A 1,153,433-nucleotide genomic window follows, 5' to 3' on the forward strand; every position below is an offset into this window, starting at 1 on the left:
CACCTGAGTATTATAACTTCCTTGTCTTTATGTCACCTTGAACTCGACACAATGATCCATCTTTCCCTCCAAGCCAGATTATTCTCCAGGCTTCCCAAGATCTATTAGTTTTTGGGAGCCATCCTCAATTCTTCTCTCTCCTTTGTTTCACTCCTACACATCTAGTGTGCTGCTATTAAGACCTGTAAACGTTTCTTCTTGCATTGATCTCTTCCTTTCCAGTTCCACTATTGTCATCTCGGTCCAGGCCCTTGTTTAATCATGCATGGATGGCTACAGTCTCCCTGTAATTCATCTGACCCATTTTTACCATCTCTAACATGGTATTGTACATGGACTTCCTGCTAAAAGTCATTAAACAGCCCCTTACTGATCACTAGATACATTCCAGACACCACAGCTTGGTATTCAAGGCTCTCTATAATTACCACTCCTTTCAGCTTCATCATCCACCATCTAAACTGGAGGAAATGTTCTGCACTTTTCAGCTGCCACAATTTTTGGCTTGAACCATTTCCTTTGTCTAGATTCCTACTCTCATTCTCTGAGCTCATCTAAGACCAGGCTTTCCTTCCAAGCTCAGCTGACTCCTCCAGGAAAAGCATTTCCTGATGGTTTGCAGTTTACAGTGAACTCTCTTCTCCTAACTCTTACAGTGCTTAGTGCATATATAAGTAATGTAACATTTAGTATGTGTTACCTTCTATAGCTTTTTATCCTTTTATGCATAAAAATGTCTTTCCAATGAGAATTAAATGCCTTGAGGGTGGAGAGCTGGCCATATTTCTCCATATTCCCAGTGCTGATGGTCTTTTAGATATAATCAACTTTTAGACCTGGAAATTCACCTAGCCCTACTGATTCCTTTCACAGTTGAAAAAACGGAGGCCCAGAGAGAAGTTGTTCAGACTCAGTAGAAAGCCATAGTCACAGACAAATATTTGCTAACACTATAAATTATAGGGTTGGCTTACGTAGAATGGCAAGATTCATAAGTGGGGAATGAGGGTATTCTCTGAACAAAGGGAGGCAGGTAGAAATCATTACAACTGTCCATGCATGATTGGACACGGGCCTAGACTGAGATGGAAATAGTGGAACTGGAAATGAAGGGATTACTGCAAAAGGAAAAGTGTGCAGGTCTTGCTAACATACTAGATAGGTATTTTTGACAAGTTTGGGAATAGGTGATTCAAGCTGACCGCTGGGGCACGTGTAGTGGCTACTTGAGGGCAGGGCTGTCCTTCTGCACAACGCACAGGCTCTTGAAAATGGTTGGATGTTCGATAATGTTTCTTTTCTTTTCTTTTTTTTTTTTGAGACGGAGTTTCGCTCTTGTTACCCAGGCTGGAGTGCAATGGCGTGATCTTGGCTCACCGCAACCTCCGCCTCCTGGGTTCAGGCAATTCTTCTGCCTCAGCCTCCTGAGTAGCTGGAATTACAGGCACGCGCCATCGTGCCCAGCTAATTTTTTTGTATTTTTAGTAGAGACGGGGTTTCACCATGTTGACCAAGATGGTCTCAATCTCTTGCCCTCATGATCCACCCGCCTCGGCCTCCCAAAGTGCTGAGATTACAGGCTTGAGCCACCTCGCCCGGCCAGTTCAATAATGTTTCTTGCTTGAGTTGGCTGCCCAGTCCTACCACATTCTTCTTCTCAGGCATGTAGCTGGAAGAAAGTGAAGCAGGTTGGCTTTCTGGCTCCTCAATGGCACAGACCCAGAGGAAGCCCTAGTGCCTGGTGGTGAGGACCGACCAAGGCTCTCTGCTCAGTAGAGCCAGCCAGGAACCGCCCCTGACAGGAATCCGTGGGCTAAGCAGCCGCTCTGGTCTTGGCCACGATCCCAGGAAAGAAGAGCAAGGGGCTTTCCCCCTGCCCCTAGCCTAACCCGGCTCTGGGACCTCTCAGGTTCCAGAGGCTCTTGCCCCACCTCCTAAGCCGGCCGCCTCCTCTCTGCGTCCAGGTTGCCCGCCCCTCCCCTCACGCTCGACGGGCTCGCTCCCGCAACAGGAGGGCGGGGGGGTGAGCGGGCGCGCGGAGGTGGAAGGCCTCAGGGACGGTTCGCCGCGGGGGCGAGCGCGCAGGCGCGTTCCTGGGACCCGCTGCAGGCGCGAATTCCAGCGGCTGGCGGGCGGCTGGGTAAGGACAAGGGATCCCGGGGATTCTGGACCCGGGGCCAACGTGAGGAGGTGCTGGGGGCTCGCGATACGCCACGAGGCGGCGCAGAGTTGGCGACCTGGCTCTCAGCCCCGCTCCACTGCCTGGGACGCGACGCGAGGCCTCCCCAGGCCTTCTTTCAGGATCGCTTGGGGGTCGGGTGAGGGGACGCGGTGATAGTGATGGCCCTTCCAGGCTGGGGCGGTCCTGGCGCCCTTGTCCTTGAGGTTCAGAGGGTCTGGCCCCCAGGAGGAGGGGCGGAGAAACGTGAAAAGGAATCCCTTTCGTCCCATATGCTCGACCGGGATAGCTGCACTCCGCGGTGTTGTGTCCACTGCGGGGGAAGGATCTTTCAGAGGAAGAGGAGCAAAGTCGGCTCTGGGACGTGGATGGCGGGCTTGGCGCTTGTCGAGATGCACCATCGGGGTAAAGGAGGACGAAAAGCGCCTCTACTGTCTGCCTAGCAACTTCGTGGCGAGTGGTTACTGTATTCTGATTTACAGGTGGAAAAAATTGCAAAGAACCCTTTTTCTGGTTTCAGGAAAAGAGAGTGGTTAAAAGCCTCGCATAAAATCTTTAATTACATAGGGCTCAGTAGAATTAGGTATCTCCCCGCTCACACACACAGACACTCGCAGCTCCATTCAGCAAATACTTCTTGGGTACCTGCCTTCTACTAACACTGTCTACAAGTGAGGAACTGAGAGCAACTACTGAGACAGGAGGATCCCTGTTCACAGGGAGCCTTTACTCTAGTCGGCACATCCGTCTACTCTCCTTTTATGCTTGCTTTTTTTTTTTTTTTTTTTGAGACGGGGTCTTGCTCTGTCGCCCAGGCTGGAGTGCAATGGCGGCATCTCTCCTCACTGCAACCTCCGCCTTCTATTTTCAAGGGATTCTCCTGCCTAAGCCTCCCGAGTAGCTGGGATTACAGGAACGCGCCACCACGCCCTGCTAATTTTTGAATTTTTAGAGGAGACAGGTTTCACTATGTTGAGTGTTGTCCAGGCTGGTCTCGAACTCTTGACCTCAGGTGATCCGCCTGCCTCAGCCTCCCAAAGTGCTGGGATTACAGGGGTGAGCCACCACGACCGGCCTGTTTTATGCTTTTTAAATTGGAATATAACATATAGAAAAATACACAAATTATAAGTTGTAACTTGTTAATTTATCCTAAAGTCAGCACATCTCCTAACTACTACTCAAATCAAGAAGCAAGATTCACAGCATTTCAGACCTCTGTGGACACCCCTCCCAATCACCATTCCTTCTTTCCTCCTCACAGGTAACCTTTACGGATTTTTAACACTGTAGATTAGTTTTACCTATTTATGAAACTTTCATGGAACCATATGATAGGTATTCTTTGGTGTTCAGCATTTTTACTGAAAATTGTGTGTGTGAGATTGCAGCATGTCATGTGAAAATACAATTACGGATAGTGAAAAGAATTAGAAAGCATTTTTTTTTGACACAGTCTGGCTCTGTCGCCCAGAATGGAGGGCATTGGCACGATCTCGGCTCACTGCAACCTCCTCCTCTCGGGTTCAAGCGATTCACCTGCCTCGGCTTACTGAGTAGCTGGGATTACAGACGTGTGCCACCACGCCCAGCTAATTTTTGTATTTTTAGTGGAGACGGGGTTTCACCATGTTGGTCAGGCTGGTATCACTCCTGACCTTGTGATCCACCCACCTCGGCCTCGGAAAGTGCTGGGATTACAGGTGCCACTGGGTCCGGCAGGCAGCAAATTAAAGAGGGTAATGATACAAATAGTAAGGGGAGGAAGCTTTAGTAGGGTAGTCAGGGATGATCTTTCTGAGGGGTGATTTGAGATATGGCATGAATGACAAAAGATTAGCCATTCCAATCAGTTCTAGAGTTATTGCGTGATGTTTTTAAGTAAGAAAATAATTAGGACCAGGCATGGTGGCTCATGCCTGTAATCTCAGCACTTTGGGAGGCTGAGGTGGGTGGATCACCTTAGGTCAGGAGCTCAAGACTAGCCTGGCCAACCTGGGAAAACCTCATCTCTACTAAAAATAGAAAAATTAGGCAGGCAGGGTGGCAGGTGCCTATAATTCCAGCTAATTGGGAGGCTGGGGCAGGAGAATCACTTGAACCTGTGAGATGAAGGTTGCAGTGAGCCAAGATCGAGCCATTGCACTCCAACCTGGTCAACAAGAGCAAAACTCTGTCTCAATAAAGAAGAAAAAATTTTAGATCATTAAGTGGAATGTACCAATTCTGCCTTAAAATTTTTAGTTGATTTATTATATTTTCTGAATATATTTAAAGTGTATCCTGTGGTTAAAATGGTCCAACATTTTTCAAAGAGAAGACGAAAATGTCAATTTGCTTCTTCTTTTTTTGTTTTTGTTTTTTGAGATGGAGTCTCACTCTGTCAGCAGGCTGGAGCACAGTGGTGCAGTCTCTTCTCACTGCAACCTCCGCTTCCCAGGTTCAAGCGATTCTTCTGTCTCAGCCTCCTGAGTAGCTGGGACTACAGGCGCGTGCCAAACTCCTGGCTAATTTTTGTATTTTTAATAGAGACAGGTTTCACCATGTTGGCCAGGATGGTCTCGATCTCTTGACCTTGTGATCCACCTGCCTTGGCCTCCCAAGGTGCTGGGATTACAGGCGTGAGTTACCGCTCCCAGCCCTTCTTTTTTTTTTGAGATGGAGTTTTGCCCTTGTTGCCCAGGCTGGAGTGCAATGGCTCGCTCTCAGCTCACTGCAACTTCTATCTTCTGGATTGAAACTATTCTTCTGCCTCAGCCTCCCAAGTAGCTGGGATGACAGGCGAGCACCACCACACCCAGCTGGTTTTGTACTTTTAATAGAGATGTGGCTTCACTATGTTGGTCAGGCTGGTCCCAAACTCCTGACCTCAGGTGATCCGCCTGCCTTGGCCTTCCAAAGTGTTGGGATTACAGGCGTGAGCCACTGCACCCAGCATCAATTTGCTTCTTACTTTAAAACCTCAAACTAAGGAAAACTGTAAAAAAAAAAAAAAAAAAAAGTAAGTTGTTGAGTTTTACTGCTTTTGTATTTTTTCTCACAATTTGGGGCTGTTCTTAATGATTCTTACAAAGGCTCATTTCTCTAAGATGGAAAGTTGGTGTGGTTAATGCAAGTATATTTTGGAAGAAAAGTAAAAACCAAACTAGAGAAATTATTTATTGGAAGACTTTCCCAAACTAAATACAAGGACAAAATTCTTCCTTCTTGCTGTACCAAAGATAAATTACCCCTTTGTCCACAGTTGTGGTTTTATATTTACCTGTTAGTGAACATGTTCTAAATAGAATTGACTGTGTCATTATCTACATATCTGTTGTTTTTCTTTTCTCAGAAATATTCCCTTGTGAGAGTAAATCTTCACTATAGCTTTAGACGTATTGAGTCCCACTTAATAGGGAGATCCAACTTTTGATGTATATTCCCAACTAAAGGACTAGGGAATAAGGAACTTAAAATACGACCTTTCCTTCATATTCCTTCCTACTACCCCTGCCCCGGAATTCTCTATCCATCTACTTGGTTTACTGGGTTCATTGTTGTAGGTACAGTGCTCAGCTAAATCTTGGTATCTTTTTTCCCCTTAGGCTACTTCTACATAGACATAATCAATTTTTGACTATTTGGCAACCAAGCATCATTAAAATCCTCTCAAACTTCTAATTGCGAAGAATTGATAACATTTGAAGAAGTGATAACATTTCTCTGAACAAGAAAAGAAGTGACTGACCACATTTTAAAAGTACTCTGGCACTGGTACTGTGTTTTCTTCCCTTCCCTAAATTTGAAGAACTATGGAGAAATGGTACTTGATGACAATAGTGGTTTTAATAGGACTAACAGTACGGTGGACAGTCTCTCTTAATTCTTATTCAGGTAATACATTTTTACTGTTTAAAAGAAAAGGAAATCTTCCTTTGAATAGGTATTTGTTTGGGGAAAAGTTTACTGTTTTCTGACCAGAACAGAGAAGAATTTCAGGCCTTTTTGATACAGTCGAGAAAATACATTTAAATGTCTAATTCTGGTAGAAAAAATATGTATAAGAGCTAAATAGAAGCGTGCACTTTGTGATGTGGAAAAGCAAAAATGTGTTCTAACAGGTAAGATGACAAATTGAGAAATGATTCTGTATTAAACATTGAATAGGAAAATGAGCGAGCACTTCAAGGGAGGGGTGGAGTCTGTTTAGGGTAAAGAAGCATGTTACTAGATTAAAGGGAAGTAATCAGGAGACAAGAATAAGATTGGGAGTAAGGGAGGAGGAATTGAAGGAGTATGTTTCTGGAGACTGTTGGATTGGCTTAAATTTAACTCTGCAGGTACCTATTTAGCGCGTTGCATGTTCCAGGCACTGTGCTAGGTTCTGAAAATACAAGGTGAATATCCACTACTCAGAGGGCTCACATTTTAATAGTTAAGTGGTCACAACACAAGGTGGTAATTATAATGTAGAAGTATGTGTGAGGTACAGAGGTGATAGAGAAGTGAATGATCAGGATGCATTAGGGAAAACTTCAGGGAAGATATTTGAATTCAAGGTTTGAAGGATGAGTCAGAATTTTCTAGGCAAATGAAATAGAGAAGGCATTATGGGGTACAGGAACTTGTGCGACAGACATGGTGTCATAGAGCATGGTTATTATTAGGTATTCAGTATTTGAGTAGCATAAAGGAAGGAACAAAAAGGATGAGGAGAGAGTGACCAGAGAGTAGTTTATACAGTTAGCTGGGCAAATTATTTGGTTGTAGATAAATAATTTTTATGGTAGTGAAAAAGGGTCACAGGGAAAAGAGATAGGTAAAGAGAAAAATGAGACAATAATAATAGTTGTAAGAGTGATGATATACACAGCCACATATATATACATAAACACATATTTACTTTGTGCAGTGCCTGGCTAGTACACATTTACTATATACACAGATACATATATGGATATTTACATGTAATTATATATATGTGTGTGTCTGTGTGTATACACATTTACTATACACACAGACACACACATATATAGGTATTTTCTGCATATCTATATAGGTGTGTATTTGTATATAGTAAATGTGTATATATGGATATTTATGTATATGTGTCTGTGTATATAGTAAGTGTGTATGTAGAGAGTAAATGTGTATGTGTCTGTGTATATTGTAGCTCTTTTTTTTCCCTTTTTTGAGACGCACTGTCACTCTGTTCTGTTGCCCATGCTCAAGTGAAGTGGCATGATCTCGGCTCACTGCAACCTCCACATCCCAGGTTCAAGCAGTTCTCCTGCCTCAGCCTCCTGAGTAGCGTGGGATTACAGGTGAGCACTACCACGCCTGGCTAATTTTTGTATTTTTAGTAGAGACGAGGTTTTTATCATGTTGGTCAGGCTGGTCTTGAACTCCTGAACTTGTGATCCGCCTGCCTTGGCCTCCCAAAGTGTTGGGATTACAGGCATGAGCCACTGCGACCAGCCTGTAGCTTACACACACACACACACACACACACACACTCCCACCCCCACCCACCCTTTTATATGTTTTATAAGTCTCTCTTTTTTTTTTGAAGACAGGGTTTCACTCTCATGGTCCAGGCTGAAGTGCAATGGCACGATGTTGGCTCATTGCAGCCTCTGACTTCTGGACTCAGTGATTCTGCTGCCTCAGGCTTCTGAGTAGCTGGGATTACTGGTGTACACCATGACGCTTGGCTAATTTTTGTATTTTTTTGTAGATACAGGGTTCCACCATGTTGCCCAGGCTGGTCTTGAACTCCTGAACTCAAATGATCTGCCTACCTCAGGCTTGTAAAGTGCTGGGATTACAGGTGTGAGCCACCATGCCCAGCCAATATTTTAACCAGACTATAGTTTTTCTTTTCTTTTTTTTTTTTTGAGACGGAGTTTCGTTCTTGTTACCCAGGCTGGAGTGCAATGGCGCAATCTTGGCTCACCGCAACGTCCGCCTCCTGAGTTGAGGCAATTCTCCTGCCTCAGCCTCCTGAGTAGCTGGGATTACAGGCACGCGCCACCATGCCCAGCTAATTTTTTGTATTTTTAGTAGAGACGGGGTTTCACCATGTTGAGCAGGATGGTCTCGATCTCTTGGCCTCGTGATCCACCTGCCTCAGCCTCCCAAAGTGCTGAGATTACAGGCTTGAGCCACCGCACCCGGCCAGTTTTTCTTTTCTCTTAAAACATTTTTTTTGAGGGAGGCCAAGGTGGGTGGATTGGCTGAGCTTAGGAGTTCAGCCTGAGCAACATGGCAAAACCCTGTCTCTACTAAACATACAAAAACTAGGTGTGTAATCCCAGCTACTAGGGAGGCCGAGGCACAAGAATTGCTTAAGCCTGGGAGATGGAGGTTGTGGTGAGCCAAGATCATGCCACGGCACTCCAGCCTGGGCAACAGAGCAAGACTCTGCCTCAAAAAAACAAAAACAAAAAACATACACTTTTTTGGGCTATTTTAATTTTTATTTATTTTTAAATTTTTAATTTTGTTTGAGACAGAGTCTTGCTCTGTTGCTCTGTTGTGATGCTGGAGTGCAGTGGGGTGATCTCAGCTCACTGCAACTGCCACCTCCTGGGTTCAAGTGATTCCCCTGCCTTAGTCTCCTGAGTAGCTGGAACTATAGGCATGCACCACCACACCCAGCTCATTTTTTGTATTTTAGTAGAGAGAGGGTTTCATCATGTTGGCCAGGCTGGTCTCGAACTCTTGACCTCGTGATCCACATGCCTCAGCCTCCAAAAGTGCTGAGATTATAGGTGTGAGCCATCATACCTGGCCTATTTTTGAATTTACTTTTTTTTTTTTTTTTTTTGGAGACAGGGTCTCCCCCTGTTGCCCAGGCTGGAGTACAGTGGCATGATCTTGGCTCACTGCAGTCTTGGGCTCAAGCGATCCTCCTGCATCAGCCTCCTGAGCAGCTGGGACTACAGGCATGTACCACCATGCCTCGCAATTTTTTGATTTTTATTTTTAGTAAAGATGAGGTCTCACTATGTTGCTTAGGCCGGTCTTGAACTCCTGGGCTCAAGCAATCCTCCAGCTTCAGCCTCCCAAAGGTGCTGGGATTACAGACATGAGCCACTGTGCCTGATGTTTTCAAATACTTTGGCTTATAGTTTCTCTTCGGCATGAATTTAAAGGATTTACAGAAAGGACTTGTAAAAACTACTATATTTTGAGTATGAGTATTTTATTTTATTTTATTTTTGATACGCAGTTTTGCTCTTTCACCCAGGTTGGAGGGCAGTGGCGCGATCACGGCTCACTGCAACCTCCACCTTCTGGGTTCAAGTGATTCTCCTGCCTCAGCCTCCCAATTAGCTGGGATTACAGGTGCCTGCCATCATGACTGGCTAATTTTTGTATTTTTAGTAGAGACAGCATTTCACCATGTTAGCCAGGCTGGTCTCAAACTCCTGACCTCTTGATCTGCCCACTTCGGCCTCCCAAAGTGCTGGGATTACATGTGTGAGCCATCTCGTCTGGCGAGTATGAATATTTTCTTTACTTTTATTTTTTGAGACGGAGTCTCACTCTGTTGCCAGGCTGGAATGCAGTGGTGCCATCTTGACTTATTGCAACCTCCGGCTCCCTGGTTCAAGCGACTCTCCTGCCTCCTCCTCCTGAGTAGCTGGGATTACAGGCGTGCACCACCATGCCCAGATAATTTTTTGTATTTTTTGGAGAGATGGGGTTTTACCATGTTGGCCAGGATGGTCTTGATCTCCTGACCTCGTGATCTGCCCGTCTTGGCCTCCCAAAGTGCTGGAATTTAGAGGCCAAGTATTTTCTTTAGTACTTACAACAACCACTGAAGGCAGGTAATATCTTTGATTTACAAATGGGAAATAAGACAACCAATAAATAACAACTGGGTTTCAAATATAGTTGTATTTAATTCCAAAATCAGTGCTTTTATGACTCTGCTGTATGGGTTCTGAGAAAGAAGAGTCCCTGAACTAGCCAGTTAAAAGTTGGAGAAATGAATTTGAGGAATATTGAAAAAGTAAAATCACTTAAATGTAGCAGTTGACTTGGGCTCAAATCTTAGCTCTTTCACCTGTTAGCTGCCTGATCTTGGGGAAGTTATTTAATCTTCCTGAGCCTCTTCTATCAAGTGGGGTATTAATACATACTTTAAGAAGGTTCTTGGCCGGGCAGTGGCTCACGCCTGTAATCCCAGCACTTTGGGAGGCTGAGGTGAGCTGATCACATGAGGTCAGGAGTTTGAGACCAGCCTGGCCAACATGGTGAAACCCTGTCTGTACTAAAAATACAAAAATTAGCTGGGTGTGGTGGCAGATGCTCGTAGTCCCAGCTATTATGGAGGATGAGGCACATGAATTGCTTGAACCTGGAAGACAGAGGTTGCAGTTAGCCAAGATCATGCCCACTGCACTCTAGCCTGGGTGACAGAACAAGACTGTCTCAAAAAAAACAAACAAACGGTTCTTGTGAGGATTGAGATCAAAAAAAAGTGGGGGAGGTTCTTGTGAGGATTGAGATAACATGTATAAATTGTGTTTTCTTTTTTAATAGTGTAGAAATATAACCAGCACATTTATAGTTCATAACTTATCTCATTTATTCCTCACATCAGATCATTTAACCCTAAAATGTCTGCTACGTGGGAAAAATAGGCCTTGCTGGTGATTAAGTCTTTAGGGTGACCAAGAATAATAAATGATGTCTTCCCTAGAAAAGTTCACAGTCTAGTGGATAGGGTGGATGTGCAAATATATACTACATGAAATGTAGTCTGGGCATGGTGGCTCATGCCTGTAATTCTAGCACTTTGGGAGTTTGAGGCGGGCAGATCACTTGAGGTTCATGAGTTCCAGACCAGCCTGGCCAACATGATGAACTCCCTTTACAGAAAGAAATATTAGCTAGGCCTGGTGACATCTGCCTGTAATCCTAGCTACCCAGGCCTCTGAGGGGGTAGCATTACTTGAACCCAGGAGGTAGAGGTTGCAGTGAGTCAGAGATGGCACCACTGCACTTCAGCCTGTGTGACAGAGCGAGACTCTGTTAAAAAAAAAATGTACTGTGGTATAGGCAAATATTTCATTTCTTTTACTTCCTTAAAACGACTTTGTCAGGTTTGATATCAAGGTTGTGCTAGCTAGTCTCATAAAATGAATTAGGGAGTATTCTCTTTCTTGGTAAAATCTGGAATAGTATGTAAGATTGGAATTGTTTGTTCCTTAGATGCATGGTAGAACTTGATAGTAAAACGGGCTGGGCGCAGTGGCTCAAGCCTGTAATACCAGCACTTTGGGAGGCCGAGGCGGGTGGATCATGAGGTCAACAGATCGAGACCATCCTGGCCAACATGGTGAAACCCTGTCTCTACTGAAAATACAAAAAATTAGCTGGGCATGGTGGCGCGTGCCTGTAATCTCAGCTACTCGGGAGACTGAGGCAGGAGAATTGCCTGAACCCAGGAGGTGGAGGTTGCGGTGAGCCGAGATCGCGCCATTGCACTCCAGCCTGGGTAACAGGAGCGAAACTCCGTCTCAAAAAAAAAAGAACTTGACAGTAAAACTATTTGGGCCTGGAATTTTCTTCATAGGGAAAATGTTTAGTGATTTAATTTCTTTATTCGTTATAGGACCATTTAGGCTCCGTCTTCTTGAATTATTTTTGTAATTTATATATTTTTAGACATTTTTCCATTTCACCTAAATTTTAAAATATATTGGCTTAAGATTATTTATAATGTTTTCTTACCTTTTACGTTTCTGCTGTATCAATGATTATAGTTCATTTTTCATTTCTTATATAGCTGATGTTTCCTTATTTAAAAAAAATCAGTCTTATTAGGAGTTTATTAATTTTATTAGTACAGTCATACATTGCTTATTGGTGGGGATTCATTCTGAGAAATGCATCATTAGGCAGTTTGGTCATTGTTCAGCCATGTAGAGTGACTCACACCAACTCAGATGGTACAGCCTACTACACCCAGGCTATACATTATAGCCTATTGCTACTAGGCTACAAACCTATACAGGATGTTACTGTACTGAATACTGTAGGCAGTTGTAGCACATGGTAAGCATTTGTGTATTGAAACATATCGAAACATCGATAAAGTGCAGTTAAAATACAGTATGATTATCTTATGGGACCATCATTGCTTATACACTATGTTTTTGACTGAGATGTCATTATTGTGGCACGTGGTCATATTTTCAAAGAACTAATTTGATGCTTTGCCCATAGTCTCAATGATATATTTGGGGTTGTTTTTCAAAAAAATTTGCTGAATTGGATGCTTTAGCTCTTAAGTTTTACTCTGTTCTTTTCTAATACTATCATTTAAGCTATACATTTTGTTTAAAGTACCATCCCATAAGTAATATTTTCTAATTTCTAATGTGATTTCTGCTTTGACTCATGAGTGATTTAGAAGTATGTTTAAAATTTTTTAAATATAGGCTTTAAAAATTATCTTTTTTATATTTTTAAAAAGATGGTAGAAAGATAATCTTTCTGTGTAGTGCTAATTCTTTGAAGTGTTGAGACTTGACCTAGTATGTGATCAGTTTTTGTAAATGTTCTGTGTTTTCTTGAAAAGAATATGTAGTCTTTAGTTTAATATTCTGCATATATTCAATAACTCAATATCATTGTATTGATACAATTGTTTTTTATATAATTACTGATTTTTTACCAGTTGATCCAGCCGTTATTAAGAGAGGTATAGTTTCTCTTTGTAGTTTTGTCAACTTCTGTGTGTATATTTTTTATCTATGTTACTAGGTGATTTAGAATTGTTTTTCTTTTTTCTTTTTCTTTTTTGAGATGGAATCTCACTCTCTTGCCCAGGCTGGAGTGTAATGGTGCAATCTCAGCTCACTGCAACTTTTGCCTCCTGGGTTCATGGGATTCTCCTGCCTCAGCCTCCTTAGTAGCTGGGATTACAGGTGTGTGCCACCACACCGAGCTATATTTTGCATTTTTAGTAGAGACGGGGTTTCACCATGTTGGCCAGGCTGGTCTTAAACTCCTGACCTCAGGCGATCCACCCACCTTGGCCTCCCAGAGTGCTGGTATTACAGGTAGAATTTTTTTTGTGTGACTTGAATTTCATGTCACTGTTGCATCCCTGTTTGTTTATAGTAATGCTTTTTTCTTAAAGTCTGTTTTCTCTAAAATTAATATAGCCATACTAGTTTTCTTTAGTTTGATTTTTGCTTGTTATATCTTTTTGTGTTCTTTTATTCTTTACCGTATGTTTAGATATGTCTAAGCAATTTCCCTCCCCAGTTGCTCTTTCCCTACTCTACTGGGTTGAAACCTATACTCTTATTTTCTTCTTTCAGATGTGTATTTAACTTAATCTGGAGATTTTCAGATGCATATTTAACTTAACAAAGTCTAAAGTTAATACTTACATCCTCTTGAATAATGCAAGGACTTTAGAATGTTTTAATTCTGGTTATAGATCCTCACTTCCCAAGTTAAAATGTTACTGTCCAGGATTTTGTTTCTTTCATGATTTTTAATCCTATAAATTAGACATTAATGAATTGCTTTGTTCAGTTAATATTCATTCAGTTTTATTTATTATTTATTCATTTTTAGAGATGGGATCTTACTCTGTTGCCCAAGCTCAAGTACAGTGGCATGACCATAGTTCATTGCAGCCTTGACTTCCTGGGCTCAGAGAATTCTCCTGCTCCAGCCTCCCCTGTAGCTGGAACTACAGGTGATTGCCACCACACCCAGCTAAATATATATATGTATGTATACACACACACACACACATATATGTGTGTATATATATATATTTTTTGAGATGGAATTTCACTCTTGTTGCCCAGACTAGAGTTCAATGGTATGATCTCTTGGCTCACCACAACCTCCACTTCCAGGGTTCAAGTGCTTCTCCTGCCTCAGCCTCCTGAGTAGCTGAGATTATAGGCATGCACCACCACACCTGGCTAATTTTGTGTTTTTAGTAGAGACAGGGTTTCTCCATGTTGGTCAGGCTGGTCTCCAACTTCCGACCTCAGGTGATCTGCCTGCCCTGGCCTCCCAAAGTGTTGGGATTACAGGTGTGAGCCACCAAGCCTGGCCTATTTTGTTTTTGTCAGAATTAAATTTTATTTCACATTGATAGAAACCATGAAAAACATTTACATTTTCCCATGTTACAGCACAACAGTTCACTGGAGTATTTCTTGCCGTAAATAATGTCTTGCTGATGTTTAGAACTGAAACAACCGTTCATGTTCTTCAAGGTAAAGAAAAATGACATAGTTAGTGATTGTTTAAAATGTTTAAATCCAGACATAAACATATGGCTTCATTATTAACATCCTATATAGTCTGTTACTAAATTATTTCCATTATCGATTAGCACCCATTTATAAAGATGCATTCTTAATAATGTTTTGGTCAGCTGGAATACAGCAGAAAAATTAACACAGTTCAGAAATATAAAGCATACTTTTTTTTTTTTTTAGTAGACACAAGGTCCTGCTATGTTGTCCCATTCTGGTCTCAAACTCCTGGGCTCAAGGGAGATCCTCCCACTTTGGCCTCCCAAAGTGCTGGAAGGACAGGTGTGAGCCGCTGTGCCCTGCATATTTATTTAGTTTTACCCTTCTGTTTAGCATTTCCTGTTCACCCTTCTTACATATTATATCTTTCTTTGAGATCATTTTTTTTTTTCTTCCAGAAGTATATCTTTGGGAGGTTTTTTTAGTGGGGATCTATTGGTGGCAAACCCGGTTTTTGTCTGAAAATGCTTTTATTTGGCTTTCAGTCTTAAAGTTTCGCTGAGTATGGAATTGTTTTGATGGTTATTTTCTCTTAGTATTTTGAAAATATCATTGTGTTTTAATTTGTGTTGTTGATGTTTGGACATCAACCGTCATTTTGTTGTTCTTTTGTTTGTTTGTTTGTTTGTTTTGAGACAGAGTCTTGCTCTATTGCCCAGGCTGGAGTGCAGTGGCGCGATCTTGGCTCACTGCAACCTCCACCTCCCGGGTTCAAGCAGTTCTTCTGCCTCAGCCTCCTGAATAGCTGGGATTACAGGCATGTGCCACTATGGCCAGCTAACTTTTTTGTATTTTTAGTAGAGACGGGGGGTTCACTATGTTGGTCAGGCTGGGTCTCCAACTCCTGACCTTGTGATCTGCCTGCCTCGGTCTCCCCAGTTGCTGGGATTACAGGTGTGAGCCACCACACCCAGTCAGTTCTTATTCTTTTGTAGGTAATTTGCCTTTCCTTTCTTGCTGCAGTTTCACTATGATGTATCTTGATGAATATTAAAACATTTGTCATCCTAGGATTTTCTGTGATTTCTGTCTCTAAGGAACGATATTTTCTGTCTGTTCTAGAAACTTTTCAGCTATTGTGTCTTCTTATTTTTCTTCCTTTTAGAACTCTGATTAGATATATGTTGGATCTTTGGTTATTTATTAATTCCACAGATACGTATAGGCCATTCACTATGTGCCACGGGCTGGTGATACAGCAGCGAATAAAATACACAATAATCTCTTCCCCTCATTGACTTTATTGTTCTCAGTCATCTCTTCAAATATTGTACCTTCTTTATTTCTATTCTTGTACATCTCTTACTAGATGTATGTTGGGTCTTCTCATTCTGTCTTCTGTGTTTCATAATCTTGTATTTTCCATCTTAGGGTTCTTCATAGTGCTTCCTTTATAATCATCAAATCTGCTTTTCTGTTCATTACTTTTCAGCTGTGTTTTATCTGTTTTTTTTTTTTTTTAACTCCCCATTGAATGTTAAAGTTTCAGTTAGTACATTATTTATTTCTAGGAGTTCTGTTTGGATCCTTTTTAGATCTTGATCATTTCTGGTAGTCTTGTTCCTTCAGCATACTTTCAAGGTCTTCTTTTACATTGTTAAGCAGTTTAACCATGCTTATTTTATATTCTCTATCTAAAAATTCTAATATCTGCATTCTGATTTCATAGTGTTTGTTTCTCCTGACTGTAGCTCATGGTGTTTGTTTCTTCATGAGCTTAGTGATTTTTAATAAAATTGTGAGTTTATGTAATTTGGAACTTTTATCTGTGGGAATTCGTTGAGGCTTGAGTTTCCTGTGTATTTTTCCAAATAGGGTTTATGTTGCTTCCTGGTAGGCACCTGGGACACTATTAACAAAAGCCAAACTGAATTATCAACTTGTGGTTTCTTTGGGTCATGTACTTGGTGTGAATTTGGCCTTAACCTGGGTGAATGCAGGCATATGGTTAGGAATTTTCATAGGACTTTTTTTCCTTTTTCCTGTACTACCAGGAGCCAAGGCCGAGGTGAGTATTGTCTTCACTATCTTTCCAAAGGCATTGTTTCTTAAAGTGTAGTAGAGTGTTCTCTGACCTTGAATTCCTGCCTGTTTAGGTCCCAGGTTTTGGCTCCTTACTGATTGGACAGGGCTCCTGGTAGCCAGGCTATGGACCACCAAAGATCATTGGATACCCTCAGGGCAGATGCTTACTTCTCTGAATCTATACTTTGTTGTTGTTTCTGGAGGCTCTAAGGAATTCTTTCATTTTTACTGCTAGTTCAGCCATATATTACAATTATATATTTATAAAAGTAGGATATATAACATTATGTTTTTAATTATATAAAAACAAATATAAAACATATATATAAAACATTATATAATATATATATTATGTATTGAATGTTATCTGGGATTTTTACTGGAGATGTTTTTGGACCCCTTGTCTGTCATATTGCTGGAAACCAAAGTGCCATCTGTGTTTTTAAAAGCTCCATAGTGGGAGGGGGACTCAAGATGGCACTGTGAGAACAACCCAGGATTGGAGTTCTCGTTGTGTCTGTGGAGAGGTGAGTCTGAGCTGCATTTCCAGACTGATCTTTGTTGCTCACGGAACGGGGAAATTCCCAAGTGAAGAGGAGACGCGGGACGCCAGGCAGATATTACGCCTGGCGAAGCCGGCAGCCGGGGTGGCGGCACAGGGCGCACTTGAACCGGCAACTGGAGACGTGAGAGGGCTGGACTTGAGACTGAGCTAGTCTTGAACAGTGGGCCAGCCCAGGGGATTGCAGGAACAGAGCGTTAGGACTGGCCCAGTGGGACGAACAAAACCGCGATTTCAAACAAGCCCCGTGCAGACGGCCCGAGACGCTCTGAGGGGGAGGGGCGGCCACCATTACCGAGGCAACCCGCCCCAACTGAGATACACGCCCATTGCTGACGCAGCCAGCCGTTGCCGAGGCAACCCGTCCCTACTGAGATACACGCCCACTGCTGACACAGCCTGCCGTCGCCGAGGCAACCCGCTACAACAGAGAGACTCCGCCGCAGGGTGTGGCGGAGAACAGCAGAACAGCGGAGCCAGGGCGAGCCTCACAACAGCAGGGCGGAGCCTCGGCAGGCAAACAGTGGCTAGTCTGCATCCTAGCTGGGCAGGACCTCAACGGACATCCAAAAATAAAGCCCAAACCCCTCAACACAGCATTTGAGAAAAAAAAGGGTTTTTTTAATGAGCTCTGTTGCAGCAGAATCAAACATAGCAGCCTAACAGCCCTGAATGAACAACACAGCTCACAGCTCAGCAATTAAACCCCTATAAAGTACAAACTGTCTCCTCAAGCAGCTCCCTGACCCCTCTATATCCAAAAGACTGACATTAGGCAGGCACCATCCTGGGACAAAGATAGCAGAAAAAGAAACTGGTAGCATCCCTCGCTGTGCCACAGCTGCTAGAGGTGCACCCCAGACAAGCAGGGTCTGGAGCGGACCTCAGCACTCGTACAGCGAAGGGGCTAGACTGGTAGAAGGAAAACCAAGCAACAGAAATACTTCATCATCAACTTTCAGGGTGTCCACTCAGAGACCCAATCGAAAAGTCAGCAACTACGCAGACGACCAGCGGACAAATCCGCAAAGATGGGAAGAAACCAGTGCAAAAAGGAGGAAAACACCCCCCGAAACCAGAACACCTCGCCTCCTAGAAAGGACCAAAACTCCTCACCAGCAAGGGAACAAAGCTGGACGGAGAATGACTGTGACGAAATGACGGAATTAGACTTCAGAAGATGGATAATGAGAAACTTTGGTGAGCTAAAAGATCTTGTATTAAATCAATGCAAAGAAACTAAGAACCTTGAGAAAAGATTTGAAAAAAGATTTGAGGAAATGATAACAAGAATGGATAACTTAGAGAGGAATATGAATGAATTAAAGGAGCTGAGAAACACAATACGAGAACTTCGCGAAGCATGCACAAGTTTCAATAGCCGAATTGACCAAGCAGAAGAAAGAATATCTGAAGTCGAAGACCAACTCAATGAAATAAAACGAGAAACCAAGATTAGAGAAAAAAACGCAAAAAGGAATGAACAAAGTCTCCAAGAAATGTGGGACTATGTGAAAAGACCTAACCTACGTTTGATAGGTGTACCAGAAGGGGACGAAGAGAATGAATCCAAGCTGGAAAATACTCTTCAGGACATCATCCAGGAAAATTTCCCCCACCTAGCAAGACAGGCCAACACTCAATTGCAGGAAATTCAGAGAACACCACAAAGATATTCTGCAAGAAGAGCAATCCCAAGGCACATAATCGTCAGATTCAATAGGGTTGAAATAAAGGAGAGAATACTAAGGGCAGCCAGAGAGAAAGGTCGGGTCACCCACAAAGGGAAGCCCATCAGACTCACAGCAGATCTCTCGGCAGAAACACTACAAGCCAGAAGAGAGTGGGGGCCAATATTCAACATTCTTAAAGAAAAGAACTTTCAACCCAGAATTTCATATCCAGCCAAACTGAGCTTCAGAAGTGAAGGAAAAATAAAATCCTTTGCGAACAAGCAAGTACTCAGAGATTTTGTCACCACCAGGCCTGCTTTACAAGAGCTCCTAAAAGAGGCACTACACATAGAAAGGATCAACCAGTACCAGCCATTCCAAAATCACACTGAATGCTAAAGAGCATCAACATAATGAAGAATCTACAACAACTAACAGGCAAAACAGCCACTTAGCATCAAAATGGCAGTGTCAAATTCACACATAACAATATTAACCCTAAATGTAAATGGACTAAATGCACCAATCAAAAGACACAGACTGGCAAATTGGATAAAAAGCCAAAACCCATCAGTGTGCTGTATCCAGGAAACCCATCTCACATGCAAGGATACACAAAGGCTTAAAATAAAGGGATGGAGGAAGATTTACCAAGCAAATGGAAAGCAAAAAAAAGCAGGAGTTGCAATTCTCATCTCCGATAAAATAGACTTTAAAGCAACAAAGATCAAAAGAGACAAAGAAGGCCATTACATAATGGTAAAAGGATCGATACAACAAGAAGAGCTAACGATCCTAAACATATATGGACCCAATGCAGGAGCACCCAGATACATAAGGCAAGTTCTTAAGGACTTACAAAAGGACTTAGACTCTCACACAATAATAGTGGGAGACTTTAACACTCCACTGTCAATACTAGACAGATCTAACATCATCCTCAGCAAACTGACACAAGAACAGAAAATGAAACACCGCATATTCTCACTCATAGGTGGGTGATGAAAAATGAGAACACATGGACACAGAAAGGGGAGTACTAAACATTGGGGTCTATTGGGGGGAAAAGGGGAGGGCCAGTGGGAGGGGGAGGTGGGAAGGGATAGCCTGGGGAGAAAAGCCAAATGTGGGTGAAGGGGAGAAGAAAAGAAAGCACACTGCCATGTGTGTACCTACGCAACTGTCTTGCATGCTCTGCTCATGTACCCCAAAACCTATAATCCAATAAAAAATTAAAAAAAAAAAAAAAAAAAAGCTCCATAGTGGCTGGACGCAGTGGCTCACACCTGTAATCCCAGCACTTTGGGAGACCGCTGGCTCACACCTGTAATCCCAGCACTTTGAGAGGCCTGGCCAACATGGCGAAACCCCATCTCTACTAAAAATACAAAAATTAGCTGGGCACATGGTGGCAGGTGCCTGTAATCCCAGCTACTTGGGAGGCTGAGGCAGGAGAATTGCTTGAACCTGGGGGGCAGAGGTTGCAGTGAGCTGAGATCACCCCATTGCACTCCAGCCTGGGAGACAAGAGTGAAACTCTGTCTCAAAAAAAAAAAAAAAAAGCTCCACAGTTATTCTAGTCTTTACAGAGGGTTGGTAGACCTGATGGTTGAGGCCAGGTGCTGAGGGGCAAAAGCAATAGGTTTGGGAGTTGCTTTTGCCCCTCAATGGAAGCAACTTTTAAGCAAGAAGAAAACAGATTTAACCACTGATCATCTCCAGAGAGAAGGAGGATGATTAACGGAGATAGGAGACTGAGAAGAAACTGTGTAGTAAGTAGGATTAGCATCTGGAGAGTTTGTTTTTCTAGAAGCCAAGAAACCGGAGAACTTTATGAAATGAGGACTAGCCAACAATGTCAAGCTATAGACCTGTCAAGGAGGATGAAAATTTAAAATAGACAAGGGATCTATAGGAGGCCGTGTGAGCCTCCTGGTTGTCAGACTGTAATGAACTGAGGGCTGAATGGTAGTTATCAAATGGACATAGCAACTTTCAGGAAATTTGTTAGTGAACTGAAGAAAGGAAGTAGTTTGGTGGCTGAAGTGGAGGAAGAAGGGCTGAGGAAAGGTCCAGTTAGAAGTTGTTATATAAAATATGTAACTTATAGTATTACTTTTACTTTCAGTCTATAATTGGTCCATTGGAAAGTCATCCCCTTTTCTGACTTTGGCACTAATTCATGGTGATTATTTAGTTTGCAATCTTTTTTTCTAGTTTTCCTTTTGTCTCCTAATTTTGACACATATATTATTTTCTTGTTTATTTTAAGGTGAAGTCGAAAAATTAAAATTAGAGTATAGGGTAAAATAATACAAATTTTAAAATGATACTGTTTCAGTATTGCTGGAATATATAATCAAATGCTTAATGGGAATTCAGGAAGGGACAATTCATCCAATACTTCTCTATTCCTGTGGCTTACATGTATTCCTTAATCTGCTATTTCTCTCATTAACTGAGTTTACTCAATTACTTTTCTCATCTGGAAAAGAAAACAAGACTCCAGCTACTTATTTTAAACCCTTCTCTTAAATTGTTCCTAAGAAAATCGACAGAATCAGATTCCTTTTGGGTTACTATATAAGAAAAATATTGTTATTGCATATTAGTAGATTATTTGAAGGCATCTTGTAGATGGCTATGATATATTTTTGTCATTTTTCAAGTGAGGAAAATAAAAATGCTAAACATTAAGAAAAATCATGGCTGGGCACAGTGGCTTACACCTGTAATCTCAGCACTTTGAAAGGCTAAGGGAGGTGGATTGCTTGAGCCCAGAAGTTTGAGTCCAGCCTGGGCAATATAGCGAAACCTTGTCTCTATAAAAAATACAAAAGGCCGGGCGCGGTGGCTCAAGCCCGTAATCCCAGCACTTTGGGAGGCTGAGGCGGGTGGATAACGAGGTCAAGAGATCAAGACTATCCTGGTCAACATGGTGAAACCCCGTCTCTACTAAAAATACAAAAAATTAGCTGGGCATGGTGGCGCGTGCCTGTAATCCCAGCTACTCAGGAGGCTGAGGGGGGAGAATTGCCTGAACCCAGGAGGCAGAGGTTGCGGTGAGCCGAGATCGCGCCATTGCACTCCATCCAGCCTGGGTAACAAGAGCGAAACTCCGTCTCAAAAAAAAAAAATACAAAAATTAGGTGCGCATGGTGACGTGTGCCTGTAATCCCAGCTGCTGGTAGTCAGGGCTGAGGTGGGATCTCTTGAGCCCAGGAGGCTGCAGTGAGCAGTGATCACACCACTGCATTAGAGCCTGGGTGACAGGATGAGACCCTGCTTCCAAAGAAAAGAAAAGGAAAATGGTGATTCCATTAGAGAACTCAACCCAGTCATAAAGAATATAACATTTTTAGCATTCACGTGTGAGGAACTTCTGTGTCATTGGAGGTTAGGAGAATGAATTAATAACATTTGTGATTCTGCTGAGATATTTTTCCTTCTGTTGGTTAAAATAATTTATGTCGTTTTGTTTGTAAGAAATGGGCTTCACTATGTTGCCTAAGCTGGAGTAGAGTGACTGTTTACAGGGTATGATCATCAGGCACTAGAACCTCGGGCGCCTGGACTCAAGTGATCCTCCCACCTCATTTTTATTTATTGTAAAAGATCTCAGCTTGTACCACTGCTCCCAGCTCATAATTTCTTTTTTTGTTGTTTTTTAAAAAGTTTTTTTTACTTTTAATTTTTTGGGGTACATAGTGGATGTACATATTCATGGGTCACATGAGATTTTTGAAAGATATTATTAATTTATATTTTTATTGTTTTAAATTTTTTATTTTATTTATTTTTCTGAGATGGAGTCTCACTCTTTTGCCCAGACTGGAGTGCAGTGGCACAATCTCAACTCACTGCAACCTCTGCCTCTGGGTTCAAGCAGTTCTCCTGCCTCATCCTCCTAAGTAGCTGGGACTACAGGCATGTGCCACCACGCCCAGCTGAGTTTTGTATTTTCAGTAGAGATGGAGTTTCATCATCTGGTTCACCGGACTGGTCTCACCTGACTTCAAGTGATCTGCCCTCTTCAGCCTCCCAAAGTGCTGGGATTACAGGTGTGAGCCACTGTGCCAGGCGGATTATTTATTTGTTTGTTTATTTATTGAGATAGAATCTCACTCTGTCTCTGTCACCACCCAGGCTGGAGTGCAGTGGCACGATCTTGGCTCACTGCAACCTCCGCCTCCCGAGTTCAAGTGATTCTTCTGCCTCAGCCTCCCAAGTAGCTGGGATTACAGGTGCACACCACCATGCCTGGCTAACTTTTTATATTTTTAACAGAGTTGTGGTTTCACCGTGTTGGCCAGGCTGGTCTTGAACTCCTGACCACTCACCCACCTTCGCCTCCCAAAGTGCTGGGATTACAGGCATGAGCCACCGTGCCTGGCCTATTTTTTTTTTTTGAGACAGTCGCGCTCTGTTGCCCAGGCTGGAGTGCAGTTGCTCAATCTTAGCTCATTGCAGCCTCTGCCTCCCAGATTCAAGCGATTCTCCTTCTTCAGAGTCCCAAGTAGCTGAGATTACAGGCTCCTGCCACCATGCCCTGCTAATTTTTTTGTATTTTTAGTAGAGACAGGGTTTCACCATATTGGCTAGGCTAGCCTTGAACTCCTGGTGATCCGCCCACCTTGGCCTCTGAAAGTGCTAGGATTACAGGCATGAGCCACTGTACCTGACCATTATTTTACTTTTTAGATACACTCTGTCACCCCACCTGACCATTATTTTACTTTTTAGTCTCACTCTGTCACCCAGGCTGGAGTACAGTGGTACCATCATTGCTCACTGCAGCCTTGACTCCCTGGGCTCAAGTGATCTTCCTACCTCAGCCTTCCAGGTAGCCAGGACTACAGGCACATACCACTGTACCTGGCTAATGTGAAATATTTTGATACAGGCATAGAAGGTGTAATAATCACATTAGGGTAAATGAGGTATTTGTTACCTCAAGCATTTATTCTTTCTTTGTATTATAAACCTTCCATTTATACTCTTTTAGTTATTTTAAAATGTACAATAAATTATTGTTCATTGCAGTCATCCTGTTGAGCTATCAAATACTAGATCTTATTCATTCTTTCTAACTTTATTTTTGTACCCATTAATCTTTCCCACCCTAGCCACCCTTCTCAGCCTCTGGCTACCATAATTCTGTTCTTCATCTCCAGGAGTTCAGTTGTTTCAATTTTTAGCTCCTACAAATGAGTGAGAACATGTAAAGTTTGTCTTTCTGTGCCTGGCTTGTTTCACTTAACATAATGACCTCCAGTTCCATCTAATGTTGTTGCAAGAGACAGGATCTCATTCTTTTTTTGTGGCTAAATCCCTTGCGTATATGTACCATATTTTATTTATCCATTTGTCTGTTGACGGACACTTAGGTTGCTTCCAAATCTTGGCTATTTTGAACGGTGCTGCAATAAAAATGGGAGTGCAGATATCTTTTCAATATACAGATTTCCTTTATTCTGGGCATATACCCAGCAGTGAGACTGCTGGATCTTTTTTTTTTTTTGAGACAGAGTTTCGCTCTTGTTACCCAGGCTGGAGTGCAATGGTGCGATCTTGGCTTACCGCAACCTCTGCCTCCTGGGTTCAAGCAATTCTCCTGCCTCAGCCTCCTTAGTAGCTGGGACTACAGGCGTGTGCCACCATGCGCAGCTAGTTTTTGTATTTTTAGTAGAGGCAGGGTTTCACCATGTTGACCAGGATGGTCTCCCGTCTCTTGACCATCCACCCTCCTTGGCCTCCCAAAGTGTTGGGATTATAGGCGTGAGCCACCACTCCCCGCCCATTGCTGGATCTTATGGTAGTTCTACTTTTCAGCTTTCTGAAGAGCCTCCATACTGTTCTCCATAGTGGTGGTACTAATTTACATTCCCACCAACAGTGTACCAGGATTTTCTTTTCTCCACATCCTTGCCAGCATTCATCATTGCCTGTCTTTTGGATAAAAGCCATTTTACCCGGGTGAGATGATATCTCACTGTAGTTTTGATTTGCATTTCTCCCTTGATCAGTGATGTTGAGTACTTTTTCATATACCCATTTGTCATTTGTATGTCTTCCTTTGGAAAATGTCTATTCAGATCTTTTGCCCATTTTTTAATTGGATTATTCAGATTTTTTTCCTATTGAGTTGCTTGAGTTCCTTATATTCTGGTTGTTAATCCCTTGTCAGATGAGTAGTTTGCAAATATTTTCTCCCATTCCATGGGTTCTCTCTTTCTTGATTGTTTCCTTTGCTGTGCAGAATCTTTCAAACTTGGTATGATCCCATTTGCCCATTTTGTCTTCAGTTGCTTGTGTTTGTAGGGTATTACTCCAGAAATTTTTGCCCAGACCAATGTCCTAGAGAGTTTCCTCTGTGTTTTCTTGTAGTAGTTTCATAGTGTGAGGTCTTATATTTAAGTCTTTAATCCATTTTGATTTGATTTTTGTATATGATGAGAGATAGGGGTTTAGTTTCATTTTCTGCATATAGCTATCCAGTTTTCCCAGCATAATTTATTGAAGAGACTGTCTTTTCCCCAGTGTATGTCTTGGCACCTTTGTCAAAAATGAGTTCATTGTAGATGTGTGGATTTGTTTCTGGGTTCTCTATTCTATTACATGGTCTGTGTGTCTGTATTATGCCAGTACCATGTGGTTTTGGTTACTATAGCTCTGTAGTATAATTGAAGTCAGTATAATGTAATACCTCCAGTTTTGTTGTTTTTGTTTAGGATAATTTTGGCTATTTGGGATCTTTTGTGGTTCCATATAAATTTTAGGATTGTTTTTTCTATTTCTGTGAAGAATGTCATTGGTAGTTTGATGGAGATTGCATTGAGTCTGTAGATTGCTTTGGGTAGAATGGATATTTTTTTTTTTTTTTTTTGAGACGGAGTTTTGCTCTTGCTACCCAGGCTGGAGTGCAATGGCACAATCTCGGCTCACCGCAATCTCTGCCTCCTGGGTTCAGGCAATTCTCCTGCCTCAGCCTCCCGAGCAGCTGGGATTACAGGCATGCACCACTGTGCCCAGCTAATTTTTTGTAATTTTAGTAGAGACGGGGTTTCACCATGTTGACCAAGATGGTCTCGATCTGTTGACCTCGTGATCCACCTGCCTCGGCCTCCCAAAGTGCTGGGATTACAGGCTTGAGCCACTGCGCCCGGCCTAGAATGGATATTTTAATGATATTGATTCTTCCAGTCCATGACTATGGAATATTTTCCCATTTTTTGGAATTTTTTTCATTAGTGTTCTGTAGTATTTTTTATTAAGATCTTTTACTTCTTTAGTTAATTCCTAGGCATTTGATTTTATTTGTGGCTATTGTAAATGGAATTAAAAAAATTTTTTTTTCAAATTGTTCGCCATTGGCAAGTAGAAATACTACTGATTTTTGTATGTTGATTTTGTATGCTGCAACTTTACTGAGTTTGTTTAACAGTTCCGATAGTTTTTTGATGGTGTCTTTAGGTTTTTCCAAATACAAGGGTACATAATCTGCAAAGAAGGATAATTTGACTTTTTCCTTTCCAGTTTGGGTGACCTTTATTTCTTTCTCTTGTCTGATTGCGCTAGCTAGGACTAACAGTATTATGTTGAGTAACAGTTGTAAAAGTGGGGATTCTTCTTGTGTTCCAGATCTTACAGGAAAGGCTTTCAGTTTTTCCCCATTCAGTATGATACTAGATTTAAGTCTGTCATATATGGCTTTTACTGTGTTGAAGTATGTTTTTTCTAAACTAAATTTTTTGGGAGTTTGTGTCAGGAAGGGATGTTAAATTATATCAGATACTTTTTCAGCATCAATTGAAATGGTCATATGGTTTTTGTCCTTCATTTTGTTTATTTGATGTACCACACTGATTGATTTGTGTATGTTGAAACATTTTTGCAACTGTGGGATATATCTGTGGAGTAATGATGAATGATCTTTTTAATGTATTATTGAATACAGTTTGCTAGTACTTTGTTGTGGATTTTTGTATCAGTGTTCATCAGGGATGTTCGCATGTAAGTTTTTTTTTCTTTTTTTTGATACGTCTTTCTCTGGTTTCGTTACTAAGAAATACTGAGCTCATAGAATGAGTTTGGAAGTATTCCCTCCTCCTCTATTTTTTGGAATAGTTTGAGTAGGACTAGTATTAGAATTTTTCTTTAAATGTTTGGTAAAATTCAACAGTGAAGCCATCAGGTTCTAGGCTTTTCTTTGCTGGGAGACTTTTTAGTTACTGCTTTGATGTCATTGCTTGTTATTGATCTGTTCAGGTTTTAGATTTCTTCATGGTTCAGTTAGGTTGTTTGTGTCTAGGAATTTATCAGTTTCTTTTAGGTTTTCCAATTTATTGGCATATAATTGCTCCTAGTAGTCTCTGGTGATCCTTTGAATTTTGCAGTGTTGGTTGTAATATCGCCTTTTTAATCTCTGATTTTATCTATTTGAGTCTTCTTTCTTTTTCCCCTTAGTCTGACTAAAAGTGTTTCAGTTTTTTTTATCTTTTCAAAAACTTTTTGTTTCATTGATCTTTTGTATTTTTTCCATTTCTATTTCATTTATTTCTGCTCTGATCTTTATTATTTCTTCTACTGATTTTGGGTTTATTTTGCTCTAGCTTTTCTAGTTCTTTAAGATGTTTCATTAAGTTGTTCATTTGAAGTTTTTGTACTTTTTTGACGTTAGGCACTTACTACTATAAACGTTCCTCTTAGTACTACTTTCACTGTATCCCACAGGTTTTGGTATGTTGTGTTTCCATTTTCATTTGCTTCAAGATATTTTTAAATTTTCTTCTTAATTTCTTCATTGGCACACTGGTCATTCAGAATCATATTGATTAATTTCCATATGTTTGTACTGTTTCCAAAATTCCTCTTGTTACTGATTTCTAGTTTTATTCTATTGTGGTCAGAAAGGATACCTGATATGATATAAGTATTTTGAATTTTTCTTTTTTTTTTTTTGAGATGGAGTTTTGCTCCTGTTACCCAGGCTGGAGTGCAATGGCATGATCTCAGCTCACTGCAACCTCCGCCTCCTGGGTTCAAGCAATTCTCCTGCCTCAGCCTCCCCAGTAGCTGGGACTACAGGCACACACCACCATGCCCAGCTAATTTTTGTATTTTTAGTAGAGACGGGGTTTCACCTTGTTGACCAGGATGGTCTCGATCTCTTGACTTCGTGATCCACTCGCCTTGGCCTCCCAAAGTGCTGGTATTATAGGCGTGAGCCACCATGCCCGGCCTATTTTGAATTTTTTTAAGACTTGATTGGTCTATATGTGTGTGAAGGAGAAGAATGTGTATATTTTCTAGCCATTGGATGAAATATTGTATAAATATCTGGTAGGTCCATTTAGTTTATAAGGCAGATTAAGTCTGATGTTTCTTTGTCGATTTTTTGTTTGGATGATTTGTTCAGTGCCGAAAGTGTTTATGTTGACATCTCGAGGTATTATCCTATTGGAGACTCTCTTTTTAGCTCTAATAATATTTGTTTTATATATCTAGGTGATCCAGCGTTGGATGCATATATACTTACCATTGTTGTATTTCTTGCTGAATTGATCCATTTGTCATTGTCATTATATAATGACCTTGTCTTTTTTTTTTTTTTTGGAGATGGAGTCTTGCTCTGTCACCCAGGCTGGAGTGCTGTGGCGCAATCTTGGCTCACTGCAACTTCTGCCTCCGAGGTTCAAGTGATTCTCTTGCCTTAGCCTCCCAAGTAGTTGGGACTACAGGCATGTACTACTACACCTGGCTAATTTTTTTATTTTTAGTAGAGATGAGGCTTTACCATGTTGGCAAGGCTGGTCTTGAACTCCTGACCTCAGGCGATCTGCCAGCCTCAGCCTCCCAAAGTGCTGGATTTACAGGCGTGAGCCACACGCCTGGCCTCTTTGTCTCTTTTTATAGCTTTTTGTCTTGAAATCTGTTTTGTCTGTTACAAGTATAGCTACTCCTACCCTTTTTAGTTTACATTTGCATGGAATATTCTTTTTCATTCTTTTATTTTCAGTCTATTTGTGTCTTTATAAGTATGTTTCTTGTAGACAACAGACTGTTCAAGCGATTCTCCTGCCTCAGCCTCTCGAGTAGCTGGGATTATAGGCATATGCCACCACGCCTGGCTAATATTTTTGCATTTTTAGTAGAGACAAGTTTTCACCATGTTGGCCAGGCTGGTCTTGAACTCCTGACCTCAATTGATCTGCCTGCCTCAGCCTCCCAAAGTGCTGAGATTACAGGCATGAGCCACTGTGCCCAGCCTAAGTGACGTGATCTTGGCTCATTGCAACTTCCTCCTTACAGACTCAAGTGATCCTTTCACCTCTGCCTCCCAAGTAGCTGAGACAACAGGCACATGCCACCATGCTCAGCTAATTTTTGTATTTTTATAGAGATGGGGTTTGGCCATGTTCCCCAGGCTGGCAGATAACATCTTATAAGTCATTATTTTAAGCTAACGATTACTTAATACTAATTGTAAAAAATAACAAATAAGCAAAGAGAACGCTAACAAAAACTCTATACCTTAACTTTATTCCCCTGCTTTTAAAGTTTTTTGTTGTTTCTTTTTTTTCTTGTCGCCCAGGCTGAAGTGCAATGGCACAATCTCGGCTCACTGCAACCTCCATCTCTTGGGTTCAAGCGATTCTCCTGCCTCGGCCTCCTTAGTAGCTGGGATTACAGGTGTGTGCGGACACACCCAGCTAATTTTTGTATTTTTAGTAGAGATGAGGTTTCACTATGTTGGCCAGGCTGGTCTTGAACTTCTGACCTCAGGTGATCCACCCACCTCGGCCTCCCAAAGTGCTGGGATTACAGGTATGAGCCACCGCACCTGGCCAAAAGGAACATTTTATCATGGAAAATTTTAGCCAAATTCTCTTCTCTTAAATGTTTAAAATTTTCATTTAAAAGCAGTAAGTATTGTTAACAACAAAACTACTTGTTTTTAAAATTCAAACATAATTATGAATAGTTCAACAATTAATAAAATGAATATTTAAGTAGTGCTTAAGCTCATTTATCTGAGAATGAGACAAAATTGAAGCTGGGTGAATATACATTAGTGTGTTTTCTTTATTTAATTCTGAATCTTATGTAAATGAATTTGTAGAATTATTCACTGTGGACAGAATCCTTTTTGCCCTTTCAAAGTGAAGCTCCCATAGGTACAGTTGGGTTGTCCTTCTGGGTTGCTTTAAGGGCACTTTAGCAGTTTTTAAAACTTAAGTACTAATTTCATAGCCAGTGTTGGCTGAATTTATTGAAGTAGGTCAGACTCTGGATAGGAACTTGTTTCCCAACCCTAAAGAGAGTCATTATCCATTCTTCTATTTGTTAGAACATGGTAATAAATTCCTCCACATTGACCACAAGTCTAGAGCAATTTCAGAAAATCTAGATAGTTGGATTTCTTCAGGTATAGAAAAATTACTTAAGATTCTGTCTGACTTTTATTATCCCAGTGGACTGAAAATAAAAACAAAACAAATAAAAAGGAACGTCAACTCCTTTCCACCCCCAGAGTCAATGGTTGTAATCTTTAAAATAGAAACATAAATCCCCCTGCCAAAGAATATATATACAAAAATGCACTTAATTCTTTGGGGAATTTTTTTCTTAAAAAATTTTTTATTATTGTAGGTTATTCTTCCTCTCCAGTTTAATTAAGTAACCTTTTACTATACTATATGCCGATCAGTTTCTCTGTCTATAGGATGAAATAGTATAATCATATGATAAAACATATGGTAACTGAAAGTATAAGTATTATGAGAAGTCAATAATTAATGATCAATATGTTTTTAATTTATGAAGGAAGGCTTCATGGAAGATTTAGGATTTCAGATGATTCTTGAAGGTTGGATATGAGTTGATAGAAGAGATGTATAGAATATAGGATAAGCAATATGAACAGAAACATTGAATTTCAAAGTGTCAGATAGTAACTTAAAGATGTTTTTGTGTAAAAACTCATATGGCATCGTGTTAAAGCAGCCTCGGCATAATTAATTGGTCTGCCGTCACAAATTAATGTTGCAGATTAATAAGTGAAAAATCAGGGATGCACAAACCCAAGTCTTTTGAACTTAAAAGTCTTTGCTGTATTAACATTCACTGATAATCTATGAGGGTGGCATTGAGAATCTACTAGATGCTATTTTATTCTGAGAATGCAAAAATTAGTAAGACATGGTTCTTTCTGAGAGATAGAGACACATGCACATGCATGTATACTATGGTTAATTTCTTGTGCAAATTACTCAGTGTATATATGCTATAGAAAAGTTAATCTGCTTTTCCATCATTGTCTCAAAGTGGGAGTATCTTCTTAGATAGAGATTATAGCAGTTAAAGAATATTGGTATAATCCAACAATTAAATACAAACATTTTACTTCATGTAATGTTCTAAAACTGGAGAAAATCTGGATTGGATTTCAGTGAGCAATAATATGTCGCACACTTTCCTAATGGATTAATGAGTATATTTGACTATATGTGATTTTTACCTTACGTGCCAGTTTAACAAGCTGTGATTATACTGTACCTCTTTGAGTCTTCTCACAATTTTATAGTGAACTGTTAGTTATAATAGTGAGTGGGTGTTTACTCTTTACTAAATGGAGATACCTTTATATCATTTAAAATGATTTAAAAGTAAAACTATTTAACCACATTATGAGGTATTACAGAATAGCAGCTAAGAGCATGGATTATGAAGCTAGTCTGCCTGGATCGAAATCCAGATTTGCTACTTAATATCTGAATGGCCATTGCCTTTGTTTTTCCAGCTGTAAAGTAGGGATAATGATAATACCTATTTCATACAGTTGTTGTATTTGGCATATAGTAAGTACTATCAAGTATTAGTTATTACAAGTCCATTATCCCTTATTTGCAATTTTGAAATTAAAAAAATCAAACCATAAACCAACAGTTTTTATACAACTTGACAGCAAAGCCTTACCGAATTAATATCTTTGTAACATATAGTCTGTTTTTGACCCTATTCTTGACCTTATGTTATTTATATGTAGTTTGTAAAAGTCCTTTGTAATTGCTGGGCATGGTGGCTCATGTTTTATAATCCCAGCACTTTAGGAGGTGGACGTGGGCAGATGACTTGATGCCAGGAGTTCCAGACCAGCCTGGCCAACATGGTGAAACCCAGTCTCTACTAAAAATACAAAAATTAGCTAGGTGTGGTAGCACATGCCTGTAATCCCAGCTACTTGGGAGGCTGAGGCATGAGAACCGCTTGAACCCCAGAGGTGGAGGTTGCACTGAGCCAAGATTGTGCCATTGTACTACAGACTGGGTGACAGAGCAAGATGCTGTCTCAAAAAAAAAAATCCCTTGTAAAATGCAGATACACATGTTATTATTTTAGGGTACATCTTGGGCAGTATAGTTGACAGCCTTATGAAGTAAAAATAAACTTGGATATAATTATTATTAAGTACAGTCAGCCCTCTGTATCCATGGGTTCTATATCTGTGGATCCAGCAAACCATGGATTGAAACTATTCAGGAAATAAAAAAGGATGATTGTGCCTGTACTGAACATGTGGACTTTTTCTTTTGTCATCATACCCTAAACAATACAGTATAACAACTGTTTACCTAGGATTTTACATTGTTATGTATTATAAATAATCCAAAGATGATTTAAAGTGTACAGGAGGATGAGCAGAGAGTTATATGCAAATACTATGCCATTTTATATAAGGTATGATTTTGAGCATCCACAAAGTTTGGTATCTGTGGTAGTGGGAGGTGGGGGTCCTGGAACAAATCCCCTACAGATACTGAGGGATGATTGTAATGTTAACAATAGCTGCTATTTATTGAAAGTTTACTGTGTGCCAGGCACTATGCTGGGCATTTATATCCATTTTCTTATTAATTCCAATAGTCCTCAGTAGTGAAGCTGTATTGGTCCTGTTTTTAATGTGCTGAAGTTTAGGGGATTAAGTAATTTGCCCAATGTCATACCAGCAGTGTGCAAGCAGTGCTAAGATTACAGACTTTATCTCTGACTTTTTCGGTAACTCCTGTGTTCTTTCTGTAACTTACACTGCCTCTCTAATTTAGACAATTTTTGTAAAGAAATAAAAATCACTGATATGCTAAAGTACATTGTTTTGCTATTTTTTCCTTTCATCTTAGGTGCTGGAAAACCCCCTATGTTTGGTGATTATGAAGCTCAGAGACACTGGCAGGAAATTACTTTTAATTTACCAGTCAAACAATGGTATGGTAATTTTAACTTGGTTTTCTTGTTTATCATAGTTAATATAGATTGTTTGAAAATATTTAAGAGGACAACACGCTATTTTCTTCATCTTGAACATCCTCATCTCTTGCATACTGATGCCACATGTGGATTGCCTTGCATTTTGTAGGCCTGTCTTTGAAATTTGATAGTCCTGAAAGTTAATTCGTATACTTAGGTGGGCTGTGATGCTGAACTAGCACCTGGATGATAAAACTCTGAATGTCTATATGTCCTCTGGATATAAACTATGGAAGGATCATCATAGGCCAGAAACATTTCTTCCCTGTTTCCTCATCCACTGTTTCTCTTACTAAAGATCACTGTGATTATAGCTACAGATAAAAGTAGATGAGAGCTCTGGCAGTAGCCGATAGCTGAATTTGCAGAGCTGAAAAAGGGACCAAAGGGAGAAGCCTGCAATAATAGGACCTGTTTTCAACTCTGAAAATTTCACATATATCCTTTTGGTTCACCTTTGAATACCCTGCATCTAGTATAGGGCATGGCACATTGTAGACCCTCAATAAAAATTTGTGGAAGGAATGAGTATTTAGGTGTTCATTTTCTTTTCTCTCTCTCTCTTTTTTTTTTTTTTTTTGAGATGCAGTCTCACTTTGTCATCCAGGCTGGAGTGTAGTGGCGTGATCTTGGCTCACTGCAGCCTCTGCCACTCATGTTCAAGTGATTCTCCTGCCTCAGCCTTTCCAGTAGCTGGGATTACAGGCACCTGCCACCATGCCTGGCTAATTTTTGTGATTTTTAGTAGAGACGAGGTTTCATCATGTTGGCCAGGCTGGTATTGAACTCCTGACCTTGTGATCCACCTGCCTCAGCTTCCCAAAGTGCTAGGATTATAGGTGTGAGCCACCGCACCTGGCCCATGTGTTCGTTTCCATATGGTTTCATTTCTGTAGCTTTCTCTTTGTATTATGAAGGAGGAGGTCAGCTCTACCCTTCATTGGTTTTATGGTATTGTATATATCGAACCTTCTGTTTCTCAGAAGTCAGAGACTGCCATAGAAATGTTTGTTACTTATTGTTCTCTATTATAATTGAGCAGTGGTGATTAACCTTAATTTTATATACAAGTCTACCTGAAATATAAAGTAGCAGTAGCTCAGTAGTAAAGAGTATAGGTGCCAGAGTCAGACTGCCTGAGTTCGCATCCTGCCTTCTACTATTTATTAGCTATGTGACTTTGGTAAATTATGTAACTTTCTCAACCACTGTTTTATCACTTGTAGAATGAAAATAAGAGACTACATATTTCACTGGATGTGAGGATTGAATAAAATGATCCACGTAAAGCACTTAGGCCAGTGCCTAGCATGTAATGAACTCTCAATAAATGTTAGCTGTGGTTATAGCATCATAGAAATTCATGCTTTTGTCATTTTTATTGACCGTATCCTGATAACAGTTGATGACACTACTTATTGACTTACTAGATGGCTGGTAGGTTATTCTCTTAGAGACTGGCTATATAAACTGTTCATATTATATTTTTGACTGCTTTGGCCACTGTTTTTATATAAGCCCTTTATTAGAGAGTTTTATGCAAGAACTTCATATTGAGCTTCCTATTGATAGGTTGCCTGTTCCCTAGTCAGAGTTTGGAGTGTTTCAAATGAAAGAGAAACCTGAAACACTTTAAATGTCTCTTAGTAGGGGAATGATTAAATAAAGTCTATTTCTTTTTTTTTCTTTTTTTTGAGACAGAGTCTTGCTCTGTTGCCAGGCTGGAGTGCAGTGGCACGACCTCAGCTCACTGCAACCTCCACATCCTGGGTTCAAGCGATTCTCCTCCCTCAGCCTCCTGAGTAGCTGGGACTACAGGCATGTGCCACCATGCCCAGCTAATTTTTATATTTTTAGTAGAGATGGTGTTTCACCATGTTGGCCAGGATAGTCCTGGTCTCTTGACCTCATGATCCATCCACCTTGGCCTACCAAAGTGCTGGGATTACAGGTGTGAACCACTGAACCCAGCTATAAAGTCTATTTCTTATGTGCACATTTTTTTCTAGATAGATGCCTAGAAGTGGAAACTCTAAAGTAACACCAGAATATCTCTTTCTACATACCCTGACAAACATTTAATAACATCAGACTTTTTAAACTGGCATTCCCAGGAGCAGTTGTGACCTGAGCATCTTTTATTGTATTTGTTGATAATTACATTTGTTTTCGAAATTACTTGTTTATTTCTTTCCCCCATGTTTGTAATAGATGATCATTTTTGTAATGATTTATATGATTTTTAAATAGTTGGGCCGGGCGTGGTGGCTCACGCCTGTAATCCCTGCAGTTTGGGAGGTCGAGGCAGGTGGATCACAAAGTCAAGAGATCGAGATTGTCCTGGTCAACATGATGAAACCCCGTCTCTACTAAAAATACAAAAAATTAGCTGGGCATGGTGGCGCGTGCCTGTAATCCCAGCTACTCAGGAGGCTGAGGCAGCAGAATTGCCTGAACCCAGGAGGCGGAGGTTGCGGTGAGCCGAGATCGTGCCATTGCACTCCAGCCTGGGTAACAGTGAAACTCCGTCTCAAAAAAAAAAAAAAAAGAAAGTTATGCTAATTTTGTATACTGTGTAACAAAGGACCCCAAATGCTAATTGCTTAAACAGACATTTATTATCACAGTTTCAGGAGTTTGGGCACAGCTTAGATAAATATTCTGCTCAGAGTCTCTCTCAGAGGCTGTAATCCAGGTGTCAGCTGGGATACAGACTTATCAGAGGCTCAACTGGAGAAGGATCCATTTCCAAGTTTCCTCAGGCTATTGGCAGAATTAATTTCCTTGCATCTGCAAGAGTGAGGGCTTCAGTTTCTTGTTGAGAACCACTCTTGGCTCCTAGAACTCACATGCCATTTGTTGCTATGTGGCTTCTTCAACATGGCCATGTACTAAAATATGCCAACTTGCTTCTTTAAAGTCAGTGAGAGGCAGTCTATCTATCTTACATTTATATGAAACAGAAGCACAAGAGTGACATCCTATCACATTTACCATATTGTATTGGTTAGATGTAAGTCATGGGTCTTGCCCACACTCAAGGGGAGGAGATTGTACACATGCAAGGGTCTGAATACCGGGCGATGGTATTCTTGGTGGTGACCTTAAAGTCTGTCTACTACAACAGTATTGTACACTTTAATCATTTTCCTTACGTGTGTATAGGTGTATAAAATAAACGTCTTCTTTCTGTTTTTCTTGTCTGAATTTTTTAATGATGTCTGTTGTCTTATAAAACTTTCTACATTTTGATCTAAGTTCTTTGAACTATTCTTGCAACTTTTTTGTAACGTTGAAACTGTTTCAACCTAAAAATTTTTTTCTTTAAACAAAAATATCAATGATGACCCTGGGTTGTCAGAGAAAACTACATCTTAAAGTTAATGGTAATACTCTTGAATGTAATTTTATAATTTGTGTGGCAGTGAGTTTTTTTTTTTTTTTTACTAACTAAGCATCTACTGAGATTACGTCGGAATTCAGTGAGAAAATATATTTCAACATATAAATAGTGTTTAGATAACTTTTCAGGTATTAATATATCTAAAGTATAGCATGTAAACCAGGAGTATCAACTAATTGCTTCCTTTCTACTGATAAATTTTGAAGCTTTACTTGAAACACTTTTTTCTTTTTCTTTTTTTTTTTTTGAGATGGAGTCGCACTCTATCACCCAGGCTGGAGTACAGTGGCACAATCTCAGCTCACTGCAACCTCTGCCGCCCAGGTTCGAGCAATTCTCCTGCCTCACGCTCCTGAGTAGCTGAGATTATAGGTGCCGGCCACCATGCCCAGATAATTTTCGTGTTTTTAGTAGGGATGGGGTTTCACCATCTTGGACAGGCTGGTTTTGAACTTCTGACCTCATGAGCCACCGAGCCTGGCTGAAGCACTTTTAAGCTATCTTCTTTTATGCCTCTTTCTTCTACTTTATGAATTTCCATAAGAAAGGGGAACACTCTTATAAACCCTATACATTTTTTTCCTTCTAACCCAACCATTGACTTTATTTTTAGTATATATTGTCGCATGCTTATCAGCTTACTGTCAATGCCTCTTTTACTCATCTCCAGTGGATCTCAAGGTTAAACTAAATGAAAAATAGGTTTTGTCTATTTTCAGAAGCTGAAAACCAAATCAAATTGTGTTGGAACAATGTGATTCTTGAATTACTTGATGGTTTTCCATTGCTGTGTCCATCTTAGTTGTTTTGTGGCTAGTGGCCAATGGGAACTACTTTTGAGCACTTTGTGTTAGGCACTGACCTCACAACTTTACTTGTTTGCTTAACGCTTCAACAGCTCTGAGGCTGATACAATAAAACTTTATGCTAATGTCCTTTATAGTAACATGAATTTGGAAATGACACAATTGGTACCTGTCTTCAGGTATCTCTGTCTAGGCAAGTGGGTCCTTTGGTCTCCATTATTTGCCTGGCCCAGTTTCCCAGATTTCAGCTGCTAAAAAGGGGTCCGACTAACCCAGAGATTCTTGGACTTGCTGCTTCTTGGCTTCAAGCCCCAGCTAGACACGGAACCCAAGATTGCTCACATGGATGTTTCTGGAGGGACAGTGGCCACCAGCTGGTACCATACTGTAGTACTCTATGCCCAGATGTCTTGACTGCATAGCATGCCTTGATAATTTTAATCCCCATCTCTTCCATACAAAACTGTGTTTTATGTAACTGACACTAAGAAGAGTAGACCTTCCGAAGATGATTAATAGGTTATTTGATGGGATCATGTTGAATGCTGATTTAAAGAAATGCTTTTAATCCAAAAAGTAAGAGATTGTGATATTGAGGGATTGTGACCCATTTGAAATAAGCTTATGAACAATGGTAATTTATGGGTTATATAGTTTGGTTTGTACTGTTGTAAAGTGTTCTTGTGAAATAAATTGAGTAGAAGAAGCTGCCTAGTTATAAAGGACATGATTAAGAAATTATGTCAACTTAATTTTTATTTCTTGAGTCATGGTAGTTGTATATAGTTCCTTCACATCTGGCCAACCAGAGGAGCCTATCAATTTGTGGACATTAGACCTAGTTTTCTTTCTAAAATTCGGAGAACCTTGCATGTAAGGAGGCTCTTGTTACATGTTGGTTGAATTGGTTGTAAACAGTGTTCTTCTTTTTGTTGTTGCATGTTTTTTGTTGTATGAGTGTTAGTCACTGACAAAGCCTATTCATAATAGGATGACACCGAATCCCAGTTTGCCTAGGAGAGTCCTGGTTTGTGTCTGTTGTCATGGCTTAATTATTAATAGCTTAATAATTAGTAAATTACATTATTAAGCTTAATTCTAATAAATGAGGTGTGATATTAAATTATAAGTCTACTTCTTGAATATTGATTAATGAAATGGTACTTTCATCTTTCTTTTTTTCAGGTATTTTAACAGCAGTGATAACAATTTACAGTATTGGGGATTGGATTACCCACCTCTTACAGCTTATCATAGTCTCCTATGTGCATATATGTAAGTTTTTCTTTCTTTTTTTTTTCTTTTGAGACGGAATTTTGCTCTTGTTACCTAGTCTAGAGTGCAATGGCATGATCTCGGCTCATCGCAACCTCTGCCTCCTGGGTTCAGGCAATTCTCCTGCCTCATCCTCCTGAGTAGCTGGGATTACAGGCACGCGCCACCATGCCCAGCTAATTTTTTTGTATTTTTAGTAGAGACGGGGTTTCACCATGTTGACCAGGATGGTCTCAATCTCTTGACCTCGGGATCCACCCGCCTCGGGCTTCCAAAGTGCTGGGATTACAGGTGTGAGCCACCGTGCCCGGCCTCTGTAACTCTAAAGTTTTATGCCCTTGGCAGATTTAGTAAGAAACAGTGTGATTGGGCTTTCTTGACTAGAGGAGAGATTGCTTGTAGCTGCTATTATATTTAAAAAATTTTTTTTGAGACCGAGTCTTGCTCTGTCACTCAGGCTGGAGTGCAGTAGCATGATCTTGGCTCACTGCAACCTCAACCTCCCAGGCTCAAGCGATTCTCCTGCTTCAGCCTCCTGAGTAGCTGGGACTACAGGCATCCACCATCACATCCAACTCATTTTGTATTTTTAGCAGAGACAGGGTTTTACCGTGTTGGGCTGGCTGGTCTCAAACTCCTGACCTTAAGTGATCTGCCTGCCTTGGCCTCCCAAAGTGCTGGGATTATAGGGGTGAGCCAACTATGCCTAGCCACTGCTATTGTATTATGTATTACAAATGGGTTTTAAGAAATAACTATCAGCTGGTCACGATGGCTCATGCCTACAATCCCAGCACTTGGGATGCTGAGGCAGGTGGGTCACAAGGTCAGGAGTTGGAGACCAGCCTGACCAATATGGTGAAACCCTGTCTGTACTAAAATTACAACAATTAGCTGGGCGTGTTGGTATGTTCCTGTAATCCCAGCTACTCAGGAGGCTGAGGCAGGAGAATCACTTGAACCCAGGAGGTGGAGGTTGCAGTGAGCCGAGATCACACCACTGACTCCGGGCTGGGTGACAGCGAGACTCCATCTGAAAAAAAAAAAAAATTATGAAAGTTTGAACATTTCTATACTTTTTTTGGAAGACATTTAGCAAGAAATGCAAAAAACCTAGTTTTGTTTTGAAGTAGAGATGTTATCTGTATGTGTGGACTATTGAGAAATATATCTAGTATGTGTTAGTGTGTATAAAAAAGCTTTTTTTCTGGAACAGCTCAAAGTAAATGAAAAATATAGATCAAAATGGTTACTGACTAATCTGTCAAGTTAGAAACTAGAATAATTGTAGTGTTTCATCTGTGATTTAAGATCAAAATTAGAATTCCTACTCCTTTTAAAGAAACTGAATAGTTACAGAGATAACTTCTATTTTGGTAGAGACCCATTTCTACTCTGTAGTGGTATTCCATCTTAGATTTGAAGTGTGTCAGCAAAAATTTGAGGAACTTCTTCACAATACCTCATGAATTCATCTTTCTTGTTTAATTTCAACTTTACTGCCATGTGTCACTTCACGATGGGAATACATTCTGGGAAATGTATGGTAGGTGATTTCATCCTTGTGCAAACATCATAGAAGGTTCTTTAGTGGGCAAAACTATTTACCTAGGCTATATGGGATAGCCTTTTGTTCCTAGGCTACAAACCTGTACAGCATGTCACTGTACTGACTACTATAGGCAATTATAACACAATGGTATTTGTATATTTAAACATAGAAAAACAGAGTAAAAATATGGTAGTGTAATTTTATGGGATCATTGTCCTACATGTGGTCCATTGTTGACTGAAATGTTGTTATGCAGTGTCGTTTTGAGTGTATTTCATATTTTGCAAAAATAAGCTTCCTGGATTGAAAGTAAACCCCCAAACATCATCATTATAGTATTTAGGGTTATTCTAATATGATTAAAAATTTCATTTATCTTTAACAATTGTGTTTAGTTTTATGCAATGATTTATGATTATTAACATCTATTTATTATAGCCAATTGTTATGCTAGCTAATTATAAATTGTAAACATGATCCTATTGGATCAACACCAGCATATTGCTTTTTACAAAGTATGTGTTTAGTAACTGAAATGTGACATGACAGATTGGTTTTACACTGGAAGAATTGTGAAGGTAGGGCTTGTAGTTAGACATAGTTTTCTTGGAAGATAAGCAATGCAGATGCTGTTTTATAGCTTAAGTCCGTTTCATGTGATTAAATAAAAAGAGTAAAGCTTAAGCATTGACTCTGTTGCTTTATAAGAGAAATGGCCAGTTTTCAAAATATTAATTAATTCATACATCCTCAACTATCCTTATTGCTAAAAATGATGAGAAATAAAATACCTGTATATATGCTTTTATTTGCAGGGCAAAGTTTATAAATCCAGACTGGATTGCTCTCCATACATCACGTGGATATGAAAGTCAGGCACATAAGCTCTTCATGCGTTCAACAGGTAAAAGAGCAATAGGTATTGCATGTAAAATTTGATTTTAAAAAAAATTTGGATAAACTGGTAAAGGTACTATTATTGGGCCGGGCGCAGTGGCTCACACCTGTAATCCCAGCACTTTGGTAGGCCAAGGAGGGTGGATCACGAGGTCAAGAGATCAAGACCATCCTGGTCAGCATGGTGAAACCCCATCTCTACTAAAAATACAAAAAATTAGCTGGGCGCGGTGGTGTGTGCCTGTAATCGCAGCTACTCAGGAGGCTGAGGTAGGAGAATTGCCTGAACCCAGGAGGCGGAGGTTGCGGTGAGCCGAGATCGCACCATTGCACTCCAGCCTGGGTAACGAGCGAAACTCCGTCTCAAAAAAAAGGTACTATTATTGTTCTTACTGACTTTAAAATTGTGTAATTATACCTACACACACACACACACACACACACACACCCACACACACACACATATATATGTATATACATATGATCCAACACCAAATATATCTAAGCTAAAACATGAAAGAAAGAGTAGAAAGGAATAATTCTGGGTACTTTACATTTTTTTATCTGACTTAATTCCTTGAACACCCAAATGAGCTAAATACTATTATTCATATTTTAAGCTGAGGAAAATGAGGCACAGTTAAATGAAGCAAATAGCTTTACTTGAGGTCAGATAGCTATAAGTCGAAGCTTTAATTTTTTAGGCTGCTGCTTTAATATCCTAATTCTAAATCTATTTATTTTTTTCTTGATGCAAACCTTGCAGTTGTTATCTTATATGCTATACTATTGTGCAGTTTCTAAATTAAATAATCCACTCAACAAATATTTATTGAACGTCTGTGTGTGCTGTCGTAGGAGCTTGAAAATAATAAGCTTAGATTTCTTTAAAAGCTTTACATGACTTATGCTTTAATGCTAGCCCAGTCCTTTTCCTTAATTAATCTAAATGTAGTTTTGTTCTCATTACAGTTCATCCAGTCATGGAATCTTAGACCCAAGAGATAACCTGTTTTGCCTCCTTTCCCTCTGCCACACCACTCCACTTCTCCTTCCAATGCTGTCATCCTTTCTGAACCATGTAGTCACCATGTGATTATTCAGCTTCTGAACCAATACCTATACTTGCAGGGAACTCACAACCTTTAGAGATAGCCTGTTCTATTTTCAGAGAGCTCTGATCATTAAAAATTACCTTCCTAAATTGAACTTCCACCAGTCATTACAGATTCTGGTTTTTTTAGGTTACAGAGAACAAGTCTGATCCCTTACATTCCTAACATCCTACAGAAATTTGAAGTCACCTCTTCTCTAACTTAAAGATTCCTATATGCTTTAGCTATTCCTTAGATGACCAGTTTCTTGAATGTGATTATGGTTTTGAGGCCACTGTCTGACCACTCCTTTGCCTCACTCTGGGTATGTTCCAGTTTGTCAGTTTCATCTTTAATGTGGCATCTGGAGGTGAACATATTGACAGGTTGCATGCATCTAACTCTGACAGTTTGCTGTCACTTACATTTTTCTTAACACTGTACTTAGTGAGGTATAAGAAAAAAATAAGCTCTTTAGACAGTTATGTTATATATTTGAAGAACTTATATATTTATTTTTCTTTGTTCTAAAGGATTGCATGTTCAAAATTATGAATTGCTTTTCTTTTTAAAATTTTTTTTTTCAGTTTTCTCCTCATCTGTTTCTCAAGCAGAAGTTTATACTTTTCAATAAAGACTAATATTTTAAAAAGCTTTTCTTACACATCACTGCATTTCAGTTATTCTTTATACTAGGAAATTTAGAGTATATAGATTGAGAAAAAATATTTCCATGCTTTGAGTATTTTTAATTTTTAAGTCCAAGTTAGAGCAAAGAGAGAATGTTGGAAACATGTAATTGATTAAATGTGTGAATTTGTTAGAGAAAATTAAGAGACACCTTTGCAATATAGCAATTGAAATTAGGCATAGGTGAAGGGATTGAAAAGGGCTGAATGTGGAAAGGACCTGTCCATAGTGGGACAAGAATCTTGTTTAATGAATTCTCAATCAATGTTGGAGGAAGGGAGGCAGTTAATGGGTAGTTGTAAATCCTGATGGACTCATGTTTAAAGTCATTTACTTGTGTTTTCAGTTTTAATCGCTGATCTGCTGATTTACATACCTGCAGTGGTTTTGTACTGCTGCTGTTTAAAAGAAATCTCAACTAAGAAAAAGGTAGGTTATAAAGCAGCCTGCCAGTTCATCTCTGAAATGTATTCTTTATTAGTCTAACTATTAAGTATAGACCTTAGGGAAGCCATCCTTTTGGAAATAGAGTAATTAGGAATATTATATTTTCTATCAATTAATTTTCACTTCAAAAACATCAACTTATCTTACAGTAATTATTTTAATATACTACTAAGATACGCTGAATTTTGAAAGTTATGTACTGTTGAACTGCATGCCCTGCTGAATTTGTTACTAAACTGGTAAAGGTGAATTTTGAGCTGGCTTGTGAGATTGACCAAACTGAAAGACATTTTGAAAAGTTGTTATCTTCTCAATTCAGTTATCAAACATTATTTTTGGTGATTTTAGATAGGTTAACATTAGATTGACTTCTCTAATTGTATCTATGAAAGTACTTTCTCTGACAAAACCTTTTAGTGATTTTTTTTTCCTTTTTATGGAAGTGTCCCATGTCATCTCCATGAAAACTTTATTGTCTAAAGAGTTGTTTTATAAAAATTGAATATTTTATAAAAAGAAAGTATAATACCTCTGAAAAAGGGGAACATTTGCTCTTATGTTCGATGAAAACCACACTTTTACCCTGATTGATTTGTGTAACAGATTACTTTCTTATTTCACAATTTTTTCTTTACAGATTGCTAATGCATTGTGCATCTTGCTGTATCCAGGCCTTATTCTTATAGACTATGGACATTTTCAGTATCCTTTACTAATGTAGAAATGAAGTCAGTTGCATATTATGAAATCTAGGCTCAACGTATACAATTACTAGAGCTTGCTTAAACCAAAACAAGTCAGTTGCCGTTTAGCAGTAGACTTAATGTATTTGAGGCTATTACACATGATTTCATGTTTGTTTATCACTTCTGTACTTTGAATTTCTATTTGGAAATAGCTTTCATTGTATTTGTTATTTTAAAATCACATAAGAGGTACGTTCTATTAAATGCAAGCTTTGTCTTTTTAAATTTATTGAGATAATTTCCTTGACACAGGAACATATATAATTCTGTGAGTCTTGGCTTTGCTTTGTGGGGTATTCTTGGAGTATCTTGTGACTGGGACCTGCTAGGGTCACTGGCATTTTGTTTAGCTGTAAATTATAAACAGATGGAACTTTACCACTCCTTGCCATTTTTTTGCTTTTTACTTGGCAAGTGTTTTAAAAAAGGCCTCAAAGGAAAGGGGTGAGTGACTTTTAAACAACAGATTCCAAAAATGTACTTGAGATAACTTGGCATATGTACTTGGAGGAAGGTGATCTTTCACTTTGCCTATTGGTGATTTCTTATAAATATTTTGGCTATAGGGCATGTGGGAAGAGAGAGATTAAGTCATGTTCTATATTTTATTTTAAATTTTCCTAACTAAAGAAATATTTTAATTCATGTACATTTACTGGTAATGTGGATTGGCTAGTTAGAGCTTTGCTGTAGGATTTTATCACTTTAGAGCTTACTACATTATATACTTATTAGATATACATCCCCATTTGATATTTTTCTTCATGAATGCATTTCCTTATTTCTATAGGAATGGCATCTAACATAAATGTTAATTAGGATGGTGATAGCAGTCTTTTTGTTGAAGTGCACATATTAGCTATTGTGAATTTTTTTTACCTCTGATTTGAGCAGACTCCCATCTTAAACCTATATTGGTAACATAGATTTAGCATTACTATATGTTTGTATGTATTATGTTTAGTGAGACTCAGATTGATTTTGCAGAATTATTAACCTTTCCTTATCTTACTGACTACCTTTGTTTTCGTTCTAGGTTTGTGTTGCTAGTTAAGCTAGCTTGTACTGTTGTGGCTTCCTTCATTCTCTGCTGGCTGCCATTCTTTACAGAAAGGGAACAAACCCTGCAGGTTCTAAGAAGACTCTTCCCAGTTGATCGTGGATTATTTGAGGCATGTTTAAAAACTGTCCTTTTCTTTCTGTTACTTTACCTCCCCTGTGACCTTTAGGGGTTTCATGTAGAAGACACAAAGTAAAGGAACTTCAGCTACTTTCCTCCTGTAATCATTTCTTGCCAGTTATTGCTTGATTGATTAATTGACTGATGAGACAGGATCTTGCTATGCTGCCCAGGTTGGAGCACAGTGGCTATTTGCAGGTGTAATCATGGTGCATTACAGTCTTGAACTCCTGGGCTCAAGTGATTCTCCTGCCTCTTCCTCCCAAGTAGCTAGGACAACAGGGTGTGTGCACCTTGCCAGTTATTTAATCCATTATATAACTCCTAGCTGAGCTGGCATTTTTTAGTACATTACATCAATAGGTAATAATTATGCCATCATCAGATCCATAATTCAGTTACATGTTTTTGTAATGAAATAGGGTCCAAAATGAAAGACAGCATGAGAAGTTTCAGTTGCCATTTTAACAGCTGTGTAATTTTTTGGTTTATATTCTGTTTTTAGTCTTAGGAAATTATTTGTAAAACTAATAATCATGTTTGCTTCAGAAAGATGTCATAATTCCTTATGAGATATATAACCTTCATCTGTAGTAATTTTTAATGAGAATCTTTCATTTCATTTAATGCTAGGTTAATCACTCTTGTTAAACTTTTATTACTTGAATAATTTGGTCATTTAGATTTGGTAATTAAATTAAACAAACCATTTTTCTGAAACAAAAAGGCCTTTTAATAAAGTTAGACAGAAACAACATATTTATAGATAATTTGCTTTTGGATAACATTTCTTTTAAAAAGAATTTTAAAAGCATTATATCTTCCTAAGTTTTGAATATATAAATTTCTATAGAATATCTTTCAATTGACTTACAGGAAGATGGAACCAGCATTTTGAAAGAGACTAAGATAGGAGTTTGGTATTGTGAAGGAACAGACATGTATGACTGTATGTCAACAGGATGATGGTAGTGATTATGGTTATAACCACCACTTACTAGGTGCCAGACACTTCCATGTAATTTTATTTGATCCTTACAGTAGCTTTGTGGTAGCTATTATCCCCACTTCGCAGATTAAAAAACTGAGGTCAAAGATTCCTATAACTAGTATGTAGCAGAGCTGATTTGAATTTTGAAAATTGTTTTCCTAACCTCTTCTTTGTATAACCTCTAATACTCATATAAAGAAAAGTTTAACTCTCTCTGTAAGCTGCCTATTTGCCTTACCTTCCATTTCAGAAATGGCATTTATCATGATAATTATAAAAATGAGTATCAGATATGTTTGATGGTGTTGCCAGTCTCTTTCATTTACTGTTGCTTTCAAAATCTGAAGAGCATTTTCTTTGATCCAGCAGAGGAAAGTGGGATGGTATAGTTGTCAGTGATAGTTACTTTTTTGATGTTAAGTCTGCACAGCTGTATGTCAAGCAGCTGTGTAGAGAATGAGTTTCACCAGCATGAGAGCTGTAATTGCAAACTTAATTTTGAAAGTGATCCATCCTAGCACAACTGCTAATGTCTTTAGACTTTTTGATTATTAGCAATTAGCTCTTGTCATTGCTAGTAGCTAGCAGGTTAGTCTGTTATTCTAAGTAACTTCAGGTGTGTGATAAAAATGGGTCAAATGTAGTATGCATTCTATAAATGATGAAAAAAACATTTCTTAGAAAAATTTCCAAAGATGAATAACTTTAGTATTCAGGGATAGTACACTGCTCTTTGAAAACTATCAAGTATTTGGGACTGTCTGGATTATAGTGGGTCAAAACTTTTGATCAACTTTCTTGCACAAAAATGAAAAATGCTTGAGACAATGTGTGCACATTTGTTTATTCCTGGAGGATTTAATCTATTTAGTTATAATTGTGAGTAAAAGTTTCACATCTCAAAAAATTTATTAGTGATAATGGGCTGTACTTCATGGGTTTTAATATTTCTTTCAATTATATCAGAGTGTAAAGCTAACAAATCTCTTTTAAGGATAAAGTAGCCAATATTTGGTGCAGCTTCAATGTCCTTCTGAAGATTAAGGATATTTTGCCTCGTCACATCCAATTAATAATGAGGTAAGAGAATCAAAGTTTGTATGTAGTATTTTATAAGTTACTCTCTAAAAGCGTTATGGTATTATTTCATTTATTTGGCATCATTAGGTTTTTCTTTTTTTTGAAATGGGGTCTGGCTCTGTCACCCAGGCTGGAGTGTAGTGGAGCAATCTTGGCTCATTGCAACCTCTGCCTCCTGGGTTCAAGTGATTCTCCTACCTCAGCCTCCTGAGTAGCTGGGATTACCTGCCACCATGCCCAGCTAATTTTTGCATTTTGGTAGAGACGAAATGCAATTTCGCAATTTAGTTTCACTATGTTGGTCAGGCTGGTCTTGAACTCCTGACCTCAGGTGATCTGCCCACCTCAGCCTCCCAGAGTACTGGGATTATAGGCATGAGCCACTGCACCCAGCCAAGGTGTTTTTCTTTAGAGGATTTTCCACATAACTTAGACCTATTGCTCTTTATAATAGAACTCTTCTATTTGAATTATTTTATGTGAAAGTTTTTCTGAATTGTTACCTTGTTCTCTCCTTGAACATAGAGTACATTAAATATGATTGATATTATGTTGAAGAGTCATATTCAGTGTGTGTCAGTCAGGATCAATCAAAGAAGTAGGAGTAAGAGATCACTGTAGTGTGTGTGTGTGTGAATTTATGACAAGGAATTGGCTTATACAGTTGTAGGGGCTAGCTAAGCAAAACAAAGTCACAAGGCAGGCAGTCAGGAAGGAGTATCTAGGGGGAAGGAAGAGCAATTCAGACCCAGATTTTGTTAGGGAAGGCCTCAGCGGTCTTTTAGGGCTTTGAACTGATTAAGTTAGGCGCCTCAGGACAAGCTCCCTTTTGATTAATTTAAAATCAACTCAGTAGGGGTTTTACATGTGCAAAATTCTTTCACAGTAGATTAGTGTTCAAATAACTGGGAGATGAGATGGGTGTGGCCTCTCTCTGTCCTCCAGATCTTATGAGAATTTCCCTTGTAGCCCACCTTAGCAAAAGCATACAAGAAGGAAATTCTAGGGACATTTGTTCAGCCTAGCCAAGTTGACAAGTCAAAAGCTGTAAGTGGGAAAATCAATTATTGTATTAGGTTATATACTTGTTTTCAGGCCTTTCAAGGTTTATGTCCCATAGTACTAAATGGTTCCAGGCCACTTGTTGAGTCTGTCTGCTTTTTCTAGCTCTTTTTCCTCCCCACCCATTAGCCATCATTAGGTAGGAGAAGCTCTAGTAGCTTCCTGCTCCCTTTCCGAAATCTTGTTCTTTATGATTTACCATGGGCTTGAAAATCAGATAATCAACTTTTGTGAAATGAGAGCCAGAGAGACTTTTGTGAGTATAGTTTATGAATGTTTGTGTTGCAGATATAGCATTCTCTTATAACTCATTATGTTTTCTTATTTTGAATGTTCAACAATTCACCTTCAACTATGTATCTTTGTATATTTTCTATGCATTTTATTAAATATGAAAATAAAAGAAGCAATATTTAGTATTATGAAGTTTGGTCTTTAAAATATTTAGTGTCATGTATAAAAGTATGTATCTCTCTCAATGTGTAGATTTTTTTTTCAATGTGTAGATTTTATTTAAATGTTATTTGGTCTTTAAATTTAATAAATAAAAATAAACTATAATTTGAAGTCAACTTAAGTTGATGAATAATATGATCTTTATATTTAAGAAATATTTTCTTATTTAAGCTAGATTTATACCTCTACAAAGAAAACAAATATTTGATTTTTATTATTTTTTTAAGCTTCTGTTTTACATTTTTGAGCCTGCTTCCTGCATGCATAAAATTAACACTTCAGCCCTCTTCCAAAGGATTCAAATTTACACTGGTAAGTTTTTCATTATTGTAGACACTTAATTCTTGCCACAACTGAACTTTTAAAAATTATTTTCTTGCTCGGAACAGGATTTACTGGGTTGGGAAATAAGACATTCATTTATTTGGCAGACATTTATTGAATGTTCCCCATACTTAGATTCTGTGTTAGACACTAAGCTAAGCAATCAGAATAATCTTTCAGTTAATTCAACTATTTAATTTTTTTTCTATTAGTTAATGAGGGAATGCAAAGCAGAAAACAGTGGCAAAGAACATAAGTAGCTTAAATAGTTATGTGATAAAACAGATGGTATTAAGTTCTATCAGGTACAAATGAAGTCCTATGATGGTGTGGGAAAGGGAGATATTATCTCAGGGGGAGATTTTAGAATGCTGTTTAGGGCAAGTGGGATTTGAGCCCAAATTTGAAAATCGGGTAAGATTAGAACAGTAGGTTATATAGCAGAAGAGAAGTTCAAAAGAGAAGGAAGAAGTTGAAGGTCCAGAAGTGGGAAAGGACACAGGATATTCTATTAAACAATATAATTTGGGTGACCTTTGTGTGTGTGTGTTGAGAGTAGGAGAGGATATGGTGAGAGATAAGGGTAAAAAATGGACCAAATTACTGAAGACCTTGAATGTCCTGGTTGAAAAGATTTGGAGTTTGATTTATGTACAAGAGAAACTAAAATGTATTTTTGAGAAGGGGAGGGGACAGATAGTTTAGGGTTTTTTCTAAGTAGGTTTACAAAGTCTTCTTGGTTGTATTTCTGTGGCATTTAAAATTTTGTTCCTGTTTGCCATGGTCTATAAAATGACATTTAAAAAATACATTTAAACTATCAAGAACATTTAGTACATGAAAACAGTAAGTCCTAGTGGACTTATGTGAGGCAACATTTAGAAATTAGGATTCCAAGTCTGGGACTGTCAGTTAAGTACATTGCATAAAAACAAGCCAGAAAAGTACATAACAATGAAATACTTCAAAAGTGCATCTCATACCATATGCAAAAAAGAGTTTCATGTTCCTTTTTACTTTTTCATGATCTTTTTATTGATGATTTCTGTTGTTTGATTCTGCGAATGAACTCTGAGCATACCAAGTCATCTGTTGTTAATATTCTATCAGATAGTTAGAACAGGATGGATATGGTGTAATGCTCTGATGTCTTCAGTAGGCTCAACCTGAAATATATTTAAAGCTTATGATAGATTGCTGTTTTTCTAAGAAATAGAATGCTAAATAAATGCATATTTCAAAGATAATGGGCTGGGCATGGTTACTCATACCTGTAATACCAGCGCTTTGGGAGGCCAAGGCGGGTGAATCATGAGGTTAGGAGATTGAGACCATTCTGGCCAACATGGGGAAACCCAGTCTCTACTAAAAATACAAAAATTAGCTAGGTGTGGTGGCACATACCTATAGTCCCAGCTACTCGGGAGGTTGAGGCAGAAGAATCACTTGAACCCAGGAGATGGAGGTTGCAGTGAGCTGAGATTATGCTACTGCACTCCAGCCTGGTGACAGAGCAAGACTCCATCTGAAGAAAAAAAAAGGAATAGAATTTCAGAGTTTGAGTAACTTTAGCAATGTTACAGATGATAACGTGCATTAAAGGCAGAAAAAAAATTTCTTTTTATTTTCTAATTTTTGTCTGTTTGGTATGTTTTAAAAGAAGCCATTGTGTTAAAACTTTTTAAATGTAAGATTTTTGTTATTTTGTTTTTGTTGATCATGCTTTGAATTCTTATTGTATATTTCTGAGAGTTTTAAGAACATTTCCCATTATAATTATTTTAAAAGTATTTTTCTTTCAATCAAGTTTGCCTGAATTATATCTCAATGCGTTTCTATAATTGAGGTAATTGATAGCATGAATACTGATGTATACATATATAGCAGGAGTATTACCAGTTAGGAGATTATTGTACTACTATAAAGATGGATAGTGGCTTAGACCACTCCTCTGCCACCCTTAGCAGAGGGGACTGGAGAGAAGTGGATGGATATTGTAGTTAGGAGGTGCTAATAGCTATTATTTCCTGATGGTTTAGATATATAGCATGGATAAGATTCGAAGTTTCTGCTTGAGCAACTGGATAGTTATCCATATCTAATTTGCAGAATGTAAACTTCTGAAAATAATTTTTTACTTAAAACTCCAAATAGCGTGTGATGAATTTATAAAACATTTTATTGAAGTGCATGTTTTAAAACACTGAAATAGATTTGTTTTGCCACTTTTAGATTCTGACCTTCTTGTCTTTCATGCTTTTAAATTTAAACTGTCAGAGATTCCATGGGAGGATGAATGTATGATTGTTGTGTCTGAGGTATTTAGTAGTTTTATTTATTAATAACTGAATATAATGAACTTATATTGGATGGTTAAAGCTTTACATTCATTGATTTTTGAAAAAATATTTCGATTTTTAAATTTGATTAACATATGCATATCAGTGTTGTGATGGTATTTTACTTCTAAATAGAAGCTTTAATAAACTTTCAGTTTTCAATTGAAATGATTTTTATTTAGATTCATAATTAACTTGATATGCTATTTTGCAAGTTGTTATATCTCATTTTTCCCCTTTTTTCTTAAAGGTTAGCTGTGCACTATCATTCTTTTTATTTTCTTTCCAAGTACATGAAAAATCCATTCTCTTGGTATCATTGTAAGTAGAAACGTTTGAAGTATGTGTTTATAATATAACTTTATAATATACATACAAATATTTTAATGCAAAACAAAACTACACAAATGTTACCTCTTTGCATAAAATTATTTCAGTCATGTTTTTTTCCAGAAGTTCTGATTTTATTTCTTTATAAAATGTATTTTAAACTGAAAAAATTTGATAGAATATTATTGACATAGTTTTAATTTCTTCCTGTTTTTTCATTTATATTTTCTACATGCTACAGTTTGCATTAACAGTTCCTTTTAACCTGGTCCCAGCTAATCATATCATTAAACAAATATTTCATTCAATAAATATTTATTGAGTGCCTACTATTTGTCAGGCACTGTTCTGTGCACTTGGGATATATTCCAGACAAAAATCCCTGCCTTCTTAGCTATCATTCTTAAGGATAGATGCTAATAAAAAAATAAAAACAAAAATTAGTGTGTTGGAAGGACATATAAAAAATACATCCTTCAAAGAGGTTTTCATCTGATTGGAGCCTGTTTGTCACTTTGCTTTTTTCATTTCATTCATTTCCACATCTATTCAGTAGCCTTCTTCTTTCCATTTACTTCCATAGGGTCTTTTGTATGTTGCCTCCCTTCTCTTTTTTGCTGCAAGCTTAGTTTAGACCCTATCGGCAATCTGTAACCAGACTACTTTGTTTTAGAAGCATTAAATTTTTTTTCTGGTTTTCATAGAAAGCAGTGGGTGACAGCTGGGAGTATCATATCCTAATGTTAAAATATTACTTGCATAGAACCCTTTGGAATACTGAAATCCTCTTCTAGGTTAATCCCAACCCACTACTGTTCTACCCCTCACCTTGCGTTCACTAGGTTCCTGTGAAAGATACATGTACAGAATGACCAGTGACAAATGGCAGGCAGTATTGCTTTTATTAGTGGAACTTTGGACTAAAACCTTAGTGCAGAGCTGGGCTGACCAGTGTGGAAGGCTTCTTGGCTCTAAGTAAAATAGTCTTGTGTCATTGTAGACTGGGAAGACTGCTTAATGCCATCATCCCCTGAGTCCCAAACCTGAGTTAGAGCTTACCACTATTATACGAGGCTAGGCTGACCCTACACAAATCACTGGCACCAGGGGATGAAAATGTGGAAAGACATTACTTTCAAACATGTGTTAATAGATTTCCCCAGAATTTCTACTCATAGAAAGGCAGCTCGCTCAGGACCTGTTGTTCTCAGACCAGATTAGTTCTCAGACACTGAACTTCTCGGGTTCATTTTTTACAAATGCACCTAGATTATTTGTAACAGTGCATGGCTTTAATCTATTTTTGCTAAATGATATTAAATTTGCATTAAAATTTCCTTTTGACCTGGTCCCAGCTAATCCTATCATTAAACAAATTCATTCAGTAAATATTTATTGAGTGCCTACTATTTATCCAGCACTGTTCTGTGCACTTGGGATATATTCCAGACAAAAATCTCTGCCTTCTTAGCTATCATTCTTAAGGATAGACACTAATAAAAAAATAAAAACAAGAAATTAGTGTGTTGGAAGGTAATAAATATCATGATGGAGAAATAAAACAGAGCAAGAGTAATTGGGAGTACTGGAGGATGGGATGCAGGTAGGGGTTGCAATTTTAAACACAGATGTCAAGGTAGGCCTCATTGTAGAGAGGAGGAGGGCAGGAATTTAGCTGTGTGGATATCTGGGAGAATAACATTCAGGCAGGGGGACAGCCAGTGCCAAGGCCCTAAGATGGTACACCCAGTATGTGTAGAAAACAACAAACTGGCCAATGTCGTCAGAGTGGAGTGATCAAAGCAGGGAGTAACACGAGGTGAAGTCAAAGAAGTAATGGGTCCAAAGCATGTAGGACCTTGTAGGCCATCTTAAGAACTTTGATTTTTATTCTGAAGGGAATAGAGAGCTATGAGAGGGTTTTGAGTAAGTAAGAAATGTAATATGACTTGATGTTTTAAATGGATCATTCTTGCTGTGGGTCAAGTATAGAGTGTATGGAGCCAGGGTAGAAAACATGGAGAATGTTCTCTTTTGACTGCTTCAAGTTTTTTTTTTTTTTTTGAGATGGAGTTTCGCTCTTGTTACCCAGGCTGGAGTGCAATGGCGCGATCTCGGCTCACCGCAACCTCCGCCTCCTGGGTTCAGGCAATTCTCCTGCCTCAGCCTCCTGAGTAGCTGGGACTACAGGCACACGCCACCGTGCCCAGCTAATTTTTTGTATTTTTAGTAGAGATGGGGTTTCACCATGTTGACCAGGATGGTCTCGATCTCTTGACCTCGTGATCCACCCGCCTCGGCCTCCCGAGACTGCTCCAAGTTTTTTATTGAAGTGAGAGGGAAAGTCATTAGCCAAGAGTGGGTTGAAGCTGTTGGAAGTAGGAGGGAGAAGTGTGAAACATTTTTTTAAGGAGAGACAGAGTATAAATGGGCCAGGGAAATATATAGTAATTGCAGGACAATTGAATATCATGATCATGTATTTAAAGTGAAACCAGTTAGTATGGGTAGATGTTTTTCTCTAAAGCAGTTGTTCAGTATGGTTGGAGTAAGTGCTGGTGGAGAGTTGTGTATTTCCAGGTTTATGGTTTTGTCTAGTGAGGATAACTCCCTTGCTTGAGGGCATAAGAGTGAATGCATGAGAGTGATTATAATGATTGACCTTAGAATTTAAGGTAGGTAAAAAGGGAAAAGGCCATCAAAGGGATAAGGGAAAGTGAAAAGTAACAATCAAAAGATCGTTGGAGTTGGACTAAAAGGCCGCAGAGTGGAGAGAGTACAGTTCATGAACTGATCATGGAGGAGTTGCAGTCTAAAGTATGACCCTAAGGTACAGGATTAAAGATGAGATCACTACAAGAGAGGTGTTCCAGCAAATGAGAGGCGTTGGGAAGATCTATGTGTATGTTAAAATTGCCAAGAATTTAGTCGGTTTGTAGAGAGTGATAGTGAGAAAGGAGCTGGAATCTTTGGGTCATGAGGGAAGCAACCCTCTGGTTGGTCAGTAATTACAAGATGAGGAATAATAGGGGATAAAGTGTGATAACAAAAGAGATTCAAAGCTGGAGATTATTAGGGTGGAGAGAGGGAGAACCGGTATGAAAGTAGTGTGGAAGATCAAGGAGGCTACCTCCCACCTCTGGGCCAAATCACTTGAAGACTGTGGAAACAACAAAAATAGGCACAGTCAAGAGGGCAGAAGGCAGTATTGTCTTCAGAGGAGAGAGCCAGGCATTGTTTCAAACAAGGTGGTAAAGGGAGGGGTTCAGAGAAAAGGTGGACGATGTAAGGGATTTTGCTGTTTGGTGATGAATTTTAAGTACTTTGAAGTTAGGAGCTAAGTTATAATCATCTCTGTATTCCTTTCAGATCAGTGCTTATATGTAATAAGTTTTTTTAAAAGACAAGGTCTTCCTCAGTTACTCAGGCACAGTGGCACAGTCATAGCTCACTGCAGCCTCCAACTCCTGGGCTCAAGTGAGCCTTGCACTTCAACATCCCAAGTAACTAGTACCCCAGGCATCCATCACCATGCCAGGCTAATTTTTAAATTTTTTTGTAGAGATGGTATCTTGTTAAGTTCTCTAGGCTGATCTTGAACTCCTGGGCTCAAGTGATCTTCTTGCACTTGGGTCAGAAGTTCAAGGTCAGTCTGACCAACATGCTGAAACCCCATCTTTACTAAAAATACAAAATTAGCCAAGCATGGTGGCACATTCCTGCAATCCCAACTACTCAGGAGGCTGAGGCAGGAGAATTGCTTGAAACTGGAAGGCGGAGGTTGCAGTGAGCTGAGATCGCACCATTGCACTCCAGCCTAGGCAACAAGAGCAAAACTCTATCTCAAAAACAAACAAAACAAAACAACAACAACAACAAAAAAACCAAAAGAAAACACAAGGCATCATTATTATTTCCATTTCCACTTAAGAAAATAGATTATTCATTTGCTCAAGGTCACACGTAAATAATGGAAAACATGGGGACCAAGACTGCTTCAGATTGGCAGTTATGGCAAAGCTCAAAGGAGCTTTGCCATAATTGAATCCCAAAGGTACTGGAGCAGGAGTTGTGGTAAGGAGGTCCCAGGGCTTAGAGCTATGACCATAAACAGCTTTTTTTGTTTGTTTTTTGGAGATGGTGTCCCACTCTGTCATCTTTGTTGCCCAGGCTGAAGTGCACACAATCTCAGCTTACTGCAACCTCCTCCTCCTGGGTTCAAGCAATTCTCTTACCTCGGCCTCCTGAGTAGCTGGGATTACAGGCATGCACCACCAAGCCCAGCTAATTTTTTTGTTTTTAGTAGAGATGGGGTTTCACCATGGTGGCCAGGCTGGTCTTGAACTCCTGACTCCAAGTGATCTATCTGCCTTAGCCTACCACGCTGCTGGGATTACAGGCATGAGCCACTGTGCCTGGCCCCTAAACAACTCTTTGATAAAGACTGTGGTTCCAGTTATTGGTATTGTGCTTCCTGTTCCTATACTATTGCCCTTTTCATGTAGCTCTTCCTACTAATTTCTTCCTCCTTTTAATTTTACTATGATCAATTTGTTTTCCTTTATCCTCTTGTCTCTCTTGTCCTCTCCAGCGGCATGACAATCTTGTCTGCCATAACTCTAGTTTTAACTGAGTGGAGTAATATGTAACATGAAAGAACATAAAAGAGGTGTTTGAAAACAACAATACTGGGAATTCATGTTTACCAAGTAGTATGAAATATATGACGAAGCCTTCTCAGATTTGTTCATCTGATCCTTTTTTTAAGCTACTTGTCTGTATGATAGAGAAAAAAAGTTCCATTAATGGCATACTGGAAACAGCAGTTTTCCAGTTATTATGAGGAGTTGATACCTGTGTGCCTGCGTCTAGGCTAATTTAGTCTGGACTGTTTAAAATAATGAATCAGTAGTGCATGTGAAGGAAGACCTTCCTGGCTTTTTGTAAGCTACCCCTGAAAATCAGAAAGATAAAATGTGTTTATATTTTTTACAATTAGGAGTTGAAATTATATGCTATAATATTAAAAATTTTTTTTCTTTACCATTTTAGACCAGTCTGCTTAATTTTAAGTGACATTCCTTTTATGTCTACTTGGTTTTTACTTGTGTCAACATTTAGGTAAGTCATACCAATTTCCATATATTTTCAGTATGATTCTTGTAAACTAATTTAAAACTTTTTTACCAAGTGGTTATGGTTTGAATTGATGATTCTCTTTTGATTTTTAAAAATTTTCCTTTATAGTATGCTACCTCTTCTATTGAAGGATGAACTCCTAATGCCCTCTGTTGTGACAACGATGGCATTTTTTATAGCTTGTGTAACTTCCTTTACAATATTTGAAAAGACTTCTGAAGAAGAACTGCAATTGAAATCCTTTTCCATTTCTGTGAGGAAATATCTTCCATGTTTTACATTTCTTTCCAGAATTATACAATATTTGGTAAGTTCAATTTTTAAGAAATGGCACATATGCCACTGTTTTAAAAAATTATTGAAATATCTATTTTATAGCTTTTGAGACATAGTTCACATAAATTTACCCATTTATAAAACTTAGCGGTTTTAAGAATATACACAGATTTGTACAACTATCACCATCATCTAATTTTCGATTATTTTTATCATTCCCAGAAGAAATTCTGTACCTATTAGCCTTCATTTCCCATTCCACTCTCACTCCTAACTTCCTTCCTTGGACAGCTACTGTCTAGTTTCTGCCTCTATAGATTTGCGTACTTTTGACATTTCATACAAATGTAATGTATTAGTCTGCTATGCCTGCCATAACAAAACACCACACTGGGTTGCTTAAACTACAGAAATTTATTTTCTTAGAGTTCTGGAGGTTAAAAGTTCAAGATCAATGTTCTACCTTCAGTGCTGGTTTCTGGTGAGGCCTCTTTTCCTGGCTTGTAGAAAGTTTCTACTTTGTATGTCACACATGGAGAGGGATCTCTGTTGTATCTTTCTTGTAAGGATACCAGTACTATTGAATTAGGGCCCCACTCTTATAATCTCATTTAATCTTATTTACTCCCCAAAGGCTCTATCTCCAAATACAGTCACACTAGGAGTTAGGGCTTCAACATAGGAATTTTAATTCAGTCCATAAGATGAGATAATAAAATTGTGGTCTTTTATGACTGGGTTCTTTCACTTAGCATGTTTTTGAGGGTCATATATATTATAGCATATATCAGTAGTTTATTCCTTTTTATTACCAAATTATATTCCCTTATATGGGCATAGCACATTTTGTTTATCCATTCATCAATTAATGGACATTAAGTTGTTTCTACTTTTTTAGTGTTATCAGTAGTGCTGTTTTTTTAGTGTTATGAATAGTGCTGCTGTGAACATTTGTTTACAAGGTATTGAGTGCCCATATGTTTTCATTTCTTTTAGGTATATACCTGGGAGTAGAATTGCTAGATTATATGGTAATTCTATGTTTAACATTTTCAGAACTTCCAAACTGTTTTCCAAAGTACAGCACAGTTCTTTATTTTCACCAACAATGTGTGAGTGTTCTAATTTCTCCACATCTTTGATAGCATTTGTTGTCTTTCTAATTATAACCATCTTAGTGGATATGAGATAGTATTTCATCGGAGTTCTGATTTTCATTTCCCTAGTGACTAATGATGTTGAACATCTTTTCATGAGCTTATTGGCCATTTGTATATCCTCTTTAGAGAAATGCCTATTCAAATCCTTTGCCCATTTTAAATTGGGTTGTCTTTTTATGAGTTGTAAGAGTTTTTTTTATATATATATATTCTTGATATGAGTTCCGTACCAGGTATTTAACTTGCAAGTATCCTCTCCCATTTGGTGTGTTGCCTTTTTACTTTCTTGATGGTATCATTTGCAGTACAAAAGTTTTGATGTTGATAACATCCAGTATATCTATTTTTTTCTTTTGTTACTTGTACTTTTGGTGTCATGTCTAAGAAACCATTGTATAACCAATGGTCATGAATATTTGCCTCCGTATTTTCGTTTAAGAGTTTTAATATTTTTTATATCTATGCCTTTGATTCAACTTTGAGTTAATGTTGTATATGGTTTAAAGTAGGAGTCTGACTTTATTCAGTTATTTTAGTTCCATTGAATTGTCTTGGCACTCTTGTTGAAAATCAGTTGTTCTTAAATGTAAGGGTTTATTTTTGGACTCTCAGTTCTGTTCCATTGATCTGTATGTCTATCCTTATGCCACTGCCATACTGTCTTCTTTATTGTAGCTTTGTAGTTAGTTTTGAAATTGAAAATGTGAGTCCACTGATTTTGTTCTTTTACAAGATTGTTTTATCTGTTTTACATCCCTTTATTTTCATATTATTTTTAGAAGTTTATCCATTTTCTTCCAAAACCCTGCTGAGATTTTGATAGGGACTGAATTGATTGTGCATATCAATTTGTGGAATATATCTGGGTTGTTTGTTTGTTTGTTTTTGTTTTGAGACAGGGTCTTGCTCTGTTGCCCAGGTTGGAGTGCAGTGGTGTGCAACCTCTGTCTCCCAGGCTCAAGCAATCTTCCCACCTCAGCCTCCTGAATAGCTGGGACTACAGGCATGTGCCACCATACTTGGCTAATTTTTTTAGAAATGGAGTTTCATCATGAATATTGCCATCTTAATATTTAGTCTTCTAGTGAACAAACACAAGATGCATTTCCATTTATTTACATATTTAATTTCTTTCAACAATGTTTTGTGGTTTTCAGTATATAAGTTATGGACTTCTTTTGTTAAATTTACTCAAGTATAACACATGATCATAAAGCATAATTCTTTATAATGCTATTGTAAAGGAACGGTTTTCTTAATTTCATTTTCATAATGTTCATTGCTACTATATCTGAATACAATATTTTTGTATGTTGAACTTGTATTCTTTGGCATAGGTTTTTAATGGATTTCCTACAGTTTTCTATATATATGATAATAAAATCTGCAAATCATGAGTTTTACATCTTTCTCTCTGATGTGGATGACTTTTATCTTTTATTTCTCTTACTTGCCTAATTACCCTAGGACCTATAATACAATGTTTAATACAAGTAAGAAGAGTGGACATCTTCTATTTTCTTGATATTAGGGGGAAAGCATCTGGTCTATCACCATTAACTATGATGTTAACTGTGGGCTTTTAAATATAGATGGCCTTTATCTGATTGAGGAAGTTCTCTTTAATTCCTAGTTTATGTGATTTTACCATGAAAAAATGTTGGATTATAATTATTTTTTTGCATCTTTGGTCATGTATTTTTTTCCCTTTATTCTATTAATATGATGCATTTCATTGATTGATTTCTGTATGTCGAACTAATCTTGAATTCCTGGGATAAATCCTACTGGATCATGGTGTATAATTCTTTTATCTTCTACTGGCTTCAGTTTGCCAGTATTTTGTTGATTTTTGCATTTACATTCATCAGAGATACTAATATGTAGTTTTCATGTGATGTCTTTGTCTACTTATAAAGTTCATATATTTAAGGGCAATCACATTATATTCAAGGCTGTCTAAAATGCTAGATTGCAATCTGTTTGAGGGCAAGAACTCTGCATTTTATATATACCATTTTGTCTGTAGCATCTATCAGTGCCTGGCAAAGAATAGGTGATCTGATTTTTGTTGAATGAATGGCTATTCATCTAATTATTATAATGAAAAATTAGGGGCAGCTCAATTGTCCAGCAGGTGAAAAATGATACATGAATGAGTATATAAGCTCCATAGAATATCTGGCAACTATTACAAATGTTATGAACTTTTTGTTGTTTTGAGACAGGGTCTTACTCTGTTGCCTAGGCTGGAGTGCAGTGGTGCATTTATAGCTCACTGCAACCTAGAACTCCTGGGCCCAAGTGATCCTCCCTCCTCAGCCTCCTGAGTAGCTAGGATTATGGGCACACACCATCATGCTTGCCTAATTTAAAAATTCTTTGTAGAGACAGGGTCTCACTATGTTGTCCAGGCTGCTCTCAAACTCCTGGCCTCAAATGATCCTTGCACCCTAACCCTTGCACCTTAGCTTCCCAAAGTGCATTAGAGGTGTGAGCCTCTATGCTCTAATTTCTTAAACATGTTTTATAACTGTAGAATAAATAAACATGCCTGTTAAAATAGGAATACCATGCCTGATATACAGCAGGCACTCAGAATGTGTCAGGCCTTTTATTTTTCCAGTCCTCTTATGCAGACTACACTTTAGTGGTGGAAATAACAGGTTCTACTTATTTATTTTTTGAGATGGAAATCTCAGTCTATCACCCAGGCTGGAGTGCAATGGCGTGATTTTGGCTCACTACAAACTCTGCTTCCCAGGTTCAAGCGATTCTCCTGCCTCAGCCTCAAAAGTAGCTGGACTACAGGCACGCCTACCATGCCCAGCTAATTTTTGTATTTTTAATAGAAATGGGATTTCATCATGTTGGCCAGGCTGGTCTTGAACTCCTGACCTTGTGATCTGCCCGCCTTGTCCTCTCAAAGTGCTGAGATTACAGGCGTGAGCCACTGCGTCCGGCCCAACAAGCTATACTTATTTATATTTTTGAGGACTACATGGAGGATTGCCCAAAGTACCCAGAAAACGGAGAGAAGAATGACTAACTTTATTAGGGGAGTGTAGGGGAAGGTTTCAAAGGAGATATTTTATATTTAGATCTTGTAGGAAGACAAGGCAGGTATCCTCAGGCAGAGTTGAATGGGTATCCTGAGGGTTTTGCACTTTAGGTAATGACCATGGAGGATGGGGGTGTGGGAGGAAGTTAAGAAGTGAACAGGAAAGACAAGGTGAGGATTAACTTTACTCAGGGGTTCAAATGGAAAGTGGATATAAAGTTCATTTTTTGTTAGCACAGGCCCAGATTCCTGAGTGTATGCCAAACTGTAGCCCTATTGTGATATTCACAATCTGGTCCAGTGATCTTAAGGTGAGGACCACCAGGGGCTCCCAGATTTATTTGTTCTTTAATAAATAGTTTTTGAGCACTTACTGTATGCCAAGCATTGTTCTGGAGGCTGAGGGTACAGCAGTGACCAAAACTAACAGAAATTCTTGCTCTCATGGAGGTTGCATTCTAGTGGAGAAATCTGACACCAGCATACATAAAATACATAGCATGTCAGAGGATGATAAGTGCTATAGAGAACAACAAAGCAAGGGAGAAATGGATATGATACCTGGGGGTGGGGGGATTAATGCAATTTTAAAGTGGTAGGGCTTTCTTTAGCAAAAAACCAAAGGAAGTAAGGAAGTAAACTGTGTAGATAATTGAGAGTAGAACATCCTAGAAGAGAAAACTGCAAATGCAGTGAACATCATGGAGGTCATGGTGATTGGAGCTGGGTGAGGGAAACAAATAATAGGACCTAAGATTAGAGAGGTAATAGTTTCCCATAATGGGACTAGAATATTACATTGTGTGTGTGTGTGTGTGTGTGTATTTTGAGATGGAGTCTTGCTCTGTTGCCAGACTGGAGTGCAGTGGCACAATCTTGGCTCACTGCAACCTCTGCCTCCCAGGTTTAAGCATTCCCCTGACTCAGCCTCCCAAGTAGCTGGGACTATTTGCATCCATCACCATGTCTGGCTAATTTTTTATATTTTAGTAGACAGGGTTTCACCATGTTGGCCAGGATGGTCTTGATCTCCTGACCTCATTATCTGCCTGCCTTGGCCTCATAAAGTACTGGGATTACAGGCATGAACCACCACATCTGGCCCTGACTTACATTTTTAAAAGGTCCATTTGGCAGCTATGTGGAGAATAGATTGTGCATAATGGAAGAGAGATGATGGTGCTGTGGACCAGGGTAGCAGTGGAAGTGGTTAGAACTGGTCAGATTTTGGATATATTTTGAAGGTAGAGCCAACAGGAATTGCTGGGGTTGTGAAAGAGAGGTGTTCAGGATGACTCCAAGGTTTTTGGTATAAATAACTGAATGGGTGGAGTTGCTATTTAGCGAGTCGAAGGAAGCATGTTGAAGGAACTTTTGTGTGTGGTGGGGGCAGTGTGGAGTTTGGGGAGATCAAGAGTTTATTTTTTTACATGTCAGTTTTAGGTGTCTAGTACATATCCAAGTAGAGATATTAAGGAGCACCTGGATATGAGTCTAGAGTTTAGTGAAAGCTTATCTAACCTGTAGCTGAGGACAGCTTTGAATGCAGCCCAATACAACTTTCTTAAAACATGGAGTTTTTTTGCAATTTTTTTTTAAAGCTCATCAGCTATTGTTAGTGTATTTTATCTGTGGTGCAAGACAATTCTTTTTCCATTGTAGCCCAGGGAAGTCAAAAGATCAGACAATCCTGTTTTAGGGGAAAGGGCCAAGCTGGAGACAAAGTTGAGTGTTTTACATATAGTTGGTAATTAAACTCATGCTACTGGATGACTCACTAAGGGTATGAGTATAGACTAATAAGAGGAATAAGTACTAAGCCCCAAAATGCAGAGGTAGGGTACATGAGGAACCAACAAAGACGTCTAAGAATTAACTGGGTGGGATAGGAGAGAACCGGGAGAGTGTGATGTCCTGGAAGCCAAGTGAAGGAAGTGTTTCAGTGAGAGGGGAGTGATTTCAAATGCTAATGAGAGAATCAAGTAAGGCAATAAGAATTGACCATTGCATTTAGTACACTGGAGGTCATTATGGATAACTGTCTATAGCAGTTTCACAGTGGCTGGGGTGAAAGCCTAACTGGTGTGGGTTCACTAGTGAATGGGACAAAGACTGGACACAGCATGTTTATAGGCAAGTGTTTTGGGAAACGAGTGTAAAGCGGAGCAGACAAATGGGTTGATAGTTGGAGCAAGAGAGGGTTTTTGTTTAAGATGGGAGAAATTTCTGCATGCCTGTTTAACACTGATTCAAGATCACAGTATTATGACACTTCAGCCAGTCCCATATTTCTTAAGTTTGAAACTTTTATTTTGAAGATTTCATTCCAGATGTTTGCAGTTCCCACTAAGGTTGCCTCAGGAATTTTTCCTTTAACAGTACTGGCAGCCTTGTTTTTATCTACTTGTAGGCTTTCTTGGTGCCTATCCTTGCTTTTCCATTTGGAATGATCACTGCATTACTCTCTATTTAGATCTTACCAATACTGTTATAAGGTAGCCAGCAATGAAGTCATCCTTTAGGGTTCTATCTTTACCCCACCTCCTACATGGAAGTCACTACTGTTTCTCAGTGCTTGCTTTTGTATACCTATGTACTGTGCTAGGGATAAAATCTGTTAAGATTTTGCTGGTCTTTGTCTTAAAGGAGTTAAGTCCAGAGCCACAGTCTGTCCAGTATAGTAGCCACTAGACACATAGAGAAATTTAGACATATTAAATTTAAATAAAAATTCAGTTTCTCAGTCACAGTACACATTTCAAATGCCCAATAGTCACATGTGGTTAGCAGCTACTAACTGGATTGCAGACATAAAACATTTTCACTACTGCAGGAAGTTCTATTGTATAGCACATTGGCCTAGAGAAGACCACACTAACTGATGACCACACAACTACAATAAATATGCTAATTATTTTTACTACTCATCTTGGTATTTAAGCCAGTCTGACTTTGTGATTTTATTTAACATTCTCCTAAGTAGATGAAAAACTCTTTGAGGCCAGAGGACCACATTTTTTTTTCATGTGCCCTACTGTGCTTTACTCATTGAGAGCATTTAGTGAATATGAAATAGGATTTTCCATTTGTCATGGAAAACTTTTTCACAGATGGGTACTCAGAATTACCTTAGAATTTTAAAAAATTGACACAGACTAGATATATATATTTTAGAGGTACATGTGATAATTTCATACATTAATGTAATGTGTGAGAATCAAATCAGGGTAACTGGGCTATCCATTACCTTAAAAATATGTCTTTATGCTAGGAACATTCAACTTATTATTTTCTAGCTATTTTGAAATGTACATTAATGTTAACTATAGTCACCCTACCGATCTGCCGAACAGGTTTTATTTCCTCTATCTACCTGTATATTTGTACCCATTAGCTTAGAATTTTATATCCTGTAGGGCCCCAGGCGATGCTGTAAATTTAACTGACTAGCATTACCATCTCTCCCAGATACCTTTCTTCAGTGCCTGGGTGGTAGGAAGCATAAGACAGGGGTCCTCAGGACTTAGCTACACATGGGAATTCCTTGGAGGGCTTAAAAAAGTACTGAGGCCTACTCTAGACATTCTGATTTAATTGTTCTGGGGTGTGACATATGCACTGGGATTTAAAAAACCCCTCATATGATTCTAATAGGAAGTCAAAGCTGAGATACACCAGTAAAAGAAACTGGACCCTTAACCCTCACCTTTAATTCTGCTCATTTGATAGCTATAGGTCGTCGGTGTTCACCTTTTATACTACTCAGTAATCCATTTTTCTCTTGCAGTTTCTTATTTCAGTAATCACTATGGTGCTTCTGACGCTGATGACTGTCACACTGAATCCTCCTCAGAAACTACCGGACTTATTTTCTGTATTGGTGTGTTTTGTATCTTGCTTGAACTTCCTGTTCTTCTTGGTATACTTTAACATTATAATCATGTGGGATTCCAAAAATAGAAGAAATCAGAAGAAAATCAGCTAGCTGTACTCCTAAACAAATGTGAAAATGTGAACAGTGCTAAAAGGTTTTGTGAACTTTTTGCTCTGTATAAATAAAATTACCATTTTGAGAAAACCATGGAACTATAGGAAACAGTGAAAAGTCATGTTGTCTACACAAAATAAATGTATATGGAGATCAAAGATCAACGGAGGCTTGTCTAAATATTGCTCGGCCAAAACATATTGTAGTTTTATCAATATTCACAGCTATTCAAGTGCAGAAAAAAGAAAAATGTCCTTAATGCCAGTGTTTACTTAGGAAATGCACTTTATAAATGTCTTGAAAAAATTGAGAAAGAAATATTTCTTGATATTTTCTTTGTCTAAACCTACTTCATCAGACCATATAGTGAGCTTAATGGGAGAACTGAGCCCCTTCTTTTTAATGGAAATCCCTAATTTTGGTATTCAAACTTAGTTTTTCTTACATTAGAATGCAAGTAGTGTGTATTTCACTGTTTAGAAGTTATATCTTAGGGAATTAAATTTGTGATAATCTTTTTAATTACTGAGAAGGCAATTTAAACTGCTTGAACTTTGAATATGCTTTATTACACAGGCAAATTTGATTTTTTTAAAACAAGGCAAATAAATTAAACCATGATCTTATTTATTTCCAAGAATGCAGATTAACTAATACAATTAAAAATGAATTTTCCTGAATTTAAATGTAAGTTTTAACTCTATGTGGTTTGAATGAAGTCTTTTTAATTATACATCTGACTAGTTCCAAACTTCCAGAATCATTCTGTTTGACATTTCATATATATATATAGTTGTTGTTATGACATGGTTCAGGGTTACCATTGCCAGAGCATTGATTCATGTTAATTTCATCCTATTAATACTGTATCACCTTGTATTAGCAGAAGCCCTTATCTATTATAGTATTCAACTGGTAAAATTAATGCATGATATCCGTGTTGTAGTTTCTCCTATAAAGATGTTTTCTTTAGTCTCTCTAATAAAGATAAATCAATGATTTTCCCATCAACATTTTTTAAGGAATATATTTCTTTCATAAGATAGCCATTAAACCATATTAAGTGATGGTATATTTTAAAATAGTGCAAGTCAAACCATGTACACACACACACACACACACATAAACTGGTTCTAGACAGGGACAGTCGCAGGCTGATGTAAGAAGGTATTTGTTTCTAAGTCTGATAAAGAAAGTGGGTTTAGACAAAGCAAAAATCTAGAAGGATTTCTTTCTCAAAGCAAATGTGCATTAAGACTCAAAGGGCAGGTCAGCACAGAAAAGCAGCCTTGAATCACTGCCGAATCAGCAGGAACATCGCTGTCCACGGTCACCATCTGTAATCACTGGGCCCAAATGTCAGTATCTTGGCTGGCTGGTGTAGCTTTATTTTAAAATATATTTTTTGTAATAGTATACTTGTGTTTAACATAGACTGCTGACTTAAATAAATGATGAGGAAATTTTAAGTTACAACTTATAAATAATTGGAATAGAATATTATTTGGAAATAGAAGTATTATGTATATATATATATATCAGTAAAATGAAATGCACCTGATTCAAGGCATATAGGTAAATTCTGTAAATTAAACAATTTTTTCAGATGATTTAATCTAATCATATTGAGTTACACTGTAGTTTTTACAGGGACTTGTAGCAGTTATAAGTATCCCTCATATCTATCACAAACCAGTTTAAGAGTTTACATTGAACTTAGAGGGATTAGGTTCCAAAATACCAAAAAGAGAGGCTAGGCACAGTGGCCTGTCATCACAGCTGTTTGAGACGGTGAGGCAGGATGATCACTTGAGACCAGTGAGATACCATCTCAAAAAAGGCAAAATATCAAAAATATCCAGTGATGAATTATGATCACAGAAGTAGGCAATTCCAAAGCATTTCTCTTAAACTCAGGGTTATGGGAATGTTTTAATATATATTTTGGTTATGCAAAAATATTAAAGATAGATTTCTCACTTTCTTCACTAATATACCTGTCAAAAAATAAGCCCTTCAAAATTACATTCAAGTATATTTTAGATGGAGGAGGCATTTCTGAGAAATGCAGTTTTCTCAGCTGCCAATAAACTTAGGCTTGCTTCTTTTTTTCCTCCAAGATTCTATCTTAAGCTTCTAAAATAGGTTTGCTTCTTAAAATGAAGAGAATAGGGTGTATGTTCATGTATCATATATGAGGCATACACAAGTCATTTTCCCTTGAGGACTTAGGGAGGGTAGAAAAATCCCCGATGTTGCATTCTGTCCAAATGATAAACCACAACAAATTGAGTGAAACATTTACAAAAATCAAGGCAGCCAAAGAAGCCTCTCTGTTCAACAGAGAGAAAGAGATGGATAGGATATAACTAAATAATGGTTAAAGTAACACAGTGGTTTCAAGTCTCAATTCTGTTATGCTCATTGGAAGATCAGGGCCAAGTATATCCTCTGCAACTCCCCCTCCCCCCATATAAACATTAGTTTTGTGTGTGGATCTTTCTGCTTTGTCCTTCATGTGGCCTCCAAGGGTGATAAAGTGAGAGTCATCTGATCTACAATGAAAAGAACTGGGAAATGATTCTCAGCAGACCCAGCTGTTCTGAAAGGCAAAAGCTTAGTATATCAAGAGGTCAAACATACAGTAACTGGTCTAATAGCATTAAGCACACATCTATATAACTTGGATTATATATGAAACCAACCTATTTCTTAACTCTGTATTACCCAACCTAAGTTACTTCATAAAATGTTTTGGCTTACAACCTAACGTTAGTTTTCAATGCTAGAATAATCCTTTTTTAGGATATTTTTGGTAACATCCTATTAGAAGCACTGTATCAGAATAAATTTCTTATTTAAACAGTATGAAGAAAATAATGAAGGTAATTTATATAATTTATATTAGTATATAGTATAAAATAATGACGGTAATTTATATATTTGTATTAAAAACCTTTCATTTTAAAAAGGTGAATCTAAAATTTCTCTAAGTGGAAAGTTTTTTTTTTCTCTGAGATAGGTGTCTTGCTGTGTTGCCTAGTCTGGTCTTAAACTCCTGGGCTCAAGCAATCCTCCTGTTTCAGCCACCCGAGCAGTAGCTGAGATTAAAGGCTTGTACCATTGCACACAGTGGAAAATGAGTTGTTTTCGACCTTAATTTGTTAAATTTTGTTCCAGATTTCCATGTAGTTTTTATTTTCATGATATACTCAAATGACATGGTAATATTTTCTGCTAATTTTGCTAAAACTTAGGGCAAGTACCAAAGCAATAACAGTTTTTCCCTATAGAAATGGTCAAGAAAAGCATAGGTTTCATTATCAAGATAACATACTCTCTGATTCCCTTCACCCTGTATTTCGGGAGTGACAATAAAAACATGATGATGACAGAAAACACTACAGAATAATTGAAATTTAATATTTCAAAATTTAGAAGGGATCACATATTGCCCTCAAAAAGTCTTTTCCTTAAATTCAGTAGCCTGTGTGGTTTAGTTAAAAAAACTTATTTAAAACATTTGTACTGAAAAATACATTTTAATATTTTATAAATGGTATTGACATTTTAAAACCTTGAAAATGTATTTTTCTGTACAAGCATAGGAAAATAAAAACTCATTTCTGAGGTAGTGGCTACACAACAGACTAGATAAATTAAAAAAATTTTTTTAAAGAATCTATAAATTAATAAGCAGCTGAGGCTTTAAATGGGAAAACTGGTACTTAATTCCACTCACCATTATATTTAATCTGCATTTCAGAAAAATAGCTCTACCAAAGGTGCCATTTTTATACATGCTTTATTAAGTCTACCCAGAAGTGCTGAAAGTCCACAGAAATGTATGTGCTACAGAATATAAGTCAAGATCCTCCTCTCCATGTTGGCTTACATTAAAGGGTCAAGAAGAAATGTATTATTTACATTGAGATTATCTACTGGTGTGTGTAGAAAGTTTAAATTAGCTGCAAGAAATTTTATCTAGACGTGCACCTGCCGACTGCTACAAGCTGGTATTTACTGGGCAGATTAATTACAAATATTTCTCTGTTCCTTTAAATATGATCAGGCAGATGCAGAAGTTGATGCTTATGGTGAGTGCATTTCTTCTAAATGCCTGTGGGATATAAAAGATAATTATATTATCAAAAATTAGTTAACATGCATCTCATACATGACTTAAGAAATGATTTTAACACCCATTAATAATCTTATTTGGTACCTAGTTTAGTTAGATGCTGGCAACCTCTCATTTGCTTATTTTTATTTTTTGAGATGGAGTCTTACTCTGCCACCCAGGCTGGAGTGCAATAGCATGGTCTCAGCTCACTGCAGCCTTTGCCTCCCAGGTTCAAGCAATTCTCCTGCCTCGGCCTCCCAAGTAGCTGAAACTACAGGCACGTGCCACCACACTCAGCTAATTTTTATATTTTTAGTAGAGACAGGGTTTCACTATATTGGCCAGGCTGGTCTCGAACTCCTGAGCTCATTATCTGCCTGCTGTAGCCTCCCAAAGTGCTGGGATTACAGACGTGAGCCACCATGCCCAGCCTCATTTGCTTATTTTTGACTAATTTGACATAGCAGTCAGTATTCTTTACCTTATGTGACTATACTGACATGAGATACTTCTCAGAGAATTTTAAAACTCCACAGGGCCTACACAAAACTCCAAATTTACATGCCTTTTCTCTAAGCCTTAGGGGCCTTTCAGCAGGTGTTTCCTCCAACAGCTGCCCCCCACCCTCCACCCCCCACCATCGCCCAAAAGACAATGTTTACTATGACAGATTCCTATTCAGAATATGTCCCGCTGGGGACTCCTAGTGGTGATAGAGGCTCATGTCTTTTCAGGTTTAGGACTCTTCTGTGAGAGAAAGCCTTTGAAGAAAGCAGTCATTGGCAACTGATGGCATACATTACCATAGGGTATGTGGGAAAAGATCTTTACAAATGACCTAATAAGGCTGGGAGCGATGGCTCATGCCTGTAATCCTAGCATTTGGGAGGCCAAGGCAGAAGGACTGCTTGAGCCCAGAAAGGCAAAGATGCAGTGAGCTATGATCGCAGCATTGCATTCCAGCCAGGGTGACAGAACAAGAGCCTGTCTTTAAAAAAAAGCAAACTGATAATCCCATCCTGAGGTGATCTATGTCTGCTGTGAATTCCCATAACACTGCTTATTCTTCATTTGGTACTTACAATAGAGAGGAATGTTTATACTTCTCAGTCTGAAGGGGAAGAAACGTCTGTCAGCTCTTCCTCTGCACTCCAAAGTGTGATGAATTTGATTGGACAAAGTCCAGAACATTCACTGGTCTACATTTTACTAGTAACATTACAAAAATTCTTCCCTTCTTGTGTTTCCCTATCACTGTCTACTCTCAATCCCAGTGGACCTTTTTTTAATTATAATACTTCCTAATTTCATGTAGTAGGGAGACCAGCCCATTCTATTGTGCTGACCTGCCATCAAGCACATAAAAGGCAGGCCTGTGGTCTTCACAGCATTAGAGCCACATGGACTTGGGGGGTCTATTTCAAAGATCCAGATTTTAGGTTCAGGAAAGTGCACAGAGTTCAAGATTTACTCAGTGTGACAAAGAGGCGTGCATCTCTGCCTTAAGGCAATCTACCTTTGTTACCCCAAGCTTCTACCTTAGAGCTTCCCATGTTGGAGCTTATCAATTCCATCATCAATCAAGTTAATACGTTGATCCTCACTGGATTCACAATCCTTGTTTGTACTTGTTATTGGACAGAAGAGTCTGAACTTGTATCATTTATCATAACTTGCCTTATATTGGTCTTGTGTCCTCATTAGGTTTCAAACTCATTATACACAGTGCTTTGTCCATACTAAGTCTCATCCTTCTGTTACCCAAGTGATTCATCCACATTGTTACTAAAATATCTCAGTATCCCCTGTTAACATTAGCCAAAATATTTTTCTCTTCCCTTCTTTTGATGGTCTTAGCACTCTGGCTGTGGCCTCTGGGTTGCTGTCACCCTAACTTTCTCTCTTAATTCTAGCATTGTTTCATAAAGGCTTCACTTTTTAAAGGCTCTGGGAGTGAATTTGTATGGGACAGTACTACCCACTGAACAATTACAGGTCAAGAGGAATAATCACTGAAATGTGACAGAGGGCTGGAGCTGTTGTGCAGGCAGGGAATTTGGCCACAGTGATATCAGGAGTACTGTGTGTCAGGTTTCTAGGGCAAAGGGACAAAATCGGGAATTTCATTCACATCCTCCCTTATGCATACCAGTCAGGCAGCTATGACAAATACACAAAAGAGCAGTGAGAAAATATGGGGAAAGGGATTTGGGGAAGCTTATGTAGAAGTTGAGTTCCAAGCAGGTTTTGAAAGATGGATAAAATTTCGGCAAAAATGAGAGCAAAGGCATGCTAGGCAGATCAGACAAGACCAAAGGTAAGGACACGAGACAGGCACTTTCTGGAGTAGGGAAGGTGTCTGGGAAATGGCAAGTAATCTAGAGCGAATGAGGCACAATGAAGAAACTGGAAAGGCAAGCTGTGGCAGATCAGGTCCCTGAATGTCAGGTTAAATGTGGATTTCATTGTACATACAGTAGAGTAATGTCTTCTAAAGCATACATTTGTCCAGTAGCAGGAGAGGCTGTAGGGGAAAGGGACCTAAGGGCAGACAGGTAAGTTACAATAAGGACAATGATAATCTGGAAGAGAGGTAATAAAGGAATAAATTGGTCCAGTGGGTGTGGAAAGGACAATTAAGCATTCTCAGAAGTCTGGATGTGGGGACAAAAAGAGAATTTGACCAATCCCTAAAAATAGAAGGAAAAGCAACTTTGAAGGGGAAACGATGAAATCAGTATACTTGGGGGACATTGTATGGGAGCTGACATTGTGGGTTTAGAGTCCAGGAGAGAGGTCACAAATAATTTGGAAACCATATACACTAAGGTAAACAGCCAGGGAATGAAAGAGATAATGAAGAAAATGCTTAAAGTGAGAAGAAAACATGGTCAAAAGCAGAACTGAGGCAGATTCCTCAAAGGTGAAGTCACTTAATTTCACTGTCATTTTTCTTTTGCTTCTCACTGAAAGGGAAGTTGATTGGTAGAACCCTAATTCTTTCAAGTTTCTTGAAAGTATTACTTAAAGACTCAAAAGAACACCCCAAAACGTGGTTATCTTTACTAAAATCCATTAACACAAAGCTATTCTCAGTACTCTGAATTCCCTGTAAGTTTATTAAGGAGACTATCAAACACTAAATGTGCATGTTCATTTACTAAATGTGTAACTCTGAAGACGTATCTATGATCACCATCTAATATGTTCTCTGTTGGATTTTCATGGGTCAGAAATTTTATAAAATGTTAACCTTATAATGAATGAATATAGGTGTATGTGGATGGATATATATATATATATAGGATATATGTATGTATATTCTATATGTAATAGGATATACATACATGTATATATACCCTATTACATATAGGACATATAAAGATAATATGTATATATTATCCTTACTTAATAGGATATAAAATCCTTGGCCAGTAGTGAAGCCTGACATTCACAGATTACTGCTGGGTAGTGGCAAGAGCATAGGCTCTGGCACGAGACTACTCAGTTTAGTATCCCAGCCCTGTTGAAGGTGATTCTGGGACAAGGTACTTAACCTCATTTGTGCCTCAATTGCCTCACCTATAAAATAAAAGTAATAACTGTATCTACCTCACAAGTTGTTGTGAAGATTAAATGGGATATGTATAAAGTGCTTATAACACTGCTGGCACATAGAAAGTACTCAGTAAGGCCAGGTGCAGTGGCTCACGTCTGTAATCCCAGCACTTTGGGAGGCCAAGACAAGTGGATCACTTGAGGTTAGGAGTGACTAGTGACTAGCCTGGACAACATGGTGAAACCCCATCTCTACTAAAAATACAAACAATTAGCTGGGCACGGTGGTGCTCACCTGTAATCCCAGCTACTCAGAAGGCTGAGGCAGGAGAATCACTTGAACCCAGGAGGCGGAGGCTGTAGTGAGCCACTGTCTCAAAAAAATTCCCAAAAAATAAAACAAAAGAAAATACTCAATAAATATTAGCTATTATAAGCTATTATTTACTGCAAACAGAGTATAAGCTACTGCATACAACAGAATAAACGTTTTCATAAAAATCTGTGACATAATTTTCTATATAAGGTGCTTTGCATATATTAAGACTAGCTTGTCAGGGAGCTAATATTAATCACCTGAGATACCATTTCCAAATATATAATTATTTAATTGTGCTTTAATTTTTTTCCCTAAGAGATAGCAGGCAGCATACCTGGTAAGCTAAGAAATCTTTTTTTTTTCTCTAGGCAGGGTCTCACTCTGTCACCCAGGCTGGAGGTCAGCGATCATGTCTCACTACAGCCTTAACCATGTAGGCTCAAGTGATCCTCCCAAGTCAGCCTCCTGAGTAGCTGGGACTATAGGCATGTGCTACCACACCCAACTAACTTTTCTATTTTTTGTAGAGACAAGGTCTCTCACTATGTTGCCTAGGTTGGTCCTGGGATCAAGCGATCCTCTCACCTTGGCCTCTCACAGTGCTAGGATTACAGGCATCAATCACTGTGCCTAGCCCCTAATGCCAGTTCTTAATGCAAACTTTCAATTACAGGTACACTAAACACTAATATATCATGACTCATATTGCTTTTAGCTTATATGTTACAATAAGCTATTTGTAAACATATCATTTTTACTTGTATTGCTGAATCAATAGGAATTGTTCTGAAAGCAAGGTATAACAAATTAATATATAAGGATTTACTTAATTTAGCACATTTCCAAATTTAACAGACTGGTTATATCTTCTTCAGTCAGAAACTGTAATCCACTTGTCAGCAACTATTTAGCTAGTCTATTTAGCTATTTATGTGAAAGGTGCTTGATTAAGGACCCTTTTACACTCAGTTAAAAATGTGTCCTCAAAAAGTTAGCCTCATCAGCTCAACAGTTCTTTTCCAATTACCCGCTAACAGATGTCAGACTGCCCTCCTGTGTTTATGAGATTAGATTAATATAATTTCAACTAAAGCTCCAAAGCTCATATCCCTGTTTTCTTATAGAAAGACAATACCAAATCGGATTATGTAAATAAAATGTTTCCACCTAAACAAAACAGTGAAATTTCACAACCTTAAACGAAATTAGAAAGGTGAAACAGTACCTCAGTTTAAAATGGCTTTAAGGAATTCATAGCTGTCAAGATGACATGATTCTATAGAAAAGAAGAAAGGTTTTTTCTTCAGAAAACAGTTCAAAGTAACTTGCCACAGTATATGATACAGAATAAATGTTGAATCGAAATGAAATTAAAACAACCTAAAGTATTGTTTTACATTAAAAATAGCAGCACTGAGGCTATAAATTCTCATTTCAACATCCTACAGTTAGCCTGACTCTATTTCAGAATGCTTTCAAATTTATCATGAAAACCTCCAAGACATTTATTACAGTACATGCTTATTACCATCATTAGTATGCTCTTTGTGGTTACTAAATTACTTGTCGTTTGTGCTAGATTCTATACTCCTGAGGGCAGGACTATGTCTGCCTTGTTTGTCAGTGTGTTCCCAATGCTAGGATAATGCCTGGAGCATGGTAGGCACTCAATAAACATTAATGAAGTAAGAAAACAGCAATTTACAAGTATTTGAAAATACTTAGAGAATTCTTTTTAAAACATTCTTTTTGTTCATTCACACATTGGCTGCACTGCACATGGACCTTCTATGCAGGCGCTGTACTAGACAGATAAGACTTTCTGTCTGTTTGCTAAAGCAGAGCGCAGAAAGAGTCCTGTAACCAGACAATTACAATGCACTACAACACAAAACATTTAAAATATTCAGACAAGTATTGTGGGAGCCTAGAAGATGAAACTAAAATTTAGCTTTACCTAGGAGAGCTGGGGAGAGCTTCACAGAGGTTGTGACATCTGTGGCTGACCTTAAAGGATGAGCAGGAGTTTGCCAGATAGAGAAGAAGGCAATCTAGGTAGAGGGAAAAATAGCAGTGTTCCGGAGTCCTCAAAGAGAGGTTCCAGAGAGCTGAAGCACCTGGTGCAAATAGTATGAATAAAAGTGACTACCCTCCTCTTACCTGAGGTCTGAGCTGGAGGAAAAACCAACTAATATTTAATAATTACCAAGTCCTGCTTTTAACTATATAACTAGTTAAATAATATGATAAACATTTGCTTTATTGTGTTTAAAATATGTAAACCACTTAGATAATTTATGTCACTCTTTTGTGGGGCTTTTTTGACTACTCTGAGAGTTAAAAATGGGAAAAAAAAGTTTTCACCTCTCAGGTGACATAAAACCAATTTCTACTAAATGTGCCAGAATAATTTTTCTGCACCTCAAGAACAGTCTTCAGTCTATTCATTACTGTCTTTTCATAGTATTTTTATTTAATAAAACCTATTAAGACTACCATACAAATCTCTTTACTTATGCTTTTATCTTTTAACTGATCAATTTTTATATTGCTGACATCCCTTCTTCACCATTTGCTCATTTAAAAATTCATAGTATGTGAGATATGTCTCTGGGGAAAATGTCTATAAAATTTGTTACAGCTGGCAAATGTGTATGAGTCAGTGATAGCACATGACTAAATGCTTCACAGAAAATAAAATTTGTTTCTGTAGTAAGCAGAACTGTTTAAATGTTATTTATTTTTATGTTTCAAAGAAAATATATTGTGAAGTGCTGCATTGATTTAATACGCAACAATGTCTGTGTACACGCTGTAGAAGGAAAATTTATGAAACCTTTGCACAACTCCTTTAATTGAATTTTCCAAATCTCTCACCACACACAAATAATCAATATCTTCTGCAGAGAAAACCAGTCAGAATTATTACAGTCTTTCTTTTCAATTCTGTTGTCATCAGCACATACAGAGCACCTGGATATTTGTAATGTCTGATAGCAAGTTATTTACACCTCTTAAACACCTAATTGCTACTAAGTGAGTCCAAATCTATAGTTAAAATTTTTTTTTACCGATTTTATTTGAAAGAAAAATGATCCTACTTCTTTTAAAGTATAAAAAAATTTAAATCATGGAAGAAATTATTTAAAAGGCTCTGAAAAGTAATAAACCAGTTTATTTTTACTTAAATCCTAGACAAATCTCAAGTAAGCATTTTTAGCAGTTGAAATGCATCCCCCAAAACAATGACGAATAGTGTAAAACAAAGAGCATTAACATTATTAATAGGAAAGGTTATGACTCACGTATGGCATACATGATAGCTGAATCATTATAAAGAGCTGAGGACTATAGGTGTACATTAATGTATATTTGTGCTATCAAAATTAATGGCTCCATTTTTTATCTCCAGATAAACCCAGAATGTTAAAGCAGAGGGGAAATTTCTGTTGTTTCTCCTAAAAGTCCTCATGTCTAAACTTCAAACCTCAGTGCTTTTAAAATTGAAGTACCTGTTTGAAAAAAGATACTGTTTAATGTTAAAACAGAAAACTAAAAGGGTAGTAGTCTTCTGGGACTGAAATTATTTAGCTGATATGATGAATACTTTTTCAAGCCTGAGTGGGGGAAAGAACAACATATTTTTATGTTTAAAAAATACTTCAGTGGGTGGTTAGAATGAAGAGGCAACATCAAACTATTTTATAGTGTTAGAACAGAAGGAGTTTTAAATTTTTCCTGTTGTCTAAGAATTTGGTAACTTTAAAATCCTATAACTAAGATAAATTTTACTACGTAAGAATATAGAAAGTTAACTAAAGGAAACAGGAACATTGCAGTTTATGCCTTTTAAAACAGACCAGAGTTGGACATTCTGAAATATTTTCTATTACAAACAGCTGAAACAGTCAACTTTTTTGAACAATGTAAAGTTCAGATGGTTCCATTTCATTTAAAATATGCATACTGCAACCTACACAATTATTCTCAAAACAGATAAAATACGTTTTGGACTGAAGCTAAGTGTCTAGATTTCATATCTTGGCAACTGCTCTACAATTTGCTTACATTCTTTTCAAAAACATTTTGTTTATTGGAAGTACTAGTCATAGACAAACAATGGTGGTATTTTGTAATATCTTCAGAAAAAAACTGAAACTATTATGTACTATATAATGCCGTCTATTGACTAAGGAATATTTGTATCAAGTTGTTTTAAGAAGAGGTTGATTATGTAAAGTAAATAAATTTCATGCCTCACCATGTGATGATAATGTGACATTCCATCTGTATCAGCCCACTGAATAGTCATGTTTTAAATCTTCAGCATAACAAATTTAAAATAATTATGAAAATTCACATCCAAATCAAACAGAAAAAAAACCTTTCATTTAATTATTTTCCTAATAGTCATAAAGCCAGTGTTACTGAGGAAAGCAAAATTAGGCTTATTTCCTAAGTAACTGAAGAAAGAAAGAAGTCTTCCTTTGTTTAAGAAATCTATGTTTAGCAGAGGAGATCTTTTATTCATATATTCTCATCAAGGCATCCCCATTTACAGGGTCCAGTTTTATGAAATTATGAAAATCTCAGTGTGCGTTTTAATTTTATTGTGTTTATTTTAAATTTCTCTTGAATAAGTTACATAAAGCCTTAAGAATGTGTGTCAGATGTCTATTTACTTAAAACATTAGTGTTATTTTTATATTTATACTCTTACTGTAATAAAGACGGCAACTAAAGTAACTGAAATTCCCACAGAAATGAAAAAATAAATATTAGTAGAACTAAAAGACCAACTAGAAGAGGCAATGATAGCATAAACATCGAAATTCTCATGGTACTGTCTATTTTAAGTATTCCAGGAAAATTTTATAAGAATCTGAAAGACAAAAGAACAAAACAAAACACCAAAAACCCAGAAGAATCTGAAGGACATTCTTTTGATTGTGAAACAAGTAATTGGCTTATTCTCATTTTTATAATTACCTTAATATATCCTATACATATTATAGGGATGATTTTTATTTTACTTATTTTCTACTATTATGACAAATTCCCAAAACATTTTAAAACTTAAACAATTTTGCATAATAGCATAGTAAAAATTAATACATAAAAAAAAGGAAAGTGGAAATTTCAAGGCCAGATTGCAAAATAAGGAACTAAAGCAAATTAGCATGATATGTCAAAAAAAATTAGCAAAATCCTCTTAAAATGAATGTATGAGCAGAAAAGGGTAAAAATTGTTACCTTAGTAAAAAATTTACATGTGTGTGCATGTTTGCGTGTGTACATAATCGTTAACCAAAAAACAAAACAAACAAAAATCCCCAAGAACTAATATATATGTTAGGAACCAGAGAAAGAGGTAGGAAAACCACTCGGGAAAATTATATAGCTCAAACTCAAATTACAAAAGATAAATAATGTTTAATCTATTTTTCAGGCAATATGAATTTTCCAAAATTAGGTAAAATGCTAATGAAGTTTTTAATACCTTAGGAAATATAAAGAGCTAATGTAGCTCCTAACAAGAAACAGAACTGGAAGATGACTACATAGAATATAATACACAGTAATACATAACATACTTATCTAGATACTATATATTATATATTTTAAACTGAGTTTTCATTTAAACCAACAAATAATCAATAATTATTAGAAATTTACAAACATGATTTAGTGATACAGTCTCCTCTATGCAGGCAGTCAGTCCTTTGGAAAAATCTGGTAATGGGCAAGTCAGCCTTAATGTCTAAAATAATAGAAAACAGTTTCAAGGCTGATCATGCATAAACACACAAATAATTGATGTATTATAGATAGCTGTAAGGAAATGACAGAAGTATCCCCTGGAAGGAAAAATACTTTAATGAAGTGTACATTTAAAAATAATTTTTTTTTAACATTATTAGCATTGACAGTTCACTTATTTATTCTAGAGTTTTCCTCTTATTTCTCAAAGCTGTTTGCAAAAGCCAACTATGTTAAGCCTAATTCTAATTAGTTCTAGGGAGTTACAGATTTTTTAAAAAATCACACTATTGGCATAGAATATAGATTGGCAAGATTTCTTCCAGTTGGGAAATAATAAACATTTCGCTTTCCCAATGTGATCCTTTAAAACTTGTCAAGTTAGGAGAGATTGAAACTACTGAAATCCAGTTACACATTCTAATCAAATTACACAATTTAAGAGACAAGAGGTCAGGCGTGTTGGCTCCTGCCTGTAATCATCACTTCAGCCTGGGTGACAGGGTACAATCCTGTCTCTAAAAAATATATAAAAAATACATATATTTTATATAAACACACACACACACACACACACACACATTTCTTTTTGAAAAAGAAAAGAGCCCAAGCCATTGTCAAGAAGAAGCTACCTTTTATGTTCTTAAATTGTTGGCATCACAGTAGATGTTAGTTATTCAACTGAAAAGCTCAGGAAGCCTATTCAGCTGCCTTCCCACATGAGTTTTGGGGTCTTGCCATAGGTGCAGCCCTGCCATGACACAGCTGGCCTTTTGATCTGACTGGCTGGCAATTCTAGCACTTTCCATCGTGAACCCATCAGTGGCTTATTAAAGGTTCTAAACTCAGGCAAGTATGTCAGATTGGTTGAAGCAGTTTCAATTATGTGCCATGTTTGAATCTGAAAGCTGGGATGATTGGATGGTTTCCTTTGTTTTAGGAAGAGATAACATAGAATAATGAGAATAACAGAGTTTTTGAGGGCAGACTGGTCTTTGGTTGGAATCCTTGCTCTGTCACCTAAGTAAAATTCCTGGGCACGTTACTGAATATTTTTTGTTGTCTTCGCTCCTTGTCTATAATGACAATGATAATACAGTGTAGCTCTCTTGCCACATTGCTGTAAAGATGTGCTGATCCTAGTATTGAGAATATAGGAATTATAGGTACTAAATAAACGGCAGTCATAGGTATTTAAAAACGGTAGGCTACAAACATGCCACCCATTTTAAGGCCTAATTCCACTTGCAGAAATTGCTAAATAGGATTCATGTCAGTACTATTAATCACCTTATATTAATTTAAAGGTTTTTGTATTTTATAGTTCATGATTATTTTGCTTATTGAGGTGTGAATGTGTACTTCCTATGGAAACTTCAAAACTGTTTATTTAGTTTTCCATACTATGAAGTGCTCAGAGGCATAAGAGTTCATAGTAGAACAAAGCACATTAATGATGTGAAAGTTTCCAGAATACTGGTTAGAAAGTAACTCTTAATGCTTCTAGTGCAACACTAAAACCTGCAATATATTAATGCATTGTCGCTCCTATTTGTTTGTATTCTCAAAAAGAAATTTTAATAAAAAGATAAAATTTAAATCTTATGTAGAAGACTGCATTTCAAAAGACATTTAAAAAGTTTAATCATCAGAGAGTTGATCTCATCAGATATCTTCTTCTGCTAAATACAATATAAAACTTTTCAAATGAGATTCAGGGTCTTGTAAAAGAACACATTTCAGAACAGAGATCTCTGAGGAAAAAAGAAAACCACTAAAAAAGATTTATGATGACTAGTTTTACTTGGCAAAATGGGATGAAAGCATCTTTTTATGTAATAAACTAAAACACAACTGCTTACCTCTGTGAGGAAGTACTGAACTCTTTTCAAACAGTTTTCGTTTAGTTACTTTTGTCACTAAAAGAAGAAAAAACCCCACGTTAAGAATTAATAGAATATGGATAACTTCTCATTACTTGGAACAAACAACTTCATGAGAAAAAAGTAATTCAAACTAATTTATAACTATCAAGTATAAAATAGAATACCTTATTATATCTTATCATAAAAATGGGTGGCCAGGTGTGGTGGCTCACACCTGTAATCCCAGCATTTTGGGAGGCTGAGGTAAGCGAAATCCCGTCTCTACTAAAAATACAAAAATTAGCCGGGTGTGGTGTCAGGCCCTTGTAATCCTGGCTACTCGAGCGGCTGAGGCAGGAGAATTGCTTGAACCTGGGAGGCGGAGGTTGCAGTGAGCTGAGACCATACCATTGCACTCTAGCCTGGGCGACAGAGTGAGACTCCGTCTCAAAAAAAAGGGGGGTGGGGACATTATGTTTAAAACGCCTACTACCTGTTTCCCAGGTACAGTCTTTTCATTCACATTCAAGCAGAATCCCCAAAATAACACATCCTGGTGAAAGATATGTGGCTTCTTAAAGAAGGTAATAGTATTTTCATCCCATGTCCAGTAATGATATATATAAAGAAGTCTATTGAATTTAAATTTGAGACAAATTAATAGGTTTATCTTTAAAATTACTGTCAATGAAAATTCATAAATTCTTACTTAGTTCTTTGGTTTTCTTCATTTCTCTTTTTAAGAAACGTGATCCACAGGAGATTCCAATGAGATTTTCTAGCTCTCTACTGCCCTCCAAAGCCTACAAGAAAGCCATCTTGAATGATTTCACTTTCTCTACACATAGGAGATTACTGACACATCTAGTGAAAATACAGTACTTGTTTCCTTCATTTGAAACACTTAAACTCTGTTAGGCTATTTAACTTTTTCTGCTAAGTCAACTATTTCAAGCCCTAAACTGCCTGAATAAAAACAATTTATAAGGGCTGGGTACAGTGGCTCACGCATGTAATTCCAGCACTTTGGAGGCCAAGGAGGGCAGATGACCTGAGGTCAGGAGTTCGAGACCACCCTGACCAACATGAAGAAACCCTGTCTCTACTAACAAAAAAAATTACAAAATCAGCCCGGTGTGGTGGTGCACGCCTGTAATCCCAGCTACTCAGAAGGCTGAGGCAGGAGAATCACTTGAACCCAAGAGGCAGAGGTTGTGGTGAGCTGAGATCCTGCATTGCACTCCAGCCTGGGCAACAAGAGAGTGAAACTCTGTCTAAAAAAAAAAAAATTTTAATTAATTAAAAAGACTAAACATAATCTACCGATTTATATTTAAATATGAAAAGTCAGATATTACTAAAATATTATGGTTAAATAGTGTTCTATTAAAAAAAAAATTCCCGTGAAAAGTAAGTCAAACATACTCTGTGCAATCTCTTTCCTGGATTGGATTCTCCAACCTGGGACACTTCTTTCCTTTATCCTTTTCAAACAGGGTAGTAGAAGTACGAAAAAATGCAAACCTGTATACTACTTAAATTTTGCATTATCTCCACGATTTCTTCTGACAATTTCTCAACTTTAGATAGCAACATCATGAATCTAGTAATAAAGAAAAAAATAAATCTTAGCAAGGGGAAGCATTTAAACAGGGCAAGTCATTTTCAGAGCTTTAACTCTTTGAAGGACCTTAGACTTAGGTTATCTCATTCTTTATAAACACAATATATATATTATCAACTGTCCCATCTTTTGGAGTTTTACTTTCCAATTCCCATGGAGCAGTGGGATGGAAGACATAGTTGGCTGCTCCTTTCTCCACAGTGCCATGTTGAGAACACTAATATACCACTGTTTCTTCATTTACTTTGATCTGAGTCTATGAATCAGTATCACCCAGTAACTTTTTTTAAAATAAAAAAGTTTTATTTTTATAAACTTTATAACACTTATAAAAATAAGTTTCATGACTTTATTTTAAATTTGAAAATAAAAGGAAAAGAGAGAAACATCACTTGGAATTCAATCTTCTGAACATATCTCCAGTTAGCTTTTTGAAAAATTCTCCTAGTTAAAAAAAAAAATTGTATAACTTTGTTATCATTTTTGTTTTGTTTTGTTTTTAAAGAAATGGGGTTTACCTCTGTTGCCTGGGCTGAAGTGCAGTGGTATAATCATGGCTTGCTGCAGCTTCAACTGCCTGGGTTCAATTGATCCTCTTACCTTGGCCTCCCAAAGTGTTGTGATTACAGGTGTGAGCCATGGTGTCTGGCCATGCTTTCTTTACCTAATATAACATTATATACATTTTGGGAGGGCCACATATGAAAGGCTGCACAATATTCTATTTAGTAAACATACTAAAAATGATTTAACCATTCCCTTATTGTTAAAATTTTAGTTTCTTTGCTAATTTTAAGATCCCACCGCTGTTTGTGATAATCTATATCAACACAGTTTAATAGAAAAATAACGTAAGCCATGTATGTAATTTAAAATTTTTAGTAGCCACAGTAAAAGGAATAAAAAGGTAAACTTTCTTTAATAATTTTAATGTTTAAATATATTTAACTCAATATATTCAAAACAGTATTTCAACATGCACTCAATATAAAAATTGAAATATTTTACTTTTTACAAATCCAGGTGTACTTTTATTAACAGCACATCTCTTTTCACACTAGCCATATTTCAAGTGCTCATTAGCCACGTACTGTTTCAAATGGCATAAATCCATATCAATTTTATGAGAATCCAGAAATTCTATTTAAATGCTTTTTCAAGATTACATTGTTATTCATTGATATTTTTGTGCTATTAAAAATAAGACAAATATGTTAAAATTTTGATATACAATGGGTATGTACAGTAAGCTTCAACTAAGTAAAATTTTATCTAAATATGCAAATAAAAAATGGAGACTTGACAGCATTATGCAAAAACTAAAAATTGGCTGGGCGTGGTGTCTCATGCCTGTAATCTCAGCACTTTGGGAGGCCAAGGTGGGTGGATCATTTGAGGTTAGGAGTTCAAAACCAGCCTGGCCAACATGGTAAACCCATCTACTAAAAATACAAAAATTAGCCAGGTGTGGTGGTAGGTGCCTGTAATCCCAACTGCTTGGGAGGCTGAGGCAGGAGAATTGCTTTAGCTTTGGAGGTGGAGGCTGCAGTGAGCCAAGATTGTGCCACTGTACTCCAGCCTAGGAGAAAGAGCAAGATTCCGTCTCAAAAAAAAAAAAAAAAAAAAAAAAGCTAAAAGTTATGAGGACAGTGGAATTTTGGGTGATTTTTTTTTTTAAGTTTTCCTTAATTACTAAGTATTTTCCATCAGAAGTCATCTGTTTGAGGCCCTGATTGCTTAACAGGAGAACCTCAGTTTGAGAGATGATATCATAAAGGAATTCCTGCTCCTTCAAGTGGGATCCAAAGACCTGAAGAAACAAGGACTTAAGGGACTCTCATCCAGGCTGGATCCTCTAGCTTCTCATATATGATGCCAAAGCCTACTGAGAGCCCTAGTGGTGCAAAGTAGAGGCAAATAAGTTACTTTGCTATGAGAAGGAATTTGAGGGGCTTGTTGTCTTACAACTTGCATCCCTTTCCTCAGAGAACTGGAGTAGTAGAGCCTTTTCAAACTGTCTTACCATATCTTAAAGAGCTGATGGTATTCCCTGTTAACCTATAGGAAATTGTGTGGGAAGGGTTAGGGCCTGCAGGGCTGCCATCTTGATCTGTTCACACACAGTTAGATGTAAATGCTGTCTCCAAAAAGTTGTATAATGTAGCATCCCCAAAGAACCAACTAGCAGCTCTCCTAATTTAAGATAGTCATTGAGGGGCTAAGCTAAAACAAACTGTTTTGACAATCTTGGAGAGTTGTATTGTATTAAATATCAGTTACCCGGGGAGGTTGTTTTCAAAACATCTTTGATATGCCTAAGGTACTTTTTCAAGGACACTTGTATACAATGTAGGATCAAGTAGACTAGTGGCCATGCCATTGCTCTTCTCATTATTATTTTGATTTCCTTTTTTCTCTTCTTCCTTTTTCTTCTCCCTAGACAAAAATCATCTTTTTCCCACCTCAAAGGCAACCAAATTACCATGAATGGTTTTGTGTTATACAACTGTTAAATCCTGAAAAATTCTTTTTTCAAGGCATTCTTTTCCATACCTTCTGACTCATTGAAGAAGCCTTCATAATCTTTGGAGATAAACTACTTGCTGAGCAGATTTTGGGAGAAATACTTCTACCACTTTCTTCATCCTAGACAAAATGGAATTCTCATAAACATCCTACTTGTGCTGAAAAGTAGATTTCCATTGCTACCAAGAGCCCCTTTCTGTATTTTCAAGGCATGGTTCAAATTCTACTTTGTTGCCCTAACATAGCATTATGGTTTGCGTAGAGTCCCTTAGTCTTTAATATCATCTTGATGTTCCTTTACTAACGTATTTATTCCTGAAAACCAATAATCTTTCATTTTTTTCAAGCTGCCTGAAGAATATATTTCTCAAGTTCATTACGGTACAAAATTTCAAAAAGTTATTGTTGCTCTTTCAAGTTGGTGAGTAAAAGTATCATTGGGTTCCATTCGTATTTTACAGAATACTATTTCTTTCTCAAACAGACTTGCCTCTGGCTAAACTGGACCAAATCCTTTATCTTATAATGACCCTTTGAGCCATCCAGATGTCAATGAAACACTACATCCAGATATCCAGTGACTGTTGCCAGTTTCCTGGCATCCTTACAAGATTTAATAAAATTTGCATTGAGGTCAAAGACTACTGCAGCACATCCTGAGATATCTGCAATCTTGGTCCTCCGTGAATTAACCTTCTTTTTCATCAGTAGAGCGAAAACCCAGCAGCATTTTTTTTTGAATCTAGTTGTTTTTATCTTGAGAAAGCTACATGTCAAAATTCAGGATTTTCAGTGTAGCTTTTCAATTTGCTTAGAAGAGCTGCATTGTGAAATTCAGAGTTCTCTCACATTCCTTAAAAAAAAAGTCCTTATTCTGAAAAACAACTGAAATTAGGTGCATCAGCCAAATAAAATCTATAAGAAGCACTGGATGTATCCATTAATTGTGCTTTTCCTTCCTTCTATATTAACTTCTTCAGTCTCAAGTCAGATGTAACTTGATTTTCAAAACTATCATTCTGTACAGTTCTGGGTTTTTTCTATTTTGACCACTTTCAATTTTTTCAGTTATTCTCCATTCTCAGCTTTGAATTTAGTTTCATTATTTACTTTTTCTCTATTAAGTTCCTTAGATGAACTCTGAGGAGAGAACTTACGGAACAAAGAGAAACTGTTATTAAATTGGTGCTTCTAATTCAGATTTATTGATGCAGGTGTTAGCAAGCTGCTGCTGTGCCATCCTAGATGTGAAAGAATGAGCAGCAAAGGAGTAGAGGAGATAAAAAAGGAACCCAGTGACTTATAGATTCCCTAGGATGCAAGCCATGGTACTTACTATACTGTGTAGGCATTGTGGATATAGTGGAGAAGAGTGAAAACCTGTAAAAGTCATGATAATGTCCTGAAAAGATCCTGATTTCCCTCCTTCTTCTGTAACTTCCAATTGTTTGATACATGTCTTCCTTACCAGATTGTAAGTTCCGTGAAAGCAAGGGTGGTATCTATCCTATTTACTGTTATAACCCGTGTTAACTAATAAGAGGCCTGCTGTTATGTAGGTACCCAGTAACTATTTGATGGATCAATGAATAGAATAAAAAAGACCTGGTCCAGTGACCATCCATCCCTGGATTCAAGTGAAGTATGCCCATCCTGCAGTTTTCTCTCTTTTTAACTTCCCTCTCACATTGTCTCATATGGTCTCCATGATTCATCAGTTATATTGCTGACAAAGTTAATTACTTCAGTTCCTTAATCTTCCACCACATGTCTTTCTCACATGTAACCCTGGACTTCCCTATTGTTTCCTTTGCTCCTAGCCTAAGCTGTGAGAACTATGGAAAAAAAGTTTCACATCAGTATTGACAGTCAATATTAGAAGTATGATTTTGCTGAGCACCCAATGCTGCTTAACTCTCCATTTACTTAATTAATCCTTCTTTTCCAAATTTCTGCTTGAAATCATAGCTTAACCCAAGCTCCACTTCCTCCATATTAAAATTAAGCTCTTATACTTAGATTTCTGTCTTACTATTCTACTAATACAGTATTCTCAAAGGCCACAAATACACTCCTAATTAATTCTATTACTAAAAGCTATTATCTGAAAGTTATTACCTCTAAGGAATTGTACTTTTATAAATCTCAACACCTGTGCATTAAATATGTACATAACAGGATCAATTCCTTAGGTTTTTCTTCATATTTACAATACTATGATTCATGCAGAAAAAGGTAAATAGGTCACTGAATCGCCATCTCATGCTACCTAAACTGATAATTTTGGATGACAGTTGAATTATGAAAACAATGAAATATATTAACATTTTTTCAATGCTTTCTCAGTATAAGGCACTGTACTTACTACTTTACAAACTATATCTTACTTAATTTTCAGAACAACTCTGTGGGAAATACTGTCTCCATTTTACAGATATTGGAAACTGAAGTACCAATAAATTAATTATCCAGGGTTTTATGGGGCACAGTCAGGACTTGAACCCAGGTGTGTTTGACCTATGTTCTCAACCACCATACAGTATTTTCTACAATATTTCCAAAAGTATAATTCAGTTGCCACTGGCATCAGAATTCCTTGGTAAATGGTTAAAAATACATATTCCTGGGCTACATCCAAGATCTACTAACAGAGAAGGTCAGAAACATGCATTTCCAGGCAATATTTATACACACAAAAATTAATTAAAATCATCTTCATGAAGACTGATCACAAAAAAATCTGGTCAATATAAATAAAATTGACATTCTTTGTCAAAAAAAATTTTCCCTCTCTGTTTAGATCTATTTATTTCATCATATTCTTACAGGCTGTCTCAGGGAGCTTTTCTGGGTTCCATTCAGCCTAAAATTTTTTCAAAAAAATTTCTTATTGTGGTAAAATATACACATGATTTGTCATTTTAAACATTAAGTGTACAATTTTTTACATTAATTACATTCACAATGTTGTGCAACCATCACCAAATATTTCCAAAACTTTTCTATTACTACAAACAGAAACTGTGTAACCATTAAGCAATAACTCATGATTCCCACTTCCAGCCTCTAGTAACCTTTAATCTCCTCTCTCTTTGAATTAGTCTATTCTAGATATTGCATACAATTTTGTCCTTATGTGTCTGGCATATTTCACTTAGCATAATGCTTTCAAGATTCTTCAATGCTGTAGCATGTATCAGAACTTCATTCCTTTTGTATGAATGTATAATATTCCACTGCATGTATACCATACTTATCTATTCATCTGTTGATGAACATTTGGGTTGTTTCCATCTTTTGGTTACTGTGAATAATGATGGAATAAATATTGGTATATAAATATCTGAGTCACTGTTTTCAATTATTTTTGGCATATACCTAGGAGTGAAATTGCTTGGTCTTATGGTAATTATATGTTTACTTTTTGAGAAAGTGCCAGACTGTTTTCCACAGGAGCTACAATGTACAAGGGTTCTAATTCCTCTATATTCATGCCAATACTTGTTATTTTCCATTTTTACTGTTTGTTTAAATAACCATCCTGGTAGGTGTAAGGTGGTATCTCACTGTTGTTTTGATTTGCATTTAACGACTAACGATATTTAATATATTTTCATGTGCGTATTGGTCATTTGTAAACTTTTCAAAAAATATCTACTCAAGTCTTTGCCTATGTTTAAAATTGGGTTGTCTTTTTTCTCGTTGAGTTTTATAAGTTCTTGATATACTCTGGACATTAAACCCTTATTAGAGATACAATTTAAAAATATTTTCTCCCATTCTATGCTTTGCCTTTTCACTTTCTTGATGGTGTATTTTGAAACACAAAAGTTTTACTTTTGATAAAGTCCAATTTATTTTTTCTTTTGTTGATTGTGGTTTTGGTGTTGTTATATAAGAGTCTATCAACAAATTCAAGGTCATGAACATTTACCATTATGTTTTCTAAGATAGTTACAAATGGTTTTAGCCCTTATATTCAGGTCATTGATCCATTTTGATTTAATTTTTATATCTGCTCTACGGTAGGGATCCATCTTCATTCCTTTTTATGAGGAATTCCTGTTTCCCAGCAACATTTACTGAAGAGACTATTCTTTCTCCATTAAATGGATTTGATATCCTTGTCAAAAATCAATTGGTCATGATGTATGCATTTGTTTTGGACCCCCAATTCTATTCCATTGGTCTCTATGGCTACTCTTATGCCAGTGCCACACTGCTTTGATTATTGTAGCTTTGTAGTATGTTTTGAAACCAGGAAATATGAGTCTTCCAACTTTGTTCTTTTTCAAGACTGGCTATTTAGGGTCTCTTGTAGTTTCATATGAATTTGAGGACAGACTTTTCCATTTCTGCAAAAAATGCTGTTTAATCATTCTGCAAAAGAAATATAGGAATTACAGTGAATCTGTAGATTGCCTTGGGTAGTACCATTAACACCTTAACGATATTAAATCTTCTTGCCCATGAATAAAGAGTGTTTTACTTTTTCCCTTCCAATTAAATGCCTTTTATTTCTTTTTCTTGTCTAATTGCTCTGGCTAGAATTTCCAATACCATGTTGAATACCAGTGGTGAAAGAAGATTCTACAGATCAGGAACAAAACAAGGACACCTGCTTTCACCACTGGTATTCAACACTGTATACCAGTTGCTTCTTTTTTTTCCTCTTAGCCTTTCCTTACCTACAAAATAGGCATAATATGGAATATAGGCATATATCTTCATTCTAAAATTCTGCTAAACATTTTCAACTAACTTATTCCTAGAGAACATCACTTGAGCAGTCAACATTCCTGCGCATAATTAAATACTTAAAAACAGTAAAGAGAAACTTAGAATATTGACCAGTGGTTATCATAATTAAATTGTATACATAATGCAAAACAAAACAACAACAAAAATTTTTTATAAACCAGTTCTGGCATCACTCACTACTATTAAAAAGGTTTTATTTGAGTTAACACAGATATTTTTTTAAAAATTCTGAAAAAGTTACTCTTCTGCCTCTAAGAGAATGAGCTAGTGATTAAAAATAAGTCCTAGGCTGGGTGTAGCGGCTCATGCCTGTAATGCCAGCACTTTGGGAGGCTGAGGTGGGTGGATCACCCGAGGTCGGGAGTTTGAGACCAGTCTGACCAACATGGTGAAACCCCTTCTCTACTAAAAATACAAAAACTAGCCAGGCATGGTGGTGGCGCACACCTATAATCTCGGCTACTCAGGAGGCTGAGGCAGGAGAATCACTTGAACCCAGGAGGTGGAGGTTGCAGTGAGCTGAGATCATGCCATTGCACTCCAGTGTGGGCAACAAGAATGAAACTCTGTCTTAAAATAAAATAAATCCTATACAACCTGTGGGATCCTTGTGGTGATGGAACTGTTCTGTATCATGACTACAGTGGTAGATACAAGAACCTACACATGTGATCAAATTGCATAGAACTAAATAAACACACTCAAATAAGTTTACTGCAAAACAGAAAATATGAATAAGATCAGTGGATTGAGTCAATATCAGTTTCCTGGTTGTCATATTGTACTGCTGTTTTGTAAGATGTTATGTAAGGAAACTAGAAGAACACTCCACATGATGTCTCTGTTTTACTTCTCACAATGGCAAGTAAATCTACAATTATCTGAAAATAAAAGGTTTAATGAAAATAAAACTTACAGAAGGACAGTTACCATTACTGCAACTTCACAGTAATGCCAGCAACAGCAGCAGCAAATTGCCAAGAGGAAGAAAAGTCAATCGCAGTGAATTATATATATTCCTTTCAAAACATAAAGGATATGGAAGTTCACATAAAATATTAATGTATAGGTGTTTATTTTTACAAATGGGCTTTACTGACATGCCATTAACTGCTTGTTTTGTGAAGAAAAAACATTTTTAACCTTGTACATGGAACTGTATTTTCCTGTTGACAGGATTCTTACATTTAAAATTCTCCAAGTTGATTAATAGGAATTGATTTCAGGATCTATTCATCAGTAAACAAAAGCAAAGTGAAAAAGAGTACATACTGTATGCCATCTTCTGTATTAAAAAATAACAAGAAAAAATAAAGGAGCCGGGCACAGTGGCTCACACCTGTAATCCAGCATTTGGGAGGCCAAGGCAGGCAGATCACAAGGTCAAGAGATCAAGACCATCCTGGCCAACATGGTGAAACCCCGTCTCTACTAAAAATACAAAAATTAGCTGGACGTCTTGGCAGACACCTGTAGTCCCAGTTACCTGGGAGGCTGAGACAGGAGAATCCCTTGAACCCGGGAGACAGAGGTTGCAGTGAGCCGAGATTGCACCACTGCACTCCAGCCTGGCAACAGAGCAAGACTCCTTCTCAAAAATAAAAAAAGATAATAATAATAATAAAGAAAAAAATAAGGGAAACTGCTTTATTTTATGGAAATAAACACAGGAAAGGTAAATAAGAAACTAATGAAGTTGGTTACCCACAACAAATAGGTAGAAGAAATGAGGGAGGAATGAACATTACTGAGTATCCTTTTTTGGCAACAGTTTTGACTTTTAGAACCATATTAATGCCTTATATCATTTAAAAAAGTCAAATAGGATGAGAAGAAAGTAAAATACGGCTGGGTGCAGTAGCTCATGCTTGTAATTCCAACACTTTGGGAGGTTGAGGAGGGTGGATCATGAGGTCAGGATAGCGAGACCATCCTAGCCAACACAGTGACAGCCCATCTCTACTGAAAATACAAAAAATTAGCCAGGAATGGTGGCACGCGCCTGTAATCCCAGCTACTCGGGAGGCTGAGGTAGGAGAATCGCTTGAACCAGGGAGGTGGAGGTTGTGGTGAGCTGAGATCGCGCCATTGCACTCCAGCCTGGGCAACAAGAGAGATACTCTGTCTCAAACAAAACAAAACAAAAAAGTAAAATACATGAACAAGAAACCCTATTTCAAATAAATACTTCTTCAAATGAAGAACTAATCCAAATAATTTTTGGAAACAGTAATTTGACTGTATATCTTTAAAGATAAAAAACTGCTAATAAATCTTGAATGCTTTGCAGGTTTCTTTTTAGCAGTGCTGTGAGCACAGGAATTCTGTAAGTATTTTGTGTATGATGTAGGATTAAGCAAATGTGCAAATTTATTGCTCCTCATAGAAGACAGAGATTTAGATTTGAGATGGGATGAAAATATGGAAAAGGGAAGTCAAGGAAAAACCTTGTATCACTATGAACAGATGAATTTTTAAATGGCCAACCAGAAGAAGGCCAACTAATAAATACAAAAATGATGTAGTTAGATAATTACGATTATGTAATCATTATAGTAATAACTGACTGAGGCAAAAATCATCAATGTATGTTAAAACTACTGCGTGAAACATGGTCTCAAAGTACCTCCCCACAAAGCATTTATTAATTACAAAGGGAAAATGATGACTTTTATAGTAGATAAACCTGGTGAACATCACTTTTAATTCATAAATAATAGGACAAAATATCTCTTGAGGTAACTCAACATCTTCTATATTCTTGCCCCCAAATACATAACATAAATATAATAATGATAAAACATCAGGCAAACACAATTAAGGAATGATGTACAAAAAATAGCCCATACTCTTTAAAAATATGACTGTCAGATAAGACAATAAAAGGTTAAAAAATTGTTCTAGATTGAAGGAAATTTTTTTTTTTTTTTGAGGCGGAGTTTTGCTCGTTACCCAGGCTGGAGTGCAATGGCACGATCTCGGCTCACCGCAACCTCCGCCTCCTGGGTTCAGGCAATTCTCCTGCCTCAGCCTCCTGAGTAACTGGGATTATAGGCACGTGCCACCATGCCCGGCTAATTTTTTGTATTTTTAGTAGAGACGGGGTTTCACCATGTTGACCAGGATGGTCTCGATCTCTTGACCTCGTGATCCACCCGCCTCGGCCTCCCAAAGTGCTGGGATTACAGGCTTCAATTGCACCCGGCCCCGATTGAAGGAAATTTTAAGAACTGTTTGGTAATGTGTGATCTTGGATTGAACCCTGGATCAAGAGAAAAACTGCAATAAAGAACACTACTGGAAAAATTTGAATTTGGACTATATACTAGATAATAGTAATTATATCAATGTTAAATTTCCTGATTTTAATATTTTTACTATGGTTAAATAATATTCTTCTTAGGAAATACACACTGGAGAATTTAGCAGTAAAAGAGGATGTCTGCAACTTCTCAAATATTCAGAAGAGTGTGAGTACCTATGTATGTGTGTGCATGAGTGACAGAGAATAAAAGTACATATGACAAAACATTAACAGTTTGTGACTCTGGGGAAATGTTCAGGAATTTTTTTTAATATTCTTGCCAATTTTCTGTAAATTTAAAATTATTTAAGAATCTAAAGTTTTAAAAATGTCTCTAAGCTGTTAAAAACTTGGAGAAGGTACTTAGACATTTTACCCATGGGAATTTTTTTTTTTTTTTGAATAAGAGTATTTTTCTCACAGGCTGGAGTGCAATCGGCTGGGCTGGAGTGATCCTTCCACCTCAGCCTCCTGAGTAGCTGGGACTATAAGTGCATACCACCCTTGACTGGATAATTAAAAAAAATTTTTTTGAAGAGACAGGATCTCTCTATGTTGCTCAGGCTTGAACTCCTGAACTCAAGTGATCCACTTGCCTTGACCTCCCAAAGTGCTGGGATTACTGATGTGAGCCACCGTGCCTGGCCCCAGTGGGAAATTTTGTTTGTAGTTCTTAAGCATATTTTCTCTATGAACTCTGCTTTATAAATTTTTTTTTGAAACAGAGTTTCTCTCTTGTTGCCCAGGCTGGAGTGCAATGGTATAATCTTGGCTCACCGCAACCTTCGCCTCCCAGGTTCAAACGATTCTCCTTCCTCAGCCTCCTGAGTAGCTGGGATTACAGGCATGCACCACCACACCCGACTAACTTTTTGTATTTTTAGTAGAGATGAGGTTCTCCATGTTGGTCAGGCTGGTCTCAAACTCCCAACCTCAGGTGATCTGCCTGCCTCAGCCTCCCCAAGTGCTGGTATTACAGGCATGAGCTACTGTGCCTGGTCAATTTTGTGTTTTTAAGGGTCTCAAGATTTTGGTTTAAATAAACTATGTATTTGTAAAAATATTTTGAGCCATGTTTCTATTCAAATTTGTATTTTTACGGCATTTAAAATTTATTTTTTATTTAATGAAAAAAAATTTTAGATTGGAAAACATGAACTTGTATTGACACCAATCATGACTTTTCTCTGTAGCCTATGAAAATGGACAGAGTACGGTAAGCCAATATGTTTTTATCTGTAAGACAAATGATGTACATACCTTTAAATAGCCAATTACTTTTTCCTAAAATGCAGATGAAAAAATTCATAATGGTCACAAATTAGTGTTATAGATACATATTAAAATATGTATCTACTATCCATCACCTTTCATGGAGTCATTGCATTGATCCTGGAGCTTTCACCTTTTATGTGAACTTTGGTACTGTGAAGACTGAGGCAGTTTTGTTTAGACTAACCCAGACATGTTTCATTCCTAAGAAAAGCCCCTTGACAACAGGTTTATTCTGTTCCGAGAAAAGGTGACATTTTGGAAACTTCTCTCAGAAACAGCAGTCACATGTGGCACACTGGATTAAACTGAAAAATCTGGGCTCTATTTGAGCACAAATATTTCTACATATGATCACAACATAGAGTTAGGACATCCTCCTCCCACCCTACACATTTTCAAAGGAAAATCCAATTTTAGAAGTGTGTACTTGCCAAACTTAAAAAACCCAATCACTTGAAAGTTAGCCAGCAGGGTATTGCCACCAACCGAATAAAGCTATAGGTTTCGTCATATGCACCAGACAAATCTACAAGGCTGGTTTCAGTATTCTTCTTTTAAAGAATTTATTTTAAACCTATTATATCACACAGCATGTTTCAAACACTGACATATAACTCCCTAATAAAACAAAGGCAAAAAAGCTTATCTTATTAGAAACAAGATACACCATCACTTATAGTCTTCAAGTATCACTGCACTTTAACTTTCATAATCTGACAAAGCATTCATGAAATAAGCTATAGACGAGTTTTAATGGACAATACCTGTAAGCAGACATGCTTGTCCTAAATTTTTTATTAAGTAAGAATTTTACAAACATTACTTATATTAGTGGTAATGGAGAGTATCACGCCTTCTCCAAGCTGCATGGTGAGAACCACCAAGAGTGTGGCAGAACTTATGCCCTTCCAAGGCCATTATTCTTTTGGCCTGCAGATGGCAGCCTCCACCTCCGGGGCTCAAATGATTCTCCAACCTCAGCCTCATATGTAGGTGGGTCCACAGGTGCATGACACCATGTTCAGCTAATTTTTTATTTTTTGTAGAGATGGGGTCTCATTTTGTTGCCCAAGCTGTTCTCGAATTCATTACCTCAAGTGATCCTCCCTCCTTGGCCTCCCAAAGTCCTAGGATTACAGGCCAGTGATGGACATTAACTGACTATTCATTAGCTTTTGAAAATAAGAAAATTTATTTAGAAACTTGTTCTGTAGTACTTTATAATCATTAACATTTAGAGTTCTCATATCAGAAAACAGATTATTTGTCCTAATGGCTAAGAATGTATTTTAAAAGCATCTTGCTTTCTAAATTTAGTTATACAGTTATCTTCTAGGTTTGTTTTAGTTTGTTTTTTTGAGACAGGGTCTCACTCAGTCACCCAGGCTAGAGTGCATCATCTCTCACTGTAGCCTTGACCTCCTGGGCACCAGTGATCCTCCCACCTCAGCCTCCTGAGTAGCTGGAACCCCAGGCACACCACCACATCCAGCTGTTTTTTTGTTTTGTTTTGTTTTGTTTTTTGGTAGAGACGGAGTCTTGCTATGTTGCTCAGGCTGGCCTTGAACTCTTGGGCTCAACCGATCCTCCTACCTTGGCTTCCCAAATGCTGAGATTACAAGAATAAGCCACTTTCATCTTCTAGTTTTATAGAATGTATTAGACATATCTATAGGTCATACTGGCCTTCATAATAACACGCTCTGTTCTAACAACTTATTTATGGTCTATCTCCCATTCACTGGGAAGACTAAGTTCCTCAAGGAACAAAACTGGTTTTTTTCATCTGTGTAGCCTCAGCATTTGACACAATAGTTATCTGTTTAATGAACGTACAAGTGGTAGCTTTATTTCTGTTTTCTCATAATTTAGTTATTATTGCCCTGGGGATCATAAGCTGAGATCTATTTTTCCTGTGCTGTGTATCAAAGACCTGAGTGAGATGAGAGCAAGTATCAGCAGAAGTAACTGACCCTAAGAGATACTTACAAATGTCTTCTTGATGGTATAAAGTTATACCCTAATCGAGTTTTCCTCAAACCTGTGTTCCATGGTATACTCATAATTATCTGAAAATGAGTGGGGAAAGGCAGTTCATACCACCAAGTACGTTTGGGATATTATTGTGTTAAATCGAGTTGAATACGTTTCTTCACTTCAGAACTTCTCAAGGCACAAGCACAGTAGCTTATGCCTGTAATTCTAACACTTTGGAAGGCCAGAGGGGGAAGATCACTTGAGCCTAGGAGTTCAAGACCAGCCTGGGCAACAAAGAAGACTCTGGCTCTACAAAAATAAAACATAAATCTGCTGGGCATGGTGGCATGTGCCTGTGGTCCAAGCCACTTGAGAAGCTGAGGTAGGAGGACAGCTTAAGTCTGGGAGGTTGAGGCTGCAGTGAACTGATTGTGCCACTACAACTGTAGCCTGGGTGACAGATGACAAAAGTGAGATCTTGACTCAAAAAAAAAAAAGAATTTAAGTAAGCTAGTGGTTTTCAACAGGGGTTATTTGGCCTTGTAGAGACTATCTGAGACATTCTGATTGTGACAAATGTTGGGGAAAGGATGCTACTGGTATCTAATGGGTAGGGGCCAAGGATGCTGTTAAGCAACCTATAATGTATAGGACAGCCTCTACCACAAAGAATTACCCATCCCAAATGTCAACAGTGCTGAGAAACCCTGAAGTAATCTTATACACTGTATGAAACTTCTTTTACTGGTAAATGACTAAAGGTAAACATATTTATCTTTTAAGACAAAAAGGGGGCACTTATTGGAGGAATACTAGAGTATCTTCCATAATCGAAGGGAAGCTGAGATTAAGCAAGGCTTAAGGAGCAACAGGAAGAAGCCAGAAGATAAACAGGACCCTGCCTAATGCTTCTCTTCCCTCTGGCTACGGGCTTCTTTCTCTCTCACTGCAAACCAGCTCATCTATTAATACATGGTGAAAAACATGGCTGCCAGTACCGTCTTTCCTTAAAGATCTCCATCTGAGAGGTAGTCTCTTTTCCTACTTCCAACTTTATAAATCCTGTGACATAACTGATTGTGTTTAGGTCAGGTGCCTACCCCTGGACCAATCAACTGTCCAGGGTAAGGTCCTGTAAGACTTTGGTAGTCTTTAAATAAAGAAGCACATTATAGGAGTGATTTAAAGAATGTTAATCCCAGCAGGAAGAGGTGCTGGGCAGACAAAATAGGACAATACAGCATAGTGTCAGTTACTCTAGCACAATGATTAAAAGAAGTCTGCTAGATGTAAAGCTTTGTGAGCTTAAGCTGTTATTTTACCTAGCTAAACATCAGTTTCTTCACCTGTATTAGGGCACTAACATTATCTACCTCAATGGGTTGTTAAGAAAATTAAATGTCATAATATATGCCTAAGACATGGCAAATGCCCAATAATTACTAGCTATTATTACCCACATTTACTTACCATGTTTTGTAAATCCTTAAGATGAAGATAGCTCCTTTTCTCATATCTATTTGACCATAAAATTATGTTTTAACCCCAAGAACACTTATAAACCTATCTAAAGATACAAATGTCCTATAGAATAGAGTTTGGAAAATGTCCCATACCATGCCATGCAGTCCAAAAGTTAAAAAACTTCTTAATCAATCACATAACATGTCTGAAAAAATTGCTGGTGTTGTTCAAGACTCCATTTACAAGAGAGTTTGGGAGTCTATTAGTACAGAAATAAGTGAGATAGGGTACACCTAAGTGTACAGCTCATTCAAAAACTAAATACACCTGTGCAATCAGCACCCAGATCAGGAGACAGAACACTGACAACATCTCAGAAACTAAGAGTAACTACTATGCTAACTTTTAGCAGTATTGATTAGTTTTGCTTATTTTTGTACTTCATACAAATGGAATTATACAATATGAAACCTTTTGTGTCTAGTTTTTTTCCCCATTCAACATTATGTTTGTGATATTCAGCCATTGTTGTTAGCTGTAGATAATTTTCACTGTAATCCATTAGATAAATACCATAATTTGTTTATCCATTTGGCTGTTGATGGACATTTGGATATTTTCAAATTTGAGGTGACTAGGAATTAGGCTGCAATGATTGTTATGATATTTGTCTTTGGGTAAATACATGTATACATTTCTGTTGGGTATATACCCTGAAGTGGAATTTCTGTGCCATAAGGTATGCATATATCCTGGTTTAGATGTTGTCAAACAGTTCTCCAGGGTGGTTTTCATTTACTTATACTCCCACCAGCTGTTTATTTGAGTTCCAGTTGTTCCACATCCTCACTCCAGATCTACCCAGTATTTTCCTTGTTTTCTATTTTCAGCATTCTAGTGAGGATGTAGTGGTGTTTCATGGAGGTTTTAATTTGCATTTCCCAGATGACATTTTCCAGTTGAGTACCTTTTCATATGTTTGCTGGTTTACATGAAATTCTGCTCTTGTGAAGGACCAATTCAAGTCTTTTGCCCATTTTTCTATTAAATTGTCTTGAAAATATTTTCACACTTTGTGGGTTGTATTTTCACACACTACAAAGTTTCTTTTTACCAAAAGGACTTTTAAAGCTGTTTAACTTATCAATCTTTTCCTTTTATGGTTGGCATTTTACCTACTCTAAGGTTGAGTTCTCTAAAAGTTTTATTCTTTTACCTTTCATATTCAGACTTCCAATCCACCTGGAATTGATTTTTGTGTGTGATGTGAGGTAAGGGTCCAGATTAAATTTTTCCCATACTGATAACGAATAGCAGTGCTATCTTTCGTACAGAAAGGGATATATATAACTAACTCAGCTAAATGAAGATATTCATTAAAACATCTTACTCCTTTAATTCTTAGATTGTGGAATATCTTTTTTTTTTTTTTTTTTTTGAGACAGAGTTTTGCTCCTGTTACCCAGGCTGGAGTGCAATGCGTGATCTTGGCTCACCACAACCTCCGCCTCCTGGGTTCAAGCAATTCTCCCGCCTCAGCCTCCCGAGTAGCTGGGACTACAGGCACGTGCCACATGCCCAGCTAATTTTTGTATTTTTAGTAGAGACAGGGTTTCACCATGTTGACCAGGATGGTCTCGATCTCTTGACCTCGTGATCCACCCGCCTCAGCCTCCCAAAGTGCTGGGATTGCAGGTGTGAGCCATCGTGCCCGGCCCAAATTGTGGAATATCTTTAAATAACTTTTATTCTTTTTTTATCAGAACAGACTGACTTTCAGAAGAGGCTATCCTGAGGGTATCAATAAAGTTCTCATAATAATATGGCATTTCCATTGTACATCAGTTTGTCCTGAGGCTGATTCATACTCACTAATTCCTTATGCTTCAACAACTCACGGTGAGTTTCTAAATTTGTATAGTTTGGATCAAACACTGAATCTACAGTGACTCCATCAAAGTACTGAAGCTACAGGAAATATTCTAGAAGCAGATGCCTTGCTTCCTCTCTTGTATCTCTCCTAGCTATGGCATTTTGCAAAGAAAAAAAATGAGAATATTGCTAAAACAAAACAAAATGTTGTGATCATTTAAAACTGATCCACAGATGTGAAATGTTCAGTTTATTGACTAATTCACTGATTGACTGAATGAGATGAGGTCTCACCCTGTTGCCTAGGCTGGAGTGCAGTGACATCACAGCTTACTGCAGCATCAACCTCCTGGGCTCAAGTGATCCTCCCACCTAAGCCTCCCAAGTAGCTGGGATCACAGGTGTGTACCACAACACCCAGCTAGTTAAAAACTATTTTTTTTCCATAGAGACAGGGTCTGGCCATGTTGCCCAAGCCGGTCTCAAACTCCTGGGCTCAAGTGGACTGCCTGCCTCAGCTTTCCAAAGTGCTAGGATTACAGGCATGAACCATTGTGCCTGGCAATGTTCCATTTAATTTGGGATTTAAAAAATCCATGTCTTGAGGTTGAGGCAGGAGGACTGCTTTAGCCTAGGAGTGCAAGTTCAGCTTTGGAAACATGGCAAGATCACATCTCTACAAAAAAGTAAAAGAATTAGCCACGTGTATTAACATACCTGTATTTCTAGCTACTCAGGAGGCTGAGGTGGGAAGATCACTTGAGCCCATGAGCTCAAGGCTATCGTAGGCTATGATTGTGCCACTGCACTCCAGCCTGGGTGAGACAGCATGATTCTGTTTCTCAAGAAGAGAAAAATCCAAGTCTTTAGGCAGTGGTTTTACAAAATAAAAGAAATAGAAACAAATGGAATAAATCACCTATTTTTAGCTTTAGTAAAAGCTAAAAGTGGCTTTATTAGCTAGGACTGAGTAATTTTATGAATGAAAAAAAAAAAAACCAATCAGAAATGCACACTGGCAGGGTTCCATAGCTCATGCCTGTAATCTCAGCACTTTAGGAGGCCAAGGTGGGTGGATCACCTGAGGTAAGGAGTTCAAGACCAGTCTGGCCAACATGGTGGAACCCCGTCTCTACTAAAAATACAAAAATTAGCCAGGCATGGTAGTAGGCACCTGTAATCCTATCTACTCGCCTGTAATCCCAGTTGAAATCAGGAGACTGAGGCAGAAGAATAGCTCGAACCCAGGAGGTAGAGGTTGCAGTGAGCTGAGATTATGTCATTGCACTCCAGCCTGGGCAACTGAGCCAAGACTGTCTGACCAAAAAAAAAAAAAAAACAAACAAACAAAAAGAAATGCATCCTTTTCCTTTTTTTTTTTTTTTTTAAGAGACAGTATCTCACTACATCACCCAGGCTGGAGTGTAGTGGCTATTCACAGGAAGGACCGTAGTGCCCTATAGCCTAGAACTCCTGGCCTCATGTAATCTTCCTTCCTCAGTCTCCTGCTAGAAAGACTTTTCATTTATTTGAGACATGGTCTTGCTCTGTTGCCCAGGCTGGAGTGCAGTAGCAGAGTATCAGTTCACTGCAACCTCCCTGTCCCAAGGTCAAGTGATTCTTCTGCCTCAGCTTCTTGAGTAGCTGGGACCACAGGTGCCTGCCACCACGCCCAGCTAGTTTTTGTATTTTCTAGAGACAGGCAGAACTCCTGGCCTAAAGTGATCTGCCTGCCTTGGCTTCCCAAAGTGCTGGGATTATAAGTGTGAACTGCCACACCAGGCCCATTATTTTTATATGTTGTAAAATGTTGCAGCTCATACTTAAATTCACTAATTATAACAACAACTCGTGGAGTGATATACTTAAATAATAGAGATCTTTAGAAACAAATATGGAGAGAAATTAATAAATTATATAAATGAAGGCAAATTCCTATGTGACTCATAACAATGGTTTTTGCTCTTCCCTTGCTCCTTGAAGCCCACTGCCATGGGAGGTATTGTTTTAAAAATTGAGCTCTAAATAAATTGATTGGTTTACAAGAAGAAAGAAGGAAAGACACTATTAAGTGGAGCTGATTCAGGTCGAAAAACAACAGGCTTGCTTAACTGGTATCACTTTTGTCCAAAGACATTTCCTCCTTTACTGCCTATTTATACTTTATATAACTGTATCAGAAATTAATTTGGTTTAGCAGGCACCTGCTTTCAAATACAAGATTATCTGTGATTTATACATTTTTACATGATACTTGCTTTCACTGTATATCCTTTTGTACCATTTGAATTTTTTTACTATGTACATATATTTCCTATATTAAAAAACATTAAATAAGTTAAACAAAAAAAGAATGCTTTCCTGTTAATATCTAGTTGAGATCAGTTCACTGAGGAAACAAAAGCTCTGATTAGGAGTAGGAAGAAATAATTTACAACAAAAATATTTGTGGGGCAGAAAAGACTGAAACACGCAAATATTTGGAGCTGGAGGAGCAGCATGAATGGCTACTTAAAACAAATAAAGAATAGATGTAGGAGATGCCAAACAATGAGGCTTCTTTGAAAAACTCTTCTCTTTGTCCCTAAGGTATTTTAAATGGCACTCAGTTTCCATTTTAACCTGGACTACTACCAACACTACTGTTCAGCTATGTTATGAAATAAATAGATCTGTGCCCTGACTTGGGGCTATAACCACAGATTATAACACTCTTTGCGTGGAAAATGTATTCTGAGTTCCATGTAAATTATTCCAAAAACATTTGTAAACATAACCCATTTCTAAATTGAGGAAGGTATACTAGCTTACAACATAAGATCATAAACTCCCAGGCGGCATGCAGTGGCACAAACCTGTAATCTCAGGACTTTGGGAGGCCTGGGTGAGTGGATAGATTGCGCCCAGGAGTTCAATACTAGCGTGGATAACATGGCAAAACCTTGTCTCTGCAAAAACTACACAAATTAATAGGGCGTGGTGGCATGCATCTGTAGTCTCAGCCACACAGGAGGCTGAGGTGGGAGGATCACTTGAGCCCAGGAAGTTGAGGCTGCACTGAATGGTGATCACACCATTGTGCTCCAGGCTGGGCAACAGAATGAAACCCTGTCTCCAGGTGGGGGGAAGAAAAAAAAGATCATAAGCTCCCAATGGAGAGAAACTTCATTTTTCTTATCTTTACTCTTTAGTGTCAATGATAGGGTGTGGTACATAGAAGAAGATACACTGAAATGGTAAATGAGACAAACGTATGCACTACTTTGAAAATTTAACCCCCATTCTGCTTAGTTCAATTCTTCCAGGAAGAAGATACAAATACAGTTGTCCCTCAACATCTGTGGAGAATTGGTTCCAGGACTCCTGCAGATACCAAAATCCATGGAGGTTCAAGTCCCCCATATAAAATGGTATGGTATTTGCCTATAACCTATGCATATCCTCCCATATACTTTAATCATCTCTAGATTACTTATAATACCGAACACAATGTAAATGCTATATAAATAGTTGTTATACTGTATTGGTTTAGGAAAGTGTCAATAAAGAAAAGTGTATGTTCAGTACAGATGCAACCATTCATTTTTTTCTCGAGATATTTTCAATCTGTGATTGGTTGAATCCACAAATGTGGAACACACAGATATGAAGAGCATCAGTATTCTTCCCAGGCTTTGCCTATTTAGACAGCAGCTTTCTGAAGATAATGTCTAAATTCAAAGGTACCACCAGCAGGACAATATGAAAATGATTGGTTGCTGGCATGTAGGCCTTCCAGGTTCCTCTAGATCTCTTACTCTGCTGATTTCACTGTTTCTAGTTCCATCTTGAACCAGCTATTTATTAAATATTTTGTTCCTAAACCATGTATTATTTCTCCATCTGTGTAAATATGAAATAAGTGGCTTCCTCAATTTTACCCTGAGCTGGTCTATTATGCACAGACTGGGAGAACTGGGCTCAATAAGTACTAAAATTAAGGTATCATATATAACCATTATAGAATATCACAAATCACATCACAACTAAGGTATTTTACTTCTTTAAAAAATAATATTTCAGGTTACATATAAACTATTAATTTCTACAAATAAATGCTTTTAAATGGTCACTTTAACAAATATGAACATCTTCCTGCAAAACACATGTATATAATTTCAAAAATAACAAACTTACTCATCATTGTCTTTTGTTGTAGATTCTTTGCTTTCAGTTAAACTGGGGTGATTCAATTTTTTTCTCTTTTCTATAAGAATAATAAAGAAAAGGATATAAAGTTAAAGAAGAAATCATTAAATTGTAAATAGAATTTAGATTGTCAAATTTACTTTAAATAGAAAGTAAAAAGGTGGACAAATGGAAGGGAGGTAGGAAAAGAAAAAGTATCCTATTTTGTTTATTTCATTTCCCATTTTCCTAATTTCTTATTCACAATACCATATAAAAATAATCTTTAATAATAAATTTCCATTAAAGGTTGGTGTATTAAAGAGAAATCCAGTATGATTCTATAATTAGGTTAAAATGCACTAGTAAACTTTATTAGATAAAGGATACTTTCATCTAATATTTTAATCAAAGATATTATATTAAGGCTTCCAGTTTGCATTATTTCACATCATTTTTTTTGCTCAAGTTAACAACGAAGGATTGGTTATACTGATAATCAGAAAATAGTTAAGTTCCTTGTAATATCATTGTAAAATAAACTTGACTTTAGAGGTAAAAATACCTTTAATTTTATTTTAAATTGACACTATATATTTATAATGTATAACATGTTCTGAAATATGTACATATATTGTGAAATGGCTAAACCAAACTAGCTAACATATCTATTTCCTCACGTGCTTTTTTTGTGGTATGAACACTGAAAGTCTACTGTCTTAGCAATCTTCAAGTATATGTTATTAATTACAGTCAGTTATATAACAATTGAACTTGTTCCTTCTGTCTAGCTGAAATTTTTTATCATTTGGCCAACATGTTCCCAATCACTCTGCCCTCCCCACCAGTACACACTGGTAAGCACCATTGTATTTTCTATTCTATGATTCTGACTTTTTTAGATTCCACTTAAAAGTGAGATCATGTGGTATTTGTCTTTCTGTGCCTGGCTTATTTTCCTTAACATAATATCCTCCAGATTCATTCATGTCCCAAATGGCAGGATTTCCCTTTCTAAAGGTTAAGAGCATTCCATTGTGTATATATACCATATTTTTTTATCCATTCATCTGTTCATGGGCACATAGGTTGATTTAGTATCTTAGCTATTGTAAAGAATGCTGCAATGAACATGGGAAGGCAGATATCTCTTTGACATACTAATTTTATATCCTTTGAATAAATGCCCAGTAGTGGGATTGCTGGGTCATATGGCAGTTTTATTTTAATCTTTTGAGGATCTGAATCTTTAAATGCACATTTATTTAGCAAATCCTTGGAAAGATCTAAGTACAGCATTCATTATTTAAGATAACAATAAGATAAATGGTTATATTCCATTTAAAATGCTATGTAGTTATCCAAGGTCATGGCTCATCTATACTTTTACACGTTTTACAAGTTGACAGAGGCATACATGAAGACATAGGATATAACTAAGTCATAATCCTTCATATGCCCAGTGGGTTGAAATGTACCAGTTTGATTTTACATCTTTAGTAGAACATAATGTTTGTAGTTATCAATGGTCAAGCAGATCATTGTTTTTGAGCTATTTAGTTGTTTGTTCTAGAGTACTTTATACTACCATATACACTATGTACTTTAAACACATTTGATATATAATAAGCAAGTATTTGAGGACACATATTAGTATAGTTAAGATTTTCAGTGTCTTGTATATACTGGCTTTTGATGCTTATTGAATGAATAAACAAGCAAATGAATGAATAACCCAAACTGTTTACCACTAATGAAAAACAGTCAACAGAAACTCAATTTCATTGAGTCCACTGGTTCAGAAATCAACAATAATTTCTCTCACTGTTACTTGGACCTATGTCTTCCTCCCTCAAAAAAATAAAATCCTCTCATAATTAAACTGTTACTTCAAAATGTTCTCTAGTGGCAAAAGGAGAAAAACTTACAATGCAGGAATTTTGTTAAAGCACTAGTTATTTCTCCTGTTTATGAACTATGCATTATTTGACAAGTCTGTATCTTTAAGTTCCAAACAGAATAAATTAATATGGTTAAAAGTTTAGTAAAGAATGTAAGGGGAAAAGGAGAAGAATATTTTGATTTTAGAGAACTTTGGAGTAATAAATTAAAATTTGTCTCTCAAAAATATTAAGCTGAAAATGAATGTTTTGTGAAAAACCACAAATGAAAACCCAAGTTATCTTTACGAAATCTTTGCCTAAAAGTCAATACTAATTTCCTGAATTTTGTACTATGCTGTTTGTATTCCGTAAAGCGCCAAAATTAAGTATTAAAATTACTTTGCTCCTTTAACTTGTAATTCATTTTCACATTTCAGCACTAATAGCAAAAAATGTTGGGTAAGAAATAGTAAAGAATGTTTTATTTGAATTTTCACTAGGTATTCAATGCCTTTCTAAATATTAAGTTTTCCAGTTACTTAATAATTACTTTCCTTTATTTCATTACATTCTATTAAGAAAAACTAGCACAATGAACATACACAAAAGGACTGTGGAGTCTATATGGTATTTCTCTTTTGAGATTATATGTAAAAGTGAACAAACAGTTGTGTATTTGACTCTTTTCAAGTGCAGTTTCACAAAACATTGGTGATAAATGCACCATCACTGAATCTGAACTACCTTCAGAATTGTATTTGAGCTTTCTGGTAAGGCTCCAGGGACCTCTTTCCCTAACAAATGAAGATAGCTTTCAACAAATTGTTAACACTTGGAAGCACAATCAATAGTGATGACAATGGCTAACACTTACATGGTATTAATTTGGGCCAGGCACTGCTTTAAATATGTTACATATGATATCTAATTAACTTGTACAAATCTGACATAGTTACTCCTGTTTCCATTTTACAGATGAGGAAATAGAAGAATGGTTACATAACTTATCCCAGCCCATAAAGTTAGTGAATGAGGACTGAAACCCAGACATTTAGCTGAAGACTGTGCTCTTAACCATGATGCAATGCTTATTAAGAGATTAATGTAAAGTCCAAACAGGTTTAGGCTGGTATCATGCTGCTTCTAGGTACCCATACTTTATAGGTGATAAATATTATAGGCAATCATTTTGGTCTCAAACCAAAAGTTAAGAGTTGAGAAAACCTTGATCCATAGAGGTTCAAGTGATTTGTCTAAGGTGGTCACACATAAGTTAGTAACTTCTTTCTAAAAGGGTTACTTCCATGTAGATCAAGTTGAGGCCTGTTGGCAAAGAGGTGAATGAGATACTGATATGGTCTTGTTATTCTTTTAATAAACCAAGTTAATTTTAATCAACTAGAGTGGAGGGTAAATAACCTCTTTAGAGGATCAATTCCCAAAAAACAACAGTGTTAATGATTTTTTGTTTTTTGAGACAGATTCTCACTTTGCCAGCCCAGCCTGGAGTGCAGTGGCACGATCTCTGCTCACTGCCACCTCCATCTCCCGGGTTCAAGCAATTCTGCTGCCTCAGCCTCCCAAGTAGCTGGAACTACAGGTATGCATCACCACACCTGGCTAATTTTTGTATTTTTAGTAGAGACTGGGTTTCACCATGCTGGCCAGGCTAATCTTGAACTCCTGACCTCAGGTGATCCACCAGCCTCAGCCTCCCAAAGTGTTGGGATTATAGGCATGAGCCACTGCACATGGCTGAATAGTTCTTTTTTACTCAAAATAAAAAATAGTTCTTTTTTACTCCTTTATTAAGTTCCATGGATAGAAATGTAATAATACTCTTAAAACATTACTTACATTATTGAATAGAAGGGTATTGCTGAGAAAACGGAAATCACTTTTTATCTACTAAAAACAGTAGTATGTGGGAAGCAGTAACAAAAATATAGGTTTTTACGTCTTTCTTTCAGGTTACTTTGTGTTGACTGGGTACTTGACAGTCTGATAACTGAGCTAAGTGTTATTCTTGGAAATATTAAAACTTGTCATATTAAATAGCTGAAAAGTATTTAAAGCATAAGTCCTTCCATGAAAAGATTGAGATTAATGTTACTGATCTCCATTTTACAGGGTGAGATGTTTGACTAGTTCTTTCACAGTAAAAATGTTTAGCATTTGACCCATACCTCAGATTGCTCATAACAGATTTAAGAAGATAGTTTATTAGCTCATTTGGAATACATATTGTTTGTTCTTTCTGCTACTTGAAAAAAAAACAGCCTTGCCAGAGGGCTAACATTTCATTAGACTTTTCAAAGAACAGCTTTTGATCTGTTGCTTTTCTTTTTTTAATTATACTTTAAGTTCTGGGGTACATGTGCAGGACGTGCAGGTTTGTTACATAGGTATACATGTGCCATGGTGGTGGTTTGCTGCATCCATTGCCCCGTCATCTACATTAGGTATTTCTCCTAATGCCATCCCTCACCAATACCCCTACCCTCTGCCATCCCTCCTCTAGTCCCCCAGGTCCCGGTGTGTGATATTCCCCTCCCTGAGACTGTGTGTTCTCGTTGTTCAACACCCACTTAATAGGGAGAACATGTGGTGTCTGGTTTTCTGTTTTTGTGTCAGTTTGCTGAGAATGATGCTTTTCTTTATTATTGGCCTATTTTCAGCTCATAATTTCTCTTCATATCATTATTTCCTTTCTACTTCCGGGGGGTTCATTCTGTTATTCCTTTTTAATCATTCTGAGTTGAATGCTTGGCTCAATAGTTTTCAATCATTCTTCCTTTTTAAATATAGTCATGAGCAGTATAAAAACATCTTGTTCAATGACAAACCACATATATGACAGTGGTCCCATAAGATTATAACACCATGTTTCTACTGTACCTTTTCTATTCAGATATGTTTAAATGCACAAATATCATTATGTTTTGATTGCCTATGGTATTCAGCACAGTACGCTGTATAGGTTTGCAGCCTAGGAACAACGGGCTATACCATATAGCATAAGTGTGTAGTAGGCTATGCCATCTAGGTTTGTGTGGGTATGATCTATGATGTTCACACAATGAGGAAATCACCAAACAATGCCTTTCTCAGAAGGTATCCCCACTGCTAACTGACACAAGACTGTATATGCATTTGTAAATACAGTTGGCCCTGTGTATTAGTGGGTTCCACATCTGTGGATTCAACCAACCATGGATCAAAAATGTTTTCTTTAAAAAAGAATGGTTGCATCTGTTCTGAACATATACAACTTTTCCTTGTCATAATTCCCTAAGCAATACAGTGTAACAACTATTCCCATAGCTTTTATATTGTATTAGGTATATAAGCAATCCTGAGATAATTTAAAGTATATAGGAGGGTGTACTGGTTATATGCAAATACTATACTATTTTCCACAAGGGACTTGAGAGTCCGTAGATCTTGGAAACTGAGTGGGGTCCAGGAATCAATCCCCTACATATGAAGGGATGACTGTATCAAGCTTCCACCAAGAACTGCTTTAGTATAATGTAGGTATAAATTTTTCCTCTAGGTGCTGACATGTTTTCATCATCATTCAATTCTAAATATTTTATACTTTCCATTATAATTTTTCTGATCAATGAATTATTTAGAAGTTTCTTGGTTTCCAAACATACAGGTTAAAATTTTTGGAGGGCTGCCTTTTCATTATTGATTCTTAATTGTACAAAATTTTAGTCAGAGAGTGTGAGCTATATGACTGTAATTTTTAGTTCAGTGAGACTTCCTCTGTAACTCTAAACTGGTTACATTTTGGTGAAGGTTCTATGTGTGCTTTATATGTTGGGTATTATATATTTTTGACCACAGTTCATTAGATAAGCTTGCTAACTGTATACAACTTGTCTATATCCTTCCTAGCTTTTTAGCGGCTTTATCGGTTTGTAAGAGGTAGTTTAAAATCTCCTACTATGATTGTGGATTTATCAGTTTCTCCCTTGTTATCCTGTCATATTTCATCATGTCTTGTTTGAGTGTTTGTTTTAGATGCACGCATGGCTCAGAATCCTTTTATTTTTGTAGTGGTAAATCTTTACCTCTTATGTAAAAAGGCTCATTATCTTAATAAAGCCTTTTAAGCATAAAGTCTGTTTCAGCCTATCTATTTTTGTATCAACCACTAGCTTTTTCAAAAAGCTAGTATTTTCTTTTTCTATTTCTTCAGATTTAATTGTCTTATGTCTTTTCTTAAAGTCTAATCAATAATGCAATTAATAAAAATGGCTACAATATGTACTGAACATACACTATTAGTGTATGTCAAGTACCGTTCTAAGTACTTTCTGTGTATTAATTCATTTAATCCTCACAATTCTGAGGTAGGAATTACTATCTTCCCCATTTTGCAGGCAAGAAAACAAAAAATACAATGAAGAAGTCAATTGATAGATATCTCATCATCTGCCTGAAAATATGAGGACCTTAAAACATGTTAACTCTTATCTGTTGCCTCCTTATCTTCCATGCTAGTGTGGCCTATTATTTGTTTTTCACCTCTCTCCAATTGTTTGACTTTTGCTTTATAGTCAGCAAAACTTGTAATTAGATTAACATGTTTTCTAATATACTTTTCCATCATTGCTTTTTGCAATTCCACTCCTTTATCTGAGGTTCGCATTACCTCTTAGAGAAGTAACTTCTTTTGTAGTTATTTTACTGAGAATCTATGTGTGGCAAACTCTGAGACTTTGTCTGAAGATAGCTTTATTTCATCCTCATTTTCTGAATAAAAACTCAATTGTGATTCTTAATTGATACTATTATTGCATTTTCTGCTGGAGTCTACTGACACAGATAAGAGGTCTATCAGTCTGTAATACTCTTGTAAGTAGTATCTTTTCTCTGGTTGCCCTTAAAATTTTGTCTTTGATGTTCTGCAGTCTTAACATAATTTAACTAGCTGCAGATCTCTTTTACTTTATCCTGCCCAGACTTAACATGCTACTCTACTATACAAATTCTTATTGCTCCTTAATTACGAAAAACTGATAGTCCTTATAGCTTAGAATACTGCCTAAGCCCCATTCTCTGTATTTCCTCCTAGTAGAACTCCACTTTGGCAGATGTTGGGGAATCTTATTCTGCCCGTCATTTCTCTTTATTGTTTTATCACATTCTCCTTTTATCTCTCTGTGCTGTTACATTGCTATAGTCTGAGTGATTTTTACAGATCTACTGTCCAGTTAACAAGTACTCTCTTTGACTATGCAAATTTGCTGTTTATTCTCCTACTTTCATTATTAAATAACAAGTCTGAAGTGTTCGTGGGAATAAAGGGGAAACATTTACTTTCTTCTTTTCTAAAATGGATACAACTGACTCATGAGCAACTTGGGGGTTAGGAGTGCCAATCCCCCATATAGTCAAAAATCCAAAAACTTAACTACCAATAGCCTACTGTTGACCAGATGTCACAAAGTTGATTAATACGTATTTTGTATGTTATATGTATTATATTTTGTATTCTTATAATAAAGCTAGAGAAAAAAGTTATTAAGAAAATCAGAAGGAAGATAAAATGTTCATAGTATTATACAGTCTTTATCAATACTGTAAGGTTGCCATCTGTTTACAAGATGAACTGTCTGAAATGGTGAGGAACTACAGTTGCAGACCTTAATCTACAGTACATATCAAGCAATTCAACTTCTTCTTGTAATGTCATGACTTTTCTCTGCTTTTTGGGAGCACTTCCAGCATCACTAGTGGCACTTTATATGGATTTCATGGTGTTATTCAAGGTTTCCAGGATAGTCCTAAACATGATGAAAAACATATGAGAACCATGAGAGATCACTTTTTACTGCAAATATCACATGGTATTTTAAAAGTAGATACTTCCAACACTTGAGCTCACTACAACAGCAAAAGAAGGTAGCTATGAAATTATTACAGTAGTACAGTATACACTAGAGTTAATTGTATGCAGTTATGATTTTTTTCAGCTCCATCAATTCATTTATGTTTCTCTCTAAGCTGTTTTGCAGTTATGATTTAATACTGCATCTTTATATTTGTTTATATTTCTCTCAACTGCAAATGGCACTGTGTAGGGTCTAAGTGTTTGTATGCATTAGTTTTAATACATTTTATTTTTTACAATAAATTTGTACATATTTTATGGTAGTAAACGATAGACTAGTAGCTACATATATTTTATGCATTCATGGCATACCTTTTTAAAATATATTTACAGTCTAAAAAGTTTGTCTTTAGGGTTTTATAAATTGTCACAAAACTCCAAAAAATTTTCCAATGTGTTTATTGGAATAAAAAAATCTTCATATAACCGGATCTATTCAACCCATATTGTTCAAAGGCCACTGTAATAGGAGAAACTTGCTGTGGGTTGGAGGAGGGCAGTACATACAAATTAAAAAATATGTACATGACATATAACATACACACATACATATAGATTTATGTGTCACTTAACTATGGGCATACATTCTGAGAAATGCATCATAAGGTGATCTCGTTGTTGTGCAAACATCATAGGTATACTTATGCAAACCTCCATGGTATAACCTACCATACACCTAGGATATAGCCTATTGTTAGCAGTTTATAAACCTGTACAGCATGTTACTATACTGACCACTGTAGGCAACTGTAACACAATGGTAAGTATTTGATTATCTAAACACATCTAAACATAAAAAAGTACAATAAAATACAGTATTATAATCTTACAGGACCATCATCATATGTGGTCAGTTGTTGAGCACATTGTGCTCAACATCATTGTGCAGTGCACGACTATATCATGTAGTATACATAATTGTCCATGCTACACTTTTATATGAGTGGCAGTAAACTAGGTTTGTTTACACCAACATCACCACGAAATGTGAATAATGTGTTGTGCTACAATGTTATGACAGCTGCTGGGTCACTAATCAATAGGAATTTTTCAGCTCCCTTATAATCTTGGGGGACTCTTGATATATATGTAGTCTGTCACTGCTTGAAATGTTATGTGCTGCATGAATGTATCTGTTAAATGTATAAACTGAAGAGTTGAAATCCATTTTTGACCAATGTAGAGTCTAAGTAGAAGGAAGACATAGAACCAAATTTTTCATCTAGAAAAAGATTTAAGGCTAAGCGCAGTGGCACATGCCTGTAATCTCAGCACTTTGGGAAGCCAAGGTGGGCGGATCACAAGGTCATGAGATCAAGACCATCCTGGCCAACATGGTGAAACTCTCTCTCTACTCAAAAACACAAAAATTAGCTGGGCATGGTGGTGTGTGCCTGTAATCCCAGTGACTTGGGAGGCTGAAGCAGGAGAATTGTTTGAACCTGGGAGGCGGAGGTTGCAGTGAGCCCAGATTGTGCCACTGCACTCCAGCCTGGGTGACAGAGCAAGACTCTGTTTCAAAAAAAAGAAGGATTTAATTAAGTCTTCTGTTCACATAGTACATGCTTCGAATGCATAAATTTACTGGAGGAAGAGTATTCCAGGTGGAAAGAACTGCAACACCCTGTGGCAAGACAGCGCTCAGCATGACTGACAAATAGCAAGAAGGTAAGAGTGGCTAAAGTAGTATAAAAAAGGAGTAGAAAATGAGGCAGTTGAGGTGGTCAGGTGTTAGATGGATATATGGCCTTACACGTCATTAAAGGTTCTGGATCTTACCATGGTGTGATGGGAAGTGAGTAGCACCTAAAATGTCCTTAAAAATATTATTTAAATTTTATATTATGTTTTGTATAATATTTTAAAAGTGGGAATTGTTAAGAGATTATGATCTCATTTGGAACTTAAATGACTTCATAAGTCATACTTCTCATTTATTTGAAACTCGAGTTACTTCATAAAAATCAAGTTTTTTCATTTTTAAAACATGTACAAGATGACATATTAGAATAAGCAATGTAATGATTACAAATGACATAATCTGATACAGAATTCGGGACAAAATTGTTTTGAGACTTCTATATGTGAATATTTATATTACAGTGCACATGAAACATATATGTACAGTCTAATGAATATCTAGAGTGAATCAGTGTAACCACTATGTAGGTCAAAAAATAGAACATTGCCAGCACCTCTAAAACCGTTGCTATTTGACTTTTAAAAAAAGAGCTTACTTAGGACTATAATCTGTGATAATTATCTACTTAAATGTCAACTGAAATCATGTGACCAATCTTTTTATGGGCAAAAGGAATGTTCCCTTAAGTCCATATTTAATTTCAATATGGAAATTGAGTACATATCAACTTAAAATCGATTCACATTTCAGTATAGGGATGTACAATCTCTAAGGCATTTATTTTTAATTAAAAAGATATATCGCATATATAAAAAATAGAACTATAAAACTTAAAGATAATGTATACATTTTCATATATTTTAGGGAAAGAGAATCTAATAGTAACAGCTTTAGGATTAAAAAGCATTTGATTAAAGTAAAATCAAAGACATTCAAAACTTTAAGATCTCATTATGTGTTTTATTATAATAAATTAGGTAAAATGAGACTTCTTTGTTTCTGGGTAGTTTCTAGTATATGCTTAGCATTCATTAAATGTTAAACAATAAAATGTGAATTAGGCTAACCACAGTGTATCTAAAGCATACATTATTAAATTTGAGCCTATTTAAAATTTTATATTATAAAACTACATGTCACTGATTCATAACCTATCTCAAATAAATAAATAAGCCCAAAAAAATCAAGATTTGTGTTTTTAAATCAATATTTTAGCAATAAACTACCAGACGACAACAAATATGTTGGTCAAAATTAAAATTAAACTAATAATATTTAAAAATAAGGAACTTCATATTAAAATTAGATTTTTCTCTATGGAAAAATTCTACAAACATTTTGTAAATGCATTTGAAATAGTCAAGAAAAAGAAGGAAATGAAATACAATAAATAAAGGTAAGCTATATAAAGATATACTAAATGGTGGGTAAAACTAAATGGACAACTGGGATAAAAATAACATTTAGAAGTATCACTCTTAAGTTGTAGTGCAGCAGCCCCTGAATTATGCTCCCTTTAATTTATGCACATGATGGATAGCTTGTTAAGGGGCATATCTGTAACCATTATAATTGATAGTAGCTGAAGGCAGTCAGGCCATAATTTCTATTTAATGGATGGGATAGTAAGGGAACAAAGCCTGCAGTTGCATTTTAAAATAAGTGCCGAGAGTTTACATTTATGTCCAAAGTAATACCTATATTCTAGAGAGGTATTAAATTATTTGAAAGGAGAGAAAAATCAGCTGTAGCAAGATCCATATATGATTAAATCAAAATTTTGATTCAAGCAGTAACTAAAAAAACCTTACAATAAGAAGAAAAGAATGTTCAACTAACCATTTGATAGTCCATTTCCGTACTCTTGTTCTTTAGAGCTTGTGGGAGAAGCAAATAGACTCATTTGACAAGTTCCAGTTGTTGGAGAGTAAATTATAATACTTTTCTTCCTTGTGATTTTTGAAGGATCAAATGACTAAAAATAAATAATAATTTAGGGCAGAAATAGTTATGTTTAGTTACAGATCTTTGAAATTACATACCATTAAAAAAATCAGCAAAATTCAAACTCATTTCCTTGTTCTTTCTTTTCAGAGTACAAATATACTTAGTAATCACTCTCAAAGTAAACATTATTCTTCCAAATTAGGTAGGCATTTCAGGTCTCTACAACAACTAGAATATCTCAATTTGATATTTATGAAATTTTAGCATTAAAGAGTTACTACCTCTTGAGATGGTATTTGCAAACAGGTTGGAGATGGTCAATTCTCCCAACCACAGCCTGACTTTTACTTTTAGCTGAATTTGAAGTATAATTATGGGTCCGGGGCAGGAAAACTCTCAGAGGTGCTTATTACTGAGCCTCACATAGAAACCTTAGGAAGGATCACTGCTGACCCACAGCTTCACAAAGTGGTCCTGATGTAGTATCTTGCTTCAATAACCAAAATAATGTCCAAACAATTGAGTCTGGCATTTAAGGCCTTTGAGGATTTGGCCTATCTTACACAATTCCTCTTAGCAGCTTCCTCCTTTGTGTTTCCATAGGTGATGGGCATACCTCTTATTACAGGTAACATATTTTAATAAGTTTTAACTTTTCTGTCTGTCCCATTAAAATTTGCTCCTGAAAATAAATATTTTTTTCACTTTTATATCCTAGAGAATGAAAAAAATGTGTGATGAATAAATGACTTACAAGGAATAGTCCAGTAAACTTGGCCATCTCCCTCTACTCAGAATATACTAATTTGTTTATTGGTTCATTTATCCAATTATTCACTGCTACCTACAGCTCCAGTCACTAGGTTATGTGCATTTGGGCCTCAGATCATTCTGTAATCTCCACTTGTAATGTCCTCTCTTTTATGTTCCCCAAGACCTAGTCTTTCTTCAGTTTAGGTCCTCATTCACGATCCCCTTGTCATACTACTAATTGTTCTGTCTCCTGAATTTCCTTAAAACTTGCTTTCCATAAGGCTTACTCATCACCCACCAGCATTGCTAACAAATGTGTACAAAGAAATATAACAAATTGTTCTGGTCTTAAAAAGTGTTTACAAAAAGTTAGAACAACAAAGAGGTTTTAAATTAGCATGTAAGCTACGAAATTCAGAGAAGAGGGAAAATTCAGTTGGCTGCAGTAATCTGTCACAGAAAAAGGCATGAGAAATCTGAAATCAGAGGTGAAACAGATAGCGTAGGATGGATCTGGGGGATATAGGAAAGGTCTGAAGACCAACATACTGGATATAGCTTGGCAGTAGATTTGAAAAAGTTACTTAACTCTTCATGGTCAACAATCCCTCCGTCCCTCCCTCCTTTCTTTCTTTCTTTCTTAAGACGGAGTTTCACTCTTGTTACCCAGGCTGGAGTGCAATGGCGCAATCTCGGCTCACCTCAACCTCCGCCCGCTGGGTTCAGGCAATTCTCCTGCCTCAGTCTCCTGAGTAGCTGGGATTACAGGCACGCGCCACCCTGCCCAGCTAATTTTTTGTAATTTTTAGTAGAGACGGGGTTTCACCATGTTGACCAGGATGGTCTGGATCTGTTGACCTCGTGATCCACCCGCCTCGGCCTCCCAAAGTGCTGGGATTACAGGCTTGAGCCACCGCGCCCGGCCCAACAATCCTTTATTTTTAAGAGATCCATGGAATAAATAGTGGCTGTCTCATCTTTTATAATAATCCTAATATTAGTTTCAAAATCAATAGCATTCAAAAAAAATGTTTTTACAGTTAAGATTTTAAATACTGGGAAACAATATTTAATTATATTGAGAAACAAAAGGCATTTTTAATTTTATGTATCCATAGTGCCCACAAATGCAATGAATATCTTTTACAAAAAATCAAACTCTAGGCTGGGTGCGGTGGCTCATGCCTGTGATCCCAGTACTTTGGGAGGCTGAGGAGGGTAGATTATGGTCAGGAGATTGAGATCATCCATCTAACACAGTGAAACCCCGTCTCTATTAAAAATACAAAAAAATTAGCCAGGCGCAATGGCATGCACATGTAGTCCCAGCTACTTGGGAGGCTAAGGCAGGAGCATTGCTTGAACCCAGAAGGGAGAGGTTGCAGTGAGCGGAGATTGCACCACTGCACTCCAGCCTGGGTGACAGAGCGAGACTCTTTCTCAAAAAAAAAAAAAACAAAAAAATCAAACTAGAATATCAAGTTATAACTCTAAAGCAATCTTTTTTTTTTAATGGTGAAAGGGTTTTAAGTCTCTTTATCAGGTGGTTACTATTACCTCTCCATCTTGAGTTTTCACCTGTTTATATGTATTCAGTCATAAAACACGACATTTATCCAATCCCTACTCTACTTTTCCAAGAATTTATTGCCCAGAACTATTACACTGTGTATGTACAAGAAATGAAAGCTGCTACCCAAATGTACATTTATGTCAATCTGTTTTCCTATTTTCGCCAAAAAATTATTTTATCCAATTGCCAAATGTCTAAACATTTTAACTGTAGATCATACATTTCTCTTCAGAAACAATTTTCCAGCTTTCAAAAAATAACTCTGTGTGTGTGTGTGTGTATTTGCCTTACTTTAAAAATACTGAGGCTTCTTTTTATTTTTGATCATTTGTATTGGTTAAAAAAAAAAGTCTACCTACAACTACTATATGTAGAAGGAAAACTGAAAATCTACCCTTTCCCTGCTATACCACTAAATAGTCTTCATTAAATATGCACTTTTGTTTATCTGCCCTACTGGTACACACAAAGGCATAACCCTACATCCCTAAGCTTTCTTTCCCTCAAGCTTGTACCAAGTTTCTCTAACTTTTAATCTCTGAAGAGGTTTAAAAGTAATCCTAGAATCCATTTGAGAATTTCCATTCTTCCATCTCCCAAACTTTGAAGGTCTTGGCCTACTCATTAGTCTCCCACTGAAGCAGAATTAAGAATAGTGGGATTTGAGAGATGGAGCTACTAACTGAGAAGACAGCACTCCTTCCACTCAGCAAGGACAAGTGCTACCCATGAGCCCTTTAGTAAAACAGGAAGAAAAAGTAAGAGGACTAAATTTGGCTAGAAAAAAGCAAGAACCCAGGATGCAAACAAAATGTAAATAAATAAATAAATAAATAAAAGATATCAGCTGGGCGGGGTGATTCATGCCTGTTATCCCAGTACTTTGGGAAACCAAGGTGGGAGGATTGCTTGAGCTCAGGAGTTCGAGACCAGCCTGGACAACATGACAAAACCCTTTTTCTACAAAAAGTACCAAAAAATTAGCTAAGCATAGTGGCACATGGCTGTGGTACCAGCTACTCTGGAGGCTGAGGTGGGAAGATCACTTAAATTCAGGAATTTGAAGCTGCAGTGAGCTGTGATCACACAAACACCACCACTACCACCACCCCCAACTCACACATGAAAACAGATGTCACAACCACTTCTGTAATAATTTACAAGTTCTTGGCTGGGCACGGCAGCTCATGCCTGTAATCCCAGCACTTTGGGAGGCCAAGGTGGGTGGATCGCTTGAGGCTGAGTTCGAGACCAGCCTTGCAACGTGGGAAAACCCTGTCTCTACTAAAAATACAAAAATTAGTTAGGTGTGGTGGTGCCTGTATTACCAGCTATTTAGGAGGCTGAGGCATGAGAATTGCTTGAACTCAGGAGGGAGAGGTTGCAGTGAGCCAAGATCACACCGCCACACTCTAGTCTGGGAGACACAGGGAGACTCTGTCTTAAAAAAACCTCCCAAAATACTGCTTGTAATATTTCCTGATTCCTTAGTTATTTAATACCATTTCTAAACAAAGGAAATGCCACATTCTAAGATGCTGCAATCTGCCCCATCCAAATGCTACTGTACTTTTTATAAGGAGGTCTAACCTTGTACATTAGCAAAACTAAAATTTGGGCATCAATTTTTCTGCTTAAAAAGAAAAATCAATCTTCTCTCAATAATTTCAAATAGATGTGATATTTTCCTTCAGTATGTTTCACAAATTGTAGCTTGCTTTGTCACGTGGTTTAAAGCATACGCTACCAAAAAGGTGCCTGAATTTTATTGTTTTTTTTTTTAAACCTATTATATACAGTCTAGAAAGTACTAACTAAAAATTCTTGCAGGATGAAATATGGGATTTAAAGGATACTTTATCATTATTTTGAACTGCTAGCCTATGCTAAAATATTTAAAATACAGAGAGTATAGTGTCTGGCCAACCAGAAACAAAAGGGCAGCTAGAAGGAGATAATTCTTTATAAACTTACACTGGTTATTTAGGCTATGGGAATGTAAGATATAATTAATATGCATTACTAGTACTAATTTTGAAACTTACATTAGAAAACTCTAGCATTAGCTGCCTCAGAGACTTTTCACAATTAGGGCCTAAGGTTCCTTTAGGAGAGTACTAGATACCAACCACCTTCTTATTCTTCTTTTTTTTCCTCTTTTTTGAGACAGAGTCTCTCTGGGTCCCCTGGGCTGGAGTGTAGTGACACAGTCTTGGCTCACTGCAAGCTCTCTCTCCCAGGTTCAGGAGATTCAACCCCCACACCTGGCTAATTTGTGTATTTTTAGTAGAGACAGGGTTTCACCATGTTCGCCAGGCTGGTTTCCAACTCCTATACTCAAGTGATCTGCCTGTCTTGGCCTCCCAAAGTGCAGGGATTACAGGCATGAGCCACCGTGCCCAGCCCCAACTACCTTCTTATCAGCTACCACAATTACCAACCTTAATGGTTCTAAAAATGTTGGGGTTTTGCTTTTATGGTAGCTATGGAGAACAGAAACATTTTGAATTTATCTCAATGATCTTACAGAGACAGCAGGGAAAGAATACAACTAGTATGTTAGAGCTATGGCATTGAATTATGCATTTGCTAAAACTCATCGAATTGTACAGTCAAGATCTTTGAATTTAATGATATGTAATTTCACCTTGATCAAAAAATATTCACAAGAAAAATAAAATAGCTAAAAACATTGATATACTGATTTTTCTATTTATACTGATTATTTTTTCACAACTTAAAGATACTAAGATTAATTTTAATAATAAAGGTATCATTACTATCATTCTCTTACACTGTAATTTTTTTTTCTAAGAGGCAAAGTCTTTCTCTGTTGCCTAGACTGAAATGCAGTGGCACTATCACAGCTCATTGCAGACTTGAACTCCTGGGCTCAAGAGATTCTCCCACTTTACCCTCCTGAGTAGCCGACTAGAGATATGTACCACCATACCAGCTTATCTAACAAAGAAAATTTTTTAGACACATCACTATATTGCCCAGGCTAGTCCCAAACTGCTAGTCTCAAGCAATTCTCCCACCTGAGCCTCCCCAAAAACTGGGATTACAGGCCAGCGCCACCTTGCAGGCTTCCAGAGACTTTATGGTTTGGCTTTACTTTAAGCCTATGATCCTTCTTGGAATAAATTTTGTACATAAAATGAGATATGAAGTGCATATTAATTTTGTATATGAAGTAAAATTAATTTTTTTCTATATGGTTACCATTTATTAAAGACTTTCTTTTCCCCCACTGAACTGACCAAGCATTTAAAAATATTTAACAAATTTAGTCAACTGCTAAAGATAATATGAACCAAACACAGTATTAGAAATAAGATTTTCCAAAGAGAATGAAGAATCATGAAATCTTTAAACAATTATACTAACAGAAAGATAGCTGCGGTATATGGAAGGAACTGTAGACTTAAAGTTGGAAAGCCTGGGTTCATATAATGGTTTTGCTGTTCCCCAGCTACACTATCATGGACACACCACTCATCTGAATTTCAGTTTCCTCACTTAACTAATATGTTCCCTCAGTCAACCAGCAAAGAGCAAAGAAAGTAGGATAGGGCAGGTAGGAGGCAACTGGCACTGCCATGTATCTCAGGCCAGGATCCACAGCAATCACTTTCTTCCCTCATAAAGGGAGGTGAGAATGGGGGTGAAGGCAAACAAATTCCGACCATGCTATTCAAACAACAAAAAAAGTGAGGGTTTTTGTGGAAAATCTCCCTAGAACCAGGATGCTTATCTTAGGCTCTACTCTAGGCAACTTGTTTTCCTTTTAAACAAGGATATATGATAATATTTTCCTATGCCAGAATGAAAAGATTCAGCATGAAACTAGATTGATGGGCCCATCCAAGAATCCACAACATTCTGTGGGACAGAATCTCTCTACAGGTAGATTAGGGCAGGGCTTTTCCATGTGTCTTCTCATAGCCCATTCTTGAGACGGAGCCTGGAACTGTTCCAAGCAATGCATATGACAGGCAAAAGGGGTGGGGGTATGATGACAGGTAAAAGGAGCGGTTGAGGAAATAGCTGCAGATTTGCAACTCCTAAGCTTACTCCTGTCCCATTCTGGGCCACTATAATTTTTTTTTTTTGAGACAGGATCTGGCTCTGTTACCCAGGATGGAGTGCAGTGGTGTGAGCACAGCTCACTGCAACCTCCACCTCCTGGGCTCAAGTGACCCTCCCACCTCAGCCTCCTGAGTAACTGGGACTACAGGTGCATGCCACCATATCTGGCTAATTTTTTATACTTTTGGTAGACAGAGTTTTGTGATACTGTCCAGGCTGTTCTCAAACTCCTGAGCTCAAGCAAGCTGCTAGCCTCAGCCTCCCAAAGTGCTGGGATTACCGGTATGAGCCACTGCACCTGGACCTATAATTTTATTTATTTGCTCCTTTGAAAAATTGCACCTTGGTCCTCACTTTCTCCAGGAGGTCAACTGTAGTAGATGTGTGCTAATAATGTATCTTGTGCATTTTAACTTTTTTTCTTAATAAAAGTATTTTGGTTTTGCATTTTTGTATATTTTAATCTAAGGTCCTTATTTTTTACACTTTGTTCTGAGGTACACAAGCAACCTCAGGGATAATTTGACAGCAGCTCCAGGTCGTCACAGCAGGAACACTTTTTGTTGTTAAATTATCACAACTACTTGGAGTACATAGCCTATTAGACTATCTCATTTTTGTCAATAACGGCTGGCTTTTCTACTACAACGTCTTCTTAGACTCCTCCAGCTTGATGATTCTTAGGATACTTGGTTTTAGTTGATTTGCCCTGTGACTTGATCACCTTTTACTGGAAGGTTGGACGTGAGTATGAATAGGAAGGTGGTGCAGAGAGGTTAGAGCTTAGCCGGGTGAAAGGCCTAGAGAGGAAGCCAAGGTTACATGAACTTGTCTAGACACTTAATAAAGGATTCCTATTCCAAGCCTCTAATTGTAGAGTACTAGACTTGCTTTCACACCAGATCCATGCTTCACTGAGATTAAACTAAATCCACCACACATATTGAGGGGGGTGTGTGTGTGTGTGTGAAAGTATGAGCTGGTGAGCAGAGGTTTTTAGAATGAAATGTCTATACCCATCTGTGTTGCCCAGGAATAAATGAAGCAAGGACAAAAATCCTTAATTTTTCCAGCCAGGTGTGGTGGCACGTGCCTGTAGCCTTAGATACTTGGGAGGTTGAGTTGGGAGGATCACTTTAGTCCAGGAGTTCAAGGCTGCAGTGAAACATGATCATACCACTGCACACCAGCCTGGATGACACAGTGAGATCCTTACTCTAAAAAATAAAATAAAATAAAATAAAATAAAATAAAAAATCCTTAATTTTTGAAAATTCTGGACTTAGAGACCCAGACCCATTACCAAGGGATTTTTTTTTTTTTTAAATAGTATCTGGAGTCACTGTCCTGCTTTGTTGCAGTAGTGACTGGAGAGTCATAGTAGCTAAAGAAAAAGGGAGTTTCATTTACCTGCTGTAAGAGCACTATAAACTTACATCATTTTGTTCAAACAGGGCAAATACAATAGAATGAATGTACTGGGTGACATGTGGCTCATCCTGGATGGGAGACTAAGAAAGGGAAAATAAATTTATTCAAGTCACTCAGAAGCTTTTATATAGGTGCAAAAAATATCCATCAAAGTGGCCACAAAATTGATTAATAAGGTAGAGAAATGTAGCTCTATGTTTACTGATAGAAACCAAAGCTTGGTGCAAAAGTCTGAATTCACGAAGAGAGGGAAGGACAGAAGGTAAGCTGAGTGTGTACCTGTCTATTCTTTTCTTGATCCCTTCCCCACCTTCCTGAACTTCAGGAGACTGAGCTCCCTTGGGCTCTGATAACTTTATCACTGGGGTGTGTTTATTTGACAGTCGATTTGCTGTACTGGGCACTTGTTTTCTGTTGTACTGTTATAACACACACTGTTCCTTTCCCCCTCTTTTTCTTTTTTTCCAAGAAAATACAATGAATAAATAAATACTTGTTGGTATGGGGAAAAAAACAAAAACAAAAGAAGAAGAAGAAGACACATAATTATAAACATAAACATATCTAACAGGAGAGGCCCAAAATACATAAAATAAAAACTGGCAGAATTGGAAAGGAGAGATAGAAAATTCAACTATAATAGTTGGAAACTTCAATTCCCTGCATTCAATAATGAATAGAAAACTAGATAGAAAATCACCAAGGAAACAGAAAATTTGAACAAAACTATATACCAACTAGACTTAACAAACATCTATGAAACCCTCCCCCAACAACAGCAGAATACACATTCCTCCCAAGTGCACATAAAATAGAGGATCTGGCAGGATAGACAACATGTTGGGCCACCAAATGGGTCTCAACACATTTAAAAAAGATAAAAAACAATACAATGGTCTCATAAAGAATGTTCTTTGGCTGCAAGGAATGACAGTAAAAATTGGTAACAGAAGGAAACTCAGAAAATACACAAATATATGTAAATAAAACTATACGTTGCTAAATAACCAATAAGTCTAAGAAGAATTTTTAGATTCATTGGTTATTTAGCAATGCATTTAGGAATTTTTTTTAAAGTTAGAAAACACATTAAGAACAAAATGAGGTTGGGCATGGTGGCTCATGCCTGTAATCTCAGCACTTTGGGAGGCCAAGGTGGGTGAATCACTTGAGGTCAGGAGTTTGAGACCAGCCTGACCAACATGGAGTAACTATGTCTCTACTAAAAATACAAAAGATTAGCTGGGCGTGGCGATGCATGCCTGTAATCCCAGGTACTTGGGAGGCTGAGGCAAGAGAATTGCTTGAACCTGGGAGGCAAAGGTTGCGGTGGACTGAGATCCTGCCATTGTACTTCAGCCTGGGCAACAAGAGTGAAACTCCATGTCAAAAAAAAAAAAAAAAGGACAAAACATACAAAAACTTACAGGATGCAGTGAAAGCAGTACTGAGGGAAATTTACAGCTGCAAATAGCTAAGTTTAAAAAGAGAGCTCTCAAATCAATAACCTAAGCTTCCACTGTAAGAGATCAGAAAAAGAAAAGCAAACTAAACCCAAAGTAAGCAGAAGAAAAAAAAAAAGAAAATTAAAGAGAAAACAAATTAAATGGAGAATAAAAAACAATAGAGATCAGTCATTCCAAAAATCAGTACTTTCAGAAGATCAATAAAATTGGTAAGCCTTTAGCGAGACTGATGAAGAAAGGAAAGAAAGTACAAAGGGCAGGTGAAAGGAAGGAAGGGACAAGGAGTCAAATCATAAAGTCAGGAATGTAAAAGAGATATTACTACTGGCCTTGTAGAAATAAAAAAAATCATAAATGGATACTATGATCAATTACATGCTAATAAATTAGATAACCAAAATGAAATGGGGAAATTTCCAGAAACACATAACATACCAGAATTGAATTATGAAGAAGTAGAAAATCTGAATAAATCAACAGCATGTAAAGACATAGAGTTAATACTCAAAATAAAGAAAAGCCCAAGACCAGGTAGCTTCACTGGTGAATTCTACTATTTTTTTTTTTTTTTTTTTTTTTAGGAGATAGAGTTTTGCTCTTGTTGCCCAGGCTGGAGTGCAATGGTGCAATCTTGTCTGCCATTACAGAGGCAGTCGCCATTACTGAGGCATACTGCCATTACTGAGGCAGCTCTAACTATTACTCTATAAGTAAAACCACAAGGAAGTTCACACAGCAGCTGGGCAGTGCCCATGGAAGCTCAGCAATGCCTCTGCTGGCAGACTGTGACTAGGCTACCTCCTCGCTGGGCAGGGCATCTCTGAAAAAAGAAAGTAGCACGTCAGGAATTTATAAATAAAGCCCCACCTTCCCAGGACAGAGCACCTGGGAAAAAAGGCGGTTATGAGTTCTGCTGCAGGAGACTCAAATATACCTGCCCAGCATCTCTGAACAGAACAACGAAGCTCACAGCTCAGCACTTGAGCTCCTATAAAGGACAGGCTGTCTCCTCAAGCAGTTCCCCCAACCCCTGTATATCCAAAGAGTCACCTCATAAAGGAGAGCTCAGACAGACATCTGGCAGGTATCCTTCTGGGACAAAGATAGCAGAAGAAGAAACTGGCAGCAACCCTTACTGTTCTGCAGCCACTGCAGGTGAGACCCAGGCAAGCAGGGTCTGGAGTGGACCTCCAGCAGTCCTACAGCAGAGGGGCCTGACTGTTAGAAAGAAAACTAAAACACAAAAAGAAATAACTTCATCATCAACAAACAGGACGTCCACTGAAACAGAGGCTCCATCTGAAAGTCACCAACTAAAAAGACCACAGGTAAATAAATCCACAAAGATGGGACAAAACCAGCGCAAAAAGGATGAAAACACCCAAAACCAGAACGCCTCTCCTCCTCCAAGGGATCACAACTCATCATCAGCAAGGGAACAAGGCTGGATGGAGAATGAGTCTGATGAATTGACAGAAACAGGCTTCAGAAGGTGGGTAATAAGAAACTTCTCAGAGCTAAAACGTGTTCCAACCCAATGCAAAGAAACTAAGAACCTTGAAAAAAGGTTTGACAAAATGCTAATGAGAATAAACAGCTTAGAGAGGAATACACATGAATTGATGGAGCTGAAAAATACAATACGAGAATTTCACAAAGCATACACAAGTTTCAATAGCTGAATTGACCAAGCAAAAGAAAGGATATCAGAGGTCGAAGAGTAACTTAATGAAATAACACAAGAAGGCAAGATTAGAGAAAAAAAGAGTAAAAAGAAACGAACAAAGGCTCCAAGAAATATGGGACTATGTGAAAAGACCTAATCTATGTTTGACAGGTGTACCTGAATGTGATAGAGAGAATGAATCCAAGCTGAAAAACACTCTTCAGGATACTATCCAGGAAAACTTACCCAATCAGGCAAGGCAGGCCAATATTCAAGTACAGGAAATACAGAGAACACCACAAAGATACTCCTCAAGAAAAGCAACCCCAAGGCACATAATCGTCAGGGTCACCAGGATTGTAATGAAGAAGAAAATGCTAAGGGCAGCCAGAGAGAAAGGTCGGGTCACCCACAAAGGGAGGTCCATCAGACTCACAGCGGATTTCTCAGCAGAAACTCTACAAGCCAGAAGAGAGTGGGGGCCAATATTCAACATCCTCAAAGAAAAGAACTTTCAACCTAGGATTTAATATCCGACCAAACTAAGTTTCATAAGCGAAGGAGAAATAGAATCCTTTAAAACAAGCAATTACTCAGAGATGTCATCACCACCAGGACCGCTTTACAAGAGCTCCTGAAAGAAGCATGAAACACAGAAAGGAATAAACAGTACCAGCCACTCCAAAAATGTACCAAACGGTAAAGAGCATCGACACAATGAAGAAACTGCATCAACTAATGAGTGAAACTACCACCTAGCAAAAATGGTAGGATCAAATTCACATATAACAATATTAACACTAAACGTAAATGGGCTAAATGCCCCAATCAAAAGACACAGACTGGCAAATTGGATAAAAAGCCAAAACCCTTCAGTGTGCTGTATCCAGGAAACCCATCTCACATGCAAAGATACACAAAGGTTAAAAATAAAAGGATGGATGGTCAGTGTTCTGCCTGCTTCTGGACGAGCAAGAAGACTTGTGCTCCGGTTCTCGGACTTCCCCAGCAGCATGGCCCCCAAACGCCAGTCTCCACTCCCGCCTCAAAAGAAGAAACAAAGACCACCTACTGCTCAGGGACTGGATGAGACATCGGCCTCTGCAGGCTTGCCTAAGAAGGGAGAAAAAGAACAGCAAGAAGCAATTGAACACATTGATAAAGTTCAAAATGAAATAGACAGACTTAATGAACAAGCCAGTGAGGAGATTTTGAAAGAAGAACAGAAATATAACAAACTCCGCCAACCGTTTTTTCAGAAGAGGTCAGAATTGATTGCCAAAATCCCAAATTTTTGGGTCACAACATTTGTCAACCATCCACAAGTGTCTGCACTGCTTGGGGAGGAGGACGAAGAAGCACTGCATTATTTGACCAGAGTTGAAGTGACAGAATTTGAAGATATTAAATCAGGTTACAGAATAGATTTTTATTTTGATGAAAATCCTTACTTTGAAAATAAAGTTCTCTCCAAAGAATTTGATCTGAATGAGAGTGGTGATCCATCTTCAAAGTCCACTGAAATCAAATGGAAATCTGGAAACAATTTGACGAAATGTTCAAGTCAAACGCAGAATAAAGCCAACAGGAAGAGGCAGCATGAGGGACCAGAGAGCTTCTTTACCTGGTTTACTGACCATTCTGATGCTGGTGCTGATGAATTAGGAGAGGTCATCAAAGATGATATTTGGCCAAACCCATTACAATACTACTTGGTTCCTGATATGGATGATGAAGAAGGAGAAGGAGAAGAAGATGATGATGATGATGAAGAGGAGGAAGGATTAGAAGATACTGATGAAGAAGGGGATGAGGATGAAGGTGAAGAAGATGAAGATGATGATGAAGGGGAGGAAGGAGAGGATGAAGGAGAAGATGACTAATAGAACACTGATGGATTCCAACCTTCCTTTTTTTAAATTTTCTCCAGTCCCTGGGAGCAAGTTGCAGTCTTTTTTTTTCTTCCTTCCCTCTTGTGCTCAGTCACCCTGTTTTTGAGGTCTCTTTTCTCTACACCATGGTTCTCAACTTATTTTGGGGGGAAATATCTTGAGCAGGATACAATGGGAAAAGAGTCTCTACCCCTTTCTGTTTGAAATTCATTTTTATCCCATCCTGTCTTAACAAAAACTGTATGGAATCAATACCACCGAGCTCTGTGGGAAAAAAAAAAAAAACCTGCTCCCTTCGCTCTGCTGGAAGCTGGAGGGTGCTAGGCCCCTGTGTAGTAGTGCATAGAATTCTAGCTTTTTTCCTCCTTTCTCTGTATATTGGGCTCAGAGAGTACACTGTGTCTCTATGTGAATATGGACAGTTAGCATTTACCAACACGTATCTGTCTACTTTCTCTTGTTTAAAAAAAAGAAAAAAAAAATTAAAAAAATGGGGTTATAGAAGGTCAGCAAAGGGTGAGTTTGAGATGTTTGGGTGGGGTAAGTGGGCATTTTGACAACATGGCTTCTCCTTTGGCATGTTTAATTGTGACATTTGACTGACATCCTTGCAGTTTAAGATGACACTTTTAAAATAAATTCTTTCCTAATGATGACTTGAGCCCTGCCACTCAATGGGAGAATCAGCAGAACCTGTAGGATCTTATTTAAAATTGACATTCTCTATTGTAATTTTGTTCCTGTTTATTTTTAAATTTTCTTCTTGTTTCACTGGAAAGGAAAGATGATGCTCAGTTTTAAATGTTAAAAGTGTACAAGTTGCTTTGTTACAATAAAACTAAATGTGTACACAAAGGATTTGATGCTCTTCTCTCAGCACAGGTCTGCTCACTATGACCTTCCAAGTTTGACTTGTACAACATCACTGTCAAACTTTGTCACCCTAACTTCGTATTTTTTGATACACACTTTGCAGGATGACCTCAGGGCTATGTGGATTGAGTAACAGGATCTGAATCAATGTATTGATACCACCATAGCTGGGAAAGTGGGTAGAATTTGCCACTGGTTTCTGAAAGTACTCACATCATTTGGGATACCAGATTGCTCAATACTTTGAGTATACTGTGCCCTTGATTTTTATCTCCAAGTGGCAGTTTTTAAAATTGGCCATTTACCTGGATATAAAATAATAGTACCTGCCACCACCATCCAACAGACCTGGTGCTCTCATGCCAAGTTATATGTGGGACAGTTGCTGGCATGTCTTCATTGGCTATATAAAATGTGGCCAAGGAGATAGGCTCTCAGAGTAGGAGTCTGTGATGGTTGGCAGTAACTGTCCAAGCTCTCTGGTATAAAGTTCTCAAATGTGACTATGTGAATCTGGGTGGAATAATGGACTCAGCTCTGTCTGCTCAATGCCATTGTGCAGAGAAGCACCCTAATGCATAAACTTTTTAATGCTGTAAAATACAGTAGCTGAAATTAAATGCCACTTTTTCAGAGGTGAATTAATGGACAGTCTGGTTAAATTCAAAAGCTTTTTGATGTATAAAACTTGATAAATGGAACTATTCCATCAATAGGCAAAAGTGTAACAACCTGTCTAGATGGATAGTATGTAATTTCCGCACAGGTCTCTGTTTAGTAAATACTTCACTGTATACCGATCAGGAATCTTGCTCCAATAAAGGAACATAAAGATTAAAATAAATAAATAAATAAATAAAATAAAGGGATGGAGAAAGATTTACCAAACAAATGGAAAGTAAAAAAAAGCAGGAGTTGGAATCCTAGTCTCTGATAAAATAGACTTTAAACCAACAAAAATCAAAAGAGAGAAAGAAGGATATTACATAATGGTAAAAGGATAAATGTAACAACAAGAGTTAATGATCCTAAATATATATGCACCAAATACAGGAGCACCCAGATATATAAGGCAAGTTCTTAATGACTTACAAAGAGACTTAGACTCCCACACAATAATAGTGGCAGACTTTAACACTCCATTGTCAATATTAAACAGATCAATGAGACAGAAAATTAACAAGGATAGCCAGGACTTGAACTCAGACCTGGACCAAGCAAACCTAATAGACATTTACAGCCCTCTCGACCCCAAATTCACAGAATATACATTCTCAGCACCACATCATACCTACTCTAAAACTGACCACATAATTGAAAGTAAATCACTCCTTATCAAATGCAAAAAAACAGAAATCATACCAGTCTCTCAGACCACAGTAAAATCAAATTAGAACTTAGAACTCAGAAACTAAATCAAAACGGCATAGCTTCATGAAAACGAAACAACTGGCTCTTGAATGTTGACTGGATAAACAATGAAATGAAGGCAGAAATAAAGAAGTTCTTCGAAACCAATGAGAACGAAGACACAACATACCAGAATTTCTGAGACACATTTAAAGCAGTGTCTAGAGGAAAATATATAGCAATAAATGCCCAAATGAGAAGCAAGGAAAGATCTAAAATCAACACTCTGTTGTCAAAACTGAAAGAGCTAGAGGAGCAAGATCAAAAAACTCAAAAGCTGGCAGAAGACAAGAAATAACTAAGATCAGAGCAGAACTGAAGGAGATAGAGACACAAAAAGCCCTTCAAAAAAAACCAATAAATCCAGGAGCTGGTTTTTTGAAATGATCAACAAAATAGACCACGAGCCAGATTAAAAAAAGAGAGAGAATAATCAAATAGATGCAATAAAAAATGATAAAGGGGATATCACCACAGATTCCACAGACATATAAACCACCATCAGAGATTACTACAAACAACTCTATGCACATAAACCAGTAAACATGGAACAAATGGATATATTCCTGGACACTTGCACCCTCCCAAGCCTAAACCAGGAAGAAGTGGAAACCCTGAATAGACCAATAACAAGGGCTGAAGTTGAGGCAGTAACTAATAGCCTACCCACCAAAAAAAGCCCAGGTCCAGATGGGTTTACAACTGAATTCTACCAGACATACAAAGAGGAACTGCTACCACTCCTTCTGAAACTATTCCAAATAACCCAAAAAAAGGGAATCCTTCCCAAATCATTTTATGAGACCAACATCATCTGGATACCAAAACCCGGCAGAGACTCAACAAGAAAACAAAACTTCAGGCCAATATCCATGAGGAACATAGATGAAAAAATCTTCAATAAAATACTGGCAAACCGAATGCAACAGCACATCAAAAAGCTAATCCATCATGATCAAGTAGCCTTCATCCCGGGGATGCAAAGCTGGTTCAACACATGCAAGTCTATAAATGTAATTCACCACATAAACAGAACCAAAGACAAAAACCACATGATTATCTCAACAAATGCAGAGAAGGCCTTTGACGAAATCAACAGCCTTTATGCTAAAATCTCTCAATAAACTGGGTATTGACAGAACGTATCTCAAAAAAATAAAAGCTATTTATGACAAACCCACAGCCAATATCATACTGAATGGGCAAAAACTGGAAGCGTTTGCCTTGAAATCTGGCACTAGACAAGGATGCCCTCTCTCACCACTCCTATTCAATATAGTATTAGAAGTTCTAGCCAGAGCAATCAGGCAAGAAAAAGAAATAAAGGGTATTCAAATAGGAAAGGAGGAAGTCAAATTGTTTCTACTTGCAGATGACATGATTCTATATTTAAAAGACCCCATCGTCTCAGCCCAAAATCTCCTGAAACTGATAAGCAACTTCAACAAAGTCTCAGGATACAAAATCAATGTGCAGAAATCACAAGCATTCCTACATACCAATAACAAACTTAAAGAGAGCCAAACCAAGAACAAACTGCCATTCACAATTTCTACAAAGAGAATAAAATACCTAGGAATACAACTAACAAAGGATGTAAAGGACCTCTTCAAGGAGAACTAAAAACCACTGCTCAGTGAAATAAGAGATGACACAAACAGATGGAAAAACATTCCATGCTCACGGTTAGCAAAAATCAATGTGAAAATGGCCATACTGCTCAAAGTAATTTATAGATTCAACGCTATCCCCATCAAGCTACCTATGACCCTCTTCACAGAACTGAAAAAAACCATCTTAAACTTCGAATGGAACCAAAAGAGAGCCCACATAGCCAAGTCAATTCTAACCAAAAAGAACAAAGCTGGAGGCATCACACTACCTGACTTCAAACTATACTACAAGGCTAAAGTAATCAAAACAGCATGGCACTGGTACCAAAACAGAGATATAGACCAATGGAACAGAACAGAGGCCTTGGAGGCAACGCCACACATCTACAACCATCTGATCTTTGACAAACTTGACAAAAACAAGCAATGAGGAAAGAATTCCCTGTTTAATAAATGGTGTTGGGAAAACTGGCTAGTCACGTGCAAAAAGAAGAAACTGGACCCCTTCCTGAAACCTTACACTAAAATTAACTCTAGATGGATTAAAGACTTAAACATAAGACCTAGGGAAAGAGATCCAAGATGGCCGATTAGAAGCAGCTCAGGATTGTAGCTGCCAGCGGAAGCGCAGAGAGTGAGTGGAAGCCACGCTTCCAGATGAATTTTTGTTGCCAACGGATCAGGATTCCCGGCGCAGAAACCCCACAGGTTGCCAGCACGACTCTTTTGGCCAGCATGGCTCTTTTTCTGGTGCCCCGGCGCGGCGGTTCTCAGTGCAAAGTATACAGGACTGGGTGCCCTTTTAGTTGGCATTTGGAGCTCTGGGAAGGCAGTCATCCATTCAGCTGATTGAAAAGGGGACTGAAGAGGGGAGCTAGACTGGGAGATTCCCAGGCAGAAAAGTGCCACGAATCTCAACGCTGCTGTTTTAGCCAGTGCAGTGGGTCGCCGCAGGGGAAATTACACAGATTCTGGTGCCTTTTCAGTGGGTGACTGGAACACCTGGGAGAGAGTCTACCGTTCAACTAAAAATAAAAGAAGAGGCTCTGAGACAGGGAGCCAGGTGATCGGGCTTGGCTAGTCCCACCCCCAACAAAAAAAAAAAAAAAAAAAAGCAATTGGAAGCACTGAAGATTGGGTTTCACAGCAAGCACAGCTGAACCCGGGAAGGTCCAGCTCTGTGGGGGAGGGGTGTCTGCCAAAAGGAAAACTAAGAGACAGAAAAAACTTCATCACCAACAAGCTGAACGTCCACTCAGAAACCCAATCTGAAAGTCAGCAATTACAAAAACGACAGGTGGATAAATCCACAAAGATGGGAAGAAACCAGTGCAAAACGGCTGAAAACACCCGAAATCAGAATGCCTCTCCTCCTACAGGGGATCGCAGCTCCTCCTCAGCAAGGGAACAAGGCCTGATGGAGAATGAGTGTGAAGAATTGACAGAATCAGGCTTCAGAAGGTGGATAATAAGAAACTTCTGTGAGCTAAAAGAACATGTTTAACGCAATGCAAATAAACTAAGAACCTTGAAAAAAGGTTTGAGGAAATGCTAACAAGAATAGACAATTTAAAGAGGAATATAAGTGAATTAAGAGGGCTGAAAAACACAATATGAGAACTTCACTAAGTATGCACAAGTTTTAACAGTTGAATTGATCAAACAGAAGAAAGAATAATAGAGGTCGAAGACCAACTTAATGAAATAAAACGAGAGGACAAGATTAGTGAAAAAAGGGTAAAAAGGAAGGAGCAAAGTCTCCAAGAAATATGGGACTATGTGAAAAGACCTAATCTACATTTGATAGGTGTACCTGAATGTCATGAAGAGAATGAATCCAAGCTGGAAAATATCCTTCAGGATGTCATCCAGGAAAACTTCCCCAACCTAGCAAGGCAGGACAATACTCAACTCTAGGTAATACAGAGAACACCACAGAGATATTCCTCAAGAAGAGCAACCCCAAGGCACATAATTGTTAGATTCCCCAGGGTGGAAATGAAGGAGAAAATACTAAGGGCAGCCAGAGAGAAAGGTCAGGTTACCCACAAAGGGAAGCCTATCAGACTCACAGGAGATCTCTCAGCAGAAACCCTATAAGCCAGAAGACAGTGGGGGATATTGAACATCCTTAAAGAAAAGAACTTTCAACCCAGAATTTCATATCCAGCCAAAGTAAGCTTCATAAGTGAAGGAAAAATAGAATTTTTTGCGAACAAGCAAGTACTGAGAGACTTCATCACCACCAGGCCTGCTTTACAAACGCTTCTGAAAGAAGCACTACACATAGAAAGGAACAACCAGCCTCAGCCACTCCAAAAACATACCAAAAGGTAAAGAGAATCACCATAGTGAAGAATCTACATCAACTAATGGGCCTAACAGCCAGTTAGCATTAATTGGCAGTATTAAACTCACATATATCAATATTAATCCTGAATTTAAATTGACTAAATGCCCCAATCAAAAGACACAGAGAGGTAAATAGGATAAAAAGCCAAAACTCATCGGTATGCTGCATCCAGACCCATCTCCCATGTAAGAATACACAAAGACTCAAAACAAAGGGATGGAGGAAGATTTACCAAGCAAATGGAGAACATTTTAAAAAAAACAAAAGGCAGGAGTTGCAATTCTCATCTCTGATAAAAGCAACAAAGACCAAAAGAGACAAAGAAGGACATTACATAATGGTAAAAGGATCAATGCAACAAGAAGAGCTAATGATCCTAGATATATATGCACCCAATACAGGAGCACCCAGATATATAAGGCAAGTTCTTAATGACTTACAAAGAGACTTAGACTCCCACACAATAATAGTGGGAGACTTTAACACTACATTGTCAATATTAGACAGATCAACGAGACAGAAAATTAACAAGAATATCCAGGACTTGAACTCAGACCTGGAACAAGTACACTTAATAAACATTTACAGAACTCTCCACCCCAAATCCACAAAACATACGTTTTTCTCAGTACCGTATCACACCTACTCTAAAGGTGACCACATAATTGGAAGTAAATCACTCCTCAGCAAATGCAAAACAACTGAAATCATAAAAAACAGTCTCTCAGACCACAGTGCAATCAAGTTACAACTCAGAATTCAGAAACGAACTCAGAATCGCACAGCTTCATGGAAACTGAACAACTGGCTCTTGAATGTTGACTAGATAAACAATGAAATGAAGGCAGAAATAAAGAAGTTCTTTGAAACCAACGAGAATGAAGACACAACATACCAGAATCTCTGGGACACATTTAAAGCAGTCTCTAGAGGAAAATATATAGTTATAAGTGCCCACATGAGAAGAGTGGAGAAATCCAAAATGGACACCCTAATGTCAAAATTGAAAGAGCTGGAGAAGCAAGATCAAAAACACTCAAAACCTAGCAGAAGACAAGAAATAACTATTATCAGAGCAGAACTGAAGGAGATAGAGGCACAAAAAACCCTTCAAAAAATCAATAAATCCGGGCCGGGCGCGGTGGCTCAGGCCTGTAATCCCAGCACTTTGGGAGGCCGAGGTGGGTGGATCACGAGGTCAAGAGATCGAGACCATCCTGATCAAAATGGTGAAACACTGTCTCTACTAAAAATACAAAAAATTAGCTGGGCATGGTGGCGCGTGCCTATAATCCCAGCTACTTGGGAGGCTGAGGCAGGAGAATTGCTTGAACCCAGGAGGTGGAGGTTGCGGTGAGCCGAGATCACGCCATTGCACTCCAGCCTGGGTAACAAGAGTGAAACTCTGTCTCAAAGAAAAAAAAAATCAATAAATCCAAGAGCTGGTTTTTTGAAAAGATCAACAAAATAGACCACTAGCCAGATTGATAAAAAAGAAAAGAGAGAATAACCAAATAGATGCAATAAAAAACAATAAAGGGGAAATCACCACAGATTCCACAGAAATTCAAATCATCATCAGAGAATATTACAAACAACTCTATGCACATAAACTAGTAAACCTGGAAGAAATGGATAAATTCATGGACACTTGTGTCCTCCCAAGCCTAAACCAGGAGGAAGCCAAAACTATGAATAGACCAATAACAAGGTCTGAAGTTGAGGCAGCAATTAAGAGCCTACCACACAAAAAAAGCCCAGGTCCAGATGGGTTCACAGCAGAATTCTACCAGACACACAAAGAGGAACTGTTACCATTCCTTTTGAAACTATTCCAAATAATCGAAAAAGAGGGAATACTTCCCAAATCATTTTATGAGACCAACATCATCCTGATACCAAAACCCGGCAGAGACTCAACAAGAAAACAAAACTTCAGGCCAATATCCATGATAGACAAAAAAATCTTCAATAAAATACTGGAAAGCCGATTGCAACAGCACTTCAAAAAGCTTATCCACCACTATCAAGTGGGATTCATCCCAGAGATGCAAGGCTGGTTCAACACACACAAGTCTATAAACGTAATTCACCACATAAACAAAACCAAAAACAAAAACCACATGATTATCTCAATTGACACAGAGAAGGCCTTTGACAAAATTCAACAGCCCTTTATGCAAAAAAACCCTCAATAAACTCGGTATTGATGAAACGTATCTCGAAATAATAAAAGCTATTTATGACAAACCAATAGGCAATATCATACTGAATGGGCAAAAACTGGAAGCATTCCCCTTGAAATCTGGCACTAGACAAGGATGCCCTCTCTCACCACTTCTATTTAATATAGTACTGGAAGTTCTAGCCAGAGCAATCAGGCAAGAAAAAGAAATAAAAGGTATTCAAATAGGAAAGGAGGAAGCCAAATTGTCTCTATTTGCAGATGACATGATAGTATATCTAGAAGACCCCAGCATCTCAGCCCAAAAACTCCTGAAACTGATAAGCAATTCAGCAAAGTCTCAGGATATAAAATCAACGTGCAAAAATCACAAGCATTCCTATACACCAATAACAGACTTAAAGAGAGCCAAATCAAGAAGGAACTGCAATTCACAATTGCTACAAAAAGAATAAAATACCTAGAATACAACTCACAAGTAATGTAAGGGACCTCTTAAAGGAGAACTACAAACCACTGCTCAACAAAATAAGAGAGGACACAAACAGATGGAGAAACATTCCATGTTCATGGTTAGGAAGAATCAATATCATGAAAATGGCCATACTGCCCAAAGTAATTTAAAGACTCAACGCTATCCCCATCAACCTACCATTGACCCTCTTCACAGAACTGGAAAAAAAACACCTTAAACTTCATATGGAACCAAAAGAGAGCCCACATAGCCAAGTCAATTCCAAGCAAAAAGAACACAGAAGGAGACATCACACTACCAGACTTCAAACTATACTACAAGGCTACAGTAATCAGAACAGCATGGTACTGGTACCAAAACAGAGATATAGACCAATGGAACAGAAGAGAGGCATCGGAGGCAACACACCATATCTACAACCATACAATCTTTGATAAACCTGACAAAAACAAGCAACGGGGAAAGGATTCCCTGTTTAATAAATGGTGTTGGGAAAACTGGCTAGCCATGTGCAGAAAGCAGAAACTGGACCCCTTCCTGACACCTTACACTAAAATTAACTCCAGATGGATTACAGACTTAAACGTAAGACCTGGCACCATAAAAACCCTAGAAGAAAATCTAGGCAAAACCATTCAGGACATAGGAGTAGGCAAGGACTTCATGACCAAAACACCTAAAGCATTGGCAACAAAAGCCAAAATAGACAAATGGGACCTAATGAAACTCCACAGCTTCTGCACGTCAAAAGAAACAGTCACTAGAGTGAATCGGCAACCAACAGAATGGGAAAACATTTTTGCAGTTTACCCATCTGACAAAGGGCTGATAACCAGAATTTACAAAGAACTCAAACAGATTTACAAGAAAAAAACAAACAAGCCCATTCAAAAATGGGCAAAGGATGTGAACAGACACTTTACAAAAGAAGACATACATGAGACCAACAAACATAAGAAAAAAATGCTCATCAACACTGGTCATCAGAGAAATGCAAATCAAAACTACCTTGAGATACCATCTCATGCCAGTTAGAATGGTGATCATTAAAAAATCTGGAGACAACAGATGCTGAAGAGGATGTGGAGAAAAAGGAACACTTTTACACTGTTGGTGGGAGTGTAAATTAGTTCAACCATTGTGGAAGACAGTGTGGCAATTCCTCAAGGACCTAGAAATAGAAATTCCATTTGACCTAGCAATCCCATTACTGGGTATATATCCAAAGGAGTATAAATCATTCTACTATAAGGACACATGCACACGAATGTTCATTGCAGCACTGTTTACAATAGCAAAGACCTGGAACCAACCCAAATGCCCATCAATGATAGACTGGACTGGGAAAATGTGGCACATATACACCATGGAATATTATGCAGCCATCAAAAACGATGAGTTCGTGTCCTTTGTAGAGACATGGATGAATCTGGAGAACATCATTCTCAGCAAACTGACACAAGAACAGAAAATGAAATACCGCATATTGTCACTCATAGGTGGGTGATGAACAATGAGAAGACATGGACACAGGGAGGGGAGCACTACACACTGGGGTCTATTGGGGGGAATAGGGGAGGGACAGTGGCAGGGGGGCAGCTGGGGAGGGATAGCATGGGGAGAAATGCCAGATGTGGGTGAGGGGCAGGAAGACAGCAAATCACACTGCCATGTGTGTACCTATGCAACTATCTTGCATGTTCTGCACATGTATCCCCAAACCTAAAATGCAATAAAAAAAAAAAAAAAAGAAAAAGAAATAAAAGGCATAGACTGGAAAAGAAGAAGGGAAACTATCCCTACTTGCAGATATCATGATCTTATATATAAAATACCGTAAACAGGGCAGGGAGCCATGGCTCACGCCTGTGATCCCAGCACTTTGGGAGGCCGAGACGGGCAGATCACCCGAGGTCAGGAGTTTTGAGACCAGCCTGGAAAATGTGGTGAAACTCTTTCTCTACTAAAAATACAAAATTTAGCCAGGCATGGTTGCATGCGACTGTAGTCCCAGCTACTTGGGAGGCTGAGGCAGGAGAATCGCTTGAACTCAGGAGGTGGAGATTGCAGTGAGATGAGATCACAACATTGTACTCCAGCCTGGGTGACAGAACAAGATTCCATCACAAAAAAAGAAAATCCCCAAATTACTAATGCTAATAAATCAGTTCAACAAACAGCAGGATATATAATCCATATGTAAAAATCAGTTGTATTTCTATACATTAGCAATGACTAATCTAAAAGTGAAATTGTAAAACAATTCCATTGATAATAGCATAAAAAGAGTAAAATATGTAGGGATAAATTTAATCAAAAAAGTACAAGACTTATATAATGAAAACTATAAAACATTATTGAAACACATTAAGTGGTATTAGAAATATATCTCATGTTCATGGTTTGGAAGACTTACTATTATTGTTAAGATTGTAAATTTCCCAACTGATTCTGCAAATTTGATGTAATCCTTAACAAAGTTCCAATTCCTTTTCTTTTTCAGAAGTGTACTGATTCCAAAATTCATACAGAATTACAAAGGATATGGAATAGCCAAATCAATTTTGAAAAAGAACAAAGTTGGAGGACTTCTTGATTTCAAACTTAACGTTTTTTAATCTTAGAAACTTACAGTAATGAAGACCACATGGTAGTAACATGAGCACATATATATAGATAGACAAATGGAATTTATCTGGGAATTCTGAAATAAATGCATACATTTATGATCACTTGATTTTTAAGAAAGGTGCCAAGGCCATTCAATGAAGCAAAGAACAGTAGTTTTAGCAAATGGTAGGGATTAGATTCATTTTTTTTCACATGTGGGTATCTGTTTCAGCAACCAGATATCTACATGCAAAACAATGAATCTAGGCCAGGTGCAGTGGCTCATGCCTACAATCCCAACACTTTGGGAGGCTGAGGTGGGCGGATCTCCTGAGGTCAAAAGTTTGAGACTAGCCTAGCCAACATGGTGAAAACCTGACTACTAAAATACAACAATTAGCCGGGCATGGTGGCATGTGCCTATAATCCCAGCTACTCAGGAGCTGAGGCAGGAGAACTGCTTGAACCTGTGAGATGGAAGTGGCAGTGAGCTGAGTTCATGCCACAGTGTTCCAGCCTGAATGACAGAGCGAGGCCCTGGTCTCCAAAAAAAAAAAAAAAAAAGAATGAATCTAGTCCCTACCCTTGTACAATGTATAAAAATTAACTCAAAATGGAAGACCTAAATGAAAAAGTTAATTCCATAAAACTCTTAGAAAGAAACATAGATAAAAATCTGTTTCCATAGATTAAACACAGTGTCTTGGACATGACATCAAAAGGACAATAAAAGAAAAAATAGGTAAATTGAATCTTGAAAATGTTATGCTAAATGTAAGAAGCAGACATAAAATTATGATTCCATTTATATGAAATGTTCAGAATAAGAAAATCTATAGAGACAAAGTAGATTAGTGGTTTCCAGGGGATGGGGAGAGGAGGAAATTGAGACTAACTGCTAACAGGTATGGGGCTTCTTTTTGGGGTGAGAGAAATGTTCTAGAATTGGACAGATGACATTAGGCCATGGGAATAATCTGACTTAGAAGTGTCTTAATACCAGGCATGGTGCCTCACACTTGTAATCCCAGCACTTTAGGAGGCCAAGATGGGCAAATTGCTTGAGCTCAGGAGTTTCAGACCAGCCTAGATGACGTAGTGAAACTAAAAAAAAAATACAAAAAATTAACTGAGGATAGAGGTCCATGCCTGTAGTACCAGCTGCCCAGAAGGCTGAGGTGAAAGGATTGCTTGAGCCCAGAAGGTTGAGGCTGCAGTGAGCTGTGATCACACCATGGTACTACAGCTTGGGCAAGGGAATGACAACCTGTCTCAAAGAAAAAAATAAAGGTGTCTTATGAATAGTAACGGAGTACTCTAGGCTGGGTATCTATATATAAATCAGTAAACCTCCCAACAAAACCTGCACCACTCCTGTTGAGCTGGCCTTGGTAAGAAGTATGCTCTTCTCTTCCCAACTGTACCATCTTCTATTCCCTCTCTGAAGTGGCCTGAAAAAGACTGGGTCAAGCTGGGTTAGTATAAGCCAGGTAGCCAGCTGTCCATATAAATTCATCTGGACTGCCATCGGCAACAGTTTGTAATATATTTTTTATCTTTATTCCTGAAAATCCATCTAGAAACAATGCTTGGAGAGCAACAACTCAAGCAGCCCAAATATTGTAGATGATAATAAAATGGAATCTTGTTCACCTCCTTTCAACACTGAACAATTTGTGAGGCTCAGCAAATCGTGGTACTGGCAATATACATTTCATATATTATAGGAAGAACCCAAGGTATGGTCCATACCTCTACTTCCCCCATTAGAAGAGGTAGATTAGTCTGTTTTCATGCTGTTGGTAAAGACACACCCAAGACTGGGAAGAAAAAAGAGGTTTAATTGGACTTATAGTTCCATATGGCTGGGGAGGCCTCAGACTTATGGCGAAAGGCAAAAGGCACCTCTTACATGGCAGCAGCAAGAGAAAATGAGCAAGATGCAAAAGTGGAAATCCCTGATAAAACCATCAGGCCTCGTGAGCCTTATTCACCACCACGAGAACAGTATGGGGGAACCTGCCCCCAGGATCCAAATTATCTCCCACCGGGTGTCCCTCCTACAACACATGGGAATTATGGAAGTACAATTTAAGATGAGATTTGGGTGGGGACACAGCCAAACCATATCAAGAGGCATAAGAAAATGGCATTGAGCCTTGTCCAAACATCATGGAGCATTAATCTCCACGAAGATCTGTAGCCGCATTAGGAATACTGGAAGTTAGGAGTTCCAAATATCTCTGGATATGGCCACTGCTTAGGATGAACAGGTTCCACCTCAACCAACTGGCATATAAGGGTCATCTCCTTTCCTTAGACACCAGAGTCTTCCTCCTATAGTAATATATTGGTAAGGTAAAATGACCACAAAGTTACTACTAGTTCCACTATAGCTTCATAACAATTAAGTACTCCTAAAATTGTAGGTATATATTTTTAAAGGCCAGTTTCCTTTTACATGGACGAAGGCAGCCTCAATGGGACCATGGACCATGTGGGTAGATAACTGGGATCCAGGTTGCTTCAGGGCTAAATTGTTACTACAGTAGATGAAGTGTGTATCCAGCCATGGAGAGAAGGCCAGACTTAACACCAGAACATAACAAAAGCTGTTAGCTCTAAGATGTAAATATAGAGCTACAAACAAATGATAAGGCAAGAAGACAAAGCTGAAAACCCAGAAATTGGTCAGGAAATAGAAAGGCCCAGGCTAGGAACCTCATTCAGGCAAGTGTGACCATGTAGTACCAAGCTAAATCAATTGGTACTACTAAATCAGTTGGTACAAGCTTAAATCAATTTAATTTCTGTTTAAAGGTACAGAACTGGGCCAAACATAACAATGCATTTTTCTAATACAGGATATTAGCTGTGGCACTGGCTACCTTGACACGTCTTCATCTGAAGAAAAAAAACATAGAAAGCCTGCCATGATGACAATTTACTTCATGAAGAGAACAGATTCTGAAATGGTCATTCTTTTCCATTTAAACAATGCTACCATCTCCCAAAGAACAGCTTTGGGGCAGGAAAGAACAGTATTTCATTTCAAGCTGGACTACTCATCTACCAAAATACCATTCTGACCAAAGAAACAGATGCAGAATTACAGTCACAGCTGCATTCTGCACGGAACAAGTTGGATAATGGTATTCTAAATTGCTAATTATACTGTTAATGATTTTTTTAGTGTCATTGCAGTACTTTGCCACCTTTGTTTAAAAATTTTTAAAAAGCGTGTAGGAAGTTTTCTAAATGGTAAATTTCTGTTTTGTTAAATACTAGTGAGTCTTCCAAAGAAAAATTCCATATAAAACCCATTTATTGAAATGGTATTTATATGTGAATTTGGAGGAGCGTATTTATTGACTAGCTATTTGTTTTAATTTACTTTCTCACCAACTTACCTGTATTTAAGATTACTGAGGTCATAAGTCTCTCAGTATTAGTGTTTGTATCTAGATCCATAGTTGGTATGAAAAGATAATAAACTAACATATGTCTTGATATGCTGGCACTGGGAATGTGCTACAACTCAATTTACAAAAAGTAATGGCAACAGTACAATTTAATTTTCATTGTGATAACCATGGTGCAATGTATTACAATGTTAGTATTATGCTGTTTAATCCATGCCAGCATAGCTGGGGAAAGTAATTACATTTTTGATATAAAAATGCTGGTAATGTTTTCATTTCATTTTAGGAGATTATAGTATGCAAATTAAAAGTACTGTCATTGTCCCATATTGTTTCTTGACATTTAAGTGGCAGACTATATTTTTCCACAAATAGTGAATTAATTTCTACTAAATTATTTCATTAAGGTTTTTAAGTAATTAGTTTCTTAACTGAATACCTCAAGCTGGCTAGAAACTTCCACATATTAGATTTACAAAAACTAAAATATCTTATGTGCAGAAAATGGTGCACCAATCACAATTATATCACATTGTGTCTTGATAATTTTAATATTGAACAAGGTAAATCAGTAGTTAACACAATCTTATACAATGACAAACTCTTAAGCAAATACTTACATCTTCTTTTAACAGGCCATCCAATTTCAGTGATCTTTTAACACTACAAACAAAAATTTAAAGAAATTTTAGATATGACATGTTTTATTTAAAGTAGCTCAATAATTAAGAATATATATACACACAAAGATTATATATAATATTAATTATATTAATACCAATATAATATTAATAATTAATATCAATATATTATATTATACATAATCTTTGTGTATGTATCTTAATGTTAATACAGTATATTAATACAACATATTGTATAGTTATTCATGTAATATATATTATATATAATCTTTATTATTACATACTAATCTTTATTGGTTAGTTCTGCCAACCAATTTTATATTATTTATTAAAGCAGAATACCATATGAAGAAAGCAATTATTTATGATGACAGATTTGATTCTAATTGCATATCTCTAAATGAGATCATAATTAAATATGTAAATTAGTTACTTTAAAAAATATATGCAGTTATAGATACATGGACTACCATACAATTTAAACATCAGTCATATCATAAAAAGTGTTATAAAAGTTATATATTTGTCAGCTTTAAAATACCACTATTACAATATCATACATACGAGCAAAATAATTTATACACTTTCAGTGGAGTTGCTGAAAGTATAGTATAGAAACAGTCCACTAGGGTTAAAGGTATAAGCAAAGTGAAAAAAGTTTTGCACATTAGTCTAGCTTTAAACATGATTCAGTGCAACCAGACTATGACTTAACTGAGGAACAGATGCTCTATGTCTTTATAAGTCCCCAATCCATAAGAAACTATTTTTTGTTTCCTTCACTAAACTGATTCAGGAACATGCCAAGCTCTCTGTGTGCAAAATCTGTTCTGCTAAACTGGATGCCCAGCTGTTGGTGACAATGCTTAGAAAGGAAAGCTGAATATTTATAATACTTTATTTCATACAGCTGTCTTCTAAAGAGCAGTCATCAACATTTTATTGAATGCAGACTAAATGCTCAAAGGAGAAAAAGGTCAGTATAAATTAAAACTAGTTTTCTCAGTGACAAATACAGTGTTAAAAGTATTTTCTTGATTCCTGGGAAATAGAATTAAAATATTAAAGAATTAGAACATAAAGCAAAAAGATTGTACTCTAAAGGTTGTATTACAGAAATCCTCCAAAAGTTTGTATTGATATTAGAAAATGACAATTCATAAATAACGACCGATTTACAAAGAAAGGAATAAGAAAAAATGGAAGAGATGGTCAATCTAAGAAAATTACTGAACAATAAATATTAAATACAAAAATTTAATCTATTGTAAAAGCAGATTATTTTGCTATTATATCCACATTAGCCTATGACAACATTATTTCTTGAGATTAAACTAGTTTAAAGAATTATTTATACTTTTAGAAATCCACTTAATATCAACTTAATCTGATTTCCCAATGAGGTAAGAGAATAGAGGTACAAACAAATTAAAATGAAGACAGTTTTAAAAAGTTTATATTTAGCTTTGGAATATATATTGCCCTATTTGGGTATGTAAGATGTTCTGGTATTTATTACACTTCAAAAACAGAAATTAGGCTGGGCGTAGTGGCTCACGCTTGTAATCCCAGCACTTTGGAAGGCCAAAACGGGTGGATCACCTGAGGTCAGGAGTTTGAGACCAGCATGACTAACATGGTGAAACCCCATCTCTACTAAAAATACAAAATATTAGCAAGGGGTGTAATCCCAGCTACTCTGGAGGCTGAGGCAGGAGAATCGCTTGAACTCAGGAGGTGGAGGTTGCAGTGAACCAAAATCATGCCATTGTACTCCACAGTGGGCAACAAAAGGGAAACTCTGTCTCATTTAAAAAATTTAAAAAAGAAAAGAAGTTAAAAAAAGTTAAGCAATACAGTATTTCTTATCCTTTGTTCCTAAATGCTATTAAAATGCAATACTATCTTTTAGAAGGAAACAAATTCCATCCTGCTATTAACTGTTCAAAATATTGTTTTATTATCAATGGCTAATTCTTAGAGAAAGTAAATAAATGTTTGTTTTTAAGAAGTTTACAGATTAGGTCCCAGGTTCATCTAAGAAACCCAAGGAAATACATAAAAAAGGATAAATAAGAAAGTAAGCTGAGTTAAAATAGGCTGTCATCTCCCACTTTATGCTTGGTGAGAATCTAAAAATATTATTTTTAGTAGTATTCAGGAAATTCACACATCTAATAAACAAAAATTATAATACTCAAAAGAATCCTTAAAAGATCTAATAGACAAGACTAGTAGAAATCTAAGAAATCACTTAGTTCAGCCAGTAGGGAAAATAGTTTGTGCAACTTGCCTACCATCACACATTTTGAGGGAGGGAAACTCAGATCCTAAGTCCTGGGCACAATAAATCTTTATTGAATTGAGGGGAAGGGAATTAAAGAAGGGGAAAGAAGAGCAAACCCATTACAGAGTTTATGACCAGCTATTCTTAACATCCTATTAGAACTGGGCCAACCACTCTTTCACAACACAATAATGAGAATATAATAAATTGATTAGAAAACTGTTAGTAGGAATAGAGGAGACAGATGAAACATATGAAGGAAGAATAGGTAAAATCCGATTAGATATATGAGTATTTTCCTAAAATATTTACTCTTTTGCTACCAGTATTAGCTCACCAAAGTGATATCTTTTTGGTAGTTCTGTAAAGTTATACGCAGCTCCTGTGGCTACTATCTTGGTTTTAAAAAGTGAGCACACAAAATTGGACTTGAATATACATTTCTCCAAAGAGATACACTAATGACCAATAAGTACATGAAAAGATGCTCAACATCTCTAATCATTTAGCAAAATGCAAATCAGAACCACAATGAGATATTTCTTCACACCTATTAGGATGGCTACTATTAAAAAAAAAAAAACAGAAAATAACAAGTGTTGGTGAGGATGTAGAGAAACTAGAATCCCTGTGCCTGCTGGTGAAAATGTAAAATGGTTCAGTATCTATGGAAAACAGTATGGCAGTTCCTCAAAGAATTAAAAATAGAATTACCATATGATTCCGCAATACCACTTCCAAAAATAATCGAAAGCTGGGACACAAACAGGTATTTGTACACCAATGTTCATAGCAGCATTGCTCACAATAGCCAAAAGGTAGAAAAGCAATGTAAATATCCATTGACAGATGAACAGATAAACAAAATGTGATATATACATAAAACAAAATATTATTCAACTTTAAAAAAGAAAGGAAATTTGACACAAGCTACAACATGGATTAACTTTGAAGATATTATGCTAAGTAAAATAAGCCAGTCACAAAAGGACAAATATTATATGATTCCACTCATAGGAGAGTAGTCAAGTTCATAGAGACAAAAATAGAATGGTGGTTGCCAGGGGCTAGAGGGAGTGAGGAATGGGAAATTACTGTTTAATGGGTAGAGAGTTTCAGTTTTACAAGATGAAAAAAATTCTAGAGATGAATGGTGGTGATGGTTGTACAACAAGGTAAACATTCTTAAGTCATTTAATTGAACACCTAAAAATGATTAAAATAATAAATTTTGTTATGTATAACTTAGCACAATTTAAAAATAATTTTTAAAAAGGATAGCTACCTACTGCGTCCTAATTACCACCCTCTAATAGGTAACAACTTATAATCTCTGTGGGTGACTTCTAACTTCCAACTTACCCAAATTTACACCTATTATGCCCCTAATTTACAAGTTATATTCTATTTCCAGGTGTACTAGATTTAGATTCACTGGGATCAAAATTCTGGCTGCTACCAGAATTGCTGCTGTTGAGAATTTTAAAAAGATATAAAACATCTGACATGCAATTTTATATACAGAGAGCATAACTATTTTGTATAATTACATTATTCTCTAAGACTGTCCTCCTCTTTTCTATTTAGCTTAACACATGGTAGTATTCTGAACAGAATTCTCTAGTTCATCAGAATAGAACAAGTAGATGAGTTTCATTACACAATGTTATTGCCTAACACCAGTTACACGATTAAAGAAATTATTCCAGGGGAAAAAAAAACCCTATCATTTGATTCTAATCAAAAACCAGGAATGACACAGCAGAAGATCACAAAATTATATGATTTGAGGTTCTCTTATAGAACTTTTAAAACATCAGTTTAAATACAACTTTGAATAGCAGGACTGAGGGGAGGAATGGGGGGTGAAGAACAAACTTAGTAAAGCAGTTAACACTCAGGGAGCCTTCATGCTATGCCAAATTCTTCCCCAAGGTTGGGCAAATCACATAATCTCACTAAGCTTCATAAAGTTGATAATAACACTGGCCTGTAAAGTAGTAAGAAATTTCTGAGTGGAAGATAAAAATATCACTTAGTATTTCAGTGGTTCCATTTATTCCTCACTATATTGGAGATGATAATATTGCCAGCTACAACTTCACAAGAGTGTTTAGAGGATTACTGAGTATACTTACGAGATTCTTAGAAATCCTTTGATGAAAGGCAATGGCCAAATTCACATCCCATGTGACTCCTTAAATGTAAACTGAGGTATGTAAAATGATTTATTTTCCATTCTATGCACGGGAATAAGCAAAGAAGGGAGAGGAATCTATTATCCTTTCTGCATTCTGCTTTACATTCAAGCCTATGCTTGTGGCCAAATTAATAACAGTATTAATCACTAATACTGTTACTAATCACTCATTTAGATGCTTTAATACTGACCATACTCTTATTAAGTATTGTCACATACATACATATAAAGAAAGGACATCAGTATGTCCTTTGAAAGAGTCTCTATTGAAAAGACTCAAAAACAGGTCTATCAGAATTAAAAATGGCAGATGGTGATGGACTTTTTTCTGTATGAATTTTATTTCACAAAGTAAACATAATAACAAAAAACTAACACTGATATCTACCATACCTTTGAGATTCCAACAGAATCATCTCTAAGAAGTTTCTCCTGACATTGTCCAGTTTGCACTAGGAAAGCTTCAACTCTACTCAACAACACTTGTGCATGACCCTCTCCCTAAATTAAGCATTAAAACAATCTATTTATGTTTGTTTTTCTTCCCCAGAGTAAGATATTTATATCATTAGCACCATGTCTGTTAACTGGTAGGTTACGAGTTCTAAAAATGCTTTAACTACCTCTTCCATTAAAGTTAAAACTCCTAGATAGCACATATCTATTCATGTTTGAATCCCCAAAGCCTGGTACAGTGATTGGCATACAAGGGTTATATAAATTAATGATTTAATTAATTGCATTTATTTTTTAGTTTGAAATACCAATCTCAAATTCAAGAATATATTTAGTTCCTTCAATTTTCTATGATGCTCCAATTTTGTGGACTTAAATAATTTTGGCTGAAAATTCCTAGATAAGAGCTTTTTTTTTTTTTAAAGATATTTCCATCAGTCATATTTAAGGTGGTTTAAATACACAGCCTGGCGCAGTGGGTTTCACCTGTAATCCCAACATTTTGGGAGGCTGAGGTGGGTGGATCTCTTGAGACTAAGAGTTCGAGACCAGCCTGGGCAATATAGGAAGATCCCAACTCCACCACAAATTAGCCAGGTGTGGTGGTCCATGCCTGTGGTCTCATGACTTGGGAGGATGAGGTGGGAAGATCACTTGAGTCCAGGAGGTCAAGACTGCACTGAGCCATAATTACGCCACTGCACTCCCAGCCTGGGCTACAGAGCAAAACCCTGTTTAAAAAAAAAAAAAAAAAGGTCCCAAACAATATAGCACAGTCTTATCTCTAAGGTAGTCTTTTATGTTGATTTGTGTCTTATCAGTTCTGAAAAAAAAAACTGAGCTGTATTTCTTCAAATACTGCCTCTCCTTCATTCTACCTTTCTGAGACCTTATTAAGAAATTATTTTAGACTTTCTTGTTCTATATTTCACATCCCCAAACTTCTCTTTCATTTCACTGCTCTCTAAGTTGCCTTTTGGGCAAACACATACTATATCCTTGAAACTCACATCCTTAACAAGATATGGAATATCTGAAACCAACTTCATCATCTTTACCATACACAACTCTACTTTTCTCATTTTTTCCAACATTTTACTATTGCCTATTCTAGATTACTTTTGCCTATTCTAGAATTTCGTGTAACTAGAATGATACAATATGTACTTGTGTCTATTTTTTCTACTCAGCATAATTGTGAGATTCACCCTGGTTGTTGCACATCAGTAGATCATTTGTTTTTAATTAATATTCCATCATAGCAATAAACCATGTTTTCCTGTTGAAGACACTTGGTTTGTTTTTAGCTATTATGAGTAAAGCTTCTAAGAACAACCTTTTACAAGTTTTGTTTTGTTTTCCTTAGCTATATTCCATTCAGTTTTCTTAAATAAATATTTAGAAGTAGAACTGCTGGATCATTGGGTAGGTGCACATTTATTCAACTTTATAAGAAACTGCCAAAATGTCTAACAACATGCTATTGTTCACTTGTGTATTTTCTTTTGTTAATTAGTGGTTCAAATCTTTGGGCCATTGTTTTAAAAATATTTTTGTTTTCCTACTGTTGAGTAGTAAGAGTTCTTTGTTATCCTAAATATAAATCCTGTCTGATATATGCCTGTTAAATGCTTTCTCCCAGTCAGTTGTGTGAAAGTTTACTTTTTTAATAGTATCTTTTGATGAGCAAAAGTTTAAAAGGTAGATGAAGTGTAATTTATCATTTTTTTTATTTTATAGTTTTTGCTCTCTGTGTCTTGCATGAAATTGTAACAATATTCTCATATATTTCCCTCCAGAAATTTTACTTTTTACATTTAGGATGAAAATATATCTCAAATTAATTTTTGTACATAGTGTAAGGTGATGTGTGTGTGTGTGTGTGTGTGTGTGTGTGTGTGTATGTGTGTGTTTCCCCCTCTATTCCAGCACCACTTGGGAAGAAAAATTTTCTCTTTTCCCCACTGAACTTCTCTGGTTCCTTTGTGGGTCTATTTCTGGACTTTCTATTCTATTTATCTATTTCTCCTTATGCCCAAACCACATTGATTTCATTACCAACACTTTATGCTAAGTTTAGTTAGTGTACATACTCCAACTTCATTCTTTTTTTTCAAAATTGTTTTGGCTACTGCAAGTCATTTACCTTTCCATACAAATTTTGAAATCAGTTTTCAATTTCTATAAAAAACTTGCTTGAAGAACTAAAAACAAAACTACCATTCAACCCAGCAATCCCACTACTGGGTATCTACCAAAGGAAATCATTATTACATCAAAAACAAAATGTGCTTGTACATCTATTGCAGCACTATTCACAATAGTAAAGTTAGGAATCAACCTGTGTCCATCAATGGATGACTGGATAAAGAAATGTGGTGTATATATACACCAAGGAACACCATGCAGCCATAAAAAAAGAATGATATCGTGTTGTTCTGCAGCAACATGAATGGAGCTGGAAATAATAATCTGAAGTGAAATAATCCAAAAACAGAAAATCAGGGCACGCATGGTGGCTCACACCCATAATCCTAACACTTTGGGAGGCTGTGCTGAGCAGACTGCTTGAGTCCAGAAGTTCAAGACCAGCCTGGACAATGTGGCAAAGCCCCACCTCTAAAATAAATAAATAAATACATAAAATAAGCTGGGCACAGTGGCATGTCTCTGCGGTCTCAGCTGCTCAGGATGCTGAGGAGGATCACCTGAGCCTGGGAGGTGGAGGTTGTGGTGAGCTGAGATTGCACCACTGTGCTCCAGACTGGGCGACAGAGCAAGATCATGTCAAGAATGAAAGAATGAAAGAAAGGGTGAAAGAGAGAGAGAGAGAAAGAAAGAGAAAAAGAGAGGGGAGGGGAGGGTATCAACTGGGTGTGACAGCTCACATCTGTGATCTTAGCATTGTGGGAGGCCAAGGCATGAGAATTGTTTGAGATCAACATGGGCAACACAGTGAGATTTTGTCTCTACAAAAAATTTAAAAATTAGGCCAGTGTGGTGGTGTGCCCTGTAGTCCCTCCTAGCTACTTAGGAGGCTGAGGCAGGAGGATCACTTGAGCCCAGGAGGTCAAAGCTGCAGTGAGCCATGTTCATGCCACTGCAGTCCAGCTTGGAGGCAGAGTAAGACCTTAAGGAAGGAGAAAGGGAGGGAGGGAGAGGGAGAGGGATGGGGGAAGGGGGAGAGAGAGAGAGAGGAAGAGGGAGGGAGAGAGGAAGAAAGAAAAAAGAGAGAAAGAGAAAGAAGAAAGAAAAAGAGAGAGGAGGGAGAGAGTGAGCGAGCAAATACCACATGTTCTTATTAGTTCTTATTAGTGAGAGCTAAACAACGGGTACACATGAACATAGAGGGAAATTATAGACACTGAGACTTCAAAAGGAGGGAACATGGGAGGAAGGTGAGGGCTGAAAAATTATCTATTGGGTACAATGTTCACGATTTGGGTGATGGGTACCTACAAGCCCACACTTCACCATTATGCAATATATTCTTGTAATATACTCTTGGACCCTCCCTCCAGCCCAGCCTTGCTGGGCTCTGCCTGCAGTGCACGCTCCTGCCTCCGACTCAATATGCGTCTGAGATGGTGGAAACAAGTGTGTGGCCTATGGAAGGACCACATACCACGCAGAAGAGGTCCAGCGTGACCGCAGGAGCTTCCACCGCTGCTGCTTTCTCTGCAGGAAAAATTTACATAGCACAACAGGGGCAACTGACGATGAAGAGATTTATTTATTGCAAATCCTGCTATGGAAATAAGTATGGGCCAAAAGGCTACGGTTATGACCAGGGTGCTGGCACGTTTAATATGGACAGTGGCGAGAAGCTGGGCATCAAGCCAGAGTGTTCAGCCTCACAGGCCTACAACAAATCCAAACATTTCTAAATTTGCTCAGAAATATGGAGGTGCTGAGACGTGTTCCAGATGTGGGGATTTTGTATATACTGCCGAGAAGATAATTGGAGCTGGAAAGCCCTGGCACAAAAACTGTTTCCGATGTGCAAAGTGTAGGAAGAGTCTTGAATCAGCAAATCTAACTGAAAAAGAAGGTGAAATCTATCATAAAGGATGCTATGAAAAGAACTTTGGGCCCAAGGGATTTGGCTATGGCTAAGGAGCAGGGGCTCTTGTTCATTCCCAGTAAGGTGTAAACCCAGAGCTAATTATCATACACTGAGAATCTCTTCATAATCTCAGCACAGATAATATTTACACTAAACTACTGTGAAATTCTACCAGCATTAAGTACTGTATATTACCCTGTCTTTGGATAGGCTGGCTAACACATAAGAAGAGAGCACTGTATCATATCCTTTTACTTTATTCACCAGCATTTTGGGGGAACATTTCTTTTAAGTTTTAAATGAAACTTCAGCTTGAAAAATAAAAATAAAAAAATAAAGACAATTAAATTAGGTATAAATGATCATCCCCAAAAATGTAAAAAGAAAAATTAGATTACATGAAAAATGAAATATAAAGCAGAAAAGATAAATACCAAATACTATAAGTTTTCATCCACTGAACTTTTTTTTTAAAAGATCCATTTTAAAAAGTAAAAATAAAAAAAGCAAAAATTAAAAAGAAATGTTTGTTAGAATTATGACAAGGACCGCATTAAATCTAAACATTGGTGAGAACTAACACTTTAATAATATCTCATTTATCATTTACTAATACTCTTATTTATCTTCATCTTTAATTTCTCTAAGAAACATTTTGTAATTTTCAGTGTAGAGGTCTTGTATGTCTTAAGCTAAATTATTACATGCATTTTTATGTAATCATAAATGAAAAATATTAAACTTTAATCTCTAGGTGTTTATTGCTCAAATATAGAAATATGTTGATCTTTATTCACTGATTTTGTGTCCTATATCCATGCTAAATAGTTCTAAAAATTGTTTTGTAGACTTTTTAGAATTTTCTTCAAATATGATATCATTGTTGAATCATTAATTTTACTTTTTCCCTTTCTTTGTTGTTGTTTTTGTGTGTTTTGAGACAGGGTCATCCAGACTGGACTGCAAGTGACTGCAGCCTTGACCTCCTCAGCTCAAGTGATCCATCTGCCTCAGACTCCCAAGTAGCTGGGACTATGGGCATGTACCATCACACCTGGTTAATTTTTATATTTTTTTGTAGAGACAGGTTTTGCCATGTTGCCCAGGCTAGTCTTGAACTACTGGGCTCAAGCAATCTACCTGTCTCCACCTCCCAAAGCGATGGGATTACAGGCATAAGCCACCTGGCCTGGCCCTACTTTTTCCTTTTTAACATTTGTTGGTATTTTTATGTGTGTCCTTAGTTGAATAAAAGTGATGAGAGGGCACATTCTTGCCTTGTACCTAATCTTAGAAAAAGTGTTCAATACTAAATATATTATCTATAGGTTTTTCAAAGAAATGAGAAGTTCCCTCCAATTCTTAGTTTGTGGAGGGTTTTATTTTCTCATGAATGGGTGTGTTCTTGTTACAATTAACCAATGAAACTGTCTGGGTCTTTGTGGGAAGCTTCTTAGTAAAAACTTCTATTTTCTTAATTATGCAGATTTTCTATTACATCTTATGCCATTGTGCTAAATTGTATTTTTCAAAGAATTTGTCAATTTTGTATAAGTTCCCAAGTTTACTGGAATAAAGGCTTTAATGATATTATCTCTTTTAATATCGATAGTATCTTTAGTGCTAAGTTCTGCTCATTCATTTTGGATATTGATAGTTCGTGTTCTCTTTTGTCTAAGTACAATTTGCCCTTTCATTCTGGATATTGATCATTTGTTTTCTCTCCTATTAGACTATCTTCCCTCAACTTTTAACTTTCAAGTTTGTTGCTTATAGACAGTAAAGAGTTAGGACTTGCTTTAAAAAAAAAAAAAAAAAAAAATCTAGCCTGATAACATTCTCTACCTTTTTCATTGACATCTTTACTGCACTTAAACTTGATGTAATTATCTGGCTGAGTCTACCATTTAGATAGTTGTTTTCTATTTGTCCCATCTGTTTTTTTTTGTTTCTCTGTTCTTTTTTACCTGCCTTCTTTTGAATTAACAGTATTTTAAAATATACCATTTCAATTCCTCTATTTGTTTTTTAGGTAAGCCTCTTCATATTTTCAGAGGTTACTCTGGGGATTACAATATGCCTTTTAAACATATCATAGTCTATCTAGAGTTATAATACAGTACTACTTCAGGAAAAACGTAAGACTCTTATAACATTATAGTCAACTCCCTCTGTGCTTTGCGCCACTGGCATCGTACATATATATGTACATATAATCCCATAATAGTGTTTAATTTTTGCTTTAAACATTTCTGCCTTTTTAAGAAGTTGCAGGCAAAAAAATATATAGATGCTCCTTGACTTACAACAGGATTATGTTACAACAAACCCATTGTAAATTGAAAACAGTTGAAAATGCATTTCACACATTTAACCTACTGAACTTTATAGTTTAAATGTGCTGAGAACTCTTAAATTAACTTACAGTTGTGTAAATCATCTAACCCAAAATCACTTTTAAAATAAGGTGTTGAATATCTCAGGTAATCTATTGAATACTATACTGAAGGTAAAGAACAGAATGGTTGTACGGGCACTTGAAGTACAGTTTCTACTGAATGCATATTGCTTTCGCACTATTATGAAGTCAAAAAACTGTAAGTTAAATAAACAGGTGAGAGCCACCATGCTCAGCCAAAAAGGCTCTGTTATACCTTCCTCTCTTAGACTTTACTGACTTTTACAAGCAGGAAAGAATTGCATTTACATTTCACATTTTTCTCACGTCAAATACTAACAATTTCATCAATCTTCTTTTAAAATGCAGGACACATTATTTATAAAAGAAATTACATAACTTTGAATATCTACTATAATTCAAAGGATGTGTATTTAATGGTTAACTTTTACTTGGCCTGACATAACATTTCACCCACTTGTTTCTTTATAAGCAATCCATAAAATAAAAATCACTGTACCCAGCATTAGCATGATTACGGCATATAGGCACAATGCAGTAGCTTAGCAAATCCAGAATATGCTTATATTTATTTTCCCTTATCTTGGAAAATATAGTATATTTTAAAGGTCTCTCAGAAAACTCTCACTTTATAAATACATCAGCAGAAGGGACCTCACTCTATTACTGTTGTGAATAGTTTTCTACAACACTAATGCCATTCCAAATTTATAGCTTTAGTTCAGTCATAGCTTGGAACAGAATAAAGTTAACTCTCATAGAGAGTATCCTTGGCTGAACCAGCATGATGATGTACACTAATTAGAAAGACTAAGCAAATGGTACTTTTTAAAGGAAGCTTTATAAAGGAAAAGGTAGAAGAAGAAAAAATTCTAGAATATTTGATTACTTATAGCAAGAGCTACTAAAAAGGCATGTTTGACTTCAGTGTTTTGCAAATATAAACATGGTGTGAAATCTGTCTATATAGAATGAAATCTTTTCAAAGTAGCAACTTTATCATTCAGTTAATAAATATTTATTGAGCAACTATTTTATCAATGACACTGAGTAGCACACAGCTGGTTAACAAACTCAAGATTCAAATCCTGGTTTGTCTTACTCCAAAGTCTATGATTTTTCCACTTCAACTCTTTAAAAAGTGAAGGTTTCAACACAGAGAAATGACTGTGCCACTAATTTTATAATGTACACAGAAAGAGGAACAAGATTGGATGAGAAAATGATTAGCCTAATGAAATCAACAGCAGTATTTATCTAATTCATCTGTTTCCTCCAAAGGATCAAAGAGAAGGCACAGAAAGCTACACTTGTGAGGACTTAATATAGGTAATCTCTAAATTCTTTTAAAAAAACATTTTAAGTAGTACATGATGCATAGTAGTAAGTCAATGTAAGCTGTGCAAGTTATAAAACATAAGAAAATAAGCACCCATAAACTCACCACACAATTTAAGAACTAGTTCATTACCAGTACGATTGGGTATACATGCATCTATTTGCTTCCCCCAAAAGGCATCTATTAAACTGAATTTTGTATTTATCATTTCTCTGCCTTTCAACAATAATCTTATCATATACATACATAACCATAAATAGCTTATTTTTGCTTGTTCTTAAGCCTTATAAGGATAACAGATGTAGTCTTACACAAATTGGTTCTTCTCATTATGTTAAGATTCATCCATCCACTCTATTGTCATGGAATATTTGCTGATTCTTATTTATTTTAGATCTATTTGGACCATATATATTTCCACGGCTACTCATTTCTGAAGTTTTTTCCTCTCAAGGTTCTAAGAAATTAGAACAAAGACAGATCACACCCTCCTATAAGACTATTACACATTTAGTCTTCCAAGTACATACCAATAGTCACAATTTCAACATCACTTAAAAATGAATTCACTGGCTGGCCATGGTGGCTCACACCTGTAATCTCAGCACTTTGGGAGGCCAAGGCAGGTGGATCACAAGGTCAGGAGTTCAACACCAGCCTGACCAAGATTGTGAAACCCAACTCCACTAAAAACACAAAAATGAGCTGGGTGCAGTGGCAGGTGCCTGTAATCCCAGCTACTCAGAGGCTGAGGCAGGAGAATCGCTTGAACCTGGGGGAGCAGAGGTTGCAGTGAGCCGAGATCGTGCCACTGCACTCCAGCCTGGGCAAGAGTGAGACTCCGTCTCAAAAAAAGTTCCACTTTTCACGGCTTTTTGGTTTCCCCATTCTCCTATATACAGTTCAGAGGTATTACCATTTGTTTGGCAAATACAGGTTTGTTTCCATTGTATTCTTAGAGAAGGAGAGAGAGAGAGAGAGAGAGAGAGAGAGAGAGAGAGAGAGAGAGAGAGAGAGAGGAGAGAGAGAGAGAGAGAGAGAGAGAGAGAGAGAGAGAGAGAGAGAACTAGATGATTTTTCTAATGCAACAGTAGGGAGACAAGTCTCTTTGCTTAATTCTAGGGAAAGGAAAACCTCCTCAATAATCCATAACCTTTAAGGGCATCAGTAAAACATGCATTTATTGGTAATTATGTTGAATGCCATATTAAGTGATGGATTTATCTGTAAAGCTAATAGCAGCCCCTCTTGCCTAGTCTTTTAGGATTCAATGAAAAAACGTAGATAAACTGCTTAACACAGCACCTACATTGTAATTCAAGATTCAATAAATATAGGTTATCATTTCTGTACAGCTTTCCACTTTCATGTCAATTCCTATTTTATACAAATATTTCCCTAGCTGTGTTAATTTGCATTTTACTTAATCCTGAAATAAACTAAGGAATAGGTTACACTAGAGGGAGTACCTAAATCAGCCTGAGGACAAGGGCAGCCAGGGATAAATTACAGGTTTACTCCACTCCATTCCACTTCCGCCCCCCGCCAAATTATTTAATGATTTTAAGTTTCTATAGGGTAGTAACTATTTTATGCATCTCCATAAAGGATGGATGAAGGACAGGAAAACCAAATAAATATTATCTAGCACAATGCCTATTCCCACTATGTTCATTCTCAATAATCAGATTATTGGCGATGGATGGAAATTTAATCATGCAGTACAAACTTATTTGTATAAGTAAGAAAACTGAAGCCCAGAGTCGATAAGTGACTTGTCCAACAGTAACTGGAATCCAGGTATCTAAACCCAGTCCATGAGTTCTTCCACGAGTTTACATGAACGCGCCCCGTTAAACAAGGCAAGAGATTGACAAACTACGAAGGCGTGTTTTCATCTACGATGTCCCATCCTCTGTGTGTTAACCTTATTTATGTTGTTTCAAGTTAGACATCACCTAAATACAGCCGAAGGTTTACAAAATCTGTTAAAAGTATTGTAGTAAAGAAAGTGAAGGAGGACTATTGCATGAGTACGCCTGGAGGGGAAGTAGAGTGGAGTTGGGGGTCCCAAACAAGGGAACCGTCGGTCAACAGAGGAGACAAGTTTATACTCCAAAAAAACAGGAAAACAAGAAAGGCTATTGGGCCACATAATATCTAATCTTCTTGCAGAGGGGACCCCAAAACAACAATACCTGGGAAGGAGATACCTACGGCATTCTGAGATTCGGGGAAGCACCACTGCCGCTGAATAAACGAACCCAACAACTTCTGAGAACAGAAAATCCGCCAAAGGAAACGCCAGAGGCATGAAAAGCGCGCGCTGGACGCTGTGTCACGCCCACCGCGGCCCGGCGGAATCACCCTCCCCGCGACAAAGGATCCGGGTGTGCGCGAGCAAAGGAGCAGGCGGGAAGTCTAGGCCCAGGACAGCATCCAGTTCCTAATGGGTGTAACAGAGCACCCTCTCTCACTACTCTTGCTATGCCACCCCCGCGATAGAAGAGCAACACAGTTGTCTCTGTTCGCCCTGATCAGCGCTTCGTAGATTTCTAGCCGGACCGTTTGCGGAAGGGCTCTGCATCTTATTTCCGGTGGCGGTGAGGTGCAGTTGCCATGGTGATTAAAGAAAGGTCGAGATTGTCCAGCTGCGGTGAGAGGATCGCGGAATCACGGAAGGGAATTGGCTGTGTTTCTTCGTTTGTGAGCTGGAATTAGGTAGCAAACAGCTCGCTGTCTCTGTCTCTTCACTCCTTTTGTCCCTCTCTGTGCGGCTGCTTCTCCTTCGCCTGCTTTGTTTTCTTCTCTGTAATAAACATTTGGTCCATGTATGTACCTAAAATGTACATATAAATGCGGTTTTATTTCCAGAGGAATACAAAAATAGAGAGATGGTACCCGAGATTACCTGCAAAGGTATTTCACTGTGTAGGGACGGTGATGGGATGGCTTTCTGTTTTCACTTGGCTCTGTAGAAGCCTTAGGCGCTTGCGAACCGTTTATTTTTCTTGCTGTTGTGTGGCTGGTTATTTATGAAGCCGTTTGCTGCAGTGTACTCTCTAGGCCCCTGTCTCAGTGTCGGGCTGGAGTTTTAAATAAAGGAGGTTTCCAAGCCTGGGGGGGTGCAATTATATGTTTATTTAAGCTTCAGTTTGGTCTCTCGTTAGAGAAAGGAAAAGAATAAAATTCTGGCATATTTCTGCGTTGGGATTTCCACGTGAGGGAGTTGCCTTATTTGGAAAGAATATTTGAAGACGATCCTAAAAATTACTTACATTTAAAAATTGCTTATTGCAAAGTGAAATTTATTCTCCCTTCTTAAAACAGTTTTCTTTCACATTTGTGAGGAGATGCATGCACGCATATGTGTTTAAAACTCTGATGCTTAATTATAGTAATACCAATGTGCAGTAACCAGACTGTGACACCGCATCCCTGTGGGGTCCTTCTAAATCTGGTGTAATATGAAAGTGTCAGGCAGGCGGCCTGTGTATTATAAATAGGGTACTTCATCCATGATAACCGATTATTATCTTTCTTTCCCAAGTGTAAAAGATCTATATAATTCAAAAAGGTACAAGTGATTTAGGCCTCCTGAGTAGAAATCCAATGAGTCCTGAAGGGGACCCTATCTGTGTCATCTTATTGTTGAACTTGAAATGTTCAATTTATCATGTTGGAGTGTATTTTTAGAAGTCAAAGCTGGGTAGAGTAATGTTGGAAGCTGTTAGACCACCAGTACAATTTAGTACCCCATAGTAACCATTGTTCAGTAAACCTACATCCACATTAACAAAGAAGAAACTGTTAGCGAAATGTACAGCTTTTTGCCACTTACTGCTAGCTGGGTGACATTGCTACCCCTCAATTTCCTCATCTGTAAAATGGATGAAAAATACCTGACCACTGTAATAGGGATGAGGCAAGATGTATGACAGTTCTTTAAGCTCTTATGTACAGAGGTGCTATATAAACCCCAAATATTATTAATAAAGGAACACAGTAAGATTATGATAATGCTATAAATGGGACTTTTAAAATTTAGCTATTTGAAATGTGGGGCTGCATTATTGAGATGTTAATGAAATGATCTTGTTGATTGTGTTGTGGAAGATGGATGTCAACTACCACTCTACATCCAAATTCTCATTATTGTGGAGTTTTCCATTATCTGAAGTTTATTTAGCACTTATTATATGCCAGGCAGTATTGTGTATACTTCACATGTGTTAACTGATTTGCTTATCTTAAAAACCTGATGAAGAGTCGCATCTGACTTTCTTATTTTGAGAAAATAGATGTGTGCTTTTCCTTTGTTCAGTGATTCTTCTTTTGTATGTCTTTATTTGATTCTTCTTTGTTATGTCTTTGTTCTTTTGGCAATTATCACATACTTGAACAATTATATATATACATATGTATATATATAAAATTATAAATCAACTGGCAGGGCTTATTCTTGTTTAATATATGATAATACATCCATATACAAACTATAATCATCTTTTTCTTCCACATATAAAACTTTTAATATCTTGATTTTTTATATGTATGTTATAAATTTTCATCTTTTTCTTCTACATATGAAATCTTGATTCTTCTCCCTATATTTAAAAGACATGGTGACATTTGCATTTTAGTGATTCACATTGACAAATTTTTAAATTATTTTCCAATAGAATGGCAATCAGTCCAGGAAGCGATGCTTCTTTCTCCAGTCAGAAATCAACACCTTCAGAAAGTCCTCAAACAAAGAAATTTCCACGAACTGAAGAGGAAATATTTTATATGAATTGTAGAGCTGCCTACTTAACTGTGTTCAAAAGCAGCTTGGAAAACATTGTTTCTAAAGATCAACTTTACTTAGGTAAATTTTTTAAAATTTTAAATCTTTTGCCTTTTTATTAGGTCAGAAAGACTAAAATTAGAATTATCTTGTTGAATCATCACAATTTCTTAGTGAAGCTTGAGCAATGGAACTACAGTAAGCTATTATGTCATTTTATATAGTTACATGTTCTAGGAACTTCAAAATAAAACTTTCAATGTTTATACCAACTAGATGGGTAATTGAAAGCTTCTGTCAATTACTACTTGCTTAAGATATTTTTAATTCTCATTTTGGTGCTTTAAGATTTATCATAATAAAATTAAAATACATTTGACCTCTAAGTCACTACTATGAATTGGAGGAAAATATAAAGGATATGTAAAAATGGGTTGAATGTCTGAAAAAGTGACGTATTGAGAGATAAGTAAACTTTTAAAAGAGAATTGAGTTTGGGGTTTTTTATTTTGTCTTTTATTGCTCCTATCCTTTATTATATTTAAAAATTCCTCTCATTACCAAGGTCCCCAAAACCACCAAATTTGGTCCTTGCCAGAAGTATTAAATGACTTGGAGGTCTTTAGTCATGAGAGAGTAGTAAATAGCAGTACTAGATAACACTGACTACTCATGTCAGTTTCATCAAGGCTAATAACATTATGGGTAGAGAAACAGTTATTTTGCCAATTTTAGAATGAATTTTCTTAAACCAAAACCCTGACGTATTTTTGCAGCAGTGTCTTGAGTTTGTATGCAATAAGATCTCTATTTGAGGAAATGTATTTTGAGGAATATTAGAATTGACAAGATTAACATTTATTTGATGTCTAAATAAAAGACATTATTTGTAAAATAGTTTAAATGCAAATGCACATGACTGACTTTTAAAGTCATGTTTGATTTTAATTTACATAATTTAAAAATTACTAAAATGTTCTATTTTGAGTTTTAAGTATTTGCGTTTAATTCATATACATTAAATGTTTAGGCAGACATCAATAAATTTTTTTTTTTGAGACAGAGTCTTGCTCTGTTGCTCAGGCTGGAGTGCAGTGGCACAATCTTGGCTCACTGCAGCCTCTGCCTCCTGGGTTCCAGCGATTCTCCTGCTTCTGCCTCAGCCTCCTGGGTAGCTGGGATTACAGGCACACGCCACCACGCCTGGCTAATTTTTGTATTTTTACTAGCGAGATGGGGTTTTACCATGTTGGCCAGGCTAGTCTCAAGGTCCTGACCTCAGGTGATCTGCCCACCTCGGCCTCCCAAAGTGCTGGGATTACAGGCGTGAGCCACCTACCATGCCCAGCCAATAAATTAAAATTATTCTAATTTGCCATTATTTCTAAAATATCTGAGGGTTTTTTTTGTTGTTACTGTTTTGAAAATATACTAAGATCAGGAATCTGGTAAGTTTAAAAGTTTAACATGCCTTCCACTACTATGACATTTAGTTTGTGAATCAGTGTGTATGTAAAGGTGCTATTCAATCTTATGAAATTATCTGGTAGGATAACAATGCAGTGTTTATCTCTTCAGTGTTATATACACTTTTGGTTTTAGGGTGGAATACTCTGTTAACATTTTAATAATTGATTTTTAGATAACCTATTTTTTAAAAAGGAGTAATATGAACCAGAGCTGTTTCTTATTGCTATGTCTTTCATCTATATCCTTCTGCCACTTATACATATAACATGTGCATTTTCATTTTAAGGTCGGATAGAGCAGTAGCATTACCATAGCTCTGACTTCCTTTTTTGTCAATTTATAAATAATACAGGCATTATAGACTCATGTCAGAACTTTAAAAGTAAACCCTGGCAAAAAGATCCATGTCATGGTGTCAAAATTTAAACATCTACAGCTACATAATATTTTTACTGTCATCAAACTCAATAATTAGATCCAACTAATTCTAAACCTGGAGATTAAATTCAGTAGGAAATAGATTGTATCAATTTCTTAGATATGGGGATATCTACTTAACTGAGTATGTGTTTTGGCATAATTCATTTTATTCTGAGAAAATTGTTCTTTTCTAATTACCAGTACATTTTTTAAAACAGTATTTTCTTTGTTACTAAAGATAGCAGCAAGCACATACTAAGCTGCCACTTGTGAGAAAAAGTTACATACCCTTTTTCTCAAAACTGGACAGAAAATATAATTTTCTTTCATGTGGACTTTTGACCTTCAAATTACAGCTTCGAATGCTGGTAAGGATGTGGAGAAAAGGGAACCCTCATACACTATTGGTGCGAATGTAAATTAGTGCAACCACTACGGAGAACAGTTTGGAGGTTCCTCAAAAAACTAAAAATACAGCTACCATATGATCTAGCAATCCTACTACTTGATATATATCCAAAAGAAAGGAAATCAGGATAGTGAAGAGATAGCTGCATTCCCATGTTTACTGCAGCACTTTTCACAATAGCCAAAATTTGGAAGCAGTAAAAGTCCATCAGCAGATGAATGGATAAAGGAAATGTGAGCCGAACGCGGTGACTCATGCCTGTAATCCCAGCACTTTGGGAGGGCAAACCAGGCGGATCATGAGGTCAGGAGATAGAGACCATCCTGGCTAACATGGTGAAACCCCGTCTCTACTAAAAATACAAAAAATTAGCCGGGCGTGGGGTGGCACGCGCCTGTAGTCCCAGCTACTCAGGAGGTTGAGGCTGGAGAATCGCTTGAATCTGGCAGGCGGAGATTGTAGTGAGCCGAGATTGTGCCACTGCACTCCAGCCTGAGCGGCAGAGTGAGACTCTGAAGAAAAGAAAATGTGGTACATATACACAGTGAAGCACTATTCAGCTATAAAAAAAAGAATGAGATCCTACTCCAAGAATGTTATGAAGTTGTCAGGAAAAAAAAAAGATAAAAGAATGAGATCCAACATGGATAGAAATTTGGAGGTCATCGGCCGGGCGCGGTGGCTCAAGCCTGTAATCCCAACACTTTGGGAGGCCAAGGCGGGTGGATCACGAGGTCAAGAGATCGAGACCATCCTGGTCAACATGGCGAAACCCTGTCTCTACTAAAAAGAAAAAAAAATTAGCTGGGCATGGTGGTGCGTGCCTGTAATCTCAGCTACTCAGGAGGCTGAGGCAGAAGAATTGCCTGAACCCAGGAGGCGGAGGTTGCGGTGAGCCGACATCGCGCCATTGCACTCTAGCCTGGGTAACAAGAGCAAAACTCCGTCTCAAAAAAAAAAAAAAAAAGAAAGAAAGAAAGAAATGGAGGTCATTATATTAAGTGAAATAAGCTCGGCACAGAAAGGCAAACATCACATGTTCTTTCTTATCTGTGGGAGCTAAAAAATTAAAATAATTGAACTCATGGAGACAGAGTGAAATGATGGTTATCAGAGCTTTAGAAGGGTAGTGGGGGTGTGGGGAGAAGGAAAGGGGATAAAATAGAAACAGTAAGACCTAGTATTAGCTAGTATAACAGGGTGACAGTAGTAAAAAAGTTATTTGTATACATTTAAAATAATTGGAGTATAATTGGATTGTTTGAAACAAAAGATTAATGCTTGAGGCAATGGATACCATATTTAGCCTGATGTAATTATTTCATACTGCATCAAAATACCTCATATTATACACCTACTATGTGCCTCCAAAAATTAAAGATTAAAAAAAAAAGAAACTTAGAAAAAAGGCACTTTAGGCTTAACAATAAGGAAGAAATTTTGCAGAAAATTTTATATGATATTCATTGTTATAAAAATAACTTAATAGTTGTGTAAGTGCATTCTGTATATGTACCATGATTCAGTTAATCACTCCTTGTGATTCAGTTAATCACTCCTTGATTGTTTTAACATTGTTTCCTTTATTATTAGTAGCAGTAGTATAGCGGTATGATGAACATCTTTGCATACTAAGTCTTTTTAAAATAAAAATATTTTAGAGGCAAAAACATTTACAACTTCATTTACATCTATTTGTATTCCCATCTTTTAAAGGGTGGGAGTTGGCTGGGGTTGGAATCCTAAAACTCATATACCATTTCTTTGATTCTGTGAAAATTTGAATTAAGGAATGGTTCATTTACACATTAGACAAAATACTTACATATATGTTGTTGCTAGGGCAACATGGAAATCAAGGCTTTTGTCTACATCCAAAATGAAACTGTGGAAATAAAACTATTTATATTAATTTCCAATACAATGAATTTCTGCAAAGCTTTTATAGGTGTACGGAAGATGGCAGTTACCACAGCTACAACTTCTGTTAGCTCTAAAAGTCACTAGCATAATCTAGAGGATGACAGAATTTTATTTATGGATTTCTAATATGTTATTACCCTTAAGTTATGGCTGTTGATAGCAATTTTACACTTGGATGTAGACTTCCTGTTTAGATTATAAAATTTCTTTTTTTGAGATGGAGTCTTGCTCTTTTACCCAGGATGGAACGCAGTGACAAGATAGCTCACTGCGATCTCTGCCTCCCCTGGTTCAAGTGATTCTCCTGCCTCAGCCTCCTGAGTAGCTAGGATTACAGGTGCATACCACCAGATCTGCCTAATTTCTGTATTTTTAGTAGCGATAGTGTTTCACCACGTTGGCCAGGCTGGTCTCAAACTCCTGACCTCAGGTGATCTCCCTGCCTCGGCCTCCCAAAGTGCTGGGATTATAGGTGTGAGCCACCACGCCCAGCCTAGATTATAAAATTTCTTTGGAACTAAAAGTTTGTATTGATGAACAAAAATCACCCTATACTATACTTGTGCACAGTAATGTTCAATAGAACTGACTCACTTACATCTATATTTATTACTCTGATCTGGTTTCTATTTCCATGAGGTTATTTCTTTAGTTAAATTGTTTTATGTTTATTGGTACTTCTTACATTAAATTATAGAATATCCAGATTATCCTTTTTTGATGCTGATTGTTGATGCACAGATCTTGTGAATTCCTATAAAGACAGTTGGAACTATCCAATATGAGATTTTATCATAGAATTTGTCAGGACAATTATACCTTTTAAAATTCTGTTAATTCCTTCTGTAATGCTTAGGAAATTTATCACTGGTTCATTTTAGAAAATGTTATATTTCAGCGTGCAGAGATTTATTTGCAAATTACCAAATTACTTATATTCAGCTGTTCAAAATATCTGCAGTTGCTTTAACCATTATATTTTAGTGTGATATGACATACGTAAACATACAAAGGTTTCCTCACATGCACTTCTTTGCTGTTTATAGATATAAGGATGTGGTTAAAAATGAAGAGTAGTTTGACTATAGCATCTCTATAACAATCTTCTCTCATAGTATGTTGACACTGTTGATATTTAGCAGGACCGTAACTGCAAAGGCATACTTTATCTGCATATATTTGACATTCGGAACATGATTAATGTTTTTGAAAGCTTAGTACCTAGCAATGATGAACATTTTAGATATCATGCCTCGTTGAGAGTCATATTCTTTTTTTTTTTTTTGAGACGGAGTTTCGCTTTTGTTACCCAGGCTGGAGTGCAATGGTGCGATGTCGGCTCACCGCAACCTCCGCCTCCTGGGTTCAGGCAATTCTCCTGCCTCAGCCTCCCGAGTAGCTGGGATTACAGGCACGCGCCACCATGCCCAGCTAATTTTTTGTATTTTTAGTAGAGACGGGGTTTCACCATGTTCACCAGGATGGTCTCAATCTCTTGACCTCGTGATCTACCACCCGCCTCGGCCTGCCAAAGTGCTGGGATTACAGGCGTGAGCCACCGTGCCTGGCCAGTGATTTTCTCATTTCATTAAGATATTTGTTTTTTAAATTCCACACATTGCAATTTATGTATTTATGGGTTACAATCTGACATTTCGATATGTATGTACGTTGTATAATGATCAAATCAAGGTAGTTAGTATATCTGTAGCTGCATGCATTTATCTTTTCTTTGTGGTGAGACCATTCAAAAGCCTCTCTTCTAGCTATTTTGTAATATACAGTACCTTAATGTTAACTATAGTCACCATTCTATGCAATAGAATACCAGAACTTATTTCCCACTATCTGATTGTAACTTTGTACCCATTGACCCGCCTCTCTTCATCCTCCCCTACCCCCAGAGTACTTAGGTAGTACTTAGAGTTCCCCTTCCCAGTCTCTAGTAACCACTGTTCTATTCTCTGCTTCTATTATATTAACTTTTTTTTTTTTTAAGATTCCACATGAGTGAGATATGCTGTATTTGTCTTTCAGTCTCTCTAGGTTATTTCACTTAACGTGTTGTCTTCCAGGTTCATCTATGTTGTTGCAAATAACAGGATTTCCTTCTTCTCTATGGTCATTAAGGTATTTGTTTAGCCAGAAAAAGTACTAATTTATACTTTTCATGTTATCCTTTTGTCCGCCCCAACAATTAAGTGGATGTTTGCTTTTAATCTCTTATTTCCTCTAAAAGCTGTTAAGTAATCAGATATTATCAGTTATTTAAACCATGTAGGTGAGAACCAAACTGCCAGAATAAGAAAAATCTATTTAATTCTAGAATTAATAATTAAAGAATCTTTAGGTGGTGGCATAAATATTTTCGTTTTTCAAAGTCAAGCATATCTTGGTATCACTAGATAAATCAACACCAAAAGTAATGGATTGGTATATGTATAGTGTTTTTTAAATATCATAATACATAGTGATTTGAAGAAAAAATATACTTAAATATAAATTCCAAGTGTTACAGTCACAAATAATACTTGTCTTGTTGGACAGCTCTCCAGCATGCAGGAAGAAATCCATCCCAAAAGACCATTAATAAGTATTGGACTCCTCAAACTGCCAAACTGAATTTTGATGATTTTTGCATAATTTTAAGGAAGGAAAAACCTACTTCAAAAGTAGAACTACTAAAATCATTTAAACAATTAGATATAAATGATGATGGCTGTATTTTACACGCTGACCTGTATAAATTTCTAACAAAGGTAAGATCCGTAAAATTTGTAATATATATATTTTGTAAAACAGCTCGGAATCTAGCTTTGACTGCCAAAGTCCACGTTAAAAAGAACTATTTCATTGAGAGGTGAAATAAATTACTTACATGTTATTTATAAAGTACTTAGGGATCCTTCTGGATGAAAGGTTCTTTGTAAATAAAAGATAAAGTATAAAATTCAGCTTATGGTACAGTCCCCTTGTGCTCCTGTGCAATTCATTCCCGCCCAGAATTTTTTGAAAATCAGTGGTAGTTCCATATCTGATAAGTAAAAGGAAAACCAAGTATAAATGGGATTAGGAATCCATTCTGTTTTTTGGTACAATGTCAGAAAATATCATTCCCTAAATTCAATAGCAGTTATAACTGACTCTATAATACTCGGTTGTTAGAATTTAGTAAACTGAAATTCAGCACACTTTCACAAAATTTAATAAAATTGTAAAATTTTATATAGCCACTCATTCTTTATTTATAATGCTCATAATTTATAATGAAACCATACATTCATACTTACTTGTGGAAAAGATTAAAATGTGCTTCTACTATCCCCATGAATAACAAAGTAGTAATCATGTTGCTTTAAAATCTTGGTTTTTTTTTTCCAGAGAGGTGAGAAGATGACTCGAGAAGAAGTAAATGCCATAATAAATTTGGTTGATGTAAATGCTGATGGCAAATTTGACTACATCAAGGTACATAAGCTCATGGTGATGTAAATTTACATACTGTGTAGGAAAAGTGTTTTTATTTTTCCCCAGCTTTATTAAGGTACAATTGACAAAAATTATATATATTTACAGTATACATGCAGTGTTTTGATATATGTATACATTGTGAAGTGATTAAATCAATTAACATGTCAACTAAGTAACATGTCAGAAAATTATTTTTAAAGTGATACATCTTTTTAATATTGGGAATGATATCCTTAAATGTTGGGCATGAAATTTAATTTCTCCAGTTCCACAATTATAATCTGATGACTACATTAAAAATAATATAACTAAGTTAAAAAACACATGTGCTCATACACACAGACAGATGTGCACACTAACATAGAGACTGTGCTCAGAAATTACCTTTCCTGGGGTGGAAGAATCATAAAAATTATTTTGAACAAATGCAAGTCTACACACCTTATAAAAAAATAATAAATCACCTCTCCTTGTGTAACATTTTATTTTCACTCAGAGTATGACCTCCTCATTGAATCACGGCTACATTTCACTAGGTCACTTGAGGCTGGTCAATCTGATTCAAGAAAATAAAATGCGTAACCATAAATAGGAAATATATTCCGTCTATCAGTCTATTCCTTGCCTACTAATGTGCATTTGCCTTCTCCTCCTCCCCAATGTAAGATTGAAAGTTTTACCCACTGGACTTCTATTTCCTCTAGTTTTGTAAATTATATATGACAACCAACGAGCAGTGTCTCAAGACTACACTAGAAAAACTGGAGGTTGACAGTAAATTGAGACGTCACCAATTTGGAAACCATATCGAAGGGTTCTCTGAAAGGGACCCATCACCAGTACGAAAACCATCACCTAGTATCATAAGAAAAACTGATCAGAAAACATTCTCAAATAAAGGTATTTACTTTTAACACTAAGAATTTCTTGATTAGAAATGGTCATATTCAGATAAATTTTTCCTTCTATTTTAGCGTATTAGTGATAAAACAAATTAGAATCTAACTTTTGTTAGCTACCATTTCTAAACTCTCTTAGCTGTAAAAATCTATCGAAGTAAAATTTTATTATGGAACTTGACTTAGCTATGCTCATTATCTTTTATTACAACTAAAATTTCCGACTGAAAGGTGACATATTGAAATAAGGATTCTTATTAGTAGCCTATAAATTAGGGACCATTAAAGCCTGATAAATATAAAACTTCTGACTTTATTTCAATAGTGAGAACAAAGAGAGTCAAAGTAATACAATAGATCTTTTGTACTACACTGTGTTTGGAAAAAACTTCTATTGACAACTTTTCATAATGTGAGACCAAATAATTATTACTTATTGCAGGTGACAGCAGGAGTTCTTTACTGTCTGCAACTAGGAAATTCAAAGCATCTCTATCCTTCACAATCACCATGGGTGTTAATAGTAACCAAAACTCAAAGTTAAAGGAGCCAAACTTAATAAAGGTATAGTATTTTAAGTTAACAGACATGACTTTTTCTGAAAAAAAAAAATTTGACATTAAGTTTATTAATAACTTTGCAGTGTCTACAGGAAACCAGTAAAGTTTACAAAGTAAATTCGAGGTTTTTCTGTGGAATTTCTACCTGTAAGCTAGTGTAATACTTTTAAATTAAAAATGATAAATATTATTATAAGATCTTCAATTTGAAAATGGTAACACTGAAGTTTTATAACTTGAGTAGATTATTGAATTATATACTTTGGCAAGCAAATTTTTTGTTTTGTTTAACAAATATTTACCATATGTTTCTTATAAATAAATCATTCATTCAATTTCAATTCCTATGAGAGAATGACAACATTCTCTTAGCAAAGTCACTTTGCTAAGTCAATATTTGTAGAGTGTTAATATTGATCTTCTTTCTTTGTTTTCCCTTTCTAGACTCAACCTTTACTAGTTTTCTTTCAACAGAAAATAATAGCTACAGAAATACAAAACATTAACTGGAAACTGCTAGGATACATTAAAAATGTGCACCTAGAGACCTCTGTAAAAGGGGGAAAAATGGTTATGACCACATACTATAACTGCTGTTAGAAAACTGAACTGATTGTTCTCAGGAGCCACATTTTTGTTTCAAATAACAACTCTGTATTTGTTATTGAACTCTGAAGTCCCTTATATCTTTAAATTGCTAGACAGTGACATTTGTTCTATATTAAAATTTTAAAACATTATCTCCAAGGAATTTTGTTCAGACTGTTTAGGAATCTGTACACCCTAAGCAATTTGGTGTGCATGTCCAACATGTTCATACACCATATTTAGTGTTCCAACAATATTATTTTCCACCAATGGAACCTGGTTGTATTTGCAACTTAATTAATTGCTAATAAAATTAACTCAGTTAAATAATTATGGTTTACCTGATTCAAAAGCATAAATAAATGTAATTTTAGCTACTATAAAGAGAGATATAAATAAATATTAATGTGGATTATGTTGTTAATAATAAGACTTTGTGTCATTAGTTGGGCTCACACCAATATAATTTTTAAAATTTAGTTCACTTCAGCAAATATTTACTAAGCATGCAATGTGTGCCAGTTATTTTGCTTAGTGTAAAATATGAGCCTTGATTTTAAAAATACAAATTTTCATTTGACTATTAACAGTATACCAAGGTAGTGTAGCATACTATTTATTCATTCATTTATTCTGCAAATATTTACTGAATGACTACTCTGTGCCAGTGTTCTAGATGTTGATTAGATTTGTCGTCTAGAATTTTGGATAGAGATCTACCTGGACTTGAGTCTTATTTTTGTCACTTAATAACTGTGTGACCTTGGGTGAATTAGCAGCCATTCAGAGTTTCAGTTTTCCTTTTTTTTGAGACGGAGTCTTGCTCTGTTGTCCAGGCTGGAGTGCAGTGGTGTGATCTCAGCCCACTGCAACCTCTCCTGCTGGGTTCAAGCACTTCTCCTGCTTCAGCCTCTTGAGTAGCTGGGATTGCAGGCCTGTGCCACCACACCTGGCTAATTTTGTATTTTTAGTAGAGACAGGGTTTCACCATGTTGGTCAGGCTAGTCTCAAACTGCTGACCTCTTGATCCCCTGCCTTGGCCTCCCAAAGTGCTGGGATTACAGGCATGAACCACCATGCCCGGCCCAGAGTTTCAGTTTTCTTATCCATAAATAGGGAATAAGTATATTTGTGTGCTTTGAAAAGATTTAAATAATATGTAAACATATGTAAAGCATTTAGCACAAGGCCAAGGACAATAAATAATAGTGTTAATAATGTTAGTAATATTTATTCTATACAAAGGACATGAATAAATAATAGTGTTAATATTCTTATAGAACTAAGGAATGACTGAGTGCTTGTATGGGAATGACATGATGAAAGTATAGTTTAAGAAAAGTTAATCTACTATTATATTATATATGGAGACCTCAGTTAGAGAGACTATCTAAGAGGCTGATAGAGTTTTCCAAATATAAAGTGATGATAACTTGGCCTAGGGATAGCACCTGAATGTAATAAGGTAGCCCTGCAGGTCTAAAAGAAAAATTCCAAAATTAGTCTGTAAGTCATAATGATTATATAACAAAGAGACTACTTCAGTTTTTTATCTAAGTCAAGAGCAGAGAAGGGTGTGGATGATAATTGGGAATTAGGTAAAAGGTACTAAAGTAATTTAATTATTAAAAGAAAAGGGCATACCATCAACTTTTTAATTCCTTGAGTTTTGTATAAAATGTAATGTCTTTTGAAAATAATTGATAGCTCTGTATATCTTACCTTTTAATATCCTGTTTCTGATCTTTATATTGCCCGATGTTGCTTACTATCTGGTATTTCTTAGATGAGCTGAAATTATGTTTTTTGAGTCAGTGACCCTTTTGTTATTCAACACTGTTCAGTCCTTTGTTACATTTTTCTTTTTTAAGACAGAATTTCACTCTGTCACTCAGGCTGGAATACAGTGGCAATATCTCAGCTCACTGCAACCTCACCTCCCAAGTTCAAGTGATTCTCCTGCCTCAGCCTCCTGAGTAGCTGGGATTACAGATGTGTGCCACCATGCTTGGCTAATTTTTATATTTTTAGTAGAGATGGGGTTTCACCATATTGGCCAGGCTGGTCTTGAACTCCTGACCTCAGGTGGTCCCCCTGCCTTGGCCTCTCAAAGTGCTGGGATTACAGATGTGAGCCATCATGCCTGGCCACATTTTTCTTTAAGTCTTGTTTCTTGTTGGGGGATTTTCTAGTAAAAAACGGAGAATCTGCTAGACAAATTCTAAAAGAACTGTACTACTTGAAGTTTTCTTTTTTTAATTTCATACATTCCTAAGGTTTTATAACCACTCTGAAAAGTATATGGTTATGAATATACGGAATAAAGTATTGATTAAATAAGGATTGTTAAATTAATTTTCCAGATACTTTAAATCTATTTCAAACAAGTTTGGGTATGTCAACTTCATGTGGAACAGAAAAGTATGGAATTGGGACAGAGAAGTACTTTTCAGAAATTAGAAAATTGTTGTAATGGTCAGGTAAGGATAAATCATGCCTTAAACCATAAATTCACACAATTCATAAAGGATTTGAATTACAAAAGGAAAATAAGATTCTTACAGGCACTAAACATATATTACTTTCTATTGGCCATACTTAGTTACTATATTACTATTCGATTTAAAATTCTGAATTCTGTTCATTTACTTAGGTTCTGTAATGGTCAAGTAATGTCAGGAATTTTCCTTTCAGAGAGAAATAGTTTCACCTTCCTTCCTAAGACCAGTTATGTTTAGAATTAGAGTAAGCCCCAAACTATCAGTTGTAAACTCCAGATATGCAATACTTCCTATGTTCAGATTCTTAGAGTATACCTACATTTATGTTTTATATGTATATATTGTATAGCATATGCACACATATCACACACATATGTTGTACAACCTATATATTATAAATGTCTGTACACATATATAGCATCTATAATATACCATTTATATATCTTATATATATAATATGTCTATATATGACAATATAAACATTTTAAATTCCAAATGGTTCATTATCTGTTAATTTTTTTGAAAGCTACAGATAATAATTTCATTATAAGTCTCTCACATTTTCAAAATATTTATCAATTCAACCTGTCAATTAGATTTCAGCCAACATCAATTTTACCCTTCATAAATTATCTATTTAAGCTTTTATTTTTAAAGTATATATAGTTTACAATTATTTAATAACAAAAAATTCAAAAACTAGTTGCCTACTTGTCTTATGAAACCCCAAAACAAATAGCATCCTAATAAGTATGTGACACAGGATATCTTTATAAAAATAAACAGTAGTGATGATGAAGATAGAGATGAGTTCCTCCTCTGACTAAATCTATGGCAGATCTACTGCTTAATAGTTCTTTCTCACCAAAAATCTTAATAATAATACAGAATTTGTATGTTAAAACAAATCATGTTCCTTCACTACATTGTTCCAAGAAAAATATAACTATACTGATATATTTGTTTTGATAACTAGAATTTTTTGCTTTGGTATTTGGTTTTGTACTTTTCAGCATTTCCTTATATGCTATGAATGAAAATAAGTAAAAATTTGTATATGGCAAATAAAGGAGATAACAGTTCAGTTTGCATTTATATGAATTTTCCTGAATTGGTAGAATACAGCACCACCTCATGCCCTATATAAGAATTACAAGCTATTATTTTATTTCTGCCTTATAATGTCAAAAAATTATATAATACTTGGAATTTCTTACTCTCATTCCAAAATTATTTTCAAAACCCAACCTTCTTTCATTATTCTCTTAATACTCAAACTGTCAGCTTAATCTATAATCCTTTCAAATTGATTTATTTGAATGAGCCAGCCAATTTGTCAGTACTTTTTTCTTTTAGTTCATAACATTTTAGTCTAGGTCCTAGGGAAAAGCCTTTGTGTGATTGAAAGTCTATTTGTTTGAAAGGAAATTTTAAGTTGAATAAGCATTGTATGGTTAATAATTCTGGCAGATCTTAAGAAGTTGAATAATTCTTTTTAAACAGTAGGAGCTTTAAGTTCTCCTAGTGAAGTTGTTTAGAATTCAGATTGATCCATTTATTACACTGAAGTTTGGTTGATATAAGTAATCTGATATTTGTCTTACTTTAATAACTGTTGTCCTACCATTTTCCACCTTATTAATCCATATTTAATTTATAGTATGTAGTTTGGCTGTTTTTCCAAAGAAACTCCCAAATTCTCTTCTGTTACAGCATTACTTTTTAGACATGAAACTTAGGAAAGACTTATAATAAAAATGTTGAATTTGCTCCCCAGTTAAATTTTATAAAGCCATGTCCTGTTAGTCCATCTGTGGCACTGCCCCAGAGATAGCATTAGCACATTGAAGAATCCCTCCATCTTTGAGTTTCCTAAATGACACAAATTATGTTTACTACCAGTGTATCAGGCAAAGTGCATTATTTTTTAAAGTTTAATTTAACCATTTTTTTTTTAAGCTGGGGTTAAGGCTGCTGTGCTGATGATTACAAAGCAAATTTAAGAAATTTTGTGGCTACTAAATTCTATGTTTTTAAAGTAAGAAAACCAAATAATTAAGTTTATCTTAACACTTAAATGTATGAAATCCTAAATGATAATGCCTTACCATACTTTATTATAATGATATCATATTCATAAAGTTTCTTTTAAAAACTGCCTTTAAAAAAATCACTGCAGATATTTAAATGTGAAATAGAGCAGAACTTAACAATATAACTTATACACTGGAGAGAAAGTAAGGAGACCTAGGTTTTGGTTGTAGTTCTGCTGTCAATTGAGAACTATGGCTTTCCACATATATCACTTTATTCAGACTTTTTTTTATCAATCAAAAGAGAAGTGTGGACTAGATTGCTTTTTAGATTTCTTCTACCTTTAAGATTCTGTAATTCTAAAGTAGTATCCTTTACCATTCCAAATAGGTAAATATAAAAAATATATTTATAAAATATATTGGATGAAATTTTCTCTTGATGCTATAATCAAAACTGATTGAAAACATTTCATTGTTTTCCATTTAATGTCAGAATCATAGTTCAGACTGTCTCAAAGTGTAACGTGTCTAAATATTGTATATTTCTTTCATTCCTAATCTTTAGCAGTCATCATTATCCAAGGTCATGTTGATTATATTAAGGGCAATTAGGTCTGAGGTAATGCCAGCATCTGTTGTTAGTCCATATATATGCCTATCCAAGAGATTTACAGGGGAGCTAAATGAAAGTCTGTGCATCATTACTCATGATTGATAGTTGAACTTGGGCTGGGCATGATGGCTCACACCTATAATCTCAGCACTTTGGGAGGTCAAGGTGGGCAGATCACTTGAGTTCAGGCGTTCAAGACCAGCCTGGCCAACATGGTGAAACCCCGTCTCTACTAAAAATACAAAAATTAGCTGGGCATGGTGACAGGCCCCTGTAATTCTAGCTACTCGGGAAGCTGAGGGAGAAGAATTGCTTGAACCTGGGAGGTGGACATTTCAGTGAGCTAAGATTATGCCACTACACTCCAGTCTGGGCAACAGAGCAAGACTCCATATTTTTTTTAAAAAGTTGAACTTCTGCCACAAGCCCAATTTTGAACCTGCTGGTTTCAAGCGATTTTCCTGCCTCAGCCTCCCTGAGTACCTGGGATTACAATCGCCTGCCACCATGCTTGGCTAATTTTTGTATTTTTAGTAGAGACAGAGTTTTGCCATGTTGGCCAGGTTTGTCTCGGACTCCTGACCTAAGGTAATCCACCTACCTTGGCCTCCCAAAGTGCTAGGATTACAGGAGTGAACCACTGTGCCTCGACCCAACTCAATTTTTAATCATAGAACCAATTAAATTGAAATTTTGAATATTGCATAACTTTCTTGTGGTAAAATATGCAAAACATAAAGTTTACCATTTTACTAATTTTGAGGTATACAGTTCTGTGTCATTAAGTACATTCACACTGTTGTACAACCATCACTACCACCACCATACATCTCCAGAACTTTTTCATATGGAACTCTACTCATTAAACAATAATTCCCCATTTCCCCCTCTCCACAGCCCCTGGCAACCAGCATTCTACTTTCTGTCTCTCTGAATTTCACCACTCCAGGCACCTCATATAAGGGCATCATACAATATTTGTCCTTTTGCACTTAAGTGTAATGTCTTCAAGACTCATGTATAGCATGTGCCAGAATTTTATTCCTTTTTAAGACTGAATAATATTCCCTTGTAAGTATTTACCACATTTTATTTATCTGTTTTTCCATTGATTGACATTGGATCGTTTCTACCTATTGTGAGCAGTAATGCTATGAGAATACGAGCAAACATATCCGTTTGAACCCCTGCTTGTAATTCTTTTGGGTATATACCCAGAAGTTGGAATTGCTAGATCATAAAGAATTACAGGTTTGCTTTTTTGAGAAGTTACCATAATATTACTCACAATTGCTTCACCATTTTATGAATTTTATGTTCCTGTCAACAATGCACAAGGGTTCCAGTTTCTCCACATACTCACCAACACTTGTCATTTTCTGTTTTTTTTGATAACAGCTATCCTAGTGGGTGTCAGGTGGTATCTCACTGAGGTTATGATTTGTCTTTTCCCTAATGATTAGTGATGTTGAGCATTTCTTCATTTGCTTATTGGCCTTCCATATATCTTCTTTGGAGAGCTGATCATTTGATGATTCCTTTGCCCATTTAAAAAAATCTGGTTGTTTGTTTTGTTGTTGAATTGTAGGAGTTCTTTATATGCTCTAGATATTAATTCCTTTTTGGATATGTGTTTTGCAAATAATTTCTCCCATTTCGTGAATTACCTTTTCATTCTGTTGGTCATGTCCTTTGTTGCACAAAATTTTTAAATTTTGACGAAGTCCAATTTATTTCATTGTTGCCTGTGCTTTTGTTATAGCCAAGAAATCATTGCCATATCCAGTGTCAGCTTTTCCCCTTTGTTTTCTTCTTGGAGTTTTATAGTTTTAGCATGTTTAGGTCTTCAGTTTAATTTTTATGTGTTGCACAAGAGCCCAAATGTGTTCTTTTGCAGATTGATATCCAGTTTTCCCAGCCTCATTTGTTGAAAAGACTGTCCTTGGCCTCATTGAATGGTCTTGGCACCCTTGCTGAATTTGATATATGCAAGGATTTATTTCAGAGCTATCCATTTTATTCTATTAGTCTATATGTCTTTATGCCAGTACCACACCATTTTGATTACTGTATATTTGTAGTATGTTTTGAAATCAGAAATTATAAGTCCCCTAGCTTCATTATTTTTCAACAGCAAAATATTTTGGATATAAAATTAAATTTTAAAAGTAGAACATAAAGCAGTGTTTATTAGAATGTAAAAAATAGATCTACATAAGGTCAGTATCAGGATTACATAAAAATCTAAATAGTGCATTAGAATGATAGCTATTTTTTAATTTTTAAATTATTTTAGATATATCAAAATAATATAAACTATGAAAATAATTATGATGTAAAATAGAAAAATGAGATGTAACTATAAGTTAGGATAATTTAGTCTTTTTTTAAAAAATGTGAACAAGAAACTGATCTCATTGTAAATTATTTTTGCTTTTTCAGTGCCATAACAAATCTTTCTATAATGAATTAAAAAATCTTTATGATGTTATTTTTATAGAGCTAACACACACCTTTTCAGTAGTTATCCATGTTATTAAAGCCCTGAACTTATTATCTAAATACCTTTACTTAAAACTCTTTCTTTATAAAGTCACATCAACACCTCATTAATACTCTAGTTTTAGAAGTCATTAGAAGTAGAACACAAATAGGTCTTACATTACAGGTAGTCAAACCTACTAATAATAAAGCGAAAAGCATTTTTGCACATAGCTATGGTAATGACACTCATGACTTCAGTAAAGAATCTTCTACTTTCTGCCCAAGGTACCATTTTCAAGTTTTACTCATTTCTTTCTTTTTTTTTTTCTGAGACGGAGTCTCCCTCTGTCTCTCAAACTGGAGCACAGCGATGCGATCTCAGCTCACTGCAACCTCCATCTCCCGGGTTCAAGCAATTCTTCTGCCTCAGCCTTCAGAATAGCTTGGATTACAGGTGTGTGCCACCACACCCAACTATTTTTGTATTTTTAGTGCAGACAGGGTTTCACCATGTTTTCCAGGCTGATCTGGAACTTCTGACCTCCAGTGATCCACCTGCCTCGGCCTCCCAAAGTGTTGGGATTACAGGCATGAGCCACTGCACCTGGCCAAGTTTTACTCATTTCTAGTTATGAGATCCCATAGAAGGGATTTAGCTAGACAAAGAAATGGTAAAGCCAATATAGAAAAGTCTTTCTTAAAACTGATATTTTGTATTTATCAGCATTGTTCTGTAGCTGTGAAACTTTTATGCAGCGTGCTTCTAGTTACCTACACTTGAAACAATTATTTTGCTTTAATATTTAGTCATTTTTCCTTTTAATATATTTATTTTAGCAATCCTTAATTCTTCCTTCTTACTGTGCTACTAACACTAATCTTACTCTATTACAACAACATATTTATTTATTACTTTTCTTCAATACTTCTCCCACTCTCATGAACTTTCTTTTTTTTTTTTTTTTGAGACAAGGTCTCGCCCTGTTGCCCGAACTAGAGTACAATGGCCAGATCTCAGCTCACTGCAGCCTCTCCCTCCTGGATTTAAACGATTCTCCTGCCTCAGCTTCCTGAATAGCTGGAATTACAGGCGCCTGCCGCTGTGCCCAGCTAATATTTGTATCTTTAGTAGAGACAGGGTTTCACCACGTTGGCTAGACTGGTCTCAAACTCCTGACCTCCTAATCCACCTGCTTTACCCTCCCAAAGTGTTGGGATTACAGGCATGAGCCACCGCACCCAGCCAACTTTATTTTTCTTACTTCTTCTCTCACTTATGTCTTTTCCTAACTTTTCATTATTGAAATGCTATCTATTCTTCATAGTATAGTTCATCTCAGTTACACACTCAGTTTACATCAGCCCCTCCACCCCAATCAGTCAGACAATAAGTATTTGTCGAGCCAAGGTGTTAGGTACTATTTTAGGAACTTGGATTATAGTAAATTCTTTTGCATATATAATAATCTTTTTATATTAACCATATATTACTGCCAATTATAATTGGATTTTTTTTTTTGAGATGGCATTTTGCTCTTGTTGCCCAAGCTGGAGTTTAATGGAGCAATCTCAACTCACCACAACCTCTGCCTCCTGGGTTCAAGTGATTCTCCTGCCTCAGCTTCCTGAGTAGCTGGGATTACAGGCATGCACCACCACGCCTGGCTAATTTTGTATTTTTAGTAGAGATGAGGTTTCTCCATGTTGGTCAGGCTGGTCTCAAACTCCCGACCTCAGGTTATCCTTCCACCTCAGCCTCCTAAAGTGCTGGGATTACTGGTGTGAGCTACTACGCCCCACCTATAATTGGATTTTGTTATGCTGTTTTTTACCTCCTATGTTGTACATTCCTGGAGAGCAATGATTATATTTGACATTTCTTTTATATCCTCCTGAGTTTTCTCCTCATTACTATGCATACTGGAAACACTTAATAAATATTGTTTGAAAAATTTTTTTTTCTTCATTTCAGGACTGGCAATGCATGCAATCAAAAGGTTGCTTCTTTTTGGAAGAAGATGGTGAAATCGTTAGTCATCAGTACAGGATGCAAATAGCTCAGAGGTCCATGGTTTATCTAACAATTAAGCCATTAAATCTGAGTCAAGTTGAAGGCAAGTTTAAAGTTTTTGTATATTTTAAAATGTCAATTTGTACCCTCTTTGAACGTACTTATGTTAGTATTCCATAGTCCTAGTTAGAGAAGAAAATAATCTGCCTAAGTGAGAAATATATGCTTACATTTCAAGAAAGTGTTGGCCTATTCATGGACTGTGTTAAACATATGAAAAGCAAGTAAATTGCTTTGTGTATATGTTTAAAGCATGTTTTATTAAAAACAAGAACTTTCCCCAAAACTTTCTGCGTCTAGAATAGAAGAAAAGAAAAGAAAAAAAGATATTAACTGATTTCCTCATAATATAGAACTTTTTTTTTTTGTTTGAGATGGAGTCTCCCTCTGTTGCCCCAGCTGGAGTGCAGTGGCTTGATCTTGGCTCACTGCACCTCTGCCTTCCAGGTTCAAGGGATTCTCCTGCCTCAGCCTCCCTGAGTAGCTGGGACTGCAGGTATGCACCACCTTGCCCACCCTAATTTTTTGTATTTTTAGTAGAGATGGGGTTTGATCATGTTGGCCAAACTGGTCTCAAACTCCTGGCCTCAGATGATCCACCTGCCTTGGCCTCCCTTGGCTGGGATTACAGGCATGAGCCACCGCACCTGGCCAGAACTAACTTTTTATTTGCTAATTAATCTTAGCTTTTCCACTCAGCCATTTTTAAAATTAGTATGTCAAAGAGAAGTTCTGTAGGGACATAATTTGGAACAATATGAAACTGCAAGTATTTTTTAATACCTTCAAAACCCTTTGTGTCTTAGACAATATATATTAATAATCTTTATATTCATGGTAATATTCTAGATAAAAATAATTTTCTAGTGTCTAAAATGGTTATATAATTTTTAAGCAATGAACGATTTCTATAAGGGTTATTTCCCTAGATACTTTTTTTAATGTTGATTGTTCTAAATCAATATTTATTTTTCTTTTATAATGTTTATATATAAGCATTTTTTTTTTAAGATGGAGTTTTGCTCTTGTTGCCCAGGCTAGAGTGCAATGGCGTGATCTTGGCTCACTGCAACTTCTACCTCCTGGGTTCAGGCGATTCTCTTGCCTCAGCCTCCTGAGTAGCTGGAATTACAGGCATGTGCTACCATGCCCAGCTAAGTTTTGTATTTTAGTAGAGATGGGGCCATGCTGGTCTCAAACTCCTGACCTCAGGTGATCTGCTCACCTTGGCCTCCCAAAGTGCTGGGATTACAGTGTGAGCCACCACGCCCAGCCATAAGCATTTTCTTACTAGAGAGTTTTCCCCCATCCCCATTCATTTTTCCTCCTAAAGTAGAGATTTTGAAAGTTTTCACTGCATATCTTGTAGGATAGCTATAATGTTTGGCAGATGATACTTTAAGTGACAATAACAATAGTTATTTTTCAGAGAGAGGAATCAAGATAGCCCTACAAATTCAGTGTAGTTGTTAATTCTCTGTATTCTTATTAATAAGATTCCTTTATTCATTTGCTTATCAAATAGTTATTGAGGGCCTTACGTACCAGGCATCAATTTAGATGTTTAGGATACATTAGAGTACAAAAAAGACAAAAATCCCTGCCCTTGTCAATGTGCATTTTAGTTGGGGAAACAATACATAATAAACATAATAAATAGTAAATGAGATGGTATGTAGGAAAATGATAAGTGTTATGGGAAAATTGGAGGGAAAGGGGGATGATGAATGCTGAGGGAATGTGGGTTGCCATTGAAATGAAGTGGTTAGTGTATGCTTCATTAAGAAGGTGACATGTATAAAGACTTTGAAAGAGGTGTATGCGTTACCACTGCTACATAAAAAAACTACCCCAAAACTCAGTAGCTTAAAACAATTAAACATTTGTTGACTCATGAATCATTAGATCTGGTAGTTCTTAATCTGAGCCAGGCTTATTTTTAATCTGTAGGGCTTGCTCACACAGTTATGGTTACCTACAGGTTAGCTGGTGGCTGGCTTTGCTAATCTTGGCCTGGTTCACTCTTCTGTATGTCCAGCTGGGACAACTTGATTCAGCCTTGTATGATCTTTAAAAATCTTCCAGTAAACTAGCCTGGGCCTGTTCTCTTCATATCATAGGGATCTGAAAAAAAAAATCAGTAGCACAGTAGAACCTCCTGAGGTCTGAGCTAAACCAACATAATGTTACTTCTGTTATATTCTGTTGCTCACAGAAAGTTACAAGGCAAGTCCGGATTCATAGGTTGGGGAAATAGACTAGATCTCCTCATGGAAAAGCTGCAAAGTCACATTGCAAAGGACTGTAGATACTGGAGGACAGCCATTTTTGCTCTCTTTCACAGAATGCAAGGGAGTAAACTTTGTCGGTGTAGGGTGCTGGAAGTGATGGGCAGAGTGGAGGAGGTGGCAGAGCATTCCACGTAGAGAGAATACCCTGTGCGGAGGCTCTGTGAAAGTGTACTGGTGTTAGAAGAACAGAGGCTAGAATGTCTCAAATGGAGTGAGGAGAGAGTTGTAGGAGATGAAGCTGGGGATGAACAAGGAGAAAATCAGGCAGAGGTATCTTTTTGCCGTAATTAGGACTTTGGCTTTTAATCACAGAAATGAGGTTTTTCCCCTTGTTTTTTGTGAGTTTTTTTTCCCCTATATTTTAGGTCAAGATTTTCTCTTAATCTTTCATTTTGAGCAGTTTGAATATGTGTTAGGTAGTTTTTGTTTTTGTTGTTGATGCTATTGCCTCGGTTTTTTTGTTTTTTGCTATTTATCCTGCTTGGGGTTCTCTGAGCTTCTTGGATTTGTGGCTTGTTCCCTTTCATTATTTTTAGAAAATTCTCTGCCTTTATTTCTTCAAATATTTCTTCTGCCCTCTTTCTTCTTCTACTTGTATGGCACCTGAGATCTCTTCCTCCTCCTCTTCACCACAGGTAACCAGGGCTAACATCACATCTCTCCTGAGAAAGATCTGTCTTTCCTTGGATTTTAAGCTTATAGTTGCCCTGCAACCTCAGCTCTGATGGGATCAAGAAAAGTTATGATTTTGTAGTTCATTAACTTTTTCTTGTTGTTAGGAAAGGAGCAATATTCTCCCAACTCTCTGCTCCATTACAGGGTTTTGAGTAGAAGGCAGGACATAATCTGACTTATATTTTAACAAGAGCAGTCAGGTTACTATATTGAAAATAGACTGAAGGATACGCAGGGAAAGCAAGAAATCAAGCTGGGACGTTATTGCAGAATTCTAGGAGAGGACTGGCAATGCTTTGAACTGGGATGTAGGTGGGAGAGGGGGCTGTAGAGATTCTGGGTATATTTTGAAGGCAGAACCATAGGACTTCCGAAGGATTGGTCTTGTTATGTGAGAGAAGAAAAGGGTTAAAGAAGATTCTAAGATTTTTGACCTGAGCAACTGGAAAGAATGAGTTACCATTAACTTAGGTGGACAGTGTTTTAAAAAGGGATTGGGGAAGTCCAGTTTTGGAAATAGAAATCCAGGTGGAAATGTTAAATACACAGTTATATGGATATTTAACTGTTTATTTAATAGAGGAAAGATCGTAAAGATATTAATTTTGGGGTTGCCAGCACATAGATGTCTGACATCTCTTCCTCCTGTGCTCCACCACAGGTAAGCCAGTGCTTAAATCCTATTTCTCCCTGAAAATATCTGTTTTTCCTTAGATTTCAGGCTAATTGGTTGCCCTGCAACCTCAGCTCTTGATGAGTTCAAGGAAAATTATGATTTTTAGAAAGTGAGTATATAGAAAATATTTCTTACGAGATCGCTGTATTTAGGTTTGTGCCTTATTGCAAATGCTATGATGTTTACATATAAAAATGGAATATGCACTGGGCGTGGTGGCTTACACCTATAATCCCAGCACTTTGGGAGGCTAAGGCAGGTGGATCATGAGGTTAGGAGATCAAGACCATCCTGGCCAACATGGTGAAACTCCATATCTACTAAAAATACAAAAATCAGCTGGACGTGATGGTACATACCTGTAGTCCTAGCTAGTAAGGAGGCTGAAGAAGGAGAATCACTTGAATCTGGGAGGTAGAAGTTGCAGTGAGCCAGGATTGTGCAACTGCACTCCAGCCTGGGCAACAGAGTGAGACTCCGTCTCAAAAAAAAAAAAAAATATGTATTTATAAAGAAAATATCCAAGAAGAAACTAGTAACTTCTTTTTTGTATAGGAAAGAATAGGTAGTGATTGCTTAAGACATTTGGGCTTTTTTTCTGTTTGTAGGAAAACCATCCCCTTGGTTATCTGTTGATACCGCCTTGTATATTCTCAAGGAAAATGAGAGTCAAGCAAATCTACAGCTTGTTTGTTTTACCGAACTACGAAATAGAGAAGTATACATATTTATTTTCTAATGTTTAATTCTTAAATATAGTATGAACTGCAGTTTGGGAAAAGGATTTTTCTATATTTTATTTTTTAAGCTTTTATATACCTTCGAATTAAGGTATAAACAGTACTTAAACACTATAGTTATATGTGTTTTATTAATTATGAAGAATTTTTTTTTGTTTGCTGGGATTTCTTAAGAATTAAAGATAGGAGCTGGGCATGGTGGCTTACACCTGAAGTCCCTGCTACTTGGGAAACTGAAGCAGGAGGATTACTTGAGCCCAGGGGTTCAAAGCTGTATTATGCTATGATTATGCCTGTAAATAACCACTGCACTTCTGCCTGGGCAACATAATGAGACCCTGTCTCTAAAACAATTTAAATAAAGAATTGAGGATTGGTTGGCAGTTTTGAGTCTTGGTTTGTACCTTGTAAGTTGGGTAATATTGTACCTCACTTTCATCTTTTCTCAACGCCCTGATGCCTCACATGTGAACATTTGATATACTCAATAAAAAAGGTTGATGCCAGTATATTTTTTTCCCTGAACGCAAGCAATTCAAGACTTTGGAAAAGTTGCTGGAGATGTTTGTCTTACTTATATTACTACCGCAAAACAGAAAAACTTTAAGATTACTATCCTCAGGCTTGACTTATTTTATAGGGTTCAAAAATAGACTGATACGAAAAAATGCTTTTAAATGTTTTTGTATGTTGCCCATGGGGTTGTTCTGATCTTTTTTAATTATATATTTAGTCAGAGGCCAAATATGTGAGGCCAATACATAAATGTGGCTATTTATTTTATGAGGACTACAAAATACATCTGTTATACAACAGAAATAATACTATTCAAGGGCTTACTGCAATATCATATTTAATCTTTATATAGGCTCAATGACAGACAAGCATTTCCCTGATGGAATGTTATATAAAAGTCTTTATTGTAGGCCTCCTAACAGACAAGAATAGGCAAGAAACAAATAAAATTGGCTGAAGTTAATGTTTTGACTAAACTCTTCTTCAGAACTGACTACAAAGTTAAGTTCAAGATAAAGCATTGTCTAAAACAATAGCTGTTTCCACTTTGTTTTGGGTAAAATTACTTATGAGAGTACATGTGTAAAAAATTAGTATATAGCAAAACTATAATGAAGTTTTCATGAGTTTCTATTTACCTCTTTATAGGCTTCTGTTTATCTGTATGTAGTATGTTACATTTACAAAGAATTTTTTTATTTGTATTTATAGTTTCACAATTATTTTCTTATAGATGAATTTTGTACCCATGAAAAAAACTTTATTTGCCATCCACAGTGGCAATGCAAGGTTATATGTGGAGATAAGGGAGGATCATGGGATAATATGTATTAGGAAGCAGCAAGATCTATTTTTTTACTCCCGACTCTACATTTGGCCAATTTCAAATGCTTATGCTTTTCAAAGGATGGATGTGGTAAATGTTTAGTCTCTCTTTTTTTTATAAGACAAAGTCTCACTCTGTCGCCAGGCTGGAGTGCAGTGGCATTATCTTGGCTCACTGCAACCTCTACCTCCTGGGTTCAAGTGATTCTGCCTCAGCCTTCTGAGTAGCTGGGACTACAGGCACGCACCACCATGCCCAACTAATTTTTGTATTTTCAGTAGAGACGGGGTTTCACCATGTTGGCCAGGATGGTCTCAATCTCTTGATCTTGTGATCCACCCACCTTGCCCTCCCAAAGTGCTAGATTGCAGGCATGAGCCATCAAGCCTGGCCAACATTTAGTCTTAAAAGTGTCTTTTGGTTATATTGGATATCTTCTTGTATCAAAATCTTCACCTTAGGAAGATTATGATTTGTCTAAGTTGGCAGGGAAGAAATAGAACTAAACCCAGAATTTAGATGAGCAACTTTATTTTGTATATGAGTCTCCAGAATGACCTGAAATATACCTGAGCAGTTGTTTGTTTATTTGTTTAGAGATAGGGTCTCACTCTGTCACCCAGACTGGAGTGCAGTGATACAGTTCCCTGTAACCATGACCTCCTGGGTGCAAATATCTTCCTGCCTTAGCATCTCAGGTAGCTAGGACTACAGCTGCATTTCTATTATTGTTATTATTTGCAGAGATGGCATCTCACTATGTTGTCCAGGCTGGTCTTTAATTCGTAGCTTCAAGCGATCTTTCCACCTTGGCCACTGGTGGTATGAGCCACTGTGTCTGACCCTATACCTGAGCTTTAAAAGGAATTTTTGGACATAATACCTGAAAGGATTCCCTTAGGTTAGTCTGTACCGAAGTTATTACACACAAGTAGAAATTGCTTAGATTTAATACATTTAACAGAGACAAATGCCAGCTTTTATAGAAACGTTTGGGCTCCAGAAAGCTCTTAGGAGATACATAGAGGGATACCATTCGCTTTTCTTTTTTTTTTGACAGAGTCTCGCTCTATTGCTCAGGCCAGAGTGCAGTGGCGCAATCTCAGCTCACTGCAACCTCCTCCTCCCCGCTCCCAGGTTCAAGCGATTCTCCTGCCTCAGACTCCTGAGTCGCTGGGATTGCAGGTGCCCCCCACCATGCCCAGCTAATTTTTGTAGTTTTAGTAGAGGAGGGGTTTCACCATGTTGGCCAGGCTGGTCTCAAACTCCTGACCTCAAGTGATCCACCCATCTTGGCCTCCCAAATTGCTGGGATTACAGGAGTGAGCCACCATGCCTGGCCTGCTTCCTTTTATAGAACTGGAGAATAAAATGTTTTCCTATACAGTGTCCTGGTACTTATGATAAATATTCAACATTTGATAGGAAACAGAATTTCACATAAAGCTGGTTTATTTGGGATTCTGCTTCTTGTTTTATAGTCCATATTACATTACAAAAAGTAAAATTCCAGAGCTTTCATCCACATAATTGAACTCTCAGAAATATGGTTAATTTATACCAATAGTGAACTATTTGAAAATATATTTAATTTTTATTTTATGTCATTGAAATATGATTTAGAAATCATATATTTATATCTGAATCAAATTAGGAAACCATAATCTAGAATATTATAACTTTTTTAAAAGGAGCTCAGTGTTTGAATAAAAAAATGACCCTAAAATGTATCTTTGCTTCCTCTTGAAGGTATCTGCATCACAGACATTTTTGAAGATTATTGGGGAAGATTTAGAAGATATGTAACTTTCCTGTTACAGTTTTAGGCATTTGTTTCAAAAATATATAAAGAACTACTATATCTAATGATTTCATAATGGGATTACCATTAAGAAAAAGAATTTGAAACCTGTAAAAAGATTGATAGAACTATAATAGAATTTGTAAATATTGATTTAAAAATCATTCCTAATGAGTCCCTTTCAGAAGAAATATTGAAAGCTTTAAATTAAAAGATTTTAATATGATTGTTTTGTTTCATTGTTTTGAGAAAAGGTGTTTGGATGGACTGGTGAACTAGGACCTGGAATTTACTGGTTAATTCCTTCCACAACTGGTTGTAGGCTAAGGAAAGAAATAAAACCAGTAACAGATGAAGCCCAACTTGTATATAGAGATGAAACAGGGGAATTATTCCTTACAAAGGAATTTAGGTAAGTTTTGTTTATTAAGGTTAAAATGATAACATCTAGACTGGATAGATATTAATAGCCTGTGTTACTCCCTTTCCTTTGGCCAGCCCCTACCCCCATCCTCAGATTCTAATTCACCTGTTCAACTCTTGTGATAACCTGTATGAACTTGGAGGATGTTCTGCTAAGTTAAATAAGCCAGGCACGGAAAGATAAATACTGCATGATCTCACTTATATGTGGGAACTTTCTTTTTTTTCAATAGAGACAAAGGTTTGCTCTGTTACCCAGGCTGGAGTACATTGGCACAATCACAGCTCACTGAAGCCTCAGACTCCTGGGCTGAAGTGATCCTCTCCTGAGTAGCAGCACCTGGGATTACAGGTGCTTGCCAGCATGCCTGGCTAATTTTTTTTATATGAGATGGGAGTCTCCCTGTGTTGCCCAGATTAGTCTTAAACTCCTGGCCTCAAGCGAGCATCCTGCCTCAACCTCTCAAAGTGCTGGAATTATAGGTTTGAGCCACCACAGCCAGCCTAAAAAAGTCAAACTCATAGAAACAGAGAGTAGAAGACTGGTTACAACAGCTGTGAGTGGTGGCAGTATTGGAGATATATGTTGGTGAAAGGATACAAAATTTCAGTTTGATAAGAGGAATAAGTTCAGGAGATCTATTGACAAACTGGTGATTATAGTTATATATTGTATCCTTGAAAATTGCTAAGCAAATAGATATTAAATGTTCCCACTAGAAAAAAAATAAGTATGTGAAATAATGGATATGTTAATTAGCTTGATTTAGTCATTCCACAATTATACATATATCAGCAAATCACATTGCACATCATAAATCTATATATCAAAACATAACAACTCATTCTTTAGGCATCTGAAAATGTTCTTCCATTTGCAGATCTGGGATTGTCATTTAATTCTGGGTTCCACACATTTGGCAAGTCAACTTCAGACATCTACCAATTTCTCCCTATATGTCTACCTTCTCTAGAGGAAGAAGAAAGTAGATTGGAGGAAGGAAAAAAGAAGGAAACCACTACTATTCATTGAGTTCTTACTATATGTTGGGATACTGTGGCTGCTTTACAAGCTTGTTTATCTCATGTAATACTGGACTGAGCCATAACTGTATTTGGATACATTAACTTTATAGTTTACAGAAATTGTGTAATGCTATGATACTACTTCCATTTGAATGTTATCCTCATAGAACCCCTATTCAGTGTAGTTACCTTAGAGACAAGAAATAACTAGCTATTTTTATAATTTTAGGTCTACTTTATCAGATATATTTGAAGTGATTGATTTAGATGGAAATGGTCTTCTTAGCCTTGAAGAATATAATTTTTTTGAATTGAGAACAAGTGGTGAGAAATGTGATGAAGAAGCTTGGGCTGTCTGCAGAGGTAAGCACTTTTCTTTTTCTTAACAGATGTATAAAAATATATCAAGCCCTTTTCATCCCTAAGAAATAAGAAGTCAAACTTCTCCATGAAATATTATTATAGCATTTAGAACATTTTGAAAGTAGTAGCATTGTTTGTAGATCATAAAAACTAAAACATTTATTTTTCTTAAACTGATAGTTGGTATAATACTCAAGTTAAAAGAAAGTATGAATTACTTAATCATAATTTCAGTTTTCAGCCTCTACTCTGGGGTTTAGAAGACAAAGAACTCGCCCTTGCACTTGATAAAACTGGGCCTGAAGTGGTCAAGAGACACAAAAGATGACCAGGAGAGGGCAGCAAAAAGCCAATAAGCTAGAGTTTTACTTACAAATTAAGTTTCCAGGAAGTTGTCTATATTATACACATTAGAAATTCTTCAGTGCTTTTTATATTTGAGTTTAACTGAAAAAATCCATCTATGGAAGCATTGAAGCCAAAATGCCAAGATGGACAAAGAAAATCACTGAGAATGAAGCAAAGTTAGTTGTCACTTAGGAGAATTTTGGGAAGACATGCTTGCATATTTAAGCCAAAGACTGCAAGATCAGAGGGGAAAGCCAAAAGCCACAGCCAACTATAGATCATGGAGCAAGAGATATGAGGAGACCAGAATGCATTGAAGAGAGATTAACTCACATATGCTTTCATTGGAATAGTAATGTGTGGGTCTTAAAATGGTCTAAACTTGGCAAAGTCAGTGAGCCAGGTTGGGAGTCTGTTTACCTAAACAGCAGTAGGGTAGAAGTATAATATTTATGTAAAGGAATCTTATAGTATTTCTCCTTTTAGCTGAAAGTTAATATAATCAACAACAATATATATTGATTTGTAATATTATACTTTGATTAATAAGATTCATATACATAATAGAGTATTATCTATAGGAAGACATAATTGTCTTGTAACTTTAATGATATAATCTTTTAATTGGCATTAGAGCACATTCCATAAGAGTGAATTTATGGTTTTCTGATGGTAAAGTTGGTGGTAAGCAAAATTCTAATTTAAAAATTTAATTAAATTGGCAGAGTTGATGGTTAACATTTTTTGAGAGCTTACTATCTACCATGTACCAGCTGCTGATCTATGCACTTCTACACACCAACTCTATGAAGTAGTACTTTATTATTCTCATTTTATAAATCAGGAAATAGAATTAGAGGTTAAGTAACTTGACCAAGGCTTCACAGCAAGAAAGTTTCACAGATAGTCAGGGTCCAGAACTTTGAACTCCATGCTATCAAAAAGTGTCCAAGATTTATTGTCTTGAAAAATGATTTGGAGGAATGTCTACTTCACCAACATTAATAATACTACAAAGAAATGAGAGCTTTTAAGGTTTTAATGTTTCCCCTGAATAACAAGAAAATGTACTGTTTATCTGTAAGATTATTTTAATAAACTTTTTTTATACTTAAAGATGCTTTTATTTTTATTTTGTTTATTAACAGACTATTTTTAAAGCAATTTTTAGGTTTACAGAAAAACAAAGGCTGGGCGCTGTGGCTCATGCTATTATCCTAGCACTCTGGAAGGCTAATGCAAGAGGATTGCTTGAGGCCAGGAGTTCAAGACCAGCCTGGCCAATATGATGAAACCCCATCTGTACTAAAAATACAAAAATTATCCAAGTGTGGTGGTAGGTACCTGTAATCCCAGCTACTTGGGAGGCTGAGGCAGGAGAATCACTTGAGCCTGGGAGGCAGAGGTTGCAGTGAGCTGAGATCATGCCACCGCACTCTAGCCTGGGTGACAGAGTGAGACTCCATCTCAAAAAAAAAAAAATCTTCCATATATTCTTCCTCATCTACAATTTTCCCTATTATTAACATCTTGCATTTGTATGGTACCTTTGTTACAATTGATGAGTGAATACTGATAGATAATCATTAACTAAAGTTCATAGTTTACATTAGGTTTACTCTTTTTGTTTGTTTGTTTGAGATAGAGTCTCTCTGTTACCTAGTATGGAGTGCAGTGGTGTGATCTCGACTCACTGCAACCTCTGCCTCCAGGTTCAAGTGATCCTCTCACCTCAGCCTTCTGAGTAGCTAAGACTACAGGTGTGTGCCACCACACCCAGCTAATTTTTGTATTTTTTTGTTGAGACTAGCTTTACCATGTTGCCCAGGCTGGTCTCAAACCCTTGAAGATTTCAGTCTTGTCTTGTACAGTTCTATGGGTTTTGACAAATATATAATGTCATGTATCCACCATTACAAAATCATGTACAATAGTTCACTGCCCTAAACATCCCTGTGCACTGTTTATTCATGTACCTGTTCATCCCCCAGACCCCTGGCAACCACTGCTCTTCTTACTATATCTATGATTTTGTCTTTTCCAGAGTGGTATACAGCTGGAATAAGACAGTATGTAGCTTTTCCAGCCTGGCTTCTTTCACCAAGCAATTTATATTTAAGATTCCTCCATGTCTTCCTGTGGTTTAATAGCTCATTTCTCTTTATTGTTGAATAATGTTCTATTGTATGGATGTACCATAGTTTGTTTATGCATTTACCTGTTGAAGAACATTTTGGTAGCTTCCAGTTTCTGGCAGTTATGAATACAGCTGCTGTAAACACTTGTATGCATGTTTTTGTGCAGACTTAAGTTTTCTATTCATTTCAGTTGAATAATTACTGAGTTCTATGGTGAAACTATGTTTAGCTTTGAAAGATCTGTCAAACTGTCTTCCTAAGTGACTGTTCCATTTTGTATTCCCACCGTCAATGAATGAGAATTCCTGTTGTACCACCTTCTCATCAGCATGTGGCATTATCAGTTCTATGGATTTTAGCCATTCTAATAAGTGTACAGTGGCATCTCGTTGTTTTAGTTTTTAATTCTCTAATGACATATGTTATTGAGTATCTTTTTATATACTTACTTGCTGTCTGTATATTTTCTTTGGTGATGTGTCTGTTTAGATCTTTTGTCCATTTTTTAGCTTGGAATTTTTTTATTGTTGAGTTTTAAAAGTTCTTTATGTATTTTAAATATAAGCCCTTAATGGATGTATATTTTGCAAATACTTTTCCCCAACGTATGACTTGTCTTTTCATTCTCCTAACAGTGTCTTTCACAGAGCAGAAGTTTAAAATTCTATTTTTTTTTTTTTTGGAGACAGTCTCACTCTGTCACTCATGCTGGAGTGAAGTGTTGCTGTCTCAGCTCACTGCAACCTCCACTCTCCAGGTTCAAATGATTCTCGTGCCTCAGCCTGTGTTGTAGCTGGGACTACAGACATGCACTACGATGCCCAACGACTTTTTGTATTTTTAGTAGAGATGGGCTTTCACCAATGCCCAGGCTGATCTCAAACTCCTGGCCTCAAATCATCCACCCACCTGGGCCTCCCAAAATGCTGGGATTACAGGTGTGAGCCCCTGTTCCCACCTATAAGTTTTTTATTTTAATGAAGCACCATTTACAAATTTTTTATTTCATAGGCCATACTTTTGGTTTATATGCTTTTGTTGTTATATCTAATACCCCATCACCAACCTAAGTTGCCTAGATTTTCTCCTATATTTTCTAGGAATTTTATAGTTGTATGTTTTACATTTGGGTTTGTGACCCATTTTGAGTTAATTTTTGTGACAGGTGTATATAAGGTCTGTGCCTAGGTTTGTTTTTTTTTTAATTATTGATGGTGGTGTTTTTGTTGTTTTTGTGTGTGGATGTCTAGGTGTTTCAGCACCAGTGTTGGAAAAGAGTATTCTTTCTCCATTGAATTGCCTTTGCTCCTTTGTCAAGTATCAGTTGAATATATTTGTGTTGGTCTATTTCTGGGCTCTCTATTCTGTTCTGATCTATTTGCTATTCTTTCACCATTACCACTCTATCTTGATTACTGTAGCTTTTAGTAAGTCTTGAAGTCAAATGTTAATAAATTTTTAAAAAATTAATGAGGATTGAGATTTTTAAGTTTTAAAATTAGATTAACATGTTCTCACTCGTTAACGGATGTTGAACAATGAGAACAACATAGAGACAAAGGGAGGGGAACACACACCAGGGCCTGTTGGGAGTGGGGAGGCTAACGGAGGGATAGCAGGGGGTGAGGGGATTGGGGAGGAATAACATTAGGAGAAATACCTAATATAGATGACAGGGGGATGGATGCAGCAAACCACCATGGCCTTTGTATACCTATGTAACAATCCTGCACGATCTGCACATGTACCTCAGAACTTAAAGTATAAAAAAAAAAAAGTAAATTAGTTGTTGATAGTCTCTATGGTATAGTATCTATATATGTTTTTAAATGTATTTGTATTATATATCAAATAATTTTTTCATCTTGCTTTCCTATATAGTAGCTCTAACCTCCATTTTTGTGGCTACCATTTCTCTTCATGATTGAATTTAATCTTCATTTATTTTTTCCTTTGAAAAAGTTATGAATAACTTTCAACTCTAAATATTTTAAGCTATCAATTAGCCAGTTTTAGGCAGTTGTGTCTCTGCTGCTTTTCTTACAATAATGCATACAAAAGAGATGCTATCTCAAATAGAGTACCTATTTACCTTGGGTATATTATAGATGTGAGTTAGGAAATAAGATCTTTCCTGTTGTAGGAGTGCTAACAAAATATCCATAATAAATGACTACTTATTATCTGTGTTAGAGACAAATTCAGGAATTATGCATGTCAGAAACTTCTAGGTAAATTTAGTTTTGCTCATAAATAGTGTTAAAATGGGCATACTTAGACTTACCTGGGAAAGTTGATTCATGGATTCCAGAGTGCTTCCCACTATCTGTCAGTCTTTCAAGACTTGGGGACGATTTAGTTAAAATTAGAGGAATTAGGCATATAGTAGTATCCTTAAATATGGCACTATTCACATCTTTCTTTCTGAAATGCTAGTAGTTTGAGGAGTATTATATCAAATTTATCCAGTTTCTGCTGACTTTAAGTGGTAAATACATATGAAGCATTTTAAGTTTTGAAATATATAGCAATGTGTGCTCTAAATAACAGGTAGATTGGAATTTGCCCAGAAATATTATAATTTCCTCAAATTTTAGATTATATTTGCACTATTTGTAATGTCAGGATTTATTGAAAAATGAAACCTTACTAGGACATAAGCTGAATTATGGGAAATCAGAAGGATAGCTCTCAAGAATGTTTTGAGTCATTTTTATTCCACTTTTAGATTGCTCATAGATTAAATATTTATGCATAATAATATATCATAGGCATTTTATTAAAGGTATGAAATTTTAAATTATGTAAGAAAAAACTTGGTTGTTTAAACAGAGAATTTTGATACAAAGAAGAATGAACTAACAAGACAAGGATTTATGGATTTGAATCTAATGGAAGCCAATGATCGAGAAGGAGATCCTTGTGACCTTTGGGTAACTCTACATTCTATGGGCTACAATAAGGCTCTGGAGTTAACAGAGGTAAAGTATTCTTAAAGTTTTGCCCATGTGTTTAGTGTACATAATATTTTACTTTATGAACATTTTCCTGACATGTAACTTTCAAATTGGACACCCAAATCTTTAAACTTTAATATGTGAAAGAATCCTGGGTGCAACATGTTTCTGTTAGTTTATACAAGTTCTTTTTCTCACCTGAAATTTAGTTACTGCCAGCATTAAAATAATTTAGAGGCCAAAGAGTTTAAGCATATAATATGCAAGAAAAAAATTGGTATTTAAAAAAAATCATAATTGGAAAAGGCAATTTGAGTTACTAAAGTCTCATTTATATAAGGAAACTCTTTATCTTAGCAATTTAAAGTCTCGATTAGAATAAGGAGAATGTGTCTGGATTTCTGATGTTTTTGTAAAGAGTACTTTTTGGGGTTAATATTTGTAAAACACTTGGAACAGTGGCTGGCTCATACAAAGCACTGTGTATGTATTAGCTATCATAATAATTATTATTATTAGCATAGGACTATTATTATTATTAACATAACATAATAAACCAGAGGGGTAATAAAAATTTGAAAATTAGGCCTTATTTCTTAAATTCTGTATTTCTTTCTTTCTTTTTTTTTTTTTAAGACAAGGGCTTTATCACCCGGGCTGGACTGCAGTACAATGGCACAATCATAGCTCATTGCAGCCTTGACCTGGGCTCAAGTGAGCCTCCTGCCTCAGCATCTTGAGTAGCTAGGACTAGATGCCCCCACGCCCAGCTAATTTTTCAACTTTTTTCCTTTTTTTTTTTTTTTTGTAGAGATGGGGGTCTCACTGTTTAACCCAGGCTAATTTCTATATTTCTATGTCAGATTTAAAATATAGAATTTAAGAGTTTCAGTTTCAGGCCACAAGTTAGATAACAATATAGTTGTTTATACTCTTAAAATTAAAAATAGTGTTTGTCCTTTTTCTATACTTGAATCAACTTAAGAGAGCAACACTAACATTGACAAGTTTTGTTTTAGATACATTTAGACTTTGACTTAATTCCTAGTTTTGACATCATTCAAAACCTTCATTAACCTGTTTCCTGAGAGGTTCTCTCTTGTTTCCCCATTTTTAGAAATAGGAGGTAAATAGTTACAGTAATTATTTATATTCTACTTTAGCCTAACATTCAGTGACTGCCACATTTTAATCATGTGTAAAATCAGCATCTAATATATGAACACTATTGATTCTGCTATACATGTCGTTGCTTAATAGTGAAATTAGTTAAGAGCAATTTAAGACTTTTTGCTGCAGTTGCTGATGTCATTTACATTTGAAACTATAAGCAAGAACAATTTCTGAGCTAACATTTAATTTAAATTTTATTTATTGAATAGGTAATATATTTGCATCATTTAAATTCAAAAGGTAAAAAAATATATAGTATACATTGGAAAGTATCAATAGATGATGAGATTGCCACTCAGTAACTGAAATAAAAAGACAAAGCTGAATTGATTGCTTACTATAAAGGAGAGTTATGCTGGTCAGGCACAGTCTGTCCATTAAGAGCAGAATGCTCATTTATATAGGGTTTGGGGTTTGCCTGGTTTTTAGAGGCATGAGTTAATAGTATCTGGGGAAGCATGGTTACTTGAATGAGATTGTTGATTGGTTGGCACTTAGCATTGTATTTACTGATGTGAATTCATCTCTGATTGCCTGACTTTCAAAAGTGAGGAACTGACACTGGTTGCCTAACGTAAGTATGTTCATTGAAGTGGAGTTGTTCCTGATCAGTTTAACAGATTTAAAACCTTTTTTCTTATCAAATATCTTTATTGTTTCTTTTTTACTCATTTATTTTTCTTATTAAATTCTCCAATTTAGGTTGAATTACAGATTATACATTTCCTGTATCAGCCTGTGAAGAGTGTCTGTCAAAGAGCAACCTAACTTCTTTATTGCTCTTGCTGAAAGGGCATTGCCCCTATATCACCGTAACTGAATAGTTGCTCTTTTACTGAATTTAATAAGCATAACTTATGTGTTTAGTTTTCCTTTTTTTCTTTTCTGTTGTCTTTTTTAAAATAGAATTTCATGATACTTCTTTCTAGATTCAGAAACTGGGAAAATTTACTTTCTTTTTTAAAGTACTACGTAACTTTTTATTTTACTTTTGTATGGGTTCACAGGTAGTTGAGAGCTAAATATTGTGCTAAACTTAAGTAGCATCCCATAATCTAGGTTTTACTATTACAGTCTTCTCAATCTTCCTTACCACATATATTGTTAATAGTTTTACAATGAATAATTTACAATTAATAGTTTTCTTGCTTGTTGTTTGCTTCCTCTATTAAGTTAGTAGGATAAAGAAAATAAAGAAATAAAAGATCAAGCCCATGAAAAGAAAAAAATAATAAAACTATGGGGCAACCCTTTAGGATGTGATAAGATTTTAATTTAAAAATTTTAGAATGTACAAAAATCACTAGCATTCCTATACACCAACGGTAGTCAAGCCAAGAGCCAAATCATGAAAGAGCTCCCATTCACAATTGCCACAAAAAGAATAGAATACCTAGGAGTACAGTGAACAAGGGAGCCCAGCAATCTCTACAAGGAGAACTACAAACTACAGCTCAAAGAAATCAGAGATGACATACACAAATGGAAAAACATTCAATGTTCATGGATAGGAAGAATCAATATCATTAAAATGGCCATACTGCCCAAAGCAGTTTATAGATTCAATGACATTCCCACTAAACTACCATTGACATTATTTACAGAACTAGAGAAAACTATTTTAAAATTCATATGGAATCAAAAAAGAGCCTGAATAGCCAAGACAATCCTAAGCAAAAAAACAAAGCTGGAGGCATCATGCTACCTGATTTCAAATTATACTACAGGGCTACAGTAACCAAAACAGCATGGTACTGGTAGAAGAACAAACATACAGATCAATGGAACAGAATAGAGAACTCAGAAGTAAGACTGCACACATACACCTGTTTGATCTTTGATAAACCTGACAAAAACAAACAATGGGGAAGGGATTCTCTGTTTAATAAATGGTGCTGAGATAACTGGCTAGCCATGTGCAGAAGATTCAAAGTGGGCCCCTTCCTTACACCATATACAAAAAGTAACTCAAGATGGGTTAAAGACTGAAATGTAAAACCCCTGGAAACAACCTAGGCAATACCATTCAGGACATAGGCATGGGGAAAGATTTCATAATGAAGATGCCAAAAGCAATTTCAGCAAAAGCAAAAATTGACAAATGGGATATAATTAAACTGAAGAGCTTCTGTGCAGCAAAAGAAACTATCAACAGAGTAAACAGACAGCCTACAGAATGGGAGAAAATTTTTGCAAACTATGCATCTGACAAAGGTCTAATATCCAACATCTATAACAAACTTAAACAAATTTACAAGAAAAATTCTATTAAAAAGTGGGCAAATGAACAGACAGTTTTCATGCAGCCAACAATCATATGAAAAAAAACTCAACATCACTGATAATTAGAGAAATGCAAATCAAAACCATAATGAAATACCATCTCACAACAGTCAGAATGGCTACTATTAAAAAGTCAAAAAATAAAAGATGCTGGTGAGATTGTGGAGAAAAAGGAATGCTTATACACTGATAGTGGGAGTGTACGTGAGTCAACCATTGTGGAAGCCAGCGTGGTGATTCCTCAAAGACCTAAAGACAAATACCATTCGACCAAGCAATCCTATTACTGGGTATACACCTAAAGGGATGTAAATTGTTTTATAAAGACACATATACATGTATGTTCATTGCAGCACTATTCACAATAGCAAAGACATGGAATCAACCTAAATGCCCATCAGTGGAAAACTAGATTAAGAAAATGTAGTAAATATATACCATGTGATACTATGCAGCCATGTAAAAGAATGAGGTCATGTCCTTTGCAGGGCCATGGATGGAGCTGGAAGCCATTATCCTCAGCAAACTAATGCAGGAACAGTAAACTAAATGCCCACATTCTCATTTATAAGTGGGAGCTAAATGATGAGAACAGAACACATGGACACATAGAGGGGAACAACACACACTGGGGCCTATCAGAGGGTGGAGAGTGGGAAGAGTGAGAGAATCAGGAAAAATAGCAAATGGGTACTAGGCTTAATACCTGGGTGATGAAATAATCTGTACAACAAACCCCTATGACACATGTTTACCTATGTAACAAATCTACATGTACCCCTGAATTTAAAAGTGTAAAAAAAAAAAAAAGAAAAAAATTAGAGAATATGTTTTAACATGGACCTTTTAAGATGTTTTACTTTCAGTGAATATTCAAATATTGATCCTTTTTGGTTGAATCAAACTGATAGCCATGACTTTAAAAATGATAGAATATTACCAGAATCTACTCAATACTGAACAAATAAATTAAACCTTTAAAAATGCCACACTTAATATTATAATTATTATTTAAAAAAATTAAATAATCTTTTAAAAAATTTACAAAGGTGATGTGTATGAAAATAAACCCAGGTCTTCTTTTTAGTTCAATGACTTTTTAATTTTTTTTTCCTCTTAAAAAGGTAAATTTGTTATTGCCAAAGGTTGAAGTTATTAAAATATTTTTAAAACAAAAATTTTTGTTTATGTTCTACTAAAATTAACTTGACTTCTTTCTTTTATTTCCTTAAAAGATGACCACCAATTTGTGAATTTATTCAGTTATTCAACAAATACTTATTGAATACCTACTATGTAATAACTGCAGGAAGGAGGCACTGAAGATACAAAGATGAATAAAATTGTCAAAGTTCTTGCCCTTATAAAATTTATATTTCATAGAAGGAGAATGATTAATTAAATGATTAATTAAAATTATTTTGGCCAGGCACAGTGGCTCATGCCTGTAATCCCAGCACTTTGGGAGGCCGAGCCAGGTGGATCACCTGAGGTCAGGAGTTTGGGACAGCCTGTTTAACATGGTGAAACCCCGTCTCTACTAAAAGTAGAAAAATTAGCCAGTTGTGATGGTGGGTGCCTGTAATACCAGCTATTTGGGAGGCTGAGGCAGGAGAATCACTTAAACTCGGGAGGCAGAGGTTGCAGTGAGCTGAGATTGTGCCGCTGCACTCCAGCCTGGGTGATAAGTGCGAAATTCCGTCTCCAGAAAAAAAAATTTTTTTTAATTATTTTAAAGGTATTTTGAAACAACTCAAAGGCTGATGTAGAGAACAGAGAACAGTGGAAGAATGAAGGAGATTGAGGGACCAGAGCAGATCCCGCTACAGAGGTGGCACTTAATTAAGCTTTACCCTGAAGCGGGAGGACAAGGTACCCATGGGAAAACATATGAGGATAATCTTCCAAGTGGAGAGAACACTATGTATGAAGGGCTTCATTTGCTCTAGGATCTGAAAGATCAGGATAGCTGAAGCATAGAAACACAGGAGACCAGGTTGGATGGAGAGGCAAAGGCTCTTTTACCTCACTGGCTCTATTTTCTTTTTTTTCACCACATTATAGGCTGTGGTAAAAAGACAAAGGTAGATATTAGAAAAATTTCATTCCAAATGCAGAAAATATTTTCAGATATCATATTTTAAAGGTGTTTTTAGACTAAACAGTTATTCAGGGCTCTGTGTCCATGCAGTAAGCTTTGATTGTGAATGTAATACTTTCTTTAGAACACTTTGATGAATTCTTTCAGTAGCCCTCACCTTAGAAAAGAAAATTAGATAGCATGATATTTGTTAGCATTGAACCAAATGAAGAGATGTTATGATGGCTTAAAGGAGGTAGTGTATTACTGATTTGCTAGAAATTATTATTTTATTTTCTATTAAACGTTATCAGTTAATATGCTCCTAAAAAGTCAGGATTTCATGCTTGCTTATTACTTAATTCACAGCACTAAAATTTTCTTCTTAAGGTGTATTAGAAGGTCAAGATAGAAGGTATAATGTATCTTTTGTGGTAAACACATTAATAAATAATTTATTTAAAATTCTATCAAAAGGCTAAAACAAGATTTGTTTTTTTTCCTTATCAGGCATGTCCATTTGTCATTGATATCTATGCAGAAAAATGTAAGCCAAAAATTAAAGCTGTCCATATGGAGGCATGTAGTGGACAACTTGAGAAGGCCATTTGTAAATCTGTTCTTAGCAAGGGTGATGCCAAAGTAATGGATGGCTATGAAAATATCATCGTGCATACTTACAATTGTGACACCTGGATAACATCAGTTGTTGAAAACAAGGTACCAAGTATGAGGTGGTTCTCCTCACTTTGCTACAAAGTTTACTAATAGATTTCATCTTATTCCTTACTCTATTCTTATGTGGTAATTAAGTATCCCATCACATTAATAATGTTTATAATGCATAATTATTTTTTCTCCTCAGGTTTCTAACTCAAATTGGGTTTGATAATTTTTACATGATTTTTAAAGGTTTGAGATTTTTTTCTCTTAAAATATTAGGAAAATTAAACATTTGGATATTAATAAAAATAGAGCACAATCTGGGTGCAATGTCTTTTATTTAGTTTGTTTCTAAAAGTTTTTACATATACGTAGCTTTTAATAATAGCTATCATGTTTTAATGAAATATTATAAACAAGGAAAAAAATTCAACCCAGATTTTTACAGCAACATTGCAGAGATCCTATAGATTATCATTATTTTATCTAACTAACTATATTCTACTGTCCAAGACCTACTTTAATCAACCTGATTATTTCTACCTTTGGCTGTCTTCCCTGCTATTAATACTATTGATATTACAGGTCAAGAGAATATGAGCATAAATTCTTAGTCAGAAATATCCAGTCCTCTAGAAATTATAAATTTTCATAAAACTTTATGTAAGATGGCTGGCTGCTCAGTACTGTTGACTTATTTCTTTTAGTTCTAGGTGAGACATATTATTTTTATGCCTGCTATACATTTCTTAAAATACTTAAGATTTGGCAGTGTTTTTAGTCAATCTGAGAATATATTATATAACTAACACTTTTAGTCACAATTGGAGCCACCAGAAAGTGTAAAACATGATCTCTGAGTTCAAGGAGTTTATGGGCTACAATTGGAAAGACAAAATTAATACTCTTGAAAGACATCAGAGAATAATTAAATTACGTAATGAAGTACTGTTTGTGTGTGTGACAGGGGTTTTATTTTGTTTCTCTTGTAGTTGTTGTTAATGTGGACCATAGAAGTTGGCGAAGGATTTATATGAGGGGGAAGGGAGCTATGGTATTGAGCATTGAAGGATGACTAGGATTTAGATATGCAAACAGAGAGCCTTCAGAAGCAGGGGAAATGGTGTAAGGAGAATCATGGGGAAGGAAATATATAGTGTATGAAGGAAAGAGTAAGAGTATCTGCTTTGCAGAAGCAGACAGCTTTATTTGGAGGAAGATTAGGAAGCTAAATAACATAAGGAATGGATCCAATTTATATATGTTATCTTGAAAACAAGATAGCGGAGTTTAGGCTTGATTAAGCTTGGGTCCCCACCTAGTGGACTGCAGTTTTCAAAGGGACCAATCATACCCCAGGGGGTGATTCCTAAGATCCATCATGGTTCCCTTTCTTCCCTTTGTGTTTTACTAGGGTTAAAAAGGTGGAAGGGAGTCACTACTTTACCCCAACCCCTCTGCTATCACCTATTATTTCTCAATTCTCTGCCCAAATTCAACTCTCTTCACCAAAATGTGATGATAATGTTAACATTTTAGAACTTATCATGTCCCAGGCACTTATATATATTAGAGCATTTACTTCTCACAACAACCCTATGAGATAAGTGCTATTCCCATTTTATAAACAGGAAACTGAAGCACAGAGAAGTTAAATAACTTGCAATTGATTACCCAGCTAAGTAGTAGAAGAGTTGAGAAATAAATTCAGGTAGGCTAACATTACTCTACCCCCTTTGTAGTCATTAGGATGTCATTGCAGATTCTTAGTAGGGGAATATTTTGACTCCTGCATTTTTCCCATGTATCAGTGTTGTTCTGCTTTCCCTTGCTTCCTATCCATCCTAGAGGCCATTGTCTATTATCTCAGTTGTTACTTCTTCCATAAAGTCTTCCTTGAAACCCTAGTCCGAGCTAACGTTCATCTGTGTTTCTGTAGATCCCTGTAAATACCACTATTACAAGACTCAGCAAAGTGTTTTGTAGTTGTCATTTGTCTCCCCTAGAGTGTGAGCTAGGAGTCAGTAATTATATCTTTTATCCCAGTGCACCTAGACAGTTGATACTAGATAAATATATCTATTTATATATTGTGAATGAAGGAGTAAAAAGATATTTTAGACATATTAGTTGGAAGATATATGAATGGAAGTAGAAAAAACAAGAGATAACAACAAAAAGAAATAGAGACTATAAGTCAAGGATGAAATAATGTGACCCTGGTATCCATAATACCCTGGGAATGAAGATTAAAAGGTAGGCAAATTTAAGTCACATTTAAAAGAAAAAGTTTATGTAAGTGGTGACAGATTGGAAAGAAAATAAATGACAAAAAGTCACAAATACATAGTCGAAAGAAGTAGCCAATTTGTATGAATCTGTAGTGTACTGTACGATATTAAAACAGAATTTCAGGGTTTTTTCTGAGGCTTATATTTGACTGTAATAAAGAGAGGACTAGCAACTTATGAAATCTTTTTTGTTACAGTCAGATGAGAAAGTGATTATTCACATCAACAATGAGCTAAGTAAAAACTGCATAAACAACAGAGGACTCAACATATTTGCAGTAGAAGTGGCGCCCAATTCTACAATGGTAATGTATTATTTTCTAATTAAAGCTTTTTGTTTTATGTCTTTGAAAAAAAATGCTATTAATGCTATGAGTAAACATGTAGATATAAAATGGAGTGGAAAATTATTTTAAGTATGATATTTATATCAGTATCATTCTATAGTTGACAGGAGAGTTTGATTCTAATCCAGTTCTGTCACTGTTTGGTTGAGTGACTATGGGAAGTTCATTTGCTGCTATGTTCCAGTCTCTTTAAATGTAAAATTAAGATAATATCACTAGTTTTACGTACTTCACAAAGTTAATGTAAAGATAAAAGTAAAATGATGTACATGAAAGTATTTTTGTATATCATATAGAAATGTGAAGTATTAATAGTACTAAGAATTTTGATAACTCAGAATGTTTTTATTTGCATTATTAAGATTTTCTAAAGTAACTTGAAAGGAAATATGCCGCTGAGTTTTAGATAAGCAAAGAAGTCAAGAGCTAGAGACAGCTAGAATTCCGGTATTAGCAGGACTCTGGGTTTCTAATTTAGCCAGGAGTTCAAAGGCAGGGACAGTTTTTGAACCTACTTGCTGTGCAAGTGAAGGGAGAAAGGAAAAAGCTTCCTATTCTTACCCTTTCTTACTCCATGTTGTCCATAAAATCCTAAAACATTCTAGAACAGGATAAAGAGACTATCTTTTGTTTCTCCAATTAAGATTTTAGAAAATTTTCTAGGTTTGGCAAGGAAAGAATATTTTCTCTTCTTTCTACCACTCTTCTTTACCCACATTCACCCACACCAACTGACAGCTACTATATTAGCATAGAATTTAGACTGGATTATCCTGTTAGACCTCAGATCATAGATTGCTAGTCTCTGCTAAGGACAAATATGGGAGAATTTTATCTGTACAGCATATTCTTATTACAAGGCCTGGAAATGTTGTCCTATTTAAAAATTAGCCAAAAATAACAATATATAAAAAGAGAGTAAAAGCTTTTTATTTTTATATGCAGGTTTGTCAACATGTAATGCCTCTGAATGAACAACAAGAATGGATATATTATTGTACATATTCTCTTATTTCTTAAATAATTCTACTTAGAACTTACCAAACTAAGAATTATTTCAGATTTAGTCTGTTATTTACTAATCAACTAAATGCTACTTAATTTAACTGATGTACCTAAACAAGAATCTATTCAATTTGTATGCATTTTTATTTTATGTCCATGTTATATACTTTATTATTAAAATATAAATAATGCTTTCAATATGTGGTGTTCTTATATAGCAGGAAATCTAAGCACATTTTATTTTTGAAGAGCAAGTCAAAATAAAATTACAGATAAGATTTTTTAAAGTAATATTAAACAAATTCTACAAAATCCTCTATACTTTAGGTTTTTGTACTCTAAAACAAACAAACAAACAAACGAAAACTGACGAGGTGTGGTGGCTTATGTCTGTAATACCAGTACTTTATGAGGCTGAGGCAGGAGGATTCCTTGAGTCCAGGAGTTTGAGTCTGCACTGAGCTATTGTCATACCACTGCACTCAAGCATGTCTCTAAAATAAATAAATAAAATGTTAAATCAAAGTAGCCATATAATTTTCCTATCACACAAAAAAATTAAAGCAAAATTTGCAAAAAATTATTTTTATGTAAAGAAGCCAAAATCTAATGACAATAGTGGGAATCTTTTGTTCTAATAGTAAACTTTTATGAATTTATTTGTGGGTTGCTTTTAATTAAATATATTTTGAAATAGGAATTAAATTTATTTTATATTTAATAAAGCAGTACAGGGTACGAAAAATTATATTAAGCAATTAATAACTGTATGATAATATCAGTAACAGACTACTTGCCAGTAAATGTCAGCTTTTGAAATATCAATACTATTACAGCAGTATATTATTTTTGTACCCAGTACATATTGGCACATAGTTTAAATATCATTTGGGTTTTTGACCCTTGATTTAGCTATCTGTAAAATAGGCTGTCATTATCTAGCAGTTGGAATTCTTCAGATGATGTATCTTTAAAAGTAATAAAATGTGAAAACATTTGATTAATTGCTAAATACCTTATAAGTCCAATAAATGTGACCATATGTTCTATTTCACAATGTATTGAGTTACAGGAAATTTAATTACCTGGATGTGATACTAAAAGCATATAATGAAATTATTATCTATGTCCCAAATTGTAAAGGGGCTTTTATAATGGGATGATAGATCTTTTCTAATAGATGACATATGGTGGTATAATGAATCACAGAAACTCAAGAAAAGGAATAATGAGCATTTAGGACTTAACCTTCCACCACTGTCATCACTTAAACATATCAACCCTCTCCCTCCCCCTCTTTTCATTACTCACTTATTAAAGGGGAATAAAACCCCACACTGTCTTAATGATCTTATTTTCAATTAGTCATTAGAAAAGACAAAGATATTTCGTTTCAAATTAAACTTTCTTCCAAGTAAATGAAAACTCAAGGGAATTAACTATATAATGAATATAAACTAGGTTACTTTTTTTATATCTTTAAGTAAATTACTTTTTAAGAATTACTTGAGTACTATGGTACTGGAATATCCAAAAAAAACTTAATTCAAGTCCTCAAATACTTGACTCATAGGTTGGTAATAATTCTGTAACCAACTACATATAATTGATTGACATGTAAGAATGTTTTAAGTTTGTGTGGCACTTCCTTTTTTCAGAGTAGTTTTGCACAGGTTGACCATGTTATTTTCAAAGGTAATTTTGCATGTGGTTTAATTTTAAAAGCACATTATCCAGCCTTACTAAAAAGACATCTAGATGGGCTGGGCATGGTGGCTCCTGCTTGTAATCCCAGCACTTTGGGAGGCTGAGGCCAGAGGATTGCTTTAACCCAGGAGTTTGAGACCAGCCTGAGCAACATGGCAAAATCCTGTCTCTACAAAAAATATGAAAATTAGCCAGGCATGGTGGTACACACCTACAGTCCCAGCTACTCAGGAGGCTGAGGTGGGAGGATCACTTGAGCCCAGGAGACAGCTGCAGTGAGCTGAGATCACACCACTGTACTCCAGCCTGGGTGACAGGGTGAGGCTCTCTCAAATTAAAAAAAAAGACATCAGCTGGGCGCAGTGGCTCACGCCTGTAATCCCAGCACTTTGGGAGGCTGAGGCGGGCGGATCACGAGGTCAACAGATCGAGACCAACCTGGCCAACATGGTGAAACCCCGTCTCTACCAGTAAAAAATACAAAAAAAATTTAGCTGAGCGTGGTGGCACCTGCCTGTAGTCCCAGCTACTGGGGAGGCCGAGGCAGGAGAATTGCTTGAACCCGGGAGACAGAGGTTGCAGTGAGCCGAGGTTGCGCCACTGCACTCCAGCCTGGCACCTGGTGACAGAGTGAGACTCTGTCTCAAAAAAAAAAAAGACATCTAGATGTGTCAGATCTCTTCTGTGTTCTGGATTCCATTCTTGCCAGTCTCATCAGTGTCCCCATTAAAACTCCTCAGGAATGAATTTTATCTACAAACATTCCCTCAGTATTATCTTTTCCCCATTATTATTTATACATATTCTAGACTCTTTATCTTTAAGAAGGCTCTCATTCGCCATTTTTTTCTATTATCTTATTTCTGTCCTCCTTATCACAGCAAAAGGACTTGAAAAGAATTGTTCACTTTGTTCCTCCCACTTTCTTGACTTCCATTCATTGTTTCTACTGAATTACCAAACAACATTTAGTAAGATTCCCTGTTACTAAATCTGGAGGATATTTTAAAGTCTCCTCTCCAGTGTTAGACACTGTTGATCTTTTGGAGACACTACATTCTTCAGGTTTTCTTTTCACATTTGACCTTTTTTTTTTTAACCTAAACTTCCGTATTCTCTCAGTTTCCACATCTCCCACCTTTTTATGTAATGTTTCCTTTTTGCCTCTCTCTACCCTCTTCTTCCTCCAGATATCAGTGAATATGTCACTTTTCCCAAAAATCCTTTCCTGATTACTCAACCAACAAACTACTTTGATGGTACTGACACTTAGTCCTCACCCTTTGGCGTAGCACTCATCATATTTGGATTGGTGTTTGTTTACTGGTTGGTACATTTGATTAGGTTGAAAGCAGGACAGTTAAAACCTAACATATACCATAAAACTATAATAGATAAAAATATTGGAAGAATAGTTGAATAAAATGAGTGGGAAATTAAAACAAATTTACATGTAGTATGAATATTTCTGAATGCTTTAGCATATTTATAAATTAAAATTAGAAATATAAAAATTAAGTTTCATTACTATTCAATTCTATTTACCCAGATGTTTTTATTTCATTAGCAAAGTTTAAAAAACTAATTAACATTGCAGTTTTAAATTATAGACTTACATGATAACTGTAATTCCTTACAACTCTAAATTTTAATAGTTCTGATATTTTAAAACATTTAAATTTTAAGTATCAAGTATTGTTATAAGCCATGCCATATTCTTAAATTACTATAGTTAATAATTTTGTTGATTTTATATTAGATATTGGAGTAGAAATTTTTTTAAAGTCAATGGCCTTTTAAAATCTTTTTGGTTTAGGTTAAATATAAAGCAGAAACTTAATATATTATACTACACTAATATTTTTGATGTAACCCAGGAAAATGGATGTGTATTTCCGATTTTGGCCACCAGAGGGTGAGCATATTATTTTATTTATTAGAGAGATGGATAGTATATTTCTCAGCACTGTGTTAGGTCCTTTATGACTTCTAACACTAGTTTTGGCAAACTGTATTGGACACTATGGCTATATGCATATTCAGCCATATAACACTCATTTTTTTTTAGACAAAATCTTGCTCTGTCACTCAGGCTGGACTGCACAGGTACAATCTCAGCTCACCGCAGCCTTGATTTTCCAAGCTCAGATAATTCTCCCACCTCAGCCTCCTGAGTAGCTGGGACTACAGGCCTGTGCTACCACGCCCAGCTAGCTTTTGTATTTTTTTTTTTTTTTTTTTTGTAGAGGCAGGGTTTTGCCATGTTGCCCAGGCTGTTCTCAAACTCCAGGGGTCGAGGAGTTTCACTGGGTGCCTTGGCCTCCCAAAGTGCTGAGATTACAGGTATAAGCCACTGCCCCCAGCCAGCACCAATTCTTATTAGAAAATATATTCTAATTTATAAAGTGGATACTAAGTCGTCTTCTCCTAATGAGTCTTCATGAGTTTGCAAGTATAAGAGCATTCAAAGATAGCCCTACTGTCTTTACATAATACTATAAAGCCTATCTTTGATGCTCAGCCTAACTTAATTTCTGGGGGGAAAAAGAATGTGTAATGATTGATTTGAGGAAAAAATAAAGCAAGTAGTGGACCTGATTTAGAGGATATAAATGAGATTCATGCGGTGAGGTAATGTGTGAGCCAGGAACTCTGGGAATCACTGTTGAAAGTCTGAGGGGTAGGCCAAACACAGTGGCTCACGCCTCCCAAAATATAATCCCAGCACTATGGGAGACCAAGGTGGGCAGATGATCACCTGAGGTCGGGAGTTTGAGACCACCCTGGCCAACATGGTGAAACTCCATCTCTGCTAAAAATATAAAAAATAGCTGGGCATGGTGGTGGGTGCCTGTAATCCCAGCTACTCAGCAGACTGAAGCAGGAGAATTGCTCGAACCCGGGTCATGGAGGTTGCAGTGAGCTGAGATTGCATCATTGCACTCCAGCCTGGGTGACAAGAGCAAGACCTCTGTCTCAACAAAAAAAAAAGAAAAGAAAGTTTGAAGGGTCAAAGAATTTTGGTTGCTTTGAAGTGTCTGTACTTGTTACCCACGGCTAGTACTATGTAAGGAAATGAAGAATAAGATACCCTCAATTCTTATGAGTAATTCACAAGCTGCCTATATTTGTGATATTTGACCAAAGTTAGTTTGTACTTTAAAAATAAGTACTCTGGGCCTGATGTGGTGGCTCATGCCTGTAATCTAGCACTTTGGGAGGCTGAGGCAGGTAGATCACAAGGTCAGGAGTTTGAGATCAGCCTGGCCAATATGGTGAAACCCCATCTCTACTAAAAATGCAAAAATCAGCCAGGCATGGTGGGGTGCATGCCTGTAGTCCCAGCTACTCAGAGGCTGAGGCAGGATAATCACTTGAACCTGGGAGGCAGAGGTTTCTGTGAGCCAAGATCATGCCACTGCATTCAAGCCTGGGCGACAGGGAGACTCTGTCTCAAAAATAAAGTACTCTTTTTCACCCAATACATTTCTAAAAATATATATGAATGTTTAACAAAAAAGACTTATATACGATAAAGGAGTTGGAATATGGTTCCATTTCTCAAATATTAAATATTTTTCAACTTTTTCTAGACAGAGTTGATAAATATTCAACATTTGAACATTCTTAATTGTATTCTTAACTTTCCAATTGAACACAAGAGTAAGCAAGTTAAATTCAAGGCCAGCTTAAGTTCACGTATCTAATTCAAGCTAATATCAGCGTGTTATGAAAATGAAATGGTGCCAGAATGCCAGTATTGTAAGCTTTCTGGCAATCTCTGATATAATATGCAGAATTACTAAAAAGAAAATTTATCTCTGCCTTTTAAAATATCCATTACAAAAGTGTCCAGAATTGGCTTTTGGAAAAAAACAAAAAAAGTTTTTTCTTAGTAGAGAAGTAAAAAATAGGAGTAGAATAGGCTAGGGAATAGTACACAGGGACATCCAATTAGCATGTATCTATTACATATTAATTAGTTATAATAAATAAGCAGTAGGTATCATCTCTGTCCTCAGGAAAAGAAAGCTAAGGAAATGAGTTACATGTTAACCTGTTAGGGAATAACATTAAATCTGAAATTAATAAATGCCAATCATTAAGAATTAAACTAATGATGTGAATATGGAAACAGAAGAGGAGGGGAAGACTTGACCAATTTAGGGGACATAGGAGTAGAGGAAAATCTGTTGGAGGATTGAGGCATGCAGTTTACTTTGAAGCTAAATAGTGCTTTGATTTGCTTTTATTCATGTAATATAATGTATTTTAAAATTTAAGTAATATAAAAAGACATGTTTTAATAACTATTAAAGGAAATGAGGCATAATCTTTAAAATACTAAGTAGTACTACACTAAAATGTTAGACTAAGTTTGATAGAGCAAGTTTGGAAAAGTTGGAAAAATAAATGTCGGCTGGAAGAATCAGGGGAACCTGATTCTGTAACTGAACTTTAAGTGACCTTGAAGAAATAGGAGGGATTTAGAAAGAGGAGAGGAAATGGAAATTTAAGGTATTTTCTAATGTTTTTCACTTTTCCTAGAATGTTATTGTATCTCTGCCTATTAATATCATAAGCAATAAATCAATCATATACAAATTGAGTGCCTAATGTGTGCAAAGTACTGCTTTAATTATTGCTTATATAGCGGTGAACAAGCCAGACGTTGCTCCTGCCCTCATTATACATTGTCTATCAGAGAAGATAGATTGTGAACAAGTATTACAGGCTGTACCTCCAACATACATTTTTTAAATGCCTCATCCTTCATGAAACCTTTTTTTCTCAACCCAGAAGAAACTGTCCTACTTCTTGAACTTCTATTTTTAAACTAATACTTTTTTTCCTGTGGGGTTTTATTTCAGATCAAAAGTTATCATACAGTAAATTTGACCCTTTTTTGGTGGGTTGGGGGGGAGATTTCACAATTCTATGAATTTGACACATGTATAGATTCATATAACTACCACCACAGTCAGGATACAGAGCAGTGTCATTACCAGAAAACTCCCTCACACTATTTCTTATAGTCACATCCCCATGACCTTACCTCTACGCATACTCCTATCCCCTGGAAACCACTATTCTCCATCACTGTAGTTTTGTTTTTGAGAATGTTATGTAAGTGGAATCATGCAGTATGTAACCTTTTGAAACTGAATCCTTTTATTCAGCATAATGCTTTTGATTACCATCCAAGTTGTATGTATCAATAGTTTCTTCCCTTTATTGCTGAGTAGTATTTTATTATATGATTGTATTATAGTTTGTTTATGCATTCATCCACTGGATGGTTTCCAGCTTTTGGCAAATATTAATAGAACTGCTATAAAGTTCATGTACAGATTTTTACATGAACATAACTTTTTAGTTCTCTACAGTACATACCCACTGGTGGTACTGCTGGTTCTTATGGTAGATATACCTTTGACTTTTTAAGAAACTGCCAAAGTGTCTTCCAGATTGGCTGTACCATTTTGCATTTCCATCAGCCTTGTAGGAGAATTCCAGTTGTTCTGCATCCTTATCAGCACTTGGTATCGTCTCCATTTTTTATTTTAGCCATTCTAATAGATGTGCAGTGGCATCTCATTGTGATTTTAGTTTATATTTCCCTAATGGCTAATGATGTTGAACAACTTTTCATAGGCTTGTCATCTGTATATATAACATACTTTTTGGTGAGGTGCTTCTTCAAGCCTTTTGCCCATTTGAAATTAAGTTTTTATTTCTTTTTCTTTTTCTTTTTTTTTTTTTTTTGATATGGAGTTTTGCTCTTGTTGCCCAGGCTGGAATGCAATGGTTTGATCTCTCCTCACCACAACTTTCTCCTCCTGTTTCAAGTGATTCTCCTGCCTCAGCCTCCCAGGTAGCTGGGATTACGGGAATGCACTACCACACCCAGGAGGTGATGATGGTGCATTCCAACCGCAAGTGAACTCCCAGCCTCAGGTGATCCACCTGCCTCAGCCTCCCAAACTGCTGAGATTACAGGCATGAGCCACTGCACCCAGCTTTGATTCTTTATAAATTCTGGATCTGTCTTTTATTGGTTATGTTATTTGAAAGTATTTTCCTCTCTTCTGTAGATAGTCTTTTTATTCTCTTAACTGGATCATATGAAGAGTGAAAGTTTTTAATTTTGAGGAAGTCCAATTAATCAGTTTTTCCTTTAATGGATTATGCACTTGGTGTTAGAAGTTGCTGTCTAACCCCAGGTCACAAAGATTTTTCTTCTGCTTTCTTCTAAAAGTTGTATAGTTTTACTTTGTACAGTTACATGAGTTAATTTTTGTATGAGTTCTGAGGTTTAGGTTGAGGTCCATATATATATATGTGTGTGTGTGTGTATGTGTGTGTGTGTGTATATATTTTTTTTTGAGACAGAGTTTCGCTCTTATTGCCCAGGCTGGAGTGCAATGGCGCGATCTGGGCTCACTACAACCTCCGCCTCCTGGGTTCAGGCAATTCTCCTGCCTCAGCCTCCTGAGTATCTGGGATTACAGACATGCGCCACCACACCTGACGAATTTTGTATTTTTAGTAGAGACAGGGTTTCTCCATGTTGGTCTGGCTGGTCTCAAACTCCCGACCTCATGTGATCCGCCCACCTTGGCCTCCTAAAGTGTTGGGATTACAGGTGTGAGCCACCATGCCCGGCCTGAGGTCCATTTTTCTTCATAGGGATGTCAGTTATTTCAGTATCATTTGTTGAAAACATTATCTTTTTTCCATTAAATTGTTTTTGCACCTTTGTTGAAAAATGCAGTGCTCATATAGAATCTTATCTTTGCATGAGTCTATTTCTGAACTCTATTCTGTACCATCAATTGATGTGTCTTTCCCTTCACTAATACTACATTGTCCTGATTACAGTGGCTTCATTGTAAGTCTTATATTCAGGTAACATGCTTTTTCCAGTTTTATTGTTTTTTTCTAAAATCATCTTAGCTATTTTAGTTTCCTTCCCTTTTCATATAAATTTCAGAACTGGCTTGGTTATATATACAAAAAAAAATCCTGCTGAGATTTTAACTAGTATTGTGTTAACTGTATTGATCATTTGGAGGGATTGATACGTTTATTGTGTTGACTCTTCCCATTCATGAACATGGTATTGCTCTCCACTTATTTAGCTTTATTTCTTTCATCAGCATTTTGTAGTTTTCAGCATACAGATCCTATATATCCTTTATTAGATTTATACCTAAATATTTTATTTTTATGAAGTGTTTCTATTTTTACTTCATTTTTCAGCTGTGCATTGCTAATATGTAACAATATTATTGATTTTTATGTGTTGGCTTTATATCCTGAGATCCTTGCTAAACAATTTATTTGTCCTAGGAAGGTTTTTTAAAAAATTTTGTTTTATAGATTCCTTGGGATTTTCTACTTAGAAAAGCATGTAATCTGCAAATAAGGACAGTTTCATGTCTTCCTTTCCTATCCATATGCCTTTTATGTCTTTTTTCTTGCCTTATTGAATTGGCTAAGACTTCCCATTAGGATGTCTAAGAACAATGACAGTGGATATCCTTTTCTTGCTCAAGTGGGAAAAGCATTCAGTCTTTTACCACTAATTTTATGTTAGCTGTGGATGTTTTTGTAGATGCCCTTAATTAGGTTCCAGAAGTTCCTTCTCTTTAGTTTGCTGAGAGTTTTTATTAAGAATGGATGCTGAGCCAGTAGCAGTGCATTGTGCCTGTAGTCTTAGCTACTCAGGAGGCTGACACAGGAGGATCACTTGATCCTGAGCATTCAAGAATCCTGTCTCTTAAAAAAAAAAAAAAAGTGGAAGCTCAATGTTGTCAAATATTTTTTTCTACCCCAATTGATGTGGTTATATGGTTGGTTTTTCTTCTTTAGACTGTTAGTATGGTATTTTATACTGATTGATTTTCAAATTTGAACCAGCCTTCATTTCCAGGATAAATTCCACTTAATTGTGATATGTTATTCTTTTTATATATTGTGGATTTTAATTTGCTAATACAGTTGACCCTTGAACAACACTGGGTTTGAACGGCATGAGTCCATGTATATGTGGATTTTTTTCAATAAATACATTGGAAAAGTTTTTGGAGATTTGCAACATTTTGAAAAAACTCACTGCATAGCCTAGAAATACACAAAGAGCAAGAAAAAGGTATGTCATGAGTGCATAAAATATATAGATAGTGACCTGCTTTATAATTTACTACATAAAATATACACATACATAAAATCTATTATAAAAAGTTAAAATTTATCAAAACTTATGCACATAAACAGAGACTACACATGGTGCCATTCACAATCAAGAGAAATTAAACATAAAGATAAAGTATTAAATCATAACTATAAAATTAACTGTAGTACATATTGCACAACTGTAGTAATTTCATAGCTACCTCCTGTTGCTATTGCAGTGAACTCAAGTGTTGTAAATATCCACTGAAAGTACCACGTGATGTGATGTTAAACTCTGTGTGAGCAGTTTGTCTCTCCAGTAAATTGCATATGAAGGTAAAGAAATGATCTCATGGTTCTTACATATTTTTCATTGTATTTAACGCAATATTGTAAACCTTGTCTAACACTGTGGGACCCATTCAAGTTGCCACTAGTGACACTGGAAGTGCTCCTAAGTGACCCATTCAAAGTGCCATTAGTGATGCTGGAAGTGCTCCTAAGAAGCACAGCAAAGTCATGACATTACAAGAAAAAGCTGAATTGCTTGATATGCATCGTGGATTGAGGTTTGCAGATGTGGTTGCCTGCCATTTCAAGATAAATGAATAAAACATAAGGACCACTGTAAAAATAGAAAAGTTAATTCATGACACTGTTGCTTCAACTATGCCAGCAGGCATGAAAACCTTGCCCTTTTTGCAAAATACCTTTTCATCTCCTATTGGAAATGCAGCTTTTATGTGTGTGTGGGATTACTATAAGAAAGTCATACCTATAAATAAACAGGATTCAAAAAAAGTGAAGTCATTATATGACAAAGCAAAAGGAAGTTTTTGTTTTTGGTTTTTTTTTTTTGAGACAAAGTCTCACTGCCACCCAGGCTGGAGTGAGTGGTGCCATCTCGACTCACTGAAACCTCTGCCTTCTGGGTTCAAGCAATTCTCCTGCCTCAGCCTCCCAAGAAACTGGGACTACAGGCGTGTGCTACCAGGCCTGGCTAATTTTTGTGTTCTTGGTAGAGACGGGATTTCACCATGTTGGCCAGGCTGGTCTTGAACTCCTGACCTTAGATAATCCAGTCACCTTGGCCTCCCAAACTGCTGGGATTACAGGCATGAGCCACTGTGCCTGGCCATGCAAAAGGAAGTTTAAAGACCTAAAGCTCAAAAATTTAATGCCAGCAAAGTGTGGTTTGATAATTTTTGAAAGAGGTTTGACTTAAAAAGTGTCAAGATAATAGGAGAAATAGCTTCTGCCAACAGAGTGCCCTATTCTGGAAAAACATGCCACGAAAGACATTTATTAGTAAGGAAGAGAAGCAAGCACCAGGATTTAAGGCAGGAAGGGATAACAAACTCTACCATTTTATGAATGCAGTCATACATATATATATATGTATATATATATAATTGTACTTTAGGTTCTGGGGTACACATACAGAACATGCAGGATTGTTGCATAGGTACATATGCAGTGGGGTTTGCTGCCTCCATCCCCCCATCACCTATATCTGGAATTTCTCCCCATGTTATCCCTCCCTGACTCCCTACCCCCCACTGTCCCTCCCCTAGTCTCCATCGATAGACCCCAATGTATGATGCTCCCTTCCCTGTGTCCATGTGTCCTCATTGTTCAATACCCACCTATGAGTGAGAACATGCAGTGTTTGATTTTCCGTTCTTGTGTCAGTTTGCTGAAAATGATGGTTTCCAGATTCATCCATGTCCCTACAAAGGACACGAACTCATCGTTTTTTATGGCTGCATAATATTCTATATGTGCCACATTTGCCCTGTCCAGTCTATCATCGATGGGCATTTGGGTTGGTTCCAGGTCTTTGCTATTGTAAACAGTGCTGTAATTAACACACATGTGCATGTGTCTTTATAATAGAATGATTTACAATCCTTTGGATATATACCCAGTAAATGGGATTGCTGGGTCAAATGGAATTTCTATTTCTATGTCCTTAAGGAATCGCCACATTGTCTTCCAAATGGTTGAACTAAGTTACACTCCCACTAACAGCATAAAAGTGTTCCTATTTCTCCACATCCTCTCCAGCATCTGTGGTCTTCAGATTTTTTAATGATCGCCATTCTAACTAGTGTGAGATAGCATCTCAGTGTGGTTTTGATTTGCATTTCTCTAATGACCAGTGATGAGCATTTTTTTCATGTTTATTGGCCTCATATATGTCTTCTTTTGAAAAGTGTCTGTTCATGTCCTTCAACCACTTTTGAATGGGTTTGTTTTTTTCTTGTAAATATGTTTAAGTTCTTTGTAGATTCTGGATATTAGCCCTTTGTCTGATGGGTAGATTGCAAAATTTTTTTTCCATTCTGTTGGTTGCCAGTTCACTCTAATGATTGTTTTGCTGTGCAGAAGCTCTGGAGTTTAATTAGGTCCCATTTGTCTATTTTGGCTTCTGTTGCCAATGCTTTCAGTGTTTTAGTCATGAAGTCTTGCCTATGCCTATGTCCTGAATGGTTTTGCCTAGGTTTTCTTCTAGGGTTTTTACGGTGTTAGGTCTTATGTTTAAGTCTTTAATCCATCTGGAGTCAGTTTTAGTGTAAGGTGTCAGGAAGGGGTCCAGTTTCTGCTTTCTGCACATGGCTAGCCAGTTTTCCCAACACCATTTATTAAACAGGGAATCCTCTCCCCATTGCTTGTTTTTGTCAGGTTTGTCAAAGATGAGATAGTTGTAGATGTGTGGTGTTGCCCCTGAGGACTTTTTTCTCTTCCATTGTTCTATATCTCTGTTTTGGGACCAGTACCATACTGTTTTGATTACCACAGCCTTGTAGTATAGTTTGAAGTCAGGTAGCGTGATGCCTCCAGCTTTGTTCTTTTTGGTTAGAATTGTCTTGGCTATGTGTGCTCTCTTTTGGTTCCATATGAAGTTTACAGTGGTTTTTTCCAGTTCTGTGAAGAGGGTCATAGGTAGCTTGAAGGGGATAGCATTGAATCTATAAAATACTCTGGGCAGTATGGCCGTTTTCACAATATTGATTTTTCCTAATCATGAGCAAGGAATGTTTTTCCATCTGTGTCCTCTCTTATTTCATTGAGCAGTAATTTGTAGTTCTCCTTGAAGAGGTCCTTTACATCCTTTGTTAGTTGTATTCCTGGGTATTTTATTCTCTTTGTAGCAATTGTGAATGGCAGTTTGTTCTTGGTTTGGCTCTCTTTAAGTTTGTTATTGGTATATAGGAATGCTTGTGATTTCTGCACATTGATTTTGTATCCTGAGACTTTGCTGAAGTTGCTTATCAGTTTCAGGAGATTTTGGACTGAGACCATGGGGTCTTCTAAATATACAATCATGTCATCTGTAAATAGAGACAATTTGACTTCCTCCTTTCCTAACTGAATACCCTTTATTTCTTTTTCTTGCCTGATTGCTTTAGCTAGAACTTCCAATACTATATTGAATAGGAGTGGTGAGAGAGGGCATCCTCTTCTAGTGCCAGATTTCAAGGGGAATGCCCCCAGTTTTTGCCCATTCAGTTTGATATTAGCTGTGAGTCTGTCATAAATAGCTTTTATTATTTTCAGATACATTTCATCAATACCTAGTTTATTGAGAGTTTTTAGCATAAAGGCTGTTGAACTTTGTCAAAGGCCTTCTCTGAATCTATTGAGATAATCGTGGCTTTTGTCTTTGGTTCTGTTTATGAGGTGAATTATGTTTATAGACTTGCATATGTTGAACCAGCCTTATATCCCTGGGAAGAAGCCTACTTGATCATGATGGATAAGCTTTTTGCAATTGGTTTGCCAGTATTGTATTGAAGATTATTGCATCTGTGTTCAACATGGTTATTGGCCTGAAGTTTTCTTTTCTTGTTGAAAGTTTTCTGCCTGTTTTTTTTTTCAGGATGATGTTGGTCTCATAAAATGATTTGGGAGGGATTCCCTCTTTTTGGATTGTTTGGAATAGTTTCAGAAGGAGTGGCAACAGCTCCTGTTTGTATGTCTGGTAGAATTCAGCTGTGAACCCATCTGGACTGGGCTTTTTTTGGTGGGTAGGCTATTAGTTGCTGCCTCAACTTCAGCCCTCGTTATTGGTCTATTCAGGGTTTCGACTTCTTCCTGGTTTAGGCTTGAGAGGGTGCAAGTGTCCAGAAGTGTATCCATTTCTTCCAGGTTTACTGGTTTATGTGCATAGAGTTGTTTGTAGTAATCTCTGATAGTAGTTTGTATTTCTGTGAAATCTGTGGTGATATCCCCTTTATCATTTTTTTATTGTGCCTATTTAATTATGCTCTCTTTTATTAATCTGGCTAATGGTCTATTTTGTTGATCTTTTAAAAAAGAAAAAACCAGCTCCTGGATTTATTAATTTTTTGGAGGGTTTTTTATGTCTCTGTCTCCTTCAGTTCTGCTCTGATCTCAGTTATTTCTTGTCTTCTGTTAGCTTTTGAGTTTTTTTGATCTTGCTCCTCTGGCTCTTTCAATTTTGATGATAGGGTGTTGATTTTAGATCTTTCCTTGCTTCTCATGTGGGCATTTATTGGTATAAATTTTTCTTCAGACAATTCTCAAAATGTGTCCCAGAGATTCTGGTACATTGTGTATTCATTCTCATTGGTTTCAAAGAACATCTTTATTTCTGCCTTCATTTTATTGTTTATCCAGTCAACATTCAAGAGCCAGTTGTTCAGTTTCCATGAAGTTGTGTAGTTCTCAGTTAGTTTCCTAACCCCAAGTTCTAATTTGATTGCACTGTGGTCTGAGAGACTGTTTCTTATGATTTCCATTCTTTTTCATTTGCTGAGGAGTGATTTACGTCCAATTATGTGGTCAATTTTAGAGTAGGTGTGATGTGGTGCTGAGAAGAATGTATATTCTGTGGATTTGGGGTGGTGAGTTCTGTAAATGTCTATTAGGTTTGCTTGGTCCAGATCTAAGCTCAAGTCCTGGATATCCTTGTTAATTTTCTGTCTCATTGATCTGTCTAATATTGACAGTGGAGTGTTAATGTCTCCCACTATTATTGTGTAGGAGTCTAAGTCTCTTTGTAGGTCATTAAGAACTAGCTTTATGTAGCTGGGTGCTCCTGTATTGGGTAGGTATATATTTAAGATCATTAGCTCTTCTTGTTCCATTTATCCTTTTACCATTATAATGCCCCTCTTTATCTCTTTTGATCTTGTTGGTTTAAAGTCTATTTTATCAGAGACTAGGATTGTAACTCCTGCTTTTGTTTTTGCTCTCCATTTGCTTGGTAAATCTTTATTTTGAGCCTATGTGTATCCTTGCACATGAGATGGGTTTCCTGGATACAGCACACTGATGGGTTTTGACTTTTTATCCAGTTTGCCAGTCTGTGTCTTTTGACTGGGGCATTTAGCCCATTTACATTTAGGGTTAATATTGTTATGTGTGAATTTGATCCTGCCATTTTGATGCTAGCTGGTTGCTTTGGCCATTAGTTGATGCAGTTTTTTCATTGTTTCGATGCTCTTTACCATTTGGTACATTTTTTGAGTGGCTGGCACTGGTTGTTCCTTTCTATGTTTCATGCTTCTTTCAGGAGCTCTTGTAAAGCAGGCCTCATGGTGACAAAATCTCTGAGCAATTGCTTGTTTCTAAAGGATTTTATTTCTCCTTCACTTTGAAGCTTAGTTTGGCTGGATATGAAATTCTAGGTTGAAAGTTCTTTTCTTTAAGGATGTTGAATATTGGCCCCCACTCTCTTCAGACTTGTAGGGTTTCTGCTGAGAGATCCACTGTGAGTCTGATGGGCTTCCCTTTGTGGGTAACCCAGCCTTTCTGTCTGGCTGCCCTTAGCATTTTTTCCTTCATTTCAACCCTGGTGAACCTGATAATTATGTGCCTTGGGGTTGTTCTTTTTGAGGAATATCTTTGTGCTGTTCTCTGTATTTCCTGGACTTGAATATTGGCCTGCCTTGCTAGGTTGGGGAAGTTCTCCTGGATAATATCCTGAAGAGTGTTTTCCAGCTTGGATTCATTGTCTCCATCACATTCAGGTACATCTATCAAACGTAGAGTAGGTCTTTTCACATAATCCCATATTTCTTGGAGGCTTTGTTCATTTCTTTTTTTTTGAGACGGAGTTTTGCTCTTGTTACCGAGGCTGGAGTGCAATGGTGCGATCTCAGCTCACCGCAACCTCAGCCTCCTGGGTTCAGGCAGTTTTCCTGCCTCAGCCTCCTGAGTAGCTGGGATTACAGGCATGCACCACTGTGCCCAGCTAATTTTTTGTATTTTTAATAGAGATGGGGTTTCATCATGTTGACCAGGATGGTCTTGATCTCTTGACCTCATGATCCATCTACCTTGGACTGTTCATTTCTTTTTACTCTCTTTTCTCTAATCTTGTCTTCTCCTTTTATTTCATTGAGTTGATCTTCAATCTCTGATATCCTTTCTTCTGCTTGGTTGATTTGGCTATTGAAACTTGTGTATGCTTCTCAAAGTTCTCGTGTTGTGTTTTTCAGCTCCATCAGGTCATTTATATTCTTCTCTAAGCTGTTTATTGTCATTAGCATTTCATCAAACCTTTTTTCAAGGTTCAATTTCTTTGCATTGGGTTAGAACATGTTCTTTTAGCTCAGAGAAGTTTGTTATTACCCACTTTATGAAGCCTGTTTCTGTCAGTTCATCAGACTCATTCTCCATCCAGCTTTGTTCCCTTGCTGGTGTGGAGTTGTGATCCCTTGGAGGATACAGGCGTTCTGGTTTTGGGTGTCTTCATCCTCTTTGCACTGGTTTCTTCCCATCTTTGTGGATCTATCTACCTGTGCTCTTTGTAGTTGGTGACTTGGATAGGATCTCTGAGTGGACATCCTTTTTGTTGATGATGAAGTTATTTCTTTCTGTTTTTTAGTTTTCCTTTTAACAAGGCTGTCTGCTGTAGGACTGCTGGAGGTCTACTTCAGACCCTGCTTGCCTGGCGATCACCTGTGGTGGCTGCAGAACAGTAAGGGTTGCTGCCTGTTTCTTCTTCTGTTATCTTCCTACCAGAAGTATACCTGCCAGATGTCAGCCTGAGCTCTCCTTTATGAAGTGTCTCTTTGGATATACGGGATTGGGGAGCTGCTTGAGGAGACTGTCTGTCCCTTATAGGAGCTCAAGTGCTGAGCTGTGAGCTCCATTGCTCCAATCAGAGCTGCTGGGCAGGTACATTTAAGTCTGCTGTAGTGGAACTCATAACCCCCTTTTTTCCTTGGTGCTCCATCCTGGGAATGTGGGGCTTTATTTATAAGTTTCTGATGTGCTGCTGCCTTTTTTCAGAGATGCTCTGCCCAGCCAGGAGGTAGCCTAATCACAGTCTGCCAGCAGAGGTATCGCTGAGCTGCTGTGGGCTGTGCCGAGCTGCTGTGTGAACTTCCTTGTGGTTTTGTTTAAGAGATATAGTTAGAACTGCTTTGGTAATGGCATTCTGCCTCAGTAATGGCAGACTGCCTCGGTAATGGCGGACTGCCTCAGTAATGGCGCATTGCCTTGGTAATGGCTGACTGCCTTGGAAATGGCAGACTGCCTCAGTAATGGAAGGCGCCCTTCCCCTCACAGAGCTGGACTGTCCTGGGTCCAGCCGTGCTTGCTGTGAAACTCTCAATCCAGAGCATTTCAGATTGCTGGTCTTTCTGGGTGTGGGACCTGCCAAGCCAGCTCACCTGGCTCCCTGTTTCAGCCCCCCTTTTTTCAGTTGAATGGGCAACTGTGTCTCCCAGTTGTTCCAGGTGCCAGTTGAAATGGCTGCCCAGATTTGTGTGAGTTTTTGTGCAGAGCCCTGCTCCACCAGCTGAAACAGCCATGCTGGAAACTCGTGGTGCTTTTCAGCCCGGGAATTTCCTGGTCTGTGGACAGTAAAAACTTGTTTGTAAATGCGGTGCTCACTCACCCTCTGTGTTCCCGCTGGGAACTGTACTACAGAGCTTTTCCTATTTATCCATCTTGGATACTTCCCACAGTCATGTTTATGATCAAGATTGCCCTTATCTATAAAGCTACTAAACTCTCCCCCCATAACACGCTACCCTGCCCAGCCTTGAAGGGAAAAGATGAACACCAGCTGCTAGTCTTTTGGTTGTACAACAAGAAGGTCTGGACAATGAGAACCCTTTTTCTGGATTGGTTCCATCAATGCTTTATCACTGAAGTCAGGAAGTACCTAGCCAGTAAGAAACCACCTTTTAAAGTTCTTTGGATCTAGCACAATGCCCCAGCCACCCAGAACCCTGTGATTCAACATGAAGGTGTCAATGAGGCCTACTTGCTGCCCAAAGCAAGGTTCCTAATTCAACCTATAGACTGGGGGTCATAAGGGCCTTTAAGGCTCATCATACATGGTTGGTACTCGGTGGAAAGGAATGTCAGCAGTATGAATGAGAACCCCAATAGAAAGAAAGAATGATTTGAAGCTGAGATGGGCTTTTAGAAAACTATATAAAAATAAAAGATTGAAAGATTAAAACAATAATAACAAAAGGACATCATAAAATTCTATAAGGTTAATACCATTGATGATTCTACAGAAAAAGCCGTGAAAGCCATCAAACCTGGAACAGTAAATTCCTGATGGAGAAAACTGTGTCCAGATGTTGTGCTTCATTTCACAGAATTTATGACAGAGCCAATCAAAGAAATGAAGACGTGGATATGGCAAAAAAAAAAGTGAGAGGTGAAAGATTTTAAGATATGGATATTGGAGAAATTCAAGACAACACACCAGAGGAGTTAACACAAGACAACAGGAGAGAGTTGAGTGATTCTGAACCAGTGCCAAATGATAAGGAAGAAGACATAGAAGCAGCAGTGCCAGGAAATGAACTGACATGATGAGACAGTCTGTCATAAGGGTCCTGATTATTCAAGACCACTTTTTACTTCTTTTGTGAAATGGACCCTTTTATGAAATGTGCACTGAAACTAAAGCAAACAGTGGAAGATGGATATGGATTGGTACTGTATAGAAATATTTTTAGAGAAATGAAAAAGCAAAAAAGTCAGACAAAAATTACAGTGTAGCCGGGTGTGGTGGCTCAGGCATGTATCTCAGCACTGTAGGAGGCTGAGATGGAAGGATTAATTGAGGACTACTTGAGGACAAGAGTTCAAGATCAGCCAGAGCAACATAGTAAAACATTGTCTCTACAAAAAAATAAAATCAGCTGGGCATGGTGGTACATGCCTGTAGTCCCAGCACTCAGGAGGCTGAGGCCTGAAAGGATCACTTGAGCCCAGGAGTTAGAGGCTGCAGTGAGCTATGATTGCACCACTGCACTCCAGCCTGGGTGATGGAGGAAGACCTTGTCTAGAAAAAAAAATTATAGTGTATTTCCATAGTTATACTAACTGTGCCTGCCTCTTCTCCTCTGCTACTCTTGAGACAGCAAGACAACTTCTCTTCTTCTACCTCCTTCTCAGCCTACTCAACATGAAGATAATGAGGATGAAGACCTTTATGATGATCTACTTTCACTTAATGAACAGTAATTATATGTTCTCTTCCTTATGATAACATTTTCCTTTCTCTAACTTTATTGTTAGAATACAGTATATTAATATATATAACATATAGAATATTTCCTGTTTATGTTCCATAAGGCTTCTTGTCAACAGTAGGGTATTAGTAGTTTGGGGGAGTCAGGTCAGAAGTTATGGATAGATTTTCTACTGTGGAGGGGTGGTTGGCATTTGTAAGCTCTGTATTATTTAAGTGTCAACTGTACATTGTTGAACATTTTGCATATTTTGCATATTAAAGGATGTTGGTCTGTAGTTTTCTCAACTGGAAATGTCTTTGTCTGGTTTGGTATCAGAATAATGCTGGCTTCATAAAATGAGCGGGGAATGCTTTCTCATTTTCTGGAAAATGCTGTAAAATTGGTGTTATTTCTTTATATGTTTGAATTTCTCATTAAAAACATCTGGGCATGGAGATTTATTTTGGAAGAGATTTTTTTAAAATACAAATTCCATTCCTTTAACAGCTACAGGATATTCATTTTACCTATTCTTGGTTGAGTTTTGGTAGTTTGTGGCTTTTGAGGATTTGGTCCATTTTATCTAAGTTGTCAAATTTATGTGCATAAAATTTTTTTAAAATTGTCAATGAAGTCTTTAGTGATATCCTTTTTTCATTTCTGATATAATAAAATGTGTCTTCTTTGTCAGTCTTGCTAGAGGTTTGTCATATTTATTGATCCTTTCAAAGAATCAACTTTTAGTTTTATTGATTTTCTCTATTTTTTTGTTTTTAATTTTGTTGATTTCTGCTCTTGCCTGTATTAATTCCTTCTTTCTGCTTACCTTGGGATTATTTGTTCTTTTCCTGTTTTCTTAAGGTAGAAGCTTAGATTATTGATTTAAGATTTTGCTTTTTAATATTAGCTTTAAAAATCAGTACCTTTTGTGGCTTATACTTTGTAATTTTATTAATTTATATACATGCCTAGATTTCCCTATTTTAATGTTCTGGCGTACAGGGATCTTATTTTGTTTGGCAAATCTGGGACCTAACTGACTATCCTATACTGTGCGCTTAGTAAAAAATTTAATAGGTGGTTTGAAAAGGAACAGATGGATGAAAGGAGAGTAAGTGAAGTTAATAAATAAAACTATTTCAAAGATGGCATCAAAATTAAGAAAAATGTATAACAGAACCTAAGAATCATATCCAGGGAAGTGATATCAAGGGAAAAAAGAAAAACAGTTCTCTCATGAGGAAAAATTGCTAATACCAGCCAATTCTAAACTAGTTCTGATAGACTGTGTTCAGAATCTCAAGGCAGCATACAGAACACTCCGAGTACACTGCATCAATTCTACATAGTGAATAAACAAACAACTCTGTTTCTTAGACAATTCAAGGAAAAAAACATTTTTGACCTTAGTTTTTCAGATAATTTAAGCAAGATAATAATTTGGAGATAATTACCTCCATGATTTTCTTGATTCCTTCCTTTACTTGTGCTATACCTGGTATACATTTCTCTAGTGTTTATTGGTTGTAGGGCCTTAGGATAGCCTTTTTTTTTTCCTTATTCTGGCTCTTGCTGGTCACCTGAAATCATGCTTTATGCCTCCAGAGAATGAAGCCATAAGTTTCCTGGCTCCTACCCCTCCATAAAATTAAAGCATCTGTATATTAGTCTGTTCTCATGCTGCTATGAAAAAACACCTGAGACTGGGTAATTCATAAAGAAAAGAGGTTAATTGACTCACGGTTCTGCATGGCTGGAGAGGCTTTAGCCAACATGGGGAAACTCCGTCTTTACTAAAAATACAAAAATTAGCTGACCATGGTGGCAAGTGTCTGTAGTCCCAGCTACTCAGGAGGCTGAGGCAGAAGAATTGCTTGAACCTGGGAGGCGGAGGTTGCAGTGAGCCAAGATCATGACACTGTACTCCAGCCTGGCAACAGAGTTCCATCTCAGAAAAACAAAAAACAAACAAACAAACAAAACCAGAAATGTATTTTCTCACAGTTCTGGAGGCCAGAAGTTCAAATCAGTATAACTCTGGGCCCAAATCAAGGAGACGACAGGGCTGTGCTTCCTTGGAAAGTTTTAAAGGAGACTGCATTTCTTGTCTTATCCAGCTTTTGGTGGCTGCCAGCATTCCTCAGCTTTGTCTACGTCACCCCAATCTACCTCGTTGGCCTTCTCCTCTTCTGCAGTCAGATCTCCCCCTTTCTCTGTCTTGTAAGGACACTTGTGATTGCATTTAGAGCTCTCTGGACAATCCAAGATAATCTCCCCATTTCAAAATTCTTAATTATATCTGCAAACTCATTTATGCCATATAAAATAACACTCACAGGTTCTGGGGATTAGAACATGTACAACTTTTAGGAGCCATTTTTTAACCTACCACAGCATCTAACAAGGAATCGATAGTACTGATGAAATGAAAAAATGAAGACATTCATTATCTCTTGAAAAATGTCCTTCATAATCTGTATTTTTAAAAATCTTATCTTTTGCCATTTGAAATATTAATATTTGCATATCAAATATTCATATAAATTAATTCAGACAGATATCCTTTATAGAAGATTCCAAAAATGAATTCTAAGGAAAAAGTCCAATTTATCACATATATCAATCCTTTACATATATAGCCTCATGAATAACCACTTGACACTGAAACATAAGTTCAGAAATTATTATTATTTTGGCACAGGAACAAACTTAGTTTCAGAATCACAGATTCCAGATATCCATTAACTTTTATTCAAGTAAAAGTTTTAAGCATCTGAATAACTTATGGATACAAATGGACACTGGTTTCATATTGCTTCCATATATAGGAACTAGTGATTTCAGCAAATTACAAATAGATCAGACCAGAAGAACCTATAATTTAGACTTTACAAATGAAAATGACATTTGCAATATTGTTCAGCATTAATTTGGGTTCATAACAGAATCATCAATTAGTTATTTTCCAGCTACAAATAAATGTACATTGTTATAGAAAATTATTTAGAACTGACTTACTCATTAGAGTTTTGTTAACTGAGCGACTAGTTTCTAGTTAGAGACTAGCTTAGGACTTTCTAGTCCTAAACTGGAGACATCCTCAATATGCCTCATTATGATTATTCCACCATCACTTGATACCACCAGACAGGAAGATAAGGGTACACAGATACAGAGCTGTTTTATTTTTAACAGTAACATGATACATGCTTTTCAAATAGGTGCTTGCTAAGGCTTTGTCTACATGTTGCTAATGAATTACTTCTGAATATTTCTTACTTTGATAATTGGTTTCTGTATAAGGCATGTAACTAACAACTATTAACTATTAATGCCACTATATCACCCTCTTCACCATTCAGTATTTTCATTACAAACTCCATGAATCCCTTTTATTATAAATTTTACATATAATTTATAACTTTATAAATTTGTAACTTTATTATTTGTTGCAGTCATCAAAGATTGCTATCCCATAATAAATACATCTCTTTAAATCATTACAATTGGAATGCAAATGATGATTCGTGAATGGTGAAGGTAAAGCTGTCTTTAATGAATACTGTATTTGGAAATGGGATTTGACCAAGCATCATTTATCTAGCCAGAATTTAACCGACCTCCCATTTATACACACTAGTATATGCAGGCAGATAAATAATTCAGTTTTTCCTTAACTGAGACAGAACCTAGCCAAATTCTAGGTAATCTGCTGTAGGAAGGCTTCTAAGTGGCATGTTAATAACTTGGAAGGCTTCTAAGTGGCGTATTAGTAACTTGCTCAAGAAGTGGATCTGGGCCAGTCACAGTGTCTGGCCGGGTGCCATGGCTCACACCAGTAATCCCAGCACTTTGGGAGGCTGAGGTGGGCAGATCTTTTTAGGTCAGGAGTTCGAGACCAGCCTGGCCAACATGGCGAAAACCCGTCTCCACTAAAAATACAGAATTTAGCCAGGCATGGTGGTACATGCCTGTAGTCCCAGCTACTTAGGAGGCTGAGGCATGAAAATCACTTGAACCTAGAAGGCAGAGGTTGCAGCAAGCCAAAATTGCACCACTGTACTCCAGCCTGGGCAACAGACCAAGACTCTGTCTCAAGAAAAGAAAAAAAAAAAAAAAAGAAGTGGATCTGCCTTGTCTTTGAATATAACCTAACAGATTTGAGCTCTGGTTTATGAAGGCTAGATGGCATAACAAAGAAAGACATGTAACTCTTCCTCCTATTGGGTGAATGTGTCTAAGTAAATTTTCTTTCAAACGTAGAAAAGCCTAATTTTTTCATGCTTCCTTTAAATGCTGGAGTTTCTCAGAGTTCAGTATTAGGCTCTTTTTTTTCTCTACTCTACATTCTTTTCCATAGGGGATCTTATCCACTCTCATGCCTTCAAATGCTATCTATATGCTAATGGATTATAAATTCATATAACTTGGTTGGGTCTCTTTTCTAGGCTCCAGACTTCTATATCTAACACCTTCTTCTATACCTCCTCTTGGATGCATGACAGGAACATCAAATGTTACATGTCCAAAACAGACTTCATAGTCATGCCACAGTACCTTCAAACCCAGATAGTCCCTGACTTAGGATGACTCAATTTAAAATTTTTTCATTTCACAATGATGGCAAAACTATATGTGTTCAATAGGAACCATACTGTACCCATGTAACCATGTTTTTCACTTTCAGTATTCAATAAATTATATGAGATACTCAATACTTTATTATAAAATAGAATTTGTGTTAGATGATTTTGCCCCATAGACTAATGTTAAGTGTTCTGTGCACATTTAACATAGGTTAGGCTAAACTATGATGTTCAGTAGGTTAGATATATCAAATGCATTTTCAATTGATGATATTTTCAATTTACAATGGGTTTACTGGGATGTAATGCCATCCTTAGTCAAGGATCACTGTATTTCTTATAATATTCCCAATCCCAGGCTGCTAGGAGACACCACTTATTTTCAGTTAACCTATACATAACACCATGTCCAGCTGGCTCTACTTTCTTGAGTCTATTCATTTCAATCCCTCTCTCTGGTACAATCTACCAGTTTTCCACCTGCCTACTTGATTTTACTTCATCCACTTTTTTCTTTTTACTCATTCACACAGTAGCCAGAGTGATCTCTTAAAAATGCTGTTATGTCAGTATGAACCATCACATAAAAGAAAAAGAAAAAAAAAGGTAAAGAAAGAAAAAATGCTATTATGATCACAATTTTCCTTTGATTAAAACCCTTTTGGGCTGGGTGTGGTGGCTCATGCCTGTAATCCCAGCCTTTGGGAGGCCAAGGCAGGCAGATCATGATGAGGTCAGGAGATCGAGACCATCCTTGCTAACATGGTGAAACCCCATCTCTACTAAAAATACAAAAAATTAGCTGGGCGTGGTGGCAGGCACCTGTGTCCTACCTACTTGAAAGGCTGAGGCAGGAGAATTGCTTGAATCCAGGAGGTGGAGGTTGTAGTGAACTGAGATCATGCCACTGCACTCCAGCCTGGGTGACAGAGACTCTGTCTCAAAAACAAAACAAAACAAACAAAAAGCACCCTTTCAGCAAACTACAGAGATGAGCCTTTAAGATATTATGCTAAGTGAAATAAGCAAGACACAGAAGGATAAATATGATTGTACTTATATAAGAGTAATAAAATTCATAGAGACAAAGAATAGTGGTTTTCAGGGGAAGGAGGGAGGAGGGAATGGGTAGCTATGGTGCAATGGTTGCACAACAATGTTAATGTACTTAATGCCTCCGAATGTACACTTAAAATTCATTAAAATGGTAAATGTTTTGTGTTTTGCCACGATGAAAACAGAATGCTTTTGTTTGCTCATTGCTGTTAATGATAAAGATTTCAACACCTGACACCCCCTCCAAGGCCCAATATGATCAGGCCTACCATTCCACCCCAGGGTTTTTATATTCCAGTTACACTGACTGTCTTTTTTCAAGTTATTGATGATACTAAATTCCTTTGTACTTTAAACTTCCCTTAACATTCTTTCTGGAATGAAATGCTCTCCCTCCTTTTTTCACCTGGCCAGGTACTATTACTCATTATTTTATCCCTCAGCTTATACATCACTTCCTCCAAGATATTGTTCCTGACTCCCTCCAATGAGAAATCCTTGTATTTACAGCCTGACAGCACCTATACCTCTTCATTGCACTTATCACAATTATGACTTCTTATTCAGTATCTGTCTTTTCCAACATATTGCTAGCTCTGTGAGACCAGAGACCATTCTGTCTTGTTCATCAAACATCATTCAAAGGGCTGGCATTTTGTACGAGTTCAAAACATATTTATAGAGTCAATGCATCAATACATAAATGAATGAATACCATGTAAATGGTAAAGAATAATTCATTAATGAAATAATATGAGGGCCAGGCTTGGTGGCTTATGTCTATAATCGCAGCATTTTGGGAGGCTGAGGTGGGTGGATCACTTGAGGTCAGGAGTTTCAGACCAGCCTGGCCAACATGGCGAAAACCCATCTCTACTAAAAATACAAAAATTAGCTGGGTGTGGTGGCATGTGCCTGTAATTCCAACTACTCAGGAGGCTGAGACATGAGAATTGCTTGAATGTGGGAGGGGGAGGTTGCAGTGAGCCAAGATTGTGCCATGGCACTCCAGCCTGAGTGATGGAGTGAGACTATCTCAAAAAAAAGAAAAGAAAAGAAAGAAATACAGATTACCACTTAAAAGGCACTTCAAAGAAAAACATGTAATATTTACTTATCATTTTTAAAATAATACAAATTCCCTATAGAAAACCTGGAAAATACAGATAAAATATAAAGAAAATAAACATTACCCTATCTTGCAACCCAGTGGTAATCATTGTTGCACATCTTGGTATCTTTCCTTCCAGTTCTTTGTGTGTTTGTATGTGGATGTATGTCTGTATGTGTTTCTTGAAAAAAAACTCTCAAGTGGAATAATATGTATACAATTTTGTTTCTTCTGTTTATGTTGTACCATTTACTTATTCCCATATTACAAGTAATTCTGATTTAAAATATCTTTTGATAAATCTTTGACCCACATCTTGGATTTTTATTAGAATTAATAAAAGTAGTTATACTATGTGAACATGAAAAAATATGAATTAGAAAACAGATAAAAGGAATACACACCTCACCATAATCTAACAATACAAGAATGATAACTTACTTTTTCTGTAACAACTTAATGTTTTCAAAACTTCATTCTGTTCAGGTGGTGGAGACTCAGATTTCTGAGAGCAGATATAAATCTCAGTTCACAGAGTTAGGTGATTAGGAAATAATTTTATTTTTTTAAGAATTCATCTTTATTTCTATTTCATTTCACTGAGATAGCCTGTCTCGGGCCATGATTAAGTAAAGTTTGCTTATAGAGTGCCAAAGCATATGGGAGAAACATCTGGTCTTTGATATCAAATGTCTATGCAGGCATACAGTCATCCTGTTTTATTCTTGGTCATTGGTCCACAATGCCAGTAATTCTCTCATTTCTGTCTTTAAGGGCTCTTCAGGTCCAATAGCTTCTTTCCCAATCTCAGGGCTACCCACAGGGGAATAGACTTACTCTGTTGCTTTTCACCCAAATACTAAAACTTGGAAATCTCTGCAAGTCAATTTATGAATGGGGGTAGAACGTGTGAATATAATGATGCATTACTCCTATGAACATGTTACAAAGGGCGATTATCTAGGTAAGTCTAATCTAAGCACTCAGCTCTTTAAAAAACAGTGTTTTCTTTGGCTGATGGCAGAAGAGTTAGAGAATTCAGTCATGAGAAGGACTCAATGTAACAGCGTGGACTCTGGCTGACAGCTAACAAAGAAGTGAGGACCTCAATCCTACAATTGCAAGGAAATAGATCTTGCCAGCAATCTGAATGAGCTGTTAAAATAAAATCAGATAAATCTTTAACAAATTTTTAAAGTTTACTGTACATACAAAGAACCGTTTACAAACTGGGAGACAGCTAACCAAAAGTGGCAAGAAGCCCAGCTCACAGCAGTTACAGTGCAGCTTGTAAACATGGAGGAGGAAGTATTTTGACCTCTGTTGTATTCTTTTTAAGGCAAGCAGAGCTGTTAAGCTGATTTGTCTATAGTCGATTGGTTTAATTTCATTGAGTCACCCCATCAAGGACATTTTGTGTTTTGTTTGTATCTAGAGCAAGTGTTTCAGGGAAATAAGGATGACTTAAGTTTTGGCTACCTGACTACAGGTGGTTGGACTTAAAAGATCTAAACTGGGGACTCTATTTTTATTTATCTTAAACACTTGAAAGCAGTTTCTTCCCAAAGCATCCAAATAAGAAGCCAGCTTGGCTCTTGACTTCAAATCAAGGTGTTCTTCCTAGAGCCTCGAGATAAGAATGCACCAAGCTTGGGTGGGTTCTTATCTCGAGGCTCTGGGAAGAATTCAATGAAATTAAACCAACTGGCTATAGACAATTCAGTTTAAACAGATATGCTTGCCTTAAAAAGAATGTAATGAAGGTCAAAATACTTTCTCCTTGACATTTATAAGCTGTTATATATCCATGATTACCAGGAGGCAATTGAACCTGGCCGAACCTTCTGATTTATAGAGTTGGGACTTCTGATCTATAGAATTGTGACATCATAAATGGGTGTTGTTTTCAGCTGTTGAGTTTGTGGTAATTTGTTATACAGCAAACCCAAAATGCTCCAAAATCCAAAACTTTTTTTTTTTTTTTAATCCAAAACTTTTTGAGTGCCGACATGACACTCAAAGGAAGTGCTCATTGGAGCTTTTCAAATTTGGGATTTTTGGATTTGGAATGCACAACTATTGTAATGCAAACACTCCAAAATCTCTAACAATCTAAAATCTGCAACATTTCTGGTACCAAACATTTCAGATAAGGGATACTCAATCTGTAATACAAGGGGATTACATAAAGGCATGATTATCAGGAACACGGATCATGTTAGGTCTGTATAAGGGGCCACAGTAAGTCTGCCCACAACAGCAGAACTGCCAGTTAACTCATAGAACCATGAACGATAATAACGAATGGGGGTTGTCTTAAGCCATTCGGATTTAGACAGGTTTGTTATGCAGTTAAAGCTGATTATTACAACTTCTGGGGTGACAGAAGTATAGATAATTCCTCTTAAGTGAAAAGTCCCATCATATTTTCAAAGACACTGAAGAATACAGAAAGGGCATGGGATCCGAATTTGAGCGCATGACTTTGTAAGTTACCATTTATTGATGACTTAGCACTGTGGTAGGAGCTCATTCACTGTCTAAACCATACAACTCTAAGGTAGGTATTTTGAAGGCTCAGTGATTCTATACTATATTTTCATTTTCTTGAGTTAGATAACCTGGATTACATTCATCATTCAATCCTCAATTCTCTCTTCTATAAAATGGGCTTGATTATACTATTTAATTCACAAGATTACACTGCTCTGTAAACTGTGAACTCCTGTGCAAATATAAGAAATCATTACTATCAGTCCAGGGTTCAGTTTTCACATACTACTTGCCACCGAAACTCATCTATAGTGACTACCTCAATACACACTGTATCTACATAACATGTACTATATCAGCATGTGTATCAACACTTGATTTCTGAGAGTCAGCACTCTTATGGGTCTGTTCACCTCCCTGCTTGATCAAGACATACCAATTAACTACTAAAAGAAATGTAATTCACAGGTTAATGATAAGCTCTGGTTTGGGAATTGGGGAAAGGGAGCTAATATATTTGAAGGCCTCTATGTTTCAGGCACCAGGTTAGATGATTTACTTCTATCAGCTGATTATGATTGGATTTGTTTGGACTGGGGCTGGAGCATGGATCATTTAGAAACCATCTCAAGTAATTCTACTGTGTATCCGTGACTGAGAATTTCTAACATACAAAACCCCATTAAATCTTGCAAAAATCCTTCAAGATAAGTTTCATGTTTATTTTAAAGTAAGGAAATGGATACCCATTGACATTAACTAACTTTCCCAAGAATCACACATTTTTGTTTTTAGTTAAAGCCAAGTTTTTTGCCACTTCACTGAAATGACACGTTTCTTGGACAGAGGAGACAATCACTCTCGACAAATTAAGGGAGATACTAAACCAAAAAGCAGGAAAGCCTAAGATTCTTACTTAATAATCAAATCCCCTTGGCTGACCTTGCTGTCCTCCGTGAAACTTTTCCAGCCATATCAAGCCTTGTTTGTTGATTTCATCACTTTATTTCTACTGCATGAATAACTGGCTAATTTTGATGGTATTCATACTTATCCTTACCACATGTTTGTTCCTATATTTGTCAAATCCTCTGTACATTAAAGTTGCCAAGCTGGTGTCACAGCGGGCAAATCACGGGAAGAGCCCTGGTTTTGAAGCCGGACCCACCTAAATTGGCCTCCCGCATGTACTTAGCTGGGTGGCCATGACAAGGCATTTCATTCTTTGAATCTCAGTTTTGTAAGCATAAAAAGGGGAAAAATTAACCCATACTTTAGTAAGGTTTGGAAACACTACAGTAAGTCATAGCTATCTGTATGCCCACCGTCACCAATGGTAGTCAAGTGTGCGGTGCAGCAGGAAACACATGGAAAGCAGTAAGTCACGTCAGACCTTTGAGTCAATTCCTTTACCGAACTCAAATGCCCTCATATTTAGGGAGAAATAGAATAAGGAGTCACGGAATCGAGCTGGGCTGGCACTTGTGTCCGTCTCAGCAGGTTCCCAGAAAGCTATTTACACACGAAGCGCTCGGCAAACCACTGGAAATCACTTTATACTTTTTTCCACTCTGCCTAACGTCCTTGCCCTATGACCACGTTCCTAACCCAACCTCTGCCCCCAACACTTAAGGGAGGAGTTGCGGGCCTCTTTTTATAGTGGATTGGATTCCGAAGCCGAGAGTAAATCAGTAAGGCTCCACCCATTTCACCGGAGGCCTAGTGATGGGCGCTCCCCTTTCCCCTCCCGCCGGACCTGCCAGGAGGTAGGCTGGTGCGGAGGGAGGGCCCAATCTCCTGTCCCTTTAAGGAGGAGGGCCGAGCGCCGGCAGAGAGAGCGGCGAAGCTCTCACCCGCGACGCCCTCACCCCAGAGCAGCTGCAGGTCGGGCAGTGGCCGCCCCTCCGCCAGCCTAGAACGCCGTTCCGATCCCCCGCAGCGAGTCGCCACCATGGTGAAGATCGTGACAGTGAAGACCCTGGCGTACCCGGACCAGAAGCCGGGTACGAGCGGGCTGCGGAAGCGGGTGAAGGTGTTCCAGAGCAGCGCCAACTACGCGGAGAACTTCATCCAGAGTATCATCTCCACCGTGGAGCCGGCGCAGCGGCAGGAGGCCACGCTGGTGGTGGGCGGGGACGGCCGGTTCTACATGAAGGAGGCCATCCAGCTCATCGCCCGCATCGCCGCCGCCAACGGGGTAAGGGTTGCGCGCCCCGCACCGCTGTACGCCCTGGCGCGTGTGCGACGTGCGGCCCGCAGGGCCCTCCCTCGCTCGGGGCTGGCCGCTTCCGCGCGCGGCGGCCGGGTCTCCACCTCCCGCTCCTCCTCCTCCGCGCTCGCTCTTCTGACCTGGAGGCCCGACGGAAGTCTCCGGGTAGGGGAAAGCGACTACGGGCCCCCGGCAGAGCTGCCCTCCTGACTCCCCAGGGGGTGAGGAGGCGCGGAGCCGGGCTTGAATTTCGAAGGCCCGCCCGACCCTCCGCCTCTTGCCTCAGCCTTCCGTCTCCCAGTCCCCCGCCCCTCCAGAAGCCTCTGACATTTGTCTTAACCTTGCCGCCTTGGAAGATACAGTTACGGCGCAGAGTGCCTTCCCCTTACGCAGGAAAGGTTAGACGGCGGCCGCCTCGCCCAGAGCCCCCTCGCATCCCGCCCGGTCCCCTGCTATTCTCGGTTGGGACTGGCGCTTCCCGCTGGCTCGGAGCCCGACCCTGTGAGGCATCCCCCTGGGGCGTCAGGCCGGCTGCCAAGCTTCTCTGTGAGGCAAGGGTGGCCAGAGGACCCATCCCCCAGGGGCTAGCAGGCGGCTGCCAAGTTTCTTTCCCCGCCCCCTAGTTTGCCTTGGTTCCGAACTCCTGCGGTTTGCGCGGCCTGCTTGCTGGGGCGCAGGCTTTTGGAAAGTCTGGCCTTTGCCATGTGGTGCCCGGGATCTGTTCCACGTAAGGGGCTGGAGCTGAATTTTCATTAGAATGGCAACAACATACCCAAAGGCACCCTTGCGCAAGCAAGCAGGCCAGGAAAATCACGCAACACCTTGGTCTGCCCCCAGCCAAGGAACGTTAACTGACTTGATTGGGCGGGTCCACTCGGTTTGGTGAAACTTTTGAAAAAGGTTTTTCAGTAAATCTGATATATGAAAATGTAGATTTGTAAGATTTATAGGTTGGGGCTATTCACTCACTTTTGTAAAACATTTCTAAGGCGTTCTGAGGACCAACTTTTCTTTCTATACTTTGAGATTTGACTTATGCCCAATTTTTCTGGAACGCATCCCCTGAAGTTTTATGAAATTTTTATTCATTTTAATAGTACTTTGTCTTATTTTATTGACATTGAGTACTATTTGTCAAGCAACATGGTAAGCATGTCATTTACTGGGTCTCATTCTCCTGCAGTCCTATAAGGTAGTTACTATTATGGGTGTCTTAAAGTTGCCAGTGAGAACACTGAGGCTTAGGTGGGTTAAATAATTTGCAAAAACTATAATGACAGCTCTAAGAGTCCAATACAGGTAAGCTTCTGGGAATGAAGGGACCCTTGAACCCAAAGATTTGTTTTCCAGGCTCCAAACTCTAAACGTCGCCTTATCTACATCTGCCTCCCTGGGCCAAACATTTATAAGCCTCAGTGAGGGAAGATTGCCGGATTTGTTTACTTTGTGTTCCTGAATTTTCAGACAAGCACAAATAATCATGAAAGAAGAACAAACAAACAATAGCTGTATCCCAGGAGATCCCTTCATCTTCCAGTTACCACCTGTGCTGAATTTGCCTTTCATTCATTCATTCATTCATTCAACAGATCATGAGCCTATACCATGTTCAGAGAATGTGTGGACCACAAGGATGATTCAGGCATAAGGCTTGTCCTTAAGGAGCTTACAGCAGAGTGGGAATTTTAGGTGTCTAGATAGAAATTTGTCCATTTGGAAGTAGTGTGGGGTAGGAAGTAAGAATTAGTTAAGACTTAAAAAAAAAGTTCTTAAAACTTCATCACTCTTTAGCCATTGCCCTATTGCTCTTCTCTCTCTTAGCCAACCTTTGTAAAGCTTTCTGCATTCACTATTTCTTATTCTCACCTCCAGTTCACTCGCCATTTCACTGCAATCTGGCTTCTGCCCCCTCCACTACTCCACTAGAATTGCTCTTGCCAAAGTTACTAGTGACTTGCCAGTTGCTAAATCCATGGAAGAGACTTTAGGTCTTATCTTATTTGACCTTTCTGCTGCATTTGGCACTGCTGATTTTGCACTCTTGTGAAGTTCTTCCTCACTCGGCCTTGCTTACTCTCCTGATTCTACTCGCACTTTTTGGAAGTTCCTCCAAGGGCTGCACATTGACTGTTCCCTAGGTGTCTGTGCTCAGCTCGTTCCCTGATTTTGTTCACTCTTTCTACTCACCCGGGATTTAAATATGCTACTCTTCCACTTGTGGTATGATTCAGTCCAGATCGCATCTTCAGAAAGCTTTCTTGACACCTCATCCCCACCACTCTTCTTTACCTATTAAGTGCTCCTTTCCCATAGATACTTTCAGAATAGATATATTAAATTCTAGTGAAATTATCTGTTTACATGTCACAGCCTCCCGCTAGAAAGTAAGCTTCTTTAAGATAGGCCTGTGTTTTACCTATATCTGCAATACCTAGCACTATGTAGTATTCAATGAATCCTTGTTCATTTACTCTGAACTGTGAATCAATTTTGTATTCTAGCACTTGATTTAAAGCCAGCATATAGTTGGTGACCAATAAATTTATTCACATCAAACATATATTATGTGCTTGCTTTGTATCAGACATTGTACTTGAGGTACAAAATATTTTTGCCCTTGGGAAAGACATAGTCTGGGAGGGATGGTAGACAGGAGTAAGCAGGCAGCACAGTGTGTCAGGTGTTGTGATGGAGGGATATGCCAGGTGTTTTTAGCATGAAGAGCTGTACTTGGGAGAGGAAGATAAAGGGCAGAAGGCTCCATAGAGGGGTGGTAGCTGAATTGAGTCTTAAAGAATGAGTTGGAGTTCCCTAAAGTGGGATTGTCAGGTAGGAGGAATTCTCGGTAGAATGAATGCAAATTGTGGGAGTTGGGGACTGATGACTTGAGCAAGTTATTTAATTTCTAATCCTTTTTTGTTTCATCTGCAAAGATTGGGAAAGATAATACATACCCGAGAGCCTGTTGTAAGGATTGGATGGAACAACATATTTACAACATATTTACAGCCCTTCTTACTTGGAAACTATTTGAATGACAGGTGTGTTATCAACGTTTTGCTGGTATTAGGACACTATTCCAGCCTGATGCAGATATAAGCTACTCAGATGGTCTCCCACCTTCTTCTAATCCTCAGCAGCCCCAACCAATATAGAGAAGTTCTTTGTTAGTCAGAACCCAACTGAGTACAAATGACAAAAACCTTACTTGGATTAGTCCAAGTGAAAAAGGAATTTATTGGCCCATGTTACTGAAAAGTCCAAGAGAATCCCAATGAATTCCTTAGTTGAAACTATTCCTGGTCTCTAAAAATCACTTCTGGGTCTAATGATCTGCAAATGACTAGTATTAGAAATTGAGGAGAGTTTAAACTCACAAGTAAATGAATGTGTGCATATTTTGAAGGGTGACTTACCACTATCCTAAGCAAAATAAAATAAATTCCTTCATGGGAACTTATGAGTAAGCATGGTATTTGTTGTTCTTGTCAAGCCACAGGGAGTCTTCTGTCACAGACTCCTTTGCTACTCATTTGTGGAAGCTATGGAGCCCCTTCTCAGGATACATATTTTTTAAAATTTGAGAGGTGGTCTTACTCTGTCGCCCAAACTGGAGCACAGTGGTGCAATCACGGCCTCAATCTCCCCAGGTTCAGTTGATTATCCCACCTCAGCCTCCCAAGTAGCTGGGGTCTACAGGTGGCTAATTGTTTTGTATTTTTTGTAGAGATAGGGGTTCACCAAGTTGCCCAGGCTGGTCTCGAAGTCCTGAGCTCAAGCGATCTGCCTGCCTTGGCCTTGCCTCCCAAAGTCTTTGTTCCCGGGTAGAGTAATTTTATTTTTAAGTGAATAAAACAAAATACAAAGCATTAAAAAGGAAGTGAAAATTATATTAAAGTATGATCAGAATATTAAACAGATTTTTGATATAGCAAGATACATGCTTCTTTACTGACAGCAAGATTCGCGGAGGGTCTAATACTGCCTTACTTCAGAGTGGTGGTGAATATGAATGATGTTTTGAGACATCTGCAATCTCAGTATTTTGAGATAACTATAATAGGATATGAAATATCTATAATTTTTGTTGATAAATTCCTAGGTAGTAGTACTAATAGTAGCAGTAGTAGGAATAATACTGTGGTTTGTTTCCTACATTTATAGTTAAAGGAAATGCTAAATTTCAGTTAGATGTTAGTGAAAATAAAGATTGTTTTGTTTATTTTGTCATTCGTATTCATGGACCCCATTGAATTCTACCCAAGGACCTCTTGAGGTAGGGGCAGAGGGTGTAAGCATCCCAAGCTAATAACCCCCACACTAAACAAATGATCCTTTTTTGGTGTCCAGTGATGCCTGCGCCAAAATGGATCTCAAACACGTGACCCAGAGGCTAAGGGTCTCATATTCTCAGAGCAAACGAGTGGGACTTTGCAAACTTTGCCTGATAGTGGAGGCGCTCCACTCTCTCCCGCTTGAAGTGAACCACGTTTTTCTGAACTTTCATGAGGTCCAGCTGCAAACACTGCTGAAGGAACATGTTTCTGTTTATAGTAGTTCAGATTTCCTGAGAAGGAAAGGAAAGAACACTGAGCAGGAAGGGGAAGGTTTGAGGACTCTTAGGTAGTTGGTGTTAGGTGGAGGCACCTTGCTACCTTTACTTTAAACCTGATATCCTTGGGGCAGGGATGACTTGGCAGAGAAACATCTTCAAGTCACTTTTTAATATGCTGTAACCCCCCTTGTTTGTTTGTTTTTAAAACAAAAACAGTTTTTAAATTATGGTGGGGCCGGGCATGGTGGTTCGTGCCTGTAATCCCACCATTTTGGGAGGCCAAGGCAGGTGGGTCACTTGAGCCCAGGAGTTTGAAACCAGCCTGGACAACATGGTGAAAACCCTTCTCTACAAAAAATACAAAAACTTAGCCTGGTGTGGTAGCAGGTGCCTGTGGTCCTAGCTACTTGAGAGACTGAGGGAGGAGGATCACATTCAGCCTTCGAGGTCGAGGCTGCAATGAGCTGTGATTGCACCACTGCCCTCCAGCCTGGGAGACAGCAAGACCTCATCTCAAAAATAAATAACTAAATAAATAAATAATCAATTTTGGTTGGCTTTTGAACGATTGTTCTCCCCTTGTTTACACTTTCTGATTTTGAATCAGCACTGAATGCCAGGATGGATAAGCTATGGTCCTTTCCATCCAGAAGCATAGAATCTTATGGGGGAGATAAGACAGAAGAAACACATAGACATACAAAGAACAGAATTAGAAAAAGTGCTGAGTTCAGAGAGAGAGAACATTTCAAATTGGGAAAGAAGAGGTGCCTACACATAACACCAATTATGTCTTGAAGAGCGGATAGTGTATGATAGAAGATGGGGCCGCCTTTCAGGAGGGGGACCTGCAGAGAGAGATGAGGAAGAGGGAATAGGCAGGACTCTTTTTTAGACCCAGGCATTTATTCACTAAACAATCTTTGTTACATAAAATATTGAAATCAACTTGCTTGGGAGTTTCTCTTTCTTGACTTCAAGAAAAATCTCTTGCTCTAGCTGAAAAATCTTTTTCCTTTCTTTTTTAATCAAATTTTAACACGAAATTTTGTAGAATAAAAAGAAAAGCATTCTCCCTTTTTGAAATAAAGGGTTTTTTGTTTTGTTTTTGTAAACAAGATAACATAGGCAAGAGTGCTCTACTGTCTTGGAAACAGTGACTCATTCATTAAGTATTTATTGAGCACCTCCAAGGTTCTGGGTACTAGTTATACAACAGTGAACTGAACAGAGTCTGCTCCACAGAGCTGTGGGGTTCTAGTTGAGGGTGACAGATGATAAACATATGTGTCAAATGAGGATAAATTCTCTGAAGAAAAATAATAAACGGGGGACAGCATTAGAGGATGGGCTGCTCTTTCTAATGCAGCAATTGGGAAGCCCTCTCCGATAAACCTCTTGAGAGCCAATTTCACTAATAATTGCTTTAAGGGCAGAGAAGTCAACCAACTCCTCACACTGTCTCGAGAATCAAAAACAAAACAAAAATTGTTTTTTCATCTTCAATTTCAATTTTTATTTGACAGATATTAAAAGCAGACTGGGAAAAATATTTATAATAAATGAAAAGAAAGCATACATAATATATACAATGACTTGATTTTGTAAAACAAAATATAATATAGCCATATTGTATACACCAAAATGTTGACAGTGATATCAAGTCCTTAGAGGCAAAAATCCCTCTTACTCATCTTTATCATCCCATATTATAGCAGAGTGCTTGGCACAAAGTAGATGTTGAATAACCGTTTATTATAACAATGGAAGTGAATACTGTATGTCTTTAAAAAAAAATACCCAGTCAAGTAAATATATGAAATTTTAATGTTTGCATTTGAAACATATAAAAGCCTAAAAATAAAGTCAATACCTAACTAAACTTCTCTTGGGTAATTTCATTATTTTATTTATTTATTTATTTATTATTGCATTTTAGGTTTTGGGGTACATGTGCAGAACATGCAAGATAGTTGCATAGGTACACACATGGCAGTGTGTTTTGCTGCCTTCCTCCCCTTCACCCACATTTGGCATTTCTCCCCAGGCTATCCCTCCCCAGGTCCCCCACCACGCTGTTCCTCCCCTATTCCCCCCAATAGACCCCAGTGTGTAGTACTCCCTTCCCTGTGTCCATGTGTTCTCATTTTTCATCACCCGCCTATGAGTGAGAATATGCGGTATTTCATTTTCTGTGCTTGTGTCAGTTTGCTGAGAATGATGTTCTCCAGATTCATCCATGTCCCTACATACGACACGAACTCATCATTTTTGATTGCTGCATAATATTCCATGGTGTATATGTGCCACATTTTCCCAGTCCAGTCTGTCATCAATGGGCATTTGGGTTCGTTCCAGGTCTTTGCTATTGTAAACAGTGCTGCAGTGAACATTTGTGTGCATGTGTCGTTATAGTAGAACTATTTATAGTCCTTTGGATATATACCCAGTAATGGGATTGCTGGGTCAAATGGAATTTCTATTCCTAAGGCCTTGAGGAATCGCCACACTGTCTTCCACAATGGTTGAACTAATTTACACTCCCATCAGCAGTGTAAAAGTGTTCCTATTTCTCCACATCCTCTGCAGCATCTGTTGTCTCCAGGTTTTTTAATGATCGCCATTCTAACTGGCGTGAGATGGTATCTCAGTGTGGTTTTGATTTGCATCTCTCTAATGACCATGATGATGAGCATTTTTTCATATGATTGTTGACCTCATATATGTCTTCTTTTGTAAAGTGTCTGTTCATATCCTTTGCTCATTTTTGAATGGGCTTGTTTATTTTTTTCTTGTAAATCTGTTTGAGTTCTTTGTAAATTCTGGATATCAGCCCTTTGTCAGAAGAGTAAACTGCAAAAATTTTTTCCCATTCTGTTGGTTGCCAATTCACTCTAGTGACTGTTTCTTTTGACATGCAGAAGCTGTGGAGTTTGATTAGGTCCCATTTGTCTATTTTGGCTTTTGTTACCAATGCGTTTGGTGTTTTGGTCATGAAGTCCTTGCCTACTCCTATGTGCTGAATGGTTTTTTTGCCTAGATTTTCTTCTAGGGTTTTTATGGTGCCAGGTTGTATGTTTAAGTCTGTAATCCATCTGGAGTTAATTTTAGTGTAAGGTGTCAGGAAGGGGTCCAGTTTCTGCTTTCTGCACATGGCTAGCCAGTTTTCCCAACACCATTTATTAAACAGGGAATCCTTTCCCCACTGCTTGTTTTTGTCAGGTTTATCAAAGATTCTATGGTTATAGATATGTTGTGTTGCCTCCGATGCCTCTGTTCTGTTCCATTGGTCTATATCTCTGTTTTTGTACCAGAACCATACTGTTTTGATTACTGTAGCCTTGTAGTATAGTTTGAAGTCCGGTAGTGTGATGCCTCCCGCAGTGTTCTTTTCGCTTAGAATTGACTTGGCTACGCGGGCTCTCTTTTGGTTCCATATGAAGTTCATGGTGGTTTTTTCCAGTTCTGTGAAGAGAGTCAATGGTAGCTTGATGGGGATAGCGTTGATTCTGTAAATTACTTTGGGCAGTATAGCCATTTTCACAAAATTGATTCTTCCTAACCACGAACATGGAATGTTTCTCCATCTGTTTGTGTCCTCTCTTATTTAGTTGAGAAGTGGTTTGTAGTTTTCCTTGAAGAGGTCCTTTACATTCCTTGTAAGTTGTATTCCTAGGTATTTTATTCTTTTTGTAGCAATTGTGAATGGCAGTTCATTCTTGATTTGGCTCTCTTTAAGTCTGTTATTGGTGTATAGGAATGCTTGTGATTTTTGCACATTGATTTTATATCTTGAGACTTTGCTGAAGTTGCTTATCAGTTTCAGGAGTTTTTGGGCTGAGGCGATGGGGTCTTCTAGGTATACTATCATGTCGTCTGCAAATAGAGACAATTTGGCTTCCACCTTTCCTATTTGAATACCCTTTATTTCTTTTTCTTGCCTGATTGCTCTGGCTAGAACTTCCAGTACTATATTGAATAGGAGTGGTCAGAGAGGGCATCCTTGTCTAGTGCCGGATTTCAAAGGTAATGCTTCCAGTTTTTGCCCATTCAATATGATATTGGCTGTTGGTTTGTCATAAATAGCTTTTATTACTTTGAGATACGTTCCATCAATACCGAGTTTATTGAGGGTTTTTAGCATAAAGGGCTGTTGAATTTTGTCAAATGCTTTCTCTGTGTCAACTGAGATTATCATGTAGTTTTTGTTTTTGGTTCTGTTTATGTGGTGAATTACGTTTATAGACTTGCGTATGTTGAACCAGCCTTGCATCCCTGGGATGAATCGTACTTGATCATGATGGATAAGTTTTTTGATGTGCTGTTGAATCAGTTTGCCAGTATTTTATTGAAGATTTTTGCATCTATGTTCATCATAAATATTGGCCTGAAGTTTTCTTTTCTTGTTGAGTCTCTGCCGAGTTTTGGTATCAGGATGATGTTGGTCTAATAAAATGATTTGGGAAGGATTCCCTCTTTTTGGATTATTTGGAATAGTTTCAGAAGGAATGGTACCAGCTCCTCTTTGTGTGTCAGGTAGAATTTGGCTGTCAACCCATCTGGACCTGGGCTTTTTTTGTGTGGTATGCTCTTAATTGCTGCCTTGACTTCAGACCTTGTTATTGGTCTATTCATAGTTTTGGCTTCCTCCTGGTTTAGGCTTGGGAGGACACAGGAGTCCAGGAATTTATCCATTTCTTCCAGGTTTACTAGTTTATGTGCATAGAGTTGTTTGTAATATTCTCTGATGATGGTTTGAATTTCTGTGGAATCTGTGGTGATTTCCCCTTTATCGTTTTTAATTGCATCTATTTGGTTGTTCTCTCTTTTCTTTTTTATCAGTCTGGCTAGCGGTCTGTCTATTTCGTTGATCTTTTCAAAAAACCAGCTCTTGGATTTATTGATTTTTTGAAGGGTTTTTCCTGTCTCTATCTCCTTCAGTTCTGCTCTGGTCTTAGTTATTTCTTGTTTTCTGCTAGGTTTTGAGTATTTTTGATCTTGCTTCTCTAGTTCTTTCAATTTTGATGATAGGGTGTCAATTTTGGACCTCTCCACTCTTCTCATGTGGGCACTTATTGCTATATATTTTCCTCTGGAGACTGCTTAAAATGTGTCCCAGAGATTCTGGCATGTTGTGTCTTAATTCTTGTTGGTTTCGAAGAACTTCTTCATTTCTGCCTTCATTTTATTGTTTATCCAATCAACATTCAAGAGCCAGTTGTTCAGTTTCCATGAAGCTGTGCGGTTCTGAGTTAGTTTCTGAATTCTGAGTTCTAACTCGATTGCACTATGATCTGAGAGACTGTTTGTTATGATTTCAGTTGTTTTGCATTTGCTGAGGAGTGCTTTACTTCCAATTATGTGGTCAATTTTAGAGTAGGTGTGATGTGGTGCTGAGAAGAATGTATATTCTGTGGGTTTGGGGTGGAGAGTTCTGTAAATGTCTATCAGGTTTGCTTGTTCCAGGTCTGAGTTCAAGTTCTGGATATCCTTGTTAATTTTCTGTCTGGTTGATCTTTCTAATATTGACAGTGGAGTGTTAAAGTCTCCCACTATTATTGTGTAGGAGTCTAAGTCTCTTTGTAAGTTGTTAAGAACTTGCGTTATATATCTGGGTGCTCCTGTATTGGGTCCATATATATTTAGGATCGTTAGCTCTTCTTGTTGTATCGATCCTTTTACCGTTATGTAATGTCCTTCTTTGTCTCTTTTGATCTTTGTTGCTTTAAAGTTTATTTTATGAGAGATGAGAATTGCAACTCCTGCTTTTTTTTGCTCTCCATTTGCTTGGTAAATCTTCCTCCATCCCTTTATTTTGAGCCTTTGTGTATCCTTGCATGTGAGATGGGTTTCCTGGATACAGCACACTGATGGGTTTTGGCTTTTTATCCAATTTGCCAGTCTGTGTCTTTTGATTGGTGCATTTAGCCCATTTACATTTAGGGTTAATATTGTTATGTGTGAATTTGATCCTGCCATTTTGATGCTAGCTGGCTGTTTTGCCCATTAGTTGATGCAGGTTCTTCATTTTTTTGATGCTCTTCAGCATTTGGTATGTTTTTGGAATGGCTGGTACTAATTGTTCCTTTCTATGTGTAGTGCCTCTTTCAGGAGCTCTTGTAAAGCAGGCCTGGTGGTGACAAAATCTCTGAGTCCTTGCTTGTTCGCAAAGGATTTTATTTTTCCTTCACTTATGAAGCTCAGTTTGGCTGGATATGAAATTCTGGGTTGAAAGTTCCTTTCTTTAAGGATGTTGAATATTGGCCCCCACTCTCTTCTGGCTTGTAGAGTTTCTGCCGAGAGATCTGCTGTGAGTCTGATGGGCTTCCCTTTGTGGGTGACCCAACCTTTCTCTCTGGCTGCTCTTAGTATTTTCTCCTTCATTTTAACCCTGGTGAATATGATGATTATGTGCCTTGGGGTTGGTCTTCTTGCGGAATATCTTTGTGGTGTTCTCTGTATTTCCTGGACTTGTATATTGGCCTGCCTTGCTAGGTGGGGGAAATTTTCCTGGATAATATCCTGAAGAGTATTTTCCAGCTTGGATTCATTCTCTTCATCACATTCTGGTACACCTATCAAATGTAGGTTAGGTCTCTTCACATAGTCCCACATTTCTTGGAGACTTTGTTCATTCCTTTTTGTGCCTTTTTCTCTAATCTTGGTTTCTCGTTTCATTTCATTGAGTTGATCTTTGACTTCTGATATTCTTTCTTCTGCTTGGTCAATTCGGCTGTTGAAACTTGTGCATGCTTCGTGAAGTTCTTGTGTTGTGTTTTTCAGCTCCTTCAATTCATTCATATTCCTCTCTATGTTGTCCATTCTTGTTATCATTTCCTCGAATCTTTTTTTAAGGTTCTTAGTTTCTTTGCATTGATTTAGAACATGTTCTTTTAGCTCATGGAAGTTTCTCATTATCCACCTTCTGAAGTCTGATTCCATCATTTCGTCACACTCATTCTCCATCCAGCTTTGTTCCCTTGCTGGTGAGGAGTTTTGGATTTTTGTAGGAGGCGAGGATTTTGGTTTCGGGTGTTTTCCTTTTTTTTTGCCCTGGTTTCTTTCCATCTTTGTGGATTTATCCACCTGTCATCTGAGTAGTTGTTGACTTTTCAATTGGGTCTCTGAGTGGATGCCCAGATTGCTGATGATGAAGTATTTCTGTTACTTAGTTTTTTTTCTAACAGTCTAGCCCCTCTGCTGCAGGACTGCTGAGGTCCACTCCAGGCCCTGCTTGTCTGGGGTACACCTGTAGCAGCTGTGGAACAGTGAGGGATGCTACCAGTTTCTTCTTCTGCTATCTTTGTCCCAGAATGATGCCCACCAAATGTCAGTCTGATCAGTCCTTTTTAAGGTGACTCTTTGGATATACAGGGAGCTGCTTGAGGAGATGGACTGTACTTTATAGGAGCTCAAGTGCTGAGCTCTGAGCTCCATTGTTCATTCAGGGCTGTTAGGCAGGTACATTTACGTCTGCTGCAGCAGAACTTATAAAACCCCTTTTTTTCCTCAGATGCTCTGTCTCGGGGAGTTAGGGCTTTCTTTATGAGTATCCGTTGCACTGTTGTGCCCAGCTAGGAGGCAGTCTAGTCACTATTTGCCTGCTGAGGCTCCGCCCTGCTGCCATGGGGTCCGCCCTGTTGCCATGGGCTCTGCCCTGCTGCCGTGGTCTCCACCCTGCTGGTGGAGTCTCTCTCTTTTGGCGGATTGCCTCAGCAATGGCAGGCTGCATCAGCAATGGGAGTGTACCTCAGTAGGGGCGGAATGTCTCAGTAATGGCGGACGCCCCTCCCCCACCGAGCTGCACTGTCCTGGGTTCAGCTGTGCCCGCAGTGAAACTCTCAACCCCGAGCGTTTTGAATCGCCATTTTGTTTGTCCCTGTGGTGGTGGGACCCGCCGAACCTGATCACCTGGCTTCCTGCCTGAGAGCCCTTATTTTTTTTTTTTAAGTTGAACAGTTGATTCTCTCCCAGGTGTTTCAGTCGCCTGCTGATAGGGCACCAGGATCTGTGTGATTTCCCGTGCAGCGACCTACTATGCTGGCTCGAACGTCGCTTCCCGAGAATCTCCTGGTCTGGCTCACTGTCCAAGTCCCATTTAATCAGATGGATATGCTAATCTACCCTCCCAAATCTCAGATTGCCAGTTTAACAGGGCACCCAGACCAGTGCATTTTGTGCAGAGTGCCGCTGCGCTGTGGCACCGGCTGAAACGGTCACGCCAGCTGAAAGGGCTGCGCTGGTGTCCCGTGTCTCTCCTACACCTGGGAATTTCCCCGTTCTGTGGGCAACAAATATCCATCTGGAAATGGGGCTTGGACTCACCCTCTGTGCCTTCACTGAGAGCTGCAGTCCTGAGTTGCTCCTACCGCGCCATCTTCCTGGATTTTTCTTTTCATGTAATTTCATTATTATAAAATTAAGTCTTTAGTCAAAAATTCGACTGTAAAAATAGGGTCTCAAAAATCACCTGAATTAAGTGAAGTAGTGAGCCATGGAGATGTCCGTGAAAAGACTTCCAGACAGAAGAGTTAGATGGAAAGGATAAACACATATAATCATTTAATGTTGTGAAATTATTCCCCAGGTAAATAAATGTAGCATACATTTTATTGTACAAAGGGTCCCAATATACTATGACAATTTACATGTGGAGTATAAGTATTATTATATTATAAATTTGTCTTGGGATAATAAGAGGTTTTGCCAGCATTGATCAAATATTTAACAATAATTTTTTTCTCTCTTGGACTCTAGGGTGGGGAAAACTTTTCATCTGCCCTCCTAGGTTATATATTGGGGGCTTGCAAATTAAATGCAAAAGACAAATTAGCAACAAAAAGACATTTGTGGGAGTTTATAGAAAAATGTGACAGGAGGCAGTTAGACTTGTGGGCCTATATATCATCTCAGTAGGGGAAGAGGGAGGAGGAGAAGAGCATTTGCTGGAAACCATGACTTTAGGAAAGATAAATCGGCTCTTAAGAGAATAGGTAGGATATGTAGTAGTTTTATGCCAGTGTCTAGTTATGGTAATAAGAGTTGATCTTTCCTGGTTGTGAAAATTCAGAGTTCCTTTGGGGCACGCTGCTTTTAAGACAGATGAAGGAGTTTAGTAAAAAGTCTATTTTTAAATGACTGAGGCTCAAAATAATTTTTATGTCACAGTGGTATAGCCTGGACCCTTTGGACTTTAGAAGAGCTTTCAGGAGAATGATTTGAGTGAGCTACACTTTTAAGAAAGTAAAGAGGAAAGTTTGAACTGATCCCTTTATACTCCTCCAAGTACCCTTGAGGCCCACACAGACAGTAGCCAGTCATTCTGTTGACTTTGAAGCTGTGCTCACAGTTGGGATCCACCTTTGAAAAATGGCTCCTGAGTATGTTAAGTAAGTAATTGAGGGCATCAATTGGGAGGACTATGGAGAAGACTTTTCTCCCCTGGGGTCCTCAAAGGGGAAAGAAATCACAGAGGGGGGCAGCATAGGGAGTTGTTTGGAAAGGGTGAGAAGGCTGTGCCTAGTGTTGGGATATGTGGATGGATATAAGCTGGGTTTTGTTTTGTTTTGGTTTGGTTTGGTTTGTTTTTTAAACTTCAACTGTTGGAAGTCCTCGCCATAGCTTCTCCAAATCACCGCTGAGCTGAGTCCTCAGGACATAAAGACAGCCCTGAATTAACACAATGGGGAATGACAATTAAGTCATGCCAATAAAAGTTAAATCATGAATCAGAAACACTTGGAAAATTATGTTTATATTGGAAAGATTTTCTTTTTCTTCTCCATGAATACCCCAAAGTGTTTTTGAAGGATGAAATGCGATAGGTGGTAGGACAGAAATACTTGGTTGACTTGTCCAGATGCTAATGGTGTTGGAACAGGCACTGCAGTCTTCTGATATTTCATCTGGTTGGTCTTTTCCATAAATAAATATATCCCAGAGCAAGTAGTTCTGGGGATTGTTATAATATCCTAGTATATAATATAATAGCATAGAGAAACCAGCTTGGGCAATGTTAAGTAGGACTTTTAGAGCTTTAATATATAAGTCTTGAGAGTTTATAAAAGGACCCCAAACAGAACAATTTTGGGAAATACCAATCTATACCATGCTGTATTGATATGACCATCTATACTATACAAGAACCTTTCCAGATTTAAGTTTAGTTTCTTCTTTTAAACTAACATTAGTGGCATGCAGGGAAGGTGAAATTTTGTTTTCCTGTCCATATATACCACATGCCTTATTTTGGCAACTAACATATGAATTTGTTCTTGGCTGCTTTGAGTGTGATTGATTCAGCCCAGTAAGTATTTTCTTCCCAGGTCACCACATGTAGGGTTATGGGGTAAAGTCCTTCTGACCAAATATTAGTCCCCTATATTGTACTCCAATATGCTCAGAGCATCTGTGTTGCTCAAGAGTGAATTGAAATGGCTACTACAGGGTGTGAGTCCAAAGGGTTTAATCGGCATGGTGTCATAGCCATCTGACAAGCGTGAGGATTGTAAACTGGCAGAGAGCTCAAAATGAGCTCATTGGTGAAACTTTATGGTGGTCTCCTAGGATGCAGCAGAGAAAAATACAGGCCCATTCCTCACGTGCTAGGGACTTAAGGTGAAGGCTTGTGTTGGAAGCCAGAGACCTGCCACATGGTGCTGTTAGCACTGCGACGGAGGTGTGCAAGGCAGGCTAGGAAGGCACAGAGGAGGCGCGGCTGGTTCCGGTAGAGGAAGTAGGGAAGTGACAACCAAGCCAGACCTGAAGGTGAAGAGCAGAGAGGAATGTTCCAGGCAGAACCAGAAGTGAGACAATTTGGCATGTTGAAGAGAAGGCTCCCCTCACTGCCGCCCAACTCCATACTTTTGTTCCAGACCCTACAAGAAGCAACTGCACTAAAAATATACCTCATGTTTTATATTTTACAAGATACAGCCACATGCATGACCTTATTTCCTGTCTACAACAACTTTTCAGGTGTCCCAGGTCACAAAGTCAGGAAAAGGGCCTGGGACCTTACCCCGCTCTTCCTAGAATGTAAGAGATGTTAGGCCGTGTTCCAAATACCAGGTTCCCATTGAGAGTGGCTGAGGATAATGCCAATTTGGGCAAAGTTTTAAGCAGAAAATGAACATGTGGAGTGGGGCGGTATGTGGTTCTTGCTATGTAAGTCGAAGCTACTTTTCTCACTACTGGCTTGAGTTAAAACCAGTTTCTGAAATCACAGTGTAAAAGAAGAGGCAAAATCCACCTCAAGGCACATTGGTTTTTCTTCTTCAAATGTTCCACGAAAAAAATAAAAACTGAGTCAGTAGAACAGAATCCTAAGACCAAATGGCCTCCCAGGATCAATGGGGGCAAGCCATTAACTATCATCTAGTTAATACAGGAAATTGCGTTTTACAGCGGGAAGGGTCCTAGAGTTCGAGTGGAAGATGAAACTGTAGTCAAAATCATCCTTAAAGTCCCATAGGAAAGTACCACATTGGAGAATAACATGTAATACAACAGATATGTCTTCAGATAGCAGAAGGACGCTCAAGTTGCTCATGCTTTGAGAAGCACAACGGGGCTAAGACTGAGCAAGGGCATATGGTCCCTGGGTGAAATGGTGCCAGAAAGGCCCATGCTGTTTAAATCTCACTCTTTTCTTCTTTGTCTCCCTGGAAGTTCTATATACAATAGTTAGATTTGTGTAAGATAAATACTTGTACAATGTCACTACACTGCACATTCCTGATGCTACTCAGAGTTGCACATATGAGAATCATCTCAGTCATGATTCAACACATGCAACTTGCAGCATTTATGCCCTGTGCCTTTCTACCTGGCCTATATTTGAAATCTCTGTTAGAGTTTCCTGTCAAGGCTTGGTCTTACCTCTATAGGTCAGTTTGGACCATTCTGAAAGAATATAGTTTGAGGTGCCTTCCAAAGCGAATTCAATGTATACCACATAGCCTGTAAGTAATTTGTGCAATTTTATAGGTTCAATCAACTGTTGTAACAGAGACTCAAAACAACAGTGGATTAAACAAGATTTTTTCTCTCTTGTGGCATATTCTAGTGTCATCAGGCCAAGACAAGCATGTTGGGACCCAGCGTCTTCAGTCCTGTTGCTCTGCCGTCTTGAAGGTGTTGCCCTTGACTATCTGGTTGCAGACGGCTCCCACCACCACATCCATGTTTCAGCTAGTGGGCACAGGGGAAAGATGGGGCAAAGTGCCTTTCCATTTTAAAATCTGGAAATTGCATACCTGACTGCTGCTCACAATCCGTTGGTTAGATCTATCATGCAGGCCATGTTTACTTGCAAGAAGGGCTGAAAATGAAGACTCTATATTGAGAGGCATATGGCCCCCCAAAATGAGTGGTTCTGTTACCTTAAGAAAGGGAAGGAAAACTAGAAATCTTTGCCAAGGTCTACTTCTTTGGCCATGAAGATAGCCATGCCCATTGTTCTTCCTGCCCATGAAACACGGCACTCCTTCCCAGTGGAGGCACCCCAAATTCCTTCCAGTTCCCTAGTCAGTACTCGGTGTTTATGAGCTCTGGGGGTTTGCATAGTTCTCTCCATCAAGCCCATGTGGGGCTCCTTGTGTAAACTTAAAGACAAATGATCAGGCCCTCCATCCCCACTACATAACTACGTAACTATATGTAACTATATATAGGGAGGGAGTTACATAACTCTCGTGTGTGTGTGTGTGTGTGTGTGTGTGTGTGTGTGTGTGTGTGTGTATGTAAAGAGGGGGTATAGTTGTATATTTACATATGTATAGCAGTCACTAGCCATAGTAGCGTTCACATTGTCGCATTGTGCTGGCTGGGAATGCACACTCCTGTCCCAGCAGTGGAGTAGATCCACAGGGAACCTCGGTTCCACCCTCAGGGAAGAACTCTCTATCCACCTGCTCATGTAGCAGTAGACATTGGAGAGTAGGCTCTAAAAGCCCTTTTGAAGCTGTACAACTTAAGTAACCTGCTTCCTGCAGATGAACATTGGAGGGTAAGAGGCAGGGTGGCTTTTGCAGGCCCGGCTCGTGGCTTTTTCACTGTACAGTACCTTCACAAATTTAGTAGCCTTCTGGCTACTTTGATCAGTCCCATGTGCTGGTAACCACAGTGAAAGTTCTCATCTAGATAGTTTTGACACCTAAAAACTTTGACTTGTATTTATTGGATGCTCTGTCCCTCCTCTGATTTCTCTATTACTGATGGCTACTTTGAGAGAGTAGGAAAAGATCGACTAGTATGAAGGCAGTATCCTTAATGTGATTTTGCTAGTTTCCATTGTCTGACAGAGAATCCTGGGGGATATCTTATTTATTATTTTTATTTTTTTGAGACAGGGTCTCACTCTGTCATCCAGGTGAGTGCAGGCTCACTGCAGCCTCGAATTCTCAGGCTCAAGCGATCCTCCCATCTCAGCCTCAGCCTGGGACTACAGGCACACACCTGGCTAATTTTTTGTATTTTTGTAGAGATGAGGTTTTGTCGTGTTGCCCAGACTGGTCTCCAACTTCTGAGCTCAAGAGATCCACCCACCTCAGTTTCCTAAAGTGTCAAGATTACAGGTGTGAGCCATTGCACCTGGCCCTGGGAAAGATTTTAGACACAGTCTTCTCTGTTAAGCCTGCTGCTTACTGCATAGCTGATTTTACTTGGTTGTACAGATAGTTGTCATCTCAACCCTGTCGTGCCACAAATTCCTGGACTTGGGCAGAATTGTTTGCAAGCCACAGTCAAAAAAAACTTCCCTTAGCAGAGCCCAACCTGCCTTTATTTCTGCCTGCAGAATGGCCAGCCCTTCCCTGAGCTCCTGTCTTTATTGTAGCAAGAGGTAATCGACAAGCACTCATGTTCTGAATTCTCCCAGCCATTTGCCTCAAACTACAAATTTGGTTGGCCACTGGTCTGCCTTCCATGCCATCAGAAGCAACAAATTTTGCCATAAAAAGCATATTGATGCCACATATTTTAGATTCTGTTTTGGTACAGAATACCAACTTTTCTGTTAAAATGTAGGTTTGGCTGCTGTTAGCAGAGTTCCCAAATAAAGCACTTAAAAGTTGTTAGTAATGGAACCCATCCTTTCACAGTCTTGGTGTGGGCAGTCCAGGGCTGGTGTGTGACTCCATTATGTAGAGGGACCCATGCCCCTTTTCTTGTGTTGCACAGCCTTCCCTGGAGTGTTGCTCTTATTTAGGTCTGGGATGGCTGCCCACCACCTCACCTTCATTCCTGCCAACATGCCAGCAGGGGGAGAAAGATGGAGGAAGGGACACCTTTCTTAGAGATTGAACATATCTATTGCACTCATGTTTCATTAGTCAAAACTTAGCTAAGGCTACATCTAGCAGCAAGGGAGGCTGGGAAATATCAGTCTTATTCTGTCAAGCTAAACAATGGGGATTTGACAAACTAAATGAAATGGAAAATTGATGTTGGGGAACAACCAACAGTTTATACTATCCTAATCACTCCTTCCAAATTTGGTGAAAATCACTGTCATTTTCAGGTGGCAGAGTTACAGAGAGAAGATAGAACTTAATTTTATTTGGGTAACTAGATTTTTGGAAAAGACCTTGGCTGTCAGTTATTCCAACTCCACTTTAGAAAGGAATCAAGGCACCAACATTGCCATTGTGGAAGAATCTTAAACTACTTTATTGAGATACAATTCATGTACCACATAATTTACCCATTTAAAATGAATCATTCGGGAGGGGACTCAAGATGGCGCTGTGAGAACAACCCAGGATTGGAGCCCGCGTTGAATTCGCAAACGGTGAGTCAGTGCTGCATTTCCAGACTGATCTTTGTTGCCCACAGAACGGGGAAACTCCCAAGTATAAAAAGACACGGGACGCCAGGCAGTAGGTCTGCCTGGCGAAGCCGGCAGCTGGGGCGGCGGCGGCCGGCCCTACCCAGCAATCCCCACAGGGCGCGCTTGTCCGGGTGCCTTGTTGAACCGGCAACCTGAGACTTGAGAGGGCTGGACTTGAGACTGAACGAGACTTCCACAGTAGCCCAGCCCAGGGGATTGCAAGGACAGATCGCTTGGGATACCCAGTGGGACAAACAAAACCGCGATTTCAAACTATCCCGGGCAGACGGTCCGAGACGCTCTGTGGGGGAGGGGCGTCCACCACTACGGAGGCAACCTGCCCCAACTGATATACACGCCCACTGCTGAGGCAGCCAGCCGTTGCCGAGGCAACCCGCCCCAACTGAGATACACGCCCACTGCTGACGCAGCCAGCCGTTGCCGAGGCAACCCGCCCCAACTGAGATACACGCCCACTGCTGACGCAGCCAGCCGTTGCCGAGGCAACCCACCCCAACTGAGATACACGCCCACTGCTGACGCAGCCTGCCGTTGCTGAGGCAACACGCTACAACAAAGAGACTCCGCCGCAGGGCGTGGCGGAGACCACAGCAGAGCCGGCAGGAACAGCGCGAATCACACAACAGCAGGGCGGAGCCTCGGCAGCCAAACAGTGGCTAGTCTGCCTTTGAGCTGGGCAGGACACCTGATCGGACATCCAAAAATAAAGCCCAAACCCCTCAACACAGAGCATTTGAGAAAAAAAAAAGGGTTGTTTAATGAGCTGTGTTGCAGCAGAATCAAACATAGCAGCCTAACAGCCCTGAATGAACAACAGAGTGCACAGCTCAGCAATTAAACCCCTATAAAGTACAAACTGTCTCCTCAAGCAGCTCCCTGACCCCTCTATATCCAAAAGACTGTCATTAGGCAGGCATCATCCTGGGACAAAGAGAGCAGAAAAAGAAACTGGTAGCATCCCTCGCTGTGCCACGGCTACTAGAGGTGCACCCCAGACAAGCAGGGTCTAGAGCGGACCTCAACAGTCATACAGCGAAGGGGCTAGACTGGTAGAAGGAAAACCAAGTAACAGAAATACTTCATCATCAACATTCTGGGTGTCCACTCAGAGACCCAAACGAAAAGTCAGCAACTACGCAGACGACCAGCGGACAAATCCACAAAGATGGGAAGAAACCAGCGCAAAAAGGAGGAAAACACCCGAAACCAGAACACATCGCCTCCTAGAAAGGACCAAAACTCCTCACCAGCAAGGGAACAAAGCTGGACGGAGAATGACTGTGACGAAATGACGGAATTAGACTTCAGAAGATGGATAATGAGAAACTTTTGTGAGCTAAAAGATCATGTATTAAATCAATGCAAAGAAACTAAGAACCTTGAAAAAAGATTTGAAAAAAGATTCGAGGAAATGATAACAAGAATGGATACCTTAGAGAGGAATATGAATGAATTAAAGGAGCTGAAAAACACAATACGAGAACTTCGCGAAGCAAACGCAAGTTTCAATAGCCGAATTGACCAAGCAGAAGAAAGAATATCTGAAGTTGAAGACCAACTCAATGAAATAAAACGAGAAACCAAGATCAGAGAAAAAAGCGCAAAAAGGAATGAACAAAGTCTCCAAGAAATGTGGGACTATGTGAAAAGACCTAACCTACGTTTGATAGGTGTACCAGAAGGGGACGAAGAGAATGAATCCCAGCTGGAAAATACTCTTCAGGACATCATCCAGGAAAATTTCCCCCACCTAGCAAGACAAGCCAACACTCAATTGCAGGAAATACAGAGAACACCACAAAGATATTCCGCAAGAAGAGCAACCCCAAGGCACATAATCGTCAGATTCAACAGGGTTGAAATAAAGGAGAGAATACTAAGGGCAGCCAGAGAGAAAGGTCTGGTCACCCACAAAGGGAAGCCCATCAGACTCACAGCAGATCTCTCGGCAGAAACACTACAAGCCAGAAGAGAGTGGGGGCCAATATTCAACATTCTTAAAGAAAAGAACTTTCAACCCAGAATTTCATATCCAGCCAAACTGAGCTTCAGAAGTGAAGGAAGAATAAAATCCTTTGCGAACAAGCAAGTACTCAGAGATTTTGTCACCACCAGGCCTGCTTTACAAGAGCTCCTAACAGAGGCACTACACATAGAAAGGATCAATCAGTACCAGCCATTCCAAAATCACACTGAATGCTAAAGAGCTTCAACATAATGAAGAATCTACAACAACTAACAGGCAAAACAGCCACTTAGAATCAAAATGGCAGTATCAAATTCACACATAACAATATTAACCCTAAATGTAAATGGACTAAATGCACCAATCAAAAGACACAGACTGGCAAATTGGATAAAAATCCAAAACCCATCAGTGTGCTGTATACAGGAAACCCATCTCACATGCAAGGATACACAAAGGCTCAAAATAAAGGGATGGAGGAAGATTTACCAAGCTAATGGAAAGCAAAAAAAAGCAGGAGTTGCAATTCTCATCTCTGATAAAATAGACTTTAAAGCAACAAAGATCAAAAGAGACAAAGAAGGCCATTACATAATGGTAAAAGGATCGATACAACAAGAAGAGCTAACGATCCTAAACATATATGGACCCAACACAGGAGCACCCAGATACATAAGGCAAGTTCTTAATGACTTACAGAAGGACTTAGACTCCCACACAATAATAGTGGGAGACTTTAACACTCCACTGTCAATACTAGACAGATCAACCAGACAGAAAATCAACAAGGATACCCAGGGCTTGAACTCAGACCTGGAGCAAGCAAACCTGGTGGACATTTACAGAACTCTCCACCCCAAATCCACAGAATACACATTCTTCTCAGCACCACATCACACCTACTCTAAAATTGACCACATAATTGGAAGTAAAGCACTGCTCAACAAATGCAAAACAACTGAAATCATAACAAACAGCCTCTCAGACCATAGTGCAATCAAGTTAGAACTCAGAATTCAGAAACCAACCCAGAACCGCACAGCTTCATGGAAACTGAACAACTGGCTCTTGAATGTTGACTGGGTAAACAACGAAATGAAGGCAGAAATAAAGAAGTTCTTCGAAACCAATGAGAATGAAGACACAACGTGCCAGAACCTCTGGGACACATTTAAAGCAGTCTCTAGAGGAAAGTATATAGCAATAAGTGCCCATATGAGGAGAATGGAGAGATCCAAAATTGACACCCTATCGTCAAAATTGAAAGAGCTAGAGGAGCAAGATCAAAAAAACTCAAAACCCAGCAGAAGACAAGAAATTACTAAGATCAGAGCTGAGCTGAAGGAGATTGAGACACGAAAAACCCTTCAAAAAATCAATAAATCCAAGAGCTGGTTTTTTGAAAAGATCAACAAAATAGACAGACCACTAGCCAGATTGATTAAAAAGAAAAGAGAGAACAACCAAATAGATGCAATAAAAAATGATAAAGGGGAAATCACCACAGATTCCACAGAAATTCAAACCATCATCAGAGAATATTACAAACAACTCTATGCACATAAACTAGTAAACCTGGAAGAAATGGATAAATTCCTGGACTCCTGTGTCCTCCCAAGCCTAAACCAGGAGGAAGCCAAAACTATGAATAGACCAATAACAAGGTCTGAAGTTGAGGCAGCAATTAAGAGCCTACCTCACAAAAAAAGCCCAGGTCCAGATGGGTTCACAGCCGAATTCTACCAGACACACAAGGAGGAGCTGGTACCATTCCTTCTAAAACTATTTCAAACAATCCAAAAAGAGGGAATCCTTCCCAAATCATTTTATGAGACCAACATCATCCTGATACCAAAACCCGGCAGAGACCCAACGAGAAAAGAAAACTTCAGGCCAATATCCATGATGAACATAGATGCAAAAATCTTCAATAAAATATTGGCAAGCCGATTGCAACAGCAAATCAAAAAACTTATTCATCATGATCAAGTAGGATTCATCCCAGGGATGCAAGGCTGGTTCAACATACGCAAGTCTATCAACGTAATTCACCACATAAACAGAACCAAAAATAAAAACCACATGATTATCTCAATTGACGCAGAGAAGGCATTTGACAAAATTCAACAGCCCTTTATGCTAAAAACCCTCAATAAACTCGGTATCGATGGAACGTATCTCAAAGTAATAAAAGCTATTTATCACAAACCAACAGCCAATATCATACTGAATGGGCAAAAACTGGAAGCATTCCCTTTGAAATCTGGTACTAGACAAGGATGCCCTCTCTCACCACTCCTATTCAATATAGTACTGGAAGTTCTAGCCAGAGCAATCAGGCAAGAAAAAGAAATAAAGGGTATTCAAATAGGAAAGGTGGAAGCCAAATTGTCTCTATTTGCAGACGACATGATAGTATACCTAGAAGACCCCATCGCCTCAGCCCAAAAACTCCTGAAACTGATAAACAACTTCAGCAAAGTCTCAGGATATAAAATCAATGTGCAAAAATCACAAGCATTCGTCTACACCAATAACAGACTTAAAGAAAGCCAAATCAAGAGCGAACTGCCATTCGCAATTGCTACAAAAAGAATAAAATACCTTGGAATACAACTCACAAGGAACGTAAGGGACCTCTTCAAGGAGAACTACAAACCACTGCTCAACGAAATCAGAGAGGACACAAACAGATGGAGAAACATTCCATGTTCATGGTTAGGAAGAATTAATATCGTGAAAATGGCTATACTGCCCAAAGTAATTTACAGAATCAACGCTATCCCCATCAAGCTACCATTGACTTTCTTCACAGAACTGGAAAAAACCACCATGAACTTCATATGGAACCAAAAGAGAGCCCGCATAGCCAAGTCAATTCTAAGCAAAAAGAACACAGCGGGGGGCATCACACTACCGGATTTCAAACTATACTACAAGGCTACAGTAATCAAAACAGCATGGTACTGGTACCAAAACAGAGATATAGACCAATGGAACAAAACAGAGGCACCGGAGGCGACACAACATACATACAACTATACAATCTTTGATAAACCTGACAAAAATAAGCAATGGGGCAAGGATTCCATGTTTAACAAATGGTGTTGGGAAAACTGGCTAGCCATGTGCAGAAAGCAGAAACTGGACCCCTTCCTGACACCTTACACTAAAATTAACTCCAGATGGATTAAAGACTTAAACATAAGACCTGGCACCATAAAAACCCTAGAAGGAAATCTAGGCAAAACTATCCAGGACATAGGAGTAGGCAAGGACTTCATGAACAAAACACCAAGAGCATTGGCAACAAAAGCCAAAATAGACAAATGGGACCTAATGAAACTCCACAGCTTCTGCACGGCAAAAGAAACAGTCACTAGAGTGGATCGGCAACCAACAGAATGGGAAAAAATTTTCGCAGTCTACCCATCTGACAAAGGGCTGATATCCAGAATTTACAAACAACTCAAGCAGATTTACAGGAAAAAAACAAACAAGCCCATTCAAAAGTGGGCAAAGGATATGAACAGATACTTTACGAAAGAAGACATATATGAGGCCAACAATCATATGAAAAAATGCTCATCGTCACTGGTCATCAGAGAGATGCAAATCAAAACCACATTGAGATACCATCTCACGCCAGTTAGAATGGCGATCATTAAAAAATCTGGAGACAACAGATGCTGGAGAGGATGTGGAGAAAAAGGAACACTTTTACACTGTTGGTGGGAGTGTAAATTAGTTCAACCATTGTGGAAGACAGTGTGGCGATTCCTCAAGGCCTTAGAAATAGAAATTCCATTTGACCCAGCAATCCCATTACTGGGTATATATCCAAAAGACTATAAATCGTTCTACTATAAGGACACATGTACACGAATGTTCATTGCAGCACTGTTTACAATAGCAAAGACCTGGAATCAACCCAAATGCCCACTGATAATAGACTGGATTGGAAAAATGTGGCACATATACACCATGGAATATTATGCAGCAATCAGAAATGATGAGTTCGTGTCGTTTGTAGGGACATGGATGAATCTGGAGAACATCATCCTCAGCAAACTGACACAGGAACAGAAAATGAAACACTGCATATTCTCACTCATAGGTGGGTGATGAAAAATGAGAACACATGGACACAGAAAGGGGAGTACTAAACACTGGGGTCTATTGGGGGGAAAAGGGGAGGGCCAGTGGGAGGGGGAGGTGGGGAGGGATAGCCTGGGGAGAAATGCCAAATGTGGGTGAAGGGGAGAAGAAAAGCAAAGCACACTGCCATGTGTGTACCTACGCAACTGTCTTGCATGCTCTGCTCATGTACCCCAAAACCTATAATCCAATAAAAAATTTAAAAAAAAAAAAAAATAAATAAAAAAAAAAATAATAAAATAAAATGAATCATTCAATATTTTTTATTGAATATAGTATGTTCACAGAACTGTACAACCATCACCACAATCTAACTTTAGGATATTTCCATGATCCTAAAAAAAACCCTTTACATTAGCAGCCAGTCTCCCTGGCTTCCCTACCCCTTCAGCCTTAAGCAGCGATTAGTCTACTTTTAGTCTCTATGTTTATGTGGGTAGATTTTACATAGACCAAATGTCCAGTTTGAGTGCCATACAGGGGAAGTTACGTTTACCAAGTGAAACCACAAGAGCATGAGAAACAAAGTGAGGGCCATGTCAGGAGCAGTGCAATTAGTTTCCTATGCTTCTGTGTGCCTTGTCCTGAGCATTGGAGAGTTAAAGATATCCTCATTTGCAAGGAGCCTCCAGTTGAATGGGGAAGGTTGACACATACAAAACCAGACAGTCACCATTAGATATTGTAAAAGCTAACACAAAAGGAAAAAGGAATGGCCATGGGAGCTCAGGGCCAGCCTGGGATGGGTGGCATGCCCGGCGAAGGTGTTTTGCAGGAGATGAGTGTGTCATTCTCGGCAGACTCTCCGTCCATAGCAAATCAGGCTGTCAAAAAAAGGAGGCAACATTTCTCCAGGAGAATAGCTTCATTTTCATGAGGGTAAGCAATCAGATTTCTTTTTTTTTAATAAACATGTTTGAACTTATATATCCAAATTAGTATCGTACCCTGCTAAATTGCCACTCTGGGAACCGGGCGCTCACTCCAGTGGTGCATCTAGTGCTTAAAGCATTTTGAAACTCCTCTATGGGAATTATCTTTCAGCCAGTCGGTTTATGGGTCACCTAGGAAAACCAGTCACATTATTTTATAGTCATGCCTCATTTTTCACCTAAAACGATGTAACAAGATTTGATCACCCACTTTATTCATTAGACATGGCTCCACCAATTTTTGTCTTTTTCCAAAGTTCAAATCTATTCTCAAAGGATGAAATTTGTTATGATTGAGGGCTTTCAAAGAAAGTGCCACATACAGTAAAGACAGCTCCTTGCTAAAAGAGTTAGAGGGATGCCAGCATTGTTTGAATAAATACATTGTTTCCCACGGTGATTGTTTTGAAGGAGATATTTCTAATTGAGATGAATGTACTCTGGCATAACTGTTTAAAGAGAGTTACTGTATTTTATACTGTTCAAGCATGTTGACCTGTAGAGAGGAGTTTAGGAGACAGTCCTTGCCAAGGGACAGTCTGGCATTCTGCTTTCTGCAGCCTACTGAAGTGGCCTGGGGATACAGTTCTCTTCCATTCTGGTAAACATGCAAACCTGCTTTGGTGAGGCATTTAGGAACCTATAAAATGGGAAGGTTTGTTAAAGTACAAACAGACAAAATGGCCAAATACCCCGCCCTGACTGAGGAAGAGAGTCCTATCAGCTCTAAACCACAGAACTTAAAACCCAAATGCTAAGCTAGTGCCCACCTCGACTTTGTGAAATTGTCCCCTGACTTCAGATGCCAGAAAATGGATCTGGGATGGCATAACTGGGTGGGGACAGGGAAAGGCCTTTTGATTTAGTACTACAACTATTAGGTTATACCACCTCCTCGGGAACTTTGAAAATGTATTCTGTGGAACAAGACGAAGTGCATTTTAAAGGAAGATTTTGAAATGAACCAAAAGGGAAATAAGTGTAGAAAACTCAGATGGAATCAGGGATAAGATTGGCACCTGTCAGGAAAGCCCAGCTTCCTCTCTGGGCTGGGCCACCCTGTTCACTCCAGCCTCTTTGTGGTCAAATCCATGAGAAAAACACCCCACAGTTCACCATAGACAAGCTCCTCCATATGTAGATGTGGTATTCAAAAGAGTAATCATAACATAATATCTCCCTTGAAAGATTCTTGTGAGGATGAAATAAAATCTGTGAAGCATTTACTATATGGCCTGACATTGTAAGTGGTTAGTAAAGAGGAGATTCTGATGATTCTAATGATTATCATGATTATTCCAAATACTGAGACCATTGGAGGGCAGAGGGAGGGGACAAGAAGATGGGCCTGGGGAGGGTCTTCATGCCTCCTACCACCCTCACTGTTCGGCTATCCTATCTTGCCTCTGCCCACATGTTATCCCTTGGACTTTATCTGTCAGGCAGAGGTTCACGGTTGCTGTAAATCTCAGCCACAGGCCCATCGATCTGAGACCTTCACCTGGTTTGAGTCATGAGCCAGCAGTGGCTAGATAAGGATGGGTATTTCAGGATGGATCTGTGGAATGGTTATGGGCTTAGGTTAATGTCGTGCTGCAGATGGGAAGCTGCAAGAAATGTATGCTGGCATTTCTGGAAACCTCCCTGGACATGTGGATGTGTTCATTTGACAAGCATTGATGAACACTCTTTGTGTGCCAGGCACCGTGCAGAGTGGTTGGGGGTACAGGATGAGTAAGACAAAGTCCTTGTGCTTAGGGTAGAGGAGACAGGCACTCCATGGATAGTTACAGCAACATGGTGTGAATGCTAGAACAGACAGTCCTTGACTTACCATGGAATGATGAATTACAATTGCCCAACTTTACAATGGTATAAAAGTGACACACATTCAGTAGAAACTATACTTTTGATTTTGGATTTTGATCTTTTCCCGGGCTAGCAAAATGGATGATACTCTAGGAGCGAGCCGCATTCCCAGTCCACTATGCAGTCATGAGGGTAAATGACCAAAATATACAATACAGGGCACTGTATTTAATAAATTGCATGAGATCTTCCAACATTTTATTATAAAATAGGCTTTGTGTTCAATGATTTTTCCTATCTGTAGGCTAAGGTAAGTATGGTGGGCACATTTAAGGTAGGCTAGGCTAGGCCATGATGTTTGGTAGGTTAGGTGGATCAAATGCATTTTTGAGTGATGATATTTCAGCTTACAATGGGTTATGCCAAATGGAAGTCAGGCCACTTGGTGGCTACCTAATTTTACCACATACTTCAGTTCATAGTAGTGGGTTGCAAGTGAAGATTTTGAGACTTTGGTTCAAATCTCAGTTTCATAATTAACTATACAATATCACGTATTCTGCTTATCTAAAACTATTTTCTCACCAGTAAGTGGGATTAATTCCAATATCTGCTATATCAAAGAATTTTATGAGGATTGAATGAAATAATGCACATACAAAGGTTTTGTGAACTCCAGGGTGCAACCTAAATATGAATTATTTGGTTGTTTTTGAAACTCCACTATTGCTTCAGGAAAGTCACCCCACTGAACTAATTTAAGCCTCCTGCCAAAAAGAAATCTTTACATACAGTTTTGTCTCGCTCTCTCAAAGTCCAAAACTCAGATGTGTTAAAGAATAATAAAAAAAAAATTGTTACAGGCATTATGCCATTTTGAGAATCTTAGTGGCTTATCAAAATTACATCTTTTATGTTAAAAGTATATATAATCTTTGGTGTGAGATCTGAGTTTGATTCCTGGATATGCTAGTTATTAGCTGTTTAATCTTGGGCAAATTGCTTGAACTCCTTCTTTACTCTTTGTGAAATTAAAATAATATGTTGGGGGTTTTGATGGGAACTACAGACACTTTAAACTTCTTACGAAAGGTTTCCCAGCCATTACTCCCTCAGTTTAATTTCTCTTCTTCCCAGATTTGCCAATGACCTGTCAAGATGCTGTCCACCTGTTAGCTTATAAATTTCAGAACAGAAATTTCTTCTTACAGAGAGTGTTTCATGCACAGAGCCTGGGGGGGAGAGAACTGTTCTATATAACTTGATATTTTCAGTAATATGTCATCAGCCTGATACTCAGTTTTCTCAAAAGAACACATCAGCCAGCCCCAAAGTAAGCAAAATTGATCCTGAGTAGCTTAAGTGCTGGAAATGGTGTTTGGTGTTTATATGCCAGGTCTACCCCTTGTAGTTTTAGATAGTGGTTCTGATAAATAGTTGGTTGGGTCCTCTTGCTCCAGAAACTTCCCTGAATAAGATTTGATGGGGTGCTTTCCATCTCTCAAACGTTTACTGAGCATTTTCTTATTGCTCAATACAGTGCTATGCATTTGAGGCATGTAGAAGTACATAAAACAGTCTCTTTGAGTCGACATTTCTATATAGTGTGAGAAGTTCCTCGTTAGGGTGTATTGGGGGCCCTAGGGAGGGGAGCATGCAGGGGTGGTCAGAGGAAGCTTCCCAGGGGAGATGTGTTTAATCCAAGTCCTGAAGGATGATGAAAAGGAAACCAGGAAAAAGTATAGACGCGGGGTGGTGGGGTGATGAAGAGGACATTCCATATAGACGGAGCAGCATGTGCAAAAGAAGGAGGCCCTTGTAGAAAGTAAAACCACAGCCTTAGACTGTAAATAAAGTAAGACTCATCCTAACTCCAGCATTGCAGAAGGAAAGAGGGAGAACACCAGTGACTCATCTGCCACCACATAGGTCCTTAACCCCTGAGGCTTTCTTTTATATACAGACCAGCCTAAGGCCCAGTCCTGGGAATTATCCTAAGGCCCAGTCTGGGAAGTCTCTTATGGCCCTGAGGGAAGGGAGGATCTTGGAGACAGGATTGCAAACCTAAAAAGCTATCTGTAAGGAGGACTGGGTTGAAGTATTTGCCCAGTAACATGTTAAAGCTCTATCGGGGCTGGGCGTGGTGGCTCATGCCTGTAATCGTAGCACATTGGGAGGCCAAGGTGGGCAGATTTCTTGAGGTCTGAAGTTCAAGACCAGCCTGGCCAACATGGTGAAACCCCGTCTCTACTAAAAATATAAAAAAATTAGCTGGACATGGTGGTGTGTGCCTGTAATCCTAGCTACTTGGGAGGCTGCGGTGGGAGAATCATTTAACCTGTTAGGTGGAGGTTGCAGTGAGCAACCATTGTACTCTAGCCTGGGGGAAAAGAGTGAAACTCTGTCTCAAAAAAAAAAAAAAAAAAAAGAAAAAGGGCTCTAGGCTCTATCAGTTGGCTCTGACTCTATCTTTAACCAGTAGATTATGTGACACGTAACACCATCTGCATGTGACCTAGTATCTTCACTGGGGCAAGTCTTCTAACTTGGTTCAGCTGGCCTGAACCCATATGTAGAATGATTGATGTATAGTTCACTAAGTTAAATTATACATTTACAAATGCAAAGAAAAATTAGACATACAGTGTGGTTGTGCTGTGTCCTGCTGTCATTCTCATGTTAGGAAAGGGGCTGGGATGCTAGGTCAGCTGTGACACTTTTCCTCTTGTTTGTATTGGTCTCTATTTCTCTCTTACTCTCACACTTTTCTACCTCATGTTGAATAGCACTATGAAGACCTCTCCTTCATCACTCTGCCTGCACTTGTCCTGGGAAGCAATACAAGCTTTTGGCCTCAGCCATGCAGACTAACCAGCTCTACTTCATTCACTATTGCAGTTTCTAGTTCTGTTTGTAATTGTTGCACGAGACTTTGTGCTATTGAATCTACTTGCAATGACAGTTCCCAGGCGGAGTGCTCTCTGTTGCAGACACCTTGTGCTTTGGGAAGTTGTCTGTGATTGGGGGAGTAATTTCCTTTTTCCTTTCCTTTCCTTTTCCTTATCCTTTTCCTTTTCTTTCCTTTCCTTTCCTTCCTTTTTCTTTCTTTTTTTTTTGACAGAGTCTCACTGTGTTGCCCAGTTTGGAGTGCAGTGGCGCAATCTTGGCTCACTGCAACCTCCACTTCCCGGGTTCAAGCGATTCTCCTGTCTCAGCCCCCTCTCAAGTAGCTGGGATTACAGGCATGTGCCACCATGCCTGGCTAATTTTTCTATTTTTAGTAGAGACGGTATTTCGCTATATTGGCCAGGCTGGTCTCGAACTCCTGATCTCAGTGATCCACCAGCCTCAGCCTCAAGTGCTCAGATTACAGGTGTGAGCCACTGCACTCAGCCAGGAGAGTAATTTTCTATTTGAAGTTGGTCTCAGGAATGGAAACCACTACTGACTACTGCCTGAAAACTCACCTCAGTGCTTAGAAACACTAATTACTGGGGTCATTTGAGGCTGTCACTTAAATAGCTTAGTCATTCACACATTTATTGACTATATGTGCCCAACCCCATTCCAGGTACTGAGGTTAAAAGAGGGTGAGTAACAGTCTCTCTCTTCACACCATTGAGCAAAGGAGGAAGCTTGTTTGTGTATACGGACCCATGGCCCTTCTGGGGTTACTTAGTGATACAAACCAAACACTCTGCAGCAAAAGAAAAAAGGTGTAGGTGTGGTCGGGTGCAGTGGCTAACACCTGTAATCCCAGCACTTTGGGAGGCCAAGGCAGATGGATCACAAGGTCAGGAGATCGAGATCATCCTGGCCAACATGGTGAAACCCCATCTCTACTAAAATACCAAAAAAAAAAAAAAAAAAGGAAGGGAGGGAGGGAAAGGGGGAGGAAGGAAGGAAGGAGGGGCTTGGGTGGGAGCAGGGTGGGGGAATCTGTCATGCAGACCAGCCCAGCCACTCTGCTGCAAAAGGAGTTGGCTTATCTTTTTTTTTTTAAAGCACTTAGCAAATTTCTAGGGCTGCCATCTGCCATAAGAAACTGTGTGGCTTAAAAGAATGGATATTTATTCTCTTGCAGTTCTGGAGGCTTAGAAGTCTGAAATCAAGGTCAAAGCAGAACCACGCTCCCTCTGGAGGCTCTAAGGAAAAATCCTTCCTTGCCTCTTCCTAGCTGGGAATCCTTGGTGCAGCGTAACTTCAGTCTCTGCCTCTGTCTTCACATGGCAGTTTTCTCTGTGTGTCTCTTCTGTCTCTGTCTCCAAATTTCCCTCTCCTAAATCCAGTCATTGGATTTAGGACCACCCTAATCCAGTATACTCTCATTGTAACTTGATTACATCTGCAAAGACCCTATTTCCAAATAAGGTCACATCCCCAGGTACCTGGGTTTAGGACTTCAATATGTCTTTTTTTTTCTTGGAGAGGTTGGGAGTAGTGCACCATTCAACCATAACATCTATGCTGTGTCCACCAAATGCAGGTGGGTTGTACAGGCACCAGAGCTCATATACTTTGCAATTGGGCAATAGCCCTTTGGGAGTCACTTGGAATCTGTTTCCTCTTAATTTTTTTTCAAGTTTAGACAAATTTGATCATCCAAAGGAGCCATACATAGCCCAATGATGAGAAACATGAGCTTTGGCATTGAAACTGGTGTTGAAGCCTGACTACCCAATTTATTGTGAGACCTTGAGCAAGTCATGTAATCTCTCTAAGTCTGTTTCCTTATCTGTAAAATGCGAATAGTGAGAATACCCGCTGAGTTGTTATGAAGCCTGCATGAAAACCTACATGTAAATGATATTCACATGATCTCATATAATTTTTTCAACAACACTTAATTGATTGGTATTTAGACCCCTGTTTTACAGATGCAGAAATAGAGGCTAAATGATGTGCCCAAGCACTTCAGGGTACTGAAAAAGTGTCAAGAGTTGGGATTTAAACCTGGATTTCCATTGTGTTCAATTCCTCAAGGCAGACACTTTTAATAGTTATCTAGTGCTATAGTCTAGGGGTTCCTAAACTTTTTAAATGGAAGTCCAACTTTTTATTTTCTTAAAGCCTTGCTCTCACTAAGCCTTGAGGCCAAGAGGGAATGCCTTGCTGCTGCTCCCATGAGCCACCGCCCATCTCAGGAATTCCCACAGATGCTCACATTCACCCACATGCTGTTTTAAAAGCTTTTGTTTATTGACTGTTTGCTGTTCACCTAGCTGCATATTACATTACGAAGCAAGGTAGCATGATAGTTACATGTCTGGGCTCTGGAAACAGACAGCATGTGACTGGGTGTCTTCTTAGAGCAAGCCTTCTAACTTGGGTTGGCTGAATCAAATCAAAGCCCATCTCCACAATTTACCTGACCTTGGACAGATGATGTAATCTCTGTATCTCCCATTTTCCTTATCCCTAGGATAAGGGCTGAGAATAATAAGCCCCTGTAAAGTTATCGTGAAGATTAAATAAGTTAATGCTTGTAATGCACTTGAAACATCACCCAGCACATTGTGGCCTACTGAACTTATCTTCCACGATACACAACAACCTTTAAGCAGGCATCACCGTCCTTACTGTTTTATTAATAAGGAAACTGAGGCCAGAAAAGCCATACACCACTAGAGCGTTCAAGTAAAGCCAGGATTCAGAGTCAGGTCTGATTGACTCCAGAACCCAGTGGTTAGGGGCAGGGACTGTACTTGATTCATCTTTAAATCCCGCTTTTTCCATCTGTCCCATTCACCCAGTGCCTGTGCCATTGTGGGTGTTTAGTCAGTCTTTATCTCACAGATAAACCCATTGCATCAATGCCCTCCTACCTGGGCTTACCTGCTTTCACAATCAGGGATGTGTTAGAAGGATATGATCAGTCCTTGTCAATATCCCTTTCTATTTTTACTGGTTTGGATAACATTTATTGAGTGGCTACTATATGGCCAGGCATTGTGATAAGCACTTCACATGCTTTCATGTACTTTCAGAACCTTTTAAAGGAGGTTTCACTCTCCATTTTACAGAAAGTCTGGCTTGCAGCGACCCCATAGAAAAGGATGTTCCCTCTTTGTGGCCACCTTCATTCATATCCTTTACAGCTCGACATCCTATTTTGGCCAGACCATATATAATTGAAAATGATCTTAATAATGAGACAGACAGAAAATAACCTAACCATTTCTCTTTTTTATTTTTTTTATTTTGAGATGGAGCTTCACTCTGTCACCCTGGCTGGAGTGCAGTGGCCTTACCCCACTGCAACCTCTGCCTCCCGGGTTCAAGTGATTCTCTGCCTCAGCCTCCCGAGTGACTGGGATTACAGGAGCCGCCACTACGACTGGCTAATTTTTGTATTTTTAGTAGCGATGAGGTTTTGCCATGTTGGCCAGGTGGATCACTTGGGGTCAGGAGTTCTCTCCTCTATTTAAAAGCCCCAGAGTTGGCCGGGTGCTGTGGCTCACACCTGTAATCCCAACACTTTGGGAGGCTGAGACAGTCGGATCACAAGGTCGGGAGTTTGAGACCAGCCTGGCCAACATAGCGAAACCCCATCTCTACTAAAAATACAAAGATTAGCCGGGCATGGTGGCGGGCGGCTGTAATCCCAGCTACTCGGGAGGCCGAGGCAGGAGAATTGCTTGAACCTGGAAGGCGGAGGTTGCAGTGAGCTGAGATTGCCTACTGCAACTCCAGCTTGCGACAGTGTGAGATTCTGCCTCAAAAAAACAAGAAAAGACCCAGAGTCCCACCATATTTTCGTTGCTCAATGGAGGGCTAACCAGTCTGCTATAAAACTTAAAGGGACAGACACAGTTTCTCTTGTGATCTTGGTAAAGGGAGCCCCTAGAGTTGTGAGAGGCAGCTCTGGGCAGGGGCGAGTGAGGCACCCGCTCCTTATGAGGCCGCTGTCAATCTTGCTTGTTTTTCCGTTTTCCACCACAAGAGGGAAACATACGACCATGAATGATTGGAAATAAAGCGATTCCTTAACTAGTTCTCTTTTCACCAAAGGCTTTTAATCATCGTCCTGCTGGTAAGCTACAATGGGGGGATTTCTTCTGTTACCGCCAAGTGAATCTTCTTAAGGCCTTGAAATTCAAGTTGTCTTGAGAATGCTCCAAAAAGGTAATAAAAGAGGCACAGAAAAATATTATATGAACCATATAAATGGCTGTTTTTACAGATCAAAATGGTTCAATATGGGTCATTTCAGATAAAACAGGAGACTTCTTCACATTTGTTTTACTTATGAAAAGGGGTTCCTAAGCCTTGTGCATCTTCAAATTGAGGAGATTGTTTTCAGACGTAACCACATGGGTTCAGAATGGCAATTGTGCAGATGGGGAATGCCTTATGGCTTCTTTCTGCTCTCTGAGTGTTGATAGCTCCCTTCCAGGCTCCCAGATGAGTACTTTTTACTCCATTTTAAAATGATTTGTTGACTTATTTATCTCTCCTTCTACACTAAAAGTTTCTTGGCAACTAGAGTCTTCCTGTGATGTACAGTGCCTGGTGAAATGAACATAGCACATCAATTTCTATGGGAAATGTTGAGTAGATGGATGCATGAACGCATGGACAGCCAACTGATGTATGCTCAAGGATGTGCACTCTCTGAGGCAGCTGTTTTGTTTCTTTTTATTTCCAAATCTACTTCAGGAGTCTTTGTGAACTTGGGATTCTGTAGAGCTCTAAGCATCTGGCCCTTGTAATTTTTCTGGCCTTGTACCTTCTTCCAATTTTAATGTAATTTCTCCTTTTCTTTAGAGAATATTTCCTAACTCTACTAAAACGCACATAGCCAGTGGCCTGTCCCAGTAGTTGGGTATGAAACACACCTGCATGTTTTCAGATTCAGAGCAGTGCTAAAGGCTAACTCTTATGTGGAGTTCACAAAGTACTAGAACCAGCTGGTGCTAAACTCCTCACAGGTGTAAACTCCTGTGTCTTTATATAACAAATCTATGGCAGTAGCTACTATTTTCAACCCGTTTCAAAGGTGAAAAAATAGAGGCATAAAGAGCCTAAGTCCCTTCCCCATGGCCCCCCAGTCACAAAATGGTACTTGGCCATTCTCCTTGCTGGGGGCTGAGGAAGCTCAAAGGAGAAGGGGAGGAAGTATCCTCTCTCTTCCTTTTCTTGCCTGGACTGGACAGCAGGTGCAGCCTGGCTCACAGCTGGCAAACAGGACCCAGGTACTACAGAGCCCTGGTCAACCCTGTAATGAGATGAAAGTGACTACAAGCAACAGAAACCCAGTTAGGGTTCAGTGAGCCCTCACGAGGCCTGACGCGCAAAGACGCACACAGAGAGAGGGGCATCTCCTGCAGCCACAGGCAGTGGGGCAGATAGATTTCAAGATCCTGAGACATATTTTGGGAGGCCAAGGTGGGCGGATCACTTGAAGTCAGTAGTTCAAAACCAGCCTGTCCAACGTGGTGAAAGCTGTCTCTGCTAAAAATACAAAAATACAAAAATTAGGAGGCTGAGGCTCAAGAATTGCTGGAACCCAGGAGGCAGAGTTGCAGAGAGATTATGTCACTGTATTCCAGCCTGGGTGACAGAGTGACTCTGCCTAAAAAAAAAAAAAAAAGACCCTGAGACGAGGAACCTAGGCCATATCTCCTGTTTGTCTCAGCACGTCTGTTTCATTTTCTTCTCTCTGCTGACATATTATTTATCAATGGAAGTTAGGTTTTTGAGCGTGTGATTTTTTTTTTTTTTTTTACAAACTCATTTAATCAAATTCCTATCAGTATTTCAAATTTTTAAGTCAAATATTTATATATATATATATATATATTTAATTCCTTGTCTAATAAGGAAAACTTTCCAAATATTCAAGTTGTTTTCATGTAATCAAATAATGATAACAGTAGATCCTTGTACAGAGCATACGATAGTAGCCCTGGTTTTAGAACTATCTGTACATTACCTCATTCAAACATGACTACAAGTAAAATAGAGTTGCTATCATTATCTCTATCTTGACAGATGAGGAAATAGAAGCACAAAGAGGTTAAGTAACTTGTCTAAGGTCATATTGCTAGTAACTGGTGGAGTAAGGGTTCACACCCTGTCACTTTGGTCTTAGAGTCTGTTCCCTTAAGTACTGCAGAATACTGTCTGCATCTAACGACTTAAACTTATAATATAGTCCAGGTTTTCTGGAATGTTCCACGAATGTTTATACTTTTGATAAAATTCTTCTCATACCTCCTTAAACTTAAAATGCTGTCTAAATAAGTAACTCAACCTGCACATTATAAACTCGAATCACAAGACTAATCTTCAGATAAACAAATATCCCAGATTTCTTAAATGTATTTCAAATACCAAATATCCCTACGTATCCCCCACTTTCTCCAAAAATATTAATACTATGTTTATTTTATTATTTGTATCCTATGAGATATACTTCATCATTTCTACACTTAATTTTGAGAGTGTGTTTTAAAATGCCCATGTAAAAAAACCATTCTCTCACCTCAAGCAATTAGGGATTAACTTTCCAATTGAATTGGGGTGGCATCAACTGGCTGAGGTGTGGCTTGGCCAAGGGTCCAGATGTGGAGGCACCAAGTCCAGAATAGCAGTGCCGAAAGGGAGTCTTCAGTGGCTTATGTTCCCCGTTCCCTGATTCTCAGGTCTGAGGAATCTATAAGCCCTACCTACATGAGAAGATTCGTCTAACCTATTTTCTGTTTGATTTTATTCCAGATTCTATTCTGATTCTTCCCTTACATCAGATCTACAACTCTTAAAGATGTATGAATGATCCAGAGTTGGATCCTGCACAGCTGTCACAGACTCTCACATATTGTCAGGCTGTCAGCAACAGTTCTGTGGATGTTCTCATAATTCAGATGTTCTTGCCCCCACAGCTCATTGAACCAGTCTTTCTGGTTCAAGGGCCAACCTAATCTGACTAGTACACTTTTGAGTCCCAATTCTAGATTCCAAGGAGAGAAAACATGAATGGTCCAGGTTTAGTCAGGTGTTTACCCCTTTTGCTCATGGCCTAGAATCAGGTCCTGGAGTAGAGACATGGCCCCAGGCGTTCACTCTCATGGAATGGTTAGGGAACAGTTCTCAGAGAAGAAAGGGGATGAGTAGAAAGCACAATATGGAAGAAGGGTCAGAGGAAAGAAGTTGTTGAAGGATCTTCATGGTAGGAAAGGAAAAAAAAATAAAACCAAACAGTGCTCAAACTGGGCCAAGAACTCAAAGTTGAAGTTGTGTGTAGAAAGCTGGCAGAGGAACAGTGCTGGACAAGATGACATTGACTGGGGCCCTTAAAGCCACCCCAGCTAAGGATGGAACCCTTTATGCAAGTCTTGGCTAATCTTTTTCCAGTCTTCCTTCTCCAAGCTATTCCAGGCACCATTGTCAGCCAGTCAACTTTCTAAAAACATATTGGCCTATGTCTTTTTGCTTAAAAATGTCCATAGCTCCCAGCACTTACAAAATGTAGTTTAGCACAGTTCACAAGGCTCCATAGTCTTACCCCAGCTATTTCTCCAGTCTCATCCCTGTCACTGCAATCTCTTGGGAGCCACAGCCCTGTAAACACACCTTCACGATAGCACCAGGGCCACCACGCTGTGATGGCTCCTTTCTGATGTGAACTTTGTGAGAACAGAGGCCCATCCACCTTTGTTTCTACCCCAACCCCACTCAGAATGTGAAAAAAAACTCACATCTTTATATCATTTTCCAGTTCATAAAGGCTTTCCTAGTCATTCAGTGAGGCAAATCTTCTCAAAAACCAGGGAAGAGAGGTATTATTTCATGAGGAAATTGAGGCTCAGAGAAACGAGGGGGCCGACAATGACTGATAATCTACCTTATACACAGTACTGGGTGTTTTCACATGTTATCTGTTTTCAATTTTCTGAACAACCTTGAGAGCTATCCCCATTTTATAGGCTCAGTAGGTTAAGTAAGTTGCTCTAGATTGTACCTCTCATACATTTTACAGTGAAAAATTTGAGCCCTAGTTGTGTCTGGCTGCTGAGTCTGTGCTCTTTCCATTAGAATGACGTGTCCTGCCTGAGGCTGAGCATTTACTCCCTTCTTAGTTACTGGTGGTTGGAGAAATGAATGACTGTTTTCTTTACTCTTAACACTTCAAGCCCTCTGGAATAGATAACTGCAGCCATCATAAGCATAAGGCCTTGGACTGCGGGTATGATTAACCCTGCTGCTTTAAGCCAAATTCTTGCCTTTCTTTGTAGTGCTTATTGCCTGGAAATAGGGTTATCAGGTCCATCCCTTATGTCCACTCCTGGGACATTTGCTAAAAAAGAACTCTTGGTATGAAGAGGTGAACCCATTCAGGCCAGCCCTCATATGGGGCCTGGGACATTATTATTAACTATCCATTAAATACTTTTTAAAGAAAGATAGAAAAGAAAGTGAATAAAGGATTGGTAAGTCTACGGTTTCTGCTGTGTTCTACTGGGAAGGTATCAATGCTGATGCAAATGGGAGCTGGAGTCTTTGTGAGACTGGGAGTGAAGGGGTTCATAACTCTGCCATTGTGAAATTGATTGGACCCAAGACCAATATGAAAGTTCCTTGTCTGAAGGGAGTAATCCTTAAATCCCCCATATGGTTTAAATGTAATTTGTGTCATTGTGAAGGAGTACTGGCAATGCAGGTGAATTCATTAGGCCAAATTGGGTTCGCTATGCTCGACAGTAACGTTTCTGAAGATGAAGTTCAACCTTTGCTGGAGAGCTAAAACAAATGAGTTTCTTAATAGCTGCCCCACTTAGTCTGAGTGTCTTAGGAAGCTTAATGTTTTTAATGTCTCTTCTTTTTTACTATACTTTACAGTCCATCTAACATTGCTGCTTCTGGTAATATTTTTATATGGGGTTGAGTTCTATCGTGTTCATAAAATTACGATCAGGCCTGTTTTTAGAATAGAGGCTTTTCTAGGGCAAGGATTATATCCTTTGGTTTAGTTTTGCATATTGACAAACACCATGCCTGGCATGTTTCATTGCTTAAAATATTGCTCTCATAGTTCTGGCTTCAAAAAGAACTTCACCGAGACACTGGCAGACTGCCCGCAGAGACCGTGCTGGAGTGTGGTGTATTAGGTGGGCAGAGAGGCTTTAGTATGTGGGAATATCCTTGTGCCCAAGTACCCCCGAATTTACCCTGGGATTTCAAGATCTCATTAGGGAAACTACCAATTACATGGTTGGTTGCTCTGTTATTCCAATGAAGAGATTATTGGAATGATATTTCATCAATCTAGATCTATTATCGAATATTTCCAGGCATACATGCCAGCCTAATTTACAAGCCCATATAAAACCAGAGAAAACTTGGCATAGCACTTAAAAAATAATGAATTTAAAAAATCATTTACAGTAAGTTGAAAAACAGTGGTTATGCCAACTGTTAATAAAGCATACTTGATTTTTCAATTAATTTCTAAAGAATTTGACTTTTAAAAACAAATTAAAAGCCCAAAATGGGCTATGAAAAGTAGTTGTCTCTTGGCTGACAGGTTTTCAACTTAATAGATGTGTTTTGTGAATTGTGTTAATGTTATGTCTCAAGGTATGTCCTGCACATGGGCCAGCCCCATTTGTCATTTGAAGGGGACTAGGCTCCCTTGCCAGAGGCCTACTTTCTGCTTGTGGGCCCATTATCCCCCTGGTCTGGTGCAGAGCAGCCCCAGAACACAGGTGCATTCTTGACTAACAGAGGGCAGTTGGCAGCTACCTGTGCCTGTCTGTTTTTGGATCTTACTTGACAAGTTAGTATAAAAAGACTCAGATTTTGTTGCTCAAGGGATGATTCACTTCTCCCTTGAAAACTGTGACACCTCAGTGCATGTCATACTCCCCAAACATGTGGCTTGACTAGTTCTGGTTTACTTTTTAAGCATCCTTAGCAAGTTCACCAAAACTTTGACAATGGAGATTCTTAATTGGCAACTTCTGCTGAACCAGATAAAGAACACACATGTATGCATTTATTTTTGGTTTTTGGTTTTTTTTCTTTCTTTCTTTTGAGACAGAGTCTTGGTCTGTTGCCCAGGCTGGAGTGTAGTGGCACAATCTTAGCTGCCTGCAACCTCGGCCTCCCAGATTCAACCACTGGGAGGCTCACTGCCTCAGCCTCCCGAGTAGCTGGGACTATGGGTGTACACCACCATGCCTGGCTAATTTTTGTATTTTTAGCAGAGACGGGGTTTCACCATGTTGGCCAGGCTGGTCTTTAATTCCTTACCTCAGGTGATCCGCTTACCTCAGCCTCCCAAATTGCTGGGATTACAGGTGTGAGCCACTGCACCTGGCCAAGAGCACACATGTATGTATTTAAGTAGATCATTAATAAAATCTCAGGGATTAAATAGAATTAGATATGAAATTTATTTAGGTAAAATGTTTTTCAACATCCTAGGTTCTTCAAATACAAAAGACTTAAACTGCTTCCCTAAAAACATTTTATTAAAAGTCAAATACACTTAAAACTGAGAAAATTTTAAAAATTAATCTTATGTTCCTATTATTTTTCTAAATAATAGCTTGATCCAACCCTGTGCACTCAGAAAAACATATGTATATTTTTTCCATGTTTTGCTTACATTTTTAAGGACTTGATGCATCCTCATCCCCACTTTTTTGTACATTCAAGGGAATGACCAAGCTGTTGGTTATTCAGGGCAACTTAGGAGCTGTCTTCTTCTAGAACTGAACACTATTTTGTTACATCTTTGGTGGCCAGTGCATTCATCTGTTAGATGATTTTTTTTTTCCTGATTGCATGTGGGAAGTAAAAACATTTCTTGGGTATCAAAATGACAGTGATGTAAGAAAACCAGGGGTAACTTGAGCTCCCTCACTTCCATTTTAAGATTGACCTTTAACTTGCTAGATGACATGGAGCAACTTTAGCTGCAGATGGCCTTCTCAGAGATTAATGCCCTGAGAGGCTCTGGTTTAAGGGGTGGCGGGAGCAGTGAGAGCTACACCAGGGTGTCTTGTTCACGAACTTGCTTCGTGGGACTGCATTTGCCCTCTTTGCCTGGGCTCTGAGAGTGGAGCCTGGCAGCCACCTGGTGTTTATAACTGAAGTTCAGCTGCATGCAGTGCTCGTGGGAGCTATCTCTACCCTAACGGGGAAATGAGACAAAAATAATTGAAGGGTATTTGGCTTGGTTAAGTGGGAAGAAGTGTCCTCATCAAAACAACTTTGAAGACCTGCTTTGTGTGTGGGTGCAAGTGGGTGTGTGGCCCTTAACTTGTTCACAAGGGACAACAACAGCAAGGAATTAACCAAGGTTTCTCATTGAGAGTCATCGTCCAGGCAAACCCTCTCTTTTAGTTACGCAAACAACACTATTGCAGCTTCAGGTCGGACAGACCTATTTTGGGGTTCCTTTACTGCTTTCTGGACACCCTCACTGAGCCAGTCGGTGGAAGTGAAAGATGAGTGATTTTGAAGAATGGATTTCCGGGACATATAGAAAAATGGAAGAAGGCCCTGTCCCTCTGTTGACTTTTGCTACAGCTCCCTACCATGATCAGAAACCAGGAACAAGTGGATTACGGAAGAAAACCTATTATTTTGAGGAAAAGCCATGCTATCTGGAGAATTTCATCCAGAGTATATTCTTTTCCATAGACCTAAAAGATCGCCAGGGATCATCACTGGTGGTTGGTGGAGATGGGAGGTATTTTAATAAATCAGCAATAGAAACAATAGTTCAGATGGCAGCTGCCAATGGGGTGGGTATATGATAAGTATTGTTATGTTTCTGGCTCTCCAAATAACCTCTTAATTTTACAGAAGTATGCAAAGTACAAGGATTTATATGTGGTATACACTTCAATTCTACTAACATCTAGTTAAGATTCATTGTAACTTCAGAGATTGCATATTGTGAAAATACTTCAGAAATTACATTAGCCACACTGGGATACAGAAATGTTAAGTTCAGCTTCTTATGTATTATGCTCTGTTCTGTTGCTTGACAAAGTACCTGTTGCTTTTTAGACATATAAAGCACACTCTGGTCTTAAGCTGTTTTATCTACATTCTAACTAGCTTCAAGGGGCACCCTGTCCTATGTAAGAGGGCTCTACTGAATGGTGGGGAGAAGAGGATTTTGTTTTCTTTCAATAGCTTTCTTGTTGAAGTTCAGTCACTTGTCAAACAGGAAAACAAAAGCCAGGGCATGCTGTTGTTTATGGATCATGGTTGTCATGCAGAAATGCTAGGAGGAGGTTGGAGAATGTTAGGTGTGAGCCTTTTGAGAGGACCTGTTACAGGGGCACCTGCTTATAATGACCTTGGACACAAAGAAGCCCTGTGCATGGTGAATTTGTGCAGCAGGGTAGCGATAATAACTCCTGTAAGGCTATACTATAAGGAGGCTCTGCTAAACCTCTGCATCGTGAAAAACCATGTTAGCTGGATTAAGCAAATGAGAAGGAATATTGTACCAGAAAGCATTGATCTTGATAATCCAACAATTCACACAGCCCACTGATATACAGGAAGGTGGGCATCAGGACATTGATGTTTTTGCTCTGCAAATTCCTCTGTGGGACCAAAAATATATTTTTAGTGTTTTAGATAATGATTAGCAATTAGTTGGAGCACACAGTCCTTCGGCACCCACAAATTTAAAATCTGTTGTTACTTCTTTTCTGGAAGAGATTCTGATTCTGACAAGATAAAACTTAGTATTGCAGCTAAATGTGTTAGACATTCATTTTCAGTGTCTTTTCATAATATGCTGAGCAGGTATGTTTGCAAAAGGCAAATTAAAACAAAGCAAAACAAAATAAAATGTTCCGCCACACTAAAAGGTTTGTAGATCCTATTGTTTATAATGAGAGTTTTCCTGATACTCAGAGTCTGAATGTCCCTCACATAAAAGTTGCTGATAAAGCACTCAAATATGAAATTATTATGAAGCATACACATTTTTAAGATAAAATGTGACATGCTGTAAATTTTTTCTTTGAGGAGAGCTGCAAAGGGAATGGTATTAAGATGCTTTTAATCTTTTGAGAGGGAACAAATGGAACATTATTTCTCCACATATATCTAGACAGTTGAGTAGATCTGGTACACTGTCCCCTTTGCTGTGATATATTTGGCTTCATTTTATTTTTGTGTGGAGCTGAAGGATGTGGAAGAGGTGATAAGAATGTGTAATTCAGGAAGACCCTACAGACTTTCTCAGATTTGCTGTCTGAAGGTTTGCTAAATAATACATTTAAATGGTAATAATTGGCTAAATATGGTAGCTGCCTATTTGTTAGAGCTGTGGCAGCCCAAGCAATATTTTCAAGTCTTTTCAAGGTAAGCTCAGAGGTGAGAGCCACCTTATTAAAAATTGCATTGCATTTAAAATAGTCATGATGACCAGTTGAATTGCTTAAAACATTTAGTAGACTGAGAAAGCGCTTCAATCTGATGCACTTCAAACCTATGAACTTCTAAAGGGTTAGATTTCTTCTCTTTCTAACATATGCTAAATTCTGACTGTTTTAACACACCTTTGATTGTGGGTAGGACTGACGGGAGGAAATCTAAAGGAAGGATAATTATTGCCACAGATTTTGACAAAAGTCAGTGCTCCTTTCTCAACTTCATTAATACTCACTGTGCCCAGAAGCTGATTCTTGGAGGGCCTTTCATTCCCACTGAGATAAGTGGAGATCATATTATTTTTTTCCCTTTAACATACTTTATCTGGTCCTTTTGTGGGTTGTGGAGCATAATTCATTTTTATTAGAAGTTTATCTTCATTTTTATTTATATAGAGCTCTGCTTTTAAATGATATTTTATTGCACAAAATAAGATATTGGTGGGCCACTTTTAGAATTTTGGTATCTCATTCAGTCCCCAGAGCTCTAAACTGAGAGGTAAGTTTAGAGGTAAGGGCAGAACCCATGTGCACTATTACAGGACAAAGAAGATGGAACTTGGTTTTTTAATGAAACCTAAGAAAATACTAAGCTTTGTTTTCAGTTAAAATGAACATTTAAAGTTTACTCCCTGCCATGTTTGACTATTAGATGTTTGGAGAACAGTAAGGTACCCATTTTGGAGGGAAGGCCTGCGTCTTAGGGAAGGAAGTTGTGGAAAAGGAAGGCAGGCAGGGGAGGCCATTTGAGGATGGACTCTTAGTGCCTGGCTGGGAGTTCTCTCTGACCTGGGAGCCAGGAAAGGTAAAATAGCTGTAACATCAGATTTACCATTTTAACCATTTTCAGTATATGGCTCAGTGGTATTAATTACATTCACAATGTTATGCAACCATCACCACTATCCATCTCCAAACTTTTTTTTTTATTATACTTTAGGTTCTGGGGTACATGTGCAGATCATGCAGGATTGTTGCATAGGTACATACATGGCAAGGTGGTTTGCTGCCTCCATCCCCCTGTCACCTATATCTGGCATTTCTCCCCATGTTATCTCTCCCCAACCTCCCCACTCCCCACTGGTCCTCCCCTAGACCTCCACCAACAGATCTCAGTGTATGATGCCCCCTTCCCTGTGTCCATGTGTTCTCATTGTTCAACATCCACCTGTGAGTGAGAACATGCAGTATTTGATTTTCTGTTCTTATGTCAATTTGCTGAGAATGATGGTTTCCAGATTCATCCATCCAAAGTACGCGAACTCATTTTTTATGGCTGCATGTATTCCATGGAGTATATGTGCCACATTTTCCTTGTCTAGTCTATCATTGATGAGCATTTGGGTTGGTTCCAGGTCTTTGCTATTGTAAAAAGTGCCACAATGAACATATGTGTGCATGTGTCTTTATAACAGAAAGATTTATAATCCTTTGGGTATATACCCAGTAATGGGATTGCTGGGTCTGCAGACAACAGATGCTGGAGAGGATGTGGAGAAACAGGAACACTTTTACACTGTTGGTGGGAGTGTAAATCAGTTCAACCATTGTGGAAGACAGTGTGGCATCTCCAGTTTTTTTTTTAAAAATCATTCCAAACAGAAACTCTGTACCAGTTACATAATCACTTCCCATTCCCACTCCCACCAGCCTCTGTTAACCTCTGTACTACTTTCCATCTTGATTAATTTACTTATTTTAGTTACCTCATAGGAGCAGAATCAGACAATCCTTGTCCTTTTGCATCTGGCTTATTTCACTTGGCATAATATTTCCAAGGCTCATCCGGGTTGTAGAATATGTCAGAATTTTATTCCCTTTTCTTGAGTTAAAAAATATTTATCCTTATGACCGGGCATTCACATGCAGAAAAAAAAATATCCTGTATATGTCCTTCCAATTACATCCATATCTATAGATTGCAATGTCATCTTTGAATACAGTGACCAATTCTTTAAAAAATTTTGAGTGTGGTAAAAAGGCATAATAAAATTTATCATCTTAACGTTTTTAGGTGTACAGTTCAGTAATGTTAACAATACATTAACATTTCTAGAGATAGTGCAACATATCTCTAGAAATTTTTCATCTTTCCAAACTGAAAGTCTATGTCCATTGAACAACAGCTCCCTATCTTTCCGTCTTCTGAGCCCCTTGTAACCACCATTGTACTTTGCATTTCCGTAGTGTTGACTTATTTAAATACCTCATGTAAGTGGAATCATACAGCATTTGTCTTTTGCGACTGGCCTATTTCACTTAGCATAATGTCCTCAAGGTTCATCCATCTTGTGGCATATGGCAGGATTCCTCCCTCCCCCACTTTCAAGACTGAATAATATTCCACTGTATGTATACAAAACAATCTGTTCATCCATTCTTCTGATGATGGACACTGGTGTTCTTTCCACTCTTTGACTTTTGTTGAGTAATACTGGTATTACTCATTGGTGGTTAAGTGTCTAAGTCCTACTTTCAATTCTTCAGGTATGTACCTAGAAGTGGAATTTATGGGAAGGTTTTGGAGTCAGAAAAGAGACACAGAATTATGGTTTAGAAAGATGAACTAGATGGACTTGAGTAGCCAGATGGATCCAGCCAGGGTTGAGCAAGACAGAATTCATGTGGGAGAGAAGCAGGGGAGATTGAGTTAGGAGCTGTTGCAGTGGTCCAGGAATCTTTAAGGGAAGGAAGGTAATAGAGCAGTCTCTCACCTGTATCAGATCAAGAGCAATATTCCTGAGAGTGATTCCCAAGAAAGAGCCTGATCTGGAATGGGAGTTCTTCCACCAGATGTACCTCTTCTTGGGCTCAAGAGAGAAGCTTTCTTGCTTCTGTCTCTCGACTTTCCTTCTTACTCTTACCCCTGGCATAATCCCCTCAGCTTGGAAGCATTACACATCTCACCATAAGGTATTGTAGAATTAAGGGGTGACTTGGGTGGTATAGCATAATATTATCAGCCTCTCCTTCCACACCAAATACAATCTCTATAAAAACTGATGTGCTGGATGTGTAAATACAACTTGACAAGCCATCCCTAAACCCCTTTTTATGGAAATTCTGGAACTGCCTGAACATATGTTTTTATTCTCATCACAACCACACGTGGAAACTGCTGGAAGGTGAAATGTCACTGTGTTGAGTCAGGAGGTTTCAATACTTTCCCCCGCTGTGGCCACTAATGTGCTGTGAGACCTTGTCATGTCGTCTATTAGTGTCTGCTATAGCACCTTTCCATTAATGCTTGTTATTGCTGCTGGATGGAGGCAAGAATGAATGAATGGGCAGGATCATGTTAACTCTGGACCTCAGCTTCCTCATGTTTGCAGTGGTACTTGGGAGGAGCAAATGTGGGAATGGATCAAAAGTGCCATGGGATGTAGAAACCACTCTGAAGCTCAGTAACAATCATCAGTATTGATTCTGCACTATCTGCAGGTTCCTATAGTCTAAAAAGCAGCTTACTTACAGCATCCACCCTGGTGGTTACCATTTCCTGGGGAAGGCAGGATATAACCAATATATTAGGGCAGCTACAACAAAAATTGTTCAGAGATCAGCATAGGAGAGCCAAGTGGTTACTGAAGTGAACCAGATGCTTCCTTGGGAGGTGGTTGGTAGTGAAGTGGTTGACAGTTTTCAGTGAGCTATGGAAGGCTGGCAGAGCCAACAGTCCCAGAGAAACTCTCCCCAGGGAATCCAGGTGTCTCATGGACATTTTCAACATTAGAAACACATCTTCCAACACCAAGTTGTTTCTGCAATCATATTTATCTTGAGTGAAGTAAAAAGAAATAACAAATGGACAATTTTTAAAAATCCCTGTTATTTGTTTAAGAGGAACTGACAGCACCTCTTCCTTCTTTTCCAACTTGAGTCATGTTGAAACAGATGTAAATTACTGTCATTTTAGCAAAACAGATTTAGGAGCAGTACTGATACCATCTGTAAGAGATATGGGAGGTCCCACCTGTTGCCCTTTCATGTAGGTCGTTCTGATTGGTTTACTCAGGAATAACTCCAGCATTCTTGTCTTAGGCCCAGGAGGTAACCCAGGTACACTGTAACATGAGTAGGTGTGTCTTGCTTTGAGGAGATCCACTATATGAAAAAGCCAAGCTTGACTGGAAAGATAAATTGATGAGTAATTTTTCAATAATCTTGATATAAAATTTGCCCTTTTTACTTTAAAAACATTTTTTACTTTAAAAAAGGCTTTCCTTTGGGTAGAATCCCTTTAACTAGCTAAACCTATATATTGTCTACCATTGTGAACTGAAAGTATGACCAGTTGGATAAAAACGTGGGTTTTCTCATAATCTTTCAATGCATCCAAATTGTGAATCCAGTCTAGAAAGGCTTTTTTTACTATGCTGTGTTTTCATGCCAGAGCCTTAGAGCACACACAGACCACACACTCTTCTAAAACTACAAAGTCCCAAAAACCATCTGAAGGAATTTGTTCAACATTGCTGATTCTACTGCAGTAATATGGTAGAGATATCCAAGCTGTAGATTTTTATTAAATAAAATCTTGTCTTATCCAACAGAATTTTTTTTTTTTTTGTCCATCTGCCTGTTGTCCTGGTGTTTCTGAGCAGTGTCTCTGGATGTATTGATGTTAAAGAGTGTGTTCTGGATTTCTTCTCCTAGATCGGTCGCTTGGTTATTGGACAGAATGGAATCCTCTCCACCCCTGCTGTATCCTGCATCATTAGAAAAATCAAAGCCATTGGTGGGATCATTCTGACAGCCAGCCACAACCCAGGGGGTCCCAATGGAGATTTTGGAATCAAATTCAATATTTCTAATGGAGGTGAGTTTGCTGTCATTTTGAGGACAGGCAAGTTTATATTCAGTAGGATAAACTAATACCTGGAGCCTTGGGACAGCAGGGTTTTGGTTCTGATCCTTTGCAGGGGTAGAGCGGTGCTCTTTGCTTCATTTTGATGACAGCAAAATGCTTCTCATTTGACTGTACCTGAATATGAAGAGCCATGCACAAATCTTCCTTAACATGATATTTTCTTTTAGAACAATCTTGCTACTTTGCTGTCCAAATGATGAAATGATACATGTGCTAGTGAAGAGGAAGTGATGAGCTTTGGGTTGTATTTCCATATGCGCTGCACGAAGTGACCTACTGTTTGCTGTTTGGTTTCCAGGTCCTGCTCCAGAAGCAATAACTGATAAAATTTTCCAAATCAGCAAGACAATCGAAGAATATGCAATTTGCCCTGACCTGAAAGTAGACCTTGGTCTTCTGGGAAAGCAACAGTTTGACCTGGAAAACAAGTTCAAACCCTTCACAGGCATGTTTACTTTCCTCTTCTTTCTGCCTACTCCTATTTCCAAGTTAAGCAATTTTCCTTTCAATGTTTTAATACAGAGCCTTCAGCTTTGGAAAGATTTCCTTGAGTGTTCTGTAAGCTTTGCAAGTGTTAGTTAATTAACAAGTCTGGAATTAGGTTTGAGACTCCCTGGGCCCTGCCAGGGATCAGCTGAATGACATCGGGTAAGTCATTTCCAACATTCTAGGCCTCAGTTTTCATGCCTTGACTAGAAGACCTGTAAGATTACATTCATAGTTAACTTATATTGACACGTTGCTACCTGCCAGGGACTTCGCGTACATTAATCCAATTTATTCTCACAGTAGATCTGTCAGGGCGGTACTGTCAGCATTCACTATTACAGATGAGGAAACGAAGGCTGAGAGATGTTAAGTAACAGGCTCAAGATCACAGTCAGTGAATGGTAAAAAAAACCAGGATTTCAACTCAGGTGTGAATGATTCACAAGCCTACACTTTCTGTTTTCTCTCATTTGGTAAAATCAATCAGACCATGTTGGAGGGACTAAGTTGAAACTCCCTACATAGGCAGCTGTGGCTAACATTTTGTTGTTGAATGCCAGGTATTGTAATAATTGACAGAATATTTATAAAATTATTCAGATTACTAAAATAAGGATGAGATGGTTGGCAATGGACTTGCATTTTGACTTTGGCCTAATATGTGCCCTTCCTTCTGGACCACAACTTTATGGAATGCATTTTATTAGTTAATTAGTTCCTGGCCAAAGGATGGATTGCATTTTTTGTTTGAACCTACTCATTGAGAGCTGACAGTTGCATCTTATCAAAGATAAAGTGGAGCTTTGATGCATCTTGAAGACATTCTTGAGGTTCAGAAGATACCAGTAGAGAGTTTCTTAAACTATTCCTATTTTGAAAATGTTCAGAGCCCCTGAATGTCCAAATTTTCAGAAACTCTAAATATCCAACATTTTTGAAAATGTTCAGAACCCCTGAATATCCAAAAAGAACAACAATACTAAGTTCTTATATTTGTTTTATTCCTTAAACAGTACATGTGAAAGTGATTCATTAAAAAATTTTGTTTTTCACTTAATACCATGAAGTCTTGATGACAATGGACTTACTTAAAAAAAGAAAAGGAAAGAAAAGTAGGCATTATGTTTTCTGTTATCAATAATACCAAAACACATCTCTCAAGATGATGAATGGGGAAGCACTGTGGTGGCAGAGCAAAATTTATACAACCTCTGTAGTAAATCCCGTGTGCCTCATCCAAGCTGTGTGGACAAGTTCCTTAACCCTTCACATGTTGAGTTTCTTCATCTATCAAATAGGACTAATAACATTTACCTCTCAGAAAAATTGTTAGTATTGGATAAGATATCATTTAACAGTCCTAGTGTTACTGGAGCTGTTCAGTCATTGTCTTTTTAAAATAGTGATTGCAGGTTTACAGCAATATAATCACTTCAAAATTTAGTATTTCTAAATGTGTTTAGTCCTTCCATCTTTTAATGTTGCTTGTTCTCACAGTGGAAATTGTGGATTCGGTAGAAGCTTATGCTACAATGCTGAGAAACATCTTTGATTTCAGTGCACTGAAAGAACTACTTTCTGGGCCAAACCGGCTGAAGATCCGTATTGATGCTATGCATGGAGGTATACAGTCATTTCTTTTCAATTCGCATCTCTCAAGGATAGGAAGTTGCTCTTTTCTGTGTGTCATGATGCTTTAACAGGCCTTTTCTGAAGTCTCTCTGATGGTTTTAAAATAGAGTTATTTTGCAACCAGAGCAATATTCACACAGATAAAAATCTATTTGTATGTAGCAAAAACAGTAGAGACACTACCCGTGGTAAGCTCATGTGAAGGTCAGCATTTCCACATTAAGCATCAGGTTCTGAGTAACATGCAGCCACTGTTGTGGACTCTCCCTCCCCGTCAGAAGACACCTTACGTTCTTGCTGCACGCCCCCATGTATTTCTGAGAGGACAGTCATTTGGGCGATGTGGTAAACACACCCCTGAGCTCCCCACCCCCACTCACCTGCCCCCACACGCTCCTTTTCGTAGAAGAGGGCAAGAGCAAGCTGAGGATTAAATTCAGGAACAACAGGACGCGTACAGACCTCTCTTCTTCCTCCGTGAGTTGTGTGGTCAGGTCCATAGTGAGGGCAGCCATTGCTGTAAACCAGAACCACGAGGTTTTCTCAGACATGTAGGTATATGAGAATCCCTGAAACCTATACACCCATCTGCCCAGTTGGAGAAGCCTTTCCACCTGCAATTGGATGCAATTCAGGGCTTCCTGTGACACTGCAAACCACAGTTAGAAAGTCTTTTCCTGGGGAGCTAAAATCTTCCATCCTTGGAACTTCTCCCCTTGGGTCCTAGCTGGCCTCTGGACTCCCACAGAATGGATCTACTTCCTTACTCAGACAAAAGTGATTCTGTCATTTTAAACCATTCAACAGATGTGTATTGGATACCTGTAACATGCATGCTTGGGAAATAGGCAGGGACTGGGCAGATTACTTTCTTCAAAGAATGTGCAGTGTTTGGGGAGACAAGATGGGTGAAAAAGTAACCCGTGGGCTGGGCTTGGTGGGTAACCCCAACACTTTGGGAGGCCGAGGCAGGTGGATCACAGGGTCAGGAGTTTGAGACAAGCCTGACCAACATGGTGAAACCCCATTTCTACTAAAAATACAAAAATTAGCCGGTGTGTTGGTGTGCGCCTGTAATCCCAGCTACTCAGGAGGCTGAGACAGGAGAATCGCTTGAACCCAGGAGGCAGAGGTTGCAGTGAGCCAAGATCACACCACGGCACTCCAGCCTGGTCAACAGAGTGAGACACTGTCTCAAAAAAAAACAAACTAACCAGTGCCAAGCCAACAAAACGAGATTTAGAATTTTAAGTATTCTCTCTGGAGTTGTAAGAAGGCATAATTTGACTAGGGGTTTAGAGAAAGGTTTCCTGGAAGAAGTGGTAGCCAACTCAGTTCTTATGAAAGAAAGATCTAGAGTTATGAAAAATCAAGCAGGGGTCATTCTCATGGAGTCGGTGGCTGTGGCAAAGGCACAAAGGCTTAAAAATTGATGTCACAAGGACAGGCCTGGGCTGGCTGGAGAATGGGGCTTGGAGGCAGGTATTGGGTAAAAGGAGCTTGTCAGGAGGTAGACTACTTTTCTCCAGGTCTTTCAGCTGTTCCTCTAATGCTTTCATTTCTGTAGCCTTCACAGCCCTGGCTGCCTTGACCTCATTCTGTACTGTGTCACTAACCTGCTTAACAGGTGGCCCCTCATTGGACACACTTATTCTACAGTGTTCTGACCTCTGGGGCATGTACTGTATTGGGGTTAGTACCTTCCTTGGTGAAAATATTCTCTCAGCCTTTCAGAGATGTGTGTTCTTGATAGTTATACGAAATGTCACCGTAAACATACATAACTGTTGTTTGTTGGTGGTGGTGGGTTTTTGTTTTTTTTTTTTTTTTGAGACAGGATCTCGCCTTGTTGTCCAGGTTAGAGTGCAGTGGCGTGATCTCGGCTTGCTGTAACCTCCACCTCCCAAGTTCAAGCGATTCTCCTGCCTAGCTGGTATTACAGATGCCCACCACCATGCCCAGCAAGTGTGTGTGTGTGTGTGTGTGTGTGTGTGTGTGTGTGTGTGTGTGTATTTATTTTTTGGTAGAGGCTGGTCTCAAACTCCTGACCTCATGTGATCTGTCTGTCTCAGCCTCCCAAAGTGCTGAGATTACAAGTGTGAGCCACCACACCGGCCTATTTCTGTTTTTTTAATCAGTTTTTCAGCTAGCTTGTCATAGTAGAAAAATACCAGCTGTGAATCCCAGTTCCCACTCTTCTTAGCCGTCTAAGTTTGGGCAAATGTCTTTACCTCAGAACACCAGCATTCCAATAAATCTGTAAACTGCAGGTGATAATCATAATGTAAACACTTATATAAGATATCTGCCAGGTACTGTTCTCAGTGCTTCATAATGATTAACTCACTTAATCCTTACATCAATCCTGTTAAGTATTGCCCTCATTTTGCAGATGGAAGAGACTGAGGCACAGAGAGTTTAAATAACTTTCCCAAAGTTATTATACAGCCAATGATTGGCAGAGCTGGGATTGGAACCCAGACACTCTGATTCCAGAGTCCAGGCTCTGAAGCTTTAATCAGTACCACCTTGTGAGCTTTTCTGAAGGACTGAATGAGAAAGCACAGGTGTACAGTAGGGCCTTCATAATGGTTGGTTCCCTTTCCTTTCCCCACTTTGCTCTTCATGAACTGGCCCCACCTTTTCCAACATAATCTCTCATTGTTCCTTTCTAGAGAACATTCTTCTCCAGTCAGGCATATCTCTCCACTAGCCCCTGAACACATTTCATAAGTTCTCGTTGTTTCTGATGATGCCATTCTTCTCCCCAGAATGCATCCACTCGCCCCTGAATCCTCACAGACTTTAAGGAGTTTTATTTTCTGATTCTGCATACTTTTATTTCATGCTGTATATAGTTGTGGGACCATATGTAAAGAAGATCCTCTGTGAAGAACTCGGTGCCCCTGCAAACTCGGCAGTTAACTGCGTTCCTCTGGAGGACTTTGGAGGCCACCACCCTGACCCCAACCTCACCTATGCAGCTGACCTGGTGGAGACCATGAAGTCAGGAGAACATGATTTTGGGGCTGCCTTTGATGGAGATGGGGTGGGTATAAGTGCATTTCAGTGAACTCTGGTGTAGACCAGGCCTGATCCTGCAGATGGGGAAAAAGTGGGCTGCTTCTGCCAGACTATGGGAGCGACTGTCAAGGATTCCTCATTCTGACCTGAGGTCAGAACTAAATTATTAGAAGACCCTCTTGAACAGAAATAGGAGTCACTGAAGTGAAACCCATGCATTTAATTTCAGGCATCCATACTTGCTGACAGTGGTACGGTGATTAGGTTCTGGTTATGATAGAATGACTGGTATTTCATGAGCTGAGTGAGTTCTAGATACCTGTCTTAAGGTAGGTTTCTGCTCTCTCTTTTTTTTTTTTGAGATGAAGTCTTGCTCTGTTGCCCAGGCTGGAGTGCAGTGGCATGATCTTGGCTCACTGCAACTTCTTCCTAGGTTCAAGCAATTCTCCTGCCTCAGCCTCCTGAGCAGCTGGGACTATAGGTGCACAGCACCACACCCAGCTAATTTTCTGTATTTTTAGTAGAGACCGGGTTTTACCATATTGGCCAGACTGATCTTGAACTCCTGACCTCATGATACACCCAGCTTGGCCTCCCAATGTGCTGGGAATACAAGCATGAGCCACCGCACCCAGCAGTTTCTGCTCTTTTTTTTTTTTTTTGAGACAGAGTTTCACTGCTGTTATCCAGGCTGGAGTGCAATGGCGCGATCTCGGCTCACTGCAACCTCCGCCTCCTGGGTTCAGGCAATTCTCCTGCCTCAGCCTCCCGAGTAGCTGGGATTACAGGCATGCACCACCATGCCCAGCTAATTTTTTGTATTTTTAGTAGAGACGGGGTTTCACCATGTTGACCAGAATGGTCTTGATCTCTTGACCTCGTGATCTACCTGCCTCGGCCTCCCAAAGTGCTGGGATTACAGGCTTGAGCCACTGTGCCCGGCCCAGTTTCTGCTCTTAACCAGCAGCTGACTACTTATATTATCTCTGGGCAAGGTTTTGGTCTTACACCCATTTATTCATTCACATGAGCTGAATATTGATGCTATATTTTCATTGCCTATATGAAGATGATATTGAGAGAATTAACATTTTATTCATTCTCTACAATTGAAATTTTTATAAATAAGCTGTTTTATTTACAAGGATGACTATGTACCAGATAAGGAAGAGATGTGTCTTAGATTTATATTCCTGGTATCTCACTCATGGTAGGCACTGTTCACAATTACTTAGTTGAAGATATATTTTTGTCGTAGCTAGTGTTCATTACCATCAGCTGGAATCCACTGTTTCCTGAAATAATTTTTCCCTTATCAAAACTTTGGGAAGTTGAAGGGGTTCCAGCAGACATTATTTGGCAGTACATCTTTGTGACGCAGTGCATGCTGGGAGTGTTTTTCGGCCATCCTCCCAGTTACTGCGGTACACAGACTGTGGTACGCAGTCTACCCGGTAGACCTACCAAACTATGTAAACAGCCAATATTTCTTCTCTCATTACATTTTCTCCTCCCCTGGGCAAAAGATGATTGGTTCCAGAGTCTGGAAAAAGTCTAGGAGGTTAAAGTTAGCTGACCTCTGGAGGAAGAACAGAGGACTCAGCTCAAAAGGAGGTTATGCTTGCACTTTAATTGAAAACAGTTTTAACTCTTTGGCATGTAGGTGCCTTTGGCTCAGTGCTACTGTATAAACCCATTGAAAATAAAACCCAGTGTTAAAAATGCAGTATGGGAAAATGGATCAATGTTAAATTTTATAGTTTTAAATGTATAAAACCTCCATGGAATAGACTTTGATTTCTCGTAGTTTGATTAAAAGCTCTTTCTTTGATCCTCTCTTCTCCCTAAGGATCGAAACATGATTCTGGGCAAGCATGGGTTCTTTGTGAACCCTTCAGACTCTGTGGCTGTCATTGCTGCCAACATCTTCAGCATTCCGTATTTCCAGCAGACCGGGGTCCGTGGCTTTGCACGCAGCATGCCCACGAGTGGTGCCCTGGACAGGTAGGTCTCTCCATTCCCTTGGCTTTCCTGTCTTGAGTGGTCCCAGTCTTCACCATACCCTTCACTGTGTCTGGAACATGTGTCCTTCCCTTTCAGCATGGGCATCTGATGCATAGTGTGTGCTGAGTGGTTTTTGTGTGAGGGGATGGGTGTTTTTTTCTGAATTCAGTGCCCCTCTCTGCACTCCCTTAGCACCCTGGGCCTCCTCCTCCTCCTGGCACTTACCCTACTGTGTTCTGGTAGCCTGTTTGCTTGACGGGCTGCCCTGCTAGACTGTATACTTCTGCAGAGAAAGGACTGTCTTGTTCGCCATCCTGGACTCTGCCTGACCACAGTATGCCTAGTGTATAGTAGGGTAAACACATACAAACATAACATTTTTAAAAATTAATGAATGGCTGAGCTGAGTGTTAATGAATAACAATGGAAGTACTCAAGACAGCATTCTGGAGGATCACTTTCCTTTTGCAGTGTGTACAGTGTGGGCAAAAGTGCAGTTTGAAGTAATTTTAGAGTTTCAACAGAACTGGATTGCTCACGCTCACACAAACACAGTGAATGTTTATGTATCACTTGATTGTACAAAGGCTTTGAGGTGGCCTGTCAGATCACACTTATAAAATTGAAAAATAAAAGTCATAACTGATGAGGACCAGGGAAAATATTAGTTAGAATATGTCAGGTGTGCAGGAAATGTTTGATGAATAAAAGGTAAAGGATGAATGAATGAATGAATGAATGAGTAAAAGGTCAAGGCCAGGGAGGAAAGTAGGCTCTATTACATCTCTAGGCTCTTATAATAATAGCTAATATTTATTGAACGTTACCTTGTTGTAGACACTAAATATTTTACATGTTTTAATTCATTTAATTGTCAGACCAACCCATGAGGTAAATGCTGTATTTAACACCATTTTTCTGGTGAGAAAACCAAAAGGCGAAGAAGTAACTTACCTGAGGTTCCCCAGCTGGTAAATGGCTGACTCAGGATTTGAATCCAGACCCTTTGCTCCCACCCACTGGGCCATGCAGTCATTTCCTGTAGGAGCGGAGATGCTTATAGAACTGGTGCTGACTTTGCTTCAGCTAACAAGAAAATAGCCACTAATATCCATATAGTGGTTTGTAGTTTGCGTAGTGTTTTTTTACATTCACCATCTCAACTGATCCTCACAGCAGGCCTCATTTTAAGGAAGAGGAAATGGAAAATGAGGAAAGTTAACATATGAGAGCTAGCATTTGAGCCCAGGCTTCTACCTCCAGGTCCTGCATTTGTAATTATGAGCTGGTTTGAGGCCACACTATCAAACTTAGGCCTTTCGGGTCCTAGAATACCTTCTGTGTCATGCAAGAACAGTGTAATTCCAATGTTTGGAAAAACTGATAATCCACATATAGAATCACAACTGAAGTACCTCATTACCCAGATAAAAGTTTATTGTACTTTCATAGTTTTCAAAATCATAGATTTGATTTTTCCTCAAATTTCAGAATGCTAAGCTGGCATTGCTTTCCTGGAAATAAGGCAAACATTCTGGGAAGCAAATCTCACTCAAACAGTGAGTTTTGAGGTAACTTTTCAGATAACTTTTTACGTTCAAAGGGAAAGAATTTTTTTTTAAGTCACTCAAAGGTTTTTTTGTTTTTTTGTTTTTGTTTTTGTTTTTTAAGACAGAGTCTTGCTCTGTCGCCACGCTGGAGTGCAGTGGCATAATCTTGGCTCACTGCAACCTCTGCCTCCCAGGTTCAAATGATTCTTCTGCCTCAGCCTCCTGAGTAACTGGGACTACAGGTGTATACCACCACGCCCAGCTGATTTTTGTATTTCTAGTAGAGATGGGGTTTCACCATGTTGGCCAGGATGGTCTTAGTTTCTTGACTTCATGATCTGCCTGCCCTGGCCTCCCAAAGTGCTAGGATTACAGGAGTGAGCCACGGTGCCCAGCCTCAAAGGTTTTAAATAGTCTAAAGATACCTAGAGAGAAATAAAAATGAAAGACATGTTAGAAGGGCAAGGGAACCACTAATCAATGTGGGTGAAGCTGTTACAAAGGGGAGACCCCCCATTGGGGCATCTCCCCTTGGAGGACTTCTGATGAGATAAAAGCAACATTGACCTGGAAACTGAATACTGGGCAGTCGGTCATCCTGGCTTTTTGACCTTGGTCTGATCACATGACATTCTGGGCCCTGTTTCCTTCTCTGTAAAATGCTGACTGCCAGACCCAGTATTTCATGATCCTGTGATTATAAGTGCATCAAAACATCATTCTTCTCTTCTTTATAGAATGATTCTAGATGCAGTCTGTATCCAAAATTTGGGTTTAATTACCCAAAAAGCAGCCCTGAACATTTTACTACTGATTCTTCTTCTAAAATATTAAACTCCAGGGTCTGAATTAATTCTTTCTTCTTCCCCCTTCTTGAACCAACATATAATAGCCCATTGTGCACAAGTTTTCTCTTATAATTTTCCACCAATCTTAGAATTATGTATGACTCTGAGCAATGCTGAATGGGACCCTCAATTACAATAATGATTGCCCTTTTCCAGCCCTCATGTGGCTACGCTGACAGTCCTGCTGTGATGTAACTTTGATTTCATGCCTTTGAAGGGTGGCTAATGCTACAAAGATTGCTTTGTATGAGACCCCAACTGGCTGGAAGTTTTTTGGGAATTTGATGGATGCAAGCAAACTGTCCCTTTGCGGAGAGGAGAGCTTCGGGACCGGTAAGTCATACGCCTCTGCTAGTGTTTTCCTCCCTGTAACCACTATTTCCAGTAAAAGCTTAGACTGCTAAGGTAGCTCTGAAATAGCAACGGTAGCTGATGTGTCCTAAATCAAAGCACAATTTATTTATAACAACCCTGATGAAGTGTACACATTTGCAAAGAAGTGAGCATATTTAGCTAGAAAGGCTAATTTTACTTCCAGAGGATCACATCTACTCAGACAAGAAGCTTGGGGGCCTCCTCGGCAGCATGGTCATTGAATCTGTAGGGATTAAACAGAGCGATAAACAGATTTTTCTTCCTTCGGTAATCAAAGAAACCTTTATAAATGTTTTCATTTCTGAGAAGAAATATGGTGGAGCAAGTCAGTTTTTTGTTTTTATTTAAGAAGGGGTTTCAGCACAGCATTAAATCTTTCTCTTTTATAGGCCCAAGTTTTCTATAGCAGAGTAATCAAGGCTAAATGAAGGAAGACCATAAGAGTGGAAATAAATTGCTAGGTGATCAAGAAATTAAAAATATATCCTGTGTCTAAGGGTATATGTGTAATTGTATTATATTAGAGTGAAAGAAGGGCACATGGTATTCTCGGGGGATGACCCAAGACCTGTAGTCCTCACTCTTTGTGCTCTCATTCCTCCTCTCTGCTTGTCCAAGTATTGACCCCAACAGCCACCTCCTTCATGACCTTCTCTGCTACATCATGCTACCTGCATCAGTCTCTCTTTTCTAAATATCTGTCCAGGTGTGTGGCCCTTTCATCAGTCTCCACCCAGGTTATAAGGTAGCTAAGTGGCTGCATCTCTTCTCCTTTTATTCCCTCTACCCAATATTTTTCAGTAAATGCACTGATCTTGGTCCTATAGTACTCTACTGTCACCCTTTAGGGAAGAAAAGATCAAAACCAAGCATTCTGTCAGCTTTGCATTTGAGCTGCTGTTCATGCCAGGTTAAACAGAGCAGAACATTGATTTTATTTCCTGTCTTATAAGTCTGGAGGTAGGTTGGGTAGAATGAGCTGGTAAATTTGAGGCACATATTTACAAAGTTCACAGCAACTTGGTATTTTTGAGAGTGGCAATATTCCTTGGCAATGAATTACCTCGATAGATTTGGAAGATATGAAGGAAGCTGGATGAGTCTTAGGGTTAAACAATTTCCACACCCAAAGCTAGACAATTTCCCAGAGTTGTAGGTCTTTAAATCAGAGATCACAAGGCCACTGCTTAGTCATTTTCTTCTTCATATAATGTGGATGGTGCCACATTATTCCAAGGGACAGTACGTGAATGCCCAATGAGCCTGTGAAGTGGTCTTCTCCCATGAAACTCCCCAAAGTGTCATCTAGTTCGGGCCTGGTAGCAGTCATTCTTTATGAATGAATGGAACTCTTTATGAATGAATGTCTTTGAAGGCAGCAACTGTATCAAAACCTTTGGTTTCCTGTCCCCATGTACCTGTATCAGTGTTGAGCCTAGTGAAAAGATAAAAGACTAGAGTCAGGTTTCTCAGAGCATGTGGGTATGTGGAAGAATACTAGTTTCATGAGAGGGTTCTAGGGGTCAAGAAAAATTGGGAAAATTGGACCATACTTCTCTCTCTTGGATATTCAGAATGATATTACCATTTGAAGATTCCAGAACATTCTGCTGTAAAGAATCCCATTAGTACGGTTTTGCCTAAACATAGTTAATCACTATCTATAATAATTATAATGATATTATACACTATCATCACCGTAATTATTATCATTTCATAGTATATACAGTAACATCTTTATCCTTCTTTTTGAGACAGAGTCTTGCTCTGTCACCAGGCTAGAGTGTAGTGGTACCATCTCTGCTCACTGCAACCTTTGCCTCCTGGGTTCAAGTGATTCTTCTGCCTCAGCCTCCTGAGTAGCTGGAAATACAGGTGTGCACCACCATGCCCAGCTAATTTTTATATTTTTAGTAGAGATGGAGTTTCACCATGTTGGCCAGGATGGTCTCAATCTCTTGACCTCGTGATCCACCCGCCTCAGCCTCCCAGAGTGCTGGGATTACAGGTGTGAGCCACTGTGCCCCTCCAGTAATGTCTTTTTCCACAGACCCATGTGGGAAGCCTCGGGCAAGAGGCATCAGAGCCCCAGAGCCAAGTAGGAATCCCTGGTGCTGACTGACAGGAAACAGGCCTGAAGACAGGATGGCACAAGCTGCTCCTCTTACACGACAGGCCTTCAAATACAAGAAGCAGCTCTCAGGCCCTTCCTTCTTCAGGCCGTCCATCTTAGTTTCCTCCAGTCATTCCTCTTTTCACATTGTTTATAGCCCCAGCGCCAGCCTCTAGGTGCTTCTGAGTTGACCAGTGCCACTCTTGGAAGGTGATGTGCAGAACTGAGCCCAAATCTTTCAGGGTTGGCCTGGCAAGTGAAGAGTAGGGTGGGATGATTATTTCTAGTGATTGGGACACTGCATTTTTCTTAATATAACTTTCCTTTATGTTAGCTTTTAGGAAGTTGCATAATACTACTTAACCCACATAAGGCTGTGAATAATTAAACCTTAAAGTTTTTACCTAAAACTATTTGCCGAGGGAAGTCTCTCATGTTATGTTTGTGAAATTGATTTCTCTGAACCAAAGTATCAGACTTTAGACTATTGTTAAAGTTTGTTCTTACTTATTAACACATTCAACATGTACCTAGTGCCAATTACGCTTTTATCATCTCTTTGGTATATTTAATATCCAAAGAGAGAATGCTCTTCATTATCATGAGGATAATCACAAGCGCTCTCTCTCTCTCTCTCTCTCTCTCTCTCTCTCTTTGAAAAAAGAAAATTGTTGTGTAGTATTTCTGAGATAAACATTTAAACAGCCAGGCTGCATAGCCATGCATCTCCACTGTTGTGAACGAGTGCAGCTGGGCTTATTTAACTGAACTCCTGATCTTCTTATTTATAGAGGAGTTAATTTTTTGCTACCATGTCCCTTGCTAGTGAATGTTTCCAACAGTTCTTTCACAGAGTTTCTCAGGGTAGACTTAGTGACTTTATGAACTTTGAAACAATTGAATTCTGTAGCTTCATTGAGCACAGAGTGTTTATTTCTGTATTTTTCAAGGTGATAGCAGAGACAGTTTCTCAAAAATGCTTCCAGAGTGGGCCAAATCCCCTGAATATTGGCTCCTGTGGTACCACGTACCTCTTCTTTGTTGTACTTGTTGCAGCTGTGATTTTACAATTACTTATGATGATTTGATTAATGTCTGTTGGCTCCACTAGACTGTATGTGCCATGAGGACAGAGATCTTATGTGTCTTATCCTAGACTACCTCCCATAGAGCCCAGCATAGATCAGGTGCTTAATAAACACTTGTTGAATGAGTTCATGAACACTGTTCACTTGGCACCTTCCATTTAGACAAACAGATTCCTGCAGTTGGAAAAGAAAGACCTTTAAAAGCCATTTGATGTAAATTCCTGTATGATGCTGGAACCATAGTGACTGGTCAGTGCCTTCTGGCTTAACCACCCACGTCAATGGAGAATCCACACTTCACCTCTTGCAGTAGTCTGGGACTCTTGGAATGACTCAGCATCACTCACCACCGTCCAGGGTTGGGAACACCAATGTCTTGTGTGGGAAGAAATGCACTTTCACAAAAGAAGTTTGCTTGCAAAGAGGTGCAAAGGAGTCTAACTTCAGGACTGGCCCACCAAGTAAAACAAACCACTAGCATCTGAAGAACAAGTTTGCAATATTGCTAACATTACCAAGTATACATTAGTCTGTTAGTGCTGGAGGAACAGCAACTTTCTCACCTGGATATGGTAACCACAGAAGCATAGGACACTTCTTCAGAGATCAGCATTACAAACACCAGGGATAAATGGAGACCAGAACTGAACAGGATGAGCCTGTTGTTGGTTGATCTCATGGCACAGAGCTGTTTTTTCTTCCTAACTGTGGATGATTATGTGCATGTTTATACACAATGGCAGAGGGCAGACTTGTCAGTTCTATCCCACGTTAGAATTCTTGGGACTTTGAAAGTGAAGTCACTGAATAGTATAGAATACCATGCTTTTGAACCCTTCCTCAGGAAAATAGGGGGCTTAGGAAAGAGGGATGGGAAAACAGGTTGATGATGAACTTGGTATCGCTTGGAGATATGTAAGTTATGATCCGGTCAGGTTTGGAGGTCAGCAATATTGTTTCCCTGTCCTATCTTTAAAGGTTCTAGTGAGAATACATCATGTAGGAGTGGTAACTTGAAGAATTACAGCATTCATGCTTTGCAAATTCCTTTTAATTTTAGTTTCTTATGAGAAATCTTTTATGTTTGTACATTTTGCATTGATTTGTTCCTCAAATATTTATTGAACTTTGGCTTTATCCTGGATACTGAGTTAGACTCTGGGAACATGGTGAACAAGGCCTTCTCATGGAGGGCTGCATGAATTCCAAGTGTGCAAAGCAGTAGAAGGTGAAGTACAGGGGTACTTTGGGAGCTTTATACTCAGGATGCCTAAGTTGGTTCTGTGGTATAGGAGATCAGATTTTCTTTCCGGTTTTCTGCGCATTCTAACTTGCATAGCTATTGAGTACATTTCCCAGTAGGCAAAGCCTTCAGGGGAAGATTGTAGCACCCCATGTCTGGGTGGGACAGCCCCCTAGAGGCTGGAGTGGTCTGGAAAAGGCTTTCTGAGGAGCTCACCTTCCTTTCCAAGTGAAGTCATTTGTGCAGTAGAAGACCAAGAGAACAGGACTGCAGTCACAGCAGGTCACTTGGGCCTCCCAGTCAGTCACCTGGGGCCTGGCCATTCTTTGGGCAAACTGTCTTAACTATTGACTTTGGGCCAACCCCTGTGGGGGGAGTACAACTCATAGTCTAGGGTAGGGTGTGATCACAGGGAGTGGTAGAAGCACAGAGGGTGTGGGGAGTGCATCTTGGATAAGAGTGAAGTTGAAAGTAATTGCAGGAGATGTTAGCCAGGCTCATAGGTGTATAGGGGGTGGGCTTTCCAGGCAGTGAGAACTGAAAGTTCAGGGGGCTGGAAGAGAGAGAGAAACTGGCAGAAAAAGAAAGAGACAGACAGACACTGGTAGTTTCAGAGAACTTCATGCTGTTGTTTTTCAGCTGCCATGTCCCCATCCTCAGGCCTGTCACCTGGCAGGGGCAGAAGCCTGGACAGCTCCTGAGATGCCCATACTGGTAAATGTAAGCCAGTCCCTAAACTGTTAGCTCTTGGCTCCCTCAGGAATGGTTGACATTTTTCTTGGCTGAGACCCAGGGTGTGCCCTGACTGAGCCGAGTTTGTGCTTATCACAAGGTGCTGATTAGGCTGAAGTGAAGTAACAGGTGTTTGAAGATGCTGAAAGGGTGGAATTCCCATGCACTCAGTTGGTCCCTGAGCGAAGCAAGGCTGAAGAGAGACCCAGTGCAAAACCCACCACTGTCTTTCATGTCAGCTGGGACTAGCAGTCCTTGCCCACAGTTTTCCCTTTCTCACAGTTTAATGAGTTTGGCTTCTTTTTCTTTCTAAAAATTAAAACATAATGAAACAAGTAATTTATGATGTTCATTATGAGAAAATAAGGAAGGAGGGAAAAAACACTGTAATCCTAGTGCCCAAAGGAAAGAGCATATCAGGTTATATTCTTCTATTTTCTACTCCAATATGTACAATCAAGGAGCATTATTTTAAAAAGCCTAATAAAGTCAGTGGAAAATGTAATAATTTTCATAAAAGCCTTTTATTTTTTCCTTTATTCAAAACAGTATCTAGTAGCTACAGTATACCTCACAGTTTATAAAATATTTGTACTTGCTTTATCATAGTTTCTAATAGTTATGAGAGAAGTTAGCATTATTTCTGTTTTGCAGTTGAAGAAACGGAGGCTCAGAAAATGTAGGCAATTTGTCCAGATTCAAGTAGCTTGTAAGTAACAGAGACTCAAATTCAGGTTTTCTGATTCTTAAGTATCAAGCTTTATCTACTGAGCCACAACTGCAAAAAGAATAGCTTTACAAACACGTACATGCACCATTGGTATTTTCCACTGGAAACTTGCTGTCATTCATCAAAATCCAGAAGAAAATGAAATTTGCTCCACCTTCCTGTGTATTAATCTAATTACTTAGTTTTTGTTACATCCAAGGTATAGTGAGTTGAACCAGAATATTTCAAGAGGCTCTGTGTTATACAATTGGAATTGGATATTTGTTTATGTTACCCACGGCAGGTATTTTGTTTATAATATTAGGGGTATGATTTAATTATCTCCAAGTACCTTGGCCAGAGTTAGGTAAGACTTTTAGATTTTATTTTCATTTCCACATAAAATTAAAAATCAAGTTCCTTACTTAGGGCAGGAAAAAGCACAAAGGAACACTGCCTTCGATGCTTTCAGTCTGGCTAAAAGAGAAAAAAGAAGAAAAAAAAAGAAAGAAACCCAGTGGAGCACAGAAAAACAATTCCAAGCTGTACACTGCTGTCATGAATTCCCAATATATTGGGGAGGCTGCCAGAATCTTGCTTCTCAGGATGAACTGTTGCCAAAACATATCATTTACAAAAGCCGTAAGAGCCAGAGAGCTAACTTTTTGCTCCTTAAAATAGCAGTAAAGGTAAATAAAAGTCTAAAGATAATAAAGTTAGGTAAATATTTTTAAAATATGTTATATAAAGCACTAAAAATATTGCCTACTATCTCTAGTTTTGCCAGCATCCGAGTTTTGAGGACTGTTAACTTCTAAAAGTGGTATCCCATTGAAGAGAAAAATCTTTTGAAAGAAAAAGTTATATTTTTAAGAACCAAAAATAGAAAGAATGTAAATTGATTGGTTGATTCATTCACAGAGTCTTTCATAATTAGTTACTTACGTATTTCTTGTGCTGTGCTAGTCACCAGACTTAATTACAAGGCTAAATAAGAGATGCCCCTAAAAAGCACACAGTGGGGAGAAAGGCCCACAAACAGATGGTTGGGAATTGAAGGGGCTTGTACCACCCTAGATGTTTTGTGCAGGTTGCTATAGGAGAAGAAAGAGAAGGGAGCTCATGACTGCCTAGGGAAGTTGGGAGCTAGTCTTAACATGGCTGGCTCACACACCTGTAATCCCAGAACTTTGGGAGGCCGAGGTGGGCGGATCACAAGGACAAGAGATTGAGACCATCCTGCCAATATGGTAAAACCCCCGTCTCTACTAAAAATACAAAAATTAGCTGGGCGAGGTGGCGCATGTCTGTAGTCCCAGCTACTCGGGAGGCTGAGGCAGGGGAATTGCTTGAATCTAGGAGGCATATGTTGCAGTGAGCCGACATCGTGCTACTGCACTCCAGCCTGGCGACAGAGTGAGACTTTGTCTCAAAAAAAAAAGAAAGAAAAGAAAAGGAAAAAAAAAAGAGGACATTTGAGCTGGATCTGAAAAGATGAAGAGCGGAAGGAAAACCATTTACCATGTGTCTCCTGCATACACAGCATGGTGCTAGATACTCTGACAATTCCAAGAAGAATCAGACCCTGTGGGACGTGAAGTAGGGCAGGCACATAAAGAACTCAATATAAGATAATGTGAAAACATGATTATAGAGCCCTTGTATATAGTTCTATTCAGAAATCAGAAAATAAGGCTCCATGCAATCTGCTTTCTTTCAGAAAAAGGAGTTGAAAGGCAAAAAAAAAAAGGAGAGTTGTGTTCCATATCAGGATCTTGGAAAAGGGTGTTCATGCATATAAGTACATCCAGAAAAGCCCATTAAAATTTTTTGTTAAAGATTTTAGCAAGGACCTTAGCAGGAGACAGATGCGTCAGTTTATTTAACCAAACCTTAATGGCTAAAAAGAACAATGTCTTACAGTTGGATCAACAAGTAATTCCATATTTAAGACTTTGATACTTTTTGAAAAGTTGCTGTCAAGAAAGATTGTGCTAGTGTCCACTCCCACCAGCTTCATGGTGGAATCCCGTTTCTCTTTTATTCTCGTGGTACTGGCTATTTGGATTTTTACACTTGTGGATTTTTACACTTTTTGTCAAGCAAGTAGCAGTTTCTCATTGTGGTTTTAATTTCACTTGTTAAAAATAATACCAGTTTTTTATTATGCTAATTGGGGTGTGTGTGTGTGTGTGTGTGTGTGTGTGTATTGTTTGGCAAATTGCCTATTTATATCCTTGGCCTGTTTTTCTATTGAATTTTTGCTTTTTTCTTATCCATACATAAGAATTTTTTCTATATCAAATGTATTAAATATCTACCTTGAAATATATTGAATGTGGCTGGGCAGGGTGGCTCATACCTGTAATCCTAGCACTTTGAGAGGCTGAGACGGGTGGATCACTGGAGGTCAGGAGTTTGAGACCAGCCTGTCCATCATGGAGGAACCCCGTCTCTACTAAAAATATAAAAATTAGCCAACTGTGATGGCAGACACCTATAATCCCAGCTACTCGGGAGGCTGAGGCAGGAGAATCGTTTGAATTCCGGGGGGTCAAAGGTGGCAGTGAGCCAAGATCACATCACTTCACTCCAGCCTGGGTAAAAGAGTGAAACTCCATCTCAAAAAGTATCTGTGTGTGTGTATACATATATATATATAAAATGTATTAAACATTAAACATAAGGTGAATGTATTAAACATTTACTTTAAGTTCTATCCACTTTTAAAGAACCAGATCTCTTTAATTTTTTAAAGTTTGTCAATGGGCTTTTAATTTTGTCCATAGTAGTTTTGCAGTATAGAAATGTTAATTTTTAAGCAAACAAATTCATCGATGTTTTCTTTTATAAATACTGAATTTACATTATTTATCACCCCTAAGATTTGTATATATAAATATACATATATATTAATATAATATATACTGATATTTAAAAGCTTTCAAGTTTTACATTAGAATTTTTTATTCAACTGAATTATTTTTGTTATGGTGTTTTCTGGGGAAGAAAACAATTTATATCTATTTAGCCAGTTATCCAAATGCCATTTAAAAAATAATCCATTCTTTTCCCACAGCCTCAAAGTGAGATTTTTGTCATATACTGAAGCCTCATATGTGCTTAGATCTCTTTCCAGATGCACTCTTTTCTTCCATTAAGCTACCAAACTATTTGAATTATTGAAATTTTGTAATGGTCATGTTCTTCTGCTGTTTGTTCATTTAAGATCTATTGTGTTTTTTCTTCATGTTAATACTTTATAACTGATATATCAAGTTCCACCTAATTATCTCACTGACATTTTTATTGGCATTTGCCTTAAATTTCTAAATCCCTTTGGAAGCATCAATTTCTTTTCAATATCATGTTGCTTACTTAATATGTGATTCCTCCTGTGTACTCAGGTCCTCAGTCAAGCTGGCTGACTCCTTTAATTGGGTCTGCATACCTACTGTTGAGTACTGTATTAGTCTGTTCTCACACTGCTATAAAGAACTACCTGAGACTGGGTAATTTATGAAGAAAAGAAGTTTAATTGATGCACAGTTTTGCAGGCTGTCCAGGGAGCATGGCTGGGAGGCCTCAGGAAACATACCATAATGGCAGAAGGCAGAAGAGTGAAGGGGTAGCAGGCACCTTTTTCACATGGCCACAGGAGAGAGTGAAGGGGGAAGTGATATGTACTTTTAAACAACCAGATCTCATGAGAACTCACTCACTATCAGCAGAACAGCAAGAGGGAACTTCACCCCATGATCCAATCACCTCCCACCAGGTCCCTCCCTCAAATGAGAGTTGGGTGGGGATGCAGAGCCAAACCATATCCAATACCTTCTCAGGTACTGGGAGAAAGCACATTTCTCACAGCAGCTTGCTCTCCCTCTGCCAGGTTCTGACCACATCCGTGAGAAAGATGGACTGTGGGCTGTCCTTGCCTGGCTTTCCATCCTAGCCACCCGCAAGCAGAGTGTGGAGGACATTCTCAAAGATCATTGGCAAAAGTATGGCCGGAACTTCTTCACCAGGTAAGCCACGTGCCAGCTGGGGTATGAGGTAAGATGGGAAGTGGAAAGAGAATTCTCATGCATCCACAGCCTCTCCTGTCTTTTCTTTTTTTTTTGAGATGGAGTCTCGCTCTGTTGCCAGGCTGAAGTGCAGTGGCACAATCTCAGCTCACTGCAATCTCAGTGTCTTAGATTCAAGGTGATTCTCCTGCCTCAACCCCCCACCACCAGTAGCTGGGACTATAGGTGAACACCACCATGCCCAGCTAATTTTTGTGTTTTTAGTAGAGATGGGGTTTCCACATGTTGCTCAGGATGGTCTCGATCTCTTGACCTCTGATTCACCCATCTCAGCCTCCCAAAGTGCTAGGAATACAGGCATGAGCCATCACACTCATCCTCTCCTGTCTTAAGTGATAATAAAACCCTAGTTCATCCAGCCTCTCTCAATTGGAGACTACAAATAATTTGGTCAGGGTTGAAATGAAGTCAACTTTTATGTCAGTCATAAAGAATAAGGCTTTAAAAATTTAGCTAACAGGATTACTAGCAGCTCAGGATTGTAGCTCCCAGTGAAAGCGCAGAGAATGAGGATGCCACACTTTCCAGATGAATTTTTGTTGCTCATGGACCAGGAGATTTCCAACGGAGGAGCCCCACAGGTCGCCAGTGTGACTCTTGTGGCTGGTGTGGCAGTTTTACCGGTGCCTCGGCGGCAGTTCTCGGTGCAGAGTAAACGGGACTGGGTCCCCTTTTGGTCGACATTTGGAGCTCTGGGAAGGCAGAGTCGCCCATTTAGCTGATTGAAAAAGGGACTCAGGAGGGAAGCCAGACCGGAGATTCCCAGGCAGAAAAGCACCTTGAATCTTAACACTGTTGTTTTAGCCGGCACAGTGGGTTGCTCAGATTTCAGCGCTGGGAATCAACAAGTTAGACGTCCACTCAGAGACCTAATTTGAAAGACGGTAATTACAAAGATGACAGGTGGATAAATTTACAATGATGGGAAGAAATTAGCATAAAAAGGCTGAGAATACCCAAATTCAGAACGCCTCTCCCTCTATAGGGGATCACAGTTCCTCAACAGGGGAACAAGGCCTGATGGAGAACAAGTGCATTCCATTAACAGAATTAGGCTTCAGAAAGTGGATAATAAGAAACTCCTGTGAGTTAAAAGAACATGTTCTAGCCCAATGTAAAGAAACTAAGAACCTTGAAAAAAGGTTTGACGAAATCCTAACGAGAATAGACAATTTAGAGAGGAATATAAGTGAATCAATGGAACTGAAGAATACAATACAAGAACTCTACGAAGTTTGCACAGGTTTTAACAGTCAAATTGATCAAGAAGGAAAAAGGATATCAGAGGTCGAAGACCAACTTAATGAAATGAAACGAGAAGACAAGACTAGAGAAGAAAGAGTAAAAAGGAACGAGCGAGGTCTCCAAGAAATATGGGACTATGTGAAAAGACCTAATTTACATTTGATAGGTGTACCTGAATGTCATGAAGAGAATGAATCCAAGCTAGAAAATATTCTTCAGGATATTATTCAGGAAAACTTTTCTAACCTAGTAAGGCAGGACAATACTCAACTCCAGGTAATACAGAGAACACCACAGAGATATTCCTCAAGTAGAGCAACCCCAAGACACATAATCATTAGATTCACCAGGGTTGAAATAAAGGAGAAAATTCTAAGGGCAGCTAGAGAGAAAGGTCAGGTTACCCATAAATGGAAGCCTATCAGAATCACAGCAGATCTCTCAGCAGAAACCCTACAAACTAGAAGAGAGTGGGGGTCAATATTCAATATCCTCAAAGAAAAGAATTTTCAACCCAGAGTCTCATATCCCGCCAAACTAAGCTTCATAAATGAAGGAAAAATAAAATTTTTCACGAACAAGCAAGCACTCAGAGATTTCATCACCACCAGGCCTGCTTTACAAGAGCTTCTGAAAGAAGCATTACCCACAGAAAGGAACAACCAGTATCAGGCATCCCAAAAACTTGCCAAAAGGTAAAGAGAATCTCCATAATGAAGAATCTGTATCAACTAATGGGCAAAATAGCCAGCTAGCATTAAATGATAATACTAAACTCACAAATATCAATATTAATCCTAAATTTAAATTAAATGGATTAAATGCCCCAATCAAAGACACAGACAGGCAAATTGAATAAAAGGTCAAAACCCATCAGTATGCTGTATCCAGATCCATCTCATAAGCAAGGATACACAAAGACTCAAAACAAAGGACTGAAGGAAGACTCACCAATCAAATGGAGAGCAAAAAAAAAAAAACAGGAGTTGTAACTTTCATCTCTGACAAAATAGACTTTAATGGTAACAAAGACTAAAAGAAGCAAAGAAGGACATTGCATAATGGTAGATGGATCAATGCAACAACAGGAGTCAATGATCATAAATATATATGCACCCAATATAGGAGCACCCAGATACATAAGACAAGTTCTTAATGACTTATAAAGAGACTTGTACTCCCGCGCAATAATAGAGGGAGTCTTTGACACCACATTGTTAATATTAGACAGATCAACAAGATAGAAAATTAACAGGGACATCTATGATTAGAATTCAGACCTGGAACAAGTAAACTCAGTGAATATTTATAGAATTCTTCACCCCAGGTCCACAGAACATACGTTTTTCTCAGTATCACATTACACCTATTTTGAAAGTGACCACAAAATTGGAAGTAAATCACTCTTCGGCATTTGCATAGCATTTCACAGACTTAAATGAAATATTGGTTGGCTATTTGTTATTTTCTTCCCTTATTCTTTCCTGTCTCAGGTGTTAAGCAAAATTATCGGCATAAAAGAGGTTTTTAATACCTATTTTTAGATTGCATTCCAGCCTGGGCAATAGAGCAAGACTCCTGTTCTCTCCCCCCCTTTCTCTTTTGCTTTCTTTCAAAAAAAAAAAAATTTAGCTGGCTGGGCGTGGTGGCTCACGCCTATAATCCCAGCACTTTGGGAGGCCGAGGCGGGTGGATCACTACGTCAAGAGATCAAGACCATCCTGGTCAACATGGTGAAACCCTGTCTCTACTAAAAATACAGAAATTAGCTGGGCATGGTGACGCACACCTGTAGTCTCAGCTACTCGGGAGGTTGAGGTAGGAGAATTGCTTGAACCCAGGAGGCGGAGGTTGCGGTGAGCCAAGATCACGCTATTGCACTCCAGCCTGGGTAACAAGAGCAAAACTCTGTCTCGAAAAAAAAAAAAAAAATATTAGCTAACATAATCAAAAGAATAAATGCTTTATAAGCATTTTAAATGTGCCCATTGGGTGGACATGGCTATAACATGGATTGGATTCAGAGAAATGGATTAGAATTTTATTTCTTCCCCTTACTAGACTGGGGAGCCATTTAGCTTTTCTCTGTACTAAGTTTTCTCATCTGTAGAAATGGGAATAACAGTCCAGTGTTAAGAGGATTAAATGAATAATGAGTCTGAAAATGTTTTGTAAACTCTGGGCACTAAAAGCGTAGAAACTTTTTTTCATAAGTTATAGAAATGGTTATGCTTAGTCCACATCAACTTTTCTGCCTTGTGAAATAGGTCCCCAAGGACTCTATACTTGTCAATATTTTGTTAATTTATTCGACAAATATTTACTGTATACCCAATTTCCATCAGGTACTGGGGATTTAGCAGTGACTAAAATACTTAGAATATTAGTAATTATTTTTTATCATGCCTACTTCTATTTTTTAAAGGCATTAAAAAATTTTTTAACAGTAGTGCTTTTCACTAATTCCAATTTGCCTTTCCCCTAGTTAGTGTAAAAATCTAAGAAGAATTTTTCTGGACCTCGATATTCCAATTATAGAAAGAAAAGATGATTTTAAAAGGATATTAGAAAAGTTATCTGTAAGAAATGAATAGGTGTAATTTCTCTGGACCACCATTGCTTGTTCTGTAAAATGGATGAGTTAGACTAGAGAATTTAAAAAATATATCCCAGATTTTATAGTCCATGATATCTGGATAGTCAAGAAAGAAGTCAACTAAGCAAGTTAAGCTCCTTAATCAGAATTCTTTTATTAACTTTGGACGGGTTCATTGATCTCTTCCTCTCTTATGTTATTCTTTTGTGGAGAAATAAGTAATAACTACCCGATACCACACAGTAGCCCTGGGGACCAAGGCACAAAAATCTCTACTTTCAAATAGAAAAACCTGGTCATTCAGAACAGCAGTCATGAACTCTCTAGAACTCTCTAGAGAATCATAAAAACAGGGCCATGTCTATTTTGGTGCCCTTAGCACCCAACTCATAGTAGAGACTGCATAGATATGTTTCAAATAGATACATGAATGAGGTAACAGGTGAAGAATAGAGTAGAATAAGGTTAGGAGGGGTTATTCAGTAAAAGGGTCACACCCTTGAATTAGTCACAAGTCTCCATATAAAAATTATTTTAACTTATTTTTATCAATTATCAAATATAACTTCTAAGCAAGTATTACAAATCAAATCCTTAGTATCTGCATTTATGATTAATTAAAACTCATTATACCTTCCACTTAATGGACAAAAGTGCTAGGCACTTTTGCATGCATTGTCTCACTTTAGCCTCAAAACAGTTATTGATAAGGTATCTGAGATTCTGAGAGAGACGGCAAGTGGCCCTGTAGTTGGCACAGTTAATACCAATAGAGGCTGGATTCATATCTCATGTGTTTGATTGCAAAACCCAGACTCTTTCCATTCCACTCCTCTGTGCCTAGGGTTTAGAAAACATTTCTCTGGAACACCCAGAGGTCAAAAATGTAAAGCGCAAACACCTGGTTGTAATTTCTTGTTGTTTATCATGTTCACGGGGAAAAGAGCTGACTTTAAGATTAAGGGGACTGTTTTGCCCTTGATTCATAGAATCCTGCAGCCAGAATAGGCTGGCCTTAATTCCCCAGCATTTCTCATGTCTCAGAAGTGTCATCTTGCACGTATCATATCTGTTTCATGATTACAAATAAATATAGACTCTGCTATCTTGACCTTCTAAAAAATAACTCTCTCAAGAGGGTGTATGCCACTAGGTCAAGAAAAGCCACCTGTATGAGTCTTTAACGTCATAAGAAAGAAGTCAGAAAGAATTCTTAAAGGAAAACTCATCTTCATAGAATTTCATTTGTGATGCACTTTTTTTCCTTGGCCCTTTTTCATCCACTCTCTGGGCCTCCTCTGTCAGAGTGAACCCAAAAGACCTTGGACCAAAATTCACTCCCACTGAAAGGAGGGAGGTGGAACTTAAAACAAAATTAAAAAAAAAAAACCTCAGAGAGCATCAGGATAAACAGCTAATGCATGTGGAGCTTAATACCTAGGTGATAGGTTGGTAGGTGCAGCAAACCACCATGGCAAACGTTTACCTATGTAACAAACCTGCACGTTCTACACATGTATCTCAAAACTTAAAATTAAATTTAAAAGAAAGAAAGGAGGCATTTTAGATGTAAAGAGTCAGTGTTTGGCGTCTTCATCTGGTTGGTGAAAACTTGGCCTTGCTTTAGGAAGCTCCTGTGGAGCTGGAACTCTCCTTAGTCAAAATCTCAGCAGCCTCAGGCAGGTCTCAGGCTGGAAGCAGGCCCAGCATTCACCCCAGAGAAGTCCCGGGAGCTTGGAGGAGAAGTGCCTGAGTCACAGGCTCCTTTAGGAAGAGTTCTCCAGAGATAACATTGCTTTTCATTTTACCTCCTCAGGATGTGGTGATTAAATGTTAGATAGCATCTTTCAAAAGCCTTTGAAACATCTCAGAGCTTTATTCTGTAGAAATGCCAAGATGGATGTTTTCTGCTTATTCAGAAGCTCATAACCCTTCCCTGAAATCCTCCAAACCCTTCCTTTCATCTGCGGCCTGTTCCATCCCCAGTGACTGACAGGCCTGTATTTTTTTGCCAGCTTCTTCTGAAGTTAGATAGTTTTGGGGGAGGGCCAAACAAATGATGAAAAAAGTGCTGATTGATGTGCCTTGGTATGATCTGCAGTCAGCCTGTGGACCTCAACTTCGTGACTTCTTCCAGGTATGATTACGAGGAGGTGGAAGCTGAGGGTGCAAACAAAATGATGAAGGACTTGGAGGCACTGATGTTTGATCGCTCCTTTGTGGGGAAGCAGTTCTCAGCGAATGACAAAGTTTACACTGTGGAGAAGGCTGATAACTTTGAATACAGTGACCCGGTGGATGGAAGCATTTCAAGAAATCAGGTAGAAACAGACCTGTGTGTATGTGGGAGAGAGACCTCAGAGCTTCCTTTCTGACATCTAAAGGGAAAAATGAAAAGGGGCTGTTGGCCATTTTTCTTTTGCTGCTCTGTTTTTCTCGGGTAACTGTTCTTACCTGGTTTTCTGCTGTCCCACATGACTCTCAGATGCATTCGCTGGGACAGTGGTTTATTCTCTGGTTCTATGCAATCTTCAGTACCCTCATTCTGGGATTCCTAACCTGGACTCCAGAGGGATTTTTGCACCCTCTGGAATTATATGCAAGATGATGCATCCATGGTACATGCAGAAAGGAGCAGAAGGGAACCCCAGAATCTCAGAAAGAAGAACTGTGGGAACTTAGATTTCAAGTCCTCTTGTTTCTGTCAGCAGATTATAACAGAGTGACAGCATGAGAGTGGCATTATCCTTACACGTTTCTCTCATATGTTCTAATTTCTAAAGAAGAGAAAAATAGAGGAGGAATTCCCAGACTTAGAAATGTTGACCATCGTCATCTGCAGCACATGACTGGCAGCCCGCCCGACACAGCAGTACCTGGCGAGATGCCACAGTTTAGAACCCAGAGCATCTATAGATGTGGACAGAATTGTTAGTGCTTACCTCACTGCGTGTCCGGTACCCTAGGCTGCAGGCTGGATCAGGCTTTCTTCTGGCTTCTCACAAACACTCAGGGCCCAGGGTTGTCTCACCTCTGTTCTGTTGCCTGTTGTTGTCACAGAGTGGACTCATCTCTGGTAATTCAGAATAGAAGGGCAAGATGAAGATTGTGTTAAAACCTCCCAGTTTACTCTTTTCTGATAGACCCAGATTTTTGGCCTGGTCCTTGTCAAGGCATCACACAGGGTTTGGAAGGGCTGGCTGTGGGATTTACTGGAAGCTTCCCTCTGGGGAGCAGGCAGTGGATGGATGGATGGGCCACAGCAACCCTCAGTGCCTGCAGTCTCCCTTCCTCAACTTCTAGCATGAGTGGTTTAACATCCCTGTGCCTGTTCACCATCTGACAACTTTGGGTCCAGTTTGAACAATTATAAATTATACCTGAGATAAGTAGAAGAGAGACCTGTGGTTGAGGAAGAAAGGGGTGCAGAAAAGGAGAGTGTGGACCTGGGGGATGGCAGGGCGGGACAGAATTTTGTGTAATTAAGCCTTTTAGAGACAGAAGGGAAGACCAGGAAAAGTAAATCCCAACTCTGCACTGCCTCAGGCCACTGCCAGGAGGGAGGAGAGAAAGAAGGGTGTGTATAGGAGACAGTGGCCTAAGCTTGGGGCTGCCCCCTGTGCTATAAAGAAGGCAGCTGCTCCACTTTCTGTACTCAGAAAACCCAAGCATTTAGATGTGAGACCAGATAGCAGGGGAAGATATGACCAACATATGTAGATATGTAGATTGTAGATAGAACATCTGCAATCTAGTGAAAAGAATTTTAGAGGTTTCAAGTTGAAGCTGTGGGGGAAGGAGACCAACCTTGGTGTGTTTCTAGAAAGCAAGAAATGGTCAGTGAAAATGGACTGTATCCCTTCCATGGTGACTAACTGGGGCATATCCTCTGTGTATTTCATCTGCTGTCTTCACTTATCAGTGCTAATGAATGGCACCATTAAACACCAGATGGGGATTGGTGGCGAAAAGCAAGAGAGGATCAGCATCTTTCTGGTCAGTCTTTGGGTTATGCAAGGTTCTCCTTTTGACAGAGGATGAATAGACTCATAACGACTGAAGAATCTTCAGGAAACTGTCTGGCCCAGCCTTCTTCCTTCAGGTTGGGGAACCCCAGAGTTCCCACACTTTTTTTCTCCAACTGAGAAGATAATTGATGACCAGAGATACCGCTTGGGTGGGAAAAGAGAGGACAGCAGAGACAAGGATGGGCTTGGCACTGCATGTGGACCCTGCTTTGAGTCATCAGGGATCAGCAGAAGATTGACCATTGGCTCTGGCCATATAGGTTGAGAATAGCCAGTCTCTGCCATTTGGGACCTGTGGCCTCCTGTTCTCTTTAGAGGACCTTTGCTAGTAGTTTGTAAGAGTCCTTCTCCTTATCTGCCTGAAACCTCTTCTGCTCTGGTTTCAGCCTCTTTGGTCCATGTTTCCCTCTTGATCTGGTGGTTGAATTCCTGCATCTAGCACCTTTATGTGCTTCATTATTAAGCTTCAAACTGGAATCACAGGGAAGTGGGGAGAGGAGGGAAACCCTCATGTCACCCAGCATCACTGAGGTCAGGTCTCCCCTGACCCTGGAAATGCTTCTTGTGCCGTAGCTAAGCCTCGATCAGCTGGATGCAGAGAGGGTAATGGAAGGCAGGCTCATAAAGCGTGGCTGCTGCCATGTATCAAGGATTTAACCCTCTGATTGATCAAGTATGGATGAAATTAGGTCCCCAAATAGACCCTTCATAATTTGCCAGCCTTCGATCTCCCAGCATATGAGGGAAAAATCTCTGCTTATCTTTTTCAGGGCTTGCGGCTGATTTTCACAGATGGTTCTCGAATCATCTTCCGACTGAGTGGCACTGGGAGTGCAGGGGCCACCATTCGGCTATACATCGATAGCTATGAGAAGGATGTTGCCAAGATTAACCAGGACCCCCAGGTAATGCCCAGCCCTGTAACCTGGTTAGTTCATTCTGTTCAAGGGAATGAATGGTTCCCATTGAGCCTGTGTTTCAATGCCCATTTCTCAAATGACTCAACAGGGTACCAGCTGTGCTCACTTTCCTCTATGCTTCTTTCTCCATGTCAACAACATTATAGATAATAATTATAATAATAAAAATAGGGAGGCTGAGGTGAGAGGATCACCTGAGGTCAAGCCTGCAGTGAGCCGAGATCACAGTACTGCACTCCAGCCTTGAGCAAGAGTGAGACCTTGTCTCAAAAATAAAATAAAATAAAAAATAAAAATAAACAATTTTTTAGAGCATTTATGGTTTGCCAAGCCCTGTTGTAAGCTTGTTACGATAATATACTCATTTAATTATCAAATAACCTAGACTATTATTCTCCCTGCTACAGATAAGGAAACTGAGGCACAGAAAAGTTAAGCAACAGTTAATAGATTTACATGCCTGGTAAGGATAACTAATCTCCCATTCCCGCCCACCTTTTTCTTGAGACAGGTCTCACTCTGTTTCCCAGGTTGGAGTACAGTGGCACAATCTCAGCTCACTGCAACTTCCTGCAAGGGCTCAAGCGATCCTCTCACCTCAGTCCCCCCGGGTAGCTGGGATTACAGGCATGTGCCACCATGCTCTGCTAATTTATTTTGTAGGGAGGATCATGTGCCCAGTTTGGTCTTGAATTCCTAGGCTCAAGTAATCATCCTACCTCAGCCTCTCAAAGTGTTGGGATTATATGTGTGAGCCACTGCACCCAACCCAGGATAACTGATCTTTAAAGCAGCCCCTCATCTGGTGTTCCGCTCTGTCACCACCTTTTGTTGCTTTGTTTGGTCTGGTCACAGGCTTGGGGCAGAACATACACTGGTTCTAAGATTTGGTGGGGTCAGGGAGAGGCAGTTTCATGTGTGTTAGTCTGAAGCCTGGTGAGTTGGGTTCCTCAGCCATTCCCCAGAAAGTCTTCAGAAGTATATCAGAGTAAGGAGGAACTCTGTGAGCAAAGGCCAGGACAGTGAACCTGAAGGACAAATGGAGGAGGCAAAGAGAAGCGGTGACGTACAGGAGAGAGTTTTCTTGAGTATGTTTTTCACAGGAGCCACCGTGGCTCTGGCGCATGAGGGGGCGAGGCTACGTGTTCGAGGCCAGCCTGGGCAACATAAGAACCTCTCATTCATTAAAAATAAAATTAAAAAGTATGTTTTTCACAACACTCATTGCAACTAGAGCTCCATAACTACAAAAAGTTGGGGAAGTGTTGTGGTACGTTAGCTCCTTCTTGGTGATTCACAGCATACACTGCACCATAAAGGCTCCAAGAATTCAGACATGTTTGCCTACACCCATAGTCCCAGCTACTCAGGAAGCTGAGGCAGGGATATCACTTGAGTCTAGGAGTTCTGGGCTGGAGTGTGCTGTGCCTGTCAGGTGTCCGCATTAAGTTTGGCATCAGTATGGTGACCTCCTGGGAGAGGGAGACCACCAGGTTGCATAAGGGGGGATGAACCAGCCCAAGTTGGAAACAGCAGGTCAAAACACCCATGCTAATGAGTAGTGGGATTGCGCCTGTGAATAGCCACTGCACTTCAGCCTGGCAACATAGCAAGACCCCATCTCTATAAAAAGAAAAGGAAAGAAGAAAAAAGCATGCTGAGAAGACTTGCAGTAAAAGTGTCTATTTAAATAGCATTTGCTGAAGGACATTTCTCCAAAGAAAACATACAAATGGCCAACAGGTGTATGAAAAGGTGGTCCACATCAGCAATCATCAGGAAAATGAAAATGAAAACAGCAAGCTGTCACCTCACACCTGTTAGGATGGCTATTCTCAAGAAGACAAAGATAAGTGTTGACAAGGATGTGGAAAAAAGGGAATCCTCAGACACTATTGGTGGGAATATAAATTCGGATTGTTATTTTGGAAAAACCAAAAGTATGGAGGTTCCTCAAAAAGTTAAAAATAGCACTCATATATGATCCAGTAATCCCTCCTCTGGGTATATATTTAGAGGAACTGAAATCAAAGAAATATCCATTCTCTCTTGTTGATTCAGTATTATTCACAATAGTCAAGATATGGAACCTGAATGGATGAAGAAATTATATATATAATATATATTATGTGTGTGTATGTGTGTGTGTGTGTGTGTGTGTGTGTGTGTGTGTCTGTCTGTGTCTGTATACCATAATGGAAAATTATTCTGCCTTAAAACAACAAAAACCAAAATCTTGCCCATCTTGCCATTTGCAACAACATAAGTGATCCTGGAGGGCAATATGCCAAATGAAAGTAAGCCAGACACAGAAAGGCAAATACTGCATGATTTCACTTGTCTGTGGGATCTACAAAAAGTGAAACTCACAGAAACAGAATAGCAAAGAGCTTACCAGGGGCTAGTGGGTGGGGAAAATAGAGAGATATAAAAGGGTATAAATTTTCAGTTATGTAGGATGAAGCAGTTCTAGAGATCTAATGGACAACGTGATGGCCATAATAAATAACACTTGAAATGTACTAAGAGCATAGATCTTAATTGCTCTCACTACCACCATCACAACAAAAAAGGTGACAAGATTGATATGTTAATTGTCTTGACTTTAGTAATCAGTTCACTATGTATTTGTATATTGAGATATCATCTTATATACCTTAAACAGAAATAATTTTTATTAAAAAATTGAAAGTGAAATAAAATAAATAGCATTTGCCATGCTTATTTTTCCACAAAGCCTTTTTTCTTCTAACAGCTAATTAAAATCCCATGAAACTCATTTGGAAACCCCTGGCATGGTGGTTTTGAGCAAAGGTTTTGGAGTTAGAGAGATCTTGTTTTAAATTCTATTCCTGCCACTTACTGTGTGTCCCTGTGTAAGTCACTATAATTTTATGAGTCTTGGTTTCCTTGTCTGTCAAATGGCAGAATAATACTTAGTTCATCCAATTGTAACAGAGATTTAATTAATGCAAAATGTTCGAACACTGTGGCTGGCATATAGGATTAACTTTTGAGAATAAGCAGCTCTCATAGGTTTTTTTAGTCTAATTTTTAAAATTGTGGTAAAAAGCATAACATAAAATTTACTATTATAATATTTTTAAGTATACCATTCAGTAATGCTGTGCATATTTATATTGTTTTCAATATATCTCTAAAACTTTTTTTTTCCAAAACTAAAACTCTATACCCATTGAACAGCACCTCTCCACTTCCCCGTCTTCTCAGTCTCCGGTACCACCTTTCTCCTTCCTGTGTCTATGAATTTGACCATTGTGGGCATGTGTGGTATAGTAGCTTTTATAACAGAAAGAGGGAGATGAGAGAATGCTTCACTTTTACATTTTTCCCAGTGGCTAGGCCCCAGTTTCAATCATCACCAGAACCATGTTGTGCTGTAGGCATCCCTAAAACTTCAACCAAAGGCAATGGGGTTCTGCATTATAGACACTTAATAGTGCAAGAGGAAAGGAAGAAGGAAATTGTGTTTGTCTTTCTGTCATCAAGATAAATGCCTGCCACATGGTAGATTCAAAGAATGAATGAAATTTTTTTCCTCTGAACCACAGTCCTCAGGAGGTGGGATGGCCGTGGATGGTGCGAGGCTCCTGCAACACCCAGGTGTATCACCATCTAGCCGAGGAGCTGCCTTCCCTTACTCTGCAGCTGCTGGGCCACAGCCTCAGCATTTGTAGAGACTTCCCAAGCCATAAGGGGAATGGTGCTTGTTAGTTTCAGCAGGTGGAGTAGATTCTCCTCATCCAGATATAATGAATTGGTGGAGATTTAGATAAGAGAAAGTAGCAGTCACAGTAGAAAATGTACTACTCCTGACTCTGCTATTGAGTCATTTAGTCAAATCACTTCATCTCTTTGGGTATCAATTTTCTCATCTGTGAAATGGGTAGTTCAACTAGATTGGTAGTTTTATTTTTTTAAATATTGACAGCATTTATTTACTTAAGGCACAGAATTCTTTTTTTTTTTTTCTTTAAGCGAGAATTAGATGTGGGGAGGGGTTGCATTTTGAAAGATTCCTGTATTAGTCCCTTTTCATGCTGCTAATAAAGACGTACACCCAAGATTGGGCAATTTACAAAAGAAAGAGGTTTAATTGGACTTACAGTTCATGTGGCTGGGGAAGCCTGACAATCATGGTGGAAGACAAGGAGGAGCAAGTCACGTCTTACATGAACGCCAGCAGGCAAAAGAGAGAAATTGTGCAGGGCAACTCCTGCTTTTAAAACCATTAGATCTGGCTGGGCCTGGTGGTCATGCCTGTAATCCCAGCACTTTGGGAGGCCAAGGCAGGTGGACCACTTGAGGCCAGGAGTTTGAGACTGGCCTGGCCAACATGGTGAAACCCCGTCTCTACTAAAAATACGAAAAATTAGCTGGGCATGGTGGCACATGCCTGTAATCCCAGCTACTCAGGAGGCTGAGGCAGGAGAACTGCCTGAACTCAGGAGGCGGAGGTTGCGGTGAGCCGAGATTGCGCCATTGCACTCCAGCCTGGGTAACAAGAGCAAAACTCCATCTCAGAAAAAAAATAAAAATAAAAATAAAAAATGAAAACCATTAGATCTCACCAGACCTATTCACTATCACGAGAACCACACAGGAAATACCTGCCCCCATGATTCAGCCATCTTCCACCAGGTCACTCCCATAACACTTGGGAATTATGGGAGCTATAAGATGAGATTTGGGTGGGAACACAGACCCAAACCATATCAATCCCATTGGGTACAGTATGGGAAAGAAACTGGAAGATACGGAAGTGGATGTGGAGGCACTCACTGCTCCAGGTAAGAGAGAGCACATTGACTTAGCAAGAGTTACAGCAGGAGAGTGGCGAGAAAGGGGGTCCGTGGAGAGATATTTACCAAGGAAAAGTCACTTAGACCAGCTCATAAACTGGGTATGGGAAAAATGCAGAAGAAAATGTCAGGAACATCTCCTAGTTGTTGACTTTACATGAAAGACTGTGGTGTTGAAATAGAAACTGCTGGAACTAGGTATTAGGGGAAATAACATGTGTTTGTTTTTGGACTTATGGAGTTTGAGGAGTCTTGGAGACCAGGAAGTAGGCAATCAGATGTATGGATTTGGAGCTAAGCATCTGGGTTTAGAGGAAGTGATGGAAAAATTTCTCTTACTTTCTTCCTCAGGTCATGTTGGCCCCTCTTATTTCCATTGCTTTGAAAGTGTCCCAACTCCAGGAGAGGACAGGACGCACTGCACCCACTGTCATCACCTAAGAAGACAGGCCAGATGTGGTACGTCCCTCCACCCTGGACCCATCCAAGTCATCTAATTGAAGAGCATGACAGAAACAAAGTGTATTCACCAAGCTTTTTAGGATTTGATTTTTCCACTAACCAGTTAACAGTGCATTTGCAAGGCACTGCCAAACAAGATGCTCTTGGGAGCCATGTGGGAAAGAGGGAAAGAGGACCTGCGGGCTTATACCAATCTCAATTTCTTTTCATGCCCTTGTGCATTGCGGCTGTGTGGATATTTGTCTCCTTAGCATCAGGTAAGGAGACTACAATATAAGGTGCAGTGGATCATCAGCAGCGAGTGAGGCCATTCTTCATCCTTAGGATGTGGCAATGAAATGACGGTGCAAATTCCTTTCTCTTTGGTGAATCTTTCCCCCCATTTACTGTTTACATGTAACCCAACAAAATGCAATTTCTGGTGCCTTCTGTTCAATCAGTTCTTTCCTCTGAGTGAGACGTACTTATCTACAGATTTCTGCCTTGTTTTGCGACATTGTCCCATTCACACAGGTATTTGGGGATAATAAAGGAAAATAAGCTACTATTGCTTGTCGTCTTTTTTTCTTAACTGCAAACTACTTTTTTGATTTCAGAAAGAAAAACTTTTTTTTAGAAGGAGGAGAGTACAAAATACATGTTTTCGTGTCCTAGCCAGAAAACAAAACGGTCTCTGGGGTAGGTTGCAAATCCTTAGACTCAAGAACTGTAATTTTTTTTAATTGTCCTGAATATTCTAAAAAGTAACATAAATTTTAAGAGAACTGTAATTTTAAATCTTAGCAGGGTCACCTGAGCTCTGGATTCTTCCAAGGTCGACAAATCAAGCTTGATGTGGTTAACTTAGAACAAGGGAAAGGAAGAGTGCTTTCCCTCTTCTTAGCGCTTAAGTAGCAAAGCACTGGTACACGCTCTGCAGTGCTGAGATGCCTTGATGCTTATTGAAGGGATGGAGGCAGAACCCTCAGAATCTGAGAGCAGGGTTACTGGCATTTGGCCGAAAATCTGAGCTCACTGGCATCTTATTCAGCTCAGAACACTTATATACCATCCCCAAGTATATCATAGTTAAAAGCATAGACTTAAGAGCCAACAGATGCAAGTTTGAATCCCACTTGAGACCTTGCGTGACCTTTGAATATCATTACCCCATCCTTAAAATGAGGATGAAAATAGTTCTAACTTTATGAATGGCTGAGTACCTAAGTGAGTACACCTGTGTAAAGCAGTGAGCACAGCATCTAGTGCATTTTAGTTGTTAAATAAGTGAAAACTAGGATTATATTTATGATACCGTTTGTTAGATTTTAGAGTACTATATATACAGGAAAAACTAAAATTATAACACTAATATTTGCAACACGTTTTACATTTCCAAGGTACTTCCACAAACCACATCGGCTATTCCAGAAAGTCAGCCCAGCTCTGTACCCCTCGCCTAGCCAGTGTGGACTCCCTGCTACAGGTGGCAGGATCTTTATCTGGGGTAAGATTTCCATTGTTCCCAGCTCAGCAAACAGAACTGTGTTTTGACAATGATGGTGGTGGTGGTGGTAATGAGTTTGTCTGGAACATTAACTCCACACCAGGCACTATTCTGAGTGCTTTCCATATACCCTTTCAATCTTCCCAAAAACTCTGTGAGGTAGGTACTCTGAATATTCCTGTTTTACAGATGAGGTCCAGTTACTTGCCCAAGATCACACTTCTGGGGAGAGGCAGATGCCCCCAGACAGTGCAGCTCCCACGGTCCAAACCACTTCAGGTTTCTTCTACAGACTGGCTACTTACTTCTAGGCTACACCTACCATGTGGAAAAAAGCTGTGCAAATGCCACTGTGCTTTATGCATTAAAGGGGAATACTGTGTGCTCTGGATGCCAGAGACTGGTATTTTGGCATTATATTAGCTCCTGCAGAGATCTGGATATCTGGATATATCAGTCAGCTCGGAAATATGTGTTGACCCACATTAAGTGTGCAGTGCTTGAAAGAAGAGCTGTGTAACACAGAGTCCATGCCGTCAAACTGCCTATAACACTAGCTGGGGGAATCAAGTCTAGCACAAGTAGAAACCGTATGGGATAAATGTTATGAGTTGTGTCAGCAGTGCCTACGTATTCTCCAGGCACCTATTCTCTCTCAGATGTTGGGCTAGATGCTTTCCAGTAACCCTTGAAGTGAAACATTTTTCCCTTTCGAGTTGAGGCAACTCAACAGAAGCCTATTAATTTGCCCCAGGTTCTCAGGTACCATGTGGTGGAACTGGAACTCTGACCCTAAGTCTCATTCATGTTTCCTGACTCTGCCTCCTCATCAGTTGATTCAGCTGCGGACACTCCCAGTTCTGTGGCCCCTGGAATGGCTTCAAAAATTTCCTCCTCATCCCTGATCATATTTCAGCTGTTTTCCCTGCCTCCACTTGGCAACAGTTTGGAAGCTGAAAGCTCCAGGGAGGAATAATGAGGTGGCTGGAGCCATGGGGCAGTGGAGGTGGGTGTGGGTAGTAAGGATCACTGTCTCTGTCCACGGCTTCCAAAGAGACACCGCAGTGCATGTGCCCCAGGGAGTGCGGGCGAGGAGTCCTGAGAGGCAGCAGCAGCACCCATGCAGGCTTCCCCACTTCCCAGTGTTGATGTGGTCTGTGAGTCAGGCTTGTTTTCTTTCGGGTGTGGTGAGGATTACAGTGAGAAAATTGGACTGGAACTGTTTGGGGTCCAATTCTGAAGTTTCACTTTTCCTCTCCCTCTTGACATTCAGCTATTCTCTCAGAGAAACAGTTTCTGTTCCATGACATGACCCAGGCATACAAAATGGCCAGGTTTCCGGTGGCTGGGCTCTGGCTCTAGGGAATGAAAGCAGAGGCCAAGCAAACTGTGTTTCTGGGGAGTGTCATCTCCTTGGCCCTTCGAGGCCAGGCTTGGGTCAGGGTCCCTCTGCCTCCTCTGCCATGCTGCTTTCTTCTATGTTTCTTGTTGGACAGAAGCTGGCCTTGCTTATAAGAATTCTCCAGAAAACATATTACCATGAGTAAGAGGCAGCCTCTTCGTGTTTCTGCATTCTGAACCCCCAGCAGAGGGGTTGGAGATGAATATAACAGCCTTAATGCAGGAGTCACTGTACCGCTGCCACCCCATGGCCTTCCCACCTTCCCTCTTACCCCCTCTGATCCATTCTCCACACCACCAGCTAAGTGCTCTTTCAAATGTTAAAGTGCAGAGGCCTTTGTGTAGCCTCCAGGCCCATGTGACTCCCCTGTCGCTTACCTGCCTGCTCCTCTCCCTCTACTCACAACCTTATATTCCACGCTTCAGCCATGGGGAACCTCAGCAGCTCCCTGGAAGTACTATGGGGAACCTCGGCAGCTCCCTGGAAATACTACGGGGAACCGCGGCAGCTCTCGCATGCCCCGAGGCCTTGGAAGCTGCCTTTCTTTCCACCCGAATCACCTTTCTCCTCCATCCCACCCTCCACCATATTCTCCGAACTCCTACTTGTTCCTCGGGTCTCAACTTAAACATTGTTTCCTTCAAGAAGCATTTTCTGAGCCTGGTTTGGGAGCTTTTTCTGGCGTTTCTATCACCTCTATTTCCCTCTTCGAGGCACTTATCCCACTCTATGTTCATGACCTGTTTACTTTCCATTTCTTCTACTGCCCTGGGAACTCTTAGATGAAGAGACTGCCTTTTGCACCAGTGTTTACCCAGGATCGAGGCCTGCATCTGGCACATAGCAAAAACCTCATTAAATATTTTCAGAATGAGTGAATAAAATCCACTAGTTGCACGGCAGAGTGTTTCATTATGCTGGAAACTCCCTGACCTATGAGCCAGGATTATCTCAATTTTACAGGTGACAAGTGATTTGAGCAACTTCCATAGCTAGTCACTGGCTAACCAAGAACTCTTTCCAAAAGCATTATAGAGTCTGCAAGTGAGAAAGCACCCAGGAGAGAGGGGCAAGAGGGTGCTGGCAACAGATGGAAGTTATGTGTCATGGTCACTTTGAAGAAATTTAATTTAATTTAAATGTTAAAACACATTTTATCTCCCACTGCTACAAAATTAATTGGGAAGTATAGTAGGGGAAAAGTTCTACTGAATACAGAAATGGGTTCTTTTTCTTTAAGGAATGGAATCAATAAAACCAACCTCAGCCACGCGTAGTGGCTCATGCCTGTAATCCCAGCACTTCGGGAGGCTGAGGTGGGTGGAATCAGCTGAAGTCAGGAGTTCAAGACCAGCCTGACCAATATGGAGAAACCCCATCTCTACTAAAACAACAACAACAAAAAAAAAATTTTAAAAACAAAAACAAAACAGAAACCAGAGAAAATCAATGAATCAATAAAACCAACCTCAATCCCCAAAGCCCTGCTCTGAGCAGATTCATGGAAAGGAACCCATGGTGGGCACTGGGGGTCATGCTGACAGAGCACACCGATCTATTTCTGGAAGTCTGAGAGGCTCTTCTCAGTTCGCATTGCCAGAACAAGAAGCATTCCCACAAGTTGGTGTGTCATTATCCAAAACAAGTGAGGTCACTGGTGGGAGCATGTCTCATGTCTGTCTGATTGTCCTGTGGAAACTGTTGAGGGCTTTGGTTTGGTTGTCACCAAATATGAAAGCTCCACCTACATCCAGTAAGTTGTCATTGTGGGTGTGGGTTAATAACTATTTTCCAGAAAGCATGTCTTAAGTGATTCACTGAGTGCAGCTCTCCAGTGAACAGAAAGAATAGTTATGAGTAGCAATCTTTTTGCTTTTCATGACAGTGTTTTTTCACAAAAGCTTCATCTTCATTGGTTTCTGACTTCATTTTTACATGACGGTAGGAGGGCTATTATTATCCCAGATAAAGAAATGGAGGTTTTGAGAGTTTATGTGATTTGTGTAGAGTCACATGAATGATGAAAGAGAAGGCAGACCCACTACCTCCAATCACTCTTGGAGATTTGGATTTTTTTTTTTTTTTGTCTGTTCAACCTTTGCTATTTAACGAAGTACCCCAAATATAACTTCTGCATGATTGTATGATGCTCACAGATTCTGTGGGTCAAGAAACCAGTCAAGGCACAGTGGAGATACAAGCTTGTCTCTGCTCCACAATGTCTGAGGTCTGGTGTCTTTGTGTGTTTAGGCTATTATAACAAAATGCCATCAACTGGTTGTTTTGTAAACAATAGAAATTTATTTCTTTCAGTGCTGGAGGCTGGGAAGTCCAAGATCAAGGCACCAGCAGATTCAGTGTCTGGTAGGGAACCACTTTCTAGCTTATAGATAGTGCCTTCTTGCTGTGTCCTCCCATGGTGGAAGGGGCAACAGGTCTCTCTCAGGCCTCTTTTATAAAGACACTAATCCTCTTCATGAGGACTCCACCCTCATGACCTAATCACCTCCCAGAGGCCCTGCTTCCCACTGCCATCACCTTGGGGATTAAGATTTCAACATGAATTTTGGGAGACTGCAAACATTCAGACCATAGGCTTCTGTCCCTGGTCCTCAAATTCCATGTTCTTCTCACATGCAAAATATACTCATTCCATCCCCATAGCCTCAAAAGTCTTCATTTATTCTCTTATCAACTCAGAAGTCTAAAGTCCAGAGTCTTGTCTTACTACCAGCTAAATCAGATATAGGTGAGGCATAAGGTAACAGGCAAATTTGCTCTCCAGCTGTAAATCTATGAAATGCAGCGGTGGGACAGGCATAGTATAGACATTCCCATTGTAAAAGGGAGATATAGGAAAGAAGAAGGGTGACAGGTCTCAGCCCCAGGTCTGAAACCTAATTGGGCCAACAACGTTAAATCTTAAGACTGAGAATAATCTTCTTTGGTTTGCTATCCAATCTACTGGACACACTGGGCAGGGATTGGGACCTCAGGCTCCAGATGGCCTTACCTCCATGGCTTTGCTGGGTACTGTCCATGCTACATCTCTCATGGGTTTTAGTCAAGTGCCTACAGTTCTCCCAGACTAGAATCACACATGGGTGGCTCTATGGGTCAGACAGCAGCTCTACTAGACATTGACCTAGTGGGGATTCTGCCATGGCCAGCCCCCTTGGCAGCCCTCTGCCTGGGTCACACACCTGAGGCTCTAGGTAGCTCCATCCTTTGAAATTTTGGTGGAGGGAGTAATGCCCCTTTGGCTTGTGTACTCTGTGTGTTGGTGGAGATGGCATCTTGTGGACACTCCCAAGGTTTACTCTCTGTGCCCTCTAGTGGGGCAGCTACAGAGGACCACTATGCACTTTAACTCACTAGAGCTGAACTTGGGGTAGCCAAAGAGCTTGGCAAAGAGCAGAGCCTTGAAATTGTTCTGCTTCCCCAGTTCCTTGTATCTAGACCTGTGAAGGGATGGGCAGCTTTGATGATCACCAAAATGCCGTTGGGAATAGATCCTGGCTTCTGTTTAGATGGGAGTCTAATCGTCCCATTGTCTGGATGAATATAGCTCCTAGCTTTGATTGAGATGGCCCATCTGAACTAACTTCCTTATCAAACTTGACCACACCCTCCATGTTCTCTCAAACAAGCTTTCTTACTTTTTTCTAATATGGATAGGCTGAGAATTTTCCAAATTTAAAGTTCTACTTCCCTTTTGATTAGCAGTTTCATTAACTAAGTCATTTCTCTCTTCTCACATTTCACTGTAAGCACTCAAGAGAAGCCAAACAGCACAGCACATTTTATAAATTGCTTAGAATTTCTTTGGTCAAATATCCAATTTCATTGCTTACCAGATCTACCTTCTACAAAACACTAGAATGTGAACATAATTTAGCCAAGTTCTTTGCCACTTTATAAGAAGCATGGCCTTTCCTCTACTGTCCCATAATATGTTCTTCATTTCTGCCGGAGATCTTATTAGAATGATCTTCACTGTCCATATTTCTGTAACTGCCCAATGGACTCAGTTTGCCTGCTGCCTAGACAGAGCCAGTTTCTCAAGACAGGAGCATTGCAATAAAGAGTAATTCATACAGAGCCAGCCATGTGGGAGATCGGAGCTTTATTATTATTCACATCAGTCTCCCCAAGCATTTGGGTATCAGAGTTTTTAAGGATAACTAGGTGGGTGGGAGAAGCCAGTGAACCAGGAGTGCCGATTGGTCAATAAGAGATGGAGTCAGAGGGAATTGAAGTTCTCCTCTTGTGCTGAGTCAGTTCCCTGGGTGATGGCCACAAGATTAGATGAGCCAATTTATCAATCTAGGTCGTGCCAGCTGATCCATCAAGTGCAGAGTCTGCAAAATGTCTCAAGCACTGATCTTAGGAGCAGTTTAGGGAAGTTCAGAATCTTGTAGCCTCCAGCTGCATACAACCATAAATTCTAACCTTATGACTAATTTGTTAGTCGGACAAAGGCAGTCTAGTCCCCAGGCAAGGAGGTTTGTTTTGGGAAAGGGCCGTTGTCATCTTTGTTTAAAAACTATAACTATAAACTAAGTTCTTCCCAAAGTTAGTTCAACCTATGCCCAGGAAGGAACAAGGACAGTTTAAAGGTTAGAAGCAAGATGGAGTTGGTTAGGTTAGATATCTTTCACTGTCTCGGTCATAATTTTAGGGAGGCAGTTTCATTTCCACCAATGTCCCGCCCACACCCATGTAGGTATTCTTTAAGAAGATTAAAGCTCTCTCTACAGCTCTCCTCTTTTTCTAAGCCCTTACCAGAATTGCCTTTTATAGTTAATTCATGGCCATGTAAGTCTTTTCTACCATGCAACTCAGAATTCTTTCAGTTTCTGCTCATTACCCTGTTCCAAAGCCACTTCCATATCTCAGGTATTTGTTACAGTAGCTACCCCACTTCTCAGTACCAATTTCCTGTCTTAGTTTGCCTATCTGCTATAACAAAACATCATAAACTAGGTAACTGATACAACAGAAATTTATTTCTCACAGTTACAGAACTGGGAAATTTAAGATCAAGGCAGATTTGATCTTGTGAGGACCCACTCTTTAGCTGTGGTAGTGCTGTCTTGTGTCCTCATGTGGCAGAAAGTGTGAGGGGTCTTTCTGGGGCCTCTTTTATAAGAGCACTAGTCCCATTCATGAAGGCTCTGCCAACAGAGCCTTATCACCTCCCAACAGGCTCCAGCTCCTAATACCACCACCTTGGGGCTTAGGATATCTTTTTTTTTTCTTCTTCTTCTTCTTTTTTTTTTTTTTTTTGAGACAGAGTTTTGCTCTTGTCACCCAGGTTGGAGTGCAGTGACTCGATCTTGGCTCACTGCAACCTCTGCCTTCTACGTTCAAACAATTCTCCTGCCTTAGCCTCCTGAATAGCTAGGATTACAGGCATGCACCACCATGCCTGGCTAATTTTTGTATGTTTAGTAGAGACAGGGTTTCACAATGTTGGCCAGGCTGGTCTCGAACTCCTGACCTCAGGTGATCTGCCCACCGCAGCTTCCCAAAGTACTGGGATTACAAGTGTGAGCCACCACACCAGGCCAGGATTTCAACATATGAAATTCAGAGGGATGTACATTCGGGCCATAGCACCTGGGAATGACTCAAATAGCTGGTGCTAGAATCATCTGGAGGCTTCTTCACTTATGTGTCTAGTATGACTCAATGTCTTGGGTCAGCTAGGATTGTCAAATCTCACACCTGCACGTGACCTCTCCTTGTTGTTTGGGTTTCTCACAGCTTGCTGCTGGCTTCCAAGAGAGTATCCCAAGAGCAAGTACGCCAAGAAGGTCCATGGAAGCTGTATTTTCCTTTCCTTCTTTGGAAGTCATGCAGTATCACTTCAGCCATATCCAATTGATTACCATCAACTCACTCAGGCCAGCCCAGATTCAAAGGGAGGGGAATTACCCTCTACCTCTTGTTGGGAGTTTCACAAGGTTATATTGCACAACAGTATGTCAGATGGGGGCTAGTGTAGCCACTTTTGGAAAATACAATGTCACAACAGGATTTTCCTATTCTAAACATTTTGTCTCATTGGAACTGTGTGATACATGGTCTTTTGTGTCTGTGGAGCTCTTATTTTAACACAAGGCAAATACCCCTAAACTAAGGGCTTTGCAAAGGTGACCTCACTATACCTTCATGAAATGAGTACTATAATATCCCCATTTTATAAATGAGAAACACAGAAAGGTTCAATAACTTGCTGCAAGTCCCAGCTAGTGGGTGGTGGAGCCAGACTTTGAACCCTTGTCCCTTGCACTGCTAACTTGTATGGAAATAAATGTCTTTTAGAGATAGAGTTTAATCTCTGCTATCTACAGTAAGAAAATGGAAGTCTATGATACATTCATAGCTATTTATTGAGCCCCTGTAATGTGCCAGACACTGCTACATCAGAGGACACAGATTAGGCAGGAAGAAAGGTAATTAAACAAATAATGGGAATTCCCTGCACCAGGCATTGGGATGGAGGTCTCTGTGCACTGAGGACTGTGGGAATAGAAGGTTGAAGGCATCTGTGCAAGGCACATAGCCCAGGGCCTGAGCCAACCTTTCTGTCTCTACCATTAGCAAAGCACACCCCCAGATGTGAGCTCTTAGGGCCCATTGCCACCCTCCTTCAATGCCCCCTGGGCCTGCCTGGGAAAGGTGCCTGGCCTAACCTGGCCTTTCAGGGACCAGGCAGAGAATCCTGCTCTGGCAGTGGCTGTCAAGGCCCTGCCTTAATCTCTCAGGTAGGCAAGCAGCTGCTTCCTCCCAGCTGCAGGGCAGGGCGGAGCTGTCAGCCCAGTGTTTCTGGCCCACTCTGGGCTTTTCTCTTCTCACAAAGACTGCTGTGTTGGATCTGTTTTTCTAAGTCAGATAGTTATTTGATTTCCACCTCAGAACTCAGTGCCAGCATTCAGTGTTGCCAGCCTCACCGCCACCGGCCATGGCACGAGAAGGAATTCGGGTTCCTGGAACATGGTCAGAGAATGCACTCCTTGATTCAGGTGGGAGGAGGTCAGGAGTGGCTTCCCACATCGGCAGTCTAACACTTGCTTTATTTGAGCCTGATTTGAAGGGGTTTTGATGTCAGGAGGAGCTCAGGCTGTACTTAGCCACATCACCTCTGTAAGTTGCCACAGACTGGAATGAAGACCAACCCAAAACCTGCTCTTAATTTGCCTGTTCCCTCTGTCTGGATCTAGTAAGCTGAGCCAGGGCAAATGGAGAGGGCCATCACTGGTGTGGGGTCGTGCCCAGATGTGGAGTCATGCCTGGACGTGGGGTTATACAGGATGTAGAATCCCAAGGCCAGGCTGGGCCTAAATGGTAGAGAAATATTGTTAGTGGGGGCAGCCAGGGCCTCATAACCAAAGGGGACCCCAAACTAGGTTGAGAGGGAGGCAGGAGATCTGAGCCAGAGAATGAGACAAATATGAGGGCTTTGGCTGGCTCAGTTAAGGCCACAGGCAGGAAGGGGAATCATGAGGACAGAAACTAGGAGGATCAGAAACAGGTTGGGAGGGGGCCAGGAATGCCCAGGTGGTTGGGGGCCAGCTATAGGTAAAGGGCTAGCTAAAGACACCAGTGTGGGATTGTGGCCGTGCGCTCAGGGAGTATTTTCTTTGGGTGCTTGTGCATCCTAGGTGGAGGGTCTCTCTCCGGAGAAGTTGTGTGTGTTTCTCACAGATACCTCAAGGGTATAGCTACCCTGGAACCCTTTTTAAAGTTAATTTATCAGCGTAGGGATTACAGGACCATGCAATTGGAATGAAGTTTAACCCCAAACCCATGAGAATATTTGTTTAGAAAGTCCCAAAGGAGCCGGGCATGGTGGCTCACACCTGTAATCCTAGCACTTTGGGAGGCCCAGGTGGGTGGATCACGAGGTCAGGAGTTCAAGACCAGACTGGCCAAGATAGAGAAACCCTATCTCTATTAAAAACACAAAATTAGCCGGGCATGGTGGCACATGCCTGTAATTCCAGCTACTCAGGAGGTAAGGCAGGAGAATTGCATGAATCTAGGAGACGGAGGTTGCAGTGAGCTGAGATTGCATCATTGCACTCCAGCCTGGGCAACAAGAGCGAAACTCCATCTTAAAAAACAAAAGAAAGAAAGTCCCAAAGAAGATGCTTTGTTCCACCCAGAGCCCAAGCCAAGACACAAATGCTTCTTTATGATCTCTCCATGGTGATGGGTATGTTTCCCCCTGGTCCATCATTTCATCATTTGCTGAAGTGCTCAGCTTTAGGTGGGGTTTAGTTGGGAACAGAAAGGATGTCAGATCTAATACCCTCATTTAGGTCCAAGACCTTGTCTTGTTTCCCCATGTGACTTAAAACCCAAATCTCTTGGTTACCTAAGAAGTTTCTAAGGGAGCTACAGCTTTAGCTTCTTACTCAACCTTGTTTTCCTGTTCCTGCCTTATCTTTGGCCCATGAGGATTTCTCATACTTTCTTGCAAATTCTATTGTGCATTTACAAGGGACTTTGCTGTGGTGTATGGAGTATTTTCAGGTAACTCATAGATAGTCGAAAGGTGTTTCAATGTATCCAGAATCTGAAGTCCTTTTGCTTCCACTCATGCCCCTCCATTCCAGCCTTACAGTGGCCAGTGTCATCTTTAAAAAAATAAATAACATTTTCTCGTTTTTCACTTGCAAGCTTTCAATAGTTTTCATAGCTTTCTGTTCACTATATTGTTTTGTCAGTGTTTTTGGCTACCCCCCAGTCTTCCTCATTTCTCGTCTGTAATCAGCTCTCCGTTCCTTGGGTAAAATTCCTCTCATATTCCATGTGGCCCTGGGGCTGTCAGTCACAGTACCTCCTGCTTCCTTCCCCTTCCACCCCCATTCCTGCTACAGGGGCAGGAACACAGCCCAGGGTAGACTGATCATTGGACCACATCCCTGAGAACATAGTGATTGGGTCAGTGAGTAGGCATGTGACCCAAGATGGACCAATCAGAGCCTCTTCATGATGTTTTTTCCAAATCAAATGTAAAGGGGTAACTTTTTTGGATCATAGGTGACAAGGATATAGGCCTGATGAATATGTGACTCTTTTCCTACCAGATTGACAGATCATGTCATTGCAGGAGAGAACGAGGTCAACTAAAATTCAGAAACAAGCAAAAATAATAAATTAGTGGAAAAGGAAGTCTTTTTAAATTTTTTCATTTTTTTTTAGAAGATGGGGTTTCACTTTGTCACTCAGGGACCATCATAACCCACTGCAGCCTCAGACTCCTGGGCCCAAGTGATCCTCCTGCCTCAGACTCCTGAGTACCTGGGACCACAGGTACACATCACCACATTTGGCTGGAAGAGAATATCTTGTTTTTTTGTTTGTTTTGTTTGTTTTGAGACAGAATTTCACTCTTGTCACCCAGGCTGGAGTGCAATAGCATGATCTCAGCTCACTGCAACCTCTGCCTCCCAGGTTCAAGCAATTCTCCCAGCTACTCTCCTGCCTCAGCCTCCGTAGTAGCTAGGATTACAGGCGTGTGTCACCATGCCCTGCTAATTTTGTATATATTTGTTTAGGAGATAGGGGTTTCACCATGTTTGCCAGGCTGGTCTTAATCTCCTGACCTCAGGTGATCTGCCCACCTTGGCTCCCCAAACTGCTGGTGAAGCAGCATTGTTGTCTGGGGTAAATGAATACCTAAGATTCATTGTCTCATGCCAAGACGATTAAGGACATGGACACACACAAGGAGTACGTTTAGGAGTGGAGGTTTAATAGGCAAAAGAGAGAGAGGAGAACAGCTCTCTGTCTTGTGAGAGAAATGGGTGCCCAAATGGGAATTCCAGTCTGCGGCAGAGTGCACCAGATTTTATACACAGGTTTGAGGAGGTGGTGTCTAATTTATGTGGGGCCCACTGATTGTTTGGACCAGGTGTGATATTTACATAGCTCAGGGGAAGGCTGGTCACCCCACTGTCATTTATGCATTTGGCCTGTCCGCTTGACTGATGCCATGATGTCTGCATCTTACTGTAAACGTGGCTGGCAAAAAAAAACCATGGAGGCGTGATTTTGAACATGTGTAGTCCCAGGTAGTCTTTTCCTATTGGCACAACTGCCGGGGTTCACCTCTGCGAGTTTGCAGCTTGCTTGTCTATGTCTCCAGCTCAATTTTACAGCTGCTCTTTGTTAGAAAAGAAAATTATTTGGAGGCTGCTTTTTGTTAAAAGGCAAACCTTGCCGAGAACTTCCTTATTCTCACTATCTGCCTAAATAATTTCTTCTTAACTCCTATATCACTGGGATTACAGGCATGAGCCACCGTGCCCCACCATGAAAATCCTGATGATACTGTCTGAGCTCCTGGATTCAGCCATATCTGGAGCTTCAATTACATGAACCAATAAATTACCTTTTTACTTAAATAAGTTTCCATTAGGTTTCTGTCACATGTAACATAAAGGGACGTGACCAATGTAGAGCCACATGCTTCACATGACACTCGAAGACAAGGCCCTGTGTGATCTGGTTGGTGTTTATTTCTCCACCCTCAGGTCACACCACTGTTTTCCTCCTTCCAGTAATCCCTCATCTCACACTGTTTTCCTCCTCTCAGTGATTCATCAATACAGAACTTCTTTTAGTTCTTCAAGCAGGCCAGGCTCCTTATCTCATGGCCTTCTCACACGTTGTTCTTAACTAATGTGTACACATCCTTAGATGCCTACATGTAGGTCATGTCCTTAGAAAAGGCTTCCCTGACTGCCTGACTAGACCAGGATCCCCCCTACAATCCTCCTCCATTATAAACTCCTACAGCATCCATGCTTTTCCCTCTCAGCAGTCATTGCAGTAGTAATAAATAAATTCTTGGTTCACAAGATTATTCCTTGTTTACAATCCATCTTCACCACTTGACTATAAACTTCATGTAGTTAAAGACCATTTGTCTTTTTAAATTTTTTATTTCTTTTGAGACAGTCTCATTCTGTCATTTAGGCTGGAGTTCAGTGGTGCAATCATGACTCATTGCAGCCTCTACCTCCTGGGCTCAAGCAATTCTCCTGCCTCAGCCTCCTGAGTAGCTGGGACTATGAGCATGTACCACCATATCTGACTAGTTTTATTTTTCATAGAGTTTCATAGAGAGAGTCTTACTATGTTTCCCAGGCTGGTCTTGAACTCCTTGGGTTCAAGTGATCCTCCTGCCTCAGTCTCCCAAAGTGCTGGAATTATCAATGTGAGCGACCACACCTGGCCAGGACCATTTATGTTGGTCATCCTTGTGTACTCAGTGCCTAGCACAGTGCTTGGCACAGAATAGGTGCTCAGTAAACATTTGTCAAAAAAAATGAATGAATGTTTGACTTGGAAACCCATGCCTTCAATCTACATGGGCTTTGTGAACTAATAAACTACTAAATAAACAAACACAGTCAATCCTGATTCATAATGTGATCACAGAAGTTCCCTAGGGTGATAGAGAGTCTCCTGCATAATTTAGTCAGTTATTTTGAGCCAGAATTCTGACCAGGCCAGAGTGGAACTTGCTCCCAGGAGATGGCAGTGTTGTGCAGTCTCTGATTCATCAAGGCTCGCACACTGACTTCCCTGAGACCCTGGATGCTGTCGCACTGGACCTTGACCTCTCAAATCGTGGAAGTCAAGTCTCAGGGCCAGCTTTTTAAAGGAGCTGTGTATGTTCAAAGCAACTGAGAAGCAGAGCCTTTGTTCCAGATACTGGCAGTTTCCCGATCCAAGATAAACAACCCTCCTCCCCAATTCGAATGATAGATCTGGTTTGGTCTTCTATTTAAGAACTCTCTTTCCAAGAGTGGCTCAAAGGCTCCTTCGCAGCTTTTAAACTTTACAATCTCCTAGGAGAGAAGACTCAGGCCACAGAGTTGCTACCTCCTGGTGCTTTGGAAGGTTCTCCCTATACATACTTTCTCTCAAATCCCATGGCTGCTAGTTATTTTGAGTGCAGACTAGCACAACCGCCAACACAGACCCACAGGTAGACCGTCCTGTTCAGATCCTGGCTCTGTCACTTACTGTGTGACTCACGACAAACCCCTTACCTTTCCTCAATAAAAAGAGCAGTAATACTATTTCTCAGGCCTGTGCTGAATGATTAAGCCAACTCACCTTGCACCTGGTACTGGAGCATAGTAGTTCCCTTCCCTCTCCCCTCCCACACTGTGCTGCTGAGGGGATTGGGAGAGGGAAGGTGAGAAAGCCTCTGCAGCAGGATTTCGCTAGCAAATATCTAAAAACAACAACCTTCTTCACTTCCCTGGAGCACCTTCCTATCCCCAATGTGAATGTAAAGCCAGATTAAAAGACACCTGTGGTTGGAACTTGCCCCAGTCAAATAATCCACATTACCAGTCCCATCCATGTGAGCCCAGCTCCTGCTGCTCCCCATCATGGGGAGCCAGGTGCTCCTGGGAATCCTGAGGTTCACTCTGGCCCAGGGGCCTTGGCTCCCTTTTAATTCATTGCTTTCTTTTGTGGTAGAGCATCTGGGTTGTAGCACTGGAAGCATTTTGGCCCTGCTGCTGGGGCCCTTACCTCTGTGCTGTGTGAGCCCCATTTCTGCCATTGTCAGAACCCATTAGGGACCACGCTGCTGAGGCTTTTGAAGGAGTAATCAGTTTGTAGAGGGAAGGGGCCGTGCCAAGCCAGGCCAGATGGAGTAAGTAATGAAGGCCCCAGATTAATCTCGCCTGTCTCTTTTTTCCAATATGAAGGCTCAACCCAAGAGCTTGGCAGTCTCCAGACAAATTATACTTGTCAGCTTCAAAGCGTAAGTTCCCTTCCAAGCCAAAATGCACTTTCTCTCTTTCTCTCCCCATCTCCTTCTCCCTCTCTCCTAAAATACGACACTGGAGTAAAAAATGGGGTGCATATGAGATACTGTGACATTTTTGCATCATTGTAATAATAAGAGTCTCCATTGGGCATTTACTATGTACTAGGCAATACACTGAGTCCTCTATATACATTCAGCTTCTTTATTTCTCACCATCATTCTACAAGACATATACTAGTATCCCCATTTTATGGATTAGGAAATCAATGTTCAGGGAAGATGATTGATTCAAGGTCACATAATAAGTTGTGAAACAAGGATTCAAACCTAGGTTTGTGTTACTCCAATTGCCACACTATATTCACCCTGTAGTTTTCAGAGCTGTTAATCTTTCTGACTTAAGTCTTCGCCTGGAGGGAGAGTCCAGCTCTGAAGCCAAGAACACAGTATCCTGCTCCCTCCCACTGTTAAACATTTTCCCTGCATTCTTGGGGTGAGAGCAAGGGATAAGGGTTGGGTTCTCAGAAAAACATTTCTGGAGGTGTACTTTTAAAAAAATCCTAGTCTTTGAGAGAAATGGGAACAAAGATTCTGTGGTTAAATAAATTTGGGAACCACTACACATAATCGTTCCTCCTGGAGTCACAAGACATGTGAGCAGGCAAGAAGTCTTGAGAGGTCCTCAAAGTAAAGAAGCCCCGTGACTTAGTCGTATCCACTGTATCCCCAAATTATTTGGCCCAGTTATGTTTTTCAAGGCACTCCTAGAAATCCCCACATCTGCACTACAGCCTGGCTACTTCAGGTACTGTGCTCAGATCAGCACAGCAGCATCACTGGGAGCTGATGAGGAATGCAGAACCTCAGGCCGTACCCCAGGCTCACTAAATTCCCAGGTGATTTGAATGTCTGAGACTGGGCTCTAGACTAGAGTGTACTCAAACTGAGCTCAGTAGACCAGTTATCACTCTGCATTAAGCGGCCCAGTTTTTGAATGACATCAACACGAGTGCTATACATTTGGAAAACTAAATTAGAAAGGAAGGACCAGTTTCTCTTTTTCCCAAACAGCCCCAGGCTCACAACTAAACATAAACATGGCATAAAGAACAGAATGCCATATTTTACTAGGGTACTGGCCCACCTCTAGGTTTTTCGTAATTCTTCACTAAGAAGTTAGCTCTATGACCTATTGTTTTCACCTTTATCTCATACCTGCTGCCTCAAAACTGAGTTCTTACCGTTCTGAGTCAGATCCAGTAGCCCCACCATCTGCCACACCTACTATCCCTTCTCCCCAGCATGATCTCAGCTCTCTTCAACCTCCACCTCCCAGGTTCAAGTGATTCTCCTGTCTCAGCCTCCCACGTGGCTGGAACTACAGGCGTGTGCCACCACACCAGGCTTATTTTTGTATATTTTAGTAGAGACAGGGTTTCACCATGTTGGCCAGGCTGGTCTCAAACTCCTGACCTCAAGTGATCCGCCCACCTCAGCCTCCAAAAGTGATGGGATTACAGATGTGAGCCACCGCACCCAGCCTTCCCAGCTCTTGCTCTCCATGTCCCTCCCAGGTCTCTGATTAACTGAACTCAGCCAGAATCCTGTGTATAAGGAACCTGAGAAATGTTCGCCTGGATGGCACGAGACTCAGAGTAGGCAGGAGAAGGGTGGCTAGTGGATCTAAGAGCTAGCATGCAAATGATTGCAAAAGTCCCTAGCTCTTATGTGAAGGAGGGCCCCAGTTTCCTTCCTTGACGACAGGGCTGTAGCAGGGAATAAAGGAGATCTAGGAGTGGGGGACAAGAACGCTAATGGAGTAGAGAGAAACCACAGGTGAAGAATGGACCTTTCCAATGTTGGGGCACTTCAGCGTTGCTCGGAACCAACTTGACTCTGGTCTTTGACTTGAATGCTTCCAGCTCATCCAGCTATTGTAGTGCCAATAGTTCCTGTGTGCCCCATTGCAGACAGTCTCCAGTATCCATTCAGACCAGCTCCCCTGTACTCATATGCAGCTCCCCTCCATTGTTCTCTTCCTGGCTTTCTGACCCTCTTGGTTCCAGAGGTCCCCTCTGCTGACACCCACTCAGGCCACTCTTGTTAAGAAGATTAGGACACTCCTTTTTTTTTGTTTGTTTTTCAGAGTCTCATGCTGTCGCCTGGGCTGGAGTGCAGTGGTGTGATGTCAGCTCACTGCAACCTCTGCCTCCCAGGTTCATGCAATTCTCTTGCCTCAATCTCCCGAGTAGCTGGGATTACAGGCACACACCACCACACCGAGCTAATTTTTTCTATTTTTAATAGAGACGGGGTTTCACTATGTTGGCCAGACTGGTCTCGAACTCCTGACCTCATGATCTGCCTGCCTCGGCCTTCCAAAGTGCTGGGATTACAGGCATGAGCCACCGTGCCCAGCCTTTTTTTTTTTTTTTTTTTTAATTATACTTTAAGTTCTGGGGTACATGCACAGGATGTGTAGGTTTGTTACGTAGTTATACAGGTGCCTTAGTGGTTTGCTACATCCATCACTCCGTCATCCACATTAGGACACTCCTCTTTGGTTTTGCCCCCTACCCCAGCCTCTCCTGGACCTGGTTGCAGAGTCTTCTGTTTTACTCATTTTCCCAAAGGCTTATGCAACATGCTGCCAAGAGGAGGATCAGAATTGTAGGATGATCTGAAAAACTCTCTTTTTTGGAAATTTTAACCCATGGTTTCACATGGAGACCTAGGCATTCTAATTATCTTAACTGGCAGGGTAAAGTAACAAGCAATTCTTGGATGGCTACTGTATGCTCATTGCTGTATTTGGGATCATCTGGAAGACAGGCTGGTCACTGGACAAGGATGCAAAGGATTAGCCTTTTTTCACTGGACAAGGATTACTCTTTTTTCTAGGTATTCCTTTCTCAAAGATCACTGAGAAATTACCTGCCTGCATGCCTGCCTTCTTTTCTTCCTTCCTGCCTTCATCAAATATTTATATGCCAGCTGGGAAATACAGCGATGAACAGAATAGGACATAGTCTCTGCCTTTAAGGAGCCTCAGTTTGGTGAGTGGAAGAAAATATAATTGTAGTTCAATGAAAGAGACACACACAGATGGCTGTGGAAGCACAGAAAAGGGGCACCTTGCTCCTCTTTCCCAGCCTACAACAAAGGGATCTAATAGCTCCTTGAGAACAGAGTTCAAATTTTGCTTTTGTGTGTATGTGTCTTCCTATAGCATCGACATGGATACCTGTGGGCATAGGGAGTCCCTCCAACTTCCACTGGCCTTGCCCACCTTCAGGCCCAACCCATTTTGGATCTCCCAGGGAAGGGGAAATAGGGCTGTCAGGAAAGGTATGGAGGCAGCGATACTTGGCAGGGTCTAGGGCAGAAGCAGGACAAGGTTAAAATAGGGTTGCAGGCCTGGTGTGGTGGCTCACTCCTGTAATCCCAGCCCTTTGGGAGGCTGAGGTGGGTGGATTGCTTGAGGCCGGGAGTTCAAGACCAGCCTGGCCAACATGGTGAAAACCCATCTCTACTAAAAATACAAAAATAAGCCTGGTGTGGTGGTGCACACCTGTAATCTCAGCTATTTGGGAGGCTGAGGCAGGAGAATCGCTTGAATTCAGGAGAGGGAGGTTGTAGTGAGCCAAGCTTATGCCATGGCACTCCAGCCTGGGCAACAGAGAAAGCAAAACTCCATCTCAAAATAAATAAATAAATAAAATTTAAAAATAAACGAATAAAACAGGGTTGTTAAATTTTTCAAATAAAAATACAGAATGCCCAGTTAACAGCAAAATTTTTTTTAACATAAGGATGTCCCAAATAATGCTAAAATATTTTCATTATTTTAATTTAACTGGGTGTCCTGGATTTTACCTGAGAACTGTTAAGAGAAGTGGAAAAAGAGTTCCAGGCAGAGAGAGGAGATTATTAAATACTGGGAATTAAGAAGACAGTGAGTCAGGGAAACCACAAGATGTTCAGTGTCCAGGAAAAGATGCTCCTATTTCCCAGCCTAGAACAAAGGGATCTAATAGCCCCTTGGGAACATAGCTCAAATCTTGCTCCTTTGCATGTGTCTTCCTGTAGCATCTATGTGGATACCTGCGGACATAAGGAGTCCTTCCAACTTCCATTGCCCTTTCCCACCTTCAGGCCCATCCCATTTCAGATCTCCCAGCAGATCCTCTGCTTTCAATCTCTCTACCAGCATCCATTCCTGTCATGTAAGGCCAAAGCTTCCAGGGTCACCTTATCATCATAGATGGCTAGAACTGGAAGGGGCTTTGCATTTCAAAGATAAGGCAAGAGTGGTTCAAGAAGAGAAAGTGGGTTGTACCAAGGACACTCTTGATATAATCAAGGTTAGTGGCAGAGCAAGCATGGGAACTCACATCTGTGACGCCATCCAGGTTCCCTTCTGTACCCCTCACCACTCTTCCTGAAGTCTTGCTGCTATGACCCCCTCCAAGCCTCACAATGAAATTTGGTCCCCAGTGTTGGAAGTGGGGCCTAGTGGAAGGTATTTGGATCATGGGAGCAGATCTCTCATGACTGGCTGATGCTGTTTTCATGGTGGTGAGTGAGTGCTCACTCTATTAGTTCCTGAGAGGTCTGTTTGCTAAAAAAGAGGCTGGCACCTCCTTGTCTTCTTGCTTCCACTCTCAGCATGTGATCTCCGCACACACTGGCTATCCTTCATCTTCCACCATGAATGGAAGCAGCCTGAAGCCCTCACCAGAAGCAAATGCTGACACCATGCTTCCTGTACAGCCTGCAGAACGGAGAGCCAAATAAACCTCAAAAAAAATAAATTACCCAGCCTCAGGTACACCTTTATAGCAACACAAATGGAATAAGACAATGGCTTTACCCATTGTGTCTAAATCTTTCTTAGTTCTTCATTATCTCAGGATACAATTAGACCATCCACTCAAACTTAGTCTTATTCCTTATGGATGATTGTGTTTTATCACCTTGAGTAGGCTGGTAACTCTGAGAACAAATTAAGTATGTTGATGCTTTGGTGTCATGCCCTTCTCATGGGAACTTGTGAAGCCCAGGAGAGTTGATGTTAAGTTTTGGGTCCCAAAAGTCAGAGTTGGGCACAGAACTCTTACCACAATGACCAGGAGTACAAACCACTAGAAGAAGGGCCGAGTCAGAGTTCTTGGAATTATCCAAAGATCAAACTGCAGAACTATTATTTTGGTGCAAAAGTAATTGCATTTTTCATAATTGTGTTTTTTGCAATTAAAAGAAATTGCAAAGGCTGCAGTTACTTTTGCACCAAGCTAATATCTCTATGGGTGCCCTGAACAGGAGCATATGGCGTTAGGATCTGGACAGAAATGGGCTCTTCTGGTTTTCAGGCCTTCAGACTTGGACTGGAGCTATACCACCAGTTCTCCTTAGTCTCTAGTTGCCACAGAAGATCTCAGACTTCTCAGCTTCCATAATCACATGAGCCAATTCCTCTCTCTCTCTCTCTCTCTCTCTCTCTCTCTCTCTCTCTCTCTCTCTCTCTCTCTCTCTCTCTCGTGTGTGTGTGTGTGTGTGTGTGTGTGTGTGTGTGTGTGTTCTGTTTCTCTGGAGAACCCAGACCAATATATATAGTTTTTCCCATCTCAATAAAGAATCCCCAGGCATCCAGATCCTCAGGCCAAAAATCTAGAAGCTATCCTTCAATTCTTTCAGTTCAGTGTCCCTGAGAGTGTCATCAACTTGACCTCAGAAATGTACTCCTAAACTTTCCACTTTTCTCTGCTGGTGCCACCACAATTCGAGGCACCTGGATTACAGCAATGGATAATCCACAGCTTCCATTCCTACCTCGCCCCCATTCTCCACACAGCAGCCAAAATGAACTCTTAGAAACAAAACCACAGCATGCCACTCTCCTTTTAAAACCCTCTAATGACTTCACAACACACTTAAAATAAAAAACAAACATCTAGCCCCAGCTCATAAACCTTGCAGGATCTCGCCCTGATGACCTTTTCAGCCTCCTCACCTGGTGCTCTGGCTGCCCTGGCCTTTCATGGGTTCCTTACACACTTTGGGCTTCTTTTTATTGAGACAAGGTCTCATTCGGTCATGCAGGCTGGAGTGCAGTGGCACGATCTTGGCTCACTGCAACCTCTGCCTCCCCAGTTCAAATGATTCTCATGCCTCAGCCTCCTGAGTAGCTGGGATTTCAGGCATGAGCCACCACATCCAGCTAATTCTGTATTTTTAGTAGAGATGGGATTTCATCATGTTGCCCAGGCTGGTCTTGAATTCTTGAGCTTAAGTGATCTGCCTCCCTTGGCCTCTCAAAGTGCTGAGATTGTAGACGTGAGCCACTGTGCCCGGCCTCAAGCTCCTTTTTGATGGACTCTGCACTAGCTGCTTCCTTTTTGCAGAATCCCCTTCATGTCAAAATTCTCATGATGTCTCCGTGAACTTCAGATTTCTGCAAATGCCACCTCTTCAGAGAAGTCTTCCCCGACCAGACATCCTGAAGCAGCTGCTTCCTCAGTTTCATCTCCACAGTGCAATTGTCAGTGTGAGTGGTATCCACTACTAGCAAACAAGTTGTCTGTGTTTTTGTGTGTTCATTTCTTTGTTGTCTCCCCCTTATGAGAGTATACAGTTCCTGAGAGAGAGACAAGGTCTGCCTTGTTCACTATTCTCTATTTGGTTCTGAGACAGTACCGAGGCCATGGTGAGTGCCTGATGGGCATTTGTTGCATGACTGCTCTGTGGCTTTGAGATGTATATTCATGGCTCTTTTGACTATGCAGGTGGATCAGCCTGTTTTAAAAATAGAGGGTTAGACAGACATTGGCTCCCGATACATGGTTGATATTTGTCATAAGCATTCCTGAGGGCCCATGCCACGGCCCCAAGGCCTACCTCTGATTTCAGCTGCAGCTGTGGTGGGCAGTTCTATGCTTCCTGCTCCCTAAGCATTTTTTTTTTTTGAGATGGAGTCTTACTCTATTGCCCAGGCTGGAGTTCAGTGGCATGGTCTCGGCTCACTGCAACCTCCTCCTCCTGGGTTCAAGTGATTCTCCTGCTTCAGCCTCCCAAGTAGCTGGAATTACAGGGAAAGGCTACCATACCTGACTAATTTTTGTATTTTTAGTAGAGAGAGGGTTTTTCCATGTTGGTCAAGCTGGTCTAACTCCTGACCTCAAGTGATCCTCCTGCCTCAGCCTCCCAAAGTGCTGGAATTACAGGCATGAGCCACTGCACCTGGTTCTAAACTTTTCTTAGGGCCCTAAACTTTTCTTAGGGCTTTTGAAGAGGCAAGGCAAGGAAAAGCAAAAAGAAAAAGGCACAGACCGGAAGAGCAAGAGAGTTTGTGCCCCTAGGACTATCTTTAACAAATGAGAGGTGAGAACTTATGGATAAAATGCCTCCGGTCTTACAGAGGAACTATCCAACGTGTATACTACACAGTTTTTCATGGGAGCTCACACAGAAGTGAACCAGTCACACTCTCCTACTGGCTGATCCTCCTCCTCTGTCTTCCTCTCCCTGCCCCCCCTCATTTCTGTTTTCTGGCTCACCTCCCAAATAAACTACCTGCGTCCAAATCTTTGTCCTGGGCTCTGCTTTCAGGGGATACAATAATGCTTAATAGTTTTTGGATGCATGAATGAGTCAATTGTGGTAGACAATTTCAAAGCAATTTAAGAAGTGTTCCTTGCCATATACATGGAAAATATTATTAAAAGCCATTGTCAACTGCTTGTATAGCCTATAGATCAGTGTTTTCTTTATGCTGTTCCTTCTTAAAAAATAGATTCTTATTTGTATGGATAATATCGATTTACAAAAGAATAATTTAGATTTACATACTTAAAATTTCTGAGGTACCTTTTTTCCCATGGAATTCATTTGCCTGTTAGGCTCTAATTATTCCAGTCTGTATGACCTTGACCAAAACACTTCTCATTCTCCCTGCATATAAAATGAGTGAGCTAGATACTTTCTGCTGCATATTTAGGTGCTGAGGTTCTGTAGGTCTATATGTAAGACTAGATTGTGTTTATTGAAGGCAAAACAGTTCTATTTCGAGGCAGGGGCTCCTTCCTATGACCAGAGGTGGATGTATCATGAAGCTAGTGAAGCCTAAGCTTCAGGGTCCTGCCCTTGCTGTGGCCCGTGGAAAGCCCCACTGGGAAGCACCCTAGCAATGTGCTCATGGGGTCATATGCTTTGGTAAAATATGCAATCATAATATTGTTTCTTGTTTTTCTCAATGAAGGTCCCCAATTCTTATAAGCCATGCGAGCCTGGATCTACCCCAGCCTCTTCCTGTGCCCTGGTTAAAGTCTGTCATTGACTTCTTGCTGTGGCCACAGTCTAGCTGCAATGACTGCAGCGTGAGGGGTCCACATGGAGCGATGCAATGCGCTTTTATTTGCTGTGTAAGCAAACAATGGGTGCATTTAGATTTCAAAATGACTATCTTCAAAGTCCCTGAATTGAAGTCCTTGAGCAGCTGAACTATTTTGGATTTTAGAATCTGGGTGGTTCCAAGCCTTAATCAGCATACTTTAGTCTAGACTACTTCTGTCTCCCTGAAAATGGTTTTAACGAATGATAGGTCATGCTTGTTAGGTAGGCTCTTAGCCACAAATTAATCATCTCCACAGTATTTATTTATATGTGAAGTTTACCTATCATTATTGAGTGTTCGGCACTGTCTTAAGGGCTTTAAATGCACTGGTTCATTTACTCCTCCGAAGAATGTTGTAAAGCATTATCCCCAACATATAGATGAAGAAACCTAGGCCCAGAGACGTTAAGAAAATTCCCCCAAATCACAAAGCTTGGAAATGGTAAAGCATATATTTTTTTCTTTTTCTTTTTCTTTTTTAGACAGATCTTGCTCTGTTGCTTAGGCTGGAGTGCAGTGGCACGATCTCAGCTCACTCCAACCTCTGCCTCCCAGTTTCAAGCAATTCTCCTGCCTCAGCCCAGCCCAAAGTACAAATTTAAAACAAAGTTTAAAAACCCTCCTGGCAAAATATTCAGACTCTTGGAGCTGACACATTTGAAGGGCAACAGTGGTTTTCAAGCTAAGATCTTGACATACTTGTTAAAAAATCACTACTATTTATTTATTGAGACAGTCTTGCTGTGTTACCCAGCTGGAGTGCAGTGGCATGATCTCGGCTTATTAAAACCTCTGTCTCCTGGGTTCAAGCAATTCTCCTGCCTCAACCTCTCGAATAGCTGGGACTGCAGGTGCACGCCACCATCCCTGGCTAATTTTATATTTTTAGTAGAGACGGGGTTTTGCCATGTTGACCAGGTTGGTCTTGAACTCCTGATCTCAGGTGATCCACTGCCTTGGCCTCCCAAATTGCTGAGATTACAGGTGTGAGCCACCATGCCCTGCCAAAAATCACTACCATTTTTGTACTCCTGTTTTATAAATGACTATCATGCCATATCATTCATTCCTTCATTTATACATCCACCACTTCATCCATTTACCTACCCATCCATCCATCCATCCAACCATCCATCCATCCATCTATCCATTCATTTAATCTATCTATTTGCCCATCTGTCTGTTCATCCACCCACCACCCACTCACCCATCCATTGGTCCATTCATCAAATAATCCATACATCTGTCTACCCACTCATCCACCCTCCCCTCCATTCTTCCATCCATCTATCCATCTTTGTATCCATCCATTCTTCCATCCACTTGTTCATCATCTATCCACCCATTCACCCATTCATCCATCCATCCATCTATCCATCCATCCATCTATCCATCCTACAATCCTCCCTGCACCAGGTCCTATTCTAGGTGCTGGGCATCACACATCCATTTTCGTGACACATTGTCTTTCATATTATTTCTCACACTCAGAACAACGTTCCTCCTCCTCTCTGTCCATCCAAATATTACCAGCTCTCACATGCAATTCAGATTCCTCATCTGCCTTGAGATTTTCTCTCCTTACATTAAATCAAATAATTTCAGTCCAACTATGGATTTGATGTAATATGAAGACCACAAGTCTGGGTGTGGCAGCTCAAATCTGTGTGAGGCACTTTGGGAGGCTGAGATGGGAGGGAGGATTGCTTGAGCCCAGGAATTTGAGAAAAACCTGGGCAACATAGTGAGACCCTGTCTTTACAGAAAAAAAAAGGCAGCTGGCTGTGGTGGCGTGTGCCTGTGGTCTTAGCTACTGGGGAGGCTAAGGTGGGAGGATTGCTTCAACCTAGGAGGCCAAGGCTGCAGTGAGCCATGATTGTACCACTGCATTCCAGCCTGAGTGACAGATAGAGACCCTGTCCCAAAAAAAAAATCCGCAAGACTTAGAATTTGACAGATTTGGCTTAAAATCCCAGCTCTGCCCCTTCAATGGCTATATAACCAAATTGTTTTATTCTCAATCTCTAGTTTCCTCATTTGTTAAATGCAAATAATAGTAACAATTAGCATAGTGATAATGATAATGTCTATCTTAAAGGTGACTGGAACAGTCAATGATCAGTTGAACATGAAATACATAGCAGGAAGTAGATGTTTAGTAAAAGTTATTTTCTCTGTTTCTCTGTTTCCCTTCCTTCTCCAAGAAATTGACCCAGTGGTCTATACTGCAACTGACTCAGATTCAGGCTGTTAATCATTTAATATGTTTAAATCATTTATCTAATAAGCCTATGAATTCCTCAAATCATAGACTACATCTTATGAATCTGAAACATCTTTCTCCCTGCATGGGGATCCATATGCCTCCTAGGGACATAGGCGATGCCTCCTAAGTAGTTGTCAGTTCAAATTGGATTCTGTGTTTCACTCACTTCCCTCAATTGCCATGAAAAAGAAAAAGGAGAGAGAAAGCTGTGCAGGAGGTTCTAGAGGCCCCAAACCAGCCAGGGGGTCCCACATGCCTGCTTGCTCCTGGTTCCCAGCAAGACTGCTCATGTCCTGGGGGTCTGTCTGTCATTGAGACTCTTATCTCCCACCCAGAGTTTGGGGAAGGGATGAGGGTCAGGTGGAGAGGCAGGTGGTTGCAGAAGTCATGTCCTAAGCCTGAGTCATGTGCAAGGCTCAGCTTGGCATCTGGCCGTGGAGCCCCAAAGCTCTCGTCTATCAGGATCTCTTAATGCTGAAGGGAAGGCCACCCAGACAGCACCAAGAAGGCAGGTGAAGGTGAATGCAGGGGCAGCCAGGCAGCGGCCAGCTAGGATGCTAAGTTACATAGGGGACCGAGACATTATGGGATTAAATTGGCAAGACGTAAACTGGTTCTGCTCCCACCGAGGAAGATAGCGACCCTCAGTGGGGATGGAATGAAGCACAGTAGCTGGCCCAGGCTAATCTCTGCTGGGTTTTTGTGAAACTCAAAATTTATATATATGTGGGACTCTTACATAATCTGCTGAAGTTCTGAAAACCGTAGGATGAATGCATGGTTCTTGCCATTTGCTGGGAACTTTCTAATTTTCAAAAGCTTTTAAAGTGCCTCTTTAAGAAGTCCACTTCAGGAAGTCAGCAAGGAAAACCCAAGAGGGAACCAGAACTCCAGAAGGGGTGGAAATATTGTCAGATTTTCCTGAATACAGATTCTGCTTTAGCCAATAAACAAGTAGTAATTAGGTTGTTTCTGTAAATAGTATTTATTTATAGGACATTGGTAGGATTTCCTGTACACTTATGACATTTGTCTACAGGAAATCTTCAGCCCCACTTAATAGTTGTTGAGTGGATAATTTGAGAATAATATCTAATAGCACAGCAAGCAATTGCTGCCAGGGTGTGCCTCTGAGGGCAGGGATGTGAACTTTGTACTCAGTTCACCTTGAGGGATTTCCTTGCAGACTGGCTCCAAGACTAAGATTCTAGTGCAAACGTTTTACTTAGCCAGTGGTCTCAGGCAATTCTTGTAGGGGTATAGGGAGGCTAGGCAGGGAAGGGAAGGAGGCCAGTGGAGAATGAATTTTTTAATCACCTTGCCGTCTGGGAAGCTGGAGCTTTTCAGTTTGGCATACACGGCTGACGTTATTCTCTCCCAGAGACTCTGATCTGTTGGGCTGCCCTCAAGATCCTCAGCAACTAGCACAGTAACTGGCACAGAGCAGATCATGAGAAATACTGTGGAATTGCATTAACTCATTTGTATTCTCCCGGTCAATGAACTCATCACTTTTTCCCCTTCCACCCAGGAATTGGAGTTTACTTCCAATGTCCTGAGCAAGTAAAACTTGAGCTGAAAGTTTACATGAAGAAAACTTCATGTACCATGTACCAAGCACCAAGGCTGGGGACAGATTTACTGATTTTAGCTTTGTGCCAGGCACTGGGAGCTAATGTCAAATACCTGCCTTAAAGTTTACCTGCCCGAGGATTGCAGGAGCTAGAGTTACTCTATGGGGTGTTAATTCTAAGACTTGTCTGTCTTGTCTTATATATGGGTACAGCAGGTTCCCTCCATTTAAAAAAAAAGAAAGGCCTTAGAGCAAAGACATGCGGATGCTTAGAGTCTGCTGGATCAGTTCACCCCGAAAAGACCTGAGGGGGCATAGCAGCTCTGCCACCCTGCCTCTGCGGTATCACCAACCCCTAGCATAGTGCCTGGCCACAACAGGCACTCTGCATTTTTCCACTAAATGAATGAATCCACAACAGCACACACTTTAGAATGGCCACAGTGAAGGCTGGAGAGGTTACCCAGCATGCAGTGGCAGGGCACCCATGTGCAGGCATTTCTCCACAGCACAGGCTTACAGATAAAACTATAAGACAACTTTGACTTGGGGTCCTGGGACTCTATTGTGATGGAGATGAAGAAAAGACTTAAAATTCTAAAACCGGCTAAAGCTGGAGAGGAAACAAGATAAGCTTCCTACATATGTCTAGGAAATGCTGCCCCCAACTGATACTGTGTTTGCATGTTAGACCCAGAATCAAAAGCAGTGCCTCATTTAGGAACCAAGCCAGTTGGTGTGGGAGGCAGTGTTCTGTGGTATCAGAATCAGATATCAGAAGAGGTGAGGTGGAGAATGGGGCCAGAAGAGGCAGGGGTTTGAGAGGCCTAATGACCTTAATTTAAATAATGTCAGGCATTCAATTCTGCTCAGCTACAGGAAAAAGAGGAAAAGGAAAAAAATAATTTTTACCCTGATTTTAGAATCTGCTGATGAAAATTTGGAAGCATTTGTTGATGACAAAACCAAATGTGGCTTTCTGCAGTTTGCCACGAGCTGAGAGACATACAGAAAATCTACCTCTCTTGGCCAGGTGCAGTGGCTCATGCCTCTAAGCCTAGCACTTGGAGGCCAAGGTGGGTGGATCACTTGAGCTCAGGAGTTTGAGACCAGCTTGGGTAACATAGTGAGATCTCGTCTCAAAAAAAAAATTAAAAGAAAATCTCCCTCTGGAGTTCCCTTCCTTCTCTCTTCCTTTCAAGCTTTAATTAATTTCCACTACATGTATTTAGTGAACATTTATTGTGTAACCACCCTGTCTCCAAACCTGTGCTAGGTGTAGAGGAAACAAAGATGAAAAATAGATTTCCTTAGGAGAAGCTCTGATGGAGTGAAATTGCAGGATATGAATATGATACAATGAAAGTAAGAGTTGTGGTACAATTAGTCCTGCAGGGCTCTGAAAATTGGGGAAAGATTTTCATTTAGGTGAGTAAATCGAGCCTGCTAAAGACTGGCAGATTTACTATTGAAAACAAAATGTTCTTAGCTACAAAAGCAACTGAATGTTTTCAAGGCAGAAAGCCTCCGCTCCCTAGCCTTACAGAACAAGTCACCTTCCCATTGTCACCAGTAGAAGGCGACAACACGATGGATTAAAACTGTCCTTGGCAAAGGAAACCAACAGGCAACATCTAAGTTTCTATGTAAGAGCTGGAAAAATAGCCTGGCAGTAAAATATTTTCTTTCTTTCTTTCTTTTTTTCCTGTAGAAAGCTGTTTCAAAACTTTACAATCTGTTCTCAGGGAGTAGGCTGTTATGTTAGTGAGGGAGGAAATTCACATAAAGAAATCAGGTCCGGTGTAAAATCAATGGGACTTAGGCTATAATAAAGTCTAGGAAAACAAAACCTTACAAAAATATTCCTCATTGTTAAGATATAATGTGTCTTATGCACCAATTGGTTACCGGTATTTATGGAAAAACTACTTGGTGGCATTCTAGGGACCCAGGGGTGTTCAGAAAAGGTAACCCTTCAAGAGAAATATGAATTTCAAGGTGTTTTTCTTTTAAGCACATGACATTTTTATTTTGGGCTGTACTTTATAAGGTACGAAAAGTAAATGGGATTTGCAATCACTGTTTCTGCAATGTAACTTTTGGCTGCTGGTTTATACAAACACCTCCATACTCAAAAAAATGCAAGATTATTTCTGTAGTTGAGTCATCTTGTTTTTTTTTATTTATATTGAGAGCTTTTATTTATTTATTATTGCATTTTAGGTTTTGGGGTACATGTGCAGAATGTGCAAGATAGTTGCATAGGTACACAAATGGCAGTGTGTTTTGCTGCCTTCCTCCCCTTCACCCACATTTGGCATTTCTCCCCAGGCTTTCCCTCCCCAGCTCCCCCCACCCCGCTGTCCCTCCCCTATTCCCCCAGTAGACCCCAGTGTGTAGTACCCCCTTCCCTGTGTCCATGTGTTCTCATTTTTCCTCACCCACCTATGAGTGAGAATTTGTGGTATTTCATTTTCTGTTCTAGTGTCAGTTTGCTGAGAATGATGTTCTCCAGATTCATCCATGTCCCTACAAACGACAAGAACTGATCATTTTTGATTGCTGCATAGTATTCCATGGTGTATATGTGCCACATTTTCCCAGTCCAGTCTATCATTGATGGGCATGTAGGTTAGTTCCAGGTCTTTGCTATTGGAAACAGTGCTTCAATGAACATTCGTGTGCATGTGTCCTTATGGTAGAATGATTTATAGTCCTTTGGATATATACCCAGTAATGGGATTGCTGGGTCAAATGGAATTTCTATTTCTAAGGCCTCGAGGAATCGCCACACTATCTTCCACAATGGTTGAACTAATTTACACACCCACCAACAGTGTAAAAGTGTTCCTATTTCTCCACATCCTCTCCAGCATCTGTTGTCTCCAGATTTTTTATGATCGCCATTCTAACTGGCGTGAGATGGTATCTCAATGTGGTTTTGACTTGCATCTCTCTAATGACCAGTGATGATGAGCATTTTTTCCTCATGTATGTCTTCTTTTGTAAAGTGTCTGTTCATATCCTTTGCCCATTTTTCAATGGGCTTGTCTGTTTTTTTCTTGTAAATCTGTTTGTGTTCTTTGTAAATTCTTGATATCAGCCCTTTGTCAGATGGGTAAACTGCAAAAATTTTTTTCCCATTCTTGCCGATTCACTCTAGTGAATGTTTCTTTTGCCGTGCAGAAGCTGTGGAGTTTGATTAGATCCCATTTGTCTATTTCTGCTTTTGTTGCCAATGCTTTTGGTGTTTTGTTCATGAAGTCCTTGCCTACTCCTATGTCCTGAATGGTTTTGCCTAGATTTTCTTCTAGGGTTTTTATGGTGCCAGGTCTTATGTTTAAGTCTTTAATCCATCTGGAGTTAATTTTAGTGTAAGGTGTCAGGAAGGGGTCCAGTTTCTGCTTTCTGCACATGGCTAGCCAGTTTTCCCAACACCATTTATTAAACAGAGAATCCTTTCCCCATTGCTTGTTTTTGTCAGGTTTATCAAAGATTGTATGGTTGTAGATATGTTGTGTTGCCTCCGATGCTTCTGTTCTGTTCCATCGGTCTATATCTCTGTTTTGGTACCAGAACCATGCTGTTTTGATTACTGTAGCCTTGTAGTATAGTTTGAAGTCCGGTAGTGTGATGCCCCCTGCTGTGTTCTTTTCGCTTAGAATTGACTTGGCTATGCGGGCTCTCTTTTGGCTCCATATGAAGTTCATGGTGGTTTTTTCCAGTTCTGTGAAGAGAGTCAATGGTAGCTTGATGGGGATAGCGTTGATTCTGTAAATTACTTTGGGCAGTATAGCCATTTTCACGATATTAATTCTTCCTAACCATGAACATGGAATGTTTCTCCATCTGTTTGTGTCCTCTCTTATTTCGTTGAGCAGTGGTTTGTAGTTTTCCTTGAAGAGGTCCCTTACGTTCCTTGTGAGTTGTATTCCTAGGTATTTTATTCTTTTTGTAGCAATTGTGAATGGCAGTTTGTTCTTGATTTGGCTCTCTTTAAGTCTGTTATTGGTGTATAGGAATGCTTATGATTTTTGCACATTGATTTTATATCTTGAGACTTTGCTGAAGTTGCTTATCAGTTTCAGGAGTTTTTGGGCTGAGGTGATGGGGTCTTCTAGGTATACTATCATGTCGTCTGCAAATAGAGACAATTTGGCTTCCACCTTTCCTATTAGAATACCCTTTATTTCTTTTTTTTGCCTGATTGCTCTGGCTAGAACTTCCAGTACTATATTGAATAGGAGTGGTCAGAGAGGGCATTCTTGTCTAGTGCCGGATTTCAAAGGGAATGCTTCCAGTTTTTGCCCATTCAGTATGATATTGGCTGTTGGTTTGTCGTAAATAGCTTTTATTACTTTGAGATACGTTCCATCAATACTGAGTTTATGGAGGGCTTTTAGCATAAAGGGCTGTTGAATTTTGTCAATGCATCTGGACCTGCGCTTTTTTTGTGTGGTAGGCTCTTAATTGCTGCCTGGACTTCAGACCTATTTATTGGTCTATTTATAGTTTCGGCTTCCTCCTGGTTTAGCCTTGGGAGGACACAGGTTTCCAGAAATGTATCCCTTTCTTCCAGGTTTACTAGTTTATGTGCCTAGAGTTTTTTGTAGTATTCTCTGATGATGGTTTGAATTTCTGTGGAATCTGTGGTGATTTCCCCTTTATCGTTTTTTATTGCATCTATTTGGTTGTTTTCTCTCTTTTCTTTTTTATCAGTCTAGCTAGTGGTCTATTTTGTTGATCTTTTCAAAAAACCAGCTCTTGGATTTATTGATTTTTTGAAGGGTTTTTCATGTTTCTATCTCCTTCAGTTCTGCTCTGATCTTAATTATTTCTTGTCTTCTGCTAGGTTTTGAGTTTTTTTGATCTTGCTCCTCTAGCTCTTTCAATTTTGACGATAGGGTGTCAATTTTAAATCTCTCCACTCTTCTCATGTGGGCACTTATTGCTATATATTTTCCTCTAGAGACTGCTTTAAATGTGTCCCAGAGATTCTGGCATGTTGTGTCTTCGTTCTCTGGTTTCGAAGAACTTCTTTATTTCTGCCTTCATTTCATTGTTTATCCAGTCAACATTCAAGAGCCAGTTGTTCAGTATACATGAAGCTGTGTGGTTCTGCGTTAGTTTCTGAATTCTGAGTTCTAACTTGATTGCACTATGGTCTGAGAGACTGTTTGTTATGATTTCAGTTGTTTTGCATTTGCTGAGGAGTCATTTACTTCCAATTATGTGGTCAATTTTAGAGTAGGTGTGATGTGGAGCTGAGAAGAATGTATATTCTGTGGATTTGGGGTGGAGAGTTCTGTAAATGTCTATCAGGTTTGCTTGTTCCAGGTCTGAGTTCAAGCCCTGGATATCCTTGTTGATTTTCTGTCTGGCTGATCTGTCTAATATTGACAGTGGAGTGTTAAAGTCTCCCAATATTATTGTGTGTGAGTCTATGTCTCTTTGTAAGTCATTAAGAACTTGCCTTATGTATCTGGGTGCTCCTGTATTGGGTCTATATATGTTTAGGATTGTTAGCTCTTCTTGTTGTATCAATCCTTTTACCATTATGTATTGACCTTCTTTGTCCCTTTTGATGTTTGTTGCTTTAAAGTCTATTTTATCAGAGATGAGAATTGCAACTGCTGCTTTTTTTTTGCTCTCCATTTGCTTGGTAAATGTTCCTCCATCCCTATATTTTGAGCCTTTTTTATCCTTGCATGTGAGATGGGTTTCCTGGATACAGCACACTGATGGGTTTTGTTTTTTTATCCAATTTGCCAATCTGTGTCTTTTGATTGGTGCATTTAGCCCATTTACATTTAGGGTTAATATTGTTATGTGTGGGATACCAACTCAAGATGGCGCGGTGAGAACAACCCAGGATTGAAGCTCTCGGTGAACACGCGGAGGGTGAGTCAGGGCTGCATTTCCAGATGGATCTTTGTTGCCCACAGAACGGGGAAATTCCCAGGTATAGGAGAGACGCAGGACACCAGCGCAGCGGTTTTGGCTGGTGCTGCCGGCAGTTGGCGGTGCAGCCGGCGGCCGGCACCGCAGCAGCACTCCACAGCACTCCACACAAAGCACACAGGTCCGGGTGCCCTGTTGAACCGGCAGTCTGAGACTTGGGAGGGCAGATTGGAATATCCATCTGATTGAATGGGACTTGGACAGTGAGTCAGGCCAGGAGATTCCAGGGAAACGGTGTTTGGGCCAGCTCAGTGGGACAAACAAAATGACGATTCCAAACGCTCTAAGTGGAGAGTTTCACTGTGGGCACAGCTGAACCCAGGACGGTGCAGCTCGGTGGGGGTGGGGCGTCCGCCATTACCGAGCCAATCCACCCCTACTAAGGTACACTCCCATTGCTGACACAGCCTGCCATTGCCGAGGCAACACGCCACAACAGAGAGACACTGCTGCAGGGCGTAGCCCATGGCAGCAGGGCAGAGACCACAGCAGCAGGGCAGAGCCTGCAGCAACAGGGCAGACCTCACACCAGCAGGGCGGAGCCTCGGCAGGCAAATAGTGACTTGACTGCCTCCTAGCTGGGCAGGACAGTGCAACGGACACTCATAAAGAAAGCCCCAACCCCCCGAGACAGAGCATCTGAGAGAAAAAATAGTTTTTTTTAATGAGTTCTGCTGCAGCAGAATTAAACGTAGCAGCCTAACAGCCCTGAATGAACAACAGAGCTCAGAGCTTAGCACTTGAGCTCCTATAAAGTACAGACTGTCTCCTCAAGCAGCTCTCTGACCCCTGTATATCCAAAAGACTGACATTTGGTGGGCATCATTCTGGGATAAAGATAGCAGAAAAAGAAACTGGTAGCATTTCTCACTGTTCCGCAGCTGCTATAGGTGCACCCCAGACGAGCAGGGCCTGGAGTGAACCTCAGCAGTCGTACAGTGGAGGGGCTAGGCTGGTAGAAGGAAAACCAAGTAACAGAAATACTTCATCATCAACAATCTGGGCATCCACTCAGAGACCCAATCGAAAAGTCAGCAACTATGCTGACGACAGGTGGATAAATCCACAAAGATGGGAAGAAACCAGTGCAAAACGGAGGAAAATAACCAAAACCAGAATACCTTGCCTCCTAGAAAGGACCAAAACTCCTCACGAGCAAGGGAACAAAGCTGGACAAAGAATGACTGTGACGAAATGACAGAATTAGACTTCAGAAGGTGGATAATGAGAAACTTTTGTGAGCTAAAAGAACATGTTTTAAACCAATGCAAAGAAACTAAGAACCTTGAAAAAAGATTCGAGGAAATGATAACAAGAATGGATAACTTAGGAATATGAATGAATTGAAGGAGCTGAAAAACACAACACGAGAACTTCGCAAAGTATGCACAAGATTCAACAGCTGAACTGACCAAGCAGAAGAAAGAATATCAGAAGTTGAAGATCAACTCAATGAAATAAAACGAGAAACCAAGGTTAGAGAAAAAGGCGCTTAGAACAAAGTCTCCAAGAAATGTAGGACTATGTGAAGAGACCTAACCTACGTTTGATAGGTGTACCAGAATGTGATGAAGAGAAAGAACCCAAGATGGAAAATACTCTTCAGGATATATTCCAGGAAAATTTCCCCCACCTAGCAAGGCAGGCCAACACTCAAATCCAGGAAATACGGAGAACACCACAAAGATATTCCACAAGAACAGCAACCCCAAGGCACATAATCGTCAGATTCACCAGGGTTGAAATAAAGGAGAAAATACTAAGGGCAGCCAGAGAGAAAGGTCAGGTCACCCACAAAGGGAAGCCCATCAGACTCACAGCAGATCTCTCAGCAGAAACTCTACAAGCCAGAAGAGAGTGGGGGCCAATATTCAATATCCTTAAAGAAAAGAACTTTCAACCCAGAATTTCATATCTATCCAAACTGAGCTTCATAAGTGAAGGAAAAATAAAATCCTTTGCGAACAAGCAAGGACTCAGAGATTTTGTCACCACCAGACCTGCTTTACAAGAGCTCCTGCAAGAGGCACTACACATAGAAAGGAACAACCAGTACCAGCCATTTCAAAATCACACTAAATGTTAAAGAGCATCAACATAATGAAGAATCTGCATCAACTAACGGGCAAAACAGCCAGCTAGCATCAAAATGGCAGTATCAAATTCACACATAACAATATTAACCCTAAATGTAAATGGGCTAAATGCACCAATCAAAGACACAGACTGGCAAATTGGATTAAAAACCAAAACCCATCAGTGTTCTGTATCCAGGAAACCCATCTCACATGCAAGGATAAACAAAGGCTCAAAATAAAGGGATGGAGGAATATTTACCAAGCAAATGGAGAGCAAAAAAAAAACAGCAGTTGCAATTCTCATCTCTGATAAAATAGACTTTAAAGCAACAAACATCAAAAGAGACAAAGAAGGTCAATACATAATGGTAAAAGGATTGATACAACAAGAAGAGCTAACAATCCTAAACATTTATGGACCCAATACAGGAGCACCCAGATACATAAGGCAAGTTCTTAATGACTTACAAAGAGACATAGACTCACACACAATAATATTGGGAGACTTTAACACTCCACTGTCAATATTAGACAGATCAGCCAGACAGAAAATCAACAAGGATATCCAGGGCTTGAACTCAGACCTGGAACAAGCAAACCTGATAGACATTTACAGAACTCTCCACCCCAAATCCACAGAATATACATTCTTCTCAGCTCCACATCACACCTACTCTAAAATTGACCACATAATTGGAAGTAAATGACTCCTCAGCAAATGCAAAACAACTGAAATCATAACAAACAGTCTCTCAGACCATAGTGCAATCAAGTTAGAACTCAGAATTCAGAAACTAACGCAGAACCACACAGCTTCATGTATACTGAACAACTGGCTCTTGAATGTTGACTGGATAAACAATGAAATGAAGGCAGAAATAAAGAAGTTCTTCGAAACCAGAGAACGAAGACACAACATGCCAGAATCTCTGGGACACATTTAAAGCAGTCTCTAGAGGAAAATATATAGCAATAAGTGCCCACATGAGAAGAGTGGAGAGATTTAAAATTGACACCCTATCGTCAAAATTGAAAGAGCTAGAGGAGCAAGATCAAAAAAACTCAAAACCTAGCAGAAGACAAGAAATAATTAAGATCAGAGCAGAACTGAAGGAGATAGAAACATGAAAAACCCTTCAAAAAATCAATAAATCCAAGAGCTGGTTTTTTGAAAAGATCAACAAAATAGACCACTAGCTAGACTGATAAAAAAGAAAAGAGAGAACAACCAAATAGATGCAATAAAAAGTGATAAAGGGGAAATCACCACAGATTTCACAGAAATTCAAACCATCATCAGAGAATATTACAAACAACTCTATGCACATAAAGTAGTAAACCTGGAAGAAATGGACAAATTCCTGGACTCCTGTGTCCTCCCAAGCCTAAACCAGGAGGAAACTGAAACTATGAATAGACCAATAACAAGGTCAGAAGTCGAGGCAGCAATTAAGAGCCTACCACACAAAAGCCCAGGTCCAGATGTGTTGACAGCCGAATTCTACCTGACACACAAAGAGGAGCTGGTACCATTCCTTCTGAAACTATTCCAAATAATCCAAAAAGAGGGAATCCTTCCCAAATCATTTTATGAGACCAACATCATCCTGATACCAAAACCTGGCAGAGACCCAACAAGAAGAGAAAACTTCAGGCCAATACCCATGATAAACATAGATGCAAAAATCTTCAATAAAATATTGGCAAGCCGATTGCAACAGCAAACCAAAAAACTTATCCACCATGATCAAGTAGGATTCATCCCGGAGATGCAAGGCTGGTTCAACATACACAAGTCTATAAACGTAATTCACCACATAAACAGAACCAAAAACAAAACCCACATGATTATCTCAATTGATGCAGAGAAGGCATTTGACAAAATTCACCAGCCCTTTATGCTAAAAGCCCTCCATAAACTCGGTATAGATGGAACCTATCTCAAAGTAATAAAAGCTATTTACGACAAACCAACAGCCAATATCATACTGAATGGGCAAAAACTGGAAGCATTCCCTTTGAAATCCGGCACTAGACAAGAATGCCCTCTCTGACCACTCCTATTCAATATAGTACTGGAAGTTCTAGCCAGAGCAATCAGGCAAGAAAAAGAAATAAAGGGTATTCAAATAGGAAAGGTGGAAGCCAAATTGTCTCTATTTGCAGACGACATGATAGTATACCTAGAAGACCCCATCACCTCAGCCCAAAAACTCCTGAAACTGATAAGCAACTTCAGCAAAGTCTCAAGATATAAAATCAATGTGCAAAAATCATAAGCATTCCTATACACCAATAACAGACTTAAAGAGAGCCAAATCAAGAACAAACTGCCATTCACAATTGCTACAAAAAGAATAAAATACCTAGGAATACAACTCACAAGGAACGTAAGGGACCTCTTCAAGGAAAACTACAAACCACTGCTCAACGAAATAAGAGAGGACACAAACAGATGGAGAAACATTCCATGTTCATGGTTAGGAAGAATTAATATCGTGAAAATGGCTATACTGCCCAAAGTAATTTACAGAATCAACGCTATCCCCATCAAGCTACCATTGACTCTCTTCACAGAACTGGAAAAAACCACCATGAACTTCATATGGAGCCAAAAGAGAGCCCGCATAGCCAAGTCAATTCTAAGCGAAAAGAACACAGCAGGGGGCATCACACTACCGGACTTCAAACTATACTACAAGGCTACAGTAATCAAAACAGCATGGTTCTGGTACCAAAACAGAGATATAGACCGATGGAACAGAACAGAAGCATCGGAGGCAACACAACATATCTACAACCATACAATCTTTGATAAACCTGACAAAAACAAGCAATGGGGAAAGGATTCTCTGTTTAATAAATGGTGTTGGGAAAACTGGCTAGCCATGTGCAGAAAGCAGAAACTGGACCCCTTCCTGACACCTTACACTAAAATTAACTCCAGATGGATTAAAGACTTAAACATAAGACCTGGCACCATAAAAACCCTAGAAGAAAATCTAGGCAAAACCATTCAGGACATAGGAGTAGGCAAGGACTTCATGAACAAAACACCAAAAGCATTGGCAACAAAAGCAGAAATAGACAAATGGGATCTAATCAAACTCCACAGCTTCTGCACGGCAAAAGAAACATTCACTAGAGTGAATCGGCAAGAATGGGAAAAAAATTTTTGCAGTTTACCCATCTGACAAAGGGCTGATATCAAGAATTTACAAAGAACACAAACAGATTTACAAGAAAAAAACAGACAAGCCCATTGAAAAATGGGCAAAGGATATGAACAGACACTTTACAAAAGAAGACATACATGAGGAAAAAATGCTCATCATCACTGGTCATTAGAGAGATGCAAGTCAAAACCACATTGAGATACCATCTCACGCCAGTTAGAATGGCGATCATAAAAAATCTGGAGACAACAGATGCTGGAGAGGATGTGGAGAAATAGGAACACTTTTACACTGTTGGTGGGTGTGTAAATTAGTTCAACCATTGTGGAAGATAGTGTGGCGATTCCTCGAGGCCTTAGAAATAGAAATTCCATTTGACCCAGCAATCCCATTACTGGGTATATATCCAAAGGACTATAAATCATTGTACTATAAGGACACATGCACACGAATGTTCATTGAAGCACTGTTTCCAATAGCAAAGACCTGGGACCAACCCAAATGCCCATCAGTGGTAGGCTGGATTGGGAATATGTGGCACATATACACCATGGAATACTATGCAGCAATCAAAAGTGATGAGTTCGTGTCGTTTGTAGGGACATGGATGAATCTGGAGAACATCATTCTCAGCAAACTGACACAAGAACAGAAAATGAAATACCGCATATCCTCACTCATAGGCGGGTGATGAAAATTGAGAACACATGGACACAGGGAGGGGAGTATTAAACACTGGGGTCTATTGGGGGGGAAAGCGGAGGGCCAGCGGGCGGCAGGAGCTGGGGAGGGATAGCCCGGGGAGAAATGCCAAATGTGCGTGAAGGTGAGAAAGGCAGCAAAACACACTGCCATGTGTATACCTATGCAACTGTCTTGCACGTTCTGCACATGTATTTTAAAACCTAAAATGCAATAAAAAATTAAAATAAATAAATAAATAAATAAAAATATTGTTATGTGTGAATTTGATACTGCCATTTTGATGCTAGCTGGCTGTGTTGCCTGTTAGTTGATGCAGATTCTTCATTTTGTTGATGCTCTTTAGCATTTGGTATGTTTTTAAAATGGCTGGTATTGGTTGTTCTTTTCTATGTGTAGTGCCCCTTTCAGGAGCTCTTGTAAAGCAGGCCGGGTGGTGACAAAATCTCTGAGTACTTGCTTGTTCGCAAAGGATTTTATTTTTCCTTCACTTATGAAGCTTAGTTTGGCTGGATATGAAATTCTGGGTTGAAAGTTCTTTTCTTTAAGGATGTTGAATATTGGCCCCCACTCTCTTCTGGCTTGTAGAGTTTCTGCCGAGAGATCTGCTGTGAGTCTGATGGGCTTCTCTTTGTGGGTGACCTGACCTTTCTCTCTGGCTGCCCTTAGTATTTTCTCCTTTATTTCAACCCTGGTGAATCTGACGATTATGTGCCTTGGGGTTGCTCTTCTTGCGGAATATCTTTGTGGTGTTCTCTGTATTTCCTGGATTTGAGTGTTGGCCTGCCTTGCTAGGTGGGGGAAATTTTCCTGGAAAATATCCTGAAGAGTATTTTCCAGCTTGGGTTCTTTCTCTTCATCACATTCTGGTACACCTATCAAACGTAGGTTAGGTCTCTTCACATAGTCCTACATTTCTTGGAGACTTTGTTCTAAGCGCCTTTTTCTCTAACCTTGGTTTCTCATTTTATTTCATTGAGTTCATCTTCGACTTCTGATATTCTTTCTTCTGCTTGGTCAGTTCGGCTGTTGTAACTTGTGCATGCTTTGTGAAGTTCTCGTGTTGTGTTTTTCAGCTCCTTCAATTCATTCATATTCCTCTCTAAGTTGTCCAATCTTGTTATCATTTCCTCAAATCTTTTTTCAAGGTTCTTAGTTACTTTGCATTGATTTAGAACATGTTCTTCTAGCTCACGGAAGTTTCTCATTATCCACCTTCTGAAGTCTGATTCTGTCATTTCGTCACAGTCATTCTCCGTCCAGCTTTGTTCCCTTGCTGGTGAGGAGTTTTGGATTTTTGTAGGAGGCGAGGTCTTTTGGTTTCGGGTGTTTTCCTCCTTTTTGCCCTGGTTTCTTCCCATCTTTGTGGATTTATCCACCTGTCGTCTGAATAGTTGCTGACTTTTCGACTGGGTCTCTGAGTGGATGCCCAGCTTGTAGATGATGAAGAATTTCTGTTACTTAGTTTTTTTTCTAACAGTCTAGCCCCTCTGCTGGAGGACTGCTGAGGTCCACTCCAGGCCCTGCTTGTCTGGGGTACACCTGTAGCAGCTGCGGAACAGTGAGGGATGCTACCAGTTTCTTCTTCTGCTATCTTTGTCCCAGAATGATGCCTGCCAAATGTCAGTCTGATCAGTCCTTTTTGAGGTGACTCTTTGGATATACAGGAGTCAGGGAGCTGCTTGAGGAGATGGACTGTACTTTATAGGAGCTCCAGTGCTGAGCTGTGATCTCTGTTGTTCATTCAGGGCTGTTAGGCAGGTGCGTTTAGGTCTGCTGCAGCAGAACTTATAAAACCCCTTTTTTTCCTCAGATGCTCTGTCTTGGGTAGTTAGGGCTTTATTTATAAGTATCTGTTGCACTGTTGTACCCAGCTAGGAGGCAGTCTAGTCACTCTTTGCTGGCCGAGGCTCCGCCCTGCTACTGTGGGGTCCGCCCTGTTGCAGTGGGCTCCGCCCTGCTGTCGTGGTCTCCACCCTGTTGGCGGAGTCTCTCTGTTATGGCGGGTTGCCTCGGCAATGGCAGGCTGTGTCAGCAATGGGAGTATTCCTCAATAGGGGCGAAATGCCTCGGTAGTGGCAGATGCCCCTCCCCCACCGAGCTGCACTGTCCTGGATTCAGCTGAGCCCGCAGTGAAACTCTCAACCCCAAGCATTTCGAATCACTGTGTTGTTTGTACCTGTGGGGGTGGGACCCGCCGAGCCCAGTCACCTGGCTTCCTGCCTCAGAGCCCTTTTTTTACCCTTTTCAAGTTGAACGGTTGACTCTCTCCCAGGTGTTTCAGTCGCCTGCTGATAAGGCACCGGGGTCTGTGTGATTTCCCGTGCAGCGACCCACTGCACTGGCTCAAATGTCCCTTCCCAGGAATCTCCTGGTCTGGCTCACTGTCCAAGTCCCATTTAATCAGATGGATATGTTAATCTGCCCTCCCAAATCTCAGATTGCCAGTTTAACAGGGCACCAAGACAAGTCGTTTTGTGCGGGGTGCCGCTGCGCTGAAATGGCCGTGCAAGCTGAAAGGGCCGCGCTAGCGTCCCGTGTCTCTCCTACACCTGAGAATTTCCCCATTCTGTGGGCAACAAAGATCCGTCTGGAAATGCGGCTAGGACTCACCCTCTGCGCCTTCACTGAGAGCTGCAATCCTGAGTTGTTCCTCCATGCCATCTTGGAAATCTGAGTCATCTTGTTAATCAACTAATTAATCAATACTGCATAAGCACCCATGTGTTAGGATACTGAGGTTTGAAAGGCACATTCTCTGTCCAGAAGGAAATTGCAATCCAGCTAGAGAAGAAAACCATGGGAACAAACGTACTATTTAATAACAAGTAAAGGCCCTGGCATGGTGGCTCACATCTGTAATCCCAGAACTTTGGGAGGCTAACACGGGCTGATCACTTGAGGTCAGGAGTTCGAGACCAGCCTGGTCAACATGGTGAGGGACTGAGACTGTCTCAAAAAAAGAAAGAAAAGGAAAAGAAATACTATGAGGATTGCCGCTTAAAAGGCACTCCAACATATTGCAGGCTCTGTGAGACCAGAGACCATTTTGACTGGTTCATCAAACACATTTCAAAGACCTGGCATTTAGCATAAGTTCTAAATATATTTATAGAGTTGGTGAATCAACACACACATGAATGAATACCCCCAAAAGGTAGAGAATAATTCATTAATGAAATAATGTGAGGGCCAGGCATGGTGGATTACACCTGTAATCCCAGCACTTTGGGAGGCCAAGGAGGGTGGATCACTTGAGGTCACCTAGCCAACATGGCAAATCCCCATCTCTACTAAAAATACACAAATTGACCAAGTGTAGTGGGGGTGCCTGTAATCCCAGCTACTCTGGAGGCTGAGGCAGGAGAATTGCTTGACCTGGGAATCAGAGGTTGCAGTGAGCAGAGATCCTGCTACTGCACTCCAGCCTAAGCGACACAGTGAGACTCTGCCTCAATAAAATAAAATAAAACAACCAAGAAAAAGAACCAAGTGAGGGGTTTGGATGGACAGTAGGGTAATGGAAGACTGTCTAGAGAAGGGGTGAAGCATGAGCTTTCAGATCATGCCTGTGCTTGGGGATGACCCTGGGCAAGTCATCATCCTTACTGGGAAGCAAGTGGGGCTGGGTTTGATTCTGAATGCGTGACCTAATCTCTATGGAAATTTGAATAAGTTCACCATTCTGATCCTCAGGTTTCTTGTCAGTTCAGTGAAAATTATAGTAACAGTACCAACTTAATGAGGCTGTTGTGAGGATAATCTAGGTAATCCATGGAAAGAATTTAACCCTCTGTCTAGTACATGATTAGCTCTATTGTTGATGGGGATTTCATCCCCTTTTCAGTAAACTGGGGATAACAACAGCCCACACTTGATAAGCCTCTTGTAAAGATTAAGTAATAAATATGAACATATTTTACATTTATTACATATAACTAATGCATGAATGTAAATTGGCAAGCACAGTTCTTGGCATACAATAAGTATTCACGAACTGCTGCTAGTGAAAGTAAAGACCGCTTATGCCAGCGTAGTCAGGGGAGGCTTCTTGGAGGAAAAGAGGCATGAAGGATGGATTATCTTTGGAAAGAATACAGAAGCAGGCATTCTAGCAGGGGCCCAGGCATATAAGCAAGGCATGGAGATAAATATATGAAAGATGTGTGCTCGAGAAAAAACAGAATCCCTAAAGGAAGCACCTGATCAAATCAGAAACTTCAAAAGGCCATGAGACTCAAGAATGGTCACACTTGCAGGAGCCAAAATTGTGACTGGGTCATGAGATGAATCACTTCAACAAGCCACTTTCTTCTCTGAGCCTCAGCTTCTGGGTTGGTAGGGTTAGTAAGGAATGGTTCCTCATCAGGGACTCTTTCGGTGCTAACATTCAGTAAGCACAAGTTTGCTCCCACAGTGCCATGTAAGCACGTATGTTTATGCAACCCCAGAGGACTTTAAAATTGTTGCGTGAATGTCTTCAATGATTACATGGGGTCTAGGTTTCCTTCATGCCATTCACTCATTTAGCCATTTTTCTAAACATACTAGGCTCTGACTATGTGCAAAACACTGTTCTAGATACCAGGTCTTTCTCTCTAAAACCACGATCTGACTGCATCCCAGCCCTTCTTAGATACTTTCAATGATTTATTGTTCGCAAGTGCAGACTCCAGGCCACACAAACCATGTCCTTTCCTGTCATCATGCCTTGCTTTTGTTCTGCAGTTTTCTCTCTCTAGATTGTCCCTAAAAGTCATCCAGACTGAACAGCATCTAACGATCCAGACTATTTTTAAATTTCCCTTCCTTTCTGAAGATGTCACCAAATCTGCTTGGTCCTTGTCCCTATCCCACACTGGTGTAATGCTTTCTCCTCTGTGCTCACACAGCACTTAGTATCACCTCTGTAACTGCGCTTGTCACTTTTTTAGTTCATTGTTTGTGTGGCTTTCTTTCCTGCTAGATTTTCAATACCATGAGAGGCAGGAACAGTGTTTTATTCATCTTTGAAACCTCAGCACCTGGCATTCTGCTTGGCACATGAGCGATAATTAAAGGTTTGATGAATGAATTTGTTGAAGCTTTGGAAGTGAATGAGAATGGGCATATGAATAATATGACAATAATAGTGACAATTTTAGATCATGTACTTCTTACACACTGAACTCTGAGCCAAGTGCTCTACATTCATGATCTGTTTAGTTTTGATCCTCACAGCATGCTGTGAGGTAGGGGCATAGGGGATTGGTGAGATATGATATCTCTGGAGTTAGAGAAGTCAGGTTTGAATTCTGGCTCCATGAGTGCCTTGTACACTCTTGTACTTTGATGCTTTGCAGAAGGGGGCTTGGTTAAGGAGATGAGTGGGGCTCAACACTCCCTCTGCTTACCAAACCAAGTACTCTGTAATAGGGCCGCACCTGCCCAGAGGAAAGCCAGTGCCTGCCCGTAGGGCACCCTTTTGGAAGTGGATGAGAATGGTGATTTCATATTTGAAAAAGGGTACCGTATGGGCAGGCACTGGCCTTATCTAGCTCCAACCCATTCCAGCTGTGTGGCGTTGCACAACTTACTTAATCTGCTTTTTGCCTAGACTTTCTCATCTTTATAATGAGATCATGATACCACTAACCTCATAGTGCTTTTGTTAGGGTTAGGCGGGATAATGCATGAGTATGCTTGGCACTTGTCTTAGATACGTATTCCATAGATGTTAGTTTTTATCAGTAGTAGCAATAATAGCCCTATTTGCCAAAGAAACAAATTTAGAGAGAAAAGAGTTGGCTGAGAGCAGAATAGGGGGGCACTCCTCCATTTAGAGGCAGCAGAAAGAACCAGAAGAGAAAAGGGCTGAAAACATGGCGCAAGGGTAAGTTAGATGAGGCTGGCCAGGTGTCAGGAACTTCTGAAAGATTAAGCTGGAAAAGGCCTGCAAACAGTCCCCTGGACTTGACAGTAGGAGATCACTAATGATCTTCGAATTAGAAGTATCATGACAGCAGTGGGAGAGGAAGCCAGATTGCTGTGGGCTAAGGCATCAGTGAGTCATAAGGTAGAAAGAGTAACTGATCTATTCATCAGAGATTAGCTTGTGAAATGCTATGGTTGAATGTTTCTGTGCCCCCAAATTCATATGTTGAAATCCCCAACCCTAAGGTGATAGTGTTAGGAGGTGGGGCCTTTGGGAGGTGATTGGATCATGAGGTTGGAGCCCTCATGGATGGAATTAGTGCCCTTATAAAAGAAGTCTGAGGCTGGGCGAAGTGGCTCATGCCTGTAATCCCAGCACTTTGGAAGGCCGAGGTGGGTGGATCACCCGAAGTCAAGAGTTCGAGACCAGCCTGGCCAACATCGGAAAACCCTGTCTCTACTGAAAATACAAAAATTAGCTGGGCTTGGTGGCACGCACCTGTAGTCCCAGCTACGCAGGAGTCTGAGGCAGGAGAATTGCTTGAACCTGGGAGGCTGAGGTTGCAATGAGCTGAGATCATGACACTGCACTCCAGCCTGGGTGAAAGAGCGAAGCTCCATCTCAAAACAAAACAAAGCAAAACAAAACACAACAAGAAGACCTCTTGCCCCTTCTGCCATGAGGAAGGAGTGGTCTATGAGCCAAAAATTGGGCCCCACCAGACACTGAATCTGCCTTGATCGGGAACTCTTCAGCCTCTAGAACTGCAAGAAATAAATTCTTGTTGTTTATAAACTACTCAATTATGATATTTTGTTATAGAAGCCCAAATGGACTAAGACACAAAGGGGCAGAGGCAAATAGGTCAGTTGCTTTAGGGGGATTCAAATTGATAAACCCCTTCCACGTACTTTATTTATTTTTTAGAAATTTTACCCTCATGTTTATTTTAGGTGATAGTATCCCCTTCAAAAGGCCATATCAAGGGAGCTCTAGGGAGACATGGACCCCTGCCCAGACCCCAAGTCTATCTGGAGAATCTGGCTATCTCTCCAGACTCCTGGTATGATAAGGAGGATGATTTGTCTCAATTACCCAAACACTGAATGGGACTCTCTTGTATTTAAGGAGCGAAGAGGGTTGAATGTATTTTTTTAGGCACAGTACAGTCAACAGAATGCAAAGTGATAGAAGCATGAGATCAAGGACCCAGGTGGATGGATTCATCCTGGTGGGTGGTAGGCATGGAGAATGCAAGGGAGGAGACACATAGACAAGTCAGGGATGCAGCAGAAGGAAGATGAAGGACTCTCTGATGGTCTGCCTTTCTTGGGACAGAAAAAGGTAAGGTCTGCTGAGAGTGCAGGGAGCAAAAGTGAAGGGCCATGCATTAGTCAGGACAGGTTAAATCCTTTAACAAACATTCCCCAAGTTTTAGTGGCTTACTATAATGAAAGTTTATTTCTCTTCATATCAAGTCCAGGCAACGTGGAGTTGGGAGGATCCTCTGCTCCATGCAGTGATCAAGGATCCAGTATCCATCCATTTTATGGCTCCCTCATTTTGTGGGGCCTCAAATCCTTTCCCGAACCTTCTTCATTTGCTGGCAAAAGCAGGAGAAAATAAAACATGGATGATTGTGTAGGAGAATTTATAGGCCACTCCTGGAGGTATCACACATCACTTTTGTTTATGTTTTATTGGCCAAACCTCAGTTACATGACCAATCTTAACTGCAAGGGAGGCTAGGAAGCATCATCAAACAGTGTTCACAATACCATCTTGTCTGTGTCCTCAGTGCCCAGTGCCTTGCACAATGTCTGGGAAATAGTGGATACTCAGAAACATCATTGAATAAGGACATAGGTGAACATGATCTCATCAGGTCCTCACTATTCCCTCTACTGCTACCCTGCTTGAGGTTCAAAGACAACATAGACCTAATGTCCTAGATATGAGCTAAAGGTTGGGCTTATGCTTCAAGCTGGTCTTCCTATGATGCTGATGTACTGCAGGGATCCATTCATAATCTCTGCACTGGTATATTTGTTAGCTGGGGTTAGACCTGAAGTCTGGGGTTAGTGAATCTGGCAGAATCATACTGTATTCCTCTATGGGAGAGAAAGATGTATAGTAAGTTGAGCTAATGAGTCTACAAGTACATTAACCAACTACAATTTCCAATCCAAATGTGAGATAACCAGCCCATGATTTGGATAACCAGATCCTACCTGAGCCATCCAGCCCCTTGCTAAACCAACAAGTCCCAAGATGAATGGCCATGTTACTGACTGAGCTAACAAGTCCCCAGTTAAGCTAACTAGCTCCTAAGGCCACAAAGATACCACAGATTCAACTGTGTCCTAACAGAGAAAGTTTAAAGCCCAAGCCTGGATTAATCTTCTCTATGACCTTTATAATGACACTTTTTATGGATAAGATGCACTCCAGAAGGGGAAGGAAAGCTGGTGATGTGAGCCATAACTTTCCTAAAGGTCAAATAAAGGGCTCCTTATCAGGCTGGCAAAGCTTGCCTGCAAGTGCAGCCTGACATGGAACTGCATTGGGCAGGGAATGCCAAGGATATTTTTATAAACAACTCCAGAGCCATCAACAATGTGGGGCTGGTACAGAGATTCCCATATTTGCAGATGATATTTCATGAGCCAGGGTGCCTGTGAATGAGAGTGAGTGCCAACAAGCCCAAGAAGGAGAAGGAAGCAGAGGCAGGCTGTTCTAAAACAAGTCAGTGTTTCAGGCTTGTGGAGACACAGGGGCTGAGGCTGACATCTCTGACTCACTCAGCCTGATGTGGGGCAGTAGAGGCAGGGCTGGGTAGCAGGGTGTTGGGTGGATGGGAAGGGGGTAGGGTATCCTAGTGCCAGGAGTCCTGCCCAGACTGCAGAAGGTGGCTGGGCCCATAAGGTTAAGAGTTCTGATGGCAAGGAGATGGGCATCGCATTCAAAGGGCAAGATCCATGGAGCCCTCAAGGAACATGGACCCCCCTGCCTAAACCCCAAGTCATTTGGAAAATCTGACCATCTCTCCCTCCTGAGATGACAAGGAGGATGAATTTCCTCAACCACCCAACTCCAGACAGAACTGTGTCCCGTCTCGTGATAAGGTAACTTCCTTCAAAGCAATTTAAGGTCCAGGCTTTGGAGTCAGTGGAATCTAAGTCCGCAGTTACCACCTAATAGCTCTGTGGCCATGGACAATTCATTCAACATCTCAGAGCTTCAGTTTCCTCTTCTATAGAATAGTAATACTGTTTCTCAGGTTAGTGAAGATTTAATGAGATTGCATGAACAAAGCCTAACCAACTGCCGAGAAAGCAGTAGGTACGTAATATACAAGTTTGATTCCCTTCCCCTCAAGCCTAGCTTAGTGCTCTCTGGACCAGGCTTGGGCCTTCTCTCATCACAGTGGAGCCCTGGATAGGCCTGTGGCATCACTTCTACAGTGCCCACCTTAACTAGCCTGCCCATCAGATGTGGGATCCTGCCTTGCTTCCCTGGCCCATGACCTGCTGATGGCTTCAGCCTGCCTGGCAGGAGTTCTCAGGCTGTGATTATTCTGAGATCTTTCAGGCTTGCAGAGACACAGAGGGTAAGGCCTCATTCTCAGGCTACGATCAAGACTCATGCCCAGCATACTTATTCTTGGAAATAGCAGAGTATAGGAAGGCAAGGTACTGGCAGGTGTGGATCAAGGCTGGGAACCTCTGCCAGACTTCACATAAAGAACTAGAGCCTGCTCGTGAATGAAGGCAGGTCTCTGCCTCTCCCTCATGTCTCTTTCTAACAATGTCCAAATTAGTGTCCCCCAGTTCTGCAGAGGAAACATTCTAAAGCATAGTAGTTTGACCTAAAGAAGGACTAAAAGTCAGGCAAAACGTCCACCATGTAATTTATATGTGCTGAGCTGATGTGGATGGGAACATGTTCGTGGTCAAGCAGGGAGCCTTCTACATTCTTGAGTCAAGTTGGAGTGGTGTTTACTGCGGTGTAGGAATCTCTTTGGACAGGCAAGACTCCAGGCCAGTGTTTATGACAATGGGGGATCTTTAGAGCAGCTTTCCTGGCACATGTGCACACTACATTTTGGGATATCTAGCCTTCCTTCTTTTTTTTTTTTTTTTTTTTTTTGAGACAGAGTCTTGCTCTGTTGCCCAGGCTGGAGTGCAGGGTGTGCTCTCGGCTCACTGCAACGTCTGCCTCCTGGGCTCGAGTGATTCTCCTGCCCCAGTCTCCTGAGTAGCTGGAATTATAGGCGGGCACCACCACACCCGGCCTATGTTTATATTTTTAGTAGAAATGTGGTTTCACCCTGTTGGCCAGGCAGGTCTTGAACTCCTCACCTCAAATGATCTGCCTGTTTTGGCCTCCCAAAGTGCTAGGATTACAAGCGTGAGCCACCACACCTGGCTTCTCCCTCCTTCTTGACTCCATCTCCATCCTTCTCCACTCACTCTGCACCAGCCACCATGGTCTTCCCAACTGGAACCCCCTAAGCATTACCCTGGAGTCTTTCTTTCCACTTTTCCTCTTATGTGGGAACTCTTTCTTCCCTCATCTCTTTCAGGACTCACCAGAGAGCATCTCACTGACCATCCTTTATAAAACAGCACCCCCTAAACTTCTGTTTCCTTACCATGGTGATTTTTCTTCTTACAACTTAGCTTCAGACCTATTACGACTTATTTTTTACTTACCGTCTGTCTGTCCCCCACAGAATCAAGCTCCATGAAGACAGATTTTTATTTTCATTTTGTTCACTGCCATCTTCTCGGTTCTTAAAACAGCCAGGCCCTTAGTAGGTGAATAGATGTGGGACTAGACCTTTAATTTGGTCTGTGGTCCATATATAGTGAATTAGGTAGAAAGCTATCATTAATCACTTCAAACAGATGAGGAAATTGAAGTTCAGAGAGGTTAAGTGACTTGGCCAGGGTTACCAACTAATTAGAGAGAAGGTCATAACCAGAACCCAGATATCTTGAGTCTCAGTATTATGCAAATGGTGTGAGCCATTTGTGTCTCCTTAATTCTTCAGCCCATTTCCCAAAGGACAGCATGTCATGTTGCCTTAAAGACTGCCTTTAAACAGAGCACTGACTCCATTTAAGCTTGACTGATTGTGCTCACAGACTTCTCAGAAACTGGAATTTAGAGGTAATAGGCAGAGACTAGTGCTTTTTAGTACAAACCACTTTTCAGTTTGCCCACCATCTACTCTGAACTCTGTTTATTTCAGGTCTAATGCAGAAAATACATGCACTAAAAAACAAATTAAAAATAAACGATAAGTGAGTTAGAAACTGCCTGGGGCTGTCAGGAACTTATGCACCGTGCTATGTGGGTTTTGAGTAAATATTTGCTTTGCAAGCCAGGAAGCAATATGTATTTACCAAGGCAGTCTCTGGCAGAAGGGCACAGATGCTACTTCTGGGACTTGGCGCAGTCTCTCTAGAGCAGTGTGCATGCGGGCCTAAGCACCACAGCATTCTGCAGAGAGGAGGCAGCTTGGCATCAGAGACCTGGGTTCTTGTTTGCATTCTGCCCCTCTCTTCTTGGGCAAATTTGGGCAACTTACTACTCTCTCTGGACTTTTTTAGCCCTTAGCATCCTATGACTAAGACAGGTCCAAAAGAGTTTTAACAAAATAAAGATAGTTAGAAAGAATAATAAGACCTAGCATTTGATAGCACAACAGGATGACTGTAATCAATAATAATTTCACTGAACATTTAGAAATAACAAGAAGAGTATGACTGGATTATATCATCTGCAATTATACAATATAATTATACAGATGAGGACATCAAAGTTCAGAGAGGTTAAGTGACTTGCCCAGGGTCGCCAACTAGTTAGAGAGAAGGTTGTAACCAGAACCCAGATATCTTAACACAAGACATAAATGCTTGAAGGGTTGGATACCCCATTTTCCATGACGTGTTTATTACACATTGTGTGCCTATATTGGAGCATCTCATGTACCTCATAAATATATACACCTACTATGTACCACAAAAATAAGAAATAATAAAGTAATTAAAAGTAAAAATAAAGAAATAGTTTTCTGCTCAGCAAATGGCTCGGATGTGATGGGGTGGAGAAGAGGTTGTGTGAGTGCTTTTCTGTCTCTTTCTTCTTCTGCCTTTTCCATTGAGTTAACTCTTTTCTTTCTTGTTTTTAACTCTCAATTCAAGCATCTCTTTCTCTAAGTGCTTGTAACCAGTGCCAGAACTTTCTGAGGGCCTTTGCTATGTTCTTAAACAAGAGATGGTACCTTTGCTGAAAACAATCTGTGCTTGCAGGATAAGTGGTTGCCTATGTGGGGTGATGCTGCGGGCAGTCCCTAGAGGTTCCTCTGTCTAAAACATCACTCATCAGATCACACAGTGAGAAAGATGCTCACTGAACACATTCACTCAGCAGCTGCTTATTGAGCTCTTTCCAGAGGGATTCACCAGCCAACGGAGCTCAGGTTGGCACTTGTGAAGCTTAAGGTCTGGCAATGGAGAGATGGTTAGGGAATCAGCCCTAGTTCATGCTCCCATGAAACCACTACAGGGAGCTGTAGCCACAGGAGGGATAACCCACTCCAATCTCAGCCTTGGAGAAAACTCTGGCAAACCTTTCCAAGGTATAATACGTGGCCTCTAAAACAAGATCTGAAATTATTCAGATAATTTCAGATAATAACTTTAGAGAGCTCAAGTTATTCAGGCAAAGGTGAAGAGGGAGAAAGTGTTCCGGGCTGACAGTGTATGTGTGTGTGTAAAGGCAGAGGCCAGACTGGGGGTGGATGGAGTCAAAGAAGGCAGAGAGCAGGGGGTCAGGAGTGCAGACTGGGAGAGTGGGGCAGGAGATGAGGTCAGAGAGGAAAGGGGTGGGCTGGGTCTTGCTTAGAGCCTTTGAGCACTCGAAAGAGTTTGGGCTGGCCAGGCGTGGTGGCTCATGCCTGTAATCCCAGCACTTTAGGAGGCTGAGGTGGGTGGATCACCTGAAGTCAGGAGTTCGAGACCAGCCTGTCCTACATGGTCAAACCCCGTCTCTACTAAAAATAAAAAAATTAGCTGGGTGTGGTGGCATGTGCCTGTAGTTTCAGGTACTCAGGAGGCTGAGGCAGGAGAATCGTTTGAACCAGGAGGCAGAGGTTGCAGTGAGCTGAGATAGTGCCACTGTACTCCAGCCTGGGTGACAGAGCGAGACTCTGTCTCAAAAAAAAAAAAAAAAGAGCTGCCGTGGGCAGTTCCTGGAGCTTGGGAATGTCACATTCGGATTCATACTTTAGCAAGGTCACTCCGCCTCTGCAGATTATACAGCTCCTCTCTGGAGGGAGGCAAGGCTGGAAAACCAGAGACTGAGTGACTGGGTGAGAGAAATCATAGAGCAGAGGGATCTTCTGACCCCAGGAGCAGGTCCAGGCTGTGGAGCTTCCAGAACAGGTTTTGTCTCCTGTCCTTTCTCAAACCCCAGTGGTTCCTTTTCTCCATGTGGCCACAGCATTCTCAAACTTGATTTTAATACCTTCTGGGACTTTGTCACATTAGAACAATGGGATCCAACCCCTTTGAGCATGAGAACTGTTTCTTAATGTGATTCACCCCCACGTCACAGTCCTGGTGCTTTTAGTATCTGTTAATTGAGAAAATAACTAAAGAACAAAGCCTCCAGGAGATGGAGGCACACTTGAGAATTACGCCCACATCTATAAGGGAGCCAGGATTTAACCAGTCTGTTGACATGGTTGTTGTAACATAGGCATCCCTGGAGCCATCTGAAAGAACTCTGTTCTCCCCCCGCCAAGGGGTTGGGAACCATTGTGCTGGAACATATGTGTTAAGAAGCCACATAGACATCTGTCCCCTGAGTGCAGTGCATGGCTGCCTTCTCTGTAAACCATGGGGTGCATAAACTCAGCTGGTTCTAATTGTACAGGGCATGCCATATTGTTGCCCGATGTAATGTCAATTTTTATTTATTTGTGTTTGTGAAAAGCAGGGCTGATTAGACCACTTAAAACTACACAGGCTGTTTAGAGCCAGGCTGGCGTTAGTGATTTCAGCTGCCCTCCCTAAAGTCATCAGTGCTCCCAGCTCTCAGCCTCCCCCTGAGAATGTAAACTTGGGGCCTTGTGCTATCATGATTTCTATTTCATCCTGACTCTTATAAACTACCATATAAAAAGCAGCCGCTGATGGCTTTTTTTTACGTTTCAATTTCATTTTGAGGCTTGGAAAATCACAAAATAAAAATAGCCCTGAGAGTGGAAAGTTTTGGGGGAATTTGTTTAGCTTTCTTTGAAATGTTCTTTGTAAAGAAATAAGTCCGTCATGAGATGTCTTTTGGTGGAGTACTTTACCGGTGGCGTAATTTTTCACATTGCTTTCTCCTGTGTAATCCTCAGGGAGACCCTGTGAAGTGTGAATGATTACTATCCTCATTCTGCAAATGAGACAGAAGCTCAGAGAGATTAAAAGACTGGTCTGGGCCAAGATGGCATGACCGGGCATGGCCGAGTCAGTCCAGGTAAATCCTTATCCCAAATCCTGGCCTCCCCTTACAATCTTACATCTCTCCATGCCTGGTTCCTGCTTTCCTCCTTCCTCAGGAGGGAGTGGGGTCCAGACCATGTCTGGACAAGCACAGGCTCTGCGTTAGTCACCAGGCATCTTCTTCCCTGCCAAGAAACCTACTGCTCAGTATAAGACTATTTACTTACAGACTCTCTGGGTCCCCTTGCAGGTGGCCAGCTCCTTGAGAACAGGGCATTTGACTTTGTCACCCCTGTGTCCTTAGGACCCAGAACAAAGTTTAGTACAGAGTAGATACTTGGTAAATGTCCTCCAAATGGAAACATTGTTGAATAAGGTTTTTTTTAAATCATTCTATTTCATTCCATTTTTGTCCTGATTATAAATTGGCCATTAAGAGATTGATTAAAGTCTCGAGGTTATTACTGGGCTTATCATTTTCCAAACTGTGTTTTGAGGAATGTTCTGAGACACATCAGTAGGCATTCCCCCAAAATGAAAATTTCTATGGTCATAGAAGTTTGGGGAATACTCTTAAATAAATTCAACAGAGTTTTTTTAATTGCAGATGTTCTCAAAGCATAGATCCTTCTCCAGGTCTGGTTTCCTTCAAGATCTCCCCATCTGTGTGAGTTGCAGGCATACTTTTCAATTCTCACGGTTGTTTAATGAGTAACTTTTAAACACACACATCTGCACTGTACAGGGAGCTCTTGTCCTGAGCGGCCCAGCATTTTCAGGGCTGCTTCTCTCATGGTGTCACCAGTTCTCAGCAAAGGTGCGAGTGTGTATGTTTCTCTCCTTTACCACCTTCTCTGCCTCCATGCATAGCCAGGCCATAGACCTCCTAGTGCCTGAAAAACTCCCTTCTCTTTTGCCTAAAAAGTACTAAAGTCTCCTTCATTTAAAGAAATATTTCCTTGTTCCTACTACTTCCTCAGGCTGTAGCTCCCTTTGTACTTCTCTTTGACTTCAAACTTTCTTGAGGAGTTGAGCACATCCGATGTCACAACACCTTCCTGAGCACAGTCTGCCTCCAATGAGTAGTGAATGCAGAAGAGTCAAGCCAGCCCCTTTGCTCCAAGTCAGGATTACTCTGCAGGTCCAACCAAGCTCCAGAGCTCCACCTGGGATTAGTTGAGACCTTTGCTTCAACACGCCAACTTCTTCCTCTGCCTAATTCTGTTCCTTCATGTCTGTCAAGTTATGTATTCCAAGAGTGCTCCTCAGTTCCTGTATGCTGATGGCCATCACCAAGTCTGCTTCCTAGGAAATCCGACCTGCAGCAGTTTGTTCTTGGAGTAGCCAGGAATATAAATGTTAATGGGAAAATTTTAAGCTGAATTTTGAGCTTGCAATAAGAACGCCATCATTGGTGGTAGACGAAATAGAGATGGTTCCTGGCACAAAGTAGCAGAACAGATGTTAAAATTGTCATTGTGGTGAACTGGAAAGGTATACACATGCAAGGAATATTGTCATGGGCCAGGTGTTTGGGTAATATGGAATCATAAAGAGAATGAAGTTAGATGGCTGTGACTAAGAGTTACTGATGCTTTTTAGAAAGATAATGGAGGGCTGAGGGTAAATATTTAGCAGCATAGAAAGAGATTCTCATCTCCTGAGATCTGGAATAGAAAGAGCCAAGGATCAGGCCCAGGATTTAATTATAAGAGCAGTAGAGCTTCTAGACCCGGATAGGGCTAGTCCACCAAGGTTGAGTCCCAGCTGGGAAGAAACGGAACCTGTGTTATGGCAGGAGGACATCTGGGTTGATACACTTGAAAATCTTGAGTGTCCAGATTCCCCTGAATCCTTTGGGCTGGCAGAAATAGCCCCCTGCTCCCTGTTAGAGGCTAGAGTTTCCCTCTTACTTATAGACAAGGTGGCGGCCATGACCCTGCAAGGTAACACATGACCTCCCTCTTTACCCACCTTTTGGCTGCCAAAAAAAAGGATAGAATTAAATCAAAACATACCCTTGGCAGGAAAGTACTGAGCCTATTCAGGGAAGAGAGAAACTATATTTCAGAGAAGCTGTAGGACCTAACCCACAAGTACAGACGTTGGGAGAGTATGTGTGGGCCTGTACTCTAGGCGTTCTGGATCAAGGAGAGATTGACCATATACAACTGGATGAGGGAGAGTTTTTAGGTATGGCAGCACTCACCCTGCCTAGGACCCTGGGAGACAGTGCTGGCATACTTCCAGGTGACTCTTAGAAGGCTGGAGAGAGCTATAACCCACATTAGTGAAGTGGAAATACCAGAGTTACTATGGAAGATACTGAAAGGAGAAACTGAATGACTCAGAGAACTGTGCATACCAGAATGAATAAACTATGTAAGGTTGGTAAATCCACCAGAAGACTGTTGGGCCCACAGGTGGGCTCTGGAAACACTTCATTTGTCACAGCAATAAGCAACACACTGAAAAAAGACATCATTACAGAGAAGCTGAGTGATGGCTGCTCTTTACAGATCAGAGCTATTGCTGGGAGATTTAGGCTTCTAATAACAATAGAGATGATAGGATCTCAATAACAGAGGCCAGGTTTCAGCATTTAACTGTGAGAAGCAAGGGAGGTGCAATTATCATAGTACATGGCAAGACAGGAAAGCCCAATCTGTATGGAGATGGCCTATGTCCCCAGTAGGTCAAATACACAGGTCTAGGTACCAAGGGGTTTGTGTAGGAGTAGCTCCCTTCTCACCACTTTCAGTTATTCACCTGGAGCATTTGTGCTTCATTTTTACAACCCTGGTTTCTAGAGGCTTAGCAGTGTTAGCTCACTGAGGGGAAAATGTTTCCCGCAGGGACAAAGCAAGAATCCCATTAAATGTTAAGCCCCATCTTTCTCTCCAGTCCTTTCAGGCTCCTAGCAGAAATAACTGATCCTGACCATCAGGAGGAGGTAGCCCTGATGCTACACAGTGGGGCAGGGAAAAATATGTTTGGCACCCAGGTGATATATGTAAGTGTTTCTTGATGCTTTTTTGCCCAATTTTGATGGTAAATAAGTAAGTGTAGTAATCATTGACTGAGAAGGGCAGAGTGAACAAGAGTTCAGATCCTTTGGATATGAAGGTCTGGGTCACCCCCACCAGGTAAGCCATCTAAAGCTGCAGAGACATAGCTGAGACTGAGGGGAGTGATAGTCGATGAAGAAGATGCTGAGTATCTGTTGTGTCCTTGGGACGAGGTGCAGCAGGCAACACATTAGTTTACAGCATTAACCTTCCTCTTTTAAGTTTCTCTAGAAAAAGAGGTCCAGTAGAATACTGAAAGACCTGCTTTCAGGAAACCCAGCAAAGCAGTGGATCTGAGCAACAGGAGGCATGGACTGGAGTGGATGCTGTGGTGCTCCAGCCAAATTCTGTCTCCCCACTCCCAGGACCAAAGCACTCATTCCACCAGCTACTAAGAGTGTTGGTAATTGACAGGGTATGGCTGAGTCCAGTCCCGGAGACTGCCCTCAGCTGAAGAGAGTGGCCTTGCTCAATGCCAACACCTTCCTTAAGGGCAGCCCTGAGCCTAATGGGTCATTGCTGCGCAGTCATAAAGGCTCAGCCCCATTGCCCCAGTTAAGAACAATGCTTCAGGGCTATTCAGAGCCAGAGCTCTCCATGGAATGGAGGGCTTTTTTGTGACTGCATCACAGCCCAAATTCACCCTGTGCCCAATCCCATTCCTTTGCTTCCTCCACAGATCCCAGTTCTGAGAGCCCTCCCCAGTGTTTTTGGCATGCTAATCTTCTACTCGGAGTCTGTTTTCCAGAGAACAGGGAGGCAACACAAGGCAACCCTCAGTTCCAAACCACAATAAATCCCAAGCTGAATCATCAAAAAATATGTAATGTTTGTATCTGTATATATTAATATATATGTGGATATATACATATATAGGCAAATCGTGGCAAAACTTCAGAAAATCCAAAAAGATATTTAGAGATGGTGAGAAGGAGAAGATAATGTCAGAAAGACAGAACTTTTCTCAAAAGAGCAGCAATTTTTCTGAGGGCTGACTTCTTTAGAGAAAATACTGAAGCCAAAAAAGGGTGAAATAATATGGTCAATGCACTGACATGAAATAACCTAGAATCTCATACTCAGGAAAAGTACCCATCAAGAATAAGAGCAAAATACAGAAATTTTCAGGAAAAAATGCAGTAAGTTTACAAACAGCGAACACTTAATAAAATGTTTGTTAAGGAATATGCCTCAGACAGAATGGATGGAGGGTGCAAGGACAGATGGTGAATGTGTATTTTGGTAAATTTGCAGATAAAGCTAAGAAAAATTTATGAAATAATAATGTTTAATGTCTGTTGGGGGCAAAGATCCTAGAATAGCTAAAAGTAGCATGTGAATTTAGAAGAGTAGGAGATCAGATTTAAGGCATCCTAAAGTCGTGGTATATTTGGAGAAAAAATACTATTTAAACTTTGTTTAAAAGAATGACACAGCACTTTAATTACTTAATTTCAAACATGTAGGGGGAGAATTAGGATAGGGAAGAGATAAAATGCCATCAATCCAAAGGAGGTAGGAAGGGCGGGTGTAAAACAGGAAAGGCAGAATGAATAGAAAGGATAAATAGAAATAAGAGAGTAGAAATAAATCCAAACAAGTCAGTAATCAAAATGAAGGAAAAAACCATCTGGGCATGGTGGTGCACCCCTGTAATTCCACCTACTTGGGAGGCTGAGGTGGGAGGATTGCTGTAGCTCAGGAATTCAAGACCAGCCTGGGAGATATAGCAAGACTCCCACCTTGAAAGAAAAAGAAAGCAAGAAAGCAAGAAGGAAGGAAGGAAGGAAGGAAGGAAGGAAGGAAGGAAGGGAGGGAGGGAGGGAGGGAGGGAGGGGGGAGGGAGGGAGGGAGGGAGGGAGGGAGGGAGGGAGGGAGGGAAGGAAGGAAAAGGAGGGAGGGAGAGAGGGAGGGAAGGAGGAAGAAAGGAAGGAAAGGAGGGATGGAGGGAGGAAAGGAGGAAGGAGAGGAGGGAGGGAGGTAAGAAGGAAGGAAGGGGAAGAAAGGAAGAAAGAAAAGGAGGGAGGGAAGACAGAAGGAAAGAAATATAAGAAAGGAGGGAAGGCAGGTGGGAGAGAAGGAAGGAAAGAAGGAAGGAAGGAAGTAAAAAAGAAAGAGAGAAAAGAAAGGAAATTTAAAAAGGAAATAAGAAAGGAAGAAAGATAAAGAGATAAGAAAGAAAGAAAAGAAAGCCAGAAGGAAAATGGATTAAGCAGTCCTGCTAAAGCACAAAGCCCTTCAGACTGTATTGAAACAAACCCCAGCTATGTTCTTTCTACAAGAGACTAACTGAATAAAAACACAAGAACAAAAAAAGTTTGAATGTCAAAGCCTAGAAAAAATATGCCAGGAAAATATTAACCAGAAGAAAGCAGACCTACAAAACAAAACAGACTTTGAGGGAAAAGCATTTAAAAAGATAGAGAATCACTGCATAATGCTAAGCGGTTCAGTTTGTTAGGAACATAACAGTAAAACACTTATATTTATCTAATAGTATAGCTTCAAAATATATACACAAAAACCGTTGGATTTATGAAGAGGCATTAACAAATCCTTCGCTTTTTTTAATAGCGCTTTCTTGGTTATTGGTAGATCAGGCAGAAAACAATATTGGCAAGGATATTTGAGATTTGAACAGCATAATTTAAAAGCTTTCAGGACCTTGCCTTGGTTTACCATCTCCCCCAGGTCTCCACTTCACCCATATACACTCCCATCGCTCTTGTCCTGACTTTTTCATTTGCGCATCTCAGGGTAGTCCTTGATTTGTGCTTTATTATCTGCCTCTGGTTTGTGGCTTTACTCAGATTCTCAATTTTGCCTTCATAGTTTCTTAAGCAACATTTTTATCTTCCAGTATCTCAGCCAAAGAGAAGCCTAAGCAGGGCTGGACTTTAACCACCTCGTCTTCCTCATACTACAAAAGGAGCCAGGGACAGGTTCAGACATCCGTATAAATGTTAGTGCTTGGCACATGTTAAGTAAGTGCTCATAAATGTATGTAGAACAACAGCAATAAATGTTAACTTATTTGAAGGATTTTTCTCCCAGCATCATTTAGTTCTAGACCAAAGTGCTTAGTCATATCAGACACGAATCCCTAAATGCAGACAGCTTTATCGGTCTTCCTTCTTCCAGCCCTGCATCTCTACACATTCCAGGTCTTTATCTTTCTTCTTTAGTCCCTATCTTCTACCACTCAGTGCCAATCACAGAATGTGAGAGGCTGGGGATGGTTCTTCCAGTACAGCTCATGGCAGAGACAGCAGTGGTATATGGAAAAGGCCCATATCTACCTCATATGCAGCACCGTCCCCGCTGACAGCCTTCTTCGAATAAGAATTCACCAGGCAATAAATAACAAGGGCTACAGAGCTGTTCCTACTCTTTGACCCAGTAATTCCACTTCTGGGAATTTCCCTAAGGAAATAGCTTAAGGGGAAAAAAACCCATCTGTCTAAAGATGTTCATAGCAGTTCAATTCATAAGAAAAGAAAACTGGAAGCAATCCAAATTCCCAATAATGGGGAAATGGCAGAGCAGACTGTGACACATTATCACAATGGAATACACTATAGCTATTACAAAGGACAATTATATGCACTAGGCCAGTTCTTGGAATTGTACTTGTGAAGTTACATTCTGAGAGAGCAGCATACCTGAAAACTCACCATTTATAGTCTATTGCATATAGAAACCTGGTTCTAAGGATGAGGAAACTGAGGTTCAAGGTGTTCAGTGCCCTGCCTGGAGAGAAATTGGAATTTGAGACTAGATCTCCCTGATCCCAATGTCCATGTCCTCCTATGCATGTAGCTCCCAGCTGTATCTAATTTTCCAACAAAATAGAAAGGGAACAGAGAGTGATCCAAGCAGATTAGGGGTGTTTTGTTTTGTTTTTGTCTTTTTTGAAATGGAATCTTGCTCTGTCACCAGGCTGTAGTGCAATGGTGCATCTTGGCTCACAGCAGCCTCTGCCACCTGGGTTCAAGTGATTCTCCTGCCTCAGCCTCCCGAGTAGCTGGGACTATAGGCACACACCACCATGCCCAGCTAATTTTTGTATTTTTAGTAGACACGAGGTTTCACCATGTTGGCCAGGATGGATTCGATCCCTTGACCTCGCGATCTGCCTGCCTCAGCCTCCCAAAGTGCTGGGATTACAGGTGTGAGCCACTGTGGCCTGCATCAAGTTTATTTTTAATTGTCGTAATAATGAGAAATGTTTATACTTAAAAAATAAAAGAGGAATGAAACAGATCTGTCTCATGAAGACCAAGCCCGACCATAGCTTGATCCAAGGGTCTGTGCCATGTAGACACCCACATTAACAATCTCTCCATTATGTACCCAAATAACCCGAGGGTCTTATTCAGTGCACACACGCCTTCTTCCCCAGACCCCTGCCCTGCATGGAACTTTATGTCTATGACATAGTGAGCTACTGCTTGTGGTAGAAATATGGATATTTGTTTTTGGTTTGTTTGGAGCCAGAAGGATTGAAAATCACTGGTTAAAGCACTGTCCTCAAAAGGTCCCTGTGAGAACCCAGGAGCTTGTGACACAGATGAGAACAATGAATGTTTTCCAATTTTTGACACATGACTCGATATGGACACATTGGGTAAAACGGTGGATGCATGGGTTTTGTGTGAATTTTGGAGTAAGAGTGATTTATGTTCAAGTCTTGGCCCAATTGTAATTGTGGGTAAGATCTATTTTAAACGCACACACACATACACACACACACGGCATTTGCCCTCAGAAACTATTAAAATAGCATGTCTACCTTTCTCTTTACCCTGATATTGAATACTGCGAAAATGTCCTGTTTCTTGGGTTAATGATGTCTCAATGAAGGATAAGAATTAGAAATACTTTGTTTGTAAAGATCTTCTGTTCTTTGGCTGATGCCTGCTTTTCTGTTCCTTGTCCTTTTCTAGTACATTCACCAACCAAAGTTGCAATGGCCGGAGCCCTTCTGACTTCCCCCAGGGCCACCCGCGCCTGCCTGTGGAAGTCAGTGGAGTTGATATTCTGTTTGAGAGAGGCAAACAATAATCTGGAAGTCAGTCCAGATGGCTGACTTCCCCATTTCCTCCTTAATCACTCCTCATTAGAGAAGCAACTGATCACATGTTTGGACTGACCAATGAATAAAAGGCAAGGGGCCACTCGAGGTATTTTCAGTCTTAAAGAAACTGTAACACCAACCCAGACACAGCAATGGCTCCAGGCTTGAAGGTAGTAGGCCCAGAGGACACCATGGCATCAGTGCATCAGATTCAGAGTTGTGCTTCTTGGCTGTTCTTCAGAGTCAGCAGTTGTTCTCTCAATGACTTTGCAGAAGTGGCAAGATGAGGTTGGTGGGGAAAAACAAGTGGCATGGGTTTGTAAGAGTCTTGCTGTCAGCTGATCCACCTGCCCTGCTAGGTTCTTGCTGACGTGACCACATCATTCTAGCTAAAAGTAATATTGTCTGGGCACAGTGGCTCATGCTTGTAATCTCAGCACTTTGGGAGGCCAAGGCAGGCAGATCACGAGGTCAGGAGATCGAGACCATCCTGCCCAACATGGTGAAACCCCGTCTATACAAAAAATACAAAAATTAGCTGGGCGTGGTGGTGCATGCCTGTAGTCCCAGTTACTCAGGAGGCTGAGGCAGGAGAATCACTTAAGCCAAGGCCACAGTGAGTCGAGAGGCTGCAGTGAGCTGAGATCCAGCCTGGGTGACAGAACAAGGCTCAAATAATAATAATAATATTTTTCTTCATATTTAATGGTAGATAGTTGGGACTTTTACTTTGCCGTTGGAAATACACAGAAAGGAAACAATAACCCCAGGGGTGAAGAGTGGGCAGAATAATTCAAGATGTTAAAGTCAGAACTGGGTCACTGGGCAGGAATTAGAAGAGGAAGCTTGTGCTCTATATTCCTCTAAGAGCCACCAGCAAATACAGTGTTTATTTGCAGTGTGACTTTGAGAAAAACTTAACTTTTCTGACTTTAAGGTTCCTCATCTGTAGAATGGGCTAATCTTTCCCATGATGCAGAGTTGTTATAAATATTAGAGAAAATGTGTCCAACATACCTGGCTATTAGTAGCGCAGAGTGGCCTTAATATGAAATAGCATCCGGTTGGAATGAAGGGTCCCGCCCTCCGTGTGCCCTGAACACATATATAGTATAACTACAACCATGCACTATCCCGCCATATCTTCATGACATGCTGTCTCTCCCACTGGCATGTAAACTGTGAGGAGAGACTGAGTCAGATTCATCCCTGTGTCCTCAGGGTGTGGCCAGTACCTGGCACCATGCCAGGCTCAGAGTGGCTACTTTTGTACTTCGAAATTGTGAATTAGTATTTGGATGATGAAAACACCTCATTCTTTCTCTCTTTCATCTGCATTTGCCTCTTTTGTTTTTTAAACGTAAAGGAATTTTAAACCAAATATGCTTTTTTTGATAGATTGGGATAGGCTGTGTTTCAGTAACAGCCCACTCTGAAATCTCAGTGGCTTAACAAAAGTTTGTTTCTGACTCATGCAAAGTCCCCTGTGGTTATGGGCGACTCTCCAGGACAGCTGTTCTCCATACAGTGGCTCTGAAGCCCCAGGCGCCTTTGATTCGGTGGCTCCATCATCTCAGCACAAGGCAAGGCAAGAGCCCATGGAGAGCCGAACCCTCCAGGCTTTGCTTCAGCCAGAAGTGCTACCCGTCACTTCCCCTGCAGAGCCCCTTGGCCAGATGTGGTCACGTGGCCACATTGAACTGCAAGATTCTTGGGAAGAGTAGTTTTCAGTGTGCCCAGGACAGAGAGGAGAACCTGGGGTGTCCTCATCATTCCCAGCATAAGGGCTCAAGCTAAAATGCAAAACGGCTCAAAACGAAAGTGGAAAAATACCCACATTTTTTGTTCCTTTTATGAAACATACATTTACTTATTTATCCAATGAATATTTGTTGAAAACCTCCAAGGTACCAAGTATTGCTATAAGTACTGGGGCACAGCGGTGAATAAAAAAAGGTCCCTGATATCATGAGCTTATATTCTGTTTGGGAGAGGCAAACAATAAATAGGTATATAAACTCTCAGATGGTTATATGTGCTATGAAGAAAAATAATAAAATAAGATAAAAGCACAGAAAAGGAGAAAGGAAGTTGCTATTTCAGATATGGTGGCAGAGAAAGTCCTTGCTGATAAAAGACTTGATGAAGTAAGAGATGACATGCCAGTACATTGGGTAGAGGAGAGGAGGCATTGTTATAGTCAAAGGGAAGACTCAGTGCAATGATTAGTTCATTCATTCATCAAACATTTGTTTACCTCTTAACACTGTGAAAGACATTCTCTAATAGAGTTGGTGATATGAATGTGAATAAAACTCAGACAGCAGCCTCCAGAAGTCCACAGTTCAGAAAGGGAGATATACATGCAAGCAAATATGCACACCTAGTAGTAAGGAGTCAGATGGGACACAAAAGAAAGGGTGAAGTTTCCATTTGGTTGGAGAGGGTCAATGAAGATGTTATGCAAGAGGTGACTTAGTAGTCTAAATTAGAAATTATGAAAGCGGCAATTAAGATAAAAATGTTGTATGCATTATCTTTTGCTTTATAACACAAGACCCCCAAATTGTAGCTTAAACTTTATTTTTTTTATTTCTCATGATTCTGTGGATTGGCTGGGCCCTGCTAGACAGTTCTTCTGGCACATCTCGTATTAACCAGGTCACTCATACAGATACATTCAGCTAGGAGTCTGTCAGGGCTGAATATCCAAGATGGCTTTATTCTCATGTCTGGTGCCTCACTGGGGGTGGCTGGAACATCTGGGGATGACTGGGTCTCTCTCTCCCGCTATGTGAGGTCTCTCATCTAGACTAACTTGAACTTCTTTACATGGTAGCTGAATCCCAAGAGAATAAACAAAGGCTACAAGGTCTCTTAAGAACTGGAAGTCGGCTGGGCGTTGTGGCTCATGCCTGTAATCCCAGAACTTTGGAGGCTAAGGCGTGTGCATCACCTGAGGTCGGGAGTTTGTGGCCAACCTGACCAACATGGAAAAATCCCATCTCTACTAAAAATACAAATGTAGCTGGGTGTGGTGGTACATGCCTGTAATCCCAGCTACTCAGGAGGCTGAGGCAGGAGAATCGCTTGAACCTCGGAGATGGAGGTTGTGGTGAGTGGAGATTGTGCCATTGCACTCCAGCCTGGGCAGCAAGAATGAAACTCTGTCTCAAAAACAAACCAACCAACCAAAACAAAACAAAAAAAACCCTGGAAGTCACAGGATTATTTCCACTGCATTTTATTGGTCAAAGCCAATCAAAAAGGCAGCCCAAGGCTGGGAGCAGTGGCTCATGACAGTAATCCTAGCACTTTGGGAGGCTAAGGTGGGAGGATTGCTTGAGCCCAAGAATTTGAGACCAGCCTGAGCAAGATGGTGAGATCCTGTCTCTATGAAAAACAAAACAAAACACAAAAAGTAGGCATGGTGGTGTCCTAGCTACTTGGGAGGCTGAGGCAGGAGGATCCCTTGAGCTTAGGGGTTTGAGGTTGCAGTGAGATTCAAGAGGAGGGGAAACAGACTAAACCTGCAAGCCTGTCGGACTGGGAGGAATTTTTGGAGGCCACATTTTCATATGATCTATTAATACCTTGAACATTAATAGCACAGTAAAGCAGGTATGTCTGTGTACTTTCATGCTACCTTTTCCCCACTGTATGAGCCTGTGCAGAAATTACTAATTGGTTTCAGCACACTTACTGCTGAGTCTAGGCTCTTTCTCAAGTTAGTACCTCAGGTAGATTGGCCAGAGTTGGTGCATTTACCATCCCAAACAGAAAGGAATATAGCAACCAAATTGTATCTGTGCTATGATTATACTGACTATATCCTTCTGCAAAGGAAGGAGGATAGGACAAATAATAAGATTGTGAGTCAAGCTTTTTGCCATATTTTTGTAATAAATAGGTAGTTTTAAATGCCCAGGGGGTGTAAACATTAAAAAAAGGTATCATAGGGCAAAGATAGAAAAAGGATACAAAAGCTCTCAACAGGGGATTGGGTGAAGCAAGCATGGCTGACCCAGAGAGAAAGGAATTTGGAGGGACCCAGGAAGGGAAGCAGGTGACACAGCTTGCCAAGGGGTTCTGGAGTGAGCAACTTTGGTCTGAACTCAGGAAATAGTACTTGGTTTCCAGCCATAATGAGCTTGGCACTCCCAAGCTCTGAGGTTTGGGTAACTAGATGTAACAGGTTGGAATGCAGAGGCAGATTTATGTATCCAACTGTGCTAGCTGAATTCTACAGCAGGGTTCAGTGCCTGCATTTGACCTGTTTCCATGGGGTTGGAATCCCCAGATGTGTCATAATGTTTTAAAATCAGTTTTGTGCTCCAGACTGCTGAGAGTGTTGTATTTCAGGTACCTCATCATAAAAGAAGGTTGTAGAAGTTAGGGCTGCACCTGTAAGGACAGAGGTAAAGAAGAAATCTATGTTACTGCTTTTGGTGGTGGCGGCAGCTGAATTAACTAAGCTCCAAAGCAAGGGGCAAGGTGTCTTCTGAGAGACTGGACATATGGCATCTCTTGACCCTTAAAATTATTGATTTTTTTAGCCCTACCTCTTCTGCAAAGCAAAATCCTCATGTAGAGGGACTGTGTGTAATTTAAGGCAAAATGTCTTTCTTTTTTCCCCAGCCAGGAGTGATGAGGTGGAAAGCATGTTGGATTTGGACTCAGCTGTAGTGCAGAGTGGGTTCTGGTGTCATTTAGACCTGGACTTGAAGCCAGACTCTGCATTACCAAGCTGGATAACTGGCATGCCTTAGTTGACAAGTTTGTAAAGTGGTGGTAATGACACCTACTTTTCAGAGTTGTTGTGAAGATAAATATCTTCAAAGCACTAGTGATAAAGGAGTAACATTTGCAGAGCTCTTGTGGTCTGGTGCTGTCTCTCATCATTTTATTAGTGCTTATCAGACTACAGGCCTTCAAATGAATGAGTTTCTTTTGTAACTAAAGCATTTGAATTTGGCTGGAACTTAGAGGAAGCTAATCCAGTTGCCAAATGGTCTTAGAATTAGTGGTTCAAATCCTCTCCCTAACAAGCAGAGAGAGATGCTTTTGTGGGGAGGCTTCAGATCAGACTATCTGTGAGGTCAGGTCACTGTAGGTCTGGAATTCAGGGAAAAACTTTTCCCCAGATAAAACAGAAAATAGCATTTCCTGACATCTCAGCCACCATCTGGGTTTCTTTCTACGTCAAGTACCATATTTTGGCTACTGTACCCTGTTAAAACATTTACCATAAACTCTCCCTCAGGATATTTCAAGGACCCTCCCCATAAAACTTCCTAACCAGAAAAATTCCTTGGGAATACAAGGGATGGTCATGGATTAGGAGAGGGATCAAAACACTTCAATTCTTCATATTGCAAATTTTCTCTGGTGGGGCCTTCACGGGGATGTTTTATGGGAGATTTCTTCTTCTGTTTTATTATCAATGTAATGTCATTTAACTCCAAAATATTTCCCTATTGCCATCTGCTACAGTGTTTTTCTGGTCCCTGTCTGGGCGAGGCTCAAGGCTTAGTTCAGATTCCCCTCCTAAACATTCTAGATATGCTGTGTGTCTGGTTTTAGGGTATTTGCCACTAAGTTTCAGTCTTACAGCTGCTCATGTGCTCTGGTGGCAGAAAGAAGCTGGTGGCTATCACATTCAAGCAGGTACTGAGAGTGTACTGCAAGCCAGGCACTGTGTTAGACAGTGGGATGTGGAAAGCCATGAGACAGGCTCAGCCCTGGGGTGTTCACAGTCTGACCAAGGGCCTTTCCTGTTCTCAGAAAGGGGGGTAACCTATGTGTAGTGTACCTTATTGGTTTACTGACCATCTTTGACATGGAATGAATTACTCCACAACCCAGAACTTGGGCATTTTGGCCTTACCTGCCATATTTAGTTGAGATAATGCTAGATGTTGCAATAAACCCCCTAAAAGTCGAATGGATCAACAGAATAGTTCATTTCTTGCTCACATTAAGCCCAAATGCATGTTTCCAGTTTTCAAGCTGCTCTTCTCCAAGCAGAGATGCAGTGACTCAACGATTGAAGGAGCCTGTTTTTCCCAGTTGCTAAAAAGTGATTAAAGAAGGTATCTCACTTCTGGAACACTCCAGCCCAGAAGCAACAGGCATCGCTTCTGTTCACCTTCCACTGGTGAGAACGAGTGACATGGGCACACCAAGATACAAGGGGAAAGGGAGACCCTGGCCTAGCAGTCCCTTTCTGGCGACATCTCTGCACTGTGGAAGGGGAACGCAAACCTCAGTTGGACAGCTAGCTGTCTTTATCACATTTGCCCACCCCTCCCCTGCCATTGGTAGGTAAAAAACTGAGATTACCTCCCCCACTGATTTGCTTATCTAACTCCATTTTGTATCTCTGGTCATATATCTTACTCAAGGATCTTCTAATTTTCTTTCTAGTATGATGGTGATTAAAAGAACACTGAGCTAGAATCAGAAGACCTGGGTTCTGGAATTATTCACACTTCCTCACAGGATGATCTTGAGCAAGTCAATTTCTCTCATACGTATGTTTCCTTATCTGCAAAATAAAGGTATTAATAGCTACTATACAAGGGCGTTAGGAAGATGAAATGTGATTCACATTCAAAGTACGTAGTACAGTGCCTGACAAATAAGAGAAACTCGACATATATTTGGTTACTAACTGAGTGAATGATGAAAGAAACTTTTCTCATTTTCCCATCACCTTCCGCTAGTTCCTGTGGCTGTGTGTCTTAGCATTATTTAGGTATACGGGGGCACGGAGAGGTGATGGGAGGCGAACTAGGGTTTCCAGCTGCTCAGTAAAGTCACTGCAGACAAAAACTGTGTGTGAGCTCCCTTTCCTAGGTCCCCCTTCATGCACATGGTGGGGATGCCTAGTAAACCGGTGAATGCATTTTGTTGAAACATGGATGAGTGATTACACCCTTGCCTCCAAGGGGCTGAATACTGAGGCAACCACAGTTATGGCTGCACACCAGGGCTGGGGCTGCCTCAACTCCAAGAATCAGACTATGTTTGTTCTTCTGGTTCCAGTGTGAAGGGCAACGTTTCTAAGGTGGGAAGGTCAGTCCTGGTCCTTTCCTGACTGAAAATGTGAGAGGACTGTTCTGTTCACCAGGCAGATGGCTTCTGGCCTCTGAGCTGACCTCAGTAGTCCAGTTGCCCTCTTGGATATTCAAAGCAATAAGTCCTTCTAGCAAACCCTAGGCAACTGCACTTGGGCTTGAGTTTGATATTCAAGTCCTGAATGAATGGGCCACTAACTTAACAGGGCTGAGTGGTCAGGTGAAAAGAGCAGGGGCTTTGCAGTTCAACAGCGCTGGCTTCAATTCTGGGCTTGGCAGGGAGGCTTTAGGTGACTTCTTCAGCCATCACAAGACTCAGTTTCTTTGTCTGCAAAATGAGCACCACCAGCCCGCCACCCTCTCTTTCTTTCTCCTTCCCCTACAGGGTTGCTGAGAAGCAGATTCACATAAAGGTTTAGAGGTTAGGCTCTGGAGGCCAACTCCTGGCTCATGTGACTGTGGCAAATTACCTAACCTTTCTTTGCCTCAATTTCCCCATATGTAAAATGGGACAATAATACTTCCTACTGTATGTGCTTGTGAGTTAATTTATGTGAAATGCCTAGATTAGTGCCTGGCAATCAATAATAAGTGATCATCTGTAATAAATTAATAGCTACTATTATTTTTAAATCATTTATTTTATTTTTTAATTGACAAGTAATTATTGTACATATCATGGAGTACGTAGTGATGTTTTGATACATATAATGTGTTGTGATTAGGTCAGGGTAATTATCTCAAACAATATCATATCAAACATTTAGCATCTCATAATGTTTCAAATATTCGATATCCTCCTTCTAGCTATGTGAAACTAAATATATTATTGTTAACTATAGTCTTCCTACAGTGGTATCGAACTCTAGAATTTATTCTTCCTACCTAGCTATAATTTTGTATTCTTTAACAAATCTTGGCCAGGCGTGGTGGCTCATGCCTGTAATCCCAGCACTTTGGGAGGCCGAAGTGGAAGGATTTATTGAGCCCAGAAGTTCAAGACCAGCCTAAGACAACATAAGAAGATCTTATATCTAGAAATAGAATTTTTAAAATTAGCTGAGTGTAGTAGCACATGCCTGTAGTCCGAGCTACTTGGGAGGCTGAAGTGGAAGGATTGCTGGAGCCTGGGAGGTCAAGGGTGTAGTGAGCTGTGACTGTGCCACTGCACCCCAGCCTGGGAGACAAAGCAAGACCCTGTCTCAAAACAAAAATGAATCCCCTCCCTCCCTCTCCCCTACTCTTCTCAGCCTTAGTATCTTCTGTTCTACTTTTTACTTCTCTGAGGTCAACTTTTTTTTAACTTCCACATATGGATAAGAACATGTGGTGTTTTCTCCTGGCTTATTTCACATAACATGGTGTCCTCCAGTTTCATCCACATTGTCTGGAATGACAGGATCTCATTCTTTTTTATGGCTGAAGGGTATTCCATTGTGTATATGTACCACATGTTCTTTATCCATTCATCTCTTGTTGGGCATCTAGATTGATTCCATATATTGGCTATTGTGAATAGTACTGCAATAAACATGGGGGTGCAGATATCTCTTAATTGCTCTTATTAGAACTATGATTACTATTAGGAGAATTCCATGAATGTAGCATTGTTTGATAACTCTGAAGTCACAAACTTTAGATTTTATTACTAAAACAAGAGGTCTTCCCTGGTCCCCACAAAGTCATGCTGCTGCTCCACCCCTATTTTCTGGTCTCTTTGCAACTGTGGGAAATTTCTCAGCACCAGTGGGGGCACTTGCTTGACTTTTATGATTCTCTTTGCTATGGCTGAGAGCTGGTGGGCTTCTCCACATCTGGGTCTGTGTGCTGGTGTATTCTACCCTACAGTGTTTAGAATATGTGTTCCCTTCAGTACAACTCCTAATTGCATTCACTGAAGCATTTGTGAGTGTTTATACTGTCCCTGGAGTGAGAGGGAACTGGCCCCAAGCCAGCACCACAGATTGCAGAGGGGAAACTGGGGTGCCGGGATCTCTTTTAGTGTGAACTGTCTTCTGATACCCTGCTCTGGGAAACTGTGGGACATGGGGTTAACGGAGGGAAACACCTGGAGGTTAAGAGGGTGGAGCTTAGGATCTGACAAATCTGCGTTTGAATCTGTTTCAACTTTCCATAGTTGAGTTACATTGGCTCACTGACTTCAACCTTCTGAGCCTCAATTTCTCAATCTATAAACTGGGCATAATAATACCTATTCCAAAGTGGTGTTCTGGATCAGATGATTCAGTAGCTGGCATGTAGCAAGTTTTCAACTAAAGCCAGTAGGCTATGAGTCAGCAAAACCAGGTTCTAAGAAATCAGCTACAAATGTTCTGCAAAGCACTGGTCAAGACACTTAACATCTAAGGGTCTTCATTGTCTTTATCTGCAAAGTATGTGTGGTGGCTTTATACCGTGCCAGTTTACCTAAGCTGCAATCATGTTTCCCAGAATTCCTTTTCCTGTGCGGATCTGATTTTAGAGTTGGCCACAACACAAATCTGTGCTAGTTGGTGGAAGTGAAGCAGCAGCCATTTTTATGCTGTGGCAGGCACTGGGCAGCACGCACTCTGTTGCTAATCTGCTTGCTTAGCTTGGTGTGGGGCTGCCCAGGTCCCACAGCTCCTGCAGGATCCTTTAGCTTTCTCAAGTCCTGTGCCAGGGCGTGTGCAGTTGCATGCTGTATTAGCCAGCATTCCCTAGGGGGACAGAACTAATGGGATGTATACACATACACACACACACATCATATACATCATATATATATATGAATTATACTAAGTATTAAGTCACACGATCATAAGGTCCCACAATAGGCCGTTGGCAAGCTGAGGAGCAAGGCGAGTCAGTCTGAGTCCCACAGCTGAAGAACTTGGAGTTATGTTCGAGGACTGGAAGCATCCAGCACAGGAGAAAGATGTCGGCTAGAAGGCTAGGCCAGTCTTGTCTTCACATTTTTCTGCCTGTCTTATATTCTAGCCATGCTGGCAGCTGATTAGATGGTGCCCACCCAGATTAAGGGCGGGTCTGCCAGCCCACTGACTCAAATGTTAATCTCCTTTGGCAATACCCTCACAGACAGACCCAGGATCAATGTTTTGCATCCTTCAATCAAGTTGATACTCAGTATTAACCGTCACATGTGCAAAGGGCACAGCTTCTCCTGCAGGTCCTACACAACACTGAAGGTGGAGGACACAGTAAACAGATGTCTTCCAGTTTACCTTCCTTATTTTCCACATAGGTTCCAGTTCATTCTTGGTCTCCATTGCTTCATGTCCAGTTGTCCTTCCTGACTTCCAGATTGGCTAATACGTATAAACTTAAGGCACAACACCCAACACAGACACTTCAGCAGCCAATGCAATTGTGTAAGGTCTAATTTCTAGAATACATTACTTATTCTATGTCAGTCTTAGTCAATCTACTTCTCTGCTAAAACTCTAACAGATACAGTGGGGCTAGCAGCAGCAACCTCACAAGGTTACTTGAAGGATCAAATGAGATAATGGATGAGAAACTGCTTTGAAAAGCATAATGTGTTTTAGGTGTGCCTCTTTAAAAAGGTTGCATATGGAAAAATGTATTAATGAAACTCAAAAGGATAATTCTTTCAGATATTTTAATAGCAAAACTGCACGCAGAACTCCTTGTCTTTCTAAGCCCTGCTCCACTATCTTCTCTCCAGTTGCTCAAGCCACATTCCTAGACAGACTTTGACACCATTCTCTCCTACACACTCTTGCTCATATACCAAGCTTATTCACATCTCATTGCCTACACTGCTAACACCCTGGTGCAAGACACCATGCCCCTTGTCGGGATTATGGCAACAGTCTTCTCCCTGGCTCCTTGCTTCCACTCTTGCCCCAAATTGTCTGGTAAAAACTTGAGTTAGATTATCTCATTCTCTGTTCAAAGCTCCCAGTGGCTCCTCTTCCCTCTTGGAGGAAAATCCAAATTCTCTCAATGACATGACAGGCGCTTGGCGCTTGCCTGCATCTCTCATCTCTCTTCCTACCACCTTTTCCCTCGCTCACTCGGCTCACCATACTGGCTTCCTTGCTGCCCTTCAGACATGCCAAGTGTGTGCCATTTCTTAAAACCCTTTTTCCTGTTTTTCAGAGAGAAGGAATCAGACCCTGAAATGATGACTCTCAGATGTGACTTTGGCTTAGACACATCTGGGAACTTTGTTTGCCACCCATTCACAAGCATGTACCAGTAAACTATATGACCACAGACCAAAGGTGGATGTCATTCTGGAAAATACTTCTTACTGGGAGTGAAATGTGAAGTGAGGTTGCTGTTAGTCTCATGGTTAACAGTGACACTTTAGATTTTATTTATTACTTTCCACAACAACACTTTGCATCTCTATAGCTATCCAGAGTGTTTGAAACACTTTCATGTCTATTATCTGCTTTGGTCCTCACAGCAGCACTCACAGTTGGGTATTATTTTCCCCTTTTTTACAGATAGGAAAATTAAGGCTCAGAGGAACCAATGAACTCCAGAGTCAAAGAGATAGTGGTTGACAAGATTAACTTTCAGGCAGATTTGCTGATTCAAGGCTCTGTACTTTTTGTACTACAATTAGGAGCTTGCAGGAGAATCTTGTTCATAAGTAGGGTCAGGTGCAATGCGAAGAAAGTTATTCTTGCCATTGCCACTGCCCATGATTCAAAATGCTCCCAGCGTGCCGAAACTTTTGAAAATTTTTTGCTTCCTTTTCAATGCAAATATTCCTGGGATTTGTGTGCAGAGTCAACCAGTTTGCTTTTCCCCTGTTGTACCACCACAGCAGACATGGCCTTTTTAAAATTAATTCACCAGGTGTGGTGGTGCGTCTGTAATCCCAGCTACTCAGGAGGCTGAGGCAGAAGAATTACTTGAATCCACGAAGGTGGAGGCTGCAATGAGCCAAGATCATGCCACTGCACTCCAGCCTGGGCAACAGAGTGAGACTGTCTCAAAAATGAAATGGCCTTTTTTGTTTTATGGGAAATTGAGGAAGAGAGAAAGGAGAAGTGTTAGGTTACAACAATTCTGTGCTTAATGAGACTTTAGTTGTGCTCCTGAACCTTCTCCTGGGCCCATTTGTACACTTTCTTATAAAATCCAGTTCTAACAAGAATCCTGCTAAGTCATTTTAGCAAGAATGCTCCTCCATTCATATGTGATCAGGTTTCTCATCCTCTACCATCCCCCAGGTGACCTCAGACCACTCTGGCCTGCCTTCAGCAAGAATCTAGTTAGGTCTGTGTATTAGTCAGTTCTTGCACTGCTATACAGAAGTACTCGAGACTGGGTAATTTATAAAAAGAAAAAAGAGGTTTTACTGCCTCACCATTCTGCTGGCTGCAAGGAAGCATGATACTGGAATCTGCTTGGTTTCTGAAAGGCCTCAGGAAACTTACAATCATGGCAGAAGGTAATCTGCTCACATGGCTGGAGCAGAAGGAAAAGAGAGCAAGGGGAAGAGGTGCCACATTTTTTAACAACCAGGTCTTGCGATTGTCTCACTCACTATCCCAAGAATAGTACCAAAGGGATGGTGCTAAACTATTCATGAAGGACCACTCCATGATCCAGTCACCTCCCACCAGGCCCCACCTCCAATGTTGGGGATTATAATTCAACATGAGATTTGGTGGGGACATAGATCCAAACCGTACTAGTCAGTTTAGCCGGGATTCTCCTTACTCCACTCTCTCTCTTGCTTCCCCTCTTGCCATGTGCCATGGCTGTTCCCCCTTTGCTTTTTGCCACAAGTAAAAGCTTCCTGAGGCTTCACCAGAAGCTGAGCAGATGCTGGTGCCATGCTTATACAGCCTTTATTTATAAGCCAAATAAACCTCTTTTCTTTATGTTACCCAATCTCAGGAATTACTTCATAGCAATTGAAAATGGATGAACACAGAAGTGAATGCCCCATATTTCCTTGGGGTTTCCTCTTCAGCAAGCTCCCCAGCATGAGGAGAAGACCTCCAAGGGTCTTCTGGGTCCATTTATTCATCATCTGTTAGCTCAAGCTCCCTTGAGTGGCTTGGATAGGGCTCCCCAGTGAACCTGTGAGGAGAGCAGCTTAGGCCCTGTGGTAGGGGAAGGCAGAGAGTGAGGCGTGGAGGCAGACAATAAGAGAAGAGAATGCTGCTGTTCCTGGGAAGTGGGGTGGAGATACTGGGAACCCCAGGCTGGGTGTCAGATTCCCAAGATGTGTTGGTTTTGCATTTACATCCCTGTGTGGGCAGGATAGGGGGCCAGGGACCCAGGGAGTGCAGCCTCAGGCTGACTGTCACAGGGGCAACACTGGCAAGCGGGGGCTGGTAGCTCGGTTCTTCCAAGGGCTCGAGGGCATCACGGACTGTCTAGAGGTTTTGTGCTCTTTCTTGTAACACAGTGTCTAAGGCCTCCAGGCTGCCCAAGCCTCAGGTCAGCAGAGGTATGAGAGGGTGTGGGGTGGAAAGGCCTGCTCCTATCAGATGAGGATGCCCCTCCTGTCGAGAGGGCTTGTGTGTAACTGGGACCGTGGACCTCTGCAGAGATGAGTGACGAGCACTGCTGTCCAAGCAGTTAAAACAGTCTGCTCTCCCTAGCACAGATGAACACAAAGCAGCCAGATATCAGACACTGCATTACCTCCGGCCTCCCAGGTAGCCCAAGAAGCTCCTGCGGCATCTGGCCTCAAGAACAGTTTAATTTTGAGTATTTTTCAGTTGTCTTTATCTTTTCTAATGCTGGAAATATAAGCTGTTCATATTATTTGGTGAAAATGAGGGAAAAGATTGTGTCTACCACAATGACTTCCACAGTGGAAAAGAGCACAGTGTCTGACACGTAATCATTGTTCAATAAATATTTGTTGAATGGCTGAATGAAGCTCATACAGGGAAAATGACTTGAAGGAAAAAAGTCCCTCTAAAATGTTGTTATTGGTTGATGGTAGGATTAGTGGTGATGTTTTATATTTTCTCTATCCTCTGGAGTTTTGTATTGTGGTAATAAGATTATTATAATAACAGGTAATTATGACCAAAAGGAAATTAGAGCCAAAATTAAGTGATCATTTTCATATGAAGCACAGGCCTGCTTGTAGCATCAGCAGTTCAGCTGTGGGAACCAAGCCCTGTTGAGGGGGACACATTTTTACATCTGTTTCAGGTCATCTATTTTCACCTCTGCTCTTCCTCTTCAAAAAGAAGGAAATCTATCTGTACTTCAAGTGAACATATGCTGACCTTCTTCCTCCCTAAACTAATTAGTGTCTAGTCTAAAATCCTGCTGAGATTCTAGAGAAGCAAGATTTTATAGTAGTTAAGACGAGGGGCTTTTGGACAGACAAATTATCTGGGTGCCTTATAATGTACTGATAATTCTGAAAAAAAAAAATCTTCTCATGATGTATTTTTTTTTCAAAAAGCGTTTTCTCCTGCTTTTATCACTGCATTATGACCTAGATAAATCTGGCAGTAAACGGTTGGTCCCTTCACTGTGAACTAGCACAGTCCTAAAGATTGCTGTCCAACCAAGAACAGATTAGATTGTGGAAAACCCTCTCCCAGGCCTCCCTGTTCTTTTATGAGGAGTTGGTCCTGAAATATTTAGCCATTATCTTCCAACCCCATAACGCTCCAGGGTAAAGTGAACCCTGCTAAGGGAGCTGTGACCATTTGAGGATTAGGCCAGAAGAGCGGGCTCCTGTGCTATATCGAGTGACAAGATTCAGAGACAAGATAGAATCACCTTCCTCATCTCCTGAGACCTAGTCGCCAACTCCACGGGAAAGTTAGTTGCTATGGCAACAGGCTACGTAAGGCACACTGTCAGCAGAAGTGCCATTTAAAAAATAACTCCACCTCTTCTTTCTTCTTTTCTTTCCTTTTTTGTTTTGAGACAGGATCTAGCTCTGTCACCCAGGCTGGAGAACAGTGGCACCATCACAGCTTGCTGCAGCCTCTGCCCTCTGGGCTCAAGCAGTTCGCCCCTATCAGCCTCCTAAGAAGCTGGGACTACAGGCATGCACCACCACGCCCAGCTAATTTATTTTTATTTTTTGTAGAGATGGAGTCTCATTAGGTTTCCCAGGCTAGTCTGGAACTCCTGGGTTCAGGGGTTCCTCCTGGCTCAGCCTCCCAAAATACCGGGATTATAGGCATGAGCACTACTCCCGGCCCTCCGCCTTTCCTTAGACTATTCAGAAACCCTCTTTGACACAGGGTCAGGTTAAGGTGCTTGAACTCTTGGATAAAGAGCAAGGCCAGGTGTGGTGGCTCATTTCTGTCATCCTAGCACTTTGGGAGGCCGAGGAGGATGTATCGTTTGACTCCAAGAATTCAAGACCAGACTAGGCAACATGGTGAAACTCAGTGTCTACAAAAAATAACAAAAACAAATTAGCCAGGTGTCATGGTGCATGCCTGTAGTTCCAGCTACTCAGGAGGCTGAGTGGGGAGGATTGCTTGAAGCTGGGAGGTTGAGGCTGCAGTGAGTCGTGATGGCACCACTGCATTCCAGCCTGGGTGACAGACCCAGATCCTGGCAAAGAAAAGAAGGAGAAGGAGGAGGAGGAGAAGGAGACGGAGAAGAAAAAAGAGACGGGAAGAAGAGAAGGGAAGGGAAAGGAAGGGAAGGATAACTTGTCTAAGAATTTCTAATAGAGATTCCTAGAATGCATCCTTCACACCAGGGAATTTCCACTCCATTCTTACTGGGCAATTGTTATGGGGATCTGGATTTATTTCTGGCTCTCTCACTAACTTTTTGGGTGACTCTCATTCATGTCACTTTGCTTCTTGAGGTCTCAGTTTCCTCATCTGTAAAATGGGAACAATAATCCTCATCTCATAGGGTTGTCATGCAGATGAAATGAGATAAGATATGTGAGAAGATTCCCTTTCCTCCTTTCGCTGCGAAATGTCGAGACTGCACCTATCACAGGAGAACAGTAACGTTCTCCTCAGTTGACTGTCAACCGCTGCACCAACCTGTGCTAAGTCTGTCCACGCATACCACCTGAATCAGAGCTTTTCATGCATGCCAGGGGAATTCCAGCTCAGCTCCCCTAGTAGGGGAGCTCTGAGTCATGTTTCATCACGGATTTATTGCAGGATCACTTTGGGAAAGAAGGACGCGTGCTACTCTGAGGAACTGGGGCCACACCCTGGTGCTTGGGAATTGGTGGTGGTGGTTGCATTTTGTTGTTGGCTTGTTTGTTTTAAAATAGCCACATCCTGTCCCACAGCTGGAGCATTGGAGCATAAAATCAAATTTTAGTTGTGGGATTTTGTTTACTTTAGTCACTAGTTGGGAGGGTCAGGAGTTTAACAGAGGTCAATGCCTTTAACGTTGCTTGGATTCTATAAAGAGAATTCTAGCAGTTTTTGACTACTAAATCTCCTGGTGTAAAAGAAGACTTTAAAAAAATTGGCCCACACGGTCTGGTTGCTTTTAAGATAAATTAGTTTTTGTTTTGCTTATAAAAATAATAACTTCTGAATGTTTATATGTTTTCGTTTTGCACGGGAAGCTTTGGCAATAGAAAATTTGATAGAAAAAATAATTAAAGAAATAAATGCAGCAACTCTCACAACTGTAAATTATTGATTTAGCCCCATTTGTCTCAACCCCACTCCCCAAAAAACAAGAAATAAAGGAGGGAGAGGGAGAAAGAGAGAAAAGAAAAAGAAGGAAAGAAAGATGATTAGCCTTGTTGCCAGAGGATGGTTCCCTGCCCGTTTTCCAAAATCTTCCTCATGTTCCTTCTCACAGAACATTTCAGAGGTCTGGAAAGTATTTGATTGGTAAAGGCTGAGAGTAGGCAAAGTAGAGCTTCTTAAAAATATATTTCAAAATTGAATAACATCCTATGCAGTTTTCATGAAAAACATAATGCTTGTTCATTCAAGGAAAATGAGAAAATATTGAAAAGCAGAAAGGGAAAGAATCCCTGTGCCCACCTGCAACTATGACTGACATTGGGTATACATTCCAGCAGTCTTTTTACTTTTCCTGTGCCTCCTCACTTGTTTTTGATGGAGATAATGATGGGGTGTGTGTGCATTTGTACTCTGGGTCTTTCACATAACAGACATCAGCATTTGCTGAAGTCTTGCTGTGTGTGGGTACTGTCTGCCACTGCTCAGGGTCTTTAAGCCAGGCTGACAGTCTCACATGTCCACTGGCTCATTATCCACCACCAGCAGCAGCAGCTACAGAAGCACGATTCAGTTTCTCTCTGTTTCCTTGGCACCACAATATGTGAAAACACTGGATGAATTTCACTCAGTTTGAAGGATATTTGAAGGTGGTTTCACTTCAAATATGGGGTATATGACATAACAATTTCACCATGGGAAGCCCAGGGTGAAGGGGAACCTCGGTGTTTATTTCCACTCAGAGGGAGGACTGTGACACTTCATTCTGAAGATTTCCCTGAGTTGAGTTCGGACATTTACCTTATTTAAAGTTTGCTCAAATTTTATGGATGAGGAAGCTTCTTGAGATCATTATATTTCCAAAAATCATCATTTTTTCCCCAATGGTGCCTATAAGAAATTATACCTGACTGAAACTCCTTTAAAGGCATTAATTGAATGTCAGGAAGAATTTTTTTGAGAAGGAAACATTTTTAAAGAGTCTAAAATGTTAGTCAGATTGGGAAAGACATTTGAGACCCAAAGAAGAGACATGCAGTGAGATTTCGCATGGCAGTTGGCCAAGAGAGATACACTTTTCCAAGGCACCTGGGGCAGATGTCTGACCTGGGCGTGTTGAAACACCCAAGTCAATGGGTGTTCATCCTCCACAGCAATGAAATTTAGGTACAAAGAGGGCCCCTTATGATGTCAATTAGAAGAGACAGGTCATTGAATTAAGCTGCCAGGGACGTACAAAACCAATAGTGGTTTCAAATATGAGGTTTAACCCCAAATTTTTCTTGACAGATACTCCACAATATAACAATGAAACTGTTTCTCACATAGCAACTCCAGGGACTCTTCAGGATGGGATGTGAAGATGTGTTTATACGAATCCCAACAACTAAAGTGTGTTTTGTAAAATGTAAAGACATTTTTTACTGAGGTGAAAATTATTAGAGGTCTGTTTGAATAATTAGATCTCTGAACATTAATTTTCATGTAGTTTCTATTAAACTTGATGATTCTTCTGAGCAATGCTCATTTGAAATTATAACACTGGCTGTAACACTCACTAATACTCAGTTAGACATATGCTAGATTCTGTCCTTAGTACACTACGTGATTCATTTCGAATAATCCCTACAGCAATTCCGGGAGATAGATATAGACACATCTCATTTTATTAAGCTTCACCTTTTTATTTTATTTAAAACATTTTTTGTGGGTATGCAGTAGTTGTATATACTTATGAATTGCATGAGATGTTTTGATACAGGAATACGATGTGTAAAAAACCACATCAGGGTAAATGGGATATCCATTACCTCAGGCATTTATCCTTTGTGTTACAAACAATCCAGTTATACTCTTCTCATTATTTCAAAATGTACAATTAAATTTTTGTATTTTTTTGTGGAGATGGGGATTCTTCATGTTACCCATGCTGGTCTCAAACTCCTGGGATCAAGCTGTCCACCTGCCTCATCCTCCCAAAGTGTTGGGTTTATAGGAATGAGCCACTGTACCTGGCCTCTTTTGCCCTTTTATAAATCTGATTATTAGATATTTTCCTACAGAGTTGTTTGAACTCCTTATATGTTCTGGTTATTAATCCCTCGTCAGATGGATAGTTGCAAATGTTTCCCCCCACTCTGTGCATTGTCTTTGTTGATTGTTTTCTTTGGCACACAAAAGCTTTTTAACTTGATGTGATCCCATTTGTCCATTTTTGCTTTGGTTGCCTGTGCTTGTAGAATATTACTCAAGAAATCTTTGCCCAGGCCAATGCCCTAGACAGTTTCCCCAATGTTTTCTTATAGTAGTTTGATAGTTTGAGGTCTTAGATTTAAGTCTTTAATCCATTTGGATTTGATATTTGTATATGGCAAGAAATGAGTCTAGTTTCATTCTTCTGCATATGGATATCCAATTTTCCCAACACCATTTATTAAAGAGACTGTCATTTCCCCAGTGTATGTTCTTGGAATCTTTGTAGAAAATCAGTTCATGGTAGATATACGGATTTGTTTCTGGGTTCTCTATTCTGTTCCACTGGTCTATGAGTCTGTTTTTATGCCAGTACCATGTGGTTTTTGTTTGTGTAGCTCTGTAGAATAATTTGAAGTCAGGTAATGTAGTTCTTCCAGTTTTGTTCTTTTTGCTCATGATAGCTTTGGCTATTCTGGGTCTTTTGTGGTCCCATATATATTAAATGATTTTTTTTATTTCTGTGAAGAATTTTATTGGTATTTTGATAGGGATTGCAATGAGTCTGTAGATTGGTTTGAGTAGTATGGACATTTTAACAATATCAATTCTTCCAATCCTTGAACATGGAATATATTTCCATCTTTTTGCATCCTTGTCAATTTCTTTCATCAATGTTTTACAGTTTTCATTGTAGGGATCTTTCACTTTTTTGATTAAGTTAATTCCTAGGCATTTAATTTCATTTGTAGTTATTGTAAATGAAATTACTTTCTTAATTTCTTTTTCAGATTGTTCATTGTTGACATATAGACATGCTACTGACTTTCGCATGTCAATTTCGTATTCTGCAACTTTACTAAATTTGTTATTCAGTTTTAATAGTTTCTTTTGGAGTCTAGGTTTTTCCAAATATAAGATCATATCATCTACAAACAAGGATAATCTGACTTCTTCCTTTCCAGTTTTGATGCCCTTTATTTGTTTATCTTGTCTGATTGCTTTGGCTAGGAATTTCAGTACTATGCTGAATAAAAATGATGAAAGTGAGCATCCTTGTCATATTACAGATCTTAGAGGAAAGGCTTTCACTTTCCCCCATTCAGTATGATACTAGCGATGGGTGTATTGTATATGTCTTTTCTTATGTTGAGGTATGTTACTTTTTATATCTAGTTTTTTTCAAGGTTTTTTTAATCATAAAGGGATGTTGAGTTTTATCAAATGCTTTTTCAGTATCAATTGAAATGATCATATATGTTTTGTCCCTTATTCTGTTGATATGATGTGTCACTTTGATTGGTTTTCATATGTTGAATCATCCTTGCATCCCTGGGATAAATCCCATGTGGTCGTGATGAATGATCTTTTTAATGTCCTGTTAAAGTCACTTTTCTAGTATTTTGTTGAGGATTTTTGCATCAATGCTCATTAAAACTACTGGATATTGGCTTGTAGTTTTCTTTTTTGATTATCTTTGTTTTTGATTTCAAGACCTTGTAGAAGGTGTTTGGAAGCATTCCCTCCTCCTCAGTTTTTCATAATAGTTTGAGAAGAATTGGTACTAGTTCTTCTTTAAATATTTGGTAGAAAACGAGCAATGAAGCCAGGCTTTTCTTTGCTGGGAGACTTTTTATTAGGGCTTCAATCTTGTTACTTGTTAGTAGTCTGTTCAGGTTTTGGATTTCTTCATGGTTAATTCTTGGTAGGTTGTCTGTGTCTAGAGATTTATCCATTTATTTTAAGTTTTCCAATTTATTGCCATATAATTGCTCAAAGTGACCTCTAAAGATCCTTTGCTTTTCTATAATATCAGTTGTAATAACTCCATTTTCATCTCTGATTTTATTTATTTGGGTGTTCTCTCACTCTTTCTTTTTTTTAGTCTGGCTAAAGGTTTATTAATTTTGTTTATATTTTTTAAAAAACAACTTTTTGTTTTGTTGATTTTTGTATTGTTTTCTTCCTTTCAGTTTTATTTATTTCTGCTTTGATTTTGATTATTTCTTTTCTTCTACTAATTTTGGGTTTGGTTTGTTCTTGCTTTTGTTTTTTTTTTTTTTTTTTGGGGGGGGGAGGAAGGCAGGAAGGGAGGGAAGAAGGACGGTAGGGAGGAAGGAAGGGATGAAGGAAGGAAGGAAGGAAGGGAGGAAGCGGGGAGGGAGGGAAGAAGGACGGTAGGGAGGAAGGAAGGGATGAAGGAAGGAAGGAAGGAAGGGAGGAAGCGGGGAGGGAGGGAGGGAGGGAGGGAAGGGAAGGAAGGAAATCAAGCAATGAGAGAGACATTGCCGACCTGGATCTAGAGGTTTGCAAGTTGATTTCTTTTTTTTTGAGAGAAGGAAAGAAAAAAAAAAATAAGTAAAAAAATAAGTAAAGGCGAGGAAGAAAGAGGAAGAGAAAATGAAAATATTGCTTTATTTTGAAAAAATTGAGTATTAATAATGACCAATCAATGTTTCATTTAAACTTATGGGTAGGTGTGATGTGGTATTGACAAGAATGTATATTTTGTGTATTTGAAGTGGAGAGCTCTATGAATATTTATTAAGTTTACTTGTTCCAGATCTGAGTTCGAGTCCTTGATATCCTTATTAATTTTCTGTCTCATTGAATCTAAGTCTCGTATCTGGGTGTTAGGATCGTTAGCTCTTGTTGTTGCATTGATCCTTTTACCACTATATCTTTGTTGCTTTAAAATCTATTTTCTCCGATACGAGAATTGCAACTCCTGCTTTTTATTTATTTATTATTTATTTTTGCTCTCCATTTGGTTGGTAAATCTTTCTCCATCCCTTTGTTTTGAGTCTTCGTGTATCCTTGCATGTGAAACAGGTCTGGATGTAAAATGCCATTGGGTTTTGGCTGTGTCTTTTGATTGGGGGATTTAGTCGATTTAAATTTAGGGTTACTGCCATTTGATGTTGACTGGCTGTTTTATCCATTCGTTGGTGTAAATTCTTCTTTATGTTGGTGCTCTTTACTTTTTGGTGTATTTTTAGAAAGGCAAATACTGGTTGTTTCTTTCTGTGTGTAATGCTTCTTTCAGAAGCTCTTGTAAAGCAGGCCTGGTGGTAATAAAATCTCCGCGTTCTTGCTTGTTCATAAAAGATTTTATTTTTCCTTCAGTTGTGAAGCTTAGTTTGGCTGGATATGAAATTCTGGGCTGAAGGTTCTGTTCTTTGAGAATGTTGAATATTGGCCCCCACTCTCTTCTGGCTTGTAGAGTTTCTGCTGAGAGATCTGCTGTAAGTCTGATAAGCTTGCCTTTGTGGGTAACATGACCTTTCTCTCTGGCTGCCCTTAGTATTTTCTCCTTCGTTTCAACCCTGGGGAATCTAACGATCGTGTGCTTTGGGGTTGCTCTTCTTGAGGAATATCTTTGTGGTGTTCTCTGTATTACCTGGGGTTGAATGTTGACCTGCTTTGCTAGTTATGGAAAATTTTCCTGAATAATATCCTGAAGGGTATTTTCCAGCTTGGATTCATGGTCTCCGTGGCATTCAGGTATACCTATCAAACGTAAATTTGATCTTTTCACATAGTCCCACATTTCTTGGAGACTTTGCTCATTCCTTTTTATCCTTTTTTCTCTAATCTTTTCTTCATGTTTTATTTCATTAAGTTGGACTTTGACCTCTGATATCCCTTCTTCTGCTTGAACAATTCGAGTGTTTAAACCTGTGCATACTTCTCGGAGTTCCTGTATTGTATTCTTTAGTTCCATTAATTCACTCATACTCCGCTCTAAGTTGTCTATTCTCAATAGGATTTCATTAAACCTTTTTTCAAAGTTCCTAGTTTCTTTACGTTGGGCTACAACATGGTCTTTTAACTCACCGAAGTTTCTTATTATCCATTCCTTGAAGAGTGATTCTGTCATTGGGATGCGCTCGTTCTCCATCAAGCCTTGTTCCATTGTTGATGTGGAACTGTGATCATCTTTAGAGGGAGAGGCGTTCTGATTTTGAGTATTCTCAGCTTTTTGACGCTGGTTTCTTCCCGTCATTGTAAATTTATCCTCCTGTCTCTTTGAAATTACCAACTTTCAGATTAGGTCTCTTGAGCGGACGTCCAGGTTGTTAGTTCCCAGGGCCAGAGCAGCGGCGTTAAAACTGATGGTGGTTTTCTGCCCAGGATTCTCCTGTCGGGCTTCCTTCTTGTGTCGGTAGTAGGCGACTCTGCCTTCCTGGGGCTCCAAACCTCGGTCAGAAGGGAAACCGGTCCTGTCTACTCTGCGCCCAGCGCTCCCGCGCCGAGGTGCCTTCACAGCCGCTGCCGGGCTCTGGTGTCCTGCTGGGTATCTGGGCCGGTCCTCCGAACCTGTTTACTTTGCTCCGAGAGCTGCCGCGCCACGGTGCCGGCGGAACCGCTGCACCGGCTACGAGTCGCGCTGGCCACCCGTGTGTTTCCTCCACTGGGGGATCTCCTGCTCCGTGAGCGACCAGAATTTGTCTGAAAGTGTGGCGTCCTCTAGTTCTCCGCGCCTTCCCTGAGAGCTGCAATCCCGGGATGTTAGCGATCGGCCATCTTGGATCGTTTCTGTTCTTGCTTTTGTACTTCTTTAAGATGCATCATTAGATTGCTTACTAAAATTTTTTCTTCTTTTTTTTTTTTTTAAGACAGAGTCTCAGTCTGTCATCTAGGCTGGAGTACAGTGGCTTGATCCTGGCTCATTGCAGCCTCAACCTGTTGGGCTCAAACTATCCTCCTCCCTCAGCCTCCTGATTAGCTGGGACTACAGGTGCATGCCACCATGCCCAACTAAGTTTTTCTTTTTTGTATTTTTGGTAGAGACAGAGAGTTTTGACATGTTGCCCACCCAGATTGAGGGTGGGTCTGCCTCTCCCAATCCACTGACTCAAATGTTAATCTCCTTTGGCAACACCCTGGCAGACACACTCAGGAACAATACTTTGTATCTTTCAGTTCAATCAAGTTGACACTCAATATTAACCATCACAAATAGAAAGACAAAAGATAAACCTATCAAAAATAATATCTACAATAACTTTTCAAGACATAAGAAGTACAGTAAGACATAAACAAGAACAGCAAAAATGTTTTAAAAGGGGAGACAGAGTTCTTAACAGTTTTCAGTATAAAGAGGGAGGTTTACAGCTAGAAGAGCCTACATTTTAAAACAAACAAACAAAAAATCTAGAGATCAGGCATGGTGGCTCATGCCTATAATCCCAGCCCTTTGGGAAGCTAAGGAAGGAGGAACGCTTGAGCTCAGGAGTTTGAGATTAGCTTGGGCAACATGCCAAAACCCTGTCTCTACCAAAAACACTAGTGTTAAGTCCAGGAGTCCAAAAGCCAAAGAACCTGGAGTCTGATGTTTGAAGGCAGGAAGCATCCAGCATGGAAGAAGGATGAAGGCCAGAAGACTCAGCAAGTCAGTCCCTTCCACTTTCTTCCTTCTGCTTTATTCTGGCCACATTGACTGCTGATTAGATGACTGTGTATTTTCAAATGGCCTGTCGTCAAGCTCACTAATTCATTCTTCTGCTTGATTAATTCTACTATTAAGAGACCCTGACGAATTCTTCAGTATGTTGACTGCATTTTTTAATTCCAGAATTTGTTTGATTATTTTTAACTATTTTAATTTCTTTGTTAAATGTATCTGAAAAAATCCTGAATTCCTTCTCTGTGTTAGCTTGGATTTCTTTGAGTTTCCTCAAAACAGTGAATTCTCTGTCTCTCTGGAATTGGCCCCTGGTGCCTTATTTAGTTGGTTTGTTGACGTCATGTTTTTCCAGATGGCCTTGATGCTGTGGATGTTCATCAGCGTCTGTTGACATGCCAGTGTCTGGGCATGGAAGAGTTAAGTATTTATGGTAGTTTCACAATCTGGGCTTGTTTATACCTGTCCTTCTTGGGAAGGCTCTCCAGGTACTCAAGGGGACTTGGGTGTTGTCATTTAAGTTTTTGGCTACTGCAGCTTTACCTGCATTAGGGGCACCCCAAGCCCAGTAACACTGTGTTTCTTGAAGACTTGTAGCAGTACCACCTTGGAGATCTTGAATAAGGTCTGAAAGAATTCTCTGGATGACTAGGCAGAGACTCTTGTTCTCTTCCCTTACTTTCTGCTAAACAAACAACGTCTCTCTGTCCGTGCTAAGCTCTCTGGAGCTGGGGAAGGCATGACACAAGCTCCTCTGTGGCCACTACCACTGGGACTGCACTGGGTCAGGCCTGAAGCTAGCGTGGCACTGTGACTCACTGAAGGCCCACTGTAAAAACTACCTGGCTACCACCCATGTTCTCTAAAGCACCTAGGGCTCTATAATCAGCAGATGGCAAAGCTAGTCAGGCTTCTGTCCTTCCCTACAAGGCGACAAGTTCCCCTAGGCCCCAGGCAGGTCCAGAGATGCCATCCAGGAGGAACCAAAGCATGGAGTTGAAAATCTTAGAAACTATCTTTACTATATTCTGCTGCAGGTGAGCTGGCACCCAAGCCACAAGATAAAGTCCTTCTGCTCTTCCATTTCCTTTTCCCAGGCAGAAGAGTCTCTCCCTGTGTCCACCATCACCACAGGCTCATGGGAAGGATTGTCAGGTTACTGCCAGTGTTCACTTAGGCCCCAGGGCTCCCCATTCAGCTTGTGGTCAATGCTGCCAGGCCTGGGACTCATTCTTCAGAGAAATTGGCTCCCCTCTGCCCCAGGACGGGTCCAGAAATACCACCCAAAAGCCAAGGCCCAGAGCTGGGGACCCCAAGAGCCTGCTTGGTGCTCCACTCCACTGTGGCTGAGCTGGTACCTAAGCTGCAAGAAAAAGTCCCCTTTATTCTTCTATATGCTCTTTTCAAGCTGAAGGAGTCCCTCCTCATAGTCACCACAGCCGTGAATGTGCTGAGTCACAGTTGAAGCCACCATGTCTCAGAGTCTTACCCAATGCCCATTTTCTTCTACCTTGGTATCACTGCTATTTATTAAGGGCTTAAGTCAGCAGGTGATGAATCCTGCCAGGACTGGGTTCCCTTCTGGTCCAGGGTGAGTCTGTGTTGTCCAGGAGATGGAGCCTGAAATTGGAATCTCAGGACTCTGCCTGATGCCCTATCTTACTGTGGCCAAGCTGGTATCCAAGCTGCAAGACAAAGTCCTCTTTAATCTTCCTTCTCTCCTCAAGTGCAAGCAGGGTCTCTTTCAGAGCTACAAGCTATGCTGCCTGGGATTGGAGAGGGGTGGTACAAGCACTCTCTTAGCTGAGTTGGCTTGTGTCTCATTAGGTTGCATACCCAAGTCCGCTAGCTCTGACCCCAGCACAGCACTAGGATTTGCCTAGGAGTTGGCAGTCCTTGTGGCCTAGACTGCCTTTCAAATTTATTTAGAACCCCAGAGCACTTTAGCCTGTGTTGGCAAAGCATGCTGAAACTGAAGCTCCAACTGCTGGAATAGATAATTCCCCTCTGGCTAGAACTTGTCTAAATGCTCCCTCCATGGGTATTGTTCTGCCCAGTGTTAGCAGCACTGAGTTCCAATGCAAAGTTCCACAATCACTGTGTTCTCCTTCCCTTAGGGGCACAGATTCTCTCTTCATGCCCTGTGCCACTGCCGGAGGACTGAGGAGGAGTGGTGTTGGCAATTCAAGATTGTCTTTCCTGCCCTCTTCATTACCTGCTTCTGCAATCTATAGGTAAAATTAGGTACTGTGATTTCTCACTTGATTTTTGGTTCTTCTGAAGGTGTTTTTTTTTGTAGATATTAAATTTGGTGTTCCTTTGGGGAGAATGATGGATGAAAGTGTGGGATTATGGGTATGAGCCACTGCGCCTGGCCGAATGTGTGTGTTCTGACTGTTCCACAGACCCACCATTCTCCCATCTCTCTCCCTCTCCTTGGCCCTCCCTATTCCCTGAGAAACAGCAATATTAAAATTGGGTCAATTAATAGCCCTACAATGGTCTCCGAGTGTTCAAGTGATAGGAAGAATCACATGTCTCTCACTTTAAAAACTATAAATAATTAAGCTTAATAAGGAAGGCATGTTGAAAGCTGAGATAGGCCAAAAACTAGGCCACTTGTGCTAAATAGTGACATTGTGGATGCAAAGAAAAAGTTCTTGAAGAAAATTAAAAGTTCTACTCCAAGGAACACACAAATGATAAGAAAGCAAAACAGCCTTATTTATTACTGATATGGAAAAAGGTTGAGTGGTCTGGATAGAAGATCAAAGCAGCCACAACAATCCCTTAAGCCCAGGCCTAATCCAGAGCAAGGGCCTAATTCTCTTTCATCCTATGAAGAGTGAAAAAAATGAGGAAGCTGCAGAAGCTAGCAGAAATTGGTTTATGAGGTTTTAGGAAGAAGAGGAAGATAAAAGAAGAGGAGGAGGAGGAAGAGAAAGTAAAAGAGAAAGAGAAGAAGAAGGCAAAGAAAAGGAGAAGGAGGAAGGGGAAAGGGGAGGGGGAGGAGGGAGAGAGGGAAGGAATGGAAGAGAGAAGGAATAGAGACAGGAGGGATGAAAGGCATTGGGGATTATGAAGGAGTAAATCACACTAAACATTTCCCTGATGAAGAGGAGGCTAAAAGATATGTTATATCTAGGAATATGTCTAACCAAGGAGGTGAAAGATCTCTACAATGAAAACTACAAAATATTGATGAAAAAAATTGCAGATGACACAAACAAATGGAAAAATATCTTATGCTCATGGATCACAAGAATGAATATTGTTAAAAATGACCATACTGTCTAAAACAACCCATAGATTTGATGCAATTCCTATCCAAATATCAATGTCATTTTTCACAGATTAGAAAAAGCAATTCGAAAATTCATGTAGAACCAAAAAACAGCCTGAATAGCCAAGCAATCCTAAGTAAAAAGGACAAAGCTAAAGGCATCACATTGTCTGACTTCAAATTATATTATAAGGCTATGGTAACCAAAACAGCATGGTACTGGTATAAGAATAGACACACAGGTCAATGGAACAGTAGAGAATGCAGACATTAAGCCACATATCTTCAGCCAGCTGGTCTTTAATAAGAATATACACAAGGCAAAGAATACCCTTTTCAATAGATGGTGTTGGGAGAATTGGATTGCCATATGCAGAAGAATGAAACTGGACCCCTCTCTCCCACTGTACACAGAAATCAACTCAAGATGGACTAAAGATTTAAATGTCAGACCCGAAACTATAAAAATAATAGAAGAAAACCCAGGGAAAACTCTTATGGACATTGGTCTAGGCAAAGAATTTGTGACTAAGACCTTAAAAACAGAAGCAACAAAACCAAAAATAGACAAATGGGATTTAATTAAAGTAAAAAGGTTCTGCACAGCATAAGAAGTAATCAACAGAGTGAACAGATAACTTGCATAGTGGCAGAAACTATTTGGAAACTATGCATCTGACAGGGAACTGATCCAGAATTTACAAGGAACTCAAACAACTCAACAACAGAAAAGCAAGTGATTGCATTAAAAAGTGGGCAAAGGACATGAATAGATATTTTTTCAAAAGAAGACAGGATTTTGGTAGTCTTCTGTACTACAAAAGCTTTGTATAAGGAGGGTTTTGTATAGGGAATGTGGGCAGGGCACAGCACCACTGCTAGGCCATGCTGTACATTTGTGTAAGTTAGTAAAAAGGACCCCATTCTGGATGGATGCAGAAGGTAAGCAGGACACAAGCTGGTTTTTTCAGAATGTCTTGCCTCCTTAGCTTGGTGCCCTTGAGCAGGGCACAATCTACACACCTCTATCCAATGACCCAGGTGTGACCAGGGCCAACATTGTGCAGGCTAGAGGTAGTAGGCATAGAAGCAGGACCTGAAGACAGGAAACCAGGAAAATATAGACCCCAAAGAATTTGCAGAAGCCATGGGAAAGGCTTTGGACTTTCACAAAGTATAGAATAGAGAGTCAATGGGCCTTATCCAGCTCTATGGGACTGAGACCTGGATTGCCTATGTAAACACAAAACTACATCAAAGTATGATAAGTGTGCCAATAGAGATAGGTACTTAGTGTTGTGGAGTCCCACACCAAAGCTCCCTTGGGAGAGCTGGGGGTGACTTCCTGAAGGAGGTGACATTCAAATTATCAGTCAAAGCTAAGCTTGCTAGGAATAGAAGTAAGGAAGAGACATTTCATGGGAAAGGGCATTTTGGGTTAGGGGCATGGGGAGGGGTTTATGAGGAAGTGGCATTTTATGGAAGAAAACCACAGGTGACAAATAAGAGGTCATATATGCAAGGTTTTGAGTACCCTGTAAGTGCTGGACAACTACTGAAAAATGTCTAATTAGCAAATTTTCTCTGGCATCAAATGAGAAGATGAAGCAGGGAGGAAAGAGTTGCCATGTTCCAGGCAAATCAGGGTGAGACCAGAACTAAGCTAAGAGTAGTAGAAATGGAGAAGAACATGTGCTTTGAGGAAATATCAGTTAATGAGGGTTGCCAGGACTTGGTAAAAGTACCTAAGAAGGAGTTTCCAAATAAAAGTGCACGTTGCTGTGTTTTGAAGGCCCATTTGCTCCTCCATATCTTTCCTTTCAGATAGCAGAGAAATTATTTCTCAGCTCTTGGAGGGGTTGTGCACTCTTCAGTCTCTCCAGGCACAGGGTTAAACGAAGGGGGAGCCTTGGAAGGGAATGAGTCCAACAGCAGGGAAGCCACACACAATAGGCTGACTTCTTTTTGCATGTTCAGAGTGGCCATCCTGACTTTTTAGATGGTGACTGATGAAACAGGGAGGGGACAGGAAGTGAGAAGGAGTCCCTTGATGTGTCTCTACTGGCTTCCTGAGAGCAGTGCAGATTAGCTGAGCATAGCACCCAGCATGAACAGAAGAGTATGCTAGCATGGAATTAATGACACAGACAAGGAAATAGAAGAAAACTAGTAGAGCAATGACCGGATTACACTCTCTCCTTCTAAATGCCCTATCCTTGTGGGTCAGCCTGAACCAAGGCTTGTTTCCAAGAGGGTTTCAGGGACAGGAAAGCCCATCTAAGGTCTGAAGTCGAAGGATCCAGTAAAGTTACTGCTGTAGGTTTGAGAGGGAATATTGCTCCCACTTTCCAGGTGATATCTGGGCAGCAAGAGTTAAGCCAATAACTATAGACAGTGCTCTGGTGGTATGTACTCATGCAGGCATTATTCTCAGCATTTAGTTTGAATTATATTATCCCTGTGAGGTTGGTAGTTTTATTATCCCCATTTAATAGACAGGGAAATTAAGACAAAGAGAGGTCTTAATATAACCTGCCCAAGGTTATATAGTATATATTACAGTGCCAGAATTCAAATCCAGGCAATGGGATATCAGAGCATATGCCTGACCACTATGCTCCACTGACTTCAGCACCAGCCAAGTCTTCTGATTCCAAGCCCATTGCTCTTTTCAATACATTGTAACAGTCACTTCTTGGCATAAAAATGTCAAATATCATGCCAATAGTTTTATATGTAAGGGATTTCAAAGGTGTACCTCTGGGAAGCCTATGATCTCAGCCAAATTGTAGGAAATAAATTGCAGAAGTTCAGTGTCTTAAATTCAAATCACAAACATAGTATTAACAGTGGGATGGAAGTATTAGTAAAAATTCATCTTATTAAATGAACATCTGTTTCCTGGAATTTGACAGCATTCTCATACAAGTATGGCCAGGCTGGGATGGCTCACTGAGAAAGTTTAAGTATGCTTTCTAATGAAACTTTCATTGTTATAAAAACTACAGTGATGAAGTCAGATTGTAAAGAGTCTGAATTTTAGTACCTCTAAAAAAGAAGTCAGACATATTCTTTTATCTGCCCGATTCTAGACTCATTGTATCTCTCCCTTCCCAGTCTAGTGTTAACAAGATAGACAGACTGGACAGAGAAATGGTGGTTAATGGGCAAAGGTTTTTGGTAGAGAAGTGGGCATAGTCCAGAATATTGGGAAATGCCACTGCCTTTCATCTATTTTTGGGACTGCGATGGGTTTCCATGTCAGACTGGTTGCAAAAAAAATGGCTGCAATTTTTCAAACATTTTGCCATGTGACTTTGCCAGCAACTCCATTAAGAAATGGAGTCTATTTCCATACCCCTTGAATGTGGGCTGTCTTGTGACTTACTTTTAGCCAGTAGAATGTGGCAGAGGTAGTGGTATGGCAGTTCCAAGCCTAAGGTCTTGAACCAAGACCTCTTGGTCAGTTCTAAGACCAACAGTTTTTGAACACTTCCATTCTCTTTTGCTCCTCTGCGTTTATTAGGAGAACCATCCTGAACTAGTCTGCTGGAAGATGAGACATCACATGAAGCTGAGCTGCATTTGCCCAGCTGAGGCCATCCTAGATCAGCCAACTCCAGCAGAGCTTCCAGCTGTTGGCAGTCACATAACAAGCTCTGTTGCATACTTTGAGCCATCCTGGATCAGCACAGTTGCTCAGCCAGCTCCTAGATGCATGAGAAAAAGATAAATGACTGTAGTTTAAAGATACTAGACATTGGGATGGTTTGTTATGCAGCATTATTGTAGCAATAGAGAGCCAATAAAAGCACCAGAGGAAAATCTCATCGGTGATGGGAAGTCTGCTCCCCTCTATCATGCCCTCTTTTCTATGCTTGTGGCTTTTGCATTTCCTTCTAATAGTGGCTGCAGCCCCACTCTCACCCAGCCCCACAGAAACTCTGCAGTCAGGTCACTGGTTACCTACTGGGGAAAGGTGGCCAACACTTACATTATAAACACACAGAAGAAACTATACTCATAGTTTTTCCAGACCAGAACAAGAAGTCAGCAACATGTGAGAAATCCAGACCTTCCTCCCTTGTTCCTTTTGTGTTTGCACTTTGGTCCGCTTTCCATCTAGTTCCCACCATGGCTCCACTTTCTATTTAAAGATGGGTGTAGCAAAGAGTTTCCAATCAAGAAATCTGCAGTTGCACAGAAATGGATTCACACCCTGGCTTGGCCTCCTACTAGCTGTCTGCTCTCAGAAAAGTCACTCAACTCATTGAGTCTGTTTCTTTGTACATAAAATGGGGGTGAAAATTCCTACCTATAGGAATCGTAGGGATTAAGTGAAGTGTGTTACTTAAGATGTATTAGATAATACATCAATAAATGGTAGTTTTGACTAATTGATGGGCCCTATCCTCTCCAGTTCTCAACTCGGGGGCTTCTTTCAGAATTCTAGTTTGGATTCAAACTGCTTGCTAGCAGAACTCCATGGAATCTTGTGTCTTAGGACCTGCTCTAATCTCTAGTCCCTGCGGGCACCCAGGTCAATGTATTAGAGTGTCCCTGTGCATGTTCCCTTTAGAACAGAAGAGAGTCAAAGCCCTTTTGCAAGTGGGTCAGTGGGCTAGCCTGACTCCCCAAACCCCAAGCTCTGCTGACCGCCTGCAATTATTTCCACATGATGCAATGCTTCCTCGCCCCTTGGGAGCAGTATTAGGTTTCCTCCCATTCCCATACACTTCAGAGACTGCTACCCTCTCACATTTCAGACGCTGACCTGCTCCTTTGCACTTTTCCCCTCTGCTTGTCTGGAGACCTGCATAATGAAATTCAGACAGCGGTGACTAACTTCCCCTCCAAATGGGGTGGTGAGGGCTGGCAGGGAGCATGCTTCTCCGAAGGCTGGGACATAAAGCTGGGTGAGAGGAAGCTTGGTGACTTCATTGCTTCATGTCACATGAGAGGTTCCTCGCTCTGAAGGGAAAGGCAAACACTTTTGATCTATGGGAGGCAGGGAGAATACATGTGGTCTATAAAATGAAAGAGGCTTTCCAAAAACAACAAGGCTGAATCGTAAGAACTTACATTTGTGGAACACTCTGCCATTTCCAAGGTTCTTTTCACACGCGTTGTCTCATCTGAGTCTCACAGCAGCCCTGGGAGGCACAGGGGATGAGGATTAACATCGCTGTTAGACCAATATTCCCACTAGACCTTTGAGGGGAGTGCTGAGGTCACACAGCAAGGAGGTGGCAGAGACTGGGCCCACCTGCTGGTCTCTGGACCCCCCACTCAGCACTCAGTCCTCTGTGTCATGCTGGCTTCTTTCTTGCACTTCAGACCATGACTAAGGCCAACATTTTTAAAGCTTTCCCCTATAAACACCCCTTACGGCAGAGGGGAATGAATATCTCTGATGCAAACTTACTACCAAATCTTGTGTCTTATCTAAAAAATTCATTTGAACTATGAATTTTATTACATCGATTGCCACATTTATATTAAATATATTTTATATTCTTCATGTAAAAGTAAAGCTTTTTATTTTTGCTTCCCTTAGATACAATAAATGTTTTGGGAAGACAGCTTTGCTTAGCCTCTGGTGACTTTAGGAGTCTGGGGCACCTGATTCTAGATGCTTTCAACCAGTGTGGAAGATGAGTGTGTGACACATATGCGACCACCTGAAGAGATGCTTTATTGAGCCCCCACCTCAGTAAGAATGTGATTTTTTAGTCGGTATTGTTGGCTGGATCTTACTTTAAACCGTATGCCCCAAACATTCCATGCTGTGTTCTTTGACAATGGAAAGACACATGTTTATAAGGTGTGTTTAGTGTCTGAAAGGCTGGAGGCAGGAGCTGTCGTGCATTCCCAGATGCACTGAATGCACTTGCAGAGCAGAAAACACTTGAAGGAGGAACCAACGATGGGAGCAGGCCCAGCCAGAAGACCAGCTGTGTGTGGAGCTCAGCCAAGGGGTCTGAACACAAGATTTAGGGGCTTGGAATTGTTGTAACTCTATGCCATTCCTTACATCACCCTCCAGGCAGTTCTCTCGTGGAAGAGTCTTGGGGAGGAGTCCCACTGTTAGCCAGGGAGCAGTCTCCTCTCTGTGACTTCCAGGAGGTCCAAGATCTTTAAATCGTAACTTGGACTCCACAGGGCCCTGAAGTGCAAGCCTCAGCTGACTCTGGCTAGCCTTGCCAACTCCTGCTGTCCATCCCAGAGCTGACTCAGCCCTTGCTAGTGGGCTTGTTTGCTTCAGAGAGGACTCCTGGTACCACAAATTTGCAAAGTTAGTTGAGACAATTACAGCACACTTGTCAGAACAGATGGGATCAAAATCTCAAGTCAAAGGTGAGTGAAGTGACCATCATGAGGGCCAGCTCCTTGGCATCGGTTTGAAGCAAAGGGGAATATATTCCAAAGTTGTCTTGTAATTGTTTGCAGCTATGGACTTGGGATTTGCTGAAGGAAAGAAAGAGAGTAGTAATCCAAGAGGACAATCTCAACAGCTAGCATGTACTACGGTTTTGTGAGTGTGTGTGTTTTTTAGAGAGTGTCTTCTGTATCCTGGACACTAAATAAGTGCATACTCATTTCCAAGAAAATGCTTATAGGATTTGAGATCTGGGCAGTAGACAGTATGGTGAAAAGCAAAGAAAGCTGAGCTTGCAGTCAGAAGATCTAGGTCCAAGTCCTATCTCTGGCACTTGGCTTCGCAGTTTCCTCATTTGTAAAATGGAGCAAAGGAGAAAGCCTGCCTGTGGGAATCGAATGATGAGACATATGTGGTACCGTTTTTATTTAACATATGGAAAGAGTTCTCTTTTTAGTCCAACTCCTTTCATTTTTTGTAGATGAGAAAATAGAATCCTAGAGAGGTTAAAAAAACTTTCTTGAGTCCCACAGCTAGTTTATGACAGTCAGGACTTGAAATCGACCCTTCAGCCTTCCCATCCAGCACGTTAGCTACTTTCCTGGGCTGATTTTCTGATATGCCTTAAAGTTTGTGTTTTAAGATTCTCTTCTTGTTACTTGGATCCATTTGTTAAATTCTCTTTTATCCGTGGAATTAAGGATCAAAAAGAGTTTAGATAAGGTGAATGCACACTCTCCACAACTATCTAGTGGATTCATGGTTTCCATTTGCAGAAAAGAGCAGCTAAAAAGCCATAAAATTGATAGACAGATCTCCATCTCTCTGTCTCCTGTTCATCTTTTGAGGATGTGCCGCCAAATGGTGATGTGAGCAGAAAAACAAGAAAGGCACCGTAGAGCTCTCTCAGGTAGTCTTGTCTGGTCTAGTGGCAGGTGTGGTGTTGCGGAAGAGGCAATTACTATGGAAGCCATCAGTAAGGATCAGTGGAATTCCCACAGTTTGGTTTAAAACTTCAACTGTACCCAATGCAGGGAAAGTGGAATCGTTTACACAAAAATGACCTTGAGATTTTAGTTGTATAACCTCAATGAGAAATAATATTGCTATGGATTGGTCTAAAAATTAATTGCAAATTGCGAATTTTTTTGTGTCAACTTGAATGGGAATGCCCCAGATAGTTGGCAAAACATGATTTCTGGGTGTGTCTGTGAGGATGTTTCCAGAAGAGATTAGTCTTTGAATCTGTAGTCTGAGCACAGACGATCCACCACACCAGTGTGAGTCGGCATCATCCAGTCCATTGAAAGCCCAAATAGAACAAAAAGTGGAGGAAGGATGAATTCGCTCTCCCTTTTCTTGAGCTTGCACAGCCATTTTCCCCTGCCCTTGAACATCAGAAATCCTGGTTTTTGGGTCTTCAAACTCTGGGACTTACACTAGTGGCACCCCTCCTTCCAGGTTCCCATGCCTTTGGACTTAGACTGAATTATACCGCTGGCTTTCCTGCTTCTCCAACTTGCAGACAGCATATGATGAGACTTCTTGGCTTCCATAATTGTGTGAATCAATTCCCATAATACATCTCCTCTTATCTATCTATCTATCTCTCCTATTGGTTCTGTTTCACTGGAAAACACTGACTAATTTAAGAGTTAGTGATTTAAGAGTTACTTTCTAGTTCCAGCCAAGCACTGTGGCTGCACCTGTAATCCCAGCGCTTTGGTAGGCCAAGGTGGCTGGATCACCTGAGGTCAGGAGTTTGAGACCAGCTTGAGCAACATGGTGAAATCCTTGACCAGCAGTCCAGCTATTTGGGAGACTGAGGTGGGAGAATCACTTGAACCTGGGAGATGAAGGCTGCAGTGAGCCAAGGTCGTCCCACTGCATTCCAACCTGGGTGACAGAGTGAGACTGTCTCAAAAAAAAAAGTTACTTTCTAGTCCTGACTCTTATAAACTGGCTGAGGAACTTAAGCAAATGTTTTAAAGCCCTCAAAATGAGGAATCGTATAGTCCCACTGTATTCTGTACTTAAGACAGATGCATAGAAAGGCCTTTTTCAAACATCATATTTTAACATTATTTACAAGCTGGAGCATAACCAGAGGCTTCAGACTCAGCACTGGAAAGAATTCACCTTTGTGGGGGCTTTCCACATAGACTGGACACTGAGGTAGAGTTTTACCTATATGGTCTTAGTTGATCTTCACATCCCTGCTGAAATCTTTCTATTATTCTAAAAAAAAAGTTGTTTTTTTTTTTAAATTGAAGAAACTTGCCCAAGATCACTCCCACTGAAGTGAAAGGACTGACTCCTAAATGCATGTCCTTCCCACTACTAGGATAGAAAAATACCTAAAAACCATGTTGTGAGAGGGCAGCTGTGGGCACCAGGCATAAGAATAGCTATTCAAAGAATATATGAAGAACTGTTAGGTCCAGGGAAATAGATTTATTCCTTTTGATCGTAGAGAAACTTGATCCACGGTAAGAAAACGGGCAGTTGGTGTCCAGAAGAGCTTTCTATTAAAGGTAATTCAACCAAGGACCCAGCTTCCTTTTCTCATCCTGAGCATCCTTCAGCAGAAGAGATGCTGTCAGTACCAGGCAGTGTCCCCTCAGCTTGCACCCCTGCTGGGTGTGCTGAACCAGCCTCAATTGCCAAATCCTATGAATCTCTGCTTCAGGGCTTTCTCTGGTCATTGGAGCCCACCTACTTGCTTACTGGAAGTGACAGGGGAATAATCACTTCCCCTGGCAGCTGACATGGAATGACTGATGGAATAGATGCCCTGGCCTTCTTGCCCCTTGTGGGATAACTCTGGGGTGCATGATCTATGCTGTTCCCCAGAGTTCCCAGGAGGATGACATTCCAGTTGGTGGAAACTTGTTTCATTGTGTTCTTCTCTTGCCTGTCTCACTTTTGCTGCTCAACCAGTGTTCCCTGAAATGACTTCTCAAATAAGCCACTTGCATTTGAATCTTTGCCTGGGAGTCCACTTCTGTGGAATCCCAAAGTAAGGCAATCCCTGTGATTCATGTGCTTTTGGGCAAGTCACTAACTCTGTCTGGCTCCTCATTTTTTCATTTGGACTAGGTGAAATATATTTGTGTCATTTACGTTCATGATCATGAGTACCAAGCACTTCAATTTGTAGAGTCTTTGGCTGCTTTTGTTTTTATTTCTTTTTTTTGAGATGGAGTCTCACTCTGTTGCCTGGGCTGAAATGCAGTGGTACAATCACAGCCCTCTTCAGCCTTGATCTCCCAGGCTCAAGTGATTCACCCACCTCAGCCTCCTGAGTAACTGGGATTACAGATGTGTGCTACCACACCCAGCTAACTTTTAAATTTTTTATGGGGATGGGGTCTCACTATGTTGCTCAGGCTAGTCTTGGACTCCTGATCTCTAGGGGTCTTCCTGCCTCAGCCTCCCAAAGAACTGGCATCATAAATGTAAGCCACTATGCCTGGCTCCTTTGCCTGCTTTTGAAAGACCCTTCACATCCATGTCTCATTTGATCTTCAAAATACCTTTATGAATTACACAAGGTATGAATAACTTTGCCCATGTAGAAGATTAGATAATTGAACACAAGGTATTAGTGTCCTTTTTTCTTGTCTAAATATTTTAACAAATTTGCTCATATTATCCCCCAGTCTGAGTGATTCTTATGCCTTATTCTTCTAAATTGCCATTTCCAACTTTGATGCATAGAACAAGTTTCCTGTTTCCTGATGGCAGGGAAACATCTGGAATTGTGGCCAAAATAAGAAGAGATTCAGAACCTTGAACATAAAATTCTACCTTCAACAGCCTCTGCTAGGTTAAGTGCTGTGTGAGACACACATGTGGAGGTAGACATAGTTCCTGGGCTCAGTGCTGGTGGGCTGGGGAGTTATGTATGTGTACTCTGAGAAGAGGCAGCATGGGACACGTTTCAGAAGTGACATAAAGTTTGGGCTCTGTGAGAGCTGCACTGTGTGTGAGTGTGTCTGATCTCTGTATCATCAGTTTCTAAAACTGTACCTTGGATATAGTAGGCATTAAGTAAATATTTCTTAAGTGTTAATATATGCCTGCATAAGTGAATAATAGCACCCTGGGAGTTCTGGGAAGATACTGTATTACTGCTAGAGTGGTCAGAGCAGCTTGCCAGAGGGCATGGATGAAATCTGAAGTGGGCCTTTAATGACTGTCAATACTTCTGTTGTCAGAGAGGGCATCCCAGGTGGAGGACATGGCATAGGCACCATACGCAGAGACAAAAATACCCTAAGTATGTTCAAGAGGATGGCCAAAGGCCTTGTGCAGCTGATGCACAATGTTAACATGGGGTATGGTGGAGCCAGGTTGGTGGAGGCCTTCAAGGTCAGGAGGAGTTCAGGATGAAGTGGTGAATTGCTAAGCATTCTGAGTGGGAGAGGCATGGTCATGTCTAGGGAGGAAGTGTATTCAGGTGTCAGTGCAGAGTATGGACAGAGGAAGGGAGAAAGAAACAAAATCGTGAGGAGGGGATTACAGTAATTCTGGCAAGGGGTCTGAATTAGGGAGTGGAAGTGAAAACAGAAAAGGAAGAATGGGTCCAGAATTCAGTAGAATATGGATTTTAGGAACACAGGCTTTGGGGTAAAGCAGCCTGGCACGAAATTCTTTCCCCGCTGTGCAATATTAGAATTATGTATCCTCTGTTGTCTCATTTGCAAAAAGGGAGGCATAGGATGGTGGCAAGAATGAGATGAAATAATGCATATAAAAAACAAAGCAAAGTGCTGTCACATAAGCTCTACACGATAGAAGTTTTTAAAAATTACTATTTTATTAAAGAAAGAAGGACTCAGCTGCTGATGAATTACCCAGCATTTAGAGATGATTATTATTAGTGCATCATACAGTCTGTCCACTGGACCTTTGTTGGTCCCCACACTGTTTCCCTAGATCCATGAAAAAGGAAGTGTATAACTAGCACAGGCCAGAAGATCTAAAGAAAGTCAGTACCATGGGATTCATGGGCACTATGGTAGTGTATTAGCCTGTTCTCACACTGCTATAAAGAACTGCCCGAGACTGGGTAATTTATAAAGGAAAGATGTTTAATTGACTCACAATTCCGCATGGCTAGGGAGGCCTCAGAAAACTTACAATCATAGCCGAACCAGAAACTTATGATCATAGCCGAAACACATGATTCTTCACAGGGCAGCAGGAGAGAGAAGTGCCAAGCAAAGGGGGAAATGTCCCTTATAAAACCATCAGATCTCATGAGAATGCACTCACTATCACAAGTACAGCATGGGGGCAACTGCCCCCATGATTCAATGACCTCCCACTGGGTTCCTCCCATGACATGTGGGAATTATGGGAACTACAATTCAAGATGAGATTTGGATGGGGACATAGCCATACCATATCAGGTAGTTATAATAATGACCCCCCCAAGGATGTCTACATTTAATCCCTGAAACCTATACATGTGCTACTTTATGTGCCAAAAGGGACTTTTGAGAGGTGATTAAATTAAGGATGTCGAGATCGGGAGATTATCCAGTGGGTGAGCCCAATGTCATCACAAGGGTCTTTATAAGAGGGAGGCAGGAGTGTCAGAGTCAGAGAAGAGGATGTGACAACGAAAGCAGAGGTCAGAGTAAGAGACAGCTATGAGACACGGAGTGCAGGCAGCCTCTAGAAACTGGAAGTCAATGAAGCATTCTATTCTAGGTCCTCTAGAAGGAACACAGCTCTGACGGCCCATGTTAGACTTCGGACCTCCAGAACTATAAAATAATAGATTGGTGCTGTTGTAAGCCACCACATTTGTTACAGCAGCAATAGGAAACTAATCCAGGCAGTGTAGATGGTACCTTCATGTTGAGCAGGAAAGGTTTTTCTAACTAATTTTCGTTGGTTGCATGAATAATGTTCTGTCTCCACAACAGTGTAATTTGTGTTAGTTGTGGTAACAGTAGCTGCTATTTCAAAGAGACGGCAATAAAGAGTGACTTAAAGAATATTGGTGCTGTTTCTTATGTAACACTCTGCAGTGAGTGTTTCACGCCAGCAGGTGGTTCCACTCCATAGTTACTCAGAGAACTAGGCTAATGGCAGCTTGGCCACCTTCAATACCTGACTTCCAAGACTGTTAATTGCATTTAGCAGGCAGCCCTGGTTGTGCCATGACAGCTACCGGGAAGTGAGGGGTTTTGGCAGGCAGTGGAAGAGGCAGACCTCACTTGGTAAGAACTTGGTCACAAGGCCACACTAGACGCACAAAGGTCTGTGCAGCCACATTCCAGTCAGAAACTATTACCATGGATGGAAGAAAGAAAGCAAATTTTGGGGGTCACCTAGCCATCTCTGTCACATCTGATCCCATTCTGACCTTTAGACTGCTAGTTTCCCAAAGCAAGGACTGAGCTTTTGCTCACCCATTGCATCCTTAGTACTTGGGACAAGCGTTTGATACAAGGTACCTGCTCAAAATCTATGTGTTGAATGAATGAAGGAGTGAAGGAATACATAAAAAGACAAGTGGACTTTTCTTTAAGAGCTGTGTGACTTCAAGCTTATCTCTTCAGCTCCCCACACCTTTATCTCCTCATCTAGAAAATGGGCCTAATGCAGACTCTGCTTGCCTCCCGGTGTTGTTTGAAGACAAAATATAAATGTAAGGAAGAACTTAAAAAAAAATTTATCTGCAGTTTACTGAAGCTCTTTCGTATCTTTGGTCTCACTTGACTCCCACAAACTTGGGGGAATGCTGTTATTTGTTATACCCATTTTGATGGGGAAATAGGCTGAGCAGGACTGAGTACATGTGATCAGTGTGAAACACCCATTAGCGTGTAGAGGTGGATGTACATGGGGGTTGTCACGCTCAGGCCTGTTTCCTAGACAGCTGTGTTGTATGTGTTCTGATTCTGTGTAGAGTCAGTCAGAGGTACTTTCCAGAATAAGCCAGGTGCACTCTGTTACAACTGTGCCGTCATAAAAAGGGAAGAGCAGGCCAGGGTGTGCTGGCTCATGCCTGTGATCCCAGCACTTTGGGAGGCTGAGGCGGGGGTATCACCTGAGGTCAGCAGTTAAAGACCAGCCTGGCCAACATGGTGAAACCCTGTCTTTACTAAAAATACAAAAATCATCCAGGTGTGATGGTGGGCACCTGTAATCTCAGCTATTCTGGAGGCTGAGGCAGGAGAATTGCTTGAACCTGGGAAGCGGAGGTTGCAGTGAGCTGAGGACAGCACCATTGCACTCCAGCCTGGATGACAGAGTGAAACTCTTATCTCAAAAAGAAAAAAGGAAGAGCAAAAATGATACCACAGAGTCCTTAAGTTACTATTAGATGACCGTGTGTCATTCTGTAGAGAGCAAAACCAGACTTGAGCACTCCACCGAACCTTAGCCGTCATTCTGGTCCAAATTCCTCTTGGTCCAGAGAGTGGGGAGGTACTTTTCTGAGTTTGCACTACTCCTAGAGTGACTACTCATCCTGATTTGCACTAAAATTCTCCCCTCCCAGGAAACTCCTGAGTCCTGAGCAAGTCAGGATGATCGGTCACCTACAATGAGTAAATGTTTTCAGATTCCCAAGTCTCCCTGATTCCAGAAAACTACTTGTTAACCACACTAGCACTAAATGAAATCATGAGTTGATTACTTTGCCCCTCCAATCTTAAATTTTCCATCTGTAAAATAGAGGGACTGATACTGAACTCAAAGAATTGCCCTATGGATTAATTGAGAAAATACATATAAAGTTCTCACTAAATTATAGATACTGTGACTATTTATTATTACTTACCAGAACTAGAAGCATGTTATCTGAGCCTTCCAAATAACTCTCTTTCTATTACCCTTGGTGGTCTCTGGTAGGATTCATAAATCATCATTATGGGAAATAAAGATATAATTAGAAGTTTTTGTACTTATATGTCCCCCCAAAAAAGTCTAGTGAACAAAAAGTTGTTGCTGTACTTACTTAAAACCTCACCTTCCATGGCTCATGCCTATAATCCCAGCACTTTGGGAAGCCGAGGCGGGTGGATCACGAGATCAAGAGATCGAGACCATCCTGGTCAACATGGTGAAGCCCTGTCTCTACTAAAAATACAAAAATTAGCTGGGCATGGTGGTGCACGCCTGTAGTCCCAGCTACTCGGGAGGCTGAGGCAGGAGAATTGCTTGAACCCAGGAGGCAGAGGTTGCAGTGAGCCGGGATCGCGCCATTGCATTCCAGCCTGGGTAACAAGAGCGAAACTTTGTCTCAAAAAAAAAAAAAAAACAAAAAAAACCCCTCACCTTCCAAAAGGAATTTAGTCTCCAGCTGAGCTATACCCACATGATTTCCTTTTTAGATGGTGAGAACAAGCTACTATCAAATACACTATGAAATGGAAGAATTTAGATGATTCTGGCACCAAGGGTCTAACTAATGTTTATGGTGGGAGAGAATGGCTGTGTTTCTTATATTATATTCAGTTATGTGTAATAAAGGCTATTTTGGATCTAGCTACCCTCTGACCACATTCTTCTGTTGTTGCTGTTCCTGCCCACGAAAATATGCTCTATCGCATTGTATAGAGAGAATAGCAAAATCTGGCATTTCATGCTAGCTTTAGAAGGCTGCCTGTTCCCCTGTTGGTAGTGCTCTGAGCGGGTGTTTGAACTCTGAAACTCTGAAGACTGAGTCCCTCAAACAGACTCTCTCTGTATCTCAGTAGGAAACTCTCTGCTTCTCTTCTTCAGTTTCCTCAGCTGTAAACAGGAATCTGAATAATTCCCTCTAGCCCAGGGATTCTTTGAACTAGCCTGTAAAATTACAGAGATGAAAAACCCTGTAGTGACAATGCACGCCTAGTGTTGTGAATCTACAGCTCAGAGTTCCATGAAATAAAAAACAAAAAGATACAGCATCCAAGAGGAAAAGTCCAACGTGCTCTCTGCTCAAACTATGGTGGTTTGTGTATAAATGTAGGGGATCAATCTCTGTGTAAGTTCCTCGGGTGATCTTGTAAATGTTTTTCTACTCTCTTCTTTAAAGACAGTCCTCTAAGTTTTTTTTTAGGATTCCCTAAACACATCTCTCCTTTTTTTCTTTTTTTGGTAATGAAAAAAAAATGAGTACAGCTTCCTTGCTCATTGTGGAGAACAAATCTGTATCTCTTTGGAAGCTTGTTGATCAAAAGATTTGTGTCATCTGTGTGTAGTACATTTCTCTGAGGGGAAAAAGCAGAGTAATCAAAAATGCTTCTCTTCTGAGAGGAAAACAGATGTACTGTGTGTGTAATGGGACTATGTTTTAAAAACAAAGTCAAGAGCCTGGGAGAATTACAATGGTGATCTCTCTGAAAATGTGGAGATAATGGTGGCTGGAAAAGAAATCCCCACATTCCAGAGTTTTGGGTGTCTGTGGCGAAAAGCAAAAGAAATGTGTCAATAAAATCTGGCATTTATTAGATAGATAGGGAAGTCTGGAGTAAATAGTGGACTCTGAGTAAGACAAGAAAAGGAAAATAGGAACATTTCTGTACCCTGATACCAACTTCTTCTTGGGACTGGTGGAACCTGTGTTTATTATTTAAAATTTATAATACATATCCTTAAAATGATATTGGATTTTGGAGTGCTCCCTTCCTGGCCTGACTGTTTACAAATCACACCAGACAATAGATCTTTAACTCTGTTCCTAAAAAATAATATAATATATGGGATTCGTATAGTACATTTTCTCTGGGGGAATGAAATCCAGAAAAGTATTGACCACAAACATTTTACCATTTAACAAGACAAAAATTGGAGACACACAAAGAATCAGCTGATTTTCCTCCCGTGGGTGGCTCTTCCCTAGCTGTGTATAACTGTTTAGGGCAATTATTCTCATAGTAACCTGTTTAAAAGTGGCAAAATCCAATATAATCAGAATACTTAAAACTTCAAGTTATTCTTTGTGTTTCGTAGTTACGAGGACAGACAAATGGGAATATGTATCTGTTTCTAGAATCTGGTTTCCAAATATGTTTTTAGATTGGATAGTACTATATAGTTGCATTGCAGGCTTCCTGATTCAATGTTTACGTTGAAAGAGGCAAAATATTTTGTACTGACAGAGAATCAAGAGCAGATGTACTCCAAGGTCTCAAGCACACGTTTTAACTTACATTGAATGCTGTGACGGACTATCTCAGAGCCAAGAACTGATCTGTATTCACTAATTGTAGGCAGTTTGGTAGGTTTTACATATGAAAATAATGTTTTATGTGTTACTGCTGTTGGTTTTCCCCTCTTTCTTCCTATGTTTTGTGTGTTTACTTCATGAGCTTATTTAAGGTTGAATGTGGAGTTATCTCAAGTCCTAGGCTGCACTGGTTTTTACACCCTTGTGTTTCCTTAGGAAATTTAATGTGGTTCTTAAATTCTCCTGTTGCAGCACAGGTCCGTGGAAATGGGGCAGTTGCCAGGTAAATTTGATCAAGTTAGAATGTCAAGTTGGATTATTGGAGAGTCAGGACCTCCAAAATAGATACACTTTCGTGTCCAAAAAAAAAAAAAAAAAATCCTGACTGCACATCTACATTGCTGTAACATGCCGGAAGGTTGCCAGATCTCCACTTCAATTGGTGTGTGTATAAACTGCTTACATATGCAGCCTAAAGGGAGTGAATTCTGTTGAATGGTTGGCCGAATGTCAACACAGCTAATTGTCATTTCTAGATAAATCATAAACACGGTTGGTGCCCTAGAAATGAAGGTTAACTGAATGAGGCAGAATGGTGAAAAACGTGAGGTGCAAAAATCAATTCCTGCAGGCGCTAGGTTCTTGTTATAATGAGTGAGGTGGGCCTGGTGTCAGGGCATAAGGAAATGGTGGGGACCGTGAGGATCTGAGGGGACCCGCCTCATGTGAAGGGGCATCTGCTCCTCAGCTCTGGCTCTCCCCTGCCCTTCCTCCATGAGGGCTCCGTGTTGTCCGATCTGTTCATTTTTTGCAAAACAAGCAGGAAATTCAGACTTTTATTTGAAATCTCTCAAACTCTAAATGTTGGCTTGAATGTCTTAAAACACAATGCACTCAGTCTAAATACTTCAGAAGGCCACATATGGCCACTGGCTGCCATTTTGAGACCCCTGAGTTAGGTGACTCTTTGAGAAGAAAAGAACCTCCTGACTTCCCACCTACAGGCTTTCTTTTTTTTTCCACAGAAACCTCAGTGGGTGTCTTTTTTATAACAGAACACAGGACTAGGAATTGGGAGACTGGGTATTGCAACTCTCCCTTTCCTAACTGCCTGACCCAGAGCAAGCCCTAAATTTCTTACATCCGTGGCTTTATAAATCTATCAATTCATAATATATATTTCACTACTATCTCACAGATTAATTTCACCCAACTGATATTTACTGAAAATGTACTTGAGCATATCCTATTTTATTTAATCCTCAAGAAGGCTTTATGAGGTAGATATTTCTACCATGTGTGTAGAGATAAAGAAACAGATTTTGCAAACTAAGGAAATTGCTCAAGGTCATAGAGCTAATTGGTGATGGAGTGGAAATTCAGACCAGACCTTCTGATTTTTAGTTCTGCTTTTCATTGCAAAAGCAATTCTTAAAATAGATAAGGAGCTAAAATCCGTTTAAATAATCATCGTCATCATCAACAACAACAACATTATTTTGGCCTTTTCTTATTCAACCTCTAAATATTGACTTTATAAACAGAATCTGACCAGGTCAAGTTACAATATCTCTCTAGGTCTCAATTTTCTTAACTCTTAAATGGCAGGAGTAAGACTTGAGCAGAGATGGCAAATCTGCATTTTAAGGGCTGAATTTAGCTTAGTAGTGTTTAGTTAGGTCTAAATATTTTTTTTAAAGCAGGTTATTTACATATATCTGACATAATATAAAACAACATATTTTAAGTGTATACTTTGATAAATTTTATCACATGAACACATCCATAAAACCATCACTACAATCAGGATAATGAACATATCTATCACCCACAAAAGCTTCCTTGTGACCTTCTACAGAAGGTCATCCATCTGTGTCTCTCCACACCTTGTTCCCAGTTCACAAAGGATCTGTTTTCTTTCACTATATATTTGTTTGTTTTATACAAGTGGGATCATATAGAATGTACTTTTCTTTATGCCAGGCTTCTTTCAATAAACTTAAATATTTTTATCTATCTATGCTGGCATATATATTATTATTGGTTAATTTCTTTTGATTGCTGATTAGTATTCCACCAAATGAATGTACCATAGTTTGTTTATTCACTCACCTGTTGATGAACATTTGGGCTGTTCCAGGTTGGGGGTAGTTACCATGACCATTCGTGTATAAGTCTTTGTATGAATATTTGCTTTCATTACTCTGGAGAAAAAGCCTAGGAGTTATTTGGCGGGGTCCTATTGTAGGTCTCTATTTAACCTTGTAAGAAATTACCAAAATGTTTTCCAAAGTTCTACCATCTTACTTTCCCACCAGCAGTGTATGAAGAGTTCTAGTTTCTCCCCATTCTCGTCAATACTTGGCGCACAGTCTTTTTTTCTGTTCCAATATGTAAGCAGTGATACCTTATTATGATTTGAATTTGAAGTTCCTGAATAATTAATGATGTTGAGCATCTCTTCTTGTGTTTATTTGCCATCCATACATCTTCTTTGGAGATATAGCTGAGTCTTTTGCTTATTTTTATTGTGTTGTTTTTTAATTATTTAGTTTTGAATGTCCTTTATATATTCTGAACACAAGTCTTTTATCAGAGAAATTATTGCAAATATTGTTTCCCAGTCTGTGGTTTGTCTTTTCATTTTCTTATTGTCTTTTTTGTTGTTTACTTTAAATTTCTGATTCATTTTTTTATTCTTCATTTTTTTAATCTGTTTTTTTTATTTTTTCATTTTTTTTCTTGTTTTATTTATTTATTTTGTTTTTGTCTTTTCATTTTCTTGACAGTGTCCTTTGAAGAACAGGAGTTTTAATTTTGATAAAGTCAAATTTATCAATTTATTCTTTTATAAGTTGGATTTCGGTGCCATTAATTAGAAAATATTTGCCTACCCCAAGATCACAAAAAATTTCTCCTATATTTTCTAAATAGTTTAAAAATTACTTGACAACATTTAAATATTGGAAGATTTCATGTGAGAAATTCAAATTTCCAGTTACTCATAAAAATGGCAGAGCATTCCACAGGAAGCTTCCCCACTGGATATAAATTGTGTTTTAGCTTAGCAAGGTCCCACTGGACTGACTAGCCTCAGACATTTACATTCCCTTCTTTGCTTTCATGAGTACCTATCTACCACCCCACAGCTAGATGCCCTCCATAACTGTCATAGTTCTAAGCTTTGGCAATTCTACAGATTTTCCATTCATTATAGTTGTAAGTCTCCCTTAGGAGGTTAAGAGAGTCAGCTATCCTGCAGTGGAGCTGGAATCAACCTGGAGATTCTGGAAAGATCACTGTAGTTAGTATCTTTATTTCTACCATAAGGGTGAGGTTTAACAATCTGGGAAATTTTTTGAAGTATTAATAGTAGATATGGAAAGCAGTGGGAGCCTACCTACTACCCAAGTCTTTCTCATATTGTTTTCTGCTGTTAAGTTTTAAATATATATATTTCTTTAATTTAGAGACAGAGTCTTGTTCTGTTGCCCAGGCTGGAGTGCAGTGGAGTAATCCTAGCTCATGGCACTTCAATCTCCTGAGGCAATCCTCCTGCCTCAGCCTTCTGAGTAACTGGGACTACAGGTGCATACCACTATGCCTAGCTAATTTAAAAAAAATTCGTAAAGACAGGATCTCACCCTGTCGCCCAGGCTTAAAGAAATTTTTGAGGTATAAGTATGTACCATAAAATGCATATAACTTAAAATGTACAATTTAATGAATTTTGGAAAATGTAACTACCACCCAGTAGTATAGCATTCCCATCCCCTGTTCCTGTCCAATCAATTTGTCTCCCTCTGTTTTTTTTTTTTTTTTTGAGACGGAGTTTTGCTGTTGTTACCCAGACTGGAGTGCAATGGCACAATCTCAGCTCACCGCAACCCCCGCCTTCTGGGTTCAAGCAATTCTCCTGCCTCAGCCTCCCAAGTAGCTGGGACTACAGGTGCGCACCACCATGCCCAGCTAATTTTTGTATTTTTAGTAGAGACGGGGGTTTCATCTTGTTGACCAGGATGGTCTCGATCTCTTGACCTCGTGATCCACTCGCCTCGGCCTCCCAAAGTGCTGGGATTATAGGCGTGAGCCACCGCTCCCAGCCTATTTGTCTCCGTCTTTAGAGTTAACCATTAATTCTAACCATAGATGAGATTTCTCTCTTTTTGAAATTCATAAAAATGGTATCATAGAGTAAGTACTGTTTTGTGTCTGACTTCTTCCTCTGAGTGTAAAATTTTTGAGACTCATCTATGTTGTTGCATCCATCAGTGGTTTGTTCCTGTTTATTAATGAGGAGTGTTCCATCAGATGAAATAACATTGTTTATTTATTGTTATTGGACATTTAGATTATTTCCAGTGTTTTGCTATTATGAATAAAATCCAATGAGCATTCATGTACAAATCTTTGGGCATACACATATTTTTATTTCCTTTGGGTAAATATCCCAGAGTAAAATTGTTGAATCATGATATAGTTATCTATTAAGCTTTATGAGAAACTTCTACATAGGAGTTGTAACATTTTTAACTCTTGCCAACAATATATAAGAAACCCAATGACTTTCTATTCTGTCTAACATTTAGTGTTTAAAATGTTGTGATTTTAATCATTCTAGTGTATATGTAATGGTAGCTTATTGTGATTTTAATTTGCATTTTCCTGATGACTAATAACACTGAGCATTTTTTCATGAATTTATTGGATATTTGCATTCATATGTTTTCTTTTATAAACTGTCCAAATCTTTGCTGTATTTAAAAAATTGAGTTGCTTGTCATTTTATTATTGATTTTAAGAGTTCTTTATGTAATCTAGATTTGTGCTGTCAGATAAATGTATATGGCGAACATATTCTCCCAGTCTGGGGCTTCTCTTCTTATTTTCTTAAAGGTGTTTTTTGATGAGCAGATAATTTAAATTTTGCTGAGTTTCAGATCATCAATTAAAAAAATTTAAATTATTGCTTTCTGAAAAACTTTCTGAAAGTTCTGAAAACTTTGCCTTGCCCTCAGTTACAAAGGTATTCATTTGTACTTTATTCTTTGAGCTTCATAGTTTTAGCTTTACATTTATGCTTTAATTTATCTCAAGTTAATTTTTCTTTATGGTATAAAGTACAGATTATGGTTGATTTTTTTTTTCCCAGTTGGTTCAGCATAATTTGTTAGACTGTCATTTTTTCATTGAATTGCATTGGTGCCTTTGCAGAAAAATCATTGTTTATATATGTGTGATCCTATTTCTGTACTCTATTCTGTTCCATGGATATATTTTTCTGCTTTTATGGCATGTTTATAGTATTGAATCTTTTAACACATATACAGCTCTCCCCTTATTTAGGCCTTCTTTCGTTTCCATCAATAATATTTTGTAGATTTTCAGTATAGGGGTATTTTTAATTCTTTCATAAATTTTATTTGTAGGTTCTTTATGGGTTTTGGTGCTATTATAAATGAAATTTGTTTTAATATTTTATTTCCAGTTGTTTATTCCTAATATATAGACATACAGTGGATTTTTGTATATTGGACATGTATCCTGAGACCCTGCTAAATTCACTTATCAATTAGTAGTAGGATTTTGAAAACCTTGTTGTGTTAGGCCATGTGAGATGGGTCACACCTAATACTGACACTTTGGGAGGCCAAGGCGGGAGGATTACTTGTCTCCAAGAGTTCAAGACCAGCCTGGGCAGCAAAGCAGTACCCCGTCTCTACTAAAAATTAAAAAAGATTTAGCCAGGTGCGGTGTGGCCTGTGCCTGGAGTCCCAGCTACTTGGGAGGCTGAGGTGGGAGAATCCCTTGAGTCCAGGAGTTTGAGCAGTGGTGAGCTATGGTCACACCACAGTACTCCAGCCTGTGCAACACAGTGAAACCCTGTCTCAGACAGAACACACACACACACACACACACACACACACACACACACACAGCACCCAAAACCCAAAATGTTATTGTGTTGATTCTTTGGAGTTTTCTGCATTTATTATCATTACCTACAAAAAAGAGAATTTTATTTCTTTCTCAATATTTATGCCTTTTATTTCTCTCTCTTGCCTTATGCATGACATGCATGACATGGCTAATACCTCCAGTGTGATATTAAATATAAATAGTGAAAGTTTACATCCTTTGCCTTGTCCCCTCCATTATATGGACCATTTTTAATATTTTGGTGTGATATTAAATATAAATAGTGAAAGTTTACATCCTTTGCCTTGACCCCTCCAATATATGGACCATCAATTATGATGCTAACTTCATAAATAAACTTCAGGGTTTCCTTAGAAGCCTTTTATCAGATTTTTTTTTTGACAGTCTCACTCTGTCACCCAGGCTGGTGTGCAGTGATGCAGTCTTGCTTACTGCAATTTCCACCTCCTAGGTTCAAGAACTTCTCATGTCTCAGCCCTCCCAAGTAGCTGGGATTAAGGTGTGTACCACCATGCCCGGCTAATTTTTGTATTTTTAATAGAGACAGGGTTTCACCATATTGGCCAGGTTGGTCTCAAACTCCTGGCCTCAAGTCATCTGCCCATCTCAGCCTCCCAAATTGCTGGGATTACCGGCATGAACCACTGCACCTGACCCCTTTTATCAGATTTTTCAGAGGTTCTCTTGTATTTCTAGTTTTATGGGAACTATTTAAAAATACATAAATGGGTGCTGGATTCTTTTTTAACTGCTATTTTGCAATAAACATTGGATGATTTTTATTTTCTTGAAATGTCTTCTATAATAATGTTTTGGGGTCTGGGATATAGAAACTTATACAATGAATTAGGAATTGTTCCCTTCTCCTCTCTTTTGTAAGAGTTTGCCCAATATTGGAATTGTTTCTTTCTAAGATATTTGATAGAATTCACCTGCAAAGTCGTCTGGGCTACGGGTTTCTTTGTAAAAAGGTTTTAAATTAAGATTTCAATTGTCTTTTATAGATACATAGCTAATTAGGGATTTCACTTATTCTTCTATCCATTGTGGTAAGTTGTGTTTTTCAAGGAATTTGTCCATTTCATCTACAACTTTACGTGTTGGCATAAAGTTATTCATAATAGTCCCTTATTGTCCTCTATTGTCTATAGAACCTGTGGTTACAGTCTGTCTCTCTCTCATGCCTGATGTTGGTAATTTGTGGGTTTTTCTCCTCTTATTTTTTTTGATATCACCTGGAGTTTCCCATTGTATTAATATTTTCAAAGAACAAACTTTCAGCTTTGTTGATGTTTGTTTATTATTTACTTGGTTTTTGTTTCATTAAATTTTCTTCTTATCCTCATTACTTTCTTCTGCTCAGTTTGGATTTACATTGCTCTTCCTTTTCAAGCTTGCTAATATGGATGCTTAAATCATGATTTTAGCTCTTTTTGTTTTCTAATATAAATATTTAAAATTCTGAATTTTCCTCTTCATACCACTTTAGCTGTGTCCCTCAAATTTCATTAGGCTATGTTTTCCTTATCATTTAGTTTACATACTTTCTAATTTTTCTTGTGACTTCTTCTTTGATTCCAGAGTTATTAAAAATGTTGATTAATTTTCAAATGTAAATTGATTTTCTACTTTTTGCTGTTGATTTCTAATTTACTTGTGGTCAGAGAACATAGTCTATGATTTCAATCTTTTTGAAATGTATTGACACATTTTATTGCTCAGCAGATGGTCTATCTTGAGGAGTGTTATGTAAGTGCTTGAAAAGAATGTGTGTTCTTTAGTTGTTGGATGTAGCATTTCATAAACATCTACTAAATCAAGTTAGTTGATAGTGTTCCCATCTCTTACATCCTTCCTGATTTTCTATGTTCTTTCTCTATCATTTACTGAGAGAGAAGTACTCAAGTCTCCAACTATGATTGTTCATTTTCTACCTTTACTTTTGTCAATTTTTGCTTTTTAAGCTCTATTTTTAGAAACATACATATAAACACACAAAAATTTAGGATTTTTATGTAAATTGGTTTTTAACTCTTTGTCTTCTTTCTTTTTGTGTTTTTAACAGTATCTCTGTTTTATTTTAAAAATTCTAAGTTGACTCATAAAAGTTGTACAATTTATGGGGTACATAGTGATGATGTGATACATATAATGTACGGTGCTCTTTGATAATAGTAGAGCCACAGTAGTTTTTTAAATGATTACTGTTTGTATGGTACTTTTTTTGCTTTTGCTTTCAACCTATGTCTTTATATTTCAACTGTATTATCTCTTGGGTACTGAATACAGAACTGTGCTTCCCCCTCCCCATAATCTTGGACTCTGCTCCCATTGAAAGAACCCTTCCGCGAAGCTCACAACAAGAGAGCCCATCAAATTTGAAAGCTATAGCTGCAGTTCAGTTACTTTAGATTCCTCATGCCAAGAGACCCGACACTGAATAAAAAAATTACCATCCTGGCAAGAGTAATTACCCCTGATCATAAGCAGGGGGATGCTGTTTTTTGGACAGTAATTCTTTGCTACACATGGCATGCCCCTCAGACCCTTTAGAGATCTATCCTGTGATTCGCTGATTGATGGTTACCATTAATTTCATATGACATCTTTCCCTACTGCAGATACTCTCCAATAACATAGGGACTCCTGGCTTAAAGGGGCCAAAGCAGCAACAAGTTGGACAACAACTCGTACTACAGCTTGGTTCTGCGGAAGAGGTCTTTCTTAAATGCACTTGCTATGTTGTAGGGAATTTCTTCTGAGGGTCTGCCCTTTCATTTAGTCAGTGCATTCTGGATCAGAAAACTGGTCCTGGCCTAAAACCAAAAAACTACTGTGATATTTCACCAGGGAAGCTGTCTTCCACCTCCTTAATTTCTTTTAGCCACGTGGTTTGAACAATGCCCTTGTTGGCTGCCAACACATCCATATATCTGCCCCTAAGAATACTGTGTTCCGTTAACCATCCCCAGGGTATCCTGGTGGCTTCTCCAATCTCACTACTCATCAACTTGATTGTGTCTGTGCTGCTTTCACCTGGGCTTTATTTTGAGATATTATCATCCTCATTACTATTAGCAATCCCAGTTTCATAACAGCATTTGCTACCTTCAGCTCTGGCCTGGCCTATGGAAGAGAGCCGATACTGAGCTTCTCAATAATGCCAGTGTCCTCCATAATCCAGTCTCCTTTTCCACATCTGTTTTGTGATTTCAATGCTTTCAGTATTTAGCTTCATGACCTTAAATAACATATAGTTTCATCTTAACATTTCAGTGGCAGGTATTACCTATTGACTTTCTACTGTGAAATATGACCTCTCTTTTATAACCACCACCGCCACCATACATTTCCCATCCTTCTGTGCTTCCATCATAATTAGATCATATTTTTGGCTAGATTCAGTATTTACAGTAGTATGTCTATGCAATCTCTATCAACAGCTAAGCCATGTGATATACTATGTTTACATTTGTCTTTTTTGTATAACTTTTTGTATTCCATGGAACTAATAATTGTCTTATATTTGTGTTTGTTTAGTTTTCTATATGCTCATCACTACTTCATTCCAAAACTCTTCCTCAAAACTGAAAGTCTCTTTCAGGCCTAAATCCATCTAGTATTCTATTTGATGGTGACTTCTCACCCAGAGCCTTAGACCTGTTCCGATCTTGGCTAATTGTCTCTAATCAGTTCTTTAGGTTTCCTCCTGGAAACTCCCTTCCTTATCACTTTGGGAATTTCCTTCACTTCTCTTTTTCCTAGATTTCATCACTTGCTTCCCCCCCCCGGAAGGGCAAGGTGTCACTTTCTTGATTAGCTAGAGTTTATCCTCTGTTAGAATCTTTAGAAAGGTGTATGGTAGGCTGAGGTCTCTATATCTGAATCCTCGAAATGTGTTAATATGTTATCTTATGTAGCAAAAGAGACTGCAGATGCGATTAAGGTAAAATTTTGTGATGGCGATATTATCCTGGATTATCCAAGTGGGTCCTATATAATTTCAAGGGTCCTTATAAGAGAGAAGGCATAGTGAAGATGGAAGCAGAGAGAGTTGAAGATGCTACATTGCGCGTTTTGAAGATTGATATCATTCTCAGCTCCAAGTTCAGCCTTTAATATATGCTCTATGATAAACAATGGAATTTCTTTAAGCATTTCTCCTTTAAAGTGAACTTTTAAAATAGAGGACTCTGGAGGGATATTGCAAGAGGAAAACCTTTTTGCAATTTCCAGCATGGGCCAAGTGCTATGGGTGTGAGAACATTTGATGGAGGCTGCCTCAGCCTCAGTCCCAGAACCCACTTTCTCTGCAATCTTCTAGCCTTGGCCTGGTGATAATATTTCTCACAGCCTTTTCAACATGAAAACCAGAGCCTCGTTGGGTGTGGTAGCTCACGCCTGTAATCCCAGCACTTTGGGAGACTGAGGCGGGCAGATCACCTGAAGTCAGGAGTTCAAGACCACCATGGCCAACATGGCGAAACCCCATCCCTACTAAAAATGCAAAAAAAATTAGCCAGGTGCTGTGGCACATGCCCGTAATCCCAACTACTTGGGAGGCTCAGGCAAGAGAATTTCTTGAACCCGGTAGGCAGAGGTTGCAATGACAGAGAGAGACTCTGTCTCACAGAATAAAAAAAAACAAAACAAAAAGAAAGAAAACCAGAGCCTCAGTGTGGCTTGCCTGCAGTCATCAGTGATTGGAGGGTCATACGCTGAAAAGCTGCTCCTTCTATAAGTCCCTAGAGCCCACCTGCAGCTGCAGGGTGGGAAAAGTACACACAGATGCTGCTTCTTTGCAAGCTCCACATTGCCCACATGTTTTAAAGGCATCCTGCCCACACCAGACTTTCACTGCATGCCCATGCCATTCGTTGCTGCTCCCCAGTCAGAAATTTAGGAAATTCCCTTTGCATTTCTCCTGAGGGTGGCCTATCCTTTGCCTTAGGCTGGGATAACTACTGTGTATTTTCATGTGTAAGTCTTTATGTGGACATATGCTTCCATTTCCCTTGGGTAAATATCTAGGAGTAGAATGGCTGGTTTATCTAGTAGATATAGAGTTAGCTTTTAACTGCAAAACTCTTTCCCAAAGTATCTGTACCGTTTTATTTTCCCATTAGCAATATATAAAAGTTCCAGTTCGTCCACATCCTTGCCAAAACTTGATATGGTTTATCTTTTTAATTTTAGCCACTGTGTTAGGTATATAGCATTTTCTGATTATGGTTTTAATTTGCATTTCTCTGATCACTAACATATAGCATCTTTTAATGTATTTTTTTTTGCCATTATATCTTCATGGATGAACTGTTACTTCAATTATGTTGCCCATTTTTAAAAGTCAGGTTGTTAGTCTTCCTATCATTGAGTTGTTAAGAGTTCTTTGTATATTGCAGATGTAAATTCTTAGTCAGGTCTAAGTTTTTCAAATATTTTTCCCTAGACTGTGGCTTACCTTTTTATTTGCATAACAAGCGGAACTTCTTTTTAAAAAAATTTACTTTAAGTTCTGGGATACATGTGCTGATTGTGCAGGTTTGTTACATAGGTATACATATGCCATGGTGGTTTGCCGCACCTATCAACCCATCATCTAGGTTTTAAGCCCTGCATGCATTAGGTATTTGTCCTAATGCTCTTCCTCCCCTTGCCCCCTACCCCTGACAGGCCCCAGTGTGTGATGTTCCCCTTCCTGTAGCGATGTGTTCTCAAACAATGCCTTTTGAAAAGCAAAGGTTTTAATTATGAAGGAGTCGGATCTTTCTATTTCTTTCTTTCTTTTCTTTGTCTTTCTTGCTTTCTCTCTTTTTCTTGCATTCTCTTTCTCTCCTTCCTTCCTTCCTTCCTTCCTTCCTTCCTTCCTTCCTTCCTTCCTTCCTTCCTTCCTTCCTTCCTTCCTTATCTTTCCTTCTTTCTTGTCTCACTCTGTCTGGCACCATCTTGGCTCACTGCAACCTTCACCTCCTGGGCTCAAGTGATTGTCTCACCTCAGCCTCTTCAGTAGCTGGAACTACAGGTCCCCACCACCACACCCACCTAATTTTTGTGTGTTTTTGTAGAGACAGGATTTCAGCATGTTGCCCAGGCTGGTCTCAGACTCCTGAGCTCAAGCCATCTGCCCACCTTGGCCTCTGAAAGTGCTGGGATTACAGACACGAGCCACCATGCCTCACCTTATCAAGTTTTTCTTTTATACTTCATGGTTTTTGTGATGTCAAGAATTTTTTTCCAAATCCAAGAATTTTAAAGATTTTTCTCCATTGCTTTCTTTCAGAAGTATTATAGTCTATAATGTCTTGGTAATAGCTTCACTAACAATCTCTTATTCTTAAGTTTCTTATTTATGAATTTCCGATGACACTACGTATATTGTTTTTAATCTTCTTTTCTACTCATGTACAAATTGACCTAAGAGGCTAATGGAACAAAGTACATGAAATCAAGATTGTGCTAGAAATTCAGGTTGTATCATTACCAAATTTATGCTTCTCTCCCATCTCATAATGTAGTTTTCGAGAAAAAAATAAGAATTTTTTGAGTAAGTAACATGCTAAACACTGCTTTTGTTTTTGTTGTTGTTTTTGGTTTTGATGGAGTCTTGCTGTTATTGCCCAGGCTGGAGTGCAATGGCGTGATATCAGCTCACTGCAACCTCTGTCTCTCCAGTTCAAGCCATTCTCCTACCTCAGCCTCTCAAGTAGCTGGGATTACAGGAATGTGCCACCATGCCCGGCTAATTTTGTATTTTTATTAGAGCCGGGGTTTCACCATGTTGGTCAGGCTGGTCTCGAACTCCTGACTTCAGATCTGCCCGCTTCTGCCTCCCAGAGTGCTGAGATTACAGGCGTGAGCCACCATACCTGGCCTACACTGTTTTTAAATATGTATATATATATTCCTACAGAGTTGGGGGTCTTGCTATATTGCCCAGGCTGGTCTCAAACTCCTTAGCTCAACAGATCCTCTCACCTTAGCCTCCCTAGTTGCTGGGATTATAGGCATAAACCACCATGCCCAGCTCCCCAAACACTGTTTTGTGACTTTTATATTCAAAGTATAAAGTACATTATTTTATACTAAAATTATTTGATATGATTGGTTCTATTATCTGTCTGTCTCTTCTTTTAGCAGATGAGAATGTTGTATCATAAATAAATTGAACAACTTTTTTAGGTCATCTAGCCAGCTCTGTTTAATGTTAGAGTCCATTCTCTTAATCACTACCAATAGTAGCTAATAAATAATGGCTGCTTACTGTGTGACAGATACTGTGCTAAATTCTTTACAGGTATTAACTAATTTAATCTTTAGAACAAAGTTACAGGTAGGTATTATTATTATGCCTCTGTACAGAAGAAGAAACTAAAATACAGGGACCCAGGTGTCACAACTATTAAAAGCAGAGCAGGATTTGAATCCATGCAATCTGGCTCCTGAGACTTTTCTGGTAACCATCACACTATACTGTGTCTCCAAGAATAATTAATGGTTGTATTTATTGGATAAATCAAGTGGATGGCCCACAGAAGTCTCTGCCTCCAACAACTTTTTGAAATGAAAGATAGTTTCTATTTAATGCTCACCTTGCCATCTGACCCCATTGATTTGCTATTGTACTGCTCTTGCTCTGTTTTCCCACTGTGCCTTACAGTAATAATAAACAGAACCATGTGTGCCAATGCGAGAGGCCAGGGGAGATGAGTGCCTCTGTAAGTAGCAGGAGCCTTGGCCGGTACCTCAGCTTGAGCCAGGCCCCTGGGAAGAGAGTAGCGTCACCTGGATTCTCTAATCCATTTGTGACAACTGCTGGCTTCCTAAAGGAGAAGGCAGGGCCAAAAGAGGCTTTCGAGAGGAACATTTAGGTTGCATGGAGCTTTTCTCATAGCCCACCTGGAGTGTGAGACAGTAGTGTATAGTGTAGAGAGATATTTGACTTGGGCTGGAGTCCTGCCTTTGTGCTTTAATTTTTTTGACTTTGTGCAAGTTTTGACAACCCATTTCACTTAGTCCGTTTTTTATAAATGGGCTAAGACCAACCTCCTTTTGATGATATAAGTAGGTTCATGTAGTAAAAAAGATAACATCTACCATTTATTAAGTGCCTCTTTGTGTCAGATACTCATACCACTTTATATGAGTTAACTCAATTAACACTAACCACAGCATAAAATAGGTGCTATTATTATCATCATCATTTTACAGGTGAGAAACAAAAGTATAAACAAAAGTATAGACAACTACGATCTTTATCCATAGTCACTGAGCAGCAACCAGAGAAGCTGAAGCATGAGACTAAACAGCCCAACTCCCAACCTGTGCTCCTAAACACTGGCATTTACTGAACTTACATAAATAAGTATATATATATATATATATATGAAGTAAAATATATATGCATATGAGGTAAAATATATGTGTGGGTATACACACAGATATATATAATATGTATATATATACATATTATATATACATATTTTATATATATACATATTATGTATATACTTTTTTAAACAGGAAAAGCCTTATCTAACACCCCCGCCCCTGGCTTTTTTTTTTGAGATGAAGTCTTGCTCTGTTGCCCAGGCTGGAGTGCAGTGATGCTATCTTGGCTCACTGCAACTCTCAGGCTCAAGTAATTCTCATGCCTCAGCCTCCCAAGTAGCAGGGATTATAGGTGTGCCATCACACCTGGCTAATTTTTTGTAGAGATGGGGTTTCACCATGTTGCCAGGACAGTTTTGAACTTCTGACCTCAAGCAATTCACCCACCTTGGCCTCCCGAAGTGCTGGGATCACAGGCGTGAGCCCCTGAACAGGACATTTCTAACTTTTTCTTTGGGAACTTGTGTGCTATAGCTAAATTTAAGGAATCTGGGATGACCTGATGACAGTCCTTACCCAGGTCTGGACTGGTAGGTCTAGGTCCTAGTTTTGGCTCTGGCCAGCTTTGTGACCTTGGGCAAGGCAGTTTCACCTTCCTGAGTCCCACATTTCTCCTGTGTAAAATATTGAGGGGGGTGTACTAGTTAATTTCCAAAGCCCTTTCCAGCTCTCACATTCCTTATGTCTATGATTCTGTGATTAAGTTCCTGGAAGGTTAAGTACTGATAAAAGTGCCATTAAGATCTGTATACTCAGCACTGGCAGCCGTCTGTTACCTAAGATACCTGGGCCCAGCAGTTATAGGGTGGGGGCTGGGGACAGGGTGGGTGGACGAGAAAGGCTCCTTGTCTGACAATCGTGTGTATTGACTGTAGACAGCAGAGGACTGCCCAGCACTGTGCCGTGAAACTGAGTATCCTCTGATTTCTGGGCTGTGATCTACTAAGGCTGACCATCAAAGGCTGTTTCCAACAAGAGAACCTTGTGCAGTAAGTTCCTCAGGCAAGAAGCAAGATAATTGAGACAGGATTGAATGGCTCTCAGGCAGAGAAACTTGGGGGACAGATCAATGTAACTGATGAACTGGTTGACCCAAGGCCTCTCTGTCTATCATTTTTTTGACCTCAGGTCAGAGCAATAGAAAGGGGGAAAGCTCCCAACACAGCTCCTGCCATGAGGTCCTGGAGAAGAATAAGTGACTGTTTGTCCCACATGTTTAGTCATTCACCTGCCTGAAGGCAGAGTGCTGGGAGTCTGGAGTCCATGACCTGCTGGGATACACTTTGGGCTGAATTTTTTTCCCCTTCTAATGTCTCAGCTCTCAGGGATCTGCTTTTCCTGGTGCCAAGCAGTATGGGTAAAATTTTATCCCTCCTCCATGCACCCCTACAAAACAAATATGATGAGAAGTTAATATTTTCCAAATGGTGACCTAACCTTTGTTTATTAATTGAGCTCCTATTGCCTTCCAGGTACTGTTAGAAACCAGCAAGATACCTAGATGACTGAGACAGAGTCCTTGCCCTCCACGAAGTGACTGTTCATTATAAAACCCTAAAAAGCTAGTTCTTAGAGGCTACTGCAACAGCAACAACCCTGTGTGAGTGTGAGTGCTTATCATATGCCAGGCTCTGGTTACAGACTTTTAGCTCTCTCACTGGAAAGCTCACTCAGGAAAGCGCCTGAGTGCTGGCTTGGCCGCCCCATGTCTGTGTGACTGTGGGCAAGTCATTTACCTTCTTTTTGAATTTCAATGTCTAAAACTGTAATCTGGGGATAATAGATGCAAAACAGCTTAGAAGTATATACTTTTTAATGACTCTTTTTAGTGTCAATGGAGGATTTCTGAGCACATGCATACAAAGCACAAGGCAAACAGGAGGTATTTAGTAAGTGGCACTGTGATTATTGATAGAGTATGGGTTTCTTCCTGTTCCTCCAGGGCAAGACTGACAGGTATCCTATTACCCTTGCCTCTTCAGAGCTTAGAGCAGAGCTCTGAAAACAGCAGGTGCTCACCCACTGTATATGATCAAAGGCACTCTCCACAGGGAAAGTCAGATCATCATGGGTATTTATGAATTACAAAATCCATAAAGTTAAACCAGGAGAAATGAACAAAAACACACTAATCGTAGAGGTCCTTAATGATACCTTGGCTCATGGCAGAGCAGCTGGACAAAAAAAAAAAAAAAAAAGAAAAGATTCAGAAGCCCTGAAAAAATAATGAATACAAAGAAAATCAAATCGATACAGTATTCTGTCTTCACATTGGGAAGACAGAAACACCTTCTTTCAAGAAACCATGGTACATTGACAAAAATAACCACAGATAATCCTCAATAAATCTTGAAAGGAGGCAGTACAGATGACATTGCATTCAGTGAAACTACAAATTTAAGACAAAAAGGCAAAGTATAAATTACTTGTGTAAGAACTCTCTCAACTCTTGGGTCTAAGAAGAAATGAAAAGGGAAATTGTATGATAGCAATAAATGTTCCATTACCCAGAGTCACACAGATAACAGTGACAGAGCTGAGGCTGCTAGAACCTGGGTCTCCTACCATCCAGTCACGAACTGGCTTGAGATCCCGGACAAGTCTCTCTGAGCCTCGATTTCCCCTTCTGTCAAGTAGCCCTGAAGGTCCCCCGGGCTCGGTTCGGTGGTGAGTTTGAGGCGTGTGGGGGAGGCGGGGGGAGCGTGCCCGAGACGCGAGAGCCGCTACTGCTTTCTGCGAAGTCGGGGAGGGTGCGGGCGTTGGGAGGCGGCAGCAGAGGGCGCTGGGTCGCCGGCCTGGGCCGCGTATGCCATTGGTCGGGGCTGGGGCGCTGGGTTGGAGAGTTGGTGGAAAGTGACAAGTTGAGCGAGAGAGGGAGCGCGGAGAGCGGGAGCAGCCGCTGCCGCTGCAGCCGCCGCCGAGGTAGCCCAGGGACGGCAGCCCCTGAGCGCAGGGTGCGCTCTTCTGGGAGTCCAAGCCGGAGCCACTCACACCCGCTGGTGCGACCCGGACAGCCCGATACTGACCCGCAGACCCAGGCGAGGCTGCGCTCGCGGCATCCAGAGGCGGCCGGGCGGAGGCGAGGGAGCAGGTTAGAGGGACAAAGAGCTTTGCAGACGCCCCCGGCGTCCCGCGAGCGCCAGCGACCGGGACGAGGCTGCCAGGAGCCCGGGGAGAGCCCGTGGATGTTCTGCGCGCGGCCTGGGAGCCGCCACCGCCGCCGCGAGAGGAGGAATGCACCGGCCGCGCCGCCGCGGGACGCGCCCGCCACTCCTGGCTCTGCTGGCCGCGCTGCTGCTGACCGCGCGCGGGGCTGCTGCCCAAGGTAAGAGGCGCCTGCCGGCCCCCGCCAGCCCCGACCCCCTGGCCCGCGGCCACCCTCCCGTCGGCCAGCCGGGCGAAGGACACGCAGGAAGCGCCGCGCTGGCTCCGGGGCGCGTCCGGCCACCCGCCACGGGGCTCGCCAGCGCCGCCAGGCCAGGGTTTGCCCCGGAGCCCCGCGGCGGGCCGGGGAGCGCCCAGGGACTCGTTCCTCGGCGCACAGCAGCGGTTGTCAGAGCTGACAGGAAGCGTGGAGGGGTTTGGGGGTCCTGGGGTGAAGGGGGCACTTCCGTGCTGGGCGTCCCCCCATGTCTCCCCGGACCCCTAGCGCGCCCAGCCTGTGCTCAGGCAAGTCTATCCTGCCCCCAAATTGCAAGCCGGCCCAGAAGGCGCGGTCCAGGAGGGAATTTGGATGTTCAGTGGTGCCCGCCAGAGCCCAGGCGGCTCGCTGACCGACGCAAACAAAAGCCCGGTCCTCCTGGGGCTCCGGCGGCCTCGCATCGCCACCGATCCCGGCCCTCCGGCCCTCCCGAGGGTCACCATGGAGTCCAAAACGTGTGCGGCGCTGCGGCCGCTGCCACTTTGTGCAAAATGTGCTGTCAGAGGCGACCTGCGGCTCCAAAGTGCTTTGGGTGTGCACGCGCGCGCGCGCGCGCGTCTGTATGCGTGTTACAAACAAGAGGGGGAAAAGCCATCTAATGCATACTTGATTTTGGTAATCCCCAAAGACAATCGCAACGGTTAGAGAAAGACTTCACCGCAAGCCCCAGCGTCTTAGTTCGCTGCGGGAAGCTGGGGTCCTTGCTGCGTCTGAGCGGGTACACAATGAGAGGGAAGAGCCCGGCTGCGCCTGTGGAGACAACCGATTCATTCTTTGGAGGTTGGAGGGGGAAAGTTGATTAAAGTCTCCGGGGTCTCGGGCCTCACTTTTAACATGCATCCCTTGAGGGGGCGAGGAGCCCTTGCATTCTGCCCTCCCCCACTCCCAGCCCTAAACCTGAGCTGATAAATAGGTCTCTGCTCTTTTATCATGCATCTTTCATTTTTAAGTTAGCACTGTGTTTAGGAAAAGAAAAGGCTCTGCACTACTTAGCAGTTGAGGGGAGAAAGATGTATTCCTTACAAGACCACGAATACAGAATTAGTTTTTTCTAAAAGTTAGCTGCCTTTCTTGGTAGAAAACACTCTGGAAGGAAGTTGTGTGTGAATTTTGATTTCTTGGAGATGGTTTTTGGGAAGCTAGAGTAGCATTTTCTGAGGATGATTTCTGAAACTGATCCTACAATGTGGTCGTGCTAATCTGGAAGCTCCTGGGGGTAAATAGGGCTTCTAATTGTAATTAAGATGTACATCAGCAGGGAACGTACCTTCCTGATGAAAAATCCTAATGAAATGTAAACAGCTTGGTCACACAGATGTTTTGCTCGGTGATGCCAAACATCTGGCCCTGCGCCACAACACCTGGGTGAAAAGTAAAAATGGGGCATACTGCCTATGTAATGTAAACATCCTTCTCAAGTTGGATTGCCCAGCAAATTGAGGTGGAGATAAGCAGGGTGATTCTAAGATGGGACTTTGATTAATTCAGTTATTTCCTCTGTGGACTCCTTTACTTTGTACTTAACCTTTCATCAGTGGTTGCTTTCAGATCATAGCCCCTTGGGGAGGTGGGGGTCTCTTGCCTTTAAATAAATGGCCCTGCAATGATTTCCCTCACTGTAAGGAACCATTGTTATCAGCAGCCACCCCAATTCTGTCTCCTTTGACTTTTTACAGCCTTTTAGAATTGTTTAAGAAGGGTATTTTCTATTCCATACTCTTTAGTAGTGAGCTTAAATCTGCTATTACTCTTATTTGTTGTTTTATAAATACCTTTCCATTTCTGTGAATGTTCGGTTTTTTTCTCTGGGGTCAAGACTTCTGGTGGAACTGACATTTACTTTCTCCTCTTGGATTCAAGGTTCCTAAGGTAGCCCAGCCAGTAGCTCAGGAAATCAGCTTAAGGGGAGATATGTTTCATGTATTTATTTTAAAAGATACGAAGCATTTCTCCCATCATTTTTCTATTTTGTTAGCTAGGAGAAGAAAACCTTTAAATTTGTTTTTTTCTGGTCTGTCCATTGATTTCTTATCTACCTCCCTCCTATGCAAAGCTCTACTTCTTTAAGAACCTGAAGCTTACCTTATAACTGCACCCAAGCCCAGGGCTTTAGGAACCTACCTGGCCTGTCTCAGAATCCTGTAGATTCTGTGGTTTGGCTGCTTGGAGCCAGAGGGAGGTGGCCTGCTACTGTGTTTGCTATCATTTTGTAAATCTTCCACTGCCATTTAAATAGGTGCTTGTCTGTACTTTTAGAATAGGAGTCTCTTGAGGGCAATAAGACTGTCAGCATTTCCAGTGAAAACATTGAGAACCCAAGTCCACTTAGTCCCAACTTTATTAGAGATGCCTGAAAATCTTCCCTGCCTGGCTAGGAGGAGCCACACCAAGGTGGGATGGACAAAGGGTGTGGTCAAACTGTCTCCATCAGTTTTGGAAATATTTAATTTCCAATATTGATTCAGCATACCTGGTGGGCTGTTTTGCTACTCTGATGCCTGGGATTATCTGCCTGATATTTAGTTAGGGATCAGCTTTGCCCTATAGCATCCTTTCTCTTCTGTATCATGAGACTAGGCCCCCAGTTAGACTTTTGGAAAGTTTCTAAAAGTGTCACTTGCTCTGAAATTAGTATCAAGTTTGGCTGTGGTTTGACAGTGAACATCTACCCGATTTCAAATATCTTTTAAAATTGTACACAGCATCCTATGGAGAATGGAACACTTTGTAAGCTATATGTACTTTGATGTAAATGAATATGTACAGATAGATGGCATATATATATATACACACACCCACATATATATATGTGTACACAAATACATATACAGTAAGTGGTCCTAGATTTTTGTTGAATGAGTGGAGAATAAATTTTTGCTTGTATGCAAAATTCTGATATTTGCTTTGCTCAGTAAAAATGCAACATGGCATATTTTCAGGGATTTTTCCTTTTCTTGTCCGATCTTCTAGTATAAAAGAAAGTGTAGCAGAACTTGACAGTACAGCTTAAGGGTTTCAAGTACAGGCTTTGGCATTTAACAGACCTGGATTTGAATCTGTTCTCTTTTGTATAATGGGTATGTCAGTTGGTTTTTCTGAGCCTTATGAGAGTGTTATGAGATTTAAGTGAAGCCATGCCTGGAGAGAAGCACCCAGCCTAGAAGTGAGTGCATGAAATTAACTTGGGGTACATGAAATTAAGCATATGTGAACTCCCAGAAATAATATAGAAAATTTTATGTGCATTTTTACGGTTCTGTATTTATAGCTATAGCTATAATCTGATTTTTCCAAGAAAAGTGTCAACCCCTGAAAGATAGGAACTGCTGACTTGGAGTGTTTGATGCCTGAAGCAATAGGTTTGCCTTCCTGGAGAGGTTGAAAGGGGTTGAGTGTTGGTGGCCACTTCTAGGCCTTATCCCAGGTTAGCCTCTACCTCTCATTTCCCAGTTTCCCTTCCACCAGGCAGGCTGTTAACTGGGCCTGAGAGAAGCTGAAGAATGGTGCCAGTCCTTGTCACCTCAACTAAGAAAATATATCCCTGAATCCAAGCACTCTGAGATGCAGTTTGTGCAGTTTATTTAACAAACACTTATTTAATCCTTACAATGGGCCAATCACTCTTCTAAGCCTTTTGCAAGTGTTAACTCACTGAATCCTCACAACTCTATAAGGGAGATGGCATATTAGCTCATTTTACAGACGGATAAAGAGAGGTTAAGTTACTTTCTTTAGATTACACTGCTAAAAAGTGGCATTACTGGGCTTATAAGCCTTAACAGTTCATGCTGTTACTTTAATGGCTGTCCTAGACATTATCTCCTTGTTTAATTCTTACAATTTACGTTCTTGTAATGTATGGAACAAAGGTTGTATTTCCCAAAGTTTTCCAATAGCAGCAAAGGGAAGCTTGCTTAGCCATGATCTAGAGGTTATAAGAAATTATTAGAGACAGCCAATTTCAATTTCCTTACAGTGCTGGAGCTCCCTAAGACGGTCTTGCTGAAACTCAGAGATAGACTGGAAGCACCTTGTTGGATGGCCTGGACCTCTGGTTCTGGAAGAATTACATTTTTGTAATGAGCTTCAACTTTGATGTGGTTTGAGAAGTGTGCTTGCCAGTTCCTTCCACCTATCAGTGAGATATATTTTGATGAAATGCCTTTGTATTTGCATCTTGGTGGACAACTGTGGTTGTAGGGTAAGGAGGGGGTGATTTACTAGAGGGCTGTCTAGTGGGACAGCCAGCTTGCCAGCTCAAGGTCCCAGTGAGGACCAGACCCTGGCAAATCCAGCCCCAGCTGAGAAACACTCAAGTCTTCAAGGCCTCTTTCTCAAACAGAAGGGCCTCAGCCTGGCTTCACCCATTCCCTGGGGTGTGACAGGAGAGACTGTTCTCTAGACACTCGAAGAGAAAGGAGAGTCTGAGAAAGTTCTCTGGAGTTGAAGGGGGAAGGGATAGGGGCAACTCTTCGAAAATCCTTAACTAAATGCAGCTGCTTGTTACACGGAGACTGACTTGCATGCCAGGAATATCTAAAAAGCTAACGAATACAAAATAAAAATAAACAGCAGTAAAAAGGCTCTCTCTTTGTTGCAGTAAGCTCGGTTGGGGTTTTCAGTTTGTTTAGGAATGGGATAATTGTGGCATCCACTTTATTTTGGTAAAGCAGTGAAACGTGGATTAATGTTATGTCATTGGGATGTTACCACCACCTGAACTCTTTCCTTCATCCCCCCTTCCGCAGCTGCACCTCCCAGAACACCCAGGCATGGACACCCATAGGGCCTGAGTCCCAAACAGTTGCCCCTGAGTGAATTACACTGGAAGAGGGCAGATAATTTAATGGGATAATCTTGGCAGGGCCAGCAAATTTCACACCTCATCTCTCACTAATAGAAAGGCAGCAGAAGGCTACAACATCCTCAGATGAAAAGGCTGTGTAAAAAGGCTCTGCTTAAGAGTAACTGTCTATCCATAAATAAGGTTTTGTAGAGTCTTGATCCAAAAGCTGTTATTAAATACTGATAAGCCAAGCCTCATAATGTTTGGCCTCCTTACATTTCCTTTTTCCCCCTTCTCTCCATAGAACTATAGATTTTTTTACTTTTTTAAGAGAGAGAAGGGGGCTAAAATATCAACAATCCAAACTTTGTTTTTTTCAAGTATTTTTATACAGGACGAAACTTCTCTGATAGCTGTTTAAAGAGGTGGCACCGAGTAATGGAAATAGAATGGGATTTGAGCCTGATAGGGAATGGGGGTTTGAATTGGTGCTTCGCTGCCTACTTGGGCAAAGTTACCTAATCTTTTGAGTCTCTGTTTTCTTTTCTGTAAAATGGGGAGAGCAACAATATGTGACTTCCTGGGGGATTTTGTGAGAATAAAAGAATGTTATGAACCTATAGCAGCTAACATAGCGCCATGGACTTAGTGAACATGAAATATGTTAGCAACCATCATTTTCAAGGGCTTACAGGAGAAATCTGAAAATTTGGCTTCAGAACAATGGTCCTGCTGCAAGGTAGCAACCAAGGCTCAGAGAATAGCAAATTTTACAAGGTTTTAGGACTCCAGAGTGCTTTGTTTTATAGGGAGCATGCAGACACTCTAGATCTGAGCAGTACCCAGGCCAGTGCTGGGTACCTGGATGGAAGGGATTCCACAGTGCAGTTTTGCAAAGCCTTAAAACAAAGGCTTTCTTCAGAACAGCAAGCTCTTTGGGGAAGAGCAACCCCTCCCGGGTGCTTCGTGTAATTCCAGAATCCTACAATGGGGAATGTTACATTTCAGGGACCTCCACTTGTAATCCGACCGTTTTTAGCTTCAATATCCAAATAATCTTGCTGAGCACAACTTGAAAGAGAAGGATAATGGCCAGAGGAAAGGATCCTGAGGTGCTCTGTTTACCATTTAAATTTTCCAAGTAGAAGAAGAAAAGTTCATGTTTCCCAAAGAGAGAAGAGTAATGAAGTGTGTGGGAAGGGGGAGGGGTGATAAAAAGGACTTCTAAAGACAAAGCAGAGGTTGGGTTTGTTATTTTTATTTTTTAACAGTGAAGCTTGTCACTCAGTGTATTTCAACTAACATTTATTATATATTTGTCACATACAAGATACAGTATTTGTGTCCAGGAATAAAATATTATCTTTCCCCTCAAGGAGAGAGAAGGAGAAAAATTCTCACTTTTTTGAGCACCTGCTATATGCCAGTATCTTTATTTCTTTAAGCTACTTATGCTTCTCAGTACTCTTTGGAGTTTGGACTTCTGATCCTCTTTTACAGATAAGGAAATCGAGGCTCAGAAAGGTAAGTGTCTCAGCCAACCTCATACAATTATTAAATTGGGATTTGGGATTTGAATTTAGGTATTTGAACTGTCAGGTGTGTGCTCTTTTTGTGATCCTTCAAGTGTGATTGAAGAGACACCAATACGCAGATGTGTAACCTCCACACGCAACTATCTCTCCCATAAGTGAATTATAGGAAAGGATTTTGGAAAAAGTGCTGTGGGAACACGGGAAGAATACATTAATTCTCAGGGGATTAGAGGGTCAGAGGAAGAACATGAGTGCCTCCTTCATAGGCTTATTGTGACGAGTCAATGAAATAATTCATGGAACACACAGACCGTGCCACACACACATAGTGAGTGCTCAGTGAGTGTTCTGCTCTAGTTCTGTAGTCAGTGAGAGGCCTGGTCAGAATCTATCTGCCTGTAAAACCCATGTGCTCTTGCTCACTGTGCACTTTTTCAACAGACACGTGGTTGTTGGAAAAGTAAGCAACTGTAGTCACCAAATGAAAGGGAAGACACCAATACAGTTGCTCTTCTATCTTCTTCACCTGCCCTAATCCTGGCTTTTAGGACATGACTCTGCTTTGGGTATGGGAGGGGATTTGCATAGGCGTGGAGAGAATCAAGAGGTTTCGTCATGAACTACGGCACTCCTAGAACTCGGGCCAGGATTTACCACCTGCCCTCGTTCATTCATTGATCATACAGTTTCTATATGCTTACAGTGAACCAAATATTCTTATAGTCTCACTGGAGATATAAAGATGAATAAGGGTAGGTCATTGTCTTGGAGGGCTTTACAGTGGCAGATTTATGGCAGAGATTGCTAGCTGATCACCAAATATGTTTCCATCTCTTCCGGTCACATGACAAGACAACAATTCTCAGCTTTCTCACAGTTAAGTGAAGCCATGTGACTAAATACTAGCCAATGAAATGAAATTGGAGGTACTTGTTGTCACTTGTAGGCTTGACCCTTAAAAAACTCCCTGAGGCAGAATCACTATGATCCTTCTTTGGTGGCTTGGCAACCTTAGAAGTCATGTGTTGAAAGTGACACAACATGGAAAGAGCTTGAGATTCTCCCTTAATCCCTGTGTGGTGGAAGCCACACTTGTTTAAGTTTTGTGTGAACCAAAAACAGATGTCTATTGTTAAGGCTGAAATTTTGAGAATTGCTGTTGTTGTTGTTATAGCTGCTAATGTTACCTTAAGTAACATGAGGCTGTAAATCATAGTGTGTGGTGAAATCAATTTAGTGGGTAGGACCAGCATTTTTAGATAGAATAAAATAGAAAACTAGTTTGTGTCTGACCACTTCATGCAGAGCCTGGGGCTCCATCCAGTAAATTAAACCCCTTCCCAAATAATTTATGGCACACATAGGGTTCCTCTAGCACTGTGGAGAATCTGGAAGAACTAAGGCTGGCCTTAGCCCTTGTGGAGTTTACCTTTTAGGGGCAATAAAATAGGCACTTTATACAGCCAGTGAATACCGAGTTGGCAGTTATATATGCCGAATTCCGAGAAGGGAGAGGTCTTTTGGGAGGAAGTGGATATGATTTGAGCCTTGAAGGAAGGATTGAGAGGGTGCAGGTTTGAAGGATGGGAAAGGAGAAGAAGAGTTGGACATACCACTGCTGGCAAAGGGCTGGAGTGCCACAGCAGCCTGCAGCTGCTCTGGGGTCTCCATGGACTGGCTGAGACTATTCTGGGTTCTTAGACCAGGTCTTCACTGTGGAATGAAGCTGGTATCCAGGGGATGGGAGAGTGAAGAAAAGAAAGACAGTGTTGAATGAAGTCCGTTGTGTTTTTAGCATATGAAGAGCGGAGGCGGAGAGGGAAGGAAGCAGTTTCAGTGGGAGCCTGAAGACTTATCTTTCTTCCCAAAGGGTGTCCTAGGGAGTTAAAAATGTGGTGCATTTCAGGGCTGCTTGTCAAAGGTATATGATTGTGTCTTATTCTCTCTGATGGGACTGTTTTGTCTTCTAGTGCAGACTAGTTAATTCTAGTCCCCCTCTTGCCTGCTTGATGAAAATTATGATAGTAGACTAATAATTAACACACGGAGTGTACTGTGAGCCAAGTAAGTACTATTCTAAGTTCTGTAAGTGTTTTAACTTGCATAGTCTTCAGGGCAACCCTATGAGGTAAGCCAGAGTTCTAGGAGCATTATATATAGTTCACTCTTAGGCATCTTGATTCTCTCCAGCTCACCACCTGTGTGAATTCCCTACCATGCCCAAAGCAGAGTCCAGTCTAAAAGCCAGGATTAGGGCAGGTAGAAGATAAAAGAGCAACTGTCTTTCTTGGTGTCTTTCCTTCCATTTGGTAACTACACAACTACTTACTTTACAAACGACCACTTGTCTGTTGAAAAAGTGCACAGCAGAGCAAGAATATATGGGCTTTAGAAGCAGATTCATCCTGACCAGGCCTCTCACTGGCTGCAGAACACTCCTTGAACACTCACAATGCCTGCAGCAAGGTCCTCAGTGTGTTCCATGATATCCCCATTTTCTAGATAAGGAAACTGAGGCACAGAGAAGATAAGTAACCTGCCCAAGACCACACAGGGAATTACATGGGAAAGCTAGGATTTGAACCTACATATCCTGAGGCCTGGGTTTTGTTCTTAATCATTATGCCATACTGCATTTCACTTTTTTAAAACTCTGTCTGATGATTAAAATTCTCAGTAAGATCCCAGCCAAATAGCTAAGTCAAAATAATTATAATTAAATCCTCCATTTGTATAGGGCTTTGCAGCTTACAAAGCCATTTATGTACAGTATTACCTTTAATTTTCCAAAAAAAATCCAGTGAAATAGGATTTATTTCTCTCTCCCTTCTAAAATTAGGCAAGTGAGTTTGGCAGCTCACGCAAGGTCACTCTGTAGCTGTCAGAGCCAGTCTAAAACCCAGCTCCTTCAACTTAGACCATTGAACTTTCTGCTCTAAAAGACTACTTTTGTTTGGAATTTGTGCCTCTAATATACTGATATATGACTATTTTCACTATTGTTTCACCAGAATTTGCCTGATTTTCACTTGTTTCATCCACAAAAATCCTTAAATAGCTGTTGTTTTTAGAAATAGTTGAAAGGCATTTGTAGATGGGACCTGGTGCTGGGATTTCTGCAACCTAAAATAGGAGTTTCCTAAGTGGTTGGTGATTGTATCAGGGAGAAGAGCCAGGAAGAGAAGGGCTTTGGCATCAGATGGACTAGGCTCAGTAACGTTCTGCCAGGTCAGCAAACTAGGTAACCTCTGAGACTGGCTTTCCCCACCTGTAAAATGGGAGCCATAATGGTGCCTACCTTTACAGAATGGGAAGGACCATGGGCAGTGTTTGGCACAGTGCCGGGGCCATAGTTGGTGGTTGGTGTGTGATCGAAGCTACACCTCCGAATGGAATGGAGAGCAGCAATCCTTCATTTAAGATTTTTCACAGGATGGGATGGGGCAAAATTGATAGTTCTCAGCACCTTGTTAGGCATGATTTTATAATACAGTCATCTCTGAGGCGGACTTTCTTAGCACCTGGAAGTCTTAGGTTATAATTATATTAATGTTTCTCAAGGGCAGGGACTTCTTTCTTATGCTCTGCGAAGGTTAAACATCATAAGGTAAAAATAGAACATGCTGCCTGAAATCCTAGATATCCTTGAAAGGCTCTTATCTGTTCTTCATGGGAAATTGACACCATTTCCGGATGGGTTTAGACAATGTACATGAAAGTAACTTATTCTATTTTTTCTCCATAAGAGAGATTATACCCTTGCCTCTAGGATTTCACTCCAACTGGGGTATTTCATAGTTTTTTCATAATTTTCACACCCCCTGGAGGGTATTGGCTGCTTTTCTTTTTCCTGCCTGGACTTTCAGAATGGTAATGGAATGTATTAGCTCTTCATATGCCTACCTTAAAGAAGTAGTGCTTAACCTAGTCCTGACTATTTTATCTCCTCCCTTCAGAGAACTGTTGTGTGATGTATAGGGATTTTCAGTCCCAAGATATTGCCTGTTGGAGATTAGGTGTGTAGAGTACTGAAAACAAGCAGCAACACCTTTCAACGATATTCTTAATCTACCAGTAATTTTCTCTCTTTTCTCTGGGTGACTCATAGCGCTTTGCCCACTCATATCTGGCTGACTCCTCTTCCTCCTTTTTCGTGTGGACTGTGTCCCTAAGTCAAAGCCTTGAAAGCTTTGCCTGTGACCAGTCTTTGGTGGGTGAGAGTCTGCTGTCAGGGCCTCTCAGGGGACACTTGATAACTAATGTCCCTTTTCCCCACCGAGGAAGGGAGGAGCTGAACTGAGCATGTCCGGTTTGTGCTACCCAGCTCATCCATAAGTTGCTGCCTAGGAATGTGCTCCAAACCCCTGCAAGAAGGTGTTAGTGAAGGTATAGAGAGAGCCCAGGACTTAACACTGATTAGTCTCCCTCCCAAGAAAGCAAGCACCAGGCATAGGGAATGAAGCATTTCCCCCCTTATGTTGGCTACAACTTGATTTTCTTTTTAAGGAGCAGTTGTCAGATTTGATGGTCGTGTTGGGGTTAAAACTGAAGAGGTAAGATGCTCAAAACCTTTTACAAATAATCCTCTTACATCTTTGCCTGAGGGCTCACATTTAGAAAGTTTCTTAGCCATTCTAGGATGTGAGTGAAAGTGGGTTCCTCCAGATTCATCAAATGCGCAGAGCAATTGATCTGAGTGCTGGTGGATGGGAGGGCAGGAAAGGAGGGGCCCAAGAGGAAAAGCTCCACCTGCCCTAGGGAGATGACCTGTGTAACCTACCAGGAAATCACTGGTGCTTCTGTCTAGTTAAATATTGATTTAACAACTGAAAGGGATGCAGGAGAACTATATGGTAATATCCTCTCCTGTAAGAAGTTTACTGTTTTCCTTAGGGAGGCAAGAGTGATACACCCCAAATGGTATGGGAATAATGAATTGATCCAAATGTCAGTGTCCTGCCCTTGGTTTAGGGCCCTTTGCCTATCTTGCAGCCTCTAGGAATTTCTACCCTTGCACCGGCCCACCTCCCTGGCATATACAGCTCAGGCTCTTTCCTCTTTTCATTTCTTCTTGCTGAATTCTTACTTGTTTTCAGCCTCTGTTGACATCCAGGAAGGTACTCTGGCCTGCTTCAGCCTCTGTTAGTCCTTCTTTTGTGGCCTCACCTTCCACCAGTATTCTCACATAGGCCATCTAAATCACACCTGCTTATTCTGATTTAGCCCAACACCTTTTCAATAATTTTCACCATCAAGTATTAAGCATTGACTGTGGACTGAGCACCTGGTAAGGCATTTTGCATTTTGTACTGGAATCATATTTTCTCCCTGCAGAACTATTGCTTTGAGTTCTTTCTTCCCCCCTCCCTCTCCTTTTTTTTTGAGACAGAGTCTTGCTGTGTCTCCCATGCTGGAGTACAGTGGTGGGATCTCAGCTCACTGCAACCTCCACCTCCAGGGTACAAGTGATTCTCCAGCCTCAGCCTCCTGAATAGCTGGAATTACAGGTGCCTGCCACCATGCCTGGCTAATTTTTATATATTTAGTAAAATGGTTTTGCCATGTGGGCCAGGTTGGTCTCAAAATCATAGCCTCAAGTGATCCACCCACCTTTGCCTCCCAAAGTGCTGGGATTACAGGCGTGAGCCACCATGCCCAGCCTATTGCCCTGATTTCAATTCCTCATCCCTCAGTCCCTCCTTCTGGAAAATGCCCCTTCATCACTTCCAAAAAGGAACTGCTCTAGCCCACACTAATCATAGTCTTTCCTTGGGATTTTAGGGGCATCCCTCTGGGATGGGGAAACTGAGAGATGCCCTTTGTCATGTCTGAGCCCAGGAAAGAAGCTGGTGTGTAGGAGAGAATGACTTCATATCCAGAGGCATTGCTGAGAGGCAGAAGAGGTCTGACAGGCTTCCAATCTCTTTTCCACCTCCCTCGAGTTTCCTTATCTGAGCCAGTAGATGCTGCTTTCATGAGGTTATTGTGTCCCTACAATGCACACAACCTTACCTCACTAATCCTCATAACAAAATGAAGTGGGTGTTATCTTTTTTTTTTAAGCCTAAGAGGAAACAATTTTATTGCTTTTTCTGAGGAGAAAATTTATATCCATTAAAAGCAAATTCAGAAATGTATAATGAAAACAAATTTCATCCATTATCTACCATTCAGAGATAACTTCTGATTGTGTTGTTTATACATGTGGATTTATAAAAGGAGGTTATGCTTTTATTGCCAAAAGAAAACTGAGGCTCAGAGATGTTAAATAACTCCTCCAGGGTTGAAACCAGCCCAAATCACTAAAACGTGTTGACAGTTAAATTCAATATAATTAAGCGCCACAAGGAAGTTACAGGCAGTAGGTTTTGTGAATCAAGAAGGAGAGAGGCTGGCATTGATTGGAATTACTGGGAGAGTTTTCTGAAGGAGGTGGGGCTTGACAGTGTTTTATATAGATAACAAATATATATTATATAAATATTATATATATTATATAAACATTATATATATTATATAAATATTATATATATTATATATAAATAATAAATAACAAATATATATTATATATAATATATAAATAATATATATAATTTATAAAATATATAAAATATATAAATATTTTATAATTATAAATATATTTTTATTTATATAACAAATAATGTTTTATATATAAAACACAAATATATAAATAATATATATTTGTTATATATATATCAAATATATATTATATTATATATTTATATATATTATATATTATATTTGTAAAATATATATAAAATATATAATATATTACATATATTATATATATTTATATTTATAAATATATATAATATATATAATGTATATTTATTATATATATTTATAATATATATATAATATAATATATATAATATATATAATGTATATTTATTATATATATTTATAATATATAATAATATAATAAATATAATATATATATTATATATATTTATAATATATAATAATATAATAAATATATATATATTATATATATTATATATATAAAGGCTTTTTTATTTTAATGGCTGATCTATGTAGTCACGGAGGCCAGTATGTACAGACAAAGGGGGAGCTTTCATTTCTTGGTCTCTTTCTCTTTGGACAAAGTCTTGATGATCTTCTTGGCTCGGAGACCCTCTTCACAGTGGTTGCAGTGCTTCCCAGGTCTTAGACCTGTGGGCCTCAGCCTGGTTAGCCAGGAACTTCTTGCACACCTTGTCTGCCTTCAGCCTGTGGATGTGTTCCATGAGAATCTGCTTGTTTTTTTTGTTTGTTTTTTTGATACAGAGTTTTACTTTTATTGCTCAGGCTGGAGAGCAATGGCATCATCCCGGCTCACTGCAACCTCCGCCTCCTGAGTTCAAGTGATTGTCCTGCTTCAGCCTCCCAAGTAGCTGGGATTACAGGCATGTGCCACCACACCCAGATAATTTTGTATTTTTTTTAGTAGAGACGAGATTTCTCCATGTTGGTCAGGCTGGTCTCAAACTCCAACCTCAGGTGATCTGCCCTCCTCGTCCTCCCAGAGTGCTGAGATTACAGGCGTGAGCCACCACGCCTGCCTGAAAATCCGCTTGTTTTTGAACGCATTCCCCTTCACCTTCAGGTACAGGCTGTGATAGGTGATCAATCTTCTTAGATTTACGGTATCTTCTGAGCAGCCTGTGCAGAATCCTTATTCTCCTCACCCACGTGACCCTCTCTGGCATTCACACATTGGCTGAACCCTTTTGCTTACCTAGGACCGGTGCCTGCCCTTCAGGCGGGCCAAGTTGTTTATCCGGCATCGAGCCCGGGAGTGGACCGTCACAGGCTTTGATCAGACTATCTTTGAGTTGGGATTGGCGATTTCATTGGTCTCATTGGGGTCCAACCAGACCTTCTTCTTGCTACAGAGGAGGACACTAGAGGTGAGCTTCTTCTGAAGCCTGAGCATATTCATGACTGCAGCTGCAGCAGTGAAAGGCGAGTGATTTAATTTTGACTTGATTCCTTCCATTAAGTGACCTCTGAATGGGTAAAGCCAGTGAGTGGGGACACCTGAGCACTGCCTGCTGTCGGGGCTGGGCACTGCCGAAGACAATAATTAATTTTGAGCTTTTCTGAAATGCAAAAATTAAACTGAAAATAGGTCAATGTGAACATGGCAGAGAGGGACAGAGGAAGAGTGTCTAGAAGGAAGTTGGCAGGTAACAGAGTGCCAAGAAATTAAGACCTAAAGAAATAGAGTGGAGGAGTGGGAGGGAGGGGCCACAACAGTGGGTTGTGGTTTTGCATTTGAATCAGGAGAAGAAAAAACACCCATCCTTCCTCTCCTGTTTTTTTGGGGGGTCGGTAAACAGGCACTGTCACTCTTTTTTTGGGTTACTTGTTTTTATGTTTGTCTCTCCCTCTGCACTGTGAGATCTGGGAGAGGGGGAATGTCATTTAATTCTCATGCATATCTTCGGTGTTCAGCACAGTGAGCCTGGCAGAAATAAAGACACTCATTACATATTTTTTCAAAGCAAAGATCCACTGACATGACTTTCAGGCTGGCCCTCCCAGGCTGTCTACAGCCGTCTCCCTGGTCTCATAGGGCACCTGTGCGCATGGTGGCTTTTCATGAGCTGTTCCTTCCCACATGAGCACCTTTCTCCTGCCCATCAGCTACAGTCTTTCTGCCCTGGCTCAGGTGTCACATCCCTGACTCAACAGGTGAGCTTGGATTTCCACTCTCATGCCCTCCTAGCACGTTGTATTCTTAAATAGCCTTCATTATAATTTGTCATTGAATATTTTTTCGTGTAATGGCTATGTTTTGGGGATCTTCTCTATCACTGGGTTGGATGCTCCTTAGGGAAGTGTTTGGTTCTGGATCTCCTGAGCCTGGGCCAGTTGAATGGATTCTGCTTTTACTTTCACTAAGCTTTGTTCTTCCTTCCTAGAGGTTGAGATAACTCCAGCTTACCTTGCTGTGACTATCTAGGAATTTAAAAATGTGTCTTTGAACAACTGAGAATCTCTAGGCTACCTCTTCCAACAGTTGAGGAATCCAGCCCTGTAAAAAGTCAATCAGACTAAATGACACCTGCTGTGAGTTCTGTTTGCAGGAGAGCAGTGGCCAGCTCCAGAGCTGGGGTGTTTTTCTAACGTGGAAAGTCTGGGATAACTGGGTTTTGCTGCTGTAAATTAGGGTTACCCTGCTCTTAATTGGCAGCAAATTCAGATTCTCCCTTATAGTCCTCCTCTTTCTCCTTTTGCGTGTGGACCGTGTTTGTGAGAAGGTGTGGAAAATCCTGGCACCTTGCTGCAGGGACACTGCACCTGCAAGCTAGGAATAGAGGTGGTGAGTGCTGGCTGCCGGCCCTCAGTGCCTTTCTTCTCTCTCCCTCCTGCTCTGCCCTTTCCTTTTCTCAGGAGTTCTGAAAGCGGTCTCATTACTGAGGAAATACCACCTGGGGAGTTCTTCTCTCTTCTTTCTCTCAGTGAGTAGAGGGGAAAGTGTGCAGTTTTGAGCCTGCAAGCCATCTGGCTGCAAAGATGACCAGAAAAGCCCCTGTGTCTTTGGATTTCCTAGAGCAACTCTGCCTTAGCCGCCCCCCCTCCCCCCAGTGCCTTCTGCTTCAGGCTAGGACACCTTTCCTTCATGCAGGAGAAAGGGGAGCTTAATAAAACTTTGCTCGGGTTTCTTGGGGGCTGAGGCAGTGGTGGGGAGAACCGAAGCCTGAGCTGTTTGATTTCTTGCCTGCCTGCTGTGAGTCAGGAGTGGCCCTTGGTCAGCAGGCACATGGAGGCCCGCTGTGTGCCAGGCACAGGGTGGGTGTTGGGGTGACGGGATTTTCTGCTAGGAGCTGAAAGGCTGTCCTGGTGGGCAGCATGAAAACAGTGATGCCGACACAGTGAGAGAGTTTGGGCACAGGTCATGGGAGGTGTGGAGAGGGAGCAGCTGAGCAGGCTCCTGTTAGAGCACTGAAGGCAGAATCAGGAAAGGTGACTCAGGGGAGGCTCCGCTGGAAAACATGTGTCTGGGAGGCATTAAAACAAGACCCCATTATGCATTTTAAAATGATATTAGTAATAATGTATGGGTTTATTTGGAGAAATGAATTCACAAAATTCTGCTGCCTGTAATGTTGATTCTTGACTGAGCGATAAAACTCACTTCCCAGGCCTCTTTCTGTAAGCCAGTCCCTGCCATCCCCTTGAACCTCAGCTGCCCCACCAGGGCCAAAGCAACTCAGAAGGAGGCCAAGACCCCAATGCCTCGTTGTCTAATTGATGGGCATGGGGAACGGGCATGAGGGTGGGGTTTAGGACCTAACCCTAGCATCTGTCTTTCCAGAAGTTGCTCTGACCTTTCTGGGGACCAGAGGTCTTAGTTTCTTTATCTCTACAGTAGGAATTATAACCCATTCCCTGAAGACTATGGAAGGTTATAGGAGATGAAAGATATAAAGAAAGCCACCTTGTAAACCTACAGTCCTCTTTGAGATCAAGGGTTTAGATAGCAAGCACAATTTTGTCTTCATTTCTTGATGGATCCATGAAGCCTCCTTTATTCACTCAACAGATATTTACATGGTAGGCATTGTTCTTGATGCTGAGGGTAAAACTGTGAACAAAACAGAGACCTTAGTCATGGAGGAGTCAGGAAATACAGAAATATACATGACAGCAGGTAATGGGAAAGGCTAAGAGAAATGAAGCAGGGTAAAGAGCTTGTGATGGAGAGGGGGTGGGTGCTGTTGCATGGGGCAATCTGAGAGGCTTCTAGGTTTAAGGCATTTGAGCAGAGAGCTGTGTGAAGGGAAAGGGTGATCCCTGAGACTGTCTGAGGGAGGAGCAGTGAGTCTGGCTCAGAGGTAGGCAGTGAATGCAAGTGGCTTGAAGTGGGAGTGTTATCAGTTTATAGCACAACCAGCAATTGCTTCTACTACCACTGGTAATATTTATAGAGTATATACTATGTGCCAGGCAGTATTCAGGCACCACAACAACCCTATTCGGTAGGTCCTATTTTTAGCCTCCCCTCATGTCACAGGTGCAGCATCCTTAGAACAAACTGAGCATGCAGATAATGGGAAGAGGGAGCAGTTCTCACTTACATGGGAAGTGTATAATCGCAGCCTTCCACATAAGGAAGAGTGTATGGTTTGGGGAGAAAAGAATCTCAGTTTGGACCTGGCCTGCAACTCATCTGCTGCTAGGGCAAGATATTCACTTCTCTGGGCTTCTGTTTCCTGATTTATAAAATGGGCTACTGAAATCTCAGAGGATTATTATGTATATTAAGTGAGATCCAGATGAAAGAATGTGGCAAACTGGAAGGCACCATGAGAATATTGCTTTATTCTTATTAGTACACCAATTCTCATTCCTTGCCCTTGCAAAGAGAGAGAATGAGAGAAAACTGGACACTTGCAACTTACATAACTTTTTCGTTCTTTCTCTGAAAATTTATTTTCTACTAATGTCTCTGAGAATGAATTAACTAGAATATCCAGTTGAATTGGCAAATATTTTGCTGAAAGATCAAGGGACTGTGAGATAAAGTTGGTGCCGAGGATGCTCACATTTCTAAAGGAATCACTTGAGGTGCTAGAACTCCCAGTCTACCCTTCCATAATATCAAACAATCTGTAATCCCCAGACCCAGAATCTTATGACAGCTTTCTCTGATTTCACATCGTGTAGATGGTAGTTGTACAATAAATTTACGCAAAAAGTTAAGTGGTCTCAAATGGTGCCACCCTTCAAAATTATTCTGTGCATTTGTCCCAGAGTCTTGTGGGATGAATGGCTAAGTACTACTGGATTAGGTGAGATGGGTATTATTATTTGGGGCTATGGAGTGAAAACACTCAGGTGAAGGAAGTTATCCAAACTTCATAATTGATGATGAGCCTGAATACTCATTCTCAAATCTAGTGAGGCACTGTTTGGCATCAGGATGGCGATCATAAGCTCATTTGTCAACCAAATGATCGATTGGCAGTAGCGTGATGACAGTTAACCATAACCTATTGTATGTTTCAAAATAGCTAGAAGAGAGTTAGAATGTTCCTAGCGTAACATTATGGCTATTTCAGTTGCCCTGATTTGATCTTTACACATTCTATGAATGTACCAAAATATCACATGTGCCCTGAAAATATGTACATCTAATATGTGTCAATATAAAAAGTTAACCAAACGATCGATGACCACCTGCTATGTGCCAAGGACAATGCTGGGTGCTGAGAATATGATGGTGAATGAGACGGGGATCTGGGTGCTTGCTTTAGGGAGTGCCCTTAAGGAGAAGCTTAGGGTATGTTTTTTATTTGGAATGCTTTGCCGATGCCCTTCCCAGGACCTCCAGAAAGAAGTGGTGGTTGCTTCAGTGGTCACTTGCTGACTGGCAGGCGTGCACCCTTGTAGCTGGCACATCTGGTGCCTGTGATCAGAGCCGAGCCATCCAGTCTGAGCTTTGTTTTCCCCAGCACAGCAGTGGCTTCCTGCAGTAAGCTCCATCTTGGCTGTGCTGCCTTCCCCGCTGCGGTTGGGATAACAGCCTCCTGGGGACTGTGGCTAATCTCAGGAGAAGCAGAGCCCCTAGGGAAAGACTCCTGTCTCCGTTGTGTGCACCTAGGATTAGGTAGAACTGCTGCTAATGCAGTTAGGTAAAGACAACGGCCCTGGTTGCTGGGGAACCAAGAAGCACAGGGTGAGCCTCCCATCTGCTGTTGGTGAAGGATGTCCCTTCACTGAGGGAATGAAATGAAAATACTGCGTCTAGGGCCAAAAGGACCTCTGACAAAGCTAACGTGACCAAAGTCAAAATACTGGCTCTCAGAGTTAGCCAAACCCATTCGACTCCCTGTGATCTTGGGCAAACCTCAAAGCCTCGGTTTGCTCATCTGTAAAAATCGGGGTACTAATCATATCTACCTCATTACTTTCCGGTGAGGGTGAAATTAGATAATGCTGACAGACACTGGTGTGTCCTGAGTGTGCATGGTGAGCCATCCATCAACAAGAGCTCAGATGACCATGTTCCAGGTGAGGAACCTGAGGCCCACCCTGGCCTTGATTGGAAGTAGCCACCCTGAATTTCTCAGTGCTGTAGTCTGGCATTGAAAGTGGCTTCCCTGGCCTCCAGCACTAGGCCATGAAGGAACCAGCTTCTTTCTGTCACTGGTGGTGGCCTGCTTTGCCCTGCTGCCTGGGTCTGGAGAGAAAGAATGAGGACTAGTCATCAGAGGCCAGAGGGTGGCTCTCCAGTGAGGCCACTAGCAGGACCACAGTGATGGAATCACCTGAAGGTCTTCTTCAGTTTTCTTATTGGTAAAATGAGGTGGCTTCATGCCTCTTCCAGCCCTAAAATTGTTTTAGGAAGCCCATTGCAGGAAGTGGCGAGCAAGAAGGGAGCAGCGGAGGGAGCGTATCAATGTGATGCAATAATGATAGCTTCCATTTTGTAAGTCCTGACTGCATGCCCAGGACAGTGCTGGGATACACAGGGTCCAGCGCACTATCCACTTTCTAGGGGCTCCCAGACTCATGAAACTGGTGGTAGTGATGGGGTGCAGTCAAATGGGGTGGGTGAAGAGACAAATAAATCACTGGAGGAATTAGAATTTGTTTTGGTACATGCCTGAAGAGAGATCTGCACAGTGACTTGTGGACGCCAGAAGAGGCTGCCTGTGTGTGCAGAGTCTGAAAATGCCATGCAGTGAAGGGAAGTTGGAACTCTGCAGGCGGGGAAGGGGACTCTGGTTGGGAGGGCAGGTTCAGGAAGGTTCTGGAGGAAGGGTTGTCGGCCACATAGTGCTCCAGGGGGCTGATGAATTACATTCTTCAGAAGCCCCGCTGAGAGGGCTCTTATGGCTTTGGAGCTATGCTGAGGTTCCCTCTTGCAAGGGGAAAAATTGGCTGTGCCTTTAAGTGTTATCCTTCTGTCCTCTCAGTTTCCTAGTGCGGCAATATTCAAATCCAAAGTATTTGCATCAAATTTGTTAATTTCAACCAGTGGTAGAATAGAATAAGAAGTCTAAAAGCCATTTTTTCTTCCCTTTGAGGGTATGTTTTCTGACCTTTTAAGGAAAATCCTGTCAAAACCTTGAAAACTTGTGACTCTAGGTGGTGGATTTGACACTGGGTCAGAGACATATTGTGGACCTGCCATGTACTTGGATCTGAGCTGAGTAAGCTCATGAAGTAAGCTCTCTTGAACTCTTAAGATCATGAAAACACAGTTCCAAGCCACAGAAGCCCTTTGGAGTGATTCTGAATGGTGGGAGGGCAGAGAGGCTTTGAATGCTGTTTGAACACTTAGACTGCTAAGTGCAACTCTTCAAACACTTCACGTGCCTTAAATGGTCTAGTGCAAAGGATATTCAGGAACATAAAATATCCTGCCGATACTGGAATAAAGAACCCTTATCTTCTGCCTCACTGTTGATTTAGAATAATAGCTTGTTTTGAACTTTCTCCCCATAAATTAAATTTTAATTTAGAAAATGCCATTAAGGGAAACTTAGTATGTAAGTAGACAAAGTTTTGGAGATAGGGGGTGGCTGTTGAGAAGGGAGTCTTTAAAGAGATGAAAAAGGTAAAAGCATTACTCTAATCGGAACATTTCATTACAACCCCCATCAGATGAATCCATCAACACATGGTTTTTGAGTGTCTTTTGTTTGCAACACTCTGTGCTGGAAACGGGGAAAGAGACAGTTCAGCTCTTGTCCTCTATGTTTGTATATATTTATATGTGTGTAGTATTGTCTTTCATGGGAAAGGACAATGGGATTTTTTTTCAGAAACATTTTTCCCTCCTACAAAGGATGACATCAGGGCATAACAGAAAGAACTTTGAACTGAAAGTCAATAAACTTGTGTTCATCTCCTAGCCCTACCCCTAACTAGCTGTGTGGCCCCAGGCAAACACTTGCCTTCTCTGATCCTCAAGTTCTCATCTGCAAAGCAATAAGGTTGGACCAAGCCCTGTGTACTGGCAGTGTCAATGTCACCTAGGAGCTTGTTAGAAATGCAGGGTCTTAGGCTCCTCTCCAGAACTACGGGTCAGAAGCTGCCTTTTAACACCATCCCAGGTGATTTGTATGCAAATTAAAGAACCATGACTTTAGAGAACCATTTCTGCTCCAATAATGTATTATTTGGTGTTTTTTTCCAAATGCATGTTAAAATAGGGTTACGAAGAATTTATTCAAGACTGCATCAAACATTCTACATAAAGTGGGTGTATCATCTCTTACCCTTCAAAAGTTTGCACTTTGTGAGAAAAAAGGTTTAAAGGCAGAAACAGGCACCAGCAGTCATACCTTCAGTTCCAGTGCTAGATATACATGTTTCTTCCGTTTGCCTCCTTTGTGTTTTGGGCGTTGACAATGTGGTAAGGGCAGTAGTGGAGGAGGAGTTGAGGAGTTGAGGAGTTGAGGTGACTGAAGTTAGAGACTTCAATGCACTGAGCCCTGAGCTGGCAGGTGGTCCAGAGAGCAGCAGGCCCAGGCCCAGCTCCTCGGAAGCATTAGAAGGGTTTATGAATCCGGCATCATTGGTGATGAGAAAAATGTTCCACATTTTTCAAGCATGTGTGAAAATGCTTTGATGAATTGAATGAAAATTCATAGTGATTTTTTTGATGTTCTATATTTTTCTAATTAATTGATACTAAATGTTAAACCAGTTAGATGGGAAGAGGTCTCTAGTTCATTTTTGCATTAAATGGGGTCTGTCTTACTTGAAGCTGGTGGGAACTATTGGAAGAGGGTGTGATCGTAGTGATGATGATAATAACTAACACATGCTGAGGACTTTCTAGGTGCCAGGCACTGTGCCTTGCAGGGAAAGACTTTGGGCATCTGTTAATTAATTTACGGATAAGGAAACTGAGGCTCAGAATGGTGAAGTGACTTGCTCTGAGTTATCCTACATGTAATTGGTGGATTCAGGGCTAGAACCCCAGTGTCCTGGTTATGGGGCCAGCTTTTTTCTGCTGTGCTCGATTTTGTGGTTTGTCTCTCTGGTGCCCTGGAATAGCATGTATGGGAAGTCTGATTGGAAAGGCATGAAATTTCCTGAGTTCCTCCTCTTGGAGTCACAGACTATCAGAGTCCAGAGGACTTCAAAAGCATGCAGACCACAAACTCCACTTACAGTCTAGCATATCCAACCCAGCAAGGGAAGGGAACTTGCCCAAGGTCAACAATTAGTAGGGTGTGTTTGTTCTGGTCTCCTTCTACCTGAAATTCAGCTCTATTTTGTACAAGTGAAACAAGCCCTTCTATGAAAGCAAATGAACATAGGTTTGAATATTGTATCTCAGGTTGCTGTGAGGACTATATATCTTTAAAAAGGATTTAGCATAGTTACTGGCAATTGATAAATACTCGAATAATGTTTGTTACATACTATATTTAGGGACACTTTTGTTGTTTTTTAAAGCAGGACTGATTGTAGTTTGATCTTTTTTTTTTCCATGTTCTCTATCTTAAGGATAACCCGTGAGAGGGCAGACCACCAAATTCCTTTTCATGGAATACTGCACCACCTAATCATTGGAAGCCATATACTGGGAAGGGAGAAAGTTGGCCCTTTGAGAGGCTGCATTCTGCATCTTATGAGCCCATGCCATGCCAGCTGTCATGGAGCCAAGAAGCTATCTTTTTGGCAGTAGGTCAGACATTTTCTAAGTATCAGTCAGGTATCTTTTCACTTTGCATACAATTGTTACCAATCTAGAGAAGTAGGAATGGGTTGACAGTCAGAGCCAGCTTCATAGGTATGCAACCTGTGCAACTGCACAGACCATCAGCATTGGAGCCCCGTGGTTGATTTAATGCACTGTGGGGAAAGTGGAATTCTTCATACTATTTTCAACAAGAGGCCCCACTTTTTTATTTTGCACTGGGCCCATCAACTTAAGTAGGTACTCTTTGTTAGAATAGTCTAGAACAGGACCAAGAGCCTCTGAGGAACAAGTCAGTGGGTGTTGCACTTTTTGGGAGAAGAGGAAGAGGTCACAGACCTGACCCCTAGTATTATGCATGGGCTTGAGCCAGGCAGCATGCGGTCCGCTACCATAGTGAGGAGGAAAGCGGGGTGGTTTGTTGTCTTGCCCACCCATCACTTTGCCTTGTTTTTATAGACAAATCACTAACTGCCTCTGCATGTCAACTTTGCATCCCCACCCCGATCACACATAGTACCCAGAGCACAGTAATCACTTAACACATTGTGGCTATTTACTTTATTGCTGCTCTACAGTGAACACTCTCTGTAATACTTTGATAAAATAGATGAAGCATTGTGTGAGATGCAGTATAAACTTTCCTATTTTTGGTGTCACCACCATACTTTACATCTTGGCTATTCAGGAGCCTTAATGTTAATTTCCCTGCCAGTAACCTCTTTCTTTTATTAATTCAACCAGCTGGATTAACTTCCCCAGCTTCATCATTTATTAGCCACGTAACCTTCGACACATTTGCTTAATGTTTCTGAGTCTCAGTTGCTTCATCTGTAAAGGATGGTCATGTCTACCTTGAAAGGCTCTTAGGAAAATTAGAGATAATTTCCTGGAATAATAGTGACTGGCACATAGTAGGTTTTGAGTCACTTTTCTAATCATAAAGTTGATATACAAACAGCTTTGATTGTGTCATTTCCCTTCCTCAAAAGAATCTTCCATGGCTCCACATTGCCATGGCCCATGGAGGATCAAAGCCCGTCGTGATCTAGCTATGGTCTACATTGCCTGACTTCTCTCAACAGTGTTTAAAAACTTCTCCAATAGTAGCTGTGTCTTGTTCCCCAAGGCCACTGACCTCCTTGGCAGTAGAATTCCATGTTATCACTTGAGTGCCTAGGAGTGTGCTTGTCATAGTGTCTGTATGGTTGGTTGCTAACCACAGTGTATTTCAGGAATATTGTGCAATTCTGCTTTTTTCCCATTTGTTTATAGCTCTTAGTTCCTTCAAATTGGAAATGGATTATGGTTTTGCATTTGACTCAGAGGGAGGAAAAAAACACCCAGTTTTTCCTCTCCTGTTTTTGTTTTGTTTTGTTTTTAAACAGCTACTGTCATTCTTTTGGGATTGTTTGTTTATATGTTTGACCCTCTCTCTCGACTGTGAGATCTGGGTGAGGAGGAATGGTGTTTCGTTCTCATGCATATCTTCAGTGTTCAGCATGTTGAGCCTGCCACAAATCAAAGAGACACTCATTAAATGTTTGTCCAATCAATGAATATTGGAAAGCTCAAGTTTTTATGGCAGACGAGGGAGACAGTGGGAGCTGCCTTTTTACTGGAAAAACATTGTTTATTAGATCTGTATGGATCATTTAGAAAATATGCAGTTGAATCTCTTTTATGGTCAAAGAAAAAAATCAGTATAAATACTTAATTAAAAGCAGGAGCTAACATTTCCCCTAGTAATGAAGGCAGGCTTGTGAATATTTTCCTTTCCTCAGCTTAGGAGATGGGCAGGCAGCCAGACTCAAAGACAGGGATGCTTCATTGACAGATGAGAAGGTTTGACTTAGGAAGACTGAGTCCCGGGGTTACCCTGGGTCCATTTTTGCTTTCATGTTTCTCCTTATGGATGTTGAAAATGTGAATGAAGAGTGTCAACTCCTTAAGATCTTCTGATGACAATGCCAGCCCCTTTAAAGTGATTTTGCTGTTACCTATGAAATTACTGCTTGTTTGTGAATTGATTATAATGGCATATTTTAAGGAGAAGATTCTGTATTGGAGACTAAAATCCCTAAGAAGTGTGGGTCTTTTTCTTATTCTTCTTGGTGCTCCTATGCCTGGCACGGAACAGGCCCTTAAAAGATGTGATGCCTGGAGCTCTTATAAAGATGTGATGCCTGGAGCTCTTATAAAGATGTGATGCCTGGCGCTCTTGTCCACTAGGCATCAGCAGAGTTGGTCCTGTCCTGGTTGTAGGAAACTGCTGAGGATTAGGAGCTGGGGAGGCAGAAAGGGCAACGATATTCTGAGTGGCTTCTGCCACTGGGAGGAAATCAGGCCCTCTGAGACAGACAGTGATTGGATGTGCTATATAGGACAGGAGGTGTGAGGACCAGCAACATCCACATTACGTGGGAGCTTGTTGGAAACACAGAATCTCAGGTGCACCTCAGACTTACTGAATCAGACACTGCAGTTTATCAAGATCCTCAGGTGATTCATCTGCACATTAACATCTGAGATGTGCTGCTCTGATGAGAAAATCTGAGGACTTCCTGAACTTTGAGGCTTGATAGTCTGGATTTTAGTAATTCTAGGATGTAGCATGGTGAAGCTTGACTGACCTTGAATCTGAGTTACCACTGTGGGGATATTAATTAACCTTTTTAATCTCAGATGTTTTTGTCTATAAAAAGTAAATGTTGTATATTTTCCTAGGTTTATTTTAGTTTTTTGGTAAAGAATAAATGAAATAATACAATGCTCTTGACATATAGTAGGAGCTTAATAAATATTACTTGTTGCTGATTTTGTTATTTTATCTGAGCCCTGGTGCAGACAGTTCAATTATTTATTATGATGGGAGAATTTCTGTATTGTCATCATTACAGTGTTGTAATTTTGCATCAACTTTATGTCATTTGTATGATTTAATGAGCGCTCCTTAAAGACTCAATAGCTTTTGAACTCTCATTTTAACCTGTTTTTTAACATCTTGTACTTTTAACATGGATGTGTTATGTGGCTGTATTTATGGGCATCATTTTGTTTTGTTTTGAGATGGAGTCGTGCTCTGTTGCTCAGGCTGCAGTGCAGTGACATGATCTCAGCTCACCGCAACTTCCACCTCCAGGTTTAAGCGGTTCTCCTGCCTCAACCTCTTGAGTAGCTGGGATTACAGGCATGCACCACCATGCCTGGCTAGTTTTTGTATTTTTAGTAGAGACAGGTTTCACCATGTTGGCCAGGCTAGTCTTGAATTCCTGACCTCATGTGATCTGCCCGCCTCAGTCTCCCAAAGTGCTGGGATTACAGGTATGAGCCACCGTGCCTGGCTGGGTATCATGTATTTTTTAACCACCACTGAATCACTTATATTCCATTTTTTTTTGTATTTCATTTTTGAGATTGCTTCCTCCTCTTTATTCTGATATTAGTGATTAAGTAGCCCTTTTATCTAGAACTCATTAAACAGTTATGAAAGAGGTTAGTAAAAATAGGGAGTGAGGAAATAGTGAAGAAATGAAATTAACAATTTTATCTCACTTTAACTGCCTAGCTGTACATTCATTTAATCTTGTAGCTTTTCCTTTGAGCTGAGTCTGATGTTTGCAGGGCGCTGTCTTCTTTCACATCCACACCTGTAATACATCTTCTGTGGTATCCAGCTTTGTTTTCTTTAAAGTGGATTAGAAACTTAAAGACACATGTAAAGCACTCTACATGAAGAATTCTTTTAGATATGCATATAACCCCCCCCCCACCATGTGTTTATTCTTATCTTAGAGTTAACACAGTGGTAATTATTTGGTGGTGGGGAGAGTATTTTTATTTCACTTTCCAAATAATTGAACTTAATTTTCATACAAGCAACAACTCCTCTTACTCGTTTCATTGATTTAAATTCTGTAAAGAGCAAAATTTCTAAAATATTATATAACTGAAACTATATAATGATCTTTGGGATCAGACCCTCCTGAATCTTATCAGAATAGGACTCAAGAGGTGGGAGTAGTGCACAGCTTGTCCAGGAGTGTCCATGGAGCATCCTTGGACCTCAGGTGGGGTGCTCTATAGAGGAAATGGAGAGCCCTGACCCATCTAGTGAGTTAGTTAAGTGGAGGTGGGTTAAAAAAACTTCTGTATTTGGTTATTTGCATGCTACTTTACAGTTCTCAAAGTACTTTCAAATTGATCACATCATTTGATTTTTACAACACTCATGAAATAAGCAAGGCAAGAATTTAGAGGTGGGAAATTTAGGGAGGTTTGTAGAAGCTGAATTGTGTGAATATGAATAAGTAATTTCCTTGATGATATGTTGTAGTTGGAGTTCAGAGTTTTCAGTCTTAAGCCAGATCTCTACCTGCTCTTCTCTGTTGCCTCTTTTCATACTGTTTTGAAAGAAGTAATGAGACTTGGTTTTATTTAGATATTTATGATTTTCTTATAACATTATGTTACCATCACAGGGCATATCAGTAACAGTAACATGCTGCATATGTCAGTGCTAGACATTAATCACCTCTAGCAACCTGCAAGCAAATGGCGCAAAACTCCTCTGGACCAGCACTGTCCAATAAAATTATAATTTGAGCTACATATGTAATTTCCTTTAGGCACATTACAAAAAAAAGAAACAAAATTAATTATATATTTTCTTTAACCAAGGAAGTCCAAAATATCATTATTTCAATGTACAATCCTTATACAATTCTTATTGCAATATTTTGAACTCTTCTTTTTGCACTAAGTCTTTAAAATCAGGTGTGTATGTTACTTTACAGCACAGCACAGCCCAGACTAGCCATATTTCAGGTGCTTACTTGCCACATATATTGAAAAACACACCTCTGGACTTTGAGGAGAATATTGTCACAAACACAGGCATGTGAATACTTTGAGCTCCAAGCCCCTAATACTTTGGGCCATTTAATTTTGAGACAAATAGTTCTACAGATTCCAGTGGCTCCTAATAATGACTCCACATAATTAAAAATAAGATTAAATTATCTCCATTGTATTTAAGAGGGCCAAATATAGTATGAAATATGTATTTAGAACACTCTCTATCAAAAACATTTTTTAAAAAGGTTTGACATACGGCACAGCAATTGTACTCCTGGACATTTGTCCCCAAAAAATGAAAACTTACATCCACACAAAAGCCTATATAGGGCAGGCTTGCTTATAATAGCCAAAGTCTGGAAGCAAACCAAATGCCCTTCAGTGGGTAAATGGTTAAACAAACTGTGCTACATCCATGCCATGGAATACTTCACAATAAAGAGAAATGAACTATTGATGCACTCAACAACTTGGATGGGTCCAAAGGGAATTATGCTGAGGGAACAAAGACTCAGCAAAACTCAGTGAAAATAAAGTTTTACGGGTAAAAAATTGAGACGTTAAAAAATGTACCCTTTTGAGATTGTGCTGAGTAATCTGTAAAGGTTCTATTTATAATACATTCCCAAAATTACAAAATTAAAGAACAGATTAATGGTTGCCAGGGTTAGGGTTGCAGGAGAGGGGCGTCCTGCGAGGGGGATGCCTGTGGCTATCAAGGAGGATCATGAGGCAGCTCTGTGGTGGTGGAACAGTCCTGTATTGTGATTATAATGGTGGTTACATGAACCTCTGTGTGATAAAATTGCACAGAACACACACACAAACACATGTGACTATGTATCAAACTGGTCCAATCTAAGACTTGTGGATGTATCAGTGCTGATTTCCTGATTTTTCTGTTGTATTAGTGTTACAGAAGATGTTACCAGAGGGCAAAACTGGATGGCGGGTACATGAGACCTCTCGGTGCTATTTTTGCAACTTCCTCTGAATCTATAATTATTTCAAATTTTAAAAAGCCTGGTGCTTGAATGATGTTCTATTATTTGTAAAGCCTCCTTCCTAGAACTCTGCAGTGAAGAACCCCAGCGAAGATGTATGAATGAGGATGAGGGCAGACGTCTGTTCAGGGCTTTTTATTTTATTTTGTTTTTTGCCTTCCTGCCTTTCCCCCTCCCCCTCCCCCTCCCCCTCCCCTCCCCTCCCCTCCCCTTTTTTTGAGACGGAGTTTCGCCCTTGTTACCCAGGCTGGAGTGCAATGGCGCGATCTCAGCTCACCAAACCTCCGCCTCCTGGGTTCAGGCAATTCTCCTGCCTCAGCCTCCTGAGTAGCTGAGATTACAGGCACGCGCCACCATGCCCAGCTAATTTTTTGTATTTTTAGTAGAGACAGGGTTTCACCATGTTGACCAAGATAGTCTCGATCTCTTGACCTCGTGATCCACCCACCTCGGTCTCCCAAAGTGCTGGGATTACAGGTGTGAGCCACCGCGCCCGGCCTCTTTGTTTCTTCTTATACTTTAAGTTCTGGGATACATGTGCAGAATGTGCAGGTTTGTTACACAGGTAAACATGTGCAGGGCTGTTTTTTCTGCAAGTTTGGGGCTGGGCTCACCTCAGTACAGAAGGGAATGGTTGTGGCCTAGCCGCAAACTCTCCCCAAAATAAGAAGGCACCCCTATAGCCAACCCTCCCAAGGGCATTCTTCTTCCAGTTTCTTGCTAAGGTCACTGCAGCAGAGGTTGCTATCTCTAGGCCCCTGAATCAGAGTGTCCCCTGAAGTGCCATTGGGCTGTTCGACCCCACCTTGGGGAATGCTAGAGCTTGCTCTTCACATTTTCATATTAATGTGTCACTGGCTTTCAGCAGTTGCCTCTCAGTAATGCGTTTAGTCCCTGGTGAGCATTTCATAGCCAGATGAACTTTAATCACTGAATGCGTTGAGAGGGAGAGTTCCTTTTCCTCTTTTGAAGATTCTGCTCCCCTGTAAGAAAAGTGCATGATTTAATTAATGGATGAAAGAAGAGGGCCCAAATGGAGCCAAAAAAAGAGTCAGCAGCATTGACACACACCTGCAGACACACAGTAAGATAAAAGCAGCACCTGATCCTGGAGGGGAAGGACCCAGGAGGGAGAGGGACAGGCTTGGCCAAGGGTGTAGCCCGAAGTCGGTAAGCCTGTATCCCAGGATGAGCTCAGCCACTGGCTCAGTGTGACCTTGAAGCTCAGCCTCTGTGGGTTTTGTTTTCTCATCCTTTTAAAATGGAGGTGTTAATATAGATCCTTCCTACCTCCAGAAACATGTAGACAACAGAAAGAAGAAGGGGGAAAATCTATGAAAGTATAAAATGAACTATAAAAAAAGTATAATGCAGTTTTTAAATGACTGCTTATAATGCATCACCTGGAATGAAGCTAGCCAAAGAGAGGAAAGGGGAAGATGCAGAACTCTGTTCTTATATCTTTCTTAAAAAGCACCAAAAGATGATGTGTTTTTTAAAAAGTAGTAGTTTGACATCTCTTGTCATGATAAGAATAGAATTATAGTGGTAACTGTCCATTTATCCACTTGGGATCCAAGCATTCCAAAGTATAAGATGCTTCATTACAGGCTAAGTATGGTGGCTCATGCCTGTAATCCCAGCCACTTTGAGAGGTGGAAGCAGGAGGATCTCTTAAGGCCAGGAGTTCATGACTAACCTGGGCAACATAGCAAGATCCTGTCTCTAAAATATATTTTAAAAATTAGCCTGGTGCAGTGGAATGCACCTGTAGTCCTAGCTACTAGGAAGGCTGAGGTGGGAGGACTGCTTGAGCCCAGGAGTTCGAGGCTGCAGTGTGCTGTAATTGTACTGCTACACTCAAGCCTGGACAACAAAGCAAGACTCTGTCTCAAAAAATAAATAAAAATGCTTTTTGGCTGTGTAAGACATATTTTATTGCCCTTTTGGAGATTTATAATGAGCACATTAAAGTTTTGGAACAATCCTGCAACAGAGAAATCGGTTTCACTTCGTTGAGTTCAGTAATTCCTTAGTTTATTATACATGGACCCCTCTCCTGTGCCCTGACTTCCTCCTAACTTGTTACACTGCCTGGACAAGTCCCCTGGAACAAGGGTACTGCTCTGCAGAATTCTGAACTGAGGTCCTGGGGTTTTGTTGTTAGCTATTTTGTACCTGTCAGACCATTTACATTTTATACATAATTTAGTGTTTTGTTTTTGTTTTTACTTTGGCTTCAAGGAAACTCAAGGAAAATTTGTACCTCAGGGTTAGTTTCCATTTTAGAATATTGTGACCTTTGTATCTTTCCACTGTTTTTCAAGTTTTCTTTCCTTGTCTTGACAGATTCACAGGCCCTGGCTTAAAAATTCTTGTTACTATATTGTTTGTTGTATCATAAGCCATTTCAGAATCTCTCTGGATTAAGATGGGATATGAATATAATTAAGACAAAAAAAAAAAACCAAACTAATACAATTACAATAACAACTCTTTTCTGGGGCGTCTGTTATTTTTCAGGCACTGTACGAGGTTCATTGCATAAATGATTTCTTCCTTAATGTGATCAAGGTGTTCCTCAGATTTGTCCTAGGAGGTTTTAGATCTCATGGTTCTAATTTAGTTTCTTAGAGTCTTACAACTGGGAAGGACGTTGAGAGCATCTGACCCTAAGAAATAACCTTGAGAGAGATGAAAGTCTAAACCAGCCAGGACAGATGGCCTTCTGAGACTCTCCATGGCAACCTGCAGCTAATCTCTGCCCTTCTGCCACTTCTGGGAAAATTGCTTTACGGAAATGCTGTTTTAACTGGGACCATGAAATTACTAATGATGGGCAAGGTGGGGGTGGCTGGCTTGTGTTTGGGAAATCAAGGTTCAGTGCCTGTCTCTCTGCAGGGAGCAGCTGCTGTGTGCTGGGATTACCTAGGACAGTTTCTGCTTGATGAGAGAAAGGGACAATACCTTCCGCCACTCACATGTGCTGAGTCTGTGTTAGCATTAGTCTTTTCATTGCCCTGCCTTCATCTATCCTAGCGTTTCATCTAAGATCTGTCCTGCTGTTGGCCAGGCATAGTGGCTCATGCCTGTAATCCAAGCACTTTGGAGGCCAAGGTGGGCAGATCACCTGAGGTCGGGAGTTCAAGACCAGCCTGACCAACATGGTGAAACCCCATCTAAAAAACAAAAAAAAAAAAAAAAAAAGAAAAAAGATCTGTCATGAGCCAAGTGATATCATTCTTCCTCATCCAGAGCCATTTCTGGCTGTCCTAGGCTTTAGAGAGCTTTCCCTCACTTGGCACAGGGCTTTGCAACTTTTTGTTATATAATCTTTCCATACATAAGTCCCATCTTGTCTCCTTGTGTAGACTGGGCATTCCTGAAGGCAGGGATGATGCCCTACGCATGGTCATTTCTCAAGTTACAGTTCAGTATGAGGTGCATATTGGTCCTGGGGTGATATTTATTATTGCTACTGACTGACATCAATATTTGCTAAATAGAGTGCAGGGATCAGGGATCTGTGCTGGTCTCTGGAGATAAAAAGATGCATGGACACTTTTCAGCTCATAATAGTAACTCTGAGCTTCTTGCAGGGAGGGACTGAGATTTATTCATCTCTATCCAGCACTGTACCTTGTGTATTGAAGTGTGGCAGAGGCTGCTACTTGTTCTTCCCAATATTATTATTATTGGTGGTGGTAGTTGTAGTAATAGTATTAATAGTAGTTTTCCCTCTCCTTCTTTCTTCCTCTTCCTCCAACTCCTTCTCTTCTTCTCTTTCTTCCTTTTTCTCCTCCACCTCCTACAGTAATAGGAACTTTGCCTGGGCCTTCCTTGCAGCTGAATATGGTCATGTGAGGTTCTGGTCAAAGAGACATGAACAGAGGTGATAACTGTAACTTTCAAGTTGTACTTTAAAAGGAAAGCCATGGGCCATCTGATTTTTCTTCTTCTATTGGGCTAGAGCACAGGTGAGCCATCTTTGACCATATGAATAAAGGTCACACTTTTGTGATGGCAGAGCAACAAAATGGAAGGAGTCTGGGTCCTTGTCCTCACTCACTGTGCTGTCATCATGACCCTAGACTGAATAACTGAACTGTTTTTATTTGTAAGAAACGTTTACATGAGAGACAAATATACTTCTATCTTGTTTAAACTTTTCTACCTTTGGGTACAAAACCACTTGTTATAGCTGCCTAGTCTGTATCCTGATCAATTCAGTAGGTATTGGTAAACGTCAATTAAATGGATGAATGAATTTCTGTCTTCCCTTATTATTGTGCAGCTTTTTTTTCTGAGATGGAGTCTAGCTCTGTCACCAGACTTGAGTACAGTGGCACCAACTCAGTTCACTGCAACCTCCGCCTCCCAGGTTCAAGTGATTCTCCTGCCTCAGCCTCCCAAGTAGCTGGGATTACAGGCACACACCACCACGCCTGATTAATTTTTGTATTTTTGGTAGAAACGGGGTTTTGCCATGTTGGCCAGGATGGTCTCGAACTCCTAACCTCGTTATCTGCCTGCCTTGGCCTCCCAAAGTGCAGAAATTGCAGGTGTGACCCACTGTGCCCGCCTATTGTACAGCTTTAATAGTAGTCAGCGTGCACGTTTATATTGACAAAGGAAGTTTCCCAAGTGACTTTCACTTGTATTTCATTGGTCAGAAACAGGTCATGTGGGTCTCTCAAGCTGCAAGGAGGCTGTGGATGTAAGTTTTATTTTCTAGTCACTGTAGATGAAGAAGGCAGGAAAGGGGTAGGAAAAAGGAGGAATGAGTGAACCACAATCTATAGTACCTATCAGCAGCCACATATTGGAAAATTAGTTTTGATTGATTGATTGATTGATTTTTTAAAGAACATAAGCCGCCTAATTTGAGTATTGCCAAGAAGAGATGTGCTTCTTATCCTAGTTGAACCAGATTTGGGGAAGAAAAGACGTTTTCAAAAGAATAGATAACACGAATGTTCACTGCAGCACTGTTTACAATAGCAAAGACCTGGAATCTACCCAAATGCTCATTGATGATAGACTGGACAGGGAAAATATGGCACATATACACCATGGAATATTATGCAGCAATCAAAAACGATGAGTTCGTGTCATTTGTAGGGACATGGATGAACCTGGAGAACATCATTCTCAGCAAACTGACATAAGAACAGAAAATGAAATACTGCATGTTCTCACTCATAGGCGAGTGTTGAACAATGAGAACACATGGACACAGGGAGGGGAGCACTACACACTGGGGTCTGTTGGGGGGAATAGTGGAGGGACAGCGGGGGGTGGGGAGTTGGGGAGAGATAGCATGGGGAGAAATACCAGATATAGGTGAAGGGGAGGAAGGCAGCAAATCACACTGCCACATGTGTACCTATGCAACTATCTTGCATGTTCTTCACATGTACCCCAAAACCTAAAATGCAAATAAAAAAATTATCAACGTGGACCTTGGGGCTAGATATAGTCATCTTGTCACACCACTTGGCCATGTAGAACTGACTACAAAGGGATGGATGTTGATGTTGAGGCCACCTGGTACTTCACTGTCTTGAATACTTTCTTTGGGGCCATAGCCAATTCCAGGCAAGGCATGGCAATCCCATAGCCTGTAGGTGATATGGAAAAGGTGGTATCAGGGCAGCCAGAAACCCTCAGCAAATACTTAAATACTTCTATGCACCAGCAATGCTGGATATCAGGGTTCCCATAAATGAGCTCTCTGCCAGCAAGAGGGAGATGAGAGGTAAACCAAGGAGTGCCCCCAGGATAATGAATGCCATATAGAATGTCTATGATGAGTATTGGGAACAAAGTGGGAGAACAAGACAGAGAGTTTCCCTGGAAGAGCAATAGGAGGTACCTGGAACCTCTATATTTAGTTGCTAAAGAGATTTCAATACAGTGGATCTGAAATACATAATCTGCTTCCAGATTGCATTTAAATTAGCATCTTGCGTATCACATATACATTGTATTTGTTAGTCTGCGGAATGGAGCGTTTCAAAGAAGTCTAGAGTTGAAGCATTGTCCTTATCTGTGTCTAGGGAAGATGCTTAAGCAAACCTGAGTCTATTTCCAGTGTGGCATCTAAGCAGAGAAATGAAGGAAAGACCAAGTTTTAATAAATGAGTGTTTCTCCTTTTTATTAAGGAAAGAAAGAAAGTTGCTCATGAATATACATCACTTCAAGCAGTGGGTATGAGATCCTGAAAATACCTGTGTAAGAAAATCTTTGTAAACAAAAATCATCTTCCACACCTTTCCAAAGTCAAGAATACGTTGGACATTTAGCATTTTAGGTTTTGGATTTTCTTAGAGCAAGGCACACAAGAAGATCAAAGAAGGTGCACTGAGATATTGGCAAAGAAGGTACATGGAATTCAATTCTGCGGAACTCCTTTTACCAGAGAAATTTCATAAAACAAAGTAAACTCGTCGGTGGTTTAAGTCGCCAACCCTTGGATTCCAATGCAATGAACAGGCTGGATGCAAACAGCGTGCCCAGATTCAATGGAGTTTAAAGGCCAGGTGTTTGTGTAGGGGAAGGAAAACATTGTCCTGTTCAGGAAAAAATATATTCAAATAAGAAACAAGAAACCCATTTTGAGAATTTAGTGTGTATGTTCATTTTATAGGTGTTTTGGTAAATTATCAGCAGATGAATAGTTTGGTCACAAAGCCTTTGGGTTGATTTGGGGGAGGAATGTTTCTTCTTGGGAAACAGCTAGAGGAGGCAAAAGGTATTTTTCAGAACATTCTAAAGTGTTCTCTTTCCTCTTTTTTGTTGATGGCTTCCAAGTTGTCTAGCCCTGAATCTCTTATGTGCACTGGGGAATCACACTGTGGTAGAAGGCACGTATCATTTCTTTACTTATGTATCCAGAACCAGTGTTGAGTTCTGGAGATGAATAGACACACTTCAGCCTTTAAAGAACTGCTAGGCAGGAGGGGGACCCACACGTATAATCTGAGTAATGAAATGTAATGCCATAAGTGGTGTAAAAGCTTGTGGTTTTGGAGAAGAGGAACTGATTTACTGTCCTGAGGACATTAGAGAAGACTTCACAGAAAAGATGGTATCTGAACTGGATACTGAAGGATCTTGAAGGTGATTGCCAGGAGGAAGGGAGGAAAGGGCATAGCAGTTGGAGGTATCCAAGGAGGTGTGAAACAGATGATACCTCTGGGGGATGGCTCATTTAGCTGGAACAAGGGTTTTGGGAAGTCCATGGAAGCTATTTTGGGAAATAATACTGGATCACGAATGGCATGATATGCTTGCTAGTCTACAGAACTAAACTTAATCTTTTAGGAAGGAAATAACTTCTCTGTAGGAAAATAACTACAAATGATAAAGAAAGACGTGCTTGCCAAAAAGGCCAGAACTCCCGAATATGTACCCCAGGAATTCACATGGACTATCTGGTCTCTCCCAGGTTCTGGGGGGACAGCAGAGGCCTGAATTTTGCCTGGAAACTGACCCTAAGAGAGACAGGAAGTACTGAGAGGGTACAGACCCACCCATCTGTAGAAAACTATGGGATTGAGGTTAACATATAATTTGCTTTAACCTGGGTGAATGTGGAGTAGGGAGAGTGGCAAAATGTTAAGTTCATACTCATCTGTTTATAATTGTGTGTTCTGAGCACCTTTTCCTTTAAAGTGGGCTGTACACACAGAGAAAGAAACATTTTTCACACAGTTTGGGGCTGTGCCTGAAAAGGGCGGCCTCGGAGCATCCAGGAGCTGAGCTGCCTGTGCAGGACAGCCCCTGTTTGGGGAGAAGTTATGATCAGTACCCCTAAAATTCTCACATAGGCAATTGATTATGAGAAATTGGTCCAGCTGTGTAGATTACTTTTGAGATCAAAATTTTGTGTGTTGTCAGGTGAGTGAGTTATCAAAAATCCCATATAGTAAAGGAAAGACTAGTAGCCTGTCCTTGTGCCAAAACATTTCAAGCTTCTACGAGAAGCTGATTTTGATAGACATAGAGAAACCCCTCACTCCACCTTTTTTTTTCTCCTTTTTACACTGAGATGTAGCAGAAAGGACCCTGGCCTTTGGAACTGGAGGTGTGATTAGCTAGAAGTATGGTTCTGCTCGTTCCCTGGTGAACATAGAATGGCACTTCTTTTATCCGGGCCTCAGTCTCCTCATTGTGCTGTATAAGCATTCAGAGACTCAATGTTTCTTATGACACTGATAAGCTACAGTCCCACTCGCCTTTCTGGCCTTTTTGAGTTTTCCTGTGTACTCGTGAGGGGCATATGATTTAGAAAGGTCTGGCTGGCTCAAGCAGTGGGTGTGAGAAGAAGAGTCGCTCCATCTTGGGCTCTGTCTCCTTAGGTCCAGGTTGGAATCAAGTCCAATAAGCTAAAGAAGGCTTTCGGGAAATAAAACCTGAGGTTTTTATATCAGGAGTTGGCTAACTAAGGCCTGCAGGCCCAATCTGGCCTGGGGCCTGTTTTTATAAATAAAGTTTTGTTAGAACACATTCATCCACATGCATTTACTACACATTGTCTGTGCTTCCATGCTGCCAGTCAGAGTTGAGTAGTTGTACCAGAGACCATGTGGCCTGCAAAGGTGAAACTATTTTCACCTAGCTAGCCCTTTATAGAAGCATTTTGCTAACCCGTGCCCTAGATCATAAACTCCAGGAGAGCTGGGGATATTGAAGGTATTCAATAAGTTTTGATTGATTGAATGAATGAATGAATGAATGGATGGATGGATGAATGGGCAGGAAATCAGAATTTGTTGAATAAGTATGTAATTTGACAACAAATTTTTTATGACATACTTCAGATTCCAGTTTCCCTTTGAATAAAATAGGAACAGTGCTACCTATGAAACAGGCAGTACTTAACAGGATTATTTCCCATTAATACAACTTTGAATGTTTAAAATGCTATTAAAAATATAACTACCATCTATGAAGCTTTATATGTGTTGAGCACTTTATTAAGAGCTTTATTTTTATTACCTCATTTAGACCTCACAGCCACCCACTGTGAGGGAGGAATTATTGATCCTAGTTTATAGATGAAGGAGCTGAGCCCAGAGATCCTAGTTTATAGATGAAGGAGCTGAGGTCACATAGCTGGTAAGGGATTGAGCGCAGAGTCCAGCCCCAGGGTGTCTGGTTCTAAAGCCTTCCCATCGTGTCCCATTGCTTCTGAGTGCTGTTAGCTGCTTCCTGCCCCTTTTTAAATAAAAGAGGCAGATAGCAATTTTGGAGCGGGATCTTCAAGGTAGAAACAGTAAAATGTTTTGGAAAAAAAAAAGGTTGGTTATCAAATCTTTTAAACCATTTATGTGATTTAGAAAATGTGAAATTACTTATCATTAGAAGTGCATTAAAAAAAATTATCTTCCTTAAGGTTCAGCTCCGTGTGTCTTATGGAGAAAGCTAAATGGGGGAGCATGTTTTCCTTGGGAAAAACAATATAGGTAAGCTTTAGGGAGTTGGAGAATTTTCATTTGTTTAGCAATGGTGTATGTAGTGGTAATACACATTTAAATGCTGCCTTCTCCCAGAAACCTTCCACGAATTCCACACATTGCTCAGAACTGGGAACCCAGGACATAGCAGACATTCAATAAATATTGAATGAATGAATGAGTACCTTCTAGCATTTCACACATAGTGCCTTCCAGTATAGTTGGTTTTGCGTGTATGTGTGCCCTTACCTATTAGAGTATAAGCACTAGACGAGCACTGGTGCTCTGCTCACTTCTTTATACCCCCTGTGGTGCCTACCTAGCACAAGGGCTGGCAGCCAGTAGATGCTCAATAAACATTTGTGGAGTTTTGCTGATGGACAGCCTGTGGCCCCCAAAGCTTTGTGGCTGAGTGACTGGCCCACTGAAAACTAGCATCATGATCAGATGGACTTCTCTCTGTCTCAGGGCACTGATTTAGGCCTACATTTATATTGAGGGTAGAAACAGTCCAACAAAGACAAAGGAAAACATATTTTTTGCTTTAGATAGAAGTCATATTTGTTTCTTTCACTCTGAAAGCTATATTCACATAAGGTCATGAGCTGTTTTTTCTTCCTGCTTAGTTGCCAGTCTGTGAGTTGGTATAAACTCACATGCTTTTAGCTTTTCAGTGAAACTTTCACAGTCCATGTGGCTCTGAATCAGAGTTTTCCCCCATCTGCTTCTTTGGTTGCCAATTAGTTATTTATCTCCTTTGGGTTTTACATCTGACCTATTATTTTGCATGCTGTTTTGGGTGACTGAGATAGCAACACCCAAATAGTTTCTGTGAACATTTTAGCTTTTGGGAGTCAAGCAGCTGCTCTGGGGCCTGCTTGAATCAGGCCGGGGTCAGAAATGCCCTTCCGCTTTTGTTTCCACAGAAGAAGTTGGCCTGGAACTCTAGGAGACATGGGCACCTTCTGCGCCCTTGGGCAACCAGAAAAGTAAAGTCATTCATCAAAATCTTAGACTGGAGCAACCCATTAAAGCAGCTTCCTCAGCTCTTGCACATACTCCTTTCTTGATTTGCTGCATAGGATTTCAGGCAGATCTTTTAATGCGGCTATTCAGGCTGCCTAAGGCAGTGGTCCCCAACCTTTCTAGCACCAGGAACCGGTTTCATGGAAGACAGTTCTTCCACAGACAGGGGAGCAGGTGGTGGTTTGCGGATGATTCAAGCACATTACGTTTATTGTGTACTTTATTTCTGTTATTATTACACTGGAATATATAATGAAATAATTACATAACACACCATAATGTAGAATCAGTGGGAGCCCTGAGCTTGTTTTCCTTCAACTAGATGGACCCATCTGGGGGTGATGGAAGATAGTGACAGATCATCAGGCATTAGATTCTCATATGGAGCACACAGCTATATCCCTTGCATGCACAGTTCACCATAGGGTTTGCTGTTATGAGAATCTAATGCCACCACTGGACTGACAGGAGGTGGAGCTCAGGTGGTAATGCAGGTGATGGGGAGCAGCTCTAAACACAGATGAAGCTTCACTCACTTGCCCACAGTTCACCTCCTGCTCTGCAGCCAGGTTCCTAACAAGCCATGGACCAGAAAGGGGACCCCTGGCCTAAGGGACCAGGATGGTGGCCAGTGCTTTTCATAGCCTCTTAGTACCTCTGGTGGAGTGTCTCTATTCCCCTCAATTCCCTTCTATTCCTCTAGGAGTTTGAATCTACTTTGCCCAGTTCTCTCCTGCCAGCCCCTTTTCTTTCACTGAATTGCCTTCACTTTTTTGCCTACAGCTTTGATCTCTTTGGAAAAAATGGGCACTGGAGTATTATAACTGACTCTGTTTTTGCAAATGCACTATGATTTGTGGTTGGTCTTTTGGCTAGCCTGAGACTACCTGACCCTCAGCAGTCCTTGTTCCCTCAGGTTATTCTAGAATTTTGCCCATTTCTTTAATTAATGTTGGTGAGAGTCTCTGAGTGATGAAGATTTTTTGGATATGGAGAAAAGCAGAACCAGAGGGATACCAGTAATTACGCTAATCTGAGCGCATTAAGTCTTCAAATATACATTTTTGGATAAGCAATTCTGTTGTTTTTGAAGTTTAGTTGTCTTTTTGTTTCTGGGTGGTGGACTATAATTTTGTATTAAGGAAAGAATGCCTACCCTTATATACTAATGTGCTGTGGAATACAGGACTGAATTTTTTTTTCTTTTCCTTTTTCTTTTTTTTTCCCCCGAGTATTTATGAAAGGAAACAAGGAGAATATTTGGGCCTAATAATATACTTCCTTGTGCATGAAGATAAAACTAATAATATTATTACCACCTTCAGGAGTGAAATGCTTTAACCTTTCAAAACAGTTCCTTTTATGAACTTACTGAATCAGTTGGCATGGTGACTTCAGGACTATCCTCTGTGGTGATGATGGATCTGTGGGAGCTTTTCTGATTGTGTGGATGAATTTGAGAGATCCTATCCCAGTCATTCTTATTCAGGGGTGAGTATGGAATCACGTGAGGAACTGCCATGAATTATATATACCCAGGTCCTGCCCAGGACCTGCTGACACAGACAGTCCTGGGGTGGGGGACCTGCCCATTTGGAAAACCTCCTGGGACTTCCTCAACTGGACCCTAGGAGGGATTGGGGAAATGCATTGCAGTCACCTGCCCGGGATAGTGGGGCTTCCACATCATCTGTGACCAGAAGAGAATGATGACTCATCTTGGGATCATGTAGAACCCACAGTGGCAGTCTTTCTTGGAAGCTGGCCACAGGCTGCACTTTATTCATTATTTTAACAGCAACCAAACATTTGCTCTATGCCCACTGGTGGCCGCTAGACAGTCTTCTCACCCTTTAGCTCATGTAATCATTTAAACCAGTTCCATCACCAGAGAAATGTGTTTACCAGCCCCTTGAAGGAGAGTGGGCCTTCAGTTGGATTCAGGAGTTGTGGTCTGAGGAGAGTGATTGATTTGGTTTGGCTCTGTGTCCCCACCCAAATCTCATCTTGTAGCTCCCATAACTCCCATCTGTTATAGGAGGGACCAGGTGGGAGATAACAGAATCATGGTGGAGGGGGGGTCTTTCCCATACTGTCCTCGTGACAGTGAATAAGTCTTATGAGATGTGATGGTTTTTAAAAATGTGAGTTTCTCTGCACAAGCTCTCTCTTTGCCTGCTGCCATCCCTGTAAGATGTGACTTGTTCCTCTTTGCCTTCTGCCATGATTGTGAGTCCTCTTCAGCCATTGGGAATGGTGAGTCCATTAAACCTCTTTTTTTCTTTCCAGTCTTGGTTATGTCTTTATCAGCAATGTCAAAATGTACTAATAGAGTGATTTAATGAGTTTTACCAGCATGGGTTTCTTTAGCCTCAGTTTCTTTGTCTGCAGTATATGGGCTAATGATACAAACCTTGAGGTTTTTGAGGGAGAAGAGACAGGTTCAAGTGCTGCCTTTGTCTTGCCAACCTTATGAAGCCTCCTTGAGTAGCCATGTCTTCATTTGCAAGATGAGAATAAGAGCACCTGTTTTATGGGCTTTGTTGTAAGGATTGCATGTGGTCATGTAGCAAAAATCCCTTGTATCCTGTGTAGTGCCTTGCAGATGCTCAATCGATGGTAGGTATTTTCCTTGATACTTTCTACCATAGGTCTGTGTGGATGGCAGGAATGTGTTTTCTCAGCTGTCGTCCTGGAATGTTCCGCACCCCTGGTAATTGCACAGCAAACGGTGGTGATAATGGTAATTGAAGGAGCTCTCTTTATTGAGTGCCTATTGTGTGCCAGGCACTGTGCTGGGCACTGGACTACAACAGAGGGGAAAGATAGACATGGTTCCTGACCTCACTGAGCTTGACAAAGAGAAGGCTCTAATAGAAAGTTTTCAAAGCCTTACCCTTCTCTGTATATATAAGAGGAAAGTTTTAATGTTATAGGATGCCTTCTAAATATGTATTTTATAACATAGAGGGTAGAATGTGGAATGTGTCTTCTGGGAGGAAACTGGAGTTTTGCGTTTCCTGCCTGCTTGTGCTTTTGAATTTGTGGCTGTAATACTGCCCTGCCTGAGGTTTCAGCAGTTCATATTTCCCAGGGCAGCATGATGTCAACGCCCTGTGGTCTCTTATCTACAAGAAGGGTATAGCCAGGGCAGAGGGAGAGAAAGAACTGTTTTCAAAGTCTCTCTTGAAGACTTGGTTGAGCTTTAACTCAAAATTTTCCCCATCTCCTTCCTCAAATGTTTATTCCTAGTGCTTGATATGCATAAACCATGCCAGTGTTTTGGAAGATTCAAGTTTGACTACCATAAATTGGTTCATATTTCCAGCAGGGCAGTTATTTAATTTCCTGTTGGAAGTCTACAAAATGTTGGCACTGTTTGCTCTTTGGTGAAAGACTAAAACTCAGTACAGTATCATTAGCATGCTCTGGTACATAGATTAAAGCACAATTGTCTTTAATAAGAGGCCATCCTTGTTTAGGATGGGGCATGGGGGACTGCAAGGGTGCAGGGAAGCACAACAGAGCTTTCTAATCAAAATCAAAGTGAATTTACTGGGACTCCCTCAAGAGAAGGGTTAGAAGGAGGGCAGAATTCCGATTTCTTGTCTCAATTTCATTTGTTTGGGTTATTTTGCTCTAGAGTCTGGGAGTTTGGGAGGTCAGGGGTGGCTGGTTTGTGGGATGTCCTGGTCTGAGGCCCCATGCTTCCTCTGCCTTCCTCCCACTTGGCATTATTGCTCATGGGGGAAGCCCACCTCCGAAGCCCATAGAGAAATGCAGAGTGTCTCTACGGAGCCCACTGCAGTAACTGAAATGTTATAATGGTGGGCATTTACAGAGGCTCTGTTATCAGTGAAGCACTTTACATACACATGTCCAGTCTTTATAGTATCGCTGTGGGATATGTATTATTATTGCTCTTTTGAGGATGAAATTACTGAGATGAAAAGAGATTAAAATATCTGTAGCCAGTGAGTATCTGAGCTGGGGTTAGAACCCAGTTCTGCTGCTTGGAAAGATTATAACTCTTTCTGTGTATACCTTAATAAGGGCCTGGGGAAGGAAAGGGTCTGAGTTTTCAAAAAAGTTTCAAAATTTGCCTAACATGAATCTTGGGGAATTATTTCTAGAGGATTCTTACCAGATTAGCTCTGTTTTTCTTTAGCAGGGGTCCTTCAATGTTTTCTCTTTGGTAGAATGAGTATAGAAATGTATTTTTTTCTATGAATATTGTATCATGCAAAATGTCACACAGATTGAAAAGTTGATCACCACCTAGATTCTACTATTGCTGTTTTATTCTATGTGCTTTATTATCTATTTCTCCATCTATCTTCCAAGATCTATTTATATTTGTTAGAAGATCTTTTCCCTCTGCCTTCTATACCTTTGATTGATGGCAGTAGCCTGATGGGAAGTAAGTCATAAAACCAGAGGGAAAGCCCATGCTTACAGCAATCTTTTTTTTTTAAGAAAAACAGAAAATTGCTCTTATGTTTAGGTAAAGCCCCAAATGGGCACTTTCCCCCTCCTTAGGTCTGTTGTAGAAAGGATTTGACAGAAATAATGGTGATGAGGCTGATGGTGAATAGATAAGGTGTAACCTATTATTATTGTCTTCTATGCACCAGGCCCAGTACTGACTGCTTTAGTAATCTTATCTCATTGATCCTTTGAACATTCCCAATTTACCAATGAGCAAACAGCCTAGAGAGGTTGACTTTCTGAGCTGGGATTTGAGACTGTTGTGTAGAGACTGTGGTGAGATTTCTGTATTTTAAATTATGCTTCCCTATGCTTATATTCCAGGGTCTCAATGGGAGGTCCTAGAAGGTCACCACTAATAAGGCAAAATTGCTAATGCCCCAGAAATTGAAGGCTACCAGAACCTTCTGAAGATTTTCTGGGACTAGACCTCATTACTCTGAGGATCCTCGTCAGACAGTCACTAGGGAATGGGGAGATGTTCTGCTCTCCCCAGTGTCATAGAAACTTTCTGTGGCTTTTGGTTTCTCATGACTGATTCACATCTTCTTCTCCAGCTTAGAAGGAAATCCAAACACTACCTTTGGATCATCAGTTGGTTAATGTTGTTTTCTTTTTATGGTAGGATCATCTATGGCCTCCTTAGACCTACACAAATGACATCTTTTCTTCCTGGGAAGAAGGTGGTTTCTGTAGACACTGACTAATGAGGGCAGGTACATACCTTTTGTAAGGGGTGAAACTTGAAAAACAATGGGTGCTTTATGGCATATTTATGCTTAAACCTGCTTCATTGCTGAGTGTGATCTTGAGCAGGTCACATAAGCTTCTTAAACTCTTGGCATCCTTGCAGCAGTTACTGTTGTGAGGGAGATGGAAAAAAGGTATGGATAGAGTTCTTTCCATTAGAAATGTAATATTCTTCAGGAACCCATGAGGAGGATGCTGCTGAAAACTGAGGACGTGGTATAGATAGGAATTGCTACAGAAAGGCAGTAGAGAGAGAAAAAAATGCCTGTTGATTGAAATAGTTGGCTGGAGGAATAAAAAATGCCTGGAACTTAAAGTTACCTTCAAATACCAGTGCTGTCACTCAGTAGCTGTACAAAATTAGCCTCTTTGATCATCAAGTTTTCATCATAAAGTGGGGTTATTAATACCTGCACCATAGTCTTATTGTGAGGATAAACTTTACATAATGTATGTAAATCTCCTAACATAGTAGTTCATAGTAGTTGGCAATAAAAGGTATCTCTTAGAAGTACGAAATGGGGAAACTCAGGTACACCTTAAAACCTGAGTAGGATTTGGATGCATGAAATGGTCCAGTTCTGAAAGATTTTTACAAATATTACCACAGAATACTTCGCAGGCATCAAGAAGCACGGTTGAAACCCAAAACTCCTCTTTCTTTTAATAAAACAAAGGTGGTGAACGTGTTGAGCTAAAAGTTCCAACTTGTTCAGTAAAATGTCATTGATAAGGTATCAAAATATCAGATATCATTTTGGTTGAAGCACAAGTTGGCGAGGACCAAGGGTGGAATTGCTAAGCTGGGTGACATGTTGGAAGCCATTGTAATCCTTCAGTGATCTCCATAAGGCACGTCATGAGGTTGGTGGCACTCCCTGCCACCCCTGCAACCCCTGCAATCTGGCAGCATTTTCTACACATTTGTTTGGCTGTTTCATGAAATCTATCCCCCTGTACTGCTGCAGGCCACAAAGAACAGTGTTCAGTAACATGGACTTTGGCAACTGAGGTTGTGATTGCACTGTAGAAGGCTTTCATTGTTTGTTTTGTTTTGCTTTTAGTTTATGGAGGACTCTTGGGAGATTAGGAAAAGGAAAATGCCCCAGTAGAACTGAAATTCTAGTCTAGCACCTGAAAAAAGTAAATTTTGCCTTCTCTTTTTTCTCTGCTGCCTTGCAGTCATTTCTGCTGTGTGCAGATTCAGGTTTGATGTGAATTTTAAGTTTAGCTGAAATTAGTTCTTTTACTGCCTTGGGGAACATGTGGATACAAGAATGAGCTTACCAAGGCTTGACAGTAAAATTCAAAGGCTAGGTAAGCTTCTGCATGCATCCCCCCTGCCTGGAGTGGTTGTGTAGTGATAGTGTTAGGACTCTAAAAGTCTTTTTCTCATATCATCTTTATAATGAGCCTTAGAGATAAGTATTGTTTTTATTGCTGTTGTGCAGATGGGGAAACAGATGAGGAATGGAGAAGTTCAATAACCTGTGTGAGGTGGTACAGCTAGGAGGTGGCACAGCTAGGAGGTGGCAGAGTTGGGACTTGAATTCGAATCTCTGACACCTAAGCCCTTCTGGCAATTGTGGTGGGATATGTTATCTCTGTTACAGGCTCCTCTTGTAACAAGCTATGCTTGCTAGTGCTCCATAAGGAACCCCTGGGAGCAAGGAGAAGGGAAGGACTTTATGTTCACTTTCCATCCCAACAGTGTATTTTATTCTCAAGATTATGCTGGGGGGAGGAAGCACTAGAACTACTGGTGAATTAAGCGATTAAAGCAAGGTGCTCTGCATAATTCTCATATTTAACCATGCTATCATTATCCTTAGTTTATTGATGAGCTTCAGAAAGTCAAGTTCCTTGCCCCCCAGGTTCACCCAGGGAGGAAGTACTGGTGGTGAGATTTGAACACAGAACGAGTCCACCATCTTGCCTCCCTCTTCGGTTTTCAGTAACTTCTCCCTGACAGTCCTATGATGGCATTAATTTCAAAGACCCTTACAATTGTGGATGGTTGATAGGATTTGGTATCCATTGGAAACTACCAAAACTTTTCATTGCTGCATTTGGAAGAAAATCATAATGAGTTGACATGTTAGTGATTCAGCACTTCTGGGAAACTGAGAGCGCCTGTGTGTACTTATTTTGAGTCAATACTTTATGAATGACTTTGGCCCAAAAGGAGAAAAATTTGTCTTCTGAAATGGACTGCAGGTCTCTTAGTGGCTTACCTCAGCGGGGAGCCAGTTATTACATAAGCTGAATACCAGGTCCGTGGGTTTCCCTAGCCTGAAAAAGAAGCAGCGACTGCAGTTATGAGGAAAACAGAAAGACCCATTTCTCTGTGGCGTGACACTGAACAGGCAGCTTCAGCTGTGAGGATATTTTGGCCAGAGGAAAATGTAGCTTAAGAAAAGTCCCAGCTGGTTCAAGTAACTTAAGCCCAGCTATTCATGAAATATTATCTGACAGCTCCCCCCTCTCCTCAAGTGGCTGGGGACTGAGTCAGAATTGCCTCAGAAACCTGTGTTCTCATACAGGATTTTGGTATTCTAGGTTTACTCTACTGTGCACACTGGGCAGTTTCATGAAAAGCTGTATTTGGTGCAGACATTTTCTTGTGATGATAAAAACATTTAGTAAATATACTGGGGAGCTTGCCACGATGAATCCTTTTGTTAGGAAATTAACCAACATTAATTTCGAATGCAGGACTGTCCCATGTGCCCAGCATTGTGCTTGCTGATATGGGGTTTCAGAGATTATGAGACATGTGAAACACTAGAATGGAATCTCCAAGAAGGCAGCGATTTGTCTATTTTGTTTGCTGATGAAACCATCGTATATGTAACAGTGTCTGGCACCTAGTAGATGCAAAATAGATATTTGTTGAACAAGTATGAGAGCTTGCATTAATTAATCAACTAATTATTAATGAATGAATGATTTTATTCCTTTATTCTAGTTGGTGAGCATCCTGAAGTCCTCCATTTTATTAGGATATCTTTAATTCTTTTTATTATTTAAAAAAGTAAACATATGATGTGTTTATTATAGAAAATAAGAAAAGAGCAAAGATGTAAAAAGAAACAATTGAGACAATTATTTTTATTTAAGCTTATATCGTTAGAAACTTTTTAAATATAAATATCAGATTTTAAAAAATGAGTTTAATTATCTTGCAAGTTGATTTTATAACTTGCTTCCCTTCCACTTATCAGCATTATTGTGAACAGCTTTCCATATGAAAATACAGTGTTCTCAAATCATCAATTTTTAATCATCACACAATTTACCATTGTGTGTGATTGCATCATAGTTTTCTTAATCCCCATTTTTGAATTGTTGGGCATTAGATTTTTTTTCCTCCTTTTCTCTCTTTTTCTTTAGTATAAGCAACGCTGTGATTATCTGTTAGTTTTTGTGCATATCCATGCTTATTTTCTTGGCAATAATCCTTAGAAGTGGAATTACTGAGTCAAAGGTAGAGTCCTTTGATCTACACAATCATTGTGCCTACCATAAAGGTTACAGAAATGCATCCCCCTCTCTGTGCTCTATGGAAATAAAGTGGTCTTTTTTCTTTACGTATACTGACACCATGTATTGTCATTTTAAAAAATACTCAGTTTTCTGGGTTAAAAAAGGGAATATTATTGCTATTTAAATTAATATACTTTTGATTACTGGTGATGTTAAAAATCTTTTTTTATCATTTGTATTTCTTCTTTTGTGAGCTACTGGTTTATATCCATTTTCTTACTCAGAGACTTTTTGAGGACAGATTTTCTTTCCTTGGTCCCTCCCAATCCATGGTGGGACTTGCCATAGCATTTAGTCCACAGTTAGTTCCCAGTAAATGTTGAATTCTCCAATCTACCCACTCACCCTTTCATCCATTGATTGATATATCGATTTGTTCAATGAGTACTGAGGACCTAATAGATACAAGATTTATAATTTAAGATAGTGCTTTGAAAGTTTTTTTTGATATTGCTGCTGTCTACTACAAATTTTTTTTTTTTTTTTTAAAGAAATAGGCTCTCACTGTGTCACAGGCTGGATTACAGTGGTGTTATCATAGCTCACTGTAACCTCAGACTTCTGGGCCCAAGTGATCTTCCTGCCTCACCTTCCTGAGTAGCTGGGACTAAAAGTGCATACCACCACACCCAGCTAGTTGTTTTATTTTTTGTGGAGATAGGGGTTCTTGGTATGTTTTGCAGGCTGGTCCTGAACTCCTGGCTTCAAGCAATCCTTTCACCTCAGCCTCCCAAAATGTTGGAATTATAGGCATGAGCCCCCACATCCAGTTCAAATCTTGCCTTTTAAGAAAATACATATAAATATGAATTAATACAATGAGCAACTAATCCAAAAAGTTTTTTTCTCCTAATGAGTTTTTTATTGGATAATGGAACTGATCTTGTCTTTTCTGTGCACCCATCAGGGTTGGGTGGACAGAAATCAACAAACATTTTCTGTAAAGGTCCAGATAGTAAAGATTCCAGGCTTTGCAGGCCATTATAGACTCTGTTGCAACTGTTTCTCTCAGCTCTAACAGCAGGAAAGCAGCCATAGATAATTTGTAAACAAATGAGCTGGGCTGTGCTCCAATCAAAACTTATATATAGGATATAAGTAAAATTTGAATTTTATACAGCTTTCATGTGTCACAAAATATTATTTGTCTTTTGATTTTTCCCCCCCAGTCATTTAAAAATTTAAAAACCATTCTTAAGTTTGTAGGCCATATGAAAATAGACAGTGAGCTGGTTGACCTGGGGTTTGCCATTTGCTGATCCCTGGGGTGAGGTCTTAGAAGCATCCTTTGAGGCTGTGAGAAGCGAATCTGGTTTTGCAAATTTGCTACAAACAACCCTGGAATGTATGATTCATAAATGAATCATAATTGAATGATAGAAATGACTTTAGCTGAGGCTCAGATATGTATCCTACCTCTCAATGACTGGCAATGCATAATTATTAATGTTTTAACAATATTTTAAACTTCTAAAAATATTTTTGTTACATATTTACTTATAAAAATTTTAGTTATAAGCAAAGAAAAAATGCTTTCCTATCCTTTGTCAATACTTTGATGTGTTTTTCTTCAGTCTTCATATATGTGTAGGGCTCACATATATATAAGGTCCTTCTTTTTAAACTATGTTGAATTCTGCTTTATTTCTCTTAATAGTACATGGAAAATATTTCTCAGTGTTGTTGAATATTTGAATATAAACTCAAACCACAATAACATACCACTACATATCCACAGAATGGCTATAATTAAGAAAACAACTAACACAACCAAACATTGGTAAGGTTGTAGAGAAACTGAAATCCTCATCCATTTCTGGTAGGAATCTAAGATGGTGCAGCCACTTGGGACAGCAATTTGGCAGTTTCTTTAAAAGTTAAACTTAGCATATGACCCAGGAGCTCCAGTCCTAGGTATTTATCCAAAAGAAATGAAAACACATGCCCACACAAAGATATGTCTGCAGATATTCAAAGCTGCATTATTTATCATAGCTAAAAAATAGAAACAAACCAAAGATTCATCAACTGGTGAATGGATAAATGAAATGTGGAATAGAATACTATTTAGTAATTAAAAGGAGCAAAATACAGATAGGCTACAACATGGATAAACCTCAAAAACATTATGCTAAGTGAAAGAAGTCAAGGACAAAAGACCACATATTGTGTGATTGTATGTACATTACATTTCTAGAAAAGGCAAAAAACTAGAGACAGAAAGCAGATCAGTGTTTGCCTCAGGCAAGGTGGGAATGGTTAGCAGTCATTTCCTGGAGTAGCAGAACTTTTGAGGATGATGGAAATGTTCTAAAAGTCAAATGTGTTGATTGCATGACTGTATATATTTACTAAAATTATTGAACTGTACACTAAATGGGTGAATGTTATGTGAATTATACCTCAATATAACTGGTAAAAATATTATTTGAAAGCTAAATTTTTAGTAATGTCATATTATTCCATCATGTGAATGTTTTCTTTATCCTGTGTGACTTGGGAGAAATATTCAGTATTTATTTCCTTTTAAGCCAAAATCTTACTCAGTAGCTTCGATTTGAGCCATTGTACTTAAACAAGAATGATACCGTGGAATGAATCCTAATCCAGTTTTCAAGAAACCTAGTGTGGCCTCAATCATGCCTTCAGCTGGGTGGACCTCAGTTTCCTCATCTGTAAGAGCTAGAAAAGAAGTAAATACAAGGAAATACTGGGCTCCAGGGAATAGAGGATTAGAAATCTTTGCCTAGTGGCAGTAATGAGTAAGACTGATTTCTCTAAAAGTAGGAGGCCGGGCACTGATTATTTTTATTTTTTAATTTTTTATTTTTTTTTTGAGACAGAGTTTCACTCTTGTTACCCAGACTGGAGTGCAATGGCACAATCTTGGCTCACCGCAACCTCCACCTCCTGGATTCAAGCAATTCTCCTGCCTCAGCCTCCCGAGTAGCTGGGACTACAGGCGTGCACCACCATGCCCAGCTAATTTTTGTATTTTTAGTAGAGACGGAGTTTCACCATGTTGACCAGGATGGTCTCGATCTCTTGACTTCGTGATCCACCTGCCTCGGCCTCCCAAAGTGCTGGGATTATAGGCGTGAGCCACCACACCCAGCCTTTTTTTAGCTTTTATTTTAAGTTCAGGGGTACATGTGAAGGTTTGTTACATAGGTAAACGTGTGTTATGGGGGTTTGTTTTACAGATTATTTCAACATCTGGGTATTAAGCCTAGTACTCACTGTTTATTTTTCCTGATCCTCTCCTTTCTCCCACCCTTCACCTTCCTATATGCCCCAGTGTGTTTTTCTCCTCTATGTGTTTACGTGTTCCCATCATTTAGTTCCCACTTAGAAGTGAGGACATGAAATATTTGGTTTTCTATTCCTGTGTTAGTTGGCTAAGGATAATGGCCTCCAGCTCCATCCATGTTCTTGCAAAGGACATGATCTCATTCTTTTTTATGGCTGCATAATATTCCATGGTTCTATATATACCACATTTTCTTTATCCAGTCTATCACTGATGGATATTTGGGTTGATTCCATGTCTTTGCTATTGTGAATAGTGTTGCAGTGAATATACGCTTGCATGTATCTTTATAATAGAATGATTTATATTCATTTAGGTATTGCTGGGTGGGTGGTATTTCCATTTTTAGGTCTTTGAGGAGTCACCACACTGCCTTCCACAATGGTTGAACTAGTTTACGCTCCTGCCAATGTACATAAGCATTCCTTTTTCTCCACAACCTCACCAGCTTCTGTTATTTTTTTGACGTTTTACTAATAGCTACTCTTACTGGTGTAAGATGGCATCTCACTATGGTTTTGACTTGCATTTTTCTAGAGATCAGTGATATTGAATTTTTTTTTCATGTGTTTATTGGCCACATGATAGACTGGATAAAGAAAATGTAGTACGTATGTACCACATCCTTTTTTCATATGACTGCTGGCTGCATGTGCATCAGTTGAAAAGTGTCTGTTTATATTGTTTGCCCTCTTTTTAATGTTGTTGTTTTTTTTTTCTTGTAAATTTAAGTTCCTTATAGTTGCTGGATATTAGACCTTTGCTGAATGCATAGTTTGTGAAAATTTTCTCCCATTCTGTAGGCAGTCTTTTTATTCTGGTGATAGTTTCTTTTGCTGTGCAGAAGCTCTGTAGTTTAATTAGACCCCATTTGTCAATTTTTGCTTTTGTTGCAATTGCTTTTGGTGTCTTTGTGATGAAATCTTTGCCTACAGGCACTGATTATTTACACCCCTGTCCCAACCTCACTCCACTCCGTTTCTTTTTCTGGTGGCAAGTCAGTAAGAATTGTGGGTGAGGTTCTGAGGTGATCAATACAAATGAGAAGGTAAGAAATTAGAGGGGACTCAGGGGAGATGGCAATGCTGACAAGGGGTTGGATGGAATTTGTTCCATAAACTGGAAGCATTCTGCTTGGCTTCAGCACTTGCCAAGGCATTGATGAAGCACAATTTGGATGATTTAATCACCAGGAAACTATCTAGGTTTCTTGTTCTGAAGTACAAGAGGAGAGCCTATTAAAGGAAGACCAAGGCTGCATATTGCCATGAAAATAATAAATTTTCACGTTTGGTTTCTGAGGGGAGCTAGTGCCCTGTTCACTACAGGGAAATTTAAACTGGGTAAAACTGACTGGTTTCCAATTCCTTGTGTTCTCCATTTCCAGCCAAGTTCCAGGTTTTCCTGTGGTACAGCTAGGAGCATCTGCACCCAGAGAACACAAAAGAAAACTGTGGAAACCAAACTCGTAAACGTTTTTTTCATTAGCTTCAGGCCCCCAGCCACCAATAAACTGTAGGCTCTAAAAAATTCTGTATTATTTTGCGAGTTAAGAAAATGTGATATTTCCCTTGTTTAATATGCTCAGGTCTTTCTTAAAATGTTACACATCAAGCATTTATCTGCTTAGCTACCCCAAAAGGTAACAGCATTCTAGTTTTGCACAAAAGAGAAAAAAAAAAATCCCACTTAATAAACTTGTTGTAACTTGAACCTGTTGGTGGTCTTGGAGGAAACCCAAATCCAGGTTTGGTTGATACTGTGTAATGTGAATGCAATTAGTAGTGGTTTTTCTAAAGTAGAAAGAGATGTAGAAAAATAATGCACAGCAAATTTAGGTCAGAGCTGGGAAGCTTGTAAATCCTTATTTTTGTTTTCATTACTTTAAGTAATAGGGCTTTTGTCTTTATTATGTAATTTCCCTAGCAGTAATATATTTTAAAACATTTTTCTGTTAATTTCATACATTTGATCAGAAAGCCACAGTTCATAATAAACCCCTGTGATGTGGCAGCTGGCACTGTTTATGTACAGAAGATGACTTCTTGTTCATCCCTGGGAGGCCAATGCAAAAATTACTGATGGGGGCAGCTTTCACTACCTGTTTTTTCATTTAGTAGAAGGTTTGCAAAGCAGTTTTCAGGGGATCGACATCCTCCTGACAGGCTGAGTGAACTGAGTTTTACATGCATGGTGTATTTCAGATTATGTGACTTGATTTCAGCATATTTAAACCTAAGTGACTAGATTGTAAGGTCTGTAAGGACAGATAATTTGTCTCTCTTGTTTATTACTCTATTCCCCTGGCACATAGTAGGTGCTCAGGAAATACTAGCTACTATTCTCCTCTGTAAGATTTAAGATGCAGCTACTTTTATCCAGCTGCACTGTCCTTGCTGCTCCCACTTGAACTTGCCAGGCTACTTCTGCTTCAGCACCTTGGAGACCACAGACCAGCAGGGATCACTCCCTCACCTCCTCCAGTCTTTGTTCAGATTATGCCATCTCAGTGAGGCTCTACCTATCTCCTTCCTTTATGTTTTTTCCATCGTATCATTGCCTTCTGATAAACTGATATATTGATATACTGATGTATTTATTGATGTATTTATTTGGGAACATGAGTACCACCAGGACAAAGGTTTATGTCTGATTTGGTTACTGCTGTATACCCAGTGCCTAGAACATAGTTGCTATAATTTACATGGATGAATTGAGTAAATGGATGTTCTGCCACATACCGGCTGTGTGGTAATAGCTAATGCATCTGCTCTCTTGGATCCTTTGTTTGATTCCCCATTTGTTTCATATGGCATATGTGGGTCAGACGAGATGTTGCACATGAAAGCTCTTTTATACTATGTGTTATGCAAATGTATTCATTAATTTATTCATTTAATCAACCAGATACAGTTCCTGCCTTCACAGAGCTTAATAATTGGACAAATAAGTAATTTCAGCAAAGTAGGATAGAGGGTGATAGGGATAGTGTGATAGGGAATGTGCAATGCACTATGGAAGCACCCACAAGGGATTCCTAATTCAGATGTGGGGACAAGACCCTGGAAGGCTTCCAGGAGGAAGAGTCATAGAAGCTGAGATCTGGAGATGGAATGGGCATTCAGCAGGAGAAGGGAGGGTGATTTAACTGGTGGTATGGAGAGTATTGCAGGCCAGAGGAATAATACGCAGAGGCTGGAAGTGCCAAACCATACAGTACTGGTGGAAATGAAAGTAATTCCATCTTTCTGGAACATCCAGTATGGGGGCAGATAAGTGGATAGGGATGTGGCTTGTGATATAGTCTGGGGACAGATCAGGGAGTGCTTTGCAGGCCATGCCAGGGAGCTTGGACTTGATCCTAAGGACAGTGTGGAGCCATGGAAGTCTTCTAAGAAAGAAGTGACTTGGTCTGACTTTCATTTTCAACAGTCATTTTACGGAGTAAGATAGCATATTTCCTCGCCAAGGAACTTAAAACACAAGCTCCCAGGAAGGGAGGTTGTAAAAACAGTGAAAGGGCCTTCCAAAAGTAAATTCTTAAGCTCCATGAAATCAGCTGAAATTCTGTTGAATCTGACTGGTGTGTATCACAGCAATGAGGCAAAAAAACAATCTTCATAAAAAGCTTATTGTCTTCGGGGCTATACCTCATGCTTGAGAGAAGAGACATGGTAGTGCTACAGACATAGATATTTGTATTAACTTTTACACCCCTGTGGGGCAGACAACTAAAGCAGGAGTGGAAGAGTCAGAGCAGTTTCGAATCTGCTTTTTTTTTTTTTTGAGACCAAGTCTTGCTCTGTCACCAGTCTGGAGTGCAGTGGCACAATCTCAGCTCACTGCAACCTCCACCTTCCGTGTTCAAGTGATTGACCTGCCTCAGCCTCCCAAGTAGCTGAGACTACAGGCATGCACCACCACACCCAGGTAATTTTTGTATTTTTAGTAGAGACGGGGTTTCACCATATTGGACAGGATGGTCTCAATCTCCTGACCTCGTGATCTGCCTACCTCAGCCTCCCACTGCGCCTGGCCTAAAACTGCTTTTAAGGCCCAGAAAGTGTTAGAGTATCTCCTACCCAGAACTGGTTGCCAAAGTAAAAGAAAGTGGCAACAATAGGGCATAACGTGGCGGAGAAGAGGCTGGGCAGACCTTGGCTGTATCTTTGCTCTGCACCTTACTTATCTCCAGTATATTAGTATGTTTTTATACTGCTATAAAGAACCACCTGAGACTGGGTAATTTATAAACAAAAGAGTTTAATTGACTCAAGAGTTCTGCATGGCTGGGGAAGACTCAGGAAACTTACAATCATGGCAGAAGGTGAAGTTGAAGCAAGGCACGTTTTACATGGCAGAGCAGGAGAGAGAGAGAGTGCTAAGAGAAAAGTGCCACTTTTAAACCATTATATCTCGTTGGTTTAAAACGACTACTATCATGAGAATAGCATTGGGAAACTGCCCTCATGATCCAATCACCTCCCACCAGGTCCTTCCCTCAACAGATGGGGATTACAATTTGAGATGAGATTTGGGTGGGGACACAGAGCCAAACCATATCATTTTACCCCTGTCCCCTCCCAAACCTCATGTCTTCTTTACATTTAAAAACCAATAATGCCTTCCCAACATTTCCCCAAAGTCTTAACTTATTCCAGCATTAAGCCAAAAACGTCCAAGTCCAAAGTCTCATATGAGACAAGGCAAGTCCCTTCTGTATATGTGCCTGTAAAATCAAAAGCAAGTTAATTACTTCCAAAATACAATGGTAGACAGGAATTTGGTGAATATTTCCATTCCAAACAGTAGAAATTGGTCAAAATAAAGTGGCAGCAGGCTCCACTTGAAGTCCAAAAACCAGAAGGGCAGCCATTAAATCTTAAAGATCCAAAATAATCTCCTTGGATTCCATGTCTCACATCCAGGGCATGCTGATGCAAGAGGTGGGCTCACAAGGCCTTGGGAAGTTAGCTCTGCCTCTGTGGCTTTGCAGAATACAGCCCCCTCACAGCTGCTTTCACAGGCTGGTGTTGAGTGCCTTCAGCTTTTCCAGGTGCACAGTGCAAGCTGCCAGTGGATCCAACATTCTGGGATCTGGAGGCTGGTGGCCCTCTTCTCACAGCTCTACTAGGTAGTTCTCTAGTAGGGACTCTATGTTTGGGCTACAACTCCATATTTCGACTCTGCCTGCCTTAGTAGAGGTTTCCCATGAGGACTCTACTCTTGCAGCAGACTTCTGCCTGGACATCCAGACATTTTCATACATCCTCTGAAATCTAGGCAAAGGCTTCCAAAGCTTAACTCTTGTCTTCTCTGCACTCAGAGGCACAGCGTCAGATGGAAGCCACCAAGGCTTGGGGCTTGCACACTCTGAAGCAACACCTGAGCTGTACCTTGGCTCCTTTTAGCCATGGCTAAAACTGGAGTGGCTGAGACTCAGGGTGCCATGTCCTGAGGCTGCAAAGAGCAGGAAGTGCAGAGAGAGGCCCCTGATCTGGGAAACCAGTTTTCCCTTCTTGGTCTCTGGGCCTGTGATAGGAGGGACTGCTATGAAGGTCTCTGAATTGCCCTGGAGACATTTTCCCCATTGTCTTGGCTGTTAACATTCAGCTTCTCTTTACTTAAGCAAATTTCTGTAGCTGATAGCTTGAATTTCTCTCCAGAAAATGGGTTTTTCTTTTTTACAACATAATCAGGCTACAAATGTTCTGAACTTTTATGTTCTGCTTCCCTTTTAAACATAAATTCCAACTTCAACCATCTCTTTGTGAATGCCTATGACTGTATGCTTTCAGAAAAAGCCAGGTCACATCTTGAATGCTTTGCTGCTTAGAAATTTCTTCTGCCAGATAACCAAATCACCTTTTAGAAATTTCTTCTGTCAGATACCCAAATCACCTCTCTCAAGGTTAAAGTTCCACACATCTCTGGAGCAGGGGTAAAATGCTACCAGTCTCTTTGCTAAAGCATAGCAAGAGTGACCTTTACTTCAGTTCACAATAAGTTCTTCATTTCCATTTGAGACCACCTCAGACTGGACCTTATTGTCCATATCACAATGAGCATTTTGGTCAAAACCATTCAACAAGTCTCTAGGAAGTTTCAAACTTTCCCACGTCTTCCAGCCTTCTTCTGAGCTCTTCAAACTATTCCATTCTCTGCCCATTATCCAATTCCTAAATCACTTCCACATTTACAGGTATCTCTATAGCAATACCCCACTTCTCTCAGGACCACTTTTCTATATTAGTCTGTTTTCACACTGTTATAAAGAACTACCTGAGACTGGGCAATGTATAAACAAAAGAGGCTTGATTGACTCACTATTCTGCATGGCTGCGGAGGCCTCAGGAAACTTACAATTATGGTGGAAGGTGAGGGAGAAGCAATCCCCTCCCTCAACACGTGGGGATTACAATTTGAGATGAGATTTGGGTGGGGACACAGAGCCAAACCATATCAATCAGTGATGTGGCTTTGGGAATCATTTAACCTCTCTAAGCCCCTGTTTCCTTTTCTGGAACATGGAATTAGTACTAGCTATTTTTCAGTGTTTTAAGATTCAATGAGATAAAGCACAGTCAGTGCTGCTATAACAGTTGTTTTGAAAACACACAAATTTGTTCAAAGCTGATCGATGTATTCAGGAAAATTTGAGGATAACACAAATTTTGTGTTTACTTACATAGTTATATCCATGAAAAGCACTAGGTTGACTCAGAAGATAGTACTCGGCTAAAGTGAGCTGCTTGGCAATACACAGACACACACAGAGGAAACATCTACCAGCTCCCTTATTTCACCAGGTGTGTTGAGTTACACTCATCCACATCTGCTGTTATAACTTTCTGTCTATTTTCTGATAACCAGCCCTCCATTCACCACTTCACAATAACCCCTAAGCTGTAACCCCTACAATGCCCATTTCCACAAGAAAATTTCAGGGATTTTTCAAGGTAATGTGTGAAATTTATTGATGTCGTTATATATTTCTTAACCATTTAACATGCACAAGACTATGCTACCATTTAAATTAGATTCCTATCTTAAGTTTTGTGTCACTGATGTTTTTGAACAGTGTGCCCCAATCCTGTTTTCTCATAAACTCTGCTGTTTTTATTGTGCAATTTTAAATAGTATAGTGATTTTTCAAAACTCATATGTTGTGTTATAGCAGAACTGACTCTGTCTAACACAAGTCCTGGCAGACAGCAGACACTCAGTAACAGGTAGATTAATATTAATCTACCTAAGCACAATTATGAGTTGGGAAGGATCACTAGTTACAATGTTTAGTTGCTTTGACTGTGAGTGTTAAGTGAAATGGACTGCCTTAGTGGAAGGGTTTTAGTGCTTTTATCTTTTCTAAGATGCTGGTCAGACCACTCTTGGGGTATTAACAGTGACAAACCAGGTACTGTTTTGTCCTGACCAAGCCAGAAAAAGAGAAGCCATGACAATGAACTGTAAATAGTTAGAGGGACATCTTGGAGAAAGGTTGCTTTGTTTTATGGGGCTTCAGGGTGACAAGGGGAAGCTCCCAGGCACCAGGGTTTTGGCTAGCTCATGGAAGAACCTCAGAATGGTTCCTAGTGGGTGATATGTTCTCCCAGCTCTGACTGGCTGCTCTGGGAGGGGAGAGGGTAGAGAGGAGTTGAACACGGGTTTGGAGCATCTACCTATAACGTTCCTTTTCTTTTTTTTTTTTCCTTTAAGGTAGTGTGAAGGACAGATTCTGTAGGGCTGACAAGAGTAAATTTCAGACAGAAACAACCCAAACTTTTCCAGCAATATTTGGACTTCTGCTTGCGTTTCTTTTTTTTTTTTTTTGAGTGATCTAAGAGAATAGTTAGCACATGTGCCTATTTATGCACTGATTTTTTTTTTTAGTTATGCCCTTGAACATTGAAAATATAAAGACTATGCTTTACAAATATATATGACTTCTGGCATGCTTAGGAATAGTGAAATTACCTCAATGCTTTCCATCCCAAGGGCTTTTTTTTTTTTTTTAACTTTTGTTCTTCTTCTTTTTTTTTTTCCAACTTGGGGAGAAAGCTCAGTTACTGACCTGGCATTAATTCCTCTCTAACAACCTGGGCAGCTTTTGTCCTCTCCATCTAAGTAGGCTGTTAAGCTGTAGTAGTAAGAAAGATGTTATCCTGGGCTTAAACCCTCTCAGTGGAGCTGAGATGGAGTGTCATCAGGAAGCATGGGGCATTTGAGCTGAAGGTTGGCAGGGTCTGCTTCAGATATTTAAAGTGGATTATTCTGAGCCTGCAAACTAGAGGGTTTAGTGTAGTGTCTCTGGAAGAATTACTTTTGTACCCCTAGGTGAATTAAAGAGTAATTATGCTGAGTGTTTTATCTTGCCTGTATGTGGATATATAAGATTCCAGGTTTCTATTTGATATTACTGTTAAGAACAGAAGACATTTCAAACATATTTGATTTTATTAAATTAGTATTCCCAGTAATCATAGGAGGGGTACTGCTGTTTACATGCTAAATCTTAACAAAACTATAAAATATAATTTTTTAAAAATGGCAGCTCTCCTGCTCTGATGCTATGAAAATAAATGTTATCTCTTTTTGTTTCTATGAAGAGCACAAGGGACTTAGGCTTACTGTTAAAATTGATTTTTCCAAAACCAAGTGTCATTAAATTTCTTCCTCTGAGACAAAGTATTCAGGCCTCCTCCTCTTCTAGCACTCAGTCTGGAAAATGTGGATAGTCTTTCCATGTGGGAGCTCTTGTGCTATGTGCATTGGTTCCAAGATGGCAAGTGGACTGCTTTTCCGAGATCTGGGCCTGAAGCATTCCCATGGGCTCACCTGGACTTGTATATAATGATTGGAAGGAATTGGCCTGCACTGCCATTACCACCAGCCACTACCTGGTCGATTCTGCTTGGGAAACAGCTCTAATCAACATGCTTCCAGACCTGCTGTTTATGGCTGTAGGTGGCAGGCCCATTGATCAATAATTGGCTAGGGTGGTTGGCTCCACTGGTCAGCCTCCCTCCTTAAGCCTGATCTATCTGCTGCTACCTCCTCCGTCCTCCCCTAAAGTCACACAACTTCTTTTCCCTTCTTTCTAACCTCCCATAATGGAAAGAACACAGGCCCCAGAAGCCTGATTTTAAATCCCAGTTCTGTTATTTATCAGCTTTGTAATTTTGTGCAAGTGACTTAATGTCTCTCAGCCCCTGCTTACTCATTTTAAAACAGTGTCACTCATCTCTATCAGAGCTATTGAGAAAACATCATGCAAACCATCTTGGACAGTGCCCGGCACATAGAAGGCTTTCACATTCCAGAACTGGAATCCGCACACACCTTACCAATTACTTGTTGAGGAGGTCAATTGCCAGCATGTCTCCAGAGCAAAAAGATTAGTTGATCCTGCTTTCTTCTTTGTGCCAGGCTCTGCCCAGGCCCAGGGGCTACAGAGATGAGTAAGAGGAAGTTCCTACATATAAAGGCACTCCCAGTTTTGCTCAAATTCGTGTTTTCAAACATATTTTGACACCTACTGTGTGCAAAATGTATGTGTCTTTTGGGGGGATACTGAGATGACTCAGTCACTCATTTATTCATAGGTCATCTGTTGTGTACCAGATTGTTAGAAGCATTGTGGGTAGAAACAACAGGCAAGACATTATCCTTCCTTTTGAGAAGCTCATAGTGCAGTAAAATACACTTAATTATGGGGAAAATAGATGGAAAGAGAATATGATCTCATTGTTAAAAGGCACTTGTGTTGTTGGACAATATAGGCTGCATACAGTAATATGGATTTCATTTTTGCAAGTATTCAGATCTTGATAGAGCTTCATTGAGACAACCCTCTGATTTTAGAGTGGAGGAAATGGAGCTTGGGAGTGGTTAATATATCACACATTTAGGTAAAAATAAAGCTGAGGTTAGCCCCACAGCAACTTTAATTTGTGTAGTGACTAAAGTGAAAACACTCTCTTTCTTCTTGATTCTATTGTCATCAGTAGCAGCAGAGATTTTATAATTTGAAAACATTGTTTCTTAGGTAGCCCCAAGAGGTAGAATTTCAGATCTGCTGCTTGCTTTTTGTAAACTTTTGCATTCCATCCTCCCAGTGGCCCCACTGGGATCAGGACCATATTGAACTTAAAGAACTTGCTCAAGGTCATACAACTTGACATAATCAGGATTTAAATCCAGGTCTGCTTGATTCTGGAGTCCAAGCCCTAAGCCTCAACACCATAGCCCATTCATGATTCACTCTCATTGTAGTATCTGAAGGCTTTTGAGACTTTGTAGAAAAAAGCACATCTTAAATCATTTTTAGGACCTGCTTATCTGAACTAGTGGGAAAACTAAATTTATGAACCATAAATAGAGTCTATAGGTGTTGGAATGCCAATTGAGTTAGGATGTATTAATAAGTAGGAACAGAAAGTTACGATCAAACATTGTGTTTTCTTATACCTAGTTTCTTAAGATTGCATAATTAGTGGGGGAATTCTGAGTGGATGAGTATAAAAAGACCTCTGCAGATAGCCCAAGAGACGATACTAAGTCCAGGGGTTATAAACAGAAGGAGGAACAGACACTGTAGATTTTTCTCTACTTCATGATATCTTCTTGCAGAAATTCTGCACTTGGCATTAATCAGACCTAAAGTTAATATCTTAAAATCACTGATGCCTTATTTAAAGAATTTAACATTCTGCATGTAGCTGCTCCACTGCCAAACCAAAACACCCCTGGTTCTTTTGTGACCACGAATGCAATTGACTTTCCATCTTTTTAAGAATGCCCCCTCCTATCCCTCCATCTTTGCCTCTCAATTAATTTATGTTTATATTGTAAAAAGTCTGTGGTCCTGTTGAGTTGATATTGCAAAAGGCTGACAACCACATAGAAGCACCTCTTACAGCAATGAATTGTGTGTGCGTGGTTGAATTTTCTGTTAACCAGCATCAAGACATTGGTGCCTTATCTTGGATGAATGGCAGAGGAGGCTGAGCTCAACTTGGCTAAAGCAGCCTGGGGCTAATAGAATGTTTCTGTTCCCCATAAAGAAAGGTAGTCTAGCATCTGTACTTTCCATTGACCTCCAGTTTCCATCCTGCTTTGAAAATTCTACTTGCCCTGTCAGTGAGGGCCACATGACAAGTGCTCAGTATGTCAGATTTGTTTTCATTTTATACTACGTATGGATTTGACTTCCACAGTAGGGCTGTGTTAATTTCCCAAAGCTCTTTCAATAATTGTATTCTTTTTAAAAATATGCATACTATTATTATTTTTAGGATTGTGTTATGGTCGGTCTTTCAAAAGTGGTTAAAGGATTACTGGTCGCATATGGAGTAATGTGTACATGATGCACATTTCCAGATGTAAACAGCCTCCAAAGTTCACTGTGCAGTTTGCATAGCTATTCTACTCATTTCATTAGACTGAACTCAGTACTTTCTGGCCAGCAGAGTAGGTTTTTTTCTTTGGCAAAAGCAAATTTGTATAACCTTTTCTGAAAAGCAGTTTCAGTTTGTCATATTGACATTTATATTGATAATTAATTGTTTGTGGCTGCCGAAAGAAAGCGTGTATCTTTGCTTAAGGCCAGGAGTTCCAGATCAGCCTGATCAACATAGTGAGACCTTGTTTCTACAAACATTAGCTGGGCACGGTGGTGTGTGCCTGTAGTCCCAGCTGCTTGGGAGGCTGGGGTGGGAGAATCAATGGAGCCCAGGAGGTAAAGGCTGCAGTGAGCTGTGATCGTGCCACTGCACTCTATCCTTGGTGATAGAAATGAGATTCTGTCTCTCAAAAAAAAGTATGTATGTAATTGTGTATGAGCTAAGTTACTCTTCCTGTCACAGTTGTATGGTAGCTACTACAGTCAGGCACTACATAATCACCTTTCAGTCAACGTTAGACTGCATATAAGACGGTGGTCCAATAGGGTTTTAAAGAAGCTAAAAGAAACCCTAGTGAGACTGTAGCTGTTGTAATGTTGTAGCACAGTGTATTACTCATGTGTTTGAGGCGATGTTGGTATAAACAAACCTGCCCTGCCAGTCCTGTAAAACTATAGCTCCTCCAGTTCTATACAGTATACCTAATTGTATACTGAGAGTTGTATGCTTGATACTTGATAATAGTAATAAACAACTATGTTACTGGTTTATATATTTACTATACTTTTGACTTTTATTTTAGAGTGTACTCCTTTTGCTTTTAAAATAAAACATTACCTGTAAAACAGCCTCAGGCAGATTCTTCAGGAGGTATTTCAGAAGAAGGCATTGTTAACATAGCAGATGACAGCTCCATGAGTATTATTGCCCCTTGAAGAGCTTCCAGGGGACAAGATGTAGAGGGGGAAGACAGTGATATTGATGATCCTGACCCTGCATAGGCCTAGGCTACTGTGTGTGTTTGTGTCTTTATTTATTTATTTTTGAGATGGAGTTTCACTCTTGTTACCCGGTCTGGAGTGCAATGGCGTGATCTCAGCTCACCGCAACCTCCGCCTCCTGGGTTCAGACAATTCTCCTGCCTCAGCCTCCTGGGTAGCTGGGATTACAGGTGCGTGCCACCACACCCAGCTAATTTTTTGTATTTTTAGTAGAGACAGGGTTTCACCATGTTGACTAGGATAGTCTCGATCTCTTGACCTCGTGATCCACCCGCCTCGGCCTCCCAAAGTGCTGGGATTACAGACGTAAGCTGTGTCTTCATTTTTAATGTCAAAAGGTTTAAATAGAAAAACGCTTACTGAATAAGGATATAAAGAAAATATTTTTGTACAGCCGTACGATGTGTTTCTGTTATAAGCTAAGCGTTATTACAAAAGGGTCCAAAGTTAGAAGATAAATAAGAAGTTTATAAAGTAAAAAAGTTACAGTAAGCTAAGTTTAATTTATTATTGAAGAAAGAAATATACTCTATAAATTTAGTGTAGCCTAAGTATATAGTGTTTATAAAGTCTACAGTTGTGTATAGTAGCGTCCTAGGCTTTCACTTCCATTTCCACTGACTCACCCAGAGCAACTTCTAATTCCTGCAAGCTTCATTCATGACAAGTGCTCTCTACAGGTGTAACATTTTTAATCTTTTATACTATATTTTTACTGCATCTTTTATATGTTTAGGTATGTTTAGCTGTACAAATACCATTGTGTTACAATCGCCTACAGTATTCAGTATGGTAACATGCTATACAAGTTTGGAGCCTAGGGGCAACAGGCGCTATCATAAAGCCTAGGTGTGTAGTAGGCTATACCATCTGTGTTTGTTTACATATGCTCTGTGATGTTCACATGACAACAGGCATATCAACTAAGGACGCTTTCCTCTGAACATACCTCTGTTGTTAAGCGACGCATGGCTGTAATTCATGCATTAATTGGTTACCTATACCCTCTATTTAGGGCTTCAAAAGTTGGATCTGTTCATCTAAGATGCTTTTAAGTAACATTTCCCTTGAAGAAATAGATGGCTGATTGGTTTAAAGAAAGAGACAGCTGAGTTGAATGGGGAAGCCAGATTTTGACTGTATTTCTAAGAAGAAGTATTCTGTAATGTTTTGGTAAAAGAATGTCTCCATATCATCCATCTATCATTCCGTCCATCCGTCCATCCATCTATTTATCTAATTTGACATTTGCTTATCCATTAATCTGTCTGTAATGCAAATATTCCGAACATTAAAAAAGTATAAGAAGACTCTGTAGTGCAATGGATAGCACATTAAACTTTTTTGTTGTTTTTATATTAGTTTACTACAATTAAAAAATGTACAAATAATATATGTACCAAAGAAAATTCAGAAAACAAAGCAACATTGAGAAAGTGAAAGACTATTAAATCTCTCCTACGCTCCTATCATAAACACAAAAAATTACATTTAATATTTTGGTACATTTCCTTCTGGGCATTTAGATGTAATCATCTTGTCTATGCTATTTTGTAGCAAGCCTTTTTTCACTTAATATATAATATTAATTTTTCCAAGTCTTTATAGATACTGTTTTTCTTTTTTTTTTCTTGAGATGGGGTCTTGCTATGTTGCCTAGGCTGTACTTGAACTCCTGGGATCAAGTGATCCTCCTGCCTCAGCCTCCTGAGAAGTTGAGACTTCAGGTGCATGCCACCTTGTGTGGACAGATATTATCTTTAGTGTTTGTGTGATATAACACTGAGTGAGCACAGCCTACATGATTTATTTAACCATCACTTAGTGGTTGGATATTTAGGATATTTCATCTTTATTGTCTTTGAAAATTAAATAAACAAAATTTGATGAAAGTCCAAGGTGGTCCAACACAGTGGCTGAATCTATCTTATCAGTCTGTTACATTATTCACGTGGAAATGGAAGCATAACTCCCCAAAACTCGGTATCTGAGAGGAGTGTATATTAAATTAAACTTAAGGAAGTGCTTATGAACAGTAGGAAATGAGAGTTGGTAAATGGAGTCACTTTATTTCATAAAGATGCCTTAGAGCTTTAAGCCCAAACCCCTACACTTTGAGTCACTTTGGATTTTGTGCATCCGTCCATGATGCACCGTGACTTTATCTTACACAGTGTTTGGCATGAATCATTAAATCTTCTTTCCTTCACAGTTTTCAGAATCTGTGAAATAGGACCTGAGCCAGCCTAGAAAAGTCCATCTGCTTGTCTGTTTAGTTTTTTTTTTTTTTTTTTTGAGAAGGAGTTTCACTCTGTCTCTCTTTTTTTGAGAAGGAGTTTTCACCAGGCTGGAATGCAATGGCACAATGTCACCTCTCTGCAACCCCTGCCTCCCTCATTTGAGCAATTCTTCTGCCTCAGCCTCCCAAATAGCTGAGACTACAGGCATGTGGCGCCATGGCCAGCTAATTTTTTTTTGTTTTTAGTAGAGACGGGGTTTCACCATGTTGGTCAGGCTGATCTCGAACTCTTGACCTCAGGTGATCCACCCACCTCAGCCTCCCAAAGTGCTGGGATTACAGGCATGTGTCACTGGGCCCGGCCCTGTTTAGGTATTTTAAAATCATCTTTTAATTCTGAGTAGAACAGTATTTGTATAATAATTGTGAGTTGAAAGCAAATACTTTAAAAACATTCAGTTCTTTTCTTTTCAAAATATAAGTCATAAAAATGCATGATTCTCCCTGAGGAGCCAGCTTGGCGTCAGACTCTGGAGTCAGACAACCTGGGTTTAGTTCCTGTTCCAACACTTTCTGCTGGGTGAACCCAGGAAGTTACTCGACTTGTCTACTTGTCAGTTTTCTCATCTAGTAAATGGGAATAATACTATTATAGGTTTCTAGGATGGTTTAAATAAGTTCAAACACAGTGTTAACTACTACTCTTCTCAACAGGTTCCTAAGGGTCTGCATTTCTAGTGCTTTACCATGTCAATGGCATTTATAATGTTCTGCAATATCCCTCACTGAGTGGTTTTTCTATGAGTATTTCTATGAATGTTTCTTCCCCAACTAGTTTACAATGATGGTAATCTTACTGGCCACCACTTTTGATGAAGTATCATAATACATATTCTACATGTATTATAAAATGTAAGTCTCATTGCCATTTATGAGGTATGCATTTTCACTATTTTCTTTTTATAAATTTAGTAACTAAAGGTTGTAGAGGTTAAGTAACTTGCTTAAGGTCCTAAAATTGCTAAATGTGAAACTTGGAACTAAATTCTGGTCTGGTGCATGTGCCACCAACTGCTTTTGTAAATTCCTTTAACGAAGGGACTTTTATGCTTTTTAGATCCCTTACAGATTTCGGCACAGTTCCTTGAACATAGTAGGTCCTAAGTTTTTTGTTTTTTTAAATGAATGAAGGTAGAAGTGATCCTGTGGATAATAGAACTTTTTTTCCCAATTAGAAAACCAACAATATTGGCCGGGCGCGGTGGCTCACGCCTATAATCCCAGCACTTTGGGAGGCCTAGGTGGGTGGATCACGAGGTCAAGAGATTGAGACCATCCTGGTCAACAAGGTGAAACTAAAAATAATGTTCTACTAAAAATACGAAAATTAGCTGGGCATGGTGGTGCGCGCCTGTAGTACCAGCTACTCAGGAGGCTGAGGCAGGAGAATTGCTTGAACCCAGGAGGCGGAGGTTGCAGTGAGCTGAGATAGTGCCATTGCATTCCAGCCTGGGTAACAACAGCGAAACTCTGTCTCAAAAAAAAAAAAAAAGAAAGAAAACCAACAATATTACTTTTTAATGACATGAAATTATGAGTCTTAGAATTTTGTTCCGCTTCCATACTACATCTAAGAGAATGATGAGTTTGTAATTATTTGTGTATGAAACTGTTTGTATTTCATGTGAAACAAATGTAGAGATCCTGTATTTGAGACTCTGATTTGAGAAAACCTGGATTAGCATTACATTGGTAACCACTGAAGCAATTTTAATTTAAATAAAGGATTCAACTAATTCTGGATCTGTTTTTAGCCATTTGTTTAACAGACATTTATTATGCATATACCTTGTGCAAAGCCCTCTGCAGGGGGATTAAGGGTTTAAGGATGAATATGATGGTTTCTATATGTAAGAAGATTTTATCCAATATCATGAGTTTAGCTATGCCCTGATGCTAATGACCCTACATATCATTAACCCAGCCCCCACCCTTGCCTTCATTATTCAGTTCTGTGTTGGATACTTCCACATGGATATCTCATAGGCTTCCAAAGTGAATTTATTATCTCATCCCCAGCACCCCCTATTCCTCATTATATATTACATTTCTGTACATGTTAAATATTCCACCTCTGTTGGTAACATTACTATCTAACCATTCAAACCACTGTCCAAACTTCCACCTTAAAACAAACAAACAAAACATGGAAGTAATCTTTGATTCCTTTTTCTCCCTAACACTACATTTAGTCATTCACTAATCCTGCTAATTTTTCCCCCTAATTATTATTAAGACCTGAGAAGGATTTGAGACTTTTCTTACTTGCAAATGAAATTGCCTGCCATAGTTCCATGGATGCTGGCAAAAGACACAGGATTCCTGGATTAGAGAAAAAGGACTTTATTAGTCATAGCAATAGCAGTAGCCAGAGTGCTGACGTATTCATTCACTGTTTCTCTGAGACCCAACTCGCATGGGATGTCATGAAGAGAGCCGGGTGACATCCACACATGCAGTGCATTGTGTTACACAGAGGAACTCTGAACTTAGGGAACCCAAATCTTTTATTTTGGGCAGTAAAGATGCTTCACCTTTGCTCCAGAGGGAGATCATTTCTTCCAAAGCTGCTCTCCATATAAACATCTTTGAAAAGATAATCTGGAACCAAGGGCAGCCAGTGCTTTGCTCACAAGTTGTGCAGAAACCTACGGGACTTATGGAGAATGTCTCCCAGCATATATATCTTGCATCTGTTCTCTCTGCTCCTTCTTTTTTTTTTTTAATTGAAGGTCTCTTACTGCTCCTGCTTCCATGAGTAGCAGTGACCAGGGGAATAGGGAGAGGAACCAGCAGCAAGGAAGGGGTCATCTCCACAGCATTCCCTTTATACACGGAACTAAACAGACAAGCACAGAGTCACTTGCAGTTAGAAGCTGGCAGCGTGGGAAGGGGGAGGAACAGGTGGGGAGTGGGGGTGTTGTTATAAAAAATACAGGCCCCCCAACAACTGGGGTGCCTGGTGGGAATTTGGTCTGCTTCAACCCAAAAGGAATCAGAAGATGAAAAGCAGTTTGGGAAGGCCAGAACCATCAGGGATGGAGGGAGGAGGAAAATCCTGGGGATGAGGGGTATGTTTGGCAACTAGGGTGAAGGGATTGTCCTCCCCCAGCTGGGATTTCCCCCAGCCCAACTGGACTGGCAGGAAGGGGCCAGCCTGCAATCCCTGAGGGCATGTATAGGGCTGCTAGATGCTTCAGGCAGGGTGCCAGAGGGGCTCACAAAGGCTTGCCCTCCAGAGTGATGATGGCACTGCTCCCCAGCTTCTCTGCCAGGGTGCAGTGGTTCTTGACCTCCTCGCAGAATTTTGCTTGTAATTCATGCTTGATCCCTGTCAGCTTCTTCTTGACTGCATCCTTGGAGCTGGCATAGATCATTTTTCTCTTAAGGGGCACAGATTCAGGGGCCCAGAAGATAAACACCAGGTCCTTCCTGCTCTCCTTGGTCTCGTAGGTTGTGTCATAGAGGATGTAGTGGCGGTCCTTATCTGGCAGCATCTTGACAAAGGTGGCCTAGGAGTCATCCATGGTCTGGCCCACATCGCCCACCAGGATCTTCTTGCCCTCCTCCAGGATGGTGTTCTTCTCGACCTCACTCAGGCAGAAGAGCACAACCTTCTTTTTTTTTTTTTTTTTTTCTTGAGACGGAGTTTCGCTCTTGTTACCCAGGCTGGAGTGCAATGGCACGATCTCGGCTCACCGCAACCTCCACCTCCTGGGTTCAAGCAATTCTCCTGCCTCAGCCTCCTGAGTAGCTGGGATTACAGGCACGCACCACCATGCCCAGCTAATTTTTTGTGTTTTTAGTAGAGACGGGGTTTCACCATGTTGACCAGGATGGTCTCTATCTGTTGACCTTGTGATCCACCCTCCTCGGCCTCCCAAAGTGCTGGGATTACAGGCTTGAGCCACCGTGCCCGGCCGAGCACCACCCTCTTGTGCTTCTTCACCTCCTCCGGCATTGAAGACTTAGGCACCTTCATGTGGTTGAACACCTTGATGACATCATCAGAGACAGCCACACTGGAGACCACATTTCTGAAAGTGAAAAGGAGAGGGCGTGGAGAGCCACAGAAGCTCCAGCGCTGCAGCCGCTGCTGGGACCTGACTGCCCTCTGCTCCTTCTTTGCACCATTAGATCAGGCACATTGCCCATAGGAAGATTGCAACAACTTTTTAGCTGATTTCCCTAACTCAAGGTGGGTCCCTCTTCATATTCAGTCCCCCACACCTTGCTGAAGTAGCCTCCTGAGACACAAATCTGACTCTTTCCTGCTTAAAGAGATTTACTGCCTGCCCATTATCTATAGGAAAAGCCCAAGCTCCTTAGCATGACACCGAAGGGATTTTCAGACCAGCCCTTGCTGATCCCCCCAGCCTCAGGAGGCAGCATATCAGAGTGATTATCTCCCTTACTGCCCTGTGACTTAACCTTTGTGGCCTCCTTTCCTCATTGCTAAATTAGGATGATAAAACTTACGTCATGGGTTGGTGAGAATTAATCAGCTCACACATGATTAGCCTTCAGTAAGTGTTGGCTGTTAGGGTTGTGTCTTTGCACTCTCTGCCTCATACTTTAAGATCTGGCTGCATGGTTTTCTGCTCACTGTGTCCCTTTTCACCATGGTTAGTGCCTTTATTGCTGCGACCTATCCTTCTTGAAATGTCCTCCAATCCCTGTTTCCTGGGTTCACTCTGGTTAGGCATATCCTCTTCCTTCTCTTGGATGCTCCAGGTACGTATCAGCCACTGACCTATAAATATCTACTAATAAGTCAGTTTCTGCTGCTAGATTTTCAACTTCATGGCGGTTGTTTTATTTATCTTTGTGTTGCTAGCACATGGCATGTGTTGAGAAAAATGGTGAATGACTACCTGAAAGAACAAAAGGAATTCATAGTCTCCTAGGGTGTTTGGGGTCTAGAGATGAACAGTGGAAGGCAGCTAAGTAGCTTAATAATAATAGGTGAGAGAATCTGGGTAAAGTTGGGGCTGAGGTGAAAATTAGGCCCTATAGGAGCCCAGCATAGGGAGTTTGCTTGTTAAGTGTGGTGCATGTGGTGTGGAAGCCTGTTTAAAGTTATCTCCTCAGTGACATAAAGCAGCCCCTTCTAGGCAATCTTATTTACTCCCTTTCCTGAAAGAATCCATTGCAAATGGAAGGTCATGCAATCTGTCTTCTTGTAAGATCTGTTCCTCAGAATACAATGAATTCTCTGTTACCTGGAAGAGTGGGTAGAACGATCTTCTTTTTAATTAAATTGTCTCTGCCCCAGAAAGTGACTTTATCCTGCCTTTTGAAGTCTCCCCATTCTCCTTGGCATGGCTCAAATCACTGTTCTTGAATTTATTGTTAAACTAGTGCACCCTGCATTGTGAGTTATAATTTAATGTGAGCATATCTAATTCCCTAATGAGATGGAGACTCTTTGGGAATTTATGGGTTTTTTTTCCCTGAAATGTTTAATGTCATGCTTTTGAATTAAGAAGGTCTTCTACATATATTTATAGACTGGCTGAGTTTTTCCATATATGTGTTAAGAACTTTCACATAATTATAACACAGCCTGAATTTCAGAATGCCAATGATCTTCTCCAGGGCTTCAGCTTCCTGAAGGAACAGCTACTCAGCACCTATTAAATGTGCCATTTTTATTAACTTTGAAATAAAAATGGAAATATTTGGAAAATGTTGATAAATGAACAAATAAAAAAGCTCTGAAATAACCGTATAATAGTGATAACTACTATTATAATAGTATTTGGAGTATGTGTCTGTAGTCTCTTCCTTGGCTTTGTGTTTTTGCTTCTCTTTCTCTTTCAATGAATGGGGTCGTCTTTTATCACTCATCCGGCAATCTGCTTTCTTCCCCTTCACATCAATAGATATTTATTGAAAGTGACGATGCTGGAGAATTTCTTTTAGTTCCTGTTTCAACCCTTGTCCCACTGTTTTGCCTTGTTTGCCACTACCTGTCTTTCCTCGATTTCTGTTTGTCTCTCTGGGTTGACCCACTATTGTGTTCTGATATCTGATATCTGCATGCATCTTCATAGTAAGTTCCAACTTTTGGAAGTGTCTGCTGTGCCCCAGATACTTGCGTGTGTTTTACATGCTTTAAAAATCTGTTTTCTGATAGACTGGATACTTGCAGTCTCCATTTCACAGATGAGGAATTTGGTGTAGAGATTTAGTAATTTATAAAAGATCATGAAGCTTAGGTGGAACCTGAACCTATGCTTTTATACTCAGCACCCCTCTAGTATGTGAAACTGCCATTTTTAGCTTCAAACTCCTTCTGGAATACTGGTTTTTGAGTGCTATGTCTAATCAGCTTCCAGCTCTACAGTATTCCTCGAAGGGCACCACAACCCACACCCCTGGGCCAGCATAGTGAATTTTATGTTTTTTATTTGAGAGAGAGATATATAGAGATAGAATATGTATGTGTGTGTGTTTGAGGAATCAGCAGCTGTGGCTCTTGCTTTCACTCCTCATGGTGAGGAGGTGGCCTGCCTCTCACATCTGTTTTCAGCCCCTGTTCCTCAATACCAGAATTATTTTCTGTTAACTCAATACACCTTTTCTTTGTAATTCGTGTCGATTTTCCTCCAGCCACCTGCACCGTCTCTGGCTTGCTCTCAGGCTGTGAGTAAGTTCTTTGTGTACTTGCTGTTTTTGATAACCTCAGCCTAAGATTTAATGTCAAGGTGGGGGCCCTATTAAAGATGCCATGAATCATCCCGTCTTTGTTTGAAGATTTCCGTGTTGGCAAGCAGGCAGATAGAAGTAGCTGTAGGTTTCCCAACCAGATGTACTAGTAGCTGGGATGGGGGCATTCGGCTGAAGTACATTCCTATCATTATTTGGCAAAGACAGAGCCACTGAGATTAAGAGCATAATCCTTGCTTGTGATCTGTCTTCATCGACAGAATCATAGAGCCTCCGTGTTGTAAAGGGCTTTAAAATCATCTGCAACTGCACCACTTGATACTTGAGGAAACTGAGGTAATAGGTAAAGGAAGTAATGTAAAGTTATAGAATGCCAAGGCTTCAAGGGACTTTTGACATGACCTGACTCTGTGCTCTGATTTTATGGGGAAGAATAATGAGGCCTCGAGAAGCTCACTAACACTCCTAACGTGGCACAGTGAGTCCCTTCCGAGCAAGGACTCTACTGAATATAGGCCCAGGACAGGGGCCCTGCAGGTGGAGTCACTAAGGGGGATCTGTAGGATTTGGCTGGTTACAAGAGCTCCCTGCTGTCTCCTCTGGGCCGGCTTCCGTGGGCCTCTGTTGAATTATCAGTCCGGTGTTCTTGCCTCTGTCCCCACAGACGTGCAGAGGTCTTCTTCCACCTGAGAGGTGGTGACTGTCTTCCTCAGAGTGGTAGCAGTGAGGGAACCAGTGAGGGGAAATTGGGAAACGGGAAGCCAGGGAGAGGAGCAGGGTGTTGGGGTGGTACGTGCTGGCTCCATGCCTTGGTGTTGTGGGTTTCTAGAGGGTTTTAACTTTCTAGTAAAGAAAGGACTTGTGGGAATTCTCTCCGTGGTGGGAGAAGAGTGTTCTCCACAGCCTTCACAAAACATTCCCTGCAAGAACTACTCGTCCTTCATGACCTAGTTCCATCATAGCAGTTCAGTCTTCTGCTGTTTCTTCTGATACCAGCCTATGGATTGGGTAAGGAGAAAGATCAGGTTAGTAAAGAGATCTTTCTGGTCTTTCTAGTAATAAAGCCCCTTGGACAAGGGCCAGGGAGATTCATCTCCCAGAGACTTCTGTGCTCTAGGTGGTGGTAGAGGCTTCCTGCCAGAAGGATCTGAAGCAGAGGACGTGGATGGTGCCATGCTGGCGTCTCTGTGCGTCTGGCAGCGCAACAAAGGACTTCTGTCTGCCCTGCGAGGCTGGGTCGGTAAAACCCACTTCAATTGAAAGCCACCACACTTTAGCCGACTTGATAATTAAAATTTTAATATATGAATTAAAGAAAACAAGGGGCTCTGTTCGTGCCGTATTAAAATACAGCTGCAGTGATTCCACTATTTTTTTCCTTTGACAGAGCTGTGGTTTTCCTACACACCTTTGTTTGAGGCTTTGATTCAGATATACTCCCTGCAGTTGATGGGTCCCTGTGTCTACTCACCGGTTAGATGGTGTGTGGTGATGATTCTTCTGTGATGTGGAGAATCAAAGATTTGTCTTCAAGTTACATGAGGTGGCTAAGTGACATCTCATCGAGAGCAGAGGTAATAACAAAACTCACAGAAAAGGTGCTTCCTGAGCTCCCTTTTTGTTTCCCTAGTGATTAAAAACAATAAAGGCCAAATCAAAGAGAAAACTTAAGAGCCAATACAGCCGATACCTGGACTTATGGATTGATTTATTTCCGTGAACACTCTGGGAAAATGCCCACTTGTCGCTCTGTTATTAATAAAGAGGTCACTTTATCATTAGGCCTTTGAATCTGCATTTAATGGTGAAAGCCAGATGGTTATAATTTCTGACTTAGTGTGGCCACCTTATTAATAAAAAAGGACTGATGGAAAGGAAAAGGCGTCTTCATTTTTAACTCCAGAAGCATAACACAAATGCTTTCCAGTCTTTCTTTGTGTGGAAAGCAGACCCAGTGACTGCAATAAGATCTTGTTACACATTTGAAAAAAGACTTTTGCAGAGTGGAGGTAACTCGGTTTGAATCCTTCTTTTGTTAAACTTTAAAAGGACACTATAAACATGTGCCCCTTTCCTTGAAGAAGGTATTTTGAAGGAAGCTTCAGGATTATATTTTAAAGTAAATTAATATTTTAATAACATAAGGAAACTAAAAAACACCTAATTTGTTTCAGATAGTGGAAGCCTGTGGTACTTTCTAAAAGTATTCTTTTTACTTAAACTACTATAAACTGCTTTTTTGGATTTAATTACTAGGCTTAGATGAATGTGCCATGTATCTTATTCTGGTTCTTTTTATATTCACTTGGAATTTTTAAAAAGTCAATAATGGCAAAAATGCCTGGTAGTGGATTTCTGCTTGTTTTCATCCAGTCTGTATATTCCCCTATAATGGTCAGGAATTTGAAATCATGGTTATCATCCTGGCAATTTTTTGTCCCCAAAGGGACAAACCTACGTTCGTGAAGACAGAATGATTTAGAATCTTAATGTACCCAGTAAACTGAGTAAAGAGAGCAGAAAAATGCTGGGGATTCTTCACATAGGCTCAGAAGTGCTCTTTAATTCACTCAGATACCCGAAGACTTATTTATATGTCAGGCTATTGGCAGCATCCTGGGGCCTGTTATGGCAATGAACTCTTGGCCTTAGGTGACAAGAATGGGATGAGTGTGCTGCGCCTAGCTCTGAGATAAAGAAAAAACATAGAATTTAAAAAATCTTAAAGTCTTTAAAGGTTTCTTTGCCTACTTGTTTTCAATTTTTGTTTAATTAATGATGCCTTTCAGAAGAGCTGTCCACGGGCCCACATTTAGAAGTGGTTTGGATTTCAAATTATTAATGGTAATTGTTTTTTTCTATTTCATTAACCAAAGGCATGTATAACAACCCATTCAGTTCGTTTGTTCATTGATTTGTTCATTTATTCTTCAGTATTTAGCTTGTATTTACTTTTGGCTTTGGCACCATGGCATGCCCAGGATTACAGAGGAGTTTGCGATGGCCAGCCTTTTTTAAAATGCCTAAAATAGGGTCAGGAGCAGTGGCTAACACCTGTAATCCCAGCGTTTTGGGAGGTCACATAGGTATCTCATCAAGAGCAGAGGTAACAACATTTCTACAAAAAATAAAAAACGTTAGTCAGGTGTGGTGGTATGCACCTGTGGTCCCAGCTACTCCGGAGGCTGAGGTGGGAAGATCATACTTGAGCCCAGGAGGTCAAGGCCGCAGTGAGCAGTGATGGTGTCCCACACTCCAACTTGAGTGACAGAGTGAGACCCTGTCTCAAATAAATAAATAAATATAAATAAATGATGAAAATGCTCCAAAACGGTGGATGGATTTTTGTTTTTCCTCACATCTCAGATTCCTGGATGTCTAGACCAATCCTTGGCTAAGCCATCATGCTTTTTTTGTTTCTTCTTTTTTAAACTTTGAAATACTTTAAGTATACAGAAAAACAAAAGTGATAAAACCCATTTCAGATACAAATAATTTTTATGTTTCAGATTTTTAAAATAAATAAAACATTATAGACATGGCAAAAGTTCCCAGTGTACCCCTCCTAAATCCTCTCTTTTCTTCTCCAGAGATAATCTTTCTACTAAATGTGATGTCTTTTCATTCCCATGCATGTTTTTATATTTTTGCTCTCTGTGCATAAATGCATTAATAGTGCTACTAAAAATAGTGCTTTGCCTGTTTTTAAATTGTATATAAATGGGACCTTACTGTACCTGTCATACATCTTGCCATTTCGCTCAATGCTGTTTTTGGTATTAACCTTGTGAAATTAGGAATTGCATGTTGATCTAAGAAGTTATTTTAGTTGCTGCGCAGTAAGTATGCTATTGGATGACCATTTCACAATTAATATATCCATTCTCCTGTCTTCATTTTTTGTGTATTATAAACAATGCTGCCATGAAAATTTCACTTGTCTTTCCGTAAAAATGTGGTAAGTTTTTCTATGCTAAATACTTAGGAATAGAATAGAGTATGCATGTCTTCGGCTTTCCTAGATGTTGGAGAATTGCTCTTCAAGGGCCTTATGCCAGTGTGAAGTCCTTCCTACAGTGTATGAGTTCCTGTTGCTCTTTACCCTCTCCAATACTTCCTTGGTTATTCAACAATAAGATTAAATTTTGCTTATTCAACAAATATGATATAAACTATCATAGTTTGAACGTATAAAGATATGTCAGTTGAGGAAAGGTGTTAGAGCAAAGACTGGAGATTTTTTTCCCCCCTTTTCCTCCTGTTCTAGCTATATTATAGGCAAGTTTGAGTTTCCAGTTGTGTAGAATTATCTTCAGCAAAGCCTACTTTGGCCCAAATTAGTTTCCTATACATTCATTTACACAGAATCCATTATGTGCCTTTCTAAGGAATTGAAGAGGCAAAGTCCGAACTCATAGAACCTATGTTGGGGATGCATAGCAGGAGATACTAGGGCCCAATTTACAGTGGATGCATTGCACTGGCCAGGGAATTCACGGACCTTGCTCTAGCAAAGATTGCTGCCTGTGTGGCTTTTTGGGTTTTAACGTTAACAAAATGAGAGATTGCATTAGTCATCCTTCTTCAAGTGCAGATTTTCTTTTATGCTTTCAAACTTCCATGCTTCTAAGTGGCATTGTCCCTTGGTACTTTAAAATGTCTTAAAAATCACTAATACTCAATTGGTATTGAGAACAGAGGAACTTCATGCAGGAGCCACCACTAAGTGAAGAGTAGTTAAAAATGCTCAAAAGTCACCTTCAAAATTCTAATCTAAGTTAAAATTGTGTTAAAAAAAGACCATCATCACTCATGTATGAAGATGACAGGGAGAAATAACAATGAATAGACTGTGGGTGATTATTCCCCTCACTGCCCTATTTTTCTGTTTTCCAAAGCTTTTTTAATGGTCATGGAGTAATATTCTAGGAATAAAATAATAAGCATATGTGAATAATTATAAGCTCATTTGGTAGGAAAAAATGTGATTTACACAAAACATGCTGGGTAAAGGGGAGAACACCTGTATATGAAAAATGATTTGTAATGATTTTGTAAATAATCCCTATAATCCTTCCTTAGGTTAAGATTGGTGGATGATAAGTGTTTTTCTTTCGGTTTTGCTGTTGGAAAGATGCAGGGAAGATGGAAGACAACTAGACTGGCATCTTACCTGAGAGCAGTGGCACAGCAGGTGGTAGGACAACTTGAGCTTCTCTCATTGGGTTCTAAGACCAAAAGAAAAGGCAGAAAGCAGAACTAAAGAGATTTTGTTCATTAGGTCACATAGATATTCCTATTCCAAAGGCCTATAACAAATCCGTAAGAGTGAAAGTAATCATAATGCCTACCATATATTAAACATTATATATATATATATATATATATATTTTTTTTTTTTTTTGAATTCTGGAATAGCTGTGAGATGTAGGAATAACTGTACTGACTGATAGGGAAGAGATCAGGGAGGTTAAGAAACTTGCTCTATATGCAGAGCTCATCAGTGGTACTGCCTGGACTCAGCCGCCATCTGCTTCACTCTGTTGGGACATACATGTGTGCTTACCCTTCCCCTGGCAAACACTTCGTTTTGTAGAGCTGAAAGCAGCCCCCTGCAACTTTTCCATATATTTATTCTCATCCTGTCCTCCTGAGCCCCCAGCCTTAGAAGTCTGCTCCCTCTTTCACACAACAGCCCTTCCTATCTTCAAAGAGGGCTATCATGTCCGTTTCCCCACTTTTCCCCTCAGTCTGTCATCTTGGAAAAGCTCAGAGAGGTGTTTTTATTCACACATGCCTTGAGAAATTTCATGGTTTTTAGACTCATGCTGAGTTTGTCCAGATGTGCTAGTATTTGTCTTATCTGATATAAATTAATTGTCCAGAAGAGGAAGAAACCTTTGTAGGCACTTACTAATGCAAACCAGTTCCTTTGAGTATTGATGGAAGGAAAAACGCTAAAAAATGAAACAGATCATTTTCACTGGGAGAGTTTACTTGTTGAATTCACATTCTACTTTTAGGCCAAATCTGCAGCATGACAGTTCAGTCTTACTACATGCATTAACCATGGGAAACCTAGGATGACATTGGTAATAGGACCCTGCTTTTCTGTAAGGACTTTATACAGGGGGAGGAAGTATGATACTCTTACATTTTATTACCGGGTTCTGTGGCCCAGGGTTTACAGCATAAGGTGGCAAATAATTTAGCTCCACTCAGATTTGGAAGAGTAACTGTTATTATTATAAGTAAAGTTTAAACTTATGGACAGGTACACACTCTTTCAGGAGAGGTTTAAGACTAAGATGTTGTGTCATTATGCTAGTAACTGGCATAAATATATGATCTGAGTTATCTTAGAGAATTATAATGGAAAAGATGTCTAATATGGTTTAACCTCAAGATATTAACATGATTGCGCCTGCCTCCCGCCCCCAGCATCATAGTCTCCAACTGTGGCAACAGCTGCTGCTAATGTTTTTTGAAATCTTGTGGTATGCATGGTGATGTACTTTATATCAGCTGGCCCATTCTCAAAACTTGCGAAAGCACTACACATACCATAGTAAGTACTATTGTTAGCCTCATTTTATAGGTGAAAAAACTGAGAGATTAAGTATGCTACCTAAGATCATATATAGATTGGGTATTTCTAATCTGAGAATACAAAATCTGAAATGTTTTGCATGCCAACGTGATGCTCAGAGGTGTTCCTTGGAGCATTTCAGATTTTGGATTTTTGGATTAGGAATGCTCAGCTGGTATAAACATATATATTCCAGAATCTTGAAGACATCTGAAACATTTCTGATATCAAGCACTTTGGATAAGGGATACTCAACCTGTAATTTGTATATAGCAGAGTGAGAGTCTAGCTCATGCTTTGATCTTGTATCTTGTTTCCTTCTTCAGCAAAATAGAAGATGTTCCCTGTAAATTGAACACTTTGGACACAGTGCACTTTGGACACAGTAAGGAATCTTTCATTTCAAGTGGAACATGAATAAAAAGTTTTCAGATATGAGGTTTCCTTAGTGAAACACTCATTTTTAGGAAAACTATGAAACCAAGGCTTATGATAAAGCATCTATTCCACATCTAAATATACCTTTCCTATATTAGCATAACTCTCTATTAAAATCACAGCACAAATTTGCTCACTCGAAGAGATGGATAAAGACTACATGGTTTAATGTAAAGATGGCCAGCTTCCCAGAAGTGGGATGATGGGAATTTTAACTTGATGCTGCTACTAACCTTCCTGTGGCTGTGACCTAGCCTCTTACTGTCTCTGGATCTCAGTGGTCCCATCTGTAGAATGTGAGCATTGGCCTCTGTGATCACAAATGTTCCTTCTAACTTTGTATATTGCATACTGCATGCCTGCTAGCTTCCAGAAAAATAAAATGTTTTCAATGGAAATATCAGATCACCAGTTTGATGCCAGTGAATTTTTTTATTCACTGAAGCTTTATGTCATATAAAAATGTATGACATATTACTGCTCTGCTGCCCATCTATTTAAGGCATTCTTCAACAGACTTGTCAGGGCTTATCTAAATCTTAGCACCTCTGAGGTGTGGCTGATTGCTTGGCAGGAAGAGGTTCCTGCATTTTCTTCCTCTTGTATATTGAAATCAAGGGAAAAACTGCTTGGCTTTCTGTTTCCTTTCATAGCAGGTAGCCTTCTCTACATATTTTCCAGCAGTTCTTTTTGGCAGCCAAATCTGGAAACGGCAGGATGGAGGTTTTAGAAATAAAATAGGTGACAGTTGTTTGTCTCATGAATTTCTTCTATTTCCTCTCCCTAGCAGAGTTAACTGCCTCCTACCTACAACACTCTGAACATACTTCCATCACAGAGTATCTAGCGGTGTGACCAATAGCCATTTCTCTCTTTTACCTCTTCTGGATTCTAAACCCATCACAGGTACAGATAGAACATGTCTGTGCGATAGAACCTGTCTGTGCTTAGATGGTATCTGGCACATACAGGTTGCTCAGTTAATGCTGAATGAATGAATAAAGAAGAAAAATTTATGAAAGAAGAAAAACTACAGCTGTCTTTTGGTATCTGTGGCATGTTTGTTGCAGGACCATGATGGATGCCAAAATCCTTGGATGCTCAAGCCTCTGATTTAAAATGGCATAGTATTTGCATCTAACCTACATATATTCTCCTGTATACTTTAAATTATCTTTAGGTTACTTATAATACCTAATATAATATAAATGCTATGTAAATGGTTATTACACTGTATTTTAAAATTTGTATTATTTTTTATTGTTATTATTTATTTACTTATTTTTCCAAATATCTTTAATCTGTAGTTGATTGAACTCATGAGTATGAAACCTGGGGATGTAGAGGGCTGACTCTATACACTAATGAACACTACTTTCAATTATATGAAAATACCCACTTAAGAAGTGGACAATTCAAATGTTTCCTCTTTGATTATTTTTAACCTGCCCTTCCAACATGAGGTAACCTTTTCCTCTCCTCTAAACAGTTACGTGTACTGTGTGTTTGGTAATTAATTATGTATTGCCTCATGACATTTTTTTCTGTTCTTATATTTTTTGATTTTCAAATACCTTATGACTTTTTTATTACAATTTGTTTTCCCATCAAGATTGTAAATTCTTGGAGGCAAGGGCAATTATTAAATACTATGTTTGATATTTTTTAATTGTCTCCCCTCCTTTGGGGGCTCTAGTTACATGTATATTAGGCCAGCTGAAGTTGTTCCCGAGCTCACTGATTCTGTTTATTTTTTTAATTCTTTTTCCCCTCTGTATCTCATTTTCAATAGTTTTGATTTCTGTGTTTTCAAGTTTACTAGTATTTATCCTCTGCAATGTCTAATCTGATGTGAATCCCACCCAGTCTATTTTTCATTGCATGCATTGTAGATTTCACATCTCAAAGTTTGATGTAGCTCTTTTTCATATCTTCAGTGTCTCCACTTAATTTTAGAACTTAGGGAATATAGATATAATAACCATTTTAATATTCAGTCTGCTAATTTTAACATCTGTGTCAGTTTTGACTGATTTTATTTCCCCTCCTCATCAGGGGTTATATTTTCCTGCTTTATGCATGCCTGGTAATTTTTGATTAGATTCCAGACATTGTGAATTTTCCTTGTTGTTACTGGCTATTTTTGTATTTCTGTAAATATTTTTGAACTTTGTTCTGGGATGCAGTTAAGTTATTTAGAAGCAGTTTGATCCTTTTGGAAAGTCTTGCTTTGAAGATTTGGAAGACTGAAATAGTTGTACTTAGCCTAGAACTAATTATTCTCCATGACAGAGGAAATACTCTTCTATGTGCTCTCCTTGTTGCCTGGGGAATCATAAGGTTTTCCAATCCAGAAATATCCTTTTGGATATTTCTTTCCCCAGTTTTGGGTAGTTGCCATGCATGCATGCACTGATCAGCACTCTGCTGAATCCTTGAGGAGGATTCTCTGTGGCTCTTTCTGCAGCTCTCTTTTCTCTGATACTTTGCCTTGCAAACTCTAGTTGCCTTGGTCTCTCTGGACTGTTAGCTCAATTCACTCATCTCAGCAGTTCACTGAGCTCTGCCTCAATTCCCCTTTTTCTCCAGACATCTTGACCTAGAAGGTCTCTTATGCAGTAAGCTGGAGGACTTGTAGGATTAATTTCATTTGCCTTCTTCCAGGGATCATTGCCCTTCATTGACTGTTATCCCAGTCTTGACAATTATCCTGTTACTCCAACTTGGCCAGAAATGGAAGTGATACATTTTATTCTTTCTATCTGAAATAATCCTCTATCCCCAGTGTTTCAATACTGCCATCCTTGACTCCATGTGACTGGGTTGAAGCCCTTTCTCTGGTTTCCTGTCATACCTGTGCTTACAATAACTTAGTGCAGCATTCCTCTCCCTGCATTGTTCTTGCATTTTTAAACCCTCTCTTTCCTCATTAGATTTTATTTCCTTGAGGACAGGGAATGTCTTTAATGTTGGGATTTCTAACACCTAACATAGACTTTGGCATATAGCAGTTGCTCAATAAGTACTTGTTGAATGAATGTATGAATGAACAAATAGGATTCAATTTTCAAAGTATCCATTTTTAAACAACTTTCAGAAGGTTTTTTCTTTTTTAACAGAAATGGGATTAGATGTGTATCTTTGTGCAATTGAAATCTCTCTTAAATTTCTAGATAATTAGTTGTTGATGGCTTAGACATGGTTTTCACTTATTTATTTTTTGTAGTCTCTCATTAGAAGGTGTTAATAAGAGCCATCTAGTTGATACTTGAAATAACATATGGAGGTAAAGGGAACAAGCACAAGATAACCATATTTGATAAACAAAATGAAGACAACTTTTAGGTATCTATTTTATGGTTGACCCTCAAGTGGGGTATATCTCAAGTCTGCAAGGAGGTTGTTTGCCTGAAGTGCCTTTTCCATGTTGGATGTACTTGGATGTCTTTTATCCAAGTAGACTCAGATGGTGTGCAAATAGTTGTATGGATTTGGTATTGGAAAACCTCATGGTTCCCCAGGCAATGGGGAGAGTACTTAGATGAGTGTTTTCTTGGTCTATGGAGAATAAATAGCTGTGAGTCGGTGCATTCTTATCAACTGGTGACAATTGACAGTGGATATGTGCCACTAGGGTTATGGTCAAGTGCAAGTTCATGCTATATTTGGATCTTTAAGAGTCGGTAGAATGAACCGTATTTGGTGAACCTCTTAAGACTGTCTTGCTCCATTTCCTCAGCAGCTCTTGGTTACCAAAGGTGACTCTGGAGCCCCACCTCCAAGTCTCCATCCTGCACAGTTGGCATGATGGAAACGGCTTGAGGTTCTTATTCGTTCAGATTCAGTATTTTCATCCATGCAGTAAGACGTAAGTAGGATAAGATGTAATTTGTCAGATTGCTATGAGGAATAAATAAAGTAATAAATGTTAGTTGCCTATCACAGTTTCAGGTACATGGGAATCCTCTCCCCCATCCCCAAACTTAATTGAAAAGATAGCCATCAGCTTCTGAAGTTGAATTGTGCTGAGTGGTTGCCAATATTAAAGACATATGGAGTTATTGTATCTATATCTTTCACTTATCAGCTTTTCCTTGAAGGTTTAATGTGTGCTTTTAGGCCACATGCTTATTTTCCTGAAGTGGTGTCTTCTTAACTTAAAGTACAGTCTGCTTGTTTGTTCTTTTTTCACTGCTCTTGCTTGGTGATGCAGTTGTTTAAAGATATCTTCATCCTTCCCTATCCTTCCCCCTTCAGATCTGTGGCCGAGACTGGGGGTGGCTTTAACTAACAACACCACTGCGTTAGTTAAGTAGAGTGGAATTTTTCATTCTACCTCTCAGATATTGATGAAACCTCTCCCTGATGCACAAATTAAGACTGGGTGTATTTTGCATACTTTCCTAGAATGACATAGTGATTCTGTGGCTAAAGCAAGTTTAGACTCTACCACTTTAAAAAATCTGACTTTTTGCTTAAAGAGTAAACTGTGTTGCTTCTAAAACTACTAGGTGAATTTAACTTTCAAGTGTACTTTGTATTTAAATCTGATGATAGTGTTGTTTTGCCTTTTGTCTTGTTTAGATGAGGGTATTTTCTTCACTTCCACGACCCCTAGTGCCTCAGTGACCTAGGCAGCTAGGTTTTTGATGCCGTCCAGATGCAAATTAAGTTATTTATTCTCTTTAGTCCTATTTGTTTATACTTGCAACTATGTCTTCTGCTGTCCTAAGTGTAGTACTCTGCACATAAAGAAATGTGTGAGTATGTGAATGTATGGGTGAGTAAATCAATATATTTCTATAGTTATTGTTTTAAATGTTTTCTGTCTTGGAATGTGAGATGGGATGATTGAATTGGAAATTAGCCTGTGTGTGTTAAGGTAGTCAAAGTTCTTATGGTACCTTTGTACAAACTGCCCCTTCTGTTGTATGTGTGCTGACCCACATCACGATTCTCAGCATGGCTAGAGGAGTCCTGGTGTGTTTCTGTCCTCACTTGCTCCCTGGGTTGGGCGCCCCTCTGCAGGATACAACCAACACAGTTATATGAAGACCCTCTGACTTTCATTTCCTGGCTGGCTAGGGTTTTAGTATTGAGTGCTTTTAAGGAAGACAGTCACTTTATCCCACTCAATGTTTTCATGAAGCACAGGCCCTGTGAAGTGGAAGATTCCCTACTCTGTTTTGGTGACACTTTTATGATGCTCTTATCTGTCTCTCCAAAGTCTGATTTAATGAAAATATGCCCCTGCATCACCACATTCTACAAAGCTTATTTGATTTTTAAAAAATAAATAGTAAATATGTCAGTACAGGTTGATTCTAGTGCCCAGTGCATAGTTTCTGCTCAATACTTAGCTATAATTATTACTTTATTTAAACTGCCTTAATCATTTATTTAGTAATCATACATCCCCTCTGTAGGCTCTTCTCCAGATCTGGGACACAGACGTGGGTAAAGCTTGGAGCTTGTGTACAAGCAGCAGGGTTGATTGCCTGCCAGTTCACTGGAGAGATGCCATGCTTGGAGGGTGGACTGACTGCAAGGCCCTCCTAGTTGCCAGCCTCTAGGCTTCTAAGATGCCTTCCCTCACTGTGCACCTGGTCAATGCGTGGCACTAGCAAGTGCAAAGGATTCAGTGTTGGATGAGTGTGGATTTGAATCTCAGCTGTGATGTGGGCTAGCTCTGAGCTTCAGTCTCTTCCTCTTAAAATGGAAATAATAGGGTAGTTGCAATGTGTCATTGTTAACTAGGCCCTGGGCTAAGTTCTTTACTCTTGTGATTTTTTGAAATCCTCAAATAGCCCTATGAGGTATATCTTGTTAATGACTGTTTCTTATAGATGAGGAACAGAAGGGTGAAGAAACCAGCCTAAGTGGTAGAGCTTTTCGCTGGACCCAGGCCTGTTAGAGAACAGAGGCCAAATTCTTCACTGTTAACACAATATTATGCTATCTGTCCAGACATGTTAAGATCTCTGTCACATAGGATCAGAGCAAATCTTAGCTATTATTCTTATTACTATTAATGTTCTAAAATTCAGGCCTTTCTTCACCACACTGACACTGAATATTATATATTGTAGCTGGTCAATAAAACTTTATTGGATTAAATTGGTTATGAATTTCATGTGTGGGAAGGTGGTTAACTTTTCAGTCTGTAAGGAGGAATGCTCAATAGAATATCTTAAAATGGGGGAAGTTATGAAAATATAAAATAATAACCAGAGAGGCAAGCCAGTTTATGAGCTTCTGTATTGGAAAGCTGGGAAGAAGTTATTAACAAGAATAGAGGCTGGGCACAGTGGCTCATGCCTGTAATCCCAGAACTTTGGGAGGTCGAGGCAGGAGGCTCACTTGAGGTCAGGAGTTCAAGACCAGCCTGGCCAACACAGTGAAACCCCATCTCTCCTGAAAAAAAAAAAAAAATAGCCAAATGTGGTGGCATGAACTTGTACTTCCAGCTACTTGGGAGGCTGAGGCAGGAGAATCACTTGAACCTGGGTGGTGGAGGTTGCAGTGAGCCAAGAATGCACCACTGCATTCTAGCCTGGCAACAGAGCAAGACTCTGTCTTAGGGGGAAAAAAAAAAAGAAGTAGAAGAATGTCAGGGTACAATCTGGTGGTAGACAGCATTTGAAAATATTCTGGCTAGCAAATAGTGTTTTTGAGTAAAAGACATAGACATGACGAATTACTCAGTTATGTGGCCGTCCCTTATAACAATGATGAACAGATAGGAGGGTGTGCAGTCTTAAAGTTTAGAAACAAATTGCCCTTCTAACATCCTTCCCTTCTCTTGACACACTACTGGTAATGGCCAAGATTCTGTTTTGCCTGATGGAGTTTTGAGTGAATTAAGTTAGATTGCCTTGAAAATAGCTGGGCCAGAAACTAAAGAGGTGTTTTTCTCTTTGGAAAGGGGCTTTACTCCAGGGAAGAACACAGCTGTCCAGGAGGAATCCTGTACTGTTGAGTCCAGAAACTCCGACTCTCTCCACCCTTTCCCCAGTGTTTCGCTAGTAGAAAAAGAATGTTATTAAAGTCTGTGATGAAACAAAGCTGCACACTGAGACATGGCTGCCAGAACTTTTATTTTTATGGTTCTCTTGAGTTTGGGGAGAAATAATTAAATGTTGCAAATGTAAAAATTGGGAGTAACATTTTCCATTTTGCCAATAATCATTCCTTTGGTTTTCCCTTGAATTTTATTTCTTTCTTTCCCCTTTTGGGCATTGCTCTGTCATAGCCTGCATGAATATTATATCTCTAGGAAGGCCAGAACACCAGGTTTGCATGTTACATGGCCAAGAACATTGTGTAGCAGTACTTGGTTTTGCAACAAGACAGGTCCGTAGGAAATACTGCTGCCACTGCAGCCCAGCACATTGAACTGCCTGTACTCAGGAATGAGATACTTCACCAGTAGGCTTACTGGAAGGCCCGTCTTTCTGCATCCATGATTTGCAGGTGGGCATATGATTGCCTTGCTGTTGGAAACATGGGAAATATTGTTTTTGGGGATTCTACTTTAAAATAATGGTACTCATCAATAAAGTGGGAAATTATAATATCAGGATGTTAAAAAGGTCTTCAAAAGATTTTAGGAAATCTTGAAAGACAAATGCCCTTTCTAATTAAGCCAGTAGGTCAGTCTTCTTAGGGTTTCTGTAATAATATAGGACTTTGGAGTAGAGTGGCCTTTCCTGACAAGTCTAGGGTTGATTTACGTATTTGCTAAGATTTATTAAAATAAAAAAATTAAATGGCATATTCTATAAGGAAAATGAATATTAATTGTATTTTAATTAAGCTTAAGCAATAAATAATGGGTATCACATATGTTTTATTTGTTATTCTTTACCATATTTCAGGATTTTTTTTACTGTGAAGTTTCAATAAATTGCTTACAAATATATTTTGCCTGCCAGGCGCAGTGGCTCATGCCTGTAATCCCAGAACTTTGGGAGGCAAAGGCGGGTGGATCGTTTGAGCTCAGGAGTTCGAGACCAGCCTGGCCAACATGGTGAAACCCTGTCTCTACTAAAAATATACAAAATTAGCCAGGTATGTTTGCAATCCTAGCAACTCAGGAGACTGAGGGGGAGAAGTGCTTGAACTCAGGAGTCAGAGGTTGCAGTGAGCTGAGATCGTATTATAGCACTCCAGCCTGGGAGACAGAGGAAGACTCTGTCTCAAAAAAAAAAAAAGTACCTTTTGCTTTATTGCAGGATACATTTCAAGAGGCTTAACTTCCCCTTTTCTGTCCGATCTATCTGCCAAATATCTTGGCTTTCTATTTCCCGTAACCCATCTGATCTTCATGTTTCTGTGAAAGAAGTGTATCTTTGAAAGTAGAATTTTGAGTAAAGAAACCTGGAAGTTAGGGACTGATAACCAGGTTGCATGGCTCCTTGTTAATTTCAGCTTCAAGCCATGTTCGCTTCTTCTTGGGCCCTTAATCTACCGTTGAGCATGTCTTTTTCTTTCTTGGTGTGAATTTTGCCTCTTGGTTTGGTGGTATTTGTTAACCTAACTCTGACATAAACATGGAAACATTCTGTGTCTCATTGTCATTGTCTATAAAATGGGGTTATAGGGTATTTCCTGACTTACTTAAGGTTACTGTGAGGATTAGTGATAATATACAAAGAAGAATAAGTAAAGTATAAGCACAAGGTGACATACAGTGAAGTGTAATCTTTATTATTGACTTTCACTTTGTGACCTCATAAAATTTGATTCCTTTCAGCTCTATCAAGGACAGCATCTTGCCTAGTCACATATATTTTTTCTTTTTAGAAAACTTAGGTGCTTGTCCAATGTTGCAAAGCAAGTTTGGGTAAGGTAGGGTAAAAGCTCCAGTTTCCTAGGTCCCACACCAGCAGGATGCTCAGTTGTGATTTCTGCCTTACTTTACCACCTGGGTCATCTTTCAGTGAAGGAGGTAACTATCTCTTCCTTCTTGGGTTAAAATAATACCTTAGTAGAAGCACAGAACACTATCACTTTAGTGTGTGGTCTTTTCAACCTTCATTTGCTGTCGCCTTCTGTGTCTAGGCATGCTGAGCTGGCATGAAGGTGACAAGACAAGTATGATAGATTCTGGCCTCCAAGGGACTGCCAAGTCTAGTGGAAGGAGGTAAACAAATAGACAGACATTTGGGAGTCTGAGTTTCCGGTGCTGCTCCTTACACACAGGGTCTATCTGGGCAAGTCATGTCTGTCTTTGGGCTCAGGTTTTCTAGCTGCACGTTAAGGTCCTAGTCTAAATGTGCAGAATGGTCATGATCACTTGAGGCCCCTTCTAATTTGTCACCATCTATGGGTCTGTGATAATCCCAAGCTGTGTGCTTGCCAACTGAAACTGAAATAAAGGAAAGCGATTAATTCATTTCACAAACTGAAATGAAGGAAATCTCTTAATCTGGTGGCATATTCTTCCTGATTATTATTTGTGATACATTTCACAGACTACCTTTTCCAACATGCAGCACTACCATTGTATTGTATTGCATTGGAACATAGATGGCGATACTTGTTCAGTTAACCAAATGGTCAACTTTGCAAAAATAGCAGAAGTGGACTTCTCATGATGACTTAATACAGGGTGCAAAAATCAATGGTAGCATTGACTACTACTCTTGGCCTTTCTGTAGTGTTTTTAAGCCACCTTTCTTTTTTTCGTAAAAAGGACCATAGAATAATAGCAGCTAGCATTTATTTAGCGTTTTCCTGTGTGGTAGGTAAGTGTTGTTTTAAGTGCTTCCCATATAAAAGCTCATTTAATCTTTACATTTTGAAGTAGGCATTATCATTCCTATTTTAGAGATTAGACAACCGAGGTACAAGAAATTAAAACTTATTCACAATTACACAGCTATTAAGAGGTGGAGGCAGGATTCAAACTCGGGCAGTCAGCCTCAGGCAGTCTCATGCTTCATGGCTGGACGATTGCCTAAATGAAAGCTGCTCACTCCCAGCCCATTGAGAACCTGGAGAAACGGGCGTTGTTATGTGGCCACAGGCTAAGAAAGCAGTGTATCAGCTTACTTGTGGCTCTAAACTTGGCCAGATCCTCAAGTCTAAGGATTCTGAGAACTATGCACAGGTGTTCTCAGTCTGGATTCATGTCTCAGGTGACTCGTGAGCCCTTCAAAATTGTGTGCCAAATGCATTTACGTGTCCATGTGCGTTGTGTTGGTATGACAGGGTAGGCGACTTAATGGTTTTCTGCACAATATCAGAAGAGCCCCTACTCTGTCACTAGCAGGATCCTAGCTGTGCAGGCCTTTGTCAAATCTAAATCAAGATTCTGGGCTGGGAGTTAGGATTTAATTATGCACTGAACAAGTGAGTGGCTATAGGAACCTGGAGGAACCAGGCTTTCCAAATGTCCTCCCACCCCTTTGAGCTCTGCTGCTGTGGTGCAGTTGTACAATGTCCTTTTCTCTCTTTGAAGCCTTCCAAATTTTTCAGTCTTTTTTTTTGCCTCTAAATTTTGGAAACTCAAAATTTCAAGTTTTTTTTCCTTTTGTTTTACCTCTTCCTTTCTGGCTTTGTTCAGAAATCAGACATCAATAAGCTTTTTATTACTCATCCAATCTGAGTTCAGTTTCCCGTTTAACTTTTATGAATGTTTTCTTTGTTAAGATGGGTTCTTTCAAACCCTGTAAAGAATGTTTTACTATATACTAACATAAAAATGAAGTGTTAAAACTAGAAAATCCAACTGGAAACACAAACATACATATACATTTTCCCCTAGGCAATTTAGCTTCATGGAAATTGAGTGCATCTGCAAGGGAATTTTTTTTTTAATGTTATTGGTAGTTTTGTTATTTGTATTACCTGTTTGGCCCCAGTCTTTATATTTGATTACTCTAGGTAGGTCTTTTTCGGACTAAATATAGGTCACACATATTATGCTGGTCTCGATTTTAGAGAGATGATAAAATTCTATTACAAAGTAATATTGTCATGCTTTTGGTCTAAATGAGCATACCACTAGCATGTCCCATGTCATTTTTTGCTGTAATCTTGAAAACTTTTACTGTCTATCCCATCCTTATATACTGCAACAAACTTCTCTATTATTTCAGTTGCAGTTCAGGCATGGCCCCTGACAGGCTTAAGTTCAAGTCTTAGTTCTGTTACTTAGAAGCCATATAACATTGGGCAAGTTTATTTAATTTTTTGGAGTCTTTTTTTTTCTACAAAAGGGGAAAACAATAATTATATGTTGCTCAAAGGGTTATGAGGAGTGAGGTCAGGCATGGTTGTATGTTTCTGTCTGGCTTTTTGCAGAGTAAGCCCTTGATAAATGATGCTCGTGTTATTGATTGCCATCATCATCATTAATATGTGTAATATGCTAAGTATGCTGCTTGGCATATAGTGAGCACTGAACACATATTTTATGGGATTTGATTGTACATAGTGCTTGTGACTGAATCAGAGGTTGCCAGGGATAGCATTTTGCTCAGTAGATTAACAAGAAGGACATTATTGAACAGAACAAATGATGGCTCTACCTTTAAGTCAACAAATTTCGTAGTGAGGTGGTCTTGAATGCAAACAATGAAATGTGGCAAGTCTAGTGGAGAAAAAAACCTAACAACCTTGAAGCTGTTTAAAGAGTAACAGTTGCCTAGTCACCCCAGTTGCTGAAATTTTCCCTCTCTCCCTTGAATGAGGAGAAGAGAGGGGCAGAAAGGTTACTGGTTGTGTTCGTTAATTTTCTTTCAAGAACTGCCACATGTCACCAGTGGTGCCCCCCCCCCAGCACCAGTGCTGTTTGGCGGTCTTGTCTTTGCCCCAGAGAAGCCAAAATGTTAAATTGGTGGAGCTTACTAGATCTGACAGAGAAATTCTTCACGTCTGGCCTGGATGTCTAAGTAAATTTGGTGTACTCCTTGTGGTCTGGGGCAAATGCTGGAAGCTATTAGAATTCTGAACAAAACCCTCCATTCAAAGACTGCTCGTTTCCTGCTGGGGTAATCCAAGTATCAAACATTAAGAAATATGGGCAAGGCAAATGTGGCTGCTCAATGCAAAACCCACCAAGGTGTCTACGACATCTCCCCAAATGACTTAGAATGTTACTTCCACTTGATCATCTTGAATAAGTGGTTTCTTTCGAAACCAAGAGCTCTACTTTTCCTATACCAAGTATAGATGAGAATTGGCTGAATTTCCTCTTGTCAGTCAAATTTAGGAGAAGAAAGCTTTCTCCTTCCCTTGAAGTTCTAGGAACCTAACTTTGTGTGTGTGTGTGTGTGTGTGTGTGTGTGTGTGTGTGTGTTGTTTTGTTTTGTTTCCTTCTCCTTTCCTTATACATTTCCTTCCGAAATTAAAAAAAAAAGTATCTTTCATTAGTTATAGTTACAGATCTATTGTTTTAGACTAGGCCTGCTCAGTGGCTGGAAACGATTTTATTAAGAAGGCTTTATGGAGAAGCTGTGGTTTATCTCATGAAATATCTGAGTTTGTCATAAATTGTTTCCTTTCTGTACAGAAATTTATTTTCTGTGAAATTCCAGGTGTTCTTTTACATAGACTTGAAAGGAATAGATTTGATAGTCGGTTCAGGTTTTTTTCCCTAAGAAGAATATTTCCTTGTGATGGATTAATTGAGGATGAAATCAGATTAACATAGGTGAAATCACTGGGTAGGCATTGTGAAAACCATTATTTTAATTAATCTAGCTGTGGTGTTTATACAGCCAGCTATGCAGCTGAAGGCTGACATGTAGTAGCTGCTACACTGTTTGGCTCCTGTACTTAGACTGTATGGGGACTCCTTTCTTAGACAATCTCACTTCTGCTAGACTGTAAACTTCTGGAGAATAGAGACAAAGCCTTGTTCATCAGAGTATTCCTGGTGCATTCCACTCTAATAGGCATAGAATTAATACTTTAAAAAAGTGAACACATGAATAAGACATTTGTACAAAACCTGAGTGTTAGACCAGGTGGTTTCACAAAACAAAGCGCTCATGGAGGTTTGCTGGTTTTCCTCCTATGTCTTTGACCTTTTCCTTAGCTTGTGTCTACACTTTGTTTCCTGTCTACGAGATGGTGGAAATGGCGAGCCCAGTTTTCTTTCATCATTAAGGGATTCAACTGCATTACTTAATAGTCCCAGTTGTGTTCCTTTCCCCCTAGAATCTGTGTATGAGATGTAAAATCCATGAAAAGATAATGTTGAACAGGAAAAATTAACCTACTTTGCTGACTTTTAAGGAGTTCTAACTGCGCATGATAGCAGGCGACTACCTTGTCAGTAGGCAGCAGGCCTGTGTTATGTCAGGGTAACAAGGTGGCTCACTTGTGGAGAGTTTTTTGTCTTTTCCTTCAAGTTATGCTGACCTCTCTGATGAAAATATTCCCCATCTAATAAAAGTCAGAGTGAATTTATGGCCCTGCCCCTGACCACTTGTCCTTTATCCTTTAAAAGAAAAAATAAATCTAGGATAAGATCCATAGGTTACTGTTTGACCATGGAAACGGTGGGCAGGGGCCAAATATCCCACCTTCCTTGGTCTGCTTATCTTTTCCTGATTCTGGCTGTCTGGGGGATGCTGAAGCTTGTGGCATGAGGGTTACTGCTGAGCATGGTCATGCCATTAGTTCTCTTTGGAAACAAGCTGTTACTGTCCCTGCCTGGAGGGCCACATGCCTTGGCACCACACTGAAGAGATCTCAGGCGTGGCTGAAGTGAAGCTGCTAATGAAAAAGCAGCCATGGCAGGTCAGGACGAATCAAGCACAAAGGAAGACATTCTGTAATTAAAGGTCTGGAGAAATACTAATGCATTTTTTTGTTTTGTTTTCCAACACTGTGACAGTTGCTCTTTCTACCTGTTCCCATGGGTTTTCTGTCATTTTATCACACATTCAACAAGTATTTATTAAATTTCTGCTTTCTGTGTGCTGTTAACCTGTGCGCTGTTCACCATACTTTTGGGATTACTTAAAGCAGTTCATCAATGAATGTGCTGCTCAGGAATGAGTCAAGTCCTTAGGGATCTTGTCACCTAGTATGAGAGAGAGAAATATGAGGCAGAGGGAGGCTGGTCCATAGGATATGGCAGGGTACAGAGCAAAGTGCTCCAGAATCTGATAGACCCGGGATCAAATTCAGACTCTCCCACTTACGAACACGTTTGGCTTTGGGCAAGTTACTTAATCTTAAACTTCAGTTTCTAAATCTTTGAATTGTGCATAATACATACCATCCTGGAAGGGTTGCTTCAGGATTGAAATAAGCTGTGAAAATGGCCTGGCCTAGAGTCAGCACTTGACAAATAGCTGCTTTTATTATTTTATTATCTCTAGTGAGGTACTGATAACCATGTGAGTTCAGGGGAGGCAGTCACCACCCCCTGGACAGGAGTGAGAGGATCAGCAAGGGGATCAGGAGTTTCGTGGGGGACATGCATCCACACTGAGCTTGGGAGGATGAGTAGGATTTGGGAATGTAGTGAAGGAGAATAGAAAAGAAACTGTATTCAAGACATATGTTTTCACACATTCTGTTTTGTTTTTTAGCAAATGGGCACTTATTTGGCATCATTTTTATTCGCAGTTTGTGAATCAAATTGTGAGATTACTTAAGCCTTGGCTTGAATCCAAGGGCCAATAGTAGTGTATTTCTTTCTTCTGCTTTATTTTGTTGTTCTCCCCAACCTTCTCTGAACAGCATCTATTAAGTGATTTCAGAGTCTCCTGACTTGGCTGTATTGGAATCTCTGCATTAGTGGGGACACCCTCCCAATTCCTTGTTAGGGTCGAATGTGTTTTACAGAAGGTGTCTGAATTCCAAGTTCTCTGTTGTTTCTTGGAACCACAAAAGCCTAGAGCTGTTACAGCAGGATGTCCCTAATGTGCAGGGAAAGCCCTCGACAATGATTATGGCAGTTGTTACTATTATTGATTATTTGTAACTTCTAATAATCCAGAGTTTAAATTTGTCTAAGAAACGCTGCTCCTTAGTGAGTCTGAATATACTGGTATCAGCCCAGTGTCCTTCTATACTGGTTTGCCTCTCACTGTGACTGGGCCATCTTTGGCCTTTGTGCCTGGCCTCTATGCCAACCTGTCAAGTCCTTGAGATGCTATGCACCTTACTATTTCTTGTCAGCCCTGCTAAGAAGGGGGCTTGTGTCCTACAGATCAAGGAAGGACACAAGCCCCCTTCTTAGCAGAACTGACAATAGGAAGCCCTCACCACAAACCTGATTCACAGTACTTTCTCCTCTTTGCACTTTCTGATCTGAAGCTTCCTCTCTTCCAAACACATTTTTTCCCCTAGTACAGAACTTAGCTTTGTGGCACTGTTTTTTTAAGGAACTCAACTTGTAACCACTGTAATTATAATCTTGCTGGTCTTTCTCTGTGTTGCAAAACAGCACTCATGGAAGGCCTCATTCAGTTATTCTAGAACACTTGTTGAGCTCCTAGGAGAGGCAGAGGGCTGTCCACCAAATTTGTGGCTGATGGCAGGGAGAATGATCAAAATAAATCTTGCAACTGGACATAGTTTCTTTAGACAGAGACAGAAGTAAGTCAGTCAGTCCAGATAAGTATCCTAACTCTTATTTTCCAAATGTTAATGCTTGACTAGCATGTTATAAAGGTAACTTGTTTATAGTTGTGCCACGTAATTTTATACTCTGTACATAATATGCTTTCGAAATTATTATTTAGTGCACAAATATTACAACAGAAACTGAACTCAAAACACGAGGAAAAATGTGTGGGGGCTTACCATTTGTAAAAGTAAAACTTCTAATATATTTGTGTGTTCACTCATAGTTCTTATCCATGAATTAACAACTTTTGCACACAGTGGAAATCATACTATAGATACCATTTACAATTGGGTATTCTGTTTTTCCCATTCTTCTCTCCACATATATCATAATATTATTCATGCTCTAACAATCTGCATGCAGACACTTAGCTGTCCTTAGAGAGCCCATAATTTGGACCTGAGCATCTAGAGGAAGCTGCTACCCCCAGCCCACTTAGGTACTTTCTTTTCTTTTTGTGGTGAGAATAAGAATTAGGGATAGTAGCAAGAATGCCCAGACTTCGTCATCAAAGGCTATGTTAGTATTTTCATAAAAAATCTAGAGGCGTTGCCTATTAAAGCCTCTTTGCCTTTCTCAAAGAAGAGAATTTAGAAGGAAATATTTGAAGGACTCTGAGATGCCCAGGAGAAAGATTTCAACACTATTACTTTTAGTAGACCAAGTTAGGTGTGGGTATATATTAATAGGAATTAAAACACGTAGCAATTTGGTGTATTCTGGAATGCTCTTGACTTGGGCTGAATACATTTGATGCTCTAGGTGTTCTTGCTGTCTCTATTTCTGTCTTCTGCCTGTCATTCTCCTCTGAGGGTGAGTAGTATCCCTTCCCAGACTAAGGATGGAAATGTTGAGGGGTATAAAATGATAGCTCGAAGCTTTCCAAGAGTCCCCAAAGTGTGCATGATGCATATGAAATTATCCAAAAGAAGTAGAGGGAGCTGGAAGTGCCACTGGGAGTGAGAGGCAGGGGAACCAGTGGAGTAGAGAATAGCATGGCCTGAAGTCGCAGAGCAAGAGCAAAACCTTGCTCTGGTACTAGCTTGATGGCCTTGGGCAAATTACTTAATGTTTCTGAATCTTTCCATGGGGAAGATAATTACAGCGCCCACCTCACTTGGTTGTGGTTGGTATTAAACTGGATAATGTAAATAATGCACTTAGCACAATGCCTGGCATAAATAATAAGCACTCAATAAATGTGAGATGTTATTGTTGTTATTTCCTGCTTCACATTATAATTTTATTGCTTTCCAGACTAGTGTCTCTGAACTTAGGTAGTAGTGGAGTCTGTGAGCTGTTTTCAGTATTTCAAAATCTATGAAAGGTGACAGTTCTGGTCCCCATAATAAGCACATGACAGACGGAGTCTTTGAAACATGTTATCCACAGGGGAAGAATCCAGAAGGGGTCCTTTGTGTTGAAAAGTTGAGGCCTCGAGCTGAGGAAGTTAGCAAGTGCTTCAGTGAAAGCTTGTGGGTTTCCAGTGATAATGGGAGCAAATAGAGGGTATCATGAGCAAAAAAACTTGATTTGTTGCTATGAGGGATCCTTCTCCTGCAGAGCATCAGAAGTTGATGCACTCTGGAGTCCCCAGTTGCTCTGTCATGTTTACCAGGTTGTAGAGTGTGTTATCACTGCCAAGCACCTTGGAAGCAGTGAGAAAACTGCTAGACAAATGGAAACCAGTTTCTCTACCCAACTTGGTAGAACATTTGCTCCGGGCAACCAGGCAGACTCCAGGAGACATTTGTCTTTACAGTGCCTTTTTTGTAAAGCTGTAATTTAAACTGACATCACTTGATTTTGACATTGCAACAAGGTCTCCGTAGACTTCACACTATGTTCATTTTCCCATGCTCATCCCTACTGGAGATTAATGGGTTTATACCAACATGGAAGCTGGTTGGAATGGAAACCGTCCAGAAAATGATTAGGGAGCTTGAAGCTCTCTGAAACTGGGCATAGTGTGTATTAAGTCATTATTGTTTTAATGAAACTTGTCTTAGCTAGAGTCTCTTAACTACTTGTTTTCTAGTTTTAAATAATGAGTCACTAATTTACACTAATGAGATGCTGTTGAGATTAAACACCAATCTTATGCTGCATTTGTCAAAGTGTAAGAGCTAACCTGAAATGTAGCTTTGCAAAATACTCTACTAAATAAACTTGGTGGAGAAATAGCAACCAACAAACTGATTGGTTTTAGCAGAAACTAACAGACACACCTGTGAAGAAATTCATGCTTAATATTGGGTGGCCTGTTGTAGGCCCCATTAGTAAACATTTAAATTTCACCTTCCCTGGTAAATTTGAATACTTATGTGTCTGTTATGAAATGCTATACATATCCTCTTTTGATTTTCTGCCTGTGAATTCTCTACTATGAGAATTATCTCTTAAAAATGGGAAGTGGCAAGGCATAGTAGAAACAATATAGGCATTGGTGACACACAGATTTAGCCCAGCTCCCAGTTGGTAGCCAGGTAAGTTCTTTCACCTCTTTTTGCCTAGATTATTTGTTTCTCCCTGCAACATGGAGGTGGTAGTACTCATAGGGCGGTGCTCTCCAAACACTTAGTAGAGGTGATAATGTAAGTAGTGAACACAGCGCCTGACATATAGTTGCTGTTCCCTAAAGCATAGATTGAAAGATATGCATACCACCCGGTTGAATTCCTCTCAGATTTGTTCAAGGCCACCCAGGCTTTCTTGGCCTTTTCTCCTATGATTGGTTAGTGTGTGTTCTTAAAGGCAATCTGATTTTATCGTTGGCTCAGAAAGTGGGGAAATATTTAGGAAGCCAAGCCCAATGTAAGAGAACTCCTCTATTTTACTGTAGGATCAGATACAAATGGTTTTTGGATTGTCCATCATTTATCTGTTACTTCTCTTCATTAGTGGTGCTAATGGAAACATAATTATCTTCATAGACTTTCTTAGTCACAATCTCTTGGTTTCTTCAAATCTCACAATAGCAAGAATATGTCGTGGTTTTTATAATCTCTTTTGGCTCCCCAAACCCAAAGGACAGTGAGAGGGTGGGAGATGATTTGAGAGGATATTTACATTCCCAGGATTTTCAGATATATTTATGATTTTATTTTTTTGGAGACAGTATTCCAATAAAGAGGTATTCTGTTTTCTCTTTTTCTCTTCTCTCTCTTTGCCCCAAATTGAGGTAGTAAGTGATGGGAGAGACCTACAGTGACCTGCTGTCACTAGATCCTGCTATGATTTCCCTTTGTACTTAGTTCTGGAGTCATCAAGGCTGCATGGAGACATTACCTTCCACCGATATGTTTGCTCCTTGATTCAGGGCTGAGGGCCTGTTCGAGTGATTCTGGCTGCAGCTAAATAGTGTTTCTGTTTCCAATGGTATTGTAAACTGTAGAGTAAGAATTTTTTGTTGTTGTTGTTGGGAGAGCTTGTTTTTCTTCTTAGCATATTACCTCCACCCTACTCCTTCAACCTATTCTTTAAAAAACAAAAGAAAACAAACAAAAACTTGTATTGAGGCAACACGCAGAAGGAGTGAGCAGGCCTAGGCTGGAGTCTTATCCTGACATGGTAGAATCCTGTTACCATCTCTTTGTAGACTAATTTGAAGTGTTTTGACTGATTTATATAAATCTCTCAGTCTGTTGATGAAGTCTAAAGAAACAGTATCATTAAAAACTCACAGGATTCGTTCAGGCAGAATATTCTTTATTTATGTAAAATTCATTATCCTATCTAAAAGAATGTCTTGAAATAGCAGATGATTTTTATTTTTATTTTTCCAAGTAATACATGGTTCAAGAAAAAAGAAATTTTAAAAAGCCACACTAATAGCAAAACTAAAATAAGCATGAATCTTAATTTTAACAGACTACAGTAGTCCATGGGAAGTATTGTTTGCCTTGAATTCAAAACCATTGCAGTGGTTTTGATTGGTTTTTTTACTTGGGAGTTCTGGAATGTGTTTATAGATCTTGACCTCAGATACTTCTCCTGACTCAGAAATTGTAAAATGTTTGGCTAGAATAGTCAGCAGTGAGAGACCGCTGCTGCTGTACGTTGGGCTCAGGGCTAACGTGTTAGAAGTTGGTCTTGTCATTCAGGGAGAACCATGATGCTGATACCAGTTTCTTGTTCATGTAAAAACATTTTAAAATGGTCAAGACACTCTCTAAGTACAAGATAGTTATTACTGAGATATGTTCGTGAATAAATTAATGATAGAGGAACTTGAGGTAAAGGAAATGGAGGAGAGAAATTGCATTTTTCCTGCATAATTACTCTCTTGTTTTACAACATAAATAGTCCTTTGGCTTATTTTCAAAGTGTGGTATGTTTCACTTTTGTTCAAATTTGTCAAATTCTCAATGTAAAAGCCATTTAAAACATTTCTTTTTCCTTCTTTTTTGAAGGTTGCTTATTTTGGCCTCTTAAAGATAATTAAGAGTTGTAATTGGTGAGGATTTTGATGACTTTTTTTGGCAGTGGTAGTGCAGGACAGGATACACGAATCATAGCATCTGCTTATGAGCCAGGTCTCATAGGCCACTTGTCCAACTTTCCATCGAGCACTGAGATGGTCGGTCTCTGTTATCTGTTCTTCCCACTTCTGCTGGATACATTATGGAAAAAAGGATTTCATTGATGAGTGAGGTGTAGTTCCACTTCTGAAATACAAAAGTCATTAAGCTAGGGAGCATTTCCTTCATCTGACACCTACTGAACACTCAGTAAAAATTGATGAGCAAACAAATGATGAATGAGTAAGGTCCCGGGGCTGCTTCCTACTTCATAGAGCAGTTAAGGCCCTCTTAAAATTTTTGGAGGATGATAAATGTGTGCCCTTGAAGTTTCCTGGTCCAGGCCAAACAGCCCCAATTTATCCATCATCTTTGGACATCATTTCTTCATTTTCTCTTCTTGCTCCCTACAGTGCAAGTTTCATTTTGTCAGTGTTTTTTATAAAATACTGTAGAGTTATCTGAATGAAGTAGGCCAGGTAGAGTCTGATGAGTGTAGAGTATGGTGGAGCATTTCTCTTAAGGTTCTGGGTACTGTTTTATCCAACTAATGGAACCAGCATTTGCTGGGCTTGGGGTTACCATGCCTTAGACAGGTGGATAATGGAATGGCATAGAGAACAGCCTGAAGCCAGCTGTCTTGGTCTGAATTCAGACTCACCGTTTATGAAATGTTTGACTCTGGACAAGTTGGTTAATCTCTTTGTAAACTTGCCCTCATTTGTAAAGTTGAGGATAATCATAGTACTTTTAAGTTATTAAAAGGAGTAAATAAATTAGTTTGTGCCAAGTGCCTACAACAATGTCTGGAGTGAAATGAGCACACTGGTAGCTTTTATTGAACTTACAATGAAAAACATCCATATCTCACTATGTGAAGTGCAGTTAATTTTTTCAAGCAAGTCTTTAGAATTAGACAGGGCTGTGTTTAAATCTTAGCTCTGCTGTGAGTTTTGGGGCAAACTACTTTGCCTTTCTAAGCTTCTGTTTCCTTATCTGTTAAAAGGGCATCAAGGAATAAAATCAGTTGAATTTCTGAGCCTTAATTAAGATCCTTGAGGGCAGAGCCATGGTTTACACTTTGCTTTTTTTTTCTTTTTTAACTTTACCTGGTATGTCATGTTTATAGTCACTGCTAAATTAAAATAGTAAATATTTAAACTGAGTTTTCCCTTCAGTCTACCTTGTAGTAGAAAAATGAAATTCTTCTATGTTACTTAAAACTGTGCACTCACAAATTTATGATGGTGTTTTGCCTGGTTGTTCTGAAGAGTGTATTCTACATGAACTGGGCTTCAGGATAAATAGGCTTCCTTGATCACTTCTCTCCTCATTAACTACTGTCTGGAATTTCAAGGGAATACATAGGCCGGTAGCCACATTGCCTACTAGTTGCAAATGGCCTCTGAGGTGGGTAAGCAATCAGGTGAGTGACAAAGGTTATAGTCAATTTTCCTGGCACTCTGGGGTTTATTTTTGTGTCCTTGAAGCTTTAAGCAAGTCAGTTTTAAGGTTCTTGAGAAAGTGGGAGACTATATTTAAAAATGGTTTATAATTATTAATATTTTCAAATCTTGGTGGGATTTTAAAGGTGGGTTAAACTGCTAAAGTGAATATAAGTTAAAGCCAGTTAAATAGAGGAGTCCCTCATTCATTCTGTCTTTGGTGTGCTTAGGATTTCATAAATTTTATGGGTTTCAAAATCTTTGCCTTGTTTTGAATGTTTCTAATAAGATGGAGTGAAATGGCTTACACCTCATGAGACATGGAACCGTTACCCAGGAATGCTGCTTGGCGCACATATAAAGAAAGCACTGGTCTATTGATTCATAAAAAATGTGTGGCTGATTTTCCTGGGACATGTGCATTATTTTCACAGAAGAATTTCATTTTTTACTTCCTCCCACCCTGTGCATCACTTGCACACGTTTGCAATTCATCAACTGTGATTTCCAAAACTTCTGCCCCCTCCTCTCCCTAACCACCCCCATCCAACTACCTAAAGAGAAAGATATTAGATGGGGAGGAGGGAAATTTTCTTAAATGCCTCATTTTTGTGTCTATAAGGGGCATGGTGAATTTGAGAAATGGTCTGAATGTTAGCCCAGATGACTCAATGCAGTTATGAAACAAATTGGAAGCTGTTTCCATGAAAGGGAGTATACATACATGTGTTTTCATGAAAGAGGGTGTGTGTGTGTGTGTACATGTGTTTAGGTCAACTCTTTGATTCGTTCTCTTTCTTCTTTTTATTGTTTCAAGGCTATATTTTAGGTTGGCTGTACAGAAATGAGGTGGCATTGTAGAGCCTCATCCTCTAAACCCAAAATACAGCAAGTAAAGACTGCTTAGCTCATCCAGTGAGAATTTCATGTATTATACTCTTACTTGTCATTGAGCTGCCAGATAAAAATGAATAGCTTTGTCTTAGAAAGCAATTACTCTTCTGCAATGAAAATAGCATTTTAAAAAACTCTACCTGGTATGCTATGTGCATAATTTTTCCTTCTGAAAAATCTTTCTTAGAAAATGAGGGCATGCAATGTTTAGTGCTAACTTTCTCTTTCACATGTCCAACTTAAGATTTTCTAGTGAGGCAGAGTTATTTCCCCTTACATGCTTGGTGTCATGGAAAGCGCCTGGCTTTCGGTCTTGTTCATATTTAGCTCTCAAGACCCAAAGAGTTAATAACTTTGCCTAAAGTTGAAAGAAAAATTCCTCTGGGCACAGAGTTAAACTTCTCTGGGTGAAAGGCCATAGTGGTTAAAAACTTAGGCTTCGGAGCCAGATCAACATGGATTCAGGTGTGCCTCTGCCACTCAATGTGTGACTAGGGCAAATTGCTGAATCCAAGTCTCAGTTTCCTCATCTTTCTGATGGGGATCATGATGCACATCACCTGATGTTGTAATGGTTGCACAACAGTGTGTATAAGGCACTTGTGTAAGATCTGGCACTTGGCGAGAGTAAAATGCGTTTTAGCCTATACTTTTTCCTGTTCGTTTGTAAAATTGTAGTGATGGGCTTGGCCCTGGAGGGAGTAGGGTGAGGTGGTGTTTTCAGGAAGGTAGCACAAGAGTACAGGGAGGACAATAGACATGTATAGGATGGCTGAAGACTCAGTAAGTAAATGGCATTTCTTCTTACAGTAGGCCAGAGGAGACCTCTATGTTTTTCTTTACTACAGAAGATTTAGGGGATATTGATTTTTTAAGGGAAGATTTATATTTCAATTTTAAAGAGGAAAATTTATCAGCTCCTATATTCAGAAGAAACAATTTATTAGATTTTTTGGGGGGGGTAATAGTAAACGAATGAGACTGGCCCATTTGATGTATGCTGTCAAAGTTTATAAACTATCTGATGAATTAGTAAGAACATATCAAGACAAAGAGCCTCCTTGTTAATGTGCACAGGTGAGGCTTTGCAGGCTGCTTGTGGGTGAGGGTAAAACTTTCCTTAACCTCAAGCCTGGATTCTGACCACAGAAACATCCCTCCTGAGTGAGTAGTGCTTCTAGAGTAGTTTCCTCCAAGGACCTCTCCAGCATCTGGCTCAATCGCATGCCATCTTTTTCTCCTTTACATCTGCTTCCTTGCCCCACTTTGGCACCCAGCTAGAGTGTGGGCAGATGGTGTGGCCTTGGGGACTCCATAAAGGCCTTGCTGTCATTCAGCAGCATTCAGTGTATAGCAGGGTCTGCCAGGGGAGAATCAGGGAAGTGAAAGGGCCTTACAGGACTCATGTGGAATGCTCGTGAATGCTTTATTTCCAAATATCCCTGAGCATTCACAAGGCTTTTTATATCCCTTTATTTCCATTTTGCTTTGACAACACCATTACCACTCCTTGGCTATGAGGAACTGATTGGAAATAAACCTAATTGTTATTTGCTTAACAGTTTCAAGATCTGCAGCTTGTAGCAGTCTCCTGACAGTCTCTGTACATTTTCTCTGTCCCCTTCTAATCTATTCACCACATTGTAGCTGGAGTGATTCCTTTTTTTTTTTTTTTTCCCCCAGAAACAGAAATCTAATCATGAGACTTCTTGGTTTAAAACTTCTTCACAGCTGCCATTTGCTTACAGGCTAAGGGCCGACATCCTCGCCGTGGCTTGGCTTACAGGACTCTGTGGGTCTGGCCTCTGCTGACTTTGCTCCTCAGCACCAACCTATTCATCTTTTATTCTTCCCCCTTTCCAGAAAACCTAATGGTGGAGCCCTCTCTACTCCATCTGCTTCCCTGGTTACTCTCACCCAGGGCATTCATTCTCTTTTGATAAGTACTTTGGAGGCCTTTGTCACAATCTGTTACTACTGCATAGTCACATATTTATTTCTTGCCAGTCTCCCTCACAAGGCTGCAAAGTCATGAGAGTGCACACCGCAGTCTGTTCAGTCCCTATGAAGCTTGTTGCGTTATGAGTCCTGAGCCTCCATTTGTTGAATAATTTCATCAGTTAATTAATTGCCTCTAAAGGGTGAGGAAACCCCAACTATTAAAACTTATATTGAGAATACAACTTAATTTAAAGGAAAATAAACTTTTAGAGGAGGGAGAGATAGAAGCCCTAGAAACTTGGAATGAGTCAGGTCTTACAGCTGAGCAGGAACATAAGCTTTGAGGGAAGCTTTATTTATTTAAACAGCGGTCTCTTAAGGAAGGCAGAAAAAGGAATCCTAAGCAGATGACTTGGTTCCTATTATCTGCCGAGAGGAAGCTCATCTGGAGTGATGACTTTTTCCTGGCACTACGTTTGACCTAAAAATTATAAAATGAATTCATAAAGAATAAAGAAATACCTTCCTGCTCCCATTATGGATGATGTCTTCTATTGTGGTTTGCCAAAGGGACAGGGTTTGCAAGAGGGAGCAAGTTGAGATGAGGTGGAAATGAAAGCCTGTATATAATTTAGAGAGAACTTTAGGCAAACTAGGAAGATACCCTGTGGTCTGAGATGAGGACCAAGGCCACAGATATGGGGACTACTTTCCTTTCTGGCAGCATTTTCTCATGTGGATTCTGGGGGCCTTCAAGGTATTCTGTGACAAAAGGGTTCTCTAGTCAGATAGGTTGCGAAACACTGCGAATTATATACTGGCCCACCCTTGAAGATGTATAATGCATACCAGTAAATAAAGATTCTGAGAAGGGAAAGTCTTATAGTGAAGAGATGTTTAGCCATTTAATCCAGCATTTTTCAAGCTTATTTGACCTCAGAAAACATAATCATAGAACTTCCGGCCAGGTGCAGTGGCTCAAGCCTGTAATCCCAGCACTTTGGGAGGCCGAGGCAGGTGGATCACGAGGTCAAGAGATTGAGACCATCCTGGTCAACATGGTGAAACCCCATCTCTACTAAAAATACAAAAAAATTAGCTGGGCAGGGTGGTGCGTGCCTGTAATCCCAACTACTCAGGAGGCTGAGGGAGGAGAATTGCCTGAACCCAGGAGGTGGAGGTTGCGGTGAGCTGAGATCACACCATTGCACTCCAGCCTGGGTAACAAGAGCGAAACTCCGTCTCAAAAAAAAAAAAAAGAACTTCCCTCAGAGTAGACCTGAGTAATGCTAATTTAGGAGTTGGAGACAGCAAGAAGTACCAGCATGAGATCAAGGTAGGGAAACTCAATTTTCTTGTAGAAACATTTCTACTTTGAAATAGAAATAGAATCATCTGAGCTGAAATAGATTTCTGTGTGTGTTTTATTATATTAGTGGTTGGAATGGAGGTCCCCAAAAAGTAAAGATTAAGGGAGTAAGGATCTTCGCTTTGTGAAAATGGTATGGACCATAGTCATTTAATGGAGGATTTTAGTGGTTAGGAGGACAGGTTGCTGGGTGTGAATTCATGGTCTGCCGTGTTTTAGCTGGATGATGTAAGAAATTGCCTACCATTGCAGTGCCTCCTTCCTCACCTGTGAAATGTGGGTAATAATAGTAGTGACTACAAGGGCTCTTCTAAGAGTTAAATGTGATGATGCATGTATAATGCTGAGAACAGTGCTTGGTTCAAAGTAAGAGCTTAATAAATGTTAGCTATTAGTATTGCTGATTAAAGAATGCCAAGGAATTAATAAGCGTGGAAAGATTGGAGCCCTTTACTCGGAACAAAATCTAGAAATGTCTAATAGACAAAATGTTCTTCTCATGGGGCCTTTTCCAGCTTAAGGCAAATGATAATATGTTTAGAAGCTGATGGGGTAATAGTTTCCCAGCTGGAGAAAAACCTGAGGCTTCACACAAGGAGAACCACATTGTGTGTTCTGCAATACTGCTGGGGAAATGCTGATGACTGAACCCAAAATCTTTCTTTATAATCTTTTAAATTACCTATTTAAAAGACGCTTTTCCTATAAAAGAATCTGAATTTACTCATGATTTAATTTGAGCACTGTTTGTTAATTATGCCAGGTTCTTTTTGGTTTCTAGGCAGTTGAATCAAGAGATAGAATGTCTGGTTTTCTAGTTACTTTATACATGAAGTTGTATATCCATCCATCCATCCATCCATCCATCCATCCATCCATCCATCCTTTCATCCTTCTATCCACCCATCCATCCAGTAATTATTTATCAATCAAGTACTACTAACCACTTCCAACTTATGAAGCATCCTCACAAAGCCCCCAAATGTGTTTTGAATATAGCACTAGAAATTCTTTAGACCTGTGAAAGTTGCTTATGAAAATGGAGACTGTTCTATCTTAATTTTCTTATCCTCCTAATTTATGAGTTATGTTCTGTGTATTCTGTGACTCTGTAAGAGTAATGTTGGAGATTAGATTAAATCTAAGACCTAAAATATCCTGTCTATAGGCAGAGATACACAAAGAATGGCTAATTACTAAATAATTAATAATAGTCGGTGATGCTGCCGGCCCTTATTTAACCTTTACATAAGCACAGCTGCCTCTGGACTCATCCCAGAGGCTATCTTTATCAACACTAAGTGTGATAATAAATGAGTTTCTTTAGGAATTTTTCTTTTTGGTTAAGGCCCTGTCTCTGAAAAGTGTTCCATGGGAAAACAATCTTCATGATATACATTTTTTTGTATATAGATAAAAATTTGGCAGACCCATTTTCAACCCTGGTATTCAGACCTCCTAAAATTGCTATCAGCTAATAGAGATTTAGGATACAGAAAGCTGGGAAGGCAGTCAAATTGCTTCCAGGCCACTGAGGCCCTGCATGGATCTGTATCACATGAGGGCTATGGACACCAGACCAATCAGGCCAAGCTGTTCAGGAAGCTTTGCTCAGAATCAGGTGGAGAACATTCTTAGGCAGTAGTCAATTATTATTCTTGAATATTAATCACAATTAGTGCAAAAGACTACCTCTTGTCACTACCAGAATTATTTTGTATATAGAGATCTTATATGAGCATGGGAAAATTTATTTTTTAAATGCTAGCTCTCTGGTAAACAAAGTCATTCATTCACCAGACATTTACTAAGTTAGTTTTATGACAGACATTTTGCTAGGACTAGTGAAACAAAGGTGAATGAGGCATGGCATCTGCCCTTAAGGAAATATAAAATAGTATAAAATAGCATAGAGTTTCAACTTAAGTGTCAGATCTAATCTACTGATTGGTAGCGGCTGCCTGGAGGATTGTGTTGGGAAGAATTCTGAGGATTTGTCTGGACATAGTGATTAATTAGAACAATCTTCCTTGAGGGTAGATAGGGGATAATGGCAGATGTACCACCCATTTTCTCTACCTAGTCTTCTGAGAGACAGGCAGGCAGTTGCAGCTCCATATGTTAAGTACTATAGGAGAGGATCATACAGGATACTCTGAACACCTAATTCTGCACATGGAGCAGATAATAGACAGTTGCAACTTTGAGCTGAGACCTGAAAATTAGTAGGAGATCCTCTGGTGAATAAACAAGAGAAGTGCATTTTAGGCAAAGAAGCAAAGTTGGACATGGAGGCAAGGAATAGTAGGATGTGTTGGGAAAGGCAAATTGTCCTTTGTACCAGGAAACTTTGCCAAGACCAGATATCACTGAAGGATTTGGGTGTCAGGCCCAGGAGGCCGTGGAGGACTGTGAGACAGCATCAAAAAATACTGATCCTTGAAAAATATTAATCTGAAAAGAATACACTGGTGATAGGCAGCCTTTAGAGCTCTGGCCTCTGGCCTATTCTATTCAACCTCAATACTGATGGCTTGGTTAGACAAAGATGACATGCATTTTGATCAAATTAATCGAAGACACAATGTCTGGAAGGTTTGTGAACCTGTGGATGACTTAATCTGAAACCAGATGTCTCAAACAGCTTGAATGATTCCACACCAGAGGATATTTACTGGGGAAGATATAAATTCCATACTCTGGCTCAAACAACCAATTGTACAAGAGCAGGATGGAGGAATATTTAGCCTGGCAATAATATGTGTGACAAGAGTCAGATTATGGTTACAAATGTCACTGGTCTACAATGTGACCTGTCCACACTGAGAAAACAGTGCTGATAGAAATGGAGCATTCTAAGAGTCCTGATCATCCTGTCCCTTTCTGTCATGGGCTGACTACAAAAAGAGTGTTCATTTTGGTGAAGATTTTAAGGTAAAAATTAGCTGGCATGAGTCCAGAGGAAAACATCCAAGCTTGGAAGATATTTTGGTTGATGATTTTAGGGTTACTCTACCCAGAAAAACATAAGGACTGTCTTCAAATATTTTGAAGATAATCGGTAGCCTAACACTTAGGTTTATGTTGTATGGAGTGATGAAAAATGGGTAGACACTTCTGGAAAGCAAATTTCAATTCAGGTTCTTGATGAGGCCTCCAATGATGGGAGCATCTCTGAAGTGGAAAGGGCAAATAATAAATTTCCTGTCCCAGAAGTGAGGATGCAAAGAATGGGTTAACACTTGTTGGAAAGATTGTAGAGGGATTTATGTATTAGATATTGTTTGGGCTCAAAGGCCTTTCCAACTCTTAGATTTTTTTCATTCTAGAGAAAAAAAAAATATCCCTACACTGCACTGTCTTTGAAGCCAGAAAAAGAACATCTATAAATCTGAGCCCAACCTTTAAGTTGTATGTCTTGTTGGGGCAGGATTCTTGACTTGCTGTGATGACAGTGGAGCCTTTTTGTCCCTCATCTGGACTTTTCTTGTTGCAGTCTTAAAAGTCCTCTCTCTCTCTCTCTCTCTCTCTCTCTCTCTCTCTCTCTCTTTTTATTTTTTTAACATCTCCTTCCTCTGTTTTCTGGGCCACTCACTCAAAGACACCCCATAAAATATTTGCCCAGGAAAGAAGGCACTTTCCAATAAAAATACCCATAACCTGGAGGACAAGACACAAAAGCCTCATTTCCCAGCTCTGAGCTTTTGTTAAAACCTGTGTTATGACTGGGTGAAATGAGCTGGCCTCAGAGAAAAGGCCAGAAAACACAGGGAATCCTTTTGCTGATTGGCGTTCTCTGCCATTTGTGACTCTCCATAACCCATGTTGTTGTCTCTGGCCACCAGCACCCGTCAGATGTTTTGCCAGCTTGAGTTGAGTCTGATTTCTCATGCCAGGTTCATCTTGTTGTTGCTGGATAAAGGAGGTTCCCACCATCACCATACTCCTTCCCCCGCCCCTAGGAGAAATATTCCTCCAGAGGGATGGGCAGCAGTATGGCTGAATGGGTTCCTGCTCAGAGGAGAGGAGGTGAGGAAAAAGATAGTGCATGCACTGAGCAGAGATTCAGCTCCTACTTCTGGTTTCTTCCAAAACCTGACTGTTAATCACCTGTTTACATTGCCCAGCATGCTTGACTGGGTAATGATAGTAGGGGGAAAAGCAGTGAAAGGAACATCATAGGTTTTACTCAAGTGGAGTAATCCCTTCCTGATTTACAGGCATTTCGGTGGCTTTGGTGCAGACAGAGTGGCTGGTCTTTCTTTTCACACCAATGACTAGCAGCCCCCAGAAAGCAGTTGGACTCTTTGTACCCCTTTGATGTCCCCTCTCGGATGATTCTCACGTGGAGGGTGGTGCCAATGGGCTTGGTTGCAATCTGCCATCCCACCTTCCTAGTTAGTGTTCCTGCCTGCTGTTTCTGATGACTCTCAGTAAAATCAGACTGATGGTGCCTGCACCTGTGGGTATGATGTGAGGGACACATGAAAACCAGTTTGCGTCTAGTCTCTTCTCTCACTGGCCTGCTCCAGTGCCAGATCCTAAGATACCACAGCTGAAAGGGAGCTCAGAGGTCATCAAGCCCGACACTTTCATTTTGGCAATGAGGAAACTAAGGACCAGAGAGGTGAAGTAAGTTGCTCAAGGTCACACAGCTAGTTGGTGACAGGGACTGCAGCCTCAGCCTTTTCATTCCCAAACCAGGGATCTTTTTCTCTCTTAGGTTAAAGCATCTCCCCTTTTCAAATGAATATATTTATTTATTCAGAAATTCAGCAAATATTTATTGATCTGTGACAGAGATGAATAAAGTCTGTCTCTGCAAGCAACTCAAAGACTAGGGGGAGGAGACGGGATTATACAAGTTGACTCAATGTGGAAAATGCTGGTAAATGGAGGTAAAAATAGAACACTACTCTTTCCCTTCTACGGGAAAAGAGGGGAAAGTGCGTGACTTGTGTTTTGGTTTTGGTGATTTTTTTTTTTTTTTTTTTTTTTTTTTTTTTTTTTTTGAGGAGAGTCAGGAAAGTCACCAAGGTGACCTGGAGATATAAAACAGCATAGTGACCCAGGAAATAAGCTCTGGAACCAGACTGCCTTCATGTGACTCCAAGCTTTGCTGCTCACCTGCTGAGTAACATGGGGCAAGTTGCGTAATCTCTTTGTGCCTCTGATTTCCACTCTAAAAAAGTGGGAAAATTGATAATACTTATCTCCTAGATTTATTGCAGGAGTTCAGTGAGTTAATACATGGAAAGCACTTTAAAAGTACATTGGTATATAGAAAAAAAGCGTATAATAGCTATTATTATTATTATTTTCAAAAGCCGTATTTGAATATTATGCTGAGCAATGAGACAGATCCCTCTGTTTCAATGGGGACCAAAGATTTAGAAATGTTAGCATAGTTTCCAGTGAAAGATGCTGATTTTGCTTGGGGCTCCTTCTAGGGAAACCAGGCACGTGGGTGGAAATGGATGGGTACAGTCTGGAAGCAATTGGTAAGAAGGAATTTGGGGAAGAAGGAAGCCTGAAGGCTGGTATTTCTTTTTTCCTTCATGGTTTTGTCTAAGTTGGGGCTGCAGAGGGGCGAGTATTGTTCCCTGGAATGAACAGTGAGGTATGGCAGTGCTTGGGGCTTTGGGGGAGAGTGGTAGTTTCTGGGTATGGCTTTTGTTCTGAAGGAGCTTCCTTCCAGAAGTGGGGAGAAGTGTGCCCACAGACACCTGTGCCCTGAAGAGATACGACAATGAGGTTTCTCTTTTGGGAAGGAGGAGAGAGACCAGTATCTTAGGATGTTGTCATCTGGTTCCAGTTTTCTCTCCTCACCTCTTTAGCATCTCTTATCTAATTGTTTGCTTCCTGAAAGCATTTTCTCCCAAGATTAGATACCCAGAGATGCCCTTGGGCATAGAATCAATTCAACCGAGCAGATTGATTCCTCTGAACATGAACCCTCATGTGTGTGATATCAGTCCCCAACCTTTTTGGCACCATGGACCAGTTTCATGCAAGGCAGTTCTTCAACAGACAGGGGTTCGGGGATGGTTTAGGGATGATTCAAGCACATGACATTTATTGTGCACTTTCTATTATTATTACATTGTAATATATAATGAAATAATTCTACAACTCACCGTAAAGTAGAATCAGTGGGAGACCTGAGCTTGTTTTTCCACAACTATTTGGTCCCATCTGGGGGTGATGGGAGACAGTGTCAGACTATCAGACGTTAGATTCTCATAAGGAGCCACAACCTAGATCCTTCACATGCGCAGTTCACAATAGTGTTTGTATTCCTATGAGAATCTAATGCTATCGCTAGCTGATCTGACAGGAGGTGGAGCTCAGAAGGTGATGCGAGCGATGGGGCATGGCTGTAAATAGGATGAAGCTTCGCTCACTCACCCACCGCTCACCTCTTGGTATGCAACTCAGTTCCTAACAGGCCATGGACTAGTATCAGTCTGCAGCCCTGGGAGTTGGGGACCCCTGTGTTAGACCATTTCATTATGGGCTGCATTCTTTTTTGGAAAATGAGGTAGTTGCAGTGTATGGTTCCTAAGGTCCCTTCTTAGCACAAACATTCTTGTTCTTGGGCCCTGACATTATGGATTTTACACACATGGTTTTTGCTACTTGCCAGGGATCTGGGAAGGTCTGTGGCACCCAGTAATTTATAATTCTGCTGAGGCAAGGATTTGGCAAGAAATAGTCACATGGCTGGTGAGTCAACCTAGCTGATCACCCAATCTCCTCACTCAGTTCCTGGCACTTAGTAACTGAGGTTGCAAAGGTCTCTGATCTTCTTCAGAATGTTGAAGGTTGGCTGCTACATCATTTTCCCTTAGACTAGCAAAGAAAAGTTTTTCTGCTAGGGCTCATATTTCTCTCTTCTTCCATAGAGGCTTTTATTTAAAATATTAGGAGAGAAAACTCTCCATACCCAACCACCCACCTCCACACTGGCACAAATCCAACCTCAGTCAGAACCCTCAGCTCACCCCGAGACGGGCTGTGGATTTTCCCGCCAGGCAGGTGGGATGGGAATGGGAGTTGCAGTTTGAGCAGCTTTGAATTATGGCAGTTACCAGGATATATGATGTTTTTCTGCTCTGTATAATGTGGGCTGGAAGGATCCTCACTCTTCCGTACTCTGTCCTCCTCCCAAATGAATTTCCTGTTTGTTCAAGGTGCAGGATTGACAGCCCAGGAGACCTTGTGTCTCCCTCCACCTGGGCAGGTCAGACAGCAGTCCATGTGGGTGGCTTGGGGCATGTCTGTGGAAAGTGGGCACAGACCACCTTTGAGGGAGAGAGTGGCAGTTGTCTGAGGGCCCTTTTAGGAGCCCACCTTCCTTTGCCCTTCTATTTCCTGTTTTGTTTTGAGTTTTGGGATGGGGCGCTGGGGATGTAGCAGGCTATGCCTGTTCACCCTGAGTTGCTGTCCTTCCTTACAATGTCTGAAGAAAGAAGAGGAGAGTGGGCTTGAAATTATGACAGGGGCCAATGCTTATTTTGAATACACGAGGTAATTTTTTTGTGTTTTTGTTGACTTTATTCTTTTAGTTGAGGTATAATTAACATAGATGAATTATGTGTTTGGTTCCGTCAGTTTGAACAGTCATGTCCACTCGTGAAACCACTACCTAAAGCAAGTTATAGAACATTTGCATCATTCCAGAAAGTTTCCTCATGGCCCTTTCTAGTCAGTTGTCCCCCGCAGCCTCCCATCCCTACTCCCGCACCTCTACCCAGAGACAATCACTTTCTGGCTTCTATCACCATAGTTTATATACAGGGCAATTTTTAAAAGCATGTATTCACTACAAACTATGTAAATCCAAAAAGAATTACAGTTCATATGGGACTGTTTTTTAAAAAATCAGAAGGCTGGAGTTAGGAGCAGCTTTACCCCTTACCTGGAGCAAATCTTTGATGATGAGCCTTGGTGACCTGATGTCTAAAACAAGTATAATAATAATTCCTACTGAGCTGGGTGCAGTGGCTCACACCTGTAATCCCAGCACTTCGGGAGGCCGAGGCAGGTGGATCACAAGGTCACGAGTTCGAGACCAGCCTCACCAACATGGTGAAACTCTGTCTCTACTAAAAATACAAAAACAAAGTAGCCAGGTGTGGTGGTGGGCACTTGTAATACTAGCTACTCAGGAGGCTGAGGCAGAAGAATTGCTTGTACCTGGGAGGTGGAGGTTGCAGTGAGCCAAGATTGCGCCATTGCACTCCAGCCTGGGTGCCAGGGTGAGACTGTCTCAAAAAATAATAATAATAATAATAATTCCTACCACATAGCAGAAAATAATAATAGTTGCATACCTTTATTGACCACTTCACTCTTCTGAACATTTTACTTCATTATCATATTTAATCTTCAAAGTGACACCTTGAGATGTGTACCATTTTTGCTATTTTTTTTTTTTTTTTGAGACAGAGTCTCACTCTGTTGCCAAGCGCCAAGCTGGAGTGTAGTGGCACAATCTCGACTCACTGCAACCTCGGCCCCCCAGGTTCTCCTGCATCAGCCTCCCGAGTAGCTGGGATTACAGGTGCACGCCACCACGCCCAGCTAATTTTTGTATTTTTAGTAGAGACGGGATTTCACCATGTTGATCAGGATGGTCTCGATCTCTTCACCTCATGATCTGCCTGCCTCGGCCTCCCAAAGTGCTGGGATTACAGGCTTGAGCCACCACGCCCGGCCCCATTTTTGCTATTTTAACACATGGCAAAACCAGAGCTTTAAGAGGGGAAGTAACTTGCTTAGGGCCACAGGTCAGTGAGTCATAATTCAAATCAGGAGCCTTTGAGCCCAGGGCTTTAACCCAGAGCAGGTCTCTGAGAGATGGACTCTTGTGAACTTAGGTAGCAGCTAAGCAGAGGTCATTATTATTTTAAAAGCAGTATCTATTGGTCAGAGAGCACAGTCCTCCTTTTTTTCTATTTCATTACCTTTTAAATATTTACATAGAAAAAATCTAGTTTTCAGAATGCTTGACATCAGTGGGTATCTGCAAATTAGAACTATGGGTACTAAGTTTAAGCCTTGTGCTCCAAACAGGAAACATGAAAAAAAAATCTGTCATTAAGACTGATGCCCAGATGGGCACAATGGCCCACATCTGTAATCCTAGCAGTTTGGGAAGATGAGGTGGGAGGATTGCTTCAGCCCAGGAGTTTGAGACCAGCCTGGACAACATAGGGAGATCCCATCCCTACAAAAAAAAAAAAAAACATTAAAAATTAGCCAGGCATGGTGGCATGTGCCTGTGGTCCCAGATACTTGGCGGTTGAGACAGGAGGATCACTTGAGCCCGGGAGATCAAGACCAGAATGAGCTATAATTGTACCACTGAACTCCAGCATAGATGACAGAGCAAGACCATGTCTCCAAAAAAACAAAAAAAGTCTGATGTTTCCTCTACTAATTTCCTTCCCACAGAAAGGCATTATGATGAATCTATAATAAAATAATATTATTTATAAATATAAATAACAATGAAACTAAATAGTGATATTATTTAAAATTTTATAGCTATCATTTGAGTTCCTAATACGTGCCACGCATATGCTCAGCATTTCACCTATTATTTCAACATATAATGCATTAGAGGCATTGTATTAGTTATCTATTGCTGCATAACCTGTAACTCCCAAATGTAGCAGGTTAAACCAATAAAAGTTCATTATCTCATAGTTTCTAAGGATCAAGAATCCATGTACAGCTTCACTGAGTGGTTCATGAGATGCTGTCAGCTGCATCCATAAGGCTGCTTAGGACATGGCATTCTTAGGGAGTGATATGACAGAGCGGGGGAGCCCAAGATGGAAGTCACAGCCTTTTATAATCTAATTTACAGAAGTAACATGCCATCACTTCTACCATATACTATTAGTCATAGAGTTTGACCATGGTAAAATATGGAAGGGAACCACACAAGGATGTGAAAGCCAGGAGGTGGGAACACTGGGGTTATCTCAAAGGCTGCTTACCATAGGCATAATTAGCCTCATTTTACTGCTGAGAAATGTATCCTCAGAGAGATTCCATTACGTCTTCTATCTAGGAAGTGAGCAGGCTGGGATTTGAACACTGATCTGGTGAACTACACCGCCTGTGTGCTTTCCAGAATGAATGCCCAAGGCGGAGAGTCCCGGAAGAACGAAGCACATGCAGCCCTGGCCTTGGGTGTTCTAGTACGTTTCTTAGGGTGCCCCCAGTTGGCTGTTTGCTCACAGATACCTACCTTTGTATGGTTAGTATGTCCCCGAAGAGCTGGGCATAAACCAAAGATTTGCAAATTCAATTCATTTGAAATGCATTAGAGAAGTTAAATATTTAAGGGACTTCTACTTATAGCTTCCTGTATCACTTGGTAATTTATCATTGGCTTTTAAATAAGCATTCAGATAGTGGAGTATACCAGTAGTATTGCAACTGTGGGTGAATGAAACTACCCTAAAGGAAAGATTTTGCTTTTCCATTCCAGGGTAAATGTGGAATTCAATTTTATTTAAAACTATTTTGAGATCCAAGGAGGATACTAATAAACCATGTGAAAGTCTAGTTATGTGTAAGATTCTAGGTGGTTGGTGTATAGATGGTGTTTTCCCAGACCATCCCAAGCCACCTTGGCTTACCACATCCAGAAAAGGGCATTTTTATAGTTGCCTCCACTGCAAGAGGACCCGACCACTGAGATAAATATTCCTGTCATGACCTACTTAAGGGAATTTCATTTTAGGGAAAGAATTCAGGAAGATTATATGGTCTCTAGCTGGCCCATTAAAAATGTAAACATTTATCTGCTTTTTAATGTCCGTACCAAGCAAATAATAAAAGTTTCACATACTTCTCAAGCTCCTTTTCTTTGGAGATCTTGGACTATTTTATAGAAACGGGGAAATGTCACCTTTCTAATCCTGTTTACCAACTCCTTTTTCTTATGAATGTGCTAATCTGTCCTGCCTAGGTTAAGGGAATTTGTTATTCATTCTACTCATTCATTCACCTAACATTTATTTTACACCTGTCCTGTGCTAAAAGTAATAGGTATAAAATTCCATAAAAGATATTAGGGGAGAAAAGATGAAAAAGACAAATTTTCTGCCCCCAGGGAGCTCAGAGTCCAATGGGAGATTCAACAAAGAGAAAGATGGTTACAACTTTGATTTGTGAGGGATCATGCAGGAAAGAGTAATTTACTCTGGTTAGGGAGTGCTGAAAGATTTCTCAGGGGTGATGATGCATCTAGAAGGATGAGGAGGAGTTTGCTAAAAGAAGAAGCAAGGAAGGGAAATGAAAGTTTGGGATGGTGGTAGAGGAATTTCAGGTAGAAGAAATCATTCACAAAGGCATAAAAGTGAGAGACAGCCTGGTCCATTTTGGAACAAGAAAGCAGGCCATACCTGATGTTTGTTTCTCTACCTTCCATAGTCACAGCAACTAGAATGTTTTTCTAGGACTGTTCCAAATCCAAATGTTGTATCATTTGTCCCCCAAACTATAGTGTATGACAAGGAGCTCAAAAATGGTCAGTTCTTCTTATTCTCATTGCCATGACTAATAATGTTTTAAAATTACATTTTTCTGCCTGGTTCATCATGATCCTTGGGGAAATATCTGTGACATGTCACATGAGCTTATCATGAGTCAGGTATGGGAATGTCACATAACAAATTACTTTTGTTGATCAAATACATGAAATGCGATTCCCTCAGTGTTCTTGAGATTTGCAGCAGTTATAAGTTCTAGTTTGGTAAGAAAATCTCCTGTGCCTGATTGGTTATATTATTGTTTCCATCTCTTTGCCTCATTAGGGCCTTGTTGTTAAAAGAAATAGCAAAATAAAGGTCTTTCTCTCTTTTTTTTTTTGTGGTAAATTGGAAATATCCTAGAGACTGTCAAAGAGAGATGTGAAAATATTTCAGAAATATTATTTCATGCCTTGTGACTACAGGGTGGTGGTGAGGACTCCTTCGTCTGAGGCACTTAGAGCTGATGGAGGTGTGTTGCCTAGAAATGCACCTCATGGGAAGACTTTCAGGTGTGAGAGGTTACCTAGGAATGTCATTTCGGGATTTGCAAGTGTGATGGTTAATTTTAGGTGTCACTTGACTGGGCTAAGGGATGCCCAGATAACTGGTAAAGCATTATTTCTGGGTTGTCTGTGAGGGTTTCCAGAAGAAATTAGCATTTGAATCAGTAGACTGAGTACAGAATATCTTCCCTCAGATATTCGTGCCTCAGGTAGGCATCATCCAATCTGCTGAGGGCCCAGTAGAACAGAAAGATGGAAGATGGGCAAATTTGATGTCACTTTGAGCTAGGATACTTCTTCTGTCCATGGGCATCAAAGATCCTAGTTCTTGGGCCTTTGGATTCTGGGACTTACACCAGTACTTCCTACTCCTGGTTCTTAGACCTTTGGACTCAGACTGCATTATACCACTGACTTTCCCGGTTCTCTCACTTGGCATTTAGAGATGGCATTATGGTGGGACTGCTCAGCCTCCATGATTGTATGAGCCAACCCCCATAATAAATTTCTACATACATGTATCTTCTTGATTCTGTTTCACTGGAGAACTCTAATTCAGCAAGTCAAAGGAGGAAGGTATATTTGCCTTTAGTTTGTCCCTATCACTTAGTGATTTTATTCACTTCTACTTTAATTCAATAAGCATTCATTAATTCACTTCTAATGGGCCATGAATAGTGCTAGGAAATGCAAAAATTAATGGACTATGACTTAGACACAGTCCATTTCCTTGAACCTCACAGTTGAATAGGGGAAAAGGTACAAGGAACAGCTATGCTATAGTGCAAAGATAGATATGTGCAGGGGAGCTGGGCACCTCATTGCATTTGGGAGATTTTGAAGGAGATAATAGAAAATTGGATCTGAAAAGATGAGTTAGAATCTATCTGACCCAGAGGTCTCATGGATGTTTAAGCACATTAAAGAGTGTGGTTTATAAAGTATGATTTGTACAAAAAGCACAAATCATGTTCCTGTAAACACTCTAAAGCATCACAGTTGCTTTAAATCCATGTAGTGAGCTGTAGCTACATTCATTGTATATTTCTTGTCTATTTTACAGACATGAAAGCCTGAGAAGGCAGATAGATAAATGATACTTGCCCTAGGTCACCAACCAGTGATTAGCCACTCTAGGACTGAAATCCAATTTTTTTTTTCTTACTGCAAAACCCATGCTTATAGAAGTCTCTATTGGACAGCAGTCCTGGGTGTGGCTCAGCTCTGCCACCACTAATAAGCCCTGTAAACTTGGACAAGTTGCCAAATTTCTCTAAACTTAGGCTTTCTCATCTGCAGAGTGGAGAGAGCAGGACTTGAGGCCCTTCTAGCTATGCAGTCTGTGATTTCTCGAGACAGAACAGGGAAGGGCAATAGGGGTGACAGGAGAGACCAGCAGCTGCCGTCGCAAAGACTAGCTTTATGGCAAGCCTGGTTTCCCAAAAGCACAGGCCCTTCAGCGGCCAGTGAAACTGATGTGTTTGGATTTATCAAGTAGCTTTGCTAAGAATTAACTGGCAGAAGAAAGCGAAAAGCAAAACAGCAGATTTAAAGATGGGTTCTTTTCTATGGTGTCAGCCCCAAAGAGTACGGTTTCCCTGTCTCTAGAGTGGTGGACACAGTCTACAGTGGGAAGCATGTTTCTTCGAGGGGAGATTGGCTGTGCACTTAGGCAGTAAACATCTTCTGGGCACAGTGTCACTGGGAGGAATTTTGTATTGAGAGGGCAGTGAGGCGTGAAACCTCAGACTTCTGTGGTACTTCCTGCTACCGAGTGATGTCAGAGGCTCGCTGCTCAGAGTCCCCTGCTCAGGGCCCTGTTTCTCCAGCTCTGCTTACACTGTGTGGGAGAGGAGCAGCAGTCAGGAGAAAACCTAGCTCCTTTAAGGGCAGAGATAGAAACTGGGAAAAAAGGCGAGGGGAGCGCAGGTAGGGGAAGAATGCATTAAATTTGGCCTTGAAGACAGTTATTTACTTGTTTGCTGTGATTGCTAATATGCCAGATGAATAGAAAAGAGGCTGATTTTTGATGATGTTATTTCAAGTGTATTCTTCATGATGTCCAGATTAAAAGGTCTTTGTGGGCTTCTTAATTTTGTTGTTTACTGACTGGGCATGGATATACGAACTCTTTTTTTTTTCTTCCTGGGTGACTTTGCTACGTTTGCAGGCTTCTGAGTTCTAAGAAACAAAGGAAGCAGTTATCTTTTCATAAATTAATGGTATCAAAAGTATCAGTAATCTCTGGATGGTGCTATACAAACTAGGTCAAGAGATGTACAGTGGTTCCCCTTTATTTGTGTCCTGGGAATATGTTCCAGGAGTCTTGGTGTAGGCAGTAGGGATATGCTGGACAAAGGGGTGACTCACAATCTGGGCAGGATGGAGCAGGATGGCCCAAGATTTCATTATGTTATTGAGAATGATGTATAATTTTAAACTTACGGATTGTTTATTTCTGGAATTTTCCATTTCATATTTTCGGACCATGGTGGACCTTGGGCATTTGAAACCATAGAAAATACCCTACAGATAAAGAGGGAAACTACTATATTATTTCTTTTTTTTTTTTTTCGAGACGGAGTTTCGCTCTTGTTACCCAGGCTGGAGTGCAATGGTGCGATATCGGCTCACCGCAACCTCTGCCTCCTGAGTTCAGGCAATTCTCCTGTCTCAGCCTCCCATGTAGTTGGGATTACAGGCACGCACTACCATGCCCAGCTAATTTTTTGTATTTTTAGTAGAGACGGGGTTGCACCATGTTGACCAGGATGATCTCGATCTCTTGACCTCGTGATCCACTCGTTTCGGCCTCCTAAAGTGCTGCGATTACAGGCTTGAGCCACCTTGCCGGCAGAAACTACTATATTCTAAAAGTTTATAAGAGAAAGCAGTTTGATGGTGATATTAAATGCCATTGCACTTATCTCTGCAAAAACCCCTCATTCATTAATCCGTTCCTACATACGTACAAATATAGCCTCCCGTCATCTTCACACACCATACACACCTTACATTTGTGCACTTGATTTTTGTGAAGCTGATGTTTATTCTGATCATGTTCAGGGTGGGACTCCTATAGCACAGGAGAGGTTTTTGGGAAAGGTGGGTAAGAGAAATATAAGGAAGGAAGAGCAAAAAGGATTTGATTCTTTATTGTTTATACACCAAAACCACTGCCCTGTGCATAATCCCTCCTTCTGGGCACTGGGTAGTGAGTTGGCAAAGTGAGAAAGACAGAAATGGTAGTTACAAATATTTTACAAATTGTTAGAATAAACACTGGTTTTCATCTGAGTTGGCCATTAGGTTGGAATCTGCTTGGCCAAAAGGTCAAAACCCTTTCTCTGGCAAGAGTGATGCATCTTAACTGTACTTTATTTTGCCAAGTAGACTAAAGACCTTCAAATCTTTGACAGAGGTGTGAGAAATCCTACAGTGCATGTTTTCTCTCACTCTAGAAAAACTGGACATGGATTACAGGAGCTTTTAGATCTTAGAATGCTCTTTATAAAATATGCTCGGGTGACACATGACATAGACAAAGTCTTATGGCATGCTTCTGTTTTAATCTAAGTATGTGATTTGATCAGGGCTTAGGAAAGTTTATCAAGCTTTTTAGATACAATCTTGTAATCTCTAAAGATAGAGATGGCATTTAATGGCATGATAGTTGGCTGATAAAGATTACTGGACAATTTAATAGAATGTTGCATTCTTGTAATATATTCTCGTTCTTCTTTGAACACAGGACTATTACTCAGAGTTAGAAATACAAATAATGGCCATCTGCATTTTTCTTCATTGTCTCTGTTTGACAGTGGGGTATAGTATTGTCTTTAGTTTGGCTACATTGCTGGACTTGAAACTCTGGGTAAAGGCTCATACTCACTTAAGAAAATGAACCATGTATCTTGGTCTCATGAAGAAGATGGTGAGACCTGAGAAAGAGGATGACCTCTGTTGACCAAGCTGGAATTTGAAGTGGAGGTAGCATGAAGTCAGGGTGGGTTTTGGCTGTTTAGTCTCCCAGATAGAAAAGATGAAGACCAAGAATTGATATTCACACATCTTGATTAGGTACCTGGCATATCATTAGCCTTTCTTGAAGTCATTGAATCACAGGCTGTTTGGGCTGTTAGTAAATTTGGAGGTGCTCTGTCAATCTCTTCTCCCTCTCATTTTCTCATGAAGGAACCAAGTCTCAGACTTGAGATCATTGACATTTACCAGCTATTAAATGGACCTGTTCTTCTTTTGGTAATTTTTGAAAAATTTTAGAATTTTTTCTTTCCATGAAAAATTTCATTCTTACCATTTTTATTTTATTTGATACTGTTTTGTGCTCAGAAAATAATGCCCAGAGATGTCTTGGAATTGGCATCTGTGAGATTAGAGCTATGGCCCCTCTAAGTTCTGGAGACCCTCTGTTCAGTAAAAGTGCTCACAGGTCGCTAGAGGGACTTAGAGGTCCTGATATCCAACCTCCTCTAAGATGAATGCTTCCACCCGTAGTGCCCTAGATGAGTGGATACCCATACTTGAGTCTTTTATTCACAATGAGCTTCCTCCTTAACTGAAACAGCCACTCCCATTATTATATAATATATTTCATCTCATATCATATTTAGTAGTCAATGACTTCTACCAGATTATTTTAAAAAATACAAATGAATAGCACATGTGCCCTTTCTGAAGTTGTTTTGATAGCTCCTTTGATAGCAGGTGGAATTTTTAAATGATGTCTTTGGTGCCTGGATTGTCAGGACTTTGCTTGGATTCTGGTGGCATTTCTGGAAATGTGACTAAAGACCCCACTACTGTTCTAGAATCTGTGTTCAATAACTTGAACTCCATGCCATCTGAAGCCTTCTCCAGAGTGTGCGCTGGGTCCTTCATTTACTCTGAAAGATTTCCATAACACTTGGTAGACACTAAAGAATGCTTCCTCCCTCTTTCCATCATTTTAAACTCACTTGTTGGACTTAACAGTTCCTTTCTCATCTAATTAAGGAGGTGAATTCTGTTTCCCAATAATGTAATCAGGGTAAGATGGTGATGTTGGCAAAGCACCAGAAATGACTGGCAGGACACTGGAGAAAAACTGACTAGTATAACGTTTCCTTAGAAGACAGCCTGAAATTGCTTACAAGCAGACGGGAGCAGGTCACTGAAAATGTAGACTCATGTGTGAACACATTTAAGCCTCTGATTTGGGGGGTGTTGGGGGCTGCTTTCTGCAAAGCCCCTTAAGTATGCCTTGCACACCCACATCTCACATTGGAGCCTTATTTCAGATGCAGAATAAAAAGACCAGAGTTCGAGTTCTGACTCTCTATTAATTATTAGCCGTTGGGCTTGGGTAAATCCCTTAATCTCTTTGAGGTTAATAATAACTACAGGAGAGAACTATTAAATGTGTCAAATGAAGTAATAGGTATGGGAATGCTTTGTTAACTCTACAAGGTCATAAAAAGTCAAGCTGTTATTATTAACAGTATTTTCTGTAAGATTTTCCTGGCTAGTCCAGCTCTCAGGATTTTGCATTTCTCTTATTCACTGTTGGTACAGCCCTTTGGCCCTTTCGATCTGTGATGTTGGTCAGCCCTTCCCCTAGATAGAAATTTTCTCTCTAGCAAGTTTATGGCTTTTGTATTTTTAATTTTATACTATTTTTAAAAATGTAACCTTTGATAAAATCAAAGGATATATATAAAATACATAAATTTTAAAGCATAAGACTGTGTTTTAGTCAACATGTATTGAGCACCTATGAAATACTTTACATTGTGCCAGGTCCTGAGGATACCCAGACAAATAAGACAACCCTTGCCATGAAACCTCTCCCTGTCTGAGACTGGGCACAGAGGGCAGTGTTCATGTTCAATAAACAGGAAAAAGGGAAGAGAGGCTTTTCCACTCAGTGAAATTGAGGCTATGTTTTGAAAGTATTTACTGTTTTTCATGTAAAGTTTCTTTGTTTTTTTGTTCCTTCATTCTTTTTCGTAAAATGTAAACTCAGTGAGTCTTGAAACTATGTCTTCCACAAATATTTTTTGAACACCTACTCTGGAGCTAGGTACCCAACAGGATGTCAGCAGCAGAAGGGCAGATATCTTTGTCACTTGTTCACTAATATATCCCCAGGAAATATGCGCCATCTAGAAGTACTTAATAAATATTTATCAAATGAACTGTCACATTGTATTAGTTAGGATAATACTAGCTGTCATAACTGATAATCTTTAGTAACTCAGCTTAATAAAATAAAAGCACAATTCTTGCTCATGTAAAGCCCAACTTGAAGTAGATTGGGTGATTCTGCTCCATACAGTCATTCAGGGACCCAGCCTGACAGAGGTTCTGCCATCTTCTGTGGCTTGTTTAGTTCACTTACTGTCAATCTCCAGCCAGGAGACAGAGGAGGGAGAAGGAGTGGAGGGTTTCAAAAGGACCTTTTTCACCAGAGCTCATTCTGTTGCCTGACTACATTTAGACAACTGGAGGAGTTGGGGCAAGAAATATAAATCCTTATTGGTCTTATCTCAGCAATAATTTTGCATCTTGAAAGGAGTGCACAAATCCTTGAACAGCTGGTCATCTCTGCCTTACGGACAAAATGCCATTTGTTTTTAATTCTGTTATCCCTAGCTCCCAGCAGTACAGAAGGTCAACAGATGGTTTCTGAATTGACATGAACGAATAGGTTTTCCACTGGGTATTGGGCACTATAATAGATGCTTAAATTTTTTGGATAAACGGGTTTAAAAAAATGAAAGAATAAAGAAAGAAGAAGAAACCATTTGCTATAATAAAGGCCTGCAAAGCATGATATCAGGTTCCAGGATGGTAGGTGTTTAAGAAACACCTATTGAAAAAAGGTGAAAGAAAAAGAAGAGAACGAAAATGAAAGATAAGACAAAGGTGGAGGGAAAGAAAGAAGAATGGAAGGAAACAAAGAGATAAAAAAGAAAAAGGAAAGGAGAGGAAAAGTAGAAAGGAGACAGAGGAAAGGAGAGGATGAAAGAGAAGTTGAACAGGAGAAAGAACAGGGAGTGGAGTGAAAGAGGGAAAGAAAGGAAAGAGGAGAGAATGAGAACACAGGAGTTCCTGAGAGGTAAGTCGCATGGCGCCACACTCAGTGCAGAGCGAGTTTTTCCCCTGCCTAGGAGGTCAGGGAAGGCTTCCCAGAGAGACCTCGCTCTTTGGCTTCTGTTCCTCTTGGTCCTTCTGGCCTAATTTCGCAACTTTATGATCTGCCCACCCAATAAAGGACAAAAATATCTCCCTGTTGTCTGATGGAGAAATGAAGTTAATAAATCTCTTGGAAAGTTCGTGCTTCTCCATGGAAACAGTACATAAAGTACTCCTGCCACCCACCAAGAAGCACGGGGATGGGCAAAGCTCTCCGTCACACAGGACCTGCTCCTTCAAGCCTACAGTTTCTCAGGCCAGGTTCTGTGCAGCTCAGACACAGTTCAGAACTGGGGTGTGGAACAGGTTGTCCCGGAGGGCCTAAGAATACTCTCTTTACTTTGCCTTCCTCATCAGTCTCTTTCATTCCTAACTCATTGAGTTTCTCCACAAAATCCACATTCAGTAGATTTTCAGTCATTTGACTAACTGTCAAATACTCATACTCATGCCACATATGCAGGCATGAGTATACTGTGCCCAGGTGCCTGCCAGAGTCCCCCAGCCACAAACCCAACACATTCATAGTTGTATCCTTGCCATATACACAGTGGGATTTTTTGCCTTTTCTTTCCTTTTGTGCCTTTAACTTTCTCCCCTTTGTATCCCCTAAACTTGTATACTTTGTAGCAGTTCTTCAAAAATGCTATTAATATGCCCATTTTATAGATGAGGGATCTGAGGCTCAGCAAGGTTGAGTGTCTTGTTCATGCTGCCTGGCATCAGTCGGAATTGCTCTGAGCCTTAAGCCAAGCCTCTTTTCAATGGTGCTGCAGCACTGCTGTCAAAGATGTACTCACGAATTCAAAACAGCACTTAGGCATATAGGTTACACTGGCACCAGGAAAACTAAGCAGTATTTCCATGACCAAATTCTAAGTGAATTCAACACCTTAGGAGAAAAGGAAATGTTCTTTGCTCTCTGTGTAGATAATTATTCTGCTTGCTTGGGTTTTACAAAGTTCTAATTTTTATGTGTGATTGGACAATGCAGTTTTAGTAATGCTGTAAAATTGCTAAAACCACGGACTGTTACTCTTGGTTTTAAATATCAAACCAGGTAAAGGAGAAGGAGGAACTTCTTAATGTTAGGGAAGGGAAAAATCACTTAAATATCCAAACAGACACCATATGGGAGACTTTTTACCCCCTTCTCCCTTAAAAACAGTGTGTTATTTCTCCCTCTAGTTTGCAGTTACTATCGAGGGATTTAGGAATGAGTGAGAGTAGTGTTGCTGAATTAGCTTTGTAAGACAAGTCTGTTTACTTTTTATACTAATTTTCATGCTTACCACTGACTGACTCTGATTTAGTTCGAAGAAAACTATTTCTAAAAAGCTGTTCTTACCATTATTAAAGGAAAAGTTGACCAGGCACGGTGGCTCATTCCTGTAATCCTAGCACTTTGGGATGCCAAGGCAGGCATCACCTGAGGCCAGGAGTTCAAGACCAGCCTGGCCAACACAGTGAAACCTTGTCTCTATTAAAAATACAAAAACTAGTTGGATGTGGTGGTGGGTGCCTGTAGTCCCAGTTACTCAGGAGGCTGAGGCAGGAGAATCGCTTGAATCTGGGAGGTGGAGGTTGCAGTGAGCCAAGATGGCTCCATTACACTCCCGCTTGGACAACAGAGCAAGACTCCATCTCAAAAAAAAAAAAAAGTTAATGATTTAATTTCCTTTAGCTGGGCATCTGGTAACCATGTAGCAGAAGGTAAAGCATGTGAGGTGCCTTAGAGATCATGCAATGCTGTACCCATCCCATGAATTAGGAAATTGAGGTCTGTGTAATTAATATGAATAATTATTACTATTTTTCTTGCAATAAAATGCATTAAAAACCATGGAGAAAGACACAGATGGTCTCCAATTCCATGTCTAAGAGGAAGCCCCTATTAATATTTTTATTTGCCACTCATCTATTTTCTGTTCATATACACTATATATTAATTTGACATCTTACTGTACATATCTGTTTTGAATGTAATTTTTAAAAATTTAAACATGTTATGGTTTTGTCCTTCATTCAGCAAATGATAATCACTGACACTTAACATGGCTCTGTGGACCAGGTATTCTCCTGTGCACAGTACAAACAGTAACTCATGTATCCTCATAATGAGCTTCTGAGGCGGTAGCATTACTACCCTCTTTTACAGATGAGGATGCTGAGGCCCAGAGGGGTTACATAACCTGCAGGGTTATGCAGTTAGGAAGTGGCAGAGCCAGAATGGGCACCCATTCTGTATGACTTCTCTGTCTCCCAGGACCTGGCCTGGCCCGCTGTAGGCTAGCAAACGTGTGTGCCGAATGAGTACTGGTGTTTACAAGACTGACATGGTGTATGAGAACAGGGTCTTCCTGGTTTGGGGAATGGCGCTGATTCACACCTGACATGTGAATTATTTTTGGAAGGTTCTATGGCCAGCAGAGCTCTATGCCGACAATGTTTCTGAACCACTGATTGCCTCCAGGTGTGCAGAGGTTATGACACAGCAGTTTTACACTTGACTTTGGGAGTTGTCTGCTTCCCCATTATCCCCAGTTTACACACTTTCACGAAGTCAGGATTCCATGTCTGTAGCTGTAGCAATGTAATAGCACTGTGCTCAAGGGCCTGGAGTGTTCCTTGATGTGTTTTGGGATTTCTAGCCAAATGAACTCAGTAAAAGTTAATCTCACTTTTCAGATTCCAATGATGTCTTTAGAGATTTTGTCTTAAATTAGTGAGCAGAATTTGATTCCAAGTGAATTTAATCTTGGGGGGGAACCCCACCCAGATATATACTTTCCTGCTTGTAGAGTAAAATCTCTCTTTATTATTATTTTTTTTTCTGAAAGGGCATAACATTAAGCTTTTTAATTATGTCTTTTGATTTTCTAGGGGGTCCAGCATAACCTATTCTGTACGGATTATACATACTTCTTTCCATCATATATTAATGAATACAACTCCCTTTAGATGGAGATTGTGCTAGCTAGTTTACAAAGTAGATAGGCTCTGCCCCTCAAGAAGCTAGCAAGCTAGTAAGAAAGATAAAGATGCTGTGTTCTGTTTCTTTATCATAAGACATATGGATAAAGAATAAAAAAGGATACATGACTCTAAATATTGCAATACAGTACAGTGGAGGAAGGTTATGTATGAACTTAGGAATAAGAAAAGATCTTTTTTTATGGTGATGTTATTTGAAACATCCAAACCATGATATATTTAAGTTATATTTTCAATGGTTGGACTTCAAGACTTTTTTGAATATATTCAGTCTAAGTCTGCAGATAATAGGAAAAGGGTTTATCCTTGGCCTTAACAAATTATTTGTTCATTAAATGGAAAGAAGGAAGAATTGTCATATGCAACATTTTAAATGTAATTCAGAGTTTCATGTGAATTAGTGGAATTAACTGTAACCAAGGAAACTTCCCAGCCTGTTTGATCAGACCCTAGTTGGCATAATAGACTGATATGGCAGGGAAGGGAAGGATTTTGTTTGTTTGTTTGTTTGTTTGAGAGAAAGAGAGAGTCTTGCTCTGTCACCTAGGCAGGAGGGCAGTGGCTCAGTCATGACACACTGCAGCCTCAACCTCTCAAGCTTAAGTGATCCTCCCATTTCAGCCTCCTGAATAGTTGGGACCACAGGCACATGCTACCATACCCAGCTATTTTTTTTTTTTTTTTTTTTGAGACAGAGTTTCGATCTTGTTACCCAGGCTGGAGTGCAATGGCGCAATCTCGGCTCACCGCAACCTCCGCCTCCTGGGCTCAGGCAATTCTCCTGCCTCAGCCTCCCGAGTAGCTGGGATTACAGGCACGCGCCACCATGCCCAGCTAATTTTTTTTGTATTTTTAGTAGAGACGGGGTTTCACCATGTTGACCTGGATGGTCTCAATCTCTTGACCTTGTGATCCACCCGTCTCGGCCTCCCAAAGTGCTGGGATTACAGGCGTGAGCCACCGCGCCCGGCCCCATACCCAGCTATTTTTTAAATACATTATTTATTGTAGATATAAGGACCCACCAGGTTTCCCAGGCTGGTCTCAAACTCTTGGCTCCAGCAAGTCTCCTGCCTCCCAAAGTGCTGAAATTACAGGCATGACCCACCGCACCCAGCCAAAAGGTGTGGATTATAAATCTAGCCGCCTCACTAGCCACAGGTGTATTAACAATCTGCATTCAGCTGTGAGTTCAGACACCTGAAAAGTATTGGCTTAATAAGTTATGGCGAGTTCCCAAAACTCTTTTAATTTTCTCACGTAATGAAAAGAGGAGATAGGCTTAGACATTTCCATGGAAACAGACATTTCCATCCCATAATATCTCTGGGACCCAGACACCTTTTCTCTTTCCCCCAATTATCCTTAGTGTGTGCTTCTCATCAGTAGTCATAAGGTTGCTGATTCTCCTTCTGCCACAAGTCCATGTTTTTGTTAGAAGAATGAGACAGGCAAAGTGTAGGCACCAGCTGAATCAGCCCTCTTTCAAAAGCTTGCTCACAAACCCTACCTAGTTACTTCCCAGTCCATCTCACATGCCAAAACCATGTCACATGACCACCCTTAGCTCCAAGGGAGGCTGGAAAAAGTTTTTTAGGGGAGCACAGTGCTGTCCCTAATAAGATCAGGGTTCTGTTAAGATAGGGGGAAAGAGGGGCCGGATATCAGATAGGAGTCTAATAACCTCTGTCCTATCAGCTGGGAAATAAACTTAATCAGCAGTTAGCTGACTTTTTTGAACACACCCTCCCTGCCTTTTCTTCATTAAATCTTCACAGACCCAGGTTCAGATTAAAGTGTATTTTCTGTAGTTGAAGTTGGGGTTGGGTTACCAGGGATATTTCTCCCTTCCATTCCCTCTTGATGATACCATTCATTTGAAATATAGTTGGGTTCATTTATTTAGTTTGTCTTCCATTTTAGGTTTTTTACCTACCGTCACTGATTTTATTTATGTTTGTCTGTATATATGTGAATCTTCATATTTTTCAAGTCAAAACTATACAGAAAGAAATCGATGTTATTCGTTTGTCTGTTTATAGGTTAAACATTCATACATTTTAAAAGTCAGAACTCTAGAGAAAGAAATACTCAAAGACATGTCACTCTTGTCTTCCTTCTACTCCTCCCACCCTCCACACTTCCACCTCGTTCCTGCTCACCTGATGCCCAAAGGTGCTCAGTCTCATTTGTTTCTGGTTTAACTTTCTTGTTTGCTTTTGCAAAATGTGTACAGATTATATATAGTTATATAAATATATATCTGTTTATATATAGGTTTGTTTTCTCACTTCCTTTTTTTCTTACGCAACAGGTAGTATACTCTTTTTTACTCAGGAATCTATGTAGATAGTTGTAAGAAATGAAATAATGGTGAGACTAGGGAGAATGACAGGCATCCGGTAAAAGATGTAAAACCAAGCAATACAAGGGAGAGGCCTCTGTTCAGGAAAGGTTTTTTGAAGGAGGCTGCATTTGAGCAGAGTCTTGAGAATGGAGGATATGGCAGGGAAGGGAAGGATTTTTCTAGAGATTGATAGAGGAGGAGAACAGTTAGGGAATGGCAGGGAAGTGGTGCCAGGTCAGGGACATAACAATTCAGGGGAGCCCCATGGTGGAACTGAAGAATGCAAGTCTCTAGGGAAGAGTGTGACAAGATTTCAATGATACAGGGAGTAAAATCTGAGTGTTGCATGCTTTTCTTGGCTTATGGGGTTTCTAGAGAATTTAGAGACTATCTAATGATTCGTTTTAAACTGACACCGTGTGCCCGTGTTATAGAGGAGGAAACTGAGGCCCAGATAAACAGGGGTCTTTCTCAAGGTCTCATAGCCAGATGTTGGCAGAGTTGGAATTAGCCATGCCCTTCACTCACAGTCCCATCCAGTTTTCCTCAGGATTTCCCCCGGATGTAAGGTGGCCCCTGTGCTTCACAGACCTGGCAGTTTTTCCTTTGCCAGCTTGTGTCTGGCATGGACTTCTCAATTCATTTAATCCCAAGTCTCCAAATTCAACCAGACTAACAGCAACTTTAAACCAGCCTGTTATGAACTGAAGTGTGTCCCTCCCTCCTTCTCTTCAAATTCGTGCATTGAAGGCCAACCCCTACTTCCTTAGGAAGAGACTGTATTTGAAGATGAGCCTTTAAACAGATTAAGTTAAAATGAAGTCATTAGGGTGAGCCCTAATCCTATTTGACTGTTGTCCTTGTAAGAAGAGGAGATTAGGAAACTCATCCCCATAGAAGAAAGACCATGTGAAGATGCAAAGAGAACACAGAAGACAGCCAAGGAGAGAAGCTTCAGAGGACGGCAACCTGCTGACATCTTGATCTCAGACTCCTAGCTTCCACAATTGTGAGACAAATTCCTGTTGTTTAAGTCTGTGGCACTTTGTTATAGCAGCCCTAGCATATGAACCTATGTCTTCACCTACTCTTTTTATTTGTTTTGAGACAGAGTCTCACTCTGTCGCCAGGCTGGAGTGCAGTGGCTTGATCTTTGCTCACTGCAACCTCCGCCTCCTGGGTTCAAGTGATTCTCCTGCCTCAGCTTCCTGAGTAGCTGGGATTACAGGTGCATACCACCTTGCCCAACTATTTTTGTATTTTTAGTAGAGATGAGGTTTCACCATGTTGGCCAGGATGGTCTTGATCTCTTGACCTTGTGATCTGCCCGTCTCAGCCTCCCAAAGTGCTGGGATTACAGGCGTGAGCTACCGTGCCGGCCTTAACCTACTTTTTAACTGGCTCCTTGTGGGATCGCACATCCGGGCTGATGTCTTAGCTCCTGGCTGGTATAGTTCTTCATCCTTTTTGTTGCTAGGAGCCCCCTCTGGGCCCTATATTATGTTACCCACTCAGCCATACTGCTTCAGAGGCAAGAGTAGTGGAGGGGAGTTTGTCCTAGTGCAGAGAATTGGGAGTCTGATGGAACCACTCACTGGCCAGGCAGATAAATCACCTAACCTTCTGGGTTTAGTAGTGCAGTTGAACTAGGAATCTCTGAAGCCATTTCCATTTCCTCAGTTCTATAATTAATGTGGACATGAACTCAGGGATTTAAAGGTATTTTAGATGCATACTCAGGGATTTAAAGGTATTTAAAATATTTTTAGCTTTTTTAATATTCTCGAATGTTCTGCCTCACCACAGACCTTAATATATCCAGGATATTAACAAGTTTTAAAAATCAGGTGATGGGATTATAAGTTTTAATTTTCTTCCTTACACTTTAAGTTCCTCTGTATGTGAAGAAAACTAATCAATTTTCTAATGCAAATGGTAATGAAACAAAGGCTATGCAAGTTTATATCAAGTGACATACAGCGTGTAGAAATGGATGTAGATTTTAAGATAAAATGTGAAAACACTAGTCAAGTCGAGGATGGAAAAAGCTGTCACAATATATCTATGATTTGTTGTTTGGGTTGTGACAAAGCATACATGATAACAGACTGGCACCATCATAAAAGCTCATCCTGTTGATGTTCTGGCTTGGTCTTAGGAAGAAGAGGGTGCAGGTAAGAGTGTAATTTAAAATTAGAAAAAATGAGCTAGATTCAGAAATTATAGACAGCCAAATAGTCTCATAAGAAAAAGGAGAAAATTGGCCAGGCGCGGTGGCTCACGCCTGTAATCCCAGCACTTTGGGAGGCCGAGGCGGGTGGATCACCAGGTCAGGAGTTCAAGAAAAAGGAGAAAATGTTGCTGTAATTTATAGCTTAATTCCTTAAGTAGCAGGATTTTTTTGTTGCTTAACTTGATAATAATAAAAACAAAATAATGCACTTGAGGTTATTGGAACTTTGTAGATCAGGGAATATTATAATTATTACTGATTCTTAGCTAAATGTAATCAAATGGTTCTATTTAGAATGTTTTTAGATAATTTGTGTTCTTGTTATTTCCTATAGACACTTTATAAGCAAAGATGAAATACAATGTGCTTATAATATGGGGAAGAACACATCTTGGCAAATGGGATTGTTTTGAGGCCTTGTTCTAGAGCACTAACCAAAACAAACTAGATGAAAAGCCATCCACCTCTGTGAACATTTCAGAGTCGACTCCCTGTTCTTACACGCCCTCGGCCTCAGAGATACAGGTCCCGATAACCCGGAGTCCCACGCTTTGGTATTGGTTACAGCAGTGAGCTCTCCTCTGGTGTCCTCTTTTGTAGAAAGCAAGGATCATTTTGTAAACATCTGGTTTCACCCTAGAAGCACACGTGCTATCAAGATTTGTGTGTGTGTATGTGCGTGTTTGTAAAAGACATTTTATGAATGTCTGCGAATGACCTTTCCAAGAATCTTGCACAGCTTGTGGCTTTTCAGGCCTGTTCCATGGATTTTTCTTCAATGCAAATCCAGCTGTGTCAGTTCCCTTAACCCCTCCTGTGCCTGCTCAAGGTTAAGCGCTGCAGTCTGCTCTTTAGTAAGTGTCCAGAGGGTAATTACCCAGGTGCATCTGGGTGGGGTTTAACCCCTTTCACCCCCACCCTCTCTGCCAGAATCAAGGCGAGATTCAGATGTGCAAGAGAGATACAGTTAGTGAAATTGATTCCCCCTCTTGGGGTAATTTGATCTTGTCAAACAATGCTTTTTACAGAACATGTGCGCTTTCGTTTTATTTTAAGGTTCTGAAATATCATTCTCCATTTTGCTAACCACTGAGGCAGATGTACAAGTCTGAAAACCTTCTTTTGTTACGCATGAAACTTTATTACTATTATTATATTTTTGTGTCAAAAGAAAAGTCCCAAGTTTCCCAAATCCAAACAGAGTGAATGCTTTGATATTACTTTATCCAGAGCCATAGGCTGGAGAGAAAAGTTGTGAAAGTCAAATTCAGGGAAGACCAAAAGGAAAACAAAATGATGGCCTCAGAAATGAGTATTTAGCTGTTGTTTGTTGGGTGGATTTGGGAGAAGAGAAAGTAAAATGGTTTTAAAGGCAAAATATTAAACTGCTTAGATTATGGACAGCTCTCTTCAGAGCTTTTGTCCCTAGATACTCTGGGTCTCACGATGGTAGAATATCGATTGTGTCTCAGAGGCTAGGACATTCTAGACTGAGAGTAGTTATTATAATATCTTGCCCAGGAGTACTCTGTGGGGAGCAGCACAATGGACAGGGACTTGGCCATGCTCCTGAAGGTAGGGTCTGGCAAATAATGAGCGCGGGGCTTGAGCAGCCGGCTGGTGATTCTGTTGTGTGACCCCACGCAAATTGCTGAAGCTTTCTGAGCCTCAGTTTCTTTCTCTGTAAAGGAGCCATTGATTCCCACCTCCTGGGATTATTTTAAAGATGAAATGAAGCCAACTATGCTAAGTGTTCATTGCTTACCAGGCACGTTACACTTAAGTGGTAGCTATTTATTATTTAAAAAGATAGCTTTGCCACAAACCAGATATGTGACATTGAGTAAGTCATGCCATGCAGGTGGCTGGGCTTTGGTTTTCTCATGTATAAAATGTGAAAGTTAGAGCTACAGACCCTTCTAATTCTAAAATTCACTGAGCCTTTGAATCCCCTCTTAAGCCTTAGTTTACTGGAATAATAGTTTCTGTGCCTAGCAGTTCGCAGAGTTGCCAAAGATCAGATTAAATCCTTACCAAGAGGTTACCAGAACTTGAAACACTTCCTGTCCATGGATTTTAATGTAATTAATCATTTGAAAGGTGAAAATGTGTGTTCCAGTCCTGGGCAGTGATATATTCCAGGATCCAGGTGGGGTGACTAGCAAGTCTTAGGTCTCTTTCTTCTGATACCAAAGCTAGAGAAAAATCTGCCTTATTTCTCCTCAGTTTTATATACGAATCTAAAAATCGTTCCATATACAAAATCTATATTATTCTGCATCTGGAACTTCTCTGATCTTTCTTACTCCTTTACAACAAAATTATCTAATGCATAGATAATGCATGCTTGCTTCCAGAATACTTCGATTTATGTCATTACACTCACTCACTCCTCAGATCAGCTCCATGTTGGAGGTCTGTTATCACCCCCAATTTACAGATAAGGAAACTGAAGCCTGGATTTGCTGAGATCGTATAGCCAGCAGTTGTTGGATATAGGGTACATATTCATGTCTTGCACTGCAAAACACACGTTTCTCCCCCTGAAGCAAGCTCCCTCTAAAGTGCCAGAGCATTTTGTTTATGAATGAGGAGCAGCAAAGCAAAAGATGCGGTCACAATTGGAAATGGGATACAGAAATGCTGGTTCGTTCATGTCCCATAAGCTCAGATCTGTGATTCCTAGCACCTTTTTATATGAGGAACTATTTTCCTTTGGTAAACGGAAGTTTATTATTTTATTGTATAGGAAAAATACAGATGAGCAGAAGAGAAATGTGTTCATACTCTGGTGATTATCAGTGTTGACATTTTGGTGTCTTAACTTTCCCTTCTTGCTCCCCCATTTATGTATTTATATGTATCTGAATGTGTGTTCACCAGAATGTCCTTAACTTGTGTGTACTGTTTGAGAACCCATCTTTACTAACAAAATGTGATGGTATCCCCACAGATAGTTGTATGGGACCTAGATTTTTGCATCTCCCCAGATAAGCTTCTCCTGCCTGCTACTTGCTGAGTTTTGCTAGAAAGTTGTTACTACCACCTTGTACTGTTTTATTCCCTGGGACAAAACTGCAGCTCAGTGTGCATAGCTCCTGGTACAGCAGAGCCCAGCAGTGCCAGCAGTCAGTCCTGATCTGGCCCCTACCATAAAAGCCTTGACTTCTCTCACCATGCCAGGACTCAGATGAAGACTGTGCCAGGGAGCAGAAGTAGTGTCTCTAGCGGCTCTCCATAGGGGCTAGCCAATACAATGCAGAAGTGCAGGGAGTTAAGGCCTGCAGGTGAATCTTGGCCGAGGGGAGACAGAGGCACAGGAGACTGTTCTGAGCCATATGTGGTTTCCATATAGCCTTTGTCTTGGTGACCCAGCAAACCAGCACTTTCTTGTTCAGTTGTGACAGCTTAGTAACAAATGCGTCACTCTATATTTGCTCTATCCCTGTTCCTACATTGCCTCCCCTCACCCCCGCCCACCTGCTTTTCACCCTCGGATCCCCACTCCTGCCCTGATAAAGCTTGAGCACAAATACTTTCCTTAGGTTCTTTTTTTCCCCTCTTTTAACTTAGGAAACTGAGCTGACGGTCATTACATTTATAGCATCTCTATTCAGTAAGTACTTGCAAACAAAAATTCAGTCGCTTTTCGTGAATGCAGATTTTATTAATCACCACAGCATCTGTATGCATTTGAAGAAAAGTCGTAAATTGGTGTTATCTTCAGATGCCATTTGGTGATAGACGAATTAAAGGACTCCTTGAAGCTACTCTGTGCCTCTCCCTACGTGCATGTCCCCAAGAAGGAGCTACAGTTGGGTTGTTTAGGTGAGATACAGGTCATCATAGCTATTTTACCCTTAACTTGACCTTCTTGCTGTAGTTAAAGACTCTCAGACAGAAACCTCAGTCCACCCAGTCTCTTCCTCCAGTGGCCTTTCAAGTGCGTGAAGTTTTGAAGTCTGCACACATTTTCTCAGGGTGAGGCACTGTACACATCTGGGTCAGTTTTATTCCAGTTTCCTTTTTTTTAGATATATAAAGTCAATCAGTGTGAGTAACTGCTACATGAGACCGTGGAGAAAATGAAATAAATATGTTGGAAATGCTAGAAAGTGATCTGCAGTTGTTTATTCGCCTCAGTCTCACTTCCTGGGCTTATTTTAAAACATTCAAAGGGTTTGAACAATCTTTGAGTTGTGTGGTGTGTTGCAAAAAAAATATGGTCTGTTCTGTAATATGAAAGAATTTTACACTGTGCTTCCTGGCCTGGAAGTGTGTGGGAGAGTGAGGAAAAGAGGGGGAAACTAGTCTCAAGGGATGGGACCTCTCATGCTGATTAACATTCTCTTAATAAGACACTTAATCTATTATATATTTCAGTGCACTTCATCTATTAAGCAGTATTCACCAGGCTTCCTTTCATTTCTCAAGGCCAGGGATACTGTCTTGTACACCTTTGCATTCTCTAATGGTGCTACATTTAACAGGTACTGACTGCACTCTGAATGATGAGGTGGATAGTGAACTTTTCAGCTAGGTAAGTCAATTAGGGGGAGGTGCACAAGATGCCCAAGTTACAAAGAACAAATGCTAGAAACAGAATTTATGTATGGACAAATTACTGAGCAAGACAGGGTCCTTGTTTGTACCCTGAACAGTGTTCAGACAGAGCTCATTGGTTGTATTCACAGAAAAAGCTCATTGGCTGCAGTCTACATAACAGTTTTGGTTTTTTATGTCAGAGAAAAAGAAATGACTTTTGTGTAAGTCATTGACTCTCTCTCTCCAACTTGGGGACTGCCGGCTTATTGCCTGGCCTTCAGGTGTCTGATGGAAAGGGATCAAATGGTAAACACTTCGAACCTCTCCTGTGCCCATGATGCTTGGACACAAAACTTTTAGCCTCATTTTTTAACCGAGGAGCCTTGTAGCATAACCTCTAGAGTTAAACAGGCCTGGGTTTGAAACTTGACTGTTACTCACGTCTGTGATATGGCCCTAATCTCCTTGTGCCTCAGTGTTCTCATCAGTAAAACGGGCATAACAATTACTACCTCTTCGAGTGGTTTGGGGCATTAGAATGATATTCTGTCTGTTAGTACAGGGGTCCCCAACCCTGGTACCAGTCCAGAGCTTGTTAGGAATCAGGCTGCAGGCAGAAGGTGAGTGGTAGGTGAGCTAGCATTTACTACCTGAGCTCTGCATCGTCTCAGATCAGCGGCAGCATTAGATATTCATAGGAGCACAAACCCTATTGATCCCTGTGCATGCCAGGGATCTAGGTTCCTTATGAGAAGTCCAACTAATGCCTGATTACCTGAGATAGAGCAGATCCTGAAACCGCCCCTCCCCCCAACCCTGGTCCATAGAAAAACTGTCTTTTGTGAAATTGGTTATTGGTGTCAAAAAGTGTGGGGACTGCTACAGATAGTACATACTGTTTGTTGTAGTATTGTGTCATTATGTTGTTTGTACTAGTAAAATTACCAAGGCTCCTGTTCCAGGGAAAAGAAGAAGCAAAAAATTGAAGGAATAAGAAGTTTAAGCCACAAAGCATTAACAGGAACACTTTGACCTGTCCAAGGGATATGTTGAAGGGAATGGGTAAGGAATTCCTTCCTTCTCAAGCTGTAGGTATCAGGCTTTGGCCATGAAGATGACACTGAATTTTCTACTCATTCAGCAAACATTTCTGGAAACCCATCCTTGCCACATTTGTATACAGGTGCTGTGTGGGTATAGAAAGGTGAATTAGGCTGTGGTCCTGGGTTGGGGACAGTGGCTGCCTCCTGTAATCCCAGCATTTGGAAGACCAAGGTGGAAGGCTTGCTTGAGCCCAGAAGTTTGACACCAACCTGAGAAACATAGTGAGACCCCATCTTTACAAGAAAAAAAACCACCACTGATTAGCTGAGCATGGTGGCATGTGCCTGCAGCTACTCAGCAGGCTGAGGTGGGATGATTGCTTGAACCCAGAAACTCAAGGCTGCAGCAAGTCATGATAGCCATGATGGTACCCCTGCACTCTAGCCTGATCAAGAGTGAGACCCTGTCTCAAAAAAAAAAAAAAGACACGGTCCTGATCTTTACCTTTGGGGTTTCATACTCGTATTGGGGGAAGATAAAGATATTATTATAACGCAAGGAGAAAACTGCTCTAAATGCAGCATTTACCAAATGCTGTGAGAGCACAGGAGTCTGTTTGAGGGAAGCGGAGAAAGGCAGAGCTGTTGCCATTTAAGTTGGGTCTTGAAGGACGAGTAGGAGTTCTTCAGGAGGGGTAGGAAGAATAGGTAACATGTACAAAGGCAAAGCAATGGAAAAATGCAGTGGTATGATGCTGGCTGTGACCGGCATGTTACATTACAGGGCTGGGGAGAGAGAGTTAGCAGAACATTCAGCTGGAGTTGCATCCTTGGTGCTGCTGGGCTAAGAGGCTGGGTTGCCTCATTTTCGTTTGAGGAAGGCTGTGGATCTTTAAAAGGGAGGGTGTGATGTGGGCTGTTCTCATCCGATACTTGTGCTTCTCTCTTCCCTGTTCTTTTGAGTTGGACTGCAGCCATGGAAGGGCAAAGGAGGGGAAATCTTCCAGCAGTCATGGGGAGACACAGATATCCTTTATCTTCGTTGGGATTAACAAAACAAATTAACTTTGGGTGTGAGGAGAAGCGCTTCAGATAAGAAACCGGCAAACTTGGTGGGGGTTGCCGATAGTGATACCGCATCTTCCCTATCTTTACTTGGCGGCCATTTATTTTTATTTTTCCCCTCTCTTTAGAAGCTGCTATATCTCTGGTGGTGGGAGGGAAGCTTCCACCTTCAGGAACACAGTGTCGTTCTACTTCTGGTAGATGAAGAAAATTTAGCTTCTCAATTTTTCTATGCTTGATAAAGGGTATAGTGTGTAAATGTAAGATACATTTAAGTTGGGTCTTGAAGGACGAGTAGGAGTTCTTCAGGAGGGGTAGGAAGAATAGGTAACATGTACAAAGGCAAAGCAATGGAAAAATGTAGAGGTATGATGCTGGCTGTGACCGGCATGTTACATTACATTACATTACTATCTCTAACAGGATCTCAAATTTTAGGAAAGAAACACAAAATATGCATATATTAATGTATAGCAGACATTGCACTTTGGGTGGCAAGTTTTTCTTCTGTATTTTCCACATATTTTTTCAGGGAGAAAAAGAAAAATATTTTTTAAAAAGTTCTTGGTGAGTGTGATCTCCATATTCAATCTTGGAAACAAAAACAATTTCTTGGGAGAAGGAATAATAAAATTGGGGGTAGGCTGTGTATTTTGGGAAGAATTTGACTTCTTTCTTGCTGATACCTTTCACTAGTTGCTGAGGATTCAGGTGGTTCTTTCATTATTAATTCTACATGTATTTATTGAGCAACTACTTATCAACCAGCTGTACATTTCTGGACAGGCTTAGTTTGCACTGAAAAGCATTCCCTAGCCTGTCCCACAGCCTCCCCCTGAGATTTTCTTAGCTGTGCTTAGCGTGGCCACAACACCCCGTGATTCTGTCATCACCTCCCTTGCTGCGAGGCTGCTCCAGAGCCCTCCATAAACAAGTTATTCAGGCTGTTTGGATAAGAGCAGGGGAAAGACAATAATAAACTCGGGAGGATGGCATGACCAAGGTGGTTCACGCTGGAGGTTTTTAATGGCTTTTACACACGGTGAGCACTTTACTGTCTGCAGTTTTATTAAACACTGTCCTCACATGGTGGCTCTGTGAATGCCAGCCTTTCCTGGGGAGCCTTCCCTAGCAGTGCAGCCTCAAATTCGGGGTTGTTTCTTCTGAGAACAAATATCAGAAGTTCCTTGGCCTGTGTCAGGAACTCTAGGTTTGGTGTGTAAAAGTGATGGCTAAGTTTGGGAAGCTGCATTAGTCTTTTCTTTAAAAAAGTTTTAAGATAAATACTATTATTAGATTTTACTCGCTCTTACTTTCTCCCTTTTAGTACCGGCTGAATAACCAGAACCCAGAGTATTCAGGAAGGTGAAGCATAGAGAAAAATGTTTTATTAGAAGCAGGCTTTCTAGCTGTGACCAATTATATGTGAAATTTCAAGTACAGACCTGCAGGGCTGTGACGACTTCAAGAACTATCACGTGTGGCCCAGCCTAGGAGGGTGGAGGGCTGGGAACCCCACGTGCCTGGTTTATTGTGTGGCTTCACTTCCTAGGGGAGAGGGAGGCTGGAGGAGAGAGAAAGTAGCATGCTGCATGCAGGGTGCTGCTGAGTTCAGGCTGTCACTCTCCCCAGTATTTCAGCTCATGCGAGCCATCAGAAGACCTCCAGGGGGAAGAGGCAGGAGCTGTTATGCAAAGTTGAGAACTTGTAACTCAAGGTAGGAAGAAGACAGTTCAGAACCCTTCAGATGACTCTTGGGCTTCTAAAGTCTCATCTCAATTTATCTTTCCAGATTATTCTATCAACGTGGCCAAGCACCAAATCTTTTGTGTACACATGACCCTTGAAACCCTCTTCTCTGTTTGGCAAACTCCAAACCCTCCTTCAAGAACAAGTTCAAAGTGATCAGTGCAATCAGCCATTTTTAAAAATTGGTTTAAATCTGCACCCCGCCACCCCTGTTTCTGCTTCATCTCTCCCCAAGGCAGAATCAGTCTCTCTTCTCTGTTGCTTCCATGCAGCTTGGCTGATGGACACTGTTAGAATTGACGCTCACAGCTTGGGAGAGCAGATGGAGTCTGTGAGCGCCTCCTGAGTACATGGGCATGGGATCATATAAGACAACATGTGTGAAAGTCATTTGTTAATTGCAAAGCACTGTACCAGTGTGTTCATAGCTACCCTTTATTGAGTACATCATGTTTGTCATGTTTGGTCTTTTCTCATCAAATCCTCACAACAACCATTTGAAAGTAGGTATTATAGTTATCTTCCTTTTAAAGATACAAAAACTGAGTCTCTAAGAGGTTGAGAAGTGGGGCTGCCCATGGCCACATTAGACAGTAAGTGGCAAAGTTACATTAAACGCAGTTGTGATTCTACCATGTCAATCCATGCCACCATTTTGCTGGGCCTGTGAGCAATGCAGATGCAAGGGAGACATGATCTTTGCTGTCAAAGCTTCTAATCTGAGACGGAGGTGAGGCAGTCACTGCCAGCTGGTGTGCAGCCTAAGGTGGAATATAGGCTCTAAGAAGGGTGCACATATGAAGTATTTGGAGAGCAATAAAGAGGGTTTGTGGAAAAAGCTTTCCTTTCCTGCACCTTGAGGAATGGGCAGGGTTTTTATAGCAGCCGTGGCAAACTACATGATTAAAGGCTTAGGGGAGTGTAAGAAGAGTGCAGTAGAGAGAGGGGTATGAGACTAAGGTTCTCTTAGTCATATGACTGTTACTGAGGACTTAGAGCTCATAACATCTCCCACCCTGTGACCCCATCCTTGGTCTTTTATGATAGGAGGCAGTTGCTAGCCGGCATGTAGGGATAGCTGTGCTTATAGACAGGTTCTTACCTGGTGTAGTAATGCTCTCCTGGGTGTGGAAGCATTTTTGATTGCCACAAAGATCGGCAGTGGGTGAAGTGGATGCATGTGAAGTGGGAGTGGTATGCTACAATTGGCACTTGGTGCTCCCTAAACCAAATATACTAAATATCTTACAATGGATGTGTCAGTCCTGCCCAGGGAATAATTCTCTCACTCCGAAGACCAGTATCTCCTGTGTGGGATCCTCCTCTAAGAGTATACATGTCAGCTTTCCCCTGGCCACTGCAGTGTCCCTCTGGGAAACATGAATCTGTTCCTGGCATCTCTCTAGACACTCTAGAATGGTTCAGTTTTATCCCTATACATACGTGACCTCTGAAACCTGCTATTTATGCTACTCCCAAAGCTTAGAGCTGAAAACGGACATTTCTACCCTATTTTTCTTCCCTTGAAATATCCTCTGGCTCTGAGGTCTTTAAGGAATAGGCAGCCCTGGCAGAGTCTTGTAAGCTTCCTCTTAGCATAAACAATAACTGCAAAATGATCCATCTGATCTGGCTACTGTTGTGGAAGAGAAGAGGGTAAAAAGCGCATTCGTTGGGCCAGGTACCTTCTCAAGAAGGGCTCATCAAGGTGGAAAACCAAGCAGCACATACTTGTGGAGAAAGTATGAAAGAAGTAGAGGTTAAGCGAGTGGTAGGGATTGAGGAAAAGCCTAATAACATGGTAAGAGGAGATAACAGACTGCAAAACCCCTGAGAACCCAGGAATAAAGGAGCCCAGTGCTTCACAAATACAAGATTGAATGAGTTTCATGTTTAATGTAAATACACCTGCCATTTGTTCTCTGAAGCACTGGTTACGGGTTTTGAGATAAAATAGAGTTTTGAACATTGTGCCAGTGTAATTTGCCTGTGCCCAGGCATAGACACTTTGTTCCTGAACAGTCCCCAGAGACAGATTAGTGCTCTGACCTCTGCTGCCACCTGGCCTGTATCTGAGACTCCTTGGCTATAGACAGAGTAGGGGAAAGGGAGGCAGCGGCCCAGGGTGTCAGTGATCTTATGGCCAAAGCGGACCATTTTACTCTCCTGCTTCTAGGTTACCCACTGCATTAAGGGTAAAGAGCAAAATGCTCAATTTCTCCTATAAAGTCCCGGCCTACCTTTTGCTTAAGTCTCACCATTGTCTCTGCAGTTGCTCAGGCCTGCATTTAGTTCCTAGACTGTTAACTGTGCAGGGTCTAGCCTCAGGGCCTTTGCTGTTTTCTGCCTGTGAGCCGTTCTCCTCCCTTCTTCAGTTTTCAGTTCCTGTTTCCTTAAGTCAATACTACATATTATTTCTTTAGGGATGCTTTCCCTGAACCCAGCCTCACAGCAGAAGACATCAGGTCACCTGTTGCATTGGTCATTGTGCACCATACTTTCCCTGTGGCTCTTGTCCCAGTTTATAATGATACATTTGTGCGATTACCTGATGAATGGCTCCTCTTCCACTGGACTGTGAGTTCCATAAGGGGAATTCTGTTACTCAGTTCAAGTCTGACACCTGGCAGGTACTCAACAGGTATTTGTTTAATGAATTAATTATTAAATTTATCACAGATACATCAGAAGGTGCAAATAAGCAAACAGGAAGAAAAAAAGCAATTGTAATTCTACAAGCAAAGAAAAACCACTTTCCATTTTTTGGCATATACTTTACAATTTTTTTTCTATTCTACAAGATAATGTGATTTTCCCTTAATAGTGTTGTAAACAAGATTAAGCATCCACTACATTCAATTTACCCTCATTTTACTCAACCAATCCCTATTCTAGACTCAAATCAGATTGTATGGTCTATCGTTTCATGCACACTGATGCAAAAGTGTAAAAAACGAAATCATTTTTGCTTCTCAATCAGCATTTTACTTTATCCAAAAGGAGTATATGATGTGAAATCAAGAGTGACTGTCCAGGAAGATGGAGACTTGGTGGATGGAGCTGCAGACCACGCGGGGAGAGCCCTGCCACAGGAAATGGCTGTGGTCGGTAGAGGGGAAAGTGTGGGGCAGTTAAGGAGTTGCCACCTGCCCCCAGGGGAGGCAAAAGTTGTTTTGTGGAAAGCGCATGGCATTATGGCAGGGCCTCTGTGGGCACTGTGATGTGGGCAAATAAAATGGCTGCCTTGGGATTATCCGGGAGCTTCTGAAGGCGGTAGGGTGGTGACTAATTTATTAATGCTCTCTCCCATCCTAGAAGCAGGGGAGAGAGGATGAGAAAGCCAGCTCTGGGGAGACAACTGTTGTTCCAGACTCTGGAGTCGCCAGCGCCTGCCATCTCGCAGACTCTTGTCTAGTGCCCCCTTGTGGTCATCCTTGTTGTTAGCCCCGACTGGGTGCCCTGGCACCTGCCATAAACCAAGCTAGACCCAGATTGCGTTTGGGTGCCTAGAACAGGAAGAGGCTTTAGGAATTTATGTTAGAGATTTACCATGTTGTACTTTCTGCCGAAGCGTCTCTCCCTGAGTCAGAACAGTGGAAGGCTGACTGTTTTTCACCCAGCACCAGGCACTGAATGCTTGTTGTGAGCATATACGACAGGAATCTCACAACAAAGCAGTGAGGTCGTTACCACTCTGCTCTCCACCTTATAGATGATGTACCTGAGCTTGGAAAGTGTCAAAACCAGAATTTGAACGCAGGTCTGTCTGAGCTCCGATCTTTTGCTTTTTAAACCACTCTTTATGACGAAACTCAGTAGGTGCTTAAGAATGGGGCGTGCTACTCTCTAGAGCGTTTGTGACCCAACACTATGAATTGAAACAAGGCAAGCTCTGTGCTCCCATTTGGGGAAAGTTAATATTTCACATGCTCTCGAAAATTTAGGAGCTTGGTAAAAACTTACTATTAAACAGGGCTTTTCTTTAATTCCTTTTGTTTAAAGATTTTCTTGTGAAACACTCTGTGTACTGTGCCTCCCTCTGAGACGTCAGTGGTGCCAGAGACCGTTAGGGAGTTTGTGTAAATAGAGAGAGGGCCAAATGCTGCCCACACAAGTAGTGAGGCATGAGGCTGAGTGTGTGGAACAGTTCCATAGCTAGCCCCAGTCTCTGAGGATTGTCCTGAGAGCTCATCTGGGTCCCAAAATCGGTGGGCGGTGCTGTCTCCAGGAGGCAATGACCAGCATGAGGAAATACCTTTAACCATTCATCTTTTAAAAAAGATAAGTTTGCTAAGCAAATAAAACCAGTTAGCTTTGAAAGTTCAGTATTAATGAATGTTAATGCATATCTTGATGATTTTTTTAAAAAAAACTGACAAATATTACAAGAGACAGGAATATATAGAGGGTAAATAACAGGACCAAAATGCTTTGAAACATCTTTGAAATAATGGTTCAATGCACATGGTCAAATGGTAGGACTGGTTCTCTTCAAGCATTTTTTTTAAATGCCTCATTTTTATTTAACATTGTTTTGGGAAGGAGTGCATTATATTGACACATTGAGAAAAAATTCCTTTTTGTTTTTTTAAAACTAATAGGAGCTTAGGCATTATGATTAAGGACCAAAAAGAGCCAATGCCGATGAATGCCCTCTTTCTTCAGCTGTAAAATTTAATAGCCGCCACCGAGAGGTTTTTCTTTTAATCAGCAAAAAATTTATTTTGTCCTTGACATTTTATGCCAAAAATCAGCCCAGAGAATGTGTTTTATAGCCTGAGTTGAATTGCCCTAAAAGTAGAGTTTTCCTGTGAGCAGTGTTCATTGAATTGGCTTTTTTTTGCACTAGATAACAAACTATATTCATTTATTAGATAATCTTCTGATTGTTTCAGCAAGATAGAGGAAACTTATGCAGAGACAGCAGAGCATAATGGGCGAGCATCTGGGTTCTTCTGGAGGAGGATACTGGGTTCCATTGGCCTCACTACTTCCCATCTCTGTGACCTGGAGTAAGTTACTCTTCCAGTGCTCGTTTCTTTGTTCAACAGGGGATCACAATAGTGCCACCACCATCATGCTGTAATGATTGATGCACCTGAAGCATTTAGCACAGCCGTCAGCCCTTGAGTATTGACTAAATATTAGTGATGCACGGCTATCTATAACTTAAACCTTTGCCTCAGAGTATGCCTTCTTATGATCTGATAATAGTAGGAATCAGCAGAAAGTAAGGTGTTTCAACTATCCGGGAAAACTAGCATATATCTCCTTAGCAGAGGCAAAATAAATGCAGCTTAAATGCAGCTGAAAATACTGAAGGCTGCTTATGTTTCTCACATGTCATATAAATGCAGTTATTTTCATTAAAAGTGATGGGAAGTTCATCTGAAATCTCTTGTCTTTCTTGTATCTGTTTGTAAAAATAGCTCAGTAGATCCATAAATGCCAAGAACCTGTTCAGTGTAAGGGATATTGTTGGGCAGGGATGGGAAAGTTCAAAGAAACATCAGATGCAGTCCCTGCTTTAGTGGAATTTTTGGTATAACTTGAAAAATTAAATGGAAAAAAAATTAAGCAACAAAACAGCACCTTGCTGCCAAATAAGTGAGGAAAGAAAGACCCAGCTGAAGCACTGGTGATGGGAGGAGGGATGGATTTGAGCTGGTTTTTAAAGGATGGGTAGGGAGACAATAGCAGGAAAGCCTCTCATAGGTATGGTTTAATAGCAAGAGCAAAGTCAGTGTAGTGGCAGAGAACAAGGCAAGAGGGAGAAGTGGTTAGCAAGCGAAGGCTCATTAATGCTTAAAGCTACCTTTGAACCAGAAGTGTCTGTCTGACTGGATTCAGGAGGCCTGTCCATCACACCACTCTCCACCATCATGATTCATTACTCCAGGGTCTCTTATCTTCAAATCAAAAGCAAGACGAGAGGCAGATACAGATATGAGGAAGTGCTTTGCTTTTCGCTACTCTGCCAAACATAGTTTACATACCAACACTGATAATCTGTCAGCCCACCTCTCCTGGACACTTAATCATTTCCCTGGAATCCACTGGAATAATTTTTTTTATGCATTATGAAGTATGCTTCAGAGTATCTGTTTCTTAAGATAAGTTTGCATTCCTTTAACCAAGTGGCATTCCCACAAAGCTCCAAGGTGGCCCGTGTTACACATTCCTTCTCACAGCCATGGTGGTCAGTTATGAAGGCAGCTACCTTCATGGCCCGTTAGTGAGAATGTTGAACACTTGTTGGGCACTTACTATGTGCAAGATGCTGTTCTCAGTGCTTTACATGACCAAATTCATTTAACTCTCCAGAAGAGGGAACAGTGGGAGAGAAGGGTGATGAACAGACCCTACAAATGGACTAACTTATTAAATGATGAATCAGCAATTAGTTCTTCTTTCTTTTTTTTCTTTTTGGGACGGAGTCTTGCTCTGTGTCCTAGGCTGGGGTACTGTGGCATGACCTCAGCTCACTGCAACCTCTGCCTCCCAGGTTCAAGCAATTCTCCTGCCTCAACCTCCCAAGTAGCTGGGAGTACAGGTGCCCACCACCACGCCCAGCTAACTTTTGTATTTTTAGTAGAGATGGAGTTTCACCATATTGGCCCGGCTGGTCTCAAACTTCTGACCTTGTGATCGGCCTGCTTCAGCCTCCCAAAGTGCTGGGATTCCGGGCGTGAGCCACAGCACCCGGCAGAATCAGCGGTTAGTTCTAAAAATGTTTATGTAGTGCCTACTGTGTGCCAGACACCATGATTAAGCAACAATTGAAGTAACTCAGTAATCGCATCTGAAATGCCAGTATGGGTATTTTATCACCTTCTGTGTTCATGTTTATTGAACACATTTTGAGTTTTCCAGGGCAGTGTTTATTAAACTCGATGTGCATCTGAATCACCTGGGAATCATGTTAAAATGCAGATTCTGATTTGAAAGTGCTGTAGTGGAGCCTTCGAATTTGCATTTCTAACAAGCTCCTAGGGGATGCTGACACTGCATGTCCAAGTGACCTCTTGAAGTAGCAAGATCTTAGAGAACCAAGTAAGTGGCGGAGGAAACACAAGCAGGATAAGATAGGAACATGTTTTCACACCGGAAGAGGCAGCAGGCCTGGATTTGGCTCCAGGCCCCAGTTTAACATGATTATTATGGTCGTTGTCACTACCATGTGCACCAAAGGAATCTAGGAGCTTGGAGCCTTATGGCCCAGTGGCACAGTTTACAGTTCTAACACACCTTAAAGTTAAAGGAAGAATGTAAGCTACCCTGGGAACATGGTTCACAAATGCAGCAGAGAAAGCGGAGTTGGGGGTAGGGTGGGGGGCTAGAAGTCAGGAAAACTGTGTTCTCATCAGGACTCGTTTACAGACTCACTCTGTGACCTAGTTTCATCATTGAGCCTTTCAGTGTCCTGGTTTCCTCATCTGCAAAACAGACTGGTAACGTCTGCTCTGCCCACCCAAGACTGCAGAGGTGAGAGAGTGTGTGCAAAAGCTCATGGGAAAACCAAAGAAGCACTGCAAAGGTGCATTTTTATTATTAAAAATGTAGGGTCTTCAGTGGTAGGCAGGAAAGAGGGAGTATCTCAGGAGCTCCCACTTTGGTTTATGTCTCTCGAAGGGCTGGTTATGCCTCTCAGCCTACTCTGTATTCAGGAGATGCATAGCGCTTCTGAGGAAGCTGGCTTCATGCTACTTCAGAGCAGGCCACTTCAGCAATAGAAACCCCTAGCGGATCACAAGGTCAGGAGTTTGAGACCAACCTGACCAACATAGTCCACTAAAAATATAAAAATTAGCCGGGTGCGGTGGTATGTGCCTGTAATCTCAGCTACTCAGGAGGCTGAGGCAGGAGAATTTCTTGAACCCAGGAGGCAGAGGTTGCAGTGAGCCGAGATCAGGCGCACTCCAGCCTGGGTGTCAACAGAGTGAGACTCTATCTCAAAAAAAGAAAGAAACCCCTAGACTATCATGGCTTGTCCTTCCTGCGTATAACCCATTAAGAATAAAGGAGGTCTCTGGGCTGTGGAGGGGAAGGGAGGGGACCTAACATTTACTGAGTATTTTATGTGAGTTATTTTACTTAATCTTCACAACACTCCTAGGAGTAAGTAGTTTGAATTATCAAATTGTACCACTTTCATAGATAAGGCACCTAGAGCTCAGACAGGCTCACTTGTCTGGGGTTTGGTTTTGTTTCTCTTTGTAAAAGATCTTTTCAATTTGGTAGCCCAAAACAAGCGATTCTTTCCTTTTCATAAGATTATAAGTTAGCAACCTCTGGTGTCTGGTAACAGTCACTTTGTGCAGGTTATTCCAAAGGTAGATGGCATGAATTCAGGTAGAAGCCAAGAATTTTGTGCTCCTCGCCCATCTCTTTCCAATAGAATTGGAGAATTGTTTCAGAATTCTTTGAATTCTTAATTTACAGAATTTCATAAAGAGTTCTACAGCTCACTTTCCCCAGGAATAGAGGAGAGTGGCAACTGAAGACAGCAGGCTTTTTCTTTTTAGTATTGATGATGATAATGATGATGAGCTTTAACACAGATTCTCCAGGTAATCCTCATGTAGTCCTGTGAAGCTGGTGGTTTTGTTACCCATATATTAGAGAAGAGGAAACTGGAGACATAGAGGGTTAAGAGACTTATACAGAGCCTAACTACTCCCAAATGTTTAGGACTAAATGGACTTTAGTCCTGGTTTTTTCAGCTCCAACTCTGAGGCTTGTTCCCATATTCCCCCGTATCCCATGGGTTAACCAGTGTTGGTGACCATCTGACTAAGAAATTAGCAGTGGCTCTCAGTGGAAAAGAGCTACTTGATTCTAATGATAATCATAATGAAAACAACTGCCAGCTTCCTCTGCTGCTGTTAGGGCCTCCTGGGTTGGCCCTGTCACATCCCATCATGTCATGGGGCATATGAGATCACGGGGCCGAAATAACCCTGGGTGACTGATGTAAAACAGATTGCATGTGACACCTGCCCTTGGGCTTCCCAGCATGGCACTTCAGCCCCTCTTGGCTCAGAGAGCACTTAATATACCCGCAGAGTGCTGGGATCCTCCCCAAAACTTCCTGCAGACAGTGTAACTCTGGAATAGGATCCCAAGCCATATTGAATCTTGAAAAGGTGAATGACACTGGAGGCACAAGGTCCTGTTGGTTTGGGCTGGTTGCTTAATGTCTCTGAGTCTCAATTTTTCATCTGTAAGTGGGAATAAGGATAGTACTCTGAGTTGTGAGGGTTAATTGAGCCAGTGGCGTCAGATCCACAGTAGGTACACAGGCAAAGAGGACCATTGTAGCTTACTTTCTTCTGGATTATATCGTTCTTAATTTTTCTCTTTCTGTCTCCTCTCAGAAGTCATCACAAATTCTGTCACTTCTAAATTACGCCTTAAGAAGTAAAGTGCCTATCTATATGGTGCCTAGTTATCACCTTAGTCCAAATCAGCTTCATCTCTAGCCTAGATTACTGTACTAGCCTCTTACCTGGTCTCCTGCTTGTCCTCCTGCTTAACAGAGCACCTAAAGTGATTTTATTAAAATATAAGCCAGATCATTCATTTGCTTTCCTAAAACTTTCTGGTGGTTTCCAATAGCACTTTGATACAATCTGTATCTCTTAACACAATCTGTACCTCTTACCCTGCAAATTGCCATCTGCTCTAGTCCCTGCCCACTTCCCTACCTCCACTGGATGCCCCCGCTCCCCAGCTCACTGGGCCCTAGCCACGATGACCTTCTTTTTGTTCCTTGGATGCGCCAACATCAGCGGGCCTGAGGACCTTTGCAAGTGCTGTTTGTCCCCTTTGCCTGGAATGCTGTTCTCCATGATCTTTGCATAGATAGAAACTTTGTAGCTCTAGACACGTGGTTCTTTCATTTTCTTAAGACTATGAAGTTAGCAACCTCTGGTGTCTGGTTAACAGTTTACTTTGTGCAGGTTATTCCAGAGCTGGACAGCATGGGTTTAGGTTGTCATTTAGAATGCCACCTAACTTCTCCTTGGAAACTCACCGCATTCTCTTGCCCGATGACTTGCTAACACATTACGGTGTTTTAATTTTCTTTATGTTCTCAGCACTACTTGAAGTTTTCTCATGTGTTTGTTGACAGTTTATTTCCACCCACTGGAAGGTATACTCTGGCCAGGGTTACAGCACTAGTTCCAAGCAGTGTCTGCTGTCTAACAGGCACTCAGCAAATATTGATTGATTAAAATAAACGTTTTTTATTATCTATTAAAAATAAGTAGAAATGAGTTTTTAAAATTAACAGGTAAGTCTTTCAGTATCTATGTTCAAGCTGAGGTTTTGGGTCCAGTGGCCATGGACAGGCTTGATGGGAAGGGGTGGGTGGAGGAATTGCTCATCTTCAGAGCACTGAGGGATGGTGAGAGACAACATCTCATACAGCCTACTGCCTCCAGATACTTCCATTCGCTTGTTCAGTTATTTGACAAGAGCTTGCTGTGTGCTGCTCTATGTGCTGAACTCTGGGCTCAAAGCAACTAACCATGAGAGACCTGGCTCTGCCTTTACTGAGCTTATCGTTTGACAGTGAAGACTGGCACTGAGTGCAAGAATTTTCTACTGAAACAAGTATTTAACAAGAGAACAGCAAAGGAGGGCCTGGGAGCATTTTATAGGAGGCCCTATTCTGGAGGATCAGGGAGGCATCTCTGAAGGGGTGACATTTAATCTAAATCTGGAGCATGCCTGACTCTGTCCACATTTTCTCATAAATTTCTTATCATCAGCACTTGAGGAGGGTGGAAGATTTTGCAGATTGGATCAGCAAAGGGGATGCTTTTTTTTTTTTGGAATTCCACCCAGATGACATCTTTTTCTTAAAAAAAATACACAGTAGAGGAAGGCTGATATCCTCAATACAGAGGAGGAAGCTGTGGCTCATGGAAGTAAGGCAGATTATTCATATTTACACCGCTAGTAACTGGTGGATTAGGCCCATGTTTCCAAGACTTCAAAGCCCCACCCCTTTTCAGACACCTGTAGGTGTACCCACTCCATTGCAATCATGAGGAATTTAAGTTTCAGGACATTCCATCTTGCTGCTTTTGTTTCCTCAACTACTAGGCCTGTTCTGGATTTTTAGGAGTTAAAAAGTTGGCTGATGCTCTTTTCAATCCTAACAAAACATCTCACTATCCATAGTCCTTTGAGATCCCCTGGCAAGTGAGAAACCAAAATGTAAGGGGGTCCTTTTTTTTTTTGCCAGCTAGCCTAATGATTTGGCATGCTGGCAACTGCGTGGTTTTGAGCCAGGAGGTTGCTCTGAGTACCTGCATCCTTGTCTTCATGTAAGTCACCTAAACGGTTTGTCAAATGGCCAATACCATCTTATACAGGGAGGCGGGGAAATGCTCATGAAATTGATCTTGAAGCACTTGGCAATTGCAAGCGCTGTAAGAATCCTGGGTAGGAGTAATTAACTTATTTTGGAGGATGGATTTACTTAGGAAAGCTCCAACTGCAGTGAGGGTGGGCCCTTTTCCTGTTGCTCCTGGCATGTGCTCTTCTCCAAGTAACATTTGCAGCAGTCTGGGTGGTTTGTCTGCTTACAGCCATCCAGAAAAGTTGGTGGGAAAAGCCAAGAGGCCATTGGCACTCACAGACTGGGGTTGGCACCAGTCACAGTAAGAAGCATTGCTTTTATTAGCAACTTAGTCATTTTACAGCAGGCGTGGCAGAAGTGCCTCCTATGCAGATGCAAGATGCTAATGTGGTTTTTAGGGTGAGAGGAGCAGATATGCCCGGTATTCCATGAAAGTCCCAAATTATAAACACAGCACACCTTTCAACCTTTCACTAATGTGGTGATAAGACTTAGTTTATGGACTTGCGTCCAGAAAGACCTGCTGTCAGTCTCTCCCAGGTCATGTGCTGTGATGTTCGAATCCTAATTCTGCCATTACTGACTATGGGACTTTGTCATCACAAGACTAACTTCCCTGTTCTCATCTGTGAAATAAGGATGTTAATGGCATCTACCTACTAGTATTGTCTCAAGGGATAAATGGGTTAATACAAGTAAAGCTCTCAGAACAGTGCCTGGCACTTAGTGCTCAGTGAGTCCTTGGGATAACCCTCCAGAGAGAGAGGCCAAGGTCTGGGCTATGCTGCAGACTGCTCTTTACCTCGTCCTAACAATGAAAGGACACAGTGTGCTCTCCAACAGACACTGTTAGAGGCCGAAGCTCATAAAAGTCAGAGGGAGAGGTTTGGAAATTTAACCCAGCTGGGGCATCCCAGATGAAAAGTCTTAGTATTTAAAGACTCATTACAGTTTATGCTAGCAAACACACGAATAGGCAGATTGACACTTCCTGCCTCAGGGATGTGGGGCTTCCACACTTTCAGACTCCACAACCCGCTTCACTGTGTATTTTGTCTTTCTTTCCTTTTCTTGTTTAATATAATGTTTGCTTCCTTTGCCCATCAGGAAGCACTGAATATTGGGCATCTGTCCTGTAGAGGACTGGGATTGCCGGTGTGATAAGGGAAAGTCGTGATTCCTGACCTTGAATAATTTTGCAATGTTACAAGCAAGCTGGGAAATATACACTTATGTGTGAGCACGTTTACCCTGGCCAAATCCCATTTATTCTTTAAATCCCATCTCAACTATCACCTCTCGTAGGAAGCTTTCCCAGAATTCTCCTAGCAGTTTCAGTTTTCTGTTCCTCTCTCTCTCAGTTGCAAAAAAACCTTTGCCTTTTACCTTACTGGAGATGTGATTGTCTGCTTGTCTGACTCACATATTAGATTAGGAGCCCCTCGAGGGCAGAGACCATGGAAAAACAGCCTAGGGGGATGTTGTATAGTTCTTATTTGTCTCCATAATCTCTGCTTGTTGGTCAAAATGATAAATAAATGTAAATGGTAAATAATGAAATAATAGTTAACACTGAGTACCTCTTGAAAAGCAGTTCTTATTCCTTCTCTGCTATAATGGTAACTAACATTTACTACAGGCTTTCCTTTGTTCAGTGTGCTTTTTCCTTCAGTAGCTCATGTGATGATCATCCTGCCTTAGGAGGAAGTATAATTAACAGATTATAAATGAAGAGACAAGAGGCACATGGAAGTTTTGGGCAACTCATGCTAGAATTCTGATCCAGCAATCTAGCCCAGAACCTGGTCTCTTAACAACTACATTAATCCGCCTCTCACTGTGAGTCTGTAGACAGAGTTTCAGGACTTTTAATGGGTTTTTCTCTCTCTTTCTTTAATGGCAGGGATTCTGGCATATTAGACTCTGCTGTGAACTGACCATAGTCATTATCTATTCAACAGTGGTCAGGTTCTTTCTGGTGGGATTGGGAACTACATTTCCTCCCCCAAAACCCAAGTGACAATGAAAGCAAGTCATAGACTAAATTCTTTGTAAGTACAAGCATTTATCAGCCAGCAAGCATAAAAATCATCATAAATCTCTTTTCTTTAGGCTCCAAGTAATCTTTCTGTCCTTGAGGGTCGTGTACCATCCTTGGATAAAAAATTCAGGATAAGACAAGCATAATATTCTCATATCAGGGCTGGCCAGTCTTCTAGCTGCAACTGATGATAGACTTGGTGGGAGACGCAGGACATGACAGAATTTTGGACCTAGTTACAACTCTCAAGTCTTGTTCATGCTCATGTGGAGATGCCCATATGATGTTGTAAGCCAATCATTTTTCCTGACCATCACTTATTTTACAAGTGAAAAATTATTTCTAATGCCCCATATTAATTGATGTTCGTTACTGACTCCTCAAAAGCAGATTTAGATACTAATATGTGAATTCCTAATTAGGGTACTCGAAGTGTTAATAACAATGTCAGGAATGTAGGTTTCTGTTTAGGCTATGCAAATGTTAACTATCCATCCCTCAGAGGTAGATTAAATTTAACTTAGAAACACACATGTTCATCTCACTATTGGTACTCAAGACCTTTAAAGTAAATCACAGAGGGCTGGGTGCAGTGGCTCAGCTCATGCCCGTAATCCCAACATTTTGGGAGGCCAAGGCAGGTGGATCACTTGAGGTCAAGAGTTTGAGACCAGCCTGGTCAACATAGAAAAACCCCTGTCTCTACTAAAAAGACAAAAAAATTAGCTGAGCATGGTGGCGGGCTTCTGTAATCTGAGCTACTCTGGAGGCTGAGAGTGGCTTGAACCTGGGAGGCTGAGGTTGCAGTGAGCTGAGATGGCGCTACCACATTCCAACCTGGGTGTCAGAGTGAGACTCTGTCACAAAACATAAAATAAAGTAAATCACAGCCAATATAACAGAGGTGCTTAGAGGTTGTGTAGAATAGTGGAAAGAGGTGTGCTCTTAGGTCAGACAGAATGGGTTCGAATCCCGACTTCTTTGTGGCAGTAGGCCAGCGACCACATCTCAGAACCTCGATTACAGTAGTCTTCCTTTATCCAAGATTTTGCTTTCCAAGGTTTCAGTTATCCTAGTCAACCATGGTCCAAAAATATTAAATGAGGATTCCAGAAATAAACAACTTATAGGTTTAAAATTACATGCTGTTCCAAGTAGTATGGTGAAATCTCACGCCTTCCTGCTCAGTTCTGCCTGGGACCTGCATCCTCATTTTATCCTGCGTAACTAAGCTGTCTACAATTTCTAGGGCCTATTAGTCACTTCATAGCCATCTGGGTTATCAGCTAGATCCTCACAGTATACTTATCTTGGTATCTCAGTGCTTGTGTTCAAGTAATTCTTATTTTATTTAATAATAGCCCCAAAGTGCAAGAGTAGTGATGCTGGCATATTACTGCCTTCTGTTTTATTATTAGTTATTAGTGTTAATTTCTTACTATTCCTAATTTATAAATTGTACTTTATCACAGGTATGTGTGTATAGGGACAAAATAGTATATATAGGGCTCCATATTATCCATGATTTCAGGCATCCACCAGGATCTAGGATCATACCCCCTGTGGATAAGGCGAAACTGCTGTACTCATATTATGTACTCATAATAATGCCTACCTTACATGCTTGCAGTGAGGATCAAATTCGATAATATTTATACAGCACCTAGCTCAGGAGCTGGCACTGAGCCATCTGATACATAAAGCCAATGTTATTGCTCAGTTCCTGTCCTGTAGCAAGATGCTCAATAGAACCGAGGAGAATGAGTGAAAGGGAGGTTGCCTGGCGTGAGAGGAAGAGGTGGAAAAGGTGGAGGGTGGTAAATAGGATTCTTGGCTGACCTCTGGAGGCCCTGGCTGAGTGGGAATGGAGAGGAAGTGGGTTGATGGAGTCCCATTATATGCAGAAAGAGGAATTCAGAGGGGACCTCTGTTTGGTTGGAACATGAGGTAAAAAGCAGCACTCAGGTCTTGGCAAGAATAGCTCAGCCTCCCTTCCTTCAGCCCATCTTCTGAACTGGAAAAAAGCTGTTGGGTGCTGTATGAGAGGTGAGACCTACTGAGAGTCATCATTGTGTAAATTCCCTACCATCCTGGCTTGGTCAGTAGCATTTCTACTGCTACCAAAGTCAAGGAAGAATGCCACCCCTGATGGTGCTTCTCATTTAGAAGGAACCGCAGTTTACACACATTACCTTGCCTGGTTCTCAGCAGATGTCCTCAAGTGATGTTATCATGATCTATCATTATTTTCCCTGCTTTATAGAAGGGAAAACAGTCCCAGAGGAGGCAGATGACTCCTTTAGCCACTAAGTGACAGAGGCAAGATTAGAACCTGCATCCAGCTGGCTGACTCTGTTGCTCTTGCTGTAGAGAAGAGGCAGTATATGGGTGTTCTCTCAGCTTGCTCAGGATTCATTTCACTGATTTTTACCTGCAGCTCAAAGACTGGAACTGGATGGTAGAATGGCAGGTGTAGGGCCAGAGCTACTAGAGTCGGTGGTGACAGTTCTGAGCCTTCTTTGCCCACCTGTCTGGCAACCCTTTATCTTTGTAGTAATTGCCAAGAGTCCTGAAAGATGCCTCTTCCCTTCCCAGTTTCAAGGCCTGAGAATTGAGCCCAGGAACCTTGCCAGCCTTAATTGACTTGTGTTGAAAAGTATAAGAACAGACTCCCTTTTTAATTTTCCCTAAATTAAGCATTGTGGAAAGATAAAATGATGGAAATGACCAAGAGTCCTGAGAAAGGATCATCCATCTGGCATCTGATGAAACTTGAGAGGCAAGGAAGCATAGTGGTGGTACCTGCTGCATCTTATAGCTGTGGGACCTTGGCCAAGCTTCTGGACCTTTCACAGTGCATTTCATTTCCTTATATGTACAACAGGGCTAATAACAGAGGCCTCAGATGGTGTGACAGTCATTGAGATTCTCCATGTTAGCTGCATGGTACTAGGTAGGAGCTTAATCAATGTCCCTTTACATCCCCAGAAGTGGACTTAAATAGCCCAGTAAGGATATCAAACCCTCATTCAAATGTCGGGCACATAATAGGTGCTCAATAACCATTTGCTGAATGAATAAGCATGGTTTCTTTGCTCTCTTTCATAAGTTTTCCAAGTCTGTCACAGAAGGGTTAAGAGACCATTAAAATCTTGCCTTTTCATGAGCAGAGATACTAACATTTATTGAACACCAACTGCTTTGTATGTTTTATCTAATTATAACAATTCCAAAAAACTTTACTATGTCTGTATTTTAAATAAGGGCCTTGAGAGGTTCATTGAGAAAACTGAGGTCACCCAGCTAATTGGTGGAGTAGTGATCTGTAGGCAGAGCTGTGACTGCAAAGCCTATGTTTCCACCAGTGAATGCCATGCTGCGTTGAACACATACATCCCAGGTTGAGACATGTCCACTGGCTGAACTGTACATTCAGGATCCAGAGCAAGTTCTACACCTTCATGTCTGGATGTAGGGTCAGTACAGCTTCCTCACAATGACAGTGAATGAAGAAGTGCAGAGAAGCAGGGTGAGGGCTGATGGGAGCACCAATGCTTGGGAACTGGGCTCTGTCTCAGACTCAGCCTCCAGCTAGCTGCAGCTTTGCAGGTGCAGATTCAGTTTGGTTTCTGGGTGGTGGTGAGGAGCTATGTCAGGGAGAGCAATGAAGCAGTGATAAACATCCCTCATGGTAAATCCCCTATGGTAAACATAAGGGATTTGATGATAAGAAGGAAGTCAAGATGCTGTGGGTGAACTCCATGGGTATGGACCTGGTAGGCAGGTATGGGGCAAGAGGCCTTGGGCTTCCCAGTGCGGGCCTGGCTCTGAGCTAGACTTACCCGGTTTGAACCCAGCCATACCACTCACCCTCTCTGTGGCTTTGGGCAAGAGACTTATTAAGGCTCAGTTTGCTCATCTGTTAGATGGACATAATGCTGGTGACACCAACCTCATGGACTGGTTATGTGGATCAAAATGGTATTAGGCCCATACAGTCTTCAACATAGTACCTGGCTTTTGTAGTAAACGTATAACAAATGTTAGGTGCTGTCATTGACAAAAAGCGACATTTTACCCTCAACTTCACTTATTTCCTAAATGGATCCTGTTGGATGATTTTGACAGATGAAACTATTTACCAAATTCTTACCCCCTAACTTGGACTTGTGAAGACTGCTAGGCAGAATCTAATTTCACACTTATTTAAATTTAACAGAAAGAAAACATTTGGGTTGGCTTTGGCAGGGTTTCCTTCTTTAAAAAAGTATATTTTACAGTTTTGGCTTTTGAGATATCAGGGTCTTGAGGGACAGACAGCCTATGTCTGATGTCTGGGCCTGAGAAGATCCTTAAGAGACAGGTCTACGGGGTCAAATTGGCCTTTCAGACAGAGCCTGCCATAGATTTTCTGAGGATTTAGATGATGTGAAGGGGAGTTAACCCATCCCACATTGTAAATTATTTTTTCAAAGGAAGGATGAGGGAGCCAAGAAACAATTTATCATGCTTCTTTTACATTTTGACTTGGCAAGAATTTAGCAATCTGCCATCCATCTCCAGCTCTGTTTGATTTGGGAGAATTTTTTTCTTTTGGTAGAGGGGAGAATGATCATAAACCAAATGTTGAAAAGTACCCCATTGGTTTTTTGTTGTAGTGTATAGTTTAGTAATTTATCGCCCAGCCTCCCTCCCCTGCGACCACCACCACCAAAGAAACAAAAACTAATGTTTGTGTTCCTGGACAGCAAGAGTTAATTTTCAGCCTTTGGTTTGGAAAACAGAATAGAGGGAACTTCATGAACTTCATGCTTATAACTTAGTTCTGCAAGCCCAGGAGATCATTGGTTAGCATCAGATGAGCTAAGATGCAGTGCTACAACTGCTGAGGACCAGGCTGTGTTGACAAATTCAGTGAAACTGTATCTGTCTTCAAACTTGAAACTGTATCGGTCTATGAACAGTTGAATAGTTGAATACAATACTCTCAAAATACAATGAGGAATAGAAGGGTTTTTTTTATGAAGGGGGCATAGAACTTAATAATATTGATCATCGGCTGGGCGCGGGGGCTCAAGCCTGTAATCCCAGCACTTTGGGAGGCCAAGGCGGGTGGATCACGAGGTCAAGAGATCGAGACCATCCTGGTCAACAAGGTGAAACCCCGTCTCTACTCAAAATACAAAAAATTAGCTGGGCATGGTGGCACGTGCCTGTAATCCCAGCTACTCAGGAGACTGAGGCAGGAGAATTGCCTGAACCCAGGAGGCGGAGGTTGTGGTGAGCCGAGATTGTGCCATTGCACTGCAGCCTGGGTAACAAGAGCGAAACTCTGTCTCAAATAATAATAATAATAATATTAATCATGATGATGATTAGACCTTTGTAATATTGATGATGATGACGGAAGAGGAGTAAGAATAACGCCACTTATGCAGCATCTATGCCGGTAACTTTCTGGACCTCATTTAATCATCATAACAGCAAATACCTGCTTGAAGTAGATTTTTTAAGCCTCATTTACTAAATATGGTAGGGAAAGGTCTCTGATATTAAGCATTTTGCCCAGGTCTACAGAGGAGTGAGTAGATCAGCTTGAATTCAGATCCAGATCTGCCTTTTCAAAGACTGTGCTCGAAACCCTGTTGCTACAGTACTGTCCAGTGATTAAAGGAACATGGAAGGAAATCACTAGAATATGGTGTCATGTACGTTAAAACAATGGTGTCCAAGGTGCTTTGGGATACAGATGAGAGATGCTCACCTTTGACTGGAATGCTGGGCAGGGTCTCCTAGACGAGGTTCCACTTAACATTGCGCCTGGGGGGCAAGTGAGCAGGAGTTTCCACTAGTGAGGAAGGGGAGTGAAGGACTTGCCAGCAGAAGGCACAGCACGTGCCAAGGTACAGTTAATGGGAAGTCAGAGACCAAGTGAAGTGGTCAGGTTAATTGCAGAAGGTGGCACAGATCAGGCCTAGGTGTGCTGAACTAAGGAAAGTCACATTTCTCTAATGGAGACCCCAAAAGTGGATAAAACACAACCTCCCTCTAATTATTTACTACGTGGTTTTTAAATTCTGTGGTTAGTTTACCAAGAAGGCCTCTTAGGATTATATATAATGTCCACATACTTGATTACTGGGAAAGGAACCCAAGACCATATTTAATCACAAACTGTACAGGATCAGACAAAGTCCTGCTACCCTGTCTTGTCACTGCCCTGAGTGGCAGTAATTTATAGCTTGAAATAGCAGCTGGAGCAGGAAGGAGCCTTTAAAGCAGTCACATTTGTTGGTTAACTTTGGTTAACCCAGAGGTCAAAAGCAGTTTCTGTCTAGCACATTAGATAACTTTTGAAACGTTTGACATATTGCAGGTAGCATTACGGGAACATCCACACTTGTGATAAAAGGGGTTATTTATGAGGTAGCTGTGGTTTCAAATGTAAAGGAGAAAAAAAGTCCTGTAAATTATGAAAGCTTTGGTAACAATCCCAAGTTGGATGCTGCTGGCATTTCTGAGAGGGTGAAAAGGAGATTAACCAGAAATCAAATGGGAAAGTCCATTTAAGTACAGACTGGCATGCCAGTGGCATTACCTGCTGATTGAACAGCCTTCCCATTGGTTGTCTTTTATGTCATGAGTTGCTCTGAAGAACTCTACTGCTGGTGCTTTCCAGCTGACCAAGTATTATCCAGAAATAAGTGAAAAGATATACTGGTTCCAAACACACTATCACAGAACACTTGTAATCTATTCGTTTTCTGCCTTGCTTTATCAAAGCTAAGAAAGGGGTGCTCTAAAGTGAAAAAGTAGAGACGTCCAATTCAGCTGCTTTCTGAGGTCTCCCCGCTTCTCCCACAGCACAGACATTGTTATATTTAATAACAAAGTGCACGCTTTGGGGGAAATAATGACTGTTTTTTAAAATACCCTTAGCTTAAATGCTGGAAGGTTATGCTGGAATACCAACCTTCCAGCATTTAAGGAACATATGACTCAATTAAGAATTATTTTTTAACACATATTATGGGAAAGTTGAAGTTAATTGGAAAGAAAGAAATTTAACTTGACACCATTAGATTCCTTTCTTCCTCCTTTCCTTCCTTGTCTACATTCAAGCCACATACCACATGATGTAGTGATCTGAGAAATGGCCTTGGAATAACACATCCTGCTGATGCCATTTTTAGCTAGAGATCTGGGACAGGTGATATTACCCTTCTGAGCTCTGGGGAACAATAAGCACTTGCCTTAGCTCCTTGTAAGCTTGCTATCAAGGAACAAATGAACTCCTATGTATAAGAGTCCCTCTGAAAACTTGTAAAGTAAAGATGTACAGTGCTGAATATAAATTCCCTGAGGGCAGGGGCCATCTCTGATTTCGGCCTCTTCATATTGCCATTACCAAAAAAAGGGCCGTTTGTTGACTAAATGAGGCAGTCCTCCAGTAGACAACTTTATCTCATCAGTAGCACGGTTTTTATTATGTGTCCAGTGTGTTTCCTGTCTGGAGCTTTGATAGTTTTTAGAGTTAGAAGAAAATGATATGGTTTCTCAATTAGGAGACGTCTGATAATTGGCCAAGGAAAGGGGCCAAGATGTTATTAATTTTCTGCTTCCTTCACTTGACTATATGCTCCTTCAAGCCAGTGGTCATGTCTCATTCATCTTTCTATCTCTTAGTCACCAAGGCTTAGCACAATGCTTTGCACTTCTGAGTGAGCAGGCAATGCTTCTGGATGGAATGCTCAGTGGCCCTGGGCAGTCCCTTTACTGCAATTCCAGACCCGTTGCCACTCCCTGTTCTGAATTGAAATCTTAACTTCAGCAGATTTGTGGGCTTTTTCTTCTTCCACTCTAGGAATACCCTATCAGGTGCCAACACTATCAGGTGGACCCTCCGACATTCTGCAGTGAGTTCATTGCATAATTTCTATTGACCACTTTAGGGCGCAGACATTCTTTTAACTTCTGCAGATGTCATTGAAGGTTTTTTTTTTGTTTTTAATTATATGGCTGAATCATTTGTACATGTGTGGTGACCACATCTCATCTTCTAGTGCAAGCTGCTCTGGATAGCCGTCTTGGGCATGGCTGACTCAGAGAAGTAAGTGGTCCTAGCATTGGATAGAGAAAGGAAGGAGCCATGCTGGCAGTACAGTTCTAAATCAGAGCCTGAAAGTGCTTTTGGGAAATGAGGATTATCTGAACCTAGAGGCAAGAAATATGTCAGAGGAGGAAGTTAATATTTTGTTGGTGTGTTTTTAGTGTTCATGTGACAAGGATGGCAAAGGAGGAAGCTACTGAGTCTATAGATGTTTATTAGTTGCTTGTTCCAGTGTTTATATAGTTCCTATTGCTGTAGAGCTCATGTAGACAGGCATTTAGATTTGCTCACACGTTCAGAAGGTTCACAGTTGGTCTACTACTGTGCTATTCTGCCTAATGCCACCAGATTCTCCCTAGCCCTCCTTCCAAATCCTGGCTCCTTCTGCTTCCAGTGTAAGCTGAGATTTTTACATCCTTAGGGAAGCCTTCCCTGATACCCCCCAGAGAATATATAGTTGGCCCTCCATATGCTTGGGTTCTGGATCAATGGATTCAACCAACCTCAAATGGAAAGTATTAGAAAAAAAAATGTGTCTGTGCTGAACATGAACAGAATAATGAGTTTCTTCTCATTATTCCCTAGACAATACAGTATAAAAACTATTTGTATAGCACTTACATTTTATTAGGTGTTATAAGTAATCTAGAGATGATTTAAAGTATACTGGAGGATATACATAGGTTATATGCAAATACTAAGCCATTTTATATCAGGGTCTTGAGCATCCATGGATTTTGCTATCTGAGGGGATCCTGGAACTAATCTCCCTTGATGCTGAAGGATGACTATATCTGGCTTTGTGCTCCAGAGCTCCCTGCACCTCCCCTTAGTAACTTTCTCCACACTGACCACCACTTACAGCCATTACCTTTTTACTCATGGTCCTTGAGGCCTGAATGTGTTCACTTGCTCCCCACTGTATTCCCAGGGCCTTGTAGGAGGAGTTGCTTCATAAATACTGTCCAGATTGCTGTTCGATGAAAATCTCAATGAAGCCCATATTAATCACATCTTTCACTAAGGTAGGTTTCAAATTTTTGTTTACCCTTGTAAGTTTTGTTTTTGTTTTAATTTTTAAAATTTGGAATTTAGGCTGGGTACAGTGGCTCATGCCTATAATCCTAGCACTTTGGGAGGCCAAGGCAGGAGGACTGTTTCAGCCCTAGGGTTTGACACCACCCTGAACAACACAGGGAAATCCTGTCTCTACAACAAAACAAAACAAATAGTCAGGTGTGGTGGCATATGCCCGTAGTCCCAGCTACTCAGGAGGCTGAGGTAAGAGGATCACTGGGGCCCAGGAGGTGGAGGCTGAAGCAAGCACTGATTGTACCACTGCACTATAGCTTGGGTGACTCAGCGAAACCCTGTCTCAATAAATAAATAAATAAAAATAAAAATTGAAATTTTACTAAGGATGAAATCTCTGCTTTAATTTCATTTTATATAATACCCTGGGTCATTGAAGGAAGAAGAGTCAGGTTGATTTTCAGAATTCCTGAATCCCACCTTAAATTTCTGACAAAATTGAGAAGCAGTTGTCTTTCCCAGGATGTTTTCATTTCAGCTGGCAGTTGTTTCCAGCCTTTGCTGCACATGATAATCATATAAGCATCTTTTAAAATTTCCCATGCCCAGGTCAGCTTTAAACCAATAAAATCAGATATATAAGGATGAGAGCGTATTTTGAAGATCCTACATGATCGTAATGTGCAGCAAAGTTAAGGAATACAGGGTAGGGATTATTTTTCCATGAGGGTGGTATGCCAGGTATATAACCACTAAGAAGTAAACAAAGTTTGCTTATTTTCCTGAACTCTAGAGAAACAAAACCTAAATAAATATTTTTGGAGAACACATTCTACACTCTATTTTAGTGAAAATTTTTCCTGGCATGTCAGAAACAATGTTATTCACAGAAACAATGTATGTTAAGAGAAAGACACAAATGGAAGGAAAGCATCTACCTAATGGGCTTCTATAGTGTATTTCAAAGTACGTGCTTTGAATTTGGATTCTGATTTTACCATTCGCAAATGTGTCAGCTTGAATAGGGAACAGGATACCTCTCTGAAACATGCAGAAAATAGAGACGAAAATACCTACCATGGAGGGGTGTTATAAAGATTAGAAGGAATGTCCTTGGAGGATCTAGTACTTAATGTGGCTCAATTTCTCCCTCTCTTTCCTGCATGTTTTGAGTTAATACATTCAGCTTCCTTTCCTAAACCTGTCATCACAGGCAGGCCTGCTGCAAGGATCCCTGAAGTTTAGAGAGATTGACTTCCCCAAGTATTTTCTCTGTTACCAAGGATGGTTCATTCAGTGGGTTTCTATGCTCATTTTCTAGTGAAGGAAGAAATATGAGTGGGAAGGGAGGAAGTTAGAAGTTGGACCTGAGTATCGTGCATATAGGAGTGTCTGAAGTGTACTCTTGTGATCTGTCCATCTTTGAGGAAGAGTTCGATGATGATTTTTCTGGCTCTGTAGTGACTCATGAGCCACACAGGGAAGGCAGGTTTTTATTCATCCAGTCATTTGATCCGTAACTACATGCCAGACCAAGAAGTATCAGGTGATACCTTTTTTCACTCTAAACAACCAGGGGTCCTTAAGAAAAAAGGCTAATTCCACAGTTTGGGCAGGTAAGGTACAAATTCAGCCTGGGGTATTTTATTGTACCAGGAAGTATGCAGACATAATCAGTGATGTCAAGAAGACAGAGAAACCAGCTTGAAGGGCTTCTGCTGGCCAAATCTGGGACAATTTGAGTGATGGAATAGATAAGGACAGCAATGGATTATGAGCCATTGAATAAAATATGAAGCCACAAGTCTATGCTGTGGTAGATAGGTAAGTATGCAGATAGACAGATAGGTAGATAGGTAGACAGATAATGTGGAGAAAAGGCAAGGGCTCTTCCTTACGGCATAACTGACATATGTGACATGTGATATATGTAGAGGAAGTGTTGAATTTGTAAAGTCATCATTTTGCAACCCAAGAATTGTTGGGCAAAAATCATCAATGGATGTTAAATCTAGAGGGAGAGGGGTTGATAAGGAACAGGATATTTGTATGGTTTTAAAGTATCTCCCCACATATTGCTTATCAGCTGAGGTTGGGCAAATGGTAACTATACAGCAGAGAAAATGGACAACATCTCAGCGAGATAATTAGATTAATATCACGAATCAGAAGCATATGGACATCACGAGGCATCCAGGTGTCCAGATGCAGGTACGTGATGCACTGAGAAGGGCACAGCATCATTTGTGTAGTATTCTGACCAACACTGCATAACCTGAATTTAATCAGGAGGAAATATCAAGCAAACTGAGTTAAGACATTCTGCATAATAACTGTCCTGTATTTGTCACAGGCCAATGTCATGAAAAGCAAAGGCTGAGGAACTGTTCTAAGTTAAAGGAGACTAAAGAGACCTGGCCACTAAATGCAGTAGGTAATCCTGGACTGGGTTTTGTGCTGGAGAGTTAAAAAAAAAAAAAAAATGCTACAGGTTGGGCATTGTGGCTCACGCCTATAATCCCAGTCTTTGGGAGGGCGAGGTGGGCAGATCATGAGGTCAGGAGTTTAAGGGCAGCCTGGCCAATGTGGTGAAACCCTGTTTCTACAAAAAAAAAAAAAAAAAAAAGGAAAAAATTAGCTGTGTGTGGTGGTGGACACCTGTAATCCCAGCTACTCAGGAGGCTGAGACAGAAGAATTGTTTGAAACTGGGAGGTGGAGGTTGCAGTGAGTTGAGATAGCACCATTGCACTCCAGCCTGGGCAACAGGGCAAGACTCCATCTCAAAAAAAAAAAAAAAAAAAAAAAGGAAAAAAGAAATGCTATGAAGTACAGGGCGAGACTCTGTCTCAAAAAAAAAAAAATTGCTATGAAGTATATTATAGAAACAATTGAAAAAACTGGGATATGGCCTCTGGATTATATATATATATATATAAACATATATATATATATATAAAGATTATACACATATATTTAAAAATACATACTGAAATATTAAAGGGCAGAGCGATGTGGTATATGCAACTTATTTTTCAATAGTTCAGAAAAAATAAATAGACATACAGAATGATATAGCTGTGCTGAAATGGTGAAATTAACAAGTCTGGGTAGATAAAGGGCATATAGGAGTTGTCTGGATTACTCTGGAGTTGTCTGGATTGTTCCTAAATTTGAAATAATTTCAAAGTAAAAGGTTTTTTAAGTATTGGAGTACAGTAAATAAGTGGAGCCCAGCAGTATGCTACCACTTAGCTGTCTTACTTTGGACAGGTCATTGAGCATTTCTCATCCCCAGTTTCCTTGCCTTTCAAGTGAGGATAACATAATACCAGTTCTTTTTGCATGATAGGGTTGTGTGCATGACAGGCTTTCTAACTGCAAAGATGTGTAGACATAGTTGGTGACATTTTAATCTAAACCCTTCCCTTCCTCCAGGACTTTGTTATCGATCATAAGGCTTTGTCTCTTTCTGTGTAGTAGACACTTGTGTTTATAAACCATGAGGAAATGATACTATTACCAGTACCATTAATAATAATATCTTGGCTAGCCTTAAAAAATAATAATCATATCTAACACATACATAGTGTTCCAGCTTGAATAGTACTCATGAGCCTCCGGGTGCCAGACATTGTTCCAAGTACTTTACATGCAATATCTCATTTAATCCTTTCAAAATTATCTCCATTTTACAGAGGAGGAAACTGTGGCAAGAAGAGGAGGCAGAGTGAAGATTCAAATTCAGGCATTCTACTCTCAGTTTATGCTTTTGGCCAGAGGCCTCCAGTGAAATCTCTATCTCCTGTGCCCAGCATGCTGCCTGGGCACAGTCTGGTGCAGACATGATAAATGTCTATCAAATGAATGGTGGGAAAAGTGTTTTGAAAATGTAAGGGCTCTGCAACTAGATGGACCTGACCTAGAATCTTCACTCTTCCTTCAGTCGCTACACTCAGCTTTTCTGAGTCTTGGTTTCCATGTTTGATAAGAATAATCTTGGCAGAGAAGAGGTATTCAGCAAATGGTCATGATTCTTCTCCTTTGTCTTTTTCTTCTTATCTTTCCCTCTGAACATTTCCTTTTGTATAATGTTAATACTACTTTTAACCAGGTGTTTCTCCTCTTTTGTGTCTATTATGATTTTTATGTTCTATATTTTTTATACTTGTGATGCCTTATTTTACCCAAGTGCCTCCACTTAGATTTTCTTGAGGGTAAGAGCCGTGCCATTTTTATCTTTGTGTTCTTATTGCTGTGTATGATGCATGACCTTAGGAGTATGGCCATGACTTAGCTCATTATCTCACTTTGGTGATATTTAGAAAAAGGCAGTTCCTTTTAGAAAATGCTTTGCAGGCAGGAGACCTGGTCAGCAGAGACCTGGTCAGCAGGTACCTGTATGTAAAGAAAAGGTACCCTGTCCTTGGAAGGCCACATTCCTCTGTTAGGAGGCACAGCTTGACGAGTAAAGCTGAATTCTACCTCCTACTCTTTCCCACCGCTGGGCATTTTGTGTAATTCACAAAATAAATGACTAAGCAGGCTTGGCATGGTGGCTCATGCCTGTAATTCCAGCACATTGAGAAGCTGAGGCCAGAGGATCATACAAGCCTGAGAGTTTGAGACCAGCCTGGACGATACAGTAAGACCCTATCTCTACGAAAAATAATAAAATTAGCCAGGTGTGTTGGAGCATGGCAATTGTCCCAGCTACTCAGGAGGCTGAAGTGGGAGGATCATTTGAGCCCAGGAGATAGAGACTGCAGCATGCTGTGATCACTCCACCGCACTCCAGCCTGAGCAACAGAGCAAGGCCCTATCTTTAAAAAAAAAAAAAAAAAAAAAAGGATTAACTACAGCCATGCCTATGAGCTACTCAGGACATGTTGAATGAATTAATAGGTTCACAGATGACACCTCCTTCCTGGATTCTTTTATCTTTTCAGACTTCAGACTCCCATTTTGCCATAACTCAGTCAGCCAGGGTTATGATCCTAAGGCTGCTTGTTGAATTGTGGGAATGGTTGCTCCTCTGTAGCCATCCTTGAGCAAAGCCCAAGGAAGGGCCAAACCTGAGCCCAGGCACCAACACCCAAACCCAAATTACCCTTCCCAGGTTAGAGCAGTTGGTCTCAGCATGGATGCAGCTCAAGGCAAGCCCCTGTGTTTCACAGCCTTGGTCTTTAAGAAGTCCGTAGAGGAAACCAGCTCCCCTGGTCCCTTGCCAGTGTGGTCTCCAGGTCCTTCCTGGAGAGCCACTCTCCCCAGGCCCAGGAAGAGAAAAAAGCCCATTTGGTAACTGCTGGCATTAGCAGAGCAGATTCCAGGTGAGAGCTCTGCCTCTGTAGGCTGGATGTGGAGCCATATGGTTAACTCCCCTCTGCCTCCAAGCTGGCTGGTCACATTTGCAGAGAGAACCTTGTCATTTGATTATAGGTAGAGGCATTTCTACTTTTCACTTTTAATTTATTATTGTTCTTTTTCCATTAAAATAATTTTCTTCTAAGATAGATAAGTATTATAGAAAAATTATGATAATGAAAGCAAAATGAAAAGAGAGAAACAAATAATACAACTCAGATGTAATCACTAAATATCTGAGTTTATTCTTTTAGTCTCTCTGCACACAGGCACACACACACATACACACATACACAACATAGCATCACCTCCATTCATTGGGTTTTGGAAACTTCATTCATTACTTGGAAATTTAGAGATTACATTGATTTGTGAAAGCAGTTGAATGATCTATGAATATAAAGTATTATTAACATGTTGGGAATGGAGGTGAGATTATACCTTAAATTCCACAAATATATACTTCTGGTCTATCACGCCTGAAATAAACTTGCTGGAATATAAGCCTTTTATGCCAAGCATTTGATACACAAAGAACTTACTTCCCAGGAGATTGGCTAAACCAAGCACTTTGTGTTCCATCTTTATGATGAAATACAGATTTCCCATTAAAAGGAAAATCTCTTCCTTCCAGAAGGTTGAAAAAGATGATACAAAAAAAGGAAGAAGAAGAAAAAGAATCCAGCTGGTTAAATTTAGGGCGCTGAAAGAGATCCAATTGGCAGATAATCCCTGGCCTTGGGCCCATAGCATTTTCATTTGATTATGCATTGGATACATTTTCATTCATTTTAAGCCCTTGCCTTTCAGTATTTTGTTCCTTGGAGACAGGCAAACTAGTATCAATAGCTCTCTTAGCCTATATCAAATGGTTTGATTTACTTAAGTGGTCTATTTCGTTACTGCAGTGAGGAGGAACTTGTATTTGTTGATGCATTTCTGAGAATGCTTGTGCAAAGAAATGCTGAGATTCTAACCATTTTTCTTCTGTCCTCTCTTGTCCTTCTGTCTTTTGTCGTGTTCTTGTTTAAAATGGAAAGGTGTTGGGTAAAATGGGGTGAGTGTGGTACATGGGATGAGGGTGCTCTGGATGCAGTCAGGAAACCGGGCTTCTCATCCAGCTCTGACACTGACATCATGGATACAGCCTTGGCCAAATCTCCTAATTGCCTTGGGCCTTAATTTCCTTGTCTGAAAAGTTGGGATAATCATCTCTTCTCTGCTTTTCCCACAGGGGTGTTATAAGGATAAAATGACCTAATTCAGTGTCTCTCGACCTCTCTTGCACATTAAAATTACCTGGGGAGGTGTTAAAAAAATACCTTCTGTTAGGTCCCACCCAGATCAGTCAGAATCCAGGGTGACCTGGGCTTTGGTAATTTTTTATATGCCAGGAGATTCCATTGTGTCAGAAGGGTTGAAAATCATGGAACATCAAGGAGATAATCTATTGGAAGGCCCAAGAATGCAAATTATGAGAAAAGATTAAAACTACCCACATTAGTATGGTCCTCTGCAGTTTTCAAATGGTGCCACATGGAGACTTGTTAAGGGTCTATAAGGCAAACTTCTTTGACTATTAAACTAAAAAATATCATATCTCATTATACATACTCAATAACATGTAAATACACTCAGTTCCATGTAAATACAGCTTTCACGGAACAGTACATTCTGTGTGTGATTCACTCTAATATCTTTTCTAATTTTCTATTTCATTGCAGCTTAGACTAGTCCATTTCATTTATTTCATTGTACATGGGTGAAGAGCCATGGAATTGATTTAATGATCTGTTGTACAGTCCCCTGACCTATAGTTTGGAAAACATTGATGAAGAGGTGGCCTGTTTCTAGGGAGCAGGCTCACCCACTGTTTGATGTTGATTCCTTCTAGTTCCAGAATCAGTCTACTGTTGCCTGGATCAACTTTCCTACTCTCCCTCCCTTTTATACCTTTACTTGCTGCATCAAACATATCCAGCAAGGTTGTCCTGGTTCTACACTATTTGTCCCTTAATTGGGTGACTTGGAGCCTTGCCTTCTCTTCCACATTCTCATCCCTGAAGTATAGATCTCAAACATTATACTGTATTGCTCACATGAGATTTGTGAAACAAATTCAACCCATAATGTCAGTTGAATTATATAGTTTACTAAATAGGTTCTTAACAAAAATACGAGAAGGTGCAGTTCATAGATAGCTGCAACTGCAACATGGTGCTAGTGATCATTTTGGTCCCTTCACTTCGGAGAACTGGGGTGCCCCGAGGTCGATTGTGGAAGAATCATCTCCCTCTTGTTCTGCCCAGATCTTTTCTTCCATGCTTCCTGGTCCTCCTAGGCAATTGTGCTGTTAGCAGTAAGTTTGTTTCAGCTACAGAGAAATCTCAGCTTTTCTCATGCACTCATTAAAAGTTTGGCTGTCATAGCCCAGACTCATCCTCTGTGACATTCTTCACCCCTGGCTTGGTACTGCTTCTGTTGGCTGTTGTGTGGCTCTGACCAGGTGCTTGAGGCTCATGCTTCTCTCTCAGAACAGACACTGTAATATTCAACCTATTATCAAGCAGCTATTGGTTTCTTCTCTTTGCTTTACTGCCAACGGAACTAGAAGGTTTGGGCATAAATTTGGGCAGGAAGAGAACATCTTCCAGGTAGAACTATCTCTGAAAACTTCCCCCAGCTTTTTTCCCCATTGTCTGTTTAACCAGTTTTGTGTCTGCTTAATTTATGCTATATTGCCTCTAACTTTGTTTGACGGTGGCACAGAATCAAATGTATTGAAGTTAAAAAATAGTTTTGTGGTGTACAACATGATGTTTTGTTATAAAGGTACATTGTGAATGGCTAAATCGATTTAAAACATGTATTAAATAAGCATATACGTTAACTCTTGTTTTTGTCATGTAATCTTTGAAGAAAGATATTGTAATTTCCACTATATGGAGGAAGTAACAGAAGCTCAGAGGGGTAAGATGACTTGTATAACTATTAAGTGTCAGAGGTAGGATTTGAATTCAGGTCTTTAGATTCTAAATCATGGCTGCTTTCTTCTGCATCCAGGCTCTGTATATCTGTGACAGGCACAGGTCATCCTTGCTTCCTCAAGGTATGTTGGGTCCAAGGCAGAAAAACTGGCATAAAGGATGCCATAATGCCAGGGATGATCTTGTCAAGGGTTGAGGTGATGGATACCACCACATGCCTGGCTCCTAACGGAGGGAGTAAGGCTTCACCAGACCCCTGGCCCTGGTGAAGCCATGCCTTTCACAGTTAGGTTTGCCTGAGGCTACCATGATTCACCAGTGTACCAAATCCTTCCTGGCAGTGGAGGCTGAATTAGACTGGGAAAGGAATCTTGTGAAAAAATAGATATACTTCTCCCGACCCGTGCTCTCCAGGGGATTCAGGGAGTCCTCTCTCAGACGGCTGTCTCGGTTCCACGGTGATAGGCGTCCTGAGTAAATACTCTGATAGACTAAACACACATTGCCCATGTTGGCCCCGGAGCAGCAGTCAGGGAGCGTGCCCAGTACAGTCCCCTGTGCAGCAGCCCGACTTGTTAATCATTGCACTGGCAGGCTAGTCAGAATGGGGATATTTAGCTTGGGGCTTATGCATTACTGTCTATGCTAATATGGCATTCTTGGAACTATAATTTCCGTTCTGACCTCCATGGACACTCCTTATAGAGAACACAGACTTAAAACAATTCTTGAAATGTCAGGAAGAAATTGCATCTAATGGTGGGTACCTCTGCCAAGGAAAACATACTTCAGTGTTAAAGCATTCCCATCCAAACAGGGAAATTTGAAAACTGCTCTTGGATCTGCATTGAAGCCTGAGCACTTTTCCATGCCCTTTAATAACCTGTAATGTATGTACCAGCCAGCTCCACTGCAGGCTCCCCACTGACCAAGCAGGCTTACTGTGAAGGAAGTGGGGTGGCCGGCGGGAGGTGATAGCTGAGACCTGTGTGAGCTGGTATCAGCGAGGAGAACTTCCTGGGGGCTAAAGCAAGAAGATTTATAATTGGAACAGATACCACATACCGTAATGTCCTACCTGCATCTGCTACAGTGGAGAATATGATCTCCAGTTAGGTCTTGAACCCTTGGCCCTCCAGATACCTGATACCAATGAAGCATATCCTCCGCCCTTTAGGATTTCATATTAGGAGACACACAATCTGTCTTCTAAAATCGTGCTGGTGAACAGATACCACTTAGTAATAATAATACTATGTTGCTAATAGTTGCTGTGATTATGAGTGTTTATAATAGGCCAGGAATAAATACTTCACCTAAATCATCTCATTTCTACCCTCTCAATAACACTGCATTGAGTACTGCTGTTTTCTCCATTTTACAGAGAGAATTACAGCACAGAATCATTAGATTGACCAAGGTCACAGAGGTAGCAAGTGACTGACCTGGAATTTTTAAAAAACGTATGTTCTAGACCTGTACAAGTTGATCCCCTGGGATAACAAAACAAACAAACAAAAAGAAATGGTCTTATCCTCTACACATTTCTACTTTCTGTATGTTTTACAACAGATGCTGGAATAGTATAGAACCTCATGTATGTAAGCTCTGAATAAACATACATACATAATAGAGGTTTGTGGTTCTTTTTTTTTTACTAATTTACAAACAGATTTGGAGATTGCTATACTTAACTACAAAGTTCAGTGGAAAGAAGAGAGTTTCTTTTCCTGATAACTGATATTGATAATATTATGGGAAATTTGATCCAGAGGGTATAAGATCCTTGAAGCCAGATATTTTTGTCTCATTTGCTCACCACCATATTCCCAGTACCAAGCCTAATGCCTGGTAGATATTCAATAAAGAAGATGGCCACAAAGTTTGGAAACCAGTGTTTCCAAACATTCAATGCTGACTGAATGTTTGTGTCACTCCCCACCGCCACAGATTCTTATACTGAAACCCTAACCCCCAATATGATGGGATTAAAAGATGGGGCCTTTGGAAGGTGATTAGGTCCATGAGGACAGCACCCTTCTGAATGGGATTAATGCCTTTATAAAAGAAGGCCCAGAGAGCTTCCTTATTCTTTCTGCCGTGTAAGATTTATAGCAAAAAGACAGCCCTATATGAACCAGGAAGCAAGGCCTTGCCAGACTCTGAATCTGCCTCTGCTGGTACCCTGATCTTAGACTTCCCAGGCTCCGCAACTGTGAGATTTAAGTTTCTGTTGTGTATAAGCCACCCTGTCTATGACATTCTGTTATGCCAACCCAAATGAAGACACACAGTAAACTGGTTATTGCTATGACATGATAACTCATGGTATATAAGGAGCCAAACTACATGTGCTTCAGTGTGCTGTGCAGGACTGAAGTGAGCCAGGTAGCCCCACTCAAGCATCTGAACCATTTGATATAATGAAGGCAGGGGTGAGCACTTGCACAGAAGGGGGTTAGGACAAGTCAGAGACGTGGAAAAGAGAAAAGGAAAGGCTAAAATAAACAAAATCAGGTTCAAATTCAATTTCATCAGGTGATTTTCTTCCTGATTACCTATTGCTCCTTACCTTCTTACCAATGACTTTTTTCCCCACTCTATCCCCCAACCACCCCCAGAGAAGGAAAGGTTTTTGCCTGAGTGGAGGTAAGGGGTAAGCTTCCATGAAGGGGGAATATTTGAGCATGGCTTTGGATAGGCAGAACAGCCACATTTGAATAGTGTTTCTGTAGAAACCTGAACTTGTTTCATTCTGTGAGATAGCCTGGTTTTCTATCCATTTTATGAAGCAAGAAACGGAGGCTTAGAGTGATCCAGCAGCTTGTCAAAATATACCTGGAGGGTTTCCTGTTTACCGGTGCTATTTTCTGCACTCCTCCAGGAGCTGGACCACATTCGCAGAATGTGTCTGGAAAGTGCCGTAATTCTTCCAGGTGCTAAGGGCTTAGTGATTCACTTCTTTAGTCTCCTGCTTGGTTGTCTCAAAATTGAAAAGGTTTCATGCCATTTTCAGACACACTTAAATTGCTCAGAGGGGATAGTCTGGGAACTTGAGAGCTCAGTAGTTTTTCCTTCTTGAATGCCACTATCCAGCCAGGGCCCTAACTTGTACAAATCAAAGAAAATTGTTTGTGTGGGGTGGAGGTGGGGTGAATGTTTTCATTTTCATTAGATGATATTTGTAAACATACTTATTTTCCTGGGTTGTTCCAGTCATCTTGACTTTTGCCTTTTAAGTGTCTTGAAGATTCCTTTCTTATCCAAATCTCTTGGAATCACAGCAATTTCCAAACTTGGCTAAACATCAGAACTACCTGAGGTGCTTGTAAAACATGGGAACTGTCCTCACAGCCTCTGGAGACTCTGATTAAGTGGACCTGTTACCAGAAAGCAGTCCTGATCCAGTCTCTCATGAGAGGATTCTTGGATCTTGCGCAAGAAAGAATTCGGGGTGAGTCCACAGAGGAAAGTGAAAGCAAGTTAATTAAGAAATTAAAGGAATAAAAGAATGACTACCCCATAGACAGAGGAGCCCCAGGGCTGCTGTTTGGCTGTTTATAATGGTTATATCTTCATCAGATGATAAATAAGGGGTGGATTATTCATGAGTTTTCTGGGAATTCTTCCTTTTAGACCACATAGGGTAACTTCAAGATATTGCCATGGCATTTGTGAACTGCCATGGTGATGGTGGGAGTGTCTTTAAGTATAGTAAGGCACTATAATTCACATATAATGACCAGTGAGGAGGACGAGAGGTCACCTTCATCGCCATCTTGGTTTTGGCTGGCTTCTTTACTACATCCTGTTTTAGCAGCAGGGTCTTTGTGATCTGTATCTTGTGCCAACCTCCTGTGTCATCCTGTGACTATGAATGTCTAACCTCCAGGGAATACAGCCCAGAAGGTTTCAGCCTCATTTTACTCAAGCCTATTCAAGATGGAATCACACTGGTTCCAAGGCCTCTGACAGACCTAGGGCAAGTTTCCCAAATGTTTGTTTTTAGCAAGCACCACTGGTGAATGTGAATGCAAGGGCAGCCAGACTTGGGAACCACTGGGCTATTGAACACTTTTAAGGGGAATTCATGAGAGATTCCCTGCAGGAGTTAAACTGTTTTGAAACCACAGTGAAGGGAGCAGAAAATCACATTGAAATTTCATCAAAGCTATACAGCTACACAGGTAAGATTACCACTGATCATAGGAAGGATGATGAAAATACAACTCAAAGCCTTCATCAAACAATAATCTTCACTACATTGACTATAATACCCTAGCATCTCCAAAAATAACATGTGAAATAAAACCCTGAACTCTGCATCCTTTAGGAGCAAGATGTTCTCTTTGGGGATTGGCTGAAGTAGAAGGAACCCCATGAGAGTCAGTAAGTGGTTCATTGTCTGTGGTCATTAGCAAAAGAATGACCACGACCCACCTCCGAGGTCACAGAGAAGGGAGGTAAAAGAGGACAGGTAATTTCTTTACTGGGATCCAATTTATCACTTGCGTTTTCAGAGGACATGGGAGGTGGCTGTTGGGCTTGTTTTCTTTTGCAGCAAAGCTTTTTAGAGCATGACTGTGAGGAAGACATTGTTCCAGGAACCCTGCATTGTTGCACTAGACAAAGTCACTTAAGAACTGACATTTTTTGTGGTAAAGACAGATAATAAACAAGTAAATGAAATACTAATACAGACAGTCAATGAAAGTGATATTGGGGAAGACAGGGTAACAAAGTGAAGCTGGGGAGAACTCGTCTCTGAGGAGGGGACAACTTTGAACAGAGGCCTGGCTGGCACAGCAGGCACCATCAGGAGTCCTGAGAGAGAATGGTGTCTCACAGAGAGGCAAAAGAAATAGGAATGTGGGCAGGAGGATTTCCCAGGGAGCCATGAAAGTGATGTTCTGGGCTCCACCCTATATGCCTGTCCAGGGACCTAGGAGGGGCCTTAGCTATTTTGTATTTGTAATTTCTCTTAAAGACACATTCCACTTGCCTACACATACCTAGTCATAGAAGCTTCTCGCCCCATAAAACCTTGATCTGTTCCTGAGAACCAGAAGTACAAAGACACTGAAGTAGGGGACAAGCTTGGTGTAGTCTAAGAACCTAAGAAAAAAGAAATTTGTTGTAGAAAGAGCTGTGCTTAAGATGGAGTTTGATGATAGATTCATTCATTCCTTGGTTCATTTATTCAATTATTAAATATCAGTTTGTTGAGTGCCAGGCACTACTGTGAAAAAAATAAAGTCCCTGTCCTAGTGGAGCTTCCATTCTAGTAAAGAGAAACAGAAAATAAACAAATACCTATGTAACATCCCAGGTGGCAATGGTGAAAAATGAAACAGGACAAGGCGGGATACAGGGTCAGGTTAAAATGGGGTGGGAAAGTTTTTCTGTTTTATAAGGGATGGGAAAGGAAGGGCTCTCAGAGTTCTGGTGTAAGCTGAGATCTGGACTAGGTGAGAGAGTGGGCCATATAGGGGAAGCATACTCCAGGCACTGGAATAGCAGATAGAAAGGCCCCCAAACAGGAACATGCTGGGCCTTTTTGAGGAAAGTCCTAGAGAGATTGAGGAAAGCAGAACTAGGTGATGGAGGAGCTAGGTAAGGGATTTGGATTTCATTCTAAGAGCTGTGAGCAGCCTTTGGACAGCCAGTGCTGTAGAAGTCTAGGGAAGGAGAGAGCATGAGGCATCAGAGGCCTCACAGCTGATTTCAAGTTAGGCTTGGAAGGATCCAGTGGGCAGAGTTCAGCATAGAAAGAAGGCCAGAAGCAGCCACTGCAGGTCCCCAGGCATGGAGCTGGGAAAGGTGACCTGTCTGAGGGCCATTAACAGACCAGTGCTGCCTGGAGCTGGAGTTCTCTGGGGGAGAATGCTGGGGATGAGGTTGCAAAGGTACCTTTTCCTGAAGCAAGGAGAGCCTTGAAACCAGGCCAGGGATTTTGATATTAATGTGAATACCTGAGTGCCCTGAGAAGAATAGTGAGGACTCTGAAATTTCTGTCTAGGAGCAATTTGAGTATAGCTCTCAGGTGGAGGATAAGGGTGATGGAAGGGGCAGAGGAATTGTGTTAGAGCTAGCAAGCAAAAGATTTTACCCAGGTTGTGTATTTACCTGAGGGTGGTTTTGTAAAGTGCCGGGGGTAGAGGTTTGAGGTCTTGCCCTAAAGTTACGCTGCACTACAAACTAAACACACAGTTTTTACTTGGATGGTATCCTATTTGGGGTTACTAAGGGGAAGGAGATCAATGAAAACTATGGAGCATTAATCCTGGGCTCTGTCCTGGGAGAATCAAAGTTACACAGTAAAAGGTATGATTTAGAAAGGTTGACAAGAGTGAGTGTGGGGAGGCAGTCACTCGTGTCATACATCCACTTAGCAATTGTTTATGAATACTCCAGTATGCCAAGTGGCAGAATAGAACTTGTGTATTCCTGTGTTCACACTCTGTCCCTACCACTTACTACTTGTGTCATTCTAAGAGCTGTGAGCAGCCTTTGGACAGCCAGTGCTGTAGAAGTCTAGGGAAGGAGAGAGCATGAGGTATCAGAGGCCTCACAGCTGGTAGTAAGCTCCCTACCACTTACTACTTGTGTCAACCTTGGGGCAGGTTTTATTTAATCTCTTAGAACCCCAGTTTCCTTATCTATGGAATAATAATACCAGTAGTCCCCTCTTACCTGTGGGGGATATGTTCCAAGATGCTTGACGGATGCCAAAAACCATGGATAACACTGAGCCCCATATTTATTATGTTTTGTACATGTGTACCTATGATAAAGTGTAATTTATAAATGAGGCTCTGTAAGAAATTAATAATAACTAATAAGATAGGATAATCATATCAATATACTTTAATAAAAGTCATGTGAATGTGATCATGATCCCTCTCTCTCAAAATATTATTATACCACATGTAACTGAAACAGTAGAAAGTGAAACTGTGGATAGAGGGGGACTACCATAACATGCCTGCCCTAGTGGTGATTGTGAGAGAGAGAATGTGCATACAGTGCCTAGCCCAGTGCTTGGCACCTAGTAAGTGCTGGATAAATGGTGACACCTACTGGATTGCAGTAGATGGAGAGCACTGTAGGCAGAAAGTTGTTACTGTGGCAGCACAGATTTGTCACAGTCAGAGCCTTTGTTAGGGTGACGGTGAACTTTGTAGGGCAGGAGATAGTTTTGAGAGGCTTGGAAGAACATCTTGAATAGGACATGGGGCCTGAAGGAGAAGGTGAATTCAAAGATAATATAAAGGTCTTCAGTACAGAAAATGTAGACCTAGATGCCCAAGAAAGAGGGAAAATTGGGAATAAAGTAGACTGGGGAAGGAGTCACACTTTAGGTTGAATCTGGGGCAGCAGCCAAGTGAAAAGAGTCTCTAGATTTGGGGGATACAGTGGTATACAGGACAGTACACCTGGGCTAAGCAGACAGGTTGATTTTAATATCACTGTGATGGAGTACTAGTCAGGATATAAACTTGGTTGCTATAACAAAAACTCCCAGATAACTGTGACTTATGTGAGAGAGAAGTCAGAGTAATCTAGGCAGAGCTTTGGACCTTCTTCTCTTGCTCCACTTTTACTAATTGGTAGTCCTCATTTGAATGGTCCAAGGTGGCACAGCACTGTGCCTACATTCTACTCCCAGGGAGGGGGAGATGGGAAAAGTGAGGGCAAACTCAGTTCATTTGAGGGTACAACCTAGATATTGCATACCCAACTTCTTACATACTACAGGCCAGACTTGGTCATATGGTCACACCTAGCTGCAAGGGAGGCTGGACAGTACATACTTTATTCCAAGAAATCTGGTTCCTAGCTACAGTTCTAGTATTTTGGAAGAGGGGAAGAACAGATATTCAGGGCAGCTAGCAATCTCTGCCATAGGCAGTGTTATATAAAGACCTGAGATTGGGTGAGAACATGGAGAAAAAGTGTGACAGAAGTATGGTCGGCCCTTGGTATCCATGGGTTCTATATCCATGGATTCAACCAAGCTGGGATCAAAATTATTGTAAAACACTTTGTGTTTATTCTCAACCTATAGAGACATGTTTTTCTTGTCATTATTTTCTAAACAATACAGTGTAACAGCTATTTACTTTGTGTTATCATTGTACTAAGTATTATAAATAACCTGGAGATGACTTAAAGTATACGGGAGCATGTGCATAGGTCATGTGCAAATAGTATGCCATTTCATGTCAAGGACCTGAGCATCCCTGGACTTTGGTATCTGTTGGGGGTCCTGGAACCAATCCCCCACAAATACCAAGGGATGACTGTAATTAAGTTGGATTCCATTATGGCAATGGAGAAAGAACTAAGAAGTTAACAAAAAACATGGAAGATAGACAAGTAAGCAAAATGGGATGGTGTGGTTTGTGGGATGGAGCAGTGGTTAGCTGAGTCTGATCATGCAGAATGCAAGATAATTCGATTTGGTGATTAGTAAGATATTAGGTGGGGACAAGCGAAATCTGGACTGGGGAGGTTAAGGCATAGACAATTAGAGCCGGTGGACGTGGATTAGGCTGGAGAGGTTTAGCAAACACCAGGTCCTTGGAAACTCCAGGGGCCAGCCAGGTTAAGTGAAATTAAGTTCACATGTCTGAAGGGGTTTACAGATATTAATTTTTTTTTTTTCCCAATTAGGAAGAAGCTTTTTTTAAAAAAAAAAAAATCTTCTTAACTACAAGGACCTAGTCCTTTTGGGGAGTTTGCTAATAAGAGCATAAATTTTTTCTTTAGCAGTTTTTTTCCCCCATCCCCTCAGATAACCTTATCTCAATTTTGAATCAGAAATCTTATTTATAGCTTTTCTGGAGAGAATTATTTCAAAGGGGGCAGACTCTTTGCCCTTTGGACTTATTTTCTTTTTAAAAACAGATAAGTTATCCCTCCCTTTTCTCAGGAGAGACAGTTAAATTATTAATTTAAAAATAATGATTGTGAGCTGAAAGGGGGTGTAAATCAAAGTTGGAGAAATAAATCCAGCTGCTTCCTGTTTTTGTGTTTCTTTTCTTCTTCTTCTTCTTTTGAAGGGAAACTAAAAAATGCCAAAGTTTCATCTGTCCCTCAGGCCCAGAAGAGAACTTAGCACAGCTCACATCCTTAACAGACCTGGAATGAAACTGGGAATGGTGTAGCCTTCCAGAATCCTTCCTTCTACCCTCTACTTTTTCCCCCCACCATAGCAGTTTTCTTTTTCTTTTTTTTTTTTTTTTTTTGAGACAGAGTTTTGCTCTTGTTACCGAGGCTGGAGTGCAATGGCGCAATCTCGGCTCACCGCAACCTCCGCCTCCTGAGTTCAGGCAATTCTCCTGCCTCAGCCTCCTGAGTAGCTGGGATTACCGGCACGCGCCACCATGCCCAGCTAATATTTTGTATTTTTAGTAGAGACGGGGTTTCACCATGTTGACCAGGATGGTCTCGATCTCTTGACCTCGTGATCTTGTGATCCACCCGCCTAAGCCCCCCAAAGTGCTGGGATTACAGGTGTGAGCCACAGCGCCCAGCCCAGCAGTTTTCATTTTTACTGTTGTCCCAAGTACATTGCTACGAAAGTGTGACTCAGGGGACCTCTCGGCTAGAAGGCCATCTGATTCCTAAGCCTTTGTGCATGACCCATAATTATCTCTGCAAAGATTCCAAAGTGTCCATTGAGTACTTGTTTGGGAAGAGGAGGCAGAAGGGCAGCTGTAGCTTTCCCTGCACCTGGTGACTTGCTCTGCTGGCCTGAGCCTATGGGGATGAGGCCTGTGTAGCTAGAGGTAGTGCTGGTGCTCCCAGCTTTGGTGGAGCACGCGCAGTCTGGAGCTCAGATGAGATGCTGTTCTGTTTGAGGCCTCTTTGAGTTTCCACACACACTGGATCTTAGGAAAAGGAGCTGTCACCAATGTTCCACAGGCATGGAGTGGGCAACTAGTCTGAGTCCCACAGTGAGTCCCTGTCTCTGGATACATTTCTTCTGTATCGCTCTAGCTGGGTGGCTGGTCCTCCTCAGCTGATCAGTCCCAGCAGAGCTCATTTCTAAAGAGGCCAGGGAGTCTCTGATCAGCAGAGCTCAGCCCTCAGGAAGCTGAAGAGGAAAGTGGATGAAACCAGGGGCCCCAAGAGCAACAGTCCCAGATTCTTACCCGAGCCCTGGAAGTTAATCCATAGGGTTGTTGAGGAGTGAGTGAATTAACACAGGTGAAGGGCTTGACATAGTACCTAACACATTGTAAGCCTTTAAGAAACATTGGCTGTTATTTATTATCAGCTGGGACCAAGGCAGTGGCCCAAATTTTCTCAATTCTCACTAATTCAGTGTATCTGAAGGGTCCTTAACACTGGCATTGATTTACTTTGTGAATCACTCTCAAACATTGTGATGCTTTGTGGAAAAAGCTTGTGGAACTAACTCTGTTGAAAAATACATTGTAAAAGCTTACCTTTTCAAATATTTTGAAAGTAATAGAGATGGCTGTGGTGAAAGAATTCGAACCTGACTGAAGGGTATAAAGAAGTAAGTCTTCTCCCACCCTTCCCCTAATTCTCAGTCCCATTTTTTAAACATCAAATGGTTACTTGGATATCCTTCTGGAACTTTAAATGCATATGCAAATATAATGGGTTTGAAAACACTACCTTGCAGATATGCTAAGAAAATGTAGCATCTATTTTATTAAGTAACTACTTATCCTGAGCACCACCCCCCTCCTAGTTGGGGAGGGCCAATAGAAGTGGGTAATAGAGTTGAAGTTAAGCCCTGACATCTGGACTCTTGACATCCTCCGCTTCAGGTCTGGCTGGGCTCCTGGGCTGGTGTCTGTTAACTAAGTCTATGGCTGGTGAACTTGTAGGCAGTTCTCCTGGTGGAGATTAGAGGCAATGACAAATGTAGCAAACATCTACTGTCAACCATTGGCTCCTTCTGCATTTTCCTGAGAGCAATGGTAGCCTTGAGGTACCCTCCTGCAGCCTGAATGTGCTCAACTGCCAGTGTTATGTTGTTGTAATTTTATGCAACTGCAGGATCTTTGGGTACGGAGGTCCCTCTGTCCCCGAGGAGTTCCTTGTGGGAAGTGTGGTACTTGCTCCAAGCAGCTTTCTCTTAACAAACATAATTCTGACCCCCTTCATCCTTCTGGAATTTCAGTGCCCTGTTGGAGATGTGAATCCATTATGCCAACAAGCACACCTCTTCTTTTTCCTTCTCCTGTTGCCCCAAGAGCAGAGGGTAAGGACCCCCACTTGTATCCTATTCTCCTCTTACCTTCATTCTCCTGCCTTCCCTGAGGTGGTGAGGGAATGGCTGCTGGAAAGGAAATGGAAAGCACATGGTTGCATATCTTCAAAACATTATCTCCACTGCACAAAGTCTGTCTGTCAGTCTGTCTGTCTGGCCATTCAATCAACTAACATTTCTCTTCGTAGTGTTTTGTAACTTGCTCTTTTACCAGTCAATAACTCTCACTGACCTGTTCATTGTGGCACTTACTGGAGTTCCTCATTCCTTCCAATAGCTATATAGAATTCTATCATGTAGCTATATCAAATTTTATTTACTCATTTTCTTATTGACATGAATTATTTATGGTTACACAAGAATGTCTGAAAAATACATTATGCCCTCTGCCTATATTTTCTTTCCTCTTCCTTTGCAAATTTCCTTACTTGTCTCCTAGCATACAAATAATAGTATGACAGTTAACTTATTCTTATTTTGTGAGTCCCCAAGATGCTGCCCATCCTCTTGTACAGCTGTAATCCTTTGCTTAACAATTTGACAACAGGAACATAAGATTATGGTTTCAGGGAAAGGAGCAGCAGTAATGGTAGGTAAATGTTCAAATCCCCAGGTGCATATTTCTTTCTTAAGTGCATACTCTGAGTCCCAAGTAAAAGAAGAACATATTTAGAAAGAATTGTAAATTGCTTCTCTTTGCCAAGAAGAAGGGAAGGAGGGTCAAATTATGTGGTTGATCAGTTAGGATAAATCCTGAATATGTAACTTCCACTATTTAAGATTTCTTCCTCTTACATAAAAGAGATCTGGATGTAGGTAGCAGTCCAAGGCTCACATAGTGGATCTATGAAATCATATCTTTCTGCTTCACCTACGTCTACAGTATGTAGTTTTTACCCTTAGGACCACAAAATACCTGCTGGGACTTCATCCATCATAACATTCCAGGCAGAGAAAAGTAAAAGGGTAAAGGACAAATGATGCACGTGTCAGCTGTCTGTCTGCCTTTTTAGGAGCTTTCACAGCAGCCGACCTAACACTTTACATCTTACTGAACAGAACTTGGTCACATGCCCATACCTACCTGTACCTAGTTACAGTGCCATCCTGAATAAAACTAGAGATCTGTTAGTAAGGAATGAGGGAAGAGTTGTGTATTAGTCTGTTCTCACACTGCTAATAAAGACATACCCAAGTCTGGGTAATTTATAAAGGAAAGAGTTTTAATTGACTCACAGTTCAACATGGCTGAGGAGCCCTCAGGAAACTTACAGTCATGGTGGAAGGGGAAGCAAACTTCTTCACGTGGTGGCAGCAAAGAGAAGAAGAATGAGCAAAAGTGGGGAAAGCCCCTTATAAAACCATCAGATTTTGTGAGAACTCACTATCATGAGAAGGGCATGAGGATAACCACTCTGTGATTCACTTAACTCCCACCAGGTCCCTCCCATGACATGTGGGGATTATGGGAACTACAAGATAAGATTTGGGTGGGGGCACAGCCAAACCGTATCAAGTTGATACTGGGTAGGCAGCTAGCGGTACCATATATCTCTTGTGATTTGATCCATGGTTTGGATTTCTCATTTCATCAAGTGCTGACATGTGGGATAATAGTTGCAACTCAGAGCAGAGATGTAAAATAGCTTCGATTGATTTCCTCACCCTGTCCCATCATCTGGGTTTCTTCCTCCTTCCTTCTAAGGATCTTGTCATGATCTCTTGTCTCCTGAATGATCAGGGAACCCCAGTGTAGCATTTGGCCATAATGTAGAAGTTTAAAGTTTCTTTTTCTCAGCTTCCTCTTCAAAACTTACAAAACTTACCAAAGATGGTATGTGCACCATCTTCACTAGGCACAGTTAGGCTGCTGGCTTGCTACCCAAAACAACATCAGCTAAGGAGCTAGGAATCACTGGCTTCCCCTTCCAGCTCCAGCTCCCATTGCCCTCTTTATCCTTCCAAGTTCTTACCCTCCAGCTGTGCCGAATCCCCTTCCTTGGATTCTTTGTGTCCTTCAATAAGTCCAGACACTTACACCAGCAGCCCCTTCGACCTGGAGTGTCCTCCTCATCCCTTCAGTTCTGCAGATTCATCCCCAGAATTCTCTGCTCATTTTAAATGACCCGCTTCAAGCCTCACCTCCCATGAGAAGCCTTCTCTAATCCCTTAGCATCAGTATCCTCTTTTGAGGTCACAGAGTCCCCCAAGTGCACTGCTGTGACAGTGTTTATCACACTGGGTCATCGGAGTTAATGTACAAGCCCATTTCCCCCAGCTAGACCCTGAACTCTTCCAGGGCAGGATAGTAAATTTACCACACAGCCTCTTACATCTAAAAGAAACATTGTTACTTGTTGTTGAATGAAAGAGAATGAATGACAACTTTCAGTACTTAGATCTACAGAGGTAATAAAAGAATTTTCCCTCTGGCGGGAGATCTTTTGGGAATGGGAGACCTTCCTACAGCCATGTTGTGATGAGGGTATGTCCCTACTTTGTCAAAGCATAAGCATGCTTGGAATTGCTGTTATATTCAACTTCCCAGCAGCAGCTCTGTGGTCAAGACTGTCAAGGGAAAAGGTCCTGGTTTGTGCAGCTGAAGGAACTCATGAGACATCATCAGCCACTTGAATAAAATGCTGGGCTTTCTACAATGGTTTATTTTGAATAGGAGCAGGTCCTTGGCACTAATCCTGTTTGAATCCTGGATCTCTGTTTAGCAGAAAGATGAGCTGGAGACCTCAAGTTACATTTGTTGTTCAAGTTTGACCAGATACTTGTGTAAGCATGTGTCACGCTGGACTTTGCTTAAGTAATTAACATTCCTATCAAGGCTCCTTAAAAGGGTCCTGTGTTATAGAGCCCCTCAAAAGACTGGTTTAAACCTTTGAACTCCCAGCCTTTCCATTCACTGCCAATTACTGATATGCCTAAGTTTCATTTTTAAAAAAAATACAAAAAAGGATTAGGTTTTCCAGGAGAAATGTTTATTATTAAGAGAACCAACCTTGGGAAGTAAGGCGCTTTCGAAATGAAGAGAGTAAGTGTAGAAGTGGTATTAGAGAATGTGTTGAGGAGGGAGTCTAAAAATATATTTTAAATTAGGAAAGAGGAGAATTAACATGACTATGACAGCAGCTTTCAGATATTTTAGAGACTGTCACGAGGACAAGCAATTTGATGCCCCAGAGGACTGAACTAGCATTTTCTTTTCTTTTTTATCTTTCCTCTTTCTTTTTTCTTTGTCTTTTCCCCCTTCCTTCTTTCTTCCATTCATCCTTTCCTCTTTTTTGTCATTCCCTATTTTTTAAAACTCCTATTAGGCTCCTTTAATATTATAAGGTCTGGAACAAAAAATTACAAATGCTGGCAAGGATGCGGAAAATGGGGAACTCATACATTGTTGGTGGGGATGTAAATTAGCACAGCCATTATGGAAAACAGTATGGAGATTCCTCAAAAAAGGAAAACTAGAACTGCTGTTACTGGGTACATATCCAGAGGAAAGGAGATGAGTACGTTGAAGAGATGTCTGCGCTCCTGTGTTTATTGCTGCAGTATTCACAACAGTCATGATTTGGAATCAACCTAAGTGTCCATCGGTGGATGAATGAATAAAGAAAATGTGGTCTATATACCCAATGGAATATTATTCAACCACAAAGATAACCAAATCTTGTCATTTGTGGCAACATGGATGAGCCTGAAGAACATTATATCAAGTAGAATAAGCCAAGCACAGAAAGACAAATGCCAGATGTTCTCGCTCATATGTGGGAGCTAAAAAAAGTTGATCTCTTAGAAGTAGAGAGTAGAATCATGGCTACCAGAGCTGGGAAGGGTAGAGGAGAGTGGGAGAGGGAGAGGTTGGTTAATGGATATGAAATTATGGTTAGATAGGAGGATAAGTTCTAGTTTTCTACAGCGCAGTCAGGTGATTATAGTTAAGAATAGTTTAGTGTACATTTCAAAATAACTAGAAGAGAGAAATTGAATGTTCCAAACCTAAATATATGATAAATGTTTAAGATGATGGATATTCCAGCTACCCTGATTTGATCACTATGCATTGTATACATACATTGAAATATGACATTTATCTCATAAATATGTACAATTATTATGTGTCATTTAAAAATTTAAAAATAAAAGTATCCAGCACTTTGAAAGGCCCAGGCAGGAGGATCCCTTGAGCCCAGGAGTTCAAGACTAGCCTGGGCAACATAGCAAAACACCATCTCTACTAAAAATGCAAAAGTTAGCTGGGCATGATAGGGTGCACCAACAGTCCCAGCTACTTGGGAGGCTGAGGTGTGAGGATTGCTTGAGCCCAGGAGGCAGAAGTTGCTGTGAGCTGAGATTGCATCACTGGACTCCAGCTTGGGTGACAGAGTAAGACTGTCTCAAAAAATGGATAAAATGAGATAAAATTATTTTTTAAAAGATTGTAAGTTCTATAAGAATAGGAGATGGATCTAACTTGTTAATAGAGGTCCTGTTGAATAAGTGAACAGAGAAATGAATGTTATTACAATGTGCCAGGCACTGAGAATATGGAGATGAAAGACATAAGCTACAAGAGAAAAATGGCAAACAGTTCACTGCAATGTGGAGATGTTAAGTACCTGGAGAAGGAAGTACAGAACTGCTGAGGGAGTGGGAGAGGGTGGGCATCTGCTCCTAGCTGCAGAAGGAGGAGTAGGAGTCTGAGAAAAGCCTCCCTGGAGTTGGTGATGCTTTAACTGCATCTCAAGTAATGACCAGACATCCATCAGATGAGGGAGAGGGGACAGTGCCTCGGCAGGACCAAGCGTGAGCACAGTCCTGGAGCTGAGAATGTCACGATATAGGCCATGAGCCCAGACTCTCTCTGTGCTGCTTGTGAGAAAGTCAAAGGCAGGTGTGATGGGAGATGATGCTAGGAGAGGTCAGTGGGGCCACACAGTGGTATAGCAAGTGAAGGAATGTGGGTTCCATCTGGCCATGATGGGATTCACCTGTGGATTTTAAGCAGGAGGCCAACTGGTAGCTGCATGAAGGGTATCTCTGAAGGGAAAGAGAAAATTCAGGAGCTGTTCAGTAGACCAGGCAAGATGGTTCTCAAGACCGGGTGAAGGCTGGAGCTCGTACATACAGGGTAGAGATTGGAGAAGAGGGGACAGATTTGAGAAGTATTAGGACTTCCTGCTTGCTCAGCTTGGTTGACTATGTAGACAATAGTGCCTGGTATACACTAGATGGTGGTTTTCTCAGTTACAGATGACGTCTGTTATCTTTACACCTTTAATCTCCAGATGAGTTCCTGACACCTAGTAAGGTTTTAATTTTAATACTGTTTACTTAATAAGTGCTTTAATTAATGAATTATTTAATGATACTAAATGTGCCATATGTGTGAAAGAGTGCTAGTTTTTCTTTTTTCCTCACAATATCTATTTCACTTTTAGGAAAAGAATTCTGGGCCAGGCACAGTAGCTGACGCCTGTAATCCCAACACTTTGGGAGGCCAAAGTAGGTAGATCACTTGAGGTCAGGAGTTCAAGACCAGCCTGGCCAACATGGTGAAACCCCATCTCTGCTAAAAGATACAAATGTTAGGCCAGGTGTGGTGGCTCACACCTGTAATTCCAGCACCTTGGGAGGCCAAGGTGTGTGGATCATGAGGTCAGGAGTTCAAGACCAGCCTGGCCAAGATGGTGAAACCTCGTCTAAAATACAGGTAGTGGGAGCCTGTAATCCCAGGTACTTGGGAGGCTGAGGCAGAGAATTGCTTGAATCCAGGAGGCAGAGGTTGCAGTGAGCCAAGATTGTGCCATCACACTCCAGCCTGAGCGACAGAGCAAGACTCGAAAAAAGAAAAAGAATTCTGATTTGTAGCTGAGTACATTGCTTTCCAGTGGAAGAAATACTACATTTCCCAGGCTTCTTTACAGATATATGTGGTCATGTGACTAAGTCCTCACCAAGGAGATCCAAGTAAGTGTTTTCTGGAACCTCAAGAAAAGCTCCTATAAGGTGAAGAGGAAGCACCTTTTTCCCCTCCTCTCTGCTCTCTTCTCCCTCCTTCCTGCTATCTAGAATGCAGAGGCACTGCCTGGGGTGTGGCAGGCAGTAAGATAGAAGAAATCTGGCCTTTTCTGACCACGAAGCTGTTGTATCAATCTTATATTTTTTAAGCAAGAAACACACTTCCATTTAAGCTACTTATTTTAATTTTAACTTTTTGTATACATGTAGCTGAGCCTAGTCCTAACTGAGACACTTAGGAAGTGTTCAGGTATGTAATCTCTCTAGACTTTATCAGCTCCCCTGTAGGATCTGATCATCCTTATTTAACAGGTGAGAAAACTGAGACTCAGAGGAATTATTTGATTTCTTTAAGAGCATATAGCCACCTAAGTCTTCTAATAGAGTTCACAGCTCTTTGCTACCAAATCCCACTTCCCTTAGCAGGCACACAGCAAATGCTTATTAACTGGAATTCACCTGAACTGCTCTGTCTTTCTATACCCACTTTGGGTTGGGTTTTATAGCAAGAGGTCAGTGTCTTGTTGGCTTCCCTGGGACAAACAAAATCAATTCTATCCTCTCTCTTTACACATATACCTACGTGTGTGTGTGTGTGTGTGTGTGTATGCAAAAACTGACGTAGCAGTCTGAATTCAACTTATCCGTTCCACCAATTCTCCATCAAATACTAATAAAAACCTTATTGTATGTCTATGGCTGTGCCAGGAGTAGTGAAAACAAAAATAAACAAAAATAAATAAATCACATTCCCTGCCCCACTCGGAGCTTACAGTTGATCTTTGAGGGTTTTGAAGAATTTATTTCCCTTCCTAATTCTGAGGTGGTAGTAGATTAATACGCCACTTCATCAGTTTGTCTGAAATTAGTTGGGCTTTTCAAAGAAACCCTGCAGCTTCAGCAGTGGGGCAGTTTTGATGGCACACAGTGTGCTGATAGTAAGACGTGGTGGTTGATTTAGGTTGTGATTCTTGGTTTCTGAATATGTGCTGTCACATTTCACCTGCTGTGTCTGAGCACCTAATTATGTGGGCCAGAGGCATGACCTGAAGCTTCAGCAACTTTCTGAGAACTGAGGATGAATTCCTAAGCTGGGCCTTAAGAGGCTCAGCAGTAGAAAACCTAGGCAAGGCGTGTGCTAAGAGTTTGCTAAGGTGGGAAGTTTGTGTTCAACTTTCCTTATGACCTTATGTCTCAATAGGTACAAGGAAATAGAAAGTTCTAGTATTATTATCATTTGTTGAACACTTTTAAATATGTGGTGCGCTTTACATACTATCAATTATTTCATTCTAACAACTCCATGAAGTTTCATCATCTGTATTTTACAGATGGAAAAACTGAGATTCAGAGCAGTTAAGAAATTTGCCCAACATCAGCGTTAACACAGCTGGGGAATGGCAGAGCTCAAATCTAGCTCTCTATGACTCCAAAGCTGTGCACTAAACTGGCCTGCCTTCTTTGGTAACTTTAGATGTGTGTACTTAAAATCCATCCTCATCGAGGCTGGCCCGAAGAGTGAGACCACCTGGCTTCTCGGCACTTGCTCATGGCAAAAGTGGTCAGTACTAGCTGGTTGCTATCATGAAGAGTGTTGTTGTTGGAAACTTTAGTAATAGCGTTTCCGCATTTAACATCTCCCCAGACATTACATTTGCTTAGGAAAAAAACCAACTTGTTAAACCTATCTTAGCAAACTGACCACAATTTGTAATATTTTCTTTAAAGGAAGAAAAATTAAACCTTGAGTTTCCGAAAGTCCATAAAGGCAATGAAAGAACTCTTTCCACCAGGGACTTGGGTAGTTGCAGGTGGTAGCGTCTGAGAATTAAAAGTGTTTAGAGCATTATTTTATTCTATTGCGCTGTTATCACCTCAATCAGTATAATTCTACAGCTTTACTTCCTGTGTCTAGGGACTCAGTTTTGATGAGATCAGTTGCTTATTAAAGAAGATAGCCCTTTTTTTGGAGACTATTTGGTTTCAGATTAGTTGACAAAGTAACGAGCAAGCTTGGGGTGATCTTGAACTAAACATGGGAGGCAGTGGTAGCAATGAGTACCACAAAGGCTGTGGAGTCGCGCGTAAACCTGGCTCCTCAACTCTCTGTGTGACCTTGGACAAGTCACTAAACCTCTCAAAGCCTCAGTTTATTCCTCTTAAAGGTGGGAATAGTACTGTTACTGATAGTAACCCCTTGTAGGATTGTCATAAGGATGAAATCCGATGTTAGAACTTGAGTACAGTGCCTGACACAGGGAAAACGCTGAACACCTGCCACTCATGGTTCATTATCATTCTCGTCTTCATGCTCTATCATGTAATTTCACCAATGTGGTTAAAACCAGTTAGTTCCCTTAGAAGTTGTCAAACAAGGAGACAGGCATAATATGCTGAGCAATTGAAGATGCTGCCCTCTTGGTTCAGTTACTAAAGCGACAGCCAGAATCTCCTTTGTCAAGCATCAACTGTGCATGTCAAGACTGTGCCTCCTGGGTCTTCTGCATGTATTCCTCACAGATGGCAGGGCACACGCCAGCTCGGCATAGTCACCACCATGGCTTTTAATGAGAACCATTCATCGTAGACTGATGCTTTCGAGTTTTGCACAGATAAAAACAGATGCCATGGTTTTTATCATTTCCTGCTGGGTAATCTGGTACTAGAAATATGATCTATCTGGAAACTGCAAAATGTTACCTAGTCTAAGGTGAGTTTTTACAACAGAAGAAGTTAAGGAAAGGCTGAATGGGTCTCTTACGGAATTATGCCCAAATATTGTACCTTAACTCTCATTCAGGCTAAGTGACAGTTCCGTTCCGTCTCATCAAAGCAGTCCTAACTTAGAACCTCTTGTTTCTTGGTTTGTTTTGTCTTTTTGTAATTAGTTACTTTTTCTGTTTGTTTGACTGCCTCCAAAAATATTGTTTCAGGGTAGTCAAGTTTTAGCTTATCTTTCAACTGAGGGACATGGCATTGCATATGGTGAGGCTTATCTTCTTAACTGGAAAATGACCAAGCATTGAACCAACTGCTTGAAAAGTTCTTACTTCAGATCAATTTCTTATACCAAATGGTATCACCTTACTGGGAGGCCTTCACGTTTTGTTTTTCAATGACCTGTATTTCCTCTGCGTATATGGTTGCATTCTACTTTGGTTACATGCTGCCTCAGACTGGATTCTTAAACTCTGTCAAATTTGGTTATTTGGTCCCACCAGGTTTGGGATTTTCTAAAATTGGTTCTTAGGGGGCATTGATGTGATTTAGGAGAAGCTCAACCTAAAGGAATTACTGTAAGTAAAAGGTTTAGAATAGTGCTTGGCACATAATAAGCACTCGATAAATGTTAGCAATTGTGGTTGTTGTTATTATTCTATCATTTTATGAAATTTGTTGGATAGGTTCTGTATCCGATTATGGGAATAAGTTAAGAAGTTTTTATTCCTTCTGGAGAAATGACATCATGAGAACCCAGACTGAGAAAAAAACATTCCTGCATACAGGGCAAAGGGTGACATATTAAAGATACTATCCTACAACATTAAAAATATATATAGTTTCCTTTAATGGCTCTTCTTCCTTTTTTAAATTTAGAGATTGATTTTCGTTATGATGCTCAGGCTGGCCCTTGACTCCTAGGCTCTGTCGATCCTCCTGCCTCAGCCTCCTGAGCAGATGGGACTACAAGTGCGTGCCACCACTCCCGGGTTCCATTCGCCTTAGGAGTTCTCCTTCTCTGTCCCTACCACTGTCATCAGCCCTGTTGTGTTCACCTCTGTTTCCAGGACCTAAAACAGTACCTGGCATTTAGAAGATGTTTCATTGGCACTGAACTGCCCTAAAGTGACCTGCCCCAGTCCTAATTCTGCCATATATTATTTGTGTGACTTTATCACTAAAGTCAGTAATAAAATCAGATTTTGCCGCCAGGGCCCCAGCTTCCTCAATCATAGAATTGGAGGGGGAGCTTGAACTCTGGGATCTCCTGAGTTCTCCTGGCTCTGAAACTTGATGTCGTTTTGGGGCATTTGGGTTTCTGCTGCCTGGTGGTGTGCTAGAACACTTTATGCGTAAACATTCATGTGAAGATGAAGTAGTTTTACACGAGTTTTTTATCCTGGAAAATGAAATTGGTTTAGGAAGTTCTTCTTACGTTAGATACATAAATTCCTTCTTACATTTTGTGCCCTTTAAAGCCTATAGAAATTGGTAGCTGTGTCTGTGAGCATATGTCTGTGCAAACTTCTGCATCTGTTTATAATTTACAGATAGATGGTAAGAATTTTTTCTATCAGATCCAAGAATGTGTATCTGAAGCTAGTCATCTACTTTTAGAAATCTGTTCTAGAGAAATAGCCTAGAATGTAGATAACGATTTATGGATAAAGTTATTATAATAATTTTATAGTACTGATAATACAAAATAAAATGATCAGCAATAGAATGATTGTATAAACTTTATATATACATAAATCAGAATATTTATACTAAAGAGCCATATCCAAGATATTTTGTTCTATCTCACCTATTTAAAATAGTTGATATAAAATGTAGAGAAATAACCCCAAATAATAATGGTTATTACTGGATAGTGGGATTATAAAATATTTTTATTATCTTATTAACACTTCTCTAAGTTTTTTTACAATGATTTTTATTTTTCTTATGAGAAAAATTATATTTAAAATTCCAAACCTTATCTAAAATATAGAGAAACCTGATGATAAACACCAAAAATATCAATGCAGGTTTCTCCACTGCATGGGAAATACCTTGACAGAAAACAGTGAGATGGGTCAAACTATCTGCCCCGAGTTTATTGTGCACACCCACTAGTTTCATGCTTGGCATCAGGTCCTTCTCTGAAAGGTCCTAACTATAGCATCTGTTGGACTGCCTAGCTGGGCTCCATGTCCATGGCATTGTGGTTATAGGTAGAAACAGAAGGTCACTCTGTAAACTTTTCTGCCAATGACCCCAGCAGCACAGCCAGCATATGTCTAAGTGTGCAGCAATTTCTTCAACACAGAGTTTAGTGTTTATAGAAGGGAGAGCAGACACAGGAAATAATAAAATGAATGAATTTCATTTCCCACTAAGTGTTTTGTGATGGAGAGTATTAAATAGGAGCTTCCTTGGAATGCTATTAATGCGGCAAACCCTCTGTCACTTTACTCCAAATCCTGGATTCTCTCAGCCTGCAGGAGGGGCGAGGGAGAAGAAATCCTATCTGAAATCATCCAGACTACTGCGGCTGTGCCAGTTTCTGATTGTGTGACTTTGGACAGTTTACTTGTTCACTCGCAAAATATTTACTGAGTTGCTGCTTTTTGTGCCAAGTGCTTGGAATAAAAGAATGAAGAAGATGGAGGACTTGCTTTCATAAAGATTAATGCCCATTGGGGTTGGAAAGAGATGCAGACAAGATATATCATTTATTTGCAACTTTTGTTGTTGTTTTTTTGTCTTTTCCTTGAACTATCTGGTTCTTCCTGGTTGGTCTCAGGCCTTCTCTTACATTGTGCAATCTCACTTGAGAGTTTCAGTCTCTCCCATCCTTGCAGGTACTGCTTATTGAGGAAGGACTGGCCATCTGTAAGTCTAGGCTGGGGTGCCTTCCTAAGCTATGGACTCACAGTGCTGGTAGTCAGCTGGGTAGCTCCCCTTGGGAGTCTAACAATCATATAAAAGTTGACTTGTTCAAAACTGAGTTTGGTGTCATCAACACCACTCCTCCCCACAAACTGGCTTCTCCTGTGTTTCCTGTCTCCATGAATGGCCCATTGTCCATCCATTGTCCGAGCCAGAATCTCCCCTTTTCCATGTGTGTTTCTCTCCTTCATATGTGATGGACCATCCAGTTCTGTGGATTCCCCCTGCTGTGTCCATCTCATTCATTGCAGTGCCCTTCTTTTTAATCTAACCGCTACCTCTCTTCAGGTTTCCCTGCCACCTGTCTTTGACTCTTTCACATTCCAGACAGAAGAATCTCTCTCATATGTAACTCTGAGCACATGACTCCTCTACACCATGCCTCCTTGGGTGCCCACTGCCCTTTCTCTTTAACATGGCACTCCTGAGTTCTCCAGTTTCATTACCTGCCCTCTTTTTCCTCAAATCTTAAGACTTTAGTCATAAATTATTACTTTCTTTTATCCATATCATACTCATGATTATTGAGAGTGATACTTATAACCTTTATATATTCATGAATGCTGTTACCTCTGTCTAGAATGTTCTCTCCCTTGCATATTCCTTCCCCACTCCTTCCCTCGTTTATCTGGACCACTCCATTTCATTCTTCAGATATTGAATCAGACACTACTTCCTCCAGGAAATCTTTATCGAATTTTCAAGTCTAGGTTGGACACCTCTACTTCCTGTTCACATAGACCCTGTCCCTTCTCTGTCACCACCATTAAGACACTGGTTGGTCTGTTTGCTCTCACCAGAAGACCATGGGCTTGGTGAGGGAATTCTAGAATCTAGTCTAGTAATATGTAACTGTAGGTACTTCATAAATATTGATTAAAAGGTAAATTTTTGTTTTCCTAGATGACATTAATCTGCACATAAAAATAACGTTGCACAATAATAGTAACAACACACCAATTGTTTTCTTTTCTTGGTCCTTCCTTGGACCAAACCAACCCTGGTTATAACTCTTGCATCCTTTAGGAAGCTCTTCAACCTCTCTGGCAAACTCATGTCATGTAGTTCACACCACTGAGCCCTAAGATCAACCACACTTAAAATAAATACATTGGAATAAAAAGAATCATACCTGGGCTGCTGTCTAAGATTCTGATTAGAAAGGGGAAAAATGCCTAAATAAGAATAATAGTTAACATTCACTGAGAGCCTCTTCTGCCAGGCACCTTCTAACTACTTTACATGAATTATTTTGATCCTCCCAACAATGCTGTGAGCAAAGTATAATTATTTCCATTGTGCAGATGAGAAAGCTGAGATTAGAGAAGTTAAGCAACCAGCTTCAGGGCACAGAGCAGAAGTGCTGAAACCAAGGCAGGCAGTCTGATTCCATGGTCACCACCCTTGCTGCCTCCCTCTATGAACTCTAAAGAGTCTTTAGCTCTTACCTTCTATGTTTCTCTGTCAAAAGCAAAAGCGAGTCTGGCCAATAAGGCATTCGCATTTGCAGGGCTTCCTCTTGCTCAACCCCATCCCTGGTTGCTGGAGGACCCAGGCAATGCAGATGGGGTCAGTCCTCCCCTTAGGGGAGGACTCCCCTTCTGTGATCGCTTCCTTACTTCTTAATAGATGTTCATATTCTTCATGAGAGGCAGTATAGCACAGTGGCTGAAAAGTGGACTCGGAATTCTGACTACTTCAGTGCAAACCACAGCTCTTTCACTCATTAGGTATATGACCTTGGGCAAATTATTTAACCCCCTTAGGCCTCACTTTTCTCATCTATACAAGGAGGATATTAATAATATTACTTAACCCATAAACTATTATGAGGATTCAAGGAGTTAATAGACGTGTAACACACTTAGAACAAGGCTTGGTCCATAATAAGCACTAAGTGTGCTTAGTCCACTTTTTTATTAGTACTTTTGTAACTTAAAATAATCTTGTTAATATTTACTCAAGCTGGTGTTAGAGTGCTTTGATTAAGTACTTGGGTAGCTCAACTATCAATTGAGCTGTAGATGTCTACCAGTCTTTTCATCTCATTTGGGCTTACAAAAAAGAAATATATATATTACCCAGAAATATAAAAATAAATCAACTGCAAAACCCCACTTGAAAGGTTTTCATAAATCTTGTAAAAGTTGGGCCAAGTTTAAAGATTGCTGCCTAGACTGGTTTAAAGCCCTTTATTGTCTACCTTCTAATGGGGATGCTTATAAAGGGAGGATCTGGAATGGTTTGTCTGGGTGTATGTGTGGTCACCGGAATCATGGCCTTTTATCTACCTGATGGGTGTGAGTAGGAGGAGTTGGCTCAGGCTTCAGGAAAGTCAGCAGATGATAAAGCCCTTGTCCTTGGTCTTGCTCATGCCAGCAGTTGGAAAGCTGTTATCGGGTTCTCATACCCAGCCCAGCATTCATGGGCTACCCTCCAGCCCTGATCAAACCCACCTTTCCACGGTGTACCCTTTCACACTTATTCTTTCTTCTGCCTAGAATTTCTCACCCTATCTGAGTAAGTGTATGTATATCTTAAGGCCCAGATTAAAAGCCATTTCATTCCTGAAGCTTTTTTCTCAGCACTCCACTGGCTGTCTTCTTTTCCTTCTTTGCACTATGCCTACGTCTCATGCCTGTTTTCCCTTTCTGTCTTTGTTGTACTTTGGGAGAATTTGCCATCTAGACTGGGCTCTCAAATACTTGAATTTTTCACCTCCATTCTTTTATTTAGCCCTTAAAACAGCCCTGTGAGGAATGTAGCATTTTCATCCTCACTTTTCTGTTTAGGAACCCAAGGCTCAGAGAGGTTACATCATTTGTCTAAAACACAAAGCCAAGTCAGACTCCAATTTTGGTGCTCTTTTTCCTATGCCCCAGGCTCCCTCCTTGAAGTCACAGGTCATGTCTTGCTCAAGTTCGTGTCTCCCTGCAGTGCCTAGCACAGGTTTAGGCTCAATAAACCTTTTAAATAATTCAACTTAGGTTTATTGAACATATGAGGTGTTAAGTCTTGGATACTGGCATTAAACAAACATAGGTATTTGCAAAAGAAATGAAGGAAAGAAGGTGATGTGGGCATTTTTATTTTACTTAGTAAGGTGGGTTGCTTAGGATTCATAAGCTCGAATGCCAACCAGGGCAGGTAAAAATGAGTTTAAAAGGTTGGATGTGACCCAGTGAGGAGTAATAGGGACTCTTGCTAACTGGACGTGAACACTGTCTAATGGAAGCAACCACAACTTAATTCTAGTCAATCACTGCCATGTTGGAATATGAGCCTCGTGTTTTGAGATTTTCCATGTTCTCAAGGAAAGCTACATGTCCAGACTTAGTCTACAGTTTCTTTATAGTCAGCGTTGCCAACTAATTTGTTTTTATTTTTTAATTGAACAGCTAAACAATACATGGCTTGTAGTTACCACTAACATCTGAAATGCTGAGGATTGAGCCAACCATGCAGCCAGGGGTGCCCATGCTTCTGAGGCAGGGAGCCAGTGCTGAGGAATGGCCAGACTGCTGCTTCTCCCCTTCTGCTCTTCATTAGCCTCCATGGGGTCTCACCCACCTGCGGGCCTGTCCTGGCTTTGCAGCAATACTCCACCTCCTTGGCCCTGCCCTCCTGGCTTGTCTCCCTTTCTCTCCCTGCTGTCCTGTCGCCTTCACAGAGATCCTCCATGCTGGATCTCACTCTCTAATTTAGCTCCTTGTCTGTATTGTGATGAATGAGGTTGAGCAGATGACAAGCAGAGATCCCTGGGCAGAAGATCAAACGCTGCCCAGAGCATATTTATGACTTTGCTGCTTTATGAAGTTCCACCCATGATAATGTGGTGCCTGCAGAGAGTGAACTTATCTACCCTCTCCATACCTCTACTCAGTCCCAGTGGGAAAATAGAGATTTGTAAAGAAGACCTTGGAAAGAGAATCCATGACAACCTGTTTGGAATTTTCTCTTCAGCATTGTGATTTGGTGACTACAAATTAAGAGAACACTCATTTGAAATGTGAATGGAGATAGTTGTGCTAAGTGACTCCTGCTTCAGGGACTAGTCAGAGAGTCCCCAGTATGTGGCCACCGGGTGGCTAAAGTATTATTTTAGGGACATCAGCAACAGACTCGCTGGATGTTTGTTAAAAACAAAAAAATCCAATTTCTGAACTTCATTCTAGATCTAGGGGTGGGGTCTGGGAATATGCATCTTTATAAGTATCTCAGTAGATTCTGATGTATGTGAAGATTAGAAACCTGTGAGTAATGATAATAGTGAACACAGAGCCCTAAGTGTTTTAAATGCTATATATTTATTTCTTATAACAGGCCTATGAGACACCTGTTTTTCTAAATGTGGAGTAGATATCACTGTTTGCATTTACTTTGGGTACTACATAGAGATACCTTTTTTAAAAAAATGTCAAAGTTACGTGTTTAACTTACATATAACACTCATATGTGTAATAAGCCTGCTAACCTCATTTCCATTTTATTGATATTATTGCTTAAGTAAAGGCTAAGTGTATTTAAATATAAATAGTGAATTGATTTAAAGGGAAATATTAAGTAAATAATAATTTTGGTAACAAACACTGTGAGGGTAGAATGGGAAAAACTGAAGTTTGCAAAGCATTTAGGTGAGTGGAAAAGCTCTGTACTGAGTCAAAGAATTGGGGTTTAAATCTTGAATTAAATTCTTACTAGTTATGTGGCCTTGAGCAAATCACTTAGTCTCTCTGAGTTTTAGCTTCATTCTCAGCAAAATGGAAATATTAAAACCAACCATAGCTAGGCTATGGTGAAGAGCATATGAGAAAAAAAGGAACACTTAATAGGTGGTCAAGAAACCTTATTGAATATGAATATTACTCTAATCTTTCTAAAGTATTAATTCAATTTTTTTTTTTTTTGAGACAGAGTCTTGCTCTGCCACCTAGGCTGGAGTGCAGTGGCACAATCTCAGTTCATTGCAAACTCTGCCTCCAGGTTCAAGAGATTCTCCTGCCTCAGTCTCCAATAATATGTTTTTTAAATGTGGACATTACTTGAATCTTCTTTAAAACTTGTTAGAAATATAAACTTTTTTTTTCTTTTTTATTGTTTTTGGAGACAGGATCTTGCTGTGTCACTCAGGCTGGAGTGCAGTGGTATGATCGTAGCCTACTGTAACCTCACACTTAGGGCCTCAAGCGATCCTCCTGCCTCAGCCTCCTGAGTTACTAGGATTATATAGGTGAATATCATCACGCCCAGCTACCAACTCTTATTTCTCACATCTTTCTCTGAGCTATGTTTTTACTACGTTTACTGAGTGGTATGGGGGAGAGTGCTGAACTTGGGTTCCAGCTCTGCCTTTAGCTATCAGTATGGCCTCTGACGAGACATTTTGCCTCATTGTGCCTCAGTTTTATAATCTGTAAAGTGGGATTGCTCTAAAAGACTTACGGGTTTTCTCTTAACCCCTTTGCATTAGAGGTATTTCTTTATTATCCATAATAAATGGAGAATAGTCAGAGCATAGATTAAATATCACTTTTGCCCAGTAGGCAATTGGCCAGAACTGCTCTACTGTGGCCCAACTTACAGGTTTCATGTTCTCACATTCTTTGGAGGTGCCAATGAGCAGTAAAACCAAATGTCTGGCAGAAGGAAAAGGAAAACAGAAGACACTGGAACAAGGAATCTGGATTCTCTTCAAACTTAAGGTATCTCCCAAATGAATAAAAGTTGATTATGTTTTTATAGTACCACAGTTTGACAGTATGATCTATCTTTTTAATAGAATCACACTGGCACTGGACTAGAGAGAGATTCATAATTAAATTGTGTCTATTTCTTTCTGCCTTAGAAATAGCAATGAAATCTAGATTTTTTCTTTTTATGTGGGAGCTCTTCAGTCTTCAAAAAAATGCATTAATAACAAAGATGGCATAATTAGCTGCCTGGGTGAGCTCTCAGAAATCAACTTTTCTTTGGGTCAGCTGTCTCCCAGTTAAGCAGTTATGTGGAAATCTTTCTTTTTCATGCCCGGAAGTATAAAACAGAAAAATCATGGGATGCTGAAATTGCTGAACACACACGAAGTGGTGCCACAGTGTCCCCATCCTGTGCCAAAGCAAATTTCTGAGCATTATGTAATTTCTCCCTGGCTTTGAGCTCCTGTGATCCTTTCTGAGGTTGATGCTGTATAATCTACTAGAGCTGAACTCTTTCAGGCACTTCTTTGGCAGGTGACATCTTGTCAATATTAGAGACCTGTGATTGGGAGAGGAAAAGGAGGCTCCCATCATTTCAGCCTACATCCAGCACGCTGCCATTTTCCAAAATTCATGCTGGGGATTGCTAAAACAGATGGCATTCATTGGCTGAAGAGTAAATCATGACTTTTGTGGGTATATCCATTCATTTGGAAAGATTTTTAATCATTCATTGGGCTAATAGTGCTGTGGGGAATTTGAAAAAATGTATTTTATATGGTTTCAAAAACAAAGTCTATGGTAGAGCTTTTGCCCTCAAGGAATTTACAGTCCTTAAGAGAGCCAAGACATGCATTTGTAAGTTAAATAACAGCACTCACAAAAACTAGATACCCCTGCAATGCACTAGTGGTAAAGCTAACAAAAGGTAATGTCATGGAGTATGAGTTCTGGTTGGCTGATCTTGTCTAATTCTCTGATGTTCCCAATGAAGAAACTGAAGCACAGAGAGGTAGGAAAGACTAACCTGAGGAAGCACAGCCAGGAAAGGATTGCATTGAGGCTTGAATGCCAATCATCTCCTAATGCTCTTTGCACTCTGCTTTCTGCTACCCACAGCTGTGTCTCTACATGTTTAAGCATGAAAGTGGTGATTTCAGGAGACTGTTGATGTTTAGAGGGAGAAAAGTGACCAACTTTAGGAATCAAAATTCCAATATTACTCCAGGTAATGCCAGAGAGACATAATTTGACTTAATATTGTCCATATCTTTCTACTCCAGTGCCAACATCATTCATTAGCTAGATGTACACAATTATATACTTAAAATCATAATCAACTTCCCACCATTTTGGAGAAATTTTTAGCATAAGGAGAATTTAGATCTCTAGTTTGTTGGTATCGTCTTTTTGCTTCCTCCTTTTGTCAGTCATTTGGTCATATTGCTCATTAGCACCTTCAAATGGATATAGTGAAATGGAACTACAGGTTAAGTATCCCTTATCCAAAAATCTTCAGACCAGAAGTGTTTTGGAATTAAGAACTTTTTGGATTTTGGAATATTTGCATGTGTATAATGAAATATTGTGGACATGGGACACAGGTATAAACACAAAATTCATTTATGTTTCATATACACCTGTATTAGTCTATTCTCATACTGCTAACAAAGACATACTCCGGACTGGGTAATTTATGAAGAACTGTGAGTTTAATTGACTCATAGTTCATTATCTCTGGAAGGCCTCAGGAAACTTACAGTCACAGCAGAAGAGAAAGCAAACATGTCCTTCTTCACATATTGGCAACAAGGAGAAGAATGAGAGTGAAGTGAGGGAAAAGCCTCTTATAAACAATCAGATCTCAAGCAAACTCACTATCACGAGAACAGCATGGAGGTAATCACCCCCATGATTCATTTACCTCCCACTGGGTCCCTCCCATGGCACGTGGGAATTATGGGAACTGCAGTTCAAGATGAGATTTGGGTGAGGACACAGCCAAACCATATCAACACCTTACACACACAGCTTGAATATTTATATAATATTTTTTAGTAATTTTATGCATGAGACAAAATTTTGACTGCATTTTGACTGTGACCCGTCACGTGATGTTAGGTGTGGAATTTTCACCTGTGGTGTCATGTTAGGTCTCAAAAGTTTTGGGTTTTGGAGCATTTTGGATTTCGGATTTTTGGGTTCAGGATGCTCAACTTGTAGTAAGTTGGCTGTCACTCGGCAGCTCTGGAAAATCACCTGTCTTCACTGAATTTCCTCATCAGTAAAATGGAAATGATGATAGTACTGACCTTGCAGGGTTATTCTAAAATTCAGAGGCATTCATGCAGCTTAGAATAGTGCCAGGCACATGGCAAATGCTATGGTGTTCTTAAGCGTCTTCCTCTGGTGCCTCATCATTGCCATGTGGTTGTGCCTTGATTATCGCTGTTCACTTTTCAGAGGGAGAAACGTGGCCAGCTTTAAAAATCAGAATTCCAGTATTACTCCAGGAAATGCATAGAGCCAGAGAGAAAAAATTTTGACTTAATAATATGATCTACACCATCCCCTCAGGCTACATAGTTCTGGCATGCATGTCTATACCAACATTTTAACCTTTTTTGTAGAAGGAGGATATTTATATCTTCTATTCCATATCTTAGATCTTTGTAAGAGCACTTAAGTTCAGCCTCCTAAGAAACTGCTAATTTTGTTGATGATGAATGTCTGCACAGATTTTTTATACTATTTAGTATTGGGAGTGCCTTAGCGACCATCAACAATAGCCCTATCATTTCATCCATGAGAACACAGAGGCCTGGAGAGTCATTTATCCATCCGTGGTGGGTGCACACTAGAGGTTATCCGGTTAGTAGTCCAGCTAAGATTAGAACCCAAGAATTTCAATTTAATCTCAAATGACTTCTTTTATTTCTGCATCGTGGGAGGAGAAGAGGAAAGTAAACAGGCAATTCATGTTATCTACGGAAAAGTTGATCAGTTTGATGTTAAATGATTTTTCTTTTGTGATGGAGTTTTGTTGTTATGCCCCAGGCTGGAGTGCAGTGGTGTGATCTCATCTCACTGCAACCTCTTCTGTCTCCCTGATTCAAGCAATTCTCCTGCCTCAGCCTCCCGAGTAGCTGGGATTATAGGCATGCGCCACCACGCCCAGCTAATTTTTGTATTTTTGGTAGAGATCAGGTTTCACCATGTTGGCCAGGCTGGTCTTGAACTCCTGAACTCAGGTGATCCACCTGCCTCGGCCTCCTAAAGTGCTGAGATTACAGGTGTGAACCCCTGTACCTGGCCTATTAAATGATTTTTTTCTGGAGATTATTTACAACTTTTATCTTCCTAGCCAATAATTTTCTGTAAGAGTAAAGTCATGTTTGTTAAGTTAGTCATATTAAGGTATTCAGTAAGCTGTGTGGTGTGAATAATTTTGGTTTTGACAATAATTATACTTTTATTGGGCACTTCCTGTGTGACAGATTATTTATATTCTTTTCTGCTGAAAATTCAGGATGGGCTGGGATCACATTTATTTTGTAGATTATTCTGTCTGCAATTCCCAAATATGGTGGCTGGCACGTGGTAAACATTTTGTAAATAATTGTAACATGTTGTAATTTTGTTATAGCATTATGCTTTATAACACTAAGAGTAAGTATATCCATCTGTGATCCAGAAATTTCACTTCTGGTTATATAAATCAAAGAAATCCTTATATGGTTCTATAAGGGAGCATGTATAAGCATGATAGCTGGGAATTCAAGACAATCCGAATGCACATCTGTATTAGTCAAGGTTCTCCGGAGAAACAGAACCAATATATATAAAGAGATTTATTACCAGGAATTGGCTCATGCACTTATGGAGCCTGGAAAGTCTGAAGTCTGTGGGGAGGGCTGGAGACCTGGGACCGGCCAGTGCTATAGTTTCAAATCCAAAGGCTGTCAGGCCAAAGACCTGGGAAAGAGTGAATGTTGCAGTTCAAGTCTGAAGGTCATCTGCTGGAGTAATTCCCTCTTGCTCTGGGGAGGTCAGCCTTTTGTTCTATTCAGGCCTTTAGATGAGGATCACCCACATTATGTAGGTCAATCTTCTTTATTCAGAATCTACCATCTACATTTTAATCTCATCCTAAAACACTCTCAGAAACATCAAGAATAATGTTTGACCACATATCTGGGCCCAGCCAAGTTGATGCCTAAAACTAACCATCATACCATCCCTGTGAAATTATATAGTTAAGCTTTAATAGCTGCTGACTCTGGAGTACTGTATCAAATAAACTTCCAAAGAAGAAAGAGATGGTATGCTCAAAAGAGTTCAACTGAAAAGAATTTAATGAAGGTGCTGCTTATGGTGGTGAACAAAGTTGAAAAATCAACAGAGACAGGCACCCAGGGACGAGGAACTAGGCCCAAAGGGTAAGGGGAGAGAATGATGCAATTGGAATGCAGGGAGACACGAGCCATGGAAGAGGGCCGTTCTACCAGAAGCTGTGGCCATAAAGGAATGGACCTACTGCCAAGTGCTCAATAAGGCAGAGAGGGAGGGATAGGTGAGGAGCCAGGGTGATAGCCTGTCCACCTGACCTCTTTCTTCTTGGCCTTCAGTCTTCCTTGGATGTTTCTAACTGATGAAACATAACCAGAAGCCAGTGGGCATGGGGCTCTGGGTGAGGTGTCTGTGGATATCAGCTGCAGGGGCACGGAGCTGGGCAAGGAATGACTGAGGGGCCTGGAAAGGGCACTTGATGAAAAGACTATCATAAACAGTATGCAGCAGTTAGAAGTGATGAAGTAGATATCCTTAGAGCCATATGGATGAAGCTGAAAATGCAGTGCTTGGTGAAAAAGGTAAGAAATGCAAAATCTAAAACACAATTCTAGTTATGAAAATAAAATACGTATGCACAAAACAACAATGCATGTCTGCCAGACTATTTGGGAACAAAAGCATACACATCAAACACGATGGAATAGCTACATGTGGTAGAGGAAAGGAATGTGGATTAAAGGGAATAAATAGAAGAATAAAATGAGAAGGAAAGAGAGGTCTGTCACTGACCAATGATGGTAATGTGCTATGAACAGAGGAGAGTGATTAAGTCAACTCCCTGCATTAAGGATTCAACTTTATTAGGAAAAAAAAAAAAAAATATATATATATATATATATATAATATAACATATACATGTATATATTTGGTATTTTTCTGTTATATGGATGAGGTACCTCATCCATACAACTCATGCTGCCAGATTGGAGAAATCTGAGGCCTGAGGGGTTCAAGAAACCAGCCCAAGGTTATGAAGGTAGTGGGCGATCTGTTGAGGAAATGAGACACCATGGATATTTTTGATGTAGATTCTTCTTTTCAGTGACATTGCCATGACCCCGCCTCATTGAGACATTTGATCCACACAATACAGTGATTTAAGGCCTGTGTGAATGTAAATTACTGCTGTTCATTTTTGTGTTCTTGCCTGGGACCAGGGAAGAAATTCTCCAAATACAAACATCCTGCTTTCTGAGTTTGAGGACTTACTTTAGAAAAGTACTACCATTGGCCTTATACCTATCATTAGCTAAACCTTCTGTAAATGGCATCATTTTGGGGGCAAGGTAATTGTCAGGTCAGACCTGGGTAGACATATACCTCAACTGTTATCTCCAAGGTTGCTTTCAATCTCCTTCTCTTTTCCATCTGTCTACAGGCGTCTCAACTGGTTTATGTTAACCTTAGAAAATGGGCTTGGGTTTAGCCAGAGGGGATGGAAGATGGCCTCAGCCACAAGGCTTTGGAAGGGAAGGAGGTAGGGATGAATCTAGCCACACTGGGGCTCTGTGTAAGAGGGCCAAGGAGCACTTGCCCCTCCAAGGGCACTTGTCTCTGGGGCTGTAGTTGCCACAAGTCTAATCCTCTCCATTACACAGCTCCCCAGGCGTGGTTTTCAGGAGACAGCAGAGACAGAACAGTTCCGTGAAGCTGTTGTGATCCTGTTAGCATATTGTGCAAGCACTACAGATAAGGCTTTTTGTTTTGGGAATTACTGGAAGAAAAACATACCCATTTGGGACCGGCGGGAGGTGGCTCACACCTGTAATCCCAACACTTTGGGAGGCTGATGTGGGTGGATCACCTGAGGTTGGGAGTTCAAGACCAGCCTGACCAACATGGAGAAACCCCATCTCTACTAAAAATACAAAATTAGCCAGGTGTGGTGGTGGGCATCTGTAATCCCAGCTACTCGGGAGGCTGAGGCAGGAGAATCACTTGAACCCAGGAGGCGGAGGTTGCAGTGAGCCGAGATCGCGCTGTTGCACTCCAGCCTGGGCAACATGAGCGAAACTCTGTCTCAAGAAAAAAAAATTTATGTTTGTCTGAATCACTCATGCTGCCAGATTGGAGAAACCTGAATCAGTTTGGTGTCATTCTGAAGCAGGAGCGGCTGCGAGAAACAGACCTCTTGGACACTGAACTAGAAGGGAAGGGTTTTATTATTATGGCCCGGGAGCAAGACCTTTTGTCCAAATGGCCGAGCTCCCCTAACAGAGAAGCTCTGCCTTTATATAGGCTTACATTCTAGATATTACACATGAAAGGATCTTAGGTTTATAGCCTTAAAGGATCTTAGGTTTATTACAAGTGAAAGGGTCTTGGGTTTACAGCTTTAGAAATCACATATGAAGGCTGGGCGCCATGGCTCATGCCTGTAATCCCAGCACTTTGGGAGGCCGAGGCAGGTGGATCACGAGGTCAAGAGATGGAAACCATCCTGGCCAACATGGTGAAACCCCGTCTATACTAAAAAAAAATACAAAAATTAGCTGGGTGTGGTGGTGCCCGCCTGTAGTCCCAGCTACTTGGGAGGCTGAGGCAGGAGAATTGCTGGAACCTGGTAGGCAGAGGTTGTAGTGAGCTGATATCGTGCCACTGCACTCCAGTCTGGCACCTGGTGACAGAGCAAGACACTGTCTCAAAAAAAAAAAAAAGAAAAGAAAAGAAATCACATATGAAAGGGTTCTGGTTGGGATGGAGGAGTGGGAGGGGGTTTGATTTGTTTAAATAAAAACAATGTCTTCCGGAGAGATTCCCCCATGCCATGCCTGCTATCTTACGGCAAGGTGATTCAAGAGGCTCCACCAGTCAGCCAGCCTTTTCTTCTATTGAAATGCAATGAGGAGGTCAAGGGGGAAGTGATCCTAGATGCCTGGGTCTCCTTCCTGAAGTCATAACAACAATAGTAATAATAGTAATAATAAAATCTGCCCCCACCATTTGTTTGCCTACTCTGTAGGAGGCACAGCGCTTGAAGTTTGGCATCAGTGATCTCATTCCATTTTCACACAACCTTATGTTTTGCTGGCAAGGAGACCAAAGTCAAACAGGTTAAGCAACTTACCTGAGAACAGAGCCAGAAAATGACCCAGTCCAACAGCTTCCTCAGCTCCTGCCCTGTCCTCACAGTGGTTCCGTCCCAACTCCAGTAACCCAATCTGTCCTGAGACAGAGTGGCGTTGGAGTGGAAGCCCAGGAAGGCGGAAGCTTCCCAGGTGGGGCTAAGTGGAATGTCCTAAGGCCCAGATTAGTGCCCATTTTAAGGGCAGGCTGTCCTTGTTGGGGTTGTTCTTGCTTCTTGCCTGGAGGGAGAGCCTGTGTTACCTTCTGAAATGTTCCCTCAGGAAAGAAGGGAGTGCATTCTATTATATATCAGGATGTGGACCCTGCCAGACTGTGGTGAGGCAAGGCTGCCTCACGATGTGTTGAGAGCTGGTGTTCTGGGATCCTTTGGCCGGACTGGAAGGCTCCGCTGGTCCACATGAGTAGGAGGATGTATAGGGAAGGCAGGAGAGGGATGGCCTTGCATAGGGATTTAGGTTTGCTCCCAGAGAGCAGAAGCCCTGGCAAAGAAAAGGGGATTCCTGAGCTGTCACAGTGAATCCATATTAATTTCTCTTAATCTGATACTCTTCAAAGTCCATCCAGCTGCAGTCACACAGTCCTTTCTTTTGCAAGCACTGCTCAAAAGTGAATCAAGCCCACTCAAGTCAATTTGTTGTTAATGCTTGTTGCTCTCACTTGCTTCCCTTTAGGATTTCTCTTTTTAAGGATGTTTTGTCCTAGTAACAAATAATAAAAATAATAAAATAATAAATAATAAAATACTACTACTACTAATTGGCAACAAGCACCATTCTAGATGCTTTATGTAGATGATCTCATTTGATCCTCTGCAGAACCTTATAAATTATTATCCCCAACTGGCAGATGAAGAAACCAAAGCTTGGAAAGTTTAAGAAACGAGTTCAAGGTCGCCCAGCTAGAACATTGAGGAGCAGGGAACAGAATGCTATTCTATTTTCCTTCAAAGCCTGGGTTACTCTCTACTTGACCACATTGCCTATAAAATGGAGATGGTAATAACAGTTGCCCTGTTTGCTTTGCAAGCCTGTGGTAAGGATCAAATGAGACAGTAATTGGGAAAGCACTTTGAAAATTGCAAAGCGCTATGTAAATATATGGTATTATTCTAATGTTTCACGGGCCTACAAAAACACTGCTCAAACATTTCATCTAAGAGAAGACACACCAAACCATCATTCAATAAGATAACACCATATATGATCCTTTCATCATGCCAAGAATGTTTATGAAGTCCACAAAGCGAAAGCCATTAGGAAGGTTTTGTTTTTGGGTAGGCGCTGCAAACTTGGAGCAAGCTCAAGTAGTCTTTAAATAGTCAAGTTAAATTGAAGAGACCGCATTAAGTGTCAAGTAATTGAATGCCCTTATAGACTCTGGGAGTTTAAGATATAGGCTTTCAATATGTTAGAATATTCCTAGGAGCTGCTTTCAAATAGTTGAATGGGAATCCTTTGGTACTAAAGGGAGCTGTAATAATAATAATAGAAAATAATAGCAGTAGTTTTAACCAGTGAAGTAGTGTGTAGAACACTGGTTATCCAACTGGACTCCTGGTCTACTGGATATAGAACCTGGAAAATTATTTAATGTCTCTGTGCCTCAGTTTTCTTATTGGTTAAATGGGAGTAGTCATAGCATTGACCTTGTAAAGGCTGTTATCATGATTTAATGAGCAGTTGGAACTGCACCTGCCATATACAGTGTGTACTCTGTAAAGGTTACCTCATGCTATTATTTTGCTTTCTTAAGCACACAAAATATTCATGAACAACATAAGAATAGAATGCTAAAGAAACTGGATTCCGCTGTAATAACTAAGGTCCTCCAATGTGCCAGGTATGATGCTCCGTATTTTATATGCATTATGTCTTTAATCATCATGACAACTGTCAGGGAGAGATTTTCTCACTCTCCCCCTCCCCATTTTACAGATATGGAAACAAAAGCCCAGAGGACTCGGTATGATCATCTGAATTGCTCTTTAGGGTTTTTTTATTCTTATCTGCCAAAGCCTGGCAACTAGCAGCAAGTCCTCTGTCCCTGGATCTGATTGATCTTGAGAATGAGGAGAGCTGCCTAGTGTTCTAGCTCTGCTTATACTGCTGAGGAATGGGCAATAGGGGAAGGGGGCTCCTCTAGAAGTGATGGCTGAGAAACTTGAGGCTGGACTTTCCATACCTTTTCAGGGTTCTGGAGCGAGTCAGTGTTACTCAACCCACTTAGTGCTATTCTTGAAGCTGCTTTGAACGAGATTTTAAGGTTTTAGAAACATTTGGTAAGGCAAGAGTGTGGCTGGTACCCTGCAATCGCTCCAGAATGGTCTGGTTTCTAATTGGGTTGATTTAGGACGACATCACATCAGTTCATAGCGTTAAAACTTCCTTTAGTGCCTCATTGTCCAAGAGGACAATGTCTTCATTCTTTAATATTGCAGTTGAGTGGTATAAGTTTTGCCTTCAGAATCTAACAGACCCAGATCTGAATCTTGGCTCTGTCAAAAATGAGCTGAATGATTTTGAGATAAGGTAAATTTCCCAGAGCCACAGTTTCCGTATCTACTAAATAATGCTTCCTTGCCAGATCAAATAACATGCAAAGGGTGCAAAGTAAGTACCCTCACCCCATGTGGCTCAGAGTGAGTACTTGCTAACATTAGTCCCCTTCCTTTCTTTTAGCAAGGTACACATAGCCCTTTCTAAACATGCCTCGGTCCATTTATTAACATTGGGAATTTCCAAATCACTACAGATTGTCCATCCCTAATGCTGTACTTTTTTTCTATGTGCCTGATAGTTCATGAAGACCAATTTGAAACATGCCATTCTTAGTTTCGCCACAGGAATGAGATCATCTCTGTGGAATTACCTAGCTTACTGCCTGGGACAAAACGGGCTCTAAATAAGAAGGAATGGATGGAAGTGGCCAAATGGTAGGAGCTAGGAATCTTAGTAATATTTTCTCCTGAAGGATACCCAAACTTCTCTGGGAACCTCGAATTTAAGAAAGCTTATAAGGGGGACAGTGCAGTAGAAGGGGTCTGATCAAGGAGAAACAGGGCACTGGGGCCTGTATATTGCCCTCCCCCAGCAAAATATTTGTCTCCTCCACCCCGCAAGCTAGACCACAGCCAGCCACATTTAAAGCTTGTGGTTTGTCCATCCTTGGGAGGGTGCCACGTGGAATAGGATTATGTTAAGTGCATACTGATGGCTTTGTGGCTCAGGCAGGGAATTGTCCCTGGCTAATTTCATGTTGGATACTCGTCTTGTAAAAGTTATTAGGGTGTGCAAGCTAGCTGCTACTATTAACTTTAGGTTGACTTTCTTTGTACCAAACATAAGCTCTCAAAAGAGTTCTTTGCAGAGTGCCGTTTAAGGGTTCGTGCAGCCTTCAGAGGTTGATTTGGGAATGCCTGGGAATTCGTCTCCTGGAATTGCATTTAGGATCCTGACTTAATGTGTATTTTCATTCCGGTGTTTTCTTTGGTCCTATTCCATGCATTGGATAGCTGAACATGGACAGATATACAATAAGAAGCCTCTCTGGTTTCCATAGAAACACATTATTTATCTGGTATTGTCAGCTCATTAACTGTTCCACCTAAGTGAATTTTCCAACTAATCAAAGCATTTCTCATTAAATGCCAAACGGTTTGTCGTTTAATGGAAATCTTTCTTAATGGATTACCCACACACCTCCGTCTTCCAAAGGAGGGCTGTCTTTTCACAATACTGCATGGACTTCATTATGAGTTTTTGGATGGTGCTGTCATATATAGTACTACATACCCAGAGTGTGTTGAACTCTGGACTAATTGCCCTAAGCTGTGAAACTTTTTGAGCCCCTGGGTCTCCGCTCTTTCTCCTGAGTGGTTTCTAGTTTATCTGCCTCCATCTCCTTTCCTGAACTCAATTTGTTGTGTCTAGTCAACTCCAGACTAGGAAACCTGATAACGAAGCTTGTGAACAGTGCGTATAAACAGCTTCTGAGTGAAAACCTCTTGAGCTTTTCTAAGGAGTAGATGCTTTAGTGCATCAAATAGGGCTGGTTCTCCACAAGCCTTGAACATTATTTTGTCAGATATTTGTTTACCTATCCTGCTAAATTTGAGTTGTAGGAACCTAATCCAAATGTTAATTGGAATTTCCAAATCACCACAGATTGTCCATCCCTAATCGAAAAATTCTAAATGCTCCAAAACCGAAAACATTTGAGCACCAACATTTGAGCCCCAGGAGGAAAATTCTACACCTGACCTCATGTGATGGGTTGCAGTCAAAACTTTGTTTCATGCACAAAATTATTAAAAATATAGGACCAGGCATGGTGGTTCATGCATGTAATCCCATTTTGGGAGGCCAAGGCAGGAGAATCACTTGAGTCTAGGAGTTTGAGACCAGCCTGGGCAGCATAGAAAGATCCTGTCTCTTTCTTTTAAAAAAATAATTATACATATGCATATATATATATATATATATATATATATATATATATACCTTCAGACTATGTGTATAATGTGTATATGAAACATAAATAAATTCTGTGTTTAGATTTAGGTTTCATTCCCAAGATGTCTCATTATTTATATGGAAATATTCTAAAATCTGAAAAAATCCAAAATCTAAAACACTTCTAGTTGCAAGATTTTTGGATAAGGGATACTCAGCCTGGACTATCCAAGTGCTGGCTTTAATTGGGATGTTATAAGGCCTTCAGAAAGATTTGTTCAATCATTTCTTCCTCACTGCCAGGCTCTGAGAAAAGCACTGGTCATCTAGATAGACATAGTCCTTGCTCTTGGGATGCTGAAAGTCTAGGTGGAGAAAAATGTAGAACTATATAAACAAACTTGGAAAACAGTACAGAGGGGTGCATGACTAGGTTCTGCATAGCACAAAGAAGGGAATGGTGTCTGCTTAGAAGAATCAAAGACAATTGATTCTTCTAAGAGGAGGCAATTTTTCCTCTCCTTACCTCTCTTTAAAAAATTCATTTATGTCTTTTTGTATTTCTCTCGTTCCTATAGTCAATAAACATTTACTCAACACAAACTATATTCCTTGCACTGAGATTGCAATAGCATGTAAAACAGATATGATTCCTGTTCTCATGCTGACATCAATAGAGAGGAAGGGAAGAGGAATGAAAATGGGCATCCCGCATCCCAAGAAAGAATCACGGATTGAAAGGGCAGGTGTGTTTGGAATGGTGAGCTGTAATTTAGCATGGCTGGAATTATGGGAAATGAGGTTATAAAGCATGCTCGACTGAGAACTTCAAACTTTATTATATGTGCGGGAGATGCCCAGTGAAGGTCCTAACCAAGGGGTTCTTAGAAAAGTGTCACCAGGCTGGGTGTGGCAGCTCACACCTGTAATCCTAACACTTTGGGAGGTGGAGGTGGAGGTGAGAGGATCCCTTGAGCCCAGGAGTTTGAGATCAGCCTGGGCAACATGATGGAGACCCTGTCTCTACCAAAAAAAAATTAATTAGCCAGACATGATGGTGTGCACCTGTGGTCCCAATTACTTTGTTACTTTGGAGGCAAAGGCAGGAGGATCATTGGAGCCCAGGAGATCATGACTGCAATAAGCCATATTCTACTCACTCCAGCCTGGGTGACAGAGTGAGACCCTGTCTCAAAAAAAAAAAAAAAGAAAAAAGAAAAGAAGTGTGACCATATAATAGGTGGATGTGGCATGGAAGGTGGGCAGCAGCAGAAGAGAACCAAACCCACAACATCTAATAAATGACATGTTATTTTCAACTTCAACTTTAGGTCTTAAAAATTTTTTTTTTTGGCCTCATTACCCTCAAAACCATCAATGGTTTTTCTGTTGCTTCTGCCCCTGCTCTTCTTTTTCCTTAAATACTGTCACACAGATCCAAGCAATCAGAGACTACAGAAACAAGTAGAGGCTGACTGACCCCAGGAGTGGGCTAATAGATGACTCAGCCATAGTGTTGCTGCAGAATGATGTTAGTGGAATTTATTAATGCCTGAATTCCGTCCCATGTTGTACTGGTTCTTAACCTACATCAAGAAGATTTAATGAGATAATGAGTGTGAAATTCTCATGCCTGACCTATAAGCACTAAATAAATAGCAATTGTTTTTAACCCATGTTTATTCCACTTTGTCACACTGCCTGCCAACTTAACACACTGCCTTTTTTCAAGGTATATGTGCTCTCAGCTTATCTTCACTGTACTCTTAGCTCCTCAACTGTGGGGTCTGGGAATGTTAATCTTTGTATCATAGTGGTTTTAAGTTAGATTATTTACACATTTCATTCTGTTCATAATACACAGACACACGCATGCTTTCAGAAAACAGCAAAAATTCAGTTTTAGTTTATCATTGCATTGAAGCTGGAAGAAAACCTGAGGGTAGTGTTCCCAGAAGTTTTAACGAGAACAACATTCTCTTTGCGTTATCAATGTTCCTCAGTCCCCACTTGGCTGGAGCAACTACCTCTGGCTTCAGTTAGCTATTTACATTCCTCTATTTTTATATAAATTGTGCTATATTAGCATATATTTCACACTGTGACCTAGTGTTTCCCAGATCCTTTAAACCAGGCTATTTGTACATTAGTCAACGTCAACGGAAGTAAAATAGCAAATTGAGTACAGACTATAGCCCTGCTGCATTGCCCACTCTGTCATGCTGAAATGGATTCCTTGTTCTAAGAAGATTTGCTGTGAAATACAGTCTATTTACATTAAGAAGATCTTTGTATATTTAAGGCATAATTGTTTCAGGGCCTTCATTAATTCTTGAACTGCAAGACCTAGATTTTCTTTTCTTGTACCTTTTCTATAACAATGGAAGTCAGGGGTTTCCAAAAAAATAACAAATTGTTCCTTATTAAAATGGAACTGGAAATGGTTTTCTGGTAATGTGCTTTACAAACAGTGAGAGAATCTGATTGTAAATCAACTCCAGGACCCAGCTGTCTCCGGGTCCAGGCTGAGAAGCTCCAGGATAAAAGGTAGTCTGTATTTTTATGGAAAAATAAAACAATTTTTTACTTCTGTAATTGATGAAGTGCTTATCTTGTCATACAATTTTAGAGTTGGAAGAGATTTCAGAATTCATTTAATCCAGCCCCTTCTTGGAAAATAACTTCTCCTCAGTTTCTCTGACATATGGACATTTGGTCTTTTCTTGAACACTTTTAGCCATGGGCAACTCACTCCTTTTAAAAAAAAAATTGTGGTTACACATACGTAACATAAAATTACCATTTTAACCATTTGTAGGCATACAGTTTAGTTGCATTAAGTACATTTCACATTGTTGTGTAATCATTACCACCATCCACTGCCAGAAATATTTCATCTCCTCCAAATAGAACTCTGAGCCATTAAACACTAACTCACAGTTCCTCCTCACTACTCGCCGCCTCCCCTGACTCCGCCGCTCCACCACCTACCATCATTCTACTTTCTGTCCCTATGATTTTGACTATTCTACGTACTACTTACAAGTGGAACCACCTAGTATTTGTCCTTTGTGACTGGCCTATTTCAGTTGGCTTAATGTTATCAGGATTCATCCATGTCGGAGCGTGCGCTAGAATTTCCTTCCTTTTGAAGGCTGAATAATATTACATTGTATAAGCATGCACATTTTGTTTATCCATTCATCTGGCAATATACATTTGGATTGCTTCTACCTTTTGGCTGTTATAAATGCTGCCATGAGCATGGGTATACATATATTTGAGTCCCTACTTTCAATTCTTTTGTGTATGTATACCCCAAAGCAATTCCAGAAGTGGAATTCCTGGATTATACGGTAATTTTATTTTTAATTTTTTGTGGAATGGCCATATTGTTTTCCACAGTGGCTGCACCATTTTACATTCCGACTAGCAGTGTATAAGGGTTCCAGTTTCTCCACATTTTTGTCAACTCTTGTCATTTTCTGTTTTTATTATTTTTTTTTTAACTCCTCTTTAAACTGTGTAATAGAGTTGTTAGAGCATGGACTTTGGCTTTGAAACCTGGCTCAGTCTCACGCTAGGTATGGGGATTCAAACAAATTATTTATTTTCTCTGAGCCTGATTTTTTTTTGGTAAAATGTGAGTAATAGATAATACTAATTTTATAAAATTATGAGGGTGAAATTGGAAAATTCATGTAAAAATGGTTCCGTGTCTGAAAATAGCAGGCTATCAGTGAATATTTGCTCTTTGTTTTCTGGTGGTCATTGATTAGTCCATTAAATTTAGGGCTACTCTGACATTAGACTGACTTCTTCATTTTGAATTAAAACCTACCTTGGTGTGACTCCTATAGCTTGTGTAATAGTTGCCTTTATTCATCAGTCCTGACTCTGCTAATGTCGTATGATAAACAATATCCCCCTTCCACGTGTCACCTGTCTGATGTTTGAAGGCAGCTATCAGTCATTCACTAGTCTTCTCTTGCTTTGGCCAAACACTCTGGTTTCCTTCAACTGTTTCTTAAATGATGTGGTTTCTAGATCTCTCATCATGTGTATCAATCAATTCTGAACTGCAGTTTAGTAGAATAGGGTAACTGGAAATCATACCATCTCTCCCCTTCTTTTTGGCTTTCCTGCCAAACAGTAATGTCCACATGAAAGAAAACATGCATGGATCTGCGTCTCTCAATCACTTCAACACATTGAGCCCTTGGCCATGCTTCCATCCGTTACTCAACCTCTCTCCCTCCTCATTGCTCAGAGTGCTTGAGGTCTATAGCACTTGCTTTCGTTGAATTTAGGATTAGTATTGCATAATTTCAGTTTTCTCCATTTTGTTTTTTGTCTCTTGTCAGCTTCTTTAGAGAGACCAGGGACTACCTCTTCCCATATACCTTCCTCATGGTCTCACTAGCACCCAGCAGGCACAAAGGCTGTACTTTTGAAATAAAATTCAGTTGCACTCTGAAACATGGAGCTGTGTCTTCTGACACAGTCACAAAAAACACAGAGGGCATTGGCTAGATATGAGCCTTTTCTGTTGTTGAAGCAAATACCTAAAGATTTGCCCAGAAAGAGAAGGCTAGAGTGGGAGAGTATTTTGGCTGGAACTCCAAGGAGCACTTTGAACTTGAGTCTTCAGACATGAAAGTGTAGGGAGGGCTTTGCTCCACCCCACCCTGTCCTGTAATTCATTGACTCTTCAATGCCAAGCGAAATTATCAGTTTCTAAATTTGCCCCTAGGAGGGTGAAGAGAGTGCCTTGGAAATACCAGTGCTGTTTCTGAAAGTTCTGAAGCAGTTGAAAGAATTCTGGGTATTTCTGATTTACATGCCTAACTCATCTAAATGTCTTTTCTTTATGAGCTCGTTGACATCCAAGAAGACTTTTTGGTTTTATTATGAACCTTTTTACCTTTAAAAACAAAAATCCCAAACCACTATTCCTGAGAAGGGAAGTTGTAATTTTGTCAAAGATAAAATATTTGAATGGCACTCTCTCCCAGCTCCTCCACTGTGTGCTTGAAAACCTAGTTCCTCATGTATTATCCTCCCAAGCACATGTTATGTGTTTACATAAAAAAAGGTAAAAGCCAGATTCTCTTCCTTTCTTCAAAAATGGAACCAAAAAAAAAAAAAGGTGAAGGAGAGGGAGGAATAACTCATTTCTTGGCATTTTAATAGGGAACCCAGAATCTTCCTAATATAAGGCACTATTGTAGTTGAAAGGCACATCAAAACTTGTGTAAATGAGAAACCCTGTCTTTTAAAAATTATTTATATATTAGACTGGAGTACAGTGGTACAATAACAGCTCACTGTAACCTTGAACTCCTGGGTTCAAGTGATCCTCCCGCCTCAGTCTCCTGAATAGCTCAGATCACAGGTGCATGCCACCATACCAGGCTTTTTTTTTTTGCTTTTTTTGTAGAGTCAGGGTCTCACTATGCTGTCTAAGCTGGTCTTGAACTAGAAACCTCAAAAGATCCTCCTGACTTGGCCTCTCAAAATGCTGGGATTACAGATTGAGCCGCTGTGCCTGGCCTAAAGCCTTGTCTTTAGTAAAGGACTGGTAGATTCACTTACAATGAGCATACATGAGCTTTATGGCATGAGTTTTGTAACTTCTCCATTAACCACTCAGAACATTGAAAAGCAGTAAAAATATTATAGATCACAGCCATTTTTCAGATATTTGGAGTTGCCAGATTGCTGATACGCAGATTTTATTTTGCAAAGTCAAGGTAAAGTGGTCCCTTCTTAGTTTGCCTGTTTGCCCTACGTGCATTTGGAATGATGCCGCATTGCCTGGTGAGGCCCCCACAAAGGTATTAGTTGGTGGTATAGAAAAACAGCCAATCTCCAGGGAAAGGAGAAAGAGGGAAGTCTTCTTCACCCATGTGGTCCCATTGTCTTCCAGGTCTAATTTGGACTACGGTTGGTTTATCTGTGTGGCAGACTTCACTTCTCTTATATTAATTATTTGTGATCTGCCACCTGGGGAAGTCGGAAAACATCAGAAATTAATGCTGTTGAGTTTCTTTAAGAAGAAGAAAGTAAGGCCTAGAGGTGTCTTTGTGACAAAGAAGTTAGCTATTAACCTTTAAGAGTGTTACAGAAGCCAGTATACCATCACGAATGTGGTTGTCATGAAATGCAATGACCCTTCTCTCCTCTGTCACCTGTCTCGTTCGACTAACTCTACCATTCACATGTCATGATTCAGTGTGGAGAACATGCTCTGATGATAGGAAAGGAGAATGTAAGCACCTGTAGTACTGTCTGTCTTATGTCACCAAAATCCCTGACCTTATATTTTAACACTGTAACTTTTGGGGAGAAGTTCTTTTGATACATGTTTTCATTTTATGAACTTACATGGCCCTTGTATATGTCAGAATGTATAAGTACTGTGTGATGCATTAAATAGCAGAGAATGAAAGAAATATCTATGGAATTGGTTAATTATTATGATGATTATTATGTTTTGAGATGGAGTCTTGCTGTAGCCAGGCTGGAATGCGGTGGCGTGATCTTGGCTCATGGCAACCTACAACTCCATGGTTCAAGTGATTCTCCTGCCTTAGCCTCCCAAGTAGCTGAGATCACAGGCATGCGCCACCATACCCAGCTAATTTTTTTATTTTTAGTAGAGATGGGCTTTCAGCATGTTGGCCAGGATGCTCTCAATCTCCTGACCTCGTGATCCACCTGCCTTGGCCTCCAAAAGCCAGGATTATAGGTGTGAGCCACCAAGCCTGACCAGGTTAATTATTTAACACAGACTTCTGTTCAGGTATTTATGTTTAAAGAGATGGACTGTATAGACACATTCTAGTAAAAGGCTTGAGTACTGATGGTTTAAACAGAAGCCACTGATGAACAGGGAAAAGAACTATTCATTCAAGTTTCATTTGGCATCTTTTTAGCAGTGACATTTGGCACATCGTCCTCTAATCCTTGGTTTTGTCAACACTAAAATGGAGATAACATATCAGCAAATGTTTGTGAAAATTTAGAAATGTGCTTTGCAAACTGTAATTGATAGATAACTTGTTATTAATATGATTACTCTGCTAATGAGTGTACACTTTGCTGAAGTTCTCCTCCTCCTCCTCTTCTTGCCTCTTCTTCCTGCTCATTACCATCACAACTACCCCTTATGAATCTGTGAGTCACTAGGATAGATTCTGCATTTCTTGACCCATGTCTTTTTCTGCCTGCCAGTTGGAGTCAGCAAATATTAGATACTTAATAAGTGCCCAACATGAAGAATGTAAAGATGCATACTTAAAATATATGAATACGGACATGCAGTGATACATAAGGGACTGTTTATAACTCCCCAAGTTAGTATGGCTCCCTGGGGCAGAAAAACCTTTTGTCTACTCATCCTTGAAACTCAACTCAAAGATCAGTAACCCCTGGCAAACTTAAATGTTCATTTCTGTTACCCTCCTACCCACTCTTATGGTGTCCTTTCTATGGGGTCCCGTAAAACCCTGGGCATACCTCAGAAGAAGAACTTGTCATTTGAAAGCGGAATCTTTGAGAACTGAACTCGTTTTTAATAAAAATTCTCCTATTTTGCAGGTTATAAAATTTTAAGAGTGCAAAATGATGTACAGTAAAATGTCCTTCTTGCCCCTGACTTGCAACCACCAGCTCCCCTTCTCTGGTGTAGACACTGTTCCCAATTTTGGGGTATCTCTTTTATAGATATTTTATAAAGATGTATATTTATGTATGTAAGAATATGTACACACAGCATACGTAATGCAAATTAAACAGTCCATATATATCCCTGTATAAGAACACACAAGTACATTTTTGTTTTTGCATAAATTATATTGTTATATACACACCATGAGTACTTTGCTTTTACTTTTAAACCTAAGGATTTATTTTGGTGATTGTTCCAAATACAGTGCATACAGAGTTTCCTTATTTTTTATAACAGCTACATTGCATTTCATTGTGAATTGTGGATAGCCATAATTAGGTAGTCTGCTATTGCTGGACAAGTAGGTTGTTTCCAATCTTTTTCTGTTATAGACAATACTGCCATGAAAATGTTATACCAATATCATTTCATATGTGTTTCAGGGCATCTGTCAAATTCCTAGAAGTGGAATTGGTGTTCACATGGTTATTAACAGTTTAAATTTTCACAGATTTGTCAAGTTGTACCGATTTATGCTGCTTTTAATATAAGGGCTCCTGTGTGTTCGTATGTGAGTTATCCAACTCTTCATATTTCCAATCTGACTGGGGAGAAATAACATCTCATTGAAGTTTTAATTTATATTTTTTATATTATCAGTGAGCTTAGCATGTTTCATATGTTTAAAGACCACTTATATTTCTTTATCTGTAAATTGTGCACTCATATCCTTTGTCCACTTATCTATTACACCCTTGGATTTTTTTTCTTAATGATTGGTAGGAAGTTTTATTTACTATATTGCAGCCCTTTGGCTTTTAAGCAGCAATAATTTTGTCTCCCTAGTTTGACATATGTCTTTTGATATTATTTTTGTGTTTTTCCTTGTAGAATATTTTTAATAACCCATTTATGCTTGAAGTTGCAATTTTTAAAATTTTTGCAGTCAGACCTTGGTGAGGACCTTAAGCAGTAGGTTATAAATAATTCTCTCATGCTTACCCTTCCAATAATGGAACACTAGACATAAATAGTTAATACGGTCAAATTTGTTACCTTTTTAAAGGCTTTTAGATTTTGAGTCAAACTTTGAAAAGGTCTTTATACTACAAGGACCTTGAAGCAGCAGGTCAGAAAAAATGCAGACAATGGAGAAGACTTAGGGGGAAAGGCATAAAGAAGAGGGGTTCTCCTAGTGGAATAGCTCACAGTTTCACAGTGTGGGACAGTGACATGAACTCAGGAGAGAGGTAGTAAAATTAAACTCATCACCTTGCTTCTTTCTCCCAAGTGATTCTACCAGCCACAGCAAATTCCCCCAAATACCTCGGTCATCCCTGACTGAAAATGGATGGCCACATTCCATATGGGGAAAGTATGCCCCACCTCTGAGCATCCTCTTATCAGCCAGAGATCAAGTTGCCCATCTCAGAAGGAGATACACAGGAGCAGACAGGCTGCCTCATCCGTCAAGCACACAGTAGCTTTAGTCGTTCCTGTTCATTGCAGTTGACTGGAAGGGCCTCCTGAAATGCTGATAGCTCCGGGAGGAAGGAGAACCCTCCCTTTTCACATATGAGCAGCTCTTTGGCAAATCCAATGGATGATCTTACATTTTTGTGAAAAGTTCCCATGCAGGCAGTGACAAACAGCTAGGTTGTTTATAAAAGCTGCAGATAGAACACCATTTCATTTTGGATGTAGATATCGACACTCGGCTACTAAGTCAAATTGTTTCCATCAGCTCTAAAAGCCAAAACAGTCTCAGCAGATTGATGGCTAATGAAAAGGAGTCACAGAATTAATTACATGGAAAAAATTTTTTCTAATAAGACAGTGAAAAAATATATATTGGATAAGGGAATGACAAAGTCACCAAGCTTAAAAAGCAGTTGCTATTAGCTGAACTCTGTACTTTGGTTGTGATAATATCATTCTTCCCAGATCATTATTTGAACGAGATCTCCTGTACTTTTGCCTCTCTCAAATTTGATTAAGTGAGATACCCACACAGGACCCTATCAGACTAAGATGACTCACTCTAGTAGGCAGTTCTCCATAGCGCTTCGCAGCCATGAAAGTAAGTTCCTCCCTCCATTTGTCTTTTACCTTTAGTTTCTCTAACTTATTTCTGAATGCACAAGGAGTTTTGAAATCTGGTCGGTTCATTTAGTGGAAAGACTATGGGCTTTGCAATCAGAAAGACTGGATTTCAAATCCTGGCTTTGCCAATCTATGCCTTTAGATTAGTTCTTAACCTTGTTGAACCTTAGTGTTCTCATCTGTAAATGGGCATGTATTACCCACAGATAATTCTATATAATAAACCATGCCAAAATGTAGTGTCTTAAAACAACGAGCATTTATTTAGCTCAAGAATAAATGAGCTATTATTTATTATTATAGCTATTATCACAAATGATTGGTTGGGCAGTTCTCTGATTTGGACTGAGCCAAGCTGATCTTGGCACATACTGTTAGTCAAAGCAAGTCTAGATTCAGTGGTACAGAAGTACACTCCTTCTCTTCATTGGAGGAGATACAGAGAGATGTGGATACAGGGAGGAATGAATCATGGGCATTTTACAATCTACTACACAACGTTATAGGAAGAAATGAGGTAACATAGGGATCATGCATCAATCATATCACCTATACACTTAGAAAACATTTGTTGAGTGCCTACTATGAGTTCAGTGCAACACTGATACTGTGAGTAATGTAAAAGAAAGTAAAACCTCATCCCTAGCCTCGGGAAGCATACAGTCTTATTAAAAAGGTGTACCCCCAAAGCAGCTGTAGATCACCTTACAAAATGCAAATTCTCTTGAGGGAGTAACAGATAAAATACTGTGGGGTTTCAGAAGAGGGAGAAATTAAACTAAGAGCCTCTGGGATAAGATTCTGGTTCCAACTTAAGCTCTGCTAATGTTTTCCTCTATTTAACTTTAATTATTGATCTCCCCAGGCTATCAGTAATGACATGGTACAGGAAACCCAGTCCAGACTGGCGAAACATTTTAAACTGGTGCAATTTCAGGTGAATTAAGTATTTGAACATTGCCAGCCATCCAGATTCTACACGCCTAGGCTAATATGGCTGGAGCAAAACTATCTCACTATCTTGCAGGATAGTAGTAATCCTCCTAAATTTACCTCTCTGATTAAGATAATTTCTACTAATCCAGGCGTCCCCCAATCCCATTAACTTAAACACTTGGTTTCCAGGGACAGCCAGAAGGTACAAATTACACTTTCGAATATTTTTCTGAAAATAGTTCTTTTTTTTCCCTTTCATGCCTCACAATTTGGAGTTTTGGAATAATTGAATTAACAGTGTGCTGGAGGGGGTTAGACAAAAGCAGAATAACTGGGAAAGGGACTTTACCAGCAGTGCCGTAGAGAGCCTGAGCGGAGCCAGGATTGGGTGAGGGGAGCTGATGGCTATGCTCTGACAGTTGATGACATGTCAGGGGACCATAGGCAAGTTCTCTTCCCGAATCTGGGTTTCTTCAAGTCCAATCAGGGTATGATTATCTCGGGTCTTGATCCTTTGCATGTGGAGTCATGAGCTAATGTCTGTTGTGTGTGTGGACCTTCCTGAAAGGAAAAGTGCTACCTAAATACAAGGTACTTGTATTACTGGAAGGTGCTTGGAATCTTAATAGCTTTCTCAACTGCATCCAAAGTGGGCTTCTCTTTGTAAATGCTTTAAGTGGCTGAGAATCCAGGCTGAAAGGGGGTTTGTTTCTTCCACCATCTATGCCTATAGAGGGATGACTACACATTTTTAGGCCTTGCCCAATTTGCCTATTTAATGGAGGGCTCTACAGACATCACAGCCATTGAAATCCTATGTAAAACAGAGAATGGTTAAGGCAATACTACACTGCTCTTTGCAGGAGAATAATTTTCTATGTGAAAGTGTAGTTGTCTAATTCAGTGGTCAACCAGTTAAAGAACCTTCAAGTTAAACATAAATATTTGGCTTTGAAAGACATTCAAGAGGTACCAGTTTTGTTATTGGTTAATATTCATTCATTGAGCTGTCTCAATGTTGAGCTTGCTGCCCACATTGAAATTTTATGATAAAAAGAAAAGTAATGTTTTAGTTGGCTACCTCCCTTTCCCTTAGATTCTTAAATTACATTAAAGTTCTCAGTTCATTTTAAGTTTTTGTGTTTTTCAGTTATTTTTACAGACATGTTATTTGGGTTTCCCTACCCTGGTGGTTTGTTGAGGATTGGTGCTAGGCTGCAGGTTATATAAGACTCACCTAGGGAGATTCAATAGTTTAGAGACAGGGGTCCAAAAATCAGTATTTTTTTAACAAGCTCCCCAGCCGAGTTTGGGAATCATTGCATTAAACACCCTTCAGGCTGTATCTATGTTTTTTAAAAAGGCTGGGCATGGTGGCTCACGCCTGTAATCCCAGGACTTTGGGAAGCTGAGGCGGGTGGATCACAAGGTCAGGCAATCGAGACCATCCTGGCTAACACAGTGAAACACCATCTCTACTAAAAATACAAAAAATTAGCTGGGTGTAGTGTTAAACCATCCTGGCTAACACAGTGAAACATCATCTCTACTAAAAATACAAAAAATTAGCACGCACCTTTAGTCCCAGTGACTCGGGAGGCTGAGGCAGGAGAATCACTTGAACCTCAGGGGCGGAGCTTGCAGGGAGCCAAGATCATGCCACTGTACTCCAGCCTGGGTGACAGAGCAAGACTCCATCTTAAAAAAAAAAAAATCTTTACACATTTGCGAGAGCTACTACTTCACTAAAAGTTTACCATTTGCTGGACACCGAAGTCATCTCCAAATGTTATCCCAGTTAAGCTTCATAACTAACAGTCCTGCAAGGTCATTAATTACTAATATGCCCATTTTCTGAATGAGGAACTGAGGCTTAGAGGTATGAAGTAATTTTAAGCTGGTGTGTAACAGAGCTGGGATTTGTGTTTGAACCACACAAAGTTGACACCTTTCATTCTTGTGCTGAATTGCCTCCCATCTAGCCTATTCCAGGATCATTTACTGATCAGGCAGGACATAAAGAAAGCATGATACATACCCTCCCTCTCACTCTCAAGCAGTTTACTAAGAAGAATGAAAGGAAGAACACGTACTCACTGGTGGCCAAAGGAACATAAAATTAAGTAGCAAATTATAAAGTAGAAAATTAGGGTAATTCTAGGTTTTTGGTGGCTTTTTTTTTTTTTTTTTTTTTGGTCTTTTCAATAATAAACTGAATTATCATTGAATTAGGAGGTTTATTTTCTTTCCTGTTAAATTACATGGTTGTTTTGCTGTGATTTGAACATAGTGTGAATTAGGAGCAGCCTTCTGTTTGAGGTCTCAACATTAAAAATATTTTTATTGATGTCAGTGTTACAATCTTTCAAGGAGATGGAATTTTTGCATCAGTATATTCTGTTTTACATATTCTATTTTTCATTGGTCTCTAAACACGCAGGCTGGAGCAGAAATAATTTAACCTGTGCCTAGTACCATGTCGAATGGGCAGTAATTTTGTCTTTTCCAGGGGCTAAGTGTAAATCAGAAAGACAAAAGGAATTGAAAGTTTAGAACTTAGACAAGTATGTTAAGCTAACCCTCCATTCTCAGCAGATATTTATGTTGCTAGGGAGATAAAAGCAAAAAAGACTCAATTCTGAAGAATCAATTTAGGAGGTTGATATGGTTTGGCTCTGTGTCCCCACCCAAATCTCATCTTGAATTGTACTTTCATAATTCCCACGTGTTGAGGTACCCAGTGGGCGATAATTGAATCATGGGTGTGGTTTTTCTCATACTGTCTCCTGGTAGTGACTAAGTCTCATGAGAGCTGATGGTTTTATAAGGGATTTCCACCTTTGCTCCTCTCTTATCCCCTCTTGCCAATGCCATGTAAAAAGTACCTTTCGCCTTCCTCCATAATTGTGAGGCTTGCCAGCCACGAGGAACCGTGAGTCCATGAAACCTATTTTTTTTCCTAGTCTCCAGTATGTCTTTATCAGCAGCATGAGAACCAACTAATACAGAAATACAGATGTCTACAGGGCCAGGACCAAATTCCTAAAACTGAGGGAAGCATTCCCTGTTTCCAATAGAAGACTCCTTTGAGTATCCAAGTTCTGCAGGCAAACACAGGTATGTGATTATGACAGGTGAAGATGTACCCACTGTAGACCATCTTTTCTATGAAGATCAGGGTCTCTCTAGTGGAGGTGATATCCTCACCAGGTCTCAGCTCACTGTTCACTTGTAGAAAATTCTACTTTATTCAAAGGAAGAAATTAAATTATCCAGGATCCCATGTCTGTCTAAATATCTTGTTTGCCATAAACCACATAAGGCTCATCATCAAAATTTTTGGTAAGGACAAGATCCTGCAGGACTGTGCTGAGCCCTTTGTTCTTCCCAGGCCCCTATCACAGCATGTGTCATACTATACTTTAATGGTTTACTTCTCTGTGTTCCTACCAGAATATGAGCTCCATGAAGTAAGGAACTGTCTCAATTTTGTTCACTATTATATCCCAGCACATAGCTAGCACTTAGCTAGTCTGGAACAGAATAGGTGCTCAGTAAATATCTATTGGTTGGGTGGATGGATAAATCAATGAACAAATGAATTTAATATTATTAAACTCCAAATGAATGTAAGGAGTTGTGTAGGTCCTTGTGGCCATATAGTTTTCCAAACTGTCTGCTAATATACCAAGGCTTTAGGAAACGCCTAGTATAATTTCATTCCCATTGTGTATAGGATTTAACCAAGACTTCATTTGTTCTGCAAGAGTCAAGAATAAACTCTCAGGCTGTCATGGAATTGCAGCTGTGAAAGCATCTTCCTTATGTCTCTTGTTTCTTTTGAGTGGCATGTGACTTTGAATTGGCCAGAGACAGTTACTAGGTAATAGACTTTTATTATAAAATAGATTATAGACTATGAAATGAACATGTGCGTGGGCCATACAAAGGGGAAAATGAAATGGTAAACTCCATAAGACAAAGACAGATGACATAGAAGGATGAGTAAGAAGGAAAAATTGCCTGAAGGCAGTTTTCAGGGGAAGTGTGTGTAAGGAAGAGCAGTCAAGTGGAAATAGGAAGAAAAGAGTAAAGTTTGTTGATGTCATTAGAAACCCGAGGTGTCCACAGTTACTGAAAGGAAATGAAATGCAACCTCTGTAGTGAGCTGAGACCAATTTCAGAGGGAAGCATTCTTCAGCATGCTTCCTCCCTTTTATACTCTGTCTTTGGCAGCTTCTTCTGAGGCCAGAAATAAATACATTCTTTTATTGCACTAAGCATCCATTGAGTCTCTAGTGGAACCATGGAGGAATGAGGGAGTGTTAACTTTGGGTCCACTCGTTTGAACTTCTCCTTGGAGAAGAGCAAGATATGAACCATTCTGAAATTTCTTTTAGGACTTTCCATTGTCTCTAAGGAGATCCTGCCTTTTTAGTAACGAGTTGGGATGTTTTTCTTGTCTTTAACAAACAAATAACAACAAAAAGAACTAGAAGCCCCTGGATTGGAAAAAGTTGCTATGGCTGTAGTGGAGTGAGACCATTATTGAGTTATCACACTTCTTCCAATGTGCCATAGTCTTTCTAATACGTATGTCTCCTCTTAACCCAGAACAGCCTTTCAAAGATTGTTCACCACCCTCCTGACCTTTGGAATTCCTCCTTCTCAAATGGGAATATGTATTCTTCCTCAATGCTGTCTTAGAACCCTCTGCCTACCTCTGTTGTGACTCTTATCACGTGTTTACTTTTAGGGCTAAGGCTTATTTTAAAATTTTAAGCACATTTTCCAATGTTTTTGCTTATTATTGCTTCTTTCATACAACTCATTCCTTCTGAATGCAGTTTCCTTTTTACAGGAATAAATAATTTAGCACAGAAGCCTATGCATGGGTCCATGACAGTTTATTTGTAACAGCCAGAAAATGGAAACCACCAAATGTTTGCAGCGAATGGTTAAACAAAGTGTGGCATGTCCATACAATGGAATACTACACAGCAATAAAAACAAACAACTGGTACATACAACAAAGTAGATGACTTTCAAGGGCATTATGCTGAGTTAAAGAAGCCAGTTTGAAAAGGTCACATACTAACTGAGTCTGTTTATACAACATTCCTGAAATAACGGAAGTATAGCAGCAGAGAACAGATTAGTGGTTGCCAGTGGTCCAGAATGGTTGGGAGGAGGGAGATGGATAGGGCTGCAAAGGGATTGCATATGGGAAACCTTTGTGGTGATGAAATTGTTTTATCTTGACTGTGGTAGTGGTTACTCAGATCTACACTAGCAATGAAATGGCAGAACTATATACACATATTCTAACATTGTCAAATTCCTGGCTTTGATACTATACCATAATTCTGTGAGCTGTAACTGTTGGGAGACACTGGGTGACGGGTATGCAGAATCTCTCTGGTCTTTACACACTCTTTTGATGTCTTATGGAGATGTTTCCCCCAACCACAACTAAGTCCTAAATGGACTTTCAAGAGTCCTTACAGCTTCTCTGGACTGCTGGGGGAAGTATTTCCAGCCCCTTCCCACAGGTGGGGCAGCTCTTCCAGGCTCTAGTAAAGGCTTTAGGCAGGAAGCTCAGATTTTGCTCTGGCTTAGGGCTACATCTTGGATTATTAAATGAACATTAAAACCGCAGCCCTCAGTCCACAGGGCCCATATTCGTAGGCACCTTTGGTATCGGCTTCCACTTTTTAGTATCCCTTTTGGCACCAAGAATTTCCTTTTCTTTCCATCTCAGCTATGCATCATATTTCCTTGTAACGTTTTATTCAGTCTTCTTCATGTTTTTAGACTCTGCGTTGGGGAGGGGTGGCTAGGCTATGGGGAGGCTGTTTCTGTTAGGTCTTATTATTAACCCCCACACTGTTTATAATAGCCTGTTTGGGGCCATGTACTCCTCTCCCACCAGACTGTAAGGTTTTAGAAGGTGTTAGGGACCAGTTCAAGCTTTTTCATCTGAGTTCTTACACATACAAAGTGCTAATACATATGCATATGTAATAAATGAATGAGTGAATCTCTATAGTTCCATGGAGGAGAGCCCAAGTATGATAGTTTTCAAGAATACAGACTATTTTTACTTTAAACATGTGTGTCATTGCGGTGCTTTTTGTAGCATAGTTTCTTCAAATACAAGAACTTCACCTGATCTATAAGATGACTTTAACAGATTTAAAGAAAGAAACAATATCTTGAAAGAGAAAGAAAAGTTATTTAAATGTTAATCAAGAAGTATTTCCTCTCCTCCCTTTATGTCCTCCACCATCCTTTGGGGGTTTTAGAATTGGTGAAACAAGCACGGATCTTTGAGGTGCTTGGCCTCTGGTACTGGTTCTCCAGCTGTGTTCTGCAGAGCTTAGAGTTCCACAGGGGACCTCTGGGGCTGAAGGGGGTTTAAGCCAGGGAGCAAGTGGTTATGTCTTTCAGCTCGTTCCTCCATGACCCATGTGGCACAGTTGAAGATGCTCTGGCTCTGCTCTCAATCTTTCTGGATTTAATGGTGATCCCCATCCCTACCCCAACAAACTGATTGGGCAGCTGCCTCAGGTTCATCAATCGTAAAATGAAGATGATAAAGGTATCTACCTTATAGACTGTGATGGTTGAGAAGATCTCTGAGCACAAGCAGAGGCATTTTGGCAAAACTAAGCACCTTTTCTGTCCTTTTTTTTTTCTTTTTCTTTTTCTGCAGGTCTCACTTTATAAAAATACAAATAATAGCACAAATTTTTGGTATATTATGAATTTTTCTTCAATAAAGTTATGGCTTCATCACATATATAATAATTATGATTATAAAGTAATTACATGGTTAAAAGATGATTTCATACTGCAGTATCAGTAGTGTGACTGGGTAATTGAGCAGGGTTTAAGGTTGCAGGATCGTGTCATCTTCTTTCTTTGTGACTATATTGATAACTTTATTTAGAGATTACATCAGAAATCTAAATTTGAGGTCACTGAGGACTAGAAGATCCTTGTAGACATTGAGCATAGCACTTTCCACTCCTGATTATCCCATATGGGATGAAGAAAACTCCAAATTTTCTTTCTCCTCATTAAGTCAACTGAGTCCCTAGTGTGGAGAGGATCCCTCCCTCAGAACCCCGGATGTGGGGCAATTGTGAGCTGAGGGCGAGAGCATGACTCAGGCTGAGTAACCCCCTTGCACTGTTGGGGAATATAGCCTGCCTGCCCTTTCAGGTTACAGCAGACTCTTACTTTTTTAAACAGGCACCTTTGGTTAACGTGATTTACCTGGCTATGGGCTTCTCCACTGAGGCACTAGGGAGAGGAAGGAAACAGGGCTAAGGGTGAAGTGCCTTCACCAAACAGTGTCTAAAGTATCACTGAAAACCATCAGGCTCAAAGCCATCAGCATTTTTGCCTCTTTTCCGACCACTCTCCAAGGATCACAAGTGGAGGCCTTCTTTTACTGTAGGAAGAGTATGCCCCTTTTATGTGACTGACCCTGGCTGCTTAGAAATTCCTAGAGTGTCTCTCAAAGCTCAGCCTCTGAGGATACTACCGCATCTTAGGGCTATAGACAGCAGAACATGCAGCTCAGTAAGAAGTCAGCATGTATTTCCTTTTGAGCCACCTCTAGGGTCTGGCTCTATCTTAGAATTTCTGTGCTTTTGGCGAAGGCACTTCCCTACCAAGGGCCTCACTTGCTTCATCTGAAAAATGAGGAGATTGTATGACATAATGTTTTTTAAAAATCATTTAAAACATTGGAGCATTTTCTACAGTACCTGTAAACACAACAATATATGAAACAGATATAAGTAGAGTTGTTTCTTTTGAAGGAGGGTCTAGAGCCTTGTACTCTTGTCCTGGAGAACCCCAAATCCTCTTATGTTCCTCTGTAAATAGCTCCAAAAAATCCTGTGGATTCAAAGAATGTAATTTGATTAGTAAGTCCTGGGCCTGGAGGGCCCACTCAGGTATAACATTCTAGGACTCCGTGAGTGATCAAGAAAGGCACTGGGGTAGCCACTTGCTTCTCTTGCACTCAGGCTTTGCAGCTACTGGGCTGGCTGCTAGTCTTGTGAGTATGTGTGTGCCTGTGTAACCTCATGCATCACTGAATCAGGGATACAGGATGTGGCATGGCTGGGAGCTTCTTGGAAGGGCTTCCACATCCTGTGAACGTTGGGTCTCTACCTGCCAACTGCTGAGATGAACCAGTAATGCTTTCAGAGAGCACAGGCTTTTATCAATGAGGAGGATTCAAGGCTTATTTTTTCCTTCCTTCCAAATAACACTCCCACTGTTGAGGCTTAAATACCAAAACCTTATGGTTTGCAGAATCAGTGCCAAAAAGTCAATCCTCTGAGAAACTGCAAAGATAATAGCTCCTATTGATCAAATCGGGAGGAGAATAGCTTTTGAGGTTTGCCCTTCTAAAAGAGGTCGAGAAAGATAAGGGCTGCAGTTTTCTAAAACAAGCTTGGTTTGCTCAAATTGGATAAAACCATATAAAAACACTTATGTTCTTAGGCAACTGGTGACCGATTCAGGAAAACCTCACAAAATGAAAAGATTGGCTTGGATTAGTGAGGCCTGTGAAATGCAGTGTCTTTCTAAGAGCATGGTAAATATGCTATTTCAAATACCGACAGTGACTTAGTAGCTAACCAAGTACATCCATGCAGAGGATGGCCACTCTGTACCTTACCTGACAAAGGAGAGGTTTGAAAGCCCTGGAGTCTCTCTATGCTGGATACTGTAAAGGAGACTTTTGGTTCATTATTTAATTTAATCATTACTTCAGTCCTTTGAGATGGCTTTTATTGTCCCCAATTTATAGGTAAGAAAATAAAGTTAAATAATGTCAGTAACTTTCTCATCATCACAAAATTAATGTGGCAGACAGTAGTGTTAAAATTTAGGTGTGTATTTCCAATAAATATTTTATTGTCTTCTAAATGGCACATACACGTTTGCTATTACCATAATGCTTTTGGTAAAGAGAGGCTCCTAGGCTAGTGGTAAATATATGTGGAAATGTCTCATGCTTTTGCCAATGGTGAGGCGAATAGGAATGCATCAGTGGAGATCTTACAGGTTCAAAACTGGTGGCCATGTCTCTCTCCGAAGCCACTGGTGGTCATGGAATAGATGGAGTTCAAGCTGACAGTGCTGGATTTTTCTCACTTAAACTTTACTTTTCCTTTCAGTGAAGAAGAAAAAAAAAGATCATTAAACATTACTTTGTGAGGGGAGATTATTCATATTCAACTTTCCACATATAATAATCAGCCTTTATTTTTAAAAATAAAGATAATATTTTTCAGGGAAGTTATTCATATTTTAAAGTATTTTATCTGTTTTTATTATCATTTTATCTGAGAAGCTGAACACATGATTATCTAAAGGAATGGATCTTGAGGATGAGAACAAAATTCCTCAGAATCAGCACAATCACTTAATGAGCTTGCGAACTGAAATTATCTTCGCCGAAGCCCAAGAACTGAGTGGTAATTAGTGTCCAGGGACACGTGGGGAACAATTTCACTGTTAGCGGTGCCAAGAATCTATTCATTTGTCATCGGTCCCAAATTATATTCAATCGCAATTCAACTTGGCTTGGAAAAACCAAGAGACCTATAGCTAACTGTCTATAAAATTAACACTGTAAAATGAAACCTATATTTCTGGCAATTTCACTGTGAGCAGCAGTAAGATGAAGCTAGGAAAATATTGCATGTAAATGCTGTCAAGGTCCGTCTTAATCCCACCACTTTCCAACCTGTGCTCCTTTGCCTGAAAAACTGCCTTGGCTGCTGAGCTTCTATTCCCAAGCTCCCTGAAGTCTGGGTGTTGGAGTGTTTGATGAGCCTTTTTCATAGGCGAACCACAGTAGTCCATAATACTTCAAACAAGGGCTGTCATCATTGAAAGAGCCAAAGTGGGTGGCAGCAGCATGGGGCTTAGAGTGGAGTTGGGGTTGGAGTTATCTGTGGAGGGCCCTGAAATGTACACAATTAGCTCTTCCTGGGGAAATCACCTGCATGAAATACCTATTCCCCAAACAACGGGTTGATAACAGAAGCACTGCTTTCCACTAAGCATTTCCCCTACTTGGATAAAATTTTCTTTTTGTTTTCATATTTTATAATTAAGATCCCTGCCATGCTGCCCATCTGACTCCTGTTCCCCTTAAAAGAGTCTGTGCTATTTTTGGCTCAGGACATTGGAGGAAATCAGGGCCATTGCAGGTGGGGAGGGTATGCGTGCTTCGTCTACTTCCTTCCCACCTGCTTCTAGGACCAGGAAAGAGGTAAGCCAAGGAGGTCTGCAAAAACCAAACAATCCTTTTGTCTCTGCTGTGGCAGAGAGATAAACTAGAAGTATACCTTTGCAAGGTCTCAGTGGGTCAACATCCTGTTCTTGTTCAAGCTCAGTCAGTGATGATAAGGTGGTCATTTGGCAGACAGTCACCATCAGTAAATATGGAAATACAGAAAATGTGCTTATCTCTGTGAAAAGGTGAGGCCAGAGGTAAGGTGGAAAAAAAAAAGTCAGGTTTCACAGGCTTGGATACTGGTCAGCACGGCCTGCCAGAAGGTGTGGCATGCTAGAGTCAGACGGACCTGGGTTTGAATTGCAGTTCTTCCCCTTATTAAAGTTCATCCTGCATTCCATCTCAGACCCGTTTTTAGTGGCTACCTAGAGCACTGTGCTTAGAGGACTCTACACAGATCCCAGGCCTAACAGGCAAATAGAGCCATAATGATTAAAGATGCAGCACTGGATTGAAGTGGGAGGGACTGACAATTTGTATGCCTTATATCTAATGACCCTGAGTCCTCCAAGATCCTATCCAGCCCGACTATTCTCTAATGTTCTCTGTGTGTGTGTGTAGACATAACCTAAGGGGAGATCAGTGTAACCCCATTACAATATATTAATAGCATGGCTTAAATTTTCAAAAAATAAAAACAACAATTACAGTCTATTATTAAGGAGTTTTGACAGCCCATAAGTACTTCATAGTGTATTATGTCCTTTAGATTATTGATTTGTATGTTTGCTTTAATTTATGATGGCTTTGAAAATTATCTTTTAAGTTTAGTTACCACAAATGACTCTCTCTATTCAGATACTTAGCTTTCGTTTGTATTGGAACCTAAAGTTCCAATGTAGAGAAACGAATTTCTCTATTCACAGAAACGCTACCAATTCCAAACACAACTAATGAAATTACTTACAAGAGCAACATTGTTCTTCAATAGGAAGACTATTAAATGTATTCATCTAAGACAGGTCTTTCAACAAGAAAAGGAGTTTATGTTTGGTAATATGTGGTCATTTCTGCAGATTTGTTTTCTTGTTAAGGTAGTATTTTGGGGGTGAAGTGTATTTTGCTCTTTTTTTTTTTAATTTCCATTTTATTTTAGATTCAGAGGATACATGTGCAGGCTTGTTACAAGGGTATATTGCATGATGCTGAGGTGTGGGGTCTGAGATGGAATGCAGGATGAACCCAAATAGTGAACGTAGTACCCAATAGGTAGTTTTTTAACCGTTGCTCCCCTCCCTCTATCCTTTTATCATCCCATTGCCTATTACTCCTATCTTTATATCTATGGTACCCAAGACTTTGCTCCCACTTATAAGCGAGAACATTTGATATCTCATTTTCCGCTTCTGTGTTAATTCACTTAGCCTAATGGCCTCCATCTTTATCCATGTTGCTACAAAGAACATGATGTCATTATTTTTATGGCTGCATAGTATTCCACGGTGTACCACATTCTCTTAATCCAGTCGCCTGTTGATGGGCACCTAGGTTGATTCCATGTCTTGGATGTTATGAATAGTGCTGTGATGAACATACATGTGCAGGTGTCTTTCTGGTAGAATATTTTCTTTTGGTGATATACCTTGTAATGCGACTGCTGGGTTAAACAGTAGTTCTATTTTTAGCTCTTTGAGAAATCTCCAAACTGCTTTCCACAGTGGTGGAACCAATTTACATTCCCCCAACAATGTATTAGCATTCCCTTTTCTCTGCATCCTTGCCAGCATATTATTTTTTGGCTTTTTAATAATAGCTATTCTGACTGATGTGAGATGATATCTCATTGTAGTTCTGATTTGCATTTCTCTGATGGTAAGTGATGTTGAGAAGGCTAATGTAATCTTTTACATTTTAATTTTCAAACCAGTGTTTTGAAGTAAAAATCTTCAAATGTTGGCCCACAGATTGTTTGTTTGGATGGCCTCTAAAATGCAGGCACCTCTACTGGCATCCAGAGTGGCCATTCCAGTCTAATAAGCTATGGGATTGCCGTGGTCTCTCTCCAAAGGCAAGCCCTTTGGAAATCTCCTGTAATGCTTCTAACAACCCATAAGTTACTATATTTAATATTGCCCTTATATTTCTCCCTTCCCTTCTTTTTCTTTTCAGAAACAGAGCTGTCAGTCACTGCTGAGTTAGTGCCTACCTCATCATGGAACATTTCAAGTGAACTCGACAAAGGTACACAGTGGGGGCACAAAGGGGAGGTGAGGAGGGAGGCGTGAAACTCTGTTTTTAATCCTGGCATGACCTTCTTTGAAATCAACTGTCTTTCAGATCACTGGAAGGAGGTGGGGGCCATAATAAATCCCCAGCTTACTTTGTCATCATTTAACATTTAATTACTTGGGATTCTATTATTTCTGGATAATTTCTTCCCCCCTTGTTCCTTTCTCTTCTTCCTCTAAAATGTTCCACATGGTAAAAATGCTTCAAGATGTGAAATAGGGTTGTTTCTGACCTTCCTGACACTACATCTAGTGTATCTTATTTAGGGGATTTGATTCGGCCTGAGCCAGGATTGATCAGAGCTGTTTGCTCAGTGACCTTTCACAATGAGCATTTGATGTGCTTGCAGGGTTCAGGACTGAGTATCTGGAATGTTTGTAATTGCCTGTGCATACAGATGGCAGCTTCCTGTGTGCAGGTGGGGAACAGGTTTCTGCTAGGAGATTGTTGTTTAGCATTAATTAAACCCCGCCATATGCTAAGCATTGGCTATTTTATAGAGACCCTGTGTCCTAGAGTCGTGCATCAGGACCCATCCAAAGCCCCTGCAGTCTGGCTGAATCTACCTTTCCAGCCTTAGTTATCTGTATTCCCCATTATGCATCTCCAGCCAGATTTTGATTTCTTCTTATATGTCCTGTGCTTTTCTGATTCTCTGCTTTTGTCTTTTCACCTGGATTGCCTTTCCTTATTTGTTAATACCCATTCTCCCCCTTTTGCAAGGTAATAAATTTCCTCTCCTTCAAGACCAAGGATAAATTTTATGTGATCCATAGTCTTGTCTAATCTCTCCAGGAGGAAGTGGCCTTTCCCTCTTTGAAACTCCCATAGCTCCTTTCTCTGTTCTTCTCTTCACATTTTCTATATTATATTAAGGTGATTTTTATACCTGTCTATCTCACCCTTGAGCCTAGAATAGAAGTTCCTTGCAGGTAGGGTTTCTATCTTGCTTTTTTTGGGGGGGGGGTCCTCCATCACAAAATCTAGCACAAACTCTTATTCGTAAGAAATCCTCAATAAATATGTGTGGAATAATGAGTCACACCTAGTGAGAAGCCATAGCCATACATATGTTGCAAATAATTCGGCAAACTTACTGAGCTGCTACTTTAGTTCAGGCATGATTGATTCAAGGTTCTGAGATTATAGTGGTAAAAGGAACTCAAAAGTAATTGTCATAAATGGTCTTTTGTGATTAGCTCTCTATTGTTCACTGATATGGTTTGGCTGTGTTCCCACCCACATCTCATCTTGAGTTGTAGTTCCCATAATCCCACATGTGTGGGAGGGACCAGGTGGAGATAACTGAATCATGCGGGTGGTTTTCCCCATCCTGTTCTCATGATAATGAGTTAGTTCTCATGAGATGTGATGGTTTCATAAGGAGCTTCCCCCTTCCCTGGGCTGGGCACTCATTCTCTCCCCTGCTGCCCTATGAAGAGGTACCTTCTGCCATAATTTGTAAGTTTTCTGTGGCCTCCCTAGCTGTGTAGAACTGTGAGTCAGTTAAACCTCTTTCCTTTATAAATTACACAGTCTTGGGAAGTTCTTTATAACAGCATAAGAACAACTAATACATCCACTGGAAATTGTATTTCCTCTCTGAGAAGAGATAACTTTATTTTATAAAACAGCAATAGGTGAAGTTATTTTGCTGGTTATACTTTACTAGGCACTTTAGGATGGTAGAATGAAATGAGATGTCTTTTCACCTTAAATCAAAGAACATTTAGAATAATTTTTTCTATTGCCAAATTTGATCTGGACATTCTTTTTTTATTAGGTATAAAATTAGGCACTACATGTTATTCCTGTCTACCTCCAGCACCAAACGCAATGTCTAGAAAGCAGTACATTTTCAACAAATATTTATAGAATATATTTAATGGAAAAGAAGAAATAAAGGACCCTAAACATTAACTTATTACCTGCTCTGTGCCAGGGACTGTGCTGGGTGCTTTTATATGAACTTATTTTGCAAGTTCCTTATGGTGCCAAAAGAAAAATTTTATCATTGCACATTGCATGTTGGTGATCAGATGCCAGTTATGGCAAAAGAAAGGCATCAGTGCATGCTAAGAACAGCAGCAGAGCCAGCAGTCTGGAACCCCGCCTGCCAGACTTGGAATTTCTACTGGACCAGCACTGTAATTAGTAGTGGTTGCCCATCAAGAAGGAAGTAGTGTCTATAGTATGAACCTGCTGGCCAAAGGGAGGGATACAGGCAAGCCCAGACTCCTTTGTTTGTTCAACATAGCCTTCCAGAGAGCACAGATGGCTTTCTGGAGGTGTGAGGATGCTTGGCATTACCTTTTCTAGAAGGTAATTAGTGTATACTCTTTAATTTCCAATTTGAATAAGAAAGATCATTCATTGGTCAAAAACTTATTGATTCCTACTCTGGTCTGGGAACTCAGTGAAAATTAGGATATAAATATAAACCAGACAAAGGCCCCTGTCCTCCATGAACTCAGAGACTACTTGGGAAGACTGATAGCTAAATGCATAATCAAAGCCTTCTGTCAATTTGATAGACTGAGCTTTCAAGAGACACTTCTTCCAATCACAGAGAGATACTAGTGAAATATACAATGAAAGAAAAATAATCCATTGCCGGGCTGGTACACAAAGAGGTGAAATCCCGAGGCTCCAGAAATTAAGAACAAGTTCAATACTAGAGCAACGATCAGTGAGGAGGAATTCAGTGAAAGAGCCCATGAAAATCTGAAAACTATGTGTACATCCTAGGGCCTGGAGTTTCAGTATCGCATGGGGATAAAAGTTGGAGCCACAGGAAACAAACTCCCTGCATTAGGGTATGAGTGGAGAATGACTGGCCTAACTATGAAATAAGGAAAATTCTGCCGAGGATATGATATGCAAATCTGTCAAGCACCCTGGGCCATTGGGATCACCCATGAGAAATCAAACCTCAGCCTGTACTACATATGGGAATGGGGTTGGGGTTCTCAGGTATTGCACAAGCCACAAACCAAGAAGATAACATAAAAGGCTGGCTTGGAATTGATTAAACCAGGAGACACTGACAGCAGCAAACCTAAAACCAGCTCTTAAAAATGTCTCAACATCCTCATGCATGAGGTCTTCCACCAAAAACAAAATTGAAAAAATCAAAACCACAAAACAACAATGGCAAACTCTTGCCAATGTTGGACTTACTTTAAAAAATTATAATGCCTACAAGAGAGGGGAAGAAAGCCACCATTAGCAAGCATCAGCAGACAGAACATATGGAAAAGTTCGTACCTTAGAAACTAAAGACAGTGGACCAATTTGAGAGAGTATATGTGTTTAAAACATTTCATGGTGAAAAAGAATGTAGAAACCATGGGGCAAGTGCAAGATAAATGGCAAAAAGAACTAAATAGACATTCTATAATCGAAGAATAGGGCTATGGATAGAAGAAATTTATCAAATGGGCTTAAAGTGATACACTCAGATGAAGAAAAATAGTGATCTGGGAGATAGATGTGAAATAATATGGTGGTTTAGAAAATGGACTTGAGCCAAGGACTTGAGCCGACTAGGTTTGAATCCTGACTCCACTGTCTGCTTCCTGTGACTTTCGCCAAGCCACTCAACCTATCTGTGCTTTGGTCTTCTCTTTTGTAGGGTGAGCTAATAAAAGCACCTACTGCACAGAGCTGTTGTGAAAATTCACCTCGCTAATAAATCTGATAAACTCTCCGGAGAGTAAGAAGTGATATCTGTTTGGGGTTAATATGGTTATTACTTTGGGCTTGATATTAAAATATCATGGGTACTTTGACAGTCTGGCCAGGCAGGCATATCTTAGGGTTGGGGAGGTATCTTAGAGTCTGATAAATCATCCCATTCTGGCCTTTCACTTGAGTGTTCATTCCTATAAGTGACATACTTCTTAGCTTGGCAACACAAGGTTCTTAGCTTGGAAACACAAAATATCTTACTAACAATTTTTACCCCTACTGACTCATCTTACTTTATCTTCAGTTCCCATACTTAAGATTCCATTTATTTGAATAACCTGCCTTCAATTCCCTCAACATACCATTCTCTTTCCAGCCTCTATGCCTTTGTTCATGCAGCTTTCTCCGACTTCACTTGGCTAACTTCATTTGGCTAACTCTTTGTTCCTCACTTAGCTAACTCCTCTTTTACTTAAGCACACCTTAAACATTCCCTCCCTCCCTATTTCCCACAGTGCCCCTAATGGATGTGCTTCTGAATAACACAGGTAGTATTCTTTCATTGGTGGACCTCCTGGAGAGAGACAGATGATTGACAAATCCTTCCATCAACCCCTTTGACCATGCCATCAACAGCGCCCCAAATTATGGGGTATCCTATTAGCCCATGTCTATTCTATCTTGTTCAGAATCCTTACCTCCCTATATTGAAATTATCTATTTCATGCCTGCCTCTTTAAAGTCAGGGTTTGCCTTATCTATTGCCTTATAATACACTGCAGTAAGTAACATGTAGTAGGAAATGTGGCATTAAATTATTTGAGTTCAAATCCCAGTTACAGTGTGTAAATGCCTACCAGGTGTGAGGCACTTGCTAAGCAGGTTGCATGCAGCATCTGAATTTACACCACCCTTTGCAATAGAACAGATAGGAAACTGAGGCTCATTTGGGCTAAAGGATTTCAGGGGAAGTGCCAGGATTCCCACCAAGGCCTCAGGGCCAGGTCCAAGGACCATGTCCACTGTGACAGCTGAGTGCATTCATATCCCCTCCTCTTGTGGGGCAAGTGCCCTCACATGGAGAAGCAGTAAAATACAATCCATCTCGTGGTGGGCTTTAATGCCTTCCTCTTCACCCAGCTTCTCTGGTCCACTCGTCAGTCCCACTGCTGCTCCCCAGCCACACTCAGGTCCCAGTGTTCTGTTAAACGAGTCCAGTCACTGGCATTAAGCAGTTACCTGTCTATCCTTTCCAACAGGAAATGAAATTTAAAAGACACAAGGCCACCCTGGAAGAGCTGCTGAAAGCTACTATTGATGGCTCATGGGGGTAATTTCTGAAACAACCAAATACTACCTAAAATAAATGGATCTACAGGGGCTCAACTTCAGCTTCCCCATGAGAGTGCTGGGGGAGGGGGTGTGATGAGGGCCTCTTTCCCTTTCCACCATACTCAGTCACAAGAGGTCTCAGAGGTTCTCTATAGAAAGCCAAATGTTTCTTTTGGAGAAGGGACTGGAAATTGCTCCCATAGGCAGCAGAAAGGGAGGGAACCTACTACTTGAAAAAAATACCGAGGCTTGTTTCCAACTGCAAATAGTTCCCTGTGCTGACAGACTATATTTGGGGTTTTTTGTCCTGGTTTGCCTTTTTAAATGGCTTTCTTTACCAGGTTGGAGCTTTAATAGGGAAGTGTGCAGTGTGGTTCTTATAAACATGGGCTCTAAAGTTACTGAGCTTCCTTTTGCTTACCTGTGGATGAAGATATATGTATCTATTACTGTATTAGTCCATTTTCATGCTGCAGATAAAGACATACCCGAGACTGGGAAGAAAAAGTGGTTAATGGACTTACATTTCCACATGAATGGGGAGGCCTCACAATCGTGGCAGAAGGAAAGCAGGAACAAGTCCAGCCTCATACAGATAGTGGCAGGCAAAGAGAGAGCTTATATAGGGAAACTCCCATTTTTAAAACCATCAGATATCGTGAAACTTATTCACTATTACAAGAACAGCACAAGAAAGACCTACCCCCATAATTCAGTCACCTCCCACCAGGTTCCTCCCACAACACCTAGGAATGGTGGGAGACACTCAAGATGAGATTTGGGTGGGTACACAGGCAAACCATATCGATTACCTAAGGTGGTTTTCCTAGCCAACTAGCATTGTCTGTGGGTTTCATGCCCGTGTTGTGATAAAATATCTGCTTGCATGGTCACAACAGACAGATACATCCTAGACTCAGCCCCCTAGCCTGCCTCGTCCCTCGAAGCTTCACCATCAAGGCCTATGACCAGGTTCTCTAGCTCAGAAGTGGTTGCTCCCTCTTGTCCCCACTCTGTTATTTGATTTGTCCTTGGCACATCTGTTTAAATGGTATTGACTGGCCTATTGCTTAGAGCTTGATGCTTAGCTAGTCATAATGGAGTCGCCGAGTCATTTTGCTGTGCTTTTCATTGTATATATTTGGAGCTCTGGGTTGAAGGTGGTAATGTAAGGATAGATTGGATCTTGCTTTGGGTCTTGGCACATGGCAAGCTGATGAACAGTCCTCCTAGGACTGCGGTGTCTGAGAGCTTATCCATCCTCGTATTCCGTCTTCAAAACTGGTAGCTGGTTGGGGTCTTAAGCAACATCTTTCTAATATTGATAGCATCATTTTCTTTAAAGGCTGTCACCTTGCCATTATCAACTACTAAAACACTTAAAGCCTCTCTAACCTCGTATGGAAAACAGAGGAAGGGATATGGAGTTGAAAGGGCTGGTGTATGAATTAAATAAAGCACCAATCCCCATCACAGTCTTTAGCATACATAGGTGCTCACTATGGGTAGTCCTCTTGACCGCCCCCTTCCCCCCAACTACCTTCTCATTCCCAAGGGAAGGACAGTATGACTTGAAAAAATAGCACTTAACAAGGAACCTAGGTTCTAGTTCCAGCTCAGCTCCATCACCAGGCCAATGACCTATTTAAGCTCTGGGCCTCGGGGTTTTCACCTGTTAAAAGGGAGGCATCAATCCTTGTTCTGGCTGCATTACCCATTATGAGACTCCATTGCTGCGTGACACTGTATAGTAGCCACTACCCACTTGTGTCTATTGAGAACATGAAATGTGAGGGGGAGCATCAGTGTAAAACACACTGGATCTCAAGGCCTTAATATAAAAAAGAAAATATCTTACAATTTTTATGTTGATTACATATTGAAATATTTTCATATATTGAATTAGTAAAATACATTAAAATTAATTTATAACACCTGGTCCTTTTAAATGTGCCCACTAGACACTTTTAAATTACAAATATCACTTACATGTGTGGCTCACAATATATTTCTATGAGATAACCCTGCTCTCAGGAAACAGTAGGTGAAACCTTAGGTAAATCTAACCTGTGTTTCCTCCTTGCAGCATAAAGAAATGCTCCTACATATAAAGATTTTATGTGTAAGGGATTATCATTACTGATTATAGTCTCATCACTATTACAACTAAATTACAAATTGACCACTAATGTGATTAGGGAAAGGCAATATCTGGAGTAATTTCCCATCTATGGAGAAAAATATTGTGGGTTAAAAGCCCAAAAACACATAGGGATTTTTTTTCTTTTGTGACAAGATCTTATTCTGTTGCCCAGGCTGGATTATAGTGATGTGATCACGACTCACTGCAGCCTCCATCTCTCAGTCTCAAGCGATCCTCCCACTTCAGCCTCCCAAGTCACTGGGACCACAGGTGCACCTCACCATGCTCAGCTAATTTTTGTATTTTTTGTAGAGACGGGGTCTTACCATGTTTCCCAGGCTTGTCGTCTCAAACTCCTATGGTTAAGTGATCTGCTCCCTCGGCCTCCCAAAGTGCTAGGATTACAGGCATGAGCCATCGCACCCAGCCAGGAACACCTTCCTAATAGGAGAGGAGGGATTCAGATATATGTGGGGAGCTTCTTGCCTGCTGTATATTTCCTGTATCCCTTGCTGGCAACCAGTTCTTATTCCCTTTGCTTTTACCCAGCATAGAAGCATGAGACATGGCAATCAGTTCCCCTTCAGCCAAGCAGCTCTCTCTCTGACCTGCATTAATCCTCTTTACTTGACAAGTCTATTCATTTTAGGGAAAAGCACCAGCAAGATGAAGGATATGGAATTCTATCAGGAAACAGAGAGAAAATGACCCTTTATGGTCCATCTTGATTCTTCAAAACCTGCTCAAAGTGGAGAGATTTGCCATCAGCTCCCCGGGCATCCAGCCATCACTGAACCAGAAAGGGTCTTTCCAGCCAGTTATTCCAGCTCTTGGCACCCAGTTCCTCCCATCATTCCTCACCTCCCCATCTGCACTGTCATGGGGCATGCAACCTAGAGGAACAAGGCCCTCAGGGTGCTCTGCAAATGGCTGTGTGAGCCACACAGAACCCTACCTCCATCCTCCCAGCAACCGCTGCCCCAGCCCAAGCAGGCGAGCAACCGAGAAAGCTTGGAAGTGTTTGCGCTTTCATTTTTACCATTTAGAATGAGGAGAAAGCTTATCTACCTTCTATCTTGGGTCTCAGATTCCTTACTCCCTTGGTACTATTTTCAGTAATTCCTGGCTAAGACAAGGCACATTTTTGGACTCATAAATAATAAGGCAGCCACAGAGAAAGAGTGTCTGGATTTTTCCCAGGCTATCTTTTCCTTGCCTGTGTGTCTTTTAGTTTGTATTTAAGCCTGTCTCCTCCTGTTGCACCCACTTCACAAATGGCCTTAGGATTTAGCCTCAAGATACTTCCAGAAACCTGTGGACTGGGGTCCTGTTCACAGGGATCCTGGAAATCTTTTCTAGCCCTGGGCCCATGGCTTTGGCAATCTTATCTAAAGACTTGCTGGGACTTTTGGACTTAAAAGATCTACTTGGCTAAAGGAAGGGAAATGGGGCTCCTGCCTCAGTTTCCTGCTTCTCCTTCTTCACCCTTACTTGTTACGCTTTCAAATCAAACTGTTCATTGTTCCTCATTCTATTTCAAGCATTTGTGAAAACCTTACTGTTTGCTGTGATGAGAACACCCTCCTCCAGCCTTTTCTCACTGTTAAAGACCCAACTCAAACTTCACCACTTCCAAGAAGCCTTCCCTGACTCCACCTTCTCCCATTGGTGATCACACCTTATTCCTCCCCATGCCAGGTGATGCTTGTTTGCATGTATGTTCTTCTTCTTCTTCTCCTCCCCATTCTTTTTTCCTCCTGCAAGAAATATTATTGAAGATCTTTGTCGTTTCAAGCAAGGCCCTCGTGGGTCCCCGATTCAAACAGAAGGTGACCAGGAAAAGCAGTACGGAGAGGGCTTTGAGAGAAAAAAGAACAGCATGTCAAGCTGTGAACTTCTTGAGATCAGGCAGCATGTCTTCTTTATGCATCTAGTGCAGTTGTTTGAATAGAGAGAGAAATGAATAAGTGATGAAAATCAGAACGCCGGAGCTGAAAGGTACTTTAGAGTAGCTGTCCTCGAGCTTTGATGTGTGTTTGAATCACTTGGAGAGACCCAGGTTCATTGAATCTGCCTAGACCCTATTTCTCTCCATTTTTACCATCTTTCAGGTTACTCTGATGCCCACTAAAATTTGAGGACCAGTGATAGAGCAGTAATTCTTAACCTCAGCTGTAATTGGTATCATCCAGGGAATTTTACAAATTACTAATGCCTGGGTCTGTTCTCCTCGGCCCCTGATTTTTATTTTATTGGTCTGGTGTGTGTGCAGCCTGTGATTTGAGAGGTTTAAAAGGTCTTCAGGTGATGCTAGTGTGCAACAAAGTTTGAGAACCACTGCTTTGGAGTTCTTCCCGGCTAATCAGCCCTGTAGCTTGACTCGTTCCAAAATATCCTAACAAGTGATTAATGCACGTATAGGTGCTTGGCACTTTGTCAATATCTGTCCTCAATTTTCTGAGGTAATATAGAAAAGACCTGGGCTTGGAGTGAGAAGTCCTTGGTTTATATTTAAGCTCTGTGGCTAACTCTAGATTCTTGAATATTGAGATGTGGTTTTTTTTTCCCCGTCTGTAAAATGGGGAGAATACCAGCTTTCCAGGATTGTTGTAAGTAAAGAATGTAATGACATATGTGAGACAGCTGAGCACAAGCCCCAGCACTGATGAAATAAATATGGAGAAGGGTAGATAGTGACAGTGTTGTATTTTTTAAATATCTGAATGTGTTGGCATAACTCCATCACTTTTTCCTTATGGACATCGGAAGTAACATCTCCCTTTCTCATGAAATAATACCAATTATTAACAGCTACCATCTATACAGGGCTTTTGATATGCCAAGAACCATTTTAAGTAATTTACATGGATTGTCACATTTAATCCTCGTAATAATCCTGAGATATGGTGAAAATTCACAGATGAAAAACTGAGCCTTAGAGAAAAGTTGTATTTTGAATAGTGACCTCCTGCCCACAAAAAGATGTCCATGTCCTGAATTCTGGAACCTATGAATTTTTCTGTATTTGGAAAAGGGCTGTTTGCATATGTAATTAAATTAAGGATCTTGAGATGAGATCATCTGGCATTATCCCCAGGGGCCTAAATGCCTACAAGTGTCCTTATAAGACAGAGACTCAGGGAGATTTTAGACAGACCCGCAGAGGAGGAAGCACTGTGAAAATGAAAGCAGAGATTCCAGTGATGCAGCCACAAGCTCAAGAATGCCAGGGCAGCAGCCCTCAGAAACTAAGAGACAAAAATGAATTCCACTCCAGGGCCCCCAAAAAAAGTGTGGCCCTGCTGGATCTTCTACTTCTAGCCTCCAGAAATGTGAAAGAATAAATTCCTCTTGTCTTAAGCCACTAAGTTTGTGATAATTTGTTACAGCAACATTAGGAAACTCAGAGAGATTTAAGCAACTTGCCCTAAGTCACAAAGCTGTGAACCCAGAATTCAAACCCGTGTTCTTAACCAATATATTATATTGCCTGTAAGCTGAACTGAATTTGTCATCAAGTGTCTTGGATTCATTTATTCTACAAATGTTTATTCAGTGCCTACCATGGACAAGGCCTGTACTGGCTGAAGATACAATAATGAAAAAAACAGAAACATTCTTGCCTTTGCATACTCTACAATTTAGTGGAAGAACAAAACTTTGAGCAAGTACTTTCACATGCACAGAAATACTGAAAGTCATTTAATTCCAGCTGTGATAGATGCTGCAAAGGAGATGAATGAAAAAAAAATAAGACTTATCCTGGGATACAGCATCAGATCCATCAGAGGTAGGCCCAGCTAATGGCTGAGGTAGTGGTCAGCTCTTCATTCCCTCTGGCCTGCTTGCTGAGGGTTTGAGGGCCTACAGCTCCACTTCAGCCCTCCTGAGCTTGCGGAAGTTGGTCCACAAACTGGGCAAGTCCATTATTTGCGGATAAAGACCCACAAAAGAAGAAAGGCAGTAGAGAGTTTGGCAGACAGCGAGCTCTGCAACCCGTTGCAGACATTATTGTGAGGCAGTGGAGTGTGTGGAAACTTCTTTTAGACAAACTTGGAAAATCTTGCCTTCCTGTACCAAGCAAGATTTCCTGTAGGGCCATGAGAAGCTCACTAATTATCTCTTTAGTTCCAAGCTATATTACTTCAGGGAAGTTTCTGACAAGGATTCATACTTAAGTATCTCTTTGTCTGGGTTTATTTTGTCAAATGCTTATTTGCTTTTAAAAAAAAAAATGTCCGGAGTCTTAGCTGGTCAAGCAGTTAAGGAAGTTCAAATCCCCACATACCTCAGAGGCAGAGCTCCTAGTCTCTGCCTTGATTGCTGCAAATAACTTATTTTCTGGCAATTTTCAGCAAATGATTTCATTCTCTGTGAGCCCAAAGTCATGCCTAACCAACCCTGGCCCTTGGACCATGGTTGTATAGAATTAAAATTGACCTACAAGAATTTTCTATCCCTGACCCTACAAGAAATTTCTATCCATGACCTTTGGTTGTCTTCTGAACTCAGAAACCTAGATTCTTCCCAAAGATCCTTCCTAGGACTCTAATTTCAACCCCAGTGTCCCCAGTAGTTACATTCATTTCTTCATTCAACAAGTATTTATTGAGCACCAGCCATGTGGCAGGCACTGTGCTGAGGATACAGAGGTGAAAGTACAAAATTCCTCTCTTATGAGCCTCGCTTTCTGGTGGAGTTAGCAAATCCCTGTGTGGGAAGTACTATTATACCTGACACTTCCTAAGCACCATTTAATTTGCCATAAAAACTCTGCAAGGCACATACTATTGTGTCCATTTCATAGACAGGAACACAAGTTCAAAGTAAAACGATTCGGCTAGTGAATGCAGAACCCGAATTCAAATTCAGGTTTTCCCAGTTACCAAGTCCATGTTCTCAATGACTACTTATTTCTAAAATAATAATCTGTGTATGAAGGGAGGAAAGAAAGAAGGGGCTTAGAAGGCTTTTTGCTGGTAGGATATCCTTTGTGGAAGGGGATATTCTTGATTGCCTTTAGGTGGTTTTTCTTATTTGTACTTTTTCTTTGATTTTTGTATTTCCTTCAATAAATATCCTATACTTTTGTAGTTAGATAAAAAAAAAATAAGTAAAAGACATAAACATTTAAAAACTCATATGTACCCCTAAGAATTGAAAACAGGTATCCAAACAAATGCAGATACACACATATTCATAGCTGTATTACTCATGGTAGCCAAAAGATGGAAGCAGTGTAAATGTCCATCCATGGAATGATTGGTAAACCAAGAATGGGACAGACAGATGGAATATTATATAGCCATAAAAATGAATAAAGTTCTGATACATGCCATAACATGATGCTGAGTGAAAGAAGCCAGACCTAAAAGGTCGCATGTATGATTTCATTCATGTGAAATATTCAGAAGAGATAAATGCACAGAGGCAGATATTGGATTTGTTGCCAGGGGCTGGCTAGAGTGGGAAAAGGGAGCAGCCACTTTATAGGAACAGACTTCCTTTTGGGCCGCCAGATGTGTTTTCCAATTGGATAGAAATGCTGATTGTACAACATTGTCAGTGTACTAAATGCCACTGAATTGTTCAGTTTAAAACAGTTAATTTTATGTTAAGTGAATTTTGCCAAAATAAAACAAAAATAAGAAAACTCTAAATAAACAAAACAGTCACAATGAAGAGCTCTGGCCTTGCTATTCTTCTGTACTGCTGGGTCCCTGAATGCTCCAAAAATAGCTTTAACATTGCAATGCTAACTGTTTTTACTTAGTGCCACAGCCCCAGTTTCGAGTAAGAGCTCTGGCATGTCCACTAATAAAGTAACTCTGGGCCATTCACTAACCCTCTCTGGACTTCTGTGTCCTCAGTTGTCATGCAAAGGTAAAAATGTCCACTGAAGTCATTCCCAGATCCAAATATGATAACACTGTGCTTTGTAAACTGTAAATTGACTTGAATATGTGTTTCTTTATTTTTATGTCAAGAAACAGTAGGTGATCTGAAATTATCTCTGTTTACCAAGCATCTGTGTTAAAAGAACTGTGAGCCTAAGGGGTAAGATCTTGGTAAAGGGTCTATTTAGAGGCCATACTTTCTGTTGATGTTGATATTGCTGTTTTTTGTTTGTGGGTGTTTTGGTTTTGTTTTTACTTTATAATAAAGTTACTCATGTAAAAAGGAATGTTTGGGGCTAGGAGAAATGTTGAGGTAATGGAAGACTCTTAACAGTGAGACCATACATTGAAGACAAGAGCTCAGGGAAAGCCTTTCTGCTGGTGACAGACATTTTTCTGCGAAGAATTCCCAATAGGAATAAAATATTGCTGATGATAGTCGAGTCAGACTTTTGTCTTGGGGTGCAAGCAAATCATATATAGACCTTGAGTTACTGGCCTTGCAATGAGTGTCACTTTGGTGCCAAGTAACAGAAGGATGCTATCATCCTGCATCGAATCAGAGGAGCCCACTGTAGCTCATCCCTCCAGGCCACCCAAAGCAGTTAGACAGTGCCTTCTCAGCTCTCAGCAGCCCTCATCCTGCCCAGAGAAGAATTTGGAGAAGGCCTCAGGAAACCTTGAAAAGCCACCTCAGCATCCACCCAAACGGCTTAGGTCCTCTTTCCCAGGGTCAGCTAAAGCAGGAGACTTCTAACAGGAAGATAGATGGCTCCCAGCAGCTCAGCAATTTTAAGGCAAGGTGGGCCTGATGGGTCACCTGTACCATTTATTGCCCTTATTCTTAAATCTTTTTCTTACAAACAAACAAAAAACACTAGCCCTTGCAAAATCTAAACATATTTATTTATTGTAGAAAATCTAGAAAATAAAATGAAGCCAAAATTATATTACTGCTAACAGATAGCTTTTATTCTTTTAATTCTTTTAATTATGTTACTGCTAACAGATAATCTTTTAATTTTATGCATATGTTTTATAGATATATTTACTGAAATGGAATCATATTGAAGCATTCTCTTTTGTAAACATTTGTTTCTTACCAACAATTTCACAAACATCATTCTGTATCTCTGTTACCAGGCTGGAGTGCAGTGGCACAATCTGGGCTCACTACAACCTCCACCTCCTGGGTTCAAGTGATCCCCTTGCCTCAGCCTCCTGAGTAGCTGGGACTATAGGTGCCACGCCCAGCCAATTTTTTGTGTTTTAGTAGAGACGGAGTTTCACCATATTGGTGAGGATGGTCTCCATGTCCTGACCTCACGATCCACCTACCTCGACTTCCCAAAGTGTTGGGATTACAGGTGTGAGCCACTGCACCCGGCCTAAATTTAGTTCTTATCTAAGACATTGATATGGCTGTTGGCAGGAAGAGGAAAAGGATGTAGACAGAGCCTCCATCATGATTACACTTTGTCTTGTCAGTGTGGAGAACTGCCTCTCTTCTCTTACAAATGCATGCATTTTAGATCTTGTTTTTAAAATAATTTCACTGATTTCAGCATCTTCCTGTTTCTCTGATCTTCAAAGTCAGCATTCCCATTTTGTCATATTAATTCACTCAACAAGCATTTGTTGAGCTATGTGCCAGATGCTACAGTAGGTGCATAAATAAATAATATGCATCTGTCCTCAAGATGCTCACAGTCTAGTGGGAGAAACAGAACAAATGAAGTTAGCATATAATATATTTGGGGAAGTTTGGGATAAGGCTTTGTGGAGGTGACATTTGAGTTGGGTATTACGAGATGCATGGGTGTTTGCTAAATAGGAAGCAGCTTAAGGACACATCTTGCCGTGACCCGCATCTCCTCTCTTTAGCCCACATGAATGCCAATATTGCATGCGTATTTTCTCTCACAGTTCTTGCTGTTTTTCTACAAGCAGTGTTTTCTCATTCACAATTAGATTTTTATTCTTGGCATTCTAAAAGATGCAATTGTGATTCAGAAATGCTAAGAAGAAATAATATGCACCATTCTTTAGCTAGAGGACTTAAAAAATTTTTTGGATACATAGTAGGTATATGTATTTGTGGGTTATTTGAGATATTTTGGTACAGGCATGAGATGCGTAATAATTACATCATGGAAAATTGGGTATCTGTTCCCTCAAGCATTTATCCTTTGTGTACAAACCAATTATACTCTTTTAGTTATTTTAAAATGTACAGTTAAATTATTATTGTCTATAATACCCCTGTTGGGCTATCATTACTAAGTCTTATTCATTCTTTTAAAAATATAGAACACTTCACAAATTTGCATGTCATCTTTGCCCAGGGGCCATACTAATCTTCTCTGTATTGTTCTGATTTTAGTATATGTGCTGCCAAAGCAAGCCCTAGAGGAATTTTTAAGATGTATTCAGATCATTGAACATCCTATGTCACTCATGTCTTTTTTCAGTACTAGTTTTATGATCATTACTTCTTATATATATATATATGTATATATTTTTATTGTACTTTAGGTTCTGGGTACATGTGCAGATCATGCAGGGTTGTTGCATAGGTGCATACATGGCAAGGTGGTTTGCTGCCTCCATTCCCCCTTCATCTGTATCCAGCATTTCTCTCTACATTATCCCTCCCTACCCTCCCCAACCCCGCTGTCCCTCCCCTAGCCCCTATAATATATTTATATTAATAAAAATAATTATTATTAACATTCATAGAGTACCTTCCACATGCTAGGTGCTGTGAATGGTACCTTACATATATTATCTCCTTTTACCATTAACAGAGAAGAAATCTGAGCTCAGAGAGGTTGAGTAACCTAAGGTCATGATGCGACTCATAAAGCAGCAAAACAGATTTGAACATTGGTTTCTCTGTCTCCTAAGCCTGGCCATTTACATATTCTTATTCTACCCAATCATTCAATATACTCTCCGACTCTCTTCCTTGTTCTTTACCCATTGATTCTTCTCTGTAATTGCCCTTTGGATTAGATACCACACACTGTGTGACTTAACGGAAATGTGTTGTATTACACTTCTGGAGGCTGGAAAGTCCAAGATCAAGGTGCAGCAGTGATCACTTTCTAGGAAAGACTCTCTTTCTGCCTGGCAGATGGCCATTGCCTTTTTGCTCTGCGCTTACATGGCAGAGAGAGACAGACTGACAAGTCTCTCTTATTTTTATGAGGCCAACAATCTTATCAGATTAGGGCCCACCCTTATTACCTTATTTAATGTTACCTCCTAAAAGCCCTATCTTTTTTCTTTTTTGAGATGGAGTTTTGCTCTGTTGCCCAGGCTGGAGTGCAATGGCACGATCTCAGCTCATGACAACTTCCACCTCCTGGGTTCAAGTGATTCTCCTGCCTCAGCCTCCTGAGTAGCTGAGATTGCAGGCATGCACCACCATGCCTGGCTAATTTTATATTTTTAGTAGAGATAGAGTTTCTCTATGTTGGTCAGGCTGATTTCAAACTCCCAACCTCAGGTGATCCACCCACCTCAGCCTCCCAAAGTGTTAGCTAGGATTACAGGTGTGAGCCATAGCGCCCAGCCCAAGCCCTATCTTTAAATACAGTCACATTGGGGTTAGGGCTTCAACCCTAACTTCAGTATAAGTTTTGGAGGAACACAGTGCAGTCCATTGTACCACTCTTAAAACATTGCATATATTTTTTCCATGGTTTTGCTTATGCTGTTTTCTCAGCATAAGCTTTCTGTCTTTCAAAATCTTTTCAATTGTTGATTACCCAACTCAAATGTCATTTCCTATAAAGCCTTCTCTGGTTTTCCAGTCAAATTTAGTTGCCCTTTTTCCTACTCAGTAATGATACTTTGATGGTATTTTGATGAGCCCTGATTTTGCCCAAACTACATTATATATTTAATAGTATATATAAATTTAAGCTTTTTGAAGTTAGGGACTGTGCCTTAATATGCTCCCAGTTTACTCTCAATTTTATTGGTACTCCATAATATTTATGACTTGAGTTTTTCATTAGTTCCAAAGAATGAGGGAGGCATTTGGGTGAGTATAGGCTACATAAGAGAAATGCTTGTGCCCATCTCCCAGTGTTGGAAGTGATGCCTTGCAGAAGACAGAAAAATGTTGCTTGAGGGGTTTAGACTGAAAACACCAGGTAAAAGTTACAAAGAAGCAGATTTCTGCCCAATATATGAAAAAACTTTTTAACAACCTAACAGTGAAGGAAACTAACACTCATTGATAATCAGTTGCTAAACTGCTGCTTTACAATTTCCACTTCCACATGGCCTTATAAAATAGTTTCCATCTTTATAGATGAGAAAATGAAAGTTCCCAAAAGTCTAAAGATCATGTAGTCTACCTCCTTCACTCATTTCTTCATGGAGAAGTAATCTCCCTTTCTGTAGAGACATTAAAGCCAACTGCATGACCAGTTTTCAGGAATGCCATATCAAGAATGCTCTGGGGGTGTTGGTATAACTAATATTTCGGTTTCTTTCATCTCTGAAGTCTTCTGACTCAGGAATTCTCCATCCCTGATATGGTTTTAATGGAAATAGACCTATAAAACCTAACGTCTCCCATCCCTTTGTGGATAACATATATTATAAAACTTGTATTAAGATTACTACAAATTATCATTACATGATTTCATGTATGGTGGTCCTGTCAACTGGGGTGTGTGTGTGTGTGCGCGCGCACGTGTGTGTGTGTGTGCGCGCGCGCGCGTGTGTGTGTGTGTGTGTGTGTGTGTGTGTGTGTTGAGACAGGATCTCACTCTTGGCCCAGGCTGAAGTGCAGTGGCATGATCGCAGCTCACTGCAGCCTCGACTTCCTGTACTCAATCGATCTTCCCACCTCAGCCTCCTGAGTAGATGGGATTCCAGGCACATACCACCATGCCTGGCTAATTTTTTTGTGTTTTTTGTAGAGATGAAGTTTTGTCGTGTTTCCCAGTCTGGTCTCAAACTCCTGGGCTCAATCGACCTGCCCGCCTCGACCTCCCGAAATACTGCAATTACAGGCATCAGCCACCATACCCAGATTCTGTCAGTATTTATGAAGCTGTTTGGGGGACACAGCTTAGAAATATCCATACTAACAAAATTGACTTGATTCTGACCAGTAGAGACTAAATTTTCAACTGAGGGCTACACTGCCTGGGGAAGAAAATGGTAATATGCATGAGTTGTCCCCGGTTATAGAAGTCAGATGGATGAAGTACTTCGCCTTACTATCCTGAGTACATTTCATGCTGAAGGTGGGTCCCAGCAGCCAGAGCCCCCCAGGGTCAACTTCTGGGGCAGGCAGCCAACGTTCTGATGCAGCTGCCATTTTTCTTGGGTGATTTATTTGTGAAAGTGTCTCCCCCAAAAGAATTTGGGTCTTGTTCTTTTTCCCAGAGCCAGGCTCTTATTAGACCAGAAGAGTCTCTTTATACAAATGGATCCCAGTTGGAAGGTTTATGAATGTTAAGGATAGTTGTTCATTCCAAATACATAACCCTTTTTGTCTGTGGCATCTTATATTTGACTATATTGCTTTTTCTACTTAACAGAATTGGATCTTAGAATCCTAGGGTGTACATTTTGATGCGACTTCAGAGATAACTTAAAAAATGATCGCGTATTTCTGTCTTCTAAATTCAGGTGGTTTAACTCATTATTTCTTTTTTCTGATGTGAAGGCATAGCCTTGAATCTGAACACAGGTTTTGCTTGTGTGTGTGTGTGTGTGTGTGTGTGTGTGTGCACGCGCATGGGCAATATAACATTTTGGCATGTGCTATGAAATCTTCTGTACTCTTTTTTTTTGTCCTGATTAGAAGAAAGATGACAACACTAAATCAACTGCCAAGAACATCCAAAACCAGTTCAGTATTTCCCCCTGGTTTCTTTTCCTAGGAAAAATATCATAGGTATCTTCCTCCTTTTCCATTTTCATTATATAAAATGTGTTGTTCCTGGATTGAGATTGGAGAATAAAGAGAATGCTATTTTGCAGTGTCTTTCAAAGAATAAATGCCATCAAAACACTTGAATATGAAGTTGACACTACTTTGAAATAATGTAGCCCAGTCTGCCTGAAGCTTAACAGACATGACCCAAAGAAAAAAATGATTCACGCAATATCAAGAGTACCTTGTGGCAGAGGTGGGACCAGACTTTATCCCCTGGGCTTCACTGAACAGCCTTGTAACACCATAGCTTCTCAGAAGTATCCTAAGATTGCAATGGAGACCAGACCAAGCAGTTGACCCCATTAGAGCTTGGAGGATACTATCAGGGCAGTGTGTCTTTGTTTCTTCTTAATCACAGTCTTATTATAAGCCTCAAGGATTTAGGACCACCAAAAGGAAATTCTCAATTTCCATTGCTTTTTGTACTCAACTTTTAAAGACAAAGATGGAAAAGATAAGAAAATAAACAAGGGACTTTTTTTTTTTTTTACAAAACAATGTTCTATATGAAACTACTTATAAGAAGTACCTAGAATAGTCAAATTCATAGACAGAAAGTAAAAGGGTGGTTGCCAGGGATTGGGAGGAAAGGAGAATGGGGAGTTAGTCTTTAGTGGGCATGAGGTTTCAGTTTGGGAAGATGAAAAATATTTTGGGATGGATGGTGATGATGGTTGCATAACACTGATTGTCCTTAATGCCACTGAGCTAAACACTTAAAAATAACTGAAATGGGGCTGGGTGTGGTGGCTCACGCCTATAATTCCAGCACTTTGAGAGGCCGAGGCGGGTGGATCACAAGGTCAAGAGATCGAGATCATCCTGGTCAACACGGTGAAACCCCGTCTCTACTAAAAATACAAAAATTAGCTGGGCATGGTGGTGCGCGTCTGTAGTCCCAGCTACTCGGGATGCTGAGGCAGGAGAATTGCTTGAACCCCAGAGGCGGAGGTTGCGGTGAGCCAAGATCGCGCCATTGCACTCCAGCCTGGGTAACAAGAGCGAAACTCCATCCAAAAATAATAATAATAATAATAATAGAAATGGGACATTTTGTTATGTGTATTTTACCGAAGTTTTCAAAAACCACATCCTTGGTATAATCTGGAATCTCCATACCCCTATGCACGTGCATCCCCAGAAACAGGATATCATATCTAAAGAATAATAATAAATTTATGCTATTTTTAATTCACCTTAATTTTGTTGTTTTCAAAATAATTGCATATACATGATGGCATCTAATGGTCACCAAAACTGGGAGAAAAGCATGACAGATCTTTTATTTCACAGATGAGGAAACTGAGGCTCAACGTTACACTGCTGACGAGTAACAGAGTGGTACTAGAACCCTGGACTTGTGATATATATTCCTGGAGCCATGTATGATCCCATGTAAACATTTTAAATTGATACTTAACATATTATACTTACTAATCTTGGAAAATAGACTAATACATTTTAAAAGGATTTTCAAAAACTTGAAGTGGTTCAGAGGTTTTGAGCATGAAAGTAGGTTAACTTAGTTACCTCACTGTCTAGACATTCTGATTAACTGAGGTTTTACTATATACAAACCCTTACATAGAACTTCACTGTGCACCAGGTACTGCTGTAAGTGCCTTAAGTATACTTACTCACTTACTGAAATGTATTATTTGTATTTAAAATGTACAACAAAATTTATTGAGACTTGCATGTGCCAAACACTTTCCTCGGTGCTTTGTACACTTTATCTCATTTAATCCACACAACAGTCAGAAGCAACAGGTATTACTGGAGCTTGGAGATGTGAAATAATTTGCTCAAGGATACACGAGAACAAGTGACACAGCCAGGACTCCAATCCAGGTCCACCCACCTCTTCACTGTGACTCAGATGGTGTCGTGTGGGTCTTCCTAATCACTGTCATCTCTAAATATTACTTACGTCATTCAAGTAGCTGGAGCAGTGTCCAAGGAGGGGTGCTGGATGGCTCATAGTTTACTTCTTGAGAGACTTCTGAGTTTCACCCTGAAATTCTGACTTGAAATTTGATTCCATTGCTGAAAATGGAAGAAATACAGCTTTCATCTTCATGTGCAGTTTGCTTTTTCATTTTTTTTTTAATTATCCTGAGATGTGCTGTAAATCACACTTTCCCAACAGTCCTGGGGGTTCTGATTATGTTCATGGGCTCTAGCTAAGAGCAAGGGCAGTAAATTACTGCCACTTTGTTTGGAAATTTTTTTAGCCACAGTACATTAGCTGCTTCTGTTTGCTTTTCCACTGGTGGTGTGCTCGTTTTTATTTCAGAATTTGTGTTTCTTGAATGTCTCATATGTGAATAATGTAGCTTCCAAAATGGAATGGTTGGAGAAAAAAATATGAATGAGGGTGTCTTTTTTGGCACCTGTAAGATTTTAAAGCATTTATAGCAAAAATGAGTTATCGAATCTCCCACCTCTCCCTCTCACTCTCTCTCTCTCTCTCTCACTTATTCATTATCTGCATTCTCTTTCCTTCCTATTCTCTCCATTCTACTCCATTTTCCCCAAAACAATTGCTAGATAATGACCATTGCAGTGGCTAATATCAGGTAACTACCAAGAATTGCCTTCTTTCAGGCTTTTCTGAATATTCTTGTTTATTTGAAAGATTGATAGATCAGAGGGTCAGGGGATGTGTTTTATTCTAAGTTTCTGTTCCAAATTTCCTGACATTTTCCATTAAAAATATGTAAATAAGTAAGCCTTTAAAAAGGAAGGAATGTGACTAATAAGAACCAGACCCTAAAGTAATTGTCAAAATGTCAAAAGTAACTGCTTTTCCTTGATTCAACGTCATTAATTTTCAGGTAGGTACCTACCTTTCCATAGAATCTCCCTAATAGCTTGACCCGATTCTCTTGCTGGGCTATTCCACAAATAGAGTGCATTCTAAAGTGACACAAAAATCCTCCATAGCTTTCAGGAATTGGTGTGGGAATTCAGTGGAGACATTTGCATATGTTTTCAAATCACATCTTTTGGTAAAGTGATGGGAAAGGAGTCTGTGGCACACGCTAGCAGTCCGGAGCTCAAAGTCTCCTCTTGAGTCTGCATCATCATAATGCTTGTGGGATCACCCTAAAGGTGCTAGAAAACAATGATGCTTGTGTGCAACCTGGATGAATTTGAAAATTAGCTGGTTTTCCTCAAGTTTGTCAGAGTTTCTAAAGTGGCTTTGGAAAGGGTACCAGTGCACATGAACAGGAAGCTTAAGTTAGAGAATTTTCATCGTTATCAATAATCCATACAAAAATTGGTTATTTCATTTTCTTGGGCTTTACATGAGACACCTTTCAGGGAGGCTGCCAACCTCATCATAACCCTCTGTTGTCTGATAGCTGCTCTCATGACACCATCATGAGGGGCTTTCAGTAGCCATGTTTGAATTTATAACCCTGTTCTTCTGGCGAGAGTTGATTGGACCAGGGAGAGGACACCTGGCTCAGGTTATGCCAGAGTCTCTTTCCCAGGAATTTGCAATTGGAACTCGGAGATAGCCAGTTAGTGTTTCTCAGTTGCTGTTAGTCCCAGGAGATCAACCTGGGGGCCAGAGTATTGATCTTCTACTGTGTACAGAGAAAAGCCAAGAAAGCTGGTTTTCAAAGATAGGCGTAAGTAGATTCATAAAGAGAATTAGAGTCTGGGGGTGGAGGGAGATTTCGGATCTGGTTCCTGGCAGCTTTTCAGTTCTTGGTTCCTGTTCCTCTCAAAACCTGGCCAAATATCTTGCCAGAGTTCCATAAGAAACCCTTGCATCCTATGTTAAATTTTCCATCTACCTCATCCGCTTTTCCTCATCCTCTTAAACAGGCTTGAGTTAGTCCTATTGTATGTAATCACAGAGCTGGGACTTGATCCCTGGCCTTCTGGTCATCAGGCCAGCCAATGTTCTTTCTAGACTGGCTCCCTAGTGCCATCCATCCAACCATCCATCCATTCATCCATCCATCCATCCATCCATCCATCTATCCAGTAAATATAAACTAAGCTGGATTCTGCTGTATGACAGGTTCTGGGATACATGCTTTTTGTCCTCAACAAACTCACAGCATGGAAGGACCAAAGTTCTTTATGCTTATTTTTACTTCATTCCATGGGGTTCCCCATCTGGAGGGCACTTTGCTAACTTTGCTAACCCATGATCACAGCGAGTTCATCCAAGAATCTCCCAGAATATACTCCCATCATATATTCTCTGTGCTTCTTGTGTCATTCTTGCCTAATATCTGTAATAATCCATGTTCATACTGAATCTCCCCTGGGAGATCCTTGAAACCAGGGACTGTGTGTAAGTCATTACTTTTACTACCTAGCACAGAATCTGTAACAAGGTACTTCTCCAATAAATGTTTGCTCCTCTAAAGAATTTATTTCATTCCTTAGAATCTCAAGTGAGAGCTGTATATCAGTTAGCTCCTGCTAGGTAACAAACCACAGCAAACTTAGTAGCTTGCAGCAACAATCATGTATTATTATTCTCTCTCCTGGTTCTGAGAGTTGACTGGGATCAGCTAGATGATTCTTGCACAGGGTCTCTCATGCAGTTGCAGTCAGATGGTGGCTGGGTCTAGGGTCATCTTAAAGACTTTGTCATTCACATGTCTGATGTCTCAGTGAGAGGGCACAAACAGCTGGAGTCTGGAACAGCTGGGCTGTTCCACACAAGTGTTGTTTGCACAAGAGATGTCCAAGAGCATCTCTTTGTTCTTTCCAAGTACTCTCCATGTGGTAGCCTCAGAGTAACTGGTGTCTGAAGGCTCCCAGAGGTACTGCTTCAAGCTTTTGTAAACCTGACTCTCAAGTCTCTCACACAGTGTCACTTCTGCAACATTCTGTTCTCAGAGGTCCTGCCACATGCAAGGAGGACACAATCACAGAGGTCCTGCCAGTTGCAAGGAAAGGGCACACAGACTCCACCTTCTGGTGGAAGGAGCATCAAAGAATTTGCAGATATGTTTCCACCTCTCCGCTTTATGCTTCTTCCTGCATGAGAAATATGAAAGAAAATGAACACTTTTCAGGGAGGTTTCATTTCAGATGGAAGCTGTGATATTCAGACAACTGAGAGTTTCTTGCTTCACTGTCAGCCATATCCATTGCAACTAGTTTGCTAGCCCTAACCACAGTTACTCACAGAAATTTGCTAACTATGGACTTTAGTGGCCTAGGAGTTAGTATGGGTGGGCAAGGTGGATCTGGGCCTCGTTTTATCATGCAGTTCTTGTGTGCTGGGAACTAGTTAGGCTCTATGGTTATGAAGACTGTGATGAAAAGATGCCTTGGGGCTCCTCAATGTAGTCATATATGAGTGGTTCTGTCTTTAGTTGTCACCATGATGAGCATGTGCAGTTGACATTTCTTGAACAGGGGATCAGGATGTTAAATACTGTACCACATGCAAGCAAACCTAAAATGCTAATAATTTCTGACCTAATGTCAGAAACACAGTGAAGTGGGAGGGAAGCTGTGAGAAGTGCTCTCTGGAGTCCTCAGTAGAAACACATGGCACATGTCACCAAGGATGGCATCTGGTTTGTGTGCCACACTCTCCAACAACTGCACAGCTTCTGCCCTTCCTTTTCCCTCTGTGGCCTTGCTCTCCCTCAAGGTTCAATGCAAGCACCTCCCAACTCTTTCACACCTTCCCTGATTTCTAGAGCTGGAAAGTTCACCCCCTCCTGCACATAAAACATCCTTCTTCTTACCTTGTCCTTTGTTCTGATTGTTTTCATAGGTTTCTTTTCTGTCATTATTTTATGAGGCCAAGGAGAGATGGGACAGGTCCCCCCTCCATGTCCGCACAAGTGTTTAATAAGTATTTGCTTATTTATCTTCTGTTGCTCCTCTCCTGTCTACTCCTCTCCTCCCCTAAATGCCTGCACATTCCAGCCAGAGGACAGGAAGTCTGGGGTTTCTCTCCCTCTCCACTCCACACTGGGTCTGGCCCACTCTGCCTGATAAAAGTCAGGGAACCATCTGGCCTCTCTGACACCACCTCAGTAACCTTGGCCAGCCTGTTTTGATCTCAGCCTCCCTCTCTCCACCCGCTCTTGTGAACGCCTTCAACACTCAACATCTTGACCGCACACTTGGTTTTTGATCTCACTCTGACTTGTACTTTCAAATTAGATCCCTGGAATATCTCCGTCTTCCAGAACTTATGGGGCTCCTGAAGGACAGAGGCCACACCACCTCTTTTTTAAAATATTCCACCGATTGCAAGGTGTTACCTCCTTTGGAAACCCTTCTCTGACACCTCTGGCTTGAAAAATGGATTAAGTTTCCCCTTCTAGGGTTCTTTACCATGCTGGACATAGCAGATCATACTTTATCGTGATTGTCTCTTCACCTGCATGACTCTGTAGCCAAGGTGAGTGATCTTTGAGTAGAGGATGTTACGTATTTATCTATTTATAATAAAATAAAAATAGATTTGTTCATCTCTTCATCTAGCATTTTACACATCTATCTTTAGCAAGCCTGTGATAGATTTAAGAAGCCACAGCAAATGAAAAAGGCATGGTCACTTCCTCAAAGTTCACAACCTTGTGTGTTGAATTGATTTTTGTCTAGTTTCTTGCTACAAAGAAAATAGTACCTCCTTCAGTTTTCCTCTCCAGATTTCTCAGTGCTTTTCTGTTTTCTTAAAAAGCAGTAGAGCAGGGGGCCGAGTGCGGTGGCTCACGCCTGTAATCCCAGGAGGATTTGGAAGGCCAAGGCGGGTGGATCACGAGGTCAAGAGATTGAGACCATCCTGGTCAACATGGTGAAACCCTGTCTCTACTAAAAATACGAAAAATTAGCTGGGAATGGTGGTGGATGCCTGTAATCCCAGCTACTCAGGAGGCTGAGGCAGGAGAATTGCCTGAACCCAGGAGGTGGAGGTTGTGGTGAGCCGAGATCATACCATTGCACTCCAGCCTGCGTAACAAGAGCGAAACTCCATCTCAAAAAAAAAAAAAAAAGAAAAAGCAATAGAGCAGATAATCTCTAATTGTTGAGGAATTTGGTTCAAAATTTGAAGCCAAAACCGCCCCATTCATGAGAGAGAATCTTCAAGTGACAGGGACTTCACCATTGCACTGCCTTGCTAACAAGAGCTCTTGAGATGTGGTCAAGTCAGCAGATTCTTTCAAATTTTGAAATATGGATCTTGCACAATGAATGGAGAAAGGAGGAAAGAATGGTTTGTGTGCCCTGTTGTGTTCCCTAAAGTTTACCTTCTGGGAAAACATGAAACTGGAATGTCAGCCTTGGTGGAAATGAGTTGGAATGCTGACTGGCACACATCTTGATTAAACAGGAGTTTCCGAGATTGTATAACTATGTGATCCCCAGAGGAATAGAAACTGATGGGCCAGAATGACAAACTTTTATTTTGAAAGCCACCCAGGCTCCACTTAGAGCCATCAAATGCTTGAGAATTTATTATGACTGGGCAAGCCGCTGCCTCACAGAGTCAGGCCAGGGTAGTGAAAATACACATAGATTTTTGTCTTTGAAGACCCTGAATGTGGCCTAGTTCTTCCTAGCAGCAGGCTCTCTATCAGGGCTGAAAGTACAACTATTGCATTTGCATGACATAGAAGCAGCTAAAACCTTCCATGGTGAGAATCACGCATCGTGCCGATGCTGAGGCATCTCCTGCTCACAGTACTGAAATCACAGAGGTGACTTATGATGTGTTCTGTTTGTGTTGGCCCAAAGCCCAAACCAGAAATGTATTTCAGCCTTGGCTTTCTAGATTGTGTCTCCAGTCATTTAAAAGTTCGTTAATGATGTGGACCCACTCATCCTGTCCTGCTATAGTTAAGGTCTGTCAGCATTTTTCAAAGGTTTATCATTCAACCACAAAGGAGAATGCAGTCTTTAGGTTGCAGTGTGACCTAAAAAGCTTAAGCTCAGGAGTCAGAAACTTTGCTTTTTTGTTGTTGTTTTTAAATTATACCCTTACTAAGTTATAGTAAAGCAAAATAATAGCTAGTGGTTTTGTTTGTATTATTTGCTCTGGTTTTACAGAGATGGGAAAAGCTGCAAGTGACTTCTTGGAATGTACCCAAACCCTGAAGAGTTGTTAGGCCTGTGGATTTACTTATCATCCTAGCATTCAGCTCAAGATGGGGGTTTAGTTTTTTAAAAATTACCATTTTAAAATTGGGATGGATGAGGCTGAGATAGTTAGAAAAAAGATTGGGAATATTTCTCCAAAACTCAAGGACCAATTCTCAAGCCAGGAACTTTGTATCCAAAATTTCAGTTAAAAGACTTTGGTCATATTAAATAGAAATCAATTCATTGACCTGATGGTTCAGTATGTTTCTGCCCATAACTTCTAAGTATTTCAATTTTAAAATTCAAGTGAAACATGCACACATGATAATAAATATAAAATAACAAAATGATGCCTTCCCATAATAAAAATACTTGAAAATTTGAGGTAAAATAAATTAGATATTTAAACCCACAAAAATTCATTTTCTATGTCTGTTCAGCTGCTATAGCAAACTACCACAGACTGGATGGCTTATAAAATAACAGAAATTTATTTCTTACAGTTCTCAGGCTAGAAAGTCAAGATCAGAACACCAGCATGGTCAGGTTCTCTCTGGTGAGGGCTCAATTCCTGGTTCACAGACAGCTATCTTCTTGTTGTGTCCTCACATGGTAGGAGAGGCAGGGGATGTATGTCCCTGGGGTCTGTTTTATAAGGGGACTAATCCCATCCATGAGGGTACCACGCTTATGACTTCATCATTTCCCAAGGCCCCACCTCATCATCCTCAGCATTGAACATACAAATGTTAGGGGGCCACAAACATTCAGACCATATATCCACAAAAGCTTATAATCAGGAAAAGCTCTCTTAGAGTAATCTAATTGGTGGTTACCAAGGATCCCGTTAAATAACCTGCTCCTGGGGTAAAAATTAAGACTGGTTGGTATGGGAAGGAGGTTTTATCTGGATGGTCTCAGGTGACTTAATAGTGAGAAAAGTTTTAATGACAGTAGGTTACAAAATGCGGATTGGGAGTAGGAACAGGAGAAGAGTGTCAATGGAACTGAATTCTAGTTCTAGCTGTGTAGAGTCTAGCTATGCTAAAACCTCTATAAACCTTAGTATCTTCCTTACAATGGGGCTGGAAAATCCTCTGTGTATCACAGGGTTCTGGTGAGGATAAAATGCTATAATGCATGTAAAATGCCTGATAGAATCAGCACCCGACACACGTTCCCTTCTCCCTATACCTGAGACTCAAAGCAGTCTAAATGCTGGAGACCAGCCACTCGCGTTTGGTATAGATATTTTCTGAAGAGGAAAAAGTAGTTTCCCTGAGCTCATAAGAGTGTATTTACATACAATTGGCCTATTTGTAAAAAAGATCTACTCATTAAAATAAGCCTCTAGCTAGTGAAGTCAAAGTTTTCTTAAACTCCTTTGAGTTGCTCATGCTAAGTGGACTTCCTAAGGAAGGACCTATAAAAGTGGCTGTCTTTCCCCATTAACTCTGATTTATAGGAGGTTTTGCTCTAAGTGCATATTTGCAGAGCCATTCCTAATGTCTGTGTGTTCCCTCCCCAAAAAGGAGGCACATGATTGGCCATTTGTTGTCTTTGGTCCAGTGGATGCTCTTTAAACCCACTCTTACTACTCAGTAGTCAGTAGCCAACCTCAGCTTGATGCATTAGTCCTTGTGTTCTCAAGAAAATGTGTTCAGACAGGAGCCAGCCCAGCACTGCACTTCTTTTCTTTTCACTTTTAATCATTATATTCCCTGGTTTCCAGCAGGTTCATTCAGCCAGAAAATGTTTATATTCATCGTACCACCTCTGTACTTAACCTGGGGCAGAGGTTTGGATAGTGGAGAATGTAAGATGAAGGGTTGGGTTGGAGATGTGATTTCACTCTTTATCAGTAATGTGACTTTAGGCAACACACTTAATGTTTCAGCACTGGTTTCTTCTTCTGAAGAAGGGATTGTAGTGGAGAATACTCCTGAGAATTTTTGAGGAATAAATTAATTACAGGGGTTAGCAGAAAGCCAGGCAAGAATCAGTGGTCAGGAAATTGTAGTGATAGTTACTGTAGCCAAGTATTCTCTTAGTCACTGCACAGGAGAATCATTTGGAGAAGGGTTTTTTTTAAATGCTCATGTATAGACTCCATCCTCGAACGATTAAATTAGAATCTCTAAGGGTGAGAACCAGGTACCAATATATTTTTCTGGAAAGCTTTTGACATTCCAAAGATGGATTATCTCCTTTAACCCCCACAACATCCCTAATGGGTAGGTATCATTATTAGCCCATTTCAGAGTTGAGGAAACTGAGACTCAGAGAGGTTGCTGTGACTTAACATCAAGTTAGAGGTGGTGCTCTGATATGAAGCCAAGCAGTCCAGCTCCAGAGCCTATGCTCTTGGTTGGTGTGACACCATCTATTATTATAAGCAGGACCTCCAATGAGATGTCCTATGCAAACTAAGATCCAGCACGTGGGGTCATCCGATGGTCTCAGGTTCCTTCATACCCTCAGCTTACCCACCTCCTGCTCCTACCTTCAGCTCTATGCATTCAAGACTTCCCAGCAGCCCTGTGTCAGATAATGAACTGTGGTTATTCAGAAGTCCCCTGCTATTTCGGCTGATTTTATTAAACGCAGCTTGTGGCTTCGACTCAAGAATGTGAAAGCTGATTTAGATTATGCTTTGCATTGAGTTTATTAAGATAAAAAATATTTCCCGAGATAGTGAGTCAGAAGTATTTATGGCAAAGTGTGCTGAAAGTGAATGCAGGTTGATAGCGTGAACAGAATGTTCTCTCCAAGTCAAATGCGATGACCTAACTGTGTTTGGCAGCCTTCCTTTATGTTTAGCTAAGCATTTTATTTCATGTTGGGAACCTCCTCCCTCTCCTGAAAAGCATCAGTCATGTGGGAGGCTAGGATTTTGGCATATGCCTCCTTTGATGCCGAGACCCAGGCCCTAAGCCTAATTGTGACTGGCTCCTTGGCTGACGGGTGGGTTGCCATGGCAAAGGACTGCTCAACTTTTTATATCTCAGTTTCTCTCACTTGTCAAAATGGGAATATAACTCTTGGCCCCACCTCCCTCCCTGAGGAGAGATGGTGGGGGGGGGCGGGGGCGGGGGCGGGCACTTCAAAAATTAAGTAATAAATGTTGGGAAGGATTTGTGGATTTGTGGATGTGACATCTTGTCAAGTGGCTAAGTAATAAATGGGGTGTCTCCAAAGCTAATTTGCCTAAAATTCACTTGAGCCTTCCATTTACTTCATCAACCAGCATTTATTAAATACCTGTGAAGTTCACGATAACACATGAAGTGTTATCGTGAATACAAAAAATGAAAAAAGGAGTAAATAGAGTCTCAATTCCCAGAGAGCTCATAAACTTTTTTCTTGCCGTTCACTTTTTTTGGTTCATTAAGCCTCAGTACAGACTATGCCTGTGCTGTATTTAAAAAGCTCATTCTCAATGATGACTTCCAGTTACATCATAAGCAACTAGTGGTGATTTAGTTGTTTTCAGTACCAGTGGGTATTGTCACGTGCTTGATGGACTCATAAAAAGGCAAGAGTATTTTTTAGTCTAGGTTATGAGTAGTGCAAAGGACAATGAAAGACTACAGGTTGGATTGATTGGGAATCCAACTGCATCAGATTATAATATGGCCTCTGCTGTTTAAAGGCCTGGGTTTGGGTCCTGGCTCTGCCACTTTCTGGCTGTGTGTGACTTTGGGAAATTCCTTAACTTCTCTGTGTCTCTGTTTCCTTATCTCTAAAATGAGGTTAATTTTAGAGTCTACCTCATAGGATTGTTATCAAGTTTAAGTTAAAGTGTGTAAGATGCTCCGAATAGTGCCTGGCATTTTGTAAATGCTCAGAAAACTGTTAGCTACGATCATCACTTCCTATTGTCAATGGGAAAAAATGGTGGAACTAAAGGATACTGGCATTTCATTTCCTTACATTGTAAAAATAACAGATCCTTTTTAATTCAGAGCCCCAAACTTTTGCCCAGATCTGACACAATCACTTGGGATTGCCCCAAAGCCCCAAATGGCTTGTTTGGAAATAGAAAACATGCCATGCATGCCACTCTGCTCTCTGACTCATACTGCTCAGGGCCTGAGCTAACCCATTTTGTTCTGAAAGGCTTACACCAGTCTAAAACCACAAGGGCTGGGAAAGGGCAGCTATGGAGTGTGATGGAAAGAGCATTGGGCCTGGAGTCCAAATCCTGGCTTTGCCTTTTATTAGCTGTGAACTCTGGGATAGGCCTTTAAGTCCTCTGAACTGTAGTTTACCCATCCTAATTGTGCAAAAGCAATGGTGAGTGAAACTGCTAAAACCAATTCAGGCAATGGCACCAAACTGTACCAAACTAGTGGTCACTGTACACTCCACTGCCATAAACTTGTAGTTAAAAAAAAAGCCAATTGCACTTAAGAATGTCTTCCATGGAGCAGAAAATTTATTAATCGTATTAAATCTTGACCCTTGAATACATGTATTTCTAATATTTTATATGGCAGATGGGCAGTATACATAAAGTAATCCTGCCAAATAGTATGACTGTCTCAAAGAAAAGCATTTGAGTTCTGAGCTGAACTAGCCACTTTTTCTTTAAAGAATGACCAACAGAAAAATTATGGTTAGTTATTCTTGAATATTCTTTAAAATGAGCAAAATGAACTGGCCACTTCAAGGAAACAGTAGTAGCAGTTGCCAATTATAAAATTTGAACTTTCAAGCAATAATTAGAATTTGACAAAACTTTTAGCTACCATCACAAGCTTGAGAGCTTCTTCTCAATCATAACTGATGACACTGGTGGTGATATAAATGCATTTGAATTTTCTATGCTAGATAAGTAAGGGTGTCCACATTTTGAAAATGAACATAACTCAGTAAACCAGTGTTTTCTAAATGGTCAATGTATCGTGTTACAAAATCATACGTAGAATAACCATTCAAAGTACAAAATAAATCAATCTATTATAATGTGATAGATTATGAAAAGTTTGTTGATATGGTTTCAGATTTCACATTGCAACCAACCTTTAAGAAACTACCACCTATCAAATTTTGATGTAGTATCAAAGAAGAAGAATATCCTAAATCATCTGAAAGACTATTAAAAACCATTCCCTTTTCCAACTTTGGGAAGCCAGATTTTCTTTAACCAAAACAACATACCTCAATAGATTGAATGGTGTAACAGGAGGCTTCAGCTGTCTGGTTTAAAGGCAAATAATAGATGTGTAATAATTTTTTTAAATGCCACTTTTCTCACTATTTTTGATGTATGTGTATGGAAAATATTTTTCACTAAATATGTTTACTAAAATATTTATGTTAAGCAATGGGACTGTCCTTATTTTTAAATAACTTTCTCCTTGGGGGCATCAATATTTTTAAGATTATCTAGGAGTCCTGAGACCAAAAAATTTGAACACTACATCATGGACTCTGGAGCAAAAATAATTTGTTTTAAATCTTGCTTCTACTTACTGTATGATCTTGGACAACTTTCTTAACCTTCTCTGTTTCTAATATGTAAAATGTTCATGCGAATACCTGCCATGACAATAAATATCATTTAGATATTATGTATTATCACCATCATTATGATATCACTATGGTTGTCAGTGACATCATCATCATTATTACTAGTATTAGCACTGGGAGACATTTGTTCAGGGACACAGAGCTAGAGGTGGATTCAGTGGAAATGGAATTTTTTCCTTAAGCCAGACTGTACCCTACCTCCTATTTACCGTCTGCCATCTCAACATTTGCAGTCTAGGGAAGAATGGAAAAGAGGATGAGAAATCTCCCATAGCACATATCATCAGAACTACTGAATCAAACCACTGAAAAAGGTACGAATAGTCAGGTTTACATGTAGAAGCCAGATTGCTTTGTGTGGCATTCAAGCTCACTGGACACCGCTACCTGTCATCCAGTGGTTCTGCAGATGTCCATACAGAAACACAAACTGTCTCAGAAGAAGCACACCAGACCTCAAAGGCCCAGGTCATAGATTATGAATCCAATGCCCAGGATGCATAACCTATTGATAATAGATGTGTATTATCAATAGATTATGATAATAGATTATGAGTCCAATGTGAATTGAGTCCAGTGTGAATTTCCTCTGCACTGGACACCTTTGCTGGGATGCCCAGGTGTTCTCTGAAGGGACTAGTCCAGAACCAGGACTGTCACCCCGAGCTTTGGGTGTAGAGAGGAGAATGGGTCCCCCAACACGAGGCTACTGCGGAAGGACCCAGATGGTTCTGGGAAGAGAATGGATCATGGTCAGAGGCTTGTTCACAACAGGGAAAATAGCAGTCAGTGACAGAAACATGCATTTTTATTTGATTTTATTTCAGTCATGAAATGCTTTTGTGTTCTTTAGGCAAAAGATTGTTCTAATGCTTCTGGTCTTTGCCAAACTGAGGACCAGACAGTCTGTTAGTTCTCCTTACTAAGTGAGCAACTACAGGTGGTAAACAAATTTGAACCTTCTTCTTTGTTGGTGGAAAATTAAAACCAAATTCCCTGTTTGTGGCAAGTCTCCTTCGTTAGGTAAACACCAAGATTTATTTGCATTTCCTTTGTTCTCTCTGGAAACACACTGCTTGGACCATCTACTACACTGATGTCACAGTGCCCTGCAACCCTCGTGTTTGTTTTTACGTATTTATTTTATGGAGCAGATCTGGTGAGGTGCCTGCCTCTGGAGGGAAACCAGAAAGAACATCAGCTAGCACCCGGGGCTACAGCTTAGGCCCATTAACCAGACAGTCTTGGCCGAAGTTGGGGAGGAGCACAACCCTGTGGGTATGTGTGTGTCCGTGGCCCACCTTGGTTTAGGGAGATATTCCAACTCTGTAGCCCTCAGTGGGTCTCATGGTACTAGAGCAGTCTGGTGAAGTGAAAAGACTTGGGGTTGGCAGCCAGAGAGATGTAAATTGGACTTCAGTTCTGCCACAAGGCCTCCGAGAAGTCACTTAACCTTTCTGATCCTAGGTTTCCGCATTGTAAAACAGTGATAATGTCTGATCCTAGGTTTCCGCATTGTAAAACAGTGATAATGACTTCTCCTTTGCAAGGTTATCATGCAGGTGAATACTAAAGTAAAGCCCTAGCATATAGTAGGACTTCTAACCCGTCCAGAACTGGCCAGCTGCCTCAAATGGACTTTCTTTAGGTGCTTGGCTGAGCATGAGGATTAAAGGCCATTAGTGATGGAAGCTTTGGGCAGTTTCCTGTGTAACCATGGGGCAAATCTGCTCATCTCTAAGACATGATTTCCTCATCTGCACTGGAAATCATGGTGTGCCTTTCTTACTTCTCTAGATTGTTAAAGGATAACAGGAGACAGGCTGTCAAAACATTTTGTAACCTGAAAAGCAGTATACAGACTTTGAAAATAATAGTAACAACATTAATTCACAGTTTTACATGCTTCCTTTTTACCAAACACTGGTTTAAGTGCTTCCCAGATGTCACCCAATTTCATTTTAATGCTCCTCTAACAGTTCCCTCAGATGGAGCTCTGTTTATTGTTCCTGTTTTTCAGTTAGTTAAACTGAGGTACAAAGAGGTTAACTTGCCCAAAGTCATGCAGATAGGCAAGGGGCTGACCTGAATTCAAACCCAGCCAATTGAATTCCAGAACCTGTCCCATGAAGTATTAATTACTATGCTTATAGTGGCATTGTTATGTGATTACATTGCTATCTCTAAGTTTCTCTCCACAGAGGGTACATAGTTATCTATTCTCAAGGAATGAGATGAGGCTATAAAGGTATAATAGTGGCTCCATAGAGCCATCTGCTAATTAGTCTCCCTCCTTTCTGGGCATACCTCAAACATCTTAGGAACATACGTGCTTACATCCATGAGCAAACACATTCATGGATTGAGTATAGATATATATAGACTGGAGAAACAGGCCCAAAGATAGAGATCAAAATATAAATGTTAGGAAGCAAAGCATTAGCAAGATCACTTATGGACTCATGAAACTGTTGTGAAGGATAATTATTCATTGGCTTAAGTGAGATGGAAAGTGTCATTATGGTAATGCAGTGCTCAAGCTTAATCTTTCCTACTGCACACATGATACATGCCATTCATATGTGAGACACACTCCTGTGAGGCTGCCCAGATGTTCACAATGTTCCTCCTGAATTGAGGATGGGGGGGAATTTGAGCAAATAATGAATCAGTTATTTTTAGCATTTATGAACTCATTTTACAGACATTTGGGCAATTAAATTACCCAGTTAAATAGCTCAAAAAAAGTTACTTTTCAATAAATTCCATTAAATTCAACAAATTTGCTGCACTCTGCCTGTGCTGTCCAATACAGTAGCCACTAGCCACATGTGGTTATTTAAATTTAAAGGTTGAGTTTTCAATTGCTGCAACCATATTTCCTGCATTCAGTAAGCCCTGTGTGACTAGTGGCTACCAATCAGCGCAGATTATGGAACATTTCTATCATTGCCAGAAGTTCTGGTGGATAACGCTGTTAGACAGTAGTATACACTGAGGATGCAGTGATGACCAGAACATTCCTATTTCTGCCCTTATGGGGCTCATAGCTCTGCAGTGAAGACAGCTGCTGAACAAGTCACCCCAGATTTGGACCTAGGAGGACGCAGGACAATGAGATGGTATGGCAGGGGTCTACCCAAGAAGGGGTGTCCAGGAAAAATAACACCAAAGAAAGCGCCCTACACATGAATAACAGCAAATTTTTAAAATAAATCAAATTTAATTTAAAATAAATTATTTTCTCTGCAACTGGATACTACAACTAATGTTTAAATACTTTATTGAATAAGCTTAAATGAAACTATTTTGTTATTAAAATGTATAATGCAATAAATCTTAAGAGGAACAAAATGCAAAATGTATATGCAGCATGATTCCATTTATATGAAGTTCTGAAACAGGCAAAATTAACTCATGATAATAGAAATTAGAACCTTAGTTGCTTGGAGGAGGGGTGGGAGGGAGTGGTTGGGAGCAGGGACCAACTACAAAAGATTGTAGGGTACTTTCTGGGGTGTTGGTGTTCTATCAAGGTAGGGGCATTGGTTACATGGGTGTAGGCATTTGTCTGTACTCATGGAACTGTATAGCTAAGATCTGAATAACGTACAGTATTGAATATTGAATTTATATATATGTGATTGAAAGAATTACATATTGCAACATTAAAGTTATGGTTGATATGAGTAACATTATGGAAATATCCATTGCTTCATACTCTATCTGCCTCTGACCTGGCCTTCATAACCTTATGTTGTCAGTAACAGAAAAGTTTTAGGCATCCTTTCTGATCTTGTGCCATGTGGCTATGAATGTGTTATTCCTGACCCTGACAGATTCTTACCTGACCCTGGAGGAACCAATGAATTACATCATCATGTCCCTGGCACAGACAGCAGAACTGCGCTGCAAAGTCTCTGGGAATCCACCTCCCACCATCCACTGGTTCAAAAATGATGGTCCCGTGGTCCAGGAGCCCCCGAGGATCTCCTTTTGGACTACCATCTATGGCTCTTGGCTGCGGCTTTTTTCAATTGTTGATGCTTTCTTCCTTATCAAAAGTGGACAGACTGGAAGGATGTTTGTCAGGATGTTAAGAATGGTGTTATTTTTGGGTGGGGAGATTTGAGGTGAGCTTTATTTTCTCTCTCTTTTGCTATGTTGGAATTTGGAACAAGGAGTGTATATGATTTTCACAATCTGAAGCATGAAAGCTCATCCATGTAGTCATTTGGAGACTTTGGGTTTTACACTCTAATTAGTAACAATTTTTCTTTCGAGCAGCAGGTTCTATGGGTGATTATTTAGCAGTCCTATGGTCTTGGTCAATGTGATTGTTTCATTTCTTGTGTGTCTAACCTGCTTTTCCTGCTGAGCCTCTCTGTGATCCGGAGGGGACACTAGAGGGGATTTGGCTGCTTGGAAGCACTCTGCAGCTGTCTGCCCCTCTCACCTGCCTCCTCTCTGTGTTCACAGATTCTTACCTGACCCTGGATGAACCAATGAATAACATCACCACGTCCCTGGGCCAGACAGCAGAACTGCACTGCAAAGTCTCTGGAAATCCCCCTCCCACCATCCGCTGGTTCAAAAATGATGCTCCTGTGGTGCAGGAGCCCCGGAGGATCTCCTTTCGGACCACCATCTATGGCTCTCGGCTGCGGATCAGAAACCTCGACACCACAGACACTGGCTACTTCCAGTGCGTGGCAACAAACGGCAAGAAGGTGGTTTCTACCACTGGAGTCTTATTTGTCAAGTTTGGTAAGCAGACCCCTACTGGGGATGGACTTCGACGGTCAGCCCAATGTGGTAGGATGGCTGGAGTCCACAGGGACAGGAAGGAAGGAATATGCACACTTACGGAGAATATACTCTGTGCCCACAACCCTAAACCTGGCACAGTTGTACCCATTTTACAAATAAGTAAACCAAGGCCCAGCAGTTAATTACCATGTTACCCAGCTAGTAAACAGCAGAGCAGGAATAAGGTCTGGGTCTTTCTGATCTCACAGCCCTATGTGAAACCATCATGCCATTGAGCACTTCTCAGCAAGAATGCCCCTTATCCAAGAAGCTGGAAATGTGTGCAGCATGCATAGCCCTTTTCCTGCCATCAAGGACTAAAAAGAAGCCTCATGCAACCACCCAGCCCACTGGAAACTCCCTGCATAGTTTGAGGATGCTTACTCTATTAACTCATTTTTTAGTACTTGCCTTAGCATTTTCAGACTCTGAATTGTGAGACATAGACACATTCTCACTGGTATTTTTTTTTTTCATAGAGGTGTCTGGGGGAATAGAGCAAAACAGTAAATTCCAGAAAAATAAATATTACCTCTGGGTGGTTGAGAATTTTAATTTGTAATGATTTGACTGTATCCGTACTCACCCTCCAGTAACCCAAGCTAACTGTTTCTTTTGTTTTCCTTTCATTTCTTCAGGTCCCCCTCCCACTGCAAGTCCAGGATACTCGTAAGTACTTTTGTCTCCTTTCTTGTCATTTCTAAGTGTTTCTCCACAGTTTTCTAGGGCAAAGGCAATGTTGTCCTCTTCTTAGGCCAAAACACTGTGTTTCCAGATGTCATTCCATTTTGCCCTGCCCTCATTCCATTTTGCTTGTTCTCTGCTGTGAAGACTCACAGGAGACCACCATTGGCAGAATTCTCAAGTGTAGTAATTTTGGTTTTGAATGATCAAAGCAAAAATCTTTCATTTACTGTTTTAGAAGTAATTTAACATTCAGTGGCAGAAATGGATTGATTTGGTAAAAATCAAACAAAAAATGATATAGTGCTGGCATGGGAATCTTTACTCTCAGGGTCTGTCTATGTTTCTGCAAGCAATTTTGATGCTTTAATTATCGATCAGGGCAACAATGAGGTAATCACCTTGTTTTTCACTCCCTTTAAAGAACTCACAGGCAGAAGTTCTCACTTATACTGGGGAGGAAAGTCCCAAGGTTGGATTGAGAGTTGCATGGAAGTTTGATTCATTTTGAGTCCCTTGTTAATGGAGTCTAAAGATCCAATTTCTTTCACTGATGCTATTGTTGGTGCATTTGTCCTGGCGAAAGGATTCTCATCTTTCGCTTTAAGAGTATCTACTTGGGACATTTTTCTTTATGTATATTTTTATTTGAGTGGAAGGACCCACTTATTTAAAACTCTTCCTCTATAAGAAAAAAACCCTCCATTCTCTGTAGACTTCTGAAATAAAATTTACTGGGCTCTGCCACAAGAGCATCAAAATGTCTGATCTAGACTATACCCCTGGCAAATATAACAGCCACTTAATTTGCTCCAGTCCCCTCTGTGTCACTAAATTACAGTGTAGGGTATTTTAATGCATTTGTGTGCGCCTGGAGGCCCAGTGGCCCACAATCCCATTAATGAAATAGGTAATGGGTAAAAATAAACATTGGCCTTCAGCCACACAGTTCTGCTGTTTCACCAGCCAGTTAAAGGCAACTGTAATAGAGTCTTTAAAATCACTCAAGTGCTAATTGCATTCTACTTGCCCAGGTAGAAAATGCTGATTGATCTTAAAACAGGTCAGAAATTTGGTCACTCAGCCTTGCATTTCTTGATGCTAATCTTTTTTTATTTTTTTTTTTAATGGTTTCACCATTGGTTATATGTGGAATCCTTTTGAAGTCTTATTTAAACAAAGATTAAGACTTTTGTTACTTGTAAAAATGCCTCCCACCCTGGTACCTTATTTGTTCCTGTTAATCTGTGTTTCAAATGTGGCTGATAATCTATATCCCAGGCTGATTAACGTGGTTCACTAATCTGCCTTTACTATTAAGTACTGTGCTGTTGACTTTCAGTCTGTTGTATTTGCATTAGAGTTCTTTTTTTATTATCAAAATTATGATTATACCCTTCTGTGTCCTTCTTGAAGTTTTCATTCTTCACCGCCATCTTTCTGATGAACCCAATCTAAGTCTCTCACATTTTTTAATTTTATGCAAGGATTTTATGCCACTGTTGTGAACTGATACCTATGGAGAGGGTATTGAAGTTCCTTAAAGATACTCAACCACAGCTAAAAGTATCCTTTGATGTCAGGCAACTGTGTTTTATATTAGCTGTCAGATTATCTATTACATTAGTCAGTAATGGCATGAATGGTATAGTTACCATGTTTCCTTGCAGGGAGTAACAATAAATACAATTCGAATTGGAAATCCCATGAGGCCTTTTGCAGTTATGCCTCAGTTCTCTTTTTGGCATTCCTTGTTGGCGTTTTGGTACCTTTTTTCTTCTTTCCTGGTAATACATGCTGCTTTTATCTCTTATCTTAATTGCCACCACTTCCCCTGTCTCTAGGAGTTCTTCACTTCCTGAGACTAACTCTCAAATACAATGCTGGTTCCCATCCCTACCTGCAGAGTAGCCCTCAGTAGGCAGCCAACCCTCTCACAAAGGGGAAAGGCAGAAGATAACAAAATGATACCCATGGGGAATATCACAACATTGAGGTTCCTCTGAAGATTTTTTGTCAAATTGCATACTACTATTTCCAAAAGAAGAGTGAAGTACAGTTATAAATTGCTTTGTTTATTTGAAAGTAGCACAAGGTTACTGCAAAAGAAATAAAAGGAGTATCCATGATGTAACCCTAACATTCAGAACATAAGAACCATGAAATATGGTAGGCGTATGAAACCTGGTGAGAGCTGAGGTCCATTGAGGCAACAGGACTATACAAATCCTGCCTGGGAAGCGCTTGTAGGGACCCTTGGGACTATGGCCCAGAAAGGCACCTGTCACTTCCTCTGAGGGACTGCATCAGGTTTCCACATGAAGCCTTCAGAATGATATTTTAGTTTATAGTAGTAGCAGGCTTGACATTTTAGTTTGGTTTCTGTTCATAGCTTTAGTTTTCATGGATCCTGGCCCACCCCTGACAATTACAGGGCCTGGGCCATGACTGCAATAGAGATTCACATACCATACGTCTAAATACTTAAAAGTTATAAATCAAGCTAGCAAAATTGTTAAATAAAATATGTTCTATCTTCCCACAGTGTCAAATATACTTTTATAATGATAAAATTTAAAAATACATATAAAATTATGGGGTTTTTTAAATGACTAAGTGCCAGTAACTATCAAAAATGACTATTTTAATCATTATTATGCATGTCTGTATGTTCTGTTCATGGGCCAAAGATATTACATATAATTCATAGATTGTTATATATTAGTTCCATAAAAATTTGTTTCCCTTCCTTTCAGCAAAATGACTTCCTAAGTTATTTTTTACAAGAGTTTTACAGTATATATTCTATTGATAGCATTGCTAAATTAGACAAATTTCTTTTTCTTTTCCTTTTTTTTTTTTTTTTTTTTGAGACAAGGTCTGGCTCTATCACCCAGGCTGGAGTGCAGTGCTGTGTGATCTCGGGTCACTGCAACCTCTGCCTCCTGGGCTCAAGCCATCCTCTCACCTCAGCCTTCTGAGTAGCTGGGACCACAGGCACGCACCACCATGCCTGGCAAGTTTTTGTATGTTTTGTAGAAATGGGGTTTCTCCATGTTGGCCAGGCTGGTCAAGCTACCCACATACCTTGGCCTCCCAAAGTGCTGGGATTATAGGTGTGAACTATTACACCATTGCAGCAGGTCTGGATAAATTTCTGAAGTCCTTGTAATTCTTGCTTTTCTTTTCTTCTTCCTCTCTCTCTCTCTCTCTCTTTCTTTTTTCTTTCTTTTTTTTTTTTTTTTTTTTTTTTTTTGACAGGGTCTCATTCTGTCATCCAGGCTGCAGTGCAGTGGCATGTCCTTGGCTTACCACAATCTCTGCCTGTGCATTCAATCAATTCTCCCACCTCAGCTTCCCAAGTAGCTGGGACCACATAGCTGGGAATACAGGTGCTAGCCACCATGCCCTGTTGTAATTCTTACATTGTAAAACTAATTTTAATTTGGAGAAACTTTACTCCCTGGAGCCAGTGGAACTATAGTTATCAATAAAATTCCTAAAGTGATACTTAAATTTGTAAATTAACTAAGAATTTTACATGCCATGTTAAAACACAGAAATGGGATCATATATAACAAATAATTATTATTGCAGAATATGTTACAAAATACTATAATTTAGTCATAAAATTAGTATCATGCTTCATACATTATCCGAGGTTTGTACAAATTTAAGACTAATATGAATTGTTTAACATGTTAATTTTCTTGGGCAACTGGAAAGTATCACAAACTGCATGGCAAAACAATAGAAGTTTAGTATCTCATAGTTCTGGAGGCTAGAAGTATGAGATTAGTGTATTCATGGGATAAAGAGTGTGCATAGAGCCCTTCACTTCTTGGGATCTGACAATGAGTTCTCGCACAATGTAACTAAAACCTTAGACATCCACTGCTGTGACCAGCACTGTTCTGGCCCAGGGAACATTTCTCTACATGTCTTGTCCTCTATCCTTGGAAAAGAAGGTGACCACAACCGCATACTGTCAAAGTTTTGTGTATTGTGACACTGCCAGTGGAGGAAATGAACACTTCTTAGAGCCCAGGAAAAACTGCTGTGGCAGAACCACTTCAGCAGGAGAAAAGATAGATTAACCAATTTGTCAAATTCTTCCTCTCAGTTTGAATGCAGAAGATTCTTGCACAACAAACTTCATTCCCAATATTACCAAACATCTATTTTCATTATATTGCAACCAGTGTTTCTGAAAGGGCTCACAGATGAGAATAACATTTGTAAGAGTTTTGTAAGGCTGAGAAAAACTTTGCAATATCAAGTGTTATGAGTTGAACTGTGTTCTCCTCAAATAGGTATCTTGAAGTCCTAATTTCCAAGTATCTCAGAATGTGACCCTATTTGGAAATATGTCTTTACAGAGATAATCAAGTTAAAATGAGGTCCTCATGGTGGATCTCATTTTATGACTGGTGTCCTTATAAAAAGGGGAGATTTAGGGCTACACATATAGGAAGGATATCATGTGAACACAAAGACAGGTTGGGGAGATGTGTCTATAAGCCAATGAATACAGAAAAATTCTGGCAAACTTCTAGAACTTCTAGTTCTGATATTGGCCTCAGAATACATTGGGAAGTATTCTTTTATCTTCCATATTTTAAGAAGAGTTTTTAAAGGATTTTTGTTAATTATTTAAATGTTTGGTATAATCACCAGAAAAGTAATTTGGGACTGAATTTTTCATTGTAAAAAGTTTTAAAATTACTGGTTCAACTTTCTTACTTGTTATAGGGCTATTCAAGTTTTCTATTTCTTCTTGAGTCAGTTTTGGTAGTTTATGTCTTTCTAGAAATTTTTCCATTTTATCTACATTATCTAAGTTATTTTATTCCTTTATCGTTCTCTTAATTTCTGTAACATCAGTAATGATAGTCCCCTTTTCATTCCTAATTTTAATAATTTGTGTCTTTTTTTTCCCCTTGGTCAGACTGGCTATCTAACTAAAGTTTTGCCAATTTAGTAGGCAAAGAACTAACTTTTGTTGAAAACTGGACATTTAAATAGTGTACTATGACAACTGTTAAAATAAGATTGCCTCTCCTCTGATGTTGCTGTGTGTTATTTTTGCTATTTGTTTAGTGAATTTCCTGAACTAATTTTGTATAGCCTGTATTCTCTGTCATGTACTCCCTTTAAAGAGAGAAATCTTAGCCAGGTGCAGTGGCTCACACCTGTAATCATAGCACTTTGAGAGACCAAGGTGAGCGGATCATGAGGTCAGGAGTTCAAGACCAGCCTGACCAACATGGTGAAATCTTGTCTCTACTAAAAATATAAAAATTAGCCAGGCATGGTGGCATGGGCCTGTAATCCCAGCTACTCAGGAGGCTGGGGCAGGAGAATCACTTGAACCTGGGAGGTGGACATTGTAGTAAGCCAATATCTCACCACTGCACTCCAGTCTGGGTAACAGAGTGAGACTCCATCTCAATGAGATGGAGACAGACAGAGAGAGAGAGAGAGAGAGAGAGAGAGAGAAAGTCTCTACTCAGTCTAGTAACCAGTTCATGATTAGACAGAAATTTCCCTAAACCAGTAAGTCTCCTACCCTTTGGCAAGAAGTTTAAGAAAATCTCTGTCCAATCATTAACTGAAGAGCTCCAAATTCATCCTGCCTCCTCTAGTGACTGCTGGGCTGCTAGTTTTCATGGTTACTGCAGCACTTGAGAGAGGAAAATGGGAATAAGGCAAATTAAGCCATAAAATTCCATTCATAACAAGCAGTAGCTTTTTTTTCCTATCTCTCACTCTCTCACCTGTCTTATAACATATAAGAAATCCTAACATGGGACTTGGTATATAATTAGCATTGAATGAATTTAAGTTTTCTTTCTTTTATCTTCTGTGGTCTGCAGAATCAGTCTATAAAAAGGAAATGATAAAAAATAAAATGAAGTATCTATCTCATAGGGTTGTTGAGAAGATTAAATGACATAAGATGATGCATATATAGAAGCTAGCACTGTACCTGACAAATATTAGGAGTTTGATAATATTACTAATATTATCATCATCAATGTTATCTGAGCGAAGAGGCTATGCCTTTTTTCCAGGCAGAGTTCTTCTGTTGGATAATATTCCCAGCTGTGAACCCCAATCAGAGAACTTGAAGCCTTTATTTTCTTTTCTCTCATTGGCCTTTGGCTAAAGTCCCTTTCTGAAGAGAGCAAAGTGACCAGCTTTTGATGAATTATTTTCCTTTTTTATCCATTTCCAAGTGTTAACCATAGTGAAGAAGTGTAGCTGGGTGCTAGCCCAACCGAAGAAGTGATAATGTAATATCCAACCCAAGATAAACTCAAGGATAAGTTTCAACACAGCTACTCAGGCAGTTGAGGGGTGAGGCATCTTATAGAGTGGAGACCAGGAAGTCACTTGGCAGCTGGGCCAGGACACAAAGGGCTGTTGCTCCAGTGAAGCAGCTAACCTCCATCTCTTCATCAAACCACCCTAGACTCAGCACTCTGCAGAGAAGGAGCAGATGGATGGAATGTGTGGAAAGATTAGATAAAAAAGGATTTCCCAATCCAGTAGGGAATAAGCAAAAAGTACAGAAGGTTGAGAAGCCAAGCTCTTATGTCCCAATCCACCTCCATCACTCAACAATCCCCACTGTGTGAATAAGGTGTGGAAAGCTTCCAGTTAAAACAGTACTTGTGAATATTGGCAAGTGTTATCTTTGTGTGCATGGCACATGTAAAGGGAGAAGGGTGAAGATACATCCTTGCCTTCTAGGAGTACACTTTCTGAGAGCTTGTTCACCAGGCTGTGAGCTTCTCAGTCTGTTTCTCACAGTCTATTAGTAATGAATGTATCTTCCACTTAGCACTGCAGCTAGTACATAGTAGATGCTCAACAAATGTGTGTTAAATTGAATGTTGAAAGTCTGCATCCTGAAAGCTTTTCTTCACATATGACAAGGTTTTTTATTTGTTCAACACACTTTTACCAAGTTTTTCTGTGTTTCCAATCTTTTGATTAGCTGTTTTTAAGTCAAGAAGTGGGTGTCGGCAACAAAACCAGTCAAAAGTCCTCATTCTACATCATTTACACTTTCCCTTCCTGCATTTATAAGTTTTAGTATCAGCTTCTACAGTAGGTTCTAGAACAAGTAGTGCTCAAGGAATGGAGAAAATGTCTACTACAACCCTGGCTGTAGGTGAACCAAAAAACCCCAGATAAATCAAAGTGTAGTTTAGAGTAGTGCTTCTCAAATTGTAATGTGCATATAGATCACCTGGGATTGTTGTTAAAATGCAAATTCTGAAAGAGCAGGTCTGGGAGGGGGCCTGAGACTGCATTTCTTACACTCTCACAGCGGGTGCTAATGCTGCTGGTTCATACACTTAGAGAAGCAGGGGTTTAGAGAAGAGGTGCCTGGCTGGACATTAGTTCTTTCTGTATAATTCACTAGCCAGTGGCCCTGGGCAAATTGCTTACTTTCTCTAGGCCCCAAGTTTCTTTATTTGTAAAGTGATGCACTTGAGCTCAAGGTCTTTTACGATTTTTTTCTATCTACATGTTATGACTAATTGAAACTCACTATTTCTTCTATTATAGTAAGATTTTTTTCATTGATCTGAATTTCATGCAATCTGCTCCTAGATTCTCTTTTCCTACCTTGAGGTGTTAATGACCTTCTTTTATCTGTCAGGATGTTCTATCCTGCACATTCTAAACAAGGTCTTATCTAGTTACTTTCAAACAGTGTGAAAGATTTTCACAGGGAACTCCTACCTGGAAACTCTCTCAAATTCTGAAGTGGTTGTGGTATTGTGCCCTCCTGGGTGCCCAGGAAATTACTGTTCCTTTTGCTGGTCAATAGAAGTCTCTACTTGCCTGCTGTTAAATAGAACAGAATTTTCTCCCCATGTTTCTTCACTAGGCTCCTGCTATGTTGGGTGAGTGCCTGTGTTTTAAATCAAATGAAAGGATTGCAGCAGGAGGCAGTGTGGTGATGGATGCAGCCTCCCAATGTCTTCACATGGGTGTTTTTAAAGCACTGACCTTGTTACCTGACTGGTAGGCTCCAAAGGCTGATAAGAAAATAGGATCTGTGGCTTTGCACGTGTGGCTTATGAATGCAGGTTTGTTATTGATTTATCACATCAATAGAGCTTTTTGAGGGAAATGACTGAATCTCACAACAAACATAGCTAATGAAATGTTATGAATACTCCTGATGATGTTAAAGGGTGGCTAAGTATAATGATCAGTTCTTTGCATAAATGATGCATGTAATTAGCCTTTGACTTTGTAGAGGAGGAAAGACTTACCCCTACCCTCTTAGGTTCTGTGGCTGGAGCCTATGAAATGAATTATCAAAAGACAGATTAACAGAATAAAAAACATACAAATTTTTTTGAAGTTAATATTTTTACATGACACAGGGGGTTTCTTAGAAAGAAGTAAAACCCCAAGGGCTCATATATTATTGTAGCCAAGAATGATAGATTGTGGGGAGATGATAAGACAAAGGAAAAAGAGGTTTGGGATAGGGTGGTAAGTTGAGGGAAAGTGACTAGAAAATGCGTGGAGGAAACTAATGGAAAAGAAGTGTTGTGTTAGCAAGGTTTGTTTGTACAGATTCATCTCATCATCAACTCATTATCTTCTGTGGCAAGAATGTTTTCTTCTTCATGGTTTAGGGAAGAGACCTTCCTCACAGGAAATTTATGCCCTGATTTTTGCTAGAAAGGAGGAAGACAGAGAGCCCTTCCTGAATCTTTTGTTTCTCAATTGTCTTCAGCCCCAAATTATGACTATGCCAGTGAAGCATAATGTAGGATGGCATATTCTAACCCCCCCCGCCCCGTTCAGTCTAATGTGCAGGTTTCTTCTGTCTTTGTTAAGCCTCTGGTCTTTGTCAGTGTCAATGTTTACAATTTTATCTAATTGCTCTCCTCCTTTTAAAATAATTTTTAAAAATTTGTTTATGAATAGTTTAACATCTGTTGTTCTCCTCTCTCTGTCTCTCTGTCCCATACACACCCAAACATACTCATTCACAAATTCACACATGCTCCAAAAGCAACAGCAGCTGGGGTCTCATTTTCTAGGGCAGTGGTTCTCAACTCAGTCTTGACCTTAGATTCACCCAGTGAGCTTTATACATTGCATATACCCGGGCTCCACCCTAATTAAGTTAAATCAGAATCTCTCAGAGTGATGCCCAGTCACGATATTTTATCAAATCACCCCATGTGATGTCATGTTCATGCAACCAGATTTGAGAAGGACCCTCTCCCATCTCCCTTCTCACCTGAAGGTAACTTGCATTAGCCAGTTCTACCTCTCTCTCTCTCTCTGTGTGCCCAAACACCATATTGTAGACACCAAAGGAGTTGCAGCAGCAGAAACTCTGTGCCTGGATGGTGACATGCATACTGCATTATCAGGGTCCCGTCAGGAAAGCAGAATAAATTCTAGACCACTTAACACAGGGACTTTAATGCAGGGAATTGGTTACACAGGTGACGAAGTTTGCCAAAACAAACAAGAAATGGTTTTGCAGCATCAGCAACAGACAGAGGCCCCAGCTACACCTAGGCTGGAGGGAAAAACAGAAGGGGTAGTTTTACCAGTGCTTAGGTTTAGGGTCATCTTTGGAGGCTTGATTGGCAGCATGTCTGTTCTTTGGGTGCTGGAGTCATGAGAAGATGCTTCTACTGCTGGGGTTATCACTGAAGGTAAAAAGAAGGGAGAGAAACAACTTGGCTGCTCTCTTCCTTCCCACTTTCAAATGCCAGCCAGTTTCTCCCATTAGGGGAATGCTGCAAGAAACTGTATGACACAGGGAGCCTGAGAATCCAGCCTGCAAAGGTCTACCCTGCTGACCCAAGCAGGAAATGGGCAAGGAAAAGATCTGAAGACAAATAGGCTCTGCAAGAGCTCTCATCCCCTGGGTTGATTTCCATGCCCTAGAAAGCTGGGCCTGGAGGCAGCCTTGGAGAAACAGGCTGGGGAGAAGATAAAGCATTCAAGAAGCTGCAACTCCTGCCCAGCCTTCAGGTAAAACCATTCAGTGGACAGTCTGGATTGTGGAACTGAGGCCTGGTGCAAAGGTCAAGGCTGAGGGGGCAGACATGATGGTACATTTGGCTAAGTTGGTGGACAAAGCTTTGAAGGGAGTGAAACTCCACAAGAAAAACTAAAAAGGAACAGGAATAAGCAGACCTCATATTTATAGTACTGTCTGTAATTTTTAGAATATTTTTTCTTATCTCCTTTGATCTTACAGCCATCTAATAGCTTTGACTAGGTACCCTGGTGTTTTTGTTTTCTATCTAGCACAATAAAAAAGTTGATAAATCATCCACCTTTGCTCTTTACCATAACAAGTACCTTTTAACTGTGTAGAGGGGTGCTCTGATCTAGCCCTCAATATATATGAACTCTTGAAGGCTAAAAACAGAGACAATAAACTTGTAGATATTTGCTTCTTGGGACTCCAAAGACAGAATTTGCTAACTGTGGTAAACACTAAGTGCTACTCTGTGCCAGGCATTTTTATAAAACTTTGAACAAGAATTGATAGACTGTGAGTTCCCCATTTACTCACTCAAGGAGACTCAGCAAAGGATGAAGTTTTAATCTGAGCCCATGCAGATGGACTCCAGAGCTCAGACTTTGGCCAGTCTGCTATACAGTCTGTCCTTTTGTGGGGAGATGATCAGTTGATGAACTCTGACCTAAATTACACATTTAGTCACCTTAAGTGTTTGATTGCTGAAAGGACTCACAACACTCGTTTATCCTCATGGGGTATTTTTTATTATAGATGAGGGAAACAACACAGTAACAGCAGAAGACAGATAGGTAATGCAGGGGTCCCAGAGATAGCAGATACAAGCTTCTTTATCCTCCTAAAACTGGGTTGCACAGGGCACTCTTTATCTGCAGGTCTTGGACCTTTATTGGCATACATGTGCAAAACTTGGGTTTCAAGACGTCCAATAGTGGAGGTCACTTATAGTGAGCCAATTGCATGGGCACATTCCAGCCATGTGACATACACCTTAATGATTGAAGCCCAAGACAGGTGCAAATCATACATCCAATTATTATTACTAAATAATGCTGAATGACTGATATAGCCTGCGCCAAACAACTTCAAAACTCACTTCTCCCTTCAGAGTAAGTTTCAGAGCATCACTTACTTTTAGTAAATGCATTTCATAGCGATTGCCGATAGTTAGTGATTCTGAAGATTAGTCTGCGGTCAATTCAGGCCAGCTGGGATCACCCTGTGCTTTTCAACCCTCTTGGCCTTGTTTAGTATGTAAGTCAGGAACCCAGTCCTAGAACTTGAACAATGGTGAAGTCATCCAGGTATAAATACTTTCCACTGGGATGCGACGTGTTCCATAGATAATAGGAAAATTCTCATGATTCAGTCATTACAAATGTCTGTCCCTTCAGTGGATGGCCTGGTATTGCTGTGGCTAACTTCTGATGTTCTTGCCTTCTACTAATTATCCTAAGACTGGCGGGGTAGCTGTTCTATGTGCTTACATGAAACCCCAACTTTCTCTCAAGGCCATTAAAATATAGCATGAGGGAATGCTGTGATACTTATCCGTGTCTGTAGAGTAATGCTGTCCACTGGAAACATCATACAGGCCACATATGTAATTTTAAACTCACTTTTAGGCCAGATATTTTAAGGCTAGTCAAGTGAAGCAGTGAGAGTAGAGGAGGAACAGCGAAGTCTGCAACTGGTTGTGATCATTCAGTTGTAAACACTACTGTACTTGGACTAGACTTAAGATACATTTTAAAAAGTTAAAAGAAACACATAAAATTAATTTTAATATATATTTCATTTAACCTAACATATCTAAAGTATTATCATTTCAACATGAAATCAATATAAAATTATTACCCAGCTTTATTGAGATATAATTGACAAGTAACAATGATATATAATTAAGGTATACAAGATAATATTTTGATACACATATATATTATATAATAATTATTATAATGGGATATCTCATATTCTTTTCTCTAAGTCTTCAAAATCCAGTGTGTACCTGTATTTTATATTTACAGCACATCTTAATTCAGGTGCTAAATTTTCATTAGAAATACTTGAGCCAGGTGCGGTGGCTCACACCTGTTATCCCAGCACTTTGGGAGGCCCAGGTTGGTGGATCCCTCAAGCCCAGGAGTTGGATGGAGACCAGCCTGGGTAATGTGGCAAAACCTTGTCTCTAATAAAAAATACAAAAATTAGCCTGGCATGTGACACTTGCCAGTAGTCCCAGCTACTTGAGAGGCTGATGTGGCAAGGTTACAAGCCCAGGAGGCAGAGGTTTCAGTGAGCCAAAATTGTACCACTGTACTCCAGCCTGGGCAACATAGGGAGACCCTGTCTCACAAAAAAAAAAAAAAAAAAGAAGAGAAAAGGAAAAAGCCATACTTGATCTGTACTTATATTTTATAACAGGAATAATTAAAAACGTAGGTTCACATTCCCAAGTTGTTATAGGTATACTCAGTTTTCTGGTAACTGAATCAAATACCAAAATATTATTTTTAATTTTTGCATCACATTGACAAACTGGTTCATTATTGTTAGAATAATTGAATTGACTTTGAACCACAGTGTATTATTTTTCAAACTATTTCCATCCACATTAAATAAATTCACTAAATCTTGTATCAATTCAGTATTATTTATATGAAATTCAAAGGGATATTGCATAAATTGAAAGGAAAACTAAATTCATCAATGTCAACAAAACATTTAAATTCTTCTTGTAGTTTATGCAAGCAATTTACAAAATGCTGTTAATTACTATTAAAATCTTCAGCATATTGATTCGTATTAAATGTATTTTAAAAAATGATTGTTGATTTGTATTGTGAAGAGCCTCAGTTACAACATACATTCTTATACCTGTCTAACTAGATTACAATAAGCTTTTCCTTTTCCTGAAGCTGCATCTTAAGTTTGTTCATATCCAGTCTAGTGTCAGTGCAAAAATGTAAATCATATTGCCATTTTTTTCTTTACTTTGATTATTGAGTATTTGGCAACTATCCTACCATTTCAAGAAAGTCTTGAAGTGGAGTTAGCAGGACAGTAAACCTTTGTAAAACTCTTCTGCAATCAGTTAGCAGGCACTGGCAAAGAATTAAATCCATTGCCTTTGTTTTTTTCAATATCTCTGCAAACTGTCAATGATTCTATTTGCACATATATATGAAATGATTTTAGCAACTGTATCCATGACATCTTAATTTATAAAGTCTGTCTCAGAAAACTAAGCACATATATTTTCAGTTTGTATCACAAAGTACAAGAAAGCAGTGAAAGAACCATCAGTTTTGTTTTAAAATTTCACTAAATCTATTTTGACCTAATGGCTAATACCATCCATTTGACCTAATACCATCCATTGTGATAGAAACTATTTTTTTCATACCTAACTGAAATTCTTTGACAGATGTAAAAGATTATAAAGTACCCCACGAGTTCCATTTTACAGGCTGCAAATTGACATTTCTTTGTGAATTTGAAAGTCCTTTAGTGTAAACATACCCAAAATATGTATTTTCGAGTTTCTCTTATATCTCATGCCTCATCAAAATCTGAAGAAAAGTTTCTGCAATTTTTCAAAATTTTAATCAATTGATTTTGTTTTTGTGTGAAAGGTTTTATATTCTATAAGCTAAATAATGGCTAAAATAATAATTTCTTTTACTATCTCTTAATCTGAAAGTAGTTTTATACCTGACCAGAGTTGCAAGTACAGATTCTGTTAAAATTGTGTAAACATTTTTTTGTAGGATATTTATTTAATTCTAATTTCAGGTGACCAATTTCATTAATTTTTTTTTAACTGTGGAGAGGGAACTTTTAAAAAATCAAATTCCACTGTGTATTTGCTGAAAAGGGTCGCTTTAATATTGTCCACTTTATTATCTTTATTATCGTTAAAATTCTTTTTGCACAACAAACAACTTTTGCTGGGCTCTGCCCAATTGAGATCCATCATGAAATTTGTGGCATATCTTCTTCCTGTCTCTTTTTTCCATGACTTTGTTGTTTCGGAGAGACTTTCCTTGCCCAAAACACTACATAACTCATAACTTCTCCAGAATAGTAGGTGTTTGAATCAGTTTTCTGTTTAGGGCTAAAAATAGAAATTCAGAAAACAGGAGCAGGAGTCTGACAGGATTTCAAAGCAGCATTCAGCAGGCTACATTTCTGCTTGGGTTAAATATATCTGTGTGTGTGTGTGAATATGTGTGTGTGTGTGCACGTGTGCGTGTGTGCTATTGTTTGGGTGATCATCGTGATTAAAGAGAAAGGGTAAATTGCAAAGAGAAACACCACGAAGTTGCAGAGTAAAATGTTATTCTTTTAGATTAGGGTTAATTTTGAAACAGCCCACCACTCTCGCAGGCAGATCCCTGCAGAGGTTCATGGCAATGAGGGAAGGCAGCCAGCGCTACAGAGGAGCCAGGGAGGTCACAGCTCCTGGCCCAGTCTCCAAGCAGGTGTGGGTACCTGGCTTTCCTGGGAAATCTCCCTTTCTTTTTATTAGTATTATTATTACTGTGGTAAAATATACATGACATAAAATATACAATTCTAGCCATTTTAAAGTGCACAGTTCAGTAGCATTTAGTACATTCACAGTGTTGTATGATCCTTACCACTGTCTAGTTGTAGAACATTTTTATTACCCAAAAAGAAACCCTATGCCCATTAAGTGGTCACTCCCCATCTTTTTCCACCCCCAGCCCCTAGCAATCACTTATCCGCTTTCTGTCTCTATGGATCTGCCTACTCTGGACATTTCATCTAGGTACATGATCCTGCCTATGTCCAGGATCCAAATGACAGTTCATATAAATGGAATCATACATAGTGTGTGACCTTTTGTGTTTGGCCTCTTTCACTCAGCATAACGTGTTTAAGGTTCATCCATGTTGTGACCTGTATCTTCCTTGTGTTTTGATGACCTTAAGAGACTTCCTGGCATAGCAATGAGAGGCCTGGCATTGAAGCCATGCATACCTGGATTTGAAACTTGTCTCACCTTTAAGCTTCAGTTTTTTATTTTGTTTTTTTTGAGAGGTTTTCACTCTGTCACCTAGGCTGGAGTGCAGTGGTGCAATCATGGCTCATGGCAGCCTCACCCTCCTGGCCTCAAGTAATTATCCCAAGCAGCTGGGACTACAGGCGTGCACCACCACCACCTGCTAATTTTTTTATTTTTTTGTAGAGATGGGATCCCACCATGTTGCCCAGGTTGGTCTCAAACTCCTTGCCTCAAGCCATCTTCCCACCTCAGCCTCCCGAAGTGCTGGGATTACAGGTGTGAGCCACCATACCTGGCCTATGCTTCAGTTTTTTTATCTGTAAAATGGAAATAATGATATTCATCTCTGGAATCTTTGTGGAGGTTCATTTGCTCATTCAAAAAATAGTGACGGAGCAGCCACTGTGTGCCATGCCAAGGCTTCAGGGATATAATGGTGAATAATACCAGGGAAACCCTTTGTCCTCATAGAACTTGGTTCTATCAGGAGAAATGGACAATCAACTTGGAGACCAATAAATAAGATAGGAAGAAGAAATGCTGATGTGTCAGAGAGTAATGTCTGGGGGTAGCAATTAGCAACTTTAACAGCTTGGTGAGCAAAGGTTTTCTGCCAACGGGCTGAGCTGACCTCTGAGGAACAGAATGAGTCAGGCTTGCAGAGCGCAGGGAGAAGAAATCTAGGCAAAATAAGAGCAAGAACAAAGTCCATGACATAGGAATTGGTTTTGTCACAATCATGGAAGAGAAAGGCCAGTGTGGCCGAAATTGGAGGAGTGAGTGGTGAAAGTGTGACTTTGGGTTAGAAAGGCAAGCAGGAGCTACATCTTTCTGAGCTGTGTAGGCCAGCATTTGGGCGTCATTCCAAGAGCCATGGAAGCCACGGGAGAGTTTCAGCTAAAGGGGTGATGTGTCCTCATGTACAATGGAAAGAGCACTCTGGCATCTGTGTGGTGGGTGGATAAGAGTATGAGCAGGAACTGGAAGAGTAATAAAGAAGCTATTGCACTAGTCTAGCTGAGAAAAATAGGTGGTGTGGTGACTTGGACCAGGGTGGGGTAGATGAGTTGCAAAGAAGTAAGAAGATTTGGCTGGGCGCTGTGGCTCATTCCTATAATCTCAGCACTTTGGGAGGCTGAGGTGGGCAGATCACCTGAGGTCAGAAGTTCGAGACCAGCCTGACCAACATGGTGAAACCTCATCTCTACTAAAAATACAAAAATTAGCCAGGCATGGTGGTATATGCCTGTAATCCCAACCACTCAGGAGGCTGAGGCAGGAGAATCGCTTGAACCCAGGAGACAGAGATTGCTGTGAGCTGAGATCGTGCCATTGCACTCCAGCCTGGGCAACAAGAGCAAAACTCCATCTAAAAAAAAAAAAAGAAAGAAAAAGAAAAAAAAGGGTTTGAGACAGCTTGAAGAGGAGGCAGGTGTGGAGGGTTAAATTGAATAAATAAATAAATAAATAGGATAAAGGGAATCCAATCAGAAAATGCATCTAAAATGCCTAACTGCTTAGAACAGAGGATCAACTCATGTCCCGTTCTGGTTCACTCCCACGCACACACCCATAAACCTTGGTGGCTCTCTGAAGAAGTATTTACGGGTTTCATCCTCATCTGGATTTTCCCATCATCGGTAATGAGCAGCAGCTGCAGGGAGAGGGGGGTGAATGTGTCTCTGATTTTCAAAGCGTGAAGACAAAGTCTACCATTTTCTATTCCTTTGTAATCTTGGTCTCTGAGAATAGCCATAGCCTTCAGCAGCGATGGAGAAACAAGGTTCTGTGGGATGAAGCAATTAGCCGTTTTCTAGGAGAGGAGGGGAGAACCAGTAAGGAGGGTGTTCTCTCCTCTCTCGCAGTTGCCAGAGCTCAGCCTGAAAGGGATTCCCTTTCTCTTCTCTCCTGCCACTGTAGTGCTTCCCTGTGTTACACTATGCTGTGGTCCATGGTTTCATTCTCCAGGCAGGACCACTCATCTTTGTAACCTCTACCCCTGGCACAAAGAGGGCCTCGCTTAATGTCTAGACACTTAATAAGCAATGGAAGACACCAGTGCTTCTTGTCTTAGAGCCGAGAAACTTCTAAGTTTGCAGAATAACCTGGGAATTTTTTTCTTTTATGAAGATAGGAATAATAATAGCATCTATTCAAAATATTGTAAGGCTTGTAAGAGATAATTCATGTCATTCACTTTGCATGGTGCCTGGCATTATGACAAGTCCTCGATAGAAGTTTGCTATTACTAGGGGCCTGCTTCCTAAGGCTTCATTAAGAGTTCTGTGTGTAAATGGCTCACAGAGCCTCTTTGAGGGCTCTGGATTAAGAGGGAAGTATATATATGGCTAATCTCCAGGAAAGAAGGACTCTGGTGCAAGGACCCAAATAAGCCCCATCAGTTCTCACTCAGTAGGGGCTTGATGGTGGAATTAATAAAGTGCCTTAGGTTTACTGCCATTTCCCTGACAGCCTAATTTCCCGTGTATTGTGTACCAGATGAGACATAAGGGATTGTGAATGCAAACAGAAAGTGGGATATTGTTTACTGGGGCCAATATAAATATGTTTGGGGAGGAGGAGAACAAAGACCTAAAGGCCTGTTGCTGGCAGAAACCACATTAGTGTTTAATACATGACCTCATCCTGGTAGAAATAATAGTTCCCACAGGCCTGCCAGGGAGTGAGAGAGCCGGGGTTATCTGTACCCACACATGTCAGGAACCTCAGGGGTGCTGGCAACTGGTATATGACCCTGACCCAGCTTCCAAGTAGCTCCAAGGCATGTCTGAGGAGGGGCTTCATGGATGGTGTCCTCCTTGGAGTTCCAAACACGCAGGTCCCAATATCTGGATCCCACCTCTGCTAGACACCAGCTTGTAGCGGAGACCTCAGCTGGGAGCCTGGTTTCCCATACTGAAATACTGAAATACATAAATGTAAATTCAGATAAGAATTCAATCCCCCTTAGAGTTGTTGTGATGAAAAAACAAGATAAATAAAATAAACAAGATTTAAAGGAAATGCTAACTGCAAGAGAGCCTTTGGCGTTCATGGTAACCTCGCCCACAGCTGTGTGTTTGTCCCTCACCTATCAGAAGCACTGAAATCCCAGGCTTCATCTCCAGTCTCTAGCTTACCTCCTCTATATAAGTCTGTTTTATTTAATCGGGCCTTTTGTAAGGTGTGTGAAGGAGCTAATAGAGTGGAAGTTCAGGGAATCCCTAAGAAAATACTATCCACTTGGGGTTCTTATGCTTGCCCGATCAGTCAGAAGATCCCAACTACTCCTAGGTGTGCCTCTACCTGCTCCAGGTGCTCCTTTATTTTACCCATTTTCTCCATGGTAAATGCAAGTGTCAGGCTTTGAAGGAACAAAAGAACCTCTACAAGCCTGAGTGGAAATTCGCAGCCAGTAAGTGAAAGCATGACTTCAGTTTGATGAAGGCTAGGCCCTAAGAACTGGACACGATGAAGCTTACCGGTTTGCCAATCTTTACCTTCTGTTTTCTTCCTCTGAAAGTTTCCACTAGAAATTCCCCAGCTTTGGTTTGAGTGCTTGGCTCTGTAATCTTGGAGACACTCTGCATACACCCCACAATTAAGACGTTGCAACTCCATGCAGTGTTTCTTCAGAGACAGTTAGATGCAATTAGATCATTTGAAGATGGATTAGCCTGCCGTCTGCACAATATTAAGAAAAATCATGTTGGCAAATGGTGGGGCCTCTTTGAAGAGCTCTGAAGGAAAGCCACTAATGAGCTCCACACTGGGTTTCCCCCCTGTTCCCCAAGGGTTAACACAATGTGTGGGAAAGGAAAAAAATCCCCTGTGGTATTAAAATGCTGTGTCAGAGATTTGTAAGCTCCCCTTTGTAGCTCTGCCCTGGGGCCTGGCTCACTTCAGTGGAGATGAGGTTAATAAGAGCTCTGTCACTGCTTGACAGTTCTTAACGGGGTTACAGTCTGGTGCCTGACCAGTGAAGGACAGTTATTATTAAAGTGCTGAGGAATTTAATTCGATAAGGTAAGGGACATCTGTTGTGCTTGCTTGCCCAATGTTCATTTATTCTTCTTTTGACAAGAACTGCTTGCTTTTCCTTTGGGGAAAACCACCTCATGCCCATTCTCAGTCCAGGTGGAGCTGACCCTTACCTAAATAAGGGTGTCCACATGACCAAACGAGCCCAGTTGGTATATTTGAGTATCCAATCATTCTCCAAAGTCACTGATTTGTCAGTTACATAAGCCTATAAACACCTTTACCCCTCAACCCTCACTTTTCTTGTTCAGCTTCTGCCAGGTGGAGTAGTTACACTAACTATTTAAGAGATTAAATGGCATGGAGTATAATTAGATAGAAACTAAATTCTGTGGTAAGTCAAGAAATGGAGAGGTTGATGTGGGTGGGTGGGCTTCCTGGCAGAGGCTGAACTGAAACTGGATCCTAAAGGATGGAGAGGATTAGGTGAGACCAAGAGAATGCAGAACTCTGTGCAAGGCATGGGAGAACTTAGTTAAAATGAAGATCTGTGGACAAGAAATGAGTAGTGGAGTTTGACAGATAGAGGCAGGGAAGATGCCAGAGGACTTGGAATCCCAGGATGAGAAACTTGAACTTACCTGGATAGTTCTCCAGTGTGGACTTATGTAGAGGTGGGGAAAATCCACACTAGATTGTGCTACCAGTTTGGGCAAGTATATGACTCTATGCCCTACCTGTGTTAGAGAGAGACTGGTGCAGGTGTGGGCAGGGCACTAATCTTGGTTCTGCCACTTAATAACTGAGCAAAAATGGGGGAGTTACTTAGCCTCCAAATCTCATTTTTTTCCATCTGCAAAATAAAAATAAATAATAACCAAACACTCAGTATTTGTGAGTATAAAATGAGATAACCTATGTGGGAGACTTTAGGATGGTACCTGGCACATGATAATAACAGTAGATAATATCTGTTGAGTGCATATTAGTGTTCCCATGGCATGTGCTAAGCTCCTGACATACCTTATCTCATTTAATCCTCCCAGTAGCCAGTGCTTTAAAAATGTTGGCTGAATCTGATTTGGGGTAACCTTGTAATTCCTGTGTTTGATCCAACAATAAGTCAGACATTTACTGTCCAATGAGATCTGAGTATATAATCTGAATATTCAAGTTCTAATTTCTTAATATACACCCTAAAATGTTTTACATTTAGTAAAATTACACTTCAGAGCATCTAGAGAGTAGAGTAAAAAACAATGTGCATATAACTTTACTAACTACAACAGAACCATGCTTTTCTAACATAGAGGGGGTTAAAATGATCTGCTTTTAGGCCCACCAAATCCCCACAGTGTGATCTGGGGCAAGTTACTTTATCTTCTCTCAGCCTTAGTTCCTCATCTGTCCTTATACAATGTTCCTAAAGGATTCTTCATAGAGGTTTTTTATTTTGGCAAGGTATAAGAGTGATAATTCATGCTGTATGGAGATCTGGCACAAAATACACAATCAATGTTAGCTCTTATGAATACCTTTCAGTCACTGTCCTATACATTTTGCCCATGATTGCAATAACTGTATATATACAATTGCATCCTTATTTTTTCCACTTAACACGATATCTTAGATATCTTCATAAGTAACAAAATCTCCCAGTTTCTCATTCCTAATGTATGTGTTCTCCTAAAATCACTTTAAATGTATCAACTTGCCCTTGCTTCATCTTTTGAAAACATGTGTAAGTAACACTGCACTCCACACCTTTACACTTACGGCTTTTTCTAAGAGTTCACGTTTTAGTGCACCATCTCTTTGAGTTCAAATTATGGTTCTGCTCACACCCTTTCAGAATGTGGTTAAAATGAATGACACCCAAGTCAGTAAATACTTTTGACAAATTGCAGATTATGCTGGCTTGATAAGTGACCACAGGAAAGTATGATTGTCACTTTTCCAGCAGTGGGTTCCCTCCAGTGTGATATTCTGTGCCTCACCTGTCAGGAGCTGTTACTGTAGGTCTTCCTGTCAGCACAGTTCTCCTACCCTTCTTGCTGACAGAGCAAGTTGAATCCCACTACCTTTTAGTTGAAAGTTATTCTCCTGGTCTCTGAATCTTATTTCTTGGAGTAGCAAGGAAACTGCAAAACAATTTGAGGCTGTCTTTCTGTTGCAAATCAAAGCCCCAACCTCTTATTTGGGTCTTAGAGTAAGAGTTCCCCAAGTACTTTGAAATTGGACCCTTCTGTACACACCTGGAGTCACAAGTAAGCCTGGCCCGTAGATTCCCTGGTTGATGGACACACAAAGCTAAGGGCAAAGGTGACTTTTTCATTTCTTCTTCAGGTCCCTCAATGCCTTTGAAATCTTTATGATCTGCACCTTCAGGGATTATGCAAACAGCTTGAGGAAATCCTAAAATTGTGTTTTCTCCAGATAAGCACCCAGGTCAAAGGAAAGACCTCTGCAAGCCTTCCTGATAGAAAGCAACTTGCCGCAATTTAGAGAAGGCCGCCAAGAACAAAACTGGCATGCAGCCATTTGCACAGCACATTGAAACCCGGTTTACAAATATCTAGGCCCATTCTGGAAGTCTCAGACCTTACGGGCCTTGGAGGGTGTAGTGGAAGTCCGCAAACTGTTTGCCATCTTTCACATGTCTTACTGGTAACCATCTCGTTTTTAAAAGGCAACACAGGATAACCAGAGTAACATGTTTCTTTGCTTCTGTCTCAAGTTACATCAATTAAGTAAAAATAAAATTTATTCTCATGTGAGTTAGAAGCTTTCCTTAGCACCTATATTTTGATATATTTATATGCTAATTTTAACAAATTTTGGTTAACATATCTGACAGCAGTATTTTTTATTTGAATAACAACAAGGGCAAGAGTTACTTTTGTACTTAGCTGTGAGTTCATTGAGATCATTAAAAAGCTGTGTGACCTTGGAAGCTAATTAACTAATACAGTTATTTATAAGATGTGTGGTCTAAAGTAAGTTATTTAAACTAGCTGAGCCTCAGTTTTCTCATACAGAAAGAATATATCCTCCTCACAGGGCTGTTATAAGGGAAAAAAGGCACAATATGCAAAGCACATTGTAGGGAGGCAAAGTATTCAGCATGTACCACGGTTCAATAGATGAATAATCTTCCCATAGCCACTGCAAATTTATATATTAGACAAAAAACATGTCAAGTATACGTTCTTGAGGGCAGGGAGGTGTAAGATTTTTAAATGGTTCTTTGATAAAATGTTGGAGCACAGCTCTTTGGCTCTGACCACTCCATTGGATACTTAAAACAATGATCAACTCTGTCATCAGAATGAAATGTCCACTGATTCATCTCCATTTCTTAGCTACCAAGCAACATTCTTTTGAGGACTTTCATACCCGTCCTCACATATCCTTTCCACCTGAACCTCAGTGGCTGACTTTACCCCAGGCCCTGAAGGCAGAGGTGAAGCGGAGCTCTGTGTCTGGGAAGAGAGAAGCTGACAGGCACATCCTCCGATCCTCCCCTGGGGGCCTGCTTGGTGAGTGGGGCATCAATGCCGCTTTTGTTCCACCTTCAGCGTCTGGCCCACAGCTGAACCCAAAGAGGCTGGCTGCTCAGGGCAACCCCAGCCCACAAAGAACAGACAGCACCAAGCCCAGCCAAGGGTTCACTCAAGCCCCCAAGATCCAACACGGTGGTTCTCCCCACTGGAGAGGCAGCCTCAGGGAACATTCTCTCTCCCTTTCGCATTCTAAGCCATTTCTAATTTCATGAAGATAAGTCAGAGGTTTGAAACGTGCTATCAGTGCTGGAAAGGCAAGAGCCATCAGCATAGAACCAGCATGTCCTAGTTAATTTCAATATGCAATCATTGCCTTGTGTTGATGCAGTCATTTGCTCATTCATTAGCTATTAATTGAGTTCCTACTACATGCTCAACGTAATGCTCAATGTGAGGGACATTTGGGGGAAAAGATGATGTCCCTGCCCTTAACTATCTGGTGTACCGGCATAGAAACTGTCACCTGCTAGGACAAATAAAACATAATATCTGGACACTGTAACAAACACCTAGAGAAGTAGAAGCAGAGTCTACCTAAGGGGTCAGTAATAATCATCACTACAATTGATCAAGCATTTGCTGTGTGCCACTCACTGTGCTAAGCACTTGGTGTATATTATCTCATTTAATTCTTAAAACACAGCTATAATAGTGGTTTGATGCTCTTCCTATCTCCCTAGGGACGGCCATGCAAAGAAAATGGCATCTGAGGGTCTTAAAAAAGGAATAGAAGTTTGCCAACTAGACAAGCAGGGGAGATCCTTGCAGGCCTGGGAAACAAAATGGTCTGTTTGGAGACCCGCAGATCTTTGGGTATGTGTGGAGCAAAAGGAACACGCAGGACCTGGTATAAGAATAGAGGTTGCGGTGAAGTGAGAAATAAGAGAATGAGGCTTCAAATGTGGATGACTCTAAGCAGAGCTAAGATGTGGAGGAAAGAGTCTCAGTAGGATAGTGCTCCAGTTAGAAGGAGGGATGGCCACATTTGCTGGTTCACTTTTGAGATGGAGAGCCTACTCATACAGTAGGCTATGAGAAGGGAACAGTGGGAGGGAGAAACTAAAAACACCAGACAGAGAGAATGACTGGTGGAGGCAGGACCTCGCCTTCCTCTGATTGAAAGATAAGAGAACCAAAGACATAGATATGTTCGTAAGCCTAGGTCTTGGGAGGCAGGTAAGAGGGGGCAGAAGGAAAAGATGGATCTTGAGAGTTGCACCTGCATGATGCCTGATGTCTCTGAGGTTAAAGGCAAGTCCAACAAGGAGCGTGAGAAGTGACAGAGGGGCCTTGATGAAAGGGTTAAACGTTTAGAATCGTTGTTGAGTATGATGAGGTACAGACGACACACACTCTTTTTTCTTTTTCTTTTTTTTTTTTTTTGAGACGGAGTTTCGCTCTTATTACCCAGGCTGGAGTGCAATGGCGCAATCTCGGCTCACCGCAACCTCCGCCTCCTGGGCTCAGACAATTCTCCTGCCTCAGCCTCCCGAGTAGCTGGGATTACAGGCACGCGCCACCATGCCCAGCTAATTTTTTGTATTTTTAGTAGAGACGGGGTTTCACCATGTTGACCTGGATGGTCTCAATCTCTTGACCTTGTGATCCACCCGTCTCAGCCTCCCAAAGTGCTGGGATTACTGGCGTGAGCCACCGCGCCCGGCCCGACACACACTCTTAATTTCAAGGAAGGAGCGTTCAAAGGAGGAAGAGGAAAATGGCTGCTAGAGAGAAAGATGATGAATGGCATGTGAAAACAGCTGAGTGTACTGAGAATGTTTGATTAGAGTGGGGAAGAGGTGATGAAGGGAAGACTTAATAGGTGATTTCAGGTTCTACCTTCAGACATCTGAATGAGGGCATGGACTTACTGCATGTAGCTTCAGGGGATAGAACCAGGTCCAACAAGTGGTCATTCCTAGGAGACAGATTCTACCCCCAAACATTAAAACGTGTAAGTAAGTAAGTAGTACTATCCAGCAATGGAATAATCTGCCTCTTGAAGAATTTCAATTATCTGCGAAGGATGTTGTGCTGGAAATTTGGTATGCTTAATTAGATGGCTTATTCTATCCTTTTAAATACTAAGATATCATAGATACTTAATACATGGAGCATCAAAATAGATAGAGGCCAGTTTCAGCATTCTTGCAGGTTGTCCCGCTGTCTGCTCAAGAGAATCTTGATTGGATTTGTTTGTTTGTTTGTTTGTTTGTAGACAGACTCTTGCTCTGTTGCCCAGGCTGGAGTACAGTGGTGTGATCTCGGCTCACTACAACCTCCACCTTCTGGGTTCAAGTGATGCTCCCACCTCAGCCTTCCAAGTAGCTGGGATTACAGACACCTGCCACCTGCCTGGATAGTTTTTGTATTTTTAGTAGAAATGAGGTTTCACCATGTTGGTCAGGCTGGTCTTGAACTCCTGACCTCAAGTGATCTGCCTGCCGCGGCCTCCCAAAGTGCTGGGATTACAAGCATGAGCCACCATGCCTGGCCTTGATTGGAATTTTCTGTAAGATTTATGAAGTTTAAGAACTGAGGAAACAATGTTGTATTTTTTTTTAATTCCAGAAGGATTTTTAAGATTGGCAGAAGCCATGTTCTAGTTTGAGAACAATACATATGGTATTACTGAGTTAATAAGCATGATATATATAATAATCACTATGGAGAGAGCTTATTTCTATAATTAAGGCAGAATGCTCATCTCTTCTTACTGTGGATTTGGAGAGGACCCTTAGCTGGAATGACTAAAGGAGGAGCCTCTGTTCTTACCTGATTTGGAGTCCTCTTCTCATAAATGTTTGTGCATCTTGCATGCCCTGTACCTTTCTTTTCGTTTGACCCCGCATTTGGGATTGGTTGCTTTCTTTTTTGGAACTCATGAGACTATTTCAGTGGTTCTCAACTGAGGATGATTTTGACCCTCAGAGGGTATTTGACAATGTCCAGAGACATTTTTTATTGTCATGACCAGAGGGAGATGCTGCTGGCATCTGGCAGGTAGAGGGCAGGGATGCTGCTCAAAGCCCTACAGCGCACAGAACAGCCCCTCTCAACAAAGAATTACCCAGCCCAAATGACGACAGTGCTGAGGTTAAGAAACCCTGGTCTGTTTTTAAGTCTTTTTTTTAAAGCAGCTGCCACTAATACCTTCTGTAAAGCTCTAGATGCCTACTTTTACTTTCTAATTTAAGAACTGCCATGTGGCTGAATACTCTGTGAACTGTATCCCCACTCTTTCCCTTTCTTCATGCTGTAGCAAAAAGGAGGACATTTTTAACTCCCTTTGACCAGAAAAGTCACTTTTTGGTTAGGGTTCAAACAAGAAATATATCCCTCCCTGGATAAAGGCAGAGATGCCACCGCTTGCAGAGAAACAGCATCTGACGTTTCCCAATGGCAGCAGCTCTGGGCCAAGAGTACGGATGGAGGACAAGCTACAGAAACAGCCACATGATGCCCTTGGTTTGCTTTTGAATAGGAGTTCACACTGTCTTTAAAAGATTGGATGGTACAGCCTAGCCATGAAGAGCCTCTGTAGCCTTTCCAAGCCAGGAGAAGACTAAAACAGTGGTATGAGTGCAAATGTGACTTTGGCAAAAATACAGACTGAAAAATGATACCTACGTAGGTTACTCTTATGACCCTCTGAGAGGCCCCACACAGCACATGCTAATATGTGCCTGCACCTCTGTGTCACAAATTAGGCTGAAGTTTTCAGTGAGCCAGATCATAAATTATGCCTTTGTAGCTCTAAAATCCTCTAACCTGAAGAATCCTAGGAAAGCCTCCCTAACTACACTTCATGACTCAGCATTGATAGCCTGCTGCAACAGAAGTAGCCCAAGGCTGAGATTTCACTTCTCATCCCTTATGTTTCTCAGGCTGAGCAGTCATAGGAAAATCATTCAAACTCTTGGGACCTAGGTTGTCTTATCTCTTAAATGAAGACATCGACATTCCCATTTCTGGAAACTGTATTGAAAATATGCCCTCAAACACAGACGTAATTTTATGTACAAAGTTACTTATTGCTTCATTATTTAATACTAGACATCATTGTGAAATAGATTAAATATGACACATTTATTGAACAGAATGTTATGTACCCATGAAAAAATAATGTATATGAAGAGTTTCATTGACTGTGAAAAATACTTGTTCTCTAATATCAAGAATAAGAAGCAGGCTGGGCACGGCGGCTCACACCTATAATATCAGCACTTTAGGAGGCTGAGGTGGGAGGATTGCTTGGGTTCAGGAGTCCAATACCAGCCTGAGCAACGTAGAGGGACTCTACAAAAAATTTGAAAATTAGCCAGGTTTGGTGGCTCATGCTTGTGGTGCCAGCTACTCAGGAGGTTGAGATGGGAAGATTGCTTGAGCCTGGGAAATTGAGGCTGCAATGAGCCATGATTGCACCACTGTACCGCAGCCTAGGTGGCAGCATGAGACACTGTCTCAAAAAAAAAGATAAGTAGCAAAATACACCACCTCACACACATATACACAAATACATTTATATGCTTATAATATGATCTCAATTATATAAAATATGTATAGAAAAAAGTCTGTAAGGAAACCAAACTATTACCAAGAGTTTATACTTTGTTTTATGTTAGTATGTATATATATTTTTAATAAAAATAAAGCTGAGCTATATAATAATTCTTTTCCCTTTAAAAGCAGAGCATATAACTCTCAAGCTTGAGAAACTTGAGAAAATTGATTTAGATCTTTAGACAGAACTGGGGCTGGAGATAAAAGTTTGGAGTCGTAGATGTTTCGGTAGAGATTGATTACTGGATAAGATCATCTAGGATGAGCCTGTAGAGTGAGAAGAGATGAAGTCCAAGGACTGAACCCTAGGAAATGCTGACATTTAGGGAATGGATAAGGAAAACAAGCCAGAGAAGGTAAAAGCTCGTGGTGGTAATCCATATGAGATAATAACCTATATGGATTAGCATGGTGGCATTGGGACATACAAGGGAATGATAAAGCTGAAAGGCATTTTAAAATAAATTAAGGTTTGTAAATTGCATGTACGAGATGAGGGTAATGGAAAAGCCAAAGATTACCTGAAGCTCTCTAGCTTGGAATATGGAAGAATGCTGATATCAAGGAAAGCAATGGGATCATTGAAAGAGGTGAAAGAGATGCATATATGGTAGGAGCGGGGAAGGAGAAGTTACCCTTAGTCCTGTGTGAGTTGTGTTTGAGATTTCCCTTCAAGAAAATCACTGCTCTAAGAAGAGCAGTTATCTGAAAGTCCCCAGCTGCTGCCCCTTGGGGAAGTGCCATACCATGCAAGCTGAAGTCACCCTCTACCCAGGCAGCTCTCAGCCATGACTAAGCTTAGAAGCAGCATTAGAGCTGATCCTTTCTGCCCATGTGAGCCTCCTCTAGTAAGGAGGCAGTGCTTGCACGTGAACTCACCACTAGGCTGGCCCAGATTCTGAGGGCTGATGTTGGTTTAAGCATTTCCCATTCAATCTCCCGTTTTCCCCGTCTTCTTCCTCAGACACCAAGTCTGTATCATGATCTGAATGCTCTCCCTGCCTGCTCTTCTCTCCCTCCCTCTTTCTCTTCCACAAACACTGCCCGCAGTAAATCTCTTGCACTTTTAATTCCATCTTGACAACTGCTTTCCCGAGGACCAGAACCAACACAAGTGATGGTTACATATCCAAAAGAAATTATTGTGGATGGAAAATAGTACAGTTCTTGAAAGCAATCAGGATTGAGGGATAACTGAATCTCAAGAGCTTCCCTAATAGCATAATTAGAGGGAGGAGTAGAGGACAACATTTGAACCTTATGTTACAGTCATAATTGAGAACAAGTACAGTTAGTCTCATAACTGGAAAGAGAATTCAGGATGGGGGGGAAGTTACTGAAAGAATAGAAGGAAACCCGGGGAAGTATAAGATCATAGAAACCATGAAAGACAGAGAGAGCTTTTTAGGAACTGGTGATACTCAACTGAGATGTTGTCAAAGAAAATCTGAGTAGGGACTGAGGTCTTCCATTTAGAGACTGAAACTATGGCTGGCTGGCCATCAAGGGATCATTTCAGAGAAAGAATGAGAATAGGTGCCAAGTTTACAGGAATGAAGAAGAAACACAGTGAGAAATAGCTGGAGGTTATGACAGTAGACCTCACATTGAAAATGTTTGACCATGAATGGGAAAAGGGAAATTGAGCTAACGAGAGTAATAATTTCCAAGACTCTGTGTGTGTGTGTGTGTGTGTGTGTGTGTGTGTGTGTGTGTGTCTTTAAGAACACCTAAGCATTTCCAGAAGAAGGCTTTAAAGGTGCTAGAGAGAAAAAACAACCATGGTGGAATTAAAATGCCGAAGGCAGTGGGAAGAGAAAAGCTACTGAGGCCAGAGAGGGAGGCTAGATCTTAAACAGAAGAGAGAAACCTCTTTTCTGGAACGTGGCAACAAGAAGATGGCAGAAATGACAGAGATAAAAGGGGTGAGAATGAAAAACCTCACACTTAGAATATGTTCCTAGTACAACAGTAACAAGACCAACCTCTGAGAGTAAGAGAATGAGATGGAGAAAATGTGTAAAGAGAGGAGATGATCAGGAATGGCTGGTGAGCATATTGGTATTCCTTAAGAAGTGTGATGAGGAAAAGGAAAATCTTGCCTTACATGCATGAAGTTGGACCGCTGTCAAGTGCTGGTCCAAAGGACTATGACTTTAACTGGTAAGAAAGGACTAATAAAGTCCTGGCATTTCTTTTACATCTTGAATTTTCCTAGTTCAACTATAACTCAACCGTTCAGAGAAATAAACTGGCTTTATGCAGTCCACTTTTGTAATTATCAACAATCATAGAAAAGGAACTCGTATGTAAGTACTTGTATGCTTTTGAATGGCACTGTACTTTATCATAATGATGGGTGATAAAGATAATAAAAATGTCCAAGAACCACCATGCTCTATGTCAGAACTAGGTGGACTGGAGAAGAGATGCTGTCTGAAGCAAAAGTTCTAAATACTCAAAGAGTACATTTGTACAGTGGCCTTTAGGCATTATAACTCTATGCAGGTCCCTCAACACTTACAGCTGTCAAGCTGTAAAGCTGTCCTTTATTATTGATATTCTACAGAAAAAAATCACAATTACTGCAAGCCTGTAAGCTCTTAAGTATTTTTCCCATGGAAATTATTGTTTTAATTAATATAATATATTCAACCTTGTGCTATCTTAGGTATGCGACTATACAGTGAGAGCAGATCAAAGGGCAGTAGCCTGAAAGCAGGTGAATGACAAAATCCATGGCATTTCTCATTAGTCTTAGCTAGACATGGCTCTTTATGGAGAGTACTCATCCTGGTCTCGTGAAGAGAAAAACACTGAAACTGGGAGGGAATGAGCCAGCCACATCAGTTTCTTCAAAGCTGCCAATTGATGTGTCTATGTCTACAAGGATGACTTATGCCTGTTAATTACCCCCCAAACTCCTTCAACAAGACAAAGCTCTTTATTCTGTGGACTTTGAAGTATAACCTGGGGACGCCTTGAGAAGGTCAGCCCTACAGGCCAGCTTTGCCTTGCAGTGGGCTGTGCAGGTGCATGCTAGCTGTTGGTGTCCAGGACTATTTTATTCCAGCCCTGGCAGAGTTTTCAGGAAAGTCATGAGAAGAGATTTATAATACTTTCTGATTCCACCCAGTTCCAAATCACTTTATGAATAATCTTTCTCATAGCATACTAGTAATTCTACGAGCAGTCTTGGCCAAAATCAACGGAGTGAGCATGCTTAAGGAAATAATTTTCTTTTTCCTTTTTCAGAAATCATTTTGCTGAAGTTTTACAAACCTCATAAAAATTAAGGGTTGGTTTGAATTTGGGAGAAAGACTCACTTTATCTGAACCCATTTGCCAAAAATATTTAAATGAGCACATGCTGGATGTAAAAGTGCCAAAGCAATAGCATCAATTACGCATTCTCAACCTTCCAGACTTTCCAGAGCCATTAAAAGGCAGCATTTTCCTACAGGTGTTAATGGGATCCTGCAAAGAGGAAGGGGTTTTAGGTAGGATTGTGACAGAGTGGCTCATGGGTTGGGTGCTATGGAACCCACTGAGGGGCTTCTGACCACAGTCCCATGCAGAGCCAACAATGGCATTCGTTGTTATAAGCAAGTGTCAGTCACGAGAGAGCTGCCATTACAGAGTGTTGCCCAGCTTTCCATATTCCCAACATGGCCAGAGGTTTCATTCTTTGAGAATGTGTTTATTCAGCCTAGTAAAAACATTAAAAAGAGGAATAAATCTCTGCCGACCCCAAAATGCTTTTCACCACAGCTGTAAACCATAAAACATTTAGAAAGGTAAGCAGGACTAAAGATAATATAGTTCCCCCAAGCAGCATGGAGGGCAGACCTGGAGGTGGCCCTTGCAAAGACAGCTGCAGTGCACAGAGCTTCCTTGCAAAATCATTAAGAGAGGGACAGGTTCTATAAGGTGCTAAATTATTAGTAGTTTTGGTTTTTTTTTTAAGTGGGGGGAGGGCAATAATAAAAACCATGTGCTCAGCAGCCTGCTTGGCCATATAAAACAGAAAGGCCTGTGACTTTAAGTGTTGTAAAAGGGGTTAATTGTCGATTTCTGAATGTGGCAAGTTTACTGATCTTGTTAACAGCAACAGGTCATGTGCCATTGGTTATCATGGCAGGAAAGAAAAACAGCTGTCCATCCCTTATTCCCTGGATGCCCTTATTAGTCTTAGAACCCCAAGTGAAGGGACATGTGGGTAAATGCAGTCTTAAAATTGCTCCTTTCTACCTGTCCCATCTCTACCCATTCTGAAGCTTCCAGTTCCACCTTACAACTACATTTTTACTGCCATTTTTCAAGTACCTGCTGTGGATCAGTTCCTTTCACACAAAATGTGTTGTCTATTTGCATGACAACCTAATGGAGTGGGCAAGAATGGTACAGCCATTTTACAGACAAGGCAGCTGAGGTTCAGAGAAGTTAAGAAAGTGATCTATGGTGACAGAGCTGTGAAGCAGGGTTTCAAACCCTGGTCTTTATATTCCAAGTCCAGGGCTTTTCCACTAGTTATTTAAATCATTCATTCATTCATCTATGTATTCAATAGATATTTATTGGCCATGCACTAAGAGCCAGGTGCTGGTCTAGTTGTTGAGGATAGACCCCTGGACACAACTGACAATATTCCTGCCATCACAGGGCCTGTGTTTTAGGAAGCACTAAGCTAACTTCCAATAACCATCCTCTTTTCTAACCTACTTTCACATGCGCAGTCACATCTATAATTTGATATTTTATTTTGCTGTTGTGTATTGTGCATTATCTTTGAGTATTATGTGTTACCTTTGGCTCCCCCAGCTAGAAGATGAGCCCAGTGAAGGCAGGGCTATTGCTTAATATTTCTCTTTTTCACAGTCTACCCAGCACAATCCATTAAGTGAATGCTTTTTTTCTGCTGTAGAACGTCCTTATTGCTGTGATCTTATCATTTGGGGTTTTATTTAGAGCTTAGCTAATGCAGCTTCCATTTATGAGCACTTTGCTAAATGTTATGCTTATATTGTCTCATTAGTGCCGAAACCACCCAACTATAAGACCCATTTTACGGTTGAAGAAATTGTGGTTTATGGGGGCTGAAAAACTTGCCCAAGTTCTTAGAGTCAGTAAGAAGAAAAGCTGGGATTCGGCCAGTGGCGAAATTCAGAAGCTCAATTTCTGTGTACCATGTACTTGAGTCTGAGCAGTGAGGAAATCTTTGCCCACCTGAAACTTATAAAGACTATCAAAAGACCCCATGATATGATATACATGATAAATAAGATGAATTTAATACCAGCCATCGATTCATCCAATCACTCCAGTCACTCAGACCTTCATAGTAAAGTTCATGCTACATCTTGGTTCCTGCCCCACCCTCTATTTTGTGATCTTCTTTAAATGGCATCTTTTTTCAATAGAATAATGTTCAAAGGAATCCCTGTATTCCTAGAAAGGCGAAATCAGAGACTGACTACCATGAGAAGGATAGTGGAAGGTTTGCACCTGTTTGTAATAACTGGCTTATTCAAAATGTAAGTACAAACACAATGGATGGGGATTGTGTTCTGCCAATGCAGTTGGCATCCATTCTGAGAAAAGATGGCAGACCAAGGCCAGAGCATGGCCCAGTTGCTGAAAATTAGAACCACACTGGAGCCACCAGGGGTCCTGGAAACTAGGTGGAGCTGAACCGTTTCTTTCCGTTTTGATGGCATAGTTTCCACTCTAAGTAATGTGGGCTTAATCTTCATTTACATTCTTCAATCTACACAAGTGTATTTATTATTGTGTAGATTATTACACAATCTATAGAAGTGTATTTATTATTGTCTTGTGATAAGCAGTTATGTTGATATAAAGCAGTGCTCCCTGAAACTGCAGGCAGTTTCCAACGTCTGGGCAAAAAGAAACAAAAATGTAGGGAGGGGAGCCCTGCAGCGTGACAAGAGTTTTTGGAAATGAACACCCCCAAAAATTTAAAGAAAATGAATCATAATCCTTTTGGAACTTTTATCAGTCTGTCAACAAGAACTGATAATTCCTGAATGTGAAGATCTGGATAACGAATGAGGCACATGTGTAACTAGGCTTTTGCTGCGTTTCTCAATGTGGATAGTGACTCAACTGGTGAGCACCATCAGAGAAAGGCCAGTAGACTGGGTATCCTGTGAATGCTTGTATTTATTAGATGCAAGGCTCCTGGTTTCCTTGGGGATTGCTGGAAGAGTGACACACACCAAGCCACAGTTCTGTTAGCTGTGGTTTTGAGATAACAAGGCTTAAAATTTGTATGCCAAAGTTAAAAATAATGATCTCTTTCCTATAGGCACATTTTAGTTCAGTCTTTTTACGGAAAAGAATTTGACAGCAATTATTGCTTTCCAAAACTACTGAGCATGAGACAATCTAATGAATCATCCAAAAAGGAGGATCTCGAAGTGTATACCTCATAAAGGGGTCATGGATGTTATTGCAATGTATGTCCACAATAGCTCTTCTTAGTTTTGAGGAGAGAATCTCTCCAACTATGAGAGTCTTATCAGGTGCCAACCGCAGTGCCTCACATTCTTGCCAAAGGGACTGATCCAAGGATAAGGGGCAGATGACCAAGCCAGGCAAATTCTAATTCTCCCACAAATGTTTTCTAATATAGAGCTGCCAAAATTGCTCTGCTGTGTTTGTAGGTGTGTAATTGTTATATAAATCTGGAAATGCCCATGGCTGAAATGAACGATTGCATTATCTGATTCTTTGGATCTAGTCTTCCCTGAGCCAGCTCCACTTTTCCCATGCATTGTCTTCTCAATGTCCAGATCAGTTGCATTTATTCCAAGTCTGGGGTGTTTCATTGTTCATTCAAAGAACACCAACAGTGGGTCATATGACAGGCCTTGGGGAAGAAACATAATCATGTTCATAAATATTATTAAGAAGAGCAGAAGATCTCAAAAGTCAGATTTGGATGAACTTTAGTTGATGCATTGAAACATTAATTATGTCAAATATACCATGAATTCTAAGCTGCCTCAATTGTAAAAACTCTTTGATACCCTGCTTAGTCAGTACGCGAGCACCTTCAATTGCTGTCAAGTGTACGCAGAGCAACAATTAAAGATGAACAAATAAACAAGTTGGAATATGCTGTCATCAGAGTGCAGGGAAATGACCCAAAACTCAATGTTTCCAAGAGGAAATTAGTTCCTACCCCACATGGCCATTGTTACAGACTAAAATCTGGATTTTGTTTGCACTTGATTACACAGAGGAAGAAACAGAAAATAAGTTGTCCTGGTGAGAAGCAAATGGCTAGGATGGTTTTCCTCAGTGAAAATCAGTGTGATGTCTTATTCCCAGGCTAGAGAAAGGACTAGAGAAAATGGGGAGGGAAGCTATTTAGTCTACTAAACTATCACTAAAGTTTCCCTTTTTTCCCTAGTAGATTTCTTTTTTCTGATTTCACAGCTTAGAAAACTCAGTTCCGTCTAGGGCCCCTAACATCCACTTCCCACACTCACATGGGCCTACTGTCATCATGGCCATTTTTTAAATGTAGAATTCAAGTAATCCTCAAAGCAGCCCTAATAGTCCTTCTTGAGAATCAGAAAAGTTAAATACTTTTCTAAAGATTCTGTAGATGGTTAAAGGCAGCTAGGATTCAAATGCCCATCTGTCTGGATCTGACGCCCATCTCTTAAGCCCTAAACCCGCGGAAACATGTAGTCCATTCCCACATGTGTAGGTACATTTAACCCATAAATGCTTTTTTGCAAAGTTATTAAGGATGAGCTGGTGGTGTTTCCTCCATACCCCAGCCAGTCACACGTTAGCATCATGGGATAAGTGTGGGAAAGAACTGACTGGAGTAGAAATACAGATTGTGCCCAGCCTTAAACAAAAACACGTTTCTCTCATGTTTCCCTTTAACAGACCTAAACAACTTATGCAATACTATAATCCTAGCATTATATGCCATGAGAAGCTTAAGAAACTCTTTTTATCAAAGATTCAGTATATTTGTAATCACATGTTATAAGTGAGGTTGCTGATGTAGAGGAAAAAGAAATGACAATCTTTGATCCCGTTGTACCCTGGGATCCCGAAAATCATCCTCTCAGCCTCCTGGTAGCCAGTCTGGTCTTTTGTGTTCCTGGGCACGAGTCCCATTCTGAGCCATGGAAATACTCTTTCTCATGTCCTACCCTCCTACCCATAATGCCCACCTGCTATTCTTCCTTCTCACCCCACACCACACTCCCCAGCTAACCACAGCCACCATTACACTGTCTTCTTCCCTCTTCTCCCCTTCCCTACCCTTCCCTCCTTTCTTCTCCATGTCTCTCTTCTCCTACTCTGTTCCCAACATAAGATTTAGCATCAAGCCATGCCTATACTCCTCAAACTGAGTTTCTCAAAGTCCAGGGTCATTCACCTCCATATCCCTGCAGCAAGTGATGGGTATGAGCAGTGTCTACTAGTTGGATGGATGGATCAATGGATGGATGGGGCTTTCGACCATGTGTTTCTCAAGACTTGTTGAAGTCATTGAATATAGTGAACAAATAACCATTTTGATGTCATCTCTTTTTTCTTTTCAAATTACTTATTACAGTTTGGGGTGTGGCTTTATGGAGGGTGGGGGTAGTTGCCCATGCTTTTGACGCTGAGATATAATTCTTTCCTCCCTTCTTCCTTTCCTCCCTCCCTCTCTCCCTCTCTTCCTTCCAGATATTCTTTAGATAAGCAAAAAAAGAAACTTCATTGAGATTTTAAGCAGTTTATATCCGACTGTGTGACTCCTAAGAGGCGAACCGCAGGTGGTTTCAAAAGTCTTCTGGGAATGACCCCATGTTGTATAATAGTGAGAACACTGAGCTTCTTATCAGGAGACCTGGCTTTAGCTTTGGTCTCCCTTTTCAGTATGCCCAGAATTCTGGGCAGATCTCTTGGCTCTCTGTGCTTAGTTTTCTCATCTGTAAATAGGGAAGGTGGGACTAATGAGTGATTTTTAAACTGTTCCTGGGAGCCCTCAAAGATTCATGGAGGTGTCTCAAGAGTCCGTCCTACAAGGGATGTTGTGGAGAAGGAGGTGTTTGCATAGATCAGACAGGGCTGATTTCCTCACTCCTAAATTAATGTTCTGGTTAAACTTCTTGACTGTATCCAATTTTTAAGCTTTCTGCTAGAAAACCTACTCCAAAAAATGTTCAGAAACTGCCCAACTAGATTATCTTTAAGTTACTTTCCAGCATATCTGACTTTAATATATAAATTATCTGTGTGTGATCTTCCTTTACAGAAATAATGGAGCCTTTCTTTTCCTCATGTGGTTGTTGCTCTTAGAATGAATTTCTTATCAAGAGAATAATCTGCTTTTCATTCTGCTTCCTACCTAGCTCAACAGAGCACAAAATGCCCAAGCTAGATCCCTTATTCCTCTGAGAATATCTCCTGTTTAGACTCGTCCATCATCAGTGGAGCTTATGACAGACATAGATGTTTTCACAGTTACCACACAGGGTCAACTGTTTTGGTAAGGGTGACCACTTAGGACAGCTTTGTGCTCTTGAGCCGTCCTCTGTTGAAGCTGGGAAATCCTAAGCTGTCATCTAAGCAACACTGGGTTGTTCATCCACTTTGAAAGAGACATCTTTACAGTCCTGATGACATTTCCTTTATTATATTAAGGATGCTTCTTAGAGAATGTGTTGGGTTTGTTTTCTGGACAAGCTGGATGAGTCTCTCTCTCTTTCTGTTTTAGCCACGGCCCTTTGTAGCATTTGTTTTTCCTGCTGTCCCAGAATAGACGACTTAATGGATTGCTGAAAATGTCCAGGCAGCCCCTGGCTCTGGGGGTAGCTCGGCTTCAACAATGGAAGGCATTTAGCAGAGCCTCGGGTTTTAGAGCAAGAAAGACTTGAGAGAGCATCTCATCTGGTATTTTTCAAGATGCTTTTTAATTTTTTAAACAGCAAACCTTTTTTTTCCCGATACAAATCTGAGGCAAAACCTCAATTTATAAAACAGATTTTTAAAAGAGGGGTGGGAGGTAGGAGAAATTCCACCAAATGGTACTTTTCTCGATATTTGTCCTACCCCCATACTGCCTCCTACCCTCCCCCGCCAACACACACACACTCACACACTTGGCCTCCCAACAGCAATTATAAACCCCCGATCCTGAACCTCTCTTTTTGGTTTGTCAGAAAACTGAGAAAGAGTGAGATACCGTGACTTGCCTAAGACCCCACAGCTAGAGACGTCGGTACCAGACTGTAACACCTCTAATCTGGTTTAATCTTCCTCTCCACCCCTCTTTAATTTATTATACCATTTCACCTTTGAACACTGGAAAGAGCAGGAAGAAAAAATTATGTACCAGTGTGCTTGATTCTTGTACATCTGTCTTTAATTCTCAAAGCAACTTTACAAGGTAGGCATTATTATTATACCCATTTTACAGAAAGGTTAAATCACTTATGTAGTGAAACTCAGCCAGAAGTGGCAGAACTTAACTTGAAAGCTGGGCCTATCTGATTTCAGAGCTGTTCTTTCTATTATACCACAGGATTAAAAAGTGCCAACTATTGCTTGTCGTAAATAAAACCCTCTCTTAACATAACAAGTTTGGCTTGTAAAGCCTGACTCATAGTTCATGAAATACTAAGTAATTCTTCTTAAATAACTACCATAGACTGTCCCTGTCCAAAGTTTTCTATGTCTATTACAAGCACATTTTCCCTTTAATCAACAATACCCCTTTCTCTAGGAATCATTCCCTGTCACTCCTCTATCCTATCCCATCCAGAAATTGGGGATCTAGAAACCATGATGTTGACGTTTAATTCAAGTCAGGTCTTGAGTGGGCCAAGCTAGGATGAGGAGAGACTTAAGATGTAAAATTTTACTCACTGTATGAATTGAGCGCAGTGGAAAGAGAACCAAAGAAGTAGAGAGAGATCCTGTGACAACTTACATCTCTGGTTTACTTTTGCCTTTCAGTTCAATGAGACAGCCTACTTAGCATATAATTTAGTCTGCCTTTTTCTCCTGAGACATTGGTGTTTTTGTGTGTATGTGTTTGGTTGTTTTTGTTTTGTTTTGTTTAAGACAGAGTCTTGCTTTGTTGCCCAGACTGGAGTACAGTGATGCAATCTTGGCTCACTGCAACTTCCACCTCTTGGATTCAACCGATTCTTCTACCTCAGACTCCTGGGATTATAGATGGGATTATAGGCCTGTGCCACTATGCCCAGCTGATTTTTTTTTGTATTTTTAGTAGAAACAGGGTTTCACCATGTTGGCCAGGCTGGTCTGGAACTGCTGGCCTCAAGTGATCCACTCACCATGGCTCTCAAAGTGCTTGGGATTACAGGCATGAGTCGTTGTGCCTGGCCTCCTTCCTGAAACTTTGAATTTATGTTACTTGCAAACCAAACAGTCCTACTGACTATATCATCACATCTGATGGCCTGAGGATTCTTCAGGTGGGTTCAGGTTGCTTTGCTGTTGCAGTCATGCTGATTTTACAGTCACATCATACAGTGCTGCCATAATTGGAGTCCTCAGCAATCAGTTATTCCAGTCCTCTTTGTTTACACTGAAACAAGTCACTATAAAATCTCTTGTTTACATGGATAAGGTGCAGTATCCAGAGAAAGCCAATCCGCTATAGCCTTACTGATTTTGTCTCTTAGGTTTCTCCCTGCTGGACAGAAAATGTAAAATAGGAATGTTCAAAATAAATAACCCAGGGATACTCAGTTCAATTAAATAGAACAAAATGCTTATATTTTACAAACATTAACTTGAGAAGAGAAATCTAAGTTATTATGGTCTGCAAATGGTAATAGCCCAAATTTCTATTAGCAATAAGATAGATAATTATGGTACTATATATTCATACAGCAAAATAATGTACAGCAACAAAAAGTAATGAATTACAGTTACAGGCAGCAGCATGGGTGAACCCCATGTTAATTCCCACTTGCAATAGAAATCAAAATTACAGTTACCTTTTGAAGGGAATGACCAGGAAAGTCATAGGGGAGGTTCTTGGGTGCCATAATGTTCTATATCTTTATTTAGGTGGTAGTTACACAGGTGTGTTCACTTTGCAAAAATTAATTGAATTCTATATTTATCATTCATGCACAGTTATATACATAGATTATTCTTAATTGTAAAAACTTACCCCCAAAATACCTAAGTTATTAGGAATTAGACATAAAACTTATTTCCTCTAGGTCATCATCTACCATTATATAAAATAAGAAATTAAACTCAACATTCTTAAAACTGGAAGTGAGCTAAGAAAAAGTATCTAGTTCAAACATGAAATGTTTTACAAAAAGAGAAACCAGGGCCAAAGAAGTAAAGTGATAGGCTAAAAATTATGAAGTTTATAATTGATAGAGCCAAGACTAGTCCTTAGATCTCTTAGTTATGTTAACAAAGATATTCTAAATAAACCTCTTAATAATATTCTACATTAATTTGCTCTGAAGGATACTTTTGTACTAGGACCAAAGGGTTTGTAAAATAAATAAATAATGTGAACAATACCATCAGTGTTTGCATAGAAACAATATGATGTCATTCTTAAAGATAAAATCCCTTTGTCACTCACTCCATGAGATACCATCTGATTTGGTTTCTGAACATTTTGGCAAAATTATGCATTGCTTGAAATCTCATTCCCAGCCTCTATTTTAAATACAGTCCTTTTTTTAACTTTTAAGTTCAGGGGTACTTGTGCAGGATGTGCCGGTTTTTTACATAGGTAAATGTGTCATAGGGGTTTGTTGTACTCATTATTTCATCAGCCAGGTGTTAAACCTAGAATCCATTAGTTATTTTTCTTGATCTTCTCCCTCCTCTTACTCTCCTCCCTCCAATAGGCCCCACTCTGTGTTGTTCCCCTCCATGTGTCCATGTGTTCTCATCATTTAGCTCCTACTTATAAGTGAGAACATACGGTATGAGCTTTTCTTTTCCTGAGTTATTTTGCTAAGGATAATGGCCTCCAGCTCCATCCATGTCCCTGCAAAGGACATGATCTCATTCTTTTTTATGGCTGCATAGTATTCCATGGAGTATATTATAGCACATTTTCTTTATCCAGTCTATCATTGATGGGTATTTGGGTTGATTCCATGTCTTTGCTATTGTGAATAGTGCTGCAATGAACATATGCATACATGTGTCTTTATAATAGAATGATGATTTATGTTCCTTTGGGTATATACCCAGTAACAGGATTGCTAAGTCAAATGGTATTTCTGTCTTTAGGTCTTTGAGGAATCGCCACACTGACTTCCACAATAGTTGAACTAATTTACACTCCCATCAACAGTATAGAAGCATTGCTTTTTTCTCCACAACCTCACCAGTGTCTGTTAGTTTTTTATTTTTTAATAATAGCCATGAAATAAAGCCTTGATGATGATGATGTCAAGGATAATGACAATGTAAACAATGACAATGATACAATCTTATGGGTAGTATGTTAGTTTCCTAATTTGCTAAATTAGTTTTCTAATCGCTACTCTAACAAATTAGCACAAACTTTTTGACTGTCTTACAGTTTTGAAAGTTAGAAGTCCAAAATGGGCCTCACTGACCTAAAAGTAAGGTTCCTTCTGGAGGCTCAAGGGGAGAAGCCATTTCTTTGCCATTTCCAGCCTTTAGAAGTTGCCTGCATTTCTTGGCTAGTGGTCCTCTTCCAAATTCAGTCAGCAGTAGACAGTGGAATCCTTCTTAACACTGCATCATCCTGAATTCTGACTTTCCACCTCTTTCTTCTATATTTAAAGGATGCTTATATTCCATTGGACCCACCCAGAAAATTTCAGGAGACTCTCCTTATTTTAAGGTCAGCTGATTACTGATCTTAATGCCATCTGCAGCCTTAATTTCCACTTGCCATGTAATATATTCAAGTGCTATGGGGATTAAAATATTAACATTTTCAGGGGCGTTTATTCTGTTTATCACAGGCAAGATTGTATGTATGCATTTTTGAAATATATATAAAATATATATATATATAGCCTTGAGACAATGCTTTACCTAGAACAAAATTATTTATTTCTAGGTATGATTATTTCCATTTTACCAAGGGGAGAAAAAAAGAATAGGGTGAAGCAAATTGCCTACATTTTTTGGAGCCAGTTATGGCAGAGCCAGGACTGGAGGCCCGATTTCCAGACCCACTGCCAGTGTACTTAGTAAAAAGCGGTTTTCTCCAAAGTCGGCTGTTGGGATCCTCAAGCTCCAGAACCTCTGGAGGGTGAGCTGTGGCAGACAGTTTGAGAATTTAGGTGCGTTTTGTTTCAGAGGTTGAAGGATTTGAGAGATGAAGGATTGACAGTTGCTGAATAATAAGTGCTAGTCCATGGACAAATTTGTGCAAAGGTCTGCATTCTCCATCAATTTACACACAATTGCTACTCATCTGCAAGACTTAGCATCTGCCTCACACTCTCCTGTTTAACCCTCAGCCTGGATCATGTCCTTGTCACGAATCAATATTTCTCCCACTCTACGGGAACTTCAGCCCTTTCAGATTTGTTCCAGGTAATTTGGGGAGACTCCAGGGCAGTGATGAAATAAAGTGAAAGCCCCTGATTTACTGGATCTGGAGGCTTGTGCTGTGAGTGAGAAGTAAGGGTGAAAAACCCTTTTCGCAAGTATTTGTGCTTTTAGATGCACTGTGTCCCACCCAGAGGTGGGCTCCCTGCCAACTCAGTCCCAAACCCCTCTGAAATGGGGAAAAGGGTCCAGACTGCACCGTACAGGCAGCACAATTTCGTCACTTGTGCTTGCAGCAAATAGAAAAGCATGTTTCTGACTTGGCCCCTTTATTTTCGTCATTGTCAGGGCAACCACTTATTCAGTACTGAGAGAAAATTATTTCAGGCGATGCAGTCCTGAAGTCTAAAAGGAGTCTGAAGTCTGGTCTCGGAGGTTCCACGTGCTCTCTTAAGACTCTAACTGGCTCACCTCTGCTGCTTCTCCACATGCCAGAATTCTCAGGCAAACTAAGCTTAAGCACAAACTAGGACTCCAGGCTACATTAAAACAGGGCAGCCCAGAACTTAAAGCACTTTGCTAGGTGCAGGCCTGGCTTTGGTATGACTGTCTGTATAATTTGTCCCATTTTGTCACAATCGTCCGTCACCCCTCCCTGTTTATTAGGATAATGGTTCCAGGGCTTTGGGATTCTTCAGGATCAGCCCTGCATAGTCCAGGCAGAGGGGATCATTGTTCCCCAAGGCATTACAGGCCCATTCCCTTCATCCCAGCTGACTGTGGGGCAGAATCAGCTTTGTAATATTGATACAGAACTGAAGTGGATCCTTTCAGACTTCAGGACTTCATCAGCATGAAATCATTTTCTCTCAGTACTAAATAAATAGTTGCCCCAACAACGATGAAAAATAAATATTGGCTACAGGTGAAATAAGTTGCTGAAGGAAATTTAATGTTATCAATAATATGATGGAATTTTGCCCTGTTTTACAGTTCATAAAGCACTTTCACACATGTTATTCATGTCATCAGGAAATGTTTACTGGCGGGCCCCAGTGCTATAGATATACCAGGAAGTGAAACGGAGAGTGTGCTCTCGCAGGCCTACTTCTGGGATTCTAAAGGAGGCTGCTGAGGAGTGAACCTGTAATCTTACACATTAGCATATACTTCCACTATGGAGCTCTATCCTACTCACAATGCATGTCATCACAAACAACTCCCTGAGGCAGGCAAGACTGCTAATACTAACTCCATGTCAAGGATCAGGCAACTGAGCCTCACAGTGGTGAAGAATCTTGCCAGAACCCCACAGATTGACGTGTTAGATATGTGCTCAATTCTGGCGATCCTTCCAGCATTCCAGTGTGTTGCAAAGCACAGTGCCTGGTCCATAGGAAACCTCAGTAAATGTGAATACTTACTAAGTGCTCAGTTAATGTCAGCCGCTATTATACTTGTCACGGTGGCATGAGAAGGATGACAAAAGTCATTTGAACTTCTGAACTCATCAGAGTCTGCCAGAGGAATATTCTGCTCCAGAGCATTTGCGTTCCAACTGGAAACTGTAGAAGCAAAAATAAACTATTTATATTTTCTAGTTGGCTATAAATAAAGAAATAATGATAAAAATAAATTACTTGCCCAACCTAATGTTTTAAAGTCTGCAGATTGAGTAATGTCTTTTTCCAAGAGTAAATTTAGTTAACAGTTATTTGTAAAATAATTAAAATTTCAAGCAACATGTGCTCATTTTGCTTAACTAAGTTTGTGGGTTTATTGTTGGGCATAAAGATCAAATAGGCCAGGCATGGTGGCTCACGCCTGTAATCCCACCACTCTGGGAGGCTGAGGCAGGTGGATCATGAGGTCAGGAGTTCAAGACCAGCCTGGCCAGTATGGTGAAACCTCATCTCTACTAAAAAATACAAAAATTAGGCATGGTAGCACCTGCCCATAGTCCCAGCTTCTCAGGAGGCTGAGGTTGGAGAATTGCTTGAACCTGAGAGGCAGAGGTTGCAGTAAGTCAAGATCACACCACTGCACTCCAGCCTGGGCAATAGAGTAATGAGACTCCATCTCAAAAAAAAAAAAAAAAAGATTAAATAAATTAGGTTTACTTTATTGTTCAGCTAACTACCTATTTTAAATTTTTGAAAAAATTTAAAAATATTATCCCAGTCATACACAATAGATGTTGAGTTAAATTCAATTCAGTTGACTTTTTTCATTTGGTAATTAAAAAAAAAAAGTTGGCCATGTGTGGTTGTTTGTATCTATGATCCCAGCACTTTGGGAAGCAGAGTTGGGAGGACAGCTTGAGACCACGAATTCAAGACCAGCCTGGGCAACATGGCAAGACCTCATCTCTACTAAACATAAGAAATTAGCTAGGCATGGTGGTACATTCATATAGTCCCAGCTACTCAGTAGGCAGAGGTGGGAGGATCACTTGAGCCCAGGAGGTCGAGGCTGCAGTCAGCTGTGATCCCACCACTGCACTCCAGCCTGTCTCAAAAAACACACAAACAAAATAATCCCCAAATGTTAATAATTGATACCTTGATTTAAAGATAGCTTTATCTATTTACTTTATATCAGCACCACTTAATTTTAATAAATACTCCCAGCCTTCATTTTGTTTTTAAGTAAAAGATATAAAATTAATCTGGAAATATATCAAAACCCCTACTAGTACCTGCCCTCAAATGATCAAGCCTACACATAGCCGAGTTATAACAAATGTGTTTTAAGGGAATATCAAACATTAGCCATCCGCCCACCACAGGAAAACATCTAATTCTATGGAGTCAAGAGTTAGTCCTCATTCTAAATGCAGATACTCTGGAGTGTGTAATTCAACCTACGAAGGTGCCCCCTCTGTGCCTGGACCATGGAATAGATTGCTTTGTAAAATTATTACATCTCAGGAGATGGGTCTTTTCGGGACCACTCAATGATTAGGCCAAGTTATTTGGGAAAGCCAGTCACTATATTTATTTTTACAAGCCAGATGCTGGTGCATAGTGCGTTCTTTTACAAAAATAAAAGGGATTTAGAGAAAAAGAAAGGTTCAGGGTCACAGATGAAATCATGAGGGCATTTTACATGGTTTTATGGGTAGAAATTTTTCTTTATTTTTGCCTTCTACAATGCCTCTGAAAAGCAGTTCAGGGCTCTGTGCAGAAAGCAAACAGGGAAGAGTTTTATGCCCACAGTAGAGTAAAAACCTTAAACTGGGACTTCAAAGGACCCCATGCCTGCGGACGTGCAGAGGCTAATAGTGCCCCGGGGTAAGGAACAGGGAGTCTCTGTTCACCATGGTCCTATCTCATTCCTAAGGAGTCTTTGGGAGCCCATAGTTAAGCTGTTTTGATCAACACTAAGTAATAACTAGATATGGACATGTGGAATTGATTAAGAGAGGAGGGATTAACTAATGCATTAAATAACCCATCACACGTGGCGAGTTAGCGAGGAGGTAGAGACATAATGATACAAGCTCCTGACCAAGAAGGGCTGTGAGATTTTCCTTCAGTCACAAATATTTACTGAGCACCTACTATGAGCCAGCTACTGAAAGAACTAAGGATATGACAGTGAAAGAAACAGGCACAAATTCTGCTCTATTGCTTGTGGAGCTTACATTCTTGAGGGGGGTGCCAGGAAGAAACAACTGCTTAAGAAGAAATAGAAATCACAATGAGAAGAAATGGAGTGATGTGGCAGAGGATTGCTACTTTACATAGGTTGATTAGTGGAGGCCTCTCCAATCAGGTGACATTTGGGCAAAGGCTTGAATGAAGTGAGACTGAACCATGCATTTATCTGAAAGAGAGACAGTTAATTCCAGGCAAACAGGACAGTAACCTAAAAGCTTCATGACATAAGCACATTTGGCAGAATCAAGGAATAAAAAGGCGTCTTAGAAATTGCTTGGGTAATGCTCTAAGATCAGTTGTCTTCTCCATTCAACTTGTTACAGACCCCTGCTCTTAGATGTATGCTATATAGTTATTGGTCAAACATTAAGAGCTGGTCCCCACTAATAACTGTAATACTTGCTGTATTCAGGCAATGACGAAAAGAAAGTCCTGCTCTCAAAAGGTGCTGACTAGGGCTGGGGAGAGGTCTGGAGAGAATGGGAGGCAGAGGCACCAATAGCTAAGAAGACTACAAAGTTGGTAGCAGAACCTGACCTCCACATTTCTCCTCCGTTTGTTTTAACAACTCCACTTAGCAGCACCACAAGAAGAAGTGTGGAAAATATGGAATCAGATCTGTTTGTGCGGTTTTTACATTTCAGGCGATTAAGTGAAAGGGTAAATGAAACCAAATCTATTGCCTCTATCCCTGTCAGTGTAGGGAAAGAAGGAAAATAAACTTCAACTCCTAGTGTAGACAGCGGAAGGGTGAGACAAGCAAACCCAGCTCCTTCATACCCACTCCCTTTCTTCTCACAAAGAGAAATCCCCTTGAGTCCCTCAGAGCTTACATTGATGTGTCCGGAGAGGGAGGTTAAGGGAACCCTGGAGATTGATTGTACATTCATAGCTGTGCTTTTAGTCACCTGCCTTTTATTACATGTCCACTGTATGCCAGCATTGGGCTGGTGATACAAGTGCTGTGATGGGAATATGCACAAAGGTCAGCTTAGAAAAAGCTTCCTGAAGAATGCAACTGATATCCGAAAGCCAGACAAGTAGGGTTTGATTGACTTCCCTTTTTTAAACAATTCATTCATTGTTCATCTGCTCAATTCATCTCAGATCCATGGTCTAGAGCAGGATTTTTTAACCTTGACACGACTGACACTTAAACCTGGATAATAATTCCTTGTGGTAGGGGTATATTCCCTGTATATTACAGGATGCTTAGAAGCAACCCTAGCCTCCACCCACTGGATGCCAGCAACCCCTCTCTCCCCAATTTCAACAACCAAAAGTGTCTCCAGACAGTGCCAGGTGTCCCCTGGGATGAGTCACCCCCACTGTTGAGAATCATTGGTCCAGATGAGGAAGTCCCAGGCAGGCCTGGTGTTACTTACAATCTCCAGGTACACAAGAATGAGGCTCTTCTTGTGAACATCTGGTCTCATTTTCTACTGAAGCTTGAACAATAGGAAACAGGCTAAAAAAGCAGCAGGAAGATGTTAGGTTCGCTATGGAAAAGAATTTCCTGCTTAAAAATTTAGTAAGAAACTAGAAAATCTCAATGCAACAGTTATAAAATATCCTCTACTTTAGAAATGTGAGTGAAACAAAACTTCCTCAAAACTTCATTAAGCTGCTTATTTACAGGGAAAGTTAATCTGCTGTAGAGGACAAAGTTAGAAATGGTGGTTTTGCTTCTTAAAAAATACGTCATTGCCATTTCAATATGTTTAACTGAAATTGTCAATTCAAATTTGCCTGAAATGGTGATTTAAGTGTATTTTCTGAGACTTTGAGAATTTAGTATATTATCTGAATGTAAATGACTTTCACGTGAGTCCTCATAAGTACTATGTTTTCATAAGTGAATATATAATATTCACTTATGAAATAATATTCTCTAAATAATTGTGGACACTGTTAATTTTTTCATATTCCTAAAAAGATAGATTTCAGTTCTCCCATTATCTGAATTAACATGATTCCAAATTAGTTGGGTCTCGCTTTAAAAAAATTTCTATCTAAAAGGAGGGAAAGAATTAACATTTATTGACCACCTATTTGTGCCAGGCTTAGGGCGAGGTCCGCATTCTCTTCCAGGGGTGATTTTGCCATCGAGGGGACACTTTGCAGTGTCTATAAACATTTTTGGTTATCACAACGGGAAAGGTATTATACGGGAATCTAGGGGGTTAAGTCCAGAGATGCTGCTAAACGTCCTGCAGTGCATAGGCCAGCTCGCTATGACAAAGAACTCTCCAGCCCCAGACGTCAATAGGCAGCACTGAGGTTGAGAAACTGCACTAGGCTATTTGTCTAAGTTATCTTATATCACCCTTAGGACGTTTCTTAAAACATTTTTACATTATTAATCCCCTACTGTAGATGAAGAAACTCAGGCTTAGAGGGGTGAAGCAACTTGTTCAAGATTCTAAAACTAGTACATGGAAGAGTCAGGGTTCATATCCACACACCAGATGCTGTGGGTAGCTCTCTCTACCACACTCAGCTGTCCTCTTGTAGGTGATTTTTTACTTATTATCATTTTTTTTTACCTAAAGCCACATGTGACAGGACTTTATAAGGAGGATGCTGATGAGTCCAAAGGGAAAAAAATCACAAGTGTGCACAGTCCTCTACAAAGCAATATAGCATGAAATCATATACATGCTGTCCCCTCATGGGTAATACATTCTTTTTTTACTTTAAGTTCCAGGATACAGCCAGGCTCATGCCTGTAATCCCAGCAATTTGGGTGGATCACGAGATCAGGAGATTGAGACCATCCTGGCCAACATGGTGAAACCCCATGTCTACTAAAAACACAAAAATTATCTGGGCATGGTGGCATATGCCTGTAATCCCAGCTACTTCAGAGGCTGAGGCAGGAGAATCACTTGAACCAGGGATGTGTGCCATGGTGGTGTGCTGTACCTATTGACCCGTCTTCTAAGTTCTGTGCCCTCACCCCCACCCTTCAACAGGCCCTGGTGTATATTGTTCCCCTCCCTGTGTCCACGTGTTCTCATTATTCAACTCCCAGTTATGAGTGAGAACATGTGGTGTTTGGTTTTCTATTTCTGTGTTTGTTTGCTGAGAATTATGGCTTCCAGCTGCATCCATGTTCCTGCAAAGGACATTATATCATTCATTTTTATGGCTGCATAATATTCCATAGTATATATGTACCACATTTTCTTTATCTAGTCTATCATTAGTGGGCATTTGGGTTGATTCCATGTCTTTGCTATTGTAAATAGTGCTGCAACGAACATATGTGTGCATGTGTCTTTATAGTAGAATGATTTATATTCCTTTGGGTATATACGCAGTAATGGGGTTGCTGAGCCAAATGTTATTTCTGGTTCTGGGTCCTGGAGGAATCGCCATACTGTCTTTCACAATGGTTGAACTAATTTACATTCCCACTAACAGTGTAAAAGTGTTCCTATTTCTCCACAGCCTCACTAGCATCTATTGTTTCTTGACTTTTTAATAATTGCCATTCTGACTGGTATGAGATGGCAGTTTTGATTTGCATTTCTCTAATGATCAGTGATATTTTTCATATGTTTGGCCATTTTGAAAAGTCTCTTCATATTCTTTGCCCACTTTTTGATGAGTTGTTTTTTTTTCTTTTTTGTCAATTTGTTTAAGTTCCTTATGGATGCTGCCTATTAGCCCTTTGTCAGATGGATAGATTGCAAAATTTTTCTCCCATTCTGTAGGTTGCCTGTTCACTCTGATGATAGTTTCTTTTGCTGTGCAAAAGCTCTTTGGTTTAATTAGATCCCATTTGTCAATTTTGGCTTTTATTGCAATTGCTTTTGGCATTTTCATCATGAAGTCTTTGCCCATGCCTATGTCCTGAATGGTATTGCCTAGGTTTTCTTCTAGGATTTTTATGGTTTGGGGTTTTACACATAAGTCTTTAATCCATCTTGAGTTAATTTTTGTATAAGGTGTAAGGAAAGGGTCCAGTTTCAGTTTCCTGCATATAGCTAGTTTTCCCAGCAGCATTTATTGAATAGGAGATCCTTTCTTTATTGCTTGTTTTTGTCAGGTTTGTCAAAAATCAGATGGTTATAGATGTGTGGTGTTATTTCTGAGGTCTCTGTTCTGTTCCATTGGTCTACGTTTGTTTTGGTACCAATACCGTGCTGTTCGGTTACTGTAGCCTTGTAGTATAGCTTGAAGTGAGGTAGCTTGATGCCTTCAGCTTTGTTCTTTTTGCTTAGGATTGTCTTTGCTGTACAGGGTCTTCTTTCATTCCATATGAAATTTAAGGTAGTTTTTTCTCATTCTGTGAAGAATGTCAGTGGTAGTTTGATGGGAATAGTACTGAATCTATAAATTACTTTGGACAATATAGGCCTTTTCACAATACTGATTCTTCCTATCCATAAGGATGGAATGTTTTCCCATTTATTTGTGTCCTCTCTCATTTTCTTGAGCAGTGGTTTGTAGTTCTCCTTGAAAACGTCCTTCACATCCCTGTTACATGTATTCTTAGGTATTTTATTCCCTTTGTAGCAACTGTGAATGGGAGTTTATTAATGATTTGGCTCTCTGCTTTTCTGCTGAGTAGAGACAACAATAGACTATTGACTATTGTTGTCTGTTGTTGTCAAGGAATGCTTGTGATTTTTGCACATTGATTTTGTTTCCTGAGACTGCTGAAGTTGCTTACCAGCATAAGGAGTTTTTGAGCTGAGACAATTGGGTTTTCTAAATATACAATCATATTGTCTGCAAACAGACAATTTGACTTCCTCTCTTCCTATTTGAATATGCTTTTTATCTTTCTCTTGCCTGATTTCCCTGGCCAGAACATCAGTACTGTATTGAATAGAGTGGTGAGAAGAAGGCATCCTCATCTTGTACTGGTTTTCAAAGGGAATGCCTCCAGCTTTTGCCCATTCAATATTATACTGCCTGTGAGTTTGTCACAAATAGCTCTATTTTGAGATATGTTCCATCAATACCTAGATTACTGTCAATTTTTAACATGAAGGGATGTTGAATTTTATTAAAGGCCTTTTCTGCATCTATTGAGATAATCATGTGGTTTTTGTCTTTGGTCCTGTTTATGTGATGGATTACATTTATTGATTTGCATATGTTGAGCCAGTGTTGCATCCAAGGGATAAAGCTGGCTTGATCATGATGGATAAGTTTTTTGATGTGCAAGTAATAAATTCTTAGCACACAGGTATGGTCTTTTGTTGTACTTCATTTTTCTCATTATTCTGTAGACGTGCCAGTTTATGCATGTCAGAGGTCTAGAAGACCTTAACAGTTCCTCTGTCCAGAGTCCCCACCCTGCCACTGAGGAGTAGCATGCAGTTTCACAGGTCATGTTACTCCAAGAGCTTCGGTTTTCTCATCTGTAAAACAGGGACAATAACGTTTTCCTCACATGCTTGTTGAAATAATCATAGAACCATTTATTGTGTGTGTTATGTCCTAGGCATTATATTAAGCACCTCTACACATATTATCTCATTTAATGTTTAGAATAACTTTTGCAGTAATGTGTAGAAAAACCTCCATTTTGCAGAAAAGAAAAGTGAGGCACTGAGAGGTTGTGTAATTGACTTGAGTGCATGTGGTCAGTATGTAGCAGAGCCAGCATCTGAACTTAGGATGTCTGGCCCTAAGCCTCAGATTCTCTTAACCACAAAGCCCTCTGTCAAGTGCTATACAAATGTCAGAATTATTATGAGCAATGATAGCTAGTTTAGGTGATTAAAAAGTTTTGTGTACTTCAGAGAGTTTTCCCAGGGTAATCATCATAAATTCCATTTTCAGTTTCTTTGCTGTTCCATCCTTGTGATCCTTATGCCGTGCCTATTACGTTTTACCTTTGTGTATTTTTCAATTCCTTTCACAGGTTTATTTTATTTATTTATTTATTTATTTATTTATTTATTTATTTATTTATTTTATGAAAGAAAGAGAAAGAGAAAGGGGGAGAGAGAACAGGAGTCTTGCTCTATTGCCCAGGCTGGAATGCAATCTAAAAACAGGTATTAAAAACGTCTTTTATGCCAATAATTGTGCTTAACAGCGGAGACAGGAAGGAATAAGGGAAGAAAATAACAAACAGCCAACCAATATTTCATTTAAGTCTGTGAAATGCTATGCAAATGCTGAAGAGTGATTTACTTCCAATTATGTGGTCACTTTCAAAAGAGGTGTAATGCGATACTGAGAAAAATGTATGTTCTGTGGACCTGGGGTGAAGAATTTTATAAATATTCACTGAGTTTACTTGTTCCAGGTCTGAGTTCTAATCATAGATGTCCCTGTTAATTTTCTATCTCATTGAGCCATCGAATATTAACAATGTGGTGTCAAGGTCTCCCGCTATTATTGTGCGGGACTCCAAGTCTATTTATAAGTCATTAAGAACTTGTCTTATGTATCTGGGTGTTCCTATATTGGGTGCATATATATTTATGATCATTGACTCCTGTTGTTGTATTGATCCTTTTACCATTATGTAACGTCCTTCTTTGTTTCTTTTAGTCTTTGTTACTATTAAAGTCTATTTTGTCAGAGACGAAAGTTACAACTCCTGTTTTTTGTTGTTGTTGTTTTTTCTTTTTTTGCTCTCCATTTGTTTGGTGAGTCTTCCTCCAATCCTTTGAGTCTTTGTGTGTCCTTGCTTATGAGATGGATCTGGATGCAGCATGCCAATGGGTTTTGACTTTTTATCCAATTTGCCTGTCTGTGTCTTTGATTGGGGCATTTAATCCATTTAATTTAAATTTAGGATTAATATTGATATTTGTGAGTTTAGTATTATCATTTAATGCTAGCTGGCTATTTTGCCCATTAGTTGATATAGATTCTTCATTATAGAGATACTCTTTACCTTTTGGTAAGTTTTTGGGATGACTGATACTGGTTGTTCCTTTCTGTGTGTAATGCTTCTTTCAGAGGCTCTTGTAAAGCAGGCCTGGTGGTGATGAAATCTCTGAATGCTTGCTTGTTCGTGAAAAATTTTATTTTTCCTTCATTTATGAAGCTTAGTTTGGCTGGATATGAGACTCTGGGTTGAAAATTCTTTTCTTTGAGGATATTGAATATTGATCCCCACTCTCTTCTAGTTTGTAGGGTTTCTGCTGAGAGATCTGCTGTGAGTCTGATAGGCTTCCATTTATGGGTAACCTGACCTTTCTCTCTAGCTTCCCTTAGAATTTTCTCCTTTATTTCAACCCTGGTGAATCTAACAATTATATATCTTGGGGTTGCTCTACTTGAGGAATATCTTTGTGGTGTTCTCTGTATTACCTGGAGTTGAGTATTGTCCTGCCTTACTAGGTTAGGAAAGTTTTCCTGAATAATATCCTGAAGAATATTTTCCAGCTTGGATTCATTCTCTTCATGACATTCAGGTACACCTATCAAATGTAAATTAGGTCTTTCACATAGTCCCATATTTCTTGGAGACTTTGCTCATTCCTTTTTACTTTCTTCTCTAATCTTGTCTTCTCATTTCATTTCATTAAATTGGTCTTCAACCTCTGATATCCTTTCTTCTGCTTGATCAGTTCAGCTGTTAAAACCTGTGAATACTTCTCGGAGTTCTCGTATTGTATTCTTCAGTTCCATTATTCACTTATATTCCTCTCTAAATTGAATATTCTCGTTAGGATTTCGTCAAACCTTTTTTCAAGTTCTTAGTTTCTTTACATTGGGCTAGAACATGTTCTTTTAACTCACAAAAGTTTCTTATTATCCACCTTCTGAAGCCTAATTCTGTTAATGGAATGCACTTGTTCTCCATCAGGCCTTGTTACCCTGTTGATGAGGAACTGTGATCCCCTGTAGAGGGAGAGGCATTCTGATTTTGGGCATCCTCAGCCTTTTTACGCTAGTTTCTTGCCATCATTGTACATTTATCCACCTGTTGTCTTTGTAATTACCGACTTTCAAATTAGGTCTCTGAGTGGACGTCCAACTTGTTGATTCCCAGCTCTGGAATCTGAGCAACCCACTGCGCCGGCTAAAACAGCAGCATTAAGATTCATGGTGCTTTTCTGCCCGGGAATCTCCGGTCTGGCTTCCCTCTTGAGTCCCTTTTTCAATCAGCTGAATGGGCGACTCTGCCTTCCCGGAGCTCCAAACATCAACCAGAAGGCGACCCAGTCCCATTTACTCTGCACCGAGAACCGCCCCGCCGAGGTGCCTGCAAAACTGCTACGCTGGCCACAAGAGTCTCACTGGTGACCCGTGAGGCTCCTCCACTGGGAATCTCCTGGTCCGTGAGCAACAAAAATTCGTCTGAAAGTGTGGCGTCATCTCGTTCTCTGTGCTTTCACTGGGAGCTACAATCCTGAGCTGCTAGTGATCGGCCATCTTGGATCTTTCTCTCGCAGGTTTAAATAAGGGAACTAGAGGTCTTTTTTACAGTCTGGCTTTGTTAATAAATTTTCAGAATGTACTTTAAAGTGCCAGCAAATTGAGTGCTTTTCTTGATTAGTAAAGATTGTATTGGATTTTTTTTTCAACAATTCACTTTAGATTTCTATTTTAGGCCCACTTAGAGCTGATTACAATAACCCCTATATATAAATATAATTATACTGGGCCTCACCTCTAAGGTATTTTCAAATTTGGTCTCACTCTATTACTAACTAAAACAATCATTCATCAAGTGGAGGTAGGGTAGAATTAGAGCATATTTCTGTAGCCCCCTCAGTGTTCTGAGGGAGCCAGCCATAAATATTCAGCATCGGTGGCCAGAGTTTGGCTCTGCGTTAAATCATAATCATTTTACTGGCAAATAAATGACATGTTTAATTATATTGTACAGTTTTATAAATTGTGGGTTTGCTTTGGGCATTGTATTTTTAACATCTGGGTTTTTTGTTTGCTTGTTTATTTTAAAATTACTGTTCAGCTTTAAGTGCTAGGTCACAAAACGTGAGGTCACTGTGGTCTTTAAAAATCTCAGTTAACCAGAACATTCAAATCGCTGGGTGTATCCCGCACTCCACTTCTGGGATGAAGAACTAAGTGACAAGGGCAGTGCTGGCCGTGGGAGTCACTGTGGGGCAAGTCACATTGAGTGGGCCTCCACTCCGCCTGTCATAACACACACACACACACACCCCAATACAACATTCTAAAACAAAAAGTGAGCAAAAGAGTGTTCAGCAATGACAGTCTTAAAGGAAAAAGTCAGAGAGATGAGGTCTCAAAGGGACATTCTGTATTCTGGAGATCATGTGTTGAGAGGTACAGAAGAAAGTCATTTGGCAACAAGTTTCAACAAGCTTCTGTTATATGGGTCACCATTACAGGCTCATAAGCATCCCTTGGGGGATTGTTAAAAATAGCGTTTAGGATCCTAGCCTAGTCCTACTAAATCCAAATCTCCAGAAGAACCAGGGAAAATGATTTATTTGAAGGGCCGCAGGTATCTTGAACCCACCCCAGAACTGCTGAATCACAATCTCTAGAGCTTGGGCCAGGAATCGGAGTGCAGAAGAAGCTCCACAGATGCTTCTGATACAAACCCCTGGCTTAGATCTCTAGTGGTGGTTCCTGGCAATCTGCATCTTTAGCCCACCCTCTAGGTACGTCATAGAGACACCCCAGTCTGAGAGACATGGCATCAACTATTGTTCTGAGTTTGGTCAGAGCAGAGGCAGCCAAATCTACACCTTGTAGATCAGCATTAATGCCCAACATTGGCGTGAAAACAGCTTATATTAAAATTTACTTAGAAATTCCACATTTCCTATTTATTTTAATCTTCACAGTCTTATGAGGCTGCTGTAGCTGGAATTATAAATGAAGAAAATGAGGTTTAGAAAGGGTAAGTAACTTCTCCAGGGTATTTTCTGAGCACTCTGAGCAGGTGGCGGAGTTTGGGCTCAAGTCACATCTTTTTGACTAAAGTCCTGAGCTCTATTCCTGCATTCATGGTTTGGTGCACAGTGCCTAGATAGCACTTTCACATATAGAACCTTCCTTGAGCTATAGAAGAGCCCTGTAAAGTAGGCAGAGTTACTTATCCTTTCTGAAAATCACAGTCTCGGCTCACTGCAACCTCAACCTCCCAGGCTCAATCAATCCTTGTGCCTTAGCCTCCCAGGTAGCTTGGATTATAAACACACACCAGCATGCCCAGATAATGTTGGTATTTTTTGTAGAGAACAGTGTCTCACTTTGTTTCCAGGCTGGTCTCAAACCCTTGGGCTCAAGCAATCCTCCCACCTCTGCTTTCCAAAGTGTTGGGATTATAGGAGTGAGTTACCACATTCGGCCCCTCCTTCCTTCCTTTTATTATATGGTAGGGTGGGATGGGAGGGACTGTGTTGCCTTTTGGAGGCTTCTGATGTCCAGATGTCTTACTATAACAGATACAACTCAGACCAAAGATAACCCTATCAGTTTAGACATCACTTCCTCTGGGAATCCTTTGCTATATTCCGCCAGTAAAAGGTCACGTGACTTCCTCTGCATTCCCCTGCTCCCTTTGTCCATATCACATAGGACTATCTGTTATATGAGACCAGGTATTCTCCATATGTACAATAGGAACATAACTCTTAATTAAATATCTGTGGAATTAATGAACAAAAGCAATTCAAATCAGTGGATAAATTATTCTAATATTCAAAGCAATGAAAGCAGCTCACTTTTCTCCTATGCCTATTCTAAAATCAAATTATTTTCTTATTCATATTATCTGTTTTAACTAGATTTTATGTGCATAAATGTATTGTAAAGTGGAAAGGAAGACCACTAGAGGCAAGTACTTCCTTCTTCATTTGATGATGAGGAATCTGAAGGTCAGAGACAGCAAGTAACTTTCCTAAGATCACATAGCCTATCAGGTGTAGATCACATAGCCTATCAGGTCTGTTGAACATTGAACCCTGAGGACAGGCAGCTGGCAAGTATCACAGCTGAGATTAACACTCAAGTATTCTAATTCCCACCCTCATCTTTCTTCTACTTACTTCCTGCCTAAAAAAAACGAGGATAACTAAGGAGGGTTGTTTCTGTTTGTAATCTCCAAGTTAGTACTCAATATATCACAAGGGGCTCTTAAATCATACAGTGTTCATTGCCTATATATTCCTTGTGAGGGTTAAGCTTTGGCCTTCCTCATTTTACCAGATGGGAAACCCAGACCAGCAAGCTTTAATATTCTCCCCAGCTCTTTAGAAAAAGTGCATGTATCTTGTAAGCAGAATGTGGGATGGGGCTGGAGGGGCTGAGAGTAGGTAAGGAATTAGGAGCTATGTTAGGAGCAGGAGAGTAAAGACCTTTAACTTGAAACCATTTTTTAAAAACTTTCACACCATATTTTTGTGAGCTCAGGTAATGTTTGCATTTCTGATCCAAATCTTTTCCTCCAAAACGTCTGCTAAGAATCTCTACAGGTAGGGGGTGAAGGAGGGAGGAAGAAGAAAAAAAAGAAAGGACAATGATTCTATTCAGAAACTTGGTCCAAATCCTTGTCTCTTTCTTCCATCAGAAATCCTCTGTTGTCAGTCCCTGGCATCACCTAGAGATTTCCTTACCAGGAGCATTCTTATGTTTTTACTAAAACTTCTCCTAGAAGAGCATGTTTTGCTTTTAGGAGCCAGACTTGAGAAAGTGGATCAGCGTAAAAATACATTTGGTTGTAATTTTTGTCCATGCTGCCATCTGACAGGATTTGAGGATGCTTCCATTTCTGCCAGGATAATAGCTTTGTTATCTGCCGAGATCTGCAAGAGCTCGACAGCACAGGAAATCTGTGTCTCAGCCCCCTGCTCCAAATTTAGCTCATGCATTACCTAAAATTGGGTTTACACAACGAAAATTACTTTAGTGCTAATCCAGCCGACTTGTAAAGTAAATTTAGCTTCCTCGGGTTCCTAGTCCCATAATCTAAACTGATTTCAACAGCAGCTTCAGGAGTCCTCCCACACTTCTTAAGAATCCTCAGGAGCATGGGTCAGCAGCAAGCTGACCACAGCTACTAGTCATCTTAAAGCCAATGATATTTGCTGCCTTGGTACGATGTCCATGGCTTCACAATCACACACTGTAGGATAGAGCTGGGAGAAGTGGGAGAAGATAGCCTTGGGCTATTCATTTCACATTTCTGAGTCTACATCTGTAAAACCCTGGTAACAAATGAGGTGCCACATAGAGGGGAAAAGTAGAACTAAATTTTTTGAACCCAACTTAGAAAATCTGTGGAGTAAAAACCTGTGATTACAAGTAACAAAATCTTCCTTTATTTCCCCTTGTTCCTAAATGTTAGACCTGGGTTCTCTTGCCACAACTTACAAACTAATCAAGTGTGACGATTTTTAAGGCTTGTTTACAGTGGTTTCCCCAAAGCTAATCAAGGAAAAGTCTTTAAATTCCACAAACTGGTCAGCTTTGCAGCAATACCTCACCTTCTTGGGGAGGCACATGATGTGAGTCACACAATTTTCATACAGCCCAGAGCGTTGGGTGCCATTGCAAAGCCATGGGTGTCTTACATGAATGGGAAACTAGCTGGGGTGTGAAGAGGCTGATCTGATCTGTGATTCCTCAATTCAGAGGCCATGAGCTTTTGAAAATAGGCCTTTCTAGGTTGATTGGCCTACATGTCGTAGTTTACACATACTGAGTGCCGATCATATATCAATAATTGTTTTAAGTGCCAGTGTGGGTGAGTGTTGTGATGTGCTATTGTGTGTGTACTGTTGGGTAAGTGCTACTGTGATGTTTATCAGATCCTCATAAAAATCATATGAAGCAGTAAAGGTATTATCTCCAACTGGGCACAAAAAAAAGGTTAAGTTGTCCAAGCCACATAGCTAGTAAGTGGCAGGCCTAGAATTCCAACCCAGGCATTGTATCATGATTACTAGCGGCCACGAGTCAGATGATTATAGTAACTTGTCCTGGACTTGGGAGTGCTGTGTGCTGACTCACAGAGCCCCAACAATATCTTAATTGATAAGCCCAGTGGTTTCTTCTCAGTCACCAGTGAACTTTGTAGAATGAGATGCTACTTCCATAGCATCTTTCTTCCTTTTTCTCAACTCAGAGACTCTTTTTAGTGTGCTTTGCTGACTTCTCTTCCTCTTTCAACCTCATATTTGTGAATTCCCCCCAAGTTTCTGTCCCTGCCCCTCCTCCTTCCCCCACCATCTAATCTCACCTGCATACCCTGTGTGCTCATCAATTCTATGGGTTCAAGTGCCAGTTCTATAAGGATGACTTAAATTTGTCAGTCAACCCTGACTCTTTTCCTGAACTCAAGACCTGCATTTCTGCCCTCTCATTGGACATTACCCTATGGACAGCCTGCCAGCATTCCCCATTTCACCTCTCCACGTTGCCACACTAATTTGCACGGTAGCCAGTACATCATAAACGTGATAAACGGGTAATGGATGAAAGAATGCATAATTTAATGAAACAGTTGCCATCTTCCATAGATTTAATCTTCCAGTCTGCTCTTAACTAAGCTACTTTCTTCCATTTTTCTGAATCCCCTCACTTAACCATGCTCTCAGGTCCCCCTGGACCTGCATCTTGTGTTTCTTTTTGTTCTGGTGCCTGTTTTCTTCTCTTCTACATTCTTTTATAGTTATTCATGTAAATGTCTTTTCTATTCAAGAATGTGCTTACATTAAGGGAAGAGGTTGTATTTTCTTCATTGATATCTGCTAAATAGCTTAACACCATGCATTTCACAAAGGCACAGCATATCTATGGAAAGAGTGAATCCGTAAAAGTAGACCTAGCATTCTGCAGTTTACAGAGGGCTTCATAGGTACCATCCCTGTATTCTGCAGTAGGCCGAAGAGGCAGCTGTTGAGTCATTAGCCCCATTGTACAGGTGGGGAAGCTGCAAGTTAGTGTGGTTGTTAATGGTTCAGAATCTCACTGCTCTTGTCTCCGAGCCATTCTTATGATTTTAAACTGGAAGGCAGATTATCCCCTAGTCATGACTTTCTCCTCCATGTACGAGAGAGAGAAGAGAACTTTGGGGTGAAAATTCTCATTGGGAACCATTGTTAAGTGTGTCTGATTTGGTACCTTGGATATTGCAACCACTCGTCAATTTTCACATGGCTTCCCAGTCCCTCATTTGAAGCTCCTAAGAGCAGCTCACTTAAGAAAAGACCCAGGTACCAATTTATTCTGGAGAGTTCCAGTGTTTTGTATTAAACAAAAAAGAAAGCATGAAGTTTTTTAAAAAATCCAAGGATTTTTCTTTTGGAATCTGACAGATCTGGGTTGGAGACCCAGCTTTAACATTTAACAATCGCCTCCGTGCCCCCTTATATAAAATGAAGATAAAAACACTTTTACTTGTGATGACATACGTGGATTAAAAGAATAAATTTTAAAGTGCTTGGCATGGCTCCTAGCATGGGAACTCAGTCCATTTTCTCCCTCTGCCCCTGAATTGTGCCTCTGCCTTTAACTCCTTCTATATGTGGGACCATGACCTGTGAACTTGGGGCCGAGATGAGACTCACCTACCAGGGGGAGAGAGTAAAAAAGCCCAAGCTGATGACTGAAGCTGGGAAATGTCAGCTTCTTGCACAATTGCTGCCCTGTTGGAGCCGCTTGAGGCCATCTCAACGTGCAACTTGAGTGACATGCAGTTGGGTCCTTGAAATCACACCATCAGAATTCTTCAGCTTAATATGCCAGTTCTGAGACAGTTAATGCCCTTTTGATGCTATCAGTATGAAATGTTGAGAAGCAAAAGCTCAAAGGCTTAATTTTAGAGGAGAGAGAGCAGTTTCCAAAGGAGTGACTGATGGGAGAGAGACTCAGTCGTTGACTATGCAGAGGTGCCCAGGGCAGGTATGAACAACAAAGCTGGCTTCCTGAGAATCGGTAGTACTGACAGAACACCTGCTCCACAGCCCTGCAGCACCTTTAAAGACAGGGTAGGGGAGACATGCTTAAGTCTTTTTTTCTGCTCTACAACAGGGCCCAAGGTATTGACAGTGCTGACAGAGCAACTGAGAAGTTGTTTAGGTTGGCATTAACAAACCCGGCACATTGCCTTTTCTGATTGACACAATTCAAACGGGTATCAACTGCTGTTCAGTACCACTGAGAAGTGGTGAACGATGAGGGAATCATAGGGCCATCCAAGTGCATTCCTGGCAGGGACCATGAATCAGCCTTACGCCTCCTCTTTACGCAGGTAAGTAAGCCAAGGCTCAGGATATCATTAGATGTGTGATAAATCCTCCATTAACTGGAACAGTCAGTCAGCGAGACTTGTTTGCCTTTTATATTGTTATAGTCCAATTTTGGTTAAGTAGAGGTAAAAGGGTAAAAATAAGATGCTTGGTTTTTTTATTTTTTTAACTTAATTTTACTTTTTTGAGGCAGGGTCTCACTCTGCCACCTGTCACCAGGCTGGAGTGCAGTGTTGCAATCATGGCTCATGTCAGCATACACCTCCCGGGCTCAAGCAATCCTCCTACTTCAGCGTCCTGAGTAGCTAGGACTACAGGCACTTGCCACCATGCCCAGTTAGGTTGGGACTTCTTCACTGAAGTGATTTTAAATAATACATACAGTTTCACATCTGGTACCTTGCTCTAAAATTTACCAACTAGGTGACCTTGGACACATTTCTTTATTTTTATTTTTATGGGTTTTTTTTTTTTTTATTTGCTCTGTTGCTCAGGATGGAGTGCAGTGGTGCAATCATAGCTCACTGCAGCCTTGACCTCCTGGGCTCAAGGGATCATCTTGCCCCAGCCTCCCAAAAAGCCAGGGCTACAGGCACATGTCACCATGCCTGGCTAATTTTTAATTTTAATTTTATTTTTGTTAGAGACAAGTCTTGCCTTATTGCTCAGGCTGGTCTTGAACTGCTGGCTGTAAGCAGTCCTCTCACCCCAGCCTCCCAAAATACAATTCTTAAATTCTTATATATGCCTCAGTTTACTCATCTGTACAAGAGGGTAAATAAAACTACTCTCTTATGATTGTAATGATAATTAAATGAGATAAAGGATATATATATATCACTTAAAAAGAATAAGTACTCAATATATATTTATTATTTTAGTAACACTGCTATTACCATGGCTTTTGCTCATCTCTACTCCTGCCTGATGCACCTGAAGGTTGAGCGGCTTTGCAAACAGAGGGTGGCAGCATGAGCTTAGACATTGTGTGGAACTGGGTGTGAATTGGGGCAATGGCTTCATTCTCTAAACCTCAGTTTCCTCATCTATTAAATTGGAGGAGTAATACCTGCCTCTACATGATTCTTGTATGGAGCAAGTAAGATCATATTTATAAAGTGCTTGATACACACCTGCCAATAAATGGTCAACATGATTATGGTTAGAATAAGGATTCTAAAAGCATTATAAAGTGCCGGATCATCAAAGATTGTAGCTTTTCATTGATTCAGCATTTATTTCTTGAGTCCTTACTTCATGCCAGATACAGAGTTTGGCACTGGGGACGCAGATTTACAATGCGTTGAAACAAATAGGGAGTTTCTATGAACTTTGGTCACTAGCAGATGAGACCATCCCATTCCACCACACTTTCAAGTTAATCCATGCTCTTCTGTAGAATCCTTACATTCCAGCTGTGGGATGGCTGTGTCTCATATCTCCTCAGATCAAAAAGCATTTCTGCAAACAGCGATATTGAACATTAAACTGGCTGCATCAAACTTGAAAGGATGGGGCGGCGATTTTGTGTCACAGTATTTTTAACATTATGCCTGGCGAATGTGCACATGGTAGATATAAAGGTTTCCATAGGGGAAGCTTTACTGCTTGGACTTTTAAATTGCCAGGCTGCATTCTTGGAAAAGCCACATAAAAGAATCCCCCTTTTTAAATGAGTATTACCTCAGAAAGTATAGCTCTTTTACAAAAGGAATATGTTGTTCTGAAGCCTTGTCCTTGATGATTTCACTAATATTGTGATGGTTATTTCAACTAATATAAGAAGGAACCTATTCGATAACAAACATTCACAGATGTCCTCTGCTTGCTGGGAACTACATCCAGCAGCTCACGGAGCTGGGTATATTTAAAGGAAAAGGGCATTTTAAATGTATAATCTATTCTTCCCTTTGACACCAATCTGTGTAGTGAGACAACACATGGCTGGGACTCGGGACCTGGCCATCAGCTTCCATTCTGCCAGGACTTTGAAAGGAAATTCAATTTCCACCTTCTCCAGGAAGTTCTCCCTGACCACCCCAGCCTACGGTGGATTTTCCTGCACTGAGTCTATTACACTTAGATTCTGTGGTATATGATATAACACATTGCCTCTCTAGTTATTTCAACATTTTATATCTTGCCTCTCCAGAAAGATTTCATGCTCCCTGAGGGAAGAAATCAAGTCTAACCTGCCTTTTGAACCCTCTGTGTAGTGCTAGAAAATAAATATGTCTTCAGCCAAGACCTGATTGACTAAGAAAACCAGTGTTTGATCAATGATGTTGCATTATCTTCTGCTAAACATTTTGGGGCAGGGGATAGAGGGCTGTGGGAGAATGGGGGCTCAACTCAGAGGAAACTTAGTAAAGAAGAAAAGACATAACAGACCTGGCATTGAGTATCCATCTGGCCAATTAATCACCAAGTTATCAAATAAAGTCTACTTGATCTCTTTGACCTCATTTTCCTCATCTTTGAAATATCTGCCTCTTAGCATGATTTTGAGGATCAAATAGAGATAATATATGGAAAATGCTTTGTATGCAGGAGCCCGCTTTGTAATGTTATTCATTGTTTCAACTTTCAATTTGGTTTGGGTTAAGAAAAAAAGTATTATTTTCTTTTCTCAAACCAATATGGGGGGAAAGAAATGATAAAAAACACATTTTCTAAAATTACTCTGGCTTATGTAAGAAGCTAGATCTGCCAGGATTTGCCTTTTTCTCAAATCAGCCCACCTGCTGCATGCCCCATACCTGATTTGTCTGTTGTATTCATGTGGGATTTTCTAGCTCACAAAAGCATTTTCACATGTGTTATCACACAAAAACCCTGTGATACAGGCACTGTGGAAGTTAAGTATTTCCATTGCATTGATGAGCAAACTGAGACTCAGAGAGGCTCTCAAAATGCCCCAACATCACCCTATCAGGCTGAAGGCGCCTGCCTCCCTCCAAAATTGTCTTCTTTCCGCAACACCGCATTGGCTCTCCTGTGCAAATATTATGCAGCTCCCACAAGATGTTCTCAATCACAAACATGTTCTCCATCTACTTCGTAGTCAAGGAGATCAGCTCACTGCCATTTTGTTTTCATAAAAATAATTAAAACAGGGCTGGGTGCCTTGGCTCACTCCTGTAATCCCAACACTTTGGGAGTCCAAGGCAGGGAGATCACTTGAGCGCAGGGGTTTGAGACCAGCCTGGGCAACATGGCAAAACCTTTTTGTACAAAAAAAAACACAAAAATTAGCTGGGCGTAGTGGCAGGTACTTATGATCCCAACTACCTGTGAGGCTAAGGTGGGAGGATTACCTGAGTCTGAGAGGTCAAGGCTGTGGCGAGTCGTGATTGTGCCAGTGCACTCCTGCCTGGGTGACAGACCCTGCGTCTCAAAATAATAATAATAATTTAAAAAGTCAAGCAAGATTCCATTCAGTTTATAAGTCATTAATAATTCATAATAAATGTAAACATTTTAAGCCTGGCCTTTCTGTATTTAGCAGTATAGCAAACTGGTTAAGAATCAGATGGACCTGGCTGGGCACAGTGGCTCATTCCTGTAATTACAGCACTTTGGGAGGCTAAGGTGGGCGGATCATGAGGTCAGGAGTTCAAGACCAGCCTGGCCAACATGATGAAACCTCTACTAAAATACAAAAATTAGCTGGGCATTGTGGCATGTGCTGTAATCCCAGCTACTCCAGAAGCTGAGGCAGGAGAATTGCTTAAACCAGGACCTGGAAGGCAGAGGTTGCAGTGAGCCAAGATCACACCACTGCACTCCAGCCTGGGCTATAGAGCGTGACTCCATCTCAAAAAAAAAAAAATTGGATGGGCCTGATTCTAACTCTCGTTCTGCTGCTTGGATCAAGGGGGAAATGAGGAGTCCTTTTAGGCCTTGGTAATTAAGAGTTAACAATACCTAGTTAACAATCCCAGTGTTGCAATGAGAGTGAAATGAGATAACATATATAGCATTCACTCCCGCATGTGACTTGTGGATAAAAGCTGTTGGTATTTCAACTGTTCTGGGTTATATGAATTTAAAAAAATTCATGTCTAGGTGACACGTGAATGTCCAGTACATGGACTGTAAATGTCATGGTTTGACAGTATTAATGAAACACTTCATCATGTGTCAGCCAGCCTCACCTTGAGGAGTCACCTCTGGCCCGTGTAACCCAAAGGCCAATGTGAAAAGGACATTTCAGTGAAGACATGATGGAGTTGCCTTCTTTTTCTTCCTTCTTGAAGAGCCATTTCAATTAATGTTTTTTCACACATATTCCTGACCCCCTGGCCTCCCAGTAGAACGCTATAAGTGCACACGTGAATTTTGGCATTTATTATTTGTCCTCCGGGGGAATGTGGTCCCCCTTTTACTGCCTTTTTCACTCCACTCCCCCTGGCAGAATTTTTCTGAGAGGCAGTGGAAGGGAAGGTATATAACGCCTGTAGTCATATTTTTTTATCCTTCTTCATGATCCTGAACAGCTTTTTAAAAGTGATGGCTGGGGGCCTATAGCATATAATCTTAGCTGACCTATATCCATGGCACATGTGTTAAAGGTGGAACCATAGTAGGTCAGGACAGCCATGTAAGGTGTAGGTGATAATATCCTCCCCTCCCCTCACCTCCCCTCCTTCCTTTTCTCCCCTTCCCTCCCCTACTCCCTCCCCTCCCCCTCCTTCCCTTCCCTTCGTTGCATTTCTTCTTTCTTTTGGTAAGGACCTGACCCAGAGGTGGTACACCCTGAGCAGAAAGTAAACACCTCCTTAATGAGAACATAGTCACATGACTGTATTTAGCTATGGTCTACAGCTGGTGGTCAGTCAATGAAAGGAGTTCTATTAAAATTGGGAGAGAAGAGCAGACCTTGATGGACAGCTAGAAGTCTCCACCACTGTCCATCCTCCGAAATGTAAACTGCCATGAGGGCAGAGATTTTGGGATGTGTTGTTCAATGTAGTAGCCCCAGCAGTGGTGTACCAAGGGCTGAGCAGTGGGAACATCCACCCTGATGGGGAAGAGTATTTTAAATGACATTGTTTGAATTGCCGGTGCATAATTGGTCTCACTATTGTTTTTAAATTCTCCACAGCAGACTGCTCTGTTGCCTCATCCTTGGTATGCCACTGAGTCCTGGCACCTAAAATAGTAGCTAGTCATAGTAAGCACTCAGTATCTGCAGAATGAACCAATAGATCTATCTCTGCATCTTTTCCTGCCATTTCTTCCTGACTCCTACCCTTGGGGAGGCAGCCCTTACCAGGTAGTAGCCCTTATGGCATTTCATCATGGTCAGCTGCTTTCCTCCTCTTTCAACTGTGAGCTCTTTGAACACCAGAACCTGCACCAGCTGCCACAGCCTGGCACCAACCAGGTGCTCAATTAGTTCTGGTTGAAGCAACCACTAAAGTTCATTGAAGGCTCCTTCCCTTGGCCTCCCTTAGCCTGCATTTAGTTGACTCCAAGCAGGAATTTTCTATCTGATTCTACTTGTTTTGTCTCAACCAGAGACGTCGAGGCTGGTAATACAGTCAAACTTCAGTTTGCAAGCTAGCTTATGAGTCAGGTTAAGAAATTTGCACTTTATCCTAAAAACAGTAGGATTCATCAATGCAGTTTAACCAGGTGGGACTTTCATGAAAATATAACTTAGTGATGTAAGGATGGGAAAGAAGGAACTAATTGGCCCTTTCTCATCAGACCCCTTGACTTCAGCTTTCTGGGCACTGGCATTTCCACTGTTCTTCCATCATTTCTGAGAGTATCATTGGTTTACCTTCTCAATCCAAATGTTCCTCCATAGCTCCCCATTTTGATGTTCAATCTTTGAGCCATCCACTTAGGTATTCATCCATCCTTCAGTAGTCAGGTACTGGAAGCCCTTAGAAAGTATGCTCTGTAAGGCAGGGGTTCTGGCTTCTCCACTGCTGTAGCCCCAAGAGTGGGAGGAGTGGGCTGTCAGTAGGCTACCAATAAATATCTGTTTTCTGGCTGACCCCATATGCTAGGAGTCTGGAGATGAAGAAGATGAGAAAGCGCTTAAAGAGCACACCTCTCTAGTAGAGGACACAGAACTGTCTTTCAAGTATTTGAATGATGTTCTCATTTCCCTGGAGTCTTCTCCTTTCCAGGCTCACATCTCTAGCTCCTTCAATGATTCCTCTTGTGACATCATTTTAGTTCTCTTCCCCAACCTAGTCTCTTTGCATTTGATGAATGATCACTGATGTGTAACCCTGATGACATCTGGTGTCCACAGGGGCGCCTGATGCTCCAGGTAAAGTTAAAGTCTGACCAGTAAGAGGGAAGGCAGAATGGCTCCTCCCTCATTTCAGAGACTACATCCTAGTCACTAGTGCCCCTAATGTCAGTTAGCTTTTTTGATAGCTACATTCCCTCACTAATCCAGTAGAATACACTATCAACTAATGTGCCTTCTTGATTTACAACAGCAAGCCTCTCCTTCCTCAGCATCTCTCCTCACACGGTCTCTCCTCCAGATTTGCTTTAAGCCTTCCACTCTGGAAGGGAAACTAGAGATCATTTTAATAAAACACTTTATAGAAGTGGTTAATAGGCCACCTCTGTGTCTCTGCAAATATTCCAAGCATAGTTTAGTGAGTATAATCAAAGACCAAAAAGATGTTTGATACTTATGGAGGGACACCATGTCTTGTTAAACTATTGGAGTTTATTCATTTTGGCATTCAGTGGATTTGTCTTTGACATGTTGGATTTAAGGACATTATTATTCTTGGAGTTTAGAAAAGAACACTGTGGCTGGCACAACATGAAGCCAACTTAGAAAACCCAAATTTGAATCCCATTTTTCCACTTAACTAGCTGTGTGATCTTGGGAAACTCAGTTAATCCCATAAAACCTCAGTGTCTTCATCTAATAAAGAATAATAATATAAACATAGAATGGACAGAAAAAGTGCTACAAATGTACAAACAGTTTATGTAATAACTAGTACAAAGGTTTTACAAACATGTGAACATATGAAAAAGATGTTTAACTTTACTAAGGATGAAAAAGGAGGTATGATCTTAAACACCGATGATACCTAGCAGGTGCTTTAACAGGCGCTTATAAGCACTGAGTGCAGAGAAAGAGATACTCTTCCACATTGATCATAGAAATATAAGTTATAGCAATTTTCTTAAAAGATATTCATAAATACATGTAAAAACCCTGAAAATATATATGCATTTGACCTAAAAAATAATTCCACTTATTGTTTTGAGCCTAGAAAAATAATAGAGGTATATAAGGATCCATCTACAAGGATGTGTATCTCAACATTTTTATAAGTAATATTAAGTTGAATATAATGTTAACTGTTTAATTGCAATCACTAAAAGTAATATTTTAGAAGAATACTTGATAATGTAGAAAATACATGTTACACTAAAATGAAAAACTATGTCTAGTATAATTCCAATTTGTAAAAATAATTTGTGTATTTGTATGTATGCATACAGAATATATGCTACATATTAACCTTAATTATCTGTGGTTTGTGGATGTAGATGATTTTAATTCCCTTTTTTGTTCTTCTATTTTTCAAAATTGCCACAAAAATTATTATTTATTTATTTGCTTATTTATTTTGAGACAGAGTCTCACTCTGTAGCCCAGGCTAGAGTCCAGTGGTGTGATCTCGGCTCAGTACAACCTCTGCCTCCCGGGTCCCAGTTCAAGCAATTCTCCTGCCTCAGCCTCCAGAGTAGTTGGGATTATAGGCAGACACCACCATGCCCAGCTAATTTTTGTATTTTTAGTAGAGATGGGGTTTCGCCATATTGGCTAGGCTGGTCTTGAACACCTGACCTCATGATCTGCCCACCTCAGCCTCCCACAGTGCTGAGATTACAGGAATGAGCCACTGCTTCCAGTAACAATTACTATTTTTAAAAGAGGTGGAATGAGAATGCCCTGGGATATCTTATAAGAATGTGAAGAAAGTCTAATATTAAATGATAAATTACATCATGCAAATTTATTGTATTATTGTTAGATATTAGACTGATCTCACGCTTTGCCTTTCTTTTTCTCTCTCCTTCCCTTTCTCCTTCCCTGTTTGTCTCCATCTGCCTCTTTTTCTTTTCTTCACTGTCTGCTCTCTCCTTTCCTTCTAGGCTCTGTTTTTTTCCTGCTCCTGTTCCTGGGGAGCATTGCTCAGCTGCCCCTAGGATTCAGAGTCAAGCAGTTTGCTGACCCTGGTCTGAAGCTCAGTTGATCCAAACCGAGCAAGAAGTGAACAAGTTTCTTGCATTTCCTTCCAGACCTCTAGTAGCCCTGACACACATCCTGGACTAATCAAGACTGTGTGAAACGTATGTCCATCAGTTCAGAGTTGAGCTCTTGTCATATAGGAGCAAATTACCAACATCTCAAAAACTGCCGGCAGTGGGAGGGTATTCTTTTCTTCTGCATCCCAAGTGCTGGCCGCCTCTGCCTTCCAACACTACTCGAAAATAGCTTTGTCGAACAAAGCATGAACACTAGGAGTTTCCTGACATTTTCATAACTATGAGCATATGATTTGCAGTTCATATTGAATAACGATGTAAGAAATCTGCCAAGAAAGCTCCAGATACTATTTCCAGCACTGGTTCATAACCAGTTACAGCTGCCTCACCACAGAATGTGAGCACAATAGACTACCATGTTCCATGGTCTCTTGCTTGCAAAGTTTGTATTGAGTTACTAGGAGTCATTCTAATGGGGGAAGTCACTCTCCTGGAAAGCATTTAAGATGAATAAAGCGAAGAGTTTAATGTTCTAATGAAAAAATTTGTCAATATTTAAATCAAACGTGTGAACACTAAACGTTTTTACATATGTTTGCTGCAGAGGTTTCAAGGCGGTCTTTGGCTTTCCAGACTCAAATAAAGTAGATAGATGCACTGTTAAACTTTCGAACAATGACAAAGGAAAACATGGGGAAATTGCTTCACTCAAAGCCTTCCAGGAGATTAATTGCCTAAGAGATGTATTTTATACAGTATCTAAAAACTGCAGAATCTACAGGAGTGCCTTGCTTTCACTAGGAGAAAACATATGTCACCTCTCACCAAAGATGTTTATGTCTTTTCACAAACCTGTCTTTTTTCAGCCTAAAAACATTCCAACTGGAAATGACTACAAAGCCAGGAGTTGATAGGTTAGGGGTGTTTAGCAATGGTTGAAATACTCTCATGGAGTCGGATACGATTCTGTACTATGAGCCCTACATAACAGCAACCTGGGCCCAGGGATTGTGAAGCCTTTTCACCTCTGGTTAGAGAAATCAGTGGGAGGGGTCGGGAGCCATGAGACTGCCTTTGACCTGCCAGCTCTGAAACTAAAAGACTTATAAGGTTACAGGGCTTATGGGGAGCTTGCCAAGTGTACTTAATAGGGATGGGGCCAGGCATGGTGGCTCACACCTGTAATCCCAACACTTTGGGAGGCTGAGGTGGGTGGATCACGAGGTCAGGAGTTTGAGACCAGCCTAGCCAACATGGGGAAACCCTGTCTATACTAAAAATACGTAACTTAGTCAGGTGTGGTGGCGCATGCCTGTAGCCCCAGCTACTCTGGAGGCTGAGGCAGGAGAATTGCTTGAACCCAGGAGGTGGAGGTTGCAGTGAGCTGAGATTTCACCACAGCACTCCAGTCTGGGTGACAGAGCGAGGCTCCGTCTGGGGGAAAGAAAGAAAAAAAAGAAAAGAGAGAGAGAGAAAGAAAGAAAGAAAGAGGGATGGAACTTACCTTGTTGGATTGATTCAAATGAGGGCTTGCTAACGACTGACGGTGTTGGGATCTGGAGGAGGTCTGTGTAGCCATAGCAGAGAAACATAGAGTGTACTTTTATAAACATTTATTTGGTGCCTTCTACAAACCAGGTTATACATACTAGAGTCTGCTGGGAGTGAGATTGGAGTGGCATGAAGACATCATGGAAAAGTAAGAACAGTTGCTGATTTCAGGGGAACAGACTTCTCAACAAATAATAATTATGCAATGAAGGATGCTAGAAAGCATGTATTTTCTCATGAACTAATCTGAAAGCTTCAGGAAAGCATCTTAAAGGAGATGAGACAGAACTGAAACTGGAAGGATGAGGGAGGGAGAGCCAGGTGAAGAAAGATGAAAATGGATTTCCCAGGAGGGAAATGGCCAAGGTGCAAACATCAGTGACCGTGTGATATATTCAGAAATTATCAGCTGTTCTTTAATACTGGGACCTGAAGACCAAAAGGGGCAATGCAGGAGACTGGGCTGAAGAAGTCCATGGGGCAGTTATATAGGGACCTTGTGATGGCTGTTAATGTGCTAGGACTGTTGCCAGTGGCCAGTGAACTCTATCCAGTAGAGAGTCACTGAACATTTGTAAGAAAGAGATAATGTGATCTATTAGCCTATCATTCTACGGCAACAGGAAAGATCAATTTACAGGCCAAGAATGGAGGTAGAGAGACCAGTTAGGAGATTCCTGCAGTCATCTTGGTGGGACACACTGAGAGCTTACACTAGATTAACCATAAAAGGTTAGAACTGGAAAGAACATAGTTCAACTTCCATATTACACAAATGGAGTAACGGAGGAAAACGAGGGTGAGTGACCTATCTGAGGCTGCATGGAAATAACCTTGTTGGCAGCCAAAGTGAGACCAAGACCCTGACCTTCTGATTTCTAGTCCAGCGACTTTTCCACTCAGCAATGCCAAGTTCAGTCTCAGCATCATGCTTCAGTTAGGGAATGCCCCAGAGAAACTTGAAATGTACTTGGCTAGCATTTTTCCTGGCCATATCTAGGAAGTGAGAACAGTCCTTGCTGGATCAAGGGACCCTGAATCCAGCCAGACTGACTAGGATGGATCTTTTTTCTTCACTGTCTTTCTGACTTTAGGTACCTCCCACATCTCCCACCCTCTTCTTCTCCTCTAAAAGTCTTTCTTCAACCACTGCTCACAAATTCTTTCCCTCCTGCTGAGTCTAGGCAGTTAGAACAAAACCTAGCACTTTCCCTCAAGCTTGTTTCCTCAGTATTTTAACCTAACTATTGTATCATTGTTAAGCACTTGGATAATTTCGAGGATGAGTAATCCAATAAAATCAAACTATTTCCATCTAAGCTCCTTCCTTATACATATAAGCATTTTACATGGCAGTGTTACTTGTGCAAATACTGTTTTGTGTTGTCTCTTTTTCACCAAGTTTTCTATATACACATTTCAGAGCTGTTAGCTTTATTATAATGGACACTCCAGGAAATTTGAAGCAAGTCCTAAGGTTTTGGGAAAGAGACTTCATCTCTGGACCTCATTCCCTTAACTATAAAATGGCGATAATACTACCTACCTTGAGGGGTTCCTGGTACAAGGTAGATGTATAATAAGCTTCTCTCTCTGTCTCTCTCCTCTTTCTCTTTCCTCTGTGTTTGTGTGTGTATGTGTGTGTGTCTCTGTCTCTTTCTCTGTCTCCTCTCTCTCTCTTTTGGTTGATTCTGGTTTGGGGCAATGTTATATTTTCACAAGCATCTAGGCATAATCCCAAATTATATCCATAGCTGAAAGTCAAAGGTAATTTTTTGTATGTCTACCTCAGGCTCTAGGATACTGTTGAGCATAGAATAAAATCACAATAATGCATGATGGTAGGTAGAAGAAATGAAGAGGAGAAAAAGAAGAAATCGTCTTAACTTGAAAACCGAATTAGCTGAGATGCTCATGAGCTTCCAATCGCATACAGGCATTCTAATAACAAGTGTTTACTTACTGTGGACCTGAGAATGGCCAGATGGTTTGTGAAGAACATCAGCAGTGGCCATGACACAGATTTCGACGTTAGATGGCCTTTTGCAGCCTTTGGAGGATGGACTAAAAGAGTGGAAGGTTGCAGGCAGGGCTCTCAGTGAGGGGCAGCTGAGAGATGGTGGGAACCTGAGCCAGGAGGGAAGAGAGTAGTCAAATTCAAGAAGTCCTTTGTTAGCAGGTTTAATGTTCAAGGTTGGTACTCTTAGAAGCTGCCCCTCTTCTTCTCATTATTTCTTCCATTTAGCAAAACTAAATGCATGGGGAGGCCAGGTATGGTGGCTCATACCTGTAATCTCAGCACTTAGGGAGGCCAAGGTGGGAGGATTGCATGAGCCCAGGAGTTCAAGACCAGCCTGGGCAACATAGCAAGACCTTGTCTCTTTACTGAAAAAAAAAAAAAAAAGTAAAAAAATTAGCCAGGCATAGCTAGGCATGGTGGTGCAAGCCTGTAGTTCCAGCTACTCAGGAGGCTGAGGAGGGAGGATGACTTATGCCTGGAAGTGTGATGCTGCAATGAGCCATGATCTCACCACTACACTCCAACCTAGGTGATACAGTGAGACCCTGTCTCAAAAAATAAAGAAAAATGCATGGGGAGGTTGGGTCGCTGTGGTGAGAAAGTAGAGAGATTGACTACACATTTCAGATTACTAGAGGATCCCTCTTTGCTCCCACAGAAATTAAAATAAAAAGTGGGAGAGATTTAATTCACTTATTAAACATTTGTTTATTAAATATCAACAACTTGATACTGAATAGGCACTATTCTGGCCATTAGGGACATAGTAGTGACCAAAACAAAGTTCCTATTCCCACAAAGTCTGTTTATAAACAACAAACGATTAAACATATCAATACAGAGTATACCTGATGATACTAAGTATTAATACAATAGGTAATAAGTAAGGGTGGGGGTGAGTAAAGTGGCAGCCCATGATGTCAGAGAGGTGAGGTGGGGCAGGAGAAGACTATGGAAGAACATTGTAAAAGATACCAGTTTTACTTACACTTAGCATGACAAGGGAAGCCTTTAGGAGGATTTAAACAGAGGAGGAACAGGACAAATCTGTGCATTACGAACTAATCATTATTTTAATGCGAATTGCTGCTTCTGCAATTATAAATATTTGTAAGATTCTATCTGTGACATGGGCATCTATGTACTGCCTTGGGGTGGGGGTTGCTGGAGTTGAGGGTTCCGAGAGGCATTAAACTCACCATTGCTTTTTATGGAGGCCAGTAGTCTTTCGTAACCACCATCAGCAGAAGGAATGGGAAACAAAGCTGAGATGAAACAGAAAAGCAAGAATTAGGGATTGGGTTTCACCCTACTTCTGAGTAGTAAGATGAAATTAAAACCCTCCTAAGATGTGCCTAAATTCCATTTACCACACTTTCCACAAACCTCTTTTTTCAATCCATGGCCAAAGGCATAAAAGGAAACAGGAAAAAAAAATCTAAGCAATTCCAGTAACATTTGTGGTAGAAAATCTGCCCAGATTGGTATGTGTGAATTTCATATTAATCTGAAGTCCCATTATTCTCAATAGGCAATGTTAGGGGGTGGTTTGAATGCCTGATATTTGGAGAACAGCCAAAGCACGTCCGAAGGGTTTCTAATGAGAACTCCGGGGCCCTGACCTCCAGGACTCCAAGTGTCACCTATGCATTTCCAGCTTCAGCCCAACCTTGGGGTCAAAGCAGGCCCTTCACAGAGGAAAAGTAAAAATATCCAAAGCATTCTTAGAAGGTGCAAGGCCGCCCTACCACAAAAACCTCAGTAAATTGAAGACAGTAAAAATCCCTCATTCTTTGGATTAGCAATCTTCCATATTCTTGCAAGTATTGCACTAGTGCAGTCCTATCATTTCAAATTGTGTTTAAAGAGGAATAAAATATATTATGCACATCATTTTCCCTCAAATTAGGTTTGTGAGATACACGCCTGGGTAATTCTGCTCCTGTTCCAAGTGAAATGCAAACCCTTCTGTTTCCACACATCTCTATGAAGCAAAGCCAATAGCTTCCCTTTCCTAAGTTGGACACAAGTAACTATTATGTGCTGCTCTGGAAACTATGACAGAACGTTATTCATCTGTTTGTTTTAATGGTTCATAGCCAAGGGAAAAAAAAAAAAACTTTAAAATTTTGATTTAATTTTTTTAAAGAAAATAGGTGGTATGAGACAGAGGGACGGAATCTTTAGCCAAGGGAATAAACGTTAACCAAATTGTCAGTGACCAGGTGTGGGAACCAGCATGTGATATTTGACACAGTCACCTCAGAATTACTTATGCTTACAAAGGCATTCCAATAAAAGAAAAAGGGATGTGAGGGTTAGCGGAATTCTCAGCCCTATAGATTTAAGGCTTCTCTGTGAGTCGTTGGCCCTCTGGGTTGACATGCCTTGATTGGCTCCCTTTGAAAACTGACCTTAAAGGTCAAGTATGTTAACACATACTTTTTGATGCCCACTTTCAAACTGGTCTTTAGAAAGTAGAGTTTGTGAGATAACTTCAGAATCACATATTTAACCTGTAATCTCTTGACCACAGCCAGCCTGAGGCAAAGTCTGCTTTTGGTGCTCCCGACAGCTCCCCTTCCTGGCCGTTCACCCTCCCCAGCCATCCCTTCCCATGTCTCTGCCTATACCTGTCCAGATGCTCTCTCTCCCAGGGCAATCATTTCAAAGTATGTGCAGCTAGAGCTGATAAGAGTTTAATGATGCCCCCTCCTCCTGGTTAGCAGTTAAACAAGGATGCTTCCAGGCTTGAAGACTTCTCAGGAAGAGGAAGATGGTAGTTTGGGATAGGAGGTAACTTTCCAGACCACATCCAATTGTAATTTGTTCTTAAAGTTTCCATATCTCTGATCTTCTGTCTGCATTGGAATAATTCTGCATCTTTTACTTGGATCCTTAATTTTATGATGTAGCCCCATTTTTATTAAAAGACAGGCCTGTTTTTACCTTAAGAGATCTGTTTGCACCTCCCAAGGGAGAAGAACCCTGCCTCTGAAGTGGGAAGCTTCACACTCAGCTCGAGGTTACTAGAGCCATTATGTGGCCATGCTTTTAACCAGATCTGCTAATAGGTGGCCTGATTTACAAGTTTTAAAAAAGGATATTTTCCATTTTTTTATGGTCATGATGGTCTTTTGGGAAAACATTAGTAAGTTATGTTTGCTTGGGTAAAAAGCAATTACTATCCACACGATAGAAAATAACTCTCACTTTAGTGAACTGCTCACTGAGCAAACCTATGGACCCTCCCTCCATCTCTTTGAGCAGTGTGATAACTTTCCTTCAAGGGTTTTAGAGGCAGGCATCTTGATGTGATTTCCTCTCTGTGGCTCAAAACAGGGTCTATGAAAGAGGACAGGGGATAAATTCAGAGGTCAAAGGTGTTGGGTTATTTGATTCACTGCACTCTGTCTCTATGAGGCTGCCATGCCGTGGGCTTGCTGAGCCACTGTCCCTGGCACTCGGTTTGAAGATCCATGAGAATCAGAACAAAGAAACCTGCTGATACTGAGTAAACTGTTCATGTTTATAGCAGATTACTCTGCTTGGAAGCAACTTACAAAGCTGCCCCCAAGACCTCCCTCACCTCGAGGCTTGAGTTTGCAACCACTGACCCTTTCCCTAGATCTCACTACCTTGGTCCTTGTGTAAATGATATTTGTTTTAAATTAAGGTGAAATTCACATAACAGAGTTAACCATTTTATTTTATTATTTATTTTATTATCATTATTTTTTAAAGAGATGGTCTTGCTCTGTCACCCAGGCTGGAGTACAGTGGTGTGATCATGGCTAACTGTAGCCTCAAACTCCTGGACTCAAGCCATCTTCCTGCCTCAGCTTCCTGAGTAGATAGGACTATATGTGTGTGCCACCATGTCCTGCTAATTTTTTTATTTCTTTTTTTGTAGAGACAGAGTCTCACTATGTTGCCCAGGCTAGTCTTGAACTCCTGGCCTCAAGTGGATCCTCCCACCTCGATCTCCTAAAGTGCTGGGATTACAGGCATGAGCCACTGCACCCAGCCAGAATTAACTGTATTAAAATGAATATGTCAGTAGTAGTATATTCATAATGTTATATAACCACCACATCTATCTACTTCCAAAACATTTTCATCATCCCAAAATAAAATTCCATACCAATTAAGCAGTTACTTATTCCTCCCTGTCCCCAGCCCCTAGCAACCACTAATGTGCTTTTCTCTGAAGACTTGCCTATTTTAAATATTTCATATAAATGGGATCATATAATATGTATCCTTTTTGTTCAGCTTATTTCACTTAGCATGTTTTTGAGGCTCTCCCACATTGTAGCCTGTTTCTATACCTCATTCCTTTTTCATGACTGAATAATAGTCTGTTGTATGTATCTACCACCTTTTGTCTATCCATTCATCTGTTGACAGAACACCTGAGTTGTTTCCACCTTTGGGCTATTGTGAATAGTGCTGTTCTGCACATTTGTGTACAAGTGTGTGTTTGAGTACCTGTTTTCAATTCTTTGGTTTAAGTGAGATTTTACAATTAGTAAAGTCCCTCTACATCATTTTCTTCCCATTAAGAAGAAGTAGAAGGATGGGTGTGGTGGCTTACGCCTGTAATCCTAGCACTTTGGGAGGCCGAGGCAGGTGGATCATCTGAGGTCAGGAGTTTGAGACCAGCCTGGCCAACATGGTGAAACCCAGTCTCTACTAAAAATACAAAAATTAGCTGGACGTGGTAGCACAGGCCTGTAATCACATCTACTCAGGGAGCTGAGGAAGGACAATCACCTGAACCTGGGAGATGGAGGTTGTAGTGAGCCGAGATCATGCCACTGCACTGCAGCCTGTGCAATGGGATCAAGACTCCATCTCAAAAATTAAAAATAAAGAGGTAGGCATTTTAGCTGAAATTATCCCCTAAAAGAACATTTTAGGGCCAAATTTGTCAGTACTGATCAGTTCAGCTATGTCTATCCATGCCCTCTATATTCTGATGAGGAAGAAAATGACTTCTAATTTAGAGGATACTTCTGATATGGAAAAGGGTCCATATTGGTGGGCTAGCCTGTGACAGTCTCTTCATCTTTTCTAGTTCTGTTGGCTGGTCAGTGGCAAAATAGGCACTAAACAGATAAAATATTATACGAAATTGGAAATCTGTGGAATGATTTGATGAAAGCACTGGGAATGAGTGGGGTTAGCGAGCAACTAACTTTCTGGGGAAGATAGGGGCATTTGGATCTTAAAGATGAGAACATTCACAAGGTGAACAAGCGGGTCCAGGACATGCCAGGCCTCAGGATGAGCAGGGGCCAAGCCATGTCAATATCAATGTGCATCCTGTGGTTTGAGACTAGCAAGATCATCCCCATGACTAATATCGTCGGGCTTATAGGCACGACTGGCAGGGAAGGAAGCGGGAAAAACTGGTAACAACTAGATTATGAAGTCTCTGCAGTAACAGCATTTTCTTTCCTTGCTCTGCAGTGCTTCCTAGATGGGTACTCCTTTTGCTGCTGCACTGTTCCACAATCCCTCTTAGCATTCTTTAAGTACCCTTCATAAGCTCCTTGCCCTGGGGAAGGGGGAGACCCAGAGCTGGAGTACAGACTGCATTTGCATTTCCCAAGCCCATGGCAGGGACTACGGAAGGTTGTAGAGGCTGGCACCGTGGTAACTCAATTACCTTCCTGAGAACCATGAGTTCCCATCACAAAGCACCCCTGCACCTTGACATCATGGTGAGGTAGCCAGTGCATGCTGGTGCCAGCACTGTGATGAATGGCCAACTTCCATTTGCCCTTTCACAGTGCACTTTTCTTCATTGAATGCAGCCTCGGGCACGCTCATTGCAAGTGCCCTTGCACTTTTGCTGTCTTGCCTCTTGCTTCATGTTTTTAATTTTCTGAGCATGGAGTGAGGCAGGAAGACATTAATGATGAAAGAAGTGTAAGCTAGAAAAAAGCATAAAGCTAATTAATGCTGGAGGAGCATTAGTTTCCCTCCAGCCAAAGCCAGTGGGGAAAAATGGAAAGGAATGAAAAGTGATTGTGACTTTATATTTAAAAGAAAACCGTTTACCACCCAGCATACACCAAAGCTGCTTCTCAGAAAGAAAGCCCCTGTAAGCAGTGCAAAAACTCCCTCGCCAAACCACTTGGAAAGAAGCTATAGAGTGTGGTTAGAAACACTATTTGGGGCAAATCTAGCTCTTCTACTTGCTGTCTAACTTTGGATAGTTCTTTATGCTTTCTGACTCTCACTTTTCATATCTGTAAAATGGGAATAATTACATCTTTACCTTCTTTCTAAGATTGTTGTTGGGATTAGATGACTTAGTATCTGTTTTACAAGGATATAAAACTTGGCAGTACCTGGTACAGAATTAAGACTCATTATAAGGTCTCTTTCTTGATCAGGCTGATTTAACTAAGAGTAGTGCTGAACAGCAGAACATAGTTACAGCCCTAACAACATGGGATAGTGGCCTGGCCTTGAGGTTCAGTTTAAATCCTAGCTCCACCACTGACTGGCTTTGTGAATTTGAGCAAGTTACTGAACTTCTCTGAACTTGAGTTTCTCCCTCTCTAAAGTAAGGATGAAAGCTCATCAGGGGCTGCTTTGAGGAAAACACCTGGCATAGTACACCCAGCCCAGGACAGCAGAGACTTAATACACATTTGGTTTTTTTAGTGCTGTGATTCTCAACCACAATTACATCACCTGATAGGTTTCTTTAAGCAGGGGTACCTAAGCCTCATCCACAGAGACTATGATTTAATAGGTCTAAGGTGGGGCCTTGGCATTGGTATTTCCAAAAGCTTCCCAAAGAGATTCTTTGATTCTTTTTTTTTTTTTTTTTGAGATGGAGTCTCGCTCTGTCATCCAGGCTGGAGCACAGTGGCATGATCTTGGTTCACTGCAACCTCTGCCTTCTGGGTTCAAGCGATTCTCCTATCTCAGCCTCCTGAGTAGCTGGGATTTCAGACACCTGCCACCATGCCCAACTAATTTTTGTATTTTTAGTAAAGATATGGTTTTACCATGTTGACCAGGCTGGTCTCGAACTCCTGACCTCAGATGATCTGCCCACCTCGGCCTCCCAAAATACTGCCAAGGTGAATCTTATAAGGCGCCAAGACTGAGAACCACTTCCCAGCAGATTACAGTACATAGTGGTTTGGGTTTGTGTGTGTGTGTGTTCTTTTTTAAAAAAAATCTCTCTAGAGAGCCTGACCAGGATAGTAGGAATTCTGGGAATAGTAAAAAATTTAGTACACCTGCAGCTCTAAGCTCTTGATAAGAAATGTGCAGCCAAGGAATTGCATTCCATTTTATTCTGAAAAAAAGCATTCAAAGAGTCTTTTTAAGAGTCTTGAACTGGAAAGGTGGTAAGAAGTTTAGCCTAAGTCTCACACATAAAATATGGGAACTCCCAGTAGGTTGGGGATTTATATTTGGGGGTAATTCCAGGGTTTTGTCCTCCCAAGAGATATAAATTGAAGCCTTGAGAGTTTAATGTGGAGGAGAAAGAAGTGTTCTCATAATGACACCTTAAAAATCCAGGGCTCTGCTAATGCCTGGGGATAGAACAGCATCATCTGTAATAGCAGGGGGGTGGCATGGGGGTGTATCCTGGTCTCTGCACTTAGGCTTCCAAGATCCAAGCCTAGGTCATCAAGAACCTTCTTTCTCCCCTTAGGTTTATGGTATTAGTTACCCAATAAAAGTTGGGTTAATTTTACAACCCAAGTAAAATTTAAGCCAAAAAGGCTTCAGCATTACTCTAGGATTTATGAAAGTAAACATGTGGAGTGCTTGCAGGATCGTGCAACAGTAAAATTTCAATGTCTTTATGTCAGGTATATGATATATTCATTTGAATGTGTATTTAAAGGTTCAGTTTTTAGGAACTTTGCAATACAAACTCTTTTCAGGACTAAATTGAAGAGACTTCCCCCATCTTCCCCTTTAAAATGATTCTTTTAATGAATAAGGAGTAGAGAGAAGCAGAAAATCAGTGTTCTGTCTGATGACATTTCCACTTGGTTTGCTGCTATGCTTTGAGTTTCTAGATTCCTCCACTAGACCTTCAAGCCAGGAAGTACAGCGCCACAGCACTAAGTCCCTCTTAAGATATAGGAGCTTAATAAAGGACCGTCTTTTAAATATATGTCCTCTTTGGTCTTTGTAAATACTCTAAGAATAGTCATATGTTATCTCTACAATTTAGAAAAGATTTTACATTATCTGATGGGATCGTCATAACTTTCCCTTGTAGGGCAGAGAAGTCAGTTACTATCTCCAACCTGTAGATGAGAAAATAGTGGCTCAGAGGGCTCAGACAGCTTGCCTGAGGGTGCCCAAATGTTAAATGCAGGAAGAGAATTTTGTTCTCCTGACTTTGCTCTGAGGGATTTTTACTTAGAAGAAACCAAAGAGGAAGAACAATATTTTTTTTTGATATATTGAGCAAGATCATCCAGGGTTGAAGTGAACCCATACCCGTGGCAGGCAGACTTTGGCTTGGCGATGGTCTGCCTTGGAGACACAGCTGGATGTTCTGCGCTCTGAGGGTCTTGTACTCATTGTAGGCCCTCGTGGGAGGTGGTAGCCTCTGCCCTTTCCAGCTGAGCCTGCCATCTTGGGTCTTCATCTCCAGCCTTAGATCTCCAGTCCTTTAACCTGGCACACGAATCATGTCATTTCTGGTGTCCCTCTGTCTTCCAGATGAAATCTACTACCCCTCCTTTTTATAAAAATATTGTAATTTTTAGGCAGCAAAATTTTAATAAGACCTTTTAAAAATTTTAGGGAAGCATGAAAACAAAATTTCCATGGATCTCTTCTCTAGATTTCCTTGGATCCAGTGACTCAATTCAAACTCTGCAGGCCATGGTTTGCCCTGACCCTCTTTGAGTGGGGTGGAGATAATGGGGCTTAAGCAGTGAAGAGCCACATAACTGGGCTGCCCTTGGATTTCTTTCCAACTGCACCCAGCTTCTCACCCCATGGATCCCCCTAATTGTCATGTCAGTTGGAGTGGATCTGGTGGCTAATTCGCCCACGCCTTTGTAGCAAATGAAGCAGAAATAATCTGTGCTTAAAAAACAAAAAACTGTAGAACATGTGCCCAGATTTCCAACTCATTTCCTCCTTACTCCAATAACTACATCATCTTCCAGCCCACTACCAGCTGCGAAAATAAAAGCATTTTCTCTCATATTTAAGGATGATTTTATGCTTCAGGATGATTTTTCTGGGAGTGTAGGAAACTTGACCAATGTGACCAACAGATGTTTTAAGAACTGAGCAAAAGCCCAATTTCTTAGTCCAGTCTTTTGTATATTACGCCCAACTGTGCCCCCTAGTGATCATTTAGGGTATCGTGCAGTCAGAGCTTGCTGTGCCCTCCATGCACATGGTGCATCAGCTAATGTCTATGCTTTGTTTCAGAGATGAGTATGAAGAAGATGGATTCTGTCAGCCATACAGAGGGATTGCATGTGCAAGATTTATTGGCAATCGCACCGTCTATATGGAATCTTTGCACATGCAAGGGGAAATAGAAAATCAGATCACAGGTAGGTAGCACCAATGAAATTATATTTGTCCCTTGAATAACTGTTTTTCTCACCAAAAGTTTTATTAAGCTCCTCTCTTGACAAAGGATTAAGCTCTGCAAGGGGTTGGGAGCAGGACCATAAAAAAGCATGAGACATGATCTCTGTGCTCTGGAATTTACATTAAAGTAATTTATTGAAGGTTGCTCTTAGAGGAAAAGGAAGCTTTGCAAAATCTCACATTCATTGAAACACTCAATAAATATTATTGAGTGCTTTCAGCATACCAGGAACTGAACTGGGCATAGGGAGATACAATGGTGTGGTGAATAAGCCAGTTATGTCTCTGCCCTCATAGTGCTTACTGTTTAGAAGCAACATGATGTCGACTGAGAGGGGATGAATTTAGAGTTTAGAATTCTGGACACTCATGCCAGAACTATCATGACAGCGACTTTGGGGAAATCGCTTACTTTTCCAAAAAGTCCCCTTCATCTGTGAAATGAGTGATGAGGCAGGATGACCATAGGTTTCTTCTTACTCTGGCTTTCAATATTTCACCCTTCATTTTTCTTCATTGAAAATACCCTTTTGATAGAAATCTAGTAGTGAAGCACTTGCTAGCACACATGAGTTAAAGTATAGCATAGGCTACCTTGTAGGATTTTGCATGCATCATTCTGGTGGTTACGGTAGCTTTATCCCCTTCCATTAGTGTAGTTATGATGCCTCTGTGTACTGTATCCTTTGCAATCCATTCAAATTGCCTTCGTGAGATTCTAATGAGGATGCCATATCTAGCAAATAAAACTTCAGGATACCCAATTACATTTGAATTTCAGATAAACAACAAATAATTTTTTAGTATGAGTGTGTCCTAAATATTTATCTGAAAATGACATGTAACCATTGTCTTGTTCTGGCAACTCTAGGGTTTAGGAGAGGTAAGAACAAACCCAAGGCAGAAACATAGAAGAGCAAAAGGTCCAGAAGCTATGTGCTATGAGGAATGAGAAGGAACTGAGAGGAAGCCGGCAAGGGTTGGGGCGTGCTTTTTGAAAAAACAAAAGAAGCAGCTATAGGAATAGGTAATTGCCATTTTCTGAAGCCCTCATTTCAACAGGAAGAGAACTCTGAAATTTCAAAGAGCAGTAGGACTGACAGGGAGGAGCTATTGAACACTGTTTCAACCTAGTATAAGAATGGCTTAACGTACTTTTAACTGAATATCCACAAAAACTAGAAGTTTTGGGCTGGGCACAGTGGTTCACTGCTGTAATCCTCGCATTCTGGGAGGCTGAGGCAGGCGGATCACTTGAGGCCAGGAGTTCAAGACCAGCCTGGCCAACATAGCAAAACCCCAACTCTACTTTAAAAAGAAATACAAAAATTAGCTGGGCATGGGGGCACATGCCAGCTACTTGGGAGGCTGAGGCATGAGAATTGCTTGAACCAGGGAAGCAGAAGTTACACTGAGCCAAGAGCACACCCCTGTACTCCAGCCTGGGTGACAGAGTGAGACTGTCTCAAAAAAAAAAAAGTGGAAGTTTTGATGTAAATAATTAGTAACTTATTTATAAAAATCCTCTCTTGGAGATTTCTAATGGTATCAGCCCAGTGGAAAGTATTACAGTTTTTTTTTTTAATTCATTACCTTTGTTTATCCCAGCATTTCCCAAACTTGTTGGCTTGTTTCTCAAGCACTATTCTGTTCCACAGATTAATGTTCTGAGGAACATACTTTGGGAAATAATGTATCAGCAACCTCATAGGCTGCCTTGTGACGTGTAAGCTCCTTGTCAATAGCGGTATTCAAAGGTAGGCCTGTGCACTTTTTGTGCCTCTTACCTTACTGGGTAAAAGATTAAGCTAAGGAACCACAAATATTCGATGATACACACTGGAACAATTGCACTGTGCTCTTTGAGAACATCCAAATGAGTTGCCTCATTTTCAGAACATGGGGTAGAAAGTATTCAAGCCACAAAGAAAATAAGCAAGTTACCCTAAGTCATCCAGCAACTCTTGCCATCGAGCAAGACACAGAACTAGGTCCTGTGCTCAGGCTCAGCCGCTCCAGAAACAAGTTCTGCCCTACAGCTGTCCAATGTTTTAGAAGCCTCACAAAACTAATAAAAAGCACCAGATGAAACACAAAGTTCTATTGCTTTATAGTAAAAAATGAAAAATATATTGTACTTTAACCTAATTAATTTTTTTATTAGGAAATGGTACATGTGTAATTTAATCCTGTTTTTTTAACTTTGTAGTCAAAATGGTTTTTTTCAAGCCAGTGAAAGTAAGCTGCTTAGACATCTGAAATGAATCTCCTTCTCTGGGCCTTGTCTGTTTCAACACAGTGGATTCCTCGTAATGTGTGTTTATATCTGATATCTGTTGACTAGATAACCAGAGAAGATAAACCCTAGCCTCTGGGAGTTAATAATTGTGTTTGTTTTCCAGCTGCATTCACTATGATTGGCACTTCCAGTCACTTATCTGATAAGTGTTCTCAGTTCGCCATTCCTTCCCTGTGCCACTATGCCTTCCCATACTGTGATGAAACTTCATCCGTCCCCAAGCCCCGTGACTTGTGTCGTGATGAATGTGAAATCCTGGAAAATGTCCTGTGTCAAACAGAGTACATTTTTGCGAGATCAAATCCCATGATTCTGATGAGGCTAAAATTGCCAAACTGTGAAGATCTCCCTCAGCCAGAGAGCCCAGAAGCTGCAAACTGTATCCGGATTGGAATTCCCATGGCAGATCCTATAAATAAAAGTAAGTGGTAGCCCCTGACCTTCTGTGCTGTTCTAAGAATCAGCAACCTCATGTCACAGGGAAAACTGGACCTTGACCTGTAGTGATTTTCATACTATTAATCAAATTATTTTCCACGAGGCTGAGTACTGTGTCTGAGCATTCAATAGTGGATTTGACATAGTTATCTTCAAGAAGCTTCATGAGGATAATAATTTTAAAACATGAGAGCTGGTTTCTCAATAACTTAAAGATAGAATTACCATATGACCTAGCAATTCTACTCCTGAGTACGTAATTAAAACAGCTGAAAACAGATGTTCGAACAAAAACTCATACAAGAAAGTTCATAACAACACTATTGACAATAGCCAAAGGTGGAAATGACCCAAATATTCATCAATAGAGGAGGGTTAAACAAATTGTGGTATATCTACACAGTAAAACATTATTTATCCATAAAAAGGAATGAAATACAGATGCATACTGCAAACCTGGATGAACCTGGAAAACGTTATACTAAGTAAAAGAAGCCAGACACCATTGTTATGAACCATTTATATGAAATTTCCAGAATAGATAAATCCATACAGACAGAAAGGCAGATTAGTGGTTACCAGAGGCCAAGCTAGTGGTAGTGGAGATTGACTGTTTACTAGCTATGAGGTTTCCTTTTAGGGTAACATAAGTGTTCTAGAAACTGTAGTAGTGAAGGTTGTACAATATTGTGAATGCACTAGATGCACTAATGGTACATATTATGGTAAGTGGTAATATGGCATGATACCAAGTGTCAGTGCATTCTCACATTGCTATAAAGAAACACCTGAGACTGGGTAATTTATTAAGAAAAAAGGTTTAATTGGCACATGTATGGTTCTTCAGGCTATACAGGGAGTATAGTGGCTTCTGCTTCCGAGGAGACCTCAGGAAGCGTCTAATCATGGCAGAAGGTGAAGGGAGAGCAAGCTTCTTACATGGCAGGAGCAGGAACAACAGAGAGTGGGTGGGGAGGTACCACACACTTTTAAATGTCCATGAGAATGAGAACTCATTCACTATCCCAAGGACAGGACCAAAGGTGCAAAACCATTCACAAGAAACCTGCTCCCATCATCCAATCACCTCCCACCAGGACCCCCTCGAACATTGAGGATTATAATCCAACGTGAGATTTTGGTGGGGACACAGAGCCAAACCATATTCTACCACTATTTAAAGGTATATATGGGTTTGCCTCCATCCCCTAACCCCTCATCACCACCAAGCGAAAGACTGTTTCAGTGTACACTTCCCTTTCATCTAGAATTAATCTTACTGGCAATTTTTTAGTTTCCTTTTGGTCATTAATGCTGTTTTAAGAGTTAAAACTAATGCTTCTAAAATGCTTAGCCATGGTAAGGGCTCAGTAGTGTCGTTATTACTGTCGTCATCACCCTTCCAAGCTCTAATTCAGTTCAACTCTCCAGATTTTGCAGTGCTTTTAAGCCCCTGTGACCACCTGGAGGGCTACGTAATGGGATCTGGTTCTCAAGGGTGCCCAGCAAAGCGATAGCCCTCACTTTTGTTAGAAACCCAGAATGCACAGCCTCTAAAAAGCATGTTCTGTGAACTACAATACCAACTAGATTCTTTATTACATGATCATGTCTAAGGCTGTCAATCAGAATGGAAGAAAAAGTTGGACTTGAACCTTCCTTGAACCATTCACTAGGAAATTACTTCTGTGCCCCCAGGTCCCACCCCAGTTCTGATTTCTTCTGTGTTCAATGTTAAAAATACTTTTGGAAGACTGATTTTATTCCTGAAGCATAAGCTTTAAATCCTCCCAGAAATGTAACTGCAAGGCAGGCCCTGGGTCCAAGCCCAGCAAAGCAGGGAGACTGCCCTGCAGGGCCTCTGACCAGCAAGGAAGCTGTGGCCACGAAGTTAATTACCTGCCCTCCCCTCCAGAAACAGCTGGCTAGAGGAGAGCTCCAGCATCTCCTGTGTTTCTTTGTAATTGTGCTTTTGTGTGTTTTTCAGATCACAAGTGTTACAACAGCACAGGTGTGGACTACCGGGGGACTGTCAGTGTCACCAAATCAGGGCGCCAGTGCCAGCCGTGGAATTCCCAGTACCCCCACACACACACCTTCACTGCCCTTCGTTTCCCAGAGCTGAATGGAGGCCATTCCTACTGCCGCAACCCAGGGAATCAGAAGGAAGCTCCCTGGTGCTTCACCTTGGATGAAAACTTCAAATTTGATCTGTGTGACATCCCAGCTTGCGGTAAATAGAAGTTATTTTCCCTAATGTATCTAATCACCTTTAAAGATCCCTATCCAACCCATCTTCATTTAGGAGAATCCTGTAAGGGGGGCAAAGGAAATGGATAGTATTTATTTGATCTCAAACTGTTTTTAGGGTAAACTTTGCTGTTTCTACATAAAACACCTCGTAAGTTACCAAAGCACACTCTTAAGAAGTCAACTGCCTTTATACCTGCAGCCTTTGCACTAGTGGATTTAAGAGGGACCCAGCCTTCCAGAGACACAGTTGAGACAGTATATCACATTGATTTTTATAGAAAAAGATGTTACCCAGAATAGTCTGTGTCCAAATGGACCTTTTTAGCCAAAAAAAAAAAAAGAAGAAATATTGGAAGCAGAAAGAAAAATTGTTTCTGTATGCCTTAAGAATAACCACAAGGCAGAATGCATCTACAACCGTTACTTGGTCATCCAGGGTAACCTGTGGGTAAACTGGGTCCTTTGCTACATCTGTTAATACTGCAGAAGTGTATAGGTGTCTAGAAAGAAAATGGAATTCCTGAGTCAGTTTGTTCCTTTTTCTAGAAAATGTTTAGAGAAAATTATGAAAATGAGCCAAGCATGGTGGCTCATGCCTGTAATCCCAACACTTTGGGAGGCCAAGGCAGGATGATCACTTGAGCCCAGGGGTTCAAGACCAGCCCAGGCAACATAGCAAGACTCCATCTCTACCAAAAAAAAAAAGAAAGAAAGAAAAAGAAAATGTTGATGAAGCCTGGAGTTTGGAACTATTTTGGCACTGATTCATCTTCCTGATCCTAGTTCTCAGAGATAGCATAGATAATGCCGAGTTTCCCAGACATAGTGGGAGAGTCAGGATGTCACTGCTGGGAAAGTCACAGCAAAAGCAACAGGGTAGTAGGGTGGGCAAATAAGAGCAATGGTCAGTGAGCTCAGTGTTTAACTAGATGATTATTCAAGCCATTTATTCAGAATATGTGTTGAGTACCTACTGTGTGCCAAGTGCTTACTCATCTGGGCATGGGGAGATGCGAGGGACCCTAAGGAGGGAGTAGGCATAGCATATCCACAGAGAAGCAAGGAGCCACTGAGGCGGAACAAGCAAGAGGGAGAGAAGGCTGGGTGGGGAAAGTAACAGGACCCAGTCATGTAAGGCTCTGTAGGCTATTGTAGGACCTAAGCTTTGACCCTGAAAGCATGAGAGTATTTTGAGCAGAAGGGGGACATAACCTGACTTATGTGTTTGAAGGCTCCCCTGGGCTGCTGGGTTGAGACTAGCCTGTGTGAAGGATGCAAGAGCAAAAGCAGGAGATCAGTTGGGAAGCTACTGCAGGAACACAGGGGAGAGAAAAAGTGGGCCTTGACAGGAGGAGGCGTGGAGACAGAGGATATGGGGGCAGGTTTTGGGAAAACGTTGAAATTGGAGACAAGAGGAGTCACTGATGGATCCGATGTGGCATATAAAAGATGGAAGGAATCAAGAATGACTCCAGAGCTTCTCCATGGAATTGCCTTTTGCTGAGATGGAGACAGTTACAGGAGGAGTAAGGTTAGTGGGAGCTGGAGTCAGTTTTTCTTCATGCTGAGTTTGAGATGCCTTTAGAAATCCAAAAAGAGACACTGAGGAGGTAAAGACTGAAGTTCAAGTCTGGGTTTGGGGTAAGATGGATATGAAGGAAATGTCAGGATACAGACGGCATGTAAGACCATGAGACCTGAAGGAAAGAGGGGCTTATCTACTTAACAAGAGAGAAGGAAATATCAGTGCAAAACAACTAAAGCTGGCTTTAGACTCTGGTCAAGGGCAGTAGCCTCAGTTCCTAATGTAATATTGATGTGAGTGGCTAATATGTGCCAGATCCTATGCGAGACACCTTGCCTCTGTCACCTCATTCAATCTTCATATCCAGCTTCTATCATCCCCATTTTAGGGATAGGAAAACTGATACTCGGTAACAAGCGGTTTTCTGACACTCAGCTATCAGTGACTGAATCAAGGTTTTACCTCACATCAGCCTGATTCCCAAATCTGTTGGCTCTTTTCACTAAGCATACTCTCTTTAGAGAAAACAAAATGTATCTGCTTAATGGCAACAATAACAGGTAAACAATATATAGTTTGTAGTAAAAGCAGTTTATTGTAATTGGTAAAGACATGGGTTCTCACGTTTAAGTACCTGGGTTTGAATCCTGGGTCTTCAATGAAGCAGCTGTGTGCTCTTAGCCCCTCCTAATCTCATTTTACTTATCAGTAAAATGAGACAATAACGATACACACTTAGGATTTATTGTGAGAATAAATTCATTGCTAACTGAAAAACCCTGTGATGTCTGAACATAGTAAATGTTCAGTACATATTATATATTATTATATAGCCGATATACAAAGATAAATCTATTCAAATTGTCACACAGTCATCATATATAAAAAAAATGCTTGCTCTCAGCTCAGCAAATACTGCTTGAGAGCCCACTATGGAGTGCGGAAGTTATAAGAGGAGTAAAATGTGATTCATGCTTTTGAGGTATGTCAGTTACAAGGCAGTATGTATGATACAATAGAAATTAGCACAAATGTTATGGAACAAGAAGAGGAAGGGCTAAAAAACTGCTAAGGAAATCTGTAAGTATTTAAAATATTAAAAAGAGCCCTAATGATGAAAATTTGAGAAACTCGTATTCTATAACTTTGTTCCTACCTGTTACTTGTTGTTACAGTGTCTTTACTTGCACAATGGTTTTTCAGATAGTTGAACGCACTAAATTTAAGAAAGATCACCACACCCTCTTTGTGTTGCTGGGCTTTAATATACCGCCTTTGTGTCGCTGGACTTTAAAATGCCTCCATATGTATTACAGAGTAGCCTCTTTCAGAGCCATTGTTGATCATTTCAAGGAAAATTATTCTGTATTTGTAAATGGTTTACACTTCATTTATGACATTTTTCCATGTTATATTTATCAGTAATAAGAACATAGACATAGATTTACTTAGCTGCCACATTCCTCCTCCTAAACCAGGTAAGATACGAGAGTCTACAAGAGAGTCCAGGATAGAAGCAGTACTTACTAAGCACTTTCCATGCACCAGGCACAGTGCTAGGGTTTTCATGCTTTCTTTATCCTCATTCTCATAGTATGACAGGTATTATTCCCCCTATTTTTGTTGATAGAGAAGCTGAGGCTCAGAAAGCCCCATGGTCCCCCAGCTAGTAAAATGGCAGTTCTGTCTGACTCCAAGCTCACCTTGTTACTCTGCTGTGCTACCTCAGGTTATCGGTTGATATACAAAGGAAACCAAATGAATTGGTTTGTTTTGTTTCTTTGTTCTTTGAGATGGGATCCTGCTATGTTGCCCAGGCTGGCTCCTAACTCCTGGGCCCAATCAATCTTTCTGCCTCAGCTTCCTGTGTAGCTGGGACTACAGGCATGCACCACCATGCCCAGTTTTAAATGAATTGTTTAAGAAAGAAATGGGTCAGGCTCGGTGGCTCATGCCTGTAATCTCCCAGCACTTCAGGAAGCTGAGGCAGGCAGATCACTGGAGGACAGGAGTTTGAAACCAGCCTGGCCAACATGGTGAAACCCCATCTCTACTAAAAATACAAAAATTAGCCAGGCACAGTGGCATGAGCCTATAATCCAAGCTATGAGGGAGGCCCAGGCATGAGAATCACTTGAACTTGGGAGGCAGAGGTTGCCTTGAATGGAGATTGCACCACTGCACTCCAGCCTGGGCAATAGAGTGAGACTCAGTCTCAAGAAAAAAGAAAGGAAAGAAGGGAGGGAGGGGAGAATTATTCACTCCACTAGAAAACAAAGGAACAAAGGAGGGAAGAAAGGAAGGAAGGCAGGAAGGAAGAAGGGAGGGAGGGAAGGAGGGAGAGAGGAAGGAGGGAGGGAAGAAAGGTGGGAGGGAGGGAGGGAAGGAAGGGAGGGAGGGAGGGAAGGAAGGAAGGCATTATTCACTCCACCCTAGGTAAACACTATTGTTCTTTGGGTAACTTCTGACCCTTAATTTCCAGCTAATGCCCATCAGAAGTAGGGAAGTGTTTTGCCCAGAAGCTGGAAGATATATTGATACTCTGATTCAAGGACTCAAGCCCTATTGTGATTAGTTTAGGCAAAGACTACAAATTATACTTAAAAAGCACTCATTTTCATTTCAATGGCCTTCCTGAAGCATCCAGATCAAACACATGCTCTGAGGGATGAAAGAAACCTTGGAAAGGTCTTTCAGACTGAGTAGAAAGAGGGAGATCACTTACATTTATAGGATACCTATTATGTGCCTGCAAGGCACTTGGTGCTTTACATATTCATATTACCCATAACCATGCTATGGGTGAGGTGTGATTAACATATTTCACTGAGGTTCAAAGGGGCTACAGAACTTGTCTAAAATACACAGCCATCCATGTCTAGAGCTCTGACAAAACTCAAAGCTCATACTCTTTTACCAGACACTCTGCTATCTCTCATTTAAAGGTTTTTTTCTGAAATAAATACAAGGACGATGATAGGTTCAACCTCTGGATTCCACTATGCTGATTTCATTATAGGATATGACATCAAAAACCTTCCCCTGATGATGAAGAAACTATCATAGTGTTACTCATTGTGTTACTATCATAGTATTAATCAGTATAGCTATGTTGAAAACCCTTAGAATATTTCTTTCCTGAATATTCTGCAGAGGACACAGAATTAAAATTCTGAGGACTGGTAAATTCTAGTCACATGAGAGATGAATTTAGATGAAAGTTAAATGTAGAGATGATAAGGCAGTTTCACCACTTAGAATTTTTTTCTAAAAAAAGAACATTTTCATTTTATTTTGAAACAAAGCAATTCCTCTTGAATTCTTCAAGCCAAGCCACAAATACATCCATTAAAGGAACAGGGAAGCCTTTATGTATGATCAGTAAGCTTCTGGAAGGCCAGTAGCTCCCAGATGGGATTCCTGAGAAGAGAACAACAGGTCAGTATCAGTTGTGCTCAGGGGCGTGCATGGCTTCTCCCAGGCACCCTCAGCAGCCCACCTCTAACAAAGTGATCGTCATGGAATTCTACTTTTATAACTCCTTTGGAGCATTTGATTTCTTTTTCTCATTTTATCCTCACAAAACCATGAAAGATCAAGTAGGAATATCCAGCCCTGTTTTTACCATATGAGAAAATCAAGGCCCAGAGAAGTGAGAAGACTTACCTAAGATCACAAATGAATTCATGGAAACCAGGTCTCCTATCTTTGGGGCCAGTGCTCTTTGTTCTACACCAGTGATTCTAAACCAGGGGCAATTTTGTCTTCCAGGGAATATTTGGAAATTTCTGGAGAGATTTTAGTTATCACAAAATCTCTGGGGCTAGGGGATGCTTCCCACATCTGTTGGGTAGAGGTCAAGAACGTTGCTAAACACCCTACAATGCTCAGAACAGCCCACACAATGAATCGGCCAGCCCAAAACGTCGAGTGTTGGGGTTGAGGAACACTATTCTACACTGTACAATTGTAAACTATAGAATAACTATAATATACAATAGTAATTACTATTTATTGTATGCCTACAATGAGCTGAAACTGTGCTGATACTTTTAGGCATTATCTCATGTTTAAATAGTTCTATCCCTTAGGAGTAGGGTTTTATTATACCCAAGAAAGAAAGCTGAGACTTGGAGAGGTTAAGTAACATGTGTCTGAGGTCACATGGTTAATAAGAAGTAGACCCAGGACTCACATCTGTAGCCAGCCTTTTAAACTGTGGTTTATGCATGTATGTTGTTGTGTATGTGTTTGTGTGTGTGGAAATGGATAAAACTTGAGAATAACTTCATTTTACAGTGATTTGTAAGCTAGTGGGGCAGATTTGAATGAGGCTTTTTCTCTTCCATCCCGAATGAGACAGAGTCTCATAGGAAAATTCCTGCATTCTTTAGCTAAGTCAAAGTTAAGGAGATTTCAGAATCTCCATGGGGTTTCTCATTTTCCTACTGATAACTTTTGTTTTAGTTTCAACTAAGTAAAGCTAAAAGAAGCATAGGCCTAATTAAATAGAAAATGTGAACGTTTGTTGTCCTTTCTATAATAAAGGCACTTGAGAACAGTCTGCTGAAGATTATTTTATCTGTGAACTTTCACTCCAGAGCAGAATGTAAAATTAAGTACAACCAAATATGGCTGTTGTAAATTCTGGGAATCGGCTTGGCTAGGATTGTATGCGTATGCCCAGACAGAGCTTAGAGAAAGTGAAAAAAAAAAAGACAAAAGATAGTTTGGGCAAGATCTGGCTTCTCATCCTTCATGTCTTTTCTTTCATGTCCCAGGCATCTAACAATTAGAATTACTAATTATTCATTCACTCACAGAAACCAAAATATGTTGAGCTTCTACTGTTTCTCAGACCCTGTGAACAAGCTAAATTGTGTAGCCTACAATCCAATGAAGGAATCAAATGGAAAGAAAAATGAATCACAGTAAATATTATCATATCATTCCCAATTTTATGTCTGCTCTTATGTGCGTGTCATTTTAATAATGACTGCTGCTTGTTGAATACTGTGCTAAGATATTTGTGCCAGCATCTAGGACTTAGATGGTGCTCAATAAAATGTGTTGAATTAATTGGTTTAATTGTCACAGTCGACACAAGATAAAGGTATCATCTCCATTTTCCTAAAGGAAAAACAAGTAGTGTTAAGATTCAAACCAGTTCCAAAGAACTTCAGATCTACTCCTCCATCTACCATACCATAACTGCTTAAACAATAGAGTCTAGATTATTCAGAAGAACAAACATTCCTTTATTATTTTCCCTCTCCTTTTGATCATTATGATCTCTCTGGGTCTTTGGGGTACTGCCCATTGATTTTCTTATTTGCAACTTGAGGGACATAGGAATGGAGCCCCAAAGACATCTACTCTGAGAGACCCTACTGTGCTCCTCTGAGACACAGCCCTGATATAGACTAGCTTGCCAGCAGCTCCACCCAGATCTCACATCTCCTTCTATCTCCTCTCTTTCTGGAAGCCCCACGTCTCCTCCAGTCCTCAAAGTTAGCCATCTTCTCTGCCTGCAAAGCTTCGTTCACTGTGCTTTCACCTTTTGTTATGGCCACCTTCCAAGTCAAATATCTTGGGTTGGGTGTAAACGAAATTGAAAAATAAGTATTTTGCCTGAGTTCTTTCTAACTGGCACCTAGGCACACTGCCTCGGTTCACCATTTCACTGTAACCCTTTATCATTGCTTTTCAGTGCAGTTCTGGGGGCGCAGCTGTGGAAACTGTTAATACCTCTGAGAGCTCCTTTCACGACAATCTATCCATTTTACTTTGGCTGTATTTTGTTAATACCACAAGACTGAGGTTCTCTCTCTCTCTCTCTCTCTCTCTCATTTAGCTCCTCTATTTGTTTCTTTCTTGATTTGCATGGGGAGGCAGAATCCCGATTGTATTGGTTTTATATGTAAACTTTATTTTATATCAAGGCCCTTTATTTTACCCTTGATCAAGTCCTGAGGCCATATTTCTTCCCCTGGCCATGCCAGCATGTCTGTTTCTCCTCTAAGTAAAGGCTTCTCCCTCTACCAAATAGAACTTCCAAGCAGCAGAATTGCTTTTACTCCTAAACCAGCTTCACCGAGAGTACCCAAGATAAGAAAAGTGGTGAACCATTTGGCTCCATTTGGAGTTTTCATACCTGGCCTATTGCTTTTTTATTTCCTTTTAAGTCATTGGCTTGCAACACTTTGCCAAAGGGCACATTGCCCAGTTTTGTGCCTGAATAGCCTTAACTTGTCCCATAACCTTACAAATACCCACCCTGGGCTCTGCTTTGTCACAAACCATATTCTGCTATGTGGTGGTTTACAATTTGGGGCAAGGCAGATGTTTTCCAGATTGTGAACACTGCCATTTTTAACTCACTCTGTCAGCAGCCTTCTCCCATATTTCATAGAAGACCTGTTGTGAGGCAATTTGTCTTTCAGCCATTTCTTCAAAATAAAAATTAAATGTTACAGTGAATTGGATGGTGGAGAGGGGTAAAGGAGAAAGAAATACAGCGCTATTTTATATAGTTTGAAGCTTTCGAGAAGAATTATTTTTATACTACAGAGATTTTCAAGATGTGCTTTCATTTCCAGTCTCTATATATTTTCAACAAAGTAAACAACAATAGTGGCCCAATACTTATAGCTAAGTCATATTCCATAAAAATTTTTAACCACAAAATAATTTTCTCTCAAAGGTTTGTTTTTTTATTGTTCCTAGTATATATTGAGTCATTTACCCAGTGTGTAAGCTGCTCTACCAATAAGCTTTTGAAAGCTCTGAACTCTTTGGGCTCACCACCATGCCAGTAAGAAGTACTTGTTGGTATCTTAACACTTTGGTGACAGAAATTTGATGTAACACCACAATGATTGTTGCCACTGGCTTTTGTAACAAAGTGTTTTTCGGTTAAGCTTCTGAAAGGAAACACATGGCACAAGCCAATATTCTAGGGAGAATTTTATAATGTGGTTATTTAGGAAGGTATTGGCAGAACCAGGGGAAACCAATGAGGAAAGGTGGGAGGCCTGGCACTAACACGGGTGGGAGGTATTACCATCCCAGATCAGTTACCTTACCTTGTGAATATAACTGAGGCTGGAGAGAGGGCTGTCCAGCACATGCTGTGGCCTTTGGTAGAAGGATACAGTCAACCCTCAGCAACCTAGCAAGGAGGAAGCCAGAGGAACAAGGATTTCAACCATACTCTTCCCCTGCCTTTCATCTCCTGCCAATGACTCCCATAGGCTCAACCTAACTGGAAGCCACAGGTCAAGGGTATCCATTGATACTATCAGTAGAGGTCAACCTCAGCAAGGAGCTGGTCAGAAAGGACTGAGACTGGATCTGGTAGGCTGAGGACACTCAGGGGAAATGTCATCACTGACTTAAAATCACTTCATAAGAGTCAAAAGTTCAGTAAGAGCCAGGTGCAGTGGCTCACACCTGTAATCAAAGCACTTTTGGAGACCTAGGGGGGCAGATCATTTGAGGTCAGGAGTTTGAAATCAGCCTGACCAACATGGTGAAACCCCATCTTTACTAAAAATACAAAAAAAAAATTACTGATGGCAGGCACCTGTAATCCCAGCTACTCAGGAGACTGAGGCAGGAAAATTGCTTGAACCTGGGAGGTGGAGGTTGCAGACAGCCGGGATCATGCCACTGCACTCCAGCCTGGGCAACAGAGCAAGACTCCATCTCAAAAAAAAAAAAAAAAAGTTTAGTAAGGACCTAAATAACCTTGGGAGCAACCATAAAAATCATCCAGCCTCTTTTGAACATTGCCAGACATCTCCAGAGTGACATCCTTCCACTCCAAAGTGATTATGGAATGATTCCCACTGCTCCAAAGTTCTACCTTTGTAAGTTAGAAACCAAAACTTGTATACAAAATCTGATGTTTTAAAAATGTTGACCACTGACTCAAATTTTTTTAAAAACCTGATAAAGAGCAAGTCTATGGACTAGATCCAAATTTTAACTTCTGGATAATTTCTTCTTCATATTTAAAGACATATATCACATCCTTCATTAGATTTTCTCTTTGGCCTAAAGATCACATGGATCCTCCTGCATTTCCTTCCCCATCCTTCTTCTCTAGGTGTTTCCTGCTCCCTCAGAACCCTTCTTAAAAATGTGGCTCTTAGAAGACACGTTTCAGTGCTTTTTACCCAGAGCAGGTAGAAGAGCACCATGATGTTCTTGATCATTACCCAGTGTTGCCAGTGAAGACTGTTAAGTTGCTTAAGTGCCATATATGAATTTGTTTGAGCAATTGCATCATGCTGTTGCTGGCTTCATCATCAGTAAAACTTATTCGTAACCTTTTGTTTGTTTTGCGGACTTGGTTACATCCACATTTATTTAGTAGATTTGTCTAATCGTGGATTTTATAAACAAGGTCTTTAACCTAAAAGCAACTTATAATATTTATTTTTAAAATTTCAACTACTGGTTTGGATTCATTGTATTAGGCTGTTGTATATGATCTTCTAATATTGTATTCCATAATTAAACAATTAGGTATCCTTCCTAGATTCTGGCCATTTCAAGTTTGATAAACATATCATCAGTGATAATGTTGAGCAGGCAGGATCCCTCAAGCATAGCCCTCTACAATTTGATGTTGACTGACTGATTAACACTATTAAATAAAGGCATATGATGAATTACAAATCCATCTGATGATATTATTATTCAACCCTTCATCTTGTCCATAAGAATGTCGTGAGTCACTCAAGTCATTTGATCAAATGTTTTGCTAAAGTTTAAATGTGCTTAATCTACCACTAATAATCCCATCAAATGAAAGGGATTTAATTTTATACAACCTATTGAATTTTGTCATTTAAAGACTGGCTCAATTAAAAAGTGGGCAAAGGACTTGAATAGACATTCCTTCAAAGAAGATACACAAAAGGCCAATAAACATATGAAAAGATGTTCAATATCACTACTAATAAGAGAAATGCGAATCAAAGCCCCAGTGAGATACCACCTCACACCCATTAGAATGCCATTATTTAAAAAAAAATAGCAAGTGTGAAGAAATTGGAACCGTTTTGATCTGTTCGTAGGAATGTAAAATGGTGCACCTGCTATGGAAAACAGTATAGACGTCCCCCAAAAAATTAAAAACAGAATTACCATCTGATCAAGTAATCCCACTTCTGAGAATTTAATCCAAAAAAATTGAAGTTGGGGTCTCAAAATATTTGCATACCTATGTTCACTGCAGCATTATTCATGATAGCCACAAGGTGGAAGCAACCCAATGTCCATCAATGGATGAATGGATAAAGAAAACATGAAATGTGCATACAATGGAATAGTATTCAGTCTTAAAAAGAAGGAAATCCTGTCACATGTTACAACACTGTGAACCTAGAGGACATTAGGCTTAGTCAAATACACCAGTCACAGCAAGATTGATACTGCATGACCCACTTATATGCAGTACCTAAATAGTCAAAATCATAGAAACAGAAAGTACCATGGTAGTTGTCAGGGCTGGGGAAGCGGAGAAGGAGGGAGTTATTCAATGGGTATAGAGTTTTATTTTGCAGCATAAAAAAGTTCTAGAGATTGGTTGCACAAGAATATACTTAACATTACTGAAGTGTAAAATTGAAAATGGTTAAGATGGTGAATTTTATGGTTTTTTAAATAATTAAACATTTTTTAGTTATTAAAAAAGATTAGCCCAATTCTTTTATAGAGGAGGAAACTGAGGCCTTGAGAGTTTATAGAACTTGCAGTGAAATTGTGTGGATTCTAGTTACTAAGATTTTTCCCAAATGCTCACAAATGAGTTACTGCCCCGAACTCATTGTACTTAAAACCTTTTCTGCAGAGAAAAATTTCAATCAATATTTATGGCCTATTTGGCTTTTTTTTTTTTTTAAGAATTCATTTGAGAATACGTAAGGCAATAGATTATCTACTTAGTATTTCCATCATCAAGTCAAGAGAGTGAATGCCTGGGCCCAGCCTGCCGGCTGAAGGCCTAATTGCTTACCCCTCTCTCTCTGGGCTTTCAGGCATTTGCCTAAATCACTGGTGCAGGACCCTATCTGCTACCAACCTGCTTATTTTATAGTTTTCAAATAATAAATGGTAGTGATTCTTGTTTGTTTTCTGTGGTTTTTAAAGCTTTTTCAGTCAAGATTATAATTTAAACTTGTTTAATTTCCCTTGAATTCTAAAGTTCTGTAAGATTTCTTCCGCCCTTTGCCATATTTAAAACCGGAGCCGTTTCTTGTTTCACTTTATTAAAAGTACCTCTTTAATGAGGAATCATGATTACTTTGCTTTAAGCTTCAGGATAAGAAAGGAGTATTTTCTCCATTATATTTAATTACTAATCAAAGTATTAAATATCATTGTAAAAATAAAACTGGAATGTCAGATGTGAACTGTGATACCAAATTGTTGATTTTTGAAAGGAAATTAATCATGTGATCTGGACTAAGTTGTTGGTTTCAAAAATCCAAAGTATTTAACTTGATGTAACTAATATGTGCATTTAACTTTTAAACAGTTATTCCAAAGTACTAAAAATCTTCAACATTCTAATTTTCAGCCAATTTTCTCTGCAATGCATTGGAGGTGTCCATTACCCTTTGAAATGACTAGTAAGAATAATGTCCATTGTTCCAAAGAGATTTCTTAAAAATAGTATGATCCCCCATTAGATATTAGTCTTCATTGAAAGAGAACTTTGGACTCTTAAGGAGAATGATGAAAAACAATTACATACAATGTTTTAGGGTAATTTTGATCAGTAATATAATTTACTAGAAGCACTGAAGGTAGACAGGCTTGCATTCCAACCCAGATTCTGCTACTTTGTAGCTTTGACAAGTTATTTTTCCTTTCTCAATTTCTCTATGTGTAAATCAAGATAACACCAAAGTGCCTGCCGGGTTAAAATGAGAAATTCAAATGCTAGGACATCAAAAAGGAGCTAGGCAGATATTAGTTTTCTAATTTTTCGTTTGGAAAGCTTCTTGTTCTATAGAATATTTTTATATAAGGTTTTCAGAGCCAGCAGAGACTAAATCCCCTTCTGGCCAAATTCAGAGTCCTGTAGGGAAGGAAGCACTTTGTATGGAAGACTACAATGGGCCTAAATGTGTTTCTGTCACTTCCAACATGATCACATATTGTTCTCCTTGATTATTTCACTTGGCAAAAAGACACTGGGCCCCTTTTGCCTGTTAGCATATCCTTAGTGTAATCAGAAGGAGCCAAGCTTGACTGTTTAAAGGATTTAGCTTCTTGAAGTTTGTTCTCCTGCAGACCTACAGGGGGATTTGTGGCAGACCCCCGTTTACAATCAAAGACTTCCGTGAATAATCTGATAGGGAATGAATACAGAATAGACTCCTTTGTTTGCCAGACAGGTGAGACCCTACTTTCTCTTGTTGCTAAAAATCTGGCCTGGAAAAATGACTAGCGTTACTTTAGTACTAAATTAGCCTCATTGCTTTTGTAATCATTACCTTCAAAATGATTTCACCGAAAATCCAAGAATAACAAGAGAGACTTTACCCCCTTAGGGTACTGAGAAATTTGAAAATGGTTTATAATGTTAATAACAACCATAACATCCAACAACTGTATGGTAATTTTCAATTATCCAAGTTTCCTTCATGAACATTATCTCATTTGATTCTCACGTAAACCAAATAAGATCAGTAGAGCAGGTACTATTATTTCTGCTCTACCACTCTTACTTATTCCATTGAATAAATGAGGAAAGAGAGATCAGAGAGATTGTTTCTTGCTTAAGATTATGTAGCCCAAAACTTCCAGCCTAAAACTTTTATCTGTGAATTCCCCTCTAATCTAAGGGTAAAGGGTAATCCTTGAGTGGTAGGTAACTGGTACTAGAATAGATTTATTGCTTACGGCAATTCTGTGAAGTAGGTATTATTCCCATTTCACAGATGAGTTTGCTCAGAGTGGCCAAGTGCCTACTGAAGGTCACCTATATAATGACAAAGGCATTTATCTTTATTCAGAGTTTTCTGCCTGCATGCCCTGTGGCAGACAGTCTTCTACTCAGGTGAATTCCTGTCTATCCACAGGCATGTAGACACAGTCATTACTGATGCACCTAATACTGACTAGAATGGCCTCCAGTGATGCCTGGATTATATATTTACTGGTAACAGTATATAAAGCAGGGATTTCAAAAGCATCATGTATAGCAAAGCTTCAGTGTTACTCCCTTCCTTTCAGATCAGTCTCATACTTCCTACCTCCATGAAACAAGAGGAACCCTACTCTGAGAAAATAGGGACAAAATTCTCCAATTATTGGCAGTGAAGTGTAGCAGCTAGAATGGTGGGCAAAAAGCAAGATCAACGATGGGATCCCAGCCTTTGACTTACTAGCTCCATGTCCTTGGGCAACTTACTTAACCACTCCATCTTCCAGCATCTTCACCTATAAAAATGAGGATAAGGATGTCATGTACCTTATAGAGTTGGCTGTGACATAAAATGAGTTTATGAAAAACACCTGGTCCATAGTAATAATAGCTAACATGATTTTGCACTAGTAGAAAATATTTGATAAATATTAAAATTGGATTTGGTTTTGTTTTTTGAGACAGGGCCCCACACTCTGTCGCCCAGGCTGGAGTGCAGTGGCACAGTCACAGCTCACTGCAGCCTCAACCTTCTGGGCTCAGATGATCCTTCTGCCTCAGCCTCTCAAGTAGCCAGAACTACAGACATGCACCACCATCCCTGGCTAAGTTTTTAATTTTTTGTGGAGATAGTTTTGCCATGTTGCCCAGGCTGGTCTCAGATTCTCCTAGGCTCAGGTAATCTGCTTGCCTCGGCCTCCCAAAGTGCTGGGATTACAGGCATGAGCCACTGCACCCGGCCTAAAATTGTTACTATTTTTATTCTACTCTGCAACCAGATTTAACCCCTCTCCAGACTCTTCTGAGGGCTCACTCACAGGGCATAGTCCCAACACCAGCTTTTGGTATTCCTTTCAAATAACTAACATGCCATATCTCACCTGCCAAACAGTTTCCAAACAAGGTATGTACAAGTAAAAGCTACATATGGTTTATTCTTATTTACATGTACTAGGGTAACTCATCAATTAAAGAAATTTGGGGGGCCTTTTCATCACTCTCTTTATACTTCCATTTTCGCATTTACAAGGAAATGTCATTATCTTTCTATTTTCCTTACCAGATGATGAGCTCCTTAAGGGCAGAGGACATGTCATACTGAATTTTATATTCCCAGTATGTACAATAGTGCCTGGCATGCAGTAGCTTTTGTTTATTGACTTACAGAATGAGTGGAAGGACAGTTGAATGGATGCGGGGTTAATTCTTTTGTAAAGTAAATAATCAGCTCTGAATTTTGTGTCAATCTGAGTTTTCACACTTTGGGTTTTCTTAAAGATAGCTGATCTTGGTTATCAAGGCATGTCATTCTGTAACCCCTCTAATTACTATCCCATAATTCTGTGTTTGTTTTACTGGTCAAATAATTCATTAATGACAATATATGCCTAAGTATTTGGTTTCAATGGTCAGAATCAAACTGATAAAAAGAAAAGTATGTCTCATGTTCTCCTACACATATTGTATTCTTTTCCAAGCAATGGTAAAGTGGATATAGAAGATTTCAAAATTATACTTCAAAGTGTTAGCACTCATAATTATTGGGTTCATATGAAACCCTTTAAGAATTCTGGGGTTTTCTTTTTTTCTTTTGAGACGGAGTTTCACTCTTGTTACCCAGGCTGGAGTGCAATGGCGTGATCTCGGCTCACCGCAACCTCCGCCTCCTGGGTTCAGGAAATTCTCCTGCCTCACCCTCCTGAGTAGCTGGGATTACAGGCACGTGCCACCATGCCCAGGTAATTTTTTGTATTTTTAGTAGAGACGGGGTTTCACCATGTTGACCAGGATCGTCTCAATCTCTTGACCTCATGATCCACCCGTCTCAGCCTCCCAAAGTGCTGGCATTACAGGCTTGAGCCACCGCGCCCAGCCCCAAGAATTCTGTGTCAGAATAAAGTGTCAGGTTATATTGTGCTGCCATGCTGGAAAGACACCATCCAAAACAGCCACTTCACTTTTGCAGAGGTGAAAAAGGAGGCCCAGAGACATGAATGTTTTGTTCAGGGTCACACAACTGATCAAAGTTCAAATTAACCCAGACTTCAGGCCCCCATATTCTCAGGCCAGTGGCTTTTTGGACACTGGGACCAGGATTCTTTAGTGATGTTGATTCTGGAAGATGCAGGATTGGCCTCAGAAGTCCAAACCAGCCAAGACCGGGGCATGATTTCTGGAACACCATGTTGTAGGGGCTGATCTGGGCTGGCAGCCAATGGAAGGAGAGCCCTGTTGTCCACATTAAGGCTGTTGGATGTATACAGTCCATTCACATGGCGTTTAACTTTTAAGGTGTTAGAGAAATGCAGGTCTGCCACAAAAGAGAGGGAACATCAGAGGGGGACCCACACACATACAAAGTCTTCATAATGCCTCTCTGCAGTTTTTAAACATTTGAACTTTAAACTTTTAAACTTCAATAAATTATGTTGAAGGTTTGATGGAAACAAATGGTAATAAGCAATGGATTCCTTTTTTTCTCACAGTAGATTTGTGTGTACAGAAGAATAGAAGAGGTGGTTCATTTTAAACTATGCAATGTAATATTATACATATTACTTTAAAGAGTATAACTTTTGTTCTTTTTCATTTCTGTGCCCAGATTCAAAAGATTCCAAGGAGAAGAATAAAATGGAAATCCTGTACATACTAGTGCCGAGTGTTGCCATTCCCCTGGCCATTGCTTTACTCTTCTTCTTCATTTGTGTCTGTCGCAATAACCAGAAGTCATCGTCACCACCGGTCCAGAGGCAACCAAAACACGTCAGAGGTCAAAATGTAGAGATGTCAATGCTGAATGCATATAAACCCAAGGTAATGCTAGCAGTACAGAGCTGCATTTGTTCCATGGGCTTCAAGTTAAAGCAACATGTTATAATCCTCCCAAGCTTACAAATCAAATTATATGGAATTAGAGTTTTATAAGTGCTAAGGTTCATTTTAAGCAAATGCAAAGATGAACTACCTACTTCTAACTTTTCCCAAGACGCTTTCATCAGCATGTCTGCTTCAGTGTTGGGCCAGCCGTATCACTGCCTTGACATAGAGTGGCTGGGCTAGAAGTGATCCCTAAGAAATCATCCTGGCCAGCCTGTCAGGACTCAGAATGTGAGCAATTGTTTAAAATTTCAAAGAGGAAATTTCATACTTTTCCATCCAAATTGCAAGAGAGAAGATCCATCATTGTTCACAAACTTCACTGTCAAGAAATTCTTTTTATTGCATAATTTACATATAGTTAAAACCACTGTACTATATACTGAAAAATGATTAAGATAGTACATTTTATTGTGTTTTTTACCGCAATTTTTAAAAATCCTTTTTAGGCCTAACTTTCATGTCTTTTTCTTTGGTTTAAGTGTATTTTGAGAGAAATGTTGCCTTTCTAATAGTCTTTGAATGCTATTTTATGATAACCCACCTTGGCCTTCCTCACTTTGAGCTAAATCAACCCCTTCTCTTGTGCTTTTTGTCTACACCTTTAAACGTTTGAGTTGCTCGAGGTCCTGGCAAGGAACCTAGGGTCACTAGCCCTTACCTTAAATGGAACCCCTGTACTACATCTTGAAACTAAAATACAACAGATTCTTTCAGGAAGGCCAGCACCGCAATCCCAGACCTCTCAGCAAAAAGACTTCATTTAAATAATTTAGGATTCTTGTATCTAAAAGCCTGGATTTTTTTCTAATTATTCCAACTCCAAAAGAACATTCATTCAACAAATATTTATCTTCCCTGTGGATTAGTAAGTGTATTATTCTTTTAACCCTCATAAAGAGGAAATGCATTACTTTTAATAAACTTTGAGAAAAAAAACCAGTTTTCACACTCAAATTAACTAATCCTCTTATCTAATATGTGGAATAGCATAATTGGGCTGACACAGAGCCCTCATTGTGTTTTTTTTGGATTTTTCGTTGTTATTTGTTTTTTTTTGCTTTACTATTTAGATCTTTTTATTTAAAAAGTCTTGAAAAGATTTTTGTTATTATGAAGTTATATTTATTAATAGGATTTAGAATTCCTTATATGCTAAAAATTCAGTTTCTATATTCTATATTCAGCAAAACCACTGTTCTCTTGCTGAGTGTGAATTTTTATCATATAAAGAAACCCCTGCAGATCCTGAAGACCATAGAGTTCGCACAGTAGCCTGGAGGATGGGCAGAGGTGGAGATTCTATTCTTTTGACATCCCAGCTTCCAGCTAACTGATTTACATACATTGCAGCATTTTATATAATATCACATTTAATCCTTACTACTTAGTGTTACTAAAAAAGTAGGGAAAGCAAATGGGGGGAAGTTAATATTGTTGCACATTCCGCTAGTTGATCTGGCAGATACTTTTACCTATCTCGTGGCTTCACACTTCTAGTACAAGAGTGATTGTTCCATGAGACTCTTTCCCTTTCATTTCTGTTGGTAAGTGTTGAGAAGTCTTAGAAACACCAGAACTCTGGATGGGGGAAAGACCCATTCAGTTTGGTTACAGCAGATGGCAATTTGGTGCAGTAGCCACCATCCAGGAAAGGTGTGCTCCTCATTGCCAGGGCAGGAACCATGGAAGAATCATTTCTGTTTTTAGAAATTATCAATTTTGTGGGTTAGTCTTCATCTGCAATATAATTCCATTTTAAGTGGAGGTTTGTTTTGTGTCACATGATATCCAACAGAGATCCCAGAGAGCTTTGTGGCATAAATAGGAAAAAAAAGCGAATATCAATTAATATAAACTGTAAAGAACAATACCAGAAACTTTTCCATCCATTATCACACAGCAATTATATAAGGTAGGTATTATTATTACTATTGTACAACCAGAGTAATTGAGCCACAAACAGACTAAGTAACTTGCCCAAGGTCCAAAAGCTACTTTATTAGACAGAAGCAATAAAATGTGAATGCAGGATTTTTCACATTTTCTAAATAGAACGAACCCTTGCTCTTATAGAATCCATGGTAACTTTTTCACAGAACAGATCATGTAGGGAAGGAGGCAGGAAGGTTAGGCAAGCAACTGAATGTGATCCCATTTGGTCAGATTGTGCTGCAAAGTAACCACAGGCATTCTCCCGGCTTCTGACACGTCTGTCAGGGGCCTGCATGGCAGTCACTGAATGTTGTAGCCCTAGCCCTGTGAGGGACAGATACAATTTGGCTACAGCAATAATAGTTCCCCATCCTTCAGGGTCAAAGAGACAAATGTAAAATATATACTGGCATGAGTTTTCCCAGAGACTGGGGGAAGTAAACAGTGTTTTCATAGTTTCTGGATCATTTCTGAGGTGTGCCTTGCTAAATCTCCCAGTGTCAAGATTTGTCCAATATGAGGCTTAGAGTTGAGGCTTAAACCATTCACAAACACTTCTGAACCAGACTGGAAGTAGAAATGGCTTAAATATTTGAATGGATTGGGGAGGGAAAAGGAAATAACAAAAGCAAATGCTAACTTTTTTTTTGTCTTACCCTTCTAAGGGATTTGGCTCCGATCAAATTTGAGTTATTCGGTTGTTTGTTTTGGTTCTTACTGAGTGCCTTTCCTGGAAAAAGCACAAAGGACTTTGTAGACCTTAAAGAAAATTCCTAAATGTAAACAGAAAATCTCTAAAACTGCTTTGGAAGGTCACTGACACATAAATATTACATGTACCTATAAAATCTAAAAGGAAAGGACACACATAAGAAAGAAAGAAAAAAAGTCCTGAAAACAAACACTCCACCAGAACAAAATCAAAGGAATATTTGGAGGCACAATGAAAAAGGAGTGAAGGATAGAAACCGGTCTGCCCTAGTCGCCTTCTTATTTCCCCTTGGCCAATTCAAAAGTCAGAGACTCCCAGGTTCTTATTTATCCAAATGAATGTGCCCTTCAGGGTTTAAACTCTCTGCTTCCATCTCTCTTCACTTGCTGAGCCGCTAAAATTTTCCTGAGTGTTTGGATTGAGAGTAAGAGGTTCCTGTGGGAGATTAGAAACCGATACCCTTGAGAAAGGACAATAGGGAGCTGCCGACAGACTGGCTGATGAGGCCCGGCTTGGGTCCCCAGAGAGGTAGGACGGTGCAGTTGGAAGTAAAAGCCTTTGATGAGCCATGAGTTTTTTTCTGATCTGTGGGCAAAGGAAACCAGTGGACCAGAGAGGCATCTGAACGCTGAACAGTCAGGAAGATGGAGACAGTCTGGCTCCCCTGCCAAATGCTCTGTGGCTCTAAGAAGCCATCTAGCCTTTTGCAGTTCAATTTTCTCAGCTGTTCATAGGAAGTAGACTGCGTTAAAGTAGAAGATTGTTTATTTTCCTGTTATTTTGTTTAGCCAGAGATTTGAAGCCCTTCAATCCTCTGATGAGTACCGTAGTGATGCCTGAACTAAGCAGGATTTTCTGTACTGCATTACCAATTTTGCAATCTGAATGAGGTTTTCTTTTTTTCTTTTAGTACTGCAGAAATTGAACCTTCTCAGAGGATCCTGGAAACTCTAAATTTCTCTCTGTTTCTTTTCCTTTGCTTCTCCTTCCTTTGCCCCTACATTCCCCTGCCAGGTATGACTTTGGCAAACAGCATTCTGTAAATTGCTTGGGTAAGGGAAAGAAGCTGTGGCATGTGTTACTGTGGGAGCAGGGAGGGGGCAGAGTCTGCCCTTTAAGGATAGGATGGGCCCCATTCAGCCAGGCCTCCTAGCTCCTCACCTACCTGGAGATTAGTCAGACAGAGAGGTTAAAAGATAGAGGAGTCTGGTGGGGTGCGGTGGCTCACACCTATAACCCTAGCATTTGGGGAGGCCAAGATGGACAGATGGCTTGAGCCCCATTTCTACAAACAAACACACATACCCTCACACAATTAGCCAGGCATGATGGTGCGCCCCTGTACTCTGAGCTACCCAGGAGGCTGAGGTGATAGGATTACTTGTGCCTGGAAAGTTGAGGCTGCAGTGAGCTGAGCTCATGTCACTGCACTCTAGCCTAGATGACAGAGTGAGACCCTATCTCAAAAAAAGAAAAAAAGATGGAGGAGTCTGAGAATGGGGGTGAGGAAGAGTCAAGGCAGTCCAGGAGTGGGAGATGCAGCCAAAACCTGGATGGCCCCCATGGGTCAAACTCCTGCAGCTCCTGGCTGATGTAAGGAGCATTGCAAGGGAAAGCAGCACTGGCCCAGCTCTCCAATGCTGATGGCTCTATTTTACTTCTCAATTTACCCTCATCTCTTGCCAGCTTCTCTGCTTTTTCACTTCCAGACAATTCATCTCTCCGTTTTTCTTTCCAGCCAAAGTACTTGCTGAATATACTGAAATGGGATTACATTCTCTCGGCCTGTCCCTTTTGCCAGCAACACCCTTCCATCTAAAAGCCCTGCTGTAGTCTGGCTTCCCTTTCTAATTCTCTGTTCTTACCAAATGTCACCACACTTCATGCTAAAATATCCTCAATAACTTTTCCACTCACTGCTTAAAGCCGTTGTCTCACAACACTTCTGAGCTCACCATTCTATTAACATGGGCCTCTTGGGAATCACCAGTGATGTTATTTAATCCAGTGACCTTTGCCAAGTCTACATCCCTTTTAATTTCTCTGGAGCCTTTGATATTCTTAACCACTATCTTGAAATATTTTTTTCCCTTGGCTTTCCTCCTATGTCCTTCCCATACTTCCTCACTAGTTCTTTTAATTACCTTAATGGGAGCATTCTCTGACATCCATCGGTCCTCTTTTCCCTCTCATTCTCTGGTGCTGACTTCATCCTCTGGCATTGCTCTAGCTCCCCCTTGAGTATAATGATTTCTCAACGTGGAGGGACCAATGTCAAGTTATAAAATTCTTGCCACCAAAATCCTGCCACCCAAAAGTCCATACTCTCTGGGCCTAACTTACCTTTCCAGCCATGCTTTTCTCTTAGTTTATTTCAGGAGGGTAGTCTGATACACTTCAAAGAGTCAGAGCGTAGAGGCAAAGAGATATGATTACAAATCTTGGCTCCACTGTCAACTGGCCACAAGATCTTAAGCAAATAACTAACTTCTGTGAATCTTTAATTTTCTCATCTATAAACCAAGGATAAGAACAGTACTTAAAAGGGATATATTTTACACTTCGAGATAGTGTGTCTGGTACCTCACAGGTACTTAAGAGCTAGAAATTACTGTTATTGTTGTTAAACTGATGAGTACAGGTCTTTTTTAAACTTCTATTTTTAGTTAAGGGGTACAAGTGCAGGTTTGTTACATCGGTAAACTTGTGTCATGGGTGTTTGTGGTACAGATTATTTCATCACCCAGGTATTAAGCCTAGTACTCACTAGCTATATTTGCTGATCCTCTCCTTCCTCACAAGCTCCACCCTCTGAAAGGCCCCAGGGTGTGTTGTTCCCCTCTGTGTGTCTGTGAGAACATTTAGCTCTCACTTAACTATTCGAGCATGTGGTACTTGGTTTTCTGTTCCTGTGTTACTTTGCTAAGGATAATATTCTCCAGCTCCATCCATGTCCCTCCAAAGACGTGATCTCATTCTTTTTTATGTCCACATAGTATTCTATGGAGTATATGTACCACATTTTCTTTATCTAGTCTTTCACTGATGGGCATTTAGGTTGATTCCACGTCTTTGCTATTGTGAATAGTCCTGCAGTGAACATACATGTGCATGTGTCCTTATAATAGAATGATTTATATTCCTTTGGGTATATGCTCAGGATTTAAATTGCGGGATGAAATGGTATTTGTGTCTTTAGGTCTTTGAGGACTTGCCACATTGTCTTCCACAGTGGCTGAACTAATTTATACTCCTATAAACAGTGTATAAGCATTCCTTTTTCTCTGTAACCTCACTAGCATCTGTTGTTTTTTGACCTTTTAATAATGGCCATTCTGGCTGGTGTGAGAAGGGATCTCATTGTGGTTTTGATTTGTATTTCTCAAATAATTAATGATATTGAGCTTTTTTCATATTTTTGTTGGCCACATGTATGTCTTCTTTTGAAAAGTGTCTGTTTGTGTCCTTTACCTACCTTTTTATAGGGTTATTTTCTTCTTATAAATTTATTTAAGTTCCATATATATGCTGGATATTAGATCTTTGTCGGATGCATAGTTTGCAAAATTTTTCTCCCATTCTGTAGATTTTCTGTTACTCTGTTGTTAGTTTCTTTTGCTATTCAGAAACTCCTTAATTTAATTAGATCTCATTTGTCAAATTTTGCTCTTGTCGTGATTGCTTTTGGTGTCTTCATCATGAAATCTTTGCCTGTGCCTATGTCCTGCATGGTATCACTTATATTGTCTTCCAGGATTTTTATAATTTTGGATTTTGCTTTGTTTTTTGAGATGGAGTCTTGGTTTGTCACCCAGGCTACAGTACAGTGGAGCAATCTCGGCTCACTGCAACCTCTACCTCCTGGGTTTAAGCAATTTTCATGCTTCACCCTCCCAAGTACCTGGGACTACAGGTGTCTGCCATCACGCCTGGCTAATTTTTGTCTTTTTTTGTAGAGATGAGGTTTCACCATGTTTCCCAAGCTGGTCTCAAACTCCTGGCCTCAAGTGATTCACCTGCCTCAGCCTCCCAAAGTGCTGGAATGACAGGCATGGGCCACTGGGGTTTTACATTGAGTCTTTAATTCATCTTGAATTAATTTTTCTGCATGGTATAAGGAAAGGGCCCAGTTTCAATCTTCTGCATTAAGCTAGCCAGTTATCCCAGAACCATTTATTTTAATAGGGAATCCTTCTCCATTGCTTGCTTTTTGTCAGGTTTGTCAAAGGACAGGTAGTTGTAGATGTGCAATCTTATTTCTGGGTTATCTATTCTGTTCCATTGGTCTGTGTGTCTGTTTCTGCACCGGTACCATACTCTTTTGGTTACTGTCGTCCTGTAGTATAGTTTGAAGTCAGGTACCATGATGCCTCCAAGCTTTGTTCTTTTTGCTTAGGTTTGCCTTGGCTATTGGGCTCTTTTTTGGTTCCATACGAATTTTTAAATAGTTTTCTCTAGTTCTGTGAAGAATATCAGTGGTAGTTGAATAGGAGTAATATTTAATCTGTAAATTGATTTGGGCAGCATGGCCATTTTAATGATATTGATTCTTCCTATCCATGGGCATGGAATGTTTTTTCATTTGTTTGTGTCATCTCTGATTTCTTTGAGCAGTGGTTTAACTACAGATCTTTTAATGAGGCAAATGCTGTGCATACATAGGCTACTGTGGGTTGGGAGGAAGCTATAGGATCCAGAAATGCACAACATTAACTGGGGTGAGGACACAGACAAGAGAATCCCAGCAAAGATGATAGAGGCAGCTCTTTGGACAGCTCTTGTATTCCTTGCATCCATCCTGTTAGCATACATTCTCCTGCTCCACACCCTGCTTACACCCTGGATAAATTCCATCAGGGTGGAGAAGGTCTGATAGTGAAGGCTGGGAGGCTGTTCAGTACATAACCTCAGCTTAAACCAATGTCTATAGAAACTCTACTTCTGGGAAAAGCAAGTATTATAAATGAATATATTATAAATTGGCATCATAAATGGACTAAAGCACTTCATTATCTCAATAGAATCTTTATAATAACCCTTTGAAGTAGGTACTAAGTCTGATTTTTAGGGTAAAAAATCTGAGGCTTCAGATTCAGAGTTGGCCCAAAGTCATACAATTATTAAGTGACAGCCAAAACTTGAACCCAGGTCTCCTCAGGTGCAGAGCCCAGTGCTTTTCTATTTCCCTCTACTGCCTTTATTTTCAGGCTGATTGAAATATATGAGCTCAAGTTATGAGCATGGGATGGCTCAAGCTGACATTACAATTACTGGCATCTGTTCTGTCTATTTCCAGGCAGAATAGAACCTCTCCCATTGGCATTATAAAGTAACTCCACCACAGAATCAACCCTGCTCACCACCAAACATTCAAGCTAATTATCAGAAAGTTACATTAAAAAGAAAAGAAATGCTTCTGAAGTTAAATCACTTCCAGAGAAGTGCAGCTGAACTCTGAGAAAAGGTGGCAAAATATTGGTTGAAACTCCCCCTAGAATTTGATTGCATAAGCCAGAAGGCACTTAGTTCAGCTGTAGTCTTTGAAAATGTCCATAACTTCCCAAAACAAAATGGTTGTGGCCTCTAAGCTTTTAAAAAGTAATCATTTCCATTTATGAGTAGAGTCAATTGTTTCACAATTCTAACACTGTTTACCTAAGAACCAGTAAAATACACAAAAAAGGAAAATAGGTTTTGGAGTCAAGCAGATCCATGTCAACAGCCAAGTCCAGGTACTAAGAAATCTCACAGTCATATACTCTCCAGGACTTCTGTGCCCAAGTCAGGCAAAGGTTGCCATGGACAGGTTTTGTCCATTTATCCCAGTCAACCAGTAGAGACAGCTGAGCATCAACAGAGTGAGGTCTAACTAAAAAACCAAAGAGCTCCTATACCTTGAGCATTTCACTTTTACATCAATAGTCCTCATGCTTTTAAAATCTAGAGTCCTCTGAGGATCAGATGGAAACTCTGCCTATTCTTCCCAGAAAGCACTGCAACTCTGGTGTTAGACATACTTGGATTTGAATCTTGGCATCACCACTTAATAGTTGTGCTTCTTAAGGCAAGCTACTTAACCACTGAATGCCTTAGTGTCTTTATCTATAAAATGTGGCAGTCCTAATATGAATCTCACAGGATTGTGATGAGGATTAAATGGGTTAATGCATTAAGCACTTATGTCAGAGAACAGGCAAGGGAGTGTAGTGTAGTCATTAACAAGGCAGGCTCTGGTGTCTGAATTGACCACCTACCAGCTGTGAGACCATTTAACTGACCTATTCTTTGGTTTTTCCATCTGAAACATAGGTATGAGTCATAGTTACCAATCTCATGGGGTTGGTGTGAGGATGAAAGGAGCTAATATGTGTAAAGTAGTTATAGCCTAACATACAAGCATTCAAAAAATCATAGCCATTATTAGGATCTCAGTGTCTGGTGCATGGCACATATTTAATACATGGTAGGTGTTACTAAATTCAGATTACAGATATCTAGGATAGGAGTCGTGTCTTCTCTCTTCATGGTTCTTTCGGGTCCCTCATATAGTAGTCTGTATGCATATTGTGTATACAGTGTCAGTTGACTGACTTATGCAACCAGCTATTAAAATATATCCTAAATGATTGGCTCTAATTGAAACTAAAGGAAACTGGTGATATAGCCCAAGCTATAGAAAGATATATCAAAACCTTGAATCATGAATTTCACTAAGATAGCAGCCATACAGTATATAAACCTAATAAATGCTGGTTAATGGTTCTTGAATTTTTCTCTACCTGACATTTCCAAAGCGTCTTTTCAAGCAGTGTATTGTTTTCTCTCACTCAGGTAAGTTTTAATTGCCCAACCAGTTTCTTCAGACACACTGTGTGTCATTCATCATGCAGAGAGAAGGGACCCAGATCACTAAGGATCCAGACTTGACTGATCTGGAAAACTACGTCTATTTAGTCCAAGGCCTCTCAAAGTGAGGCCTCTAGGCCAGCAGAAGTCTCATCAACTGAGAACTGTCAGAAATGGACAATCTCAGACCCATACAGGAACTCTAGAGGTAGAGCCCAGCAATTTGTGTTTTAACAAGTCCTCCAGGTGGCACTGAGGCCTGCTCCGATGTAGACTATGCTGGTCAGTACTTGAGATTCAGGAAGCAAGTGAGCCCATAGGGAATACAGATCTCAGAGAAAACTGTGCTTCCAAAGAGAAAAAAGACCTGGGATAGCCCTTCTATTATCAGAAATACTCCTCTAATTTCAATAGGGCTAGGGTCTGCTCATGATTCCTCTGATGGGGCGTATTAGTCTGTTTTCACACTGCTGATAAAGACATACTCGAGGGCCGGGCACGGTGGCTCAAGCCTGTAATCCCAGCTACTCGGGAGGCTGAGGCAGGAGAATTGCCTGAACCCAGGAGGCGGAGGTTGCGGTGAGCCGAGATCGCGCCATTGCACTCCAGCCTGGGTAACAAGAGCGAAACTCCATCTCAAAAAAAAAAAAAAAAAAAAAAAAAGACATACTCGAGACTGGGAAGAAAAAGAGGTGGAACTGGGACTTACAGTTCCATATGGCTGGGGAGGCCTCACAATCATGGCAGAAGGCAAGAAGGAGCAAGTTACATCTTACATGCATGGTGGCAGGCAAACAGAGAGCTTGTGCAGGGAAACTCCCCCTTATAGAACCATCAGATCTCATGAGGTTTATTCACTATCATGAGAACAGCATGGGAAAGACCTGCCCCCATAATTCAATAACCTCCCACTGGATCCCTCCCACATCACATGGGAATTCGAGATGAGATTTGGGTGGGGACACAGCCAAACATATCATTCCACCTTTGGTCCCTTTCAAATCTCATGTCCTTACATTTCAAAACCAATCATGCCCTCCCAACAGTCCCCCAAAGTCTCAACTCATTTCAGTATTAATGCAAAAGTCCACAGTCCACAGTCTCATCCAAGACAAGGCAAGTCCTTTCTGCCTATGAGTCTGTAAAATCAAAAGCAAGTTAGTTACTTCTCAGATACAATGGGGGCATAAGCATTGGATAAATACAACCATTCCAAATGGGAGAAATTGGCCAAAACAAAGGGGCTATAGGCCCCATGCAAGTCCAAAATCTAGCAGGGCAATCAAATCTTAAATTTCCAAAATTATCTCCTTCGACTTTATGTCTCACATCCAGGTCATCCTGATGGAAGAGTTGCATCAGATACCTCTGCCCCTGTGACTTTGCAGGGTGTAGTGCCCCTCCTGTGTTCACAGGCTGGTGTTGAGTGTCTGAGGCTTTTCCAGGCTCACAGTACAGGCTGTTGGTGGATCTACCATTCTGAGGTCTGGAGGACAGTGGCCCTCTTCTCACAGCTCCACTAGGCAGTTCCCCAGTAGGGACTTGGTATGGGGGCTCTGACCCCACATTTCCCTTCCATACTTCCCTAACAAACAGGAGTTCTCCATGAGGGCCCTGCCCCTGCAGCAAACTTCTCCCTGGGCATCCAGGCATTTCCATACGGCCTCTGAAATCTAGGAGAGATTCTCAAACCTCGATTCATGACTTCTGTACACCCACAGGCTTAACACCACATGGAAGCTGCCAAGGCTTGGGACTTCCACCTCATGAAGCCACAGCATGAACTGTACCTTGGCCCTCTTTAGTCACAACTGGAGTGGATGGGACACAAGGCACCAAGTCCCTAGACTGCACACAGCAGAGGGACCCTAGGCCCAGCCCATGAAACCATTTTTTCCTCCTAAACCTCTGGGCCTGTGATGGGAGGGGCTGCCATGAAGACCTCTGACATGCTTTGGAGTCATTTTCCCCATTGTCTTGGTGATTAACATTTGGCTCCTGGCTACTTATGCAAATTTTGGCAGCAAGCTTGAATTTCTCTTCAGAAATTGGGATTTTATTTTCTATTGCATTGTCAGGCTACACATTTTCCAAATGCTTTGTTTTCCTTTTAAAACTGAATGCCTTTAACAGCACCCGAGTCACGCCTTGAATACTTTGCTGCTTCGACATTCCTTCTGCCGTATACTCTAAGTTTTATCTCTCAAGTTCAAAGTTCCACAAATTTCTAGGGCAGGGGCAAAATGCCACCAGTCTCTTTGCTAAAACATAACAATAGTCACCTTTGCTTCAGTTCCCAACAAGCTCCTCATTTCCATCTGAAACCACCTCAGCCTGAATTTCATTGTCCATATCATCATCAGCATTTTGGTCAAAGCCATTCAACGAGTCTCTAGGGAGTTCCAAACCTTCCTACATTTTCCTGTCTTCTTCTAAGCCCTCCAAACTGTTCCAACCTCTGCCTGTTACCCAGTTCCAAAGTCACTTCCACATTTTGGGGTATCTTTTCAGCAGCATCCCACTCTACTGGTAACAATTTACTATATTAGTCCATTTTCACACTGCTGATAAAGACATACCTGAGACTGGGAAGAAAAAGAGGTTTAATGGACTTACAGTCCCACATGACTGGGGAGGCCTCACAATCATGGCAGAAGGCCAGGAGGAGCAAGTCACATCTTACATGGATGTCAGTTGACAAAGAGAGAGCTTGTCCAAGGAAACTCCCCCTTATAGAACCATCAGATCTCATGAGACTTATTCACTGTCATGAGAACAGCATGGGAAAAATCTGCCCCCATGACTCAATTATCTCCCACCAGGTCCCTCCCACAACATGTGGGAATTCAAGATGGGATTTGAATGGTGACACAGCCAAACCATACCATGGAGCAAGCACAAATGCCATGTGAAACCTGCTCTTCTTCTGTAGACACCTGGATCCAACTAGAAGCAGCTTCAAAAGAATAGCACAGATTGGAGAAAGGGCAGCAGTCAGCCTTGGGACATTAGAACATGCGGAGTGAACTGACCTTGAGTGACAGGGACCACAGGGAGACGTCTGGGGCTGACTTTTGAATGTGGGTCCTGTTTCAGCACCTACTGTTGTTAAAGCCCCCTTTCTGTCCCACAGAACCACCCTGGGCTCGATTCCCTCCACCCTAATGTAGCTCTGTTCTTTATCTGTGTGTCTACTTCAAGTTGGACTCAAAAGTAGAGCAATAATATGACATTATGTTGGAGGTAAAAAGTGACAGCAGGCTTCATGTTGCATACAAATGTTGGTGGCCATCACAAAATCCTATGCTAATCACTTTCATAAAGTGAGCAGGAAATAGCGAGTTAGTAGTAGGCTGCTTCACCAGGAGTCATTTCAAATATATTGCCACCTAAGGTATAACTTCACAAAGATGGAAGGAAATAAAACCACTGAGTCTGCCCTCCTTATTCACCTACAGCCACCAAAGTAATTACAGTTTTTTAAAACTCTACTCATGGTTCATTGCTTTCATATCTAAAGTTAAGAGATCTAAAAGATCCCCCACATCCCCACTTAGCAGTCATCACTACGGTGAAAAAAGGCACCAGTATCAGCATGGTCTCTCTTATCAGCAGTTTAGACAATACTACAGTTTTCCCATCTGACTCACATCTAAATGACTTGCATCTAAAATGTTTTCCCTTCATTTTCCTTCTGTGAAGAGCTTCTTTAAACTCTAATACCATTGCTTTTCAAAAATTTCTAAAGAAAGAAGCATCTTGGAACAATGTATCAACTTTTATTTTATATAATAATTTTATATAATTTTTTAAAGGCAGATATGTGTTTACTTTGAGAAGTAAAAATGTTAACATTGAAACTGAAAGCCTGTTTCAGTTTTAAGGTACTTAATTGCCTTACAGCATATAATAAACCGAGGCCATCTTGTCCTTCAACTAATGGAGGGAGTGATAAAGAGATAGGAGCCCAGGACCCCATTCATTCCAGTTTTCCTTTGTACTTGGTTTACTTTGGCACCATGCCTCATGTGTATTTTACACTTCTTTACATTTTGTACATCCCTGTATGACAAATACTTGTCAAACAAAAACTAAACAGATTTATAACCCCTTAACTTGAAATGAGCCAAAATTGAACTGCCAAAACTTTATGACTTCATTTTCTTTCATAGTTTTCCACTACATTCGTTCAAACAGACAAACCCCACTTGAGGTCAAGCAGAGGTCATTTCACTTTCATTACTAAAATATAATTTACAATATGCCAGACCTAAACAAGTTTAGCCTAAAGGGTTTGTATAATGTAAACCATCTGTTCCTCAACAATACAGCTAATTTCCTGCCGTCACTGTACAGTCTACTGACTGCTTCTTTAAGGGTTTTTATGATTTTTTAACTAGTTCAGGATTTATGTAAAATTTGAAAATGAGTCTATAGTTTGGACTCATTTGTACCAAGTAACTTGAGCACCTTAAAAATGCAAATCACTGTGGAAATTGTTCCCCTGAAACCGAGCTAGGAGCATTTTTTTCTGGGTACTTCTTTGCTAGGCTGCACAGGTGTCTGAAGGGAAGAGTTTTGTGGACTCTGCCATTTTAGATGCTTTCCATGCTTCTTTGCAAAGCAAACCCCCCAAATTTAGTTTTCAGTGGCTCTAGTAAATAATTCCTTGGAGAAGACTTGGGATTATATGCTATATGGCCCACTGGGTATTGGTGAGATAGGACAAGATATACTTTGGGGTAAAATCTACTTTCTTTCATGTGTGAACAGGGAGAAAAAACAATTATAATTCTATAGAGTGACCTCATACTGAAGGCCAACCCCCTAGCCCTGCAAGGTGGCAGGCCTCAGGCTGAGCCTCCAGAGACATTCGGCTTCAAGCTGGGATTGCTGGCCAACAGGCTTCTCTGGTTTCAAACAGAATGCTGTGGCCCCACACAGAGAGCCTTGGAGTTGCAAGTGGCTCTTTCTGCTCTCCTAAACATCGTTGATACTTTCTTTAGCCCCTTTCTCCATCTGTAAAATGGCAACAGTAAGAGTTCTTTTTCCAAAGGCAAATATATAAGAACACATTTGCTTACCTCAGTGGAGGGGAATGCAGCTAGCCTTCTTAGCCATGAATCCCCAAGGCCATTGTGTAGTGCTGGTGCCAAGGTCCTGTCCACCTCTTCCTCTTTTCCCACCTCCAGAAGTTTGGCTGGCTTGCTTCCTTTTTCCATCTGCTACCATCCACTGTTCCACATGAGTTCTTGTTGCCTCCACCTTCATTCACATCTCAGAGGAACCAGCCACAGGCCACTCAACTTCTCACCCACCCTCAAGCTCCAAAACAAATTGATCTGTCATTTTTAAAGGATGATTTTTTTTTTTTAACTAACAACTACAGGAGAACAGAGAAAGATTAACAAGAAGAAATTTAAACACTCTGGAACTACTTAAGGCTTAAATGGATCTAAATCATTTGCATTACTTTACTTCCTGGATGACTTTCCTAATAAGGATAATAAGAATGATTTAAAGAGCACTTATTAGGTAGGAATTACTTTCATGTATCATTGTATTTAATCCCTACTGCAACAGTGCAAGATAGTATATTATTTCATAGATATGGAAACAGGTTCAGAAAAGTTAAGAAATTCACCCAACGTCAGTGATTAATATATAAGACCTATCCCACAGGATCGTGGTGTTAAATAAGCTAATATTTGCTAAGTGCTTAGAACAGTATCTGGCACAAAGTTCTATGTAAGTATTAACTATTATTAATAGAAAGCAGTGGATTTTAAATGTAAACCCAAATTTATAGGACTCCAAAGTTCATTTGGTTTGAATTATACCATACTGCCTATGGATTCGTTTCAAGCAGTGAGGGAGGAGAGGATACTGAGTTTGTAACTCCTCATTATACCAGTCTAATATTCCATGAGTTTGCTTCCTAATTCCCGTTTTCCACAAAGAAGTTTTAGTACTCAGTCCCTTAACCTCTATCTCCAAGAGCCTAGAGGTCTTGTTTAGGTCAAAAAGTAAGTGATATCTACTATGTCATTCAAGGGACCTTCACCTAAAAGGGATTTATTTACATCATTAGGAAAAGTTCTGATGGAACTCCCCAGTCTTAACAGCATGCAGGAAAAATTCACCTTGGGTTACTCTTGCCAGCAGGAGTAAAATCATCCGAGTACTACAAGACAAAAAAGGAGTATTGGTTCAACCGGTTACCTTTCTCATCACTCACACCTTGCCCTCTCAAAGGAGTTCTACTAGCTCCCATGAGAATATAGACCCTGAAAGCAAAAGGAAGAATGGTGGATGGACTTGTAATTGCAAAAGATATTTTCTAATTCAGCGAGATGGGAAGATTCGCCTGTTTTTTAAAATATTTAATTATTTAATTTTGAGCATTGGTAATATATTCACTTGGTTCAAAAATTTTAAAGCATAAAGAAGCATGAAGTATAAAATCACTTACCTCTGCCCCCCTTTTCCTAGTTTCTACTTCCATACCCCCAATATTCACTGCTCTCTGTTTCCCAAGTATCCTTTCATAGTTTCTTTACATTTATACAAAGAAATATATTTCACGTGTTCTTTTTCTCCTCTCTTACACAAAAGCAGCACCCAGCATTAACTGTTGTTGCTTTTTATTTTTAGCTGAGCAAAAGGATTTTGCAGACCTTTCCATACCAGTACATAGAAAACATCCTCATTCTTTTTTACAAATGTAAAATATTCTGTTTACTAGCTCCATCATAATTGATTTAATGTGTTCTCTATGGGGACATGTAGGTCATTTATAATCTTTTGCTATTACAAACAATATTATATTGAATAGAACTAGATCAATAAGCTTTAATTTACTGAAAGTTTAAAGCAACAAATTACCATTACTTTTAGCACAAGTAAATTTTCTAAAATGCATTTCCAAATATAGACCTCAGAAAAATCTGCTTTGATGAACAAATAAGACCAATTTATAATGAGACAGATTATTTGCATAGAAGAATTAATGTTCCAAAATCCCCATCAAAATGTGTCCTTTTAAGTGGGTATTTTGCTGCAAGTTTATTTACACTTACAATTAGGTTAGTGGGCATTTTGCCCTGGAAAATATATCAGCCTAGAACAAATCTAATCATCATGAATTCTAAATTAGTAGAGTTTGGATAAGAGAATTATTTTTTTTACCAAATTTTCTAAACTGTTGTTTTAAACTCTGTACAGAGAACTCTGGATTTCACGTATATTTCAACATTGTCAGTTTCAATTAGAATTTTCAGGGTAGTATTCTTTTAAAACAAAATAAGAATTTGAAGGATGGGGATTATTTGAAAAATCAGTTTTATATAAAATGCATTGTTTTTATTACTTTCTAACAAATGAAATATCAGACTAAATTTGAGGTAAATTTAAAAATAGTAAAAACATATGACATTATAGACATTTGCTTGCCAAGATCACATGTCATGATTCAATACTTATTTTCCTTACAAGCTAGATGCCTTTACCTGTCTGTATTAAGGTCAAGTAATAAATAACCTACTTGCTTAGCCCTCGGAATATATATTGGTATGAAAGGCAGTGCTTCCAATAAGATTTCTGTTGAAATCTGGTTGTGAGGACAAAATGCATGCATAAAAAGAACAGAAACATCACGTTGATAATAATAACAAAAAGTTAAATCAAACTTAGCATGGACCAGATGTAGGTCTGAGTACTTTATAAAGATTAACTCTTAGGTCTGAGTACTTTACAAATATTAACTCATTAAAAATTTGCAATAACATGGTAAGTACAATTACTATTATCCCATTTTATAGATGAAGGAATTGAGGCACAAAGGTAAATGCTGTATCCGGGGTCACACAGCTGGTAAGTGGAGAAGGCAGGATTCCAATTCAGACCGTCTGACTATAGAGGCTATGTGTGTAATCAGCCACCACACTGCTTTGTGTCTGTGGTGGCATTCACAGTAAAGGCAAAAGAGTCTAGCAAAGAAATGACCACAGTGGTCAGGCAAGGTTTCAGGGGAAGTGGGGCCTGAAACAGGCTTTTTAGAAAAGAAAGGATTTTAGACCTTCCCATCTCTATAGTGAGTACTTTAGAAGGACAATCTTTTGTTTTGGTTTCTCTGACTTTTAGCACAATAAATATTCTAAGAATGACAGAATATTGGAGGAACAAAAGTACTGGGCAAGAATATAAATGGTTTCAGGAGTGGACATTGAGTAAACCTATTTAACTAAAGTGATGCTATCGCATAGAGAAGTAGCAAGAGATCATGTCAGGAAAGCAAGTTCGGACCAGATTACAAATGCTCTAAGTACCAGGCTGTAGCCTCTGCAGTGGTGCTTCTGACACCCTCATCTTCACAGAAATCACAGGGGTCTTGTTAAATGCACATGCTGATTCAGTAGGCCTGAGATGGACCCAAGAGTCTGCATTTGCAGTAAGTTTGGGTGATGCTGATGGTGCTGGTCCTCAGACCACAGTTTGAGTATCAAGACTCTAGGCAGCAGCAAGAAACCATTCTGGGGCTGAGTTGAGAGAAAGGGATAGGGGAGTGATGGAAAGTTGCCTATGGCACCTCCTCTGAGTTGCAGCCAGCAATTTGAAGGATATATAGACCTACAGTATTTTATTTAATTTGTTTATAGAACCTTTTTCTATATGCCCCATCCCTCCTTTCCGATGTGAAGCTGTCTTGCTTGAAGAAATGTTTTAAACCACCTTATTCCTCTCTTTCATACAGAGCAAAGCTAAAGAGCTGCCTCTTTCTGCTGTACGTTTTATGGAAGAACTGGGTGAGTGTGCCTTTGGAAAAATCTATAAAGGCCATCTCTATCTCCCAGGCATGGACCATGCTCAGCTGGTTGCTATCAAGACCTTGAAAGACTATAACAATCCCCAGCAATGGACAGAATTTCAACAAGAAGCCTCCCTAATGGCAGAACTGCACCACCCTAATATCGTCTGCCTTCTAGGTGCTGTCACTCAGGAACAACCTGTGTGCATGCTTTTTGAGTATATGAATCAGGGAGATCTCCATGAGTTCCTCATCATGCGATCCCCACACTCTGACGTTGGCTGCAGCAGTGATGAAGACGGGACTGTGAAGTCCAGCCTGGACCATGGAGATTTTCTGCACATTGCAATTCAGATTGCAGCCGGCATGGAATACCTGTCTAGTCACTTCTTTGTGCACAAGGACCTTGCAGCTCGCAATATTTTAATCGGAGAGCAGCTTCATGTAAAGATTTCAGACTTGGGGCTTTCCAGAGAAATTTACTCCGCTGATTACTATAGGGTCCAGAGTAAGTCCTTGCTGCCCATTCGCTGGATGCCCCCTGAAGCCATCATGTATGGTAAATTCTCTTCTGATTCAGATATCTGGTCCTTTGGGGTTGTCTTGTGGGAGATTTTCAGTTTTGGACTCCAGCCATATTATGGATTCAGTAACCAGGAAGTGATTGAGATGGTGAGAAAACGGCAGCTCTTACCATGCTCTGAAGACTGCCCACCCAGAATGTACAGCCTCATGACAGAGTGCTGGAATGAGATTCCTTCCAGGAGACCAAGATTTAAAGATATTCACGTCCGGCTTCGGTCTTGGGAGGGACTCTCAAGTCACACCAGCTCTACTACTCCTTCTGGGGGAAATGCCACCACACAGACAACCTCCCTCAGTGCCAGCCCAGTGAGTAATCTCAGTAACCCCAGATATCCTAATTACATGTTTCCAAGCCAGGGTATTACACCACAGGGCCAGATTGCTGGCTTCATCGGCCCGCCAATACCTCAGAACCAGCGATTCATTCCCATCAATGGATACCCAATACCTCCTGGATATGCAGCGTTTCCAGCTGCCCACTATCAGCCAGCAGGTCCTCCCAGAGTGATTCAGCACTGCCCGCCTCCCAAGAGTCGGTCCCCAAGCAGTGCCAGTGGGTCGACTAGCACTGGCCATGTGACTAGCTTGCCCTCATCAGGATCTAATCAGGAAGCAAATATTCCTTTACTACCACACATGTCGATTCCAAATCATCCTGGTGGAATGGGTATCACCGTTTTTGGCAACAAATCTCAAAAACCTTACAAAATTGACTCAAAGCAACCATCTTTGCTAGGAGACTCCAATATTCATGGGCACACCGAATCTATTATTTCTGCAGAACTGTAAGATGTAAATGTGGTATACAGGACAAACTAGACAGCCGTAGAAAAGATTTATATTCAAATGTTTTTATTAAAGTAAGGTTCTCATTTAGCAGACATCACAACAAGTATCTTCTGTGAAGTTTGACTGTGTCTTACCAAGCAGGACAGACACTAGCCAGAAAACAAAAAAAAGTGAAAATATTGTGGGATATGCACTCCATTGGAGTGCATTACATGGCATTGGGACTGGAACATGTGGTTTCAAGTACTGAAAACTGCAAACCAGTGAAGAGGAAAAGAACCTTGTGATTAAATGTAAAACCAAAAGTCAAATGGTGCTTTATGTTTTAGCCTTCAGTCACCACGACTGGTCTCTCCCCCAAATGTATATATACCATAGCATTTGTCTACCTGCTGTCTTTTCTTCAGGACAGATATTCAGGAATTATATTGATTCAGTTAAGACTCTGTGCATGTTCTTATGGAAATGATGTTCAGAATCAATGAAGAAGCTTCAGGCCAAATTTGAAACCCTGGAGGGAAATGAGCCATAACACAAGTATAAGGAACCCTGAAGCCTTCTATGTCATTGGGCTTCTTTGGGAAGATGTAGAGTGTGCCTTTTTGTGAATCCTCCTGTGATCATGAGGGTCTTTCCCACAGTTTCTCACAGCATATTTACATAGCCCTTGGAATAACACAGGGCATCAAACCATAAGAAGGCTAGATGTGGATGCTAGAATTGATTGTTGGTTGATAGCTCACTTTGCTGGATTAGGAATGAGGCGCCAAAGGAAGCACAGGCAGGAAAATGGCCCCACAGCCTAGATCAGCAACTGTGGGATCCCATGGGGACAGCCCCCAAAGGAGTTTTCTGGAAGCAGTAACACTGAAAAAGAAGTGTGTGGCTACAGATGAGCACAGTCACCCCTTGCAACTCCGTTTACAAGTTGTCCGAAGCATGAGGTGCTTATGGTCAACGGACTCTCGGGAAGTAGGAAACTCCATGATGACACCAATGTCTAGTAATTCTAGTTTCTCTCCCTTTTTTTCTGTGCTGGAAATGTTCACAGATTTTATTCCAGCCCCAAGAATTATAACAGTTTATTCATACAGTTAGTTGGAATCCAAAGGCAATAAATTCTGTTTTACAAAATATGGTCTTCCTACAAAACAAGCACTGAGTTCTTATTTCAAAAGTTACCAAGAACTGAATTCTTTAACTAGTAAACAGAAACAACATGACCATTTTTGCCTTAGTGGGATGTTTCACAGGTGCATCTGGTGGTATTTACCTGCCAACCATCTTTGCCAAGTTTAGAATTCTTAAGGGTTTCAAGTTCTTTATAGAAGTAATTTTATTTTTGATTTTTCTCTTGTTAAAAAAAAAATTTCTTTATTCTAAGAACAATGTCTCAAAGTTTCATTTTATTTTAAAGGTATAGGAGACTTGTAAAGAGACTTACAGGATATAAAAGTAATTCCTGGAAATGATATTTGATGAGGAGAATATAAGATAATTAAAAACACATTGATGTGTTCATTTTTTTTTTGAGACGGAGTTTCACTCTTGTTACCCAGGCTGGAGTGCAATGGCGTGATCTCGGCTCACCGCAACCTCTGCCTCCTGGGTTCAGGCAATTCTCCTGCCTCAGCCTCTTGAGTAGCTGGGACTACAGGCATGCACCACCATGCCCAGCTAATTTTTGCATTTTTAGTAGAGACGGGGTTTCACTATGTTGACCAGGATGGTCTCAATCTCTTGACCTCATGATCCACCCGCCTCAGCCTCCCAAAGTGCTGGGATTACATTTTTTAATACAACTAACATGAGAAATCAAGAAAATGTGTTTACCAAAATGCATTGCAATTTTCCCAAACCTGAGTCTTCAGATAACAAACATGAACTTACAGGTACTGTGAACTCAAAGAATTGGCTATATTCAGATTTCTGGAGATAAATTAAGACATATTTTTGTGGCATAAATAAGCTGATTCAGAAGTTACATTTCTTAACTTTAGGTAGAGGAGAATATTTGTATCCTTTTGTTGCTATGCAACTGTTTAATGATGAAACTTCAAACCACAATTTTGTATATCATATGACAATCAGTTTTTTTCCAAGAATATTTATTATTTTAAGAACACCATTTCAGTGAATCTGAGTTTTTCTAGGAGTCCCTTAAAGGGAAATTAGCATTCCATGAGCCAGTAAAATACCTACTCTGGTAAAACATTATTATGGTTAAAAAGTAAATTCAAGTTAGTTTTTTATAAAGAACTATAACATTTATTTTAAACATTTTATAATAACTGAAAACATTAAGGTGAGCAAATGAAATTTCAAAACCACTTGTAATAATGTATTTTATAATCGCACTGTGATACTATATAACACAGTCTCTTTTGTATTAAAATAGTATTTTTTTCACAAACTGAAAAATATCTTTTCCTTTGTTGACAATGTTTTGTAAGATGACTTTATTTTCAGATCTTTTTCTCTTTTTTTTTTTGCACAAAACTATGCTTATGGTTTGTGTCACAGAAGTGAAAATATATCTTTGCCCTTTTATATCTGGTCTGTTGTTCTTGTTTCCTTTGTTTTTAACGTGATATAGCTTTTCTTCAAATATATAATGGCAATTTTCAGATATCTCACCTACCACATCTTTCCTTATTTTCACTGCATGCATTTAATCACTGTATTACTTATTGTTTGATTTGTTATTGTGGGCATTTCAAATAGAGAAGCATTGAATTGTAATGACAAAAAGGCTATTTTATATTAAGAATATATGCATTTGTATTTTACACACACCAGAGATGATATTAAACACTGATTTTTTTATGCTGCTGTTTATTAAAAATGTTTACTATAAAATATTATTTCCTGAATATTGCTGTCATAGAGGTATTTGGGAAATTTTAAAATTTACATTTTGTAGAAAGAGGAATCACAATTCCTATTTGCTGTTATTTCATTAAAATGTTTTTTTTTTTCAGTAGGCTTTTAAAACAGACTTGGGCATTCTTTTGCTAACAACCATAGGTGGAGAGGTGAATCCTAGTGATTTCATAACTGAATACTATCCACCTATATATGGCAAGCTTTGAATTTTTAAAATCAAAATAATATATTGAATAGTTACAACCAATGAAATGTAAACAGAATTTTGATTTTTAAGAATACAGTTGCCTCATTTTCTGTCTTGATGTTTCCACATAACCTTAGATATCAAAAGTCATCTCTTTGTACTCTGAAGAAAAAGAGTCTATGTACATCTTATTGTGTCCAACTTAGCTTCCTACCATACTGATAAAATAGATGTGGCCATTTAATTGTCACAGCTTATCTTTATGATCTTATTTGTCCAAAAGAAAGAGTTCCTCATCTGGCAATTAATACACACGGTCAAAGAAAACGAATGCCATTATGAAAGTACAAAGAACTTGTCCATTTCTGCTATTTAAAATAGAAAAAAGTACAATAAAACTTTCAGTGCCTTATCCATCTGTTTTAGGTACAGCTCTTGTCACCACCTCGACAATCAAACTCAATAAAGCAATCCCTGCACATGGCAGTGAGATCTGTGTCAGGCTGGGTTTCTCCCTCTCACTTGAATTCCTCAGCCTGCTCTTCACTCCCATTTCCTTCTTATGTCTCCCACACTCTTGATCCTCCCACCATCCCCAATCCCTTCAACACTGAGGTTCCCTTAATTCCCTAATCACCAACATCTGCAAACTCCTAGCATCGCCTTCCCATAATGCCTACTACAATACTGAATAAAGAGGAACTCTTTTATCTACCCATCTTCAAAGATGATTACCTAGCCCAGTAGTTCTCAAAGTGTGGTTCCCAGGCAAAGAAACGGCAGCACCCTGGAACTGGTTAGAAATACAAATTATTGGCTGGGTGCAATGGCTCATGCCTGTAATCCTAGCACTTTGGGAGGCAGGCCAAGGCAGGCAGATCATGAAGTCAAGAGATCAAAACCATCCTGGCCAACATGGTGAAACCCCATCTCTACTAAAAGAATACAAAAATTAGCTGGGCATGGTGAGGCGCGCCTGTAGTCCCAGCTATTCCGAGTCTGAAGTGGGAGAATTGCTTGAACCTGGGAGGCAGAGGTTGCAGTGAGCTGAGATCACGTCACTAAACTCCAGCCTGGTGACAGAGCCAGACTCCATCTCAAATTAAAAAATAAATGAATAAGAAAGAAATGCAAATTATCAAGCCCCGTTTCGAAGTACTAAATCAAGGGATCCAGGGGAGGTGCTAGGGGTAAAGTTCACCCTCTTAATTTAGACAGCAGTGTTTTTAGCCAATAGCTCAAATGCTAATGAGGAAATTCCGGGGGTGAGACCCAGAAATTTGAGTTTTAACAAGCACTCACGTGATTCTGATATACTCTAAAGATCAAGAACTGCTCTAATTTAAAGGCATGGGGGTGGGAGATCATTACATTCTTAGCAATGTGTATATAAGCATTTAATAACATTTTAGCCCTTTTATTCCCCTTCAAAGAAAATCAAGTTTTGTTTTACTTTAAAATTCAGCACTAAAAGCTGTTTGTTTTAGCCATTTGACAATTAGCTGTATTTTTTGAAGTTGTTCCCTTGGATAGAAAACTGACAACATCTAGCCTTTGAGATGAAGATATTCCTCATCCAGTTCACCTGAGACCTAAATTCTTGGTTACTGGCCATGTTTTCCTTCATATGGACAAGCTCAGAGAAGTTAGTCTCTTAGTACATGTTTTTTTGACCCTCGAACTGATGATTAACAAAAAAAAATCCCTTCTATGTTGCAACTTAACTAAGTTAAGGTCAAGGATAGGCTGGTCTTTGGGAGGAGGGACAGGCCCAGCTCTAGTAAGCATCAAGCAGGAAGCTGCTGCAGGGGCTTCCCTCCCTCCCTTGCACTTCCTGTAATGCCCTGACCCAGCTGGCTGGATGCAGACACCTGTGGCTTGTTCTGTTTTCCTTGGCCAGCTGCAGTCCATCATCAGTCCCTGGCTGGCCATGAGTGCTCCTCCGCTCCGGCTTTGCTTTCCTCTGCCTTTAAAGGGCTGAAAGCTCTGAAGAAAGACAGAAAGAGGGATCCAAGGGAGGTGCTGGGGTGCAGTTCCTACTCTTCTTAACTTATACACCAATAGCTCTAATGCTAAAGAGGAAGTGCTGGGTTAGAGGAGAAGGAACAAGGGAGCACACACAAGAAAGGGTTTTTGCAGCCAAAATATGACTGCACTGAAGTTTGTTACCATAAATGCCAACAGTATTAGGACACTGTTAGTTCAAGAAAGGGAGAGCCTTACCATCAGAGCACTCAAGGTCAATGTAATCCTTTGGGAAATTAGGCTGGGAAGGTTTAAAAATATAGACATATAGAGGGAGAAGATCTGCTGATGCATTTATGACTAGTTAAATCTTAAGCAAGTATGAATGGTTTACTCACAAACAAGTACCATAACATTTGCTGACCGGGCTTGGCAAGATACCTTCCAAAATGACTGTGTTAGTAAATACAGTCATGCGTCACTTAACAAAGGGGATACATTCTGAGAAAAGTCCTTAGGTGATTTTGTCACTGTGCAAACATTACAGTGTACAGTTAAACACACTTAGATGGTACAGCCTACTACACAACTAGGCTGTATAGAGTATGGCCTCCTGCTCCCAAGCTACAAACCTGTACAGCATGTTATGGTACTGAATACTGTAGGCAGTTGTAATACAATGGCAAGTATTTGTGAATCTAAGCACTTATGAATGGAGTTTGTAAGACTGGAAGTTGCTCTGGGTGAGTCAGTGAGCGGTGAGTGAATGTGAAGGCCTACGACATTATTGTACACTGCTGTCAACTTGATAACACTGTACATTTAAATTGCACTAAATTTATTTACAAATTCTTCAATCATAAATTAACCTTTTTATTTATGAACTTCTTATTTTTTTAACTTTTTGACTCTTGTAATAACACTTAGCTTCAAACACGTACAGCTGTGCAAAAATATTTTCTTTATATCTTTATATGCTTTCTATTTTTAATTTTTTAAATTTAGTTTTTAAACTTTTTTGTTAAAGACTGAGACACAAACAGACACTAGCCTAGGTCTGCACAGCATTAGGATCATCAGTATCACTGTCTTCCACCCCCACATCTTGTCCCACTGGAAGGTCTTCTGGGACAACAGCACACGTGGAGCCGTCATCTCCTATGACAGCAGCACCTTCTGGAATACCTCCTGAAGGATCTGCCTGAGGCTGTTGACAGTTAACTTTTTTTTAGTAAGTAGAAGGAGTACAATATAAAATAACAATCAAAAGTATAGTACAGCAAGCACATAAGCCACTAACAGTTGTTTATTTTCAAGTATTATGTACTGTACATAGTTGGATGTGCTATACTTTTATGCTACTGGCATCACAGTACATTTGTTTACACCAGCATCACCGCAAACGTGAGTAATGCATCGCACTTACAAAGTTATGATGGCTATGACATCAGGAGGTGATAGGAATTTTTCAGCTCCATTAGTATCTTTTGGGACCACTGTTTTAAATGTGGCCTGTTGTTGACTGGAATGTCATTATGCTGTGTGTTACTGAACTGAATTCTTATCTAATAATGCTTAAGAGAAAGGCCCTTTAAAATGCTCCTCTTTAAAATTAGATGGGACGTTACTTACACTTTGAAAAAGGACAATATCTTGACATCCTGAACTAAAGATAATTCAGAGAATGTTCAATTTGAAGGAAAGCAGTTTTAAATATCAATCTTCATGGACTTGTGCTCCGAACTGTAAATCCAAACATACACAAAACAACAGAACTACATACACAAAGCCATAGATTAATGCTTAAGCTCTTCCCAGCCTTACAGGAATATGGACCTTGCGTCAGAAATAGGTCCAGGACAGACCCCATCCTGTGGCAGGTGCTCCTTACCTACTGCAATCCTTGGGCATTAGAAAAAAATTAGTCCAGTTATCATTTGGGCCCATTTTAATACAATTCCCTGAAAGGCTTCTTTTGGGTCTACACTCATGAAAATCACTTAAAAGGGACTGAAACTCCCTAAGGACATAATCTAGGTAGTTTACCAAGAGTCAGTCTCATAAGACTAAAACTAATATTCAGAAAAAAATGACAGTTTAGGACTTACTTTTCTTCCTGGAGTTCACTGGGAATTGATTTTAACCTATAGATTTCAAACTGATCTATTCCAAATTGGCCAATATTGACTGTATTGGTCAGCTTGGCTGCAGTAATAACTCCAAGATCTCAGTGGCTTGCCTTTCAAGAGCAAATGTTTATTTCTCCATCAGCAGAAGTAGGTCTGCTGCAGTGCCCTGCTTCCAGGTCTCTGAAGGACAAAGTGTTCTCATGGCAGAGGGAAACAGCAAGAGGCAGAACTGAAACACAATCACTCAAAAACTTCTGTCCAGACAAGCCAGATGTCACATCCTCTCAGTCAACACAAATTCTGAGGCTAAACCTGATTGCAGGACATGGATGTATCTCCACCTGCTGAGAGGTACAGCAAGTTGCATAGTCATAAGCAGGAATATAAAATCTTCTTGCAGGGAAGGAAGTGAACAGTTGGGAACAATAATATGATCCGCCATGCAGCTGAATAGCTGAGTGAATAGGCAATACACCTGTGTAGCAAACCCAGGTGTAAGGGAAATGGCCGTGCTTTAGTCAGGAGTAGGCTGAGGCAGCCTTCAGGTTTCTTCCTGCCCAAGCAAGACATTTGGGAGGCTTGTGAGAAATGCCCGGTGTGTGCTCAGGCATACCCTAAACAGAGGCAGCTGCCCAGTGTTACACAAGTGACGATAGGGCGAGTGCCCTTGACTAGATGGCAGGTAGACTACATGAGGTCACTGCCAAAGTCGCAAGGGTAAACGCATGTGCTAACAGCTGTGGACATGGCCACAAGCCTGTTGTTCGCCTACCCTTGCAGGGTGGCTGACCAACAGCACACCATCCGGGCTCTGCAACACTTACGTGCCCTGGATGGTCACCCTCTAGCTGTTGAGAGTAATAGGGGAACAGGTTTCACTGGACAACAGGCACAAAAATGGCCATAACAAAAGGACATAAAGTGGGGATTCCATGTACCATACAATCTGCAAGCTGCGGATATGATTGAGTGGTATAACAGGCTCTTAAAGAAGGGGTTGCACTTGCATGTCACGCCTCTGTCTTTGTGGTGTTGGAGTTCCAGGCTGGACCTGGTACTTCAAACCTTGAATGAATAGCCATGGAAAGGTGGCCTGGCCCTGGTGGAGGCTTTGTTACACTGGGCTGCCATCCCCATCCAGTTGCAGATAAACATACCAAGGATGACCTCCTCCAACCAGGTATAGGGACAAATCGTAACCTGTTGTTACCAGCCCCAATGCCCCTGATGGCAGAGGAACAGAAAACCTGGCTGTGGCCATGGATCCTCCAAGCCCCCGACTGCTGATGGTTGGCCATATAGCTCCCTGGGGGCAGGGGATACAGTATGACTTGCATGTCACTCCTTGGGTATTTAATACATGACCCCGCAGTTGACTGTTTTTAGGGGAATGGCCAAGGAAAGAACCCTCCTCCAAGGAATATATGTATTGCCCGTGTGCCCTATTATGAGTTCCCCCATGACTTTGGCACAGATACAGGACTCAAAAGAACCACGGGGAGCTAAGAAGTGCGGTACCATCACCCAGGACAAAAGCCCTTGGTGGCTGCATTGTTATCCAGGGATGAAAGGTTAGCCTGTATTTTGTCTGAGGGATGTGATTTACCTCTGTTAGTACCTGTCCCTGCTCTGTCATGTCAACCGTATGTTAACATGCTCCAAATGCATCGTGGACTGGACCCACACCTGCGCTGAGGTCACTGAGGTTTCCAACTGTTGGATCTTCACCACTCTTCCAGCAGCAGCTACAGATGGCTTGCCTTGGCACCTACATTCAGTGTCTGCAGAGAACTGGACATGCCTGGAGACTTAGAGTCCCATGGCTAATGCCTGGAACGCAATGCAGCAAACTTTGGACAAAGGGCACCACAAGACCCACGGTGTACCCACACCCTGGCTGGCCCATAGCGTTTATGATGGGTGGGGCTGGATAGTGGGGGAACATGTAGTACTCCCAGCCCAGGCACTGCAGTGCATAGAGCAACATTGGGGTAACACTACTGTGGGATGGGTACCTGTCATGGTCTGTATAAACATAACACATGTCACCCACTGAAGTTATGGTGGGAATCCCTGGGCTCTTGCCTACGCTGGTCCCTAATACTCATAAATAGCATAACTAGGATGCTAGTAGTGAACTGTTGCTCTCTGTATTGTTGTGGGTTGTGGGTTCAGGGCTCCACCCTATGGGCATGTGTCCCTGCCCAGAAGATGCCCTTAGCTTAGGGGATGGAGTGTAAGGGAAATGGCTGTGCTTTAGTTAGGAGTAGGTCGAGGCAGCCTTCTGGTGTAGCATGACTCAGTGGGTTTGTAGTACAGGTGCACAACCCTGCACATGAAGCATAATAGCTGATCACCCATGTGAGCTTGTGCTTGGCTTGGAGCGACTATTGTCTGTAAAATGTAGAATTACCCTGCTAATGCTGTACATACAGCTCACTTGCGCCCAGAGAGAGAGTAAAGCCATGTGAAAACTATGATTCCTCAAGTGTTTTTCCAGTTACCCATCACTTGCCCACCGATTTCCCCTGGACCCCAGTTAGAACCTGACACCAGCAACCCATATCGTTTTCTTTCCTCAAATTCATGGCAGACATCACTAATTGGTTCTCTTCTCAACTGAACTCAGATTCAGCCTTAAAATTTTTAACATACTTGCCTGTACAACCTACCACCCAGAAATGGCACTAGAAATAAAACTTGTTAGCCATCCCTGTACTGGGACAATAGTTGTCAAACCAGGTTATTATCACAATTGTCTGGGGGAGAACCTAAAAATTATATCTTCTCAGGACCATTCCAGAATGTACCAGAAAAGATACTTTAAAAATCTCCTATAAATCCCTGAGACATAGCATATAGCACTGTAATCTCTAGTTCCTCCTTTTTCCTGGGACTTGGACAAAAAGAATGTGAGCATACAGCATGTATTTTTCAACTGCACTGGCAGATGAGCTAACTGACCTTGAGCAAGTAAGGCAATCTCTATTTCCTTATGCATCAAATGATATAAATATAGCATTGACATTGTTCTGAACACCAAGGGTTCTGATTTCTGATGTCAGATTGTCTGGCTTAAATCTCCCCTTCACCCCTTGGTAACCATGTGAACTCATACAAGTTACTGAATTGCTGTTTCTTCACCTGAAAAAGTATCTATTTTGCAGAATTGTTATGAGATTTAAACAAGATAATTCATGTAATCTGAATAAGAAGGGCACCTGACATGAAGTCCTCAAAAAACACAGTCTATATAATTTTATCATTTTTTCTACAATATTTATCTCTCAGCATTCGTATGAGTATTTAATGAGAATCTATGTGAGTATATGAGAAGTATCTGGGCACATAGTAGGTGCTCAAAGAGTGGTAAGATGGTTATTATTCAATATGTTTTAAACAATTTTACCAAGGGATACATTATTTTCTAATATGGTAAACAGAGCACCAAACATTCCATTTAATTATTCATGCATATGTCATCACAAGGAACACCCAGAGGACTGGTGCCAAGGAGGTGGGGGGTGGGCTTAGCCAGCCCCTCAATAATTTCTATCATCTCCCTTCAAACCACCCCTAATAAATATATGCTAAGTAAAAACAGCTTCAAGACACATCCCTAAGCCATCCCTAAACCATATGTCATCCCTTAAACCCCCTCTTCCAAGCCTATTACCACCTCAAAGTCTCTCCATCATCCAATTCCATAATTACCCTTTGGGGCAACTGGAAGCACTATAAAAAGGTATATTAAACTGATATATATGAAAGGAGCCTAGAATAATTCTATCTTTTAAACACCTGTATACACACACTGATTGAGTCACAATTGTACTTAGATGTTATTGAATGCAGTATCCCTCAACAATTGAAATTCCCATGTGGGGAAATGAATGGAGAGCTGATTTTTCTAAAACACTTCAGTGCATGTAAAGTACGCACACAGGCATTGCTTTCCTTCATCACAGACACCTCTAGAATCATCTCCTAACACAATTCTGAGCAAGCCTTTTTTATAATTTTGATTATGGGCTTTGGGCACCAGCCTGCCATGGAACAAATTGGCTGCCTTTAAACACCAATCTCCCAAACCAAGTAAACAGCCCTTGCTGACTTGTTCACATAATTCCCACCCTAAAAGTGTCCTTGATGCCCAAGCTAGTCACTGCCAGTTTGCCAGGAACTGTCCCAGTTTTAGCACTGAAAAGTTCTTTGTCTCAAGCAAACCAAGTCTGTTGGTCACCCTAGCTAAAGCAGAAGCAGCGAAGTAAAAGCCAGTAAGTATTGATTCTGAATTCCTCCTTGTAAACACAAATACAGATACAAATAGTGATTGAGTAGCCCCTGCCCCTCAGGTGCCTTACAGAGAGAGACTTAATTATTTTGTAATTAACATACTTCTGAAACGTGGGGGAGTATACAACTCCAACTTTAAAAAGAGGAACCAAGCATTTCTTGAGCCAAGGCTTTTATAAGCTAAAATAAAATTTTTAAATGAGAAATTTCAGGAATTCAAGTCACTGAACTATGCTGCCCACCTCTTTCTTCCTGTTTGATCTTTGAAGATTAGCGTTCAGTATTTTTCATGACATTTATATTGAGGAAGGAATATAAGATTATTAAAAGCAGAGAAACTCAATATTGGGAACTCACATCAAAAGGTCTTCAAGACAAAGAAGAGATCATAGGATTTGAAACCAGAGTTACTAGAAGCATGTGTGCCGCACTTCATTTTCTAGTTAACAGCATAACCTACGTCAAAATATGATTTAAAACACAGCTGAGTTGACATTTGGCAATCCCCAGCCTTCTTTTGCTCTGGAGGATGGGGGTTCAAATCCACAGGACGTTAGCACTTTGTACTGCTACATATTTCTGGTGGAGGAGGAAAATAGTCTTTTAGTTTAAGTAAAATGAAAACATCTGTTTGAGTCCTGAGGAAAAGAATTATTTTTACAAAGCAGGGAGAGGATGCCTGCTTGTTAAAGCTGGAGTCAGCCTCAGTAATATTACAAAAGGAAAATAGTGATCCTGTCAGTTGCCTCGCCTTGCCTTGCTCAACTAAGATGAAGAAAATGTGCACTTGAGCCTTACTTTGGTCTTCATTTTTGGTATTCCATACCCACACTTACCTCTTTACCTTGTCCAAAATCTTCTGCTAATATCTATAAACTAGTTTCAAGTTCTTTTCACAATAAATCAGGGTAAACCCAGCTTGGTCAGTGAATGACCTTTTGCCACATAACTTGTCTTGATCAGCAGCTATGCGTTCTAAATAAGAAACTGTATTAGTTACCTATTGCTGCATAACAAAATACCCCAAACTTGGTATCTTAAAACAATGTCCATTTATTAGCCTGTAGTTCTGTCGGTCTTATCTGAGCATGGCTTGACTGGATTCTCTGTGCAGGGCCTTACAAGGTCTTGGCTGGGTTCTGCTGTGATCTGAAATTCAGGTCCTTTCCCTAGCTCATGTGTTTGTGGCAAAATTCAGTTCCCTGGAATTCTAGGACTAAGGCCCAATTCTCTTGCTGGCTGTCAGCTAGTGGTCACTCTCAGCTCTTGGAGGCTACCAATATTCCTTGCCATGTGTCCCTTTCCATTTCCAAAGCTTGGTAGAGAGAATCTCCCTACACAGAATCCCTCTCATGCTTTGAGTCACTAACTTCAGGAAGGGCCTAGTCCCATTTAAGGGCTCACTTGATTAGGTCAGTCTTACCCAGAATAATCTCCCTTTCTTCAAATCCAATGTGCCATATAACTTAATCACAGCAGTAAAATCCATCATCTTCACAGTCCGAGGATTGAATATGGAGTAGGGAACCTGGAAGTCATCTTAGAATCTTGTCTACCATAAAAATACGACGCCAGATTTTTCTTTTCAAACTTATAGGTCTTTTTTAGGGGGAAGAACTAGGAGAGAAGGTCCGAGAAAGCATATAGTAGTACTTAATTAAATTTACTTTCCCTTAAAGGTACAAAAATATTAAAAGTTAACATCTAAAAATTATTTTTATAAATAATAATAGTTGATATTTTCTGAGCTACATACAGAGTACTACAAGTAGATTCATAAGTTGCAGAGGTCAAACTCAGTTCTCAATGGATTTACACTCTAAAAGAGAAGATAGGACACACATTTAGTTAACAGATATGTATATAGGCACTATTTTTTTTTAAGTTTTCAGACTTTATTTCATAGCAGTTGACACAAAAATGTACTGGAGTTAGCAACACAGTGCCCAGCTTCCCTGCTGCCTGCTTTAACTGCTCTGTCTCCTAAGAGGACTGAGCTGGGGCTGGGGATGGGGATGCGACGGAGCATTGCAGTTGAAGGCATTTCTGGCTTTGGAGCTATCCCTGCTGCTCCTGCACCTGCCCCTTGACCTTGGTCAGATGCTGGCCGGCCCCTAGTCATTCTGAGACAAGGACAACCATCACTGACGCTGGAGGGAGGGTTTGCAGTGAGGCAGCCCTCAGCTGCTCTCAGCCAAGATGGGGAGGATGAGACCCACCACTCCAGGGGCTAAATAAAATCAACACATGAAGAACATGGCTGGTGGCCAGGCCCAGACACCCAAGCAGGCAGCAGAGGTCAACCCCATCCCACAGTGGGCTCTTCTTGAGGACTCCTCACAAGGCCTGGGGTGTGGCAGAGGGACACAGCCACATCCAGGGTGGCTGGGTGGCTGGGCAGGGCCAGCTGAGAGTCAGGGCACCCAGACTGACCCTGGTCTGGCCTCTGTTCCCCAGCAGCCTGGGGCTGGCGCAGGCAGCATAGGGAGGGACATAGAGCTGCCCAGCAGTAACATTGTTTCTAAGTCATAGTATTGGCACAAGGGGCCCAGGCAGGGCCAGGCCCTGAGGTTCAGCCAGCCTGGGAGAAGGCCAGCCACAGATGGGCACTATTTTATACAGCAGTGGTCTGGTTTTCTTGGGTTTACATTTTCATGGCAGGTAGAAATGCAGCCAGAATGGTTTAAAAAATAATACTAATAATAATAATAACAGCTGGACAAAAATGTTCCACAACTTTTGAGAGTAGCAATAATTTACTGAAGAAGGCCAGAGAGCTTACCTGTTAGAACATGAGATATTTGTGAGGCAGGGTAGTTTAGTGGCTAAAAGTCTGGACTCAGGTTTGCAACCTGGCTCTGTTGCATTCCAGCTGTGTAACCTTGGGCAAATCATCTAGTGTCTCTGTGCTTCAGTTTTCCTCATCTGTAAATTAGAATCCTAAGAGAACCTACCTTACAGAGTTATTTGTGAGGATAAAATTAATTCCCACAGAGCACTTAGAACAGCATACTCAGCACATGGGAAGTGTAGGTGTTGGCTATTACTTACTCTATGCCAGATGGGACTGAGTCATTGGCAGGCATTATATCTTTTAATCTTCATAATGATCCTGCGAAGTATTACTATTGGCCACAAACTACAGATGAGAACATTGTAGGTATAGGGAAGCTAAGTAATTTATTCATGACTATCTTTATAGGTTAATAAGACACAGGTTTGCCAGAACAGAATCCAGGTCTGCCTTGAAAGCACATTCTATTTACCAACAGACTAATAAATCAAAGCAGTGGAAAGATTTCAGATGGGGATTTATTTTCCCAATTGTGTTGGTTTATCTAACCCACAACCAAACACAGCAAAACTGATGAACAAGGTAGAGAAAGACAGGGCTCAGGAGTGAGAAGTCACAAGATCATGACAGCAATGATATCATGTATATGAAAAGTTTACTAAAACTAACATTTGCTGTAATAAATGGAAAGTGATTCCATGCAGAGAAAATATTTTCAGACGGGCCTCTCCTTATAAATTTCCAATTTTGAGTGACTCAGATGGCTGAACAGCTGATGCTATTAGTCTTCAGCTCCTACTGATAGAATATTAGTTGTAGGAGGCAACCCTAGCCAGTTGCTATACAGATGCTAGCTGCTAGGCACACACACACACACACACACAGGCAAGCACAGGATAAACTGTGCTATAAGCCTGAGCGACAGAGGAAAACTCTCTTAAAAAAGAGAAGGAGGCCAGGCACAGGCACGGTGGCTCACGCCTGTAATCCCAGCACTTTGGGAAGCTGAGGAGGGCGGGTCAAGAGATCGAGACCATCCTGGCCAACATGGTGAAATCCCATCTCTACTAAAAAATACAAAAAAAAAAACAAAAAAAAAGCCAGGCATGGTGGCACACACCTGTGGTCCCAGCTACTCAGGAGGCTGAGGCAGAAGAATCACTTGAACCCAGGAGGTGGGGATTGCAGTGAGCCGAGATTGCGCCACTACACTACAGCCTGGTGACAGAGCAAGGCTCTATCTCAAAAAGAAAAAAGAGAGAGAGAGAGAGATACAAGATGCTGGCCAGCCAGTGAGTACACCTGTGATCTTGTTTAGTTAACACCTCCAAACAACAGTGCTAAACCCCTACATTGGCAGGAAGCTTTGTATTTCTCAAAAAATCCCTTCCCAAAATATTTCTGGAAATCTTAACCTGTTTGTCCCCTCAGCCCCTCCAGCTGTGGGACCTTTGTAAGTGCCTTTCCCTTCCTTTTTGGAGTCCTGGGGATTTTGCTTATCATCTGTGCCCTGGCTGCAGCTCTGCAAGCTGCTTCTGCTCTGGTGGCTCTTGCTCTCAAGGGTGCTCTACTTCTTTGTCTACTCTGTCACTGTCCTCCAGACTTTAGCCTCCTCTGTGTCATGGAGTTGGCTGAGCTTCTCCACGTCATTCACCTCTTCACAGCTCTGCAACCCCCTTCCTTTGTTTATGCCTAGTTCTTTCATGGAGGGTCATTCTCCTGGCCCCAAAACTTTCTATTCTGCTAAGTTCAGTTCAATCAGTATATACTGATACCTCCTCTGAGCCAGGTGCTTGGTTCTGGGAATGCAGTGATGAATAAACAAGTCTCCATGGCCTTAAGAAATTATATTCTAATGGGGGAGAAAACTCCATAAACAAATGGTTTCAAAATAATGTGGTGATAATATACAAAGATGAGCCCAGGTCAAATGAGAACACAACCCATCCTGGTAGTTCAGGATGGCTTCAAGGAGGAATTTATGTCTCACAGACAGATGTGTTAAGAGCTTTTAACCACATTAAAAAAAGAGGAAGAAAGGTCAGGGAGAAAAGACGATGAGCCTCGGCAAGATGGGTACTTACAGGAAAAAGACATGCAGTTTAACGGTGTGTAGGCCCTTCAAGTATAAAGCAGAGTGAGTGTCAATAAAAGAAGGGATAAATAGAAAGATATTATGGAAGGCTCTGCTTTGCCATTTCAAGAAACTTATTTAATTCTGTAGTGCATGATTTCTCAAGCAAAAAAAAAAAAGTACATTTGCATACACATACAAATATACAGACACGCATAAAGTTGCCCATGATTTCAGCCATCCCACCTACATACACCGCTGGAAGTAAATCCACATGCTGAAGATGAAGATAGGGTAAGCTGGGATGAAGGAGAATCCCTTAAAGTATTTTAAGCAGCGAATTTCATGATCACATGTTAGTTTAAATACATTACTATCAAGTTTCATGACCGGCAAGTCTGGAGTCAGGGAGTACAATACAAAGATGTTCTGTATCTAGGCAAGAGATGACGAGGTTATGAATTTGAGCATTAGTGACAAAGCTTGAGAAGAAGCTATGACAGCAGCATGTCTTGTGAGTCATGAGGAAGAAGAAGAGTCAGAGGTGACTTCAAATTTCCAACTGGGACAGAAGCTTGGTTGGGAGAAACAGTAATGAGTTTATTTTTGGACATTTGAGTTTGAAATGTCTTCAGGACAAGACAGCTTGGTGATAAACAGGCAATTGGATATAAATTAGCAGGTATACTAGTCTGAAGTCCCAAGTTAGTCTGAAGTCAAAGTTAGTAATACAGGTTTGGGGGTGGGGGAGTCATATGAATATCTGCCAACTTGATTTTCATTGTGCTAAAGTATCATATGACTACAGTTGATAAAAATGTGTTGTATCCTTGAAAACAGATGAGAATAGATTTTAGGTTTCCTCAGTATATGAGGTAATGCTTATGCTAATTAGCTCAATTTAGCCATTCCATAATGTATACATATTTCAAAATATCATGTTTTCCATGACAAATAAATATATATATATTTTTTTAAATACCAAAGATTCTGAATTCACTATCACAATAATCCATTAGACAGGGAGAAAGGATTGTAGGATCATGATGACATGGACAAGCTGAGTTAGATCCCCAAACCGGGTCTATTCCCTTCTCACGGAGGAAGTCCTTTACTCACTTTCTCACTTTCGCCTGACATTTCCAGTCCTACACAAGCCCATGTTAAAATCTGATGGGATGGAAAGAAGAGCCAAAAAATTCAATCCCAGATCCTAGTTGCTATTTTCATAGGAAAAAAAAATCCTTTATATTTAGTTTTATGAAACAAAGAATAATAGCATTTTATTGTGCCACCATCTTAGTACAGTTAATATATTCTCAGTGATTTCTAAGCTACCGTACCCGGAGATGAAATTTATTGTGAGATCCTTCCAAGTGGTCTCCCCTACAATTCATTCTTCATAGAGCAGCCAGAATAATTATGTAAATATGAATCAGAGCATGACACTCTCCTGTTTAAACCCATCCAATGGATTCCCATAACTATTCAAATAAAGCCCAAACTTCCTACTCTGTAGTGCCCCATCTTTATTGCACCTCTTCCAGGCTCCTCCAGGACCTCCCTGACCTTCCCTTGTTCCCTTTTCAAGACAAGCTCTTTCCTGACCCAAAAATATCCTGTTTTCCTTTTCCTAGAACTCTCTGCCCTCAATATTTCATATAGCAGGCTCCGTCTCATCTTTCATGTGAGTTCAAAACTTCATTCCTTACAGAGGCCTTCCCTGACCACCATTTCTAACCCTTAATGACCTACTCCACTTTCTATCATGTTACTGTTTTATTATTGTCCACATAATGCTTATCACGATCTGAAATCATAATTTTTGTCTTGTAAACTTGTTTATTGTATATTGGAGCCATAAAGACAGTTACTTCATTTGAATTTTTCCACATAAGAAAGGTACTAAATATTTGTAAAATGAATAGACTAGTTAATTGAACATCCCAATTCCATAAAATTAGTATGTAAACAGTTAGTAAAAAAAAGAAAGCACTCTGAACAAAGATGCCAGGCTCTGTAGTTGGCGCTAGCAATGGAACTGTGTCTTTTCGTAGTTCCCACTCTGGTGAAGACACTAGGCAATTGATTGTGAGGCCCTAACTGGAAGGCAAATAAAGGGTCCCGTGGGATCACAAAAGAAAGGATCCCTTAAAGAGTCGTTAAAATCTGAAGGATGAGTGAGTGAAGGGAAAATGAGGGCTGAAGGGGGCTGAAGGAATGTGGCAAACGCCTAGGTAGAAGGAACAGTAAGTGCGGAAGGAAGTGTGCGGGGATGAGAATGTGAGAAATGTTAAGCAGTTCCCTGTTCCTGGAGCACTTTCCCAGGGTGACTGTAGGATTCGATGACATAGCATACACACTACTGTCAATGGTAACTCGTCATATAAGTTACCGTTGTGAATAAACGCAGACCTGTAACTACCAGTCACTTATTATATATTCTGATATTCAAAGAAAAAGGAAGGATAATTTTGAAGAGGTACTTCCTCTGATGGCTTCTGTGACTTACACGCCGGGTCCTGCGACCTCACACCATCCTCTACATTACTTGGTGTCGCCTTGACCACGAATCTCATTGGTCTTTCCAAGTGGAAACTGTTATGGGATTGCTGTGGAGATAGCCAGAGGCCCGCCCCCTGTCGCTGATTGGGTGAGGAGCGGCCAAATCAGAAAACCTGCCTCCGTCTCCCGGCGGCCCCGCGGGGGCCTGTTGCTCGGCAACTGATTTGCTTCCTCCGCTGCGCTGCTGCCGGGTTGCACCTGTGAAGTGGAGACAACGTGCTAGGACCTTGGTGGGCGTACACCTCTCACTCCCACTCAGGCGCCGACGACACGGCGTTGTCTATTGCTCTTGCAAGTTCGTCTTGAGACTGGGCTGTGAGCTGGCACTGCAGTGAAACGCCACAGACGAGGAAGCGCCCAAGTTTTCCTTCGGGAAGTTCTCGTTTAGAGGAGTCAGGAGAAAAACTCATTGTTATATCCCAAATTTAGAAGCCACTTATCTTGGGAGGCTTCCGAGGTTCTAGAAAGCAAAGTAACTTATATCAGTTTACTAAATGTGGGAAGGTGACCCATAACTTTAAACATCTGCCCCAGGGTAAATGTGAGGCATTTGGGGACGGGTACCAGACCCTCCGCTGCCTATCATGCGCGGCAGCGCTTACCGCTTGCTGCAAAGAGACTTCCATGAGCTCAGGGAGAACAATTATAAGGTAAGTTCTAGGCACGTGGAGGAATGTGTTTCATTGTGCAATAATTTTTAAGAGGCAGTTTAACCCATGTTTATTCTATAAGTTGTAATTTAGTTAAACCTGATTTGCACTACAGTATTATTTAATAAATATCTCACTAATGTATTCATAATAATTATTATTCAAAATAATAATGCCTAACAATATTGAGCATATTGTGCAGAGTAATTTATGTGGATCTAGGCGCTGAATATCAGGGTCTGTTATGTAGTTAATGACTAGCAGGTGCAGGCTTATGCTCATTAATCATAATGCTATAAAATAAGTAGTATTTCATTTACCTACAAAAAACCTGAGGCTCAAAAACATTCTGTAAAGATTTGGCCCATGATTCCATTACAGGGTTTTCTGATTTCACAGCTCTAATTCTTAATTCTTGTGTTCCACTACTTACTGTCCAGTGCACTTTTACCAGCATAACACATAAATGCCTTCCTTCTATAGTTTTAACACAAAGGAAGGCATAGCCTTGGCCTTAAATGCCACCAATGAGGTTATCAATGTCCGTGGGTGCCACAGGCTGATTTATGGAAAATGAAAAATGGAAGAGGGGGCAAAGAGGGAGTGCTTAAGGGAAAGAATAGAAAGAAAGCTGTCCATAGAAGGAAGGTATAGAGTCCTTCCCACAGTTGCTTCAGGTGTAGTTCAGTGGATTGTTCAGTTTTTACCTCTGCAATAAAAGTACTGCCTTCACTGGAGATGTTAGGAACAGTTATGGAGTCCAACAGCAAACATTCCAGAGGCATGGATGTAACATTTGTTACTGTTTCTGCTCATCCTGAGCTTTGTAGTTCTCTGTTGAAAGAGAATCCAATGAAGTAATATGTAAATATAGATAATAGAGATGCAGTGCTGACCCAGACAAGCACTAACATACTTAAAAACTATGTGGGTGCTCAGAAGTATTTTTGTCAGTTTATGTAAGTGTATTACTTAGCACAATTCATAAGGTTTTCTATGAAATACATTCTTGTCCCTCCATTGGAGCAATACCTCAAGTTAGGAAAACTTTGCTTTTATATACAAGTGTAATTTTGGATTTTTTTCTTAATGAAAATGTTTCCACTTCATGTCATTCATGTAGAATTCATATAGCTATAAAATGTTTTGAAGAAACATGCACTTAACAACTATTTCTTTCTTTTAAAATTGGAATCTTAAATTGGTTATTGACTTACACAGAGAGTATATAAGCCACACATCCTAATCTTGACTTTCTAGTCCCACTTGTGATTTCCACACTTATGATTTATTTTTATTTACTAATGCATATGTTTTCTGGAATCTATATTAACTTCTGTGTCATAAGACACATAACACCTCCCCAGCAAATAAATTTATCCAAAAAAGAAAATTTAGAGTATTTAGAATTCAGTGTCAGCTAGTATATGCTTTTTAAAACTTCAATAAATACTTAATAAGTTGTATGTGATTTAATTTTGTTTTTAACTTAAAGGGTATCACTGGTAAGCCTGTAAGTGAAGATATGATGGAATGGGAAGCTGAAATTGAAGGTCTACAGAATTCAGTTTGTCAGGGTTTGTATTTTCAAAACCAATCTATGTTTTAAAAAGTCTTTATGCCATTATTGGCCCATCCTCTTTTTGTGTAGGATAAGGTTACATTATATAAATTTCCTGAAATTCTTCTTTATGTGTAAAATAAGTTTGTATTATACCAATTATCTAAAATTCTAAAAGCGTTTCCATTATTTTTTCATTATATGGATAATTTTTTTGCCATGTGTCAACATAGATGGAAATTTGGGATATTTTTCTTTATGCTAGATCTTAATGTTATTACATTTTTAAGATGCAGACACAATAAAGCATATCAATTGGGAATATCTTCTTTCTTCCATGAGATCAGGGAATAACTATCAAAATTCCTATTGGCTTCAAAATCCCACAGTTACTTCTCATTTTTTCCTTTATGATTTTCCCTCAAATTTTTATGAATCAAAAAAATCTCAAGAAGACTGAGCCACTATAAACTGTAATGATCATGTTTTCTTTCAATCGTGGATTAGTAAGAGATTCCTTGAGTGAGGTAGGGGAGACAAACATATCAGCAGATAATTACAATAAAATATACATTATTATGGATTTTGAACAGAATGCTAAAGAGGAAGAGGATTAGTTAATTATGTCTGAGGGAGTCAGGAATGTCTTCCCAAGGAGATCACATTTGAGTTGGGTCCTGAAGAATGTGTAAGAGTCTGCCAGGTTCAGAATGAGGAAAAGGAAATTCAGGCAGAGTAAACGGCACAGCAGAGACTTGGAGACAAGAAAGGTTGTAGCAGATTCTGGGAACATGAGTTCTGTCAATATGAAATACAGTGGAGGGGCTGGGTATTAGGGGGACAAAGGTAGCAGATGGAAAGGACTAGTGGGAAAGAGACTGAAAGCATGTGGTAATAATAGGTTGTGAAGTGTCTGTTATCCTATCCAGAGGAGTCTGTATAGTCAATGAATCAATTTACTTAAAAATAAAACTGTGGAAACTCTAAACCACAGGGAGAAACTCCAGTGTTAATCAGGTTACAGTTAATCAATACAACATGATACTTTAGTAAAAATGTTTATTTCTATCTCATAGATTTAGTCTTCCAACTGACAATACATTTTACATCGGAGTACAACTATATTCCTCCAGTTGTGAAATTTATAACAATTCCTTTTCATCCAAATGGTAAGAACTAAATGAGATTTTTATCATCAGAAGCTTTGTTCCTATTATCCTTGTTTCTTATAATAATCATGTTTCTTTTTAAGAGCTTTATTATGATTATAAAAGTAAGAACTCTCACTGGGGAAAATATGAAAAGGCTGGAAAAAATTAATAATCACCTTAAATCCTAATGCAAAGAGAAAATACTGTCAACATTTTGCCAAATTTATTTTCTTTTTTTCTATGTATGAATTTTTTTTCTATGTAGTTGAGGTATTACATATAAGGTTTTGCCTCTAGGTTTTTAATTTTATTTATTTTATGTGTTGTTGTTTTTTTTTATTTTGAGACGGGTTTACTGTGTTGCCCAGGCTGGAGTGCAGTGGTGTGATCTTGGCTCACTGTAACCTCCACCTCACTGGTTCAGTTGATTCTCCTGCCTCAGCCTCCCAAGTAGCTGGGACTATAGACATGCACCACCACACTTAACTAGTTTTTGTATTTTTAGTAGAGATGAGGTTTCACCATGTTGGCCAGGCTGGTCTTGAACTCCTGACCATCCACCCACCTTGGCCCCCCAAAGTGCTGGGACTACAGGTGTGAGCCACCACCCCTGGCCTAGGTTTTTAATTTTAAAACTGAATGTCTTTTTTCTGCATTGTTAAACATTTTCAAAAGATCATCTTAAATCATTCAACAATACACTTAACCATTTCTCTATTGTTCAATATTTTAGTTGGATCTAATTTTTCATTATTATAAAAAAAGATATTTTTAAATAAATATCATTTCCATAAAGTAGAGGGAATGTTAGTTTCTAGGAGGGAAGGTATGGGAAAACTTGTGACTGCTCTTTTTCCCCCATCACTCCTCCCCAGGGAAGTCACTTAGCTGATTAGGGAGATGAAGGAAAGAATTAAGCATTTGTGGCCCAGAATTTTCTCAACACTCTCTCTTTCTAACTATCCTGGGTACGTTTCTTTTTCTGCAGGCAGGAAATTTAGGCAGGCCTTCAGTTTGGGAGTTAAGTTCAAATCAGGGGGACTTTTGTGGAGCCTGATTGAAGCAATTCATCAAGTGCATTCTCCATTTCAGTGTTACGTACAATGAAGCTGATGTTTTTACTTCTGTCTTTCAATACTTGATCTATTTTATAATTACATATGAACTTAAGGGGTTAAAAGGATTATTTCCTAGCTTTCAAACCCCCCGAGGATGGCTATGTACAGTGTTAAGTCTTTAGATATAAAAAGCCAAATTGCCTTTTGGTGGTATTTATACTCCTACCAAAAAGTATATATAAAGTTCTCATTTTAGTGCCTTCCAATTCTGGCCATTGAAACTTTGAAGACTTTTTTTTTGCCAATGTGGTAAGAGCCTTGCTATTATTTTAATGAGCACTTCTTTGAATACTTGAGAAGTAAACGTTTTTTCACATTTGTTGATTCTTATTTTGTGACTTGTATGTTATAACTGACAATGTTATCACATTGTCCTAGATGCTGCAAATATTTCCTCTAATTTGTCATTAATTTTCAATTTTGTTTATGCCATTTTTTCACATCTGGGACCTAGAGATTTTTATGATTTAAAATAAATTTATATTTAAGATCTATTAGTCTTGTCCTTTGGGGTTTTTGCAATTGTCTTTCATCTTAGATGATCCATTCGCAAAACAAAATCAAATAGTCATTTTAAGTTTCTTCTAGTCCATTGTATAGTTGTATTTGTCTTATTTAACTCTATTCTTTTATTTCTCCAAACACTAAATTAATTGTGTTAGGGCATAGGCCAAGCTTCTGTACATCTTTCCAACTTAACATAACAGGCCAAAGCTGGAGGTTAAGTTTTGCCCATCCTCAAGGTGGAGAATTCCATTTCTGGGACTAAAGCATTTACTCTGTCAACATTTCCAGTCAGTGGGAAGGGGGAAAAAGAGAAGGAAAACCAGATTCCTTTAAAAAACAATTCAGAAATTGCACACTTATATTCCATAACTAAAACTTAGTCACAGGGCCACATCTTGCTAGAGGAGAGAGTAGGAAAAACAGTAGGGGCACCTATATATTCAGCCAAAACAACACGGTAATGGATGGGAACCAGGGTTGGATATAGTGCTTATTACAGAGAGAAGAACTAGGAAAAAGGAAGAGTAAATGCAAATCATTTTTCTGGCTTATCATTTTGATGTTTGTAAGTTTTAAATGATAATTTATTATATATGCCAATATTAATGTATTATTTTAATACAGTTGACCCACATACTGGTCAGCCCTGTATAACTTTTTTGGACGACCTTACGATGTGGAATACAAACTACACATTGAGCAGTATCTTACTTGCCCTACAGGTAAAAATAGATTGCGTATAATCTTTTTAATGCTTTTAGTTACCTAACTGTTCAAACTACACGAATTAAAATATACAGTGCATATTTAAGTATTTAAAGAATTTGAGAAGCTTATTTAAATCAGTATTTCTATATGAAGGCTACAAAGTGGAACTTACTTAAATTATAAAGACTACTGTTTTAAAGTGAAATTGATAGTTAAGGCCCCTCAAGACCAAAGAATACGTATTTTATAAAAGAAGAAAATAATTATTTAGGTGGTTTCAATTCTGAAAATATAACCTTAGGTTTCCTTTTGGCTCCTAACTTCACTTCCTGGTGTTGAACAGGCTTTTTACATCCTTCTTCATTTACGGACCTTGCCTTCCTGAGAGGTGGATCAAGTGACTACCACTTAAAATGTTCACCTTTGTTTTTTGTTTCTGACAGTGCTAGTTAGCTACTTTCTGTCTCATTAGCATTCATATCAAACCCAGTGAACAATTATACCAAGGATTTTCTCCTCTCCTCAGATGCCTGTTTCTCAAATGCCACCTTTACCCACTGGACCCATGGTCCTTAGAAGCATACCTCAGTGTTGTGCCTTTTCTTTTCTTTTCTTTCTTTTTTTTTTTTTCCTTTGATAGGATCTGGCTCTGTTGTCACCCACGCTGGAGTTGCAGTGGCACAATCGTGGCTCACTGCAGCCTCAACCTCCTGGGCTCAAGTGATCCTACCACCTCAGCCTCTCGAATAGCTGGGACCACATTATTTTTTAATTTTCTCTAGAAAATTTAATTTTTAAAATTTTTTCTCTAGAAATTTTAATTTTTTAAATTTTCTCTAGAGAAAGGGTCTCACTATGTTGCTCAGGTTGGTCTCGAACTCCTAGGCTCAAGAGATCCTCTTACCTCAGTCTCCCAAGTTGCTGGGATTACAGGCAGCAGACACCACATCCAGCCAGTGTTGTATTATTATCTTATATATCTTAAAAAATCCTCCTTTCTTATCTGATGCTAAAATGAATTATTTCAGCAATGCTTGCTTTGACCACTTAGATCTAGCTTAGCAATAATCTATCCATGGACCTGCTTATCACTAATAATGTCTGGAGATAAATTATTACATTTTGATTATCCATAATACTTGGAATATAAAATATTCTGGCATAATTGAATTTTTAAAAATATGGAATTATAAATTCTATTTCTTGTATTTCTTATTTTTGAAAATAAATAATACTTTCTTGGCTAGTCATCTTAGCATACTAAGTACATTGTAATCTTTAGAAAAGATTCATTCATTCATTCATTCTACAAATATGTATTGAGGATCTACTTGTGTGAGACTGTGTTCTAGGAAAGAAACATTTGAGCAAAAAATTTAAGGGAATGAGTGTGATATGCAGAAATCTGGGGTTAGTCCCTTAGATTCCTTTAAACTGAGGTCTATTCTGATCTCATCTATGTAAATTAGAGTCTGCTCTAAGAATAGCTAAAAATTTCAAAATGTAAAGAGTATGGGCAAACCAGAATGAACTGGTGAAAATTTTGAATTGCAGAATAATTTGATAAAAGGGGAATTTGGGGCTCTGAGTTAAATTGCTTGGCTTCGCATCCTGATTCTGTCACTTGCTACCTTTGTACCGTTGGACAAAATTTTCCCACTTCTCCATGCTTCAATTTCTTCATCAGTAAAATGGGGCTATTGTTACTTCATGAAACCTGTGAGGATGAAACTAATAAATGCATGTAAAGAATTTGGAACTGTGGTCCAAGAAAAGAACTGAACAGTTAATACAGGTTGAGTGTTTCTTATTTGAAATGCTTAGGATTTGGGAATTTTTCCAGTTTTTGAATATTTGCATTATATATACTCACCATTTGAGCATCCCAAATTTGAAAATTTGAAATCTGAAATGCTCCAATGAGCAATTCCTTTGCACATCATGTCAGTGCTCAGAAAGTGTTGAATTTTGGAGTATTTGGGATTTCAGATTTTCAGATTTGGGATGCTGAACCTCTAGTTGGTTAATATTATGATTGTTCTTACTATTAAACAGTAATGCAAAGTGACACTAAAGTGTTGCCAAATGTATCATGGAAAGCCAGTAGATAACACAGTTTTTTGTCTTTTTATTTTTCAAAAACATTAATAAAACAAATTGTGCACGCATTACAAAAGATTTTTAAGATAATGAGAAGGAAAAGAAAATCCTTAACTCTGCTGTTACTAAGAAAGAGTTTCCTGATCTTTTCTCCTGTGGGTCTGTTTAAAATCTTTCAGTGGATTCCACCTTCTCCACAGGTGTAAGCTCTAGTTCTGTTGCATATCTAATCCTCACACCTAAACTCTCCCTAACACACCATGCAATTCTGCTCCTACTTTATCTTCATGCTTTTCTGCACTCACATTGCATGGTTCAATTCAGATCAAAAAACATTCGTAGAGTTCTAAGTCTTAGACCTTAGAAAATTGTCAGTCCAGTTCCCCTCTGCCTGGCAACCCATTCTCTCCTCCCTTCTTCCTCAGTCTGTCCAGTAAGCAGCTGTTCATGTTGTAAGAGTTAGATCAAATGAGTCTTCCTCTAGGATACCTTTTCTGATTTATTTTCCTAGGTAGAATTAATAGCTTTGGTTTCAGGGAGCTTCCTTGGCCACATACCCAACAGTACCCTGAGCAGGTTTCTGTTAGAACACTAATACTACAGTGCACACACTGCTTCTGTCTTCTCCTATTGGACTACAAGCTCCCCAAAATCAGGAAATAGGTGTAATTCATCCTTGATTTCCCAGTGCCTAACCAGGACAATGCTGACATTTGGTAGATATTAAATAAAATGGATGAATGAATGAATCTGAATGTTTTCATTGTTGCAGTTATGGTATGTATATTGTCATGCACTTAACAACAAGGATACATCCTGAGAAATGAATTGTTAAACATTTCATCATTGTGTGAAGATCATGGAGTGTACTTACACAAACCAAGATGGTATAGCCTAACACACACCTACGCTATGTAGCATAGCCTGTTGCTCCTAGGCTATAAATACAACCTGTTACTATACTAAACACTAGAGGCCATTGTAACACAATTTGTGTATCTAAATATAGAAAAAGTACAGTAAAAAACTGGTATTTTTATCTTATGGGACCAGCACAGTATATTCCATCTGTTGTTGAGTGAAGCATTGTTATGTGGCACATGATCATATAAACCATATAGCTTGTTTCTTTTTCATTTAACCTTGTCTCTCAAGTAACTTCCATATGGTTACAATCAATATTTTAATAGCTGTTCAGTATTCCTTGGAAGGTCAGTGCTACCCAGTAGAACTTTCTGCATTGATGGAAATAAATGTTCATGATATCTGCACTGTTCAATACAATAGCCACTAGTTATATGTGGCTATTGACCACTTGAAATGTTGCTACTGTGACTAAGGAACTGAATTTTTTATTTTATTTCATTTTCATTATTTTAAATTTAAATAGTCACCTGTGGTTGTGCCTCCAGTGATGGGCAATACAAGTTTAGACCATAATTACTAATTACTTCTTTTTGAATAACGAATGAGATACATTTCCAATTATCACATTGTTATTCAAGGGGAAGGTACTTGAAATGTTTAAAATATTTTGAAGTCTAAATGTACTAACCAACTTCTAAAATTTTTATAATCTTAATTTAAATTCAATTTAAATGTATATAATAGGAAGCAATAGGTTACAGAAAGAAACTTGTAACTTGCTTTTTGATCTCTCATGGTTTTATATCATACAATGAGCCTAATGTTAGGTTTCTTGAGAGTACAGACTATATCTCATGTTTAAATCAAACTCCAGATCCATGCATAGTAAGCATTTGATAAATGCTTATTGAAAGTTGTTTATATTGGTTTGTCATTTTGCTCTAAAAAAGTTTACTTTTGAAACTCTGTGTTTTCTGTGTTTTCCTGTAGGTTATGCTTTCTAATCCAGTGCCAGAGAATGCAGTGAATTTGGAAGCAGCCAGAATACTGACTGAAAGTGAATGTCTGTACAGAGCAATTCTAAAACTTTTCAGCAGGCCATTACAAAGTAAGAAGTACCTACTTTTTGTTACTTGGCAATTATTAATTATTTATTAAACACTTACGGCATAGTGACCTAAGAAATAATTGTTGTATAAGGGAATATTTGAAATATTTTCTGTATCCATTTTCAGTAATGAAATGGTATTCAGATCTCTACTACTGTAAGTCTTTGTCACACCATCAGTGTGATCCTTTTTTAAAGATCATCAAGGATCTTAAACTCAGTATCTTTAAATGTTATGGTCATATGCATGGATGGTGCCAAAGAAACTAGTCTACCCATCATAAAGATATGACATCTAATTTTACCTCTTCAATCTGTCGCTGACATTTTCCAGACTTCACCTGTGGTACTCCAGATCTTACCAATTTGCACCACTTGTCTTCTTGATTAGCAAGATGTCAATTTTTTTTTCCAGAGAGTTACCTCCCCAGGAATTCCTTCTAAGAGCCCATGTGGAAATAGAGCCTGAAGCTCTTCAGTCTTTCTGCTCTACTGAGCAGTATTTTCCTGATACCCTTGGTATCCGGCCAACATCTTCACTGTGACTCTTAACTCCAATGCCTCCATTGCCCCTGTACTCTGTCTCTCTCCAGGTAGTACAGCACTGCTTCTGGCTTCTTGTGCACAGAAGGGTTTCCTACAGCTGAGAGCGGAGCCCCTAGTGACATAGTGATTTCCTTTATATACTGCCCCATCTTCTGGTAGCACACAGCAATCTTGCCTAGTAGCTGGTATTATTACCTTCCCAATCAACAGGATTTGATTTCTTTTCTTTTCTTTTTTTTTTTGAGATGGAGTCTCATTCTGTTGCCCAGGTGGGAGTGCAGTGGTGAGATCTTGGTTCACTGCAACCTCCGCCTCCCAGGTTCAAATGATTCTTCTGCCTCAGACTCCTTACTAGCTGGGATTACAGGCACCCACCAACATGCCCAGCTAATTTTTGTATTTTTAGTAGAGATGGGGTTTCACCATGTTGTTCAGGCTGATCTTGAACTCCTGACCTTGTGATCCGCTCACCTCAGCCTCCCAAAGTGCTGTGATTACAGGCGTGAGCCACTGTACCCAGCTCAGGCCTTGATTTCATATAGTACTTTTTCTCTCAGATTTCCACTGTCTCTTTTTCTATTTCCCTTCCAGGAGCCCCAGTCCATTACCCAGGTCTGTATAATTGTGACCAAGTTCAATTGCTCCTCCTTGACAGGGTTTTTGGGTCTGATACAAATCAAATGGTGTTGATCAAGCATCTTTTCCAGTACCATAGAACTTTATTATATAACAAAATTCTTGGGGAAGCTATTTGATCCCAAGTTTAATATGAAGCAGTAATAGAAAATTCCCTTCACTAAGTATGTGTTATACACTAATTTTACCCTTTTCTGGCTTGGTGTCCTTTCATCTGGAATACCAGTAGGCTTGACTTGGAGCATCATATTTCTAAAGGCTGAAGAAAGTGTGTATGTTTAACCAATGGAAGAAAAGATAAAGGGCTGTTGTAAAAACTGTTTTCAAATATTCATAGGGATTTCCTATGGAAAAAGGAGGTTTCTTCTCTGGTGCTTCAGAAAACTAACGTAGAACAAATACTGAAGCTACAAGTCGGTCACACTTTCCCCAGGCCTGCTGGGTAGCAGAATTGAAGTTCAGAATATGCAGATTTTGCCCTGCCTTGTGTCAGAACATACCTTAACTATATCAGGGACTTTTCTCCCATAATCAGTCATCTGGAATTAATGTTATTATCCTAAGTCTAAGCCTGGCATGTGATATGCAGACATGTAAATGTCGCTCATTGCCTAAACTTTTCCCCAACATCTGTTATGTTTGCCTACCCTGAACAGCAAGGTCTTTGCCCCAGTGTATTGACAGGAAGACCAAGCTAAGCTCTAAGCTCAAACCCAGTGTAAAGGTCCAATGACCTTCCCATTTCCTGACAGCCTCCTTTCCTTGTGGCCTGGCCCCTTTTCCTTTCTTAGAGTGCTCACATGCCCCAGACTGCCTACAACAGTCCTGGTATAATTATTTCCAGTGCCTCCTTTCACTTGCAGGGTACCAGTTTAGACAATCAATTGTATAGCCAAGTTGGGTGCCTAACTGATGAAATGACTCTATAGTTGCACCATTCTTAATGGTAAAGTCCATTCAGGTCCCAGTTGGCCAAATATGAGGAACAAAATTTTTTTTTTTAACAATTCATGTTGCTTAAAAGAATGGACAAGGCCAGGTTGGCAGTTAGTAAACTCTCTATTACTAAAAGTATTCTTTTGTAACTAGTGTTTATTTGATAGAGCTAAATGATCATTTTTCAGAGATGTTATCAAAGAGCTTCTCTGATAAAAGAAGTGCCAAGAATTGGATAAGGAAGCCTTTTAAAAACCTTCCAACTTTTTCTTCAACCAGTTCAGGAAAACTCAGAGGAGGAAGGTCTGGAGACAATGTGTAACAACTGTTTTCCTCCTAGATTCTGAGTATTGCTACTTACTTTCTAATTTGTTATGAGCTTTCAGATGAGGTTTCATATGAGGAATTATCTGCCCCCTTTTTCAGTTCATCCTTGTGAATTTTGACTTCTAAGTAGTTGTATTGTCAAGTAGTATTTACCTTCTGTTTTCACTGTTGTTTTGATATTTTAAAACCTAAGTTTTGTATAATTTTTAAAACCTTTGGTTGAAGAAAAATACAAGAGTATAAAAATAGTAAAGCTGAGTAATGGTAGCTAAGCATGAGGTAATTATTTTTTCTTAGCCAAGTATATCCCTATAGTTTTTAATAAAAAAGGAGGATCATCTAATACATTTCAGATACTTATCTAAATAAACTATAATTGACATATGAGTCATCATATTAGAATAAAGGAGAATATAGAAATATTAGGGAGATTATAATACTAATTTGTGTTGTATACTTTTTGAAAACCTGATAATTCTATAAATACATAATATTCTGCCTATGATTAGGAAAATGTTGTGACAGACATTTGCTTCTTCTCCAATTCAAGCTGCCAATTTGTTCAATGGGTTTTTAAAAATCCTTATAATAATAGAGCAATTTTAAGGCAAATTGCCCCTGCAATGGAAGCAGGTGGTGTCTCATAGGATTTCAGGTTTCCATTTCGTTTTAAAGTGAGGATACTTCTTTGGTTAGGTGTAGGAATACCCCTTCCCCCAAGAAATATACTTTCTAGATATCAGGGGAAAACAAAATTTAGTCCAGTAGCGTTGCTTACTTGTTAAAGAACATGAGCTTTAGCACCATCATTCAGAACCAGTTTTGTTATTGATTACAGCTTTGTTATAGATATCCTGTTACTTACAAATGTCATGAGAGATTAAAAAACTGAGTTTGAGAGCGTGGTGGTAAGAGTGTGGATCTATTTGCTTGGGTTACATGCCTCTATTTTCTTGTTTATATTTCATTATACCAGATAGTCCAATAACCTTTCAGCAAAGTTTCTAAGTTGCTACTTTTAATGAGAAATGTTAAGTATTTATTTTCCATCAAAGAAATATATGTTTATAGTTCTAGAGGACAAATAATAGGAATCAGTTTTTGAAATATTAAAAACCTGAATGCTGCCTGACAGAGGCAGTCATAACTTTAAACACATTTAGTTGTTTCATCTGGCATTTACCACTACATTTCTAAGCTTATTCTATACTAATATTTCCAGGCTTTTCAGTTTCAGATATTATTTATAGGCTTCATCTTACAAAATACAAAGATTTTGCTTGTAATATTACCATTCCTACCCATATTCCCTCTCCCTCATCCTCCTAAAATGATTTGGTTACCTTAATATGACTTTATAAATACTTGTCATAGATAAACCATAAATGATTATCTCTCTTTTCCTGTACAAAAGGTCTGATTTTACATTTCTTTTTTATGTGTAAACTATCTTTTCTTCCTTTAAACGTTCTGACAAAGCTGTAAAACAGCTCCCAGGTATTCAATCAGCATTGAGTCTGTTTTGTTTTGTTTTTGGAGCCCTCTTTCTTGTGGCACTCCCCACTTCCTCTTGAATTCTGGATTGCCAGTTCTCTTGCAGGTGTGCTAGGATGATGGCCTTTTTGTCTTGAGTTCTGGATTGCCGGGTCTCTTGCAGGTGTGCTGGGATGACGGCATTTTTGTCTTGAGTTCTGGGTTGCCAGGTGTCTTGCGGGTGTGCTGGGATGATGGCCTTTTTGTCTTGAGTTCTGGATCACCTGTTCTCTTGCGGGTGTGTGGGGATGATGGCCTTATTTGTTGTGCATTCTGGATTACCTGTTGTCTTGCGGGTGTGCTGGGTTGACGACATTTTTGTCTTGAGTTCTGGATTGCCGGGTCTCTTGCAGGTGTGCTGGGATGATGGCCTTTTTGTCTTGAGTTCTGGATCGCCTGTCCTCTTGCGGGTGTGTGGGGATGATGGCCTTATTTGTTGTGCATTCTGGATTACCTGTTGTCTTGCGGGTGTGCTGGGTTGACGACATTTTTGTCTTGAGTTCTGGATTGCCGGGTCTCTTGCAGGTGTGCTGGGATGGCCTTTTTGTCTTGAGTTCTGGGTTTTCGGTTCTCTTACAGGTGTGCTGGGATGACGGCCTTTTTGTCTTGAGTTCTGGGTTGCCGGTTCTCTTACAGGTGTGCTGGGATGACGGCCTTTTTGTCTTGAGTTCTGGGTTGCCGGTTCTCTTACAGGTGTGCTGGGATGACGGCCTTTTTGTCTTGAGTTCTTGATTGCTAGGTCTTTTGCAGGTGTGCTGGGGTGGCCTTTTTGGTGCCTTCTGGGGTGGAGCTCCTGCTCGCTTGCTGATCCCTCGTTTTCCTCGTGGTTGGTTCTGTTCCTTTGTTTTGTTGGAGCACATCTTCTAGGAGCTTCCTAGTACATGGGAGTTAAAGCTTTTATAACTCTGCATGCCTAAAAATGTATTTATGCCACTCTGATATGCTCATAGTTTGGTTAAGTTTTAGTTTGGAAATATTTTTCTTTCCAAATTGTAAATATTTTACTACCTTTTAGTTTCTAGTGTGCTCTTGGGAAGTCTAATTTCATTCTGATGTCCAATCTTTCATATGTGATTTTTTTTTTTTTCTTTTTGCTGGATGGCTTCTTTTTTTTTTTTTTTTGAGACAGAGTTTCGCTCTTGTTACCCAGGCTGGAGTGCAATGGCGCGATCTCGGCTCACCGCAACCTCCGCCTCCTGGGTTCAGGCAATTCTCCTGCCTCAGCCTCCTGAGTAGCTGGGATTATAGGCACGTGCCACCATGCCCAGCTAATTTTTTGTATTTTTAGTAGAGACGGGGTTTCACCATGTTGACCAGGATGGTCTCGATCTCTTGACCTCGTGATCCACCCGCTTCGGCCTCCCAAAGTGCTGAGATTACAGGCTTGAGCCACCGCAACCGGCCTGGATGGCTTCTTTTAAACCTTCTTTTTATTCCAAGTGATTTGAAATTTTTGATAACATTTTTTGGTGTATCCTCCTCCTCCCTGCCTCCACATTACATAGGATATTTGATAAGCTATCAAATCCTCAATCTCTTAATTATTCAGTTCTGGGAAACGTTCTTATGTGATTTATTTTATAACTGATTCTCCCTTCATTTTCCCTGTTGTCTCTTATATACATGCTGTTATTTGAATGTTGGGTCTACTGATCTGATCCTCTAATTTTTTTAAACTAAATTTCTCCTGTTATCCATCTCTTTGTTTGTTGTATATTCTGGAAGATTTTAAGAAAATTGTTTCTGTTTCCTATTTTTCTCTTTTTGTGGTTACGATTGTTCTCTTTTATGGTATTGACCTTGCTCAAATGTCTAGTGATCTTTTACTATCCATTCATATAATGCATATATGATACATATGATGAATGGACTATTAAAAAGACTGGAAGTTCTGAATACAGTCTGGACTTGTTGACAGTTTTATTTCATAGTAGAATTATTTAGTGTGAACCTGACCATTTCATTAGACTTAACTATTTCTCCGGAGATAGATCTGTCAGGCTTGTGGAGGGAGAAGAGAGAGAGAGAGAGAGAGAGAGAGAGAGAGAGAGAGAGAGAGAGAGAGAGAGAGAGAGAGAGCGCCTTGCTAATACTCTGACAGCTAGACAAGGGGAGAGAATCAGGAATCTTGTTTGTTTGATATGACTTATTCCATTTTCAGTTTCTTACCATACTCCTGTCCTGCTTTATTTCTACTGTCCTCCAGTACTCAGTCTCTCCGGCCCAGTTTTTCCAGAGGTTAAATATCCTCCCTCTTACCTGAGCAGCAGTCATGATCTGGCCACACAGGATAAGGGTATAAGACTTTGGTGTCTGTACTCTGCCTCTCACCCTGCCTTCCAGAGGTATCTGGCATCTTCAATTCCTGAACTGTTTCTCAGGTTCTGAAGTGCAAATCCGTTTGCTTTTTAGTGGTCTCCTCTCATAGTGCAGTTTGTTTGTTTGTTTGTTTTTCAGATTTCTGTGGCCTGCTAAGACAGTTACCACTTGATATCTGCTTTCCATCTTGAAACCTTTTTCTGTCATCTTTCTTTTGCTCTCCGTGAGATTTTATACCTTATTTTTATTCCTTTATTACCATTTTATTAAGGCTTTGCAAATAGTGCACATAAAGCCATATATTCAATCTCCAAGTAAACCAGAATCCTTTCACATTTTTTCTTTATAGTGAAAGATGACAGCCAGAAGTTACCTAAAGATCCACATAAACGTATGAGGTAAGCTTTTCTTTATATCAATTTATTTACCAAAAGGAGTATTTTTTTTTACAAATTAAAATAAATTTATTTTAGAAGGGTTTTTAACAAGGTTTGAAAAGATAACAGGCATTCATCAATTCCTCCATTCTGACATACTACAATTAATCAATGTTTTGCTGACTTGTAACAAATGTTAAGTTTATTTTTGTATTCCCTAAGGATTGGATTTTTTTTGTATGGTAAGTTTTATTTATTGTATTTTAGGTTTTGGGGTACATGTGAAGAACATGCAAGATTGTTGCATTGGTACACACAAGGCACTGTGATTTGCTGCCTTCCTCCCCATCACCTATATCTGGCATTTCTCCCCATGCTATCTCTCCCCAACTTCCTACCCCTCGCTGTCCCTTGCCTATTACCCCCCGACAGACACCAGTGTGTAGTGCTCCCCTCCCTGTGTCCATGTGTTCTCATTGTTCAACACCCACTTATGAGTGAGAACATGTGGTGTTTGATTTTCTGTTCTTGTGTCAGTTTGCTGAGAATGATGGTTTCCAGGTTCATCCATGTCCCTACAAAGGACACAAACTCATCGTTTTTGATGGCTGCATAATATTCCATGGTGCATATGTGCCACATTTTCCCAGTCCAATCTATCATCGATGGGCATTTTGGTTGATTCCAGGTCTTTGCTATTGTAAACAGTGCTGCAGTGAACATTCGTGTGCATGTGTCCTTATAGTAGAACAATTTATAGTCCTTTGGATATATACCTAGTAATGGGATTGCTGGGTCAAATGGAATTTCTATTTCTAGGTCCTTGAGGAATCGCCACACTGTCTTCCGCAATGGCTGAACTAATTTACACTCCCACCAACAGTGTAAAATTGTTCCTATTTCTCCACATCCTCTCCAGCATCTGTTGTCTCCAGATTTTTTAATGCTCGCCATTCTAACTGGAGATGGTACCTCAATGTACTTTTGATTTGCAGTTCTCTAATGACCAGTGATAATGAGCGTTTTTTTATATGTTTCTTGGACTCATGTATGTCTTCTTTTGTAAAGTGTCTGTTCATATCCTCACCCACTTTTGAACAGCTTCTTTGTTTTGTTCTTGTAAATCTGTTTGAGTTCTTTGTAAATTCTGGATATCAGCCCTTTGTCAGATGCGTATACTGCAAAAATTTTTTCCCATTCTGTTGGTTGCCGATTCACTCTAATGACTGTTTCTTTTGCCGTGCAGAAGCTGTGGAGTTTGATTAGGTCCCAATGGTCTATTTCTGCTTTTGTTGCCAATGCTTTTGGTGTTTTAGTCATGAAGTCCTTGCCTACTCCTACATCCTGAATGGTTTTGCCTAGAATTTCTTCTAGGGTTTTTATAGTGTTAGATCTTATGTTTAAGTCTTTAATCCATCTGGAGTTAATTTTAGTGTAAGGTGTCAGGAAGGGATCCAGTTTCTGCTTTCTGCACATGGCTAGTCAGTTTTCCCAACACCATTTATTAAACAAGGAATCCTTTCCCCATTGCTTGTTTTTGTCAGGTTTGTCAAAGGTCGCATGGTTGTAGATGTGTTGTGTTGCCTCCGAGGCCTCTGTTCTGTTCCATTGGTCTGTATCTCTGTTTTGGTACCAGTACCATGCTGTGTTGATTACTGTAGCCTTGTAGTACAGTTTGAAGTCTGGTAGTGTGATGCCTCCCACTTTGTTCTTTTTGCTTAGAATTGACTTGGCTATGCAGGCTCTCTTTGGGTTCCATATGAAGTTTTTTTCCAGTTCTGTGAAGAAGGTCATTGGTAACTTGATGGAGATAGTGTTGAATCTGTAAATTACTTTGGGCAGTATGGCCATTTTCATGATATTGATTCTTCCTAACCATGAACATGGAATGTTTCTCCATCTGTTTGTGTCCTCTCTTATTTCATTGAGCAGTGGTTTGTAGGACTATTTATTTAAACTCTTTGTTTTTTGTCATAATTAAATCTTTGTTTTTAACTTAGAAAAGGAAGTAGGTATCTTTCCTCTTATAATATCTTTTTAATATTATTTTCAGAAAGAATGTGGAAATTTTTGAATTCTTTCTAGACTGTTAAATTAAAATTAAATGTAACTGTGATCTCACCTTTTTTATTTTTGAAAAGAGAAGAATGTATTATCAACCAAATGAGCACAAATCATTATAGATCACAAAAATTCAAGCAATTTAGGAAAAGATAAGGTTCTAGGAAACTATTGTAAGAGTTAGGGCTGAAGCCATTGTACCTTTCAGGAGAGAGCCTGTGAATGCGGCATCAGTTCACCTTGAACACCTGAAAAAGTATACGCCTAGAAACATACATATGATTCTGTGGCATTTAATTTCTTGAGCATTTCCATCAGCTTTATTTTGATAGTCAATCAGATATAGGAAACAGCCAATTAACTAGTGTTGAAACCGTGTTTACTTTAGCTCATATTTCCTTTACTAGCTCTGTATAAAAGTTGAATAAAAATAGGTAATTTAAGTGGTTTCTCTTTGTGAAAACTGTTGAAAAATTGCAGAAATGTAAGCATAATCTAGTTAATGGTACACTAGGTTGGTATTCAGTAGAGGGCATTGCTACCCCTTAAACTTGTCAATGTGGTTGGCCCTCCTGGCACAAAATAGGCCTGTGATGAATACTCATTCAATGCATAGAGGTGGTTTTATTACCTAAAACATGAATGTCCCTAGATGTCAAAAGTTATTACTCTTTATGGCATAGTTATTTGCAGTCATAAAGATAGAGTGCCAGTGTTTACTAAGAAGGCAGTAAGAACAGAGCAGAAGACTCTGTGGTCTCAGCTTCAGCAGGTCCTCTGAGCCAAACCAAGGATAAATAGTGCTGGAACCAGGTCTGATTTGTGATACCCACCTTGTGCCAGCCTGAACTTTCTAGAGAAGCCCTTAGGTAGGACTTATTTGATGCAATGCAGTCTAGATTTCAATGATACTCCAGACTCATGCTGTGTATCAGGCTGCACTTTGTTGTGTGTCTGTGAATTCTAATGTTTGCCCCGGTACATTTGCACTGAAACAGAGCTCAGTTATATCTAGTTCCTAGTTTTTAAATAATGCATTCACAATGGGATCTTGCAGAAAGTATTCAAAGAAAGATGCTGCTGTTAGTATTGTGTGTCTAGGGCCATATGCTTAGAACTTTGTATTACTTTATGAGCTGGAAGAACTGGCCTGGCTGTAGAAATTTATTCCAAAGACATATCTAGGAAGCTGGTCCCCCTGTTTCTAAAAGACATAGCAAAACTCGTGCAAGGTCTATTTAACTGGGTACAATATAGTGGGAGAATTTTGCTGATGTTTAGGAATTGAAGGTGACTTGAACTTGCACTAGTCATCTTGGATATTTGCAGTGGTCTATAGGATACCACTTACAGGTTATGGGGCAGGTTTTCAGCCCTTGGGAGAACAGCTACTTATTCATATAATTAGAATGAATTCACCGAGCATATGCTGTATGCCAGGCATTGCGTCCCAGTGTGAGGATACACACTTGATTAATATGTGATCTCTAACCTCACAAGGTTTATACTCTAGCATTGGAAGCCCTCTTCTTTTTTCCCCATTCCATAAGAACGAATTATTTATTTTGTATTAACTGTTGTGTAGTATCAGAAGATGTTCCTCTTCTGAAAGGGAGGCAGTGCAAGATGTAGGCCTGTCCAGCCTAATGGACAATGTAGAGAGCATTTGCCTCCATAGTATGTAGTTGGAAGACCACAGGGAAGGTATCAAGATCGTGACTAAGGGACGAATTCTGAGGGCAGATTGAATCATATCTGAAATGAGTCATGTTTAGCAGAAAACTTTTCCCATGTGGCTTTTATTTTTTTCTAAGCTTCCTTCAGAGGCCTTCAATTTTCACTATGTCATTCATCTCTGGAGTTGCTTCTTTTAAATGGAACTGCCTCTTTTTTAATTGCATTTTAGGTTTTGGGGTACATGTGCAGAACATGCAAGATAGTTGCATAGGTACACATGTGGCAGTGTGATTTGCTGCCTTCCTCCCCTTCACCCACATCTGGCATTTCTCCCCATGCTATCCCTCCCCAGCTACCCCCCCGCCACTGTCCCTCCCCTATTCCCCCCAATAGACCCCAGTGTGTAGTGCTCCCCTCCCTGTGTCCATGTGTTCTCATTGTTCATCACCCGCCTATGAGTGAGAACGTGTGGTATTTCATTTTCTGTTATTGTGTCAGTTTGCTGAGAATGATGTTCTCCAGATTCATCCATGTCCCTACAAAGGACACGAACTCATCGTTTTTGATGGCTGCATAATATTCCATGGTGTATATGTGCCACATTTTCCCAGTCCAGTCTATCATCGATGGGCATTTGGGTTGGTTCCAGGTCTTTGCTATTGTAAACAGTGCTGCAGTGAACATTCGTGTGCATGTGTCCTTATAGTAGAACGATTTACAGTCCTTTGGATATATACCCAGTAATGGGATTGCTGGGTCAAATGGAATTTCTATTTCTAGGTCCTTGAGGAATCGCCACACTGTCTTCCACAATGGTTGAACTAATTTACACTCCCACCCGCAGTGTAAAAGTGTTCCTGTTTCTCCACATCCTCTCCAGCATCTGTTGTCTCCAGATTTTTTAATGATCGCCATTCGAACTGGCGTGAGATGGTATCTCAATGTAGTTTTGATTTACATTTCTCTAATGACCAGTGATAATGAGCATTTTTTCATATGTTTGTTGGCCTCATGTATGTCTTCTTTTGTAAAGTGTCTGTTCATATCCCATTTTTGAATGGGCTTGTTTGTTTTTTTCCTGTAAATCTGTTTGAGTTCTTTGTAAATTCTGGATATCAGCCCTTTGTCAGATGGGTAAACTGCAAAAATTTTTTCCCATTCTGTTGGTTGCCGATTCACTCTAATGACTGTTTCTTTTGCCGTGCAGAAGCTGTGGAGTTTGATTAGGTCCCATTTGTCTATTTTGGCTTTTGTTGCCAATGTTTTTGGTGTTTTGTTCATGAAGTCCTTGCCTACTCCTATGTCCTGGATGGTTTTGCCTAGATTTCCTTCTAGGGTTTTTATGGTGCCAGGTCTTATGTTTAAGTCTTTAATCCATCTGGAGTTAATTTTAGTGTAAGGTGTCAGGAAGGGGTCCAGTTTCTGCTTTCTGCACATGGCTAGCCAGTTTTCCCAACACCATTTATTAAACAGGGAATCCTTTCCTCATTGCTTGTTTTTGTCAGGTTTATTGAAGATTGTATGGTTGTAGATATGTTGTGTTGCCTCCAATGCCTCTGTTCTGTTCCATTGGTCTATGTCTCTGTTTTGGTACCAGTACCATGCTGTTTTGATTACTGTAGCCTTGTAGTACAGTTTGAAGTCCTGTAGTATGATGCCTCCTGCTGTGTTCTTTTTGCTTAGAATTAACTTGGCTATGCGGGCTCTGTTTTGGTTCCATATGAAGTTTAAGGTAGTTTTTTCCAGTTCTGTGAAGAAGGTCATTGGTAGCTTGATAGGGATAGCATTGAGTCTGTAAATTACTTTGGGCAGTATAGCCATTTTCACGATATTGATTCTTCCTAACCATGAACATGGAGTGTTTCTCCATCTGTTTGTGTCCTCTCTTACTTTGTTGAGCAGTGGATTGTAGTTCTCCTTGAAGAGGTCCTTTACGTTCCTTGTTAGTTGTATTCCTAGGTATTTTATTCTCTTTGTAGCAATTTGAATTGCAGTTCGTTCTTGATTTGACTCTCTCTTTCAGTCTCTTATTGGTGTATAGGAATGCTTATGATTTGTGCACATTGATATTGTATGCTGAGACTTTGCTGAAGTTGCTTATCCGTTTCAGGAGTTTTTGGGCTGAGATGATGGGGTCTTCTAGATATACTATCATGTCGTTTGCAAATAGAGACAATTTGACTTCCTCCTTTCCTATTTGAATACCCTTTATTTCTTTTTCTTGCCTGATTGCTCTGGCTAGAACTTCCAGTACTATATTGAATAGGAGTGGTGAGAGAGGGCATCCTTGTCTAGTGCCAGATTTCAAAGGGAATACTTCCAGTTTTTGCCCATTCAGTATGATATTGGCTGTTGGTTTGTCGTAAATAGCTTTTATTATTTTGAGGTATGTTCCATCAATACCAAGTTTACTGAGGGTTTTTAGCCTAAAGGGCTGTTGAATTTTGTCAGAGGCCTTCTCTGCATCAATTGAGATAATCATGTGGTTTTTGTTTTTGGTTCTGTTTATGTGGTGAATTACATTTATAGACTTGCGTATGTTGAACCAGCCTTGTATCCCCAGGATGAATCCTACTTGATCATGGTGGATAAGCTTTTTGATGTGCTGTTGCAATTGACTTGCCAGCATTTTATTGAAGATTTTTGCGTCTATGTTCATCATGGATATTGGCCTGAAGTTTTCTTTTCTTGTTGAGTCTCTGCCGGGTTTTGGTGTCAGGATGATGTTGGTCTCATAAAATGATTTGGCAAGGATTCCCTCTTTTTGGATTATTTGGAATAGTTTCAGAAGGAATGGTACCAGCTCCTCTTTGTATGTCAGGTAGAATTCGGCTGTGAATCCATCTGGACCTGGGCTTTTTTGTGTGGTAGGCTCTTAATTGCTGCCTCAACTTCAGAACTTGTTATTGGTCTATTCATAGTTTTGGTTACCTCCTGGTTTAGGCTTAGGAGGACGCAAGTGTCCATGAATTTATCCATTTCTTCCAGGTTTACTAGTTTATGTGCATAGAGTTGTTTGTAATATTTTCTGATGATGGTTTGAATTTCTGTGGAATCTGTGGTGATTTCCTCTTTATCATTTTTTATTGCATCTATTTGGTTATTCTCTCTTTTCTTTTTTATCAATCTGGCTAGTGGTCTATTTTGTCAATCTTTTCAAAAAACCAGCTCTTGGATTTATTGAGTTTTTGAAGGTTTTTTTGTGTCTCTATCTCCTTCAGTTCTGCTCTGATCTTAGTTATTTCTTGTCTTCTGCTAGGTTTTGAGTTTTTTTGATCTTGCTCCTCTGGCTCTTTCAATGTTGACGACAGGGTGTCAATTTTGGATCTCTCCACTCTTCTCATGTGGGCACTTATTGCTATATAGTTTCCTCTAGACACTGCTTTAAATGTGTCCCACAGATTCTGGTATGTTGTGTCTTCATTCTCGTTGGTTTCGAAGAACTTGTTTATTTCTGCCTTCATTTCATTGTTTATCCAGTCAACATTCAAGAGCCAGTTGTTCAGTTTCCATGAAGCTGTGCGGTTCTGAGTTTGTTCCTGAATTCTGAGTTCTAACTTGATTGCTCTATGTTCTGAGAGACTGTTTGTTATGATTTCAGTTCTTTTGCCTTTGCTGAGGAGTGCTTTACTTCCAATTATGTGGTCAATTTTAGAGTGGGTGTGATGTGGTGCTGAGAAGAGTTCTGTAAATGTCTATCAGGTTTGCTTGTTCCAGGTCTGAGTTCAAGCCCTGGATATCCTTGTTAATTTTCTGCCTGGTTGATCTGTCTAATATTGAAAGTGGAGTGTTAAAGTCTCCCCCTATTCTTGTGTGGAAGTCTAAGTCTCTTTGTAAGTCAATAAGAACTTGCCTTATATATCTGGGTGCCCCTGTATTGGGTCCATATATATTTAGGATCATTAGCTCTTCTTGTTGTATCGATCCTTTTACCATTATGTAATGACTTTCTTTGTCTCTTTTGATCTTTGTTGCTTTAAAGTCTATTTTATGAGAGATGAGAATTGCAACTCCTGCTTTTTTTTGCTCTCCATTTGCTAGATAAATGTTCCTCCATCCCTTTATTTTGAGCCTTTGTGTCTCCTTGCATGTGAGATGGGTTTCCTGGATACAGCACACCAATGGGTTTTGGTTTTTTATCCAATTTGCCAGTCTGTGTATTTTGATTGGTGCATTTAGCCCATTTACATTTAGAGTTAATATTGTTATGTGTGAATTTGATACTGCCATTTTGATGCTAGCTGGCTGTTTTGCCCGTTAGTTGATGCTGATTCTTCATTTTGTTGATGCTCTTTAGCATTTGATATGTTTTTGGGATGGCTGGTACTGGTTGTTCCTTTCTATGTCTAGTGCCTCTTTCAGGAGCTCTTGTAAAGCAGGCCTGGTGGTGACAAAATCTCTGAGTACTTGCTTGTTTACAAAGGATTTTATTTTTCCTTCACTTATGAAGCTCAGTTTGGCTGGATAAGAAATTCTGGGTTGAAAGTTCTTTTCTTTAAGGATGTTGAATATTGGCCCCCACTCTCTTCTGGCTTGTATAGTTTCTACCGAGAGATCTGCTGTGAGTCTGATGGGCTTCCCTTTGTGGGTGACCCAACCTTTCTCTCTGGCTGCCCTTAGTATTTTCTCCTTCATTTCAACCCTGGTGAATCTGGTGATTATGTGCCTTGGGGTTGCTCTTCTTGCAGAATATCTTTGTGGTGTTCTCCGTATTGAATATTGGCCTGCCTTTCTAGGTTGGGGAAATTTTCCTGGATAATATCCTGAAGAGTATTTTCCAGCTTGGATTCATTCTCTTCATCACATTCTGGTACACCTATCAAACGTAGGTTAGGTCTATTTACATAGTCCCACATTTCTTGGAGACTTTGTTCATTCCTTTTTGTGCTTTTTTCTCTAATCTTGGTTTCTCATTTTATTTCATTGAGTTGATCTTTGAACTCTGATATCCTTTCTTCTGCTTGGTCAATTCGGTTGTTGAAACTTGTGCATGCATTGTGAAGTTCTCGTGTTGTGTTTTTCAGCTCCTTCAATTCTCTCATATTTCTCTCTAAGTTGTCCATTCTTGTTATCATTTCCTCAAATCTTTTTTCAAGGTTCTTAGTTTCTTCACATTGAGTTAGAACATGTTCTTTTATCTCATGGAAGTTTCTCATTACCCACCTTCTGAAGTCTGATTCTGTCATTTTGTCACACTCAATCTCCGTCCAGCTTTGTTCCCTTGCCGTGAGGGATTGTGGTCCCTTGTAGGAGGTGAGGTGTTCCGGTTTTGGGTGTTTTCCTCCTTTTTGCACTGGTTTCTTCCCATCTTTGTGGATTTATCCACCTGTCATCTGAGTAGTTGCTGACTTTCTGCTTGGGTCTCTGAGTGGACGTCCAGATTATTGAAGATGATGTATTTCTGTTTCTTAGTTTTCCTTCTAACAGTCTAGCCCCTCTGCTATAGGACTGCTGAGGTCCACTCCAGGCCCTGCTTGCCTGGAGAACACCTGTAGCAGCTGCGGAACAGTGAGGGTTGCTACCAGTTTCTTCTTCTGCTATCTTTGTCCCAGAATGATGCCCGCCAAATGTCAGTCTGATCAGTCCTTTGTGAGGTGACTCTTTGGATATATGGGGGTCAGGGAGCTGCTTGAGGAGACAGTCTGTACTTTATAGGAGCTCAAGTGCTGAGCTGTGAGCTCCATTGTTCATTCAGGGCTACTAGGCAGGTACATTTAAGTGTGCTGCAGCAGAACTCATAAAGCTTCTTTTTTTCCTCAGGTGCTCTGTCCCAGGGAGTTAGGGCTTTCTTTATGAGTATCTGTTGCACTGTCCTGCCCAGCAAGGAGGCAGTCTAGTCACTGCCTGCCTGCAGAGGCTATTCTGAGCTGCTCTGGGCTCTGCTCTGCTGCCGTGGGCTCTGCCCTGTTGCCATGGGCTCTGCCCTGCTGCCGTGGGCTCCGCCCCACTGCCATGTGTATTCCCTGTAGTCCTGTTTATATAGGTGTGGTTAGAACTGCCATGGCGATGGTGGCCCGCCTCTGTAATGGCTGACTCTCTTTGTTATGGCAGGTTGCCTTGACAATGGCAGGCTGCATCAGCAATGGCAGAGTACCTCCGTTGGGGTGGAGTGCCTCAGTAATGGTGGACGCCCCTCCCCCACCAAGCTGCACCGTCCTGGGTTCAGCTGTGCTTGCCATGAAACTCTCAACCCCGAGTGTTTCCAATTGCTGTTTTGTTTGTTTTTGTGTGGGTGGGACCCGCCGAACCTGATCACCTGGCTCCCTGACTCAGAGCCCTTTTTTTTTTTAAGTTGAACCGTTGCCTCTCTCCCAGGTGTTCCAGTTGCCTGCTGAAAGGGCGCCAGGATCTGTGTGATTTCCCATGCAGTGACCTACTGCACCAGCTGAAACGTCGCTGCCCGGGAATCTTCTGGCCTGGCTTACTGTTTAAGTCCCGTTTAATCAGATGAATTGCTAATCTGCCTTCCCAAATGTCAAATTGCTGGTTTAACAGGGCAACCAGACCAGCGTATTTTGTATGGAGTGCCGCTGTGCTGCGGCGCCAGCCAAAACAGCGCACTGGCGGCCCGTGGGGCTCCTACACCTGGGAATCTCCGGGTCTGTGGGCAATAAAGATCTGTCTGGAAATGCGGCGTCCACTCACCCTCTGCGCTTTCACTGGGAGCTGCAATCCTGAGTTGCTCCTATAGCGCCATCTTCTCTCTCTCTCCGGAACTGCCTCTTTTAAATGCAATCAACATTTTATTGAGCCATGCCTGTTTACTATTGTAGTACATAAATATAATATAGTAAGTGCTATGATAGAGGTAAGATCAAGATACTGGAGGAGCACCTAGGGAGAAACATCTTACTCAGGCTTGGCAGAGATTGGAAGAGGAACACATAAAGAACAGCTTTCAGAAGGTGATGCCAAAATGACTTCCAAAGGCAGAATAGGGATTCATCTATAGTCCCTGGGGCCAGAGGATCCTGGGGAGAGGGAACAGCACATTCAAAAGCATGGAGGTATAACAGGACATCTTTCCCATAGTCTGACCCAGGGGAAAGCATTTTGACAACCTGAATAAAAAGTTAATATGAATCATGAATGCCAGGGGCAACCAAAGTAAGATTATCAGGAGCTGAGATAAAAACTAGAAGAGGAAAGGACTGGTTGCTAGATAATCAAGAAAGGAGAGGAAAATGAAAGATAGATGATGAGCATGCTAAATATACATTGATGTACTAGTAGCTAAGTCATTTAAAGGGGCAGGCACAAGAAAAAACTTGAGGGATACAGACAGAAGAGTGTAACATTTGCATTTTTTATTAAAAATCCTAAGACAAATGCATGCCTTTGATACAGCATTTCCACTTCTAGAAATGTATCTTTAAAGATTATAGAGATTCCAAAATTATTTAAAGATACAGAGATTCCAAAAATGTTAATCATAGAATTATATATAATGAGAAATTGAAGACAGAATGTGCAACAAAACTGATTGATTAAATAAATGTTGGTTTAGGCAATAGTGTCCAAAAAGCAGCCTTTGGATATGATTCTGGAGACATTTGTCAACAGTAAAAGTAAGTGAAAACTTGGACATAGAAATTCAGTGTTGCAAGATGAAGAAGTTCTAGAGATCTCTTGCATAACAGTGTAACTACTCTTAACACTACTGAACTGTACACTCAGAAATGGTTAAGATGATAATTTTAAAGTTATGTGTTTTTACTATAATAAGAAAGTAAATGAAAATAGTGCATTATAAAACCATATATGGTATCACACACACACAAAACTGAGAAGCCTTTCTAGAATAGCAAGTGAAAGAATCCCAGTTCTTCCATTTACTATGTGACTAAGAAAAGTTAATTTCTCTGTGTCTCAGTTTCTTTATAGATTAAATGCTAGTAATAATAGTACTGATTTCATAGAATTGCTATGAAGATTAAATGAGTTAAGTACATAGAAAGCAATTGTAATAACTTTAGTCAAAGATAACTCAAAAACCTTATTATGAGGTAAACTTGTAGATGATATTATCTTAAAAAATCAAGATTTGTGAAATTGAAAGAAAAATGGAGTAAAACTTTGGGAGAGAGTGATGTGAGGACCCTAAACTGAGTATGAGCATGGTGTGTTAGAAAATCAGGAAGAGGTCTTCTGTTGCTAGAACGTAGCAAGAGGGAAAAGACAAGAGAGGTAGATGGAGATAAGAGAAGTAGGCTGGGCTAAATCACGTAGGACTTTATAAACTGTGTAAGAAACATAGATTAATTTTATTATACCAGGTAAGGAAATTGGGACACAGTTGAACAGCTTTTAGGAAAGGGAGAGACAGAATAAGATTTGCCTTTTAAAAGGAGTACTTTTAACTGCTATGAGGGCAATGGTTTGTGAAGGATCTAAGGTGGAAGCAAGAAGAGTTATTAGGTTATTTCCGTTGATTGGGGCAAGACAATGTTGGTTCGGTCAAGGGTTTGGGCATAGGTATGGAGAAGTGAGTCGATTAAAGGCTTGCGCTGAAGGAGAATTAGATTCAATGTGGGGTGGGAGAAAAAGTGGGACTAAGGATAATTACTAGTTTTGGTGTTGGACTGGGTGAGTATTGCTGTTGTTTACTGAGATGGAAAAGATGAAGAAGACACCATTGACTTAAATTAAGAGAAATAATTCCATTCGTTGGTAAAGGTATAGAGCCCTTGGAGCCTTCATGCATTGCTGCACACATTGTTTTACCATTTTACATGCCCACAACCAGTTTGAAACAGTTTTAACAGTTTCTTATAATGTCAAACATTACCTTTTCTATAATCCAGTAATTCAACTCCTAAGTATTTACCTAAAAGAAATGAAAAATGTGTGTTCGCAAGAAGATATAACTTATACACAAATGTTATAGCAGCTTTATTTATAACATCTCAAAGCAGAAACAACCAAAATGTCCATCAACAGTTGAATGCATAAATTGTGCTATATTAATATATAGAATATGCTCAGCAAATAAAAATGAATAAATGATACATGCAACAATAGAGAATAAATATGCAGGCATTATGTTGAGTGAAAGAAAACACAGTAACAAAAGAATACATACTGTATGATTCAATTTATATGAAGTTCTAGGACAGGCAAAACTCATCTGTCAGATTAATCAGATCAGTGATTGCCCACAATGTCAAGGGAGATTGACTAGGAAGGGGCAGTAGGAAATTTTCTGAAATAATGAAAATGTTCTACATCTTGTTTGGGGTAATGGTCATGCGGGTGTACACTTTTGTATCAAAACTCATCAATCTGTACACTTAAAACAAGTGCACTTTATTGAATATAAATTATGCTTCAATAAAATTTATTTTAAAAAGGTATGCAAGCCAGGTAAGGTGGCTTGAGCCTGTAATCCCAGCTGTTTGGCCAAGGTGGAAGGATTTCTTGAGCCCAGGAGTTCAAGACCAGCCTGGGCAATATTATGAGATCCATCTCTTTTTTTTTTAAATTATACTTTAAGTTCTGGGGTACATGTACAGATCTTGCAGGATTGTTGCATAGGTACACACATGCCATGGTGGTTTGCTGTCTCCATCCCCCCATCACCTACATCAGGCGTTTCTCCTAGTGTTGTCCCTCTCTAACCTCCCCGCCCCCAGCTGTCCCTCCCCTAGCCCCCCCATCCCCCAACATACCATAGAGTGTGATGTTCCCCTCCCTGTGCCCATGTATTCTCATTGTTCTGTGAGTGAGAACATGCGGTGTTTGGTTTTCTGTTCTTGTGTCAGTTTGCTGAGAATGATGGTTTCCAGATTCATCCATGTCCCTACAAAGGACACAAACTCATCATTTTTTATGGCTGCATAGTATTCCATGGTGTATATATGCCACATTTTCTTTGTCCAATCTATCATTGATGGGCATTTGGGTTGGTTCCAGGTCTTTGCTATTGTAAACAGTGCTGCAGTGAACATAGGTGTGCATGTGTCTTTATAACAAAACAATTTATAATCCTTTGGATATATACTCAGTAATGGGATTAACAGTGCTGCAGTGAACATAGGTGTGCATGTGTCTTTATAACAAAACAATTTATAATCCTTTGGATATATACTCAGTAATGGGATTCCTGGGTCAAATGGAATTTCTATTTCTAGGTCCTTGAGGAATCGCCACACTGTCTTCCACAATGGTTGAACTAATTTACACTCCCACCCGCAGTGTAAAAGTGTTCCTGTTTCTCCACATCCTCTCCAGCATCTGTTGTCTCCAGATTTTTTAATGATCGCCATTCTAACTGGTGTGAGATAGTATCTCAATGTGGTTTTGATTTGCATTTCTCTAATGACCAGTGATGATGAGCATTTTTTCATATGTTTGTTGGCCTCATGTATGTCTTCTTTTGAAAAGTGTCTGTTCATATTCTTCACCCACTTTTGAATAGGTTTGTTTGTTTGTTTCTTGTAAATCTGTTTTAGTTCTTTGTAGATTCTGGATATTAGCCCTTTGTCAGATGGGTAGATTGCAAAAATTTTTTCCCATTCTGTTGGTTGCCGGTTCACTCTAGTGATTGTTTCTTTTGCTGTGCAGAAGCTGTGGAGTTTGATTAGATCCCATTTGTCTATTTTGGCTTTTGTTGCTATTGCTTTTGGTGTTTTAGTCATGAAGCCCTTGCCTATGCCTGTGTCCTGATGATTTTGCCTAGGTTTTCTTCTAGGACTTTTATGGTGTTAGGTTTTGTGTTTAAATCTTTAATCCATCTGAAGTTTAAAATATGGAATGCTTCACAAATTTGCATGTCATCCTTGTGCAAGGGCCATGCTAATCTTCTCTGTATAGTTCCAATTTTAATATATGTGCTGCTGAGGCGAGCACAACCCATCTCTTAAAAAAAGAAAAAGATATTCAGTTATCTTTAAACACTTTAAAAAAAAAAAGTATTCAAACCTTTTCAGTGAGTAGAGAAAATGACTATATTTCTAAACCTCTAAACTCATATTCTAAATTCTGAGATTACTACAAGAAAGGAAATTATAGGTCAGTAACTCCTATTAGCATAAGTGCATAAATTCTAATCAAAATGTTAGTGAATTGAATCCACTGATAAATAAAAAGCGATAACAATGAGCAAATGGGACTGATTATAAGAAAGCAAGATTGGTTTGATATTCAGATATCAATTTCGGTAACACATTTTATTAGCCAAATAAAGAAAAAAGCCATACAGTTATCTCAGTGAATTCAGTAAAAGTATTTCTTTAAATTTAACACCCATTGATAATAAAAAAAATCTTGGCAAACTGAAATAGAAATTCCCTTATTTCAGTAATGGGAATCTACAAAAGTTCAACAGCCAACCTCATACTAAAATGTGAAATGTTGAATGCTCTTCTTCTGAGTTGAGGAATAAGGTAAGTATGTCTACTATCACCACTTCTATTCAGCATTGTACTGGAGGTCCTAGCCAGTGCAATGAGGCAAGGAAAAGAAATAAAGATTTTAAAGTTTGGAAAGGATGAAGCAAATTATCTTTATTCATAGATAACATGTTTTATGTGTATATATGTGCATAGTAAAATCCAAATGAAAATAAAAAACTTGAAAATTAATTAGTGAATTTAGCAAAGACTCATGGTACAAGATTAAAGTTAAGATTAAAAATCAACTTTATTTCTATAAACCTTTAATCAACAGATAGAAACTGAAATTTAAAAAATACCATTTACAGCAGCATCCAAATGTAACAAAACATGTAGAAGACATCTATACTGAAAACCACCAATATTCTGAGAGAAAATGTAAAAGACCTAAAGAAGTAGAAATATCCAATATTTGTGGCTTGGGAAAAACTCAATATTATTATATTGTTAATTCTTCCAAAATTAAACTGTAGATTCAATTCAATCTCAATCCAAATTCTTGCTTTCTTTTAATGAAATTTGTAAGCAGGCTCTAAAATATATCTAAAAGTACAAAGGACATAGAATAAGAAGGCAATCTTGAAGAAAGTTAGAGCATTGATGACCCTAGATATCAAGACGTACAAGAAAACGACTATAACTTTGCTCTAATTGGATCTTTTTAGATCAAGTTCCTGTTCCTGAATTAGGCATCATGGTCAGACAGCCCTGAACCCATCAGGCTGATTTAGAGCCAGCGGTGGGGTCAGTCCCATCAGAAAGTATGGTATCTACAGAATGGGGGAAGAATGCAAGAGCTGTTGAGGAGGCAACTACAATGTCCACTACGACAACCTTCATATGCAAAATATTTTTACTGGATCCAAACTTTGATGAGTAAGAGTTTGACAGGCACAGAGGAGATAAGAGTGTCTAGAACAGCTTTCACAGGAAGAGGAGTGTAATCCCATGGTATGCTCAGATTAGTAAGAAATTCTGTGTGATGGAGCCTCAGGATGTGGGGATGGATAACAGAAGAAAAGGATGGAAAAGGCCAGATGGTGAAGAGCCTCAAGTTCTATTTGAAAGTATTTAGATGTCTCTGTATAGAATTATATAACCAAATGTGGTTTTCTTTTTCTTTCTTTCTTTTTTTTTTTTTAAGACAGAATCTTGCTCTGTCACCCAGGCTGGAGTGCAGTGGCGCAATCTCAGCTCACTGCAACTTCTGCCTCCCAGTTCAAGCAAGTCTCCTGCCTCAGCCTCCTAAGTAGCTAGGATCACAGGCACACGCCAGCATGACCAGCTAATTTTTATATTTTTAGTAGAGACGGGGTTTCACCATGTTGGCCAGGTTGGTCTCGAACTCCTGACCTCAGATAATCCACCCACCTCAGTACCAAATATGGTTCTCAAGCAGAGGTATGATAACCTAGAATAGGGACAGTTAGGGGAAGAAAAACTATAAGGAAGCTGTTTAGAGTTAATAGGAGAGAAATGATGAAGTACTTACCAAGGCAATGGAGACCAGCTGACACTAAATGCTTACGAGGTGTTAAACTTGGCTGTTTTCGTGCATGATTTCATTGAATGCTCAAACAACTACTTGAGAAAGTTTTATCTCCTGATTTTATAGAAACAGACCTGGTAAGGTTAAGTAACTTGCTCCAGAGCCACACAGCTAACAAGTAGAAGCGCCAGTGGGTTTTAACCCAGGCCAGCTGATTTCAGACCCTGCGCTCTTATCCATGGTAATACCCAACTAGGTCATTACGGAAATAAAGGGTCCAACCAGAGATATTTACGGGTTTAATTGTTAGACTTTGGTTATTGTTGGGATGTTGCTTCCATGAAATAGCCATGATTTTCTTCTTCACTTAATGAACCTTTCTCTTTCCTTCACTGGCTCCTCTTAATTATAAGTTGGTTTCTGCTCTTTCTTTTCGAAATACTTACCTTTTTGGAGGCTGTTTTCTCTAGTGGCTTCATCTATCATTAATTTTGTTGATTTAACCCGAATCTCTTATTTCTAATCTCAGTGTCTTAATCACACTCCTCAAGATCGTTTTGACTTATCTGTACTGTCATCACCTGAAATCTATGTCTAAAATTAAACTCACATTTTACTTCAGTTTCTCTTGATGCTTTCTATTAACAGAAAAACTAAGCACACTTCTGGGCTTTGGAAGAATATTTGACTGTAATATTTCTTCACTTTTCACACCCTGTCAGGCAACCAACCAGTCTGGTCAATTTTTTAGCATTGCTTCAGACTCATCTCCCTTTAATAACCTTTGCTGCCACTCTGCTATTAGCTCTCAGTGGCTCATTCTTGAATTACTGTTTGTTTCCTTGCATTTAATCTCTCTTCTATATTCCACCCTGCTTATTACTTTCAAGAAAAAGTCTTGCTCCAACATGGATTTCATAATTTACTTGCCTTATTCAAGAACTACTGATGGCTATTACCCAACAAATCAAGATTACTGAATCGACTCTGACCTGTTCTCCGCCTAAATTTGGGGACCCTGCACAGCCAGTTTCACATATTTTTTTTTGAGAGAAGGAAAGAAAAAAAAAGGAGTGAAGGAGAGGAAGAAAGAGGAAGAAAAAGAGGGAGAGAGAACAGAAATGCTTTATTCTAAAAAAGATAGGTATTAATAATGGCCTATCAATGTTTCATTTAAACCTATGAGTAGGTGTGATGTGGTATTGACAAGAATGTATATTTTATGTATTTAAAGTGGAGAGGTCTATAAATATTTATTAAATTTACTTGTTCCGGATCTGAGTTCAAGTCCTTGATATCCTTATTAATTTTCTGTCTCATTGAGTCTAAGTCTCTATGTATCTGGGTATTAGGATCGTTAGCTCTACGTCCAGACCCAGTTTCACTTATTTTATCAATTTCAACTCCTCTGAATTTGAACTCTCCATTCTAGTCAATTGTCCTATTACTATTATTTCTTCCCCCAACCCTCTGTACATACATATCCACATGCCATGTGCTCTCCCATCGGAACAATTACTAATACTCTTCCCTTGGCCTAGAGTGCCCCCTTATTTTTTTCCAGACCTGTATCCCAAATGACTCTTTTCCTGATGACTTAAAAAGTTACATCTCCCTCCTCTGCCTTCTTTGCTTATTGCCACTGCCAGAGCAGAGAAGTAACTGTAATTATATTCTCCAAATGTCTCTGTTAAACCATGTAACACTTTATTGTGTTAATATATAAAGCAGTTCAATTCACTAGTCTAGGTATGTATCTTATTTTTCCAACAGGATAACAAATTCTAATGTTCAGTTTAAAATTATGTCTTCTGGTGTGGTGATTCTTCAAGGACCTACAAATAGAAATTCCATTTAACCCAGGAATCCCATTACTGGGTAAATATCAAAAGGATTATAAATCATTCTGTTATAAAGATACATGCACATGTATGTTCATTCTGGCACTGTTTACAATAGCAAAGACCTGGAACCAACCCAAATGCCCATCAATGATAGATTGGGCAGAGAAAATATGGCACATATACACCACAGAATACTATGTAGCCATAAAAAATGATGAGTTTGTGGATGAATCTGGAAACCATCAATCTCAGCAAACTGACACAAAAACAGAAAATCAAACACCACATGTTCTCACTCATAGATGGGTGTTAAACAATGAGAACACATGGACACAAGGAGAGGAGCATCACACACTAGGGTTTGTTGTTGGGGCCTAGGGGAGGGACAGAGACAGTCGGGGGTAGGGAGTTGGGGATGGATAACCTGGGAAGAAATGCCAGATATAGGTGATGGGGATGGAGGCAGCAAACCACATTGCCATGTATGTACCTATGCAACAATCCTGTATGTTCTGCACATGTATCCCAGAATCTAAAGTGCAATAAATATATATTAAAAATATTAATAAAATAATGTCTTCTATTTTTTTGTATTCATAATGTCAATAATAATGCTCAGTAAATTCCCATTATTGGTTGCAACTATAGGCACATGTATTTTTATGCTGTATATATCCCCATAAGCTTAGTTTATCTGAATAATAGTAAAATATAGTTACTGTTCTCTTTTTTAAGGGACTGTTTCCTTTAGAGTATTGAAAATGCAAATACTCCCAAATGTATAAGACATTTTGCTTTGTATATTCAAACCACACTAAAGTTATACCTTTTAGGGTAATATTTTTAATTATTATGAAGGAAAAATCAGAAAGCCCCTGAAGGCTAACAGTTTGAAATTGAACAGGACACTCTTGGGAAGGGAAAGGGGTCATGGGTCGTGGTCAAACAGACAAAAAACAATGGAGACGATTGTGCCTGAAGATGGTGTATTTTTTTCACGAGACAGTGTGTTGACAGTTTCCTTCCTCTTGAGTCATTGTTGTGTGCTAAATGATCTGTGACAGCAAACTGATCACAAGCTTTTTCACGCAGGAGATATAATGCAGCCTTTCATTCTGTTACCTCTGTTGCCAAATGCTGAGACATTTCATTGGCAAATTTATGTTAGTTTAGTATATCATTTAGTCGTCTACAGCACAGCATGCAGCTCTGGAAGCAATAATAGTAATTATTAATTTATCTTCCCCAGGTTTCAAATTTCTACTTAGGTGTGATTGTAAAAGTAATAACACATTCAGAAAATGTTAGTCTTAAAATTAGGTGTCCATATTGTTATTTAAATAAATGAATTAATTAATACATTTAGATAATGCCCCATTAATTTCAAAGTTGAGTCAAATACTTAGTTTAAGGTATCTATGATTTACCTATAAAAACTAATGCTAATATACTTGTTCTGACTGAAAACTTGCTTCTTCTTCCAAAGAGCTAAGAACTTAAATTGGAAAACAGGCATAAGGCATATTGCACTGGATGTTTAAGTATCTGTTTAAGCCAGTTGACTAATGATTTCACATGTCTGAAAAAATATGCTTAAGTAATATTTTGTTTACAAAGTCTTAAGAATCTCTGCATTTAAAAAGTCTGTGGGGAAAAATGCTTGGAAACGCAGTTATTTAAGGGACTGCTTTATAGTTCTCATTTAAAACCTTATAACAATCTTTGGTCTCCATTAGGACATAGTAATATTAGCCCAGCGAGGGAGAAGTAGCAGGCAGGAGTATTAGGAAAGAGTTGTTTTTCCCCTCTTTGAAAAGAGACAGATTCTCTGTAAAAACTAAACTAATCTCAATTATAATGCTTGTATTCTGGCCTCATTATAAGAAATAAAGGTTTTTTTACTAGAATTTGGCATAGAAGTTCAAGAAAGATGTTTATTGTTTATTACAGAATGACAAATTGACAGGTAAATGCTTTGCTTAAAGTTATTTTTTAATGTTAGTCATGAAAGGCAGATGTCTTAAACCTGTATTTTTCTTTTTATAATATACAGATGGGTCCATATTTATATTATTGAAAAATGATTTGGACATTTTCTTTTTTGTGAATTGTATTCATTATTGCTGAAATCATTATGTTGGATACATTTGTTAAAAATGCATGTTATAATTTGCAAGTCAGTTTAATATCTTGTGACAAGATATTATGTGAATAGTCCACATAACAATACAATAATTTTAAAGAGAAAATTTACAAACTACCCATTGTCTGATTTTTATTTATATTTTCAGATCAATTAAAGGAGTCCTATTTAGTGATTACTACCAGATATGGTCTGGAATAGCTACATCAAGAGCCACAGAACACTACAGAACTCCATGTAAGGTGAACTATTTTTATTCTATGTCCTTTTGGTATATGTTAATCTGTTAACATTTACCTTGCTTTCAAAGACTAATTGGCACACATCTGCTAGGGAAGAGTAATAAACTTCTTTGTGGGCGCTATAAACTATTCATTCAACAACTATTAATTATTTTTTTAATTTTAAATTTTTGTCTTAGAAACAGGGTCTCACTCTGTCACTCAGGCTGGAGTGCAGTGGTGCAAACATAGCTAACTGCAGCCTCAAACTCCTGGACTCAAGCAATCTTTCTGCTTCAGCCTCATGAGTAGCTAGGATTATAGGCAAAATCTACCATACATGGCTAATTTTTTTATTTTTACTTTTTAGAGATGGGGATCTCACTATGTTGTCCAGGCTAGTTTGAAACTCCTGACCTCTAACAATCCTCCTGCCTGAGCCTCTCAAAGAAGAATCAAAGTTGTATAGATCCCTGGACTGAAGTCTGATTAAAAGCTAAAGGAGAGATAGTCAATTGGAGGAATAACAGAAAAGCTCTCAATCTTATGAGGTTTACTTTACTCCCTTTACCACAGAGAAAAGCCTTCACACCAGAGAGAACCTTTTTATTTCTCTTCTAAGCCACAGGAAATATTAGGTAGAAATTTAGCGAGCAAACATAAGAACATAGGGCTATTCAATTATATCAACCTAAAAGGAAAAATCAACTGTTACCATCATTAGGACCTAAAAAGACAGAATGGGAAAGTTGGACAACTTTCTGGCTCTATTTAATTGGATCTTTAGAGTACTATTTCATTATCTGGATGAAAATTAGGTTATCCAGTCTGCAAAAACTTACTGGAATATGACTTTGCTTCAGCCGTCCTTCGAAAATGGTGTATTCTGCAGTAGCAGAGATTCCTGAATTCCCAGATGCAACAATTGCATTTTAGTCCTCTTCTTACTTGCACTCTCATTAGCTGTGCTCTTAACAATACAATTATTGTATTGTTATGTGGAATATTCACATAATATGATTTACAGGACACCATACATCCATGCTTTTTCATCTCCCCGCCTAAGCATTGCACTGCCTCTTCCCTTGGCAATATCTTCTTCATTCAGTCCTCTCTGCTTACTCTCTCTGACAGACCTCTTCCACTACCATGGCTGCCTACATGCCACTGATTCCTAAAGCTGCATTTCTAGCTAGACCCCTCTTCCGAATTTTACATGGAGTTATATTTATAACTGTGAAGGGGACATCTCACCTATATGAGACTCATATTCAAGATGTCTCAAAGTGAATTCATTATCTTGCCCCAATCTATCCTTCTTCCTTTATTTGCTCTCTTGGTTAGTGGTAGATGACCATTTTTACATTTTCTTACCTAAGCCAGAATCTTAGAAGTTTCCTACATCTCTTGATCTCCCTCATTAAGTCTTATTGATTTTATCTCCTGCAACATTAGGAATGCTTCCACTCTACTCCACCCCCATAACCATTGCCTTAATTTGAGGTCTCATTATATTTCATCTCATCATTGTGATAGTTTCTTTTCATGAAAAATAGTATCTAGTTTCAAGGCACAACTGAGGGCAAAAAATGGTACTAAGCTTAATAAATATCCTTAAAAGGTAAACTAGATCAATAACTTTTAAGAAATCACATGTTCTTTCAGGAGGTCGGCTGCAATTATTTTGTGCTTATATGTTACCATTCTCACTCATAGGTCAAAATAATTAAAAGGTACATTGAGATATATAATCTTTAGCAGTTCTATCAGTATAAAATATTAATTATTTTGATACCAGAGTTCTTTAATGGTTAATTCAGGTCACAGATTTGTTAATGCAGCTTAGTCAATTCAGCAAACACATCTGCTGTGTGTACCTACTGTGTGTGAGGCACTGAGAAGCTCATATAGGCTTCGGGGGCAATAACCCTTAATTACAGTTGAGAGACATTGATTGGCACACTCTAGGGAACCACTCAGAGTCAAACTTCTTCCACCAAAAAATAGATCGTTACAGGATGGTGCTTTCTAGAATAACGTGTAAATATATAGGGCCACTTAGAAACACCAAACTGCTAGAGGAAGAAAAAAAATAGAAGCATGTGCGAAAACTTAAGGAGATTTGGGAATGCTTGTCTTGCAATAAAGAATAATTGAAAATGGAAGGAAATAATAAGGCAACCACTGACCACAGTTTCTTCCTCAAAAAGAGTTTGGCCCCCGAAATGTTTAATTTTGTTGTTTCTACATCTGTCACTAACCGTATGTAATTCATCCCTGTTTGGAAAGGCAGTAACTGGTCATCGTTATCTCTAGCCCAAAAGAATTTCTGAGACTTTGAGTCTAGCACTTGGTGCATGATTTCACAACCACCCTGCCTTTTCTTCCCCTAGGGAATTGTTATAAGAATGCTTCAAGAGCTTTCCTTGAATAATAACCAGCACTTAATTTAAAAAAATTAAATGTAAACTTCACATGTGCTGCTGGCCATTTTATCTTTTGATAGTCCAGCTGGATGAGATCCAACACTATCTTTTTTAATGGCCTAATTTCCTGGCAATAATAAAGATGAAGCTTTTAGATTATAGAATGCTTCTTCAACTACTCAGAAATAAAAGAGAAACTTCTAATAACTTCATTTTCTACAGTTACATTCTTAGCATTGGAAAGATTATTAAACTCTTGAGCATATTTTTAAGAGCTTTATCTTTTATGAATAGTGGTAAGTAGTTAAATTTTGATTTTGGATATTAACTCTTTTCCCTATCTTGTGCCACAAATCTATATATAGTCATTGGTATCATAATAATAGTAAGTTTATTCTTATGTAATGCAGTTTATGAAATATACTCATATATATTTTTAGCCATCCCAGTCTATCATTCTTTTATTCATTTATTCAACCAGTATTATTAGACACCTAATATATGTCCTGCATGGTGGTATATCAACCTTATGTGCCAGATATTATTATTATTACTTTGTTTTAAGATGAGAAATATAAGACCAGAAAAGCTAAGTAATTTACCTAAGGTCATACATGTGAGGGAGAATATCAGATGTTGGTAAACAATGTACATCCTGGGATCAGATTGACCCGAGTTTCATCCTGGCTCTGCTGTGTTGCTTTGGTTAAGTGTTTAACCTCTCTGTGTCCCAGTTTTCTCATCCATAAAATGAGAATAATCACAGCACCGACTTAATAGAGTTGAAGCACTTAAAACAGTGCCTAGCATGTAGTGAGTTCTCAGTAAGTATGCATATTATTAATTCGGTAGGCTGTGGTCCAGAGACTTGAACCACATCTTCTGACTCCACATTTGTTGCTCTTTCTCTGATACTCTACTGCCTCCATATTGTAGAGTATCGGAGACTTTGAATCTGATAAATTGTAATCTGATAAATCTCATAAATTGTTGAATTTTATCAACAATTTGAATTTTATCAACTTTGAATCTGATAAATCCCATAAATTGTTATCTCTGCATGTATGAGATTTAAATTCAAACTCAGAAGTACATGTAGCATATTTGTAAATAACTACAAATGCTTAGTTCATAAGCATAGGCAATGATGAAAAATGGCAAGTAAAAGATTTGGCAGAGAACAAACCAATACATATGGTTGTGGGCAACAGTGCCTTAATGACAGAATATGATCCCCATACGGAAATGTTTATGTTAGAGGAAAAGAATTCCTCCAGACCAGTGTACTCTGTAGTACTTAGCCTAGGCTTCCTGATGTTTGTTTGCTGTCATCAAGACAAACCAAACAGCCTGAAGCATGATGGGGATGTTTGCTTCACCCTAGGAGACTTTTATGCTTTGAGTCTTTAAGCCATCAATAAGGGCAAGTGTCTCCAAAACACATTTAGATGCAAGAAGCAGTATCATCTGACTCTAATGCAGTGGTTCTCAGTCTTGACTGCTCATTAGAACCACCTGAGGAGCTTGTAAAAATTTCAATATAGAGGGCACACCCAAAACCAATTACATCAGGATCTCTGGGAGTAGGACCAGGCAGTAGTAGTTTTTAAAGCTCCCCAGGTGACCACAATGTGCAACCAAGGCTGGGCAGGCCCTAGTGGGAAGAGCATGATGTCAGAAGTTAGAAACTCCTTAGCCCTGTATCAGTTTTGCCATATGTAGGTAAGTGAATTTAAGGTAGTCACTTAATTCTTTGTACTTTGGTTTTCATTTCTATTGATTGACAAAAATATTCCATCCTACTTTATGTTGCTCTGTGGTTAGCATGAGAGAGCATCTGTGAAAATAGAACATGCTGAGGCAAGTCGGTGCTATTATTCTTTTTGGGATGTGACCATTCTGGTAGTGGAAAAAAAATTCAGGGCAACCTCTACAGATGTTGGACAAGAGAAGTATCACAGAAAAAAAAAAAAAAGCAGAGTAGAAGCAATGCCCTGGAATCTGCAGAAGGCACAATAGAAAAGGAAGAAGAACTCTACTGTGGAGGCAATAGAGGATGCTTTCCTACCAGCTTGCAACAAAACTGCCACACGTGCAAGATATCACAGTGATGAAGGAATTTCAACTTGAAGAACTTCTGCTAAAGTTACATGGTTCCTTTCTTCTCTCCATCTCCTGTCCTCATTCTTTTGTTGTTTCTCTCCGTTCAGTGTCATTCCTTGAGCACCTTCTATATTTAGACAATTGGCTATGCGTGGGAGACAAGAAGACATGTATTGTGTTAAGCTCTTCAGGGAGTTTACAGGCAATTGGTAGGAGACAGATGAGTGAAAAAAATCATAGGGATAAAATATGAGAAGGTTAAAAGTTTGTACAAAGTACTGTGGCATTTTCATCTCTCAGATGATGGAGAAAGCAATGAAGAAAATGAGTCAATGATAGAAAACTAATGGGACGATTCAGGAAAGATGACTGTCATTTTGATTTTCATAATATATAAGGAAGAGACAGCCATACATATATTCAAATATAAAATGAGGAAAGGCAATCTCAAAAAGTTTAAGAAAAGATATGAATTATCCTTAAATAGAAACTTCAAAAGGAAATAGCATTCGTGAGAGATTAAATTTTAAATTTTGGCTAAGAGTAATGAAGAGTCCCAATGAGAAGATATTACTCAACCTCTCTATGTCTGTTTGCCCACCTGTACAGTGGGTATTCTAATGGTAACCATATCTATTTTACCTGTGCCCCGCAAACAAAAATTCTGGCTGGATGCAGTAGCTCACACCTGTACTCCCAACACTTAGGGAGACCAAGGCAGGTGGATCACTTGAGGCCAGGAATTTGAGACCAGCCTGGCCAACATGGTGAAACCTCATCTCTACTGAAAATAGAAAAATTAGCCAGGCATGGTGGCGCACACCTATAATTTCAGCTACTCTCGCTGGCTGAGGCATGAGAGAACCTGGGAGGTGGAGGTTGCAGTAAGCCCAGATTGTACCACTGCCTTCCAGCCTGGGGGAAAGAGTGAGACTGTTAAAAAAAAAAATCTGCTAATGATAATTATTATAATCATCTAAAGGAAATAATGAAACCTCACAAGAACTCTGGGGAGCTAAGATTTACTTCTTTAATGGAAGGGAGGAGTATATATTCAAATACCAATAAAAAGTACTAATAAAGTCTATGAGAATAGGCATGTATGTATACTTACATCTGTTTGAGGCAAGAAAATAAATTAAGGAATAGACAAAAACATTGCTCGTGAAAAATCATGTAAAAAAGGAAACTATTCAGTTACAATGTTGTTTTTTTTTCTATCAATGGCAAATGTCATCAAGCTAAAAGGGGTAAATTAATCATTATTAAGAAGAAAGCCCCAGGCTGGACATGGTGGTTCGTGTCTGTAATCCCAATGCTTTGGGAGGCCAAAGCAGGAAGATTGCCTGAGCCCAGGAGTTTAAGACCAGCCTGGGCAAAATGGTGAGACTCCATCTCTCAAAAAATTTTAAAATTAGCCAGGCATGGTGGCATGTGCCCACAGTCCCAGCTACTTGGGAGTCTTGAGTGGGAAGATCCGTTGAGCTCAGGAACACAAGGTGGCAGTGAGCTATGGTCATGCCACTGCACTCCAGCCTGGGTGACAGAGTGAGACCCCATCTCAGAACAAAAAAAGAAGAAGAGGAAGAGGAGGAGGAGGAAGAGGAAGAAGGAAGAAGGAAGAGAAAGAGGAAGAGAAGAAGAAGGCGGCCCCAGACAAAGCCAAGACTGGTGGAGAGCATCTAGCTGGCTAAATAGTTCAAGACTGTAAGCTAAGCTCAGAACAATAATAAGAAATAGGAAAATAGATGAAGTATATATGGGCATATGATCTGGCTTAATAATATTTCATGTAAAAATTACCAGTGCCTTAAACATAGTAGGTTTTTAATAAATCTTATATGAAGTTGATTGAAGGTGTAGCTTGTAATTAACCACAAACATATGAGCCAGTGGTGATATAATGTGAATTTCAGAAAATATTAATGCAGGTCTGAGTTGAATTGATAGTGCACAGAGCAAGGGAGGTAGTAAGCCCATTTGCATCTTTGCTTCAAACCAGTTGATCCAGTTCTGGACACAAAGTTTAATAGGAACATCAACGAATTTATCACCAGGAAATTACAGATGGTTACGTTTCTAGAAAATCATATCCTAAGAAATAGTTGAAAGAACTGAGGCTTCCCTGTGAGCTATTAGAGGGCTGTCTCCTGTGGCAGAGGATGAACTTAGTGTCACTCCAGAGGTTAGAACCAAGACCAGTGGAAACTCACTGCAGTCAGATGCAGGAAGGACACTGTAACCCTTACCTACCAATGGAGTGGGCAGTCTCCCAGCTACAAAGTGGTGCATTTTCTGTAGTTGACAAGTAATTTGTTCAGAGCCTGGATGATCATCTGTTGGAGATTCTTGCTCTGTGAAAGATCAAGCAAGGTTTTTAATGTCATATCCAACTTCAAAATTTCAATTTGAATTAGAATTTTGTTAAACTGTGATATCTGGGTTTTATATGAGTTATTTTAATACTCTCTTCATTATTGTTGCTAAAAGCAAAATTCCTCTTTTTAAATTTTTATTTATTTTTAAGAGAGAGTCTCACTCTGTCACCCAGGCTGGAGTGTAGTGGTGTGATCTCAGCTCACTGCTACCTCCGACTCCTGGGTTCAAATAACTCTTGTGCCTCAGCCACCTGAGTAGCTGGTATTACAGGCGTGTGCCACCACGCCTGGCTAAGTTTTGTATTTTTCATAGAGATGGGGTTTCACGTTGTTGGCTGGGCTATATTTCAATAAATTTAAAGAGCTAATTGGCTTGCATTAGTAATTCATGAATCAGGCAACATCTCATCTTAAAAATAGTTAAGTGCTCTCTGGAGCACAGCAGAACAGTTAGTTCTCATAAGGTAGCTAGAGCAGGAATAAGAAGACAGAATAATACAAAAAATGGATTGGTTAACATAAGGCACTTTAATTACTTCCTTTTAAGGGTTAAAACACAGGGGACTTCCTTATCATGCCACTTCAAGTTGACTGGGCCCCTTCTGACTGGTGGCTGTGAATCTCTTCTTTTGAAAACACTCGTCTGTTTGTAAGATTTTCCTGCTTCCTTAAAGTTTCAGTTTTACTGCGTGACAGAACAAGTGACTCCATTTTGGTTTGGTCTGTTAATGCCTAGGGTACATGCTCAGTCTAAAACAATGGTCTCCTATAAATATTATTTAACACTGTAAAGGATATATAATGTTTTTCATTATAATGAAAAAAACTTCCAAGTTACAATCTACCTATTTCAAACAATATCTAACATTACAATGTTCCAATAAAAGCAAGTAATTTGGAAAGTTTCTGAGCATTGAAATATGACTTGAATTATATAGTGTGTGCTATTGCCACATATCAACTTACCAAGAAGTGAATGATTTTTAACTTTTAACTATTATTAAAGAATGTATACATAGCTTCTTTTTTTAATATTCTAATTTCAGTGCTCAAAGATCCAAAATTCATTGGACGGTATTACAAATGGAAGAAAATGGATCTACAGCATCATAAAGAATGGAATTTAAAGTAAGAAATATTAAGTGTCTTGAATGCGTACCTTAACTTGAATTGTCTGTTATTCCACTTTCTACTGTCCAACCTGGAAATTACAGAAGGAACCCTTGAAAATAGCAACTTACTCCCTTTTCTAAGTATAAGAACAAGAATAAGGGAAAGAATCATTTCTTGCTTTCCTATGAACCCAGGTAGGAAATATCTTTGCTACATATTGGCTGCCAAAGATGGAGATAGGACACCATCCACAGTGGAGAAATCTTGTAATATCCTCCCCATTATTTCCCTTACTCTCATTTCCATCAACCTTATCAACATGTGACTTAGTAATGGCTTTTTTAAAAAAGCAAAAAATTATATATCATCAGTTAGCTTTTCCTCCTTTCTGTAACTCCAAACATTGTCTCTTCTCCTGCAGATTTCTCATTCAAGAACCAAATATACTAAATGTAATGAGGAAGGATATAGCAAAATACAAACATAAATTATTGTATCTTTATACGTCATTGCCTCTTAGACCACATTAAGGAAGGAACCTTAATCTTATCTTTGGTCTCTTGACACCTGAAGGCAGTTTTTCTGCTTCATCTTGTTAGAGCAAAGATGCCATTTCAGTTCTGTGGTATTAGCTGTGTGGTGCTGGTCTTTTATTCTGGTGTGCTGATTCCAAGGTACTCAGTGAATGTGCTACCATAAAGGTTGCAGAATTAAGGATCCTATTTTTTGCATTTCTCTCATTTATCTCAATTTCTAGCTCTTCAATTTACTGTTAACAATGTGCCCTCTTTTCTAAATGGAAAGACATGACTAATAGAGATAACGTGCTGCATTTTGAATTTGTGTAGCAATTGAGGAATTGAGTGTGTGTGTGTGTGTGTATTTGTTTTGTTTTGTTTTTTGAGACAGAATCTCACTCTGTTGCCCAGACTGCAATGCATTGGTGCGATCTCGGCTCACTACAACCTCCGCCTCCTGGGTTCAAGTGATTCTCCTGCCTCATCCTCCTGAGTAGCTGGGACTACAGGTGCATGCCACAATCCTGGCTAATTTTTTGTATTTTTAGTAGAGACAGGGTTTCACCGTGTTAGCCAGGATGGTCTCCATCTCCTGAACTCATGATCTGCCCACCTCGGCCTCCCAAAGTGCTGGGATTACAGGCGTGAGCCACTGTGCCTAGCCAGGATTGAGTACATTTTTTTTTAATTGAGTATATTAAAATATACTTTTCTATCATTTAATATCATGTACTTCAGACTGAGTTTTTCAGTTGGATTTTCTTTCTTCTGTTAATTCCGTAACAACTTTCTTTCAACCTAAAGTAGAGAAAAGCTTTGGCATTTGATAGACTTTTCCGCTTTCAGGATAAACTACAGAGAGTAAAAAGTTTTTATCAAGCAAAACTTTAAGGAGTATAAGCACTTTTTTTTCTTGAAGGCATGTTTTAAGTTCTTTTGGAGTTGAAGAAACCTACTTAGAATATAAGGTTAACTTTGCTTTGACGTGACTTCCTTTTTTATTTCCTTTAACAGAACTGTTTTATTTGTTTGATCATCGATTCATTATGTAATGCCAACATCCCACAGAACCCCAACATTTAGAAAAAGTAGAACCATGTCACTTTCAATTTATCCATCTACTTCTACATATGGCTAAAATAATTGTGAGTTGTTTGAGTGCTGGAACATTTTTCCAAATACAATATTTCAAAGTTACAGGTCAAATTATCATGTGCATAGTGACCCTGTCAAAATAAAACCCTCACACCTTATGCCATCTGGTGGTTGATGAGAATATATTTAGATCAAATGATATTTGCTGCTTTGAAACACTGGTGCTGATTAGTCAAAAACCCCACTATTTAAATACAGTTTTTAAAAGATACATTTATCTGCATTTTATTGTGGCATAAATATTGACTAAGCAAATGTTAGAGGTATAGTAAAATCTAAAAAATCTAAATAGAATGGCAAAATTCAACTTCTTTTCAAATAATTATCAAAAGTCTTGTTTCATCAAAATACGTGGGGTGTGATAAAGAGGACAATTCATAGAGACTCAAGTAGAAAATGTTTGGCGATCTATGCACATGAGTAATTGGTCTATGTTGTGCATACCATATTATGCATCTCTCAGTTTTTAATATTCGAAAATGCTTTTCTTATGGTGAAATTTCCTGTTTCAAAAAAAAACAGGAAATGTAAATTGAGAACCCTTTGTTTGCATAGCATTGAAGAAAAAGAGAAACCTGTTTTTCCTGCTACTCCCTTCCCTCCTCTCATCAATCAATACCCTATTCTTAAGCCACACTGAATTTTTTTTCTCACTATTATTTGGAGTCCTAAGACCTCTTTACCACTTTGTACCTTCTGCCTGGGATCAGCAAGGTCTTTGCTGTTGGTCTAGAGTTAGGATTTGGCTAGTTAAAAGATGGAATATGGAGCTCTTAAATGCGGAGCACTGGAGCCAGACTGTCTGGATTTGAATTTTGGCTCTGCCATTTACCAGCTCTGTGACCTTGAGGAAGGTCACTGACTTTTTGGACCTCAGATTTATCTGTTAAGTGGCAGTAATAAGTGTACCTACCTCCCAGGGAAGTGTGAGGCTTAAATAAATTAATATATGCAAAATGCTTCAAGCGGTATCTGGTGCATGGTAAGCACTCATAAAGTTTGCTATTATTCATGCTTTTAAAACTTAACTGTGGCCCTCATTCAATTTGCAGGTCAAAAAAAATCTCTTTGGAAGCAGTATGGAGGGAAGAGTATGAGCTTCAGAGTCAGACAGATCTTGGAGAAATTCTTACCTATTCTGAACTTGTTTCCTTATCTGTTAAATGGAGGTAGCCTTACCTACCTTGCAAAGTTGTTTTGCATTTGATCTCTTGAATGAAATCATATATATAAAATAATATAGCACCACACATAGGCATTCAATAAATTATAGTTCCTGGGGAGAGGAGGAGATGGAAGTTCATGCCACCCAACTTTTCAGAGAATAAAAACAATCTGTTGGAAACATGTAAAATTTGTCTTTTCTCAGGTTAGAAAACACCACTTAGCTACATTTATTGTAGTTCCTATATGCCTCTGGTTCTTTTTCCTTCTCCACTGCGCCTCCATCATTTCTTCTGCCTGGTGAAATGCTTTACAAGGATGGTGAAGATCTGGCCCAAATGTCTTTTTGTGGAGACCGTTTCTAGCAAACTCAGGCATTCCCAGTTTCGCCATCCTCTCTCATATTCTCTGTTCCCATGTCTTTCACCATGTGCTATGTGGAAATTCATCTGTTCATGAAGAGAAACTAGGGCAAGGATGTTAGTGTTCCTTTGCATTCTCTGTGCTTAGCATGGTGCCTGGGCCTGCCAAGTAGTAGGCACTCAAATAATGTTAGTTGAAAGATCTGTACTCACTCTGGTTTTTCAACTAGGAGTAGGATTAAATGTGAAGGCAGTTAATTATAGGAAAAATAAAATTAAGTTGCAGACTTTTAAGGTTCATTCTAATGTAAAGATTTAGGGTTGTATTTTGAAAGTTCTACAGTGTAGTCAAAAACAGTGATTGAAAACTGGAAATATAAATGGCCATCATGAATATTTTATGCAAAACCTCCAATTTTTAAAGTCTTGTTACTATTAATAGAAACCTATTGTCATTATAAGCAGCTCATAAATATTCACTAACCAATCATTTGGTTTGGTTTTCCTTTCTAAGGACTTTTTTCTTTCCTATTGCCTTGAGTGTCTTTGGCTATTCATGAATATTCTTTATTTCCACTAAAGGGGATGAATCTATAATCAGTATTTTGTATTTAAGTTCTCCAGAGAAATAGTAAAAGATATAAAATCAGAAAGCAATGAAAGCTGTTCTTTTGAGTCTTCTTGCTTATACACATTTAAAAGTACGTTTACTGCCATACCCTAGCTAATGATTGCTTCTGCGACAACGGAAAAGTCTTTATCAGTATCTAAGCTTTGGCAGCTAGCAAGTTGTCTAAATAAAACTTATCAATTGTTGTGGTGGTTTACATTCACTGTAGCTTTAGAAAAGAATACTGCTTCTTGTTTATACTAAAGAGGTATAGAAGGAACAGGAACTAACATGGCTAAGTGCTTTCTGTATGCTAGGCATTCTCCCTTCATTGCCTCATGTCATACTGGCCATCCTGTGGAGTTGATAGTCACACGTTAAGTGTAGCCCACAATAATACCCATCATCTTCCGTCAGAGCCACAACAAATCAACCTGTACTCCAAGTCAGACCACTTTGCTTGCCTTGTTGGCAGCCTCAAGACCAGATTCCTAACCTCCTTTTCAATGGATGACCGCCCCTAAGACCCATCCCCCATCCCCCATCCCCCATCCCCCAATGCCCCAGAAATTCTTTAAAGGTGCAGATAGATATTATCTCTAATTTACCAATGAGAGAAATGGAGGCACAAACAGATTAGCAAGTTTTCCTGAGGTTATTGATAAATACAAATTTTATTTGCAAATTAAAACTAAACAATTTCTTACTTGCCTACTAATATGCACTTATTAAAAGCTTAAATTGTTCAGGGAATTGTAAAAATATTGCCTACCCAAGTGCAAGCACAATCAAATCTACCTTTTGTGAAGAAGTTGTGTTTTTTTTTTATTATTAAACAACATCAGTTTTTTCTTCTATATAAAACATCTGTGTAATATCAAATACCAATAAAAATCTTTTTTATATTTGTAAATTATACTCTGGACTTAGTTGTCCTGTCTTTTAAATTAAGGGGCTGATACATATTTTTTCTACATTTCTTTGGTGTCTGATTTTGTGAGCATGTTTTAACTCACAAAAGATAAGTAATTTTTCTTTTGGTATACCTATGTTGGATCCCCTTTATATGGAAAACATTGTAGATTCTTTTAATAGATGTTTGTGCTTTCCTTTCAGGGTTATTGAATTAATCATTGTTTTTATCTGTTTACATAATTATATATTTAATGCATTTTTAAGGAGTGCTAGCTTTTTTATTCCCCAAAATTAAACCTTGACTGCCATCTTGTGTTTAACAAGTGAATTAGCATTAGAATGAATATTACCTGTATTTTTAAGTACAGACATGGGAAAAATTATAAACAAAGGGGAGAAAATGACTTCTGCCAAGCAACTAGTTAGTCTCTGCCTGGATTTTTTAGAGATAGGAGGCTTGGTAATTCCAGAAGCATTCAAATAGCCATAATCCTCTTCAGTTCTGGCTTGTATCTAACACCTTTTGAGAGTCAACCATTCCAGAAATGAGAAATTATCTCCATTTCATAAAGAAGGTGTGCAGAAAAGGTTAAAGAAAGTTCCCTAAGGTTATGTACTTCTTAACAAAGCTGAAGTTCAAATGCAGGCCTGCCAGATGCCACAAGCCACTTCCTTTTCCTTAGATCAAGCTGGTATTAGTATGCCAGGCGCCATGTCAGACACTGAGGACCTCGAGATGGCCTTGGCGATTGGTGGAAGGCAGGATTCAAATAAGGCTATTAGGGCAGAAAAGAAAATATTGCCACTTGTCCTTGGAAACAACATAAATAAGGCCATTTCTGCTTTGTGAAATTGCCCTTGAAATCTCAGAAGATATTTATCATATCTTTCTCCTAACTCCTCTTGCATCTCTTTTTTAGAATAAACGCACTCAGTGCTTTCAACTGATTTTTATCAATTTGATATGCTTTATTGGTCCCTTCTTATGCATATAATTCATTCCATCAATTTCTCTCCCAGAATGTAGCCTGAAAACTTTACCATGGATTTGTCTGTAGCACAGAATCCAGTGGAACCTCCCTTATTAATAAACGCCATGGCTTAGGGCTTTTCCCTTCCTCTCTCCTGAAAAGGAGGAATTTTAATATGAGTTACAAACATATACGATGCTATTGTTTAGATGTTTGTCCCCCAAATCTCATGTTGATATTTGATCCCCAAAGTTGGAAAATAGGAGGCATTTGGGTAATGGGAGCAGATCCCTTATGAATAGACTAATACCTTCCCTTGGGCAGGGAAGGAGGGTGGAGGAGTATGGTGGACAAGTAAGTTCTTCATTAGTTCCCAGGAAAGCCAATTGTGCTTGGCAGCTGGGAATGGAGGCTCAACCCGGTAATTCCAGCACTTTGGGAGGCCAAGGTGGGAAGATTGCTTGAAGCAAGTATTTGAGATCAGCCTGAGCAATATAGTGAGACCCCATCTCTACAAAAAATCAAAAAACTAGCTGGGCATTGTGGCACATGCCCATGGTCCTAGCTAAATGGGAGGCTGAGGTGAGAAGAACATTTGAGCCCAGGAGGTTGAGGCTGCAATGAGCCATGGTTGTGCCTTTGCACTCTAGCCTGGGTGACAGAGCAAGACCCTGTCTCACAAAACAAACAAGAGCTTGGCATCGCCCCTCCCTCTCTTGCCTCCTCTCTTGCCATGTGACCTGTGCACACATGGGCTCCCCTTCATTTCTGCCATGAGTGGAAACAGCTTTCACCAGATGCCCAGTCTTTCAGCCAGCAGAATTATGAGCCAAATATGCCTGTTTTCCTTATAAATTACCCATTCTCAGGCATTTCTTTATAGCACCACTAAATGAACTAAGACAGTTTTAATATGAGTCACAAATACATATGATTTTTTTTTCCTAAGAGAACTCCTTCTTTGGTGTTTTGCTCCCATATTTTAAGGGGTTCTCTCTCTCTCTCTACAGCCTTCTTCCCTCCCCTATACCTCTTTCTCTCCCCTCATTCCCCCTCCCTGTGACCAGAGAAATAGGATACATGGGTTGGCTTAGGTCTTGCTCGGGTTCTCTGTCTGAGCAGGGTTGAGGCGGGAAGGGCTGTATTCCCCAGGGTCCTATGAGATTTTTATCAGAAGGCAGGAATGTAAAGGAAGCAAAAAAGTTCACTTGTAAATGTTACCGAAAGTCAAATTACTAATGGAAGGATACAATAAGTTTTATTCTTCTTGTTATACAAGGAAAGCTCCTTTTCAAAAACATGTTACAATTTATGGTACACCAAGCTGTGTGAGAAATTTAAAATGAACAAGCATTAGGGTTTTTCATTTTACTTTTTTTAAACTTAATATTGTGACATTTTATTTCACAGTCATTTGATTTGCATATTTTAGTGACACTAAACATTTTTGTTTTTATAATTTGTGGCTTTAATATAAAGGCAAATGGTTGAATAAAAAAGGAAATACTGCTTAATTTTTTGAAGAAAAAATTTGTCAATAGGGAATAAAAGGCATAAATCAAGTTATGTTGTTTTCTTTTTTTGGGGGGAGAGGAAGGCAGGAAGGGAGGGAAGGAGGACGGTAGGGAGGAAGGCAGGGATGAAGGAAGGAAGGAAGGGAGGAAGGGGGGAGGGAGGGAAGGAGAGAGGGAGGGAGGGAAGGGAAGGAAGGAATTCAAGCAATGAGAGAGACATTGCCAACCTGGATCTAGAGGTTTACACGTTGATTTCTTTTTTTTGAGAGAAGGAAAGAAAAAAAAAATAAAAAATAAGTAAAGGAGAGGAAGAAAGAGGAAGAGAAAGAGGGAGAGTAAATGGAAATATTGCTTTATTCTGAAAAAATTGGGTATTAATAATGGCCAATCAATGTTTCATTTAAACCTATGGGTAGGTGTGATGTGGTATTAACAAGAATGTATATTTTGTGTATTTGAAGTGGAGAGCTCTATAAATATTTATTAAGTTTACTTGTTCCGGATCTGAGTTCGAGTCCTTGATATCCTTATTAATTTTCTGTCTCATTGAATCTAAGTCTCTATGTATCTGGGTGTTAGGATCGTTAGCTCTTGTTGTTGCATTGATCCTTTTACCACTATATCTTTGTTGCTTTAAAATCTATTTTATTCGATACAAGAATTGCAACTCCTGCTTTTTATTTATTTATTATTTATTTTTGCTCTCCATTTGGTTGGTAAATCTTTCTCCATCCCTTTGTTTTGAGTCTTTGTGTATTCTTGCATGTGAAACAGGTCTGGATGTAACCTGCCGTTGGGTTTTGGCTGTGTCTTTTGATTGGGGGATTTAGTCGATTTAAATTTAGGGTTACTGCCATTTGATGTTGACTGGCTGTTTTATCCATTCGTTGGTGTAAATTCTTCTTTATGTTGGTGCTCTTTACTTTTTGGTGTATTTTTAGAAAGGCAAATACTGGTTGTTTCTTTCTGTGTGTAATGCTTCTTTCAGAAGCTCTTGTAAAGCAGGCCTGGTAGTAATAAAATCTCTGAGTTCTTGCTTGTTCATAAAAGATTTTATTTTTCCTTCAGTTGTGAAGCTTAGTTTGGCTGGATATGAAATTCTGGGCTGAAGGCTCTGTTCTTTGAGGATGTTGAATATTGGCCCCCACTCTCTTCTGGCTTGTAGAGTTTCTGCTGAGAGATCTGCTGTAAGTCTGATAGGCTTGCCTTTGTGGGTAACATGACCTTTCTCTCTGGCTGCCCTTAGTATTTTCTCCTTCGTTTCAACCCTGGTGAATCTAACGATTATGTGCCTTGGGGTTGCTCTTCTTGAGGAATATCTCTGTGGTGGTCTCTGTATTACCTGGGGTTGAATGTTGACCTGCTTTGCTAGTTTAGGAAAATTTTCCTGAATAATATCCTGAAGGGTATTTTCCAGCTTGGATTCATTCTCTCTGTCACATTCAGGTACACCTATCAAACGTAAATTTGGTCTTTTCACATAGTCCCACATTTCTTGGAGACTTTGCTCATTCCTTTTTATCCTTTTTTCTCTAATCTTTTCTTCACGTTTTATTTCATTAAGTTGGACTTTGACCTCTCATATCCTTTCTTCTGCTTGAACAATTCTAGTGTTTAAACCTGTGCATACTTCTTGGAGTTCCTGTATTGTATTCTTCAGTTCCATTAATTCACTTATAATCCTCTCTAAGTTGTCTATTCTCAATAGGATTTCATCAAACCTTCTTTCAAAGTTCCTAGTTTCTTTACATTGGGCTACAACGTGTTCTTTTAACTCACAGAAGTTTCTTATTATCCATTCCTTGAAGAGTGATTCTGTCATCAGGATGCGCTCATTCTCCATCAAGCCTTGTTCCATTGTTGATGTGGAACTGTGATCATCTTTAGAGGGAGAGGCGTTCTGACTGAGTATTCTCAGCTTTTTTATGCTGGTTTCTTCCCATCATTGTAAATTCATCCTCCTGCCGTCTTTGAATTTACCAACTTTCAGATTAGGTCTCTTGAGTGGGCATCCAGGTTGTTAGTTCCCAGGGCCAGAGCAGCGGCGTTATAACTGATGGTGCTTTTCTGCCCAGGATTCTCCTGCCTGGCTTCCTTCTTGTGTCCGTAGTAGGCGACTCTGCCTTCCCGGGGCTCCAAACCTCAGTCAGAAGGCGAACCAGTCCCGTTTACTCTGCGCCGAGCGCTGCCACGCCGAGGTGTCGTCACAGCTGCTGCGCCGGGCTCTGGTGTTGTGCTGGGGACCCATGTGGGTCCTCCAAACCTGTTTACTCTGCTCCAAGAGCTGCCGCGCCGAGGTGCCGGCGGAACCGCTGCACTGGCCACGAGAGTCACGCTGGCCACCCGTGTGTTTCCTCCACTGGGGGATCTTCTGCTCCGTGAGCAACCAGAATTGGTCTGAAAGTGTGGCGTCCTCTAGTTCTCTGCGCCTTCCCTGAGAGCTGCAATCCCGGGATGTTAGCGATCGGCCATCTTGGATCCGTTCTGTTATGTTGTTTTCTAAAGTCATATTTGCCCCGAGGAATATAAGATCCTAATGATTTTTTAAACTTACATAAGCCTCGCAAAGAGCTGGAAATCCTGCCAGCTAGAGTGGAGAGACATTATAATTTAACAGATACTGACTAGAATTTAGAGGAGCTATGCTTTATAGTGGGGCCATATTAGGTATCAAACTGATTTTCACAACAAACTGAACTGTGTGCCAGAATGAAGGACAACCAGATTTAAAGAAACATAAGAAAATTTAGCACCTAACCACCTAAAATTTACAATGTCCAGCATCCCATAAAAAAAAAGTCATACAAATAAGCAGGAAAATATAACCCACAACCAAAAGAAAAATTAATATAAATAGATCCATAAGTGATAGAGAGGATAGAATTAATAGATACAGACTTTAAAGCAGCTATTATCCATCTTACAAAACATACTCCAGTATCTAAAGAAAAACATGAATATGATGAAAAAATGGAAGACATAAGAAAGACCAGTGAAATATCTAGAGATAAAAATAAATATTTAACAATATAATATATATTTTATGGGAAGAACAGCAAGTTAGACATTGCAGAAGAAATGACCCATGAACTTGGAGGTGTACCAATGTAGTCTCTTTTTAAAAAGACAGAAAAAAGATTGAAAAGAAACAAGAGTCTCCATGAGCTATGGGACAATAGCAAGTGGTGTAAGATACATATAAATGGTGTTCCAGAGGAGGGGAGAGAAAAAATATTTGAAGAAATAATTATGACAGAAAATTTTCCAAATTTGATGAAGTCAGCAAATTCACAGACCAAGAAGTTCAATGAATCTCAAGAAACAGAAATATAAAGAAACCATACCAAAGCACATCATTTCAAATTGTTGAAGCTCAGAAACAAAGAGAAAAATCTTAAAAGTAGCAAAGGATAAAAAGAAACTCGACATGTTACACATTGGTAAAGATAAGAATAACCAATATCTTCATGCCAGAAACCCTGCAAGTCAAAATATCATAAATGACAACTTTAAAGTGCTTGACAGGAATATTAAATATAGAATTTTATACCCTGTATCTCTCTCAAATTAAGGTAAAATAAAAACTTTTTCTGACTAATAAATTCAACCACATAGTTGAAATGAACAAATTTCTTGAAAGGCAACATCTATGAAGGCTCATTTAAAAAGAAATGGATAGCCTGAATAATCCTATATCTAATAAAGGAACATATAGTTAAAAGCTCTCGTGCAAACACAACTTTAAACCCAGATAGATGGCTTCACTGGAGAATTTTCCCACACATTCAAGGAAAACATTAATATACACAAACTCAGAAAATAGAAGGGAATGCTTCCCAGCACATGTTACAAAGTCAGCATTACCTCAATAACAAAACCAAAGACAGCACATGAAAACTACAGATCAATACACCTCAAAGACATGGATGCAAAAATTTTAGTAAATTTAATCTAAATGTATATATATAATACACTATTTAAATTTGTTAGATTTTTTGAATGTTAAATCAAGGTTACATTCATGATATAAACTATACTCGGTCATGATTAATTATGATAAATAAGATAGTTCATCACGACTATATGGAGTTTATACTAGAAATGTAACCTTGGTTTAACATTTGCAAAATTTGAACAATGTCAATTAGTATAAGAAAGAAGAACCATATGATCCTCTCAATAGGTGAAAAGAAATTCAGTATCCATTCACAATTTAAAAAAGAAAAAAAAACTCAGAGCAGCAAGTGAATTTGGCACCTTCAGCTGAAGTATCCAGGTTCTCACACTGGAACTGACTAGGCGATCAGTTCAACCCATGAAGAAAAGCCGAGTGAGATGAGAGCCCACCTGGTAGTGGCATGAAGCCAACAAAATCCCCACCCCCAAACAAGGGAGGCAGTGAGTGATTGTGCGACCCCACCCAGGAAACCATGCTTTTCCCACAGATATTTGCATCTCACAGATCAGGAGATTCCTCTCACAAGCCCCTGCTACCAGGGCCTTGGGTCCGATACACAGAGCTATGTGTAATCTCAGCAGAGCAGCCATGCACACGCATGGAGACCCAGGTGTTTTACATAACTCTGGTCCTAGAATCCCAGTGAGGCACCAGATCCATCCATATATTCCCATAGAAAGGGGGCTGAATCCAGGGAGTCAAGCAGCACCATCCTGAGGGCCCCATTTTTACCTCACAAGTTGGGGTTCATTAGCTTGGAGTTCCAGCCAACCAGCAGTAGCAAGCTGAGTCTGCCTACGACAGGAGGGAGTTCCTACAGAAAAAGGCCACTATTTCTGCAGTTCTGTTGACTCAGCATTCCAGCCTGCCAGCTCTGGAGAGTCCAGGCATTCTGGACGAGGACGGGGTCTCCCCACCAATGCAGCACACCTGCTTTGGCCAGACTGTGCCTAGACTGCTTATTTAAGTGGGATCCCAGTCCATTCCTTCTCACTACCTCCTGCGGGGGCCTTCAGTCACTCCAGCCAGGCTTATACAGACAGAACTCTGATCTCACCCTGGGATGGAGCTCCTGGAATGAGGGGTGGCCACTGTCTCTGTGGTTCAGTTGATTCAGCTGTTCCAGCCTGCTGGCTCTGGAGAGGCCAGGTGGTCCAGTTGAGGAAAGGTCTCCTTTAACACAGCACACCTTCTCTACCAAAAAACAACCAGATGGCTTCTGTTAAGTGAGTCCTTGCCCTGTTCTTCCTGACTGGGTGAGCCCTTCCAACAAGGGTCTCCAGACACCTCCTATGGGAGTGTTTCGGCCGACAATAGGTTAGTACCCCTCCAGGCTGGAGTTTCCAGAGGAAGGAGCAGGCTGCCATCTTTGCTGTTTTGCTGCCTGCACTGGTGATACTTCCAAGTACAGGAAAAGGGAGACAACTGGGGTCTAGAGTGGACCCCCAGCAAACCATAGCAGCCCTACATTTGCTAACAGTCAGTGGCCTACTGGTTAAAAGAAAAACAGAAAACAACAAAGACCCCACAAATACCTCATTCAAAGGTAAGCAACCTCAAAGATTGAAAATAGATAAGCCCACAATGATGAGAAAAAGTCAACGCAAAAATGCTGAAAACTCAGAAAACCAGAGTTTCTCTTCTCCAAATGACTGCAGTACCTCTCCAGCAAGGGTACAGAACTGGGCTGAGGCTGAGATGGCTGAATTGACAGAAGTAGGCTTCAGAAGGTGGGTAATAACAAACTTCGCTGAGCTAAAGGAACAGGTTGTAACTCAGTGCAAAGAAGCCTAGAATCATGATAAAACAATACAGGAGCTGATAACCAGAATATCCAGTTTAGAGAGGAACATAACCAACCTGATAAACCTGAAAAACACATGAGAACTTCACAATGCAATCACAATAGTATTGATAGCAGAATAGATTAAGTGGAGGATAGAATCTCAGAGCTTGAAGACTATCTTTCTGAAATAAGACAAGCAGACAAAAATAGAGAAAAAAGAATGAAAAGAAATGAACAAAACCTCTGAGATATATGGGGTTGTGTAAGGAGACCAAACCTACAACTGATTGGGGTAACTGAAACAGATAGGGAGAATGGAACCAAATTGGAAAACATACTTCAGTATATCATCCAGGAGAACTTCCCTAACCTAGCAAGACAGGCAGATATTCAAATTCAGGAAATCAAGAGAACCCCAATGAGATACTCCATGAGAATATCAACCCCAAGGCACATAATCATCAGATTCTCCAAGGTCGAAATGAGGAAAAAATGTCAAGGGAAGACAGAAAGGCCATGGCACCTACAAACGGAAGCCCATATGACTAACAGTGGACCTCTCAGCAGAAACCCTGCAAATTAGAAGAGATTGGGGACCAATATTCAATATTCTTAAAGAATTTCCAACTCAGAATTTTATATCTGCCTAAACTAATCTTCATAAATGAAAGATAAACAAGATCCTTTTCACACAAACAAATGCTGAGGGAATTCATCACCACCAGGCCTGCCTTACAAGAACTCCTGAAGGAAGCACTAAATATGGAAAGGAAAAATCATTACCAGCCACTACAAAAACATACTGAAGTACACAGACTGGTGACACAATGAAGCAACCACATAAACTTTGCTCTTTAAAACTTCAAGCTCTGATAAAGTCTGCAAAATAACCAGCTAGCATCATGATGACAGGATCAAAATCACACATAACAATACTAACCTTAAATACAAATGTGCTAAATGCCCCAAATAGAAGACATAGGATGGCAAGCTGAATAAAGAGCCAAGACCCATCAATATGCTGTCTTCAGGAGATGCATCTCACATGAAAAGATCACAGAGGCTCAAAATAAAGGGATGGATGAAAATTTACCAAGCAAATGGAAAACAGAAAAAAATAGGGTTTGCAATCCTAGTTTCTGAAAACAGACTTTAAATCAACAAAGGTCAAAAAAGACAAAGAAGGGCATTACACAATGGTCAAGAGTTCAATTCAACAGGAAGAGCTAACTATCCTAAATATATATGCACCCAATACAGTAGCACCCAGATACGTAAAGCAAGTTATTAGAGGCCTACAAAGAGACTTAGATTCCCACACAATAATAGTAGGAGACTTTAACACCCTAATGACAATATTAGACAGATCATCAAGACAGAAAATTAACAAAGACATTCAGTACCTGAACTCAGCTCTGGACCTGAAAGATATCTACAGAACTCTCCACCCCAAAATAACAAAATATACATTCTTCTCATCACCAAACAGCACCTACTCTAAAATTCATCACATAATCAGAAGTTAAACACTCCTCAGCAAATGCAAAAGAACTGAAATCATAACAGTCTCTCAGACCACAGCACAATCAAATTAGAACTCAGGATCAAGAAATTCACTAAAATGACACAACTAAATGTCATTTAGAAGAGCCTGCTCCTGAATGTCATTCACTAAAATGACACAACTAAATGTCATAGAAGAGCCTGCTCCTGAATGACTCTTTGGTAAATAATGAAATTAGGCAGAAATCAAGAAGTTCTTTGAAACAAATAAGAAACAGGAGACGATGTGCCAGTGTCTCTGGGATACAGCTAAAGTGGTATTGAGAGGGAAATTTACAGCACTGAACACCCACTCAAAAAGCTAGAAAGATCTCAAGGCAACAATCTAACATCATAATGAAAAGAACTAGAGAACCAAAATCAAACAAACCCTAAAACTAGTAAAAGACAAGAAATAACCAAGATCAGAGTGGAACTGAATCAGATGGAGACATGAAAATCCTGAAAAAAAAATCAAAAAATTCAGGAGCTGTGTTTTTGAAAAAAAATATCAATAAAATAGACCACTAGCTAGAATAATAAAGGAGAAAAGAGAGAAGAATCAAATAAAAACAATCAGAAATGATAAGGGAGATATCACCACTGACCCTACAGAAACACAACCAACCATCAGAGAATACTATAAATACCTCTGTGCACATAAAGTGGAAAATCTAGAAGAAATGGATAAATTTCTGGGCATGCACACCCTCCCAAGACTTAACCAGGGAGAAATCAAATCCCAGAATTGACTGATAATGAGTTCTGAAATTGAGACAATAAAACAAAAAGCCCAGAACCTGACAGAGTCACAGCTGAATTCTCCCAGAGGTACAAAGAAGAGTTGGTACCATTTCCTCTGAAACTATTAGAAAAAAATAGAAGAGACTCCTCCCTAACTCATTTTAAGAGACCAGCATCATCCTGATACCAAAACATGGCAGAGATATAACAAAAACAAGGAAACTTCAGACCAATATCCCTGATGAATATCAGTGCAAAAATCCTCAATAAAATACTGGCCAACTGAATCTAGCAGCACATCAAAAAACTTATCCTACACGATCAAGTTGGCTTCATCCTTAGGATGCAAGGTTGGTTCAACATACACAAATCAATAAATGTGGTTCATCCACATAAACAGAACTAATGAACAGGCAAAAGCTGGATACATTCCCCTTGAAAACTGGCACAAGACAAGCATGCCCTCTCTCTCACTCCTATTCAACATAATATTGGAAATTATGGCCAGGGCAACTAGGCAAGAGAAAGAAAGAAAGGACATTCAAATAGGAAGAGAGGAAGTTATCTTCAAATTATCTTTGTTTGTGGATGACATGATCCTGTGTCTAGAAAACCCAGTCATCTCAGCCCAAAAGCTTCTTAAGCTGATAAGCAACTTCAGCAAAATCTCAGGATATAGAATCAATGTGCAAAAATAGCTAGCATTCCTATACACCAACAGCAGGCAAGCAGAGAGTCAAATCATGAATGAACTCCCATTCACAATTGCTATAAAAAGAATAAAATACCTAGGAATACAGCTAACAAGGGAGGTGAAGGACTTCTTCAAGGAGAATCAAAAACTGCTGCTCAAAGAATTCAGAGGACACAAACAAATGGAAAAACATTCCATGCTCATGGATAGACAGAATCAATATCATGAAAATGGCCATACTGCCCAAAGTGATTTAAAGATTCAATGCTTTAAATCCATTAAGCTACAATTGACATTCTTCACAGACTTAAAAGAAACTATTTTAAAATTTGTATGGAACCAAAACAGAGCCCAAATAGCCAAGACAATCCTAAGAAAAAAGAACAAAGCTGGAGGCATCACACTCTCCAACTTCAACTACACTGCAAGGCTACTGTAACCGAAACAGCATGGTACTAGTATAAGAACAGAGACATAGACATAGACCAATGGAACAGATTAGAGAACTCAGAAACAAGATTGCATACCTACAACTGTCTGATCTTCAACAAACCTGACAAAAACAAGCAATGGGGAAAGGATTCCCTATTTAATAAATAGTGCTGGGAAAACTGGCTAGTTATATGCAGAAAATTGAAACTGGACCCCTTCCTTCAACCTTCCACAAAAATTAACTTAAGATGGATTAGAGACCTAAATGTAAAACTAAAAACTATTAAAACCCTAGAAGAAAATCTAGGCAATATCATTCAGGACATAGGCACAGGCAAAGATTTCACAATGAAAATGTCAAAAGCAATTGCAACAAAAGCAAAAATTGACAAATGGGATCTAATTAAACAGCTTCTGCACTGCAAAAGAAACTACTATCAGAGTGGACAGACAACCTAAAGAATGGGAGAAAAATTTTACCATCTATCCATCTGACAAAGGTATAATATCCAGCATCTACAAGGAACTTAAACAAATTTACAAGAAAAAAACAATCCCATTAAAAATGGGCAAAGGATGTGAACAGAAACTTCTCAAAAGAAAATATACATGCAGCCAACAAATATGTTTTTAAAAGCTCAACTTTAATGATTAGAGAAATGTAAATCAAAACCACAAGGAGATATCATCCTGTGCCTGTCAGAAAGGCAATTATTAAAAAGTCAAAAAGCAACAGATGCAGATGAGGTTGCAAAGAAAGAGTGCTTTTACATTGTTGGTGGGTGCATAAATTAGTTCGACCATAGTGGAAGGCAGTGTGGTGATTCCTCAAAGACCTACAGGCAGAAATACTATTTGACTCAGCAATTCAAATCCTGGGTATATACCCCAAAAATGTAAATCATTGTATTATAAGGACACACACACACCTGTGTTCAATGTAGCACTATTCACAATAGCAAAAATGGAATCAACCCAAATACTCATCAGTGATAGACTGCATAAAGAAAATTCACATATACACCATGGACTACTGTGCAGCCACAAAAAGGAATGAGATCATGTACTTTGCAGGGCCATAGATGGAGTCAGAAGCCATTATCCTCAGCAAACTAATGCAGGAACAGAAAACCAAACTCCTTATGTTCTCACTTATAAGTGGGAGCTGAATTATGAGAACTCATGGACACATGATGAGGAACAATGCACACTGAGGCCTGTTGGTAAGAGGAGTGTGTAGGGGGAGGGATAGCATCAGGAAGAATAGCTAATGTATGCTGGGCTTAGTATTCAGGTTATGGGATGATCTATGCAGCAAATTACCATGGCACACGTTTACCTGTGTAACAAACCTGCACATCCTGTACAGGCACACTGAACTTAAAAGAAAAGTTGAAGATAAAAAAGGTGAATTACATGTTATGTGACTTTTACCTCAATAAAACTTTTCATGTAAAATGAAAATAAAAATCTCTCTAAGATGGGAGAGACTGAAATAAAAGATCAAGGAACTTTTCATACATTGAAAAAAAGACTCAGTTAATTAAGGATAGAAAAGAACATCCTCAACCTGATAAAACATATTTATGAAAAAACTGTAGCCAGCATCATATATAATGCTAAAAAACTGAATGTTTGCCCCAAATGTCACGGCAAGGATGTCTGCTCTCACTACTGTCACACAACATTTTATTGGAGACTTTATTTTCATTATAGTATGCATCACTGCTGATTTATCTTGATTTTTATATTCGTTCATTTTTGTGTTTTTTCCATGAGATCAGAGACATTGTCTTGTTCTTCTTATAATAGTGTTTGGCACAAGGTTGTTAGTCAATGAATATTTATTAAATGAATGAACTTTCTGGTAGTATTGTATAAGTGAGGTACACTTGTGTGACAAAAACATTTCTATGCCATTTACTTTTCCTTATGAAAACTTTGTTACCAAAAGTTTTCTTTTCATCATATATTCCCAAAAAGTAGTTGTCCCAAAAAAAATTTTTGTAAAATTTTTCTCCCATATACACACTCCTTCTCCAAGGAAATTCTCTGATAGCTTGACTTCAGCTCATTGATGTCTCCCATAATATGCCTATTGTTGTATTCAGGATGAGTCATGAATTTTTCTGATAGAATTTCTCCCTTGTGTAGTGGGTTGAATCATGTGCCCCAAAAACACTTATCCCCTGAGAACCTCAGCATATGATCTTATTTCAAAATAGGGTCTTTGCAGATGTAAATTTTTTTTTTTTAAACAGGATCTCACTCTACTGCTCAGGCTGGAGTGTGTAGTGGCACAATCTCAGCTCACTGCAACCTCCGCTTCCCAGGTTCAAGCAATTCTCCTGCCTCAGCCTCCCAAGTAGCTGAGATTACAGGCATTCGCCACCATGCCCAGCTAATTTTTGTATTTTTAGTAGAGACAGAGTTTCACCGTGTTAGTCAGGCTGGTCTCAAACTCCTAACCTTGTGATCTGCCTGCCTCGGCCTCCCAAAGTGCTGGGATTACAGGCTGAGCCACCACGCCCAGCCCATGCAGATGTAAATAGTAAGTAGTTAAGATGAGGCTGTACTGGATTAAGGTGGGCCCTAAGTCCAATGACTGTTGTCCTTATAAGAGGAGCAGAACTGCAGAGACGCACACAGGAAAGAAAGGTCATGTGACATTGGAGGCTATTTTTATTACTTTTACAATAGTAATCTTATGTCATAATTTGCTTTTCCAACTATTCTGTTGGAAAGCACATATTGAAATCATTCCATATTCAAAGCCTGTTGTCCTACTTTTATGTTTCATTTCATTTGTTTCACTTATTCTTCTCAGAGGTAATATATCCTTACCAAAAATTCATTTGGAAATTTAATTTTTCTTTTTCTCTGTCTAGGTATGCTGTTATCAAGTGTCAGCTTGCTAGAAAAAATAGAATGCCTCAAGAAGTCAATCACTTAATGGAAGGAATTAAGCTCTGCCCAATTCTAGGTAAATTGATTCACCCTATTTGTTTTGCTTTTATAACTAACATATGATGAGTAATATGCATAACTTTAAGCTTTTTTCAGTTTAAATAAGTTCAAATATATGAGGGCTAGTTCTCGTGTTCTCCTTTTAATATTGCTTTAACTTTTTCTGGCTTTCCAAATTAATTTGGTAAATTATTCACATAGCAACTGGAACTTTGAAAAAATTGAGTTACTTACATTTCCAAGCTTACTACCCTTTAATAGGTTGATATACAATTTGAGATTTTAAGGCTAAATTTCAAAATATGAAAAAGCAGCCAAAACACACAGAGCATGAATAAACTGATCCCTGAAACTCATTGTATGTTCAAAGATATATGCAATATGGCTGAAAAGAAAGAAACAGTACTGACTTGTTTTTTGTGCTCCTTTAAAATTACAATTTACTTGTTGGGATAGGTTGAGAGTGAGTCTTCAGCAGGAAGAGAGAGCTGGTAACTTATCATGGAAGTCAGCTAGTATAGAGGGGAAAGCACAAATTTGGGGTTAGAAAACTTAGGTTCAGATCCCAGTTCTGTGCTATTATGGAAAGGTCACTCAACCCTTGAACTTAGTTTTTTTCATCCTGAGCTAGTAGTGTGTACATGGAAGATGTTCAACAAATCCTAGTTGCTAATATTTTGCCCTAACTCACAGGATTCTTGTGACTAAATGACTTCATGTACATATAATTTCTTTGTAAACTGAAAAGTACTATAAAATAATAGTTACTGTTTTTTTCTGTCACCTGGCCACTAAACATGATGGCATATAAATGCCAGGCACTGGCAATCGCCTTCTTTCAGTGATTTTCCAAGGGCCCTGCCCTCATATCTCCAAGTTTCTATTCCCTGCTCAGTATCAGTCTCTCTCTCTCCTACTTGTTTTGGTGTGCCACTCAGATTTACTCCCCTGTATTATCAGCCTCAGCCTTCTCCATTCAGCTCTGCCTTGCAGATTTCAGGGTACCTGCAAGGTAGGTAATGTTGCCTTCTCCAGCCTTACTCTCTTTTCTCCATGATTTCCCTACACCTCTCTGCAATCTCTTTCAGCATCCCCACCATCTTAACCGGTGGAAGAGATCATTTGGCTAAGTTGACATGATCACAGTAATTTCTGTCTATGCTTTGTCAGACTGGTGACAAAGCTATGTCTCTATAGCTCAGTTCTGCTTATGTTTTTACCAGGTCTAAAATCCTTTCATCGTTTCCCATGTCCTTCAGGATAACATTTAGACTCTTTGACATGGAAAGTCCTTAATGCTCTAATACTTATCTCTGTCTTTGCAGTGACATTTCCTACCACTCTCCCCCTCACACCCTAAATGCTACACTAATCTATTCGGTTATGATTGTTCCCTACCTCGTTTCACAAAAACAGTTTTGAGCAGTACACTGTGTTTTCTCATACCCCTACTCTAAATGCTCTTCTTGCCCCTTCTCTCCTTTCTAATACCTGTGCATCCTTTGAGATTCAGGTATTACCTTCTCTAGGAAACTTTCTCTGTGGGTTATCATAGCACTTCTACCATAGCCATGTCATGCTCTATTTGTTTTCTATTGCTGTGTCACAAATTAGCACACACTGAATGCTTTAAAACAACACATATTTATTATTTCACTGTTTCTGTGGGCCTGGAGTACAGGCATGGCTTAGCTGAATCCTCTGCTTAAGGTCTCAGAAAGCCGCAATCAAGGCATCAGCTAGGCTGCATTCTCATGTTAGTGGGCTGAATGGGGGGAGAATCTGCTTCCCAGCCCAGTGAGGTTGTCCACAGAATTCATTTTCTTCTGTCTTTAGAAATGAACGCCCTGGCTTCTGGCTTGGTATATGCTGGAGGCTTCCCACAGCTGCTGAGGGCTGCACACAGTTCCTTGCCATGTGTGCTCTCCCTGCAGCAAGGCCTCCTACTTTATCCAGCCAACAGGAAGAATCTTTAAAGCAAGTCTGATAGCAAGATGGAGTCGTATATGATGTAACACAATCACGGGAGTGAGACCTCATCACTTGCGTCATATTTTATTGCTTAGAAATCATGGGTCCCATCCACACTCAGAAAGAGAAGTTTACATTAAGGTGTAAATACCAGACTGCAGGGATTCTGGGGGCTACCTTGGAGTCTGTCCGACACACATGCTGGTTGTCACTCTTTTTATTGCCGGTCTCCTTTGAAAAAGAGTGAGCTTCTTGAGGGAAGGCACTGCTCACCTCCTGATTTTCCACAGCACAGTGGTTGCACATAGTAGCTATCAATGCTCATGAAAAAATGAATAAATAAATAGTAGGATGAAGTAGAATTGTCATGTTTTTATCTGCCTTGTGATTTTGGGGGTAAAAAAGGTGAAAACCCATGATGACTGGGAAAAAGGCAAGCTGGAAAAGACAACATTTGAAGCTTAATGTCCAGAAACTGGTTAGCACTCCAGTGCTGAGCCTTGTTCTCTTTGATCATGGAATAGACTCTTCTTTATGTCTACTCTAGAAGAGACTATACCTGAGAGGTTGTGGTAAATTTGATTATTGTTCAGAAATATTCATTCCTGCTCCACCTACATGAACAAAATATATTTCCTTGCCCTTTGACTTTGAGCTTTTCCCTGTTTTCATCACTGGAATATTAGTGGGTGTAATGTGCCCCCAGAGTTTGGAAAGGATGTGCATGATTTGGCTTGCTCTTTTTCTCTTCTGCCATCATCACAAGAGCGTGCCTGGACTGGCCCTCTGATCACAGAGAAAGATTCAAGGCATAGATCTGAGCTTGCCCAGCCAAGTTTCCCAGCCATTCCCCAGCCAAAGAAGCCAACCACCTATTGCCTGCTGACATGTGACCAAAACAAATGCATATTGCTGATGTCACTAAGCTTTTGTGGTTATTTATCATACAGCAAGAGAGTTATTATGCAGCAAGAGTGAACTTATATAGGACATCCAAGGAAAGTATGACTCAGAAAAGGAAATAACTGTGTGTTCCTCTTGAAGAGAAGAATCGCATGTCGTAGTTTCCCAATGGGAGAAACTCACCAGAGATTTAGCAGGTGGGAGGGAAGTGAAGCCATTATTTTTGGGAAGCTGTTCACATCAAGCATGGTGGGTTTCTCACATATAGTATTTTCCCATATCTCTTCACAGTCTCTCTTCACAGATGTGGTGGCTGCACAAATATCTCCATGAACTTATTGTTCTTTTCACACTTTGGGTGGCTAAATGTGTGCAGCTCCTTGTATTCCTGAGCTCCTGGTTTCCCACTCATGTCAGTGCCGCAGGTTAAAGTGGGTCATGACTGTTTTCTCAATTCTCTAGCTGTAGCTTCCAGAACTTCACTCCCCTGGGTCCTCCCATACCTGAATAATCCCGAATTCCTGTGTTAGGCTCTCACTCTTGTATTACTTGTAGTGGCTCTGTTTTTGTAACTTAACCCAGACTGAAAACAGAACTGAATAGAAATAACCCATTTGGCAACCATCAGAGCCTATCAGTCAGCACAGATTTTAGTATCTTATTAGCTAAACTATTTTCAAATTAAAAAGTAACTTATCAGAGGCAGAGTCTCCATGATCCAACCCGAGAAAGGTATGCAAAATATAAGGCAGTTAGAATTTGTACCTTCGTAACTTATTTTGTTAACAAAGTAACAAAATCCCCACCCTTATTACTGATTCCAACCACCAAATCCAAGGTGTCTCAGAGGGATTTATAATGCTTAAGATTTCCTGGAGGAGAGAAATTCAAAATAATATTTTTTTATGTTGTAAAGAAACATTTCTATATTTGTTTTGCATTATACTCTGCTAATCTAGCCAGGTTTCTTTTTTTGTCTCCTGGGAGTTTTTAACAGAACAGGAATTAAGAGGGCAAATAGTCAAGGTGGTTGATTCCCAGCATTCATTCATGGCAGCAACTGATATCAGCCAACCACAGTGATCCCATTTCCCTCCCCAGTAACTAGTTTAGAAATGGGGCTGGGCACAGTGGCTCACACTTGTAAACCCAACACTTTGGGAGGCCAGTGTGGGCCGGTCACCTGAGGTCAGGAGTTCGAGACCAGCCTGGCCAACATGGTAAAACTCCATCCCTACTAAAAACACAGAAATTAGCTGGGCATGGTGGTGCATGCCTGTAGTCCCAGTTACTTGGGAGGCTGAGGTGGGGGGATTGCTTGATCTGGGAGGTGGAGGATGCAGTGAGCTGAGAACTTGGCACTGTACTCTAGCCTGGGTGACAGGAAAAAAAAAGAAAAGAAATGGAATGTGACAGGATTCTGCCTGAGGTGAAACATGCTGGGTGCTTCAGGGGATGGTTTTCCCACATCCACTCTTAAAAACCAGACCTTTTAAAACATTTTATTTATTTATTTTTATTATACTTTAAGTTCTGGGATACATGTTCAGATCATGCAAGTTGGTTACATAGGTATACACGTGCCATGGTGGTTTGCTGCATCCATCCCCCTGTCATCTACGTTAGATATTTCTCCTAATGTTAGCCTTCCCCAATCCCCCCACCCCCTGCTATCCCTCCCCTAACCACCCCACCCCCTGACAAGCCCCGGTGTGTAATGTTCCCCTCCCTGTGTTCATGTGTTCATGTGTTCTCATTGTTCAACACCCACTTATAAGTGAGAACATGCAGTGTTAGGTTTTCTGTTCCTGTGTCAGTTTGCTGAGAAAGATGGTTTCCAGTTTCATCCATGTCCCCGCAAAGGACATGAACTCTTCCTTTTTATGGATGCATAGTATTCCATGGTGTAAATGTGACACATTTTCTTTATCTAGTCTATCATTGATGAGCATCTGGGTTGGTTCCAAGTCTTTGCTATTGTAAACAGTGCCGCAATAAACATACGTCTGAATGTGTCTTTATAATTGAATGTTTTATAATCCTTTGGGTATATACCCAGTAATGGGATTGCTGGATCAAATGGTTTTTCTAGTTCTAGATCCTTGAAGTGTGGAAGACCACACTGTCTTCCACAATGGTTGAATTAATTTACATTCCCACCAACAGTGTAAAAGTGTTCCTATTTCTCCACATCTTCTCCAGCATCTGTTGTTTCCTGATTTTTTAATGATTGCCATTCTAACTGGTATGATGTGGTATCTCAATAAGGTTTTGATTTGCATTTCTCTAATGACTATTGATGATGAGCTTTTTTTCATATGTTTGTTGGCTGAATAAATGTCTTCTTTTGAGAAGTGTCTGTTCAGACACTTTGCCTACTTTTTGATGAGTTGTGGTTTTTTTGCAAATTTTTTAAGTTCTTTGTAGATTCTGGATATTAGCCCTTTGTCAGATGGGTAGATTGCAAAAACTTTTTCCCATTCTGTTGGTTGCCACTTCACTCTAATGATAGTTTCTTTTGCTGTGCAGAAGCTCTTAAGTTTAATTTGTCTATTTTGGCTTTTGTTGCCAATGCTTTTGATGTTTTAGTCATGAAGTCCTTGCCCATGCCTATGTCATGAATGGTTTTGCCTAGGTTGTCTTCTAGGGTTTTTATGGTGTTGAGTCTTATATTTAAACCTTTAATCTATCTGGAGTTAATTTTTGTATAAGGTGTAAGGAAGGGATCCAGTTTTAGCTTTCTACATACAGCTAGCCAGTTTCCCCAACACCGTTTATTAAATAGGGAACCCTTTCCCCAATGCTTGTTTTTGTCAGGTTTGGCAAGAAGACCACTTTTTCCTCTGGATTTTGCTGTGTCTGGTGTGGTTACTAGAATGGCCATAGCTCTCTTGCTGCGCACCTGAAGGTGAAGACAACACCTCAGACAGTAAAGCAAGCAGTGAAAAGAACTATGTCCTCTGTGACATTGTGGAGTCTCTGTAACAGTCAATCCAGCCCTCCACTCTGGCTTTTCTCTTATGTGAGATAAAACATTCTCTTATTGTTTAAACTGGGTTGACTTGGCTTTATATTTCTTGTAATCAAAAGCATGTGGAGTCAGAAAGGTCCAAACATAGTTAGAAAGAGCTGGAGTTAGTCCATCAGTAATATGTTCATGGAAAATAAAGTAGAGGCTTTTGTCAAGGCACAGACAGAATTTAGTCTTAAATTAATTACAACTAAATATTAGTATCAAAAGTACAAAAATTAAAAATCACTGGAGGCTTCAGGATACCCATAGGATAATGGGGACTGTGTAAACTCAAATCTCTCTGTGTATCTTTCTCTCTTTTTTTGTTTTGTTTTGAGATGGAGTCTCACTCTGTCACCCAGGCTGGAGTGCAGTGGCTTGATCTCAGCTCACTGTAACCTCTGCCTCCTGGGTTCAAGCGATTCTCCTGCCTCGGCCTCCAGAGCAGCTGAGATTACAGGCTCCTGTCACCACACCTGGCTAATTTTTGTATTTTTTTTTTTTTTTTTGAGACGGAGTTTCACTCTTGTTACCCAGGCTGGAGTGCAATGGCGTGATCTCGGCTCACCGCAACCTCCGCCTCCTGGGTTCAGGCAATTCTCCTGCCTCAGCCTCCCGAGTAGCTTGGACTGCAGGCATGCACCACCATGCCCAGCTATTTTTTTTTTGTATTTTTAGTAGAGACGGGATTTCACCATATTGACCCAGATGGTCTCGATCTCTTGACCTCGTGATCCATTTGTATTTTCAGTAGAGATAGGGTTTCACCATGTTGGCCAGGCTGGTCTCAAATCCGTGACCTCAAATGATCCACCTGCCTTGGCCTCCCAAAATGCTGGGGTTATAGGTGTAAGCCACCATGCCTGGCCTCTCTATGTATCTATCTATAAACCAAAGACAGAAGAAAAAAAAAAGTCACTTGTAGCCCATGTCTATAATGTAAGGAGACAACAAATATTACAGGGCTCATTTTATATGTAAGTGAGGAAAATAAACATAGAAGGCAAACAGAATTTGTCCTGCAACCCATTAATAGGCAGTGAACCCAGAGGCAACTAGGAAAAAGGGAAGAGAATACAGTGATCTTTTAGAGTTAACAGAACACAAATAGTGCCAGCTAGAGTTCATCCCCAGAAAGCAAGATCCCCATGCTGTGTGGAAATATAGATCTAGAAACGTAGACATTAGATCTATATTCTTCTTTTGAAACGTATCATCAGTTTATTTTCCTCTTTATATGGCCTATAAGATAAAGATGAAAGTCATTTGCATGACATATGAAGCTTTCCTGATCAGCCTCCCTTCCAGCTCGACAAAAGTTTTTGTGTACTATAACATTGTGTTTTTGGATAGACAAATCTAGGATGAGTCTTGTTACTAGCTGGATATCTTTGGTCAAGTTACTATAGGTTTCTCAGCCTCAGTTTCCTCAACTGTAAAATAATAATAATAATGCCTGCCCATCATGAGGGTTGTGTCTCAGTTAAATAATATCATGCCTGTTAACTGCTTAGCATCGCACCTAGCACAGTGGAAGTACAGGGGCATCCACTCTAATCACCCCTAACCCTGTCAAGTCCTCTCATACCTTTGTGCTTATATGATGTGTGCTGTTTCTTCTGTCTAATGTTTTCTGACCTCCTTCTCTGTCTAGCAAACTGCTCCTCATGTTTCAAAGTCTGAGTCTGTTTTCACTTAGACATAGTGATTCCCTCCCTGGGCTCCCAAAGCAGCTTTTCCCTTGCACATCAACTGGCCCTTAGCAGGGACTCAGTAAATATATGTTAAAGAGTGGACTAGCAAAGCATAAAAAGATTGAGCAAGATGGAAAGAATGATTTATGACAAAGTTACTTATAAAACATGAAGTTTAGAAAGTTTAAAAAAGGTTGCTCGCATTCAATCCGATGGTCTTTGGCATTATCCTACAAATGGAGGAGCTTCTCTTTTCATTGTTTTTCCTGTTATAGCTATTAAATTTCATTTTTCATTATTCCCACCACAGATGAAATTTTTCTTGAGTCACCAACTGCAATAAATAGCATCACAGACATTTATGAAATGGAGGAGGAGGAGCGGAAGAATGACTCTTCATTATATGCTTCGCTATATGAAGATGATACAGACGAGCCCAGGGAAGAGGAAGTGGAAGATCTGATCTCCTGGACCAACACTCTCAATACAAATACTTTAGAAGATTAAGCAGCGCATTATCAGATTTTAAAAATAAACAGCCTCCACCACAGCCCAGCGTTGTGGAGCAATTTTGGAAGACTCTCAGAACTTGAATTCCATTCTTTTCAAGTTGTTCTCTTCCTCTCACTGCAGGTACAAATTTGAAATATAAGTACAAATCAGTAAAGATGTTGCTTTGGCTTTTTTCAGTGCTGCTTCTTTAGAACTAAGTTACCTAAGTTAGGGGTGTTCATTGCTATATGCTAATCAATGGGGTTACACTCCCACAGTGTCGTGCAGGCAGGAAATGGGTTGGAAAGAGGCTGGGATAGGAGGGGAGCAGTTAAAAGCTTCAGAGGCTGGACATGAACCCGAGTAGAGGGATCTATACACGGACCTACATCTGCCTTGTCTTGTTTTCTTCATATTCAAGGAATAAGATGTCACTATTTACGAATGTTCCTCTTCTGTTTTATCCCAGAGTCCATCCCATTTTCTCTTCAACCGTGACCTATCTCCTCATATTCTTACATTATTTTCTCTGTCTCTTTTTACCATGTTGTCTCAATCTGTACGTATGCTTGGGTGTCTCCTATTCTTTTTTTTTGAGACGGAGTTTCACTCTTGTTATCCAGGCTGGAGTGCAATGGCGCGATCTCATCTCACCGCATCCTCCGCCTCCTGGCTTCAGGCAATTCTCCTGCCTCAGCCACCCAAGTAGCTGGGATACAGGCACGCGCCACCATGCCCAGCTAATTTTTTGTATTTTTAGTAGAGATGGGGTTTCACCATGTTGACTAGGATGGTCTCGATCTCTTGACCTCGTGATCCACCCGCCTCGGCCTCCCAAAGTGCTGGGATTACAGGTGTGAGCCACCGCACCTGGCCGGGTGTCTCCTATTCTAAAATATGTCTCTGCCTTTGGCCCTCCATCTCTGCTTACCTCACCATTATTCACTCATGTTTCTCAGTCAGGTTTATTGATAGTAGCCTATCAGTCTCTCTTTTTATTTCTTTCATTCATTTCACATTTGCATCTACTGCACAATGAAATCTATCTTCCACTCTTTCTACTTCACTAAAATTTGCTGGGATCACCAGTGATTTTCTTATTGCCAAAACTCATGTTTGGTATTATTGATCATCTTCTTATTTTGAAATGTTTATTGCCATGGCTTCAAAGAGACCTATTTTGAGGCCTACATACCTACACACATACATCTCCTCAAAAATGCCACACACATCTGTGTGTCTGACCTTGGGTGTAGTTATTAAATAGGTCTCTCTCTCATTTCTAGGAAAACTGATTTTAGTTCCCACAGAAAAAAGAAAGCTCTGCTACATGTATCTAGTCCCTTGGCACTTCCCTGGCTAGCTAAATACTTCCAAGCCTACCTCAGACAGTAGGGCCCCAACTGACTAGAGTGCCTAACTTTTGCTATCCCCCCGTAACCAGAACCAGCTAGCCTAGATTTCCCCCTCCTTTTGCAATGCCAAAGTATAGCCATGAGCCAACTCATGGCTTGATAACAATGAGGAGAGTTCTTATTCCACCCAAGGATAAGAACTGTTCTGAAAGGCCCATCCCATGCCTCAGTAAAACCATAGGATATAGTTGAAAGATGCATTTTGCCGATGATCCCACCAACAGAAGCCAGGCCTTTGACCTTCTGTCATTCTAGGAGGACAAATACGTAGGCTATCAACAGATAAACAGCAGTCACCAAGAAATTAAACCCAAAGGACCATGACAGTCAGCCAAAAATAATTCCTTGATATCAGCTACCACATATTCTATTTTCTATTCAATCTGATCTGTTGCTTTCTTTTGTTGCAGCCATGAGACCTGAGGATGGAAGCAGGGTGCTGAGGGGAGATGGGAAGACCAGAAGTTTTTGGAGTAAAGACATTAGTCAGTAGAACAGGGGATTTATTTAATTACCTTCACAATATTGCTGGCCATTCACTGTGGATCTCCAACAGGGAACTTCTTTCTACCCCTAGCCCTTGGTGAAAGGTTCTTTTGGGATTCAGCCTAATGCTCTTTTTTATACACTTTTCTTGGACAGTCTTGCTACTATCAGAGTTTTACCACCCGCTCTTGTTCTCATTCTCTGACTTTTTTCCACCTGTTTTAAAAGACATTTTCCCTTCCATGTCTCCTATGCATCTGAAATGCAACATGCCCTAACTTAAACTCATTTCCTCCTCCTCTTCCCACTCCCGTAAGACCTCCCTCTGCCTCTTGTTCCGCTTTCAATTAATGGAACAATCTCAAGATTAAAAACTTCGGGGACATTGTAGACTTGTCTCTTTCACTATGGCCAGTTAATCACTAGGACTTGCAGTATTTCCTTTTATATATGTTAAGTCCCTGTTCTCCTCCCTGTCCTCGCCATCACTCTGTATTAGGAAGCCCTTTTAATTGATAGATGATATTATACTTTTCTTTGATGACATCACTCACCTTCCTAAAATCCTTCAGAGAAACTCTGACTAATAGATAATGTCCAAATCATAATGCCCTTCATGAGTCAGCCCTCACCCACTCTTTCTACAGCTCCCTGCCTTGTATGTCTTAGTCCACTTGGGCTGTTACAAAAAAGTATCATAAATTAGGTAGTTTACAAACAGTAGAAATGTATTTCTCACAGTTTTGGAAACTTGGAGAGCCAAGATCAAGGCACCAGTAGATTTGGTAGCTGGTGAGAGGCTACTTCTTGGTCCGTAGATGGCCATCTTTTCACTGTAACTTCACAGGGCAGAAGGGGTGAGGGGTATCTCTTAGACCTCACAGATCCTATTTATGAGGGCTTCACTCCCATGACTAAATAATTTCCCAAAGGCCATACTGGATGAATGGTACCTCCAGATACCATTCGCTTGGGGGTTAGGATGTCAATATGTGAATTTGAGGGGGCACAAACATTCAGACCACAGCGTCGTGCCTCATTACCGAACTTGTACTTCCCCCATACATAACAGCATTTTCCTGCTTCCCTGCCTTTGCTTGTGCCATTTGCTCTACCTAGGATTCCTTTTCCCCCGCTTCCCTTGGCGAATACCTATTCAGCCCCTAAAACTCAACTCAGGCATCATTTCAGAGTTTTCTCTGCCCTCGACATACCCCACCCAAGCTAGGTCTCTCTCTGGCTCTCTGGCTGTCACTCTGTGGGCACCATAGATATGTGTATGTGTCTGCAGTTTTATTGGAATTGTCTGTTTGCCCATTTGCTTCTCCCATTAAACCATCAAAGCAGAAGCCACCCAGACAGATATTCGATAATATAGGACTACATTCCAACAGCTGCCACAGTGCCTCAAACATAAGCTCCTATTTCACTGTGTTAGAGTCTACTGTTAAAAAATAAACTTCAAAATTTTTATCAAATAAGTGAATTTAAAAGTAACAAAAAAGGAACCTTTAATAACAAGCATAAGTAACTTGAGAGAGTTGATTCTGGAAGAAGGCACTAGGTATTTTGTTATTTTTTTTTTTTTTGAGATGGAGTCTTGCTCTGTCACCCAGGCTGGAGTGCAGTGGCGCAATCTTGGCTCACCGCAACCTCTGCCTCCCAGGTTCAAGCAATTCTTCCACCTCAGCCTCCCGAGTAGCTGGGACCACAGGCATGTGCCACCACGCCCAGCTAATTATTTTGTATTTTTAGTAGAAACGGGGTTTCACCATGTTGGCCAGGATGGCCTCGATCTCTTAACCTCGTGATCCATCCCCTTCAGCCTCCCAAAGTGCTGGGATTACAGGTGTGAGCCATCATGCCCGGCCGGCGCTAGGTTTTTAAAAACAGTTTTCTTGAGGAATGATTGACAGAGAAGAAGCTGAACTATTTAAAGTATACAATGTAAGCTTTTGTATATGATGCATCCATGTACTCCTGCTACTGGCATCAATATTGGGAACATATCCATGACCCCAAAAGTTTCCCCTGCTTCATGATGATATGTCTCTCCTGCTCCTATTTTCTGCCTTTACTTTTTATCCCCTATCAATCACTGGTCTGCTTTCTGTCACTGCTAATTAGTTTGCAATTTCTAGTTTTATACAAATGAAATTATGCTGTAAATGCTTGTTTTGTGTGGCTGATTTCACTCAGTATAATTATTTTGAGATTTCTTTATCTTTTGTATGTATCATTTCATTTTTATTGCTGAGTAGTATTCCACTGTATGGATATACCACAACTGGGTTATACATTCACCTGTTGGTGGACATTTTGTTATTTCCAGTTTGAGACTATTACAAACATAAAAGTTGCTATGGCAAATCTATTCTAAGATGATCGACAATGAGTCAAACCCTTATATAATCCTTGAGTGTAAATAGAAGCTGTGTCTTCTGGTCAATAGAACATAGCAAAGGTGATGCGATGGCACTGCTGTCATTACATTATGTCATATTAGACTCCATCTTAAGCAAACTAGAGAGGGATTCTCCTGCTAGCTTTGAAGAAGTAAGCTGTCATGTGGGAAGGCCACCTGACAGGAATTGCTGGCAACTGCAGGAGCTGAGAGGAGCCATTGGCTGAACAGTCAACAAGAAAATAGGGACCTTGGTCCTACGAACTCAAGAAATTGAATTCTGTCAACAACCATGTAAGCTGTTTTGACCTGCTAACTTTGTGATAATTTGTTTATCGTGATAGAAAATTAATGCAGCTTATATGAACATTTGTGTATAAGTGTTTATATGGACTTATAGTTTCTCTTGGGTAAATAGAACTGAAATGGCTAGATCATATGGTGGGTATATGTTTAAAAATTTTTAAGAAATTGTCAGGGCTGGAGATGGTAGCTCACACCTGTAATCCCCACACTTTGGGAGGCTGAGGCATGGGGATTGCTTGAGTTTAAGAGTTCAAGACTAGCCCTGGGCAACATACTGAAACCCCCATCTCTATTAAAAAGAAGAAAGGAAAAAGGGAGGGAAAAGGGAGAAAGGTAGGAAATTGTTTTGTTTTTGGGTTTTTCTTGAGATGGGGTCTCACTCTGTCACCCAGGCTGGAGTGCAGTGGCACAATCATAGCTCACTGCAGCCTCCACCTTCCAGGTTCAAATGATCCTTCCACCTCAGCTTCCCAAGTAGCTGGGACTACAGGCACCCACCACTGTGCCTGACTAATTAAACAAAAAAATTTTTTTTTGTAGAGATGGGCTCTCACTCTGTTTGCCCAGACTGGTCTTGAACTCTTATGCTCCAGCAGTCCTCTTTCCTAAGCCTCCCAAAGTGCTCAGATTACAAGTGTGAGCCACTACACCCGACCTGGTCAATCTTTTAAATGTAAGCCATTCTAAGATGTGTAGAAGATTCTCATTTTAATTTGTATTTCCCCAAAGACTATGATGATGAGCATGTTCTTATGTGCTTATTTGCAGACCTTTTAACTTCTTTAATGAAATGTTTTATTTCAAATCTTTTACCTATTTTCTACTGGGGTGTTTGTTTTCTTTTTATTAAGTTTTGAGAGTTCTTATATATTCTGGATGCAAGTTCTTTATCAGATAAATGATTTACAGATATACAATTTGCAAACTAGTGACCAGTCTGTTTTTGTGTTTTCATTATCTTATTTATTTATTTGAGACAGAGTCACTTTGTCTCCCAGGCTGGAGTGCAGTGGTGCAATCTCAGCTCAATGCAACTTTCACCTCCCAGGTTCAAGCAATTCTCTTGCCTCAGCCTTCTGAGTAACTGGGATTACGGCACGCACCATGACGCTCAGCTAATTTTTATCTTTTCTTTTAGTAGAGACATGGTTTTACCATGTTGGCCAGGCTGATCTTGAACTCCAGACCTCAAGCAATCTGCCCACTTAAACCTCCCAAAGTGCTGGGACTACAGGCATAAGTCACCATACCCGGCCTCATTACCTTGACAATGTCTTTTAAGGAGCAGAAGTTTTGAATTTTGATAAAGTCTAACTTATCAGATTGTTTCTTTTATAGATTGTGCTTTTGATGTTCTTACATATAATTGCCTAATCCAAAGTCACAAAGATTTTTATTTTATTGTAGAAATTTTTTAATTTTAGGTTTTTATATTTAGGTCTGTGATCCACTAAGAATTAATTTTTATATGGATTCAAGGAACCACCTATATACATTTTTTATATGGGTGCAAGGATTGGTGTTTATGTGTTTTTTTGCCCTCCTCTCCAGTTGTTGTTTTTTTTTTAACTTCCTTCCCTCTCTTCTTTTTTTGCATATTTAATTGTTCCAACACCACTTGCTTAAAAGACTATCCTTTCTCCACTGAATTGTCTTAATGCCCTTGTTGAAAATCGATTATCTGTATATGCGTGTGTCTATTTCTAGACTACCCTGTTCTACTGATATGTTTGTCTGTCTTTATGCCAATACCACATTGTCTTGATTACTGTAGCTTTATTATGCATCTAAAAATAAGGTAATGCTAACCCTCTAGCTTTGTTCTCCATTTTAAAAGTTGTTTTAGCTATTTTACATCCTTTACATTTCCATATAAATTTTGGAATCAGTCCATCAGTGCCTTCAAAAAATCATTTGGGGATTTTGACTGACATTGCATTGAATCTGTGGCTCAGTCTGGGGAGGATGACATTTTATAGACTCCCTATATTGAGTCTTCCGTCATTAAGTCTTCATTTATTTGGGCATTCCATAATATCTTTTAGCAATGCTTTCTCATGTTCAGTTGTCCACATGTTGCATGTCATTTGTCAGATTTTTCCCTAAGTCTTTTTTGGCACACTCTTCTAAATAAAGTTAAAGAATAACTAATGTCTAATTATTTGCTAGTATATAGAAATACAATTGATTTCTGCAAGTTGATCTTGTATCTTGCAATATTGCCAGTCTCATTAGTTCTCGTATCTATGTTGTCAATTTAAAGACAATTTTGCTTCTTCCTTTTCAATCTAGCTGCATTTATTTCTTTTGTTTCTGAGCTAGCTAGAATCCCTAGTATGATATTGAAAAGAATCAGTGTAAACAGATGCCCTTGTCTTGTCCTAAACTTAGGAGGAAAGCTTGTGGTCTTTTATCATTAAGTACAAAGTTAGCTGTAGATTTTTCAAAGATACCCTTTATCCAGTTGAAGAAGTTTCTGCAATTCCTAGTTTGCTGTGAGTTTTTATCAGACATAGAAGTTAGATTATGTTTAATGCTTTTTCTATGTCTATTAAGATGAACATATGATTTTTCTTTTTTAGTTTATTAATATGGTCACTTATATTGATTTATTTCTTTTAGAAGTTTACATCTCTGTTCTTGAGAGAAACTGACTGTACTTTTCTTTTCTTGAAATGTGTTTGTCTATGTTTGGTGTCAGAGTAATGTAAGACTCATGGAATGAATTGGGAAAAATTCTGTCCTCTTTAATTTTCTGAAAAAGTTTTTGTAGAATTGATATAATTTCATTCTTATATTTTTGGTAAAATTCACCAACATGTCACAGAAGTTTTTCATTACCAGATTGCAGTTATATTTTCTATTTTTAGGTACACACAGAAAAAAAAATATTAATAAATGAAAACCAAAATAGAAGTATTTTTTTAAAATTCTAGTTAAGTATATTTCCTACTTTTTAACATAGGAGAGGCAGCATGGGATGATGATTAGGAGCCCAGATTCTAGAGGCAAACTGCCTGGACCTACCCCCTGCTGACTAGCTGTGTGGCCTTGGGCAAGTTACTTAACCTTCCTTTACCTTGACTTCCTCATCAAGTCAAGAATAGATAATAGCCATGCACAGTGACTCATACCTGTAATCCCAATGCTTTGGGAGAATGAGCTGGGAGGATCACTTGAACCCAGGAGCTCAAGACCAACCTGGGCAACATAGTGAGACTCCTGTCTCTACAAAAAATTTTTAAAAAATTAGCCAAGTGTGGTGGCACATGCCTATAGTCCTAGCTATTCAGGAGGCTGTAGTGGGAGGATCACTTGAGCCTGGGAGATCGAGGCTGCAGTGACCTGTGATCATGCCACTGCACTCCAGCCTGGATGACAGAGCAAGACCTTGTTTCAAAAAAACAAAACAAAACATAACACACCTAGGTTTCTATGGTTGTTGAGAAAACTAAATAAATGCATCAATCCTTTATTTATAAAGTGCTAAGAATAGCACCTGACCTATAGTAACCACTATATATGTGTTTGATAAAATAAAAAACAAACTTTACCTTTATTTGGTTAATTGTTCTCATGTACTATGAAAATAATTCAGATTCAGAGGGCCTGAGCCAAAGTGTATAAACCTGCAGTTTCAAAAATTACCCAGCTGATTCTGATGAAGATGATTAGTGTATGACACTTTGAGACACAACGTAATTCTGAGATTAATTTCAAACATGATTAACATGGCATGCCAAATCATGACATTTGATAACAGAGTGTCTCATGTATAGTAAGTACATACAGCTCCACAACTGACTCATACCCTCCATTGGATATGATGTCAGATCTGAAGTTAAGGTTCTATGGGAACGTGAGGCCCCAGCCCCCTTGTGATAAGTCTGGATGGATTCTGAGAAGAGAAGAGAGAAGCAGGAAATTTCATTTTTAAAAATGTTCTAAATTAGCGGGCGTGGTGGCGCATACCTATAATCCTAGCTGCTCAGGAGGCCTAGGGCACGAGAATCGCTGGAACCCGGGAGGCAGAGGTTGCAGTGAGCAGAGACTGTGCCACTGCACTCCAGGCTGGGTGATAGAGCAAGACTCTGTCTTAAAATTTTTAAATAAAAAGAAATAAAATAAATATTCTAAAGTTTTGCATGTTCGCCATTGTCAAACCATGTTTTTTAAACTTGCGTTGTTTAGACTCCACTTTCCCTCCAGATGGCGCCAGTTAGCTATGTCATGCACTTAAGTCTTAGGAGGCACTCTTGGAAGCCAGGCGCCAAGTCTCCTTAGGCTTTTAAAGGCTTATATGGCACATGACCACTTTATAACAGTGGAATGCTTTCTCTTCCCTCCCAAGGAAGATGTTTACTCAGTACTAGGAAAGATTTACTAAAAGAAAATAACCCAAAGCTTACAAATTATTCGCGTTGATAAAATCATAGAACGAACCTGGAGAAATCAGTCCGTCCTCACCACTGCCTTCAGGCAGGACCACACAGAAACCACCCTCTTGTAGATGAGAATGAGCCTGGGTTTTGTTTAATGATTTCCAGACATCAGTACATCCACTGACAGCTGCTTCTCCACCTACCTGAGAGAGGGAGAGATTTCCCTAGGGGCTGACGGAAAGCTCCAGGGCCTACCTGCCACCTAGGCCTCCTTTACCTCCCTGCTGCTCGCTTACAGACCATGGATGCCCCTAAGGAGGAAATGCACAGTGATGCTGTGTCGGCAGGGGGATGATGGGGGATCCTGTGCATCTCTGTTATTTGGCAGTTAACTACAAATAGGAGACCCAGAGTTAAATTCAAGCCACTCTCCAGAGAGTGAGATCTCAAACCTTATCTAAATACTCAACTCCAGTATTTAACCACTTCCCAGGAGAGAGTTCTTTCTGGCTAATCTGATTCCCAGATGCAAAAGTATAAGCCCACTTGATTTGGGGTTTTCATCATAAAAGATGGAGTGCAGCTGGCTTTCATTTTCTGAGCAATTTCCCTTAATAGATCTGAAGGCTAATTTTAAATGTTCTATACCCTTCTGCAATCTGTACTAACCAACCTCAGACCTTTTTGTTTTTTGTTACGGACTTTCAATGTTCAAACCCTCTTCCCAACTCTTCATCTCACTTTCAAGTTCCAGGGACCAGACTGGAATATAAATGAAAAGTGATCACTTGAACAGCCAAGGGTAATTAGAATTCTGTTTCAGCAAATACAATGACAACATCCAACCTGATCTCCTGAGGCGTTTCGCATGTCTCAACAACTAGCTCATGTTAACAATGCTTCACTGATAGAAAAAAATGTTTTTTGTTGAGGAGAAAATTATATGTACTAGATGTGTGTTCACAAGTTGCCATCCATTTTGAAATAAAACTGTGTAACTAAGATATTGTTCTCATTAAGTAAGGGTATATATATTAATTAACTTACAATATGTCTAAAATAAACCTCAGTTTCACCAGTGAGGGCTATTAATAAGATGATATTACTTTAGTGTTCAAAATTGTGTAAAGAACTCTGAGTTCTCAATATTGTGTGACTGCTGGAGTCAACTTTTTCCTATGTTCACTGACAAGTAACAAAAGATCCACGAGAAGATTAAAGAGGTAGGGACACTTTTTTTCCCCCACAAAATAAGAAGCCCTTAAGTGGGCAGTTGCTGGGATTGGTCCAGCTAGTTGTGCAGTGAAGCCATCAAAGACCAAGCCTTTTCTCTTTCCACACTACCATTTTTAGGATGTTGGCTTTTGTCTCCATGCCTTTTGCTTCATGATTACAAGATGGCTGCTGGAAGACGGGGCAAGGTGGCTCATGCCTGTAACCCCAGCACTTTGGAAGACCAAGGCAGAAGGATTGCTTGAGCCCAGGAGTTTGAGACCAACCTGGGTAATATAGTAAGAACCTGTCTCTACTAAAAATTTTTTTAAAAGTTAGCCGAGAATGCTGGCATGTGCTTCAGGAGGCTGAGGCGGGAGGATAACTTGAGCACAAGAGCTCTAGGTTGCGGTAAGCTATGATCATACACCTCTGCACTCCAGCCTGGGCAACAGAGTAAGACTGTCTCAAAAAAAAAAAAGCCTGATAGAGCCCCAGACTTCATCTGTTTGTTCAAGATAGGAAGAAGAGGAGAAGAGGGAAGGAAAGCGATGCTGGCTGTTACTTCTGTTCTAGAGCAAAGCGCTACCTCGAGATGACTCACTGTCCTCAATGCTAGAAATCAAACTGCTAGCAACATTTTAAAAAATCAGTTCTGTTAACAACATAGTTTATCCATACTCATTTAGTCAGTCATTGCTGATTCAACAGGTAGTTTACAAAAGCCTTCACCACATTTGAACATGCATTAATAATTGATAAGTGAGAGAAAGCACAGTTTTATATATTTTTAAAAATAGTTTGCATTTTTGTATTTTTGCACTTGCAGAAATGTCTGATTCACTTTGAAGAAGATGGGAGACAGAGAATCGAGGCATTTACATCTTGGTTAGGTGACCAAATATCCTGGGTAGGCTAAGATAGGGGTTTCTAAGATTTTCTATGAAATCAATTAACATAAAAGGGAACCTAATACTGGGTTTTCCTTTAAATAATTTCTTCCCAGTCTTAAAATACATTAGAACAAAGTGTAGGATGATTAGGCCCACTCTGTATTTAGAATTTGTAGGCTTCAATGGAGTAAACAGTCCATCAACACCTCGTAAATTAGGATGTGCTTACATCACAACACAGTGAAACACAGGTAGCAGCAGTCACGCTGGTCAGGCCCAGGTGGCCCCAGAAAGAGATGGCTTAATGTCAGCCTTCAATGTAAGATGCAGATCTAGAATCCAAGAGACCTAGACAGGGCCTGGGGAACAGGTGCTCTGTGATTAAGAGCAATTTGTTTAATATCTAAGAGCAATAAACTACAGTGTTCTGGACCCAAGGCTTTAGTGAAAAATAAGATTCAACATTCAAGACTTTGTTAGAAAAGCTCTGAGTTCACAGCTGATTTCACTCTATCAACAAGAACATTCTGAGACTTAAGTATCCAGTCCCTCTAGCCCTGGGGATCCCCAGTTGATAGCCTTATTGATAAAATTTAAAATCCTGTGCCATTATCCCATGTAAAACATTTAACTTTCACAAAGAGAATCTGAAAAGTTTAGTAATTCGTGTTTATCTTTAACTTGGGGTTTGAATATGTTAATTTTATTAATTTGGCCAAAAATGAGAGGAGAGCCATATCAAAAGAAATCTGAAGAGTGTTCTCAGGCTCTCAAGAAAGCTAAATGGATGTGAATCTGAGGAGCATGCTGTATTGTTTGGTTTGAACATAGAAATAATATCCTGTCTCATTCTGGCAAAAAATAAAAATACAATTATGAATAAAAGATTTGGACCTTTTTTTTAGTCTGAATTTTCTTACAAAGCTTGGAAAACCTAGATTCAAGTAGATGGAATCTTTCAAACCCAATTTGTCTTTTAGTTTGGAAAAGAGATCATGTGAATTTAAAGAAAAATATTAATTTCTATGCTTTAAAAAACTAGCTCACAGTTTTCCCCAAATCTGTTAGTTCAGTTTGTTCCAAAGTTGTCATAAGTACAATCTTTCTGTGAACAAGAGTTCTCTGGTTTTAGATATAGACAAATCCCCATTAATCCATCCTAACATCTACAAGGGCATGGCAGTGGATTTATTGATCACAAAAGTTAACTTTTGCTGTGTAAAAAACCACCCACAAACTTTGTGGCTCAAACAACAGCCATTTATTTAACTCACAATCCTTCATAACAGCAGTTTGGGGCAGAGTCAGCTTTTACGATTGTAGCAATGGGGCTCGTCCGTGTATCTGCAGTCAGCATCCAGCTTAGCTGAAGTCTGTCTGGTCTAGGGGGCCCTCAACTGGGACAGCTTGTCTTTGTTCTTCTTGGTCTTTCATCCTTTGAAGGCCTAGCACAGGGTTGGTCATGGGCAACTGGATAGGTATCCAGGGAGAGAGAGGAAATGTTCAAGGTCTCTTGAGGCCTGGGTTCAGAGCAGGCAGATCATTACTTCTTCTAAATTATTGGCCAAAACAGGTCTAGACCAGACTTGAGGGGAGGGTGAATCGAGTGTTTCTAGGAAGACTCTTTATAGGAAGGACTGCAAAGCCCTGTTACCAAAGAGATAAATGCAAGGGAGAGTGAAGAATTTTGGTCACTTTTGCATCTAGTACAGAAAGCGTAGATAAATCAATAGAAACCTCTCTCTACTACTAGAGGGGAAGAAGTCTCCAATTGTTCATTCATGTGCCAGGCCTTGTAATAGGCAATAGGGATAGTGCAGGAGATACTTCAATAATAGATCATTACTATGCAGTGTGAATTATGAAAGAACAGGCCTATCCTAGATAAATAGAAGCAACTTGCCCCAAAATTTTATGCCAAGACAGGTTCTTTGTCTATTTGGTAAAAAGCAAGATATCTCTAATTTTTAATTTATATAGATTATTTTTTAAAAATTGATCATAATAACCACATTTGGAGATCTGCTTTCATTTCTCCTGGCTCTAGAATTTATGTTCCAAACAGACTGGAATTCTGTTTTCATTACTGCTATAGCCTTTTTGCCTTCAACAGTGTCTGACAGGTACTAGGGACTCAATAATTATTTAAATGTTGCCTTAAAGTCCCTTTGTAATGGAACTATGTGGACGGCAGACAAGAGAAGGCAGTGACAATGGTGCTTTCGTGGTGGAGGCAGAATCTTCTGTGTGTTCTCATTGGAGTATACAAGTATCTTTGTTCTTTTTTGTTGCTTATGTAATTTTTTTCTGGTGTTATGATTTAATAAGAGGAAGTGTAGCAAAGTAAATATTGCTCATCTGATGCAGTGATCATCATTTCCAGCTATGGTTGGCAGTTGGGTGAGATTGAGGGTAGGATAAGGTAGGATACATTTTTGGTGTTTGGATCAATGTGTTTGTAAATTGGAAAATATGGCAGTCATAGCAGAGAACAAACAGAGGAACAGACAGTCCATTTTTATTCTTCCGGAACTTCAAGTCTAGGTTTTACTTTCTCACTCCTGACCAATGGCAGTGACTTTGGAGGGAACATGGGACCATCGACTGATTCTTTTGTTTATTCACCCGTTTAGGTATATATTCGACAAATATTTATTAAGTTGGGATAAAGAGAAGTGATACGATGGGTGAAGTTACAGCTGGATTGGGAGTCATGGGGGCAGGAAGACACTTAATCCAGATTTAAGAACTCAGGAAAAACTTCCTGAATGAAGCAGCATCTAAACTGATGAATAAGTGGAGTTAACCGAGTTAACCGAGCAATGATGAGAATTGGGGAAGAGTGCATGGGCCAAGGGAAGAGCTTACCTTACAACCTACCAGACACAGGTGAGGGGATACAACACCTGAGAAGACCTGAAAAGAGTTGGATGTAACTGTATTGCAGAATTGATGGGCAAGAGATGAGAGAAATGAGGTAAGACAAAGAGGCAGGGGCCTGACCATGCTGGAGACAGGAACCCAGATGAGAAGTGCTGGACACCTGCCAACCACGGATCACAGAGAAGACAAAAAGCAGATGGATTCCAGGTTGTGTAGAAGGCAAAATTAACTAGACTTGGTGATGAATTGGACTCCAGGAAAGAGGGGTCAGGGATTCTGGTTGACATGAGGGATGATGGAGACATTTACTAAAATAAAGGATTAAGAAGTTTTGAATGGGACAAGATATTGCTAATAAGTTGAGATCACCACAGACAGGCTGACTATTTTTTCCTTCCAAGGTCAAACTAAATATCCATTTTAATCTGATCTCAAATGGAAAAGACTGGGTTCTGGATTCAGCCAGACTCGGTTCAGACCTGTGTGCCAGGCTTTGTGATATGACCCTGGACAAATTACAGAGGATCTCTGAGCCTTACTTCCTTCATTGTGAAATGGAGAAAATAACTACTTATTTCACAGAGTCATGATTGGAATTAAATAATAATGCATATAACGTGCTTCACACAGTGTCAGTTTCAATAAATGCTAGCTAGAATTATTGTATCTGAAGATGGTGGAAAGAGATGGCAAGAGAATTAGGCACAAAGGCTGCTCAGAAAACTTAATAGGAGTGGAGCTAGGCGGGAAACGAGAAATGGGGAAGAGATCAGGCCTGGGGAAATATAGTGGGCTCTGACCCCTAGACTTTTGCCAAGACAGTTTATCCCAATGAAAGTCTGATGCAAGATGTGCTTGCTCCCGGAACAATCTGAGCTGCTTCCCCCGTGACCTAGTCCCTTATTACTCCTGCAGCATCTGTCTTATATCTGTTTCCCAAATTCCCAGCACTGCATTAGATGCTAACACTCTAAAAAGTGCACATTAAAGACTTCCTTCTTTCAACAAGAAAGAGTTTGGGTTCTATAGCACTGCATTCAAGTGCACAGCTCTGGAGCCACACTGCCTGGACTCCCATCTAACCACCACCAAACACTGGCCGTGGGCAAGCAACACCTCTATGTGCCCTGGTTCCTACTCTGATAACAGTAATAACCACTAAGAAGGTTTACGTGAGGCTTAAATGAGTTAATAGTTCTAAAGCACCTAGAGCAATTGCTAGTCCAAGTTCAAATTAGCCCTGAGTAAGTGTTAGCTATTATCACAGTGTCAGAAGAAACCCAGGAGGGCCAGGCGAGTACCTCTTTAGGCCCTGAGTCCTGAACCAAAGCATTGTCCAAACTAGTGGCCAAGGAGAGTCAGCCAGTGGTGTGGGATAGCCCACCCTGCGGTGGGAGGAGATAACAATGGTAATACTTACCAGTTCTCAGTTGTTCTTTCAGTGAAGTTCACGATTCATGGGGTAGGTATTATTCCCCTTGTAGAGACGAAGCAACTGAGGCTCAAATAAGTTAAGGATCTTTGCTGACATTAGAACCCAAGACTTGTTAAGGGTATTAACATTTTATTCTGCTGGGAAAAGTCAGAGATCAACTGAAATATCATTTGGGAGCCCATAAATGGCCAGAATCCAAATGGCACACCCAAGAAAACCTAAAAATGGCAGGGAGTGGGAAACCACAATTCTGGTGTTCTTGATGGAGATTCTTTTGTTTGTGTGACAGTTGCCTCTCTGGGACCCTGCAGTGCCCCCTGCCCCCTACCTGGCTTGAGTGAGGGCTGCACTATCACATGTGCCCATCCCCTCTTGCAGCCCGGCTGACCTGGCAGGCTGCCAGCCTAACAGCCAGGGCATTTGAGGAGGCCTGATTTTAATAAATTTCTATTTCCTGCTGAAAACTGTTTTTTTCAGTGGCTTTGTAACCCAACCATTTTTGATCACATCAGGACTAAACCTGGCAGCCAGCTTGGCAGCTTGTGCACAAATTGCATACAAAGGCAGACTGTTTAGCCTTTATTGTAATTCAAAGCAACTTAAGGAAAAGGGAGGGACAAAAAGAAAAGAAAAGAAATAAATCCAATCATATAATTACAGAATATAGTGAACTCTTAATTGTCTTTAGGGAAAATACAGAATTAATTAACCCCTCTGCCTCTCTGTTTCCTTTTTCTCTCTGTCTCTCTCAATGTTTCTCACACAGGCACACACACACACACATGGGTGTGCACACACGCACATACACACAACAGAAGAGCTGACAAATAATGAATTCCAACTTGAAGTCTTTTCTCCCTGTCTTCGCTTTTTCTTTACCAACACATCTCACATTCGAGGAGAGTTGGAAAAGTAAAAACCAAGAAAATCCTGAGGGAAAGAGCATGGTTAAAGGATTTTAGACGCAAGGAAAAAAAATAAAAGTAGGTCTGAGAGAGTGAATGAGGATGAAGAAAAACTAAATGAGTAGCAATAAGAATTCGCATCTCAAAAATCATCAGATAAAGAGAGTTTGTGAAGTTAGAAATGATATAAATCAAATGATTAGAAAGCATTAGATTTTTAATTCTCAGAAAGCGTTACATGGCGAGCTATGTTTTAGGTCTTTCTTTCTCAACTTTTCTCTGCCCTTTTCTGTGTCCTTCTTGGGTCATGAATGCTTATATCTCAGAGTACCTATTAGAGTCTCTGCCTGTATTCCAGACAGGCCACCTGATTAGAGCCATGTTTTACACTTACAGCCTTCTTCTCGGCTACCTGGATAAGCTAGTGTGTGCGTGAGGATGTTACTATGCTCCCATGTCATGTTCACGTTGTTCTGGAGAGAAGATGTACAGCCATCGTATTAGAAATTCTAGGCATCTGGGAAGGTCTGTTGGGGAGATGTTTTCTGCATGAGCACTCCTCATCATCATAGGGTGATTCAGGATTTATTTATAGCAGAACAGACCTTATTGGGTATATATCATTAAGAAGGACAATGGCCTGGTGCAATGACTGATGCCTGTAATTCCAGCACTTTGGGAGGCTAAGGTAGGAAGATCACTTAAGCCTAGGAGTTCAAGGCCAGCCTGGGCAACATAGAAAGATTCCGTCTCTATTTTTATTAAAATGAATTAATTTAATTAAAAAAAAGAAGGACAAGCACAGAGTCTTATTGGCATTGAGGGTCAATGAGTGGCCTGAATTATTAGGGTGTGCAAATTGAAATAATGTAGAATTCCAATGAGGGTGGGTTTTGAAGGCCATGACGATGGATTTCAGGGTAGGGAGATAGCTAAGTGGGCAAATGACACAAGTGACTTAACCCAAAAGATTGGACACATGGCCAGGTCAAAAGGTAGTTAGGCAGAAAATGAGTATGGATAAGGGAATAAAACCAAAATTTTGGTTCAACTAGGGAGTAAAACAGAAATTTTGATTCAACCAAACAACTTTCTATCAAACAACACCATTATGTCCTTGGCATGTGTTGGGTTCAAAATTATAAGACACGGTGCTTACCATCCATATTTCAATCTCCTTGGGGGTGGAGGTGTTAAGTTGTGTTATGCATGAAACAAGTAGAAATGGGTTTTTAACTGAGGCAGGAATGGGAAAGGTAAACATAAGAATCACCTAAGAAGCTTTTTCAGCTTTTTTCAGCACCTACTAGGAGGTGTCTCAGAATCCTAGACTTAGTCAGAATCTCTGAAGGGAGGTGGAGATAAAAATGGGCTTGCCTGGTTTGAAAAGCTTCCCAGGAGATTCAGATGTATTGAATTAGACTGGTACTTGCCAGCCTTACCTGATTAAAAGAATCACCTGAGACTTGCTGGCAAGATGGCCGATAGGAACAGCTCCGGTCTGCAGCTCCTAGAGAGATCGTCGCAGAAGGTGGGTGATTTCTGGATTTCCAACTGAGGTACCTAGTTCGTTTCATTGGGTCTGGTTGGGCAGTGGGTGCAGCCCAAGGAAGGCGAGCTGAAACAGGGTGGGGTGTCGCGTCAGCCGGGAAGCACAAGGGATCAGGGAATTCCTTCTAGCCAAGGAAAGCCATTAAGGACTGTGCCATGCACTCCGGCTCAGATACTGTGCCTTTCCCATGGTCTTCACAACCCACAGACCAAGAGATTCCCTCTCTTACCTGTGCCACCAGGGCCCTGGGTTTCCAGCACAAAACTGGGCAGCTGTTTGGACAGACACCAAGCTAGCTGCAGGAGTTTTGTTTGTTTTTTTTTTTTTTTAATACCCCACTGGTGCCTGGAATGCCAGCAAGACAGAACAGTTTACTCCCCTGGAAAGGGGGCTGAAGCTAGGGAGCCAAGTGGTCTGGCTTGGCAGGTCCCACCCCCACAGAACCCAACAAGCTAAGATGCACTGGCTTGAAACTCTTGCTGCCAGCACAGCCGTCTAAGCTCGACCTGGGATGCTGGAGCTTGGTCTGGGGAGGGGCATCCACCATTGCTGAAGCTTGGGTAGATGATTATACCCTCACAGTGTAAACAAAGCCACTGGGAAGTTCGAACTGGGCAGAGCCCACCCCAACTCAGCAAGGCTGCTGCAGCCAGCCTGTATCTCTAGATTCCCTCCTCTCTGGGAAGGGAAACTCTGAAAAAAAGGCAGCAGCCCAGTCAGGGACTTACAGGTAAAACCTCCACCTTCCTGGACAGAGCACCTTGGGGAAGGGGCAGTTGTGGGTGCAGCTTCAGCAGACTTAAATGTCCCTGCCTGGCAGCTCTGAAAAGAGCAGCAGGTCTCCCAGCACAGCTTTCCAGCTGTGATAAGGAACACACTGCCTCCTCAAGTGGGTCCCTGACCCCCATGTATCCTGACTGGGGGACACTTCCTAGTAGGTCCTGACAGACACCTCATAAAGGAGAGCTCTGACTGGCATCTGGCAGGTGCCCCACTGGGACAAAGCTTCCAGAGGAAGGAACAGGCAGCAATCTTTGCTGTTCTGCAGCCTACACAGGTGATCCCAGGGAAACAGGGTCTGGAGTGGACCTCCAGCAAACTTCATCAGACCTGCTGCAGAGGGGCCTGACTGTTAGAAGGCCAACTAACAAACAGAAAGGAATAGTATCAACATCAACAAAAAAGATGTCTACTCAGAAACCCCCTCCAAAGGTCACCGACTTCAAAGACCCAAGGTAGATTAATCCATGAAGATGTGGAAAAACCAGCACAAAAAGGGTGAAAATTCCAAAAACCAGAATGCCTCTTCTCCTCCAGAGGATCACAGCTCCTCGCCAGCAAGGAACAAAACTGGATGGAGAATGAGTTTGACAAATTGACAGAGGTAGGCTTCAGAAGGTGGGTAATAAGAAATTCTTCTGAGCTAAAGGAGCATGTTCTAACCCAATTCAAGAAAGCTAAGGACCTTGAAAAAAGGATAGACAAATTACTAACTAGATTAACCAGTTTAGAGAAGAACATAAATGACCTGATGGTGCTGAAAAACAACACAAGAACTTCATGAAGTATACACGAGTATCAATAGTCAAATCGATCAAGCAGAAGAAAGGATATCAGAGATTGAAGATCAACTCAATGAAATAAAACGAGATGATAAGATTAGAGAAAAAGGAGTGAAAAGAAATGAACAAAGCCTTAAGAAATATGGACTATGTGAAAAGATCAAATCTATGTTTGATTGGTGTACCTGAAAGTGACAGGAAGAATAAAACCAGTTTGAAAACACACTTTAGGATACTGTCTAGGAGAACTTCCCCAGCCTAGCAGACAGGTCAACATTCAAATTAAGGAAAAACAGAGAACACCACAAAGATACTCCTTGAGAAGAGCAACCCCAAGACACATAATCTTCAGATTCACCAAGGTTAAAATGAAGGAATAAATGTTAAGGGCAGCCAGAGACAAAGGTTGGGTTACCCACAAAGGGGGCCCATTAGACTAACAGTGTATCTCTCAGCAGAAACCCTACAAACCAGAAGAGAGTAGGGGCCAATATTCAACGTTTTAAAAGAAAAGAATTTTCAACCTAGAATTTCATATCCAGCCAAACTAAGCTTCATAAGTGAAGAAGAAATAAAATCCTTATGGACAAGCAACTGCTGAGAGATTTCATCACCACCAGGCCTGCCCTACAATAGCTCCTGAAAGAAGCACTAAACATAGAAAGTAACAACCAGTACCAGCTGCTGCAAAAACATACCAAAGTGTAAAACCATTGACACTATGAAGAAACTGCATCAACTAATGGGCTAAACAAACAGTTCGCATCAAAATAGCAGGATCAAATTCACACGTAGCAATTTTTTTTTTTTTTTGAGAGAGAGTTTTGCTCTTGTTACCCAGGCTGGAGTGCAATGGCACGATCTCAGCTCACCGCAAGCTCTGCCTCCTGGATTCAAGCGATTCTCCTGTCTCAGCTTCCCGAGTAGCTGGGACTACAAGCACGTGCCATTATGCCCAGCTAATTTTTTTGAATTTTTAGTAGAGACGGGGTTTTACCCTGTTGACCAGGATGGTCTCGATCTCTTGACCTTGTGATCCACCCTCCTCAGCCTCCCAAAGTCCTGGGATTATAGGCGTGAGCCACCGCGCCCAGCCTTACACGTAGCAATATTAACTTTAAATGTAAATGGACTAAATGCCCCAATTAAAAGATGCGACCTTGCAATTTGGATAAAAAGTCAAGACTTATCAGTGTGCTGTATTCAGGAAACTTCCATCTTACATGCAAAGACACACATTGGCTCAAAATAAAGGGATGGAGAAATATTTACCAAGCAAATGGAAAGCAAAAAAATAAAAGGGCGGGGGGGAGTTGCAATCCTAGTCTCTGATAAAATAGACTTTAAACCAACAAAGATCAAAAGAGACAAAGATGGATATTACATAATGGTAAAGGCATCAATGAAACAAGAGCTATATCCTAAATATATATATATATATATATATACACACACACACACAATACAGGAGCACTCCGATACATAAAGCAAGGTCTTAGAGACCTACAAAGAGACCTAGACTCCCACACAAGAGTAGTGGGAGACCTTAACGCCCCACTGTCAATATTAGATCAATGAGACAGAAAATTAACAAGGGTATCTAGGACTTGAACTTAGCTCTGGACCAAGCAGACCTAATAGACATCCACAGAACTCTTCATCCCAAATCAACAGAATATATGTTCTTCTCAGCATCACATTGCACTGACTTATTATAAAATCCACCACATAATTGGAAGTGAAACACTCCTTAACAAATGCAAAAGAACAGAAATTATAACAAACAGTCTCTCAGACCACAGTGCACTCAAATTAGAACTCAGGATTAAGAAACTCACTCAAAACTGCACAACTACATGGAAACTGAACAACCTGCTCCTGAATGACTACTGGAGAAATAACAAAATTAAGGCAGAAATAAAGATGTTCTTTGAAACCAATGAGAATGAAGATATAATGTATCAGAATCTCTGGGACACATTTAAAGCAGTGTGTAGAAGGAAATTTCTAGCACTAAGTGCCCACAAGAAAAAGCAGGAGAGATCAAAAATTGATACCCTAACATCACAATTAAAATAACTAGAGAAACAAGAGCAAACAAATTCAAAAGCTAGCAGAAGACAAGAAATAACTAAGATCAGAGCAGAACTGAAGGAGACAGAGACACAAAAAACCCTTCAAAAAACTCAATGAATCCAGGAGCCATTTTCTTTTTTTTTTTTTTTGAAAAGATCAGCAAAATAGATAGACTGCTAGCCAGACTAATAAAGAATAAAAGAGAGAAGAATCTAATAGATGCAATAAAAAATGATAAAGGGGATATCACCACCGATCCCACAGAAATACAAACTACTATCAGGGAATACTATAGACACCTCTATGCAAATAACCTAGAAAATCTAGATGAAATAGATAAATTCCTGGGCACATACACCCCCACAAGACTAAACCAGGAAGAAGTCAAATCCCTTTCTAGACCAATAACAAGTGCTGAAATTGAGGCAGCAATTAATAGACTGCCAACCAAAAAAAGTCCAGGACTATATTCACAGCCAAATTCTACCAGAGGTACAAAGAGGAGCTTTGTACCTCTTTCCTTCTGAAACTATTCCAAACAATAGAAAGGAATTCTCCCTAACTTATTTTATGAGGCCAGCAACATCCTGATACCAAAATCTGGCAGAGACACAACAAAAAAAGAAGCTGAGGCCAATATCCTTGATGAACATCGATGCAAAATCCTCAGTAAAACACTGGCAAACAGCATCTAGCAGCACATCGAAAAGCTTATCCACTACAATCAAGTCAGCTTCATCCCTGGGATGCAAGGCTGGTTCAACATATGCAAATCAATAAACATAATCCATCACATAAACAGAACCAATGACAAAAACACATGATTATCTCAATAGATGCAGAAAAGGCCTTTGACAAAATTCAGCAGCCCATCATGCTAAAAATTCTCAATAAACTAGGTATTGATGGAACATATCTCAGAATAATAAGAGCTATTTATGACAAACCTACAGCCAATATCATACTCAATGGGCAAAAGCTGGAAGAATTCCCTCTGAAAACCAGAACAAGACAAGGATGCCCTCTCTCACCACTCCTATTCAACATAGTATTGGAAGTTCTGGCCAAGGCAATCAGGCAAGAGAAAGAAATGAAGGGTATTCAATTAGGAAAAGAGGAAGTCAAATTGTCTCTCTTTGCAGATTACATGACTGTATATTTAGAAAACCCCATTGTCTCAGCCCAAAATCTCCTTAAGATGATAAGCAACTTCAGCAAAGTCTCAGGATACAAAATCAATGTGCAAAAATCACAAGCATTCCTATACATCCATAACAGACTTAAAAAGAGCCAAATCATGAGTGAACTCTCATTCACAATTGCTACAAAGAGAATAAAATATCTAGGAATATAACTAACAAGGGATGTGAAGGACCTCTTCAAGGAGAACTACAAACCACTGCTCAAGGAAATAAGAGAGGACACAAACAAATGGAAAAACATTCCATGCTCATGGATAGGAAGAATCCATATCATGAAAATGGCCATACTGCCCAAAGTAATTCATAGATTCAATGCTATCTCCATCAAGCTACCCCTGACTTTCTTCACAGAATTGGGAAGAAAAACTAATTTTTGATTCATACGGAATCAAAAAAAGAGCCCACATAGCCAAGACAATCCTAAGAAAAAAGAATGAAGCTGGAGGCATCTCACTACTGGACTTCAAACTATACTACAAGGCTACAAGCATGGCATTGATACTAAAACAGATATATAGTCCAATGGAACAGAACAGAGGCCTCAGAAATAACATCACACATCTACAACCATCTGATCTTTGATGAACCTGACAAAAACAAGCAAAGAGGAAAGGATTCCCTATTTTTTGTGGGAGAGGGGCCAGATCACATGTATTTGAGTGGGAAAGAGAGACAGGCAAATAGCATAACACACAGGGTTTCCCAGCTGGGAGAGCCTCTAGCTGCTTACCAATAACCCTCATATTCTACTTCGCCTTCACAGAAAGTTGGCTAAAGCTGGTTTACCTGGGGTATGTGGACCATGTGGGGTGGATTGGTATACGCCGGCTGAACATGAGAAGGATGGTTCATAAAGACAGTCTGTTGTGCTGCTGGGAAACTATTCTGTGGTAACTGCATGTTGGAGGTAGATGTCATGGAGGGTGGGATTGGCGCAAGCCCTGCATGGTAAATGGCTGGGATTGCTGCTGTGGACTGGCCAAATGGAGAGCCTGGGTGGCCTGGTGCTGATGGTGCTGAATAGGACTAGGTGCAGGACGACTTCCGCCATGTTGGCTTTGCTGCTGTCCAGTGGGGGTAGCTGAAAGCTGAGGGTGTGGAGTATGTGGGTGCGGGGTAGCGTTAGGGTGTGCATACTGCTGAGCAAGGGAACCCATAGAAACATACATCACATGCATCTGCTCATGAGCCCCGTACTGAGTTGTTGAAGATACTAAACCAGGCTGGGCGTGTGTTGGTGGTGTCATCATTATAGCATTACCCCGTATTACAGGACTATGGACATGAGAATGCTGAGACTGATAATGTGGCACTTGCTGAACAAGGGGCTGATTTGGGAACTGCTGAAGACTGTAGGCAACATATTGCATGGTGTAAGCTGGTGGGGCGGCTGCAATCGGTAGGCCCACTGCTGATGCTGGGTGCATCATGGCACTCTGATGATGCTGGTTTTGCTGCTGTTGGGGCATATTTGGTACATACCTCAGCAATTCCAATTCTAGGTATTTAACTTTACCTGCTCTGTATGTCTTGGCTTGATTTACTGGCATGGACATCATGGGTATTGGGTATAAAGTTTGCATGTCTGGGCTCACTGGGACAAGATACATCATATTGTGTGCAAAACAAACAGGCTGAGTATAAACTGCAGTTGGCCGTTGATGACCCACCATAGATGGGCTAGGTTGTGCTTGAGGCTGAGGTGAAGTTGGGGTGGTAGAAGTTTGGCTGAGGGAAAGAACGTGGGTTGAACTTCTTTGCATTGGGATTCAATGTTGATTTTCTAACTTGCTCAGCTGTGTTTTTCTTCTCTTCCTTATCCTCTTTCTCTTGTTTACATGCTAGACTGGAAGTCTGAACCCCCTAGGAAGTGACCTCAGGTCCCCTCTTGTGCTCCGTGTTACTAAGTATTGAAAGGGAGATGCTAGGGCTATTTGGCTTGCTGCTGCCACTGGTACAGTTGCTGCTGCTATTTTTTATTATATACTTTTATTATATATTGCACTTTAGGTTCTAGGGTACATGTGCAGATCATGCAGGATTGTGGCCTAGTACATACATGGCAATGTGGTTTGCTACCTCCATCCTTCCGTCACCTATATCTGGCATTTCTCCCCATGTCATCCCTCCCCAACCTCCAAGAATCCTTAGCATTTGGTTCAATTTTGTCTTTGATCAAATCTCTTGATTTTTCTCCCTCTCTATTTTTGTTTAATTGATCTATAGATTCAGAAGTAGAACTTGGCTGTCACCTAAAATCATTTTTAAATTTCTTTAAATCATCAATCTGTTTTCTATGTTCAGAAACAATTGGTGATATACCTTTATTTTCAGCTTTTGAGAAGCTAAGTGATGCTTCAGTGGGCTTCATATTTTCTTTATTCCCTACAGGAGAGTTCTGCCTCTGATCTTGAAGCCTGGAATTTTTAACCTCACCAGAAGGGGTAACAGCTCTGTTTGATGTAGGGCTGGCAGGTGTAGGAGATGCAGCTGGAATAGACATGGCAACAGCTTCAGTTAGAATAATACCAGCTTGAGGAGAAGCAAGAACTGGCCCACTGGGGGTATTTCCCATACTGTTCTGTCTAGGAGACCTGGGTCTGTGAGTTTTAGGGGATAATCTTGGAACCTCACAGACCACTGATCACCATGTTCCCCCTGAGGAGCTGGTCCTTGCTACCGGAGGAGTAGCTGCTTCACTGGGTGGATTGTGGGATACAAATTCTAGGCCACTGGATATGGAAACCCTCCCAGCAGAAACTCTGTGATTTCAAGGATGTCGTTGGGCCTCTGGGGACAACCTTGGAAGCCCCCCATTAACTACTCTTTGGTTTGAACCAGAATTCAGGTTGAAATCTGAAGTGCAAGAAGTGGATCTTGATGGCATGCAGCCCGATCCTGTCTGGCCCATACGCAGTGAATTCTGTCTCCCACTTCCCCAGGATATGACTTCTCTATTTCTTTGTCCAGGAGGAATATATTTATTTTCCCTAGTGTTTATGCTGTGCTCCTCATGTTCACTGGAATTTCTCTAACATTCTCTGCTGTGTATTTTTCTTCCTCACTCCTATCATCATTTACCAGGGCCACTCAAGTTTTGTACTGGGCACTTGACTCAATTTCTTTGGCTAACTGGTTTGCCCTGTTTTAAAATTTCTTCTGAGTTATCTCTTTTTTTTTTTTTTTTGAGACAGAGTTTCTCTCTTGTTACCCAGGCTGGAGTGCAATGGCGCAATCTCGGCTCACTGCAACCTCCGCCTCCTGGGTTCAAGCAATTCTCCTGCCTCAGCCTCCCCAGTAGCTGGGATTACAGGCACATGCCACCATGCCCAGCTAATTTTTGTATTTTTAGTAGAGACGGGGTTTCACCATGTTGACCAGGATGCTCTCGACCTCTCGACCTTGTGATCCACCCTCCTCAGCCTTCCAAAGTGCTGGGATTATAGGCGTGAGCCACCACACCCGGCCCTGAGTTATTTCTTTCTAAGGGTACCATATACAGAGATAAACTGCTATCATACGTAGACACTACACCATAATTTTCTTCATTATATCGAAACATATTATTGGGATACCATCCATTAGATACATCATTTTCCAAAGCCTCAAGTTCCTCATTGGCTGTGAGTTCACCTGCATCCCAGAGCTCCAGGTCCTTCTCTTTGTGTTTGCCATTCACTTTAGCACTGATAGCAGAGTCAGTAAAAGCATCTCTTTTTGCATAACTGGAGTCCATGTCTTTAAACTGTACAACAACAAAGTCTAAAAATATGGAACGCTTCATGAAATTGCATGTCATCCTTGCACAGGGGCCATGCTAATCTTCGCTGTATTGTTCCAATTTTAGTATATGTGCTACTGAAGCAAGCATAGGATTCCCTATTTAATAAATGGTGTTGGGAAAACTGGCTAGCCATATGCGGAAAACTGAAACTGGATTCCTTCCTTACACCTTATACAAAAATTAACTCAATATAGATTAAAGACTTAAATGTAAGACCTAAAACTATAAAAAACCATGGAAGAAAACCTAGGCAATACCATTTAGAACATAGGCATGGGCGAAGACTTCATGACTAAAACATCAAAAGCAATGGCAATAAAAGCCAAAATAGACAAATAGGATCTAATTAAACTAAAGAGCTTCTGCACAGCAAAAGAAACTATCATCAGAGTGAACAGGCAACCTAGAGAATGGAAGAAAATCTTTGCAATCTATCCGTCTGACAAAGGGCTACTATTCAGAATCTACAAAGAACTTAAACAAATTTACAGAAAAAACCCAAACAACCCCATCAAAAAGCGGGCAAAGGATATGAACGGACACTTCTCAAAAGAAGACATTTATGTAGCCAACAAACAAACAGAAAAAAGCTCATCATCTCTGGTCATGAGAGAAATGCAAATCAAAACCACAATGAAATACCATCTCATGCCTGTTAGAATGGCGATCATTAAAAAGTCAGGAAACAACAGATGCTGGAGAGGACATGAAGAAATAGGAATGCTTTCACATTGTTGGTGGGAGTGTAAATTAGTTCAGCCATTGTGGAAGACAGTGTGGCAACTCAAGAATCTAGAACCAGAAATACCATTTGTCCCAGCAGTCCCATTACTGGGTATGTACCCAAAGGTTTATAAATCATTCTACTGTAAAGACACATGCACACATGTTTATTGCAGCACCGTTCACAATAGCAAAGACTTGGAACCAACCCAAATGTTCATCAGTGATAGACTGGATAAAGAAAATTTTACAATATACACCATAGAATACTATGCAGCCATAAAAAGGATGAGTTCATGTCCTTTGCAGGGACATGGATGAAGCTGGAAACCATCATTCTCAGCAAACTAACACAAGAACAGAAAACCAAACACTGCATGTTCTTACTCATAAGTGGGAGTTGAACAATGAGAACACATAGGCACAGGGAGGGGAACATCACACACAGGGTCCTGTAGGGGAGTAGGGGGCTAGGGGAGGAATAGCATTAGGAGAAATACATAATGTAGATGAGGGGTTGATGGATGCAGTAAACCACCATGGCACGTGTATACCTATGTAACAAATGTGCACGTTCTGCACATGTATCCCAGAACTTAAAGTATAATAAAAATAAATAAATTAAATAATTATCTGAATAAGTTATATAACTATAGATTTATCTAGCTCCACCCACCTCCAGAGTTACCAACTCAGCCAGTCTTGCATTGAGCACAGACATGCATATTTTTATTTTTCTAAAAATGACAAATATTATATATATATATAGTCTACTGATTGGCATTTTGGTGTATGTATACATTGTGGAATGACTAAATCAAGCTAATTAACCTGTGCATTACCTCACACATTTATCATTTTTTTGTGATGAGAACACTTAAAATCTAATCAGCAATTTTCAAGTAGGCAGAATATATCAGTAACTATAGTCACCATGATGTACAGTAGATCTCTTGAACTTGGTCATCCTCTCTACCTGAAGTTCTGTACCTTTTGATCCACATCCCCTCTGAGCCCTGAGCCCCCAGCATCTGGTGACTGCTATTTCACTCTCAGCTTCTATGAGTTCAGCTTTTTCAGATTCCCATCAAAATGAGATCATACAGAATTTCTGTGCCTGGCTTATTTCACTGATGTTCTTTATGTTCATTTACGTTGTTGCAAATGACAAGATTTATTTCTTTTTTTAAGGCCAAATAGTATTCAATTGTGTATGTATCCCACATTTTCTTCATTCATTCATCCCCTGATAAACACCTAGGTTGATTTTAAATCTTGGCGATTGTGACTAGTACTGTAACAAACATGGGAGTGCAGATATCTCTTCGACAAACTGCTTTCATATCCTTTAAATATATACCCAGAGGTGGAATTGCTGGATTACGTGGTGGTTTTAGTTTTAGTATTTTGAGGAAACTCCATACTGTTTTCCCTAATTGCTGTGCTAATTTATATTTTCTCCAACAGTGTACAAGGGTTTCCTTTTCTCCACATCCTTGCCAACATTTGTGATCTTCGGTCTTTTTAGTTACAGCTATTTTAAGAGGTGAGAAGGGTGATACCTCATTGTGGTTTTAATATGCAAGAAATGTGTATTTTTAACAAGTGCCCAGGGTGATTCTTATAAATGGGTATGGTTGAAAAATAAAAAATTAGATAATACTCACTTATTCAAGAACTATTCACTGAGCACCGTCTATCCAGTTAAATGCTGGAAAACAGAGGAATTATTAATAGATCCATCTAATAAGTGTGTGTGTTCCAAAAAATTGAGAACAGAGAACTGGCACGGGGGCCTGAATGAATGTCTCTTTGTTAGGACGGGGCAGTCATCATGTCTAGTGGCAATGCCGCAGAGTGGTGAGAACATGGGCTCTGGGCCACACTGCCTGGATTTCCAGCTGTGCCACTGTCTGACTGTGTAACCAGGATGCCTTATTTAACCCAAGTGTACCTCAGTTGTTTATAAAATGGAAATGGTAATAAGTCTTCTAGGTTGCTATGAGGTTTGGATTTATACAAGTACTCAGTAAATGTTAGTACTGTTATATTTTACAGTGCCTCCTGCGTAGTTTTCACAAGCATGGATTCATTTGGTCCTCACGATAACATTGAGAGATACGACATTACTATTAGTCTCATTTAACAAATGAGACTTTTAACAACTGAAGCTAAAAGAGGTCAAGAAATCCAAACCAGCTAATCATAGTTTAAACTTGAATCCAGGTCTCTTAGCATCATGTACTCTACTCTTTCTCTTATGACAAAATGAGGGAATCCAATTTTAAAAAGTTAAACTTCATTCTGCATCTATTAGGAAACATTTAAGCAGAAGATGGAGATGTTAAAATTAGTGTGGAAAGTTGAATTTTCTGGAGTACATGGAAAATGGATACCAGTGAGGACCTTGAGAGGGAGAGCTCAGCAGTTGATTCTAAGGGCAAACAGGGTTTTAGCAAGGTGAGGTTGGTGAGTGCGAATGGAAACAGGGAGACAGAGGCTGAAAAGAAAAGGAAACATGCCCTAATAAGCAATGACAATTGATTACAAAATGCTTGCATGGTAACTGTCCAACATTCAAAATGATGGCTGCTGTTTTTACTTCTAATTTTTAGGATCAAAAGCTGGGAGGGCTATATTGGTTCTCTTGTTGGTTCTACATGCTTGAGTATTCTTTCCACAACTTTGCCTAGCGCTTTATATTTGCCAAATGCTGCAGTCATTATTATTTATCATTTCTAACATCAAGCGTCCAAGGTCTTAGCACTTACCTCTAAAAAGTGGTATTAGAATGCCTCAGGGACCTGACTGTGGAGAAAGCTTTTCAGCAACCTAAGCATAAATATTTTCCAAGTAAAAGCATTGATTGGGGAGCTTGAATAGATAAAATTAACTGCTGCAATCTTAAAGATGTCTGCTTCACATCCTGGGTAAAAAGGGAAGAAGCTTTATGGAGTCCATTAATGTCAATATTAAATGACATGAAACAGCATTACGCTAACCTCCTCTCCAAAATCTCATCTATCCAGTTATGTACTGTTCCTTAGTAAGTGTCCAAAAAGGTTCCCTATTGTACAGCCAGGTGGGAGTCACATGCTGCCTGCCTCCTTGTCAAGTAATAGATTTGATTTCTAGAGAGATTAAATTGATTGCTAAAGGTCACATAGTAAGTTACAGAGCCAATATTCAAACCAAGTCCTCATATTGATCTTTATTGTTCTTTTAGGCTTTCTGAGAAATTGACATTGAAAAATAATTTTTAAATAAAGTAAAAATGCTTAATTTTCATCATTTAAAATAATGACGAAGAAACTCAAATAGCTGAGAAGTGCTCAAATCAGGAATCAAAATCACCCTCCCAAGCCCCTCAGAGATAATCACCATTGCAAGCTGATGATGTCCTACCTGGTACCATCTATTGTGTGTAAGCATGTGTACGTGTAAATCTATGTAATGTTTTCTTTGACAAAATAAAAGGGACTGTTCTATTCATATACTTCTACAACCTGCTATTTTTTTCTCAACACCAGATCCCAGGCAGCATTAACATAGAGATCTGCCTTGTTTGCTTTCAAAGCTGTTTTCCAATACAACAAAATCTATTTAACTAATTCCCTATTGACGGGCCTTGAGATTGCTTTATTTTATTCTTAAGAAAATACTTCTGTAACGGTTGTTGGCCATATTTCTTTGTGAACTAGTACTGTTGTAGTAGAAACTCCTAGAAATCGAGTTGATGGAGCAAAGGGAATGTTTATGTTTTATTTGATGGATATTTCTAAGTGTCAATTAGCCGTCTAAAATAATTCATCCTCCAACTCAATATAATGCTAGCTCTCCATATCCTCACCATTATGAAGTAATATCTTTTCAATTTTTGCAATATGATAAGTAATATGTTCATTCATTTATTCACTCATTCATTCAACACATATATACTGAGTGCCTTCCATGAGCCAGGTACCATTTTAGTTCCTCCAGATACTTCAGGGTAAAATAGTAAGTTTCTGTCCACACAGATATTAATTTTGTTTTAGAGGTAATAAATATAATAACAAATATATACTGTGTATATAATAGATCAGGTGGTAATAACAGTTGTAAAGAAAAATACAGCTAAATAAGCTTTGAAATTGTTCCAAACACTTAAATAGTTTGCTACATGAGTGACATGTTTTGCTATGATAAGAACTTGAAGTGTACTCTCCTTCCCCTTAAGAATGTTATGTCACACCTTATCAGACCTCATCTATGAGTTACTGACCTTAACTATGAACTCCAAAATATGTATAAACTCAAGAGCTTGGCAGACATTGAATGCTCAGCTTGTGGCAGTATACACTCTGGCAGTTGCTTCTTCAAGACTGCTGGCTCACACTGTAACAAGGCTATGCTTAATTAGCCTTTGAGCCGTAAAGCCTCCTCGGCTAACACTAGCACTGCCCTCTAGCATGGAGAGACCTTATGTGCCTTCATGGATTTCTACTGTGTTGGTCAAGTCACCTCTCCTAAGAACCTCTCCTATGACCATATGCCCCAAATTTCACTTAGACTTTACTTGCTACAGAGGCTTGCTTCTGTCCTAGTTGAGTGGCTAGACTTTAATAACTGATGGTTTGGATGTTCTAATAAAATTGGAACACACTCTGTGGTTAAGATACATCATCTATCAAGTGTATTCCCTCTAGATTTGTTCTCATTATTCTTCCCTTCTTTAAGTGATACAAAAAGAAACAAAATATTTTTGTATGGCAATACTCCATGTGATTTGTGAAATCATACTTTGATTATCCCTTATTTTAACTATACAAAATAGAGTCATAGGAAATGCAGGGAAAGAGGGCTGGAACTTAGAAGACTATGCACAGGACAACTCTCTCATCAGAGACCCTTGAACAGAAACCCGAAGCAAAAGCATGGGCCAAGCATATGTCTGTGGGAAGAGCCTTCCTGGCCTAGAGAAAAGCAGGAAGGAAAACCATGGGGCAGGGGTCTGTCAGTGTGCCTTATGATAGAACAAGGAAAAGGCCCACATGGCTGAGGCAGAATGAACACAGTGAGGCAGTGGCAGGAGGTCATGTAAAAACACTGTACATTTTTTTATTTTAACCAAGTGAAATGAAAACCTTTGGAATGTTTTGAGCTGAGGCAAGGCATGGTCTGATATGTTTTAAAGGACCTGTCCAGCTGCTGGGTGGTGAATAGGCTACAGAGGCAAAACTGAGATGAGGTAGGAGACAAGTGTAAAAATCTAAGGAAGGACGGTGATGGCTTTGACAGCAGCAGTAAAGATGAGGAGAGTGGTCAGGTAATTTTCAATGCAGAGTTTACAAGAGTTTCTGATGGTTTGGATGTAGGATATGAGAAAAATGGCAAGTCAAGAATAACCCCAAGGTTTTTGACCTGAACAACTAAAAAGATAGAATTGTTGTTTACTGAGATAGGGTGATTGCAGGAGGAACAGGTTGGGAACTGGGGAGAAATCAAGTTTAGCTTGGGTCATGGTAAGTTTGGGAAAAGATGAAAAATATGGTCAGCCAGATGGCCTGAGAGGTTCTCTTTGGGTTGCCTAGTGACCCAAGTGGCACAATCAACCCCCATTCCTGAACGGGGGAGTCAGGGTCCTGGGTGCTACTATCAGTACATGGTCTGCTTCGCAATGAAGCAGGAAAAAATAAAAGGAAAAGGTTCTAACTGGCCATCTAGGAGAGAGGAAGGATAACTGTTGGAATAGAAAAATATAGTAATAGGATTACTATGTTACTCTTATTCACCTTGTTTGCATTAGTAGTCAAATTCAGCAGGGTGTGTGTGTGTGTGTGTGTGTGTAATAATTACACATTAGGACTGACCTAGACAATTGCGTGTGTTTCGTCTACCTCTAATTATCTGCATCTAGAAATAAAGCATTTTTGATTTAAACTTTTTATGATATTACTATGCTCTTTTAATAAGAATATATAATTTGTTTATTTTTAACATTTCAGGCTATCTCTATTTAGTTGCCTTCTCTTTACTAGGATGATTTTACTATATTCTGTCTTTATGACATCCTCCAGTATAGACTAAGGGCATGACAAATGAACTGGTACAACCAGTGAGCAACTACTCTTAATCTACTAGTTGCAACCCTTAAAATATAAAAGACCTATAATGGTCTGCTGTATATTGTCCTGAGCCTCACTTCAGGGGTGATTATGTTTTTAATGAACCTGGTCATTTGTACAGCCCTCAGCAGCTTCTGTGTGAGAGGTACCAGAGAAAAATAAAACCTAGTTCCTGTCCTCATTTGACTTACAGTTTAATAAAGGAAAGAGGCTCATAAACATGATTATACCAAAATAAGGAAAATACAATTAGCATATGATGGACATGTGGGGGATGAAAAACTCACTGATTCTAGCAGAGTCTGAAAGCTTCCAATATGAAGTACAGTAGCCAAGTGTTAAAGATGTTAGGTGGTTGTCTGGTTAAATGGGACAAAAGTACCTTCCAGGCAGAGAAGACAACTTGGGGCAAAGGGGAGAAACTATGAGGAACTACACATGCCAATGTATCGTGGGAGCACAAGGGTGAGAATGGCAAACATAAAGCCAAAGTTTCCAGCAAAAACCACCAGTGATGGAGGGCCTCATCTATTAGGCCCAGGAACTTGGACGTCATCCAGGGCTTCAGAAGCCAGTAAAATGGTTTGGATGTGACATAAGCCGGTCAGCCTTCCCTGGCAGGACAAATGCTTACGTTATTGGACTTAATATTTGCTTTACTGAGTTTGGGCTGCTATAACAAAATACCATAGATTGTATGGCTTGAAGAATAACAGGACTTTATTCTCATAATCCTTGATATTGGGGAATCCAAGATCAAAGTGTCGACAGATTAGGCACCTGCTGAGGACCCTCTTCCTAGTTTATAGATGGCAACCCTCTTACTGTATCCTCACATGATGAAGAGAGAGGGCTCTGGTTTCTTCTTCTTCATTATTTTTAAAATAAGGACACTAATCCTATCATGGGGCTCTACCCTCATGGAGATAAACTGAATTATCTCCCAAAGGGTCCCAGTGGGTCCCAGAGGTCCCACTTCAAAATACCATCACATTGGGAATTAGGGCTTCAACGCATGAATTTTGGAGAGACAAAAAATTCAGTCCATAGCATTACTTAATGAGAGCTCACTAATGCCCTGTCCTTTCATGCTATAAACAAAAAGCAGAATAATATGGAGAACGAAGTGAAAGACTTGGAGCCTGACTCTCCTTCTTATTTGTTATATAATCTTAGGGTAGTCTGAACCACAATGTTCTCTTCTGTAAAACTGAGATAAAAATCATATACTTCATGGATTTTTGTGGGATCTAAATGAATAAAAATGTAACATGTAACGTAAAAGTCCTTTGTAAACTGTATTAGTTCATTCTTACACTGCTATAAAGATACTACTGGAGACTGGGAATTTTATGACGAAAGCAGGTTTAATTGACTCACAGTTTGGCATGGCTGTGGAGGCCTCAGGAAACTTACAGTCGTGGCAGAAGGTGAAAGGGAAGCAAGGCACATCTTACATGGCAGCAGTGGATGGATGGGGGGTGGGCAGGGGAACTGCCAAACACTTTTAAAGCATCAGATTTCATGAGAACTATCATGAGAACAGCATGGGGGAAACCCCTCCCCCATAATCTAATTACCTCCCACGAGGTTTCTTCTTAACACGTGAGGATTATAATTCAAGATGAGATTTGGGTAGGGAAACAGAACCAAATCATATCATGAACCATTAAAGCATAATTGAAGTGAAAGTTATTATATTTTCATAGGCGCCCATATACCAATACCATTTTTGTATGCATTTGTCTTCTCTATCATACTATGAGATCACAGAAACATTTATCTATCTTTATATCCTTATCATGTGTTGCATCTTGTTCTGTCTCACTGAATAGGTGCTTTATTGAATTGAATCAATGTTGGTGGCCGCTTACCCTCCTTGTGGCTAAATTTTATAATGTGGGTGTAAGAAAAATACTTAGCTTATTGAAGAATAGTCTAGGTAGATATATAGAGAACAATACTCAGATGTTTTCAGGGAAAATGAATCATATGCATTTGTTTGCTTGGCTTTCTGCTTAGAATGAATTCTCTCCTTTTTTCAAAAAAACCTAGAGACATCTTGTGCACTTAACAAAATATTAAAGGACAATTAACATCAAAACAAAATTAGTTCCATTAAGATTAACAAAGGAACCTAAAGAGCAGAGAAATATAATTAAGCACCTGACATAGGTTAGTTACTACATTTAAGGCAATGAGTGCTGAAAGCATTAATGTTTTTCTTTGTGTTATTTCTTCCTTAGTGAACAGTAGTTTTCAGGGAGGGGAAACCATTGTTTTGTCTCACATGCCAGAATCTCAGATTTGTCTTTGTTGTAAGCATTCATCAATTTAATCTTTATATTCCACAGCAACTATGTATAACATGTTTGAGACCTCCCATTCCTGGCCCTGAGCATAACATCTCCTTTGGTATCAAGCTCTACTCATTCTTGAGGCAATAGTGCCTTAAAGTCATGGTATGATAATCGTTAAAGCACTGCAGAATTCCCTTGGAAAAGCATATTACAGCCTCATTAAAACCACATTAGTTTATCATGATTTTCAGTAAGAGGACTAGGAAATGAATTACTGAGTAACTTGTTAACAGAAAAGAAGTCGGTCACACTATATTATATACTGTAGTTTAAGGCATTAATTAAAGGCTTCTCAGGTAGAGTATACAAAGATCCTCTTCCATACAAATTCCCCACTACCCAACAATGGTCATAGGCTTCCTGAGTGTTAGTGTCTGCAGAAAGATATACTTCCCAGTTAGACTCTTCACAAATTATTTATGCATAAATGATATTCACACAACGTTGTTATAATAAATATATACATATGTGCAGGGCTGGTATGTCTCTGTGGGTGGGAACCAATGAGGTTTCAGTCTGCTTAACATTTCCAAGCATCAAGTTCCTATTGGCACAAGTAAAAACCTCATGAAACAGAAAGAAGCCAACAGCTATAGAGGACCTACCAGCACAGAATATACATCCAATTTACTCTTCAAAGTTACTTACTCAGTGTATTAGTCTGTTCTCACATTGTTTTAAAGAAATACCTGAGACTGGGTAATTTATAAAGAAAAGAGGTTTAATTGCCTCACCGTTCTGCAGGCTTTACAGGAAACATGATGCTGGCATCTGCTCAGAAGGGAGAAGATGCCAGCTCCCTCAGAAAACTTACAATCTGGGGAGGCCTCAGGAAACTTCCAATCATGGCAGAGGCAGAAAGCAGAGCAGGAGCAGGTACATCACATGATGAAAGCAGGCACGAGAGAGAGAAGGCAAGTTGCCGCACTTTCAAACAGCCAGATCTTGTGAGAAGTCACTGCACAAATGGGTGGTGCTAAACCATTTGTGAGAAATCCACCCCCATTATCTAATCACCTCCAATACTGTGGATTAAATTTCAGCATGAAATTTAGGTGGGGCAAATATCTAAACTACTCACTCAGCAACCAATTTTTAGAGATAAAGAAACTGAAGCACAGAGGGGTTAAAAAATTTGCCTTCAGCCAGGCTTGGTGGCTCACACTTGTAATCTCAGCCCTCTGGGAGGCCAACGTGGGTGGATCACCTGAGATTAGGAGTTTGAGACCAGACTGACCAACATGGTGAAACCTCATCTCTACTGAAAATAGAAAATTAGCTGGGTGTCATGGCACATGCCTGTAATCTAAGTACTTAGGAGGCTGAGGCAGGAGAATCACTTGGCAGAGATTGCAGTGAGCCGAGATCACACCATTGAACTCCAGCCTGGGCAACAAGAGTGAAACTCCATCTCAAAAAAAAAGACAAATTGGCTTCATTAGGGACAAAGTTGAGAGATTCAGCCTGATCTCTGTCTGACTCCGAAGAACATACTTCTCCATTTTCCCATATAGCTTTTATACTGCATCACTTCCTTTACCCATGATGCTCGGAAGGAGAGGTGTATAAGATCAAGTTTTCCCTTTAGGCACAGAGAACTGAAAATGGAAATATTTTTAAAAATATGTTGCTTTTCTACCTTAATAATCAGGATATCTTGAACTTAGTTTAATTTTTTTAACTAGAAGATCATTTTGCTTATTATACTGTAGACACAGATTGACTGGAACTTCATGCAGACCTCGTGATGAGCCTGAACTATGAAGACAAAGCAGTATCTTACGGAAGGTCAAGTGACAACATAGAAAGATCCTGGGACTCTGAGGACTTCACAAAGCAGAGCCACTATAGCTGCTTATATGTTTACACCAAAGAGAAATGGCTATACCGGGGATTGGAACTTTTTTCTGTAAAAGATCAGATGGTAAATATTTTAGGCTTGGCAGGGCATACAATCTCTGTCTAACAAACTAACTCTACAACAGCTACAGACAATTCATAAAGTAATGGGTGCGGCTATATTCCAATAAAAATTTATTTACAAAAACAGGTGGTGAGCCAGATTTGTTCCTAGAACCATGGTTTGCTGACTCCTGTTCTATATCGTTGAAAGCATGTTATTTTAGGTCTGTCAAAGCAGTTGAATCTATATTCTGAGTTATTTAAGTGCTAATCTGAAGTTTGTTAAACCTGTTTTTCTTACCATCTGGTTGCTATCTTGCCATTTTTTTTTTCTCATAAAAGTAGAGAGAGAAATTTCAGTTGTGTGACCTTTTGTGCAAAGTAATATCACTTTTCTGTAAAATTTTTCATTGTATGAAAGATCAAAGTAGCTCATTCTTTCACTCAAAAGAATCATCACCTTCACAGTCCACATCACTTTCTTTTTTTATTTTGGCAGAACTCAAGCATTATAATTTTTCAGCATCAGAATCCCCTTTACAAGCTTATCAGCTCCAACCTATTTTCTTTTATTTATTTTATAAACATTTTTAGGCACACATGTGTCAGATACTGGGCTAATTCTCTTTCTTTCACTTACTCCTCTATAAAGTGAGAAGATTAATTTTCAACAATAAAATTTTACTCCTTATGGATTTTTTAAAAATAATTTGCCCTAAAACCATCAGAGCCATTTTTAGAACTGTATTATTAAGACTTATCATCTTAGGTAACATTTAAAGAGAGTCTAGTTATTTGAACCTCTTTGGTTATATCCAAGTATATTCTGGTAACCTGAGAACCTAAGATTTCTGTATATATGTTTGAGGTTTTACTGTAAGACAGAACTAATAGATGGCTTTATGAGGGAATCTATGAGTCATGTATGTGGAATCTTTCTACATTTAAAATTAAATTACTGTGGTTATATTGGAGTAACTTGCAGCAACACAATCAGATAAAGAAAACAGCTATATTAAAAAATATTCACGAAGCCATAAGCATTGAAGAGGCATCCAGGATATGAAGGATCAAGATCCTAGACAGAAGGAATATTACTGCTTTGAACCTGACAGTTGGATCAGGACTTTCCCCTATTTGCTAAATATTAAAGAGTGGATGAGAGACTAAGAAGATGGGTGGAAGACAGCTAATAATAGAAAGAGAATACAACAGAGCTTCCAGTAATATGAGACTGAAGAAGTAAAAGTTGCGTTCACATGTCTATGGGAATTGACACCTGAGCTCAAAGACATGTGGAAAGAGTAGGTGGGAGTGCTTCTCTGTTCCCCCCACTCCTCTGATACTCTGCTGACTGCTAAACTGTTGGGGAGCCCCTCTGCCCTCAGGACCCAAGGCAACACTGTCAGTAGCAATTTGAGGATTTCCCAAGGTCAGAACCAGGTGTCCAGCCCACTCTGGTGTGTTCACACTCCCCTCAGACCCAAACTGAGATGGTGGGTGTTATACTGGTGGTGCCACTGCCCCACCTGGGGATTTTGCACCCTTTAGCCACCACACCACCAGATTCCTCATAAACATACCCCACAACCTGCTCTGACTTTGGCAAGCATGGCAGGGCCCTGGGGAGTTGTGGGACACATGGAGACCTAAACTTTGGTGTCAGCTGTCCCTGAGGAAAGAAGGAGTGCCCCTCACCAAAGCCCCCTTGAAACAAAGGAAATGTGAGTGCAGCATCAACCACTGAAGGTGGCAGTACCAAAGTCCAGCAACAGATGTGGGGAGGGAGTCATCTTCTGCCTCCACTCCCACACATTGTTGTGGATGCAGCAATGGTTCTTCCTGCTGGACACAGTGAACATGCACTCAAAGAACAGCCACTTTCCACACTTTTCACAGTGGCTCCACCCCTGCTGAAAGTGAGCCCACACCTGCCTGGACTTCCCTGAAGAATGAAGCCCAATTCTCCTTCTCTATATAAAGCAGCAGCACCCCAACAACAGAGGACAGACTGCAGAGTTGTGTGCCCTGGGCTGGAGGAAGAGGCTCTGCCCTAAGCCCTATATTAATAGTAGCCCTCCAAGAAATGTAATCATGACCCCTGGCCATATTGCGGCTGGGAACCAAAGGACAAAGCCTTTATAAACAGGTCATGAGCCCGGTGACAATGTCATAATAGGAAAGCAGATCATGTTCCTGCCACCTCAGGATAAAAAGCTGGTTCATCCCTCTTCCTTCCCCCAAGTCCTCAATGTACCCTGTCATCATCTCTTCTTACCACTCTTGTCAGAACAGGTGCTTCCACTCAGCACCAGCCTTCCTGCTAGCTATTACTCTTAAGTGTCATCTACTGGACTGCAGCCTGAACTGCACCACCAAACAAAGAAGTCTGCTATCATAAGGGCTCTGTGCTAATCCATGAAATAAGCCTCCTGAGACCTCTGGACCCTCAAACCTGCAGGAAATAGTGTGTCAGCCCTTACATCTAATACATTGCTACAATGAGGAGCATCTGAGAAAGGAACACATATAGAGCCTTGGATTCCTGAAAACAACCAGAAGCAAAGCAAACAATCATACACTATACAATGTACATCATATACAACATACGCCATAATCATACCCTGAAGGGAAGAAATAATTTAAAATTTTTAAATCCCAATCAAATGATAGCAAATTCAAAGATAGGAAGTGGCAGCTTCTTCAGGTGAGAAGGAATCTGTGCAAGAATTCCAGCTGTATAAAAAGCCATAGTGTTTTAATACCTCCAAAGGATCACACAGCTCTCTAGCAATGAATCCTCATCAGACTGAAATGTCTGAGATGACAAAGAATTCAAAATATGGATTACAAGGAAATTCAACAAGATCCAAGACAAAATTGAAACCCAATACAAAGAAACCAGAAAAATTATTCCAATTCCAATGAAAGACCAGATAGCTATATTAAGAAAAAAGTCTGTAATTGAAAAGGTTATTATAGAAAGACAAGAATAGAGGAAAAAAGGATGAAAAGGAATGAGCAAAGTCTCCAAGAAATATGGGACTATGTGAAAAGACCCAATCTACGTTTGATTGGTGTACCTGAATGTGATGGAGAGAATGAATCCAAGCTGGAAAATAATTTTCAGGATATTATCCAGGAAAATTTTCCCCATCTAGCAAAGCAGGACACTATTCAACCCCAGGTAATACAGAGAACACTACAAAGATATTCCTCAAGAAGAGCAACCCCAAGGCACATAATCGTTAGATTCACCAGGATCGAAACGAAGGAGAAAAATACCAAGGGCAGCCAGAGAGAAAGGCCAGGTTACCCATAAAGGGAAGCCTATTAGACTTACAGCAGATCTCTCAGCGGAAACCCTACAAGCCAGAAGAGAGTGGGGGCCAATATTCAACATACTTAAAGAACAGTACTTTCAGCCTAGAATCTCATATCCTGCCAAACTAAGCTTCACAATTGAAGGAAAAATAAAATCTTTTATGAACAAGCAAGTACTCAGTGATTTTATTACCACCAGGCCTGTTTTACAAGAACTTCTGAAAGAAGCATTATACATAGAAAGGAACAACCAGTATGAGCCTTTCTAAAAATATACCAAAAAGTAAAGAGCATCAACATAAAGAAGAATTTACATCAACGAATGGATAAAATAGCCAGTTAACATCAAATGGCAGTAACCCTAAATTTAAATCGACTAAATCCCCCAATCAAAAGATACAGCCAAAACCTAACAGTATATCCAAAGATACACAAAGACTCAAAACAAAGGGTTGGAGAAAAATTTACCAACCAAATGGAGAGCGAAAATAAATAAATAAACAAAAAGCAGGAGTTGCAATTCTCACATTTGATAAAATAGATTTCAAAGCAACAAAGATACAGTGGTAAAAGGATCAATGCAACAATAAGAGATCTTAATACCCAGATACATAAGGCCCATAACGAGATTTAGACTCGACGAGACAGAAAATTAATAAGGATATCCAGGACTTCAACTCAGATCCGGAACAAGTAAACTCAATAAATATTTATAGAGTTCTCCATTTTAAAATATACAAAATATTGATCGGCCATTATTAATACCTATTTTTATAATGAAGCAGTATTCCTGTTCTCTCTCCCTCGTTTTCTTCCTCTTTCTTCCTCTCCTTCTCTCCTTTTTTTACTTTTCAACATCCTAGTTCCTCACCTCTACTCAATACATTTCTCTAAATAAATAAATAAATAAATAAAAATTTAAAAAATAAAAAAGAAATTTCAAAAATACAGTTTCAAGCTAGAACAATAGACTAGACCAAGCAGAAAAAGAATTTCAAAACTTGAAGACCAGTCTTTCAAATTAACCCAGTCAGACAAAAATTTTAAAATGTATATATATATATATATATATATATATATATATATATTTTTTTTTTTTTTTTTTTTTTTTTTTTTTGAGACGGAGTTTCACTCATGTTACCCAGGCTGGAGTGCTATGAGGCAATCTCTGCTCACTGCAACCTCTGCTTCCTGGGTCCAGGCAATTCTCCTGCCTCAGCCTCCTGAGTAGCTGGAATTACAGGCATGCGCCACCATGCCCAGCTAATTTTTTGTATTTTTAGTAGAGACGGGGTTTCACCATGTTGACCAGGATGGTCTCAATCTCTTGACCTCATGATCCACCCACCTCGGCCTCCCAAAGTGCTGGGATTACAGGCTTGAGCCACCGCGCCCGGCCAAAAATGTATATTTTTTAAAAGACAAAGCCTTTGAGAAATATGGGATTGTATAAAGTGACTGAACCTATAACTTAATGGCATTTCTGAGAGAGAAAAGAAAAAGCAACTTGGAGAACATATTTGAGGAAATAATTCGGGAAAATTTCCCTAATCTTGCTAGAGAGATCAACATCTGGATAGAAAAATTCAGAGAGCTTCTGTGAAGTATTCAAGGTGACCATCCCCAAGACATGCAGTCATCAGACTACCCAAAGTCGATGCAAAGGAAAAACTCTTAGAGGCCGCTAGAGAAAAGGGTCAAATGACAACAAAATGAAGTCCCGTCAGACTAATGGCAGACTTCTCAGCAGAAACCTTACAAGCCAGAGGAGATTGGGGGCAAATTTTTAGCCTTCTTTAAAAAAAAAAGCCAGCCAAGAATTTCATATCCTACTAAAATAAGATTCATAAATGAAGAAGAAATGAAGTCTTTTTCCAGACAAGCAAACACTAAGAAAATTTGTCAGTACCATATCAGTCCTGTATGAAATGCTCAAAGAAGTTCTAAACATGGAAACAAATAAATAATACTGGCTACCATAAAAGCACACATAAACACAAAGCCCACAGACCCTATAAAGCAATTGCACAATTAAGACTACAAAGCAACTAGCTATCAACACTACGACAGGAATAAAACTTCACATATCAATATTAATCTAGAACATAAATGCCCTAAATGCTCCACTTAAAAGATATAGAGTGACAAACTCAAAAAAAAAAAAAAAAAAAAAGGTGCAATCTTCTGCTGCCTTTAAGAGACTCATCCGGCCGGGCGCGGTGGCTCAAGCCTGTAATCCGAGCACTTTGGGAGGCTGAGGCGGGTGGATCACGACGTAAAGAGATCGAGACCATCCTGGTCAACATGGTGAAACCCCGTCTCTACTAAAAAATATATTAAAAAATTAGCTGGGCATGGTGGCACATGCCTGTAATCCCAGCTACTCAGGAGGCTGAGGCAGGAGAATTGCCTGAACCCAGGAGGCGGAGGTTGCAGTGAGCCGAGATCGCGCCATTGCACTCCAGCCTGGGTAATAAGAGCGAAACTCCGTCTAAAAAAAAAAAAAAAAGAGACTCATCTTACATGTAATTACATCCATAGGCTCAAAGTAAAGGGATGGTGAAAGTTTTATCATGCAAAGAGAAAACAAAAAAGAACAAAAATTTCTATTTCTGCATCAGATAAAACAGACTTTAAACCAACAATAGTTAAAAAAAAAAAAAGGGCATTATGTAATAATAAAGGGTTCGATGCAACAAAAATATTTTTTATTTGAATGGAGTCTCTGTTGCCAAGGCTAGAGTGCAGTGGCAGAATCACAGTTCACTGTGGCCTTAACTTCCCAGGCTCCAAAGGTCTTCCAACCTAAGCCTCCTGAGTAGCTGAGACCACAGGCACAGGACGACATGCCCAGAAAATGTTTAAAAATTATTTGTAAAGATGAGGTCTCACTATATTGTCTGGGCTGGTCTCAAGCTCCTGGGCTCAAGCTATCCTTCTGCATCAGCCACCCAAAGTGCTGGAATTACAGACGTGAGCCACTGTGCCTGGCCCAAGGAGATTTAACTATCCTAAATATGTATGCACCCAATATCAGAGCAGCCGGAATAAAACAAATACTACTAGACCTAAGAAAAGAGAGCCATATAATAGTGGAGGACTTTAACACTCCCCCGACAGCATTATACAAATCATCAAGGCAGAAAACTAGCAAACTCTGGACTTGAATTCAGCATTTGACCAAATAAACCTAAGAAATAGACATCTATAGAATTATCCACCCAACGATCAAAGAATATAAATTCTTCTCATCTACACATGGAACATTCTCTAAGATTGACCATATGTTTCACCATAAAGCAAATCTCAATAAATTCAATAAGATTGAAATCATCGGAAACATCTTCTTGGACTGCAGTGGAATAAAATTAGAAGTTAATGCCAAGAGGAGCTCTCAAAACCACACAAATACATGGAAACTAAACAACTTGCTCCTGAATGACTTCTGGGGAAACAATGAAATTAAGGCAGAAATCAAATGATTCTTTGAAGCAATTGAAAATAGAGACACAACATACCAAAACCTTTGGGATATAGCAACAGCAGGGTTATGAGGAAAGTTTATGGTGCTAGATGGCTACATAAAAAAGATAGAAAGATCACAAATTAACAACCTGATGTTGCACCTAAAAGAACTAGAAAAACAAGAACAAACTAAATGCAAACCTAGCAGAAGAAAAGAAATAACTAAGACCAGAGCAGTATGAAATGAAATTGAGACAAAAAAAGAACTTTTAAATAAGAAAGTTGGTTATTTGAAAGCATAAAGATTGAAAGACTGCTAGCTAAATTCATCAAGAGGATTAATTTAAGATCAAATAAGTACAATCAGAAATGGCAAAGGTGACATTACAACTGATACCACAGATAGTAGATCCTCAGAGACTACTATGAACATCTCTAGGTGCACAAACTAGGACATGGACAGGTTTCAGGAAACATACAACCTCCAAAGATTGAACCAGGAAGAAACTGAATTAAAATTATTTTCTGAGACAGTGTCTCATTCTGTCACCCAGGCTGGGATGCAGTGGTACAATCTTAACTCACTGCAACCTCTACCTCCTGGGCTCAAGTGACCCTCCCACCTCAGCCTCCTGAGTAGCTGGGATTACAGGAGTGTGCCACCATGCCTGACTAATTTCTATAGCCAGGTTGAGATAATTTCTGTAGCCAGATGGCAGCTATTATTGAGATATTATTAGAGCCTGAAATGTAAATATTAGAAACAAAGGGTGAAAACAATCAATAATCTAATTTTTTAACTTTAAGAATATAAAAACACAACAAAGTAAACCTAAAGAAAATAGAAGACAATAATAATAATCAGAGAATAAACAGAAAACAAATGCAAAATAGAGAAAATCAAGAAAACTATTCTTTAAAAACCTTTAGCAATGTAATCAAGAAAATAAAAAGACTAATTACCAAATCTCAAACAAAAAGGGGATCCTTACAGATTCAGTAGACATTAAAAAGATAATATAATATTATAAGTACTTGATGGAAACACATTTGAAATTTTAAATACAATGGCCAAAGTTTCTGAAAAGCACAGCCTAGCAAACTGACACAAGAGGAAATAAAAAATCTGTATAGTTCTATTCCTAATAAAGAAATTAATTTTTTTACTTAGAAGCACTCTCACAATTAAATATCCAGGCCCAGCTGGCTTCACTAGTAAATTTTTGAATTATTAAAGGAAGAAATTATATCATTTTGCACCAAGTTTCCTATATAATAATAATAAAGATGAATACTTTTCAACTCATCTTATGATGCCAACACAGTCTTGAGATGAAAAACTACAAGAACATTACTTATAAGGTAGGAAAAATCAGGCTAATCTCTCTCATAAACATAAATATTAAAAATCTTAAAATGTTGGCAGATCAAATCCAGCAACGTATTAAAAATATGTCATTACCAAATCAAATTTATTCTGGGATTGTGAAGGTGATTTAATATTGAAAATCAATGTAATTCATGCATATAAATATAGAAAAGGCATTTGACAAAATTACCTGTTCAAGATTAAATATATTAAGAAATAGAAGGGAATTTCCTTATTTTGATATGGTATTTATAAAATAAAAACAAAAACCTCACCCTCTACTGTATTTAAAGCTTCTACTCTGAGACTAGAAATGAGGCAGGGAAGTCTTCTATTCCTACCTCTAGTCAACATTTTCTTGCCAGAAGCTGAAGACCAGAAGAAATAGTAGGTAGCAGCCAGGTGCAGTGGCTCAGACCTGCAATCTCAGCACTTTGGGAGGCTGAGACAGGTGGATCACACTTGAGGTCAGGAGTTCAAGACCAGTCTGGCCACCATGGTGAAGCCCACCTCTACTAAAAATACAAAAATTAGCCAGACTTGGTGGTGGGTACCTGTAACACCAGCTACTCGAGAGGCTGAGGCAGAAGAATCACTTGAACCGGGGAGGCAAAGGTTGCAGTAAGCTGAGATCACACCATTGAACTCAGGGCTGGGTAACAAAGTAAGACTTTGTCAGGGAAACGAAAAGGCGAAGAGGAGAGGAGCAAAGAGATGAGAAGAGAAGGAAAGAAAAGAAAAAATAAAAAAGAGTAGGTAGCAAAATTTCTAGAATACTGAGTCACTTAAATTGTTTCTCATTCCTGCTTTATGCCCACTAATATTATTTCATATATATTTCTACCGCAGCACCTATAACATTATTTGACTGTATTTAGCTTTTCTGCAAGTTGACTTGCATTAAGTGATCTGGAAGCTCCCTGCGAATGCAGGTCTCATCTTACTGCTTGTTGTAATCCCCAGAATCTTGCATAGTGCCCAACATATAGATGATACTATATTAGCTGAATGTTTCTTTCTTTTTTTTTTTTTTAAATTTTTTATTGGATTTTAGGTTTTGGGGTACATGAGCAGAGCATGTAAGACAGTTGCGTAGGAACACACATGGCAGTGTGCTTTTCTTTCCTTCTCCCCTTCACCCACATTTGGCATTTCTCCCCAGGCTATCCCTCCCCACCTCCCCCTCCCACTGGCCCTCCCCTTTTCCCCCCAATAGACCCCAGTGTTTAGTACTCCCCTTTCTGTGTCCATGTGTTCTCATTTTTCATCACCCACCTATGAGTGAGAATATGCAGTGTTTCATTTTCTGTTCTTGTGTCAGTTTGCTGAGGATGACGTTCTCCAGATTCATCCATGTCCCTACAAACGACATGAACTCATCATTTCTGATTGCTGCATAATATTCCATGGTGTATATGTGCCACATTTTTCCAATCCAGTCTATTATCAATGGGCATTTTCGTTGATTCCAGGTCTTTGCTATTGTAAACAGTGCTGCAATGAACATTCGTGTACATGTGTCCTTATAGTAGAACGATTTATAGTCTTTTGGATATATACCCAGTAATGGGATTGCTGGGTCAAATGGAATTTCTATTTCTAAGGCCTTGAGGAATCGCCACACTGTCTTCCACAATGGTTGAACTAATTTACACTCACACCAACAGTGTAAAAGTGTTCCTTTTTCTCCACATCCTCTCCAGCATCTGTTGTCTCCAGATTTTTTAATGATCGCCATTCTAACTGGCGTGAGATGGTATCTCAATGTGGTTTTGATTTGCATCTCTCTGATGACCAGTGACAATGAGTATTTCTTCATATGATTGTTGGCCTCATATATGTCTTCTTTCGTAAAGTGTCTGTTCATATCCTTTGCCCACTTTTGAATGGGCTTGTTTGTTTTTTTCCTGTAAATCCGTTTGAGTTCTTTGTAAATTCTGGATATCAGCCCTTTGTCAGATGGGTAAACTGCAAAAATTTTTTCCCATTCTGTTGGTTGCCGATCCACTCTAGTGACTGTTTCTTTTGCCGTGCAGAAGCTGTGGAGTTTCATTAGGTCCCATTTGTCTATTTTGGCTTTTGTTGCCAATGCTTTTGGTGTTTTGTTCATGAAGTCCTTGCCTACTCCTATGTCCTGGATAGTTCTGCCTAGATTTCCTTCTAGGGTTTTTATGGTGCCAGGTCTTATGTTTAAGTCTTTAATCCATCTGGAGTTAATTTTAGTGTAAGATGTCAGGAAGGGGTCCAGTTTCTGCTTTCTGCACATGGCTAGCCAGTTTTCCCAACACCATTTGTTAAACAGGGAATCCTTTCCCCCTTGCTTGTTTTCGTCAGGTTTATCAAAGATTGTATAGTTGTAGATATGTTGTGTTGCCTCTGGTGCCTCTGTTTTGTTCCATTGGTCTATATCTCTGTTTTGGTACAAGTACCATGCTGTTTTGATTACTGTAGCCTTGTAGTATAGTTTGAAATCCGGTAGTGTGATGCCCCCCGCTGTGTTCTTTTTGCTTAGAATTGACTTGGCTATGCGGGCTCTCTTTTGGTTCCATATGAAGTTCATGGTGGTTTTTTCCAGTTCTGTGAAGAAAGTCAATGGTAGCTTGATGGGGATAGCGTTGATTCTGTAAATTACTTTGGGCAGTATAGCCATTTTCACGATATTAATTCTTCCTAACCATGAACATGGAATGTTTCTCCATCTGTTTGTGTCCTCTCTGATTTCGTTGAGCAGTGGTTTGTAGTTCTCCTTGAAGAGGTCCCTTACGTTCCTTGTGAGTTGTATTCCAAGGTATTTTATTCTTTTTGTAGCAATTGTGAATGGCAGTTCGTTCTTGATTTGGCTCTCTTTAAGTCTGTTATTGGTGTAGACGAATGCTTGAGATTTTTGCACATTGATTTTATATCCTGAGACTTTGCTGAAGTTGTTTATCAGTTTCAGGAGTTTTTGGGCTGAGGTGATGGGGTCTTCTAGTTATACTATCATGTCGTCTGCAAATAGAGACAATTTGGCTTCCACCTTTCCTATTTGAATACCTTTATTTCTTTTTCTTGCCTGATTGCTCTGGCTAGAACTTCCAGAACTATATTGAATAGGAGTGGTGAAAGAGGGCATCCTTGTCTAGTGCCAGATTTCAAAGGGAATGCTTCCAGTTTTTAGCTGAATGTTTCTTAACATTGTAATGTTCCCCAAGCTCCTTGTTCCAGTTACTATTGCTGTGAGACAAACTCAAAGTTTAGAGGATTAAAACATCCATTTTATTCCATCTTATGGATTCTGTGGGCAAAGAATTTCAGTGGGGCATGGCTGGGTCACTTCTCTGCTCCCTTGCTACAGTACTCAGCTGGCAGATGGGCTAGTCTGAAGAGTGTGAGACTGTTTCATTGATATGCCTGGTGCCATTGTGGGGATGACTAGAAGACTAGACACATCTGTGATTGTCATCTGAGGTGTCTACATATGGCCTCTCCAGCACAGAGATCTCAAGGCTCTTGTCAGAGCTTACTCAAGGAGAGGCCCAAGAAAGCGAGGGGGAAGATAAAGGATGTGTTTTGACTTAGCCTTGGAAATTACACAGTACCATTTCTGCTGCATTCTACTAGTTATTAGTAACTGACTCATGGCCAGCTCAGATTCTAAGTGAAAGGCTCTACCTCTTGTTGGGGGGGCGTGGCAAGGTCACATTGTAAAGCAGCATGTGGGAAGGGAGACAATGTGTGGGCCATCTTTGGAAAACACAACCTGCCACTTCTGTCTTGTCTCAGACAGTCTCTCCTACAATAGACCAGAGTTTATGACATCCCATCATTAAAAATATACTTGAATAAATATTCATAATATGTTCAAAATAAAAAAATAATAGTGTAAGACGTACTTGGAATTAATAGGTTGTACCCTTAATAAAAAAGAATAGATAAGATTTCTCTCTAAGAAACAGTATAAAATCAGCTAATTTTTTTTTTTTTTAGATAGAGTCACACTCTGTCACCAAGGCTGGAGTGCAGTGATGCAATCACTTCAGCCTCCACCCCCAAGGTTCAAACGATTCTGCTGCCTCAGCCTCCTAAGTAGCTGGGATTACAGGTGCCCGCCAATGTGCCTGGCTAATGTTTTTGTATTTTTAGTAGAGACGGGGGTTTTGCTATGTTTGCCAGGCTGGTCTCAAACTCCTGACCTCTGCCTCCCAAAGTGCTAGGACCGTGCCCAGCAAAATCAGCATATTTTAATCAATACACCTTCTGTATGAGGAACTTGATCTAGCACCAACAAAATGGAAGCTGATTCCTCTCTTTGTTCACTTCAAAATGAAAGTCGCATGTTGTGTCTGATATCAGCATGTGGAAACAGATATTATAAACTTAAAATCTTTCTTTCAGCCTTCACAAAAATTAAATGAAAATAAAGGCCATAAGGCACAATGGCATTTAATTGGAAGGCTTGAGAGGAAATCATCTTGTTGACACAGGTACTGTATCAATTCAGAGTACTGGGCTAGTCAGCCCCCTTCTCAGTGAGATAAGGAAAGGCAGCTGGAAGACATTTACATTTCGGTGTCCTCAGAAGCACAAGGACCTAGAGTCTAGACAGGTGGGCACGAGGATGTGTTTAACTGTAATATAGGCTGTTTGTGGATGACTGTGGGACACAGGTAGAAAGGAGACCTATCATTGCTAGGCCATTTATACTTTCAATTTTTTAAATCATGTGCCTATACTACCCTCATAGTAAATGATAGATTTAGAATAATACATTTAAATAAATACAACTTTTTAAAATATTGAGAAGTATCGAGAAGCTTCTAGGGCCAATTGCAGTGGCTCATGCCAGTAATCTCAGCACTTTGAGAAGCCAAGGCAGGAAGATCGCTTGAGCCAGTAGTTGGAGACCAGGCAAAATGGTGAGGCCCCATCTCTACAAAAATTTTAAAAATTAGTTGAGTGTGGTAGCACACAACTGTGGTCCCAGCTATTCTGGAGGCTGAGGCAAGAGGATCCCCTGAGCTCAGGAGGCGGAGGCGGCAGTGAGACATGATCACACCACTGCACTCCAGCCTGGGCAACAGGATGAGAACCTGTTTCAAAAAAAAAAAAGAAGATGATTCTAATGCTATTCAAGATTTCAAGAAATTCTTTTAAGAATCTTTATTTCAGACTTCCTGTTTAATCTCACAGGAAAGTAACTTCCGACTACAAAACATGGAATGACTACAAAAGCTGATAAGCATCTTATTGTTCATTAATCTCCTAGCACGACTGTTGTAGGAAAAAAAAATTTTTTTTCTCTTAAACTGCAAATCAACCATCCGGCCTTATGTTAAACCAGCCCATCTCTATATACATAAATCAGGAAAGCCCTTCTCTTGGAAAATGGCTAAAAGCTCTTAGAACTTAGACCCTTTGATCTATATTTCTCTCTTTCTCTCTCTTTATTGTACAATAGAGACAGATATATTTATCTCAGTAAACCAACAAATTGACATTTGGGTTTATATTTCAGCCTTCTATGAGCTTGACTCATATAAATAAGTTCCTGAGAGACTGGTAATGCTACCCTAGCACTTAGCCGTCAGACAGCCAGTGCCTCCCACTGTCAAACATTCTATATGGGCCAGGCACAGTGGCTCATGCCTGTAATCCCAGCACTTTGGAAGGCCAGGTGGATGGGTCTCTTGAGGTCAAGAGTTTGAAACCAGCCTGGCCAACATGGCAAACCCTATCTCTACTAAGAATACAAACATTAGCCCGTGTGATAGTATGCACCTGTTATTCCAGCTACTCAGGGGGCTGAGGCAGGAGACTCGCTTAGGCCTGGGAGGTGGAAGCTGCAGTGAGCCAAGATCACGCCACTGTACTCCAGCCTGGGTGACAGAATGAAACTCCATCTAAAAAAAAAAAAAATTCTAATGTAAGTAAACCATTCTTTCAATTATATAGAAATTTGGTTGTCTATAAACAAGGGCTGAAGGATAATAGGGAAATGTAATAACAGTGATGATAATAATAGCTTCTATTAATTGAGAATGTACTTTGTGCTGGACATCACAAAGAACTATATTATTTTCTCATTTTCAAAATAACATTAAGCAGGAATTGTCACCTTATAGATTAGGAAAATGAAGCACAGAGAGACTGTGGAACTGGCCCAAACTCATGTAGCTAGCAAGTGTCAGAGCTGGGATTCCAACCTGTGCCTGTCCAAAGACAGTGACCTCAACCAGTAACTACTTCAGACAGAAAAACAGAGAGTTAGGAAGAAGGGATTGTAGGAAATGGTTTGTGTTTTACAAAAAACTTTTAAGAACTTTTAAACATATTTTCAGGTTTAAAATTGAAAAGGAAAGAAATGGTATCTGCTACATTTCTAGTAAAATTGTAAATACATCTGAAGAGGGAGTATCAGTAACCCAGCAGGAACTGTAATAGACTAGTAAAGTGGGGCTATTCTGAGAAGTCACTGTCAGCATCAGAGGCCAGAAAAGGCCTTCTGAGGACCAGATATTGAGATCAGAGCTGAAATAGGTGTCGGCAAGACAGGCCCAGAGTAGGGGCCCAAGTCCAGGGCAGGCCAGCTCTTCCGGGGGCTTCTGCACGTAAGGAAGGCAGACAGGGGCAAGGAGAAATGAGACAGCACAGGAATCAAATTGTAGTATCTGGGAGCATGACCCAGTGAGTCTTCACTTTGTCCTCCCCTCTGCCTCTTGTCATGCCACTCCTATGCCCCAGGACCACAGATGTGGCACTGCAGTAGGAGCAGCCACAGCCCAGCAGCACTTGCCCAGCTGAGGCTTTCATCGGTTTAGAGTAAGAAGAGGAGGTCATGATGCCTGTACGTACCCTCAGACAGGGTCTCTGGCCTCTGGATATTTTCTCTTGTTTACTTTGTATTTCATTCTACCAGAGACTAAATATTTGTTATTATTAACATAAAAAATTCAGACATAAAGTAAAATGATATTATAATTAACACCCATCACTTAGATGCCATTATTAACATTTTGCTATGTTAACAAAATAACACTTATCTATTCATTTCTCTATTCACCCACAATTGAGTCTCTTGAGTCTTTTTTTTTTTTTGAGACAGAGTCCTGTTCTGTCACCCAGGCTGGAGGACAGTGTACTATCTCGGCTCCCTGCAACCTCAGCCTCCTTGGTTCTAGCGATTCTCCTGCCTCAGCCTTCTAAGTAGCTGGGACTACAGGCATGCACCACCATATCTGGCTAATTCTGTATTTTTAATAGAGACAGGGTTTCATCATGTTGGCCAGGCTGGTCTTGGGCTCCTGACCTCAGGCGACCCTCCTGCCAGAGTTCTGGGATTGTAGGCGTGAGCCACTGCACCTGGCCAAAATTGAGTCTTGATTCTGGAAGTCTGGGATGGAGCAGAAGAGAGACCTATCCTCAGAGAGGAAGCAGCCTCCCATTAGAACATCTGTTGAAGCACTCTGTCCTGATTATTTGTCTTGCGGTCTTAGCCCCTTCCCAACTCTTGAGCTCTGGCTACTCTCAGCCTTTTTTCCCTTTCTCCATCATCATCACTGGTTCTCAGCATCTTCACTTGTAAGATGTTGTATCCATAAAATCCTAAGCAGTAAAAAGGTTTTTCAAGGTCAATAAGGTCCAACTTTTACAGATTAAAGACACTGGTCCCTGTGTACTTATATTCTTGGAAGGACAGGTCTGTACCATAATGACAGCTTGCATTTGCACAATGCCTTGGAGTGCAAAAGGCTTTCATGTGCAACCTGGCACAAAGAGAAACGATAACATCTATGAAGGACACTGATAAAGTGAGATAACTAGTCCATGAATCTGGCACGCTAGGCTCTGCCAGCTACCTCTAAGTTTAGAAAACCGGTATCTCAGCATATCAGTAACCTACTCCAGGTGTATTCGGGAAGTTCCTTTGCTCTAGAAATTAACACCATAGGCCACTTACTGATTATGAAAGTCATCCAATGTCCCTAAGTCTCAATTTTCTCTTCTGAAGAATGGGGATATGGATATTAACCACCTCAAACAATTGCTGTGAAAACAAAATAGGATAATTCCTTGAGCCTCTTGTTAACCAAGGTACTTCCCTTATAATATTTAATCCTCTCATCAACACCTTGTGGTAGATATAATTACTTTCTCCATTGTAAAGATGAGGAAGTTGAGGACCAAAAATGTTCGAATAACTTTGCCAAGGTCACACAGTTAAACAAGGGCCAGTGCCAGTACTTGAACTCAGACTGGTCTGGCTATAATGCTCATCCTGTTAACCTCTACCCCAGTGGGTATCAATCGGGGGTGACATGGCTTGCCAGGGGCATTTGGGAAATGTCTGGAGATATTTTTGGTTGTCGCACTAAGGGACATACTAATGGCATCTAGTGGATGGACACCAGGATACTTCTAAGTGTCATGCAATACACATAATAGCCCCTCACAATAAAGAACTACGCAGTCCAAATGTCAGTCGTGTCAAGGTTAAGAAATCATATGCTATTTTTATTCCCTCCAACTAGAGGAAGAACAAAATTCCAAAGATGAAGCATGTGTTTGGAAACACTGATTGTTTTGGGACAAGCCACTGATGAGGGAGTCAGGCCCCCATTAGGACAAACATTCAAGTGAAGAGACCCCCATCAAGCATCTCCCCTGTGAATCAGGCATCCTTTCTCATGCTGAGAAGCCACAGCTCTCATCTGGCAAGTGTCTATGGGTCCAAAGCCACATACATCCCTTTTCTATGGTGTCTTTTGTGCCAAAGATCCTAAACTCCCTTGACAAGTGGTTGGAAGCATAGCTTTACTCTGAAGCTCTGGGTGCTAGATAATTAGAGACAAACCAAGAATTCCATAAAAAAGGAAAAAGACAAGGCCAAGGAGCCAAAAGAAATTTCTGTTGTCACTTTCTTTCAATGTGATTTTCCGGCAGCTGATCTCTGCAAAGCCTCAGCAGGAAGGTTGTGGCGGAGACTGGCCAAGCAGCCTCTCGGCAGTGGGCGGCTGCCTTGGTGCCCAGCCTTGAATCTGTGGAGGCTTTTGTTCAATTATTGATGTCTCAAGGAAGGAAGCCAGCTTGGCTGGCTAGACTAGAAAGGCAATCCACATGAAGCAGGAAAACCATCAGGAAGCGAGAAGAGGGGAAATGAGGAGCATCAGGGCTGTCTGTGTTTATTGACATATAAAAACGTGTCTGGGAGAGGTGATTAAGTGAAAAAGCCGGTTACACAACAGCTCCAAGGATAAGATCATTACATGAGGGATGTGTGTGAGAGAGGGGGCTTTGGGTTCACCAAAAAAGTGCGTAGTAGCTATTTCTGAGTGGTAGGATTTCGAGTCATTTCTATTTTCTCTAGACTTTTCAGAATTTCTCTACTAAGACGTCATTATTGCTTTTAGAACCTGAGACTGCTATGATATTGATGGGGGTGGAGAGAAGGAGAAGATATAGACAAGGGTGTGTGGAGTCCCAGAAGCCAGCCATTGGGCTCTCAGACACTACTGGGACTTTACTGCCCTTCCAGGGCCAGAGGAGCTGTGTCCTGTGCTGTGTCTCTGATTGTGACCAGAGAGAAGCTCATTAACATGTCCAAGGAACTGGGCAGCTCATCATGGCAGTTGAGAGAAAGAAACACTGTTTATTGCAACAAGAAAGGCCCCACTGCCAGTGCTGGACCCATGCAGCCAGCATCTTCTCACGGCAGCTCCCACGCATAGGCAGCTGGTACAACTGTGTGTTCTAAACCAGGCATGCCTTCCTCACCACAAACAAAGACCCAGCTGAAAACTGTCCAGGCTCCAGTCCAGAGTCACAGGATCACAAAACCTCAGGGTTGAAGCTACACCAGAAATCATCCCGGGTCACTCCTGCTCCTCCTGAAGCTTGAATTTCCTCTATCATGTGGTTGATTATTCCAGGCTTACACCAAGCAAGTGCCAGGGAAACTTACAATTCAGGGGTCAAGTTGTTCTGGTTTTAGGCAGCATTCATTTAGGAAGTTCTTCATTTTTCTAAGCCCAGATTGGCCTCCCTGTAATCTCCACCCTTTGGTACAGACAAAAGACTTTTGTCCCCTCTTTCTCTTTCCTGTTTTTAAATCATTCTGAGAGCCCTTGTCACCTTCAAATACAGTTTAAGCTCATGCTCTGGGTGCTCAAAATCCCTAGGAGTTTGGAGCAAGTGCCGCATATCAATGGGCTCTAATATAAGAAGGAAATGGGGGGATTGGGAGACCCTCACAGACCTGAAGGCTGGAATGCAGGGATCTGCTGGGACCTAGAACAGAAGGAGCCTCATCGTCAATCTTCCCTGCTCTCCCCTGCACTTACAGTTCTTTTTCTGTCAAGGCCGCGTGTCGCAAGGCCATAGGTGGACAGAACGTGGCTCCCTCGATCCTAAATGTACTGCCTTTAGTTATAACAGTCCCAACCAGACCAATCCAGAACTTCTCGGTCCTAATTCCAAATTTCTACAAGATGACCAGTGGCCCAAGTTGGATCCAGTTCAACCAACTGGGCCAGGAGAGAGGGGTAAAATATGCACATACATAGATCCTGAGAGTCTCTGTTTGAAAGAAGCACTTAAAAGGGTTATGTGAACCTTGAAGGCACTCACAAAATTTATTATGATCTGGGCCCTAAAGATCTTGCACCATCTGTTAGCTCCTCCCTGTCTTGCTCATTCCCCAACCACTTTGTTACCTTTTTACAAGTCAGTAAAGCGTAGTGGTTACATCACAAGTTCCATAGTCAGACCACCTGGGTGCAAACCCAGACCTGTCATTGGTGGCTGCCTGTCCTTAGGCAAGTTACTTACCCACTCTGTATCTCCAATTCATCTTTTTAACCTAGCTACAATAAAAATGCCTATGTTGTAGGATTGTTATGGTAATTAAATCAGTTAATAGAAGTAAAGCACTTAGAACAGTGCCTGGGGTGTAATCACTTGATCTATGTTAAGCATGATGATTCCCTGGACCCATCCCACAGCTCCAGGAATAATGGATGTATTAGTCAGTGTTCTCCAGGGAACAGACCAAAAGAATATATAGGAATATGCATATGCACACTCAAACATGCAGAAATGTGCACGCACCAACCAAGTCCATGTGTTTTATATGCTATGAAACATATAACATAAAAATACATAAATATATACGGAAAGAGCTTTATTATAAGGAACTGGCTCACATAAATATGGAGGCTGAGAAGTCCCAAGACCTGCAGTTGGCAGGCTGGAGACCCAGGAGAGCTAATGGTATAGTTACAATCTGAGTCCCGAGACCTGAAAACCAAGAGAGCCAATGTTTTAAGTTTCACTCCAAATCTGAAGGCCTGAGAACAAGGCGAGCTGGAAGCATAAGTTCCAAGTAAAGGGCAGGAACAGACGGATGTTCCACCTCGAAGCCGGGCAGAAGTTCTCTCTTACTCAGCCACACCAGGTTTGTTCTGTTCAGGTCTTCAGGATACAGTGTCCCAAAAGCCTAATCTCAAAATGCCTATGAGTACGTCAAGAAAGAAAGGTCTGCCTTGCAAAGGACGTTGAGTGTAGTTTTTGTCTAATGGAGTGTGCCATACTCTTGTACGAAGTTTTCAAGGGAGTTATATTAGCACGAACCAAAACAGACAGTGACAATTCAAAATAAAGAGAAGTTTTTTTGGCTCCTGAGTTTTTAGGAGTGAGAAGCAATCTGAGGACTCTACTCAGCTGTAAACATGGCTATTTCTAATAGAAAAGAACATCACAGAGGGCTCTCCGTCAGGAACCCAGGGTTCGCAGCTGAGAGTGAGCGCCTCCCTAAACTGTGCATCCTGGGTGCCTTGCTCACCCTACCTTAGCCCTGACCCTGGGTTCTAGCATCACTTCTGTCACGAACGATTGTATGTCCGTAAGCACGTGACTGTCTTCCTTGGCCTCTGTTTTGTCATGCGTAAAATGAGAGATGTAGACTAGTGAATCTTAAAGTTATCTGGGAAATCTTTAAAATAATGGCGTCCTCTCTGCCACACTCTTACTCAGATGATGGAAGAATTAGACATAAACAAACGAGGGAGAACCATGTGGCCAAAAGGCAGGAAGAAAATGGCTAAATCAGCTTAAGCTTTCTTCCAAGCAAGAGTGGAGAGAATGCTTCACAGTTATCAATTTCACTATAAGTAGAAAACAAATGATTAGGGTGATAACAGAGTGGGATCATGGCAGTCAAAGGTTCCTAATCACTGCATATAGGTAAATGAGGTCATGGGCCAGGCTTCAGAATATTATGTTGTGAACCTCGTTGTGAAGGAAGGCCTGGTTCAAACACAAGCCTTTCATTTATAAATAAGTTCCAGCAGGAGTGGGAGAGTATGCTGTGGATTAACTAGGAAATTTCATTGACTCAAGCAAAGATTACTTGGTAGAGGGCTTGAGGATGGGTGTTCTGCCTCATACAATCTTTCAGAGACCCAGACTGATAGAGGCTCTGCCATGTCAACATGTGGCTTGTAGCTCAGCCACTAGACAGGGAAGAAAGAAAGTGAAGTTTTGGGCCTCATGTGGCACACATCATTCTCCCTGCCTCAGAGAGAACAACTCAGAGAAGCCACCTGCCAGCACTGTCACATGGCCACTCATAAGCACATGGAGGGTGGGGACAGGTGGTCTAGCTGAATGCCTGGGAGGAAAGGGAAATAGTGGACGTGGTGGTGAGACACAACTAGAAGAAATTCTGAATGACAGTGGAGTGGAATGCATTTCAAAGTTATTATCACAACCGCTATGGTTTGCATATTTGTCCCTCCTAATCTCATGCTGAATTGTAACCGCTGGTGTTGGAGGTGGAGTCTGGTGGGAAGTGTTTAGATTATAGGGGCAGATTCCTCATGAGTGGCTTGGTGCCATCCCCTGGGTGACGAGTGAGTTCTTACTCTGAGTTCACCTGAAATCTGGTTGTTTGAAAGTGCATGGCACCCCCGCTCCTCATTCCCACTCGCTCCATGTGACATGTCTGTACCCGCTTTGCCTTCCACCATGATTTTAGGCTTCTAAGGGCCACACCAGAAGCAGACACCAGAGCCATGCTTCCTGTACAGCCCGAAAACCATAAGCCAATTAAATCTCTTTTCTTATAAATTACCCAGCCTTGGGTACATCTTTATAGCAATGCGAGAACAGCTTAAGGCAACAATTATTATATTTTTTGCTTTGAAGCTTTAAAAAAAACCCAGTGTTATGTAGAACCTAAATTTATAAAGCATGTGCAAGCAGAGTGTTCTCTTTGAAGCACAGGTTTTAGAACAGGTAAAACTGGGTTCATAGCTAGCTTCTGCTCCACATGTCCACTCCAGGCTTAGGAGACCCAAAACCTAATGGTTAAGAGCATTCATTTTGGGGCCAACCAAATCTGGGTTAACTGATTAAATGACAGTTCTGCCACTTATCAGCTGTGGGATCTTGTTCTATTTTTGTAGATCTCAGTCACCTTGAATGGGGACTATAAAGTGGGGACTATGTTACTCTGTCTCACGGGGTTGTGAGGAAAATTAAATGAATATTATATAAATTATTTACCACCTGCCTGACACATGGCAGGTAATCAAGAAATAATAATATGTTTATTATTGCTCTTGAAAGGAGGTACCTCTGAAAGAATTCGGTTCTCCAGGCAGCAGTGCCCCAGAGATGAAAGCTGAGAGCCTTGGTCAGGATTTACCGAATCAGCCGAAGACATGGTCTATGCCAATAAAAGAAATAAAAGGCATTCCTGACATTTCAATAGCAGAGGGCTTCTTGTGCAGGTGCCTGGGGCTGCCTGTGACTACAGTTATACTGGAAACCTCTGTCAGATTCCCAGCCCCCACCCCAGATGGCCTCAATAGTGGAGTCTGATGCTTCTCATTAAAGACTAGCTAGACTGCTCTTCATGAGCCTTCCTTTCTTTTATTGTGAGGCTCTTAATTCATCTCCATTCTTCCTACTTTCAAGTGAAATATATCTTTGATAGATGAAAGGAGACCCGAGGTGGTATGCTTTTTAAAAGTGCAACATCTTATTGGCCATATAATGAAACAAAGCTAACACTGGGAGATGGAAATAATTTTCAAGAAACATGGGAATGTGGAATTTTTTGTTTTTTAGAGACAATATTATCAATATGCCTGCATTGGTTAATATTAGGACCAGAGAATCCTTAGCACCATCTAGTTGGATGTTGGGATTTCAAGCCATGATATTGAGATTTGAGTCCTGATTCTACCACGTAATGGTAATGTGACTTCACGCTAGCTTTATTTTCCTCAGCTGTAGACTGGGAGTAATAATAATACCTACTTCTCACAGTTCTGTGAGAGTCCAGTGAGATCATGCATATGAAAACTGCAATGTAAACTGTAAAGCCCTATGTGCACATTCAGTGTTGTTTTTATTCTGTATCCTGTCAGTTCCACAAGTACTGTGATTTCTGAGACCCCCACTGGGCACAGGAGATGCAAAGATGAAGGAGGAACTCACAGTCTGGTGTGGGAGAGACGGAACTCCTACCAAATCAGCCAAAGACATGGTCTATGCCAAGCTGATACAACGGCAGGAAAGGACGAGTACCAGAATGGTTTTTCCATCCTCCCCTACCGCACCCTGCCGAAGGACAGGAATTGGCTCCACCGTAGTATCATTACTCACGGATGGTCAGACCAAGGAGCTTCCCATGGCCACAGCCGGGCCCATCATATTTCCCTCCCAAGACTGTGGAATTGGTGCACACATTGAGTTAGTGACCAGTAGGAGATGCACCTGTGAAGTTATGGGAACCAAAGCAGAGTTGTTTTTTGGTGGAGGTGGGGAGGCACTGCATATTTTGAGGCTTTGTATACTAACAAGTAAGCAGAGATATCTTGTTTGCAAAGATAAATGAGAAGCAAGCAGACATGTAGCAAGAAAAAGCAATGATAGAGCCAGTCAAACAGAGAGAGAGAGAGAGAGAGAGAGAGAGAGAGAGAGAGAGAGAGACTGAGACAATCTCCTTGGGCTTTTCCAGGTATGAAGCCAGAATGCTTTTCTGTTCTTGGGTATAAGTGAGGTATGTATTCCTAGAGTCTTGTAGGACTCACCTCTCTAAATGGGTTTTTTTTGAGACAGTCTCACTCTATCACCCAGACTGGAATGCAGTGGTGTGATCACTGCTCACTGCACCCTCAACTTCCTAGGCTCAAGCGATTCTCCCACCTCAGCCTCCAGAGTAACTAAGACCACAGGTATATGCTACCACACCTGGCTATTTTTTTTTTATTGTTTGTAGAGAGAGGATCTTGCTATGTTGCCAGGGCTGGTCATAAACTCCTGGGCTCAAGTGATTCTCCCACCTCAGCTGTCCAAAGTGCTGGGATTGTAGGCATGAGCCACTGCAGCTGGCCTCTAAACGGATTTTGAGTGGGTTTCTCTTACAGTCAACAAACCCAAAGTAAAACAAGATAACCCTGCAAAATGTCATGGGACCATGAAAACAGCACTACATTCTCCCAAGACAAGCCGGAGTTGAGAGGAGCTTATGGAATCTAACTCCCTCTTTTTATTAAACTGGATACCAACACCCAGATTGAAGTGAAGTGATGCCCCAGGTTCACATACCCAGTAAGTGCAAAGCCAGGACTTCAACCTACATCTGCACCCCTAGTTCAAGCAAAAGACTTGGCTCCAGGATGTCTGCCAATTAAGGGAATAAGTGCAAACAAGGAGCCCCCTGTCCCTCCTGTCTGCTTATCAAATCTCAAGTTAAACCTAATTGAAGCCTCCCCTCATCTCTGGGCTACCCTGGTACTTCCTTTTCCTCTTGTTTGGACTCTTATCACATGCTTCCTTTCATTGCTCTTTGGGGTCTGATTTATCTTCCCACCTTACCTGTTGGATAAAAATAACTGTGTCTTTGTTCTTTTTCTGGTTGGCAAGTATGTAAAGCAAAGAAACAAGTCTCGAATCTTTCACTCATCTGGAAGGCAGAATTGTATGTGGAAAAGGTAGAGGGTTTTTTAGTCTTGTATGGGATCAAATCTTTTTTTCTTCTTTCTTATTTATAACTATTTTATTTACATTATAGAAGATTTGAAAATCCATCAAACAAAACCGTTATTATCCCACCATCAATCAATCATTTTTAACATAGTAATATCTATTTTCCCATATGGATCTCTTTCCGCAACTGCATATTATGCATGTATGTATGTATATCATTTGTATTGTTTTTCCAGATTTATTGAGGTATAATTGACAAATAAAAATCGTAGGCTGGGCGTGGTGGCTCACATCTATAATCCCAGCTACTTGAGAAGCTGAGGCACGAAAATCGCTTGAACCCAGGAGGCGGAGGTTGCAGTGAGCCAAGATCATGCCACTGCACTCCAGCCTATGAAACAGAGCAGGGTCCATCTCAAAAAGAAAATAAAGGATATATGTTGAAGGTACACAATGTGATGTTTTGATACATGTATACATTGTACAATCATTGCCACAATCAGGGTAATTAACATATCCATCGCCTTACAGAGTTATTATGTCTGTGTGTGCATGGTGAGAATTCTTAAGATCTATTCTCTTAGCAAATTTTGAGTATACAATACCTTATTATTAGCCATAGTCATCATGCTGGACATTAGGTCTCCAGAACTTATTCATGTTATAACTGAAAGTTTTTACATGTTGACCAATATCTCCCTATTTTCCACAACTGTGGAAAATAGTTTATTTTGCATCTGGCTTATTTCACTTATCATAATGTTCTCCGGGTTTATCCATGTTGTTGCAAATGAAGACATTTTTAAGACTGAAAAATATTCCATGATCTATATCACATCTTCTTTACTCATCCATCAATGAACACCTAAGTTGTCTTCATAGCTTGACTATTGTGAATAATACTGCAATGAACATGGGTGTGCAGATATCTCCTTGGGGTAGTGATATTATTTTGTTTGGATATATACACTGAAATGAGATTGCTGGATCCATCTCATGGCAATTCTACTTTTTACTTTTTGCAGAACTTCTATACTGTTTTCCATAATGGCTATATCAATCTACATTGTCACCAAAGGTGTATAAATGTTTCCTTTTTCTCTACATCCTTGTCAGCCCTTGCTACATTTTGACTTTTGAAAACAGCCATCCTAACTGGTATGAGGTGGTATCTCATTGTGATCTTTATTTGCATTTACCGAAGGATTAATGATGTTGAACATTTTTCATATATCTGTAGGTCATTTGTATATTATTTTTGGAAAAATGTCCGTTCAGGTACTTCTCCCATTAAAAAACTTTTTTTTTGCTATTGAGTTGTATGAGTACCTAATATATTTTGGACATTAACCCCTAATCAGATTTGTGGTTTGCAGATATTTTCTCCCATTCCATAGTTTGCTTTTCATTTTGTTGATTGTTCCCTTTGCTGTGCAGAAATGTCTTAGGTTGATGTATATGATCAAATTTTGATTCCACCTTTTACTAATTGTATGATGCTGGGACTAATGCTGGTTAGCTATGATGATAATTATTTATTAAGCATTTTCTATTTGTCAAACACCATGCCGTGTGCTTTATGTTACCTATTAATATCCATAACAATTCCGGGAAATAGGGGAGGTGATTCCATGTTCACGAAGAAGAAACTGAGGCCTACAGAAGTGATATAGATAACTACACAGTTAACAACAGGCGGAGCTGTGATGAACAGCACCAGCTCCTCAATTTCTATTTGGGATCAGGGGTTGCAGCCTAGTTGCAAAGGAGTTCTTGGGAAATTAACATAAATCCAAATGTGTATAACAAACACATTAAATTAGAATGTGTTACAAATTAATAAACATTCCAAAACTTATTTCTACAAGTGCTTTGACTCACTTTTATAAAAGATTGAGAAATATCGAGTTCCCATGTCAAAAACTAAGGACACCCAAAGTGGTGGCTTTGGAAGTGTTGAAGACCAGGTTATAGCCCTCTCAGAAGTGTGGCCCTGAATTCCTGCTCTCCTTGGGACAGCTTGGTGCTTCTCCAAGACTGCCCAAGATGTGCGTGGAGTGTCTGTTCCCGACGTAAAGGGCAGGAACAGAGAAGCGCGTGAGAACGTCTCCTGCAGAAACAGTAAGGGAAAAAAATCATAAAGTCAGTTGAAATATTTCATCTGTGTTTAATCACTGGAAAAAAAACATTTCTCAATAATTAGACCAAGTTAATGGGCCTAGCAAAGCCCACAGTCTCTGCTCTTCATCTGTTAGTTATAAATGGAGCCACAGAAGCCTCCGGGGCTGGAGCTGGGACCCGAGAAAAGCCTCAGTGTTTACATTATTGTTTTAATATTTGGCAAAAAAAAAAAAGTGTCTAAATCTTTGGTCATGGTTCAGATGTTAGCATTCAGAGCCTTTATAGACTCAGCACAGGTTTTTATTTCCCGTCCTCCAATTTAAACAGAGACATAGGAGGGAGGCTGTTGACAAGACGATGGTTATGCCAACTGCAAGCCTAGTGTTGTCCTGGGGCGTGCCAGGCCACCCCCACCGTAGCCCTTCACCTGAGGTCCTGCATCTCAGCCTTTCCCTCTGACCTTCTAGACCCTTCCCTGAATTCATGTGCCTTACTCTTCTCTTCCTCATCTTGTTTCTTCTCCCAGCTGGGCTAGTCACATGCTATCATGTATGTGGAGTATTTTGCAATTGATATTGAATAAAAAGAGCCCCCACTCCTTAAGTATTTCCTGGGTATTTTATAGGTTTTACTTAATTTAATCCTCACCACAAGCCTATGAGAAAGATTCTATTATCTTCATCCTGATGAGAAATCTTCATCCTGGTCAAGAGGTTAAATAACTTCCCCAAAGTCACGGATCAGACGTTCACTCCTAGGTTTTCAGAATTCGAACACTCCTGATCATACTGACTGACTTACGCTGTTGTTGTCACTAGGAATAATAATTACTGCCAATAGTTAATGTTATTAAAGATAAGACTAATAATTCTTTTGAAGACCTTAGCTCTCTGTCACTTGAACTGTTAGCCCTCCAAAGAATATTGTGTCATAATAAGCAAATGCAAGTTCCCTTTAAGATTAGCCATAAGAATCTGAAAGCATTGATCACCCACACCAGATAATGTCTTCTGTCGGTCAGTATACTTCCTATCACTGTCTTTTGTACCACAGACACTGAAAACCTAGAAATTACACTTCCCAGAGTCCCCTGCCAGCAGGGGCTCTGCCAATGAGAGAGATTCACATGAAATCTGGAAGACGATGTGTCTTCCAGACATCATTTGGAAGACATCATTTTCTAGAGGCAGCTGTGGGGTTTCTAGTAGGTACCATCCTGAGAATCATCACTGGGTGCTGCGGGTAGCCTAGATCCTGGTGGTGGCTTTACCAGGATTCCTGATAAACAGACTCCTTGGTAGTGAGCAGCAGTCTTCCCAACCATTGCTCCCCAGCCCTTCCAATGGTTGTGTAAGCCTCTATCTCTTCATACTAAATTCACTTCCAACCTGAAATGCCTATAGTAGCTTCCATTTTCCTGACAACACTGACCGAAACATTGTCCAAGGTAATGAATCATTGATAATGAAATTAAAACAATAAAAAAATAAGATATATTTATTACCTAATATATTCAAGACGTTTTTGATGTTGGAATAGCAACATTAGTAAGAAAGAATCCTTTTCCTTGAAGAAGGTAAGTTTTTATGCTTCTCAAATGTTCATTGAATAAATGAATACAAACAATAAGAGAAAAAGAAATTTAGAAATTCTATTGTCCAGAACAATAGGATGAGTCTAGACTAGCGGGCAAGAAATAACTGGGTTCTGCAATCCACTCACTGTTTAACTGCAGACTGTCACTGCAGAGCCTCTTAATATGTTTTCCTACATTTAGTCTCACCCTGTGGAAGCTACATGGGTTTCTGATTTGAGTGGATCAAGATCAGCCACTCCTTGATGGTTATTGACATAGAGTAATATTTCCATCTGTAAAATAGGTTTTAAAGGCACCAAAATGAGTACATAAAGTCAGAAGTCAAAATTGTTCAGTTTCTGAGCAGCAAAGCATTTAATGAATGTGGCCTGGAGTGAAAAGTTTGAATTCTTTCTTCAGGTCTTCCTCAAACATGTAAGGATTTCTGTGATGGCTGGTCTCCAGGAAGGCCCCCGGTGATTCTCACTTCCTGGTATTCATGCCCTTGTATAGGTCCCTTCCCCACAATACGAAAGAGGGCAGACTTGTGTAACTAGTTAGTTATTGCTGAAATGACTGTGTGTGACTTCTGACATTGCAGCATCCATCTTGCTATTTCATGGATTACTCAATCGGGCTGGGGGGTGCCCATTACTATGCCATGAGATACTCAGTACAGAGGTCCATGTGGTGAGGAACTGAGGCCTCTTGCCCATAGCCATATGGGTAGGCCACCATGAAAGTGGCTCTTCTCAGCCTAGTCAAGTCTGGCCAACGCCTCACTGCATGATGGACTCTGAGCCAGAACCTCCCAGCTAAGCTACTACCAAACCCCTGACCCACTGAAACTGTGTGAGATCAATATTTATACTGTTTTAGCCAGGTTTTGCAATTTTTAGGTACATACCAATAGATAATGAATACAGGGTCCAAAACTTCAATTCACAGAAATGCGTTCAATCTCTTGCCCTGTCCTCTGTTCCATCACTCCATTCTTGGGAGCCACTTACGCTTCCACCGTTAACAAGAGGCAGCTTTCCCTGTTCTGGCTGGTTATACTGGCATCCCCTTTATCCTCACCACGGCCCTAGTGATGACTAGTGACTAGTACCTGAAAAGTCACATCTTCTCACAGAGAACAGCCTGTTCAGGAATGATATTTCTTCTGTTTTCATTGCTTTTCCCCTAAAAAAAAAATCTGTTTCTGCCACTTTTATCTTTTCTATACTTAGACTGGAGCGTGGAGAGTGGAGAATGATGCCAAGTGGACTATAGAGAAATGACAGTCAGGCGTGGTGGCTCATGCCTGTAATCCCAACACTTTGGGAGGCAGAGGCGGGATCACCTGAGGTCGGGAGTTCGAGACCAGCCTGAACAATATCTGTACTAAAAATACAAAATTAGCTGGGCATGGTGGCACATGCCTGTAATCCCAGCTATTTAGGAGGCTGAGGCAGGAGAATCGTTTGAACCTGGGAGGTGGAGGTAGCGGTGAGCCAAGATCCTGCTACTGCACTCCAGCCAGGGCAACAAGAGAGAAACTTCATCTCAAAAAGAAAAAAAAAGAGAAGTGACAGCTGTAAAGTGGCTTATCCAAGACAGAACACATCAGGTCATTGTAGGAATTAACAGCAGTTTATCCATCACAGAACACATCAGGTCAGTGTAGGAACTAAAGGTGGTGTTTACCATCCCTGGTAGCGTGGCTGATACCCAGTCTGTCTTAGCTCCCCTCTGTCTCTCCAGGCCCTAACACCTTTCTTACAGCCAAGAGGTGAAGTCCAAGAGAGTTCACCTCCATCTTTCACATCTACTTGCACTGGGATTTTCTGTTCACTCTGAAAAGAATGCTGTGTCTGTTCTTGACTATTTGGTGATCTCTTACACAATCTACAAAATCAGCCCGAGTTCTAACAGTTTTGGAAAGCCTTCTTTGTCCTCCCCAGGCCAATAATACTGTCCGCCTCTCTGCTGTGTCCCCATTTCTCAATTATTAGTATTTAACCATTGCTATAATTACTGTTCTCACACGTCATCCCTTGACTGGCCCAGGAGGGCCTCAGGGGCAGGGAATATATTCTCATTTTGTAGCTTCTGCTCCTCGCACAGAATTTGTCATAGAGAGGGGAGGGAGAGAAGATGATAAAGAAAGAGAGGAAGAAAGAAAAGGAGGTAGTAGATATTGGTTGGTGGCTTTTCAGCATCCATTTCCCCTTTTCTCTTCAGCCTTCCCACGTCAGCCCTGGTGATTGAGTGTGATTGATGCCACCCCTGGGAATAAGTTTGATTGGCCCAAAGAAAGCAAAGTATTCCAATTTCCTTACTACTGATCAGAGATGGGTATGTAAACCAGTCAGGGACATTTTCTGAGTCTGCAGGTAAAGATGAGCCTCCTTCTTTTATGAAAGCTATTGGAGATAGTCTTCTCTTCCTGCTGATATGAATAAGGAAGAAGTAACTCTGGGAGCTGCTGGCACCATTTTGTACTTCAAAGGGAAACCTGTCAGAGAACGAAGCAAAGATTTAGCAAGGAAAGACCAGAGATGAAGAGGGGGGGAAAAACCAAAACTACATTCTGATCACATTGTCTGGGCTCTGAAATAAGCTACACCTGTAAGTGTGAACCCATTGCTTTCAGATAGGAAAATTCTCTTATTATTAAACCCAGTTTCAATTAAGTTTTCTACTACTAGCAGCACAGAGTCCTAACTGATATAAGAAGAAATGAAAAAAAAGTTATTTTCTCATCTAAAATGTCTAAGAAATATAATTAGATATTTAAAGCAATACATTTCATTTATCAGGGAAATTCACTTATCTAGAATTGTTTACCCCTGAGTGATGTCCAATGAGAAAGACATGCTGTGTCTATCTTCCCAACCAGATGGTAAGCCTGTTGAAGGCAGAAATTATTTATTCATTCATTTATTCATTCAGCAAGTATAGAGCATCTTCTAAAAGTTAGGCACTGGGCAGACACAAAAAGAAGATAAGATCCTTGTCAAGTGCAGGAGACAGACACATCTGCCCATCCTCTATGGTGTCTGGCAGGGACATCAGGGGGTGGCAATTAAGATCAACGAATCGTTTCATGACTGCCTAAGTGCAGCTGCACCGCAGCTGAGAGTGGGTTACCAGGAATAGGAAAAACAAAGAAAAGAATAGGAAATTGGGGCCTGCAAAGAATGCTAATTTGGTCCAGGTTGAAGACACTGTAAATGGAGTTATAAAAGAGAAGGCTAGTTAAGAGACCTGGTCAGTTAGGAAAGAATTGCGTTCAGGGATCAGCTGACGGAAAGGCTGACTCATTAGGAACTTGCTGAGAGAGTGAGAGGAGTTCAGAAAGAAAGTACAATGGATTTCAGATGGTCAGAGTGAAGAAAGTGTTTGGGAGGCCAAGGGGGGTGGGTGGATCACCTCAGGTCAGGAGTTCGAGACGAGACTGGCCAACATGGTGGAACCCCGTCTCTACTAAAAATACAAAAATTAGCTGACCATGGTGGCAGGCACCTGTAATCCTGACTACTCAAAAGGCTGAGGCACAAGAATTGCTTAAACCTGGGAGGCAGAGGTTGCAGTTAGCTAAGATAGCGCCACTGCATTCCAGCTTGGGTGACAGAGTGAGACTCCATCTTGGAAAAAAAAAAAAGAAAAGAAAAAGTATGAGGGGACCAAGCTAGGGATGCAATAGCCAGACAGTTGTTAACCCCTGAGCATCCTCAGAAACCAAGTCTGATGGAGTCAAAGAAGATTCTGTCTACATTCCCTACCCCCAGCTATCCTTGAAGTCCCGGCCGTCGGACACTCTGCCACCAGGATGCCCTTTCTGCAGCGCCCTGCCTACAAGCTTTCTGTGGCCCTCTCCTGCCTGCAAAATAACCTCCTTCATCTGGCATTAATGTCTGCACACATCAGTCTCCAACCAATATCTAGACTTGTTTCCAACCTTCGATCCGTGTAGAATTTGGTTAATATTTTATATTTTCTTTGTATATTACATCTCTCCCTCTGTCCCATCAACAGGGCCTATATTGTATTTATTCCCGTGGCCCAGCACCTAACTCAGCACTTGCTAAGTGACTGGCAAGGCAGTGTGGTCATATGACCAAGTGGTTAGTGAGGGCACCCATGTTTGATGCCTGGTTCCTGCACTTCGTCACTGTAGAATCGAGGGTAAGTTATCTGACTTCTCTGCACTCAAAATTCCTCTATCCTATAACATGGATCTTAGTTACATGAACCTCTTGGTTGTTATGAGGTCACATGAAATAACACATGTAAAGCAGAAAGACCAGATGCTTAGCACAAAAACTTTAATGAAAACTCCGATATTATTACAAACTGAATTTGGGAAATTCAAGATTAACCTCTGACAACTTTCAAAATCCCAGCCCAACTTTAGGAGTCAGATTCTTTAAAACCAGTCATCATAACCGCTAGTAATAGATATTTCTATGTAGAGCATTTTGTGATTAACAAGGCATGTTATATCCTTTTTCAGTATCTCCCCAGCACCAGCAAGTGGGAGAACAGACTTTTAATAAATGTCTGTGCAACCGGATACAGAAAGCTGACGGCCTCTTCTCAATATGGGTGGATACCAGGTATTAAGTTCCTGGGGCCACGCTGACAAATCACACAAAGTGGGTGGCTTACAGCAACAGAAATGATTCTCTCACATTCTGGAGTCCAGAAGTCCTAAATTAAGCCGTTGGCAGAGCTGCAATCTTTTCAGAGGCTCTAGAGGGGGACTCCTTCCTCACCTCTTCCAGCTTCTTGTGGCTTCAAGTGATTCTTGGCTTGTGACAGCTTAACGCCACTCTCTGCCTCTGTCTTCATGTTGCCGCTTCTGTGTGTCTGTGTCTTCCTCTGTCTTTTATAAGGACAATTTGTCATTGGATTTAGGGCTTACTCAGGTAATTCATAATGATTTCATCTCAAGATCTTTAAATTAGTTACATCTGTAAAGGCTTGTTTTCCAAATAGGGTCACATTCATGGGTTCCAGATGGACATATCTTTATGATGTAAATAATATCATCCCTTCTTACATATGAGCAAAGTGAGGTAGGTCATGCCGCTAGTAGGTAAGCCTGAGATCTGAATTTGAACCCAGGCAGTCTGGCTCCAGATTCTAGGCTTGTCTGCACTACACACTTGCTGCCAGTCATGCTGGTTATATTGGAGAAAATGAGGGAACCTCATCTGTGGTTTTCATTTTTCTTTTTGAGACAAGGTCTGGCTCTATTTCCCAGGCTGGAGTGCAGGGATGCCATCTCAGCTCACTGCAACTTCTACCTCCCGGGCTCAAGTAATCTTCACACCTCAGCTTCCCAAGTAGCTGGGATTACAGGTACACACCATCACCCCTGGCTGATTTTTGTATTTTGTAGAAACAAGATTTCCCCATGTTGCCCAGTCTGGTCTCAAACTCCTGAGCATAAGTGATCCACCCACCTTGGCCTTCCAAAGTGCTAGGATGACAGGTTGAGCCACTGCACCCGGCCTAAGGGAAACTCATTTAATCCTGACAGCTTCCCTGCAAAAATAAGCAAAGCCAGGGCTTATTGTTCCCTTTGCAGATTAGAAAACTGATTCTCACAGAAAGTGAATGACAGTTAATGTCAACCAGCTCAGCTGTAGCAGAGCCACTATTTGGACTTAGATCTCTGGGCCCAGGTCAGGGCCATTTCTACTTCTCCATGCTGCCTTCCCTTGAAACACTCACGCAGGAGTGCTTGTACGTCCTGCACATATATCCAGCAGCTGACTTCCCTCAGAAGGGTATGTCCAAGAAAAAGACAGAGGGAAGGCTGGGTGCAAGGCACTGCTGTATCTAGTGCTGATACCCTGGCATCTTCTTGGCATCCTGAGTTACCGATCAATTGAATGAACATTTAACAGGCTGCGGCTCCACACCAGGAATGCTGAGGAATCGAAAGCATCTGGGAATGTCTTGGTCACCAGACCCTTTCAAAAGCCTGTAAATGCTCAGTCCCAGCTAAAGCCTTACTACTGATTGAGAATGATAGCCTGGATGAGAGAGAAAGCATAGGGACATTGGATTCCAGCTCCAGCCCTGACTTAATAAGCCTTACAGTCTCTCTGGGCCTCAATTTCCTCCTCTGTAAAATGAGAAAATTGGGCATTGCAATCTCTGAGATGCTATCATATGCTAGCTTTCTAGTTACATACACATGCACAAACAGGACTCCATGATCCCCTAAATCAGTGGCCATGTCTCAACGTGTAATGGAAATTGATTTGTTATGAATAATGCTGATGTGGTTATGATTGGCTATCATATCACATGTATTCTCACAATCACCCTGTGAGATAAGTATGAGGCTTAGAGGGTTACTTTCTGTTCCTGAAATCACACAGCCAGCAAGATTTGAACTCAGGTCTCCCTGATGCCAGTATTATGCCAATTTCCATGGTACAAATCCTCCCACCATGAACAATTGCAAGCTACCACCATCATGTCCCTGAAAGCAGACTTGAGAACGGGTGCTTGCAATCAGCTCAGAGCAATGCCATTCTGTCTATTTCACATGGCCCCGTATAGGCAGGTGTCCACACAGAGCAGCCTGACCCCACGGGGCACTGCTAGTCTTGTCGAGCTCAGTCTGCCTTCTCATTGAGCTAAAAACAGACAAACAAAAACAACAAAAAAAGACAAGTATATGGTCACCTGCCAGGGCTGGAGCACCCCAGGTTATTGAAGAAGAGCTTTCCATTTCTGACTGTTACAGAGGTGAGTGCTCTCCATTTCTGACTTCTGCTGGGCTACAGCCCCATGCTAGATCCAGCCAAATGGCCTTCTTGCTGCCAGAACCCTGGCAGCTGCCCATTCCAGAAGGTTACCAGCTACAGGTTTTGAGGTTTGCTCAGCTTTCAAGTCTGGCTACATTCAAGCCTTCGCCAGGCCTCAGGCCAGCCCCAGGGAATGCCTCTGGCAGCTGGAGCTGCATTCAAATAAAAACAACTCCTTATGACCAGTGAGAGCCCAGTCCACATGGCTGGGCTCTAGACTCTGCAGACACCTGGCAATCTCAAATCCAGCTTCTTAGTGAGGGACGCCAGCAGCCTCACACCAGGGCTGCCAATTTAGGGAAGCTCGGATCCAGCTGGAATCATACACACACCCAGAACTACAGCCACACACTTCCCTGTGGCCCCTTCCCTCAGCAATTCCCACCTGGGCCCAGGGTGGAATCCAGCCAGTTGACTGGTCCCTCATCACCAGCCCTATAATATTCCTTCTTCCTGGAAAGGGAAGTCACATAGTGGAGCAGTTAGCTCTCCTTGTCACCACCTCTTGAGTGCATGCAAGCTACTCTTCGCTCCACTCATTCATCCCTGACCTGCTGCTGCTTACCAGTTATGTGGCTCTGGGGAACTCATTTGACCTCTATGTGCCTCTGTTTCCTAATCTATAAAATGAGGCTGATAGTTGTACCTCACAGAGTTGTAGTAGGATTAAATGAGAGAATGTATATAAAGTACTTAACACAGTTCCTGGTACATAACAGCCTGTGGTGTTAACCACTGGTAATCTATAGATACCAATTCAATCATTCAGTAACTAAACATCTACATTCTGTGTATGAATATTTGCCAAGCTAACTGTGTGGTGGACTCTATACTAGGGATTGGCAGTGCAGCTATGAAGGCCACTGCTGTAGCATTTGCCAATTTCCATAGTGTAAATCCTCCTACCATGGTGAATTTCAAGCTACCATGTCCCTGAATGCAGACTTGAGAAGAGGTGCTCACAATCAGCTCTTGAGCCACTGCCAGCTGTGCCAGCATAGCACTACTTCTGGGGAACATCTAAGCTGCCCCTCCTGGGATTTGGACCCAAGTGATGAGAGAATCTAGGCTTCAATTGAGGCTGAACTGAGGCTTCTCCTTCCAACTCTGGGAATGGCTTGTGCTTCTCATTTCTACTTTTTCTCTACATCCTTCCCTGGAGAAATTTCTCTTGCCTACTTACGCCACACATGACCCAATCTGAGGGCTTTGTATCTCAAGGCTACCTAAGATTTCACAGCTCACCAAGTCAGCCTCCCAAGGCCACTTTCAAAAATGTGATCACCCATTTTATCTTTCAGGATCAGTCTATATGAGTCACTCTATGCTCTTTCCCTGGTTTACATTCTTTATGACACATAACATTTGTTCATTTATTATCTATCTTCCCATTTGAATGTAAGGTTTATAAAGACAGGAACACTATATGCTAGTGCCTAGGATAGTGTCTGTCACTCAATAGGTATTTGTTGAATCAATGTATATCTATACATTGATGTATCTATACATTGTATGTCTATACATTGATATCTATCAATGATTGATCACAGGCCACTGACCAGTGGTTTCCCAGCCTTGGGTCAGCTTGCCCCTCTAATCCATTGTCATGGTAAGAAAAAACTATGTGAGAGGGAGGACTCAAGATGGCGCTGTGAGAACAATCCAGGATTGGAGCTCTCCTTGAATCCGCGGAGAGGTGAGTCGGAGCTGCATTTCCAGACTGATCTTTGTTGCCCACAGAATGGGGAAATTCCCAAGTATAAAGGAGACACAGGATGCCAGGCAGAGGATTGGCCTGGTGTAGCCAGCAGCCGGGGTGGCGGTGGCCGCCCCTACCCAGCGCTTCCCACAGGGCGTGCTTGTCCGGGTGCCCTGTTGAACCGGCAACCTGAGACTTGAGAGGGCTGGACTTGAGACTGAACGAGACTTGGACAGTGGGCCAGCCCAGGGGATTGCAGGGACAGAGCGTCTGGGGTAGCCCAGTGGGACGAACAAAACCGCGATTTCAAACGATCCCCGTGCAGGCAGTCCGAGACGCTCTGTGGGGGAGGGGCGTCCACCATTACTGAGGCAACCCGCCCCAACTGAGATACACGCCCACTGCTGACGCAGCCTGCCATTGCTGAGGCAACCCGCTACAACAGAGAGACTCCGCCACAGGGCGCGGCGGAGAACACAGCAGAACAGCAGAGCCTGCAGCACGACAGCAGGGCGGGGCCTCGGCAGGCAAGCAGTGGCTAGTCTGTCTCCTAGCTGGGCAGGACACCTCAACCGACATCCAAAAATAAAGCCCAAAACCCCCCCCACAGAGCATTTGAGAAAAAAGGGTTTTTTAATGAGCTCTGTTGCAGCAGAATCAAACATAGCAGCCTAACAGCTCGGAATGAACAACAGAGCTCACAGCTCAGCAATTGAGCTCCTATAAAGTACAGACTGTCTCCTCAAACAGCTCCCTGACCCCTCTATATCCAAAAGACTGACATTTGGCAGGCATCATCCTGGGACAAAGATAGCAGAAAAAGAAACTGGTAGCATCCCTCGCTGTGCCACAGCTGCTAGAGGTGCACCCCAGACAAGCAGGGCCTGGAGTGGACCTCAGCAGTCGTACAGCGAAGGTGCTAGACTGGTAGAAGGAAAACCAAGTAACAGAAATACTTCATCATCAACAATCTGGGTGTCCACTCAGAGACCCAATTGAAAAGTCAGCAACTACGCAGATGACAAGCGGATAAATCCACAAAGATGGGAAGAAACCAGCGAAAAAAGGAGGAAAACACCCGAAACCAGAACACCTCGCCTCCTAGAAAGGACCAAAACTCCTCACCAGCAAGGGAACAAAGCTGGACGGAGAATGACTGTGACAAAATGACAGAATTAGACTTCAGAAGGTGGATAATGAGAAACTTTTGTGAGCTAAAAGAACATGTATTAAATCAATGCAAAGAAACTAAGGAACTTGAAAAAAAATATGAGGAAATGATAACAAGAATGGATAACTTAGAGAGGAATATGAATGAATTAAAGGAGCTGAAAAACACAATACGAGAACTTCGCGAAGCATGCACAAGTTTCAATAGCTGAACTGACCAAGCAGAAGATAGAATATCTGAAGTCGAAGACCAACTCAATGAAATAAAACGAGAAACCAAGATTAGAGAAAAAAGCACAAAAAAGAATGAACAAAGTCTCCAAGAAATGTGGGACTACGTGAAAAGACCTAACCTACGTTTGATAGGTGTACCAGAAGGGGACGAAGAGAGTGAATCCAAGCTGGAAAATACTCTTCAGGACAACATCCAGGAAAATTTCCCCCACCTAGCAAGACAGGCCAACACTCAAATGCAGGAAATACAGAGAACACCACAAAGATATTCCGCAAGAAGAGCAACCCCAAGGCACATAATCGTCAGATTCAACAAGGTTGAAATAAAGGAGAAAATACTAAGGGCAGCCAGAGAGAAAGGTCGGGTCACCCACAAAGGGAAGCCCATCAGACTCACAGCAGATCTCTCGGCAGAAACACTACAAGCCAGAAGAGAGTGGGGGCCAATATTCGACATTCTTAAAGAAAAGAACTTTCAACCCAGAATTTCATATCCAGCCAAACTGAGCTTCAGAAGTGAAGGAAAAATAAAATCCTTTGCGAACAAGCAAGTACTCAGAGATTTTGTCACCACCAGGCCTGCTCTACAAGAGCTCCTAAAAGAGGCACTACACATAGAAAGGAACAACCAGTACCAGCCATTCCAAAATCACACTAAATGCTAAAGAACATCAACATAATGAAGAATCTATAACAACTAACAGGCAAAACAGCCACTTAGCATCAAAATGGCAGTATCAAATTCACACATAACAATATTAACCCTAAATGTAAATGAACTAAAAGCACCAATCAAAAGACACAGACTGGCAAATTGGATAAAAATCCAAAACCCATCAGTGTGCTGTATCCAGGAAACCCATCTCACATGCAAGGATACACAAAGGCTCAAAATAAAGGGATGGAGGAAGATTTACCAAGCAAATGGAGAACAAAAAAAAGCAGGAGTTGCAATTCTCATCTCTGATAAAATAGACTTTAAAGCAACAAAGATCAAAAGAGACAAAGAAGGCCATTACATAATAGTAAAAGGATCGATACAACAAGAAGAGCTAACAATCCTGAACATATACGGACCCAATGCAGGAGCACCCAGATACATAAGGCAAGTTCTTAATGACTTACAAAGAGACTTAGACTCCCACACAATAATAGTGGGAGACTTTAACACTCCACTGTCAATATTAGACAGATCAACCAGACAGAAAATCAACAAGGATATCCAGGGCTTGAACTCAGACATGGAGCAAGCAAACCTGATAGACATTTACAGAACTCTCCACCCCAAATCCACAGAATACACATTCTTCTCAGCACCACATCACACCTACTCTAAAATTGACCACATAATTGGAAGTAAAGCACTGCTCAACAAAAGCAAAACAACTGAAATCATAACAAACAGCCTCTCAGACCATAGTGCAATCAAGTTAGAACTCAGAATACAGAAACCAACCCAGAACCGCACAGCTTCATCGAAACTGAACAACTGGCTCTTGAATGTTGAGTGGGTAAACAATGAAATGAAGACAGAAATAAAGAAGTTCTTCGAAACCAATGAGAACGAAGACACAACATGCCAGAACCTCTGGGACACATTTAAAGCAGTCACTAGAGGAAAGTATATAGCAATAAGTGCCCATATGAGGAGAATGGAGAGATCCAAAATTGACACCCTATCATCAAAATTGAAAGAGCTGGAGGAGCAAGATCAAAAAAACTCAAAACCCAGCAGAAGACAAGAAATAACTAAGATCAGAGCTGAACTGAAGGAGATTGAGACCCGAAAAACCCTTCAAAAAATCAATAAATCCAAGAGCTGGTTTTTTGAAAAGATCAACAAAATAGACAGACCACTAGCCAGATTGATTAAAAAGAAAAGAGAGAACAACCAAATAGATGCAATAAAAAATGATAAAGGGGAAATCACCACAGACTCCACAGAAATTCAAACCATCATCAGAGAATATTACAAACAACTCTATGCACATAAACTAGTAAACCTGGAAGAAATGGATAAATTCCTGGACTCCTGTGTCCTCCCAAGCCTAAACCAGGAGGAAGCTGAGACTATGAATAGACCAATAACAAGGTCAGAAGTCGAGGCAGCAATTAAGAGCCTACCATACAAAAAAAGCCCAGGTCCAGACGGGTTCACAGCAGAATTCTACCAGACACACAAAGAGGAGCTGGTACCATTCCTTCAGAAACTATTCCAAATAATCCAAAAAGAGGGAATCCTTCCCAAATCATTTTATGAGACCAACATCATCCTGATACCAAAACCCGGCAGAGACCCAACAAGAAAAGAAAACTTCAGGCCAATATCCATGATGAACATAGATGCAAAAATCTTCAATAAAATACTGGCAAACCGATTGCAACAGCAAATCAAAAAACTTATTCATCACGATCAAGTAGGATTCATCCCGGGGATGCAAGGCTGGTTCAACATATGCAAGTCTATAAACGTAATTCACCACATAAACAGAACCAAAAACAAAAACCACATGATTATCTCAATTGACGCAGAGAAGGCATTTGACGAAATTCAACAGCCCTTTATGCTAAAAACCCTCAATAAACTCTGTATCAACGGAACGTATCTCAAAGTAATAAAAGCTATTTATGACAAACCAACAACCAATATCATACTGAATGGGCAAAAACTGGAAGCATTCCCTTTGAAATCCGGCACTAGACAAGGATGCCCTCTTTCACCACTCCTATTCAATATAGTACTGGAAGTTCTAGCCAGAGCAATCAGGCAAGAAAAAGAAATAAAGGGTATTCAAATAGGAAAGGTGGAAGCCAAATTGTCTCTATTTGCAGACGACATGATAGTATAACTAGAAGACCCCATCGCCGCAGCCCAAAAACTCCTGAAACTGATAAGCAACTTCAGCAAAGTCTCAGGATATAAAATCAATGTGCAAAAATCACAAGCATTCGTCTACACCAATAACAGACTTAAAGAGAGCCAAATCAAGAACGAACTGCCATTCACAATTGCTACAAAAAGAATAAAATACCTTGGAATACAACTCACAAGGAACGTAAGGGACCTCTTCAAGGAGAACTACAAACCACTGCTCAACGAAATCAGAGAGGACACAAACAGATGGAGAAACATTCCATGTTCATGGTTAGGAAGAATTAATATCGTGAAAATGGCTATACTGCCCAAAGTAATTTACAGAATCAACGCTATCCCCATCGAGCTACCATTGACTTTCTTCACAGAACTGGAAAAAACCACCATGAAATTCATATGGAACCAAAAGAGAGCCCGCATAGCCAAATCAATTCTAAGCAAAAAGAACACAGCGGGGGGCATCACACTACCGGATTTCAAACTATACTACAAGGCTACAGTAATCAAAACAGCATGGTACTGGTACCAAAACAGAGATATAGACCAATGGAACAAAACAGAGGCACCAGAGGCAACACAACATATCTACAACTATACAATCTTTGATAAACCTGACAAAAACAAGCAATGGGGAAAGGATTCCCTATTTAACAAACAGTTGGGAAAACTGGCTAGCCATGTGCAGAAAGCAGAAACTGGACCACTTCCTGACACCTTACACTAAAATTAACTCCAGATGGATTAAAGACTTAAACATAAGACCTGGCACCATAAAAACCCTAGAAGGAAATCTAGGCAAAACTATCCAGGACATAGGAGTAGGCAAGGACTTCATGAACAAAACACCAAAAGCATTGGCAACAAAAGCCAAAATAGACAAATGGGACCTAATGAAACTCCACAGCTTCTGCACAGCAAAAGAAACAGTCACTAGAGTGAATCGGCAACCAACAGAATGGGAAAAACTTTTTGCAGTTTACCAATCTGACAAAGGGCTGATATCCAGAATTTACAAAGAACTCAAACAGATTTACAAGAAAAAAACAAACAAGCCCATTCAAAAGTGGGCAACGGATATGAACCGACACTTTATGAAAGAAGACATATATGAGGCCAACAATCATATGAAAAAATGCTCATCGTCACTGGTCATCAGAGAGATGCAAATCAAAACCACATTGAGATACCATCTCACGCCAGTTAGAATGGCAATCATTAAAAAATCTGGAGACAACAGATGCTGGAGAGGATGTGGAGAAAAAGGAACACTTTTACACTGTTGGTGGGAGTGTAAATTAGTCCAACCATTGTGGAAGACAGTGTGGCGATTCCTCAAGGCTTTAGAAATAGAAATTCCATTTGACCCAGCAATCTCATTACTGGGTATATACCCAAAGGACTATAAATCGTTCTACTATAAGGACACATGCACACGAATGTTCATTGCAGCACTGTTTACAATAGCAAAGACCTGGAATCAACCCAAATGCCCATCGATGATAGACTGGAAAATGTGGCACATATACACCATGGAATATTATGCAGCAATCAGAAATGATGAGTTCGTGTCGTTTGTAGGGACATGGATGAATCTGGAGAACATCATTCTCAGCAAACTGACACAAGAACAGAAAATGAAACACCACATATTCTCACTCATAGGTGGGTGATGAAAAATGAGAACACATGGACACAGAAAGGGGAGTACTAAACACTGGGGTCTATTGGGGGGAAATGGGGAGGGCCAGTGGGAGGGGGCGGTGGGGAGGGATAGCCTGGGGAGAAACGCCAAATGTGGGTGAAGGGATGAAAGCAAACAGAACACACTGCCATGTGTGTACCTATGCAACTGTATTGCATGCTCTGCACATGTACCCCAAAACCTAAAATGCAATAAAAAAATAAGGAAAAGAAAAAAAAGAAAAAACTATGTGACTCACAAAGCATACTGTCATGGACATATTTAGTTCACTCATCACTCAGATAACATTCCCCAGAGAAATAACATGTGTCCCTGGAAACTTGCACCCCAGGAATTTAAATAGCTCAAGAATATGGCTTAAGAATATTCAACTACAGCATCTATAAAATAGCCCAAGAATATTTAAATAGGACATCTCACCTGTAGAATGTGATCATTTCCTGGTTTAAGAAATTCTAGCTTGAGTGTGATCAAGCTAGCATACATTTATGGGATTTCCATGTTTTATAGGAGACTTCTATTATATTATCTGCCTAGTACCTTTTTTTTTATTCTAGGAGCAGAATTCCTTTTATTCTAGCAAATCCTCCTACTCCAATACCATCTACCCATTTTGAGTGGGTGTCACCATATTCTTGCAAGCCCCCTTTCAGGTCATAGCTAGGTGCACCATGGTTAATCAAATTACTCAAGCTGAGCCCTCTGGGTTTTTTTTTTTTTTTCTTTTTTAAAAAATAAAGTTGTCCTTTGGTGCATATATATATATATATATAATTTTTTTTTTTTTTACACAAATGAGAAAAGGTGGTTCAGTCTTTTTCTGGTGGTAGAAAGAAGTGTGACATTTGGAAACTGTTGGTAGCCAGAGTTTCCATTAAGCAAAAAACACTAATCTGTAGGAAAGGCTAATTAACCCAATCTATAGAAAACTGGAGACTATGGAGGGCAGAGTCCTGGCAGCATGTGGTTGACAGCAGATGAATGTGTGTTCTTACTGTCATGCGTTCAATTCTTCCACCAGTCATTTAGACCTCCCCCAGCCCCACTCACATCACCATTCCTTTTTTGGTTTAAGGGAGTTTGCTATGGTTTGTGGCCAGTGCTGCAGCTCCAGAAAGTAAAATTGTAAACCTTGGCAGTATCTACATGATATTAATTCTACAGGCTTGCAGAAAGTGAGAGCTGTGGAGGCTTGGCAGCCTCCACCCAGATTCCAAAGGATTCAAAAGGGGCCTGGGCAGAGAACTGTTGCAGGGACGGAGCCACCATAAAGAGCCCCCACTAGAACACTGCCTAGCAGACATGCAGGCTCAGAGTTGCTGCAGAGAGTCCCCACTAGGACAATGCCTAGTGGAACCATGGGAATGGGACTGCCACCAGGCTCCTAGAACTATGGGGTCACCAGTAGGATACAAAGCCCACCTGGAAAGCTTCAGGCACTGAATGCCAATCCCTGTGAGCAACCATGTGGGCTGCACTCAGCAAAGCCATAGGGGTGGGCCTGCCCGAGGCCTGAGGGGCCCAACTGCCATCCCAGTGTGCCTGGCAAGCAGCACATGGAGTACAAGATTACTTTGGAGCTTCAAGATTTAATATCTGCCACACTTCTTTCTACCACCAGAAAAAGACTGAACCACCTTCTCTCATTTGGGTAAAATATATATATATATATTCCGAAGGACAACTTTATTTTTTAAAAAAGGAAAACCCAGAGGGCTCAGCTTGAGTAATTTGCTTAAGTATGGTGCACCTAGCTATGACCTGAAAGGAGGTTTGCAAGAATTACAGCCTTGCGTAGAGTCCGTTACCCCTTTCTTTTGGCTGATTTCTTTCTTTTGAAATGAGAATGTTTACCCAATGCCTGCACAACCATTGTTTCGTGAGAATAAATAATTTGGGTTTGATTTTAGAGAACCATAACTGGAAAGGAACTTTCCTTGAGTCTCAGATGAGACATTGGACTTTGGACTTCTAAGATGATGCTGGAACAAGTTTGGGGACTGTTGGGATGGAATGAATGTGGTGCTGCATGTAAGTAGGACATGACTTTTGGGGGACCAGAGATGGAATGCTATGCTTTGGGTATGGCTTGGTCATCCTCACCAGAACTCATGTTGAAATTTGATCCCTGTGTGGCGAGGTTGGGAGGTGGGGCCTAATGGGATGTGTTTGGGGTGTGAGGGCAGATCCATTGTGAATGGCGTAGTGCTGTTCTCGTGGTAGTGAGTGAGTTCTGCTTTTGTGGATTAGTTCCCGCAACAGTGATTGTTATAAAGCTAGTTTATAAAGCCCTTCTGTTTTCCCCACTTTCCATGTGTCCCCCCCCCCGACACTTTTGACCTTCTTTACCATGTCATAAGGCAGCATGAAGGTCCTCACCAGAAGCCAGGACCATGCCCTTGAAGTTCTCAGCCTGAAGAACCATGAGCTAAATAAACCTCTTTTCTTTGTAAATCATTCCATCTTGGGTATTCTTTTACAGCAATGCAAAACAGATGAAGGAGTTCTAAGGCTGATTGTCTGCCACTTTGGCTGGATTTTTGCTGACTCAAATGCCCATCATATTCCTTCCCATTTTTAAGATTGAACACACTCCTGCAGGCAATCAGGTCAGCTTTCTAGAAAAAATGCTGAAATTACAGCACTAGAAGCAGCCTTCTGGTCAGTATTTGAAGTGGGGACGGGGGAACAGAATATGAAAAGAAAGAATAAGGAAACTACAGAATATCTATTTTATGCCATGCATCCTAATTTATTATGTTACTAATCTTTTTTTTTAATGTTACTAATCTTTGCAATAACTGTAAGAGGAAACATTACTATCTTCATATTATAAAAGATAAAACTGAGGTTTGGACAGATTAAGTAATTTGCCTAAGGTCAATTCATGATTGAGGTGAAGCCAGGATTTCAACCCAGTTTAGCTGGCTCCAAAGCCCTTATTTGCTACACCTCACCTGTCCCCAGGAGTTAAACTAACAGGAAAATCCAAGAAAATGCCCATGAGGGCAGAGGAACAACCCTCTCCCCGCCTGCTTCAAGGCTGGCATTTCCCCGTGCTGCCTGGTTCTGCCTGACAAAGAGAGTGCCCTGCTTCTCTAAGCTCTCACCTTTCTGTTCCATGTGTTTTCCTGCCTCCCAACTCTGATTATTTTCTCATGGGTGCCAATCCAGGTGCACTGCCACAGAATTAACAATGGATAGGTGTGGCCAGAAATGAGCACTCCCTACTTGCATCTCCAAGCCTGCTTCACCTTTAACCGCTTTAAGCTTGTAAGTATCCAGCCTATTTAATGAAAGAGTACTAGCACAAGGGATTCTGTACCCGGCTTTAGTAATAGTTCTCAGTTCTCTGAAGTCCTTAGAAATGAGTTGACTCTCATAAATACCGAAAATCACTCTTGCTGCTGCAATAAAAGCCAGGATGAAAAGTGCGTATCTGTTAGAGTCAGGCAGACATAAGTGCAAGTACTGGGTCTACCTCTCTGTGTGATCCTGGGCAAGTTACTTCATCTTTCTCTGTCTGTGCCTCGATTGCCTCATTTAAAGAAAAAAAAAAAGGGCTGGGCACAGTGGCTCACACCTGTAATCTCCCACCTTGGGAGGCCGAGGTGGGTGAATCACTTGAGGTTAGGAGTTCAAGACCAGTATGGCCAACAGGGCAAAATCCCATCTCTACTGAAAATACAAAAATTAGCTGGATGTGGTGTCAGGCGCCTGTAATCTCAGCTACTCGGGAAACTGAGGCAGGAGAATTGCTTGAACCTGGGAAGCAGAGGTTGTAGTGAGCTGAGATGGCACCACTTCACTCCAGCCTGGACAACAGAATGAGACTCTGCCTCAAAAAAGAAAAAGAAGATAATATCCACCTGAGAAGATTCTAGTAAAAATAATACAACATAATGTGTGTAAATACCTGGCTCAGAGTAGTTATAAATGTTATTTTTTTCTTATCCTTCATGGAAATAAGGTATATTACCATATAAGAGTCAAAGGAATGTGTTCTCCAAGAATGAAAGAAAAAAAATTCCTCAAGAATCCTAATCAGTCACTCTGGCAAATGCTCTTCTCTGTGATCATGGTCTGGTGCAGGCATGGGAGAGGATTAAAACATGTCAACTTCTCTGGTGATTCTTTTTCTTAATCAAGAGACCAAGATGATTTTTTACCCCAGGTGAGGAGAGCTTCAAATGAGTCTTTGCTCTAGTTGTCCTCATGTGAATGGATATCTTCTAAGAATGTTCTAATGCAATAACTTTCATACATTTTTAGTGGTGGAATCCTTTAATCAAATGAAAACTTATGAAGAACTGAAATAGCTAAAACATTAATTCATTTATTGAGTGCCTGTTTTGTGCCAGAGTCTCTTCTAGGCACTGATCAAAACAGGATAGTGGAACTTTCTGGGGTCAAGGTGATGAAGGCCTGCAGCCTGCCCATTTCTCTTCCCATTTTCAACTATTGGTCTCAGAGATATTTCCACAAATTCCAGGGGTTTCATGGTCCACAGTTTAGAAACTACTTTCCCAACACACCTGTGGAAGGTAGTTTCTCAGAGCACTAAGAGACGGGAGGAGGAAACTCATGCAGTTTCCACTGACTATGGAGGAAACTTTCAGCCTTGTTCCCTGTAGAAGATTAAGTGAGAACTGATAAATTATTTTCTAGAGTGTTCTGAACAAAGCTGCTGAGTTGCAAACTTGCCCTCCCCTTACCTGCCACTCCCAATGAACTGTGCCTTTTCTCTGGAATTTGTGGTTTGTACTCCAGCTGCCTCCTAGAACAGAAGTCCTGAACTGGCTCTTAGACCATTTGCTGAAACTCTGATCTCTTGTCACCTCCTGTTATATATTAAACTCTCCAGCCATGGGCCATGGGCTGCTCTAACCACGATACTACTAATCACCAATCATGAGACCCCTCTGATTCCTTAATACAATGGGCATCCAAGACAAGTAACGGAAGAACACTCTTCCCAGAGGCAGAGACAAAAGGATCTGGGGCCATGCTAAGGTCACTGAGTCTCTTGATCATCCAACCCTAAAGTTTCCCTGCCCCGGGGCTTCTCATTGGTGAGCTAATATTGCGTAAGCCATTTTTAGTTGGATTTTCTTCTGCCCAGAGATAAAAGCATCTTCACTGATAACAGAGTTGCTGTGCATTGCCATTTGGCCCCTGGACCTCATCTAGCAGAAGAGCAGCTATGCTTTCCGGCTGGTGCCCTCACCATCAATATGATACAGATTAAACATCCCAAATCTGACAATCCAAAACCCAAAATGCTCCAGTAAGCATTTCCTTTGAGCATCATGTTGGCATTCACAAGTTTCAGATTTTAGATCATGCTGGATTTAATATTTTTAGATTTGGGATTCTCAACCAGTAAATACATATAATAGGTATTCCAAACTCTAAAACATTTCTGCTCTCAAGCATTTTGGATAAGACATACTCAACCTGAATTATGATTAAAATCTCTAGCTCTGGAGACCAAGTTTAAATTCCATCTCTTCCACTTAATAGGTGGGCAAATTTTCCTGGGCAAATTGGTTTTCACATTTGTAAAACAGACATAATAGTAGTGTTACTCTTGAAGGATTGTTGTGAAGATTAAATGAGATAAAGCACAAGGAGCTTTTAATGCAGGACCTGGCACAGTGACCATAAGAAATTGCAGTGACATATTAAGTTTGGCCCTATCTGTTTCCACCTTGCAGTGTGCTTTGCAGCAGCAGTCAAGTGGGTAACAGCTGGGATGACCATATAATTTATCATCTAAATCAGAATGCTTTTGTCTGGGATAAATGCTAAACTAGAATACAGGGACAATCTGTCCTAGGGAAACCTGGATATATGATCACTTTGGTAATGTCAAATTACCAAATGGATAATTTGGTAATGGGTCCTAGAGTACATCATTTTTCAGGGAGGGTCATCAACCTAAGATATGATTTTTGGGTTCAGCAGTAACTTCCCAGAGGATCCAGGAGTATAAAATCGTGATCCATGATGAATGAGAGCTCTTTATAAGGAGGCCATTCTTAGAAGAGCTAGATTTCAGCATAAAGCTAACGTCTAGCATATTTCCTTTCTGCATTTATAACAACAGAAACTTTTTACAAGCTCTTTGAAGACAGCTCTCAGCTTTCCTCTAATCCCATATCTGTAATGCATTTCAGAGAGATGTTGGGAGGACAGCATTTGAGGGCCCATCTTAATGTAATTATATGAGATGGATTCTTACCCCAAGTTGAAAAGATGACTCTCTTTATTCTGTGCCAAAGAAAATGTCAGGAAATGAGTTCAAGCTGGAATCTTCCCTGCTGCCACCTCGGCAGCTGTGTGACAGAGTTCCAGGACCAAGATCACATGCCCTGGCCAGCAGTACCAGGTTAAAGTTGGCCATCTGTGTGGACCATAAGAAACCCTTTATACTTGAAATGAGGCCCTTCATTTTTCATTCTGCAAGTTTTCAGGGGAAAAACTGCCTGACTTCTGGTGCAATTTGAGAGGAAAGAGTCTTTCTCATGATGCTGTCAAATTGTGTGTCCTTAGAAGCATGCCACTGTTTCTCAACAGGCACCTCCAGTGGCAAGTGATTTCAGACTTGACCCCAGAGATCCTTCCCTGATATTACCAGATCAGAAGGGACCACTATGGAAAACAGTTTAATTCAGTCCCTTCCTATGCCAGACTGGTGGATATCTCCAGAGCATCCATTCCCCATACCTCCCTGTGGTGTTACTGTCATGCTATTTGGATGGACTTGACCCCATTGGCTCCCGGGCTCCAAGCCCTCAGGGCCATCTCATTGCCCTTTGCCACCGTGGTTCAGGAGTGGACATGTGACCTTGCTTGGCCCAAACAGAGAGATGCTTGGGGGTTTGTGAAAGTATCTCTCCCCCTCACTGGACAGGCAAACGTGTTGCCCCAAGAGATGCTGACAGCCATCTTCATACCTTGAGGGAAGCCAGTTAGCCTGAGGCATTCTCACAGAGGAGGCCAGTATGGAGAGAATGGCTGGGAAATAAAACCGAATTCCTGGATAAGCTATACGTAAAGCCTTCCCTACTTCAGGACTTTTGATTTCATGTGCCTGCAAACATTACTTAATGTTACATTGGTTTGAATTAGATTTCCTCTTCCTTGCACCTAAAAGCCTTCTAAGTTGTGTATTTCTTCACAGGTGCTTATGTGGGTGGGCAGCCCCTTCTGGACCCCAATTCTGGCCATTAAAACCACAGCTGCTCCCCTAATGGTTGCTCCTTTGCAGAAACAGAATTGTCATAGAGCTTTAGAGATGTTCTTCACTTGAATCACATGAAATCGCTGATACTTGGTCATTTTTGGCCCACAAAATGGCAGTTTTGGGAAAGACATACAGGCAAAGAGATAGCTACAGGACAGTCTAGAACCATAAGATGAATTGGTTATGATAAAAGTCTAAACATCTCAAACAAAGAGAGCCAATAACACAGTGGCTTAAGGAAAAAAGAAGTGTATTTTTCTCTTACATAGCAAATCCAGAGTGGGGAATTTTCTACCTCACTCTGTCACTCAGGGGCCCAGGTTCCTTCCATTATTCTACCAGCCCACATGGTATTGTCTTTATCTGCAAGATTGAAGGTGGGTGGCAACACATCTGTGTCCCACTTGTAGGAAGGGAGAAGGTTACAAAGGAGCATGAGCAAAACATTTAAAGGCCCAGAAATGGAAGTAAGCATATCATTGACATGATATTGACATGAGCTTAGTTATGTGAGCACACCTAACTGCAAAGTGGGCTGGGCAGTACAGTTTCTGGCTGCAGGTCATGTACCATGGGTCCAGGCTCCACTCCATTGTTAGAGAAGTAGAAAAGAGATATTGTGGGCAACTAGCCTTCTCTACCAGATAAGCAAGGATGCAATTGAAACACCTGAAAGATGTTTTTGTGAGAGAACAAAGGAAGTTGTGGCAGAAGAAATGTCCCTTGAGCTGTGTCTTGAAGGATGAGTAGGACTTGATCATTCTGATGAGGCGGCAGAGTGTTCCAGGCATCTGTGAAGCACCCCTAGTTTAATAGGACCATAATTCACGAAGATGGATGAAGTCAAAGTCATATTTCATAGTTTCTTCAGTCTTTCTGAGATGACACAAAGTCCAGGCCAATCTAGTCCAGTATGTAATCAGACTTCAAACTCAGCCAGTGTGAGTCTTCTCCCTTGCCCTAGATCTGGACAATGACAAGAGGAGGGTGCATGACTGTGTCTTTCTTCTTTCCTCGCTCTACTGCTCACCTCCCCGCCACCCAAGTTGGTTACTGCTCTGGGCCCTGAGATCATAAGAAGGAAGGAAGAAGAAGGAAGGGGTAAGAACTTGGCTGATACAGCTGTGCTCTGGCTTTGGGCTTTCCCAATGTGGCAGAGGCATCATTGCTGGCTCTTTCTTCTGTAAGGCACTTTGATGGGTCCCTTGGAAATTACCTGCAGGAGGCATCATTTCTAAAGACAAGCACCGCCTTCTCCAACTGACCACTGGGTGGTGTGCAGTGGTGTGATCTTGGTTCATGCAACCTCTGCCTCCCAGGTTCAAGAGATTCTCCTGCCTCAGTCTCCCAAGTAGATGGGACTATAGGTGTGTGCCAACATGTTGTTAGATATAGTGAACTCCAAGTTTCTCTTCAAAGAATCAGTATGTCAGTATGGTCAGCTCTCTTATTCTTTAATTCTCCATTTTAAAGTTTAACTTCCTGGTTCTCTGTACCCCCTAGTCTAGTTTTGGTAAACAGCTTTCCTGCCAGTTCTAATCAGTAGTTCACATCTGTTCCCCTGGTTACCTGCTTTGACCTGAGTCACCCCTGGTCACTGGCTGTGACCTTAGTTACCCCTGGTCACCTGCTCTGACCTGTTTCATAACCATCCTTCCCACCAAACTACCCACCTTGCCACTCCAGCTTGTACTTCTGTTCTCTTTAAAATAGCCAATCGGAATTAGTTTAGATTGTGCAGTCCAACCCTAGCCAATAGGGGAACCACACAGCAGTAGGGGCTACCTGCATCAGAAATAAGAACCCCTTCCCCTCCCTTGTCTAGGATTGCATTCACCATTGCTCCATCTGTGAGACACACCCTTCTATGGAAGTAAATCACCTTGCTGAGAAAATTTATATTGGAGTGCTACTTCTTTTGCAGCACTGAAAATTTACATATAACAATTGGTGGCCCATATGGGGACCCATTCCCCTCTGGGGGTGGTCTCTGGTTCTCTCTCCTGAGGAGGGGCACCCCCACTGCCTCATTGTGGTGGGCTCAGGAGTGAGGAATTAGGACCTACCTGGTGCAAGGAATAAACCTGGACCCTCAGAAACTGGACCTGAGAAAGAAACTGGCCAGTGACCTGGGGTAAAGGATTCTTGCATACAATGGCAACCATGCAAATCTGTGCACAGACCAAGGAAGGAAATGCTCAGGAGCTGGCAAAGTATTTCCTTGGTGGTCAGGACAGATCAAGGTAAGAGAAGCCATGGCAGGGGGCAGTGAAGTATCCTTGGTCAGGGTGTCTAGGGGGGGTTAAAAGAGGCAAGACATTTTCATTAAGGGAAATTGAACCTCACCACAAAAGGCAAGACATTTTCAGTAATTTTCATTAAGGGAAATTGAGCTGTACCCAAAAAATGAGAAGTACCCAAAGTGAGGTAAGGGATAAAAAGGATAAAGCCAGCAACAATAATATTCCCCCTAATAAGCCCCTAGGCCTGGTGTTAAAATATTAGAAGAATAATGAAAGGACCAAAAACAAGAAAAAGCAGCTGCTGTCCCAGACCCTTCTCCTATCCCTGTTGTTCCCCTCCTTCTAACACTGTCTCTTGGGAATCATCCCAAGAGCCCACTCACTACCAGCCTGAGTACACTTCCCCTAAAGGACTTCAGTGCAAGACAGAGCAATAGAAAGAAGATATTCAGAACTTTTTTTCCCCCTCTTCTCTGGGGAAGAAAGAGGCATGACCCGTAGAGCTGCTATTGGAGCCTAGGAAAGTGAACACCCCACTAGCCAAAACATTCCTACAGTGGACCAAAATTTTTCTGCCCAGACCCCCAGTGGGACAACAATAATGCAGCTCACCAAGAAAATATGCAGGAAAATATGATGGTCTAGTTCACAAGGATTCTCTTGGGCAGGGAATATCAAAACTTCATTTTGTCACTAACAATTGACCAAATATTAACCAGAAATTACAAAAAATAAAGAACTAGAAAGATAAACTTATAAAAGAGCTTCTAAGAGAGAAAAAAATCTTAGAGGAGAGAGAAAGACTGACAGAGGGAACAGAGGAAGTCAGAGAGAGAGAGAAAGAGTCAAAGAGTGAGAGAGAAAGGGAGAAATAGAAGTAGTAAGGAGAAAGCAATGTACCCTATTCCTTAAAAAGCCAGGGTAAATTTTAAACCTGTAATTAATAATTGAAGGTCTTCTCCATGATGGGCTTCTTAAACCCTGTATGTCTCCCTGTAACACTCCTATACTGTCTGTAAAGAAGCCAGGTGGGTCATACTGGTTAGTGCAAGACCTTGAAGCTATTAATCAAGTAGTCCAAACTACCCACCCTATTGTTCCCAGTCCTTATACTATCACAATCACCAGTAGTTTACTGTCATAGATTTAAAAGATGCCTTCTGGACTTGTCCATTGGCAGAGGACAGCCAAGACCTATTTGCCTTTGAGTGAGAAGACCCTCACTCCAGTTGAAAATAGCAATACCAATAGACAGTCTTACCCCAAGGGTTTACAGAGTCTGCAAATTTATTTAATCAACTATTAGAACAAGTTATTTAATTAGCAAAGGTAAACAAAAAATTGAGTTTGAATGGATTCGAGGCATCATATTCTTGCCTCTGCTGGAAACTAAACAAGAACTTAGAAAATTTTAGAATTAGTTGGATGCTGTCATCTCCATCTATAGCAATTCTAATATGCCTTTAAAGTGGCTTATACATTTGGAAAAAAATTTTTGGACTGAATGAGGTCTTATTAACAGCAAAGGATAATTAAAATCCCAAACTTAAGAGGTTTTCAACAAAAATAAAGTTTGCTAAAAGTTAATAGTGTAATATGTGTTATCCTAACTTCTAATCGTGTGGCATAGGCAGTCTAGTCCACAGACATGAAGGAAGTTTTCTTTGGAAAAGAACAGTTATTATTGTTGACCAAAAAAAGGAGAATTTATGTAAAAAGAATCTTATATGGTAAATTCTTGTCCTAAAATAAATTAACTGGCTGTTTAAAGACAGGGATGTTTACAACAAGTCAGAAAGTTGAGGCATGTCAAAAATTGTCTGTGAAAGTGAAAATGTTATAAACGGGAAAGTCATGAAAAATGTTATAAAAGGAAATTTATACAAGACACGTTGTATAATTTAAAAGTAATTAGGCCTCCTGAATGTAAAATGATTGAAGAAACAGTTTATGGGTAAGATGTGTAAGGAAAGTAAAATATACTTTTGGTAAAAGGTTTATAAGGAGGCATAAGAATGTGGATTTTTACCTACATTAAAAACATTAAAAGGAAATTCTGTGTGTAAACATATTGGCTAAAGTTAAAGGGGTATCATCCAGATTTTCTATGAGTTGGACATTAAAATAAAAGCACAACAGTGATTTTGTTTGTTTTTAAAGCACTTACCTTCTCTTTAACAAAATTTATACAGTGTTAAAAAGAGTCCATAAAAATCGTACCTTCTGGTCAGACATTAAAATTGAATAAATATATCTACAAGGCTTTATTAAAATTAAGCTTAACATTAATAGCACACTAAAGGTTAAATTTAGCTTATCTGATATAAAATCATACAGGAAGCATTGTCAAATATAAAATGGTGTGTGGCTTTTTTGGTCTAAGAGCTAATAAAAGTAGGTGCTAAAGATAATTCAAAAGGAGAATGGATATTGCCAGACCAGAAAGAAATGTTATTCCAATTCCTTGTGAGGGGAATCTGGTTCCAACTGCATCAAGGTGGGGTCCCAAGCCATGTGTGACACAGTCCTCAGAGTTTATGAGTGCATACCCTGGCCAAACAGGTTACAGACAGTTGCTTAGCACATAAGAAAACTAATAAACAAACTATTAAAAAATTACCCCTTGAGGGAATGAATCCAGGCTTAAGGCCATTCCAAAGTATCCAGACTGATTACACAGAGATGCCTCCAACTGGTCATCTAAAGTATTTATTAGTAATAGTAGATCACCTTACTTATTAGGTAAAAACTATTTCCTTTTCAAGTACAACTGCTAATAATGTAGTCAAGGCATTAGTTGAAAATATCATACCCAAGTTTAAATTAATAGAGAGAACATTGATTCAGATAATAGGACTCATTTTACTGCACATGTCATAAGAAATTAGCCCAGATACTGGATATAACATGGAAATATCTTACTTTCTGGCACCCACCTTCAACAGGGAAAGTAGGAAGGCCTATTACCCTATTAAGAGTATGAAGTGCTCCCTAAAAAGACATAGGCCTATCCCATTATAAGATACTATATGAATTGCCTTATCTACATTCTACTCCTGATCTCTCTAAATATGAAACAATATATCAGTTTCTCAGAAATTATATGCTTGGTTTATCTTCCACTATCCCTTCCCACAGAACTAAAGGTCTTTTAGCACAGGTGCCACCCCTAGAGTTTTCAGCACACCAGCATCAGCCTGGGGACCACATTCTTGTCAAAAGTTGGAGAGAAGGAAAAGCTCAAACCAGCCTGGGAAGGACCTTACCTAGTGTTCCTAATTACTGAAACAGCAGCCCGGACAGCAGAAAAAGGATGGACCCCTCAAACCCCAGTCAAGAAAGTGCTGACCTCTCCAGAGTCATGGGCCATAGCCCCAGGGGAAAACCCTCCGAAGCTAGAGCTAAGAAAAATCTAACTCTCTTTCATCTATTCTATTACTCCTTCTTCTTTCCTTGCTTGACCTTCTAGTTATTAATGTAACCAAGTCAATTTTGCCTCAAACTATTACATTTGATGCTTGCCTTTTTATACCCTATGGAGACTTGCCAAGTCAGAGGCAACTCTCCACTTCAGAAAAGTATCTTTGTCCTTCATAACTCTCCTCAGACTGAAAAAAAAATATGGTAACTGGAATAACTTAGTTTGAAAAGAGTTTGACAAAGATTCCAGTATAAACTGGAAATCTTGTCCTCCTAGAACAGTGCTTCTCTGCCAAAGTTGGTCCAATGCTCTGTAAAATACTGAAGAGCAAGGATGGACTGTCCCAACTAGTACTTACAGTTTCCTAAAATAATATATCCATTTTATTAAAGGAGTTACCCTCCCCACTGTCAACTAAACCAGTGTAATATAATATAGATTACCATCTCTGTTTCCCAGAGTTCTTCCCCTTCATTAAGCCATTTCTATGGTACAGGAGCAGAAGTCTCAGGGAAGGACCCCATAGGATCCTTGGAAATGAGCCTCACTGCCTCCTCACCTCCTGCACCCCCTTCTCCCTCTCCTAAGTTTGTAGGGGTTAAAAATTTAAAACAAACTATAGCAATTGAAACAGGGTATCAGGATACAAATGCTTGGCTGGAATGGATTAGATATTCTGTTCACACACTAAACAAGAGCAATTGTTACACTTGTGCTACAGGAGGGCAGAGACCCAGATTATCCCCTTTCCACATGGGTGGTCCTCTCACAGAACTGGCATGAGCTGTATAGTAGCTCTCTTCCAGAACCCCACAGCCTGAGGCGATGCGTCATGCAAGACCCTTTCACGGCTGTTCCCTCAGGTTAGGAGCCCTGCAGTTCAGCCCCCAAGGGTTATCTGGCCTCTATTCCCTGAAGTTAACTTCACCTTGTGCCTTTCACAGCTGGGGGAAAAGTTGGCATTCCTTGAAGACTTAACAGGGTGCAGTAAAACCAAGCCTTTTCAAGAGCTTACCAATCAGTCTGCCCTTGTTCATCCCCAAGCAGATGTGTAGTGGTATTGCAGGGGACTATTGCTGGGTACTCTGCCAATTAATTAGAGCAGCACTCATGCTTTAGACCAATTTGCCGTCGCTTTCACCCTAGCATTCCATCAACAATACAATAAAAAAGAAAAAGTCATAAAAAAGAAGTGCCTCACATGGGGTCTTTAACCCCCATGTTTATATAAATGCTATTGGAGTTACCAAATAAAGTTAAAGCCCAAGATAAAATAGCTGCAGGATTTAAGTCAATATTTTTGTAAGTGACAGTTAATAAAAATGTAAATTAAATAAATTACATCTATTATGATCAGCAGCAGTTTATTCATTACACCAGGGAGGCTGTCAAAGGGATAGCAGAACAACTAAGCTAAGACATGTTAAGGATGTTTGAAGAGAAAAAAAACTATAAAAATTCAAGATGGGGGGATTGTTAGATATAGTGAACTCCAAGTTTCTCTTCAAAGAATCAGTATGTCAGTATGTTCAGCTCTCTTATTCTTTAATTCTTCATTTTAAAGTTTAACTTCCTAGTTCTCTGTGCCCCCTTGCCTCTAGTTTCGGTAAACAGCTTTCCCACCAGTTCTAATCAGTAGTTCACATCTATTCCCCTGGTCTCCTGCTCTGACCTGTTTCATAACTGTCCTTCCCACCAAACTACCCACCCTGCCACTCAGGCTCATACCCCTGTTCTCTTTAAAATAGCCAGTCAGAATTAGTTTAGACTGTGAAGTCCAACCCTAACCAATAAGGGAACAACATGGCAGTAGGAGTTACCTGTGTCAGGAATAAGAACCCCTTCCCCTCCCTTGTCCAGGAGTGCACTCGCCATTGCTCCATCTGTGAGACGCACTCTTCTATAGAAGTAAATTACCTTGCTGAGATAATTTATATTGGAGTGCTACTTCTTTTGTGTCACCAATAATTTACATATAACAATGTCCAGCTAATTTTTCTATATTTGTAGTAGAGATGGGGTTTCACCATGTTGACCAGGCTGGTCTCTAACTCCCGACCTCAAGTGATCCACCTACCTCAGCCTCCCAAATTTCTGGGATTACCAGAATGAGTCACCATACCCACCAGTTTCCTTTCAAAATAATCCCAGAATAGTCCTTTTATAAAACCTTTATCTATTTTATAAGAACGGTACCCCTTGGCTTTCCATAGCTAGAAGTGCAGCTATCAGTATATCAGTATAGGTCTTTCTGTATTTTATTCTGCCACATATAGCAGCCTTTATATTTCTCCCTTGAGAGTTGTTGGGTCCTGCAAATTCCAGGGAACTTACGTCAAGTCGTCTGAAGGATTCTCTAGAAACTCTCTTCACATGGTCCAACATAATGGGAAAGTACCACAGATAAGAAAGGCAAAAATCAGCATACCTAAGACTGTCTCGAAAACAGTCCTTCCAGATGACCTCTTTAACTTGCTCTTCTAAACTCTAGAGGTGCCATGAGAAACTCTTCACAAGTCAGGCACAGGTATTCTTGCAACATGAGGCACAGGATGTGAGTGTGTTCTTAGCCTTTAGTCCTTTAATGAAATTCCAAGAAATCAGGAAAAGTCTCTTTTGACATCCAATTAACGTATTCATTGAAGCTGTTTTTAAATAGGTGGTATTTGAAATTTTTCAATATTGCTTTTATGGTATGTTTTTTAAATCATTGGCTCATCAAAATAGTGGATTATCATTTAACAGTTGGGGCCACTGTTAAACAGTTGCTACTTTCAAAATGAAAATGAGAATGAGGGTAATTCACATGCTAACCCACCATTATAGAGAACACTTGCAATTCCCTAGCTGGCATTGTACACCCTCTTGGTTAACCACCCCACTTCCTGACGCTTGGTTCTCTCCTCACCCCTCCTCCAATCTCAGGGATGGTCATTCATCTAACAAACATTTACTGAGCCACCTACACTATGCTGGCACTGTCCTAGGTGCTAAGGATACATTTGTGTATAAAACAGGTAACATATCTGCACTCAGAGCATGCGTTTTAGTTAGGGCAAGACAATAAACAAATAAGTGAAATGCATAATAAATATTATGTGATAAGTGCTCTAGTAAGCCATTTCCCACATGTTGTTTTAGAGGTGGGAGAGATTTATAAGACCTGCAGTCCTGAGAGCTGGCATTCTAGAGAAGAACAGTATGTAAACACAATTATAATACAATGCTGCTTAAGTGAGTCAGATAGCAGGGGTGTGTACAGAATGCTAAGTGACTAACCCTGCTTGAGGGCATTAGGAAAGGTTTCACAGGCTTTCTGTTTGGAGATCACAGCATTGTATTATAGAGAAGTGGCGATAACTATCTTCAACTGTAAGCTCCTGGCAGCTTTCCCCAGAGCCCCAGGCAGTTACCACCAGCCCTCCCACTGCTTGCTTCAGCTTGTGCCTTCATTCCTTTCTCAGGTTCAACACTGAGGCCAGAAGCAATGCTAGGTGGAGAGTTTCTTCTTCCAAAAGGTAGCACTCTGATAAAACAAACAAAAAAACACCTTGGAGGAAGCAGTATGATCTTTTGTCTATGGTCAGTCTGTGAGACCCATAAAGGAGTGGTCAGCTGACAATGTCTTTTCATGCTCCCCTCCATCTGACCTCCAGCCAAAGGCTCACTCTCTGTGAGGCTGGAGCCAGCGGGGCCACTATACTCATCTGTGTCTCTTTTTAGAGGGGGAAGCTCCTGGCAAGCACTTACTGCCTTATATACATCTTTACATGAGCCCCCAAAGCTGGCACGAGGCCTCCCCCACAGCAGTGTCTCAGTAAATAAAGCTGAAAGGCAAAGAAATGAATTGTTCCAAAGGCAAAGATTCTGCCTCTGGAACACACTGTTGCTTATTGGGATGATTTTGAATTCAGACAGACTAGGATTCTAATCCTGATCTTCTCCATGTCACCAAATTACTTCACCTCTCTGAGTCTCTTCTCTATATTTGTAGATAAGATAAATTTGTTGTGATGATTAAACAAGGTAATTTGATAATGCTTAGCACAGACCAGGCATATAATACTAGCTCAGTACAGGGCCACTATCACTATTATCAAGGCTAGAAACTACCATGAGGGTGGTTTGAACTCATTAGGAAATAATAAAAAGCTGTTTAATCATTACAGTTCACCAACAGTCTAAATGTTTCCTTTGAGAGGTAGTGAGCCCTCCATCACTGGAGGGATTCAAGTGGTAAGACTGGATAACAGTTTCTACATCAGAAATTTCTGTACTTTGGTGACAGGTAGGAGTAGCTATGCTACTTACCCCTTACAAGGTAATGTCAGCTGAGGTTGATTCTGGAGGAGAGATTAACCATTGAGAACATAGCCTATGGAGGCATCCAGGCTGGCTTCAAATCCTGGCTCTGACACTTTACTAGCTCTGTCATGTAAGGAAAGTAACTTATATGTGCCTTTGCTTCCTTCTTTGTAAAATAGTGGTACTAATGGAACCCCAGCGTGCAGAATTATCACAAGGATTTAAAAAGTCATTCTTTTGTGGACCATGACTCCTCATCCTCTGGCTTCAGGCAGACAGTGCCTCCCAATATCTGCATGGTGACCTACTGTAGGAATCAATGGACTGTGACTTGGTGAAGGTCTCAGCTAGTCCCCCACCCCATAAAATCCACACTTTGATTAAATTAAATTATTAAAGAAAATGTTAACACAATAGAATCAGTACTTTGGGGGCTAATAAGCAGAATCCACATCAAAGTTTTGAACCCTGGAAAATGCATGAAGATGAGGGCTGTCCAATGTCTTCAAGTCTCCTGGCAGCCAGAACATGTTAATGTCATTCTTCCCAGAATAACAACTCCCACCTGCACCCCTTCTTAGCTCTCAGAGCCAAGGTAGCTTGTTCATCCCATGGGATCTTGTCAAATGGGTTTGCAGAGTAATCTCCCAGTTAAAAAGCCCCAGGAGAAAAACTCCTTTACATAATGCCAGCATTTACACACACACACACACACACACACACACACACACACACACATCTTATCTTGAGAAAATCATGCTGAGTGAATCACAGCATTGGGAGTTGTGACTGAGACACTGCTGAGACCATTCGTATCACCTGATGCATTCAGTGAAAACATGGCCAGCTTAGACAGAATGGTTCACATCTCGAAGCATGTCCTGAGCATTCTTAGCTTCCTTTTTTATCCCTCCTTTTCCCTAATGCCAGGAAACCCTGGATACGTCTTATGGCCCCTCTGTCATCTTGCTCTCTACATTCCTTTCTTCCAGAACAGAAAAAAGATTAGACATACATTATCAGTTAGCTGAAGACACTTTGCCTAACACTCCAGCACACTAACGTGTTCTCTCAACCAGATGCTGAGCCCCGGGAACAGGGGCTTAAGGTCTCTGTGGACCCTGTAATTCCACTTCTCTGGAAACCCCCTCTTATTTTCCTTTTTTAAAATTATTTTTTGTGGAGATGGGGTCTTGCCATGTTGCCCAGGCTTGTCTCAAACTCCTGGGCTCAAGTGATCCTCCCACCTTAGTCTCCCAAAGTGATGGGATTACAGGTGTGAGCAGTCATGCCTCTTCCCCATTTTACTTTAGAGACCCACTCTTCAACCCCAGGCCACATGGATCAGGTAGACTTAAGTCTTCTCCCAGAACTCAGAGGCCAGCACATTACCCTGACATGATGTATAGGAGTACCACATGCCTATGGCCACAGAGAAAAGTCAAGAGGTTGTCACAAGACCCATGATGGCCAGTGAAAGCTAATGAACGTCAGCCTTAGGAGTTCTGTGACAGGCTGTCATCCTAAACTGCTAGGGATGAAGCAGGAGATGACTCTGTAGATAGAGCTCATTTGAGAATGAAGCCAGTACTAGGGAAAATGATCTGGGACACATAAAAACATTAAGTTACAGTGGCATTGCTTGCATGCCCAGATCCAACTACATCTGAAGCTTATTAGCCTTGAAATTTTCATTCCATGAGCCAGTAGATTTCTATTTGCATGTATGGAAAAAATCTGACTTTTGAAAAGAGGGTTTTTTCTCTTTGCCAACAAAAACAATAATTTTAGAAAAACTATGGATTTTTTTTTTTTAGACAAAGTCTCACTTTGTCACCCAGGTTGGATGGAGTAGGGTGGTGCAGTCTCAGCTTACTGTAACCTCCACCTCTCAGGCTTAACTAATCCTTCCACCTCAGCCTCCCAAGTAGCTAGGACCACAGGTGTGCACCACCACACCCAGCTAACTTTTTGTATTTTTTGGTAGAGATGGGGTTTCACCATGTTGCACAGGCTGGTCTCAAACTCCTGAGCTCAAGCAATCCACCTGCCTCTGACTCCCAAAGTGCTGGGATTACAGGCATGACCCACCATGCCCAGCCATGGAGCTTATTTTTCAAATGAAGATATGTACTGGGAGGGTAGCCTACCGTGTGGTCTGACACTGCCTGAGAGAAAAACCTATCTTAAGGAGCTAGTACCTGACAAAGACCCAGTGCTTGGCTAAGAACTGGGTAGATGAAGTGCAAAGCCCAGTGGAGAGAGTTAGAGCCTAAATAAGGGTCATTAGAAAGCAAAGAAGGAATATCCAGGATCATGGGCAGATTCTTTCATAAAGTGATCACTTCCTCCTTTAGAGCAAAGTATTTGGAAAACACCAGACACAAAGCAGCAATGCAAAGATGATTATTATCATTACTTTTATTAAGATTCTTTATGGATAGTGGTGGAGGCAAAGCAACTCAAAACCATCCAGTGGTGCATTAGTCAGAGCCCATCTGGGTTGCAGTGAGCACAACCCAACTTGAGCTAGCTAAAGGAGGAAGGGAGACCTTGTTCAAGGCTCAGGAAGGGGCTTAGCTGGCCCTCAAGGCAACTGAAACCATGGACTGAAACCCTACAGAATTCTTTCCTCCACTTGGTGTGTCTGCCTCATTTTCTCCTCTACTAGTCTGGATTTATTCAAGCAGCGGGAGGAAGTCTGGAAGTGACCTTTGTTCAGCCTCTTTATTTCCAAGTTCCAAAATCCCAGGGAAGGCATGTGATAGGCCCACCTTGGGATGGGCATGGAAGGCTGAGGAAGGGGCCAAGCTTGGCAACCTGTGGTGGACACTGTCAGTGTGTGGCCCAGATCTTTCTAAGCATTTCCAGCTTGCTAGCATGTGCATCGCTGTTTCCAAGGGCTTTGCTTTCAGAACCATGAAAGGCTGCTCTGGGGACTCCAAGCTCCTGGAAATTGCCCTCAACCGAAGACCATTTGGAATTAGTATATAAATATTCCAACTCCCTGGCTCCCTGGCTCCAAGGCTTGTGGTTTGTTCTGTTTCCCAGAGCTCCCTCATAGAGTGCCACTCTAGTTGCCCCCTGGGGTAACTGACTTCACAAAGCACACAGTGTTGCCTGCCTTCCCTTCCCTTGGTGATTCTCTTAAAAAGGTCCCTTACACCTCCCAATTAAACTACTGGCTCAAGTGCTGCTTCTGGGGAAACTCAAGCTAACACACGAGCCAAGGCAGAACCCAAATCAAGTACCCAAAGGCCAAATATGAAGCCAGGAGAATCAGGAAGGCAGGTTCAGTACATCAAGGAGAAGCTGGTCCTGGGCAAAACACCTGTGATGAGGGCTGCTCTGCAGTCCTGTGGGGCAATACCAGAGCCAGGACAGATATCTCAGTGCATTTTGTTTCACTGAATTCTGGACCTGGGAGTTCCTGCAGTCCAGTGTGTATGAAGTGTGCATATGTCTGGTTTGTAGGGGTGCAAGTACGGGTGTGGGTGTGGGTGTGTTCAGCAGGTGGGGGTGAAGTGGTCCTCTTCACTTCACCTCTGCACATGCAGCAGTGACTTATGAGGTGCAGTCATTTCATCAGGAAGGGAGAAAATGAGGCCCTGGAGATGAGACAGGAACTTTGAAGGCTGTGGTGCTCCATCTACTTGTCAGGAAAACCTTTAATAAATAAAAAAGGAAAGAGGGTAGTGTGGGGTGACAGGGAGAGAAAGATGAAATGTGAAGGCTTCTGTTCCTGGCTCTGAACCAAAGCATTTTTGGTTCTGAGATGAAAGGCAGTCGAAATGGTTGGTGGCCAGGCCTCCCTCTGCTCTGCAGCAGCCCTCAGGCCATTGGCAAGTGCAGCTCACACCTTCCTGCACACAGGGAGAAGCAGGTGACCTATTTTCCCAGAGAAGCTCTTGTCTGGGGCTGTTGATATAGAAAGTGCCCCACAGGGAGGGGGCCTATAGGAAACACAGGACATGGCCCTGGCTGTGCTGGTCGTGTGTGTATATGTGTGTGTGTGTGTGTGTGTGTGTGTGTGTGTACGCATGCACATATGTGCTGTGTGCATGTGTGGTGTGTGTGGGAGTGGTGTGTGCGGTATGTTGGCAGTGTATGTATGTGTGTGTTATGTGTGCATGTGTGGTATGTGTGATGTGTGTCGTGTGTGTATGGTATATGTGGTATGTGTATGTGTACTGTATCTGTGGTATGATGTGTGTGGTGTGTGTGGTAGGTGTGTGATATGTGTGTGGGTGGTGTGTGAGATGCGGTATGTGTGGTGTATGTGGTGTGTATGAGCAGTAGGTGTGTATATGTGTGATGTGTGTGTATATTATAGTGTGTATGGTGTGGTATATGTGTAATGTGTATGTGGTGTGTGCGTATGTATAGTGTGTGGTGTGTATGTGGTGTGTGTGGTGTAAGTGTGGGTTGTGTGTGGTGTTTGTGTGGTGTAATGTCTGTGGGGGTGTGTGTGTGTATGTGTGGTGTGTGTGGCATGTGTGTGGTGTGTACATGGCGTGGTATGTGTGGTGTATATGTGGTGTGTGTGTGTGTGTGTGTGTGTGTGCGCGCGCACACGCACCCTGGGGCAGAGATTCTTCCTAGTGCTCTCAGTGTCCCAGCACATAACGAAAACAGTTCCTATTTACCTTGTGCCAGACCTGACCCTAAAATTAGGAACATAGCACTTCTGCACTTTGATTTGACTTTTCTGGTTGTGGGTCTTTGAAACTGAGCATTTTCCTTCATTCAAGTTCACTTTTTCTTGTTGGCAAAATGTGAGTTATGATACCTGGCCTGCCTACTTCTTAAGATTGTCATAAGGATTGTCATGAGTATGACAGTGACACACTACTTGCAAAGTCACTTTTTAAACCGTAAAACTACTCAGCATTCCAACTATTTCATGTATAGGGAGTCTCTCTCTCCAAAGTTATAAAAACTTCTCCCTACTATAAATGAAAGGAATAAAAAGAGCAGCCATTTATTAACCGTCTACTGTGTACCAGATACTTCTCACTCTTCCATTATTCATTCACTAATTCATTCCAAACATATTTATTAAGCGTGTAAATTCCATTGTTATGTGAGTATACAGTGGAATAAACAAAATTAAAAGCAATCCCTGCTCTCCTAGAGATGGCTTTTTTATAAGAGAGGCAAACAGTAAAGAAGAAAACAAAGACCTGTATAAGGTAAAGTGGTCATAATTTTAGGAAGAAAAAGTGCAGGGCAAGGTGGTGAGTGTATTGAGGATGGTGTGGTCTGTATTCACTGGAAGTACCCAGGGCTTATTAGACTTTTGAACATTTGTTTATTTCAAGTATAATGGGGGATTGTTAGGGTTTTTAAGCATGAATATGACGATCGAATTTAAGTTTCAGAGAATGCTGAGCAAGAAAGACTGCGTAGGAGGGATTTACGATCAACACATACAACATCTCCTGTGATCGGTATTATTATTCCCATTTTCCTGGGAAACAGGTTCAGAAAAGTGAGACGATTCACCCAGGCTTTTCTAGTAAGTGTAGAGCTGGGACTCACAGCCAGATGTCTCCCACTGGAGACCAGGCTTAACCACTGGCATTGGCATCCACAGTTCTAATCTCTTACAGATTCCTTTGTAACCACCTTCTCTATCCTAATTCCTAGCCATTCCCAGTACCGAATACAGTACACCACTGGTTCTGGAAAGATCTGTTGAATATATTTTTGTTTTGTCCTTTAAAATTCAATTCCCAAAAGAAATCCCTAAAGCAACCTCTCCCCACCCTCTCCAGGTCCAGCCTCCTCCCCATCCTCAAGATTGCTCTTTCTTCCTCCCGGCTGGAGGAGGAGGAGGGAGCATTCCTGGGGGCTGCTGTGCCACCTTCCCATTGCTAACAATGCTTTGAAATGAAAATGAAATCATAGAGTCTCATCTAATCTGTTCAACTTCCTGTCCCTTTTCATATGCCTTTCCGTGGATATTCAAGAGCCAATCCCTAATAGGTTGTAAATCTGCTTGGGGGTTACAAACAGAGCAATTTCACAGGAAAGAGAAAAATTCTTTCTTCCCGGGAGCCTGCGCTGCCCCTTGCACACCCTTGCAAGCCACCTTGGAGATGCGAGGGAAGGGAGCCTTCCCCATGCCTGGCAGTCCCCACGCCTAGCCCAAGGAGGATGGGATCCCATGCTGCTGCTTCCCCAGTGTTCCATTTCCCCGCCAGGGGCCTCAACGGGGTCTTAGGGTGTCCAACAGTGCCTAGCAGAGGAGACACTCCATAATGATATATGAATTAACAAATTTGGCTCGGAAAAGTGGGCAATAATAGTAGGTACCTCACAGGGTTGGTGAGGCATTGAAGTAACAGAGCTGGAAATTCTTAGCAGAGAACGTTGCCTGCCTTTTTTCTGTTCCTTCCCTTCCTTCCTTTCTTTCCTTTCCTTCCCTTCCTCCTTTACTCCCTCTAGGCCATTAGGAGCCACATCTCCTTCAGCCCCTTTCTGCTTTCTGCTTTTGAACCTCTTCCTCCTGCTGCTAAGCTGGCAGAGGTGCTGAGAGCAAAATTTTTCAAAGCAATCCCCCCTCCCAGGGTCGGGGGTCTCTTGACAGCCCTCCAGCCAGGTGTGGGAAGATGTGAGAGCTCAGGTGAGGCCTTCCCCTGGGTGTTTCCCACCACCTGTTAGGGGCTGGTAGAGGGTAATGCTGTTCCTTTGGCCTTTCTTCCCAGAAGTATTTCAGGGAGAAGAAACAGTAAGGTTTCTGACTTGGTTTGCCTGTGGGAAAACACAAAGCTGAACTTCACTTGCCACCCCCACCTCCAAACATAATGAAATGTAAACTGATCTTGCATTCTACTGACAATCATCAGCCCTAGCTCTCTATTTTAACATTTATGACTGAAACTATGGTTTCACTGGTCTATAATAGAGGCTTGTCTCTCCACCAACTCAGAGTTTCTCAGGATAAAGGTTTGTCTTTTTCATCTCAGTGCTAGGATCTGGCATACTAGTGTGTCTCAAAAAAAAAAAAAAAAGCCTGTTGAACAAATATGAGTTTGTTTAGTGCCTATTACATGCAAGACCCTGCTATATAAAAGTAAAAATAAAAAGAGTCCAGAACTCAAGAAACTTGCAACCTTACAGGGTAGACACATCACACATACACGAGTAGCTGTCATTTGATAACAGTAGATGCTATGTTACAGAATCGAATTCAGAACTAATCAGTCCATCTATCAGTACTTACTCCTTAAAATATAGTCAGCGCGGGGTGGGCACACTGGCTCATGCCTGTAATCCCAGCACTTTGGGAGGCCGAGGAGGGTGGATCACCTAAGGTTGGAAGTTCGAGACCAGCCTGACCAACATGGAGAAACCCCGTCTCTACTAAAAAAAACACAAATTAGCCCGGTGCAGTGGCACATGCCTGTAATCCCAGCTACTCAGGAGGCTGAGGCAGGAGAATCGCTTGAACCAGGAGGCAGATGTTGTGGTGAACAGAGATCCCGCCTTTGCACTCCAGCCTGAGCAACAAGAGCAAAACTCCGTTTATATACATATATAGTCAGTGCCTGCCAACAGAAACCCATTTCTCATCAGCAGGGACAGAAAAAGTGTCATGTGAGTTGATCATTTTGCAGTTTTTATAATATTATGCTGATGAAACCAAACCAAACTGACACCTTTTTGCCAGGTGAGTGGGCACTCTAGGATTCATGAGCGTTTCACTGGTATTATTTATAATATGGGGAACAATGTTGCCTCGGAATGGAGTGATAGACACAAGTCAGGTTTAAAGTTACCTAGGTGTAGTATCATTCTCAAGATTTCTTTTGAATACGTATTTAATGATTTCTGTCCCTCTTCTCCTCCTACTTCATCACCATCATCATGAAAACAAATCAGAAGTTCTAAGTCCTGCCAGCAGCCTTCTGTGCAAACTGTCTGCCTGTTTCTTACTGCACACTTCCTTTGAGGTTTCGATGTAATCTTTAGTTGCTGTCAGCTCTAAAAGGCAAAAAAATCAGCATGGTATTATGTCGAAATCCCTAAGGGATGTTTTTCAGTTGCCTCCTTGGAGATTGAACCTACAGGTTGGAAATGGACCGTGAAGCAGTTACATACTCTGATTTTCAGCTGGGAACTCATAACTCATTGTGATCCATGATACGTGGCAGGAGAGCTTGTGCTACAAGAGGTCATGTTAAATATAAGGCATGAAAAGGTCATAACAGCGGATTCCTCCCTCTGCAAAACTAATCAGGCATCCCCAAGGGTTTGGCATCTTAATAACAAAAGAACTTGTATGGGGGAACCACTAAGATATTCAGACATGAAAAACTTGTGCCATCTCACTCCTGTCTAGAAGGATTAAAGACCAGCTTCCAGGATAGGACCAGCTAACAGTCATGGACACTGTCTGTAATCAATTTCAAATAAAAGCTTGCAATCAGAGAACCTCCTAGAAACCTGGCCAAGGTCAGTGATAATCTTATTCTCCATTATCAGGGGCACCAAATATTGCCTGACAGCTGCTTTCATGTTTTGTATCAAGACCATTCTAATCTTAGCCAGTGAATTTCCTGGGAACAAGTATTTCACATTTGGTACAAGAATTCCCACCTCTTTCCTGGCTTAGAGTATTTCTACTCCCAGTTTCCCTGGCTTGTATCGTGGTAGCTGCCCTCTTCTGTTTTAACTTTGGGACTGTTCCTTTGGCCTAACCCAAACAGATAACCTATATTTTAAATAGTCTTTTAGGAGCAGTTTCACCTCTGAGTCTATGGTTTTCTCATTTATAACATGAGTATAACAGTACCCTCCTCACAGGGTCATGGTGAAAATTATTAGCTTTAAATTTGGCTCATGGTAGGGACTCATTAAAAGTTAGCACTTTCACAATTAATCATGTATAAGAAAGAAGAAGGTGGCCAGGGTATAGTGGCTCACACCTGTAATCCCCTTTGGTAGGCTGAGGTGGGCAGATCACCTGAGGTCAGGAGCTCATGACGAAACCCCATCTCTACTAAAAATACAAAAGTTAGCCAGGCATGGTAGTAGGGCATGTAATCCCAGCTACTCGGGAAGATGAAGCAGGAGAATCACTTGAACCTGGGAGGCAGAGGTTGCAATGAGCTGAAATCGTGCTATTGCACTCCAGCCTGGGCAACAAGAGCAAAACTCCATCTCAAAAAAAAACAAAAAAAAAAAGAAGGAGGAAAAGAAAAAGGGATCAGTCATTTCAGTTTGATACGTGTCCTCAGTTTAAAGAAAAGAAAATAATGTCTAGACACGGTGGTTCACACCTATAATTCTAACTCTTTAGGAGGTTGAAGAGGAAGGATCATTTGAGGCCTGAAGTTCAAGACCAGGCTGGGCAATATAGTGAGACCCCATCTCAACAAAAAATAAAAAAATTAGCTAGGCATGGTGGTACATGCCTGTAATCCCAGTTATGTAGGAGGCTGAGGTAGGAGGATCACTTGAGCCAAGGAACTTGAGGCTGCAGTGAGCTATGATGACACCACTGCACTCCAACTGAGTGACATAGTGAGACCCTGTATCCAAAAAACAGAAAAGATAAGAAAAATGGCATACATTTGCCTTTATTGTTTTCACATAATATAAACTGTTACAATGAATACATTCAGCAAAGTTGTGTAATAAAAAATTAAGGCACAAAAGTCTGTTGCATTTCTATACACCAAAGATAGGCAACTAAAAAAGGAAATTAATTCTATGTACAATAGCATCAAAAAGAATAAAATACTTAGAAACAAAGTATCAAGGAAGCTAAAGACTTATACACTCAAAACTACAAAAGTTTGCTAAAAGAAATGAAAGAAGACCAATAAATGGAAAGACAGCCCACCCACATTCATAGACTGGAAAACTTACTAGTATTAAGATATTACTACCACACAAATGATCTACAGATCCAAAGAAATCCTGTTAAAATTTCAATGATATATTTGCAGAAATAGAAAAATCCATCCTAAAATTTATATGGCATCTCATGGGACCCCATATAGCCAAATGTTGAAAAAGAAGAATATTGATCTCACATTTCCTGATTTCAAAACTTTCTGCAGTGCTACAGTAATCAAAACAGTGTGGTACTGGCATAAAGACAGACATATAGAGTAATGAAATAGAATAGAAAGCCCAGAAATAAATTCTCCCACTTAAGGTCAAATGATTTTCAACAAGGGGGTCAAGACCATTCAATAGGGAAAGGACAATCTTTCCAATAGTGTTGGGAAATTTGTATATCCACATGCAAAAGATTAAAGTTGGACTCTTACTTTCTGCCATATATAAAATTAACTCAAAATGGATCAAAGACCTAAACATAAAAGCTAAAGCTATAAAATTCTTAGGAGAAAAACATAGCATAAAACCTTCATTGTATTGGATTTAGCGATGATTCCTTGGATATGAAACCAAAGTACAGGCAACAAAAGAAAAGATAGATAAATTGGATTTTATCAAAATTAAAAACTTTTGATTTTATCAAAATCAAAAAATACCATCCACAAAGTTAAAAGGTAATCCACCAGAATGGGAGAAAATATTTACAAATCACATATCTGATAAGGGATTCATATTCAGGATATATAAATAACTCCTACAACTCAATGACAACAAACATACAAATAACTCAGTTCAAAAACTGAGCAAATATTTGAATAGACATTTCTCCAAAGAAGATACACAAATGACTAATAAGCACATAAAAAGATGCTCAACATTTCTAATCATAAAGGAAATGCAAATCAAAACCACAATGAGACACCACTTCACACCCATTAGAATGATTATTGTCAGAAAACAGAAAATAATGTGTTGGCAAGGATGTGGATAAAATGGAACCCTTGTGCATTGCTGGTGAAAATGTAAAATGGTAAAGTCACTGGAAAAACAGTACGGCAGTTTCTAAAAAAAATTTAAACATAGAATTACCATATAATCCAGCAACTCCACTTCTGGGTATATATCAAAAACATTGAAATCAAGACTCAACCTAATGTTTGTATACAAACGTTCATAGCAGCAATATTCACAATAGCCAAATGGTAGAAAAATCCAAATGTTAATCTACAGATGAATGAATAAACAAAATGTGATATATACATACAACAGAATATTCTTCAGCCTTAAAGAAGAAAATTTCCAGACTGGGCAACAAAATGAGATCCTGTCTCTACAAAAAAATTAAATATTAGCTGGGCATGGTAGCTTATGCCTGTGGTCCCACCTACTTCAGAGGCTGAAATAGAAGGATTGCTTGAGCCCAGGAGGTCAAGACTGTAGTAAGCCATGATCGTGCCACTTCACTCCAACCTGGGTGACAGGGTGAGAGAAAGAAAAGAAAAGCACATCACACTGCCATGTGTGTACCTATGCAGCAATCTTCCATGTTCTTCACATGTACCCCAAAACCTAAAATGCAATTAAAATAAATAAATAAAAGAGAAAGGAAAGAAAGAAGGGAAAGAGGGAAGGAAGGAAAGAAGGAAGGAGGGAAGGAGGGAGGGAAGGAGGGAAAAGAGAGAAAGAGAGAAGAAGGAAAGGAGAGGGTGAGGGAGGGAGGGAAAGAGGGAATTCTGACACATACTACAATACAGATGAAACTTGAAGACAAATAAGCCAGTCACAAAATGACAAATATTCTGTGATTCCCCTTAAATGTGGTACCTGGAGTAGTCAGATTCATAGAGACAGAAAGTAGACTGATGGTTGCCAAGGGCTTAGTGGAGAGGAGAATGGAAAGTTGTTATTTAATGGGTAGAGAGTTTCAGTTTGGGAAGATGAAGTTCTAAAGATGAATGGTGGTGATGATTACACAACATTGTGAACGTACTTAATGCTGTTACCCACTACAGTTAAAAATGTTTACAGTGGTATGATTAATGTTTATGTACATTTTACTACAACTTAAAAAATAATCACTATATTATCTGGAAGAAAAAATCTGCTCAGGCTGTGGCTACTCTTGGACAATAATAAATTCTGAGAAGACTGAGAAATTTGAATTTTATTTGGGGCACAATTTCCCCAGATACATCTATCCTTGAGAATAATGTGAAATATACCTCTACAAAATACAACTGTATTTCATGAATACATTTTGACTCAGTAGGACAGTGGGTGGCCAGTTTGAGTACAAAATAGCATATTTATTTTCTTTTAAAAAATACAGTGTTCATTAGAGAACACTGTGAAACGACTTGGGAAAATTCTGGAAAGAATCAAACTCATTACAGAAGTGCATGAGATAAGAATCCTCTTTAGAAATACTGAAACCAATTGTAGATGATAACTGCAGGAGAAGAACCTTATATTATTATATGTTATATAATAATATTGCATAATTATATAATATATGCCAAACATCATATAATTATATAATATTATTTATTACATATATTATGACAAAAACCACAATTACTTTCACACAAATCTAGATTAAGTGGTCCAAGGCTTCATTGAAAAAAACTTATTTACATAAGGAACAAGAGGAATAGAAATGGAAATCCTGCCTTAAGGTATGGGAGGATAAGGCACACTCAGTAGCTCTGCTCATACACAAAGCAATTCATGAGCAGTCACACTTTTCTCATGGGAGCAGTAGCAGCCCACCTCTTGAGAGGCCTGACTGTTTGGTATTCATTAGCTTGGTGAGATCTCTAAGGGCCAGATTCTGGCCCAAGCCTTGCCAGCTTACATACCAGATGTGTCCCCACACTGACAGCGGGTCCAGCTCTCAGGAGCTGACTCACATTAACTCTGCTCATGGAATGGGAATAGGGAAAAGAGAATGCCAATTTATGAGCTTAGTGTGATTTAGAAATGTCGCAGGGACCAAGAATATTCAAAGTCATTTTCAGCCACACATGTTTATCCCTGTTAAACAAATCTGTCTGGGAAGCCAAATACTCAACACAGAAGATTGCTTGGTGGGCATGAAATCAAAAGTGAGGCATTCAGTGTTCATTGACTTCAGGCTAAAGCAGTGTTTCTCAGCTCTCAAAGAGTTTGATTTGATTGTTCTGGATTTCAGCCTGGGCACAGGTTTATCTTTAAAATCTGCCCAGTGATTTTAATAAAAAACCTGAATTTTGAACTACTGTCCTTTGGCAAATATTCTCTGTCTGAATAGTGCTTGGGTACTACCCATGTCTGCCTCTGAGACTCTTTTGTTCTGTCACTGGTGCCAACACCCCTCCCTTTTTTCCTTCTAAGTGCTTGTTTCACAGAAGCATGAAGAAGCAAAGTGACTTGCCTAAGGCTATACAATTAGAGGCAGAATCAGAACTAAAATTACAGTTCTTCTGAATTTCATTCTAAGGTTCTTCTTTTCACCTGGCCTTCATTCAAAGAGATCGGCAGGGACTTCACAGTGAAGGGTTGCCTTGAAGGAACTCAGGTCAGGCCCCCATAGTTCACATGTCATCTGCTTTTAGTTTCTTGAGGTATATATGGATTCGGGTGAAGACAAAATTAATGTAAGACGTATTTGAAGTTATTGAATTCTAAGGGGTGCCATTCCTCTGTGCTCCCCACTATCTTGTGTGTGTATTTCTCTCATACCAACCAGTTTCGTTGTCTAATTATATGTCCATTGCAGCCCCTATCTTATTTATCTTGGCACCCCTAATTTCTGGCAGGTGCCAGTTTCATAAGTTAGCCATGCAGTCATTCTGCAATGGATTTCAGGTCCTAGAGCTGAGAGAGAGGTCGGGGCTGAAGATGTCAATAGAGACAGCCAATGAATTGTGCGAAGGGCGAGATTCCATCAGGGAAAGCACCTATCTTCCAAGCCCATAAAGCTAATCCTGCTCTAGTCTCTGAACCTATCTTACAAACCTGGAGAACATTACTGCCTTGTGGGGTCATTTTTCAGTGAGGGAAAATAGGGAGTTCAGGTGTGAAATCGTTCACAGGTGGAGTGATGTCAGCATTTAGAAAGTGTTGGATGTGAGGGAATTTTGGACTTTGGATTTTCAGATTAGAGATGCCCAATCTGTGTTTGTATTTAAGGGTTAAGTCCTCCCAAGCACTCATCTCAGACACATGTCATGAAACTGAGAAGTTTCCACAGTCTTTATGATAATTATTTTGTTCCAGCATTATTGGGATATAATCGACAAATAAATATTGTATGCATTGAAAGTGTTGATTGATATATGTATACATTGTGAAATGAAAGGATTGCCACAATCAAGCTAGTGAACACATCCATCACCTCACCTAATTATATGCATGTGTGCGTGTGTGTGTCTGTGTGTGGAGAGAACACTTAAGATTTACTCCTTAGCAAATTTCAGGTATACAGTACAGTATTGTATGATATAGTCACTATGCAACAAATTAGATCCCCAGAATTACTTTTATTCTTTCAAAAAGGTACCTAAACATATTTTATTGGTTACTTTAACTTTAGTTTTCCCATTGTCTTAAATTTCAGAATGAGAATCTTTACATTGTGTTTTAATTAAATGTTTTATTAAATCATATTTGAAAGTCATTTTTTAAATTAGAATTTTGTCTATAAAGGCCTATAGAAAGGTGTGATAAAAAGGAGATAAGCATTTATTTTCCCCATTTAGGACAAGAAAAACAAGGGTCCTCTTTCACAAAAGAATTTGTCTCCAGTTTCTGCAATAAATTAAAATGCTATGATTCACAGAGAAGCAGCAGACATCAGATTTCTGGGTCTTCATTACCCAAAGCACAGTGCCAGTTTGGAGGATCACTTTCTTCTATTCCTTTTCTTCATTCCCATTGGCACAAGGGCAAACACATACTTAAAACAGTGAGATTAAGTTGAGATAGATCTTAGCAGCAGTCATATAACACTATAGAATCAAAGAAACTTAGGAATAATTAATAGAGCATTTCACTTAGGGATGGCAAAAATGTGATTGGTGATGTAGCTCCTTACCCCTACCTTGGCAGACATCACTAATCAATTATTGAGCCAAAATGTGGCCCAATAGATCTCTTCAACCTGATGCCCCCAGCAGCTAATACCATGTAATTGGAGTTGCCAGTGAGGCCCTACCTAGGCTAATCTAATCATTTCACATTATGAGAACATTGAGGCCCATAAAGGTAAAGTGATTTGCCCAAAGTCATTCAGAGACATGCAGAGCTGGGACAGGAACCCTAATTCTGTATAATCCAAAAATCCATTCTCTCTTATAAGCCTTGTGTCACCTGATAGTGACCCAGAATTCAGCAAGGGTATACAGAAATCAGTACAGTATGGATCATTTCTACTTGGAAAGACAGGCAAGTGTCCATGGCATCAAGAAACTCAAAGCAGCAGCCAGGGACAGATGGCAGAACATTACTGTTCCTCCTCTTTTCCCAGGGGCAAGCAGGGGACAGAGAAGGAAATGGGTGCTTCCCTCAGCCTTATAATCGTGGAGGGTTTTGTTTCTGTTTTTGTTTGTTTGCTTGCTTGTTTTTGAGACAGGGACTCACTCTGTCACCCAGGCTGGAGTGCAGTGGCACATCACAGCTTACTTGGTCTGTCAGGCTCAAGTGATCCTTCCACCTCAGCCTCCCGAGTAGGTGGGACTACAGGCACAGGCCACCATGCCTGGCTAATTTTTTAATTTTCTGTAGAAATGGTGTCTTCCTATGTTGCCCAGACTCATCTCAAATTCCTGGGTTCAAGGAATCTGCACGCCACAACCTCCCAAAATGTTGAGATTACAGGCATAAGCCACTGTGCTCAGCAAATTGTGGAGTCTTTGAAGCTGCCCTATCAGGTATCGGTGAAGAAAGGAAGGTGTCCCTATATACAAACAGCAGTCCACAACAGGGGCCACCCAGCTGCCTTGCTACTTGTTCAGATTCCCACAACCAGGGCTTTGGAAGTTCTTCAGAATCTAAAAACCTCTCATTCTCTGTACTAGAGCTGGAGATAATGAAATGATTGGTTGTGGTGGGACTTTGACTGGACATAGGGATAAGAAGTCGCCGTGATGAGGGGTCTGGCTGGTTGTGAAGTCATTTCTAAGAAAGCAGAGATCCCATGGCTGTTATTGTACCAGCTCCAGAAGTCCCCAGAGAAGATGTTTGGTTATGACGGGAGTGTGTGAAGTGGGTTTGGCAGCATAGGCACTAAAGCTGATTTTCTCCTGTCTTTCCCTTTGAGCTCTAGGTGGGGTTTATGGTCCCCGTAATTCAGAGTGAAGATCGGTGGGCAGCAAAGCTCTCTCAGAGAGTCCCCAGGGACTTGAAACCTAGCCTTTGAGCACTTTAACGGACTGGGGGAAAGGTGGCAATGGGACAAAGGCAGATTTTGGCATGGTTCATTTTTATCCAGTTTCACCTGCCCCCTATAAAGTGCCATGAAACCATTCTCTACTGAACAGAAATCGACTTTAGGGTGCAAACATGAACAGCAGTCGGTGGCCTTGAGAGGATTAGGAGCAACTGTGGAGAAAAATGTGAAAGACTCTAGACAGTAAGACCAAATTTTCCTTCCCCTAAAGACTGTGACTGTGGGTGTTGAGAAATGTTGTTTCCATCTGGGATAGTCTAAGTATGGTTAACTTTTCAGAGTTAAACTCTCACCTTCCCTTGGAATTCAGGAATTGGCAAACGTAATGGCTATGAATTGAATAAAGGGAGGGAGCCTCCATTTAGGTTTCTATTTGGCACAGGACAGCTGTTTACAGGCCCGCAGACATTCCATGCCAGTTGATACATAGATTTTGCTTTGCCAACATATCTTAGTCTCAAAAAAGAAACAAAGACTCCATCGACTTTCTCAGTCCTCTGTAGTTCTTTGGGAGATGTCTCTTTCTTTCACCCAGCTTGGAAGGACCAGAAATTAATTTAATATGCACTTGGGACAAGAGCACCTATTACTTTTGTTATTTTTATGGAAGTATTACCGTGTGCTGAGCACATAAGCAATTTACATGCACACTCTCATGTTCATTCTCAGAACACATTCTTACTATGGATGGGTATTACTGCCATTTTCCAATCAACCATTGAGGCTCAGAGAGGTTAGGGGCCTAGCCCAAGATTGCACAGCTCCAAGAATCGGAGCTGAGACTAGAAGTCAGTTCTGCCTGATACCACACCTCGGCCCTGACCAGCATAACCACGCAGTGGTCCTATTTGAGATATCAATTTTCTGTGAGATACTAACATTTTTTAATAACATGGAAAAAATAGAAAACAGAGGACATCCTACATCAAGAGTCAGTATTGGTTTATGATGCATTTGTTTTCATTACATATAGGTGTATGGTGTCCTTAGTAGTGAGATAACATTGATTTCTTACTGTGGATCATGGTCAAAAACATTTTAAGGCCACTGTCCTAAACCACTTGGCAATCTTGCTTGGATGGGTATGTGGGAGTTATTGGACCCACTTACTGGGCTTTTAAGGAAGATCTGTGGAGAGAAAGCAAAGGGTGGACTCCTCAGACAGCACAAAGAGTGATGGTATTAGTTTTCACCTCTAGAACTGGGGTCAGCAAACTTTTTCTTAAAGAGACAGATAGTAAAAACTTTAGGCTTGCTGGCCAGATAGTCTCTGTGGCCACGACTCAATTCTGCAAAGCAACCATAGACAATATGTGAATGAATGGGTGGGTCTGTGTTCCAATCTAAATCCATAGTTACAGAAACAGACAGCCGGCCCATGGGCTGTAGTTTGCTGACTGCTACTCTATAGTCTCAGATAAATAAAGTACTTGAATTGCCACAGTATTGGTCTGTAACAATTGAATGTCTTCAAATTTTAAGAACAACCCAATTTCAAATGATTTTTCTAAGGTTAAACATTCACATTTTTGCCCCTCATGATATTGTTCCTTCATAATTAGGTGTATTTATTTGTTATACACTGCTATGTAAAATATTTACCCCAAAATGTTATAGCATAAAATAGCAAATACTTATTATCTCATAGTTTCTCTGGGTCAGGAATTTGGGCCTGGCTTAGCTAAGTGCCTGTGCCTCAAGCACTCTCACAAAGCTTAAATCAACTTACATCAACTGGGGCTGTGGTCTCATCTGAAAGTTTGACCAAGAGGAGATCCTATTTCAAACTCACTCAGATGTTAGCAAGATTAAGCTCTCTAGAGGCTTCTCTCAGTTCCTTGCCATGCAGGTCTTTCCAAGGGGCAGCTCACAACATGGCAGCTGGCTTCCCAGCAGAGGGGACAAGTGAGAGAGCAAGCAAGGGCAAAGATATGGAAGTCAGAGTCCTTGTACAATAACCCAATCTTTATAATATCCCATCACTTTTTCACTTTGTATGAACCACGAGTAAGTCACTAAGACCAACCCATACTTGGGTGGAGGAGATTACACAAGGGTCCAAATACCAGAGGCCAGAAAACATTTGGAGCCATTTTAGAGGCTGCCCACCATGTAAGGGCTAGGTATTTCATTCATTCCTTCACAAATATTTATTTAGTACCTATTATGTGCAAGGCACTGCAGTAGGCAGTACATAGGACAGAAAAAATTTGCTGTTCCCTTTCTGGTGAGAGAAGTCAGACAATAAACAAGAAAAGAGAATTAATACAAAATGTCAGCTGGTATAATGAAATGAATGTGCCCTCTCAAAATTCATATGTTGAAGCCCGGATCCCCAGTGTGGCTGTCTTTGGATGGAGCTGCTAAGGAGGTCATAAGGTGAAATGAGGTCATAATGGTGGGTCTCTGATCTGATAGAATATGTGTTCTTATAGGAGACACCAGAAAGTTTGCTCACTCTCTCTTATCTCATGGGGAAAGGCCCCACAGCAGGACACAGTGAGAAGGCAGTTATCTACAAGCCAGGAAGAAAGGCCTCACCAGAAATGAAATTTGTTGGCATGCTGATCATGGACTTCCAGCCTCCAGAACTGTGACAAGATAAATGTCTGTTGTTTTAGCCATCTGGTCTGTAGTGTTTTGTTATGGAAGCCTGAGCATGTAAATTTAGGTGGCATTTAGTACCATGGAGAAAAATAAAGCAGGGTAGCACTGGAGAAGGGTTTGCAACTTTAAATGGAGTAGTTAGTGTAGGCCCCACAGAATCGACATCTGAGCAAAGTGCGTAGGAGGTGATGGGGTAAGCCAATACAAATATGGGAGTTTCGGAGGAAACAGCTAGTGCACAGACCATGAGTCTGGGAGCATATTGTTCAGGGACTGGCGAGAAAGCCATCATATTTGGGACAAAATGGAGGAAAACGTGTGGAGTACTATCAGTCATTGTAAAAGTTTTGGCTTTTACTCTTAATCAAATAGGGAGTCACTGCAGGGTTTTAAACTGAACAATGCCATGATCTAACTGATATTTTAATGTGGCCCTCTGGCTGCTGTGTGGAGAAGAGATGAGGTGGAAAGGCAAGGTTGGATGCAGGAAGGCCAGTCAGAAGATGATGGCAGCCTGGTTGGAAATGGAGGTGGTAATGGGTGGAGCTAGTGAGAAGTCAACCATTTACTTTCCCTCTCAGAAGCAAAATGCTAGTTTAGAAGCCTCCTCATTAGCAGAGCCTAATTGATACAGTTTTTATTTGTAAGGTGTGATGTGGAAAGAGCACCAGACTGGAGGCCACCGGACCAGGTCCTAGTGTGGACTCCATCAGGTTAGTGGAGTGATAAAAGACGAATCATGGTGGCTCACGCCTATAATCCCAGGACTTTGTGAGGCCAAGACAGGCGGATCACAAGGTCAAGAGATCAAGACCATCCTGGCCAACATGCTGAAACACCGTCTCTACTGAAAATACAAAAATTAACCGGGCATGGTGGCAGGCACCTGTAATCCCAGCTACTTGGGAGGCTGAGGCAGGAGAATTGCTTGAACCCAGGAGGCAGAGGTTGCAGTGAGCCGAGATGGCACCATCACACTCCATCCTGGGCAACAGAACGAGACTTTGTCTCAAGAACAAAAACAAGACAAATCAGTCAACCTCTGGATCTCTGTGTCTCTTTCAGTAAAATAAGATGTTTGGACAAGTTCTTCTCTAATTCTACAAGTATAATTTTATGAGACTCAGTAAAAAGTAGATTTAGAACAAATGAACAGTTCGATTACTGTTCACTTTAAGCTTGATCATTGCTTGTAAGAGAAGAAAAAACAGAAAATTGCAGAGCTGGGCTTTCAGGAAAATTAAAAAACAATTACAGGCAAAATAATATTCTTGAGAAAAACTCCATGTTTAATCTCTAGGTACCCTGGGACCTAAGTACACTGAGGGATGTACATCAGTGAATTTTCCCAATGCAGGTGAACCAAACAAAATTCAACCCGAAAACAGACAAGATCCTATTCTTTAGGGAGGGAAGTGATATAATAGTTTTACAGACATTTCAGTGACTCTAATCTCTCTCCATGTTCCCGCATGTCAAGTCCAATGCACCTTGACAAGGCGTTGCCCCTCAAATAGAGGGATTAAGAATTATTACTTGCCACCCCCTGGAAATGCACCTGAAGAAACTGGTAGGCGCCAAAGAAAGCATCCTTAAACACTCATGTGAAACAGGTTGAGACTTGGTAACGACTGCTTCCAGAGAGCCATCAGGCAGTTATCCAAGCAGAAACCACATCCATGCCACCAAATATCTTTGTTAGCAACAAAATTACCATTTTAAACTGGCCGGAGGGTAGTGCAGGAGGCTGCCGCTAGCATTTTTGGACTGCCCATTGCCTACCAGGCGTATGCAGATGTTCACTCATTTATTCCTGACAATGATTTGGGAGGTAAGATATGATTATCTGTTTTGCAGAAGTGGGAACTGAGCCTGACTTGCCTAAGGACATGCAGCTAGGAAGTGCAGAGCAGAGATTGCTTACAGTACCCAAGTTCTCTCCTCCACAGCGTTGCCATGCTAATGTTTTTTGTCTCAGGGGTTGGTGCTGATCACTACATTCTTAATATTCACTGAGCACTGAATTGAACATCAGTCACATATTATTCATGTTCTAGTTGTTTTTATTCTCAGAGCTAATGTCAGCAGTGCATTGGGGAATTTAGAAGCACCAAATAATTTCAGAAATGCTGCCAGGCTGTAGAGCTGCAAAATAAGTTATAAGTATGCAGAAAATGGTTTAGAGGGTGGCAGTGGCCTCTGTAGTTCAACTAATCTATACTAAAACTTCTAACTTCACCACTTAGTAGCCATGTGACCTTGGTCAAGTTACTTAACCTCTCTGAGCCTGAGCTTCTTCATTTATAAAATAACTGCAATAAGGGTGTGTGCCTCATTAGGTTCTATGTACATTTATAATATGAAAATTCACATAAATTAGAGTAGTGACTAACACATGGTAAATACTGAATAAATGTTATAGACTATTACTGTTTACCTAGAAAATAACCTTCTTCGAGGTTGCTGAAGCTATCTATTTGACCCTGCTGAGTTTTCTGGCTGTATGTTTCATGTATATATTTGTTTTTTAATAACAAATCTGAGACCGACTGATATAATTATTTTGTTCCAAAATTATACCTAGTCTTGATCTTCATGGTCTAATTCTCTCTGAATTGGTGGTATCTTGCTTGTCAATTCAAACCTGACATAGAAAAATAATCTGTCACACAACTCTGGTGTTAAATTTACCAAGGCAGGAATTATAAGCAAGCTTCTATTTAAGGACTCTCCACAATGTGATGCTGTAAATGGCCTCCCAGGAATGTGCTCTTGTCTTTCCAGACATAAATAAGCACAATGATCAGGGTGGGAAGCATCACCAACTGAGGAATGCATGAATTATCGGAAAGAGTTTGTCACCAAATGACTTCTGATCAGCTTTTGCCTTGACAGGCCTAATTTTTCAAGAATACCCAGAAATGCAGATTTTGGAATAGTTGTCTGTAGCAAAAATCCTATGCTTTCCAAATGCTGGCAACTAATTCAGGTGGGAGGCAAAGGCAAGCAATTAAATATTGCTAACTAATTCAGTGTTGACAGCTAACCAAGATGGGATTCATAGGCCAAAAATTTTTTTAATGTCTGATGTAGGATAGCTCAGAGGTCTCATCTGGTTTGAAAATTTGAGATTAATAAAAGAATGAAAATTGTCTCGGAAAATTGATTTAAAATTTTAGGAATGTTTTCTAGACCTGTTGGTTTGGGCCCAAAAAACTACCTGCAGGAAAAGGGTCTCCTAATTATTTCACCGGTACAGAACCACTTGAAACCACATGACAGGGGTCACCTCGAGCTTGTGGAAAATAGCTGGTCCCTCCACAGTTTTCAATTTAACTTGAAAGCAGAATGGATCTCTGATGATTAGTAATGATGAGCATCTTTTCATGTGTTTACTAGCTATTTGTATATCATCTTTGGAGACATGTCTTTTCAGACTTCTGCTCATTTTAAAATCAGCTTATTTGATGTTTTTGTAATTGTAGGAGCTCTTTACATATGCCAGATATTAACCCTCATTAAATCTGTGATTAACAAATTCTTTCTTTCTTTCTTTCTTTCTTCTTTCTGTAAACTTTCTAATATATAAAAATATATGTGGTAAAATGGCTTGAAACCCTCTCTTCCTTTGGTGGTTGGAAGAGGAACCTGGTGTTAAAAGAGAAGCATTTGCACCCAGTGCTATTCACAGTGAAGTGATTTGAAGACATTTTGTAATGAGACCCAGAATAGAGAGGATATGATTATGTCTACTTTCTACTTTCATATTTAGGCCCAGGGTCTTGGTTCTGTTACAGAATTGTGACCTTCCAGATAAGTCTAAGATAACCAATTTATGGAAGACAGCACATTTCCATGACAATGAACATATAAAAATATAGGTGAAGACCAAAAGAAGGGCAAAAAGATGATGCATTGTAATAACTTCCTGCTCTTCCAGGGACAAGGGAAAAGAGATTCAACTAATCCCAGAACTTTGCTAACAACATTCAAGACAAAGTTAACAAACATATTCCAAGTGTGATTCCTAGGAATAATGGGACTTCCACTAGGCTGGAACTGTTTTTCTCCCGAAATAGCTAAACCAACACAATGTGCAACAACAAATACTCCTCTATTTGTGAAGATGATGCCATCTACTATGGAAATTCATATTACTAACATCAAGGATGTTGGGGCAGTGTCTCATGCCTGTGATCCCAGTACTTTGGGAGGCTAAGGAGGGAGGATTGCTTGAAGCCAGAAGTTCAAAACCAACCTGGGCAACAAAACAAGACCCCATCTTTGCAAAAAAAAAAATCGTTTAAGTTAGCCAGGTGAGGTGGTGCATATCTGTGGTTCTAGCTACTCAGGAGGCTGAGACTGAAGGATCATTTGAAGCCAGGTGTTAAAGACTAAGATCATACCACTGTACTCCAGCCTGGGTGACAGAGTGAGACTCTGTCTCAAAAAAAAAAGTTAATCTTATTTCTTTTTTTTTAATTTTTAATTTTTGTAGGTACATAGTAGGTATATATATTTATGGGGTACATGAGATAAGATGTTTTGATACAGGCATGCAGTGTGTAATAATTACATAATGGAGAATGGGGTATTCATCCCCTCAAGTATTTAACCCTTTGTGTTACAAACCACCCAATTATACTCTTTTAGTTATTTAAAAATATGCCAATTCAGTTATTATTGATTATAGTCACTCTGTTGTGCTGTCAAATAGTAGGTCTTATTCATTCTTTCTTTTTTTTTTTGTACTCATTAACCATCCCCACTTCCCTATACCCCTACCCCCTCACTACCCTTCCCAGCCTCTGGTAATCATCCTTCTACTTTCTATGTCCATGAGTTCAATTATTTTGACTTATAGATCCCACAAAGAAGTGAGAACATGAAATGTTTGTCTTTCTGTGCCTGGCTTATTTCACTTAACATAATGATCTCCATGTTGTTGCAGATGGCAGGATCTCATTCTTTTTATGGATTAACAGCACTCCATTGTACATGTGTACCACATTTTCTTTATCCATTCATCTGTTGGTGGACACTGAGGTTGCTTCCAAATCTTGGCTATTGTGAACAGTGGTGCTGCAAACAGTGCAGATATCTCTTTGATATACTGATTTCCTGTCTTTTGGGAATATATTCAGCAGTGGGATTGCCAGATCCTGTGGTTGCTCTAGTTTTAGTTTTTTTGACGAAATTCCAAACTGTTCTCCATAGTGGTTATATTAATTTACATTCCCACCAACAGTGTAGGAAGCTTTCCTTTTCTCCACATCCTCGCCAGCATGTTATTGCCTGTTTCTTAACTAGGGTGGGATAATGCCTCATTGTTGTCTTGATTTGCATCTCTTTGATTATCAATGATGTTGAGCACCTTTTCATATGCCTTTTTGTCATTTATATATCTTCTTTTGAGAAATGTATATTCAAATATTTTGCCCATTCTTTGATTGGATAATTAGATTTTTTTTTCTATAGAGTTCTTTGAACTCCTTGTATATTCTGGTTATTAATCCCTTGTCAGATGGATCGTTTGCAAATATTTTCTCCCTTTCTGTGGGTTGTCTCTTGACTTTGCTGATTGTTTCCTTTGCCATGCAGGAGCTCTTTAACTTGATGTCATCTCATTTGTCCACGTTTGCTTTGGTTGCCTGTGCTTGTGGGGTATTGCTCAAGAAATCTTTGCCCAGACCCAATGTCTTAGAGATTTTCCCTGATGTTTTCTTGTCATGGTTTCATAGTTTCAGGTCTTAAATGTAAGTCTTTAATCCATTTTAATTTGATGTTTGCATATGGCAAAAGATAGGAATCTAGTTTCATTCTTCAGCATATGGATATCCAGTTTTCCCAGCACCATTTATTGAAGAGACTATTTTTTCCCCAGTGTATGTTTTTGGCACCTTTTTTGAAAATGAGTTTATTGTAGGTGTGTGAATTTGTTTCTAGGTTCTCTATTCTATTCCATTGGTCTGTGTGTCTGTTTTTATGCCAATACCATGCTGTTTTGTTTCCTATAGCTCTGTAGTATAATTTGAAGTTAGGTATTACAGTTTTGTTCTTTTTTCTTAGGATAACTTTGGTTATTCTAGGTCTTTTGTGGTTTTTAAATAAATCATAGAATTTTTTTTTTTCTCTGTGAAGAATGTCATTGGTTTACATTGAATCCATAGATTAGGTAGTATGGACATTTTAGTAATATTGACTCTTCCAGTCCATGAACATGGAATATCTTTCCAGTTTTTGGTGTCCTCTTCAATTTCTTTCATCGATGTTTTATAGTTTTCATCGTAGAGAGATATTTCACTTCTTTGGTTAAATTGATTATTGGGCATTTCATTTTACTTGTGGCTATTGTAAATAGGATTACTTTTTTGATTTCTTTTTCAGATTGTTTGCTGTTGGCATATAGAAATGCTACTGATTTTTTTATGTTGATTTTGTATTATTTTATTTCTTGTGAAATATTCACTCTGGCCATTATCCCCTCTTTCTGTTCTGGGTTCCATTACAAATATTCTTCACATTCACTAACAATGAATGGTACCATTATAAAATGTCTTATTCCTACTCCTTAAACTTCTTCTCTGACCCTGGAAGAAGTTAAAGGATTGAGTAGGGGAAGCATATACTCTAATACACATGTGTAGATAAAAAGGAAATACTGTAGTAGCTTGGTGGGCTGGGTGGGATGGGACTGAGGACGTTGATGTGAAACTGAGAAAGCTAGTCCACTTCTTTCGTGAGACTTTATTCATATAATTAAACTTATTACAAGTTTTTACAACCTCTCTAAAAGTCCAAATAACTTACTGACATTTCTCAATATTTCAGCCCACACCAACTTTTCTCTCTTCTGCTCTGTAATTCTAAACCTGAGAGTCCACATATTGATTTTCCCAGAATACCTTGACAACTGGCTGTTGTTTGTTGTTGTTGTTGTTTTCTGTCAGTCGAGGATATTGGCAGGACATAGAAAATAAAAAGATGGAGAATCCACTCTTCCTCCTCCCTATTTTCTTCTAGACCTCCTCTGCAAGTGGCTGTATCCTTCTGCAACCCACATTATCTCCATAGTAGTGGCATCAGCCATGAATTCTAGCATAGCCAAACGGTGCTTCTCTGCACATCTGGACTCCGGGAACACCATATTCATGCTTTTGTCTCCCAGACCTAAGAATTGTTGCTTCTGCAGTTACTAAACTATTGTTTAGTAACCACTCCACCCACTTTTGTGGAGTGGTTACTAAAAATCTTTCTCTCTCTCTTTTTCTCTTTCATTCCGTTACCCATGTCAATAATTCCTTGTATTAAATTCCTTCTATTTAAAATATCTAGAAATATTTGTTTTTCTTTTGACCTGGATCCTGATTAACTCCAACCTACCTTTCTAGTCTTATTTCCTTCATACCATTAAAATCGAACACTACCTCTTATACTGACCCACATATCATATGCTCCAGTCATACTCCACTTCCTTCTGTTTCACCTAAGTCATACGTCACTTTTCAAAAAAAAATCAGAAACAACTTTGATCAAAAAAAACTAAGCTTTTAGATTTACCACAGGAAGAAAGAATATTGCCATGATAGAGCCTTTGAAACATCTATCAGAGGAGGTCAGAGAAGGAGCAATGATAGGTTTTTAAGGCTTAGGCTAGATGATTTTTAGAAAGGTCTTGTAAGATAAGGAACTTCTTGGGATTGGGCAGAGTTTACGACATCAGAGCTTGGATTGGTGGGCACAGTGATGTATGTTACCTAATTTAAAGTTTGTTAACAGTGTTATATTCCAGAAGCAAATATTTCCTCAAGAAAGTTGCCAAGTTATTTTGCTGGATCTCAGTATTTTTTAAGATAAAAGAAGGATAGTATACATTCATGGTTCATGTTTTGTTTAGCACAGACAGAGGAAGTATGTTGATTACAGTTCTTTCTAAGCCACTTTTCTATTTTGTATCTTGATTTACAATGTTTCTTACCCTTAGAATATATTTTAACTTTTATTATATGTTAATTCATTCAGTATCCATTTATAGAGCATTTACTGTATGGCAGGCACTATTCTAGGCACTGGGGACACAGCATTGAAAAAGAGAGAGCTGTTGCCTTCACGGAGCTTATACCCTAGTAGGAGAAATATACAATAAAAAAGTAATACCAGACAGTAAAAAATCCTATGAAAAATATATGTTTGAAAAAGAAGAATGTGACTGTGAGTGGGAGATGGGTGGATTATTTTTAGATGTGCTGAAATCCTACCCATGCTTCTAACAGTCAATGAAATTAGCACTTTTTCAATAAGTCATTGCCAACTACTATGTGTACTAAATGATATTTTGAAATATTGACTCATGATGTTTTCCTCTTAGTAATTTCTTTTTGCCTTCTGGAACTTACACTATTAAAATTTCACCTTTAGACTAAGCTTATTGTTTCGGCAAGAACAAAGAGTAAGACCCAAAATCTTGGCTTTAAGTTCTGCAATATCAAAAGTAATACCTTGAAAGATTCATATGATGTAATCTATACCATAAACCAACAGGTAGGAAGATTGCATGGAGACATAAGATTACAGACAGAATACAAGAATACTTTCTGGGCTTGGAATGTTGGGGTCAACTGAGATACAGAAGAAAAGGGGAGAAAGTGAGCTTAGAGGTGAGAGCAGGATCCTGGTCCCTTATCCCCTTTGAGATCAGTCCTGGAGGAATCATGTCACCAATCACAGATAAGTTTGGGGAGATCTCAGAACAACATGCTGGCACCTCACCTCTCTAAGGAAATTCAAGCTTTGGAGAAACTCTTTAACCAGGATGGCACCAACACAGCAGAGCAGCAATGGGTAAAAAATGAACCTGGGCACTCAGAAATTCCTGGGTACTCCTGAGTGGCACAGGCTAGTAGCCAAATATTTCCATGCTCCAAGAAGCAGAGAGGACTAGAGGATGAAAGAAGCTTCAGGAACATCACATGGAGACCTAATCAGTGTATCATGTGTGTATCACTGCAAGTTCAAGGATCATGATGGGACTTCATACATTGCCAACAATAGCAATAAAGAGGAAACCATCCAAAAAGTATATAGGAAACGTAGGCCTCAGGGGAATCCAGGGATGTCACATGGCCCCAGGTGTTCCTCTCCCAGTACTGGGTGTATTTCTTTGCTAGGCTGCCTGAACAAAGCACCGAAACCTGGTGGCTTAAACAAGATAAATGTATTGTCTCACGGATCTGGAAGTCAGAAGGCTGGGATCAATTTGCCTGTAGGGTTGGTATCTTCTGAAAGCCATAAGGGAAAATCTGTTCCCATTCCTCTGCCCTAGCTTCTGGTGATTTGCTGCAATCTTTGGCACTCCTTGTCTTGCAAAAGCATTACCTCTGCCTTCATTTTAGCATGGTGTTCTCTGGTGTGCATATCTGTCACCAAATTTGCCCTTTTTATAAGAACATCAATCATACTGTACAAGGCTCACCCCAGGGGCTTCATTTTAACTTGATTACCTCTATAAAGAATCTAGCTCAGCTTTGTGCATTGGCTCACACTTGTAATCCCAGTGCTTTGGGAGGCTGAGGCAGAAAGATCCCCAAAGGCAGGAGTTTGAGACCAGCATGAGCAACATTGCAAAACCCCCATCTCTACATAAATTAAACAGATTGGCAGGGTATGGTAGCTCATATCTGCAGCCCTAGCACTTGGGAGCCTGAGGTGCGAGGATCACTTGAGTCCAGAAGTTCGAGGCTGCAGTGAGCCGTGATTATACCACTACACTCTGGGCAACAGAGTGAGAGCCTGTCTTTAAAAACAATAAATAAAAATAAATAAATAAAGAATCTATATCCAAATAAGGTCACATTCTGAGGTATTGGGTATTAGGACTTCAACATATGATTTTTGGAGGGACACAATCTAATTTGTAACATTGTTTATATAAAATAATGTGAGAATAGAAAGGAAATCTGAATTTGGCTGAAGAGTTAACAGATAGATTGGTTGAAATGCATGACCGAGTTACCTTGTATGTTGAACAGGCTTAACATAGCCCCCATAATCCCCAACTCCTGGTATTCATGCCTTTGTATAATCCCCTCACCTTGAGTGTGGGTGAGACCTGTGACTTGCTTCTAACCAGTAAAATATGTCAAGGCAATAGGATGGCACTCCTGTGATTATGCTACTTACGTAAGACCCCATCTTGCTAATAATCTCACTCTTGTTCACTTCCTGACTTTGAAGAAGTAAGATGCTGTGTTCTAAGATAGCTTATGGAGGGAGCTTATAAAAATGGCAAGGAACTTGCCTAGGTGATCCCTAGGAGCTGAGAGTGACAGGCGGCAAGAAGCCAGTGCTCTGTCTTACAACTACATGAAAATGAATTCACCAGCAGTAGATTCAATGTCAAATGAGCCTCCGGATGAGCCCAGCACTTGCCAACACACTCAGCAATCCTGCAGCCTTGCTGAGAACCCAGCTCAATCATGCTCACATTCCTGCCCCAGACCATGAGATAATAAGTGTGTGGTATTTTAAGCTGTTACATTTGTGATAATTTTTAAATTTTTATTTTATTGTGATTAGGGCAATTAAGACAAAACCTATTGTCAACATGTTTTTAATATAATACAGTATTGTAAGTATAGGCACAATGCTGTACAGCAGATCACTAGAACACATTCATCTTATGTAACTGAGACTTCATACTCATTAAATTGAAACTCCCCATTTTGCCCTCCCTCAGCCCCTGGAAACCATCATTCTACTCTGCTTCTATGAGTTTAGCTATTTTAGATGCCTCATATAAGTAGAATCATGTAATATTTGTCTTTCTGTGACTGACTTATTTCACTCATCAAAATGTCCTCAAGGCTCATCCATGTTGTTGCATGTTGCGTGATATTCTTCCTACTTAAGGTCAAATAATATTCTCTTGCATATATATAATATATATATATATATATAATATATTCTTTTGTTGTTTGTTTTTGAGATGGAGTTTCGTACTTGTTGTCCAGGCTGGAGTGCAATGATGCAATCTTGACTCACTGCAACCTTCACTTCCTGGGCTCAAGCAATTCTCCTGCCTCAGCCTCCCGAATCGCTGGGATTACAGACATGTGCCACCACACCTGGCTCATTTTGTATTTTTAGTAGAGACAGGGTTTCTCCATGTTGGTCAGGCTAGTCTTGAACTCCCACCTCAGCCTCCTGAAGTGCTGGGATTACAGGCAGGAGCCACCATAACTGGCCTATATCACATATTCTTTATGCATTCAGACATCAATGGACTTTTAGGTTGTTTCTACTTTGGCTATTGTGAATAGTGTTTCAATGAACATGGATATCTCTTCAAGATCCTGATTTAAGTTCTTTCAAATAAATGCCTAGAGTGGGATTACTGGATCACATGGTAGTTCTATTTTCAATTTTCTTTTTTTGAGAAAACTTCATACTGTTTTCCATAGTAACTGCACAATTTTGTATTCCCACAATGTGCATACGAGTTCTGGCTTTTCTACAGTGGTAATTTTTTATATAATAATAGAAAACTCATCCAGCTTCTGTTGATGATTTTAAAAGTTTTGTTATCAGATTAAGAATTTGTGGGGCTGAGGCTGTGGAAGACTGAGGATATAGCTACTTTTAGTCATAGAGAAATAAAGAAAATTGCATTTGCAACTGTGAATACTTAATGACAGTCATACTTGCACCACCCCACATCAAATTAACTTCTTCTTTCTTTGCCTTACCCTTGAATTTTAACATAGACTTTGGCATAATAACTTATTGTTCCTCAGTTTAATTACTAAAGAAAAAAAATCCAAGTTCTATGACCTGGTAGTTGATAATTTTGATCATGAGTACCTTGGAGATGGTGCAAAACCAAAATGGTTTATTGATGAGTGAGGCTGGCAGAGGAGTGGCTCCCACATTTCCCTGTAGGAAGGGCTTAGAGGATACAATCTGGTTTGTAGGTCTTGCTTGGCCAACATTAGGTTACCTTTGATTTTAAAAAAAAAGCAATATTTTCTTAAGATACATGCATTCACTCTTAATCAGAGAATCAGAGAATGTCAGTTGTCCATATCAAATAATTCTTTATTATTACTGTTATTATTTGAGTGTCTTAGAAGGGGACTTTTAGAAAGGCAAGTGTTTGTTCTCTATTGCTATTACTGCCAGCGGACTGCCAGACCAGAAGCCGAGCTCAGTGTGGCTCTGTTGTTCTCATTACCGAGTATACAGTAACTCTAAGAATATAACAAAAATATTCTGTGTGAGAAGAAAGCCAACTGATAGGGCTGATGATGGCAGTAAAGAGAACGAAAGTCTGAGAAAGTGAAAGTATTTCCATATGGAAGATTAGCAACTGTTTCGGATATGTTACTGTGAATGTCAAGAAACTATTCTAAAATGTACACTGCAGAAAATTTGAAAGAGGAGGGAGCACACCCATAATCCCATAATTCCGAAATAACAAGATGAACATTTTGGAATACATATTTTCAGCTGGTTGGTTTTCTATGTGTTGTAAATATTCAGGTAATAGTATTCTACCTTTTTCATTGAACATTGAACTAATTTACACTAATGAATGTATCAATAACGACACTGCTGACAGATAAATTTTAACAGATATATTCTGTTCCACTGCATTAAAATAATACGATTTACTTAATTATTCTCCTAATCAACCACTAATTTTCTAATTTCATTACCATTACATAACACTGTAGTGACCATTTTATAAATAAATTTTAACTGAAATGCCACAATCTTTGGGATATGTGTGTATATATATATATATATGTACACATGCAGGTATGTAGATATACATACACATACATGTATGTGTGTAAGTGAAACTATTAAATCAAAAGATTATGAATATTTTAAAATCTATTAATTCATATTACAAAATTGTTTCCAGAGATGTTAATTTGTATCCCCAAATAAGAGAGTATCTCACTATAATCTTGCTAACATTGAGTATAATCATTTTTAATAATTAGATCTTAGTGATGATATGACAGAAAAATCTAACTCATTTCTATCTAAATCTGCTCTGTGATGTTTTAATAACTATTTGTTGAATAAACTGTCCTTTCACCACTGATTAAATTGATCTCTTATATTATTAAATGATTGTGTAGAATAGGCTCTTTATGGACTCCTTCTTTCTGTTCTATCCATCTAATTTTTGTACCGATACCACAAACATTTACTATAATTTTATAATGTATTTTACTCTCTGATAACAGGTTATTAGTCTTGTTAGCATAGTTCTAAAGTAATTTTACTTTTTAGAACACTTTTGATTTTACTTCTGCCATCACACACTGTGTTTTACCTTAAATTATGGCTGCATAACATCTCCCAGAAGAAACAGGAAACTTGTTTAAAGTCTTTTTTACTGTCTCCCTTTCCGAATCACAGTTATTTACTCACAAAAATATAGCAAAGGCCTTTCAACTGCAGGCAAATGATTTGTTGGAACCAACTTCAAAACAGTCCATATTCTCCTCCTTTATGAATTTTCTGGAATCTTAAGAAAGCTCCTTCTCACCTCTATTTCACTTCCCTCAATCACCATCCAGTCATATCCAACAGTTCCTTAAGCAAGAACATAAAGAACTGACAATTGCTTCTGAGGGTAATTTGTTCAGCACACTGACCTATATGTATCCTACCCACTAATAAGCACTATTGAAAGACAAACTAATAGATCATTCTTACCATACAGAATAAATGGAGATGCAGCTGAAAAGTAATGAATTGTATTTGGTAATTGCCCATATAAGAGAAAAAATTATCATTTAAAAGAACTGTAGTTACTAATTGGTTACTAACTCTGCCTGTCGTCTGTGACATTTATTGTCTCTAAAAAATAGTAAAGAAGTTTACTGTGGACATTCATAAACCAAATAAGTGGCCCTTTATTTGTTTAAGAAATTAATTTTATCAAAGAAGTAGTTCCTAAATCAAAGTATGCTTTGAAACACCTAATGATTTAAAATGTAGATTCCTTCATACGACAGAAAAAGCTTGACTTCATAAGGCCAGGGTTGGAACCAGGAATCTGTGTTTTGTTTTATGTTTTTTTTAATTCACTAAATTATTCTAATATAGCTGTTTGGAAACTACTAAGCTAGAACATGTTATTAATGAGGCTGAGATCATTGCAATACATTCATTCTATTTTATGTATTATTATTTTTTTAATTGCATTTAGGTTTTGGGGTACATGTGAAGAACATGCAAGATAGTTGCATAGGTACACACATGGCAGTGTGATTTGCTGCCTTCCTCCCCATCACCTATATCTGGCATTTCTCCCCATGCTATCTCTCCCCACCACCCCACCCCCCACCATCCCTCCCCTATTTCCCCCCAACAGACCCCAGTGTGTGATGCTCCCCTCCCTTTGTCCATGTGTTCTTATTGTTCAACACCTGCCTATGAGTGAGAACATGCAGTGTTTGATTTTGTGTTCTTGTGTCAGTTTGCTGAGAATGATGGTTTCCAGGTTCATCCATGTCCCTACAAAGGAAACAAACTCATCATTTTTATGGTTGCATAGTATTCCATGGTGTATATGTGCCACATTTTCTCTATCTAGTCTATCATCGATGGGCATTTGGGTTGGTTCCAGGTCTTTGCTATTGTAAACAGTGCTGCAATGAACATTCGTGTGCATGTGTCCTTACTGAAGAATGATTTATAAACATTTGGGTATATACCCAGTAATGGGATTCCTGGGTCAAACGGAATTTCTATTTCTGGGTCCTCAAGGAATCGCCACACTGTCTTCCACAATGGTTGAATTAATTTACACTCCCACCAACAGTGTAAAAGTGTTCCTATTTCTACTCATTCTCTCCAGCATCTGTTGTCTCCCAATTTTTTAATGATTGCCATTCTAACTGGTGTGAGATGGTATCTCAATGTAGTTGTGATTTGCATTTCTCTAATGACCAGTGATGATCCGCATTTTTTCATGTTTGTTGGCCTCATATATGTCTTCTTTTGTAAAGTGTCTGTTCATGGCGCGTGCCCATCTCGGTCGTGGAGCGGCCTTCCGCGGTCTCCTCTGCAAATGGGTTCCGTGGCCTAGCGCCTCCGTCCGCGCCACCCGTGATCGTGCGCCGAGGCCCGGAGGGGTCGCCGCCCAGGTCCCACCAGCCCGCAAGCCAGAGCATGGCGGCCATCCCCTCCAGCGGCTCGCTCGTGGCCACCCACAACTACTACCGGCGCCGCCTGGGTTCCACTTCCAGCAACAGCTCCTGCAGTAGTACCGAGTGCCCCGCGGAAGCCATTCCCCACCCCCCAGGTATCCCCAAGGCTGACCCGGGTCACTGGTGGGCCAGCTTCTTTTTCGGGAAGTCCACCCTCCCGTTCATGGCCATGGTGCTGGAGTCTGCAGAGTACCCGGAACCCCCCCAGGCCTCCCGCAGTGTGACCACCTGTGGCCTGGCTCAGGGCGCCCTGAGGAAGCAGCCCAGTGGTCAGCCCAGCACAGCCCGCGCTGGGCCGCCGTCCTGACCTGGGCTATGACCACCAGCTCCAAGCCTGCAGAGGCGCTAGGCCACCAGACCCCCTCCCGCCCCCCTACCCCCACCTCCCGTAGACTAGGCGGCTGCAGTCAGCAGACCTCCACATCCACACAGCAGACACCAAAAAGGAGTGAGGGCCCGGCTCTCCACCGCCCAGCCCACCCCAGCCCTGAGCAGCTTTCCTGACGCCTGGAACTGTGCACCTGGCACCAAGTGGAAAATAAACTCCCAGCAGCCACAAAAAAAAAAAAAAAAAAAAAGTGTCTGTTCATATCCTTTGCCCACTTTTGAATGGGCTTATTTGTTTTTTCTTGTAAATCTGTTTTAGTTCTTTGTAGATTCTGGATATTAGCCCTTTGTCAGATGGGTAGATTGCAAAAAATTTTTCCCATTCTGTTGGTTGCCAATTCACTCTAATGACTGTTTCTTTTGCTGTGCAGAAGCTGTGGAGTTTAATTAGATCCCATTTGTCTATTTTGGCTTTTGTTGCCAATGCTTTTGGTGTTTTGGTCATGAAGTCCTTGCCTACTCCTATGTCCTGAATGGTTTTGCCTAGGTTTTCTTCTAGAGTTTTTATGGTGTTAGGTCTTATGTTTATGTCTCTAATCCATCTGGAGTTAATTTTAGTGTAAGGTGTCAGGAAGGAGTCCAGTTTCTGCTTTCTGCACATGGCTAGCCAGTTTTCCCAATACCGTTTATTAAACAGGGACTCCTTTCCCCATTGCTTGTTTTTGTGAGGTTTGCCAAAGATCAGATGGTTGTAGATGTGTGGCGTTGCCTCCAAGGCCTCTGTTCTGTTCCATTAGTCTATATCTCTGTTTTGGTACCAGTACCATGCTGTTTTGATTACTGTAGCCTTGTAGTATAGTTTGAAGCCTGGTAGTGTGATGCCTCCAGCTTTGTTCTTTTTGCTTAGAATTGACTTGGCTATGCGGGCTCTCTTTTGGTTCCATAAGAAGTTTATTTTTGAGAAAGGATCTGGCTCTGTCATCCAGACTGGAGTGCAGTCTCACTGCAACCTCAAACTTCTGGGCTCAAGCAATCCTCTCACCTCAGCCTCCTGAGTGGCTGGGACTACAGATATGCACCACCATGCCCAACTAATTTTTGTATTTTTTGTAGAGAAGGAGTTTTGCCATGTTGCTCAGGCTGGTTCACTCTATTTTTCTTTTTTTAGGACATAAATATTCTACAGGATGCTATTTAGGAGCCCAGAGGAGTTGATTCCCAGGAAACTTGACATTCTCATAGAAGTGATGAGAAAAATACACAAGGGGCATCCATGCTGGAATCACTTATCTTTCAAATCTTCATAGGCTATATTTTAACTCTTGGATCAGAACAGCATGCCTGGGGCTGGTCTTCATGTAGACCAAGGAGGGAATTCCAGATTGAATTGAAGGATACTAGATAGGTGCCATGTCTTCCCATTCACTTCCACTCAACCAGCCTTTTTGGCAAATTATCTCCCCTATTGCCAGTATAACAGAGATCTTATATTTAAAACTTGATTCCTTCCAGTTACTCCCTATTATTCTATTCATTCTATATCACAACTGAACATGCATAATTACTAGACAGGATGCTAATCTCTGGCAAGAGGGCTACAAGCAACTCAATCCCAATCCTCGGGAAGTTGAAATCCAGAGTGGGATGCAGTCCTATCCATCTATAACACAACAATGATACATGCACCGGGAGAAGAGAGCTCTGAACCCAGATGAGAAGGTAAAATGAAGTGAGAACCCACAGGCACACAATATTAATTGTGCTCTGCTTTATTGCATGTCTTTGTATTGTACTTCACAGATACTGCATTTCTTTACAAATTAAGGGTTTGTAAAGAGGCCAGCATGGTGGTTCACGCCTGTAATCCCAGCACTTTGGGAGACCAAAGCAGGCGGATCACCTGAGGTCGGGTGTTCGAGACCAGCCTGAATAACACGGAGAAACCCTGTTTCTACTAAAAATACAAAAAAATTAGCCAGGTATGTGGAGCACACCTGTAATCCCAGCTACTTGGCAATCACTTAAACCCAGGAGGTGGAGGTTGTGGTGAGCTGAGATTATGCCATTGCACTCCAGCCTGAGCAATAAGAGCAAAACTCTGTCTCAAAAAAACAAAACAGAAAAAAAAAAACAAAAATAAAGGTTTGTGGCAATGCTGTGTTGAGCGGGCCTGTTGGCACCATTTTTCCAACAACATGTGCTGACTTCATGTCTGTGTGTCATATTTTGGCAATTCTTACAATGTTTCAAACTTACACATTATTATTATATCTGTTATAGTGATCTGTGATCAGTGATCTCTGATGTTTATGTTGTAATTGTATGGGCCAGCATGGACCACACCCATGTAAGATGGTAAACTCAACTGATCAAATGCCTGGTAGGTTCTGACTCATCTGCCGACCAACTTCCCCCTCTTTCCTCCTTTCCTCAGGCTTCTCTATTACCTAAGACACAACAATGTTGAAATTAAGCCAATTAACAACCTACAATGGCCTCTAAGCATTCAAGTGAAAGAGTCACATATCTCTCATTTTATTTATTTATTTATTTTTTGGAGACAGAGTCTCACTCTGTCACCCAAGCTGGAGTACAATGGCATGACCTCAGTTCACTGCAAACTCCGCCTCCCCAGTTCAAGCAATTCTCCTGCCTCAGCCTCCTGTGTAGCTGGCACTGGTCACCACGCTCGGCTACTTTTTTGTATTTTTAGCAGGGATGATTTCACCATGTTTGCCAGGCTGGTCTCAAACTCCTGACCTCAAGTGATCCACCTGCTTTGGCCTCCTAAAGTGCTGGGATTATAGGCATGAACCACCATGCCTGGCCTCATCTCTCATTTTAAATCAAAAACTGGAAATGATTAAGCTTTGTCGGAAAGGCACGTCAAAAGCTGAGATGGCCTGAAAGCTAGGCCTCTTGCAGCCAAGTTGTGAATGCAAAGAAAACGATCTTGAAGGAAATTGAAAGTGCTACTCCAGTGAACACATGAATGATATAAAAGAGAAACAGCATAATTGCTGATATAGAGAAAGTTTGCATGGTCTGGGTAGAAGATCAAATCAGCCACAACATTCCCTTAAGCCAAAGCCTAATCCAGAGCAAGGGCCTAACTCTCTTCAATTCTATGAAAGCTGAGAGAGGTGAGGAAGCTGCAGAAGGAGTTTGAAGCTAGCAGAGGTTGGTTCATGAGGTTAGAGGAAAGAAGCTACCTCCATAATAGAAAAGGTGAAGTCACAAGTGCTAGCGTAAAAACTACAACAAGTTATCTGGAAGATCTAGCTAAGGTCATTGATGAAGGTGGCTACACTAAATAGATTTTCCTCTCCGCCCCCACCCCATGGAGGTTTTTGGGTGAACACCAGAAAACCTGCTAGACAAATTTAAAAGAGCTATAACACTAACAACAGATTTTCAACGTAGGTAAAGCAGTCTTCTATTGAAAGATGCCATCTAGTATTTTCATAGCTAAAGAGAAAAAGTCCATGCCTGGCTTCACAGCTTCAAAGGACAGGCTGACTCTCTTGTTAGAGGCTAATGCAGCTGATGACTTTAAATGGAAGTCCATGATCATTTGCCATTCTGAAAATCCTAGCACCCTTCAGAATTATGCTAAATCTACTGTGCCTGTGCTCCAGAAATGGAACAGCAAAGCCTGGGTGACAGCACATCTGTTTATGGTATGGTTTAATGAATATTTTAAGCCCACTGTTGAGACCTACAGCTAAAAAGAGAAAAGATTTATTTCAAAATATTACTGATCATTGGCAATGCACCTGGTCAGCCTGGAGTTCTGATGGAGATATGCAAGAAGATTAATGCTGTTTTTGTTTTTTTGGAGACAGAGTCTCACTCTGTTACCCAGGCAGGAATGTAACTGTGCAATCTCAGCTCACTGCAACCTCCACCTCCCAGGTTCAACCAATCCTCTTGCCTCAGCTTCCCAAGTAGCTGGGATTTCAGATGCATGCTACCACACCTGGCTAATTTTTGTATCTTTAGTAGAGACAGTGTTTTGCCAAAAAGGTTGGCTAAGTAGGCCTCAAACTCCTGACCTCAGGTGATCCACCTGCCTCAGCCTTCCAAAGTGCTGAGATTACAGGCATGAGCCACTGTGCCTAGCTTAATGTTTTTATGCCCACTAACACAACATGCATTCTGCAGCCCATAGACCAAGAAGTACTTTTTACTTGCAAGTCTTATTATTTAAGAAATTCACTTCATAAGGTTGTAGCTGTTATGGTGATTCCTCTGATGGACTTGGACAAAGTAAGTTAAAACCAAAGGATTTGCCATTCTTTTTTTTTTTTTTCCAAACCAGCGAAAGTTTATTACACACAGTATTATACTCTCAAAGGGGAGAGGGAACTGTGAACAGACCTCTGCGAAATGAGATCAGCCCCAGACTGGTGTAGCTTTGGGTCTTTTTATATGTTTTTTTGTCTTCTCTTCCCTAGCTGCCTAATCTCTAGCCAGTGTCTGCCTTTTGATTGGTAAATGGATTGCTTCATTACTTTGGTCCTTGTACACTTGTGCATTGCCTCCATGCCGTAATTTAAATACATCAATGATATATAGTCCATATGCATGAACCTTAAATAGCTAATTACCATAGGGGGTCATTTTCAGAATACTTTTTGTCTCTAATGCACACGCCCATCTGTGCAGAGCTGCCCCTGACACATTTGGTCTGTATGTAGCCGGCTATGGGAGTTCCTTACTTCTTCTTTTTTTTTATCTTCAACTTTTATGTTAAGTTCAGGGGTAATGAGCAGGATGTGCAGATTTGTTATATAGGTAAACATGTGCCATGGTGGTTTGCTACACAGATTATTCCATCACCTAGGTATTAAGACCAGCATCCACTAGCTATCCTTCCTGATGCTCTCCCTCCCCCACCCTAATGGGCCCCATGTGTGTTGTACCCCACCATGTGTTCTCATCATTCAGCTCCCATTTATTAGTTAGAACATGCAGTGTTTGGTTTTCTGTTCCTATGTTAGTTTGCTAAGGATAATGGCTTCCAACTCCATCCATGTCCCTGCAAAGAGCATGACCTTGTTCTTTTTTAGGGCTATATAGTATTTCCTGGGGATTCACCATTCTTGATGCCATTAAGAACATTCAGGATTTATGGGAGGAGGTCAAAATGTGAACATTAGCAGGAATTTGGAAGAAGCTGATTCCATCCCTCACGGATGACTTTGAGAGGCTCAGGACTTCAGTGGAGGAAGTCATTGTAGATGTGGTGACCATAGCAAAAGAAATAGAAGTATAAGTAGAGTTCGAAGATCGGACTGAACTGTTGCAATCTCATGATAAAACTTGCTCATGCCTGTAATCCCAGGACTTTGGGAGGCCAAGGTGGGCAGATCACCTGAGGTCAGGAGTTCAAGACCAGCCTGGTATACATGGTGAAATCCTGTCTCTACTAAAAATACAAAAAAAAAAAAAAAAATTAGCTGACTGTAGTGGCAGGCACCTGTAATTCCAGCTACTCAGGAGGCTGAGGCAGGATAATTGCTTGAGCTAGGAGATGGAGGTTTCAGTGAGCTGAGTTCGTGCCACTGCACTCCAGCGTGGGCGACAGAGTGAGACTCTGTCTCAAAAAAAAAAAAAAAAAAAAAACTTGAACAGATGAGGAGTTGCTCCTTATGGATGAGCAAAGAAAGTGGTTTCTTGAAATGGAATCTACTCCTGATGAAGATGCTATAAACATTGGTGAAATGACAAGGAATTTTGAATATTACATAAACTTAGTTGATAAAGCAGTCATAGGGTTTAAGAGGACTGACTCCAATTTTGATAGAAGTTACACTGAGGGTAAAATGCTATCAAACAGCAACACATGTTACAGAGAAATTTTTTAATGAAAGAAAAAGTCATTTGATGCAGCAAACTGAATTGCTGTATTTATTTTTTTGAAATAGAGTCTTGCTCTGTTGCCCAGGCTGGAGTACAGTGGCACAATCTTGGCTCACTGCAACCTCCACCTCCTGGGTTCAAGTGATTCTCTTGCCACAGCCTCCTGAGTAACTGGGATTACAGGCGCGTGCCACCACGCCCGGCTAATTTTTGTGTTTTTAGTAGAGATGGGGTTTCACCATGCTGATCAGGTTGGTCTTGAACTCCTGACCATGTGATCCACCCACCTCAGCCTCCTAAAGTTCTGGGATTACAGGTGTGAGCCACCACATCCAGACTTGCTGTATTATTTTAATAAATTGTCACAGTTACCCCAACCTTCAGCTACCACAACCCTGATTATTTAACAGCCATCAACATCAAGGCAAGACCCTCGGCCAGAACTCACTGAAGGCTCAGATGGTCAGTAGCATTTTTTAGCAATAAAGTATTTTAAAATTAAAGGATATAGATATTTTTTAGACATAATGCTATTTCCCACTTAATATACTACAGTATTATGTAAACATAACTTTTATATGCACTGGGAAACCAAAAATTCTTACGACTCACTTTATTGCAATATTCGCTTTCCTGCGGTGTTCTGAAACCAAACTGGAAGTATCTCCAAGGTATGCCTCTAGCAGCCCTGCTGTTAAAAGTTCTCAACATTCTGGCCATGTTGTCTGGAAGTCAATAAGGTTGTCACGGCACACAAAAAACAATACAATTTGCTTGACGCTGCTGTCATTGTTACTGCAGTTCGAGGGTCCAGGGAGAGTGAGCCAAGATCTCAGCTGTTGTCTCTTTTTGGTTCCCATTTTCCAAGGCTGCCTGGCTACAACCTCCAGGCCAAAGCCCTGTGACCAGGCAAATGGCCAGAGGATGTTGGGGTAGGTAGGCCAATTATGTTTTTAAATTCACTGTGTGAATTTAAGAGCTAGACTTGAAGAAGGGAGTAGGAGCAAGAGGGGCTGGAGCAGGAAGAAGTCTGTGAGATGATGAGGGTGGAGTCAATAGAGACCGTCACATTGCAGCAGGTCACCAGGGTGGTAGTGTGACAGGAAGAGTGAGATCATCAAGTCTTCTCAAGTGCAACTGAATGTTTCAAAGGAAGAGATGTCTGACTGGTGACAGCCTGCCCTGAACCGTTCTGGGTCCTTCTCTGTTAGCCATTTTCTAGGTTTCTGGTCTCCAAAAGATTTGCAAAGCTGGACTGTAATTGATTCCATTGTCTTCTCCAGAAATGTAACCAGTATATCACTTTGCTGTAATATAAAAGGAATATCACTATCCCAGACCATACTGTATTTTTCTTGGGCATCCTTATCTGCATCAACATTCTGAACTGCCTTTTTATCTGACCCAGATGGTCTATAATAATTTCCTATTAGTCTTATGTTCCTTTTATCTTCTATATCCATCCAAACATATTTTGTCCCACTGCCAACTTATTTATTATGTGACATTCTTTCTCCCTTCAGACACAATATCCGCCTTGACCCATGTTGGCATAATTCCTCCTAGCCTGTTGTGTCTAGCTCTTGCATAAACTTTCCATATCCAAATTATTCCAAGTCTGTTTCTGGTTTTAGCCCCTCCTTAGTAATCCTTGTTACATAATGTATCTATTATATCTCTTGGTTTTGTTTTCTTTTAGTTCACTTCTTACCATGCATATGAAAGTCATTTGTAAGGGGAGCTGTTTAGAATTTGCTTTTATTTTTTCTTTGGTTTCTTTTAGGGTTCTGCCTCCATCCCTGGAGTTCTTTTAATCTCCAACCCTCCTCCCTCTCCCAAGCCTCCTTTATTTCCCCATAACATGCTAGTTTATACCTTCTTCTCAGATGTACGCAATGTTTGCCATTATGGCTTTGTGCATTGCTGTGTGGTTTTGCAGAAAGAGCTGGTTGTCCTGCAGTAACTTTCCAGCTCCCACCATTCATTTGTTCAGCAGCAGCTACATTCAAAACCAGTTATTCCAATCACTATCCTGAGCCTAGCGCCTGAAGGAAGTTTGATAGAGACTTTTAAAAGTGCAGCAAACTCATTTTATGTTTTCATGAGACTTCAGCTGTCTACAAAAAGTCCAGATCAGTTGGTTGAAATGAATGTTATTTTAATCAACTGCCTATTTTGTCTATGAGATGTCAAAGAGTTTGAAGTATATTTTTTCTCAGTAAATTCTTAACTCTCTTTCCCCACTCCCTCACTCAATGGTCCTTTTGTTCTTGTATGTGCATGCAGGTGTATGTGAGAGTTTACATCACCTATCTACTTCCTTCATATTTCTGGAAAAGCTATCAAATAGGACATCACAGATAAACCTGCACTTCCTCTGTCCTTTAATACAGACAGCAGTGGGGAGGGGTCATAGTAGGAGGAGGTTAGATAAAGCAGTTGGCATGACTGAAAGCCTAGAGGCAACTCTTAACTATCTTCCAGAAATGCAAATTTCCTTAGGGAGCAGCTGTAACCTCAGTCGTCTTTGTTAATCAGCCTCCCTGGGGCTCAGTTGAAAATAGAGACAATATTAATAATATCTACTCAATGGGACTTTTATAAGGATTATTAAAATACTCTCTAGGAAGAAAAATTCTATTAATGATGGTCTAAATAACAACAAGACGTGACTGTGAAAGTCACCTGGGTATCATTGCATAAAGTTTTGTGCCAGGGAACTACCGAATAATTCAATAACCTTAAGAAGAAAGTAAATTTTTCCTGTGGGAGGAATTTAGTGCCTAGGAGACTCCAGATGAACATAATTAGCAAAAATCATTGTTTAAAGTACCTGAAGGCAAAGTTACCCATGCTGAGATCCCATCCTGACAGCAGTATGGTTCCAAGTTCAGAGGGGACAGAAACCAGGAGAAAAGACTCTGGTTTGAATATTTCACTGTTTAGACTCATTTTTGTTTAGGTCAACAAAATTTCTAAAACTATTCTTGTTATTAAAATCATTGAGCCAATTGCTTTTTCACTGCATTCAGAACATGACGTTTTAAGGAAAAGAAATCTTCAAGTTTATGTTATTTGGATTATGAACACATATTTGGGAGTCATGCTGCTTGCATGACAGCAGAAATATTTGCTGGCTGCGTGATTTTAGGCAAGTTACTTAACCTCCCTGAGTCTCCATTTTCTCAGATGTAAAATAGGGAAAATAATAGTACCTATTTAATAAGGCAGCTTGAGGGTTCTCATGATGTTTGGCACATAGGAAGCACTCCGTAAAAACTTTTTGTTATCAATTTATTTGAAAATTTTTATTGTTTTTCTAAAGTTTTAATTTGCAATTTTTGTGGGTTCATAGTAGGTGTATATATTTGTGGGGCACATGAGATATTTTGATCATGCATGCAGTGCATAATAATCACATCACGGAAAATGGGATATCCATCCCCTTAAGCATTTATCCATTGTGTTACAAATAATCCCACTATGTGATTTTATTTTTCAATGTATAATTGAATTATTATGACTGTAGTCACCCTGTTGCGCTACCAAATACCAGGTCTTATTCATTCTTTCTATTTGTTGGTACCCACTAACCATCCCTACTTCCCCCTTACCTCCCGTTACCATTATTTTAGAAAGCTGAAGTCCAAAGAGAATTTCATTTACCCAAAGTCTCACAAATATACTCCGCAAAGAACAAAGTCAATGTTCATCCAGTTAATGTCAACTATCATGGCTTTTTCCACCACACTGCTATGTCCTCAATATTTGCTCTTTGTGTTCACCTTCTTCTATTATAATTTTGTCACATCTAGTAGTCTTTTGTCACTATGTAAATTATTCATGGAAGAGAGAATAGTTATTATTTCAAGCAGATCCTTTAACCATGGGTAAAGGACATTGGCTTCAGTAAACAAGTTTGCCATATTCACAGGTGATTGTCCTGTGTTCTCTTAGCTGCTACTCACCATTGCTCTCTCACCTTTCAGATAGTAAGTAAGCTCACTGAGGCAGAATCCATGTCTTCTTTATATGTGCAGACCCCTGAGCCTCACCAACTTCTAGTCATCACCTATATCTTCAAAATATGCTAGAAATGCAGTAGTAGTAATAGCAATCATATATAACACAAACTACCTGGCATTTTTAAAAAATTATACTTTAAGTTCTGGGATACATGTGTAGAACGTGCAGGTTTGTTACATAGGCATATATGTCCCATGGTGGTTTGCTGCACCAATAAACCCATCATCTACATTAGGTATTTCTCCTAATGCTATCCCTCCCCTAGCCTCCCACCTCCCAACAGACCCCAGTGTGTGATGTTCCCCTCCCTGTGTCCATGTATTCTCATTGTTCAACTCCCACTTATGAGAGAGAACATGTGGTGTTTGGTTTTCTGTCCCTGTGTTAGTTTGCTGGGAACAATGGTTTCCAGCTTCATCCATGTCCCTGCAAAGGACATGAACTCATCCTTTTTTACACCTGCATAGTATTCCTTGGTGTATATATGCCACATTTTCTTTATCCAGTCTATCATTGATAAACATTTGAGTTGGTTCCAAGTCTTTGCTATTGTGAATAGTGCTGCCATAAACATGCATGTGCATGTGTCTTTATATTAGAATGATTTATAATCTTTTGGATATATACCCAGTAATGGGATTGCTGGATTAAATGGTATTTCTAGGTCTAGATCCTTGAGGAATCACCACACTGTCTTCCAAAATGATTGAACTAATTTACACTCCCACCAAGAGTGTGAAAACATTCCTATTTCTCCACATCCTCTCTAACATCTGTTGTTACCTGACTTTTTAATGATCACCATTCTAACTGGTGTGAGATGGTATCTCACTGTGGTTTTGGTTTGCATTTCTCTAATGACAAGTGATGATGAGCTTTTTTTCATACGTTTATTGGCCACATAAATGTCTTCTTCTGAGAAGTCTCTATTCATATCCTTTGCCCACTTTTTGATGGGCTTGTTTGGGTTTTTTGTGTGTGTGAATTTGTTTAAGTTCTTTGTAGAGTCTGGATATTAGCCCTTTGTCAGATGGATAGATTGCAAAAATTTTCTCCCATTCTGTAGGTTGCCTGTTCACTCTGACGATTGTTTCTTTTACTGTGCAGAAGCTCTTTAGTTTAATTAGATCTCATTTGACTATTTTGGCTGTTGTTGTCATTTCTTTTGGTGTTTTAGTCATGGAGTCTTTGCCAATGCATACCTTCTGAATTGTATTGCCTAGGTTTTCTTCTAGGGTTTTTATGTTTTTAGGTCTTATGTTTAAGTCTTTAATCCATCTCAAGTTAATTTTTGTATAACGTGTAAGGAAGGGATCCAGTTTTAGTTTTCCGTATATGGCTAGCCAGTTTTCCCAACAGCATTTATTAAACAAGCAATGGGGAATCCTTTTCCCATTATCAAAGATCAGATGGTTGCAGATGTGCGGTGTTATTTCTAAGGCCTCTGTTCTGTTTCATTGGTCTATGTATCTGTTTTGGTACCAGTACCATGCTGTTTGGTTACTGTAGCCTTGTAGTATAGTTTGAAGTCAGGTAGCATGATGCCTCCAGCTTTGTTTTTTTTGCTTAGGAATGTCTTGGTTATACAGGCTCCATATGACATTTAAGGTAGTTTTTTCTAATTCTGTGAAGAAAGTCAATGGTAGTTTGATGGGGATAGAATTGAATCTATAAATTACTTTGGGCAGCATGGCCATTTTCACAATATTGATTCTTCCTATCCATTAGGATGGAATGTTTTTCATTTGTTTGTGTCCTCTCTTATTTCCTGAGCAATGGTTTGTAGTTCTCCTTCAAGGGGTCCTTCACATCCCTTGTAGGTTGTATTCCTAGGTATTTTATTCTCTCTGTAGCAATTGTGAGTGAGAGTTCACTCATGAGTTGGCTGTCTGTTACAAACTGCCTAGAATTTTTATGATACATATTAACTCTTTTATTTCTCACTACCATACATTTGTAATTGAGGATACCAAGGCTCAAAAGAGGTTCAATAATTTGTCCAAGGTCACACTACTCATAAATGCCTACCAGGATCACAAGCTTAGGGTGACTGACACCAAATCTTCATTAGCATAAGATGGCACAGGCAATTCACACACTGACTACCTATTCAGGCAGTTTAATCTGATTAAAATTTCACTTCTAGAAGAATACAAACACACACACACACATATTTTATGACAGAAGAACTTCACATGGCTCAATAAATTTCAAGCATAGGCAAGCCTATTTGGTGACACAGAATTAACTATTTCTTTACCAACACCATTTATTCATTTCTTTTGTGGGTTCTGGCTGATTTTGAAGCAAAAGAAATCAGTTCAACTTCAGCCTAGGAGTGTCTGTTTAATTTAATCCATAGCACTATTTAATTATAGAAGAATCAAAGCTATCTTTTATGTGACATTTTTTCTCTCTTCAAACATACTGTCTGTTTTGATCCATCTTGGATTCATGTTGGGGTTAGTTTTTGAAACTGTCAAAAACACTTTTAACAAGTTTGTTATAAACCACTACTCCAAGAGAATCAGCTGAGTAAATTAATGTTCCAACACAAGAATATATTCTGAGATAATTTTAGTGTTTGAAAACAAGACCTGGAAAGCTATGACAAAAGATTGAGGGAAATAAAGCATAATGAATTCATTGTAAATTTATTTATATCTGAAATAATTAATAATATGTATATTTTGTGAACCATCATTACCTTTTTCACCACCCATACTTTATGACTTTGAGCAACTATATAAAAGATTTCGCAAAATCTTGAAGTCTATTTAAACATTGAGGCTAAGGGTTTATGTATTAGATGAGTAATGAGATCTTTAGAAAAATAACTTGATAAAACATCTTTATCATTATACATTAAATATCAAGAAAATCAATAGAAAATCTTTGTTACTTATGATTAAAAAGCATACACATGATTAAAAAACATTAATTTTCATGTTACTGTAAGAGCTTTGCTTCAACCTGACCAGTCACCATGTGAGTTATTGTTTCAAAACCTGGATATTAAACATCCTTTAATCTTCAGCTTTCTTATATGCACAGAAAAGGCAATTTATAGCACAGTACCTTTATAGAAAAGACATTTTATATAAACAATCTGCTACAGAATTCTCTCTCAAAGCTGACTTGGGTCTTAAAGAGAATTCTTCATTGTAGACTCTTGATTCTACAAGTACAAAAAAAATCAGGCTAGTATCACTCTTGAAGAGAGAACTTCTATTTCTAATTTCATATTTTCCTTCCCAAAGAGAGAGTTTATATTATTCTATTTTCACTATTTTGTCATGAGTTTAGGGCATTAATGGGTTGGGGAAGGCCAGTAGGATTTTATTTTTTAGGGATTGTGCTGTTTTTGGAGAATTATTCAAAAGGACACTGGAATGGGTTACATCTCTAGCAGGGTGAAGGAGACCCTACTAAAGAAGAATTAATAGGATCCCAGAGCAAAAGAGAGCTTAGGTCCCTCCGAATGGCAATAGTCAATTCCTACCGAAATCCAGTACTCCCAGATTCCTGAGTCTTTGGACCTCAGCAAAGTGGATAGAAAGCAACCCTCGTCCTCATTCTATGGCTGACAGGAATGAAAGAAACTGGCACCAAAGCAGATGGGAAGAGTGACAAAGTACAAATAGAAAGAAAGAGCATGCTAAGTGTGTAAATATATGGCATCATCAAAAAAAGAGAAAATAAAAGACTATATAATGCAAAAGAGAAAATCATGTATGTAGCATTCCTGAGAAAATATAGCAAACAATGTGAATGAATATCCCATAGTGCTTTATGTCAGCAAAGCATTTAATAAGACTATGAGTTTAACAAAAAAAGAGTTCGGCTACAATATGATACACAATAAAAATGAAGAAAATGCAAAGCTAAATAGACAGATTAAGAAACTAAATCATACCCTTAGAAACCCAATAAGAGAAAGACTAAAAAGAGAATTAATATAATATTACAACACTTTACACAGTCAACATGAATGCAAAAGAACAAGGCAAAGAGATTAAGGTAACTAGAAGAAAATGATAGATACGAAAGATAATGAAGATCCGACGTAAGCATAATTGAGGTAATGATAAGAGAACCTATCAAATAAAACATTAAAAAGAGACAGGGATACAGTGCAATACACGTTTCCTGAAATAAAGGAAAAATTACATTCAGTTCTTCTGAATCCCTAAAAAAACTGATACAGAACAATTTATTTAAACACACTTCCAGGTGAAATCATAAAAATTCTAGAATTCCCTGTGAATTTGGACATCCCCCTAATCTCCACCATGCCCAAGTGTGGAGAGTCTACAAATGAGAAAAAAAATCAGGCTATTATCATCCCTGATCATCCTACTTTATTGCTAGCAACATTGAATGCTAGAAGGCAGTAGAATAATGTCTCTTATGTTCTGTGGGAAAGAAAAAATATTATAACCAGCCAAATGATTCAAGGATAAGGGCAACATAGAAGTACTTCCATGTTCTAAAGCTCAGAAGTACTTAAGGGATACAGCACATTACTCAAAAATCCACCAAACTCCAGGAGCCACAATAAAAGAAGCACCTATGATCATTGTAATCATTTAAATAAAAAATTATGTTGAAACAATGAGGAGGGGTATGACTACAAAACAAGTAAATTTGTAAATTCTGACTAGGTTAAAATAAATCTACAGATGGGGAGTAAGGGTAGGAAGAATTATAAGAGATCTGATTTCCGCATCTTTTTCTTAGCAAGTACTCAATCCATCTTGGCTAAAACTGACATGTACGTAAGAAGATAAATAACTCTCCCCTCTTAAAGGTTATTGCTTTCTAGCTAACCATTTCTCCATCTGTCATTCCATCCATCCATCTTTTTACATATATGCATATAGATCTATCTTAACTAACGAAATTCATCAAATGTTAACAATACTTATTTTTGGATGATGAAATTCAGGGTGATTTATGGCTTTCCTCTTTTACTCCTCTGTATTGCTTGAATTTTTAAAAAGTGATCATTAGCACTGTACTTGACTAAAATTGACCAGAAATTCTTTGCACGTCTTCTCATCAAGAAGTGGAGTCTATCTCTCTCACTCCTTGTATCTTGGCTGGGCTTGTAGCCTGATACTGACAAATAGAATTCAATAGAAACAATATATTGAGACTTCCATGCTCACCCTCTTGAAATCCTGAAACAACTATGATGCAAAGAAGTCCCAGATAAAAGACAACATGAAGTCAAGTTCCAGCCACCCCCCACCATTCCAACCATCCTAGATGAGGCCCTAGACATTTGAGTGAGACCAACTCACCCCAGCTGAGTTGCCTATATCTGCATGAGTGAGCCCAAGCAGAACAAGTAGAATATTCTACTCAATCACAGACTTATGAGACGTAATAAATTGTTTTTAAGTCACTAAGCTTTGGAGTTGTTTCTTCCATAGCAATAGATAACTGATATACTCTCTTTTATAAAAAAGAATAAATTCAGTACTCTAAAAAATCTTTTAAAATATGCTGAAGTCTGCATAATATTCCATGGTGTAAATGTGCCACATTTTCTTTATCTACTCTATCACTGATGGACATTTGGGTTGATTCCATGTCTTTGCTATTATGAGTAGTGCTGCAATGAACATACACAAGCATGCATTTTTGTAATAGAATGATTTATATTTCTTTAAAATCAAAATAAAAATTTAAAAATAACCATTGAACACAACTATATACCAGACTATTTAGTAAATGTTGAGAAGAATAAAATAAAATCAAAGTGAAGAAAAATGTTTAAAAAAAAAGATGCTGAGGTCTGCATTCTATATAATAGGGAGAGTTCTCTGTAGACTTTATTTTTTCAAGGGGTTCATCACTTCCCTGTCAGTATGTGCTACAGCCTTCTTTTCAACTATTAACTACTGACATTCTCTATTACAAACTTTGTTTATTCTCTCACCAGCCCACATCACTCCACACTGGATCTAACTCAGTTGCCCTCACAGTACCACTTGCATATATTGTATATATCTCAGATCTTTACTAAAGGTAAAAGATGAGGTAGACCAAATATTTTAAATTATTTATCTATTATGGTATAATAAATGACTGCAAAACTTTGCAGCTTAAAAAAATAAAAGGTATTTGTTATTTCATGCAGTTTCTGTGGGCCAGGCCTTTGAGAGCAATTTAAATTGGTGGTTCTGTCTTAGGTCTCTCATAAGGTAGTAGGCAAGATGCTGGCCAGGACGCAGATATCTCGAGGCTTTCCTAGGACTGGAGGGTCTGCCTCTAGATGGCTCACTGATAGGGTTGTTGGTAGGCACTCTTCTTAGGGCCGCTTAAGAGGCCTCATGATGTAGCAACCTGCTTCTCCCAGAGCAAATGATCCAGGAGGCCAAGAAAAAAGCTGCAGTATCTTTTAATGTCTAGCCTTAGAAGTCCATTTTTCCTGGAATATTCTACTGATTACAAAGTCAAACCTATTCAGTGCAAGAGGGGGACTGCACAAGGGCATAAATATCAGGAACTGGGGATCACTGGAGACTCTGCCACAGGCTGCTTAAGAAGAAAGTGATTCACACCATTAGCAATCAATGTCTAGGGACTTTGTTTCATTAGTACACAAAACTACAAAAAAGTATCAATAAAATTCCCCAAACAGAGTCACCACAGAGAGTTGTGTGGGCTGTTGGTCATATCAGAGACCTCAGTAGAAGAGTGAGCCCTGTACCTTAATGCAGGGCCATGTCTATTCAAAAAACAGGTGTCTTTTTCTGGACGTCACGTAATTTCACTTGAAAGTTTGAACATACCTTTGGTACTAAAGAAAACATAGAACTTAAACATTCATAATGAAACAAAATTATGCCAATTATAACTCCAAAATGTGAGACTTTTGATAAATCATTGGAAAGGTATTAATAGGAATTCATTTCTAGTAATTGCTTCAAATCGGCAACTTACTGAACTTGTTTTGCAAAATTTGATCTCTTCCAAATTTAACAGCTCATCACAATGTCTAAATTACCTGTCCCTGTTAGTTCAGAGTTTGTATTACTCTGGAATTTTCCAGTGCTTTGAGGGTTTTTTTTTTCTTAGACTCCCTGGCATATATTTCTATGATATCCTATTCTAGGTATCGATCAAAGATAAACTCACAGAAAAAAATTCTAGAGTATTTTACAGTCAGATATCCAAGTAGAAAAAAATTGAAATGTGAATTCAGGGATACCAATAGCCTTCTAGACTGTTGCATCAATATTCTTGCTATTCTTGGCTACCAAACATAAGGTATTTGCAATATGTAATGGTCTAAGCCAACCAAATCAGCTTCTCAAATCTTTCTAGGACTATTCAATATCCACTGTGTTTTTGTTTTATCTAAGAGATCTATTGCTGGCCAGGTGTGGTGGCTCATGTCTATAACCCCGGGACTTTGGGAGGTCGAGGTGGGTGGATTGCTTGAGTCCGGAAGTTTGAGACCAGCCTGGATGACATGGGAAAATTCTGTCTCTACATTAAAAAGAAGAAAGAAAGAGAAAGAAGGAAGAGAGAGAAAGAGAGAGAGGAAGGGAGGAAGGGAGAAAGGGAGGAAGGGAGAAAGGGAGGGAGAAAGGGAGGGAGGGAGGGAGGGAGGGAGGGAGGGAGGGAGGAAGGAAGGAAGGAAGGAAGGAAGGAAGGAAGGAAGGAAGGAAGGAAGGAAGGAAGGAAGGAAGGAATTAGCCAAGTGTGATGGTGTGTGCCTATAGTGCCAGCTGCTTGGGAGGCTGAGGTGAGAGGATTGCTTGAGCCCAGAAGGTAGAGGCTACAGTGAGCAAAGATCACACCACTGCACTCCAGCCTGGGTGCCTCTGACTCATAAATAAATAAATAAATATGCTATTGCTGAGTCATTTAACTAACTGGCTTAATGAAAGAATAATTGTGTGGAGTTAGAGCCATTCCCATGAAGACACTCTCAGAGTGTCAAATGGTAGTTGTCTTTTGAGTCTGCTTGATTCTAAAGTAAGCTTACACTTCTATTTCTCATGATCAATGCCTCCTTTCTTTATGGTACTAGAGCTGTGCTTATCTGCAAGAATACTAAATATGAATGTCACGGGCCACAAACCTCCTTTATTTTTCATAACTAAATGTAATTTGTGATTGTAAGTTAAAGTATTGATTCCTCAGTCAAATTCTCTCCTGTTTAATCCCTTCCCTTTCTTCCTGTTGGGAAAGCCTTCTATTTCTCTGATTGTTCGGTTATAGTAAGGCATCTGGCCCAGAGTCATCCTCTGTCTCCAGCTGGTATCTGATGAGCTGCACCTCTTCCCATCACGTTTTGGTCCTTGGCCTCTAGGTCCACCAGCCTCTGTTAAGATTACCTTCATCCCACCACAGCTTCCAGCTGACAAGTCCTCCTTACCTAATCATGAAGCTTCTTTGCATCTATAGGTCTCTCTAAGCCAGAGCCACACCCCTTCCACAAGTACAGGGCTGTCTTCCTGCTTCATTGTGTGCTTTAGATGTTAATGTAACTGTGCTCAGACCCATCTGGAGAGTTCCTTCACTTGGACTTTTGCTGCTCTAAGGCCTAGCACCATGCTTCATATAGGTTTGTCTAAAACTCTTGATTCTTCCAAATCACATGCTGGGTGAAGCTCTCTTTCACTATATTTCCCCCCTGCATATTTATTTTACCTTAAAGATAACCTCGGCCTCCCAAAGTGCTGAGATTACAGGTGTGAGCCACCACACCTGGCCAACTTTTAGCCTTGTTTAAAGAATTATTAGAGGTTCTTTTCAACTTCTTTGTTTGTCATATTAAATTTATGTACTAACTTTTACAGAATTTGTCTTTGGATTTTCAAAGCCAGGCTTTGAGAATATGGAAAAATATTTTTACTTTCAAGAATTCCAGGTCCTACAAATCAAAAGCTCTTTGCTTTTCAAGACTACTGTTTCCATTTAGATTTTAAATGTACTTGTTTCCTAAATTTATGTACTAAATTTAGGGCTTCCGTAACAAAATACCACAAATAGGGTTACCTAAACAACAGAAATTTATTTTCTCAGAATTCCAGAAGCCAAAAGTCCAAGATCAAGGCACTGATGGGGCTGGTTGCTTCTGGGACCTGACTCTTCGGCTTGCAAATGGCCACTTTCTCACTCTGTCCTCACATGGTCTCCCCTCAGTCTGGGTGTTGTCTGTGCCCTAATCTCTTCTTACAAAGAAACCCGTCACATTAGATAGGGATGCACCCATATGACCTCATTTTACCTTAATTACCTCTTTAAAGGTTCTAACTCCAAATACAGTTGCATTCAGAGGTACTGGGCAATACAACTTCAACGTATTAATTTGGGGGGGGTTACAATGCAGCCCATAATATAAATTATTTAGATATTTGGTTGATTTATGAACATTCTTTAGGCCCCTTTATGTCTTCTTCTCTGTGGCAAATGAATACAGGTTGTGGTGATTGACTCAGTGGACAGAGGGAGGGTCTCAGCAATCTACACTGTTTTCTTTTCTTTTTTTTTCTTTTTTAGATGGGGTCTGACTGTCTCCAGGCTGGAGTGCAGTGGCTTGATCTCAGCTCACTACAACTTCCACCTTCCAGTTCAAGTCATTCTCCTGCCTCAGGCTCCTGAGTAGCTGGAATTACAGGCACATGCCACCACGCCTGGCTAATTTTTGTATTTTTAGTAGAGATGGGGTTTCACCATGTTGGCCAGGCTAATCTGGAACTCCTGACCTCAGATGATCTGCCCACCTCAGCCTCCTAAAGTGCTGGGATTACAGGTGTGAGCCACTGCACCCGCCCAGTATTTTCACACTCTGGCTTCACTTACTCCCCCTACCTCTTCTCTCAATTCTCCCTACATTTCTCTTTCTCTCTTCCATATAAAATTACCTTCAGATTCTTGAAATCCCCACTGCATCTCTTATTTCTGGACCTTCAGAGATATTGCTCCTTCATCTTAAATGCTTTTCCTCTTTCTGCTTCCCCTTACCTTGCTAACTCCTATAAATCATTCGTGTCTCACAGTCAGCTTTTCTTGGTACCTAAAACTAGGTTATGCTTCCCTATTTGTTAACCTTCCCATAGCACAGAACCATATTTACCATTGTATAGATCTTGGCCATTACTCACTAGTTATGTACTATGTGTGTTCTGCTAAACTGTAAGCTCCATGGTGGCAAGGACAGTGTCTGTGTTGGTCACTGCTATAGCCAGTATCTGTTGCAATGTCATATTATGTTCAGTGTCTGCCACAAAGTAGACGCCCAATACATATTTGGTCTTTGTTTTTGTTTTCCATCTGTATTGAGGTATAATTGACAAATAGAGACTATATATATGAGGTTTGAACATTGATGTTTTGATCTACATCTACATCATGAAATGATTGCCACCGTCAGGTTAATTAACATATCCATCATCTCACATAGTTACTTTTTATCATGTGGGGTGAGAACACTTGAGATCTTCTCTCAACAAATATCAAGTATACATTATTACGAACTGTAATCACCGTGGCTATATATTAGTCTCTGGAACGTATTCATATTATAATTGAAAGTTTGTACCCTTTGACTAACATCTCCCCTTTTTCTCCATCCAGTGGTAACCACCATGCTACTCTCTTACTAAATATTCAACAATGTTTTAGATTCCACATCTGATAAGTATATGTTGAATGAATGAAAACCAACTCTGTGACATTGGTGGCTCAATGAACAAACAATTCTTCATACACAAGAATAATATGTGGAATTACACCCATTTATTAAAGACCTTGCTTTGTCAGTCAGGACTATTGGTTGGAAGAAACATTTACTTGCGCTAATTTAAGCAGAAAAGGATATTGAGTAGCTTGCAACATCTTCAGAAAGACAAGAGATCCAGGTTTAAAGGCTATAGAACCAGTTACAGTGCCCAAAATCACAAGGCAAAACTGTTTCTACCTTTGGGCACCCAATGCCACAGGTGGCACTGACAGCATCACTAGATAGATATCGGGCACTAGAGCTGCCACTAAAACTAGTCCCTGCTGCCTCTAGAAAGGAATCCCTATTGCATAATTGCCTCCACCATCAAGGCAGCCACCACCCTCACCACCTCCCCCAGAGCTTCCAATTCCTGCACTAATTTCCCTGCACCCTCTCCTCACCACCCCACAATTACCTCCATCCCCACTGCTCCACTGCCCCTGCTGCCACCTGCGTGGATTCTGAGTAGACCCTGCTTCTTCACATCAGCAGCTTTCCATTCAAAATCTGTTTGGCAGAGCCTAGGCTATGTGACCCATTCCCTAGCTACAATGGAGGCTGGAAAAGAAAATGTCTATTTTCATTTCTATAGCACATTACAATTGGGAATATGTGAGAAACTCCCAATCATAGGAAGGTAGTTCAGACACTGGAAAGCAAAAATATATGACAAAATGTCCACTGCTTTGTTATTGCAGAAGCAAGAAGTTCCATGACCCCCAAAGAGCTGTGCCTTTATAGAGTGTGTGTGTGTGTGTGTGTGTGTGTGTGTTTAAACATCTTTCCAATCTTTAATATCAACCTCATTGCAACGCAACAACAAAATGTCCATCAAGATGCTAACACCAATGCTGAGCTTTGCAAGTGTGTAGACAGTCGGTTTCACCCTCTACCCACAGTCAGTGTTCATGCCCATCCCAGTGATTCCCCAAATTCTTCTACTTCTACCTCCCTTTCCATAACTACTGTTTCCTTCACTATCTTCCATTCTACATTTTAAGTACTTGAATCTTCTCAATGTAGGAGAGCAGAGGGCATGTGCAGTGCTGGTGGGGATCTAGTGCTTAGAGCAGGATTATGCACACAGGCCCTCTCTCAGCAGCCATGTCACTTGGAAACATGAGAGAGGACCCTACCTGCCCCATGCCAAGTCCCTGCAGTACCAGGTTCTCCTTGGTGGTTAGGGTTTCGTGCCCTGACTGTTTGACTACCATAGATTTCAAGTTACCTTTCAACACCAGGAAACCTCTTTGCCCCATGTCTTTGAGCTGCCCGATCACATCTGTGTTCTTAGATCACAGCACATGGCCACCCTTCAGTCAGCATGGGGCCTTCTCCTTCCACTCTATCCCTTGGCCTCTCTACTTTAGACCTTCCATAGTTTCTCAGTCCTTTTAATTCCTGACCCTTTCCACCAAAACCCTGCCTCCTCTGGTGTTCAGCCTCTGAGTCATCTCCTTTTTCAGGAGCTTCTGATTAATATAGAAAAATGAAGGTCAGGACCGGAGGGGATCTGGAAGGAAAGTATTCTTCATAATGACCTGGTCTTATTGAAATACCTTTTAAAAAAAAATCTGTAAAGGTCTCTTATCCTGAGGCTAACCTCTTGCTAGCATAGCTAACCTTCTTTTTATGCTGAAAGACTGTCCCCTTTACAACCTTCAGTCACATTACAAAAAAAAAAAAAAAAGCAAGAAACCACTTCTATCTAAATATAATTGGAAGTAAAGGCTCCAGAAAGGAAGTTATAAGTAACCAGGCATTGTTCTGTCACAGGGCCAAGACTTATGCCTGAGCCAGATCACGAGCTGTCCTCGGGTCACCCTGGCCCACTCTGGAAAAGACACACCCATCATCAGTTCCTCAGTCCCCCACACAAAGGCTGGGACCCTCATTCTGAACAAGAGGTGGGTCATATAAATACCCTTTGTTCACCAGGTAGAGCTTCTCTCTGTGGAGGCAGAAGATGGAAGAGGCATGTGACCCTCAATAGCAACCTGAGTAATCTGCTTCAAACACAGAATGCTGCTATTGAAAAGTCTGTAGAAGAGACTTGCATATGCCAAGCTACCTGAAGCCTTGCCCAAGGCTTTTCTTTACTGAAAAATTGTGTGTTCAAGCTGATTTCCCAGCACACAAAAAGCCTTAGGAACTGCTAGTTCCCTACTGTCACAGCAATCGCAAACCTGTGTGCCAGTTATTTGCAAGGCAGGGATGGCCAGATTCCAAAAGTTTTATAAGCATTTTCAGATGCTGAGTTTGATGAATTTGCAATCAGAAATTCTATTCACTTTGTATAAGCAGCCACTACATTGCCCCCTCACCTGTGATTAATGGCCAGATTTGCAGAATGATGTAGCTCATCCTCCGAGTACGTGGCACCCACTGCCTGGTTTATCATGACCGCTCCTGTCATTACTGCTTCTGAAACATAAATCAGTGTAACTGAATGATTGTGCTGACCACCACTCTTCAACTCAGATGACAACTTGCCACACACACACACACACACACACACATACACACACACACACACACACACACAACATTTCAAATCCTTTTTTTAAATTGTTACTTTAAATAAATAAGTAACAAGGGCTTTCTCTGGAAATCTCATGTGAGTGCCCAGTTAATTCGTTTATACCATAAAAGCAAGTATTTTCTGTGATTTCCCTGGAGTTAGATAAAGAAGGGGTTTGCCTTTATATGAGTCCATAGGACCAAAAGTTTTAGAAAAAAAAGAATGCAAGTTCTAGAAAAACATTGATCAAAGTGTGCTGCTCAGAATAAGGATGCCTCAGGAAATTAACAGGTGTTAGGGAAGGAGAATGTTCTGTGGTCAAGCAATTTTGAGAAACACTGCATCAAACAAGGTTAACCAACTTAAATAGGTCTCTTTACTGCAGGACTTCTCAGAACCTTTGATATACGAATGTGCATTTCAAATTACAAAGAAAGAGATGTGTACGTTGCATTTTTTAAAATGAATTTTACCACAGAATACCTGTTGTTGAACATATTACAAAATGTGCTCATGAAACAGACTTGAAACCTTGCTTAGAGGGTTGACATTGCCTTATTGCTCAACTTTCCTCCTAAAGTAGAAAAAAAAAAACAGTAAGCTGTGAGAAGCATGTCTTTTGGAGCCATCTGGTGTTGATTTCTCATTTGTCAGCTGAAATGTCTCCGTCCCCATCTGAAAGAGATGTTCCGTGTCACAAAGAGTTTCATCTGACTGCAATGAGCAAACACAGACATCCCTCCCTGTTCCTCCACTGGGCCTCCCAAGACAGCTCCAACCCAGCCCTGTTCCTGGAATCTACTCATGGCTTCACTTGCCCCCTTGGCTTCAGACTTCATGACTGACTATCTCCATTGGGTTCTCTGCCTCGGCCTTTTGGTGGATGCCATTATTTCCAAGAAACTATTTTCTTTCTGGCTGTAAGACTTCAATCCTGCATCATATTTTGGAAGAACTCTGCTTCCCGCTCCAAACATTACACTCCCATTCCTTTCCAGCTACCCTCATCGGCCTTCTTGCTTCCTTTTCCCCATGCATACTTTCCAGCCTCTCTGTAGATGCTTGTCCTAGCCCGGTCCTTGACCTTCACCTGTGGCTTTGCCCACAGCTATATTGTAACATTGACTATTGGAGCTTGCCAGGACCACAAAATATTGGAAGGACTTCTCTTGCCACATAAAAGGTCAGCCCAGCCACAGAAGGAGTGCACCATGAGTGCTAAGCCTCAATGTTATTGTTTGGGCTCTCTTGAGTTCCCTATGGTTTGCAGGTTATACTACATTAGTCAGTGGGTTTCCTGGAGTCGTTTTCACCAACAAACAATGGAGTTAGTAAAAACTTATTCTTTCTACATTTTTAATATTTTTATCTGCTACACAACACTCCATAAACCTTGCTTATTTACATGTAATTAAGAGTCATGGCAGCTCTCTGCTTGTAGGCGAGCGATTATGGTCAGCCTGTCATTTTATTTGATCTTCTTTTGTTTTTAGTTATTTTTCTGTTAAAGCGCCCAGAGCCCCGCAGGCAGAAGTGGCTTCAAATTAAAATGTATTGTTAATATTCCGGACCACACACACAGGGTTCTTCATGTGACTTTGAGTTTTGCTGCTGAGATGATTGTGCATGGTATTCTGATGCCGAGAAAATGTGCCCAACTTAGTCTATTTTGCAGAACTCCTTTTTTCCCTGAGGCAAATTTGGCATGATTTTGTTGAAGGTTCAGTTGGGATAACCCATATTCTTTCCCCAAGGTCACTTTTTAAATTCCTTGTCAATCAGTTTAATGAAAGGTAAGTAAATACCTTACTTCAGAACAGCCAAATAACTTCAGCTTCTTGGGGTGAGCATGTGTGTGCATGTGCATGTGTGTATGTAAGTGTGTGCATGTCCATGTATGTGAGCATGTGTATGTATGTGGGGAGGGTTGAAGGGAGATAATAAGACCTTCATTTAGTGACATCATGAGACAAGAACACCAAAATGTCTTATAAAATGGTCAAAGTTATTTATCGGTTAAGATAGGTACTATCACACACAAGCATCAGAAAGATTACTCATTGCTTATTTTCATCAACCTGGATGAATGTGTCTACAAAGAACTTAGAGTATGTCACAGATCATATTTTTAAGGAATATGAATTCCCCAGGCTGAAGGAAGCCAAGTTCCACACACACCTCAGAGACAGCTGCTCTTGTCCACCTAAGCCTGTGTTTGTTCCTTAGACTCACTCCATACTCCACAAGAACATGCATCTTCAAGCCAAGACCACAGTCTGTTCTAAACTGTTCTGTTATAGCTTGGCTGATCTATATACACTGGCTCTCTCTTCCCCTGGGTGTATCCATATATCTTCCTTGTCTCTGAATCAAGAGCAGTTGCCAGCAGTCAACCCTTCATGGATCGACTCTCCCTCTTCCTTCTCACTAGCCAAAGCTTACTCATCTCTCAACGTCCAATTCACACTATGAAGCTTCAGTTCTAAACTCCAAAGGGCAGAGGGCATATCTGTTTCATTTCCAGTTACTTAGCCAGTATTTATCATATAATAATTCTCAAAAAATATGTGTTGAGTAAATAACAAAAGAATGAATGAGTTTTCAACATGGACTAAGGAATCAGGAAACCCTGGGGTATTTAACAAAAATTCAGGCTGAGCCCAAAGTGATAAATCCTACTGAAGCAGTTTTAATTATTTATCTGTTCATTCCCTTGATATAGATTAAGCCTCAAGTCTATATCAGCATTCCACATGGTTCTATGAGAGATACAAAGTTAAATTAGACTTGAACCCTATTCTCCAAAAACCTATAGTCTAGTGGGGGAGAAAATAAATATGTTCATCAGTAACTAGAATATAAGGTTAAAAGTGACAAAAGCCAACAGGGTCAAACTAAGAGAGATGAGCAGAGGAAAGACATTAATTATGTAAGAGAATATTAAATGGGACTTTGCTGTCTTACTCTGAAAACCAGAGAGAAGCCAAGTACCTGAGGGTGATGCCACTGTCCCAGAGCAAGGCACCAACCCATTACCTAGGGCATGCTAAGGGACCCAACCTGACAGCATGGAAGAGGTGATATAGAAAAGGCCAGTGAGACAGGATTTCTTTGGAGAGAATAGTTGATATGCCATGCATCTCCTTCCTGCAAATACTGTAAGGAGAAGGAAAGAGGTTGATTTTCTTCACCTGAAGCCTCATGAGGAGGCTCTATAGGCACTTAGAAGTTTGAGGAACTGGAAAACTCATGTATTAACCTCATCTGGCTATTTAAAGGCAAACACCTTGCCGTCAGCAGAGTGAAGAGATGGATGTATTGGGAGCAAGCTGCAGTCCAACAAATAAAAATGGCGCCATTTCCTGTATCCTCTCTGTCTTGGCCTGACTCTAAGGGCTTACACAAGCAGCCAGCAAGTGGGCAGAAGGCAGAGCTGAGAAGTGGCAAAGAAGCCGAATGTGCAGCACCTCCTCTGTGGGCTTCCAAGCCTGGACCAGGCCCCAACTGGGGCAAGGGAAAAGCTTCATGTTGGACAAGAATTTGATACTTTAATTGTTACCCTGGGCCAGGCTAAAGTTACATAATTATTAGGCTAGAGTGATCTTTGTATGCCAAAACAAAGGGACTATTATCTAAGCAAGACTGAAAAAGCCATGGGACATACCCAAAATTTTGTTGGGGTGAGTTTAAACTAAGGAGCAGGAAACAGAAAAAGAAATGTTGCTCTCTGATTGCATCTATCTAGTGACAATTCATGCCACAAAATCAGCTATAGTTCTTCTAGCTGAGGACAGCAGTGAAGAAAAGGAAGGGAAGGGGAGGAAGGGAAGGAAGGGATGGGAAGTACATCTATCATAGGCCTACAGCTCGATAAACTTTCACAAGTTGAACACACCATGTAGCCAACACCCACATCAAGCTACAACATCCCAGTAAATCCTTTTGAGCTCCCTTTCAGTCACTGCTTCTCCTGCACGATAACCACTAGCCTAACTTCTAACGGCATAGATTAGTTTTGGCTTTTTTGTATGCTGTATATAAACAGAATCATGCACTATGAGTATTCCGTGTGGTCTTCTGTGCCTTCTTTTTCTCAGTTTGTGTTTGAGAGATTCATCCACATTGCTGTGTTATTACCTCTCTTTTATTTGCATTGCTGTATAGAATCCCTTTTCATAAATAAACCATACTTTATTTCTCCATGATTCTGCAAATGAACAATTGAGCATTCCCAGTTTGAGCTATTATGAATCTTCTATGAATATCTTTTGGTGAACATACGTATTTCTGGGTATATACCCAGAAGTAAAATTGCTGGTCCATAGACTTTGTATATGTTTGGCATGAGTAAACAGCACTAAAATGGCTATACCCATGTTTACTTTCCCCAGTAGTATATACAAGTGTGCTGCTCCATAACCTCATCAACACCTGGCATTTTCTTCTCTTTTTGTATCAGGCATACAGATAAGTCCAGTGGTATCTCATGATGGTTTTAATTTGCTTTTTCCTGAAGACTAATGAAGCTGAACACTTTTTCATACGCCTAGTGGCCATTTTTCTGTCTCTCTTTGTGAGATGATTGTTCAAGTTTTTTCCTTTTTTTCTAAATGGATTCTCTATTTTTCCTATTACTTTGTAGGTATTCATTACAAATATTACTATGAGCCCTTCATGAGATAGATGTACTATAAATATCTTCTCTCAATCTGAATTACCTAGATTGATGAATAGGTGTTATTAATTTTGACATAGCCCATTGTATTATGTTAAATACAGATATATTCAATTTATCCAACTATTTATGTAAAAGACTACTCTCCCCCTAGAGCATTGCCATTATTATAAGCTAGGTAACATACATGCGTGGCTGTTTCTGGATTCTCTCTATTCTGTTCTATTAGTTGGTAATTTATTCTTGCATCAATATCAAGCTATTAAAATTATTTATTCTAGTTTTCTAATAAACATTGATATTTGGTAATGAAATTCTTTTTCGAGGATCCTTAGACATTCTGAACTCTACATTTGCATATATGATTTAAAAACAGCTTGTACTTTCTGCAAAACAAATTCTAGGATTTCAATTAAAATTATTTCAAATTTTGGAAAAAGAAGATGGTGTGGTAGGAGCAACTCAGGATTGCAGCTCTCAGTGAAGATGCAGAGGGTGAGTGAAAGCCACATTTCCAGACGGATCTTTGCTGCCCACAGAATGGGGAAATTCCCAGGTGTAGGAGAGACATGGGATGCCAGCGCAGCTGTTTCGGCTGGCCCGGCCATTTCAGCCAGTGCTGTAGCGCAGCAGCACTCCGCACAAAACGTACTGGTCTGGGTGCCCTGTTAAACCAGCAATCTGAGATTTGGGAGGGCAGATTCGCATATCCATCTGATTTAATGGGACTTGGACAGTGAGCCAGACCGGGAGATTCCCGGGAAGCGACATTTGAGCCGGCGCAGTGGGTCGCTGCACGGGAAATCACACAGATCCCAGTGCCCTATCAGCAGGCAACTGAAACACCTGGGAGAGAGTCAACCGTTCAACTTACAAAAAAAAAAAGGGGCTCTGAGGCAGGGAGCCAAGTGATCAGGCTCAGCGGGTCCCACCCCCACAGGGACAAACAAAATGGCGATTTGAAATGCTGAGGGTTGAGAGTTTCACTGCAGGCACAGCTGAATCCAGGATGATGCAGCTCAGTGGGGGAGGGGCGTCTGCCATTACCGAATCATTCCGCCCCCTACTGAGGTACACTCCCATTGTTGACGCTGCCTGCCATTGACAAGGCAACCAGCCATAACAGAGAGACTCCGCCAACAGGGCGGAGCCTACGGCAACAGGGCGGACCCCACGGCAATAGGGCGGACCCAATGGCAGTAGGGCAGAGCCTCAGCAGGCAAATAGTGACTAGACTGCCTCCCAGCTGGTCAGAACAGTGCAATGGATACTTATAAAGAAAGCCCTAACTCCCTGAGACAGAGCATCTGAGGAAAAAAAGGGGTTTTATGAGTTCTGCTGCAGCAGACTTAAATGTACCTGCCTAACAGCCCTGAATGATCACTGGAGCTCACGGCTCAGCACTTGAGCTCCTATAAAGTACAGAATGCCTCCTCAAGCAGCTCCCTGACCCCTGTATATCCAAAGAGTCACCTCAAAAAGGACTGATCAGACTGACATTTGGCGGGCATCATTCTGGGACAAAGATAGCAGAAGAAGAAACTGGAAGCATATGTCACTGTTCTGCAGCTGCTACAGGTGCACCCCAGACAAGCAGGGCCTGGAGTGGACCTCAGCAGTCATACAGCAGAGGGGCTAGACTGTTAGAAGGAAAACTAAGTAACAGAAATACTTCATCATCAACAATCTGGGCATCCACTCAGAGACCCAATCGAAATGTCAGCAACTACACAGACGACAGGTGGACAAACCCACAAAGATGGGAAGAAACCAGCGCAAAAAGGAAAAAAACACCCAAAACCAGAACACCTTGCCTCCTACAAAGGACCAAAACTCCTCACCAGCAAGGGAACAAAGCTGGATGGAGTATGAGTGTGATGAAATGACAGAATCAGACTTCAGAAGGTGGGTAATGAGAAACTTCTGTGATCTAAAAGAACATGTTCTAAATCAATGCAAAGAAACTAAGAACCTTGAAAAAAAATTCAAGGAAATGATAACAAGAATGGACAACATAGAGAGGAATATGAATGAATTGAAGGAGCTAAAAAACACAACACGAGAACTTCGCGAAGCATGCACAAGTTACAACAGCCGAATTTACCAAGCAGAAGAAAGAATATCAGAAGTCGAAGATCAACTCAATGAAATAAAATGAGAAACCAAGATTAGAGAAAAAAGTGCAAAAAGGAATGAACAAAGTCTCCAAGAAATGTGGGACTATGTGAAGAGACCTAACCTACATTTGATAAGTGTACCAGAATGTGACGAAGAGAATGAATCCAAGCTGGAAAATACTCTTCAGGATATTATCCAGGAAAATTTCCCCAACCTAGCAAGGCAGGCCAATATTCAAGTCCAGGAAATACAGAGAACACCACAAAGATATTCTGCAAGAAGAGCAACCCCAAGGCACATAATCGTCAGATTCACCAGGGTTGAAATGAAGGAGAAAATACTAAGGGCAGACAGAGAGAAAGGTCAGGTCACCCACAAAGGAAGCCCATCAGACTCACAGCAGATCTCTCGGCAGAAATTCTACAAGCCAGAAGAGAGTGGGGGCCAATATTCAACATCCTTAAAGAAAAGAACTTTCAACCCAGAATTTCATATCCAGCCAAACTGAGCTTCAGAAGTGAAGGAAAAATTAAATCCTTTGCGAACAAGCAAGTACTCAGAGATTTTGTCACCACCAAGCCTGCTTTACAAGAGCTCTGAAAGAGGCACTACACATAGAAAGGAACAACCAGTACCAGCCATTCCAAAAACATACCAAACGCTAAAGAGCATCAACAAAATGAAGAACCTGCATCAACTAATGGGCAAAACAGCCAGCTAGCATCAAAATGGCAGTATCAAATTCACACATAACAATATTAAACCTAAATGTAAATGGGCTAAATGCACCATTCAAAAGACAGACTGGCAAATTGGATAAAAAGCCAAAACCCATCGGTGTGCTGTATCCAGGAAACCCATGTCACAGGCAAGGATACACAAAGGCTCAAAATAAAGGGATGGAGGAATATTTACCAAGCAAATGGAGAGCAAAAAAAAAGCAGGAGTTGCAATTCTCGTCTCTGATAAAATAGACTTGAAAGCAACAAAGATCAAAAGAGACAAAGAAGGTAATTACATAATGGTAAATGGATCAATACAACAAGAAGAGCTAACGATCCTAAATATATATGGACCCAATACAGGAGCACCCAGATACATAAGGCAAGTTCTTAATGACTTACAAAGAGACTTAGACTCCCACACAATAATAGTGAGAGACTTTAACACTCCACTGTCAATATCAGACAGATCAACCAGACAGAAAATTAACAAGGATATCCAGGGCTTGAACTCAGACCTGGAACAAGCAAACCTGATAGACATTTACAGAACTCTCCACGCCAAATCCACAGAATATACATTCTTCTCAGCACCACATCACACCTACTCTAAAATTGACCACATAATTGGAAGTAAAGCACTCCTCAACAAATGGAAAACAACTGAAATCATAACAAACAGTCTCTCAGACCATAGTGCAATCAAGTTAGAACTCAGAATTCAGAAACTAACTGAGAACCACATAGCTTCATGGAAACTGAACAACTGGCTCTTGAATGTTGACTGCATAAACAATGAAATGAAGGCAGAAATAAAGAAGTTCTTCAAAACCAACGAGAACAAAGACACAACATACCAGAATCTCTGGGACACATTTAAAGCAGTCTCCAGAGGAAAATATATAGCAATAAGTGCCCATATGAAAAGAGTGAAGAGATCCAAAATTGACACCCTATTGTCAAAATTGAAAGATCTAGAGGAGCAAGATCAAAAAAACTCAAAATCTAACAGAAGACAAGAAATAACTAAGATCAGAGCAGAACTGAAGGAGATAGAGACACAAAAAACCCTTCAAAAAATCAATAAATCTTTTGAAAAGATCAACAAAATAGACAGACCACTAGCCAGACTGATAAAAAAGAAAAGAGAGAATAACCAAATAGATGCAATAAAAAACAATAAAGCGGAAATCACCACAGATTCCACAGAAATTCAAGCCATCAACAGAGAATATTACAAACAACTCTATGCACATAAACTAGTAAACCTGGAAGAAATGGATAAATTCCTGGACACCTGTGTCTTCCAAAGCCTAAACCAAGAGGAAGCTGAAACTATGAATAGACCAATAACAAGGTCTGAAGTCGAGGCAGCAATTAAGAGCCTACCACACAAAAAAAGCCCAGGTCCAGATGGGTTCACAGCCGAATTCTACCAGATGCACAAAGAGGAGCTGATATAATTCCATCTGAAACTATTCCAAATAATCCAAAAAGAGGGAATCCTTCCCAAATCATTTTATGAGACCAACATCATCCTGACACCAAAACCCAGCAGAGACTCAACAAGAAAAGAAAACTTCAGGCCAATATCCATGATGAACATAGATGCAAAAATCTTCAATAAAATACTGGCAAGCCAATTGCAACAGCACATCAAAAAGCTTATCCACCATGATCAAGTACAATTCATCCTGGGGATGCAAGGCTGGTTCAACATATGCAAGTCTATAAACGTAATTCACCACATAAACAGAATTAAAAACAAAAACCACATGATTATCTCAACTGATGCAGAGAAGGCCTGCGACAAAATTCAACAGCCCTTTAGGCTAAAAACCCTCAGTAAACTCGGTATTGATGGAACGTACCTCAAAATAATAAAAGCTATTTACGACAAACCAACAACCAATAACATACTGAATGGGCAAAAACTGGAAGCATTCCCTTTGAAATCTGGCACTAGACAAGGATGCCCTCTCTCACCACTCCTATTCAATATAGTACTGGAAGTTCTAGCCAGAGCAATCAGGCAAGAAAAAGAAATAAAGGGTATTCAAATAGGAAAGGAGGAAGCCAAATTGTCTCTATTTGCAGACAACATGATAGTATACCTAGAAGACCCCATTGCCTCAGCCCAAAAACTCCTGAAACTGAGCAACTTCAGCAAAGTCTCAGGATATAAAATCAATGTGCAAAAATCACAAGCATTCGTCTACACCAATAACAGACTTAAAGAGAGCCAAATCAAGAACGAACTGCCATTCACAATTGCTACAAAAAGAATAAAATACCTATGAATACAACTTACAAGTAACGTAAGGGACCTCTTCAAGGAAAACTACAAACCACTGCTCAACGAAATAGGAGAGGATGCAAACAGATGGAGAAACATTCCATGTTCATGGTTAGGAAGAATCAATATCGTGAAAATGGCTATACCACCCAAAGTAATTTACAGAATCAACGCTATCCCCATCTAGCTACCATTGACTTTCTTCACAGAACTGGAAAAAACCACCATGAACTTCATTTGGAACCAAAAGAGAGCCTGCATAGCCAAGTCAATTCTAAGCAAAAAGAACACAGCGGGAGGCATCACACTACCGGACTTCAAACTATACTACAAGTCTGCAGTAATCAAAACAGCATGGTACTGGTACCAAAACAGAGATATAGACCAATGGAACAGAACAGAGGCATCGGAGGCAACACAACACATCTACAACCATACAATCTTTGATAAACTTGACAAAAACAAACAATGGGGAAAGAATTTCCTGTTTAATAAATGATGTTGGGAAAACTGGCTAGCCATGTGCAGAAAGCAGAAACTGGACCCCTTCCTGATACCTTACACTAAAATTAACTCCAGTTGGATTAAAGACTTATAAGACCCGGCACCATAAAAACCCTAGAAGAAAATCTAGGCAAAAGCATTTAGGACATAGGAGTAGGCAAGGACTTCATGACCAAAACACCAAAAGTATTGGCAACAAAGGCCAAAATAGACAAATGGAACCTAATCAAACTCCACAGCTTCTGCACGGCAAAAGAAACAGTCACTAGAGTGGATCGGCAACCAACAGAATGGGAAAAACTTTTTGCAGTTTACCCATCTGACAAAGGGCTGATATCCAGAATTTACAAAGAACTCAAACAGATTTACAGGAAAAAAACAAACAAGCCTATTCAAAAATGGGCAAAGGATATGAACAGACACTTTACAAAAGAAGACATACATGAGGCCAACAGACATATGAAAAAATGCTCATCATCACTGGTCATTAGAGAGATGCAAATCAAAACCACATTGAGATACCATCTCACGCCAGTTAGAATGGCGATCATTAAAAAATCTGGAGACAACAGATGCTGGAGAGGATGTGGAGAAAAAGGAACACTTTTACACTGTTGGTGGGAGTGTAAATTAGTTCAACCATTGTGGAAGACAGTGTGGCGATTCCTCAAGGCCTTAGAAATAGAAATTCCATTTGACCCAGCAATCCCATTACTGGGTATATATCCAAAGGACTATAAATCGTTCTACTATAAGGACACATGCACACGAATGTTCATTGCAGCACTGTTTACAATAGCAAAGACCTGGAACCAACCCAAGTGCCCATCGATGATAGACTGGACTGGGAAAATGTGGCACATATACACCATGGAATATTATGCAGCAATCAGAAATGATGAGTTCGTGTCATTTGTAGGGACATGGATGAATCTGGAGGACATTATTCTCAGCAAACTGACACAAGAACAGAAAATGAAATACCGCATATTCTCACTCATAGGCGGGGGATGAAAAATGAGAACACATGGACACAGGGAAGGGAATACTACACACTGGAGTCTATTGGGGGAATAGGGGACGGACAGCAGGGCGGGGGAGCTGGGGAGGGATAGCCTGGGGAGAAATGCCAAATGTGGATGAAGGGGAGGAAGGCAGTAAAACACACTGCCATGTGTGTACCTATGCAACTATCTTGCATGTTCTGCCCATGTACCCCAAAACCTAAAATGCAATTAAAAAGAATTATTTCAAATTTATACTTTACTTTTGGGGAAAATTGATATCTTTAAAATAGCTTTCCTATCCGCAAACATGGTATATCCCTCCATTTATTTAATTTTTACTTATCTTCAGTTGTGATTTCTGGTTTCTAGTCTAGAGCACTTGCACAATTTTTGGTAGCTGTTTCCTCATGCAGTTTGTGGGAGGTTTTTTGTTTGTTTGTTTGTTTGTTTGTTTGTTTGTTTGTTTGTTTTGAAACAGGGTGTTACTATGTCACCCAGGCTGGAGTGCAGTGGCATGATCATAGCTCACTGACACCTCAACCTCCTGGGCTCAGCCCAAGTAATATTCCCACCACAGCCTCCTGAGTAGCTAGGACCACAACTGTGCACCACCTCATCTGGCTAGTTTTTTTTATTTTTTATAGATATGGGGGTTTCAACATGTTGCCCAGGCTACTTTCAAGCTCCTGACCTCAAGCCATCCTTTCACTTTGGTCCCCCAAAGCACTGGGACTACAGGCATGTGTCACTAAACTTGACCCAGTTTGTGTTTTTATGCTATTATAAGTGGTATTGCTTAAACTCTTAGTTTATTTATTTTTTATATTTATTTTTATGAATGTTTTTAATAGAAATAAAGTCTTACTGTGTTGTACAGCCTGGTCTCAAACTCCTGACATCATGTAATTCTCCTGCCTTGGCCTCCCAAAATGCTGGGATTATAAGCATGAGCCACCATGCCTAGTCTGGGATTGTTCTTCAACTTCGATTCTCTCTTATTTGTCAGCATATAGAAATATAATTTATTGTATATTGACCTGTGTGAAGAGTATTTTTTAAGAACAATGATGTGCTAGGTAGATTATATGCTATTCTCATTTGTATTGTCGCTTTTAATCTTTGCCACAATTTTGCAGGTGTATTTAATCTCCATTTGTTAAAGGAGCACACTGAGGTTCAAAATAATAGAAAATTTCCCAAAGTCACTCAAACAATGGCATTTGAATTGGTTTTGCATTTCATATTTGCAAAAAGCAATGAAAAGTCCATCTAAGCAAGGAAGCCATCATTAACGGAAGCAAAAATGCAGGAAAGGAAAAGTGAGATGTTCCTGTTGACTCACATCTAGAGGATATGAAATACCATGAAAAATACCAAGGAAAGGCAGTTGAGGACCAAACAATAGAGTTTCCTGGTTGAAAATGGGAAGTTTTTATCTTAGCCCTTTACCCTCCCACCTTACGGGATTTGCCAAATCTGGAAAGGAAAACTGGCAGTGAGGTTGAGACTCAAGCTTACAATTTTGTCTCTCTAACTCTAGGAAACTTCCAAAGACTTGACTGTTTTTCTCATCCCAGGAATGCACTTCTCTCTGGGCAAAAGAGATCTTCTTGACAAAAATCTGGCAAAATCTCTCAAAGAGAAAGCATCTGCAACTCCTCAGCACAGCCCTCCATTGTTGTCAACCTTTGGCGTCTTGCTCCCTCTAGTCTGCATTGCTTCCACAGTTCTCTGATGCTTTAAATAGATGGCTTGGGTGTTTTATCTGCCTCTTTTAGTTGTCCTCAAGAGAAGTTATGTCCAGCATCTTAGTTCTCTATTCCACCCAGAGGTGAAAGCCAAACTTTGCTTTTATTTTTTTTATTGAGAGGTTTCTAAAAAAAACTTCTAGAGAAATAATTTGTATATAGTAAATGTCAAGATCTTAAGTGTAGAGTTATTTTGACAAACGTGTACATCCACACAACCAACATCCCAATCATGATAAAGAATATTTCCATCACCTCAAAATGTTTCCTAAGCTCCTTTGTAGGTAAAACAGAGGGAAACTAACAGAAGAGACCAGAATTCTGATTTCTATTATAATAGGATAGTTTTGCCTGCCCTGATAGTTAAAGGGAATTATGCAATATGTTCACTCTTGTGTCTGGCTTTGTTTACTCAATATAATGTTTTGAGATTCATATATATGTTGTGTTTATGAATAGTTCATTCTTTTCCTGAGTAGAATTCAATATTATGAATACAATATTATTTTCTATCCAGTCTCCTGTTGGGAAGACATTTTGCTTATCTCCAGTTTGTAATTATTATGACTGAAGTTACTATGAGCATTCTTATACAAGTCTTCTTATGGGCAAGTGTTCTCATACTCCTTGAATAAATACCTGGGCAGAATTGCTGCATCATCTAGTATATTTAGCTTAACAAGAAATACTTATTTTAAAATATCAGCAGCAATAGAGGAGAGCTTCAGTTATTTCACACCTGTATTCATTTCCTTGGGCTACCGTAGCAATATACCACAAAGTGGCTTATAACGGCAGAATTTTGTTATTTCACATTTCTTGAGGTTAGAAGTCGAAAATCAAGATGGTGGCAATGCCATGCTCCCTCTGAAGCCTCCAGGGAAGGATTCTTCTTTGCCCTTTTCAGCTTCTGGTAACCCCAGATGCTGTAGATGCATCACTCCAATCTCTACCTTCAAATTCATGTGACAGTTCTCCTTGCATCTCTGTTATCAATGATCACCTCCTTATAACCACACCAATCTTACTGAATTAGGGACCCACCATATGCCAGTATAACATCATCTAATTACATCTGCAATGACCCTATTTCCAAATAAAGTCACATTCTGACGTTCTGGGGATTAGGACTTCAACATATCTTTTTTGGTGGGACCCAATTGAACCCATAAAAACATCCCTGCTATGCTGAGCACTGTGGCTCATGCCTGTAATTCCAGCATGTTAGGAGGCCAAGGTGAACAGATCACCTGAGGGTGGGAGTTCGAGACCAGCCTGGCCAACATGGAGAAATCCCATCTCTACTAAAAATTCGAAATTAGCCAGGCATGGTGGCACGAACCTGTAATCCCAGCTACTGGGGAGGCTGAGACAGGAAAATTGCTTCAACCTGGGAGGCGGAGGTTGCAATGAGCCAAGATTGCATCATTGCACTCCAACCTGGGCAACAAGAGCTAACTCTGTCTCAAAAAAAAAAAAAAGAAAAAGAAATCCTTGCCAACACTTGTTGCTATCAGTCTCTTAGGCTTTACAGTCTAGAGGATGTGAAGTAGTTTCTAATTGTGATTTTTATTTGCATTTACCTGATGACTGATGACGTAAAGCATCTTTTTCTTTACGTATTGATCATCTATACATATCTTTTTTTAGTCAGTGACTGTTCAGGTTTTTCCCTATTTAATTTTTTTTGTCTTTCAGTCGTGATTTGCAGGTAATATATATATTGTATCTCAAAATATAGCATATGTTTTCACTTTTTAAAATTTTCTTGATGCCATGTCTAAGAAATTTTGGCTACTCAAATTGTATATAGATATTCTATATTTTCTTTCACAAGCTTTATAGTTTTAACATTTACATTTAAATCTACAATCTATTTTATTTATTTATTTATCTATTTATTTATTTATTTTTAGAGACAGGGTCTCACTCTGTCACCCAGGACAGAGTACATTGGTGAAAACATAGCTCACTATGGGCTTGAAGTACTGGCCTCAAGCTATCCCCCTACCTTAGCTTCCTAAAGTACTGGAATTATACGTGAGAGCCACCACACCTAACCCTTATAATCTCTTTTAATAATGAGAACATACACCCGTTCCCAGACATACAGGGAAAGGATTCAGTATTTCAGTAAGTATAATATTAGCCATAGCTTTTTTGGATTCACATTATTAGACTGAGGAAGTTCTCTTCTAGTCCTACTTTGCTGAGACTCTGTTATCAAAAAAAGGTGGTGAATTTTTTCAAATGCTTTTTCTGCATCTACTGAAATGCTTATATCATTTTTCTCTTTTATTTAAGTAATGTGGTGAATTACATTGATTGGTTTTTAAGTATTAAACCAATCTTACATTTTTGGGATTAACCCCCTTGATAATTATGTAATACTCTTTCTATATATTGTGAGATTGAACTTGCTAATATTTTTCTAAGGATTTTTGCATCTATTGTGTTTCTCAGGTTTTGGTATCAGTATTTATTGGCCCCATAAGATGAATTGGAAAAGCTCCATCAACCTCTATTTTTGGAAATAACCCGTGTAAAATTGGTATTATTTATTCCTTAAATGCATGGTTGAGTTTACCAGTATGGCCATCTGGGCTGAAATTTTCTCTATAGGAAGGCTTTTTAATGACATATTCAATAAATAAATATATGACCCTTCAGATTTTCTATTTCTTCTTATGTAAATATTGGTAATTGGTAACTTTGCAAAAAATTGTTTATTTCTTTAAAAGTTGTCAAATTTATTGGTATAAAAAATGTTCATGGTGTTCTTTTATTGTATTATTTTAATGTCTATAGGATCTAAAGTGGTGTTTCTTTTTCATTTCTTACTCTGGTAATTTGTATCTTTTTCTTCTCAGCAGAATTGATGTGGCTTATTTTGTTCATTCTTTCAAAATTCTATTGACTTTGTTAATTTTCTCCATGCTTGTCTGTTTACTATTTTATTTATTTCTACTTTATACTATTTCTTTCTTCTATGTAATTTGTGTTTAATTTGATGTTCTTTTTTGATATCTTACATTAAAATCTTAATCGTTGCTTTTAAAATCTATCTGCTTTTCTAATACAAATATTTAAAGCTATAAATTGTTTTTCTGATCACTGCTTTATCTGTATTCTACACATTTTGTCATGTTCTTATTATCGTTTAATTCTAGATAATTTCTGTTTTCTTTGCGACTTCTTTTACTTATTTAATTAGAGATGTTCTGCCTATTTCTAAATATTTAGGAATGTTCTAATATTTTTGTTACTGATTTCAAAATTAATTCCATTGTGGTCAAACAACATACTCTGTATGATAACTAACATTTGAAATCTATTGATTTTTTTTAGGGAGAGAATATTATCTGCCTTGGTCAGTGTTTCAAGTACATTTGTAAAGAATATACAATTACTGAAGCTGTATATATTGCCCTATAAATGTCTGTTAAGTAATTTTGGTTGTATTACCATTATCAGTTTTTTAAAAATTACTTGTTTTATGAATTACTGAGAAGGGGGTATTCAAATCTCCAGATACGACTGTAATTTTGGCTATTTTTCTTTATATTTTGACTTTTTGCTTCATGTAGTTTTAAACTCTAAGATGCACATATATCAAGGATTTAAGTTATGTCTTGAATTGACCTATATGTCATTATAAATTATTTCTCTTAATCTCTGCCGGTATTCCTTATTTAGGAGTCTACTTTTTCTTCTATTAGCATAGTTGAATCAGCTTTCTTGGGTTTAGTGTTTTCATGGTATAACTTCTTCATTCTCTTACTTTCAGATTATTGGTGTCTTTATATTTCAAATGCATCTCTTATAAACAACATTAAATTGGGCCATCTGTTTTTATCTAGCTTGACAATCTCTGTCTTAAAATTGGGGTTTTGTTCATTTCTGTTGATATGTTTGGGCTTAAATCTTGCTATTTTTTCCCCCGTTCATTCCATATGTTTTGATTATTTTCCCCTCTTTTCTATTGTCTTCTGCTTCATTCAATATCTTTTAGTATTTTGTTTTAAATTTTTTTTGTTGTTTTTGAGATGGAGTCTCACCCTGTCAGCCAGGCTGGAGTGCAATGGTGCAATCTTGGCTCACTGCAACCTCTGCCTCCTGGGTTCAAGCAATTCGCCTGCCTCCGCCTCCCAAATAGCTGTGATTACAGTTGCTCACCACCATTCCTGGTTGAATTCCATTTCTACTAAAAATACAAAAGAAATTAACTGGCATGATGATGTATGCCTATAATCCTAGCTATCTGGAGGCTGAGATGGGAGGACTATTTGAACCCAGTTGGCGCAGGTTACAGTGAGCTGAGATCACACCCCTGCATGCCCCAGCCTGGCTGACAGAGCAAGACTGTCAAAAAAAAAAAGAAAGAAAGAAAGAAAGAAAAGAAAAGTATAAACTTGTTCACTTCCCTCACCTCTTTGTGCTATTATTGTTACATATTTTACTATTATTAAATTTCACAATATGTTGTATTATTTTGGCTTTAAAATGTAATTATTCTTAAAGAAATTAAGAGAAAAATGTAATCTGGGCCAGGTGCAGTGGTTCATGCTTGCAATCCCAACACTTTGGAAAGCCAAGACAGAAGATTCACTTGAACTCAGAACTCAAGACCAGTCGGGGCAAAATCTGAAGACCCCATGTCTACCAAAGGAAAAAAAAATCTTAGTGGTGGCATCTGCCTAGGGTCCCAGCTACTCAGGAAGCTAAAGTAGGAGGATGACTTGAGCCCAAGAGGTTGAGGCTGCAGTGAGCCATGATCATGCCACTGCACTCCAGCCTGTGTGACAGAGCAAGATCCTGCCTCAAAGGAAAAAAAAAATGTAACCTATATGTATCCGCATTTTTACCACTTGTCGTGCTCTTTAATCCTTTATACAGATCCAAATGTTCACCTGTTATCATTTTCTTTTGACCCCAAGAACTTCCGTTAACATTTCTTTTAGTAAATATATGAAGAAAATAAATCACCTCAGCACTCTTTTTTTCTGAAAAAAAAAAAAAAAATCTTTGTACTTTAAAGATACTCTATTGTGTTTTAACTTTATTTTTCTAATGAAAAATCATATATTACTCTTTATATAATACGTATTTTTCTCTGGCCATTTAAAAATTGTTCCCCTTAACTTTATGTTTTCACAATTGGACTATGATTTACCTACATTTGGTGTTCTTTTGATTTATCTTTCTAGGAACCTCTGAGGAATTGGATCTTGGTATATTTCCACTATATTAGAGAATTTAAAAATCTTAAAAATCCTATTTCTTTAAAAAATATTCTACTTCTCTCTCTCTCTCTCTCTCTCTCTCTCTCTCTTTCTCTCTTTCTCTCTCTCTCTCATCTCTCCCTCTCTCTTTTCTTCCTGGTATTCCAATCACACATATTTCAGTCAGCTTGCTATTGTCCCACAGGTCACTGCAGTTTGGTTAATATTTTCTATCTTTTATTCTCTGTTCTTCAGTGTGAGTGGTTTCTATTGACTTGTCTTCAAGTTGACTGATACTTTCTTTCAAAGTGTCTAATCAACTCTAATTTCCATTGAGTAATTTTTTTTCTTTTCTGATATTGTGTTTTTAGTTCTAGAATTTCAACTTGGTTCTCTTATGATTTCCATTTCTCTTTTGGGATTCTCTGTTTACCCATTCTGCCTATCTTTTCTTTTAAAACCTTTAATATATTTAAAATACCTGTTTTAAAATAATTGTCCTAGTCTTAATATCTGAGTCATCTGTGAGTCTTCTTCTCTTGTTTTGTGTTCAATTGATATTTCATATTTTTTCCTGCTTATTTAAATGTTTAGTAATATTTTATTTTATCCTAGATATTTTGGAATGATGTATATGGAGATTCCGTATTCTTACTCTAAAGAATGTTGAGTTTGTACTTGCAGGCAGTTAAGTTACTAATGATTTACATTAATTTTTTTTTTTTTTTTTCTGAGATGAAGTCGCACTCTGTTGCCCATGCTGAAGTACAGTGGCACCTGCTGCAATCTCCACCTCCTGAGTGCAAGCAATTCTCCTGTCTCAGCCTTCCAAGTAGCTGGGACTATAGACATCCACTACCATACCTGGCTAATTTTTGTATTTTTAGTAGAGACAGGGTTTCATCATGTTGATCAGGCTGGTCTCAAACTTCTGACCTCAGGTGATCCACCAGCCTCATCCTCCCAAATTGCTGGGATTACAGGTGTGAGCCACCGCACCCAGCTGGATTACTTTAATCTTAAATGTAGGCTTTTTTTAGGTTTTGTTATGGTGGATTTATTTACATGTTACTTTAAATTCTAGAGTGGAGTTCATAGTCCTGGGTTTACTCATAAGGTGTGGCTTTTCTGAGGTTTTAGTGGAAAGTCTAAGATGTTTACCAGACCTTTATAACTTGGCAGATCCAAAACTTCAATTCTTTCCACCAGCACCATACAGCTATTAATGCTAATCTCTGCCTCCTGGCTGCTGCTTTCTGCTAGGCTTCTTGATTTCTCACTCTGTGCATTTGCATCTCCAAAGATTTTGGAGGATTTGAATGCAGTATATAACTATCCTATTAAAATAAAAAGTAATAAATCATTAGTCAGGATAGGTTAGGTTATTTTAATAAATAACCTAAACAACCAGAAAATGTCACTTCTCATAGCTTAAAAGCAACAAAAGTTGCAGCTTGCCTTGAACTAGCACTCCAGCTGACAACAATGACAAATTCTAGACTCTAGGCTTATGTTTATTTGAAAAAAATACAGCTATCAAACCAGCTCCTTGATTTCATTTATATTATTGCTTAAGTTAAAATAAAGTGAGTCAATTAAAACAAAATATGAAGAAAATAAAATATAATTGATGCTGGAAAACAGACTAAATTTCTGAGGTTGATATATAAGTCACTGGTGTATGAAAAATAGGAGTGTGTATTATTCCCTTAAGTCCAAAATAAATTTAGGTTAAGAAAAAGTTCATTTGAGATAGCCACTTGAACAATGACATAAATGAGTAATTAATCTTTTTTTTTTCCAGTAAAAATTTACTATGTTTTTGGTGGTGCATTATTAAGGAGGTGTGATCTTATAAAAAGATCGAGTATATTCATAAACGTTGGAGAATAATAGAGTTATTATTTAAACTATCATAACTTGATGCTTTAATAGTGCCATTAAATTTTCCAGGACTTTAGGCGAGTTGCAACCTTGGATAAGATACTTTGCATTTCTGATTCAAAAAGTACCTCTCTACTTGGAATTTCTTAGTGTCTGATTTAAAGTTTGTAGAATAAGCCATTGTTTTAATGTATTTTGAGACTGTGCAATAGTGGGTAAAAAGAATCAGGGTTCTTCAGCAAGCTTATATAACTTTGACTTAGGGCATGGATATTTGATTCCTTTTCAGCTCCCCTTTCTGCTATGTTTTAAGTGGCATCTCCATGCAAGATTGAGGAAAGATGGCAAAGATCCACATGCCGCTATTCTTTAAATGCAAATCCATGACAACCTGAATCTAAAATGAATGTTCGAGTCAGTGTTAATGAATCAGTACATTCATAATTGGAAAATAAGCCTTTTTCTCCCTCCCCCTGACTCGCTGATACCTCTCATTAGCTAGTGGTTCTGAGAATGCCTGTGATAAGCATCTGAAGGTAAAGTTGGATGGAGAAATATTCTAATCCTATTGATAGGAGAATAAAAGGGAAAGGAGCTGGGATTTTTCACCCAATTTATGGAATTTTAATTAAAGCGAGACTTTGTTGTGTTGTTTACAAGTAGGAGGAATACACAGGCAGCTGCATTGTACATACTGAGCAGCTATAAATGGAAGAATTAATGTCGAAAAGATTGAAACGCTATGTGGCTAATGGGTGTCTGTTACCCCCTGGAACACTATTACGTTTTTATTGAAGAACGCCAGTCTCTGTACTGGCCTTTTTGAAACTAAATTTTCTAAGCAAGAAAGATTGGAACCAAAATTCTGGGCCTGGGAACTTATAAGAGAATCTCCCTTTTAATTCTCACATATAACTCTCTAAGCACAATTTACAATTATATCTAGTTATGTAACTTTTTATTTAAAAACTCTCTTTGCCAACTAGTAAAGCTGTAATTCATCTGTTGTGTTCACTGCTGTAAGCCTCTGGCATAGGGCCTGTCACAATGTAGGTCTTCAACAAATATTTATGGAATAAGCAAAATAATAATTTTTAAAGATATTGACTATGAAAAAGTAGTGTGAATAATTGTTTGTTGTAGAAAAAAATATGTAAGGAACAAATAAAAACCTCAACATGTTAACGACAAATGAGAAAAAGGATGAAATAATTCATATGCCCACCTTTTCTAATGAAAATGCTAACAGATAAAATCGCTAAGGGCTGGGACCTGGAGTTTTCAGGTCCAGATCAGGATAGTAGATGCTGCTCTGAGCTGGAGTTCTGGAGTTAGCTCGCCTAACAAAATGTAGGACCTCAAAGAGCTTCCTCTGTTTTGAAAAGGGGACAAACAAAAATTCTGCTCACAGACCTAGGGAAAGTATCAAAAATACGTGTTGCCATTCCAGAGTCTTGGATACACAGAAATGCTTCCACTTTTAAGAAATCATCTCCAAGAGCCGGGCGCAGTGGCTCAAGCCTGTAATCCCAGCACTTTGGGAGGCCGAGGCGGGTGGATCGCGAGGTCAAGAGATGGAGACCATCCCGGTCAACACGGTGAAACCCCCTCTCTACTAAAAATACAAAAAATTAGCTGGGCATGGTGGTGCGTGCCTGTAATCCCGGCTACTCAGGGAAGCTGAGGCAGGAGAATTGCCTGAACCCAGGAGGTGGAGGTTGCGGTGAGCCGGGATCGCGCCATTACACTCCAGCCTAAGTAACAAGAGCGAAACTCCGTCTCAAAAAAAAAAAAAAAAGAAATCATCTCCAAGGAAACTAATTCCAAGTTCTTGTGTGTAGGGAAGAAATTATACAGACCTGTAGAAATAGAGAGAGATTAACAAGAAAGTTGGCCCAGGATCATTTAAACTTATAGCGTCTACATGGAAGAAAATAATAGTGGATCCACAATAAGAAAAAAAGAAGAGTTGAAAATGAGCTAACAGCAACAAAATCACAGTTGTAGAGAAAATGGGAAAATTGAAAGAGAGGTCTGAGCAAATCTCCCATAATGCAGCAGACAGAGATAAATAGATAGTAAAATACATGCAGGACAGAAAGAGGAAATCCACCACATGCCTAATAAGAGTTCCAGGAGAAGAAACTAGAGAATGTTTATTAATTCACTGAACTTTTAGTGTGTCAAGCACTGAGGCTTGTGCCTCTAAGTATTATTTCATTTTATCCTCCCATAAACCTCACTGGTGGTGACTTGTACCTTTATTTTACAAGTGAATAAACTGAGGTTCAGAGAATGACATGGTAAGTACATACATACAGCTGGTAAGTACCACTGATGGATTTCAAATCCAGGTCTATCTAACTGCAGGGCCCAGGTTACATTACTTCAGGACTCATGATTAATCCCAGAATACTAGAGAGCTATCACAGGAAAGTTATTCTTTTATGCCATGTCAACGAGTTAGAACACATTCAGTAAGAAAGAGGGAAGCTCTTTCCCTTGTTCTTCCTTTTCTAACCTCCTATCTTCCTCTCAAATTCCAAGCACCATATTGCTTGCTGCCTCCTCTTGTCACCACGGCAGTGACCATATATTCTTGACTCTGTCCTGGAGGATGGTGATAGATCTTCACATTGTTCAGTGAGAATATCTACAAGACAAGAAAACTCTCTGCTAATGCTGATTGCTTCTCCTAACTTTAAGGCATGTATTGTTAGAGTCCCTTTTTAAAAGACTTCTTTTCTTCCCTGAAGGGATGAGAATGGAGATATTAGAATATTTTCCTGCTGCATATTTAACACAAACGTTCAATAAGAAACAGATATTTGTTAACAGAGTCTATTTTATTTATTAGTCTTAGTGTGTTTTGCATTGCTGTAACAGAATACCACAAACTGGATAATTTATGAAGAAAAGAAATGTATTTCTTACCTTTCTAAAAGCTAGGAAGTTCAAGGTCAAGGGGCTAGCATCTGGTGAGGGCTTTCTTTGTCCATTTGGCTTATCTGTAGTCCCAGCACTTTGGGAGGCCAAGGCAGAAGGATCTCTTGACCACAGGAGTTCAGTGTCCGCCTGACAAACATAGGGAAACCTCATCTTTACAAACTTTTTTTTTTAATTAGCCAGGCATGGTGGCACATGTCTGGTAGTCCCAGCTACTCAGGAATCTGAGGCTGGAGGATTTCTTGAGCTTGAGAGATCAAGGCTGCAGTGAGTCATGATCATGCCACTGCACTCCAGCCTAGACAACTATCTCAAAAAAAAAACGTGTTGTTTTAAAACAAGTATAGCAAATCTCGATATATGAAAACATATATCTGAAATAATATTAAGTGGAAAAAACAGTACACAAAGTAAAATGCATTTACTGATTACAATGTTATAAAATGCATAAAAGCCGTTTTATGAGGTTAAAAGAAAATACAGAGATACTAATGGTTGAGTTTTAAAATATTTATGGTTTTTTATTTTTTTTGCTGAAAAGTTAATATACACATTTGTAGAAAAAAATAAAATACTTCCAACTTGAGATAATCTGTATAACCAGTTACTAAGAAAAGTTATTTACAACTTTTCTTTGACTCATATTAAAAAATGTTAACTCAGTTTTGTTCTCAAGACATGGAATGTTAATTGTTTGTTTTCAAATGGAAACCATCACACAGAGCATATTTTCTGAATTTACAGGATGAAATTTATTTAAAGTGTGATGCATTTAAGAGAAAATATTATCTAAATCTTTGCTACAGACCAGCATATCCAGATACAATTTACTGAAACATCATGATAGCTCAGAATTATATAGCCCAGGGTTTTTATAATAAAACCCTGTATAATGGAATATTTAAAAACACTGAATCTATGGCTGGGTGCAGTGGCTCAAGCCTGTAATCCCAGCACTTTGGAAGGCCGAGGCAGGTGGATCACGAGGTCAAGAGATTGAGACCATCCTGGTCAACATGATGAAACCCTGTCTCTACTAATACAAAAAAAAATTAGCTGGGCTTGGTGGCTTGTGCCTGTAATCCCAGCTACTCAGGAGGCTGAGGCAGGAGAATTGCCTGAACCCAGAAGGCAGAGGTTGCGGTGAGCCAATATCGCGTCATTGCTCTCCAGCCTGGGTAACAAGAGTGAAACTCTGTCTCAAAAAAAATAAAAAATAAAAATAAAAATATTGAATCTAGTAAAAAACTCCAGTGGTTATTTCAGAACTTCGTGAAGCTCTAAACCATGTGATAGGGAATTCTGGGGATTCTGAATATCTCTCCAAGACTGCAGTGCAAAAGAAAAAATTTTTCTTTCAAATATCTTTAACTAGCTAATAGTTACAAAATGTTCAACAATGGGAATCGACTCAGTAACCTTTCAGTAAACTTTATTTGGAATGGCTTCAGTAAATGTTGCTTTCATGGCACATTTTAAAATTTATACATGTAGATGTTTTCACAGATTGCAAGGGACAGGTAGAATTCATTTAATAGTTAAACTCTATCTCATGTAAATTATTGATTAGCTTTAATCTAGATACACATATAGATTGATTCATATTTGTAATCATTGTGTACATACTTTTCTTTTCCTACTATATGTACATATCTATGTGTCATCATGTTTAATGACTGTCTGTTGGAAGACAGAAGATCTTTTATTAACTGTGAAAGGCTACACTGTTACCAGCCTGGAGACCAAACACCAACTAGATTGCTTCCAAATGTGTTTACTCATCACATTCCAATTTTTCAACATTTTCTTCATTTCCAATTTTTCATTTATTTAGGGGCTTGTCAAATATGCCTTTATAAAAATTGCCCTTCTTTTAGATTATTTCCTTAAGAGAGATTCAGTAAAAGTGAGATGGAAATTCAAGCAATATTGATTGACCGCCTACTACTTGGCAGTTCTATGGTGTTTTTATATGCATTATCTTGAAAACAGACTAATTATTTACATATTGGTTTATTCTTTTCAGTGACTTTTCATCTGAATATAGATTTACTATTCATATAATGTATACCCTGGTTTGTTTTCATATAACTTGGATACCTTAAACATTTTCAAATTACAGTAATAGGATCTTTATAACAGTAGTATTTAGTGAATTAAGGATTCTCTGCACTTTTTCAATTAGTCTCAATACCACTCTTTCTATTTTTCAGCAGTTCTGAGTAGAGTCCCTGCTGGCACCTGTTCAGGAACGTACAAGAATTTCTCCATCAGAGGATATATAAAATATCCAGAGTCTTATCATCAGCCTAAAGGTAACTTAACTTCCACCACTTGCCCCACTCAGCAATTTGTATTCCAAAAAGGAGGGAATTCTGTCCATCAGGGCCAATGCTTTACCTTTTCTACCAGCGCCAACAACTCTATCTTTTAATGACTTACTTTTCTCTCTAAGTCTGCCTTTTATGTTGGTCAGGGTGAGGCTGAAGGAGAAACACATGAAAGGAAGACAAATGATAAGGTGGTTCAGGGGAATTCTACACCCCAGAAATCTACAAAGTCCACAGTGAGATCTTCAAATATTTACACTGCAAAGCCTCTTTATGAAAACAATCATCTTAGTTTTTAGAGTTGCTCTAAGGCTGGCAAAATCACTTTGACATTCTGTCTTGCTCTTGGCAAATTTAGATACATAGAAGTCATTATTTTAATCTTTCTGGAAATAGCTCCCGAGAGAATGGAACTATCAAAATTCTCAGGCAGCAAGCAAACTAATAGCTAAAAATTCTAAGTCATGTTTCTTTCTGGGTTTTTTTTTGTTTTTGTTTTTGCACTCCAGCCTGGGCAACATAGTGGTCATAGAGCACTATAGCCTTCAGCTCCTGAGCTCAAACTGTTCTCCCGCCCGAACCGCTCAAGTAGCTAGGCATGTGTTACCATGCCCGAATTCATATTTCTTTTAAAAAGCACATAAATATAGGTTCAATCTTTAAGTAGTAGTAATGTCAATTACATTCAAACAATTAAAAATTAAATATACGGTGGCTCATGCCTATAATCCCAGCACTTTGGGAGGCCGAGGCGGGTGGATCACAAGGTCAAGAGATCGAGACCATCCTGGTCAACATGGTGAAACCCCGTCTCTACTAAAAATACAAAAATTAACTTGGCATGATGGCGCGCATCTGTAGTCCCAGCTACTCGGGAGGCTGAGGCAGGAGAATTGCCTGAACCCAGGATGCGGAGGTTGCGGCGAGCCAAGATCGCGCCATTGCACTCCAGCCTGGGTAACAAGAGCGAAACTCCGTCTCAAAAAAATAAAAAAATAAATTAAAAATAAATACAATTAATAAAATGTATCCATTTGTAATACAAATAAATTCTTTTGAATCAATATATACTTTTACCAAACTTCTTTCTTTACTTCCCTGATATATAGTTCCTGAAACTTATATGATACTTAATTTTCAACTAAAACATTTTTCTTAGGGAAAATGTAAACCTCATTACATTCACTACCATTGAAGCCTCAGTTTCGGCCAGGTGCAGTGGCTCATGCCTGTAATCCCAGAACTTTGGGTGGCCAAAGCAGGTGGATCACAAGGTCGGGAGGTCAAGACTAGCCTGGCCAATATGGTGAAACCCTGTTTCTACTAAAAATGCAAAAATAAGCTGGTTGCGGTGGCGTACGCACCTGTAGTCCCAGCTGCTTGGGAGGCTAAGGCAGGAAAATAGCTTGAACTCAGGAGGCGGAAGTTGCAGTGAGCCAGGATAGTACCACAGCACTCCAGCCTGGACAGTGGAGCAGGACTCTGTCTCAAAAAAAAAAAAATAAAAGACTCGGTTTCCAGGAACACATGATATTTTATTCTGTATCCCTTCTCCTCTTAATATATCATGTTTATTTTATTATTTGTATAACTTTAAATAATATTTAAAATTCTACTTTTTTATCAACATCAATCAGTATCCTGACTTGACTCTATGTAAGATGAGAAATGAATTCTGTCCTTTTCTTCACATTCCTCCCTGACTTCACTTTCTGTCTTCCATCAGTTACACTTTTACACTATAATAACATTTAATCTGTTTTGCATCTACAACTGACCCATGTCTTATCTGAAGGCTGACTCTTAATGTTAAAATCTAATATATGCAATGTTAATATTTACACCTATGTAAATTTTTTTTCACATCGGTTCAAGAAATTTGCTAAGATTACATCTTTTTCTTTACTTGGTCACTATCTGACCCTCTGACCACTTAAAAGAGAATATGCTTTACTAAAAGTATTCAATGAACTTTGGTTTATTACAATATTATTTTATTTTGTGCTTGTGATTTTTGCACATTGATTTTGTATCCTGAGACTTTGCTGAAGTTGCTTGTCAGTTTCAGGAGATTTTGGGCTGAGATGATGGTGTCTTCTAGATATACAATCATGTCATCTGCAAATAGAGACAATTTGACTTCCTCCTTTCCTAATTAAATACCCTTTATTTCTTTTTCCTGCCTGATTGCTCTGGCTAGAACTTCCAATACTATACTGAATAGGAGTGGTAAGAGAGGGCATCCTTGTCTAGTGCCAGATTTCAAAGGGAATGCTTTTGCCCATTCAGTATGATATTGGCTGTGGGTTTGTCGTAAATAGCTTTTATTATTTTGAGATACTTTCCATCAATACCTAGTTTATTGAGAGTTTTTAGCATAAAGGGCTGTTGAATTTTGTGGAAGGCCTTCTCTGCATCAATTGAGATAATCATGTGGTTTTTGTCTTTGGTTCTGTTTACATGGTGGATTACATTTATAGACTTGCGTATGTTGAACCAGCCTTGCATACCCAGGATGAAGCCTACTTGATCATAGTGGATAAGCTTTTTGATGTGCTGTTGCAATCAGTTTGCCAGTATTTTATTGAAGATTTTTGTATCTGTGTTCATCATGGATATTGGCCTAAAGTTTTCTTCTCTTGTTGAGTCTCTGAAGGGTTTTTTTGTGTCTCTGTCTCCTTCAGTTCTGCTCTGATCTTAGTTATTTCTTGTCTTCTGCTAGGTTTTGAGTTTTCTTGATCTTGCTCCTCTAGCTCTTTCAATTTTGATGATAGGGTGTCGATTTTACATCTTTCCTTCTTTCTTCCATGGGCATTTATTGCTATACATTTCCCTCTAAACACTGCTTTAAATGGGTCCCAGAGATTCTGGTACATTGTGTCTTCATTCTTGTTAGTTTCAAAGAACATCTTTATTTCTGCCTTGATTTCATTGTTTATCCAGTCAACATCCAAGAGCCAGTTGTTCAGTTTCCATGAAGCTGTGCGGTTCAGAGTTAGTTTCTGAATTCTAAGTTCTAACTTGATTACACTGTGGTCTGAGAGACTGTTTGTTATGATTTCTGTTCTTTTGCATTTGCTGAGGAGTGATTTACTTCCAATTATGTGGTCAATTTTAGAGTAGGTGTGATATGGTGCTGAGAAGAATGTGTATTCTGTGGATTTGGGGTGGAGAGTTTTGTAAATGTCTATTAGGTTTGCTTGGTCCAGATCTGAGTTCAAGTCCTGAATATCCTTGTTAATTTTCTGTCTCATTGATCTCTCTAATATTGACCATGGAGTATTAAAGTCTCCCACTATTATTGTGTGGGGGTCAAAGTCTCTTTGTAGGTTGTTAAGAAGTTGCTTTATGTACCTGGGTGCTCCTATATTGGGTGTGTATATATTTAGGATCGTTAGCTCTTCTTGTTGCATTGATTCTTTTACCATTATGTAATGCCCTTCTTTGTCTCTTTTAAGCTCTGTTGGTTTAAAGTCTATTTTATCAGAGACTAGGATTGCAACTCCTGCTTGTTTTGCTCTCCATTTGCTTGGTAAATCTTCCTCCATCCCTTTATTTTGAGCCCATGTGTATCCTTGTATATGAGATGGGTTTCCTGGATACAGCACACTGATGGGTTTTGGCTTTTTATCCAATTTGCCAGTCTGTGTCTTTTGATTGGGGCATTTAGTCCATTTACATTTAAGGTTAATATTGTTATGTTTGAATTTGATCGTGCCATTTTTATGCAAGCTGGCTGTTTTGCCCATCAGTTGACACACCATTTGGTGTGTCTTTGGAGTGACTGGACTGGTTGTTCCTTTCTATGTTTAGTGCTTCTTTCAGGAACTCTTGTAAAGCAAGCCTGGTGATGAAATCTCTGAGCAATTGCTTGTTCATAAAGGATTTTATTTCCCTTTCACTTATGAAACTTAGTTTGGCTGTATACAAAATTTTAGGTTGAAAGTTATTTTCTTTAAGGATGTTGAATATTGGTCCCCACTTTCTTCTGGCTTTTAGGGTTTCTGCTGAGAGATCCACTGTGAGTCTGATGGGCTTCCATTTGTGGGTAACCTGACCTTTCTCTCTGGCTGCCCTTAGCATTTTCTCCTTCATTTCAACTCCAGTGAATCTGACAATTATGTGCCTTGGGGTTGCTCTTCTTGAGGAATATCTTTGTGGTGTTCTTTGTATTTCCTGGTCTTGAATATTAGCCTGCCTTGCCAGGTTGGGGAAGTTCTCCTGGATAATATCCTGAAAAGTATTTTCCAGCTTGGATTCATTCTCTTTGTCACATTCAGGTACACCTATCAAACGTAGATTAGGTCTTTTCACATAGTCCCATATTTCTTGGAGGCTTTATTCATTTCTTTTCACTCTTTTTTTCCTCTAATCTTGCCTTCTAGTTTTATTTCACTGAGTTGATCTTCAATCTCTAATATCCTTTCTTCTGCTTGGTAGATTCTACTGTTGAAACTTGTGTATGCTTCAAGAAGTTCTCATTTTGTTTTTCAGCTCCATCAATTCATTTATATTATTTTCTAAGCCATTTGTTCTCATTAGCATTTCATCAAACCTTTTTTCAAGTTCTTAGTTTATTAGCATAGTACATGTTCTTTTAGCTCAGAGAAGTTTGTTATTGCCCACTTTCTGAAGCCTGTTTCTGCCAATTCCTCAGACTCATTCTCCGTCCATCCTTGTTCCTTTGCTGGTGAGGAGTTGCGATCCCTTGGAGGAGGAGAGGCATTCTGGTTTTGAGTGTTTTCATCCTATTTTGCACTGGTTTCTTCCCATCTTTGTGGATTTATCTATCTGTGGCCTTTGTAGTTGGTGACTTTTAGATGGGGTCTCTGAGTGGGCATCCTGTTTGTTGATGATGAAGTTATTTCTTTCTGTTTTTTAGTTTTCCTTCTAATAGTCAGACTCCTCTGCTGTAGGACTGCTGGAGGTCTACTCCATACCCTGCTTGCGTGGGGAATCACCTGCAGCAGCTTCAGAACAGTAAGGGTTGCTGCCAGTTTCTTCTTCTGTTATCTTTGTCCCAGAAGGATACCTGCCAGATGTCAGCCTGAGCTCTTCTTTATGAGGTTTCTCTTTGGATATACAAGGGTTGGGGAGCTGCTTGAGGAGAAAGTCTGTCCCTTAAAGGAGCTCATGTGCTGAGCCGTGAGTTTCATTGTTCTGTTCAGAGCTGCTGGGCAGATACATTTAAGTCTGCTGCAGTGGAGGTTATAGCCACCTTTTTTTCCCAGGTGCTCTGTCCTGGGAAGGCAGGGTTTTATTTTATAAGTTCCTGACATGCTGTTGCTTTTTTTCAGAGATGCCCTGCTCATCAAGGAGGTAGCGTAGTCACAGTCTGCCAGCAGAGGCATTGCTGAGTTGCTGTGGGTTCTGCCCAGCTTCTGTGTGAACTTCCTTGAGGTTCTGTTTATAGAGGTATAGTTAGAACTGCCTCGGTAAGGATGGTCTACCTCGGTAATGGTGGACTGTCTCTGTAATGGCAGACTACCTCGGTAGTGGCAGTCTGCCTCAGTAGTGGTAGACTGCCTTGGTAATGGCAAAATCCCTTGCCCCCTCAGAGCTGGACCATTCTGGGTCCAGCTGTGCTTGCTGTGAAACTCTCAGTACAGAGCGTTTCAGATTGCTGGTCTTTGTGGGGGTGGGACCCGCTGAGCCAGATCACCTGGCTCCCTGTTTCAGCCCCCTCTTTTTTGGTTGAATGGGTGACTCTGTCTCCCAAGTGTTACAGGTGCTAGTTGAAACGGTGCCCAGATTTGTGTGAGGTTTTGTGTGGAGACCTGCTGCAACAGCTGAAAAAGCTGTGCTGGAGACTCGTGGCACTTTTCTGCCCAGGAATCTCCTGGTCTGTGGCCAGTAAAAATTCGTTCGTTTGGAAATGCGGTGATCACTCACCCTCTGCCTTCTAGCTGGGAACTGCACACCAGAGCTGTTCCTATTCGGCCATCTTGGATCGTCCTCACTTTCATTTGTTTTGTTCTGTTTTGTTTTGAAACTGGGTCTCTTTCTGTTGCTCTGGCTGAAGTGCAGTGGCACAATCATGACTCACTTGTATGTTTAGTTTTTTAAATGTAGTTTAAAAGAATAAGACATCTTAAAGTTATTTGTCCATAAGCAAATATATCAGACATAGATAGGTAACACACTAAAACAACATCAAAAATGAGTGATGAGAAATTAAAGAGGATCTAAAACCCAGAATCTAAGTAGAAAAATAAAATGAATGCATAATTGTAGATAAGTTAAAAACATGTCATCAACTTTCAGCCCAGTGACAAAGGGCTAATTTTTTATTTTCATATGTCACTGTGCTTTGTACTCCTCATGGGATGCATATTGCTTTGGGTTGCAACTTTGCTATAGAGAAGGAATTCCTTTGACCCATGATTGCTATTATTTCACAGATTAGGGATTCTACGTGGAGTTCAATTGCCTGGGATATTCATTTGAGATCAAGGACCAGAAAAATAACTATAGAAATGGATTCAGGGTTCCACTGGACCTTTTACTAGATGAATTCAAATCAGTGTGGGTTCCTACAGTGCCCTCTCCCCAGACTTAGGTGTTTTTTCTTCCTGAATGCAGAGTCACATGGACCACAAGTCCTTTTGGGGAAAAGGAAAAGGGAGATTCACAGTAGACTCAGCAGGGTTCTTACTCAGGGGTACTCTGCCTTTTCTTCTTTCAAGGAGCTTTGGATCTGGAAGTTCACTTAGGTCTGGAAATGAGCAAGAGGTTGTGACCTGATAGTACGATGACTTATGTGAAGCCTCTGTTTAACCGGCCTGGAGGGTTTTGGGTTATTCAGATCAAGACTGTAGTGGGCCACCTGTTAAATTAATTTCTGTGACCCTATAATTAATTAACCTTATCTTTAGCAATTTATCTAAAAGGGACTAGTGAGCTCACCATATTCCCTATTCGAATTACTATGCTTACTTTGCCACATGAGCTGGTCAATCTGGACTTCAATTTTTCTGATAGTCAGAACCCTTTGACTGCTAATGATAGAAACACAATTTGAAAAGCCATAATCCAGAATTGCTGTACTTCATATATTCTTGAGCCCGAGAATGGTTGAAGGTGACTAGAAGCTGTGTCTCCTTGCTTCTAGGAAGCTGTCAAGCAATTCTGCTTTTCTTTAATTGTCAACTTTCTTCTCTCCTGAGGCAAAATATGGGGGACCATGGTTGTGGATGGCTCTAGATTCACATTCTACCACCTTGGGGACCCAACAATATTACCTGCCCTGACACAAATTAGAAAAGTCCCAGGAAAGGACTCTGAATGGTCCAGCTTGAATCACTGAGGCCAGGAGGAGATGAGAACCAACCTGCCTGGTTTAGACCTCAGAGTGTTTATTTACTTACTAGTAAGGTAACATCTGAAAAGATACCCTCTCTATGCTAAAGTGCCCTCATCTGGAGGAGTAGTTATCTCATAGGGTTATTACGAAGATTAAATGAGTTAATTTATATATATCACTTAGAACAGTGCCCATGCACAATAATTGTTCAAGCATAATTTGGTGTCCACCCCTTTGGCCAGAGGAAATGCCTGTTGCCAGAGAGCATGGCTGGTACAGATGTGGCTGCTGAGGCCGCATCTATGAGGAGGGCCCATCTTCCTCCTTTCTTCATATGCCCATTTGTGAATAAGCATCTGCACAAGTGCACAACCTTGAGTCAGAGCAGAGCACCAGCTTCTACCTTGGAGAAGAGAGGAAGAACAGATGAAGCAAAGACTCTTCAAAAAATGGCAAAATAATCTATGACCTTCAAATAGTCCTAGAAGCAGGAAACGGAGGAAGGAAATGGCTGGGTTTGACACTAAGGGCCAAGGTATGCCACAGTGTACCGAAAATGAGGGAGCAGCCTGGGAGTAAAAGCTTACCATGTGAATGCAGCAAGCTGGAGAAGTACCTGGTGTGTCCAGCAAAGGCATACCGTTCGACTATACAACCAACATAAAAAAGAACATAGAAAAAGAAGGCCGGAAGCAAGTGCTGGAAGTATGGCTGCAGCCATAAGAGGAAACCTCACCCACTTGTAAACACAGCTCAGTCCCTGTCCTGGTATCTAAGCAGTCAGATTAGCAACCCTCCAGTCATTAATGAGGAATTAATGAGGGGAGATGAATTGAAATCCAAAGACACTTTGCTAATGTTTTAAATGTGTACATGTTAGAATCCGTCTTGCCTCTGGTAACCTCCATGAATTTCTCTTCCACATCTGAGGTTGATATGAAGCTTCCTTTCCTTCTACTAGTTTTTGTAGGTGCTTGCTGTAGTTTGGACGTCTGTCCCCACAAAACTCATGTTGCAATTTGATTCCCAATGTTGAAGTTGAGCCCAGATGGGAGGTGTTTGTGTCATGCGGGCAGATCCCTCTGAATGAGTGACTTTCTCATGGTAATGAATGAGTTCTCACTCTATTTGTTCCCATGAAAGCTGGCTGTTAAAAAGTGCCTACACCACCTGCTTTCACCCTTGCTTCCTCTCTTGTTACATTATCTCTGCACACACCAGCTCCCCTTTGCCTTCCACCTTGCATGGAAGCAGCCTGAGGGCTTCACCAGAAGCAGATGCTGGCTTCATATTTCTCATATAGTCTGTAGAACCGTGAGTCAAATAAATCTTTTTTAAATTATATAAATTACCTAGTCCTCAGATATTTATATCAACACTAAACAGATGAAGACAGTGCTCAAACAATAAATATTTGTTGAATGCCTATTATGAACCAGACTAATACTTTGAAGTATCTAAAAGTTTCTGCCGTACTGAGTGTGAAATATGAGTGACTATGAGTGCATTCTCAACACCTCAGTATAGTTGATTATCCCAAAATGTCTTAAAAGTATCCTGTCCCAAATATTATACTGCTCCAAGTTTGAAATATATTAATTCATTTACTTCATTCATTCATTTTTCAAATTCTATGTTCATATCCTTCTCACTCCCAAAATTAATTTGAAAGTAATTTCACAAGTCAAGAGCACATATGATTATGAAAGTAACTATGCTAAATTCTTTTAGCAGCTTAAATTTGTTTCTAGATTCTATTCTATTAAGATTTTTATTTTGCTTTTAAACTGAAGCCACGTACTTCAATTCATTGTTGTTTTATAACAGAAGCATGTAAAGCATAATGAGGGGAAAGCATGGGTCTGAACAATGAGAACACATGGACACATTGGGGGTAAACAACACATACTGGAGCCTGGGAGTGGGGCAGTGGGGGAGGGAGAGCATCAGGAATAATAACTTGGGGATGCTGGGCTTAATACCTAGGTGATGGGTTGATAGGTATAGCAAACCACCATGGTGCACATTTACCTATGTAACAAACCTGCACATCCTGTACATGTACCCCAGAACTTAAAATAAAAATTCAAGAGAAAAAAAAGTTTTAATGTTAGCACTGACACCCACTTTCTAGCCCTGGAAATGGGAGCTCTCCACTCTTCAAAATTCTCAACTGTAAGATGATGTACCTTGAGCCTTTTTTTGGAAAAAGGCCATCTATAACTAAATCCAACAACTAAATAATCTCTAGAGGGCAGATAACACTAATCCTTTTCTGATCAATCTAATAGTGTTATTGTGATGAATAAGTGAGAAAATGTGTGAAAATACTTTAGAAATGGTAAAGCACCAAAAATCATTCTATCATCATCCTGAAAAAGATGTTTTTACTCTCATAGTTTCTCATCATTTAAATAAATATAGATTCATGACTTTTTAGTTTTCCAGTGGGATTTTCATACTCACTTTGTCTTGTTATCTAAAGTGTCTCATAGGGAGCATTTTCAGATTAAATACACATTCACTTAGACATCATTTTTTATCATAACAATATTTCATTTTCCCAAGGTCTCAAATAAGAGCCATAATGCATATATCTATTTATTATTTCTTCCTTTATTTCTGCCAAAATGTCTTCATAATTTCTTTTAATTAAGTCTACCTGAGCCAAATAAATATTTAATTATTATTCTGAAAGAAATGGATTCATTCATTCTTTTTATTCATGCTAATTTATAAATGTGTGTGACTAGCATATAGCAGTGTAATTTATTTGTGAGTGAATGTAGGCTTTGACTGGATCCTTTAGGAAGCAGAGCCTTAGGCGGAAAGAAAATGCGAAAACTTTATGTGGAGGTGCAAGCTCAGGGTGGTGAGGTAAATAAAGAATTAAAGGGCAAGTGAAGTAAGAAAAGAGGCAAAGCAATGTGATGAGCCACTTGGCAGTGAGCTGCAAAGTGTGTTGTTCGGTACACAGCATCTCTCCAGTAGGGCTGCAAGGAGGAACCACACTTCCATACAGTCCACAGGAAAAAAAATAGGGATTGGTGGAAAGATTTATTTGTACAGCTCTCTTGATCCTCCTATTTCCTATTGGTTGAGGTTCAACCCACAGGATAGGAACTCTCTTACACTTCTGGGTCAGGTCATGCAGCACTCCAGCAGAAGCCAGGAGTTAAAATGCCTACGACAGAGTATCATGACATTCAAGCCTGAGAATGGTGACTAAAGGCAGTAATTCATCATGGAGAGTGTGTGGGCCATGAAGTCAGGGGCTTCAGCTTGACTCGAGCAAGCTTCAGAGCTTAGCAAAGGCAGTGAGGTTGGCACAGGCTTGGAGGCAGACAGCATCATTAGAAAGGAGGAAGCAGGTCAGGGTATCTGAGAAGATGCACATGATCTGCATCCGACACAGGTGTGTAGTTTATCCCTTACATATATGATGAGCTATGGGTGAAATGTTTACTATAATTTTGTTGAAATTCTAAGGAATTTTAAAATACGCCATCTGTGGACATTTGTTTTCTTGTCTTCTACATTTTAACTTCTTTTTCTTCTCAAAGTTATTATCAGTGTCTGGTAACATGTTGAGTAGGACTAGTGTTTCAGTCCATTCAGACTGCTGTAGCAAAATACCATAGACAGGATGGCTTATAAACAGCAGAAATTTATTTCTTGAAGTTCTGGAGGCTAGAAGTCCAAGATCCAGATGCTGGCAGATGCGGTGTCTGGTGAGGGCTTGTTCTTCACAATGGCATATTCATGCTGCATGCTCACAATGTGAAAGGGAGAAAAGAGCCAGATTCCCTCAATCCCTTTACTAAGGCATTAATCCTATTCATGAGGACTCCACCCTCACGGCCTAATCACCTCCCAAAGACCCTACCTCCTAACACCAAATTGGTGATTAGGTTTCAACATCTGAATCTGGGGTCCAGGGCAGATGACAGGGGGTGAGAGGACACAAACATTCAGACCATAGCTCCTAAAAATAGAATTTGTTCTGATGTTTATTCCTGAGGAAATAACTGACAGGCCCACATAAACTGTAAATGTAGGCCTCTGTTTTAAATATGTTATCATGTAAAAGGTATAAAAAGAAGCACAATGGCAGAGATTTTCTACATCAAACAGTGTTCTCTTTCTTAATATACAACTTAATTACCTTTCCCAGTCCCCTTGCATCTGGATGGAGCCATGTGACCCACCCCAGTCAATGGAATGTGGACAGTGTGAGTACAATCTGCGTTCTCTGTCTTGACGTGCCTGCTGGCTGGGTACATGTGATCCAGCAGAGGACTCAGAGCCTCTAAGGAAGTGGCCCCTTGAATGACTACGTGGAACAGGGCCCTGCCCAGTCCCCTTCCCCCCATACCACACACATACCATGCCAAATGTGATGTGAACAAGAAATAAATCTGTGTTAAGCCACTACATTTGGGAGTTGTTTGTTATAGCAATTGCAAAATCTCTCTAGCAAACTTTCCAAACCAAACTTTTTGAAAGTTTCCATCAAGAATAAAGGGTAAAGTTTACTGGGTGACTTCTTACCATCCGCCGAGGTTCTTATACAATTTTTATATTTTCATGGCTCTTGTTTTCCTTTGGTATTCTAATCTTAGATTATATCTAAAACAATTTTCTATTGCTACCATTTCAGCTGAAAGTTTCTGTTTGTTTGTTTGTGTTCGTGGGAGGTAGTATGGCCTCTTTGGAAAGACATGGGTTTAGAGTCACACTGAATCCCAGTTCAGCCATAAACCCTGTTGAGTTTGTCATGAACTGTTGTGAATCCCAGTTTTTCATCTGGAGTAATAATTTCTATCTAAGAGGATTTGTGTGAGTATTAAACAAAGTATTATATATAAAACACCTGATATACAGCCTTAATAAATTATAACTATGATAATTATTATTCTTATTTTAACTTGTTAAATGATTCTGTCTTTCTCTGTGTCTGTGTTCACCTCCTCCATGTCCCCAACCTGTTCTTTTTCCTTCCCTCCCTTTCTCTCTTCACTTGTACCCTGTTCAGACTTGGGAATGCATGTGCATAGGAGATATTAGGCACTAGGTTTAGCTCCAGGATTTCCACAAATTAGTCAGTGAGTATTCTGCTCCATCTGATGTGAATAAGACTGTTTATCCTTAGATACAGTGTTCAAAATCTGAAGTCTATTTCTTCTCATTGCAGCCCACTGACTTTACGAATCTCCTGAAATTGTATGAAAAGAATTTCATGGATGTGCATTTCCCTGTGGGAAAGGTACATAGCTTTCATCAGATTTTCAGAGGGATCCCCAACCCCAAAAATATTACAAATTTCTGCCTTAGATTCAATCACCAATAACTTTTCTAATCTACCACGCCTCCAAGTCTGATCATTACCATATAAACCACTTGCCCAGTAATACGATCAGTCAGATTTTTGTAGCATTTATATACAGATCAGCTCATCCATCTTGGAATTCTCTTTCCTTAACATTTTGCCACTCTCTCTACCCTTGACTTCTGTCCCTACTTACTTCTTTGACCATTTTTTCTCTGCATATCTGTCTTTCTTTTCTCTGGATAGTCTCTGAAAGCGGATGATACCAAAATCCTTTTACCCAGCCTACTTTTCTGTTGGCCATCTCTTCCTATGACAAACATCTATTCCTACAGCTTCTTTTTTGTTGGTGGTGGGGGGACAGAGTCGCACTCACAGTGATGCAATCTTGGCTCACTGCAACCTCCTCCTCTTGGGTTCAAGCAATTCTCCGGCCTCGGCCTCCCAAGTAGCTGGGATTACAGGTGTGAGCCACCACACCTGGCTAATTTTTGTATTTTTAGTAGAGATGGGGTTTTGCCATATTGGCCAGGCTGGTCTCAACTCCTTACCTCAGACAATCAACCTACCTCAGCCTCCCAAAGTCCTGGTATTACAGCTGTGAGCCATTGTGCCTGGCCTTTTCTACGGCTTCTAATCTCACGTCTTTGGAGATGATATCTAACACTGCCCTGAAGAACTGGTCTTTTTCTCCAGCTGTAATCCTTCTTTCCAGTTTCCTGCTAAGCACTTCCATGTGGTTATTCTGCTGACACTTTGAACAAGTCCCAAACCCATGGATTCTTCACTAATCCCCAGCCCAACTCTTTCTTCTGACTTCTTTTACTCTAAGAACATCACTTTTTCTCTGGCATTTAAGATGGTAACTTTGGAGGCTCATTTTCCTGTCTACTCTTTTTCCTCCATCAATCATGCCTAATCAATTGCCAAGTCCTATAAATTCCAACTCCACAATGGATCTTGAATTTATTCCCTCTTTCCCAAGAGGTGACACATTTATTCTCATCTTTACCACTCAAATAGTAGCCACTCTACTGCTGACACACATTTTTTCTCTACTTTGGCCATTACATAAGCTCCTGTGCTGTCATCATTCCCTCTAGCCCTTCCTTCACCAGTCTATCCTTTCCAGAGAAATCTTCCCAAAGCATAATTTTTTTTTCACTTTTATATTCAAAACCCATTAACACCAATTTGTTATCTTTCTGAGTTCCATGACAAACCATCACCTTGCCAGTCACGCTAGGCTCTGCATCATACAACTGGTACATACCTTTTCAGCCTGGATTCCACACTAAGACAGACTGGGGTTCAAATCCTGATTTTGCCACTTCCTAATCATGCAACCTTAGGAAAAGTGCTTAATTTCTTCAAGCCTCTTTTTAAAATATTTTGTTATAATGGGGGTGATAATAATATCTATTTGTGGTAGGCTATAGATAACTACGACCCCCTTCACAGCCCCTGCTCACCCAATGTTGGACTGTGATTTCCCACCCCTTGAATTTGGGCTGTTTGTGACTTACTTTGGTCAGTATATGTAGAAGTGAACTTCTGCAATTTATGAGCTTAGGCCTCAAGAAGCCTAGGGAATTCTCCTACCCGCTTGAAAACCTGAGACCACCCTGTGAATGAACTCGAGCTAGCCCTCTGGAGTAGCCATGTGGAGGAGCTATGTTTACTCTCCAGCTCCCCAACACTAGAAATATAACTGAGGCCATCTTAGACCATTCTCTCCAGTCAACCAAGCTGACTACAGCTGTAGGAGTGAGCCCAGGCCAGACCAACCAAAGCTCCTCTCAGTTGAGCCAAGCCCACAGATCCTGAGCTAATTTAAGCCACTATGTTTTAAGGTGGTGTTTTATGCAATACAAGTTAACTGATATATTACCTCACAGCATTGCCATGAGTATTAAATGAGACAGTATACATAAAAGTGGTAAAATGGGGTCTGACACAATAATAAATAATAAATAATAAAAGATAGTTATTACTAAATAGCTCATTACACACACATTATGAACCTGTATAACTTGGCTATTCACCGCTATCTGAACTCACTCTGTTCTTTCTTACCTCTGTACTTTGCATATGAATTTTAAGACTGGAGGACTATACATCCCTCTCTCCCTCCAATGTATCTAATCCTACCCATGATTCAAGCCTCATCTGAAATGCCTGCTTCTTTATAAAATCTTTCTTAAATCACTAACTAGATAAGAGATAGCTCATCTCAAATCCCTGCTTCTTTATAAAACCTTTCTGAAATCATTAACTAGATAAGAGTTCTTTAAAGCCAGAACTGGATCTGAATTCTGACTTTTCATTATTGCTTAACCAGTATTGCAAACTTAGTTAATTTTTTTTACTTTCCTTAACCCCACCCTCCACCCCTTTAAAAGGAGTTGTGGTGAGGATTAAATGACAATAGATGGCATGCAGCACTATCTGTCGGATGTGTGATGTTGACTCAACAAATACCAGCTCTTTACCTCTCCCTTTTGCTCCTCCAAATCCCCCAGCTCTCTCTACCCGGCCTTACGGTACATAACATGTTCTGCAAGTGATTATAATTTTGAGTAGTCATTTTATACTCTACTTAGGGAAAAAGTGCTTTATTTATTTTGGAGTTCCATACAGGACCTTATATGGTTATTTTCACATGGCAAACACTCAATAAATATTTATTGCATTGGAATTTTTTAATTGCCAAATTATACAAGCAATGTTAGAAGAGGAAGAGCTCATTTTCACTGGGTGGTCAGGGTAGGATTTATAGAGAACTTAGATTCCAACTCATTTTTTAAAAATAGGAAAGAGGCCCTGTGCAGTGGCTCATGTCTATAATCCTAGAGCTTTGAGGGGCTAAGGCAGAAGGATCACTTAAGCCTAGGAGTGTGAGATTAGCCTGAGCTAGAGTCCAAAAGGGTGAGACCAGCCTGGGCAACATGGCGAAACTTTGTCTCTACAAAAAATACAATAATTAGCCAGACATGATGGCACATGCCTGCAGTCCCAGCTACTTGGGTGGCTGAGGCAGGAAGATCGTTTGAGCATAGGATGTGAAGGTCGCTGTGAGCCCAGATTGCACCATTGCACTCCAGTTTTGGGGACAGAGTAAGACCCTCTCTCAAAAAATTTAAAATATCTTAGAAATTGAAAAAAAGATATTTTTGCCTGTTGATTGTAACTGAAATCACAGACAGCAAACCCCTGGATGAGGGGGACCACTGTCTATATATGTGAATCCCCCCACCACACACACACAATATCTATATTCATTACCGTTTACGAGTTCTTACCAACACTGCAAGTCTAATCCCCTGCAAGAATTATTCTAGCCTTCCCCCTCTTCATAGTCTTCCCTCTTCACCAACAACGAGACACATGGCTCCCATTATCTTCAATATACTTATTGGCTCAATCCCACTGTACAGAACCAATCTCTCTATAACACTAGCTGTCTCCTTGGCTATCTCCCTAGCCCCTACCCCACCAGCTGCCTCCTAAGACACTTCCTCAGTCCTGGGCATGCTTACCAGTCCTCAGCCCCAACCATAATGGCCCCTTCTTGGCTGCCTCCAATAACTATTTAAAAAAAAAAAAAATTGTGTGCAGTGACTCACACCTATTATCTCAGCACTTTGGGAAGCCAAGGCGAGTGGATCATGTGTTCAGGAGATCGAGACCATCCTGGCTAACACAGTGGAACCTCATCTCTACTAAAAATACAATAAAATTAGCAGGGCATGGTGGCATACACCTGTAGTCCCAGCTACTCAGGAGGCTGAGGCAGGAGAATCGCTTGAACCCGGGAGGTGAAGATTTCAGTGAGCTGAAATTGCACCACTGCACTCTAGCCTGAGTGACAAAGACTGTGTCATTATGTCTCAAAAAAAAAAAAAGGGAAGGAAGGAAAGAAAAGGTACTCTCCACTTCTCTTTTTGGATATGTGGCTGCTGTGTATTGAGTACAGGTACTATATACTAAGTGCTCTACATGTACTCTCTCAAATAATCATCATAATTGCTGTCTAAAGTTAATTTCAGTACCCCTATTTTATAGATGAAGGTCCTGAGGCACAGAGAAGTTGATTGGTCAAATAGTAGAGACCTAGGAACTGAACAGAGAAGGCATATGAACCCACGTCCTCTTCAAGTTCAAAGTCTTCACTCCTAATCACTACACTCTATCCCTCGCATTGTCTATACACATATTATTTAAATGTATTAAGAGGAAGTATAAGGTAGAAATTACAATCATAAGCTGTAGAACCAGATTTAAAACTTAGCTCCATGATTTATGTTTGCTCTGGGACCTTGGGAAAGTTACTTAACCTCTCTCTGCCTTCGTTTCATCTGTAAAATAATAGTGATTGTGCCTACCTAGATCACTCAGTGTCTCCTGCAGGAAATTTTAACCACTAGATGAATTTTAAGGATAATGGAATTTAGTGCAAGGGGTTAGGTGCTCATAAAAATTGTTGGAAGGAATGGAAGAAAAAGCTATAGGCTTGGACTCCAGAAGCAATTTTTTTTTTTTTTTTTGAGACAGAGTCTCACTCTGTCGCCAGGCACCAGGCTGAAGTGCAGTGGTAGGATCTCAGCTCACTGCAACTTCTGCCTCCTAGGTTCAAGCAATTCTCCTGTCTCAGCCTCCTGGGTAGCTGGGACTACAGGCACACGCCACCACGCCCAGCTAATTTTTTTGTATTTTTAGTAGAGATGGGATTTCACCATGTTGGCCAGGATGGTCTCGATCTCTTGACCTCATGATCCACCTGCCTCAGCCTCCCAAAGTGCTGGGATTACAGGCTTGAGCCACCAGAAGCAACTTTTTAACATCACCACCCAAGTGTCATAGTTAGAAAGGTGGGCACTCGGGTGGCCCCTACTAGAACAATTGAATTAAAAATACACCACCAGGCTACAATCTAGGAAATTAGTAAGACAGAGATCAGCAAAATTGCTGTTGTCTCCAGCACCAAAAGTTGAAAATTGGACACTCGAATTCTGCTCCTGGAAAACACCATGTCTCTACAAACCCACTGGTCAGCAGAAAAGAGCCAAAAGCAGCATTAGATGCTCCACCTCACTTCCACTTTCCAAATCTCTCTCATGTGTATCTCATTGAAAAAAACAAATTCTTATCCAGAACCTCAGCTGAAGAGATACTTGGAAATGTAGTTTGGTGACTTCATGTCTTTCTATTAGGCTGGTGCAAACATAATTGCCATTTTGCCATTAAAAGCAATTGCAAAAACTGCAATGACTTTTGTGCCAACCTAATACAATGTTAAGGCTTAACAGGTGGTAGAAATGGATGCTCAGTGTCATTGCTCACCTTTATCATCCCTCCCCTCAGAAAAGAGTTGTTAAGGATTAAACAAGTTAATCCCTTCAGTGTCTAATCCAAGATAAACCTAAGTAAATGTTAGATATTAGAATTAATATATAAAAATTTAAGAATGAACTTCTGGTATATGGCCTGCTGTGGGTTTTAAAGTTAACATTGAAGCATTTTAACTAAAGACCTTGGAATACTGCAGATTTCATTTTCTATAGACACATCACCTCAAACTCTTTGGAAACAGACAGTAATAAACTGCCTAGCAGTCATGTGCAGGATGGAAAGGAGAAAGGAAAGAGACTGGGAGATCCGATTCAGGGAAATCAGCTAAGGAACTATTGCAAATGAGTAGGAAGAAATAAAAGATTTCATCCTAGTGAGGGAAGTAGAGATGCAGACAAAAAGACAGGTAATGAGAGCACTGAGTATAAAGAGACAAGAGGATCTAGAAACTTATTAAATACAAGAGTAAGAGAGATGAAAGGCTCAAAAGCACTTCAGTGATTTTCTACCATTTTGGTAGAAGCATGTAACCTTGATGCCAGTTGAGTTCTCCTGGTCCCTTGAGATCAAGATAAGAATGATTCACACACCCATTCTGCTGATCAAGGAAATCCAAAATCCTCTTCCAGTAGTCTCTGAAGTCCTAGGGGAGCTGATGTTCTCTTGAACACTCTTGGCCACCGAGTCCTACGTCTCCTAGACTATTTTATCTATCTCACAACATGGCATTCTGGGCTTAAATGCTGCTCCTTCCATGATGGCTACCAAAACCCCAATCACACCAAGAACTTCGGACATTGCAGACTTTAATAGCAATTTGCAAGAAAATGGGTGCCAGTTGCTGAAACAAGGAATATTTTTTCATCCCATTTTAAAAAGTAAAGCGAAGAGCCTGAGAGTCTGCCCACATGGTCCTGATCCTAAGGTAGCTGGGAAGTTGGGAATGGGGTGACATAAAGACAACAGATGGCTGACAATTACCCTGGGGCTATAGCACCCCAAGATGAAAGTCACCCGCCTGCTCAGGCTGTCTGTTTCTTTTCTTCCTATTTTTCTCTTTTACTTTCTCAAACTATCAAACATGTGCAATGGAAATGAGTTTTGAAGGCAATCTGCCTGTCCACATTTCAAGAAGAAAAGTAGATTCCCACTACATGTTGCAAAGCTCTTAAACTCATACCTCACCTACAGAAGTCCTGGCCTGAAGCAAGGACTGGTAAGGCACACACGGAATCCATCAGATACACACATTTATTCTAAGAGGCTGGCAAAGGGAAAGTGAAGTCAGAGCAGAGCAGGGGAGGGAAGAGGGATTAGCAAAGGGAGTCTGCGGGAGGCAGACTGAAGGGGAAGGAGCTTAAGATCCAAGGTCCTATTGTCAGAGGCTGGGAAGGTGTGATGAAGGGGGCAGAACAAGAGAACAAGAAGGAGATAGGCGTGAAGAGGCATCAGTATGTACCTCATACTAGCCTTCAGGTGAAGATACACAAGGGAGGTAGCAGATGCCCACAGCCCACAGGAAGCTCAGGCCCCAGGGCTAAGTTCCACTTAGGCTTTGAAAAAAAAGGAAATAAAAAGAAAGACCAGGACCCCAAACCTCTGTAAAAATGCTGAGAACAAGGTCAGGCCCCAATGCTGAGTTCTACCTAAGCTTAAAAAAAAAAAAAAAGAAAAAGAAAAAAGTGTTTGGAAAACTCTGCCCCTACCGCGAAAGCTCTCTCTCTCTCTCTTTCCCTCCCCCACAAAGAGGCTCCCTTATCTCTCACTTTACATACCGGCCCTAGCCCTCCCGCCGCCCAGCAGTTCAAACTGACCAACAGTTGCCCACCACCTCGGCTTTTGGCTTTCCCACCCCCCAGCCCTTCAGCCCCCTATAAAACAACCCTGCCCCTCTGAGCGGCGAGGCCATTTTTCCTTTTCGTCCCGGCTGGCCCGCCCAGAGGCTCTTTTCTCTCAATAAAGCCTGAACTTAAGGACTTTCTCCTAGCCTACGGTCTGGTTTCTTTCCCAACGAGCCCAGTCTTCCCGCACAGGGTAGGTCGGTTAAAAAGGAAGAAAGATCAGGGTCTAAAACCTCTGCAAAAATGCTGACGGCCTGGTTTGGCACATCATATCCAAGCCCAGAAAAGTTAACTTTATTCTTTCTAACTTACTCTTAATAATTTCTAAAATATTCTTTCTCCAGAAATGTAGAACTGGCCACCTCCATCCAGTTCTCCCTCTGACCTGATTTAAGCATTCTGTGAATATTAAGACTAGGATAAATGAGACTGTAATTGATTAAACTGATAGTGCATGCAAGAATATTTCTTGGACATTTTATTTCCCAATGTAATATTTTTCAAAATAGGTATTTTTGTGAGTATAAGTCCATCTTTCTGTTGGAAAGGTCCTTTGTTCTGATTTGTTTTGCTTTCAGATTTCTAACAAGCTTGGTGTGCATCATAGTTATCTCCGTGCAGATCGTGTTGAAAACACTTTGATGCTTCTCCCCAGTCCCAAGGTACTCCTGGTAAATACAGAAATCCATTTTTAATACAACATTTGTTGACAATTGCACATGTTTATCAAAAATAAATAAATCTGGGAGGAAATTTGTGAAGGCAGGAGGCTAAGAGTGCAAGGGAAACGAAACAGGCAGAGATAATACATGTGAGAATATCTGCTTCTCTCTTAGCTGGATGTGACCAGAATATTTTTTAGTGGATACCAGAATAATGTTTCTTAGAAAACATTGTCTTCTGAAGTGTAAAGATAAGGAGAAGATAAATGTAACTAAAATGTTGGCCAAAAAAAAGCACCCTATGATCCCGCAAATAAGAAGTGATGAGAAATGGTGGTTTCTGAAAGCCGGAAACTGGAATCACTGAAATAGCTGGAGGAGAAGGTCTTTTTATGGAATACTAAGTAGACTTGCCTCCTTTGGTGTATCATTAGTCATGCCTCTTGGGCCAAGTGAATGTACCAGACTCCTGAGCTGCTTTTCAGACTTCAGTCATAAATGTAGCTACGTTCCGCTTTAGCCAGCGGTGCTCCCCTGCCCAAATCAGTTGTTCTGCCTTGCTTCGCCCCTCCAAACCTTTCTCAGCACTCAAGGCTGAGCTCCCATGCCACTCCTCTGATGGTGCCAGCCTAGATGATCTCTGCCACTTGGAAATCACTTTGGCACAGGGTCTAGGTGGGCATCATTGGGAACTACCAGAGGGTCTGTCTGTCAGATGAATCTCATGGATATAAGGATTAATAACTGAAATCAGAAACAAAAGGCTACAGGCAGCACAATTCTATTCATGTAAAGTTCAAAAGCAGGTAGAATTAATTCATGGTGATAAAAATCGTAATTGCTATTACTAAGGATGAATAACAACTGGAAAGAGGGATGAAGGAGCCTTCTGAAAATGTTCTAGATTTTGAAATGAGTGGTAGCTAAATGAGTGTCAGTGTTTGTAAAACTTTGTTGAGCTGGGGCTGGGTGTCGTGGCTCATGCCTGTAATGGAGACTTGGAGTTCAAGACTAACCTGAGCAATATAGCAAAACCCCATCTCTACAAAAAAATACAAAAATCAACTAGGCATAGTGGCACATGCCTGTAGTCCCAGCTACTTGGGATGCTGAGGTGGGAGGATTGCTTGAGCCCAGGAGTTCGAGGCTCCAGTGAACCATAATTGTGCCACTGCACTCTGGCCTGAGCAGCAGAGCAAGGCCCTGTTTCTTTAAAAAAATCATTGGGTTGTACACTTAAGATTTCAGCATTTTGTGTATGTTATATATCAGATTCTTAAAGTTTTTAAAACCAATGTTATATTGACAATTTAGCAGAGTCTTTAAGAACATGGCTCTAGAGCCAGACAATTTTCGGTTCAAATTCTGTAATTTGCCAGCTAAAAGAACTTGTCCCCATTGCTTCATATCTCTGTCTCTGTTTCCTTACGTGTAAAAGGAGGTAATAGTAATCATCAGGGGTAACTGTAAAGATTAAATGAGTTATATGCAAAATTCTTGGTGTATTGTTTGGCAAACAGTGAAGTATTATGGAAATTGTATCAATTATTAGAGCTTGGCATGGTGGCCAAGTTTGAGATTGCAGTAAGCTATGATCATGCCTGTGAATAGCCACTGCACTCCAGCCTGGGCAACATAGTAAGATCCTTTCTCCATTTTTAATTTTTTTAGATGGAGTCTCACTCTGTCTCCCAGGCTGGAGTACAGTGGCACGATCTTGGCTCACTGCAACCTCTGCCTCCAGGGTTCAAGAGATTCGCCTGCCTCAGCCTCCTGAGTAGCTGGGATTACAGGCACAGGTGTGCCACCACACCTGGCTAATTTTTGTATTTTTAGAATAGACAGGGTTTCACCATGTTGGTCAGGCTGGTCTCAAACTCCTGACCTTGTGATCTGCCTGCCTCGGCTTCCCAAAGTGCTGGGATTATGGGTATGCTACCATGCTTGGCCATGCCTGGCTAATTTTTTGTATTTTTAGTAGATATGGGTTTCTACCCTGTAAACCAGGATGGTCTCGACCTCCTGACCTTGAAATCCACCAGTCTCAGCCTCCCAAAGTGCTGAGATTACAAGCGCAGCCACTGCGCCTGGCCCTGTCTCTATCTTTTAAGAAAAATTATTATACTTGGTACTATTGCTACCACTAAGTTAATCAATTATCAATGAACTATTACTTAATAGAAACATTAATGTGTTCAGAATTATTAATGAATTATTAATTATCTTAAATTATTTCTATTGATACAAGAACGGAAAGAGTTTGGCCAAGCAAATGATATCTTAGAGTGTACATGGATGAGAAATACATAAAACAAGATTTCCTCATACAACATAGATGATGAACATTACCAGCTGATCACAGCATTCTTTCCTGGGGAGTTTAATGACTCAAAAGCCTTCCCAAAATGAACTGCAGATAGCTAACACCAATCAACCAAAGGATAATAGAGCTAAACGTTTAGCCAATTCTGCATTATAATCATCTAAAGGCAAAGACAAGAATAGGCAATATGCAATTAAACATTTGATACGTCTTCTCTGAGGTGGCTCCTATAAGGTATACTCTATACATCATGCAATTAACAACTTTCATTCAAGTATAAAGGAACCAAAGTTGAATGGTACCAGGTTTTCATTAAAATTAACTTGCCAAGTAGATAGTAACAGCAGGCTCATTGGCAACCAGAGCCTTGGATCTAGGGCAAAGAGCTGGGGTGGTTTGGAAAAGCTAAGCAGGGCTTGCCAGGAAAAAGAAGCCTATACAGAGCAGAACCTGGAAAACAACAGGCAAAGCAAAACTGCAAGTCCAGAGCAGCATTAGGCAAGGATAAGACCACCAAGTGAAGGTCAATTTCAGGCTACTGTCAGAATACATAGTTAAGCCCAAGTCAAGGCATACCAGAGAAGCAGAGTCAAGATAGTCGTTAGGCCAAACTTAGTGAGACAGGTGGCAGTCAGGAAAACACACATTTGGAGGGGCTGGCTAAGGCGGACCTAAGAGGTTTGAGACACCTGCTAAACATCCAAGTAGAAATGCCAAGTAGACTTGGATATTCAAGACTGAGAAGGCTGGAACTAGAGAAGGGAAGTAAGACCTATGATGTAATATGTAAAGGTATCATGTGGAATAAGATACCCTAGAAAGTAGAGAAGTCCAAGGACTGAGACCCAGGGCCCTTCAATGTTTCAAGGTCAAGAAGAGAAGAAAAACTAGAGGACACTGAATAAGAGAAGAGGCAGAGCCACCAAATAAAAGCAGTAGATGATCCCAAAGTGAAGAAAATGCTCTCAGAAAGTGTTTTGAGTGGTATCAACAGGTTTATAAGATAAGGGCTGAACATTCGCCACTGGATATTGCAAGATAGGGGTCACTAATCACCTCGACAAGAGCATTATCAGTGGAATAGTGACTACAAAGGCTTGGTTAAGAGTGGGTTAAGGAGAGATCTGGAGTTGTTAAAATTAGAAGAGATAAAACGTTAGAAGAGTTCTGTGAACTGTAAAATGCCATGCATACAATGATAATTTTGTCACAACTGATTATTATGGTGAAAATTAACCTTAACACTAAAGACTTGTTGGTGTAGATAAGTGACTGCTTGGAAGATAAAGATGATCAGCTGATGACAGACAGATGGTTTCAGAGTCAGTGTCTTAAGAACACATTAAGGGTGAAAAAACAGTTTTTCTCCCTCTGTTCCAAATCTTTTTAGGAAGTAGCTAGGAGTGTTTGACAAATGCAATAAGAAAAGCAGATCTTCAAAATGGAGTCCATGCATAAGTGAATGTAGTATTTGTATATTTGTAGGTCCAAGTATACATTTAAGCAATAATTTGTTATCTTCAAACATTACAATTTGGCTAATTAGAAAACCGCGGAGACTTCCATTTGCTGTGGATAGTAAATTTGATTATCTAGCAATTGCTAGGGAAAAGTGAATTGTGGATTCCTATCTGTCCATCCAAGTCATTTACTAAAATATTATTGTATGCCTACTACAGGTAAGGCTCTCTGAGACATACCCTGCTAGTAAACATAGCCAAGTTAAACACTTTGTTGCACAAAACTCGGAGTATAGGAGAGGCTTGAAAATTTTAAATTAACTCGGATTAATTTAAAGTTATTCAGTAGCCTTAATCCCACAAGGCAAAAGGAAAATTTTACTTAAATGCATATATCAATAGTGTATTTTTCCATTAAATTAGTCTCTTTAGTTTAAATCTACTCTTTTCCGGGTAAATATTCACCACTCAGAGGTATTCTTTTTTGACCTCTTCTTCCAGGGTTACCTGGTTGAAGGATAGCCTGCCTGTTCTCTTGGTGATAAAAGGGTACTTGGTCCCCATCCTGTCCCGTGGGTCTTTGATAGCCTCTGACATGGTGCAACTGTTCTTCTCTTGTCCCTGGCATCTGGCCTGTACCCACTGCTACAGTTTTCAGCTGAAGAAACATCTGGCATATTCTGTGATAGCTCTAGCTGCTGGTGTCTTCATGTGTTCATGTCTCTGATGCTGGTGGCCTCTTGCTTCCAGCTGTATCAGATGATACATTTTCAAGTACCCTCTTGGGACTTTCTTCTTATCCTTTAGGCATTAGGAATTCCACAGAGGCAGAACCAGGGAGCTTCTGATTCCTAGTGCAGGTCCATCCAACAAGATTGTGGGGAGATGGTGGACATCCTTCCTGCTTTCTCCCACAGCATTTTCTGGGTCCACAGGAAGCCTAGGAATTCTCTCCTTGCCAACCAGGGCTTCTTATGAAGCAAGGGAGATCACTCGTCTCCCACCTTGCTATGCCTCTCTGTCATCTCTGCCTTACAGCTTGGTAGTGCTGTCTTCAAGGCAGAGCTACTTACCAGAGAAGCAAGGACAAGTGTCACAGCTCCATGTCTCCTCAAACTTATCTTCACTTAATGTTCCAGTGACACTCCACCCTCACCCTCGGGGGTTTTAGGTCATAGAAGACAGCCAGGCACATGTGTCTCATCTCCTTTCCTTACCTTCTCTCCTCTCCAAAGCCCTACTTTTGGAGTCAAAGAGCTATCTTTTTCTTTTCTTCCCATCTGAAAGGACTTTCCCCTACATCATATTCTCCTCTTCCACAAGGTAATTTATTTGTTCATTTTCCTGACGCCAGAATGGCAAAAGAAAACTGGAAAACCAGTTGGGAGTGGTGGCTCTTGCCTGTAATCCCAGCATTTTGGGAGGCTGAGGCAGGTGGATCAGTTGAGGTCAAGAGTTTGAGACCAGCCTGGCCAACATGATAAAACCCCATGTCTACTAAAAATACAAAAAATTAGCCAGGCGTGGTAGTGGGTGCCTGTAATACTAGCTACTAGGAAGGTTAAGACAGGCGATCGCTTGAACCAGGGAGGCGGAGGTTGCAACAAGCCAAGATAGTGCCATTGCACTCTAGCCTGGGCAACAAGAGTGAAACTCTGTCTAAAAAAAAGAAAGAAAGAAAACCAAGGAGTAGAACCCACTGGAAAGTATTTTTAGAAAACACCATAACTGTTTCAAAAGAACTGAGTATATTAGAGACTGCTTGTTATTAGAAATTTTGCAGACTAATTGGAGAAATAAGACAATATATAAAAAATAAAATAATACACAAGCTACTGCCTTACTGCAGATGTTATCATCTGTCCAGAGGCCAGCTCAGCTGGTTGGAGAGCTGAGCTATACAGAAGGCAGCAGGGAAGCCTGAATTAGCACCAGTGTGGAAGGCTAGGCTAACATCAGGAGTGGGTGGGAATCAGTAAGTTAGCAAAATGCCTCCACAGAGCACTCTTGGCAGCATTATATTGAGTTGATTCTTTTTTTCTTCCTGAGTTGTGCTACTATGAGCAAAAAGAATTTTGGACAGACTGTCATTTTACAAACTCATAGACTTGAACTGACTCTAGCCTTAATGGAAAATACTCCTTATTTATTCACATCTTACTTTCAGCTGAAATGTTAACAAGTACAGGACACATTCTTCACTAGTATTCCAGAAAGGAACTTCAACTGTCAAGGTCAATTTGGACTTTTCCCTATGAAGGAATGTCCTTGTACAAAGCTATGTGTCTATGGCTTATATTTCAGTCACTCTTCCTTAGATATTTGTTAGTATGGTAAATGCAGTAACAGATATAAGCAAAGCAATTATATTTTCTTACTTTGATGACATACATTAATTCTTCTGTCTTTATTCTTTAATTTCACGAACTCGTGCTTGCTTCGGCAGCACATTTACTAAAATTGGAATGATACAGAGAAGATTAGCATGGCCCCTGCACAAGGATGACACGCAAATTCGTGAAGCGTTCCATATTTTTTGACAAAGGGCTGATATCCAGAATTTACAAAGAACTCAAACAGATTTACAGAAAAAAAACAAACAAGCCTATTCAAAAATGGGCAAAGGATATGAATAGACACTTTACAAAAGAAGACATATATGAGGCCAACAATCATATGAAAAAATGCTCATCGTCACTGGTCATCAGAGAGATGCAAATCAAAACCACATTGAGATACCTTCTCACACCAGTTAGAATGGTGATCATTAAAAAATCTGGAGACAACAGATGCTGGAGAGGATGTGGAGAAAAAGGAACACTTTTACACTGTTGGTGGGAGTGTAAATTAGTTCAACCATTGTGGAAGACAGTGTGGCGATTCCTCAAGGCCTTAGAAATAGGAATTCCATTTGACCCAGCAATCCCATTACTGGGTATATATCCAAAGGACTATAAATCGTTCTACTATAAGGACACATGCACACGAATGTTCATTGCAGCACTGTTTACAATAGCAAAGACCTGGAACCAACCCAAATGCCCATTGATGATAGACTGGATTGGGAAAATGTGGCACATATACACCATGGAATATTATGCAGCAATCAGAAATGATGAGTTCGTGTCATTTGTAGGGACATGGCTGAATCTGGAGAACATCATTCTCAGCAAACTGACACAAGAACAAAAAATGAAATACCACATATTCTCACTCATAGGCGGGTGATGAAAAATGAGAACACATGGACACAGGGAGGGGAGTACTAAACACTGGGGTCTACTGGAGGGGAAAGGGGGGTCAGTGGCGCGGGGAGCTGGGGAGGGATAGCCTGGGGAGAAATGCCAAATGTGGGTGAAGGAGAGAAAGGAAGCAAAACACACTGCCATGTGTGTACCTATGCAACTGTCTTGCATGTTCTGCACATGTACCCCAAAACCTAAAATGCAATAAAAAATTAAAAGAAAAAAAATTTGTGAGTTCAGTTAATATAATGGCAAAAGGGGGAAAAAAGACATACATGTCTATTTATATACATAGTATGCATATAATATGTATGTCTGTGTATATTTATATGCAAACATAGCATAATTAATGTTGACATAAAATATATATATGTAGTTAAATATGTGTGCATCTATAGATTGTGTCAATGTAAAAGTACTGAAGTACATAATGAGGTATAAGCTACAGACCCCCATTTGATACAAATGAAATGTTTCATGTCTTTGCACCTTTGCATAGATTGCTTCCTTCAGCCTGAAATGTCCTTTGAATCCCCTTCACCTCCCAAACTCCTTAGTCTTCAAGAACCAGCTCAAGATTCACTTCTTCATTATGCTGTTATTGTGATAGATTTCACCAAATTATTTCCTTTTTGGGTGGGGTGGATGGAGTCTCACTCTGTTGCCCAGGCTGGAGTACAGTGATGCAGTCTCAGCTCACTGCTACCTCCCGGATTCAAACAATTCTCCTGCCTCAGTCTCCTGAGTAGCTGGAATAACAGGTGCTTGCCACCATGCCTGGCTAAGCGGTTGTATTTGTAGTACAGACAACGTTACACCATGTTTGTCAAGCTGGTCTTGAAGTCCTGACCTCATGATCCACCCACCTCAGCCTCCCAAAGTGGTGGGATTACAGGTGTGAGCCACTGTGCCCAGCCATTAAATTATTTCTTATATGTATGCTTCTATTATTGTATATTCCTGTCTCCTCTCCTAGACAATGAGCTCTTTGAGTATAAGAACTGGGTCTCATTCATGTTTGCTTTGCCCCAGACCTTAGCCCTCAGGCACATACTAAGCACTCAATAAACATTTTATGAATGAGTAAATGTAGTCCTTGAATAATAATTAAGACTTTGATGTGAAGGAACATAAAGCCCTCTCCTAACCAAGATTGGGGAGGGACCTTGAGGAAGGCTGGAAACTTTTTCTAAGGCAGAGAGAAGTTAAAGGACATCAGCCTGCTTGGGGAAGGTATTTGGAGGATAGAGACCACCTACTTGGGTGACATGGAGTGATGTTCTATGAACAGCTTTTATATCTAGGCCTTTGCAAACCATCATGATACAATGTTTACTTCTCTAAAGCTAGAAAATTTCTAAAGAGGGTCAAGCTCTTTGAAAGTTGGATATGTAAGCAGTGACTTTGGAGATGGACATTCCTCCACTTACAACATGACCTTGGCAGGCCATATCACTTTTCTGGAACTGAGTTCCATCCTTTGTAAGGAGGGAGTGGGGAGGAGAAGAGTGCCTACCTTGCCAGGTGAGATGGAAATGAGAAATTTCACCTAACGTGCTATGTGTAATATATTATTGAGAGTCAGGGCCTGGTTAGGAAAACTTCAACTATTTTCAAGTATTTAGACCAGAGGAAATTTAATGCAGGGAATTTGTTAAATAGGGGGGTGGAGAACTGAAAGCAAAGAGGTACTGTGAGCAAATCCAGAGATCAGCCATTGCAGGAAGCCACTGCTGTTTCTACGCTGCAGAGACAAAGGAAGGGAATGGTGTTATAGAGACTAAGAGCTGGGGTAACCCAAAAAAAGATGAAACCATGTCCAGCGGAAACTGGGACCATGGAGGAGATGTGGCTACTGCTGGGGAGACACCTGCACCTAAGGCAGAAAGGAGATGGAGAAACACCTGGGTTTCTTTTCCCTCTGCCCTCCTGTCTCCCACCACCACAAGCCACTATCTGAACCCAGAACTCAGCCTCTTTGCAATAGAAGGCAAAGCAGGGGCCGGCGTGGTGGCTTACACCTGTAATCCCAGCACTTTGGGAGGCCAAGACAGGTGGATCATGAGGTCAGGAGTTCGAGACCAGCCTGACCAACATGGTAAAACCCTGTCTCTACTAGAAATATAAAAATTAGCCTGGCATGGTGGCACATGCCTGTAATCCCAGCTCCTCAGGAGGCTGAGGCAGGAGAATCACTTCAACCTGGTAGACAGAGGTTGCAGTGAGCCAAGATTGGCCCATTGCACTCCAGCCTGGGCAACAGAGTGAGACTCTGTCTCAAAATAAGACAAAGCAGAAGAATAGAGAGAAATGAATCTCAAAACAAACACACAATTCATTTATACAATCAGATAGAGTTAGTTTTGTCCATGAGGGACAGAAAATTCAAATAACCGTGGCTTAAATAAGGAAGAAGCTCATGTTTCTGGTCTGTAAAAGCCCAGGTGGGTGATTTAGGTCTGTTATGGCACTTTATCCCTCAAAACCCCAGGCATCTTCCATCTTAACACTCCTTTATGTGTGGCTTTGAGCTCATGGTCCCAAATGGGGCATCTGTGTTTCAGGAGGCAGATGGTAAAATGGACAAAGAAAAAAAAGAGAGAAAAGCACATAGACTTTGTCTGAGAGCTGTGGTTTTAATACCGTGGGTCATGATTTACAGTGGGTTCACAAGTCAACATGATGGGTAACTTTAATAAATGAAATGGAATAAAATAGAAAGTATCAGAGTACACCACTGAGTAAAGATATTTCTATGTAAAACTTTTGTTTCAGAAATGTATGAGTGTATAAGTGATAAATATGTAATATAAGTGTATTTCCTATGGTTGAAATGCTGTCCAAAGAGTTCAAAGCCACTGTTAGAAAGTTCCTGGAAATGACTCCACTTCTGTTTCAACCCACTGGCCAGAACTTAGGCACATGACTGTGTGAACTTGTAAGAAGAGCTGGGAAATATACCCTTTATGACAAGGAGCCATTTGTCTGACTACAAATTAAGTACTTTATTACTATAATAAAAAGAGAGTGACCGGACGCAGTGGTTCACACCTGTAATCCCAGCACTTTGGGAGGCCCAGGAAGGCAGATTACAAGTTTAGGAGATGGAGACCATTCTGACCAACGTGGTGAAACTCCATCTCTCCTAAAAATACAACAATTAGCTGGGTGTGGTTGTGTGTGCTTGTAATTCCAGCTACTCGGGAGGCTGAGGCAGGAGAATCACTTGAACCAGGGAGTTGGAGGTTGCAGTAAGCTGAGATAGCACCACTGCACTCCAGCCTGGGTGACAGAGACTGCATCTCACAAAAAGAGAGTTTTCATATTCAACGGTAAGAAGAAGTCTCAGCCACATCCATAGGCACTGTCATCACTGTCTATTGTTATTGTTACTACTGATGGTTATTATTGATAGAAAGCCATCCTACTTGGGGTGATTTTTGCCAATTTAACACAGTGATGACAAGTTTGGTGCCTGAATCCACACAGTCTATGTGTGAATCCTACTTGGCCCTTTAGTTTTCTCATCTCTAAAATGGGGATAATAATTGTGTCTTCCAAGTTTTTGGAAGGACTCAATGGGGATGAGAGTGGAGCAGACACGTGGTACCTATGTGAGTGCTCAGTGACACTGGGTGTGAATGTCAGCACCAGAGCCCAGAGGCAGGGCATGTGGGAGGGTAGCAGTGGGAAGGCATGCTGTGTCCAGCCAATGTCCATTCTGATGCCAAAGCAGTTGTTGAATATATGCTAATCACCTCTGCTCCATAGCAGCAGACAAGACCTGGGCCAGGAATGGGATGCCAGCCAGCAATGAGGAACAGTGGACAACAGCAAAACATGCTGCAACTTTTGAGGGAGGAAGTTGAGGGGCACTGAGTGCATCTTTCAGGGTTCAATCAAGTTTGGAGTAATGATAATGCAGTATTTGGCATACAGTGGGCCCTAGATTATTTGTTGGCTGAAATAATGAATGACAAAAGTAGAATTGTGAAAAAATACCTTTTTGACTATGACATAAATTTATTTTTTCCCTGTTGCTGTAACATGGAAAAGACAAAGATAATATAAATAAGAAATCACATTTAAGCTGAGTGCATTTTCAAAAATAAAATTATTGTCACACGTTTTATTAAAAATATATAACTTTTTCTTCCACCTTCTGTATGTTATGATTACTCTTGTAACACTAATTAAACACCTGCCATGTGCTAAGTGGTAAACAGAACATGTGAATAATGGTGTTTGTGCTCTCATGGTGATGGGTAGAGAAACTGAGTAGAAAACTCCCCAGGAAGGCTGAAGGTGAATTTGATATTTTAATATTAATCATATTGGCATAGTGTTTTCATGGAAAGTTGTGAAACATCCTTATTTGGATATATGAAAAAAAGACAAGCCACATTTACTGGCAATCAGAGAAAGCAGATGGCTTTTAAGTTTATTCTTCATCTCCAAGGAATATCATATGCCTAAACCAGAGGTTACTTTAGGCAGGACACATGTTCCACACAGCCAGTGAATGCATTTGTTTTACCTGCCTGGTCCCAGACAGTATTTAATGTGATATTTCTGCAAACATTTAATAGTTTCCCGAATGCATTCATTCATGAATTCATTCATTCATTCATCCATTCATATATTCATTTTTATTCATTCATGTATTCATCAATTCAGTAAATGCTTATAAAGTTCCTATTATATGCCATATGCTAATGAGAAGTAAAATATTAAAAGACTAAATACAAATTGCTTTTCCCCTAAAGGGAGTGTCTGAGAAAGACAGTCAAGAGCTACCAACTGCAGTGAGGCAGATAAAGGCAATGACTGGCACAGGGGTCATCATGGGAGCATCAGGAAGAGGCTTCTACCTCCACCTAGAGCAGAGAGCAGAGTGGTCAAGAAAAGTTCCCTAGAGGGAGGTGATTCCAACTGAATCTTCAAAATTAAGAATGCCTCAGCTAGGTAGCAAGGTAGGAAAAGACATTCCAAGGAGAGCCAAGGCAGGGAAGTGTAGCATCAGGGGGTCATAGTCAGAGATTCTAGTAGCTCATTTTGGCTGGTACACAGGATGTAGGTGCATGCTGTAGGACAGTGTTGGGGAAAACAGAGAGATGCCTGTAGGTCCAGATCATGCAAATCCTTGTGTGCTTAAGAATTTCCATTTTGTCCTAAAGATTATGTGGGATCATTGATAAATAAACACAAGCAAAATGAAATGAGTTAATCAGGTTCAAGAAAAGAGCATTCATGGATGATTTTTAAAAAAAAAATCTCAACTTTTATTTTAGATTTAGGGGATTACATGTGCAGGTTTGTTATAAGGGTATGTTGTGTGACGCTGGAGTATGGATGATCCCATGACCCAGGTAGCAAGCATAGTACCCAGTAGGTAGTTTTCCCTTTTTTCCTTTTTCTTTCTTTCTTTCTTTTTTTTTTTTTTTTTTTGAGAAGGAGTCTTGCTCTGTCTCCCATGCTGGAGTGCAGTGGTGCGATCTTGGCTCACTGCAAACTCTGCCTCCTGGTTTCAACTGATTCTCCTGCCTCAGCCTCCTAAGTGCCTGACACTACAGGCGGGCACCACCATACCCAGCTAATTTTTGTGTTTTTAGTAGAGACGGGGTTTCACCATGCCAGCCAGGATGGTCTCAATCTCGTGATCCACCTGCCTCAGACTCCCAAAGGGCTGGGATTACAGGCCTGAGCCACCATGCCCAGCCCCCAGTATGTTGCTTTATAGCTCCCAGCCCGTTTGCTCCCTCCTCTAGTAGCCCTTAGTGTCTATTGTAAGAATGACTTTTTTATTTCAACCTTAACATGCTCAAGTTGCCCTTGTGTGTCCCCACCTCTGAAGGTGGTCGGGCAGGAAGTAGGTCTGCCCGTCAGTGCTGCGAGCTGAGGGGAAGAATACCAATGTTAATATGCTTCGTGCCTGAGAGGGACTAATCTAAATGTATCAGAGATGATGCTGAAGTAGTGGGTCCAACATATCTCATCAAACCCAGGGGCACTGAAGGAGAGACTCTGGGGTCAAGAGTGAACTGAAACGGGACAGGGAAAACTGGAGATGGCAGGTGGAATGAGAGGTCTTCTGTACTTGTTTTGGAGATTTCCGTTGCATGTTTTTAGTACCGCACTAGCAAAGGCTTGCTTGGGCTCTTAAGGGTTCTTGGCCCCTGGGACTGTAGGGTAAAGTTGCAATACTCAGTACACACACCCATTGCAGTAAGAATTCTGGAATTCTCCACTGTTGTGGGGACATCAGTACCACAGGAACACTGACCTGAAAATGCCTAGCACAGTGTCTGCCTCTTATAAAATTCCTCACTTGCAGTTACTTGTTCTTGCAATTACTAGTCAGTATCTGTCCTTGCCACCAGGCTGTAAGCACCAAAGGAAAGGGAATGTGCCTGCTACATCTCTGCTCTCTAGCATGTAGCCAAGTCTCTGGTGTGACTGAATGATAAACAATTTTAAAATCTGAGGCCGGGTACAGTGGCTCATGCTTGTAATCCAAGCACTTTGGGAGGCTGAGGTGGGTGGATCATCTGAGGTCAGGAGTTCAAGGCCAGCCTGGCCAATGTGGCAAAACCCCATCTCTACTAAAAATACAAAAATTATCTAGGCATGGTGGCAGGCACCTATAATCCCAGCTACTTGGGAGGCTGAGGCAGGAGAATTACTTGAACCCAAGGGGAGGAGGTTGCAGTGAGCTGGTATCACACCTCTTCCCTCCAGCCTGGGTGACAGAGCAAGACTCCTTCTCAAAATAAAATAAAACAAAAATAAAATCTGAATCTGTTTTGCTTCATTAACCACTAAGATATTTATGTACTAATTCAAGGTCAAGTCAGTTGGATGACATTGATAAAATATAACATGTATACCATTAGTGTTTCTGATCCTTCAGAACATTTTGTGGTTACGGTCCTCTATTTTAGCTTTTATACAGGCATATTTTTATAGCCCAACTTTTTGAGCAAAATTTCCACCTTTGCAAAATGGATTCGATTATAATACCTAAACTGTTACAATGAGTAATTAAGAACGGTAACCTAGATTTAAATAATGACACCAACACATGTTACTTCTGAAACCTTGGGTAAAAAACTCAATCTTGTTAAACCTCAGTTTCCTTATCTATAAAGTGGGGATGATTATATCTACTTAATATGTTCTCTGCAAAAATAAAATAAAATAATTCGTTTAAAACACTTCATATATATAGTCCCTGGAAACTAGTGAGAGCACAATACAGGTTAGCTCTTATTATTATGACTCAGAATTTTAAGGATCAAATGAGTTCATTTCATTTAAAACATACAGCATCATGCCTAGAACCTAGTAAGCACTCAGAAAGGTGGAGTGCAGTGGCGTGATCTTGGCTCACTGCAACCTATAGATAACTATTAATATTAGCTATTAATATTATTTCCATATATAATCATTGTTGTCTGTGTTTTGTTTTGTTCCTTTTTTTGAGACAGGGTCTTACTCCAGGCTGGAGTGCAGCAGTACAATCTCAGTGCACTGCAGCCTTGACCTCCGAGGTTCAAGCAATACTCACCTCAGCCTGCAGAGTATCTGGGACTACAAGGCAAGCACTACCACACCTGACTAATTCTGTTTATTTTTTGTAAAGATAAGATCTCGCTATGTTGCCCAGGCTGGTCTCGAAGTCCTGGGCTCCAGGGATCCTCCTGCGTTGGCCTTCCAAAGTGCTGGAATCACAGGCATGAGCCACCACACCTGGCCTGCCTGTGCAATTTATTTGCTTTGTTCCATCTCTTGTATTACAGCCTCAATAAGTGGTTTAAATCTCTTATCGCTAATTCACTTTGTATATTTCTAAGTCTTGTCTCCCTAGCCAGTGAGTGAGTGCCACAATTTTTCATGGGTTTCTTGCATTTTTGCATGCCTTGTGAGCAAGATGTTAACTGTTCTTTTGTTCTGGACTATATTTTCAAAGATTTCTGTTTACTGAACAATCTTGGAAGGTAGAAATAATGTCTCTCTTTAGAGCAAAGGGAAAATGTGCTTTCTGTTCAATATATTAAATGTATCTCCTTCTGGGGCAAAGGGCAGTTTTCTTTGCATTTCATCATAAAAGATTTGGGTTATCTAAGCCTAGGGTTTCTCTCTTTCAATGCTACCCATTGCATTCAGGTGGTCACCTGGCCCTCTTCCAGGCCCAATATTGCCCTGGAAATTGGGTCTTGGAGGACTGGCACAAATGCTGACACTCTGGCTACCACTATTGCTCTGAGCAATAAAACCCTTTGTCTCAAACTCAGGAGTCTCATGTCTTCTGCCAGCATCATGAGGCTGTGGCAGGTTGACTTGCTGGCTTGCAAATAGGGTAAAGCCTCAGACATTTTGCAGTTCCTGAGAGTGAAAGCAGATATTTGAAGGAAGAGCATTCAAGACACAGGGAACAGCAATAGGAAAGGCCATGAGGCATTTGTTGTATGTGATATTCTCTGTCTTGTGATTCTCTGTCCTTTCCAATAACTATAAAGTTCTTAAGGACAGCCAATCATATTCATCTTTATATCTCTAGCACCCAGCAAAATTATTGGCATATAGCAAATGCTCAATAAATGTTTGTTGAAATTAACAGGAAAAAATAGTTGCTGCTTTGGAAATAAGGACATTTCTTGGGCAGCCATTCACGGGGTGACAATTAATATAATTTCTTTTCTTTTTTTTTTATTCAGAGAGAGGCATATGATAAGAGTTGCAAAATAATTGAGTTAGGAGTCAAACAGTCCCCAGCTTCCCTGTGTATAATATTGCAATGATCTTGTCTTCCCTATTTTGATGCTTAAATGATAGAACATAGGAAACATACTAAGAGATTAAGGAATGAAGCCAAGTGTGGTGGCTCACGCCTATAATCCCAGCACTTTGGGAGGCTGAGGCAGGTAGATCACCTGAGGTTAGGAGTTTGAGACCAGCCTGGCCAACATGGTGAAACCCTGTCTTTACTGAAAATACAAAAATTAACCAGGCATGGTGGCATGCCTGTAGTCCTAGCTTTGAGGCAGGAGAATTGCTTGAACCTGGGAAGCAGTGGTTGCAGTGAGCCAAAATCCCACCATTGCACTCCAGCCTGGCTGATAGAGCAAGACTCCATCTCAAGGAAAAAAAAAAAAAAAGGAATAATATGTTGTGTGTAACATACAGCCCCTGAACATAGAAGGATCTTAGTAACTTGTATCTATTACTGTTATTCAAACTTTACTAGCTCCCAATTTGAAGGGAAATAGAAGATCTGAAGATTTTTTTTTTTTTTTTTTTTTTGAGACCGAGTTTCACTCTTGTTACCCAGGCTAGAGTGCGATGGCACGATCTCGGCTCACCGCAACCTCTGCCTCCTGGGTTCAGGCAATTCTCCTGCCTCAGCCTCCTGAGTAGCTGGGATTACAGGCACGCACCACCGTGCCCAGCTAATTTTTTGTAATTTTTAGTAGAGACGGGGTTTCACCATGTTGACCAGGATGGTCTCGATCTGTTGACCTCGTGATCCACCCGCCTCAGCCTCCCGAAGTGCTGGGATTACAGGCTTGAAGCCACCGCGCCCGGCCGATCTGAAGATTTTTAAAATCACCAGGAGGAATGTGAAAAACAGAGAGAATCTGTGTTCTATGATCCAATCTAGACCATTAGCCATTTCCATTTATTTAACAATAAGTTACCAGGCATGATGGCTCATGCTTGTAATCCCAGCACTTTGGGAAGCTGAGGTGGGAGGATCATTTGAGCCAGGGAATTCAAGGCTGCAGTGAGCCATGAATGTACCGCTGCGCACCAGCCTGGGTGACAGAAGGAGACCATGTCTCAAAAAAGGCATTTTTTAAAATTTAAAATTAAAAAATAATAATGATAACTGTAAGTTACAATGGCTGAGATTTGTAATCTGGTAGAAATTAACAAGAGAGTGCTAATTTCTGCCCTTGGAGTTGGTTACCAGTTCTATTCTCCTGAGCTCCCTAAGTTCACAGGTTAAATATAGTTTGCAGCCAGTTGCTGTTTTGTTTATTTATTTTTATGTATTTATATATTTTTTGAGACGGAGTTTCACTCTGTTGCCCAGGTTGGAGTGCAGTGGCATGATCTCTGCTCACTGCAACCTCTGCCCCCCAGGTTCAAGTGATTCTTTCACCTCAGTCTCTCAAGTAGCTAGGATTATAGGCACTTGCCATTATACCTGGCTAATTTTTGTATTTTTAGTAGAGATTGGGCTTCACCATGTTGGCCAGGCTGGTCTTGAACTCCTGACCCCAAGTGATCTGCCCGCCTCAGCCTCCCAAAGTGCTGGGATTGCAAGCATGAGCCACCGTGCTCGGCCCAGTTACTGTTTTGAATGGGATACCTGCCTGTAGGATTAGGCTGAGAATTTGTTGTTAACTTGGGTCTTATGTCCACCAGCATGTAAAGGGAATCGTGGTAGCTTGGGAACTTCTGGAAATCTGACCAAGAGTTCCTCAAAACAATCTGACATGGAGTTTTTCTGTGATGAAGATCTTAGACAACGGGTACCATGAGGTGGTCTCTCACTGAAGTAGCTTTATACTCCCCCAAATATGGAAGAGCAACCAGTTTGATGAAGACTCTTGGTTATTCTTTTTTTTTTTTTTTTCCTGAGACGGAGTCTCACTCTGTCACCAGGTTGGGGTGCTGTGGTGCGATCTCAGCTCACTGCAACCTCTGACTCCCTGCCTCGGCCTCCTGAGAAGCGATTCTCCTGCCTTGGCCTCCTGAGAAGCTGGGATTACAGAAATGGGCCGGCCACCACACCCAGCTAATTTTTGTATTTTTAGTAGAGACGGGGTTTCACTATGTTGGCCAGGATGGTCTTGATCTCCTGACCTCGTGATCCACCCACCTCAGCCTCCCAAAGTGCTGGGATTACAGGTGTGAGCCACTGCGCCTGGTCAACTCTTGGTTATTCTTTAGCAGTCAAGGAGCAAAATTGTTAATGTAGCTCATTGCATCAGAGTTAACGATTCATGGATTTTCCTAATTCCCCCCGCCAATTAATTGGGTCAACAATCCTCAGGTTTCTACTCTGGGTCTAGAACTGTGCTAGACACTGTGGCAGTGAATAAAGCAGACACAGTTCCTAATAGGTCATTCCTCTGCAGGTGGTTGATAGAACACACAGTGAGAAACATTAAGATAGAGGAAATAGACTTGCAAATGGACAATTGCAATGCTAAGTGCTGGAGCTTCTGAGAGGAAGCAGATAATGAACAAGTGTCCAAAGCAGTCATAAGCAAGGGGTAGAGGAGTACTCTGGCGAGAAGATAAAATTATCAGGCAAGTTTCACGGAGATCTATGGTCTTCTCGGGACAGTTGTGACCCACTTACCAGTCTTTTCATTATTTTGTAGTTCAAACAGGTGCACAGGCAATAGTGTCCTCTCTGTATAGAAGAGATGATTGAATTTATCTGTAGAGTTACATCAAGACAAAAGACAGAAGCAAGGGTCTATTATTAATAGAACATGTAGACTGGATTTGGAATGAGAAAGTTCTGGAATCAAGTCAGTTATGGCTCTTGGCGACAGTCTCTGTTACAGGCCATAGGTTCTATGTACTCCACTCTCCCATCTCTGATTGGCTTTCTTCGCTCATTCCTGGGGTTTTCTCCTTCACAGCTTCAGCTTGCAGAGTCACACCACTATTTATTAGGTGTGTCTATGTACCAGTTGCAAAGTGTTTTATGTGCCTTTTCACCAAAACGTTAGGTAGCATTATTTACATTGCACAGATGAAGCAACTGAGGCTGAGAAATTAAGTCTTACAGAGATAACAGCTAAAGAAGTATTGTCCTTGGGATCCAAACCCAGGTTTTATCCAAGATTCCCCTTTCAGCTTTGCTATATGACTACGTATGTCTGCATGTGTATACATATATACACACATATGCATATATATGCATATACATATATGTATGCATATAAATACACACATGTATATACACATATATGTATACATATACATATATGGCCATCTAATAGCTATATTCTATATCTATATCTGGGTACATATATATGTATACAGAGAGGTATACATACATATATGTGTGTGTATCAGGGAATATATAGCCATGTATGTACATCTGTGTATGTATGTGTGTGTGTGTGTGTGTGTGTGTATATATATATGCCTACCTATTTCCTGCTGTATACATTATGAGATTCATGGTGCCTATGGCCCCCTCTCATGTCCTTGTAGTTTTAACTACCACTTCTAACTGCTTTTTCCTCAATATTTCCTAACTAAAATTTTTGAGAACGAAGACTTGTCCCAGTTAATATTTCTGCCATGCCTTAGGTGCTATAGATTGGTTACCTTGATGTCACATAGCTACCCTGGTCCCATCAGTTGCCCCCTGGGGAAAGAATCAACTACTACTTAGCAGAGGTTGATGGGTAGGACAATTTCACTTATATGGATGAGGAACGTTAAGGATTAGCAGCTTACCACACAACAAGCTTTTATTGGTCTGTCATGTACCAGTATACACGTGGGTAAATATTCTCCCTGACATCAGACTAGTAACTCAGAGCTTTTGGTTTGGTATTTGAAGACCCAGGTTTGCATACTGACATCACCATGTAAAAGTTGTATTAACTTGGGCAAATAACTTTTTTTTTGAGGCTTTTCTCTACTGGCAATGTAGTAACAGCCACATGTTCCTTTCTGGGTACTGAGAACCTCCTGGCTATAGACACTGGGCTAAATAGAGCTCCGGGATGCATGAGTTACCATCTTGGGGAGCTTGCTTGCAGTCTAGCAGTGGTTCATAAGACTAATGTGGGGTGGGGGAAGGCTGTCTATAAAATGCATATTCCAGGACCCAACCCTACTGCCAAAGAATCTGCTTTAGTAGACCTGGAATAGAGCACAGGATTTGCCGTTTATTAAGAGTGTCCTAAGGCTACTGTGTTTGGTGGATCACACTTTGCGAAACAGGGTGGAGAAATCAAGGCTTTCAAGTGGACAATCACAATGCTGCTTGTTAAGTTCTGGGGGGACATTAAGTGCCGAGAGAAGAATCAAGAGATTTGGAGCACCAAAGGAGAGCAGTAAACTCTGTGGGGGTAGGTGTCATAGAAATGACATCTCAGCTGAATAGGGGACCTA

General features: G+C 40.1%; 6 protein-coding genes, 2 long non-coding RNA genes, 6 other non-coding genes and 6 pseudogenes across 47 annotated transcripts; 10 read left to right on the top strand and 10 right to left on the bottom strand.

Moving 5' to 3' along the window:
* The first annotated feature begins 2,079 nt into the window (after positions 1 to 2,079).
* On the top strand, positions 2,080 to 66,346 carry ALG6 (ALG6 alpha-1,3-glucosyltransferase). 8 transcript variants are annotated; one of them, XM_078332120.1, is made up of 17 exons: positions 2,080 to 2,140; positions 3,338 to 3,443; positions 5,767 to 6,055; positions 29,327 to 29,559; positions 32,913 to 32,997; positions 38,434 to 38,523; positions 40,891 to 40,979; positions 43,103 to 43,185; positions 43,841 to 43,905; positions 44,208 to 44,393; positions 44,986 to 45,121; positions 47,115 to 47,200; positions 48,946 to 49,030; positions 51,632 to 51,702; positions 56,764 to 56,832; positions 56,959 to 57,157; positions 65,135 to 66,346. In XM_078332120.1, exons 4-17 carry the CDS (start codon positions 29,469 to 29,471, stop codon positions 65,330 to 65,332), a joined length of 1,533 nt encoding a protein of 510 aa, XP_078188246.1. In that variant the 5' UTR covers positions 2,080 to 2,140; positions 3,338 to 3,443; positions 5,767 to 6,055; positions 29,327 to 29,468; the 3' UTR covers positions 65,333 to 66,346. The 8 variants fall into 8 exon arrangements, with proteins under 8 accessions (XP_078188246.1, XP_017830296.1, XP_054092342.1 ...); XM_017974807.4 differs by lacking the exon at positions 29,327 to 29,559; XM_054236367.2 differs by lacking the exons at positions 3,338 to 3,443; positions 29,327 to 29,559 and adding an exon at positions 7,394 to 7,485.
* Positions 50,452 to 158,826, bottom strand: ITGB3BP (integrin subunit beta 3 binding protein). 10 transcript variants are annotated; one of them, XM_078332123.1, is made up of 11 exons: positions 158,750 to 158,826; positions 156,844 to 156,989; positions 143,745 to 143,787; positions 115,203 to 115,338; positions 103,940 to 104,009; positions 82,485 to 82,563; positions 81,670 to 81,763; positions 80,958 to 81,014; positions 75,293 to 75,386; positions 74,561 to 74,611; positions 69,122 to 69,455 (listed from the first exon to the last, which is right to left on the bottom strand). In XM_078332123.1, the coding sequence occupies exons 4-10, from the start codon at positions 115,264 to 115,266 to the stop codon at positions 74,596 to 74,598; spliced, it is 474 nt and encodes a 157-aa protein (XP_078188249.1). In that variant the 5' UTR covers positions 115,267 to 115,338; positions 143,745 to 143,787; positions 156,844 to 156,989; positions 158,750 to 158,826; the 3' UTR covers positions 69,122 to 69,455; positions 74,561 to 74,595. The 10 variants fall into 10 exon arrangements, 8 of the variants coding, with proteins under 8 accessions (XP_054092345.2, XP_078188249.1, XP_017830299.3 ...); XR_008472977.2 differs by lacking the exon at positions 156,844 to 156,989 and adding an exon at positions 73,312 to 73,386 and having other exon boundaries at positions 69,330 to 69,455; positions 158,731 to 158,826; XM_017974810.4 differs by lacking the exon at positions 156,844 to 156,989.
* LOC100414294 (protein SET pseudogene) lies at positions 127,211 to 128,289 on the top strand (annotated as a pseudogene).
* LOC103794497 (cysteine and glycine-rich protein 2 pseudogene) lies at positions 152,459 to 152,824 on the top strand (annotated as a pseudogene).
* Positions 158,827 to 159,137: 311 nt separating the features above from the next.
* EFCAB7 (EF-hand calcium binding domain 7) lies at positions 159,138 to 217,340 on the top strand. Of its 8 annotated transcripts, none has more exons than XM_078332114.1 (14): positions 159,138 to 159,253; positions 161,215 to 161,402; positions 168,091 to 168,302; positions 168,925 to 169,011; positions 169,719 to 169,914; positions 170,356 to 170,477; positions 180,668 to 180,809; positions 185,017 to 185,126; positions 188,546 to 188,703; positions 189,970 to 190,103; positions 195,422 to 195,570; positions 201,593 to 201,802; positions 204,234 to 204,341; positions 215,513 to 217,340. In XM_078332114.1, the coding sequence occupies exons 2-14, from the start codon at positions 161,216 to 161,218 to the stop codon at positions 215,513 to 215,515; spliced, it is 1,818 nt and encodes a 605-aa protein (XP_078188240.1). In that variant the 5' UTR covers positions 159,138 to 159,253; position 161,215; the 3' UTR covers positions 215,516 to 217,340. The 8 variants fall into 8 exon arrangements, with proteins under 8 accessions (XP_078188240.1, XP_078188239.1, XP_035107607.3 ...); XM_078332113.1 differs by lacking the exon at positions 215,513 to 217,340 and adding an exon at positions 205,607 to 205,756; XM_035251716.3 differs by lacking the exon at positions 215,513 to 217,340 and adding an exon at positions 205,329 to 205,586 and having other exon boundaries at positions 159,138 to 159,451.
* Positions 173,241 to 173,302, bottom strand: LOC118143445 (U7 small nuclear RNA). The gene has a single exon (XR_004727661.1). It is a non-coding gene; the product is annotated as a U7 small nuclear RNA (small nuclear RNA).
* Positions 217,341 to 235,851: 18,511 nt separating the features above from the next.
* PGM1 (phosphoglucomutase 1) lies at positions 235,852 to 320,253 on the top strand. Of its 4 annotated transcripts, none has more exons than XM_009001394.5 (11): positions 235,852 to 236,354; positions 285,526 to 285,688; positions 286,038 to 286,184; positions 287,726 to 287,851; positions 290,719 to 290,909; positions 292,734 to 292,888; positions 295,504 to 295,619; positions 305,439 to 305,574; positions 311,613 to 311,796; positions 314,274 to 314,408; positions 319,598 to 320,253. In XM_009001394.5, exons 1-11 carry the CDS (start codon positions 235,932 to 235,934, stop codon positions 319,685 to 319,687), a joined length of 1,866 nt encoding a protein of 621 aa, XP_008999642.4. In that variant the 5' UTR covers positions 235,852 to 235,931; the 3' UTR covers positions 319,688 to 320,253. The 4 variants fall into 4 exon arrangements, with proteins under 4 accessions (XP_008999642.4, XP_002750957.1, XP_008999641.1 ...); XM_002750911.7 differs by having other exon boundaries at positions 235,852 to 236,177; XM_009001393.5 differs by having other exon boundaries at positions 236,306 to 236,587.
* A 47-nt stretch (positions 320,254 to 320,300) lies between these two features.
* LOC144577018 (uncharacterized) lies at positions 320,301 to 409,403 on the top strand. Its single transcript, XR_013520160.1, has 3 exons — positions 320,301 to 320,386; positions 321,088 to 321,194; positions 408,571 to 409,403. It is a non-coding gene; the product is annotated as an uncharacterized LOC144577018 (long non-coding RNA).
* A 34,075-nt stretch (positions 409,404 to 443,478) lies between these two features.
* ROR1 (receptor tyrosine kinase like orphan receptor 1) lies at positions 443,479 to 843,840 on the top strand. 5 transcript variants are annotated; one of them, XM_017974813.5, is made up of 9 exons: positions 443,479 to 443,945; positions 679,480 to 679,551; positions 716,726 to 717,013; positions 717,694 to 717,724; positions 799,583 to 799,710; positions 802,153 to 802,470; positions 804,475 to 804,720; positions 821,034 to 821,245; positions 839,554 to 843,840. In XM_017974813.5, the coding sequence occupies exons 1-9, from the start codon at positions 443,855 to 443,857 to the stop codon at positions 840,979 to 840,981; spliced, it is 2,814 nt and encodes a 937-aa protein (XP_017830302.3). In that variant the 5' UTR covers positions 443,479 to 443,854; the 3' UTR covers positions 840,982 to 843,840. The 5 variants fall into 5 exon arrangements, with proteins under 5 accessions (XP_017830302.3, XP_078188251.1, XP_078188250.1 ...); XM_078332125.1 differs by lacking the exons at positions 443,479 to 443,945; positions 679,480 to 679,551 and adding exons at positions 712,373 to 712,714; positions 716,086 to 716,379; XM_078332124.1 differs by lacking the exons at positions 443,479 to 443,945; positions 679,480 to 679,551 and adding exons at positions 712,373 to 712,560; positions 716,086 to 716,379.
* On the bottom strand, positions 513,360 to 514,687 carry LOC118155219 (cofilin-1 pseudogene; annotated as a pseudogene).
* LOC118143360 (U6 spliceosomal RNA) lies at positions 694,962 to 695,064 on the bottom strand. The gene has a single exon (XR_004727587.1). It is a non-coding gene; the product is annotated as a U6 spliceosomal RNA (small nuclear RNA).
* On the bottom strand, positions 703,110 to 707,374 carry LOC118142967 (uncharacterized). The gene is made up of 2 exons (XR_004726966.3): positions 707,213 to 707,374; positions 703,110 to 703,642 (listed from the first exon to the last, which is right to left on the bottom strand). It is a non-coding gene; the product is annotated as an uncharacterized LOC118142967 (long non-coding RNA).
* A 16,198-nt stretch (positions 843,841 to 860,038) lies between the features above and the next one.
* Positions 860,039 to 944,557, top strand: UBE2U (ubiquitin conjugating enzyme E2 U). 3 transcript variants are annotated; one of them, XR_013520161.1, is made up of 11 exons: positions 860,039 to 860,527; positions 862,023 to 862,104; positions 863,165 to 863,257; positions 865,489 to 865,586; positions 869,530 to 869,647; positions 876,294 to 876,342; positions 897,077 to 897,165; positions 905,103 to 905,184; positions 924,423 to 924,517; positions 932,393 to 932,715; positions 934,400 to 944,557. XR_013520161.1 is itself a non-coding variant. In XM_009001395.5 (10 exons), exons 1-10 carry the CDS (start codon positions 860,462 to 860,464, stop codon positions 932,587 to 932,589), a joined length of 969 nt encoding a protein of 322 aa, XP_008999643.3. In that variant the 5' UTR covers positions 860,039 to 860,461; the 3' UTR covers positions 932,590 to 944,557. The 3 variants fall into 3 exon arrangements, 2 of the variants coding, with proteins under 2 accessions (XP_008999643.3, XP_035107622.3); XM_009001395.5 differs by having other exon boundaries at positions 932,393 to 944,557; XM_035251731.3 differs by lacking the exons at positions 924,423 to 924,517; positions 932,393 to 932,715; positions 934,400 to 944,557 and adding an exon at positions 907,895 to 909,815.
* On the bottom strand, positions 890,801 to 890,907 carry LOC118143332 (U6 spliceosomal RNA). The gene has a single exon (XR_004727559.1). It is a non-coding gene; the product is annotated as a U6 spliceosomal RNA (small nuclear RNA).
* Positions 944,558 to 956,044: 11,487 nt separating the features above from the next.
* LOC100406359 (ataxin-2 pseudogene) lies at positions 956,045 to 956,882 on the bottom strand (annotated as a pseudogene).
* A 497-nt stretch (positions 956,883 to 957,379) lies between these two features.
* LOC144577197 (ataxin-2 pseudogene) lies at positions 957,380 to 959,023 on the bottom strand (annotated as a pseudogene).
* A 28-nt stretch (positions 959,024 to 959,051) lies between these two features.
* LOC118143344 (U6 spliceosomal RNA) lies at positions 959,052 to 959,154 on the bottom strand. Its single transcript, XR_004727571.1, has one exon. It is a non-coding gene; the product is annotated as a U6 spliceosomal RNA (small nuclear RNA).
* Positions 959,155 to 1,063,632: 104,478 nt separating this feature from the next.
* On the top strand, positions 1,063,633 to 1,064,397 carry LOC118142968 (pancreatic progenitor cell differentiation and proliferation factor pseudogene; annotated as a pseudogene). The gene has a single exon (XR_013520508.1). The product of XR_013520508.1 is annotated as a pancreatic progenitor cell differentiation and proliferation factor pseudogene (transcript).
* Positions 1,064,398 to 1,067,491: 3,094 nt separating this feature from the next.
* On the bottom strand, positions 1,067,492 to 1,067,552 carry LOC118143438 (U7 small nuclear RNA). The gene has a single exon (XR_004727654.1). It is a non-coding gene; the product is annotated as a U7 small nuclear RNA (small nuclear RNA).
* Positions 1,067,553 to 1,139,463: 71,911 nt separating this feature from the next.
* Positions 1,139,464 to 1,139,570, top strand: LOC118143320 (U6 spliceosomal RNA). Its single transcript, XR_004727547.2, has one exon. It is a non-coding gene; the product is annotated as a U6 spliceosomal RNA (small nuclear RNA).
* The last annotated feature ends 13,863 nt before the right edge of the window (positions 1,139,571 to 1,153,433 follow it).

The sequence above is a fragment of the Callithrix jacchus genome, chromosome 7 (genome assembly GCF_049354715.1).
Source record: "Callithrix jacchus isolate 240 chromosome 7, calJac240_pri, whole genome shotgun sequence".
NCBI lineage: Eukaryota > Metazoa > Chordata > Mammalia > Primates > Cebidae > Callithrix > Callithrix jacchus.

Excerpts from the sequence above, each read along its gene's own strand:
- ALG6 (XM_078332120.1), top strand. The coding sequence starts at position 29,469 with ATGAGGTTTCACTATGTTGGCCAGGCTGGTCTTGAACTTCTGACCTCA. Across the intron at positions 45,122-47,114 it reads TTGATCGTGGATTATTTGAG|GATAAAGTAGCCAATATTTG; the intron begins GCATGTTTAAAA and ends ATCTCTTTTAAG. Across the intron at positions 57,158-65,134 it reads CCAGAATTATACAATATTTG|TTTCTTATTTCAGTAATCAC; the intron begins GTAAGTTCAATT and ends TTTCTCTTGCAG.
- EFCAB7 (XM_035251716.3), top strand. The coding sequence starts at position 161,216 with ATGGCAATCAGTCCAGGAAGCGATGCTTCTTTCTCCAGTCAGAAATCA. Across the intron at positions 169,915-170,355 it reads GAAAACATTCTCAAATAAAG|GTGACAGCAGGAGTTCTTTA; the intron begins GTATTTACTTTT and ends TACTTATTGCAG. Across the intron at positions 201,803-204,233 it reads CATCAGTTGTTGAAAACAAG|TCAGATGAGAAAGTGATTAT; the intron begins GTACCAAGTATG and ends TTTTTGTTACAG.
- PGM1 (XM_009001394.5), top strand. The coding sequence starts at position 235,932 with ATGGTGAAGATCGTGACAGTGAAGACCCTGGCGTACCCGGACCAGAAG. Across the intron at positions 236,355-285,525 it reads GGCCCGACGGAAGTCTCCGG|ATCGGTCGCTTGGTTATTGG; the intron begins GTAGGGGAAAGC and ends TTCTTCTCCTAG. Across the intron at positions 311,797-314,273 it reads GAAGCATTTCAAGAAATCAG|GGCTTGCGGCTGATTTTCAC; the intron begins GTAGAAACAGAC and ends TATCTTTTTCAG.
- UBE2U (XM_009001395.5), top strand. The coding sequence starts at position 860,462 with ATGCGCGGCAGCGCTTACCGCTTGCTGCAAAGAGACTTCCATGAGCTC. Across the intron at positions 862,105-863,164 it reads ACAGAATTCAGTTTGTCAGG|ATTTAGTCTTCCAACTGACA; the intron begins GTTTGTATTTTC and ends TCTATCTCATAG. Across the intron at positions 863,258-865,488 it reads AATTCCTTTTCATCCAAATG|TTGACCCACATACTGGTCAG; the intron begins GTAAGAACTAAA and ends ATTTTAATACAG.
- ROR1 (XM_017974813.5), top strand. The coding sequence starts at position 443,855 with ATGCACCGGCCGCGCCGCCGCGGGACGCGCCCGCCACTCCTGGCTCTG. Across the intron at positions 717,725-799,582 it reads ACTGCAAGTCCAGGATACTC|AGATGAGTATGAAGAAGATG; the intron begins GTAAGTACTTTT and ends GCTTTGTTTCAG. Across the intron at positions 821,246-839,553 it reads TGAATGCATATAAACCCAAG|AGCAAAGCTAAAGAGCTGCC; the intron begins GTAATGCTAGCA and ends TCTTTCATACAG.
- ITGB3BP (XM_017974810.4), bottom strand. Across the intron at positions 81,764-82,484 it reads AAAATTTAAGTAGTATACAG|GCTTTGGAGGGCAGTAGAGA; the intron begins GTTTGCATTTTT and ends GCTTTCTTGTAG. Across the intron at positions 75,387-80,957 it reads TTCAGTACTTCCTCACAGAG|ATTGCCTTCTTCTCTATCTG; the intron begins GTAAGCAGTTGT and ends CCCTCTACCTAG.